Source organism: Lissotriton vulgaris, chromosome 7 (assembly GCF_964263255.1).
Source record: "Lissotriton vulgaris chromosome 7, aLisVul1.2, whole genome shotgun sequence".
NCBI lineage: Eukaryota > Metazoa > Chordata > Amphibia > Caudata > Salamandridae > Lissotriton > Lissotriton vulgaris.
The window spans coordinates 4,185,297-5,338,729 of NC_141695.1; the positions used below are offsets into that span (position 1 = coordinate 4,185,297).

Here is a 1,153,433-nt window from a genome sequence, read left to right on the forward strand (position 1 = left end):
GTATGTCCTGACATGCACCTGTGGATTGAACTACATTGGGAGTACCAAGCTGCTGGTGCATGTCAGGATTTTGCAACATCTTCGAGCCATTTTGCATACTGACCCAGCCTACCCAGTGGCACGTCACTTTAAGAGAAGTCATAGCAACGATGTGGCCTGCCTAAAGTATTTTGTGGTAGGGGCTATCCCCAAACCACGTAGTGGTAGGAATTGCGAGCGCCAGTTGCGTCAACTCGAAACCAAGATGATATTGGAGTTTGATAGCAAATGTCCCAATGGGTTAAATAACACTGAGGAATTGCATAACTTCTTGTAGATTTTAAGGCTCCCTTGGGTCCATATGATGATAGACATGCTACTGATTTTAGTCCCTAATAGTATGAGCATGAACAAAGTTAAATGAAGTGTTGGGACTTTGAGGTTTTCTGGATTCTCTGCTTGATAAATAGGTTCCCTCATATCAAAGCATCGAATAAAATGAGAGGTATAGCTTTGTCCAGACACTAGGGAGCACCCAGTATAAGTAAAAAAAATACCCTCTCAGGCATAGAGTGACGCATAAATTATGCAAAAAAACAAGCATAGACAATGATGATTCTTAGATAATGATAGTTTATAGACAATGATGGTCCATATATAATGATGATCCATGGTTAATGATGATCCATGGTTAATGATGATTCATAGATAAAGATGATCCGTAGAATATGATGATTCATAGACAATGATGATCCAAAGACAATGATGGTCCATGGTTAATGATGATCCATGAACAATGATGATCCATGGTTAATGATGATCCATAGACAATGATGATCCGTAGACAATGATGATCCGTAGACAATGATGATCCTTGGACAATGATGATCCATGGACAATAATGATCCATGGTTAATGATCCATGGTTAATGATGATCAATGGTTAATGATGATCCATGATTAATGATGATGCATGGACAATGATGATCCATGGTTAATGATGATGCATGGACAATGATGATCCAAAGACAATGATGATCCATGGTTAATGATGATTCATGGACAATGATGATCCATGGACAATGATGATGGTTGAGGGTCATGGGACTTGTCTAACCATCTATGTCCGACTCGGGGTTAATGGGGAGGTCACCTTGGGTGAATCCGACAGGAATGATATGAGTTCATTAGAACTCCTGAAAATAATATGGCAGTCACTGGTATCATTTTTATCGACATCCTTAACATTGTGCATATGGTTGTCATTGCATACATTGACATTGTTTTTACTGGTATTGACACGTTTATGTTTGCATAACATACATTGAAATTGTTCTTAATAATATTGCCATTTGTGCATGGATTATGACATACAATGATTTTGTCATTGCCGGTGTCAGTGCTGCTGTGTGAGTGCGGGTTATGACATACAATGATTTTGTCATTGCCGGTGTCAGTGCTGCTGTGTGAGTTCAGGTTATGACATACATTAATTGGCATTGCATTGACGGGTATTGGCAAGGTCATGCGGGCACAGGTTATGGCATATGTTGATATTGCCTGTATTGGTATTGCCGTTGTCGAGCCTGCACACATCACGGTAATCACTGACAACGTATTGACCCATTTCACAAATTATACTAATTCAATTGATGTTAGCGGAACCTACCTGCCTAAAGGTAAAGCTGCATTGATTTGGGCAAAATTTCGCCAGTCAAGATTTTATTCAGCGGATGAGAAATGTATTTTAATGAAGACAAGTTGCAGGGTGACAGAACCGTAATTTTTTGATTGTTGAATCATATCTACTTTCTTTAAAGGAGCAGACAAAGGGCATAATTTATCAAAAGTGACGCATCGTTGCGTGAAAACAGCGATGCGTCACTATTCATTGCGCCTTCCTTGTCGCAAGGAGTTACAGATACGTCAGTATTTCTGACGTATCTGGTGGCGCTAAAATTACGCATTGCTGGAGTGTGTCACTAACGTGACGCAACGTCTTCAATGGGCCATTTAACATGGGCAAGTCTCATTTCAAATGTGCCTGCGTCAGTCTTACGCCTACTGTGAGGCAGGCGTAAGATAATGACGCATTTGCATTCTAGAAGTGACGCAGTGAAATCTCATAGATTTCACAGCGTCATTTCTACGAGGCTTACTTGCGTCAGAACGCCCACCCTGCATGCATTATACCTGGTGCTGGTATAATGTGGCACAGGGGTTTACAAAGTGACGCATCTACCTAGATGCGTCACTTTGTAAATATGATGCAACACGGCACATTTTTTACCCTGCTGATGCTTCATAAAAAGTGATGCACCAGCGGGGAAAAAGTGACTCAAGGCCTCATAAATAAGCCCCAAAGTGTTTAGCTAAATGTATTTGTTGCATTTGTGAAGTAATTCATGTATGAGAGAAATCGTAAGGGGGCACTGCTGCAGGTCGGTTGCTGTGCTGCCGCGCTGTTATTGGTTGATGACGAAATAGGGTGTTGGTCGGTTGAGCTTTGTTAGCTTCTTTGTAGTTGGTGAAAAGGTTTTTATTTTGAAAGCTTTACTAAGATTAGAGGAAGGAAAACTGACAATTGCAGGAAATTATCAAAACACATGGGGACTCTAACATTTATTAATATCCATTGCAGATGTATAAATTGAAACCATGAAATGTTTAAAGAGCATTATGAATTTAGTAAAGAGTGTGGAGTATGGTAGGACAAGGAGTTGCAATTTGCGACCCATTGTGAATGGCTACAATCATAGGCATGGTGGCATGCTGGGGTCAGCAGACTTCCATGTCTGTGATTGCTTTTTAAATAATTCATTTTGTTTTGTAATGCGGCCTGGTGTCCTTGAAGGAAAATGGGATGCATTTCAAAAATAAAAATGACAAGCTACCTTTTCATTTTGTAAGAGTAGGCAGTGGTCGGGTGGACCACTGGCTGCTCTTAAAAAATGTTTGCGCCCACATTCACAAAGTGGGAGGGGTCCCTTGGGGACCCCTTTCCGTTTGGAAATGGGTTACCAGAAACTTGAAGTTGGTGGTAACTGTGAATGTTTTCCAACCACATTCCCGGTCGCAAAACATTCCTACATACCAGTGTGACTCGCTATTAGGAAGGGACACCCTTAACACACCCCTTCCTAATAAAGACTCACAAACCCTATTTTGAGAGTTTGTACTAGGTTACCGACTCACAAAATAGGGTTGGTGCATGCCAAAGAGCATTTTATTGGTAACAAATGGCCCGATGGGCCATTTGCAAGCGGTAAAATTAATCTTACATCTGTCACCAGATTATATTCTATCCTTACTACTGACAAGTCTAAGAAAACTAAGAACACTAAATTAATTAAATGCCTTCTAAGCATGGGTGAATTTTGCGAATTCGAGATCCGCGAATTTGCGGATTTGCGAATTTGCGATCTGCAAAATTTGCGAATTTGTGCGAATTTGCGGATTTTTGTTTTTTTGCGTGTTCGCTGGGTTTTTTGCGGGTTCGCGGGGATTTTTGCGTCTTCGCGAGCCGCTTGCATAGCGAAGTTACCCATGCAGTCGTTTATGGGAGAGGGAGAGAGAGATAGATAAATAGAGAGAGAAAGAGAGGGAAAGAGAGAGGGAGAGAGAGAACGAGAGAAAGAAAGAGAGGCCGAATCTCTGAAGGGCCAGATTCCTGAGTTGCCCCTACAGAACATACAGCTTTTTATTTTTAGCAAAATGCATATGAAAATTGTGCTGTAAGGGTCTCTTTTAGTTTAACCCCTCCTGACAACTCAAAATGGGTGTATTTGCCATCCTCTCCCTTTTTCCTGTTTTTTATATCTGTAAGTGCTTCCTGATGAGGTTTAATTCCTTGGACAGGTGCCTCGTTGCCTACTTGTAACTATTCTCTGACCCTGATTCAAGGGTCAGAGCAGGGTCAGAGAATAGTTGCAAGTAGGCAACGAGGCGCCAGGAAGCAATTAGCAGCAGGTGTCCAAGTTGAAATTAATTTGTTTGTAACCCTTTTGTAAAAGGTTACAAAGAAATTAGGTTCAACTTTTGCACCTGCTGCTGTAACCCTTGCTTGGCTGAAAATTCGCCCCCGCTGATTCGCGGATTCTAACGCGATTTCGCGAGATTCGCGGATCGCGAAATCGCGGAAAATCCGCAAATTCGCCCGCGAAACGTATTTTACGCCCACCCTTAATGCCTTCACGGATGGAGTGATTTTGAGAAATGTTAAAACAAATATTCGAAGAAAACGAAAAGGAAAGCCAAAACAGACAGAGAAAAAGCAACAAGCAGGGATTTGTACTGAAGGAGAAGTGTCAAACTTTCTATTGACAGAAGTAGAGGGAGTGGTAGAGGTCCATAGGGTTTGGATGGGAGGAGAGCTTGCTGTACTTACTAAAAATGTCCCTAAATTAAGAGATAAATCTGTGGAGTGGTACACTCAAGTTGATAAATTTGTAAAACTGTCAGAGGTGTTCTGGATTTGTTTTCAATGCCTTTTTTGATATTGAGGTGCAGAACGATTTGTGGGCAGAATGTAAGGTTGCAGTGCAATGGCCAGCTCACGATCACCGACTAGACACCCTCTCACTAATGCAACATCTCCTGCAGTCATGCAAACTGGGTAAAAATTAAGAGAACTTCTAAAAAAACTAAATAACAAGTGCAAGATTATCATGAGCGTTTGCTCTCAGTGTTTCAGAAGCACAGTGGCAGAGAGTATCCAGACCTAACGATATGGGATTTTTCATATCTCAGTTTATCATTTTGCTTGAGACCAGAAATTAGTTCACATATACAGCTGAGTGTGATTTGTTGGCAGAATAATCATTGGACGAGAATCTGAGATATGTGCAATACTGCTGTGGTGAACAGGAAATGAAGCAGCAGAAAATAAATGAGAAATTCATGATGGCTCAGACAAAGTTTGCCCAGAAGTGTTTCTAAAATCAGAATCTGTCTTTTGCAGGAAATGGTGGTGGTTTTCAAGGTGTTGGTCCGCCGGGTGGTTTACCAGCTATGCAGGGAGGTTTTGTAGAGGGAGAGGTGTTTCGGTTGACACGAAAACAGGCATTGATATTGCAACATGGAAGAAAATGACCCCTTGCCAATATTGTAATCAAATCGGGCATTGGAAACGGGACTGCAGGCTCAATCCTCATGGAATAAATGGAAACGTTCTAATGCAGGGAGGTAATCAAATGCAAATGCAAAATGGACCAGCTCAGCAAATGAAAAAGCCAGTACCCAGACAAATTCCAATTTTACATGTCCCACACGCCCAGATGATACCAAAAAATATGGAGAACCCGAAGTTTAATCAGAATCAGTTGCCTAAAATGAATACAAATCCATTCTAGAATCAAAATACATTTCAGTAATTCCAGTTGTTAGATATTGACAGCATAGGTTCTAAAAATTCCCAATGACGGTGCCTGAGGGCGCAGGAAGATAACGTACTTGGAGCAGTCTTAGAGGTGGACCAAGGAGGATCATTTCTTAAAGGAGAGGTTAATGGCCGTCAAGTGTCCTTTTTTATTGACACTGGTGTTACCCAATCTACTGTAAGAACAGCATAAATCCCAGACCTACCCCTCTCGGGAAAGAAAATAAAAGAATTGAACACAAATCCTTTTTCAGAAAAGGTCCCCGTAAAAATGTGTTCATTTGAAGAAGTTTATCAGTTTTTCGTTTGTGCCACTAGTGCTGTAAAACTATTAAGGAGAGACGATCCGTGTCAGAAGGCCTCCGACCCTATGTCAGAGACCTTCAAGCATGGATCGTCGGTTTCAATTCCGACTGCCTGATATCGTTTCAGGCGGTCGGAATTGAATCCGGTTGGACATTCCAGCTGGCTTCCGAAGGGTTGTAGGAGCCTGTTCGCCAGTCGGAAGTCAGCTGATAATCTCCAAGGGCGGCCTTGCTACCCTTGGGATTACAATGTCAGACTCCGACATCCTTTCCGCTATGGCCTTTCTGACACAGAAAGGCTGTTTGAAGTTGACTTTGGGGGCCCCTAAAAGGTCTCCCTTTCCCTAAAGGCCTCCGGTTGGGAACCAAGATAGGTGCCCCCTTTTAATCTCTGCAACCAGTGGCAGGCACCATGAGTGCAGGGATTGCTGCTACCTCCTATTTCCCTATGAGAGCATGTACTATGGCCAATTTACGTCCGTATTACATGTTTCCAAGGAGAAATGTAGGAATGTGCCAAACAGTGTTCGGTCGCATCCTAATGAGGCAGACGGGACCGCCGGCTGGATGTCTGTCGGTCCCAGGACGGAGACGGTGTTGGGCGGACTAAAGTCTGTCTTCTAATCAAAAAGAGGGGAGGTGGAAAATAGATCCATTCATTTTCCAAGTTCAAAAGTCTGCCCGACTTCGTAAAAGGCCCTTAATGTGCTAGTTAAACTGTACTATCTATTGTACACAAAATAGTGTTGAATTCCAGATGCATGACGAGGATGTGGAGTTCAAAAAGGCCCGACATGAGACAGCTGTAAGGTTACATCAAGTTTTAAATTTTGAAGAACTTCCTTTTTATCTGAGAGAGACAGTGAACCCAGAAGTATGGGATTTCACTGAAAAGGATAATGGACTAATAAAAGGTGTAGAACCAGTATGAATAACTGTCAGACCAAATGCAGTGTTTCCCAGAACGCCCCTTTATCTCATGACTCAAGAAACTATTGCAGGAATAACTCCCATTATTTAGGAAATGGTACACAGAGGAATTTTAAACTCTCTCGTCGGAGCAGCAGCAACCCCATTGACACACTGCCACTGCTTGCATCTCCTATTGCGTCTTATGGCCTGAGATTCCCTTTAGAACCATATCCAGCAAACTCCATCACTGTTTAGAAAGGAGGCAGGAGCATCCTTTCCAAGCACCACTTTATCCATGTACAACCATCTGATTCTGAACACCATATGGTGATCTTTTTGTTGTGTCTCCATCCTGTTCACCCCCACATACGTAGCTCTACTCTCATTTACACCACTTAATCATGTGGCCCTGTGATGTACCTTCCTTTTACACATTATCTGCAGTGCCTTGGTTGGGAAACACTGAGCAGGTCGGCAGGTACATTTGGAGCCAAGATCTTAATATGTTCGTTCTACAAAACGTCCTTTTTTGACATCTGAGTAATGACCAATGTTGGGCATAATTCTCACTGTGTGTCTATAGCAGGTACCACAAAACCACAGCCGACCCTACTTGTACACAACCCTGACTTTGTTTCCTGACAATGTCTGGAGATGGGCCTGTAAGCTCAGAATGACTAGAACCACCCCCTAAGTGGCCCACATTCTACCCCAGTAACCAGGCACTGACCAGCAGGCTGTGATCTGTTTTGGAGCATTGAATTTTACAAGATTTATTGAGTAATTTCTGAGTATGTGGATTCAGGAGGTCGGGATGCGACTCTAAAATCACAAGGTTACGGCAATGAATAATCCAATTGTTAATCATTCAAAAATACATAGTGCTGGCTAAAAGACCAGGGAGTCCCTTTTTGGATTCCATCCAGCTAGGAGTTGAGTTGTATGTTTGTCTGCACATGCACATTTTGTCAAATGCTGGCTGGGTTGTGATAGATGTCTATTTCAACTTCTAGCTCTGTAACAGCTGAGTCAGGATAGATGGTTTGGTTTATCGGTGGCCACTGTGGAGCCCTTTCCAGTAGTCGCTGCAGCTTCTGGTACTGACGTTTGGATTTGTAGTTAACCTTCTTCTTTATCCAGACCCAGAGCGCTCGGTTTCCAATAATTCCTTCCTGCAAAAATAAAGAAAATTAAATTCTCATAAAAATAAAGTTGATTTCCCTTCACATTGACTTCAGGGCACAATTGATGAATAGGTGTCATGATTATTTCATTTTTGTAGCAAAGAATGCAAAGAATATCAAGTCTAAAATTATAAAAATGAAAGAAAAGTGGGGAAAAAGTGGGTTGGCATATAGATGTACAGGTTTGCTTATCTATCAGTTTCTGCAAACACAAGTTTAGAAACACTCCTGTGTATCCAGTACATGATTCTGGGGGTAAAAATATTAGAAAACAGTAATAAAAGAACATATATATTTTGTCACAGACCGCAATATTTGTTAAGTGCATTCAAAGTTGGGAGTCAAAGCAAAGTAGTCAGCATTTTTCATAGGGTGGTCATTTTATTTAGAGTTGACCTTCTGGGCTGTTTATTCGAACTCTAGACGTAATTACTAAACATTCTTTCTTTTACCACAAAACTTTGACAGTCGATTCACAGAGTAAGGTAAAAGTCAGTGACTAGGCACATTGGTCAGAAACTGTACAAGTACTCACCTCAACCCCGTAACATACAAAGAAGAGGATGACCAGAGAGATGAACAAGTAAACCCTCCAAAGAGTGGGAACACAGGCGAGCTGCAAACAAGAACAATGACACCTTTATAATACCTTTGAATCTTGTCTGATGAACACCATATTTACCTAATCAGTATCTAATAGCCATGGTACCATCTGTGGAAAGCGGTCCCTTCTAAATGTAATCAGTACCTTGTGTCATGCAAAACCAGAGCATCCTCCTTCAAGTTCAATGTTAGAATGCACCTCAGTCAATTCTCTGATGGTTTTTTCTGATTATTAGTTTAATCTTATTCACTCAGTTTCAGGTGCCATGACAGTCCATCAAATGTTCTCTTTTGATTCCCCTCCAAAGTTCTTGATCCCCTTCATAGAGGAACAGATGTGGGACAACCTCCAATTCAATGATCAATTCACTGTTTAGTCCGGTGAAACGGATCACTCACAAATCCAAGTCAAGGCACAAAGTAGCAAAACAAACTTTAATTATGATAGTTGGCACCTTAAATGGGGCCTTGAAAAAATCCAGACTTTCACTGTCTTTCATGCCCTGCAGCCCAGGGGCCCACACCAACCTTGAAGGAGCTGGAACTGAATCCAATCTAATGGTGAAATATCAAGCCAAAAGGGCAGGAGCTGGGCAGGTGCAGGAGCAGGGCTGGGGTCAGATGGGGAGGGAGCAGGAGCTGGGCAGGAGCAGGACTGGGGTCAGATGGGGAGGGAGCAGGAGCTGGGCAGGAGCAGGACTGGGGTCAGATGGGGAGGGAGCAGGAGCTGGGCAGGAGCAGGACTGGGGTCAGATGGGGAGGGAGCAGGAGCTGGGCAGGAGCAGGACTGGGGTCAGATGGGGAGGGAGCAGGAGCTGGGCAGGAGCAGGACTGGGGTCAGATGGGGAGGGAGCAGGAGCAGGGCTGGGGTCAGATGGGGAGGGAGCAGGAGCTGGGCAGGTGCAGGAGCAGGACTGGGGTCAGATGGAGAGGGAGCAGGAGCTGGGCAGGAGCAGGACTGGGGTCAGATGGGGAGGGAGCAGGAGCTGGGCAGGAGCAGGACTGGGGTCAGATGGGGAGGGAGCAGGAGCTGGGCAGGAGCAGGACTGGGGTCAGATGGGGAGGGAGCAGGACTGGGGTCAGATGGGGAGGGAGCAGGAGCTGGGCAGGTGCAGGAGCAGGACGTGGGTCAGATGGGGAGGGAGCAGGAGCTGGGCAGGTGCAGGAGCAGGACTGGGGTCAGATGAGGAAGGAGCAGGAGCTGGGCAGGTGCAGGAGCAGGACTGGGGTCAGATGGGGAGGGAGCAGGAGCTGGGCAGGTGCAGGAGCAGGACTGGGGTCAGATGGGGAGGGAGCAGGAGCTGAGCAGGTGCAGGAGCAGGACTGGGGTCAGATGGAGAGGGAGCAGGAGCTGGGCAGGTGCAGGAGCAGGGCTGGGTCAGATGGGGAGGGAGCAAGAGCTGGGCAGGTGCAGGAGCAGGGCTGGGTCAGATGGGGAGGGAGCATGAGCTGGGCAGGTGCAGGAGCAGGGTTGGGTCAGATGGGGAGGGTGCAGGAGCTGGGCAGGTGCAAGAGCAGGACTGGGTCAGATGGGGAGGGAGCAGGAGCTGGGCAGGTGCAGGAGCAGGACGTGGGTCAGATGGGGAGGGAGCAGGAGCTGGGCAGGTGCAGGAGCAGGACTGGGGTCAGATGGAGAGGGAGCAGGAGCTGGGCAGGAGCAGGACTGGGGTCAGATGGGGAGGGAGCAGGAGCTGGGCAGGTGCAGGAGCAGGACTGGGGTCAGATGGGGAGGGAGCAGGAGCAGGGCTGGGGTCAGATGGGGAGGGAGCAGGAGCTGGGCAGGTGCAGGAGCAGGACTGGGGTCAGATGGAGAGGGAGCAGGAGCTGGGCAGGAGCAGGACTGGGGTCAGATGGGGAGGGAGCAGGAGCTGGGCAGGAGCAGGACTGGGGTCAGATGGGGAGGGAGCAGGAGCTGGGCAGGAGCAGGACTGGGGTCAGATGGGGAGGGAGCAGGAGCTGGGCAGGTGCAGGAGCAGGACTGGGGTCAGATGGGGAGGGAGCAGGAGCTGGGCAGGTGCAGGAGCAGGACGTGGGTCAGATGGGGAGGGAGCAGGACCTGGGCAGGTGCAGGAGCAGGACTGGGGTCAGATGAGGAAGGAGCAGGAGCTGGGCAGGTGCAGGAGCAGGACTGGGGTCAGATGGGGAGGGAGCAGGAGCTGGGCAGGTGCAGGAGCAGGACTGGGGTCAGATGGAGAGGGAGCAGGAGCTGGGCAGGAGCAGGACTGGGGTCAGATGGGGAGGGAGCAGGAGCTAGGCAGGAGCAGGACTGGGGTCAGATGGGGAGGGAGCAGGAGCTGGGCAGGAGCAGGACTGGGGTCAAATGGGGAGGGAGCAGGAGCTGGGCAGGTGCAGGAGCAGGACTGGGGTCAGATGGGGAGGGAGCAGGAGCTGGGCAGGTGCAGGAGCAGGACTGGGGTCAGATGGAGAGGGAGCAGGAGCTGGGCAGGTGCAGGAGCAGGGCTGGGTCAGATGGGGAGGGAGCAGGAGCTGGGCAGGTGCAGGAGCAGGGCTGGGTCAGATGGGGAGGGAGCATGAGCTGGGCAGGTGCAGGAGCAGGGTTGGGTCAGATGGGGAGGGTGCAGGAGCTGGGCAGGTGCAAGAGCAGGACTGGGTCAGATGGGGAGGGAGCAGGAGCTGGGCAGGTGCAGGAGCAGGACGTGGGTCAGATGGGGAGGGAGCAGGAGCTGGGCAGGTGCAGGAGCAGGACTGGGGTCAGATGGAGAGGGAGCAGGAGCTGGGCAGGAGCAGGACTGGGGTCAGATGGGGAGGGAGCAGGAGCTGGGCAGGAGCAGGACTGGGGTCAGATGGGGAGGGCGCAGGAGCTGGGCAGGAGCAGGACTGGGGTCAGATGGGGAGGGAGCAGGAGCTGGGCAGGTGCAGGAGCAGGACTGGGGTCAGATGGGGAGGGAGCAGGAGCTGGGCAGGTGCAGGAGCAGGACGTGGGTCAGATGGGGAGGGAGCAGGAGCTGGGCAGGTGCAGGAGCAGGACTGGGGTCAGATGAGGAAGGAGCAGGAGCTGGGCAGGTGCAGGAGCAGGACTGGGGTCAGATGGGGAGGGAGCAGGAGCTGGGCAGGTGCAGGAGCAGGACTGGGGTCAGATGGAGAGGGAGCAGGAGCTGGGCAGGAGCAGGACTGGGGTCAGATGGGGAGGGAGCAGGAGCTGGGCAGGAGCAGGACTGGGGTCAGATGGGGAGGGAGCAGGAGCTGGGCAGGAGCAGGACTGGGGTCAGATGGGGAGGGAGCAGGAGCTGGGCAGGAGCAGGACTGGGGTCAGATGGGGAGGGAGCAGGAGCTGGGCAGGTGCAGGAGCAGGACTGGGGTCAGATGGAGAGGGAGCAGGAGCTGGGCAGGTGCAGGAGCAGGGCTGGGTCAGATGGGGAGGGAGCAGGAGCTGGGCAGGTGCAGGAGCAGGACGTGGGTCAGATGGGGAGGGAGCAGGAGCTGGGCAGGTGCAGGAGCAGGGCTGGGTCAAATGGGGAGGGAGCATGAGCTGGGCAGGTGCAGGAGCAGGACGTGGGTCAGATGGGGAGGGAGCAGGAGCAGGACTGGGGTCAGATGGGGAGGGAGCAGCAGCTGGGCAGGTGCAGGAGCAGGGCTGGGTCAAATGGGGAGGGAGCATGAGCTGGGCAGGTGCAGGAGCAGGACGTGGGTCAGATGGGGAGGGAGCAGGAGCAGGACTGGGGTCAGATGAAGAGGGAGCAGGAGCTGGGCAGGAGCAGGAGCAGGGCTGGGGTCAGATGGGGAGGGAGCAGGAGCTGGGCAGGTGCAGGAGCAGGACTGGGGTCAGATGGGGAGGGAGCTGGGCAGGTGCAGGAGCAGGACTGGGGTCAGATGGAGAGGGAGCAGGAGCTGGGCAGGTGAAGGAAGACGACGTGGGTCAGATGGGGAGGGAGCAGGAGCTGGGCAGGTGCAGGAGCAGGACTGGGGTCAGATGGGGAGGGAGCAGGAGCTGGGCAGGAGCAGGGCTGGGGTCAGATGGGGAGGGAGCAGGAGAAGGGCAGGTGCAGGAGCAGGTCTGGGGTCAGATGGGGAGGGAGCAGGAGCTGGGCAGGTGCAGGAGCAGGGCTGGGTCAGATGGGGAGGGAGCAGGAGCTGTGCAGGTGCAGGAGCAGGGCTGGGTCAGATGGGGAGGGAGCAGGAGCTGGGCAGGTGCAGGGCTGGGTCAGATGGGGAGGGTGCAGGAGCAGGACTGGGGTCAGATGGGGAGGGAGCAGGAGCTGGGCAGGAGCAGGGCTGGGTCAGATGGGGAGGGAGCATGAGCTGGGCAGGAGCAGGAGCAGGACGTGGGTCTGATGGGGAGGGAGCAGGAGCTGGGCAGGTGCAGGAGCAGGACTGGGGTCAGATGGGGAGGGAGCAGGAGCTGGGCAGGAGCAGGGCTGGGTCAGATGGGGAGGGAGCAGGAGCTGGGCAGGAACAGGACGTGGGTCAGATGGGGAGGGAGCAGGAGCTGGGCAGGAACAGGACGTGGGTCAGATGGGGAGGGAGCAGGAGCAGGACGTGGGTCAGATGGGGAGGGAGCATGAGCTGGGCAGGAGCAGGACGTGGGTCTGATGGGGAGGGAGCAGGAGCTGGGCAGGTGCAGGAGCAGGGCTGGGTCAGATGGGGAGGGAGCAGGAGCAGGACTGGGGTCAGATGGGGAGGGAGCAGGAGCTGGGCAGGAGCAGGGCTGGCTCAGATGGGGAGGGAGCAGGAGCTGGGCAGGAGCAGGGCTGGGTCTGATGGGGAGGGAGCAGGAGCTGGGCAGGAGCAGGGCTGGGTCAGATGGGGAGGGAGCAGGAGCTGGGCAGGTGCAGGGTTGGGTCAGATGGGGAGGGTGCAGGAGCAGGACTGGGGTCAGATGGGGAGGGAGCAGGAGCTGGGCAGGTGCAGGAGCAGGACTGGGGTCAGATGGGGAGGGAGCAGGAGCTGGGCAGGTGCAGGGCTGGGTCAGATGGGGAGGGTGCAGGAGCAGGACTGGGGTCAGATGGGGAGGGAGCAGGAGCAGGACTGGGGTCAGATGGGGAGGGAGCAGGAGCTGGGCAGGAGCAGGGCTGGGGTCGGATGGGGAGGGAGCAGGAGAAGGGCAGGTGCAGGAGCAGGGCTGGGGTCAGATGGGGAGGGAGCAGGAGCTGGGCAGGTGCAGGAGCAGGGCTGGGTCAGATGGGGAGGGAGCAGGAGCTGGGCAGGTGCAGGAGCAGGGCTGGGTCAGATGGGGAGGGAGCAGGAGCTGGGCAGGTGCAGGGCTGGGTCAGATGGGGAGGGTGCAGGAGCAGGACTGGGGTCAGATGGGGAGGGAGCAGGAGCTGGGCAGGAGCAGGGCTGGGTCAGATGGGGAGGGAGCATGAGCTGGGCAGGAGCAGGAGCAGGACGTGGGTCTGATGGGGAGGGAGCAGGAGCTGGGCAGGTGCAGGAGCAGGACTGGGGTCAGATGGGGAGGGAGCAGGAGCTGGGCAGGAGCAGGGCTGGGTCAGATGGGGAGGGAGCAGGAGCTGGGCAGGAACAGGACGTGGGTCAGATGGGGAGGGAGCATGAGCTGGGCAGGAGCAGGACGTGGGTCTGATGGGGAGGGAGCAGGAGCTGGGCAGGTGCAGGAGCAGGGCTGGGTCAGATGGGGAGGGAGCAGGAGCAGGACTGGGGTCAGATGGGGAGGGAGCAGGAGCTGGGCAGGAGCAGGGCTGGCTCAGATGGGGAGGGAGCAGGAGCTGGGCAGGAGCGGGGCTGGGTCAGATGGGGAGGGAGCAGGAGCTGGGTAGGAGCAGGGCTGGGTCTGATGGGGAGGGAGCAGGAGCTGGGCAGGAGCAGGGCTGGGTCTGATGGGGAGGGAGCAGGAGCTGGGCAGGTGCAGGAGCAGGACTGGGGTCAGATGGGGAGGGAGCAGGAGCTGGGCAGGTGCAGGAGCAGGACTGGGGTCAGATGGGGAGGGAGCAGGAGCTGGGCAGGTGCAGGAGCAGGGTTGGGTCAGATGGGGAGGGAGCATGAGCTGGGCAGGAACAGGGCTGGGTCAGATGGGGAGGGAGCAGGAGCTGGGCAGGTGCAGGGTTGGGTCAGATGGGGAGGGTGCAGGAGCAGGACTGGGGTCAGATGGGGAGGGAGCAGGAGCTGGGCAGGTGCAGGAGCAGGACTGGGGTCAGATGGGGAGGGAGCAGGAGCTGGGCAGGTGCAGGGCTGGGTCAGATGGGGAGGGTGCAGGAGCAGGACTGGGGTCAGATGGGGAGGGAGCAGGAGCAGGACTGGGGTCAGATGGGGAGGGAGCAGGAGCTGGGCAGGAGCAGGGCTGGGGTCAGATGGGGAGGGAGCAGGAGAAGGGCAGGTGCAGGAGCAGGGCTGGGGTCAGATGGGGAGGGAGCAGGAGCTGGGCAGGTGCAGGAGCAGGGCTGGGTCAGATGGGGATGGAGCAGGAGCTGGGCAGGTGCAGGAGCAGGGCTGGGTCAGATGGGGAGGGAGCAGGAGCTGGGCAGGTGCAGGGCTGGGTCAGATGGGGAGGGTGCAGGAGCAGGACTGGGGTCAGATGGGGAGGGAGCAGGAGCTGGGCAGGAGCAGGGCTGGGTCAGATGGGGAGGGAGCATGAGCTGGGCAGGAGCAGGAGCAGGACGTGGGTCTGATGGGGAGGGAGCAGGAGCTGGGCAGGTGCAGGAGCAGGACTGGGGTCAGATGGGGAGTGTTGGAAACGGGACCCTGGCTGGCCAAGACTCGCGTCGAGGTCAGTCAGGGATCACCATTACCAAAGTCAGGGCAAGGGAGTTACACGCCAAGATAACCCCTACTCGCCCTCTAGGTAACGTGGCGCGAGCAGTCAAGGCTAAACTTGGAGGCGATGTAAGTTAAGTATTTGCGCACGCACCCCAGCAACAACAACCAAAGGCCCACCACAAAGGAAAACTCCACACAAGGTTATATAAAAATAGCCTTTGTATTACACCAAAACACATTAGATAAAACACACACTTTACAATGTGCCAGAGGCACGGGCAGAATTTACAGGGGATATTTACAAGACAGGGCCACCTGGACCACTGTCAGGAATCAGCACTTTTAGAAGTCAGAAATAGCACTTAGAATGTAAAATTACTTTAGCACATAATAGCACACAACCAGTAATCACTGGTAACAGGACCTCACTAGCATCACCTGCACTAGGGAGAAAACAACCACCTAAGTATCACAATACCTGTAGGGGTGTAAGCACATAACACATGATGCAATGTATAACATTCATTCAGAGGTGTAAGGAGGAAAACACATGATGCATCACAATACATTCAGAGGTGTAAGGCACATGACGCATAAAAACACATTCAGAGGTGCAGAAAGTACAATTGCGCAAACTCACGTAAGTCACCCTCTGTGACTGTCCATAGGCCAACTGGCCTCTCTGGGGCTAGGACGCCCTGTGTCCAGTGTCCAGGGTCCTAAACGTAGCAGTTGCCCACAAAGTGCTGGGCAACTGGCGCAACAATGTTTGAGCCTTCCAGGACTCAAAAACAACAGTGGGGCCAACGTTGGAGCCTCACTGGGCTCTCAAAGAACAATGGTGGGGCGAACACGATGTGGGAGCCTCACAGGCTATGCAGCAACAAAAATGTCCCCCTGAGCCTCTCTGGGCTCTTCAACACAACTTTGGCACCTGGAGCCTCTCTCTGGGCCCTAAGAAATGACTGTGGCCCTCCAGAGCCTCACTGGGCTCTAGAATTAAGATTTGCCCCCCTGAGCCTCTCGGGCTCAACACAAAAATGCCACCTGGACGCTTCGTAGCGCTTCTGTGCGCTTCAGCAGGGAGAAATCGACCACCCCTACCAAATCTCACGCATTTCGCGTGAGTCGCGTACCCCCGATGCACACTCACCGGTCTCGAGGCGGCGGTCTTCTTCACGAGAGCTCCCGCTCCTCGGGGCTCTCTGCAGACTTCTCCCCTGGGCTCTCCCTCGCTTTGGGAGCCTGGGGGGGACAAGGGAAGACGCCGGCTTCTCCCCTTACCGGAGCACGGGGTGGCCTCCCGTCTGCTTCCGGTTGCTTCTCTGTCCTGCCCCTTTCCTGCCTGACTTCCGGGTCGCGGCTGCGGGGGCGGGACTTCCGTCGGGCCGCTCACTGATTGGCCGGCCGGCAAACCACATCCGGGTCGCACTTGGCAGCGGCCCGGCAACGTTTTAAAAACACTCCGGGCTGCGGCGGTGACTCCACAGGCAAATGCGGCGTGGGCAGCCGCTCAACGGGGAAAATAAACAATAACTCGAGGTGGGCACTCGAGGGGCTCAGCACTCCTGAGCAAATGCCGGGTGGGCACCGGCTGGGCAATTACGCGCTCCCAATCGCTCCAGCCAGAATAAAGCGCTGTTAGGCGCTAGAAGGAAAACGAAGCGCTCCCAGGCGCTAGGAACCTCAGAAAGCGCTCACCAGCGCTAGCAATAGATAAAGGTCCACAAAAAGTCCTTCAGCAAGGCAGGGGGGGGCAAGGCTGGGCCCAGAGCCAGCACACTGGGTCTCCAGGCAGGGAGACACCCCAAGTGGCAGTCCTCTGGCCCAGCAGCAGCTGCAGCCCCCCTCAGGCAGGATCCTAGGAGAGAACATTTTCTAAGGGGACACAGCCCCTTCTTATACTAACAAATCCTTTGTTTCAGGGTGCAGGGTGGGGGAGAAACCAGTCGCAGCTGGTTCTGGAGCACTCTTGATGGCCCAACCACCCATTTCATTCACTGGGGAGGCTAGGGTCGTTAGACACACCACAGGGGGGCGGAGCCAGCATTGTGTGGGGAAAACCCAGCCCATCCAGGACCCAGGTGCACTCCTCCCACACATCACTCATGCTAATCTCCCACTCACCACCGGGCAGACCCATCCAGACTTCCTGGAGCCTGGCATGCCAGCCAGCTCCAGCCAATCACGCTCCAGCACCCTCACTGCACACATATCTCAATGTCCAGAAGTAGCACTTCCCAACTAGACACATCCATGCCGCAGACACCATCTTGCAGCATTCACTCTCACGAGTTCAGGCATACCAAACTCGAGCCTGCACTCCCCACGCATCAGGAACTACTAGGGATACACACATTCCCCATGCATTCCTATGGGAGGGCAGGCCAGCCATACTTCACGCACGCACTTTCACTCTGGGACTCAGGGGAAAGTGCGCAGAGACCCAAAAATCACTAGCACAGGGTCACAAATAAGGCAAAAAGTCTAGGGGTGAACCTGCCCTGCGGGCCAAGTCCAACACAACCCCCTTCCAGCCAAAACGCAGGGGAGAACAATCACCACCGTGATGGACTTCCCTGCTTGGGGCGATAGAACACGGACGCAGGCCCGCCACTGCCGGGACACTCTCCTGTTCTATGCCACGGTGAACCCCTAGGGTTCCTTCTAAAGCTCCTGTAAGGATCAACTGGGCTACCCCACTGGTACTCCTCAGCTGTCCGCGGCTCGGACCAGGCCCTGGGCCACCCAGGTGCCACCGGCCCTTGCCAACTCGCAGAGTGGGGGGTAGTAACCCCTGGCACATAGTGTCCATTCTCCACTCTCCCTGTCTGCAAGACAGGACTAGACTGCCACTGGTTCTCCAGCCTTTGGTCTACAACCTCAGGCGGACCAGGAGTCTCAGGGAAGGCTCTCCTCCCCTTACCTCGTCTTCCGGGGTTCCTCCTCCTCCTGCGACGGGGACACCCAGAACGCCATTCCAACCTAGGGTCTAACCCCTCAGGTTGTGCCGGGGTCAGAGGTGGGCTTTCCCACCCTCTGCACCCCCTTCCAGAGGTCTGCCCTCTCCCAACTGGAGAAGTTCCCCTGGAAGAACCGGTCAGGACACTGCTTACAGTCGTCCTACCCTTCAGGTCAGGCCGAACCTGCACCTGGCCTCCCAACCTCCGGTCTAAAACCTTTGGTGGAATAATTGCCTGGCACTCCAGGACTTCTGGGGATTCACACGCAATCCCCCTGAGGCTGACACATGACCCATGTGTCGTGTGACGGTCTGTCTGGCGCAGATCTCCCGCCTCCTGTCCACCTGACAGGGCGCAAAGATCCCCCAGACCAGAAGTGGCGCCACCCGGGTCCACCCAAGACCTAGCCCCACTGGCTAGTCTCTGGTCCACTGGTGCATCCACTGGGAAACTCGTCCCCCAATCACTCCTCGCTTCGGACTTCTGTGCCCTCCCAACTGGAGCGACACTGCCGGACACTGGAACCCCTGGAGTTCTGGTTACAGACACTCCAGGTTCCCTAGACACTAGGAGATCCTCCTCAAGTGTACTCACAGGACAGCCTAGGTCCCTAACCTGGTGTTCCCTCAAGAAACCACCCAAGTTCTGAGACAGGGCTTCGGGCCTCGGGGTGCTCTCAGCCACCCCCTGACTCCTGCTCCACTGAGCCAGGCAGTCAGCCCCTTCACCCTTCCCACTATACTGGGACCTAGCTGGGCTACACTGAGCCTCTTCCACCACGCTGGGCTGGAAGCTCCCTGTACCACTGCTGTTGGACTCACTCTCCAATGACTGTACAGCACCTCTGGCCCTCTCCCAGCGGTCTGCTTCCAGTGCAAGCTCCCATGGTTCCGACAATCCACACCCCATCAGGTGTTGCCGCAACCCTGGGGAACAACAACTGAGCATCTGCTCTCTGAGAAACACATCGAACAATATGTCCCAATCACATTTCGTGGGCTCCTGTACCCAATCGCACAGGGCTTCACAACAGTCCTCCTCAAATTCCTCCCACGACTGGTGAGGCAGCTTCCTACTGCCCCTGAATTTCAACCTTTTCTCCTCCTCTGGAGAACCAGGAACCATACTCTGGGAACTGGGAGTGGGACTGTCAACATCAACACTCAAAAAGCTGCCACCACTGGACTCCACCCTCCCTGGGGGATCCAGAAAATTCGGACTGCGGGCAGGGGATAACCTACTCTCTAGGGCTATCTTCTCCCTGGCCCAGGCCCTCTCAGCCTCTGCAATCCGCTCATTCACACCCAGCTGCGCCATCTTCCAGGCATACTCTAACCGGAGCTTCTCCATGGCCAGCTGGTGCTCCCTCTCTTCTCTCCTATCCACCCACTCTTCTGGGGACAGGGAAAGGGATGGGGGGCTACATCTGACACGGGACCCAGCAAGGGACTCCCTATCTAGGGGGTACTCACTCTCTGCTGGCGCCCATCCACTGTCAAACTCACTCTCCACATCAGACTCTACAGGGTTCCCCTCAGACCCACCACCCTCATGGTGTGCGGTCCGGGCCCTCTCCCTCTCACTGTGCTCACGCTCCCAGTCACTCTTCTGCCACAGGATCATGTTATCCCTAAGCTTGGACTGGGTGTCTGACTCACTCACTGGGATGTCTCTCTCCTTACATAACCGTACCAACTCATGCACACTGTACTTAGACAGGCCACACAGGTTAAAAGGAGATTCCATCTTGACAGGATGCTCAGACATGTGCAACACAAGGGAACTAGCAATCTGAAGTAGAAGTACACAATTCCAAAACTTCCACTCTCCTTAAAAAAAGAACTCACTCATGCGTCCAGGAAAACACACCATTCATCCACACACACCCTCCCCTCGGATCGGTAAGGCAGTTTCTACCACCCCTGACTTCTCAACCTGACCACATGTGACACAGGTACCAAACTCTGGAAGCAGGGCGGGGGACAAATGTACTGAACACAATTATCAAGTTACACTCTTCAGGAGAAGCAATAATGGAACTTTACCAAAACACAATAATCCCCAAAAATGTGGTCATCTAAAATGCAGAGCTTTGTAGTGGCCAGTTGCTACTGTGGTACAACGCAAACACAAATTCTTATCCTCACCGCTTGCCGCCAATGTTGGAAACGGGACCCTGGCTGGCCAAGACTCGCGTCGAGGTCAGTCAGGGATCACCATTACCAAAGTCAGGGCAAGGGAGTTACACGCCAAGATAACCCCTACTCGCCCTCTAGGTAACGTGGCGCGAGCAGTCAAGGCTAAACTTGGAGGCGATGTAAGTTAAGTATTTGCGCACGCACCCCAGCAACAACAACCAAAGGCCCACCACAAAGGAAAACTCCACACAAGGTTATATAAAAATAGCCTTTGTATTACACCAAAACACATTAGATAAAACACACACTTTACAATGTGCCAGAGGCACGGGCAGAATTTACAGGGGATATTTACAAGACAGGGCCACCTGGACCACTGTCAGGAATCAGCACTTTTAGAAGTCAGAAATAGCACTTAGAATGTAAAATTACTTTAGCACATAATAGCACACAACCAGTAATCACTGGTAACAGGACCTCACTAGCATCACCTGCACTAGGGAGAAAACAACCACCTAAGTATCACAATACCTGTAGGGGTGTAAGCACATAACACATGATGCAATGTATAACATTCATTCAGAGGTGTAAGGAGGAAAACACATGATGCATCACAATACATTCAGAGGTGTAAGGCACATGACGCATAAAAACACATTCAGAGGTGCAGAAAGTACAATTGCGCAAACTCACGTAAGTCACCCTCTGTGACTGTCCATAGGCCAACTGGCCTCTCTGGGGCTAGGACGCCCTGTGTCCAGTGTCCAGGGTCCTAAACGTAGCAGTTGCCCACAAAGTGCTGGGCAACTGGCGCAACAATGTTTGAGCCTTCCAGGACTCAAAAACAACAGTGGGGCCAACGTTGGAGCCTCACTGGGCTCTCAAAGAACAATGGTGGGGCGAACACGATGTGGGAGCCTCACAGGCTATGCAGCAACAAAAATGTCCCCCTGAGCCTCTCTGGGCTCTTCAACACAACTTTGGCACCTGGAGCCTCTCTCTGGGCCCTAAGAAATGACTGTGGCCCTCCAGAGCCTCACTGGGCTCTAGAATTAAGATTTGCCCCCCTGAGCCTCTCGGGCTCAACACAAAAATGCCACCTGGACGCTTCGTAGCGCTTCTGTGCGCTTCAGCAGGGAGAAATCGACCACCCCTACCAAATCTCACGCATTTCGCGTGAGTCGCGTACCCCCGATGCACACTCACCGGTCTCGAGGCGGCGGTCTTCTTCACGAGAGCTCCCGCTCCTCGGGGCTCTCTGCAGACTTCTCCCCTGGGCTCTCCCTCGCTTTGGGAGCCTGGGGGGGACAAGGGAAGACGCCGGCTTCTCCCCTTACCGGAGCACGGGGTGGCCTCCCGTCTGCTTCCGGTTGCTTCTCTGTCCTGCCCCTTTCCTGCCTGACTTCCGGGTCGCGGCTGCGGGGGCGGGACTTCCGTCGGGCCGCTCACTGATTGGCCGGCCGGCAAACCACATCCGGGTCGCACTTGGCAGCGGCCCGGCAACGTTTTAAAAACACTCCGGGCTGCGGCGGTGACTCCACAGGCAAATGCGGCGTGGGCAGCCGCTCAACGGGGAAAATAAACAATAACTCGAGGTGGGCACTCGAGGGGCTCAGCACTCCTGAGCAAATGCCGGGTGGGCACCGGCTGGGCAATTACGCGCTCCCAATCGCTCCAGCCAGAATAAAGCGCTGTTAGGCGCTAGAAGGAAAACGAAGCGCTCCCAGGCGCTAGGAACCTCAGAAAGCGCTCACCAGCGCTAGCAATAGATAAAGGTCCACAAAAAGTCCTTCAGCAAGGCAGGGGGGGGCAAGGCTGGGCCCAGAGCCAGCACACTGGGTCTCCAGGCAGGGAGACACCCCAAGTGGCAGTCCTCTGGCCCAGCAGCAGCTGCAGCCCCCCTCAGGCAGGATCCTAGGAGAGAACATTTTCTAAGGGGACACAGCCCCTTCTTATACTAACAAATCCTTTGTTTCAGGGTGCAGGGTGGGGGAGAAACCAGTCGCAGCTGGTTCTGGAGCACTCTTGATGGCCCAACCACCCATTTCATTCACTGGGGAGGCTAGGGTCGTTAGACACACCACAGGGGGGCGGAGCCAGCATTGTGTGGGGAAAACCCAGCCCATCCAGGACCCAGGTGCACTCCTCCCACACATCACTCATGCTAATCTCCCACTCACCACCGGGCAGACCCATCCAGACTTCCTGGAGCCTGGCATGCCAGCCAGCTCCAGCCAATCACGCTCCAGCACCCTCACTGCACACATATCTCAATGTCCAGAAGTAGCACTTCCCAACTAGACACATCCATGCCGCAGACACCATCTTGCAGCATTCACTCTCACGAGTTCAGGCATACCAAACTCGAGCCTGCACTCCCCACGCATCAGGAACTACTAGGGATACACACATTCCCCATGCATTCCTATGGGAGGGCAGGCCAGCCATACTTCACGCACGCACTTTCACTCTGGGACTCAGGGGAAAGTGCGCAGAGACCCAAAAATCACTAGCACAGGGTCACAAATAAGGCAAAAAGTCTAGGGGTGAACCTGCCCTGCGGGCCAAGTCCAACAGGGAGGGAGCAGGAGCTGGGCAGGAGCAGGGCTGGGTCAGATGCGGAGGGAGCAGGAGCTGGGCAGGAACAGGACGTGGGTCAGATGGGGAGGGAGCAGGAGCTGGGCAGGAACAGGACGTGGGTCAGATGGGGAGGGAGCAGGAGCAGGACGTGGGTCAGATGGGGAGGGAGCATGAGCTGGGCAGGAGCAGGACGTGGGTCTGATGGGGAGGGAGCAGGAGCTGGGCATGTGCAGGAGCAGGGCTGGGTCAGATGGGGAGGGAGCAGGAGCAGGACTTGGGTCAGATGGGGAGGGAGCAGGAGCTGGGCAGGAGCAGGGCTGGCTCAGATGGGGAGGGAGCAGGAGCTGGGCAGGAGCAGGGCTGGGTCAGATGGGGAGGGAGCAGGAGCTGGGCAGGAGCAGGGCTGGGTCTGATGGGGAGGGAGCAGGAGCTGGGCAGGAGCAGGGCTGGGTCTGATGGGGAGGGAGCAGGAGCTGGGCAGGTGCAGGAGCAGGACTGGGGTCAGATGGGGAGGGAGCAGGAGCTGGGCAGGTGCAGGAGCAGGGCTGGGTCAGATGGGGAGGGAGCAGGAGCTGGGCAGGAACAGGACGTGGGTCAGATGGGGAGGGAGCAGGAGCAGGACGTGGGTCAGATGGGGAGGGAGCATGAGCTGGGCAGGAGCAGGACGTGGGTCTGATGGGGAGGGAGCAGGAGCTGGGCAGGTGCAGGAGCAGGGCTGGGTCAGATGGGGAGGGAGCAGGAGCAGGACTGGGGTCAGATGGGGAGGGAGCAGGAGCTGGGCAGGAGCAGGGCTGGCTCAGATGGGGAGGGAGCAGGAGCTGGGCAGGAGCAGGGCTGGGTCAGATGGGGAGGGAGCAGGAGCTGGGCAGGAGCAGGGCTGGGTCTGATGGGGAGGGAGCAGGAGCTGGGCAGGTGCAGGAGCAGGACTGGGGTCAGATGGGGAGGGAGCAGGAGCTGGGCAGGTGCAGGAGCAGGACTGGGGTCAGATGGGGAGGGAGCAGGAGCTGGGCAGGTGCAGGAGCAGGGTTGGGTCAGATGGGGAGGGAGCAGGAGCTGGGCAGGTGCAGGAGCAGGACTGGGGTCAGATGGGGAGGGAGCATAAGCTGTCCCCTTAGCCTCACTCAAACATTAGCTGTGTTATGAACAGTGCGTGTCCCATTTGCTTCACGCCTAGAATTCACAAAGAGTGTATCACACGAGTGGAGCAAACGGTGTGAAGATAAGCCATGGTAGAAAACTATGGGCGGGCAGGAACTCCACTCCGCTGGCGAGTTCACGGAGTTTAGGCACTCAGCATCCCAAGCGAAGTTATGCAAAAAGAACACGCCAGCCTCAGGCGGAGCGGAGTACACCAGTGTGCCTCCATTGCCACTTGTACTGTGAGCTCTACTCCCCCAAATCACCTTCAAAAGCGAAAACTCCCCAGTGCAGCAAACCTTACTAGGCTGTATTCTATTTCCAAAAGTTGCGGCCATCGCAATAATATTACGTCAGCGAAGAAGTTTAAACCAAACATGACGTAAGAGACACCGCAGTTCTAAAGCTTCAAGGATGCAGCGTTCTGGGGGAGGAAATCGAGGCATCCGAGAGAAGGAAGAGGCCCGAAGACTGGGGGAAGAGAGGGGAAACCATGAGAGACAGATATTGTCTATAATTAAATGTTTTCTGAAGGGGGCGCCACGTCTATTGTTTGATCGAGGGTCTTCGTGACTTTGGCAGTTTCTCCGACTGCTCCAGTCATAGCTTGAGGAGATGGCGGCTCTTTTCACATCTGCCTCACTTCCTGCACTGTTACCTGCTGCCTGCTATCTTATTATCAAACGCTGACTTTGAACCATGTACAGCCAAAGCTGAACACACGAGTTCTATAAAGCTTCTCTGCTCCTCAACTAACATCCCACAACCTTTAGCCCAGCCGGGCGTTAGCGTGGTCTTGCCTCCTTAGTGCGGCGGTGCTCCCGACTGTGCTGTAGGCCTAGGGGCCGGTGCGCCACATGTTGTAGAGTGAGTGGTTGTGTTTAGTAAACTTACTGGGCGGCATTGCGCCGCACGCGGAACTCCGCGGTATTTCACAGATTCTTTTTATATCTCTGCGGAAATACTCATTGTAGGACTCTGTGAGCTCCGCCCACCCCTATAGAAAACAAGAAAGGGCAACAAAGTGCAGATGAACAGAGACTACATGTCACATGGCAATGTGGCATGTCAATGACATGTCAATTAACAGGGAACATGACAATCGGCTTCTGATTTCCTCTGGAATCCTGATCACCTCTTCTGTCGGCAGAAACCAATGGAAAATAGAAGATAGTTCTTTTGCTTTGATCTTTTATAAGGTTTTCTGAACTTTCCTGATGTTCCTTGATTTATGTCTGAAAACCTGAGCAGGTTTCTGGTTCTTCAATGACTTATGGCTTACCGACTCCTGATCTCCCCCAGAGAGTTTATTCCTAGTTAATGAGTATTGGCAACAGTGAAGCTTTCTGGAACATATCCAGCTACCATCCCCTCAAATGCACCTCTTTTTGACGCTATAACACCAGTCACAGACATGGAGAAGATTTAGGGCCGTCTGAAGCAATATCTGATAGATATTTGGCTTGAGGCTCCATGACTCCCAGCAACTGGGAAACATCCTCTCCCTTCGGCAAAGCTAAAGAAAGGGACTGCAAGTATTTCACAAACAAGTGTGATGCGTTTACTGAATAAATTCCAGTCCTTATTAATCAGAATGCAGATCCAAGCAATGGCAGAAATGTAACTTGACACAATCCATTACTTACAAGGAAAAATATATAGAAAAAATAGGCAAAATGTTACCTTAGCTCAAGATACAGAAGGATGAAACCAGATGGGCACAAAGAAATATAGAAAGGAGGTGGGTTTACTCTTCTTTCATAGTAGAGGCAGTGGACCTTGATGAAGGAAAGAACTCTTGCTGGGGAAGGGTGAACTATGTAGGGTCGGGCATTGAACTTGCAAAGGATAGTTACAGGGAAAAGCAGGCAGATGAGAAGGTAATGTTAGCTCTCCCCCTCATGAAAGAAGCTTTTCCCCATCACTCTCTCATGGAGACCCAATGACCGTGGCACAGCCCCTGCTGACTGAGGGTCTTCCTAAGGGAGTGCATTAGCCCCTCCCCCTTATTTAACATGTCTGTGGTCATCATTACATTCAGTGTGATGCAAACAATTTTCATGCAAGTTTCTAGAGATTAAACCGTACTGGATTCAAGGCGACCTGTACCTCTGATATAATGTACAGTTCTTCGAAGTCCCCAAAAATCAGGAAAATACACACTGCAGTCAGTCCAATCAGCAGCAGTGAGAATAGATCTGAAACAACAAAAAACAGGCATCTTAGAATCATTCAGAATGAAGCTTTAAAAACACAAGACTTATGCAGTGCAGGGTCCGTGAAAAGTGGCATTGCCACCTTCAGGGGACTTCAGTGCAACTCTCTAACTGAGAGGTCCAAGAAATAATTATTTAGGGGCAGATTTATGAGGCCGTTGCGCCTCTTTGCGCCGCAATTGCATCACTTTATTTGACGCAACTACAGCGCAAACAATGCACCCTATTTACAACGTGACGCATCTAGGAGATGCGTCACGTTGTAAAAGCCCTGCGCCATAAGGAGGCGTTCCTGCGCAGGAACGCCTCCTGAAAGTGGCTGAGTGAAATCTATGAGATTTCACTCAGTCACTTTCAGGGCAATGCTGCGTCAAAACCCTGCGCCTGCTTGAAGCAGGCGTAGGTCTTGACGCAGCATTGTGCACATGGTGTACCTCCGAGCCTTGCTGGAGCTGCATCGCGCTTGCGACGCAACTCCAGCAATGCGCCACCTTTCCGGCACAGATGCGTCACGCATCTGTGCCGTTTTTGCACCATGGTGCGCCGCATTATAAATGCGGCGCACCATGGCTGGCGGAGCTGTGGCGCACTGTGGCGCATCCCTGGGGATGCGCCAGTTCACATCTGCCCCTAAGTCTTTTCTTGTCTAGAACCAGTTTTCCTCTTTACCAGAAAGTGAACCCTGGCTGTGCTGGCTCGGTGGGTTATGTGCCTGCAGTCTCTAAAGTCAATTCAATTAACCTGGTATTAAACTTTCAGGCATTGCAGCTCAAAAACAGCAGGCAAGGTTGTCCTTCTTCTGTTTCTGAGCTGTGCTGTCTAAAATAATACTCTGACTCCGGAACATATTGAGTGAAATGAATGCACTTTGCATGCTGCACCCACATAAAAGCAGGAGCGGGCTCTGCATTGAGCAGCAGAGCCGGTCATGATGCGACTGTGATGGTGCCTTTAGGGTAGAATACACCACGAGGCAGCTGGTCGCTTGCTTGGGTGCACCCAGGTCATTCTAACTATACCCGGTCATACTCCTACCTTTATCCTCTGTGTCCCGCGTGACTGTGAGATTCTCCCTTATGCCTGCATGGGCGGGTGACAAAGTCAGCTTCCCCTCCTTCTGTCCTGATATACAAAGCAGGGATAGAACAACAATGTGACGATCACTTGCTATAGATGTCATCACTTTAATGTTCTATACTTGTATAGTGCAGGGGCATTGTTGTTCTATTGTTACTTGTGTGGATCTTCTGGGTCCAACTTTGAGCGGTTGTGTGAGATTACCGCTCGCCCTTTTGCCTGTACCAACCACTTCACCGTGCTCTCTACCTAGCGGACATACAGGTGTGCGCCCAATTTCCCTGGTAAATGATAAAAATCTCCTTGTCGTATAACTTATACAAAGCAGGGATGCATCTCAGGCACGCTCCTACCTGAAGGCAGCATTGGGGGCTGTCAAAGCATCCGCGATCTGGGACATGCAACTCGGGCATAACCCGTACAAAAAACGAGTCTGGAAAAGCGTAAAACATCTTTCCTTATTAGAGGACAAGGCGGGCTTTGCATAAAGAAACAATGCTTGGATGACATTAAACACGTACAAAACACTGACACCACAAGCATACTTCAGCCAGGGCTACTCAAAAACCCTCAAACTGAAGTTCTTGAAACACAGACTAGGGGTGCTGCCCAGCAGAGAGCACATTTCACCATGGCTCAGAAGCAACAGCCACGAAGCCTGTCCACTTTGCAACCTAGAAAATAGAGACATACTCCATATGACCTGTCTTTGCGAAGAGCTTCGACAAGCCCGCCAACAGCTCTTAAAGGATCAGCTCAAGCAGATAGGGACTAGCACACGAAGGCAAGCGGTGCTCGCCTGCTTGAATCCTGCAAATACCAAACTAACTGAACTGCAGATACGTTAAGTTCCTGGCAATAATAGAGCAAAAACTGCCAAAAACTGCAAAAATCGACGACCATTAACACAACCAACAAGCAAACAGCTACCAGGTTGCAAAGGGTGCATGCTGCCCTGGCCCCTGGAAAAGACTGCTAGATATTCACTTTGGGTCTTCCACTGCATGTTTTTAAAAACATGCTGACTTTAAATGATCAAACTTTTCTATTACATATAAAACATTTTAATGCAAAATGTTTGTACTGGTTTTAATTAACTATGCATAATAAACTTACCCTACCTCGCCTCCTTCTGTCCTTTGGTGTTTACCAGTTACTTCATTGGCAAACACTGCAATCTTCCCTAACCGTAAAAGAAAAGACAACAACAAAAAAAGACAGTCCCAAAACAAAACCAGAAAGCGGAATGGACAATGAATGGAACACCAACAGACATCCTTCTTTAGGTGAATGCCCCAGGTAAATAGAACGTTCATATATTAAAGGATACCGGACAGTCTCAATATGAGGTGCCACAGGTATGCTGTCACACCACACGGTCTCTCAGTCTTGTTGACGGTGCTGTAATTTGCTGGAGGTGATACCTGGTCCAGCCTTCTCGACCACTCGAGCCATCAGTGGTGAGTGATCCAGTAACCTCGGGTTAGTCTCAACTGTGGCAGCTCTCTGGATTGGACTGGACTGGCACCAGCATCTCAGGAGCTGGTAATGTCTCTCTGTGACTTCCCGGTGCTCAAGCGCTCCGTCCATCATCCCCTTTGGTATCGTTTTGTTTGCCCTAAGTTGGCAGGTTATGTCCAGACGTGGGTCCCTTGCTCACTTTGCCACTGGATTCAAGCTAGCCTGGCTGATTACGGCTGATTAGCCGGAAGCCGGTCCCAGGATGCTTGTTCCCGGTCCAGGGAAGACATGGCTTGGCAGTTCAGGCTGGACTGTTCCCATGAGGCACAGGGTCAAACTGATTTGCATATGGCCATGTCTGAACTGAAGTGGTAGAGTGAGCTAAAGAACGGTGATGGATTAAACCCAGATCAGTTGACTGGGTGTGAGTATTTGAATTGCTCAAGCGCTCCGTCCATCATCCCCTTTGGTATCACTATGTTTGCCCTAAGTTGGCAGGGTATGCTCAGACGTGAGTCTCTTGCTCACTTTGCCACTGGAGTCAAGCTATCCTGGCTGATGATGGCTGATTAGCCAGAGACTGGTCCCAGGATGCTTGTTTCCTGTCCAGGGAAGACATGGCTTGGCAGTTTGGGCTGGACTGTTCCCATGAGGCACAGGGTCAGACTGATTTGCATATGGCCATGTCTGAACTGGGGTGGCAGAGTGAGCTAACGAATGATGATGGATTAAACCCAGATCAGTTGACTGGGGGTGAGTGTTTGAATTACTCAAGCGTTCCGTCCATCATCCTCTTGGTATCGCTCTCTGTGACTTCCCCTCAGATCGGAGTCTATCAACTCCTCCTCTTGTCCCTCCGGCTTTTCAACACCCTGCTCTTCACCTCCCTCCTCTGGAATTGGCATTTTATGAAATGTATTGAAATGCAATATACTATGGGTAGCCTCTTCATCGCTCCACCTGGCAGTGCTCTTGGCCACGTGCCTCTGAGTGACCACCCATGAGTATTGCTCAAAGGAGAGCCTGAGCTTGTGTTTCAGAAATCTATCTTTGATTAGCACATAGTAACCTGCTATATGTTGGATGCTTTGTCATGCCTTAGGTGCCGGCTTTATCATTAGTTGCCTTCCGCTGCTGTGGAGTTTGCTGGTCATCCATCTGTGCGGGGTTTCCACTGAGAGAGGTGTAGGGTAGGGTCACTGACTACCCGCCCCATACTAAGGTGACCCAAAGCTCCCCCGTTGTTGTGTAGGTTGGTCTACTGGTACTCCCTTAGGAAAGAGGAGATTGCCCATTCCAGAGGCTGTTGGTTGGCACAGGTCATTCGGATTTCTTTATTCAGTGTCCTCATGAATCTCTCAATCTCCCCATTAGCTTGGGGCCATCTGGGGGGACCTTCTTGTGCTTGATGTTCAGTGACGGAAGGTTAGTGGCCACTTCCTCACCATTTTTTGTCCAGAATTCTTGGAGTAGCCCGTGGGTTGACACAATTTTCTTCAATTTGGGAAGTACCTCACTTGCTCCTTGGGTATTGACAGTTTTGACTTCTGGGTACTTTGAATGGCCATCAATGAGGACAAGGGTGTATCAGCCACCTGGAAGACGTCAAAAACCCAGACTCGCCCAGACCGATGGGTGCTGGGCTCCACGCTCTGTGATGACGGGTGCTGGGGGTTCAGGCTCCAAGCTCTGTGATGACGGGTGCTGGGGGTTCAGGGTCTGCGCTCTGTGATGAATGGTGCTGAGGGTTCAGGGTCCACGCTCAGTGATGACGGGTGCTGGGGGTTCAGGGTCCACGCTATCTGATGACGGGTGCTGGGGGTTCAGGCTCCACGCTCTGTGATGACGGGTGCTGGGGGTTCAGGGTCTGCGCTCTGTGATGACTGGTGCTCAGGGTTCAGGGTCCACGCTCTGTGATGACGGGTGCTGGGGGTTCAGGGTCCACGCTCTGTGATGACGGGTGCTGGGGGTTCAGGGTCTGCGCTCTGTGATGACGGGTGCTGGGGGTTCAGGGTCCACGCTCTGTGATGACGGGTGCTGGGGTTCAGGGTCCATGCTCTGTGATGACGGGTGCTGGGGGTTCAGGGTCTGCGCTCTGTGATGACGGGTGCTGGGGGTTCAGGGTCCACGCTCTGTGATGACTGGTGCTGAGGGTTCAGGGTCCACGCTCTGTGATGCCGGGTGCTGGGGGTTCAGGGCCCACGCTCTGTGATGACGGGTGCTGGGGGTTCAGGGTCCACGCTCAGTGATGACGGGTGCTGGGGGTTCAGGGTCCACACTCTGTGATGACGGGTGCTGGGGGTTCAGGGTCTGCGCTCTGTGATGACGGGTGCTGGGGGTTCAGGGTCCACGCTCTGTGATGACGGGTGCTGGGGGTTCAGGGTCCACGCTCTGTGATGACAGGTGCTGGGGTTCAGGGTCCATGCTCTGTGATGACAGGTGCTGGAGGTTCAGGGTCCATGCTCTGTGATGACAGATGCTGAGGGTTCAGGGCCCACGCTCAGTGATGACGGGTGCTGGGGGTTCAGGGCCCACGCTCTGTGATGACGGGTGCTGGGGGTTCAGGGTCCACGCTCTGTGATGACGGGTGCTGGGGGTTCAGGGCCCACGCTCTGTGATGACAGGTGCTGGGGGTTCAGGGTCCACGCTCAGTGATGACGGGTGCTGGCGGTTCAGGGCCCACGCTCTGTGATGACGGGTGCTGGGGGTTCAGGGTCTGCGCTCTGTGATGACTGGTGCTGAGGGTTCAGGGTCCACGCTCAGTGATGACGGGTGCTGGGGGTTCAGGGTCCACGCTCTGTGATGACGGGTGCTGGGGGTTCAGGGTCTGCGCTCTGTGATGAATGGTGCTGAGGGTTCAGGGTCCACGCTCAGTGATGACGGGTGCTGGGGGTTCAGGGTCCACGCTTTCTGATGACGGGTGCTGGGGGTTCAGGCTCCACGCTCTGTGATGATGGGAGCTGGGGGTTCAGGGTCTGCGCTCTGTGATGACTGGTGCTGAGGGTTCAGGGTCCACGCTCTGTGATGACGGGTGCTGGGGGTTCAGGGTCCACGCTCTGTGATGACTGGTGCTGGGGGTTCAGGGTCTGCGCTCTGTGATGACGGGTGCTGGGGGTTCAGGGTCCACGCTCTGTGATGACGGGTGCTGGGGTTCAGGGTCCATGCTCTGTGATGACGGGTGCTGGGGGTTCAGGGTCTGCGCTCTGTGATGACGGGTGCTGGGGGTTCAGGGTCCACGCTCTGTGATGACTGGTGCTGAGGGTTCAGGGTCCATGCTCTGTGATGCCGGGTGCTGGGGGTTCAGGGCCCACGCTCTGTGATGACGGGTGCTGGGGGTTCAGGGTCCACGCTCAGTGATGACGGGTGCTGGGGGTTCAGGGTCCACACTCTGTGATGACGGGTGCTGGGGGTTCAGGGTCTGCGCTCTGTGATGACGGGTGCTGGGGGTTCAGGGTCCACGCTCTGTGATGACGGGTGCTGGGGGTTCAGGGTCCACGCTCTGAGATGACAGGTGCTGGGGTTCAGGGTCCATGCTCTGTGATGACAGGTGCTGGAGGTTCAGGGTCCATGCTCTGTGATGACAGATGCTGAGGGTTCAGGGCCCACGCTCAGTGATGACGGGTGCTGGGGGTTCAGGGCCCACGCTCTGTGATGACGGGTGCTGGGGGTTCAGGGTCCACGCTCTGTGATGACGGGTGCTGGGGGTTCAGGGTCCACGCTCTGTGATGACGGGTGCTGGGGGTTCAGGGTCCACGCTCAGTGATGACGGGTGCTGGGGGTTCAGGTCCCACGCTCTGTGATGACGGGTGCTGGGGGTTCAGGGTCCACGCTCCGTGATGACGGGTGCTGGAGGTTCAGGGTCCACGCTCTCTGATGACGGGTGCCTGGGGTTCAGAGTCCACACTCTGCGATGACAGGTGCTGGGTGTTCAGGGCCCACGCTCTGTGATGACGGGTGCTGGGGGTTCAGGGCCCATGCTCTGTGATGACGGGTGCTGGGGTTCAGGGTCCACTCTCTGTGATGACGGGTGCTGGGGGTTCAGGGTTCACGCTCTGTGATGACGGGTACTGGGGGTTCAGGGTTCATGCTCTGTGATGACGGGTGCTGGGGGTTCAGGGTTCACGCTCTGTGATGACGGGTGCTGTGGGTTCAGGGTCTACGCTCTGTGATGACGGGTGATGGGGGTTCAGGGTCCATGCTCTGTAATGACGGGTGCTAGGGATTCAGGGCCCACACTCTGTGATGACGGGTGCTGGAGGTTCAGGGCCCACGCTCTGTGATGACGAGTGCTGGGGTTCAGGGCCCACGTGTTTTTTTTTCTTGATTAAATTGTATTGTATATATATATATGGACTGTATTTTATGAATTTGGACTAATTTGAAACAATAAATGAATACGTTTTTCTAATACGTTGCAGTGTGGGACAATGATGGTATGTTAAAAGTAATGGATATACTACCTATAGGCATTTAAGGTTCTAGGAGAGGTTCTTGTTGTTTCTTTGCCCATTTTACCTGCCTCCTCCTCCTAGTATTAATAAATTCAGGGACCCTCTTCTGTTATTGTCAAGAATTTCTCATGCATGCCATTGGCTCACTTGACCAGGCTGTTGGATTCTGGACTGAAAGTTTGCAAGTGCAGCAATCATACCCTCAGAGCAAACACAGAATCTAAATATACCTTAGCGGCAAATGCAGGACCACTGTCTAAAAGAAATGTATGAACTGCTCCCATTGCTACTAAGCATGCAAGTCTTTTACTCGTTGTTGCGCTGAGTCAATCTTTTGTGGTCAAACCCAAAGGAATCTACATCAGAATGAGACCACAATCAATGTGTTACCTACACAACTTCAAACGATTTTGTTGGATACTGTGAGGGAATAGCTGCTGGGTTTACTGTAGGTGAATGCATTATTTGTTGATAAATAGTACACTGCTGTACATATTTCTTTGTGTTCTTAGCTGGATACGGCAACCACTAATATTGCTTTTGCATTGATACAATAGCACTAATGCCAGCATGAGCCAAAGTTATCCGTTCATATATTTCCAGAATTAAAACCTATCTACCTCACTCATTAAGTATCCCCATGATCCCATGTTAGAAATGGGCCTTCTGTTTGGCTAGACATGTAACTAAGCTAGGCATAATCCACCACTCTAGTCAGGATAAGGGGATTACACATCTAAAATAACCCCTCCTCACCCCTTGGTAGCTTGGCACAAGCAGTCAGGCTTATCCTAGAGCACTGTGTAAAGCATTTGTACATAACCAGCAGTAATACAGTGAAAGAACTACAAAAGGACACCATACCAGTTTTAGAAAAATATCCAATATTTATCTGTGTAAAACAAGATCAAAATGAAAAAAATCCAACCTACAGTAATCCACAATACCAATAAAGCAAAAATAGACTTTATATACAGTTCCCTTTTTTTTTAAAGTTTTATATAGAATGCTAACTAGACCTGAGAGATCGGTTATCAGAGCGCTTTACATGAGCACCTGTTTCGTTACATGGGGACACATTCATTTTTGTTAGGTATGGGGAGATTAAGTGGTTTGCCCAGAATCACAGGATGTTGAGCGTCGTTGCCGAGACTTAAACCAGGTTCCCCAGCTTCGAGGTCGACCACTCTAGCTGCAAGGCTACATCCTCTCCTTGAAGTCAATAACTGCGCATGGGGCTATCATGGTGTCGTGAGCAGGTGAATCCAACAGTTCTGGCCGCCCGTGGTTTCGAGGTCAAGCTATGGTGTCAAGGAGACCCTTAAAACAGTACCTTTGGAGATGCAGGGTGTCAGACATTGCGTTGAGCTCCAGAGGAGCGGCATCGGCAGGCCTCGGTTTCAGGAGTCAGTGCAGAAGTTGTTGGGCCATGAAGTCACAGGGGTGCAGGTTGAACTACATGAATTTGAAGTCAGGAGCACTGGCCTCAGAAAGTGCCGGAGCTACGGCGTGAAGAGGAGTGGTGTGACGTGCGGTGCCCTCACATTGCTGTTCAGGCAAAGGCTCAGTGATGGCCATCCAGCGGCGTCGGTGAGACCATTGCTGGGGTGCGAAGCAGGATGGTGCTCGTTGTGGTGCTGACAGGTCACGGTGCAAGCAGCGGTATTGTCGTTACTAAAGCAATGTCGTTGGTAGACCCAAGGCTGCAGTGCGAGATGGGGCAATGCAGGGTACAGGGCCCACAGGTCTCGTGCAGGCAGAGGCGTTGGTTGATGATCTGGAGTCAATGGTGCTGGCTTCGGTGGGCCAAGGCCGTAGTGTGTGACGGGGCAGTGTGTCGAGTAACCCACGAGTGGTGCCCCCAATCCATGGTGCAGGCAGCGGTATCCATGGCAGCTTGGAATGGCGGCGTCAATGAGACCAGGGCAGTGGTGCAAAGTGGGACGGTGCTTCATGTTCTCCACGACGGTTGCCCACATGTCACAGTGCAGGCTGCGGCATTGGTGATGGTATCCGGTCATCATTGGGGTTATCAGGGCAGCGGTGTGAAGAGAGACAGTGCATAGTGCGGTGCCCACAGGTCACAGTGCAAGCAGCGGCTGGGTAGCGGCATTGTCGGTGCGACCAGGGTTGCGGTGCAAAGTGCAGGGTGCCCTCTGCAGTACCTTCAGGTCACGGAGCCAGCAGCAGCATCGCTGACAGAGTCATGCTACCTTTTCTCCTCTGTGGCAGATGAAACATCCAGTTCCAGAAGCCGGTACCCAGAAGTTGAAGTCTTTCATTTCCCTGCGACTTCCAACAGGAGGTAAGCTCTACATCAAACCCTTGAAAATACTTGGGATGCCGAAACACATTCCAATCCTTTCCCTGCCCAAGACAGAAGCAGACACTGCAGGCCAATTCAGCAAAGCACACAGCAAAGTGGTAGTCTCTCCTCACGGCTCTTCCAGCTCTTCTTTCTGGCAGGTTCCTTAGTCCACCAGTAGTCTAAAGTTCTGAGGTCAGGGCCCGAATATTTATACCACAATTTCCTTTGAAGTTGGTACAAAGCTCCATTGGCACACATAAACCAGTTCAGCCTGGCTCAGGCCAGCTTCACCACAGGAGGTGGAGACAGCTTTGTGAGAGGCAGCCACAGTCCACACAGTTGCAAGCGGCAACTCTTCCCACTGCTCTAAATGCAGCCAGGTCTATTCAGCCTGGCTATGAGGCACGCAGGAAAGACAGGACACACCCTCAACCCCTTGTGTCTGTCTAGTGTGAATACACAGTCCCAGCTCCTGTCACCCTAAGCCCAGATGGGGAATGCACAAATGGCAGAGGCACACAGGATGGTTAATGCTCTAAAAGTGGCATTTTCAAACAAACAATGAAAAAATCATCTTTACTAAAAGATGTATTTTTAAATTCTGAGTCTAGGCAGCCTAAGCTCAATTTCTCCATCTTGTCCCAATGGAACGTTATGCTTGTAAGATGTTACAAAGCAAAACCCATGTTAGCCTATGTGACAGATGGCCTTGAAATAGTGAAAAACTAAAATACACAGTCTTTCACTATCAGGACATGTAAAGCATGTCCTACCTTTCACATACAGTGCACCCTGCCCATGGGGGTACCTTGGGCCTACCTGAGGGGTGCCTTGCTTGTAAGAAAAGGGAAGGTCTGGGCCTGGCAAGTGGATGCACTTTTCAGGTCGACATGGCAGTAAAAACTGCGCGCAGACACTGCAGTGGCCGGTCTGAGACACCTTTGAAAGGCTACTTGTATGGATGGCACAGCCAGTGCTGCAGGCCCACTAGTAGCACTGTACGAGTGACTTAGTATAATTCAAATATCTTAGTCATGGAAAACCAATCATACAGAATGTATATGGAGAGCATATGCACTTTAGCACTGATTAGCAGTGGTAAGGTGCCCAGAGTCCTAAAACCAACAAAAACAAGGTATAAAACAGGAGGCCAGAAAGCAAAAAGTCAAAGGGTAAACCCGCTGAAAAAGCCAAGTCTAAGATCTTAGGGATAAAAATCCAAGAAACATTAACCTTGTTGATGTTATGAGACTATTTGGAAGGAAACCATTTGGAGGCCTTTCACTTTTTAATGTTGCTTGTATTGCCGCCATAATGTCTGCATTGTTTTGGATCAAGTTACAGCAGCGACCCTTAAAAGCTACCCTAAAGGTTTACACTCCTGTCTTGATAGATAAGTCAGCTACACAATTCTCCTTAATGTGAATTACTTCCCTTTCATGGGCCATGGTGTGTTGTACATGGAACAAAGGAAGCCTGCCCTGTAGAATAGTTATCTTTCTGAGAGTTGCTCCTCTTTTATCAATGTGCCTTTTGAATCTCTGAATTTGTTAAGATGACAATGCGGCAAGTCCACTTTCCACCCAGAGTGCAGAGTCTGACACAGTAAGGGGCAGAATTACAATAACTGGCGCATCCCCAAGGATGCGCCAGGTATTGTGCGCCGCAGCTCCGCCTCCCATGGTGCGCCGCATTTACAATGGGGCGCACCATGGGGCAAAAACGTCACAGATGCATGACGCATCTGTGCCGTAAAGGTGGCGCATTGCTGGAGTTGCGTTGCAAGCGCGACGCAGCTCCAGCAAGGCTCAGGGGTGCCCTATCTGTCCAATGCTGCATCAATCCTTACACCTGCTTCAAGCAGGCGCAGGGTTTTGACGCAGCATTGGCCTAAAAGTGACTGAGTGAAATCTTGTAGATTTCACTCATCCACTTTTACGAGGCGTACCTGCCCCGGAACGCCCACATGTGGCGCAGGGGTTTACAACGTGATGCATCTGCCTAGATGAGTCACGTTGTAAATGGGTCGTAGGGATGCGCCATTTTACGCCGCCGTTGCTTGACGCAACGGCGGCGCAAGTCCGGCATAAATCTGCCCCTAAGTGCGTAATCGGACAGATCGACTTTATAAAGAGCCAAAATTAAGGCATGCATTTCTTCTATTTGTACACAGGAATCACCTAAAACATTTGTGTGTGTCCATAGCACCATGAATTTGCAGTCATTGTAAATATCAACTTGACACTGAAATTGCTCTATGAAGGCTCTTTTACTGAGCAGTCCCCTGCATTTCCACTGGGTGGTAGCTCCCACCAAGCAGTCCCCTGCATTTCCACTGGGTGGTAGCTCCAACCCAGCAGACCCCTGGATTTCCACTGGGTGGGAACTCCCTCTACCAGACCCCTGGATTTCCACTGGGTGGTAGCTCCAACCTAGCAGTCCCCTGGATTTCCACTGGGTGGTAGCTCCCACCTAGCAGTCCCTGGATATCCACTTGGTGGTAGCTCCCACCCAGCAGCCCCTGGATTTCCACTGGGTGGTAGCTCCCACCTCGCAGTCCCTTGGATATCCACTTGGTGGTAGCTCCCACCCAGCAGCCCCTGGATTTCCACTGGGTGGTAGCTCCCACCTCGCAGTCCCTTGGATATCCACTTGGTGGTAGCTCCCACCCAGCAGCCCCTGGATTTCCACTGGGTGGTAGCTCCCACCTCGCAGTCCCTTGGATATCCACTGGGTGGTAGCTCCCACCTCGCAGTCCCTTGGATATCCACTGGGTGGTAGCTCCCACCTCGCAGTCCCTTGGATATCCACTGGCTGGTAGCTCCCACCTCGCAGTCCCTTGGATATCCACTGGGTGGTAGCTCCCACCTCGCAGTCCCTTGGATATCCACTGGGTGGTAGCTCCCACCTCGCAGTCCCTTGGATATCCACTGGGTGGTAGCTCCCACCTCGCAGTCCCTTGGATATCCACTGGGTTGTAGCTCCCACCTCGCAGTCCCTTGGATATCCACTGGGTGGTAGCTCCCACCTCGCAGTCCCTTGGATATCCACTGGGTGGTAGCTCCCACCTCGCAGTCCCTTGGATATCCACTGGGTGGTAGCTCCCACCTCGCAGTCCCTTGGATATCCACTGGGTGGTAGCTCCCACCTCGCAGTCCATTGGATATCCACTGGGTGGTAGCTCCCACCTCGCAGTCCCTTGGATATCCACTAGGTGGTAGCTCCCACCTCGCAGTCCCTTGGATATCCACTGGGTGGTAGCTCCCACCTCGCAGTCCCTTGGATATCCACTGGGTGGTATGCCCTGCATCTCAGGAGTCAGCAGAGAAGCATACATAGGTCACAGCCCATCCAAAAGCACAGAGACCGGTCATGCTTGTTTGCAATTGACGATGTAATCAGGAAGCAATCAGGAGAAGCAGACATTGTAAACAATGAGACTCCTTCAGTGCCCTCACCCCTCAAAGAGCTGTCGGCAATCACTGTCATGGAGCCCTTGCACATGCATTTGAAAACTCCTCATACAATACTGAAAATGTGCACTCACAGTTTGTGTACAGAGGCTTTCTGAAGGGCTTCCCTTTGGCGAACACAAACGCTGCAATGATCAGGGTTCCCTCGTACAGTGGAAATAAGGTGGTGCCTTCATAGTTCGTAAACTGTGACCTCGTCGCGTCCAGGTTTCCAGTTAGACAAGCGCTGCACAGAAATAAAAATAAATATATATTATTCAATTTCTGATCAGATGTATGAAGCTAAGTTTGTACCTGGGAAACAAGAAGAGGCTAGAAAAAATACTCACTGTGCTATTGTTTTGGAAATATAAAATACATATATATTACAAGGAGGTGATTCACTTAAAAGCAGTTAAGAGCATTTAAAGTCAAGTACTTATGGCGAAAAGGACATATATCGGTAGGAGCCTGTACCTAATGAAGCATTCTCTGAAAAGGGTATATATACGAAAGAGGCAAAAAATAATAGGACCGTATACTGATAGGTATATATACTGAAAGAGGCATATACCTAAAGCAGCATATACTGATAGAAGAATATACCGAAAGGGGCATATTGGTAAAGTGACAAATACTGATAGGAGCATATATACAAAGAGGCATATAGCAAAAAGGAAATATACTGATATGAGCATATACCCAAAGTGGCTTATGGACAAAGTGGCATATCTGAGCATATCTAAAAGAGGCATATACCTAAAGGAGCATATACCAAAAGAGCCATATTGCAGAAAGGGAATATACCGATAGGAACAAACACTGAAAGAGGCATATAGCAAAAGGGGCATATACCGATAGGAGCACATTTGAAATGGACATAGTAAGATGGGCATATACCGATAATAACGCCGCCTTGTAAATAAGGCCCTTTTCACGCTTCAATTAGCAGGAAAAGGGCGTGCAGTTGTTGTTGCAGTGGGCGTTCCGCTGCAACACCCATTGCTTTTAGGGCTGCCCCATATTTACAAGGATGGGGCAGCGCCATAAACTAAGACCAGGTAAAATTTGGTCTTAGGGTGGCGATACGAGGAGAAATCAATAATATCTCATCATATTTTGCTCTTTCTGCAACACATAGAAACACAGAATCTCCTTTCAAGATCTGTATGTGCAGGAAGGGATACATTCCTGCACATTAACAATCACCCCTGCAACGCAGGCACCCTTGCAACGGGGTGCAAGGACGCCTGTTCTAGAGCTAGGCAACTTTCATAGCGCCAGTGCAAAGGGGAAACACAGGGGTGCGCCGTATTTAAAAAATGTCAGAGCGTGGCGCTACCAATGTTTGCGTAACACTGTGCTCTGACATTTTATTGTAAATATCCCCTCAGATTGTTATTGCCGCGGCTCTATAGAAACATTATGAATCCTCACGACAGAAACCTTGTCTCACAGCAGTAGCACGGTGGACGGCTGCATGCTGGTGAACACTTCATGGAGAAACGACGGGTGTCGTGCGGGATGGCAAGGACTTGATTCGCTGGATGCCGGATTGTTGGCCATATTCTCTCGTCTCCATCCCCGCTTGAATCTGCTGTAATATATCTAGTAATGTGGCCGGACAATACGTTCATATTTGAGAGGCCGGTAAAGGAGCCTGCAGCTGCTGCTCTGGTATATTTAGATCACATGAAAAAGAACAGGGTATGAAGATCCCTCAAGGAATCATTAGTCAGAGTGACGCATCTTCTTGATCAATAAATCACGATGTCATCGACAAATATAGGTGAAATATTCTGTTTTGCTTGAAAATAATAAGGACATGGACAGCCCATGCCTGAGGGCGTCATTCAAGTCGGGTAAACCTGGCTTCCATGTCTGGCTCTTGGCGCTCTCTGAAGGTGCCGCCAGGTTCACCGCCCCTGGAGCTCTCATCACTTTGAACTTGATCCTCGGTGAGGCAGCTGCTCACAGCATGAGCGCATACTTCCAACAAGAACCCAATGGGCAACGGTACACAGTCAAAATATCGAGTCCTAATTGTCAACCTACACAAATATCGTGTTGCAAATATCGAAGGTACAGAATTTTGATGTCAAGAATATCGTTGGACAGAATATCGACCCTAAGGTAAGTAATATCAAATTTATTTATATCCATGTAAGTAATATCGAAGTTAGTAATATCGATAGCCTATATATCATTGTTACTAATTTCGATGTTACTAATATCAATATTTGTATTATTTTTATGTTTGTAATTATGTATGTGTAATATGTTTTTAACTATTTTAATTTTTTTAAATTATATGTGTATTATTTTTATATATTAATAATGTTATTTTTAAGTAAATTTTATGTTTTAGTACCGGAGCGGGTTGTGGGTTTATAGGGGAATAGGGTGGGAATTAATTTAAATATACTAAATTAATTATTAATTTTTAGGAATTATAAATTCATTTTAATTAATGTATGTTTTTATTTCTGTAGCGGGTTGTGGGTTTATAGGGGAATTGGGTGGGAAGTAATTTAATTGTAATGAATTAATTATTTTTTTATTTTTATGGATAAGTATTTTTTATTAATGATTGGCAAGTATTTATTTTAATTGATTAATTATTATTAATTGGCAATTCATTATATTAATTGATAAATTAATTATTATTTGGCAATTTGTTTTTTTAATTGATAAATTAATTTTTTAATTGGTATTTAATGTTATTTTTAAGGAAATTTTATGTTTCAGTACCGGAGTGGGTTGTGTGTTTATAGGGGAATAGGGTGGAAAGTAATTTAAATATACTAAATTAATTATTAATTTATAGGAATTCTAAATTATGCTTTATTAATTTTATTTCTATTTCTGTAGTCGGTTGTGGGTTTATAGGGTAATTGGGTGGAAAGTAATTTAATTGTAATTAATTATTGATTTATAATTTGTTTGTTATGGATAAAAAATGTATTTTAAATTAATTATGAATTGACAATTAATTATATTAATTGATACAATTTTTTTATTGGTAATTAATGATTTTAATTGTTAACGAATTTTTTTAATTCGTAATTCATGTTTGTAATTGGGAAATAATTTTTTACATTGGTAATTCATTTTTTAATAGGTAAATAATTGTGTTAATTGGAATTATTATTTTTAATTGGTAATTATTTCTGAATAATTGGCAAATATTTGTAATTAATTGGTAATTAATATTGTATAAAAAACGTATTATTTGGTATATTGTTTAATAATTATTAATTGTGAATTAATTTTAAATCATATTTATGTTTAATGAAATATATTTAAGTCTTTAATATTTATTATTTGGTGAGTAATATTTAATAATTAATATTAATTAGTATTTGTTGATAATGTATTGTTAATTAAGTATTCAAATGTAATTGCTTTTATTAATTAATAATTGTTTGTAAATGATGTCGATTTATTTAAAAATGTAATTATACATTATTTTAAATATAAAAATTATTTATAAGTATGTTAAATTTAAATTCTACGCTATCAAATGCTTTCCCTACTGTTGCACCCTTTGGAGTTGGAATAGTAATTTTTTCCCCTATGCTATCCAACGCTTTCCCTACTGTTGCACCCTCTGGAGTTGGAATAGTAATTTTTACCCCTACGCTATCCAACGTTTTCTGTACTGTTACATCCTCTGGAGTTGGAATAGTAACTTTTATCCCTACGCTATCCAATGCTTTCCCTACTGTTGCACCCTCTGGAGTTGGAATAGTAATTTTTACCCACCTGATATCCAACGCTTTCCCTACTGTTGCACTCACTGGAGTGGGAATAGTAATTTTTACCTCTACGCTATCCAACGCTTTCCCTACTGTTGCACTCTCTGTAGTGGGAATAGTAATGTTTCTCCCTATGCTATCCAATGCTTTCCCTACTGTTGCACCCTCTGGAGTTGGAATAGTAATTTTTACCCTTATGCTATCCAACGCTTTCCCTACTGTTGCACCCTCTGGAGTTGGAATAGTAATTTTTACCCCTACGCTATCCAATGTTTTCCCTACTGTTACACCCTCTGGAGTTGGAATAGTAATTTTTATCCCTATGCTATCCAACGCTTTCCCTACTGTTGCACCCTCTGGAGTGGGAATACAAATTTTTACCCACCCGCTATCCAACGCTTTCCCTACTGTTGCACCCTCTGGAGTTGGAATAGTAATTTTTACCCTTACGCTATCCAACACTTTCCCTACTGTTGCACCCTCTGGAGTGGGAATACTAATTTTTACCCACCCGCTATCCAACGCTTTCCCTACTGTTGCACCCTCTGGAGTTGGAATAGTAATTTTTACCCACCCGCTATTCAACACTTTCCCTAATGTTGCACTCTCTGGAGTGGGAATAGTAATTTTTACCTCTATGTTATCCAACGCTTTCCCTACTTTTGCACTCTCTGGAGTGGGAATAGTAATTTTTACCCCTACGCTATTTAATGCTTTCCCTACTGTTTAATTTTCCGGAGTGGGAACAGTAATTTTACATTCTACGCTATCCAATATTTTCATTAATGTAGTTTGTTTGGGACTTTAAATAGTATTTTTATTTATTTATGTATTTAATATTTTTTGTATTATTTTAGATAATGTTGTATTTAATTAACTTTTAATATATTGAAAGTATATTTCATTTATTTATTTATTAAATATAATTAATTATTGTATTTATGTTATTATTTTATGTGTGTAGAAGTATTTGTAATTTATGGTGTTTGTTATTAATTTATAACTAATTAAAATAATTAATAAATATTGTTATTAAGTAAGTATATATTATATATTGTATGTTTATTTTTAATTAACGTTTTATTAATCAATATGTATTATGTATTAATTTTAAACATTATTAAATATGTTTAAATATGTTTAATTTATTTATACGTATTATTTACTTTATTTAACTTTTTTTACAGAAAAAAACGATATTTTTAATTACGATATTTTTAACATTGATATTTTAGTTTCGATATTTTTGTACTTACCATGTTGTAGATAGGGTGTCGATATACTTGCCGTCGATATTCCAGTGTCGATGTTGCTGGAGGTCGATATTCTGTCCTTCGATATTCTGTCAGAGATTCCATCACTCTCACCTGGTCAGACAGGTGAGCTAAGTGTCTTCTCGCAAGATCTGCATTCAACCAGAGGTGTCCACCCTCCTCCTGGTCAGGACTGACCATTGTGTGAAAGTCCAAGGCTTCATGCAGAGTTGGTTGATGGTGTGACCTGGAGCATGGAATGGGTGAGTAGAGCCCGGGATGGAATGCCCAGCACTGGACCGAGAGCTGCAGTGTGTGCAGCTGGATTTGCTGAGGACATCTGTTCACAATAAACCCACTTGAAGAAGACATTGGCTGGTGTTATTCCTACACTTTCTGGGCCTTGCAGACTTGTTTTGCTTCAACTGACAATTAGACCCGCGTCCATGAAGCAATGATTTGTGGAACAATTGAGGAATGGAGACAGTGTCTAGAATTATTTGGAGTGAGATGGCTTCCCTAGTGTATGGTAATGGTAAAAGTACTTATAAAGCGCTGACATTCATCCTGAAAGGATATCATGGCGCTAAAATTAACAGTGTACGTGTAACTGGTGGTTGTTGTCAGTGATATGGTAGTTTATTGGGTCTTAGGGAACAGTGTTGTTTTGAGTTTTTTCCTAAAGGCAAGATGGTCGTCTGTGAGTCTCAAATCTGTCGGTAAGTTATTCCATAGATTAGCTGCCAAGTGTGAAAAGGTGCGGCCTCCCATCCTAGCCTTCCTTATTCTAGTGGTTGTTGCTCTTGCTGTGTATTGGGAGCGAAGATTTCTAGGTGGAACATAGAAGTTGATTCTGTTTTTTAGGATCACTCTGCTCACACCACAAACAAGCATTGCCACTATTTCATCTTTAGGATATTGACACATTGAATACCAATCAGTTCTACAGTCTTCATTTACAGCGCCATGAAATGCAGAAACTGCAGCAGAAAACAATTTATAATAAAAGCGATTGCATTAAAAACGCAACAGAGCCCTGTAATTCCTAAAATGAAATGCAACAAGGTGTTTACCTATGGATATTTGTTGCATTATACCACGGTTGCTCTAGAACGGACGCATAGCCAATGACCTGTATGATGAAGGTAATGAGCGTGTGCAGACATATCGACAGGATAAAAGGGGGTGACATCAGTCGGTTTGTAGGTCTGTATGGAGATATCTTTGAATAGGCACCATTCAAACTGACTGAAAGAAAAGAAACATGTATGAATACATTGCACTTTGATCCAAACAAATCCACTGTCACAAATAAATGCTTCTTAATATTGTCTCCATTTAAACAAGCTTTGGCATGGAAAAGATGGCTGCCTCTGACTTTCTGACTAGGTGTGAGAAAATAGTATTTTTATGAAAAAAGAAGAAAATTGCATATTGAAGTGTTAGCGTAACGATACCGCACACTTGTCGAGATGTGGCACTGCACACTTACAAAAAACACTGTCGTTATTTACATGCGACCCACAGTGATACACCCAACATTCAAACAATTTGGTAAACACATAACACAGTCAAAAATTGGCTATCCCCAAGTGACATATGTAAATTTTGAGAAAGACCCCAATAAATACTATGCAGAAATGCACCCATGATATAAGGGGGTGAATATCACATGTGGGCAGCAGTGTAGATGGACACCGTCCGCACGTGTGATTTTAAAATCATTACACAAGGCCGTCACTGCAGCCCTGAGCTGCTGTGAACTAAGTTGCAGCAGCCATGCATCAAAGGAAGCTCATTGCAAACATGATTAGAGGCCTGCACATAACATTAGCTAAGTCATCTATACAAAGTCCACTACATCTGGGTGAAGAGTCTGCAGTGTAGCTCACGTCAAATATTTAGATTGACAAGTACCTACAGTAATAGGATACATACTTCTCTTTATTAAGCGGAGGTAGTTATTTTGCATAATAAAAGCCCACTTGTCAATACAAGTCATAATTTGCTTAAATGGGGTTAGGAAATAGTTACAGTAATAATCAGCAGACCGTTGCAATATTTATAAAAAATTCATTCAGTGTATTGTAATTCAAAATCTAATCCTGTGGTAACCATAGATGTTTTAATTTGGTTCTGGTCAAGCTCTTCCTTCCCTAGAAGCAGTAATTAGCTCTTTAAAAAACTGTGAAACACCTATCCTGTGAGAACACAAAATGCTTCTCTTACTGGCAAGAAGGCGATGATTTAAGTACAGGACTCCCACTGCTAATTACCCGAGAATATGGGAGAGTAACTTAAAATGTTATCAAAATGACCAGAAATTGACCTGAATATTGGCATGCATATAGTAAAATGGATCCCGCTCAAAGTCCTTACAGGTAGTCGGTCAGTTGCCGGTCAGATTGCCTCCGTCCGCAATAAGCGGGGGCCTGGATGAAGAGACAGCCAGGACTGGTTTTTAAAGAGAGCTCACTCATTTGAATAACACAGAAAGGCCTCCAGGCAAGGCTCCCCCAACAAAAGCAGGTACAGCAAATCGACACATCATAATGTTGTTAGAATTAGGTTAAGAGTTATCACCAATCACTGGCTAATGCCCCCTTCATATTGACTAGAGAAGACGGGGACCATCAGCACCTCAAACCACACTTGACATTGGAGGGAGAATATAGGAGTATAAACTAGTTGGTGTGCATGCTCTGGGAAGGACCAGGTAATTCTCAGGTACATAAGCTTTAGAGATGTTGCTAATGGTCAAACCGCTTATCATTGAAAAAGGGAGGGCATCTGTGCGGAAGAACTAGCAAACCCACTGGCAATAGGAACTGTCCTGCACGTCCTTGCAGGAGAATGTGTTTGAGCCTCCTGCCCACTGATGAACGTGGACTCTTACGCTAGATGGTTTTCCCACCTGTCAGTAAATCTTAGGAATGAGCCGAAGGAAATATCCAGCATCTGAAGAAATTGGGACTTCTGACTGGAGCCGAAAGCAGGTTCAAAGTTCTCTAATTTCACTTTGTATTTGTTCTAGAGTCCCCTCAGAAGAGTGCAGGGAACACTGGAAGTATTTCAGACTGCCAGCCTTAGAGTTGATTGCCCCTGCCACTGTGGTATACTATATAACCAGGGCTGATAAATCAAATGCTGCTGGTGGGCCTGCAGCACTTACTATGCAATCCACTTAAGGAGTCCCTTAAAACATATCCCAGGCCTTCCACTGAAGCTTGTATGCAGAGTTACACTACTAATTCTACTTGGCAAAATAAACACCTTACCAGGCCTAAACATCCTTTTTATTACATATGACTCCCCCTAAGGTAGGCCTGAATCAGTCTATAGGGAAGGATGCATTGTATTTAAAATGTTGGATGTGCACTTTTAAGTTTTACATGTCCTGGTATGGAAAGCTCTCAGATTTATTTTTCACTAATTTAAGGCTTACCTCTCCCGTATGATAACATAGGTAGCCCTTATTTTATTTAATAAGACGTAACTTATGTTTGGGAGCAAGTAGAAATATCGCGTTGGTCTCTTAGGAATTGTAATTTAAAATCCTCTTTACTGGTAAAGTCAGATTTTAAGTCATAATTCCGAAAATGATACTTGTAGATAATGTTCTTGTTCTTGTCCTAACCATCTGGTGCATTCGGTCTGTTTCCTGGGTCATATGACTAGGTGTAATTGGAAGTTGGCCTTTGTGTATTCCTGCCAGACAGTGACAGAATTAAGGGACTGGGGGTTGGCAGGATAGGGGGTGGGGGAAACTGTGCACAATCCTACTTACGCTTCAAAAACTCTGCCTAAGCTCACACTCATAGAACTTTACACTAGCTTATGGTTCCCCAGCCAGCCTGGGAACAGGACAGGGCATTCCAGACACTTCAGTGAGAAGAAAACTCTAGAAATTTCTTCCCACTTAATGTTGGCGCCAGGTAAAAAAATAAGTTCATTAGAGCTCAGACCCACTCTTTGGTTCACTTCTGGACCGGCGTAAGGGCTCGCAGAAAACTGGCTTGCTATCTGTGGCCTGCTATGTACTTCATGTGTCTACCCTGCTACACCACAATGACTACCCTGTGGATGGCAGCCTGTCCATGCCCTGAGAGGACTGCCCTGCCACCTGAGACCTTATGCTTATCTGTTTGTATACAAGACTTCCAGGTTGATTCCAATAGCTAGTTGGCTGGCTTCCTAATCAGAGCTCAGGGACAGGAATGGCTCCAACCATCTTGAACCCGCAACTAGAACCAGCCTGAGTGAATCCTGATCCTTCAAGTGGTTCCTCTCCAGCTTTGGACCAAAGACGTGCTGCTAAAGGAGCCCAAATAGCCCAAATCTTGGGAGTTTTCTGCAAAGAAGAGCCGTGAGAACCAAGATGAGACCAGCATCTACGTGCTTGCTGATCCACCCAAGGAGCATTGTTGGTCGGTCTGATTTTGCGGCTGCTCCCACTACATTCTTTTCTGCAGCACTTAAACCAATCTTTGCAGAAAGGGTATCCGGCCTAGCAGAGCCTTTTTTGGATACAGACTGCAGCTTCGTCCTCTGGAGACTTTCGAATCCCGTAAAAGAGACTAAGCCCGAACGTATTAAACTTCACTGTGACTTCGTCCAGAGGCTCCCTGATGATAATGTCTCCTCCTCGGATGCCACCAGCTACCTTGCCCCGCTGAAATTTACCTTCTCAGTCATTTTTCTTTAAAAATTCTTTGAAGCCCAAAGGTAAGCAGAGACTGGGCCCAATCCACTTTGTGTATCTGAACCGCGCCCAATCGCAGTCGGCCATGAATTTCAACTTTGCCCCAGCCTAAAGCAACTAGATGTTTGCGTTTGGTGTTTTCATCTTTTAGATATAATTTCTTATTTTAAAACTTACAAATTCATAATGCTTGTTCTACTGGTTTGATTTTTGTCATTTTGGTGTCAAATAAACTATTAAAATTGAATCTATTTTTCTAAATTTCTAAGTGGTTTCCCTAGTGTTGTGCTTTCAGTTTATTACTGTTTAAGTGTTGCATAAACACTTTACACCATGGGGGATATTAGCAAGAGAAGGCGATAATTATCGCTAACCGCAGTTAGCGCGCCTTTTCGCTGTGTTAGCGGTGTACTACCAACAAGCCGCAAACAGGCGATATGAAATCCTGCGATAGACTGCCATAATAAACATTAGAGCGCGAAATCCTGCGATGATTTCACAGCCCTAATGTCAGGCTTAGAAATAGGGGAGTGTGGACTGAACCCCCCAAAGGCATTAATGGTAAGTCAGGTTTCAATCATGCAATAGAATATTGCGATGATGGGGGCCTAGCGCAACTTTTTTCTTCAAGGGACAGCTTTGCTAATAGAGCGTAGTTGTTTTAGCGACCTTTTCCTTGTGCTTTTTGTAAGGAACGCCTACCTTGCATGTCATTAGCGATAATTATCGTTGGCATGCAAGGCGATATGAAAACCGGCAGTTAACACCAGAAAGCTGGCGGTAACGCATGTTAGCGTTGGCTTGCTAATAGGGCGATAAAAATATTGCCACTTTATCGGCGATAAGGCCCTTGCTAATTTGCCCCCAGGTCTCTAAATTACGCCTGTTTTTGTGCCGAGCTGCCAGAGGGTAAAGCATAGGTTAATTCAGTGACTTTTGTAGTTCATCCTTTGGCTGTTGCTTAAGTACGGTTTCACCCCCCACAACCAACAACCCAATTTCTCTCTGTGAGCTTCTGTGGCTGCTTTTTTTTAATACAGCTAGCCTATGTTGACTTTTTCCCTGTTCTCTTTCCCAGCAGGTTTGCCCTGGCCCTGGATGCCAAATGGCATCATTGTTGACCTGTGTAAGCACATTCAATAAATAAATACATTAATATCTTCGGAGGGGCATATTAACAAGGAACAGGGAGAATTAACGCTAAGGGCGCTTAGCGTACATTTTTTTAACGCCCGCTATCGCTAGATAATATCACCTGGTTATCGCGTTATTAACAACGCTAACCGCCAAGGTGATAAAAATTCCAGCGATAGTGGCATTTTGGGAGGTTATCATTGGTAATGCAGCGATAAAACTACAAGGATGGGGATATCCTTGTTGATAGCACATGGTGGACTCAGCCATGTATTCCACCTCCCATTGGATTACATGGCTAAGTCTGAAAATTAGCAGACGTAAAAAAGCATCTCTAACCGTGGTTAGCGCTGCTTTGTTGTCTCCAACAGGGTAAGCATGAAGCTTGATAGTAGGAGAAATGACGCTTAGCGACATTTCTCTTATTATTTTGCTCTGGAACGCCCACTTTGCATCTCATTAGAGATGCAAAGGGAAGTGTAGTAAAAAAGGGGTGCTAACATGTGATTTTGCATGTTAGCACCCTGTTGCTGATAGGGCGATATTTTTATCTCCACTTCTTTGGCTTTTAAAGCCAAAAAAGCGGAGATAAAGCCCTTGTTAATATGCCCGTTTGTTCCTAAGAGATTTTTTGCCATTTTCATCAGAAATGAATGTCTCATGATCCCTTTAACCATTTTTTGGAATATTGGTGTTGTTTTGATCTTATATATTTCCTCTTTTTTAAAAAATTGGTTTAGGATCATTAATTTTTTATTTTCTTCAAAGTTCTTTTGGTGCTGAATAAAACACTTTACACATTTCTCTGTCAGTGTACCAGCTAATTTATGGCATTGCTGAATGAATATTTTCACCACAAAGCCCATTTTACGAACTTTGTGGCAGTGAGTCCATGCATTTTTCTCACCTCAGTTAATGATCCAGAATCTCACAATGGGTTTAACATCACTTTGGTGATTGGTGACCGCACTTTGTGAGCAATTCGGATCGAGGCTTTTGTTCTTAGTTCTCACCTTTTTAAGATAAACTTGAGTGGATTTTATTATCAAAGGCAATCAGGGTGTCTTTGTTCTGTTATATGGATTGCTGTTGATACCCACGTGTGTGTGTGTGTGTGTGTGTGTGGTGTGTGTGTGTGTGTGGGTGTGTGTGTCTGTGTGTGTGTGTGTGTGTGGTGTGCGTGTTTGTGTGTGTGTGTGTGTGTATGTGGTGTGCGTGTTTGTGTGTGTGTGTGTGTGTGGTGTGCGTGTGTGTGTGTGTGTGTGTGGTGTGCGTGTTGGGGTGTGGGTGTGTGTGTGTGTGTGTGGTGTGCGTGTTTGTGTGTGTAGGTGTGTGTGGTGTGCGTGTTTGTGTGTGTGTGTGTGTGTGTGTGGTGTGCGTGTTGGGGTGTGGGTGTGTGTGTGTGTGTGTGGTGTGTGTTTGTGTGTGTGTGTGTGTGGTGTGCGTGTTTGTGTGTGTGTGTTTGTGCTTTGGGTGGTTGTAGGAATGTAGGGGTGTGAGTGTGCTTGTGTGGCTGGATACCAAATATACTACCCATCATAGACACCGCCAATGACATGACCTTTGTATTTGGCCTGTGGTGTCTCAGTCATGGCCTGTAGCCTGGTTCTTTGTGTTGGCACTGAGCTGATCACTGAGTGATTAATCTTTAAATAGGGTAACTAACTTGTGTATTTTCAAATGTATATGCTCATGTGTACTACAAAGGTTTGCGAAATCTCATACACACACAAGTGGAATGGGGCAGCCACAAACTGCATTTCTGAATTTCAGGCAATAAGAATACATTTGAATTCATGTTGGAGAGAGTGTAGACTCGTACTTGTTAAGCACACCCCTGTTGTGATTGCCAGATCAGTAATGAGGTACAGGTATCTTCCAAAGAGTCCGAAGTGCTGTAAAAGTGGAAGAAAAAAAGAACAAAAAATCAAAGGTCTAATATTGTGAGTATCAATGCACACAGGGTTAGTTCATTGTGTATCGAGAGAAGCTTTCTTGTACAATTCAAGTCATCAATTCATATTTTCTTGTTCAATAAGTTATCTGAGATGCCCCCCAAAATGACATCAGTGTAAGGATTCATTCTAGAGAGTAAACATTGCAGTCATGCACTTGGAGGCTAAATTAAAAAATATTATTTTGTGAGCATGTGTGCAGAGCTGTGTAGAAGGAGACACCAGTGGAGGTAAAGAGAAGCATCAGCTGCAGCCCCAGATTGAAAGCTGCCCAGTGACTGATGGGGACTGCTGATTGCACACACTATTGATCGATTTTAACACATGCACATGATGGATGAGCAAAATAATACTAGCAAATGGATTGATAGGAGGGCCCAGTCATGCAACAAACATGGAAGTAACTCTCTACAGATGGGCTCTCAGACTGTCTCAAATGTCAACCTTCAAATCCCCGGCTTGGGAATTTCATCATTTGCTCCTACAGGAAACAGCACTCTCTTTGCTGTGGAATTTGTGGGGCTGGGGGTTGTTCTTGTTTACATCATGTTTATATATTTCTATAAAAACATCTTTACTAAGTGAGAACACCAAATCTGACTGAGACCCAGTGTTTCTTGACTTCTTCCAGTGCACCCTCTGTGAGCTGCAGAAGAGCTGCTAGAGCAGGGACTCCAGATGTGCAGCACAGCCGCAGACCCAGGGTGAGACCAACAAGAAGCTAGTCCTGATCTCAAACAGCTGTGCTTCTCTTCCACTAAACTCTAGTGCTTAGGGGGAACCTGGGGACCCAGGGATCCTCTGATCTCAGTTGGGGGCCAGTCCAGGATGCAACATTTAAAAAGGATGAAAAGTGCTTAGAGAGGGAGAAAAAAGCAAAGCAGGCCACACTCGGACCACTCGCTCGACAAATTGGAGCAGGTATGGAGTGAGTGGAAGGAGTTTGGTTTCTGGGGTATGGCCAGGTGCACTCGTGGTCTCATAGCATTCTTATGCTTTCATCGAATCTCAATGGGGATATCTAAAAAATCTGGCATGGATCCGGCCCTCCAGGACCGGTTTGGAGACCCCTGCTCTACATTGAGCTGCCTCCCTTCTCTCATTGTGAAGCATCCCTTTGGGTGACTCCATGTTACACCTTTCTGAAAAAAACGTTCTTTCTTGTTTTGCTTTTTGTGTTCTCTACGTTATATGTTGTCCACTCCTCTGTTTTCAACCTGCAGGTCCAGTGCATCTTAAAGGTGGAATGGGGTCCCTGTGCCCTGATACATTGGCAATGAAGTGAAGTGGCAATGGAACATGTCAGCCGTTCAGCTTAAAATGGTCTTAACGTGGGGTGTTTTCTAACTCCGAGTGCAGGCACTACAAACTAAAGACAAATCCAGCCTGCTCTTCCGTAACTAATTTTTAAGTTTTGAAGTGCTTGTGAGAAAGAATGGTCTCCTCTCTAAACGGGATCGATAGGGAACACATATGTTTAGATGTGCACTGTATACTGTTAGTAGTTTTTGGGTCACACACATAAAATCCTTTCTCACTCATGTTTTGGGTGATGGTTTTCGTTCCTTTCTAGGAAAGTGCTGATGATGAGAGAGTAAACAATTTGGTGAGAAACCGCCAATCGCTCCTTGGTGGTTGCTTACGTGAGGCACTTCCTAAACACACATTTTTACTTGTCTTAACATTTGTAAGAATCACTTTTTAGCACAGGAGCTGCGTTTCTCTTCATATATAAACATGGGATGGTTCAAAAGTAGGTACTAGACCGATTCCCACCAAAACAGAAGAAGTGGGGTGTAGGAGAGTAGGATCTGATTACTATGGTTACCCCCACTTTTTCTGGTGTTTCACTGTTTTTCGGCTTTAGTCCGGCTGGGACCCTGCTAACCAGGACCCTACCTTAGCTGCTCCTTCTCTAAATTGATTGCATCTACTTTAGGTACCCTCCAGATTTGTTACTGGGTTACCCTTGTGAGTCCCTAGTATATGGTACGTTAGGTACCAAAGGCATAGGTACCCCAGAGGCCTATCAGGGGCTGGAGCACTTTGGAATCCTACCCCCCCCGCCCCGCCATTCCTGGCGGCGGGGGTAGAATTCCACCCTTCTAGAGGGAGAAGACATTTACCTGACTGGTAATAGTTTAAAAGAGCCCAGCATCACAAAATGGATGCTGCAGCCACAGACATGAGTCTGACCTCCTGCTGCTGGACAAAACTCCGGCAGGGGAGACCTGGACAATAGGTTTCCTGTTCACAGGGAGGTGTAACCACCTCCCCAGACAGACTTTAGTGCATTGGGGCTGGGCGGGTGCATTCAGTGAATGCTTTTCAGACAGTGCTGGGGGCACACTTGGTGTCCCTGTGCATACCCCAGTTCAAACTGGTTGCAGGGGGCACTCAGCTCCTGCTCTGGCGAAAAACTGGACAAAGGGGAAGGGGTGTTACCACCCCCTCCCCAGGTCCTCCCATAGGTGGGACCTTAGAGTAAGTCCAACCCCTAAACTTAGTATAAGTATAGGAACCCAGTCCTTAGGACTTTAGATTATACCTGGACGAAACTCTGCAACATATATCCTGGAACTTCGACATTCTATTTCGACTAGAAGATGGAAGAATCTCACTTGGGGTCAAGGAGTGACTCCCCTGTTCAAACAGGCACCGAAGAAGCATCTTGCCGGTCAGCATTTCCAAGGCTCCTGCTCCAGACATCTCCGAGGCCAACACGAGATCACCCTTAGCCATCACAAGAGATGTGGGACGGGAACTCCTGGACACCGTGCATGTTTGCTAGTGCATCTACTTTCCGAGCTTTCCCGAAGTTGTGCATTGGGCTACTCATAGTCCAAGCGCTGAGCACCATCTGCACCGAAGATTGTGGGCCTACACTCCATGAGTGTTCCGTGGCCCGCTTCTAGCATTTCTGCTCGAGGCCCCTTTGCAATCCCTGGTCCGTCGACTGGTGGGTCCCCACAAAGGTAACTATTTTGTTCCTTGGGCTTCCCTGGTCACTCCAGATGTGCCCTGACTCCCCTCCAAAGGGTGAGTCCCTCAGACCTTGCTGGTCTGCTCCGAAGCCAATCTTTGCTTTCTGCGTGGGTTGCTGTTGCCAAGGATTGCTCGGGCCAACCCGGATACTGACACCGTGACACTCAACATCTGACGTGGGACAGCTCGAATACAGCACCTGGTTGTCGTCGACACCTCCTGGTACTCATGGCTGAAGAGTCAAGCTTCACCTTCAGCTCCTAAAATCACCTAATATCGGTGGGCATCTGATCATCGCTGTCCTAGTCACTGGCCAATCAATCAATCAATCAAACATTTGTAGAGCGCGTTACATACCCGTGAGGGTCTCAAGGCACTGGGAAGGGGGTAGAGGGGGGGTTTGCTGGTACTCGAAGAGCCAGGTCTTGAGAAGTCATCTGAAGGCCAGCAGGTCCTGGGTCTGACGTAGGCCGGTAGGGAGAGTGTTCCAGGTCTTGGCGGAGAGGTAGGAGAAGGATCTGCCGCCGGCGATGGTTTTCCAGATGCGTTGAACTGTGGCCAGGGCGAGTTTGGCTTAGCGACCGTTAAGGTAAGCTGGTGTAGCATTGTGTAGGGCTTTGTGTGCGTGGATGAGGAGTTTGAAGGTGATCCTTTTGTTGACGGGGAGCCAATGCAGGTCTCTCAGGTGGGGTATGATGTGGTTGCGTCTGGGGAGGTCGAGGACCAGTCGTGCCGAGGCGTTCTGAATGCGTTGGAGCCGTCTCAGGAGCTTGGTTGTTGTTCCTGCATAGAGGGCATTCCCGTAGTCCAGTCTGCTAGTGACGAGGGCCTGGGTGACGGCATTTGGAGGGTGTTGAAGCAGGAAGCGGAGACAGCGTTGACCTGCGTGGTCATGGAGAGTGCAGAGTGGAGGATGACCCCCAGATTGCGTGCGTGGTCGGTGGGTTCTGGGGATGTTCCTAGCGATGTTGGCCACCAGGAGTCATCCCAGACTGAGGGGGTGGAGCTGAGGATGAGGACCTCCGTCTTGTCTGAATTCAGCTTCAGTCTGCTCTCCTTCATCCATTCAGCAACAGCCTTCATTCCTCTGTGGAGGTTGGTCTTGGCACGATGCTGAAGAGCTCTTTGCTGTTGTGTTATTTGCTGTCTAGGCGGTCTTTGAAGGCAGTCCTCTTGGCGGTCCTGATGAGTTGGTGGTGTCTGCGGGTGGCGCTCTTGTTGGCTGTGTAGCTGTCTGGTGCTCTTCTCCAGCTTCCGGCAGGCGCGCTTGAAGGTCCGGATGTCTTCGGTGAACCATGTGGCTTTCTTGTTGGTGTGGTTGGCGGCGGGTTTCCTGAGTGGGGCGAGGGTGTCTGCGCAATTGTTGATCTACTGTTTGAGGTTGATGGCAGCGGTGTTGGCGTCGGCGGGTGGTCCCAAGGCGAGGGTAGTGGTCAGTTGGTCCTTGGTGACCTTGCCCCAGTGGCGGTGTGGCATCTGTTGGGTGCGGTGGTGTGTGGTGAGTTTCCTGAAGGTGAAGTGGACTCATCTGTGATCGGTCCAGTGGGGTTCGGTGGTGTGGATAATTGAGACGTGGGGGCTTGAAGAGAAGATGGGGTCCAGTGTGTGTCCAGCGGCATGGGTGGGAGTCGTCACGATCTGTGTGAGTCCGAGGTTGGTGAGGTTGTCGATCAGGGTGGTGGAATTGCCGTTGTTGTTGTTCTCGAGGTGGAAATTCAGGTCTCCCAAGAGGAGGCGAGGGTGTGGGTGCTGACGAGGTCGGTGATGGTGTCGCTGAACTGTGGTCAGAGTCCGGGTGGTCTCTAGACGAGTTTTCTTCTGAGGGTAGTGTTGGGGTCGGTGTGGATCTTGAAGTGCATGTGCTCGGCGGTGCCGAGGTGGTATTCAGCAAGGTCTCCGTCAGGAAGGCGACGTCGGGGATGGTTGAGTCGAGGAGGTCCCAGAGTTCAATGGCGTGATTGTGGGCGGAGCGGGTGTTGAGGAGGATGCATCTGAGGTGATTGGGTACTCTGGATGGTGGTTTAGCGGGCCGGATGCTGGTGAAGCTGCAGTTCTGACAGGAGAAGGGTCCTTGGGGGCGCTTCGGGGTGGCCCGGTAGCAGGAATGATTACGTCCTGGGTTGAGTGCGTGGAGGGTGCTGGCATCGTAGTGTAGACTGGTGTTTTGGCGGCTCTGGGGTCCAGGGATTCTGGTGCTGGGCGCGGTCCAGGCGCAGACAGATGCAGACGGGCTTGCCTTTGGCGCGCAATCGGTATGCCCGCTGCTCGTGTCCGCTGCGCGTCTGGGTGGTGGTCGCCATAAGAGGCGAGGAGGGAAGGAGGAGCAGCTGGGAGACGGGAGCGGGACGGCAAGGAGACGTGGCCGTATGGGAACGGCGGGAACAGCTGGGCACAGAAGGCAAAAGTAGGGGTTTGGAGGGGGCCGAGGGGTGCAGCTGAGGACCGGAGTGATGGAAAGAAAAACAACAGAAATGCAGCAGTCAGAAAACAACAGAATATGCAAACGAGAGGCAGACCACGGCTGATCTAGGCACAGGCTCGAACCCCAGTCAGGACGGCAGCAGTGGGGGAGAGCGCTCACAGGTGGTGCTGAGGTGGCAGGGAAGCGACCCGGCTCTGGAGCAGGGTCGAGGGTAAGCATGGGCGAATTTTGCGAATCTGGCATTCACGAATTTTGCGAATTTGCGAACTCGCAATCCGCAAAATCCGCGAATTCTTGCGAATTTGCGGAATTACATTTCGGCTCGCAATGGTCGCGATGTTGTTGTTTCTACGTCTGGTTCATCATCACAGGTTCCCTGCACCCTCTGTTTCACCCCTGCCACCCTCTGTTTCACCCATGCCACCCTCTGGTACATCAATGCCACCCTCTGGTTCATCATCACTGTAGATTATGGGGGGAAAAAGCAAGCACACCTGCCCTGCTTCAACTGACATGAATTAATTTGGGGTTGATTTATTAATGTGTCACTGTTTTAAAATTCCAGTCTGGCACCTACTTCCTTATCTGTAATTTGCTTTCTGTTGCAGTGCAATTTTTTTTTCCAGGACCATTGTGGCCTACTTGTAGCTATTCTATGAGCCTGCTGTGAGGGTCAGAGCAGGGTCATACAATTGTTGCAACTAGCAACTGAACTCTGGAGGGGCCCCAGTCAGGAAGCACTACAGGGAATGATTACTAATGATGAGTTTGAACTTTTGCTCCTGCTGAATGCTTTCACTTTTGCAAAACTCGTTTTTCTGCAGAACAGCATTACAGCAACTGTAATGCCGCAAACAAGCTTACTTGTGAAGTTGATTTCTAATCCAAAAGTGATCCAAAGAAAGTCAAAAGGCCTCAAATCCAAAAAAGTGCAGGCAAATGTCAACCTGAGGAGTTATTCTGATAAAAATCATCATTTTCAGAAGGTCTATGCTGCTTGCTAGTGGATTTCTTGTGAAGAATTGCAATTTTTGTAATTTCGCGAGTGCAAGATTGTTGCTGCCCGCCGCACCTACATGTTCGCAATTGCGAATTTACACCGCACGCCGCAAAATTGTATCACCAAGAAAAAAAATCCGCTACGTGCGAATTTGCGGATTTTCGGTAAATTTGCGAGCGTTCGCGGATTGCAAATTTACCGAAAATCCGCAAAATCCGCGAGCGTAACGGATTTTCCGCCCATGCTTAGTCGAGGGCCAGTGACCTACACTCTATCCCCTCTGCTTTCAGGTTCTTCGATCTACGATACACCCTTGCATCCATCCGGACACTTTCCACTTAGACGCTTGCAGCACTTTTCGCAGATCGCAATAGAAAACGACAACGAAACCCGACACGAAAAGACACCTATGCACCCAGCTTCCCTTGGTGAGGTAACTCGAGTACTCCGGTGCTCCCATGGGTGTTGACTCTCGAACTGTCTAGTTCTCAAGGGCTTTGCTCCAAGTCCACTCCTAAGTGTCCCTATTCTTTAAAATTCTAATTGCATCTTTCTCCATAGAAGTTAATGGTGATTCGGGGCTGTCTTTAGGAACTGCACGTGCCCCCGTGGGTCTCCTGCGTCCCTACCTTGGGTGGTTCCTTGTTGCACCAGCGGTTCTACAGGCCCTAGGCCTTGTCTCTGTCTGTTGTGGTTCTTATACCACTTACTTAGTATATGATTTGTGAGACCCCTAGGGCTACACGTATACTGTTCTAATTTGCTGTGTGCTAAATAAGTTTACTGTATCTACTTTTGCCTCTAGCCTCATAAAGAGACTAGAGGGATGTGTTTAGAATAAATACATATATTTTATATATATACCTGGTGTGGTTCTCCTTTCATTTGGTCAATCACAAGGTTATAGACTGGTAAAACAAGCTGCTTTACATTCCTTCAAGACTTAGTCTGAAGGCTGCTCTCCACAGCTACCACTAGGATCGCTTTCTATATAGGCTGTCTTTGAACCTACCATCAATAAGGGTAATTTGGACTGGTGCAAAGTGCCCACTAGAATAGTGGACAGTATATGCCAGGCCAACTTCTCACATGGGATACCCCTAAAAATTCCAGTGTGATGTGTAACGTGCAACAAGGGCTTTTTTCGATCTGGTATAGTTGAGTGGATGGCGCCCTCGATGCATATATTCGAACTCCAAAGGTCCTCTTAGATGAATAATGAATATTACAGATCTTGTTTGCTGGAGAATAGTGACAGCTGATGTAAATCTGAATGGCTATGTATCAAGCATGCTGAGGTCATGTATGTCCTCCCTCATCACATGCATGTTGAAGCAATGAATCTGTTTAATTATATTTTTCTGACTTCACACTTTTTCAAATCATTGTTTTCTATGTGACAAATAGGGCGTCAGTAGTGTCATAATTTTAGATGGTGAATGTTCATTAGCTTTTCGGCAAATATGCTTTACACACTGCCTCTAAGATAAGCCTGACTGTTCGTGCCTGCTACCAAGGGGGTGAGCAAGGGTAATTTTAGGAGTGTAAATCCCTTATCCTGACTAGGAATAAACATAAGCAATAAACATAGAACTAATGTCGTTCCTGGAGTTAAACAATTTGCTAGACACCACACAACATGGTTTCCATTCTAAACATTCAACGGAGACTGCTCTAATCCTGGCAACAGAAGAAATACGTAAGGTAACAGATGAAGAGGGAAGGGCTGTACTGGTCCTGCTTGATTTAACAGCAGCCTTTGATACGGTGAACCACACAGTGCTTAATCAAAGGCTGCAAGATGCTGGTGTCAATGGTGCAGCACTTTATCTCCTATCATCCTTTCTGTCAGACAGGAAACAAATGATCTTCTGGAAAGGCCTCAGATCAGAGGAATTCACCCTTCCGGGTGGAGTCCCGCAGGGATCGGCCCTATCATCAACATTATTTAATATCTATGTAGCCCCCCCTGGCCAGGCTGGTATAAAGAGCCATGGCTTTAAGTTGGTATCTTACGCTGACGATACCCACCTTATATTACCTGTAGCTGAGTCTGCAGATGCTCGGGCCACTGATTTCTGTAATTGCATTTCATCCTTGATGAGTTGGATGAATGTGAATTTTCTAAAGCTAAATGCTGCAAAAACAGAAGTCCTAGAATTTGGCTCAAAAGACCAAATCTGGAACCAGCTATGGTGGCCTAGTACTGCTGGACCACCCCCGGTACCAGTCTCAAAAGCCAGGAATCTGGGAGTAATGGTTGAAAAAAACCTGACTTGGGCTCCGCAGATTAATCAGTCACGTCTGCATGTTTTTTTTTACCTTAAGAGGATTGAGAATGATTCTCCCCTATATTCCCTTTGCCCTGAGGAAAACGGTGGTTGTCTCTACCATCCTGTCTAGAATTGACTATTGCAACGCCCTTTACCTGGGAATGGGATAGCTTCATGCTATTCAAAATGCAGTAGCCAGAGTACTACTTAGGCTGCCCAAACACCACCCAACATCAAAATCTATAAGAAACCTTCAATGGCTCCCGGTACAAAGACGCATAGAATTCAAATCACTCGGTCTAGTGCATAAAGATTTGTTCGGAGAGGGTGCTGAAGATGTGCAAGCTCTCTTTTCACATTATGTCCCTACCCGCACTCTAAGATCTTCTTTCCTTGGTCTTGTACAAATTCCAAAGATAAAAAGAGTACACTGTGGAGGAAAGTGTTTCTCATTCCTAGCGTCCAAACTCTTGAGCACACTTCCATTACATCTTAGAAGCTTAACCAACAGATTCGCATTTAGGAAAGAAATCAAGACCTGGCTCTTTCCCCAACACTAGTCGGATGCGTCCATGTCCGAGTTTATCACTCTAACACAGCATCAAGACGACTCGGCAGTAGTGTGCTTTATAAATACAGTCAGTCAGTAGAAGAAGGGTCCTTACTTGGACAAAGGTTTTTACCTCTGTCAACTAGAGAACCCATTTCTAACAGTGTTCCTTGAGGGTGAGGTTGGTGTTAAGTGTGAATTCAATTCCCTCAGCATTGAGTAAAAGTTGGGGTTTGAAGCTGTCAAGGTTCATATCACAGAGCCAGGTTTGTACTGTTGCTTATTTGTTGTTCTTTGCAATTACCAGGAAATCTGTCTTGTTATAGTTGAGCTTCAGGTGGATGCTGGACAGCCAGGTCTGGAAGTTGAGCAGGTAGTGTTTGAGGCATTGGACGTGTTTGCCTCCTCTGTTTACAATGTTTTTGCTGGTATATGCTTTGGGCACTGTGCCACTGCTGATCAGTGCCACAATGCAAGTGCTCCCTATGTTAAATTGATATTGATTGGATTCCATGTTTGGCTTATTTGGTTTACTGTCAGTCCCTAGTATAGTGCACCGGGAGTGCCAGGGCTTGTAAATATAAATGCTGCTGGTGGGCCTGCAGCGCTGGTTGCGCCACCCACAAGAGCAGCCTGGTAAAATGTGTCTAAGGTCTGCCATTGCTAGACCTGCGTGCAGTCTGGTACTGTCACGCGGGCTGCGCAAGTACACCTACTTGCCAGTCCCCAAACCTTCCCTTAACTTCATGTTAATCACCCCTATGGTAGGCCCAAGGGCAGGGTGCATTGTAAGCATAAGGTAGGACAGGCCCTGATGTGTGTGGCATGTCCTAATAGTGAATTACAGCCATATTCGTTTTTCACTATTGTAAGGCTACCTGCTCTCCATAAGTTAGAATGGGCTGCCAGGGTTATAGAGAGCTATTATCCTAGCGGGCTTGGGGAGCATGGTACAATGTCGAGTTTGGTCTCCCTGAACTCAGAGTTTAATAACACATCCATTTGGGTGGTTGGTTTTTGGACTCTGGGTTTGAAAATTGCACTTTTAGAAAGTGACTATTTTCTTGTCTGACCATTTACCGTTCTCTGCTGGTTGGGTGTGTGTGTGACAGGAGCTGGGTGGCTCCAGAGGTCTGAATGAGTCAGTGTGGGGTGAGTGAGGCATTTGCATTGAGAGTAGGGGAAGAGTAGCTCCTGATAGCCTGCCCTGCCTGACACAATGCTGGCTCCACCTCCTGCCGGGCGACTGATGGGTCTGCTCCTGCCAGTGACAATACTGGCTCCACCTCCTGCTGGGCGTCTGAGGACTCAGCCCTGCTCAGTGAATAGGCCAGGTGCTTCTGCCTGGCTCCACCCACAACAGACCCAGGATGAGGGGAATTCCCCTGCATGGACAAAGGGCTCAAAGCCAAAAAGGGGTATAAGAGAAGGACCCCTGAACCAAGAATTTAGATCACTTCTGACAAGGAAACCTGAACCAAGGACAAGAAGCCTGCTTATCCAAGGACTTGCCTACCCCTTCTGCCAGAGTGCTGTTTGCTGGGGGGAATCCTGCAGTCACTTCTTTATTTTTGCCAAGGAACCAGGAGAGAGGAACTGAGTGCGTACTCTCAAGCTTTGCTAAAGAAAATCTCCAAGGGCTGGAAGAGCGCCAGCCTCCTGTTGAAGTCACAGGGCTAAAGGACTTCATCATTTGCTGAAAGTGCTTGTTGCTGGAACCTGAAAGTCCAGTATCTCTGAACAAATCCAGCAATCCCAACGCCAACGGACGCCGCCGAATCCAGCTCGACATCGTGAGTGCAGCTCCTGTGTCCCACATCTTCTCCGCCGGCTGCCGGGCCCGATCGACGCTAGTAGCGAAGCCGCTACCGATGCCTCGACACCGAGCCCTCTCGACACCGTGAGCGCTGCTCACTCTTGCAACATCGACGATGCCGTATCCTGCTTTGCCTCGTGAGCGCTGCTCCTGCCTGACATCTGTCAACGCCGCTGCAGATCGCCCCGACTCCGAGGCCTGATCGATGCCGAAGACTCGACGCCGGGACACCTCGACACCATAGATCATCTTTTCTTCGTTTTCCAAGGTACTGTGTTGTGGGGGTCTGTTTCTAGTCCAGGCTTGACGTAGCGCTCCTCGCAGTCGACGCTGAACCTTTGGATTAACTTTGCTTCGACATCGTGTGACTCCTGTGGGGGTTACCTTGTTGCCAAGAACTGTGATTTAAAGAAGAAGAGTTGCTTTTGTTATTAAAGACTTTGTGCTAAGAGGAAAATACACTTGAACTATTATTTTTTCCTTCCAAGAGTATTTATTAAGATTGTGGTCACTGTTCCCACTAACGTGCGCGCACGGGCACGCGCGCAGGGTGGTCACCACGAGCCCGCAGTGTCCTGGATATAGCGCGCACACTGTAAGACATCCCTTCAAGACCCTTCGCGCCGCCGCTTTTTAAACGCGAGCAGCGCAAAATCTAGGTGTGAGGCAGAGACACAGTACTTAAAGGTGCGCAAAGCCCATTGTGCTGAATGGGCTTCTGCTTCAGCTTCCCCCCCTCCCCAGGTCGTGTGCGGACTCCAGGGCTGCCACGGCTTCCTGGGAACACAACAGACGCACAGAGTACTTCACGGGTCTTTAAAGGACAATTTGCATGTAAATGAACTTTGCCGTTTTTTCGCACCCGCATCTCCACACCTCCTATTGCCTTCTGGGATTAAGAGGACTTCCTGGGCAGGAGCCGACTACCTTGGCATTTACGCTTCGGCTCTGGAGCATCAGGAGTCCCTACAGGGGGGCTACAACAAAGAGAGGTGGAGGTGGGGGGAGATTGGAAACAGGAGGCGTCAAAACATTCAAAAGGGCAGCTATTAGTCCCACAGTTATCAAAACCTCGCCAGCAAGCTGTTGAGATTTTAACTATACGAAGACTAGAAATACCTTTCGCTAAAGGAATATGGTGCAAATATTTCATCACTGCTTGCAACTTTAATAGGATGTTTCCTGCAATCCGATTCCTAAACAGACACACTGCGTGGCCATCGAGAGCTATTGGCGGGGGCTTTTCACAGCTGCCAAGATCCAAGTGCTGGTAAGTATCAACGGGCTAGAGGAGATCTATGCTAAAGCCAGCCCGAGATGTCGTGTGGCTGCACCATCAAGGCACAGGGACAGGGACAGGCCACTTTGCTCAGATGGAATACGAGGATCCTGATTTAGATTTCGGCAGACTGCCACTTAGAATAACTACAAAGATATTGACTGAGCCAATAATATAATTGCACAACAATCATAAACTAACTAATTGCCCAATGTAGTTTTCTGTTCGGAGGACAGTAATGACCAATCCTCATATGGCCTTCGTGTGACCTTATCTATTAGTTGATTTTATATTACTGCACCTCAACTCTTTCCTTTCTAACCCCCTCAACTACATGCACATTTTACAGACTAACAATTAGCCAACAAGAGGAGTGACAGCGGTCAATGATTTCTTGCTTGTCGTAATTTATATGTACCGGTGTTAATACATTTACTAACGTAAGTGGCTCTCTGGTATCCTGGTGTTGACTTGGTGATATGGATTGGTGCATTTTGTGCTCGACGTTCTGCTCTTGCTATAGTCATACATAGTAATCATAGGCGGTTTCCATAGTTTTCTGCATTTTGCCAGTTTTCTTCTGACAAGTTCTAACAAGTAAAAGAGATGTGTAAAGTGCATCTTGAAACTCACTACCTTGTGCAGACCCTGAAATGCACTACATAATTAATACTTAGACCGCGATGCAGTAGGTATTTACAGCATTTTCTTTAACTAGCTGTAGCAAATAAAGTTCTTGAATCCAGTAAGTATAAATAGGTTTGATTTATTGTAGATTAATCCAAGTTGAGTTAACAATAAAATGATCTTTAGATGTAATAATTAAAAACCCCACCAGGAGCAGTTCTTCTCTCGCTCATCAACTGCCATCAACTGCCTCTACTCAGAGCAGTCAGGTACCAACATTCTACGGTGTCATCAACATTCTACAAGATGCAGTGGCTAAGCAAAGGGGAAATCTATGCAAGGGAAATGCAAGGAATAGGCAAGATGTAACATTAGCTCATCATTTATATCCCTTCGAATTCGAAGACATTGACTGCGATCAATGTTAGTGAAGTAGCAAGAGAGTGAAAAACACACAAGGAGGAAAAGAAGGAGGAAGAGCAAGACCAAAATACGTGACAAAGGAGAAAGCGGGACCCTGGTAAATAAAGGGGCTGGTGGTGGATTGAAGGCATATGGTGAAATCAGAACTACACAGTCTGGGTATTCGGTTCCCCGACTTTCAACTTGGGGCCCTGGCAATTCGTTTTCATTTACATTATTCGCTGATGGTAGTTAAAATCATATTTTACACATACTGCTCGGAATGTGTTCATTTTTTGTTCAAGTTATTCTTAACAAATCTATGTTTTATGAAAATACCTAAAGGTGTCCTGATATTGTCTTTTTTCTATAATTATGTGGTATGCACATCTCAAGCGTATTTCTGTTGCGCACATTGCTAGACTAGTGGCTGCTGTGAAAGCTTTGGGGATCTAGCCAAACCAGGGCGACTGGCTTCTATTTAAGGTAGAGGCGGCGAATAGGTTTGGCTTACGAATTGGGTGAAGTCACAGAGGGGCATGGCAGACTATGCACGCACAAACACAGATCCCCAAGCACAAAGAGATAAAGATGCAAGCAGACAAATGGACATCTAGGCATACCAAGACATATGTGCATCGGAGCAAACAGGCAACACATATGCACCCACAGACAACAGTACAAAGGCACACATACAGTCTCAGACATACAGGAAGAGGAATGCACGACTGTGTGAGTAGATGGATACGTGTGCAACTGTGAATGCACACATGGTTTAATGTATACACATGGGTGCATGAATGGATTAACAAATATACATATGTTGTTATGACTTGTTTTTTGGCTTACAACTGATTGGATTGGTTTTACCATGATGCGATTTTGAAATTGTTTGTATTGTAAGAGCCTACGATATATGCTTAAGAAGCAGGTACTAAACTTCAGTCTCCTTTAAGAGCATTCAGCAGTGATAATATCAAACAAAACATTTGAATAGGACAAGAGAATACATAAGTATTCACTACATGCTTTTACAGAAAGCAAGTCTGAAACACATTCAGGCAATTACAAAATGTGCGCCTCATCCTGGTATCTGTGAAGAAACAACCTCTTTTTCAATCCTTGATCAATGGCATCTAGAGTATGAACATAATGCCTTATTAGCCGAGCACCGACCACAAAATGTATAATAATTATATAGAACAACCCTCAGACACTTATAGTATAGTAGGACGTTATCCAGAGAGTGAAGCAAATGCAGCGGAAAACAATACTCTAAATGCTGAGCTCCACCTCAAACAGCACTCACTATAGCTTATGATGGGCTACAATAGAGGAGTGCAAAACAAATAATTAGAAGGAATAGTCAATAATAAAAATAACAAGCATTCTACTTGAATAAACAGTATAAATAGTTACTCAGGTGTTTTGTTTTAATGGAAAATAACGAAGTTCAATGTGTGGTTATCATAAGATTTTTTTGTCAACATATCTGAAAAAGAAAGTGCAAAGAGAATGTTTTACAGCAATTTAAATCCAATTTAAAAAAACTTGTCAAAAGACCTCTTGTGGGTAATACTGAACAGTGGGCTTTGGGTTAGGAAATGGTTTTATTTGGTTGGCTCTAAAGTGAATCTAGTTAGCTAGTTTCTTATTGGATGGCTTTTGTCGCTCTTCTTGTGTTTTTTCTTCTTCTGGACCATAGTTTCTCTACCACCCTTTTGATTGGATGACTTGTATCCTTCCACTGCTCACATTTAGATAACAAAATTATTATTATTTTTAGCATTACACATGTGTTTTCTTGAGTTCTCTACCTTGCCCTGTGTGTTGACTCTCTGTTCACCCTTCCGCCCCCTTTTTTCTGGTCAAATAATAACTTTGGTGATAAACGTAGCCTTTCATAAAAGCACACACAGTACATCAACAGCACACTAACAGCACACTAAATATTATATAGTCTCTTAAAATCTACAAACTAGTGTTGTCCTGGGCGCTGTCCCAGAGCCCCTTTCCCATCGAACAGGGCTGGTTATTCCCCATTTGACAATTAAGGTGACTTTCAGACATGGTCCATACTAGTCACCATGCAACAAAGTTTAATTCCGGCCTTAAGAATCAATATGAGCAGGCCTGACTGACTAAAGAAATCTTCTCAGATAGGGGCAGCCAGGAAGTTCAGAGAATACAGAGGCATGTCTTCTCAGGCTCCGGTCACACAATGCGGGAGGGTTGTGGCATTCAGCAGACCTCTCTGGATTATGCACCTGGACAAATGATCTCTGACGGGATATCCAGACATTACTCCGTAGCTTGCACGTCTAATTGTAAATATGGTATGTAATTGTGTATAGATGTGAACTTGTATAGGCTCACAACATTCCCCACCCTATGACCAGTCCTTGAGCTGAGGATCTTCAGTAAAATCTTATTTTGATACCACCATTGGAGTCCTGTGCTTTTCTAAACCCAAAGTGTACTTGTCTGTGTAACCAATTCATGTCATTGTGTGTATATCTAAATTTAAAACCTGCCTCAAGACACTTCATGTGGCGCTACATGTGTAGAAATGCACTCTCTTTTCACTTTTTTAAGCAAAGGTTTGGCATGGAATTTGGCGCTGCACCACATACACTGTCTGGTTCCCGGCGCACATAGCCTTAGTTGCAGTGCACAGGGATCTTGTACTGCCGCACACAGAGGAAAAAAATTGGAGGGAACATTGATTGTGGTATATTTTTGTCGTTATTTGGTCTTGTGCTAAGCCTTATATAAACATCCTTATTTTTATAATACTACTGTTTCGTGTCCATTTGTAGTGTATTCACTTTATTACTGTATGTGGTCATAAATGCTTAATGCACTGCCTCTAAGATAAGCCTGTCTGCTTTGCCAAGGTACCAAGGGGGTGAGCAGGGGTTATCTAAGTGTGTGATCCCCTTGCCCTGACTAGAGGAGGTGAGTCCCTATTTGTCAGAAGTGTATACCTCTGCCAACTAGAGACAGCCAATTCTAACATTGGTGGGTCAGCGGTGAGGATTGGAACTTTGCATTTATGACCCATGTGCAGTGATTAGTGTGCGCTACATAGTGAAAGCAGACCATAGCGCAGCCACAATGTATATTTGGTAGGATATTCTATTTTTGTTCTCCGCTTTCCTGAAGCTTGTTTTTGAACACTGCCAGTTTTGACCATGAGTGATGCCGGAGTCACTCCCCTTGTTGTTGTGGAGGGATTTGATAGAGCGAAGATAAAGGACTACAAGTCAAGTGAGCTGAAATCCTGTTGCAAGCAGTTTAAAGTTCCTATCACAGGCCTCTCAAGGAAGGAGGACTTTTGCAAAGCATTGAAGGCCTGGTTAGAGGCCAGAGATCCCTCTGATCCGGTGGTGGTACCGCCAGGGGAAGGGGATGAGGAGGTGCCAGTGAATGGGCCCGAGTCCTCTCCCGATAGCAGTGTTTCCTCTAAAGGTCTTTCTCCTGAAGATAGAGAAGAAAGGGCAAAGGAACGAGCATACAACCTAGAAATGGCAAAACCTAAGATAGAAGGGCAGTTGGAGTTAGAAAATGCAAGAAGCAGGAGAGATGCTGATATGGAGATAAAAAGGTTGGAGTTTGAAAGAGAAAAGTTAGCTTTTGAACGTGAGAAAATGGTGAGGGAGATGGAGCTTAAAACGAAGAGTTTAGAGTTGAATCCCTCTGGTGGCAGCGTCCCATCTATGCCTGCAGAAAGTAGGTTTTATTTTCCCAAAGATGTTATCAAAGATTTTCATAAGAATGAAGATATTGGCCAATGGTTTAAAGCGTATGAGTTAACATTGTTGGCCCACCGGGTCCCTGAGAAGGATTGGGGAGCGGGGTTGTGGGGTCGCTTTGTGAATGAGGGGAGAGATGCCCTGTTGGACATGCCTGTTGAGGGTAGGATGTCTTATACTCATATGAAAGATGCTTTAATGTTAAGGTATGGCCTAACCCCAGAAAAGTACAGACAAGCCTTTAGAGAATGTAAGAAATTTCCTGGTACTATGTGGGTTGAATATGTGTCATTTTTTTGCAGAGCCATGGATGGTTGGGTAAAGGGCAGCAAAGTGGAAAGTTATGAAGCTCTTTATGATTTGTTTCTTTGGGAGCATTTGTCTAATAACTGTTTTCCAGAGCTGCACCAGCACCTTATTGATAGCAAGATATCTAACCCTAGAAAACTTGCTGAGGAGGCGGACCGCTGGGTCAGTAAACGGGGTCCACAAAGGTCCAGTGGTAGACTCAGCCAAAGGCGGGCAGTGTCCCCAGCAGAAGAGTGGGGGGGACAAGGGTAAACAGAGGGAGTTTCAGAAAGGGCCCCAAAGTAATCCCCAAGGGAACCAAGGGAAGGGTTCCCAGCCTCCCCCAGTGAAGAAGCCAGAGGCCCCGACAGGTAAACCTGTTCATAGGGGCCCAATGACCTGCTATGTTTGTAAGCAGGTGGGATATTGTTTTTATGATCCCCAGTGTCCCATGAGGGACTCTAATGCACCACCACGTGCACCCCCCGTCAGTTGGCGAGTGTAGCCCTGGGAGGGGAGGAGATGGTTGCCCCTGGTGGGAGGGGTCCCGCAGAGATGTCCCTGGTCTCTTTAGGAGACATGGAAATGGTCCCTCCACCCCCTCTGCCTAATAACACTAAGAAATATAGGCAGTGGGTGACCATTGATGGCCATAGGGTGGAAGCTCTCAGAGACACCGGAGCAAGTGTGATAGCTGTCAAGTGTCACTTGGTGTCCAGAGAGCAGATGGTCCCTCATGCATTCTACCCTGTTATAGCTGCTGACAACTCCCAGAGAGAGTGTGAAGTAGCTCAAGTTTCCTTTGAATGGGGGGAGTTTCGGGTTCTCTTCAAGTTGATGTACGGCCCGCAATGCCTGTTGATTGTCTGCGTGGCAATGATCTGGAGGACTCCCCTTGGGCTCAGGTGGAGCGAGAGGCGCATTTGAAAATGTTGGGTGTGCCAAAGTGGTTGTGTGCAACCACTCGATCAATGACAGCAAGTAAGGGTGTTGATGGGGTCCCGGAGCCTGAAGGTATGGCCCAGGACCCAGCCGTAAAGAGAAGAGGCAGGGGGTGCGGGAAACGGTCCCTCATAGTTCCCACGGTCCAGGAGGAGGCAGACCTTGAGGGGGATGCCCTGGAACCTACAGTGGAGTTCTGGACTTAATTAAGGTCCAGAGGTGTCAGGGACAACACCCGAAGACCCCTGAGTTCTACCTGTCTCGGTACACAAATAAACAGAAACACGGGCTTCTCGATGGTGGCGTCAAAGACCAAAGGTTTATTACTGCAGGGATACAGAAGTCACAGAAACTACACACGGGCAGATTCTAGGAGCCTGTTTGATTTGCACTAAGTGAGTTGCTCCTTAAATACAAGTTTTTTAGCTGTATGCGACATTCTTCACATGCTAGTACATTTCTTAAACTTTGTATCCTAAACAATAAATATTTGGCGTCAAACAGGAATCGTCAACAAATTTCTGATGTTAAACTTTACGAATGAGGGGTTCCCACTGTTCGATCATAATCCCATGTCATCTTCTCATTCAGGAGCCGGACCGCCTCATCGTAAATTTCGTTACCTCCCCCTAATAAAGGCCATGAAGGAAAGGAGCAGAGCCAGGTGTAGAAGATAGAAAAACAGGATAAGAGATGTTTGTGGGTCGTAAATGGGCAAGGCTACCGACTTCGGCCGCCTAATCATGATCAGGCCAACGAACACAAGAACCAGTATAGCAGGACTGGCCTCAGGCAGCGGAGGCAGCTTCTGCCGAGTCATGCGGCCACAGCGTTGTGACTTAAGGTGTACGTGTCATCAACAAGGTGAATCGCCGGCTAAAGCCTACGTGTCCTTTGAGTTAAATGAATTGATCAGAGGTCACTGTTTGTTCATTGACTATGTGAGGGCAAGAAAACAAGATGGATGCCATAATCTAAAATGGATGCCATTGGTGTACCGGAAATGTGCTCATAACAGGAGTGCTCTTGCTCGTAGCATAGCGAAAACACTAGGATATACTATATGGATCATTTACGGTTCACTGGTACCGAAATTATAGGTTTACGACGATGTCGAAAACACGGGTTCGAATCGTCACGGAACCTCAGACCCTCCTTTTGCCCTAACATAGGCAATTACTCACTCTATGTCAGAGTCTATCTCGATGTTCATCAGGTCAGTGATATGTTGTTGTGGCATTATTCTTTCTCGCACCTTGTCTCCCAACACAGGCGGTTTCCGTAAACAAGTTGCAGCACAGAGGCTACACAAGGCAGGGCCACACTGGATAACAAGACAGCACGAGAATAGGAACACTAAGACAATACCAACGACCATCAGAACCTTCCATCCCCACGCTGATAATAGAGTCCCGAGCCATTCCATTAACGACCAATTTCCCTTGTCTACATGGATAGAGTCGGAAATCTTGTGTAGCTTAGAGATCGCTTCGTATACTGTCGGAGCATTATTGGGGATATAAACACAGCAACTCGGTTGGATCATTCTGCATACCCCACCTCGATCTGCAAGTATTACATCAAGAACCATACGGTTCTGTAATGTCATGAGACGATTCGCCTGGAGCTCAGCTGTTAAGTTACTAAGGGCACCAGCAGTTTCTGTAATAGTAGATTCAACTACCCGTGTTAGCTGACGTAGATTTCTACTATTGGCCATAGGCCCCCAGAACGGAAGGAAACCTTTGAAGAAGTCTCCGGCTTCTTCACCAGCAGTGTCTTCCTTGCTGAAAACACCTCTTACTACTCTGGTTTTGTGATAATTTGAGGCAGCTGTGTATGTCGGAGGCAACAGTCGAGCAATATACCATGAACCTGAAAAGTCAGCAGGCAACCATGTATATGCCCTGTCTCGACAGATGAAGTAGGTACCCTTAGCAGTTAGGAAGGCAGGAGAAGAGTTCGATGGATACACGTAAGTTTCAACACAGTCACTCTTCCCTAGCCGAGCTCTTGGATTTCTCCCATTACCTTGCAAGCAGAATTGACCTCGTTGAGGTACGACCCAAACTGGAGTGGAGCTTTTACGCTTGTTTTCACCCAAACTAATGCTATACTCCATTGCATTCCAACTCAAATAAACTCGTAGCTCATCTTTAGGGATAAATGGGGTGTTATTGACGTCTTTAATCATGTCAGTTCTCCCCTTTAGCAAGGCTTTGTTAGCGGAGTTATACTTGGTGGAACGTGGAGGACGCGGGGGATAGGTCTCGAGGGCATAGACAAATACAGTCTGGAAGGCCCGACATGATCCATTATAGCTAAAAGGAAAGACCAGGTAGGGAATGCCTTTATCCATAGTGTGTGGTATCAAACCGCACACCCAGCAGTCCGTAGTGTTAACTACCAGTTGATGTTGGTGCAATATCTGTACAAAAGTGTTATTTATGAATTCTGAGCGTCGAGCTTGCTCATGTTCAGGAAACGGATGAAAGGAATGAAAAGAAGCAACAGTAGGAGAAACAAGAACATGTGGAGGTACTGTAGTCATGATCGGTGCAAAGATTAAATGAATAGCAAAGGCAATTCCACCCACCAACGATATTAAAATATTCAAAAACGTAATTGCACATTGCATCAGAAAACATTTGTTATGTAGGATTTTGTATAATCTATTTCTGCGAACATAAATTACATTCTCTCGATGCAGCCCAGGAAGTTCCATCTTCTACAACCGCTCGCGACCACTGATGATATGTACGTAGTTGAAAATGCCTCTATCAGCCCTGGGAGTTCCCAGAACTAACAGAAAGACCGACCTTGTGTCTGGCCCCCGCAGATTCAACTAGGCACAAAGCCACGACCCTACGGCGACCCAGACGGCAAGGTAATAGAAATAACAGAAATACACAGGGAAATACAAAATAATCAGCAAACTTCCTGGCTGGAGGCAATGTAATGTATCAAATATGAAAAATATGCAGTCTCCTGCTTTATTTGTCCTTAGAATGAGAACGCAGGTTGTATCTCAGTTTTCCTGGCGTTGTTTGATCCGAGAATAGTCTGTTTCCAGCAGGGGCAACAATGTTCGAATTCGCAGATGACAAATGTTCATTCGATGCAGTGTTCTGGTCAGTGAACAAAGAAGCAGCTTCAGAGGGGGAACCAGAGTTCGGTGAATCAGTAGTCAGTTCTGCATCACTGAAAGGAACATATCTAGGAACAGGTTCTGTATCAGAGGCACCAATTCCTTGTCTAACCAGTTGTCATAAGGGAGTGGAAGGGGTACCCGCTTAGTATGAGTAGCGTGAACCAATTTTTCCGGCCAGCCACACGTACAGCAGTCCTCGTCGCCAGGAGCACTTGGAAGGGGCCCACAAACTTCGGTTGGAGATTCCTGGTCCGTCTGAAGTTTCTGATGACGATGTAGCCGCGTTTCAGCTGGTGACCTGGACTTTCCGGAGGCTTTGGCAATGCATCCAAAACCTGTTGGTGAATGAGACTCAATTTAGCAGTCAAGTCAAAAAGGTAATCAATTAACATTGGGTACTCTAGCTACTTAAATTCTCGAGGTCTCGGTACCCCCAGACATTTGCAGGGCGACCGAACACAATCTCATATGGGCTAAGCCCTACTCGAGAGTGCACAGTCGCTCTAGTAGATAACAAGGCCAGCGGTAGTGCATCTGGCCAGGACAAACCCGTGGAGGCTTGGATCTTAGCGAGTTTCAGTTTAAGGGTACCATTGTATCCTTCAACTAAACCTGCTGACTGAGGGTGGTTCGCACTGTGAAATTTTTGCTTGATCCCCAAGCCTGCACACACACTCTGCATAACTTTCCCTACGAACTCACTTCTGTTATCTGACCATACAATCCGAGGCATACCATATCTGGGAAAGTATTCCTTTAGGAGGATTTTAGCAGTGGACAAGGCAGTGTTATCTTTTAGCGGATATGCTTCAATCCATCTCGAAAAAGCACAGACTACCACTAGGACATATTTAAGGTTATTACATCAGTCCATGTGGATGAAATCCAACTGAATCACTTCAAAGGGTCAAGAAGGAGGAGCGAAGTGTCCAGCGGGTGTGGGGGTTCCCTTACCAGGATTATACATCAGGCATATCATACAGTTTCTCACCACTCTTTCTGCACACTTACTGATTCCATCATTCTTCCAGACTGGGGCCAACATCTTACAAATCCCTTTAGAACTGATGTGTGCTGCTCAGTGCGCCATCGTTACCACCGCAAGCACATACGCATCAGGCAACATCCAACGCTGATGCTCCGACAAGTCAATCCAACATCCACTCGAGTCCAATTTACCCGTCTTCTCTTTCCATGCAATCTTTTCATCTTCAGCCGCTTCTTCCTGAATTGCTTTCACACTTTCCACTGTGTCCTCACACATTCCCGATTCAGCAACCCATCTCGCAGACGTTGCAACATACATCCCACTCATCATATTCCTAGCTGTCTGTTTAGCTATCTCATCAGCAAAAGCATTTCCACGACCAACATCATCCGTAACCGCTCGATGAGCACTGCACTTCACAATCGCAACTTCAGTCGGTAAGGTTAGAGATTCCAACAAGTCATTGACTAGCTGACCATGCTGGATCTTAGTCCCATGGGACGTAATAAAACCTCTTTCCTTCCACAGTCGACCAAAACTATGCGCTACACCGAACGCATACTGACTATCTGTGAACACATTCACTCTCTTTCCCTTTGCTAAGACACACGCTCTAGTCAATGCAATTAATTCTGCAGCTTGGGCAGAATTCTGACTCACTCTTGCAGTCTCCACAATCGTACTCAAAGTTGTTACTGCGTAGGCAGCTGTCACATCACCATTCTCCAATTTAAAACAAGACCCGTCAACATATAACGTGCCATCTGGATCTGGTAAAGGAGTGTCCTTAAGATCAATCCGTCCTTTTGTCTCCTCCTCGGTTCTAAAACAACAGTCATGAGGTTCAGAATCACTCGACTCCTGGCTAGTCGGCAACAGTGTTGCTGGATTCAATACATTGCACCTTTTAATCTGAATATGACTCGCTAGCAGTGTCAGCTCATAGCCTGATAATCTAGCACTGGTGAGGTGGTGAGTTTTCATTCGGTTCATGAGTGTATCCACAGCATGTGGAACCATGACCACCAGCATGTTGTTCATGACCAAACCAGCAGATTGTCGAATGGACACTGCAGCTGCTGCTGTAGCTCTTAAGCAACTTGGCAACGCTCTGGCTACCGGGTCTAATGTTGATGAAAAATACGCACAAGGACGTTGTTTATCACCAAATCGTTGCGTCAAGACACTCAATGCACAACCTTCTCTCTCGTGAACATAGAGTGTAAATGGCTTACTGTAGTCAGGTGTACCCAACACCGGAGCTGAACACAGAGCATTTCGTAATTCAGAGAAACTCTGCTGACATTCGGCAGACCATGGCACCGGACTCGGAACACCTTTTCCAGTCAGGGCCACCAATGGTTTTGCTAAGAGAGAAAAATTTGGGATCCATTGCCTGCAGTATGAAGTAATTCCTAAAAACGCGCGCACTTCTCTCTGTGTGCTAGGAACATTCATCTGCGTAATTGCTTTTATTCTCTCCGGGGTCAACCTTCTTCCCTCCTTTGACAAGAGATGACCTAAGTAGGTCACTTCTTGGCAACAATATTGCAGTTTGGAAGGTGACACCATGTGATGTAAATCAGACAAATGATGCAGTAGGGAAATTGTAGCTGTTTTGCAATTTTCCTTGTCATCAGCAGCCACTAGAAGGTCATCCACATATTGCACCAAAGCAGAACCAGGAGGAAGTACAAAAGAATCTAACTGACTTTTTAATGTCTGACTGTAAATGGATGGGCTTTCACAATAGCCTTGTGGAGCACGTTTAAACCTGAAACTTCGACCTCCTAGAGAGAAGCCGAAAATATCTCTGCTTTCCTCGGCTATCGGAATGCTGAAAAAGGCATTTTTCAAGTCGATCACTGAAAACCATGTGGCTGTAGCAGGAATCAGCGTCAACAATGCAGTAATGTCTGGAACCACAGGAAACTGCGGAATCACAATTTTGTTAACCTCTCTAAGGTCTATTACAAATCTGTAGACTGGAGGTTTTGAAGGATCAGTGCTTTTTAGAATCGGCAAGACAGGACTGTTACAGACATTTCCTCTAGTTTCTTCTATTACGTCTTTCTGGATCAAATCTTGCACTATCAATAAAAGTGCACGTTCGCCTTCACTAGAGATCCTATATTGTGGGAATCGTGGGAATTTGACATTTGATTTCAAACTTACTACATAAGGAGGAATTTCCAAAAGACCTACATCGTTAGGACCAGTCGCCCAAAGAGTATCAGGGAGAGAACGCAGCTCCAGTGGGAGCGCATCCATTGACAAGTACATCGGGGAGATGACTCTCCTACCCAACGTAAGCTGTACTCCTGACGGAGAACAGTACAGTGTCGCATACAGGCGTTTTAACAGGTCTAAACCAAGCAGATTTTCATTGCAACCGGTCGTCAAAATAAGGGGTGCTTTTAATTGATGAGGCCCAACAGAAATAGACAAAGGACCAGAAACAGGGTTGTGAACAGCGACGCCTGAAAAACCTACTGAAACGTTTGTTAAGCCGGACAAAGGTGCGCCAGGGAGTTTCGCATGCATGATAGAACTTTTTGCTGCACCAGTATCCAACAGAAACGGTTCGACCACACCTGATGCAGCTACTGCGACATAGGGCCCACTCTGATCTACTGGAACTGATACTACTCCCTCTTTTTGTCCATGGCTGTCCTAGTATTCATTTTGTTGAATTTCCTCGCTAACCTCACAGTAGTCTTCAACATAGTACTGTTGAGATCTACCAGGCTGTACAGATTGTCCGTTTTGCTGATCGAAGTAATTAGAAGGACGATCATTAGTCTGTGGAGGCATAGTACCTCGTCCTCGGCCTCTAGAAGTTTGCGTAAAACCACCATGACCTCTCTGAGCTGGAACACCATTATTTTGTGCATTTTGTGCTAGGACTGGACACTCATTCTTATAATGACCTTCCTTTTTGCAGTAAGCACACTGATTCCATTGGTACTGCGGTCTTTGGGAACCGTAATCGGCCCTCTGATATGGCCCTTGCTGTGAGTTTGTCTGATTCGTGCGAGGTGGATATGCTTGTTGCAAAAGGACTTTAGTTTTTAAATCTTTAGTTTTCTTTTCTGATTTTTCTTTCTCTTCTTTATCCCTATTTTCATAGTACTGAGCAGTTGCAAGTATTTGCGCAGTCGTAGAGACAGCCCACGCACTTTCAGAATCTTTTAATTTATTACTAAGCTCTGGTAATAAATTGTGCACAAATTTATCAACAAATAATCTCTGGCCTCCCTCTGTGCTCATATCCTGACCACTATGATCTACAAAAGTTTCTTCAAATCTAGTGAAGAAGTCGGATACGCTTTCGTCTTTCTTCTGCTTGCATGCGGACAATTTGTCCCAATTTACGCGCAAAGCTGGCATCAAAGTTTTCATTAAATCAATTATCCTACCAGGTAAATTAGCAATTAGAGGTTCGGGTTTAGAACCACCAATCTGTTGGCCATCTGCCGCTATGATAGCTGGCCAATCACCACCAAGGGCAACTGGATGATTTTCATTACGAATTTTAGCCCAAATAGGTTGCGGCACTACATTGTCAAATAGCATGTCGATGTCTGCTAAATTCATTACGCAAGCTTAAACCGTCTGAGTCAGCTCTTTATAATACCCGGCTGGATTCTTACGCGGGTCTGGCAAAGCTTGTTTTACTGCTAGCACTTCAGCTCGTTTCCACGAAATGTGTATCCACACTCTCTGGAACTGTGCTGGAGCGGCTGCAATACCCCTGGCCACATCAGCTTGAATGGCTTTGCGCCATATTGGCGGAACCTCCCTCATCGGATATTGACGACCTTGTTTTGCGCTACGTTTCTCTAGGTCCCTTGGTGAGCGGAGAGAAGGATCAAACCTATAGCTTAAGATCAGTTCCATCGCTTCTTTTACATCCTGACCTACTATCATACCTGCAGCAAATTTTTGTTGAACATGAATTAATTCATCCGGAACTGATTCAGAGTCGTCCCCCTCCCAATCCTCACGCAAAGGGGGAACACATTACATCGAACACATAGCGCTGTGTTGGTTCATTCCATTGCATAAATGTTTCCAATACATCTCATTCAGTATACCTTCCAACTTTCGAAATCCATCTAAGGGCTGTGGAATCAAATATTCCTCGTTCTTCAGTACTAGGAAGCTGACTACGTCTCTAAGTAGATTCAGAGGCAGGAGTATTAATTAGAGTTTTGTAAAAAGGAGATAGAATATTAGTGACAGATTCAGTGATTCTCCGACGAACAGAAAGCGGAGTCATATAGCTTGCAGAAGTTTTGAGTAGAGTAGTAGTTGGAAAAGATGAAACAGCAAGAGTAGGGGTAGCAGGCAAAGTGACTTGCGAAACAACAGGTATAAGCGGAGCAGGCATAGGCAGAGGAGCGGGCAACCCTGAAAGAGGGGGTGCCGGAGGAATATTGTTAACCACAGGGAGTGCAGGAGCTAGATTCAAGGGAACAGGAGCAGGTATCCCAGGCTGGACAGCAGCCGGCAACAAAACATTTGGCAAAGGTGGAGCCGTAGCACCCTGTGCATACGGTGGAGGTGACCTCAACAAGTAAGACAACAGGGGATCCTTTTCAGGGTCCTCTACTGGCTTAACAGTACTCGATGGCAAGGCAGGGTAGCACTTGTCAATCGCCAAATTATGTTCTCTATCAGCTATCTCTATCGCTTTCTCAGTTTCATTGAGTTGCAGCTGCTTAGCAGACTGTATTAAGGTCAACTCTCGCTCTTTTTGCTCTTTCTTCAATTTTTTAATCTCTCTTTGTTTAGATTCTTTTCGCCAAAAACGGAAAGAATCAAACATTGCCGGCCGGACTTTCTTCTTAAACAGTTTTATTTCTAAATTATCAAGGATTTCGGGTTCAAAACTACCATGTAGTGGCCAACTAAGGACACCATCCTTTTTCGTGTAACGAACCCACACCTCATTATAAGATATAGGACCCACACCATGCTTGCAGTATAGTTCATAAATAGGAGTTCCAATCGGAGGAACCGGACATGAGTCCTCCAACCGGGAATCCCTGTTGCAACCAAAACATGAAAACATACAGTTTTTCCGGCTTACCATTTTACAAACCGGAACACAGAACAAACACAAACAAAGATGCGCAATCGAACTTAGAACTTAGGCCTACCAAATGAACAAATGTATCGATACCCAAACCAAACCAAAGATTATCGTAACGAGAACAACCAGTGATAATCTACAAAACCAAATCAAATCAGAGAACTGAAAGGATTATCCGAACAGGAGCAACCAATTGATAAATCCTTATGAAATAACCAAAAACAACTAGCAACAACTTAATACTTAACTGAGGCACTGAAGACGTCACCAAGGAGAAACCCGTCAACGTCTCGCCGTACTAAGGTCTGCACCTCGGGTCCAAGACAGGGCGACAGTCAAGGCAGCGGACCTCTGCAGCCGTCTGAACGGGAACCCTCGTGGAAGAGAAAGTCGGGCCACTTTTGCGATATACCGGGATCGATCAAGTGGGGCGCCTCCTTCTGGAATCTTCACACGAAGCTTCTCGAAATCTTCAGGCTTTTGGACCGGTACCGAATGACGTCGCCCCACGTTGGGCGCCAATTGGAGTTCTGGACTTAATTAAGGTCCAGAGGTGTCAGGGACAACACCCGAAGACCCCTGAGTTCTACCTGTCTCGGTGCACAAATAAACAGAAACACGGGCTTCTCGATGGTGGCGTCAAAGACCAAAGGTTTATTACTGTAGGGATACAGAAGTCACAGAAACTACACACGGGCAGATTCTAGGAGCCTGTTCGATTTGCACTAAGTGAGTTGCTCCTTAAATACAAGTTTTTTAGCTGTAGGCGACATTCTTCACATGCTAGTACATTTCTTAAACTTTGTATCCTAAACAATAAATATTTGGCGTCAAACAGGAATCGTCAACAAATTTCTGATGTTAAACATTACGAATGAGGGGTTCCCACTATTCGATCATAATCCCATGTCATCTTCTCATTCAGGAGCCGGACCGCCTCATCGTAAATTTCGTTACCTCCCCCTAATAAAGGCCCAGAAGGAAAGGAGCAGAGCCAGGTGTAGAAGATAAAAAAACAGGATAAGAAATGTTTGTGGGTCGTAAATGGGCAAGGCTACCGACTTCGGCCGCCTAATCATGATCAGGCCAACGAACACAAGAACCAGTATAGCAGGACTGGCCTCAGGCAGAGGAGGCAGCTTCTGCCGAGTCATGCGGCCACAGCGTTCTGACTTAAGGTGTACGTGTCATCAACAAGGTGAATCGCCGGCTAAAGCTTACGTGTCCTTTGAGTGAAATGAATTGATCAGAGGTCACTGTTTGTTCATTGACTATGTGAGGGCAAGAAAACAAGATGGATGCCATAATCTAAAATGGATGCCATCGGTGTACCGGAAATGTGCTCATAACAGGAGTGCTCTTGCTCGTAGCATAGCAAAAACACTAGGATATACTATATGGATCATTTACGGTTCACTGGTACCGAAATTATAGGTTTACGACGATGTCGAAAACACGGGTTCGAAACGTCACGGAACCTCAACAGGGGAACAAGTTGCTGAACTGGGAGACCTGCCCGAGCTGCCCCACTGGCAGCAGGATGGTGGTCCCTCCAGGGAAGAATTTTGTGCAGAACAGAAAGTGTTCCCTTCTCTTGTGGGTATGAGGCAGCTGGCCTCTTCCCAAACAACAGGTGATCAGTCAGGATCACATTTGGTCTACTGGGAGAACGACCTCCTGTATAGCGAGCCTAAGGCTGCTGAACCTGGGTCAGCCCGTGTGCTGGTGGTACCCCAGCGCTTCAGAGCCTTCCTACTGGGTTTGGCTCATGACGTTCCGTTAGCTGGACATCTGGGGCAAAACAAGACCTATGACAGGCTTGTCACCCATTTTTATTGGCCTCAGATGAGAAGGGATACAGATATCCATTGCAAAACCTGTCAAACTTGCCAGGCAAGTGGGAAAAGTGGGAGGAAGCAGAAGGCTTCCCTCCAACCTTTTGCCGTCGTCAGTACCCCCTTTGACCGGGTGGGGATTGACATTGTTGGGCCCCTGGACCTCAAGACAGCCCTGGGCAACAGGTTCATCCTGGGCTTGGTGGAGCATGCCACAGGGTACCCGGAAGCCATCCCTCTCAGAACAGTGACGGCCCCCGTGGTGAGACGGGCACTGATGGGTGTTTTTTCCCACATGGGGTTCCCCAGAGAGGTGGTGTCAGACCGGGGCACCAACTTCATTTTCAATTATGTGAAGTCTCTGTGGAAGGAGTGTGGGCTAATCTACAATTTCACCACGCCTTACCACCCTCAAGGTAATGGGCTGGTTGAAAGATTCAACCGGACCCTCAAAGGCATGATCATGGGTCTTGAAGAACCAATGATGCGTAAATGGGACGTCCTCTTGCCATGCCTGCTGTTTCCTTACCGTGAGGTGACACAGAAGTCTCTAGGGTTCAGCCCCTTTGAGCTTTTGTATGAACACCCGGTAAGAGGACCTTTGAGTCTGGTCAAAGAAGGCTGGGAGCAATCTCCCAGGAAACCTCCACAGGATGTATACAGTTACATGCTGGCCTTTAGGAACCAGATTAGGCACTTCAGAGATCTTGCTTAGGCACATCTGGAGGCCAGCCAGGAAGAAATGAAGCGGTGGTACGACCGGAATGCCACTCTGGTTGAGCTTCAAACTGGTCAGAAAGTTTGGGTCATGTCCCCTGTGGAACCTTGTGCGCTCAAGGACCGGTGGTCTGGACCATTTGAGGTTGTGGAGAAAAAGAGCGATGTCACCTACATGGTGGACTTGAAGTCTCTCAGGAACCCCTTGCGGGTCCTGCATGTCAACCGTTTAAAGCCCCACTTAGAAATGTCCGAAGTGGGCATGCTCCTAGCTACAGATGCTGGACTGGAGGAGGAGAGTGAGCCTCTTCCTGACCTCCTGTATGCAAAAGAGCAAGATGGGTCAGTGGATGGTGTTGTCCTCTCTGACACACTGACCCTTGAGCAGCAGCAAGATTGTTGCCAACTGTAGGGACAATTCCCTGATCTGTTCTCCTTGATTTCTGGTGTCACTCAGTGGTGTGTCCATGATGTAGACACCGGGGACAGCACTCCTGTGAAGCACAAGGCCTACAGAGTGACTGACAAGGTCAGAGCATACATCAAGGAGGAGGTCTCCAAAATGTTTGCCTTAGGGGTGGTTGAGTCCTCAAGCAGTCCTTGGGCCAGCCCAGTGGTCTTGGTCCCGAAGGCTGAGGCGCCTGGTGCTTCAACAGAACTTCGGTTCTGTGTGGATTACCGAGGACTCAATTCAGTCACCAAGACTGAGGCGCACCCCATCCCCAGAGCTGATGAGCTCATAGATCAGTTGGGGGCTGCCCGGTACCTTAGTACGTTTGATCTAACGTCTGGGTAGTGGCAGATCGCCTTTACTGATGGGGCAAAAGAGAGGTCAGCATTCTCCACACCGGATGGGCACTACCAGTTCCGGGTTATGCCCTTTGGGATGATGAATGCCCCTGCCACCTTCCAGAGGTTGGTCAACCAGGTATTGGCTGGACTGGAGGATTTCAGCGCCGCCTACCTGGACGACATCGCAGTGTTCAGCGCCAGCTGGGAGGAACACTTGCGCCACCTCCAGGAAGTGTTGTTGGCCCTGCGCAGAGCAGGCCTCACAATCAAAGCCAGTAAGTGCCAGATTGGGCAGGGTTCAGTGGTGTACTTGGGGCACCAAGTAGGGAGTGGCAAGGTGGCCCCCCTGCAACCCAAGATCGATACTATCCTGGCTTGGGCTACGCCCAAAACCCAAACTCAGGTGAGAGCCTTCTTAGGACTCACGGGTTATTACAGGAGGTTTGTCAAGGATTATGGCAACACTGTGCACCCATTGACTTCGCTGACTTCCAGGAAGCAGCCTCGACTTGTGATCTGGACTGACGCCTGTCAGACGGCCCTTGACACCCTGAAAACTGCAATGTGCACAGAACCCATACTCCAGGCACCCGACTTTTCTAAAGAATTTGTTGTCCAGATGGACGCTTCAGAGCATGGCGTGGGAGCTGTTCTAGCTCACGTGATTGAAGAGGGTTGAGACTTACCTGTAGCCTTCATCAGTAGGAGGTTACTTCCCAGGGAACAGAGGTGGAGTGCGATAGAGCGAGAAGCGTTTGCTGTGGTCTGGGCGCTGAAGAAGCTAAGACCCTACCTGTTTGGGACTCACTTCCGGGTTCAGACAGACCACAGGCCCCTCAGATGGTTGATGCAGATGAGGGGTGAGAATCCAAAGCTGTTGAGGTGGTCCATTTCCCTACAGGGGATGGACTTCACGGTGGAACACCGCCCTGGTACAGATCATGCCAATGCTGATGGTCTGTCCAGATTTTTCCGCCTTAGTGATGAGGACTCCCTAGGTCAAGGGTAGTTCTCCCCACATTTCAGCTGGAGGGGACACGTGTTAGACCTGACATCATTGACCTGAGTCTCTCCTCCATTTTTTCTGTTTGCCTCCTCTGTTTATGATGTTTTTGTGGAATAATGCTTTGGGCACTGTGCCACTGCTGATCAGTGCCACAATGCAAGTGCTCCCTATGTTAAATTGATATTGATTGGATTCCATGTTTGGCTTATTTGGTTTACTGCCAGTCCCTAGTATAGTGCACCAGGAGTGCCAGGGCTTGTAAATGCCAATGCTGCTAGTGGGCTTGCAGCACGTATTGTGCCACCCACAAGAGCGGCCTGGTAAAATGTGTCTAAGGTCTGCCATTGCTAGACCTATGTGCAGTCTGGTACTGTCACATGGGCTGCGCAAGTACCCCTACTTGCCAGTCCCCAAACCTTCCCTTAACTTCATGTTAGTCACCCCTATGGTAGGCCCAAGGGCAGGGTGCATTGTAAGCATAAGGTAGGACATGCCCTGATGTGTGTGGCATGTCCTAATAGTGAATTACAGCCATATTCGTTTTTCACTTTTGTAAGGCTACCTGCTCTCCATAAGTTAGCATGGGCTGCCAGGGTTATTAAGAGCTATAATCCTAGCGGGCTCGGGGAGCATGGTACAATGTCGAATTTGGTATCCCTGAACTCAGAGTTTAATAACGCATCAGTTTGGTTGGATGGTTTTTGGACTCTGGGTTTGAAAATAGCTCTTTTAGAAAGTGACTATTTTCTTGTCTGACCATTTACCAGTCTCTGATGGTTTGGTGTGTGTGTGACAGGAGCTGGGTGGCTCCAGAGGTCTGAATGAGTCAGTGTGGGGTGAGTGAGGCATTTGCATTGAGAGTAGGGGAAGAGTAGCTCCTGATAGCCTTCCCTGCCTGACACAATTCTGGCTCCACCTCCTGCCGGGTGACTGATGGCTCTGCTCCTGCCAGTGACAATACTGGCTCCACCTCCTGCTGGGCGTCTGAGGACCCTGCCCTGCACAGTGAATAGGCCAGGTGCCTCTGTCTGGCTACACCCACAACAAACCCAGGATGAGGGGAATTCCCCTGCATCGACAAAGGGATCAAAGCAGAAAAGGGGTATAAGAGAAGGACCCCTGAACCAAAGAATTGAGATCAATTCTGACAAGGAAACCTGAACCAAGGACAAGAAGCCTGCTGATCCAAGGACTTGCCTACCCCTTCTGCCAGAGTGCTGTTTGCTGGGAGGAATCCTGCAGTCACTTCTTTATTTTTGCCAAGGAACCAGGAGAGAGGAACTGAGTGTGTACTCTCAAGCTTTGCCAAGGAAATATCCAAGGGCTGGAAAAGTGCCAGCCTCCTGTTGAAGTCACAGGGCTAAAGAACGTCATCATTTGCTGAAAGTGCTTGTTGCTGGAACCTGAAAGTCCAGTACCTCTGAACAAATCCAGCAATCCTGACGCCGACGGATGCCGCTGAATCCAGCTCGACATCGTGAGTGCAGCTCCTGTGTCCCACATCTTCTCCACCGGCTGCCGGGCCTGAACGACGCTAGTAGCGAAGCCGCTACCGACGCCTCGACACCGAGCCCTCTTGACGCCGTGAGCGCTGCTCACTCTTGCAACATCGACGACAACGTATCCTGCTTTGCCTCGTGAGCGCTGCTCCTGCCTGACATCTGTCAACGCCGCTGCAGATCGCCCCGACTCCGAGGCCCGATCGACGCCGAAGACTCAACGCCGGGACACCTCGACGCCGTAGATCATGTTTTCTTCGTTTTCCAAGGTACTGTGTTGTGGGGGTCTGTTTCGACTCCGGGCTCGACATAGTGCTCCTCGCGGTTGACGCTGAACCTTTGGATTAACTTTGCTTCGACATCGTGTGACTCCTGTGGGGGTTACCTTGTTGCCAAGAACTGTGATTTAAATAAGAGTTGCTTTTGTTACTAAAGACTTTGTGCTAAGAAGAAACTACACTTGAACTATTATTTTTTCCTTCCAATAGTATTTATTAAGATTGTGGTATATTTTTGTCGTTATTTGGTCTTGTGCTAAGCCTTATATAAACATCCTTATTTTTATAATACTACTGTTTCGTGTCCATTTGTAGTGTATTCACTTTATTACTGTATGTGGTCATAAATGCTTAATGCACTGCCTCTAAGATAAGCCTGTCTGCTTTGTCAAGCTACCAAGGGGGTGAGCAGGGGTTATCTAAGTGTGTCATCCCCTTGCCCTGACTAGAGGAGGTGAGTCCCTATTTGTCAGAAGTGTATACCTCTGCCAACTAGAGACAGCCAAGTCTAACAGGATGTCTGATGCAGAGACGACTTTCAAGTACAAGTAGGTCGAGTACAATCTGCAGTGAGTGTAAACCTCCATCTGAGTGTGTTTCTCAGGCTCCAACCATTATAGTCCATCAATCTGTCTTCAAGTGACCCCCACCCATCTTCAAACATTCTCATTTACCAACTTGGAGCAAAGCACATGACGTCCATAAGAATAAAGTAAAATATGAAATACAAATAAAGAGCATCCTTTTGTATCACAGTAAGGGAAGCGCCATAGTTCCAGTAATCTGAACTGTTCCGAGTATGTGCACTGGCGACCCTCTCTATCCGGTAATAACAAACGATGAGGTAATACCAGGGGGACACAACAGGAGTTTAAGGAGACTGACAGATTCTGTTTCTTCACAGATTCCTATCTGATGATATTTCATATATTCCACAAACACAAGGATTTAAGGAAATTAACAATCAAACTTCTCATTCCATTTCCCTGGGTTATTCCTCCCCCAATAATGATTGGTCTCATGTGGAACATATAAGAAGCCACTGTGAGTTCAAAACATACCCAGCTGAGTAGAACCTGCGTCATCAGGGTTGCAGTGGCGTACATGGATATAAACTTAACCACCGCAAAGGAGGTCACAAGAGCACAGCGCCCCTCCCTGGTGAGAAAACACAAAAAACACTTGTTAATTAGGCAATCAAACAGTACTTCAAAGCGTCTGTCCTCACAACCAGTTGCAAAAGCAACAACAACATATGAACAGCAAGCACAGTCCACAGCTTATTCATTTTGTGGCTATAAGTGACACCTACAGGACCTAAGGGTGTGAATGCTCTATAAATGTGGAAAAACCACTACTAACCACTCATGATCTGTTGTCTGCATGAATGAAAACTTCCATAAATGATCTGTCTTTGCCCAGCACATCTGCTACCATAGATTTAGGACAAAGCACCACAGTGTAGTTACACTACTCAGCTGTGAGATTAACTGAGAATTGTAAGGGCTTTGTTTACCAGTTCACAATTGTTTGTTATAGACACTGGGCAACTTCTTCTTACCTCTACACTGCAATATCCCTTGTCCACATAATACATCTGGTGTCACCTCATTCAGGTTTAAAGGAGTTTAAAGTAGTAAAGACTTTTAGGCCAGGTGTATCATTCAAATCAGGGATAACAATACATAGGCCGAGCACACACTAAGTCCAATAAAACAAATCAATTGTTAGGACACATTTCTTGGTCTTTAATTGTCTTTCTCTTTTGTCCAACAAGCTAACACGTGTTTCGTTGTTGAGGGTGTTCCCCACAATTTCCTCAGGGTGGAATATAACACAAATGTACATGTAGTGTAGTGTAGGAACACCACACATTATATACATGTGTTCATCTTTGTGGAAACCCAAACCTTCCTTTCAAGTAGATGGTAAATATGAAATTCAAATCAATTGTTTTTTCTTTTTTCACAACCATTGAACATATCACCCCACATTTAAAAGTTGTTTATACCCGGGCATGATCCATGCAACATTAAAACTGCACTCCAGGGTTTCAGATGGGGTGCAGTGGGACGTCGGGCAGTGACTTCATTCCTCTCAATAAGTGACTTTTTACACCTCCTTGGCAGGGACATGCAATCTCCCGTAAGGTGCGGATCTGTGATCTACAATGGAGCAGTTTAATAATAGGAATATCGCGTATTTATACCTAGATGGTGATATGAGCACCTTTCAGTCCGTGCATCAATTATAAACGCGCCCAAAGTTTGACCCAGAGGAATATGCTGAAGTCTCACATCCTACCCGACCTCCACGCCGGCTCCACGTCTGTCCGGCAACGACTACAAGGACATCACCCTTGATCCGCATTATGTGGAGCAATATTATCAAACATAAACCTACTTTTAGAAAATTGGTGTACATTTATACAGTATGAGTCTGATGAGTATGCAAGGTTTATCGATCTCTATATTGCTCTTATATGTAGCCTCCGTAGTCGAGTGTCCTAAATATATATTTTCATGCAATGTATATATCCATATCCGATAGCGTGAGTACCCGTCATCCACAATGACAACAAGTAAATATCCCACTGTAATTAGGGCAAAGGTCAAGTGGAAGTATGACTGCCGACCGTCCAGGTCTTCTAACACCACTGCAAACCAGGCTGGTGAATCCTTTCTTCATGCCAATATGTAGAGTTTCTAGCTGAGAGCGACGTCCACACCTTATAGAAGGACCAAAGTGATCCTGACAGTCCAGAGAGGTCTTTCCTTCCAATATGCCCCACAGAGGATCGGATGCCTACTAGACACAAGATGTTTTTAATCAGTAAACCGGGTGTGGGTGGCCCGCTCAGACATGGTTCTGAGCTCTCAACCCAAATTAACCCCAACAGTCTGGGTGGAAGATAGGAGGTCTTTACTTCCAATACGCCCCCTCGGAAAGAGGACAATGTCCCCATAGACGCCAATTTTCTGTACCTCGGAAAAAAGAGGCTGGAGGGCTGTTTACCCATAATTTTTCCAAATGTTCAGAAAACCTGTTGTGACGATTCCGGACTACGGGCAAGGCCCAATGCATGGGCGAGCTGCCCCCCCTTTCTAATTTTCAAGACTTTGGCCCCTCCTCCCTCTCCCCCCGAGAATCTAATGGCCTTTTTGTCCCCTGCGGGAAGATTTAGAGTCAGTGCCCTCAATCAACCCCCAGCGATCAGAAAGACTGATAACGCTGAGTGACACCAGTGTCCCTTTCTGTTCCCGGGACAGACTTTGGGTAATCGCCCTCAATCCAACTCCCATAGGTACCAAAATACATATGCCCGTATTCTTGGATGAGAGCCTGGCATGATGCCAGGGCGAGCCCCACCACACACCTCTTTTGGGGCAGGAAAAGGGTTTGGGGCAGCACTCAGCATCATGCGGGGCTCCCACCCCGGAATAGGTGCATAAATTATTCTGCTCCAGAGTGTAGATTGAAGGTGTCAACCCAAAATCTGCCCCGGGAGACAGAGAGGCCCCTAGGACGCAGGGGAAAAGTTGTCCCAAAATAGGCTTTAACGTTTGTAAGGCTGTCATTTGCCAATCACATACTGACTTGTCATTCTATGTAACACAGTACTTTAATGAAATCATGCAATATACTATGACATTTTGAAAAAAGTACAGCAACTACAGATATCACTAAGATAAAATGCCTAATAACTTACAGTATGCTTGCTCTAACTACCTCTAAAACACAAAAGGTTCATCTGCACACCATGTAGTGTAATCCTGCCAAACTTGAATGGAATCCGTCCAGCCGTTTTCATGCTACTCATAAGTACAAAGTCTATAGGAAATGCATTGGTGCTGAAACACGGTAGGTATGGGACCCCCTTTTTTCTTTGGACCCCCTTGAGTATTTCTGTGAAAAATGCATTCTTCGCTAATGTAGAAAGAGGAATTGGTCTGCAAAGTCTAGCGGAGATTAGTCAACAGGCGCAAAGTTATTAGAAACCAAAATTCAGAGGTATCCTAAGTCTGGGAATCCTAACTGTGACTACAGAGTGGCTCTCCAGTGGCAGTCACCACTGGGCAGCTATAGTTAGGATCATGTCTCCATATGTTGCTAATAACTTTGGCACTAAGCATGGGCGGAAAATCCGTTCCGCTCGCAGATTTTACAGATTTTCGGTAAATTCCCAATCTGCGAACGCTAGCAAATTTACCGAAAATCCGTAAATTTGCACGCAGCAGATTTTTTTTTTCTTGGTGATACAATTTTGCGGCGTGCGGCGTTCACTTACCGTCATTCAGCGTTTGCCGAGTTGTTTTTCTCTATATTTTGCGATTGCTGCGCCATTTTGGATCTTGCTGCAGGATCCCGCGGGAGTTTGGCGACGCATCGCAAGAGTTCGCAATTGCGAACCTGTAGGTGCGGCGGGCAGCAACAATCTAGCACTCGCGAAATTACAAAATTTGTAATTCTGCACAAGAAATCCACTAGAAAGCAGCATAGACCTTCTGAAAATGATGATTTTTATCAGAATAACTCCTCAGGTTGACATTTGCCTGCACTTTTTTGGATTTGAGGCCTTTTGACTCTCTTTGGATCACTTTTGGATTAGAAATCACCTTTCATAAGTAAGTTTGTTTGGGGCATTACAGTTGCTGTTCTGCAGAAAAACGAATTTTGCAAAACTGAAAGCACTCAGCAGGTGCAAAAGTTCAAACTCATCATTAGTAATAGTAACCATTCCCTGTAGTGCTTCCTGACTGGGGCCCCACCAGAGTTCAGTTGCTAGTTGCAACAATTGTATGACCCTGCTCTGACCCTCACAGCAGGCTCATAGAATAGCTACAAGTAGGCCACAAAGGTCCTGAAAAAAAAATTGCACTGCAACAGAAAGCAAAGTACAGATAAGAAAGCAGGTGCCAGACTGGAATTTTAAAACAGTGACACATTAATAAATCAACCCCAAATTAATTCATGTCAGTTGAAGCAGGGCAGGTGTGCTTGCTTTCCCCCCCATAATCTACAGTGATGATGAACCAGAGGGTGGCATTGATGTACCAGAGGGTGGCATGGGTGAAACAGAGGGTGGCAGTGGTGAAACAGAGGGTTCTGGGAACCTGTGATGATGAACCAGACGTAGAAACAACATAGTCGCGACCGTTGCAAACTGACAAGTAAGTTCGCAATTGCGAACTGGTACAAAACCCTCGCGAACTGGCAGAAACCCTTGCGAACACAAAAAAAAATCTGCAAATTCGCGAGAATTCATGGATTTTGCGGATTGCGAGTTCGCAAATACGCAAATTCGCGAATGCCCGAATCGCAAAATTCGCCCATGCTTATTTGGCACCTTTTTACGAATTTCCATGAAACTGTCCAAAAAAGTGCTACATGGAAAGTTTTGTGGTGATCCATTAAGCAGGGGCTGTGCAACTCCTCACCCTAAAACATACCCAGACGGATCCCCCCTTTTTCTAATAGAAAACGGTGGTAGCCGCAATTTTTTCATGACAATTTATTTTAATTGTCCCTATGGGATCTTACCACCAGGACTCGAGTACCCATCCCCCAGGGCTGATAATTTCATTAAGAAGGGGTGTCACACAGGCCCCTCTCCAAGCATCCAAGAGGCCCTGGGGACAACATCCCCCAGGGCTGATAATTTTGTTAAGAAGGGGGGTCAAGGTGCCCCTCCCTAAGCCTCCAAGAGACCTTGGGGACACATCCTCTGGGGCTGATAACTTAAATAATGGGGAGGGGGCTGTGCAGTCCCCTCCCTGAGCCATACAATGGCCCCGGGGCCAGCTCAGGGACAGTGTCTTGGGGTCCCCAACACTCAGGACACCATCTGTTTACCTGCCATCAGCGCAGGCAGGGAAATCACTACTGTTCTCCTACCAGGCAAGGGCACATGACTGCTCCTTCCCGGTGGGAGAACAAAGCATCTCCTTGACCGGGCTCTCGGGGAGGGAAACGCTTTGATTGCTCCCACCACACGGGATCAAAAGAAAACTGCTCCCATGGGGTGTGAGCGATGCTGGCAATCCCCCTGCACCCGTGGGAGCAGGTGGAACTATGGGTGCTCTCGGCCTCCCCCCAGAGATTGTTAGGAGCGGAGGGGGAGGGAGAGGGAGAGGGTTTGGCTGTCTGTGCCAGCAGTGCACAGCCGCAGGCCATGCAAAGAGTGGGACTGGCTGCAATGGGTTGGCTGCAGGGCCTGGCGGTGCACAAAGGGTGAATGGCTTTACTTATGGTAATAACATATTACTTTATGTTTAAAAAAAGCATAGATATTCACTGAAAAAATAAAGATTAGAGTAAAGTTATTGTTAAATGAAATGTTCAGTAACAATTTAGGGCCAGATGTAGGTAATCCCAATTTACCTATTCTTAAATACCAAATTTTACCGATTTGGTATTTAAGAATAGGTAAATGGGATGTAGATACATTTTTGGTAAAATGACCGAAACGGTATGATTCGGTATTTACCAAATCGGTATTTACAGATTCGGTAATTGCCATTCATCCCTATGGGCCTGGAGGCCCTTAGGAATGAATGACAATTACCGAATCGGTAAATACCAATTCAGTAAAATGGGGGAAACACTCAAGGGTGCCAGGGGGTCACTTTGACACCCTGTTGCACACCTGAATCGTGCTTTTGTGCCCTAAGGGCATGTATGTCTGCCACATGGCTCAGTTGAAAATGCACAGATTTGCATTTTCAAAGGTAATCCTTATTAACCACAAACTTAGAGTTGGTGGTAAATAACGAATGCTAAAATGGGAAAAGCACTCATTTGAGTGCTCCCTACATTGAAAATTCGGTAATTTACTGATTCGGTATTTTAAGGAATCAGTAATTTACTGATTCCTTAAAATACCAAATCGGTAAATTACCGAATTTGCAATTTAGGCCACCTACATCCCAAATGCCTAATACTGGTCGGTAACAGCCGAAATTCGGTAATTTCGTCCGTTACCGACCGGGGACATGCAATCTCCCGTAAGGTGCGGATCTGTGATCTACAATGGAGCAGTTTAATAATAGGAATATCGCGTATTTATACCTAGATGGTGATATGAGCACCTTTCAGTCCGTGCATCAATTATAAACGCGCCCAAAGTTTGACCCAGAGGAATATGCTGAAGTCTCACATCCTACCCGACCTCCACGCCGGCTCCACGTCTGTCCGGCAACGACTACAAGGACATCACCCTTGATCCGCATTATGTGGAGCAATATTATCAAACATAAACCTACTTTTAGAAAATTGGTGTACATTTATACAGTATGAGTCTGATGAGTATGCAAGGTTTATCGATCTCTATATTGCTCTTATATGTAGCCTCCGTAGTCGAGTGTCCTCAATATATATTTTCATGCAATGTATATATCCATATCCGATAGCGTGAGTACCCGTCATCCACAATGACAACAAGTAAATATCCCACTGTAATTAGGGCAAAGGTCAAGTGGAAGTATGACTGCCGACCGTCCAGGTCTTCTAACACCACTGCAAACCAGGCTGGTGAATCCTTTCTTCATGCCAATATGTAGAGTTTCTAGCTGAGAGCGACGTCCACACCTTATAGAAGGACCAAAGTGATCCTGACAGTCCAGAGAGGTCTTTCCTTCCAATATGCCCCACAGAGGATCGGATGCCTACTAGACACAAGATGTTTTTAATCAGTAAACCGGGTGTGGGTGGCCCGCTCAGACATCGTTCTGAGCTCTCAACCCAAATTAACCCCAACAGTCTGGGTGGAAGATAGGAGGTCTTTACTTCCAATACGCCCCCTCGGAAAGAGGACAATGTCCCCATAGACGCCAATTTTCTGTACCTCAGAAAAAAGAGGCTGGAGGGCTGTTTACCCGTAATTTTTCCAAATGTTCAGAAAACCTGTTGTGACGATTCCGGACTACGGGCAAGGCCCAATGCATGGGCGAGCTGCCCCCCCTTTCTAATTTTCAAGACTTTGGCCCCTCCCCCCTCTCCCCCCGAGAATCTAATGGCCTTTTTGTCCCCTGCGGGAAGATTTAGAGTCAGTGCCCTCAATAAACCCCCAGCGAGCAGAAAGACTGATAACGCTGAGTGACACCAGTGTCCCTTTCTGTTCCCGGGACAGACTTTGGGTAATCGCCCTCAATCCAACTCCCATAGGTACCAAAATACATATGCCCGTATTCTTGGATGAGAGCCTGGCATGATGCCTGGGCGAGCCCCACCACACACCTCTTTTGGGGCAGGAAAAGGGTTTGGGGCAGCACTCAGCATCATGCGGGGCTCCCACCCCGGAATAGGTGCATAAATTATTCTGCTCCAGAGTGTAGATTGAAGGTGTCAACCCAAAATCTGCCCCGGGAGACAGAGAGGCCCCTAGGACGCAGGGGAAAAGTTGTCCCAAAATAGACTTTAACGTTTGTAAGGCTGTCATTTGCCAATCACATACTGACTTGTCATTCTATGTAACACAGTACTTTAATGAAATCATGCAATATACTATGACATTTTGAAAAAAGTACAGCAACTACAGATATCACTAAGATAAAATGCCTAATAACTTACAGTATGCTTGCTCTAACTACCTCTAAAACACAAAAGGTTCATCTGCACACCATGTAGTGTAATCCTGCCAAACTTGAATGGAATCCGTCCAGCCGTTTTCATGCTACTCATAAGTACAAAGTCTATAGGAAATGCATTGGTGCTGAAAGACGGTAGGTATGGGACCCCCTTTTTTCTTTGGACCCCCTTGAGTATTTATTATTATTATTATTATTTCGCGATTTCTAAAGCGCCTGGTGACCCGTAGGCATCCCCGCGCTATTAATCCTGTCGAAATCCAGAGGGGGGAGGAGGGGGTGTTTAATTAGGAAACAGGAATGTTTTAAGTTTCCTGCGGAACACTGTGTGGGAGGGTTCCAGACGAAAGCTGAGGGGGAGTAGGTTCCAGGCTGTGGAGGCTTTGACCGAGAAGCGGCTTCCACCGGAACGGGCCTTCCTGTATTTGGGCACCGTGGCAAGATGTTCGGCGTCGGAGCGGAGGGATCTTGAGGCTTTATATGGGGTGACCATATGTTTAAGCGCGTCAGGGCCAACTCCATTCATGAGCTTGTGGGTGGTACATAGGGCCTTGAACTCTACTCTCTGGCGCACAGGGAGCCAGTGTAGGGCTTTGAGGGCGGGCTTAGCCGACACTCTGGGGGAAAGGTTCATGATGAGCCTGGCCGCCGCATTCTGGGTGCGTTGGAGTATGGCCAAGGTGTTCTCAGGGGCCCCCAGATAGATGGCATTGCTATAATCGAGCCGTGCCAGGACAAGGCCCTGAACAAGCAGTTTCCTGGATTGGGGGGGGAGAAGAGGCAGGATCTTGCGAACGGACCGCAGTAGGCCGAAACAGGTGCCTGCTGTCTTGGTTGCCTGCGTTTTCAAGGTGAGGTCCGGTTCTAACCAAACTCCTAAGGTTTTGATTTCGTTTTTAGGAGAGGGGATTTCACCGAAGGTGTCGGGCCAGGACGTATTTCTGTGAAAAATGCATTCTTCGCTAATGTAGAAAGAGGAATTGGTCTGCATAGTCTAGTGGAGATTAGTCAACAGGCGCAAAGTTATTAGAAACCAAAATTCAGAGGTATCCTAAGTCTGGGAATCCTAACTGTGACTACAGAGTGGCTCTCCAGTGGCAGTCACCACTGGGCAGCTATAGTTAGGATAATGTCTCCATATGTTGCTAATAACTTTGGCACTAAGCATGGGCGGAAAATCCGTTCCGCTCGCAGATTTTACAGATTTTCGGTAAATTCCCAATCTGCGAACGCTAGCGAATTTACCGAAAATCCGTAAATTTGCACGCAGCAGATTTTTTTTTTCTTGGTGATACAATTTTGCGGCGTGCGGCGTTCACTTACCGTCATTCAGCGTTTGCCGAGTTGTTTTACTCTATATTTTGCGATTGCTGCGTCATTTTGGATCTTGCTGCAGGATCCCGCGGGAGTTTGGCGACGCATCGCAAGAGTTCGCAATTGCGAACCTGTAGGTGCGGCGGGCAGCAACAATCTAGCACTCGCGAAATTACAAAATTTGTAATTCTGCACAAGAAATCCACTAGCAAGCAGCATAGACCTTCTGAAAATGATGATTTTTATCAGAATAACTCCTCAGGTTGACATTTGCCTGCACTTTTTTGGATTTGAGGTCTTTTGACTCTCTTTGGATCACTTTTGGATTAGAAATCACCTTTCATAAGTAAGTTTGTTTGGGGCATTACAGTTGCTGTTCTGCAGAAAGCACTCAGCAGGTGCAAAAGTTCACTCATCATTAATAACCATTACCTGTAGTACTTCCTGAGGGCCCCCTCCAGAGTTCAGTTGCCTATGTTTGTTTGGGGCATTACAGTTGCTGTTCTGCAGAAAAACGAATTTTGCAAAACTGAAAGCACTCAGCAGGTGCAAAAGTTCAAACTCATCATTAGTAATAGTAACCATTCCCTGTAGTGCTTCCTGACTGGGGCCCCTCCAGAGTTCAGTTGCTAGTTGCAACAATTGTATGACCCTGCTCTGACCCTCACAGCAGGCTCATAGAATAGCTACAAGTAGGCCACAAAGGTCCTGGAAAAAAAATTGCACTGCAACAGAAAGCAAAGTACAGATAAGAAAGCAGGTGCCAGACTGGAATTTTAAAACAGTGACACATTAATAAATCAACCCCAAATTAATTCATGTCAGTTGAAGCAGGGCAGGTGTGCTTGCTTTCCCCCCCATAATCTACAGTGATGATGAACCAGAGGGTGGCATTGATGTACCAGAGGGTGGCATGGGTGAAACAGAGGGTGGCAGTGGTGAAACAGAGGGTTCTGGGAACCTGTGATGATGAACCAGACGTAGAAACAACATAGTCGTGACCGTTGCAAACCGACAAATAAGTTCGCAATTGCGAACTGGTACAAAACCCTCGTGAACTGGCAGAAACCCTTGCGAACACAAAAAAAAATCTGCAAATTCGCGAGAATTCATGGATTTTGCGGATTGCGAGTTCGCAAATACGCAAATTCGCAAATGCCCGATTCGCAAAATTCGCCCATGCTTATTTGGCACCTTTTGACGAATTTCCATGAAACTGTCCAAAAAAGTGCTACATGGAACGTTTTGTGGTGATCCATTAAGCAGGGGCCGTGCAACTCCTCACCCTAAAACATACCCAGACGGATCCCCCCCTTTTTCTAATAGAAAACGGTGGTAGCCGCAATTTTTTCATGACAATTTATTTTAATTGTCCCTATGGGATCTTACCACCAGGACTCGAGTACCCATCCCCCAGGGCTGATAATTTCATTAAGAAGGGGGGTCACACAGGCCCCTCTCCAAGCGTCCAAGAGGCCCTGGGGACAACATCCCCCAGGGCTGATAATTTTGTTAAGAAGGGGGGTCAAGGTGCCCCTCCCTAAGCCTCCAAGAGACCTTGGGGACACATCCTTTGGGGCTGATAACTTAAATAATGGGGAGGGGGCTGTGCAGTCCCCTCCCTGAGCCATACAATGGCCCCGGGGCCAGCTCAGGGACAGTGTCTTGGGGTCCCCAACACTTAGGACACCATCTGTTTACCTGCCATCAGCGCAGGCAGGGAAATCACTACTGTTCTCCTACCAGGCAAGGGCACATGACTTCTCCTTCCCGGTGGGAGAACAAAGCATCTCCTTGGCCGGGCTCTCGGGGAGGGAAACGCTTTGATTGCTCCCACCACACGGGATCAAAAGAACACTGCTCCCATGGGGTGTGAGCGATGCTGGCAATCCCCCTGCACCCGTGGGAGCAGGTGGAACTATGGGTGCTCTCGGCCTCCCCCCAGAGATTGTTAGGAGCGGCGGGGGAGGGAGAGGGAGAGGGTTTGGCTGTCTGTGCCAGCAGTGCACAGCCGCAGGCCATGCAAAGAGTGGGACTGACTGCAATGGGTTGGCTGCAGGGCCTGGCGGTGCACAAAGGGTGAATGGCTTTACTTATGGTAATAACATATTACTTTATGTTTAAAAAAAGCATAGATATTCACTGAAAAAATAAAGATTAGAGTAAAGTTATTGTTAAATGAAATGTTCAGTAACAATTTAGGGCCAGATGTAGGTAATCCCAATTTACCTATTCTTAAATACCAAATTTTACCGATTTGGTATTTAAGAATAGGTAAATGGGATGTAGATACATTTTTGGTAAAATGACCGAAACGGTATGATTCGGTATTTACCAAATCGGTATTTACAGATTCGGTAATTGCCATTCATCCCTATGGGCCTGGAGGCCCTTAGGAATGAATGACAATTACCGAATCGGTAAATACCAATTCAGTAAAATGGGGGAAACACTCAAGGGTGCCAGGGGGTCACTTTGACACCCTGTTGCACACCTGAATCGTGCTTTTGTGCCCTAAGGGCATGTATGTCTGCCACATGGCTCAGTTGAAAATGCACAGATTTGCATTTTCAAAGGTATTCCTTATTAACCACAAACTTAGAGTTGGTGGTAAATAACGAATGCTAAAATGGGAAAAGCACTCATTTGAGTGCTCCCTACATTGAAAATTCGGTAATTTACTGATTCGGTATTTTAAGGAATCAGTAATTTACTGATTCCTTAAAATACCAAATCGGTAAATTACCGAATTTGCAATTTAGGCCACCTACATCCCAAATGCCTAATACTGGTCGGTAACAGCCGAAATTCGGTAATTTCGTCCGTTACCGACCGGTATTGGGCCACCCACATCTGGCCCCATATGTTTTAAACTCTAAAAAACACAAAATTTCACCAGTTACTAGTTATAGTTATCTCAAGTAAATATAACATGTGCCCTAAGGTAACTAAAACTCGCCATTCACTGCTAATTACCCCACATATTACATTATTCATGACATCTTCCTTGACATCATTAGTAATCTCACTGCAACATTTGCAGTGAAATTATTGATGAGAAAATTGTGTATGGCGGGAGTGATTTGCGCTACCTTGTTTTACTCTGGAGTCATCAAGCCACTCAGGGCTGTGCATGGCGGGGGTGATTTGCGCTGCCTTGTTTTACTCTGGAGTCATCAAGCCACTCAGGGCTGTGCATGGCGGGGGTGATCCGCGCTGCCTTGTTTTACTCTGGAGTTATCAAGCCTTCCAGGGCTGTGCATGGCGGGAGTGAGTTGCGCCACCTTGTTTTACTCTAGAGTCATCAAGCCACTCAGGACTGTGAAGGGCGGGAGTGATTTGCGCTGCCTTGTTTTACTCTGGAGTCATCAAGCCACTCAGGGCTGTGCATGGTGGGGGTGATTTGCACTGCCTTGTTTTACTCTGGAGTTATCAAGCCACTCAGGGCTGTGCATGGCGGGGGTGATTTGCGCTGCCTTGTTTTACTCTGGAGTCATCAAGCCACTCAGGGCTGTGCATGGCGGGGGTGATTTGCGCTGCCTTGTTTTCCTCTGGAGTTATCAATCCACTCCGGGCTGTGCATGGCGGGGGTGATTTGCGCTGCCTTGTTTTACTCTGGAGTTATCAAGCCACTCAGGGCTGTGCATGGCGGGGGTGATTTGCACTGCCTTGTTTTACACTGGAGTTATCCAGCCACTCAGGGCTGTGCATGGCGGGGGTGATTTGTGCTGCCTTGTTTTACTCTGGAGTCATCAAGCCACTCAGGGCTGTGCATGGCGGGGGTGATTTGTGCTGCCTTGTTTTACTCTGGAGTTATCAAGCCACTCAGGGCTGTGCATGGCGGGGGTGATTTGTGCTGCCTTGTTTTACTCTGGAGTCATCAAGCCACTCAGGGCTGTGCATGGCGGGGGTGATTTGGGCAGCCTTGTTTTACTCTGGAGTCATCAAGCCACTCAGGGCTGTGCAGGGCGGGGGTGATTTGTGCTGCCTTGTTTTACTCTGGAGTTATCAAGCCACTCAGGGCTGTGCATGGCGGGGGTGATTTGCGCTACCTTGTTTTACTCTGGAGTCATCAAGCCACTCAGGGCTGTGCCTGGCGGGGGTGATTTGCGCTGCCTTGTTTTACTCTAGAGTTATCAAGTCACTCAGGGCTGTGCATGGCGGGGGTGATTTGGGCTGCCTTGCTTTATTGTGTAGTCATCAAGTCACTCAGGGCTGTGCATGGTGGGGGTGATTTGCGCTTCCTTGTTTTACTCTGGAGTCATCAAGCCACTCAGGGCTGTGCATGGCGGGGGTGATTTGCGCTGCCTTGTTTTACTCTGGATTTGTCATATAGTTACTGCTTTTCTATTTATTGTGTTAAGTTAGCATGAGTTTATTAAATGTTTAAACGACATATTTTCCTACGGCTTCAGTTTGCACACGGCACATAATTGTTATTATAGCTTTCAACCTAGACGAAAGATGTGATTTATTTGAGAATAATATGTTATTGCTCTGATATCAGTTGTGCTTGGCACACTTGGTATACTGTCTGCACACTGAGAACTGCACCCTCTAAGAATTACCTAACACAAGGTTGCTGGGAGGCCTGATCCTCGCACCACATTAGACATAACACAAATAATGTTTCTGCCAACATTGGGCTCTAAGCGGGTTTAAGATAGAGTTACTGAGAATGCAAAAACACACTTGATGGTGCTTCGCATGCAGAGAGTTGGTAGCTGATGATGTGATCTTCTTCTGCTGAAATTTAGAGGTATGGGCCCGCCCTGCTAAAACCCAAATGAGACCTTCTTAGATATAACATAGTATGCTAAATAGGGTGCGCGAAATATAGGTGATACAAATTTCTATAGATTGTTGCATTATAATATGCTATCACCGTTCGCTTACTATGGACTAGTGACTATGCTGATAACTCTGATTTTTATAATATGTATGTTAGTATTATATAAGATACTGCGTTTGAGAACCTTGCATTGAAAAATAAATATTTCAAACTTGCACGTGTCTTCTTTTACTCCCCATTGTGGTTTGAAATGATTATAGAGCGAAAGAGTGTTCATGTGTTCCACGATACCTGAGGTACTCAAAGTTCATGTTCTGGTTTGTCTAAGGCATTGGGAGTTCGTTATGACCAATGAGACACTGTAGCTAGCTCGGTAAGGGGATTTCTGATACTAAGGTGAGTTTTGGGTTATCCTAATTCACTAAGGGTCTAGATCTCTATGCACAGTTCTGTGGGAGAACGGAAACCCTGCTACATGGCGCCCAACGGTTGTTGGCCGTATATCATGACACTCGAGTAGTATATCATTCAAACCTTAACCCCTTCTTTCCCGTTTCCGGAAAACGGCGGTGTCGGAAAAACCTACCTATTTTCGAAATAGGTCTTTTCAAGCTTGAATCTATCTAAAACGGTTTCTTTGAATTACTACCCAGTTGTGCTAAAAAGTAATCTTTGTTTTTTCACGTTCCTGTGCAGTCATGGTACAAGCCGTGGACATCCCGCTGCATAGTCGCATTGCGGTGCGTGATCATTTGCGGACTTATGATGTTCCTTTGGAAGGCTTAGCTGTGGTTCTGGTGGTGAGTGCGGAACATGCTTATCCGTACGAACTGTTTTATTCGTGGGTGACATTTCCGCCAGTGGACGCGAATTCTGGTGTGTTCCACTCGTACACTCCGTCACCTGTACCTGCTGTATATGCTCCGTACAGAGCACAGGAAGTACCTATTGATGTTTGGCAGCATGGATTTTGGTTTGGTGGCGCCCTACCACATGCTTTAACCGCTCGAGGTTAGGTCCTTTGTCCATTCCGGGCACAAATTGGCCCGCTTTGGCTGGATTTACTCCTCACCCTAATCGCGCCACTTGTAACGTAGGTGACCTGCGACGTCTTCACGAGGTCGCGGTTGAAGTGATTAGGACACTTGTTCATTACACTAGTCGTAATGTTCAAGGCGTGGCCCCTAGGGGTGCGCAGCTTCAAGCATGTCAGGCTGGTTTGAAAATCAGTCCTGTCATGGTGAATTCCATAATGGGCAAGAAGCCCCAGGATAAGGATGACTTTCCTTTCTGGCTTGCCGAGAAATTCTACCAGCTAGAGGCTGTGTTTCCTAATACGAATCCTGGTGAAAAACACCGGATTCTTACGCTTAGTTTGCCAAAGGATTTGGCCCCTGAGCTTGTTGACTGTGAGACATGGGGTAAGACTTTTGCAGCGGTCTATTCGAGGTGCTTTGGCTCCCCGTCTATGTCCAACCTGTCTACGGTCCTTAAACGTGTTCAAGATGATCACGGACCAGAGGCAGCGGTTGAGTTGGGTATGTGCCTGTTTGGCTCCTTTGATGTGGTTTGCGATCTGATCCTTGCGAATGTCAAGGGGGATGCAGTGAACTTCCAGGTGGCTAACGCATTAGCGGTGATTCCCGACGCGGACAAACCCAGTCAGTTAGCAAAGATAATTGTGGCGGCTTATAAAATGGTTGGCCGCAATGCCAAGGGGCTTAAGGCTTTTTCTGATAAAGAGAAAAAGCAGCCCCAGGGACAATCTTCGGAGGCGAACACTCAGCCCAAGTCCAAGAAACAAAATTGGCCTAGAAAACAGAATTAGGGTAAGCAACAGCAACAACAAACCCAGGTTTCGTGTCCTGCGTCTCCGTTGCCTGCGCAGTAGGAACGTGTTTATGATTTGCGCGACCGCGCGATGATTAAATCACCTGAACGTTTTCAGGCTTCTGACCAGTGCTCTCCTCGTTCCTTTCAGAACTCATCGGCTCCGTCAACCGGTGGTGGAGGGGGCGGCAGGGGCCGGGGTGGCCAGCAAGGACGTGGTCAGCCCCGCCCGCGCTATGGTGCAGACAAGCAGGAGGGCTCTACGCCTCAGAGACCGCAGTTTGCCAAGAAGAAAGTCGCAGCCTTAACAGCGCATCGATATGCCCCAGATTGTAAGAACGAGACTTCGGAATCTGACTTGGGCTCTGACCTTGCTGGACAGCGTGGCGGAGATTACAATAGTGAGAGAGGCCCTCCGTCCACTACTGAAGGTGACAGCAACTGACACTTATGTTGTGATTGAAACAGCAGATACAAGAGTTGCTCCCCCTGATAGACTTTTTGAAATTGTCCTGGTAATTGAAGGTGACATACAGCGTACCGTTAGAGGGGTATTTTGGGAAAATCTTTCGTCTACATATGACATTTTGCTTTCGGAGGCTGACTGGCCCCCACCTTTTGTGCTCGCAACTCCACGAGGGGAGGAAGTGATCCTCCCCAGTTTTGCGAACACAGTTTCGAGAGTGGAAGCGCTGCACTTTGCAGAAGACTGGGCTCTGGCGCTTGCACCGGCTGTGTACCGTAATCAGTGTGGCTGGGATAAATTGTCCCCAAACCACGAGATTCCTTTACGGTCTCAGCCGCAGCCTCAACCTCAATATCCCATACGACGTGAAGCCAAAGCTTCAGTCGCAGCGTTCCTTGAACAATTGGAATATCAGGGTGTAATTGAAACGTGTGTGTCACCGATGAATAACCCCCTTTTTACTGTAAACAAACCGGACGGCTCTTACCGTTTGTTTTGGATTACCGGCATTTAAACTCGCATTGCCGTAACTGTGCAGTACAGAATACTCACGGCTCTGCCCTTGTAAATAGTCTTGTGCGTAAGCGGTTCAAAACCACGCTTGACATTTCCAATGGTTTTTATGCCCATTCATTGGACAGTATAAGTTCCCAATGTACTTCTTTCACATGCGGCGGGGTCCAAAAAATGTTTGGGCGTCTCCCAATGGGCTATAAGAACAGTCCTGGAGTATTTTCTGCCCGCATTGTCTCTCTGTTGGAGAGAGTCGACCCAGATGCTTGGTCCTATGTGGATGATATCTATCTCACAGACGACAAACTTTGGGAGCATCTGTGTCGAGTGAACAGTATTATTTGTAACTTCGCAGACATGGGTTACAAGTTTAATTTTGCAAAGTCGCACATTGCAGAGTACACAGTGTTGTTTCTAGGCTATGAACTAACTAATGAAGGAAAAGGCTTGGCTTCTCACTTCCTGGAGAAGTGCGCTCAGTTGCGCAATCTGACAACACAGAAAAAATTACAGTCTTTACTGGGCGTTTTGAATTTCGGAAGGACTTACATTCCGGAATATGCCCAGCGTATCAAGCCTTTGTATGCTTTGATACAACCATCTTTTTCCAAATCATGCTGGCTGCCTGAGCATTCAGCTATTCTGCAGTCATTGCAAGCTGATTTGCTCGCTTCTGAATACTTACAGACTCGTGATAACCAGACCAACCTGGTGATAAGAATTGTCCCGGGGACGGTAGGTTTCACGTACCTAACTTTTAATGAAGGATACAGTACCTATGGCTTACAAGTCACACTTGTACACTTCGGCTAAATTGCGCTTTTCCACTGTGGAGAAAGTTTTGACGGCTGTGCAGATGGCGATTCTCAAGGAATCAACATGCGTCACATGGAAAATGCATGTTGGTTGTTACCCCGTGTCCTGCCTTGGAGGCAGTTACGAAAGGCAGTGTACCCAATTCTAAAGCTTTGCACCCTTGGTGGATTCAATGGGCTGCATCCTTGTCATCCCAGGATGTCACGTTTATTTTTGACGCCACTTTACGGTCGCAGGAGTTCTTACAGTATGAATTTGTTCATCCTGCTCCTTTAGCAATGCGGCCGTTGGAGGATTTCCATTGCATCATTTACACTGATGGTTCGGCGCAGGTTGCGCATGGCTCTAAACATGCCTACGTTTCCGCTTACACCATTGTGGTCGGTGCCATGGTGAACAATGAGTTCAAGTCCAGTGTCGTGCACACGCAGAGGCTTGGAGACTGCACCGCACAATTGGCTGAGCTTCGTGCTCTGATGCTTGCATTGGAGTACGCAGATCCGAGTGTGACGACTTTAATCGTAAGTGACTCTTACTACTGTGTCCAGTCTTACAATGAGAACTTGTTCTTTTGGATTCAGAATGAATTTCGTGATTCCAAAGGTAGCAATATAAAACATAAAATGATCTGGGTCCGAGTGGCGGAACTCAAAGAGAAGTTGCCACTCGTGTTTGTAATTCATACTCTTGGCCATCAGCGCGTGGGGGTCCACGCTGTCGGAAATTCGCTTGCTGATGAAGCAGCGAAGTAAGCAGTATCAAAATACTTAGTTGCAGCAGTCACGAGGTCCAAACGTAAGATAGATGATGACATCTTGGGGGCTGTTGCTGCCACTGAGAAGGGAGGTAAATATCCTGCGGTGTTCCCTTCGAAGTACACATACCACTTAAGTCCCGATAAGGTTCCTTATGTGAAAATTCCTGAAGTTGGTGAACGTTTAATTCCCAACTCGAATCGCAGGGCTTCTTTGATTACAGCGGCTCATGAAGGTGTGGCGTCTGCGCATGCGGGCATCTCAGCCACTGTAACTCAGCTACAACAGAGATTCTGGTGGCGGGGACTGTACAAACAGACGCGCGATTATGTCCTTCAATGTGACATTTGCCAGCAGATTAAACCTTCAACTACTGCGCGTCCGCCTCTGACACAGTTGTACATTTCTAATAAACCACTGGGGTGCGTTTATTTAGATCACTGCGGTCCTTTTTCTTCTGATACTGCGTATAAGTACATCTTAGTAGCAGTTGATTCATGCACACGCTTTGTGTGGGTCTGGCCTCATCGGAGCGCTGATTCACGGACTGTCATTAAAGATTTGCGAGTCTTTGTAGGGATTTTTGCCTGTGGTACCTTCCATTCGGACCAGGGTCCGGCTTTCGCCTCTAAGGCGTATAAGGATACTATGGTTTCGTTGTGGGTCCAAGTCAAGTTTTCGTCTCCATACAGACCCGAGGGAAACAGTGTAGTTGAACGAATGAACCGTGACTTAAAGCAATCTTTGACAGCTCGAGTTATAGGCACTGGCAGAAACCGGTAGTTGGCTGGCTACCCCAAGTTGGAGAACTGGTTCGAGAGAAGATCGATAACAAGAAAGAGTTTGGTCCCTCATATCGTGCACCAGTTCGAGTTCTTGGAGTGAAGGGCGCGAGAACAGTCATATTACCACCACTTCCAGGTCATAAGGAAAACAGATTTATCTCTATTGACAATGTCAAGACACACAGGGTGGCCGATTCTTCATAGCATGACACCGGCTGTATCCTGTCCTTCCATGGTGAGGCATTCTGTGCTGGCTATTACTTCTGGTGCAGAACCGGAGGTGTCCCTCGAGATGCCTGCTATATCCAGTCCTTTATTAAATACTATTCCTGTTACTAACATTGATGAACTGAACTACAACTATCCTGCGGATTTATCTATGCCAGATTTAAAGACTCGTTTGACCGACCAGTCCAGATTCTCTTTTGACTCTGTTTCGGAACTTTCAAAGAAACCCTCAACTATTGCAAAATATGCCACCTTATTTAAAAAACATTTTTTAATTCCCCCTTGGACATACATTTGGTTGATTCTATTTTCATTTTACCTTTTTATGTCAATTGGTTTTGTGTTTTATTTTTTCCGCCTGATCGATGGCCACTATGTTACAGAAAGAACAGGAATTTGGTACCTTAATGGAACATTGGCCCCTCTTTCCTCTTCACATTCAGCACACAGACTGAAACGAGACTTGAATACAGTCAACATTACTGCTTGGCCTGTCCTTGATGGAATTGTGTGGGATGCGGTTAGATTTCAAATACATGGGCCAACTGAAGTGATTAATGTTCCGAATGTGCTTAGAGTAAACATGTGGGATGTGATTAAACAAAATATACGTGCTGATGATTGGGATATTCAGGCCGTAGAAGCATTATTCTCTGATTTGAAATACTATGCTGCCTTTGATGCTGAGGATTTATATTTAGATTCTATTAATTATGGTGATTTGTTTTGTTTTCAACATTATGGTAATCATTTTTTACATAAGACAAATTCCAGGAGGGTTGCTGTAAATTACACACAGTGGGAACATTGCCCTGCTCCATTGGGAGGCAGCTCCAATACTTTTCTGAAAAAATACACTTATTTCACAGATTTTAATCAATCAAATCCTGAGTCATTTTATTTCAAAATGACACAAAAGTCCATGTCCAAAGTTAGACTTACAAAAATGCTGTATTCGAAGTCCTTTCTAGACAGATTAGCTGTAGATGGCTACGAGTTTTGGAAAGGAACAATTGACCTTAAATCGGTTTGGGGTACCAAAGATTGGCAGGTACAAGGCACTGAGGCTTTGCACCGTGCATGTCTCATCCCGAATCACATGTTGTTTCTAAATTCATCCATTTCCCAAACAACATGCTTTGGATTGGCTACTTCTAAAAAATTCAATACACCAATTATCCCCGAATTGGAAGAATATTCAGGATTGGGTAATTATACTGAATTGTCCATTTGTGAGTTACAAGCTCTATTGCACAATTCGTCCTTTAATATATCCAGTTTGGATCCAAAGGGTTGGCTGATGTGGCAGAGAAGTGCTGATTCTTGCCAACATCATTTTTTGGGTTTGGCTGAAGGGTTCACGCAAGTCAGACCCGATCCACGTTTTGAAACTGATTATACTGTCACTACTTACTCTGTGGGGAAACTGTGTCAGAATTGGTTACAACATTCCACATTAGCTGCAGTTAAACTACATCTGTCTCAGTTGAATGATAATGTGGATTTAAATGATTTTATAAAAGGCCCGGCTAATGGTAGGTCTAAACGGTGGATTTATGCGGTTTACAATGAAATTTGGAAATATTCACAAATTGAGGCTGCTAAACGCCTAAGGGCAATTGACCAAGCAAATTTGGAAAAAGTGCTTGCAGTTGTCGATAACAGTATTAACATGCTTTCTTCCCGAATTTACACGCTGAACAATATTGTCTCTTCTGTAGTTGACATTGTGAATGATGAAGTGTCTGTATTGTACCATGGACAAAATCAATTGTGTTCTGTGATGCAGTTTGCATGGACACTACAGACTTTGAAAGCTGGTCGCGTACCTTGGAGTTACATGAACGTGTCATCACTATTTGCCCCATTCAATTTGACTGACAAGCAGCGGATGCTTTCCATGCGGGATGCATCATTTTCTATGTTGCACATTGAAAAGTTAGAATCTTTGCCTTTTTCTGTAGCTGAGGCAGCTGCTGCTATATGGCTTATCCATGGTGTTATTACTTTACCATTTGCTTTGTATAAATTTACTAATTGTATGCGATATATTGCAGTAGGGCGATATGAACCACTAGGCAGTGCTTTCCTACATGAGGCATGGTCTTTACCATACACGTACAGATGCCTGAAGGATGGAAAGGAAGTGAATCTGAATGGTGAAGAATGCACACAGTCGCCTGACCGTTCACTGATATGCAGACACATCCAGTTGCATGGTTCTTGTAATCAGGACCGGCCGAATTTAGCGTGTGTTTTAACAGGCACACCAGTTCCTGCAATAGTTCCCGCATTTACTTTATTGACAAACGGTAGTTATTTACTTTTGAATAACGAGGAGTGTTGTGGGTTAATGGTCGGTATCGCCTATGTGGTTACTGTATCAGAACGTGTGGTGTGTTGCAAGAATGTGTTATATCCACCCACGCATGGGAATTCAGATGTTTCCATCTGGCCGCGCATCCCAACCTTGAAAGCGGAGTTCAATGGTATGAGCCGAATAAGGGCTCTTTTGTCTCAAAAAGAAGTGGCCCTGAGCTCGGCCCGTGAAACGTATGTCCTTCACATAGCTAACACACGCACAGAGGTGCAGGCACTTTTAAATACTGACTTGCCGTTTCATTTCTGCGAATTAGTTCATCAAATCTTTAATGCCTCCTCCACGTCTGGCTTGGCTCATTTTTTTAAATTGGTTAGCAGTGGTCTCGTGACTACTTTTGAAAAGATTTTTGGTGTTATCCCTGCTTTCTTCCATTCAATATTTTCGAGCTTCTTTGGCGGATTCCCTGTTTTGCTGGCGTTAGCTGCAGGTATTTTGATATTATTCTGCTTCCTAAAACATGGATGCCCATCCTGCACAAGAAGTCGCTCAGCCCCTTCTGACACTGTTTCGCAACCGGATGCTTGATTACTATGGCACCCTGCCGCTTGCGACTTTAAGCACGGCATTTGGATTATCGTTTCGATTTTCCTATTTCACATATGTCCAGCCTGTGTTTCATTGCCTGAGCTGCGATTTTGACTGGGCCATTGATTTGTGTCTCTGCTTGCCGTTATCTCCTGAAGTCGTTTTTAATCACCTGATGGGCCCCGTAGTTGCTCACGAGTTGGTTTGTTCTGGCGAAAGGATTATGGCCTTGGCAGCGATGCATGGACAAATGGGTCAGTGGGACATACCTGCAGCGGTGCATAAGTTTCTGGCACATAGCGTTCTTGAGAACCCAGCGAGTGTTCCTCTGATGTTGCTAGAGGGTCCGGTGCTGGAGGAGCACGTATGTTCTTTCCCATTGCTTAATTAGATGGCTGAACTGTTTTCGGATGATGACAGTGATTTCATGTTGGAAGCTGTGGCTACCTATTTTGCGTATTCTATCCACCCATGAGTGGCTTTGGAGACTTTCACTATACTGGCACGTGACTTTTTAGTAATTCTGAATGGTGCCTTTTCCCTTACGGACATTGGACTTTTATATGTTCTAGGCCTATGCTTTTATATTTGGCCTCAAGTTCGAGACTTTTATTACATTTTTTGTTTGGCCACTATAGGCATTCATACATATTTTGTATTGTTAATTTTTATATACATCCACATACATTTAGCTTGGCTCAATATTGTTGAACTCTGCTTTCATGTTATGCCTTTATTATGATATTGGCTTGTTCTTTTTGACCGTCCTCGGATCATTGGGGGGGGTGTCATATAGTTACTGATTTTCTATATATTGTGTTAAGTTAGCATGAGCTTATTAAATGTTTAAACGACATATTTTCCTTCGGCTTCAGTTTGCACACGGCACATAATTGTTATTATAGCTTTCAACCTAGACAAAAGATGTTATTTATTTGAGAATAATATGTTATTGCTCTGATATCAGTTGTGCTTGGTACACTTGGTACACTGTCTGCACACTGAGAACTGCACCTTCTGAGAATTACCTAACACAAGGTTGCTGGGAGGCCTGATCCTCGCACCACATTAGACATAACACAAATAATGTTGCTGCCAACATTGGGCTCTAAGTGTCAGGATTTTCAACCTACTTGCGCCTACCTAGCCTAAGACTACAACTCCCAGAAATCCTGGCTGGCTGGGGGAGCATAAATGAGGGGGCGTGGCCTAGGGACATCGTGTGTAATTTGTATTCTGGATTGTTTCACGGAGGAGATCGGGTCGCTGGTTCCAGCGCAACCGTCATTCTTAGTATAAGAAACCGGGTTGGAGTATTTTCAGGAAGCGTTGAGCTGCCGTGTGAGTCATTCATCACGGGCGGAATCCTGAAAGTAACAAGGCGTGCCAAGCCGAAGGTCGGCGTTTTGATATTCAGCGCGGTAGGAAATAAAAGCTACAGCGGGCTCGTTGTGGTGCATCTGTTCTTTCCTGCACGCGCTGTTGTTACCTGGCAAGTGAGATATAGCGCGAGGGGTGTTGGTGCGGTCTGGAGGTGGAACCCATATTGCATCAATCGAATCCTGCGGAGCCTAACCCTGACACTAAGCGGGATTAAGATAGAGTTACCGAGAATGCAAAAACACAATTGATGGTGCTTCGCATGCAGAGAGTTGGTAGCTGATGATGTGATCTTCTTCTGCTGACATTTAGAGGTATGTGCCCGCCCTGCTAAAACCCAAATGAGACCTTCTTAGATATAATATAGTGTGCTAAATAGGGTGCGCGAAATATAGGTGATACAGATTGCTATAGATTTTTGCATTATAATATGCTATCACCGTTCGCTTTCTATGGATTAGTGTCTATGCTGATAACTCTGATTTTTATAATATGTATGTTGGTATTATATAAGATAATGCGTTTGAGAACCTTGCATTGAAAAATAAATATTTCAAACTTGCACGTGTGTTCTTTTACTCCCCGTTGTGGTTTGAAATGATTATAGAGCGAAAGAGTGTTCATGTATTCCACGATACCTGAGGTACTCAAAGTTCATGTTCTGGTTTGTCTAAGTCATTGGGAGTTCGTTATGACCAATGAGACACTGTAGCTAGCTCGGTAAGGGGATTTCTGATACTAAGGTGAGTTTTGGGTCACCCTAATTCACTAAGGGTCTAGATCTCTATGCACAGTTCTGTGGGGGAACGGAAACACTGCTACAGAGTTATCAAGCCACTCAGGGCTGTGCACGGCGGGGGTGATTTGCGCTGCCTTGTTTTACTGTGGAGTCATCAAGCCACTCAGGGCTGTGAATGGCGGGAGTGATTTGCGCCACCTTATTTTACTCTAAGAGTTATCAAGCCACTCAGGGCTGTGCATGGCGGGGGTGATTTGCGCTGCCTTGTTTTACTCTGGAGTCATCAAGCCACTCAGGGCTGTGCATGGCGGGGGAGATTTGCGCTGCCTTGTTTTACTCTGGAGTTATCAAGCCACTCAGGGCTGTGCATGGCGGGGGTGATTTGCGCTGCCTTGTTTTACTCTGGAGTTATCAAGCCTCTCAGGGCTGTCCATGGCGGGAGTGATTTGCGCCACCTTGTTTTACTCTAGAGTTATCAATCCACTCAGGGCTGTGCATGGCGGGAGTGATTTGCGCTACCTTGTTTTACTCTGGAGTTATCAAGCCACTCAGGGCTGTGCATGGCGGGGGTGATTTCCGCCACCTTGTTTTACTCTGCAGTTATCCAGCTACTTAGGGCTGTGCATGGCGGGGGTGATTTGCGCTGCCTTGTTTTACTGTGGAGTCATCAAGCCACTCAGGGCTGTGAATGGCGGGAGTGATTTGCGCCACCTTATTTTACTCTAAAGTTATCAAGCCACTCAGGGCTGTGCATGGCGGGGGTGATTTGCGCTGCCTTGTTTTACTCTGGAGTCATCAAGCCACTCAGGGCTGTGCATGGCGGGGGTGATTTGCGCTGCCTTGTTTTACTCTGGAGTTATCAAGCCACTCAGGGCTGTGCATGGCGGGGGTGATTTGCGCTGCCTTGTTTTACTCTGGAGTTATCAAGCCTCTCAGGGCTGTCCATGGTGGGAGTGATTTGCGCCACTTTGTTTTACTCTAGAGTTATCAATCCACTCAGGGCTGTGCATGGCGGGAGTGATTTGCGCTACCTTGTTTTACTCTGGAGTTATCAAGCCACTAAGGGCTGTGCATGGCGGGGGTGATTTCCGCCACCTTGTTTTACTCTGGAGTTATCCAGCTACTTAGGGCTGTGCATGGCGGGGGTGATTTGCGCTGCCTTGTTTTACTCTGGAGTCATCAAGCAACTCAGGGCTGTGCATGGCGGGGGTAATTTGCGCTGCCTTGTTTTACTCTGGAGTTATCAAGCCACTCAGGGCTGTGCATGGCGGGGGTGATTTGTGGATGCCTTGTTTTACTCTGGAGTCATCAAGCCACTCAGGGCTGTGCATGGCGGGGGTGATTTGCGCTGCCTTGTTTTACTCTGGAGTCGTTAAGCCACTCAGGGCTGTGCATGGCGGGGGTGATTTGCGCTGCCTTGTTTTACTCTGGAGTCATCAAGCCACTCAGGGCTGTGCATGGCGGGAAGTGATTTGCGCTGCCTTGTTTTACTCTGGAGTTATCCAGCTACTCAGGGCTGTGCATGGCGGGGAGTGATTTGCGCTACCTTGTTTTACTCTGGAGTTATCAAGAAACTCAGGGCTGTGCAGGGCGGGCTTGATTGGTGCTGCCTTGTTTTACTCTGGAGTTATCAAGCCACTCAGGGCTCTGCAGGGCGGGGTTGATTTGTGCTGCCTTGTTTTACTCTGGAGTTATCCAACCACTCAGGGCTGTGCATGGCTGGGGTGATTTGCGCTGCCTTGTTTTACTTTGGAGTCAACAAGCCACTCAGGGCTGTGTATGGCTGGGGTGATTTGCACTGCCTTGTTTTACTCTTGAGTTATCCAGCCACTCAGGGCTGTGTATGGCTGGGGTGATTTGCGCTGCCTTGTTTTACTCTGGAGTTATCAACCCACTCAGTGCTGTGCATGGCGGGGGTGATTTGCGCTGCCTTGTTTTACTCTGGAGTTATCTAGCCACACATGGCTATGCATGGCGGGGGTGATTTGCGCTGCCTTGTTTTACTCTAGAATTATCATGCCACTCAGGGCTGGGCATGGGAGGGGTGATTTACACTACCTTGTTTTACTCTGGAGTCATCCAGCCACTCAGGGCTGTGCCTGGCGGGGGTGATTTGTGCTGCCTTGTTTTACTCTGGAGTTATCAAGTCACTCAGGGCTGTGCATGGCGGGGGTGATTTGCACTGCCTTGTTTTACTCTGGAGTCATCAAGCCACTCAGGGCTGTGCATGGCGGGGGTGATTTGTGCTGCCTTGTTTTACTCTGGAGTTATCAAACCACTCAGGGCTGTGCATGGCGGGGTGATTTGCGCTGCCTTGTTTTACTGTGGAGTCATCAAGCCACTCAGGGCTGTGCATGGCGGGGTGATTTGCGCTGCCTTGTTTTACTCTGGAGTCATCAAGCCACTCAGGGCTGTGCCTGGCGGGGGTTATTTGCGCTGCCTTGTTTTACTGTGGAGTCATCAAGCCACTCAGGGCTGTGCATGGCGGGGTGATTTGCGCTGCCTTGTTTTACACTGGAGTCATCAAGCCACTCAGGGCTGTGCAGGGCGGGGGCGATTTCCGCCAACTTGTTTTACTCTGGAGTTTTCAAGCCACTCAGGGCTGTGCATAGCGGGGTGATTTGCGCTGCCTTGTTTTACACTGGAGTTATCAAACCACCCAGGGCTGTGCATGGCGGGGGTGATTTCCGCCAACTTGTTTTACTCTGGAGTTATCAAGCCACTCAGGGCTGTGCATGGCGGGAGTGATTTGCGTGACCTTGTTTTACTCTGGAGTTATCAAGCCACTCAGGGCTGTGCAGAGTGGGGGTGATTTTTGCTGCCTTCTTTTACTCTGGAGTTATCCAGTCACTCATGGCGGGGGTGATTTGTGCTGCCTTGTTTGATTCTGGAGTCATCAACCACTCAGGGCTGTGCATGGCGGGGGTGATTTGCGTGGCCTTGTTTTACTCTGGAGTCATCAAGCCACTCAGGGCTGTGCCTGGCTGGGGTGATTTGCGCTGCCTTGCTTTACTCTGGAGTCATCAAGCCACTCAGGGCTGTGCCTGGCGGGGGTGATTTGCGCTGCCTTGTTTTACTCCGCAGTTATCAAGCCACTCAATGCTGTGCATGGCGGGAAGTGATTTGCGCTACCTTGTTTTACTCTGGAGTCATCAAGCCACTCAGGGCTGTGCCTGGCTGGGATGATTTGCGCTGCCTTGTTTTACTCTGGAGTCATCAAGCCACTCAGGGCTGAGCCTGGCGGGGGTGATTTGCGCTGCCTTGTTTTACTCTGGAGTCATCAAGCAACTCAGGGCTGTGCATGGCGGGATTGATTTGCGCTGCCTTGTTTTACTCTGGAGTCATCAAGCCAGTCAGAGCTGTGCATGGCGGGGGTGATTTGTGCTGCATTGTTTTACTCTGGAGTTATCAAGCCACTCAGGGCTGTGCATGGCGGGGAGTGATTTGCACTGCCTTGTTTTACTCTGGAGTTATCCAGCCACTCAGGGCTGTGCATGGCGAGGAGTGATTTGCCCTGCCTTGTTTTACTCTGGAGTTATCAAGCCACTCAGGGTGTGCATGGCAGGGGTGATTTGCGCTGCCTTGTTTTACTGTGGAGTCATCAAGCCACTCAGGGCTGTGCATGGCGGGGGTGATTTGCGCTGCCTTGTTTTACTCTGGAGTCATCAAGCCACTCAGGGCTGTGAATCGCGGGAGTGATTTGCGCCACCTATTTTACTCTAGAGTTATCAAGCCTCTCAGGGCTGTGCATGGCGGGAGTGATTTGCGCCACCTTGTTTTACTCAAGAGTTATCAAGCCACTCAGGGCTGTGCATGGCGGGAGTGATTTGCGCTGCCTTGTTTTACTCTGGAGTTATCAAGCCACTCAGGGCTGTGCATGGCGGGGGTAATTTGCGCTGCCTTGTTTTACTCTGGAGTCATCAAGCCACTCAGGACTGTGCATGGCGGGAGTGATTTGCGCTACCTTCTTTTACTCTGGAGTTATCAAGCCACTCAGGGCTGTGCATGGCGGGGGTGATTTCCGCCAACTTGTTTTACTCTGGAGTTATCAAGCCACTCAGGGCTGTGCATGGCGGGAGTGATTTGCGCGACCTTGTTTTACGATGGAGTTGTCAAGCCACTCAGGGCTGTGCGGAGCGGGGGTGATTTTTGCTGCCTTCTTTTACTCTGGAGTTATCCATCCACTCAGGGCTGTGCATGGCGGGGGTGATTTGTGCTGCCTTGTTTTATTCTGGAGTCATCAAGCCACTCAGGGCTGTGCATGGCGGGGGTGATTTGCGCTGCCTTGTTTTACTCTGGAGTCATCAAGCCACTCAGGGCTGTGCCTGGCTGGGGTGATTTGCGCTGCCTTGCTTTACTCTGGAGTCATCAAGCCACTCAGGGCTGTGCCTGGCGGGGGTGATTTGCGCTGCCTTGTTTTACTCTGCAGTTATCAAGCCACTCAATGCTGTGCATGGCGGGAAGTGATTTGCGCTACCTTATTTTGCTCTGGAGTCATCAAGCCACTCAGGGCTGTGCCTGGCTGGGATGATTTGCGCTGCCTTGTTTTACTCTGGAGTCATCAAGCCACTCAGGGCTGAGCCTGGCGGGGGTGATTTGCGCTGCCTTGTTTTACTCTGGAGTCATCAAGCCACTCAGGACTGTGCATGGCGGGAGTGATTTGCGCTACCTTGTTTTACTCTGGAGTTATCAAGCCACTCAGGGCTGTGCATGGCGGGGGTGATTTGCGCTGCCTTGTTTTACTCTGCAGTTATCAAGCCACTCAATGCTGTGCATGGCGGGAAGTGATTTGCGCTACCTTATTTTGCTCTGGAGTCATCAAGCCACTCAGGGCTGTGCCTGGCTGGGATGATTTGCGCTGCCTTGTTTTACTCTGGAGTCATCAAGCCACTCAGGGCTGAGCCTGGCGGGGGTGATTTGCGCTGCCTTGTTTTACTCTGGAGTCATCAAGCCACTCAGGGCTGTGCATGGCGGGATTGATTTGCGCTGCCTTGTTTTACTCTGGAGTCATCAAGCCAGTCAGAGCTGTGCATGGCGGGGGTGATTTGCGCTGCCTTGTTTTACTTTGGAGTTATCCAGCCAGTCAGGGCTGTGCATGGCTGGGGTGATTTGTGCTGCCTTGTTTTACTCTGGAGTTATCAAGCCACTCAGGGCTGTGCATGGCGGGAAGTGATTTGCGCTACCTTGTTTTACTCTGGAGTTATCCAGCCACTCAGGGCTGTGCATGGCAGGGGTGATTTGCGAGACCTTGTTTTACTCTGGAGTTATCCAGCCACTCAGGGCAGTGCATGGCGGGGAGTGATTTGAGCTACCTTGTTTTACTCCGGAGTTATGAAGCCACTCAGGGATGTGCATGGCGGGAGTGATTTGCGCAACCTTGTTTTACTCTGGAGTCATCAAGCCACTCAGGGCTGTGCATGGTGGGGGTCATTTGCGCTACCTTGTTTTACTCTGGAGTTATCAAGCCACTCAGTGCTGTGAATAGCGGGAAGTGATTTGCGCTACCTTGTTTTACTCTGGAGTTATCCAGCCACTCAGGGTGTGCATGGCGGGAGTGATTTGCGTGACCTTGTTTTACTCTGGAGTTATCCAGCCACTCAGGGCTGTGCAAGGCGGGGGTGATTTGCGCGACCTTGTTTTACTCTGGAGTTATCCAGCCACTCAGGGCTGTGCATGGCGGGGGTGATTTGCGCGACCTTTTTTTACTCTGGAGTTATCAAGCCACTCAGGGCTGTGCATGGTGGGGGTGATTTGCGCTACCTTGTTTTACTCTGGAGTTATCAAGCCACTCAGGGCTGTGTATGGCGGGGAGTGGTTTGCGCTGCCTTGTTTTACTCTGGAGTTATCAAGCAACTCAGGGCTCTGCATGGCGGGGGTGATTTGCGCTACCTTGTTTTACTCTGGAGTTATCCAGCCACTCAGGGCTGTTCATGGCGGGAAGTGATTTGCGCTACCTTGTTTTACTCTGGAGTTATCAAGCCACTCAGGGCTGTGCATGGCGGGGGAGATTTTCACTGCCTTGGTTTACTCTGGAGTTATCAAGCCACTCAGGGCTGTGCATGGCGGGGAGTGGTTTGCGCTGCCTTGTTTTACTCTGGAGTTATCCAGCCACTCAGGGCTGTGCATGGCTGGGGTGATTTGCGCCACCTTCTTTTACTCTGGAGTTATCCAGCCACTCAGGGCTGTGCATGGCGGGGGTGATTTGCACTACCTTGTTTTACTCTGGAGTCATCAAGCCACTCAGGGCTGTGCATGGCGGGAAATGGTTTGCGCTGCCTTGTTTTACTCTAGAGTTATCAAGCCACTCAGGGCTGTGCATGGCGGGGAGTGGTTTGCACTGCCTTGTTTTACTCTGGAGTCATCAAGCCACTCAGGGCTGTGCATGGCGGGGGTGATTTGCGCTGCCTTGTTTTACTCTGGAGTCATCAAGCCACTCGGGGCTGTGCCTAGCGGGGGTGATTTGCGGTGCCTTGTTTTACTCTGGAGTCATCCAGCCACTCAGGGCTGTGCATGGCAGGAGTGATTTGCGCTGGCTTGTTTTACTCTGGAGTCATCAAGGCACTCAGGGCTGTGCATGGCGGGGGTGATTTGCGCTGCCTTGTTTTACTTTGGAGTTATCCAGCCACTCAGGGCTGTGCATGGCTGGGTTGATTTGCGCTGCCTTGTTTTACTCTGGAGTTATCAATCCACTCAGGGCTGTGCATGGCGGGGGTGATTTGCGCTACTTTGTTTTACTCTGGAGTCATCAAGCCACTCAGGGCTGTGCATGGCGGGGAGTGGTTTGCGCTGCCTTGTTTTACTCTGGAGTCATCAAGCCACTCAGGGCTGTGCCTAGCGGGGGTGATTTGCTCTGCCTTGTTTTACTCTGGAGTTATCAAGCCACTCAGGGCTGTGCAAGGCGGCCTTGTGTGGCTTGAGAAATTGCATCTCAAGTGTTGCATTGCTTCTGGACCCCATTGCATGCCGTTAAAGCAGCGCAACCCTTTGTTAAATATGGCTATCTCTTCTTACTCCTGACGCACCACACAATTTCGATATAGACATGAGGTTTATAGTTTACATTGTTTGAGTTTGGGGTGATGAGGTAGTTATCCTAACCGCAGCCAAAAGGGTGGTTCCTATATGCATTGGGGCCGTGTTCTGCTGAGGTGAACTTTGATAGGTACCTGTGAGGCATACCAGAGGTTTGGGATTGCAGGGCCAAGCACTGCAACATTCATACCTGAATGTGGCCCTGCATCTACTTGTGTAGGGAAGTCCCAGAGGGGGGGTCTTCCAGAGCAACAAACGTAGCCGGATGTATGACGTTACAACGCATACTTTTACCACGCATACCATTACAACGCGGTATTTACAACGCATACCGTTACAACGCATAGCGCTTAGAGGTGCTGGATAGTGGTAAGTATAATTTTATATTCCAACTCCAGTCCCCGTGGACACTAGGGAAGGTGTTGGATATAAAATTATACTTATTTCCTATCCTAGAGCGCCCCCAGCGCAATGCGTTGTAATGGTATGCGTGGTAATGCCTGCGTTGTAATGGTAGTGCGTGGTAAAAACTTTGTTGTAACAGTTGTATACCAACGTAGCCATGTGCACACAACATGCACTGGTAATATAACTTCCCAACCTGGAATGTTCAGGGGCTGGGGACCACCACCAAACATCTTGGAATGGTATCCTACTTGAGGTCAGAGTGATACATTTCGCATGCTTTCAAGAGACCCATCTCATCACTGTAGAGCTTCCAAAGTTATGTAAGAAGTTGTGCTGTCAAATAATAGGCTCAGCACATCCACCTATTCACCAGGGGTTGGGGTCTGGATTGCACCAGGTGTGTCCAACGAATAGCTCAGACTGTCATAGATGAGGAATAAGGCTGGGCAGTAAGCTCCGCTCCGCCAGTGGAGCTTGAGGAGTTTTTGCTACTCCGCACTCTGCTGGGAGTGTGAAGTTTGGCAAAAACAGCTCTTCCAACCACAGGAGAAGTGAAGTTTACCAGTGAACACTGCTGTAGTGCTCACCCGATTATCATCACAGCACGCTCCAACACAGTAGAGTGCAAATCTGGCCGCAATGACTCAATAACAAGCTTTCGCTGTCCTGAGGATGCCAAAGGGTTTCTTCTTTGTCAGGAACCAAACACTATTCACAGTCCTTTTGCATAGACTGCTGGGAAGTGTAGTCCCCAGGCAATGTCACATGAACGCCAAGGATTACAGAGTCACTTCCTCCTCCGGTGAGCAGCACAGTAAGGACTGCGCGTCCCCTTCAAGGGCTGCTGCTTCAGCTGCCGCTCTCCAGGCACCCAGGTAGGGACAACCTTCATATTTTCGCAGCACTAATTTGAACCTAGCAGTTCTTCCTTATGCTGGACAGGGTACAGAGGACTTTCTCACACTAGGCAGTGGCCTCCTAGAAAGCCTTCCATACGCTGGGATTGCAATTTATATTTGCAGAGTTTAAAAAACTAGGGTTGTTACCAAATGTCCTTAAATGGATCTAACTACTGTATGTTATTACAATGGAATGTGTGCCGACTGAGCAGGTCTTCCCTCAGCCATGGAGGATTCCATGAGGCATGGTGAGGGGTGCCGCTTTTGATACTCTTCTTCGCTCTCGCAATGGATCCCCTTGCCTGCGTTCTCCATCACTTCTCTGCCAACTGGGGCACTAGATTATTGACAAACCTACGTGCGGCCTCTGTGTACGTGAATGATGCCCTCTTATATCTAAGGGGACCCAGTCACACTCTGCCGGGTATTATGATGATCCTAGAGGCGTCTGGATCACACTCAGGTTTAAAGGTAAATTGGGGGAAATTCTGCTTATTTCCATTTTTTCCAATGACTGACAGGTCAAATCCAGAATACGCCCACTCAGGCTTAAATGGGCACCTGATGCCTTCAGATACCTGGTGTGCAGGTGTACCACACTAATGAAAACTTAGTATTGGGATAGTGGGATATGGTGGCATGTCAATCAATGGAATTAAGGCTGATCTCTCTTTGTATTCAAGGCTTGCCTCTTTCTTCACTTTGTGGTCATCCTAATGATGTTGATTAAATCATTCTTCACAGAATTAAACTCTGTTCGCACAAATCCTTTATGAGCATCCCTGAGGACATGGCTGGAGCTAGCAAAGCTGATGAGGCTCTAAGTGTAGGGGGTGTGAGAATGTTGCTGGAAACCAAGTAGGGACTTTTGAGGTTCACAAGTGTGGTCTGGGTTGCATAGTATTGCTGGCATAAATATGTAAGTAGAGTCGGCAGAAAAACATTGTATGCACCTGAGATACCACTATGGAGCTAGCAGAGTTTTGAAGAACTCACATACACTTGTGTTCTGGTTCATGGAGGACCTGGTGGATTGTTCTTATTGGAGCAGGGTTATGACGTATTTGCACTGTGGCAGCATCCAAACTGATGTGGCATGGTGTGCAAACAAATGATGAACTAGGACTGTACCAGAGTAATTACTAGTGGCTGAGATTATTTCAAGCATTCCATCCATCACTTTTTCTATACTTCCGGAGGACTCAGAGCCCGCTTGCTCCGAAGACTCAAATAGAACACTTACTGGTGGGGTCTTTAGGCATGTGGTGACTATTTTCTATGCATCCCTGTCTCCTGCGTCCTACACTGACCTGACTGCATTGAAGCAGCAATGGAAGTTGTGCCTGGGAATGTAAATCAGAGCCGTAGAGGGGCCCAAGGGTTTGAGATACTCTAAGATTGTAACATGGAACCCTAGCTTCATGTGTATATACAAATAAATTACCTACATCAAACACATTCACACCCTAAGAGAGTGGCCAGAATGTCCCTGGGCTCACCAGATCTGTCTCTGCCCGAGGGGTCAATTGATACACGTTGACTATCACACGGTGTAGGATTCCCCTCAAATACAACCCTGCTGGGCTTCTGTCACAAAAATAACAGCGGAAATATCGGGGAAGGTGGTACCCAGGGACCCCTTGGTTTGTCTGTAGGACTGAGGCAAAGAGCCAAAAAACAGTAAACACATGTGTCCATTCATAGGTTTGCCCTTGGCCTCGTCCAAGAGGTATATAGAGATGGGGTGGAAGGCAGGAGTAGCTCTTGAATGTGCTTCCTGGCTACTCAAGGAGAAGAAATGGCTGATGGTGGAGTTGGGTGTGGTGCGAGGGGCTGTGAGGCGAGGAGGTAGGGGTGATTTGGTGATCACCTCCATCCGTGGGGGTATGAACTGCATTGATGATGCCCTTATTGATTAGATGCTGTACGGCTGGTTGAAAGGTGTTCTAAATGATACATTGGATGCACTTTGTCAACCAAATATGTGTACACAGGTCCCCAATGAAAGACTCTTCTATGTACGTGTTGGTGGGCGCCATTACATGGACCGTTTGAGGCTGAAGTGGGAGTGAACTCCCTTTCAGTAATAAATCTTAATAGAATCCATTTTTTGTTTGTCATTCACTTTGTATTTCAAGGCGGGTAATTCCATATTCCGAAGGTAAGGTCACCACTGGATATACCATTTCTCAATAGCCAACACGTTTCACCTCCTCAGACTGACATGCCTGGGGCTTTCTCATGGCTTCTAGGAAACCATAGCAAATCCCTTCACATTTTCATTTAAAGAATACTTTCAATAGTGTATATATCTCCTCAGCCCAGCAGCTCTGTGCTCCCTCTGGTTACTTTCTTCCACTTTCTGATATTTTTGTTGCAATTTAAGCCACAAGAAAAGCCCAGATTGTGCAGTAAAAACAGAAAACAAAAACAAAATATCACTGGGTGCCCTTGAGTTCCTGTCACAGTAAAAAACAAAAACAAAAAAAACAACCCAGAATGGTTAAGCCAAGAAGCAGCCCTGGCAGCTCCCTGCTTCCAAGGCAGAACAGAATGGGGAGTGCCTCCAACAGTGAGGGGTTCCAGGAGAGGGTGAGCTGTCTGGGCAGGGGTCTGGGGAGGAGGCACTCCTTGGACCCCCCGGAGAGTGGTGAGGGGTGCAGCGCCTCTCCTTTGGGCTCTGACACCTAAAACGGAAGTTTACCCTTGAGAATATGACACTTGTGTTGACTGTGTGTCTTTTACTATGACCCGTGCATGCATTGTTTTTCACTTAATACTAACAATATGCAGTATTTGGCTTACTTGATGACTTCAGAAACACATTCAATATTTGGGGTTCGCGACGTGAAGGGCGAAGCCATTGACGCTTCTTGCTCTGAAAGTGCGATACCAACGTGAGCCGTTCTAAGGGCCTGTTGAACAAAAATGTGTGTACAGGTTATTAGTCCTTGAGGAAGCGTGTGAATATTATATATTTACATGTGAATAGCTTTTGCACTGCAATGTAATACAGTTCTGACTGACATCCCCAAAGAACAACTGGCAAAAAAGAATGACGCTACTACACTGCTGAAAAAGAACCTTCTTCCTTTCTGAAGGCATGAAGAGACTCTTACATACAGGACGGCTGCCTGTTCCATGTGATAAATAAATGTACTGATGTTGTTTGACACATGCTTTTAACAAATGACGGAAGGCCCACTCAATAGAATATCTCAGAGAGGGTGCTTTGAGTCCAAATAGTTATCTTCTTTATTATGGTAATTATACCAGATAAAACAAGCAGCTTGTTTTATCTGGTATAATTACCATAATAAAGAAGATAACTGTTGGACCTGGCCCTTTTTGGCAGGTTCACCCCGAAACTTTTAGCTTTTTCCTAGCCTGTTTCTGTGACCTGGTGTTGGTGATTTTAGGCCTCTGCACACTTTTTCACTGTGGTACAGTGTAAAGTGCGTGAGCTTTCTGTGTATGTGTGGTGAGTGACCTACCCTCCCATAGGAATGATTGGGGAATATGTATTCCCACGGTAGTTCCTGATGTGTGGGGAGTGCAGGGTCGAGTTTGGTATGTGCGAACTCGTGAGATTGAATGCTGCGCGATGATATATGCGGCATGATTGTGTCTAGTGTAGAAGTGCCACTTTTAGAAGTTGGCATATTTGTGTAATGTGTGCCTGGCGTGTGATTGGCTGAGGCTGGCTGGTGAGCCTGGCTCCAAGAGTCTGGGAGGGTCTGCCCCGGTGGTGAATGGAGTGTTTAGCATGCTGATGTGAGGGGAGGAGTGAGCCTGGGTCTGCTTGTGGATTGACTGTCTGGTTTGAGGGTCCAGAGTGAGGCTGGGTTTTCCCCACACAATGCTGGCTCAACCCCCTGGGGTGCGTCTGATGTCCCTAGCCTAGCCATTGAAAGGAATTCCCTATAACCAGTTCTAGCTGGTTCTTACACTGCCTGCACCCTGCTAGACAAAGGATTTCTCTGTATAAAAAGGGGCTGTGTCCCCTTCCAATATGTTCTTGTTTCTGACTCGAATCCTGCCAGGGGCATGCTGCTGCTTGGGCTCAGGGGAAGGCTTGCCTCCCTGGGCCCTGCCCAGCCCCTGGATACCTGATGGACTGCTGGAGGACATCTTCCTGGGGGCCCTTTCTGCCTGGCCTGAGGATGGCTGGGAGACTTTACTTGCCCTAGAAGTCTTGTCCTGTAATGCCCTGCAGCTGCTGGGACCCTCCTTACTGTGGGGGTCCTTTCTAGGGCATTTTTTGTGATTTCTGGGTTCCCCAGCACCGCGTGGGCGCTTTATCCTGATTTCGGGCAGAGCGCTGTGGTTCTCCCGTGTGGGAAGCGCTCCTGCCCTTTGTGTGCCGAGTGGACGGGTGCCACCCCGTTTATTGAATTACTTAGTGAGTGCCTACCTTGCTTTGTTATTTTTAAAACCAGGAAGCCTACCCCGTGTTTGCCTCTGGAAATTTACCGCCATCTGCCCCCGGGGTCCGAAGGCAAGACCGAAGGGGCCGCGCTGCAATTGGGCCACTACGGGAGGCTCATCTGCAGGGGCTGCGTTGCGATTGGCCCGCCGCAAGAGGCTCGCCCAGTGAGCCGCGCTAGGATTGGCCTAGCGCAGAGAAGAAGTGCGGCGTCATGAGGGGCTTGTTTTTTGAGCCGCGCTCGGATTGGCCCAAGAGCTGCCGGGTGAGGAGGAGGCTGGGGGTGAAGAGAAGATGGCGGCTGAGGCCGCCAACAGCAGTGTGGGGCTCCCAGGAGTCCCGGGAAGCCCCGCAGGAGAAGAGATGCCACATCCTGAGAGAAGCTCCCACCGAGAGAGCCGGTGAGTACAGCTGGCCGGGAGAGCGAAGTGGAGGCACCACGCTGGTGCAACCTTCAGAGCAGCCCTGCTTGATAGAGGGCTGCTTCAACGGCATGGGGGCATTGCTGTTTTCGCTCCATGAGGGAGCAGATGATTTGTGAAGTGCCAGTCGAGGGCACCGAGACAGAGCGGCCCCGTGCGCTCAGTTGACCGCTCCCACGTGTTGGGGCATTGAGTCGTTCAGAGCCTAAGTGGCTCCAGCGAGGGGCCACAGTTGTTTGGTTTTGAGAGCCCAGAGAGGCTCAGAAGCGCCACATGTACATTGAGAGTCCAGGAGAGGCTCAAGGCACCCCAAGTGTTCCCGGGTCCCCCGTGAGGGACCCCACCGCCTAGTGAGGCTGTATCTTTGTCTTGAGAGCCCAGAGAGGCTCTAGGGGGAATCTCTTTTGGCCAGAGCCTGCGAGGCTCCACCGTGTGGCCACAACTCTTTACAGCTGCCCAGCACTTCGTGGGCAGTTGCCATGTTTAGGCTTGAGTTCTTGGCTGCCTGCGCAGCCTGCCTGACATTTGGACTAAGGGCATTGAGCCTATGCGAGGCCAGTTGGCCTAGGTGGCTTCTGTGAGTTTTGCGCAATGTGATGTGGTGCTAGGAAATGTAATGCATTTAATATGATTACGCACCTTGATCTTACACCTCTGAATGTTTTTGGGCATCATGTGTTTTTGCTTTATTGAGTTATGTTCTGGCACCTCTGAATGTTTTTATGCATCATGTGTCTTCCTTGATTTTACACCTCTGAATGTGTTGCTTTATGCATCATGTATTTTTCCTTCCCTGCACCTCTGAATGTGTTTTTGATGCATCATGTGCCTTGTTATTACACCGCTGAATGTATGTTTTATGCATCATGTGTTTTCCTTCCCTACACCTCTGAATGTTGTGATGCATCATGTGTAATGTGTTCTTGCTTATACCCCTAATTGTATTGTGATACTTAGGTGGTTGTTCTTTCTAGTACAGGTGGTCCTAGTGAGGTCCTGGTTCCCTGCGTGACATTCTCCTAAGGCGGTTAGGGTTGCGTAGGTGGTACTTACCTTTTACCAGTAGTTACTGGTTGTGTGCTATATTTGCTAATTTGTACTACAGTGATTTTATATCCTATATTCTATGTTCTATTAAGTGCTGATTCTGACAATGGCCCATGTGGCCCTGTCCTGGTGTAAATAATCCCTTGTGAATATTGCCCGTGCCAGTTGGCACCATGTATATTGTGTGATACTATCTGATGTGTTTTGACAATACAAAAGTTATTTTATATAACCTTGTATGGAGTTCCTTTTGTGGTGTGCCTAGGATGTTGTTGCTGTTGTGTGCGTGCACAAATGCTTTACACATTGCCTCCGGGATAAGCCTGTCTGCTCGTGCCAAGCTACCAAGGGGTTGAGCAGGGGTTATCTTGGCGTGTGACTTCCTTGCCCTGACTTAGAATGGTGGTTTCTGCCTGGTTTTGGCGTCAGCCTTAGCCTACCAGAAATAGCCAGTTCTAACAATAACTATTTGGACTCAAAGCACCTTCTCTGAGATATTCTATTGAGTGCCCCATCCGTCATTTGTTAAAAGTTTGTTTGATCGGGAATTGTGCCTTGGGACGACAGGCACTGGAAGTGTGCAGCACCGCAATAATATTTGTTAAACTACTGTCTTGGTTGTGCTAAACCTTGGTCAGGTTGTCCTGTTCGTTTTTTCACACATGCTGGTTGTACTTCCCGTGACACCATTTGTAGCCACGCTCGGGGGCAGATTTACTCCAACTCCAGCAACGCGTCACGCGTCTGTGCCGTTTTTGCCCCACTGTGTGCCGCATTGTAAATGCGGCGCATCATTGGTGGCGGAGCTGCGGAGCACAATTACTGGTGCATCTTTGCCGATATGCAGGGATGCGCCAGTTATTGTAAAACTGCCCCTCGGACTTTATAGAGCAGTGATTCCAACCAATCAAGTTCTAGGAGGAGTTAGAGGAATCAATAATGTGATCCTTGATAATAGTGAAGGTCTATCCTAATGACTCAGATGCTTCTCCCATTAATGCATCCAGGACGTCCAGCAGTCTGTGCACGGCAAGGTGCCGGGCTTCTTATACTCACCCCACAGTCGTTGGCACCATCTCCACACATTCCCACATAGTAACTAGAAAACAAAAGATAGAGACAGTGAGTTCTGAAGCTGAAGTCTTGATATTTTCACCAAAATCCTCCTAGTGAACAACAAATCATTGTACTTCATTCTGCTGCTGTAATGCTGCTCAGTGATAGGCTGGGACAGGCAACCATGATCTCTGTAACTCTACTTTATCAAAAGGATAATATAAGGTGAAGGAGGCCTCACAAGTATCCTTGTCGCCCATAGCAAACCTGCCCTTCGATAAATAATCCTGCTTTAACACCTGCGATGGGGCATCTGCATATCCATCTAAAAGTGGTTCAGCTTCTTTGAAGAGTACACATCCAGGCCTTCCTCCTTTAGCCTCAAAGACCTCATTGGCGAGGCTCTAACATACGTCGCCTATGAAGTTCAATCTTTTCCTGAGCTTGTAAAATGCTCCTAAACTGCAAATGAAATACGTTGGGCTGATAATAATCCTCATAATGGAATCTGAGAGGACTTTCTTTCCTGTATGAGGCTGAAAGGGATAAGTCATGTGGTGTAAGAAAACTTGAGGGGACACCGCTGCCAAGTGCATGGAGGGCCCCATCACCTAAAGCCAGTCAGGAGCTCTCAGGCCAGGGGGCCGCTGCCCAAGCAGAGTGCCGGAGGGGACCCCCTGCAGTTAGGGGGCTAATGTCACGCCACTCAAGAAAGTTGTCATCAAAATCTAACCTTCTTCTATCCTCACTGGAACTGCCTTGCTCAATGCAGGGCCAGTTTGATGTAGGAGTTAAAGTGGAATAACATGTTTTTGGATGCTAAATTATTCCGTGCAGATCTGTATTTGCATATCAATTTGTTTGTTACAGAAAGTACATTCATGTGATCATTCCGGCAATGCTGCGTGAAAGGGGCATTATCTACAAGGCAGCATTGCCTTGTTTTTAACACAGGCTTAACGCCGCCTTGTAAATAAGGCAAATTACCTCCTCGTCCCTCCCTCGCTTCCATTCCTTACGCTTTGAGGCATCCTTCCCTCACCAGACACCCATACCATGTGATTTATCACGCGGGGACTATAAGTAGCTCCCACCCCCCTCAAACCTCCAGTTTTTTCTTGTCTCACCTGCTGAGATGTGCGTACCACACGCTGGCCGTTTGCGGTTCTGCGGTCTTCTTCTGAAGTTTTTCGTTTGGATTCTTCGTGGGAGATCCTCTCCCTTGTTGTTCTTTGCCTGCAGGGCCTGGCAGTGCTGGCCTGGGTAGCGCGATGCCTTCCCTGGCCGTGTCTGGAGTAGCGGTGCACTCTTGGCGGCGGAGCGGGCGGGGTTCGGCTGACGGAGTCACCGGTCCTGTGTCGCTGGGGCTGTCTTTCCAGGTTGGAGGCCGGAAAGGAGAAGCCGGGAAGGAGAAGCGGCAGCGGTGGGGACGGCGGGGTTCCTCTGCTGACTGTTTCTGTCCCTGATTACAGTAAGGGCCGTTTTTTATCCTTTATTATGGGTTTGCTGCTTGGGTTGTGTTTTTTAAACCATTTTGCCTCATTTCTGTACCTCACGGTTGTTCGGCTCCTTGTTTGTTGGGGACTCAATCTACGTTAGCTCAGCACCTGGGATTGGCAACTGGTATCTGCTCAGTCTGTCCACACATTCGCCTTTGGGTTTGACCCCCCCACGCCTCCAACTCATGGACTCAGCAAGCGGGGCACCTTCTGAAGTGACATCACCCGGTGCCTGCTCGCATTTCCATCATGTGGTCGGGATGTACGGCCGCTGCCGGCCAGCTGTATTGCTGAGGTTCTCTCTGCTGTGCTTCTAGTGTTTGGTTCGTTCTGGCAATGCGTCCTGCTGAACGCAGTCTTCTGGGGTGCTGTGGCTCGTGCTCTGGTAGCCAGGGTCCCTGCTGTGCGCGGGGCTTCTCATTTTGCGATGGGTCCGGTGGACCCGCCCTCTGAGTGCTCTTCTTCTTCGGGATCTGTCAGGCCTTCAACCTCTTCCGGGTAGTTTGTTTTTCGGATTTATGTCTTTCTCTGCTCCGGAGGGGTAGATGACGAATTTCCGCTGTGTGTTAGGCCCCGCGTGCTCGCTGTGCCCTTTCATGGACGCATGCTCAGGGGGGTTCCGGCAGTGATTGTGATCCCTAGTGGAGGGGGGTCTCTCTTCCACACTCTGTTGTCATGGTTGGCTTTATTTGCCTTCTGCGGCGCAGTCATTGGTGTCTGTCTTTGGGTTTCTCGCCATGGCTATTCATGGGGTAACAGACTGCTCAGGCTTGCTTGTCCACATGGTGCAGCAGGCCATTCTCCTGGCTGCCGTCTCTTCGGTTGTGCCTCGTTCCCTGTGAATGCATGTCTGGAGGGCGGATTCTTCGGAGGAGTCTTCTCTCCTTGTTTTCCCCTTTGTTGGCTTGATGCTTTTTGATGTGCATTTCTGGATTCTGTCTCTTTTCTCAACTTCTTCTTCCGGTCTTCCCGGTGGTCCTCTGATCCTTTTCTGGTCCGTTGGTGTACCTTCATGACCATAACAGTGTCAGCCGTGGCGGGTGCCAGGGTATGTCGGTTGCCTTCAGGCAGATGTTCTGGCTGCTGCGGTGAGGCGGCCTCTTGGCCTGTGGGCGTGAGGCTGTTGTCTTTCCTAGATGCTTGGTGGCTGGATGTGTGGGTTTGCTGAGCATTGGTCGGGAGTGGTTGTCCTTTCGGCTTTGTTGATGTTCCATCCGGTTGGGTCTCCATCTGTGCATCTGTCCCTTGGTCCCAGGCGCCGTGTTCGGCTCTTCTGGAGGGGGTTCAGGTTCTTCTGGTGCAGGAGGCATTTGCACAGGTCCCCCTGGCTCAACGGGGTCAGGGTTGTTATTCCATTTTGTTTCTGGTCCAGGAGGTGTCTCGGGGGTTCCGGCCGGTTCTGGACCTCAAGAGGGTGAATGGTTGGGTTCGGACCATTCACTTCAAGATGGTGACCTTGCAATCCATCATTCCTTTGGTGGGGGTCCGGGACTTCATGTCTTCTCTCGATCTGAATGATCAGCGACTCTCACTTCCATTTTGCGGTTTTTCAGTTTGGGCTGAAGTACGCTCCGTGGGTCTTCCTCAAGCTTCTGGCTCCTTTGGTCACTTTGGTCCACGGCCTAGAAATATTTCTGCTTCCTTACCTGGACGATTGGTTGGTCCATGCTCCCTCCTTCCGGTTGGCCCTCGGTCACACAGAGGTGGTCCTGGCCGTTTTGAGGGGGCACGGCTTTCTTATCAATGTCGGGAAATCCTTCCTTGTTCCGTCCCAGGATCATCTCTTCATTTGGGCTTGGTTTTGGTTGGATTTGGGGGTGGTCTCTCCACCTGAGGCTGGGGTGGACAAGATTCATTCTTCCATCCTGTCTTTTCTGTCCAGTACGGTTCAGGTGGCGGGTCGTTGGCTCCAGGTGCAGGGGGACATGGCGGCCATGGTCTTTCTGGTTCCATGGGCCCGGTTTCATTTGCGCCCTCTGATGGCTCATGGTCTGGCGCATTGGTCTCCCAATTGCCGTGCCCTCTCTTCTCCGATTCCGATGTCCCCTCAGGTCAGCTCTGGGTTTGGTGGTTGATTTGGGATCATCTGCTGAGGGGAGTCTCTCTCTCTCTCCCCGGCTCCCGTAGTGGTCACCACAGATGCTGGCCTCTCTGGGTGGGGGGGCCTGGCTGAAGGTTCATCGGACCAGGGGCTTCTGGTCCCCCTCTCAGGGCAGGGGGTCTTCAAATTGGAGGGGACTGGAGGCAGTCCGTCTGGCTCTGTTGGCCTTCTCTCGGTATCTGCAGGTTTCAGTTGTTCTAGTTCGGACGGATAACGTCACTGCCATGGCTTACGTGAACAGACTGGGGGGGGACCAGGTCCTCGTCTCTGGCTCTGATGGCATCGCAGTTGTTTGGTTGGGCGGAGTCTCATCTTGTGGCTCTCTCGGCTATTCTCATTCGGGAGGTGTCCAATTCCCTGGTTGTTGCTCTCAGCGTAGCCATCCCAACTTCTGTGGATTTCTGCCTCCGTCAGGAGTTGTTTGTGGTTCTGACGGTGCGTTGGGGTGTTCCAGTGGTGGACCTCTTTGCTTGTCTGGGCAATGCTGAGATGGCCCGGTTTGCATCCCGCCATCGGAGGAGTTCGGACTGGGCGGTGGATGCTCACTCTTGCCCCTGGCCTTGTGGGCTTCTGTATGCCTTTCCTCCCTTCCCTCTTCTTCTCTGCTTCCTTATTCGGGTCCCTTCCTTGGGGGCTCCGGTGATTCTGGTGGCTCAGGCTTGGCCTCGTGCCTCCTGGTTTCCTCTTCTGGTGGAGATGAGGTCGGGGTGGAATGGTTGCTGCCTCTGGCTCCATCCCCTTTGGTGTTCCCGGTGTTGCGGCGGGAGGTTCTGATCAGGATGCGCTTGGCAGCCTGGAGGTTGAACGCTTAGGTCTGCTGCGTAATGGTGTTTCGGTTGGCTTGACCTCTACTCTGCAGGCAGCTAGGCGCCCGTCGTCCAACTGGTATTACCTGAGACGCTGGCGTTCTTTCAGTCGGTAGTGTCATAGCAGGGGTTTGGTCCCTGCTTCCTCTTCTTTGTTTGAGGTGATGCTGTTTCTCCAGGAAAGTGCTGCTTTGGGCTTGGAGATTTCTTCCCTTCGTTTACAGTGGGCTACTATTAAGGCATTTCGGAGCTCTTGGGTCAATCTCTCCGATCCTGATGGGTTGGTTGGTTGCCTGATAGGAGTTTGGGTAATGTTCTTCTTACCCCTCTGCTGCATTTTCCCACCTGGGATCTGTCTCTGGTCTTGGACGCTTTGATGTCCTCTCCCTTTTAGCCCTTGCTTTCTGTGGTTCTCTGCCATTTGTCCTTCATGACCTTCTTTTTGGTGGCCATTTCCTCTGCTCGCCACCTTGGTGAGCTGGGTGCTCTCTCTTCCAAACATCCTTTTTGTCAGATTTTGAGGACTGGATTGTTTTGAGACCTATCCTTTCCTTTCGTCCTAAGTCGGATTCTAAATTCCACCAAGTTCAGGAGTTGGTTCTTTCTTCCTTTTTTTTGATTCTCAGGTGTCGGAGTCTGAGGTGCGGCTGCATTCTTTGGATGTTCGGCAGGCTCTCCTGGTCTATTTGGAACGGGTCGCTCCTTTCCGTTTGTCTGGTTCGCTTTTTGTTTACTTTGGGCCTGTGAATCGGGGTTTGCGTACTTCTACTCCTTCCTTTTGTCGTACATGGCGGCGGGGCACCTTTCTCCTTTGGGCGTTCAGGGTTGTTCCACTCGGTCCATGGCAGCCTCCTGTACAGGAAGTCCATGGGGCTTCCATTTCGAAGATTTGTCGGGCTGCCACCTGAGCTTCGCCGTTGTCCTTTGCCTCTCGTTCCTTGGCCGGGTGCTTGTCCATGCTGAGGGTTTTGGGTACACGGGGCTATATTATCGAGAAAGGGCGATACATTATCACCGATTTTATTGGCAGAAAACTGCTGCTAGAGTGGCGATAATGGGCTTGATAATATGCCCTTGTGAATTCCCATAGAAGCCCAGGTTAACACCAGAACCTGGGCTTTTATGGGAATTCACAAGGCACATTATCAAGCCCATTATCGCTGCTTTAGCGGCAGTTTCCTGCCGATAAAAGCGGCGATAATGTATCACCCTTTATTGATAATATGGCCTAAGTTTCTTTCCGCTATGGTTCCTGTGTTGTGGTATTCCTTGTTATCTGTGTTTTTTGATTAGCCTGTTTTTGCATACCTTCTTTGGTTGTCCTGTTGGGCTTTGTACGTCTCAATACGTAAGGAATGGAAGCGAGGGAGGGACAAGGAGGTAATGTCTCAATTGCTTACCGGTAATTGCATTACCCTGAGTCCTACTCCCTCGCTTCCCTTACTTACATCCCTCCCTCCCTGGTAGTCCAGGCTAACCGTTTGGTATAATTTCGGTCTCTGTGGTATTACAGGAGGTTAGAGGGGGGTGGGGGCTTGTTAGACCCGGGACCCCGGGCTGGCCAAGGCTCACGCCAAAGTCAGTCAGAGACCACCATGTCTATGGTCAGGGCAAGGGAGTTACAGACCAAGATCACCCCTGCTCACCCTCTAGGTAACGTGACGCGAGCAGCAAGGATAATCTCTGAGGCGATGTGTAAAGCGTTTGCGCGCGCATCCAGCAACAACACCCAAGGCCCACCACAAAGGAAACTCCACACAAGGTTATATAAAAAATAGCCTTTGTATTATAGCAAAAACACATTAGATAACACAAATACTTTACAATGTGCCAACAGGCATGGGCAGAGTTTACAAGGGATTATGTACAGGACAGGGCCAAATGGACCACTGTCAGGGGTAGGCACTTTTTAGAAATAATACTTGTAGGTATAACACTTAGCACATAAACATATAATGACTGTAGCACTAAAATAGTAAATGCAGCACACAACCAGTAATCACTGGTAAAGGGAAAATACCTCCTACGCACCCTAAACACTGTAGGGAAATCACGCAGGGAACTAGGACCTTATCATCAGGACCTAAAGAAGGAAAACCATGACCTAAGCAGGTCACTTTTAGCAAAGGGAAGGAAACCTAAACAATCACCTAAGCAGGTCACATTTAGCAAAGGGGATAAAACATAAACAATCACCTAAGCAGGTCACTTTTAGCAAAGGTAATAACATAAACAATCCTCTAAGCAGGTCCCTTTTAGCAAAGGTAATAACATAAACAATCCTCTAAGCAGGTCACTCTTAGCTAAGGGGATAAAACATAAACAATCACCTAAGTAGGTCACTTTTAGCAAAGGTAATAACATAAACAATCCTCTGAGCAGGTCCCTTTTAGCAAAGGTAATAACATAAACAATCCTCTAAGCAGGTCACTCTTAGCTAAGGGGATAAAACATAAACAATCACCTAAGTAGGTCACTTTTAGCAAAGGTAATAACATAAACAATCCTCTAAGCAGGTAGAACATTTGCGCAGGAATCACATAAGCAAGTAAATTACAAAGCCTAAACTAAGTGCTGGACAGTTGTAAATACAGCTGGGCAACGTTGGAGCCTCTTGGGCTCAAGAACAAGGGTGAGGGCAACACAGCTTGGGAGCCACGGGGCTCTAACCAACTGCCTGTGTCTCAAGAGCCTCTCTGGGCTCTACATAAACTAAATGACGATTAAGAGCTTCTATGCTCTAAAACAATTAAATGCCCCCAGAGCCTCTCTCAGGGCTCTAATTCAATATGGCCGGGAGCCTCGTGGGCTCGTAAAACAATTGGGGCCCAAGAGCCTTTCAGGGCTCGAAGAACAATGGGGCCGGTTCTGAGCCTCGCAGGCTCCTGAATAAATCTAGGGCGGGAGCCTCTCAGGCTCGAAATACACAAATTGCCCCCAGGAGCCTTGGGGCTCCAATCACGAAGATGCGGAACGTTGGAGTCCCTCAAGGGGGACTCAGCAGCAAAGACTAATGCCCCACGAGCCTCTCTGGGCCCGAACACAACGGGGGCCTCGCTCGGTCAGGCCCGCACACGGAAGGGGAGGGGCGGGCACCAGCAATGTGCCCCGACGCCCTCCTCCCTTCCCTCCACTCATCGGCTGTCTCGCTGGGGCTGCGGGTGGGGCGCTTTCCCCGGGGCTCTCCCTTCGCTCGGGAGCTTCGGGTCGGCCAATGCAGGCTGCTTCCTGCTTCCTCCTCCGATGATGCGGCGGGAGGCTCGGCCGGCTGGGCCAATCCCAGCGCGGCTCTCCCGGTAACTTCTCTTGGCGGTTCTTTGTCCTGGGCTGCAGCGGTGAACACACGGGTCAATGCCGGGTGGGCACCGGGTTCTAATTAAAATATAAAGCGAGGTAGGCACTTGCTATGCGCCGCAATTTCGGACAAATGCCTGGTGGCACCGGCTTGGCACCCAAAGCACTTTCCAGCGCTAGATAAAAATGAAAAGCGCTCCCAGCGCTTAGCAGGGACAATAAGGCGCTCTTAGAGCTAAAGGGAACAAATAAAGCGCTCACAGCGCTATGGGCCAGAAGTAAAGCGCTCCTAGCGCTAAGGGCATCCAGAAAGTCCAGCTAAGTCCTTAGGCAGGCAGGGGGGCAAGGATGGGCCCAGAGCCAGCTCACTGGGTCTCCAGGCAGGGAGACAATCCAAGTGGCGGTCCTCCTGGCCCCAGCAACAGCAGTAGCCCCCTCTGGCAGGATCCAAAAGCAGAAACAAATGTATGGGGACACGGCCCCTTCTTATACTGTAAAACCCTTTGTCTATAGGAGCAGGGCGGGGGAGAAACCAGTGGCAGCTGGTTTTGAAGTACCCTTGATAGCTCAACCACTCATTTCATTCACTGGCAGTGCTAGGGTCATCAGTCACACCCCAGGGGGTGGAGCCAGCATTGTGTGGGGAAAGTCCAGCCCCATCATGGACCAGGTGCACTCCTCCCCTGCCATCATGCTAATGTTAATGTTAATGTTAAGGGGAATTTATTGAGCGCACTGCCACCATGAGTTTCCTGGCGCTGATTGCACACTGAGGCTGTGCAAGAGGGATTTAGCAGGGGTGTGAGAAGAGCAAAGTTTTCAAAGATTTCCTAAATGATAGGAGAGAACACGAGGTCTTGAGTGAAAGTGGAAGAGAATTCCACAGCTTGGGAGCCAGGTGAGTGAAGCTGCAGCCACCTAGTTTAGAGAGTTTAAAACGGGGGATGACCAGAAGCTGAAGGTGGGTGGACCTCAAGGTGCGGGGGGACAGTAGGGGGTGATCAGGGACTTCAGGAAAGCGGCTGAGGGGCCAGTCAAGGCTTTGAAATGAATGAAATGAAATGAAATGAAAATAAATTTATTAAGCGCGATTGCTGCCCAGGGGCGTCCAAGCGCTGAGTTGTGCTGAGGCGGAGAAACCAGGAACAGGAGAGTTAAGACACGAAGGATTCAGCAAACAGTAGCGTCTTCAAGTTTTTCCGGAATGAAAGCAGATTAGAGTTCGATCGGAGTGAGAGGGGAAGGGCGTTCCAGCGTTTTGCCGCGTTTAGAGAGAACAGCCTGCCACCCGACCTTGCTCTCTTCACTCTGGGTACAACGGCAAGGAAGGCTTCCGTCGACCTAAGATTCCTGTTTGGGTGATAGGGGGTTACGAGGTCGTTGTTGATGGATGGGCCTGTTTTCCAGAAGGCATTATGTGCCAAGCATAACGCCTTGAATGCTACTCTCTGCCTCAGTGGCAGCCAGTGGAGACTCTTCAGAGCAGGTCTGGCTGACTGGGAGCGAGGAATCTGTAGCAGGGTACGGGCTGCGCAGTTTTGCACGATCTGTAGTTTCCGAAAGGTCATTTCGGGAGCCCCAACATACAGGGCATTATTTGAGTCTAGGCGAGACTGAATGAGGCCCTGTACCGCCACCTTTCTAGCTTCTAGCGGTAGAAGTGGAAGGATCTTTCTAAGAATTCTTAGTAGGCCGAAACATGTGGCGGACAACTTCGTGGCTTGGGTGGTAAACGAGAGTTTGTTATCCAGCCACACTCCTAGGCTCTTAACACTTTCCTTGGGGGTGGGGGGGGGGACCCAGAGTGCAGGGCCATAGAGAGGTGAAGGGTACTGGGGGGGTTGGGCCTAGGAGCATTAGCTCCGTCTTATCCCCATTTAGTTTTAGGGAGGAGGAGGTCATCCAACCCTTGACATCCTCTAAGCATTTTAACAGATCTGCCGGGCATTGCCTGTTGTTGCTAGCGGCCAATGAGACCACTAGTTGAGTGTCGTCGGCGTATGACACAATTTTGATGCCATACGGTTCGACGACATCCGCCAGCGGCCTCATGTAAACGTTGAACAGCACAGGGCTCAGGGAAGAGCCCTGTGGTACTCCACAGCTGAGGGTTTTCCTGGGGGACCTTGTCTCGCCATCAAAGATCCGAAAGGATCTGTCAGACAGGAAGGACTCAAACCATCTTAGTGCGTCGCCAGATACTCCGATGTCATGGAGACGGTTCAGCAAGATGTTGTGGCTGACCGTATCGAATGCGGCACTTAGATCAAGGAGGATCACCGCCACTGATCCCCCCTGATCCAGTACCCTTCGCGATTCTTCCGTGACTGCTAACAAGGCGGTTTCCGTCCCGTGCTTCGGTCTGAAACCTGTCTGCGATGTGTGTAGCAGAGAGTGGTTTTCCAGGAACTGAACGAGTTGGGTGTTTATAAACTTCTCCAAAACCTTGCTGACCCAGGGGAGAAGTGAGATGGGGCGGTAGCTAGCGTTATCGTCGGGATCTAGGCTAGGTTTCTTCAGCAGCGCCCGCACCATGGCTTGCTTCCATGTCGTGGGGACAGTGCATGCAGAGATGGACGAGTTGAGAAGTTCCAGTATTATTGGCAGGGTGGTTTTAGAGGCCTGCAGCAAGACATCTGGGGGGGCAGGGTCACATGGGGAGCCTGATTTAACTTGGCGTGCCACCTTATCTAAGGTGTCGAGATCCAAAAGAGGGAAGTGCTCAAGGGAGGGCTGCTCGGGAGGAAGGTGCGATCTCGGAAGGGGTGAGGCAGTCGCATCCCGGTTTGTGGCTACTGAAGGAAATGTTGAATAGATTTTTACAACTTTGTCATGAAAAAAGTTTGCCAGCTCGTTACATTGGTCCTGGGTTTTATTAGGCGGGGTTGCCGTATTGGGGCTGGTGCATCGCTTTATTATACTGAAGATTTCCTTCGGCTTAGATTTAGCTTCAAGTATTTTATCTGAGTAGAAGGTGGCTTGGGCGAGCCTGATTCCAGTTTTATAAGCTTTAATCGCCTCTTTGTAGGCGGCCTTTTTATCCGGAAGGAAATCTAGTCGCCAGGCTCTCTCTTGTTGCCTGCAACGGCGTTTTAGTTCCCTCAGGGAGTCGGAGAACCAGGGCGCAGATTTATGTATTTTCTTTGAGGAAGATCTGCGAAGAGGGAGGATCGGGTCCAGTGATTTTGTAATCCAGTCTACGAAGTTACCATTTGCCACATTAGGGTCTGGGCAGGGTAGTGGACGAGTAGCGTCCAGATTGTGTACCCAGGCATCCAGAGGGAGCTTTTTCCAATTTCTTCTAGTCGTGGCTTGGGATGGTAGCTGGGGAACTTTTTGTGTGGTCCAAGTAAACGGGACCAGAAAGTGGTCTGACCATGGGATGGGAATAGGTAAGTCGGCCTTCAGATCCGGGCAGTTGCTGAATATGGGGTCCAGCAGATTGCCCTTTTCGTGAGTTGGAGCTAACACCAGTTGGGACATTTGAAGAGCTCCCAGGTCCTCAGTTAATTCTTTAGCGAATTGGTCTGTGGGAGAGTTAAAATGGAAATTCAGGTCCCCTAGGACCGTGTGGTTGGCCGAGGCTATAATTCTTTCTGCTATAATCTCTGGGAGAGATCTGTGGAACATTTTAGGTTGTTCTGGGGGGCGATAAATCAGGGTGCCGGAGAAAGAGCTATTGGCATTCATCTCAATACAGAATGCCATGCTCTCACACTCAGGAATGGTTTCTATTGAGGTGCGGCATTGGTACTGAGTCTTCAATACGATCGCCAGACCTCCCCCTCTCCCTTCCAGCCTATCTAGCCGGACAATATGATACCCTGTGGGTAGAGCTAACACTACATCTGGCTCAGAGTGTGCCGTGAACCACGTCTCCGTCAGGAACAGTACGTCTGGTTTTTGTTCCTCTAGCAACATAGCAATCTGCGTGCTATGTTTGGGTAGGGAGCGGCAATTTAGGGCAAACATGCGATATGTTTGTGCTAAAAAAGACGGATAGGGGTGGTGGAAGGAGTGTTTACAGAATCGGCATTGTGTAGGAAGCTCTGTAGGGGCGTAGATATGAGTACAGGGGGCACCGGCTCCACTGCCCATGCTACGAAGGGCCGCCGAGGAGTAGGTCCTGACCAGCGATGTATGGGGAGCAGGGTTTGTGGCCCCTGGTCCCGTCTGGTCGCGGACGGGCGCAGACGGGCTTGCCTTAGGCGCGCCTTCGGCGCGCAAACGTCGCGCCCGCTGCGCTCGTCCGCTGCGCGTCCGACCAATACACATGCTTTATGCCGCTGATCGGGAGGTTGGGGGGGGCGTGGCCAGCCGAGGGGGCGTGTCTCGCCTCGCCCTCGAGAATGGCGTCGGAATGAGGGGGTCGGTTGCAGCGAGGAGCGCTGTTTGTGAAGGCCCAGGTACAGGTTTTAAAATCAAAGTATCACACAGAAAGTTAAAATCTATTTGTCCCCTGCTCCCGGCTTTCCGCCTCAGGAGCCAATCATACGTGTGGCGCTCGGCGCTCGGCGTTTGGCGCGCTCTATTTGTCTGTTTCCTGGCGGGGGGGCGTGGCCAGCCGAGGGGGCGTGTCTCGCCTCGCCCTCGAGAATGGCGTCGGAATGAGGGGGTCGGTTGCAGCGAGGAGCGCTGTTTGTGAAGGCCCAGGTACAGGTTTTAAAATCAAAGTATCACACAGAAAGTTAAAATCTATTTGTCCCCTGCTCCCGGCTTTCCGCCTCAGGAGCCAATCATACGTGTGGCGCTCGGCGTTTGGCGCGCTCTATTTGTCTGTTTCCTGGCGGGGGGGCGTGGCCAGCCGAGGGGGCGTGTCTCGCCTCGCCCTCGAGAATGGCGTCGGAATGAGGGGGTCGGTTGCAGCGAGGAGCGCTGTTTGTGAAGGCCCAGGTACAGGTTTTAAAATCAAAGTATCACACAGAAAGTTAAAATCTATTTGTCCCCTGCTCCCGGCTTTCCGCCTCAGGAGCCAATCATACGTGTGGCGCTCGGCGTTTGGCGCGCTCTATTTGTCTGTTTCCTGGCGGGGGGGCGTGGCCAGCCGAGGGGGCGTGTCTCGCCTCGCCCTCGAGAATGGCGTCGGAATGAGGGGGTCGGTTGCAGCGAGGAGCGCTGTTTGTGAAGGCCCAGGTATAGGTTTTAAAATCAAAGTATCACACAGAAAGTTAAAATCTATTTGTCCCCTGCTCCCGGCTTTCCGCCTCAGGAGCCAATCATACGTGTGGCGCTCGGCGTTTGGCGCGCTCTATTTGTCTGTTTCCTGGCGGGGGGGCGTGGCCAGCCGAGGGGGCGTGTCTCGCCTCGCCCTCGAGAATGGCGTCGGAATGAGGGGGTCGGTTGCAGCGAGGAGCGCTGTTTGTGAAGGCCCAGGTACAGGTTTTAAAATCAAAGTATCACACAGAAAGTTAAAATCTATTTGTCCCCTGCTCCCGGCTTTCCGCCTCAGGAGCCAATCATACGTTTGAAGCTTTGAAGACCAGGCAGCAAACCTTGAAGGCTATTCTTTCACTGACCGGTAGCCAATGTAATTGATGTAATAAAGGTTTGGCCGACTGCCATCTTGGAATTTTGAATGCCAGTCTGGCGGCCTGGTTCTGGATGATCTGTAGCCTAGACAGCTGGGATTTAGGAAGACCATGGTATAGGGAATTAGAAAAGTCCAAACGGTACATCACCAATGCTATTAGGACTTGTAACAAGGCTTCAGGAGTCAAGAGGTGGGCGACTTTCCATATCCTGTGTAGCTGGAACATGCAGGAAGATGTTACGGCGCTCACCTGGGCCTTGAGAGTGAGCTCAGAGTCAATAATGACCCCGAGGCTCTTTACACAGCCAGCAGGAGGAGGTGGTGGACCAAGCTCAGTTGGCTAATACTGGGGGCCCCAATGGGAGGCACTCCTCCCAGGAAGGAGGAGCTCAGTTTTCCCAGGGTTGAGCTTTAATTGATTTTGATTCATCCAGTGCTGGATGTGTATCATGACCGCCTGAAAGTTGGTGACGGCGTCAGGGGAAGTGAGGGGGAAAATAATTTGTAAGTCGTCAGCGTAGTTGAACACGGTAACGTCCCACCTACCCAGGGAGTGAATAAGAGGTTGAAGATACAAATTAAAAAGAAGGGGGGACAAAGAAGATCCCTGGGGGACACCACAGAGCGAAGGAGCGCTGGTGGCGCTGAAAGGACCCAAGCTAACTGCTTGAGATCTTCCCTCTAGGAAAGAATTAACCCAGGACAAGGCAGGCCCACGAACTCCGGCTGACTCGACACGGTGCAGTAGGATGTTGTGATCCACCGTGTCGAATGCCGCCGACAGATCCAGTAGGACCAGTGCCTGGGGAAGTCCTCTGTCGGCGTTGCCTCTGAGGTTGTCCAACACGGCAAGAATCACAGCCTCGGTAGAATGTGCTGGTCTAAAGCCGGCCTGGTTTATTTCCAGGAAGTTAGGGCCAGATGTAGGTGGCCCTTTACCGATCGGAATCGGCCGAAAATACCGATTTTCGGCCGTTTCCGACCGGTAAAGGGCTATGGAGATGTAGGGGCACATTTTCGGTAATTTTACCGAATCGGTATCATTACCGAATCGGTAAATTTACCGATTCGGTAATATGTACCGAATCGGTAAAATAATTACCGATTCGGTAATTACCGATTCGGAAAAAATTACCGAAAATGCAATGTAGGTAGGCAATGTACCTTGTGCACATGGCTTACAGAATCGGTATTTTACCATGGAATACAAATCCATGGTAAAATACCGATTCCGGTGTGCATGCACATGTGTGCATGCACACCTATGTCATGTGACAGGCAGACCTGCCCTTAGGGCAGGTATGCCTGCCACATGGCACCTGTGCCTGTTTAGGGGGTGCCAGGGGGTGTCAAAGTGACACCCCCTGCACCCTTGTGAAATTCGGTATTTACAGATTCGGTAAATACCGAATCGGTAAAGCCTATTGATTTCTATGGGCTTTGAAGCCCATAGGAATCAATAGGCTTTACCGATTCGGTATTTACCGAATCGGTAAATACCGAATTTTACCGATTCGGTAAAAGGGAACATCTGGATTCCCTACATACCAACCCCTCACATTTACCGAATTTTAATTACCGAATCGGTAAAATTCGGTAATTTTCGGTAATTAAGATTCGGTAAATGTTACTTACCTACATCTGGCCCTTGGACTCCTCGATGAATTGCGAGAGGCAAGTAGTAACGTGTGCCACCAAGATTTTAGAGAGGTAAGGCAAGAGGGAGATGGGCCGGTAATTGGCAAGGACCGCTGGGTCCGTGCCAGGTTTTTTTAACAAAGGCACCAGTACGGCCTCCTTAAACGACCTGGGGACTGTGCCAGAGCTGAGGGAGGTGTTGAGTAAGGGTAAAATGCAGTGCGGTAAAGTGTGACAGATGTCGCGAAGCACTAAAGGAGGGCAGCAATCCTTGGGGGAGCTGGATTTCATTCGTGTAGCCAGCTTGGCTAGGGAGTCGGAGTCAAGTATAGAGAAACAAGTCAGGATGGAGGTGTTAATAGGAGGGGTGCAACTATAGATGAGAGAGGGGAATGGGGGATGGAGTTTTTGATTGCCAAGATCTTATCAATAAAGAAGGTGTTTAAGGCATTACATGACTTTACGAGGGGGTCAGATTCGGGAGTGTCCTGGCGTCCGATGTTAATTCGCCGAGGACCTTAAATATCTCTTTGGATTTATTAGGAGCTGTTAGTATTCTCTCGGAGACAAAAGCAGACTTAGTTGTAGTGATAGCTTTTTTATATTCTTTACGTGCGAGCACGTACGCCTCCCTGTCAGTACTGAGATAATTACGCCTCCACCTACGCTCCAATTGGCGCAGCTCGAGGTGTTGTAATTTCAAAGCTGAGTTGAACCATTTGTGGGATTTACTATGACGTGAGCAAGGGAAACGGGACAGGGGGGCGAATTGGTCGCTAACCGTCGTGAGCCAGTGAGCGATATTGGCGATATTGGCGTCCAATGCGTTGACGCCTGGAGTGTTGCTAATCTCACACTCACCACCGGGCAGACCCATCCAGCCTACCTGGAGCCAGGCTCACCAGCCAGCTCCAGCCAATCACACGGCAGGCATATTTTACATTAATATGCCAAGTCCTAGAAGTGGCATTTCTACACAAGACACACTCATGCCACATAATCCTTGCGAAGCATTCATTCTCACGAGCTCGCACATACCAAATTCGAGTCTGCACTCCCCACGCATCAGGATCTACTAGGGACACAGACATTCCCCATGTATCCCTATGGGAGAGCAGGCCAGCCTAACTACATGCACGCACTTTACTCTGGGACACAGGGAAAAAGTGCGCAGAGACCAGAAAATCATTAACACAGATCACAGATTAAAAGCAAAAAGATTAGGGGTGAACCTGCCAGAAGGGCCAAGTCCAACACAACCCCCTTCCAGCCAAAACGCAGGGCAGACCAATCACCACCGTGATGGGCTTCCCTGCTTGGGGCGATAAAACACGGACGCGGGCCCGCAACTGCAGGGACACCCTCCTGTTTTACGCCACGGTGAACCCCTGGGGTTCTTTCTAAAACTATGGTAGGGACTAACTGGGCTACCCCACTGGTAATCTCCAGCTGCCCTCGGCCAGGACCAGGCCCTAGGCCACCCAGGGGCCACTTGTTCCTGCCTACTCACAAAGTGGGGGGGTAGTAACCCCTGGCACATAATAGCCATTCTCCACTCTTCCTGTCTGCAAGACAGGGCTAGACTACCACTGGTTCCCCGTCTACAACCTCAGGCAGACCAGGAGTCTCAGGGAAGGCTCTCCTCCCCCTACCTCTTCTCCTAGGGTTCCTTCGAGCGGTACCCTCTAAACACCATTCTCCCAACCTAGGGTTTAACCCCTCAGGTGGTACCGGGGTCAGAAGTGGGCTCTCCCACCCTCTACACCCCCTTCCAGGTTCCTGCTCCCTCCCAACCAGGGCGGTACCTCTGGAGAAAGAACTGGTCAGGACACTGATTACAGTATTCTCACCCTTCAGGTCAGGCAAACCCTGAACCTTGACCTCCAACCTACGGTCTAGAACCTTTGGTGGAATCACTGCCTGGCACTCTAGGACTTCTGGGGACTCACATACTATCCCCCAATCACTCTTTTCACTGGACTTCTGTACCCTCCCTGCTGGAGCAGTACTGCCAGACTCTACAACCATAGAAGCTCCGCTTACAGATGCTCCAGGTCCTCTACACACTAGGAGATCTCCCTCAAGTGAACTAACAGGTAAGCTTAGGTCCCCACCCTGGTGTTCCCTAAAGAAACCATCCAGGCTCTGAGGCAAGGCTTCGGGCATCTGGGGACCCTCGGTCTGACACTCACTCCCGCTCCACTGAGACAGGAAGTAAGTCGCTACACCATCCTCACTATACTGGGACCTAGCTGGGCTACTCTCACCCTCCTCCACCACGCTGGGCTGGAGGACACCTGACCCACTATTGTTGGAATCACTCACTAGTGACTTTAAAGAACCTCTCGCACTGTCCCAGCGCTCTGCTTCTCTTGCAAGCTCACAAGGCTCAGTCAATCCACACCCTAACAGGTGTTGGCGCAACTCTGGCGCAAAACAATTGAGTAGCTTCTCCCTGACAACTAGGTTGAACAGCCTATAATACTCAGGTTCCCCGTGAACCCTTAACCGATCAATCAGTGCATCCTCACACTCATCGGAATAATCCTCCCAATTCTGGTGAGGCTGTTTCCTAAGGTTCCTGAACTTCAATCAGCACTCCTCTTCTCGGGAAACAGGTACCATACTCGGGGAACTGGGAGTGGGACTGTCTACACTGACACTTAAATCTCTGCCACCACTGGACTCACCCCTCCCTGGGGAATCCAGACAATTACAACTGCACTCAGGGGATAACCTACTCTCTAGGGCTACCTTCTCCCTGAACAAGGCCCTTTCAGCCTCTAGCTTGGCATGCTCCAACCTGAGCTGTTCCATCGCTAGCTGGTGCTCCCTCTCTTCCTTCCTATCCAACCACTCTTCTGGGGACAGGGAAAAGGATGGGGCGCTGGTACTGACACTGGACCCAGCAAGGGACTCCCTATCTATGGGGTCCTCACTATCTGCTGGTGCCCATCCACTGTCATCATCATCAAACTCACATTCTTCAGGGCTCCCCACAGACTCACCACCCTCATGGCGTGCGGCCCGGGCCCCATCTCTCTCACTGTGCTCACGATCCCACTGATCCTTTTGCCACAGGATCAGGCTGTCCCTAAGCTGGGACTGAGTATCCGACTCACTCACCTCTATGCCTCCCTTTTTACAGAATCTGACCAACTCTAACCTACTGTATCTAAAAAGACCACAGAGATCAAAAGCAGGCTCCATTTTGGCGGACGTTCTCAAGAAAAGTTTGACACAGGGGACCTGGGGGTCTGAGCTTAACAGGAGTATACAAGTAACAAAATTCAGCAAGATTCCTATCTCAGAGTACTTGCACTCCTCTGTCCAGTGTAACACACCATTCATTCACACACACACCCCCTCGGTAAGGCAGTTTCTACCACCCCTGATTTCTCAACCTGACCATAAGCGACACAGGTACCAATCTGGGAGCAGGGCGGGGAACAAGGTACTGGACAAAATCACAAAATGACACCTTTCAAGAGAAGCTATACTGAACTTCACCTAAAAAACAATAATCCCCAAAATGTGGGTATCTAAAAATGTAGAGTTTTGTAGTGCGGCCTGTCGCCACTGTGGTACAGCGCAAACGCAAGTCCAATCCTCACCGCTTGCCACCAATGTTAGACCCAGGACCCCGGGCTGGCCAAGGCTCACGCCAAAGTCAATCAGAGACTGTAGGAGAGTAGGGTCTGCAATCCTATGATCACCCAGATTTTTTTGCTTTTGTTTCACTGGTTTACGACTTTCTCTGGCTGTGGGCCTGCCAATCAGACCCACAGCCTAGCTGTTCTCTCTCTAAATTACTCATGTACCCTAGGTGCATTTACCAATTGGTACTGGGCCACCTTATCAGACCCTGTAACTCAGGGCATAGGTGTACCCAGGGCCTACCAGGGGCTGAAGCATGTATTATGCCACCCCTGGCTGGCCTCCTAAATTTGACACAACTGGCTGCATGGCAGCTGGGGCAAAGTCGTGTAATCACCCTTTGCTGTAGATATAGTATACCTATATCTAACCCTAAAATGGACACACAGACTCCTATCAGTCACTCCTATGGCAGGCCTTAACAATCCTGAAGGCAGAGAGCTTGGAATCGTGTGAGATGGTGCTCTGGCATGAGCTGAGCCTGTCTGCAGCTTGCGGAACCAAGTCCTAATAGCTGTTCCCTGATATCGCATACCATATACTCTTAAGTGCATTATAATCCTCGTGGTTAAATGCTATCTTTGGTATTGCTTTATCAAAACATGTCGAGTAAGGTGTCATACGAATTGGAATACTAACCCCTCGCCAATTCTGGCGACGGGGTTAGCATTCCACCCTTCTAGAGGGACACGACATGTATGTAACTGTGAACCCCGGTTAAAGTTAACTAAAGCCTCAGCTCCACAAAATGGATGCTGTCACCACAGACACGAGTCTGACCCCCTGCAGCTGGGAGTCCTTCCAGCGAGGGGAGCCTGGACAAAGGGTTTCCTGTCAGGGGCGGTGCTAGCACCGTCCCAGACATGGTTTTGTGTATCCTGGGTAGGCAGGGCTTTACAGGAAGGTGACTGCTGAGTGGCACCCCGGTGCTCACTACGCATAGGCCAGTCTGAACCAGTTCCAGGGGCACACCAGCCCCTGGCCTGGGGAAGTCCGGCATGAGAGAGGGGTGTAACCACCCCCCTCCTAGTCCCACCCATAGGCAGGACCTAGTCACCGGGTCAGCCCCCTTTTTTAGTATAAAGATGGGAGCGGGCCCCCTGTTCAAATTAGATCATCTTTGGAATCAAGACACGACTTTCTGCGAAAGGACATCAAGATTTCTTCTTCAAGATTCTCCCTTGTGGCTAAGGAGTAGTCACCCTGCATCCGCAGGCACCATCCTAAGAATACTGCGGTCTGCTGCAAGTCCTTCTTCACGAATCCGACGACCCAGCTCGACGAGACCCGGCTTCCCTGGCACCTCTGACCTCTACTCACCTCTACAGCAAAGCTGAGAACTGTGAGTGCGACGAGACCTCGAGGGACCGACGATCGTCAAGACTGCACGACTTCTTTGTAACAAGCCCACCGAGTCCTCCACTGGTGAGTGCTTTGGGGTCCGAGAAGCCCCAACCCTGAGCAGCTCCAGTACCGAAGATCAGCCCTCCAGCATCTCCGCGATCTGCATGGGGCCCTTCTGCTTTTGCGTGCTCACCGCGCTGTGTGGCTACTAGCGGGCTGGCTTGTGGCCTTCTTCACGACGCCCGATGACATCACTGCTGCTGGTCTGGTTGCCCCAGACTGGCCCTTGCTTCCTTCTTCAAGAGAGGCACCCCGGACCCTCCTGGTCCACTCCAGACGCCATTTTGAGTCCACCGCGTGGGCTTGAATTTGCCAAGGCTTTGTTGCCCAATCCTGGGTCCAGCGACGCCGACAGCTTCAATCTTCGTGGGACAGCTCGCTCCTCCATCCTGGTCGCCGACAACGCCTCCTGGTCCGTGAGATCTGCGAGCCCAGCGTCACCCACTCACCTAGTCGAGGTGACTACCATCCGGTGCCCTCCTGGTGCCACCTGACTACTGGCTAGTAGTCACGAACTTGGTCCCCTCTGCTTTCAGGTGTCATCTTTCTTCGATCCAGGCTTGGATCCATCGAACTTTCTTCACTGGTCGCCTGCCAGCAACTTCTTTCTTCCAGGCTCCTGGTCCGTCTACGAGGATTCCCGACGTCTTTTCAGACCTATGCAGCTGCAGCCCCTGGGCTAGGTAACTTCGGCATTTCGGTGCCCCAGCATAGCCTCACTATCCAAGGGTCCGAATTCACTTTCGTTTTCCTCCTACCAGGTCGGGTTCGCCCGAGAACACTAACTTTGTCTTTACTAGCTACCATTGACTTTGTCCTGCATCACGCGTGAGAGTGCACACTCTGCACCCGAGTCCCCTGGGTCTCATAGAAGTAATCTGAAGATTCTATAGTCAAGATCTAGCGATTCCAAAGCCTATTAGTACTGTACTTACCTGCTAGTAATTTGGCATTCCACTTTCAGAGTATATGGTTTTCCGTGCCCCTCGGGCATTTGTTTATACTGTGCTAACTTAAGTATTTTCGTAAGAGTTTTGTTTTGTGCTTAGTACCCTGTCCTCATAAAGAGTACAGGGCTGTTGTGATTCTTAATAAATATCTTGTTTATTTTCATAACACTTGTGTGGTGTCCTTTCACTTGGTATTCAAGGGGTACATGTGTGGTATAACAGATGGCTTAACACGCACTCTCGAGTCTTTAGCCTTAGACTGCTCGTATCCACGCTACTAGGATAGCTGGTCTATAAGGTTGACTTACAACCAATCATCAATAAGGGTTGCTGGACTGATACATAGTGTTCACTAGAATAGTGAGCACTGCATATCAGGCCACCTTCTCACATTGGTGAGCAGCGGTTGGGATTTGAGCTTGCTGTTGTTTTACCACACGTATCCTAAGAATATCTTGTTGAAAGATCACATAAGTACTTCAGGTACATATAACTTAGCTTAGAATACTCTGAGTTCTACTGAAGCAGCTGTTGTAGCTCCTCAAGGCTTAGCACACCTTGGCTGCAACTCTTAGCAAGGGATCAGTAGGCAAACACATAGTGTAGGTAGGTGCATCACTTACACCACACTAGAAACAGTATGTCAGACAAAGGAGGAAACACTGAGTCTCCCTTTGTGTCAGTGGACCCTCCACAGGTCCTCCCTTCCAGATATACTGTGCTTAGCTTCCATGAGTTACGACAGGTGTGTACCTCTAGGAAGATTAAGCAGGGGTCTAACCCCACAACTTCCTTTCTGATTGGTCTCTTAGAGACTTATGATGCCAGAAAAGCTGAGAAACTTCTTAGCTCTTCTAATCCAGATGGAGGTATGCCTCCCCTTGAGGGAACCAGAGGAGACCCTGACCTAATCCACCTCTCAGCTGAGACTGAAGAGGGGGAGGAGGATGAGGAGCCCTCTGGGGATGAGGCAGATAAGGGACAGGTAGAAGTCAGCAGACTAACCAGGTCCAACTTAAGCAGACATGAGCTTGGTACTGGGGGATCCCTGGGCCCACTCTCAGGTCAGCTTAACATTGGGAATGGACGAGCCAGATCTCTATCCAGAGGCTCTGGCAAATCTATTCAAACCAATGGCTCTCAAAGCTCTTCTCACAGAGGGATGACTTCCCCTCAGAGGAGAGTGTATGAAGCTAAGGAAAGGGCAGTCAATCTGAGGATTGAAAGGGAAGAACTTGCCCTGGCCAAAGAGAGGCTTGCCTTTGCTAGAGAGCAACAGTTAAGTGGGGTAGTCCCCACTGGTGGCAGCATTGTACCTAGCAATAGGGAAAGGAGTTTTGATACAAAACACCTGGGTAAGATAGTGCCCCCCTTTAAACAAGGGGACGACATCCACAAATGGATTACTGCTCTGGAGAGGGCCTGCACTGTGCAGGGTGTTCCCCAGAGTCAGTGGGCAGCTATCTTGTGGCTCTCCTTTGAAGGAAAAGGTAGAGACAAGCTCCTCACTACAAGAGTGGAGGATGCTAACAATTACCAAGTCTTGAAAAATACACTGGCTGATGGGTTTGGCCTAACCACTGAGCAGTACAGGGTGCTGTTCAGGGACACCCAGAAAACTCAGTCTCAAGATTGGTCTGACTTTGTAGATTGTGCCACTAAGGCTTTTGAGGGCTGGTTGCTGGGCAGTAAGGTTACTGATTATAAAGGATTGTACAATTTGATGATGAGAGAACAAATTTTAAACAATTGTCAGAACCAGTTGTTGCATCAGCATCTTGTTGACTCAGATCTGACCTCTCCCCAAGAATTGGGAAAGAAGGCAGACAGATGGGTTAGAACAAGAGTTAAGCAGAACCAGGGCCAGAATCAAGGTGGTCAGAAGAAAGCAGACCAGAAGGGTAAAGATTCTAAGGGGGAACAAAATGACCAGAAGTCTTCGACAGGTCCCCAACAACCCAAAGAGGGTGGGGGTCAGGCTCCCCAGAAAAAGAAGAATCAAGAAGGCCAATCTAAAAGGTGGTGCCAATACTGCAAAAGTAAAACTCACTGGTTTAGTGAGTGCACCAAGAAAGGAGGAGGGCAGACTCCTGCCACTGCAGCCCCTAAGGCACCTGTGCCCCCTAGTACAGTCAGCAGTGGTAGTGCACCTCCCAAGGGTTTAGTTGGGTTAACCTTGGGTTCTGAGGGGAGTGACAACTTAGTTGGCACACTCACTCAGGCTGTCCTTGTTTGTACAGGGGATGTGGATATGTCCCCTGATATAAGTCCCAATACTTTGGGCAAATACAGACAGACACCTTTCATTAATGGAAAAATGGCTCAGGCCTATAGGGACACTTGTGCCAGTGTCACAATGGTGACACCTAACTTTGTGGACCCTGGACAGATCATGCCAGGTACAGATTTCCTGGTGACCAATGCAAGCAATGTCACTACCAATCACAGTATGGCAATTGTAGCTTTCTCCTGGGGAGGGGTAACTGGCCAAAAGAAGGTTGTAGTTAGTTCAGACCTCCCAGTGGATTGTTTGTTGGGCAATGATTTGGAGTCATCACAATGGTCAGAAGTGGAGCAGAGGACTCACATGGAAATGTTAGGCTTGCCAGCACATGTGTTTGCTGTGACCAGGTCACAGGTCAGGAAATGCCCCACTGAACAGGTGCTGGATCCTGGAACAATAGACCAGACACCTTCCAAGAAAAAGAGCAGTAGGGTTAAGGCTGTGCCTTCCCCCTTGCCCCAGGTTGTGGATCAAGTCTCAGAGGAAGCTGACCTACAGGAATTGAGGGAAACTGAGCCTAGAGAGTTTGAACTTGATCAAGTTGAATTCTTGGGTTCAGGGGGACCCTCAAGGGAAGACCTGGGGAAGGACCAGTTAGACTGCCCTTCTCTTGAACCCCTCAGACAGCAGGCTGCTGCTGAGGCTGCTGGGAACGCCACAGGTACCCACAAGGTATACTGGGAAGATGGACTCCTGTACACTGAGTCAAGAGACCCCAAGCCTGGCATGACCAGGAGGCGGGTTGTACCCTTGTCTCAGAGAGGTTTCCTCCTTACCTTGGCCCATGAGATTCCCTTAGCAGGTCACTTAGGCCAGACAAAGACTTGGGACAGGCTTGTCTCACACTTTCACTGGCCTCACATGAATGAGGATACCAAGGAGTTTTGTCGCTCCTGTGTCACTTGCCAAGCCAGTGGTAAGTCAGGTGGCACAACAAAGGCCCCCCTTATACCAATGCCTGTGGTGGGGGTGCCCTTTGAAAGAGTGGGGATTGACATTGTTGGTCCAATGGAACCCCAGACAGCATCAGGGCACAAGTTTATACTGGTGGTAGTGGATCATGCCACCAGGTATCCTGAAGCTATTCCACTTAGGACCACCACAGCACCTGTGGTGGCAAGGGCCCTAGTTGGAGTGTTCTCAGAGTGGGCTTCCCTAAGGAGGTTGTCTCTGACAGAGGTGCAAACTTCATGTCAAGCTACTTAACTGCTATGTGGAAGGAATGTGGTGTCAACTACAAGTTCACCACACCCTATCATCCACAATGCAATGGGCTTGTTGAAAGGTTCAACAGGACCCTAAAAGGGATGATTCATGGACTACCTGAAAAGCTCAGGCGTAGATGGGATGTCCTGATTCCCTGCCTTCTGTTTGCTTACAGAGAGGTCCCACAAAAGGGGGTTGGCTACAGCCCTTTTGAACTTTTGTATGGGCATCCTGTGAGAGGCCCCCTGTGTTTGGTGAAGGAAGGATGGGAGAGACCTCTCAAAAAGCCTGCAACCAACATAGTGGACTAGGTACTTGGTCTCCGCTCCAGGATGGCTGAGTATATGGAGAAGGCATCTGAAAACCTTAAGGCCAGTCAAGAACTTCAAAAAGCTTGGCATGACCAAAAGGCTGTCCTGACTGTTTACCAGCCTGGACAGAAGGTGTGGGTGTTGGAGCCAGTGGCCCCAGCAGCACTCAAAGACAAATGGTCTGGGCCCCACACAATTCTTGAGCAGAAGGGAGAGGTCACCTACCTGGTGGACCTTGGAACTCCCAGGAGCCCCCACAGGGTACTCCATGTCAACAGGCTCAAAGCATATGTCGACAGGAAGGACATGAGCTTGCTCATGGCCATTGATGAGGGACAGGAGGAAGAGAGTGACCCTCTCCCAGACCTGCTCACTCAGAATCCTGATGATGGGTCAGTAGATGGTGTTGTCTTTTGTGGCAGCCTCTCTGAACATCAACAGAAAGACTGTAAACAGGTTCTTCAGTCTTTCAGACATATGTTCTCTCTGACACCCAGTCAGAACAATTGGTGCACCCATGAGGTTGACACTGGTGACAGCCTGCCAGTAAAGAGTAAAATCTACAGGCAGCCTGATCATGTTAGAGACTGCATAAAAACTGAAGTGCAGAAAATGTTGGAGTTGGGAGTCATTGAACCCTCAGATAGCCCTTGGGCTAGTCCAGTAGTTCTAGTGCCAAAACCTCACACCCAGGATGGTTAGAGAGAGATGAGGTTCTGCGTAGACTACAGGGGTCTCAATGCATTCACTAAGACTGATGCCCACCCAATACCAAGGGCAGATGAGCTTATAGATAGATTGGCTTCTGCCAACTACTTAAGCACATTTGACCTGACAGCTGGGTATTGGCAAATCAGGTTAGCTGAGGATGCCAAGCCCAAGACAGCATTTTCAACCCCTGGTGGGCATTATCAATTTGTGGTGATGCCCTTTGGTCTGAAAAATGCACCTGCCACCTTCCAAAGGTTGGTGAATCATGTTCTCACTGGGCTGGATGACTTCTGTGCAGCATATCTAGATGATATTGCTGTCTTTAGCTCCACCTGGGAGGATCACCTGGTCCACCTGAGGAAAGTGTTAGAGGCTCTGCAAGCAGCAGGCCTCACTATCAAGGCCACCAAGTGCCAGATAGGGCAGACACAGGTTGTATACCTGGGCCACCTTGTAGGTGGAGGCCAGGTTCAGCCACTGGAGAGCAAAATACAGTCAATCAGGGACTGGGCTCCTCCAACCACCCAGACTCAGGTTCGAGCTTTCTTGGGCCTGACTGGTTACTACAGAAAGTTTGTCAGGAACTTGGAGTTCTGGACTTTTTGGTTCCGTCCAGAGGTGTCAGGGTACAACACCCAAAGACCCCGGAGTTCCACCTGCCTTGGTGCACAAATGAACAGAAACACGGGCTTCTCGATGGTGGCGTCAAAGACCAAAGGTTTATTACTGCAGGGACACAGAAGTCACAGAATCTACACACGGGCAGAATCTAGGAGCCTGTTCGATTTGTACAAAGTGGGTTGCTCCTTATATACTAAAAATTGTGCTCTAGGCAAATATTTCACATGTCGGTACATTCCCAAACCTTTGTGTCTCTAAACAATAAATATTTGGCGTTACACAGGAACCGTTGATAAAATCTGATACCAAACATCTACGAAGAGGGGTTCTCACTAGTTCATCACAATCCCCTGTCAATATTGCTTTCAGGACCCGGACCGCCTCATCGTAAAGTTCGTTACCTCCCCCTAATAAAGATTCAGAAAGAAAGAAACAGAGCCAGGTGTGGAAGATAGAAGAATGGGATAAGGGATGTTTGTGGGTTGTAAATGGGCAAGGCTACCGGCTTCGGCCGCCTAATCATGATCAGGTACAATGGACACGAAGACCAGTTTGGCAGGGCTGGCCTCGGGCAGAGGAGGCAGCCTTTGTCGAGTCATGCAGCTACAGCGTGATCTGGTTTAAGGTGCACGTGTCATGTAAGAGGTGAATCTCCGGCTAAGGCTACGTGTCCTTAATCAAAGTGGAGTGAATGAAATGATCCGAGGCTATTGCATATGTGAGGGCAAGGAAACACAAAATGGCGGCCATGATCTAAGATGGATGCCGTGGGTATATCAGAAATATGTCAATGGAAGGAGTGCTCTTGCTCGTAGCGTAGCGAAAACACTAGGATATGCTAAATGGATCATTTGCGGTTCACTGATACCAATATTATGAATTTCCGACAAACTTGAAAACACGGGTTCAAGTCGTCACGGAACCGTCACGGAACCTCACGGAACCTCAGACCCTCCTTTTGCCCTTACATAGGCAATTACTCAGTCTATGTCAGAATCTAGTTCTATGCTCATCAGATCAGTGACATGTTGTTGTATCATCATCCTTTCTCGTGTCTTTTCTCCAAACGCAGGTGGTTTTCTGAGACAAGTCGCAGCACAAAGACTACACAGAGCAGGACCACACTGGATAATCAGACAACATGAGAATAGGAATACTAGGATGACACCAATGACCATTAGAACTTTCCATCCCCACGCTGAGATCAGAGTCCAAAACCACTCCATGAAGGACCAGTTTCCCTTGTCTACATGTATGGAGTCTGAAATCTTGTGCAACTTAGAGATCGCCTCGTAGACTGTTGGAGCATTATTAGGAATAAAGACACAGCAGCTCGATTGGATCATTCTGCATACCCTACCTCGATCTGCAAGTATAACGTCTAGAACCATACGGTTCTGCAACGTCATGAGCCTATCCGCCTGAAGCTCAGCTGTCAGATTGCTAAGGGCACCAGCAGTTTCAGTAATAGTAGATTCAACTACCCGTGTTAGCTGACGTATGTTTCTACTATTGGCCATAGGTCCCCAAAACGGAAGGAAGCCTTTGAAGAAGTCTCCGGCTTCCTGACCAGCGGTATCTTCCTTGCTAAAGACACCTCTCGCTACTCTTGTTCTGTGGTAATCCGGTGAAGCAGTGTATGTCGGAGGCAATAATCGAGCAATATAACATGATCCTGAGAAGTCGGCAGGCAACCATGTATAAGCTCTGTCTCGACAAATGAAATAGGTACCCCTAGCAGTAAGAAAGGCAGGGGAAGAGTTAGCCGGAAACACATAAGTCTCTACGCACTCACTCCTCCCTAGCTGAGCTCTCGGATTTCTCCCATTACCTTGCAAACAGACCTGACCTCGGTGAGGTACGACCCATATTGGAGTTGAGCTTTTACGCTTGCTTTCTCCTAAACTAAGGCGATACTCTGAAGTATTCCAACTTAAATATACTCGCAATTCGTCTCTAGGGTATGATGGAGTATTATTGACGTCCTTGACCATGTCAATAATTCCCTGGACTAAAGCTTTGTTAGCAGAGTTATATTTAGTGGAACGTGGGGGACGTGGAGGATAGGTTTCAAGGGCATAAGCAAAGATGGTTTGGAAGGCCTGAAATGATCCATTATAGCTGTAAGGCAAAACCAGATATGGAATACCTTTATCCATAGTGTGGGGTATCAAGCCACATACCCAGCAGTCTGTAGTGTTAACTACCAGTTGGTGTTGGTGCAAGAGCTGTACAAAAGTGTTGTTGGTGAATTCTGAGCGTCTGGCTTGCTCACGTTCCGGAAACGGGTGAAAAGAGTGTATAGAAGAAACAGTAGAAATAGCAGGGTCAAGGGGAGGTACTGTAGAAACTGGAACAAAAATCAAATTTATGCTAAAGACGATTCCACCCACCAATGTTGCTAAAACAATCAAAAATGTAACAGCACATTGCATCAAGAAACATTTGCTGTGAAGAATTCTATTAAGTCTGTTTCTGCGAACGTAAATCACATTTTCTCGTTGCAGCGCAGGAAGCTCCATCTTCTACAATCCGCTCGCGACCACTGATGATGTGTACGTAGATGAAAATGCCTCTATCAGCCCTGGGAGTTCCCAGAACTAACAGAAAGATCGACCTTGTGTCAGACCCCTGCAAATTCAAACTAGGCACACAGCCACGACCCTACGGCTACCCAGACGGCAAGGCAATTTTAAAAAAACAATAAACAATAGCAAACTTCCTGGCTGAAGGCAAAAGTTCAATATATATATATAAATATATCAAAATCACAATATGCAGTTGCCTGCTTTATTAGTCCTTTTTATGGCTTCTAAGGTTGTATCTCTTCTTCGCTGGTACTGTCTGATCGGAAAATAGTGTATTACTAGCAGCTGTTGCAGAGTTTAAGTTCGCAGATGGCAAAGTTTCTTCTGATGCTGGAGACAAATGTTCAGTGTTAAAAGGAGTCTTTTCAGGAGGAGAGTCAGGTTTCACAGTGTCAGTAATCAAATCGGCATCGCTGAAAGGGACAAATTTCGGAGTTGTTTCAGCTTCGGAGGCACCAATTCCCTTCTTCACCCAGTCGTCGTAGGGCAGCGGCAAAGGAACACGCTTTACATGAGAAGCGTGGATCCAGTGCTTGCGACCAGCAACACGTACAGCTGTCCTCGTCGCCAGCAGGACCTGGAAGGGGCCGATGTAGCGAGGTTGAAGATTCTTTGTCCTCGCAAAATTTCTGACCACCACGTGGTCGCCGGGTTTCAGCTGATGCCCTGGACTCTCCGGAGGTTTTGGCAAAGCATCGAAGACCTGTTGATGAATAAGACTCAATTTAGCAGTCAAGTCGTAAAGGTAGTCTATCAACATAGGATATTCAATGGAGCACAATTGTTTAGGCCTTGGCACACCCCAGATATTTGCCTGGCGGCCAAACACAATCTCATATGGAGAAAGCCCTATTCTAGAATGCACTGTTGCTCTCGTTGATAACAAGGCCAAAGGAAGTGCGTCTGGCCATGCCAAACCTGTGGATGCTTGTATTTTGGCTATCTTAAGCTTCAGAGTGCCATTATAACCCTCGACTAAACCAGCAGACTGGGGATGGTTTGCACTGTGGAATTTTTGTTTCACTCCTAGACCAGCACACACACTCTGCATAACTTTCCCTATAAACTCACTTCCGTTATCTTACCATACAATCCGTGGCATTCCAAACCTAGGGAAAAATTCCTTGAGAAGAATTTTGGCAGTTGATAGGGCAGTGTTGTCTTTTAGTGGGTATGCTTCTATCCACCTGGAAAAAGCACAAACTACCACCAGGACGTACTTTAAATTGTTGCAGCGTTCCATGTGAATGAAGTCTAACTGAATCACTTCGAAGGGGCAGGAAGGAGGAGCGAAATGACCAGCTGGAGTTGGAGTTCCCTTGCCAGGATTATGCATCAAGCACACCATGCAGTTTTTCACCACTCTCTCTGCACACTTACTGATTCCCTCATTCTTCCAGACCGGAGCTAACATCTTACATATCCCTTTAGAACTTATATGCGCAACTCCATGTGCCATCGTCACTACTGCAAGCTCATATGCATCAGGCAACATCCAACGCTGCTGTTCTGTCAAATCAATCCAACATCCATTCGAGTCCAATTTGCCCGTACTTTCTCTCCATACACGTTTCTCTTCCTCAGTCGCTTCTTTCTGAATCTCTTTCACACTTTCCATAGTGTCCTCACACATTCCAGACTCAGCAATCCATCTTGCAGACGTAGCAACATACATTCTACTCATCGTGTCTCTAGCTGTCTGCTTAGCAGTTTCATCAGCAAAGGCATTCCCACGACCAACATCATCCGTGATTGCTTTATGAGCACTGCACTTCACAATCGCAACTTCAGTCGGCAAGGTTAGAGATTCCAACAAGTCGTTAACTAGCTGACCATGTTGGATCTTAGTCCCATGGGACGTAATGAAACCTCTTTCTCTCCACAACCGGCCAAAACTATGGGCCACGCCAAATGCGTACTGACTATCTGTAAACACATTCACTCTCTTTCCCTCAGCTAAAACACATGCTCTCGTTAGAGCTATTAATTCTGCAGCTTGGGCAGAATTCTGACTCACTCTCGCAGTCTCCACAATCGTCTTCAAAGTCGTTACCGCATAAGCAGCAGTCACATCACCATTCTCCAATTTAAAACATGACCCGTCCACATACAGCGTACCATCTGGGTTGGATAGAGGAGTATCTTTTAAATCGATACGTCCTTCTGTCTCTTCCTCCGTTTTGAAATAACAGTCATGTGGCTCAGAATCACTCGACTCTTGATCAGTCGGCAACAATGTTGCTGGATTCAATACATTGCATCTTTTGATCTGAATATGACTCGCTAGTAATGTCAGCTCGTAACCAGATAATCTCGCACTAGTAAGGTGTTGTGTCTTCGTTCGGTTCATGAGTGTATCCACTGCATGAGGAACCATGACCACTAACATATTGTTCATCACCAAACCAGCAGATTGTCGAATGGAAGCTGCAGCTGCCGCTGTAGCCCTCAAACAACTAGGTAACGCTCTGGCTACCGGATCTAATGTTGATGAAAAATACGCACAAGGGCGTTGTTTATCACCAAATTTCTGTGTCAGAACACTCAACGCGCAACCTTCTCTTTCGTGAACGTAGAGCATGAATGGCTTGCTGTAATCAGGTGTACCCAATACAGGAGCTGAACACAATGCTTTTCGCAATTCAGTAAAACTCTCTTGACATTCATCAGACCATGGCACCGGACTCGGAACATTTTTCCCAGTCAAAGCTACCAACGGTTTTGCTAAAAGAGAAAAATTTGGGATCCACTGCCTACAGTAAGAGGTAATACCTAGGAAGGCACGTACTTCTCTCTGTGTGCGTGGAACACTCATCTGCGTAATTGCTTTTATTCTTTCTGGGGTCAACTTCCTTCCCTCCTTTGATAAGAGGTGACCTAGGTAGGTTACTTCTTGGCAGCAGTATTGCATTTTGGAAGGTGACACCTTATGATTCAAATTAGACAAATGATGCAATAGGGAAATTGTAGCTGCTTTGCAAGTTTCCTTGTCATCTGCAGCCACTAAAAGATCGTCTACATACTGCACTAGAGCCGAACCTGGAGGAAGGACAAAAGAATCTAACTGACTTTTTAAAGCTTGACTGTAAATGGATGGACTTTCACAATAGCCTTGTGGAGCGCGTTTAAATCTGAAACTGCGACCTCCTAGACAGAAGCCGAAAATATCCCTACTTTCTTCGGCTATCGGAATGCTAAAGAAAGCATTCTTTAGGTCTATAACTGAGAACCATGTAGCTGTAGCAGGAATCAATGTTAACAAGGCAGTAATGTCTGGCACTACAGGAAACTGCGGAATTACAATCTTATTAACTTCTCTAAGGTCTATGACAAATCTATAAACTGGAGGTTTTGTAGGGTCAGTTCGCTTCAGAATCGGTAATACAGGACTGTTACAGACATTTCCTCTAGTTTCCTCAACCACACCCTTCTTGATCAAATCTTGCACAATCAATAAAAGTGCACGCTCACCTTCACTCGATATTTTATACTGGGGAATTCTTGGAAATTTCACATTTGCTTTCAGAGTCACTACATACGGTGGAATTTCTAGGAGACCTACATCATTAGGACCAGTCGCCCAAAGAGAATCAGGGAGTGAACGTAGCTCCGGCGGGAGTGCGTCCATTGACAAGTACATCGGAGAGGTGATATTTTTACCCAGTGTAAGCTGTACCCTTTCCGGAGAACAGTACAATGTCGCATATAGTCGTTTTAACAAATCTAAACCAAGCAGATTTTCATTACAACCTGTCGTCAAAATCAGGGGTGCTTTCAATTGACACGGTCCAACAGAAATAGACAAAGGACCAGATATCGGGTTGTACACAGGGGCGCCTGAAAAACCTACGGAAACATTTGTTGAGCCAGACAAAGGTGCGCCAGGGAGTTTCGCATGCATGATAGAACTTTTTGCGGCACCAGTATCCAACAGAAACGGTTCGACCACACCTGATGTTGCTACTGCGACATAAGGCCCACTCTGATCCACTGGAACTGATACTACTCCCTCTCTCTGTCCATGGCTGTCCTAGTACCCATTTTGTTGAAAACTCTCTTCTACTTCACAATAATCTTCAACAAGATATTGCTGAGATCTATTTTGCTGAACAGATTGTCCATTTCGTTGATCAAAGTGATTGGAGGGACGATCATTCGTTTGTGGAGGCATAGCACCTCGTCCTCGTCCTCTAGAATTCTGCACAAAACCACCACGACCTCTTTGAGCTGCTGCTGCATTATTCTGTGCTAAGATCGGACATTCATTTTTATAGTGACCCTCTTTCTTGCAGTACGCGCATTGATTCCACTGATATTGAGGCCTTGATGTACTATAATCTGTCCTTTGGTATGAGTTCTGCTGCGTATTAGTCTGATTCGCGCGAGGCGGATACGCCTGCTGTAAAAGAACTTTAGTTTTTAAATCTTTCGTTTTCTTTTCTGATTTTTCCTTTTCCTCTTTATCTCTATTTTCGTAGTATTGCGCAGTCGCAAGTATTTGCGCTGTCGTAGATACAGCCCACGCACTTTCTGAGTCTTTTAATTTATTGCATAATTCAGGTAACAAATTATGCACAAATTTATCGACAAACAATCTTTGTCCTCCTTCTGTACTCATGTCCTGACCACTATGATCCACAAAAGTTTCTTCGAACCTCGTGAAGAAGTCCGAGACACTTTCGTCTTTCTTTTGCTTACATGCTGACAACTTGTCCCAATTAACACGCAATGCTGGCATCAGAGTCTTCATTAGATCAATTATTCTACCTGGCAGATTAGCGATCAAAGGTTCAGGTTTCGCACCACCTATTTGTTGACCATCTGCTGCAGTGATAGCTGCCCAATCACCACCTAAAGCAGCCTGATGATCTTCTCTACGAATTTTAGCCCACACTGGTTGCGGAACTACGTTACCAAACAACATATCAATGTCGGCTAAGTTCATTACACAAGCCTCAACTGTCTGTGTTAATTCTTTGTAATATCCGGCTGGATTCTTACGCGGATCTGGTAAGGCCTGTTTCACTGCTAATACTTCTGCTCGCTTCCATGGAATGTGTATCCACACTCGTTGGAACTGCGCTGGAGCACCTGCAATACCAGCATTATCATCACGTGGCACTGCTTCGCGCCAGATTGGAGGAACTTCCCTCATAGGATATTGGCGACTTAGCTTCATTTTACTTTTCTCTAAATCTCTTGGTGAACGAAGAGATGGTTCATTCCTAAAACTTAAAATGAGTTCCATTGCTTGCTTTATTTTCTCACCCACTATCATTCCAGCAGCAAACTCCTTTTGAACCCTAATTAAATCTTCCAAATCTGATTCGACATCGTCTTCTTCTATCTCTTCACGTAACAACGAGCACATCTCATCAAAGACGTATCGCTGCGTTGGTTCCCCCCACTGCATAAATGTGTCTAGCACATCTCTCGTACTATATCTTCTACCCTTCGAAATCCATCTGAGAGCCGTGGAATCTAAAACTCCCCGTTCTTCAGTACTCGGAAGCTGACTCCGTCTCTGTACAGAGTCAGGAGTAGGAGTCTTAATCAAAGTTTTATATATAGGAGACAGCATATTAGTAACCGAATCAGTGATTCTTCGACGAACAGAAAGTGGAGTTAGTACACTCGCGGACATAGAGAATGCAGTAGAGGTAGGAATAGATGACGAAGCAGTAGGAGAATCGAGGAAAATAATTTCTGGAGCAGTAGGTACAGAGGTAGGTATAGTGGCTGGCAGTGTAGGAAGAGGAGGAGCTGTAGGAACATTTACATTCATCACAGGAAGTACAGGAACTTGATTCTGAGGGATAGGAGCAGGAACACCAGGTTGTCCAGCAACCGGCAATTGAACATTCGGAACTAGTGGAGTCGTAGCACCTTGTGCATACGGTGGAGGTGACCGTAACAGATAAGATAGCAGAGGATCGTTTTCGGAGTCCTCCAGTATCTTAGCCATTTTCGATGGCAAGGCAGGATAGCACTTGTCAATCGCTAAGTTATGTTCTCTAATGGCTACATCTATGACCTTCTCACACTCGTTAGCTTGCAACTGTTTAGTCGCTTGCTCTAGAGTTAACTCTTCTTGTTCTTTCTGCTCTTTCTTCAACCTTTTCATTTCTCTCTGTTTGGATTCTTTCCGCCAATAACGGAAGGAATCAAACATTGCCGGCCGGGCTTTCTTCTTGAACAATTTCGCTTCTAAATTGTCGAGAATCTCTTGTTCAAAACTACCATGCAGTGGCCAACTAAGGACACCATCCTTCTTACAATAACGAACCCATATCTCATTATAAGTTATAGGACCCACGCCATACTTACAATATAAATCATATAGGGGAGTCCCAATCGGAGGAACCAGACAAGAGTCCTCCAATCGTGAGTCACTGTTGCAACTAAAACAAGACAACATTTTCCGACTTACCATTTTCAGTCCGGAACACAAAACAAACAAAACACGGAACAAATATGTGCACTCGAACCAAGAACTTAGGCCTACCAAAACGAACTGATGTATCGATACCCAAAACTAAACCAAATAGATTATCGTTACTAGAACAACCAGTGATAATCTAACAAAACCAAACCAAACCAAGAACCGATCAAGGATTTTTAACAATCCTCACAAAGTAACCAGCTAGCTATCACTAAATACTTAACTGAGTCACTGAAGACGTCACCAAGGAGAAACCCGTCACGTTTCGCCGTACTAAGGACTGCACCACTTCGGGTCCAAGACAGGGCGACGGTCAAGGCAACGGCCCACTGCAGCCGTCCTGAACGGGAAACCCTCGTGGAAGAGAACTTCGGGCCACTTTTGCGATATGCCGGGATCGATGAAGTGGGGCGCCTCCCTCAGGAATCTTCACACGAAGCTTCTCGAACTCTTCAGGCTTTTGGACCGGTACCGAATGACGTCGCCCCACGTTGGGCGCCAATTGGAGTTCTGGACTTTTTGGTTCCGTCCAGAGGTGTCAGGGTACAACACCCAAAGACCCCGGAGTTCCACCTGCCTTGGTGCACAAATGAACAGAAACACGGGCTTCTCGATGGTGGCGTCAAAGACCAAAGGTTTATTACTGCAGGGACACAGAAGTCACAGAATCTACACACGGGCAGAATCTAGGAGCCTGTTCGATTTGTACAAAGTGGGTTGCTCCTTATATACTAAAAATTGTGCTCTAGGCAAATATTTCACATGTCGGTACATTCCCAAACCTTTGTGTCTCTAAACAATAAATATTTGGCGTTACACAGGAACCGTTGATAAAATCTGATACCAAACATCTACGAAGAGGGGTTCTCACTAGTTCATCACAATCCCCTGTCAATATTGCTTTCAGGACCCGGACCGCCTCATCGTAAAGTTCGTTACCTCCCCCTAATAAAGATTCAGAAAGAAAGAAACAGAGCCAGGTGTGGAAGATAGAAGAATGGGATAAGGGATGTTTGTGGGTTGTAAATGGGCAAGGCTACCGGCTTCGGCCGCCTAATCATGATCAGGTACAATGGACACGAAGACCAGTTTGGCAGGGCTGGCCTCGGGCAGAGGAGGCAGCCTTTGTCGAGTCATGCAGCTACAGCGTGATCTGGTTTAAGGTGCACGTGTCATGTAAGAGGTGAATCTCCGGCTAAGGCTACGTGTCCTTAATCAAAGTGGAGTGAATGAAATGATCCGAGGCTATTGCATATGTGAGGGCAAGGAAACACAAAATGGCGGCCATGATCTAAGATGGATGCCGTGGGTATATCAGAAATATGTCAATGGAAGGAGTGCTCTTGCTCGTAGCGTAGCGAAAACACTAGGATATGCTAAATGGATCATTTGCGGTTCACTGATACCAATATTATGAATTTCCGACAAACTTGAAAACACGGGTTCAAGTCGTCACGGAACCGTCACGGAACCTCACGGAACCTCAAACTATGGATCAATTGTGACTCCATTAAATGAACTGACAAGTAAGAAAATGCCAAAAAAGGTTCAGTGGACAGCAGGCTGTCAAAAAGCATTCGATGACCTAAAGCAGGCCATGTGCACAGCACCTATCCTTAAGAGTCCAGACTACTCCAAACCATTCATTGTACAAACAGATGCTTCTGAGTTGGGTGTGGGAGCTGTTCTATCTCAACTGAATTTTGATGGTCAAGACCAGCCCATTGCTTTTATAAGCAGAAGGCTGACCCCCAGAGAGAAGAATTGGTCAGCTATTGAGAGGGAGGCCTTTGCTGTGGTTTGGGCCCTGAAGAAGCTGAGGCCATACTTGTTTGGCACTCACTTCAAGATTCAGACCGACCATAAGCCCCTCTTGTGGCTAAATCAGATGAAGGGTGAAAACCCCAAACTGCTTAGGTGGTCCATTTCCCTACAGGGGATGGACTTTACAGTGGAACATAGACCTGGTACTGATCATGGCAATGCCGATGGGCTCTCCAGATATTTCCACTTAGAACAAGAAGACTCACCTGGTCAAGGTTAGCTTATTGTCCCAAAGTTTGGGGGGGGGGTCATGTAGGAGAGTAGGGTCTGCAATCCTATGATCACCCAGATTTTTTTGCTTTTGTTTCACTGGTTTACGACTTTCTCTGGCTGTGGGCCTGCCAATCAGACCCACAGCCTGGCTGTTCTCTCTCTAAATTACTCATGTACCCTAGGTGCATTTACCAATTGGTACTGGGCCACCTTATCAGACCCTGTAACTCAGGGCATAGGTGTACCCAGGGCCTACCAGGGGCTGAAGCATGTATTATGCCACCCCTGGCTGGCCTCCTAAATTTGACACAACTGGCTGCATGACAGCTGGGGCATAGTTGTGTAATCACCCTTTGCTGTAGATATAGTATACCTATATCTAACCCTAAAATGGACACACAGATTCCTATCAGTTACTCCTATGGCAGGCCTTAACAATCCTGAAGGCAGAGTGCTTGGAATCGTGTGAGATGGTGCTCTGGCATGAGCTGAGCCTGTCTGCAGCTTGCGGAACCAAGTCCTAATAGCTGTTTCCTGATATCGCATACCATATACTCTTAAGTGCATTATAATCCTCGCGGTTAAATACTATCTTTGGTATTGCTTTATCAAAACATGTCGAGTAAGGTGTCATACGAATTGGAATACTAACCCCTCGCCAATTCTGGCGACGGGGTTAGCATTCCACCCTTCTAGAGGGACACGACATGTATGTAACTGTGAACCCCGGTTAAAGTTAACTAAAGCCTCAGCTCCACAAAATGGATGCTGTCACCACAGACACGAGTCTGACCCCCTGCAGCTGGGAGTCCTTCCAGCGAGGGGAGCCTGGACAAAGGGTTTCCTGTCAGGGGCGGTGCTAGCACCGTCCCAGACATGGTTTTGTGTATCCTGGGTAGGCAGGGCTTTACAGGAAGGTGACTGCTGAGTGGCACCCCGGTGCTCACTACGCATAGGCCAGTCTGAATCAGTTCCAGGGGCACACCAGCCCCTGGCCTGGGGAAGTCCAGCATGGGAGAGGGGTGTAACCACCCCCCTCCTAGTCCCACCCATAGGCAGGACCTAGTCACCGGGTCAGCCCCCTTTTATAGTATAAAGATGGGAGCGGGCCCCCTGTTCAAATTATATCATCTTTGGAATCAAGACACGACTTTCTGCGAAAGGACATCAAGATTTCTTCTTCAAGATTCTCCCTTGTGGCTAAGGAGTAGTCACCCTGCATCCGCAGGCACTATCCTAAGAACACTGCGGTCTGCTGCAAGTCCTTCTTCACGAATCCGACGACCCAGCTCGACAAGACCCGGCTTCCCTGGCACCTCTGACCTCTACTCACCTCTACAGCAAAGCTGAGAACTGTGAGTGCAACGAGACCTCGAGGGACCGATGATCGCCAAGACTGCACGACTTCTTTGTAACAAGCCCACCGAGTCCTCCACTGGTGAGTGCTTTGGGGTCCGAAAAGCCCCAACCCTGAGCAGCTCCAGCACCGAAGATCAGCCCTCCAGCATCTCCACGATCTGCCTGGGGCCCTTCTGCTTTTGCGTGCTCACCGCGCTGTGTGGCTACTAGCCGGCTGGCTTGTGGCCTTCTTCACGACGCCCAACGACATCACTGCTGCTGGTCTGGTTGCCCCAGACTGGCCCTTGCTTCCTTCTTCAAGAGAGGCACCCCGGACCCTCCTGGTCCACTCCAGACGCCATTTTGAGTCCACCGCGTGGGCTTGAATTTGCCAAGGCTTTGTTGCCCAATCCTGGGTCCAGCGACGCCGACAGCTTCAATCTTCGTGGGACAGCTCGCTCCTCCATCCTGGTCGCCGACAACGCCTCCTGGTCCATGAGATCTGCGAGCCCAGCGTCACCCACTCACCTAGTCGAGGTGACTACCATCCGGTGCCCTCCTGGTGCCACCTGACTACTGGCTAGTAGTCACGAACTTGGTCCCCTCTGCTTTCAGGTGTCATCTTTCTTCGATCCAGGCTTGGATCCATCGAACTTTCTTCACTGGTCGCCTGCCAGCAACTTCTTTCTTCCAGGCTCCTGGTCCGTCTACGAGGATTCCCGACGTCTTTTCAGACCTATGCAGCTGCAGCCCCTGGGCTAGGTAACTTCGGCATTTCGGTGCCCCAGCATAGCCTCACTATCCAAGGGTCCGAATCCACTTTCGTTTTCCTCCTACCAGGTCGGGTTCGCCCGAGAACACTAACTTTGTCTTTACTAGCTACCATAGACTTTGTCCCGCATCACGCGTGAGAGTGCACACTCTGCACCCGAGTCCCCTGGGTCTCATAGAAGTAATCTGAAGATTCTATAGTCAAGATCTAGCCATTCCAAAGCCTATTAGTACTGTACTTACCTGCTAGTAATTTCGCATTCCACTTTCAGAGTATATGGTTTTCCGTGCCCCTCGGGAATTTGTATATACTGTGCTAACTTAAGTATTTTCGTAAGAGTTTTGTTTTGTGCTTAGTATCCTGTCCTCATAAAGAGTACAGGGCTGTTGTGATTCTTAATAAATATCTTGTTTATTTTCATAACACTTGTGTGGTGTCCTTTCACTTGGTATTCAAGGGGTACATGTGTGGTATAACAGCTGGCTTAACACGCCCTCTCGAGTCTTTAGCCTTAGACTGCTCGTATCCACGCTACTAGGATAGCTGGTCTCTAAGGTTGACTTACAACCAATCATCAATAAGGGTTGCTGGACTGATACATAGTGTTCACTAGAATAGTGAGCACTGCATATCAGGCCACCTTCTCACAGAGACCACCATGTCTAAGGTCAGGGTAAGGGAGTTAAACACCAAGATAACCCCTGCAAACCCTCTAGGTAACGTGACGCGAGCAGCAAGGCTAATCTCGGAGGCGATGTGTAATGCGTTTGCGCGTGCACCCAGCAACAACACCCAAGGCCCACCACAAAGGAAACTCAACACAAGGTTATATAAAAAATAGCCTTTGTAGAATAGCAAAAACACATTAGATAACATACATACTTTAAAATGTGCCGACAGGCATGGGCAAAATTTACAAGGGATTATGTACAGGACAGGGCCACGTAGACCACTGTCAGGGGTAGGCACTTTTAGAAATAATACTTGGAGGTATAACACTTAGCACATACACATATAATGACTGTAGCACTAAAATAGTAAATGCAGCACACAACCAGTAATCACTGGTAAGGGTAAATACCTCCTACGCAACCCTAAACACTGTAGGAAAATCACGCATGGAACTAGGACCTTATCATCAGGACCTAAAGAAGGAAAACCATCACCTAAGCAGGTCACTTTTAGCAAAGGGAACGAAACCTAAACAATCACCTAAGCAGGTCACATTTAGCAAAGGGGATAAAACATAAACAATCACCTAAGCAGGTCACTTTTAGCAAAGGGGATAAAACATAAACAATCACCTAAGCAGGTCACTTTTAACAAAGGTAATAACATAAACAATCCTCTAAGCAGGTAGAACATTTGCGCAGGAATCACATAAGCAAGTAAATTACAATGCGCAGGGTGCATGTAGCCCAACACTAGAATTGTCCCTCAGGCTGAAACGCCCTGAGTCCAAATTGTCAGGGAAGGCTGCGCAGGCAGCCAATAACACAAAGCCTAAACGTAGCAACTGTCCACTAAGTGCTGGACAGTTGTAAATACAGCTGGGCAACGTTGGAGCCTCGTGGGCTCAAGAACAAGGGTGAGGGCAACACAGCTTGGGAGCCACGGGGCTCTAACCAACTGCCTGTGTCCCAAGAGCCTCTCTGGGCTCTACATAAACTAAATGGCGTGTTAGACGGACCGGGAGGGTCGGCCGAGACTACGGGGAGAGGTCTCCGGGGAGAGCCGTCTCCAACGACTGTACAGACAAGTAACTTCCCCCCCACAGACGGACACCACACAAGGTTGAAGTTTAACGAAACTTTATATGCAATTCTTAGGTTACGATGATATGATACAAGGAGGTCTGGACTCAGGGGTCCCCTCGGTTCTAGTCTCTGGCTTAGGAAAGGGGCAGCGGGACAGTCTTGTTACCAATGAGTGGAAAATAGCTCTCAATCCTCGAGCTCGGCGTTCTAGATGATCGGGCCGCGGCGGAGCCAGCAGGTCCCGAGATGGACGAAGGAAAAACGACGGTCCGCGGCGGAGCCTGCAGGTCCCGGTGAAGATGACGGTTACAACGGTCCGCGGCCACGCCAGCAGGTCCCGACGACGATGAAGGATATGAAGGTTGCGAAGGCTGTGGCAGCGCCAAAAGGCAGGACGATGGTGCACAAGACAGAGCTACGGCAGCGCCAGTAGTCCGTCAAGGATGAGTTCCTCTTTACGTCTCTCGACTCCAAGATACAACTGCCTTCCTGCTCTGGAGCTGCCCCAGTTATAGGGCTGGTGTGCTTTGATGTCCGGACCCTTGCACTTGGAGGTCGGGAGGTCCGGGATGAGGGAGTCCAGACACCCAGCAGGGGGGTGGAGCCGGCGCCCGGGGAGGCGATGGGCGAGCGGCACTTGGCGGGGGAGAGCCATCGACACCTCTTTCTCCCATTGACTTGCCAAGTAGCCCGCTCACCTCCTGGGTGGATGGTGGTGCCGGGATGTCTGAGGCCTGGCCAGGCCCAGGGTTGAGGTCGATCGGGGGCCAGGCGGCCTCGTGGTGGAGTGTCCAAGATGGCGCCCCAGGATGGGCGCGAGGGCCGGCAGTGGATCGGACCCACGAGGTTGACATGCTCGAGGGCAGGGGTCCCTGAGGGGACAGAGGACGTGCAATGGTGGTGTGTGGTACTTGTGGGCCCGGACTCGGGCCTGGTTGGGCCGGGGGAGAGCGGCCCTTCATGTGGCCTGTCCAACATGCGTCCCCCCCAGCTGAAGGCGGGGAGAGTTACCCATCCTCTTGGGGACTCTCCTCGTCGAGGCGGAAGAATCGGGACAGGCCATCCGCGTTGGCGTGATCTGGCCCAGGCCGGTGTTCAACTGTGAAGTCCATACCCTGCAGGGAGATGGACCAGCGTAGTAACTTCGGGTTTTCCCCCCGCATCTGCATCAGCCACTGCAGGGGTCGGTGGTCAGTCTGCACCCGAAAGTGGGTGCCAAAAAGGTAGGGCCGGAGTTTCTTGAGGGCCCATACCACAGCGAAGGCCTCCCTCTCTATGGTGCTCCAGCGTTGTTCCCGTGGTAGGAGTCGCCGGCTGATAAAGGCCACCGGTTGATCAAGGCCTTCGGTGTTTACTTGGGACAGGACTGCCCCAATGCCATGGTCGGAGGCATCCGTCTGGACAACGAACTCCCGGCTGTAGTCGGGGGCCTGGAGCACAGGGGCAGAACACATGGCGGCTTTTAATTGTTCAAATGCAGCTTGGCACTCTGGGGTCCAGTTGACGTTCTTGGGCTGGTTTTTTGACGTGAGTTCTGTGAGGGGCCCCACTATGGTACCGTAGTCCTTCACGAACCTTCGGTAATATCCTGTGAGGCCCAGGAAGGCTCGTACCTCGGTCTGAGTGGTGGGGGGCTGCCAAGACTGGATGGCGGCAATTTTTAGCTGCAGAGGGGCCACCAGGCCGCTTCCCACCTGGTGCCCGAGGTAGGTTACAGACCCTTGCCCAATTTGACACTTGCTGGCCTTGATCGTGAGGCCAGCTCGCTGAAGGGCTTGCAGCACTGCTCGGAGGTGGTGGAGGTGCTCGGACCAATGGTGGCTGTATACAGCGATGTCGTCTAGGTAGGCGGCGCTGAATCCTTCGAGCCCCGCCAGGACCTGATTGACGAGCCGTTGGAATGTTGCCGGGGCATTCTTCATGCCGAAGGGCATGACGGTGAAATGGTAATGGCCATCGGGGGTGGAAAAGGCAGAACGTTCCTGCGCCCGGGGTGTGAGGCCGATTTGCCAGTAGCCCGCCGTCAGGTCGAAGATACTGAGGTAGCGGGCAGCTCCCATGCGGTCGATTAGTTCATCTGCCCGGAGTATGGGATGCGCGTCTGTTCTGGTGACCGCATTCAAGCCCCGGTAGTCGACGCAGAACCGGAGTTCTGGTGTGGTGCCGGGTGCAGCTGCTTTGGGGACCAGTACTACAGGGCTGGCCCAGGGACTGTCTGAGGGCTCGATGACCCCGAGTGTGAGCATCTTGGCCACCTCTTCCTGGATGCAGGCCCGTACCCGATCTGGCACGCGGTAGGCCCGGTGGCGGATAGGGGGGCTGTCCCCCGTGTCCACATCGTGCACACACCAGGGAGTGACACCGGGGGAGAGGGAGAACAGGCTGGCGAACTGTGATAGGAGGGCTTGACACTCTTGGCGTTGTTCTCTGGTGAGGGCCTCCGAGAGTCGGACCCCATCCACGGAGCCGTCTTGCTCCTGAGTCCTTAGGAGGTCAGGGAGAGGCTCGGAGTCTTCTTCAACCCCATTGTCTGTGGCCATCAGGAGGCTGAGCTCTGTTCGCACAAAGTGGGGCTTTAGTCTGTTAGCGTGGAGGACCCAGAGAGGGTTCCGGGAGGATTCCATGTCGATGAGATAGGTGGCAGGGCCCTTGCGCTCGACTACTTTGAAGGGCCCCGTCCATTTGTCTTGTAGGGCGCATGGCTCAGTGGGGGACATCACCCATACCTGTTGGCCAGGTTCGAATTCAATGGATGAGGCATTCTGGTCATACCATTTTTTCATGTCCTCTTGACTGGCCTCTAGGTTGGCTTTTGCCAGTTCCCTGAACCGCCGGGTCTGGTTGCGGAGGGTTAGGAGGTACCGGAAGACATCTGGAGGGTTCTTTAACGGAGGCATCTCCCAGCCTTCTTTGACTAGGCTGAGCGGCCCCCGCACTGGGTGTCCATATAGCAGTTCAAATGGGCTGAAGCCCAGGGATTTCTGAGGGACCTCTCGGTAGGCGAAGAGGAGGCACGGCAGCAGCACATCCCACTGGCGACGGAGGGGCTCTTCCAACCCCCCGATCATCCCCTTTAGCGTGCGGTTGAACCGCTCAACAAGTCCGTTCCCTTGAGGGTGATAGGGGGTCGTGAATCGGTAGGTGACCCCGCACTGTTGCCAGAGGGATTTCATGTATTTAGAAATAAAGTTCGTGCCTCTGTCGCTGACGACTTCTCGGGGGAAGCCCACACGGGAGAAGATCCCCATCAGAGCCCGGCCGACTACCGGGGCTGTCACAGTCCGTAGAGGAACAGCCTCAGGGTAGCGGGTGGCGTGGTCCACTAGCACCAAGATGAATCGATGGCCTTGTTTTGTGCGCGGGTCCAGGGGCCCCACAATGTCTATTCCGACCCTCTCAAATGGGGTAGTGACCACAGGAAAAGGTTGCAGGGGGGCCTTTAGTTTGCGGCCGCTCTTTCCACTGGCTTGGCACGTGGGGCAAGATCGGCAATGCTGGTGCACATCGTTCCTCATTTTGGGCCAGAAGAAGTGGGTCACTAGGCGACTGTAGGTTTTATCTTGTCCTAGGTGTCCTGCCAGGGGGACATCGTGGGCCAGGTTTAGCAGAAAGTCTCTAAAACGGAGGGGCACCACTAATACTCTGTTGGCCCCCAGCTCGGCGATTCTTTGCTCGCTGTACAGCAGATCATTGTCCCAGTAGACCCAATGAGTTCCGGAGGTATCCCCTGCGCTTTGGGCGAGCGCTTGCTGGCGGAGTCCCTCGAGGGAGGGACAGGTCTTCTGTTCTTGGCGAAATTGTTCTTGCGTGGGCCCCCCCTCTTGAGGCCACTGGTCGAGGTTAGCGAGGTCGGAAGGTTGAGCTGGTTCGGGGGGGATGTCATGGTCGGTGGTTTCGGCTGGGGCGACCGGAGGCGGTGGCGCCGGCCATTCGGGTTCTTCTGGGCGGTGGTTGGCACGGGCGGCCATGGACCGGGTGGTGACGCACGCCCAGTCCGGGACGCCTAACATCCCCAGGTGTTCTCTTCGCTCCACGGCTGCCCACGGAGAGCTTTCAAGGTCATTTCCAAGGAGGCAGTCTACGGGGGCATCGTCTCGGACCGTTACTTTCAACATGCCGGAGACCCCTCCCCATTCGAAAGGGACGCAGGCCATCCGACACAGACTTTCCGAGTTATCGGCTGATCGTACAGGGCAGAGAATGTTCGGTAGATACTGTTCTGGGGTCACCAGGTGACAGCGGACGGCTGTTACACTGGCCCCGGTGTCACGAAGGGCTTCGGCCCGGCGTCCATTGATGCTCACCCATTGGCTGTACTTCTGGGTGTTAGCGGGTAGGGGGACCCGCGGGACCATGTCTTTCCCCCCTAAGCATGCTAGAGCCATGGCGGCTGGCTCCCACTCTTGATGCTCTTGTTCGTATTCTTCCTGCTCCTCGGAGATCTGTTCTTCCCCTAGGGCCGCAGCGGCCACTTGGCGGGGTCTTGGGCTCTGGTACTGCGGGCAGTTTGGGTCGTTTGCATAGTGGCCGACTCGTTGGCATCGGTGACACGTGACATTGGCTCTGTACCCCGGTCGCGCCGGGGTGCTGCCCCGGTTGGCCGGGGGGTGGTGCTGGTAGCGGGGGCGACCGGAGCGTTGTCTCTTCCTCGTCCTTGGCCCCCTCCTCCTCCTCTGGGTCGGTGCTGACCATTGTTGTTCCGGTTCTGTTCGTAGGACCCATTCCGGCCCACTCTGGTGATCTCCCACCGGTCAGCTTCGGCTGCGAGCTGCCGGGGATCCGTTAACTTGCTGTCGAGGAGGTGCTGGCGGAGTTCAATGAAGCAATTGTTCGACAGATGCTCCCATACCATCAGATTGAACAGTTGTTCGTAGGTCGTGACGTTGCTTCCTCTGATCCAGCCCTCGAAGGCTCGGCTAAAGTAGGTTACATAGTCCACCCAAGTTGTACCCGGGATGCGGGTGCAGTCTCGGAACCTCTGACGGTACATCTCGGGTGTGAGGCCATAGCGGGTGAGGAGTGCCGCTTTCATATGGTCATAGGAGGTCATCTGGTGGTCCGGGAGCTGTAGCAGGGTATCGCGGCCCTCATTGAGGAATCTCCCCCATAGACCGGCTCCCCAATCGCTTCTATCGATCCGGTGTGCAGTCATAGCGATTTCATAGGCCTTAAACCATTGCTGGATGTCGTCCTCTCGGAAATATTCTCGGACAACATCCTTGGGGATGTGTACCTTTTTCTCTGTGGCCCCTGAGGTGTGGGGTCGCTCGGGCACCCCTACTTCTTTATTCTGCTTGCGCAGGTTGATCTCGGCTAGGTTCCGTTCGTGTTCGTACGCCAGTTTCTTTTCCTCGAGCTCCCTTTGTCTCTGTTTCTCCTCTCTTTCTTCTCGGAGACGCAGGTGCTCTAAGTTGATTTTTTGTTCGGCCAACTTAAGTTCAACGTCCATCTTGAGTCGGGCCATTTCCAGCTCGTGTAGTCGGGTTCTTTCTCTTTCCTGGATCTCGTCTTGCGAGAGACCCGTTCTTTGCCCTTCAGGGGCCGTGGTGGTTTTTTCTGCGGTGCTTTGATCGGGGGTTCCGGCAGCCCCGGTCTCTGCCCAAGATTCTAGGGCATGCTTAAAATCGTCTTTGGTGCTTAGTCCGGTGGTAGCGATACCCAGTTCGATGCAGAATTGTTTTAGTTCATGATGGCTGTACTCCTCCAGTTTCTCCATTTGGAACTTCTCGGTTGATCCGCTTTCTTTAGTTGTCATTGTGATTTCGTCGTGGGGTGAGCTACTCTCTGTACGTTATGCGGTGATTCGGATCGCGCCGCTGGCCACCAATGTTAGACGGACCGGGAGGGTCGGCCGAGACTACGGGGAGAGGTCTCCGGGGAGAGCCGTCTCCAACGACTGTACAGACAAGTAACTTCCCCCCCACAGACGGACACCACACAAGGTTGAAGTTTAACGAGACTTTATATGCAATTCTTAGGTTACGATGATATGATACAAGGAGGTCTGGACTCAGGGGTCCCCTCGGTTCTAGTCTCTGGCTTAGGAAAGGGGCAGCGGGACAGTCTTGTTACCAATGAGTGGAAAATAGCTCTCAATCCTCGAGCTCGGCGTTCTAGATGATCGGGCCGCGGCGGAGCCAGCAGGTCCCGAGATGGACGAAGGAAAAACGACGGTCCGCGGCGGAGCCTGCAGGTCCCGGTGAAGATGACGGTTACAACGGTCCGCGGCCACGCCAGCAGGTCCCGACGACGATGAAGGATATGAAGGTTGCGAAGGCTGTGGCAGCGCCAACAGGCAGGACGATGGTGCACAAGACAGAGCTACGGCAGCGCCAGTAGTCCGTCAAGGATGAGTTCCTCTTTACGTCTCTCGACTCCAAGATACAACTGCCTTCCTGCTCTGGAGCTGCCCCAGTTATAGGGCTGGTGTGCTTTGATGTCCGGACCCTCGCACTTGGAGGTCGGGAGGTCCGGGATGAGGGAGTCCAGACACCCAGCAGGGGGGTGGAGCCGGCGCCCGGGGAGGCGATGGGCGAGCGGCACTTGGCGGGGGAGAGCCATCGACACCTCTTTCTCCCATTGACTTGCCAAGTAGCCCGCTCACCTCCTGGGTGGATGGTGGTGCCGGGATGTCTGAGGCCTGGCCAGGCCCAGGGTTGAGGTCGATCGGGGGCCAGGCGGCCTCGTGGTGGAGTGTCCAAGATGGCGCCCCAGGATGGGCGCGAGGGCCGGCAGTGGATCGGACCCACGAGGTTGACATGCTCGAGGGCAGGGGTCCCTGAGGGGACAGAGGACGTGCAATGGTGGTGTGTGGTACTTGTGGGCCCGGACTCGGGCCTGGTTGGGCCGGGGGAGAGCGGCCCTTCATGTGGCCTGTCCAACATGGCGATTAAGAGCTTCTACGCTCTAAAACAATTAAATGCCCCCAGAGCCTCTCTCAGGGTGGCCGGGAGCCTCGTTGGCTCGTAAAACAATTGGGGCCCAAGAGCATTTCAGGGCTCGAAGAACAAGGGGGCCAGTTCTGAGCTTTGCAGGCTCGTGAATAAATCTAGGGCGGGAGCCTCTCGGGCTCGAAATACACAAATTGCCCCCAGCAGCCTCGGGGCTCCAATGACGAAGATGCGGAACGTTGGAGTCCCTCATGGGGGACTCAGCAGCAAAGACAAATGCCCCACGAGCCTCTCTTGACCCGAACATAACGGGGGCCTCGCTCGGCCAGGCCCGCACACGGAAGGGGAGGGGCGGGCACCGGCAATGTGCCCCGACGCCCTCCTCCCTTCCCTCCACTCACCGGCTGTCTCGCTGGGGCTGCGGGCAGGGCGCTTTCCCCGGGGCTCTCCCTTCGCTCGGGAGCCTCGGGACGGCCAATGCAGGCTGCTTCCTGCTTCCTCCTCTGTTGACACTGCGGGAGGCTCGGCCGGCTGGGCCAATCCCAGCGCGGCTCTCCCGGCAGCTTCTCTCTGCGGTTCTTTGTCCTGGGCTGCAGCGGTGAACACACGGGGCAATGCCGGGTGGGCACAGGCTTCTAATTAAAATATAAAGCGAGGTAGGCACTCGCTATGTGCCGCAATTTCGGGCAAATGCCGGGTGGCACCAGCTTGGCACCCAAAGCGCTTCCCAGCGCTAGATAAAAATGAAAAGCGCTCCCAGCGCTTAGCAGGGACAATAAAGCGCTCTTAGCGCTAAAGGGTTCAAATAAAGCGCTCACAGCGCTATGGGCCAGAAGTAAAGCTCTCCTAGCGCTAAGGGCATCCAGAAAGTCCAGCTAAGTCCATAGGCAGGCAGGGGGGCAAGGCTGGGCCCAGAGCCAGCTCACTGGGGCTCCAGGCAGGGAGACAATCCAAGTGGCGGTCCTCCTGGCCCCAGCAACAGCAGCAGCCCCCTCTAGCAGGATCCAAAAGCAGAAACAAATGTATGGGGACACGGCCCCTTCTTATACTGTAAAACCCTTTGTCTGTAGGTGCAGGGTGGGGGAGAAACCAGTGGCAGCTGGTTTTGAAGTACCCCTGATAGCTCAACCACCCATTTCATTTACTGGCAGGGCTAGGGTCATCAGTCGCACTACAGGGGGTGGAGCCAGCATTGTGTGGGGAAAACCCAGGCACATCAGGGACCAGGTGCACTCCTCCCAAGCCATCAACATGCTAATCTCACACTCACCACCGGGCAGACCCATCCAGCCTTCCTGGAGCCAGGCTCAACAGCCAGCTCCAGCCAATCACACGGCAGGCATATTTTACATTAATATGCCAAGTCCTAGAAGTGGCATTTGTACACAAGACACACTCATGCCACATACATCATTGCAAAGCATTCACTCTCACAAGCTCGCACATACCAAATTCGAGTCTGCACTCCTCACGCATCAGGATCTACTAGGGACACATACATTCCCCATGTATGCCTGTGGGAGAGCAGGCCGGCCATACTACATGCACGCACTTTACTCTGGGACACAGGGAAAAAGTGCGCAGAGACCAGAAAATCATTAACACAGATCACAGATTAAAAGCAAAAAGATTAGGGGTGAACCTGCCAGAAGGGCCAAGTCCAACAGGGCTACTTATAGTCCCCGCGTGATAAATCACGTGGTACGGGTGTCTGGTGAGGCAGGGATGCCTCAATGCGTAAGTAAGGGAAGCGGCGAAGGAGGACTTAGAGTAATGCAATTACCGGTAAGTAAATAAGACCGGACTTAACGCCACCTGAACGTCGGAAAAAGTGATGTTCTAGTGGCATTAACTCCTTGTAAATATGCCCCAAAATGTGAAGAAATCTAAATGAATAAAATAGCAAACACTTTATATACCTGTGCCCAGAAGGGCCTCACGGACGCAAGAATATACCACCATTGTAAGTCGGCCATCGGGGCAAAAAGTTACAGACCATCCTGACTCGCTCAGAGGAGGTCGCTCCCCACGCTACCTGGCCTTTGGGTATTGTAGCGCTGTACTGCTCTTTCGGCCGTTTGCTTATGTATTGCTCGCATAGACTGGAAGTCATCTGTGCCTCGTAGCGCTGTACTGCTCTTTCGGCCGTTTGCTTATGTATTGCTCGCATTGACTGGAAGTCATCTGTGCCTCGTAGGGCTGCACTGCTCTGTTTGCTGTTTGTTTGTGCACTGCTCGCATTAACTGGAAGTCATCTGTGCCTCGTAGGGCTGCACTGCTCTGTTTGCTGTTTGTTTGTGCACTGCTTGCTTTAACTGGAAGTCATCTGTGCCTCGTAGCGCTGTACTGCTCTGTCTGCTGTTTGCTTATGTATTGCTCGCATTGACTGGAAGTCATCTGTGCCTCTTTAGCTTCGCAGCGCTCCTCTGCTCTGTTTACAGTTTGTACACTTATTCAAAGTGATCTGTGCCTCTCGAGCTTCGCAGCGCTCCACTGCTCTGTATACTGTATATGCATTGCTCGCATTGTCCCGCTTATCTTTTGTGATATTTTGATCGCACGGCCTGATAGATATACATAGCGCCGGACTGTGGCTCCAATCTTGTCCTGTTTTCGCTTTCCTATTTGCAGCCATTTGGTTGTTGTGCCTCGTAGCCCATCCCTCCCCCATGCTCCTGCCTCCCAGCTGCTCCTCCCTTGCCCCCGCGCCCACACTATCCACGTATGACAAATGCCTTTACGCGCAGCGGTTGCGCCCCATGCGCGCTGAAGGTGTGCCAAAGGTAAGCCTGTCTACGCCCGTCCGCGCCTGGACCGCGCCCAGCGCCAGACCCCCTGGCCCTCGCAAAACCCACTCCACCCGCTTTTCATACGACTCCAGAACCCTCTCTGCCCTCAACCCCGGCCGCACACCAAACTGCTACCAAGCCGCCTCAGGACATACCCATGGACCCTTCACCTGCCACTCCTGCAAGTTCAACTGCATCAGGACCCACACCAAATCCACAAACTTCAAACAGAGCTCCGACACTAACCACCTAAAGTGCATCCTACTCAATACCCGCTCGATCCACATACACTCCATTGAACTCTGGAACCTACTCGACACTACATCGCCGGACGTCGCCTTCCTCACAGAAACATGGATGAACGCCTCATCAGCGCCCGACATCGCCATAGCCATCCCGGATGCCTACAAGATCATCCGAAAAGATCGCACCAACCAAACAGGAGGAGGCATCGCCATCGTCCATAAGAACACCATCCGCATCACGACCAGTTCCGACGATAACCTCGCTACCGCCGAACACCTTCACTTCCAGATCCACACCGACCCCAAAACCACACTCAGGGGCACCATCATCTACAGACCTCCAGGACCCCGGACACAATTCAGCGAAGACATCACTGACTTCATCAGCCCACATGCCCACCCCTCCGAGAACTATATCCTTCTGGGAGACCTCAACTTCCACCTGGAAAAGAAAAACCACAGCAACACCACCTCCCTTCTGGACAACCTGGCCAATCTCGGACTCAAACAACTTGTTGACACCCCCACCCATTTAGCCGGACACACACTCGACCCTATCTTCACCTCCAGCAAGCACGTCTCCTTCGATCACACCACAGCTCTCCATTGGACGGACCACAGCTGCGTTCACTTCAACTACAAAAAGACCATGACCCACAACCCCCCACAACCTATTCCTCGAAGAAATTGGAACAAAATCACCACCGACCAGCTCTTCACTTCGCTTCACCAAAACCCCCCTGCCAAATCATCGAACCCAAACCAAGCAGCCACCAACCTCACACAATGGATCACCCACTGCGCCGACGAATTAGCTCCCTTGAAAAACTATCTAATCAAGCAAGGTAGCAAAAAAGCCCCCTGGTTCAACGATGACCTTAAGAAATCCAAGAGGTTCTGTCGTACTCTCGAGAAAGCATAGAGAAAAAACCCAACCACTGACAACCGGACCACCCTCAAGAACGCCACCCGCAAACACCACCAACTGATCCGATCCACCAAGAAATCAGCATTCAAGGATCGACTTGACAACAACGCCCATAACAGCAAGGAACTATTCAACATCGTCAAAGAATTTACCAACCCCACCGCCGGCACCAACGATATCACTCCCTCCCAATACCTCTGCGACTCTCTATCCTCATTCTTCCACAACAAAATCGCCGAAATACATAACAGCTTTGATAACCAGTCCGAAGACCAATCCACTCCACCCACCTCCGAACCAAAACCGCACTCTAACAATCTTTGCGCCTAGAACCCAATCACCACCGAAGACACCATCCGCGTGATGAACTCCAACCACTCAGGATCGCCAACCGACCCATGTCCCCACCACATTTTCAACAAAGCAGACTCCATCATCACGCCCCATCTCCGCGATGTCATCAACTGTTCCTTCAACTCCGCTACCTTCCCAGAAAGCTGGAAACACGCCGAACTCAGCGCCCTCCTGAAGAAACCCACAGCAGACCCCACTGAACTCAAAAACTACCGCCCCATCTCGCTCCTCCCTTTCCCTGCTAAAGTCACTGAGAAAGCCGTCAATAGTCAGCTCGCTGCCTTCCTTGAATCCAACAAGTCCCTCGAGCCAAACACAGCACCGAAACCACCCTCATCGCAGCAACAGACGACATTCGTACCCTACTGGACAACGGAGAAACAGCTGCCCTCAACCTACTTGACCTCTCCGCAGCCTTCGACACAGTCTGTCATAGCACCCTCATATAACGTCTCAGCAACGTCGGAATACAAGGAAAAGCAATGGACTGGATCATCGCCGGAAGAACCCATAGAGTCCGCCTCCCCCCTTTTAGATCAGAGGCCACCGAAGTCATCTGCGGCGTACCACAAGGATCATCACTTAGCCCCACCCTCTTCAACGTATACATGAGTCCCCTCGCATCCATCGCACGCCAACACAACCTCAACATCATCTCCTACGCAGACGACACCCAGCAGATCTTCTCCCTCACCAAAGACCCAAACACCGCCAAAACCAACTTACACGAAGGAATGAAAGAAGTAGCCGAGTGGATGAAGAACAGCCGTTTAAAACTAAACTCGGACAAAACGGAAGTCCTCATCTTAGGGTCATCCCCCTCTGCCTGGAACGACTCATGGTGGCCACCAGCCCTGGGAACCGCACCTATACCTACGGATCACACACGTAACCTGGGCTTCATCCTGGACTCCTCTCTCTCGATGACCAGACAAGCCAACGCCGTCTCATCATCTTGCTTCAACATCCTACGCATCATCAAAAAAATCTTCCGTTGGATCCCCACCGAAACAAGAAAGACGGTCACTCACGCACTTGTCACCAGCCGACTGGATTTACGGAAACACTCTTTACGCCGGAACCACAGCCAAACTACAGAAAAAACTCCAACGCATCCAAAACGCCTCAGCCGAACTCATACTGGACAACCCTCGGCAAGCTCACATTTCCGGCCACCTAAAAGACCTCCATTGGCTCCCCGTCAACAAGAGAATAACGTTCGGTCTCCTCACCCACGCACACAAAGCCCTCTACGACCTAGGACCAGAATGCCTCAACACACGAATGTCCTTCTACACCCCCTCCCGCCAACTACGATCGTCCAATCAAGCCCTCGCCGCAATTCTGCGCATACATAGATCCACCATAGATCTACTTAGCGGCCAAAACCTGGAATTCTCTCCCCACCTACCTCCGCCTTACACAGAACCACCTATCCTTCAGAAAGCAACTAAAAACCTGGATATTCGCTAAGTAAAGCACCTCCCCTCCCTCAAGCGCCTTGAGACCCTCTTGGTGAGTAGTGCGCTATACAAATTCTGAACTTGAACTTGAACTTGAAAACGTTTTTACCTGTTCCTATTTTATACATTATTTTTTATTTCAATGATTCGCTTCTTTGGGAAAATCATGAGCGATTTGCATGAGTTACCTGCTTGCTGAATTTGAAATTTTAACTGCAGATGAGACCAAAAAAGGACAGCCACGTCAGCAGTTAAACTTGAGGCTGCCTGTCCTGATGGAGAAGGGACGGAATTTTCTTGCCTGTCCTTACCTTTGTGTGTGACCTTTTTTCCGATTTTTAGTTAGTCCACTTTCACTAATGTACAATGTAAATGTTTTTTTTTAACACAGACTCGTTGCATTTATTAATGTCATAACATTGTCACGTCTCTTACAGTGGAGAAGTGGTCATTGTGTTCTGGTGAATCATATCGCAGGTATTACAGAACATTATCAAGAATCCAGAGTCTGTTCATAGATAGACTTTGCCATAGAGTTGTGCAATTCCAACATTACCCCCCTACCCCCCCTCCCCCAAACAGCTAGACAATGTCACCTATCATTCGTGGCATTGCGTGGGGCGGCGGAGTGTGAATCTGCAGTGTCGTGAAGGCGTAGCGGACACCTCATATTGAGATCTAAACTTTTGCTTTCTGGTTTTATCTTTGTGTTTTATGCCTGTTTCCACAACACACTGATTAAAGAGGAACCAAAAAAAGGAAAAATTGACTACCAATTAGAAAAAGCATTAGCAAAACCAATAGGCCTGGTCTTGGCAAGCTGGTGCAATGTTTTCTTTTATTATTTCAAGCATATGAAACAAAAATAAAAAGGGAAAATTTGTTTATGCTGCATTTTTATTACTTAACAAACATTCACCGATGCAGATGTTTTACAGCTACAGTGTCTCATAAACTCTTTCTAACACAAACATTAAACAGGAGGGCAAGAAAGAAAAAACAGTGATCTAAAAAATACTTTAAATAAAAAGCACACTTAGAACCAACTTTGCTACTAAGGAAAGAGGTCAACAATTTGAATAAATACAGAGAATACAATGTGAAGGTCGGAGGGCTTTTAGCACAGAATATTTCCAGGAGTGGATACAACTTTCTTTTATCAGAGAAAGAATAAAAACTATTTAATGCACTTACATGTGCTGTAGCCTTAAATTCCAAGGAGTAGATTTACAAGCCTCTTGCGCCACATTTACGCCGCCGTTGCATCACTTCTGTGACAGCCAACAAGAACGCCACCCGCAGACACCATCACCTCATCAGATCCACCAAAAGGGCCTCATTCAAAGACAACAATGCACACAACAGCAAAGAGCTATTCAACACAGTGAAGGAACTCTCCAACCCCAGCTCCAACACCAACCACATCCCACCTTCGCAAGACCTGTGCGACTCGCTGGCCACCTTCTTCCATCGCAAGATCACAAAGATCCACAACAGCTTCAACAACACAACCACCATGACAACCACTGAAACCCCCACTCCCACGACCACCAGCCACACCAACCGCGTACTCTCCTGTACCCATATCAACAACGACGGCACCATCAAGATCATAAACACCATCCACTCCGGATCTCCATCAGACCCTTGCCCACACCACATCTTCAACAAAGCCAGCACCACCATTGCATCCCATCTCCAGAAAGCCATCAACATCGCCTTCGAGACAGGGACCTTCCCAGAGAGGTGGAAGCACACCGAGATTAACGCCTTACTCAAGAAACCAAAGACGGATCTGTTAAAGATTAGACTGCAAACGTCAACATTATCGGCGCCATCTTGCCCCTTTCAAGCTCATTCGTGCGCGTAAGCGGCAGCCATTTCGAGCACCATGGCCCCTCTGCCCCTCGCTGATAGCCAGCGCGTCTCTCACTCTCTTTCTTAGCCTCGCAGGCATCCCCCGCACGCTGACAGCCCCCTCGCCCTCCTTGGGTCATAAACCCCTCTTCAGCGCAGATCTGCCTCAGAATCCCATCCTGTTCCCAGCGCGACACCTCCCTTCATTCCTTTCATAGTCTCAGGCCCTTTGATGCAAACCTCCCTTTTTCCTGTGTGCCCGTCTGTCTTCCTTGTTCCCAAGCCACCACCTGGCCCTGCGGATACTGTTTATTACCCCGTACAGTAGGAAGCCTCCCCTCCCCATCAAAAGACCCTCGAGCCGATCAAAGCCCCCACCCTACGAGATCCGATCAAACTCCACACATTCCGTGAATTGGCGGAATGTCCTGCTGCGCGATAATCATCACCTGTTGTGACCGGGGTGGGGAATTCAACTGTAAATGTATGTGGGAACGGGCCTGAAGGGGAGATTCCGAGGATGTCCTTTCACATATCAAAGTGCTGCAAGAATGTGTTACGTGCAATAAAGATCATAAACCTGAGTATAAGAGGCCAGGCCTCAGAGATGCGGCTAGAGCACCTCGTGACGATACTTGCTGTCTGAATTGATGTGTTCTCCTCCGGAGAGAATAAACCTTCGTTTCCTGCCTTTCAGTCTCCAGCGCCTGCTTCTTCATTGAGTAGATATTGGTGGGTCATAGAGGCGATACCGCCAGGCAACACAGAAAGGGTCTTTGGTCACTGGTTGTCTTTGCACCCTTTTACAATTGGCGTCCCAAGCGTGGGGCCCATCAGCGACTCGTGGATCCAGTGGGAGAGGTCCTGACGACAGAGTGAACGACTGCAACGATCGGAAGGTACCCTGTCCGATAGACCCTCGTCTGACAGCCGATCATCCGAACTTCACTGGTTCCGAACAGACCTCTCTTGAGTGATCTACGGTCCTGACTGGGAACCATCAGGAGTGCCACGAGGAGTACGAAGAGAAGAGGACGATCGGGCGCTGGATTCGGGAGACAAGAAACTGTCCATGCGGTCCGGGTAAGGTCGTGTAAACACGACAAATTGCGAAATAATTGATAATTGATGGAAAATACTAGTATTACTTTTTGTTAATTTATTTGGAGATTCGCTGTCTGCAAACGGAGAAACAACAGGCTCTCCCTTTACAAACAGTGAAGGGTAGGTACGCGTCCGTTGGACCTATCTTTCTCCCCCACTGATCAATTGCCCTTCCCCATTGATTAACTGTTACGGATTGTTTTCTGGAGATTCTCTGTCTGCAAACAGGAAAAGAATAGGTCCCCCTCTTTGCAGATAGTGAAAGGGTAGGTGACGCAGACCTTTGCGGGCCTACTTATTCTCCCCATTGACCATTTTTTATTTTATTTATTGACCAAACATTGATTGCCCGATATTGGTTCTTGAGGTATTCACTGCCTGCAAACAACGTAGAATAGAAATATTCTGTCTAGTCTTTGCACGCAGTGATAAGATAGGTAGTGCTGACTATTATCCCCATTGCGATCCGTCATGCCTGTCTTCTCCCCACTGGTTAGTAGCCTGTTTAGCCCGGACCGCTTATTAGAGATGAACCATCCGGCTCCGCTGGAGGGCACCCCTAATAAGGACATGTTCATGAAGCATGGATTGATCGCTATAGCCTATAGCAAGCTGTGGCATAAATATACGAAAAAGGATCGAGAAAGTCAGTGGCCACTGATAGGATCCTTCGATGATGATAAATTAAACGCACTAGAAACAGCCCTTGGTAAAAACAAGACGACGCCCACTATGCTTGATAGTTTCGGCATGTGGCGCAAAGAAACTGAACAACGTAAAAAGAGAACTGAGAGTAGGTTGGGAAAGGAGCTGCGGAAAGCAGCCCACCTAGCGGCTCAGAAATTAGAAGAAGAGATAAAAGAAAGAGAGGAAGCCAAACTGAAACTAGAAATAGAAACGTCAAGCCAGTGTCTGGTTAGAACATCCTCCACGCTCTACCCTGAATTACCCTCGAAACAACGAGCCAACGATGATCTGCTGTTAGGTCCTCCGATCATCTACATGCCCCCACCATATGCCCCTTCCCAACCCTTAGCTCAGCACCCACCACCCCTAGGTACAAACGAGAGTAGCGCCACAGATTCGGCCCCCAGGGCCTCTGTGCCGGCCGGACCCCTTGCATTGGATACTACGCAAACAACAACGTTAGGCGACCCCGAGGCCCGAAGGGTTGGTTCTGCAAGAACAAACAGACTAAGCAAAGATGAGCGAGCAGGGGTTGATAAGATAGCAAGGACACTGGTAGAAAGGAGGGAAGATGAAGAATACATCACGGATGTGTTTAACTCGTATACAGGGAGTCACAGACGACACTTTACTGTACAACTGTGTTACCATGTCTTGAACGCATACGAGGACCGATATCGAGACAAAGGTCCCCAGAGCCTAACGACTCTGTACCGGAAGGTCGATATCGGAGAAGAGGGTGAGTGTGATGTGACGGACCTCCTTACGCGTACGCTTGAGGTTTTCCGCCACCTCACTGAACGAAAACCGACGACTGAACCTACGGCGTCTGTAGTAACCGAACCTCAGACTGAACAATCTAACGCCATGATGCCGATACGAGAGGCTGCCCCTTACTGGGTCCCTCCACGAGGTGAAGGGACCCACGATGATGCAAACAACAAAGATGCGAAAGGGAGGGTAGTGTACAACTGGGTCTATCAGCCATGGGACCGGCAGGAGATTCTGACATTCCGGAAATCTCTGCCTGACCTACGTAAAAACCCCACTGCCTTCTATACTGAGTTGGGTACAGCCCTAGGATCAACGATTATGACCCTGGCTGACATCGACTTGTTTTTCGGGTTATGCCTACCAGCTGATGTGTGGAAGCAAATCCGGAAAGTCGAACACGTTGAGCTGTTCGGACACAACTGGTCACAACTTGATGGCATAGATAAACAACGAGAACCCGGACAAAAGCCTTTGAAAGCCATTCTAGACCTCCCGGATAAAATCGTACAGAAATTAAAAACCCTGATCCCCGAAAAGAAAGTGGACTGGTCGATAGTAACGGCTTGTCGCCAGAAACCTCAGGAGGATGTATCGGAATACTTCTCCCGGTTTGAAACGGTGTTCTCTGATTACAGCGGCCAGGACTTGACCACTGCAACCGGACACCATCTGTTTGTCCAGAATTACGTTAAGGGTCTATCACCAGAGGTCTCACAGAAACTGCAGGCCAGCGAGAGTAGCTGGGCAGCCTCCAAACCTACGGCTATCCTCCAGATGGCCCAATATTATGAACATCAGAAAAACGAAAACGATAGAGAAACAGAGAGAAAGAAGAAAGACTTAAAAGAGAGGGTGATGATTGCTCAACTGCAAGGGATGACTATAGGACGAGACCAATACCGGGGAAACCATCAGATGAACTTCCCTAAAACTGCACCTCCCAGGGACCGCACTTCGACTCCCCACCTTGGACGTACAGACATTAGAGAGGACCAGTGCGCTTTCTGTAAAGGAACGGGCCATTGGAAATCTCAGTGCCCAGTTCTTTTGGAAATCATCAGAAATAGAGATCCTAGGGACATAGCAAGTGGACCGAGAAATAGGGGACCGCAGCGAGGGCCCCCAAATGACGCAACTAACGATAGATCAGGCAGGCCAAACACATTTGACCGACCCAGACAGAACCAATGCCAGCAATCTGACTACGATGACGTTCATGACTTTGCATAGGACTGCCTAGGGCAAGGGAGGGATCCAGTCGAGCTCCATGTTGACCAGCAAGGCCCTTACGTCACTGCTAAGGTCTTGGGTACAAAGTCACCATTCCTGGTAGACACTGGCGCAACACGTAGTGCGTTATCTAAACGACTGATTCCAAGGGCACCCTTGTCTGGCTCACTAATAACATCGACAGGTTTTGATGGAACGCCCTCCACTAACCCTTTGTCCGCCCCGATCCTCTTCGACTTATAAAACAACACCCCTGACACCACGTTTTTGCTTTCCTCCAATAGCCCTGACGCAATTATGGGACTCGACTTATTGAAACACTTCCGAGCCACAATTAGATGTTCTCAAGACGGAGTTCGAGTTTTCCTTTACGACAACCCCGTTCTGCTTAGACATTGCCCTCCCAGACGCATGTTTTCCATCACCGATGCTGACACATCCCTGCTTGACACTCTGCCTCCGCATCTGTGGGCCAAAACGGATTCGGATGTAGGGCGCATGACGATTGACCCAGTGCACATTACTGTCAGGCCAGATGCAACACTCCCAAGACTTCCACAATATCGGATATCGCCCGAGGGCGAGAAGGAATTGGTAAAGATCATTCAGTCACTGATAGACGCAGGAGTGGTAGAGGAAGTGGTTAGCAACGTTTGCAACAGCCCAATCTTGCCCATCATCAAAAAGCAAGGAGAGGGAGATGAGAAAGCGTACCGCTTTATCATTGACCTTCGAGAGATCAACAAGGTGGTGGTACCCCAGTACCCCGTGGTCTCAGACATCACTACCATCCTGACTTTGATTCCCTCTACTGCCACCACCTTCCCTGTCATTGACCTTAAAAACGCATTCTTTTCCATCCCCATCCACCCAGACAGCCGATATCTCTTCGGCTTCACCCTCAAAGCCCGCTCATATAGGTTCTGCCGAGCGCCCCAGGGCTACACAGAAAGCCCCAGCATCTACAGCCAAGCCCTCAAGAGACAGCTGGATCAAGTCCAGTTACCCGATGGAGTGGTGTTAGTACAATATGTCGATGACATCCTTTTGGCAGCCAATACCACCCCATTAGCTGTCACAGCCACCATTCAACTCCTACACTTCCTTGCCGAAAATGGCCACAAGGTCTCCAAGAAGAAGTTGCAATTCTGCCAACCCCAGGTCACCTACTTAGGCCACCTTTTGTCCAAAGACGGAAGGAAACTCACTCCCGACCGGATCCAAACCATTCTTGAAACTCCTATCCCTAAGACCCAAAAACAGGTTTGCTCCCTACTTGGCCTCACCTCCTTCTGCCGACAGTGGTTACCCAACTTTAGCCTCACAGTAAAACCACTGCTTGCACTGTTAGCTAAAGACGTCCCTTTCCCACTCCCTTGGACCTTTGAGTGTCAGACCTCCTTCACGCAACTACGAGATGCCCTTTGTTCGGCCCCTGAGTTAGGTACTCCCGATTACACGAAGCCCTTCTCCCTTTACACTCACGAAAGGGAAGGGTGCGCTTTATCTGTCCTGACCCAATCCATTGGCCCAAAGCAACGACCGTGCGCTTACTTCTCTGCCACTCTTGACCCTGTAGCCAGAGCCTTGCCTGCCTGCCTTCGAGATGTAGCTGCTGCTGCGATCTCTATCCGACAGAGTGAGGGGATCGTGCTCTCGAATTCCCTCACGGTATTAGTACCCCATGCAGTTGACACCCTCCTAAACCAAACTAAGACGCAACACCTGACGAGTGCCCGACTGACTGGATACGAACTGACTCTGCTCGCACCCCACATCACTCTGAAGAGATGCACCACACTGAACCCGGCAACTTTGTTACCCCTACCGGAGAACGATCCCAATGTGCCCCCTGTACACGACTGTGTGACCCTCACGGATGAACAAACTAGGAGTAGGGTTGACCTCAGAGACACGGCTTTTCCTGACCCTGACGGAGAGCTGTGGGTGGACGGTTCCTGCATCAAACTCCCCGATGGCACCACTTCAGCTTCCTATGCAGTCACCACGGCTCGAACTGTAGTCGAGACAGCCCGCATAACGCAACGATCTGCCCAGGCAGCGGAACTGATTGCCCTAACACGAGCCTGCATTCTAGCAGCAGGAACCACAACAAACATTTACACCGACAGCCAGTATGCCTTCGGGGTGGTTCACCATTTTGGGCTCCACTGGAGGGAGAGGGGATTCCTGACCTCACACGGCACCCCCATTCTGCACGGGGACCTAGTCTCCGCCTTGATCGAAGCCGTCCTTCTCCCCAAAAGGCTTGCAGTCATCAAATGCCAGGCACACAAGAAGGTGACGGACATTATAGGACAAGGAAATGCACTAGCTGACATCACTGCCCGAACGACAGCCGAAAGTAGGACGACAACACATATGTACGTGACCAGGTCACAAGCAGAAAAATGGACTGATGCTAGGGACACTATTAGGGACATTCAAATGGCTAGCACAGAACACGAACTCACAGAATGGACACGGGTGGGATTAAAAGATGACGAAGGCTGCTGGCGGACAAAAGACACAGACAAATGGTTGCTACCTGACTCGTACCTGATTCCCATACTGACTATGGCACACTCCCCTGCCCACATAGGATCAGCCCCCATGATTGAACTTGTCTCCAGGGTTTGGCACAACGATAAAATCACGGACTCCGCCAAACGTCTGGTTCAGCAATGCTTGATATGCCTGCAACACAACCCCGGGAAAGGAACTGTAGTACCCCGGGGAGGGTTTGGGGTCCCAAATCACCCGTTTGAAGTCCTGCAGATGGACTACATCCAACTAGACAGATGTCAAGGCCTGAAATATGTACTTGTTGTGGTATGCGCATTTAGCAAATGGGTGGAGGCATACCCAACCCGTGACAACACTGCTATGGCCACAGCAAAGGTTCTGTTGAAGGAGTTTTTTCCCCGTTACGGCCTTTGTCGAATTTTGTGGAGCGACAATGGCCCCCACTTCGTAGCCGAAGTTATCCAACTTATCTTGAAGGGGTTGGGTGTAAAACAAAAGTTCCACGCAGTCTTCCACCCCCAATCTGCTGGTCTAGTTGAACGACATAATGCCACCCTGAAACTAAAATTGGCCAAAATAGTGGCTACCACAGGACTGAAATGGCCGGACGCACTCCCACTGGCATTACTCTCAATGCGTTCCACCCCTACCAAACACCACTTGACACCATACGAAGTTGTATTCGGCCGACCTATGAACGTCTGGTCTGCACCGAAACCAACTTCCATTCATGACGTCCCGGACGTCCTAATGTCTGATTACCTATGCCAGCTGACTAAAACACTGTCTGTTATCCATCAACAGGTGCTGCATGCCATCCCTGACACTTCCAGGGGTCCCGGACACACCATCCAACCTGGGGAGTTCGTCCTGATCCGGAATTTCCAGCGTGCCAAGAGTCTGGAACCCAGGTGGACGGGCCCCTGGCAAGTCCTCATCACCACCCGAACAGCACTTCGAGTGGAGGGAAAACGCAACTGGGTGCATGCGCACCACTGTAAGAAGGTCTCCTCGACCCTGGCCACGACAGAAAACATCGACATCCAAGAAGAGCTCCTGAACAAGGACCGACCGTCACTGACCTGATACCGAAGCACTTGAACTCTCAAAATTCTCTGATCCTACTGTACCATCCAGAGAAGGGTATTTCCTGCGCCGAAGGGAGGGAGCTCCGGTTAAGCAGACCACGGACTAAGTTGAATCTCAGAACGGCGACCTAAACACAACCAAGGGTTACCGGGAGAGAAGCTAAACGAAGTCTGAGGTCCTGCCCACCACCGAGCACCTTGAAGATGATGGAAGCGCCAGATAAGAAGATGAAGGAAGCGCCAAATAGGAAGATGATGGAAGCAACAGGAAATACCCACTACAGAAACCCAAGAGCAGACAGACTCCTCAGCTCAAAGACAATTGCACTCTTCATCACAATCCTTTTCTGCTTTCTCCTCATGACCACACTCTAGATGGTGGAAGAAAATACACCTGCTCACGAAACATTCCTGACTACTGCTCAGCCTACCACCATGAAGGAGCATTATTTGATTTCGCTCTCTCCCCAACTCAGAGAGAGGCGAAAGGAATTTTGGAATAACTCTTTTGTACAACTACTTCACCAGCACAACCTTGCCACCAATGCCACCAACTGTTGGATCTGTGGGTTGCTACCCCACGCCACTGGACACTCGATGCCATTCGTCCCTTCACCTTTCTCAGTTCACGGCTCTTGTCTTGCTTGGCTGATCCTTCTGCAAGAAAGCTATAAGGACAATGCAACCTCCAGCAAAACCGTAACGCATTTCTACCACGGAACCTGGCGAAACAGAACAAAGACACATTTCTGCCCGCAGACCACCAACAACACAATCCACTTGGACATTCCTGCTAAAGAGCAAATTGAAATGCAGGTGTTCAATAATCCAACTAGATCCACCTTCTCCTACCTGCGAAAACGAACGGCTGCCACTCTGACTGTGGCCCTGTCAGTCATCAACGTCACCGGCCACATGTGCATAGAAGGGCTTGGGACTCAGCTGGTAGGCCACAGTGCTTGCCGGTTTTCCAGAACTCTGGACTCCACCGACCCACCTTCCTTTGTGGCATCCCCAAACATGTATTTCGTCTGCGGCACGAAGGCTTACACCTGGCTCCCCAAAGGCTGGAGGGGCACTTGTTTTATTTCCTTCATCCTTCCTCCGACATATGTGGCACCAGCAAATCATCACAGACAAAAACGAGCCAAGGACATTGAACAAGCCGACTCAACAGGAGCACAGTTCCTCGATGCTATGAAGGGACTTGTCCCCCTCTGGGGCCCGATGGCAAACAGCCGCGCCATCCGACATCTGACCCAAGCAGTCGAGACAACAATGAACATCACAGCTGGGATCCTTGCTAATAACACCGCCGAGCTTCAAGCGGTCCGCTTGGTGGCCCTCCAGAACCGCCTTGTCCTAGACGTGGTTCTTGCGGACCGTGGTGGAGCATGCCGCATTATCGGGTCCAGCTGCTGTACGTACATACCGGACAACTCACCTTCAGTGTACAAAGCCATCGAACATCTTCATAGACTCTCTTCAGAAGTCCACCAAGAACAAGAAGAATGGTCGCTTGGTGGTTGGCTCTGGAACACCGTTAAGAACTGGGGCTGGAGACTATTCACCATTATCCTGATTCCTGTAGTTGTGATATGCGGTTTATGCTTAGGAATTCAATGTCTGCCACCTCTGTGTACATTATGCGTAAATTGTATTTGCCCTAAGACTGTGGACTCTGGAAACGAACGTATGAGAGCACTATATGATATCGAGGTTAGGAATTTGATGAAGATTGACATTGAGTAAGCAAGATTGGCTAAGATATGTTGAAAAGGGAGGACTGTTAAAGATTAGACTGCAAACGTCAACATTATCGGCGCCATCTTGCCCCTTTCAAGCTCATTCGTGCGCGTAAGCGGCAGCCATTTCGAGCACCATGGCCCCTCTGCCCCTCGCTGATAGCCAGCGCGTCTCTCACTCTCTTTCTTAGCCTCGCAGGCATCCCCCGCACGCTGACAGCCCCCTCGCCCTCCTTGGGTCATAAACCCCTCTTCAGCGCAGATCTGCCTCAGAATCCCATCCTGTTCCCAGCGCGACACCTCCCTTCATTCCTTTCATAGTCTCAGGCCCTTTGATGCAAACCTCCCTTTTTCCTGTGTGCCCGTCTGTCTTCCTTGTTCCCAAGCCACCACCTGGCCCTGCGGATACTGTTTATTACCCCGTACAGTAGGAAGCCTCCCCTCCCCATCAAATGACCCTCGAGCCGATCAAAGCCCCCACCCTACGAGATCCGATCAAACTCCACACATTCCGTGAATCGGCGGAATGTCCTGCTGCGCGATAATCATCACCTGTTGTGACCGGGGTGGGGAATTCAACTGTAAATGTATGTGGGAACGGGCCTGAAGGGGAGATTCCGAGGATGTTCTTTCACATATCAAAGTGTTGCAAGAATGTGTTACGTGCAATAAAGATCATAAACCTGAGTATAAGAGGCCAGGCCTCAGAGATGCGGCTAGAGCACCTCGTGACGATACTTGCTGTCTGAATTGATGTGTTCTCGTCCGGAGAGAATAAACCTTCATTTCCTGCCTTTCAGTCTCCAGCGCCTGCTTCTTCATTGAGTAGATATTGGTGGGTCATAGAGGCGATACCGCCGGGCAACACAGAAAGGGTCTTTGGTCACTGGTTGTCTTTGCACCCTTTTACAGATCCCAACCTCAAGAACTTCCGGCCCATCTCCCTGCTCCCATTCCCGGCGAAGGTCATCGAGAAGACCGTCAACAAACAACTGACCCACTACCTCGAGGAGAACAGAATCCTGGACCCATCACAGTCCGGGTTCCGCAGCAACCACAGCACCGAAATGGACCTTATCGCCACCACCGATGACATCAGGACCCTGCTGGACAATAGAGAAACCACAGCCCTCATCGGCCTGGACCTGTCAGCTGCCTTCGACGCGGTCTGCCACCACACACTAAAAACAAGCCTCCACCACGCCGGGATCCAAGAGAAGACCCTGGACTGGACCACCTCCTTTCTCTCCGGCAGAGCACAGAGAGGCCCATTAGGATGACATATTTACAAAAAGGGGTGGTGAGGGACAGAGTCTCTGAATTAAGCAGAAAGCTCTCACCCAGTCAAAAGATCAGGGCTAGATCCAACACCGTTTTTTAGCTCACTGCACCATCCCAGTTTCAGAACCTGGCTGTATGCAAATTAGTCTGTTCCCGTCCCAGTGCATGATGGGAACAGGACAAACCAAACTACAGAAGCCAATTCTTACACTGGGAAGGAAACAAGCTCCCGGGGACCGGTTTCTGGCATTACAGCCGTCTTCGGCCCGGTTTGCTTGAATCCTGATGGTGCAATGAGCAAGGGTCTCACATCTGAGAATACCCTTCCACGCTTAGGGTGGACAAAAATATTTTCAAAAAGGGGTGGTGAGGGACAGAGTCTCTGAATTAAGCAGAAAGCTCTCACCCAGTCAAAAGATCAGGGCTAGATCCAACACCGTTTTTTAGCTCACTGCACCATCCCAGTTTCAGAACCTGGCTGTATGCAAATTAGTCTGTTCCTGTCCCAGTGCATGATGGGAACAGGACAAACCAAACTACAGAAGCCAATTCTTACACTGGGAAGGAAACAAGCTCCCGGGGACCGGTTTCTGGCATTACAGCCGTCTTCGGCCCGGTTTGCTTGAATCCTGATGGTGCAATGAGCAAGGGTCTCACATCTGAGAATACCCTTCCACGCTTAGGGTGGACAAAAATATTTACAAAAAGGGGTGGTGAGGGACAGAGTCTCTGAATTAAGCAGAAAGCTCTCACCCAGTCAAAAGATCAGGGCTAGATCCAACACCGTTTTTTAGCTCACTGCACCATCCCAGTTTCAGAACCTGGCTGTATGCAAATTAGTCTGTTCCTGTCCCAGTGCATGATGGGAACAGGACAAACCAAACTACAGAAGCCAATTCTTACACTGGGAAGGAAACAAGCTCCCGGGGACCGGTTTCTGGCATTACAGCCGTCTTCGGCCCGGTTTGCTTGAATCCTGATGGTGCAATGAGCAAGGGTCTCACATCTGAGAATACCCTTCCACGCTTAGGGTGGACAAAAATATTTACAAAAAGGGGTGGTGAGGGACAGAGTCTCTGAATTAAGCAGAAAGCTCTCACCCAGTCAAAAGATCAGGGCTAGATCCAACACCGTTTTTTAGCTCACTGCACCATCCCAGTTTCAGAACCTGGCTGTATGCAAATTAGTCTGTTCCTGTCCCAGTGCATGATGGGAACAGGACAAACCAAACTACAGAAGCCAATTCTTACACTGGGAAGGAAACAAGCTCCCGGGGACCGGTTTCTGGCATTACAGCCGTCTTCGGCCCGGTTTGCTTGAATCCTGATGGTGCAATGAGCAAGGGTCTCACATCTGAGAATACCCTTCCACGCTTAGGGTGGACAAAAATATTTACAAAAAGGGGTGGTGAGGGACAGAGTCTCTGAATTAAGCAGAAAGCTCTCACCCAGTCAAAAGATCAGGGCTAGATCCAACACCGTTTTTTAGCTCACTGCACCATCCCAGTTTCAGAACCTGGCTGTATGCAAATTAGTCTGTTCCTGTCCCAGTGCATGATGGGAACAGGACAAACCAAACTACAGAAGCCAATTCTTACACTGGGAAGGAAACAAGCTCCCGGGGACCGGTTTCTGGCATTACAGCCGTCTTCGGCCCGGTTTGCTTGAATCCTGATGGTGCAATGAGCAAGGGTCTCACATCTGAGAATACCCTTCCACGCTTAGGGTGGACAAAAATATTTACAAAAAGGGGTGGTGAGGGACAGAGTCTCTGAATTAAGCAGAAAGCTCTCACCCAGTCAAAAGATCAGGGCTAGATCCAACACCGTTTTTTAGCTCACTGCACCATCCCAGTTTCAGAACCTGGCTGTATGCAAATTAGTCTGTTCCTGTCCCAGTGCATGATGGGAACAGGACAAACCAAACTACAGAGGCCAATTCTTACACTGGGAAGGAAACAAGCTCCCGGGGACCGGTTTCTGGCATTACAGCCGTCTTCGGCCCGGTTTGCTTGAATCCTGATGGTGCAATGAGCAAGGGTCTCACATCTGAGAATACCCTTCCACGCTTAGGGTGGACAAAAATATTTACAAAAAGGGGTGGTGAGGGACAGAGTCTCTGAATTAAGCAGAAAGCTCTCACCCAGTCAAAAGATCAGGGCTAGATCCAACACCGTTTTTTAGCTCACTGCACCATCCCAGTTTCAGAACCTGGCTGTATGCAAATTAGTCTGTTCCTGTCCCAGTGCATGATGGGAACAGGACAAACCAAACTACAGAAGCCAATTCTTACACTGGGAAGGAAACAAGCTCCCGGGGACCGGTTTCTGGCATTACAGCCGTCTTCGGCCCGGTTTGCTTGAATCCTGATGGTGCAATGAGCAAGGGTCTCACATCTGAGAATACCCTTCCACGCTTAGGGTGGACAAAAATATTTACAAAAAGGGGTGGTGAGGGACAGAGTCTCTGAATTAAGCAGAAAGCTCTCACCCAGTCAAAAGATCAGGGCTAGATCCAACACCGTTTTTTAGCTCACTGCACCATCCCAGTTTCAGAACCTGGCTGTATGCAAATTAGTCTGTTCCTGTCCCAGTGCATGATGGGAACAGGACAAACCAAACTACAGAAGCCAATTCTTACACTGGGAAGGAAACAAGCTCCCGGGGACCGGTTTCTGGCATTACAGCCGTCTTCGGCCCGGTTTGCTTGAATCCTGATGGTGCAATGAGCAAGGGTCTCGCATCTGAGAATACCCTTCCACGCTTAGGGTGGACAAAAATATTTACAAAAAGGGGTGGTGAGGGACAGAGTCTCTGAATTAAGCAGAAAGCTCTCACCCAGTCAAAAGATCAGGGCTAGATCCAACACCGTTTTTTAGCTCACTGCACCATCCCAGTTTCAGAACCTGGCTGTATGCAAATTAGTCTGTTCCTGTCCCAGTGCATGATGGGAACAGGACAAACCAAACTACAGAAGCCAATTCTTACACTGGGAAGGAAACAAGCTCCCGGGGACCGGTTTCTGGCATTACAGCCGTCTTCGGCCCGGTTTGCTTGAATCCTGATGGTGCAATGAGCAAGGGTCTCACATCTGAGAATACCCTTCCACGCTTAGGGTGGACAAAAATATTTACAAAAAGGGGTGGTGAGGGACAGAGTCTCTGAATTAAGCAGAAAGCTCTCACCCAGTCAAAAGATCAGGGCTAGATCCAACACCGTTTTTTAGCTCACTGCACCATCCCCGTTTCAGAACCTGGCTGTATGCAAATTAGTCTGTTCCTGTCCCAGTGCATGATGGGAACAGGACAAACCAAACTACAGAAGCCAATTCTTACACTGGGAAGGAAACAAGCTCCCGGGGACCGGTTTCTGGCATTACAGCCGTCTTCGGCCCGGTTTGCTTGAATCCTGATGGTGCAATGAGCAAGGGTCTCACATCTGAGAATACCCTTCCACGCTTAGGGTGGACAAAAATATTTACAAAAAGGGGTGGTGAGGGACAGAGTCTCTGAATTAAGCAGAAAGCTCTCACCCAGTCAAAAGATCAGGGCTAGATCCAACACCGTTTTTTAGCTCACTGCACCATCCCAGTTTTAGAACCTGGCTGTATGCAAATTAGTCTGTTCCTGTCCCAGTGCATGATGGGAACAGGACAAACCAAACTACAGAAGCCAATTCTTACACTGGGAAGGAAACAAGCTCCCGGGGACCGGTTTCTGGCATTACAGCCGTCTTCGGCCCGGTTTGCTTGAATCCTGATGGTGCAATGAGCAAGGGTCTCACATCTGAGAATACCCTTCCACGCTTAGGGTGGACAAAAATATTTACAAAAAGGGGTGGTGAGGGACAGAGTCTCTGAATTAAGCAGAAAGCTCTCACCCAGTCAAAAGATCAGGGCTAGATCCAACACCGTTTTTTAGCTCACTGCACCATCCCAGTTTCAGAACCTGGCTGTATGCAAATTAGTCTGTTTCTGTCCCAGTGCATGATGGGAACAGGACAAACCAAACTACAAAAGCCAATTCTTACACTGGGAAGGAAACAAGCTCCCGGGGACCGGTTTCTGGCATTACAGCCGTCTTCGGCCCGGTTTGCTTGAATCCTGATGGTGCAATGAGCAAGGGTCTCACATCTGAGAATACCCTTCCACGCTTAGGGTGGACAAAAATATTTACAAAAAGGGGTGGTGAGGGACAGAGTCTCTGAATTAAGCAGAAAGCTCTCACCCAGTCAAAAGATCAGGGCTAGATCCAACACCGTTTTTTAGCTCACTGCACCATCCCAGTTTCAGAACCTGGCTGTATGCAAATTAGTCTGTTCCTGTCCCAGTGCATGATGGGAACAGGACAAACCAAACTACAGAAGCCAATTCTTACACTGGGAAGGAAACAAGCTCCCGGGGACCGGTTTCTGGCATTACAGCCGTCTTCGGCCCGGTTTGCTTGAATCCTGATGGTGCAATGAGCAAGGGTCTCACATCTGAGAATACCCTTCCACGCTTAGGGTGGACAAAAATATTTACAAAAAGGGGTGGTGAGGGACAGAGTCTCTGAATTAAGCAGAAAGCTCTCACCCAGTCAAAAGATCAGGGCTAGATCCAACACCGTTTTTTAGCTCACTGCACCATCCCAGTTTCAGAACCTGGCTGTATGCAAATTAGTCTGTTCCTGTCCCAGTGCATGATGGGAACAGGACAAACCAAACTACAGAAGCCAATTCTTACACTGGGAAGGAAACAAGCTCCCGGGGACCGGTTTCTGGCATTACAGCCGTCTTCGGCCCGGTTTGCTTGAATCCTGATGGTGCAATGAGCAAGGGTCTCGCATCTGAGAATACCCTTCCACGCTTAGGGTGGACAAAAATATTTACAAAAAGGGATGGTGAGGGACAGAGTCTCTGAATTAAGCAGAAAGCTCTCACCCAGTCAAAAGATCAGGGCTAGATCCAACACCGTTTTTTAGCTCACTGCACCATCCCAGTTTCAGAACCTGGCTGTATGCAAATTAGTCTGTTCCTGTCCCAGTGCATGATGGGAACAGGACAAACCAAACTACAGAAGCCAATTCTTACACTGGGAAGGAAACAAGCTCCCGGGGACCGGTTTCTGGCATTACAGCCGTCTTCGGCCCGGTTTGCTTGAATCCTGATGGTGCAATGAGCAAGGGTCTCGCATCTGAGAATACCCTTCCACGCTTAGGGTGGACAAAAATATTTACAAAAAGGGGTGGTGAGGGACAGAGTCTCTGAATTAAGCAGAAAGCTCTCACCCAGTCAAAAGATCAGGGCTAGATCCAACACCGTTTTTTAGCTCACTGCACCATCCCAGTTTCAGAACCTGGCTGTATGCAAATTAGTCTGTTCCTGTCCCAGTGCATGATGGGAACAGGACAAACCAAACTACAGAAGCCAATTCTTACACTGGGAAGGAAACAAGCTCCCGGGGACCGGTTTCTGGCATTACAGCCGTCTTCGGCCCGGTTTGCTTGAATCCTGATGGTGCAATGAGCAAGGGTCTCACATCTGAGAATACCCTTCCACGCTTAGGGTGGACAAAAATATTTACAAAAAGGGGTGGTGAGGGACAGAGTCTCTGAATTAAGCAGAAAGCTCTCACCCAGTCAAAAGATCAGGGCTAGATCCAACACCGTTTTTTAGCTCACTGCACCATCCCAGTTTCAGAACCTGGCTGTATGCAAATTAGTCTGTTCCTGTCCCAGTGCATGATGGGAACAGGACAAACCAAACTACAGAAGCCAATTCTTACACTGGGAAGGAAACAAGCTCCCGGGGACCGGTTTCTGGCATTACAGCCGTCTTCGGCCCGGTTTGCTTGAATCCTGATGGTGCAATGAGCAAGGGTCTCACATCTGAGAATACCCTTCCACGCTTAGGGTGGACAAAAATATTTACAAAAAGGGGTGGTGAGGGACAGAGTCTCTGAATTAAGCAGAAAGCTCTCACCCAGTCAAAAGATCAGGGCTAGATCCAACACCGTTTTTTAGCTCACTGCACCATCCCAGTTTCAGAACCTGGCTGTATGCAAATTAGTCTGTTCCTGTCCCAGTGCATGATGGGAACAGGACAAACCAAACTACAGAAGCCAATTCTTACACTGGGAAGGAAACAAGCTCCCGGGGACCGGTTTCTGGCATTACAGCCGTCTTCGGCCCGGTTTGCTTGAATCCTGATGGTGCAATGAGCAAGGGTCTCACATCTGAGAATACCCTTCCACGCTTAGGGTGGACAAAAATATTTACAAAAAGGGGTGGTGAGGGACAGAGTCTCTGAATTAAGCAGAAAGCTCTCACCCAGTCAAAAGATCAGGGCTAGATCCAACACCGTTTTTTAGCTCACTGCACCATCCCAGTTTCAGAACCTGGCTGTATGCAAATTAGTCTGTTCCTGTCCCAGTGCATGATGGGAACAGGACAAACCAAACTACAGATGCCAATTCTTACACTGGGAAGGAAACAAGCTCCCGGGGACCGGTTTCTGGCATTACAGCCGTCTTCGGCCCGGTTTGCTTGAATCCTGATGGTGCAATGAGCAAGGGTCTCACATCTGAGAATACCCTTCCACGCTTAGGGTGGACAAAAATATTTACAAAAAGGGGTGGTGAGGGACAGAGTCTCTGAATTAAGCAGAAAGCTCTCACCCAGTCAAAAGATCATGATGCACTGGGCCAGGGACAGACTGATTTGCATATAGCCAGGTTCTGAGCTGGGATGGGGCAGTGAGATAAATAACGGTGATGGATCAAGCCCTGATCTTTGGACTGGGTAAGAGTGGTCTGCTCAATTCAGACACTCTGTTCATCACCACCCCCTTTTGTAAATCGATTTTGGCCACTATAAGTGTGGCAGGGTATACTCAGACATGAGTCCCATTCTCACTGCTCCATCAGGATTCAAGCAAGCCGGGCCGAAGACGGCTGAAATGCCAGAAACCGGTCCCCGGTAGCTTGTCTCCTTTCTGGTAAAGAATTGGCTTGGTAGTTTAGTCTGCCCTGTTCCCATGATGCACTGGGCCAGGGACAGACTGATTTGCATATAGCCAGGTTCTGAGCTGGGATGGGGCAGTGAGATAAATAACGGTGATGGATCAAGCCCTGATCTTTGGACTGGGTAAGAGTGGTCTGCTCAATTCAGACACTCTGTTCATCACCACCCCCTTTTGTAAATCGATTTTGGCCACTATAGGTGTGGCAGGGTATACTCAGACATGAGTCCCATTCTCACTGCTCCATCAGGATTCAAGCAAGCCGGGCCGAAGACGGCTGAAATGCCAGAAACCGGTCCCCGGTAGCTTGTCTCCTTTCTGGTAAAGAATTGGCTTGGTAGTTTAGTCTGCCCTGTTCCCATGATGCACTGGGCCAGGGACAGACTGATTTGCATATAGCCAGGTTCTGAGCTGGGATGGGGCAGTGAGATAAATAACGGTGATGGATCAAGCCCTGATCTTTGGACTGGGTAAGAGTGGTCTGCTCAATTCAGACACTCTGTTCATCACCACCCCCTTTTGTAAATCGATTTTGGCCACTATAGGTGTGGCAGGGTATACTCAGACATGAGGCCCATTCTCACTGCTCCATCAGGATTCAAGCAAGCCGGGCCGAAGACGGCTGAAATGCCAGAAACCGGTCCCCGGTAGCTTGTCTCCTTTCTGGTAAAGAATTGGCTTGGTAGTTTAGTCTGCCCTGTTCCCATGATGCACTGGGCCAGGGACAGACTGATTTGCATATAGCCAGGTTCTGAGCTGGGATGGGGCAGTGAGATAAATAACGGTGATGGATCAAGCCCTGATCTTTTGACTTGGTAAGAGTGGTCTGCTCAATTCAGACACTCTGTTCATCACCACCCCCTTTTGTAAATCGATTTTGGCCACTATAGGTGTGGCAGGGTATACTCAGACATGAGTCCCATTCTCACTGCTCCATCAGGATTCAAGCAAGCCGGGCCGAAGACGGCTGAAATGCCAGAAACCGGTCCCCGGTAGCTTGTCTCCTTTCTGGTAAAGAATTGGCTTGGTAGTTTAGTCTGCCCTGTTCCCATGATGCACTGGGCCAGGGACAGACTGATTTACATATAGCCAGGTTCTGAGCTGGGATGGGGCAGTGAGATAAATAACGGTGATGGATCAAGCCCTGATCTTTGGACTGGGTAAGAGTGGTCTGCTCAATTCAGACACTCTGTTCATCACCACCCCCTTTTGTAAATCCATTAGGATGACGGCCTGACTTTGTCCGCCCGTCATTCTGTCGTGTGGAGGGACCGCCCACCATAAGGGCGGGGGTCCCGTGGGGGGTATTAGGATGCGCCTGCCACTGTGGTGGTTGCATCCTGCATTTTAAAATTGTGGCGGGTTGTGCACTCAGCACCGCCCGCCACAATGCAAAAAATTCTTGTATGCATTTGCATACACAAAGCGGCAGGCACTGCGCGGTGCCTGCCGGTTTGTTTATGCAAATGCGCTCTACTAACAAAAGCGTAGAGAAAGTATACGCTGTGTTTAGAAACTGTCTCTACGCTTTTGTTATTAAAGTGCGGGGCAGACTGTGGCGGGGCTCTGATTAACAGCAATACTTAAACAAAATGCAACAGTCTGCCCCACTCTTTAATAACAAAAGCCCTGCCTCGCTCTCCCACATAGCCCAAGCGCCACAAGCCCCACCAGCCCTCCCTGCCTCCTTACCTACATTCCTCACGCCCGCTCCGCCACCACCGCCACGAAAAGTGCCTCATGTTCGCGCCGCTCGCCTCTTTAAAGTGGCCGGTGGCGCGACTCTCTCAAGCGACGTCCTGTGTGCGCGATCCACGCGAGGTGGTGCATGCTGACGTCAGGGGAGGTGCGCGCGCACCCTAGAGGGAACAGTGGTCATCACCCATACCCCCACCCACCAGCTCCGCTCCACCGACCTCGCCCTGGTCACAGTCCCCCGCATCCAAAGAGCGACCTCCGGCGACAGATCATTCTCCCACCTCGCCGCCAGGACCTGGAACATCCTCCCCATCCACCTACGGCAGACACAAGACCTGCTGACCTTCAGAGGACTCCTCAAGACCTGGCTCTTTGAGCAGTAGCAGCACCCCCTCCCCCCACCGCCTTGAGATCCTGACGGGTAATTGGGCGCTTTCCAAATGCCATGATTGATTGATTGATTGATTGCATGCAACTTGCAGCACCACACTTATTCCACATAACTATTTTGCGGCTACAAAAGCGTCCTTTATTTTACTTGACTTGAAAAGGGCGTCTGATCGATGGTCCCAAAACGACAGACCTCCCTTGCATGACTTCAAGACGCCGGGGGGGCGGGGGGTGTCCCTCAGGTGAATAGATTTTAGGTGATTGATTTACGTGGCAATTTTGTCATCTAAAAGCGCTCCCAAAGATGTCAGTGAGTGAGGGGGTGTGGTCAAAGGTCTGGCTAAAAAACAAAATATTCTGTACTTTTTTGGGTCTTTCACCTTCAGGTAGCTACATATAAAATAATGCGTAGCTTAAGTGAAAAATAATTAAAAAGAGTTAAATTAATCGGTGGGAATGGCACCATTGTAACCTATGAACCCTCTTTTAGTGAACGCACTGCAGAGGGCTGTGAGTATCACAGAGCCACAGAATCTTGATTGGTGCAGCGGAGAATAGTGGCCAGTGTATGTTTGTGCTGGGCGGTCCCCAGCCTGTGACAGAAAGCACTGTGGATATGTAGGTTATTTTAAATTTGCAAACACACAGTCTGAGATAGACTGCTACAAAGTGTGTAAAAATGTTTAAAATAAATGATGTTTTTAGTATTACCCAGACTGTGTGTAATGCAATCTTATTATATATCTGTCCCTTAAAAGCACACACTTCACAGCTGTGCTGGTAACCCCCTTGCAATACCACCTAAAAGCTTCAAGTGATTCCATCAACTAAAGCCAATACCACTCCTTGCCGATTAACCGGTCGCGCACCTTTGCATTTCGTCCAGGCAGCAGCTCCCTGGCAGGAAGGCTGGTTTATTGCTTAGCTGTCTGCCCCCCTGCCTGATACTTCAGCTGAAGTAGTAAAGCTTTTCGAAATTAACCATCCTTGGACCTTTTTTTTAACAAAATGTAGGAGAATGTTTTTTTTATAAATTAAAATATGTAAGGCACGTCGTGCCCCTCCGAGCCCGTCTACTCCGACCACTAGTTACACGGTTGATTTTCCTGATAGTAAAACAAAGATTGCCTGCAGCAGGACCAAATCCATGCAGAAACGCTTACCTTGGAAAATACGTATACATGGCGCCTTTACAAGGTTAAACCATCAGCGACTGCAAAACATGGGCCACTTTTTATATCTAAGTCAATAATTGGGTCAGGTATTTTGATTCCCGGCATATTTTCTGTCCTAGTCTCACCCAGATACCAGGAGGAAAGAGGCCTTTTTTGCGCTCAGCTCTAATAATCTGTCCAGAACTCATCTTTTTTAGTTTTTTTTGCCAATCCACTCTTACTACTCACATGTTCAGACTGCTAAAGACGCAGCAGGGTTCTTCGAAAACATGATATGTACTTTAAGAAATTCGAATGTAAGGAATACATGTTTAAAATGTATATTATTTCTAATAAATAGTTATGAGTATATCAAAGATGAACATTTGCGTCTTGGACATTCGGGAAGTGTTTACTCAAAACCTACTGAAGATGGAGCCTTTTCAATACAGGTCTGGAAAGGGTAGATGCTGGCGCCGCAAGGACTCACGGCTGTTTTCCTGGGTCCTTTACACTTTGTTTCCACCCGGACTCCCCGCAGCTCCAGGAATGCATCGTATTTAACATTATATGGCGCATTCCTGTCCTCTCCCTGCGCTTTTGTGCAATGTGCTGCCTACGCAGGGGCCCTTGCACACGCACTGCAGGTAGGATTGTTTATGTGCAGGAAGGGGCACCGTAGAGGCTTTACCCTCTTTCCGTGTTTGCTGCAGAATGCACGTCTGTGTGTCGAGGATCATTCGCAGAGCCAGGTCTGGAGGTCCTTCTTGAATTGCGCCAGCGATGCGGATTGCTGGTGGTGCATGGGCAGGGCGTTCCAGGTCTTGGCAGCGAAGTAGGAGTAGGAGCTTCCTCCGGTTCTGGTATTGTGGATCCTTGGGACTGAGTCTAGGGTGCAAGGGCGGAGCAGAGTTGTCAGACGAGAACGTTGAATGTGAGGGGCCGGTTCCGGTATGCTGGCCCCATGTGCGTGCTGCGTGGTTGCGTGCGGTGGTGGCAGGGTCTAGGGTGGTGCGGAGACAGAATACCCAGTCAGAAATATTGAGCTGCAAGAATTTCGAGCCAGAAATATCATGGGTCAGAAATATCGACAGCAAGACGATAGTGGTCAAGAATATCGATTTAAGGTAAGTAATATTGACTTAGAAAATATTGTGTTGAAATTCGTTTGCAAATTTGTTAAAATTAACTTTTTCATTAATGTTATGTATTTTAGTATATATTTTATATGTATGTGATGTATTTTTTGTATAACAATTGTTTGTATTTTTATTATATGTTTCACATTTTTATTAGTTATTTTTTTGGGGGATTTTGCACTTTTAGTTCCTTAGCGGGTTGTGGGTTTATAGGGGAATTGGGTGGGAATTAATTTAATTATATTACATTAATTGATTATTTTTATTTGACATTTAAATTTTTAGTTCCTTAGTGGTTGTGGGTTTATAGGGGAATAGGGTGGGAAGTAATGTAATTAGATTAAATTGAATAAATAAAGAAATTAGGGAATTTTGCGTTTTTAGTTTCATAGCGAGTTGTGGGTTTATAGGGGAATAGGGTGGGAAGTAATTTAATTAGATCAAATGTATTGATTAATATTTATTTATTAATATTTGTTTAATTGAGATGTTATAGTGTTCAATGTTTAAATTATATTACTAACTATTTAATAATTGTTAATTAATTAGTAATTCATTATCGTTATTGTGTACTTAATTTTAGGTGTGTGTTGTGGTGTTTATTGGTCTATTAGGTGGGAAAAAGCGTATTTTTAATTAATAAATTATTAATTGTTTGTTAATTAAATTTAATTAATTGATAATTCATTTTGGTAATTGTGTAATTCATTTTAGGTGTGTGCTGGGGTTTTTATAGGTGTAAAGGGTGGGAAGGGAGGGAAGTAATTTATTTGTTATTGATGAAGTAATAATTGGTTGTTAATTTATGGTGATTAATTGGTCATTAATTATGGTAATTGTGTAATTATTTTAGGTGTGTGTTGTGGTTTTTATAGGTGTAAAGGGTGGGAAGCAATTTATTTTAAATTGATGAATTATTAATTGGTTGTTAATTAATTATAATTAATGAATTGGTAATTAATTGTTGCAATTGTGTAATTAATTGTTGGTGTGTGTTGTGGTTTGTATAGGTGTTAAGGAGGAAGTAATGTATTTTTAATTGATGATTTAACAATTGATTGTTAAATAATTTTAATTAATTGATTGATAATTAATTATGGTAATTGTTTTTAGCTGTGTGTTGTGGATATCATAGTGTTAAAGTTTGAGTAGTTAATTATTGTTAGTTGTATTTATTACTAATAATTTGTTTAATTGATTATTAATTATGTTAAATATGTTAAGATATTTTATTTAAAATGTTGACGTATTTTCCTATTGGTGTGCAGTTATAGGGTAGGAAATACAATAAATACATTTATGTTTTCATTAATTTTTTAGTTTGTAAACATTTTTTAGTTTAAAAGAATTATTTATTTGTAAATATATTTATTAATTTATTTGATATAATGTTTCTAGGGTTTTGTTATATGTAAATAATATTTAATATGTGTTCTTTTTATATGTTTAATATTTTTACATTTTAATTCTTAAAAGTGTATTTTTTTTATTTACCTTAATTACATTACATTACATTACATTACATTACATTAATTTTTAATAAAAGGAATTGTGTTTGAGTGTGAACAGTAATTGTTTTTTACATTGCTATCTAACACTTTCTCTACTGTTGCAGTCACTGGAGTGGGAATAGTAATTTTCCCCCTCTGCTATTCAACACTCGCCCTACTGTTGCACTCACTAGAGTGGGAATAGTAATGTTTACCCCTCTGCTCTCCAGCAATTTCCCTATTGTTTCGGTCAGTGGAGTGGGAATATTAATTTTTATCTTTCGGCTACCCTGCACTTTCTCTCCTGTTGCACTCACTGGAGTTGGAACAGTGATTTTTACCCCTCCGCTATCCAACACTTATCCTACTGTTGCATTCAGTGGGAGTAGGAATACAATTTTTTTACCCCTTTGCTATTCAACTTTTTCCCTACTTTTGAACTCTTTGGAGTGGGAACAGTAATTTTTGCCGCTCCGCTATCCTTCACTTTTCATACTGTTGCACTCTCTGGAGTAGGAATAGTAATGGTTACTCCTCCGCTATCCAACACTTTCCCTACTGTTGCACTCCCTGGAGTGGGAATAGTAAATTTTAACTCTCCGCTATCGAATACTTTTCCTGCTGTTGCATTCACTGGAGTGGGAATAGCAATTGTTACCCCTCTGCTACCCAGCAATTTCCCTCCTGTTGCACTCACTGGAGTTGGAATAGTAATTTTTACCCATCTGCTACCCAGCAATTTCCCTCCTGTTGCACTCAATGAAGTTGGAATAGTAATTTTTACCTCTCTGCTATCCAACACTTTTCCTACTGTTGTACTCATTGGAGTGGGAATACATTTTTCTACCCCTCAGCCATCCAACAAGTATCCTTCTGTTGCATTCAGCCTCCCATCTGCACCTCCCTCCAACTTCGCTATTTATGGAGGACGCTGCGCGTAAGCGCAGCGGACGCGCGCAGCTGAACCACGCCCAGCGCCAGAACCCCTGGCCCCCGCTGGAACCAAGACACCCGACTGAGATACGATGCCGCCGCACTCATCACACTCAACACTGGACGACCACCCGCCTGCTACCAAGCCACCCCTAAGCACACCCACGGACCCTTCACCTGTCAAGCCTGCAAATTCACCTGCCCCCAACCCCGCACACCGCCCCCCAAACCAAACAGCAAAAACAACCACCTCAAGTGCATCCTCCTCAACACCCGCTCCCTTCACAAGCACACCATCAAACTCTGAGACCTCCTCGACACATCGGCACCAGACGTCGCCTTCCCTACGGAAACCTGGATGAACCCCTCCTCAGCCCCCGACATTGCCATAACCATCCCAGACGGCTACAAAATCACCCAGAAGGACCTCATCAACAAAACGGGAAGAGGAGTCGCCATCATCTACAGGAACACCATCAGCGTCACGATCAACGCCGAAGACATCATCTCCACTGCCGAACACCTACACTTCCAGATCCACACCGACCCCCAGACCACCCTCAGAGGGACGCTCATCTACAGAGCCCCGGGCCCGCGCACACAATTCAGCGAAAACATCGCAGACTTCATCAGCCAGCACGCCCTAGCCTCACCAGATTACATCCTCCTAGGAGACCTGAACTTCCACATGGAGAAAAACAACGACAATGCCACCACCACCCTGCTCGACAATCTCGCCAACCTTGGACTCAAGCAACTGGTGGACACCCCTTCCCCCACACGCTCGACGCCATCTTCTCCGCCAGTACCCATGTCTGCTTCAACCACTCCACCGGACTACACTGGACCGACCACAGCTGCATACACTACACCTTCAAGAAGACTACATCTCACCACCTCACGCATCCTATCCCCGCAGATGCTGGAGCAAAATCACCACAGACCAGCTAACAACATCGCTGAGCCAGAACCCACCAGCCGACACCAATCTACCTGACACCAACAACGCAGCCCACAACCTCGCACAGTGGATCACCAACTGCGCCAACGACTTCTCTCCTCTAAAGAACCCCCAAGGCAAGACCGGCAACAGAAAACCCTCAAGATTCACAAACGCCCTCAAAGCCGCAAAGAAATCCTGCTCAACACTCGAAAAAACCTGGCGCCACGAACGGACAACAGAAAACATGACATCCCTCAAAAACGCCACCCGCGAATACCACCAGCTGATCTGGGCCACCAAGAGGACATTGTTCAAAGAGCGACTGGACAACAACACCCACAACAGCAAGGAACTCTTCAGCACCGTCAAAGAACTCTCCAACCCCAACGCCAGCAACAACGACATCTCTCCTTCACAAGACCTATGCAACTCCCTCGCCACGTTCTTCCACCGCAAGATCGCAGATATACACGACAGCTTCGGACCCCAAACACCACCTCCGGCCACCAAACCAGCGACCCCCACCACCACCCTCAGCGCATGGACCCCCATCAGCAGTGAAGACACCATCCACATCATGAACACCATCCACTCCGGCTCTCCCTCCGACCCATGCCCCTATCACATCTTCAACAAAGCCGACACAATCATCGCACCCCACCTTCGGAACGTCATTAACAGCTCCTTCACGTCAGCCACCTTCCCTGAGAGCTGGAAACACGCCAAAATCAACGCCCTTTTGAAGAAACCCACAGCGGACCCCAAAGACCTCAAAAACGTCCGCCCCATCTCTCTTCTCCCCTTCCTGGTGAAAGTCATTGAAAAGACCGTCAACAAACAGCTGACCGCATTCCTCGAGGCAACCAACTCGCTCGACCCTTCCCAGTCCGGATTTTGAGCCAACCACAGCACCGAGACCGCCCTCATCGCTGCCACAGACGACATCAGAACCCTGATGGACAACGGAGAAACAGCCGCTCTCATCCTCCTAGACCTTTCAGCAGCCTTTGATACTGTCTGCCACCGCACCCTAATAAACCACCTCGACAATACAGGAATCCAAAGAAAGGCCCTGGAATGGATCACCTCGTTCCTCTCTGGCAGAACCCAGAGAGTCCGCCTCCCCCCCTTCCGCTCCGTGGCCACCAAGATCATCTGCGGCGTACCCCAAGGATCCTCACTCAGCCCAACTCTCTTCAATGTCTACATGAGCCCCCTCCCCACCATCGCACGCAAACACAACATCAACATCATCTCCTACGCCAACGACACACAACTGATACTCTCCCTCACCAAAGACCCAGCCTTCGCCAAAACCAACCTTCAGGAAGGCATGAAAGATGTAGCGCAATGGATGAAGCACAGCCGTCTGAAGCTCAACTCGGACAAGACGGAGGTCCTCATCCTCGGACAATCCCCCTCAGCATGGGACGACTCCTGGTGGCCCACAGCTCTGGGCACCGCACCGACCCCCACGGACCACGCACGCAACCTGGGAATCATACTGGACTCCTCCCTCATGATGACCAAGCAAGTCAACGCCGTCTCATCCTCATGCTTCAACACCCTGTGCATGCTCTGGAAGATCTTCCAATGGATCCCCACCGAAACCAGAAGAACAGTCACCCAGGCCCTCGTCACCAGCCGATTGGCCTACGGGAACGCCCTTTACGCAGGAACTACTGCCAAACTTCAGAATCGCCTCCAGCGCATACAGAATGCCTCCGCACGCCTCGTCCTCAACATCCCTCGCCACAACCACACATCTGCTCACCTGATAAACCTCCACTGGCTCCCTGTCAATAAAAGAATCGCGCTCAGGCTACTCACCCACGCACACAAGGGGCTCCACAACATGGGCCCCTAATACCTCAACAGTCGACTCTCGTTCTACACCCCCACCCACCAGCTCCGCTCCACCAGCCTCGCCCTCGCCACCATCCCACGAATTCACAGAACCACCACAGGAGTAAGATCGTTCTCCTACCTGGCAGCGAAGACTTGGAACTCCCTCCCCAAACACCTACGACTGACCCAGAACCACCTCACCTTCAGGAAACACCTCAAGACCTGGCTCTTCGAGCAGTGGCAGCAAACCCCTCCCCCCCCCCCCCCCCCCCAGCGCCTTGAGACCCTCACGGGTGAGTAGCACGCTCTATAAATGTCTTGATTGAATGATTCAGTGGAGTGGGAATACAATTTTTTACCCCTTTGCTATTCAACTTTTTCACTACTGTTGTACTCTTTGGAGTAGGAACAGTAAGTTTTGCCCATCTGCTATCCAACACTTTCCGGACTGTTGCACTCACTGGAGTGGAAATGGTACTTTTTACCCCTACGCTATCCAGCACTTTCCCTCTTGTTGCATTCGCTGGAGTGGGAATGGTACATTTTAACTCTCCGCTATCCAATACTTATCCTGCTGTTGCACTCCATGGAGTGGGAATAGTCATTTTTACTCCTCTGCTATCCAACACTTTCCCTATTGTTGCACTTATAGTATTGGGCTATTTAAATGCAATGTTTTAATTTATTCTAGAATTTTTTTTATGTTAAAATAATTTGTTTCTATGTATTATTTTTATATAATTGTAATTTTTTAAATAAATAAATGATAATAGTTCATGAATTATTTTAAAGTAAATATATATGTATAAATTATGATGTTGGTGTGTTTATTTTTTAAATTAAGTTTATTTCTTATATTTTGTAAACATGTATATTAAATGTAATTTATTTTGTTAACATTAATATTAATATTTAATATATGGTATTTTATTTTATATATATATTTAAATCGATATTATTTACATCTATATTTTTATGATTCTATATTGTTGTACTTACCTGTTTTAGGTAAAGGAGTCGATATTTTTGTAGTCTACATTTTTTATTGATATTTTGAACATCAATATTTTTGTAATCGATATTCTATCAGTGAACCATCTAGGGCATCGAAGTTGTCATAGATCTGCCTTATCTTGTGGTGAAACAATGTGCTGAGTTTGGTGCAGAGGTCTTGGGAGGCTGGGACATCTGTGGTCTCGCAGTTGGGCCTGACAAACTCCTTGACGATGGTGAAAAGTTTTTTGCTGTTGTGTGCGTTGATGTTGATTCTGTTTTGGAAGGCCATTTCTTTTTGGTTTTTGAGGAGGTGGTGTGTGTTGCCGGCTGATTTGAAGGTTGCGTAGGTTTCCAGGGTTTTGTTGTTCATCCATCTCTTCGAGGCGTCGGCAGGTATGTGTAGGTGCAGGAGTGAACCAGCTGGCTTTCTTGGTGTGTTGCTTGCCGGGTCTCTTCTTGAGGGATGCTAGCGTGTCGGCGCAGTCGGAGATCCATCGATGGAGGTGGCGTATTGTGATGTTGGAGTCAGTTGGCATTGGCGCAGTGATTGTGCTGAGTGAGACTGTTGTCGAAGACTTCTAGCGGACAATGCAAATACTTACAGGGGCCTTTAGACCAGCCCAATGATAACCATGGTTTAGCTTATTTGTCACCCATGTTCTGGCTTCTTATTCAGTGTTTTTCCTTCCACTTCTCCGTGTGTCCCTCTCGTACAACATAGCTGATTACCGACCTTCCACTTGCATACTTCCACTGCCCACTTTCATGCAACTATGTGTTTTGCCTTTAGCACTCCATGGCTGTGCATGTGTTTTCTTAATATCTCCCATGTATGCTGCTTCCCCCCTCACTTCCATGCCCCTGGTCGCCATGTTGTCCTGCCCACCTCGTCCGTTGTTTTCCTCCTTTTTTTCTTTTAAATGTAACTTTGCCGCACCTCTTTAGTTGCTCCCCCATCTTGTTCCCCTTTACCATGGCTTCTTAGTGGCATTTACTTTCATCACTCCCCCTCCCACCCCACCATCATTCCTCAGCCTCTCTCTCATTGAGGTTCTCTTTCTTTTTTCCTTTTTTCCTTCTGTAACTTGCTGCTGGGCTACTTCTATTTGAAAAATGCGCCTTTGCACACATCTCATTCTTTTCCATGTATTGTGCCCGGATCGATGCCTGGCGCCTTATATAGATGTATGGACACTGTGCCAATAGGTCTCTATTGCCCGGAAAGACAATGACTTTCTCAAGGTTTGTTTCATTGTTTCTGGCCATATTTATTGACAGATCACCTTCATAGGGGTGGTATTTGTTTTTATTTACCACCCTTTACATGGAGTGTTAAAGCTTGAGGTGTCTATTCAAGCTTATGCTGAGCTCCTTCGAGCCGCAGCCAATCAATGGAGCAGGAACATTACCCCGAAGAATGCCCAGGCCCGGCTGATCCTCCATGCACCGGGAGACAGAAATGTAACGGGCAACGATGAACACACTTAATAAAAAAGACTCAAACTTACAACAGATTTATGAATAACAAATCTTCCATTTTCATATTTCATTCTACAAGGTACAACTTACAAACAAAACCAGATGCTGGTCCACAATGGAATCCATAGGAACAGGGGAAGGAGACTGAGCCCCATTGGCACCCCAAGACCACACTCAGGGCAAAATATGCCCCATGTAAATACATATTAACTAGATCAATGCTGTTCAATCTAATCAGATTTGTGAAGTTTCCAATGATTTTTGCTCAAGCACTTGTAAACACCAGCAGAACAGGGACTCCTCACAGAGGACGCCAACAGAGCCTTTAAAATGAGCCTCTGATATCACTGCACCCCCCATGTGAAAAGTATCAGATGAAAATAGGAATCCATAATCACTAATACAACCTGACTACCAACATTGGCGCCCTGTCTGGATACAAACCTGGCACTGCACAAGAGAGGCCTGATTTCACCTGCACTTCTACCAAATGACCACTGGGTGTCAGTAGAGCTCCTTTGAATGATGCTGACATTGTAAACCCTTACACACTCAAGCAGTTACTCTGCTTGTTATATACAATATGCAGTGGTGTAGCAAGGGGTGGAGGGCCGGTCAGCCCCAGGTGGCACCAGTTTTAGGGACGGCAGCTTAGTCCCACTCTTCCCTGCCGTTTCGGGGCAGCAATCTATAGTAGTGCCCCCCACCCCTGCTCTCCAATCAGCAGCCGAGGGGCAGCATATGAGAAAAATGGTGCAAGCACCCCCCCGGCACTTTGATGCCGCCGCAGCGGGGCGGCAAAGACGGGGACCGCCATGGGCGGCCAAAGTGCTAGCTATGCCACTGACAATGTGGATAAATATAATGTACTGATCTGGGGTCAATCGAGCCACACCTCTCACCCTTCGGAAGAGGTGGAATTTTAGGTTTGGTTAGACACAGTATTATCTGCCTTGCAGAGTTTGTATGATCCATACAGAGAGTGAGAGAGGGCCGAGTGCCACCCACCTCTGTTTTTGCATTTTTGTATCATTGACACACATAAATCAGAGTAACGGGGTGGACGAACGGGGACATAAGGGATTCCATCCCCTAGAATGGTGGGTTGTTGACTCTGACATTCCCCCCTCTCTCCCACCTAACCAGAACGAGTAGAGCGCTGACAAGCACCCTCTATGGCCCACGCAGGAGGAGGAATTAGGGCTCGGTTCCTTTAATTGGGCGTACGTTGAGGAAGAGGAAGGCCCGCCCCCGGATGAAGAGGAAGGCCCGCCCCCGGATGATGTTCTCCTGATCGGATAGGCCAAAAAGGAGGAAGACGAGGAATCGGCGTGTGGCATCACCCCGGAGGAGTTTGGCATGGCGAGCGGAGTCGGAGCAGAGTCGGGACAAGGTTACCGGAGCTGGGAGGCGAGCGGAATTCAGGCAGTGCCAGGAGAAGCGTTTCAGAGCAGGGAGACGAGCAACCTGGGCAAGAGTGTTGGAGCGCCAGGAGGCCAACGTCGCATGAGTCGCCGGGCCACACTCCTGGAGGAGTGTGGCTTCAGCAGGTACGTCAGGGGGTTACGAGTTGGGTGGGGAGGCGGGAAAACTCGTCTCGCTAGTAACTACCCGACTTTTCAAATACCCACTGGCTGCTTTGTAAACATCCTTTCCTGACCTCCCCCAAAACACGCTCTCCTCACTACTGCTCCTCGCACTTCCCCTGTATATAGACGTTGTGTACAAACACTTATTCAGCGGCGCTCCTCTCATCTCCTGGTAACCCCCATGGGCAATAAAACGAAGAGGACAGTGTCCTGACCCGTTGCATTATTTTGTTTTTGCATGCTCTAGCGGGACGAAGTTGAGGAGAAGCTTAACCGAGAAGAGAGCAAGACAGAAGAAGACTCCCAGAAGAAGAAACAGTTACCACGGATCCCGCAGCCTTTTCCCGGGAGAGACTCACATCAAGGAGTAAAAGGACGTTTACTGAAATAAAACCATACTTAGCAAGAACAAGTCTCCGAGCTGTAGGAGAGTAGGGTCTGCAATCCTATGATCACCCCAGATTTTTGCTTTTTGCTTCACTGGTTTACGACTTCTCTGGCTGTGGGCCTGCTAATCAGACCCACAGCCTAGCTGTTCTCTCTCTAAATTGACAACCATGTACCTTAGGTGCATTTACCAATTGGTACTGGGCCACCTTATCAGACCCTGTAACTCAGGGCATAGGTGTACCCAGGGCCTACCAGGGGCTGCAGCATGTATTATGCCACCCCTGGCTGGCCATCTAAATCTGACACAACTGGCTCTCCCGGGAGAGACTCACATCAAGGAGTAAAAGGACGTTTACTAAAATAAAACCATACTTAGCAAGAACAAGTCTCCGAGCCCTTTCTACAACCCCGCCACAATCAGCCATTGTTTCCCGTTCCATTTCTTACACATGAGCAGCTCACCTGCTCCACAGAACCTTTTACCCAGCTGAGGTCAAAATGCCTCCCCCAACATGGTCCCGACTAACCAGCATGCATAAAGGGAGACTGCCAAAGAAACTTATAAGAAAGAGAACAGTCACCAAAAACAGCATCCTGTGAGGGAGCGACGGGCTCAGGAATGGAACGGGAAGACCTGGTCTCGGAGTAATGAAGATTACTGGTAAATACCTGAGCATTTCCTCCTTTTCTGTCTTCTCATCCCATTCCTAAAACATGAGCCCACACAGATGCTTATGGTGATTGGTCCAAACATAAACCAATGTTGATGCAACACACTTTAATGCAAAAACAACAGCTTAAATTACAGATTATGTAAAATTTATATAACATGAGCAGCACAGCTGGAGAGGTTTCCTCTGCTACTGATCTGTCACAGGATGGACTCAGGTGAAGAGGCTGCCTGTGCTACAGATCTCTCACAGGAGACACAGGTGAAGAGGCTGCCTGTGCTACTGATCTGTCTCAGGATAGACACAGGTGAAGAGGCTGCCTGTACTACAGATCTGTTTTAGGACATACACAGGTGGAGAGGGTGTCTGTGCTACAGATCAGTCACTGGGCAGACACAGGTGGAGAGGCTGCCTGTGCTATAGATCATTCACTGGGCAGATACAGGTGGAGAAGCTGCCTGTGCTACAGGCCAGACACAGGGCAGACACAGGTGAAGAGGCTGCCTGTGCTACAGATCTGTCTCAGGGTAGACACAGGTGAAGATGCTGCCTGTACTAGATATCAGTCACAGGTTAAACACATGTGGAGTGGCTGCTTGTGCTACAGATCTGTCACAGGGCAGGCACTGGTGAAGAGGCTGCCTGTGCTACTATTCTATCACAGGAGGGACACAGGTGAAGACACTTTCTCTGCTACAGATCTGTCTCAGGGTAGACACAAATAGAGAGGCTGCCTGTGCTACAGGGCTGTCTAAGGAAAGACACAGTTGGAGAGGCTGCTTCTGTTACAGGTCTGTCTAAGGACAGGCACAGATAGAGAGGCTGCCTGTCATCGGGCAGATTGCGGCGGAGTGGTTGCCTCTGCTACAGATATGTCACAGGACATACACAGGTGGAGAGGCTGCCTGTGCCACAGATTGGTCTCAGGGCAGACACATGTGAAGATGCTGCCTGTGCCACAGATCTGTCTCAGGGTAGACACAGGTGAAGATGCTGCCTGTGTTACAGATCAGTCACAGGGTAGACACAGGTGAAGATGCTACCTGCACTATGGAGAGGCTACTTGTGCTATAGATTTGTAATAGGATGGACACAGGTAAAGAGTCTGCCTGTGCTACAGATCATTGTAGATAAACAATGGTTCTGTTGGGAGATTAGTCAATTTCTTAGTGATACTCCTTTGTGCGTGGTAGTATCAATGTATTGCACAGTATTATTTTAGAGATACTTCTTAAAACAAAAACAAATTAATATGGGGGGAGAAAAAGGAAAGAAAGGAAACAAACACACCAATATTTTTGATTTTGCAATTTTTTTTTCTTTTTTTTGAAAAACAGACATTGATTTGTCATTGTTAAAAACGGGTTGTCCAGAACATAATTGCTGTAAGTATATCAATAACAGATACCTGCCCAGGTGAATAATAATGACAGGTGATGATTTGACTATGTGGTGACACAATAATACATAAAAACAATGGATCAGTCCAAAATTCAAAGACAGTTGTTCCAACAAAAATACTGTTTTTCCCCTTTTTTTATTGAAACTTGGTGTCAGGATCGTGGGTTCTGTGACCAGCAAGGTGCCTGAAAAGTCTCACAAAGTTCGATATGCAAGGAAGTATTTGCGTTGGAGAAATAATCATATTGTCTCCAGCCTCATGTTTAGACAGTGTATGCACTGGTTATTTGACTCTGCTCAACTTGGATGCCAAGGGGTCAGTGATCGGTGTTCAGCGGCTGCAGTCTAGTGGTTGAAGTTGCGCGACTTCAGAACCGATAAACACCGCCGATTAATTCTAACCTGCGCACTTCAACTGACTTCACCCCATGAAGGATGCGCATAATTTGAAGACCGCATTCTGAGGTATTTTGAAGCTTAATTTAGAAAATAACGAGGATATTTTCTTGAATTCCACAAGAACCTACAAGCAGCTGTATCGCATGCGCATCGAGGGATCACCTATAATTTCAGCGACTCAGCGGCGCAGTGAAGATAGCGAGCCGACTGAGTTGCTGGGTTGGCGAGCGTATTTCAGGTATTTCTTGGACATAGTTTAATGGACTGCAGATACAGACTTTCAGCCACAAGCAAAGACTTTACAAAATCATATTCGAATTCTATATGAATTTAGTTTAAGAATTATTCACAATCTTTTTGGAACTTGTCAATGTCAGTTGAAAAATCAAGTTGACCTAAGGAAGCTCAGGGTCAACAGTCAGCGACATCTATAAATAACATAGGGGTGAGTTTCCATACATAAAAAATACTTAAGTGAGTATAGAGCTTCCGTTTGGGAATAGGAATAACGATATTGTGTATTTACAGATACTGCGACAGGCTAAATACAAGCTCAACATTTATATGCAGCATTCCTGAGAGGGAGGATTAAGCCCGGGTAAAAAAGGTACTTTTGGTGGAAATAAGTAAAGGTTAGAGTATTTAAAACTGTAAGAGTGTGTTCTAAGGTTTGTTGTTTATACAGGTGCAGAGCGTCCAAGCCAAGTAGCTGACACCAAAGAAAAGCGAACGGAGGCTATCTGACCGGGCAGTCTCTCTCTCTCTCTCTCTATCCACTTCCCCTTTCCCTCACACTTCAGAGGCCGCCACAAGGTATTCGGTTGGCACCTGAGGTGGGGGGGCATTGGGAGCATCGTCGGCTTCGATGGACCAGGTGTGAGCCTTCTGACACTTGGTATGGACTGATTAGTAATACAACGTAGACGTTTCGACCCTTTTGGATGGTGCTTGCTTTATCACAACCGTATCGGGTCTTCATCAGGACTAACAAGGGGAGGTGGATAACCTGATGGTTTGACGGTATCCTGCATCCATCACTGTATGGGCAGGGGGGTGTGGGGGTTTATTTGGTGTCAGCCGACACCATCAACGGCCCAAGCTTGATCGTGGTATCTTCTGCAATCAATGCTGGATATTTCTCCACCGGCCGGTGGAGAAATATGGGAGTGGGGGGTTAAGTGCCGCAGAAGCGATCACTTAAGAGTGAAGCTGCGAACGTCTGTCTCCTTCAAGATCCGGCAGTTGATCAGTCCACGAATCAACTGCCAAATCAAAGATATTGGTGTGTTTGTCCCCTTTCTTTCCTTTTTCTCCCCCATATTAATTTGTTTTCGTTTGAAGGAGTATCTCTAAAATAATACTGTGCAATACATTGATAGTACCACGCACAAGGGAGTTTCACTAAGAAATTGACTAATCTCCCGACAGAACCATTGTTTATGTACAATACTTGGAACCCAGGTTCCGAGGGTCACTGGGCCACCCCATTATATTTAATGTGCTCCAGATCAGTCACAGGGAAGACACAGGTGGAGAGGCTGCCTGTGATACACAAATTTCACAGGAGACACAGGTGGAAAGGCTGCCTGTGCTACAGGTCTATCACAAGAGAGACACAGGTGGAGAGGCTACCTGTGCTACAGATCTGCCTAAGGACAGACACATGTGAAGAGGCTGCTTCTGTTACAGGTCTGTCTAAGGTCAGAAACAGATGGAGAGGCGGCTGCTGCTACAGGTCTGCCTCAGAGCAGGCACAGATATGGATTCATTCTCCCTGGGCATATTTAAATAAACAGTTAGAATCCACTCCTTGAGATTAATGGTGTCTCCTCCACAGTGGGGAACACCTTTATGTTTTTAGGTCCCCTCACACACCAACAGGCCCCTTTGTGTCATGCTTCATCATCGGGGTCATCGTACCCCTCTGATCCTGACGTTTTGGCTCATGAGGTTTATCTACAACTCCAAAACAGTATGTTGTAAATATGAAATGGCATGAAATTGACATTTTCCCTCCTCACTTTACAGGGATATAACACAAACGTTGTCCTTTCCCTCTTTACCAACATTAGTGTTACGACCAGGAAATTATTTAAAAACATCTGATCAAAAATTTCCTCATTAAGTGTGTGTGCTCTATGTTGTGTGTCAGTGAGTCTAGTGTGTTTTTTGTAAAATAATTTTATCCCACTATAAGCACTGGAATACAGCTATAGTATGTCACCTGTAACCACTGGACATTTCACCTATGGATATGGAGAGAGAGACCACCAGAATTTTTTTTTTTTGTCTTCTTTCCTTTAGAGGTTGATCAATAGACGACGTCTTTCTTTGCTAGGTACATTACTTTTACCTGCACTGTAATTTTTCCTCACTTTTATTAGAAAATTCTGGTATTAGTTAGAGAAACGTGAGTAAGGTGGGGATTTGTGCACCCCGTCCTGAAGAAGGTGCTTCTGGCACCGAAACATGTCAACGCACACAAAAAGGAGGTAACGCACATTGTCAGCGTAGTGACCTCCCACCCTCATTTTTAACAGCACCAGCCTGCGGGCTTATTAAATAATTTTTAGTCACCCCACGAGCCAGGTTCTTTTTAACTATCACTATTTCCTAAACCCCACAATACACTCACATTTATTCAAAATACCCCCTCACCAACACCACACATAGTCTAACAAGTGCTCCCACGTCTCCGTAGGTCGCAGCACGCCGTACCCCGTAGAGGGGTACGATGACCCCGATGATGAAGCATGACACAAAGGGGCCTGTTGGTGTGTGAGGGGACCTAAAAACATAAAGGTGTTCCCCACTGTGGAGGAGACACCCTTAATCTCAAGGAGTGAATTCTAACTGTTTATTTAAATATGCCCAGGGAGAATGAATCCATTCTGATTTCTCTCTCTCCCCCTCCGATTGTTAATTACAGATAGGCTGCATGTGCTACAGATCTGTCAGAGGGCAGATTGAGGCGAAGAGGCTGCCTGTGCTACAGATCAGTCACAGGGCAGACACAGGTGAAGAGACTTCCTGTGCTACAGATCTGCCACAGGACAGACACAAGTGAAGAGGCTGCCTCTGCTACAGGTCTGCCTCAGAGCAGGCACAGATAGAGAGGCTGCCTGTGCTACAGATCTATCAGAGGGCAGATTGAGGATAAGATGCTGCCTGGGCTACAGATCAGTCACATGGAAGACACAGGTGAAGTTGCTGCCTGCATACAGATCAGTCACGGGTTAGACACATGTGAAGTGGTTGCCTGTGCTACAGATCTGTCACAGGATAGACACAGGTAAAGAATCTGCTTGTGCTACATATCTGTCACAGGGCAGACGCAGGTGAAGAGGCTGCCTGTGCTACAGATCTGTGTCAGGGTAGACACAGGTGAAGAGGCTACCTGCACTACAGATTAGTCACGGGTTAGACACATGTGGAGTGGCTGCCTGTGCTACAGATCTGTCACAGGAAGGACACAGGTAAAGAATCTGCTTGTGCTACATATCTTTCACAGGACAGACACAGGTAAAGAGGCTGCCTGTGCTACAATTCTATCACAAGAAGGACACAGATGAGGAGGCTTCCTCTGCTACAGATCTGTCTCAAGGTAGACACAAGTAGAGAGACTGCCTGTGCTACAGATCTGTCACAGTAGACACAGGTGGAGAGGCGGCCTGTGCTACAGATCTATCACAGGAGAGACACAGGGGGACAGACTACAGGTCTGCCTTAGAGCAGGCACAGACAGAGAGGCTGCCTGTGCTACAGATCTGTTACAGGACAGACACAGGTGGAGAGGCTGCCTGCGCTACAGATCTGTCTCAGGATAGACACAGGTGCGTGTATTCTCTGGGCAGACACGGGCGAGAGGCCTTTAGTGCCGTCCTGTCAAGTGGCAGCCTACAGAGAGCTATTGGTACACTTAGAAAGAACACAGGATCTCTGGGAGCTGCACAGGTGAATGATCACAGGCCGGCCCGCTCAGTCTGCTAAAGAATCTTCAGCTAATTAGAGAGAGTCTGACTTGGGGTGATGTCCTTAGATAGAACCACCAAAAAAGGTTCACTCTGTGGAATAGGCACTACTGCTGCTCCCTAGAACAGTGATTAAACTGGTCACAGCGGACCTGTGTGGCAAGCAAGTGTATGCTTCATTCTCTAAATTACAGTTTCTGACAGGGTTTGGGAGTAACTATGTGCCTGCTACGCACATTCATGTTCCCACTGCCCCTCCTGCCATTAAAAATATAAGTAGAGGTGTGACACTCCTATGCACTTCTAGGTAAAACTGAACTCTTTGTAACTCACAGCAATCATTGTACGGTGTCCATCTGTCTGTCCTATCAGTTTGTATCCCCGGTCAAGAGGTACTACGCAGCCACATGCTTCATGCATTTTTACATAGTTTACTTACTCTAATTTCATCAGTTCCTCAGTCAAGCTTGCTCTCTGTCTAGGGGACATCCTGGCAAAGATGACTCCATTCAGCAGAAACTGGAAGAAAGAGCAAAAGGAGAACAGGTTACTCTTTGCAATACAACAGGATCCCAGTGTGTCGATTTATAATAATAAGTACAACAGATAATGGATCATCCTTAGGTGATCATAACACCTTTAGTTCCACAATTATACTTATTCTATCAAACTCAGAAAGGTGAAAAGCTGAATAGATGTGACAGGATTCAAACATGTAACCTTCAGCTTGCACACAGGCATCACCTGTGAATGGCGTTTGAAACTCACAGACTGTGTCCAGCACTGGGATTAGCGGAGGAGACGCTTGGCTTGTAACACACGAGATTGTACCAAGCACTGGGATTCGATGATGTGACTCTGCCTTGTGGTTTCTGCATACAAGATTGTGTTCTGCACTGGGGTTTCGCTGCAGACACAGTTACTCACTCACACAGAGAGACAGTCATACAACCATTCAGACACTTACACAGGTACTCATTCACCGTACAACCACTTCACACAACCAGTCACTCATCCATAAAGCTAATCACAGATCCTCTCAGTCTGCTGTACGGCCACTCACACAGCCACTCACTTAACCAGACAGGCACTCACACAGGCATTAACTCATCCATACGTATTCTCACACAAGTACTCAGTCACCCATGCAGCCAATAACAAACTCAGTCACACACTTATGCAATTACTCATTTTTATATACACACACAGCCAAACAGTTTATCTTTTTTTAACCATGGAAGGCAGTTCTGAGAAGAACCTTTTTTTCTTCTTTTTTTTCTGGAACTGTGTTTTTTTCCCTAATACTTTGCCCTTTTTTTGTATTTCTTCTTAAATAAAATGGCAACAAGGGGAAACAAACCTAACCACTAAAACAGTGGAGGAAACTGGGGTAAATTGAAAAATAGATTAACAGGAATGTTGCCTTGCTGTTCCCAAAATCACATCAGCAAATTGCTCACCGGCTGTCAGGGTGGTGTTGTACGGAAGGCATAAGAACCTTAACTCAGGAGATATTTGTGGGCGTCTCCTCTCCATTTCCACTGGAACTATCTCTCCAGGAGCAGATGATGCAGCCCTGGAGGTTGGTGGCTCCCTCTCCTGCACTCTCCTTCCGTCACTTAAGTTGGTTTTATGGTACTTTTTCAAGTGGGGCAACATGCTTGTTGTAGCACATGAATATTGTTCTGCTGTCTCACTTCATAGGGTGTTATTGCACAAGGTGCACATGACATTTTGTGCCACTGTTTTTGATTCACCAAATGGAATGAGGAAAATATCCTGCGCTATGCTCTGCTTCTTAGCTAGTGGTTCCTCATCAGGATAGTCTTCCGGTGCTGCTGGTAACGCCTGCTCCTCAGCATCTTGATAAGCTTCCTCCTCACCTTTTCCTGACACCATTTTATGTTAGCAAAAATGCCCAAAAAATACTGGCACCAGAGTTCTGCACTCAAAGTACAGTTGACTTCCAAGAATGAACCAAGTAGCAATTGGAACCTTGAAGAAGGCAGGAATGGATGGGAACTTCACATAGACACAAGATCTTCGTGAATACCAAAGTCATCGCAATTACGGCATCATCATGAAAACAGGGGATACATTTTTTTGAAAACCGGAACATACTTATCACAATAATCTGATACAAATTTGTGATGATTAATTTAAAAAATTGAGTTATTAATCCTCTGAAACAAATTAGAAGGACAGCCACAGAGAAATACAATAATGGGTGATCTATCGTGCCGGGGAGGTATATAATATGTAGTAGACATTTGCACAATGACAAAATAGCAAAACATTTCCCGGCACAAAATAACGCAAATGAGTACACATTTTCCAAAAAACTGGAGCCTCGTCTTAAAAAATTAGTTTTCATTCTGGTCCTCATGTTCATTTTACAAAAATTCAACCTCAATGTGAAATATTTACAAATATAAACATAGCATGTGCCCCAGGTAATGCTCCACTTGAGAAACATGGGAACAAAACTGTCTTCTTAGGTTGGGAGAATAGAAATCAAAAATATTCCCTATAAAAATCTTTATTGAAAAAAGATCGGAAATGATTAACAAAAGTGAATGTGTCAAAAGTATACTGGACACAAATCTGAACTTCAGTGAGTATGACGAACGAGTTCTTTAATGACATCTCCTTCTATGAGCAGAGAGCAGGGTTCTGTCCTTTAAATACAATTAGGGCATAAGTATGAGTTTGGCGGTCCACTGGACTGCCGAATCCGTGGTGGCGGTCCATGAACCAATAGACTGGGGGTCCGCCCGTCGTATTCCAGTTTGGCGGTTGGACTGCCACTGGACCTCTGTGTCTGCTGGGGATCCTGGATCCTGTCAGGCTGAGTAATACGCTGACCGTGCCGCTGCAGAACTGCTAGGCATATTACGAGTTGCCTCACCGCCAGCCTTTCCATGGTGGTGAGGCCACAAAAGGGCCCCAAGCAGAGCCCCCTGCCACTACAGGGACTGGGGTTTGATGCAGGGGTGCACATGGTGTGCCCCCATGCAAATGTGCACCCCAGTTCCTGCATGGTGCAGCATGTACCACATGGTGCACGCCACACCATGCAGGAATGTGCTGAGAGGGTGTCACAGCCGTGCCTTTCTGAGCGCATAATTACGATCCGACCGCACATGGTGTGGTTGCATACTCTAATTTCCCTATGGAACCTTGTGCTGTGACCATAAACCGGCCGTAGCACAAGCTCCCATAGAGAAATGGGACTTTGAGCGAAACCTTGCACAGTGTGGCAGGCACTCTGTGCAGGGATTCACAGTTGGACACCAAAGGTGCCCCAGCAGCCCACAAACAGAGGTGGCAGGGTGGGAGGGCAATACTAGGTGTCCCCAATGTCACTTTCTGACAGGCTTACCATGTCGGACAACCCAACATGTAAAGCCTATCGGAAACTGACATCAAAATCCCTATGGCACAATCGAGTTAACTGTACTTTTACGCATCCAAAGTCTCGATAAATTCAATGCCCCATTCACAAGTTGGTACTAACAGCCCACATCACCACTTTTCCAGCTATAGCATTGTCAAAAAATATTGCCACGGATGACCCCGGCAACTATCACTAATGAGATGTAGAGTAGGTGTTCCCGAGCACAAAGCAGTGACAACACCACTCCACAGCATTCTCAATGACCAGACAGATCAGCGATAAGAAGACAAAACAGGCGATAAGGCATGTTAGCTGTAGAAAACTAACACCTGCTCTGACCTGGTGTAAAGTCGGATGACAACGAACAGCAGCCAAGAGAGCACAGCCCATAGATACACCTGAAGACTAACAGATGCCATGAAGCCACTGATCATGCAGCACAGAGCCCCAAAAGGGCCACAACACCCGCCACCACCACCCCAACCCCAACCCCCAGGACCTCTAACCTCCTGGACACCCCTGCACCCCACCCGGACCACCACAGAGGCAGGGCAGACCAAGACAGCGGACCTTCAGAAAACGCAGCAACCTCATAGACCCAACACCAGAGAATGCCATTGCCCACCACAGGCTCAAAAAGACAACCATCCTACGCATCCTGACAACGGTTACCCACAGGCTGATGGTACCAACACAGCAGACAACCAACATCCCTCCGCTGATAAAGCTGCTGGCTGTGCTGCACCTGCTGGCCTCTGGGACCTACCAACCAACAACCGCCAGAGTCAGAGGAGTCAGCCCTATCACAGTACCTCACAACTGTCTTGGATGCCATCATCAGCTTGGTACCCCAGTACCCATACTCCCCCCACACTGCGCATGAACAGCTGGAGACCAAGCAAGGCGTTTAAGTCATAGCAGGCTTCCTGCACGAGTCAGGGGCATTTGACTGCACACATGTCCTACTCGTGCCCCCAATTAACTCAACAGAAAGCACACGCATTCCATCAATGTGCAGGCAACAGTGGACCACCTGGGAATCACCACCAATGTCGCTGCCAACTACCCAGGCAGGGTGCATGATTCCTACTTCTTTCGACAGTCCATCATCAACCAGCTCTAACAGGATGGCACCCAGGGAAATACACTGCTTGTTCGCAAGTACCAAATAAACACACCACACCCCCCAACTCCACAATCATGCAAATCACAAGTATGGGAATGCACACGTAACATTCTCACATTCAACATGCCACACAACATGCCCACCCACAGACACAACAGCATAACATACTGCGGCAACCTGGACTAGCCATGTACATGAGCCATCAACTGAGGTTCCGTGATTCTGAACCCGTTCAATAAAGGTTGTCGTATCTAGACGATTTTGGTATCAGCGGACCGCAAATGACGAGTGCGGTATGTACGAGTGTTTTCGTCATAATCGATCAATGAGAACACTGCGTATTCATGGATTTCGTTTAGACCTTCAGGTTCCATTTTGTGTATGGCAGCCATTTTGTGTGATTGCCCTCACATAGGCCGATGACTATGGCCAAACGAGTCCTTGGGACACGTACACCGTTAGCTGACTTTTGTGTGACCTGGACGAGCTGACCTCGTTGAGCCACTTCCTTGTTAGGCAGCTGGTCAGATAGAGATCAAAGAGCAGGACATTGCTGAGTTTATGGTACATGCACACACCCTTCTATCTTGCTTCTCATCTGCTTCTGTTCCTTCCTTTATGGCTTAATTACTGATTTGGGTTGAGGTCTTTATGATGGGTCCGTCCGGCCTGTTCGAGCAGGAATGTTAGATTTTGCTTGGTCATTTCTGGTGGGCTGGACAACAGAAAGTGGGTTTGTCGTTATGCGATATGTTTGAAATGTCACAGTTCGATTGGTCAGTTTGTATGTAATCGATGCTAGCCAGGAATGTGAATTTTAGCATAAAAGACGATGCTTCGCTCTATGAATTTGTGCAGTCTCTAGCGAACCACCCGTGTTGTGCTTCGTAGACCTCTGTTCCTGGTTGCAGGCAATAAATTTGTTCTTTGACGTCACCGAGAAGTGTCCTGTGTCTCTGTTTGCCAAGGCAGGGGAATCTGAAGACATTGGGCATTTTCCCTGGCGCCGCTGGGTTCTAAAACCCGGTTCTTCAGTTGGCGCCCAACTTGGGGCGATTTCAGCGGTACCAGTCCAAGCCTGAAGATCGTGAGGAGCATTGTGTGAAAATTCTGGAGGAAGGCCTGCCACTTCATCGACCCCTGTATGTCGTTGTGGTCCGAAAGTCTTTGCTGCGAGGTTCCCCGCTTTCCGACGGCTACGAAGGACTGCTGCCCTGACTGTCGCCCTGTCTTGGAGCCATTAGACGATTTGTAGAGCGAGACAATAGACGGGTCTTCTGGCGATGCCATCGACATTTCAGTTAAGTATGAGTGGAGCGTCTCCCAGTCCTTAGTTTGTTTGGTATCCAATCGGGATTCTTTGATTTGGTACCTGCAGGCCCCAAAGCCAAGGGACTCGTGAATTCGCGAGACTATCGTTTTTGATATTCCCTTGAAGTTTGAAGCTAGACTAGAGAGCGAAGATGCCTGGTCTTAGCAGACTTGGAAAGATAATTTGTTGTGGTTGTAAAAGGGATTCCCGATTGGAGGACTCGTGTCCGGTTCCTCCGATTGGAACTCCGACCTATGAGCTCTACGTAAAACATGGAGTGAGCCTCATCACGTATAATGAAGCATGGATCAAATATACCCGAAAAGACGGTGTCCTACAGTGGCCCCGTTATGGTAGCTTTGAAACCGAGATTTTAGACAATCTCGAAGTTAAAACTGTTCAAGAAGAAAGTCCGGCCAGCGATGTTTGACTCTTTCCGCATATGGCGAAAGGAAGCCAAACAGAAAGAAATTAAGTTAGCGAATCGAAATAAACGAGAACGAGGTATGTCAATGGTGTAAGCTGCTATACAGTTTAGGGATAATGAAGAAGAACAAGAAAGCGAACAGATGCCTAGGCAGCGTAAATTGGCGGAAGACAAGTGCTATCCAGCTTTGCCGCTTCAACAGCCGCAAGATAAGAAAGATCTTGTGAAAGATCCTTTACTGTCGCACCTATTGAGTTCACCACCTCCTTATGTGCAAAGTGCTACAGCACCTCCACAACCTATAGTTGCGCAACCTCCGGTTGCTTTGCCTCCTGTGGTTCCTCAGCAGCCTGCTCCTCTTCCGTTGGCTCCTGTTCCTTTGGCGCAGCCTTCTCAAGGGCCGCCGCCTTTGCTACCTCCTTGTTCTGCTACTCCTACACCTGTATTGTCTACTTCTTCTGTTACTGCTCCTATGTATGCTTCTGCTCACCCTGTGTTTCCTTCTGTTCTTTTGAACACTTCTCCTTCTGTTCGACAGAGAGTGACTGACACTGTTGCTGGTTTCTTTTCTCCTCTGCTTGGTTCATTGGGTATGTCTCCTGTTGCAGAGCGTAAGCAATTGCGTAGTCAATTGCCTGGTGCTCATGAGCGGACAGTGTTGGATCACTTAGCGCGTAAATGGGTTACGTATCCTTCGCACTATAGTCTCGAGTGTGTTATGGATGTTTCAGTCAATAGGGAGCACCGACACAGCAATATGTTTTTGATATGATGTGTTCCTTCCTTCGTGAACAATGGGAAGATGGTGAGTTAAGACAAGCTCCGTCTGAGTTGTTCCGTATACGATCTGAGTTTGCAAAGGGAACTCTAGTGGGTCTCGATGTTGAGAAAGCAGTTGTGACGTTGTTGTCGTTTAGGAATGAATCTCCTTCTCAGCGATTGTTTGAACCTGATTCTTCAGTTAGGAGAAAGGCGTGACAATATCCGATGAGAGAGGTTCCCCCAGTTTGGAGACCTGGTGATGCAAATGCTAATCCAGATATTCCGCCACACTTTCAGCGTGTTTGGGTACATGTTCCATGGAAACGTGCTGAAGTTTTAGCCCTTAAGCAGACTTTGCCTGATCCACGTAAAAATCCTGCAGGGTATTATAAGGAATTATCACAGACTGCGGATTCATGCATTATGAATTTGGCTGGTATAGACATGTTGTTTGGGAATGTTGTTCCACAGCCTTTATAGGGATTGATTCGTCACACGGATCATGCACAGGAATTAGGTGATACATGGAATAATCTTAGAGCCGCAGATGCTAGACAAGTAGGTGGTGCTAAACCAGAGAATGTGATTGCTGACCTTCCTGGTAAGATTATTAATTATATGATGACTATGATGCCTGCTATGCGTGTTAATTGGGACAAGTTGTCTGTATGCAAGCAGAAGAAAGACGAAAGCGTGTGAGACTTTTTCACTAGATTCGAAGAGACGTTTATCGATCACAGTGGTCAGGATGAGTACAGAAGGTGGTCAACGGTTGTTCGTTGACAAGTTTGTGCATAATTTGCTTCCAGAATTGTGCAATAAGTTGAAGGATTTCGAGAGTGCTTGGGCTGTTTCTACGTCAGCGCAGATTTTGGCTACTGCCCAGTACTACAAAAATAGAGATAAGGATGAGAAAGAGAAAGCGGATAGGAAGACTAAGGAATTGAAGACTAAAGTTCATCTACAGCAAGCTAAACCGCCTCGTAATATTCAGTGCAATTATCAGCAACCTCAGCAATATCAGAGAAACTCACGAAGGTTGAGTCTTCTGAACCGCGTTTTCCTGTAGGCCCTAATCAGTGTGCGTATTGCAAAGAAGAGGGTCATTTCAAGAGTAGTTGTCCGGTTCTGTTACAGCGCACGAATGGTGCTTCGGGTGTCAGAGGTCGAGGTGTTCAACAAGCTCCTAGAGGTAGAGGTCGTGGTCAAAATGCGCGTCCTTTGCCTCCACAGAATTCTATGAATAGCTTTGATCAGCAGAATGGTGCGTCTGGTAGGACGGCTCAGTACTATGCGGATGATTACTATGTCGAAGGTGAGAATGTGGATGGTAATGATTGCTAGGACAGCCATGGACAAAGAGAGGGAGTTGTTTCAGTTCCAGTAGATCAGAGTGGACCCTATGTTGAAGTAGTTGCATCAGGTGTGTCAGAGCCTTTTCTGTTGGATACTGGTGCTGCAAAGAGTTCTATTATGCACTCTAAACTCCCTGGCGCACCTTTGTCTGGCTTAATGAATGTTTCAGTAGGTTTTTCTGGCGCCTCGGTTACGAATCCGATTTCTGGTCCATTGTCTATTTCTGTTGGACCTTGTGAATTCGAAGCACCCCTTATTCTGATGACAGGTTATGGTGAGAACTTGTTGGGATTGGATTTGTTGAAGAGATTGTATGCAACACTATATTGTTCTCCTTCAGGAGTATACCTTGTGTTGGGTAAGAGAGTGATCTCTCCGATGTATTTATCTAAAGATCGACTTCCACCTGAATTGTCTTCTCTCCCTGATACTCTTTGGGCTACTGGTCCGAATGATGTGGGTCTCTTGGAGATTCCGTCATATGTTGTGACGTTGAAAGCAAATGCTAGATTGCCACGTTTTCCGCAATATCGAATTTTCAGTGATGGTGAAAGAGCACTTCTGGCGATCATCTATGATCTGATTGAGAAAGGTGTGATTGAGGAAACGAGATGTAATGTGTGCAATAGTCCAGTTTTGCCTGTTCTGAAAAGAACTGATTCTTCACAGCCTCCTGTATATAGGTTTGTGATTGATCTTTGCGAGGTGAATAAGATTGTAGTTCCGCAATTTCCTGTTGAGCCTGATATCACCGCTTTACTGACTTTGATCCCGGCTACAGCCACGTGGTTTTTGGTGATTGACTTGAAGAATGCTTTCTTTAGTATCCCGATTGCCGTGGAGAGTAGAGATATTTTTGGCTTCTCTTTAGGAGGACGTAGTTTCCGGTTTAAGCGCGCTCCTCAAGGCTATTGTGAGAGTCCATCTATCTATAGTCAGGCTTTGAAAACACAACTTGATTTGCTTGTTTTACCTGATGGTGCTGCTCTTATCCAGTACGTCGATGATCTGTTAGTTGCGGCTGACAATGAAGAGATCTGTAGGGAGGCTACTTTGTTGTTGTTACGTCATTTGTCTGATTTCCATCATAAGGTTTCTCTTTCGAAGTTGCAATATTGTCGACAAGAAGTTACCTACTTAGGTCACCTCTTATCTAAGGAGGGAAGGAAACTGACCCCAGAAAGAATTCAAGCTATTGCGAAAATGAGTGTGCCTACGACACAGAGAGAAGTACGTGCTTTCCTGGGTATTACATCGTACTGTAGACAGTGGATCCCTAATTTTCCATTGCTTGCAAAACCTTTGATAGCTCTTACTGTTAAGGATACTCCAAATCCTATTCCTTGGACTGAAGAGTGTCAGAAGAGCTTTTCAGAATTACGCAATGCGTTGTGTTCGGCTCCTGTGTTGGGTACTCCCGACTACAGTAAGCCGTTTACATTGTATGTCCACGAGAGAGAGGGATGTGCATTGTCAGTTTTGACTCAACAGTTTGGCGATAAGCAGCGTCCATGTGCTTATTTTTTGTCGACCTTGGATCCGGTAGCTAGAGCTTTGCCGAGTTGTTTGAGAGCTACAGCAGCAGCGGCTGTTTCAATTCGACAGTCTGCTGGTTTGGTTATGGACAATACACTGATTGTGATGGTTCCACATGCAGTGGATACCTTGTTGAATCGTACCAAGACACAGCACTTAACTAGTGCTCGGTTGTCAGGTTACGAATTGACCTTGTTAGCGAGTCATGACAGAGGAAGAAAAGAAAGGGAGGATAGACCTTAGGGATACTCCTCTTCCAGAGTGTGATGGTACCTTATGGGCTGATGGTTCGTGCTTCAAGCTTCCGAATGGTAATACGACTGTGGCATATGCTGTTACGACTTTGCATACGATTGTTGAAGCTGCACGTATCCCACATAATTCAGCGCAAGTAGCAGAGTTGATTGCATTGACAAGAGCGTGTGTGTTGTCGAAAGGAAAACGAGTGACTGTGTATACCGATAGCCAGTACGCGTTCGGTGTGGCTCATAGTTTTGGGCGTTTGTGGAAAGAACGTCGGTTCCTGACTTCGCATGGAAGCAAGATTCAGCATGGTCAGTTAGTGAATGAACTTCTTGAATCTCTTACTTTGCCGTTGCAAGTTGCGATTGTGAAATGCAGTGCGCATAAGAAAGTTACTGATGATGTTGGCCGTGGTAATGCGTTTGCAGATGAAGTTGCGAAAGAAAGTGCGAGAGATGTGATGAGTCGAATGTATGTTGCGGGTACGGCGATATGGGTTCCGGATAGAAGTATGTGTGAAGACACGATTGAGAGTGTGAAATCCATCCAAGCTGAAGCTACAGAGAAAGAGTTGAATGAATGGAGAGAAAGTAAGGGTAAATTGGATTCAAATGGTTGTTGAATTGAGTTGTCAGAGCATCAGAGATGGTTGTTACCCGATGCGTATGTAATTCCAGTGGTTACGATGGCCCATGGATTAGCTCATATCAGCGTGAAAGGGATTTGCAAGTTGTTAGCTCCAGTATGGCAGAATGCTGGCATTCCTAAGTGTGCAGAGAATCTGGTTAAGAACTGCATGGTGTGTTTGATGTACAATCCTGGTAAGGGAACTCCAACTCCACCTGGGCATTTTGCTTCTCCAACGTATCCGTTTGAGGCTTTGCAGCTAGATTTCATCCATATGGAGAGGTGCAACAACCTGAAGTACGTTTGTTTGCTCTTTTTCGATATGGGTGGAAGCCTACCCTTTGAAAGATAACACTGCCTTGTCCACAGCGAAAGCCCTTATTAAGGAGTTTTTCCCTGGGTATGGTTTGCCGAGAATGATCTGAAGTGACAATGGGAGAATTTGTGGGTCAAGTGATGAAGAGAGTGTATGATGGATTAGGAATCCGGCAGAAGTTCCACACTGCCAATCACCCCCAATCAGCTGGTTCGGTTGAGTGCTATAATGGCACTCTTAAATTGAAATTGGCCAAGATTCAGGCGAGTTCTGGTTTACAATGGCCAGATGCCTTGCCATTAGCCCTTCTGTCCACTAGAATGACTGTGCATTCACGAATGGGTCTGAGCCGTATGAGGTAGTGTTTGGTCGCCCGGCAAATTTTTGGGGAGTGCCAAGGCCGACAAAGTTTAGTGAAATAGAGCATCCTGTATTGCTTGACTACCTGTACGAATTGACGGCTAAATTGCGTGTTTTGCATCAACAGGTTCATGATTCACTGCCACAAGCTTCTGAAGATCCAGGACATGCTATCGAACCTGGTACATGGGTCCTGGTGAAGAATTTCCAGCGGACCAAGAACGAGCAGCCCTACTGGAACGGTCCCTATTTAGTCCTTTTGGCCACCCGTTCTGCAGTACGAGTGCACGGTAAAAAGATCTGGATCCACGGCGTACATTGTAAGAGGGCCCCTTTGCCTCTGCCATACGACCGGTGGGTACAGAAAGGACTTCCTGATTCTGAGACTGAGACCGTGCCTCGTTTTCTGCCTTTCAGCGATGCCCGTTTGATTGGAACAAACACTGAGCAAGAAAGTGACAATCTTTTGCAAGAAGCTGTGCCTCCGTCAAATCGTTTGAACACTTCTGAACCTGAGCTCCTATTCCGTGAACAGACATTGCCCGGTAAAGAGCGTTATAATTTGCGACCGAGAGTCGCTGGACTAATAAGGCATTGAAGTTTTTTTTTTATTGATTTTGAAGGTTTAGCTCTCCTCCGAGTAACTATTTTGATTTTTGTTTTTCGAACCACCATCCGGGTTCAGCTGTAGGGTCGCGGTATCAAGTCTTTGGATTGCAAGCCGAAGACGTTAGGTCGACGGTTCTGGTTGGTCTAAGGGAGTTGCCCTGGACTGACAGAAGCATTCCTTAGCACAGAACACCCTACCGCCGCGAGCAGCAGATAGAGAGGATGGAGTTTTTTGAGATGGAGAGACCTGTTGAAAGAATAAGCTTTAAGAGCAAAATTTGTAAATTAATGAGCAGAAAACGTTTTTAATATTGTGTTTGTTTATGCTGTTTAGCCTAATGATGTTTTTAATCGAATATGTGACATTCTCTTTTCAAGTGATGTTCATGCCCACTATGCAACCTATGCCTTCTCCTACTGTTTCTTCACATTCTTTTCACCCTCTGCCCGAACATGAAACTGTTAGAAGATTGGAATTTGCTAACAATTCCTTTGTTCAGCTTCTGCACCAACACCAGCTAGTAATGAACACGACAAATTGTTGGTGTTGTGGCCTCATGCCCCATACTACTGATAAAGGTATTCCTTACCTGGTTTTGCCTTTTAGCTAAAATGGTTCTATTTGGGCATACAGAACGATGTTCATTTATGCTCATGGAGTCTATCCTCAACGTTCAGTTAAAGATAGTCCGAAGACTAGTGCTCTGGTCAAGGGTATAGTTGACATGATTAGGGGAATTAGTTCCTATGAGACTATCCGGAGAGATGAGACACGAGCATACATTGGATGGAACGTTACTGGATACGGAGTTAGTCTGAGTGTTAACCAGCGAGCGAAGAAATCCCCTCCGATTTGGATAGTGCCGCATCAGGGTCATTATTGTCTGCAAGGTAATGGCAATAATCCGAGAGCTCAGTTAGGGAAGAGCGTCTGTACTGAGTCGTATGTTTTTGCGTCCCAGACTTCCCCAGCGTTTCTAGCAGCTAAGGGTACCTATTTCATCTGTTACGATAAAGCGTACACATGGTTGCACCTTGAAATTCTCAGGCACATGTTTTGTTTCATTCCTGTTGCCTCCCACATTTACAGCTGCGGCAGATTACCATAAAACGAGAGTTGCTAGAGGTGTCTTCAGTAAGGAAGATACCACAGGACAAGAATTGGGAGATTCCTTTAAGGGTTTTCTGCCGTTCTGGGGACCTATGGCTAATAGCAGGAACATTCGACAGTTGACGAGAGTGGTTGAGTCCACCATAGTCGAAACTGACGGTGCCCTTAGTAACTTGACTGCTGAGCTCCAGTCGGATCGCCTTATGACTCTTCAGAACAGAGTTGCGCTAGATGTCATACTTGCAGATAGAGGTGGGGTGTGTAAATTGATTCAATCAAGCTGCTGCGTTTTCATTCCAGACAACGCTCCGACAGTCTTCCAAACCATTTCCAGGCTACATAAGATCTCCGAGTCTGTACATATAGACGAAGGAGATTGTTCGTTGATGGGATGGTTTTGGGGATTGTTATCCACGTGGGGATGGAAGATTCTGATGGTCATTGGGATGATCTTAGCTATCCTTTTCCTGTTTTGTCTTTGCGTACAGTGTGCTCCTGCTATTTGTGGCCTTTGTGCTACTTCGTGTGCAAGGAGACCTGTCCAGAGAGATATGCTAAGTACTAGGATGATGCTACAGCAACATCTTGATGATCTGATGAATATAGACCTAGATTCGGACTGACATGGGTTTGGGTTTGTTGCCTATGTAAGGGCAAAAGGAGGGTCTGATGTTGCGTGATTCTGAACCCGTTCAATAAAGGTCGTCGTATCTAGACGATTTTGGTATCAGCGGACCGCAAATGACGAGTGCGGTATGTATGAGTGTTTTCGTCATAATCGATCAATGAGAACACTACGTATTCACGGATTTCGTTTGAACCTTCGGGTTCCATTTTGTGTACGGCAGCCATTTTGTGTGGTTGCCCTCACATAGGCCGATGATTACGACCGAACGAGTCCTTGGGACACGTACTCCTTTAGCTGACTTATGTGTGACCTGAACGAGCTGACCTCGTTGAGCCAGTTCCTTGTTAGGCAGCTGGTTAGATAGAGATCAAAGAGCAGGACATTGCTGAGTTTATGGTACATGCACACACCCTTCTATCTTCCTTCTCATCTGCTTCTGTTCCTTACTTTATGGCTTAATTACTGATTTGGGTTGAGGTCTTTATGATGGGTCCATCCGGCCTGTTCGAGCAGGAATGTTAGATTTTGCTTGGTCATTTCTGGTAGGCTGGACAACAGAAAGTAGGTTTGTCGTTATGCGATATGTTTGAAATGTCACCGTTCGATTGGTCAGTTGGTATGTAATCGATGCTAGCCAGGAATGTGAATTTTAGCATAAAATACGATACTCCGCTCTATGAATTTGTGCAGTCTCTAGCGAACCACCCTTGTTGTGCTTCGTAGACCTCTGTTCCTGGTTGCAGCCAATAAATTTGGTCTTTGACGTCACCGAGAAGTGTCCCGTGTCTCTGTTTGCCAAGGCAGGGGAATCCGAAGACATCTGGCGTTTTCCCTGCCGCCGCTGGGTTATAAAACCCGGTTCTTCACAACGGCATGGCACCTCAGCCACACAATGACGGAAAGTGGGGAGAGGTGGGAACTAGGCCTGGGTGGTAAATTCTGTTCCGCTCACGGAATTTGGGTAATTTTGCGTTCCGTGGAGAACGCAAAATTGCCCAAAATTCTGCATTCTGCAACTTCGCGAAATTTTTTGCTTGTTCGTGTTCTCAAATGCGTGTTCGCAAGATATTTCCCCCAGAGCACGCAAACAGTGATTGCGAACAGTAAAAAAGCATCTCAAACAAGAAATTCTGCATGTTCACAGAGATTTTTTACCGTTTCGCTGAGATTTGCGTAACGCGTATACGCAAATTCTGCCCACCACTAATGTGAACCATGCATGTGTGACGGAGGCAAGTGACCCATGAATGAGAATGTACACAATGCTAAGTGTGGCAGAGATGTGCTGGACTGACTGCAGTATGCATACCACAGACATATCCATATCCACGTTCACTACTGGTGTATGGAGTCTAGTGGACAGTGGACTCAACCATGTTACGCCAGCCAGTGGGGAAGATCCCGGAAATGTAGCTTTTGACGTCCCCCCAGAAGCATGTGCGGAGTGGGTTGGCCCGGCGTACGCCAGGCCAGCATAGGGGTGTGAATGAAAAGCACGTAGCTCTGGGAGTAGTACTCTTCCGGATTGCCCAATTTGTCTTCCAGCGTGGTGCCTCCTTCCCCACCATGAGGCCGTTGCCGTTGCCATGAGTAGTGTTGCCTGTGAACCTGTGTGCCTCCTGCACCCCAGGCCGCTGGTCCTGGACCCGTCATGCACGCCCCTGCACAGCCAGGTCCCACTGCCCACCTGCCAACACCGGTGTGTGTCAAGGAGGGCCCACCACATGCCAGCGCAAGCCCCAAGCCTGAGGCCCGTGAGCTTAGCAGCCTCCTCAGACCATCAAGGCCTCAGCGACACAGGCTCACAGTACTCCTTTATCGTTAACATACTCCACCGGCCTACACAGCTGCCAGGTGGGTCACACATTTGGAACTGAGTCCTGATTACACAATGGCAGAGTACACACTTTAAAATATATTATATGTCACTGTGCTACCTTCGATGTGGTGCCAGTAACTCTGTGCATATCATCCGCACGACACCTGTCTGTGGTCCCTTTCTGACTACTGCCTTCGGCCTGCACTGCGGTAGAGTAGGACACACATTGGACACACATTGGGAACTGAGCCTTGAATTATTTATGGTAGCCTTTATATCATTGCACTTTCCTCATCGCAGACTGCATACCCCTTCAGCTCCGGTGCCACTAATTCTGTTCCAGCCATGGACACTTTCCGGTTGAACTTTGGTGTCGAGTGAGTCTATGGCCTGGGGGTTGTCGTCATCATCATGTTGGTGATACTGATTCATTGGCGAAAATGAGGCTGTAGCTTTCCACTCCTCAATTTTCCGCTTCCAGATGGCTTCTACCCTCTGCATCATGCCCTGGAGGACATTTTCCACAGTCACACGCAACCCTCCGCCACATTCACCTCGGACATCGATGAGGACATGCTCAGCTCGCGTGGCCCATCTCACAGCACCATAAGTCATCGCGCTGTGGCGGTGTGCCTGTGCCGGCCGCAGTGCATCCCAGGCCATTAACTCCGTAGAGCTCAAGTCAGACACCCTGAGACGATGGCCTTGCGGTCCTCAACGCCATGTGGCTGTGGCCCTGTGCTGTCCGCTGCCTCCGGACTCAACTGTGGTCAACCAGGGGTCACACATCAAATTGAGTTCTGACCGGCCTTGACATCAAATCACTGCAGGAGGAACACGCCACCACTGCCAGAATGCCAACTGCCAGAGTCAAAACAGCCGTACTAGCAGACTAACAGAGTTTCTCACACCTGTTGTTGATGCCATCAACTGCCTGGTACCCTGCTCAGCACTCCAGGTGCCACTAACTCAGTGCACAACGACTCACGGACCATTTCTGAATGAGTTCTGTGCTGTGGAGACTTCACGCAGCAATGTCACCTGAGGCAGTGTGGGAGACCTGAGACAGTGAGGAGGAAGATGATGCAGGTGTGACATCCCCCCACTGCAGCTGCATCAGGAATTAACCAAAGGGACACATTCCTAGACTTTTCACATTAGAACACTCATCTCCAGTGCCCCAACCTCTGTGCACTGCAACTCATGGACACTTCTGTTTGCAGGTTGCGTACCTCTGTACTTGCTCCGGATACCACCATGATGCTCTGCAGTTGTCTCTGTGATGCTGGTGTTTTCTTTTTCTATTTTGATGGTGTTCACTGTTCAAGTTGTTGCCAATCAATCAATCAATCAATCATGACATTTGTATAGCGCACTACTCACCCGGAAGGGTCTCAAAGCGCTTGGGGGAAGGGGTTCGCTACTGCTCGAACAGCCAGGTCTTGATTTGCCTCCTGAAGGCGAGGTGGTCCTGGGTCAGCCGAAGGTGGATGGGGAGGGAGTTCCATGTCTTGGCCACCAGGTAGGAGAAGGATCTGCCTCCGGCAGTGGCTCTTCGGATTCGTGGTACGGCGGCGAGGGCGAGGCTAGTAGACCGTAGCTGGCGGGTGGGCGTGTAGAAGGTCAGGCGGTCATTGAGGTACTTGGGGCCCAGGTCGTGGAGAGACTTGTGTGCGTGGGTGAGGATCCTGAAAGTGATCCTCTTGTTGACGGGGAGCCAGTGCAGGTCCCTCAGGTGGCCGGAGATGTGGCTGCGTCGGGGGATGTCCGGATGAGTCGGGCGGAGGCGTTCTGGATGCGTTAGAGTCTTTTCTGTAGTTTGGCTGTGGTTCCGGCGTAGAGGGTGTTTCCGTAGTCCAGTCGGCTGGTGACGAGGGCCTGGGTGACTGTCTTCCTGGTTTCGGTTGGGATCCATCGGAAGATCTTGCGGAGCATGCGAAGGGTGTGAAAGCATGATGAGGAGACGGCGTTGACTTGTCTGGTCATCGAGAGGGAGGAGTCCAGGATGAAGCCCAGGTTGCGTGCGTGGTCTGTTGGCTTGGGAGCGGTGCCCACAGCTGGGGGCCACCAGGAGTCGTCCCAGGCGGAAGGCGTTGGTCCCAGGATGAGGACTTCCGTCTTGTCCGAGTTCAGTTTCAGGCGGCTATTCTTCATCCACTCGGCGACGTCTTTCATCCCTTCTTGTAGGCTGGTTCTGGTGGTGTCGGGGTCTCTGGTGAGGGAGAGGATCAGCTGGGTGTTGTCGGCGTAGGAGATGATGTTGAGGTAATGTTGGCGTGCGATGGCAGCAAGAGGTCTCATGTAGACGTTGAAGAGGGTGGGGCTGAGTGATGATCCTTGCGGGACGCTGCAGATGACTTCGGTGGCCTCGGATCGAAACGGGGGGAGGCGGACTCTCTGTGTTCTTCCGGCGAGGAACGAGATGATCCACTCCAGTGCCTCCTCTTGGATGCCGATGTTGCTGAGGCGTTGGACTAGTGTGCGGTGGCAGACAGTGTTGAACGCTGCAGAGAGGTCCAGGAGGATGAGTGCCGCTGTTTCCCCGTTGTCGAGCAGGGCTCGGATGTCGTCGGTGGCTGCGATGAGAGCGGTCTCGGTGCTGTGGTTGGCTCTGAAACCGGACTGCGAGGGGTCGAGGGATCCGTTCGTCTCGAGGAAGGTGGCAAGCTGTATGTTGACGATCTTCTCAATGACTTTGGCAGGAAAAGGGAGGAGCGACATGGGGCGGAAGTTTTTGAGGTCGGTGGGGTCCGCTGTTGGTTTCTTCAGTAGGGCGCTGAGCTTGGCATGCTTCCAGCTCTCCGGGAAGGTGGCGGTGTTGAGGGAGGTGTTGATGACGTCCCGGAGTTGGGGTGCGATGGTGGAGTCGGCCTTGTTGAAGACGTGGTGGGGGCAGGAGTCGGTTGGAGATCCGGAGTGGATGGTGTTCATCGTGCGGGCTGTGTCGTCGGTGGTCACCGTGGTCCAGGTGCGGAGAGTGGTGGTGGGGTGCGTTGGTTCGACGGTTGGGTGCGAGGATGGTGTGCCGAAGCTGTTGTGGATATCGGCAATCTTGCGGTGAAAGAACGAGGCGAGAGAGTCGCAGATATCTTGTGAAGGAGTGATGTCGTTGTTGCCGGTGCTGGGGTTGGAGAACTCCTTGCCAACACCAACCACTCCATGTGGGCTGGCTTATACTCACCCCACACCCATCCAGCACAGGAGTCACTGTACAAGTGACCCTGCCAATAAAGGGGCCGGGCGCACGTGCCCATAGCCAGTTCCACGAACTATCTGTCTGTGTCCGTGTATTCACGATGTATGCATGAGGGCCCCGGGGCCTACAACATTACATTGTGCTGTGTACAGCGGACGCAACCATGTCACTTCTGACAGCGGGTAAGACCTTCGGCATGTAGTTTTGCCATCACCCACTCTATACGTCGTACGAAGGTCCAGCTTGGGGGTTTGTATGATGATTCTGCTGCTCTGGCATGGTTCATTGCAGGATGTGTGCAGTGTCTCATTTGTAGGGTGTAGGTGGTCCTTTATGGGACTTGAACACCCACATATGTGAACTACTTCAGCTTCCATGAGCTCTGACCCCACCCGCAGATGTTCAGCTACCTTCATTTGGCATTATGACACCTGGCATTGGAATGCGATGTGTGCATAGGTGAAGCGTTAGGAGCCAGCCGTGGTGGAGGGTGCTTCCTGCTGTGTGGTCTGTGCAGGGGCTAGGGCCCTACTCCTGGGGATGGGATGCCTAAGATGTCCATGGGCTATTGTAGGGCATTTTTTATCAAAGGTATGGTGGTCCTCTCCAGCATCACTGATGAGTAGTCTAACTGCTCTGCTGAAGGTGTTGTTTGTCCATCTGCAATGTGAATGGGAGAAGCATGTTGACATTGTGTTGAAATGTATGTTGGCGCATTGTTCTGGTTTGCAGACTGTATGACTGTGTACATTGTGGCTGTTTGGGAGGTGCTGTATATTTGATGCGGGCTGGACTGTTCTCATGAGGCACAGGGTCAAGTCTGGTTTGCTGATGGCAAGGTCTAAACTGGGGTGGCATAGTGAGCAAAAGAATGATGGATTTAACCCGGATCTCTTGACTGGGGGGAATGTTGTGATTTTTTCTGAATTCCATCCATCAATTGTGTGTCTTTTGCATATTTGATGCGGGACAGTGGACATTTGGGCAACATGACGGATGTGTGGTTGTACACGTGTATTTCCATCTCACAGTTTCCTGATAAGTTGGATGTGATTTGCCTGTTTCTACACATGAGCAGACCCAGTTGTGTCCTCTGTTCTGCAGTGTCAGTGTTGCAGTTTGTGCCACATTGTCATCAAATGTGCTTTTATTGCTATGTGTGTGTGCTGTAGTGTGCCACGGGGATCAGGGACGTGATCCAGGGTCATTGTGGGTGTGCAGTGTGCTACTCATCCTTTTGCATGTGTGACATTGTGCCCACCTCTCCCCGTCCCCCCGGGCCCTGGTCGTTACGCCCACTGTTGATGTTGTGTTGGGTCCTATCGAGCTGTGTCTGTACTCCCGACTCCTTGCGAAGTCTCCAACCTGATGACTGTGGCCTCCATTTTCTCCAAGCTCTTCCTGTGGTGCAGGACTCCCACCTCCTGTTGCCGTTGCTGCCTTGCTGTTGGCAGCGGGTTTGTGCTTGCTTTGGCTTTTCACATCATGCCAGTGCCTCTTGTCCTCCTCCATAGACCTCCCCGACACTCCGACTGCATTCACGTTTGTCATTTTGATGTTTAGTGGATCGTAGTGTTCTGTCACCTTCGTGACACTGATCTGGTTTTCCTGTGGACTGCACCCTGTCTACCTCTTCCTCTTCTCCTTGCCCTTCCCTGACCCCAAGGTTCCTTGCTGGTGGTCTGTTGAGCTTGTGGGGTTCGCGTTGGCCTCTGCACTGGATCTGGGTGCATCCATGTTGCTACGTAGTTTCTTTTATTTTTGGTGTGTTTTTCTTGTTCTACTTTTATAGTGCGTTTTCCCGCATGACACATGGGAATTGCAGGCCTTTCCCTGGTTTTCACTGATTTTTGTTATCGCGCTTGGCCTCATCGCTGCTTTTTTTGCATTTCGATGCATGGTTTTAACGCGGTCATTTAACAATTTATAGTGAGCCTATCGCACGATGCCGCTGGGTTGAGAATGCCACGTTAACACGGTGTTGTTTTCCCGTGATAGACTGCGATGAGCAAAGTTGCATTAAGCTAATTTTGCGTTGAATATCACACATTCTTGAGAATATCCTCCTAAATTTTTGTGATTGATGTTTTTGATACAATATTTGGTATAATGATATTTATGATTTCGATATTGTGTCACCGTTTTTTCACATTTCGCATGTACATAGGCGAAAAATTAAAAAAACATCCTTAGTTGAGGATAACATGTCAAACAGTAAACTGTAGTATGAGCATTGTGTTTTGTACCTCCTGTGTGTGTGGATAAGTTCTACACAGCAATTACTGAATCAGAGTACTTGACACAAAATGAGGAAAAATTGGATAAATTACTTTGATGACTCATCTAAACAGGCCATCTATGCAGGTCGGGTACAGAAGGAAGCCGAGGTGTCCCATTGATTGGTGGAACTGTTATTCAACCTGCTTAGAGGAAGGTGTAAAGTAAGGGTGGGTGGCAAACTCTGCTCTGTCGGGGGAGCTCGGAGAGTTTTGCCACTCCATGCTCCATTTGGAGCAAGGAGTTCGGCAAAAACTCTGCCAAACACCAGAAGAGCTGAGTTTCCCGGTGCGCTCTTGCATCTAGTCTTGGACTGCGTACCATTAACAGCTTCAATGATGCCAGCTGCTGCCAAAAGCCACCCGGGTTGTCACTTCGTACAGTTGCATAACCTCTTGCGGCCCACGTCTTCTTCTCACTCCTAACTACTGCAGTTCCCCATCCACCCCCTCCATGTGCTGCTGTGGTGGCGAAAACCACATGCGCTGTGCGCACTGGTCTCAGACCAATCTTCTGTAGCTCCCTCCCTTGGGAGCTCCTTCTTCTCAAGCTTTATTTGTCCGCACTGCTGCTAGGAGCCGATACGAGTTTGCTGAGGTTGACGTGCAGCTGTCACCTTCAAGGGTGCTAACCACTCAAACATGGGGCAGTACAGGGGTGCAACTATGCAATAGCTGTGTGTTGGCCACATAAGGTGACTGTTTGAATGGTTTGCATTTTAGAATGCATCTACAAGTTCCAGCAAGCCATATTTTAGGCAGTTGAATAGGATTGATTTAGAATATTTCACTTTTATTTATGGTGGAACAGGTAACTGGACTTTTATTTGGAAAAAATAAACCTTGTCAACCATTGCTTGCTGGTGGTTTTGAAAATGTCTTTAATGTTTTTGTCAGAGAAAATAATAATGGTGATTTTGACATTTTGCTGTTATATCTCACATCGTTAGCACTATCGCAGCATTACAGTAAAGTTTTATTACTGACGTAGTCATTTCTAAATTGTCGCTTTATGGAGTTTTAGTTCTTTATACATTCATTTGATAACTTTATTTCGGTCAATGACCATAAAAGTGCAATAATGTATGCACTACTATAGAGCGGGTTTTTACTTGCGAGGGTTTTTGACGTTGAAAGGCATATAAGAAAATAGTTAGACGCTTTTTTTACGTCAAGGTGGTGATCCACCTCAATTGGGATGGCAGAAAAGGACACTCTTTCCTTCTCAGAAGAACATATACAAAATTTGTGTGCAGCACCATCACCTTTCTCAGCAATTTCGCTAAGTACTGAAGCCAAGCAACAGAACGAAGTTGAGAGCATAGTACGACTAAGTAAAAAACATATAAGAACAGAACTGCATGGACATTTCCTGCTGCAACATCTAAGAGCAGGCACAATTCCCTGGGGGCTACAGGTTAAAAAAAACCCGGTGATATCTGTGGATGACCCTGACTATAAAAAAGGATTTAGTGGGATTAGTACAAAATGTAGCAGGGACTTAATGGTCCATACCATTAAAACTGCCACCAGATTATGCAAAAAAGAACTTGATGAATTGGATGGATTGACTGAAGAACTTAGAAAGAACCACTCGGACGTTGAAGCTAAGGCTCTGTTAGATAAAACCAAGAAGGAAGTTATTACCTTCAAGGATAATACGATTAGCCACAAAACATTTAAGTTTGAGAAATACAGTAAGGCATTCAGCCTAGAACAGGCTTATCCTTACTTGAAAGAGGATTATTATACATCTGGAGAATCCCGAAGAGCATTGGTAAATTACCAAGGCCGCTCAAGGAATAGGTTTAAAACCTTTTCTGAAACTACTTCGTCTGATTCTTCAACAGACTCAGATTCTAGGGCTGGACAACAGTTCCAAAAGAAATAAGGTGGAGCGCCTTTTTTAGAAAAGGGCCAACAAAAAAACAAAGTGAGGTTCAAGCAAATCCTGTGGGAGATGCGAACAAGAAGACAGTTTTACAAGTCCTAGAAAATAGTGCAATTGTAAATCTTTCAACAAAAGTATTGATACAAAGTGAGCATTCAGTATTGGAGTTAGGTCTAAAATTTGTCCCCAACCGAACAATGGATTTTACAAAATTGAAATTGGAAACGTTGGAGTTTTGCCTCAAAATTCGCCTAAAGGTTTTTTTGCAGACAAAGAATATAAACAAAATCTAGAAACATCAGGACTAGCGAATAAATCTAAGTTTATTCCACCTCCCTCGAGTGTTCCAAAGGCGGTCGGGGCTTTTGAACAAGCAGTAATGTCATCACTGACACAACTAGAGAAACGATCCAAATATTTGAAGCCCAATATAACAGCGGGGCAACGGAAAGCACTTGTGGATCTGAAGAACAATAGGTCTGTCGTGATAAAACAGGCAGATAAAGGGGGAGCCCTTGTTCTTTGGCCAAAAGACATGTACATCAAGGAGGGGATGTCCCATGTCAATAACTCAGAATGCTATAGACAAATAGCGAATGACCCTACCCGAGAGTTACAAGAGCAGATCTCTGAGATTGTTAAATATGGTCTGGAAGAAAACTGGTTGGGCCCGAAAGAGTTTGACTATTTGCTTAAAAAGGTCCCTAGGATACCAGTGTTATACTTCCTCCTGAAGTTACATAAGAGGCTTTAAGATCCACCTGGACGACCGATCGTCTCAGGGTGTGATTCGGCTTTGGAACCACTTGCAAAATACGTGGATGTCTTCTTGAAACCCTTTCTCACAGGGGTACGCTCATATCTAGGAGATACCACTGATTTTATACAGAAAATTGAAAATGTAGAATTTAATGATCAGGAACAATGGATGGTGACTTTTGATGTCACCTCATTGTACACTCAAATACCTCAAGATGAGGCCCTTGAGGTTATTGAACTATACTTGGATAAAAGAGAAAGGCCGCACCGGGTACCAACAGAGTTCATTCTTAAGCTGGCAACTATTGCCCTTAGGAAGAATTATTTCAAGTTCAACAATGTTTTTTATTTACAGACTAAAGGGACCGCCATGGGCTGTCCTTTTGCCCCAGAAATGACGGTTCTCTACATGGCAGAATTTGAGGAGAAATTCATCTTTGATAATGATCCTTTTACACATAACATCGTACAATGGCTACGCTATATTGACGATGTCTGGTGTTTATGGAGTGGCACAAGTGACGAATTGGACCCATTTTTTGGCCGGCTAAACTGCAGACATGTGGACATTAAGTGAAGTTGCTCCAAAAATCGAGCTAAATTGACATTCTTAGATGTGGATGTGGTCCCGAGTGATGGGCACCTCACAGTGTCCTTACATCGGAAGCCAACTGATAAAAATACTATTCTGCACTTTGGAAGTTCACATCCAAAGAGCCTAAAGGGAAACCTCCCCTATGGCCAGCTACTACACATCCGTAGAAATTGCTCCTCTAGAAAAGACTTTGACTATCACGCAGAGGTGTTTTGTGAGCAGATGTGCAGGAGAGGGTATCCCAAGAAACTACTCAAACATGCAAAAAAACGTGCATGGAATACTCCCAGAGAGACCTTGCTTGAAAAGAAGGAAAACCAGCATTGGACAAGCTGGTGTGTGTAACCACATTTGGGCCGCAGACTAACAAGTTCAAGCAAATTAAACAGCACCATTGGCACTTGCTAGAAAGCATGGAGACCAAATTAACGCGTCCCCTGTTTGCCATGCACAAGAGCAAAAGCATTGGACAGGAACTAGTAAGGGCAGACATTGGTACACAAGAAGTTAAAATAGATCTACTAGTGCAATGGGGCCTCAAACCGGTGGAGGGACACCATAAATGTGGCACCTGTGTAGCATGTGCAAGCACAGTTGAGGGAACAGAATTCAATCATGGGAATGTGAAATGGAAACATTCCACATTCTCAAATTGCAAGACAAAGAATGTCATCTATGCAGTAATTTGTCCATGCCAAAAAAATTATATTGGCAAAACCAACCAGCAAATCAACCATAGAATCACACAACATTGTTCAAGGATTAAAAAGAAGGTGCTCACAGCACCAATGGTTGACCATTTCGTGACAGAAAACCATTCGGAACATGACTTCAAATGGACAGTGCTCAGTGCAGTAAACACATCCAGAATCACTTCAAACATCGATTCTATATTACTGACGAAGGAAGCATATCTAATTATGAAGTTTAATAGTATTCTGACGGGCCTTAATGAAATGTCCGAGTTGTCTAGACTGATTTAAATCTGGCTATCGGGTTCTATTTTGCAATTAATCCGAAGGCTGGCATAAATTAGCAGAAAGGTACTTATGTACTCGAGAGAACATCTGGTGACAGATAGGCCGAAATGTCCCCAAAAAACGCAAAGTGTGGTAACAACAGCAGTGGTACTCACTCATGGGTGATTACGCATCTGATGCGTAAAAAGTAAAACCGCTCTAAAACATAATGAAAACAAGACACTTTTAGCTTAAGAGGCGGCAACCGATATGCAGGGAGCCGTGTTGGAACCACAATTCCAAGCATCCCAGGCGCGGACTCTGAAACAGATACAAACCTCTGTTTCCGGGTCAACAACCTAGACGCTGCGGGTGGAGGAGACACCAAAAGGCTCGGGCAGCATGAACTGCTTGAGGTAAGAAAAGACGCCAACAGAAGCGTGCGGTATCAGAATAGTAGGAGCGAAACAGCTTATAACTCGGTGTTTCGTTGATTCACAGCGACTAATCCGCTTGAGAAGGAAAATGATTAAGACATTGAATACATCTGAGATACTAAACATGGAGACCGGCTCCTGCAGTTGCCCTTTAAAGAGTGAGGTGAGGAGGCGGGCAGGGAGTCACAGGGAAGTAATGCGTCCGAGGGATAAGTATGCACACTAATGTGTGGTCTGAAATTCATTGTAACAGGATCGGCTAGAAAAGCAAGAAAAGAGCTGAGTTCAGGCTATCTACTGACTTTTGGACAGGTATGAAAAGTTATTGCGAACTTTGAGAAATGCACCCATTTTAGTAAACAAAAAGGAGACATACCAAATGGCCATATTTTCTTCCCACTAGAACCTGATCCGGCCCATGATCCCCAGTTCTTGATCCCAGCGCCCCCTTCCTGGATTAATATGTGGATGGGTGTTCATGAACTAGGATTGAGATAAAGGTAGGCAATGTGATGGTGTTCCTAATCATATGCATGAAATAGAGTAGAGACCACAACTAGAATGAACAAGAACTTTGTTTCTTGCAGAATGATGACCACTGACTGTTAACCACACTTTGGAAAGCTATTAACATCCTCCACTTAGGAATCTCCAAGAAGGTATGACAATTGACCTCCTGGGGTTGACAAAAAGTGAGTGAAAGATTTGATACATTGGTGCTGATTAGTCTTTTATTATTTTTTTGCTCCATAGATCATTCAACTTTTGCCTATAATAAGAAAGCCCTGATGAAAGCCCGTGAAGAATATATGCGCGGCTGGAAACGCGTCGGCATTTATCTATGACTGTGCCATTTAGTAAATTATTGGTTTCACGATTTGAAGGATTTAAACTAGAACTTTTTTCATAAATTGATTTAGATATCCTCCTAGCTCACAAGAATTAATTTGATTGTGTTATGGTTTTTTGAGAAATTGGCAAACATATGTGTTATACGTTGCTGGAAGTGATAAATTATTCTTAGCAGCGAGTTCTATTTGAAATTGACAAATGGAGCTATTGGTGTTTATAGTTATGTGATTGTTGACAAATCAATTTTGGCAAAAAATAATTGTATATATGTATAGTAATGTTTCGTATTGTATGAATTGTATGTGGTTCTGAGAATGGAAGAAAGTCCATTTAAAAAAAAAGTAAATTTAATAAAATAAATGGTTGAACAAAAAACCTAACCACCAAAGGAATATAGTGTGGTGTCTGAAAATCAAGAAGTGGGAATCCAGGTCTTCTCTTGGTGTAACTTATAAAATATGTACAGGCACAGAAATAAAACCATAAGTACAGAGAATTTTAAAAAGTTATTAAACGTTGGTTATCAAAGATGAGATACAATGAAAAGCAATGGGCCATTATTTCTTGTTAATAAAAACAGTTCTTCTCCTCCACATGCCATGTAAAAATCGGGAGACAGCAAAAACAATGGGAGGGGTGGTATCGTAGGTTAAAACTCTGCAAGCTTGTGCACAATGTCTGAAACCCAGGTTTTTACACAATGGAATAATCCAGCATTTCCGAATTTCACTATATGCCGGGTAGAAAAAGAAGATGTGTACAATGTCTTCCCTACAGTAGTTACAAGCAGGGCAGTTGGCCTCCATCGATTTTGCCCATCTGGATGTCAATGCCCCAATCGGTATAGAGCCGTGCCTCAGTTGGATGTATAGTTTTCTTGCAAGTGGAGGCTGCACTAAGTCCAGGAACACCTCCATCCTGGATTCAGCTTTCATCAGTAGGAACTCAGTAGACAGCCTGCCCAGGGAAGTCGAGCAATATAGTATTTTGAGGTTATATGACCTTACAGCCGCCACTAGTACAGACCTTTGCTTCCTCGTGCAGCTGTCCTCTGGTGTGTCCCATAGTTGAGGTAGGCCAATTTTGTAGAGGTGAGCCTTTGTATGTTCCAACCAGGGTATGTTCTTATTCTTTAGCTGCCCCCAAATTGTATTGAACTCTGCTCTAAAGGATGCGAGCTCCGGCACAGGCCAGAGCCTTCTCCAGTAGAGCAGAGGTCGTGCAGCTGCCAATTCGTTAATGGGTTCCAAGCCCAGGTCCAAGCGTAGTGGTATGAGGGGCGTGCTTTGGGGAAGAGCAACCAGATGTCGCATGAAGGCCTGCTCAACCTTCAGTAAGTTGTATACGTACGTGTGTCCCCAAAGTTCTGCAGCGTACAAAGCTGCAGACCTGACCTGTGTATTATATATCTCAAGGGCAGGGGTAACTGGTTTAAAAGTCGAGGCTTTGTGAAATCTGCCTATACCTCCCATATTCTGCGCCAGTCTCAGGGAAGATTTAGAAACTTGGTGGTCCCATGCAAAGTGCTCAGTCAACGTGACCCCCAGGTATATAAAAGTCTTAACTCGCTCTAGTGGAGTTCCATTCAGTGCGGGATTTGGGCGGGTGTGCCTCGGGGGATTGAAAATCATAAACTTGTTTTTCTCCAAGTTGACCACCAATCCCTGTGAGGCACAAAAGGAGAAAAACCCGTCCAGGACCCGCTGGATGCCTGATGATGTCTGCGACAACAACAAAGTGTTGTCCGCGAACATCAGAGCGGGCACCCTACAAATGGCCAGGAGCGGAGCACCGTTATCCCTGACACCATTAAGTTCATCTATCAGCCCATTGACATACAGGCTGAAAAGAGTGGGGGCCAGTACGCAGCCCTTTCGTACGCCCCGGGTGACACGGAAGCGAGCTGATAATTCCTCGTTCCTCCCACACCTCACCTGTGCATAATTCCCAGTGTGAAGTCTGATTAGGGCATCTAATAAGTCGGGAGGGAGACCAAGTTCCTCCAACACTGTCCAGAGCCTCTCCCTGGGAACCAGATCGAATGCGGCCCGCAGGTCCACAAAGACAAGGTAGAGGCTGCCACCCTCTACTCTTTCAGTTTTCCAATATAGGACCTGGAGCCGGAAGATACGGTCCATGGTCGAGACCCCTGATCTAAATCCGGCTTGGAGGGTGGTCAAAGTTTTATTCTCCTCCATCCAGCCCAATAATCTATCGAGTAGGATTCAGCCCATCAGCTTCTGGGTGGTGTCAAGTAAGCTAATTGGTCTGTAGTTGGATGGGACGAGCGGGCAGCCCTTTTTAAAAATCGGAACAATCTCGGCTCCCAGCCAGGTCTGAGGTAATGCGGAACCCTGTAAGACCGCATTAAACAAGACCACCAGGTATGGAGCCCAGATTTTTGGTTGGGAATGAAAAAGGTCTCCCGGGAGCTTGTCTTTATTCAGAAGCAGTCTCTCAATTGCCGATTCAACTTCCTTGAGGGAGATGGAGTCTAAATTATTAGTGGCGGTCCTCTCGTAGGCATCCAGTTGCTCTATCTGGTATCCAGGGCCCAAGGCCTCCGGCAGTCTATACTTCTGCGGGGGGTCTGGGGCCGTGGAAATCCTGGGAACTGGCATGGTGTCCTGATTTTGACAGGAGGAAGCCCCGGGCCCCGGGACCCCCGGCAGTCGATGCTCGTGCGGGAGGTCCTGGGCCATACAGGTCCGGGGGACCAAAACCCCTGGCCCCAGGACCCCCGGCAGTCGATGCTCGTGCCGGAGATCCTGGGCCATACAGGTCCGAGGGACCAAAGCCACTTTGGACAACTTGTACCGACCTTGGCACACTGGTCCCCCCAACTCAGGACTTGTGTAAAGTGACTTAAAATGCGTCTCCCACACTATGGGAGCGATATTCGAGACCCTAGCGTCTCTCTCACCTCCCACCGAGGAGGTAGCAATGGCCCAGAAGGTCTTAGAATCTTTTAAGAGGAGTGCCTGTCTCAGCTCGTCCCATCTGGATTCCTCCCACTCACTCTTGCCCCTGATGAGTTCCTTCTTATACAGCAGTCTTGATGCTCGAATTTTTAGGGGGTCCTTAGATTTAATTGCTGTAAGAAGATTTTTCTTTGGTCCTAAGCTCCCAGCCCCTTCTCCCCAGTCCCCCCCTGAGTTCCCCCCACCCTCCCCTTCCCTTACCATCTCATGAGGCATCCTAGGTCCCGGGTCCTAGGTGTGGGCGCCCGTATGGTCAGATCGCCAGAGCGCACACCGTTGCCCAGACAGATTTATTCAAAAAAGAAAATATAATTAACCACAACCTCTATACCAGTGCAGTTTTTCATTCACCATATTCATTTAAACTTAAACTCCCAGTATGGACCGTCCTGTTTATCCATTCTAGTACTCCCCCATGCATTCCCAGAGTGTTCATTTTTCATGTGCTGCTTCTTTACATGTTATTATTTCCCCACATTTCGGGACACCATCTCTGAAATTTCCCTTAAGTATTCTTCGGCTTGTATTTCACTCGTAAAGCTTCTGGCTGAACCTTTAAATATGATTTTTAACCGTGCCGGATTCTGTAAGAAAACCTTAGCACCAATTTTTTCAAATGGTGCAAATAATTTATGGATTTTCCACCTGCGCTCTACGGTAGCATGCGCAAAATCAGGCCTAGCAAAGAATTTGAACCCTTTATATTCCCTTTGGCTTGTTGGTCTTGCAAGATCGTAGATTGCTTCTCTGAGAAGAAAGTTTCCAAAGTAGATCAGCATAGCCCTGGGATATTGGCGCGTTTTGTGAGAATGTTTCGGTTGAATCAAAGGGAAGCGGTGAACACGCTGAACCTCTCTATCCAAGTCCCAGGCCTCCAATTTCGGGAATGCGGATTTAATTAGTGTAATCATAGACCCTCTGGCATCATTTCCTTCAAAATTTTCTGGGATACCAAGGAATCTTAGATTGTTCCGTCTGGATCTATTCTCGTGGTCCTCGACTTTTGCCATAAGATCTTTAATTATTCCCTCATGTTCTTTTTCTGTCTTTTGCAGTTTGATGACATCTGTTTCCAGGTTTTCGGTTCGAGTTTCTACTGTGGCCATTCTCTCCGAGATCTCCGTGCAAATATTTTCGACTTTTTTTACTGTACATTGCAGGTTGTCAATGGCTACCTGATTCCTTTGGCTATCTTTTTTGACGTCCTTATGAAAGCTCTTTATTGAGCTCAGAACATCGCTTAGTGAAGGTTCACTCATCAATCCAGACCCGCAGCCGTTTACTATAGTTTTTTGACCTCCTTCTTCTATCTCGACCGGGCTACAATTCTGACGAGATGCTTCTCCCAATGATTTTATGATTGGGCTTTTTCGAGGAAGATTTGTTCTGGTTCTGCCATGATCAGTGTTAGTGCCTGGGTCTGTAGTCTCTTCATTAATGATGTTGCATTCTTGTTTGCTTCTTATCCTCCTGTTTTTCCCTAGTTTTTTCCTTGGATTTGTTTCACATATTTTTCTCGAGTCATGGGATCCAGAAATCTCCGAAGATAAAGTCTCCGCTTGTGGTCCTATACTGGCTTTGCTTGAGTCACTTTGTTCACTTGATTCGCTAGAAATAGACATCCCTGTTTGATACGTATCTGAATATGAATCTGAATCTGCATCAGAGTATGTTTTATTTTCTAGATGTATACCATACCCTTGTAGAAGCATCTTGCTTAGATCAGATTGCTCCCTTTGATTAGTCATTATTGTTTTTATTTTAATGGGTGCCCTAGGTCCTTCAATGGTCCCGCTTGGAGCTGCGAGCTGATTGCAATATTCGCAACTTGGATGACGTTTTCCACTCTTTCGATGTTCTCTAGTGATATACCAGGGGTAGCTACACTGGCTCCACCTGTATTGCACGGATGTTTGATCTGTGATTTTTCGCTCTTTAGTGCATTAGTCGCAGCATCCTTATGAAGAGGACTGAAAATATTAGAGATTCTAGGCTGAGACGTTGTCGGAGAGCCTGGATTATTAGCCTTTAAGTTTTTTATTGTTTGTAGTCTCTGAGCTTTCTTGGCCATTAGCTCCATTTTGGCATCTTCCTCGGTATCTCTCCCCCTCTCTCTCTCTTTCTCTTTCTCCATTATTTTTCGCCTGGTTTTCTCTTTCTCTTTCTCCTTCTCCAATTTTTTTCCAATTTTTTGCTTTTAGTTTTCCCACTATCATGAGGTTCATTTTTTTCCAAGTCCTTTTCCCTTGCTCTGGACCCTCTGGTTTCAGGGCCTCTCTGTCTCTCGTTAGTTACTTGTAGCACATGAGCCGTTTCCTTTGTATTTTCCACATTGTGTGGATGTGGGTCATCTGCCGACTTCTCAATGTGTTCTATATTTTCTGTATTTTCCGATGTTTCTTGGGGTACTTCTTGAGGTTGTCCCATTGCCTCATAAGTTTCTTGCTGGGCAATGCCTCCTCCTTCCCCTTCCATCTTTCCTCTGTCGGGTTCCAAGTTGGTTGGCACGGATGTTCGCCTTCCTGCTCCTGCTCCGATATCACCAGGGTCCTCGGCAGCGACAGCATCCCTTTTATCTCCTCTCTCCATGTCCTGTGTTAGGGCAGGAGATCCGATTTCCTCCTTTATTAAGTTTTTGGGGATCTGTCTCTGCACCTGTGTCTCTACATGTAGTTGCCACCAGAATTGCCACCAGAATTGAAACTGAGATTGCTTTTTTTTGTTTTCCTTTTCGGTTCGCCGGTTGATATGCCTCCCTGGTGTTATCTGAGATGCTTTAATTGTCCTATTGGTGAACCAAGCACCTCTCTGGTTGATAATCCCAGCACCTCTCTTGCACGCTCTGTGTTGCTGATCTATTTTGGAGGCATATATTATCCAGATATCGATATCAAGCGCAGCTATAGCTATAGAAAGCGTCAGTTCAGTTTCACAGTCTCCTCTTCTGGCCTCTCTAATTTCCCTGTGGCCCTCCTTATGATCTGAACGGCCCCAGCGCCGTGAACACAGTGAGTTGATAGATCTCAGCGGCATTCGCAATTGCGCTCTTTCTTTCTTCCTCCTTCACCTTTTTATAGACTTTTCTAGGCTTGTACTGCCCCCTTCTGGCTTCTGTCCATGCAAAGACCTAAGCAGTGCTCGCAGTGTTCGATCCTACACTCTCCTTGTCACCACGGCAGTGAGGGATGCAAGCTACGCCCTTTTCTGCACCCGCTCTGTCTGTCTGCAGATGACGCTCAACGCAGCCGGTGCCGGGCCTCGGGCAAAGCGCGCCTGACAACCGCGCCGAAAATCACGCTGATGAGTGAGATATTGACACAAGCGGCAGCGCACAGTCATCCCCAATGCGTAATGAAGCCAGTAAAAGCCAGGCCCAGTGCAAGCGATAGATGCGGTGTGGCGGTGAAGCGGTGGGGCAGGAAAGTCAGGCAAGGAATTTCGAATATCTGAAATGTCTGAGAAGCAGGAATGATCGTGATGTAGCGTTTTGTAGCGTTTTGTAGCGTTGTATAGCTTTGTCTCCGTCTCCCGCCTTCTTGGTTTACCTATACCCTTCCTGGGCTCTAATCTTACTTGAATCGCATCTTGAAGGCTCGTGTGCACAAGAGGTTTGAGGGATCGAGAGTCTTTCGAGAGTCTTTTCGATACTTTACTTTGATTAAAAAAAAAGCAGATCACATTTCACCCCTGAAACTTTTCCAGAATATATCAACCCCGTTCGGCTTCAATCAGATCAACTCACGGTTTCTTGAAGCCTTAGTCTTAGCTTTTCTCTGCTCACAGCCTCTGCATACAGCGGCATACAGCGACGGATGTGCTGTGATTTTCTTAGGCCGGACTGCAGTCCATGAGCACACGACAGGGCATCCCCCCTTTCAGAAGTAATCCTGTAATGATGTAATCACTCAAAGATCCTATGAGATATGAGATATGATGGGGGTCATGACTATTTCTTGCAGGTTAACCCGGTTAGCCATATTAGTTTTCCTTTGCTGAAAGGTTGCTGAAAGGTTGGAAAAAACCTGTCCGGGGTCACAGAGCGCTGCTGATGCGACCTCTCACTCAGCCGCCATCTTGCCTCTGTTCCCCATGTCAATCACATGAAGGGTAAAAAATACTGCATTATTGTAGTCACAGACAATCGCCTAATAATTAGGAAACAGAGACTTGGATACGATATGAGAATGATGGCAATAATTCTAATTTTAGTATGGCTAAGATAAAAATTGTTTCTTTAAATATCTGCGGACTCAACAATATTACAAAAAGACAGAAGGTGACAATAGGATTACAACTAATGGAGGCTAATATCGCCTGCATCCAAGAAACTCATATCGAAGGCTCTCAGCACTACTTACTAAAGTCATTAGGATATAACCTCATTACTGCTACTACACAGGGAGTCCGTTCAAAGGGGGTGGCAATCCTAGCAAAAGGGGGGGGCTCCAATTTGATAGAGTACTTTCCGATAAACTTGGGAGATGGGCAATCGCCAAATGCAAGTATAATAAGGGTCAAAATAAAAAAACAATCTGCACTATATATGGGAGTGTCTTTGATGAACCAGAGATACTAACAAAGGTCTCCAACGAGCTTGCTCATTGGCCGCTACCCCTTATAGTATGTGGGGATCTTAACCTACATCTCCCCGGGGACTGGACCACCAGACCGGATTTTAAATGCAATGGTAGAAAACCAAGAGTTTTTCGGGCACTAAAAGACTTATGTGTGGTACATAGCTTAATAGATGCGTGGCAACATAATCACTGGGGAGATCCTGGTTTCACATTCTATTCATATCCACATTCGAGACATGCAAGACTCGACTACATGCTTATATCAAATTCATTAAAAAGTGTATGTATGATAGATAAATTACCACGCCTATTATCAGACCATAACCCCCTAATCTTAAAGCTATCATGCACTCCGAATAACTATTCAATTAAGAGCTGGACGTTTGAAAGGGCTCTGTTAATGAATGAAAAGTATTGTGAACATATGAAGGCGTGGATCCCTGGCTTCATTGTAGATAATCTCGAAAGCACATCTATAGAAATAGTATGGGACGCACTTAAAGCGGGTATAAGAGAGACATTACAATTCTCTCTGCGAGTTAACAAGGAAGGGAAATCCCATCTGGCTGCATTACATTATAACCTAGGTAAAGCCGAAGAAAATCTGATCGCTGCTGCTCAACAAGGTCAGGGGCTAGAAAGTGCATTAGCACAGGTAGCCATTGCAAAAAATGTTATTACAGAAATAATAGTTGAAAAAGCTATCATTAAGGCAGCAGTAAACAAGGAAAAGATACATGAGTTGAGTGAACTGGTGGGCAACAGTTAGCGTTACGTATTAGAGAAGAGACATCAGCAAGCACCATCAGAGAAATTCATGACCCAAGACTAGGTTTAAAATCAGAACCAGATGAGGTAAGGGCTGAATTTCAGAGATTTTATCAAGAGCTATATACCGAACCTATAAATGGATTGGGGGATCCAGATCAGTATTTAGATGGAAATCGAGGACCTAGATTTGAGAAGAATGACCAGGAAATGTTGGATGATTTACCGAATTGGGATGAGATCCTGCTATCTTTAAAAGCATTAAAAAGCGGAAAAGCAGCAGGACTGGATGGGATACAATCTGAGTTCTATCTGAAATTTGCTGATCAATTGCAAATAATAATGATGACTTTGTTTGCACACATATTTCTGGGAGTTACTCCTCCTCCCTCTTGGTCAGAGGCCAAAATTGTGGTCTTCTTGAAAAAAAAAAAAAATCCACTCGATTTAGGCTCATATCGTCCAATCACTCTAATTAATGGGGACTCAAAAATCTACTCGAAACTCTTGGCGGTCAGATTGGCACCGATAATAAATAAAATAGTATCTAAACACCAACATGGATTCATACCAGGAAGGTCAACAACTGACCATGTTCAAAGGGTGATCTCGTTGTTCGACTATGCGGAATCTTCAGGAGACCCTATGGCGCTAATACTTCTTGACGCAGAGAGAGCCTTCGATAGGGTCTCCTGGAGATTTTTATGGACGGCAATGTCCTATAGTGGAGTCAACGACAAATTTATTAAGGCTGCTCGAGGACTTTATAATAAACCGAGTGCTAGAGTATTAGTCAATGGGCTCCTATCTGAAAACTTTGCAATCACAAGAGGAACCAGGCAGGGATGACCCTGCTCACCGCTCTTATTTGCAATATTAATCGATCCATTTATTCAATGGTTGGATAACTGTGTATGTATATCACCTATCACAATACGTAGGCATAATACTAAAACCTTGGCATATGCCGATGATATCGCGCTTGTCACCAGAGACCCCAGTATAGCTATGCCGGTGATAGAAGAGGAGGCATACCTATTTGGATTGGTGTCTGGATATAAACTGAATTCTAATAAAACTCAGATTGTGTTAAACAGCAAGATTGTGATGGGGGATCCAAGAGTGACTGAGGAGGCCGTATACCTAATGGTAACAATAAGTGCAAAAATTCAAAACATTGTCGATATTAACTTAAAACCTTTGATTTCTCGAACCAAGAAGGAAATGGTCCGATTGGATAATTTACATCTAACTATAGGGGGCCGTTGTAATTTGATTAAGATGCTTTTTTTGCCTCGATTTTTATATTTCTTTAGGACCATCTGCCTCGAATTCCCCCCCAAAATCTTTAGGACTATCGACTCCATGCTTTCAAGCTTTATTTGGGGATATAAGAAACCCCGTCGAGCTCTTAAAAGATTGGTACTACCGAAGGAAAAGGGAGGTCTATCCCTACCGAACTTCAAATTGTATTACTGGGCCACTGTTTTAAAATACTGTGCCTACTTGATTTCGAATGGTAGTAATAGTCAAGAGATCCCGTCTCCTCAAGAACTTCTATTAGGAGAAGATTGTGCCGGTTGCTTTTGGCGACATACAAATGATAATTATTTTAAGAAAGTCAAATTTAAGACTATTAGAGGGGTGTATAAAGCATGGAGTAGCATTCGCAAGATGTTGGGGCTTGGGCGATTTTCATTTTACACACCAATGAATAGTAATAATGATCTACCACTAATATTTCATGATACCTGTATAAACAGATGGGTATCGGCGGGGATGGTGCAACTGGGCTGCTTTTATAAACAAGGCTGCCTCAAGATGTTTGAGGATCTGCATGAGGAATATAATATTAGCCATAGGGATTTTTTTAAGTACTTGCAAGTTAGAGACTTTCTAACAAAGAAAACTGGTGGGCGGGAGAAATTCTTGAATAATCAATTGATTGATAATTTATGTAGAAAAAAAGAAACTCCCAGGATCGGGGAAATCTATGAATTTTTTAATGTAATGGCCCTAGATGATATGGAGAAACAATGCGCAATTTGGCAGGAACAACTGGAAGTACAGTCAAATATCCCCGGCATAGCATATGACTTAGCTCTGAATTCATTGATGTCAATAAAGCTACAGGCCCAATTTTATAAAACCTTCTTCTGCCTATATTACACCCCTAAGAAAATTGCTAAATGGGGAACAGGGAAGGGAACAACATGTCCTCGTTGTGCATTATATGGGGCCGATATTATCCATATATTTGCTACATGTAACACTCTTACTAAGCTGATTAATGATATCTCGGAATTCCTATCAGAGGTCTGTCAAACAAGAATAGAAATCTCAACGGAGGAAATAATGCTTGGGGTTGCAAATCAGGAAGTGCAGACAAACACTCAGGGGCTAATATTTGTGGCCATGCTTCGACTTACTATTGCATCAGCTTGGTTAGATCCAGAGCCACCTGCATTTCAACAATGGAGGGCTGGTTATTAGCCACCTGTAGTCTGGAGGTTGCAATTTATAAAAACAAAGGCGCTAAAAAAAGATTAACGGGCATGCGGATTCGGTCACCAATGCTATTGTGGATCCAGAGACAAACATGATTGCATTTAGTGTATATAGTATTATTTACATGTATATTTCTTTGTACCCCTATAGCACAGTGAAAATTAAATGATGTTGTAGGTATATAATAAGCATATAGTATTATATACACGTGTACTTCTTTTTATATCTATAGCACATCTTGGATTATAGTATTATTTACATGTATATTACGTTGTACCCCTATAACGTAGCTAAGATTAACTGTTGGTGTATGTATATAATAAGTATTTGGTATTAAGTACATGTAAACTTCTTTGGATCCCTATAGCACATTTTGGATTAATTTCTATTGTATGTTTATAACTAGTGGCTTACTTATTTATTTATTTATCTATATTTTTCTTTTTGACATGCTCTTGGTCAGGGAAGGGGGGGCGGGGAGGGGGGGAATGCATTTATTATGTAAAAATTGTCAATAAAAAGAATTTAAAAAAAAGAAGATTTTTCTTAGATTTTTTACAGGCGTGGTCATGCAAGGGGTGTGTTTCGGTCCTGCGCAACTTAGTCCCACTAACTGGATAGAATACATCCCCTAGACTCACAACTAACTTTCTGTGGATCTCTATAATCTGCCCATGAGAGGTAGAACTCCCCATGTCACTTATTAGTGGGGTAGCAATCAGGTAAATTTCTGCAAGACGGGTGGGAGAGTCCAGACAGGAAGGCCATTTAACCCTTCTCCTGTTATTGGATGTAATATAGGGTGGCACTACCAAGTTAGGGCTGGAGTCAGGGTTAGTTAGTCCAAATGCACCAGGCTTAAGCATCAGGACCAACGCGTTGTGGTCGCTGTCGTGCCTTGGAACAACCCTAAAGTCTTTGAACCTGTCCCAATGTTTGGCTTCCAACATGAGGTAGTCAATGGTGGAAGTACGATTAGTCCTATTATATGTGGGGAGGCTGGAACTGTCATTATTGGCCATTCCGTTGCATGCCCGCAGAGACATTGCAAGGGTCAAGGATTTAATTTGTAGTACTAACGAGGTCCAGGCCCTTACCGGGGCAATCCTTGGGGTAGGGATATGCCAAAGCGAGTCAAACTCATCCTCGTCGCAGAACTCGGATCCACCCAGGGGCTCGAACTGGCAATTAAAATCGCCGCCAAGAATTATCGAAGTTGTGGGGTCAAGTGTCTGAAAAAAAAGTTTGAGTGCTTTAATAGTGCTCGATTCCTTTCCATTTGCGGTGGGCCTAGACTAGATATATATAATAGCCACTCTCGAATCGCTGCTAAAGCCAAGCGCACTGTAGGATTGCGCTTACCTGCACAAGCACTTTAAGGCTCGCCGCACCCGCTCCGCGGGTGCCGCTTCGTCGTGGGACCTGTGCTGTCTCTGCCTGTTTCCTGTGGGGGCTCGACTGGAGGGACCAAGGGAAACAGCAACGCTACAGGGCTGCGAGCGTGCAGAGACTAGCTGACCCAGGTGTCCCTGCGAGACCGAGACCACCTTCCGGTCCGCTCTCCCTGTAGCTCCGCCCCCCGCCCATGGGAACGCTGTAAAATCCGCTGGTCAAGGCTTGGACCCTTGGGACACTCTCGAATCGCTGCCAAAGCCAAGCGCACTGTAGGATTGCGCTTACCTGCACAAGCACTTTAAGGCTCGCCGCACCCGCTCCGCGGGTGCCGCTTCGTCATGGGACCTGTGCTGTCTCTGCCTGTTTCCTGTGGGGGCTCGACTGGAGGGACCAAGGGAAACAGCAACGCTACAGGGCTGCGAGCGTGCAAGGACTACCTGACCCAGGTGTCCCTGCGAGACCGAGCCCACCTTCCGGTCCGCTCTCCCTGTAGCTCCGCCCCCCGCCCTTTCCAACTACTATATACAGTGTTCAGTCTCCCGAAGCGCGGGATGCAGCCCGGGGCAAAGACCGGGCTAAGAGCGGGCCGTTTGAGGCCGTTCGAGGACTGAGCGGACTGGACTGGCCCACCCTCTTTCGCCAATTTTCTCGATTACCCTCTACTGAGCCTAAATAGGTAAACTCATCTTATTATCCCATTTTCACTGCTAGATTGGCAATTGCCCTCTTGTTCTAAAAGTTATGTGTACCAGGTTAACTCGGAGTAAGGCTGCCAAGGGTGGCCCACCAATCAGTGGCCCCATGGATGACTTCATTACCCGTACCAATCTAGCTATAGACCAAGAAATTTCTAAACTCCAAACTCGGGTCTCCCTAGAATTGGTAGCTGCTAGAAGATTGTCCCAGGTCATTGCAGTTTCTAAAAAATCCTCCCTAGGCCACATAGCCACTGCGGTTACCCCGGAGCGTCCTGCCATTCCCCATTGTGTAGTCACGCAGGTTGATGTTCACCAGACCCCGATTCCCTCCCTCCTTTCCCCGCCCTTAGAGCAACTATCCAAAACAGACGAAGCGAACCTACCAGCTGTTTCTCGCAATCAGGATGCTAGTTTTAACCCCCCCACCCCGGCATTTTCTAACGCGACTAGTGGCAAACAACCTAAAAGAAAACGCCATTCCCGCTCTGCCTACTCTCGCAAGAAGGCAAAAATTGCTGTCGCACAACATCTGGCATTGACTAGTGTCCCGATATCTAACGCAAAAGTAGAGCGTACTCCTAGGAAACAGCCACTAAGGGAGGGAGGGGGAGAGGGGACAGCCACTTCTTCATCCACCACCACTCTAGAGGATGAGGGCTTACAGGTAGAGGGGTTGGGAAAGAATGAAGGGGAATTTATAGGTTTAGTTTGGGAAACTCTTAAAAAACTTCTTTCCCCCCTCGACCTCAGACTCTCACGGATTGAAAACAACTTGCTCGAGATGGAAAAGAGCATTATTGCTCTGGCCACTCTCGGCCTGAGAAGTCTTGAAAATCAGGGTCTCCCTGTAGCTGATCCAACACCATTAGTTCCTACATCTCAAGCTCAGCAACCTCCCCCCCCAGTACCAGCCTCTGTACGGCCGGTTCCCAAACCGAGGACCGTGGCTCTGGATCAAACTTCCGCTGTCACTAAACCTAGGGCTCCTAAGCGTGCTTTCCCGCACCAATCAGTAAACCCTAATCCTGGAGTCCCTTCTAGACCCCCTCCTAGTGAAGTGGCTCAGCAGCCTATTCAGGGCCCTCCTGTTAAGAACAACTTTAGAGGAGGCTATATTGATCTTCCTCCAGAGGCCAATGATTATGTGGTTGTGTTGACGGGCGTCCCCCAGATTGGTAATGGTCAACACGAGAACCACTGGTCCCTGAAGAACAAGATAATGCATTGGCTTAATGTGAATAGACCAATCCCCAATGGTCGGGGAAGCAGAGTCCTGATGGTTCGTAGAACTCCCTGGGTGGGCCTCACAAAGAAAACCAGTCCCGGGGACTGTATAGTGGTGACTTTTGAGGACCCACACACGGCACAGCACATCTGTTCTTGGCCCAACAGTGAAGGGTCTTTTGTCATACCTAGGCCACTGTCCTTTTTTTATCCACCACGCCCCAGACATATCCAGGTGGATGACTGGTCATTGGTGCATCACCATCCATGGACGAGTCATCCTAACAACCAAAAGGATTTCGTCTCACAATGGAATGGCCTTCCAACCTCAAATAGGTTTGGTGGCCTGGAGGAGGTAGATTGACTCCCTAGGCAACTTGCTCATCAATTAATGGGAAAAGCACCTCCACCACAGGTCCTAGGGCTCGTAGAATCTCCCCGTTTGTTAATTGAACCTTTAGTTCCTGACCCCCCAGTAGGTCCAGTAGGAACACCACATAGTTTGGTTATTGATGGGGGGCTGATTGCTTCAAGCATTTTAGATCTTCCAGTCGAGGAAGAACGGCTGGATTCACCCTGCATGATTCCCCTGTCACCCATTCAGACTGTCTTAATAGATAGAAAGCTGTCTGGTGTAGTTATGGCTCCTAATTACCACCAGATTGAGCCACCACCAAGGCTATCTAGAGTGGCTGTGACCAATTCGCCTACACCTATCTATTTTCCAAAGCAGACTACCCCAGGTGAACCCTTGCTAAAGATTCTAAGCTGGAGTGTGGCAGGGCTTGCCCGTAATTTTGAAATCCCTGAATGGAACGCTTTCCTAGAACCGTATAACATCTGCCTTCTACAGGAAACCTGGTGCCAAGAACCCAGGCACAGAGTAGGCTTTACAACCTACTTTGTCCCAGCTTCCCAACAACATGGATGCAAAGGTCGCCCGTCTGGCGGCCTTCTTATATGGGTCAGCATTGCACTAGGTTTAAGTGTAAGTCAAAGGACCACTCAATCTCCTGACCTCCAGAGGATAACTATACACTGCCAAGGGGGAAGGAAGTTAGAAGTCTTTAATCTTTATTTGAGGGGCGCCAGGGGTGGGGCATCATGTCTAACTTCAACAGGACTAAGCAGCGATCTAGCTGCTTGTAATATCGATTCCTATGTTCTTCTTGCAGGCGACTTCAACTGCTGTTTTGAGCCATTGGCCAGGGAGGACATTTTGGACACCTTTGAAGAGGATACAAGGAGAGGTATCCCTATCCTGACCCTAGATCCGATCCCCAAATGGACGCAAAGTGCGATAGACATCAATGCTCTTTGCCTGGAACACAACCTGAGACCAACAAATGGTCGATCCAAATCGGATTCTATGGGTGCGCATACGTATAACAGGACGGGACACACCTCCAGAATTGACTACATTATGCTGAATTATAATCTTTGGTCATTCCATCAAGACATGGAGGTCATAGTATCTTGTGATAGTGACCACAATCCTCTTTCCTTAACCCTTACTCCTCCTTGGCAGGTCGGGAATCAAGACAAGACTGCCCACAAGTGGAAATCATCCCATGAAATTGTTCCCTCAAACTGTGGCAGGGGCCTAAAGTGGGCAAAAGCAGCAGCGGACGAAGGAAGGATGGCGCAAGCAGGGACCATCTTGTCAGTGGTGGAGCCACGGCTTGATGCCTTAAGTCCCACCAGTAAAAAGGTCTTACCAGTATTTACAGAGACTATAGTGGCACTGAGCGAACTGTTTATCATTCCCCAATTCAGTGCGAGGGTTGTACCGAAAGGTGTTTCTAAGGCTAGAGACAAGTGGTATTCCTCCAAATGTCGAGCTGCTAAGGGGGAACTTTATCTCTGCAGTAAAAAACAAGGACCCAGTTAATATTAGAATCGCGAGGAAACTCTACAAAAAAACTGTGGCGGAGGCAAAGGAGGCTCACGAATTCAATTTTTGGTGGAAGCTAGTAGAGGCAAGTACTAGGAAAGATTCCAAGGGGTTTTGGGATCTGCTGAGAGCTAGGGACAAGCCTCTTGATCAACAGATAACTTGTAATATCCCTGGTGACGTCTGGTTTGGCCATTTCTCCAAGCTATATTCTGCTCCACTGGGGGCACCTTATCTAAGTCTGGGTCCTTTGCCCAGTCCCTCAGTTGACTTTCCAATCAAAGACGGCCCCTTCACCAGCCAGGAAGTAGAAAGGGCAATCAGGTGTATTGTATCCAATAAGGCTGCAGGCCCTGATGGGATTCCGGGTGACTTGCTGAAGAACTACCCATCATTGTGGAGCAGATTAATTGCTTCACTCTTAAATGAGGCCTTGCTGGGAGGTTCTCTCCCTGACTCATGGAGGGGCGCTGAAGTCGTCCCTATCTTTAAGAAAGGCTGTAGGAACGGCCCAGCCAACTATCGCCCTATCAGTATGCTGGACTCAACTCAAAAGGTTGCGGGCAAAGTGGTACTGGGTAGGATTTTGCAGTGGGCTGAAGAAAAACAGATCCTGTCAGATTTCCAAGCAGGTTTTAGAACAGGGACAGGCACCATCGAGCAGACATTTCGCCTTCTAATGATATATTGGAAAGTGGTGGTGCTGGGAGGGGGCAGTTTGTATCTAGTCTTTATAGACTTGCGAACAGCCTTCGACCTGGTCCCACGAGCCCTATTGTGGAATGTCCTCGATGGGTTAGGTATACCCCCTTACTTGCTGGCTTTGCTTTTAAAATTCCATGAAAGCAATTTTGCCCAGATTAGATGGGGTGCTCAGGGGAAAAAACATCTCGTATCCCTGTAAATAGGGGCGTCCGCCAGGGGTGTGTGCTTGCCCCCACTCTGTTCTCTCTTTACATTAACGGAGTGGTGGAGCATCTCCTTCAACATCCATCAGATGCACCTTCCCTGGCTGGAAGGAAAGTCCCGACGCTCCTATTTGCGGACGACACCCTTCTAATCTCAAAATCACCAGCAGGCATCCAAAAGTTGCTTTCTAGTATCAAGGCCTTTTGTGACACTAAGGGCCTGTCTATAAATATAGGCAAGACCAAATTCCTTGTCCTTAACCCCCCCAAGAAATCTGTTGCCCCTCCTGCTCTAGACTCTGTTCCACTTGAGAGAGTCAAAGAATTTGATTACCTGGGCATACGTCTCTGCGACACTATAAGTTGGAAGGCACACCACCAAAAGGTGTTTCTGACTCACAAGAGGGTCGCAAGTGCCCTGCTCAAAGAACAACGTGCCTCATCTATAAAACCTATTGGGGGACTATTAGACATTTACAGGGCAAGGGTCGCGAGTGCAGCACTGTACGGCGCAGAACTGTGGGGTATTCAGAGAGTTGACACCTCGGCCCACCTCGAAAATAACTTTCACAAAGACCTTATGAGGCTACCCCACAGTACCCCTACACTCCCCCTCTTGCTAGATGCAGGCACCCGCCCAATATGTGAGCAAGCAAAACTATGTCCCCTTTTATTATGGGCCAGGATATGGAATGTCCCTGAACTGTATAGTTACGCAGATGCCCTAAGTGAACTTTTATCCCTCTCGGGCTGTTATAAGGTAACCTGGCTCAGGGAGGTTAAGCGGCTTCTCTATGAGTTGGGGTTAGGAGACGCTTGGGTCAATAGATCAGCACCGTCAAAACAACTGCTAAAGAAGGCTTATTGGTCATGGGTGGACAACGAGAGAATGTGCAATCCTAAGCATTGTAAATCTGTTGCCCAGTTTCTGTTAGTTAAGGAGCTCCCCTATAGGGAACCCTATCTGGATTTAATCCATAACTCGGGCGACAGATCACTGTACTTCAAATTCAGGGTGGGGGTACTCCCCTTAGGGCTGTTAACTTCCACCTGGAAACCACCATTACAAACTGTACCATATTGTCCCTTCTGTGACTCAAGGGTTGAGTCAGTTGCCCACCTGTTGTTGAGTGCAATGCTTATGCGGTGCCTAGATCGAGATGGCTAAAGCCTTTATGTAGGAGCTTTGGAACGAGATCACATTCGGAAGCCTTACGCATATTGCGTACAGATGCCCGACCCTTTTTTGCCTGCTGTATGGCAAAATTCCTAGGCTGGGCTTGGCGAATAAGAACTGCAAAGAAGTTGTTGATCCAGTAATGTGCTCTCTGTCTGTATTGACTCTTATAATTTGCCCAATAATGTATTCTTTTAAATTTCACTGTTGATCCTGTAGGATATTTTATATTGTGTATTGTTAAATTGTATTTTATTGATGTAATGTATTGCTTTTATGATATGTTTTTATATCGAAATAAAGCTTCAATCAATCAATAATAGCCACTCGACATTTATGAACGGACTTTAATAAGACACATTGTATATCTGGGGATTTTGTATCCACATGGGTAGCCTGTACACCTAAGTGTACGCCTACCCATATGGAAAGACCACCCGAAGGGCGGCCCTTACCCCCAGAGACTGCAGGAATATCGTAGGTCGCAAAACCAGGGCTGGCACTCTCCTCTAGGGACCAAGTTTCTTGCATCAAACAAATATTGTGTGTGGCCATAAAAGAAGACCACTCCAGTACAAGTAGCTTACTCTTTAGCCCGGCTACATTCCATGAAAGGATTTTTATACTTCCTTCCATGACCTTTTCTATACCTTGCACATCCCCTTGTTCTTTAGGGAGTCCCTGGTTCAAACTCTCCTCTGCCCTAGTCCCCACCCTCGTAATTTCATTAGGACAGGAATCCTCACCGATAACCGAGGGTAAAATCTTTTCCTTTGTTGCAAAACCCTCTGCTAGGTTACCGTTGTTAAGTTCTAGTGGAGAGGTACCTATCGGGGTGAGTCAATCAACCTCCTCGAGGACACTAAACCTGTTCCAATGGACTTGCAATGGGTAGGTGGGAGTAGGTGGAAAGAAACCCTCCCCAAATGGCTGCCAGTGGTGAATCCTATTAGGAGGGGTGAAGCGATTTCTAATATGCTGAGGCCTCCTATGGTAGGTAAATTTGTGAATAGGGGTGGGATAGAAATAGGATAAATTCAGAGGAAATATTTGGGACTCTCTATGAGAAGGGGTTCTACAGATGTAGTCAACAGCAGAGGAGTCCCTAAAATTAATTGTAACAACATCCCCTGCCACTGTTTTAGGGCCCCTTCCAATCCAGTCTACTCTTCCCACTGCCAGTATTTGACCCGAGATATTGGGAGGTAAAGGTCTGTTTAGGCTCAGCCACTGGACACACTTATTATGTTGTTTATGCAAATGCGTGACAGGATCATGAAATGTGTCACTGCATTTGCATTGGCTGCTGAAGACATATTTTATTTATCCGATGTGCCTTGTTGCCATTTACCATGCCCCCCACATATTGTAGTTATTGAACTCAGCATCAGCCTGCAGTTGTAGCGGCAAGTGAGGAAAACTATAATTAATAATAATCTATTGAATAATTGCAGTCTGATTGGATTGTGGATTTTGTCAACAGGAAACATGTGACACGTACAACAGAGGAAAGCCAGGTAATGGCAACCATCAGCTATCTATAATGGGAGTCATTGCTTCCTGGGCCAGTCATCTATAAATGAGCCACTAGTGGAAGGAAAAAAGCTCAAAGGTAGGCCCAGACTGGCTATTATAAGAGTTATAAAAGCTGAAGCACATGTTGTTACTATTAACTGCTGCAGTCATGGAGGGCTACGTCTGAGCAGAGAGCAGTCTCAGAGTTTACTGAAGGGGTCAATTTGAAGGGGATCTCTTGGACTACTTGAACAGAGGTCAGAGCAAGGGCCTGACCCAGCCACTCCACTGACTGTAGAAACAGACACATCAAGCCTGAATATAAAATGAAACAAGCATTTGCAATGCAATAGGTCTCGCATTAGGAAAGTTTGAGCTATTGGTATTTTAAATGACACATTTTTAATTTATGTGTTGGTTTTGAAAATAGCAAACTTAATTGCTTTGTCATTTACAATGCCAATAGTTTTAACTGTTACAAATGTGACACCTATAGCATTTGTAATGCAATATGTGTTGTATTTACGTGACTTAGATGTATTGATATTTCAAATAACAATGGCTTTTACAGTTTTTAATAATACTGAAATAAAAGTTATTGTAATTTATAATAGCAGTAGCTTAAACTTTTGTAAAAAAAAATTGTGAAGAATATGTTAATTGTATTTTATTGTGACGAAAATCCAAGAACAGAAGTGAAATATTAACATCTTTTTGTGACATTTGTAATAAAGCTTGAAACATTGAGAGAACATATTTGAACCAGTTGTTGAATGGTTGCACAGATTGATGCTGTGGTGGTGCTGAGTGATGTTGTAGTGGCGGCGACAATTGATGTTGTGGTGGCGACGAGTGATGCTGTGGCGTTCATTGATGCTGTGGTAGCACCTAGTGAGTTGTATTTCCCATGAGTGATGCTGTGGTGGTGCTGAGTGATGCTGTGGCGAAGTAATAGATAGATAGAGTGAGGGCAATAGATAGATAGAGTGATGGCGATAGAGTGAGTGTGATAGATAGAGTGTATTTATGTTGCATTGAGTAGTGTAAGTATGAGGTGTGTAATTATATGGCACTGAGTGGTAATATGTGGAGTGTATTTACGTTGCATTGAGAAGAGTAATTATATGGGGTGTAATTATGTGGCACTGAGTGGTAATATGGGGAGTGTATGTTGTATTCAGTAGAGTAATTATGTGGCACTGAGTGGTATTTGGAGTGTATGTTGCATTGAGTGCAGTGTAATTATGTGGTGTGTAATTATGTGGCACTCAGTAGTATTTGGAGTGTATGTTGCATGGAGTGCAGTGTAAATATGTGGTGTGTAATTATATGGCACTGAGTGGTATTTGGAGTGTTTGTTGCATTGAGTGCAGTGTAATTATGCGGCGTGTAATTATGTGGCACTGAGTGGTATTTGGAGTGTATGTTGCATTGAGTGCAGTGTAATTATGTAGCATGTAATTATGTGGCATTGAGTGGTATTGTGTGGAGTGTATGTTGTATTCAGTAGAGTGTAATTGTGTTGTGTGTAATTTTGTGGCACTGAGTCGTATTGTTTGGAGTGTATGTTCTATTGAGTGCAGTGTAATTATGTGGCATATAATTATGTGGCACTGAGTGGTATTTGGAGTGTATGTTGCATTGAGAACTGTGTAATTATGTGGCAGTTCAGTGTGTGTGAGGCAGGGCAGTGTGTGAGGCAGCGCAGTGTGTGTGTGAGGCAGCACAGTGTGTGTGTGTGTGTGTGTGTGAGAGAGGCAGCACATTGTGTGTGTGTGAGGCAGTGTGTGTGTGTGAGGCAGCGCAGTGTGTGTGTGTGAGGCAGCATGTGTGTGTGTGTGTGAGGCAGCTTGTGTGTGGCAGCGCAGTGTGTGAGTGGCAGCACAGTGTGTGAGGCAGTGCGTGTGTGAGGCAGTGCGTGTGTGAGGCAGTGCGTGTGTGGGGCAGTGTAGTGTGTAGCAGGGCAGTGTAGTAAGTAGCAGGGCAGTGTAGTGTGTAGCAGGGCAGTGTAGTGTGTAGCAGTGTAGTGTGTAGCAGGGCAGTGCAGTGTGTGACTCACAGTGCAGTTTGTGTGTAACAGTGCAGTGTGTGTGATAGGACAGTGTGAGTGACACAGCAGTGTGTGACTACGTAGTGTTTGTGTGTGTGTGTGTGAGGCAGCACAGTGTGTGAGGCAGCACAGTGTGTGTGAGGCAGCGCAGTGTGTGTGAGGCAGCGCAGTGTCTGTGAGGCAGCGCAGTGTCTGTGAGGCAGCGCAGTGTCTGTGAGGCAGCGCAGTGTCTGTGAGGCAGCGCAGTGTCTGTGAGGCAGCGCAATGTCTGTGAGGCAGCGCAGTGTCTGTGAGGCAGCGCAATGTCTGTCAGGCAGCGCAATGTCTGTGAGGCAGCGCAGTGTGTTGAGGCAGTGCAGTGTGTGTGAGGCAGCGCTGTGTGTAGCAGGGCAGTGTGTGTGTAACAGCGCAGTGTGTGTGATAGGACAGTGTGAGTGACACACAGCAGTGTGTGACTACGTACTGTGTTTGTGAGGCAGCGCAGTGTGTGTAGGTGTGTGAGGCAGTGCAGTGTGTGTGCGAGGCAGTGCAGTATGTGTGTGAAGCAGCGCAGTGTGTGTGTGAGGCAACGCAGTGTGTGTGTGTGAGGCAGCGCAGTGTGTGTGTGTGAGGCAGTGCAGTGTGTGAGGGAGGGCCGTGTGTATGTGAGGCAGCGCAGTGAGTGTGAGGCAGCGCAGTGAGTGTGAGGCAGCGCAGTGCGTGTGAGGCAGCACAGTGCGGACACTAGCGCCATGATGCTCCTTCCGGAGCGACCGCTTGCGCTTTATAAATACTACTCCAAATACTCCAAATACTCCAAGTGCGTGTGAGGCAGAGCAGTGCGTGTGAGGCAGCGCAGTGCGTGTGAGGCAGCGCAGTGCGTGTGAGGCAGCGCAGTGCGTGTGAGGCAGGGCAGTGCGTGTGAGGCAGCGCAGTGTGTGTGAGGCAGCGCAGTGTCCAATGTGTGGAAGGCCCTGGTTACTTCAGCATGAATGACGCACCTGCACTTCATAGCAGCTAGATTTAGACTGGCACTGCAGGATTATAAACCCCTTGGAAGCCCTTGAATCGTCTGTACATCCAGTTCTAGGGGCACAAGATGCATTCTGTTGTTTTATCTATTTCCAATACACGTGGCTGTGTTTATATGTGACAGGGTACTGCTTGGCCCAAAACATGGGCTTCAAACGCCTGGTCGCAGAGCGGTGCAGCCGCCTGCAGGCTGGAAGCACACGGCTTGATATGGAATGATTTACATTTAAACAACCAGTCAGTACAAATACTATATAAAAAGTCGGTGTCAACTGAGAGTAAGTTATGCGTTAAGGCACCCAACCTTTTAGGAACAATGGTAGGACTTCAGTGTTCACATTGTTTCATAGCGAATCAATGGTTGTTTAAGCCATATAAACTCCACTCGTTGACTAGTAACATGGACATATAGTGAATATGAATCACACTGCTAATTTGATATTATGCATAACAGTGCGAAACAATACCGCTGGTACTGCACAAGATTTCACAGTTTCAAAGAGCTACTCTGTGTAATAGTGTTTCTTACGACATTGAGCTTAAGAATAAACCGTCAACATTAGTAAGCACAGAGCATGTCAGATACACGGTTATTCTATCAGCAAATCTGAACAGCAGCCCAAATGTAAAACCAAGCTTCTACCGGCAGGCGAGAGTGAAAATAACATGCCGGAACTAGCTAGATTGTTCGGTTTCAGAGAGCAGCTCAGTGTAATAGCGTTGAATAAAAACGCCAGCATTAGTAAGCACAGAGCATGTCAGATGCGTGGTTGCTATATCAGCAAATCTAAGCCGCCGCCCAAATGTAAAGACAGATTTGTGTCGGCAGGCGAGAATGAAGATAACATGCCAGTAATGGCTAGATACAAGTACTTACTAATTAGTCTGTTTGTCAAAATCGAAAAAGGCATGCTTCAGCCGACAAAGTCACGGAGATGCAATCAAATTAACCTACATCGAAGTGCTCTTTTAAACAATGTCACATCTTCGTATTGGTTGGCTACATCATGTGACCTTCCAGTGAATGTGAGTAGCGTCATCTTGGGTGTAACGTCGAAACAAAAGTCGACAAAGATTAAATATTTCTAAGCATATCGGGTTTTTGACAAACAATAGTTATTGTGAAGGCAACCCGTCAAGTGGTCGATATCTATTAAATAACTCAATGATCGTAACAATTATCTTGAGATTATCTTAGTCACGTGGATGCTCCCAGAATTGGATAGGTTAGCTGGGTCATGTGACCTGTAAAAGATATAAACAGCGTTACGATACCAGGAAGCCAGGCAACCTTTGTTGGGACGGGGGCGGGGCCGGACACGCGACCGGAGCTTTCCAGGAAGCAGGCTGCAGTGGCTGGCGCATGGCTCTGGTGCAGAGAGAGGAGAGCCCTGCGTGCAGCCGGCGTCCGCCCGGGAAGCCAAGGAGCGGAGTACCGGTGTCCCTGTGCCCGTTGACGTCGGAGTGAGCAGCCCGGAGTGGGACGATTAGAAGTCCGGGTGAGTGGGGCTCCGTGCTTGCGTGTCTGTGTGTATGCAGGGGGGTGGGGGGCGGGGGGCGGCAGCGTGTGTATGTGTGTGTGTGTGCGCGCGTGCCTGTGTATGCGTGCATGCAGAGGGGTGGGGGCTGGCTGCGCTGTGTTTGAGCAGGGGCTGTGATTTACTCTGCGCCGGCGTGGCTCAGACGCGCGCTTCCGCGGTCAAAACTGAGTCTGCAAAAGTGCGCGTCTGAGTCGTGTCCACTCTCCTAAATACGGGCCACATTAGGTCTGTAGCAGACACTCTCAATGCTCATGCATTGAGAGTACGTCTGCTCGACCTAAAAAGGACAATTTTCCAGCTTGAAGTCAATTGGAAGGTGTGGGAAAATATATTTAAATTTGAGAAAAAAAAACTTATACATTGTTATTAAAAGAGATTATATTTGTATAAATTAAGTTACGTTTTTAAGTGTTTGCTAAAAAAGAATTCCTATTTTTAAACTATAAATAAATATTTTACATTTTAAACAAGGTGTGGTTTATTGTTTCGTTTGTTATAATGATTAAAAAAATGTTTATGTCTTAAAGTTTTAATTAATATTGTACTATATTTTAAAGGTATTTTAGGTATTTCACAGATTAAGTGCAATTTTGATTTTATTTTTCTTTGACCATTTTTAAAATAATTAATTTGTATTTTATAATGAATACTCAAGTATTATAATCAAAGCCTGAGTATTAACACACTTCCCACCCAAAACCCCTATATCCCTTCCATCTCGTCCTTTGGCTTATGTTAGAGCCAAATATTTGGTCATTCAGCAGATGTCAGTGCTCATTAAATCAGGGATGGTTGCTAGGCTGCTCTGATTGGCCCAGAGGTAAGCGGAAAAACAGCAAGTGTGATTACTCTTTACTCTTAATCCTCAGCATGTTTATGCACCCCGTCATATAAAGCAAATGAACCTTCAGCACAGTTTAATGTTCTTCTGTCAGCACAGGGACTCTCACACCATTAATACGATGTGCACAAGCAACCGTCAGCATGAGTACTGTTCACTGTTCACAAGGCAGCACTTTGACGCGCACACCATTACATGAAGGGCAGAAGCAACCGTCAGCATGAGTACTGTTCACTGTTCACAAGGCAGCACTTTGACGCGCACACCATTACATGAAGGGCAGAAGCAACCGTCAGCATGAGTACTGTTCACTGTTCACAAGGCAGCACTTTGACGCGCACACCATTACATGAAGGGCAGAAGCAACCGTCAGCGTGAGTACTGTTTACTGTACACAAGGCATCACAGTGACATGCACACCATTACACGAAGGGCACAAGCTACCGTCAGCATGAGTACTTTTCACTGTTCACAAGGCAGCACAGTGACACGCACACCATCACCAGAAGGGCACAGGCTACCGTCAGCATGAGTACTGTTCACTGTTCACAAGGCAGCACAGAGACCAGAACACCATCACCAGAAGGGCACAGGCTACCATCAGCATGCGTACTGTTCACTGTTCACAAGGCAGCACAGAGACCAGCACACCATCACCAGAAGGGCACAGGCTACCATCAGCATGAGTACTGTTCACTGTTCACAAGGCAGCACAGAGACAAGCACGCCATCACCAGAAGGGCACAGGCTACCGTTAGCATGAGTACTGTTCACCGTTCACAAGGCAGCACAGAGACCAGTACACCATCACCAGAAGGGCACAGGCTACCGTCAGCATGAGTACTGTTCACTGTTCACAAGGCAGCACAGAGACCAGCACATCATCACCAGAAGGGCAAAGGCTACCGTCAGCATGAGTACTGTTTACTGTTCACAAGGCAGCACAGAGACCAGCACGCCATCACCAGAAGGGCACAGGCTACCATCGGCATGAGTACTGTTCACTGTTCACAAGGCAGCACAGTGGCACGCACACCATCACCAGAAGGGCACAGGCTACCGTCAGCATGAGTACTGTTCACTGTTCCCAAAGCAGCACGGAGACCAGCACACCATCACCAGAAGGGCACAGGCTACCGTCAGCATGAGTACTGTTCACTGTTCACAAGGCAGCACAGAGACCAGCACACCATCACCAGAAGGGCACAGGCTACCGTCAGCATGAGTACTGTTCACTGTTCACAAGGCAGCACAGAGACAAGCACGCCATCACCAGAAGGGCACAGGCTACCGTCGGCATGAGTACTGTTCACTGTTCACAAGGCAGCACAGTGACACGCACACCACCACCAGAAGGGCACAGGCTACCGTCAGCATGAGTACTGTTCACTGTTCACAAGGCAGCACAGAGACCAGTACACCATCACCAGAAGGGCACAGGCTACCGTCAGCATGAGTACTGTTCACTGTTCACAAGGCAGCACAGAGACCAGCACAACATCACCAGAAGGGCACAGGCTACCGTCAGCATGAGTACTGTTCACTGTTCACAAGGCAGCACAGAGACCAGCACACCATCACCAGAAGGGCATAGGCTACCGTCAGCATGAGTACTGGTCACTGTTCACAAGGCAGCACAGAGACCCGCACACCGTCACCAGAAGGGCACAGGCTACCATCGGCATGAGGACTGTTCACTGTTCACAAGGCAGCACAGTGACACGCACACCATCACCAGAAGGGCACAGGCTACCGTCAGCATGAGTACTGTTCACTGTTCACAAGGCAGCACAGAGACCAGCACACCATCACCAAAACGGCACAGGCTACCGTCAGCATGAGTACTGTTCACTGTTCACAAGGCAGCACAGAGACCAGCACACCCTCACCAGAAGGGCACAGGCTACCGTCAGCATGAGTACTGTTCACTGTTCACAAGGCAGCACAGAGACCAGCACACCCTCACCAGAAGGGCACAGGCTACCGTCAGCATGAGTACTCTTCACTGTTCACAAGGCAGCACAGAGACCAGCACACCATCACCAGAAGGGCACAGGCTACCGTCGGCATGAGTACTGTTCACTGTTCACAAGGCATTTTGTTCATTTTGATTTCTTCACTTTTTGCAGGACTTCTCTTTAAGCCGTTTAGAGGTATTTTGGGAGTGGTCTTGAAAACTGCTGCATGGTCCTACCCTTTGGCAATGCTTCAAGAAGCTGCTGTTAATTGGGGTTTCGCAATCTTTGGATTTCAAGTCCGGTGCCCTGAATGCATATTTCAATCTCACCTGCCAGAGGTGGAATCTTCTTGCCTTTGTTCTACTCACATACGCAAAGGGGAAATTATGAGCCCATATGTCTACATTTTTATAGGATGATGTAACAGTAAGATGACGCTGAGGATCTGCGGTCCGGTTGTTAGAAGCACGTTGATGCTGGCTTTAAAAAATGAGGTGACGTCATTCTACGTGCGTCCACTTTGGTGCTGGTTTCTCAGCAGTGTCTTTACCTCAGCTCCCTCTGCATTTATCTTCGAAGGTTTGGGGAATGACGTTAAAGCTTCAGGAGCATTTACATATCTGAGTTAACGTTGCCTCTATTCAGTTGTAACCAGGATTATTTTGGTGAGACTTATTTGTTCCAATAAGCTTCTCCGTGCGTATGATATTGTTTGCATATTTCTTTATACAATCCATTGAATTTTACGCACTTTCATTTATGCTGTGAGTGGCGTTTCCTTCAAGAAGATTGGCTTTCTTTAAGAGTTTTTCTTTCCATCATTTTTATCCTCAATTTAATTCTCTAGCAGGTGCAAGGGTGAAGACTGGCCACTGCAATTTGTCACTCAGTGAAGAATTCCCTTGTCAACTTATATTATATGGTCAGAATAACTGTCTGCAGGGTGAAGAGTGGACACTGTTTTTTTATTTATTTTATTCTACTCAGTGAACTAGTCCTTTTTCTATTTTCCATGTATTTTAGGTGTATTTGCAAAACACACCTCAAATGTGTACACAAAGGCATTCTTTTGCTCGGCCTCAATGCTTTTGCTGGCAGTTCAGCTTGCATCAAGTGGCCGGAATGGAAAGCCTATTTTTTAAACTAGATTGAGATGTTAGATGTTCAAGGGACAATTTCAGCTGCACAAAAGACGTTCTATCTGTCCTGAAGGACTTAAAGCTTTCAATCCAATCTCTAAAGAGGGTGAAGATTTCCGATTTTGATCGCTGTTTTTCACCAAAGGTCTGCATTGGAATTTCACTGTACAAATTGTTCCAGAGTAAACAAGACGTTGATGAATCAGTGGATAATTATGTATAGCCACTTAGAACTTTATTCCTAGACAGTTCATTTGGTGGATTACAGGTGGATTGTATCGGGGACCAGGTGGTCATGCATGTGAGGGATCCTGCGATCTACAAATCTTGAAGGCCGTTGAGCAATAGTAAGAAAAGCTGAGATGTCAAGTGGAAGTGCTAAGGAAATGAACGCTGATACTAAAGTGAAAGGTGATATGATTGTTGCAACAGTAGGCAGCAGAAATAATTCAAAGAGTGAGGAGTATAAAAGAAACGTAGGATATGTGAATAGAGATATGTTGAATTCCATAGAGACAATTCAAGGTGTTATAGATGGAACAAAAATTCACATTTTGCAAACAGCAAATCGTGCCCAGTGATGAAGAAAAAGTGTTCTAATTGTGGCGTTTTAGGGCATTTCTCCAACGTGTGAAAACCGGACAAGAATAACAGGATCAAGTGTGTAGAGGATGGTGATCGTAGTGAAGATGAGTACTTGGGGCATGTTGCAAAGGATGTCTGTTTGTTTGTGTACAACATTAAGGACACCGCTCTGGTAATACATAATATCGAACATGTTCTGAATTTAAAAAAAGAGTGTGTGACATGATAATTGGAGGAGTGGAGATTCCGATTTATGCTGACTCTGGATCTTCCTATTCCATCATCAATGAGAGTGTATGGAAGTCCAGAAATTGCGGAAAGATTGAGAACCAACTTAGAGGAGCCGAATATCCACCCTGAAGGGTATTCAGGTGAAAGGATTGGCTTCTGAGCTTTGGCTTTTAGATTTAATAAACGTGAGTGTGTTGCTAAACTTTATGTTTCAAAAAAGGTCCCTCTGTTTTGGGCTGGTTTGAACAAGGGAAACTTGATATTATCCTTAATCCTAATAGTCCTGATCCTGTTATGGTGATTGAGGATCACAATGGTAGGTATCATAGATGCAATGTTAAAAAAATGTCCTAATGTTTTTAAAGAGGAAATTGCTAAATTAATCAAATTCAAACATGAGATCATATTGAAAGAGAATGCATGTCCAAGAATTTATAAAGCTAGGAACATTCCTATGATGCTGCGTGAAGAAGTGGAAAAAGAACTTTAAAAGTTGGTGGAGGGGGATATTAATGAAAAAATTGAATCATCTGAATGGGTTCCCCCCATTGTAGTTGTTAGATAGTCTATTGGCAAAATTAGACATTGCATTGATTTGCGCCTCCTTAATAACAATATTTTAATTGGCCAATTGACGTTACCATGTATCTCAGGAATGTTAGCTACGGTGGGGAAAGCAACTTTTTTTTCGAACATTGAACTGTCTACCACCTACAACCAGATTGTTTTACATGAAAGTTATGTTATGTTATGTTATGTTAATAAGGGTCTTATGAAGTGCTCGGCTACTCGGGCAGAGTGTCCCGGCGCTATACAGATATGTAGAGGTATGGCCAAGAAAAACACAGGCCAACTAGTGTCCAAACAGCTAAGTCTTGAGCCCCTTCCTAAAGGACATCAGGTTGTCTAGTTTCCTGAGGGAAAGGGGCAGTTTGTTCCAAAGTTGTGGAGCCAGCAATCTGTATGAGCGTCCTCCAATGCGCGCTGGTTTGGTTGCAGGAACAATGGCCAGTGCTTGAGAGGTGGATCGTAAAGATCTAGAAGGAAAATAGAACCGCACTCTTCTCCTTAAGTAGACAGCGCCGGTGCCGTGCAGAGATTTAAAGGCCGTGATAAGAGTCTTGAAATAAATGCGTTTACGCACCGGCAGCCAGTGAAGCGAATTCAGAAGAGCCGAGGTGTGAGCCCTACGGCTAAGGCCAAAAATGGCCCTTGCCGCCGAATTCTGTACAGATTGGAGGCGTGTAAGGAGATATTCCGGGAGGCCTAAATAAAGTATGTTGGCGTAGTCCAGCCTAGAGCCGATCAGCGCTTGTACCGTAATCCTCCTGTGAGCATGAGAAGGAAAGGGAAGACATTTCCTGAGAGTTCGTAGAAGGCCAAAACACTGGCCGACTACACTAAGAATCTGGGGTTTAAGGGTTAGACCATTATCAATTTTTACACCCAGGTTTTTCGCCATAGAAGTGGCAGATGATGGAGGGTACATATCGGTAGGCCACCATGATTTCCAGTGGGCATCAGGGGAACAGCCAAAGAAAAGAATCTCTGACTTATCAGAGTTGCATCTTAGCTGGTTCAGTTGGAACCATGAAAAAACAGCCTTGAGGCAGCTCCTGATAGTATCACCGGCTAAGTCTGTGTTCTTATCGCAGGTAAAAAGAAGCTGCATATCGTCGGTGTATGATACAATCCGGGCTCCATGAGACTCCCCCAGATCAGCCAAGGGAGACAAATAAATATTAAAAAGAGTGGGGCTCAACACCGAACCCTGTGGGACTCCCACATCCAGTGGAGGAACTGGAGCAGAGAAAGAGGGGGCCCAAATCGATTGTTGGTGACCAGATAAGAAAGACTTAAACCAGTTAAATACCGTCCCTCTCAGACCAATCTCCTGGAGTCTTGAAAGAAGACGGCTGTGAGGGACGGTATCAAAGGCCACAGAGAGATCAAGTAGAACCAACATCGCCTTCTCTCCACTGTCCAGAACCTCTTTTATTGATTCTGTAACTTCCAATAATGCAGTCTCTGTGCTTAAGTTCGAGCGAAACCCGGATTGAGTATGATGGAGAATATCTCGGGTTTCAAGGAAGTTCGAGAGAGTGGAGTGGACATGATTTTCCACAATTTTTGCAAAGGCAGGGAGTAGCGAAATCGGTCTGTAATTAGAGTGTACAAGGGGGTCCAAATTAGGTCTTTTCAATAACGAAAGGATGTTCGCCATTTTCCATGGACTGGGGACAATGCCGGTTTCAAGAGAGACATTGAGGACCGGATTGATGATGGGATTGATAATATGTGCCATCTTGGCCAATAATTTTGTGGAGCAAGGATCTGACGGGGAACCAGACTTTAATTTAGATAATAGATCCAGTGACATTTGTGGGGATAAAGGGGGAAAAAGTGAGCGCGTATAGCTCTCCGGAAGGGAATGAATGCAAATGTTATACTGCTTTTATCACACCTTTCAGCTGCTATCAATAGAAGAGGATGTGCAGGAACCTGCCATTTGAGCACGTTCCTGCTGCTGCTGTATTCCAGTGCATCATGCATAACCTTTTTGGGCACTGTAAAAATGCTGTCTGTTTCCAGCATGATGTTTTACTCTTCGGGAAAGACAAAAGTGGCCATGATTGTACTTTAGTAAAGGTCCTAAGAATTTTATGTTTTATCCGTTATTTGTTTGTGGCACGTTTTATGTGAGTAGGAGATAAAGCCTAAACCAGATTTGCTTGAGGTCATAAATGATGTAAGATAGTTTTTTGGTCTAACTGAATTTTATTCATATATACAAAACGTTTCTTGCAGGACATACAATATAAAACAGTTACTTAAGAACAAGATCATGTTGATATGGGGTGTCAAATGTGAAAAAGAGTTCAACGACATGATAGTAGCTATTTCTGCAGCCTCTGTGTTGTGCTGATTTGATCGTCAACTAACCTGTATAGTCACTACAGATTCTACCTCTAAAGGTGTAGGTGCTCCCTTGGCACAGAAACTAGAGAAGGGTGGAGAATCTATTGTAGTGTATGCATCTAGCGCACTGTCCCCTACGCAGGAAAAATATTCCACCATCGAAAGGGAGACTTTAGCCTGTGTTTGGGCGTTGGAACATTTTGGGCCTTTTTTATGGGGAAACAGTGCAAAATCAGAAGTGATTGTAAACCTTTGGTACGCCCACTTACCACAGAAGGAATGATTTGCCAGAATGCCAACGAGACTTCAAGATTTTGTATATAAGGTTGTGTATGTATCAGAGAAAGATAATGTCGCAGCTGAATTTTTGTCCGGGATGCCTTTGCCTATCAAAGAGGATATACATGGTGAGTGGTATAGTTTTCAAATTGCTTTGATGAGGGAACCATGCCTATGAAAATAAAGATATGGATCGAGGTGTTTTTGAAAGATAAGGGCCTATTGGAAGTGAAGAATTGTATTACCAAAGGTTGGCCTGCCAAAAGTTTGGTCGGCTCTGATTTACTGTGTTTTTGGGAAGTAAGGAAAGAGCTGTCGTCTGTCAATGATATTATATGGATAGGAGATAGAGCTGTACCTCCTGTTGGACTGAGACGCACTATAGTGATGCATGGGCATGCAGGGCATGGAGGTAATATAAGGACCAAACAATGAGTAAAGAAAAGGTTCCTGGTGGCCAGGACACTTTTATTGAACATACAGTCAGAAATTGTGCCATTTGTGCCAATTCGGACACATCTTTAAAAACATTACGGCCCAACATGGGTGAGCACGTCATTCCGAAAAACCCATGGGACACCTTTGTGATGGATATTATTGGACCCATTGATCCTAACGGCGACCCGTTGTAAAGGTTGTAGAGAGAGTGGACACAGATGTGTTATCCTTTCGTGATGATATGTTCACTGGGAAGGGTTGCCTGTGCGTATCATCACGGATAATGGTGTGCAATCTAACAACGTGAATCAAATGTTATTTCCTGAGGGTGGGCATCACACATTGCACCACTTCTCTTTATATTCCAATTGGAAATGTAGTTATTGAGTGGTTTAACTGAGGGCTCAAAGGAGCGATACAAGTTGCAGGTGTAGCTGGTGATAAATGGAAAACTCAAGCGCTCAAGATGGTTTGGATTGTATAGAAGTATCACCAATAACACAACAGGGTGTTCCCATTTGAAAATGAGGGGTAGATTACCCAGAACAAAAAGCAATCCTGCTTGGTTAGTGGAGTCCACTTCTACAAGCGTGGATTTGGAAATGGTAATAGAAAGAATCAAGAAAACTGATGTAACCAATAAACACAATTTTGATCTGAAAGGGGATCTAAAAGTAATCCTAGGGTCAGTATTGGGATGATGGTAAAAGTTAAAAAACCTTAGAGAGCGAAGGGGGAAAGTCAATACCTGAGTCCCTCTGAGGTAAGGACATGTTGAAAAAAGCAGTGAGAACTACTGACGGCAGAGTGGAATGTTATTCATTCTCAAAGGGGACAGAGGTGTGTATGAAGAGGAGCGTTCCAGATCCAATGGGGGTTTTGGTTGTGGAGAAAGTATCCCCAAAGAAGTGATTCCGCTTGAGCTAGTAGAGAATGTTGTGATGCAATAACCTGGAGGAACCAACAACGAATGCTTTGGGAAACAGACGGGTTCAAAAAGACCTGGGTGGTTGTCTGATTTTGTTGCTCACGTCAGGAGTACATTTTCAATTCCAAATAGAGTACATTGTTTTTAGCGTAGTATGTTGTTAGTCTTTTGTGTTGTTTTTCTTTGTCTTTATTAAAGCATGAAGATGTATTGTGTGTTTACTTTTGTTTCATCCTCGCTCATCTCATGATCCTGGTATTCCATCCTGGAACTGCTAGGTTCGTGCCATGACAGTGTTGTGGCAGTTCACTGGGAACTACCGGAGCAGGAAGACGTCTAACTGGTGGTGCCTCTTTTCTGTGGAGTAAAGTATATGTTAAGTAATACTTGTCGCGTTTTTCTTAACACAACTGTTCTTCTAACTAATTGTTAATTTCACAAAGCGTTTGCTTTGTTTTTGGCTTTGAAGAATGTGCGGTGATGAGAGCAGCAGAGACTGTCATTACTTCAATTCATCTTTGTGAAACTGCGCAGCAACACGCACACCTTTTGAAATTGCTTGAATATATTTATGAGCTGCACGGTGATATGTTAACCTGACAACTTTGGCCATTGATTTAGTCTACCTTCATTAATTCTACTCCCTATAAAAGTGTTTAACATTTTTACAATTATGTGTCGTATAATTCTACGGTTGGTATCGGACCTTGATGTTATGAACACATTTGATATTCTTTATTTGGTGCAGAATTGTTTAAATAGGTAATTTTTCTGCATTCTGTTCAGACACCACAAGGTATATATTGTTTGTCCAACTGAATACCAGGGAACGTCTTCATTCAGTCACCTATTCTTTAAGGGTATCTTTATGTCCCTAGAACTTCTCCAAACCCCCTGATGAGGAAGGAGAAATACATCATCATATCAATTAAACCATCTTTAGCAGTGTGAGGGGTTGTGGGGTACAGAGCACAAGGCCACGGTGTATTGTCTTGTAGGACTATTTTATTTGATACAGACAGAAGTCAAAACAAGGTCTTGTGCCGCAGGGGGTAGCCGTGTCCTGTCTGGTCCACGAATCCAGGATTAATTGGGGCTTCTGTCTCGCCTCTCTTATGGATCCCGGAGTCTCTGAGCCTCAGAAGGGAAGATAATAAGATGGGAACCAGAATTACTATATGGTCCGTTTATATGAGTTGTGCTACCATCACCAATATGTGTGAAAGTGAGGGGGGGGGTTTGTGTGATTTCTTTTATCTCCAGCACCTCCTGACGTGTCCGTCCTCCCGCCTCCCAATACAGCTCTAACTCCCCCCTCCCCACACACCCACCAGAATGCCCCCTATAACGGAACTTGCCTTGGGCTACGGCCCGCCTCTCGGACCGCAGTGTAGGGACCCGTGGCGTATTCTCCCTCCTTCAGCCCACCGGGTATGGAAGCAGTGTATAGAACACTGTCTTGCTCGCCCTCTGCTTTTCCTCCGTCCTTACGCCTTCCCGCTCCTTCTCGTGTCGTCTCTCTGCTCCAACATCTTCGCTCTCCACTCTTCGGACCTCCTCCACTCCGTCCTCGCTCTCCACTCTTCAGACCTCCACCACTCCGTCCTCTCTCTCCACTCTTCGGACCTCCTCCACTCCATCCTCAACTCGCCTTCCCGCTCCGGTCTCATCCAGGTGCTCCGCTTTCTCCTCGCGTTCACTGCACCCTGTCCGTTCTCAACCTACGCATCTTATCTCCGCCTTTGCTCCTTTCTCTTCCGCTTTCTGATGCGACTCCTCCCCTTCCAGCCGCTTGAACGCTAGAGCGCCTCCACTCACTTCCGGAGTCGTTAGTGGTGGCAACCAGGAAGTCCGTGTTTGCTCCATCTCGTATGGGGTTTCCTGCTCCTCCTCCCCACAAGCAGTATTTTCCTCATAATCCTTGGGTTCAGTATTCTGAACATCAATAGAAACAAACTTGGGATCCCCTTCCACAACTTTAGACACATTCCACCAGTTGCTACTATTCAAATGTACTGAACTTCTACAAACCTTATTGATTTTCACAAGTTCAGAATATTTGGATTTTCCTTTCTTTACAAAAGACAACCTATTAATATTGACATCTCCCACATTAAATGGTTTGCAGACACACACTTCTTTTTGTCATAAAAAACATTTTGCTTCACTTGAGCATTTTTAACATTGTTTTTTGCAATTGCATCCAAAACAGCCCATGATGAACTCTGTTTGAGCCATTTAGACATCCAAGCTGGTTTAAACTCAGTTGAGGGCTTCCTACCCCTCAGCAGCTCCAAAGGAGAACTGCTGGTTGTAGAGTGAGGTGTTGTTCTGTAAAACCAAAGCATGGTCCCCAGAGCTACTGGTACTACAATGTTATGCCACAGAACCAAACATCTACACTCCCCTTTCACTCTGTTGAGGTGCATATTCTGACCATTGGTTTGCAGGTGACAGGGTGAACTCTTTAAATGGTTAATGCCTCTTTCCTGAAGAATATTCTCCTCTTCAATTGATACAAATTGGACCCCGTTATCAGAGACTATTTCTTTAGGAAACCACTCCCTCATCTTTATGAAAATCCAAGATTGCTTTGGAATCTGGTTCCCCAACAAACTTTACCTCTGTCCATTTAGGATAGTAGTCCACCAGGACTAAAGCAAACTGAGAATGATATGGCAGGTAATAACATGAATTCATCATCAATTAAGCTTTATTCGACAATTTGTCATAAAAGCATAAACCATTACATCAGCTCCCAATAAAACAGATAAAATCAGATAAAATGAGTAGCATCTTTCAGTTAAAAAACATCTATAAAAAAATAAAATTATAAAACAGTGGAACTAGAGCAATAAACACACTTGGAAACCTTGCTCACAGTAACAATAGAAAAGGAGCAGTACAATGTGACATGGATTCATGAGGTCAATGCTCAGTTTAACCCATGGCCTTGAAGGTGAAGCAATAGGAGTCAACACCTTGTCACTCCTGGAACAAATCTCACATTCATAAACCATATAATCACTGTCCCTGTCCATCTGTGGCCATCGGAAGTCTACACATACTGTGCGTTTGGTAAGAGTAGCCCCAAGATGCCCTTCACGTGCCTTTTTTAACAATATGTTTATCTTTACAGAATGAACTCATTTGTATGACCTCATTATTAAACCATCTTCCAACAATAACTCATCAGATACTTTTACATAAGGTTGAATCGCAATCTCAATTGTTTTTTCCCTCGGCCAACCTTCAATAATGTATTTAGCTTCACGCTTTAAAACAATGCCCTCTTCAGTCGCACTCTTCCACTGCTCTTCTGAAAAAGAACATGCACTTTCCATTTCAATTGCTGCCACGATACAGTAATCCACCTATTCATCCTCAGGAGCGTTCACATCACCACTTTGACTCTCTATCTCCTCTACGTTTATATGAAAACGTGACAGTTAGTTCTTTCCACCAGAAATGTGCTCAATATTAAACTGAAATTGCAGCAATTTGGTGGACAGCCTGGCTGTACGGGGAGTATCATTCCTATTAGACGCGTCTCCTAATATATCAAACAAAGGGGCTTGTGGTCTGTCTGTAGTGTGAATATTCTGCCACACAAATAACACCCTTTTTTTTCAATTGCCCATCAGCATACCAAAAGTGTTTTTTCAGTAACCGAGTAGTGCAACTCACAATTACAAGCACTCTTGATGCAAAACCAATGGTTTATATTTATTGGCAATTCTCTGGGTCATCACTGCACTCAAGCCATGATTGCTTGGTTTCCGCCACCGCTTTCCTCATCTTAGCGGCCGCCGAGCGGAGGACTCGCTATCCCTACACCACCTGCGGCGGCGCACCCTGACGCCGTCCCTAGAGCACTCCGAGGCGCAAGAAAAGTTTTCTCACCCCCGGCGGAAGCGGGCCGTAGTATTCACATTGGCTTCTTTGGGACCAGACTGCTAACCTGCATTGTTGCAATTCAAGGGACTCGTCAGCGCCCTGCACTCAATCCATGATTGCTTGCTTCCCGCCGCCGCTTTCCTCATCTTAGCAGACGCCGAGCGGAGGACTCGCTATCCCTACACCACCTGCGGCGGCGCACCCTAACGCCGTCACTAGAGCGCCCGGAGGCGCAATAAAAGTTCTCACCCCCGCGTTGCGGGAGCACGCGGGAGCCCCCGGAGCTAAGCCCGGGCACAGGGCGGGCCCTCTTAGGCCCTCAGAGGCCCGAGGAGACTGAGCTGGGCCATAGACCTTAGCTGTGAGTATACCTGAGGACCACGAAACTGTAAAGTTCCGTTTAATCTCATATGGTGTATTGTGTATAAGCTCTGATATATACTCTATTTTTAAATACCCCTTGCCTCTAAATATGACACGTGAAACAAGAAGTAAAACCGCGGCAGGAGGAAATAGGTTAACAGGAACATTAGATGACTTCATAGTACGTACAAATACCTTGATAGATCAAGAAATTGTCCTTATGGTGAGAAGGGTATCACAAGACCTGACATTTGCAAAGAGGTCGTCTATGGGGCATATTGCCTCAGCACGAAGGCCTGAAAATACCTCCAATAAATCTACTGCCATCCAGACATGTGTGGAGGTTCATGATGTTGCCTGTACGCAGCCTGCTCTCCAAAACACAATTTCTCAAGACTCTCAGGCCCTGGCACCCTCAGGGAATGTCGTGGTATCAACGTTATTAGACACTCAGGTTGATAGTAGTAATACCCAAATAAGAGGAATAAGGGAGGGGGCAATCCCAAAAAATAAGTATAGTGATAAGAATACTCATACATCCAAGAAGGCAAAAGCACCAAACATAGACAGGACTAGTGAGGCCTGTGGTAAAGAGAAAGCGATGGGAACTATTGGGGAGGGGTCTGGGAAAGAAGAGGCGGGGTCTAAAAGCATGGCCATGACTATTTTTGAGGATACTACCCTAGACGATACACTATCTGATATTCTCCCTAATAACACCACATCTAATAGTGTAGACATAACAGGAGAAAGGGAAGATCCATTAATATCTACCCTTACGGCCCTAATTAAATTCTTACTTACTCCTCTAGAAGAAAGGCTTCATGGGATAGAAACCAAACTAAATGAATTGCAAAAAGATATAAAAGCACAGTATATTGGTCAGGTAAAAAGAGTAACACCAGCAATTTTGCCGGCCAATAAACGGCAAATATCTAAAAAACAGTGCAGAGGGAGGGAAAAAAGTAGCACCTAAAACCCCCTTATTAAAACCAACTTATTCAGAAATAAAGTAAAGCTTGTGCAACACCTACTCCTGCAATCATAGCACACACAGATAAACCGGTCGATCCTATTATACCGGCTCTAAACCCCGATAAACCTCAGCCAGACAGGGCCGAAAACGTAGAAGCACCAATTTACCACCCGAGGCATGCCCCTACGTGGTGGTCCTGACTGGGGTTCCAGAACTGCCTACCCAAATTACAGAATCCTATTGGGCACTGAGAAATAAGGTGTTAGATTGGTTAAATTCTAACCATCCTTTACCACAAGAAATAAGAAGCCACGTCTTAATGGTTCGGAGGGTTCCCTGGGTGGGGTATAAGCTCTGATATATACTCTATTTTTAAATACCCCTTGCCTCTAAATATGACACGTGAAACAAGAAGTAAAACCGCGGCAGGAGGAAATAGGTTAACAGGAACATTAGATGACTTCATAGTACGTACAAATACCTTGATAGATCAAGAAATTGTCCTTATGGTGAGAAGGGTATCACAAGACCTGACATTTGCAAAGAGGTCGTCTATGGGGCATATTGCCTCAGCACGAAGTCCTGAAAATACCTCCAATAAATCTACTGCCATCCAGACATGTGTGGAGGTTCATGATGTTGCCTGTACGCAGCCTGCTCTCCAAAACACAATTTCTCAAGACTCTCAGGCCCTGGCACCCTCAGGGAATGTCGTGGTATCAACGTTATTAGACACTCAGGTTGATAGTAGTAATACCCAAATAAGAGGAATAAGGGAGGGGGCAATCCCAAAAAATAAGTATAGTGATAAGAATACTCATACATCCAAGAAGGCAAAAGCACCAAACATAGACAGGACTAGTGAGGCCTGTAGTAAAGAGAAAGCGATGGGAACTATTGGGGAGGGGTCTGGGAAAGAAGAGGCGGGGTCTAAAAGCATGGCCATGACTATTTTTGAGGATACTACCCTAGACGATACACTATCTGATATTCTCCCTAATAACACCACATCTAATAGTGTAGACATAACAGGAGAAAGGGAAGATCCATTAATATCTACCCTTACGGCCCTAATTAAATTCTTACTTACTCCTCTAGAAGAAAGGCTTCATGGGATAGAAACCAAACTAAATGAATTGCAAAAAGATATAAAAGCACAGTATATTGGTCAGGTAAAAAGAGTAACACCAGCAATTTTGCCGGCCAATAAACGGCAAATATCTAAAAAACAGTGCAGAGGGAGGGAAAAAAGTAGCACCTAAAACCCCCTTATTAAAACCAACTTATTCAGAAATAAAGTAAAGCTTGTGCAACACCTACTCCTGCAATCATAGCACACACAGATAAACCGGTCGATCCTATTATACCGGCTCTAAACCCCGATAAACCTCAGCCAGACAGGGCCGAAAACGTAGAAGCACCAATTTACCACCCGAGGCATGCCCCTACGTGGTGGTCCTGACTGGGGTTCCAGAACTGCCTACCCAAATTACAGAATCCTATTGGGCACTGAGAAATAAGGTGTTAGATTGGTTAAATTCTAACCATCCTTTACCACAAGAAATAAGAAGCCACGTCTTAATGGTTCGGAGGGTTCCCTGGGTGGGGTATAAGCTCTGATATATACTCTATATTTAAATTCCCCTTGCCTCTAAATATGACACGTGAAACAAGAAGTAAAACCGCGGCAGGAGGAAATAGGTTAACAGGAACATTAGATGACTTCATAGTACGTACAAATACCTTGATAGATCAAGAAATTGTCCTTATGGTGAGAAGGGTATCACAAGACCTGACATTTGCAAAGAGGTCGTCTATGGGGCATATTGCCTCAGCACGAAGTCCTGAAAATACCTCCAATAAATCTACTGCCATCCAGACATGTGTGGAGGTTCATGATGTTGCCTGTACGCAGCCTGCTCTCCAAAACACAATTTCTCAAGACTCTCAGGCCCTGGCACCCTCAGGGAATGTCGTGGTATCAACGTTATTAGACACTCAGGTTGATAGTAGTAATACCCAAATAAGAGGAATAAGGGAGGGGGCAATCCCAAAAAATAAGTATAGTGATAAGAATACTCATACATCCAAGAAGGCAAAAGCACCAAACATAGACAGGACTAGTGAGGCCTGTGGTAAAGAGAAAGCGATGGGAACTATTGGGGAGGGGTCTGGAAAAGAAGAGGCGGGGTCTAAAAGCACGGCCATGACTATTTTTGAGGATACTACCCCAGACGATACACTATCTGATATTCTCCCTAATAACACCACATCTAATAGTGTAGACATAACAGGAGAAAGGGAAGATCCATTAATATCTACCCTTACGGCCCTAATTAAATTCTTACTTACTCCTCTAGAAGAAAGGCTTCATGGGATAGAAACCAAACTAAATGAATTGCAAAAAGATATAAAAGCACAGTATATTGGTCAGGTAAAAAGAGTAACACCAGCAATTTTGCCGGCCAATAAACGGCAAATATCTAAAAAACAGTGCAGAGGGAGGGAAAAAAGTAGCACCTAAAACCCCCTTATTAAAACCAACTTATTCAGAAATAAGTAAAGCTTGTGCAACACCTACTCCTGCAATCATAGCACACACAGATAAACCGGTCGATCCTATTATACCGGCTCTAAACCCCGATAAACCTCAGCCAGACAGGGCCGAAAACGTAGAAGCACCAATTTACCACCCGAGGCATGCCCCTACGTGGTGGTCCTGACTGGGGTTCCAGAACTGCCTACCCAAATTACAGAATCCTATTGGGCACTGAGAAATAAGGTGTTAGATTGGTTAAATTCTAACCATCCTTTACCACAAGAAATAAGAAGCCACGTCTTAATGGTTCGGAGGGTTCCCTGGGTGGGGAACAATAGAAAAAGATTTCATGGGGGCTGTGTGATTGTAACCTTTGAAAACCCTGATACAGTAGATTATATTTGTTCCCGGGAATTAAGAAACTATATATCATCAATTGTGGCGAGACCCCTGTCCTATTTCTATATGCCAGTAGAGCAAACAGACAATAGATGGAGCTGGACTAGGGACTCAAATTATTCTAGGGGAGGGAGGGGGCATGAAATGTATAGGCATCCTAACCCAAATAGCTGGGGAGGGGGGGGGGATGGATGGACCCTAGTACAACGAGGGGCTGGGAGAACCCTTCGTTCTCGACAGCAGCACAGTGTAGACTGGATGGGTCCACAGTTTGCTCCATCGTTGATCCCTTGTTACAATCAGTTCAGTTACTTAGAGGCTGTCGATTGACGCACAGAGTGTGAAATGGTCCCCCATTGCATCCCCTCTATATGTACTCCTCAAATCTTATTGACAGTAGTTCCCAACAGGATGTGCCCGATATGGCTGTAAAAGCTTAAACCTGGTGAAGGAGATCAATACATGCAAAAATGGAGCGGGACATAGGAATCAGGGTGGTCATTCCCCCATACCCAAAAAAGCCCATGATAAAAGTTATTTTGAAGAAAATGAGAAGGGAAAGGGATTTGACGTCACTGACTTGGTAGGAGTAAATGAGAATAAAGAAACCTGTAGCTTGATGTTTTGGAACGTCGCAGGCCGAAGACAGAAAATGACCACCCCCTCTTGGGAAGCCGTTATAGATAATCAAGATATTGTGGCCCTTCAGGAAACTTGGACCGTTGATCCTATATATATGAATGGATATAAAACTTATTGTACGCCGGCAGTGGGGGGAGCTTATGGGAGACCTAAGGGTGGTTTAATTACGTTCCTCTCAAATTTTTGTCATATGAGAGGATACGATTTTACTCCAAATGTAGTTTTTATCACAAACTGGTAATTGACACTAAGAGGGGAGCCAGTGTCATTATCATGCATTTTTATAATAATATTCCAAGAAGTGCAATACAGGACTGTAACCAGGTGACTGGTAATCAGGAAAGCAACAAGGAAATGGACTGGTGGTGCAGGCCGGCCCCTTTAACTGGCAGAATGACACGGACGAAGGACCTGGAACTTTTGCATGGGACTCTGAGAAGAGCACCAAGCCGAATGCAACACAAAAAGTAGACAAAAAGAAACCGGAACTACCTCCTCCAGTCAGGCAAAGACTGTTGAGGGTGGATAGCGTGCAGTTTAAGGGACCCGAGTTTTTCGACTGTGGGGATTGGGGACACATTGCACGGATGTGTCCAAAAAGGAAACCCCCAGAAGAACCAATGGAGGTTGGATATATCCCCAGAGCTGTCATGTACACCGCAGAGATGGGACCCTCGTTCTATGTACGTATCCTGATCAATAATAAATACATAAGGGGCTTGTTGGACTTGGGGTGTCGCCAGTCTGTAGTACAGGAGAAGTTAGTTCTGCCTACGCAGATCATTCCCAACGAACAGGTGCACATTAGGTGCGTACATGGTGATGTGAGACCCTATCCTGTGGCCCAGTTGGTCATAGAACCCCAAAATAGAGCCCCTGTGAAAATCAAAGTGGGAGTCATATCAACCTTGCCGGAAGATATCATTCTGGGCGTTGACAATCCCGACTTTATATCCTTGTTCCTAGATAAATTCCCAGCACCTACCAAACCGGAAGCTGCTTACTTAGCTAAGGAACCCTGGGTACTGGATAGGAATTTTAGGTTCACACAGGCTAATGACACGACTCTTTTGAATGCCTGGGAGTCTGCACACGCTGCACAAACCAATACCTCTCAGACTTACCCCAGATTTACGATCCAAAATGATTTACTATACAGGGAAGGTAAGGCAGGAGATGACCCTCAATTGGTAGTACCGTCAGCTTTCACGGAACAGATCCTTTATTATGCCCATTCACATCTCACAGCGGGACATTCAGGGGCAGAGAAAACCACACAGAATATAACCAGACGTTTCTTTTGGCCTGGCATTTGTAAAGAGGCGGAGTTGTACTGTAAGAAATGTGCAGTTTGTCAAAAGAAAAATATGACCCGTCCTCAAGCTGTCCCTCTGCAACCCATGCCACTCATAGAAAACCCTTTGAAAGGGTTGGGATGGACCTTATAGGTCCCTTACCCCGGTCCCCAAGCGGAAATACCTATGCCTTAGTCGTAGTGGACTATCACACTAGATTCCCAGTCAAGTCAAGTCAAGTCAAATAATTTATATAGCGCGCTACATACCCAGAGGGTCTCAAGGCGCTTGAAGAAGGGTGCTCCCACTACTAAAAACATAGCAGATAAAATGGTCGAACTGTTTTCGAGAGTAGGATTCCCAAAAGAGATCCTTACCGATCAAGGTACTCCTTTTGTCTCGAAGTTAATGAGGGAAGTATGCAAGATGTTAGACTTACACCAGATTAAAACTTCGGCATACCATCCCCAGACAGATGGCCTCGTTGAGAGGTATAACCGCTCACTGAAAACAACCCTGAAAAAGATGCTAACAGTAGAAAACAAGGACTGGGATAAGGTTCTACCCCTCACCCTGTACGTTTTGAGGGCTCAAGTACAGAGTAGTTCGGGATGTTCCTCTTTTGAGTTATTGTACGGTAGACAACCTCGGTCTCTACTAGAGATAACCAAAGAAGCCTGGGAACAGGAGGACTTGGAGGAACACAAAGATCTCTATTGGAGTACACCCAACAACTGAGGTCCAAGCTGGGAAAACTCAGAGATCTGGCATATTCTCACGTAGAACAAAGCCAACAAAAACAAAAATACCACTACGACAAAGGGAAAAGGTGGCGAAGTCTAAACAAAGGAGACTGGGTATTGGTACTGCTTCCCTCTTCTACTCAGAAGTTCAAGAGTGAGTGGTTAGGTCCATATCCTGTAGTAGAAACGATAGGTCACACTGCATACCGAATACAACTATCTCCCTACAGATGCCAGACCTTTCATATAAATCTACTAAAAAAATGGATAGGACCTCCTCCTAAAGCAGCCCACTTTGGTCTGCCTGTAACTAGACACCAGAATACCATAGAGCAGATACCTATCAACCCAGAATTAAAAGGTACAGGAGAAAGACGACCGAACAAAAAATTATCAGTCCTTTTTCTCCTATATTCTCAGATACCCCCGGTCTGACTCATCTGACAGAACACCGAATTCAGACGGAGGAAGAGAAAATAGTCAAACAAAGGCCTTATAGGATTCCTGCCGCTAGGCGAGGGGATGTAAAAAGGGAAGTAGAAGACATGCTCAAGCTAGGCGTCATCAGACCATCTCACAGTAACTGGTCATCCCCTATAGTAATGATTCCAAAGCCCGACGGGTCCACTCGTTTTTGTATGGATATTAGGGCCTTGAATGCCATTTCAGCCTTTGATGCCTATCCTATACCAAGGGTAGATGAGCTAGTAGAGAGGATAGGGGAGGCTAAATATATAACAACGCTAGACCTCACTAAAGGATACTGGCAAGTCCCCCTGAGAGAAGAGGATAGAAAAAAACAGCATTTTCTACAGACGAAGGCCTATTTGAGCTCAATGTATTGCCATTTGGATTACATGGGGCGCCAGCCACATTTCAAAGATTAATGAACAAGGTCCTCTCCACACATAACAATTATTGTTCAGTCTATCTAGACGATATTGTTATCTTTAGTAGGACATGGGGGGAACATTTGAACCATGTACAGAATGTCCTACAGGCCCTCGAAATAGCCGGTTTGCATGTCAATGCAAAACAATCAAGAGCTGCATTTCCCGGAGTGAAGTATCTCGGTTTTCTATTGGGGGAGGGAGTCATAGCCCCACAAGAGGAGAAAGTTAAAGCTATTATGCAGACCCCTTTTCCATCCTCCAAAAGAGACCTAAGGGGATTTCTAGGCCTAATAGGGTACTACAGACGCTTTATCGAGAACTTTGCGGCTACGGCCAGTCCCTTGACAGACTTACAAAGTAAGGTATCTAAACCCTCTCAACTGAGTCATCCTTCAAGGGAAGCCAGGGAGGCGTTTGATGCACTAAAACAAGCTATAACAACGAATCCAGTACTTATACCTCCTAACTACGACAAAACATTTTCTTTCGCCACCGATGCCTCTGAGGTGGGAATAGGGGCAGTATTGTCACAGGAGGGGGAGGATGGAAAAGAACACCCTATATTGTTCCTCAGCCTCAAGTTACATCCACGGGAAAGAAAATATCTGACAATTGAACGAGAATGCCTTGCTATTAGGTGGGCCGTGGATAAACTGAGGTATTATCTGGAAGGCCGTCCCTTTGTGCTCTATACTGACCACGCTCCATTACAGTGGATGCAAAAGAACACCTCACAAAATCCGAGAGTCCTCAGGTGGTCCTTATTTCTTCAGCCATTTTCCTTTGTGATAAAACACCGTAAGGGAAGAGACAATGCTAACGCAGACTTTTTATCTAGATCACCTATTCTCCCCGAACGGGAGATACAAGGGGGGAGGAGTGTAACCAGGTGACTGGTAATCAGGAAAGCAACAAGGAAATGGACTGGTGGTCTTTTAATGACGAAGAATTACTTAATCCTTCCTCACAGGACGAGCACTGTTCGTGGCGAATAACTCCCGACGAAATGCAGGCCGGCCCCTTTAACTGGCAGAATGACACGGACGAAGGTACAGCCCACCATGACGTTTCCTTCCTCGCATTGGATAAGAAGCCGGAACATCAGGAGATGGTGTGTGACGTCACCGGACTTGGAGTGCATCGAGGAGAGGAAGACGCAGAGGAAGAACGCCGGATAGGAGGAAAGGAGAACGCCAAGCCAGGATGAGAAGCAGACGAAGTTGGGGAAGGCGACGCGCTGCTTGCCGAAGAAGACGAGCCAGGAGGCCAACGGGACCGCGCTGTGCCGTGCCACACTCCCGAGGGAGGAGTGTGGCTCCGACAGGTACGGGACAGGTTCTCGAGCTGGGTGGGACGGCGGGGATATCTTCCCGCAGTAAAAAGATCCTCTACTTCCTAGATATCCTGCACACACCCTCTACCCTGTAAAATACCTTCCCTCACGTCATTGCACTATAACGCGGTACAGCCTAAACACGAGAAGGTGTCCCTCACTCCCTGGTACCCCTGAGTTATAATTAAAGGACGAGAAAGTAATCGGTCCTTTTCTTTTGTTTTATTTGTCTCCCGGAAACCCTGCGAGAGAGGCCCCTTGGGGAGAAGCGCCATCCAGACCAAGACACTCCTGGGAGATAGCAATCACAACAGTCGGCACCACGGATACTGCAGAGTTTGCTAAAGAGAGACTGACTTTAAGAAAAAAGAAGTTGTATGTAAAAATAAAACCCGCTTTACCCAGACACCGTGTCCAGCCCATTCCTGACCCCCCCTTACAAGGACACATTGAAAATGTTAAGTAATGATTTACAGTGTGAAATAGATAACAAGGGGAAGGAAGCAATGATATTGTGGGGGGGATTTTAATTGTTCACTTTGTAAAAAGGGAAAAAAGGCATCTGTGGTCTAATGTTAGAGCAAGATATTAATCTCACACAATTTGACCATACTCTAACTGGGGATCTGTTAAATGAGATATTGTTTAATTGTGACTTGGGATATGCAAATGAAGTGGCACACCAACCGACACTATTTGCCCTGACCTTTATTGGTAGAGGAGCAGCATCCACCATTGATTTTACTATTTGTTCAAATAGCGATGGCCACAAATTAAGTGGATATAAGATTTAGGATTCTCCTATGAGTGATCATCTCCCACAAGTTCTTGAGATGGATACTCCATTTGTGGTATGGCAAAAAGATCTGCCTCCTACCCATGAAGATCGGAATGTGATGCTTGGTCGGCAAAATGGGTACACACTCAAGTGGAGTAAGGTGGTCCCAGAGGAATTTTTAGCTAAGTTGGTGAATGCATGCACAGATAGTTTTAAAGTCTGTCTGGATGAAGATCCATGAGTGAACATATAATAGAACACTTCTACATTATAGCTTCTTTTATTAAGGAGAGCCTAAGGGTGGAGTTGAAGAGTGGGTGCAAAAATAACAGAAAATGGTTTAATACGGAATGTACCAAGGCCCTGACTGAGCTCAAACACGCGATACATCGGGTGCCCCGGGATCCCTCTTTAATAAGAGATTTAAGAAAAAGGCATTAACCAATAGGAAAAATGCCATACAGAAAATGGCCTGGGAAGAATTATGTGCAGCTTCAGAATCTAATGATATATATGCTTTCTGGAGGGTGGTAAATGCCCCATTCCATTGCGATAACAGTACACCAAAGCCCACATTCAAATTGCGATAAATGAAGATGAGTGGGTTGCTCATTTTTCCACTCTTTATATGTCTTTAGAGAAAATCCTGAAATAGGACTGAACAGAGTGTATGAGATAGGGGATGATGAACAAAATCTGGTGGAAACTCTCCCTGAAGTCCTAAGGAGTATAAAAGGCACAATGGGTGGAAAGGCTGCAGGTCCAGAAGGGATTCCAGCGGACCTGTACTAAGCAAACAGTGACATCTGGGGTCCCATTCTGGTACAGCTTTTTAATGCAGCATTAGCAAGGGGTTTAAGCCCTTCATGGTATACATCGATCATTGTCCCTATTTACAAGAAGGGAGATACGCAAAACTATGTATGTTATAGGCCAATATCCCTACTTTTTTTTTTTTTTAAAACCTTTATTAAACAAATGCACAGTACACAGCGTCTGCCTACAACCCGAACGGGCCGGCCACTATGACACCAAAGTGAATCATGAACCACAATATATTGCGGAAAAGTCAAAAGTCGATGCAATACGGTGCAATGGTATAGACATCATATAAAGGATAAGAAAGGTTCAATTTTGTAATTTTGTTGAAATTCAAACAAACAACAAAGACACTCACATGGTGGCAACAATATCTAGTTCATGGGGGGGGTAGAGACGGGGGAAATCAATATATGAGAATGGAACCAGTTCTGCAGGGGGCAGGGAGACAATGAAAGGAATGTTGAAGAAATGGATGCTAATCAAAGAGAACATTAATTACGGGGATGAGGGAATAGTCTCAGTATAATCAAGAGGTGGGGTACAAATGTCTCCCCGGTATTCATTCCACTGTGCCCAGATTCTACCCCATTTCTTAGGACGACCTCGAGCCTCATAGACTGTCTTTTCCCAAAACATGCACCAGTCCATGTTATCTTTCCAGGCACTTACTCCCGGTGGTCTGTGGGAGCCCCAAAGTTGCGCAATGTCTCTTTTAGCAATCATGTTGCCTAGGGTGACCCAGAAGGTCTGGGCGGTCGTACAATCCGTGGGTTCCCACACATTAAGCAGGCAGCGTCTCGCCTCAGGAAAAAGGGGGACCCCAGTAACTCGCCCCATCACATCATGCACCCTAGACCAAAAGGCGGAAATAACCGGACATTCCCACAAAATATGAAGAAAGGTGCCATTCATTCCACAACCACGCCTACACAGTCCATCAGTTGCGAGCCCCATCCGTACCAGACGCACACCAGTCACATACACTCGGTGGAGGATCTTCAGTTGTACAAATCGCAGCTGAGCTGGAATGGCGACCTCCTTGGGAGAGGAAATCGCCATTTGCCAGTCTTCGTCGTCTAATTCGAGGCCATCCGCCACCCAAGAGGCCCGAAGTTTCACTAGAAGGTTCGCCCTGGTGTTAATGAGCTTTTTGTAGATTAAAGAAATCGTACTTTCCGGGACATGGCCATCCAGAATACGGTCTTCCAGCGGGGACGACAGGGGAATGTCCATCCACGGGGGGAAGGTTGAAAGCAGGGCGTGTCATACCTGGAGGTAGCGAAAATATTCCTTGTCGTCCAGTTGATATTCTAACTTCAGGGCCTCAAAGGACTTGACTGTGCCTTTGGCCCAAAGATCCTCCACCTTGCTAATACCAATCATATCCCATCTATCAAACCATTTCGTACGCCACAGGTTACCCAGCCGTTCAGAATCATACAGCGGGGTCATGCGCGTCAATCTATCACTCCAACCCGTAGCCACAGTCGCGTCCTTCCAGGCACGCGCGACACACATCGTCGGGCCAGTCAGAAGCCGGAATGGTGGCTTTGAATATAAGGCCCTGTTAAAGTTGCCGCCCGGCAGCAGGAATTTATCCATGGCGAAAGCGGGAGTGGGCCCTGGAGAATATGTCACATGGTTGATAGCACTCAATTGCGAGGCCCAATAATAACGCCTGATATCAGGCAAAGCTATACCGCCATCATACCATAGAAGCGTGAGTTTTGATGGGGAGATACGGGCCCGTCCGTCCCAAATTAACTGCCTCTGAAGGCCTTCCACCTCACGGAAATAACGGGAAGGAACAGGATCGAAAAAATTCTGTAAGGCATATAAAAACCTGGAGAGGGACATCATTTTTAAAAGTGCCGCTCGTCCCAGCGGGGATAAAGGCAAATCACGACACCTTCGTACATCCTGCTTGAGGCGACTAAGAGGAGCATAGAGATTACGGTCATAGCGAACGGAGGAGTCCATAGAAATAAAAATCCCCAAATATTTAAAGCCATCCGCAGCCACTTGAATCGGGAATCTACGGGGCAGCGGAGGCAGTACCCCCGCTATAACATAGACACATGATTTGGTCCAGTTAATAACAAGCCCGGAGTTCTTCCCAAAGGAGGTGAGAACATCGAAAAGCACGTTGAGAGACTTCTGAGGTGAAGTGAAATAAAGAAGAATGTCATCTGCGTATAGCGAGACACGATCCTCAAGATCCGGTGTCCACTGGATCCCTTTTATCGAGGGCTCCCAACGGAGCGACGCTGCGAGGGGTTCCAACGCCAATGCGAAAAGAAGTGGAGAGAGCGGGCACCCCTGACGGGTGCCACAGCCCAACGGAAACGATGCAGAAGCTCTGCCGTTCACTACAACCTGGGCTAATGGCTGCTCATACAGGAGCCGCACCCATGCAATGAAACCAGGACCGAAACCAAACTTAGAAAGGGCAGCCCATCAGTACGGCCACTCAATGGTGTCAAAAGCCATTGTGGCGTCCAAGGACGCCACTACTGCGGGTTCAGAGAGTCTCAGCTCTCATGAGGACACTGTGGAGCCTGCGGAGATTGAGAGCCGTATTCCTGTGGGGGATAAAACCGGACTGATCCGGATGGATCAAGTCACAAATCACTGATAATAAACGATTAGCCAGAACTTTGGCCAGGATCTTAGGCTCAGCGTTAAGCGATGAAATGGGGCGATACGAGGCACAGCGGTCAGGAGGTTTGCCGTCCTTGTGAATGACCACTATGGTAGCCAGGCGATGTTCGGGGGGAAGGAGGCCCTCTTCGAACGCATCAAGAAACATAGTACGCAAATGGGTGGCCATTTTGTCCGAACTTTACAAACTGCGATAGGCAGACCGTTGGGCCCCATTGCTTTGCCCGATCGCAAGGACCTAATGGCGATGGCAATCTCATCCACAGTGAACGGCGCCTCTAGGGCCAATCTATCCTCCTCCGACACACAAGGCAGTGCGATGTCGCGCAAAAGCAAGCAGGAATCAGCCTCATCACGATCACTCACAGATCTGTATACTGTTCGGAAATGGTCCACAAAACATTCAACAATCTCACCCAGGTCAGTCACACTTTCACCCGTTTCACGTATTATCTCTGGCACCACACGATTCAGTCTATCAGCTTTGTCCAACCACGCTAGGAGCTTACTAGCCTTATCACCCACATCATATAAACGACCCAACTGTTTCATACGCATCACCTTAGCAGCATCAGTGACCAGGGCTCTATAATCTGCCTGTTTCAGCTCCAGGGAATGTAGGAGCGCAGGTGTATCATCGCTACCCAACTCAGTTTCGAGTTCTGTTATTTTGGCCTCAAGAGCTGACACAGCTTCCCTCCTCGCCTTCCTATCGGCAGCAATAAGGGGCAGCGCGGAGCCCCGTATGACAGTTTTGAAGGCCTCCCATAGAATCGTAGGGGAAGCGACCGATCCCACATTTTCATCAAAGTAACAATCGATCGCCTTAACCAAGTTCGAACGAAGCTGAGGAGTCCTAAAATGCCAGGGAGGAATAGGAGGGACCCTACAGCCAGAAAAGCCGCCCACCGAGACCTCAAGTAACAGAGGGGAATGGTCAGAAATACCCCTAGGGAGATGTCGGATCCCACTAACCAAGGAGGAATTGGCAGTTAACACCAAAAAGTAATCAATTCTCGAGAGGCTACCATGAGCACCGGAGTGAAAAGTGTACTGAGTTTGTGCGGGGTGCAACATCCGCCAAACATCCGCCAGCCCAAAGGTCTCAAGCAAGTCAGTCAGCCACATCTGGGACAATGGGAGAACCCTGGGGGGCAGCCGGTCACACTCGCCAGATACTACAGGATTAAAATCCCCACCCATAATCAGGAGACCATTTGGAAGCGATAGAAGAGTCCTACCAAGGTCAGCATAAGTGGTGGCCTGCAGTCCCGGGGGAATATAAACAGCAACAAGTACAAGCAACCTCCCCTCCCATCTCCCGGAAACAGCAGCATATCGGCCCGATCGTCGAGGGTGACATCATCAATTGCAAGGGCCAAAGAGGATTTCACCATTATGCCAACCCCCCGGGAACCGGATGTAAAGCCAGCGTGAGCCACAAGTCGGTAACCTCGGCGGTCAAGAGCTTTGCAAGCATTCCCTATCAAGTGGGTCTCTTGGAGGAAAACAACATCTGGGGAATGGCATCTAATGAATTGAAGCACAATACCACGTTTAATCCTGTCTCCCAAACCATTAACGTTCCAAGATAGCATTTTCATGTCACCCCCCCCCCATTCCAGTGTGACTCCCATACTACCACCACCCAAAACCTCAGAGCAAGGATACGTGTAAGCGATAAAGTACCATGTGAGAAAGAACATAGAACACAAAAACAACCAAAACTCCTCCCCCCACTTCCCAACCAAAAACCCGTTACAACACCCCCCAACCCGCACCCCTGCTGACTCATAAGCCACCCCAAACTGCAGTGTGCCTGTCGCCCCTTCCAAAAATCTACACAAAGAAAGGAGGAAGGGAGAGACTATCCCAACCCGCCCCACCCTTGGACCTAAAAGTGAAAGCATATAAAAATACTCTGCAGATAATTACGACCCAGAATCGGACCTCAGGACCAAAGTCATTCTTGCGCCGATGCACCTCCGTCCGCGCCTCCGGGGCCTCTAATCTCGGCGTCGTCCTTCGGCAATGAATCCAGCCAGTCACTAACACTGTCCGGTTGATCAAAAAAGAAAGCACGTTCTCTGTACTCAATACGTAGACGAGCGGGGAACAACATCGCATATTTGAGTCCCATGTCTCTCAGGCGGCGTTTCACTCCCAGGAATCCAGATCGTTGCCACTGCACCTGAGGGGTAAAATCAGGGTAGATGGAAATGGAGCTGTTCTCAAATTTCAGCGGGCCGTGTCTACGAGAGGCCTGGAGAATGGCGTCCTTGTCCCGAAAGTGAAATAGCCTAGCAATAATAGGCCTCGGGGGGCCCCCGGTTTGACCTGTCCACTTGGGAAGCGGTACGCACGCTCCACCGCAAAGAATTTACTAAGGCCTGCGGGAGCAAGTTTGCCAACAATCAACTCCTCGACCAGTAAATCGATCGAGGCAGCACCGCTGTCCTCCGGCACAACGACCAGGCGAATGTTGTTCCGTCGGGGCCCGGTTATCGTAGTCCTCCATACGTCTGGTCAAGAGATCATGCGATGACCGGAGATTCCCGATCTCCGATTGTGCTTCCACCATATCGGTAACCAGACTGGTAGCCTTAAGGTCCAATTCCTTGACCCTCTCATTAGTTTTAGCCAGGTCAGCTCAAATGAGAGTGACATCGACCGCCACCGTGTCTATCTTGGACACGCTGGCCTCATATTGTTGGCCCATATCCGCCTTGAGTCCTGAAATGGCGGCCATTAGATCTTGAAGGGACACCTCTGATGCAGCCGGATCACTGAAATAATATCAAGGGACAAAATATCGACTTGCCAAAATATCGTGGACAAAATATCGACAGTCAAAATATCGAGTTTGTATCTACAAACAGGTAAGTACAAAAATATCGAGTACAAAATATCGTTAACAATAATATAGATGTAAAAAATATCGACTTTATTAAAAACAGTGTTAAATTAAATTAATATTAAATTTTAATTACTAAAATATACTTAAAAATACTTAAATTAAATTATAATAATTAAATAATAAATGAAAATAATAAAAATAATTTTTTACAATCTTATTTGTTGACCCTGAACCCTAAAATATACCCCTTTACCCAAAAACCCAAAACTGACCCTGAACCCTAAAAATACCCCTTTACCCAAAAACTAAAAACTGACCCTGAACCCTAAAAATGCCCCTTTACCCAAAAACTGAAAACTGACCCTGAACCCTAAAAATGCCCCTTTACCCAAAAACTGAAAACTGACCTTGAACCCTAAAAATGCCCCTTTACCCAAAAACTGAAAACTGACCTTGAACCCTAAAAATGCCCCTTTACCCAAAAACTGAAAACTGACCCTGAACCCTAAAAATGCCCCTCTACCCAAAAACTGAAAACTGACCCTGAACCCTAAAAATGCCCCTTTACCCAAAAACTAAAAACTGACCCTGAACCCTAAAAATGCCCCTTTACCCAAAAACTGAAAACTGACCCTGAACCCTAAAAATACTCCTTTACCCAAAATGTATCAATATTATTTAATTACCAAATAATTATTAATTAACAATAACAATAAAGTAAATATATTAGCACATTAGCTGTAATTATTTTAATAATTATTATTATTTTTTCGCAATTAATTACTTAACAATAACACAAAATTATATATATTAAAATGTACTCTAATTAATGTAATTAACTAATTACAATTAATTAATTACGAATTAATTACTAATACAAAATATGTACAAAATTACATTAATTAATTAAATAATTATTATTAATTAATTATCAATTAATTATTAATTATAAATATTTACAAACATATATTAATTAATTAATTATTATTCAATTACTTCCCACCCTATTCCCCTATAAACCCACAACCCGCTACAGAATTACATTACGCAATTATTAAAAAAACAAAATTAATTTAATAAAATATTTTATAACATTAATACACACTTTTCACACATATTATTACATAAAAATACACTATAAAATATTATATATTATTAAAAATTCAATATTTTTGCTATCTATATTTTATACAGTCGATATTACTTCACTTACCTGAAAAACGATATTTTTGTAGTCGATATTATGTCCAGTCGATATTTTGTCCAGTCTATATTTAAAACTCGATATTATGTCCAGTCGATATTTTGGAGTCGATATTTTGTTTGTGCACCGATGCAGCCACCGGGTCCATCCTCATGTCCTCAGTACTGCAGCCAGCAGCGCTGGGGGAGCCTCTTGGCTGAGTATAACGGTCTATCACGTTAACCTGGACCGATCCCCCACGGTAGGTGACTTTCCTGTGCTTCTCCAGCTCTGGCTTCGTCGCCATGTTGGAATCGGCACCTCGTTGGGTCTTCCTGGTCGCGATAAGATGGCAGCGACCCTCTGGACTCCAAAGCCACACTTTCGTAGAAAATTCACAGATCACCGGCCCAAGGCTTGGTCAGACGTATAGCTGGTCAGACCACCGGAGTCAGGAATGCAATGTAGAACCGAAAGTGAAAGTGGCGACACCACCGGTAGAGCAAATGCCAGGCGACCGTTGTTGAATTACTGCTTGGCCATTCTAAGCAGCAGAGTCCCCGGTCCCGTCCGGGGCTAGGCTTGAAAACTTAGGACGGCGTAAAATGGGTTCCCGAAGTCCGATCTCGGCCCGGAAAAGTGTAGCAGCACCAGGACGAGTAGTACTTCAAAAGCCCATCGAAGTAACCAGGATATCAGAAAGATAGATCAAGAAGGGCGGCGCGGGTCTCGGGAGCTCTCTGCTCACGCGACCATCTTGGATGCCCGCGTAGCTCCTCCCCAATATCCCTACTTGACTCATTGATAAAGATCCTTGGTAGAGTTATTTTAGAAAAACTTCAATGTTGGGCAGAGGACAACAGGGTAATAAGCGACCTTCAAATTGGATTCCAAAAGGGCATAGGAACCATTGAGCAGGGCTTAAATTTATTTATTGTTCAGCAGAAATACATAACGATAAAAAGGGAGCGTTTATATTTTACGTTTGTCGACCTTACATCGGCTTTTGATTGTTTATCCCACAACAAACTATGGGAATTACTGCAAAGGCTGGGGGTGGAAGAACCGATTATTCGGTTTCTGAGGGAGTTGTATTCAGGGGCAACTGCTACTGTTCGTTACAGAAAAGGGGGGGAATGTAGTAGATTATTTGGAATAGGATGTGGAGTACGACAGGGGTGCGTTCTGGCATTATTTTATTCCTGATCTACATAAATGGTCTAGAGGCTCGTCTCCTGCAAGAGTGCAGGGATATGCCCAAGGTGGGGAGAAGATCTATCCCTGCGCTCTTGTATGCAGATGATGCTGTTTTAATGGCCCGTACCACCATGGCCCTGCAAAAACTGCTAACTTCCTTCAACAACAATGCTCCCTTAGAAAATACGGCCACTTTTCCTTATTTAGGCATCCTGTTTCATGAGAGTGGTTCCTGGGCAAGTGCAATAAAAGCAAGAACTCTTTTGTTCTCAAAGACAATAATGGCCTTAAAGAGTTTTTTTTTAAAAAAACTGGGAAAGAAACCAATAAGAGAGATTTTAACTATTTATAATGCAACGTGTCTATCCGTGGCTCTGTATGGATCAGGATTGTGGGGGTATTCCAACATAAAATCGATTCAGTTAGTGGAAAACAAGTTGATGCGGCACATTTTGTCCATCCCCGAAAGTATTGCAACCATTATTTGCCACATGGAGCTGGGGCAGCCATATATTTCTGATATAATTAGAACACAGCCCATACTCCTGTGGCACAGGGTATGGACTGTAAATGAGTGTGTTGTAAATCGTGCCATACTCCATGGTGTGTTAAAACTTGAACATGTGAGTGATTTTTAAGTGGTTAAACTATGTTAAGACCTTCCTGACAGAAGGTCGAGAAAATCATTGAAAAAAATGTGTATGGAATACCTAAGGGAAAAAAGACTGTCAGAAGAAATAAAAGAAAAAGACTGTCTGCTCACATCAGATGATTTCAACTGGAGGTAAATTACAGCCATACTTAACCCTCCCCATGTCCAACCATGAGAGATTCTTTTTAACATGTTTTAGACTTAATATACTTTTTAGGTTATTGACATTCCCAGAAATGAACTCTTGGTCAAAACAATTGTGTATGTGCCCATGTGATGAATTGTCTCTGCAATCGGATATCCATGTTTTTATTTTTTTGTAAATTGTATACCTTGTCTCGTAGAACATTTTTTGTCCCTGCTCTTAGAGATATGAATTTATTTAGATGCCGCCCAGCGTTTTTAGAATTTCAAAAAATGGACACTGTTTTTATTGTTGCATCATTATCAGAATTTTTTAAACATGTTTTTAAATTGCGAAAATCGATATGCTTGGATGATTCTTAACTGTTTTTAGTAGAAACTGTGATTCCTTCGCCTCAGATCAAAATTGCTGTAACATTCACTGTAAATGAATTATTCTGTCGCTTTTATGGTTATTGTCTCTTTTAACCGAATAAAGTACTTTTTTACTTTGACTTTGACTATAAGAGAATACGGTATTGAAGGATCTGAGGGTTTTAACGCTTTTACCTCGCTCCATCATCTCTTCACCCATTCAAAAGCTGTTTTGCAACTTTCATCCCATACACAGTCTGTGTTCTTCTTTAGCACATTTGATATTGGTCTGACTCCAGTAGCATAATCAGGTATAGACAGCAAATAAAAAGTGCTCAACCAACCGTGACATGGGGAGGAGGTGCTCGTGATATGGCATTCACTAATCCTGGTCCAGGTTGTACACCAGTGCTGGAAATTGCATGACCCAGGTATTCAACAGATTGGTAAATAAACTCACATTTCTCATGTTTCAAAACTGCACCTTGGCTCTGGAATATAGACATAACTTTGTTCATTATGCCATCATCGTGGGTCTGCCTATCATGTGCATGGATCAAAACCTCATCTTGGAGAATGGCAACATTCTTCACGTCGTTTATAAGATTCGCCATGAGAAGTTGAAATACTGACGCAGCCGAAAGACGCAGTTAAACTTAAGATGAAAGTTATCTGTCCTCCAAGAAGTATCTCAAGCATTCCTTTCAAGGGATTCAAGTTGAAGGCATTTTCCCTGTGTGTCTCAAATTCCATATAAATTTACTCAGGATCACATTTTGTGAATAAGGATTGTGATTGACCCAATGTGGAGAATAAGATATCTCAGAGAAAAAACGCTTTCACCTAATTAGTGTCATCTATGCGATTTTAGAGTTATACACATTATTGTCTCTTCTTAGACTGTCTGTTGTTGTCGGAAGTGAGGAAGAAAGTCCCTTGTCCCATTTTGAGGAAATATTAAGCTACAAAATGATCAGAAGCATTAGTCACTTTATTAAAAATGAAATATTTAGATTTGATTGTGTGTAATACGGTAACTCCAAAAGGATCTTTTATTGTTTAATATTTGAGTTTGTATCAATAACATCATTTATCAACAAAATAAATATAAGAGTTTGTAAAAGTGCTTTTTGAATGTAACTTGTATTAGGTGTTTTTATGAAAAAAGTATTCAATCTATTATGTTAAAGTGAACTCGGGTTGCACTCTGCAGCTTATTGTAATGTTTATATCCATGGAGATTTGACATTGAATAAGATGTTTTCATACCTTCTTATAAAAATTTTTGTTTTCTATTTCTAGAGCATTATGTCTTGGAAATAAATACATTTAGATTGTTTGAAAATCTAAAGCATACTTTTGGGAGCAGACTGTAGAAGTGCTGTAGTATAACTTGATATGTTTTTCCGTCCATGGCAAAGTAGTAATTTCGCAACAGCATCACTTGGCTGAATTTGTCTTCAAAGTTAATGAACATCTCCTGTAATCAAAAACATTATTACAAAATTGTCATTATGAATGGGTCACTTGCAGAATTAACATCAAGTTAAACTAATGGCATGAAATAATATCCCTCTTCCCGCAGAACACTGATGACTGATGGCAGGACCAGGTGCTCTTTAACTCTGTCCACTTCCAAAGAAGATTTTGCCTTCAAAACATTGTTCAAAGTTTGCGTGCCTCATGACAGTATCCACTGACCAGGAAGTTTGAATGTGTAAACAAATTGTTACATCACATGACATAAGTGTGCTCTCGGCATAATTCTGTGGAAATGCATATTTTCCACAGGCCCCCCTTATTTTACTCAGGAGAAATGGTGTGTTGACCTCTGCAGTCAGTGGTTGTGAGCCTGCTGCCCAGGCCCAAGCACATTTGCTATTTTTAAAATGTTGGGTATTTTTATTTCCAAATTGCCTTTGGTGTCACTTTAGTATGACACCTTCTTGTTTGCAGGTGCATCTATATCCCTGACCCCTACGCCCCATATCACAGTACAGGTCCTTCAAGGAGGGATGGGGGTGTATCTTCCTCACTGCTTCTAAAATTCAACATGATTTAGCTGCATATTTTCCTTGCAGCCTCAGCTGCAGGGAGTATCCCCTGCTACAGAAATTTTATGTGATATTAAATTTCCAAATTTTATTTGGAATTTATGAACAAAGGTAATTTCTCAGTGTGTAGGTAACCTGGGCTAGAAAGACCAGTACCAATTTTAAAATCGGACTACTACTTTTTTCAAAGAAGCACCCTTTCCCATTGAAAAGGGGACTCAGCAGCCCTAAGGAAGACCTACTAACAGGAGGCCACTAGAGGTGTTGTAGGTAGCAGGAGAAGTCCTTTAAAGCTTAATGGGGCGGAACAGGAAGGGTCAGTGGTAGAGGTGGTTTGCAGTAGAGAGCTTGGAACAAGTATTCTCCATTTTGGATTTCTAGACCATGAAAACGGGATTGTTTTGATACCCAGTGTGCACCTTGAGAAATTTCCGGGGATTCGGCAGGTCTTCACCAGCAATGATTGCATGGTCACCCTTTAAAGTCCCATCCTGCTTCTAGGCCAGAGTGAGGCCTTGCTAGGCTCCGTAGAGGAGGATGGTACATTTATAAGTGGTCGGAGTAGTTGCAACATTCAAATATACATCAAACATGTGAACATAGCATAGGTAGACAGATCAAAAGAAAGTCAAAAAGAAATTCAAAAGGAAATTCAAAAAGAGAAATTTAATTTTCAATCAAGCCGCATTAGATGCAATTGTAAATCAAAGCATTGCAACTACTCCGACCACTTATAAACGTACCATACTACTGACCCAGGCCGGGATAGTTTTTACTTGGGCGTAACCCCGTAAAAACTCAACACCGTAGAGGAGGATGACATCCATTACCGCTGCATTGAACAGTTCATCCTAGGTTCAGCTGAGCTCCTACGCCACTCCTCCTGAAATACACACTCATTTTTGGTGCAGACGAGGGAGGGTGGGTATAGGAAGCCACTCACACACTTTCAATTAGCCATTGAATTGAAATCTTCAATAAAGCAGAACTCTAAACAGTCACAGGGAAATCTTTCTGCTTGTAGTTTTACTCCATGTTAAAACCAATTTATTTGAAGTTCCCAGGTGAAGATATACTACTGACTGGCAAAATCATGACAGTGACCAAGTACCCATCTTAGCAGCGTTCCCGTTAACATCACTGCTTTGCTGTGGGATATTCTCCAGGTCTTTCATTCTTTTCCAAGCCATTCATATTTCCTTTTTCTGCTTTTCTAAGAATTCACATTTTTGTGTTTTTACGATATGAAATATTTCTCTTACAAGCGTTTAGGTAGACAGGTTCTGGTTGATTGACCCACAGAGTGTGGTATGATATTCAGCTCCGTGCCACCCTAATAACACACGTAAGCACATTAATATGTCTGGTGAAGCACTAATAGAGGTAGTACGCAGCGGACAGCGGGTATTGTGAGAGGTGCCAATGGTGAGCGCCCTTTAACGGAAACTGGGGCAAGGTGGAGCCATGGGTGATGCCCCAAGCAATCATGATACAATCATGATACCAATAAGAAGGACTCTTTATATACCACATTAGTGTCTTCAGCTTACAACTTGTTCACAAATCCGTGACTTGAGGAATGGAGGGGGGCTCTGCTGTTCTACATGTCGGCGATGCGCTGATCCAGCTTCAGGTGGGCCATCATCACAGACAGAGTGAAAATCTTCTCAAGAGAGGTTTGGAAATTGAGAAATGAGACATGTCTTAATAACATTGCGTGCCAGGCCCTGTGAGCCAACAATCTTTCCACTGTTCACTTTGCGGCTCACATGCACATGGGTATTCCCTTCCTTCAACACCCAGAAGTAATTTTGTATTATATGTATTAAAATGTAAATGCGAACTATGTATTTTACCCACGATACCCGGCGATAATTATCCTAGCGCTAAGTGCGCTTAGCGATAACTATCGTCGGGGCTTGATAATATGGCCCTGTGTATTTTACCCACCATACTTTGAACATGTCAGGAGAATGCGGGAGATCCATAAGAAAGACTCTGAATGGGTGTTTTTAACCTACACATCTGACAAGCTCTAAAAAATCTGGAGAACAACTCTATCTAAAACGTTTGCTATTCCTCGCTCAAGCTAATGCGATGCATACCCAGAAGGCATTGCTTACGTCTAATCCGTCCATCTTGCTCTTCTGATCGTCCACCACTCGTAGGGTGATGGATGGTGGGCTGGAGCCTTCAGGTCCACAGGCTGTGACCAGGATACCCGTGCTAGACTCTGGGATCATTCCAGAACGTTTTCCAACAGTCAGCGCCGTCTGAAGGTTGTCACCTGAGGAACATACACATCCGTCATCTATTAAAACCCGCATGTTTACACCCAAACATCAACAGAAAACACCAAAATGGCGTTTTTAGGAACGTGGCCTCACAGATTACATCTCAAATTCAACATAGCACGCCCAGTCATGTCTAAACAGGACTAGCGACCATGCACTCTGGAAGTTGAACAAGGACTGTCTAACAAGGGGACAGTTTAATTACGTAGCAGGGATGGTCGAAGGCACATGAAATTACAAAGGGTGAATGCAAATTTAAATCCATCAATAGGACGATGTTTACAGAGCTATGAAATTAAATAGAAGGTGAAAGAAAAAGAGAGCATAGAAATATCAGAACAGTAGTAATATATCACATCAAGACACATCTGGACACCCAAAAGTGTCAATTTGGAGACAAGGTAGGTCTTCAGTCTCACCCACAACTGGGTCCTTAGGATCATCCAATACATTGCAAAGTAGATATGACCAATTGGGTCCCCAAAAATCCCGAGGTTTAGATGTAGGTGGGAAGCAGCAAGATAAACCCCTCCATTTGTAAAAGGACGCGATTTCACACGCTCAGCTTTGTACAGTTGTTACTGTTGATGCTGTATTACTAGTTGTACCAATGCGTCCTTGGGTGCTCGATCCACCATAATACGGGCGCTTGTGATCCTGACTTCCAACATCTACAAGAGCATTTTCAAGACGATCCATGACAGTTTCTTGTTCTCCGCCATTGTTTGATTCATTTTAAAATAATTACTGCACAAATAAGTATCTACTCCTCCGCTAGTGGTTATTTTCGGATCAATTTTACCTCCATGAATTTTGACGAGGTAGAGATTTCGCCTCAACTGATTTCTCTCTCTGGATAGGAGGATTACAGCAATTTGCACTGATTCTCCAGGAAAATAGATCTCACATTAATTGTATTAAAAGTGGTTATGAGCATGCGCCTGAGTCAGCATAGGATTCTTGTGTGCCCGCAACACACGCTAGGTAACACGGATGGAATAAATGATTTCAGATCCTGGCATGTGAATCTTTTTTATCACACCTGATGAACCTAATATTGTGATTACTTCTGTGGAATAAATGAGTTGTCTGAATGAATGGCTCTTTACATCATGTTACATTTTGTTTTCCAGAACAAATCGTTGATAACAGAACCGTGAGTTTCGCGGTTCAGTAAGCGCTATATGGGTGCACCCTAGCGTGTATACTCCTTTCCTTTTCACCGGTTCTGAAGACAGCCTTGCTGCAATACATGAAAAGGGTGAAACATTTAGACCCTGTCACTATTACACCACAATGTCCGTGACCAATAAAGTGCTAGAAGACATCCACCAACTTTGTTTTTAATCTTGTCCTATGACCCCACCAATAAAACATTTTAAGGAATCATAGAGGCAATCTTAAAAATCGCTCGCAGCCTTGAAGTGGAGATACTTTAGCTGGACTTTACTTTTTACCGTGGCTGGACTACAGGATTCATTAGTGAAGGCACAGGAGAACTGGAACCTAGCACTTTAGTTGAAACCAGGGAACTTCCACTCCAGTCTTCTGGACGATCTGGAAGGAGAGAAGTGTCAGTCATCCCTGGGAAAAAATCCTATTTACCCATGGTTGGTATAGTTAACACAGGTTTCATTAGTGAAGGCACAGGAGACCTGGAACCTAGCACTTTTGTTGTAACCAGGGAACCTTCTGCACCCTCAACTTCCATTAACATTTTGTCATGGAACATAGCAGGATTAAAGAAAAATCTTGCCAACCCAGATTGGAATGACTTTATTAATACCTTCCATATATGTATGTTCCTAGAAACCTGGTGTCTCTACCCGCAATATACAAAAATGGTTATTCAACCTTTTCTATTCCTGCAGTTTTGGTGGGGAAAGGTCACCCACCTGGTGGCCTGTTGATATGGGTAAAGGTGTCATTGAATTGTACTGTTACCTCCCACAAAATTGATTCTAATGATATTCTGCACATCACTCTCAAGAATCAGTCTGGGGGTCTTACCTTTGAACTTTTTTGTATTCATGCTAGAGGCCTTCCAGGCGGGCTTTCCTCCTCAATAATAGAGCTGCTAGATGTGAGGTTATCACATCTTCCTCCCAGATCTAAAATACTGGTAGGGGGGATTTTAACTGTACTTATGAACCCCTAGACGATGAAGAGGTTTTGGGTTTCAACTCAGAGGATTGTAGACAGACTATACCTCCACTAGCCCTCACACCCATTAAGAAATGGACAGCCAGAGCAATCCAGCTGAACGCTCTGGTATTAGAACATAACTTACGGGCTCTTAATGGTCGGACTGCGTCGGATCCCGATGGGGCAATGACCTATAATAGGCGAGGTTGCCCATCTCAAATTGACTATATTCTTTTAGATATACAATCATGGGCTGACCTAATTGACATGGAGGTTAGGCAGTCTTCAGATAGTGACCACAATCCATTATGTATGAAAATCCATTGGGTAAAGGGGATTGATACTAGTGGAAAACCAGAGATGATTACTAAAGAAGTTTTCCCTACAAATGATAATCGGAAATTAAAATGGAATGTGGTCAAGTGTGATGAGGAGAAACTCCAAAGCATCAAAGAGTTAGTCTTAGAAGAAACCAGTAGCCTTACTGCTTTGGTCCCAGCAAGATCTAACCATGCTGTATGTAGCCTGCTAGTCTTCTATAAAAACCTTATAACTAAACTAGGAGGTGAAATCAAGGGTCAACCGTGAATCCTCTAAGAGTAACCCTTGGTATATGGCAAATTGTAGGAAAAAAAGGAAAGCAATTACTCTAGCGATAAAAAGCAAGGACCCTGTGGCTGTCCGAGTGGCCAGAAAGGAGTACTCCAATAGCATAACATCAGCAAAGAAAGATTGGGAGGAGGAAAAAACCGGCAGCAGCTTAAGGCCGCAGCCCGTAGGAAAAACTCCATTATCTTCTGGAAATTGATTAATACTTTTGACAGAAGGGGGGCAGCTCCAATTTTAAATCATGTAACCGAACAGCAATGGTATTCCTATTTTTTAAATTTATATTGTGAGGACAGTTTGAAAAGCTCGACAATATCTCCAGCTATTGAACCTCAAAGTAAGTTTTGTGTGAATCTAGGTTCTAAGGTAGATCTATTCTCCCAGCGAGAAGTTCAGGACGCTATACCAGGGAAGGCAGCCGGGCCAGATGGTCTCCCGGGGGGTTTGCACTGCATGATCCCAAACTATGGGCTGAGTTCCTAGCATGTTTGATGAATTTGATCCAGTATGGTCACCCTGTCCCAGAATCCTGGAAGGGCGCAGAGGTTATTACCATACACAAGAAGGGTGAAAGAGACGACCCTGCCAACTACAGACCAATAAGTCTAATAGATACTATTCAAAAGGTAGTTGGCAGGGTCATCATAAATCGTACCAAAGCCTGGCTTGTGGACAAGGACATTTTGTCCCACTTCCAGGCTGGGTTCAGGTGCAATGTTGGTGCAAGGGACCAGGTCTTTCGATTCTGTGCAGTCTGTTGGAGTAGTGTGGCTCACTGGTTAGAGGCGGCAGACCCGGAAGCAGAGAACGGCCCGGGACCAGGGTTCAATTCCCGACGGGGCAGGGTCGTGGACCAGGGTCAGCGGACTTGATAATTCTCGCCTCGGTGCCTACTCTAACCAGGGATCACACTCGGCAACTCTGGGCATTAGCTTGCCTCATCTCTACAACGGCCCCCCACATTCGCCGGGGATGCCTGGTTTCACCTTGGAGATACCCAGTAGGGACCATCTCACAGGGATAGCCAGGATGGGTTCCCCAGCGGTCTACAGCGCCACGACGCCTCAGGGCAGCAGTGCGCTTTACAAGACCACATACATTACATTACATTACTGATTGCCAAGGGTAGTCCATACTTGGTTTTCATAGACTTGAAAACAGCATTCGATGTCATCCCACGCGCCAAACTCTGGTCAGTCCTATTTGATATGGGTTTCCCCAGCTATTTGCTGCAGTTTATTATTAAACTTCACAAGGGGAACTATGCAAGGATTCGCTGGGGAAATCAGGGCCAACTGACAGAGAGGGTACCGGTCAATAGAAGAGTGAGGCAGGGATGCGTGATGGCTCCAACCCTATTCTCCCTCTTTATAAATGGGGTGGTGGACCATTTGAGGGAGGACCCCGCTGATGCCCATGTCCTTGCAGGCGAGAAAACACCTACACTCCTCTTCGCAGACGATACCCTCCTGATGTCCAAATCCCCCGTGGGTTTGCAAAAACTGCTCAATCGTTTTTGTATTTTTTGTAAAGATCGAGGGTTGTCGGTAAATACTACCAAAACAAAGCTGATGGTATTGTCTGCCAATAAAAAACATAGGAAGGTTAACCTCTCGTTGAGTGGCACACCCCTCGAGGTGGTGGACGAATTTGATTATCTCGGCGTGAGACTTAGCAATAATATGAGTTGGAACTCCCATATCTCTAAAATGGTTTTAAACCTTAGAATCAGCGGCTCTCTATTAGCAGACCAATAGCTCCTACCTTGGTAGTTTATGAGGGGAAAGCGTTAGCAGCGGCAGTATATGGCTCCGAACTTTGGGGTGCGGAGCACACCAAAGCATTGGCAGTGGCTGAAAACAAGTTTATAAGAGATATAGTCTCGCTGCCTCTATCGACCCCACTGAAACCATTATGTTTAGATTTGGGCAAAAGAACGATCTCTGACTTAGTCTAAATTCGCCCCTTGTTATATTGGGTACGGCTTAGAAGGTCCCCGAACTTTTTCAATTATGCTTTATTGTTGGATGAGCTAATTAGTTTGAATGTAGCTAATAAAATAAAATGGCTCAACAATTTAAAGAAGTTGGTGGTATGTATAGGTCTAGGAGATTGTTGGACCTCCCAAACCCTCCCCGTCAAAACAAACTGTTAAAAAACTTTATTGGGATTGGGTTGTGGCAAAGGAATTAAAGAACCCAAATTGGGGCCCCTTGACGAATAATTTCCTTGACTACAAGCCCCTCAGGAAGCTAGAGTCATTTTTGGACTTCATTCAGACCCCCCGTGATGGAACTTTGTTTCTGAAATTAAGATATGGTATCCTGCCCCTTAATTCATTTAAGGAAGGGTGGAAGGGATGGAGGGAATCTGACCAAAAATGTCCAGGCTGTTCTTGCCCGAAAGAATCTCTTGGCCATTTTTTGTTTGCATGTGTTGCATATAAACAGACGAGAGCAAAATGGCTGAAACCTGTTTGTAGGGAGCGTGGAGGGACCACAGATCAGCAATGCGTATCATTTGAACCAACGCTTCTTCCATGCATATTGTTTGTGGGGTAGCCAAATATTTGGCGAGTGCTTGGTTCATCAGGTCGAAATTGCTATCCGATGTTTGATTAGTTCCTCTAAGAAAAGCATCTTTTATCATGTCTTTTTTAACGTTTTATGGATCTGTAATACTTGTAACATTGTCTTATGTATTTTGTATGTTTGAATGCTCGTACTTTTATGAAATATTTTTTCGAGTAAAGTATTACAACAACAAAAATCACTTTCACCAGTCACTCATCTTGCACCGTAGAAAACCCCGCTCTGCTGTAATTCATTTATTCCAGTTTTTTACTTTTTCAAAATTTCTGACATATTTAACATTGAATTATGAAAACATAATTAGGTTTATTTACAAGGGGAGCTCCTATTTATATGTGCTACTATATTCAACAAAGTGTAAGAAAAAATAATAATAGTAATATCAAGAAAGGGAAGATTGTCGGTGAGGACTCAAACATTCATTTCACATTCATTCACTCTCAATCTATATCAAATACATACCCAACATTATGGTAAAATGGAATCCATAGGAGGAAAGAAGGAGAAAAAGAAATAGGGAAAAGATGTGTGTGAATGTGACCCTACCCTGTTTATTTTGAATCTTTTGGATCAGGCGGGGGCACCTAGTATATAGTCAATCTAATACAAATATCTTTTAATATATGACTGCCATCACAAATAACTCTTTTACAAAAAAATATCCATAACGGTATGATTGGCCAACAAACAAACACACACATGGTCGACCTTGTCACGTTCACACACATCTTTTTCTTTTTCTTTTTTTTTTCTTATTTCTTTTTCTCCTTCTTTCATCCTTTGGATTCAATTTTACCATAATGTTGGGTATGTTTGACCCATGTGAACAGCATGCACCGAGACCCTGTGCTAATCTTACATACCTGTCACCATTACTGTCCTGATTCTGGCCTCCAAGAGTTCCTCCAGCACCGGCTTCGTCTCCGGCTTGAGCTGGTTTTCCATCACCAGCAGCCCAAGAAATTCCAAGTTGGATTCAACCTCTTCCCTTCAAAGTAAAAGAAAAAGGCAAATGATGCTGTAACGTAAGAATGTCTTTCATGTTTTTCTTCTTTCAGGCCAATTTCAGGATGAATAAATGCGCATCTATTCCCCTATTTGGCATCCCTCTTAAATCTTTCTCTTGCTTTGGTCACACTCTTAAGACTCTCCAAGCATACTCAAAAATGCATTCATCATTACCACTTTTCAAATATTTTCCACTCCTGATACAAGACAAAGTTTTAGTCCAGGGGATGCTAGTAGCCCGTCTGAGAATGCCCTGGGAGAAGCACGCTGCTACATGGGTAGCACTTCTGAGCCTCTGGGCAAAATGTCAATGGGCAGGTGATCCATCAGTCGTTGGAACAATCTCACCTCAGTGTTTACGAGTTTCGTCAGTTGATAGACTTCAGGACATTACAATAGGATTTCGTCTTAGTTAAACTTAAGTTTGTCTTAAGTTTAATTTAAGACCAAAATGTAAGATTGACTGAGACAAAATCCTAACTTTAGTAGTCCTAAATGCCTTCTGTGAATACCGAAAGTAGTAAAGTTGGGATTTTGTCTCCGATTACTTTTGCAAATCGTGCTCACTGTGTTTGCTTGGCCAGTTCCCCTTCCCCAACTACAAATCTTTCCTATTGAATACATTCCGCGGATGCCACTAAAATATTCAATATTACCTGAGACAGTAGTCTAATGCGTTATCCATCTATCTGGCTGTATTCTCTTTTTTTACTTTTAAATATCTTTATTAGAATTGTTCACATTTTCTTCCAGGCGTATCAGCACAGATACATAACAATCAAAAAAGTAAATCAAACAAAGATGCGAGGATTGAGAGGAAGAAATTAGTATACACAAAGAGAAACAAACAAAAAGTTGAAGAGCATACGAAAAACCCATCAGCTCCGACCTAACCAATAACAGAAACCATATTTCATAAAGCACATATAATTTTGATACATACTGACCAATTAATGCCAGCATCAGATTGCATTTCCCCTCTAATTGGCTTTAATCATTCTTTTCCTTCCATTTTGTTAGAGGAGCCCAGATGCTTTGTCCCAGAGGCTTTGATTTCTTACCCTTTTGTTAATAAATTGCTCTTTCCATTGTATATATAGAAAGTAGAAGAGCAAGCCATTGCTGGAAAGTAGGAGGGTGAGGGTCTAACCAAGCAGAGGCAATTGTGATCCTCAGCACAGCCATAGCGACAAAAAGAAATCGATAAGTTATCTCATTTTGAATCCTACTGCTCATTCCTAACAATATTAGTTCAGGGGTTAATTTGATTTTAACCCCAAGTGAGCGATCTAGGTATTCCATAATTGGATTCAGCACCCCTGTAGACGTGGGCATGATGAAAACATATGAACCAAATCTACATCCACTCCCCAATCCTAGGACATACAATCCCTGATAACCCGCCCCACTGTGCTTTTCTGGCCAGAGTGTAGTACAGAGAAAAAACGTTTCTAAAGTGTTGTGCCTGTAGCCCAGCAGAACATAAAACCGACTGACCCAACTCTAGGGATCTCAAAAGTGCACCAGGAGCAGACCCCACAACATCAGCCCATTTAGTCTCATGTTTGGTTAGATCGTCTTGTTTTAGATTTATCAGTTCTACGTATATCAACTTGATAACCCCCTTATTCCTTCCTTGTATGATATCAATGATAACATTGCGATCATACCCACTGTCCCCCCAAATTTTTTTACTAAAGAAACTACGTAGTTGTAGATACTTACAAAAAATGCCTTTCCCAAAACCAAACTCCATCTGTATATCGTTAAATTGACAAAAACCTTCTATCCCAATTAGGTCCCCAGCCTTTCAATCGCCCTTAGCATCCCATCCTGCCATAATCTCAACGGAGAAGATTTCAGGAAATGTGGGGTTCTTACATAGCACCGTATAGTGGTCTTTTTTAGCACCCCAGATCTTAAAAGCAGCCATCAATGTCTTGAATTTTGTTCTTTTGTAGTAACTGGGCTCTGAAAATTTTATAAAACACCTCTCAGCGTTTTTGCCCAATAGCAATTTATAGACATCCAGCAGCTCGTTTCCCCTTTCCGAGTCCACAGGACATCCCCCTACCAATATCCCCATATTTTGTAAGGCAGCGGCCCAATAGTAACTTCCAAAATCCGGAAACGAAAACACCCCCCTTTCCCGTGATAGAGACATAAACCGAAGCGCCCGGCTAGTTTTGCCATGTGCCTAAATAAACCGATTAACTAAACCTTCTAAAATATTAAACCAAGATTTTTGGAATTCCAGTGGGATTGCCTAAATAGATATAAGATTTTTGGTAAGAAGATCATCTTAATGACGTTACAACGTCCCACGAGAGAAAGGTGGAGGTTATTCAATCTGTCCAAGTCCAGCCTCGCCTTCCTAGTTACTGGTCCCATATTTTTAGCCACTAGCGTTGCCAGATCTGAAGTGACCCGATTACCAAGGTATACAGCCGAGACCATAACACGGGGATCTTCAAAGTTGACCAGCCGATTCTTGATTACTTGGGTCTTGGATTTATTGAGTGCATACCCAGTGACTGTGCCAAACTCTAATGCTAGTTTCTCGACTGCTTCCAAAGCCGATTGTAAATCTGTGGTGACTATGGCCACATCATCAGCATAGGCGAGGAATTTAGTTTCAATCCTCAGTATGACAACTGGGGAGATTCCGTTATTAGCCATAAATAATCGTATTAGGTGGGTCCATGTAAATAGCCAATAGCAGAAGGGAAGATGGGCAACCCTGACGGGTCCTTCCCCTATATATTAAAAAGGGAGGTATAGTTACCATTAACCTTTATTCGAGCTGTGGGGGCCTTATATAGCACTTGAACAGATTTATTTAACCCCTCCCCTAACCCAAACCATCTCATCGCCTCCCAGAGAAAGTCCCAGGAGACCCTATTGAATGCCTTTTCAGCATCTAATAGCAAAACGGCCATACGGTCTCCTGAGACTGTATGCGTTGAGTTGTTCCGTGACCCATGATGAACCCGTGCTGACAGGGGTGAATAGTTTTTTTTAAGATGGGATTTAGACACGTGGCCAACACTTTAGAGGACACTTTTACATCGCTATTCATTAAAGTAATTGGCCGATATGAGCCTGGCTCCCTAGCTGGTTTGTCTTTTTTCAGAAAGACAACGATGTCTGCACCTGCCCACGAATCAGGAGCCGTGCCCTCTTTTTGGGCTGATAGCATAACCTCTATTAGATCTGGTCCAATAACATCTTTAAAAATCTTGTAAAACTCCAACGGAATCTGATCAGGGCCAACAGCTTTTCCAGAGGGCAGATCTTGCAGGGCACCCATTATTTCATCTTGAGAGACGACCTCTCCAGTTCCTCCCTGTCTATAGGATCTACCTTCTGGGTCGGCACTTTGTCTAAGTATTCGCGAATACCCTCCAACGGCACGACTAACCCACGGGAGTATAGCTGGTGACAAAAAAGCCTGAATGTCTCCCAAATACCTGCTGCATCAGAAATAACCCTACCGCCAGCATCATGGATTTCAGAGATCTCACTGGCTGATGCATTTTGCCTAGCTCTAACAGCCAGAGTATGTCCCACCCGCTCATTAAATTCATAACAATGCTTTTTTTTAGACATGTATATCTCAGCTGCTTTTTTAGCATAATGATCCCCTGCTTCAGCCTTTTTTATAGCCAGCTGTAATATTATTTCATCTAGCCCTTCTCCCAAATGAATAGCCGTTGCCGCAGCTTCATCGAGCCTACTTAGAACCTGCCTTACTTCAGATTCCTTTCATCGCTCTTTTTTTGTCGACACAAACTGTAGCTTATTTTCTCCCCTGATTAAAATCCCCAAATTCCTTAAACCATCCCTTCATATATATAATATAATCAGGATCATATAATAACCTCCGCTCAAAGGTCCATCCAACAGTCTTTTTTTCCATTGTTGTAAAATTGACAGTCAGCACTAACGGGTTGTGATCTGAGATAATTCGAGGCTGCCTCTCAATCTCAAAATTATTGATACATCGACTAGACACAAAAAAATAATCCAGCCGGGAAACAACCTTGTGTGGGGCAGAAAAAAAAGGTGCTGCCTGCTTCTGAGGGTTTTAAGTAAGTCCATGCATCTACTAAACCATAATTATAAACTAAATTAGATAAGGCAGAACCAACATTCCATTCTTCCCCGAGTACTTACTAGCTGGGTCGCCCCATCGGACCCCAGGCCATTGATGTTGAAATCCCTGCTAATAATTATCGGGGTAGGCCACGTTGCCAGACTAGAGTCTAAATATTCTAATATCTCTGGATCATCACATGTTGAGCCGTATATCGATCAAAGTTTGAATTTAACACCATTTACCAGACATTCAATCTGCACCCATCGACCCGATTGATCGGCTAGCTTTCTAAGTACCCTCACATTATTCCTCCTAGTGAAGATTGCCAGCCCCGGGTTCGCGAGCCCTGTGTCGGGTATACCCATAATTTAAAACCAAGTTGTTCCTGTATACGTGTTCTACAGCCCTCTGCATGTGCCTCTTGAACACACAGAAAGCCCACACCTAATGTTTTCAGCAGATTGCTGCCTTATTCCTTTTGGCCTGGTCATTAAGCCCACAGATATTTACAGTCAAAATCCGTAAACTCATGCGTTAAGGTTTGTCCCACTACAGTTTGTCCCACTTAAATGAAAACTCTTGCATTCCATATTTCCATGAGATTGCATCGAATTGGAAAACAAACTAAAGCCAACTTGGATAAAACTATGCTTTTCCTTCCCAATCATCGGACCTTGATGAACTTCCTCTTGTGCTGATCACTTGCCTAACCATGCCCCAAACACCACCCCCCACCCCTTCCACCTCCGATACAGGCCATTAGGTCGAACATGTACAAGGTATGACCACTGAGACTCCCTCCCGGGCAGCGCCCACCCCTCCTCCCAACAAGACCCCACAAACCATACAGTGCCTAACCCCAAATAAACCGATCCTTAGATCATTCCAAATATAGGCCCAGGCCCATTCCCAATATTCTCCTTTACTAATTTACAATGAGTCTCAGTCCTTCCCTGTAACACCTCTTTCCGTTGCTTTAACCACCGGCTTTCCCCCTCGTGATTCAACTACTTGCGTGAGAAAGTCTTGAGCCTTTATTACTGAAAAAACATCATAACCCGCACTTTATAGATAACCTTGAACTGTGCAGGGAACAGAAAAAAGGCTTCACAGCCCGCAGCCTGGAAAGGGGTGATCATCTGGCAAAGCCTCCATCTCCGCTCGACCGTCGTGTGGCAAAAGTCCGGCCGAGTGAAGAAGGAATGTCCTTCAAAAGTTCTTTTTGAGTCAGGTCTGGCTCGGTCTATAATTGCCTGCCTTAACAAAAAATGGCCAACAAAAATCAAAATAGCCCAAGGTCACTTTCCTTGATTTTTCGACTGCATTCTTTTAAACATTGGAAAGCGATGAGCTCGTTGAACTTCTAACTCCCGATTCCATTGGGCCAAATCTGGAAAAGCTCCCTTCAAGAGCTTCACTGTAAAAGTCATAATGTCTTCCCCCTCCACTTTTTCCTCCAGGCCAAAGATTGTTGCGGCGCTGCCGGTTCTCAAAATCTTCGAGTTTCCAGTCTACATCTCGTGATTGTTTCTCTTGTGCAGCTTTACAAACCAGCAATTTCTCAACCTCCTCCTCAGCTGCAGCCGTTCGATCCTCTACATGGGTTCTTCGATCTGCCATATCAGAGCATAACTTATTTGTTTTTCCTGATTGCTCCCTGAAGCTTCATGGTAGTAAATTGTGACCTCTTACTTTCTTGCCTAGCCTCCCCCTGCATTTGTTTAAGCGTTGAGTAAAGTAACTCCATAGTTGGTGTAGGAGAGGTACTATCAAGATTATCAGCTCCGCCTGTACCTGCTGCTTCAGGGGCATTGCTTGAACCAGGTGTTAATGTAGAGGCAGAATAATCCCTTTCCAAGCGCCTGCTAGCTGCCTCCGAAGATGTACCTTTGGCCCTGGACCGTCATCTAGAGATCACAGAATGATTGCTATGCCGCTCCTGTGTGGCTGGGGACTCTTCTCCTGAGTCACTGTCTTGCGATGTATCCTGCCCACTAATCTGGGATGTGTCTGTATCATCATTCAATGACAAAAATGTATCTCCTCAGGGGAGAGTACAGAAGCACTGGCCCAGGCCCAAATTGTCCCATGATCCCCCCTCCCCCCCCGCTCACAAGAGATACTACTCATGCTGCCAGCATGCCTCTCCACAGCTTCCCTATTTCAGTGAGTCGGAGTCGTTGTTTTCTGGTGGCTGGTGGTAACTGCGGATCCAGTGCGGTTACAACATTCTTTGCATTCCCCACCATTGTTTCTGGGCTGTCAAATAAGTCGCTGTGATCCGCATTTCCTTCCTCACCCTCGCCTGAGCTGCTAATGTGGTTATGCTGAACACATAGCTGCTACCGTCGATTTTTGAGGGAACCATTTGCCCATTAGATTCTTTTTCCTCACATTGCACTTAATCCCCCAAATGCATCCAAGACCAAAGGTTGATGCATTAAGCTTTCCCCCGCAATAGCCATACGCAGTCGCGTCCTGCCAACCACACCGATTTCCAGCATTCTGTTGTCCTCACCTTTCTTTTTCGGATGCTCCTTTTTTTCTCTCCTTTCCTTGGCGGCGTCTTTCATTTTCCCATCTCTGGAATCATTTCCGACATTTTTAGCAGCGTCCTTCACGGTACTGTGGTACGTGGAGAGGTGTGGCTCACTGGTTAGAGGCGGCAGACCCGAGTGCAGAGAACGGCCCGGGACCAGGGTTCGATTCCCGACGCGGCAGGGTCTTGGACCAGGATCAGCGGACTGATAATTCTCGCATCGGTGCCTACTCCGACCAGGGAGCACACTCGGCAACTCTGGGCATTAGCTTGCCTCATCTCCACAACGGCCCCACACAAACGCCGGGGATGCCTGGTTTCACCTTGGAGACCCCCAGGAGGGACTATCTCACAGGGAAAGCCAGGATGGGTTCCCCAGCGGTCTATAGCGCTACGAGGCCTCCGGGTAGCAGTGCGCTTTACAAGACACAACAATTTACAACAATTTACTCTGATCTTTGACCTGCTGATAATCTCCGACGCGGTGGTGGTACCTGTGTAGCCCCCGTCCGCCTGAGGCAATGTCTGTGCACAGGCTGGAAACAGAACCACCCAAAGCTCCCACGGAGCCAGCAGAGTTAGTAGAGTCTGGGCAGGGCTACCATATCCTCGGCCAGGCATTTGGTTTCCATCCTTGCTGGGTCTCAGCGAGGCCTGGGAGATAGGTCGGCGCCGCCGCCCGTGAGCTCAGTCAGCGGCCATCTTGCCCTTCTCAATGTAATCGTAAAGCTAGTCCTGGTTATCCTGAATCTGTCAATTAACTACAATTTATTTCCCCTCAGGAGATCTATAGAGCAGAGTTACTGAATTCATTTTGGCTGCTGAACATTGATACATACTGATTTGGTATTTGGACACCTTCAATACACCCCTATCAGATACTCAATTGGCATCTATTTGGAATCACGATTTAGGAGTTGTAACAACCTAAGACATCAGTGTACATGTTAGGAAAAACTCTAAAAGAAATAACTATTCCAGGCACTCAGAAAGCGCCTTGAGATGTTTTAGTTTAGGGCAGAGGTCTTCAAACTTTTTGATGCCAAGACCCCCTTGTAAAACCTTTTTAGGTGTAAGGACCCCCTTCCGACAAAAGTTTCTAGAAACTGGTACTCCTAATCATCAACTTTTGACAACCATAATTGCGCCTGTTAGACCTCATCACATCCCTCCATCATTCATCCACCCACACTTTCACACATCCATCCATCCACCCTTTCATCCTTCCATCCATACATCCATCCTTCATCCATCCACCCTTTCATCCTTCCATTCATCCTTTACCCTTCCACCCTTCCTTCCATCCACCCATCATTCATCCACCCACCTTTTCACACATCCATCCATCATTCATCCATGCAACCTTTTATCCATTCATACATCCATCCACCCTTTCATCTTACCATCCTTCATCCACCCTTTCATCCTCCCATCCATACATCCATCCTTCACCTATCCACCCTTTCATCCATCCATCCACCATCCACCCACCCTTTCATCCATCCATCGACCCATCATTCATCCCCCCACCTATTCACACATCCATCCATCCATCCATCATTCATCCATCCACCCTTTCACGGAGAAGTGTGGCTCAATGGGTGGAGGAGTGTGGCTCAATGGTTAGAGGAGGCATACCCGGAAGCTGAGGTCAGACCCGGGACCAGGGTTCAATTCCCGACGCGGCAGGGTCTGATCCCAAGTGTCCATGGACTCGATAATTCTCACTTCGGTGCCTACTCGAATCACGGGTTCACACTCTGCAACTCTGGGCAATAGCTTGCTTAATCTCCACTACGGCCCCCCGCGGCGGGATGCCTGGCTTTCACCTTGGGGATGCCCAGTACGGGTTATCTCACAGGGAAAAGCCGGGACGGGTTCCCAATGCAAGCGCCGGGACACCCCGTTGGGGTAGCTGTGCGCTATATAAGATACACTAAAAAAAAAAAAAAAAAAATCCTCCCATCCACACATCCATCCTTCATCCATCCACCCTTTCATCCTCCCATCCATCCATCCTTCATCCATCCACCCTTTCATCCTCCCATCCATACATCCATCCACCCTTTCATCCATACATCCATCCACCCACCCTTTCATCCATCCACCCATCATTCATCCCCCACCTTTTCACACATCCATCCATGCATCATTCATCCATGCAGCCTTTTATCCATCCATACATCCATCCACCCTTTCATCCTCCCATCCATACATATATCCATCCTTCATCCATCCACCCTTTCATCCTCCCATCCATACATACATCCACCCTTTCATCCTCCCATCCATACATCCATCCTTCATCCATCCACCCTTTCATCCTTCCATCCATACATCCATCATTCATCCATCCACCCTTTCATCCATCCATTCACCCATCATTCATCCACCCATCTTTTTACAAATCCATCCATCATTCATCCATCCACCCTTTTATCAATCCATCCTTCATCCATCCACCCTTTCATTCTTCCATCCATACGTCTATCCTTCACCAATCTATCCTTCATCCATCCACCCTTTCATCCTTCCATCCATACATCCATCATTCATCCATCCACCCTTTCATCCATCCATTCACCCTTCATTCATCCACCCATCTTTTTACACATCCATCCATCATTCATCCATCCACCCTTTCATCCATCCATCCATCCATCCATCCTTCCGTCCACCCTTTAATTCTTCCATCCATACATCTATCCTTCACCTATCTATCCTTCATCCACCCTTTCATCCTTCCATCCATACATCCATCATTCATCCACCCACCCTTTCATTCATCCATCCACTCATCATTCATCCACCCACCTTTTCACACATCCATCCATCCTTCATTCAGCCTTTCATCCATCCATCCACCCATCATTCATCCACCCAGCTTTTCTGTGCCTCTCTCATTGGGGGGGGCGGGGGGAACAGTATCTCTCTGCGTCATCTTCCTTCTTCTTTCCCACTCATGGGAGGGCATCTCTGTGCCTCCCTACTGGGGGCGGGGGGCGTGTCACGGGACCCACAGCTCTAGGTGCGCAACATCCATTGAACTCAAAGGGCTACACTACAGCCACTCTCCCAGCCCCCCAGCTCCCCCCAGCTTGTGTAAGTGAGCCCGGCTATAACAGCTTCAGGGACACACACACAGTCACACCCAAGTACTTGACAGGTCTTCAAAAGACCTTCTTACTTGTTAATGAGGCGTTGATGTTTTTCACACCTCGGTGTTAATTATGCCTCCGCCGTGAGCACCCTCAGCCCAATGCCAGGAACTGCACTCTGCAGAATCTGCGACCCCCTTCCCAGGACTCCAAGACCCCCCTGGGGGTCGCGCCCACAGATTGAAGACCGCTGGTTTAGGGTGTTGTTCTAAACATGCCTTCCCATTCAGTCAGGCACTCACAGAGACCTAACATGTTCACACTCTGTAATGTTGCTATGCCACCAATAAAGACAGGACGCTGTATATAGTTGTACGCTGTATTTATTAACTTCTTCTATACAGAGAGCGCCGAGCCCGTGCAACCGTGCTCCCGGGTTCGCGCCGTTTCACTCACTTGCTGCGCGAGCATCCTATAAGATGGCCAACGGCACGTCGCGTCATGACGCGACGTGCAACCACTGTAACACCAACTCTACATATCTCCCTTTTTTCCAAAACAATGAAACGTATAACTCACAGTCCGCCGCTCATATCAAAGTCTCGAAACTTAGCTGGTCTCGTCACTGTTCTTCCCCTTCGGGTCAGTCTCGCCGGGGTAGTCAGGGCTTCTCACTCCAAAGTCTCTGCCCTGCTCCTTTTGTTGTTCATTACAGCTTGATTCTCCATCAACCCGTTTCCGTTCATCTCTCTCTCTGCTTCCGGGCTACCTCCATTGTCTTGTCCCTTACTGACTTCTTCACTTCCTAAGTCCATCTCTCCATCGAACTGTTCATCTCTTGCCTCAGACTCCTCCACACTTTCTAGGTCCTGTCTTCCTTGGTCCCACTGCAGTACCTTGTTGCATCTCGCCATACGGTCCTGGGACCAAATGTTGCCATCACTCAACAGAGCTGCTCTGTCATACACCTTCTTCACTTGCAGGGCTTTGCTGTACTTGCTATCTCCTTTCCTTTGCATCGTCGCCAACTTAACTCGCACCCATTCACCTTCTTCCAATCCGGTATCCTTCACATTCCTCCGTCTATTGTAGTGCTTTGCGTAGACATCTCGTGCCTTCTCCAACTTTGCTTGCACCACTGCAGGAGACCATTTGCTCATTATTGTCTTCTCCTTCCAAACTCTATTGTCCTTCATGAAGAGAACACGTCCTCTCAAGATTTGGAAGGGACTGTATCCAGTTCCTGTGGGGGTAATCCTGTACACCCATATCATTTGCCATATTTCCTTCTCCCAGTCCTTGTTGTTGGATATTGCACGGATCCCATCACAACACTGTAAACCGTTCTACTAGTCCGTTTCCCGCCGGGTGATAGATTGATGTGTGCTTGGAGAGGATACCATTCCTTTCCATGAAGTTGGTCCATTTGTCTGAGGTGAACTGAGGGCCATTGTCGCTCAAGATGGATTTAGGTATGCCCTCCCTCACGAACGTGTCGCTTAAAAACTTTAGTATAGTTTCTGTGTCCATCACCTCTTTCACTTTCATCTCCGGCCATTTCGAGTATCTATCCACAAGGAAACATACGTACTTCTGTACACCTTGTCTGTCCAAGATGGGGCCCAGTATGTCGATGGACAACTCCTCCCATGGGTTCTGTGGAGGATCGAACCTTCCTAGCGCTGGGCGCAATGGTTTGAGTGTCTTATCTGCCCTTTGGCACTGCGGGAAATCTCTGACGTGCATTTCCGCTCTTAGATCCATACTTGGCCACCAATAGCCTTGTTTGGTCCCTAGCTTCATCTTGACTATTCCCAAATGTCCTTCATGGAGTAATGCCAGTAGGTTTGGGACTATGTCAGCTGGGGGAATTACCTTGTCCCCTCTGTAGGTGAACACTCCTTGGTCATCCACCGATAGTTCCTCCCGGATTTCGTAGTACATTTTTAGATTCTCGCTGATGTGTTTTTTCTCTGGCCATCCTTGTACTATGCACCGTTTCACTTCCTGCAGGGTAGGGTCCTGCTCATATGCTTCTTTCCACTCCTGATTGCTGATAACCCTCTCTTGGTCATCTGTAAGTGCCACCATCTCTTCTCCTCCTATCTGGTCTTCTTCTCCGGGTTCCATGGCCGCCGCCCTGCTCAGATAGTCCGCTACCTTGTTCCGGTTTCCAGGGATATATTCCATGACATATCTAAATTCCAGTAGCTTTAATGTCATTTCCGAGATCCTGGGGGTGGCACTCGCATGCCCACTTTATGTTAGGACCTTCATTACGGGCTTGTGATCTGTTTTTAATGTGAAACGTGTGCCCAACAAGAACTGTCTGAATCTTGTCATCACCCACACCACAGCTAACATCTCCTTCTCGATGACGCTATACTTCTTCTTTGTATCGCTTAAGGAGCAGATGCAAAACTCAGGTGTCAATTGTTCCTTGTCCCCGGTCTTGCATCAACACTGCACCCAAGCCTTTTTCACTGGCGTCTGTCGTGAGCGCAGTCTTTCCACGGGGATTGTATCCTTGCAAGGGTATTGCTCCTATCACATCCTTCTTTATGCACTCGAATTCCTTTTGTGCATCCTCCGTCCAGCTGAACACTGAGCTATCCCTTGTTAATTTCCTCATGTTGTGTGTCTTTGTTGCGAAATGCTGCACGAATTTACTATAATATTCGGCCATTCCTAGGAAGGACCGTACTTCTTCTTTGTTGGTCGGTGGTGGTGCTTCACAGATCGCCTTCACGTTGTCCGCCTTGGGAGTAATTCCTTGCACTCCGATCTCGTGCCCCAAGTAGGTCACTGAGTCCATGCCAAGGCAGCATTTCTCCCACTCCTCCGTGAGGCCTTTCTCTTCCAGCACCTTCAACACCTTGGTCAGTTTGGCGTTGTGGTCTAGTTTGTCTCGCCCCATCACCAGGATGTCATCCTGGAAATACTGGATGCCGTCCACCTTCTGAAACAGCTGGTGCATCAATTTCTGGAATACCGCAGCCGCTGATGCTAGTCCAAACGGCATGCGTCGAAATTGGTAGCACCCGAAGGGGGTAATGAATGAAGTTAACCTCCTGCTCTCCGGGTGCAGTGCGATTTGATGATACGCTGAGGTCAGGTCAATGGTGGAGTACCACTTGACCCCTCTCGTCTTGGCCAGCATCTCCTCCATTCTTGGTAAGGGAAACTTCTCTACCATGATATTCTTATTCAGTTCGCGTAGGTCCACGCATAGCCTGACCTTTCCGTTTGGTTTCATGACTACCACTAGTGGCGCCAGCCACTCTGCACACGTGATTGGTTCAATGATTCCTCTTCTTTCTAGTCCTTGCAGTTCTTCCTGTACTGCATCTCTGACTGCTAGAGGCACGTTCCTCACCTTGTGGGAGACTGGTATAGTGCCTTCCTTGAGGATAATTCTGTGTGCAAACTTCTCGAGCTTGCCCACCGTTCCTCCAAACACCTTGGGGTACTCCTCCTTCCACTTACCCAGGTTTGGCCACACCTCCGGCTCGGTGAGGAGGATCTGTTCCTTGCCTCCCGGGTCCAGCTTGATGCCTAGATCGCCCTGGTCTAGCCATCCCAGTACCGATGGGCCCTTTTCAGAAATGTATAGCTTGCAGTTGGCCGATCGTCCTCTGAATTCAAATCTCAACGTCCGGAATCCTAGCATGGGTATGCGGTCTCCGTTGTACGTAACCGGCCGTATGTCCAATCTCTCCAACCCTGGACCTAGCTTTGGCTCAAATGTTTCTATCCATACCATTCTCTGGACTATGGTGTAAGACGAACCAGAGTCGGCCACCATGCTTATCGGCACTCCTCCAATCGGCATGTCCAATACTGGTTCGGTTGACCTTTTTCCGTCTACGCTCAACACTAGGTCATAGATGCAAAGAACGGTGTCTCCTTCCTCCTGGTCATCTTCCTCCTCCATCTCCTGTTCTTGGTTGATGTACTTGACCACGTTTCTGGAGGATTTCCTGCGGCACACCTTCTCATAGTGCCCTACGATTCCGCTGTACATACATTTGGCGCGAAACGCCGGGCACTTCCTGTCGTGGGCTTCAGGCACCCAACTTCTGCATCTGTAGCCAGATTTCCTACTGTTTCCCGCCTGTTTTCCTGGTGGTTCCCTTGCCACCTATTCAGCTCCTTTGCTCCTTCCGTCCTTGCGGGGCTCTTCTTCCCCTATTCTGTTCACCATCGGACTTGTTACTGCCTCTCTTTTCGCTGCTTCTGCGCATCTCCGTGCCAATTCCGCTTTCTTGACAACTACCATTACTTCTTGTAATGTGACGTCCCCACTGGCCCACAGCTTGTCCTGCACCACGGTGCTCGTGGTGTGCATCACGATCTGATCCTTGATAAATTCATCCTGGAACGTGTCATATCTACACGTTGATGCCAACTTTCTTAGTGCCGTCACGTATTCTTCCACTGACTCCCCTTGTTTTTGCTTCCGCTGCTGAAAGTTATACCTGTCTATCGAAAAGCACACCGTTGGTTTATAATGTTCGTTCAATTCCTCAATTGCATGGGCATACACGTCATCATCAGTGGTCGCTAGTTGTTTGGGTGTCAGATTCTTGAAGATCCTGAGTCCCTCCGGGCCTAAATTATGCAACAATATTCGCCTCTTTCTTATGCTTGAGAATTTCTCTTCGTTCTGGTCCTCTAACACCTCTATGAAGTTATCGATATAGTCTCTCCAGTCTTTCCATCGCATGAGTGGTTCCCCTGGCTTGGGTAAGAATTGCACTGAGGCCGTCGCTGCTGACGCTTGCGCACTCATCTTTACGCGCTTTACCGTGGGTGAAGTGTTGCTGGGGCCTCTGGGGCTGCCTGGTGCGCTGTTTTCTTCTGGTTCCTCAGAAGGGCTTGGTCAGCTCTCCTCAGGGCTTGGTCGCTCCACCCTCTGCTGCTGCTCCTGCCTGCCTTGCCTTGCCGCCTCCTGCCTGCAGTTTCCCTTGAGTGTCGCCCGCAGCTCCTGGGATCCCCGCTGCCCGCAGACCCTTGGATTTCCCGCCGCTGCCTCCCTGCGGCCCGCCCCCCTGCGACTCCATTCGCCGCCCTGCTCCCACCACCCAGCTGATCCTCCCTCCCGGCTCCTTACTTTTGACGCCCCCTGAGCGACCGCGCAGCGGACGCGCGCAGCGGGAGCACCGATTGAGCGCCGAAGGTGCGCCAAAGGTAAGCCCGTCTGCACCCGTCCACATCTGGACCGCGCCCAGTGCCAGGACCCCTGGCCCCCGCCAAAGCAAGACGATCTGACGGACCTACGATGCCGCAACACTCAACGCACTCAACACTGGCCAGAACACTGCCTGCTACCGAGCCACCCAGAGACGCACCCACGGACCCTTCGCCTGCCAAGCCTGCCGTTGCTCCTGCTACCGGACCTGCACGGCCCCGCCAAGCCCTGCACCAGCAGCAACCACCTGAAGTGCATCCTGCTCAACCCCGCTCCATCCACAGGCACACCGTGGAACTGTGGGACCTGCTCGACACGACAGCACCGGACGTCGCCTTCCTCACCGAAACCTGGATGAACGCCTCCTCAACGCCCGACATCGCCATAGCCATCCCAGACGGATACAAGATCACCCGGAAGGACCGCGTTAACCAGACGGGAGGAGGCATCGCCATCGTACACAAGAACACCATCCGCATCTCAACTAACTCCGACGAAACCTTCACCGCCGCTGAACACCTGCACTTCCAGATATACACTGACCCCAAGACCACCCTCCGCGGCACCCTCATCTACAGACCACCGGGACCACGCACACAATTCAGCGAAGACATCGCAGACTTCATCAGCCCGCACGCCCTTCCCTCCGCCAACTACATCCTCCTAGGAGACCTCAACTTTTACCTGGAGAACAACAATGACAGAAACACCACCGCCCTGCTGGACAACCTAGGCAACCTCGGACTCAAGCAACCAGTGAACACCCCCACCCACTACGCCGGCCACACGCTCGACCAAGTCTTCACATCCAGCAAGCACATCTCTTTCAGCCACGCCACCGGACTCCACTGGACCGACCACAGCTGCGTCCACTTCAGCTTCAAAAAAAACACGGCCCAACACCACCCGCAACAGGTCCCCCGCCGAGGCTGGAGCAGGATCACCGCTGAGCAGCTCACCGCCTCCCTCAGCCAGAACACTCCCACCAGCACAACGTACCCCAACGAAGCAGCCATCAACCTCACCAAGTGGCTGACCGCCTGCGCCGATGACCTCGCACCGCTAAAGAACCCTCCCAGCAGACACAGCAGCATGAAAACCCCCTGGTTCACCGACGAACTCAAGGAATCCAAGAAGAACTGCCGCACCCTCGAGAAAGCCTGGCAGCTCAACCACACCACAGACAACAGGACCGCCCTCAAGCACGCCATCCGCAAACACCATCAGCTGATCCGCGCCACCAAGAAGACGGCACTCAAAGAACGACTGGACAACAACACCCACGACAGCAAGGAACTCTTCAGCATCGTCAAAGAGTTCTCCAATCCCAGCGCCGGAAACAACGACATCACTACCTCGCAAGACCTCTGCAACTCACTCGCCTCGTTCTTCCACCGCAAGATCGCTGACATACACAACAGCTTCGACGCACAGACCATGCACCCTACCACCGAACCAACACCCCCCACCACCACCCTCTGCAACTGGACCCCGATCAGCACCGAAGACACCACCCGCACGATGAACTCAATCCACGCCGGGTCACCAACCGACTCGTGCACACACCACATCTTCCACAAAGCCGACGCCACCATCGCACCCCATCTCAGAGACACCATCAACTCCTCCTTCCACACAGCCACCTTCCCGGAGTGCTGGAAGCACGCCGAGCTGACCGCCCTCCTGAAGAAACCAACGGCAGACCCCACCGACCTCAAGAACTACCATCCCATCTCGCTCCTTCCTTTTTCGGCCAAAGTCATCGAGAAGACCGTCAACAAACAGCTGGCCGCCTTCCTCGAGACGAACGAATCCCTCGACCACCTCGCAGTCCGGGTTTCGGGCCAACCACAGCACCGAGACTGCCCTGATCGCAGCCACCGACGACATCAGAACCCTGATCGACGACGGGGAAACAGCGGCCCTCATCCTCCTGGATCTCTCTGCGGCATTCGACACTGTCTGCCACCAAACTCTAGTGAAGCGCCTCAGCGACATCGGAATTCGAGAAAAAGCGCTGGAATGGATCATCTCGTTCCTCACCGGAAGAACCCAGAGAGTCCGCCTCCCTCCGTTTAGATCCGAGGCCACCGAAGTCATCTGCGGCGTACCACAAGGATCTTCACTCAGCCCAACCCTCTTCAACGTCTACATGAGCCCCCTCGCAACCATCGCACGCCAGCACAACCTCAACATCATCTCCTACGCCGCCGACACCCAGCTCATCCTCTCCCTCACCAGCAACCCCACCACCGCCAGAGCCAACCTACACGAAGGGATGAAAAACGTCGCCGACTGGATGAGGAACAGCCGCCTTAAACTGAACTCGGACAAGACGGAAGTCCTCATCCTGGAATCATCACACTCTGCCTGGGACGACTCCTGGTGGCCCCCGGCCCCGGGCACCGCTCCCAAAACAACGGACCACGCACGCAACCTGGGCTTCATCCTGGACTCCTCCCTGTCAATGACCAGACAAGTCAACGCCGTCTCATCCTCGTGCTACAACTCCCTGCGCATGCTCCGCAAGATCTTCAAATGGATCCCCACGGAAACCAGGAAGACCGTCACCCAGGCACTCGTCACCAGCCGACGGGACTACGGGAACACCCTCTACGCCGGAACCAAAGCGAAACTTCAAAAAAGACTCCAACGCATCCAGAATGCCCCTGCCCGACTCATCCTCGACATCCCCCGACACAGCCACATCACCGGACACCTGAGAGACCTGCATTGGCTCCGTGTCAGCAAAAGAATCACGTTCAGACTCCTCACCCACGCACACAAGGCTCTCCACGACCTGGGCCCCAAGTACCTCAACGACCGCATGACCTTCTACACACCCACCCGCCAGCTATGATCGACCGGCCACGCACTCGCCACTGTACCATGAATCCGCAGAGCCACCGCCGGAGGAATATCCTTCTCCTACCTGGCAGCCAAGATGTGGAACTCCCTCCCCACCCACCTTCGGCGAACCCAAGACCATCTCGCCTTTAGGAAGCAGCTCAAGACCTGGCTGTTCGAGCAGTAACTTTCCCCTCCCCCAGCGCCTTGAGACCCTTCGGGGTGAGTAGTGCGCTATACAAATGATGTGATTGATTGATTGATTTATTGTCTTGGTTTGGGGGATCTCTATGTCTGCCCCTTCGCTCTTCCCAGGGGTCGCCAGTGCTCCTGCCCTTGGTTGGCTAGCGTAGCTGGTGGTAGGGTGTGCTATTTCCCCAGGTAATCAGACTGATTGCCCTTTTGTGCTTGTGGGCTCTGCCGCACTCTCTGATGTCCACTTGCCTGTTAGCGTAGCGATTACAGGTGGCCCGCTCCTGTGGTGCTTCTGGCTCGTGGATTCTGGCTGAGGCTTGTCTGCTGTGCAGTTCTGCAACTTCCGTTTTTTTTTTCCCAGTGCAGGTCTCATCCCGACCTCGTCGCCATTGTAATGTTGCTATGCCTCCAATAAAGACAGGACGCTGTATATAGTTGTACGCTGTATTTATTAACTTCTTCTATACAGAGAGCGCCGAGCCCATGCAACCGTGCTCCCGGGTTCGTGCCATTTCACTCGCTCGCTGCGCGCGCATCCTATAAGATGGCCGCCGGCACGTCGCGTCATGACGCGACGTGCAACCACTGTAACGCCAACTCTACACACTCGAAGGAGGTCTTGAGGAACAAGATAAAAAATGTTAGTCATATCAAAGGCCACTAAATACTAAACGAGCAATAACCAATTCCTGTAATGTGATCATCCCAGCAGAGCAGCTGCTTTCTCTTGCTGAGGTTTGAGGTTTACATCTGGAAGGAGTGACCTCCTCTTCCTGACAGGGCTTGCGGGATGGCGGCCTCTCTCTCTTACCTTGCTAAACTGCACAGTTCAGATGGCGTCTGTGGTGCCATAGGCTTGTACGCCAATCCAATGACGCGGAATCCTTGCATGGTGTATATCTGGAGTTTGCTTGAAAAATTGGAAGGGACTGCAAAGAAATAAATATCACAGATCAACATTCTGTTACATCACAAGAACTCAAATTTTTACGATTTCATTTAGTCACAAGACAACTAATATTTAGGCTTAGATGGAGGGTGCTTTAGTAAATAATATTATTTAACCACATGAAGCCAATTGTGTTGGTGAAAAACGATGTTTGGTGAAAAAACAGGTAACAGTTTTTCATATGATTTATCAGTTATTTACATCGACTTGGGCTGATGCACCAAGAATCAATTAATATAAAATGGCTGCAAATTAAGTACTGACATTTTGCAAATTGATTCTGATTCTGCGAATAAACCCATGTACTAGTCCTTTGGTTTTGAAAATTCCCTTTGGAGTGGTTCACAATCTGAACTCTCTCATGAACACTAATAACTATCAATTGAGTGGTTGCAGATTGTGACTCTCTTAGATTGGATGGTGGACTGCTGGGGTCAGCAGTTCACCATATCTGTGATTGCCTTTAATCCCTTGCGTGCTCAAAACGGACCCACGCCGTCATGAGCCACGGGCGGCGTGTGCTCATGAGGGCGTGGTTCTGTCAAGCGGCTACCGCTCCTCCCATGCAGCATTAAATCCCCACCTGTGCAGGCAAATTAATTAGCAAGCGGGCCGTGACGGAACCACGCCATCCGTGATTCACGGCGGTATGGTTCCGTCACGAGCACAGCAGCATCACGCCAGCCCCCTAGCTGTGGCGAAATTCACACTGCGGCGAAGGGGTTAAATAAAGTACACTTTTATTTATTTTAAATGCGGTCTGTTTTATATACAAGAAACAGGGCTTGGTTTAAAAAGTAAAATAATTTTCTTTGAAACAGTCTGCCCACATTTTGTTTTAAAAAATTAAAGGGGTCCCCTTTTGTGAATGAGTTACACACATCATTTGAGGTGTCTGTAACTTTTCAATATACAGACACATGCCACTTCAGATGAGATAAAGAAATGGACTGAACAAGGAGGGGTCCAGACTGACCAAGGTTGGATGACTAAGGGCAAAGCAACATGGTTTCTTCCTGATTCAATGGTACAAGTGATCATAAACACAGCACATAGTCCAGCACACTTGGGAGAGAAGGCAATGGTGGACAGCTTACAGGATATCTGGTTTAACAAGCACCTGCCTGCAGCAGCGAAACAAAAAGTAAGAACATGCATGATCTGCTGTCAGTTCAATCCAGGTAAAGGCATCCCGGTGGAACAAGGCAGATTTCATCCTCCTGACCACCCTTTTGAGGTCCTCCAGATGGATTATATCCAAATGGACAGATGTAGAGGTTACAAGTATGTCCTGGTAGTTGTGTGTGCACTAACTAGATGGACAGAAGCGTATCCAGTCCCAGATTATACTGCTGTGACAACCGCCAGGCAATTGGTGCGTGAATTCTTTCCTAGATACGGATTGCCCCGTGTCGTTTACTCAGACAATCGTCAGCCTTTTTCTTCTGAATTAATGAAACAAGTGTCTCTTCTGTTAGGATATAACTGGAAGTTCCATTGTGTGCGACACCCTGAAGCAGCAGGCCTTGTAGAAAGACATAATCAGACAATAAAGACGAAACTAGCAAAGATCTGTGCAGAAAAAGGCGTGGATTGGATGGTAGCCTTGCAGGTTGCCCTCTTTTACATGCGTATGGTAGCCCATTCCAGAACAGGCCTATCACCATATGAAGTGGTTTTCGGTAGACCGCCGAACATGTGGGGTACGCCTATGCCTAAGAAAATAACTGATGTTGACAGTAACATGCTTACAGATTACCTGGCTTCCTTGATGTCTGCACTACTCTCTTGTCGTTCACAGGTTGCCGCTGCCTTCCCTGACAACACCCAGGTCAAGGAGCACGCCATAGTTCCAGGAGACTATGTGCTCGTCCAAAATTTTGATCGATCAAGCCCCCTTGAGCCGCGTTGGAAGGCGCCGAAATTAGTGTTACTAACAACGAGGACAGCCATCAAAGTCAAAGGGAGTAAAGGGTGGCTTCACGCCCATCATTGTAAACGGTACATTGGAGACTCTGGAACTTTGGTAAAGAAAAAAGACATTACAGACTTTGAGCCCCCTTTGCTAGAAAAGACTCCACAGCAAGAGTACAGATCCAAATTACGATCTAGAAAGCCAGACAACGTTTAATTATTTAAGTCCACTAGGTGGTGAATCGGTTGAACAAGATTTCTGACATGCATAAGATCGCGGACAATAATAGTAAAAAGAGCTAAATGAAAGAAAAATACTGCAAGATATTACGTAGTAGATGTATAGTATCTCTGATTTTTCTGTCTCTTTTGTGCATCACTATAATCTGTGTCAGCTTAATACTACATGTTTTCTTTCCTCCTATTGCCTCACATATACACTCTTCCATTAATGACACCGTAGAGCATACATTTAGTGATCTGCCACCCCATGAACTGTCATATCGACTGGCCCTGCGCAACAATACTTTTATTTGGATGTTGCACCGTTCTCATCAGACCAGCAATGCGACAGATTGCTGGGTATGTGGCCGACTCCCACCCTACCAAAGACGAAGGGAGTTCTGCCCCTCTTCCCTTTTCCGTTCTCCCACAATGGTTCGTGCGGAGCATGGTTTGCCTTAATGACATCAATCGACAGAAAGTCCACAGTTTACCAGGGTGACTGGATATGGGGAAACTTGAATAAAGTAATGAATGAGGTATGTTTTCCAGACGAAGAAGGACTCCCCCAAAGGAAGGGGACCGATCTAGAAAATGAAGAGTACGAGCAAGGAAATGCTTCCCATGCTTCCCTCAGCTTTATAATGCTGAATGTCCAGCCCATGCAAAATGTGGGTCCACCGTCTATTTCAGTCCTACCAGTAAAAGGTGATTTGTGCGTTAGAAAGAAAGGATCAGTACATATGGAACACAGCGAGTGTAATGCTGAAGTAGAGTTTAATGATAAAGGAAAGTCTTCTTTCAAAGCATCTTGCCATACCTATTTCATTTGCGGTCAGACAGCCTATGTACATCTGCCCTTAGACTGGGGTGGGACATGCTATATAGTGTTCCTGCTGCCACCTGTCTTTTTGGCCCCATCCCATTATCATCGAGATTCACGACTAGAGCATGTTAGACACAGGAGAGAGACCGATGCCTCAGGGATTGATCAGACTGAGACAGCCTGGGAGCAATATACAGATTTCAACAAAGGATTCTTTTTCTTCATAGGTCCCGTCCAAAACAGTAAACTCATACGCAGGTTAACAAGGACTCTGGAAGCAGTTGTGAATGAGACTGCATCTGCCCTGGGGAACTTAACCCAGGAGCAGTCTGCCATGCGATTAGTTGTTCTTCAGAACCGCCTTGTTCTTGACGTCATCCTGGCAGATAGGGGCGGGACCTGTAGGGTGATCGGCTCCAGTTGCTGCGTTTTCATTCCTAATAACGCGCCATCTGTGTACGCAGCAATAACAAGGCTCCACAAGATTGCTCACGATATACATCAAGACCCAGGCACATGGACTTGGTCCAGTTGGCTCTGGGGTGTAATATCGGCATGGGGATGGAAAGTGTTGTCATTCCTAGGAATGATACTGCTTATGATATTCGGCTGCTGTCTCTGTCTGCAGTGTGGCCCGGCCATTTGCGGCCTGTGTGCGACTGCCTGTGTTCCACATCCACGTATGCAAAGGATCAAAGATGAGCAAATGATGCTGTATGAACAAATATACGGTCTCATGAGAATAGATATGACCTGAAGGGTACAGTAGGGGACAAGGAGGGAATGAGGAAAAAGAAATTTTACATGGCCAATATGTCCCCTGCGTGTACCCAAACGTTTAGTGTACGTGCATGTCACCCATGCATTTTCCCTCTATGGCCTGCAATAATGATGCCTCTGCATTTGTGTCCCACATTAGGATGCCAGTCACCAAGTCTCCCATAAAAGAAACGTTAATTTTGCACCGAGGCCCAGGTGGCCCATGTGTTTGCATTGTGCACTTTTAATGTATCACGAAAAACCCATTTCTCCATTTTGTGGCTCAGCTCAACCAGTCCCCGAATTCAGGGTTTCATGCCTCCAGACACTCTGAGGGCTGCAGCTACGTATCCCTGACCTCGCATACTTTTGGCTAAGCCGAGAGGGGCCCAGCCCGGGGGGCCAAGACAGTATTGTGCATAACAGTTATCTGCTTGCTCTACAGAATCACATTCCTGCCTGGTGAAGAAGGTAAACAGAACCCGTCTGCAGAGATAGGGCCTAGCCTTTCTGTCTCCGTTTAAGTGATTTGCAGAGCTCGCGTCCATAGAAAGCTCAAGGCCCCCACACAATGAACGAAGAAATAGATGCCCACACTGGCTCTTGGTGATGAGCGACCTTTGCTTCAGATAATACATCCCTGGACTTAAGATATCAGATAATACCAGACGTGCTGGTCGCCCTGACACTGAAGGCCTCCCTACCAGACAGAAAGACAGCTCCCCCCAGTTACACGTCAGTTGCACGTTATGATCAAGTTGCGCACACAAGTAGGGCAAAGTTCCAGCTGGCCATGCAACCCCCCTCCATGCATCCACCCACCTATGACTCACCTATGACTCCTCAAGTGAACGCCCACATGTACGCCCACATGCACGCCCACATGCTCTTATCTCTCTTTCTCTTGCTCTGCTTGGAGCGCTCCTCCCTATGTACGAAATTGAATGTATAAATATTGTACTCTGTGAATAAAGTTTAGAAGACCCTTCCTGAACCTTTGTGGTGATGGAACCGATTCTCCCCTAACTCGAGTTATTGAAATAAAACCCTTTTGAATCGGACACCATGGACTCTGCCTCTCATTTTATACAAGACCCTTTGTTTAATTATAGAAATTATGACAGGGTAATACTTTATTTACCACAAGGGGTACAACATTGTCAGGTCCCCCACTAAAAGGTCCAATAATCAGAAAGGCGTCCAGAATGATAAAAGAGGAATGATGGTAGCCGCCTTGTCTAAACCTTGGAAACAGCATTGGGTGCAGGGCAGACTGCAGCATGGCGGCGGTTAGCGCTCTAGTTCAATTTGAAGATTCAGGTGATACCGGTGAGGCGCGCGAAGAACTGCGCACTTCACCTGAACATTCTGAGGAGTAGGAGGTGTATTTGCGCGTCGCGTTTAGTCAGGGAAAAAGAAGAACGTGTCGCGAGAATTCCAGGAAAAAATATATCCAGTTTGTTCAGCAGCATTCAAGTAAGACTGTTCCGATATCATAGTTTATGACAAAGTTCGTATTTTGGTGATAGCGCATGCTTCTTGGAGCTTCTTAGCTCGGAAGTTCGTGCGTATCACTTTTGCACATCCGTTTGAGCTATCAGAGTCTAGCAGAGTCCGTCCGTATCAAGTAGATTACGGCATTATTGTGAAGCTATTCCATTTCATAGAAGTTAACGCCTTATTTACTAATAAGTCTTGCAGACTAAGTGTGAGTAAAACAATAAGTAGTCAATACTAGAGAAAGACTGAAGATTAAGGGCGCGGTCAAGGTCAGACATAAACTAAGTAGTGAAGTAACTACAGAAAATAAGAAGAGATTCTAAAGAAGTGAAGAAGATATAAGGCTGCAGTTCTCAGTTCTGTACGTGAGAATAAAAGGAGATAAAATCAAGATAGAAGAGCTAGAGAGAGAGAGAAAAAATAATAACTCAAGGTTATTTAATTACAGTGAATACAACTCAGAACTGAAGAACCAGTAAATAAGAAGAGAAGCAAAGGCACACAGCTCATTGGGTAGGTCTTAGAGTTAACAGGGAAAAGATAGGTAGAAGAAAGGAAGTGCAGGGAGAGTCATTTGTACTTTATTTTGCAGCACGAACAAGAGCCAGAAGAGCAGACCATAAGGTCAACCAAGAAAACTAAAAGAAGAAAAGAAGACTACACTTGTGTGCATTCTCTTCTCTGTCCAATTCCCCTTTCCCCGATGGGGCTCTTCTGGCTACGCATTTAGAAATTGTGAGTGGCTGGGGAGTTCTAGGGAGGAATTGGGAGCTTACGTCGTTCTGCTCCTGTGTCGCTGGCCAGCAAAAGAGAAGAGCTGGTTCTGACAGAGTGAAGTGCCCACGAGGTAGAGGCACCTGAGCAGAATGGTGGAAGGTCTGGATTTGAAGAAGCTGGCAAACATTTTAGATGAAAGACAAAGGGAATTAATTACAGTCAGAGAGGAAAATAGAGAACTAAAGAAAGACACCACGAAGTTGGCACGTAGAATGAGGAATTTGGTCTCTGGAGATGGGTTTAAGATATCTTCCCCAGTTTTGGGTTCTTTTGGGGAGTCAGCTTCATCTCAATAAAAGGTAAACACACAAGTAATACATTCTTTGTCCCCAGTGATTCCACTAGCACCCCCTGAACGCTTTAGTGGTGACCCTCAAAAGGCACAAGTCTTCTTAACATAATGTTCTCTGCACTTTATGTGTAGACAAGCACTGTTTCCTGATGCGCAGTCTCGCGTTGCATTTATTCTATCCTATTTAAGTGGGGATGCCGCAGCCTGGTCAATACCCTTGGTCACCAGAAACGATCCTGTGCTATTCAATTTAGATGACTTCAAGAAGGAGTTCATGCGAATTTTTGATCGTCGAAAAGTGTCTCAAGCCACAGATAATGAACTTTTAGAGATCTGACAAGGAAATAGAGAGTTAGTAGCATATTTCGCGCAATTCAACAAGTTGATGTTAGAGACTGAGTGGCCAGCGGTATTTTATCGGGGACTAAAGGACAAATTAAAGGATGCTTTAGCACAAGTTCCCAATCGTCCCACTGACATTTCCGCTCTGGTGGACCTAGTGTTAGAAATTTATTTTCGTCAGAGCGAGAGAAGGGGCGAGAAGAAACGGGATTATCGACCTAGCGTACCACGTTTTGATAGAGCCAGATATGAACCTCACAAGGAACATGATTCAAATCGCGGAGTAGAACCAATGCAAATTGGAACAATACGAGGACCTCTTACAAAAGAAGAGAAGGAAAAGAGGCGGAACAATAAGCTGTGTCTCTATTGTGGAGGAAGCGGACATTTTGTTCGAGATTGCCCAAAAAGACCCAAGACATTGTCGGCGGAAAACGCCACACGCCACCAGTAGATGGAGTTGGTCTAGTGGTTGCAGAAACAAATTTGGCTCCAAAGGAGCATGCGTTGGCTAATACCTTTCAGTCTGCCGCTCCTCATTAGGTGATATCCGTAATTCTGAGTTAGCTTGAAAACAGAAAGGAACAGATTGCAGTAATGATAGACTCCGGAGCAACGGGCAATGTTTGCGATCTGCAGTTTGAAAAGAGAATTGGATTTCAGGCTATTCAGAAAGAAAAGAGCGAGTCAGTCAGAGCAGTAGATGGTACCAATCTGAACTCAGGCCCAATTGTGAGCCACACTGAACCCGTGCAATTGAAGACTACTGAGGGACATTGTGAAATTTTATAATTTAATCTAATCGACGCCCCTCAATTCCAATTAATATTGGGTTTACCTTTGGCTCACCGAGAATAATCCAACTATAGATTGGGCAGCAAGAACGATAACATTGAACTAAATTTATTGCAAAGAGAACTGTTTCAAAGACTGCCAAATTAGAAGTGAAAAATCTCCTGCTTATCTTTTAAGTGAAAATAAAAATTCGGCCTGCATGATTGACACTGTAACTCTACCTGAAAAGTATCACGAATTCCAGGATGTCTTTAATGAAGTCGAAGCAAAGAAATTACCTCCTCACAGGGAGTATGATTGTAAAATAGATTTTGAACCCAGAGTGAATTTGCCCTGCAGCAGAATTTATGCTCTAACCGAGCAAGAGGATAAACATTTAAAGAGTTATCTGGCTGAATATCTGGAGAATGGCTTCATTCGAGCTTCACAATCCCCAGTCTTGTCTTCTTTGTTTTTCATTCCAAAGAAGAGTGGAGAGCTACGCATGTGCATTGATTACAGGGCCATAAATCGGATAACCATTAAGAATTGTTACCCATTACCATTGATTTCCACTCTCATGGATCAAGTGAAAGAAGCTAAGATTTGCACAAAACTCGATTTGAGAGGTGCATACCATCTACTCCGAATTAGAGAAGGAGATGAGTAGAAGACAGCGTTTAGGACCAAACAAGGTTTATTTGAATACCAAGTGATGCCATATGGACTATGCAATGCTCCTGCTGCATTTCAACATTTTATAAATAATGTTTTGAAGGATTGCATAGATCAGATTGCTATAGTCTACATCAACGATATATTGATCTATTCAGCCGAAGTAAGGAAACATGAAGGACATGTCAAGAAGGTACTGAAAAGACTCCGAGAGAATGGATTCTTTGTCAAACTGGACAAATGCGCCTTCGATGTGACCTCAGTCGAGTTTCTGGGTTTTGTACTCGCTCCCGGAGGAATCACCATGGATGAAAACAAAATAAAGGCTGTATTTGAGTGGAAATCAATCACCTACATCAGTTAAAGAAATCCAAAGTTTCATCGGGTTTGCCAACTTTTATAGGAGGTTTATTCAGGACTTTTCTAAAAAGTTAATTCCGATCACACGCCTGTTAAAGAAGGGAGTTCCTTTCCAGTGGAGTACAGAAGCAGAAGCAGCATTTGTGCAATTACAAAAAGATTTCACCACTGCGCCAATTTTGTTACAACCCGTTCCAGCAGAACCATTCTTTGTAGAAATAGACTCTTTGAATCTAGCCTTGGGAGGAGTGTTATTGCAGACACACAAAACTACAGGTCAACTCCATCCGGTGGCATTCCGCTCTAGAAAGCTAACACCCCCAGAAATCAATTATACAATCACAGAAAAAGAATTATTGGCCATTAAGGATGCCTTCAAAGAATGGAGGCACTATCTGATGGGAGCTCGACATGTGACTGTGTATACTGATCACCGGAATTTAAAATGTTTAAAATCTGCCAGAACTTTAACTCCTAGGCAGCTCCGCTGGTCCTTGTATTTCTCTGAATATGATTTTGTCATTACATACCGACCTGGAACTCAGAATGGGAAAGCGGATGCCTAATCCAGATTAGAGACAGAAGGAGTTACGGAAAAGATTTTGGATCAGACTATTATTCCAGCAGAAAAAATAATCAACGCAGTACTACAAGAAACTGTAGAGTGTTGTAAGGAATCCGATGTTTTAAGTGGTGAAGCACTGAAAAGTTGGTTAAAAGAAGATCCCAGAAGAGAAACACGAGAAGGATTACCTTATCAACATGGAGCATTATACTTGCCCACTTTGAGATGCAGCTGAAGGCCATAAGTGAATGTCATGACAGTATCTTAGCAGGACACAAAGGCATCGAAAAGACTAAAGCATTGGTGCGCAGACGATTCTGGTGGCCAAACATGATCAAGGATATACATCAGTATGTGGCAACTTGGAGACGTGTGCAAGGGTAAAATCAGAAAGAAAATGTCCACAAGGCCTGTTACAACCCTTACCCACCCCTCCTTTTCCTTGGCACACGGTAACCTTAGATCACATAGTAGATTTACCCTCGAGCTTAGGTTTTGATACCATTTTAGTTTATGTGGACGCATTCACAAAGATGGCCCATTTTGTACCTTTACAAGGAGTGCCATCTGCCAAGGTCTTAGCAAATGCCTTCAGTCAACATGTAGTCCGTGGACACGGTATACCTAAGGTTTTAGTGGCAGATCGGGGCTCACAGTTTTTATCTCATTTCTGGAGAGCTTTCACTAAGCGCTTGAATATTGAAAACAGGTACTCCACTAGTTTCCACCCAGAATCTGATGGACAAACCGAACGCACCAATCAGGAACTGGAACAGTATTTACGAATGTGTTTACTAGAACGGGAGGGTGACTGTCCAGATTATCTATAGGCAGCAGAATTTGCACACAACAACACTATAAATGCATCTACTGGTTACACCCCATTCTTTTTAAATACAGGGAGACAACCACAGCATTTCTTAAACTTCCAAGAAGAAGATGTTCCTGCAGCATCAGATTTAGTAGAACAACTAACACAAGTGCAGAGTAGAGCCATTCAAAACCTAACTGTAGCAAAGGCTAATTACATACATTATGCAGACAGAAAGAGGAGAAAAGAACCTGAGTTAGTTGTGGGAGATAAGGTTTGGTTAAGTACAAAAAATCTCAGACTAAAAGGGGTTAGGAAGTTTCAACCACGATTTATTGGGCCCTATCAAATCGAGAAAAAGTTAAGCACATTAAATTACCAGCTAAAATTGCCAAAGAGTTTACGTATACATCCAGTTTTCCATGTTTCATTACTAAAAAAGGCAGAACCTGAAGTTAGATTATGTAAGACCCCAAAACCTATTCAAACTGAGAAAGGAGAGGAGTTTGAGATTCAACAGATTTTAGACTCTAAACTAAAGAAAAGAAAGCTGTATTACCTACTCGATTGGAAAGGTTACGGTCCTGAGGAGAGGTCCTGGGAGCCAGAGTCTGAAGTTAATGCCCCACGATTAATTGCAGAATTTCACAGAAGATTCCCAGACAAAATCCAGAAGGAAGAGAGATCCTTGAGGGAGGGTACTGTCAGGTCCCCCACTAAAAGGTCCAATAATCAGAAAGGCATCCAGAATGATAAAAGAGGAATGATGGTAGCCGCCTTGTCTAAACTTTGGAAACAGCATTGGGTGCAAGGCAGACTGCAGCATGGCAGCAAGGTGTTCCGTAAAGGAAGACCGGTTAGCGCTCTAGTCCAATTTGAAGATTCAGGTGATACCGGTGAGGCACGCAAAGAACTGCGCACTTCACCTGAACATTCTGAGGAGTAGAAGGTGTATCTGCGTGTTGCGTTTAGTCAGGGAAAAAGAAGAACGCATCGCGAGAATTCCAGAGAAAAATATATCGAGTTTGTTCAGCAGCATTCAAGTAAGACTGTTTTGATATCATAGTTTATGAGAAAGTTTGTATTTTGGTGATAGCGCATGCTTCTTGGAGCTTCTTAGCTCGGAAGTTCGTGCGTATCACTTTTGCATATCCGTTTGAGCTATCAGAGTCTAGCAGAGTCCGTCCGTATCAAGTAGATTTCGGGCATTATTGTGAAGCTATTCCATTTCATAGAAGTTAACGCCTTATTTACTAATAAGTCTTGTAGACTAAGTGTGAGTAAAACAATAAGTAGTCAATACTAGAGAAAGACTGAAGAGTAAATGCGCGGTCAAGGTCAGACATAAACTAAGTAGTGAAGTAACTACAGAAAATAATAAGAGATTCTAAAGAAGTGAAGAAGATATAAGGCTGCAGTTCTCAGTTCTGTAGGTGAGCATAAAAGGAGATAAAATCAAGATAGAAGAGCTAGAGAGAGAGAGAAAAAATAATAACTCAAGTTTATTTAATTACAGTGAATACAACCCAGAACTGACGAACCAGTAAATAAGAAGTGAAGCAAAGGCACACAGCTCATTGGGTAGGTCTTACAGTAAACGGGGAAAAGATAGGTAGAAGAAAGGAAGTGCAGGGAGAGTAATTTGTACTTTATTTTGCAGCACGAACAAGAGCCAGAAGAGCAGACGATAAGGTCAACCAAGAAAACGAAAAGAAGAAAAGAAGACTACACTTGTGTGCATACTCTTCTCTGTCCAATTCCCTTTTCCCCGTTGGGGCTCTTCTGGCTACGCATTTAGAAATTGTACGTGGCTGGGGAGTTCTAGGGAGGAATTGAGAGCTTACGTCGTTCTGCTCCTGTGCCGCTGGCCAGCAAAAGAGAAGAGCTGGTTCTGACAAAAATGAGGCATAAGGGGTGCAGAAAGAAGTCATAGAGGTGCAGAAAGAAGCAAGAGAAGAGCAGAAAAAAGAAGCAGAGCTGTAGAAAGAGGCAAGAGGGGTGCAGAAAGAGGGAACAGTGGTACAGAAAGAAGTCAAAGGGGTGCAGAAAAAGCAAGAGAGGTGCAGAAAGAGGCAAGAGAAGTACAGAAAGAAGCAACAGACCTGCAGAAAGGTGGAAGAGTAGTGGAGACAGAGACAAGAGGGAAGCAGTAAGAAGCAAGAGAATTGTAGAAAGAAATAAAATAAGTGCAGAAGGAAGGAACAGAGGTGCAGAAAGAGACACAAGGGGTGCAAAATGAGGGAAGAGCAGTGCAGATAGAGGCACAAGGGATGCAGAAAGAAGCAAGAGAGGTGCAGATAGAAACAAAAGAAGTACAGAAAGAAGGAACAGAGGTGCAGAAACAGGCAGGGGTACAGAAAGAGTGAAGAGTAATGCGGAAAGAGGCAAGAGAGGTGCACCAATAGGGAAAACAGGTGTAGAAAGAGGCAAGAAGGATGCAGAAAGAAGCAAGAGAGATGCAGAAAGAAGCAAGAGAAGTGCAAAAAGAAGCAACAGAGGTGCAGAAAGAGCCAAGAGGTGAGGTAAAAGAGTGAAAAGACTGCAAAAAAAACTCCACAAGAGTTAAGCAAAATAAAGTATGACTTTATAAAGAAAACCAGACCAAAATGACAAAAATCCAATATGCAGAAGTTGAGACATGATTTTTTAAAGAATAAAATTACTTATAACGCTTAGAAGCAAATAGCACCTTAGGAACTACTTGAGGTCGCGCTGGACTGGGGCAGAGTCAAAAGTTCTGGCCGGCTGAGATGAAGCAGAGGTGGGCTACAGGACCCACTCAGGCACTGGTGAACAAAATACATTATCCTGGTCGCAACAGCAAGTTGTGGGGTGGGCTGCAGTCCATGTGATGCTTCGATGTCGATCCTGCAGTGGTGACGCTGCGTCGGTACTGCAGACAAGATGCAGAGCCACTAGACATTGGTTTCAGGGTGAGATGCACCAGGTTTCTTTGTGCAATTGTGGGGATGTGTCAATCTCTCCAAGCTGCTATGATGGCAATGGGACGTTCTGATGCGTCAGGGCTCTTGAGATGCTGCATTGGTTCTGAGAGTGATGTGCTGATCCTACTCCAGCAACAGGGCTGATGCACTACTTCTGTTATAGGTACACAGGAGATCCATCGATTTCCATGATGCAAGTATCTGATTCCACTTCTAGTGAACCAGGCACAGGAGCTGGGGTAGAGACTTTGATATCCCTGAGTCTCAAGCTACAGGAGGCAGGTCGAAAAGACCTTTCAGCACACTTGGATGTAGAAGCAGAGCCCAACTCTCCTTCAGCAGAGTCATAGAGCAGCAGGTAGCAAGGCAACACAAGAGAAAGGCAGGCCTTCCAGGTAAGCAGTCCAGCAAATAGTTCTTTGAGCAGGGACAGCAGTTTCTCTGACGTGAGTTCAGTTGTAGATCAAGAAGTGTCTGATCTGGTGGGGACAGAGACCCAGTATTTATATCTAAATGTGCCTTTGAAGTGAATGACACTTCAAAGATTAGCTTTGAAGTGCCCAAGTATCCCTTTCAACCCAGTCTTGTCTGCCAGGCTATCTGTGGGGGTAATCAGTCCTTTGTGTGGGATCGGGCCACTACGTATTGAAGTGTAAGTGTTAGCACAGGAAGGGCCATCAAAATGCAGATGTAGGTAGATGGGTTTTCAGCCACACCTACCTCCCTGTGTTTGTAGCTGTCTGGATGTCATCCAGCCCAGACTTGTATTGGAGACAAACTGCAAGGCACACAGTGCAGTAAGAGCAGAGAAATGTCTAATTTATAAAAGTAAACACAAGGAGATGATAGACGGAGCGCTGAAACTTTTCAGACACTAACCCCAGTCACATAGTTGTGTTAAATACATCATCGTTCTTTAGCTCACTTTGACACCCCGGTTCTAACACAGCTATATGCAGATCAGTCTTTTCCATGAGCCTCATGGGAACAGTCCAGCCCAAACTGCAAAGCCATGTGTTCGCTAGACCAGGAACAAGCATCCTGGGAACTGCTCTCTTAGGGCGCAGAGTCAAGACTGATTTGCATATGGCTGGGTCCAAACTGGAATGGCATGGTAAGCAGAAAAACGATGGATTTAAGCCCAGATCTCTGTACTGGGGTGAATGTAAGATATTGTTCTGCATTCTTTCCCTCAAGTGTTCTTTTTGCATTTGCCACCCATACTTGGTCGGTTTTGCCCAGACGTGGGTCCCCTGCTCTCCATAACACTGGAGTCAAGCTATCCTGGCTGATGAGGGCTGAAAGCAGGAAACCGGTCCTAGGATGCTTGTTTCCACTCCAGGGAGGACCTGGCTTGGCAGTTCGGGCTGGACTGTTCCCATTGGGTGCGGGGTCAAGACTGATTTGCATATGGCTGGGTCCAAACTGGAATGGTATGGTGAGCAAACAAACTATGGATTTAGGCCCAGATCTCTGTACTGGGTTGAATGTATGACATTGTTCTGCATTCTGTCCATCAATTGTTCTTTTTTAATTTTTAACAGTGACATTTCTAAAATAGTAATGTTAAATCCAACTTTACCGTAAAGAGGATTTATCGTTACCAGCTCCAAAGAAATTAAACACGATGCATCTACTCTGTTTTAACCATGAATTACAGCTTAAAGGTATTTTAAGGAATTCCCAATGTTAGCCTTGGAGAGGGGTAGGCCTCACAGTAGTGAAAACAAATGTAGGTGCTTGTCACTGCCAGGACATGTAAAACCTAGACGTGCATGTCCTACCTTTTACTTACACAGCACCCTGCCTTATGGGCTACCTCAGGCCTACCTTCGAGGTGACTTATGTGGAACAAAAAGGGAGTTTAAGGCTTGGCAAAGGGTTTCATATGCCAAGACAAAGTAGCACTAAACAGCACACACAGGTCCTGGAGTGGCAGACCTTAGACATATTTAAAAGTCTACCGATAAGGGTGGCAAAATCAGTGCTGCAGGAGTACTGGTAGAATATAATTTACACGCCCGGGCGCGGGTGGTGCACTTTACTGGGTCCTTAAGATTAAATTGAATATGGCGATTGGGGATGAACCAATATTACCATGTTTAGGGGAGAGAGTACAAGCACTTCAGCACTGTTTAGCAGCAGTAAAGTGTGAAGAGTCCTAAAGCCAACACAAAATTGTGCAGAATAATGAAGGGAGTTAGGAAAAAATTTGGGGGAAGACCACCAGAAGACTATCAGATCTAACAGTAGCCATGTGGACATCAGTATCCATGGGTTCATCAGTAGCCATGGGGTCATCAGTATCCATGGGGTCATCAGTAGCCATATGGAGATCATCTAAGACGAGTAGAGCGACATCTCAGCGGCTACAAAAGGGTTGGAAACCCAGCTGAGCATCATGTAAGACTTCAAAGAATTGGGAGAGCGATCTAGCTACATGTGGTTCTATCATATGGCTGATACCAGAAGTAGATAATGGTTGGGATCAGCCTAGTGAATAATGTAAAATGATTGATTACTGAGAAAGTAGAAAGTGCATAAGAAGTGTGGCCAGTGTACTTGGTGCAGTCAATCATGGGTATATAGTTGAGATGTGAATGAAGCAAACAAGTTGTGGCAGTACTACTCCTCGGAATCCAACTCCATTCAACCAGGAACATTTCCTGATCTGCTGGATCAAGAGAACTACATCTATATATTTAGAAACTTACAATTCAAAGGGAATAATGTTCAGAGTGTGGTGAAGCAACATGATTTACCAATTAAGTCAATACCAAAACAGATGGAAAGCTTAGGCTCAAATCAATGTGGAAATGAAAGCAGTGTACTGGCGCAGCCATCAAATGCTGATTTTGAGTCCTGGTCACCATTACTTTATAAGACAATCTTCATTTTTCCACAACGAGTTTCACAGCCACAGAGTTGGTCAGAAATGACCACTGCAGGAAGAGGCAGCAGCTGTGTTTAACCTGCCAATGAGAAACAGGGAACTGTCCTAGATTCACCTCACAGTTGGCTGTGGATGGAAACATGACTGCCTTGCCTTCTGGAACCTTTGCCTTATGTTTAGAACGAGGAGGAGGCCAATGCACGCCCTTTGAATACTGACCGGTGGCTCCATCATTGACAGCACATGTGAAGTCAACAAGACATTAGCACCTCCGATTCTAACATGGTATTAAGAGATTTTCTGTAGAGGTTTCATGGCAGATGGACAGCGAAGACACCCTGAATGCAGATGGAGCTCTGTTTGCTGGAGGGTGTGCCGAATATGTCTGTTTACCTGATACTCACAATTCAAAGGGGATTATGTTCAGAGTGTGGTGAAGCAACATGATTTACCAGTGAAGTGAAAGCCAAAACAGAAGGCAAAGCTTCCACTCAAACCACTGTGGAAAAAAGCAGTGTGTTGCACAGCTATCAAAGGGTGTTGTTGTGTCCTGGTCATCATGACTTTATATAAGTCTTCTTTTAGCCACCACCAGTTCCACTGCCACAGAGGTGGTCAAATGTGACCAGGGGCTTCTGATGACAACAGGGCAGTGCTCAATCTGCCAATGGGAATTAGAGACCACCTTGCAGGCTGGCGGTTAGTTGTGGATGGAAACCTCACTGCCTTGTCTTCTGGCTCCTGCGCCCTCAGGGGGGATGCCACGGCATGCCCTTTTATGCTGACAGATGGCACCGCCATTGACAGCACATGTGGAGTCAAAAGCACATTAGTGTCTCTGATTCCAAATTGGTATTGAGAGATTTTCTACAGCGATTTCAGGGACCATGGACCGCGGAGACACCCTGAATGCAGAGTTTTGTTTGCTCCAGGGTGTGAGGAATATGCTTGGTTCATCCGTTGCTTCCCTTGCTTTGAAGATATCACTCGAATTCTCCACTTTGGCACGTCTAATGTAAGCGCACCCCCATATTGTACTGTAAACTGTCTTTGTCAGTCTGTCCTGTGCCTCCATTGGCTTGCAGCTCTTCCCTGGAGCCCCATGGTGTCACCCCATGGTGTGATACATATCTCCCCCTTCGGTACTCCTTTCTGTGAATCCCCTCCTTTGAGGTAATTCATGATTTCCGGACTCTGTGACGTATTATGGAGACCTGTTTATTTAGAGGGAATTTGAAACCTCTTTGACATTGCAATGGAAAGGATTTGAGTTTTCTGGGAAGGTTTGTGCTCCAGTGTTGACATTATGTGGAGAAGTGTGGCTCAATGGTTAGAGCTGCAGACCCTGATGCAGAGGTCTAGCCTGGGACCAGGGTTCAATTCCCCGCCTCGGCGGGTCTTGGGCTCAATGTCCTCGGACCTGATAATTCTCGCCTCGGTGCCTATTCTAATCATGGGTCCCACTCTGCAACTCTGGGCAATAGCTTGCTTAATCTCCACAACGGCCCCAGCAGCGCTTGGATGCCTGGCTTCACCTTGGGGTTCCCAAGAGTGGACATTTCACAGGGAAAAGCCAGGAAGGGTTCCACAGTGTTATGCGTTACAGCGTCAGGACGCCTGAGTTGGGGCATTAGTGCGCTTTACAAGTACAAATTACATTATCACAGAGGGCTTTCTTTCATCATTACAATATGATCTTCTACTATATATGTAGAGTGTGGTCGGCCAGTGGGCTTTTTCTATTGGCGTTTTAAACTGTCAATCATATTTAGAGCATCGAGCATGGGGTAATGGGTCAACCCACATTACCAACTGGATGCCTCCTCTTTTGGTAACTGCACACTCCCTTTAAAATATCTCCTTTAACTTCAGTGACAAGTTTACCTATCTATTTATCATGCACTTCGGGTTCCCAGTTAGATGTCATTTATTTCCCATCCCCTTTTTAGGGAGATGCATTGAACAGTTGTGAGGTTTGTTATTTAAAACATCACTAGTAAAACAGCTGTATCTGTAAATTGTTTGAAGGTTGAAATTGTAATTGCAATCAAGCAGTATATTTTATTGTTTTCCTTTTCATTTCTGTGGCATACGCTGGCACCGCACCATCAAGCACAGGACAGCACTATTGCCTTTGCCAATGCTCATTCTAAACTGTAAATTAATGGTGTTCTGAGCCCATAAGGCAATATTTTGCCAAGATACTATCTTTCCACAATTCAATTTTTACCTAAAGTTCGTCTTTCGTTTCTTGCTTGTTATAATGCTTTTCACCCGCTGTAAACATGCGGGAGGGCAGATGTAATTTTCAATATCCCCTGCCCCCATGTCTGTGTAGAATTAACATATTGTAAGATGTCGAATATTCCCAAATCTGTATATTGAGAATATTTCAAGACATAATAGAGTTCTGGAACTTTGCAAGCTGCTCACTGGGGGCCTCATGCCTACTTATGGGGAAGGGACCAGGGAACCCTAGAAGATTGACCAATGTTGGAAATTCTCAGTGGTGAGTAGTTTTCACTCCATGTCTGAATACCTGTCTCAGGTCTGCAGAAGCTGATCACCTTCTCTGGTGCTCCTTTCATGAAGGCCAGACACTGGTCACCCCCAACCACCTGTGTGACGACCGACATCCTCTGAAGGCCTGAGGAGAATGGGAACTGGTGCACGATGGCGAGGCCTTCGACAGGAACCTAAGGACGAACCAGAACATTACGTCAGCATGAATTAGAACAGTTAGATTAACTTTTCTTCTATTTCACAATTTCTGAGGGCACTATAAGCTATTCAGGACACATGTAGCATAATGGAGGTGTCATATGTCATAGCACAAATGTCCCAGGTGATGTGGCTGATAGACGACTTGGAGCCACAGCCAATTATGAGTACTAAGGCAGGTTGTAGAGGTGACCCATAATGTCTGCTGGTTGTGGAGGCGACTCAGAATCTCTGCATGTTGTGGAGGGTTCAACGGAGCCACGGGGAGGCTTGACACATGGAGGCAGTGTCCTTGGAGTGAGTGTTAAATATAGGCACCCCTGCCACCCGTTATACGGCTCATGGGCATTATATCCTTAGGGATCAAATCACAAAGTAGTATATCTATTTAGGTATTGTATACTGTGCATGGTTATTTGGCATGCTCATCACGTCGTAAATACTGCACTACTTTATTTAGATATCTTACAGACATCGCTTCTTCTCATATGATGAGTGTAGAAGGCATCCTCTTGGTCCTGAAGAAGAAGCCTGGGCAGGGCTTTGAAACAAGTTGACTGACATAGGAGGAACTGCTCATTAAGGCAATATACCTCAGTTTTTCCCACTTTTAATAATACCAGCTCAAAGGAATATTAAACTTTTTTAGTCCAACAAGCCAGATATTTTTGATTTTTACCCTCGCGTTCACTCCTGACCCTTCCACGCACACTCCTACACAACACGGTCTTTTTTTTTTAAACAGTGCTCCCATGTAGTCGTAATTCGTAGCACTCCCCGTCCCGCAACGGGGCCGGAAGACCTCTATGGTGAAGCATGACACCAAGGGCCCTTTTGGTGTGTGAGGGGTATTTTAACAAAACTATGTGTTTTTTCACCACTGTAGGGAACACGCGTAGTCTGGGAGGACACTGCTTTACATCTGTATGAGGGTGGATCTCTATGTTTTGCATCTGTTGTGGAGGTGACCCAGAGTCTCTGCTGATTGTGGAGGTGACCGAGAAACTTTGCTGGCTCTGGAGGTGACTCAGAGTTTCTGCTGTTTGTGGAGGTGGCATAAAGTCTCTGCCAGTTGTGGATTTGACCTAGATTCTCTGCTGGTTGTGGAGGTGATCCGGAGTCTCAGGTGGTTGTGGAGGTGACTCAGAGTCTCTGCTGGTAGTCAAGATGGCCTAGAGTCTCTGCTGGTTGTGGGAGTGACCCAGATTCTCTGCTGGTTGTGGAGGTGACCAAGAGTCTGTGCTGTTTTGAAGGTGGTCCAAAGTCTCTGCTGGTTGTGGAGGTGGCGCAAAGTCTCTGCTCGTTATGGATGTAACCTAGAATGCTGGTTGTGGTGGTGACTCAGAGTCTCTGCTGGTAGTGAAGGTGGCCAAGAGTCTCTGCCGGTTGTGGCGGTGACCCAGAATTTCTTCTGGTTGCATAAGTGTCCCAGAGTCTCTGCTGGTTGTGGAGGGGACTCAAAGTCTCTGCTGGTTCTGGAGATGACTTAGAGACTCTGCTTGTGGATGCGACCTAGTGTCTGTCCTTGTTGTGGAGTAGGCATAGAGTCTCTGCTGGTTGTGGAGGAGACCAAGAGTCTCTGCTGGTTCTGAAGGTGACTCAGAGTCTCTGCTGGTTCTGGAGGTGACCCAGAATCTCAGCTGATTGTGGTGGTGACTCAGAGTCTCTGCTGGTTGTGGAGTAGACATAGAGTCTCTGCTGGTTGTGGAGGAGACCAAGAGTCTCTGCTGGTTCTGAAGGTGACTCAGAGTCTCTGCTGGTTCTGGAGGTGACTCAGAGTCTCTGCTGGTTCTGAAGGTGACTCAGAGTCTCTGCTGGTTGTGGAGTAGACATAGAGTCTCTGCTGGTTGTGGAGGAGACCAAGAGTCTCTGCTGGTTCTGAAGGTGACTCAGAGTCTCTGCTGGTTCTGAAGGTGACTCAGAGTCTCTGCTGGTTCTGAAGGTGACTCAGAGTCTCTGCTGGTTCTGAAGGTGACTCAGAGTCTCAGCTGATTGTGGTGGTGACTCAGAGACTCTGCTGGTTGTGGAGGTGACCTAGACTTCCTGCACCGGAACGCCCCCCTTGCACCAGAATGCCTACATGTGGCGCAGGGTTTACAACATGATGCATCTCCCAGATGCAATTAAACGAAAAGGGGTGACCCTGTGTCCCTCAGAACCTGGGTAAGTTTATAGTTAAACAAGAATAGTTCTGTCGGGTAGAGCAAACATGAGTAAGAGATGATTTTAATGCTACCTGAAAATTAAGTCCGCTGACACACAGCAATTGCATAAGTTGCTTAATACTTAATGATTAAGGCATAGAGAAACCAAATGCTTTGACAAGGAGATTTATATCTGAATTACTTAATTCAATGATATATACAATACAATAATGTGGACTGTCAAAATCAGTATAAAAAAGGGGGTGACAAGTGTGCATGGTGCTTAGGTGGTGAACATTATATACAGTGTAGTTATTTACATATGTACAGGTGGTAATGCAGGTTGGCAAGATGACTGTTTCAAAACAAGGATTTCTATCTATTCAAGTATAGAATCCTGGTGATGCTGGACCTAAAACAAAGTGTCAACGTTTCGACCCTGTGATGCCCCAATGGGTGGTCACGGCGGGTCTTTCTCAAGACAGGTGGGAGTGGTTGGGGGAGGGGGTGGACAAGTTATTTGGAAGACAGTCCTACTGGAGGCCGGGTTTCTCAGCCTGGACCTAAAACAAAGCATTGACGTTTCGACCCTGTGGTGCTCCAATGGGTGGTAACGGCGGGTCTTTCTCAAGACAGGTCTCTGCTTGTTGTGGAAGCAACCTACAGTCTCTGCTGGTTATGGAGGTGACCTAGAGTCTCTAATTGTTGTGAAGATGACCCAGAGTCTCTGATGGTTGTGGAGGTGACGTAGAATCTCTGCTGGTTGTGGAGGTGTCCCAGAGTCTCTGCTGGTTGTGGAGGTGACCAAGAATGTCTGCTGGTTGTGGATGTGACCTAGTGTCTTTCCTGGCTGTGTGGGTGGCCTAGAGTCTCAGCTGGTTGTGGAAGTGACCCAGAATCTGTGCTGTTTGTGGAGGCAACCTACAGTCTCTACTGGTTGTGAAGGTGACTGTTGGACTTGGCCCTTCTGGCAGGTTCACCCCTAAACTTTTTTTGCTTTTAATGGTGACCTGGTGTTAGTGATTCTTGGCTTCTGCGCACTTTTCCACTGTGTCCCAGGGTAAAGTGCGTGCGTGTAGTGAGGTTGGCCTGCCCTCCCATAGGAATGCATGGGGAAGGTATGCGTCCCTGGTAGTACCTGATGCGTGGGGAGTGCAGGAGCGAGTTTGGTATGTGCGGACTTGTGTGATTAAATGCTGCGCAATGATGTGTGCAGCATAAATGTGTCTAGTGTGGAAGTGTCACTTGTAGAAGTTGGCATGTCTGTGTAATTTATGTGAATTGGCTGTCTAGCCTGTGATTGGCTGGAGCCGGCTGGTGAGCCTTGTAGGAAGGTGGATATCTGACTATGGTTACCCCCAAACTTTTTGCCTGGTGTTTAGCTGGTTTTTGACTTAGTTGGCCTGGGATCCTGCTATTCAGGGCCCCAGGCTGATTGCTCTCTCCTTAAAATGGACTCCATGTACCTTAGGTGCATAACACAATTGGAATTGGTTCACCTTATAGGCCCCTGTAACAGTGTACCATAGGTACCCAGGGCATAGGTGTAGCCAAGGCCTACCAGGGGCTGCAGCATGTATTGTGCCACCCCTGGCCTGGCCTCCATATTTGACACAACTGGCTGATCACTCAGCTGGGGTAAGTTGGTGTAATCACCTCTTACTTAGGTACAGTATGCCTGTGCCTAACCCTAAACTGGACACATATGTTCCTATCAGCCACTCCTATGGAAGGCCTCATCAATCCTGGAGGCAGAGTGCTTGGAAATATGTGAGATGGTGCTCTAGCATGAGCTGAGCCTGTCTGCAGCTGTCGGGAACCACTCCCTAAGCTGTTCCGGGATATTGCCATACCATATACTCTTAAGTGCATTATAATCCTTGCGGTTAAATGCTATCTTTGGTTTGGCTTTATCAAAACATGTCGAGTAAGGTGTCATACGAATTGGAATACTATCCCCTCGCCAGTTCTGGCGACGGGGATAGCATTCCACCCTTCTAGAGGGACACAACATGTGCGTAGCCTTAACCCCGGTTAAAGTTAAACAGAGCCTCAGCATCACAAAATGGATGCTGCCACCACAGACACATGTCTGACCTCCTGCTGCTGGGAGTCCTTCCAGCGAGGAGGGCCTGGACAAAGGGTTTCCTGCCTGGGGAGTTGGGAGCACCACCCCAGACAGGGTTTTGTGTATTGGGTAGGACAGGGCTGAATAGATTGAGAAATGCCTGGGGCACACAAGGTGTCCCTGTGCATAAGCCAGCCCAAACCGGTTCTGGGGCTTTCCAGCCCCAGTCCTGGCGAGGAGCTGGACAAAGGAGAGGGGGTGTAACCACCCCCCTTCCTGGTCCCACCCATAGGGGAGGGACCTAGCAGGAGATCCACCCCTCAGATTGGGAATAAGAGTGGGAGCAGTGCCATTGCACGGCAGATCATCCTGAATCAACTTTACACGAAGAAGAAGACTGGACTTCGACATTCTGCTGCACAGAAGACTGAAGAGAATCTCCCTTGTGGCCTAGGAGTGGCCACCCTGTGAACACAGGTACCAACCAGCAACTCGACGTCTGCTTTGCCGCCGCCTCCCGCCGGAGCCCGAGCCTAGAGCCCGACAAGAACCAGACTTCCAGACCTCTCAGAGCCCGATCCACAGTCCCTGCAAAGAAGGGACCCGGGGAGGCACTGAGTGACGTGGGACCGGACCTCTTGGAAGACACTTGAAAAGCTGACTGCGCAGCTTCTAAGGCATCCTCGACGTTGTGCTTTGGGGACTGAGAACCCCCACCAACGAGCAGCCCTTGCACCGAAGATCAGCCCTCCAGCATCTCCACAATCTGCGTGGGGCCCTTTTGCATTGTGCCACTCGACGCACCATCCCGGCCACTAGCCACGTGGTCAGCGGCCATCTTGGCGACGAAACCGACAATTTACACAGCAGGTCTGGTTGCTCCAGACCTACCCAAGCTCCTGTAAAAGGGAGCACCCGCTCTGACCTTGCTGCTCCGAGTGTTAAGCCTTTTTCAACTTCTGCGTGGCTTGCATTTGCCAAGGCCTGTTTGCTCCGATCAGGTTGCCGGCACCGCCAACAGCGAGAAGCCTACAAGGGACAGCTCTTGACCAACTCCTGGACGTCCTTGACCCCGGGTATCCACGTGGCTGCAGAAAGAAGCTACCCGACAACGCCTGTTTGCACCCGACATCGCCTGGTTCCAATCTGGTTCCACGGTAGTCACTGGCTAGTAGTGACTTTGAACACTGTCCCCTCTGCTTTCAGGTCTTCACACCTTCAGATCCACCCTTGGATCCACCGGAACTCTTCACATCGAGCCGCCTGCAGCATCTTCAGCTCCAAGCACCATCGACCAGCGTGACGAAACCCGACACTACTTCGACCCTGTGCACCCGCTTCCTGTGGGTGAGGTAACTCAGCTCCGCCGGTGCTCCTGCACTGGTACACATCTCAAGGGCCTGTGTCTTAAGTTTTAACCCAGTAGGTCACTCGGAAGGTTCCTAACTTTCTAACTTTGTACTTTTTACGCACCATGGACTTTGCATTGGAAAGTGCGTGCACTTTGAACACTGCACCCGAGTCCCGTGGGCCTCTCCCGACTTAGTCACTGCTAGTCTCGAATAGCTCCAGCGATTCCCGAGGCCCTAGGCCTGTTCACTTTCCTATTGGTATCTCTTATACCACTTTCTTAGTATATGGTTTAGGTGGCCCCTAGGGCTCATCCATATTGTGCAACTTTTGTGTATTTTAAACTGTCTTGTGATTTAACGCTTGTGCTTCTGTGCTCATAAAGAGTCCAGGGGATTTTATAGTTAATAAATCAATATATATTTTCAATATATATCTGTGTGGTGTCCCTTTCATTTGGTATTCAAGGGGGTTGTGTATGGTATAACAGCTGGCTTCACATGCCTTTCAGAGTTTAGCCTAAGACTGCTTTGTCCACGTTACCACTAGGATAACTGGTCTACAAGGTTGAATTACAACCATCATCATAAGGGTTGCTTGGCATGGTACAAAGTGATCACTAAGAATTAGTGAGCAATTAAGACAGCTTTGTGTCTTAAGGGGTCTGAAGACAGGGCCTTCCCCGACTACAGACCACCTAAGAGAGCTCTTAGACCAGTCTGAGACTCTAAAGCCCTCTAAGGCAAACCCCACAGTTAATGCTGAGGGAGGCCATCCTTCAGAGGATGACACTGTAGACACCCCTGCCCCTATCATCCTGGTAGATGAGGAAGCCTCCACCACTGGAGCTCCTCAGGTAGATGAGGAGGAAGAGGAAGAAGAAGAGGAGGAGGTGGAAAGCAGTGAGTCAGATGATGACAGAAATAGTCAGGTGCTGGTCAGTAGACTGAACCAGGCTAACTTAAGCTTACTTGGGAATGAATCAGGTAACAACCCATTCAGACCCCCAGGTGGACTTAACCAGGAGCCTAGGAGGAGAAGGACTCACTCAGGTGACTCTGACAACTCCCATGCTTCTAGAGGTTCTCATGGTCACTCCAGAAGGAGGATGACTAGCCCTCAGAGAAGGGAACATGGGGCCAAATTGAGAGAATCTCAAATTGGAGAGGCTGAATTGAGAGTCCAGAGACAAGAGTTAGAAATTGCCCTGGCCCAAGAGAAACTTGCTAGAGCAAGACAGCCTAGAGAGAGTGGATTAGGATCCACTGGTGGCAGCAATATCCAGAAGGATAAAGACAGGTCCTTTGATACAAGAAACCTGAGTAAGATTGTGCCCCCCTACAAAGTTGGGGATGATATCCACAAATGGATGACTGCACTTGAGAGAGCCTGCATGGTACAGCAGATCCCTCAGGAGCAGTGGGCAGCAATCGTGTGGCTCTCCTTTGAAGGTAGAGGCAGAGACAGACTCCTCACAGTTAGTGATGAGGATTCTAGAAACTACATGGTCCTGAAGAGTGCTCTGATTGATGGGTTAGGCTTAACCACTGAACAGTACAGGTTAATGTTCAGAGATACCCAGAAGACACAGACTCAGGACTGGTCTGAATTTGTTGAGTGTGCCACTAAGGCTCTGGAGGGCTGGTTGCTGGGAAGTAAGGTTACTGACTATACAGGATTGTATAATTTAATTATGAGAGAGCAAATCTTAAGTAATTGTCAAAATCAGCTTCTACATCAGCACCTGGTTGACTCTGATCTGACCTCCCCACAAGAATTGGGTAGGAGGGCAGACAAATGGGTCAGAACCAGGATCAGGCCTAAGAACCAGGGTGGTGACCAAAAGAAAGAGACTACCAAGCCTCAAGAGAAGGGTGGGGATAAAAGTAAGGAAAGTACTTCCCCAGGGCCCTAAAACTCCAAGAATGGGGGTGGGTCCCAAGACACTTCTACAACCCAGAAAAAGCCTTATTGTCATTCCTGTAAACAGGTGGGGCATTACAAAACAGATAGCTATTGTCCCAAGAATGGCAATAAGGAGAATATACCTCCAGGTAAGGCTCCAACACCTCCTGTCACTGTTAGCAGTGGTCCCCCAGGTGGTGGGAGCACCCCCAAGAATTTGGGTGGGTTTAGTTTTGGAGGACAGGTGGACTCTGGCCTATCCAGGTCCCCTAACTCAGATACTCTTGTCTATGAGACTGGCATGGGGTTTGCCAATTTCACTGCTTGCCCAAACACTTTGAGCAAGTATAGACAGGAGCCCCTCATCAATGGCTTGAAAGTTGAGGCCTTCAGAGACACAGGGGCTAGCATCACCATGGTGGCTGAATGTCTAGTCCCCTCAAGGCAACTTTTACCTGATGCCAAATATCAGGTGACAAACATTGATGGCATAGAATCCAATCATCCCATGGCAGTAGTCAATCTTAGCTGGGGAGGTGTCACTGGCCCAAAGAGAGTGGCAGTGTCAGCAAACTTGCCTGTAGATTGCCTACTGGGTAATGATTTGGAAATCTCAGCCTGGGCTGAGGTTGAACAGCAAACCCATTCTAGAATGGTAAATCTCCATGGAAAGGTTAGTGGGGCTGTAATGGCTACAGCCCCAATTCAAGATGTCCTTCCTGAAAAGGTTGGAAGGGCTGAGCAAACCTCAGCCCCATCTTTAGATAACTTCCCTCCTGAAGAGAGTAGCAGGGCTGTACTGATAACAGCCCATACCCAAACTGAGTCTCCTCCTGAAAAGGTTGGTGGGGCTGTGATGGCCACAGCCCAAACTCAAACTGATACATGGGTAGTGAAGCCTGAAATGATGGATCACTCAACCCAAACAGAGAGCATTGAGGAGGAAGAGAAATCTCCCTCCCCCCAGACATTAGGAAAGGATCAGCCTCCTCAGGGAACTGATCTTACCCCTGATGAAGGAACTGCCCCAGAGGTTGTTAGGCCTGGCCTCACAGAGCCTCTGATGGCAGTAGACCCTTCTCAGGTGGGACCCAGTCTGGAGCAGGTAACCTGCCCCTCTCTACCTTGCCTTACTCAGCCCAGGGCTGCAGAGGACAAGAAGGACAGTGAACCCCAAAGGGCCCCCTGTCAAATAAAGCACCCCCATCAACAGATTAGGGGCACCGAAACTAGTAGCCCTAGTGAGGTGAAAACTTTAAAAACTCCTGAGGGATCCCCCTTAAAAGTAGTTAGGGACCTCCCCCAGATGGATATTGTTGGGCACAGCCAAACCTGGGACCCTAAGGGCCCAAACCTGACCTGTCCCTCCAGTAAGCCAAACAGAGGGACTCAGCCTCCAGCTGTAGGCAGCCAGAGGTTGACCCTGAGAGCACAGTGCAACTCAGTCATGGAAAGAAAGGCACACCTGGTGGAGAGTGATTGGAGGAAGATGAGTCCTACAGAGGAAACTCACTTCAGTACTCCATCTCAAAACCAGCCTTTAACTTTGCCAAAACACACCACAGGTAGAGATTCCCTATGGTGGAGACCCTCAGATGCCCTTAGGGTGAGGAATTGCATAGTGGACCATGAGACAGGGGGTTACCAAGCCAGAGCTGGTACTTCCTTATATGGCCACTTAGGCAATATAGGCTTACCTGGTCAAGGATAGCCTTATCTCCTTTCGTTTGGGGGGGTTATGTAGGAAGGTGGATATCTGACTATGGTTACCCCCAAACATTTTGCCTGGTGTTTTGCTGGTTTTTGACTTAGTTGGCCTGGGATCCTGCTATTCAGGGCCCCAGGCTGACTGCTCTCTCCTTAAAATGGACTCCATGTACCTTAGGTGCATAACACAATTGGAATTGGTTCACCTTATAGGCCCCTGTAACAGTGTACCATAGGTACCCAGGGCATAGGTGTAGCCAAGGCCTACCAGGGGCTGCAGCATGTATTGTGCCACCCCTGGCCTGGTCTCCATATTTGACACAACTGCCTGATCACTCAGCTGGGGTAAGTTGGTGTAATCACCTCTTACTTAGGTACAGTATGCCTGTGCCTAACCCTAAACTGGACACATATGTTCCTATCAGCCACTCCTATGGAAGGCCTCATCAATCCTGGAGGCAGAGTGCTTGGAAATATGTGAGATGGTGCTCTAGCATGAGCTGAGCCTGTCTGCAGCTGTCGGGAACCACTCCCTAAGCTGTTCCGGGATATTGCCATACCATATACTCTTAAGTGCATTATAATCCTCGCGGTTAAATGCTATCTTTGGTTTGGCTTTATCAAAATATGTCGAGTAAGGTGTCATACGAATTGGAATACTATCCCCTCGCCAGTTCTGGTGACGGGGATAGCATTCCACCCTTCTAGAGGGACACGACATGTGTGTAGCCTTAACCCCGGTTAAAGTTAAACAGAGCCTCAGCATCACAAAATGGATGCTGCCACCACAGACACATGTCTGACCTCCTGCTGCTGGGAGTCCTTCCAGCGAGGAGGGCCTGGACAAAGGGTTTCCTGCCTGGGGAGGTGCGAGCACCACCCCAGACAGGGTTTTGTGTATTGGGTAGGACAGGGCTGAATAGATTGAGACATGCCTGGGGCACACAAGGTGTCCCTGTGCATAAGCCAGCCCAAACCGGTTCTGGGGCTTTCCAGCCCCAGTCCTGGCGAGGAGCTGGACAAAGGAGAGGGGGTGTAACCACCTACCTTCCTGGTCCCACCCATAGGGGAGGGACCTAGCAGGAGATCCACCCCTCAGATTGGGAATAAGAGTGGGAGCAGTGCCATTGCACGGCAGATCATCCTGAATCAACTTTACACGAAGAAGAAGACTGGACTTCGACATTCTGCTGCACAGAAGACTGAAGAGAATCTCCCTTGTGGCCTAGGAGTGGCCACCCTGTGAACACAGGTACCAACCAGCAACTCGACGTCTGCTTTGCCGCCGCCTCCCGCCGGAGCCCGAGCCCAGAACCCGACAAGAACCAGACTCCCAGACCTCTCAGAGCCCGATCCACAGTCCCTGCAAAGAAGGGATCCGTGGAGGCACCGAGTGACGTGGGACCGGACCTCTTGGAAGACACTCGAAAAGCTGACTGCGCAGCTTCTGAGGCATCCTCGATGTTGTGCTTTGGGGACTGAGAACCCCCACCACCGAGCAGCCCTTGCACCAAAGATCAGCTCTCCAGCATCTCCACGATCTGCGTGGGGCCCTTTTGCATTGTGCCACTCGATGCGCCATCCCGGCCACTAGCCACGTGGTCAGCGGCCATCTTGGAGACGAAACCGACGATTTACACAGCAGGTCTGGTTGCTCCAGACCTACCCAAGCTCCTGTAAAAGGGAGCACCCGCTCTGATCTTGCTGGTCCGAGTGTTAAGCCTTTTTCAACTTCTGCGTGGCTTGCATTTGCCAAGACCTGTTTGCTCCGATAAGGTCGCCGACACCGCCAACAGCGAGAAGCCTACGTGGGACAGCTCGTGACCGACTCCTGGACGTCCTCGACCCCGGGTATCCATGTGGCTGCAGAAAGAAGCTACCCGACAACGCCTGTTTGCACCCGACATCGCCTGGTTCCAATCTGGTTCCACGGTAGTCACTGGCTAGTGACTTTGAACACTGTCCCCTCTGCTTTCAGGTCTTCACATCTTCAGATCCACCCTTGGATCCACCGGAACTCTTCACATCGAGCCGCCTGCAGCATCTTCAGCTCCAAGCACCATCGACCAGCGTGACGAAACCCGACACTACTTCGACCCTGTGCACCCGCTTCCTGTGGGTGAGGTAACTCAGCTCCGCCGGTGCTCCTGCACTGGTACTCATCTCAAGGGCCTGTGTCTTAAGTTTTAACTTAGTAGGTCACTCGGAAGGTTCCTAACTTTCTAACTTTGTACTTTTTACGCACCATAGACTTTGCATTGGAAAGTGCGTGCACTTTGAACACTGCACCCAAGTCCCATGGGCCTCTCCCGACTTAGTCACTGCTAGTTTCGAATAGCTCCAGCGATTCCCGAGGCCCTAGGCCTGTTCACTTTCCTATTGGTATCTCTTATACCACTTTCTTAGTATATGGTTTAGGTGGCCCCTAGGGCTCATCCATATTGTGCAACTTTTGTGTATTTTAAACTGTCTTGTGATTTAACGCTTGTGCTTCTGTGCTCATAAAGAGTCCAGGGGATTTTATAGTTAATAAATCAATATATATTTTCAATATATATCTGTGTGGTGTCCCTTTCATTTGGTATTCAAGGGGGTTGTGTATGGTTTAACAGCTGGCTTCACATGCCTTTCAGAGTTTAGCCTAAGACTGCTTTGTCCACGTTACCACTAGGATAACTGGTCTACAAGGTTGAATTACAACCATCATCATAAGGGTTGCTTGGCATGGTACAAAGTGATCACTAAGAATTAGTGAGCATTATATACCAGGCCAACTTCTCACAAGCCTGGCTCCAGGAGTCAGGATGGGTCTGCCCTGGTGCTGAGTGGAGAGATCTGCATGAGTGGTGTGAGGGAGGAGTGCACCTGGGACCTGAATAGGGCTGGGCTTTCCCCAAATAAGGCTGGCTCCTCCCCCTGTGGTGCGACTGATGACCCTAGCCTGGCCAGTGAATAGTGAGAGGGGCTGAACACATCAGAGTGCTCCAAAACCAGCTGCGACTGGTTTTCCCCCACCCTGCAGATACAGACAAAGGAGTTGTATGTATAAAAAGGGGCTGTGACCCCTTACAAAATGTTCTCTTGCTGATCCTAACTTGGAGGGGGTCTGCTACTGCTGGGCACCAGGAGGACCGCCACTAGGGACTGCCTTCCTGCCTGGAGGGCCCTGTGAGCTGCCCCCTGGGCCCAGCCTTTGCCCCCCCGCCTACCTAGGGACTTGGTGCCTGAACTTTCCCCTAGTGGCTGGGCTTTATTTTGCATCCTGGGGAAGGGTTCTTTTGTGCCTGAAGCTGCGCTTCTCCGTCTCCTAGTAGCACTGGGCTAGGCACCGAGTGCTGCGTGTTCTTTGCTGGTTGTATATTTTAATTATCCCCCGAGCGGGTGCCTACCCTGCTTTATATTTCAATTTAGCGGGTGCCTACCGCGCAATTGTGGGCCTCTTGAGGGAGCTTACCCCTCAATTTCAACCAAGTTTGAGGTCCCCGGCAAAAGCAAGCCGAGAAAGCAGCCGCTGACGTCACCCGGGGAGCCTCGCTGCCATTGGGAAAGGCTGCGGGAGGCTCGCCGGGCGACTCGCGCTGCCATTGGCTACCCCAGCAGGAAGCAGATGGGAGCCTACCCCGTGCTCCTGAAACGAAGAGAGGTAGCGAGCTCCCCCCCCACCCCCCCAGGCTCCCGGTAGTGAGGGAGAGCCCCGGAGTGCCGTGGGGCGCGTGGGAGAGCCCCTGACTGCCGTAGAGCCCTGCATCCCAAAGGAGAGAGAGCCCGAAGCAGAGTGCCGGCGAGAGGAGTACTGGCTGGGAGGGAGCTCGGAAGGGGGCTCTTAGTGCTGAGAGGAGGCACAGTTGTGTTTAAAGCCCACAAGGACTCCAGGGGGCAAATCGGGCATTCTGTTTATTTCGAGCCTGTCGATGCTCCAACGACCCCGGGGCATTATTTTTCTGAGTCCCCCGAAAGGGACGCCAATAAAGCGGGCATTTCTTTAGAACCCACGAGAGGCTCCTGGGGCACAGTATATTCGAGCCCACGAGGCTCTTGAGGCCCCCAGTTGTTCACTCACAGCCCACGAGGCTCCTACATCCCGGGGCATTTTTGGGAAGGTAGAGCGGCCCCGGTTGGCAGAGGGCCAGTCCCCCCAGTGAGGTGGCATTTGTTTCTTGAGCCCACAAGGCTCCCACCTGTTCTTGGGTCCCATTGTTTGGAATCCAGAAGAGAGCCAGTAGGCACGCTGCTGCCAGGCTCCCTGCTACAGCTGCCCAGCACTTAGTGGGCAGCTGCTACGTTTAGGCCCTTGCACCTTCTTCCTTGGCTGCCCGTGCAGCCTGCCCTGACATTGTGGACACAGTGCGTTTCAGTCCCTGAGAGGCCAGTTGGCTTAGGGGACAGTTCCAGGTGTTGTACCCTTGCGTGGGGTACATGTTTATGCCCTATGTGATCCTTTTGCGCAAATGTAATTGCCTGCCTAATGTGATTTCTGCATCATGTATAATGTCTTTGTGCCTATACCTCTGAATGTGTTTTTATTCTTAGGTGGTTGTGTTTCCTAGTATAGTTATACTAGTGAGTTCATGGTTCCCTGCGTGATATTTTCCTAAGGTGGTTAGGGTTGCGTAGGTGGTACTTACATTTTACCAGTGGTTACTGGTTGTGTGCTACATTTTCTATTTGGTGCTACAGTTATGATATGTGCTATGTGCTACGCGTTATTCCTACAAGGTGCTAATTTTACCAAGTGCTAGTTCTAAAAGTGCTTATTCCTGACAGTGGTCCATGTGGCCCTGTCTCATGTATATAATCCCCTGTAAATTCTGCCCGTGCCTCTGGCACATTGTAAAGTGTGTGTTTATTATCTAATGTGTTTAGTATAACACAAAGGCTATTTTTATATGTAACCTTGTGTAGAGTTTCCTTTGTGGTGGGCCTTAGGTGTTGTTGCTGGGTGCGTGCGCAAATACATAACCTACATTGCCTCGGGGATGAGCCTTACTGCTCGTGTCACATTACCAAGGGGGTGAGCAGGGGTTATCTTGGCGTGTAACTCCCTTGCCCTGGCGTAGAGTGGTGGCCTCTGCCTGGTTCTGGCGCAAGCTTTAGCCAACCAGAGATCCCATTTCTAACAGTGACCTAGAGTCTCTGCTTGTTGTGAAGATGATCCAGAGTTTCTGCTGGTTGTGGAGGTGACCCACAACCTCTGCTATTTGTGGAGGAGACCAAGAGTCTCTGCTGGCTGTGGAGGTGACCCAGACTCTCTGCTGGTTGTGGAGGTGTCCCAGAGTTTCTGCTGGTTGTGGAGGTGACTCAGAGTCTCTGCTGGCTGTGGAAGTGATCCAGGATCTCTGCTGGTTGTGGAGGTGACCAAGAGTCTCTGCTTGTTGTGAAGATGACCCAGAGTGCCTGATTGTTGTGGAGGTGACCCAGAATCTCTGCTGGTTCTGGAGGTGTCCCAGAGTCTCTGATGGTTGTGGAGGTGACCGAGAGTCTCTGCTGGTTGTGGATGTGACCTAGTGTCTTTCCTGATTGTGGAGCTGACCTAGAGTCTCAGCTGGTTGTTGAGGTGACCCAGAGCCTCTGCTGGTTGTAGAAGTGACCCAGAATCTCTGCTGTCTGTGGAGGTGGCCCAAAGTCTGTGCTAGTTGTGGATGCAACCTAGAGTCTCTGCTAGATATGGATGCGACCTAGAGTCTCTGCTGTATGTGGAGGTGTACTCGAGTCTCTGGAGGTGGCCTAGAGCCTCTGTGGATTGTGAAGGTGGCCCAGAGTATCAGATGGTGGTGGAGGTGACTGAGAGTCTATGCTGGTAGTGGAGGTGACCCAGAGTCTCTGCTGGTGTTTGGAGGTGACACAGAGTCTCTGCTGGTTGTAGAGATGACCCAGAGTCTCTGCTTGTTATGGAGGTGACCTAGAGTCTCTGCTGGTTTTGAAGGTGACCTAGTGTTCCATGTGGTTGCAGAGGTAATCTAGAGACTTTGCTAGTTGTGGAGGCAACCTACAGTCTCTGCTGGTAGTGGAGGTGACCCAGAATATCTGCTGGATTTGGAGGTGTCCCAAAGTCTCTTCTTGTTTGTGGAGGGGACTCAGAGTCTCTATTGGTTGTAGAGACGACCCAGAGTCTCTGCTGGTTGTGGAGGTGACCTAGAGTCTCTGCCGGTTGTGGAGGTGACCTGGTTTTTCTGCTGATTGTGGGTGTGACCTAGAGCCTCTGCTGGTTGTGTGGGTGACCTAGAGTCCCTACTGGTTGTGGAAGTGACTTTGAGTCTCTTGCTGGTTGTGGCGGTGGCCTGGAGTTTCTGTTGGTTGTGGTGGCGACCTAGAGTCTCTGCTTGTTGTAGAGGTGACATAGAGTTTCTGCTAGTTTTGGAGGTGACATAGAGTTTCTGCTGGTTGTGAAGGGGATCTAGAGTCTCTGCTGGCTGCTGGTTTTGGAGACGACCTAGAGTATCTGCTAGTTTTGGAAGTGACCTAATGTTTTTGCTGGTTGTGGATGTGACCTAGAACCTCTGCTGGTTGTGTGGGTGACCTTGAGTCTCTGCTGGTTGTGGAGGTGACCTAGAGTCCCTGTTGGTTTTGGAGGAGACCTAAAGTTTCTGCTCGTTGTAGAGGTGACATAGAGTTTCTGCTGGTTTTGGAGGTGACATAGAGTCTCTGCTGGTTGTGACGGTGATCTAGAGTCTCTGGTGGCTGCTGGTATGGGAGGCAACCCAGAGTCTCTGGTTGTTGTAGATGTAGGCTAGAGTCTCTGCAGTTTGTGGAGGTGACCATGGGCCCGATTCACAGAACTAACTTAAGACAAAATCCTAAACCTACTACCATTTTGGTATTCACAGAAGGCACTTACTCATTTTGGTATTCATAGAAGGCACTTGCTCATTTCGGTATTCACAGAAGTTAGGAGTCCTAACCTTAGGACTCCTAAATGCCTTCTGTGATACTGAAAGTCTTAAAGTTAGGATTGTTCTCAGTTTAGGAGTCCTAAAGTTAGGCTTATTTTACTACTCCTAAACTGAGTAAAATCCTAACTTTAAGACTTTCTGTATCACAGAAGGCATTTAGGAGTCCTAAAGTAAGGACTCCTAACTTCTGTGAATACCAAAATGAGTAAGTGCCTTCTGTGAATACCAAAATGAGTAAGTGCCTTTTGTGAATACCAAAATGGTAGTACGTTTGGGATTTTGTCTTAAGTTAGTGCTGTGAATCGGGCCCCTAAAGTCTTTGTTGGCTGGGGAGGCGACCTTGAGTCTCTGCTGGTTGTGGAGTAGACCTAGAGTCTTTGCTGTTTGTGTAGGTGGCCTAGAGTCACTGCTGGTTTTAGAAGTGACCTAGAGTCTCTGCTGGTTGTTGAGGAGACCCAGAGTCTCTGCTGGTTGTGAAGGTGACCTAGAGTCTCTGCTGGTTGTGGAGGTGACCCAGAGTCTCTACTGGTTGTGGGGGTGAACCAGAGTTTCTGCAGATTGTGGAGGCGTCCCAGAGTCTCTGCTGGTTGTGAAGGCGACCCAGAGTCTCTGCTGATTGTTGAGGTGCCCTAGAGTCTCTGCTTGTTGTGGAAGAGACCTAAATTCTCTTTTGGTTGTGGAGGTGTCCCAGAGTCTGTGCTGGTTGTGGAGGTGACATAGAGTCTCTGCTGGATGTGGATGTGACCTAGAGCCTATACTGGTTGTGGAGGTGACCAAGAGTCTCTGCTGGTTCTGAAGGTGACCCAGAGTCCCTGTTGGTTGTGGAGGTGACCCAGAATCTCTGCTGGTTGTGGAGGTGACTCAGAGTCCCTGTTGGTTGTGGAGGTGACCCAGATTCTCTTCTGTGTGGCAAGGTGGCCCAAAGTCTCTGCTAGTAATGGATGTGACCTAGAGTCTCTGCTGATTGTGAAGGTGACCTACAGTCTCTGCTGGTTATGGAGGTGACCTAGAGTGTCTGATAGTTGTGGAGGTGAACTGGAGTCTCTGGATGTGATTTAGAGCCTCTGCTGGTTGTGAAGTTGGCCCAGAGTCTCTGAGATTTTCCACGGTAGATTTGGGAAGAAGGCACACCTGCCTCGACGACGCTCATCTATTGTTTTTGGGCTGATGAATGAGTCACAGGAAGGGCATGTTGTAAGTGCTTTATTTTATCTATTAGAGCTTCCTGTTGAAGCTAATTTAGTAAGTAGAGCTCAATGAACATGAGATACTCCCTAAAGGTGACCCAGAAAATTGGCTGGTTGTGGAGGTGTCCTAGAGTCTTTGCTGGTTTTGGAGGTGACAGAGAGTCCCTGCTTGTTTGTGGAGGTGACCCAGAACCTCTGCTGGTTTATGGAGGTGACTCAGAGACTCTGCTGGTTGTGGAGATAACCCAGACCTCAGAGCTTCTGCTGGCTGTGGAGGTGACCTAGTGTTTCTGCTGGTTTTGGATGTGACCTAGAGTCGCTGCTGGTTGTATGGATGACCTTTGAGTCTCTACTGCTTGTTGAGGTGACCTAGGGTCTCTGCTGGTTGTGAAGGTGATGTGAAGGTGATCTAGAGTGTTGGACAGGCCACATGAAGGGCCACTCTCCCCCGGCCCGACCAGGCCCGAGGCCAGTCACACAAGCACCACACACCACCATTGCACGTCCTCCGTCCCCTCAGGGACCCCTGCCCTCGAGCATGTCGACTTCGTGGGCCCGATCCACTGCCGGCCCACGCGCCCAGCCCGGGCCGCCATCTTGGACACTTCACCACGTGGCCGCCTGGCCCCCGATCGACCTCAACCCTGGGCCTGGCCAGGCCTCAGACATCCCGGCACCACCATCCACCCAGGAGGTGAGCGGGCTACTTGGCAAGTCAATGGGAGAAGGAGGTGTCGATGGCTCTCCCCCACCAAGTGCCGCTCGCCCATCGCCTCCCCGGGCGCTGGCTCCACCCCCCTGCTGGGTGTCTGGACTCCCTCATCCCGGACCTCCCGACCTCCAAGTGCGAGGGTCCGGACATCAAAGCACACCAGCCCTATAACTGGGGCAGCTCCAGAGCAGGAAGGCAGTTGTATCTTGGAGTCGAGAGACGCAAAGAGGAACTCATCCTGGACGGACTACTGGCGCTGCCGTAGCTCTGTCCTGTGCACCATCATCCTGCCTGTTGGCGCTGCCACAGCCGTCGTAACCTTCATTCTTCATCGTCGTCCGGATCTGCTGGCGTGACCGCGGACCGTTGTAACCGTCATCTTTCACCGGGACCTGCAGGCTCCGCCGCGGACCGTCATCCTTCCTTCATCCATCTCGGGACCTGCTTGGCTCCTCCACGGCCCGATCATCAAGAACGCCGAGCTCGAGGATTGAGAGCTATTTTGAACTCACTGGTAACTAAGACTGTCCCGCTACCCCTTTCCTCAACCAAAGACTCGAATCGAGGGGACCCCGGAGTCCAGACCTCCTTGTATCATACCAACGTAACCTAAGAATTGCATATAAAGTCTCGTTAACCTTCAGTCTTGTGTGGTGTCTGTCTGTGGGGGGGAAGTTACTTATCTGTACAGTCGTTGGAGACGGCTCTCCCTGGAGACCTCTCCCCGTAATCTCGGCCGACCCTCCCGGTCCATCTAACATTGGTGGCCAGCGGCGCGATCCGAATCACCGCATACGTACAGAGAGTAGCTCACCCCACAACGAACCACAATGACAACTAAAGAGAGCGGATCAACTGAGAAGTTCCAAATGGAAAAACTAGAGGAGTACAGCCATCGTGAACTAAAGCAGTTCTGCATTGAACTAGGTATCGCTACCACCGGACTAAGCACCAAGGACGATTTTAAGCATGCCCTAGAATCTTGGGCAGAGACCGGGGATACCGAAGCCCCTGAGCAAAGCACCGCGAAAGGAAGCAACACGGCCCCTGAAGGGCAAAGAACCGGTCTCTCGCCAGACGAGATCCAAGAAAGAGAAAAAACCCGGCTACACGAGCTAGAAATGGCCCGACTCAAGATGGACGTAGAACTCAAGTTGGCCGAACAAAAAATAAACTTAGAGCACCTACGTATCCGAGAAGAAAGAGAGGAGAAACAAAGGCAAAGGGAGCTTGAGGAAAAGAAACTAGCGTACGAGCACGAACGGAACCTAGCTGAGATCAACCTGCGCAAGCAGAATAAAGAGTTAGGGGTGCCCGAGAGACCACACACCCCAGGGACCACGGAGAAAAAAGTACACATCCCCAAGGATGTTGTCCGAGAATATTTTCGAGAGGACGACATCCAGCAATGGTTTAAGGCCTATGAAATCGCGATGACGGCGCACCGGATCGATAGAAACGATTGGGGAGCCGGCCTATGGGGCAGATTCCTCAATGAGGGCCGCGATACCCTGTTACAGCTCCCAGACCACCAGATGACCTCCTACGACCATATGAAAGCGGCCCTCCTCACCCGCTATGGCCTCACGCCCGAGATGTACCGTCAGAGGTTCCGAGACTGCACACGCATCCCGGGTACAACTTGGGTGGACTATGTAACGTACTTTAGCCGAGCTTTCGAAGGCTGGATCAGAGGGAACAACGTCACGACCTACGAGCAGCTGTTCAATCTGATGGTATGGGAGCATCTGTCCAACAATTGCTTCATTGAACTACGCCAACACCTCCTCGACAGCAAGTTAACCGATCCCCGGCAGCTCGCAGCCGAAGCTGACCGGTGGGAGATCACCAGAGTGGGCCGGAATGGGTCCTACGAGCAAAACAGGAACAACAATGGTCACCACCGACCCAGAGGAGGAGGAGGAGGCCAAGGACGAGGAAGAGACAATACTCCGGCCGCCCCCGTTACCAGCACCACCCCCCCGGCCAACCGGGGCAGCACCCCGGCGCGACCGGGGTACAGAGCAAACGTCACGTGTCACCGATGCCAACGAGTCGGCCACTATGCAAACGACCCAAGCTGCCCGCAGTATCAGAGTCCAAAACCCCGCCATGTGGCCGCCGCAGCACTAGGGGAAGAACAGATCTCCGAGGAGCAAGAAACCGACGAGCAAGAGTATCCAGAGTGGGAGCCAGCCGCCATGACTCTCGCGTGCTTAGGGGGAAGAGACATGGTCCCGCGGGTCCCCCTACCCGCTAACACCCAGAAGTACAGCCAATGGGTGAGCATCAATGGACAACGGGCCGAAGCCCTTCGGGACACCGGGGCCAGTGTGACAGCCGTCCGCTGTCACCTGGTGACCCCAGAACAATATCTACCGAACATTCTCTGCCCTGTACGATCAGCCGACAACTCGGAAAGTCTGTGTCGGATGGCCTGCGTCCCTTTTGAGTGGGGAGGGGTCACCGGCATGTTGAAGGTGACGGTCCGAGACGACGCCCCCGTGGACTGCCTCCTCGGTAATGACCTGGAGAGCTCCCCGTGGGCCGCTGTGGAGCGAAAAGAACACTTGGGGATGTTGGGCGTCCCGGACTGGGCGTGCGTCACCACCCGGTCCATGGCCGCCCGTGCCAACCCTCACCCGGAAGAACCAGAATGGCCGGCGCCACCGCCTCCGGTCGCCCCAGCCGAAACCCCCGACCATGACACCCCCCTCGAACCAACTCAACCTTCCGACCTCGCTAACCTTGACCAGTGGGCCCAAGAGGGGGGACCCACACAAGAACAATTTCGCCAGGAACAGAAGACCTGTCCCTCCCTTGAGGGACTCCGCCAACAAGCGCTCGCCCAAAGCGCAGGGGATACCTCCGGAACTCATTGGGTCTACTGGGACAATGATCTGTTATACAGCGAGCAACGAATCGCCGAGCTGGGGGCCAACCGAGTACTAGTAGTGCCCCTCTGCTTTAGAGACTTCCTGTTAAACCTGGCCCACGATGTCCCCCTGGCAGGGCACCTAGGACAAGATAAAACCTACAGTCGCCTAGTGACCCACTTCTTCTGGCCCAAAATGAGGAACGATGTGCACCAGCATTGCCGATCTTGCCCCACGTGCCAAGCCAGTGGGAAGAGCGGCCGCAAACTAAAGGCCCCCTTGCAACCTTTTCCAGTAGTCACGACCCCCTTTGAGAGGGTCGGAATAGACATTGTGGGACCCCTGGACCCGCGTACGAAACAAGGACATCGCTTCATTCTGGTGCTAGTGGACCACGCCACCCGCTACCCTGAGGCTGTTCCTCTCCGGACCGTGACAGCCCCAGTGGTCGGCCGGGCCCTGATGGGGATCTTCTCCCGGGTGGGGTTCCCCCGAGAAGTCGTCAGCGACAGAGGCACGAACTTTATCTCTAAATACATGAAATCTCTCTGGCAACAGTGTGGGGTCACCTACCGCTTCACGACCCCCTATCACCCCCAAGGGAACGGACTTGTTGAGCGGTTCAACCGCACGCTGAAAGGAATGATCGGGGGATTGGAAGAGCCCCTCCGTCGCCAGTGGGATGTGCTGCTGCCGTGCCTCCTCTTCGCCTACCGAGAGGTCCCCCAGAAATCCCTAGGCTTCAGCCCATTCGAACTGCTCTATGGGCACCCAGTGCGGGGGCCGCTCAGCCTGATCAAAGAAGGCTGGGAGATGCCTCCGGCCAAGAACCCTCCAGATGTCTTCCGGTACCTCCTCACCCTCCGCAACCAGTCCCGGCGGTTCAGAGACCTAGCAAAAGCCAACCTAGAGGCCAGTCAAGAGGACATGAAAAAGTGGTATGACCAGAACGCCTCATCCATTGAATTCGAACCGGGACAACAGGTATGGGTCATGTCCCCCACGGAGCCATGCGCTCTCCAAGACAAATGGACGGGACCCTTCAAGGTGATCGAGCGCAAGGGTCCTGCCACCTATCTGATCGATATGGAGTCCTCCCGGAACCCCCTCCGAGTCCTCCACACCAACAGACTGAAACCCCACTTTGCACGAACAGAACTCAGCCTACTGATGGCCACAGACAATGGGGTTGAAGACGACTCCGAGCCTCTCCCTGACCTCCTGCGGACCCAGGAGCAAGACGGCTCCGTAGAGGGGGTCCGACTCTCGGAGACCCTCACCAGAGAACAACGCCAAGAGTGCCAAGCCCTCCTGTCACGGTTCGCCAGTCTGTTCTCCCTCACCCCAGGTGTCACTTCCTGGTGTGTGCACGATGTGGACACCGGAGACAGCCCTCCTATCCGCCACCGGGCCTACCGCGTACCTGATCGGGTACGGGCCTGCATCCAGGCGGAAGTGGCTAAGATGCTCACGCTCGGGGTCATCGAGCCCTCAGACAGTCCATGGGCCAGCCCGGTCGTACTGGTCCCCAAAGCAGCCGCCCCCGGAACCACCCCAGAACTCCGGTTCTGCGTCGACTACCGGGGCCTGAATGAGGTCACCAGAACGGACGCCCATCCCATCCCCCGGGCAGATGAACTGGTCGACCGAATGGGAGCTGCCCGCTACCTTAGCATCTTCGACCTGACAGCAGGTTATTGGCAGATCGGCCTCACACCCCGAGCGCAAGAACGTTCTGCCTTCTCCACCCCCGATGGCCATTACCATTTTACGGTCATGCCCTTCGGCATGAAGAATGCACCAGCGACTTTCCAACGGCTCGTCAATCAGGTCCTGGCGGGGCTCGAAGGGTTCAGCGCAGCATACCTAGACGACATCGCTGTATACAGCCACCATTGGACCGAGCACCTCCACCACCTCCGAGCAGTGCTGCAAGCCCTTCAGCGAGCTGGCCTCACGATCAAGGCCAGCAAGTGTCAAATTGGACAAGGGTCTGTGACCTACCTCGGACACCAGGTGGGAAGCGGCCTAGTGGCCCCTCTACAGTTGAAAATTGCCGCCATCCAGGACTGGCAGCCCCCTATTACCCAAACCGAGGTACGAGCCTTCCTGGGCCTCACGGGCTATTACCGAAGGTTCGTGAAAGACTATGGTACCATAGTGGGGCCTCTCACCGAACTCACGTCAAAAAATCAGCCCAAGAAGGTGAACTGGACCCCAGAGTGTCAAGCGGCATTCGAACAGTTGAAGGCCGCCATGTGTTCCGCTCCTGTGCTCCAGGCCCCAGACTACAGCCGGGAGTTCGTCGTCCAGACGGACGCCTCCGACCAGGGCATTGGGGCGGTCCTGTCCCAAGTGAACACCGAGGGCCTTGATCAACCGGTGGCCTTCATCAGCCGGAGACTCCTACCACGGGAACAACGCTGGAGCACCATAGAGAGGGAAGCCTTCGCTGTGGTATGGGCCCTCAAGAAGCTCCGGCCCTACCTTTTCGGCACCCACTTTCGGGTGCAGACCGACCACCGACCCCTGCAATGGCTGATGCACATGCGGGGGGAAAACCCCAAGCTGCCACGCTGGTCCATATCCTTGCAGGGTATGGACTTCACAGTCGAACACCGGCCTGGGTCCGACCACGCCAACGCGGATGGCCTGTCCCGATTTTTCCGCCTCGACGAAGAGAGTCCCCAAGAGGATGGGTGACTCTCCCCGCCTTCAGCTGGGGGGGACGCATGTTGGACAGGCCACATGAAGGGCCACTCTCCCCCGGCCCGACCAGGCCCGAGGCCAGTCACACAAGCACCACACACCACCATTGCACGTCCTCCGTCCCCTCAGGGACCCCTGCCCTCGAGCATGTCGACTTCGTGGGCCCGATCCACTGCCGGCCCACGCGCCCAGCCCGGGCCGCCATCTTGGACACTTCACCACGTGGCCGCCTGGCCCCCGATCGACCTCAACCCTGGGCCTGGCCAGGCCTCAGACATCCCGGCACCACCATCCACCCAGGAGGTGAGCGGGCTACTTGGCAAGTCAATGGGAGAAGGAGGTGTCGATGGCTCTCCCCCACCAAGTGCCGCTCGCCCATCGCCTCCCCGGGCGCTGGCTCCACCCCCCTGCTGGGTGTCTGGACTCCCTCATCCCGGACCTCCCGACCTCCAAGTGCGAGGGTCCGGACATCAAAGCACACCAGCCCTATAACTGGGGCAGCTCCAGAGCATGAAGGCAGTTGTATCTTGGAGTCGAGAGACGCAAAGAGGAACTCATCCTGGACGGACTACTGGCGCTGCCGTAGCTCTGTCCTGTGCACCATCATCCTGCCTGTTGGCGCTGCCACAGCCGTCGTAACCTTCATTCTTCATCGTCGTCCGGATCTGCTGGCGTGACCGCGGACCGTTGTAACCGTCATCTTTCACCGGGACCTGCAGGCTCCGCCGCGGACCGTCATCCTTCCTTCATCCATCTCGGGACCTGCTTGGCTCCTCCACGGCCCGATCATCAAGAACGCCGAGCTCGAGGATTGAGAGCTATTTTGAACTCACTGGTAACTAAGACTGTCCCGCTACCCCTTTCCTCAACCAAAGACTCGAATCGAGGGGACCCCGGAGTCCAGACCTCCTTGTATCATACCAACGTAACCTAAGAATTGCATATAAAGTCTCGTTAACCTTCAGTCTTGTGTGGTGTCTGTCTGTGGGGGGGAAGTTACTTATCTGTACAGTCGTTGGAGACGGCTCTCCCTGGAGACCTCTCCCCGTAATCTCGGCCGACCCTCCCGGTCCGTCTAACATAGAGTCTCTGCTGGTTGTAAAGGTGACATAGAGTCTCTTCTGGTTTTGGAGGCGACCTAGAGTCTCTGCTGCTTTTGCAAGCAACCCAGAGTCTCTGCTGGTTGTGGAGGTGGCCTAGAGCCTCTTCTGGTTGTGGAGGTGACCTAAAGTCTTTGCTGTTTGTGGAGGTGACTAAGTATGAGCGGAAAATCCGTTCCGCTCGCGGATTTTGCGAATTTTCGGTAAATTTGCGATCCGCGAACTCGCACGAATGTACCGAGAATTCCCAAATCCGCGAGCGGCGGATTATTCCGGGGGCAAAAGTTGAAGCCTGGCCTGTTGTAACTATTTTACGATGGCGCCGGCAAGCTGCCAGCGCCATCCTAAAATACTTACTAAATTAGCTTCAACAGGAAGCTCTAATAGATAAAATAAAGCACTTACAACATGCCCTTCCTGTGACTCATTCATCAGCCCAAAAACAATAGATGAGCGTCGTCGAGGCAGGTGTGCCTTCTTCCCAAATCTACCGTGGAAAATCTGCTGTGATGCTGGATAGAGGCTTTTGCATCCTTGACTTTCACGAGCACAATACCCGTGCTGTTCCTGTGACCAGGAGCTTCTTTCTCTTCATCTGCTGAACTGATCTTTCTCTGACCTTTTATACACACAAGAGGCATGTGAACTCGCATTGAAGCCCCGCACGTTTGGTCCCGCTCACACACTCGCGGTGTGCACCGTCTTCCCGCCATTTACACACTATGATGGACAGCTCACTCAGGGACCCCTGCGCCCTTCGGGGCGATTGCATAGTAACACACACATGGTTGCTCGAACTAGTTGAAGCTCAAATTCAGTGACTCATTCATTAGCCCAAAAACAATCGTGAGCGTCGTCGAGGCTGGGCAGGTGTGCCTTCATCCCAAATCTACTGTGGAACATCAGCTGTGATGCTGGATACAGGCCTTTGCATCCTTGACTTTCATGAGCACAATACCTGTGCTGTTCTTGTGACCAGGGGCTTCTTTCTCTTCATCTGCGGAACTGATCTTTCTCAGACCTTTTAAACACACAAGAGGCATGTGCACTCGCATGGAAGCCCCGCCCCAAATCCGCGGATCCGCAAATCCGCGGATTTTGCGGATCCACGATCCGCAAATCCGCAAAATCCGCGGATCGTGGATCCGCAAAATCCGCCCATGCTTAGAGGTGACCTAGAGCTTCTGCTGGTTGTAGAAGTGACCTAGAGCCTCTGCTGGTTGTAGAAGTGACCTAGAGTCTCTACTGGTTGTGGGTGTGACACAGAGTCTTTGCTGGTTATGGAATTGACCTAGAGTCTCTGCTGGTTGTGGTGGTGAGACAGAGTCTCTGCTGGTTGTGGATGCGACCCAGAATCTCTGCTGGTTGTGGAGGGGACCTAGAGTCTCTGCTGGTTGTGTAGGCAACCTAGAGTCTCTTCTGGTTGTGGAGGTGACCCAGAGTTACTGCTAGTTGTCAGGGTCTGACAAATGTGCCTGCCCAGTTGATGGACTACACCTACCAGAATGCCTTGCACCTAGGGAGCTGATGACAAAGTGCATAAAGATAGGTGGGACCTTGCAATAGGTGCTCGTGATTTGTCCAATAGTATGCTGTTGTTGGCGGACGCCCTGTCCCCGCGGATCTGCTGGGAAGGTGAGGTTCGTCCTTTTGCTCTGCGGCTGTAGAGCAAGCTGAAGCGAGACGAGAGTTTCCTGTTCTTGCGTGTGTGATACGCAAGGCGCGTGAGACGCCGGATTGCTCCCTCAGCGCACTTGCGGAACTGTTGTTGTTTCCGTGAGGAACCCGGAGACGCAGGATTGCCCCCTCCGGCTCGCTCACGACTATAATCCTGTTTATTGGGTACTTGGCATCGGCTGGTGTCTAGTTTGTTTTTCGCGTGTGAGACGCTGGATTGCCCCCTCCACGCCTTGGGTTCTTGTGTTACTTATCCGGACGTGCATTGTGGAGACGCTAGGATTTCCCCCTCCACTGCACGACTTGCTTGTGAGCTCTTATGTGAAAGAGGTTACCGACTAGGAGACGCCGGATAGCCCCCTCCAAAGTCGATCGTAAAAAACATTGGTTACTTACTCAGAGTAAAAGCCGGGTGGCTGTATTTCAGTTTGGTTATATTTTTGTTTTCATCGGGAACATCAGAGATCCTATCCAAAGAGGAAAAGCCTGTTCCTTCTAATTGATCTCGTTGCTGCTTCCCCTTCTTTGGCGACTGGTGAGTGAATGAGTGTTGGGATATTAAAACACATACACATAAAACATAGGGGGTTATCAGAGAGTTATAACCATTGTTTTGTCGTTCTATCTTCAGCTGGAGAAGGGGTACAAACAGGGGAAGAGCGATATCCTGAGCAATATCAGGTGAGGGTTTGTGATCACCAATAGTGAGTTGAAGAGTAGACTAACGGGGGATTTAGTTAACGCATGCCTCTTGTCGTTTCAGGTCCCTGTCCCGGATGTTCCTGTCCTTCAACATATATTTTCCCTCGCCTGACTACCTAGCACTCTGAGATATATAGCTAGAGTGCGGGGGCGTCTGGAGGTGGACCCATTAGAGCATCATTCCGACCCTGAGGATCAACAGCCGTGACAGAATCACGAGCCCACGTTGTTTATACCTCCTGGTCGGAAGAGGGCTCTAGTTATGGCGACTATGGACGACGTGCTCCAGGCCCTGTTGTTAGTACAGCAGGAACTGGCGTCGTCCAAGTTGGAGGTTGCTGGCTTGAAAGAGAGGTTAGACCGACAACAGGTTAATCCTTTCGATGCAGCACCAGGCGGTCGCACCATTCAAGTAACGGTGCCACCTCCAATTCCCTTAGCCAGTCCTGAGAGGTTCTCTGGGGACCCTCAGAGGATTCAAGCCTTCCTAACCCAGATCACCCTTCATTTTTCATGTAGGCCGGCTTCGTTCCCCAATAATATGTCCCGAGTGGCGTTTGCCATTTCCTACTTGTCTGGGGATGCAGCCAATTGGGCTGTTCCCTTTGTGAAGAACGATGATCCCATCTTAAACGATTGGTCAGCGTTCCGTAGAGAGTTCGAACGGGTGTTTGATCGGAGAGCGACAACACTTAGTGCAGATAAGGAATTGTTGGGGCTCCGACAAGGGAAAAAGGATTTAGTGTCATATATGACTACTTTCAATCGCCTTGTAACGGAGACAGGCTGGCCAGAAGACAAAAGGATGGCATTATACTACCAGGGCTTGTCGGACGAATTGAAAGACATTATAGTACAGATAGATCCCCAACCCACGACATGTACCGATTTAATCAATCTTACCCTGCGCCTGGACCATAGAATAGGGGAGCGGGGAGGTGACCGAAGAAAACATGATAGGCCTTCTGATTCAGTGAGTCACTTGATTCCGCCGGCTTCACGGGTAGGAGACAGCCCAACAGAACCTATGGATGTTGGGGCCATCCGATCCCCTCTTACCAAAGCCGAAAGAGAGAGCCGCCGCTCCCAGGGGCTATGTATGTATTGCGGGAAGAAGGGACACTACGTTAAGGAGTGTCCCTCCAAACCCAAAAGGTCCAAAACCTTTTACTCAGCGAAGAAGGTGGCTCTTACTTCTGTTGATACCGATACCAATGTTGAAAGCCCTTCCGTGAGTGATGGGCTGAAGACAAAAGAATGGAGACTCACATCATTGGCCTCGGTTGATGGCAAGGCCCCTATAACACATATTGCCTTATCCTCCTTATTGTTGAGTCAGGGTAAAGAACATGCCGTGTGGAGCATGATAGACTCAGGGGCTACTGGGAATTTTGTGGACGAAGGCTTGGTGCGCCGTTTGGGGCTGGGTAGAGTGACCACAAAAAATCCAGAAACCGTGTTGGCAGTAGATGGTACCCCCTGGAAGTCAGGTCCTATCGTTGAACGTACTGAAGAGGTGGTATTGGTTCTGGAGAACAGTGTTGTCAAACATACCGAGAGTATAACTTTGAACATCATCGAGGCTCCCCAATACGAGCTAATACTGGGTATCCCATGGTTAGAAAAACACAACCCTTTCATAGACTGGAGAGAAAAAACTGTGAGTTTTCGGTCAGAAGAATGTCAGACCGTTTGTATGAGTACCCCCTCATCACATACTATAGCATTGGCCCAGATAACACACATAGCCACTGCGGCGGAAAAAGTAACCGTACTACCCATGGCATACCACGAGTACAGTGAGGTGTTTAGCGAAGCACAAGCTGAAGTACTTCCTCCCCATAGGGAGTACGATTGCAGAATAGATTTGGTGGAAGGCGCTGTTGTTCCCTCTTGCAGGGTGTACGCCTTATCAGAGCTGGAGTCCAAACATCTGCAAGAATATCTAACCCACTTCAGTTCTATAGGGTTCATTAGACCTTCCCGTTCACCGGCAGCGTCCCCTTTGTTTTTCACGACGAAGGCCAATGGGGAGTTACGTACCCTCATTGACTATCGCCAGTTAAATAAGCAGACCATAAGGAACCGGTACCCTCTTCCACTCATCCCTGTGCTACTGGACCAAGTACGAGAGGCAGTGATCTATACACGGTTGGATCTCCGTGGTGCCTACCACTTGGTCAGGATTCGTAGCGGCGATGAGTGGAAGACGGCCTTCAAGACCAGATATGGTCTCTTCGAGTACCTGGTAATGCCGTTCGGGCTTTGTAATGCCCCTGCGGCATTCCAGTATTTCCTAAACGATGTCTTGAAGGAATACCTGGACCGGTTCGTCATCGTATATATAGATGACATTCTTGTATATTCTGATACACGTAACCAACACACTGGTCATGTCCTCCTGGTGTTACAGAGGCTGTTGGAATACCGGCTCTACTGCAAGCTCAGTAAATGCGAGTTTGATGTAGAGGAAGTGGAGTTTCTGGGGGTTATCCTCACACCTAAGGGGTTTCACATGGCAGAGAGGAAGGTTGATGCGGTGAGTGCATGGCCAGTGCCAAAGAGCGTGAAAGAGGTGCAATGCTTTCTTGGCTTCGCCAATTACTACAGACGCTTTATCTCACAGTTCTCCTTGTTGGCTTCACCCATCACCAAGTTGCTACGTAAAGGAATTCCCTTTCAGTGGAACACTGAAGCCATGAGGGCATTTGAACTGTTAAAGGAAGCGTTTGTTTCTGCCCCTATCCTGAAGCATCCTCAACTGGATTTGCCTTTCATAGTGGAGGCGGACGCCTCTGATGTCGCAGTAGGAGCAGTCCTATCGCAAAGAGATAGGGTCACAGGCCAGTTACACCCAGTCGCCTTCCTGTCCAAGAAACTGAACTCCGCGGAAAGCAACTACTCCATTTCTGAAAAAGAACTGTTGGCGATAAAAAGAGCCTTTCAAGAGTGGAGACATTACCTGTGGGGGTCACAACACACCATAACGGTGTACTCTGACCACAGGAATTTGTTGTTCATGAAAACGGCTCGTCACTTGTCACAACGCCAAATGAGATGGATGCTGTTTTTCGCGGAATATAATTTTATCGTCACATTCCGACCTGGAAGTGAAAACAAGAAAGCAGACTCACTCTCCAGACTAGGGGGTGAACAGACAACTGAAAAAGAACAACCAAAGGCGATTATTGCACCCGAGAAGGTGGTTTGTTCAATAACAGCAGATCGCTTTATTGAACAAGTACGGAAGGAACGAAACCAGGTGCAATGGCAAAAGTGGGTGAGCCAGAACCGCCTTCGAAGTTTACAACACGGGATTCCCTTGCATGGAGGGAAATTGTTTCTTCCTTCCCACGATCTACGGCTTCAGGCATTCAACTGGTGTCATGGGGAAGTGCTGGCCGGCCATCCGGGGGTGACAAAAACCATCCATCTGTTAAAACGACACTTCTGGTGGGAGTCATTGTCTAAAGATGCAGAGAAGTGGATTGGACACTGCGATACTTGTGCAAGGGCAAAAGGAGATCGTTCCATGAGTCGCGGGAAACTCAGACCACTACCCACTCCGTCCCGTCCTTGGCATACCATTAGCATGGACTTCATCGTAGAGTTGCCCATGGACCAAGGGTATAACGCTATCATGGTGGTGGTGGACAGCTTGACCAAAATGGGACACTTTATTCCCTGCAAAAATCTACCCACTGCCAGTCAAACCGCTCAACTGCTATTGACACAGGTGGTCCGGATACATGGAATTCCTCGTGTGATCATCTCGGACAGGGGACCACAGTTTGTGGCTCGATTCTGGCGTATGTGGTGTAAGGCGCTGAGGGTGGAGGACGCTCTATCCACCAGTTTCCACCCTCAGACGGATGGACAGACCGAAAGACTGAACCAGACACTAAAACAGTACTTGAGGTGCTATTCGGAAGAGGCTAGCCGTTCTTGGGTTTCTCTTCTCTGGCTGGCTGAGTTGTCCTACAACAATGCATGGCACAGCTCCACTGGGGAAACTCCGTTCAAGGCCAATACTGGCTTCCATGCTAACACCCTTCCGTTAACCATACCTGAGGAAGTTCAGAACCACCCTACGGTGGCTGCCCATGTAAAGGCCTTGTTGGAGTCACATCAAAGAATACAGAAAACCCTTGTCCGGGCAAAAACCGTATACAAGAAATGGGCGGACAAGCATCGACAGGAGAGTCCGTTGTATGAGGTCGGGGACAGAGTTTGGTTGTCCACAAAGAACATTCGATTCCGTTATCGCAGCATATTTCACCCACGTTTCATTGGTCCGTACGTGGTCATCAAGAGAATCAATCCCGTGGCCTACAAATTGAAGTTGCCCGTGTCCATGAGAATACACCCGGTGTTTCACTGCAGCCTGTTGAAGCCGGCTGGTTCTGCAAGGAGCAAGGCCGCCCCGCCAGTGCTGAGAGATGGCCAGCTGGAGTACGAGGTGCGGCGTATCGTAGATGCGAGACTCCGACAGGGGAAGCTATGGTTCCTTGTCGCCTGGAAGGGATATGGCTCCGAGGATGACTCATGGGAGCCCAGTCATGAGGTGCATGCCCCTCGATTGATCCGTCTGTTCTACGCCCGCAATCTGGGAAAGCCTGGTGCTAGGAGGCACAGGGCGGGGGGGCATACTGTCAGGGTCTGACAAATGTGCCTGCCCAGTTGATGGACTACACCTACCAGAATGCCTTGCACCTAGGGAGCTGATGACAAAGTGCATAAAGATAGGTGGGACCTTGCAATAGGTGCTCGTGATTTGTCCAATAGTATGCTGTTGTTGGCGGACGCCCTGTCCCCGCGGATCTGCTGGGAAGGTGAGGTTCGTCCTTTTGCTCTGCGGCTGTAGAGCAAGCTGAAGCGAGACGAGAGTTTCCTGTTCTTGCGTGTGTGATACGCAAGGCGCGTGAGACGCCGGATTGCTCCCTCAGCGCACTTGCGGAACTGTTGTTGTTTCCGTGAGGAACCCGGAGACGCAGGATTGCCCCCTCCGGCTCGCTCACGACTATAATCCTGTTTATTGGGTACTTGGCATCGGCTGGTGTCTAGTTTGTTTTTCGCGTGTGAGACGCTGGATTGCCCCCTCCACGCCTTGGGTTCTTGTGTTACTTATCCGGACGTGCATTGTGGAGACGCTAGGATTTCCCCCTCCACTGCACGACTTGCTTGTGAGCTCTTATGTGAAAGAGGTTACCGACTAGGAGACGCCGGATTGCCCCCTCCAAAGTCGATCGTAAAAAACATTGGTTACTTACTCAGAGTAAAAGCCGGGTGGCTGTATTTCAGTTTGGTTATATTTTTGTTTTCATCGGGAACATCAGAGATCCTATCCAAAGAGGAAAAGCCTGTTCCTTCTAATTGATCTCGTTGCTGCTTCCCCTTCTTTGGCGACTGGTGAGTGAATGAGTGTTGGGATATTAAAACACATACACATAAAACATAGGGGGTTATCAGAGAGTTATAACCATTGTTTTGTCGTTCTATCTTCAGCTGGAGAAGGGGTACAAACAGGGGAAGAGCGATATCCTGAGCAATATCAGGTGAGGGTTTGTGATCACCAATAGTGAGTTGAAGAGTAGACTAACGGGGGATTTAGTTAACGCATGCCTCTTGTCGTTTCAGGTCCCTGTCCCGGATGTTCCTGTCCTTCAACATATATTTTCCCCCGCCTGACTACCTAGCACTCTGAGATATATAGCTAGAGTGCGGGGGCGTCTGGAGGTGGACCCATTAGAGCATCATTCCGACCCTGAGGATCAACAGCCGTGACACTAGTTGTAGAGGTGACCTAGAGTCTCTTCTGGTTGTGGAAGTTCTCTGCTGGTTGTGGAGTTGTCATAGAGTCTCTTCTGGTTGTTGAGGTGACCTAGAGTGTCTGCTGGTTGGAGAGTAATCTTGTGTCTCTGCTGGTTTTAGAGGTGATCTAGAGCCTCTGCTAGTTGTGGGAGTGACCCAGAGTCTCTGCTGGCTGTTGAGGAGACCCAGAGTCTCTGCTGCCCTAGAGTCTCTATTGGTTGTGCGACGGCACAGCAAACCTTAGGCCACTAACAAACAGAAGTTCATATACAGCTTTGTTTTAAAAAAATCCATTTTGTTCTGTGGTTTCTGTGTGGATTTTAGTTTTCATCAACGGGCCACTGCTTAAAGAAAAACAATTCCTTGTGAACCTTTTAGTGATTTTGTAAATTTCAATGCATTCTTCAATTTATACATGCTTATTTAGTTTTTTTTTTACAGTGCTGTACTAATTTGTTTGCAGTTCAAATGGAGATATGTTTCTGAAATCTTTATATGTTTTACATATTCATGCAAATTAATTTTTTTCTTTCTACAAGTATTAATTTCTTATCATTTCGAATAGTTGTAGAATTGGATATTGAACTTTCATTTGCCCAACTGTATTATTTGTAAAAAATATTTAATGTATACATTTTTTTTCAAACTCATTCCGTATAACGTCCTAAACTTGTTGACCTATCAATAGTTTTAGGCCATCAACAGCTATGTGTCTCTTTCCTTAACTAAAAATTATTTTCTGTTTACTTCCGTACATATTGCTTTGACTTTCTGACTATATACCTGCCTCTGTCCAATGAATCTTGCACTAGTCAATATTTGCTTTCATTATAACACCCAGCATCGAAAAAGTGGTGTGTGTGCTCATGCCATGGCCACCTGTGGATATACTTAGACAAAAGTGTTAAAGTACCTGAATGCCTCCTGCTGTGGTTCTATCCCACAAACATCCATAGTATTTGTTCAGTTCAGCCATTGCCCCTCTCTTTGGTGAATATCCCATCAACCATAACCATTGACCTCTGTAGCACCTCTCTGTATGGAATAAACCCTGTTCATTGAGCTCTACCGCACCGCTCTTTAGGGAGTACCCCATGTTCATTGAGCTCTACCGCACTGCTCTTTAGGGAGTACCCCATGTTCATTGAGCTCTACCGCACCGCTCTTTAGGGAGTACCCCATGTTCATTGAGCTCTACAGCACGGCTCTTTAAGGTGTACCCCATGTTCATTGAGCTCTACAGCACCGCTCTTTAGGGAGTACCCCATGTTTATTGAGCTCTACCTCACCGCTCTTTAGGGAGTACCCCATGTTCATTGAGCTCTACCGCACCTCTCTTTAGGGAGTACCCCATGTTCATTGAGCTCTACCGCACCGCTCTTTAGGGAGTACTCCATGTTCATTGAGCTCTACCGCACCGCTCTTTAGGGAGTACCCCATGTTCATTGACCTCTACCGCACCGCTCTTTAGGGAGTACCCCATGTTCATTGAGCTCTACCGCACCGGTCTTTAGGGAGTACCCCATGTTCATTGAGCTCTACCGCACCGCTCTTTAGGGGGTACCCCATGTTCATTGCGCTCTGAAGCACCTCTCTTTAGGGAGTACCCAATGTTCATTGAGCTCTACCGCACTGCTCTTTAGGGAGTACCCCATGTTCATTGCGCTCTGAAGCACCTCTCTTTAGGGAGTACCCCATGTTCATTGAGCTCTACCGCACCTCTCTTTAGGGAGTACCCCATGTTCATTGAGCTCTACCGCACAGCTCTTTAGGGAGTACCCCATGTTCATTGAGCTCTACCGCACCGCTCTTTAGGGAGTACCCCATGTTCATTGAGCTCTACCGCACCGCTCTTCAGGGAGTACCCCATGTTCATTGAGCTCTACCGCACCTCTCTTTAGGGAGTACCCCATGTTCATTGAGCTCTACCGCACCTCTCTTTAGGGAGTACCCCATGTTCATTGAGCTCTACCGCACCGCTCTTTAGGGAGTACCCCATGTTCATTGAGCTCTACAGCACCGCTCTTTAGGGAGTACCCCATGTTCATTGAGCTCTACCGACCCTCTCTTTAGGGAGTACCCCATGTTCATTGAGCTCTACCGCACCGCTCTTTAGGGAGTACCCCATGTTCATTGAGCTCTACAGCACCGCTCTTTAGGGAGTACCCCATGTTCATTGATCTCTACCGCACCTCTCTTTAGGGAGTACCCCATGTTCATTGAGCTCTACAGCACCGCTCTTTAGGGAGTACCCCATGTTCATTGAGCTCTACCGCACCTCTCTTTAGGGAGTACCCCATGTTCATTGAGCTCTACAGCACCGCTCTTTAGGGAGTACCCCATGTTCATTGAGCTCTTCAGCACCGCTCTTTAGGGAGTACCCCATGTTCATTGAGCTCTACCACACCTCTCTTTAGGGAGTACCCCATGTTCATTGAGCTCTACAGCACCGCTCTTTAGGGAGTACCCCATGTTCTTTGAGCTCTACCGCACCGCTCTTTAGGGAGTACCCCATGTTCATTGAGCTCTACCGCACCGCTCTTTAGGGAGTACCCCATGTTCATTGAGCTCTACCGCACCGCTCTTTAGGGAGTACCCCATGTTCATTGAGCTCTACCGCACCGCTCTTTAGGGAGTACCCCATGTTCATTGAGCTCTACCACACCGCTCTTTAGGGAGTACCCCATGTTCATTGCGCTCTGAAGCACCTCTCTTTAGGGAGTACCCAATGTTCATTGAGCTCTACCGCACTGCTCTTTAGGGAGTACCCCATGTTCATTGCGCTCTGAAGCACCTCTCTTTAGGGAGTACCCCATGTTCATTGAGCTCTACCGCACCGCTCTTTAGGGAGTACCCCATGTTCATTGAGCTCTACCGCACAGCTCTTTAGGGAGTACCCCATGTTCATTTAGCTCTACCGCACCGCTCTTTAGGGAGTACCCCATGTTCATTGAGCTCTACTGCACCGCTCTTTAGGGAGTACCCTATGTTCATTGAGCTCTACCGCACCGCTCTTTAGGGAGTACCCCATGTTCATTGAGCTCTACAGCACCTCTCTTTAGGGAGTACCCTATGTTCATTGAGCTCTACCGCACCGCTCTTTAGGGAGTACCCCATGTTCATTGAGCTCTACAGCACCGCTCTTTAGGGAGTACCCCATGTTCATTGAGCTCTGCTGCACCGCTCTTTAGGGAGTACCCCATGTTCATTGAGCTCTACAGCCCCGCTCTTTAGGGAGTACCCCATGTTCATTGAGCTCTACCGCACCGCTCTTTAGGGAGTACCCCATGTTCATTGAGCTCTACCGCACCGCTCTTTAGGGAGTACCCCATGTTCATTGAGCTCTACCGCACCGCTCTTTAGGGAGTATCCCATGTTCATTGAGCTCTACCGCACCGCTCTTCAGGGAGTACCCCATGTTCATTGAGCTCTACCGCACCTCTCTTTAGGGAGTACCCCATGTTCATTGAGCTCTACCGCACCGCTCTTTAGGGAGTATCTCATGTTCATTGAGCTCTACCGCACCGCTCTTCAGGGAGTACCCCATGTTCATTGAGCTCTACCGCACCTCTCTTTAGGGAGTATTCCATGTTCATTGAGCTCTACCGCACCGCTCTTTAGGGAGTACCCCATGTTCATTGAGCTCTACCGCACCGCTCTTTAGGGAGTACCCCATGTTCATTGAGCTCTACAGCACCGCTCTTTAGGGAGTACCCCATGTTCATTGAGCTCTACCGACCCTCTCTTTAGGGAGTACCCCATGTTCATTGAGCTCTACCGCACCGCTCTTTAGGGAGTACCCCATGTTCATTGAGCTCTACAGCACCGCTCTTTAGGGAGTACCCCATGTTCATTGATCTCTACCGCACCTCTCTTTAGGGAGTACCCCATGTTCATTGAGCTCTACAGCACCGCTCTTTAGGGAGTACCCCATGTTCATTGAGCTCTACCGCACCTCTCTTTAGGGAGTACCCCATGTTCATTGAGCTCTACAGCACCGCTCTTTAGGGAGTACCCCATGTTCATTGAGCTCTTCAGCACCGCTCTTTAGGGAGTACCCCATGTTCATTGAGCTCTACCACACCTCTCTTTAGGGAGTACCCCATGTTCATTGAGCTCTACAGCACCGCTCTTTAGGGAGTACCCCATGTTCTTTGAGCTCTACCGCACCGCTCTTTAGGGAGTACCCCATGTTCATTGAGCTCTACCGCACCGCTCTTTAGGGAGTACCCCATGTTCATTGAGCTCTACCGCACCGCTCTTTAGGGAGTACCCCATGTTCATTGAGCTCTACCGCACCGCTCTTTAGGGAGTACCCCATGTTCATTGAGCTCTACCACACCGCTCTTTAGGGAGTACCCCATGTTCATTGCGCTCTGAAGCACCTCTCTTTAGGGAGTACCCAATGTTCATTGAGCTCTACCGCACTGCTCTTTAGGGAGTACCCCATGTTCATTGCGCTCTGAAGCACCTCTCTTTAGGGAGTACCCCATGTTCATTGAGCTCTACCGCACCGCTCTTTAGGGAGTACCCCATGTTCATTGAGCTCTACCGCACAGCTCTTTAGGGAGTACCCCATGTTCATTGAGCTCTACCGCACCGCTCTTTAGGGAGTACCCCATGTTCATTGAGCTCTACTGCACCGCTCTTTAGGGAGTACCCTATGTTCATTGAGCTCTACCGCACCGCTCTTTAGGGAGTACCCCATGTTCATTGAGCTCTACAGCACCTCTCTTTAGGGAGTACCCTATGTTCATTGAGCTCTACCGCACCGCTCTTTAGGGAGTACCCCATGTTCATTGAGCTCTACAGCACCGCTCTTTAGGGAGTACCCCATGTTCATTGAGCTCTGCTGCACCGCTCTTTAGGGAGTACCCCATGTTCATTGAGCTCTACAGCCCCGCTCTTTAGGGAGTACCCCATGTTCATTGAGCTCTACCGCACCGCTCTTTAGGGAGTACCCCATGTTCATTGAGCTCTACCGCACCGCTCTTTAGGGAGTACCCCATGTTCATTGAGCTCTACCGCACCGCTCTTTAGGGAGTATCCCATGTTCATTGAGCTCTACCGCACCGCTCTTCAGGGAGTACCCCATGTTCATTGAGCTCTACCGCACCTCTCTTTAGGGAGTACCCCATGTTCATTGAGCTCTACCGCACCGCTCTTTAGGGAGTATCTCATGTTCATTGAGCTCTACCGCACCGCTCTTCAGGGAGTACCCCATGTTCATTGAGCTCTACCGCACCTCTCTTTAGGGAGTATTCCATGTTCATTGAGCTCTACCGCACCGCTCTTTAGGGAGTACCCCATGTTCATTGAGCTCTACCGCACCGCTCTTTAGGGAGTACCCCATGTTCATTGAGCTCTACAGCACCGCTCTTTAGGGAGTACCCCATGTTCATTGAGCTCTACCGCACCGCTCTTCAGGGAGTACCCCATGTTCATTGAGCTCTACCGCACCTCTCTTTAGGGAGTATCCCATGTTCATTGAGCTCTACCGCACCGCTCTTTAGGGAGTACCCCATGTTCATTGAGCTCTACCGCACCGCTCTTTAGGGAGTATCCCATGTTCATTGAGCTCTACCGCACCGCTCTTCAGGGAGTACCCCATGTTCATTGAGCTCTACCGCACCTCTCTTTAGGGGGTACCCCATGTTCATTGAGCTCTACCGCACCTCTCTTTAGGGAGTACCCCATGTTCATTGAGCTCTACCGCACCACTCTTTAGGGAGTACCCCATGTTCATTGAGCTCTACCGCACCGCTCTTTAGGGAGTAGCCCCTGTTCATTGAGCTCTACCGCACCTCTCTTTAGGGAGTATCCCATGTTCATTGAGCTCTACCGCACCTCTCTTCAGGGAGTACCCCCTGTTCATTGAGCTCTACCGCACCTCTCTTCAGGGAGTACCCCATGTTCATTGAGCTCTACCGCACCGCTCTTTAGGGAGTACCCCCTGTTCATTGAGCTCTACCGCACCTCTCTTTAGGGAGTACCCCCTGTTCATTGAGCTCTACCGCACCGCTCTTTAGGGAGTACCCCCTGTTCATTGAGCTCTACCGCACCGCTCTTTAGGGAGTACCCCATGTTCATTGAGCTCTACCGCACCGCTCTTTAGGGAGTACCCCCTGTTCATTGAGCTCTACCGCACCGCTCTTTAGGGAGTACCCCATGTTCATTGAGCTCTACCGCACCTCTCTTCAGGGAGTACCCCATGTTCATTGAGCTCTACCGCACCTCTCTTCAGGGAGTATCCCATGTTCATTGAGCTCTACCGCACCGCTCTTTAGGGAGTACCCCATGTTCATTGAGCTCTACCGCACCACTCTTTAGGGAGTACCCCATGTTCATTGAGCTCTACCGCACCGCTCTTTAGGGAGTACCCCATGTTCATTGAGCTCTACCGCACCGCTCTTTAGGGAGTACCCCATGTTCATTGAGCTCTACCGCACCGCTCTTTAGGGAGTATCCCATGTTCATTGAGCTCTACCGCACCGCTCTTCAGGGAGTAGCCCATGTTCATTGAGCTCTACCGCACCTCTCTTTAGGGGGTACCCCATGTTCATTGAGCTCTACCGCACCGCTCTTTAGGGAGTATGAGCCCAAAGAGTGATCACACGTAAACAAAGATAATAACGTGTCTGTATTTTGTCTGGGCCCATACATCACTTCCGCTGTGCGGGTGCTTTAAATGCTTGTAATCTATCATTGGAGTATCGCCATTTATAAATACATGCTGCCATGCCGTATTGAATGCTGCATCAACACTCCAGGTAACACAGGGTACTTTGCCTGAGTCACTCAGTTCTTATTCCTTTGATCAATCACTTTCATTGATGATGCTTTTATTCATTCATATTTTGGCATAAAGCTTTTTCTTTCATTTCAAATGTTCACTTGTCATAACCAGACCTCGGCGGCAGAGAAGCTAGCCACGACCTAACCGCAGTGGCCTGTGCCACAGCCAGGCACATCACGGGAATGTTTGAAAATACCCTGAGGCAACACTTCAAAGTGCTGAAGTTTGAAGGGCCTTCTTTTGCCTTTCTATTTTCAGGACCGTCGGCACGCACAACAGCCTCCACCCTTACTGGTCAGACTGGGGCCCATGTTTTGAGATCTTTGGGGGGGTCATCTAATAATACCTTTGGTTGTGCTCGGCGTCCCAATGGGGTCGAATCTGCCTGTTTGATATTCGATGACAGCCTAACTGCTCCGAGATTTCACCAAGACACATTAATAATAATTTGATACTAACAGTCCCCGTAGTCTCAAGAACATTGTGCTGACTATGCTGAATGCATTGCAAACACACCCAATAAATAACATGATTTAGGACACATGTGACTCCACGCCCCATCATTTGCTCATTCGCGTGCCTGGAATTAGCTTGCACTTACACAAATTATGAATATTTTCACCACGGCACTGGTGGTTCTCCTCAGCTTTTTACCTAAATGTGATCATGATTATACGTTTTTAATGTTTTCTTTGTATCCTCTTGTCTCTCCCCAAACTAGGTCTGTCCCCAGGAGATATACTGAATATCCCTGTGATGTACACAGGGCATGGTTTGCACAGACTTTACCTGTCCATCCCAGTTGGAGTAGAAGAAGGTCTTTTTGGTCCTGATGAAAGCCATGATCCTCCTGGACAGTGACAGCCATGAAACATGTTGACCTTTGACTTAAACTTACTGTAGCTAAACTAGACCTTTACATCTGTAATATGCTTGATCTACGTTTATAACCATGACAAAGGGACCCAACACTTAAATAGCCTTCGGATCCTCTTAGTCGTTTTTAATACACACCTTCTTTCCCACTCTTCTTTCATCTGTTCACTCAACATCACACCCCACATCGGCAAAAAATAAAAGAACTCTGGTAAAGAGCCCCCTCGAGGGGCCCATTAGACATTGCAGAGCCGGCCCGACGAGGAGCTGCCCGATGATGAAGCCGACACCCCACGGGGTGTGTGAGGGCCCGTTGGGCATTGCAAAGCCTGCCCGACGAGGAGCTGCCCGATGATGAAGCACGACACCTCTCGGGTGTGTGAGGGCCCGTTGGGCATTGCAGAGCCGGCCCGACGAGGAGCTGCCCGATGATGAAGCTGACACCCCACTGGGTGTGTGAGGGCTCGTTGGGCATTGCAGAGCCGGCCCGACGAGGAGCTGCCCCATGATGAAGCATGACACCCCTCGGGTGTGTGTGGGCTCGTTGGGCATTGCAGCAGAGCCGGCCCGACGAGGAGCTGCCCGATGATGAAGCATGACACCCCACGGGGTGTGTGAGGGCTCGTTGGGCATTGCTGCAGAGCCGGCCTGACGAGGAGCTGCCCGATGATGAAGCATGACACCCCACGGGGTGTGTGAGGGCTGGTTGGGCATTGCTGCAGAGCCGGCCCAACGAGGAGCTGCCCGATCATGAAGCATGACACCCCTCGGGTGTGTGTGGGCTCGTTGGGCATTGCTGCAGAGCCAGCCCTAGGAGGAGCTGCCTGATGATGAAGCATGACACCCCTCGGGTGTGTGTGGGCTCGTTGGGCATTGCTGCAGAGCCGGCCCGACGAGGAGCTGCCCGATGATGAAGCATGACACCCCTCGGGTGTGTGTGGGCTCGTTGGACATTGCTGCAGAGCCGGCCCGACGAGGAGCTGCACGATGATGAAGCATGACACCCCACGGGGTGTGTGAGGGCCCGTTGGGCGTTGCAAAGCCGGCCCGACGAGCAGCTGCCCGATGATGAAGCATGACACCCCACGGGGAATGTGAGGGCTGTAAAAGATGAAAAATTAGTTGGCCCTCTTCAATGAATACATTTAAATGAACCGTAGTTTATATTAATTTATGCCTGATATCTGTCTGTAAATGATATGAGCCACTCATAATGGAAGGTAGCTCCATGCTGCACAAATGGTTAAAATTAAGTTGTCTGAAATTCAGCTGAAACCAGAAAGAATGGCAAGTGAACGTGTACGTGCCCATTCTGCTGTAACTCCAACTTGTTTAATGATTCACTAGCTTTCACCTGTGTATAGAGCCAGTTCAGCGAGCCAAATCCTAGAAAGGGTTCGCTGACCTAGGACGTGCCAAGTTTGCTCTGCCCTTGCCCGGTTAAGTGAAAGGGTAAAGTGTTTGCTCAGCACAGATAGCAAGTGTGTCATTTGTATGGGGAAAGCAGAAAACACGGGCCTCTGCTGATAAGAGCAAGCAGCGCACATTGACATTTCAAAGATAACCGACCAAAGGCTGTGGGTCAGGAGGTAGTGGTGTAAAGATTAACCAGCATCTGCATGGTCAGATCCGTCAGGAATAATGTAGAGTGTGAACGTAGACATATTTCTGAAATGCACCATGATGTTGTAATGTACACGTGGCTGAGATGGTCACGCCACAAAGTAGTAGTTAATGAATAATGTGTCAGGGGTCTGTGAAAACATATATAAAGACTGATTTCCTCACTGTAAATCCAGATCACTTTGCAGTCCTGCAAATTGTCTCAGCTGCAGCTTATGGGCAATAAAGCCATTTTCTTTTGAAACCTTGTATGTACCCTTCTTATCCCTATTCACAAAATGTTGTGCTTTTACAGATGGAGCCGTGACTCGCTGGGAACTTATGGTCTCTGCAGGGGGTAAAGAACTGCGGTCTCAGGACTCTTCAGGGGCCTTCCAGTCTCGGTGTATGCTGCGCAGCTGCTGATTGGACATAGTTTCGTGCAAGGCCCAGACAAGAAGGCTCCCGTTGATAAGCCATTGACAATAGACACCACCAGCTTCCTTTGAGCCATCATGTGATTTTGCCACAGCAAAGAAGGACGCATACAACGGCATTACTGGTCTGATGATCAGGTAGGCAGTGCTTAACTGCACTGAACTCAATTTTATCAATTGAATGTTGTTTTTCTAAATACATCAGAGGGCACACACTGAGATTCATTAGGGGTCTCTAGGGGAGGTCTGAGGGCGCCTTTAAGATAGGTGCCTGAGGAGGACTGTCCAACCTGTGAAAGATCATAAGGATCCCAAGGACAGGAGAGGGACCGTGGGAGGTTGCCTCAGAGGGACCGTGGGAGGTTGCCTCAAGACAGAGCATCCTTCTGAAAGACGTCTAAAAATATGAATATTGTTGAAGTAAGGTGTACAACAGTATATTTCTAGAAAATAAATAAAAAGTGACAAAGGAAGAAAAATAATTAAATTAGTAACTAAATAAAATTAAAAATGCTTAGCAAATTATTTCTGAGCACAGCTAAAGGCCGCAGGGCAGCCTTAGATGTCACCCAACCGACACCTCCTCGTGGCACACCAGCATGGTACATGTCACAGAAAAAAGGGTACCATGCAGCTGTTCATCTAGATCAATGGACTCATCATACCAGGAAAAATCCTGATTTACAATGGCCAGAATATGGCACGTTTGATAGAGCTAAAATGCTTTATTTAGAAGATTGTTTAAGGGAACAAGAAAAGAAAGGGAAGAAAGTACGTTTATTACAATGGGATGCATTTCATGCATGGTGAACATATGCCGCCAATAGATGGTCAGGGGAACCTACAACAAGGTGGGCAAAGGCCATAGAACATGATAGAGAGAAGGCACAAGAACGACGTGTAACTAATTGTAGGGACAAAGAAATGGAAATAGACAAATGCTTCACAGTTCATAAACCAATACCAGATGTGTACCCCACTCTACCTAATGCTCCCTTAGAACAGGAAGATACAGAGGATCCTGTAATAGAAGCATTATTAACGACTCCTTCTCCATATAGCCCACAAACATCACAAAATGCATCACAGGAACAAAAATACACAACTACTATACAACAGAAAGAAGTATCTAGTACCCCTATAGGAAAAAGGGGTCTGCGATCACAATTAGCTCTTTCACAGAAAGAACAGAGTGAGGTACAGGCATGGGTAGATGAAGTTATGAAGAAAGGGTCCTCATTGTGGTTGAATGAAAGGTGCGCATTCCCAGCGCATTACACACCAGCATTTCAACATTTTGCTTTGATAGATTTGGACACCAAGGCGTTTCACAGATTTAAGAGTTGGGAGAGGTTTTGGCCCTCTTCTGCTGGATACCCAGGTGTTGAAAATTTGCCTAATAAAATATATAACAAATTACTAACTGTACTAGAAGACACAGCAGCAATAGAAAAAGAGAGATTAGAAGCACTCCAGATATTAACTGAATGGGTGGACGCACAGATATTGATAGAAAGAAAATGTGAAGGGTTTAAGAAAAGTAAAAAGGAGGGGGAACTACAACAACCATCTAAGTCTTGTGTTCTTTTACCTGATCACATCATGCCTTTGAGAGAAGTACCAGGAAGTCAGCCAGGACACACTACTATTAAGGTGCACACACCATGGGCTAACGTTGAGTTACATAGATTTGCACTTCAGTTTCCAGATATTAGACAAGACAGAGAAGAATAGTATAGACAGACAGAAATAATACTAAGAGTTGGCACTCTCACACTGGATGACATAGAAAAAATGTTTTCTATAATATTGCCACCAGACATTTGGAGGAAAATAAGGAGAGAGGATGATGAATTTTTAAAAATAAAATGGGAAGATATAACTTCAGAAAAAAGGAAACAAGGAGAGGACATATCGGATGATATTAGAGACTTACCAGCAAAAATAATGGCTAAAGTAAATACACTGGTACCCAGAAAACAAATAGACTGGTCAAAATTAAATGCATGCATTCAGGATACTGAAGAAACAGTATCTGGGTTTTTCGCTAGAATACAGAAAGTCTTCACAGCTTCAAGTGGTTTAGATACTGAAAAAGAAGCAACACAAAGCGCACTTGTCTCCTGTTTTGTAAATAATTTAAAACCTTCAATTAAAAGAGGGATTCTAGAGTACAACCCTACTTGGTCATGCAAACCTCTGACAGAAATTTTACAATCATTACAGTATTACGAAATGCTAGGGAAAAAGGATTTGGAAAGTAAAAATAACAAAATAAAGGAGTTAAAAACAAAGGTTTTGATTCAGCAAGCAAACCAGTATAGCGGCAGAGAACAAAGAAGCAGGGGGAGAGGAAGAGGCCATGGAGGCCCACGAAGGTCATTTTAGGCTGCCCCTACACAGCATACCACCACAAATGAACAAACACACACACAGGGATGCTTTAATTGTGGGGGTCAGGATCACTGGAGAGCTCAATGCCCACACCCTGTCAAACAGTCACAAAGAGGGGGTGGGATGGGGAGATCAAGAGGCCGGGGAAGGAGCATGGGAAGAGCTGGATATCAACAGCAAGGACGTGACTCACAACATGGCCCAGCAGGGTATTCCCCCCACACAAATTTCTTTGATAATGAACAAATACCAAAAATGCAGGTGCAACACCCTTATGATGGAATATATCAGGAAGGGCCCCAAGGGGAATGGGACTATTATGCACCATAGGGGGGCCCGAGAGAGTTAATACAGAGGATGGTAATCCCTGTAGATCCCACTGGACCATATGTGAGGGGTAAGATTGAAGGTACACCTGTGGAATTACTAATAGATACAGGGGCCACCAATTCCTCCTTAACAAAGAAAAAGTTTCCAGATGCTCCTCTCTCGGGAAAAATACATAAGTCAGTGGGATTCACCAACATACTTGTAACAAGCCCAATTTCAGCACCCTTGAAATACAGTATAGGCCCAATTCAGGACACGCATTCATTCCTTATATCAGACAAATGTGCATTTAATTTGTTGGGATTGGACTTGTTAAAAAAGATGAATGCCACAATTAAGTGCACTGCAGACGGAGTTTTCTTGGAAGTAGATGGACCAATGACAGAGGAAATGGGCAACTGTTTCCTATCAATAGGAATACAAAACATTACAGCACAAATAATGGATCAGATAGATTCAAGGATATGGGAAAAACACAAAAATGACACAGGGAAAATGAACATCACACCTGTAACAATTACAGTCAAACAGAATGGGAAAAAACCAAGAATACCACAGTACAAAATAGCTCCAGAGGGTCTAAAGGGATTGCAGGATATAGTAGCTGACTTACTAAAAGAAGGGATTGTTAAAAAAATATCAGGCAGTCCTTGTAACAGCCCTATTCTTCCGGTCTTAAAAAAAAGCGATGGAAATACTAATGAAAAAAGTTACAGATTCATAGTTGATCTCAGAGAATTAATAAAATTGTGGTGCCACAGTTCCCGGTTTTCCCAAATGTAGTATCAATATTGTCAACATTGTCACCAGAAATGGCATATTTTTCTGTAGTGGATTTAAAAAATGCCTTCTTCTCAATTCCAGAAGATGAGGCTAGCATGTACCTCTTTTCATTCTCTGTAAGCGGGAGAACCTTCTGTTTCTGTAGAATCCCTCAAGGGTTCACAGAGAGCCCGAGCATTTACAACCAGGCCTTGAAAAGCGAACTAGACACATTCAATTTATCACCTAATTCTGTGCTAATATGTTAGACGGACCGGGAGGGTCGGCCGAGGATAAGGGGAGAGGTCTCCGGGGAGAGCCGTCTCCAGCGATCGTACAGACAAGTAACTTCCCCCCCCACAGACGGACACCACACAAGGGTAAAGTTCAACGATACTTTATAGGCAATTCTTTAAGTACGATAGAATGGTACAAGGAGGTCTGGACTCAGGGGTCCCCTCGATTCTGGTCTCTGGTTTGGGAGAAGGGTAGCGGGACAGTCTTGTTACCAAAAGATGGAAATAGCTCTCAATCCTCGAGCTCGGCGTTCTAGATGATCGGGCCGCGGCGGAGCCAGCAGGTCCCGAGATGGACGAAGGAAGCGACGGTCCGCGGCGGAGCCAGCAGGTCCCGATGAAGATGGTGGTTACAAACGGTCCGCGGCCACGCCAGCAGGTCCCGACGACGATGAAGGATACGAAGGTTACGAAGGTTGCGGCAGCGCCAGCAGGCAGGACGATGATGCACAAGGCAGAGCTATGGCAGCGCCAGTAGTCCGTCAAGGATGAGTTCTTCTTTACGTCTCTCGACTCCAAGATACAACTGCCTTCCTGCTCTGGAGCTGCCCCAGTTATAGGGCTGGTGCCTTTTGATGTCCGGACCCTCGCACTTGGAGGTCGGGAGGTCCGGGATGAGGGAGTCCAGACACCCAGCAGGGGGGTGGAGCCAGCGCCCGGGGAGGCGATGGGCGAGCGGCACTTGGCGGGGGAGAGCCATCGACACCTCTTTCTCCCATTGACCTGCCAAGTAGCCCGCTCACCTCCTGGGTGGATGGTGGTGCCGGAATGTCTGAGGCCTGGCTAGGCCCAGGGTTGAGGTCGATCGGGGGCCAGGCGGCCTCGTGGTGGAGTGTCCAAGATGGCGCCCAGGCTGGGCGCGCGGGCCAGTAGTGGATCGGGCCCATGAGGTCGATATGTTCGAGGGCAGGGGTCCCGGAGGGGACGGAGGACGTGCAGTGGTGGTGTGTGGCACTTGCGTGACCGGGCTCGGGCCTGGTCGGGCCGGGGGAGAGCGGCCCTTCATGTGGCCTGTCCAACATGCGTCCCCCCCAGCTGAAGACGGGGAGAGTCACCCATCCTCTTGGGGACTCTCCTCGTCGAGGCGGAAAAACCGGGACAGGCCATCCGCGTTGGCGTGATCTGGCCCAGGCCGGTGTTCAACAGTGAAGTCCATCCCTTGTAGGGAGATGGACCAACGTAGTAACTTCGGGTTTTCCCCCCGCATCTGCATCAGCCACTGCAGGGGTCGATGGTCGGTCTGCTCCCGAAAGTGTGTGCCAAAGAGGTAGGGCCGGAGCTTTTTGAGGGCCCATACCACAGCGAAGGCCTCCCTCTCTATGGTGCTCCAGCGTTGTTCTCGGGGTAGGAGTCGTCTGCTGATGAAGGCCACTGGTTGATCAAGGCCTTCGGTGTTCACCTGAGACAGGACTGCCCCAATGCCATGGTCGGAGGCATCCGTCTGGACGACGAACTCCCGGCTGTAGTCGGGGGCCTGGAGCACAGGGGCGGAACACATGGCGGCTTTCAATTGTTCGAATGCTGTTTGACAATCTGGGGTCCAGTTGACTTTCTTGGGTTGATTTTTGGACGTGAGTTCTGTGAGGGGCCCCACTATAGTACCATAGTCTTTCACGAACCTTCGGTAATAGCCCGTGAGGCCCAGGAAGGCTCGTACCTCGGTCTGGGTGATGGGGGGCTGCCAGGACTGGATGGCGGCAATTTTGAGCTGCAGAGGGGCCACCAGGCCGCTTCCCACCTGGTGCCCGAGGTAGGTTACAGACCCTTGACCAATTTGACATTTGCTGGCCTTGATCGTGAGGCCAGCTCGCTGAAGGGCTTGTAGCACTGCTCGGAGGTGGTGGAGGTGCTCGGGCCAATGGTGGCTGTATACAGCGATGTCATCTAGGTAGGCGGCGCTGAACCCTTCGAGCCCCGCCAGGACCTGATTGACGAGCCGCTGAAATGTTGCTGGAGCATTCTTCATGCCGAAGGGCATGACCTTGAAATGGTAATGGCCATCGGGGGTGGAAAAGGCAGAACGTTCTTGGGCCCGGGGTGTGAGGCCGATCTGCCAGTAGCCCGCCGTCAGGTCGAAAATACTGAGGTAGCGGGCAGCTCCCATGCGGTCGATTAGTTCGTCTGCCCGGGGGATGGGATGGGCGTCTGTCTTGGTGACCGCATTCAGGCCCCGGTAGTCGACGCAGAACCGGAGTTCTGGTGTGGCGCCGGGGGCGGCTGCTTTGGGGACCAGCACTACAGGGCTGGCCCAGGGGCTGTCTGAGGGCTCGATGACCCCGAGCGTGAGCATTTTGGCTACTTCTTCCTGGATGCAGGCCCGTACCCGATCTGGCACGCGGTAGGCCCGGTGGCGGATAGGGGGGCTGTCCCCCGTGTCCACATCGTGCACACACCAGGAAGTGACACCTGGGGTGAGGGAGAACAGGTTGGCGAACTGCAACAGAAGGGCTCGACACTCCTGGCGTTGTTCCCGGGTGAGGGCCTCCGAGAGTCGGACCCCATCCACGGAGCCGTCTTTCTCCCGAGTCCGTAGGAGGTCAGGGAGGGGCTCGGAGTCCTCTTCAGCCCCATTGTCTGTGGCCATCAGGAGGCTGAGTTCTGAACGCACAAAGTGGGGTTTCAGTCTGTTAGCGTGGAGGACCCGGAGGGGGTTCCGGGAAGATTCCATGTCGATGAGATAGGTGGCAGGACCCTTGCGCTCGACTACTTTGAAGGGCCCCGTCCACTTGTCTTGCAGGGCGCAGGGTTCGGTGGGGGACATCACCCATACCTGTTGCCCAGGTTCAAATTCGATGGAGGAGGCATTCCGGTCATACCACTTTTTCATGTCCTCTTGACTGGCCTCTAGGTTGGCTTTTGCCAGCTCTCTGAACCGCCGGGTCTGGTTTCGGAGGGTTAGGAGGTACCTGAAGACATCTGGTGGGTTCTTTAGAGGGGGCATCTCCCAGCCTTCCTTGACTAGGCTGAGCGGCCCCCGTACTGGGTGTCCATACAGCAGTTCAAACGGGCTGAAGCCGAGGGACTTCTGGGGGACCTCTCGATATGCGAAGAGGAGGCACGGCAGCAGCACATCCCACTGGCGACGGAGGGGCTCTTCCAACCCCCCGATCATCCCTTTGAGCGTGCGGTTGAACCGCTCAACGAGTCCGTTTCCTTGAGGGTGATAGGGGGTCGTGAATCGGTAGGTGACCCCACACTGTTGCCAGAGGGACTTCATATATTTAGAAATAAAGTTCGTGCCTCTGTCGCTGACGACTTCTCGGGGGAAGCCCACACGGGAGAAGATCCCCATCAGAGCCCGGCCGACTACCGGGGCTGTCACAGTTCGCAGGGGAACAGCCTCGGGGTAGCGGGTGGCGTGGTCCACTAGCACCAGAATGAACCGATGGCCTTGTTTTGTATGCGGGTCCAGGGGCCCCACAATGTCTATCCCGACCCTCTCGAACGGGGTGGTGACCACGGGAAAAGGTTGCAGGGGGGCTTTTAGTTTGCGGCCGCTCTTTCCACTGGCTTGGCACGTGGGGCAGGATCGGCAATGCTGGTGTACATCGTTCCTCATTTTGGGCCAGAAGAAGTGGGTCACCAGACGACTGTAGGTTTTATCTTGACCCAGGTGTCCCGCCAGGGGGACATCGTGGGCCAGGTTTAGCAGAAAGTCTCTAAAACGGAGGGGCACCACTAGCACTCGGCTGGCCCCCAACTCCGCGATTCTTTGCTCACTGTACAGCAGATCATTGTCCCAGTAGATCCAGTGTGTTCCGGAGGTATCCCCTGCGCTTTGGGCGAGCGCTTGCTGGCGGAGTCCCTCGAGGGAGGGACAGGTCTTCTGTTCTTGGCGAAATTGTTCTTGCGTGGGCCCCCCCTCTTGAGGCCACTGGTCGAGGTTAGCGAGGTCTGGAGGTTGAGCTGGTTCTGGGGGGACGTCACGGTCGGTGGTTTCGGCTGGGGCGACCGGAGGCGGCGGCGCCGGCCATTCGGGTTCCTCTGGTCGGGGGTTGGCACGGGCAGCCATGGACCGGGTGGTGACGCACGCCCAGTCCGGGACGCCTAACATCCCCAGGTGTTCTCTTCGTTCTACGGCTGCCCACGGAGAGCCTTCAAGGTCATTCCCCAGGAGGCAGTCTACGGGGGCATCGTCTCGGACCGTTACTTTCAACATGCCGGAGACCCCTCCCCATTCGAAAGGGACGCAGGCCATCCGACACAGACTTTCCGAGTTATCGGCTGAACGTACAGGGCAGAGAATGTTGGGTAGATACTGTTCTGGGGTCACCAGGTGACAGCGGACGGCTGTTACACTGGCCCCGGTGTCACGAAGGGCTTCGGCCCGGCGTCCATTAATGCTCACCCATTGGCTGTACTTCTGGGTGTTAGCGGGTAGGGGGACCCGCGGGACCATGTCTTTCCCCCCTAAGCATGCTAGAGCCATGGCGGCTGGCTCCCATTCTTGATGCTCCTGTTCATATTCTTCTTGTTCCTCTGAGATCTGTTCCTCCCCCAGAGCAGCAGCGGCTACTTGGCGGGGTCTTGGGCTCTGGTACTGGGGGCAGTTTGGGTCGTTTGCATAGTGGCCGACTCGTTGGCATCGATGGCACGTCACATTGGCTCGGTATCCCGGTCGCGCCGGGGTGCTGCCCCGGTTGGCCGGGGGGGTGGTGCTGGTAGCGGGGGCAACCGGAGCGTTGTCTCTTCCGCGTCCTTGGCCTCCTCCTCCTCCTCGGGGACGGTGCTGACCATTGTTGTTCCGGTTCTGTTCGTAGGACCCATTCCGGCCCACTCTGGTGATTTCCCACCGGTCAGCTTCGGCTGCGAGCTGCCGGGGATCAGTTAACTTGCTGTCGAGGAGGTGCTGGCGGAGTTCAATGAAGCAATTGTTCGATAGATGCTCCCATACCATGAGATTGAACAGTTGTTCGTAGGTTGTGACCTTGCTTCCTTTGATCCAGCCCTCGAAGGCTCGGCTAAAGTAGTTTACATAGTCCACCCAAGTTGTACCCGGGATGCGGGTGCAGTCTCGGAACCTCTGACGGTACATCTCGGGTGTGAGGCCATAGCGGGTGAGGAGTGCAGCTTTCATATGGTCATAGGAGGTCATCTGGTGGTCCGGGAGCTGTAGCAGGGCGTCGCGGCCCTTATTGAGGAATCTCTCCCATAGACCGGCTCCCCAGTCGCTTCAATCGATCCGGTGTGCAGTCATAGCGATCTCGTAGGCCTTAAACCATTGCTGGATGTCGTCCTCTCGGAAGTATTCTCGAACGACATCCTTGGGGATGTGTACCTTTTTCTCTGTTGCCCCTGGGGTGTGGGGTTGCTCGGACACCCCTACTTCTTTATTCTGCTTGCATAAGTCGATCTCAGCTAGTTTTCGCTCGTGTTCATATGCCAGTTTCTTTTCCTCGAGCTCCCTTTGTCTCTGTTTCTCCTCTCTTTCTTCTCGGAGACGCAGGTGCTCTAAGTTTATTTTTTGTTCGGCCAACTTAAGTTCAACATCCATTTTGAGCCGGGCCATTTCTAGCTCGTGTAGTCGGGTTTTTTCTCGTTCCTGGATCTCGTCTTGCGAGAGACCCGTTCTTCGCTCTTCAGGGGCCGTGGTGGTTTTTGCTGCGATGCTTTGATCGGGGGTTCCGGCAGCCCCGGTTTCTGCCCAAGATTCTAGGGCATGCTTGAAATCGTCTTTGGTACTTAGTCCGGTGGTAGCGATACCTAGTTCGATGCAGAATTGTTTTAGTTCACGATGGCTGTACTCGTCCAATTTCTCCATCTGGAATTTCTCGGTGGATCCGCTTTCTTTAGTTGTCATCGTGATTTCGTCGTGGGGTGAGCTACTCTCTGTACGATTATGCGGTAATTCGGATCGCGCCGCTGGCCACCAATGTTAGACGGACCGGGAGGGTCGGCCGAGGATAAGGGGAGAGGTCTCCGGGGAGAGCCGTCTCCAGCGATCGTACAGACAAGTAACTTCCCCCCCCACAGACGGACACCACACAAGGGTAAAGTTCAACGATACTTTATAGGCAATTCTTTAAGTACGATAGAATGGTACAAGGAGGTCTGGACTCAGGGGTCCCCTCGATTCTGGTCTCTGGTTTGGGAGAAGGGTAGCGGGACAGTCTTGTTACCAAAAGATGGAAATAGCTCTCAATCCTCAAGCTCGGCGTTCTAGATGATCGGGCCGCGGCGGAGCCAGCAGGTCCCGAGATGGACGAAGGAAGCGACGGTCCGCGGCGGAGCCAGCAGGTCCCGATGAAGATGGTGGTTACAAACGGTCCGCGGCCACGCCAGCAGGTCCCGACGACGATGAAGGATACGAAGGTTACGAAGGTTGCGGCAGCGCCAGCAGGCAGGACGATGATGCACAAGGCAGAGCTACGGCAGCGCCAGTAGTCCGTCAAGGATGAGTTCTTCTTTACGTCTCTCGACTCCAAGATACAACTGCCTTCCTGCTCTGGAGCTGCCCCAGTTATAGGGCTGGTGCCCTTTGATGTCCGGACCCTCGCACTTGGAGGTCGGGAGGTCCGGGATGAGGGAGTCCAGACACCCAGCAGGGGGGTGGAGCCAGCGCCCGGGGAGGCGATGGGCGAGCGGCACTTGGCGGGGGAGAGCCATCGACACCTCTTTCTCCCATTGACCTGCCAAGTAGCCCGCTCACCTCCTGGGTGGATGGTGGTGCCGGAATGTCTGAGGCCTGGCTAGGCCCAGGGTTGAGGTCGATCGGAGGCCAGGCGGCCTCGTGGTGGAGTGTCCAAGATGGCGCCCAGGCTGGGCGCGCGGGCCAGTAGTGGATCGGGCCCACGAGGTCGATATGTTCGAGGGCAGGGGTCCCGGAGGGGACGGAGGACGTGCAGTGGTGGTGTGTGGCACTTGCGTGACCGGGCTCGGGCCTGGTCGGGCCGGGGGAGAGCGGCCCTTCATGTGGCCTGTCCAACATAATACAATATATAGATGACCTGCTGCTTGGTAGCATCTCTGAGACACAATGTACAACTGACACCATTAATTTGTTAAATTTCTTAGCTGAACGTGGTCACAAAGTTTCACCAGAGAAAATACAATTTGTTCAACAGGAAGTATACTACCTAGGACACATCCTGTCGAAAGGGCAGAGAAGTTTAGATGATAAGCGCATTAAATTGATTCTACAGACACCAGTGCCACGCACCCAAAAACAGGTGCGAGCCTTTTTAGGTATGGCCAGTTATTGTCGACATTGGATTGCTAACTTCTCCTTGATTTCAAAACCCTTATTAACCCTGACCCACAAGGACACGCCCGAACCCCTTCAGTGGTTGCCAGAACATGAACAAAGCTTCCTTGCCATTCGGCAAGCTCTCTGCTCTGCTCCTGCTTTAGGCCTACCAGACTGTTCTAAGTCTTTCCAACTCTATGTTCATGAGTCTGACGGGAGTGCTCTTGGGGTTCTATGCCAGCAGTTTGGTGACCACAAAAGACCATGCGCATATTTCTCTGCCACCTTAGATACTGTAGCCAAGGCTTTACCTTCCTGTACACGTTCTGTTGCAGCAACTGCCTTATCACTACAACGTGCAGAAAGCATAATAATGGGACATGAAGTTGATGTCTATGTTCCACATGCCGTAGAGCTGATACTGAATAAGACACATACGCAGCACCTCACAAATGCCAGGCTCACGCAGTATGAGATCTGTTTATTCGCAGCACATGTGACACTTCACAAGTGCAATGTCCTTAACCCTGCCACTCTGTTACCTATTCCCACTGATGATCTAGTGGACTCAGACCATGATTGTATTTTGTTAACTGAGGAGCAAACAAAAGGTAGAATAGATATGACTGATACACCCTATGCAGATGCAGAGGGAGAATTGTGGGTGGAAGGTTCCTGCTTTAGAACAGAGGATGGAAATACATCAGCAGCCTATGCAGTTGTAACAAATAAAACTGTAGTTGAGTCCTGTAAGATACCTGAGTTGTCTGCACAAGCAGCAGAACTTGTGGCACTCACACGAGCTCGTGAATTATCTGAAGGAAGGTGTGTTAACATATATACAGACAGCCAATATGCCTTTAATGTGGCACATTCCTTTGGAAGACTCTGGAAGGAAAGAGGTTTTATTACCTCACAAGGCACAAAGATACAGCATGGAGTGCTTATCACCAAATTACTTAACTCCCTGGCACTTCCAAAGAAATTGGCCATAGTTAAATGCAGTGCTCACAAGAAGGTTACAGACAAGGTAGGCCAGGAAAATGCATTTGCTGACATAACAGCAAAACAGACAGTGAGGTTCCGTGACGGTTCCGTGACGACTTGAACCCGTGTTTTCAAGTTTGTCGGAAATACATAAAAATGGTATCAGTGAACCGCAAATGATCCATTTAGTATATCCTAGTGGTTCCGCTACGCTACGAGCAAGAGCACTCCTTCCACTGACACATTTCTGATATACACACGGCATCCATCTTAGATCGTGGCCGCCATTTTGTGTTTCCTTGCCCTCACATATGCAATAGCCTCTGATCACTTCATTTACTCCACTTTGATTAAGGACACGTAGCTTTAGCCGGAGATTCACCTCGTACATGACACGTGCACCTTAAACCAAATCACGCTGTATCTGCATGACTCGACAAAGACTGCCTCCTCTGCCCGAGGCCAGTCCTGCCAAACTGGTCTTCGTGTCCATTGTACCTGATCATGATTAGGCGGCCGGAGCCGGTAGCCTTGCCCATTTACAACCCACAAACATCTCTTATCCCGCTTTTCTATCTTCTGCACCTGGCTCTGCTCCTTTCCTTCTGGGCCTTTATTAGGGGGAGGTAACGAACTTTACGATGAGGCGGTCCGGCTCTTGAATACAATATTGACAAGGGATTGTGATGGACTGGTGGGAACCCCTCTTCGTGATGTTTGGTATCAGATATTATCGACAGTTCCTGTGTAACGCCAAATATTTATTGTTTAGAGACACAAAAGGTTTGGGAATGTACCGACATGTGAAATATTTGCCTAGAGCACAATTTTTGGTATATAAGGAGCAACCCACTTTGTACAAATCGAACAGGCTCCTGGTTACTGCCCGTGTGTAGTATCTATGACTTCTGTGTCCCTGCAGTAATAAACCTTTGGTCTTTGACGCCACCATCGAGAAGCCCGTGTTTCTGTTCATTTGTGCACCAAGGCAGGTGGGACTCCGGGGTCTTTGGGTGTTGTACCCTGACACCTCTGGACGGAACCAAAAAAGTCCAGAACTCCAATTGGCGCCCAACGTGGGGCGACGTCATTCGGTACCGGTCCAAAAGCCTGAAGAGTTCGAGAAGCTTCGTGTGAAGATTCCTGAGGGAGGCGCCCCACTTCATCGATCCCGGCATATCGCAAAAGTGGCCCTGAAGTTCTCTTCCACGAGGGTTCCCGTTCAGGACGGCTGCAGTGGGCCGTTGCCTTGACCGTCGCCCTGTCTTGGACCCGAAGTGGTGCAGTCCTTAGTACGGCGAAACGTGACGGGTTTCTCCTTGGTGACGTCTTCAGTGACTCAGTTAAGTATTTAGTAATAGCTAGCTGGTTACTTTTGTGAGGATTGTTAAAAATCCTTGATCGGTTCTTGGTTTGGTTTGGTTTTGCCAGATTATCATTGGTTGATCTAATTACGATAATCTATTTGGTTTAGTTTTGGGTATCGATACATCAGTTCGTTTTTGGTAGGCCTAAGTTTTTGGTTCAAGTGCACAATTTGTTTCGTGTTTGTTTGTTTTGTGTTCCGGACTGAAAATGGTAAGTCGGAAAATGTTGTCTTGTTTTAGTTGCAACAGTGACTCACAATTAGAGGACTCTTGTCTGGTTCCTCCGATTGGGACTCCCCTATATGATTTATACTGTAAGTATGGTGTGGGTCCTATAACTTATAATGAGATATGGGTCCGTTATTGTAAGAAGGATGGTGTCCTTAGTTGGCCACTGCATGGTAGTTTTGAACAAGAGATTCTCGACAACTTAGAAGCGAAATTGTTTAGGAAGAAAGCCCGGCCGGCAATGTTTGACTCTTTTCGTTATTGGCGGAAAGAATCCAAACAGAGAGAAATGAAAAGGTTGAAGAAAGAGCAAAAAGAACAAGAAGAGTTAACTCTAGAGCAAGCGACTAAACAGTTGCAGGCTAACGAGTGTGAGAAGGCCATAGATGTAGCCATTAGAGAGCATAACTTAGCGATTGACAAGTGCTATCCTGCCTTGCCATCGAAAATGGCTAAGATACTGGAGGATTCCGAAAACGATCCTCTGCTATCTTATCTGTTACGGTCACCTCCACCGTATGCACAAGGTGCTACGGCTCCACTCATCCCGAATGTTCAATTGCCGGTTGCTGGACAACCTGGTGTTCCTGCTCCTGTTCCTCAGAATCAAGTTCCTATACTTCCTGTGGTGAATGTAAATGTTCCTACAGCTCCTCCTCTTCCCGCACTGCCAGCTCCTATACCTACCACTGTACCTACTGGTCCTCAAACTATTTTCCTCGATACTCCTACTGTTTTGTCATCTATTCCTACCTCTACTGCATTCTCTATGTCTGCGAGTGTACTAACTCCACTTTCTGTTCGTCGAAGAATCACTGATTCCGTTACTAATATGCTGTCTCCTATATATAAAACCTTGATTAAGACTCCTACTCCTGACTCTGTTCAGAGACGGAGTCAGCTTCCAAGCACTGAGGAACGGGGAGTTTTAGACTCCACGGCTCTCAGATGGATTTCGAAGGGTAGAAGATATAGTACGAGAGATGTGTTAGAGACATTTATGCAATGGGGAGAGCCAACGCAACGGTACGTCTTTGATGAGATGTGCTCGTTGTTACGTGAAGAGATAGAAGAAGACGATGTCGAATCAGATTTGGAAGATTTAATTAAAGTTCAAAAGGAGTTTGCTGCTGGAATGATAGTGGGTGAGAATATAAAGCAAGCGATGGAACTCATTTTAAGTTTTAGGAGTGATCCATCTCTTCGTTCACCGAGAGATTTAGAGAAAGGTAAAGTGAAGCCAAGTCGCCAATATCCTATGAGGGAGGTTCCTCCAATTTGGCGCGAAGCAGTACAACGTGATGATAATGCAGGAATTGCAGCTGCTCCAGCACAGTTCCAAAGAGTATGGATACATATTCCATGGAAGCGAGCAGAAGTGTTAGCAGTGAAACAGGCCTTGCCAGATCCACGTAAGAATCCAGCTGGATATTACAAGGAATTGACGCAGACAGTTGAGGCTTGTATAATGAACTTAGCCGACATTGATATGTTGTTTGGTAATGTAGTTCCGCAACCAGTGTGGGCTAAAATTCGTAGAGAGGATCATCAGGCTACTTTAGGTGGTGATTGGGCAGCTATCACTGCAGCAGATGCTCAACAAATAGGTGGTGCGAAACCCGAACCTTTGATTGCTAATCTGCCAGGTAGAATAATTGATTTAATGAAGACTCTGATGCCAGCATTGCGTGTTAATTGGGACAAGTTGTCAGCGTGTAAACAGAAGAAAGACGAAAGCGTCTCGGACTTCTTCACGAGGTTCGAAGAGACTTTTGTAGATCATAGTGGTCAGGATATGAGCACAGAAGGGGGACAAAGACTCTTTGTCGATAAATTTGTGCATAATTTGTTACCTGAATTATGCAATAAATTGAAAGACTCAGAAAGTGCGTGGGCTGTATCTACGACAGCGCAAATACTTGCGACTGCACAGTACTACGAAAATAGGGATAAAGAGGAAAAGGAGAAATCAGAGAAGAAAACGAAAGATTTAAAAACTAAAGTTCTTTTGCAGCAGGCGTATCCGCCTCGTACGAATCAGACTAATACACAGCAAAACTCATATCAAAGGACAGATTATAGTACATCAAGGCCTCAATATCAGTGGAATCAGTGCGCGTACTGTAAGAAAGAGGGTCACTATAAAAATGAATGTCCGATCTTAGCGCAAAATAATGCAGCAGCAGCTCAGAGAGGTCGTGGTGGTTTTGTGCAGAATTCTAGAGGACGAGGACGAGGTGCTATGCCTCCACAAACGAATGATCGTCCCTCCAATCACTTTGATCAACGAAATGGACAATCTGCTCAGCAAAATAGATCTCAACAATATCTTGTTGAAGACTATTGTGAAGTAGATGAGGATTCTCAACAAAATGGGTACTAGGACAGCCATGGACAGAGAAAGGGAGTAGTATCAGTTCCAGTGGATCAGAGTGGGCCTTATGTCGCAGTAGCAACATCAGGTGTAGTCGAACCGTTTCTGTTGGATACTGGTGCCGCGAAAAGTTCTATCATGCATGCGAAACTCCCTGGCGCACCTTTGTCTGGCTCAACAAATGTTTCCGTAGGTTTTTCAGGCGCCCCTGTGTACAACCCGATATCTGGTCCTTTGTCTATTTCTGTTGGACCGTGTCACTTGAAAGCACCCCTGATTTTGACGACAGGTTGTAATGAAAATCTGCTTGGTTTAGATTTGTTAAAACGACTATATGCGACATTGTACTGTTCTCCGGAAGGAGTACAGCTTACTTTGGGTAAAAGACTCACCTCTCCGATGTACTTGTCAATGGATGCACTCCCGCCGGAGCTACGTTCACTCCCTGATTCTCTTTGGGCGACTGGTCCCAACGATGTAGGTCTACTAGAAATTCCACCGTATGTAGTAACTTTGAAAGCGAATGTAAAATTTCCAAGAATTCCTCAATATAAAATCTCAAGTGAAGGAGAACGTGCACTTTTACTAATTGTGCAAGATTTGATTAAGAAAGGTGTGGTTGAAGAAACGCGAGGAAATGTCTGTAACAGTCCTGTATTGCCGATCTTGAAACGAACTGATCCTACAAAGCCTCCAGTTTATAGGTTTGTCATAGACCTTAGAGAAGTTAATAAGATTGTAATTGCGCAGTTTCCTGTAGTGCCAGACATTACTGCCTTGTTAACATTGATTCCTGCCACAGCTACGTGGTTCTCAGTTATAGACCTTAAGAATGCCTTTTTCAGCATTCCGATAGCTGAAGAAAGTAGGGATATTTTCGGCTTCTGTTTAGGAGGTCGCAGTTTCAGATTTAAACGCGCTCCACAAGGCTATTGTGAAAGTCCATCCATTTACAGTCAAGCTTTAAAAAGTCAGCTAGATTCTTTTGTCCTTCCTCCAGGTTCTGCCCTAGTACAGTACGTAGACGATCTTTTAGTGGCTGCCGATGACAAGGAAACTTGCAAAGCAGCTACAATTTCACTATTGCATCATTTGTCTAATTTGAATCACAAGGTGTCACCTTCCAAAATGCAATATTGTTGCCAAGAAGTAACCTACCTAGGTCACCTCTTATCAAAGGAGGGAAGGAAGTTGACCCCAGAGAGAATAAAAGCAATTACGCAGATGAGTGTTCCGCGCACACAGAGAGAAGTACGTGCCTTTCTAGGTATTACCTCTTACTGTAGGCAGTGGATTCCAAATTTTTCACTTTTAGCGAAACCATTGGTAGCTTTGACTGGGAAAAATGTTCCGAGTCCGGTGCCATGGTCTGATGAATGTCAAGAGAGTTTTATTGAGTTACGAAAAGCACTGTGTTCAGCTCCTGTATTGGGTACACCTGATTATAGCAAGCCATTCACGCTCTACGTTCACGAAAGAGAAGGTTGCGCGTTGAGTGTTCTGACACAGAAGTTTGGTGATAAACAACGCCCTTGTGCGTATTTCTCATCAACATTAGATCCGGTAGCTAGAGCATTGCCTAGTTGTTTGAGGGCTACAGCGGCAGCTGCAGCTTCCATTCGACAATCTGCTGGTTTGGTGATGAACAATATGCTAGTGGTCATGGTTCCTCATGCAGTGGATACACTCATGAACCGAACGAAGACACAACACCTTACTAGTGCGAGATTATCTGGTTACGAGCTGACGTTATTAGCGAGTCATATTCAGATCAAAAGATGCAATGTATTGAATCCAGCAACATTGTTGCCGACTGATCAAGAGTCGAGTGATTCTGAGCCACATGACTGCTATTTCAAAATGGAGGAAGAGACAAAAGGTCGCATCGACTTGAGGGATACTCCCCTATCCGACCCGGATGGTACGCTGTATGTGGACGGGTCATGTTTTAAATTGGAGAATGGTGATGTGACTGCTGCCTACGCGGTAACGACTTTGAAGACGATTGTGGAGACTGCAAGAGTGAGTCAGAATTCTGCCCAAGCAGCAGAATTAATAGCTCTTACGAGAGCGTGTGTTTTAGCTGAGGGAAAGAGAGTGAATGTGTTTACAGATAGTCAGTACGCATTTGGCGTGGCCCATAGTTTTGGCCGGTTGTGGAGAGAAAGGGGTTTCATTACGTCCCATGGGACTAAGATTCAACATGGTCAGCTAGTTAACGACTTGTTGGAATCTCTAACCTTACCGACTGAAGTTGCGATTGTGAAGTGCAGTGCTCATAAAGCGATCACGGATGATGTTGGTCGGGGAAATGCCTTTGCTGATGAAACCGCTAAACAAACAGCTAGAGACATGATGAGTAGAATGTATGTTGCTACGTCTGCAAGATGGATTGCTGAGTCTGGAATGTGTGAGGACACTATGGAAAGTGTGAAAGAGATTCAGAAAGAAGCGACTGAGGAAGAGAAACGTGTATGGAGAGAAAGTACGGGCAAATTGGACTCGAATGGATGTTGGATCGATTTGACAGAACAGCAGCGTTGGATGTTGCCTGATGCGTATGTGCTTGCAGTAGTGACGATGACGCATGGAGTGGCGCACATAAGTTCTAAAGGGATATGTAAAATGTTAGCTCCGGTCTGGAAGAATGAGGGAATCAGTAAGTGTGCAGAGAGAGTGGTGAAAAATTGTATGGTGTGCTTGATGCATAATCCTGGCAAGGGAACTCCAACTCCAGCTGGTCATTTTGCTCCTCCTTCCTGTCCCTTTGAAGTGATTCAGTTAGACTTCATTCACATGGAACGCTGCAACAATTTAAAATACGTCCTGGTGGTAGTTTGTGCTTTTTCCAGGTGGATAGAAGCATACCCACTAAAGGACAACACTGCTCTATCTACTGCCAAAATTCTTCTAAAAGAATTTTTCCCTAGGTACGGAATGCCACGGATTGTATGGTCAGATAACGGAAGTGAGTTTATAGGGAAAGTTATGCAGAGTGTGTGTGCTGGTCTAGGATTGAAACAAAAATTCCATAGTGCAAACCATCCCCAGTCTGCTGGTTTAGTCGAGGGTTACAATGGCACCCTCAAGCTTAAAATAGCCAAAATACAAGCATCCACAGGTTTGGCTTGGCCAGACGCACTTCCTTTGGCTTTGTTATCAACGAGAGCAACAGTGCATTCTAGAATAGGGCTTTCTCCATATGAGATTGTGTTTGGCCGCCCAGCAAATATCTGGGGTGTGCCAAGGCCTAAAAGGTTTTGCTCCATTGAATATCCTATGTTGATAGACTACCTTTACGACTTGACTGCTAAATTAAGTCTTATTCATCAACAGGTCTTTGATGCTTTGCCAAAACCTCCGGAGAGTCCAGGGCATCAGCTGAAACCCGGCGACCACGTGGTGGTCAGAAATTTTGCGAGGACAAAGAATCTTCAGCCTCGCTACATCGGCCCCTTCCAGGTCCTGCTGGCGACGAGGACAGCTGTACGTGTTGCTGGTCGCAAGCACTGGATCCACGCTTCTCACGTAAAGCGTGTTCCACTGCCGCTGCCCTACGACGACTGGGTGAAGAAGGGAATTGGTGCCTCCGAATCTGAAATAACTCCGAAATTTGTCCCTTTCAGCGATGCCGGTTTGATTACTGACACTTTGAAACTTGACTCTCCTCCTGAAAAGACTGCTTTGAACATTGAACATTTGTCTCCAGCATCAAAAGAAACTTTGCTATCTGCGAACTTAAACTCTACAACAGCTGCTAGTGATACACTATTTTCCGATCAGACAGTACCAGCGAAGAAGAGATACAACCTTAGAAGCCATAAAACGGACAAATAAAGCAGGCAACTGCATATTGTGATTTTGATATATATATATATTGAACTTTTGCTTTTCAGCCAGGAAGTTTGCTATTGTTTATTGTTTTTTTTAAATTGCCTTGCCGTCTGGGTAGCCGTAGGGTCGTGGCTGTGTGCCTAGTTTGAATTTGCAGGGGTCTGACACAAGGTCGATCTTTCTGTTAGTTCTGGGAACTCCCAGGGCTGACAGAGGCATTTTCATCTACGTACACATCATCAGTGGTCGCGAGCGGATTGTAGAAGATGGAACTTCCTGCGCTGCAACGAGAAAATGTGATCTACGTTCGCAGAAACAGACTTAATAGAATTCTTCACAGCAAATGTTTCTTGATGCAATGTGCCATTACATTTTTGATTGTTTTAGCAACATTGGTGGGTGGAATTGTCTTTAGCATAAATTTGATTTTTGTGCCAGTTTCTACAGTGCCTCCCCTTGATCCAGCTATTTCTACTGTTTCTTCTATACACTCTTTTCACTCATTTCCAGAACATGAGCAAGCTCGACGCTCAGAATTCATTAATAACACTTTTGTGCAGCTCTTGCACCAACACCAACTGGTGGTTAACACTACAGACTGCTGGGTGTGTGGCTTGATACCTCACACTATGGATAAAGGTATTCCCTATTTGGTTTTGCCTTACAGCTATAATGGATCATTTCAGGCCTTCCAAACCATCTTTGCTTATGCCCTTGAAACCTATCCTCCACGTCCACCACGTTCCACTAAATATAACTCTGCCAACAAAGCCTTAGTCCAGGGAATTATTGACATGGTCAAGGACGTCAATAATACTCCATCTTACCCTAGAGACGAATTGCGAGTATATTTAAGTTGGAATACTTCAGAGTATCGCCTTAGTTTAGGAGAAAGCAAGCGTAAAAGCTCAACTCCAATCTGGGTCGTACCTCACCGAGGTCAGGTCTGTTTGCAAGGTAATGGGAGAAATCCGAGAGCTCAGCTAGGGAGGAGTGAGTGCGTAGAGACTTATGTGTTTCCGGCTAACTCTTCCCCTGCCTTCCTCACTGCTAGGGGTACCTACTTCATTTGTCGAGACAGAGCTTATACATGGTTGCCTGCCGACTTCTCAGGATCATGTTATATTGCTCGATTGTTACCTCCGACATACACTGCTTCACCGGATTACCACAGAACAAGAGTAGCTAGAGGTGTTTTCAGCAAGGAAGATACCGCTGGTCAGGAAGCTGGAGACTTCTTCAAAGGCTTCCTTCCGTTCTGGGGGCCTATGGCCAATAGTAGAAACATACGTCAGCTAACACGGGTAGTCGAATCTACTATTACCGAAACTGCTGGTGCCCTTAGCAATCTGACAGCTGAGCTTCAGGCGGATAGACTCATGACATTGCAGAACCGTATGGTTCTAGATGTTATACTTGCAGATCGAGGTGGGGTATGCAGAATGATCCAATCGAGCTGCTGTGTCTTTATTCCTAATAATGCTCCAACAGTTTACGAGGCGATCTCTAAGTTGCACAAGATTTCGGACTCAATACATGTAGACAAGGGAAACTGGTCCTTCATGGAGTGGGTTTGGACTCTGATCTCAGTGTGGGGATGGAAGATTCTAATGGTCATTGGTGTCATCTTAGTATTCCTATTCTCATGTTGTCTGATTATCCAGTGTGGTCCTGCTCTGTGTAGTCTTTGTGCTGCAACTTGTCTCAGAAAACCACCTGCGTTTGGAGAAAAGACACGAGAAAGGATGATGATACAACAGCATGTCACTGACCTGATGAGCATAGAACTAGATTCAGACATAGATTGAGTAATTGCCTATGTAAGGGCAAAAGGAGGGTCTGAGGTTCCGTGACGGTTCCGTGACGACTTGAACCCGTGTTTTCAAGTTTGTCGGAAATACATAAAAATGGTATCAGTGAACCGCAAATGATCCATTTAGTATATCCTAGTGGTTCCGCTACGCTACGAGCAAGAGCACTCCTTCCACTGACACATTTCTGATATACACACGGCATCCATCTTAGATCGTGGCCGCCATTTTGTGTTTCCTTGCCCTCACATATGCAATAGCCTCTGATCACTTCATTTACTCCACTTTGATTAAGGACACGTAGCTTTAGCCGGAGATTCACCTCGTACATGACACGTGCACCTTAAACCAAATCACGCTGTATCTGCATGACTCGACAAAGACTGCCTCCTCTGCCCGAGGCCAGTCCTGCCAAACTGGTCTTCGTGTCCATTGTACCTGATCATGATTAGGCGGCCGGAGCCGGTAGCCTTGCCCATTTACAACCCACAAACATCTCTTATCCCGCTTTTCTATCTTCTGCACCTGGCTCTGCTCCTTTCCTTCTGGGCCTTTATTAGGGGGAGGTAACGAACTTTACGATGAGGCGGTCCGGCTCTTGAATACAATATTGACAAGGGATTGTGATGGACTGGTGGGAACCCCTCTTCGTGATGTTTGGTATCAGATATTATCGACAGTTCCTGTGTAACGCCAAATATTTATTGTTTAGAGACACAAAAGGTTTGGGAATGTACCGACATGTGAAATATTTGCCTAGAGCACAATTTTTGGTATATAAGGAGCAACCCACTTTGTACAAATCGAACAGGCTCCTGGTTACTGCCCGTGTGTAGTATCTATGACTTCTGTGTCCCTGCAGTAATAAACCTTTGGTCTTTGACGCCACCATCGAGAAGCCCGTGTTTCTGTTCATTTGTGCACCAAGGCAGGTGGGACTCCGGGGTCTTTGGGTGTTGTACCCTGACACCTCTGGACGGAACCAAAAAAGTCCAGAACTCCAACAGCAAGAAATAATTCAGCACTAGTACTAAAGGCCCAAGACTTACCTGATGAAGTGAAGTCTCTAGATCTAACAAGTGAAGGTATAAGACTAATGCAACAAGGAGCAACATCAGAGGAACAGATGAGTTGGTCAAAGAATAGGTCATTTGTTCAAGGATGCTGGAGGAATGACACTAAGGAGAAGTACATGTTACCAGACAGGATGGTCTACTCTATGTGTTTGGCCATGCATGGCCCGGCACACATATGCAGGGATGCCATAATGAACTGATTGGACAAATCCTGGGTGAACAAGAACATAAGAAAAATAGCACAGGAGATATGTCAAAGATGTATGGTATGTGCACAGTACAATGTGGGTAAGACTGCTCAAGTACCCAAAGGCCACTTTCAAAAACCAACAATGCCATTTGAAGCCCTGCAAATAGACTATGTGGAGATGCCCCCTACTAATTAGGTATAGGTATATCCTGGTGGTGGTGTGCATGTATTCAAAATGGATAGAGGCATACCCGGTAAAACACAATAATGCCATCTCAACAGCCAAGTGCCTGATAAAGGAGTTGATCCCACGTTTTGGGGTCCCAAAAACAATATTTTCAGACAATGGCAGTCACTTCTGTAATGAAATAATAACATTGACATGCAAAGCCTTGGGAATACAGCAGAAGCTACACTGCGCCTATCATCCAGAGGCCCCTGGTGAAGTAGAAAGAAAAAATGGCGTGCTCAAGAGCAAGATAGCAAAAATATGTGCTGACACAAAATTGACCTGGATGGATGCCTTACCTATTGCCCTAATGAGCATGAGGAGCACACCAGATGACCAAAACTCAGTGCACACGAAATTGTCACTGGGTTGTCAATGGTAGCTTGGGGAGTTCCGGACAAAAATGCTCTGCCTATGATGACGAATGAATTGTTGAATGATTACTGCATGTCACTTACACACACTCTTGCTTCTATCAACAAGCACGTGAAGGGGGCCCTTCCAGAGCCACTGCAGGTCGAGGGGCACAAGTTCAAGCCGGGTGACTGGGTACTCATCTAAGCATTCCAGAGGTCCAACTGTCTCCAAGCTCGCTGAAACCCCAGCCAGGCTGCCGACAACCTCACGAAGTGGGTCAGCAACTGCGCAGACGACCTCGCCCCACTGAGGACCCCGCCTAGCAGACCCGGCAGCAAGAAGACCCCATGGTTCACCGACGAACTCAAGAGCTCCAAGAAGAACTGCCGAGCCCTCGAGAAAGCCTGGAGAAGGGAGCCAACACCGGACAACATGACCACGCTCAAGCTCGCCACCCGGAAGCACCATCAACTAATCCGCGCCACCAAGAAAACAGCATTCAAGGACCGGCTGGACAACAACGCACACAACAGCAAGGAACTCTTCAACATCGTGAAAGAGCTCTCCAACCCCAACGCCGGAAACAACAACATCACCTCGTCGCAAGACCTCTGCTACTCCCTCGCCTCCTACTTCCACAACAAGATCGCTGACATACACAACAGCTTCAGCCCACAAACAACGCTCCCCACGACCGCACCAACGACCCCCACCACCATCCTCAGCGCATGGACCCAGATCAACACAGAAGACACCATCTGCATGATGAACTCTATCCACTCCGGATCTCCGACCGACCCCTGCCCCCACCACGTCTTCAACAAGGCCGACGCTGTCGTCGCACCCCACCTGCGGGACATCATCAACACCTCCTTCGACACCGCCACCTTCCCTGAGAGCTGGAAGCACGCCGAACTCAGCGCTCTACTAAAGAAACCAACAGCGGACCCCACCGAACTCAAGAATTACCGCCCCATCTCGCTCCTCCCGTTCCCAGTCAAAGTCATCGAGAAGACCATCAACAAGCAGCTGGCCACCTTCCTCGAGACAAATGGATCCCTCGACCCCTCACAGTCTGGCTTCCGAGCCAACCACAGCACCGAGACCGCCCTCATCGCTGCCACCGATGACATCCGAGCCCTGCTGGACAACGGTGAAACAGCGGCCCTCATCCTCCTAGACCTCTCCGCGGCGTTCGACACTGTTTGCCACCACACCCTAGTGCAGCGCCTCAGCAACATCGGAATCCAGGAGAAGGCACTGAAGTGGATCATCTCCTTCCTCACTGGAAGGACACAGAGAGTCCGCCTACCACCGTTCAGATCTGCAGCCACGGAAGTCATCTGCGGCGTTCCTCAGGGCTCCTCGCTCAGCCCCAACCTCTTCAACGTCTACATGAGCCCCCTTGCGGCCATCGCACGCCAGCACAACCTGAATATCATCTCCTACGCCGACGACACCCAGCTGATCCTCTCCCTGACCAACGACCCCGCCGCCGCCAGAACCAACCTCCACGAAGGGATGAAAGACGTAGCCAAGTGGAGGACGACCAGCCGCCTGAAACTGAACTCAGACAAGACGGAAGTCCTCATCCTTGGCTCCTCGCCCTCCGCCTGGGAAGACTCCTGGAGGCCCCCCGCCCTGGGCACCACACCCAAACCGACAGACCATGCACGCAACCTGGGCTTCATCCTGGACTCCTCCCTCTCCATGACCAGACAAGTCAACGCCATCTCCGCGTCCTGTTTCAACATCCTGCGCATGCTACGGAAGATCTTCCGGTGGATCCCCACCGAGACCAGGAAGACGGTCACCCAGGCCCTAGTCACCAGCCGACTAGACTACCGCAATGCCCTCTACGCTGGAACCACCGCCAAGCTCCAGAATAGACTCCAGCAGATCCAGAACGCCTCAGCCAGACTCATCCTCGACATCCCCCGACGCAGCCACATCTCCGGACACCTGAGAGACCTACACTGGCTCCCCGTCAACAAGAGAATCACCTTCCGTCTCCTCACCCACGCACACAAAGCCCTACACGACCAAGGCCCGAGCTACCTCAACAACCGCCTCAACCTCTACACTCCCAAACGCCACCTCCGATCGACCAACCACGCCCTCGCCGCCGTCCCCCGCATCCGAAGAGCGACAACAGGAGGAAGGTCCTTCTCCTACCTGGCCGCCAAGACCTGGAACACTCCTCCCTACCGACCTCCGCCTGACCCAAGACCACCTCTCCTTCAGGAAGGAGCTCAAGACCTGGCTGTTCGAGCAGTAGCAGCACCCCACCGCCTCCCCCAAGCGCCTTGAGACCCTCTGGGTAAGTAGCGCGCTCTATAAATGCCTTGATTGATTGATTGATTGATTGAAGGGTTCGCAGCAAGTCCTGCTCGCCACAAAGACAGCAGTGAAGTGCACCAACAACAAATCTTGGATACACGCCAGCCATATAAAGAGGGAACCTCCTGACACTGCATCCAGCCAAGACCCAGGTCAGCAGCACATGCCAACACCAGAACTGATCAAAGAGGAAAAAAGGTACAATTTGAGGTCAGAAAGAAGAAGGAGATGAAATGTCAGTAATTCTGGTAACTGATCTTCTGCAGGAAATAGATGAAGTACTACTATTAGATGTTATCCTAACAGATATTTTGACAACAATTTTTGACTTTGAGAATAGCAGTGAAGAAGACAACGAAGACGCATTCATTTACCTTGAGGAAGTATTTGATCAGCTAGAATACCAACTAATGTGAGATTTAAATAGTATAGCATTACAAGAAGCCTTGAGTAGAGTACTTTCTGACTAAGAAAATTCAACTAGGGTATATTGCACACTACCACCAGGAGTAATAGCTCAGTTGCAAAACAGGAAACGTTTAGCACACTTCATCAGGGAGTTCTTAGTAAAAAGTGGGACAGTACAACGTTGAGTAGATGAACTGATCCAGGAGGTATTTGCGAGTCCTCCTGTAACTGCATAGTGCCCGTGCCACTGCAGCAATTAGTAGATGAACTGATCCAGGAGGTATTTGCGAGTCCTCCTGTAACTGCATAGTGCCCGTGCCACTGCAGCAATTAGTAGATGAACTGATCCGGGAGGTATTTGCGAGTCCTCCTGTCACTGCGAGCACCTGTGCTGCTGCAGCAACCAGCAAATAACTTTTTCACAGGTTGGCAAGACAACCTGCTTCAAAAAGCTCGTTTAGGGGAGGTACAGTGGACAATATTGTAAAATGAAATAATAACATTGACATGCAAAGCCTTGGGAATACAGCAGAAGCTACACTGCGCCTGTCATCCAGAGGCCGCTGGTGCAGTAGAAAGAAAAAATGGCGTGCTCAAGAGCAAGATAGCAAAAATATGTGCTGACACAAAATTGACCTGGATGGATGCCTTACCTATTGCCCTAATGAGCATGAGGAGCACACCAGATGACCAAAACTCAGTGCACACAAAATTGTCACTGGGTTGTCAATGGTAGCTTGGGGAGTTCCGGACAAAAATGCTCTGCCTATGATGACGAATGAATTGTTGAATGATTACTGCATGTCACTTACACGCACTCTTGCTTCTATCAACCAGCACGTGAAGGGGGCCCTTCCAGAGCCACTGCAGGTCGAGGGGCACAAGTTCAAGCCGGGTGACTGGGTACTCATCAAGGCATTCCAGAGGTCCAACTGTTTTCAAGCTCGCTGGAACCCCAGCCAGGCCGCCGACAACCTCACGAAGTGGGTCAGCAACGGCGCAGACGACCTCGCCCCACTGAGGACCCCACCTAGCAGACCCGGCAGCAATAAGGCCCCATGGTTCACCGACGAACTCAAGAGCTCCAAGAAGAACTGCCGAGCCCTCGAGAAAGCCTGGAGAAGGGAGCCAACACCGGACAACATGACCACCCTCAAGCTCGCCACCCGGAAGCACCATCAACTGATCCGCGCCACCAAGAAAACAGCATTCAAGGACCGGCTGGACAACAACGCACACAACAGCAAGGAACTCTTCAACATCGTGAAAGAGCTCTCCAACCCCAACGCCAGAAACAACAACATCACCTCCTCTCAAGACCTCTGCAACTCCCTTGCCTCCTACTTCCACAACAAGATCGCTGACATACACAACAGCTTCAGCCCACAAACAACCCTCCCCACGACCGCACTAACGACCCCCACCACCACCCTCAGCGCCTGGACCCAGGTCAAGACAGAAGACACCATCTGCACGATGAACTCTATCCACTCCGGATCTCTGACCGACCCCTGCCCCACCACGTCTTCAACAAGGCCGACGCTGTCGTCGCACCCCACCTGCGGGACATCATCAACACCTCCTTCGACACCGCCACCTTCCCTGAGAGCTGGAAGCACGCCAAACTCAGCGCTCTACTAAAGAAACCAACAGCGGACCCCACCAAACTCAAGAATTACCGCCCCATCTCGCTCCTACCGTTCCCAGCCAAAGTCATCGAGAAGACCGTCAACAAGCAGCTGGCCGCCTTCCTCTAGACAAATGGATCCCTCGACCCCTCACAGTCTGGCTTCCGAGCCAACCACAGCACCGAGACCGCCCTCATCGCTGCCACCGATGACATCCGAGCCCTGCTGGACAACAGTGAAACAGCGGCCCTCATCCTCCTAGACCTCTCCGCGGCGTTCAACACTGTTTGCCACCGCACCCTAGTGCAGCGCCTCAGCAACATCGGAATCCAGGAGAAGGCACTGAAGTGGATCATCTCCTTCCTCACTGTAAGGACACAGAGAGTCCGCCTACCACCGTTCAGATCTGTAGCCACGGAAGTCATCTGCCGTGTTCCTCAGGGCTCCTCGCTCAGCCCCACCCTCTTCAACGTCTACATGAGCCCCCTTGCGGCCATCGCACGCCAGCACAACCTAAACATCATCTCCTACGCCGACGACACCCAGCTGATCCTCTCCCTGACCAACGACCCCGCCGCCGCCAGAACCAACCTCCACGAAGGGATGAAAGACGTAGCTGAGTGGATGACGACCAGCCGCCTGAAACTGAACTCAGACAAGACGGAAGTCCTCATCCTTGGCTCCTCGCCCTCCGCCTGGGAAGACTCCTGGAGGCCCCCCGCCCTGGGCACCACACCCAAACCGACAGACCACGCACGCAACCTGGGCTTCATCCTGGACTCCTCCCTCTCCATGACCAGACAAGTCAACGCCATCTCCGCGTCCTGTTTCAACATCCTGCGCATGCTACGGAAGATCTTCCGGTGGATCCCCACCGAGACCAGGAAGACGGTCACCCAGGCCCTCGTCACCAGCCGACTAGACTACCGCAACGCCCTCTACGCTGGAACCACCGCCAAGCTCCAGAATAGACTCCAGCAGATCCAGAACGCCTCAGCCAGACTCATCCTCGACATCCCCCGACGCAGCCACATCTCCGGACACCTGAGAGACCTGCACTGGCTCCCCGTCAACAAGAGAATCACCTTCCGTCTCCTCACCCACGCACACAAAGCCCTACACGACCAAGGCCCGAGCTACCTCAACAACCGCTTCAACCTCTACGCTCCCAAACGCCACCTCCGATCGACCAACCACGCCCTCGCCGCCGTCCCCCGCATCCGAAGAGCGACAACAGGAGGAAGGTCCTTCTCCTACCTGGCCGCCAAGACCTGGAACACCCTCCCTACCGACCTCCGCCTGACCCAAGACCACCTCTCCTTCAGGAAGGAGCTCAAGACCTGGCTGTTCGAGCAGTAGCAGCACCCCACCGCCTCCCCCAAGCGCCTTGAGACCCTCTGGGTAAGTAGCGCGCTCTATAAATGCCTTGATTGATTGATTGATTGAAGGGTTCGCAGCAAGTCCTGCTCGCCACAAAGACAGCAGTGAAGTGCACCAACAACAAATCTTGGATACACGCCAGCCATATAAAGAGGGAACCTCCTGACACTGCATCCAGCCTAGACCCAGGTCAGCAGCACATGCCAACACCAGAACTGATCAAAGAGGAAAAGAGGTACAATTTGAGGTCAGAAAGAAGAAGGAGATGAAATGTCAGTAATTCTGGTAACTGATCTTCTGCAGGAAATAGATGAAGTACTACTATTAGATGTTATCCTAACAGATATTTTGACAACAATTTTTGACTTTGAGAATAGCAGTGAAGAAGACAACGAAGACGCACTCATTTACCTTGAGGAAGTATTTGATCAGCTAGAATACCAACTAATGTGAGATTTAAATAGTATAGCATTACAAGAAGCCTTGAGTAGAGTACTTTCTGACTAAGAAAATTCAACTAGGGTATATTGCACACTACCACCAGGAGTAATAGCTCAGTTGCAAAACAGGAAAAGTTTAGCACACTTCATCAGGGAGTTCATAGTAAAAAGTGGGCCAGTACAACGTTGAGTAGATGAACTGATCCAGGAGGTATTTGCGAGTCCTCCTGTAACTGCATAGTGCCCGTGCCACTGCAGCAATTAGTAGATGAACTGATCCAGGAGGTATTTGCGAGTCCTCCTGTAACTGCATAGTGCCCGTGCCACTGCAGCAATTAGTAGATGAACTGAACCGGGAGGTATTTGCGAGTCCTCCTGTCACTGCGAGCACCCGTGCTGCTGCGGCAACCAGCAAATAACTTTTTCACAGGTTGGCAAGACAACCTGCTTCAAAAAGCTCCTTTAGGGGAGGTACAGTGGACAATATTGTAAAAATTAAGTAAGGTTGCACTAAAGGTTGAAATACGTGACCAAAGGGTCGTGCATTACAAGAATTACATGCATATCTTTGGGAGGCGAGAAGTACCAAGAAATTCTCAGAGACCATCTGAAATATTACCGAATAGCTGTTCGCAATATATTCTATACTACAGCCTCACCTTATATGTGTTTATGCTTTTTGTGTGTTTAGGTTATATTATAGTAAAGATTCACAGTGATAATTCACAATATAGTGTCCTCAATAGCACTACATCCAATTAAAGAAAGTATAAGATTAGATAGATAGATATGGATAGGGAAAATACAGCTCTATAAATGAAGAAAAAAATGGTATAAGTCTAAAATGTGCATACCTGGGGTGATATTCTGTCTGTTATTGCTAGCATTAATTACTGTATACCTATTGGATGTGTTCTATCCCATGGAACAGTTGATCCCAACACCAACAACACCTGCTACAATACCTGCATACACTTTGTCACCTGAAGAAATAGCCCACAGAGAAGATATGCACCACAATTCCTTTGTAACTTTGTTGCATCATACAAATAAGATATTACCAAGGGGAAATTACTGGATATGTTTGCAATTCCCAGCTTCGGTGGACCAAAGTTTGCCCCTGGTTCAAGTCCCACTGCCTTTTGCAGCATCCTGTTATGCCATTTACATAACAATAGTAAACATAGAACTAATAGCTGTTTTGCAGAATTTAAAGAAAAGTACTGCTGGTGCAGGGACAACTACGGCCCCACCTGCAGGAACATTATATAACAAATATATGGCAGATATTCTGACGCTGGGGAACTGCACGGAGGTAATAGAACAGAATGTCACATTTCCCCTATCTGACATCTTTACTCCGCTCTTTCCAACTCAGAATACAAGCACTGGGATAGCAGGCCCATCAAAAGAGGCAAATAAGAATATACCATTTTTGAAGTTAAAATTAAGAAAACACAACGCAATAGGGAGTATTTGTATTAAGAGTAATGGGACCTATCAGATGGGCAATAGTACAAATTGTAACATGACATTTGAAATGACGGCCGGAAATATTAGCATTCCACTTTACGTAGGTGACTCAATTTATTTCATTTGTGGAGAGAAGGCTTATACATGGCTTCCAACAAGTTGGAGTGGTTGTTGTCACCTAGGTTTTGTATTACCTGCTATAGCAATAAAAGACACAAAGGAAGTACGAAGGGACATGCAAAGACATGTACCACGGCGAGGCAGGGGAAGTGTGGATCAAAGAGATACAGCATCACAGATAGCGGGTGACATATTTAAAGGAGTGATACCATGGATTGGTCCATCTATCAACTCAGGGGATATACGTAGATTGTCCAGGCTACTAGAAGCAACAATAAATGAAACAACAAGTATACTTGAAAATATTACAGTAGAGCTTCAAGCTGTGAGATTAGTTTCGTTACAAAATAGGATGATTCTTGACATAATGCTAGCAGAAAGGGGAGGAGTCTGTGCAATTATAGGGGAGTTCTGTTGCACCTTTGTCCCTGACTCCTCTGTTAATGTCAGGGAAGCAATAAAAAGATTGCATCATATAGGTGTAGAAGCACATCAGGATTCTGGTACATGGGATATAGGAGGTTCACTTTGGAGTTGGTTGAGCGCATGGGGTTGGAAGATAGGAATGGTGTTCATAACAATTTTCCTACTAATAATAGGCTGTTGTCTAATAATTAATTGCCTGCCAATGTGCTGTCAACTATGGGGACAGCTGACAAAATGCCAAGGGAGGAGATTAAAGGAAAAAGAAAGAATGCTGATGCAAACAGTCACTACTGAGTTGATGAACATAGACATTTCTGACAATGATAAGAATGGACAATATAATTATTAAATTGTGATATGCTTCGTGATGAAATTATTTTAAACTAAGGTTCAAAGGGTCATTTTGTAAAAGATGAAAAATTAGTTGGCCCTCTTCAATGAATACCGTAGTTTATATTAATTTATGCCTGACATCTGCCTGTAAATGATATGAGCCACTCATAATGGAAGGTAGCTCCATGCTGCACAAATGGTTAAAATTAAGTTGTCTGAAATTCGGCTGAAACCAGAAAGAATGGCAAGTGAACGTGTACGTGCCCATTCTGCTGTAACTCCAACTTGTTTAATGATTCACTAGCTTTCACCTGTTTATAGAGCCAGTTCAGCGAGCCAATTCCTAGAAAGGGTTCGCTGACCTAGGACGTGCCAAGTTTGCTCTGCCCTTGCCCGGTTAAGTGAAAGGGTAAAGTGTTTGCTCAGCACAGATAGCAAGTGCGTCATTTGTATGGGGAAAGCAGAAAACACGGGCCTCTGCTGATAAGAGCAAACAGTGCACATTGACATTTCAAAGATAACCGACCAAAGGCTGTGGGTCAGGAGGTAGTGGTGTAAAGATTAACCAGCATCTGCATGGTCAGATCCGTCAGGAATAATGTAAAGTGTGAACGTAGACATATTTCTGAAATGCACCATGATGTTCTAATGTACACGTGGCTGAGATGGTCACGCGACAATGTAGTAGTTAATGAATAATGTGTCAGGGGTCTGTGAAAACATATATAAAGACTGATTTCCTCACTGTAAAACCAGATCACTTTGCAGTCCTGCAAATTGTCTCAGCTGCAGCTTATTGGCAATAAAGCCACTTTCTTTTGAAACCTTGTATGTGCCCTTCTTATCCCTATTCACAAAATGTTGTGCTTTTACAGGGCTCGTTGGGCATTGCAGAGCCGGCCCGACGAGGAGCTGCCCCATGATGAAGCATGACACCCCACAGGGTGTGTGAGGGCTCGTTGGGCATTGCAGAGCCGGCCCGACGAGGACCTGCCCTATGATGAAGCATGACACCCCACAGGGTGTGTGAGGGCCCGTTGGGCATTGCAGAGCCGGCCCGACGAGGAGCTGCCCGATGATGAAGCATGACACCCCATGGGGTGTGTGAGGGTCCTTGCTCCTAAAAGGAGCACTCCCCTTGATTCACCACATCAAGAGGCCTATATCCCCACATAGGAACTGCACACTCCTTGTTCTCATAGCTTTAGGGGTGGATGTGCTAGACCTCATAAAAAGCCTGAGTCCCTCCACCCTTGTATCACTGTCTTGGCACCGCATTTATTTACAGCGCTTTTCGTTTTAGCATAAGTCTGAAAACACTGCCTTCACATTTATAATACTGCCTTTAAACTGTTGGGCAATAAGAGCACAATGCGGACACTTCATTATCTTTTTTCTTTACGTGCGATCACTCTAGACTGAATTCTTCCTTTTTTATATTAAATAAGACTCTTGCAGTACACGATGAGCCAAGGACGGATTCAATTGTAAAATTCACATCTATGTTGTACTATCGGTTAGCATTTTGTCACATGTAAGTCTGTTTTTTGGTAAGTCCAGGGCATGATCCTTTTTAGGTTTCGCCCGCACAGTACTTGCGCTGTGCTTGTGAAATCTATGTTAAAATAAATCCTAAAAGGGGCGTTCGTCCTGCCCCCTTGCTTTTCATTGGTTCCTGTACCAGCCAATTACTTTTCCTCCATGTCTATTTGCTGCAAGCATATATTTCATATTGTTCCTTGTGTTTTTTTCTTATCAGACTCCTGCGGCCCAATTAATGTTTATATGCACTTTGTGTTTTGAGCTTTGGTTGGACAGCTCACTACAGTTTGTCTCTTACCTTATTCTGCTTCTTTTATTTCTATTCCACTGTTTCAAATCAAAGCAAACCAATACCAAACTTTATTCGGTTTTAGCATTTAAAACCATAAAAGTTACCAATACATGAAAGTTTGTAAAAATTAGCACAGTTCATCACGAGATAATTCTATAACAAACAAAGAAGCATATCATCAAGGAGCCGCGATAAAATTATCGCCGCTTTAGCGTCCGTTTTTGGGCGAAAAGCGGCGATAATTATATTGCATTATAAGCAAGGTTACGCTATCGCATGAGACCTTGCCTTAACGTCCTTTCCCTCATCGCCCAGCTTTGCATCCCTAATGAGATGCAAAGTGGGCGTTCTGCACAAAAATAACGTGAGAAATGTCGCTAACCAGCATTTCTCCTATCAACAAACTTCCCGCTAACTTGCATGGCAATAAGATAAGTAGCGCTAACCGTGGTTATCGCTACTTTCCTTACGCCTGCTTTCAGTCTGACTTAGCTATCATATCCAATGGACGGTGGATATCATGGATAAGTCTGCCCTGTGCTATCATCAAGCTATCGCCAAACGTTGTGAGATCATCGCTGGATGTCCAGCGATAATCGCACATTTGGCAGCTTGCGCATGGAATGTTATCGCTATGGAGAAAACCGTTGCTGATAGCACGCTATCTCAGTGATAAAATTCATTGTTAGCCGGCGATAAATTTCCTTGCGCTAAGCGCGCTGAGTGATAATTATCGCCGGCCCTTGCTGATATGCCCCAAAGATCTATGAATACAGAGTTAAATACACAATCCCTTTGACCATTCAGTCGAGGCAAGACTTAGCCTTCATTGCAGATTTCAAAAAGCTGAAAACAAAAGAAGTACAATCTTCCTGAAACATTTGTGAATAAATGAGCGAAGGGCGGACCTGCTTAAAATTCACCCTCTTTAAAATAGGAATGATAAAAGCATTTCGAGACACCTGATACATTTTACAAAACCTCAAAAAAAATTAACAGATCCTTTGGAGACTCATGGTCACAGTCACAGGGTCCTAACAACAGGCCCCTGCAACTCCCCCGAGGCATGGCCAACAATATCAAAGTGGCCTAAACAAAACCTAGTCATTTAAAAGCGTTCTTATATGCTAAAAGGCCCCAGTAAATATGGCCCGGTCAACGGAGTTGTTTTTAACATTATACATTTCCACACACTAGACTTCCTCAGTTCCAACACTTCCCTCTCTAAGGTCCTGAGGCTAATGAAGGCTACTTTTATCCACTCCAAGTCCTCTTCTTTAGTTAATAGTTTGGGTATTATCATGCAGTTCATCTCTATCTAATCGCTCAAGGCTGTTCTTAACAGATCTAAGCCAGGGTATGAAGAGAGCATGATCCAAGGTCATACACTCTTTCAGTAATAAACGATTCAATGATGGATCTTCACTCAAACAGATTTTCGACCAAAGTGTGATAGGACGGAGTGCCAACGTATCGCTCAAATAGGGCACCCCCAATTCCTTGTGTACCGCCAAGTTAGAAGTACCACACGGAACTCCCAATAAGCGCCTCAAAAATACATTGTCTGACACTTGTAAAGTATCTTTTGCGACATGCCCTCATATTTCACTGCAATAGGAGACCGTAGCCCCACAATTAGCCTGATACTTTTTTAAAAGGGCCGCAATCGGTCTCCTACCCAGTTTGGAGGCAAAATTAAAGGTAGTCGCATTCACCTGCACCTGATCTCCCTTCTTTCTTTGTTTAAGGGGGCCCAATTTCAGCTGTTCATCCAATATGACCCCCAAATATGAGAAAGCATTGGTGCGCTGAATCTTGGCGGATCCTACACTAAATTGGAATATCTTTTTTGAGCGTGGGCCCACCTGCATAACATAAGGTCCTGATCCCCCATGAAGGTGGAAAAGGAGTCAAGTAACTTTTGTAGTCCCCTCAAGGTCCTATTCCCCTGTTCACTTAAACAAAATCTCTCCCTGCATGCATTTGAAGGCTGCTTCTTGTCTGTAGCCAATGTTTTTGATATAATATTTTTGTGTTAGCACACATTTCAAGGGTGCTTATAGTGGATATTGAGCCAACGCCAAAACTCAAACCTGGGCTCCCAGCTCTTAGGTCCACAGTTCTGCCCGTTATGACACAGCCCTGACTCCCACCGACCACGCACGCAATCTGGGAATCATCCTCGACTCAACGCTCTCATTGACCAAGGAAGTCAACACCGTTTCCTCCACCTGCTTCAACACCCTCCGCATGCTCCGCAAGATCTACAGATGGATCCTGAAAGATACAAGAAAAACAGTCACCCAGACCCTCGTCAGCAGCAGACTCGCCTACAGAAATGCCCTCTAAGCGGGAGCCCCGACCAAGCTCATCAAACGACTACAACGCATCCAAAACGCCTCGGCACGACTGATTCTCGACAGACCACGCCACATCACCCCCCACCTGAGAAACCTGCATTGGCTCCCCGTCAACAAGAGGATATCCTTTAAGCTCCTCACCCACGCACACAAGGCACTCTACAAGACTGGCCCAGCCTATGTCAACAGACGGCTCTCCTTCTACATCCCCAACCGCCAGCTACGCTATGCCGACCTCTCACTCACCACCGTCCCGCACATCCGAAGAACAACCACCGGTGGGAGATTCTTCTCCCACCTCACCACCAAGACCTGGGGCCTTATTTATGAAGGCCTTGCGCCGCCGGTGCGTCACTTTTAAAATGGGAAAAAGTGACGCACCGGTGGCGCAAGGCCTTCATAAATAAGACCCCTGGATCAGCCTCACACTGAGCCTACGACAGACCCAAGACCTGCTGACCTTCAGGAGGATACTAAAGACCTGGATGTTCGATCAGTAGCACCCCCCCCCCCCCATGCCTTGAGACCCTCATGGGTATGTAGTGCGCTTTACAAATGATTTATTGATTGATCCTGTCCTGCACCTTCACTTGTATTTTTATTCATGTCTTTCCATCTGTGCCCAGGCTCAAAATGGCAATTTCCTTCACAGACTCTGCTTTCCTTGCAGCTGGCCACTGGTGGACACAGGGACCATTACAGGTAATTGAATTACCAGCATTTCTCCTTCACCCCATTGCCATGTTTGTAGGTGTCAAACTCCCGGCCTTCATTCTGACGGGGGTGGTCTATTGAGACCCCTTGCCAGCGTGTCTCCGATGGTGGAGGTTTCATGAGATGCCTGGCTCTTGCCCCCCATGGTAATGGCTATCACCCGCCTTATTCCTCTCACAGGTGAGTTCCCTTATGGTGATTAACACCTTCAATTGCTTTTCATTTGCAGGTATGACAATGATTTGCCTTTAGAGGACCTCATTAGAGGGGCCGGAGGGGATACCTGATCCCAAGGGGATACCAGATATTACACAACACCGGTCAGACGAGATTTGGGTTCGACTTTGCGCTGTGTAAAATAAAAGAGAAAAGCCCCTCCCTGCTGGTTTATAATTGTTTCATGGTGGTTACTGTGAGCAGTGAACACACATCCAGATTTTCCTACATGGAAGAGGGCGAACAAGAAGAAACATTCTTTATGTTCAAACACATGTGTAATGGACAGAGCCCACAGCCATGTAGTAAATGATAAAACATCCAGCTATTTACACTGCTCAATCTGTCCTGGTCACATGATTCTATGATGGGAGTGTGGTTCTGTGCTTTGTGTTGCAAAATTAGAGCCAACGTCTAAGAGTGAGCCAATATCTGTCTGTCAGGAAACTTGATTGACTGCCAAGAAACAAGGCCGGTCATTCAGGGGTGCTGGGAATGAACCATACTGCTTTACAGGCCACCAAAGGTCTCTGTGCACCTGACCGATACTAAAGGAGGAGGAAGAAGACCTTGCTTTTAGGTTTCGGCTGCACAGCGATTGGGCTGTGCTTGTGAAATCTTGGTCTTCTAACCACTAATACACCTGCTCTCTTCTTGCAGTGTAGGCTGCACACTAAAATACATCACAGCTCCTCGTGGTGCATAAAAGAAAACTTCACCTCTAACTGTGAAGAGCATTGCTACAGCTCAAATCATAAATCTATAACAGAGTTTCAGTAACTTATATTGCACAACTTGTCAGAACTGTCCGGGACTATATTTGGTCACAGTCGGGGACTTGGGCATGGACTGCTAGTAGAAAAAGTAAGCAGAAAGAGGAGGTTCACAGTGCCCAGGATCACACAGAGAGTCAGAGGAAAAAAGTGATTCAAAGGGGATGCCGGCCAAGGGAAAAAGATAGTAAAGACTCAGAAAGGTCAGGCACTCATGAGGTGATTTAACATTCAGAATAGCCAACACCCAAGACAGGAGAGCGATATATATATATATATATATATATAACAACATTAACAATAAAGGGGGTGTGGGGTAAAGCCCTCAGAGCTCCATATGGTAAGACTGAAGCTCAGGAAGTTCCTCACCCACAATTGCTGTTCAGATTCTGATTGCAACTACCCACATATAGGATGTACATGTAAAAGCAGGGTCTGTGGAGCTGATACCTATGGTGGTGATATAAATGGAACTCAAAGACAATACTCACAGTGAACAAGAAACACCTCGTAGGTTGTCCGTTGGGCCCGCGGATCTTGGAGATCAAACAGGAACATGCAAGGAGGTAACAGCAAGAGGGTAGAACTAAATACACACACTGGTAGACAAGGAGTTAGCAAGGAGGAGCGCTTAACAGGAAAGGAGTATCCACAAAGGGCACACTTGGCAGAAAGCAAGTAACAAACATACAAGGAAACTAGAAGCAAGACAGCAGGAATAGGAAGAACAGCAAACCAGGAACTGGAACAAAGGTAACAGAAAGACATGCAGGGCTTGGGGAAAGGTGAATACAGAAGGAGAGAGGCTCAAGGGAGCACTAGAGAAGTAATGAATTTGGAATCAAGGAAATAAGGTAGCATTGCAGGCAGTCCAAGTTCAGAAACAAGGAATTAGCTAAGCTCAGGAATTAAAATCGAGCTGAAGGCAGTGCTGGTTCAGCAACAAGGAATAGCAATCGCTCTAGAATCAGGGAATCTAGGAAGCACTGCAAGCAGTGCTGATTCAGGAGAAGGAATAGCAATCGCTCTAGAATCAAGGAATCTAGGAAGCACTGCAATCAGTGCTCATTCAGGACAAGGAATAGCTATAGCTCTAGAATCAGGGAATCTAGGAAGCCCTGCAAGCAGTGCTCATTCAGGACAAGGAATAGCTGTATCTCTGGAATCCAAGCAGCACTGGCCGGCAGTGCTAGTTTTGTAGACAGGAGATGTCTAGAGCTCAGGAAAGGATGAGTCAAGAGAGCACTGCAAGCAGTGCAAATCGAGAACAAGGAAAGCTGCTGCTCAGGAACAGGAACAAGGAATAACTATAGCTCAGGAGCTCAGGAAAGAAGGTAGCACTGCAGGCAGTGTTAATTCGGGCACAAGGAACAGCTATAGCTCAGGAATCAGGCAATATCAAAAGCTCAGGAAACAGGGATAACAAAAGCTCAGGCAACCAGGATCGGTCTCACCAGAACACAGCTACAATGACCAACGCTGGACTGAAATGGGTTTGGGCTTAACAGAGCTCAAAGTAAGCACATGCACCAGGTGCGAGCAGGCTAGCAGCAGTCGGCCACAGGTGTGCTACATTCTTCCACCCATCCTTGGCCTGCAGGGGTGGAGGTTAAGCAGTAGCAAGGAATTCTATGTGATGGAGTTTCAAGCATGAGCAGCTGGCTTCTACAAAACCTTGGCATGGATTTGGACTGGATGGCAATTTCCAAGAAGCATCGAAATCGCTGGAAGTCACTATATATGCATGCAGGGGAGGGTCCGGAAGATTATTAGTACACTGGAATGTCACACAATTTGGCCCCCTGGTGGTGGGCATGAGAGTGCAGGGAGAGAATCATGACACTCAACAAACTATAACTTACAACAAAAAACAGCTTAATAGTAATCACATAGGCAAAACCCAATGCATTTACCAATGCTTGTTGGATTATGGTTTTTGTTTGTGAGGTCACTTTCTAAGCACTTGGGGCCTCATTTTACGAGGCTGTGCATCACTTTTACGCCGCCGGTGTGTCACCCTTTTGTGACGCACCAGTGGCGTAAAAAATGCGCCTTGTTGCGCCATATTTACAAAGTGACGCATCTAGGTAAATGCGTCACTTTCTAAACCCCGTCGCCACATTATACCTGCGCCAGGTATAATGTATGCAAGGGGGGCGTATTGACGCAAGAAAGGGTCGTTGAAGTGACGCAGTGAAATCTATCACATTTCACTGCGTCACTTCTAGGACGCAAATGTGTCAATATCTTACGCCTGCGTCACAGCAGGCGTAAGACTGACGCAGGCTCTTTCACATGAGGATTACCCCATGTGAAAGGACAAATTGCTGGAGTTGCGTCACTTTTGTGACACACTCCAGCAATGTGTCACTTTTGCACCATTCAGAAACGTCAGAAATTCCGACGTATCTGTACCTCCTTGCGACATGATGCGTCATACAGTAAATATGACGCATCAAACATATCGCAAAGAGGGCGCACTGAGAAGTGATGCATCAGTGCTTTCACGCAGTGATGCGTCACTTCTCATAACTGAGGCCCTTGGTTTGTAATGTTTTTTAATCGCATGATGTATCTGCCAAATTTGGTCTTAGATTGCTGGACTTTGGTTTGAATCTTTGACACACAGTTGCCTGTCATACACTTGGTGGGATACGAGGTGACCACACACTCTGGGGGTAATGAGCTAGGGTTCCACTGACTCGTTGATGACATCACTTTTTCAAATTTTATTGCAGTTACCCCTGATGAAGGGTTACATACCCGAAATGCATTGGGTTCTGGTGGAGCAATAGGTCTATCGCCATACATGAATTTGAATTTTCAATGGAATTGATGATGAAGTTTACAAATGATATATACTGAAGATTTATGCACCTAAACAACAAGTAAAGAAGTGAAATTGAAGAACTTCAAAACATCTTTTGTGGATTTATTAGGATTTGGGTAGAGCATCACCGGACTGGTTAGCCTGCCGGCTACCAGCAATTTCAACTAACACGTATGGTGCTCAGGTGTAATTGAGATGCCTTATTCTACATCAATGTTGAATACTGCAACCTTTTCCTAACATTTTAATTTAATTTAATTTAATTTTATAATTAGTTCTATTTTTTTCCATAGTATCGACCAGCAGTTCAAGATGGTTTGATCTATTTAGAGCTTTATGTAAATGTGTGCATTTCTCTGCTCTTAACTCTTTCTGCATGTGCTGCATTCTTCAGCTCACATTTAAAGAGAAAAACGCCTCTGAGCATTGGTTTGTCGCAGAAAGGTGCCCCTTAATGCGCAAAAGCAATCCTGGCTGTAACGTAGGCACCCTTGCAGCATGGTGCGTGGGAGCCTCGGTCGACTCTTGGCAGCCAGCACAGGGGGAGAAGAGGAATGCACCATAACTTAGTCGATATGGCTCATTCCCGCCCTCTCCATTGGAGGCGGCACAGCAAGTGCTGCATTGAGTTGCGTCAAATCTTTGTAAATCTTCCATCCCAAATGTAAGTACCTGAGTGGCCTTCGGTCCGGGCTTGAGAATCATTGATGATGTTCGCTTCCCAACGACGTCTTCACTGATACTCTGATCCTCAACCTCCTGGCAGCAAAAAGAAGAAAATCATATAGGGCAGTGATAATCAATGTAACTAACAACACATATATATATATATTGTTTAATTAAATAAAATCATAAACTCATATATAAGATTAGTAAATTATATGTGGTCCTATAACATAACAATTCTATCTCTAAATGTTTCAAGATACTACAGTTAATTTTTTTTAAATAATCGATAGGATGTTTGCGTCCGACAGAGCTCAGCAGAGCCTCAGTTGTTAAGCAGTGCTTGAAGGCCATCTTGAAACCAAAAGTGCCCTTTTTATACAAATTGCCATTAAAAGTTTAGTCTTTCCTCTTTAGCCAGAGAACAGTACCAAAAACAAGCATTGGCAATGCCAAAATGTTTGGCTTTAAAGGAATGTTTTATGTTAATATGACTTAAAGGAAAGACAAGGGAACACTACTCATGACGGAACCAGGGTGATTAAGTATTTTATGAAAAAACAGTGTCTCCTATGGAGAATATACTTAATAGTGGATTGCAATAAAGAGTGAAAATTCACATATATTTACAGGGATTATGGTGAGATGTCAGATAGAAATGAGGCCATAAACACTGATCACGTTTTTCAATAATTGTATTGAAATCTGGATTCACAGTGAAAGCGATTTAACATGAAATATCAGAAAATATTTACAATTGTGAAATGTGCCCCAAGTGAAATTATGAACCTAAAACTTAGAAATAGCATTTGTGAAACAATATGTGAAGGTTTCAATTAACTGTTGTTGTTTCCAAAAAAGCGACCACTCTTTTTTCTTTTTTTCAATACTTAACATCTAAATGTTGATAGAATGCCAGTTACAGTAGTTCACTTTTCTTAATTGTCGACGGCGTTTCGACCCTAATATGGATGTAGGGTCTCTTCAGGACCTACAATTTTGGGGACATCTACCGAGGTGGAGGGACCGACTGCAGGGGCAGCGGCGATCCCTCCGTAGCAATTAGGATGTGACTGCCACCCTGGTGGTCACATACCGTATATTTTACATTGCGGCGGGTGCTGCTTTGAGCAGCACCCGCCGCAATGTAAAATATGCATGTTTAACTTTGGCATGCACAACTTGGCAGGCACCGTGTGGTGCCTGCCACTGTGTGCTTGCCAAAGCAGGGGGGTACCATAGGTACCCCCCAAGTGCACCCCCCACCCCCCAACACCCTGGGGGCCCGCAACGGGCCCCCAAACACAAAAGACCACATGCATTTCAATGGTAGAGAAGCCGGAGTGGAAAACATGTCTCCACCTGCAACCTAATATGGCTGGCGGCATCTTGCAGACACGCCACCATATTTGCGTGCATACACCGCGGATCAGCAGGCGGACGGACTTGCCATCCGCCGCTGATCCCACCGGCATCCTAATGTCGTGGTGGGTGTTTGCAATGTCCGCGGCCGTGAATCCGCATCCTACGGGCCGGCAGTGGCTTCCACCGGCCTGGAGGATGCGGATTCACCGCCAACATAATCGACCCCTAAGTTAGGGAATGTTCCTCTAATAGTTGGAGATTTCAACATCATTTTTGATTCTTTATTAGATGGATCTTCTCCCACTAAATTTCGACCTCCTAAAGCATTTTCTACTTTTAAATCTTTTTTTAAAACTACAAAATTGGTGGATATCTGGTGATTGCATTTTCCTACGGAATTTTTTTGACCTTTTTCTCTACCCACATAACTCACATTCAAGACTTGATTATTTATTAATTTCCAGACAACTAATTAATTCTGTTGTTACTCCTACTATTGGCAATACTGATATTTTTGATCATGCCTTGATTTCCATTGTTCTACAATTTAATTAAAATTTTAAAGAACAATCCAGATAGGCATGATTACTAGTATTGTTCTCAATGAACAAAATAAACCAAAAATTTTAAATACACTTTAAGAATACTTCCAACTTAAATTGGAAGGCTCTACATCTATGGTGTCTAGATGGGACGCTTTTAAATTTTAAAGCCTATATCATGGGTGCATCCATTTCTCTCATGGCACATGAAAACAAAATGTTCAATGCAAGAATTAAGGAATTGTATAAACTAATTTCTAAATTTGAGACACTTTTTATTACCTCCCATAACCCTCAATATTGATTTTAATTCGATCCTTAGCAAAAGACCTGGTGTTCAACTATCTAACTCTAAAGCCAAATTCTGGTTTAATGCTAACAGAGCTGGGCGGCTTTTTGCCAACTATTCACATATCAAAAAAGATAAAACACAAATAAATTCAATTCATGGCCCCAATGGGAAAATTGCATTATCGCAAAATGATATTGTAAATTAATTTTTAATTATTACGCTACTCTATATAATATACATACATTTGATGATCCTTCTTTAATTGACTCTTTTTTATCTAAATGCAGTTTACCCAAGGTATCTCAAATAACTAAAAAATAATTAGATTTACCCATTACTGAAGATGACATTTTATTAGCCATTAAGTCTCTTAAACAAAATAAATCCCCAGGACCGGATGGCATTCCAGCACAATTTTATAAAGAATTTCAGTTACAGCTTATCCCTCATTTATTTAAACTATTTACCTTTTTTAGTTCTTCAGGGGCTACCACAGGTTCTTTTACTGAGGCTTTGATTAATGTACTATCTAAACCTCACAAAACCCTATACTTGTGTCAAATTACCGTCCTCTTTCTTTATTAAACTAAGATTGTAAACTCTATGCCAAAATACTTGCAACTAGGTTAACCGCTGTTTTAGATTCTCTTATTCATCCAGAACAGTCTGGGTTTATGAGGAATGGATACTCAGTGTAATAACACAACAACGTCATTACATGTTATAGAACAAGGGTCTACTTTATCCTTACCATCATGAGTACTTGCATTGGACGCTGGGAAAGCTTTTGATAAAGTTCATTGGCAATTTTTATTTCACAATTTTATAGCATTTAATTTTGGTGATTTATTTATTGGTATGATATCTGCTCTTTACTCTACTCCTACTGCTTGTTTATTTATTAATGGCCAAATTTCAAACCAATTCCCTCTTTACAGAGGTACCAGACAAGGATGTCCACTCCCCCGCTTTTATTTCTTCTTGTAATTGAACCTTTGCTTGTTTCCATTAAGGAAATCTAATGCTATTGCTGGTATTAATATTAATCAGGTTAATAATAAAACATTAGCATATGCAGATGCTGTACTTTTATTTATTAGCCATCCTGTATCCTCATTCCCTCCTTTATTAGACATTATTTCCTCTTATTCCGAAATTTCTGGTTACACGTTAAATACTAATAAAACTGCATTTTTCCATCAAATATTCATTGTACGCCAGATATGTTACCCATGAAAGAAATATTTTGGCAAAGAGATACATTTGAATACCTTGTCATTTTGTTATCTTCATCTATAAAAACAACTATATCATTAAATTATGAATCAATTTTAAGTTATAATAAGGATAAAATATCTAAATGGTCTTCACTTCATTTTTCATGGTGGGGTAAATGGACTCCATAAAAATGACTAAAGCACAAACATTTTTTTATTCCATAGCCATGATTCCTACTCTATTTCTTTCTTAACAACTACCTGACTTATTGTTTCGTTATTATCTGTTCATGTTTGGTGATCATCGGTTATTTTTACTAGAAGAGGAGCCCAATTATCTTTGAATGGTATTAAGCATAATTCTAATTCCTATCATTTATTTTTTAAACCAATTTATTATTATTTCTCTTCTTAAAATATATAGTTCTCTACTTATTTATTGATATTATAATTGCTTTAGTCTCTTTTTGTTAGTAGCTCTACTTTAATGATTATCAGTAGCATATTTATAACAGTTTTTTCTTCTTTCCTTTTAATTTTTAGTAATTCTAATACTATATTATATTGTACCTGTTTAAATTTAATTGTTCTTTATATCTATGCATTCTTATTGGAAAATTTGTATAGTGCTATTTTTTGTATTGTCAATGTTTATTATAAAATGTAATAAACTATTCTGAATACAAGAACGCCATATTCCTAAATAATTGAATAAAGTAGTGTGAAACAAATTGCTGTTAACCAGAGTCCAGCTCTCTTTTGCCTGATATTTCAATTCCCCAAAGATTATTATTTTTGTTTTAGCTTCACTGGCTCTGCGCTTATTGAGCTGGTTGTAAATGTGAAGCTCATTCAATGTTCGCTGAAGCTCCACCTTTGGATCTGAGATCATGGCTCTCAACAGAGATTTTGGGATAATCCATTTTGCCAATATGAATCCCAATATATTGTGATCCACTCTGTCGACAGACAACAAATAGACTATGAAACAAGTAAAAAAGGGGGAAAAACAGATTTATTGATAGGTATATGTGCTATGTACATTAGCGCCAAGATATTGTTTATTGTGCTACAGTTAAGCCTACAACTGGTCTGAGAAAATAGAATATTGTGCTTGTGACTGGCCCATTGTTCTAACTCCTCCTTACCGTGTAGGATTTGTCTTGTACATCTAGTGGTGCAATAAGGCGATCATTTTTTTATTTTTTCTTCATTTTAGGAGTTTTATATAGTGCTGACACGAACCATGTTTTATCAGAGAGCTTTACAGCAACAAACATGACAGAATCATAGGCAGTCATAGTACACTAATAAACAGAGATCCTAGATAGTTATCAATTTGAAATATTGTCGTAAAAGGTCAGTTCAGACAGAGTGGAGAAGTTCCATTCAGGAGTTGAGGATCGGAATAGCGAGGAGCTTTGTGGCAGTGATAAGTGGGGGATTACGAGATCATTATAGCTGTATTTTGCCTGTAACCTTTCCGAAATATTGGATTCAAAATGTAGCCTTTTCATGAGTCTGGATCTAATCCTAGTACAAATGTTGCAGAAAATAAGAAAAAGTGTATTTTCGTCCATCTCTGGACTTATATAACGTGGCCAGGACCCCAATAGGTCCTGGGCCCCTTTGCATCTGCAGGTTCTGATTGAATGTGTCACTCGGTTGACGGTGATGACATTATCCTTCTATGGATATTTGATCAATTAATATCTGATCTTGCTAATTATAATTTTGACAATGCATGTGATGGTTGTGGGATCCTCATGAGGATCGAAAGGGTTTAGATGTGTTTAGTTCACATGAGTGAAAATACCATCTCCCGTCTAGTCACCCAAGATCCACATATGGAGGCTTCTAAGTCGTTTACCAGCAGCCAGAATCTGGCTTGGTCATTTGGTCTGAAAAGTCTGTAGAGATGGAGCCACTGTGCATCGTTATGGTTTCTCTTTTCCATCTACTACTGTTTATGGAACAAGTACTTTAGTTTAGCAAGACAAATAAAGTTGAGGGATGTAGGGCAGTTCATCTTCTTGTTTCTAGGTAGCGGACAAACCTCTGTCTTATTGCTTTTACCTGGCTGGGAACCAGTAATTAGAGGTTCTCCGCTTAGCAAATGTGTCTGTGGCACTTGCATGCTGCAGAACCTCATGTAGAGATGTGATAACCCTGGGCCAAGTGACTATGGACACAGTATGTGCTGCACAGTAATGCAGTGGCCCCTTGAAGCTGCTTTCTGCTCCTGAGTATTTAGTGCATCAAGGTTCATGGAGATCTATTTCAATCTCTTCTGATGGTGATTTCCACACCTTACTGCATTTTAAATGATCACTTCCTGTCCAATGAATTATATGAAAGGAGCAAGACAAATGTATAATCTATCTTGGTAGCTCTGTTGTAGGTCTCAGGTGTGTTTTGATGATCAGGCAAAAAAATCTAGATTTGGTAAGGACTGTAGACCAAGCAAATTAGGTAAATTGCTGATCTTGCAAGTTTCAGTATTCTTGATATTAAAGAGTTCTTCTTCAGCATGTACAGATTATCTACGCTGGGTTTCATCAACTGGCAGTAGGTTGAAGTCACAAGTAATGGCCATCTCATGCCTTGAGTTCCTAAGTAATATTTCTTTGATTTCTTTGAGAAAGTCGAAGACTACCTTTCTGTGATCATCTAGATTTTAGGTTAAGTAAATGTTTAGACTCATGATGGAAAAAGTTATATTACTAAGGTAACATTGGTCTAGTGTAACAGGTTGAGGTGAGCGGCTAGAGAAATTGCTGGGTGTAATATTAGGGCCCGACTCACAGAACTAACTGAACCCAAAATCCTAAACTTACAACCATTTTGGTATTCACAGAAGGCGCTTACTCATTTTGGTATTCACAGAAGGCACTTACTCATTTTGGTATTCACAGAAGTTAGGAGTCCTAACTTTCTATTTCTATTTCTATTTCTATGCGGAATTTGTTAAGCGCACGGACACCCAGGGGTTTCATGGCGCTGAGGAAACAGAGAAGAGGATTCGGAGGATGTAGAGTTCTAGCAGTACGCTTGTTGAAATAGCCAGGTCTTTAATGCACGTCTGAACTCAATCAGCTTAGAGCTGCTCCTGATGGACAAGGGCAGAGAGTTCCAAGTCTTTGGGGCGAGGTGTGCAAAGCTGGATCCGCCAAGTCTTTTCTTTTTAAAGGTCGGCACCTTGAGAAGGGATAGGTGGGCGGACCGGAGCTCGCGGGTCGGGATATGTTTGATGATAAGTTGGTTGATGAATCTGGGGCTTTTTCCGTGAAGAGCCTTGAAAATTATGCAGCCTGTCTTAAAGATGATCCGATGAGTGATGGGGAGCCAGTGGAGAGAGGCCAGCAGAGGTTTGGCTGACTGCCTGCGGTTGCTCCTGAATATCAATCTGGCCGCCTGATTTTGCACAATCTGCAGGCGTTTAGAGATGGTGAGGGGGAGGCCGAGGTAGGTCGAGTTAGAGAAGTCTAATCGCGAGAGGACTAGCGCGAGTACTGTCTGGATGAGGGCAGAATGAGACAACAGATGAGCGATTTTTTTTATTTTTCTCAATTGAAAGAAACAGGAGGAGATCACTGTTCCGATCTGGGTTTTCAGAGAGAGATCGGCGCTGAGAGTGACCCCAAGGCTTTTCGCTGTCTGGGATGGAGAAGGAGGAGTGCCCATGGAAGGTGGCCAGAAGTGAGGTCCCCAGCTGAGTGCGCTGTCACAGGGGAGTACTAACTCAGTCTTTCCTGGGTTTAGCTTAAGGTGATTCCGATCCATCCAGCTCTGGATGTGCAGCATGGTCTTTTGGAATTCCTCGACGGAATCCGGGGAGTTGAGGGGGAATATCAGCTGTAAATCATCAGCATAGTTAAAAATGATTACTTTTCTGTTTTTCAAGGAGTGCAGGAGGGGTTTAAGATAAAGATTAAAAAGTAAGGGGGACAGTGAGGAACCCTGTGGGACACCGCAAGTGGTTGGTAGAGTGGGGGCTGTGTAGTTCTCCAGCTTTACTGCCTGATATCTGTCCGTCAGAAAGGATTTAACCCAAGAGAGGGCCGTGCCACTGAGGCCGGCTTGTTCGACACGGTGTAACAGAATGGTGTGGTCCACCGTGTCGAACGCGGCCGATAGGTCGAGTAGTACAAGGGCCTGGTGGATTCCGTTATCGGCATTGGTCCTAAGGGTGTTCTGCACGGCGAGGATCACCGCCTCGGTGGAATGTGCCTGGCGGAATCCAGCTTGGTTGGGTTCGAAATAGTCAGATATCTCGATGAAGTTGGATAAATGGCTGGTCACATATGCTTCCAGAAGTTTTGCGCAGTAGGGGAGGAGGGAGATGGGACGATAGTTAGCGAGGTTGGAGGGGTCGGCACCTGGTTTTTTTATGAGAGGGATCAGGGTGGCGTTTTTGAAGGAGTCGGGTACCGTACCCTGTGATAGGGAGGTGTTCAGGATAGGGAGTATACTCTGAGGGAGTTTGGTGTAGACCTCTTTCAGAATGTGCGGAGGGCAAGAATCGTTGGGTGAGCCCGATTTTACTCGGTTCATAAGTTCCACTAGTTTGAGTGGGTCAATGGGGGGGAAGTCTTGTAGGGAGTTGGGATTTCTGCAGATGTCTGACTCGTCTGCAGGGTGGTTGGTTTGGATGCTGTTTTTTATGTTGTCAATCTTCTCCTTGAAGAAGTTGTTGAGTTGGTTACACAGAGTTTGAGATGCGGGTTGGGAGGGAGCTGTTCTGGTGTCATTGCAGAGGTCGTTGACGACTCTGAAGATTTCCCGTGATTTGTTTTTGGCGTTGGAAATTTTTTCTGAAAAGAAGGTAGATTTCGCCACTAAGATTGAGTCCTTGTATTTTTTGCGGGCTGTCTTATACCGTGCTCTGTCAGAGGCTAGGTAGCTGTGTCTCCACTTCCGTTCGAGTTGGCGGAGTTCTAGTTTCTGTTTTTTTAATTCAGCAGAGAACCATTTGTGGGCGTCCATGCGGCGGGCGCGAGAGAACTTGGTCAGGGGGGCATGTTCGTTACATGCGGAGAGGAGCCACTCGGAATGCGTTTTGTCCATCAGATTGATATCTGGTAGCTGGGTGGGAATGGAGTTGGACAGAGAGGAGAGAAAATCTTGGAGGTTTAAAGATCTCCATTTCCTGACTGAGCCTCCAGGGGGTGCGTGGTTTTTTTGATGACCTTGAGTGGTGATAGAGAATTGCAGTAAGTGGTGGTCGGACCATATGCATGGTGAGGCCGTGGGACAGGAGGTGGAGATGTTATGAGACCAAATATGGTCTAAGGTATGTCCCTTTTCGTGGGTGGGGGTCACGACATGTTGGTGAAAGTTTAGGTTGGAGAGGAGTTCAAACAGTTCTGTGGCGTGAGGTCCAGCATCAGCGTTGTTATACCAGTAGTTGAAGTCTCCTAAGGCCATGACTTTGTCGTGGTCGACGACTAGGCCTGCTATTTGTTCAGACAAGGAGGCAGGGAAGGAAGGCATGGATGTGGGAGGACGGTATAGCAGTACTAGCACCATAGTGCCTGTCTCGGTGTCAGATTTTATAACTAGGTTATCCGAGTCTGGTAGGTCTAGATGGGGTAGGGGGGAAAAAGTGTGGTCTTTATGAATGATAGCGGCCACGCCTCCCCCAGTTTTGCCTGGTTTTCTGTTTGTAGACAAGATGTAATAGTCTGATGGCAGGGCCGAGAGTATATCTGGCAGGGAGTCTGTGGTGAGCCATGTCTCAGTGACAAAGAGTATGTCGGGGCTGTCCGTTTTCAAAAGCAGGAATATGTCGAGTTGGTGTTTGACCAGGGATCTGGTGTTGAGGTAAAGGCAGCGAAGAGGAATCCTAAATGTCTTCTGTGAAAACCAAAAGTCTTAAAGTTAGCATTTTTCTCAGTTTAGGAGTCTGAGAAAAATCCTAACTTTAAGACTTTCTGTATTCACAGAAGACATTTAGGAGTCCTAAAGTTAGAACTCCTAACTTCTGTGTATACCGAAATGAGTAAGTGTCTTCTGTGAATACCAAAATGGTAGTAAGTTTAGGATTTTTTCTTAAGTTAGTTATGTGAATCAGGCCCTTAGACTCTAAGATGGTTGTGGCATGGACTTATACATTACAAATTTATTTGATTTTATTGTCAGTTGATGGACCTCCAGAGACCCTTTGATTGGGTGTGGTCCAATGTTCTAAGTTTCTTGGCATATGATATTCCAGTTAGTCAGGAATTCGTATGCCTCACCATTGCCTAACAATATATTGAGGCTACAACATTCCAAGAAAGGAATTTGAGATGGCTGTTGCTTGTTTTGCTCTTTTTCTAGCAATTTTTAGAATGGACACCTACATTTTTGGCAACCCAGATCCAGTTGTTGTCTATGGACGATATTTTGTTTTCTGCATCTAGGTGATTTAAAATTTGGATCCTAGACATTAAATATGGTTCAGAATCACCTTATGCTGTTGTGATTATTGTCTGAAACTACGGAGGGAGGTTTATATGCTTCCTTGGCTCCAGGTAATCGGTCAGGATACTTTATATGTTTCACACATCGCAGCATGATGACCTACTGAGTGAACAAGTCCTAATTTGCAAAATATGATTTCAGATGCTTCTGAAGAGCCCCAACAATCCTGAGACACTTGTTTTTAGGTCTCTCCTACGCAGCGCGCATGCGTTGCATTGGAAAGAGACCTTTAGAAATCGGGCCTGTTTTGCAGGCAAAATCGTGCACGTGTTGCATTGCTTTGAATGGCAACGTGTGCACGTTTGGCAATTCCCTTGCGTGAGCGAGTGGCACCATGTGTTAGCAATTATCGCGCTCGCTCATGCAAGGGATACACTGCATGCTTTCGGGCGCACTCCCTCAGCCCCTACTTGCGAGAGGCGTGCACGCTTGTTATTTTAAGCTCCTTGTTTTATCAGATTGATCATCCGGCTGGAAGCATCTTCAAGGTATGCCTTCTACATTGCTGGTGCATCTGTCTTGTACCAACGACTGTCTATAGTGAATGTATTTTCACACCCTTATTTGAAAGGCTGAGTAGTCGTTGAAGTTATTTAGGAATTATAAATGTTATTTTAATGTTGGACCTTAGGAAGAAATAGGCGTATTTTGAGCTAGCGTACACCTTTTAATTTGCACAGTAGTAAATTTTCTACGTTCTCATTTTGCCAATTTGGGAATTCGTGTATCTATCGACCCTTTCGACGCTGAATACCTGGTAGTGATTGCGTTTTTACAGCAGTCCCTTGGCATCCATCTCTTCACTCCGAAATCACTAATGGCTCCCTATCGACTCAAGAATTACCTGACATACACCCCTCACAAATGGGGTCCTAACAAGCCCCCACCATAATGCAACCGCCATAAAAAGCGCCCAGCCCTCCCAGACCTTTCCATACAAATTCACTTATACCCCCTCCCAACCCCTTCAAGTACTCTGGGTCTCCAAATAATGCTGCAGCTCAAAACAGTTATTTGAATCCAGAGACATAACCGAAAGCAAGACATCATCTAAAAAAATATGCAACTACAATCTGACAGTCATCATTGGTGCCATGTTCTCTTCAGAAAACATAGTCATAGATTCTGAATAGTCATACATTCAGTACATTCAGGTCTTTGTGCTACAGTTTAGCTTTCATAGCTCTACATTCACTCTGTGTTCTGCTGTATCCATTCCAGTATTATGACAAAAAGGGCTAGTTTGTCTGCCAAGGCTCGACTGTCGTCCATCGCGGGTTCTAGCTTGCAAAAAATCCATCTCTTTTCCATGCTTAAAGTAACAGCGTCTTCCATGCCACCATTTCAATCGACCAATCTCAGCAGCTTCACTAGTCAGGTGTACTCAGACCAGTGTGCTCTTGTTCATTACTGAACACATACAATTAATGTAGAGATTATTGCATGTTATTCATTGTTGTCATTGTCTCTTTTGATAGGTCACAATAACTAATATTTTACGTTTTGAAATTACGCCTTGGAGGCTTTTTTGTTTACTAATAATGGACTGCACAAATGAATTATGATAAAATGGAGGTGGTCATCTTTGGAACCCTCTCCCCGATCTGGTCTGCAACCTGGCGGCCACCAGCCTTTGGCACCCTTCCTAGCCCTACCCCTAAGGTCAGGAACCTGGGAGTAACCTTTGACGACCACCTCAACTTCATGGCACATGCGAACAAAGTAGCGGCCACAGCCTACTACAAACTTAGAATGATAAGGAAAATCATCCCTTTTCTGCCGGATGCTGCTGCCAAAACACTGGTTAGTTCCTTGGTTTTATCATCCTTAGATTATTGTAATGCACTTTTTCTTAACGCACAAGCTAGGGTTACAAAAAAGCTGCAGACAATACAGAATGCTTGATTCCGTTCTGGGAAGGACATGGCTTTTGTAGTTCGGACTGGACTGTTCCCATGGGGCACAGGGTCAGAGCTGATTTGCATATCGCCATTGTCTAACCCAGGGTGGTGTGGAGTGCAAAAAAATGATGGATTTGGGCCCAGATCTTTGGACTGGAGTGAATGTGTGACATTGATCCACATTCAGTCCATCACCTGTTTTGTTGACAATACAGAATGCAGCAGCACGTCTGCTGTCTAGAACACCTAAATTCGCTCCCATTTCAGACATCTTAAGGACATACCACTGGTTGACGATCCAAAACAGGATCAAGTTTAAATCCCTCTGCATAGTCTATAAGACACTTCACGATCAAGGACCACACCCCCTCAAGGACCAGCTAACTCCTTATAAACCGGTTAGACAGCTCCGATCCACAACTCTCAACCAATTAGTGGTTTCACGTTCTCGAACAGTCTCCTGGGGCGACCGCCGCTTCTCAGTTGCGGCTCCTAAGATATGGAATACCCTGCCACAACACATCAAAACCAGTCCCTCACTTTTGCAGTTTCGAAAGAGACTAAAAACCTGGCTGTTTAACCAGTGACACGACATAGCGACCTGCCTTCGTTTCTAATCTCTGGGGAAGGACATCTCAGTAGTCTAGCGCCGAGACGCCTACAGGTATTCGTTCGCGCTCAATAAATGTCAGTAAAAAAATGAATTAAATTAATAAATAAATTATCTGCAAGCAGGATGGATTAAAATATGTTTTGGAGCATAGAAATGGGGTATAATATATTTCACAACATATTTGTACATTGTTCCTTTTAAGGCCTATGTTTTGCTACTCTTTTATGCCGTGGGTATGCATTTTATTTCATCCTTGGTGTCTAAAGAGTGCTGTTCCCTGACAAGTGTTCGAGTCCCCCATACTCTGGGTCCCACCACGCAGGCCATGCCCGGGTGGGATCTCCGACTAATTATCAGTTTATGGCCCGTCTGACCGCAGAAAGGCCATGAGGGCGGCACAGCTTGCCTGGCACAAACCAGGCACAATGCAGAATCTTCGTGTCCCGGGCCCTTGATGTAAAACAGTGAACAGAAACGGGCCTCCATTCCCTGCATTCATTGAGGTGTCCGCGCGCTACGAGGCATTGCTGTGGTTTTTCTCTGTGCCTGTGGGGCCCCTGTAGGGTGTAAAAGCATCGCTTCCAGCACCATTGCCGCCGTTGGAGCGGGTTTAAGTGGCACAGCGGGGGGGGTTATATCTCTCCGGTGTGAGGAACGGCAGGCGCCAGAGATATAAAGCAAGTGAGCCAGTCAGACCCAGGCCTAGGTGAGGTTCCGTGACAATTGTAAGTGGTGCATACGACTCGCACGAATATAGTTGAGTCTGGTATCTATGAACCGCAAATGACGAGTTTAGTGGGTGTACGCAGTTTCGCTGTGCTAACCTAAACCGTTCGTCTGTTACGTGGGTATTTCTATCTGTACCCACGGGTTCCATCTTAGATACGGCATCCATTTTGTCTCTTGCCCTCAAGTAGCCAGCGAACGGACGTTGTCCGCTTCGCGACCCTGGGACTCCCAAGATATTTGCGGAAGACACATGTTCTTTGTAAGTGTCTTTATGACGAGGGGGATGTTACTGTAAAGCAGATGGCGCCGCTCGAGGCTCATCTTGCCGCACGGACTTATTGTCTCAGCCGTGCATCTCATTAGGCACGTCCCTTTGATGCCTGTATCTCGTGTTTCTCGATACCTCCCCTTTTACACCCTTTCCGATCTCCCCACTGTTTCCCTCTTCCTCTGCACCTGTCCTTGTTCCTATTTCGATCTGTTTTACTGCTGATTGGAATTCGCTAATGGTGGGAAGATGGGTTTTTACAGTTGGGAACCACCAAATGTTTCCGCACTTATGTTCCGGACCTCATGTGTTTCAAAGTGACCAAAGCGACCCCTCTGGGGGATGATGGTGTGAACTGGGTTGTAAACCTTTGTGTACCATGTTGTCCTATGGGTAAAAACTGTATAAAAGGAGCGATCCACAGAACCAATTTGAAGCAGTCTCCCCGAACTACACTCGATGTACTTCCTGTGATATCTGTGTTCCCTGCAGCAAATAAACCTTGAATCTTTGACGTCGAAGGAAGTGTCCCGTGTCTCTGTCATTCGTACGCCGGAGCAGGTTACCCACGAAGGTTTCAGGTGTTGTGCCCTGGCACCGCTGGGTTCTAAATAACCCAGTCCTTCAGTTGGCGCCCAACGTGGGGCTGCATCAGTGGTACCGGTCCAAGCCCGACGATCGTGAGGAACTTCGTGTGAAATCTCCGAGGGAAGGTGCACTCCGTTTCATCGATCCTGTTGTCGAAATAAGTGGCCCGAAGACTTTTCCCGCGAAGATTCCCGCCTCCTGACGGCTGCGACGGACTGCTGCCCTGACTGTAGACCTGTTTTGGCGCCTGGCGTAGACCTTGGTAGAGCGAGACGACTGACGGGCCTTCCTGGTGACGCCATTGATCTTTGAGTTAAGTATTTGTGGGTCGCTCCCAGAGTTCTTGGTTGTGGTTACTTAGTGGTTGCATGGTTCCATTGCATTTGTAGTTCTTGGTACTTTGTTGTGTTGTTTGACGACTGCAGCCGCCAAAAACCGAGGGTTTTGTTCTTTGCTGGGACTTGGTAAATCCCGTAACCCTTGAAGTTTGTGAAACTCGGCTAGTGTGCGAGATGCCTGGTCGCAGTACTTTGTTTAGTTGTTTCAGACCTTGTGGTACGGATTCCCGACTGGAGGACTCGTGTCCGATACCTCCAGTTGGAACTCCCACTTATGAACTGTACAGTAAACATGGGCTAGGCCCAATTACCTTTAACGATTATTGGATTAAATACACGAAGAAGGACGGTGACCTTCGTTGGCCACCTCATGGTAGCTTCGAGGCCCCGATCTTAGATAATCTAGAGATTAAATTGTTCGAAAGAAAGTCAAGGCCGGCCATGTTTGATGCCTTTCGGTTGTGGCGCAAAGAAGCCCGACAGAAGGAAATCAGACAGAATAAACGTAATCAGCGAGATAATGTTGCTACCATAGTGAAGAAAGCAGAGCAATTTCAGCGTGATAAGGAGGATAAGGATAAGGAAGTGTTTGACAGACTACAGCATATGACCGTAGATAAATGTTATCCCGCTTTGCCTACGGAGTCGGAAAAGAAGGAAGAGTCAGTTGAGGATCCTTTAATGTCTTATCTTATGAAGTCGCCACCTCCGTACGTACAGGGTACCGCAGCTCCTGTGGTTCCTGCCGTACCTATTCTTCCGCCTATTCTTCCTCCGCCTGTTCCTCAACCTGCACCCGCCCTTCCGACTGTTCCTGCTCCTTTGTCTGTTGCTATCCCTACTGCTCCTCCGCTTCCACATACTCCTGCTCCCGCTACTGCTCCTGTTTTGTTAACTCCTGCTGTTGCTACTGTTTCTACTCCTTCTCTTGTTAGTCCTGTGTCCTATACTTCTCCCTCTACTCGTAGTCGTAATTCTCCTCTTGCGGCTAGTTTCTTCCATTCGCTCGGACCTGTTCATGGGTCCGCTAGCTCCGATGGTCCTCAGAGACGTAGTCAGCTTCCTGGAAACAGAGAACGCGTTGCGCTATATAATATGGCGATGGGTTGGATGGTAAATCCTCTTAGAAGTCCACCCCGTGTTGTCCTCGAAACATTTTGTCAATTCAATATACCAACCCAGAGATATGTGTTTAATGAAATGTGTAAGTTCCTTCATGATCAGATAGCGGCCGATGCGCCTGACGAGGTGCTGGCCGCCCTGTCTGATCTTCAGCTTCAGTTCTCGAATGGACTGATAGTGGATACCAACGTTCGACGTGCTGTTGAACGGTTGCTATCTTTTCGTCCCGCTCCGATACCTCATGCATTGTTTGTTGAGGATATTGAAAAACAGCCAGACGAGTCTGGCCAATACCCCATGCGGGAAGTTCCACCAGTGTGGATGCCAGGCGATGCTACTGCTATTCCTATTGTTCCGCCGCATTTCCAGAGAGTATGGATACATCTCCCGTGGAAGCGATCGGAAGTGTTGCAGGTGAAGCAATCTTTGCCTGACCCCCGCAAAAATCCTACAGGTTATTACAAAGAATTATCGCAGCTTGTAGATGCTACAATCATGAATCTTGCCGATATCGATATGTTGTTCGGCAATGTCGTACCGCAACCGGTATGGGCTAAGATTCGGCAGGAAAATCATCCGAATGAATTAGGCGGTGATTGGGCTGCCATTGTAGCGGCAGATGGGTTACAAACTGGTGGGGCTAAACCTGAGCAGCTGATTACTGCTCTTCCTCAACGAATAATAACATTAATGAAAACTCTTATGCCAGCTATGAGGGTAAACTGGGACAAATTGTCAGCTTGTAAGCAAAAGAAGGATGAGAGTGTTTCCGACTTCTTTACGAGGTTCGAGGAAGCATTCATTGACCATAGTGGACAGGATATGGGTACCGAGGGTGGTCAGCGATTGTTTGTGGATAAATTTGTTTCGAACTTACTGCCCGATTTGAGCAATAAATTAAAGAATTCGGAAAGTGCATGGGCCGTTTCTACCTCAGCTCAGATATTGGCTACGGCACAATATTATGAGAATAGAGAGAAAGAGGAGAATGACCGTGCTGATAGAAAGACGAAGGAACTGAAAACTAAAGTGTTGTTGCAACAAGCGTACCCTCCGCGTTCAAATCAGAATGCGTCTCAGCAGAATAGATCGCAGTCGCAATCGAATCGATCACAGCCACGTAATGATTCCTCCTCCCAAAGATCATCGTTAGGGTACAATCAATGTGCTTATTGTAGACAGGAGGGACACATTAAATTCAATTGCCCTGTTTTGAATGAACGTAATAGTGGTGACTCATCTAGAGGAGGTCGTGGTGGTTCGCAGCAGGCATCACGTGGTAGAGGTCGTGGTGCTCAGAACGATCGCTCAGATAACTCATCCAATTCTAATAATTGTTTCGATCAACGTGGATCATCGCAAGGACGATCTGCGCAGTACAATGTAGACGATTATTACGTCGATCAGGGAACTGACAACAGTAATTACTAGGACAGCCAAAGACAAGGAGAGGGAGTGGTATCAGTTCCGGTTGATCAGAGAGGGCCTTACGTCGCAGTTGCTACATCGGGCGTCGTTGAGCCTTTTCTGTTGGACACTGGTGCAGCGAAAAGTTCTATCATGCATTCGAAACTCCCTGGCGCACCTTTGTCTGGCTTAACAAATGTTTCCGTTGGATTCTCTGGCGCCCCCGTTAGCAATCCAGTTTCGCGCCCTTTGCCCCTTACAATAGGGCCACGTGAGCTTCAAGCTCCGTTAATTTTGACTACTGGTTGTGGTGAAAATCTTTTGGGCCTGGATTTGCTTAAACGTTTGTATGCAACTTTGTATTGTTCTCCTGCGGGTGTAAAGCTTACGTTAGGAGAGAGGGTTGTCTCTCCTATGTATTTGTCTCTCGATAAGCTTCCACCGGAATTGAGTTCTCTTCCTGCGTCTTTGTGGGCAACGGGTCCAAATGACGTGGGCCTACTTGATATCTCCCCTTATGTTGTTCAGTTGAAATCTAATGTGCGATTGCCACGTATTCCCCAGTATCGTATCTCTCTTGATGGTGAACGAGCATTGTTAGCGATCATTTATGATCTGATCGAGAAAAATGTTATTGAAGAGACTCGGGGAAACGTGTGCAACAGCCCTGTGCTGCCCATTCTTAAACGTACGGATCCTTCCAAACCGCCTGTTTATTGCTTTGTTATCGATTTACGGGAGGTGAATAAAATTGTGGTTCCTCAATTCCCTGTTGTGCCTGACATCACGGCGCTACTGACTCTGATTCCAGCTTCTGCATCGTGGTTTTCGGTGATTGACTTGAAAAATGCGTTTTTCAGCATCCCGATTGCCGAGGAGAGCAGGGACCTTTTCGGTTTCTCTCTCGGTGGACGTAGCTTCCGGTTCAAACGCGCTCCTCAGGGCTACTGTGAAAGTCCATCGATTTACAGTCAAGCCTTGAAGGGTCAACTGGATGCGTTTAGGTTGCCGGTCGGTGCGGCCTTAATCCAATACGTCGACGACTTATTGGTGGCTGCCGATACTCAGGACATTTGCAAAATTGCTACGGTGTCGTTGCTGCAACATCTCTGTGAGTTGAATCATAAGGTGTCCCCTTCTAAACTCCAATATTGTTGCCAAGAAGTAACCTATTTAGGTCACTTATTGTCAAAGGAGGGAAGGAGGTTGACCCCAGAGAGAATTGCAGCGATTGCGCGAATGGCTGTGCCAAAAACCAAAAGAGATGTGCGTGCCTTTCTAGGTATCACGTCGTACTGCAGGCAATGGATTCCTAATTTTTCGTTGCTAGCGAAACCATTGGTGGCTCTTACGTGCAAGGATGTTTCAACTCCTTTACCATGGACGGAAGAATGTCAGAAAAGTTTTTCTGAATTGCGTGATTCATTGTGTTCGGCTCCTGTGTTGGGTACTCCTGACTACAGTAAGCCGTTTACATTATATGTTCACGAGAGGGAAGGTTGTGCTTTGAGTGTCTTAACGCAACCTTTTGGTGGTAAACAACGTCCATGCGCATATTTTTCCTCGACCTTGGACCCAGTAGCTAGAGCATTGCCGAGTTGTTTGAGAGCAACTGCGGCAGCTGCGGTCTCCATCCGACAATCAGCAGGACTGGTCATGGATAATATGCTTACGGTGATGGTTCCGCATGCAGTCGACACTCTTTTGAATCGTACGAAAACTCAGCACTTGACGAGTGCGAGGTTGTCTGGGTACGAGCTGACGTTGCTGGCAAGTCATATTCAGATAAAACGTTGTAATGTTCTGAACCCGGCAACTTTGTTACCAATTAGCGCAGAGTCAGATGAAGTAGCAGAACATGATTGCTACTTGAGGACAGAGGAAGAAACAAAAGGTCGAGTGGACCTTAAAAACACCCTATTGGAAGAACCAGATGGTACGCTGTATGTGGATGGGTCATGTTTTAAGTTGCCGAATGGCGATGTGACTACTGCTTATGCTGTTGTAACGTTGAATACTGTTGTTGAGACTGCAAGGTTGAATCAGAATTCTGCCCAAGCTGCAGAATTGATTGCTCTCACTAGAGCATGTGTGTTAGCAAAAGGGAAACGTGTGAATGTGTTTACCGACAGCCAATATGCATTTGGCGTCGCACATAGTTTTGGACGATTGTGGAGAGAGAGAGGTTTCTTGACGTCGCACGGTACGAAGATTCAGCATGGCCAGCTTGTGAATGATCTTTTGGATGCACTGACGTTGCCTAAACAAGTAGCGATTGTTAAATGTAGTGCGCATCGTAAGGTGACGGATGATGTTGGTCGTGGTAATGCGTTTGCGGATGAAATTGCTAAGGAGACTGCCCGGAACCTTAGCACTCAAATGTATGTGACGAGTTCGGTTAGGTGGCCTACAGAATCGAGCAAGTGTGAAGACACGATTGAAAGCGTGAAAGAAATTCAGAATGAGGCCACCGAGACTGAAAAGGCGAAGTGGAAAGAAAGCACGGGAAAGTTGGGTGCGAATGGTTGTTGGATTGATTTGTCGGATCAGAAAAGATGGTTGTTGCCCGATGCGTATGTGCTGGCCGTTGTGACAATGGCGCATGGGTTAGCACATATTAGCGTGAAAGGTATTTGTAAGCTGTTGTCTCCTGTGTGGAAGAATGATGGTATCACGAAGTGTGCTGAACGTTTGGTGAAGAATTGTATGGTGTGCATGATGTACAATCCTGGCAAAGGAACCCCAACTCCTCCTGGCAGTTTTGCTCCCCCTTCATGTCCCTTTGAGGTGATCCAATTGGACTTCATCCATATGGAGCGATGCAATAACCTGAAATACGTTTTAGTTGTGGTTTGCGCATTCTCCCGATGGATTGAGGCCTATCCTCTCAAAGACAATACTGCTTTGTCTACCGCGAAAATCCTACTGAAGGAATATTTTCCTCGGTATGGAATGCCTAGAGTCGTGTGGTCAGATAACGGAAGTGAGTTTGTGGGTAGTGTGATGAAGAGTGTGTGTAAGGGCCTTGGAATTAATCAGAAATTCCACAGCGCCAATCATCCCCAGTCAGCTGGATTGGTTGAGGGGTACAACGGCACCCTTAAACTAAAGCTAGCGAAGATTCAGGCTACGACTGGTCTTTCGTGGCCTGACGCTTTACCTTTAGCATTACTGTCAACTAGGGCGACTGTACACTCCCGAGTAGGGCTTAGCCCCTATGAAATAGTGTTCGGCCGTCCTGCGAATGTGTGGGGGGTTCCTAGGCCAGGAATGTTCTCTGATCTTGAGTACCCAATTTTGATCGATTATCTACATGACTTGACTGCTAAACTGAGGTTAATTCACCAACAGGTTTACGACGCATTGCCGACGCAGACGGAGGGTCCAGGCCACCAGCTCCAGCCCGGAGATTGGGTGGTGACGAGAAATTTTTCACGCAAGAATAACCTGGACCCGAGGTTTACCGGACCCTACCAAGTGCTCCTGGCCACGAGGACTGCTGTTCGTCTCGAGGGACGTAAGAATTGGGTGCATGCCACCCATACCAAAAGAGTCCCTATCCCTTTGCCGGCAGACCCGTGGGTAAGGAGAGGCATTGCATCAACTGAAACCGAAGCAGTGCCGGCGTTTGTACCTTTCAGCGACGCACAGCCTGTTGGAGAATCCTCAGCGCAGCAGAAAGACACTGTTGAACAATTATCATCAAAAGACTCAAGACCAGAACACTCGACTGATCAGCAGGACGCTGTCTCTTCAACGGATCCTTTGTTTGACGAGCAGACACGTCCTGGGAAAACCCGATACTTTTTGCGATCTCGCACTAAAGACTAATAAAAGATCCTGCTTTGCTGTATTGACAACTGCATTATCCCGTTTTCCGTGATCAGTTTTGAACACTCATATTACTGTAATTATTCCTGTATATATATATTGAGCTTCCTTCCTTATACTTTTTGCTTCCACAGCTGAGAGACTTTGTTTTTGCATATATACATATTGTGCATTAAAGGCCGTAGGGCCGCGCGCGTACTTCCTTCTGGATAGTAGGTCTTGACGCTAGGTTAAAGGCCGTCGGTTCCTGGGAACTCCTAGGGATTGACTATTGCTACACAGAACGAAGTGCGTCAAGAAACGTTGCGGACGGTCGTAGGGAATGGCATTCTCGAAGCTGAATGATTTGGAGGGAGCTCAGGCTCATAGATTCAAGCTGCAGCAACTCAGTCGTACCAAATGTTTTATATTCCAACTGTTTGTATTGTTTTTGACTGCTTCTGCATTATTGGCGGGTGGGGTGTATTACACGATGTCTTACTTCTTACCTTCTGCTACACCTACTCCTACTCCTGACCCTAAACTTACCTCTACTGTTTCTCCTCATTCCTTTCATATGTTACCCGAACACGAACAGGCTAGACGTGTAGAATTCCGCAACAATTCCTTTATTCAGCTCCTTCATCAGCATCAGTTAGTGGTTAACACTACTAATTGTTGGGTGTGTGGGTTGATGCCACATACTACGGATAAGGGGATTCCATATCTGGTGTTACCGTATAGTTCCCAAGGGTCAGCTCGAGCATTTCAAATAATGTTTCGAAGCGCACTGGGTTTCCACCCCATTCGAGAACCACGTTCCCCCTACTCTGGTCCTACCTCGTATCAAAAACCTTTGTCGATAGCAATAGAGGATTTAGATAGTGATATCTATGATCCCTCGCTTATTCCCGAAGAAGAGGTACAAGCCTATAGGGTCCTAAGTAGAGGTGAATATAGTGCGTTCACCAGCGAAAAGCAGCTTAAAAGCTCGCCTCCAATATGGGTCGTACCCCACACTGGTAATTTTTGTCTCATGGGTCGTGGCCGAAGATCGCAAGCCCGACTTGGAGCAAGTGCTTGCACTGAAAATTACATGCTGCCGATGGTCTCGTCCCCTGTGTTTCTGGCTGCCAAGGGTACATACTTTATCTGTTATGATCGTGCATATGCATGGTTGCCCGCTGACTTCATGGGCTCATGCTTCATCGCAAATCTGTTGCCTCCGACGTTCACTGTAGATGCCGATTATCATAAGACTAGAGTTGTGCGAGGCGTAATTAGCGAAGAGGATACTGCCGGTCAAGAGGCAGGAGACTTTTTCAAGGGTTTCCTCCCGTTTTGGGGACCTATGGTTAATAGTAGGAACCTGAGACAGTTGACTCGAGTGGTAGAATCGACAGCTAATATTACTGCCAGTGCCCTTGGTAATATCACCACAGAACTTCAGGCGGATAGACTTATGACGTTACAAAACCGTATGGTTTTAGATGTCATCTTAGCAGATCGAGGTGGGGTATGTAAGGTGATCCATTCGAGCTGCTGCATTTTTATTCCAGATAACGCTCCGACTGTCTATCAAGCCATCTCGAGGTTGCATAAGATCTCCAAATCCATACACGTGGATGTAGGGGATTGGACGCTACTTGGATGGTTTTGGGGCCTGATGTCGACTTGGGGTTGGAAGATTCTGATGATCGTCGGAGTTGTTGTAGTGTTCCTGTTCACGTGTTGCCTTTGTGTGCAGTGTGGTCCTGCCTTATGTGGCCTCTGTGCTACAACGTGTATGAGACAGCCGCCTGTTACCAATGGGACTCGATTGGACAGAGCTATGCTACAGCAACATCTCGATGGTCTGATGAATATCGAATATGATTCCGACTAGTGCTTGCCTACATGAGGGCAAAAGGAGCGTCTGAGGTTCCGTGACAATTGTAAGTGGTGCATGGATGTATGACGGTAAAACGCATACCGTTTCAACACGTGCCTTTACAACGCGTCTTTAACAACGCAAGTCGTTACAACGACTTGCGTTGTTGGGCGTGGATAGTAAATAGTATAATTTACTATTCTAACACCAGTCCCTGTGAATAGTAGGGAAGGTGTTGGAATAGTAAATATACTATTCTTTATTCTTTAGCGCCCTCCAGTGCAAGTCATGGTTACGACTTGCGTTGTAAAGGACGCGTCGTAAAAGCACTGCGGGGTAACATCCGCGTTGAAAAGGATGTTCCCCGTGGTGCATACGACTCGCACGAATATAGTCGAGTCTGGTATCTATGAACCGCAAATGACGAGTTTAGTGGGTGTACGCAGTTTCGCTGTGCTAACCTAAACCTGTTCGTCTGTTACGTGGGTATTTCTATCTGTACCCACGGGTTCCATCTTAGATACGGCATCCATTTTGTCTCTTGCCCTCAAGTAGCCAGCGAACGGACGTTGTCCGCTTCGCGACCCTGGGACTCCCAAGATATTTGCGGAAGACACATGTTCTTTGTAAGTGTCTTTATGACGAGGGGGATGCTACTGTAAAGCAGATGGCGCCGCTCGAGGCTCATCTTGCCGCACGGACTTATTGTCTCAGCCGTGCATCTCATTAGGCACGTCCCTTTGATGCCTGTATCTCGTGTTTCTCGATACCTCCCCTTTTACACCCTTTCCGATCTCCCCACTGTTTCCCTCTTCCTCTGCACCTGTCCTTGTTCCTATTTCGATCTGTTTTACTGCTGATTGGAATTCGCTAATGGTGGGAAGATGGGTTTTTACAGTTGGGAACCACCAAATGTTTCTGCACTTATGTTCCGGACCTCATGTGTTTCAAAGTGACCAAAGCGACCCCTCTGGGGGATGATGGTGGGAACTGGGTTATAAACCTTTGTGTACCATGTTGTCCTATGGGTAAAAACTGTATAAAAGGAGCGATCCACAGAACCAATTTGAAGCAGTCTCCCCGAACTACACTCGATGTACTTCCTGTGATATCTGTGTTCCCTGCAGCAAATAAACCTTGAATCTTTGACGTCGAAGGAAGTGTCCCGTGTCTCTGTCATTCGTACGCCAGAGCAGGTTACCCACGAAGGTTTCAGGTGTTGTGCCCTGGCACCGCTGGGTTCTAAATAACCCAGTCCTTCATAGGGTCTTTCTACTCTCCTGGGTATCCCGGCCGGATATTATGCCATGGAAGTCTGCAAAATGTGTTCAAGTGCAGCTTCGTCCGCAGGCCTCTTTCGAGCAACGGCGGGGGGTGGGGCTTTATGAGCAGGGTATTCCCGATGCATCAGATGAATTATAGAAGTTTATTTACCCTAGGTGCGCTAAACGGGGAGGGATTCATATTTGGTAGCTTTTGTGGTCATGTACCGTTATTCTACTTGTAGAGTTGGCTAGTGGTAGGGACAACCTATGCCACAGAATGGGGCCTAACTTCACTTGAGCACAATGACGGACACAGACACTAGCTGATGGTTAGGGCCAAAGACCCCGAGGCGGTCTCGCGCCCGTTTATTCATACCTGGGGCATGACCCGCCCTCAGGCTGTGTGCGTGCGTGCGTGTGTGGACGGGCCGGGTGGCTCCGTCAGTACATCCCTCCAAACTCACAGTTCTTTAGTCCCGGTTACTTTACTAACCCATGGACACGGACACAGTGAAGTAGTGTGGCTCACTGGTTAGAGGCGGCAGACCCGAGAGCAGAGGACGGCCCGGGACCAGGGTTCGATTCCCGGCGCGGCAGGTTTCTGGACCAGGGTCAGCGGACTCGATAATTCTCTCGCCTCGGTGCCCACTCTGATCAGCGATCACACTCGGCAACTCTGGGCATTAGCTTGCCTCATCTTCACTAACGGCCCCACCAGACCGCCGGGGATGCCTGGTCTCACCCTGGAGATACCCATTAAGGGACCATCTCTCAGGGAAGCCAGGAAGGGTTTCGCAGCGGTCGAAGCGCCTTGGGACCCTAAGGGTAAGTAGTGCGCTATATAAATGCCTATACATACATACATATACATACATACATACATACGGAGACCCCATGCATAGCCCTTGAGTCTCTGACTGGGGGTTGGATTGGGTCGAAGATTATACCTCCGGCTCCGCGGCTCTGCGACTGACTCTTCGTTTTCCAGTTCCACTGTGCTACTTGCTGAGCTTGCAGGACTGATACTAAGCTCCGAGGCAGGTCTGGGCGCCAGTGCTTCCGAACCGGCTGATCCGCCGGCGTCCCAGGGGGCGTCAGATCTTCATCCCCTCCCTCCATGTCCTCAGACCTTTGTTCGCTCGAGGTTCCTTCTCTGGAGATTAGTTTCAACCACAACACATTCCTCGTCATGGCTCTCATGCCACGTGTGGCCGACACCATGGTGCCGTGGATGTTTACGACCTCCCACACCTCGGGTTCAAATGTCGTCTGATATTTCCAGTTGTGTTGCCGAGTCTTTAACACCACCCGGTCGCCGACCACGAGTGGTCTGACCTGCGCATGTCGCGATCTGCTGGCTCTTTCATTAGTATTTCTCCTGCGGTTCTGAGTTGCCTCGTGGTCTAACTCGGAGGCTCTCCATGCGGGGCTTGTCGGTATGCAGTCTTGCGGCGTTCTCCGAAACATGACATGCGCCGGCGCACACTTGGTGGTACAGTGTGGGGTTTGTCGATATGCGCTTAGGAACTGGGCCAGGCACTCTTCTGGCGCTTCTCCCTGCTCCACACCAATCTTGAGGGCTTGGTTCATGGTTCTCATGAACCTCTCGGCCTCGCCGTTTGCCTGTTGACACTGGGGCGTGATATTTCTGTGGTTGATTCCTCTCCTGCTTAGGTATGTCTTGAAGTCGTTGCCTTGAAAAGGCGGCCCATTGTCCAATTTTATCTCGTCTGGGAAGCCTAGCATGGCAAAAGTACGGTCTAGTGCTGGCTTCACTTGGCTGAATGCAGTGGAGGGTATCACCTCGACTACTGGGAACCTGGAGCATGAGTCGATGAGTACCAGGGCTTGTCGTCCATCAGGGAATGATCCGAAGTCCATACTTATCTTTGACCACGGGGTCTCGCACGGGTCCTCCGTGATGACCGGGTGTGGTGCTGGTTCTTGGCTGGTGATGACACACGAGTGACAGTTCTGGACTTCTGTTTCCACCACACTGTCTAGTCCCGGGAACCATACCCGGCTACGCAGTTGGGCCTTTGTCTTTGCTACTCCTTGATGCCCTTGGTGAGCGAGGTGAACTACTTCTTTCTGCAGGCTGGACGGTATAACAATAGTGGTGCCTCGCAACACCACTCCATGGGGCCCCATACTTAGTTCATTCTGAGCTCGCCACATCTGTTGCCGAAAGGTCTGTTCTTCCTGCGTGAGTGCACTGCAACCATCCAGGAAACGCTTCCAAGAGTGACTTTCAAGTGTGGCTTTAACCCTTCGGAGGCATTCATCTCAGTCCGTGGCAGCACCTATCGCCTCCAGCGTGAGCGCTTTGGGACACGCATCCTGTGACAGTACCCTGACGAACTCCTCCACTTCCTCTCCGTCTTCTAGCTCTGATGCAGGAGAGGGTTGCCCTGGCTGTCTTGACAAGAAATCCGCCGTGTTGTCTGCTCCTGGGTGGAAGATGACTTCGAAGCGGTAGGGTTGAAGCTGGACGGCCCATCTTTCGATCCTGGGTGGCGCCAGCCTGGCGGAGCCTCCGAACAACGGCACAAGCGGCTTGTGGTCCCTGATGACTTTGAACTCGTGGCCAAACAGGTACAAGTGAAAATGCTGACACGCCCACTTGATGGCGAGCGCCTCCCTTTCTATTTGCGTGTACCTTATCTCCGTCTGTGTCAGTGCTCGGCTCGCATACGCGGTGGGAACCCACTCCTGGTTTTTCGTCTTTTGCATCAGGACTGCACCTAGCCCCACCGGGCTGGCATCTACGACAACCTCTGTTTGTCTATGCGGTCTGAAGTATGCCATGACCTTGTCGTCTATGAGGGCGTCCTTAACTGCTTGGAATGCCTCGTCCTCCTTCGCTGACCATGACCACGGATACCCAGACTTGGTGAGTGTGCGTAAGGGTTCCGACAGGGACGCCAAGTTAGGGATGAAGCGACCACAATAAGTGGCCATCCCTAAGAAGCTGCGGACTTCGGTTGCAGATGTCGGCTTCGGTGCTGCCCGGATGGCGTCCGCTTTCCTTGGGTCTACTTTCAGGCCGTCTCGGGAGAATACGTATCCAAAGAACTCCACTGATTCGTTGTAGAAGGAACACTTCTCCCTGTGTAGGGTGAGGCCATGCTTAGCAAGCCTCCGGAGGGTGGCCCGAAGGTGTCCGTGGTGCTCTTCTAGCGTCTTGGAGAAGACAAGACTGTCATCACTCAGGTTGATGACTCCTGGAAGTCCCGATAGTGTCTCCCTGATTGCATTTTGGAATACTTCAGCGGCCTAGGAGACACCGAAGCTCAGACGCTTGTACCTGCGGAGGCCTACGTGGGTCGAGAAGGTTGTGATATTCCGGCTGTCGGGGTGTAGCTCGAGCTAGTGATATCCAGCATTGAGGTCCAACTTAGAATACCAGCGGGCTCCATTTAGATCTGCCACTATATCGTCCATTGTTGGCGTGAGGTGCCTCTCCCTCTTGATAGCTTTGTTAGGGAGGCGCATATCCACACAGAGTCTTATGGCACCTGGTTGCTTTGGCTTGGGGGCCACCACGAGGGGCGATACCCAGGGGGTAGGCCCTGATACTTTCTCTATCTCCCAGAGTTCCTCTAGTTTCTTCAGCTCGGCTTCCACCTGCGGGCGCAGGTGAAAAGGAACCCTTCGGTGCCGCAGTGCCGTTGGTTTCACCGTGTGGTCGATGTGCAACTTGAACATCTTCCCCTTCAGGCGGCCTAACCCTTGGAAGAGCGCTGGGAATTCGTCCAGCATGGCATCCGCGTGTCGTTCGTGTATCTGGTTAGCGAAGAACACCAGTTGCAGGTCTTCCGCTGTGTGGCAGCTGAGGAGCGTGCCCCGCTTGCCACCTGTCACATGGAACTTGGTATTTACTTCTTGGCCGTTAAAAGCAACTGTCACATCAATTACTCCTTGCAGGGGTATCGGATCATCGCTGTCATACGTGTATATTCTCGCTTTTGAGGGTGACAGTGGCGGTCGAGGGGACAATTGTTCATACTGTACGTTGTCCATCACTTCAGCGATGCGCCAGTATCAATTAGTGCTTGCACCGGGGATCCTTAAATCTGAACTTCGCACATGGGCGGGGGCCGTCTTCTCGAACCTTCCCATCCCACGAATGAGACAAAGAACACCTCGTCATTGTCGTCGTCTATTCTGCATGCCGACTGGGCGTCGTCGCCACCGGGGTCGGGGTCTTCAAGCGAGATTTGGCGCACCCCTTGGGCGACGTTTCTCCCACTTTGGCCAGTCCGTCGATTGCCACTGCTGCGGTACACCTTTGCGAAGTGGTTCAGTTTTCCGCAGTTGGAACAGGTCTTCCCTCTCGCGAAGCACCGTCCATTCGATGGGTGGTCCATCCCACAATTCCCACAGGCAGATCGCGATGATGAGATGGGAATGGCCTCCTGCGGAGGACGTCGACGTGTTCCTCTTTCACCAACACGTGTTTGGCTGGCGCGGCAGGCCTGTCGAGCGCAGCTTGCATCGCTTCCGCCCGGGCATAGGAGAGCTCATGCGACCTGGCCAAAACGAGGATTTCATCCAAACTTATCCGGGGCTGTCGCAGGATGAGGCATCTCAGTTGAACCGATCTGCAGCCTTGTATGAGTTGCGCTCTGATTTCCAGCGTCCGGTCCGGCAATTCACAGGAGGTAGCCAGCTTGCGAAGCCTCGCATAGTATATGTCGATCGACTCGCCTTCCGCTTGACGGGCCTGGCGCAGCTTGAACCATTCATAATCAGGGTTAGCGCGTGGGTCGAAATGGCGATTGAGCGTCGCGACCGCAGCTGTGTAGTCATTTTCATCACCTCTGTCCGGCAGGGTCTCGAACAGCTCGTACAGTTCGTCACCTCCGTAGCACATGAGCAGCGAGTGCTTCACTTTTGCGTCCCTTTCACGCACCCCCACGAAGTAATGCTCCAGCCGTCCTAACCATAGGCGCCACCGCGCAGCTGCCGTTGGCGGGTCCGCCAGCTCGCTGAAGGGCGGAAGCGGTGCAGCCATGGCATGTCCGGGCAGGGCAGATGGGGCGTTGGCGACGGGAGCCAGAGCTTGTGCATTTAGTGTTATCGCTGGTTGTTGGGCCGGAGCCTGTGGGGCTGGGGCTGGAGCAGCCGCATTGTCATCCACCTGCACATTCATCTTTGGCACGTGGTAGGGCGCGGGCTACGTGCGGACGCAAACTTTGCATGACGGCGTTCGGCCGTCTGAGGCAGTGGAGGTGTGGGTGGGCTTCCGCAGCCGCCAAGGGGTGTTGGGTGTGCACAAACCACGTATTCGTTGGCCACAGGGGGCTGTAGTGCCTCTGGGATGCGGAGTCCAGGCACAGGAGCAGCACCAATCACTTCCCCCAGCAGGAAACGGACCTCCGCGAGATGCGTGAGGAATGGCAGGGCGGGAAACACACACCCGTGAGATGCGTGAGACAACGCAGTGGCGGGCTGTGCACGTCCGCGAAATGCGAGCGCGGAGGCGGGGCGCGCGTCGGGGGCCGATAACTCCCCCCGGCTGATGCTCTGCAGGCTCCCGCGTGGCTCTACACCCACAGGCCTCGTGCCGCAGTGCGAATCCGATGGGGATGGGGGCGTGCGGCGGGGCCCCTCTCAGCACACGCAGCGGACGGCAGCCGACAAGAAAGGTAATGCCTCGAGGAGGGGGGGGCTCACCTGAGCGCCAAGGCAGGCGCGACGACCTCGTCGATGGTCCGATGGGACCGGACAGGCCCAGGAGGCAGGGCTACCCACGTGGGTGACGAAGTGGGCCACAGCCGCAGGCTCGAGCGCAGGCAGCGCGAGCGCGCGCCCAGGACACCGTGGGACCCGACAGGTCTCGAGCCTGTTTATTTATACCTGGGGCGTGACCCGCCCTCAGGCTGTGTGCGTGCGTGCGTGCGTGTGTGGACGGGCCGGGTGGCTCCGTAAGTACACTACTGAGGACTCAGGGACAGGTTCTTAGTAGCCGGGCGGCTAAACCTGGCGAAAACAAACACGGTGGGGGCTGGGGCTACCAATCCGCCACGGTCCTCTCACCCTGGCAAACCATTGCTGGAGGGAAGGAGAGCAGTTGGTCTTCTGCTTCAGGGCCTGGGTTTCCCTGGGCTGCACGTTTTGAATCGTGCCATCATGCTCCTGAGCTCTGCCTTTGCAGTTTTATCAAAGAATGGACGGCTAATCTCAGTCTCCTGCACATGTACTTGTTTCCCAGGGCATTGCGCAGTGCAGCTCTTTTGGCCAATTGTGGGAGCGGTTTTACAGTTGTGCACCGGTCACCATCTTGGCGTTGTGGGAGTTGTTAGGCCTTTTCCTCTCATACCCAGTTGTGCCACAGAGACTTTCCTTAAATGCAGGGGTCTATACTTTGTGTTCTACTCTGTTACCATAATTGCGTAATGTCTAGGCTATCTCGGATTGGGCATGCCGGGCAAGCTTTGGCCTCTGCATTGTTTTGCCAACACGCAGGCGGCCATCTTCATATTGGCCACTTTTGGTCAGGCTTAATCTGGACAGGGAGACTGTGAGGAGCTCCCTGCCCCCTGCCACCATGGGTGGGACCTGTTTGCGCCATTGTTTTGCATATATATTCACTTGCCGTGAGTGTTGGCACCCCCAGGTCTTGCAACCCCTGGATGTGGCTGTGACCTCATGTTGGAGCTGGTTGCAGGGGTTGTGCTGTTGCGGTACTTAGTGCTGAGAGAAGTGGCTCGCGGGCGGCGGCGGGGGCAGCGATGGACAGAGGAGCGATGTAGAGCGTTGGATTGAACCTCAACGGACCGAGAGTGCAGTGCCTGCTGGCTGCTTGCATTTAGAAACCCATATTAAGCTGCGGACGCCGCATTGTTTTTTGTCACATTCGGAGGACTTTTCGAGTGGGGATCGGCGATCAGGGGGTGTAGCTCATTGGTAGAGCACGGGCTCCGCAGGTGGAAGGCCCTGGGATCAATCCGTGGCCTCTCCAGTCATATTATTTAAATGTGATTTTTTGCTGTTTAAAAATGTTTGCAGGCATTAATTATTTGTATGGCTCCTTAATAACATGTTTTCGTTGACTATCACCCGAAAGGACAGTACGGTAGACACTAATGCGGCCCTTGATACGATAGCATGAGGTCATCCAGCTTGCGAAAGCATGTATGTAAGATGGCGGGAAATAACACCTCGATGGGCTTTCCTTTACAATAGTGCGATGGCTTCAGGAGTCGCATCTGAAACCCAGCACAGGCGGTAGTAATTTACTGAAGGCATACCCTAGCAATCAGTGTCGCAGGTTTTGAAATCCGTTTGGATGCAGAAGACCCGATCCAGCGGCCTGTGCGGCCACTGAGTGGTCATGTCAGAAAAGTCAGAAATATTTAGTAAGTGCAGGCCTTTTCAGATGTAATTGATGCGTTTCTTCTCTGGGGAGACACTGCTTGGAAATAGCCAGCTATTGTTTCAAGCCGATAAAGCACATTGTTAGCCATGTTTGTTTAAGACCCTCTGGAGCTGGAGCTAATTTTAAAATGAGGTTTGGCCAATAACGTCATCTCACGAACAGCATGGGGATAGTAGATATTGCTTCTTTGAGAAACCCTGAAATGCTTCCATTTGGAAATCAAATGAAGGCCCAGTTGATTGTTCTCCATATGAACTCTTTCAGGTCTTGTGGGGGTGCTACCACACTCCCCCCACACCTCTAGCGTCATCACCTCTGGTTCTGTCGCCTAGAAGTGGTTTCATGCGCCTTCATATACCGATTGCATGGTTTTGCTAGTGAGGTGGTGGTGCCCCGTTTTTAAGAGGCCAAACTAGGTTTATCAGTGCAGGCAGGCATTCCATTACTCTGAGTTTGCCACGATTTTGTGCTTCCTTCGCAATTTGAGTCAGGCGGACCACTTGTGACTGACACTGCAAGGAGCCTTTGTTAGGAGACCGGAACCCTGCACTTTGTTTTCCGAAATTCGCCGCACCAGCCATGTTGTTGCTGCACTGTGGTTTACCTGCGGGCAGTGGCGGCTGGTGACATTTGAAAGTGGTGAGGCGGAAACTGCTAATCCTACTGCACCGTAGCGAGCGAGCTTAGCGAGCGAGCCCGAACCCCCTAAGGAGGGTTCGGGGGGATTTCCCCCCGAGAAAATTTTGAAAAAATAGTGGAAAAATGATGCATTTTCAAGCAATTTTGAGAAAGCAGGAAGGTTAATAAAGCAATTGTGAAAGTGCAGGTATTACATTATTAAAGAGCTGTTATATAACATAGGTAGCTGGTTATTCAGTAAAACCACAGACCTATTTACATCAGGTGCATTTTGTGATATGCATCAGGTACATGTTCTTTGCAGCAGGCACAATAACCTTCGGTACTACCTTTCCATGAATCAAAACTTCCATTAGACAAAAAACTCTGATTTCTCTCTAGGAAAAAACATTAACAATATCCTTGGTGCAACAACATCCAGTGTTGCATGGCTAAACATTTATTAGGTCCCAACGGCGAGACCTATTGGCTATGCCAATGCTTGTTCTGTTTACAGTGGCATTCCCGTGCAAAAGGAAGACTTACGACATTGGGACTTATTCCTATAGTAATCTGTTCTCAATCTCACAACGCCAGGTTTACGGCATTAAGGCTGGATAATGTTTAATGGCGGCCTGCCATTTCTGTAATGGGGCTGTGAGCGTGCCACTGGGGTCCCACTGTGTCTGCCTGTGTGTGTTTATTTTGGTGTTTGTGTGAGTGTTGTATGAGTGTGTGTGTACTGTACTTCTTTGCACGCCGTGTGTGTGTATCATTCCACAAAATTATGTCACTGTGTGAGCAACACCTGATATCCCTCTGAATGGCTGAGCAATCTGGCACTGCAATTGAAGGCCGCTGCTCTGCCAGGTGGAGTGCAAGGGGCTGCAGGGCCTGATTGCATAGTGCACGCTTTAGTTTACATGGGTGCAGGCTCTGGTACCAGGCCTGTAAAGGGCTATGGGAGGGCACACTGTGGGTTCTGGTCTACTCTCTGCAGGCCCTACACTCAGCACAGAGGCCACAACTTCCGACTGTAAGGGAGTGCACCACACTCCCAAGCCTAATCACTATCTCACAAATCACGTCCATCTGATTTTAGTGTGCGCTTCAGGCCCGGGGTGCACTCCGTCAATTATTCTGTGCTATTGAAACCAACTGAGCATCACATACTGAGCAGCCAACCAGTCTGATGTTACATTCTGCAAATTCTAAATCAATTAAGAGCTGCTGTGTGGCAAATCATGCCCCCCACCATTTGATGGGTGAAAGCCTAGAAGCCATAACCATAATAAAGAGGGACTTCCTTTAGAAGAAAGGCTAAGAGGGATGGAAAAATAAATGCTTAAGCTACAGAAAGATATAAAAACCTATTACACCAGTCAGGTAAAAAAGGTAACCCATGCACCTGCTCCCAACACCGCACTGCAGATACATAAAACAAATGAAGCAGAAAGCAAAAAGGTAGCACCCAAACCCCCTGTGCCAAGCCTAATCTGCCTTGAAGCAAGCAAAGCCAGCCCAAAGCCTCCCATGGTAACTGAGTCAATTGCAACAAAAACAGCCTGCCTTAATACACCGACTCACAATGCTGACAAAACTCAACCAGATAAGATAGAAAAGCGTAGGAATATTAATTTACCTCCAGAGGCATGTGATTATGTGGTGATTTTGACGGGGATCCAGGAATTGGACCCCTCAATTTCTGAACCACATGTGGCGCTTAAAAACAAGGTGATTTACTGGTTAAATTCTAATCACCTTCTACCACCAACAAGAAGTAGTAACATTCTAATGGTCGAGAGAGCTCCCTGGGTAGGCTACAACAGAAAAAGAGTGCAGGGGGACTGTGTGGTCATAACCTTTGAAGATCGTAGATCTGTGGACCACATTCTCTTGGGAACTTCCAGAAACGATGGATCTACGATTGTGGCAAGACCCTTGGCGTATTTTTACACACCAGCGGAACAGCCTGACAATAGATGGAGCTGGACCAGGGGTGGTAATCATGTTAGGGGCGGGAGGGGGCGTGAGATGTACAGGGACTTGAACTATAACAACTGGGGAGAGGAGAGGGATGATGGCTGGACCCTAATACAATGCAGGGCCAGGAGATTTCTACATGGTGGTCCACAGCACTATGGAGGATGGATGGGTCCACAGTTTGTACCACCCTGCATACCATGTTACAATAGGTTCAGTGAATTAGAGGCAGTCGATTGACTTAGAGTACCCGAGGAGGTTTCCCAACCCACACTCTCCCCTTCTGTTCCATTGGCTCCCCTTGACAGTAGTTCACCTAGGCTGTAAGATCACCACGATAGCCCTGCTGGATGGTCGCTATCGCCCCGTTTACAGAGGGATAATAATTCGATTATCTTAGATTCGGGGCATGTCAAGGGATTGATGGCAAGAGTGGGCCTACCAAATTTAACAGGGAATGGTGTATGTAATCCTAACAATGTAGGAGTAGATAGTACAATATGCAATCTGTCACCACCCGTTGGAGGCAATCTAATCTCCGGTCCCTCTGGGATTAAGCTTGTTTCCTGGAACGTGGCAGGAGTGGGCTCAAAAACAAGCGATCCCGACTGGAATGATTACATAAATACCAGTGACATCTGCGCCCTGCAGGAATCATGGGCGACAAAATCTGCCCACAGGGTAGGATACAAAACCTTCCAGCTGGACGCAGTTCCATCGGTAAGAGGCCGACCCTCTGGAGTGTTGATAATATGGGTTAAGGTGGTCATTAACATAACCATTAGCAAACTAAGTATTGACTCTCTAGACATACTTGGATTGAAAATGGTTACCAACGACAAACGGGTGATATACTTACTTAATGTGTACAATAGGCCTTGTCCATCTTACAAGGAGTCACCCTGCATTGATAAACTAGAATCAATATTAGATGCTCTGGACCCAGGATCAAGCAAGATCATATGCGGGGATATGAACTGTAACTTTGAGCCCATTACAGGGATGAATAAACTGTATGAGGATGAGGACCATGCAAATGGCATACCATGCTTATCTAGTGGTGGGGTAGTTGCTGTTACAACTTTAGCTCTCCAAATTACTAGGGTAATGGTAAACCACGGTATGAGGGCATGCAATGGCCGCCTACCATCTGATAGCCCCAAAGCCCCCACTTTCTACAGACAAAATTGCCAGAGCAAATTTGATTACATTATTGTCTCCTTGGATCTGTGGCCATATGTCATAGACATGATGGTCAAAACAAGATCAGATAGTGACCATCGCCCTCTCGAAGCAAGCTTCTCCAGCACCCTATTACTGGGGTTGGAAATTAAAGATGGTACACATAAAGCAATCCCAGACAACATCGTATGTAGTAATAATAGACGGTCTGTTAAATGAGCTTACATTCTAGAACAAGAGGAGATTGCGGCCAACATCTATAGCTGCCTCTCAAATATATTTGAAGCATACAACCCCTCCCAAAGTGAACCTAGCCTATTTCTTAAACTGCATCAAAATCTTTTTAGTGAATTACTAGAACTCATGACAAAAAGATTAAAATAAGGTGCAGGAACTGTTAAGCTACATTCTGTAGGCAAACCCTGGTTCAACAAAGAATGTCGCAAAGCAAAACTTACCTTGATTGAGACAGTCAAAACTAAAAACGCCGTGGCAGTTAAAGAATCTAGGAAAGCTTTTAAGAAAGTGTTGGCCAATGCCCAATCATCTTGGGATGATAAATTATGGTCATCTATGCTGTCGGCGGCTAAAATGAAGGACCAAAGGGAATTTTGGGAAGTAGTAGCAAAGGGCAACAAAAAGGAGAAGGGGTCACAAGAGGCTTTTCTAGATGAGGCAACCTGGATTGTCCACTTCACAAAACTTTATGCTGCTCCAGAGCTTGAAGGTGTTGTCCACGAAGAGCATGCTCTTCCGCCTACAGATGATGAAGGCATACAATTAGCCTTTGTTCTGCAGGAAACAGAACTAGCTATGAACTTAGTTAAACATGGGAAGGCTCCAGGACTTGACAAAATCCCAGGTGATTTATTTAAACAAGAAGTGGATGTCTGGGTACCGTACCTAAATCACCTATGCAATGTTATCGCGGCTGGGGGGGAAATTCCAGACACATGGAAGGGAGCGGAAATTATCACTATTTTTAAAAAGGGTGATAGAAGCAACCCAGCTAATTATCGCCCTATAAGTCTTATCGACATAACACAAAAAAAATTTGCTAGGCATATACTAAATCGTATTAATACATGGATGGAAGATGAGTCAGTTCTCACTAAATATCAAGCTGGGTTCAGAACAAAAACAGGAACTATTGACCAAGTACGAAGGTTCTGTTGTTTGTATTGGAAATATGTCACTCTTCGCAAAGGCCACTTGTATGTGGCATTTGCCGACCTACGGGCGGCGTTTGATTTAATCCCATGTAAACTTCTGTGGGAATCTCTCAAATGCCAGGGCCTTCAGGTAGACTTACTGAAATTAGTTATAAGATTGCACACGGATACTTATGCAAGGGTCAGATGGGGTCCAACTGGGGAGCTAACAAAACCAATTTCAATACAGAGGGGAGTACGTCAGGGGTGTGTATTGGCCCCGACTCTATTCTCCTAGTTTGAAAACAACATCCCGTCCTACATGGTTGAGTGTGACGATGATTCCCCAAGATTGGGGGGTGAACGGGTTTCGTCCCTTCTTTTTGCGGACGACACTATTCTTATTTCCCAAACACCCCGGGGTCTCCGGAACTTGCTGCATAGGTTCCAGTCCTACTGTAATTCCTAAGGCCTAGAAATTAATGTTAAAAAAAACAAATACATGGCGCTGAACCCGCATAAAAACTTTAGGAAGAATCTAACATTAAATGAACAGAAGCTTGATTACGTGCAGAATTTTACCTACTTAGGCGTATCACTTGATTCTACCTTATCATGGAGATCACAGCTAGAAAAGAGCAAGATAGTTTTTAAACAAAACTGTCTTCCAATCCTTAAAAGACATGCTAAATGCCTGAGCAAAGCAGTAACCCCAGCCCTAGAGATCTTTAAATATAAGGTCCATACAGCATCATTGTATGTGGCAGAATTGTGGGGTCCCTCATGTAGAAGTACATTTGAAACAGCAGAGAACAAGTTCTTCAGGGGGCTGTTAAAACTACCTGAAAATACCCCTCTAACCCGCTCATTCTGGATCTTAATATGAAGCGTATAGATCATTACGCAATACTAAGACCCCTAATGTTGTGGGTTAGACTGTGGACGAGTCCCGAATTATCTAACTACAAGGAAGACTTGCAAGAAGTAATGGCTCTTGATTTTTGCAACAAAGTTTACTGGCTCAAACACATTAGAACCTGGATGGCCAAGATTGGCTTATCCCATTATTGGAAAGACCCAGTGGCCATGAACTCTAGTGCAAAGAAAATTGTTAAACTCTCCTTTTGGACATTTGTGAGCTTTGAGTCTGTGCATGTAAAAGCCCACGGCCCTCTAACAACAAATTTCATAATGTTCAAAGATACCACATTTTTTGAATTGTTCTTAGATGAGATCAACCTGCCATTGGCAAAAACTCTGTATATGAAATTTAGATACGGCACACTTAGGACCAATGTGAACGAAAAGAGCTGGTCAAAATCGAGATGCAATCTTTGCACTGTATGTACTAATCAGGTGAGGGATGATGATCTACATGTATTACTGTTTTGCCCTAGTTATGCGACACCACGGAGAAAGTGGATATTACCACTTTGTCAGTCATAGGATTGGCTCAAGATCCTATAAGGAGGCAGGAAGAATCCTAAAGTATGACACGAGTCAGGTTGTAGTCTTTGGTGTTAGTAGATTTCTCCTTGCTGTTAACTTTATTAGGATCAAATTGGGTCTTCATTTTTAATGAAAAACTATTATATCGAATACGAGGTGGATACGCAAAAATGTAACATGTTAAAACAACTTGTTAGGTACGTATTTATATTGCACGCTAATTCGCCCATCCATGTGAACAAATCAATTGACATAAAATTGATTTGTTTTTAAATTACGAACTAGCGGTTATCTGTTTAATTAAATTTTTATATTCTGTTGTTTTAATCCGTATTATTTATTATTTTAACTTGTACGTATTATCTTCGCTCCTAGAATATTGTTTGACATGAAAGTGTACATAAACAACAGTCTTGAATTTTGAGATAATGAGCCCTGAAATATGTTGTGAAACTTGTCCTTCTGATTTAAAAAAAAAAAAAAAAAATGTATGTGCAGCAGTTGTATTGTTAATGAATTGTTATGTTTCTTTTATGATGCTTAAGCGTCGAAATAAAGATTGAATTGAACAGCACGCTTTAGTTTACAGGCTCTGGTGCCAGGCCTGTCAAGGGCTATGGGAGGGCACACTGTGGGTTCTGGTCTACTCTCTGCAGGCCCTACACTCAGCACAGAGGCCACAACCTCCGACTGTAGGTGAGTGCACTCCGTCAATTATTCTGTGCTATTGAAACCAACTGAGCATCACATACTGAGCAGCCAACCAGTCTGATGTTACATTCTGCTAATTCTAAATCAATTAAGAGCTGCTGTGTGGCAAATCATGCCCCCCACCATTTGATGGGTGAAAGCCTAGAAGCCATAACCATAAAAAAGAGGGATGCCTCGTCAGTGCACGCCGTCTATGAGCCCATTAGATGGGCTGGCTTTCCTCACATGCCGCTCTGATCCCAGCTCACACTGGATTAAAGTGCTGGTGAAAACGAGGTCAGAGAGGGAGTGCAGTCAATTGTGTGATTAGCTTATCAAGAGCGCTTCCATTACAGCGCTACCTACCCTGGCTGCTCAATATTTGCCAGGAAGAGCAAGCAGTTTAGGACTTGCTCCATAATTCTGGAGCATCCCCACAAACATTTAGTGTTATGGGTGAACCATTTTTTCTGCGGGTCTCTGCCTTCCACCCCAGAGCGAAGTGCATTGTAATTCCATTTATATAGCGCTTGTGCAACTTAAATGTGGCATTCATCAGTGGTAAAAGCAAGAGTTTGAGGGCTGCACTGGTTTCTTCTAGGCCTAACACTGAAGGATTGGAGTTCCTAATGTAGTGCAACTGGTGCTATGTAAAGCGCTCCGAAACCCTATATAAGACTCTATAAAAAAGAAAAATACAGACCAAATAAATAAGAGATCCAGAATGGAAGACCCCTCAACAGACTCACACACAGTGTGAACCTAGTCTGCTTCTGGGCACGCAGCACGGTGCCCACAGTAACACCATAAACTGGGGCGTGGCAAGAAGAGCACGATGGGTGCACATGGAGGAGTGGCTCTTGACTGTGGTATATTAATGTAAATTAAGTAAAATTTTACTTGAGAGCAGAAGCCGCAAAGCTGTCAGAAATAAATGGGCACGCGGGCGGGACTGCACATAAACCACAGACCCAAACTGACAGCGTAAATCAAATTTATTTGAACAACAAATCTGCAGCTTTAGTTCAAGAACATACAGTATGGCAGCCAAGCCTCACTATTACAACAACATACCCTAACTAATAACTCCCCCTGCTTTGAGTCACCCCAGAGTGCGAACAATGCCCATAAAATTAAAAACACCCCAAGACATAATTTCTACATCGTCATCTTCCATCTAACAACCATGCTTCACTAACCCACCCCTCACGAGCCACAAACATCTCAAAATCATGTCCCTACCTGCACGTGTTCAAAATTCTCAACCCCTCACCAGTGCCCCCTCTCTGAGCTGTATAGCCTGGCTTGCTTATCACCGTGAGGGTACCAGGCGCTGGGCTGCGGTTTTCAGTCGAGGAACCGCATCAGGCCATCACATCCCTGCTTTTGTGATACTGGGGGCACGGGGCTTTGCTTGAACATGATACACACGGAGGGACTACCAGGAGAGTGGACATTATATGACATGCGGCACCGCTTGTGATTGCTCTTCCAGAGCCATTGACTTGAGCACATTTATGTGCAAAATTGTGATTTAAAACATACTATTTGCCCCATGTTTATTAAAAATATCCTAGATGGGGAAACTTTACCCTCGCCCCAGAACAGAAATCGGGCTCCGCTGGAATTTGAGCCTGTAGGCCGCCTGGCGCTTCACCACTTTCAAAGCCCACCGGCAGCCACCACTGCATTCTGGGCCCTTTCCACTCACTTTCACACTTGCCGAACACCACTGAACATTCGAATGCATTATAAACCATTCTTAAAACACGGGTTTATATATCTATTCAGTACATACTCCACCCTGCTGCTGTCCTCCCACCGTACTCATGACATTTGTTATTCATACTCGACTTCTCATAGTAGCGCTATCATAGCGCTACTATGAGAAGTAGGCCGCTATCCAAACATCCGCTAGCCCCAGCAGGCGTCCCTGCTCATCTCCGATAATTAGCAAATTAAGCACTTCCGAATTGCAGACTGCATAGGCACGCCTCGGTATGGTAACCTTATTTGCACATTTCAAACCTGTTCAGTGTTATTTATTATAGCCCTCATTTCAATAAACCCACTCATTATGTCGTTGATGTTAATGAGTCAGCCTCAGGCCTGCTAAATATAGCCACTTACTTACTGCATTGGTCAAATCAGGCACGGCACCCCAGTATGATGCCACCAGGCCCAGCCACCACCCACACAAGACGCAGAGAATTTATTTTATTTATTATTTAATTTTATTTATGCATTTTTATATAGCGCAGACTTTACCCGAAGGCGTCAGAGCGCTTCACAATAGGAACAGAACTGATATGAGGAGAACATAACGTGAACAACAGATTACAAAAGCAGACTCTGAGTATTTCGTTGATGTTTTGTTAACTCAGGCCTGATAAATATAGCCACTCCTGCATTGCTCAAATCAGGCACGCCGGGCACGGTATGATGCCACCAGGCCCACCACCCACAACACACAGTCACACCGGTCCGTCCGCGAATGGAGACTGAGTGAATGTGTGTCAGTATCCATTTTATTGCTAAGTGAGACCGTGAGTGTCTGACGGTGAACCGCACCCTCCATCAATTCGTAAGTCGGACAGGCCAGCCATTAGAAAAAACTTAACATACCGGTTTCAGACAGTCACAGACTGACTCTCCGTCTCACGTCGTCACTCGTCAGTCGAAGACAAGACAACTGTTGCACTGCACACACAGGCACGAGTCACGAGGTCTGAGTCACTCTCCTCGTGACTCTGGTGACACCACCACCACTGGAGGTGTTGTTGTGCAGTCCTCGCCAGGGCGCAGTGACGTCCCCACAGCGGCGCCAATTACAAGTACATGGATCCAAATGGGCACATGTGATTGGGCATATAGCCCTCAGCACAGCCAGTCAGCCACCCACCCACGCGCGGCAGCACCACCATCCTCGTACATGTGAACTCATCCAATCCTGGCGCAGGCATAACATCACCACTGCGCCAGGATTGGCTAACGAGCAGGGCTAATACTGCCCTTGATGAGACCCGGCTCCCCCGGGTCTCTGCCTGTGTCATGGCTAGGGGAGGAGGAGGAGGGAAGGGGCTATTGTGTGTGTGCGCATGCGAGGGCAAGTCATAAAAATGACTTGTCCTAAATGCGCACACAATGACTGCTGCCTGCCACGATGCTGCCAGCCTGCCACATGCCACTCAGTCCTGCAGGCCCGCCCCCACACTTTCCGCGATCGCACTGGATGACGTCACGATTTGTGACTCCGGTCCGGCCTCAACTGCTGCTTGCCGCAGAAAATTTTACTTTTTTTACTGTGTCAGACAAATGTTGTGATCGCAGTGACGGTCGTCCATGGATAGTGGGGCAACGCCCCAACGCCCCCAATGGACGAACCGCCACTGCCTGCGGGACCTGTATTCTACTCGTCTTTGTGGGGCTTTGGACGCTGTGAGGCACTTCAACATCCTGACTGGTGTGAGAGCGGCGTTTCAGGGACTCAATCACCCAGGAATCCCTGGCGTCCTGACCGAGAACACCTGGTCCACTCTCCTGGTCAGCCCCGCCCACAGGACGTCACAGACCCTTTAAAGCGGATCCGCTTAGCCGCTGCGCGGGAGCAACCTGGGACAAGGGCGGGACCATCTACGGCCATCAGCGGCCAGAGGAGGCTGGGCTGGGCCATTCCCTTTGAGTCTTGCTTGCAAGGTATTTAATGGACATCATACCTGTGTGCAGACACTGTGCGGGACTCGAGGCTCCTGACCGAGGCTTGCCCTTTCCCCTCTCTACGGGGATACCGCTGACAAGCACCACCGCTCGCCACACCTGCGTCGCGGGTGCCGCTTTGCGTGGTCAGCGAGGGGCCGCTGGGGTCTTTTGTCCTCTGAGGAGGTGCTGCCATCCAGAAGCCATACAGAAGCAACGAGGATTCCACGGGAGGCGGAGCAAGCGGAGTAAGCGTCAGTGACTACACTGACCAGGAGGCTCAGCGCATTGCCAGCAACTACTGCCGCGCCCCCTGGACACCACGCCCCCCGCCCGCAACGCCCCCTTATTAAGGACTGGTTGCCGTGTAGCGGGACGCGAGCGGGACGCCGAGCGAAGCCCGGGCAAAGGGCGGGCCCTCTACGGCCCTCAAAGGCCAGATAAGGCTGGACTGGGCCACCCCACTAACATCAGGCCTGTGATCACGTGACTAATAACTTACAAAGGTACTGTCTCCCAACCCTTACATCCGGCTTTCTTCCTGAAAACATACATTGTGACTTTCTCTGCGAGTACTATTGCCTAGGGGGATACTTGCCATGCAACTAGAGAAGTATAGAACGCACAAGTATGAGGAAAGGGGTTAAGACGAGTAGGATGCCAACACTAAGGTCCAACTCGAAACAAAAAACTGATATGTCACAGCCATTACCATCTTTAACTGCAATTGACAAGATGCTGCAGCAAACTAGAGGGGCAGTAGCATCCGCTATTGTTAACACCGAAAAACGACTTTCATCAGTACCTACAATAGAGATCCAGGACTCAGAGGAAGGCCCTGTTGTGGTAGTGCCAGACAAGCTAGAAACCAGCTTTTCCCTAACTTCTTTGTTTGTGGACCTGCCTTGCGCACAGGCAGTTACAGATACACCAGGAGCCCCACAGCTACATCGCTCGGATGTGCCCCCATCCCCTAATCCAGAAAGGTCGCACCCAGGCAGTTCTGCGCCCGGTATACCCTGTTGGATAGATAACATGGTAGCAGATCTTAAGGCTGGTCTGGAAGAGTCCATCATTACCCATATTAAACCTTTGGTATCAAAGATTGATAAACTGACCTCACTAATAAATAGTAGAGGGACTGGATCAGCTAAGCCTGTGACTACCCCAGTCCCACAGGACCAGACAACGGGAAAACCAAATACACTTACTACCACATATGCTGACAAGCTAGGACAAAATACTAATCCAACTAAACAAAAGAAAAGTGTAGCGCCCCAAGTAACTACTACCTCCAAGCCAATAGTCCCCCCACAACCTGGTATCACTGTTAATACCCCTCAAACACAAGCAAGCCAAGGGCAAGGAAAGAACAGTTTGCCCGTGCGCAATGACACTACAGGCATCACCCGGGAGAAGTGTACCAACGCAGCAAAGAATAGCCCCCAAAAAAATCCAGAAGAAACAAAACACCCAATACGCTTCCACACAATTAATCTATCTCCACAAGCATTACCCTATGTGGTAGTCCTAACAGGGGTTCCCCCACTCAAGGAAGGGAAAAAAGAGAACGAGATAGAGCTAAAAAACAAATGCATACAATGGCTAAGAATAAATAGACCATTACCGCCCCACTTCTCTGGGGAAATTCTCTCTGTGAGAAGAGGGGAATGGATAGGGAAGGGAATAAAAATCATAGCTGGAGACATTATAGCTATAAACTTTAGGGACACTTCAGCAGTGAACCATATCTGTAATGCCCCAACGCATGGCTCAACAACCAACATCTACCCATTACACCTATCCTACTTTTATCCATCAGTGCCCCAGATACCAATACGTACAAATAGGGCCCAGATGAGTAGAGCCCCATACTTTGGGCTGCAAAATAGGTGGGATCAATGGCAAGCTCCATGGCAGGCTCTCCCTATACGACCCAGCCATCGCAATGCATGCGCACTGGAACAGGTTCTGTGCACTGGATGAGGTAGACTGACTCAGTCAGGATCAAATGTGTTCACCTCAATCCGTTGGCGGACCACCAGACAAAGGACAACCACATTCAGGGAGTTCCACATCCTCTGTAGCAGCAGAGATTAGTATCAATATGGGCCCCTCGGTAAATTTGGCAGTAACTGAACGGGCAGATATAAAGGGGAAAGAAAATCGGGTTGAGCCAAATCAGAGCAACAATCAACCAATTACTGATGACCAAATAACACCGGGAAAAATAGGGGACCCAGCAGACTAGGGGAGGGCGAGAAAGGGTCTGGCATTAAGGACGGAGTGAAAGCCATATCCTGGAACATAGCCAGGGTGGCGGCTAAATTCAAATGCAAGGAATGGAGAGACTACATAAACAGATTCCACATCATATGTCTTCAAGAGTCCTGGGCAGTCGAGCCTGGCCAATACACATTGGATGGGTTTAAATGCTTTGCGGTCCCAGCTGTAAGGGCGGCATCAGGGAGAGCAATGGGCGGTTTGATTACCTATGTGGATCTCCGCATACAAGGGACATGGTCTGATCTAAAATGGGACTCAGTGAAACGCAGGCGATAGGCTTCCGCAACAAGGGGCTAAACATCACGGTGATTAACTGGTACAATGCCATGGGAATAAATGTCACTGCCTATACCATTAAAGAACTGGATGGTCATCTACAGGCAGAGCTGGCTTCTAACAAGCCTGTCAGGAAGCCATATGTTATCCTTGCAGGAGACTTTAACTGTCACCTGTGCGAGAGATTAAGACCCATCAGCAAAGAATGGTCAAGATGTCCAATAGCAAGTGGGCCTCATTTTGTCCACTCTGTGGAAGGGTTGGAAGTAGATAACCTTATCAATAAGCACAACCTGACAAATGTAATGGACCTAATAAAAGTAGATAGCGCTGAGGAACCTAACCCAACATTTAAAGGCAGAGGGTGTCACTCCTATATAGACTTTATCATGGTCTCCCCTACACTCAGGAAATGGATTGGCCACTTTAATATTGAACTTAGTCCCTTCACTGATCACAACCCTTTGGTTGTGGTCCTAAAATGCCTTAACCTTGAAAAACCAGAGGGTAGACCTGGCACGATAGAAAAGGCCACAGACCAGGAGAGGAGATTAAGGTGGGCCAAGATAAACGGTGACGAATTCTACCACAACCTTGTAATAAAAGGCCAAACACATATAAATGCTTGCCTTGACGAAAATGTGGTAGGAGAAAGTGTAGTCAGGGCATTCGAAGAAATAGCCCGCTTGGTGGACGGTCTATTGAAAACAGTAAAAAGCCCAAAAACAACTCAGAGTCCGCGATGGTTTGACCATTACTGCACTAAGGCACTTAAAGATCTAAAAAAATGCCTTAGCCAGAGACCAAGGGACAATCTTAAAATAGCCTGCTGTAGATCCAAGTATAAAAAAAACCTTGAAATCCCGCAAATTAGCCCTGCAAACTCAGGTATGGGAGGATTTAAGGGAGGCAGCAGAGAAAAGGGACATGGCTGCATTTTGGAAAGTCATCAATGACCCATGTTTTAGTGACCCGAGCAGGCCAGAAGTGGTGAACACAATTCTACCCGAACAATGGCACACTCATTACCAAAGCCTTTACAGCCACAGGGGAGCGCCACAGGGGGTGGAGGGAGCAAGTCCACCAGTATCCACTTGTCTAGATTTCTCCCTGACAGAAGTGAAACTTGCAATTTCAGGGCTATCAAAAAACAAAGCGCCAGGCCCTGATGGGATACCGCCGGACCTTTATTTGAGCAACATCGACTTGTGGGCCCCCACTCTCACGAGGGTCTTGAACGAGGCAGTAGTGGCAGGATTGCCCCGTTCCTGGTCCACGGCTACCATTGTGCCCATTTACAAAAAGGGGAATCGGGATGACCCACAATGTTACCGTCCCATATCGTTAATTAGCGTGACGGCCAAGGTCCTGGACCTTGTCATCCTAAGCCTCCTACAATCTTGGGCAGAGGACAATGACATATTATCGGACACGCAATACGGTTTCAGAGAAGGGAGATCAATAACAGATCAATGTTTAAATCTATACCTCCTGACGGCGAAGTACACCATTGCCTGTAAAGGGGCTATTCACATGGGGTTTATGGACCTCTCGGCGGCCTTTGATCGCGTCAATAGGCAAAAACTATGGGCCTTGATGACAAACCTAGGAGTGGATGAGGTGCTGGTTGACACACTAAAAGCCCTACATTGGGAGACCACAGACACAGTGAGATACACGAAAGAAGGAATGAAGACAGAACCATTCTCTTGCACCAGTGGGTTGCATCAGGGCTGTATATTAACCCCATTCCTATTCTCATTATACATTAACAAACTGGACAAAGAGCTACTGAAGTTGGGTGTGGACTCCCCACAAATAGGTCAGCGCCCGGTGCCAGTCCTCCTATATGCGGACGATGCTGTGTTGTTGGCCCGTACCTCACTGGGACTCCAAAAACTGATAGACGGCTTTGTCAACTTTATGAACTCGCTGGACCTGGCAGCAAATTTGGAAAAATCATATGTAATGTCAACAGGCACAAGCACCAAGAGGGTCTTTTCACACAGGATAGGATCCCACAGGCTGGGCAGGGTGAAGTCCTTTTCCTATTTAGGAGTCTTATTCGATGAGAAATTGGAATTCGAAAGTTTCATTGAAAGACACGCAGCCAAACTGGTGGCATCAACAAGTGCCATAATGACATACGGGAAGAGGCTTGGCAGATGGTCACCCGAGCAGATACTTAACCTGTACAGATCAATTGTTTGTTCCAAAGTTTCATACGGTGCCGAAGTATCGGGTTTCAAGAGTAATCGGGTGTGCCAGATCCAAAAAGAGGAAAACAAGTTCTTCAAAAGGCTTTTAAAGGCTCCCCAGAGCACATCCTCTTATATTACACACAGCGAATTGGGGGAATCATACATTGAAGACAGAATAATGATTAGACCACTCTTGGCCTCAATCAAAATTTGGATCAACCCAGAGGCCAACTTTAGCCGACAAATCATCAAAGACTGTATGAGCCGGGACAGAGGGGCACAGATCCCGTGGCTAAAGTATGTAAAAGTCTCTTTGGAGTCAATTGGCTGCAAGAATTCCTTTTTGGACCCGAGTCCATGACTAATCTGAATAGGACTCAGGTCAAAAAACTCTTTTTTGATTGGACATCCTTGAAAAGGGCCGACAGGGAAAGGGGGAAATCGTCGGTCATGGCGCATTGCCTGCTAAAAAAATCATGTACAATGGAACCTTATTTGGCAGTGATACACAATGCGCAAGAAAGATTTTATATGACCCGTTTCAGACTAAACGTCCTACACCACCTACTTGCCGTCCCCTCTGGTTTTACAAGTACAGTGGAGTTGAAGGGCACCTGCGGCTGCGACGCTAGGTCTCCGCAGGATACCCTTCATCTCGTTCTACTATGCCCTGTTTACTCAGTCCCTAGGCGTAAGTTTTTAGTAAGGATCCTGAAGAAAAAGAAGCTGAAACAGGCGAAAGTAGCCTTACTTTTTTTACAAGAAGCTCCTGATCCCCACACCTTGTTATGTACAATCAACTTCATCAAAATGGCAATGAGACTGAGAAATACAAGAGAGGTGGTGGATTTTAATCTTAATAACCTGTAAATTTCGCCCTATATCAGTAAAATTCCTTAATGACTGTGTCGTCCCATTCTAGGACATTTTATCCCCTTTTTAAAATAAAATTCGTCTTTTAAAAAAAAAAATGTTTTTAGCATCTGTGTTTACTTTGTTTGCTCTTTTATGGTATCTTTTGAAGTGCCGAATAAAGGTATTTGAAGGAGTCAGGCGGAGGACACAGCATAGGCAGACACAAGGCGACATAGAATGCGAAGGGGCCCTGGCATTGCTAAGCTGATAGGAACCTAGCACCCCGTCCTTGCAGCGATAAGATGTGTGGGCTCACGAAGCACAGGACAGGCACGTTTATAATTTGCAGAATGTCCTTGTACATGCTAGATACAAGAATACAAGACTGTGCATAGTCCGCTTGTGTAGGTTGGTGCACCAGGCACATGTTACGCCATATTTTAGAGTCAGGAGGTCTGGGCGAGACCAGGTAATTTGTTGATTATGATCTCCGTAAAGGGATGGAGCGCTGCTCAGTGGTTTTAAGATTTGCTGCGGATGCTGTGCAATGCAGAGCAAGCCATGCCTCAGACTTGTTGATTGTCCTTTTTTTTTGGGGGGGGGGGGGCACGCTGCTTTTCATGCTTTAATTTAAATACGGGGAGTGCTTTACGACAGTGATCACCTTGCACTGCGCCACAGCAGTTTTGTCTTAGATGCTGTGCTAATACTCTGCGAGTAACTTTGTCCAGGTTATTTTGCGGAAGGGATTACACAGGTTAGCAGACTGTTGCCCACGTAGGGTATAGCACCCTTCCTCTCAGCACACGTCGTCTCTGACACATTTGTATGATGTGCACGGGTAGTGTATGGGCCTGGATGCTGGCCGGGCCAGCGCGACTCACTAGGCAACGCCTGATGATCGGTGTCATCCCTTTTGAGTGGCTCTGACTGCTTTGCCCCTAGGAAGCAGCATTTATAATGGGCTGAAGGATACACCACAGTGGCGTATTTATTTCCCTCCACCTCCAGGATATAAAGACCCAACATGAAGGCCTCGGGGAGGCACTAGATGCCACGTGCTACTTGCACTAACGTGCACTTAACACAGGCTAAGGACAGGTGAGTTTGACAGAGTGATGTTTTAGGCACGGGATAACGCACAGTTTGGGTCTGTGTGTGCACAAAGCACCTAAGTGCAAGGGGTAGAGTCGAAAATGTAACATTTATCTTGTAAAAACCGGAAATGCTTAAATTGTGGTTATGGAGGTTTTGTGTGTGTGGACTCAGCACAGGATGGATGGGTCACTCCTTTCCGGAATCATGGGAGGCACGATTGCTCCTCAGCATCTCCGGAAGCATCACCCTGCCTGTTTTGCTGTATTCTAGGTTCAAGCTGCTGGGTTGAACTTGGTGTGCACAGCACTGTCTTGAGAAGACTCACTTCGCCGTTTCTTGACCACCGGAGGACAAAGGAGGCTGAGCGGAGGGGCCGGCGCGGGGACCAGTGTCCCTGATGGAGAAGTGATGAGCTGGGATGTGCTTCCCGAATTGCTCGGCTGTGTTACGATGTAAGTGAACACGCACTGATAGCTGAGGGTGATATAATATGTGGAACTCCTGTTGTGTTCTAATCTAGGACCCCGATCAATACTGTGACCTTATGCCCCTATATGGCTATAATCCATTTATACCCCTATAATGGCATAAACGATCAAGAGCGATATTTCAGAAACCCGTCTCTGGCCTAACACGATCAGAGCCACATTTCAGAATCTCTTCCTGTGCAGCTCATTACAGCAGATGAAACAGCAGAAGCCACTATCTTAGATTCCTAGATTACACTCCGAGTTCTTCAACAAGATAAAACTCAGCAACCTGGGAAAGCCCCGCATGCTATGTTTTGATTAGTAATAGAACTCTAATGAGCACTGCGAGACGATCACTTCCTAGTGACATCTTTATTGACGTCTTATGTCCAAAAACTTACATCAAACAAGGCACCTTTCAGGTATAAATATTACCAGCGTTGCCTTAAGCAAACGCTGCCTCGACGACATCGATGATAGCGATGGTGTGGTGAATACAGGAGCAGAACAGCTGTCCCTTGCAGAGCCCAGCAGATGCAAGCAGCCCACGGACGCTGCCCCTCCTCCTCCTTGACGTGCTGAGAAAGACGCTGTCTTTTCTCTTGCCGAGAAAATCCTGCTCCGGCGTTTCCAGCCTACTCTTGCGAGTGACTGGGATAGCGAGTCCTGGAAGGAGATACAAGACCTCCAACATTCTATTTCAGAGGTATGGTGTTGACTAAACCCTTGGAGAGAATTCTTGAAGCAAACCTTGGCAAAACCAACTTAACTAAAACTGCTACTTACTTACTCCCTCCCAAGTATTAGGCTTAGGTCAGGTACACTGGGGTAGGCGTAGTTAGAAGCACCAGTTGAGTACGTTAGTCAAATGTATATATGAATGTATATATTTTATTAATTTTAACCATTGTATGGCTAAGAAACCATATCAATGCTTTTACAGTATTATTTCGCAATCCTCATTTTACTGTACGCACTTTTTATAATAACTAGTCTTGCAATTGTGGCAATTCATTTCTCTTGCATGAGAAGAAAGACTGTTCAATAAATAATACCTTTTTATTGAAAACGCCCGTCTCTCTATTCTCTGCATCTTGGTGAAAGTAATCTGCACAACTGACTGAGTAAAATAACTGTCTATTGTTTCACACGACTCTAGAGATTGACTCTTATTCTAAGGAGCAAAGTTGTCATGTTTATGCGGTTGTTGGAAAGCTAAATCCCTTCTTGTCTGAGCCAGGGGAGCTGATCACTTCCTATTCAGTCAAGAAAGTTTCCAGTGACCTCTGAGCTAGTTGGTACAAACCCAATTAAGTTTAGCATAGTCAGTGGAGACCTGGAATACCGCACATCTATGTCTATACTACTGTTTATGTTATTCCAATGCGCAGGGCCTATAGGGAAAATAGGAACTACACTACATGGCGCCCTACGTTTTGTAAGGGGATAAAACTTACGCAAGACGTTAGAGTAACTCAGTCGTGCATTTTTCACACAGACCCCTTTCTACCGTAAATAGTCCAATAGACGTCTGGAGTGGGTGAAAGGTTAAAATCCGCCCGAACTTAGTAGGAAGAGATTCCTTTGTAAAGCTCTGGTTTATTCAACGCTGAAGGATACAGTGTTCCAAAATATTGTGCACCTAATCTTTGTCTCCTTGGAGACCTGCTCTGCAAAACCTTTCTGACAACAAAATGTCAGACACTGAAAACGGAACCGTTGATGACGCAGTAAATGCGACTCAGCAGGGTCCCGATGGTACAGGGACTACTGAACCGGGTGCAATAATCATCCCGGTCAACATAAGAAAAACTATAACGTCAAAACTTATAGAAAATTGGCTGACCACACAAGGTGGCACAGTCGTCTTCGTGATAGAGGCATACGAATATCGGCAGACAGAGGTATTCTATTCTTGGATAAAATTTCCAGCGGCAAACGCTGCAACAAATGAGTTCCACTATTACAAAATAGGGGATCCACCGGAAGAGTACGCTCCTTTCAAGGAGATTGAAATCCCATTAAAATACCAAGAGCACCTGCTCTGGTTTAAAGGCGCCCTAAAACATAATGATCATATTACCAGGCTCGGTCCACTAGGTAGACCAGGAGCAACGTGGCCGGTTCTAGCCAGCTACACACCACATCCGGACATTACAAAAATGTCTAGAGAAGAGCCGTTAGCACAGCTAAAAACATTAATCAAAATACATAGGCAATTAGTCCAATATGTAATGCTGCGGACTGCAACAGTCCAAACAGCTGTTAATGTACCACAGCTGACCCCCATCAGGGGAACACAAATAAAATTACACTACAGAACATACAATCATGTCTTGGTAAAACACCCATAAAACGGGAACAAATTCCTTTCTGGTTAGCACAGAAAATTACTCACATAGAGGTAGTATTTCCGAATACTACCCCTATTGAGAAACACAGAATTCTGACCATCTGCCTTCCGATGGGGGTCGCACCACACGTGGAGGACTGTGACACTTGGGGTACAGTCTTTGCTTCCATTTACACAAAAACACATCTTGTTCCGTCCATGGCAGTAATACCAGAAGTGCTAAAACAGATTCAGAATGAATACGGTCCAGAACCTGCTTTAACTCTTGGTATGAAATTACTGAAAGATTTCAAGCAGGTCTCGGCTATATTACTAGCCAATATAAAAGGAGAAGCAGCATCTGTGGCGATCCGCCAGAAATTGAAAGAAACAGATATAACAGATCAACCAATTGAACTTGCCAGAATTATAGAAAAATGTTATGAAGAACTAGGTAGAGACAGCTTGGGTGGAAAACCAGTAAAACCCCAACTGCTCGAAAATCCTGAAAAATTATTTATTAAAAATAATTCAAACACTCCTAAAAAGAGCTGGGATGGAAATAAACAATCCACTCCCAAAGAAAAAGTTTTCCAGTCCAGAAGAAGGTCTCCTCGACTGAGGGAAAGAACTCCGACTCGAGAACACCAGTCTCCCCAGAGGGAGCCCTCTGAGAAAAGATATAATCTTAGAAATAGGGATAATTTGAAGAAACCTGATAGATATCAAAGTATTGATACACGTCCCTCGCGATCTTTTTCGCAGAAATCGGAAAGAAGAGGACGTTCGGACCCAGGAGAGCACACCAAGTCCAAAGACAAGGAACCTGCTCAAAGTAAAAAATCTCAATTTCCAAGAAAGAAGGTAGCCAGTATTAGAGTAATCGAACATGCCGAGAATACTGAGGACACAGTTGAAAAACGGGGAGTGGGCACAGACAATGCTAGACAGTGCAGCAGAAATCACCATAGCTCGCAAGATCCTGATGAGTCATCTGGAGACAGTGGACACGAATGAATACATTCAAGTAGAAACTGCCGACACCAGAGTCAGCGAGTCCCATAAGATATACGAAATAACACTGCGTATAGAGGGTGATAAGACTAGTAAAATAAGGGGTCTATTTTGGGATAAACTCTCAAAAGGCTATGACATTCTGTTATCTGAAAAAGACTGGCCCCCAGAGTTTGTCAGGGAGTGCCCTCGTGGCGAAGAAATGATTATGCCTGCCTTCTCGAGTCACATTCCTATTCACACTAAATATATATATGCAAGGAAATGGGCAGTAGCCCAGGCACCAGCATTATATAAAAACCATGTAGGATGGGATGAGGACTCTCCTCCTCACAAAATCCAGTTAAAAAGTCAACCGACTGCACAAAGGCAGTATCCCATTAAGCAAGAAGCTAAAAAACAAGTCAGGGAGATTTTAGATCAACTTGAATACCAGGGGGTGATTGAAACATGCACCTCTCAAATGAATAATCCTTTGTTTCCTGTCTCCAAACCAGACGATTCATATCGTCTAGTTTTGGATTACAGACACCTTAACTCATGTTGCAAAACATTTGCAGTACAGAATTCGCATAGTGCTGCACTAATGAATAACATAGTTAGGAAAAAATATAAAACGACATTAGACATATCAAATGGTTTCTTTTGTCAAAATATTGCACCAGAAAGCAGATACTTGACCGCTTTCTCAGTAATGGGGTCACAGAAAAATTTCTGTAGGCTCCCACAGGGATTCAAGAACAGCCCAGGGCTATTTTCAACCAGAGTAACAGAGTTACTACAAATATATGATGATGAGGCATTATCTTATGTAGATGATATCTATCTCACAGACGACGACTTGGAGACTCACTTGAAAAGAGTGAACACCATAATACTTGAGTTCGCAGCAGAGGGTTACAAATTCAACTTTAAAAGTCTCGAATTGCCCATCTGACAGTATTATTTTTAGGGTACGAATTATCAAGTGAAGGGAAAAGCCAAGTGGACAACTTCTTACAGAAGTGCGCTGTACCCCAAGCTCCAAAAACGCTGAAGAACTTACAATCGATTCTAGGTTTCCTGAATTTTGGAAGAACTTACATTCTAAATTATGCGGAGAGGGTTAAACCTCTCTACGAACTAATTAAACCTGATTTTAAACCAATCACCTGGACTCAAAAACACACAGAAATTTTGAGATCACTGCAAACAGACATGTTAGCAACAACAAAATTAGAAACACGTGACAATACATGCAATCTTGTAATCAAAGTCTTCCCAGGAAGATGCGGATTCACGTACCTAACCTCTAATGAGGGAGAAACGGTACCAATAGCTTACAAATCACACTTGTACACACAAGCAGAAAAAACATTCAGTCCCACAGAAAATGCTGTGAAAGCAGTAGAAACTGCCTTAGCGATTGAACGAGAACTAGCACATGGCAAAAGGATCAATGTCCTCACAGCGGAATCCGCCTTCGAGGCGCTATTCAGCCCAGTAAACCTGCCTACAGTGTCACTGGATCCAAAATGGATACAGTGTGTAAATTCTCTTGGAGCGGAAGATAAGAAATACTATTTCGCCCCGCAACTGAAAAAACTGAATGATTTGACTTATGAACAAGAATATCCTCTGCCAATCGAAATTCTGCCTCTCCAACAATACTCCTGTATAATCTATACAGATAGATTTGTACAGCATTTCAACGTAGAGAACAAATCCTACGATGCAGCCTGCGCGATTGTTAAAGGTCGCTGGCTGTGCTGTAAATTCAGACCGAAAATAACAAAAACTGAATCAGTGAGAAACTGTTCGGCTCAGCGAGCTGAAATAAGATCTTTAAAGATGGCGCTTGAAAATGCAGAACGTGAATTCCAGACACTAATCGTGTGCGATTCGCATTTTTGCATCAACTCTTACAATAATAAGTTACAGAGCTGGGTTCAAAATTATTACAAAGATGACACAAGTGCCACAATCAAGCATAAAATGCTTTGGAAACAGGTAGTTCTTTTACAAAAAGAACTACAAAAGACTCACGTGATACACACTCTGAGTCATCAACGTGATGGCGTTCACGTTGCAGGGAATTCATTTGCTAATACAGCCATAGCGGAAGCAACTAAACCGGCTTCCGTAGCCACAAAAAAGCGTTCAGAAAAATACATAGACGGGGAAACCATGCTGGCAGTAAAAACGTCCGTAAAAGGCGACTGTGCAGCACTACCCGTGAACTATCCACTCAATTATGCATATGTAATTGATGCAAACTCCGTTCCTTTTGCTCGAATCCCTGGAGTGGGGGATAGGGTAATTTCAAACACGAACCGGAGAAAGTTATTAATAGCAGACGCACACATGGGTGAAGGTCCAAGGCACAAACAGATGAAGGAATCTCTGACTGAATTACAATCAGAGTACTGGTGGCCAGGGATGAGCCTGCACCACTATAAATATGTAAAGAACTGTCCGGACTGGGACAGAGATCGCAGCAGTGAGTCAAGCGCAGTAATGCCATGGCCTGGTATGTAGGAACCGTAATGCTGCCTATATGCAAACCCGCTTCCTATTAATCATTCAAGACTAAAATTCGCTTAAAAAATGTGGCCCCAGCGCTCGGCTGACGCAAAAACTGTTATAAAAGATCTGCGAGTCTTTATCGGCACATGCGCAATTGCCATGTTCCATTCTGACCAGGGTCCTGTTTTCAGCTCTCGAGCTTATAAGGAGGCCATGGCCAGCATGGGCGTTGGCTTGCGATACTCTTGTCCATCACACCCCGAAGGGAACAGTGTAGTGGAAAGAAAAAAACGGGACATAAAGCAATCTATAACAGCGAAGGTATTAGGTTCGGGTGATGGGTGGGTCAAACATTTAATAAGTGTCCAGCTCAGTCTTAACAATTTGCCAAGAAATTCTCTAAAAGGTTTCAGCCCATACAAACTATTGTTCGGAACTAGAATGTACATTCAGGACTTAGATAGTCAGGTATCAGTTGTAGAAGATAAGAATAAAGACTTTGACATCAAAGACCATTTGGCTGTTTTACAGGACTTGAATGAAACAAGAAAATCCTTAAGCAACATAAAGTTAAAGCAACAGCCAGCTACCAATGACGAGGCACCACCAGCCCCAGCAAGGCCTGTCTGGATTCCAAAGATTGGGGATCTAGTCAGAGAAAAAATGGCTGTGAAGAAGGAATTTGGGCCTTCTTTCAGAAAAGCCGTACCTGTCTTGGCAATCAACGGAACAAGATCAGTAGTACTACCGCCCCTTGCTGGTAAAAAGGAGAACAGAGTTGTATCAATCGACCTGGTAAAACCACAATCATGTGGCCTATAATCAACAGTAGGCCCAGTGGACTCCCAAGAAACAACAGAATACCCAAACTTGCAACAATTCAAGAGGTTCAAACTGAAAGACTAATCACATTTGATAAACCTGCAGTGCACAGAGAGGGACTATGCAATAATGCCATGGAACTCGTACCTCTTCAAACACAGATTGAAACAGTTCTTCATGAAAACCAGTCTACAATAATGTGTCATCAGAATTTGCTACCGAAAGACAAATTGAGAGAACAATCCCAACAATTGACAGAACTGCCTCTGGCTACTTCTTCAATTTCGACAACTTTTCCGAAGATCAAAACGACGCCGAAGTGATGCCAGAAACAAAAATCTTTAAAGAAAAAGCAACAGAACTCTTTCATCAACTCAAGGAAATTTACCTGATATCTCCATGGTTAGAGTTCTGGTTTGGTCTAGGTGTATTTTTCCTCCTGCTTTGGCTCATCATGGTACTTTGTTTGGGAAAATTCATTGAGGGAAAATACAGTTCAATGGACACAGCAAGTCAGAACATCAACTTAGTCCTCAAACCACACAGATCATCCCACGTGAAGAAAAGAGAACTGTCAACAGTAAATGTCACAGCCATTCCAATACCCGGCGGGGTAGTATGGGACAAAACTGACTATGAAATATATGGTCCGGTCGAAATCCTGAAGTATCCTCATCAAATCAAGGTTTCCTTAAGTGACTTTGTAAAACCAAGTACATTTTCTGATGATTGGGATTTTGAAAGTATTAATAATATGATGTCTGAGTTAGTGTTGTCAGCAAGATTTACAGAACATGATTATTTACAAGGTTCGTCTAGTTATGAACAGATGTACTGCTTCTCACATTACGGAGATCATTACTTACATAAATCTGCACAACCTAGAAATGTTTTTAAATATAACCAATGGGAACATTGTGCTACTCCACCCAAAAGCAGTTCTAAAACATTCTATGAGAAATTTCAGTACTTCTCAGGGTTTAACACTAGTGATGCAGAAACGTTTTATTACAAACTGTTAGATAAAACAGGGTTGAAAACAATGCTGACTAATACTAAATTGATATATTCAGAAGCATTTTATGAAAAAATTATGACATTTGGTTTTGATTTTTGGAGAAATAACATTGAAACAAAAACCATCTGGGGTACAAAAGATTGGCAGGTACAAGGCATAGAAGCATTATTTCGAGCCTTCATGATCACAGAACAAATAATGTTCTTAAATGACACAATTCACCAAACAACCTGTCTTGGCCTAGCTAAGATTAAAGACATTAACAAACCGTCTATTCCAAAGCCAATACCTGATAATGCAACAACAGATATTGAAATAGACGTGTCTAAAATTTTACATCTAAACAGAACATATCCTGATTGGAAAAAGTGGTTAATCTGGCCTATTGTCAGGATTCAGCGCCTAGCAGCAACGTGTATTCCCCAGCGTAGAGAGAGAACTGGAGTACAGGCGAGGCTTAGACGGGTGAATGTGTGGTTTCCTTGTTAAGGCTATTAGGGAATCCTGTTTGTAAATAGACCTGAAGAGATTACTGTTTCCATATAGCATTTAGTTAGATACAATGTCAATTCCGTATTGGCGCTCCTCCTAAGATGGCCGCCGTGCCGGGGCGCACATGTGCCTTAGTGAAGTCTTGCTCTAGTTTACCTTCGGAATTGCGCGACCTGCGTGTGGCGCACTTCAACGAAGATTCACCTGAAGAAGCATCTGTTCCTTTTGATTCCGCGTCTATATTCACGACGGGAGTTCTGAGGAAATTCCTAGTGTTCCCAGTTTTCCGGATATTTGCGGGAAAGAGTCCCGCTTAGAGAACCTTCGGTCCAAACCGTGGACAAAACAACTTTTGGCAGAATTCGTCGACGTTCTGAGGAATATTGACAGACTTGCAGAGAGTAAAGCAGATAATTCCTCCAACGTCTAGTAAAGACTTTCACAGAGAAAGCAGTAAGCTGACAGCGAGAACGACGAAAGGCGTTCTGGAACTCACTTCAGTAAGACAGTTGCCTTACCGATGCTGCGACAGTTGGCCTATTACCTCCCTTGCGCTTTTCCTCTTCTTTCGTCCCTCCTGTTCCTTCCTTGCTACCTTTTTGCGCGTTGAAGAATTCTCTTGGCCAGCAGCTAAATACTTGCGCCTTTTGGAACTGTATTAACTGCCAAAAACAGAACCCCCATATGCAGCTGGAGTAAGAGAAACTCAGGTACTTAAGTTATCATAGGAGAGATGGAGTAAGAGAGAAGTCAATTATAGTACAGAGAGAGTAATTGAGTTATCCTTGTTTTCCAGCCAGAATTCATTGAGTTTTTCTACAACAAGAAGAGTAGCTATAACCTTGCGCTTCACTGGTAGGATAAGTTTCTTAGTTCCATACAGTGTAAGAATAAGTAGACTGTAGTGGTTGTTTATTTCTGTTCCCCCATTTCTGTGCATTAGGCATTTGAGGAATTCCAGTCAGACGATGCCCGGGGTTAACCAGAGAGTGCCAGTGAAGTCCCAGCGCAAGAAGTCTCTTCTCTTCCACTTCCCCTTTCCCCTTCTTCCCCCTGTTAGTGAGTTCTGCTCTTGTAGCGGGGTCACTGGCGGAGGGGCGATTGGGACTAGTCTTCTATGCTGCTTCTGCGAAGTCCTTCTGGAGCATTCTGACAGTTTGAAGTGCCCACGTATTTTCCTTCGCCCGAGCAGTATGGCTGAAGGGGTGGATATGAAGACCCTGGGTGGCATACTAGAGGGAATTCAAAGAAAGTTAGGTGCAGTTTGTGAGAAGAATAGAGTGTTAGCACAGAAGGTGGATGGTCTGGTTATGGGTAATCCAACTCAGAGTATTCCTTTACCCAGTGTCAGTAACCCCAGCTCTGATCCCAAGACCGTAGCTCAGGTTATTCACTCGGTTTCTCCGATGATACCCTTAGCAGCTCCTGAAAGATTCACAGGGGATCCTCAGAAGGCTCAGCTTTTCCTCACTCAGTGTTCCTTACATTTCATGTGTAGACCTACCCTTTTTCCTAATGTTCAATCCAGGGTAGCGTTTATTCTTTCCTATCTGGGTGGGGATGCAGCAAATTGGGCCATGCCTTTGATTAGTAAGGATGATCCCCTGCTTAGCGATTTTGATCGTTTTAAGAGTGAATTCCTTAGAATCTTTGATAGAAGAAGGATTTCCCAGGCCACCGATTATGAACTGCTGGAACTGCGCCAAGGATCTAAGGATTTGATTTCGTATCTGACACAATTCAATAAATTGCTTTTGGAAACTAATTGGCCAGAAGAAAAGAGAGCGGCGCTATTTTACAGAGGGTTGAGAGACGAAATTAAGGATACTTTAGCTCAGGTTCCAAATCGCCCTAAAGAATTGTCTGCGTTGGTGGATTTGGTTTTAGAGTTGGATTTCCGCCAATCTGAGCGTAAGGGTGAAAGAAGGAAGGATTGGAAGGCTCCGATACCTCGTTTCGATCGAACTCGATTAGAGAAAGGATCAGGAGTATCTTCTGAGGTAGAGCCGATGCAGATTGGTGCAGTCAGAGGACCTTTGAGTCAAGAAGAAAAAGAACAGAGAAGACTAAAGAAATTATGTTTGTACTGTGGTGGCCCAGGTCATTTTGTGAAAGAATACACTAAGCGGCCAAAGACTCCAGTGAAGGGAAACGAGACCAACCATCAGTAGGCGGAGTCACTCTGGTGGTAGAAGAGGATAAGACGACTCCCGTTTCTCATTCCATTTTGAACACTTTGCAAACCTTGACTCCGCATGTTATCTTACAAGTGACCATTCGTTTCTGAGAGACACAAGTGTCTGGAGTGGCTATTATGATTGACTCAGGGGCTACTAGAAATTTTTGCGACATAAAATACGCTCGTAGGATGGGTATTAAAGCCATTCGCAAGGAGAAACAAGAACCAGTGAGAGCAGTGGATGGCTCCAATTTGACCTCAGGACCAATCACCAGTCATACAGAAGAAATTACTTTGATTCAGGCTGATGGTCATTTGGAATCTCTTCAATTCAATTTGATAGACGCACCCCAGTTCCAATTAATTTTGGGTCTACCTTGGTTGACTACACACAATCCCACGATTGATTGGGAGAGGCGTACACTAAGCATGCAATCACCTTTTTGTTCAGAACATTGTTATGGGCCTCATGAACACGTAGAAGAACCCACTAAAGGATCTCTACTATCATTTGGAGGACAATCTATCGGAGTGATCACCTCTGTTGATATTCCTGTAGAATATCGAGATTTGGGAGCAGTGTTTAGTGAGCAAGAAGCAGAAACCTTACCTCCTCATCGCTCATATGACTGTGCCATTGATTTAGAACCAGGAGCCAGCCTCCCTTGTAGTCGTATTTATGCTTTAACCGAAACGGAGAATGCTCACCTCAAAGAATACTTGGATCGATATCTTGCAAATGGATTCATTCGTCCCTCTCAGTCGCCGGTATCTTCCCCTTTGTTTTTCATTCCAAAGAAACAAGAGGGAGGCCTGAGAACTTGCATTGATTACTGAGCACTGAACCAGGTAACCATCAAAAACAGATACCCTTTGCCTTTGATTTCGGTTTTGCTGGATCAAATAAAGGAAGCACAGATTTTCACAAAACTGGATTTACGGGGTGCCTACCACCTTGTCGGAATGAAGGAAGGGCACGAGTGGAAAACTGCCTTTCGTGCTTGTTTTGGTCTATTTGAATATTGTGTAATGCCATTTGGGTTGTGCAATGCACCAGCAGTTTTTCAGCACTTTATAAACGACATTATGAGTGACTTGATCGATAACATCGCTATCATCTATTTAGATGATATTTTGATCTATTCTCAGAATCCACAGGATCATACGAAACATGTACGATTGGTGTTGGTACGACTACTGACCCATCATTTGTATGTGAAATTGGAGAAATGTGTCTTTCATGTCAGTAAGGTGGAATTTCTTGGATTCGTCATCTCTCCTCTTGGAATCATTATGATCCTGGAAAGGTGCAAGCAGTAGAAAAATGGCCAGCTCCAAGTAACATCAAGGAGATTCAGAGATTTTTAGGATTTGCCAATTTCTACCGCCGCGTTATCCAAGGTTTTTCTCAGTTAATCTCCCCACTTACTCGGTTGCTTAAAAAAGGAGTAAAATTCGAGTGGAATTCGGAAACTGAGAAATCCTTCTCGTATCTCAAGCAGAAATTTGTGTCAGCTCCTATTTTGCTTCATGCCGACCCGGCGGAACCATTTTTTGTGGAGGCGGATGCCTCCGATCAAGCATTGGGAGGAGTCCTGTCGCAGCGGCATTCAAGAACTGGACAACTGCACCCAGTGGCATACCGCTCAAGGAAATTAAATTCTGCTGAATTAAATTACACCATCATGGAAAAGGAACTGTTGGCAGTAAAAGATGCCTTTGAAGACTGGAGGCACTATTTGTTGGGGGCCAAACACAAGGTGACGGTATTCTCTGATGACAAAAATCTTCAGTTTTTGAAAACAGCTAAGACCTTGACACCTCGGCAGCTTCGTTGGCCTCTTTACTTTGCAGACTTCGATTTTGTAATCACATATCGTTCAGGTCCCAAAAACGGAAAGGCGGATGCCTTGTCTCGCTTGGATACTGAAGAGTGTGGAAATGCAGTGGAACCTCAACCCATCATTCCGGAAGCTAAGATCATTTGCACTCTTTCCATTCCAGACTTCTAAGAAGAAGTTCATAAAAGCCTGACTCAGGAGGAAATTCAACAATGGAGTTCGCTTGGAAAAGAGAGACACTGTCAACAACAGTTACCCTATTTCAAGGAAGCGCTGTATCTTCCCACGACGGCTCTTCAGCAGAAAGCACTGCAACTTTGTCATGATCACCCTTTAGCTGGACACAAGGGAATTTCCAAGACTCTGGATTTGGTGCAAAGATATTTCTGGTGGCCTGGGTTGTCCTCTCAAGTCAAAGAGTATGTGCAGTCTTGTGGGTTATGTACCCAAAGTAAACCCAGTAGATAGTCTCCTCAGGGGTTTTTGCAGCCACTTCCCTCACCACCTCATCCTTGGCATACTATCTCCATGGATCTATTAGTAGATTTACCTGTTAGCAAGGGGTTTGATACTATTTTAGTGGTGGTAGACACATTTTCCAAGATGAGCCATTTCATTCTTCTGGTGGGGGTCCCAACAGCTCGTGACTTAGCTCGGGTTTTCACTAAGAACATTGTGAGACTCCATGGGGTTCCCAAATTAGTGATCTCAGATCGAGGCCCTCAATTCATCTCTCATTTTTGGCAAGCCTTTCTCAAGGGCCTAGATGTAGAGAGTAGACTGTCCACCAGTTATCACCCAGAGTCTGATGGCCAGATGGAAAGGGTTAATCAAGAGTTAGAGCAATACCTCTGATTGTTTTTGATGGATCAGGGTGGCGAGTGGGCCGAACGGTTGTGGATGGCAGAGTTTGCATGTAATAATGCGAGGAGTGCGTCAACTGGCTACTCCCCGTTTTATTTAAATTCTGGTCGTCATCCTAACCCCTTTGTAACTAGAGAAGAATTGCAAGTACCTGCTGTTAAGAATTTACTTTCTGACATTCATTTATTGCACAAGTCTGCAGAACAGAATTTAGTGAAAGCTAAAACCTCTTATAAAAGGTTCGCTGACAGGTGTAGACGAGCTCCCCCACAATATAAGGTAGGAGAGTTAGTTTGGCTATCTACCAAGAACCTCTGTTTGAAAGGGAATAGGAAATTCCAACCAAGATTTGTGGGCCCCTACTCAATTGAAAAGGTTTTGAGTCCGTTGACTGTGAAATTAAAATTGCCTCCAACAATAAGGATTCATCCTGCATTTCATATGTCCTTATTGAAGAAATCTAAGCCACAAATACGTTTAACTAAACCACCAGAACCTGTACAGATTCAAGGCCATGCGGAATATGTAGTCAAAGACATTCTTGACTCCAAGTTTAGAAGAGGCACTCTTCATTATTTGGTGGACTGAAAAGGCTACGGTCCTGAAGATAGATCTTGGGAACCAGACTCTAACATCCATGCTCCTCACTTAATTAAGAGATTCCATGCCCATTACCCCAACAAACCAAGACCGATAAATCGGTCGTTGAGAGGGGGTACTGTCAGGATTCAGCGCCTAGCAGCAACGTGTATTCCCCAGCGTAGAGAGAGAACTGGAGTACAGGCTAGGCTTAGATGGGTGAATGTGTGGTTTCCTTGTTAAGGCTATTAGGGAATCCTGTTTGTAAATAGACCTGAAGAGATTACTGGTTCCATATAGCATTTAGTTAGATACAATGTCAATTCCGTATTGGCGCTCCTCCTAAGATGGCCGCCGTGCCGGGGCGCACATTTGCCTTAGTGTAGTCTTGCTCTAGTTTACCTTCGGAATTGCGCGACCTGCGTGTGGCGCACTTCAACGAAGATTCACCTGAAGAAGCATCTGTTCCTTTTGACTCCGCGTCTATATTCACGACGGGAGTTCTGAGGAAATTCCTAGTTTTCCCAGTTTTCCGGATATTTGCGGGAAAGAGTCCAACTTAGAGAACCTTCGGTCCAAACCGTGGACAAAACAACTTTTGGCAGAATTCGTCGACGTTCTGAGGAATATTGACAGACTTGCAGAGAGTAAAGCAGATAATTCCTCCAACGTCTAGTAAAGACGTTCACAGAGAAAGCAGTAAGCTGACAGCAAGAACGACGAAAGGTGTTCTGGAACTCACTTCAGTAAGACAGTTGCCTTACCGTTGCTGCAACAGTTGGCCTATTACCTCCCTTGCGCTTTTCCTCTTCTTTCCTCCCTCCTGTTCCTTCCTTGCTACCTTTTTGCGCGTTGAAGAATTCTCTTGGCCAGCAGCTAAATACTTGCGCCTTTTGGAACTGTATTAACTGCCAAAAACAGAACCCCCATATGCAGCTGGAGTAAGAGAAACTCAGGTACTTAAGTTATCATAGGAGAGATGGAGTAAGAGAGAAGTCAAATACAGTACAGAGAGAGTAATTGAGTTATCCTTGTTTTCCAGCCAGAATTCATTGAGTTTTTCTACAACAAGAAGAGTAGCTATAACCTTGCGCTTCACTGGTAGGATAAGTTTCCTATTTACATACAGTGTAAGAATAAGTAGACTGTAGTGGCTGTTTATTTCTGTTTCCCCATTTCTGTGCATTAGGCTTTTGAGGAATTCCAGTCAGACGACGCCCGGGGTTAACCAGAGAGTGCCAGTGAAGTCCCAGCGCAAAAAGTCTCTTCTCTTCCACTTCACCTTTCCCCTTCTTCCCCCTGTTAGTCAGTTCTGCTCTTGTAGCGGGGTCACTGGCGGAGGGGCGATTGGGACTAGTCTTCTATGCTGCTTCTGCGAAGTCCTTCTGAAGCATTCTGACACCTATTGACACAAATAACTGTCAAAATAGATTCCTGAATAAAACACAGAGGTTAACAATGACCAGACCCTAGATACTCCCAGAGACAACATCCAGGGATAGTAACAACATACAGTGTAGGGAAGCTGTGCCTTGAATGGCTAGAATCATCCACACTGGCAGAAATTAAGCAACACTTATCTTTACCTAAAGATGGTGCTGATTTGCGCGATTTCATTCAGGGACCTAGCAAACAGCGTCAAAAGCGTTTCATAGCGACCAGTATATATGCGGCTTGCAACGAGGCTTGGAAAGTCACACAAATTGAAACAGCTGAAAAAATCCGAGAAATTGATCGTATTAATTTGGAAATTTGGAAAAATCACTTTCTGTTGTGGACAATGGGTTAATGACTCTGTCCTCCAGAATATATTCACTGGACAGAATTGTATCATCTGCCATAGATATAATAGACAAAGACGTGTTAATGTTACAGCATGGCCAGTCGCAATTGTGTTCTATTGTACAGTTAGGCTGGACGCTGCAAAATCTTCGTTCAGGCTATGTGCCATGGAGTTTAATCAACACAACGTCATTGTTTTCCATCTTTAACCTTACAGATAAACAAATCAGCTTGGCACAGAAAGGAGCAGACTATACAATCCTGAGCATCGAAAAACTTGAGAGATTAACATTGACAAATGTCAGAAAGTCCTGTCATTGAATGGATAATACACGGGATTATCACAATTCCGATAACAACTTTCCAATTTAAAAATTGCCTTGAATACATACCGACTAGCCAGTATGAACGTTTGGGTAAAGGGTAAAGGGTATATTAAGTCAGCACGGAAATTACCATATACACACACATGCTTTAGTGACAGCAACAAAAATGTATTTCTTAGTGGTGAAAACTAAGCGGTATACTTTTGTGCCAAGGTATTAATTTTCATGGAGCCTGTGAAGGAAATTCAAACAACCTTTCATGTCACCAACATGTCACACCTGCAACGCAGATAGAGCCTTTCTTTAAGCAACTCTCGAACGGAAGTTACATTCTAATAACGGATCACAGCTGTTGTGGCCTTTTGCCAGGGAAAGCATATCTCGTACAAGTAACTTCCATGGTCAAATGCTGTATGCAAGCATTGTTTCCAAACGGCCCTGGAGACTCAAAAACTCCCATATGGCCTCGTTTGAATGTCTCTTCTATACAAATTGATACTTTAAGCAGAAGGAAGTCTGTGCTTTTGCAGACAACAGTGCTCCCCCTCTTGTCATTATACTCTAGGAACCCCATTGACCCGTCTTCCTTTGTGGTAATAGACCGAGTGGAGGAGTCGGCGGAACCCCCTCGAAGAAACGCGTGTCCGTTTCTTGAAAGGTAACTATCTGGAAATGGCCCTGCGACATGTTTTAAAACAGGAACTGTTGAGGTATGGGACTAAAAGGACCCCCCTTCTTTTACTATTTGTCGTTACTAGGAACTTCAATAATCGGTCAATCCAGATAGGTGAATACGCAGTACAGAAGTGCACAACGGTCCTTCTGGTATGTATACCTGGGATCTATTGTTTGCAACTACGTAAAAACTACCGGGAGGTTGTACATCTATGTGCTAATGTTTACTCATCCTCCCCATAGAAACTCTCTCCGGCAAACCGCTTGCCATTACAACTTCATCGAAACTACAAAGCCCGTAGACCGCCACCTAAAGCTACCAGCTTTCTATCAAGTATGCGCTGGATAATGCCCTCTGACTAGCAACATATCCAGGCAAATAAGACTAAACAAAATGCTATTTACCTCCTTGAGGGCTGGATTAGACAGCCAAGTAATCAGCATACGTTATCATCTTTACAGAAAAAACCTGGAAATTATTTATTTCCTATGCCCGTATGTCTAGTCTATTGCAGCTATCTGTTGACTAAAGGCCTCCAAGACTTCTCAGGTACATTGTGTGATATATGATATCTTATCTGTGGCTAACAGAGAAAAAGCTAGTATTATACGGTGGATGAGTCATGTAAATATAATGTCTTGAAAATATAATGTCCTGAAATTATACGAGTAATGACCATCTGTGAATCTTATCCATTAGTGAAGGAACCTGCAAGTAATACAAAGCTTCATCATAGTCGTATTAATATACTAATACGTGGTATAGTCTGAAAATGTCAGATCAGATATTTAACTCTGCCATGGTTATGGTTTATAATGTATACAATGAAGTTCTAATTTACTCCCAATGTAGGAATTATAATTCTGGGCTCCAGTCAATGAAATTTGAAGGTACTAGCCCTCTAGCGCAGCATATTCCATCATATACCTGGGGTCTCTCCTATTTGTGTTAAAAAATTTTTAAAAATAAATAAAAAAAAAAAACATATATATACAGGTAAATATTATTATATGTGTTTAACAAAACAAGCCAAATGATGATTTTCTTCCGTTCCTCTTTATATCTAGCTAGGAACTTAGTTACCAGTCTATAGCTGAGAAATACAACCTACTGTCTTTTAGAGAATTGGGCCTTCCTTTAATAAATTGGTCAATTGTGTGTAAGAGTGAAAATGTATAGATAGCTTAAAAAATATGTATGTATGATCTGTGTTAAGAAAAAAAGCTCTACGGTTCATTCAGTCTAGGCAATCACTATGCCTTTTATAGATTCCACGAAACAGGGAATCTATCCCAGGGAGTGTCTTTGGTCAGTTTGACACTGCACAGTTACAAAAGGTCAACATCATATATATCTCTTCAATTTTTTTAAATGTGTGTCTAAAATGTCAAGATAAATTTTAATTATGAACTATGAAAAGCATTTGTGGGAAATGTATATTTAACTGATTGTTATTATATGTATATAGAACAGAAAATTGAGGACTTTTTTTGCTTTCTATTTTCCAGATTTTATATTTGTGTCCCTCCCAGTGTACTGCCCTTAGCCCTGACGAAGGTGTGGCCTCTTTGGCCCGTCACCGAAACGCGCGTCGACTTGTGTCTCCAGGAGTACGGTTCTTTGTCCAAATTACATCAGGACCCGTAGTATAAGTCATCTGCCTGGATAAACATCCCGATTTATTCAACATAGTTATCATCTTTGTGTTGCGTATGCCAGGATTAAAAGAATGAATGGAAGAATGAAAGTTGAATGATAGAATACAAGATAGAGTGAGAATATATAGAAGTAAGTGTGAGAGTGTGTTTGAAGTATGGCTGGTACTGGGTAGGTTTGATTGTAGCACAATTTCCCCTTTCTATCGTTGTCCCCATATCAGTGTTTGTATTTTTTATACCTCGATTGTATCATGTGAAAAGAAAGTACTGTTCACCTTTTATACTTCTTTGATATCTTTATTCTAAAATGAAAAAAATATACATTCAAAAGAAATAAAAAAATATATACTCTGAATATGCCTTGTTGAGTCCATTTGGTTTGACCTTGTGTTTCGCGTGTGCAGTGTCATCTCCCAGGTTAATCACCCCTTCTTATTCATTTTTGAGACCCTCTAGCTAGGGCCATTATATCCCGAGGCAGGGTGCTTTCTCTTGTTCTATTTACAACAGTGCCCATCACGTCATCAAAAGAGACGTATGATCTCCAAGTTGAAAGGACAACATCAGAGATTCATGACCTTTTATCAACAAATTGCCCCGTGCATTTCTCAGAAATGCTTAGCGAAATTCTAAATATGTCCAGTGCCACAGGCATCCCAGGCGTATTTAAGACCATTTTTACTGGACTGTTAACACCATTCAAAGCAATTCTAGGAATCATTCCTAATTTTGTCCATTCAGTCTTTGGCGGCATACCCCTGATTTTGGGACTTGTAGCAGGCATTTTATTTTTGACCCTCCTGCTCCGATATGGCAAGCCAAAACACAGACATGACTCCAGCAAGGATGGAAGAAACGATCCTAGCTATACGCTACCGGGACCGAATAACTAGAGTCCTTGGATTGGCAAGGCTAAGAGATCTGAACATGACCTGGTTTCTTTCATTCAGACCTATATGGCAGACCTGCATCTTACCTGTGCTTCGATGTATGCTATGTGGAGATGAATGCATGTTGGACATCTGTCTTGCACTCCCATCAGCAGTAACAATGGATATTGATACTTTGCTAAGTCCTATAACGGCTCACGCATTGTGTTGTCCCCAGCGGCTACCAATCCTGATGACGGCATTCGTTGAGACTCCTGTGCTACGACTATGTGGTGACAGTGGAGCGAGAAATAAAAGCAACATCACCCAGGTACGACCTTCTGTGAGCATTGCTGATCCAGACTTTAATGATAGCAATCATTCTCACACCTGCGAAGTTACAGCACTATCGAACTTGGTCAAACTGTCACCTGATTTTGTAGACCAATTCTTTCAGAGCCCGTCTGATATGATGTTCTCCCCTGAACAGAAACAATAATTTTTGAAAAGCATTTCAACACACAGCGTTCCCATGAACTCTGAATTTCGGCCTTCAGTTTTGATCAACAAAAACTACTGAAAAGCGTTGGAACTCTTTTCCCCCGTTCACCAAGAATTTTTTTTTTTTAATTGAACTATTTTCCAAAATATTAACTTTTTTCTGGCACGAAATTCTTTGCTTAAAGTAGACCTATTCATAAAGAACAGAACTTCTAATTTTAGGTACTTCTAGAGACATAATAACTTTACCTCAGCCTCTAGCACATGTTACAGCAAATGCATTCTATGTGATGAAATTATCTCGCCCTTCTTTTCTGTATAAAGAGATATTTCATGTGTAATTCTTTATTTTTTCACAAAATCGTTCACTGATTACATATGCTATAATTTTGAATGATTTCTATGCTTAAAGACGTACAGTATCAATATTTCCATGTATTTCAAATACGCCATTTCAAATGCAGATATGTATTTTGGGGTGGGCAAAATGTTACACATGCATCTTATTGATTTATTTTTAGTAAATTGATGGACATAAATTTGTGGAGTGGGTGTCGTGTTCTAATATAGGACCCCGATCAATACTGTGACCTTATGCCCCTATACGGCTATAATCCATTTATACCCCTATAATGGCATAAACGATCAAGAGCGATATTTCAGAAACCTGTCTCTGGCCTTACACAATCAGAGCCACATTTCAGAATCTCTTCCTGTGCAGCTCATTACAGCAGATGACACAGCAGAAGCCACTATCTTAGATTCCTAGATTACACTCCGAGTTCTTCAACAAGATAAAACTCAGCAACCTGGGAAAGCACCGCTTGCTATGTTTTGATTAGTAATGGAACTCTAATGAGCACTGAGAGACGATCACTTCCTAGTGACATCTTTATTGACGTCTTATGGCCAAAAACTTACGTCAAACAAGGCACCTTTCAGGTATAAATATTACCAACGTTGCCTTAAGCAAACGCTGCCTCGACGACAACGATGATAGCGATGGTGTGGTGAATACAGGAGCAGAACAGCTGTCCCTTGCAGAGCCCAGCAGATGCAAGCAGCCCACGGACGCTGCCCCTCCTCCTCCTTGACGCGCTGAGAAAGACGCTGTCTTTTCTCTTGCCGAGAAAATCCAGCTCCAGCGTTTCCAGCCTACTCTTGCGAGTGACTGGGATATCGAGTCCTGGAAGGAGATACAAGACCTCCAACATTCTATTTCAGAGGTATGGTGTTGACTAAACCCTTGGAGAGAATTCTTGAAGCAAACCTTGGGAAAACCAACTTAACTAAAACTGTTACTTACTTACTCCATCCCAAGTATTAGGCTTAGGTCAGGTACACTGGGGTAGGCGTAGTTAGAAGCACCAGTTGAGTACATTAGTCAAATGTGTATATGAATGTATATATTTTATTCATTTTAACCATTGTATGGCTAAGAAACCATATCAATGCTTTTACAGTATTATTTCGCAATCCTCATTTTACTGTACGCACTTCTTATAATAACTAGTCTTGCAATTGTGGCAATTCATTTCTCTTGCATGAGAAGAAAGACTGTTCAATAAATAATACCTTTTTATTGAAAACGCCCGTCTCTCTATTCTCTGCATCTTGGTGAAAGTAATCTGCACAACTGACTGAGTAAAATAACTGTCTATTGTTTCACACGACTCTAGAGATTGACTCTTATTCTAAGGAGCAAAGTTGTCATGTTTATGCGGTTGTTGGAAAGCTGAATCCCTTCTTGTCTGTGCCAGGGGAGCTGATCACTCCCTATTCAGTCAAGAAAGTTTCCAGTGACCTCTGAGCTAGCTGGTACAAACCCAATTAAGTTTTGCATAGTCAGTAGAGGCCTGGAAGACCGCACTTTTACGTCTATACTACTGTTTATGCTATTCCAATGTGCAGGGCCATAGGGAAAATAGGAACTAGACTACACCCCTATTGGTGATAGTGGGCTAGGTAGGTTGAAGTTCTGCATTAGCAGTCGAAAGGATGATGGAAAACACCACATATTTGTACTTTTAAGACACGTGTTAAACGTCACACCGACCCCGATGAGAGGTAACCATACATCGTCAGCGGTGTCATTCATTACGGATCAAGAGGGGTGAGTAGGGATTGCAACAAGACTCCTGCAACAGGGAGTGGCGCCAGGCGGCAAGGAATTGGTGAAAATTAGGACTGAAAGTTACCAATGGGTGCCTGCCGTCGGGCCACTGCAGGGGTTTATGGTGATCTCAAAGGGCTTAGGAGGGTTCATCGCGCAGTAATCCTGAACTGATTTACATGCGGGGCTTGGAGAGGGGGTCCCTACCTCATTTCACAGGTCACTCCCTGTCGGGTCTTTCTACAATCATCTCAATTGACGTCAAATTTACAGCTACAAACTTAAAAAAAGCGATGCATGGGCCCGCTAATGATATAGTACAGCATCTAGTTTACCGGTTCTGTATGGGACCATCATTAGCAACAGCAGCTGCAAGCATGGGTAGTAGTAAAGCTTCTTTTAGTTCGCCCAGGTTTGGGGCTGGAAAGGTCATCGGCTTGGCGGCCGTAAACGGAATAGGAAAAATCGTATCTGTGAAGGTGCAATGCGCACTCAGCAGTCAAGCAAGCTAAGTTTCAGCAGGTTATGAGCTACACATAAATAGGCCTTTCTGTGAGCAGGGGGCATGAGTGAACCATTCCCAGGAGGGTGCGTTTTGCCTTGAAAGTGCTGAAATGGAGAGGATGGAGCACTAATACGGACAACTCCAGACCACAGTTTGCAGTCATAGTTGAGAGGATCCGGGACGTTACTCATATGTTTACTCCATGTCCCCTGATCGGAAAGGATTGCATGTTGCCAGTCGCCTCAGTTAAGCAAAGTGTCCTTGGGAGATTGACAGCTAACATTAGGATCAGCATTGTGGTTGTCAGCCGGCTGGCAGTCCTTGTATGTGTGGGGTTATAGCTCAGGTATATCCAAGTAACGGTTAGGAGGCCAGAAACCAGACAGGGGATACAGGTTCACAGGCCTGTAGAGCGGCAGAACTGATAGGGGCCTTTGGTTGCTGGTCAGCATAGCTGTCCAGGGTAGGAAAGGACATGTCCTTGCTTGATCTGAGGGAGGCCTTTGAATCAACAAGCTGTAGGTAACAAGGTCTATAGTGGTGGGGGGGCCTGGGGTGACGGTGGCCACACCCAGTTCTGTTGCGGAGTTACAGGGCGATCCAGAGGCTGTAAGGTACAGTAAGGGTACCCTCTGCAGGAGCACAGTAAGGGTGCAAAGCCAAAATCCACAGGGAGGTCTTTACGTTGGACCCTGGGGGAGCGACGGCGCCCCGTTAGTCCTTCAGGCAGTCGTGGACCTGAGCAACCGAGGGTTGCCTGTAACTCTCCGCCCCCCCCCTGAGCTGGGAGGGGCATGAGTAAGGGCTGGACTGGCGGCCGCCAGTAAGAGGGTCTAGACCCTCCCCCAAATCGACAAACACCGGTTGGCGAAGGCCACCGGGTAGATTGGCTCATCAGATGGGCAGGTGGTGAGGGGCTGCCTGCCCTGGCATCGCCCGTAAAATAACCCACCATGTTGGCATATTTGTTATGCAAATAAACCTACAGCAATTTTCTCCACTAAAAATGTGTTGTGTCTAATTATTTCTCTGAAGTATTGCTGTGGGCGGGATGGGGGGTGTTGCCGATATTGGCACTATGCAGGGCTGCACCGGGCCCACCAAGGGGTCCTCCTAAGAGGGCGGCCCCACTTAGTGCCACAGGATGGCACATGACGAGTCAGCCTCCCAGTGTTGGGGATCCTCTGGGTCCCCTAGGCCGACCTCACTTCCGGACAGGAGAGGGCGGGGGAGAGGTACTTATACCTCTCCCGCCCTCTGAGCTCCCTCTTTCTCTGCTGCCCTGACGCTGTTTCCCTCCCCACCGCATACCCGGCGTACAGGCAGGGGGGTGTGTGTTTCTCTAACTTATTATTTTGTGTTGCAGGTGGAGTTACAGGGCGATCCAGAGGCTGTAAGGTACAGTAAGCATACCCTCTGCAGGAGAACAGTAAGGGTGCGAAGCCAAAATCCACAGGGAGGTCTTCACGTTGGACCCTGGAGGAGCGACGGCGCCCCTTTAGTCCTTCAGGGCTGCACCGGGCCCACCAAGGGGTCCTCCTAAGAGGGCGGCTCTCTACCCTCCGCTGGCTTCTCTTTGAGGCTAGAGCTATCTACAAGACTGCTTGTATCACCCACAAAGCCCTGCACTCCTCTTCTCCTCTCTACCTGGCGAATAAACTGAAACTCTCTGGAGGTGCTAGACCTTCACGCAATGCGGAGAATCTACTGCTTGAACCTCCCACTTTCAAGAAGGAAAGAACGATGGCCCAATCCTTTTCAGGCAACGCAGTGAGAATCTGGAACTCATTCCTGCCTCAGCTCCGGACCACCGCCTCCTCCCAGGCCTTTAAAAGGGACCTCAAAGCTCTCCTCCTCCAGAGACACCTCCAAAAGTAACTCTCTTTTATCTGAAGGAAGATCTCCCACTACTGATAATTTCTACTTCTCATGTCCATGGAAGTGCCTTCCCAGTGTGTTCTTGCGGTTAGAGTGTTTGCCTTTTATTGCAGTATTATCCATGTACTTGTGTTTGGTACCCTCTTGCAACTTGCACTCACCACTTTGCCCCTGTAACACACGGTTTGCTTCCTCTCGCATGTTTTTTACCTTTGATACTTGCACAAGTGCCACTTTTGCCTTTGTAATCGTTTGTTCTTGTGCTTGAGTGTCTAACATATATTGCAGTATTATACCGCAAATTATACTCTATTTTCTCCTACGCCGACGACACCCAGCTGATCCTCTCCCTGACCAACGACCCCGCCGCCGCCAGAGCCAACCTGCACGAAGGGATGAAAGAGGTAGCCGAGTGGATGACGACCAGCCGCCTGAAACTGAACTCGGACAAGACGGAGGTCCTCATCCTGGGCTCCTCACCCTCCGCCTGGGACGACTCCTGGTGGCCTCCCGCCCTGGGCACCGCACCCAAACCGACAGACCATGCACGAAACCTGGGCGTCATCCTGGACTCCTCCCTCTCCATGACCAGGCAAGTCAACAATGTCTCCTCGGCGTGCTTCAACATCCTACGCATGCTACGGAAGATCTTCTGGTGGATCCCCACCGAGACCAGAAAGACCGTCACCCAGGCCCTCGTCACCAGCCGGCTGGACTACGGCAACGCCCTCTATGCCGGCACCACCGCCAAGCTCCAGAAGAGACTCCAGCGGATCCAGAACGCCTCAGCCAGACTCATCCTCGACATCCCACGGACCAGCCACATCTCCGGACATCTGAGAGACCTTCACTGGCTCCCCGTCAACAAAAGAATCACCTTCCGCCTCCTCACCCACGCACACAAAGCCCTACACGACCAAGGCCCGAGCTACCTCAACAGCCGAGTCAACTTCTACGCTGCCAAACGCCACCTCAGATCAGCCAACCACGCCCTCGCCGCCGTCCTCCGCATCCGAAGAGCGACTACAGGAGGAAGGTCCTTCTCCTACCTGGCCGCCAAGACCTGGAACTCCCTCCCTCCCGACCTGCGCCTGACCCAAGACCACCTCTCCTTCAGGAAGAAGCTGAAGACCTGGCTGTTCGAGCAGTAGCGGCACACCCCCCCCCCCCCCCACCCCCCCCCCCCAGCGCCTTGAGACCCTACGGGTATGTAGCGCGCTTTATAAGTGTCACTGATTGATTGATTGATTGATTTTCTCTTGTAGCCTGCACACTTGTCACTTTTTCCTCCTGTGCACTTTTTATTACCTCATGTATTTTTGGTTTCTCACAATTTTTACTACCTCATGTATTTTGTTTGCTCACAAGTGTCACTATTACCTTGTCTACCTCATGTATTTTTGGTTTCTCACAATTATCACTTTACCGTATGTAACGTAGCGTATGCCTCTGCAATCTGTTGCTCGTGTAATGTTCTCAGTTTGTATCATTTCTGTTCCTAATGTGAAGCGCTCTGACGCCTTCGGGTAAAGTCCGCGCTATATAAAAATGCATAAATAAATAAATACATAAATAAATAAAGGGGTGTTATTCTTGTAGGCATTCCTGCCCAAAGACTTGTATGTGCTTTCCACCGGTTCATGACTTAGGGACAAGGGAACTGGAATATAAATCCGAAACATGTGTTTTCTCTGTAATGTTTGTTCCAACTGTGCAGCCCCGTTGGCTTGTTATTAGTAGGTGTGATTGTATAGTAATAAAGAGATCTCAGGAATAGTTTATTCTTTAACTTGCTGAAGTAAATTCCAAACGCAATGTAAGAAGGTTATCACGGAGCATGTATAAAAAACAAAATCCTCCAATCAGTGCACAATGTGTGCAAGAGACGCTGTGAAGTAAATAAATGCAGTATTGCGGACTATACAATGCGTATCAGCATGAAACGTGAATAATGAATTGATCGCCATGCATGGGTTAACTAATAAGTATGATCAAAGTTAAGACTTACTAAAATCTCAATAATTGATTGTAATATTTTCTTTCTCACTGAAAACGTCTTGTGCACATAAAAAAAATCAGTAACATGGTTAGAGCAGGTTATGCATTATTATTACATACGAGTTATGAGTTAGAATTAAAATAAGCGTCTCTGAGCGCTTTAAGTGCCCTGCTCCTCCGTTGCCGTTAGGGCTCTGCCGGTGGGGGCATTGGAGGAGGGGTGGGGGAGCCAGGGATGCTGCCTCTCCTTTACTCTGGAGATATCTTGCAGCTGAAAGCAGCATCGTCCTGGGAGTCCTTTCCAGAGGCGCCGGGAGCAGGCCTGCTGGCTGAGACCCTCTTGGTTACTCAGAGAGCCTGGTTCATTTTTGCAACATTCCTTCCTCCAGCCTGTTCATTTGTAAATACATGAAGACAGGGGGAAGATAAGATCCTTCCTGTTTCTCTTGTGAGCCACGGGCCGGACATTGGAGGAGGGGGAGGGGTCGAGCCGGCCCCAGCATTAGAAACAAGAAGAATCTTCCCTTCCCTCTGTCTTCATGCATTTACGAATTAACAGGCTGGAGGAAGAAATGTTGCAAAAATGAAACAGACTCGCTGGGTGACCAAGAGGGTCTCAGGCAGCAGGTCTGCCTACGACGCCTCTGGACACTTTTAAGTTTAAAGTATTTTATTCGGCACAACATGCTGGGACAAACACATATCTTCAACAAGCATTTGCAATGCAATAGGTCTCGCCTTAGGAAAGTTGGAGCTATTGGTATGGTAAATGACACATTTTTAATTTATGTGTTTTTTTTAAATAACATAATTAATAGCTTTGTCATTTACAATGCCAATAGCTATAACTTTCACAAATGTGACACCTATAGTAATGCAACATGTTTTGTATTTACGTGACTTACATGTGTTGATATTACAAAAAAAATGGCTTTTATTTCTTTTGAATAATTAATACTTAAAAGTGATTCTAATTTATAATGGCAATAGCTTAAACCTTTGTAAATAACTTGTGTGAACATTATGTTTAGTGTTCTCACCTTCTAAAGCACTCGCATGCATCGCACCGCCAGAACAGGTGAGTGTGTTGAGGGAGAGGAGGGGTGAGTGGGGGTGGGGTGTGCGCGTGTGTCTGTTGTAGTGTGTCTGTGCGTACGTGTGTCTGTCTGCGCGTGTGTCTGTTTAAGGGGGGGTGTGTGTGTGTGTGTGTGTATGCAGTGTGTGTATGTGCGCATGCAGTATGCTACAGACACCATCTGAATGCTATTACGTCACCTAACATCTTTTGTGCAGTATGAATTTCATGATTGGACACGAGATTCATTTATCCAAAGGATTTAAAGTGTTAGCGTCCTATAAAATATAGATTTGTTGAGTTTAACATCGACTACAACTTCAGGCAGTTTGCCACGATGAACTTTACATAACCTCCCGATACCAACCCAAGGAATTAGCTGTAGAGTTTCCCAATCGGCCGCCTGCTTTCATGTGCGGCCAGTGATAACACTGTCCAAGATGAAGTACTAAAAAATCACTTTTTTCGAAATTAAGCCCTCGGATCAGTTTTAGCCTTCTCGAGGGAATGCGGTAATGATTAATAGAGCCCCTTAAATGACGGAATATGCACCAGGAAGTTTTCACTAAATGAAATATTGTTTCAGCCCTTCATGAGGAGAAACCCAGCTGGAAAAACTACAGCCGAGATCCCAGAGCTCTGATTCCCCTCTTCCAGCATTAATCACATTGAACGCGGCACCCTTTTTATTTATTATTTATCACTCCTCAACACTTGCGCGCGCAATTTTCAACTCCAAAGTCTTGTGTGTCGCGGATATCTTTTTATCAGAACCCCAGACAGCGTTGCTTTTCTTCGGAAGAGCAGGACAAGGGATATTCTCATAGAGAGTGCGCATTTACGATTAGTATTGTTTTAATTTCTGCTCGGGCTGTAATTGAATCAGCCGGAGCACTTGGCCTTCCTCCATTTGTAATTTATTTAATTCGGTTTCCGTCCGTTAGAAACATAAGTTAAAGTATCTGTGTCATTTCTTGTGAAGTGTTTAATGTGATTACCCTGTCATGCTTTATTATTGTTATAGTGCTGCTTTTTTGAGGAAGAGATAGGCCGCTCCATTCAGAAGTGCACGGTCACTGCGAGTTTCTTCAGGTTCCCGCCGGGCCGCCGCGCTGCCTGCGGTGACCTGGAAGCGGTTGGCCAGCCGGCCAATCGCAGCGCGGCCCCAACCGGAAGTCCCGCCCCCATCGCGGCGCGACAGAGAAGAGACTGTCCGAGGAGCCCCGAGGGCTCCTGATCGAGTCCCGGTCCCGAGATGGGGGACCGGGTGAAGAGCGGCCGGGCGCATGAAGAAGGCGGGGCTCTCATGTGGTGAGAGTGCCCCGCAAAGCGCAACCGCCGCCCGAGAGGCACGCCGAGCACCGCCAGAACAGGTGAGTGTGTTGCGGAGGAGGAGGGGTGAGTGGGGGTGGGGTGTGCGCGTGTGTCTGTTGTAGTGTGTCTGTGCGTGCGTGTGTCTGTCTGCGTGTGTGTCTGTTAAAGGGGGGTGCGTGTGTGTGTATGCAGTGTGTGTGTGTGCGCATGCGTGCGGGAGCCTTTGTGTGAATGCGAATATCAGGCAGGGCGACGCGACGTGCGCGCTCACGAGCTGCAATCTCCAGGAGGACAGGCTCGTCACAGTCTGCTGTCCACATTCCCTGGAAAGCGGCGACATTAGTTGTCTCCCTAGACAGCAAAGCTTCGCTTTGCTTACGTCTAGGCGAGACCTAAAAAGCGATATGACAGGGCAAAAAAAATAAAAAATCTCAGGGCGTCATTATGGGCTATGCCCTCACAGTGATACATGGCATGCGTTGTCGCAGCATGAAATGACATTTCCCATGCAACCCTCCCCCCCAAACCCCAACAACTCAACTCCCCTTACACAACCCCCTTCTCCCCCCACCCCCACCCCACGTCCAGTGCACAGTCCCTAACCAAAATATACATCAAAGCCACGTTCCTCCGGGAGAAGAAGTCCAGTAACAGTTCACTGGACAGGCTCTACTGGGCTTGGAAGCCGCAGGAGGCGGAGGTACTTGGGGCAGGTGAGTTCCCTAAATTCCGTGAGTAATAAGGAGTGAAACGGTTGCCAGAGCTCCCTGAACTGCTCCACATCCCCCCCGCCATCGTGAGGGACATTCTCTCCATACCCAACACATGCCACAGCCTATGGAGCCAACCTGTGATGGAAGGTATCGTAGCGGTGTGTCAATGTATTAAAATGTTTTGGACTGCAGAGCCTAGAGCTATGGCTATCTGTCTGCCCCTACGGGATCTGAGGGGGTACATCAGTCCATTCGGAAGCCCCAACAAAATATAGGCAGGAAAGCGTGGCAGTTCAATGCTGAAGTGTGAGTCAATCTCATCCAATACTTCCTTCCAGTAAGGTTCCAGTAACGGGCAATCCCATAGAATATGTGTGAGTGTACCCCGGTGCCCGCACCCCCGCCAGCACGTGTCCTCCTTGCTATGATCAAACTCGTGGACTCGTTCAGGTGTGTAGTACCAATAGGTGGAGACCTTGGTCAGAGTATCAGTGAGCCCCATGTGGTATAATGAGTGCCTCGCCCTATAAGATATGTGCTCCCATTCCTTAGGACTCAGTGTCCTCCCCAACTCCCTTTCCCAGCGCTCCCTCCCGGGATGATAAATGTGTGTCGCAGGTGGTTGCGGCAGCTTGTAAAGATCTGTAATCAATTTGGAGTCCGATGTCCGCGACAGGAGCCACTTTTCGTAAGGAAGAAAAAGCCGGTCGGCTGTCTCCCTCACTTGCGGCTGGAGGGCCCAATGGCGAGCCTGCATATAGCGGTGTCGGTCGTTCTCCGGGAGAGAAAACTCCTGACGGAGTTGTAGGAAGGGGAAAACCCCCTCAGGGCCATATAAGTGACACAGGGCTCGCACCCCGCCTGCCTCCAATGTGTGAACGCTCCTCCCTCCATCCCCGGAGTAAAGTCTGGATAGTCCACCAGTGGTGTGAGCGGTGACGGGAACGTAGTGAGGCCGTATGGGATGTTAGTAGCATCCCACACCCGCAGGGGCACCCTCGTAATAAAGGAGGCGTAGAGGTTTTTGGGCCTATGAGGACGACGCAGGAAAGGGATCTCCTGTAAAGGTCTCCCTGCCACCGCCTGGTCTTGGAAGAGCCAATGTTTATCGGACTCCCAACTACTCCATTCCACAAGATAACGTAACTGCGCCGCCTGGAAGTATTTGCGGAAATCGGGTATTCCTAAACCGCCCGCTTCAGGGCCAGTAGCGAGAGGGCTCTGCGCATTCTAGGTTTCTTACCCTGCCAGTCAAAGGGTGAAACGTCCGCCTGTAGTTGCGTTATCCACCCGACCGGCGGTTGGAGCGGCAGGGCCCGAAAGAGATAAAGTACTTGGGGCAAGACCGTCATTTTGATAGCAGCTATCCTGCCCAGCCAGGAGAGGGTTCCACGGTTCCACCATCCCAGTTCCTCCCTAATCTTTGCACCTAGGGCTTGATAGTTGGCCGACACCATAGCTGACAAAGTGGGAGCAATCTGGATCCCCAGGTAAGGTACTGCACTTGATGACCAAAGCATGGGAAACCTGTGTTGCAAATAGGTCCTAGTAGCCGGCTCGAGGGAGATATCTAAAGCCACTGACTTCCCCATATTCATTTTAAACCTTGCGACCGCGCCGAAGGAGTCCAGCTCCTCTATACACGCCGGGAGAGCAGTCCGGGGCCCGTCAATGGACAGGATGACATCGTCAGCGTAAAGGCTGATAGTGTGCGTAAAACCTCCCATCCGAATTCCGGTCACCGCTGGATTGTCATGCACCCTTTGAGCAAACGGCTCCATATAAAGAGCAAAGAGCAAGGGTGAGAGCGGGCAACCCTGCCTGGTGCCGCGTTCGATGTCAAAGGCGCAGAGGCGAACCCGTTGACATGGACTACTGCTGACGGCTGTTTGTAACAGTTAAGAATCATGGATCGGAACTTGTCCCCTATCCCCGCTTTCACTAGAACCTGCTCCAGATAAGGCCAGTGCACTCGGTCAAATGCCTTCTCTGCATCCACCGCCAGCATCATTCGCTCTCCCGGGATCCGGGAGGCCTTCTCCAAAAGGTGGACACTCCGTTTCATATTGTCCACTGTCTGTCTCCCTGGGACAAAACCCGCTTGGTCAGGATCGACGAGACCGGGCAAGTGAAGAGCTAATCGGGCGGCTAAAATCCCCGTATACAACTTCAAATCAATATTTAAAAGAGAGATCGGCCTATAGGACCCACAGTGCTTCGGATCCTTACCAGGCTTAGGGATAACCGTGATAGAGGCCCGGATAAGATCAGGTGGGATGGCTCCGGGGTCAGCAAAGGAATTGAAGAGGTGCGTAAGCATAGGGGCTAATGTCGTGCAGAATGTTTTATAATAGAGTGCAGTTTTATAATAGAGTGCAGTGAATCCATCCGGGCCAGGCGCCTTTGCATGTTTAAGTCTGGCAATAGCAGAAACCACCTCTTCTATCCGAATGTCTCTATCTAAATATTCCGCCTGCAAAGGATCCAGTGACGGCAGTGTAACCGAATCCAAGTAAGCAGCCATAGCCATAGCCATCTCGTCCGGAGGCTCTCCCGTATAATGGTCCTTGTAAAAGCCGTGAAAGACGGCCGCTATCTGAGCGTCCTCCGTCTCCACCGTCCCCGCCTGGTCGGAAATTTCCTTAACTAGTTGGTTCTGACGTGTCACTCGGAGCCTGTGGGCTAGCAGTTTGCCACAGCGGTCTCCTCCAGTATAAAAAGTGTGACGCAGCCGCAGTGCCGCATACTCTGCCCGGTCGAGATCTAGGGCTGCCAGGAGCTTCCTCGCTTCCTTGAGCTGCCTCCAAATCCTGGGAGCCCCCGTCCTACGATGTATCTGCTCAAGTTCCCTAACCCGATTCGTAAGTTCATCTCTCTTGGCCTGCCACTCCTTATTGTCAGCCGAGGAAATCGCTAAAAATTCCCCTCGAATCACCGCCTTCAGTGCTGCCCAATGCGTGGCCCGGCTAGTGTCAGCGTTATCATTATGGGATTGATATTCCCGAATCGCCTTCTCAATGCGGACCACTACCTCTTTCCTATGTAACAGCGTGTCACGGAGGCGCCAAGTCCTGGGCATACACAACGTGGCCTCAACTGGGGCATGGTCCGAAAGGGAAATCACACCTATCTCCGACCCCGAGGTCAGGGCCCTCACTGGGGAGGTAACTAAAAGGTGGTCCAGCCTCGCATATGTCTTGTGCGCGTGGGAATAGTACTTATTTATTTATTTTATTTATTTATTTTTGACATTTCTAAAGCGCGACAAATACCCGCAGGCGTCTCGGCGCTAAAAATGCACTTACTTGTAAAGAGGAGACCTAAAGAGAGTAATGGGGAGTCATTGGTCAAACAGCCAGGTCTTTAAAAGTTTACGGAAGTGCAGAAGGGAAGGACTCAACCTGATATTTTGGGGGAGGGTATTCCACAATTTCGGAGCTGCTACTAGAAAGCGGCGATCGCCCCAGGACACTGTTTTGGAGCGTGGAATGACTAGCTGGTTGAGGGTGGCAGATCGAAGCGGTCTACTTGGTTTGTAGAATTGGAGTTGCTCTTTCAGAAAATGCGGTCCTTGATTTTTGAGTGCCTTGTTAACTATACATAAGGACTTGAAATGTATTCTGTTCCGGATTGTCAGCCAATGGTATTCCTTTATGATTTTTGATATGGGCTCGTATTTGGTCTTTCCAGGGAGCAGGCGTGCTGCCGCATTCTGTATGGATTGAAGTTTCCTTATGACTCTGGACTGTGCATTGAGGAATAAACCGTTGCAGTAGTCCAGAGTTGACAGAACTAAGGAGCTGACCAATGTTTTGATGGCAGTCTCCGGGAGAAAAGGGCGAATCTTCCTGATCATCTTCAGTTTGTAATAGGCTGTAGATACTGTTTTATTAGCATGGTCCATAAAGTTAAGTCCTTCGTCGAAAGTGACTCCTAGATTCCTGACCTTGGCTGTCGGGCTCGGGGGAGTGCCAAAGGCTTCTGGCCACCAACAGGATGACCAGGCTGGGAGAAGAGGTCCAAAGATGACTACCTCAGTTTTTTCTGAGTTCAATTTTAAACAGTTGGTAGCCATCCATTCTCCTATGTCAAGCATTCCATTTTTAAATTTCTTTGCCACTAGATCTCCATCGCCTTTGATGGCTAATACCATCTACGTGTGGTCAGCATAGGAGTGTAGGCTCATCCCGTGTGCTTTGATGACATTAGCAAGGTCCGACACATAGATGTTGAATAGTGTCGGACTAAGGGATGAGCCTTGGGGAACTCCACATGGTGACGAAAGTTGCACTGATTGGAAAGGTCCTAAAGTGACCGCCTGCGTTCTTCTAGCCAGAAAAGACGCAAGCAGGTCTTTGGCGGAATGACAGATGCCGAGCTTTCTGACACGGTCGACCAGGATGGTGTGGTCGACCGTGTCGAAAGCTGCGGATAGATCCAGCATTACCAGGATCGCTGTCCCACCTTGATCCCTGATTGCCCTGATATCGTCAGCAGCCTTAATCAAGGCTGTTTCGGTCCCGTGGTGCTTCCGAAAGCCGAATTGAGTGTCGTCCAGGAGGTGATGTTTTTCAATATATTCCGATAACTGGGAATTCATAGCCTTTTCAATTACTTTAGCTACGAACGGGAGACTCACAATGGGCCTATAGTTTTTCAGTTCATTTTTGTCAAGGGAAGGTTTTTTTAATAGGGGTTTTAATAAGTTGTTTTTTAGCGGGTCCGGATATGTCCCTGAGAGCAGAATGGAATTGCAGACTTGTGTGATTATTTATTTATTTATTTATTATGACTTATATAGCGCACTGTAACCCAGGGGTCTCTAAGCGCTTTGTTAGGATCAGCTAAACAATAAAAAGATGCATCAGATTACAATTGGCGGCCACCCCACGCTTGCTGGAAAAGCACAGTTTTTAGTTTCTTGCGAAAGGGCGTCAGTTTCTTTTCATTGCGGAGTTCCGGCGGTAGTTTATTCCACATAGCTGGCAAAGTATGTGAGAAAGCACGCCCACCCACAGTGGTCAGTCTACAGCGTGGCTGAACCAGATAGATGGAATCAGCAGATCTAAGCACCCTCCCTGGTTTATAAAGGGACAGGCGAGATTTCAAATAGGTGGGTGCCCTGCCATGAAGCGCTTTGTGTACAATGCAGAGCCCTTTGAACATTAGCCTCTGCCTAACTGGCAACCAGTGGAGTTCCCGCAGGAGGGGGGATGCCTGGGTACTCCTCGGTTTCTTGAAAATGAGCCTAGCAGCATCATTCATGACCGTCTGCATTCTATTTAGAAGGCCCTGTGGAAGTCCTATATACAATGAATTGCCATAGTCCAGCCTGGCTAAAATCATTGCAGAGACCGCACTCCTTAGAGTGGAGAAAGAGAGCAGTGGGGAAACTTTCCTGAGTTGGCGAAGGAGACCGACACAGCAGCCCACCACAGCTGTGACTTGCTTTTTCATGGACAGCTTACTGTCCACCTGGATTACTGATTACTGGGATAATGGACTCCATTACTGGCGGGAGAACTGAAAAAGGGCAGGAGTCCAATGCAGATCATGTTTTGATTGTTGACACAATTGTTCTTATGTGGTCACTTGTGACTGTTTGAAAGCTAGGAAAAATGTTTGCCGGAGGTGGCGTGGGGGAGTTGGCTCTCCTTGAAGGTGATTTGGCAGTGAAGGCTTGATAAATATCATCAACCTTGGTGAAGAAAAAGGTGGCTAGAGAGTCACACAGTGCTTGTGAAGGAGGAGGAGTAAGATCAGGAGTGTTGCCTGACAATGATTTGGTAATTTGGTACAATTGTCTGCTTGAGTTTTTAGCTTTCTGAATTTGGTCTGAATAAAAAGCTTTTTTCGCCTTTATAATCATAACTTTATAAAGCGCCAATGACTCTTTATAGCACATTTTGCTGGCTATGTCGTAAGTTTTCCTCCAAAGCCTTTCCTTGTTCCTGTTAGTTTGTTTTTGTAGCCTTAATTCCTCGGTATACCATGGGGCGGTGGGTTTAGCTCTGTTTCTGGATAATAGTTTGGTAGGAGCTAATTGATTCGTTGCCTGGCCCAACCAGGTCTGAAATTGTTGTAGTGCCGTATTGGGGTCGGTGGACACAATTGGGAGGGTATGATCCAAGTTTGTTCTGAGGTCGTCCTGATTTATGTTTTTCCAGTCTTTAAAAGATTTTTGAGATGTTGGAGCTAGTTTTTTATTAGGAAGGGTATTAATGGTGAGCTTAGCGAGTATGGCATGGTGGTCTGTCCACGGCATGGGCAGGATATCTGTTATTTGTAGACCTTCGACGTTGGAGAATATGGCATCCAAAGTATGGCCCGCCGAGTGGGTGGGAGAGGTGACCAATTGTCTTAACCCCAGTATTTCCATATCGGAAATTAAAGTGGATGTATCAGTTTGATTGCCTTGTTCCAAATGAAAATTCAGGTCGCCTAGGACCGTGAACGAACTTTCGGTGGCAACTGATTCCATTATGGTATTGATATTAGCGAGGAATCCTGTCTTCGTTCCAGGGGGGCGATATATCAGTATTCCTTTAAAATTAAAAAGGGCTGATAACTTGACGCCAAACTGCATGGATTCACAGAAGGTAGATGGAATTGGGTTCGTTCTAACAGAAAACCGTTCTCTGGCTATAATAGCCAGTCCACCTCCTTTTTTCCTGACTCTATCCTGGCGGTAAGCTTTGTATCCATCTGGTAGTGCAATTGCCAGATCTGGCTCGGATGAATCATCCGTCCACGTTTCTGTGACAAAAAGAATGTCCAGTTTAAAATCAATTATTGTTGGACAGGCCACGTGAAGGGCTTGCTCCCTCCCCGCATGACAAGGCCCGAGCCCGGCCCTCCAGGTGTAACCCACAGTAACCACCCGCTCCCCGTCTCATACGGGACCCCTGCCCCCGGACATCCCTGCATCATGGGCCCAAATCACTATCAGCCCCCTCGCCCGGCCTGGGCGCCATCTTGAACATTGCACCACTAGGCCGCATGGCCTCCAATCGACCCTAACCCTGGGCCTGGCCAGGCCCCGACATCCCGGCACCACCCTCCACCCAGGAGGTGAACGGACCACTTGGCAGGTCGATGGGAGAAAGAAGTGTCGATGGCTCTCCCCCGCCAGGTGCCGATCGCCCCAGCTCCCCCAGGCGCTGGCTCCACCCCCCTGCTGGGTGTCTGGACTCCCTCATCCCGGACCTCCCGACCTCCAAGTGCGAGGGTCCGGACATCAAAGGGCGCCAGACCTATAACTGGGGCAGCTCCAGAACAGGAAGGCAGTTGTATCCTGGAGTCGAGAGACGCAGTGAAGAACTCATCCTTGACGGACTACTGGCGCTGCCGTAGCCCTGCCTTGCGAACTACCGTCTTGCCTGCTGGCGCTGCCGCAACCTTTTGAAGCCTTCATCCTCGTCGGGACCTGCTGGCGTGGCCGCGGACCATTTGTAACTACCACCTTCACCGGGACCTGCTGGCTCCGCCGCGGCCCGATCCTCTAGAAACGCCGAGCTCGAGGATTGTGAGCTATCTATCTTATCATCGCATCTACCAGATTGGTACCGAGACTGTCCCGCTACCCCCTCTCCCCAAACCAAGAGACTAGAATCGAGGGGACCCCTGAGTCCAGACCTCCTTGTACCATCCCACCGTACTTAACGAATTGCTTATAAAGAACGATAAACCTTATTTCTGTGTGGTGTACCTCTGTGGGGGGGGAAGTTACTCGTCTGTACGATCCCTGGAGACGGCTCTCCCCGGAGACCTCTCCCCTTGTCCTCGGCCGACCCTCCCAGTCCGTCTAACAATTATCAGATCTGCAATCTCCTGCCTGTGCTTACAGAGTGAACGGGCATTAATCAGGGCAACTATAATAACATCCTCTTTTAAGATCCTTACTTGATTAGTATTGGCAGGAGCCATTTGTATAGGTATTGTGCAGTTACAGTGGGAGCAGTTTGTGGCGAGTTCGGCTGGCCAAAGAGGGGTCTATCCTTGTGCAACATGTGTTAGGTGGTGGCCCGAGTGTCAATAAACAAGTTTGGGTATAGGTCCGGGTGCTATTTGGTGCCGGTCGGGTAGGGGTTGTGGCCCTAGGCCCGGTCCCGGCGCGGACGGGCGCATACGGGCTTGCCTTTGGCGCGCCTTTGGCGCGCCAAAGGCGCGCCCGCTGCGCGGACGGGGTGGTCCTGTGTTTTTATACATGTGAAGGGGGAGGGGAAGGTGGGAGGGGTCTAACCAGTACACCGCAACCCTTACCTCCCTCAAGATGGCGGGTGAGGTGGGTCAGGTGACGTGTGAGCGCCTGGAGACGGCAGCGCTGTAACCAGGAAGAGCCTTGGTTCGAGCCTCAAGCGACGCAATCTCGCACTGAGGTGAGGGGCAGTTAAGAACGCACTAGTTAAAATATCTACAAGTTTTTAAAATTGAGCGATAAGTGGTCAGCAGTTTTACAACAAACAATGCAAAGAATAGAGAGAAGATCCCCCGGCTTCCGCCTCAGGGGAGAGTGTGTAGCAAGTAAGGATTTTGCAAACACCGCGACTCCACCCCCTTAAGTATTCTAAGAGGGCGGGAGGGGTCTAACCACTACACCACAACCCTTACCTCCCTCAAGATGGCGGGTGAGGTGGGTCAAGTGACGTGTGAGCGCCTGGAGACGGCAGCGCTGTAACCAGGAAGAGCCTAGGTTCGAGCCTCAAGCGACGCAATCTCGCACTGAGGTGAGGGGCAGTTAAGAACGCACTAGTTAAAATATCTACAAGTTTTTAAAATTGAGCGATAAGTGATCAGCAGTTTTACAACAAACAATGCAAAGAATAGAGAGAAGATCCCCCGGCTTCCGCCTCAGGGGAGAGTGTGTAGCAAGTAAGGGTACTCCTTGTCTGCGGGGTGCATGTGTCGCCACAGATCAAGGAGGTCTACCTCCTCCAACTGAGCCCTACGGTCAGCGGAGAGTTCCCCGACCTGCGGGGAGCGTTGCGCCGACCTATCCAGTGCGGAATTAAAGACCATGTTGAAGTCACCCCCGAGTATGATGTGCCTGTCCTGGGAAGAAGTAATGTCCTCAATAGTGGCCTGCAGGAAACAATCCTGCCTTTCATTAGGACTATATAGGGACCCGATCGTAAATAGAAGACCTCCTATCTTGAACCAATATGCTAGCAGCCTGCCTTTCTGTTCGGTGAATTTGTGGAGGACTTCTCCCCTTAAGTGTCGGGCCACCAGTATCGCCACCCCACCTGTTTTAGTAGTAAAGGAGGAGAAGAACTGTGACGGAAACTTATGAGAACGGAGTCTATGCGTGTCCTGCGACAGTAAATGCGTCTCCTGGAGAAGACAGATGTCTGCCTGGGTGCTCTCCAGAAGTGAGAGCACAGCCCGTCTCTTGACCGGATTATTTAGACCCCGGACATTCAGGGTCACGACCTTGCAAGTGTCAGGAGGCATGTGAAAGGATGTAGCAGAAAGCAACAGGGCCCCACAACAATAGGGCGAAAAGGGCAGAAATGCTGCAGTATAGTAGAGGAAACAAAGCAATGAACAAAGCGCAATCATGTGTGGGGCAAATATATACGGGCAGATCAAGAGGCCTGCCCAGTGTCCGGACAGCTAGGGACCACAAGGTGTACTGGACAACCCTCCCCCTCCCCACACTCCAGCAAATCAAAGACAAAGTCAAAGCTGTAATTGCAGCAGTCAAGTCCGAGCAAACCAAAAAGCACATACACTGCCTGAATAACTAGGAACCCCATTGTGCACTGGACGACCCTCCCCATTCCCCACCAACTCCCGGATCCCCCCTGCCCATCCCACCCCCTTCCCGGTCTCCCAAAACCTGTCTCCCTCCCCTCCAACTGCCCAAATGACCCCAGTCCCCACCCACAACTGGGACTGGCTCAACAACCCGGACCCCACCCCTCCGGTCCCCCCAAAACCCTCCAGAACCCATTGTCCCAGTCCGGTCCGTAACGGACAAGCCTGTGGAAAGTCAGATAAGTGGACGTCCAGCCACCACGCACTTCCCCGTCCCCCCCCCCCCCCGGACCCTCAAACCTGCATTACAGTTATGGCGATGTCGATCTCCCCCCGGAGTTCATTCAAGCTGTCAGCGCCACTTCACTCGCTGCTGTGACATTGGCCCCATCTTGCGCTGCATCGTCCAAGTCCGCAGTTACAGTAGGCGAATCCGGCCACGTTGAGGAAGTAGAAGACGGCCGGCCAGGGATTGCCTGCCAACCATCTCTAGTGATACGGCGCCGGCGAGGCGTGTGTGTTCCGTCGTCCGTAGCAGTGATCCCCAGCCTCCCGCACGTATCTTGAAGGGAACGCAGCTGATGCAGAGTCCCATTCCACCGGAAAATGAGGCGGAAAGGATGTCCCCAGGAGTATTGAGTGCCATGCTCCCGAAGAAAGTCAGTCGCAATTTTAAAGGCCTTGCCTTTCTGCAGGGTGGATGCTGCGAGATCCTGGTAGAGAGCCACCCGGTGACCCCGAAACTCCAAGGATGACCTCCTCCTTGCCTCGCGAAGTATTCGCTCCTTCAGGGGATAGTCCGGCAAGAAGGCCAGAATGTCGGGAGGAGGCGCCGAGGATCGGCGCTGCAAGGCCACTCTGTGTGCTCTATCGATCCGGATGGGGAATTCGGCAGATTCACCCAGCACCTCTCTGAATAAGTCCCTTAGGTACGCAGCCACGTCTTCCCCCTCTTCTCGGGAAGGAACTCCCCGGACACGGATGTTGTTCCTCCGGGAGCGGTTTTCAAGGTCCTCGGCGTGCGACTGAAGATCAAGATGCTGGTCCCGGAGCCGGATAACCTCCTGCTGCAGTTGCGTGATCTCTTCGTCCCTGGCATGGCCAGCGTCCTCCACCATGGCCACTCTATCTCCCAGGCCGTCAACCTCCCTTCGTATCTCTCAGACCTCACCTGCCACTTCCTGCTTGAGCGTTTGGAAATCGTTCCGCAATGAACTGAAGAGGGATTCAAGGAAGGACCTTGTGACCGGTGGCTCCCCTCCACTCGCTCCCTGGGAGCCACCTGAGGGACTTGGAGATGGCTGTCCCCTATCCTGTCTCGCGTTGCTCCTGCCTAACATGTCTGGCAGTGTGCGCTCCCCTTTCTTGGACCCTCTGCTGTTCGCCATTGTGTCTGCTAGGGTGCCGTCCCGAATGTTCGGTGGGGCTTCGTCCCAGCCACTGGTCTATGCCACAAGCCAAGCCGCCGCTTCCCTGCACCTCACCACCAATAACCCAGTGGGGTAGCCCGTACAACCAGCAGGCCTCCTTCGATGAGCTATGGAGCGGGCTGTGATCTGTTCACTCCGGGGACTGGCGTCCCACCTGGGCCTCCAGGCCCGACCGGCCTAGCCCTGCTCCCTCTTCCACCATGGCCGGCACCACAGGCACGATCTCCAGGTCTCCCACTCCTCAGGGGGGCCCCCCTTGAACCGGCCCGGTATATCCTTCCTGGGTATATCAGCAGGGGGGACCGTGTCTAACGTCCAGCATGCCACCGCACCACCACCAAGTCTGTGTGGGCTGCACCACACCAAGCGCCTCAATCCCGAGCCCCTCCGCAGCCAGCAGCTAGAACACCCCACCACCGCTCCTCTGGAACTCCAGGAGAGGTAGGCCGCAGCCTCGGTTTCACGCGGGGGATCTCCCTGAGCGGCAACACTAAGCTCCTCGACCCCCCGCTCGGCACCCGCAGATCTGGGGGTGCAGCCTCACACCCAGGGGGTCTCGCCGACGGTCGTCGGGTAAGCACCACTCTTTGTGACCTTTAGCGTCTCCGAGGTCCGGGGGCATAGGCCCAAGCCACGGCCTTGGGTAGCGTCCATCCCCGAGGCTCACTCCTCCGATGCCCCGCCTCCGGGGACCAAGCGACACAGGCCTTCGGGACTCGCTGCAAGGTAGGGAGAGGTGAGAATGTCCGGGGTCGGGGGGGAAAAGACAGCAGCCCCTCCGCGGTCACCAAGGCGGACGGCCGCCAGAAACAAGCTCCGGCTCCACCTCCGTCCCGAGCCCCGGGCCTCCTCTGTTCCTGGCAATGGCTCCGGGACCGTTCAGCCTCCGATTCAGACGGTCTCTGCCTCCTTAGCAGCCACACCGGTGTCCAGCTCCGTTATCTCGCCGAGTGCAGCGTCCCGGGGGGGGGAGATCAATGCAATACTGGTAGGTTAAGGGCCCAGGGCCGGTGGAGCTCACAGCGAGTGCGACCACTCAGCCCGCCATCTTGGCCTGGATGGATCGCCTCTGGACACTTTTAAGGCAGCTCTAATCACTGTGCCTCCTGCAGAGCCCGGAACTTGCACAGTCATTACCTGCCGAGTGCAATGGGAAGGGGTGGGGGGGGGGATTGGTTCACGTGGCGTAAAGCTGCCATGAATGCAGTCAGCCGAGGGGACCCCTTGTGTACTTCTGTGAGGTCTGGGAACAGGGGGCCTCATTTATGAGAAATGACGCATCGCTGCGTGAAAGCAGCGATGCGTCACTTCTCACTGGGCACTCCTTGCGACATTCCTGGTGCGTCATATTTAATGTATGATGCATCATGGCGCAAGGAGTTACAGATATGTCAGTATTTCTGACGTATCTGTAAGCGCAAAAGTGACGCATTGCTGGAGTCTTTCACAAAAGTGACGCAACTCCAGCAATGCGTCCTTTCACATGGGGCAAGCCCCAAGTGAAAGGGCTTGCATCAGTCTTACGTCTGCTGTGAGGCAGGCGCAAGATTTTGACACAACGGCGTCTTAAAAGTGGCGCAGCGAAATCTCATGGATTTCACTGCGTCACTTTCATGACACTTCCTTGCGTCAATACACCCCCTTTGCATACATTATACCTGGCGCAGGTATAATGTGGCACAGGGTGTACAAAGGCACGTCTACCTACATGCGTCACTTTGTAAATATGGCACAACAAGGCGCATTTTTTATACCACTGGTGCGTCACAAAAAGTGACGCACCGGCGGCGTAAAAGTGACGCACGGCCTCATAAATGAGGCCCCGGGAGTATATCCTCCGACACTCTTTACATGCTTGTGTCCACAAACATACAAAAGAAAAGCGGACATCTGCTGGCCTTGTGCAACAAGCATTGGCATAGCCAATAGGTCTTGCCTTTGGGACCTTATAAGTGTTTAGCCATGCAACAGTTGATGTTCTTGCACCAAGGATATTGTGCTCCATGACTAAATACATATAAAGTTACAAAAGCGAGAGAGACCTATTAGCAATGCCAATGCTTGCTCTTGTTGATGCCACTGACATAGCATTGATTGTTTCTTCGTTATTTAGATTTTCAAGTTTTTTATTGTGTCCATTGTTTGAGCTGGTGATATATTTTTTAGCAGGTTGTCAAATTTAGTACTGGGTAGTGGTGTAAGGCTTTGAATTAGAAGTTGTAATAAATCAGATTGGGTACATAGTTTATCCAGATTATAAGTGCAGGCACAAGAATGTTGGTCAGTGGAATGAGAGTCTAAAAGTTTGCCTAGCTTGAGTCTATAGATTTATTTTGTTGCCTAGGTTGGTGATGCCTGTGGCACGAGATTGCAACAGGTTTACCAGGAGTCGCTGTGCAACAGAGTGCGGTTTACTGTAGTAAGAATACTGTTGGTTGTGTTAGTCATGAATCCCGGTGATAGAGTAATATTATTTGTGTGTACAGTTGGCCTGGGTGGTGAACTTCACTCAGTTCGCGGAGTTTGCAGAGTTTTCTAAACTCCGCACTCCACGGAGCTCACAGAGTGCAGAAAACTCGGCTTCGCAATGTGAAGTGGAGTTTTTTTCCCTGTTCACGTCGCAATCGCGACCTGCCACTTGAGTAACATTTTTACCTGAGCTGCAGGAATACCAGCACAAACTGCAGTTCACACTGCACTCCGCAACTCGTGGAACTTCGTGTAGTTTTTTGTAACTTTGCGGAGTTCCGCGTAGCAAAACTAACTACGCCCAAGCCTAATGAACAGCCTCTTCACGTTGTTGTACATCTAAGTCATCTAGAGGAAAGCTTTCAATCTCACTTATCTCACTATAGAAACAAATTGGGGTATTAGTTGAGGGGATAGGTACCCTCATCCAATAATAACCACAATACTTGTCAAGGTGAACCACAATATCACTAAATTAAACTGAGCTAAAACCTCCTGGTAGTCATGGCACAAAGCAGACAAGCTTAACTCCGAGGCAAGGTGTACAGTAAAGAAAAATCCCCAAAATCCCAAACCAATATTTATTAACTAGAATGACACCAAAATGACGCACTCTGCGTTACGTTGAGTTCGGGGAGTTCCGAAAAACTCCGCTCCACACAGCGGTGCAGAGTTTTAAGGTCTCACCTATGCAGCACGAGTGTGCTGCTTAGGAGGAGCCCTTAAGCCATCGGTCCCCTTTTTCGCCCACAACCGTGTATGCGTTCCATTGCTTTCAATGGCAGAGCGTGCAGGTGTGGAGATTGACTTGCGGGAGCGAGCACATCATATGGTAGCAATTATCTCTCCCGCAAGTGAATCACGCAGGCCCCCCGCCTCCCCCTGCTGCCGTGAGAGGCGCATGCACGCCTCCCCTGCTGCCACACGAGCTTGTGCTTGTTTTGATTTGCGGCCTTCAGAGCTAAGATGACGGTTGTTCCCTGTGCTTTTCTCTTTCTGCTGCTTTTTCTGTTACACCTAAGTACTCCTGCCTGTCCTTTCCCCTGCTCCTGTGGGCCCCAGCGCATCGACTGCAGGCAGAGCAAACTCTCTCGTGAGCTTGTGCTTGTTTTCCTTTGCGGGGTTCAGAGCTAAGATGGGGTTGTACCCTGTGCTTTTCTTTTTCTGCTGCTTTTTCTGTTACCCCTAAGTACTCCTTTCATTTTCCGGGAGCCATCCCTGTAGTGGTGTGCATGCAATAATGACAGACACTTACTTGAGATTTTATGGAGCTTTATTGGCACACTCCTTACTCGTCCATGTCCCTACTCTAACTGCCCCTTTCCTGTCTCCGCTCCTCCTCTTCCTCTGGCCCCCTAGCTCCGCCACTCCCAACTACTAGAATGCATCACAATATTACATCTCCCCCCTTGTTAACAAAATTAACTTAGCGTCCAACATATTTATAGTTCCTCGATCAGCCACACAGGTCCGCGGACCGTTCGTTTGAGCTATGGAGACGCATCTCAGCTTCCGTTGTGTGGCTTTCTGTTGCCTTGACGAGAGCATCCTTTACTACAAGAGTGCATCTTTGCACTTGCACGACGTCTCGTGTGATGTGTGTATGCTCAGATTCGTGGTGGTTTTCAATCAGCTTCTGGGTGATCCACTCACCTTTAGTGTCTGAGGTGACTGTGAAGGTCTCAGCTTGATATCAACAGTCTGTCTTCCTTTGTGACTCTTGTTCGATTGACGTTCGATCTCCTTTCTGAGGGGATGTTGTTCTGGTTCTCTTCCGAGCACTCGCATGTACTTTTACTTCTTTTTGTCTTGTCCAGTTGAGAGCAACGCTGCCCTCCTGTTCGGAGTCATGTATGCCAGACGGTGAGGTGCTATCTGAAGAGATCATCTTGATTTGGTTTGGAGACTCCTTCGCTGCTTCTGGTTGTCTCATCCACTCCCGCTCGCGCTTGGGACTGGTGAACCCTTGAACCATCTGTGCATATGTATGTTTCTCTCTCATCCGATGATGATCTGTCTCTATGGTTATGTCTGGCTTTCCTTGCAGATTGACTGGCTGGTCCTTTTCCATCCGGTGAGTAATGTCCACTATATCTGTTTTCCTTTTGTAGGCCCTTTGAGTCAGCCTCGCTGACCCCATCAGGGGTGACGGTGTATTATTTATGTCTTGATACACCTGTGCCTGACATGACAGGTTGTCTTGTGGAGTGATTGAGTGTTCAGAGACATTGGTGTGAGACATGTTGCTCTTGACTGGAAGAATGTCCCTTGGTTCTCTGGTGTGTTCGGGTGATTGAAACCATGGCCGTTGTCGGGACCACGACTCGGTCGACTCGAAGGATCGGACCGACATGCTTTCTGAATCAGAGGAGTTCTTTGTCGATTTTCTTTGAGAACGTTCCTTTAAGAATGTCTTAACAGGTGGATTTCTAAAATAGGTAGTCCATGGCGAGCTGCTCTTCCCGTGGGAGTTATCTTTGGGATGTTTCTTCAGGTATCTTTCTCGAAGTGTCTTCGTTGTCAATTCACTAGAGAAGTTGTTCGATAACCACGTACTTGTTTCTTGAGTTTGATCCCAAAGTATTTCATTTCTGCCTCTCTCGCATGATGGTAATGACCTCCTCTCAGTTTCTTCATTATCTCGGATGTCATGAATGCGTTTGTCTTCCCCTTTACGTTGTCTGAGTGCAATAGTCCATCTTATGCAGTTTGCTTCCTCTTCACACTTGTTTGTTGCACTGACATCTGTGCTACCGGTGTGATGTGTTTTCCTCTTTGATGTCTACTCGGACTCGTCTCTAGAATTTGGCAAACATTGAGGTTCTTGTGTGTGGTTGTGTACCGATTTCCAGTATTTTTTTTTTTTTTTTTTTTTTTTAAACCTTTATTTACGAATGCACAATACACAGCGTCTGCCTACAACCCCGAAGGGCCGGCCGCTATGACATAAACAGGCTGAGTGAAAGTAGAATCAGAGACAGCACGTTGTTGAAGCAAACTGTCAAGTCCACATTGTTGGTAAAGCATAGTTTCATACAAAGAGGATAAGAAAGGTTTAATTTTATGTTTTTGTCGAAAGAACACCAACACACAAACACATGGTATCATAGTGGCAAGGGTTGCTGGAGGTGGGGGGGGGAAAGAGATGTGGAAAGGAGGGTACTGGCAAGGGGGGGGCGGCGCGTGCGGGAAAACAGAACGTGTAGTGGGATTAAAGGAGGAACGTAAATCATGGAGATGAGGGGAGAGGGACCTCATAGTCAAGCGGAGGAGAACAGATATCTCCGCGATAAGCATTCCACTGAGCCCAAACTCTGGACCACTTCCCTGGACGCCCACGAGCCTCATACACGGTCTTTTCTCGGAACATGGACCAGTCCATGTTCTCTTTCCAGGCACTTAACAATGGTAGTCAAGGGGAGCCCCAGAGCTGCGCGATATCTCTCTTTGCGACCATGTTCCCCAGGGTAACCCAAAGTGTCTGGGCAGCATTACAATCAGACGGTTCCCACACATTCAACAGACAACGACGTGCTTCGGGAAGTAGTGGGATCCCCGTGACACGACTCATAACATCATGCACCCTGGACCAGTACGCTGCAATCATCGGGCATTCCCACAGAACATGAAGAAAGGTGCCATCCATCCCGCACCCACGCCTACATCGACCATCCGAAACCAGACCCATTCGCACCAGACGCACCCCAGTCAAATACACACGGTGGAGGATCTTCAACTGGACAAAGCGAAGCCGTGCCGGGATAGCCACCTCCTTAGGGGAGGACACAGCTGACTGCCAGTCCTCGTCGTCTAATTCGAGTCCGTCAGCCGTCCAGGCAGCCCGGAGCTTCTCAAGTTGGTCAGTTCTGTTGTTGATAAGCTTTTTGTAGATTAAGGAGATGGTACTATCCGGGACGTGGCCGTCAAGAACTCGATCCTCCAAGGGGGAGGACTGTGGAATAACGGTACCCGGTGGAAAGATGGAAGATAAGGCGTGTCTAACCTGCATGTACCGGAAGTGCTCTCTATCATCGAGCCGGTATTCCAATTTCAAGGACTCAAAAGACTTAACCGCGCCCCGTGCCCACAGGTCCTCCACCGTGCTGATCCCAATCATGTCCCATTTCTCAAACCCTTTTGTCTTCCACAGGTTCCCCAACCGCTCCGAATCATACAGTGGTGTCTTACGTGTCAGCCTACCACCCCAGCCCGTGGCCACGGTAGCGTCCCTCCACGCCCGCACTGCACATTTCGTCGGGCCCGTGAGGAGCCGGTAGGGTGCCTTCGAATACAGAGCCCTATTGAAATTGCCACCAGGCAACAATAATTTATCCAAGGCAAAAGCGGGTGCGGGCTCCGGAGCATAGGTCGCATGGTTTATGGCGCTGAGGTGTGAGGCCCAGTAATACCGTCTAATATCCGGCAATGCGATACCCCCATCATACCAGGAGAGCGTGAGCTTGGATAAAGCAATGCGGGCACGGCCATCCCAAATAAGTTGTCGCTGTAAACTCTCGACCTCACGGAAATAGCGAGCTGGAACAGGGTCAAAGAAATTTTGCAGGGTGTAAAGGAATCGGGGGAGCGACATCATTTTAAAGAGTGCCGCCCGGCCCAATGGAGATAAAGGCAGATCGCGCCAACGTCGAACGTCTTGCTTCAACCTACGAAGCGGAGCATACAAGTTTCGCTCGTAGCGGACCGAGGAGGACATGGATACATAGATCCCCAAATACTTGAAGCCGTCGGCCGCTACCAGAATGGGGAATCTGCGGGGTAGAGGCGGCAGCGAACCAGCTATAACGTAGACACAGGACTTGGTCCAGTTAATGACAAGTCCCGAGTTCTTACCGAAAGACGTGAGAACGTCGAAGAGAACGTTGAGCGACTTCTGAGGGGAAGTGAGATAAAGGAGAATATCGTCCGCATACAAGGAAACACGATCCTCGAGGTCTGGGGACCATCGGATCCCTTTAATAGAGGGTTCCCACCGGAGCCATGCGGCAAGGGGTTCGAGCGCCAATGCGAATAGGAGCGGGGAGAGCGGACAGCCCTGACGTGTGCCACGGCCTAAGGGGAAGGGATCCGAGCATCTACCATTCACCGCGACCTGAGCAAGTGGCCGTTCGTAAAGAAGTTTGACCCATGCGATGAAATTAGGGCCAAAGCCAAATTTAGCGAGGGTCGCCCATAGATAGGGCCATTCGATAGTGTCAAATGCCATTGTGGCATCGAGGGATGCAACCACCGCCGGCTCGGCGAGGATTGGAGCTCTCGCGAGAACGCTGTGGAGCCTACGCAGATTGAGGGCAGTGTTCCTATGGGGGATGAAACCGGATTGACCCGGGTGGACCAGGTCGCAAATCACCTTAAGCAACCGATTGGCCAGTACCTTAGCAAGGATTTTGGGTTCCGCGTTGAGTAGGGAAATGGGGCGGTACGAGGCGCAGCGGTCACGAGGTTTGCCGTCCTTATAAATGACGACTATGGTAGTGAGGCGCTGCTCAAGGGGGAGGCAACCAGCCTCAACCGCCTCGAGAAACATTTGACGCAGGTGGGCGGCCATCTTGTCGGGACAAAGTTTGTAAAGTTCAATGGGGAGTCCATTAGGGCCCATCGCCTTTCCCGAGCGAAGGGATCGGATTGCGAGGGCAATCTCATCGACAGTAAAAGGGGCCTCCAGGGCAAGGCAGTCCTCCTCCGATACAGTGGGCAGGGCGATGTCCCGCAGCAGTAGCCTGGAGTCGGCCTCATCTCGATCGCTGACAGGCGTATAAACAGTTCGGAAGTGGTCAACAAAGCAATCAACGATTTCACTCGGATCAGAGACACTCTCACCAGATTCACGAACAATGGCAGGAACAACACGACTCGCACGTTCAGTCTTATCCAGCCACGCAAGGAGCTTGCTAGCTTTGTCACCCACATCATACAGTCGGCCCAGTTGATTCGCCCGCATCAATTTGGCAGCATCCGTGACACAGGCTCTGTAGTCTGCCTGCTTCAATTCCAAAGCGTGCAGCAGGGCAGGCGTGTCATTCCCACCCAGCTCACTTTCAAGCGCAGTAATTTCGGTTTCAAGAGCCACAACAGCCTCCCTCTTGACCCTACGCTCTGCGGCAATGAATGATAGGGCGGAACCCCTAATAACCGTCTTAAAAGCCTCCCAAAGAACAGTGGGGGAAGTGACCGAGCCCACATTCTCAGAAAAGTAGCAATCTACTGCCTTAACCAACTCTGAGCGGAGCCGGGGGTTACGGAAGTGCCAGGGAGGAATCGGGGGGACCCTGTTACCAAGTAAATCGCCTACAGAAATCGTAATCAGCAAGGGGGAGTGGTCCGAGATACCACGAGGAAGATGTCGTATCTCTCGAACTGTGGACAGAGTGGAGGCCAACATAAGAAAATAATCAATACGGGAGAGGCTACCATGCGCACCAGAGTGAAAAGTGTATTGCTGGAGTGTGGGGTGCAGTGAGCGCCAGACATCTACCAAGCCAAAAGTATCAGCCATCTCGCTGAGCCACATCTGGGACTGCAACAATACCCTAGGGGGAAGTCGATCACATTCACCGGACATTACAGAATTAAAGTCCCCACCCAGGATACACAATCCGTCCGGAAGCCCAAGGAGAGTCCTGCCAAGATCAGCATAAGTGGTAGCCTGCAGTCCCGGGGGGATAAAGACAACAACAAACACGATCTGTTTACCCTCCCACCTCCCAGACACAGCAGCATACCGCCCACGGTCATCAAGGACAACCTCGTCAATAGCAAGAGCAAGGGAAGACTTTACCATGATACCCACCCCCGAGATCCTGAAGTGAAACCAGCATGTGCAACCAGGCGATAACCCCGGCGGTCTAAGGCCTTGCAAGCATTTCCAATCAAATGGGTCTCCTGAAGGAATACAACATCTGGGGTGTGGCGCCTCAAGAATTGCAGTACAATGCCCCGCTTAATCCTATCACCCAAACCGTTTACGTTCCAAGAAAGAACCCGCATTTCACCCCCCCCATTGCGGCAAAGACATTCCACCCCCACCCACCAGCAGAGCCCACAGTTCAAAGTCATTGCAAAATGTGAAATACCATGAAAACCAAGACAGAACAAACGAAACAAAACCCAACCAAGTCCCCAGAAACCAACCCCGAAACCGAAACCCGTCACAACACCCCCCTCCCTGCACCCCTGCTGACTAAAAAGCCACCCCCAACTGCAGTGTGCCTGTCGCCCCATATTATCTACACAAAAAACCCCCCGAGGAGGAAGGGAGAAATCACCCGTTCCCGCACCGTCACGGGCAGTAACATGAAGCACAAAGTTAAGTTACACAGTATATTGCATAGTCTCAATCAGAACCTCAGGGGCCCCAATTACTCCTGGGCCGTTGCACCACCTTCCGCGCCCCCGGGGCCTCCGTTTCCAAAGTCATCTGCCGGCAGCGAGTCCAACCAGTCGGCAGCACGTTCAGGCTGATCAAAAAAGTAGGCACGCTCTCGAAATTCGATCCGTAGCCGGGCCGGAAACAGCATGGCGTATTTCAGTCCCTGATCCCTCAAGCGACGCTTCACTCCAAGGAAACCTGATCTTTGCCGCTGCACTTGGGGAGTGAAATCGGGATATATGGAGACAGAGTTATTGTCATATTTTAAAGGACCGTGCTTACGGGCGGCCTGGAGGATAGCGTCTCTGTCCCGGTAGTGAAAAAGCCTCGCAATAATAGGCCTCGGTGGGTTTCCTGGCTTCACTTGTCCTCCTGGAAAACGATAGGCGCGCTCCACGGCAAAGAACTTACTGAGTCCTGCTGGAGCTAGTTGAGCAACAATAAGTTCCTCGACCAACAGGTCGGTCGATACAGCACCATCACATTCCGGCACTCCGACCAGGCGTATGTTGTTCCGCCTGGCCCTGTTGTCATAGTCCTCCATCCGCTTGACCAGCAGATCGTGCGAGGCACGCAGATTACCAATCTCGGATTGCGCCTCAGCCATGTCCGTCACCAGACTCGACGCTTTAAGATCCAGAGCCTTCACCCGCTCGTTCGTTTTGGCTAAGTCGGCCCGAATAAGAGTTACATCCACCGCCACCGTGTCTATCTTGGACACAACGGCTTCGAATTGCTGACTCATATCGGCCTTAAGTCCAGTGATGGCAGCCAAAAGATCTTGGAGCGATACTTCCGACGAAGATGGCATGTCCGTTTGAAGTCCTTCAGCACCAACGCTTGTGGCCCCGGGGGAGCCTCTCGGCTGGGTGTAGCGTTCGATCATGTTGGACTGGATCGATCCCCCCCGGGTCGCAGCCTTCCGGCGTTTTTCGGCCTCCGCTTTAGTCGCCATCTCACTTTCAGTGTTGGCCGGATAACCAGGAGAAGCGGCGAAAAGGAGGAAAAGTCTCGAAACTCCGACGTGCCAGTGAAATGGGAGTATCGCGACCTCCGTGCCAGTCCTACGGAGGAAAATGTGGGCTGTGAAGGCAACAGGCGCAGGCAGAGTAGGAGGAGACAAGAACAAAGAGATGGAAACCGAAAGTGAAAGCAGTACACCTCCGGTGGGCCAGATGCCAGTCAGCCGTTGTTGTTCAATTACAGGTCGGCCACAGTGGGTAGCCGAGTCCCCGGTCGCGCCCGCGGGCAGGCCAAAAAGTTGCAGAAGTCAGAAAAATGGTCCCCAGGGTCCGATTTCGACCAAAATAGGAACGTTGGCATCAGAGAAGATAGCGCTTCAAAAGCCCGTCAAACTGACCAGGATATGTGAAGGATAAATAAAGAAGGACGGCGCGGGTCTCGGGAGCTCTCTGCTCACGCGACCATCTTGGATGCCCGCGTAGCTCCTCCCCTCCGATTTCCAGTATTAACGTGACTGGTCCAGTCTTCTATAGTTTGCCTTTCTTGCACGTTTGTTGGGCAGACTGTCATCTGGTCCATTGGTGCGATCTGTCCCGCTTGACACTTCATCTGCTCTAGAACCGTTTGCACCATATGTTGAATGACTCCTTGAGGTTGAATAACTCCTTGAGGTGGTATCAGTGCCGCTATCGCAATCCTAACTCATCCTGGTTTTTTGTGTTGTTGACTCAGAGTATTTCATGTCACTTTGTCTCTCCCATTGTTTTGACTCTGGTCTGCCTTCACCCTCCCTCTTTCTGGTTTTGTTTGTTTCTTAGGTTTTGTTCCCAGACATGAGGGATGTCTCTTTCCTGGTATCTTTGTGTCTTGCATTCGAGTGCAATTCTTTTGATATGTCTCTGGCTTTGACCCCCGCTCCAACTTCGGCCTTTCTGATAATTTCCTTTAGCGACCACTGCCCTCGAAGGATCTTGCGCTTAGTGTTAGAATTTGAAAAGCCTTCGATTATCCGGAGCCGAACTGCTTCCTCATTCGTAAAGGTATTGAAATGGCAACATGGTACCAAACTTTGCAACCGGGTGATGAATTTTGGCAATGGTTCTCCTGGTTCCTGCCGTGCTGTGTTGAAGACGATGCAATCATGATCCACGTCTGCCTGTGCGTGGAAGTGGGCACGTAGCTTCTCTTAGAGTCTTTCGTATGTCTCTGTGTTCTTTTCAAGAAATGTTATGATTATGCGTCGGCCCTCATGACCTACCAGCTGGAGGAGTAGTATCAGACATTTCCCATCCCTTCGTTCACTGGTTGCGTCCAGAAAATCGTCCAGTGATTCCAGCCACCGGGTCCATTTAAGACCCACACTCGGACTGTCAGTCTGCGTCACTGGGGGCGGCACTTCAATGCAGGGATTGAACCGTCGTGTTGCTTTTCCCCCCGCCATGAGGGAGGAAGATTCTGATCCACTACACTCGCAGGACTGTTCACTTTAGCTTCCCGTCTTCTTAGCTGACTCTCTTCGGCCGAGATCTTTTGGTCTGGCCATTTCCTTTAAGGTTGGTAAGTTTCGCAACGATATCAGTATGCGCCAGTGAATGAAACGTGGATTTTTTGAGTTCCGAATGGCCACCACTCAGCTACACTATGCGTGACTCGTGGCTTACTTCCTTTAGAGTCACATGCAGGCTGCAGGTGATTTGAGGCTCTTCCGCGAGGATGCAAGCCACATTTGACATCTTGTTCATGTGTTTCTTTTCGACCCAGCGCAGGTCATCTAGCCACTTAAGTGATGGGAGAAGGCTTCCATAATATTAATTTACTCAGGCTTCTGGATCACTTTAATTTATTGGCTTCTCTTACTATTGATCATTTCTCTTTGCGTGATGTTGAAAGACTACTTTGGTTCTTGTCTTTGCTTGTGTTTGTCGCCTTCGAGGTTTGTGCGGGCTGGTGCTTGTTTTCAGTGCATCCCTTGCACTTGCCAGTGTTTGCTGTGTTTATTGGCCCTTTACTCCTTTCACTTCATGTTGCTTGTACTCTTGCTTGTTTACATTCAGTGAAATCTTCGCTTGATTCTCCTGAGTCTTCTGCAATTCAGCCCTCTTTGGGGTCTTCTGCAGGACTGCCCTCTTCGGGGTCTTCTGCAATTCTGCACTCTTCGTTTTGTGCTCACCGTTGTCTTTATTGGTCTTTTGCATTTGCTTGTGCTTGTTACATCACACTTCTTATATTGCTTGTGCTTGTTTACTTGTTTGATTCACTTCTTGCATTTGCTTAGGCATGTTTGCCTGCCTCTTGTTTTGTTTGCAAATGCTTGTTTGGTCTTTGCCAATGCTTGCTTTGCATTTGCCAATGCTTGTTTGCTTGTCTTCGTCAATGCTTGTTTGGTCCTTGCCAATGCTTGTTTGTTTGCTTTTGCCGAGGCTTGTTTTGCATTTACCAACGCTTGTTTGTTTGTTTCTTGTCTTCGCCAAGGCTTGTTTGGTCTTTGCCAATGCTTGTTTGCTTGCTGCTTGCTTGTGTTTCACTCTTGCCTTTGCTTGTGCTTGTTCGTTGCCTTACTCTTGCACTTGCTCGTGCTTGTTTCATATGACACTTTTGCTTTGGCTCCGGCTTGTTTTCTATTTTATTCTTGCCTTGACTCGGGTTTGTTTGACAATTCACACTTGCACTGACTTGTGCTTGTTTGTCCTTGTTCACTCTTGTTTTTACTTGTGCTTGGTGCTTTTCCTTGCACTGCCTGACTTCAAAATGGCCGCTCATGCGTCTCACAGGGGATGTCTCCTGGGTTGCCTGACTCTAAGATGGCCGCCAGTCTCGAAATCTCGTCCTCCACGAGATTTGGTCTCATTCATTCAAACTCTCTGCAGAACTCGCAGAACTCACAGAACTCCACTCGGCACTCACCGATAGCCTATTTTCAAAACGCAAGGCTTCCTCAGCGCCCCACACAATTGTTGACCACCAGGACATCCAGGTAGGATCGGGGTAATCTCCAGACTTTGCTTCTTTTTCCGCGTGGCGACTTGCACGCATCGGGGTGAGCTTTTCACCTTTGGCGCTTACCGGCGCTTTTCTCCAAGTATTTCCACAGTAATTTAGGCGTTCTCGATCACCGTAGTAACGAGACAGGATCGGAGTGGACTTCCGATTGCTTCTTGATAGACGCGTGCCGATTTGTCCGCATCGGGTGAGCATGTCTTTTGGCACGTACCAGCTCTTTTCCTTGGCTCTTCCTCTTCACGGCTCCACGCGACCAGGCAATTGCGGAGCGAGGCAAATGCTGCTGGCCCTGGGCATTCGGCGGCAGCGTCAGCAGGAGGGCACACGTGTCGCGACATTGAATGTTCCTCTCACTCTGCTGGGGACAGGACGCTTCTTAGCCGCGATCCACTCATTTTCACTGGAGTCAGGGTAAGCTCCCGATTCTGTCGCTTCACTCGCGGCAACTTCCGACGCCTTGCCAAGTTGCACGCATCTGGGGTGAGCTCCCGTATTGGCGCGAAGTGACTCTCGGCAGCAAACTTCTTCCAGCACTCACTCGGCAGCGCTCCACACGATTGACGGATCGCGGAGCTGTCACAACTGTCGCTGGCCTGGGTCCTCAGGCGGCGATCTCCTCAGGGGGCACACGTGCCGTCGTGACACGTGTGCCCCCTACTTCACGGTGCTGCCCAGGGACAGGGCACTCTCTCTCTCAGTGTGGGGATGGCAGGTTACCTCATCCCGTCCTCGTCGCCAGCTGTAGTGTCGTGCATGCAATAATGACAGACACTTACTTGAGATTTTATGGAGCTTTATTGGCACACTCCTTACTGGTCCCTGTCCCTACTCTAACTGCCCCTGTCCTGTCTCCGCTCCTCCTCTTCCACTGGCCCCCTAGCTCCGCCCACTCCCAACTACTAGAATGCATCACAATATTACAATCCCTATGGACACTACCATCCTGTAAGTAATTTATAGAAGGGGCACAATTGTTCTGCTTTTAAGTGACATTGATTTGTTGGGGGACAGGAGGGGAGGGATTAATCGTGTTTTATTTCTTTATTTTAGGGTGGGGAGACGTTGTGTGTTTTTGAAATGGAAACGTTCTCCAATGCGGCTCTTTGCTTACTTTGAGAGACGGTCTCTGATTTTTGCAAACCAATAGAGTGATAAAATTCAAGTTGGGCCCACAGTTCAGCATTAGAGAGCTCCCGTGATCAGTTTGAGATCTTTCTATTTGCCAGTCACACCCACCCACCATTTAGGGCAGGCGGGCAGGTGCCACCAACATGTTAATGACTTGGGGGGGGGGGAGTATAAGGAAGGCGTGATTGCCCAATTGATCAAAGTGTTTAAGCGTAGGGTGGAATTAGACTTTGCGGGGTGGGGGGAATTGACTCTTCCTTTGAGTGTTTCTCTCTTGTACTATCATTCTGGGCCGAGCTGCCTTTCTCCACACATCTGTATGTTTCCATGCTCGTCGCTGTATGCAGCACCCTGTGTGCTGTGATGCACGGTGTGGGATTTGCACCTCTGTACCTTAAGGGCACCCTGGCACTCCGGCCCTTTTGTCTTTGCAGTGCTGTGTGCTCCTGATTGGTGATCATTCCCCTCTAACAATGATTCTAGGCGCCACTACACTTGGCGCACACTTCACAGATCAGACATAATTGGTGCTCTAGGGCTTAAAAATTCAGAACGTGAGGGTGAATATACTTAGACTGTCTCTAGGGAATACGTACCACTTCACAAAATACGATGTTTTCATCAGTTAACATGTTGTTTCTTTTCATTCAGTTATCGTTGTGTTGTGCTGCCTTTTAACTACGTTGCAGTTTTGATATTTCTTTCGTATATTCAGAGGTTTGGAGCAGCACAAACCTCTAAATGCTCAATCTGCCCATCCTTAAATTATGGACCCTGGTACCGTGAACCTGGTGCAGTGACCCTGGTACAGTGACCCTGGTACAGTGAACCTGGTACAGTGACCCTGGTACCCTGACCCTGGTACAGTGACCCTGGTACAGTGACCCTGGTACAGTGACCCTGGTACAGTGAACCTGGTACAGTGACCCTGGTACCCTGACCCTGGTACAGTGACCCTGTCCGTGTTCACCGTGGATCGCTGACTGCATCAGGAGACAGGATATCTTTGTTTTGAATTATTTCAGATGTAGTAGTATTAGTGGTCTGAAAGTCAACTCGAACACTATATATATATATATTACCTACTGGCGATAGCCAGTAGGTATATGTAGTTAGGATTATTTGTCTATGGGACTTTTGAAAATTCTATGTCTAATAACTTTGGCGTTTGTGGACGGAATCGGCTGAAATTTTCAGGAAAATGGCACATTTTGTTTCTGAGCAGCCCCTGAAAATTTGGTGGGGTTTCGTCAAGGGGGGGCTGAGAAAAAAGGGGGGTCCCAAAACGCGTTTTTTACATTGAGTTTTCCATAGGGCGGTTGGACTCACTTTTAGCTCGAACGGCTGAATGGATTTGCACGAAACTTGGCAAAATTGTAGGGACTGTTAGCCCGATGTGCCTTTGCTAGGTCTCAATATATGTGCTTCAGTGGATTTTCAGAAATTAACGTTTAAATCAAGATATATATCTGTAACAGCACTCCGGGCAGCGATCCGGTCCGCTTACTTTTCGCGTTTCGGAACTTTGCGCGCAGAAAGCTGATTGGCTCTCTGGTGTCTGTCAACATTCTAAACAGTCCGGAGCGGCCGCCATCTTGTCTCTCGGTAGGATCGAGAGAGAAGAAGAGGTGAAAAACGAAGGGGGAATTTAATGAAAGGGGGCAAGGTATCCCCCTCTTGACCCCCTAGGAATGTTGTTGGGGTTATTAAAGGGTCCCGTGGGGAAAAGAAAAAAAAAATGATTTTTCACGGTAGAAGCGCTTCACGGGCCGCGAACTGGGCCGCAAACTGGTAGCGAAACGGGAATTCGCCATTTTGTGCTTCGTTAATTAAATTACTAGGTATAAGGGGGTGCGGGAGACGTATCCTAATCCCCTATGTTTCCTGAGGGTGGCTGAGGAGGCTGATATATGTTGATACATCTCTTCCAGCGGCTGTGCGTGAGCTTTTTTTTTTTTTGCTGCGTGACAGTCCGGAGCGGCCGCCATCTTGTCTCTCGGTAGGATCGAGAGAGAAGAAGAGGTGAAAAACGAAGGGGGAATTTAATGAAAGGGGGCAAGGTATCCCCCTCTTGACCCCCTAGGAATGTTGTTGGGGTTATTAAAGGGTCCCGTGGGGAAAATAAAAAAAAAAATGATTTTTCACGGTAAAAGCGCTTCACGGGCCGCGAACTGGGCCGCAAACTGGTAGCGAAACGGGAATTCGCCATTTTGTGCTTCGTTAATTAAATTACTAGGTATAAGGGGGTGCGGGAGACGTATCCTAATCCCCTATGTTTCCTGAGGGTGGCTGAGGAGGCTGATATATGTTGATACATCTCTTCCAGCGGCTGCGCCATCTTGCCTTTTTTCCAATGCCACAATTTTGTCGTGCACGGCAGCCATTTTAGATGCCAGGCTGGTCCCAGGCTATCACCTACCCCTGCGGATGTAGTTTATGGCCCCAGCTGTAGAGAATTCAGACATGCCAACCCTCCCGATTCAGGCGTGTGACTACTGATTTCAGTGCTAGTCTCCCGCCTCCCGATTTCTGCAAGCAAAAACCCGGGGGCATATTACGAACAACTAGCGATAATTTTTGTCTCTAACTTGTTTAGAGACAAAAATTATCGCCGCACATCGGCGATTTTTATCGCAGATAAACCTTGCTATTATCGCAGAAAAGTCAGCGATATTCATGTATTATCGAGCAAATGCTCTTAGCCATGTTATCCACCTCCCATTGGATAACATGGCTAAGAACTGCTCAGGGCAGGTGTTAGATTTTGGAGATATTCGCGCTTAGCGCGAATATCTCCAAAAGTTGGTAATAGGAGATAGCGATGTTAGGGACTGTTTCCAGTCGCTAACATCTTGGCACGCCACTTTGCATGTCATTAGTGATAAGTATCACTGACATGCAAAGCGGGGCCCAAGATGGTCGCTATCTCCTTTTAGCTGTCACTAACTGGTGTTAGCGACAGCTTGGTAATAGGGAGATAATTTTATCTCCGCTTTCATGGCTTTTAGAGCCAAAAAAGCGGAGATAAACCCCCTTGATAATATGCCCCACGATTCCTTGGGGGTTTCAGCTGACAGGGCTTGGTATTGTGTTACATGGCAATTTTTCCAGGAAACGTCAGAGGGTCGATGCAGGGGTTCTAGAAGAGGTGATAAACCATTTAAGCCTCATGAACAAGCGCATGGTCTTTTAAAGATTTGTGAAGTACTCGGGGCGGCGGTGTGTGTGTGCCCTCTTTCAGGAGCGGGCGGGGGGGCACTGCCAGCAACTTGCCAGGTCAGGTAGTGTTCAACACGTGCATCACCCTTTCTCTGCCTGCTATTGCGCTCCATGCTTCGGAAAGGTAAGAAAAAGAACGTGCATTTGAGTTTGAAATGTCCGATCCTGCAGCAGCACACTTCCAAGGCCCACACATGACAATAACACGATTCAAGGCCCCATTCACCCGTTTTTAAAAATATATAGCACTCCAACAAAGTAGTAGGATTATAAAACTTTATTAACTTATAAATATATAGAACGCAACATAAACTAAAAAGATTTAAACATTTTTCAACTCAAAAAGCAACAATGGTTAGAAGCTGTCTTTTGTGCGAATAGTCCCAAGGCAGCACAACGTGCAGAGTTCTGGACGGCACCCAGGTGATGTCGCCTGGGTGCCACACTGGTTTTGGGATCCTACAATGCAGCACAGAAAAACAGCGTGGGGCGTCCCGGGTGGTGCGGGGGGAGGCCTCGTCAGTAGCGGTCTGTTGTGCGAATAGCCCCAAGGCAGCAGAACGCGTTGAGATGTTGATGGGACTGTGTCCAGTGTCCCATGGCTGACACAACATGTACGACAGGCACCCAGGTGATGTCCAGTAAACTGCCGCACTGGTTTTGGTATCCTACAATGCTGCTCCGAAAATTGGCGTGGGGCGGCCCGGGGGTGGGGGAGGCGGCGTGAACGGGCCTCCCCAGGTGGCGGCCATCTAGCTGAGTTGCGCCCGCTCTTGCGGCTACAGCGTCTCGCTCACCATGTTGTTGAGTTGCTCCCACTCTTGCAGTGCAGCGATAGGCGGCTGCCACATGGCTCTTAAAATGGCGGACGGCTCCTCGGTTTTGGGCCTGGTCCACTGAAATGGCCCTGGGACACCTTGGAACTCGGACGCTTCCCTGCTAGGGCTTGGGCTCCATTCTCGAAAAGCGTCCCCTCAGCCGTGAAGATTCTACAAAAGTCTTGGGGGCCCCCGACTCCCGCAGGCTTCCGGTGGGGAGCGGCTGCCATGATTGCTCGCGGAATGACCACGACGGAGCCACGAGACGGTGGTGCTCTCATGCTGACGCCAGCTTCAGTCTGAATGATCCAGAAACAAGGTGGGGCTTTCATCGTTTGGGAAAAAAAAATGTTCTAAACCAATGAAAAGTGTTATTTTTAGGTCATATGACCAAGCCTTCCATCTTTAGGAAACCAAAAGTAAAATGAACCAATGAAAAGTTTTATAAACAAGTCACATGACCTGTTATGCGGCATAGGGCTACAAAAAGCGTAGAAAATCCGTTGGCACGTGAGGCGGCGTCAGTAGCGGACCGATGTGCGAATAGGCCGAAGGCAGCACAACGCGCCGAGATCCGGATGGCACCGAGGTGGTGTCCAGCAAATTGCCGCACTGGTGTGGCCATCCTACAATGCTGCGCCGAAAGACGGCGTGTCCAGCTGAGTTGCGGTCACTGTTGCGGTACAGTGACTCGAACGCGCCGAGATCCGGATGGCACCGAGGTGGTGTCCAGCAAATTGCCGCACTGGTGTGGCCATCCTACAATGCTGCGCCGAAAGACGGCGTGTCCAGCTGAGTTGCGGTCACTGTTGCGGTACAGTGACTCGAACGCGCCGAGATCCGGATGGCACCGAGGTGGTGTCCAGCAAATTGCCGCACTGGTGTGGCCATCCTACAATGCTGCGCCGAAAGACGGCGTGTCCAGCTGAGTTGCGGTCACTGTTGCGGTACAGTGACTCGAACGCGCCGAGATCCGGATGGCACCGAGGTGGTGTCCAGCAAATTGCCGCACTGGTGTGGCCATCCTACAATGCTGCGCTGAAAGACGGCGTGTCCAGCTGAGTTGCGGTCATTCTTGCGGTACAGTGAGTCGAACGCGCCGAGATCTGAATGGCCCCGATGTTGTGTCCAGCAAGTTGCTGCACTTGTGTGGCCATCCTACAATGCTGCGCCGAAAGTCGGCGTGGGGTGCCCCGTTGGCTTATGAGGTGATGTCAGTAGTGGACCGATGTGTGAATAGGTCGGAACCAGCACAAGGCGCCAAGATCTGAATGGCAAGTCCTGGATGTTGAGTGCCTCAGTTGAGAGTTCTGAGCAGTGCTTGTAAGACTGTCTGAAGCTTATTTGCACCTGCTGCAGCTTCACTAGGTCCGGCGGAACTTTTTTCCTTTTCCTTTCTGCTTCTTTTCCTACAATGCGTTTCATCTGAAGACACGACCAGGTCCCTGAATGTGTGCAGGGGGACGCTATTGATTGAATGAAAATGGCGGCTTGACACAAAGCTGACTCAAGCGTTACTGTTGATGCTATACAGACAAAAATTGGTTTTCAGTTTGTACATTCTTCAGGTTTTTTTTTTCCATCCAAGTCTGATTGAGAGTTTGTAGAAAAATGGCTTCAGATTTTCCACATACTACTCTTCAACATTCTTCCTAAATGTAACAATGTGAAACTCACTAGGAGAACGGCTGTTTCTGTTTCCTTTCAAAATGCTGCCAACAATATTTTCTGAATGGAAGACACCATCTTGTAGCATAAAGGGCCGAAAGGGGTTCTGGTCTGGCCGATGGTTGGTGGAGACATTTTGACTATATCTTGGACCTGCCCGGCCTCGCCCAAAATGGCGCCGGTATCAATGGGACTCGTAACTCCTTGCCCGCAAATGTATATCTAGAAAATGTTATTGTAAGTGGCCCTGTCGTATTTTAATTACAAAATGTACGTCCACCGATTCCGCAACTGTTAGACACCTTTGTTCTTGCAACCTAATGGCCCGCTCGTTACGTTCTTCTACAGTGTAAATGTCTCCTCATCATATACGATTTCAGTTTGCTCCGTGGCCGGCCCACGTGGTTATAGGCCCGTATTTGTATACTGACATTTTCACAATAAAGGTTTTTAAAACAAAACACGGTAGTAGTATTTACATTGGTAAAGTTTTTACTTCTAGTCACTGTTTTCGAATCAGTAAAAGGCAAGTGAAATAAAGCAGTCCAATTACATGACAGATAAAAGGTATAATATGTAGGAACGCAGTAAAGATAAATGGTCAAGGGCAGTTGTGTTTTTCATATCTGCAATATAAAGTGATCGATAAGAATCTGATAATCAGGCGTATCGGCGACTAAGACAGCAGGCCGAATCTCTTTTACTCAACGGCTCCGTCATGGAAGGAAGAAACGCCCTTTTTCTCGAAAAAGGAATATATTTTACTTACAAGACAGTTGTAAATTTTCCGGGAAAGTACATTAGCCTGGAATATTATAACATATGTTTGAAAAAAAAATATTGTTTGAAAACAATAAAAAGCGTAATTTTTAGGTCATATGACCAAGCTTTTCATCATTAAATTACCAAAAGTAAAATGAACCAATGAAAAGTTTTATTAACAAGTCACATGACCTGTTATGCTTACGTTACGCGCTGCGCGCCGCGCCTCGGATCACTTCCGGGTGCGCTAACGCGGCGTGTCATATAACGCATTACACGAAAACGTAGATCAAGAATATAGTCAAAATGTCTCCACCAACCAGCGTTCGGAACACAACCCCTTTCAGCAGTCCAAAAAGTTCTGTTAAATGACAACAGAGGGGACAGGCAACAAGAACCATCAGTCAAAGAGGGGAGGGCAAGTTCTTCTCTTCCGGGTCATGTTGGGGCGCTACCGGAACTGATCGAATTGGTAGTCTACAGTGTTTCTGGATGTTTCAGACTAAAGCTGGCGTCAGCATGAGACCACTACCATCTCGTAGCTCCGTCGTGGCCATTCCACGAGCAATCATGGCAGCCGCTCCCCACCAGAAGCCTGCGGGAGTCGGAGGCCCCCAAGACTTTTGTAGAATCTTCACGGCTGAGGGGACGCTTTTCGAGAATGGGACCCAAGCCCTATCAGGGAAGCGTCCGAGTTCAAAGGTGTCCCAGGGCCATTATAGTGGACCAGGCCCAAAACCTAAGAGCCGGCCGCCATTTTGAGAGTCCTGTGGCAGCCGCCTATCGCTGCATCGCAAGAGTGGGCGCAATTCAGCTGGATGGTGGGCAAGACGCTGTAGCCGCAAGAGTGGGCGCAACTCAGCTGGATGGGACAAGGTTCAGAATTGAAGAGTCATCAAAAGGCAAAAAGTTCCGCCGGACCCCGGGAGCCGGCCGCCTATGTCGGGGGCGATCTCAGGCTACACCAGTGCTATAAGACTTGGGGAGGGTGTCGGAGCCAAGCGTCTTCTCCGAGTCCATGGCCATCACACCGCCCCTCAGGGGCCTCCGTCAAGCTGTTTAGGAAGGTAACATATCACATTGTTTTCTAATGCAGTCAGGTCCACAAACGACACTCACTTACTTTGAGAATAGTGAAGCTGCAGTAGGTGGAAATAAGCTTCAGACAGTGTTACAAGCGCTGCTCAGAACTCTTAACTATGGCACCCAACATCCAGAACTTATGCCATTTGAGAATGGCAGTGACATCGAAGCAACTCAGGGACCAAAACCATTAACGTACTTTCACGTATGAAAATCTTACTTGGGGAGGGGGCAGGAGCGAAGCGCCCCCTCCCAGTCAGCGCCACCACACCGTATGTTGAAAATTTGAAGCCATCGTTCTACAAAGTCAACCAAACTTGGATTGAAAAATCTAGAAAAATGCACAAACTGAAAACCAGTTTTGGTCTGCATAGCATCAGTAGCAACGCTTGAGTCAGCTTTGTGTCAAGCCGCCATTTTGATTCAACAAAGCACAGGCATTGAAAAAGGCTCAAAGTCAGAACTCTGAACTATGGCACCCAACATCCAGGAGCTTGCCATCCGGATCTTGGAGCCTTGTGCTGCTTTGGACCTATTCACACATCGGTCCACTACTGACATCATCTTATAAACCAACGTTATGTAAATAGTTTTTTAATAAAATGTTTTACCCTGTTTCTTTGCTGGTGTGTTGTCTATATTTTTAATATTTGCATAGGGTTTGTCGTTATTTTGTGCGGGATGGGTGATGGAGCCGAGCTGTCTTGCAGCCCTCATGGTGTGGAGCTCAGTTCATCTCACTATTTTCGTATTTCTCATGAAGGGTTGTTCCTAATATTTCTATTTTAGCGAGGTCAAAAAGAGATCCAATTAGTGGCCTACTGATTTTGCTCGATTACTTTTATTTTTTTACACGATTTTTCACTATCTGCAAAGACTAAACAGAGTATTGCGACTTTGTGCTTGTTTGTAAATAGAGAATGATCCAAAGAGAACCAATTCTAAAACAGTAAATGCTTGGACAACAATCAATCAAATGGAGAGACAAGCAGGCACGACGGATTACAACGGGGGTAAAGACCTGCGTTAACTACCCTTCAGTATCTGCAAAGAGAGAGTACTACTAAGACAAAAGAGGGGAGGGGGGGGGGTGCAGCGTTCAAAGCACATCAGCGTGCATAAATACGAAAATGTTTTTATCTATCACGTACTTGACATTTTAAAGCTTTTCATATTTGCTATTAAAAAACCAATGAAATTCACAGAAAAAACCATTGGTTTTAGGCCATATATAGTTAGGGATTTGCATTTACAAAACCTTATTTTACTCGCATAAAACCATTGAAATTCCATATATAGTTATAAGCGCTAACTATATATCGCGCACCAGCAATCCACTGCTGCTGATGTCACATATTACATCATTCATGACATGGTTAGTGACATCACTGATGACATCACTGATGACATCTCAAATGACATCACTGATGACATCACTGAAAACATCTCATTTGACATGACTGATAACATCACTGATGATATCATTCATGTGATAATACGATGAACCTCTTCAGACTCTAATTTAACCTTAGATACAATCAGTGTAAACAGACACTCACAGACTGTCACTCATACATGGAGTTACTCACACACCTAGTCAGTCATGCAAAGAATCAATCACACCTCCATTTCCTCAAATATACAGTTATACAAACTTTACTCATTCAAACATATACTAACACATATTTACTCTCTTATACAATCCCTGATACAAGTTCACAATGATCCATACAGCCACTCACACATTCACTGGCTCTTATGCACAGTTATTTATATATGTCAACTCTCACATGTACTGTGTTTTACATATGTACTTACTTTGACATGTAGCACTGAGATATCCATTCACTCACCAATACACTCATGCACACAGTCAACCGCCCATACAGCTGTTTCCACATGCACTTTTGAAACCATACATCTAGTGAATCAACTGCTCACACATCTATGCACAGAGTCACACACCTCCCAGCCACCCACACACACACTCAGTATCCCATACAAATACTTGGGCAACCAATCAATAACCCATATAGTTACTCATATAGCTACTTATCAACACATGCAAAAGTTTACAGAACAACAGACATAATGATGCACAAATTAAGACTGTTTAGTCACTAACCCATGCACTCAGTGAGACACATTTAATCACTCACTCATACAGTCAGTCATGCACCTACTAAATCCTTCATCCAGACACTTATATATCCACTCATTCTTCAATATGTAAGAGATATTTTAACTTTACAGAAACATACAGTCACTGGGTGTTGTCATCAGTGATGTCATCAGTGATGTCATTTGAGATGTCATCAGTGATGTCATCAGTGATGTCACTAACCATGTCATGAATGATGTAATATGTGACATCATCAGCAGTGGATTGCGGGTGCGCGATATATAGTTAGCGCTTATAACTATATATGGAATTTCAATGGTTTTATGCGAGTAAAATAAGGTTTTGTAAATGCAAATCCCTAACTATATATGGCCTAAAACCAATGGTTTTTTCATTGAATTTTCAAGGTTTTGTAAATGCAAATTCCTAACTATATATCCACTATAACCTATGTTTTTTTCTGTGAATATATATATATATATATATATATATATATGTTAGCAGCAGTGAAGTGTTAGTCTCACATAACAGGGCATCACTGAAACCCTAAATGAATGAAGATGCCATACCTTCCGACAGCAGAGATGCTCGCATTGACTATAACGCCCCAAGAGCAGTCTGGGATCTGCTGGTTGAACCTGGGACCACGAGCCATGTCTTACGTTTTTCATGCGCTTGAAAACGAGCGCTTTTATGTTTCCTGTGCAGATTATTTCACAAACACCAAAGTGTTAGTTCTTGAATGTAATGGTATCTCTGATGCATCCTTTTCACAGTCCATGCGCTCCCGATCTTTCCGCTTTTATTCCTGCAATCCCAATGGGGCGATTCTTACAGTAAAGTCAGGGGGTGGTTGTTATGTAAGACCTTTTGGGTCTGAATTATCACAGTGCATCTGTCAAACATGCCTGTTTACAATAATAATAGAGTGGGCTTCGTGTTCACCCTATTGAACTCTTTGCTTTCTTCGCCCCCCCCCTCCACACTTTCCTTGAGGTTTTCTTATACATCTTTTTTTAGCCCTGAGTTTGGAGATTCCGCCTAAGGCCGTTGGCTGTTTGTCTGTCCTACCTCCACACGAGGACTTGCATTCAACTGTGTAAGGAACATCTTTATAATGATGGCCCTCTCTGTTCCACCGTGCGGACTCCCTACAGTGCATGTTGCTCTAATGTGCTGCGCTGCTCTTCATGCTTTAGCAGATTGGACCCAGCCCTGCTGACTTTGACAGGGCAGCGGTCCCCTGGCCCTGTTTTCCATCTCAGTCTACATTTGTTGTCTGATGGTTACAGTTGAACCCGATGATGAACGTTGGTTGATGCGCGTACCCTCAGCGCCATGAGTGTAAACTCTGGATGCGCGCGCTGGCACGCGCCATATGCACTCTTTACCTTATTATATTCCTCAATGAATGGGGTGCCATTTCAGAATCGCCCCATAGTTGTATATGGGCCCCCTGATCTCCTGGTCATTTTAATCCTTATTATAATATACATGTATGTCCTGTTCCACTCAGTTCATTGGGCACCCCGAACTCCTGGTCATTTTAATCCTTATCATAATGTACATGTATGTCCTGTTCCAAAGTCTGTCTGTCTGTCGGTTGATTGGGCCCTAGAACGATGCCCAACCAGGTGCCCACCTCAAGGGGTGGATACTGTCTCGTTTTACCTCCACTTTATTTTTAGACGGCTTTCGATGTCTTGCCAGCCTCATGTTATCCAAAATTATCATGCAAAATACATACATACATAGGATTTTCACTCAAGACTCACCATTGGTCTGTTTGAATGTCACTCAAATGATGCTCCCTCCCGCCAAACAGTCCAAAGTGTACTTCAACAGAGCAGCCTTCCTCAGCTGCTGTGTGCTTTCACTTTGAGTGACTGCATTCTGCTCTGGCCCATACCTCATCTATACAAACAGCCAAACACAGTTCTAGAAGAATAGAACATTTTAGACCCTTCCCAGTGACTGCGAGTCCCTAGGGGGAGCCATCAGGTATATTTATAGCACTCCCGCCACTGATTGTAAGTTGCAGCATTGCCTCGTCACTATAAACCCCTTCAGGTACATGTATCTCTCCTACATGAACTGAGCGCAGTTCATTCGAGTAGCCAGAGTGATCTGTGGATCTCTAGATTGAAGCTCCACCCCTCAGGATGGTGATTGACATGTCAGGCACAAATCTGGCATGAAAAGGACCTCTGATCGCGACCTGTGAAGCTGCAGCTGCTTTCGTATCGACTTGAGAGGGACCTCCAGTCTTGCTGCTAACTTTGACAAATCTTTACAAAACTTCCCAAAGTGAAATTCATCCACCTCAGCTCCTTCCTGAAAAGGTTCAGGATGATCTGTCAAGCAGGGGCCAGGAAAGAAGGGGGTGGTCTCCAATACACTTTTTCACCCATGCATTTTTCATAGGAAACATTAGACAGACCCAGCACAAACAACTGGACAGGATCCCACCACAGGTGACGGATATCAACATCTTAATCCAGAAATCAGGCTTTTCAGGTGTTAGCTGCAGCAGTGCATATGAAGCATGCACAAATGATTGTATCCAACAAGTAGCTTGCAGCCTGCCCAATGCTTAGCATTGGTTGGCTTCTTTCTCACTTTTATTTGCTGCGTTCTGATTGGACAGCACATGCTGGCTTCATTTCCTCTTCTTTCGGCTGGAGCATGGGCCAAGCATTGTTTACTTCCGCTTGGTTGCTGTCGCCTGCTCATCGCGCTGTGATTGCGTTACTACTTTTCTTTTTCTTGTTCTACTTGAACCTCTGGCCATTTGTATCTGTATTTTACTAGGCCACATGCACTTCAAGCAGCCCTTTTATCCTTTGAAACTGATGTTTTGGGGCTTTTGTATTGTAAGGACATGTTTAAAAGTCCGACTTTCAAATGCCGCACACCCAGCCTTATGGCACTAAGGCCAGATTAGGATGATGGGTGGTGCTGGCCACTTCTGACATTGAACTTACAGGCCCTAGATACATTGTGGTACCATGTACTAGGGGCGTATAGATAGGTTTAATATGCAGATTAGAGGTATGGCAATTTCCTCATGTTGAAAGGAGAGCACAGGCACCTTATGACTGGTTAGTAGGGGCAAAGAGGTCTACGGCTGTCAAAGCCGCCAGGGCAAAGATCTGAGGGGGGGGGGGGATACCACGCAAGTATGGTTGTTTCCAACGACTCTCTTTTCCGGTGTTAGATTCTTTGTTGCTATGCAGGGTTGAGCCAGTAGGCAGGATCGATGAGGCAGGAGTCTACTAGGCTCCTATCATGATGGTGGACCTCTGCCACAATTTCAACTGTGTTTGTAAGTTAGGGAATGTTTTGCCAGTTTCCTGTGGTTGTGTTCATTAGGACTGGTTGTTCTGATAAAGTTTTGTTCAATGAGACTTTTGAAATGCTTTTTACTCAAGAACTGGGCAAGGAGTTGCTCAGATGATGTAATTGGCTTGTTGCTTTTTAAATGCTTGCTTCATAGGTTCCGTGTGGTCCTGGACATGTGTGGTCTCTATGATGGGCATAATTACTTCTTTAGCCAACATGTGTCTATGTAGTGTAAGGTTGCTGCATGCAGAGGGATACGGGGACTGTTCTGACTGGTGATAGAACTGATAATATCTGCTTTTGGAAGCGAGAATGTTTCAATTCTGTTGCCACTTCTTGATTTTAAACAAAGCAAAGGTAACATGAAGTGGAGGTAAAGGTGAGAGAAAAGAAAATTCTACTCACCTTCCCTCCCCGGATGTTTTAGTAGATTTAGGGTGTGCTGCCTGGTGTGAGTTGGAGACTGCCTTCTCCTGGCTTCCTTCATGATTCCTGTTGAATATTAACGTCTATTATCAGTCTTTATTCCTTGGAGCGCAGGGAAAATGAAGAAAGCGACCACTCAGTTGTTCAGGGGGGTCTTGGTGAAGACTGATGTGTCCTTTACTGTTGCTGAAACTACTGGAGTCCAGGTCCAAAGTTGTTTGTCGAGAGACAGGGCTGCCCCTGCAAAGGTTCCCAGAGAGTGTGGGGGCCACTCCAGCGCATGTTTCCTTTTTTTTCTGACCCAAACCAACCAGACCTGAGGACTGTATGGGAGGACTGCAAGGGAGATGTGGTCACAGTCTACGGCCGCCCGGCCATCCGTCCACCTTCACAGCACAAAAATCCTTGCGTGTGAGAGATTACTAATTCTGATGGGTCAAGTCAAGTCAGATAGAGCAGATGGGTGACATCTGCTAGCTTTGGCACCTTTGAGAATACCTGTCCCATTCCATCCATAAGGATCGAGAGACTCAATGGATTTTTGAAGAAAGACAAGCAGGTGTCTGATGTGTGCTGGAGGCATTAGCCACCCGGCTACGTAAAGAGCGTAATTGGAAATGTGGTGCGAGGGCAGAAGCAGACCACTCGCGGCATCAGCACAGGCAGCGGGCTGCAGAAGCAGAGGTTAGGGTAGGAGAACACACCCCTCAAGATCAAGGTCACCTCATTTCATTAAAATGAAAACCAAATTCTCTGCATTTGTTTCTAAGTTTTCATAAGTTTGAGGGTGATTCAGAAATTGTATTTCTGTGGCTCCTTGACACTTTTTAGCCATTTAATAAAATTCTTGTGCTTACTCTAGTGACATGCTTAGTACACAATGCTGAATTCCCATGAAAAGAGGAAGCCCCGAGCTAATATTTGACAGACCACCAGTCTTCCAGCTATCTTGTCGCAGAGGGAATTCACAAGGTGTCAAACATCATTAAATCTTGATGCTGCCTTTTCTATGTTCTCTTATAGCATCTGTATATTTGGGGTTGACTTAGATGCAGATGGAAACCACACAGATGACAAAATGCCTCATGTCCTCCACCTCACTTGCAGGAAAAGGTGGCTACCTCAACAGCTCAATTCCAGTAGCACTTTTCAAGTCTGGATCTGCCATGGATTAACCCTGGCAATCTTGGATGGGAAATTAAACAATTGTCCTCCATACATTGAAAGAAAACCTTTGGTACAAGTGGAACATTAGTTATTTTTTTCCAAAGATGGACCCGCAGCAACTTTTCCAATTTCCCTAATGCAGCGCCAGTCATACACACAGGAGCCGCTTCAGGGAAGAACATGTCTCTGCCATGGCAGCACGCTCAATCGGGGGGCTCAGAAAGGCACACTGTCTTTATTAAGTGAAGCACTTCAATCGAATTTAAAGAAACAGGTTGAACTCCTTCAATTCTGTGTCTTCTTATAGCAGATAAGTTTGCATAACTCAAACTGTAAGCTGCAGAGGTGGTGTAAGCTGTGTCGGACAATAATGAAAATCTATTCAGCACGCCACAGACTCCAATGGCTCTTATAACATGGGAATTAAACAACACAGATGCCAATACTGTATTTTACTCTCTATAGTCTATTAGAACCCATATGAACAAAACATACTGCTCTGTGTAGTATAAAGTCACTAGTTTATTAATTAATTTCTTCCACTAGTCCAAAGTCATTTTTTTGGTTTTTTCAAAAAAGATTTTTTATGTGCATATACAGAACAGAACAAATAAATGCAATCTATAAAAATAACAGAAAATAACTACATATTTACAACTCATCCGCTCCAACCTTTCTGTCCCAGTCATTCATTCTGCAGTCATACCAGTCATTTCACACACAGAGAATCAAAAAGAAAAAATGTGGCCCTATGTCAAAAAACAAACGTTTTGTTAATACACTTAATGTGCCCTAAAGGCTGTTTCAATGCAACAGTGTTACAAACAGTGTTCAATTTGAACCATAATCCTATATTTTTTTTAAAACAGAATTTCGTCCTTTTAATCCTTTAATAATGACATTAGGCCAACTACTGTTGACGCGTTTCGAACTCCCTCGTTCGTGAGCCGTCCCGTCCATTCTATCACAATCTCAGCTCCGTAACAGTTCCAACACTTGGAACTGTTACGGAGATGAAATTGTGGGAGAATGAACAAGCAATAAAAAAGACGGCTGTCAGCAATGTTTCCGCCCGGACGGGACGGCTCACGAACAATACAGGGCACTCCGGCCCCACCAATTGACTAAAGAATACTGTGAATACTGTGGTCTTTCTACACAACCCCCTCCTTGGGATTCACATCTTGCTAGGCATAAGAACTATTTGGTCCTGACGAGAACTCCATAACCAGGGAGTTCGAAACGCGTCGACAGTAGTTGGCCTAATGTCATTATTGGAACAAATAAATTAATAAACTAGTTACGTTATACTAAACAGACCAGTATGTTTTGTTCATATGGGTTCTAATAGACTATGGAGAGTAAAATACAGTATTGGCATCTGTGTTGTTTAATTCATATATCTGGCTTAGCCTTGCTGTGGTAGGAGGAGCCAAGACCCTGTTACGTTAAACTTATAAAATGGGAGCATTTATTAAGCAACTTCATGTTAATTACTGCATTGATCTTGGAGAGATGACAGGTGAGTGATCAGGGCAGATTTACACATTTTCACGCGGTTGTAGGCACAGACACTGTACTAAACTCTCTGGCGATACAAAGAAAAGGGCTGTTGTAAAAGGGAGTACCGTCTACAGCTGCGGTTTGTATGGTCTGACTCTTAAATATCAATGTGATGGTGAGTATGAACAATGCAAGGAAACATTACCCAAGAGGTGCCTTCAAATATCTTGAGGTCCAGCGGATCCCCTTGAAGTCTCCCATCGATGAGCATCAGAGAGTGGCAGCTCGCGAGGGCTCCCAAGAGCGGCCCCCAGGGTAAGGCTGCGCCAGAGCTGAACCGGTGCACAGCCTGAAAACTGAAACAGAAACAATAGTGAGGACTCATGCTTGCCAGACATCAGTGGTAATGATATTGTTTTAAAAGTATAAGAACTGCAGCATCAACGTGTGTCTGAAGTTGGGCCGTATCCTAGTGACTCAACAAAGGCGCTGCTGCCCTCCAGTATTGAAAGATATCTCCCAGAAGCGACAGGTGTCGGCTCACACTGATAGCCATCACCAGTGAGTCTGACTCTCCACAATTGATGATGGGATGCCCTTCATTTTAGTGGGGACGGCCAGGCTGTGGAACTACCGGCCTTCCCATATGCGCCTGATCAATTCCGAACATGAATTCAGAATGGCCCTGAACACTTGGCTTTTCAACGAATGTCTGACATAATATCGACAGACAGAATATCGAAATACAAAAATATTGGCACAAAAATATCGAAATCAAAAATATCGGAGTCATATCTTCATAAAGGTAAGTACAAAAATATCGAAAATATAATATCCTAGTACAAAAATGTCGAAATTAAAAATATCGTTTTTTTAAATGTATTAATAATAATGTAAAAATAATTTTAAAATACATATAATTTTACAAATATTAAATAAAAATATTAAAACAAAATTAAAACTAATACATATACATTTAAAATAAATAAAACACTTAATAATTTAATGTAATTTTATTTTTTTAAATTTCATTTAATTGATTAAATGTAAATTTATTTTATTTTTACCCTGTACGCCTGTACCCCAAAAACCCAAAACTGACCCTGAACCCTAAAAATATCCCTGTACCCCAAAAACCCAAAACTGACCCTGAACCCTAAAAATACCCCTTTACCCAAGAACTGAAAACTGACCCTGAACCCTAAAAATACCCCTTTACCCAAAAACTGAAAACTGACCCTGAACCCTAAAAATACCCCTTTACCCAAAAACTGAAAACTGACCCTGAACCCTAAAAATACCCCTTTACCCAAGAACTGAAAACTGACCCTGAACCCTAAAAATACCCCTTTACCCAAAAACTGAAAACGGACCCTGAACCCTAAAAATACCCCTTTACCCATGAACTGAAAACTGACCCTGAACCCTACAAATACCCCTTTACCCAAGAACTGAAAACTGACCCTGAACCCTAAAAATACTCCTTTACCCAAAAACTGAAAACTGACCCTGAACCCTACAAATACCCCTTTACCCAAGAACTGAAAACTGACCATGAACCCTAAAAATACCCCTTTACCCAAAAACTGAAAACTGACCCTGAACGCTAAAAATACCCCTTTACCCAAAAACTGAAAACTGACCCTGAACCCTAAAAATACCCCTTTACCCAAGAACTGAAAACTGACCCTGAACCCTACAAATACCCCTTTACCCAAGAACTGAAAACTGACCCTGAACCCTAAAAATACCCCTTTACCCAAAAACTGAAAACTGACCCTGAACCCTACAAATACCCCTTTACCCAAGAACTGAAAACTGACCATGAACCCTAAAAATACCCCTTTACCCAAAAACTGAAAACTGACCCTGAACGCTAAAAATACCCCTTTACCCAAAAACTGAAAACTGACCCTGAACCCTAAAAATACCCCTTTACCCAAGAACTGAAAACTGACCCTGAACCCTAAAAATACTCCTTTACCCAAAAATAATTAATATTATTTAATTACCAATTAATTATTAATTAACAATAACAATAAAGTAAAAATATTAGCACATTAGCTGTAATTAATTTAATTTAATAATTAATATTATTTTTTCCTAATTAATTAATTAAGAATAACAAAAAATTATATATAAAAAAATTACTCTAATTAATGTAATTAACTAATTAATATTAATTAATTACCAACTAATTAATAATTAAAAATATGTACAAAATTATATTAATTAATTAACTAATTAATATAAATGAATTACCAATTAATTATTAATTAAACTATTTACAAGCATATATTAATTAATTAATTATTATTAAATTACTTCCCACCCTATTCCCCTATAAACCCATAACCCGCTACAGAACATATTTATCAATTAATCAATTAATTAAAATTAATTAAAAATTAATTCTCAATTAATTAATTAATAATTCCTACTAATTAATAATTAATTTAACATAATTAAATTACTTCCCACCCTATTCCCCTATAAACCCACAACCCGCTACAGTAGTAAAAGACAATATTTAATTAAATTACATTAAAAATAAATAATAAAACATAATAAATACAATATAATATACACTAAATTCATTTAAAAATTGATATTAGTAACATCGAAATTATTTATTTCGATATTATTGACATCGATATTTAAAACTTCGATATTATTGATATCATACTAATATCGATATTAAGACTGTCGATATTACTTACCTTCTATATTTTGTCCCATCGATATTTAAACTTCGATATAATTGTATATCGAAATTTAAAACTCGATATTTTGTCTGTGTACCCTTTTCAACCAATGCTAACATCTTGGTTGGACCTCCCTCTCCCACAGTGACCGCGTAGCACCGGGCCACCTCTGCTTGAGTAGCCGTTGCGCTCTACAAATGCTCTTATTATTATTTTTTTTTTTTCAAAGCTCAACCCTTGAAAACCACAGTTTCTTCTCATCTCTTCCTCTGGGCATGTCTCTTCTGCTTATCCTCATATTTTTCAGGTGCTACTAGGTATTTCTACATCTCATGTCCTGATCTCTTCAAGGCCAAACGGTGATGTCACTCTTCTTTCTGGCCCATCTCTGTCATTATTTGCTTCCCTAAAAGGCATGATCCACTCTCAGACTGCTCCTCACTTGACCACACCACACCTATTTTCTGTTCATAGCAAGAGCTCCCTTGCACCTTGCGATCGCCTTCCGGCTTTCACGCGTGATGTACAATGCACTTGTCATGGGACAACCACCCAGAGAGCTGCACATAGCAGAGTTTGCAGACTACAAGCTTGGATCTGCTGTGCCTGGATATTCACAACTCCCACCATCTAGATCTCTCTACAGAATCCCTTGCAGTGTGGGGCTTCCTCCCACCATCAGAGTCCATTTCCGGTCCAGTTCTTTAGTTCACGCCTGCTGAGATGCCCTCATTCATGCATAGTTTTCCTTGGTTGACTCAGTGCTGTTTCTACTGAACAGTTGCTGATATCTGAAGTTATTTATCATTCTTGAATCACAATGTGTCTGGATATTTTTCTTTTACATTCAATTAATTCATTAACTTTTTTCTAGACGGTACGCCTCCATGTTGTCTTGGTGCAAGGGATGGTAATTTATGGAGAAGTAAATACATGCGTGTGTACATAATGCTACTTTTACCATTTGTTTTATCGGCCCAAACCCCTCTTTACAAAAACCCCAATGAACTGAAAGTTGGAAGGATAAACAGCAAAAATGGAATACAATTCGAAAGGTGCATTTGTTCCAGATGTCTGTATTTAGGTCACACCTACCTCCCACGGACATGTGTATTCGAGTCTGTGCAGGACCAACCAGATAAGACCTCTGTGGCTCGGTTTGTTTACAATCCATCCTCTGTTCTCGTGTCTCATAAGGAAATTCATAAATCTACTCTTACTCCTAGGGTGTGCGGGCCACGCTTATTAACTCAGACATCCAAAGATGGCTTCAACCTACAAAAGCGAGAGAAATTTACTAAAAGATGTTCTTATGTCATTATTGTTATTGTTAGCTTCGGTTTATATAGCGCCAACTTACCGGCAGGTCTCAAGGCGCTCATGACCGAAGGACAAAACAACTATTTAGCAGATCGTTAAACAGGCTCAGGTCTGTTCTTGATTGTTCGAATGCCTTCAATCACTTTTAAGCTAGAAAATATATCAGCGATTGAAAGAAAGTTTTATCTCTGCTTGAAAGAGACTTGAGTCTATTCATCCTGGCTTAAGACTATCACTTATGATTCAAGGCAGTTTTAAGATTGTCTTAAATAAGGGAAAGGACATCTTTCAGCCCATAAAACAGTACAAAGGCGATAAGCTCTTGAAGAATATTTGTGGATCAGGGCTTAAGTACCTCTTCTTAATTAGTGGTTATTCTTTTGAGTAGGAGTGGATGGAACTCGCGGAGTTTCACTTCCATGACAACTCCATGAGATTCCGTGGAGCTATGCGAATGGGCGGAATTGGCATTCTGTGCTGATTTTTAGCACCAGGGGCTGGATCCATGCTGCAAAATGGCACCATGCGGCGTGCCAGAGGGCGTCCGTCTTCGCTGTCGCATGAGTCGTGCCAGAGGGCGTCCTTCTTCGCTGTCGCATGAGTCGTGCCAGAGGGCGTCCGTCTTCGCTGCCGCATGCGGCGTGCCAGAGGGCGTCAGTCTTTGCTGTCGCATGCGGCGTGCCAGAGGGTGTCCGTCTTTGCTGTCGCATGCGGCGTGCCAGAGGGCATCCGTCTTTGCTGTTGCATGCGGCGTGCCAGAGGGCGTCCGTCTTCGCTGTCGCATGAGTCGTGCCAGAGGGCGTCCGTCTTCGCTGCCGCATGCGGCGTGCCAGAGGGCGTCAGTCTTTGCTGTCGCATGCGGCGTGCCAGAGGGTGTCCGTCTTTGCTGTCGCATGCGGCGTGCCAGAGGGCGTCCGTCTTTGCTGTTGCATGCGGCGTGCCAGAGGGCGTCCGTCTTCGCTGTCACATGAGTCGATTTTTTACTCGAGCAGCAGTTTTCTCAACATGAACAGTGTTGACCACCCGCATTGAGAAATTCTTACTGGGTGCCATACTAGCACCCAAACATTGCACTATGGGATGCCAATTATCGCGCATGCTCATCAACTTACCTATGGCGAGTCACGTTCGAGAAAAAACTCTGCCACACAGTGATTGATGGAGTTTTGCCAGAACTCTGCATTACAAGTGCTACACGGAGTAGACAAAACTCCAGGATCTCTGCCGGCAGAGCAGAATTTATCGCCCACCAAAAATGATGAAGTCTTCGCTGTGCAAATGATAGCTATAGACATTATTTTCACTGCATGATAATATAAAACCTACGGGTGATGTAAAAGATATTTAAATTCAAGAAAATGACATTTTAATCTCTGTTCTTTAAGACACAGACCACAACTTCTCAAAATAATAAAAGAAATGTCATTCAGGTGGCGTCCAACCTCACCTGTCCCCTCCTGAGGGGATGAGTCCCCACAGATCCAGGCCATCTTCTGTTAAGGTTCCTGTCTGTGGAAGAATATGAAATAATATAACTTATCTCACCTCTTCCAGAAAGTGTCACACACGGAAGATTCTAGGCATCCTGGCGTTGCATTATATATTTTTCATCTCCTTCCCAAATATATAATTTGCTCAAAATTACATTTATTTGAATTCACTAGCTTGGACATCCCATAATTTTTTATAAATGCATTTGGATTACTGAACCTTTGTGTTTGCAGCCTTGACTCTTCAACCAAAATCCAAACGCACAATGGCATCGCAGTAGTCAATTCTGGAGAGTATGGTTGACACGACAACAGTTTTCCTTACGGCAAATGGTATATATGGGAGGATCTTTCTCAACCCTTTAAGGGTAAAGAAACAGGCTGATGTTACCTGATTGATCTGTGATGCCCAGGTAAGATTTTTTTCCACCAATACTCCCAGATTCCTTGCCTTTGAAACTGGTGTCGGAGGTGTTCCGGCCGTGCTCCGCCACCATGACTGATTCCAGATCCGATCTTTTGAGCCAAATTCAATGACCTCTGTCTTGGTTGCGTTTAACTTTAAAAAGTTAGCATTCAACCAATTCATCACGGATGACATGCAGCTACAGAAGTCCAAGGCTCTGGAGTCTGCACTCTTGTCTATCGATACTATAAGCTGTGTATCATCAGCATATGATACCAGCTTAAATCCATTGCTCTCTATCAGGCTAGCTAATGGGGCTACATAAATATCAAACAGCGTTGGTGATAAGGCCGATCCCTGGGGAACTCCTCCCGGCAGGATGAATTCTTCCGATCTCAGACCATTCCAATAGACCAGTTGTTTCCTGTCTGCCAGAAAGGATGACAGGAGAGAGAGTGCCGTCCCCTTTACACCTGCCTCTTGCAGCCTTAGTTTCAACACAGTATGATTTACCGTATCGAAAGCTGCTGTTAAGTCGAGTAGGCCCATTACAGCACTCCCACCTTCATCTGTAGCCCTACGGATTTCGTCTATTGCTAAGACTAAGGCAGTTTCCGTGGAATGTTTGGGTCGGAATCCATGTTGAGTGATGTCCAATAAGTTGTTTTTCTCACAAAAGGACATGAGTTCAATGTTTAAAGCCTTTTCCAACACCTTTGCTGTGAAGGGTAGACAGGAGATGGGTCTGTAATTCGACTCAGCCTGTGGGTCCACTTTGGGCTTTTTTAGAAGTGGGCGTATACATGCTTTCTTCCATGTTGCAGGGAACACTCCATCCAACAGAATGTTGTTGATTGGAGGAGATAGCACAGAGCTTATGACTTCTGATGCCAGATGTATTATATGAGGTGGGCATGGGTCTAGTGGGGAGCCCGATTTTATACTTAATTTCAGTTCCTCTACCCTCTTTTCTGTTAGTAATGTGAAGGATGACAGAGCTTCATATTCCGCTCTGGCTTCGGAGTGATCTGCAGTTTTCTCCTCCATATTGTGTATTGCTTTTTCTAAGTTATCATACACTAATTGAACCTTATTCTGAAAGAAGATGGCAATTTTGTCTACAAATGATTGTTCCGGTATGAACATGCTGTCTCGAGGGCATCTCATCAGGGCATTGACTGTCTGGAATAGTTCCATAGAGGAATGTGCAGCATTTTGGATCTTGTTTGTATAATATGCGGCCTTTGCTGATATGATGGCAGCTTTGTATTCCTCCAGGGCTGCACAGTAGTAGGTAGGAAAGCTTTATTCGAGTTGCATACTCATAAAAGCACAACATATATTTTAAAACTTCACAATTAATAACAAAACATTTAGTCAGATACATATTTATAAAACAGTTGTGCAAGTTTGATCAATATAAAAATTTGCACAGATTTAAAACAATAATCAAAACACATTTGAAGAGAGGGCTCTCCGCCTAATGGACCAGGCCCACCCCAAATACTTAACTATCCCCATGACAATAGGCTCCTCCGTGGTGGTACAGATAATTCTCTGAGCCTCAACAGCACTGGATGTCCCAAGGTTCTTACAAACTGGGGCTAACCATACCCTTCTTGGGGTGGCATAGGCGTTACAAACAAATAGGAAGTGACCCACACTTTCATTAATTGCGCCACATGCTGGGCAGCACAAGGTATTCAGACTCTTCCACCTGCCTGTTAAATGTCTCAGGGGGAGGGAGCCAGATCTTAGCTGGAAAAACAACTTCCTGTCCATAGGGACAGTTATGCTGTCCCAATACTGTTCTAATACGGGACACATTTTGCTTTCCAAGAAAGGACCACCCATCGAATCAGATTTTACCCCCCTCCAAAGCCTACCATCTATCCACTCCCGGTATAGAGTTTGAGTGTGTTTTTGCTTGGGAAAACTTCCCCCGCGGGATTATCATAGAGGTTGGAAAAGACCCAGTTCACCTAACATTACCCTTAAGTTTTTCAACCATGGTATTTTATGGAAGGTGTCCATTTTAATTATTGCCAGAAACCCATCTGCATAATGCTTGATCTCGGGAGTGGACCAAAGTCGCCTCCAATATAAAATAGGACGCAATCTAGCTCGATCACTGACAGATCTTCTCCCCAGGTGAAGACTAAGAGGGATTAGTGGGGTGCTCTGGGGGAGTCCCGTAATTCCCCTAAGGAACCTGTTCTCTGCTATCTGTAGGGAAGTAAACTTATCAAAACCCCACAGCTCGGCCCCATATAGGGCCGACCCTATTGCCCTTGCATCATATACAGCAAGGACCGGTTTTATGGGCTTTGTTTTTGATCTTTTGTGCTCCACCCGTAGTGCCCCCGAAATTTGCTGATGTTTCAAATCAGCTTTTTCTATGTGGTGGGACCAGCCGTGGTTATCTGCTATTTGTACCCCCAGGTAGGTAAACTCCCTTACTACCTCAAGCCCGATGTTATTCATGTGTATCCTAGGGCGAGGTTTACATCCTCGGGAGAAAGCCATCAACTTGGTCTTGCCTATGTTTACTTCAAGGCCATGCTCTATACAGAACTCATCAAAAATATTCAAGGCACGCTGTAGCCCAGCCGGGGTCTTGGACATTATTAACGTATCGTCGGCGAACATCAGGATTGGAACCCTGATGCCCGCTAACGAAGGTGCATCCACACTAGCGTCCAGCATCCTGCCAACTATCCCATTAATATATAATGTAAAAAGCAAGGGTGCCATGGGACAGCCTTGACGAACCCCTCTTTCCACTGGAAACTCGATGGAGGTTTGGCCATTCAACCCCACTGGACTTTAGCAAAATTGCTCTCGTGCGCAATTCCGCTGGAATGCCTATCCTATTTAAAACTGTCCAGAGCTTACTTCTTGGAACTAAATCAAAGGCAGCCCGCAAGTCGACAAAAGCGACATACAGGCTGCCCTTGCCAAGAAGTACCGTCCCCCACCGCAGCATAGTAAAACGAAACACCTGGTCAATGGTGCTAGTGGCCCTCCGGAAGCCTGCCTGGAAGGGGGAAAGGGAGTCATTTTCGTCCACCCATTCCATAAGTTTGTTTACCACCATCTTCCCAATTACTTTTTGGATAGTGGCAATCAAACTTATTGGCCTATAATTAGCCGGAAGGGACCGATCTCCTTTTTTATGGATCGGTATAATAATAGCTCCCCTCCATTGGTCTGGGACTAGCGCACCTTTTGCGATGGCATTCCCCAATAAAAACACATACCTAACCCACCTGTTTTTGTCATTTTTAAAAACATCCAAGGGTATCCCATCTAAACCGGGGGCCCTACCCCCTTGTGTGGAACTTATTGCAAGTTCAACTTCTTTGGCGGAAAACAAATTGTCTTTGGGAAATACAGCTAAAATTGCATCCCCTCCCACCGTCTCCTTTGTCTCTGCATATTGGGGCCTGAAATAGTTCACCCAAGCGGACTCTGCAACATTATTATCTGGTTTGTTTGGGGTACCGCCTCTGCCCCACTTCACTATCTTCCAGAAAAGCCTGGAATCCTTGGCTCTGGAGGCCTCTTTTAGTTCATCCCAATACTTCTCATCCCACGTTTTCTTTGCCATGGAAATGCTTGTATTGCTTCCTTGCTGCTATAATTGCTGCCCTATCCCTGCTTCTAATAGCATTTCCCAAGGTTAATCTGGCTGCCCTACTCTCTCGATTGAACCACCTGGCTGGTTTGGTGGGTACTGTACGATTTCCCTTACATGCTCTCACAAAATGGGGTTTTAAAAGGGAGAAGAGATTGTTCTGTATATCAGTAATTGTACTAGATCCTGGGACTGTAGAGCTTGCTAGTTCTATGGAGACAATTGCGTTATCCACCTCGGAAGCGATAGAGTCCATAGATGCTGCATTCGCCAACACACATGGCCATTTAAGTCTGCGCATATCATTTGCCATGTCTGGGAGCAACCCATCACTTGCTTGGAGATTGGGCTGTGGTAACTTCCACCAGTTATGGGTCACACAAAGGGGGTTGTGATCACTTTCTATCCTGCCCTTGATTTCCATGTCACAAACCCCCTGCCAGAGATTAAGACTACATATAACGTAGTCTATCCTACTTCTGTTGTGACCATTATCGTATGTACACACACCCTCCTTGTCTCCCTTTGTTCTTCCATTGAGGGCTCTCATCCCATGTTCCAAGCACATCGTATTTAGGAGAAGTATATCCTTTGTCCAGCGTTTAACAGGAGCTAGATTCAGATAAGGGACTCCCCATAGATTGTCCTCCTCCTGCCCCAATGGATCTTCAATACTATCTAAGGGTTTGAAGGTCCTACTTAGGTCCCCAGCCACTATTATTCGATTTCCATGGGACTTGGTTTGCAGAGAATTAGATAAGGCCTCTAAAGTGGGGGAACTCCCAGTATTGGAGCCTCTGGCATAGACATTATACAGATCTATCACATCCCACTTTGCTGATGTAATTCGCAACGTTAAAATGTCTCTACAACCCAGATCCCACATTTTCAGAGTGGTATCAAAGTTCTGCCTAATCCAGACTGTGAGGCCTCCCATAGGTCTACCCCCGACACCTCTACTTGCTGGAATCGAAAAATGTAAATAACCTGGGAGAAAAATAGGATCACAAGCCCATGTTTCCTGTAGAAGGCATAGTTCAAACCCATCACTAAAATCAATCCATGATTGCGACATCAGCTTACTCCCCAGTCCTGCAATATTCCAAGATATAAAACTCCCTGGAGCAGATCCATCCCTGCATACTGTTCTTGTAATGGGCAATCTAGGGGAGTTCATTGGACTACCACCCTGCTCTCCCCAGTTTTGGTCGTCACCCGTGGTGTTTTGTTCAACTCCTTGAGAAACAGTAGTGCTTAAAACAAATGGTTCCCCACTCCCCGAGTTTTGCATTAACCCCCCGACAGCTTCCTCCTCAAATATGTGTTTCATTTGACACAACATCAGTATTCAATGCAGGGACATCAGGGTTCCAACAAGACTTCCAACAAGATGTACCTCCCCTGTCGTTCCAATAGTCAAACTTTGGTCAACAACCCCAATTCAAACATTTCATGCCTTCCAGATAGTTGTAGTTTAGACCATTACTGTGGGTTTGCCATTGCAATGGGGAAATGGATGGTGGAGCAACCCTTACCATCGGGGGGTTGTTAGAGCTGTTTGGGTTCCTAGGCCCTCCTACTTTGGCACATATTTGCCTTGGGTAAAAAAAGGTGAGGTCCACAATGCCAATTCCACCACTACTTGTACCCCAACCCTGCCTCGTTATCCAACTAGCCACCCTGGGGTCTTGAAAATTAATAACAATACAGTCCCCCCCCAGATTTTTAAGAGTGTAGCCAATCCAGTCAATCCTCCTTACCCCTATTATCAACCCATCCACTTCCCCCGGTAAGGGCCTAGTTACCCTTAACCAAGGCATTACTTTATTTTTGAGCATCTGGAAGGTTTCTCTTTGTCCAGCCAAAAGAGGTGGTACATTGGCGAGGACCGCGACGAAGGGACGGGAGTCCGGGGTAAGATTCGCAGGAGGTATCCTTTGAGGTGGCTTCGCTGGATAAGTTGGTGAATGTCTGGTTGCTGGGACATTGGGGCTGGGTATAGGGATATTTGATGTTCGCTGGGAGTTAGTGGGTACAGCATTGCTTGGCCTGGAACCGTTGATACCCCCGCTCCAGCATTAGGGTGGGGTTTAAGAGTGCTTGGTGGGGGCTGGGGTTTATTTGGAACAGTGGTACTACTTTGCGGGCACTCTTTATTATTGCCCTGTGGCACCGGGTCTGGGACCTTAGTTACTTTTTCTCCTGTACTAGTACCCGTACGGGCTAGCACTACAGGGTTGGGCGATTGGCTTGGTCCCTTTTTCTGAGACACGTTTGTAGTTCTACCTGACGGGGGTTTTGATTCTAGAATAGGCGGGTTTTTTGTCTTTCCCGTTTCCTGAACCATGCTAGTCTCAATTAATCTAGGTTGTGTTTTGATTAATGACTTTATGTGGAAAAAATTGTCTAAGGTGGCCTGCTCAAAATGATCCAAACGGTTGACTAGCTTGTTAACTTGAACCTCTATGGGTGTCAAAGGCGACCTTAATAGCTTTTCTGACTCGGGTATCAGTAGATCTGTCGAAAGGGCATTCACAGCCAACCCCTTTCCCTGGGAATCATTAGAAGAAGGGTTTAAGCTTGCCAAATCCACATTTCCCCCCTCATTTGATAGGTTACCACTTTCGCTAACCCCACTATTCTCCTTTTGGGTAGGTAAGGGTTTTTTTTGCGACTTTCCTAACCTTGTTAGAGGGTTTTGAGGAGTAACATTTCCTCGGAGCAGTACTCCTTTTTCTTTTTGGGCATGGTTTTGAATCAGACACACTAGCTTCAACTATACTAGATGGGGAGTCTATGGGATTTACAGATGGAGTTGTGGACAGGGTGGTAATATCCAATCTCGGTGGCGAACCACCCTCAGGCTCCATGATTGAAGGGGAAACATTGGGTATTTCAAACACAGCAGGCAGGCTAATGGAGGACAAAGGGGTAACCAATGCCTGGAAGGCTTGCGGCAGGCGTTTTTCTGTAGAATTTTTAAGGAGCTCAATAGACAGCCTACGCTCAGCTCGTTTTTCTGCTAAGGAGATCTCCTTATCAATATCTTGGACAACACGATTAAAAAATTTGTCTAAATGGCCAAGGATGGTTGGTCCACCCTCAGCCTGAGAGGGTGCCAAGGTGGTGCTATTTTGCGTAGGAGACATTACTTAAAAGCCCCCCACATAAAACTATAAATATTTGATCACAATAGGGCACAAATTTAAATGAGTCAGTGTAGTCCACCTAAGTAGCAAGAAAAATATTGGTCCTACTCGTCAATGGGGTGGCCCAGCCCGGCCTCCTTCGGCCTCTGACGGCCACAGACGGTCCCAACCTTGTCCCGGGCTTCTCCCGGTCGCTCCCGCGCGCTCCTGCGCAGCGGCAAGGACGTCTCCTTATATGTAGGGGAGGTGCTCAAGGGCGGGGCAAACAGGGAGAGCGACCAGGTGGAGGTGATTACAGCGCAGGGACTCCTGGGCAATGTAGTCCCTGTCCCTCGCCTGGCGCTCGCAGCCCTGTGCTTCCTCCTCCTGCCAACGGTGTCCGATGGTAAAATCCTCAGGGAAGCGCCCTGACACACAAGCGAAGCGGGACCCGCGCAGCGGGTTCCGCGAGGTCTCCCAGCAAAGAAAGGCAGTCCAGCGGGAGAAAAGCAGCACACGAGGGTTCTCCTTCCTCACAAGAACAGAACGCGTCTCAGTAGTCTTTCTTATGAGTAGGACTATATTGGGATCTCCCAATTTTTTCTTTCTGCTTGCACTTAATTTTAATTAGTTTTAATTCAGGTGAATACCACGGTGAGGAGGCTTTTTTAATTGTGGATTTTTTCGACACTTCTGGTGCTACTTTGTCTGCCGCTGTGATTATCCAGCTATGAAAGCTATCTATGGTTTGATTTAACTCGTGAGATATTACCGGCCTATTTGCAAGGGCTGATACAATCTGTGCTTCATTCACTGACTTCCAGATTCTGTACTTATTGTCTGGAGTCTGCGGGATATATCTTCTCTTGGCTGATAGATAAGATACGTCAAAATAGATCGCCGAGTGATCGGTCCAAGGTAGAATGCAGATTTTCCTGATGGATATGCCAGAATTATTAGTGCATATCCCGTTTAACGTATGCCCTGCTATATGTGTGGGCTCGTCAATAATCTGATGGAAATCCAGACTGGCTAGTTTGTCCAGTAGGCAGCGGGTGTCAGGCTTTTTATATCTTCTAAATGGAAGTTTAGATCACCCAATATTGTGAAGTACGGGTATCCAGGCATGATTCCATGCTAACCTAGTGGTAGGAGAAAGGTATATGCAGTCTTTACCCTGCAGGATGTCACCACGCAGGTAAGTACCGCACAGGTAAGTACCACATATATACATACCGCGCACCCCCTCCCATGCATCCTGACCAGATCTACATAAACTATACACCAGCCTACTTTAGGATGGTGTTTGCCTCTTCGAGGCAAATACCCTAATCGTGGTTGAGATTCTGAGTAGCAGATACACGAAGATCATACTTGAAATTAGTGGCAGGCCGTTATGTTCCAGGACTGAATAACTTGCGAAGGACACAAGTCACCCATTTACACAATGAGACCCCATATTCCCTACAGACTTTTGTAAGTGAATTGACCACTCTGATTTTCCTGTGATTAGGTTTGAAATCACCGCCAACTTACTCACTTCTCCATGTGCACAGAGCCCTAATGCTGGAAATCTCAGAATGAAAGAGTTGGGTATTGGTTGCCTCAAGGGATAGCGATGCAGTGAACAGGCACTCCTTGACAGCTAAAAACAGAATAAGCCCTCGGCCAAGTCTCCATCTCTCTCCATTCCCCACACCCGCTACCCTCTCACTTTACAGGTAGAACATTCAGCGGATTTTCTCTGAATTCCTGGCACAGAATATCCCGCTAGGTGGTCCTAACGACCAAGAAGTCCATTGCAAAGATGGGGCAGTTGGCCTATGCTTCAGAGGAACTGGCCACACTCTGGGATCATGGCTTAGAATAATCAATCTGAAGTTCTTGCATGTGCCTGACTGCGTGGGCAAAGGTAAGCATTTGCCAAACTCTGGTGGTAAGTGCTCATTATCCCAGTCCCTCCATACAAATCTGAACCTGTTAGACCCGGCCTCGTGGCGCGGTCCTCCCTGACCTGTAGCAACATCCTTCCGAGCTTACTCCACAACGAACCCCTGAGTTCCCCAGCCTAATCGACCCTTTCCTCTATGTTACCCATGACCATCCCCGGACTTCCCCGTCCAGGCCTCCATCTTCCCGGCCCGTCGGCCCTGTGTGCCCACTTCCTGGCACCTAAGATGGCCGCAGAGCCAGCGCGGCCTAGGCCAAATGGCGCCACCCTGGCTGGAGAAACGAGGACCCCCCTTCAGGGAGAGAGGAAGAAGCAGTATCGTTCACACCTCCGACCTCTCCTCAAGAGTGGGTTTCGATCGCCCCTCCGGCCACCCAGAGGGCTGGCTCCACGCCTGCTGTGTGTCTGGGACTCCTCCCGAACCTGACATGAATGGATCAAAGAGCCGCATGGCAGGAAACCCCAACAAGCGTCTCCCAGGTGCTAAGACCCCTGCAGACCAGAACTCCGGAGATCAAAGGGGAACAGCCCTATAACTGGGGATGCCCCGGGACTATCGACAGATTCGATTCTGGACACAACGAGAGCCCTGCTGACGTGGTCGCGGCTCGATTGGCAGAGAAGGACTTCTGCTGGAAACCACCTGAGCCCTGCTGAGTGACTCGCGGCTCCCCTGCAACCTTGGAACAACTGAGCCCTGCTGAGTGACTCGCGGCTCCCCTGCAACCTTAGAACACCTGAGCCCTGCTGAGTGACTCGCGACTCCCCTGAAGATCGTAAGGCCTCCGACATCGTGCTTGAGCCCTGCTGAGTGACTCGCGGCTCCCCTGCAACCTTGGAACACCTGAGCCCTGCTGAGTGACTCACGGCTCCCCTGCAACTTTGGAACACCTGAGCCTGCTGAGTGACTCGCGGCACCCTGACTCTCCTGGTCCGGCGGGACCTTGACCGATCGCCTGTATCCCCCGGCTCGAGGATTGAGAGCTGTGCGCCAGATAAGCAACAATATTGACACTGAGCCTGTAAGACTGTCCCGCTACCCCTACCCTGACAGAGACTCTTTGAGCCCTTGCTCCGCTTGTATTACCTGCTTCCTCTGATCATAAAGATTCCTTAACTCACGAGATAAAGAAACGTTCTCAAGAAGCTACGGTGTGGTGTCTCTTTGTCGTGTGATGCTTGTGTGGTGTGTACGGTCCTAGATTCAAGACTCTCCCCCTGAGAAGTCTCCTGCCAGCGCTCGTCTTTGTACCTAGGGAGGTGGGTCCCAGGGAGGTCAGGTACACTGCCTGTCCTCCCCGGAGGTCACCTTCTAACAGAACCCCAATCTGATTATTACAGGCTGCAGATCCCCAATGAATTTATACAAAAGCCCCTGTGATTGCAAATAGGTGCATGCAAGGTGGCTTCAAGAATCTGCATTTACCTTATCGAAGCAGACAATGTTGACTTGTCCCCATAGGTTGATCCGCTGAAGGCTGAAGCAGAAGATGCCCTTATTCTTCAGCCGTTTCTGGGCGTACATGACACCCACCGCTAGAGCAGTCAGGAGAGCTGGTGGCACAGCTATGGTTATAAAGATGATCACCATGATTATCGTTTCCGCAGCGGATTTCTAGTGGTAGAAGGACGTCACATTGTAAGCAACTAGAAACGCAGACCTTATAGTTAGAATGTTTGGCATGCTTAACACTGCAAAATAAAAAGGAATATGTTAGGATTTTCCATTGCATCTATCAATAAGTTAAAAGAATGGTATGCTTTTAGAAGACAATGAAGACACAAACTGTATTGGCTCTGTGTGTACTACATCCACAGATGGTAGCTCAGGACTCCCTGCAGACACTGTCACCGACACCAGACACAGTCCACGCAGGCATCTAATATGCCTTCCTTTTCACTCAAGGGACCAGTGATGGCCCTTCCTGTGCGCACTAATTGTGGTGGATTTGGACTGAATTCGAAGAACGCATTCTTCTGATTGGGGGAAAACATATGTCCTCATCCACAGTCACAGTCTTACTCTTAAGGATCAGTTTTGTTGCTTAATTTCACCCAAACCTCCAGTAACCATCCTCCGTGGGCTTCGGGGTGATACCCAGTAGATTTGATTCCCTTGTAGACCACTGGTATGGACCTCTGATGTGGTGTGAGACCCCTTAGTAAGGTATCACTGACCAATGACTTTTTTTAATGGTTTTGAGCTTCAACCTGTAGTGCCCAATTAAATAAAATCAGCTGCTACAGACAGCTAAGGTAAGAGTAGGTGCACACATGTGTGGGCTGAGTCAGGAAGGCGATTGACCATCTGTGCACTGGTAGCTCTGTGGCAGATGGGGCCGAGTCTAACATTAAATATTTCAATTGGGCACTTAAAGAAAATGCAACGGTCCTTTTGGGTAAAGTGTACAATATGTTTTCTATTTTGCACATGTCATGTTTGAACTGCATAACACTGTAACTTTAGTGTGGAACATGAAACTAGATCAGACATGTTAGGGACTTTATGGGTGCAACCACGTATGGCTTGTCTCTCCAGGACCAATGCCACCATACACCTGGACATCCTTTTCTTTAAATAATTTGAAATACTGTACAAGAATGCCAACAAGAATTCAATTTGTGCCATATGAATAAGAGATGTGTTCCATGTGTGATCTAGAACCACAAGGACAGTTTCCTGCAGGAATGTAGAAAGATTCATGACATCTCATGAACCCAAGAAGAAGGAGGTCTATGGTATTCTTTCTGAGTTGAAAGGAGTGCTTACATTTTGCAGGAGGGCTGATGGTCCTGGGCACACTCAGACTAGTTCATTTTAAGTTATCACAGTGGTATAGACAGACAGCCATGCACACTATTTCTGTCATTGAAGATGAGTCCCTGGCCTTCACACTTGTCCAGTGACCATGTGTCCTTCCACTGCTGCTGGTGTTTGCAGCACCACCATGTTGATGTCTGGCACAATCCTGGTTTGTGAGGAAGTCACCAAGAAGTTAAATTCAGCCTACCAGGCAGAAGAAGAACCACAAAGAGCCATAGTCATACCCTAGCCTCTCCCAAGCCTCAATGTTCCTCTGCCTTCCAAGCCCTAAGCCCAACCTCAGGCTGCTCCAGTGCACACCCCTCTGCTTCCCCTAGCCCTAACCCTGTGCCTCCCACACCCCAACACCCATACCCTTTTGAAACTGACTTCACCATATCATTAAAAGTCTCTCAAAACAGTGAATTAATGAAAATGTTACTTACACCTGCCCTGATGTATATCACAATTGAGAAAATCACTGCCACGAGGCCAAACACAGCAAGACACATGAGAAACCGGACTGCGTCCTGGTGCAGTTTGAAGTTGACAGGCCTGGAATATAGGATGGACCTCACCAGATCACCCTTTGCTGTGTTGAACCCTAGTGGAGATACAATAACATGAGATTATGGGAAGTATCTACTTAAGGAAGTGTATATAACAATGCAAAGGTAACCAGCAGGGAACAGTATGTATACAGGATCCATAGAGCTGCGCGCTGTGGCTGACACCAACATTACACCAGAGGAGCTCATTGAGGACGTCTCTTGGATTAGTCAGGCAACTATATATAAACTCTCAAGCAGCTTTAGATACAGTCTGTAGGACTTCAAAATGGTTCCAGTAACGTTTTAAAAGGATGGCACAATACTTTATTAATTATTATTATTATTGAGATTTATAGAGCGCAACTAAACCCGTAGGCGTCAAGGCGCTAAGAGATGGTGAACTAATTGATCAGAAAACGACAAGGGATGAATTACAAGTATGCTTCTTGAAATAACCAGGTCTTAAGTGCTTTGCGAAACAGGGCGTGGGATGGGATCTCCTTGAGGTCATCGGGGAGAGTGTTCCAGAGTCTAGGCGCAAGGAAGCGAAAGGCCCTTCCGCCCCATCTGACCGTAGATATTCGGGGGACTGCCAGCAGACTTTTGATAGAAGAGCGAAGTGCCCTACCGGGGGTATCGTAGGATACAAGAGTACGGATGGCTTCAGGCCCAATCCCATTAAGGGCACGATGCATAAGGCAGAGAGCCTTAAAGTTAATCCTCGCCTGCATAGGAAGCCAATGCAGATTTTTTCTGATAGCCGTGCCCGAGGAGATACTTGATTTACTGTTCAGGTCTTTTTAGCAGTGTTTCTTGAAGGTAATGCGCGTCGCAGAGCTCCTGTGCGCTTCGTTGGCTTTGGGGTGTGTTGCGCTGTCTTAAAGAGAAAGGCCCTGCCGAGTCTCACGCAATGCGCGGCGTAAGGCATGTTCTGTATGAGGCGTACAGTTATGGCAGGTTCGATGCAACGTTGCGCACCGTACTTCCAATGCGGGGCGAGGGGTACGCGACGTACAGTTTACTCCAGTACTAGCGCACAGCTCTCAGCGCACACCTGAGTATAGTTCTCTGTGTATACAAGCGTACTGTTCTCTGGGCAAAAAAAACGGCCGGTTCACCCCACGTTGCGGTGCGTTCTCTGGGTGATGCGAGCTACGGCTCGGGGCTGAGTAGGTACGATCACTTCAGTTTGCGATGCTTTGTGGGTACGGGCCTCTTCCCTGCAGCGTACGCTTTGACCCTGGAGGGGGAGTGGCTGCAGGCGGTGCTGGTGGCAGTACGGTCTACAAGAGGCGACGTACCAGCCGTACTACGCCCGCAGCGATTCACTTCAATAGCTGCGGGGAGCGTTTCCCAGCGCACGTGTCACGGAGGGCACAATCACTAGCAGAGTCCGTCTTTACTGAGCAGCCTATGACACGGAGATCAGTAGGCGGCGGTGTTCGAACCGGACAGGTCCCTCTCAACGATGCAAGCTATGGCTCGGAACGGGTGCAGTCACGGTGCTTGTACCAGCGGGGGGCTGGTCTTTACGTTGCGGCTGGTGACACGATCAGGCCACAGTCACGGTGCTCAGGGGACACAGAGGCGCAGATTTGGAGAGAGTCGGGGAGGGTGCACGACGCTCTCAGCTCTCCTTAACTCAGCTCTGCAGGGATAAGCAGCACATGCCACAGCTTCTTCCTTCAGGGGGGGGGGGTAGCGCCCACTGTTCCTGGGGCGCAGTTCAGGGGCAAGTTCCCCAGCAAGCCCTTGGAGATCTTTGTAGAAGAATGCACTAGTTGAATAAAATAATGTCTTTCTTGTCTTTGTCTTCTCTCCTTCTTGCAGCAAGGCACCCACCACAGGCCAGTCTCTCAGGATTAGAGACAGTAGTCCTCCATGCAGCTTTCGCAGGTCCTTCTCTTCGGGAAGAGTTTCTTCTTAGCGCAACCGGGTTTCTGATTTCTGAGGAGCAAAGCTCCTACTTTTATAAGACATTTCTTTTGTTCTCGCAGGCCAGGGGGGCCTTTGCCTAATCCAGTCAGTCTCTGAGCACTTTGTTTTTCAGGCCCTGGCTTCTCCTTTCAGTGTGCATGGCAGGGACATCAGACGCTCCGCAGGAGGTGGAGCCAGCATTGTGATGACAAGTACAGTAAGGAGCACTCTGTTGACAGTCTTCCCTCTTCCTGGACTAGGTGCAGGGTAGAGTCATCAGTCACTCCCCAGAGGGCGGAGCCAGCATTGTGGTGGCAGAGAACAGCCCTATTCAAAGTCAAGGGGCACTCCCCCCACCCATCCTGGTGTAATCTTTTTATTCACCACTTGTCAGCCCCAGCCTGTCCCCTGGAATTCCCCAGCCCTGTTACACACAGAAACCAGACAGCAGACACACATCAGAGCAGAAGTGGGCTGAAATGGTTAGGCAAGCAAATGCTAACGTTCTAAAAGTAGCATTTGCAAACACAGGATATTAAAATAAAATTTACTAAAAGAAGTATTTTATTATTCTGAGTTCAGGTATACTAAACTTGACTTTATACCATGCTCTCTGAGTCTGTTGGGATTATAGAGTGTAATAATTCCAGCAGCCCATTCTGGCCTATGGAGAGTAGGAAGCCTTACAATAGTGGAAAATGAAAATGGCTATAATTCCATATTAGGACATGCCGCACACATCAGGGCTTGTCCTACCTTATGCTTACAATGCACCCTGCCCTTGGGCCTACCATAGAGGTGACTAATATGAAGTTAAGGGAAGGTTTTAGGGACTGGCAAGTAGGTGTACTTGTGCAGTTAGCATGACCGTACCAGACTGCACACAGGTTCTCCAATGGCAGACCTTAGGCACATTTTACCAGGCCGCTTCTGTGGGTGGCACAACCAGTGCTGCAAGCCCACCAGCAGCATTTGTATTTACAAGCCCATGCACTCTTGGTGGGAGAAGTGTGGCTCACTGGTAAGAAGGGGCAGACCCTGAAGCAGGGTTCAATTCCCGACGCGGCAGGGTCTTGGGTCAATGTTGCGGACTCGATAATTCTCGCCTAGGTGCCTACGCTAACCATGGGTCCCACTCTGCAACTCTGGGCAATAGCTTGCTTAATCTCCACAACGGCCCCAGCAGCGCCGGGAATGCCTGGTTTCACCTTGGGAGTGCCCTCTCACAGGGAAAGGCAGGACGGGTTCCCCAGCGGTATACAGCACCAGGACACCACGTAACGAGGTAACAGTGCGCTTTACAAGTATATATACATTACATTACATTACATTACATTGGTGCACTTTACTGGGGTATGACAGTAAACCAAATAAGCCAATCATGGAATCCAATCACATAGCAATTTACAATAGGGAGAGTGTTAGACGGACCGGGAGGGTCGGCCGAGGACAAGGGGAGAGGTCTCCGGGGAGAGCCGTCTCCAGCGATCGTACAGACAAGTAACTTCCCCCCCACAGACGTACACCACACAAGGATAAGGTTTAACGATACTTTATAGGCAATTCTTCAGGTACGGTAAATGTTACAAGGAGGTCTGGACTCAGGGGTCCCCTCTGATCTGGTCTCTGGATTGGGAAAAGGGTAGCAGGACAGTCTTGTTACCAATTGAATAGGTGAAATAGCTCTCAATCCTCGAGCTCGGCGTTCAGATGATCGGGCCGCGGCGGAGCCAGCAGGTCCCGAGATGGTTGAAGGTAGCGACGGTCCGCGGCGGAGCCAGCAGGTCCCGATGAAGATGGAAGTCACAAACGGTCCACGGCCACGCCAGCAGGTCCCGACGACGATGAAGGTTTCAGAAGGTTGCGGCAGCGCCAGCAGGCAGTACGATAGTTCGCAAGGCAGAGCTACGGCAGCGCCAGTAGTCCGTCAGGGATGAGTTCTTCTCTGCGTCTCTCGACTCCAGGATACAACTGCCTTCCTGCTCTGGAGCTGCCCCAGTTATAGGTCTGGCGCCCTTTGATGTCCGGACCCTCGCACTTGGAGGTCGGGAGGTCCGGGATGAGGGAGTCCAGACACCCAGCAGGGGGGTGGAGCCAGCGCCCGGGGAGGCTGGGGGCGATCGGCACCTGGCGGGGGAGAGCCATCGACGCCTCTTTCTCCCATTGACCTGCCAAGTAGTCCGCTCACCTCCTGGGTGGATGGTGGTGCCGGGATGTCGGGGCCTGGCCAGGCCCAGGGTTAGGGTCGATCGGAGGCCACGCGGCCTCGTGGTGCAGTGTTCAAGATGGCGCCCGGTTGGGCGCGAGGGCTGGTAGAGGATCGGGCCCATGAGGTCGAGAAGTTCGGATGCAGGGGTCCCGGAGGGGACGGAAAACGTGGAGTGGTGGCGTGTAACACTTGGGGAGCCGGGCTCGGGCCGGGTCGTGCAGGGGGGGAGCGGGCCTTCCATGTGGCCTGTCCAACATGCGTCCCCCCAGCTGAAGGCGGGGAGAGTCACCCATCCTCTTGGGGACTCTCCTCGTCGAGGCGGAAAAAGCGTGACAGGCCATCCGCGTTGGCGTGGTCTTGCCCAGGTCGATGTTCCACAGTGAAGTCCATCCCCTGTAGGGAGATGGACCAACGTAGTAGTTTCGGGTTTTCCCCCCGCATCTGCATCAGCCACTGCAGGGGTCGATGATCAGTTTGTACCCGAAAGTGTGTGCCGAAGAGATAGGGCCGGAGCTTTTTGAGGGCCCATACCACGGCGAAGGCCTCCCTCTCGATGGTGCTCCAGCGTTGTTCTCGGGCCAGGAGTCGCCGACTGATGAAAGCCACTGGCTGGTCAAGGCCTTCGGGGTTCAATTGAGACAGGACCGCCCCAATGCCATGGTCAGAGGCATCCGTCTGGACGATGAATTCCCGACTGTAGTCGGGGGCCTGGAGCACAGGGGCGGAGCACATGGTGGCCTTCAGTTGTTCGAAGGCTGCTTGACAATCTGGGGTCCAGTTGACCTTCTTTGGTTGGTTTTTGGATGTGAGTTCCGTGAGGGGCCCCACTATGCTACCATAGTCTTTCACAAACCGTCGGTAATAGCCTGTGAGTCCCAAAAAGGCGCGTACCTCGGTCTGGGTGGTGGGGGGCTGCCAAGACTGGATGGCGGCGATTTTGAGCTGCAGAGGGGCCACCAGACCGCTTCCCACCTGGTGTCCGAGGTAGGTCACGGACCCCTGTCCAATTTGGCATTTGCTGGCCTTGATCGTGAGGCCAGCTCGCTGAAGGGCTTGTAGTACCTCTCGGAGATGCTGGAGGTGGTCGGACCAGTGGTGGCTGTATACAGCGATGTCGTCTAGGTAGGCGGCACTGAATCCCTCAAGTCCTGCCAGGACCTGATTAACTAGCCGCTGAAACGTTGCGGAGCATTCTTCATGCCGAAGGGCATGACCTTGAAATGATAATGGCCATCAGGAGTGGAAAACGCAGATCGTTCTTGGGCCCGGGATGTGAGGCCGATCTGCCAGTAGCCCGCCGTCAGGTCGAAGATGCTGAGGTAGCGGGCGGCTCCCATGCGGTCGATTAGTTCATCTGCCCGGGGGATGGGATGCGCGTCTGTTCTGGTGACCGCATTCAAGCCCCGGTAGTCGACGCAGAACCGGAGTTCTGGTGTGGTGCCGGGGGCAGCCGCTTTGGGGACCAGTACTACCGGGTTGGCCCAGGGGCTGTCTGAGGGCTCAATGACCCAGAGCGTGAGCATTTTGGCTACCTCCTCTTGGATGCAGGCCCGTACCCGATCTGGTACGCGGTAGGCCCGGTGGCGGATAGGGGGACTGTCCCCTGTGTCCACATCGTGTACACACCAGGAGGTGACCCCTGGGGTGAGGGAGAACAGGCTGGAGAACTGCAGCAGAAGGTCTCGACATTCTTGGCGTTGGTCCAGGGTGAGGGCCTCCGAGAGTCGGACCCCGTCCACGGAGCCGTCTTTCTCCCGAGTCCGTAGGAGGTCAGGGAGAGGCTCGGAGTCTTCCTCGGCTCCATTGTCTGTGGCCATCAGGAGGTTGAGTTCTGAGCGCACGAAATGGGGTTTCAGTCTATTAGCGTGGAGAACCCGGAGGGGGTTCCGTGAGGATTCCATATCGATGAGATAGGTGACCGGACCCTTGCGCTCTATTACCTTGAAGGGCCCCGTCCATTTATCTTGTAGGGCGCATGGTTCGGTGGGGGACATTACCCATACTTGTTGGCCGGGCTCAAACTCGATGGAGGAGGCATTTTGGTCGTACCACCTTTTCATGTCCTCTTGACTGGCCTCCAAGTTTGCTTTGGCCATTTCTCTGAATCGACGGGTCTGGTTGCGGAGGGTGAGTAGGTATTTGAAGACATCTGGAGGGTTCTTTAGAGGGGGCAGTTCCCAGCCTTCCTTGACTAGGCTGAGCGGCCCTCGCACCGGGTGTCCATACAAGAGTTCAAACGGGCTGAAGCCGAGGGATTTCTGGGGGACTTCTCGGTAGGCAAAGAGAAGGCACGGTAGTAGCACATCCCACTGGCGACGGAGGGGCTCTTCCAACCCCCCAATCATCCCTTTGAGCGTGCGGTTGAACCGCTCAACGAGTCCGTTTCCTTGAGGGTGATAGGGGGTCGTGAACCGGTAGGTGACCCCACACTGTTGCCAAAGGGACTTCATGTATTTTGAAATAAAGTTCGTGCCCCGGTCACTGACGACTTCCCGGGGGAAGCCCACGCGGGAGAAGATCCCCATCAGGGCCCGGCCGACTACCGGGGCTGTTACAGTTCGCAGGAGAACAGCCTCAGGGTAGCGGGTGGCGTGGTCCACCAGTACCAGGATGAACCGATGTCCTTGTGCGGTACGGGGGTCGAGGGGCCCCACAATGTCTATCCCCACCCTCTCGAACGGGGTGGTGACCACTGGAAATGGTTGCAGGGGGGCTTTCAGTTTGCGGCCGCTCTTCCCACTAGCTTGGCACGTGGGGCAGGATCGGCAGTGCTGGAGTACGTCGTTCCTCATTTTAGGCCAGAAGAAGTGGGTCACCAGGCGGCTGTAGGTTTTATCCTGACCCAGGTGGCCGGCCAGGGGGACATCGTGGGCCAGGTTTAGCAAGAAGTCTCTAAAACGGAGGGGCACTACTAGCACCCGACTGGCCCCCAATTCTGCGATTCTTTGTTCGCTGGATAGCAGGTCATTGTCCCAATAGACCCAATGTGTTCCGGAAGTATCCCCTGCGCTCTGAGCGAGGGCTTGTTGGCGGAGTCCCTCAAGGGAGGGACAAGTCTTCTGTTCCTGGCGAAACTGTTCCTGGGTGGGCCCCCCCTCTTGATGCCACTGATCCAGGCCGGAGAGGTCCGGAGGTTGAGCGAGTCCCTCGGGAGCTTGTTCTGAGGGGTCGGCACGGTCGGTGTCGTCTACTGGAGCGACCGGGGGAGGAGGTGCTGGCCATTCAGGTTCTTCGGGTCGGGGATTGGCACGGGCGGCCATGGACCGGGTGGTGACGCACGCCCAGTCCGGGATGCCTAACATCCCCAGGTGTTCTCTTCATTCTACGGCTGCCCACGGAGAGCTTTCAAGGTCATTCCCCAGGAGGCAGTCTACGGGAGCGTCATCTCGGACCGTCACCTTCAGCATGCCGGAGACTCCTCCCCATTCGAAGGGGACGCAGGCCATCCGACACAGACTCTCCGAATTATCGGCTGAACGGACAGGGCAGAGAATGTTTGGGAGAATCTGTTCTGGGGTCACCAGGTGACAGCGGACGGCTGTTACACTGGCCCCAGTGTCACGTAGGGCTTCGGCTCGGCGTCCATTGATGCTCACCCATTGACTGTACTTCCGGGTGTTAGCGGGTAGGGGGACCCGCGGGACCATGTCTTTCCCCCCTAAGCATGCTAGAGCCATGGCGGCTGGCTCCCATTCTTGGTGTTCCTGCTCATATTCTTCTTGTTCCTCGGAGATCTGTTCTTCCCCCAGGGCAGCAGCAGCCACCTGGCGGGGTCTCGGGCTCTGGTTCTGTGGGCAATTTGGGTCGTTTGCGTAGTGGCCGACATTGGCTCTATATCCCGGTCGTGCCGGGGTGCTGCCCCGGTTGGCCGGGGGGGTGGTGCTGGTAGCGGGGGCGGCCGGAGTGTTGTCTCTTCCTCGTCCTTGGCCCCCTCCACCTCCTCGGGGACGGTGCTGACCGTGGTGGTTCCGGTTCTGTTCATAGGACCCATTTCGGCCCACTCTGGTGATTTCCCACCGGTCAGCCTCGGCTGCGAGCTGCCGTGGATCAGTCAATTTGCTGTCGAGGAGGTGCTGCCGGAGCTCGATGAAGCAATTGTTTGATAGATGCTCCCACACCATGAGATTAAAGAGTTGTTCGTAAGTTGTGACATTGCTTCCTTTGATCCAACCCTCGAAGGCTCTGCTGAAATAGTTCACGTATTCCACCCAAGTTGTACCCGGGATGCGGGTGCAGTCTCTGAACCATTGGCGGTACATCTCGGGTGTGAGCCCATAGCGGGTGAGGAGGGCAGCTTTCATGTGGTCATAGGAGGTCATCTGATGGTCCGGGAGCTGTAGCAGGGCATCGCGGCCCTCATTGAGGAATCTCCCCTATAGACCGGCACCCCAGTCGTTGCGATCGATCCGGTGGGAGGTCATAGCGATTTCGTAGGCCTTGAACCATTGCTGGATGTCGTCCTCTCGGAAGTATTCTCGAACGACATCCTTGGGGATGTGTACCTTCTTATCTGTTGCCCCTGGGGTGCGGGGTTGCTCGGGCACCCCTAGTTCTTTGTTCTGCTTGCGTAAGTCTATTTCAGCCAATTTGCGCTCATGTTCATATGCCAGTCTTTTCTCCTCGAGCTCTCTTTGTCTCTGTTTTTCCTCTCTTTCTTCTCGGATTCGCAGATGTTCTAAGTTCAGTTTCTGTTCGGCCAACTTGAGTTCACCATCCATTTTGAGCCGGGCCATTTCTAGTTCATGTAGTCGTGTTCTTTCTCGTTCCTGGATCTCGACTTGCGAGAGACCCGTTCTTCGCTCCTCGGGAGCCGTGGTGTCTTTTTCTACTGCTGTGATATTTTGGTCCGGGGGTCTGACGGTCCCGGTTTCTGCCCAGGACTCTAGGGCCTGCTTGAAATCGTCTTTGGTACTCAGACCGGTGGTAGCGATACCCAGTTCGATGCAGAATTGTTTTAATTCACGATGGCTGTATTCTTCCAATTTCTCCATCTGAAATTTCTCGGTGGATCCGCTTTCTTTAGTTGTCATCGTGATTTTGTCGTGGGGTGAGCTACTTTCTGTACGATTATGCGGTGATTCGGATCGCGCCGCTGGCCACCAATGTTAGACGGACCGGGAGGGTCGGCCGAGGACAAGGGGAGAGGTCTCCGGGGAGAGCCGTCTCCAGCGATCGTACAGACAAGTAACTTCCCCCCCACAGACGTACACCACACAAGGATAAGGTTTAACGATACTTTATAGGCAATTCTTCAGGTACGGTAAATGTTACAAGGAGGTCTGGACTCAGGGGTCCCCTCTGATCTGGTCTCTGGATTGGGAAAAGGGTAGCGGGACAGTCTTGTTACCAATTGAATAGGTGAAATAGCTCTCAATCCTCGATCTCGGCGTTCAGATGATCGGGCCGCGGCGGAGCCAGCAGGTCCCGAGATGGTTGAAGGTAGCGACGGTCCGCGGCGGAGCCAGCAGGTCCCGATGAAGATGGAAGTCACAAACGGTCCGCGGCCACGCCAGCAGGTCCCGACGACGATGAAGGTTTCAGAAGGTTGCGGCAGCGCCAGCAGGCAGTACGATAGTTCGCAAGGCAGAGCTACGGCAGCGCCAGTAGTCCGTCAGGGATGAGTTCTTCTCTGCGTCTCTCGACTCCAGGATACAACTGCCTTCCTGCTCTGGAGCTGCCCCAGTTATAGGTCTGGCGCCCTTTGATGTCCGGACCCTCGCACTTGGAGGTCGGGAGGTCCGGGATGAGGGAGTCCAGACACCCAGCAGGGGGGTGGAGCCAGTGCCCGGGGAGGCTGGGGGCGATCGGCACCTGGCGGGGGAGAGCCATCGACGCCTCTTTCTCCCATTGACCTGCCAAGTAGTCCGCTCACCTCCTGGGTGGATGGTGGTGCCGGGATGTCGGGGCCTGGCCAGGCCCAGGGTTAGGGTCGATCGGAGGCCACGCGGCCTCGTGGTGCAGTGTTCAAGATGGCGCCCGGTTGGGCGCGAGGGCTGGTAGAGGATCGGGCCCATGAGGTCGAGAAGTTCGGATGCAGGGGTCCCGGAGGGGACGGAAAACGTGGAGTGGTGGCGTGTAACACTTGGGGAGCCGGGCTCGGGCCGGGTCGTGCAGGGGGGGAGCGGGCCTTCCATGTGGCCTGTCCAACAGAGAGCATATGCACTTTAGCACTGGTCAGCAGTGGTAAAGTGCCCAGAGTCAATAAACCAACAGAAACAGGTCAGAGAGAATATTGGTGGAAGGCAAAAAGTTCGGGGATGACCCTGCCGAGAGGGCCAAGTCCAACACTCATTATCCTTAGATGCATGGCAAAGTACTGTATCTTAAATAATACATATTGCAGACGTCACTGGGGCCAGATCGCCCCTGGGAATCGGACCAAGGATCACCGGAACCTCCCAATGGCAGGGTGACCGGAACGACCTGCCCCTCCCAAAAGCCCCAGCTAAAACGCTAAACCGGAGTCTGCACTCACCTGGCCCCGGGGTAGAGAGGAGCAGGCTTGGGAGCAAGTTGAGCTCCAGGAGAGGCACTGGCTGCTTCAGGGGCAGATCCCCCTCGCGGAGACAGACCTGGGATCAATCAGAGCGCTGTAGAAGGGGAGACGACCCCAGATGTGGCTAGTTGTGGCGACGGGACCCAGAAACATCTGATCGAGAAGTCTTCAGAAGCAGAGCCACGTCGCGAACCACTGCACTGGTGTCGCCTGACTCCAAGATGGCCACCCTTATTGGTGTAATTTGGAGAACATGATTCCTTTCGAGATGGAGAAGGACTGGCGATCACCGGTATACTGTTGATAGGGCGATGATCTCAGCTCTGGTCTAGAGGGGCGTTAAGAGCAAGAAACCCTCTATATACTTGAAGCCCTGTCTCTCACAACTGCCACGGAGCCGCCTGACTCCAAAATAGCTGTCCGCAATGGCGCAAGCACCGGAACCCAGTTTGTGCATGAGTCAGGCTTGCATACACTCTGAGTTGGGCATAGAGTTAGTGACCCTAATCTTTAGCAGGATAAATTCAGCCCCTTGGTAGGGCGGTGGCTGCCTGCAATGACGCAAGCACCAAAACCCAGTTTGTGCATGTGTCAGGCTTGCATACACTTTGAGTTGGGCGTAGACTCAGTGACCTCACTCTCTAGCAGGATTAATACTGGTCCCACTCCGCAGTGTAGCCACCTGCACGGCCAATCCCACCCGCCTCACGCCTCTGCGACCCGATCCGCGACCCCCCAACTCTCCAAAGTTTCAGGCACCAGGTACATTTTGAGGACCCCTCTGACGCCTAGCTAACAGCCTTCTCCCCGAGAGAGACCCCCCTAACTCCAACCCTCCACCCTGACACACTAGAGGAATGCACAAGAGGACCCCTTTGATGCCTGGCCTAGCTAACAGCCTCCATTCCCTAGAGAGACTTCTCCCCAAAATCCCTTTCCCTCCACCCCGACAATCAGCTCTCCCCCCGGCACTCTCCCTCCTACACACAAGAGGAACGCCACCTTTTTTAACCTAGCTAAGATACCACCGGCCTCGCGAATTGATCCCTACCCACGAACACCTAACTACCCGACACCCCACGGACCAAACTCATTCGATATAACTTTCCCCCACAGACTCTCTAGTAGAGCGAAAAAGCACTTTAAACACAGCATGATCAGACAACACCCCAAAACGCTAGTCGTAGGCACATACCACTGCTCCGCTGGAGGGCAGCGCAAAATGGACTTCATCTTCCACACTGACAAACCCGACAACTGGGTCAACACCCTCAAATCACACCTCCTCGTCTCCAAAACCACCATCACAGCTCTCCCGAAACATCAGACCCTAACCGGAAAAATCTCCATAACCATTTTCAAGAATGGCTGTCAGGGTTATGGGTTCATTCCGGAATTACCAGCAGCATGGCTGTCAAATTCCTCCCGAACTTCGTTCCGCGGCAGCTAATGATCAAAAGCTGAGGAGAACTGGCTACCTACGCACTTCAACTGACCGCGCACCGGGACGTGTACATTTTCTGTGAAGTCCGTGGTGTTCCTGAAATTGAGTAGCTGAATTTGTCTCGCTTTGGGTTTATTTCACAGCACTTCAGTCATTCCTTTGCAAGCAGCTTCGCATGCGCCACGTGGGAGCTGCAGTGACCCTTGTATTTCGTCATTTTGAAAAAGAAAGAACAAGCAATTTTGAGGTCTGTGCGCCACCCGCAGGTATTCATTGGAACAATTTTTCTCTGGCAGAAGCAGTTCGTTTTCTGACAATGTATATATACCAAGACTTTCACAAGGCACATTTTGTACAGTAGTGTCTTGATGCTAGAACTTCACAGAACTTGTTTGGGTTGTTATTTCCAAGGGTAGTTGAGGACATATTCAACTGGAATATTTTATTTCTTAAGATTATCATTCCTACAATTGCTAAGTCATTATAGGTGAGCCTAAATACTAGGGCAGGGTCTGGGTGAATTTCAACTAATTGAGAGGGTAACTGTTTAAATGCCTTTTCAGGAGCAGTCACCTAAATGACTGAGTTTAGCAGGCGTGTAACTTACTAATTGGAGAGAAGCTTATAGCCAGGTCTCACAGGTAATTACAGTGCCCGAAGTAAATATAAGATTTGTTAATAGAATGTTATAGTGTGGATATTAAGTTTTGTCATTTATGCAGGTGCTGAATAACCACATAACCAGCAGACACCCGGCTGTCTCTCTCTCTTTATCCACTTCCCCTTTCCCCCCCCCGCTTCAGTAGTGGCCTAACTGTACCTTTAGGCGGCTCCTGAGGTGTATGGGCATTGGGAGCATCGTCGGCTTCGATGGACCTGGTGTGAGCTTTTTGACAGATTGAAGTGCCACTTAATTCCATCCGAGCCGCGATGGCGGAGGAATTAGATTTTAAAACTTTGGCAGGAATTTTCGATGGACTGCAAAGTCAGTTAACCCAGTCCGCCGAGGATAATAGGGCACTGAGAGACGAGATAAAAAGGTCCCAACAAGAGAATCACATAATTAGAACTAAAATGGAGGAGCTTTTGGCAGGAGGTTCTTCGGACTCTAGTCGAAACTCCGCTTCAGAGGTAGCAACGCAAGTCATTCATTCAGTTGCTCCTGTAGTTCCATTAGCTAACCCAGAGAGGTTCGGGGGGGATCCTCACAAAGCGCAGATATTCCTCACGCAGTGCTTGTTGCATTTTTTGTGCAGACTTGTGGTATTTAAGGATGATAGGGTGAAGGTTGCGTTCATGCTGTCCTATATGAGTGGGGACGTGGCTGCTTGGTCTATGCCTTTAATTTCTGGTGACGACCCAGCCTTGTACAACTTTGATGTGTTTAAAAAAGAATTCCTACGGATTTTTGATCGGAGAACTGCGGAACAGGTCACCGATAATGAAGTCTTGGATCTGAAACAGGGAAATCGGGATTTAATAGCGTATATTGCTAAGTTCAACAAATTAATTGTCGAAACGGAGTGGCCAGAGAGCAAACGCTCCACTATCTTTTATCGAGGACTGAGAGATGAGCTGAAAGATGCTCTGGCGCAGATACCCAAAAGACCCCGAGAAATATCAGAGTTAATTGATCTGGTGTTACAACTGGAACATAGACTTTCTGAAAGGAAGTCTGAAAAGAAGACAGACTTTCGGACATATTTTCCACGGTTAGATCGGGCGAAAGGTGAATTTTCGAGAATGGACAAAGGTGCAGGCGAGGAGCCCATGCAAATTGGGTCTATCAGAGCGCCACTGTCCAAAGAAGAAAAGGAGAAAAGACGAGCTAATAATTTGTGTCTTTACTGTGGTGTCTCGGGGCATTTTGTAAAAGACTGCTCAAAGAAGCCCAAGATCGGTGCAGGTTTAAAATCCAAATCCCACCAGTAGAGGGAGTTGCTCTGGTGGGAAAAGAAGGAAATTCTAATCTGGTTACGCAGCAGTTAATCAATACCCTTCAATCGGCAGCGCCACGTTTGACGGAAGCCTTTGTGATGAGATTTGGAACTCGGGAGGGTAAAGGAGTATAAGTTATGATTGACTCTGGGGCCACTGGGAACTTTTGTGATCTGACTTACGCGAAGGAAATGGGCATACAAGCAATAAAAAAAAAACATTGCGAAGTCGTTAAAGCTGTCGATGGCACCAATCTTACTTCTGGCCCGATCACAGAAGAAACGGAAACATTGGAACTGATGGGACTCCAGGGGCACGGTGAATTTCTTCGTTTCAACTTAATTGATGCCCCACGGTTTCAATTGAAACTGGTACTGCCATGGTTACTGAGCATAACCCGAAAATTGATTGGGAGAAGAGATCGGTGGAGATAACCTCAGAGCATTGTCGCAGTAATTGTTACTCAACTGTGTAGGAGAGTAGGGTCTGCAATCCCATGATCACCCAGATTTTTTGCTTTTGTTTCACTGGTTTACGACTTTCTCTGGCTGTGGGCCTGCCAATCAGACCCACAGCCTGGCTGTTCTCTTTCTAAATTACGAGATGTACCCTAGGTGCATTTACCAATTGGTACTGGGCCACCTTATCAGACCCCGTAACGCAGGGCATAGGTGTACCCAGGGCCGCCAGGGGCTGCAGCATGTATTATGCCACCCCTGGCTGGCCTCCTAAATTTGACACAACTGGCTGCATGACAGCTGGGGCGAAGTCGTGTAATCACCCTTTGCTTTAGATATAGTAGCCCTATATCTAACCCTCCAATGGACACCCGAGTTCCTATCAGTCACTCCTATGGCAGGCCTTGACAATCCTGAAGGCAGAGTGCATGGGCTCGTGTGAACTAAGCTCTGGCCCGAGCCGAGCCCGGTTGCAGCTTGCGGAATCAAGACCCAATGGCTGTTCCATGATAACGCGTACCATAACGGTAACTTCGGTGTCGCGTTATCAAGACATGTCGAGTAAGGTGTCATACGAATCGGGATGCTGCCCTCTCACCAACCCCGGCGACGAGGTTAGCATTCCGCCCTTCTAGAGGGACACGACATGTACGTAACTGTGAACCCCGGTTAAAGTTAACGAAAGCCTCAGCTCCACAAAATGGATGCTGCCACCACAGACACGAGTCTGACCTCCTGCTGCTGGGAGTCCTTCCAGCGAGGAGCACTTGGACAAAGGGTTTCCTGTCGAGGGCGGTGTTCGCACCGTCCCAGACAGGGTTTGTGTATTCTGGGTAGGTAGGGCTTTTGCGAGAAGGTGACTGCGGAGTGGCACCCCGGTGCTCACTACGCATCTGCCGGTTAGAACCAGTTCCAGGGGCGACAGCCCTGGCCTGGGGAAAGTCCGGCAGGGGAGAGGGGTGTAACTACCCCCCTTCCTGGTCCCACCCTTAGGGCAGGACCTAGTCATGTACCCACCCCTTTCTTTAGGATAAAGGCCGGAGCGGGGACCCTTCCAAATTAGATCATCTTTGAATCAAGAACTACTTTCTACGAAAGGACCTTCAAGACTCTTCTCAAGATTTCTCCCTTGTGGCTAAGGAGTAGTCACCCTGCATCAGCGGGCACCATCTAAGAACTCTGCGGTTTGCTGTAAGTCCTTCCTCAAGGAATCCGACGGCCCAGCTCGACGAGAACCGGCTTCCCTGGCACCTCTGACCTCTACCCACGTCATCAGCTCAGCTGTGATCTGTGGGTGCGACGAGACCTCGAGGGACCGGCCATCATCAGAACCTGCACGCTCTTAAAAACCAGCACGACCATCGAGGTAATTCTCTGGTGAGTGCTCTGGGGTCCGAGAAGCCCCGACCCTGAGCCGCTCCAGCACCGAAGTGCAGTCTCCCAGCATCTCCACGATCTGCGTGGGGCCCTTCTGCTCGCTGCTCAGCACGTTGTCTGGTCACTAGCCGCTGGCTTGTGTCCTTCTGTGACGACACCCGAGAACCAACACTGCCGGTCTGGTTGCTCCAGACTGGCCCTTGCTTCCATCTCTTTGAGAAGCACCCCGGACCCTCCTGGTCCACTCAAGACGCCGACAGCGACATCCGTCGTGGGACAGCTCGCACCTCCACCGTGGTCGCCGATAACGCCTCCTGGTCCGTGAGACTGCAGAGCCTAGCGTCGCCCACTCACCTGGTCGAGGTGACGGCCAACCGGTGCCTTCCTGGTACCCTCTGACTACTGGCTAGTAGTACGAACTTGGTCCCCTCTGCTTTCAGGTTTCATCAATCTCCGATCCAGGCTTGGATCTCTACGAACTATCCATCACTGGTCGCCGGCCAGCAACTCCTTTTCTTCCGGCTCCTGGCTCGTCAGCGAAGACCCCGACGCCTGTAAGACTTGTGCAGCCGCAGCCCTCGTGGCTAGGTAACTCGGCACTTCGGTGTCTGCATAGCCTCCTTACTCTAGGGTCCCGAGTCCCTCGCTTCCGACTTGCCTTAACCTTTCCGTGTCCCCGGACACTTGTTTTAAACTGTGCACTTGAAGTATTTACTAAAGAGATTTGGTTTGTGCTTAGTACCCTGTCCTCATAAAGAGTACAGGGCTGTTGTGATTCTTAATAAATATACTGTTTATTTTCATAACACTTGTGTGGTGTCCTTTCACTGGGTGTTCAAGGGGTACATGTGTGGTAAACAGCTGGCTTAACGCGCCCTCTCGAGTCTTTAGCCTTAGACTGCTCGTATCCACGCTACTAGGATAGCTGGTCTATAGGTTGACTTACAACCAAACACCATAAGGGTCGTTGGAACGATACATAGCGGTCGCTAGAATAGCGAACGTTGCATATCGGGCCAACTTCTCACATTGGTGAGCAGCGGTTGGGATTTGAGCTTGCTGTTGTTTTACCACACGTATCCTAAGAATATCTTGTTGAAAGATCGCACAAGTACTGTTAGTACATATAACTGAAGCTTAGAATACTCTGAGTTCTACTGAACCAGCTGTTGTAGCTCCTCAAGGCTTAGCACACCTTGGCTACAACTCTTAGCAAGGGAAAAGTAGGTAAACACATAGTGTAGGTAGGTGCATCACTTACACCACACTAGAAACAGTATGTCGGACAAAGGAGGAAACTCTGAGTCTCCCCTTGTGTCAGTTGACCCTCCACAGGTCATCCCGTCAAGATATACTGCGCTTAACTTCCATGAGTTACGACAAGTATGTACCTCTAGGAAGATTAAGCAAGGGGCTAACCCCACCACCTCCTTTCTGATTGGTCTCCTAGAGACTTATGATGCCAGAAAGGCTGAGAAGCTTCTTAGCCCTTCTAATCCAGAAGGAGGCATGCCTCCCCTCGAGGGAACCCGGGACGATCCTGACCTCATCCACCTCGCAACCGAGAACGAGGATGTGGAGGAGGATGAGGATGAGGATCTCTCTGGGGACGAGGCAGATAAGGGACAGGTAGAAGTCGTCAGACTGACACGGTCCAACTTAAGCAGACATGATAGTGGTACTGGGGGACCCCCGGCGCTACTGTCAGGTGCGCTTAACATTGGGAATGGACGAGTTAGGTCTCTATCAAGAGGCTCTAACAGATCCCTTCGAACCAATGGCTCTCGCAACTCTTCTCAAAGAGGGATGACGTCCCCTCAGAGGAGAGTGTACGAAGCGAAGGAAAGGGCAGCTAATCTGCGGATCGAAAGGGAAGAACTTGCCCTGGCCAAGGAAAAGCTTGCTTTCGCTAGAGAGCAACAGTTAAGTGGGGCAGTCCCCACTGGTGGCAGCAATGTACCTAGTAATAGGGAAAAGAGTTTCGATACGAAACACCTTGGGAAGATAGTGCCCCCCTTTAAACAAGGGGACGACATCCACAAATGGATTACTGCTTTGGAGAGGGCCTGCACTGTGCAAGGTGTTCCCCAGAGTCAGTGGGCAGCTATCTTGTGGCTCTCCTTTGAAGGTAAAGGAAGAGACAAGCTCCTCACCACAAGGGTAGAGGACGCTAACAATTACCAAGTCTTGAAGAATACACTCGTTGAAGGGTTCGGCCTAACCACTGAGCAGTACAGGGTGCTGTTCAGGGATACCCAGAAAACGCAGGCTCAAGACTGGTCTGATTTTGTCGATTGTGCCACTAAGGCTTTTGAGGGCTGGTTGCTGGGCAGTAAGGTTACTGATAACAAAGGATTGTACAATTTGATGATGAGAGAACAAATTTTAAACAATTGTCAGAACCAGTTGTTGCATCAGCATCTTGTCGACTCGGATCTGACCTCTCCCCAAGAATTGGGACAGAAGGCAGACAAATGGGTTCGTACGAGAGTTAAACAGAACCAGGGCCAGAATCAAGGTGGTCAGAAGAAAGCAGACCAGAAGGGTAAAGATTCTAAGGGGGAACAAAATGACCAGAAGTCTTCGACAGGTCCCCAACAACCCAAAGAGGGTGGGGGTCAGGCTCCCCAAAAGAAGAAAGAAGGCCAATCCAAACGATGGTGCCAGTACTGTAAAAGTAAATCTCACTGGTTTAGTGAGTGCACCAAGAAAGGAGGAGGGCAGACTCCTGCCACTGCAGCCCCTAAGGCACCTGTGCCCCCTAGTACAGTCAGCAGTGGTAGTGCGCCTCCCAAGGGTTTAGTAGGGTTAACCCTGGGTTCTGAGGGGCGTGACAACTTAGTTGGCACGCTCACTCAGGCTGTCCTTGTCAGTACAGGGGACGTGGACGTGTCCCCTGACGTAAGCCCCAATACCTTGGGCAAATACCGACAGACGCCTTTCATAAATGGAAAGATGGCTCAGGCCTATAGGGACACTTGTGCCAGCGTCACCATGGTGACGCCTAACTTTGTGGACCCTGGACAGATCATGCCAGGTACAGAATTCCTGGTGACCAATGCAAGCAATGTCACTACCAATCACAGTATGGCAATTGTAGCTTTCTCCTGGGGAGGGGTAACTGGCCAAAAGAAGGTTGTAGTTAGTCCAGACCTCCCAGTGGATTGTTTGTTGGGCAATGATTTGGAGTCGTCACAATGGTCAGAAGTGGAGCACCGGACTCACATGGAAATGTTAGGTTTGCCAGCACATGTGTTCGCGGTGACTAGGTCACAGGTCAGGAGATGCCCCACTGAACAGGTGCTGGATCCTGGAACAACGGACCAGACACCTCCCAAGAAAAAGAGCAGTAGAGTTAAGGCTGCGCCTTCCCCCTTGCCCCAGGTCGAGGATCAAGTCTCAGAGGAGGCTGACCTACAGGAATTGAGGGAAACTGAGCCGAGAGAGTTCGAACTTGATCAAGTTGAATTCTTGGGCTCAGGGGGACCCTCAAGGGAAGATCTGGGGAAGGACCAGTTGGACTGCCCTTCTCTTGAACCCCTCAGACAGCAGGCTGCTGCTGAGGCTGCTGGGAACGCCACAGGTACCCACAAGGTATACTGGGAAGATGGACTCCTGTACACTGAGTCAAGAGACCCCAAGCCTGGCATGACCAGGAGGCTGGTCGTCCCCTTGTCTCAGCGTGGTTTCCTACTTACCTTGGCCCACGAGATTCCCTTAGCAGGTCACTTAGGCCAGACGAAAACGTGGGACAGGCTTGTCTCGCACTTTCACTGGCCTCACATGAACGAAGATACCAAGGAGTTTTGCCGCTCCTGTGTCACTTGCCAAGCCAGTGGTAAGTCAGGTGGCACGACAAAGGCCCCCCTTATACCAATGCCTGTGGTGGGGGTGCCCTTTGAACGGGTGGGGATCGACATCGTCGGTCCCATGGAACCACCGACAGCATCAGGGCACAAGTTTATACTGGTGGTAGTGGATCATGCCACCAGGTATCCTGAAGCTATTCCCCTTAGGACCACTACAGCACCTGTTGTGGCAAGAGCCCTAGTTGGAGTATTCTCCAGAGTGGGCTTCCCTAAGGAGGTCGTCTCCGACAGAGGTGCAAACTTTATGTCGAGCTACTTAACTGCTATGTGGAAGGAATGTGGTGTCAACTACAAGTTCACTACACCCTATCATCCACAATGCAATGGGCTTGTTGAGAGATTCAACAGGACCCTAAAAGGGATGATTCATGGACTACCGGAAAAGCTTCGGCGTAGATGGGACGTCCTGATCCCCTGCCTCTTGTTCGCCTACAGAGAAGTCCCACAGAAGGGGGTTGGCTACAGCCCTTTTGAACTTTTGTACGGGCATCCTGTAAGAGGACCCCTGTGTTTGGTGAAGGAAGGATGGGAGAGACCTCTCAAAAAGCCTGCAGCCAACATAGTGGACTATGTGCTCGGCCTCCGCTCGCGGATGGCTGAATACATGGAGAAGGCATCCGAAAACCTTAAGGCCAGCCAAGAACTCCAAAAAGCTTGGCATGACCAAAAGGCTGTCTTGACTGTTTACCAGCCCGGACAGAAGGTGTGGGTGTTGGAGCCAGTGGCCCCAGCAGCACTCAAGGACAAATGGTCCGGGCCCCACACCATCCTGGAGAAAAAGGGAGAGGTCACCTACCTGGTCGACCTGGGAACTCCCCGGAGCCCCCACAGGGTGCTTCATGTCAACAGGCTAAAAGCATATGTCGACAGGAAGGACATGAGTTTGCTCATGGCCCTAGATGAGGGACAGGAAGAGGAGAGTGACCCTCTCCCCGACCTGCTCTCTCAGAATCCTGACGATGGCTCGGTAGATGGTGTTGTCTTTTGTGGCAGCCTCTCCGAACATCAACAGAGCGACTGTAAACAGGTTCTTCAGTCGTTCCGACATCTGTTCTCTCTGACACCCAGTCAGACCGATTGGTGCACCCATGAGGTCGACACTGGTGACAGCTTGCCCGTAAAGAGTAAAATCTACAGGCAGCCTGATCACGTTAGAGACTGCATCAAGAGTGAAGTGCAGAAAATGTTGGAGCTGGGAGTCATTGAACCCTCGGATAGCCCTTGGGCTAGTCCCGTAGTTCTAGTGCCGAAACCTCACACCCAGGGTGGTAAGAGAGAGATGAGGTTCTGCGTAGACTACAGGGGTCTCAATGCAGTCACTAAGACTGACGCCCACCCAATACCGAGGGCAGACGAGCTTATTGATAGGCTGGCTTCGGCCAACTACTTAAGTACGTTTGACCTGACAGCTGGGTATTGGCAAATCAGGTTAGCTGAGGACGCCAAGCCTAAAACCGCATTTTCAACCCCTGGTGGGCATTATCAGTTCGTGGTGATGCCCTTTGGTCTGAAAAATGCACCTGCCACCTTCCAACGGTTGGTGAATCACGTCCTTACTGGGCTGGATGACTTCTGTGCGGCGTATCTTGACGATATTGCTGTCTTTAGCTCCACCTGGGAGGATCACCTGGTCCACCTGCGGAAGACATTGGAGGCGCTGCAAGCCGCAGGCCTCACTATCAAGGCCACCAAGTGCCAGATAGGGCAGACACAGGTTGTATACCTGGGCCACCTTGTAGGTGGAGGTCAGGTTCAGCCACTGGAGAGCAAGATACAGTCGATCAGGGACTGGGCTCCTCCAACCACCCAGACTCAGGTTCGAGCTTTCTTGGGCCTGACTGGTTACTATAGGAAGTTTGTCAGGAACTATGGTTCAATTGTGACACCATTAAATGAACTGACAAGTAAGAAAATGCCAAAAAAGGTTCAGTGGACAGCGAGCTGTCAAAAAGCATTCGATGACCTAAAGCAGGCCATGTGCACGGCGCCTATCCTCAAGAGTCCGGACTACTCCAAACCATTCATTGTCCAAACAGATGCTTCTGAGTTGGGTGTGGGAGCTGTTCTTTCTCAACTGAATTTTGATGGTCAAGACCAGCCCATTGCTTTTATAAGCAGGAGGCTGACCCCTAGAGAGAAGAATTGGTCAGCTATTGAGAGGGAGGCCTTTGCTGTGGTTTGGGCCCTGAAGAAGCTGAGGCCATACTTGTTTGGCACTCACTTCAAGATTCAGACCGACCATAAGCCCCTCTTGTGGCTAAATCAGATGAAGGGTGAAAACCCCAAACTGCTAAGGTGGTCCATTTCCCTACAGGGGATGGACTTTACAGTGGAACATAGACCTGGTACTGATCATGGCAATGCCGATGGGCTCTCCAGATACTTCCACTTAGAACAAGAAGACTCACCTGGTCAAGGTTAGCTAGTTGTTCCGACGTTTGGGGGGGGGGTCATGTAGGAGAGTAGGGTCTGCAATCCTATGATCACCCAGATTTTTTGCTTTTGTTTCACTGGTTTACGACTTTCTCTGGCTGTGGGCCTGCCAATCAGACCCACAGCCTGGCTGTTCTCTTTCTAAATTACGAGATGTACCCTAGGTGCATTTACCAATTGGTACTGGGCCACCTTATCAGACCCCGTAACGCAGGGCATAGGTGTACCCAGGGCCGCCAGGGGCTGCAGCATGTATTATGCCACCCCTGGCTGGCCTCCTAAATTTGACACAACTGGCTGCATGACAGCTGGGGCGAAGTCGTGTAATCACCCTTTGCTTTAGATATAGTAGCCCTATATCTAACCCTCCAATGGACACCCGAGTTCCTATCAGTCACTCCTATGGCAGGCCTTGACAATCCTGAAGGCAGAGTGCATGGGCTCGTGTGAACTAAGCTCTGGCCCGAGCCGAGCCCGGTTGCAGCTTGCGGAATCAAGACCCAATGGCTGTTCCATGATAACGCGTACCATAACGGTAACTTCGGTGTCGCGTTATCAAGACATGTCGAGTAAGGTGTCATACGAATCGGGATGCTGCCCTCTCACCAACCCCGGCGACGAGGTTAGCATTCCGCCCTTCTAGAGGGACACGACATGTACGTAACTGTGAACCCCGGTTAAAGTTAACGAAAGCCTCAGCTCCACAAAATGGATGCTGCCACCACAGACACGAGTCTGACCTCCTGCTGCTGGGAGTCCTTCCAGCGAGGAGCACTTGGACAAAGGGTTTCCTGTCGAGGGCGGTGTTCGCACCGTCCCAGACAGGGTTTGTGTATTCTGGGTAGGTAGGGCTTTTGCGAGAAGGTGACTGCGGAGTGGCACCCCGGTGCTCACTACGCATCTGCCGGTTAGAACCAGTTCCAGGGGCGACAGCCCTGGCCTGGGGAAAGTCCGGCAGGGGAGAGGGGTGTAACTACCCCCCTTCCTGGTCCCACCCTTAGGGCAGGACCTAGTCATGTACCCACCCCTGTCTTTAGGATAAAGGCCGGAGCGGGGACCCTTCCAAATTAGATCATCTTTGAATCAAGAACTACTTTCTACGAAAGGACCTTCAAGACTCTTCTCAAGATTTCTCCCTTGTGGCTAAGGAGTAGTCACCCTGCATCAGCGGGCACCATCTAAGAACTCTGCGGTTTGCTGTAAGTCCTTCCTCAAGGAATCCGACGGCCCAGCTCGACGAGAACCGGCTTCCCTGGCACCTCTGACCTCTACCCACGTCATCAGCTCAGCTGTGATCTGTGGGTGCGACGAGACCTCGAGGGACCGGCCATCATCAGAACCTGCACGCTCTTAAAAACCAGCACGACCATCGAGGTAATTCTCTGGTGAGTGCTCTGGGGTCCGAGAAGCCCCGACCCTGAGCCGCTCCAGCACCGAAGTGCAGTCTCCCAGCATCTCCACGATCTGCGTGGGGCCCTTCTGCTCGCTGCTCAGCACGTTGTCTGGTCACTAGCCGCTGGCTTGTGTCCTTCTGTGACGACACCCGAGAACCAACACTGCCGGTCTGGTTGCTCCAGACTGGCCCTTGCTTCCATCTCTTTGAGAAGCACCCCGGACCCTCCTGGTCCACTCAAGACGCCGACAGCGACATCCGTCGTGGGACAGCTCGCACCTCCACCGTGGTCGCCGATAACGCCTCCTGGTCCGTGAGACTGCAGAGCCTAGCGTCGCCCACTCACCTGGTCGAGGTGACGGCCAACCGGTGCCTTCCTGGTACCCTCTGACTACTGGCTAGTAGTACGAACTTGGTCCCCTCTGCTTTCAGGTTTCATCAATCTCCGATCCAGGCTTGGATCTCTACGAACTATTCATCACTGGTCGCCGGCCAGCAACTCCTTTTCTTCCGGCTCCTGGCTCGTCAGCGAAGACCCCGACGCCTGTAAGACTTGTGCAGCCGCAGCCCTCGTGGCTAGGTAACTCGGCACTTCGGTGTCTGCATAGCCTCCTTACTCTAGGGTCCCGAGTCCCTCGCTTCCGACTTGCCTTAACCTTTCCGTGTCCCCGGACACTTGTTTTAAACTGTGCACTTGAAGTATTTACTAAAGAGATTTGGTTTGTGCTTAGTACCCTGTCCTCATAAAGAGTACAGGGCTGTTGTGATTCTTAATAAATATACTGTTTATTTTCATAACACTTGTGTGGTGTCCTTTCACTGGGTGTTCAAGGGGTACATGTGTGGTAAACAGCTGGCTTAACGCGCCCTCTCGAGTCTTTAGCCTTAGACTGCTCGTATCCACGCTACTAGGATAGCTGGTCTATAGGTTGACTTACAACCAAACACCATAAGGGTCGTTGGAACGATACATAGCGGTCGCTAGAATAGCGAACGTTGCATATCGGGCCAACTTCTCACAAACTGGTGGTCAGAAAACCCAGAACTCGCCAGCACAGGAATTGGCTCAACTCACTAACCAAGTGTGTGTATTAGAGTCGAAAGAAATTCCCTCTGAATATCAGGACTTGGCAAGAGTTTTTGACAAGGGCAATGCTAAGAGACTTCCACCTCATCTGGAGTACGATTGCAAGATAAAATTAGAACCCGGCGCTAAGTTGCAGTGCAGTCGAATTTATGCTCTCACAGAAGCAGAAAATCAGTATCGCATCGCTCCTTCTAAACACCCCAGCCCACTCTTCTAACGCAAACGAAGCCGCCGCCAACCTCACCCTATGGTTATCCAACACCGCCGACACCCTAGCACCACTGAAGAAACGTCAAAGCAAACCTGGAAACAAAAAGGCCTCATGGTTCAACGATGATCTCAAGAATTCCAAGAAACTATGCCGCTTCCTTGAAAAGGCCTGGAAAAAAGACCCAACCACTAGCACCAAGGACGCCTTCAAAAACGCCACCCGCACTCACCACCAACTAATCCGAAAGGCCAAGAAAACAGCATTCAAGGATCGACTTGACAACAACGCCCACAACAGCAAGGAACTTTTCAACATCGTCAAGGAATTTTCCAATCCCTCGGCCAACTCCAACGACATCACCCGCTCTCAAGCCCTCTGCGACTCCCTAGCCTCATTCTTCCACAACAAGATTGCAGACATCCACAACAGCTTCGACAACCAACCCGGAAACCAACCCACCCTACCATTTGCTGAACATTCTCCCCCCGTGAACACCCTTAACGACTGGAACCCAATCTCCACTGAGGACACCATCCGCCTGATGAATTCCATCCACTCAGGATCCCCCACAGACCCATGTCCTCACCACAGCTTCAACAAAGCAGACTCCGTCATAGCACCGCACCTCCGAGACGTCATCAACTGCTCCTTCAACTCCGCCACCTTCCCGGAAGACTGGAAACACGCTGAACTCACCGCCCTTCTGAAAAAACCCACAGCGGACCCCACCGAACTCAAAAACTACCGCCCCATCTGTAATGGCAGAGTTTTTGGCTTTATTTAGCAGTGATAGAGATCATTAATCTTGCTCGCATCTAGTATAGGTATTCTTAGCCTGTGTTGGCCCTTTTAAGCCCTTTTTTCCAGATCTAGAAGAGGATAGCTGCTTAATATGCCTTTATTCTTGACTTTAACCTGTCTATTGCCTATTGGCTTTGACATATTAGACATATTGGTATGGTTTATGTAGGTATTCTGACAGAGCTAAGGAGCATTTCACCCCTTTCAGGCCTACAGGCCTAGAGCTAGAGGGACTCCATCTTGATGAAGCTGAGAGCTTTTCAGGGCAAAGGCAAAGTTTATAGTTAAGGCTGTTTTTCACTTGGAGAGAACCGGTCTGGGCCAGCCCTTATCGGTAGGCTGTATTATTCTCTGTGTTGAAGACACCACAAAAGGCTGGCCAGCTGGGTGTGTGTCCTTGATGCGAAGTGGTGCAGAGATCTGGTGGGCGGCAGGCTGATGGCTGGAACTTTCCATGAGGAAACAGCATTCTATATCAGTGAAGTGCAGAGGCGGAGTCAGTCAGTCAAGCAGAGAGGGAGTCAAGCAGAGAGGGAGTCGAGTGAAGGTGGCGAAGCCAGAGAGTCGTGTTAAGGTGGAGGAGTGGAAAGCAGTGGAGTGGAGTTGGCAGAGAGAGAGGGTTCAAGCTGGAGAAGAGCTGAGTTGAATAGTGAGCTGGAACTGAAGGAAGCAGTCAGAAGCAGTTGCTTATCAGGAGGAGGTGTGAATAGCTGGAGTCTGAAGTAATGCCTTTTAGAAGAGACGGAGGAGAGATCGTGGACTAACCTATGGGAGCAGATGGAGTTAATTGGACATTGGCGCAGAGACAGAGTGAATAAGCTAGTGGAATGAACGGTGATCAGAGCGGCAGGAACCATTAAGATTGAAGATGGAAGGTCGAGACAGTTCGTGTGGGGAGAGGAGTCCAGAGACAGAGTGATCAGCGCAGAGGTGTAACCAAGAGTGCAGGAGAGAGAGGGAGTCTGAGATGAGCCAAAGCACAGACGAGAGAGGAACCCAGATGACAGCTAGAACAAGACTTCACACTAATCAGGTGATATTGTTTTCATCACATTAGTTTACTTTACACTTGCATCTTAATCTTGTCCTTATTCCCTAAGCCATTGTATGTTTAAATCCTTTCTCTTTCAGCGGAGTGTTCCTGTTATGTTTAATCTTTTCTCTTTCGACGGTGTGTTCTACCTATAGTCTTTGTCAGTTCTGTGTAAAGGTTTATATTGTACTAATAATAAATGACCCCATTAATTAGTGAATTAGTGTGCATGAGTTCTTTTATGATAAAGTTATCCTGGCTTCAAGCCAGTTGCTGTTGAGCCACTGATGGATCAAAAGGGAGTAGGAGCGCTTAAATCAAGAAATAACTCAATCACATAGTGTGTATATCTTTATCCCCATACAGTGAGGGTAATCTTTCCTGGTAGGTATTACTGTTTGAACAGATGCTACCCCTGATCAGGTAAGTAATAGTGAGGGAGAGAGGAGACTTGCAACCAAGGGACTAAGTTAGTACACCATCCCATAATATTATTGTAGTAGCAGACCCTTAGTGAAGAGACTTCCCAATATATATATATATATATATGTATGTATAGGTGTTCATAGGAATGTGGTCGTCGTTGATATGCGGCGTTAATGAGAGCACTGAGTAGGAGATCAGTGTGGATACCCACTAGATTGTGGCTTGAATAAATGAGAGCGCTAGGAGGTCGAACTAGCGTGTAGTTTTGCAGGATTGCAAACAGTTTGGAAAAGAGAGCATTGGGTTCTGCAGGCCCGTGTGTAGACGCACCGGATTGTGTGTCATATCTGCCCTAGGGTAGAACGGTCTGGGTCAGGGTGGCCGCGAGACCAACTGATGTGAATAAGTGTGGTGTAGGGTATGGATATCCCTAGTAATCAGTGAGTATTCTTAGTATCCCTATAGATTTAGTGGTGTTTTTCAATAATATGAGCTTGTATATTGCGAGTTCCCCATCTTCAGGTAGGTACCAGGTGCCTGGATAGTTGGTCCTGAGGAGGGATGTGATTACGTTCTGGCTGGGTTGGAGGGGCCCCTGGGGGCTGATCCCACCTACTCAGAAAATCCGGCCATTACATTTTGGCGTAGTCGTCATCTTACGAATCCTGTGTGATCTGGCCATTTGCTTAGAGAGTTTCCCATGTGTTCTGAGGGAGTGCCCTGAACGCTGGTTCCATCTGGCGTAATGTTGCAGTTTATGTAGCCTGTTAGACCTATGGGCTTGAACAGTTGCAGCGTGAGGGGATTGCATTACATCATGGCATTTGGCTTATTCAGGGTGGAAGGAATGGTTTTCATCTTGGTGTTTAAACTGTCAGAGTTGAAGGATGGCATTACATGAGGGAGCCAGTTACATCTATGTGATGGTCCAATTGTATAAATGTGTGTAAAAAATGCTTTTAAATTGCCCATTAAATTGCTTGCTGCATCTGCTTATGCTGTGCAATGTGAAATGTGTTCATTGTTCTATGATTTGTGGAGTTCTTTGAATATAGCTCCTTGTAAATATGGCTTGTGAATAGCGCCATATTATTGTGGCTTGTGAGGTGCATGTTCTCATGTTGATCTGCTGTGTTCCTTGTGCATTGCGCCTTGGAAATATTGTTTGTGAAAAGCTTGTCTTGTAAATATGGCTTGTGAATAGCACCATGTGGTCATGGCTTGGACAGGGCATGTTATCATTACGTTAGGCAGGAGAGAGCTGGATCTCTCTCGGGTGCTTGGGAATAACGTTTTTGAAAATATGTGTATGTGTTAGCTGTAAACGTGAAGAAATGTGCTCATGATTTTCCCATGTATCTGCAGACGTTGGGGAATGATTCTGCTTGAGCTGCCAAAGGGTTAATATCTTGACTTGAGATGGCAGTCTTTATTTTTAACATGCTGTCAACATGCATGGTTATCTGACCTGACTATAAAAGTCAGTGGATTATTTGATGGTTTGATTTTGACTTTTTTTTTGGTTCCTTGGTCTGCCTATGTGCTTTGTCAACTTCTTGACGGGAAGGTAACATCTTGTGCTTTGCAAAGGGTTCTGTTCATTTCACATTCTTTTTGAAATGCGTCTACGAATTTTTGTGTGGGTTTGCCTTGGAACTGATGTGGTTATAAATCAACCAGTCGGATTACGGAGAGAGCTGTGTTCTTTTAAAATGAGTGAAATGTTAAAAAGATGGCCCGTTAGAATGCATGCTACGGGCTGTTTTCATTAATTATTTCTTTGAGGGTTTTCCATCTAGATAGGAATGTGCTGGTTGCAATGATCACAGGTTGAGAATAATCAATCTTGCCCGACAGTGCATGGTAACGTGTGCTTTTAATTAGTGGAAGGCAACAGTGTGCCTTTGATAAAATGTTAAATGTAACATTATTATTTTCCCAAATGTAAATTAAAATGTATTCTTTTATAAATGTGTCAGCAAAACCTTTTTTGGTAAGTGACCCAATTCAGTTAGAAAATAATACGCTGTTTATTAGTGTATGAATGTGGCCCTTTTATTAGGTTGGCTGACATGGCTTACATGTTAAATTACATTGTAATGTACAATTATGTTGTTTTAAAATTATTTCTCTTTCAGCAGCTGACAATGGACCATGTTAATTCGTTTTTTTTTCAAATTCAGAATGTATAATTGTTAGACGGACCGGGAGGGTCGGCCGAGATTACGGGGAGAGGTCTCCAGGGAGAGCCGTCTCCAACGACTGTACAGACAAGTAACTTCCCCCCCACAGACGGACACCACACAAGATTGAAGGTTAACGAGACTTTATATGCAATTCTTAGGTTACGATGGTATGATACAAGGAGGTCTGGACTCAGGGGTCCCCTCGGTTCTGATCTCTGGCTGAGGAAAAGGGTAGCGGGACAGTCTTAGTTACCAATGAGTCCAAAAATAGCTCTCAATCCTCGAGCTCGGCGTTCTAGATGATCGGGCCGTGGAGGAGCCAAGCAGGTCCCGAGATGGATGAAGGAAGGGCGACGGTCCGCGGCGGAGCCTGCAGGTCCCGGTGAAAGATGACGGTTACAACGGTCCGCGGCCACGCCAGCAGATCCCGACGGCGATGAAAGATGAAGGTTACGACGGCTGTGGCAGCGCCAACAGGCAGGACGATGGTGCACAGGACAGAGCTACGGCAGCGCCAGTAGTCCGTCCAGGATGAGTTCCTCTTTACGTCTCTCGACTCCAAGATACAACTGCCTTCCTGTTCTGGAGCTGCCCCAGTTATAGGGCTGGTGTGCTTTGATGTCCGGACCCTCGCACTTGGAGGTCGGGAGGTCCGGGATGAGGGAGTCCAGACACCCAGCAGGGGGGTGGAGCCAGCGCCCGGGGAGGCGATGGGCGAGCGGCACTTGGTGGGGGAGAGCCATCGACACCTCCTTCTCCCATTGACTTGCCAAGTAGCCCGCTCACCTCCTGGGTGGATGGTGGTGCCGGGATGTCTGAGGCCTGGCCAGGCCCAGGGTTGAGGTCGGCCGGGGGCCAGGCGGCCACGTGGTGAAGTGTCCAAGATGGCGGCCCGGGCTGGGCGCGTGGGCCGGCAGTGGATCGGGCCCACGAGGTCGACATGCTCGAGGGCAGGGGTCCCTGAGGGGACGGAGGATGTGCAATGGTGGTGTGTGGTGCTTGTGTGACTGGGCTCGGGCCTGGTCGAGCCGGGGGAGAGCGGCCCTTCATGTGGCCTGTCCAACATGCGTCCCCCCCAGCTGAAGGCGGGGAGAGTCACCCATCCTCTTGGGGACTCTCTTCGTCGAGGCGGAAAAACCGGGACAGGCCATCCGCGTTGGCGTGGTCGGACCCAGGCCGGTGTTCGACGGTGAAGTCCATACCCTGCAAGGATATGGACCAGCGTAGCAACTTGGGGTTTTCCCCCCGCATGTGCATCAGCCACTGCAGGGGTCGGTGGTCGGTCTGCACCCGAAAGTGGGTGCCGAAAAGGTAGGGCCGGAGCTTCTTGAGGGCCCATACCACAGCGAAGGCTTCCCTCTCTATGGTGCTCCAGCGTTGCTCCCGTGGTAGGAGTCTCCGGCTGATGAAGGCCACCGGTTGATCAAGGCCCTCGGCGTTCACTTGGGACAGGACCGCCCCAATGCCCTGGTCGGAGGCGTCCGTCTGGACGACGAACTCCCGGCTGTAGTCTGGGGCCTGGAGCACAGGAGCGGAACACATGGCGGCCTTCAACTGTTCGAATGCCGCTTGACACTCGGAGGTCCAGTTCACCTTCTTGGGCTGATTTTTTGACGTGAGTTCGGTGAGAGGCCCCACTATGGTACCATAGTCTTTCACGAACCTTCGGTAATAGCCCGTGAGGCCCAGGAAGGCTCGTACCTCGGTTTGGGTGATAGGGGGCTGCCAGTCCTGGATGGCGGCAATTTTCAGCTGTAGAGGGGCCACTAGGCCGCTTCCCACCTGGTGTCCGAGGTAGGTCACAGACCCTTGTCCAATTTGACACTTGCTGGCCTTGATCGTGAGGCCAGCTCGCTGAAGGGCTTGTAGCACTGCTCGGAGGTGGTGGAGGTGCTCGGTCCAATGGTGGCTGTACACAGCGATGTCGTCTAGGTAGGCGGCGCTGAACCCTTCGAGCCCCGCCAGGACCTGGTTGACGAGCCGTTGGAAAGTCGCTGGGGCATTCTTCATGCCGAAGGGCATGACCGTAAAATGGTAATGGCCATCGGGGGTGGAGAAGGCAGAACGTTCTTGTGCTCGGGGTGTGAGGCCGATCTGCCAATAACCTGCTGTCAGGTCGAAGATGCTAAGGTAGCGGGCAGCTCCCATGCGGTCGACCAGTTCATCTGCCCGGGGGATGGGATGTGCGTCCGTTCTGGTGACTTCATTCAGGCCCCGGTAGTCGACGCAGAACCGGAGTTCTGGTGTGGTTCCGGGGGCGGCTGCTTTGGGGACCAGTACGACCGGGCTGGCCCATGGACTGTCTGAGGGCTCGATGACCCCGAGCGTGAGCATCTTAGCCACTTCCGCCTGGATGCAGGCCCGTACCCGATCAGGTACGCGGTAGGCCCGGTGGCGGATAGGAGGGCTGTCTCCGGTGTCCACATCGTGCACACACCAGGAAGTGACACCTGGGGTGAGGGAGAACAGACTGGCGAACCGTGACAGGAGGGCTTGGCACTCTTGGCGTTGTTCTCTGGTGAGGGTCTCCGAGAGTCGGACCCCATCCACGGAGCCGTCTTGCTCCTGGGTCCGCAGGAGGTCAGGGAGAGGCTCGGAGTCGTCTTCAACCCCATTGTCTGTGGCCATCAGTAGGCTGAGTTCTGTTCGTGCAAAGTGGGGTTTCAGTCTGTTGGTGTGGAGGACTCGGAGGGGGTTCCGGGAGGACTCCATATCGATCAGATAGGTGGCAGGACCCTTGCGCTCGATCACCTTGAAGGGTCCCGTCCATTTGTCTTGGAGAGCGCATGGCTCCGTGGGGGACATGACCCATACCTGTTGTCCCGGCTCGAATTCAATGGATGAGGCGTTCTGGTCATACCATTTTTTCATGTCCTCTTGACTGGCCTCTAGGTTGGCTTTTGCTAGGTCTCTGAACCGCCGGGACTGGTTGCGGAGGGTGAGGAGGTACCGGAAGACATCTGGAGGGTTCTTGGCCGGAGGCATCTCCCAGCCTTCTTTGATCAGGCTGAGCGGCCCCCGCACTGGGTGCCCATAGAGCAGTTCGAATGGGCTGAAGCCTAGGGATTTCTGTGGGACCTCTCGGTAGGCGAAGAGGAGGCACGGCAGCAGCACATCCCACTGGCGACGGAGGGACTCTTCCAATCCCCCGATCATTCCTTTCAGCGTGCGGTTGAACCGCTCAACAAGTCCGTTCCCTTGGGGGTGATAGGGGGTCGTGAAGCGGTAGGTGACCCCACACTGTTGCCAGAGAGATTTCATGTATTTAGAGATAAAGTTCGTGCCTCTGTCGCTGACGACTTCTCGGGGGAACCCCACACGGGAGAAGATCCCCATCAGGGCCCGGCCGACCACTGGGGCTGTCACGGTCCGGAGAGGAACAGCCTCAGGGTAGCGGGTGGCGTGGTCCACTAGCACCAGAATGAAGCGATGGCCTTGTTTCGTACGCGGGTCCAGGGGTCCCACAATGTCTATTCCGACCCTCTCAAATGGAGTCGTGACTACTGGAAAAGGTTGCAAGGGAGCCTTTAGTTTGCGGCCGCTCTTCCCACTGGCTTGGCACGTGGGGCAAGATCGGCAATGCTGGTGCACATCGTTCCTCATTTTGGGCCAGAAGAAGTGGGTCACTAGGCGACTGTAGGTTTTATCTTGTCCGAGGTGCCCTGCCAGGGGGACGTCGTGGGCCAGGTTTAACAGGAAGTCTCTAAAGCAGAGGGGCACTACTAGTACTCGGTTGGCCCCCAGCTCGGCGATTCGTTGCTCGCTGTACAACAGATCATTGTCCCAGTAGACCCAATGAGTTCCGGAGGTATCCCCTGCGCTTTGGGCGAGCGCTTGTTGGCGGAGTCCCTCAAGGGAGGGGCAGGTCTTCTGTTCCTGGCGAAATTGTTCTTGTGTGGGTCCCCCCTCTTGGGCCCACTGGTCAAGGTTAGCGAGGTCGGAAGGTTGAGCTGGTTCGAGGGGGGTGTCATGGTCGGGGGTTTCGGCTGGGGCGACCGGAGGCGGTGGCGCCGGCCATTCTGGTTCTTCCGGGTGATGGTTGGCACGGGCGGCCATGGACCGGGTGGTGACGCACGCCCAGTCCGGGACGCCCAACATCCCCAAGTGTTCTTTTCGCTCCACAGCGGCCCACGGGGAGCTCTCCAGGTCATTCCCGAGGAGGCAGTCCACGGGGGCGTCGTCTCGGACCGTCACCTTCAACATGCCGGAGACCCCTCCCCACTCAAAAGGGACGCAGGCCATCCGACACAGACTTTCCGAGTTATCGGCTGATCGTACAGGGCAGAGAATGTTCGGTAGGTATTGTTCTGGGGTCACTAGGTGACAGCGGACGGCTGTCACACTGGCCCCGGTGTCCCGAAGGGCTTCGGCCCGTTGTCCATTGATGCTCACCCATTGGCTGTACTTCCGGGTGTTAGCGGGTAGGGGGACCCGCGGGACCATGTCTCTTCCCCCTAAGCACGCGAGAGTCATGGCGGCTGGCTCCCACTCTTGATACTCTTGCTCGTCTGTTTCTTGTTCCTCGGAGATCTGTTCTTCCCCTAGTGCTGCGGCGGCTACATGGCGGGGTTTTGGACTCTGATACTGCGGGCAGCTTGGGTCGTTTGCATAGTGGCCGACTCGTTGGCATCGGTGACACGTGACATTTGCTCTGTACCCCGGTCGCGCCGGGGTGCTGCCCCGGTTGGCCGGGGGAGTGGTGCTGGTAACGGGGGCGGCCGGAGTGTTGTCTCTTCCTCGTCCTTGGCCTCCTCCTCCTCCTCTGGATCGGTGGTGACCATTGTGGTTCCTGTTTTGCTCGTAGGACCCATTCCGGCCCACTCTGGTGATCTCCCACCGGTCAGCTTCGGCTGCGAGCTGCCGGGGGTCGGTTAACTTGCTGTCGAGGAGGTGTTGGCGTAGTTCAATGAAGCAATTGTTGGACAGATGCTACCATACCATCAGATTGAACAGCTGCTCGTAGGTCGTGACGTTGTTCCCTTTGATCCAGCCTTCGAAAGCTCGGCTAAAGTACGTTACATAGTCCACCCAAGTTGTACCCGGGATGCGTGTGCAGTCTCGGAACCTCTGACGGTACATCTCGGGCGTGAGGCCATAGCGGGTGAGGAGGGCCGCTTTCATATGGTCGTAGGAGGTCATCTGGTGGTCTGGGAGCTGTAACAGGGTATCGCGGCCCTCATTGAGGAATCTGCCCCATAGGCCGGCTCCCCAATCGTTTCTATCGATCCGGTGCGCAGTCATCGCGATTTCATAGGCCTTAAACCATTGCTGGATGTCGTCCTCTCGAAAATATTCTCGGACAACATCCTTGGGGATGTGTACTTTTTTCTCCGTGGTCCCTGGGGTGTGTGGTCTCTCGGGCACCCCTAACTCTTTATTCTGCTTGCGCAGGTTGATCTCAGCTAGGTTCCGTTCGTGCTCGTACGCTAGTTTCTTTTCCTCAAGCTCCCTTTGTCTCTGTTTCTCCTCTCTTTCTTCTCGGAGACGTAGGTGCTCTAAGTTTATTTTTTGTTCGGCCAACTTGAGTTCTACGTCCATCTTGAGTCGGGCCATTTCTAGCTCGTGTAGTCGGGTTTTTTCTCTTTCTTGGATCTCGTCTGGCGAGAGACCGGTTCTTTGCCCTTCAGGGGCCGTGTTGCTTTTTTTCGCGGTGCTTTGCTCAGGGGCTTCGGTATCCCCGGTCTCTGCCCAAGATTCTAGGGCATGCTTAAAATCGTCCTTGGTGCTTAGTCCGGTGGTAGCGATACCTAGTTCGATGCAGAACTGTTTTAGTTCACGATGGCTGTACTCCTCTAGTTTTTCCATTTGGAACTTCTCAGTTGATCCGCTCTCTTTAGTTGTCATTGTGGTTCGTTGTGGGGTGAGCTACTCTCTGTACGTTATGCGGTGATTCGGATCGCGCCGCTGGCCACCAATGTTAGACGGACCGGGAGGGTCGGCCGAGATTACGGGGAGAGGTCTCCAGGGAGAGCCGTCTCCAACGACTGTACAGACAAGTAACTTCCCCCCCACAGACGGACACCACACAAGATTGAAGGTTAACGAGACTTTATATGCAATTCTTAGGTTACGATGGTATGATACAAGGAGGTCTGGACTCAGGGGTCCCCTCGGTTCTGATCTCTGGCTGAGGAAAAGGGTAGCGGGACAGTCTTAGTTACCAATGAGTCCAAAAATAGCTCTCAATCCTCGAGCTCGGCGTTCTAGATGATCGGGCCGTGGAGGAGCCAAGCAGGTCCCGAGATGGATGAAGGAAGGGCGACGGTCCGCGGCGGAGCCTGCAGGTCCCGGTGAAAGATGACGGTTACAACGGTCCGCGGCCACGCCAGCAGATCCCGACGGCGATGAAAGATGAAGGTTACGACGGCTGTGGCAGCGCCAACAGGCAGGACGATGGTGCACAGGACAGAGCTACGGCAGCGCCAGTAGTCCGTCCAGGATGAGTTCCTCTTTACGTCTCTCGACTCCAAGATACAACTGCCTTCCTGTTCTGGAGCTGCCCCAGTTATAGGGCTGGTGTGCTTTGATGTCCGGACCCTCGCACTTGGAGGTCGGGAGGTCCGGGATGAGGGAGTCCAGACACCCAGCAGGGGGGTGGAGCCAGCGCCCGGGGAGGCGATGGGCGAGCGGCACTTGGTGGGGGAGAGCCATCGACACCTCCTTCTCCCATTGACTTGCCAAGTAGCCCGCTCACCTCCTGGGTGGATGGTGGTGCCGGGATGTCTGAGGCCTGGCCAGGCCCAGGGTTGAGGTCGGCCGGGGGCCAGGCGGCCACGTGGTGAAGTGTCCAAGATGGCGGCCCGGGCTGGGCGCGTGGGCCGGCAGTGGATCGGGCCCACGAGGTCGACATGCTCGAGGGCAGGGGTCCCTGAGGGGACGGAGGACGTGCAATGGTGGTGTGTGGTGCTTGTGTGACCGGGCTCGGGCCTGGTCGAGCCGGGGGAGAGCGGCCCTTCATGTGGCCTGTCCAACAATAATCTTGTGTGCAAAACTTAGTTGCCACTTTCTAAATAAGTGCCCATATTTTAAATGTCTTGCCTTTAGCTGAATTAGTTAGACAAAAGTCTTTTTAGTAACTGGAGCTTTTAATTAGCAGTACACTGTAACAGAATTTTTTTTTTTTTTTTTTTTTAAATGCTAGCTTTCGTTGGTTAGCACAATCAGGCCTGGGAACAGGCAAGGAATTTGTTTGTCGACCTTGGCAGACCAGCTGGTTTGTGCAGACGAGTTTTTTTTTCCTTCCCGCTGCAGGTTCCGATCACGTCCCTGTTCGTTATGATTGGCTACAATCCAATTTTCTTCCGCGGATGGCTTGTTTATTTAAGGGCGGGGGACCTCGCTCTTCCTGGCTGTTGACGCAGGCGGCTTCATTGCCTGCTGAAAAGGGACTCTTGCAGACTCTTGCCCTTGGAGTTAGTTAGTCGCAGTGGGCCTGGGCGGGCTTCTCTGACCAGGGAAATGGGAGGCTTGCAGTGCCCTGCTGATGCTGTGAGCTCATCACTTGGCGGTATTTCAAATTACTTCATACTGTAGCCTGGCTCCTGCTCTGAAGGGAGGGGCTGGCTTAGAGAGGATTAGGGTATGTTAGGCCCTGCTAAATTTCATTAAAAATTAAATTTTGAATGTTTTTAATTAATTAGGATATTTTCTTTTCAATAATGAAAGGCACCCGGGGTGCTTTTTAAATGGAAAATTTTATTTTGCAAGAATAATGATACTTGTTTTCTTGTTCCTAGGATTGCTGGGTTGTGGTTGTGGTTGTGCGTGGGTCGATTCCCCCTCCCACTTCCTTTCTTGTTTTAGTTTTTTACTTTCATGTTTTTATTTTAGTTTATTATTTTTGGATGATGGAACCAGACCAGACCAGACCAGAAGGGTGATGGATGGCCGCATCGGAGGAAGTGTCCGGATACCGAAGATGCAGGGTGGTGGCCTACACTGATCAACAACATTAACTTTGAACTGTTTAAAGAAAACAATTTCTTCCATAATTCCTTGGCCTGCATTTTTTGTTGACATCACTACGAGCAGGCCCCACTTTAAAAAAAAAAAACCACAAACATGTTTTATTTGTGACAGAATTATACATGGATTTCGTTGCATAATCCCTTGGACAAGCAGGCCCCACTTTTAAAGCTAAAAACATGTCACCTATTATAGTTTTTCTGTTTTCTTCAAAACAGTTTTTGCCAATGTTGAATGGTGGTGCACACATGTGTTCCACAGTATGATGTAAAATGGATGTTTTAAGCTTGGTGTTACACCAGCTATCTTGTAGAAATGGGGTTGTTTTTTTACTGTTCTTACATTTTCACCTTGATTGATCAAAGGGTGGTTACCTTAGACTTTGGATTGTTCTGGGTGGTGTGTCTTTTAGTATGATTATGTATTGATGTTTGCCCAAACCTTGAAACAGTTTGTCATGTCTACTTCTCAGATTTCACCAAAAAGTTTCTTTAAATTGACAAATGTCAGTAGGTAGGCCTCATTTAGGCCCATTGTTATTTTCATCCCACAAACAAGCCCCTACACCAATAGTTTCATGAGTCATCATTAGCTTAAGTTGCCTATAGTAGGTAGGGCTCATTTAGGCCCTTTGTTGTTTTCTCATTAGGAGTTGAAACACATTTAGTTCTTAAGTTGACAATAGTAGGTAGGCCTCGTTTAGGCTTAAGTTGTCCGAAGTAGGCCCCATTTAGGCCCCTTGCTGTTTTCATTCAACACATAAGTCCCTACATCACTAGATTTCACCAGTTATCACTAGAAGTTGAGGCACATTTAGTTTGAGGATGCTTTGGTTAGTTTCTGTTGTTATCAGATCCAATCTCAGATATGTTTCAGCATTCAAGTCAAGGGTGCTTTGATTTGTTTTCAGTTGGTTGTTAGGTTTGTATTCCCTACCATTGAGTTTCAGGTGGAATTTCCTTGAGTTGTCATTGTTTTTAGGGAGTTTTTTAGTTTTTGATTTGTTGATAGATTGTGTTGATGTTTGTTTATTTGGATGTTATTGTTTATAAGATGTTCGCAAGATAAGGATCTAAGGGTGGATGGCAGAGTTATTTAGCAGTGATATAGATCTTAATCTTGCTCACATCTAGGATAGGTATTCTTAGCCTATGTTGGATAGATTATGTTGATGTTTGTTTAGATGGTTGTTGTTGTTTACTGATGCTCGCAAGATAAGGATCTAAGGGTGCAGTGTAATGGCAGAGTTTTTGGCTTTATTTAGCAGTGATATAGATCATTAATATTGCTCGCATCTAGTATAGGTATTCTTAGCCTGTGTTGGCCCTTTTAAGCCCTTTTTTCCAGATCTAGAAGAGGATAGCTGCTTAATATGCCTTTATTCTTGACTTTAACCTGTCTATTGCCTATTGGCTTTGACATATTAGACATATTGGTATGGTTTATGTAGGTATTCTGACAGAGCTAAGGAGCATTTCACCCCTTTCAGGCCTACAGGCCTAGAGCTAGAGGGACTCCATCTTGATGAAGCTGAGAGGCTTTTCAGGGCAAAGGCAAAGTTTATAGTTAAGGCTGTTTTTCACTTGGAGAGAACCGGTCTGGGCCAGCCCTTATCGGTAGGCTGTATTATTCTCTGTGTTGAAGACACCACAAAAGGCTGGCCAGCTGGGTGTGTGTCCTTGATGCGAAGTGGTGCAGAGATCTGGTGGGCGGCAGGCTGATGGCTGGAACTTTCCATGAGGAAACAGCATTCTATATCAGTGAAGTGCAGAGGCGGAGTCAGTCAGTCAAGCAGAGAGGGAGTCAAGCAGAGAGGGAGTCGAGTGAAGGTGGCGAAGCCAGAGAGTCGTGTTAAGGTGGAGGAGTGGAAAGCAGTGGAGTGGAGATGGCAGAGAGAGAGGGTTCAAGCTGGAGAAGAGCTGAGTTGAATAGTGAGCTGGAACTGAAGGAAGCAGTCAGAAGCAGTTGCTTATCAGGAGGAGGTGTGAATAGCTGGAGTCTGAAGTAATGCCTTTTAGAAGAGACGGAGGAGAGATCGTGGACTAACCTATGGGAGCAGATGGAGTTAATTGGACATTGGCGCAGAGACAGAGTGAATAAGCTAGTGGAATGAACGGTGATCAGAGCGGCAGGAACCATTAAGATTGAAGATGGAAGGTGGAGACAGTTCGTGTGGGGGAGAGGAGTCCAGAGACAGAGTGATCAGCGCAGAGGTGTAACCAAGAGTGCAGGAGAGAGAGGGAGTCTGAGATGAGCCAAGGCACAGACGAGAGAGGAACCCAGATGACAGCTAGAACAAGACTTCACACTAATCAGGTGATATTGTTTTCATCACATTAGTTTACTTTACACTTGCATCTTAATCTTGTCCTTATTCCCTAAGCCATTGTATGTTTAAATCCTTTCTCTTTCAGCGGAGTGTTCCTGTTATGTTTAATCTTTTCTCTTTCGACGGTGTGTTCTACCTATAGTCTTTGTCAGTTCTGTGTAAAGGTTTATATTGTACTAATAATAAATGACCCCATTAATTAGTGAATTAGTGTGCATGAGTTCTTTTATGATAAAGTTATCCTGGCTTCAAGCCAGTTGCTGTTGAGCCACTGATGGATCAAAAGGGAGTAGGAGCGCTTAAATCAAGAAATAACTCAATCACATAGTGTGTATATCTTTATCCCCATACAGTGAGGGTAATCTTTCCTGGTAGGTATTACTGTTTGAACAGATGCTACCCCTGATCAGGTAAGTAATAGTGAGGGAGAGAGGAGACTTGCAACCAAGTGACTAAGTTAGTACACCATCCCATAATATTATTGTAGTAGCAGACCCTTAGTGAAGAGACTTCCCAATATATATATATATATATATGTATAGGTGTTCATAGGAATGTGGTCGTCGTTGATATGCGGCGTTAATGAGAGCACTGAGTAGGAGATCAGTGTGGATACCCACTAGATTGTGGCTTGAATAAATGAGAGCGCTAGGAGGTCGAACTAGCGTGTAGTTTTGCAGGATTGCAAACAGTTTGGAAAAGAGAGCATTGGGTTCTGCAGGCCCGTGTGTAGACGCACCGGATTGTGTGTCATATCTGCCCTAGGGTAGAACGGTCTGGGTCAGGGTGGCCGCGAGACCAACTGATGTGAATAAGTGTGGTGTAGGGTATGGATATCCCTAGTAATCAGTGAGTATTCTTAGTATCCCTATAGATTTAGTGGTGTTTTTAATAATATGAGCTTGTATATTGCGAGTTCCCCATCTTCAGGTAGGTACCAGGTGCCTGGATAGTTGGTCCTGAGGAGGGATGTGATTACGTTCTGGCTGGGTTGGAGGGGCCCCTGGGGGCTGATCCCACCTACTCAGAAAATCCGGCCATTACACCATCTCGCTCCTTCCATTCCCGGCCAAGGTCATCGAGAAAGCTGTCAACAACCAGCTCGCCGCCTTCCTCGAAGCCAACAAATCCCTCGACTCCTCACAATCTGGCTTCCGAGCAAAACACAGCACTGAGACCGCCCTCATCGCAGCAACAGACGACATTCGAACTCTACTGGACAATGGAGACACAGTCGCCCTCATCCTCCTCGACCTCTCTGCAGCATTCGACACAGTCTGCCACAGCACTCTCTTACAACGCCTCAATAACATCGGAATCCAAGGAAAAGCACTTGAATGGATCACCTTGTTCCTCACCGGAAGAACCCAGAGAGTCCGCCTTCCACCATTCAAATCCGAGGCCACTGAAGTCATCTGTGGCGTACCACAAGGATCCTCACTCAGCCCCACCCTCTTCAACGTATACATGAGCCCCCTCGCGGCCATCGCCCGCCAACAGAACCTCAACATCATCTCTTACGCGGATGACACTCAACTAATCATTTCTCTCACCAATGACCCCAGCACCGCCAAAACTAACCTACACGAAGGAATGAAAGAAGTTGCCGAATGGATGAAACAAAGCCGTCTGAAACTGAACTCAGACAAAACTGAAGTCCTCATCTTAGGTACATCCCCCTCTGCATGGGACGACTCCTGGTGGCCGGAAGCCCTCGGAAAAGCACCCATCCCGACAGACCACGCACGGAACCTAGGCGTCATCCTGGATTCTTCACTCTCAATGAACAGACAAGTCAGCGCCGTATCCTCTTCCTGCTTCAACATTCTTCGCATGCTCAGAAAAACATTTCGCTGGATCCCCACCGAAACAAGGAAAACAGTCACCCATTCTCTGGTCACGAGCCGACTGGACTACGGAAACACCCTCTACGCAGGCACTACCGCTAAACTCCAGAAGAAACTCCAACGAATCCAAAACGCCTCAGCCAGGATCATATTAGACATCCCGCGCAACAAACACATCTCTGGTCACCTTAAAGACCTCCACTGTCTACCCGTCAATAAAAGGATCACTTTCCAACTGCTAACCCACGCACACAAATCACTCTACGACATCGGACCAGAATGTCTCAACTCACGACTGTCCTTCTACACCCCTTCCCGCCAACTACGTTCTTCCAGCCAAGCCCTCGCCACTGTACCTCGCATCAACAAGACCACCATGGGAGGCAGATCCTTCTCACACCTGGCTGCTAAAACATGGAACTCACTCTCCGCTTACCTTCGCCTTACCCAGAACCATCTAGCATTCAGAAAGCAACTTAAAACGTGGATATTTGACAAGTAATCCCCCCCCTTCCTAAGCGCCTTGAGACCCTCTGGGTATGTAGTGCGTTATATAAATTCTCTGACTTGACTTGACTTGTATCTAAAAGAATATCTGGATGAATATTTGAAAATTGGATTCAAACGGCCGTCACAATCACCTGTTTCTTCGCCTCTGTTTTTCCGGCCGAAGAAGGATGGTTCATTACGAACTTGTATTGACTATAGAGCTCTGAACCTTGTGACCATCAAGAATCGATATCCATTACCCCTCATCTCCCAGTTACTGCATCAAGTCAAAGGCGCCAAGGTGTATACTAAACTGGACCTTCGTGGGGCGTATCATCTGGTGAGAGTTGCTGAGGGCGACGAGAGGAAAACTGCCTTTCGCACAAAATATGGTCTCTATGAATATCAGGTGATGCCTTTTGGGTTGAGCAATGCTCCCGCGGCATTTCAGCACTTCGTAAACGACGTGTTAAGAGAATATTTGGACCGAGTGGCAGTCGTCTATATAGACGACTTATTCATTTTTTTAGATTTTATTGAGAATCACATTTCGCATGTGCGAGCCATTTTGCAGAAATTATTGGAGAACCACTTGTACGAAAAACTAGAAAAGTGTTTGTTTCATGTGAAGCAAGTGGAATTTTTGGGATTCATCCTGTCCACTGAAGGAGTGGCTATGGATCCATCAAAGGTGCAAGCTGTTCAGGAATGGTCATCTCCCAGTAACATAAAAGAAATTCAAATATTGGTTTTGCCAATTTTTATTGGAGGTTCATTCCTGATTTTTCAGCTAAGGTTCAGCCGATTACGCAACTCCTAAAGAAAGGGAAAGTTTTTCATTGGTCAACTGAGGCGGAGGAAGCTTTTCAGTTCCTAAAAATGGCTTCTGTCACAGCGCCAATTTTGAAGCACCCGGATCCTGAACAAGAGTTTTTTGTTGAAACAAATGCCTCAGACTTCGCAACCAGAGGAATTTTGTCTCAAAGGGACAGGCAAACTGGGCAGCTTCATCCGGTGGCTTTTCGCTCAAGGAAACTATCTGAGACAGAGTTTAACTACACCATCGCAGATAAGGAACTGTTAGCTGTGAAAGAAGTGTTCCAAGACTGGCGACATTATTTGCTGGGAGAAAAACACAAGGTGACAGTGTACACAGATCACCGGAATTTACAATTTTTGAAGTCCGCCAAAACCCTTACACAATGAAAATTGAGGTGGTCCTTATACTTTTCAGAATGCGACTTCGTCATCACGTACAAACCGGGGATGAAGAATGGAAAGGCGGATGCATTATCCAGAATGAACATTTCTGACGACAAGAGAATTCCCGTGGATGAACCAATTATTCCACTGGAGAGTATTGTAGGAGCTATTCGTCTGGATGATTTCGTTAAGGAATTTCGGAAACAATGCCCTCCTCAGGATCGGAACATTTGGGCCATAGATGATGAAAGGAAATCCATCAGAAACTCTTTACCATACTATGATGATGCCCTTTATTTACCCACAAGCGAGCTTCAAGAGAAGCATTAAAAGGCTGTCACGACGATCACTTGGCGGGTCACAAAGGCACTAAAAAGACCTTGCGGTTGTTACAGAGATATTTCTGGTGGCCAGGCATGGCAGCTCAGGTAGGGCAGTATGTCGCAACCTGTGAATTATGCATCAAGGGTAAACCATCTAGACAGTCCCCACAGGGATTTTTGCAACCACTTCCTAATGCCCCGGGGCCCTGGCATACAGTATCATTAGATTTAATAGTAGATCTGCCACGCAGTCAGGGGTACACCGCCATTCTCGTATCGGTAGATACCTTTTCGAAAATAGGCCATTTTGTTCCATTAGAAAAAATTCCCACCGCAGTTGGTGAAACTGTTTAATCAACATGTGGTTCAGATTCATGGCATCCCACAAATCATTGTCTCAGATAGAGGTGCTCAATTTGTATCCAAGTTCTGGGAAAATTATATGCACAGCTTAGGCATTGACACTCGATTCTCGACCAGTTTCCATCCTGAGACAGATGGGCAGACAGAGCGAGTGAATCAGGAACTGGAGCAATACTTGAGATTGTATTTGCTGTAACAGGAGGGAAACTGGTCAGATTTGTTGTGGTCGGCTGAGTTTGCATACAACAACGCTATACATGCCTCCACTGGGTTTACCCCGTTTTACTTGAATTATGGTCGTCATCCCACTATAATGATAGGTACTGAGGAGAGCCCAACAGTGGTAGAGTGGTTAGCAGATATAAAAAGTTCTTATCAACAAGCACAAACTAACCTAACTAAGGCAAAGATATCCTACAAGCAGCAGACAGATAAAAAGAGAAGAGTGGGAGTCAGTTTTGAGGTGGGTGATCAGGCCTGGTTGTCTACCAAACATCTAAAACTGAAAGGTAACCGGAAGTTTCAGCCTACGTTCATAGGTCTGTTTAAGGTGCAAAAGAAAATAAATCCTGTAGTGGTTAAATTGCAACTTCCCAACAGATTAAAAATTCACCCTGCTTTTCACGTTTCATTATTAAAAAAAAAATCCTCCAAAGGTTCGGCTTAAGGGTAAACCAACCAATATTAGAATTGATTCAGATGAAGAATTTGAGGTCAGTAGAATCTTAGATTCAAAGATTTCTAAAAATAAATTGTACTATCTGATAGAATGGAAGGGGTATGGTCCAGAACAGAGATCTTGGGAGCCCTCCAGTAATGTACATGCACCTAGAATAGTTAAGATCTTCCATAAAACGTATCATACAAAACCAAAATTGGGAGGGCCCCTTTTGGAGGGCGGTACACTGTCAGGATTATGGGTTCAGTTACGGTTCCAATCCCCAGGGCGTCAGAGAGGCGACACAAATGTCCAAGGGTAAAAACCTATTCACGTTGGAAAAAACCCTTCATTGTTTCAAGGCTAATGTTCAGGCAGTGTTTGCGGGCATTCCGGAATTACCAGCAGCATGGCTGTCAAATTCCTCCCGAACTTCGTTCCGCGGCAGCTAATGATCAAAAGCTGAGGAGAACTGGCTACCTACGCACTTCAACTGAGCGCGCACCGGGACGTGTACATTTTCTGTGAAGTCCGTGGTGGTGTTTCACAGCACTTCAGTCATTCCTTTGCAAGCAACTTCGCATGCGCCACGTGGGAGCTGCAGTGATCCTTGTATTTCGTCATTTTGAAAAAGAAAGAACAAACTAATTCATAGTCTGCAATTTTGAGGTCTGTGCGCCACCCGCAGGTATTCATTGGAACAATTTTTCTCTGGCAGAAGCAGTTCGTTTTCTGACAATGTATATATACCAAGACTTTCACAAGGCACATTTTGTACAGTAGTGTCTTGATGCTAGAACTTCACAGAACTTGTTTGGGTTGTTATTTCCAAGGGTAGTTGAGGACATATTCAACTGGAATATTTTATTTCTTAAGATTATCATTCCTACAATTGCTAAGTCATTATAGGTGAGCCTAAATACTAGGGCAGGGTCTGGGTGAATTTCAACTAATTGAGAGGGTAACTGTTTAAATGCCTTTTCAGGAGCAGAGTCACCTAAATGACTGAGTTTAGCAGGCGTGTAACTTACTAATGGGAGAAAAGCTTATAGCCAGGTCTCACAGGTAATTACAGTGCCCGAAGTAAATATAAGATTTGTTAATAGAATGTTATAGTGTGGATATTAAGTTTTGTCATGTATGCAGGTGCTGAATAACCACATAACCAGCAGACACCGAAGACCAGAGACCAGTGTTGTTACCGGCTGTCTCTCTCTCTTTATCCTTCCCCCCCGCTTCAGTACTGGCCTAACTGTACCTTTAGGCGGCTCCTGAGGTGGATGGGCATTGGGAGCATCGTCGGCTTCGATGGACCTCGTGTGAGCCTTTTGACAATGGCACTATCCCGATACAGGCAAAAAACGATAACCTGGAGGTCTTCGACTCCTTCTTCCTCTCGTTAAAGAAGGCAATATTACATAAAACACTTCATGCGCGGACCCCACCCCCTGGGAGCCTCCATCAACCCCCATGGCAATGGTCCCCGCCCGTGCCCTCTCCCCGAACCCCTCCCCTGCCCTCCAATGGCACCTACCACCACTCTTGCCCCCGGACTAAGGTTCCACCCACCGTCCATCCCCACCCCCCCCACCAATCACAGCCTTCCTCCCAGGGAGGAGCCCCACTCCTAAATATAACCTCTTCACAGCCCCTCTCCGCCCCCAGCCCCAATGAAGCTCGACATTCGACCAGAGAAACGACCCCTCTTCCCCTAAGCCCTCTTAGATTCAACAATCCGAGCAGCTCGCCCACCATCATCCAACAAGACTGGACTGCATCCCCATCCCCAGCGCACAGCATCGCCCATATTACACTTCCCACCCCCACAGACAATTTGACGCAACGCCTCAACCTCCTTGAATCTCAGCTCGAAACCTTGGTACAAGGCCTGAACGAAACCCTATCCTCCCTAGCTACAATCTGAAGGCCCACTCAACATTCTGTAGGCCCTCCAATCCCCTCACAACCCAGAAGGAGTAATATCCCTCCCCCAGTGGGAGCCTGGCCCCCCCAGATCCCGTCCTTCATCCATCAAACCAGGGACCGAGCTCCGAGCAGACCGACCAAGAAGATCAAAACCAAATCTTTCCCATCAGCAAGCGTCAACACTCGCCTCACCATCTGACCCCCCCACAAACCCCTCCCCCAAATCCACACATCCCTTTCAGGAAGCGACACCACTTACCTTAGCATATGCCCCCCCATTGAACTCCTCACCCAAATCCACGATTCCAGTAATAACAGGTGTTGGGAGGAACCCCCCCAGAGTCCCTAGACTCCCAGCCCATCTAACCTCCCTTCCTAGAATCCATCCCAGCAAGTCAAGGTCTGAAGAAGAACTCCCCATTAAATGCATGCTCAGCAACAGCAGATCTGCCACAAAACATGCAACTGAAGTAGCAGAAACTATCCTCTACCACGACCTAGATGTAGCTTTCATCACGGAAACCTGGCTAAACACCCTGTCCTACTCCAACATGGACATGCTGATACCACCCGGATTTACATTAATCCACAAAGACAGAATTGAGCAAAGAGGCGGAGGCATAGCAATCATTCACAAAAGTAACCTCTCCATCACGGAGAGCTCATTCTGCCTATATAGCTCCTTAGAATGCCTTTCAGTCAACTTCAAATCATGCACGAACAGACCACTACTTTGCCATTTCCTGTACCACACACCAGGCAACTCCAACGAATTCGGAGTGCACCTCTCTGACCGGATCTCCCAATGCGCACTCAGCAACGCCAGCAGCATAATTCTCGGCATAAAATGGAATGAAACAAAAATCCGCTCATTCAATCTCTTAACAGCCTCCTTCTAGAAAATAATCTGACCCAGCATTGCTCAGAAGAAACACACCACAGAGGAGCAATCCTTGACGCAATCATTTCGGAAAGAAACATAATCACTATTGACTATATCATTTCCGTGGACTGGTCACATCACCACATCATCCTTTTCCATATCAACCACCCGGTCCTAAGCTTACCCCCTAAACAGGCCCCACCCAAATGGGTCAGGAACACTGCCCAAGTCCCTCGGCCAACCTAGAAGAAGGGATAGCTTGACGGAGCATCTCTCAACTACCAAACTCACCAAACTCACCTCTCTCTACCTCCCCAACATGACGATCACCCTGGACCACCTGGCTTCCTTGAAACTAAAAAAAGCCAGAAGCACCCCCTCCAGGTCATAGTTCACCACTGACATCAATGAAGAAAGAAGACATCTAGGAACCGTAGAAAGAATCTGGAGAAACAACTCCTCCACCCTCCACTGTGATCAACTAAATGCAGCTCGCAGAAAATACAATAAGCACATTAAGATCAAAAAGACAACTTTCTTCTGCTCTGCTTTAGACAACACAAAAAACGACCCAAAGTACTCTTTAATATGATTAGAAGCCAAACGTCCAAACCGACGACATCTGATATAGTGGCATCCAAAGAACAATGCAACAACTTCAACATCTTTTTCAACGAAAAGAATCGCCAAGATTGATCTCTCTCTCAGCACAAATCCCTCTCCTCCCACTGAGACCAAGACACCGGCACTTAAGGACAGTGCCCCCTTGAATTATCCTAAACGCCGGTCCTCCTTCACCCCCATCCAGGAAACAGAGATAGTCAATCTAATCGCCAATTCTAAACCCGCATCCCACTCCCTAGATCAGCTTCTCACGAACCTGGTTAAAGACTTGAAACTCATCTTAGCCCCAATTTGGTGCAAGATCATTATTAGCTCACTGAGCTCGGGAATCATACCAGACTGCTTCAAAATAGGCCAAGTTACGGCGCTTCTAAAATAAACAGGGCTAGACACTGAGGATATGAATAACTTTAGACCTCTATCCAACCTTCCTCTTTTATCCAAAATACTGGGAAGATGTGTCCACAACTAACCCAACACCTGGAGAACATCAAACTCCTAGACCCACACCAATCGGGATTCAGAAAGGGTTGCAGCACTGAAACCGCAATCCTAAATGTCATAGACGATCTACATAAGTCACTTGACTCAGACCAATGTTGCCTTTTCATTCTCCTAGACTTATCGTCCGCTTTTGATACAGTTGATCACACCCTGCTCCTCAAAGTCCTCCAAGAAAGAGCAGGCATTGAAATGACAGTCCTCCACTGCTTCTCTTCCTTTCTCCTCAACAGCTCACTAAGAATAAATTAAAAACCTTGAATTCGATCCCATGCCTGTCAACAGAGGTGTTCCACAAAGGGTCAGTACTCTCCCCCCAACTTTTCAACATTTACATGGAACCCCTCACCACACTACTCAGGAACTCTAACATCCCCTTCCACCTCTATGTGGATGATATACAGCTATATTTGGAGACCACCTCCATTGATGACATTCACAGACTAAATGGCACGCTCAAAGAGGTCCAACAATGGATCACAATGAAGCACCTAAAACTTAATCAAGAGACAACAGAAGTACTCCTCATCTCCAACAGAGATGAAAACCCCCAAATCGAAGAATGGCTCAAAGCGATTGACGCCCTCAATGGCACCCTCATGCCAACGGACTCTGTGAAATCTCTAGGTATCCCCCTAGACCCCAAATTGGACATGAAAAAACACATTAAAAGATTCACCGAAAGTGCTTTTCTCTATCTGAAACTTCTATACAAAATAAAACCCTTCCCTCCCCTGAAAGACCTTCAACTGGCCACCAAAGCACTGATTCTTTCCAGAATTGATTATGGAATCGCAGCCCTGACCGGGTCAGCAAAATCTCACCTAGGTCCCCTGAAAACTACCTTCAATGGCGCAGCTAGAATGGTCACAGGAACTAAGAAATTCGAGCACATCTCTCCCGCACTCCAGGAACTCAATTGACTTCCAATGGAATTGCGAGCCAGCTTCAGGACGGCCTGCCTCACGCATAAAGCCCTTCACACAGGCAAACCAGAATACCTGGCCGCCAAAGTCAAAAGGGCCGGTCAGTCCAGGAATCTCAGGAGTTCCAACACGCTACTACTCATTCCACTGAAAACCCAGAAACACAAAACCGCAACTAAATCTTTTGCGGGAAATGCACCTAAGATCTGGAACTCCATCCCCCCCACATCAGAACGACCAACACCTTTCCTGAAATTCAAGATCCTATTCAAACCCTCTTCCTAGAGCGCCTTTGAACAAACTGATAAGAACACACGATACACCTGAAACAGTCACGGTTGACTGAGTGAAATAGCTGCCTATTGTTTTCACACGACTCTAGAGATACACTCTTATTCTGAGGGAGCAAAGTTGTCTTGTTTATCCGGTTGTCAGAAACTGAATCCCTTCTTGTCTGAGTCAGGGAAGTTCATCCCTCCCTATTCATTCAAGAAAGTTTCTAGTGACCTCTGAGGTAGCTGGCGCAAACCTAAATTAAGTTTAACATAGTCAGTAGAGACCTAGATGACCTCAGTCCTACGTCTGCACTGCTGTTTATGTTATTCCAATGCGCAGAGCCTACTGGGAAAATAGGAACTACACTACACTCTGAAAGAGGTAAATGAAAACATTTCTCCTCGTTGCGCTTCGCTACGCCACCTCTAGGGTGGCGTAGCATTTAGACACAGCTACATATTTACGATTTCCCATAAATCTGGAGCTGTGTCTTGTTCTATGGGTGTTGCATGGGAACACCCACAGCAACACACATAGCACGCCCCTTCAATGCAAAGTGCTGTTTGTGAAGGGGCCATATTTACAAGGAGAGGAAAAATCACGCAAGGTGGCTTTTCCTGCCCTTGTAAATATGGAGGAGCCGCCTGTGCCAGCATTATGTAACAAAAAGTGACATACTGGTGGTGTAGGGGGCTTATAAATCTGTCCCTTTAATTTCAACATACACTCAGTCCAGGGTGGCTGTGGCATAGAGCAGTCAGGCTCAACTCAAAGGAAAACAGGTGTAAAGAATTTACCAGTACCTAAAAAGTAAATAGGTAGAAAAACCACAATAAAAATCGCACTTCAATTTCATGAAATAGCAAATATATTTTTATCTCTAAGTAAACAAAATGTGATGAGGTGAGTTAGAGATATGATTTTTAGGTGTTTTAGAGTTTTCTGGCTCCAAAAAGTGCCAAATGACAACCGCGGGTATCAAATGTCAAACGTTAAGGCTAACTACAATGGAGTGCGGGTCAGATTCAGGGACCAGGTTTGTCCAGGACAAAAGTTTACCTTCTGACTAAGGGCCTGATTGAAATCCCGGGGGACAGGTCACTCCGTCAAAAGGGCGATGGATATCCCGTCTGCTAAATTATAAATCCCATGATATCCTTTGGGTTTTATATGTCGTCGGATGGGTTATCCATCGCCGTTGTGATGGAGTAACCTGTCTGCTGAGATCTAAATTGGGCCCTTGGTCTTTCTTTCTGGTGGAATGATCTCAACTGCGAGGAGGGCTGCTGGCTGGATCCCACAGAGGCCTTGTTGGCACTGGGGGGCTGTTCTGCATTGGTCAAAGGACTAAGGGTTCTGTACCTTTTGGGCACCACTGTGTACGGCATAACTCAATCTCCTAGAAGCCACCATCAGGGTCCAGAGCAAATCCAGTTGGAACTGGTCAGCTGAGCTCTTCTTTGCTGCAGGCTTCTTGCATCTTTTTTGTTTCCAGGTGCTTAACAGTTGGCTTTACAACTACCCCTGGAGTCCAGGCTTTTGTCCTGGGTTCAAATGGGAGCAGGCCCCGAACCAGGGGCGACTCTAGGCTCATGGCGGCCCTGGGAAGGGAGCTAGGTGGAGGGCCACGGAAGAGGGGTCTGGGCGGGGTGGAGCGCGAAGACCAGTGAAGAGGGGTGGAGTCAGGGTGTTTGTGAGTGGAACAGACCCAGAGGCCGCCAACTCCCTGCCAGGGGCCGCCATGCAAATATGTATCCATCCTCAGAGGAATATTATATTAAGGATATATATTGGCGTGGCGGCCCCTGGGGTTTGGTGGCCCTATGCAGGTGCACAGCTTGCACATGGCTAATGCCACCCCTGCCAGAACTTAGGGTTTCATAGGTAAACAGCAAACTCTGTCCTTCTTCTGAGTTCCAGTCCTTTGGTTTAGCATGTGAAGTCCTTCTTCTGTTTTCCACAGGTTCAGCAGTGTTCTGAAGAAGCTATCCAATGGTGCCACTTTTATGCTAGTGCTAGCTAGTTTGAGTGGCAGGACTCCCTAACCAACAGGAAAAAAACGTCTGAGGGGCAACTCTGTCATCTTTAACATTATTTCCATTGTGTTGGCCCCAAACAATCCCAGAGTTCCCTTCTCTCCCAAAATCTAACATGGGTTGGCATTCTTCCTCAAGCCAACATTTTGAGCACACACCCGAGGTGTGTCTAGGGAAATGATGAACCGCCCCCTGTAAAACCAGTTCTGGGGCAGCTTCCACCCCTAAATTAGCAGGTATCCTCTGAGCTTTCTTGTTGGCTGGTTTGGCAATAGTGTAGGACTCCATTCCATGTGTGTTCGAGATGGTGCCGGTAGACGCACTTGATGAGGACTGGCGTGGTAGCATTGCCAGCCGTGTGGTGAATCGGGACGACGGCGGGTAACGACTTGTCTTGATGGATGCAGGTGTCGAGTCTGGAGTAGATCACCTGAGACAGGGAGTGGCCAGGTACCTCCATGTTCTCTGGGGATGCACTTGCATTCGTGCCCTGGGACTCCTTGGGCTGGTGACAGATAAGTGATGAGCACGCTGAGAAACGTCCGAGTTGAGACTCATTTCGCGCAGGCTTTGCGGCTTACTCTCGAACTAATTTCAATCCTCGATTCATTGTTCTAGCTACCCCAACATGGCTATTTGGTGTTATAAGACAACCCAGTGCTCTACTATGGGACAGCCAGCCTTGTCACTGAGAAAAAAGATTTTGGAGATTTTTCACTGCCAGGATAAGTAAAACCTGTCCATATTTATCTTATCTTCTCATATAATACATTTGATTCTCTAATCCCTGTATAAACGGCAGTCGCTGATTTCTTTGTAGTCGCTGATTTATAACGCATCATGCTGCCGCTTATGCAGAAAACATGTCAGACCTCCCCGGCTGTAAGGGCATTACCGTGGATTCTGATGTCACAGCGCCTGCTGCCGGAGCCCGGGGGAAGGCGCATCAGGTCACTCAGGTCACAGATCAGCTGTTTAAAGCAACGAAAAATGTAAAGTTGCTTTCCTTTCTTCTGCTCTATTTTAAAAGCTTACAATTTCAAGCAGAGCGAATATATTTATTTGTTGAACTCCTTAAATAGAGAAAAACTAGAACCTTTCGGCATCTTTCTTCACATTCTGAGCTACTGCAGTTTTTTTCTTACAAAAAAAACGGACTCGTATTCAACTGTTTCTAACATAAATTTATAACGAACATCAGAGAAAAAACATAAAGGGGATCCTTTATGAGGCCGCTCTGGCACTTTTGCGTCGCCGGAACGTGCCACTGGCATATTTATAAGGTCACATAAAACCATGTTACGTGGTTTTCATGACCTTATAAATATGTTACAACAAAAAAGGAGGGGGAAAGTGGGGATCGGTTATGATCCAGAGGGCTGAGATTACCACTCAAGGGATGAGTGGAAGGTCCAGCCACAGTCAGAGCCCTAGACAATGAGGCCAACAAAGGAGGACTGGGCTGTTCCTGGGGGGGTGGTTGTTTCAAGAAGGTCACTAGGGTGCAGGGTGCAGTTCTCATTAGAGAACTAACTCAGGGTATCCATTGTGTTGGATATAATGGCCTCACACACCCTTGCGGGTGTCATGCTTCATCATAGGCAATGCTCCTCGATGGGTCGGCGGTGCAATTCCCAACGGGCAACACCTCAAAGAGGGGCTCTTTGACAGAGATCTTTTTATCCAACTGCCTATGGGTGAAGTGCGGTGTGGAGCCAGAACAGAGTAGATGGTGTAAGTGACCTACATAAGTGTCAGTTTACAAAAAGCACACAAATTGTACTACCTGTTTAACACCTGCTCTTGCCTAATAATCAGAGTTAATAGGTGTCAACAGTGCCCAGCGGGTCTGACATCAGGGGAGAAGCCATTGTACCTTAGGTTCATCAGCCTGTGTCAGTTCGGTTAGTGCCTACCCCTCACCACCGGGTCAAGTTTTTGTAGACAGTAGTTCTGCTTTATTGTAGGTCCTGAAGAATCGCATGTCATGAACTTTAAGCGAGAAACATGTTGACCTCACTTCTTACACCTTAGTACTGTCTCGTACATGGAAACTTAAGTTCCAGCGAGTACAGACTAATCTTTATTTTAATTGTGGCAGAGGACAACCAGAATAAATTTGTCTTCCGGTACCTCGTGCCTCATTTTACACTCACTTACACTGTCAACTCTGTTCTGGCCCCACACCCGCACTTCACCCATAGGCAGTTGCAATATTTGTGCTACTTATGAAAAAGAAATTTGAACAGAATATTGCCTCAAACTCTAAACGTATATGTCATATATTGATACTTACAGTATTTTTACACCTAATTGATCAGAAATAGTGCTTGTAATGTTTGCCTTCTGTCCTGCACAGACATTGCTTGCTCTATTTCTTTTTCACACTCGCACCAAAAAGGATGTAGGTATCTATAGCGGCATATTACCAAGGGCCTTATCGCCGCTTTAGCTGGAATTTTTCCCGCTAAAGCGGCAATCATTTTATCGCCCTATCACCTAGCTGTCGCTAACACCAGTTAGCGACAGCTAGTAGGAGATAGTGATCACCTTGGGGCCCACTTTGCATGTCAGTGATATTTATCACTAATGACATGCAAAGTGGGCGTGCCAAGATGTTAGCGACTGTTTCCAGTCGCTAACATCGCTATCTCCTATTACCAACTTTTGGAAATATTCGCGCTAAGCGCGAATATCTCCAAAAGCTAACGTCTGGCCAGAGCAGTTGTTAACCATGTTATCCAATGGTAGGTGGATAACATGGCTAAGAGCATTAGCTCGGTAATGCATGAATATCACTGACTTTTCAGCGATATTCATGCTTTGCGGCGATTTTTATCGCTTAGGAGATAAACCTTGATAATTGCAAGGCTCCTAAGCGATAAAAATAGGCGATGCACAGCGTTAAAATAATTGCTGCTAACCAAGCTTAGCGATAATTATCGCTTATGCTTGGTAATATGCCCCATAAAGTCTACTTGCTTTTACTGCATTTTTTTTGCGTTATTGTGAAAGGAATAAATACCAGCATGTTTGCACATGATAAAAGGACATTGGAATATTCCTTCACTAAATTGCTTTAAACTTCCGACTGCCAAATTTCAAAGGTGGATGGTATATAGTTTTGTTTTCATAGGACAGACATAATAAAGATCTCTGCTGCAGACTCAGAAAGAGATTCATTGTGCATTATAAGGAATAAAGTATCCCCAACCATGTATAAAACTGGATTCACAAGTCAGCTTCAGTTCAATAGCCATGAAGGTATGTTAGCACATAAATACCTATCATGACATAGACATTCCTGCATTCTTGACCTCTGGACCCTATTTGCACAATTTGCACTTTTGTAAAAAGGCTCAGTGGAACTAATATCACAGACAAAGGCAATGCTGATTTAGGAAACTTACCAGTTTGCAGGACCACAGCTCTCGCGGGGCCGGAAGCAGATGCCTTGCTCTGGATGAGGTTGGTGCCACAGAACAGGATGTGCCTCTTATAATCTTCTCCGCTGTACACCTTCCAGGGCATGGAGCTGTCTGCTTCAGGCAATGGCATCTTTGTGACTGGAACACTCTCCCCTTTAAGGAAAAAGTATACTTCTGCATGACTTTGCTTACATACCTCTGGCAGAATTAAAACATTATCAAGAGTGAGTCCATGAAGTGACATTTTAAACACAAAAATGTTTCTCAGTATTCTAAAACGCGTGCCTAATTGCGTTTAGGTGCACTCCGCCACAAAGGCAACACCCTTTCACTTGCTTAAGAAATCACAATTAATATTCCAAGCTATCCAATGATTAAGAAGGGTGAAAAGAGAGAACAGAAATGTTGAGAGAAGAGTTAAAGAGAGAGGGGCACAACTAAAGAAATAGAGAACTAGAGCTAGAGAAAGGAAAAAAGAGGGAAGAAGATAAAGCGCTAGGAGAAATGAAGAGAAAAAAAGTGGAACGGCGAGTGGAAGAAAGTGTAGCGACAACAGACAAAATGTTGAGGAGAAAGTAAGGGAAGCAAATGAAAATAGAATGAGAATGAGAGAGCGAGCACGAGAGAGAAGTATTACATATTGGTGTGCATTTATTACACAGAATGTAGTGATTTGAAAAAGCTATTTTTCACAAAAATGTGAAGTATTTCCTGGGTCTGCAGAGCCTCTCCAGTGTCAGGGCCACAAGGGGTCGGACGTCGGAGGCAGCAGAGGAACAAAGTATGGAGCAGGGGGATCTAAAGTAGGCGGCCGCAGGCCCATGTGTACATTTGCCACCCGCTCACAGCAAGTGGTAAATGCATGCAGTAAAACCCCAATGAATGGTGAGTTCTGTGTGGTTTTACAACTAGACAAAAAATTGCCCATTCTATGGGGTTCTTCACATAATTGCATGGTGCTAGGTGAATTTGACTAGGTGGTAATGGTAAAATGGTCATAGAGATACATTTCTTTCCCATGTTAGTGTTCCTTTATAAGTCAGCATCTTTCCGGGATGGTGATTTGGACATATTTTTCTCTAAATGCCACACCTGCATGTTTTATAGTTAGACATTGCTGTTCTGTAGTCTGCACTGTTAGTTTGAGGGACACATACTAGAATGCTTTATCCTTGCTTTGTTTTGTACTCGTAGGAGACGACTCTTCTACCCAGACTAAATAAATCTGGTTTTCTGCATCCCTTGCAGGGCTGGTTGGGTCAGCATAGCCTCAATGATATGCCTCCCCTGATCCACACGCCTCGGCCTGGTACTGTAAACACAGCACATATAGTTTTGTCTACTAGGAATGGCAAACACAAGCATCACAGGATCATCTGCTCTCTCAGCGTGGTGCAGGGGTTTTCTGCATACATTTTTACTCATCAAGATTTCCTCAGTCACCAGGTGGGTCTCTCCCCCATGCCAACACACATCCCTCACGTGTGCCTGAGCCACTGCTGCCGCTCATACTGGTTTGCGCCTGCTTGTTTTACTTTTTTGTGCTCTCTGTACCTGTGCCCCCTGTGCCTCACTTTGCCTGTGTACCCCCGCTCTGTGCCCCTACCTGCTCAGTTGTTTTGTGTCCCTCTGTGCCCACTTTTGCCTTCTGTATCCCGTTGTGGGCCCACTCGCCCCATCCACGCTCTTTCCCACCACTGCGTACCCTGCGGCCCGCCCCCTCTGCCCCATTTGCCGCCCCGGACCCTTCTCCTGCCAGAGCTGCAGGTTCACCAGCATCCAGCCCGCCAACCCACCCACCGAAGAACCCAACTTTCTCAGATGCATTCTGCTCAACACCCGCTCCGCCCGCAAACATGCTGTCGAACTCTGGAACCTACTTGACACCAACGCCCCAGACGTCACCTTCCCGACGGAGACCTGGCTGACCGCCACCTTGGCGCCCGACATCGCCATAGCCATCCCAGAAGGCTACAAGATCACCCGTAAGGTCCGCACCAACGGAGTAGGTGGAGGAATTACCATCATCCACAGAAACACCCTCAAAATCTCGACATACAGTGACGACACCCTCAGCGCCGCCGAATACCTGCACTTTACGATCCACATCGATCCCAACACCACCCTCAGAGGCATCCTCATCTACAGACCCCCCCGGACCCTGACCTCAGTTCAGCGACTCCATCACCAACTTTAACAGCACACACGCCCTTGCCTCCATGTACTTCCACCTCGAGAACAACAGCAACTTCAACACCTCCACCCTGATCGACAACCTCGGCAACCTCGGACTCAGACAACTCGTTACAACACCCACTCACTCTGCCGGCCAAATACTTGACCCCATTTTCTCAGCAAGCACCCACGTCTCCTTCGACCACACCACAGAACTCCACTGGACCAAACACCACTGCATCCACTACACCTTCCCGAAACCCACCACCGCACCCAGCCGATACATCCCCGCAGCTGGGGCAATATCACCGAGGACCAGCTAACCACCACCCTCACCCAGAGCCCACCTGCAGACCCCACCGACCCCGACACCGATGCCCGCAACCTCATACAGTAGATCGATGACTGCGACAACACCCTCGCCCTGCTCAAGAAACCCCCCAACACCCAAACCAGCAAGAGATCCAGCGGGTTCACCGAAAACCTTCAGGCCTCCAAATGAACCTGCCAAAAACTGGACCCACGAAAGAACACCGGAAAGCTACACAGCCCACAGGAACGCCACCCGCCGACACCACCAACTCATCAGATCCGCCAAAAGGACCACCTTCAGAGACTGCATAGACAACAACGCACACAACAACAAAGAGCTCTTCAGCATCGTGAAGGAACTCTCCAACACCAACGACATCCCACCATCACAAGACCTGTGCGACTCACTGTCCACCTTCTTCTATCACAAGATTGCAGACATCCACGACAGCTTTGACGCCATCATCACCCCAGCAACCACCGGCACCCCCGCCCCCATGGCCACCGCCCGCACCAACCGCCTGCTCGCATGGACCAACATCAAGACAATGACACCATCAAGATCATGAACACCGTTCTACTCCGGATCCCCAGAAGACCCCTGCCCACACCACATCTTCAACAATGCCAGCAGCACCATCACACCCCATCTCCGGAAAACCATCAACATCTCCTTTGAGACAGCGACCTTCCCGGAGAGCTAGAAACACACAGAGATCAAAGCCTTACTCAAGAAACCCAAGACGGATCCCAAGGACCTAAAGAACTTCTGACCCATCTCCTTGCTCCTGTGCCCGGTGAAGGTCATCAAAAAGGCCGTCAACAAACAACTGACCAGCTTCCTCGAAGAGAACATCATCTTGGTCCCGTGCCAATCCGGATTCCGTAGCAACCACAACATCAAAACTGCCCTCATCGCCACCATTGACGACATCAGGATCCTGCTCGACAACGGAGAAACTGCAGCCCTCATCCTCCTAGACCTGCCAGCCGCTTTCGACACAGTCTGCCACCGCATGCTAAAAACACGGTGCACAGACAAAATATCGACTCCAAAATATCGAATGGACAAAATATCGAGTTAAAAATATCGAAAAAAATAAAATATCGATAACAAAAATATCGTTGGTCAAAATATCGAATAAAATAATGATAAAAAAATATCGAGTACAAAAATATCGACTCAAAAAAATTGACAAGAGAAAATATCGATAAATAGTCAAAGTAAAAAATATAAATAATATGTAGAAAAAAGGTTAAAAAAAAATGTATTATTAATAGTAATATAAATTGTAGTTAATGTTTAGGAGCGGGATGTTGAGTTAATAGGGGATAAGGGTGGGGAGTAATTTAATAATAATTAATTAATTAATATATGTTTGTAAATATTTTTAATTAACAATTAATTGGTAATTAATTAATATTAATTAGTTAATTAATTAATATAATTTTGTACATATTTTTAATTAGTAATTAATTGGTAATTAAATAATATTAATTAGTTAATTACATTAATTAGAGTAATTTATTTATATATATAATTTTTAGTTATTAATTAATTAATTGGGGAAAAAAATATTAATTATTAAATTAAATTAATTACAGCTAATGTGCTAATATATTTACTTTATTGTTATTGTTAATGAATAATTAATTGGTAATTAAATAATATTAATTCATTTTGAGTAAAGGAGTATTTTTAGGGTTCAGGGTCAGTTTTGGGTTTTTGGGTAAAGGGGTATTTTTAGGGTTCAGGGTCAGTTTGGGTTTTTTGGGTAAAGCGGTATTTTTAGGGTTCAGTGTCAGTTTTCAGTTTTTGGGTAAAGGGGTATTTTTAGGGTTCAGGGTCAGTTTTCAGTTTTTGGGTATAGGGGTATTTTTAGGGTTCAGGGTCAGTTTTCAGTTTTTGGGTAAAGGGGTATTTTTAGGGTTCAGGGTCAGTTTTCAGTTTTTGGGTAAAGGGGAATTTTTAGGGTTCAGGGTCAGTTTTCAGTTCTTGGGTAAAGGGGTATTTTTAGGGTTCAGGGTCAGTTTTGGGTTTTTGGGTAAAGGGGTATTTTTAGGGTTCAGGGTCAGTTTTCAGTTCTTGGGTAAAGGGGTATTTTTTGGGTTCAGGGTCAGTTTTCCCTACTGTTGCACCCACTGGAGTTGGAATAGTAATTTTAACCCCTACGCTATCCAATGCTTTCCCTACGCTTGCACTCTTTGGAGTGGGAATAGTATTTTTTACACTTCTGGTATCGTACGGTAATATAATAGTATCTTATTTAATTATAGTATGTTACTATATATATATATATGTTTTAACAAATAAGATTGTAAAAAATTATTTTTATTATTTTCATTTATTATTTAATTATTATAAGTTAATTTAAGTATTTCTAAGTATATTTTAGCAATTAACTTTGAATAGTAATTTAATTTAACACTGTTTTTAATAAAGTCGATATTTTTTACAACTATATTATTGTAAACGATATTTTGTACTCGATATTTTTGCACTTACCTGTTTGTAGATACAAACTTGATATTTTGACTGTCGATATTTTGTCCACGATATTTTTGCAAGTCGATAGTTTGTCCTTCGATATTATTTCAGTGATCCTAAAAACATGCCTCCACGACTCCAGAATCCAAGAAAAGGCCCTGGACTGGATCACTTCCTACCTCACCGGGAGAACACAGAGAGCCACCGAGATCATTTGCGGTGTACCCCAAGGATCATCCCTCAGACCAACGTTTACATGGCACCGCTCACCCACGTCACCCAACGGCACGACTTAAACATCATCGCCTACGCTGACGACACCCAGCTGATCCTCTCGCTCACCAAGTACTCCCACACCGCCAAAATCAACCTCCACGAAGAAATGAAGGCCGTCGCCGACTGGATGAGGAACAGCCGTCTGAAGCTGAACTCGGACAAGACAGAGGTCCTCATCCTTGGTTCCACCCCTCAGCCTGGGACGACTCCTGATGGCTGACAGCACTAGGTGAACCACCTACACCCACCGACCCCGCACGAAACCTGGGGGTCATCCTCGACTCCACACTCTCCATGACACAGCAGGTCAATGCCTTCTCCTCCTCCTGCTTCAACACCCTCCCCATGCTTTGCAGGATCTTCAAGTGGATCCGCACCACAACTAGAAGGACGGTCACCTAGGCCCTCATCAGCAGTAGACTGGACTACGGCACTCTACGTAGGAGCCCCGGCCAAACTCCTGAAATGGCTCGACCGCATCCAGAACGCCTCCGTACACCTTATCCTCAACATCCCGTGCCGCAGCCACATCGCACCCCATCTGAGAGACCTGCACTGGCTCCCCATCAACAAGAGGATAACCGTCAAGCTCCTCACCCACACACAAGGCACTCCAAGACACCGGACCAGCGTACCTCAACAGCCGACTCAGCCTCTACACCCCATCCCACCAGCTCCGCTCTGCAGACCGCGCCCTCGCCACTGTCCCCCGCATCCGAAGAGTGACCGCCGGTGGCAGATCATTCTCCCATCTCGTCGCCAAGATGTGGAACACCCTCCCCATCCGCCTATGGCAGACCAAAGACCTCCTAACCTTCAGGAGACTCTTCAGGACCTGGCTCTTTGAGACCCTCACAGATATGTAGTGCGCTTTACAAATGCTATGATTGATTGATTGATTGATTAAGTTTACTCTCTTGCGTAACAATGTCTTCAGCACACTATTCCGTAAATACTGCACAATCAGAGAAATGCTTCAGCTCTCATCGAGGACAACAAGTTACTGCTCTTCTGGCACCTTCGTCCCATTCACAAATGTGGCTTGTTGTTGTAGCATGTGTTTTCTTTTGGAGTAGGAATGGTTTATGTATTCAACCTTTACTTGACTGTTTGTTTGTGCTGCAAGGATGCCAGAGCAAAGAGTTCATTAGTTTCAGATCCCTGTAAAATTAGGATCCGTGCACCATGTTTACACAATAGGCATTGTGGCATGCCTGACCACCTGTGGACACCCTGATAAAATGTGACGTTTTGATTGTTGTCGCCTCCTCCCTAATCCTATATTTTAAATGAAAGACTTTACCTTCAAGAATCACTGCACCAAAATGAAACGCAACCAGGACTCTGGTTAACAATGGCTGGAATTTTAGGGATTTATTTTTGCCTTTTAGAAACCATATCTTTGCCACAAACTTCTCATGATCAATTACAAAAAATTTCTTCTTAACTCATATAATGGTCTGTGGGCTAGTTGAGGATCAGACCACTAACCTCTTATGGAAATATATGTACTTGAAACCAGTCCTTGAAAGCAGTTAATCATGTATATTGCTCTCAATTGGTATTTAGGTCTGGATTTTGACAGCACCACCATCAAACAGGGTTCTTTCTTACAACACACAGAGTGGCCTTGAGTCCACTTCTTTCAACCATGAGGTTCTTTGATCAGCCTCTGTCAGCCATTGACTTGAGTAAATTTCATCTTGACTCAGCCCGGCGGAGAATTCATCTCTCATTTAATGACACTGGTTGTTGGTGTACCCCTCCACCTTAACTCCAATGTGTATTTTTAATCACATGAGGGACTACCTTACAACTGTAGCCTTCTTTGACAATGTCAGCTGGTTCCCTCTCCAATGTCTACTTCTGATGTGCCAATCCTGCGTCCATTAACACAAAAAACCCAGACCTATTAGCTGTTCCAATGCTTGTTTATAAACAGTAGATTTACCTTTCTTTACTGGTCATAAACCCAAAAACATATTGACCAAAGGTGAATCAGTGGAAACCATTTGTAAAGGTTTAATGTGATTTTAGAGCAGAGATTCTACTTGACTAACACATTGTAGAGGCTCCTGGGGACCCCCCCAGACAAGGCAGGACAGCCTAGGTACAGGCCAGTGCACTGCAGGGGGGAGGGGGAGTCTGACCTTGTAACCCCTTTTATTGGGGCAGGAAAGATGGGAAAATGTGACAGCAATAACTAGTGATCAGAAACCTAAAGTAAACTAATGGTACCAGACACCTTTCATCTAGTTTTAGGATTTCTGGAGATGTATGTTGTTCTGAGTGTACGGGCGCATCAGAGGATATTGTGTAAGACTAATTGGTTATTTATTGAATATGGAACTGCGCATTTATTACGGCTGCTATTTTTATGTATTGTATGTATTTATTGCATTTGCATTTTTATGCTCACACGACCAAAATAAAGTACTTTGATGGTGAACTGTGTCACAGAAGATAATCTAACAAGTGTTCATACCTGTGAGCATGCCTTCATTGACAATGCAACTCCCGTTAATGAGCACAGCATCACACGGCAAATAAAGCCTCTTTCCAGTTAATATAACCACATCTCCGGGGACTAAATTGTGTGATTCCACCTCTTTGTACTCTACAAAAAAAAGAAAATATATCGTTTACACATTCCTATTATTATGGATAGTTCATAACTTGGTGTTGTACTTTTGCAGTCTTGTTTTTAAATGTGGACAACCCAGACAAATAATTTGTTATCTTAAAATGTGAAATTCTAATCATTTCAATAACCATTCTGTTAGATCCCTTGTTTGAGCTCCTCCATCATCATAATTCAATGTTCTCAAATATATCAGATCCAAGAAGAGGTGATTTAATGGAGTAAACATGTCAGAAAGCAGAAAAAGAGAAGGGCTTAGGAAGAAAAGAAGCTCACATTTTCTACAACATTTATTAGTGCCCTGCGAATAATACAACTTGTGTTTGGAAATGAAAAACTGAAAATCAATGTCTAAACTCGAAATTTTGCTATTTTACCTGTTAGCAAATTAGCTTTGGGTGTATTTAGAGTCTTGAACAACAACTATTTTTTTTCCTGAAAACTGATTTATTCTGTAGCAAATAGTTTGGTAAGAATAATTTAATGTATTAAAGAATAATAGTGATTGTTTCAATTTGTGAAACGTGTTTCCAGAAAATCTGTATTGCTCTACAGTGGTTAACTATTTTTTAAGACAAGCTTACCTAGACAGTGCATTCAGGCCCAGACTTAAACAATAATATGTATGCAAAATGTATGGTCTTTTCTACTTTTCATACCATAAGATGAAGTTTGAAGGTATTAAGAGAGGATTTGTAGACCTTGTAATTATCAGTTGGAACCAGGACTCAATTTAGGGTTTGGACACTCAAAGTTGAATATGATTTTTAAAATAAACACACAAACCCATTGAAACAAACCAACGGATAAAGTGACGCTATAGTTAGGTATGGTACTAAAAACCCAGACATTCACTGAAAAAAATAAAGGTTAAGGTAGCATAATAGTTATGTTTTGAAATGAGACAAGAACTAACTCCTAAAAACAATAAAAACACTGAAATTCACCAGTTAAAGTTTAGTGAAATAACTGCAGTCTTCTCTCCTGACATGCACTGTTTTTGTCCTCACACATTACAATACTCATAACATGTCAAATGACATGATGAATGGAACTTAAAGTGGGGCTGTAAGCATGGCTCTAAGGTTGTGTGCTTTTGTGGTCATCTTAGGAATGTGTGTGCAGTATATTTTAGCGCTGGTGTATGAGCCCTGGTCAAGCAGAAACAACAATGCTAGTCAGGGTAGGGGCTTGAAAACGTTAAATTGTCCTGTGCTCACCCTTTGGTAGCTTGGCACAGAGCAGCCAAACTTAACTTAGAGGCAGTGTGTAGAGAATCGGTACAACACCTCAAACAGTAAAACAGGGAAAACACCACACAAAATGATTCTACAACAGGTTAGAAAATTAGCTTTGATTTTAATAAATAAAATAAGGCCCAAACGAAAAAAATCCAATTAGATGTTGATTTTTTACGTTTATAGTGAAAAATAGTGCTAAGAAGCACAAAGTGCTATTGGGGATATCTGGTTGTGCCAGACTAGAACAAAGTCTCAAGTTCAGGTCAACCACTATGGAGCACGTGCCAAACGCTGGGACCCAGTTAGGCCCACTGAACAGAGTACCTTACATCCTGGTTGCGGATAGTTGCATAGATCCACGTAGAAGATGTGTTGCATAGCCGAGGCGATGCATCGGTTTTGAGATGCGATGAGGCTGTGATGTGAGGTACTGTTGTGTCAGCGCCAAGTAGCCCATCGATGGGGCTTAAGATGCAGAGTCCGGTGTCGAGGTGGCGAAGCACAGCTGAGGTGATGCATTGGCTTTGATGAGCGGTGAATCTGTGTTTGGAGATTTAGCATCCTTGTCAACACTTCTATGCCGGGGGGGGGAACATCTTGCAGAGTTGGTTCTGAAGGCAATGCGTTAGCCCCAAGATGCAGGGGGAAACAGCGTTTACAACGCTGCCATTACATTGCGTTCCTTTTACAAAGCGGTCATTATAACAACCGCGTTGTTACAACGCAACGCCTTTACAGATAGATAGACTTGCTGTAAGGGGCGCTCTAACCTAAGGAATAGTACACCCTCCCTACTGTTGCGCAGGCTGGAAAAAATTATACTATTCCTAAATCCAGCCCTCCCCTTACAGCAAGTCGATCTAATGACTTGCGATGTAAAGGTATCGCCTTTTAAGTACACAGTCTTTGTAACAGCCTTGTTGTAACAGAATGCGATGTAATAGCATGCAATGTAACATGCTATATTCGATGCAGGAGGTGGTGGTGATGCAAGTCTTTTAGCCACGCCTTTAATACACGCAGCAGCTGCGATGTAGAAGTTCCCCTCTAGGATGCCCTGCTCAGCTGGGTAGATGCGGCAGTTCGGCTTAAGGATGCATCGCTGAGCAGAGAAGATTTATCAGTTTCGCTAGCAAGCACCCTATGCCCACTTCCAAGGGTCCATGAGTGGGGTAGCACCACTTGGCAGGGTAGACTTACAGATGACAGAGTTAAGGTGCAGGTGCCAGCCAACTAGCGTACACTGTACCTCTGAGCTCTGGGGTCAAGAGATGCAGGACGAGTTCTTCTCACCCAGGCAAGCGGGCAGCAGGCACCAGATCAACAGAGCAAGGCTGGAGAGTGGCAGTCCTTTCAGCAGCACAGCAGTCCTTAATCCTGGCATCGCTTTTACAGGTCTAGAAGTGTACTCAAATAGAAGAGCCTGAGGTCCAGTACTTATACTCAGCAGTGCCTTTCAAGTGGGGGAGTCTACAAAGACATGCCTCTCAAGTCACAGAATCCCTGCCCTTCCTGCCATTTCACGAATTATGGCACATTCCAGCCGTAAGGTAAGAGGTATAAAGATTAAGTGGCAGATAGTATGGTAGTTGTTGTTCCCCCTCATAGTGACAGAGATATTCTTTTTTCTTCTCCACAGCTATGAGGTCCTGATGAGAACTCCATACTCAATAGGGGTTCAAAACGCGTAGACCGTTTTGTTACACCATAAGATTCCTCATAGCTATATATGTGACAGAATTTTCAAAATCAAACAAATTACCGCCTATGGTGTTATTCATATGTGCCATTGTATATAAACAATTGTAAATAAAGTATGTTTGATGGGTGTGTGTGAGAGTGTAAGAATGGAATGTGTAATGTTGATCAACGAGGTATGAAAGTAGAGGTTGAAGTGTTTTACTATGAAACTGTTTTTTGTAGTACTTGTTTTATGTTAATTGAGAAATTTGGTGAACTTTAAACAACAAATATCGTAAAAACAGACAAAAATAAAAAGTGATTCATTCAGACTGATTTCCAAGTCTTGTACTGACACTAAGTTATATTCTTTTTGTTGAGAACTCTAGCAGGTTGATTCAGAGATAACAGTATTGGCACTTGTTTAGTTGTTTAGTTATTCAGTGGCTTGGCCTTACTGTGAATACTATGATGATATTGTCTGTTTAGAAGTTCAAATTGTTTCTGAGCGAAAAGACCACTTCATCTTGAATTGCCTTATTGTAATAGACAGCCCCCAATATGAGTGGTGGTTTCAAAGAATCACCAATCTGTCTATGATCAAATCATTGATGCAAAACTGTGTAAAACACACATGATTATGGCTTTACAGGAGTTGTAATCTCCATGCTATGATGTCATGAAATTAGAACGACCGTCATCATCACTGATGACTCGCCTTTAGACAGAATGTGACAATCACCAATTAAAACCAAAGGTAACAAGGAAAAGCCATTGGCATCACAGAAAGCATGACATCTCTTTCTTACCTTGGCTGCCTAGTGCTTAAATACAAAATATTTCATTAGTTGCAGAAATGTGCTGTTGTCTCTAGCTTTTCTATTCTTTTGTCTCCAGATGTTCCCCTGCTTGCAATGCAGGTTGGCAGATGATATGACAAGCCTAACAAAAAAGTGGAGCTATGATGATTTTTTATTTTTGTTTCTTATGTTGTTGTAATGTTCATTTAGCTTTATTTTGATGTATGCATTTATGTTTTGATGTATTATTACTAACAAAAGTCAGGTTAGCTTTGAGCTGGTCATAAACAGGATGATTAACCAGCTGCCACAATGTCAATCAATATTTACGTGCTGTCACAACATATGCAGGCGATGGTGGTGAAATAGGGGCCAGTCCTGCAGATTGATTTTTCCTGGGGCCTGCCCTGTAGATAGATTACCACTGAGACCTATGCTCCTGCAGATAGATTACCACTGAGATCTATGCTCCTGCAGATAGATTACCACTGAGACCTATGCCCCTGCAGATAGATTACCACTGAGACCTATGCCCCTGCAGATAGATTACCACTGAGACCTATGCTCCTGCAGATAGATTACCACTGAGACCTATGCTCCTGCAGAAAGATTACCACTGAGACCTATGCCCCTGCAGATAGATTACCACTGAGACCTATGCTCCTGCAGATAGATTACCACTGAGACCTATGCCCCTGCAGATAGATTACCACTGAGACCTATGCCCCTGCAGATAGATTACCACTGAGACCTATGCTCCTGCAGATAGATTACCACTGAGACCTATGCTCCTGCAGAAAGATTACCACTGAGACCTATGCCCCTGCAGATAGATTACCACTGAGACCTATGCTCCTGCAGATAGATTACCACTGAGACCTATGCCCCTGCAGATAGATTACCACTGAGACCTATGCCCCTGCAGATAGATTACCACTGAGACCTATGCCCCTGCAGATAGATTACCACTGAGACCTATGCTCCTGCAGAAAGATTATCCCAGAGACCTATGCTCCTGCAGATAGATTACCACTGAGACCTATGCTCCTGCAGATAGATTACCACTGAGACCTATGCTCCTGCAGATAGATTACCACTGAGACATATGCTCCTGCAGATAGATTATCCCAGAGACCTATGCTCCTGCAGATAGATTACCACTGAGACCTATGCTCCTGCAGATAGATTACCACTGAGACCTATGCTCCTGCAGAAAGATTATCCCAGAGACCTATGCTCCTGCAGATAGATTACCACTGAGACCTATGCTCCTGCAGATAGATTACCACTGAGACCTATGCTCCTGCAGATAGATTACCACTGAGACCTATGCTCCTGCAGATAGATTACCACTGAGACCTATGCTCCTGCAGAAAGATTATCCCAGAGACCTATGCTCCTGCAGATAGATTACCACTGAGACCTATGCTCCTGCAGATAGATTACCACTGAGACCTATGCTCCTGCAGAAAGATTATCCCAGAGACCTATGCTCCTGCAGATAGATTATCCCTGAGACCTATGCTACTGCAGATAGATTATCCCTGAGACCTATGCTCCTGCAGATAGATTACCACTGAGACACATGCTCCTGCAGATAGATTACCACTGAGACACATGCTCCTGCAGATAGATTACCACTGAGACCTATGCTCCTGCAGATAAATGTTATGTTATGTTATGTTATGTTATTTTATTTTGTAAAGCGCACGGATGCCGCAGCCAAGAGGCGTCCCGGCGCTTGGGAGAAGGTAAAAAACACAACACGGGAGCTAGTGGCTAAAAAAGACTAAGCAGTAGAAAATAAAAAGGTCTTCAAAGCTTTTCTGAACGGGAGCAGATCAGGAATGGAGCGAAGGGAGGCAGGCAGGGAATTCCAGAGAGCTGCTGCCATCACAGCAAAAGAGCGTCCGCCCATCCAATTGTATAACATAAGAAACACAGGGGGTCTATTAGCTTACTATCAAAGCTACACTATCAATCCTGAGTCGACTAGATCTCAACGTGTGTAAATCACGAAGATAGTGAAAGAATGAACAAATGAATCAAGAGAAGTGGACTCAAACTGCAAAGAAGATTGGTACATTATGGAAAATTCGCAAGTGGCTGACCAGTCCAAAACCGATGATATAGGGTTTCCATCAAAAAGACTTAATGATCAGTCATATCATCTGGCAAACCCTGGTGTGTGGAAGGCTAGTCCCCTGATCATAGGGACTGAACCGCACAGTGTCGATATCTTAGGATTTGGTCCACCAACATTACTGAAATATCCGTAATGACTGATCTTTGATGGTTTAGAAAAAAGGTGCAACAAAACAGAAAATGTGACTTAAAATAGGATGGAATGCCCTCCTTTGTACAACTTTATTCTATGGACGTGACATGCCTCCTAATTAAAAACAGAACAGTGCAAAGGGGCAGTAACAAATATCTGCCTGTAAATGGGCCAACATGTTTCTGCCTAATGATTGTCTAATCCCACGGCATTCATCAGGGCCTCTCTTCTTATGCTAGTTGCACTCTTACTAGTGAAAAAAAGGGTTCACCACCTTCACCATAAAGCAAAAGAAAATGTTTTGATAAACTTAAATGGAATGGTTCAATACGGTACAACCTGTAATAACCATGTATTGTCACCCTCCGACTCACTTGTGCTATAGTGAATCCTGCGAAGGAAAGAATGACAAAATTAACCATATATTTAGTTGTATCAATCCTCAATACAAAGAGTCCACTCAAATCCACCAACAATGTGTGTAAGAGTAATAGATTCAATGCTCACCCTGACTGATGGGTGAAGCTACCTCACCTCGCCTGGACTCTGCTCAGGTACAGGAGGCCCCGCACTGGTATAGGGAAGAAAAGAGGAATGTCGCATAGTAAAACTAAGAATTATTAGCTTATCACTATGCATCAAACTCAGTTCTATGTGTATTGCCCTATTTGCCAGGCTCTAATAATGAAATGAGTCAATTTTAGACCCAGTGGACTAAGCTCAATAGTACCCCAAACAATTATGCCTCTAACATAAACTGGTATATATCCCAGAAATATTCATTGTCAAAACCACCCACTGAGACCTATGCTCCTTCATATAGATTATCCCAGAGACCTATGCTCCTGCAGATAGATTATCCCAGATACCTATGCTCCTGCAGATAGATTACCACTGAGACCTATGCTCCTGCAGATAGATTATCCCAGAGACCTATGCTCCTGCAGATAGATTATCCCTGAGACCTATGCTCCTGCAGATAGATTATCCCTGAGACCTATGCTCCTGCAGATAGATTACCACTGTTATGTTATGTTATGTTATTTATACTTTTGTATAGCGCAACGGTTACTCAAAAAGAGTGTCCCGGCGCTTTGGACCACTGAGACCTATGCTCCTGCAGATAGATTATCCCTGCGACCTATGCTCCTGCAGATAGATTACCACTGAGACCTATGCTCCTGCAGATAGATTACCACTGAGACCTATGCCACTGCAGATAGATTACCACTGAGACCTATGCTCCTGCAGATAGATTACCACTGAGACATATGCTCCTGCAGATAGATTATCCCAGAGACCTAAGCTGCAGATAGATTATCCCAGAGACCTAAGCTGCAGATAGATTCTCCCTGGGGCCCGTCCTGCAGATCGATTTCATTACAAGACGGGAGGCTACCACTATGCAATAACTTTTATTGCTGCCCCAAACATGCATCCTTTTAAAGAACATGTATTACATCTTAAGTAAAACATTCCATAGAACTTTAGAAAAACAACATAACATCATTGTAACTGTGCATCATCCTCTTTTATTCGCTGCGTCTCTACAGTTAAGTATTCCCACTAGGTGGCTCTGAGATTGCCTCCTTTTTTTATTGAATAACGTCTAATCTTTACTAAAAATGATTTCCTTAACAGACTACACAAGGTAGGTGAATCTTGCCTTTTTCCTTTAGGCAGTTACCCTTCCAATTTTTGGTTGGGTCCCCATTTGCCTATATATACCCTTCAAGGCGACAATTCCACTTCAGTCAACTTAATTTTATGTTCTTACTCTTAAGACAAATGTTGTGTCTTAAGACTTTAACAATAACTTTCGCCCATTACTTAGGGCTGTCGAGCACTTGCCTGCTTCCACCTGACTCTCGCTCCGATACGAGCGAACGGACTGAGTCTCTGGGTTAGCACTCCCAAGGTATACAACTTTTACAACGCGCGCGTTACAACGAAGTACCATTACCACGCGGTTATAACAATGAAAGCTGTTACAACGAATTGCGCTGGGTGGCGCTCAAGGATAATAAATCATTTAATATACTATCCTAACACTTTCCCTACTATCCACGGGGACTGGTGTTGGAATAGTAAATTATATTTTTTAAATTTGCGCCCCCCACAACGCAAGTCGTTGTAACGACTTACGTTGTTACAACCGCGTTGTAATGGTACGCGTTGTAACAGTGTGCGTGGTAGTGACATACATCCCACTCCCAATGCAGTCTCTCTACACTGACTATCAGCCAGCCGGGTGCTCCTTGTTGCAACTTCCTTGAGGAAATCCCAATGGGCAAACCAGAATCGGACTCCGCTGGACGCCCGAGACCGTACGTACGGGCGGAGACAGAAAATCGAGAATGCGTCACACGGACGTATCTGTCCTAACTTGCCTGCTAAAAAGAAGCATCACACCCCTTTCCCCTCTTGGGAGAGTGACATATGACCAGCATAATTAAATTAGATCAAGGACTTCCAGAGTCCTCCGCTTTAATGGTGTGTTACCATAAGCATAAGGAAAGCTAGCAACCATTCGTACGCAGGTTACCAACTAAAGAAGTTCCTCAATTCTTAAACGCCAGATACAAAAGAAAAAAAGAAAGGAAGAGAAAGGAAGGGAATAACTCCTTTTGATTAATCAATACCCTTATAATTCCCCTACCATTCAGACTAAACAATTTCAGATAATGAGACAGATGTCAGTCCAAGCATACCCCTTTACAAAAGTAAGCTGACTTTCAGAAAGAATTTAAATCCCCATTGAAAGAGGCAGTTGAAGCTGCCCCTAGCAAAAGGAAAACAGATTATTATGAGGAGAATTTACTATCCCTCCTTTGAGGAGGAGACTCCCACTAGGAAAGGAGGTAAGGCCCTGAAAAAACAGCACTTAACCAATGTTATCACTAGTAAGTGCGCTACAAAAATATAGAGAACAACCTCTGGGTAGCCTATGCGTTACGAATGACCTTGATACCCATAGCGGCACAGTGAGCAAAGCAGCTTTATTGGGGGATTTAGGTCAGGTGATCATTGCAACAAGAAAAGATCAAGTGACCTTCATGGTACAAAGGACCGCAGCCTGCAGACTGGAAACGAATCCTATCCCTACGATAGGTACCCTGAGGATGGGGAGAACCAATACATCTTCGACCCTCTAGAGACCCTAGATTATGACCTCCTTGATGAGGACCTTGACCACCTTTCTTGCTCTAAGGCCATTAAAGACCCGGCAGGGGTGGAAATGCTTGATCCAAACCACATCACGCACCAGAGAGTGTCAGATTTTTGGCCCATGGATCACGTACCAAAATTCATAACATTTTCGATTTGCAACTCCCTTGAAAAGGAAGCGAAAACTTAATGAGGGCCAAATACCCTTAAACCTCTTTAGACAACGAATCAGGAAGGACACCAAACTTAGACTCTGAATTAATGACCTTTTTGTTTAAAACTGAAAGGGATCCGAGGAAAGGCCTTGAGCGTTGCCTAAAACCATGAAAGGATAAAGTACTGGGGACCTCATTAATGAGAAATGACACATCGCTGCGTGAAAGCAGCGATGCGTCACTTCTCAGTGCGCACTCCTTGCGACATGATATTCGTTATATATTTATAATATGACACATCATGTCGCAGGGAGTTACAGATACGTCAGTATTTCTGACGTATCTGTAGGCACAAAAGTGACGCATTACTGGCGTGTGTCACAAAAGTGACGCAACTCCAGCAATGTGAACTTTCACATGGGCAAGTCCCATGTCGTTAGTGCCTGCGTCAGTCATGAATCAGGCGTAAGATTTTGACGCATTAGCGGCCAAGAAATGGCGCAGTGAAATCTTATAGATTTCACTGCGTCACTTCCATGACCCTTTCTTGTGTCTAAACGCCCCCCTTGCATACATTATACCTGACGCAGATATAATGTGGTGCAGGGGTTTACAAAGTGACGTATCTACCTTTGTAAATATGACGCAACAAGGTGCATTTTTTACACCACTGGTGCGTCACAATAAGTGACGCACTGGCGGCGTAAAAGTGACGCACAGCCTCATAAATGAGGCCCTAGATATTTTGGGCCCCCTTGAAAGAATTTTAGATCTGGCTGAGGAAGCCTCACTCAAGGGCACGCATGTAGATGTTGAACTACTCCGCGGTTGGATCCAAGTGCACTGTGTCTCCTGGGATTTGCTAACGCTGTCCTGACGGCAGAGCGCAGAAGAGCCATACTAATGAGAATAATCCCTCAGTTTGGAGATTAGGCTAACAAGGATTGTAAAGGTGACTCAAATGGTCTACTCTTCATTAAAATTGTGGGAAAGTATGTGTCAACATTTACAGCCTTTAGCAAGGCTCAGGCAATGCCAGATGCATATTCGACAGCATGGTTTTCGGAAGGGCTGACAGGATGGGACTGGCTGTCAGACGTGGACAACTGAGGTCCCACTACCATCAATATAATCAGCGAAGTTTCAGGAAGCAATTCTGTGGAAATAATACCTTCTTTCGTCAAAGAGGTCGAGGCCCCCACGCTCGAGGTGGCAGAGGCAGATTCCAAGGAGGTGGACATCAAGCTAAGATTCCTAACCCCTACTGGTTCTTTCCTTTGAAAGATAGGGAGAAGACTACGCCTTTTCAGCAAAAATTGATGACTCTTAACAAACGATCCTTGGGTACTCAACACCGTAAGATGGGTCAAGATAGAATTCATCCACATACCCTATCATCAAAAGCACCAACCCAGAGAATTGACCTTAGATCCAGACCAGTCAGCCTTAGTGGAATCTGAGGTGGCTCAAATGTTACACAAAGGGGCCATTCACAGAGTCTTAGGGACAAACAATGGGTTTGTAAGTACAATCTTTTTAGTAAAGAAAAAAAACAAGGGCTGGCTGCCCATAATAAACTTAGCAACTAAATACCTTCCTAGTATACAGACACTTCAAAACGGAATGTATTCATCTTCTGAGGGACATTTTACAAGAAAAGGATTGGCTTGTGAAATTGGATCTCAAAGATGGATATTTCACAATCCCTATGGATTATCACTCCCAAAAGTATTTACGTTTCACGTGGAAGTGAATAATTTTTCAATTTTATTTACGATTCTAATACTTGTAGTAGCTTTCTTAAGAAAAAGGGGTGTTCAATTACTGATCTATCTAGACAATCTGTTAATAATGTCACAGAGTCAAGAGAAATTGCGAATACATATGAAGTGGACAATAGACCTTTCGAAGGGACTAGGAGTTATTGTCAATACAGAGAAATCTGTAACGACCCCTACACACAAAATAGAATTCCTAGCGTTTCAAGTGAATACAAAGACTGCTGAAGAAATTGTCCAAAATAAAGAAGGAAGAAGCTCATGTCTTTGTAGTGTTCTAATGCTAGGGTTTTTCTTGTATGTTATCTCCTATGCTATCCTGCCCCTAGCTGCTCAGCCTGTGTGACTGTTCTGAGAGGATTGTTGGTGTGGGCGCTGTGTGTGGAATGTCTGTGTGACTGGATGAGTGATGACAGTTGGTTGATAGGGCTGAGCAGCTAGCAGGCTGCTCCTGGTGGGGCCTTACTGCAATTATTTGTGCATATTGATATCGTAGCGCTATACTGCTAGACTGCTCATTATTATTATTCAATTGTGCATTGATCGCTTTGCCTGCTTAAAATAATTGTGCCTGATTGTGCTGGTGCCACCGCCCATTTCATAGCGATTATTAAGGTTGTGCCCCAATCTCGTCTTGTTTCGCTTTTGATTTTGCTGCCATTTTGTTTGTTTGTTGTTGTGCCTCCCAGCCCGGCTCTCCACCCCGCTCCCGCCTCCCAGCTGCTCCTCCCTCGCTCCGCCCCCTCCACTATCCTCTTATATCGGAGCAACATACGCGCAGCGTTCACGCGCAGCGGACGCGACCCATGCGCACTGAAGGTGCGCCAAAGGTAAGCCCGTCTACGCCCATCCATGCCTGGACCGCACCCAGCACCAAACCCCTGGCCCCCGCAAAACCCACTCCACCCGCATAACGTACGACGCTGCAACCCTCTTAGCACTCAACTCTGGCCGTCCCCCAGACTGCTACCAAGCAGCCCCAGGACACACCCTGCCACTCCTGCAATTTTGACTGCATCAAGACCCACACCAAATCCACAAACTCCAAACAGAGCTCCGTAACTAACCACCTGAAGTGTATCCTGCTCAATACCCGCTCGATTCACAAACACGCAATTGAACTATGGAACCTACTAGACACCACGTCGCCGGACGTTGCCTTTCTTACAGAAACCTGGATGAACGCCTCATCAGCACCCGACATCGCCACAGCCATCCCGGACGGCGACAAGATCATCCGAAAGGAGCGCATCAACCAAACAGGAGGTAGCATCGCCATCGTCCAAAAGAACACCATCTGCATCACGACCAGTTCAGACGATAGCCTCTCAGCCGATGAACACCTTCACTTCCAGATCCACACCGACCCCAAGACCACACTCAGAGACACCCTCATCTACAGGCCTCCAGGACCCCGCACACAATTCACCTGGAAAAGAACAACAATAGCAACACCACCACCCTTCTGGACAACCTCTCCAATCTCGGACTCAAACAACTTGTAGACACCCTCACCCACTATGCCGGGCACATGCTCGACCCAATCTTCTCCTCCAGCAAGCACATCTCCTTCAACCACGCCACAGAACTCCATTGGACGGACCACAGCTGCGTTCACTTCAACTACAAAAAGACCAAGACCCACAACAACCCACAACCAATTTCCCACAGAAACTGGAACAAAATTACCACTGACCAGCTTTTCACATCGCTTCACCAAAACCCTCCTGCCAAATCATTGGACGCAAACCAAGCAGCCATCAACCTCACACAATGGATCACCCACAGCGCTGACAAATTAGCACCCTTGAAAAACCATCAAATCAAACAAGGTAGCAAAAAAGCCCCCTGGTTCAATGATGACCTTAAGAAATCCAAGAAGACCTAGCGCACCCTCGAGAAAGCCTGGCGAAACAACCCAACCACTGACAACTTGACCACCTTCAAGAACGCCACCCGCAAACACCACCAACTGATCAGATCCACCAAGATATCAGCATTCAAGGATCGACTCGACAACAACGCCCACAACAGCAAGGAACTATTCAAAATCGTCAAAGAATTTACCAACCCCACCGCTGGCACCAACGACATCACCCCCTCTCAAGACCTCTGCGACTCTCTAGCCTCGTTCTTCCACAACAAAATCGCTGACATACATAACAGCTTTGGCGACCAATCCACCCCACCCACCCACGAATCAAAAACCCCCACCAACAACCTTTGCGCCTGGAACCCAATCACCACTGAAGATACCATCCGCTTGATGAACTTCATCCACTCAGGATCGCCAACCGACCCATGTCCCCACCACATTTTCAACAAAGCAGACTCCATCATCGCACCCCATCTCTGAGATGTCATCAACTGCTCCCTCAACTCTGCTACCTTCCCGGAAGGCTGGAAACATGCTGAACTCAGCGACCTCATGAAGAAACCCACAGCAGACCCCACTGAACTTAAGAACTACCGCCCCATTTTGCTCCTCCCATTCCCTGCCAAAGTCATTGAGAAAACCGTCAACAGTCAGCTCACTGCCTTCCTCGAATCCAACGGCTCCCTCGACCCATCACAGTCCGGCTTCCGAGCCAAACACAGCACCGAGACCGCCCTCATCGCAGCAACTGACGACATTCGAACTCTTCTGGACAACTTGACCTCTCCGCAGCCTTCGACACAGTCTGTCATAGCACCCTTATACAACGCCTCAGCAACGTCGGAAAACAAGGAAAAGCATTGAACTGGATCATCTCGTTCCTCGCTGGAAGAACCCTGAGAGTCCGCCTCCCCCCTTTCAAATCAGAAGCCACTGAAGTCATCTGCGGCGTTCCACAAGGATCATCACTCAGTCCCACCCTCTTCAACGTATACATGAGCCCCCTCGCATCCATCGCGCGCCAACACAACCTCAACATCATCTCCTACGCAGACGACACCCAGCTGATCCTCTCCCTCACCAAAGACCAAAGCACCGCCAAAACCAACCTACGCGATGGGATGAAAGAAGTGGCCGAGTGGATGAAGAACAGCCGTTTTAAAACTGAACTCGGACAAAATGGAAGTCCTTATCTTAGGATCATCCCCCTCCGCTTGGGAAGACTCTTGTTGGCCACCGGCCCTGGGAAACGCACCCAAACCAACGGACCACGCACGTAACCTAGGCTTCATCCTGGACTCCTCCCTCTCGATGACCAGACAAGTCAGCGCCGTCTCATCATCATGCTTCAACACCCTACCTATGCTCAAAAAAATCTTCCGTTGGATCCCCACCAAAACAAGAAAGACGGTCACCCATGCACTGGTCACAAGCCGACTGGACTACGGAAATACCCTTTACGCCGGAACCACAGCCAAACTGCAGAAAAAACTCCAACGCATCCAGAACGCCTCAGCCAGACTCATCCTGGACATCACCCGCCAAGCTCACATTTCCGGTCACCTGAAAGACCTCCACTGGCTTCCTGTCAACAAGAGAATAACGTTCCGTCTCCTCACCCACGCACACAAAGCCCTTTACGACCTAGGTCCCGAATACCTCAACACGCGCCTGACCTTTTACACCCCAACCCGCCAACTACGATCGTCCAATCAAGCCCTCGCCGCGATTCCACGCATCCAAAGATCCACCATGGGGGGAAGATCCTTCTCCTACTTAGCAGCCAAGACTTGGAATTCTCTCCCCACCCACCTCCGCCTTACACAGAACTACCTCTCCTTCAGAAAACAACTAAAAACTTGGATATTCGATAAGTAACGTACCCCCCCTCCCTCAAGCGCCTTGAGACCCTCTGGGTGAGTAGTGCGCTATACAAATTTTAACTTGACTTGACTTGACTTGATGAGGACTTATTGATGATTTATACTACCTGTTTATCTACCTGAATGAACCTACTTAGATTACAACTTACCAGCGTGTCATCATTACTACAGTTCTATCAAAAGATGCACTGAGCCTAAGATCCCTAGCAAGTGTGGGTGGCCTACTCTCCTCTTCCATTCAGGCTGTTTCCCCAGGTCCCTTACATTACAGGGCCCTGCAGAGACTAAAATCCTTGGGTTTGAAGGAATGTCTATAGTATTCAGATAAGATTCCCTTGTCTCAGGAGGCCCGAGAGGACCCCCTGTAGTGGTGGAACAACCGGGACAGTTGGAATGGGAAGTCAATCTTTGGGAATGTCCCAGACGCAAGCAACCTGGGATGGCGTGCGAGTCTGGACAAGATAGAGACAAAAGGGAAGTGGTCTCAAGAGGAACGATGACTTCACATAAATTGTCCAGAGATGATGGCAGGCTTGAACTCACTGATGAGCTTCATGTCCTCTATAAGGAACAGTGTAGTACCATTAAGACTGGACAACTTTACAGCTGTGTCCTATATCAATCACTTAGGGGGCGCAGGGTCGAAAGTACTCACAGACATGCCAAGAAAATTTGGTATTTTTGTTGGACCCAAAACATTGTACCTAAACTAGAATTCATTCCTGGTCACCAAAACGTAAAGGCAGATTGGAACTCGGGGTTTCTAAGGGATCAAGCGACTGAAAACTAAACCCAAAAAGCTTCCAAAAAATTCAGAACCTTTGGGGTCCATTTCAGGTGGATCTGTTTCCTAGCAGACTAACTTATCAAGTGAAGCAATATTTCAGCTGGAGACCAGATCCCGAAGCTTTAGGAGTGGATGCCCTGCTTCAATCCTGGGATGAGAAGAATTGCTGTGCCTCTCCCCAATTTGCTCTTATCCAGAGAGTATTACTGAAAGTACGGAGAGAGAAATGCAGCATCATACTAGTAACTCACATTTGGAATACACATGTATGGTTCCTGGGGGGTTTGTAATTAACAGTAGACATCCCACGATTATTTCCAGGGAGTTTAGACCTTCTCTTAGGACAAGAAGGGGAACAACATCCTCTCTTACAAGGAGGAAACATGAACCTTCTTGTTTGCAGGATTTCAGGAGATCATACAGATTGCAGATTGCAGATTTTCAGGAGAGGCTAAAAGCCTATTAGATGAGTCATGGGCACCAGGAACAAGAAAATGATACACAGGTGCATGGAGAAAATGGTCTAGTTGGTGCCTGGAACGGGTTTAGGATCTTGTGGAAGCTCCTATAGTCTTTATAGCCAATTACTTGGCAGGCTTATTTAGATCAGGCCTACGTTATTGAACGGTTAACTGCTAAAGATCAGGCATTTCGGCAGGTCTCTCACTAATAAACGAGTACTCTATTGGTAGCGATCCTCTAATTTGCAGAGTAATGAAAAGGATAAGACTAAGACGCCACCCAGCGCTAAATATGAGACTCTATGGAATGTTAACCTTATCTTTGATTTATTTATTTCTTGGACTGATAACCCTTACCTCTCAAAAAACAGTTGTCTCTCAAACTAGCTACTTTACTCGGCATTATACCTTTCAGAAGAGTATCAGATATTAGAGCATTAGAAATCTGCAATAGATATTACTCTCCAGATGGAGTCCATTTTGAGATTTGGAAGAGAACCAACACAATGTTAGAGAATGTTGTTTACCGTTATCTGAATGATTGTCACATGCTTTGTGTTCTAAGTTGTTAGAAAGCTTACGAAAGCAGCATGTTTGATGTTAGACCAGATGGTGAGAATCAAGTGCAGACGTCCTTTGTGAAACCATATCAAGCAATATCTTCAGCTCCTATTTCTAGATGGGTAAGAGCAATCATGTTAGAAGCAGGAGTGGATTTAACAAAATTTGGAGCACCCTCTTCTCGAGGTGCCATGCCAAGCAAAGTATTTTGGGCTAGAAGTACTCTTTCAGATATACTTAAAGTGGCCAAGTGGTCACCTGCTTCTACCTTTGCAAGTTTGTATCTTAGACTGGTGGAGCGCATGAGCAGTGTGGCATAAAATAGCTTTACACTTGCATAATGGTAGCCTCTGGTATTGTAATGAAATGGCGATTCTCCAAAAACCATACAGAGAGAATCTTGATTTCATTAAAGACAAAGTAGGCTAACATTGTCCCACCCACCACACCCCTGCGGAAGAGAAGATAAGCCTTTTATATAGAGATATAACTACATTTGTTGCATCACAATGTTATCTAACTACTATCCATGTCTTTTCGCATTTGCTGAAGTTTATAGCATTATTTTCTTGTATGACTTTCGTTATAAAACTTTTTCTTATAACTAAATTACATTTCCTTATAAGTTGGTATCACCCATTTTTCTCTATTTTTCCAGATAACTCATCATCGGGATGTTTCTATTCTCATCAAAGGAAATCACCCACATTACAGAATAACACAGATGGGATTAACTTTTTGTTGCAGCTTTAAGGGGTTGATGCATAGTTACCAATATATTATGTTTTTTTATAAGTTCCATGGAATGTTTTACTTATGATGTAACACATGTTCTTTAAAGGGCTGCATGTTTGGGGCAGCAATAAAAGTGATTGCATAATGTTAGACTCTGTTGTCTTTAATGAAATTAAGGATCTCTCTGTATTATAATTGGAGACTCGCCATGCTCCCTGGGTCCTGTCCTGAAGATAGATTCTCTCTGGGACCTGCCGTGCAGATAGAGTCTCCCTGGGGCCAGTCCTGAAGATAGATTCTCCCTGGGACTTGTCCTGTAGATATAGTCTCCCTGGGTCATGCCCTGCTACAGATTCTCCCTGGGTCCTGTCCTGCAGATAGATTCTCCTGGGGGGCTGCCCTGCAGGTAGATTATCCCTAGGGTGTGTCCTGCAGATAAAGTCTCCCTGAGGCCTGCTGTGCAGATAGATTCCCCTTAGGGCCAGTCCTGAAGATAGATTCTCCCTGGGACCTGCCGTGCAGATAGAGTCTCCCTGGGGCCAGTCCTGAAGATAGATTCTCCCTGGGACTTGTCCTGCAGACAGATTCTCCCTAGGGCCAGTCCTGTAGATAGATTCTCCCTGGGACTTGTCTTGCAGATAGATTCTCCCTGGGTCCTGTCCTGCAGATAGATTCTCCTGGGGGGCTGCCCTGCAGGTAGATTATCCCTGGGGTGTGTCCTGCAGATAAATTCTTCCTTGAGTCTTCCGGATGGATAGATTCTCGCTAGCGCCTGCCCTGCAGATAAATTATGCATAGAGTCTACCCCACAGATAGATTCTCCCTGGGGCCTGCGATGCAGATAGATTCTCCCTGGGGCCTGCGATGCAGATAGATTCTCTTTGAGGCCTGTCCTGCAAATAGATTTTCCCTGGGAGTTATCCCGCAGATAGAATCTTCCTAGGGCCTGCCCTGCAGATAGATTGTGCCTGGGGCCTGCCCTGCAGATAGATTCTCCCTGGGGCCTGCCCGGCAGATAGATTGTGCCTGGGGCCTGTACTGCAGATAGATTCTCCCTAGGGGGCCTCTCCTGCAGAAAGATTATTCCAGAGACTTGCCCTGCAAACAGATTCTCCCTGGGGCCTTACCTGCATATAAATTCTCCCTTGGGCCTGCCCTGCAGATAGATTCTCCCTGGGGCCAGTCCTTCAGATAGATTCTCCCTTGGGCCTGCCCTGCAGATAGATTCTGATATTAAAATATGCTTTGGACAAAGTTCTACCTCATCACCGACAGCGCATTACTGCCTCTGTGGTATTTTCAACTGATGAATATGTGTGTTCTTCCAGTGCTTTTTAAACTCTACTTTCCATTGCTACGAGTGGCATTGACACTGTGTGATAGGTATGTACTGCAAGTGTTAATGCATGTTTGTAATATAGCCCAGCAGGTGAGTAGTATATTGATGGTGGTATTCCTAATCATGGACCTTGTATCTTGTACATTGAAGGCGCTCAACGGCAGGAATTGGGGGTTTAAACAGATTTATCGCGATAGCTACAGCAACTGGTAACATTCATAATAAATTGACAAGACATTTCCAAATTCAAGTAACCGATAATTTCCACATTTCACAATTAAGTAATCACCAACAATAATGAGCAATTAATAAAATACGTAAGTCAATGTCCACAATGGTAACCAGCTAGGTTGGGGAAGATGCTACCAGTAAGATTTACAGTAAGGGAAAGAGGGAAAACAAAGGCAACAAAAACTACGCAAACGGATAACTAAATATCCAGTACACCTGTAATGGCTGCCTTTTTGCCGGCTCTTTGGAGAAGGAGAATGATGGAGAGTGACTCCAGCCTATCACCCCCATAGCATAGGGATTAGGACTATAAACAGGGACCCTGTCTTACATATATTAGGGCATTTTCGTGCCATTTTCCTTAAAGTAAGGCTTATGAATTTAAGTTAGGGGATAGATATATAAGTACTAGTTATGATTTGCTCATTTGCTAACATGCTGGGCTCTTTTCTATGGAGCTATGCATATTGTGGGCTCCGTAGGCCTTAAACGAGACAGACTCCATTTTGCTTTCTGCCCGGTAGCCGAGAAGGCTTTTTAGGTCAAATGTAGTGTTTTAGTTTCAAGCTGTTGTTCGCTTGGAAAGAACCGGTTCAGGCTGACCCTTATCGAAGGAATGTATTTTTCTCCACTCCGAAGACACAACTTCAGGCTGGCCGGCTGGGAACGTGTCCTTGGTACGGGGAGGTACAAGAATTTGGTGGGCGGCAGGTTACTGGCCGTGAATTTCCATGAAGGAACGGGCTTTGATATTAGCGAAGGTGTTAGTCAGTTTGTCAGTTAGTCCGTAGGCGGCATCTAGCCGTTAGCATCTCCGCCATTAATTATCTCATGGCGGACAGTCGCCATCTTTGAAGTCCTAGAAAGATTTAAGACCGAAACTCTCTGAGAAAGACTGAAGGAGAATTAGCGCGGAGCGCACTGATACAGAGAGAGAGAGAGAGACGGTAGCTAATAACCAGCAAGGTTCCGGTGCCCTGGAGGGAAGCAGACGAGGTTGAGCCTAGCGGTGCAGACGTGTACTTGTGACGGCTGGGGTGTGACTGCAAGGCGAGCCAGGACACAGAGACGAGAAGGGAACCTAGATGACTGCCGAGTCCAGACTTCATATTAACCAGGTGATGTCCGTCCATTGCTCATAGAACGTGCACTCTAATCTTTACCTTTTCTTTGCAGAATGTATGTTGCATAGTAATGTGATTGGTGTCTATTGTTAATAAATACCCTAATTCTTATAGAATTATTGTGTACCTGGTGTTCGTGTTCAATCTTGGTAAACTTTATTCCTAGTTGAGAATTGTTTATGTGAACGGATGGGAAATCCCGATCAGGTAAATGGTGATCAAATAAAGAGGGAGTGAGTGGACCTTTGATGCCAAGAGCAGGGAGTACACTATACAATCTGGAACTATATTCAAAGTTATTATTGTAGTTTTATCCCGAGTAGACCACTGAGATATTATCCCAATAATGGTTCATAGGAATGTGGTCATCGTTGATATGCGGCGTTAGTGAGAACGTTGGGTGGGAGACCAACGCCTATACCCACAGGATTGTGGCTTGAATAAGTGAGAACGCCAGGAAGGATACTGGCGTGTAGTTTCGCAGGATTGCAAACAGTTTGGAAAAGGGAGCATTGGGTTCTGCAGGCCCATGTGTAGACGCACCGGATTGTGTGTCAGATCTGCCCTAGGGTAGAACGGTCTGGGTCGGGGTGGCCGCGAGACCAACTGATGTGAATAAGATATTGTAGAAAATCCATACATGTATATTGTCATTCCCCATCCTTAGGTGCGACCTATATATATATATATATATATATCTGTATATCTATCCATTGTAAATACGATCTGAGGAGGGAAGGTGAGTACGTTTTGGCTGGGTCATAGGGGCCCCTAGGGGCTGATCCCATCTAAACAGAAAATCCAGCCATTACAACACCATAGTCTAATATTTGACATATAACTTGCACTATGAACAGCCCAACAAAGAAATCTATAACATCAACACTATGTGGCATTACCTGCAATGAAAAGAAAAAAGCTACATATTCATAATGAGCAATATTTTTGGAACCTCTTTATTGGTGATTACATTAATATAATTGATTCAGAATTCCTCGGACTATAATTATAACAAATGTAACTCCACCAAGTAATAAAGCATGTATAGAAAACTAGTCTAATTATTAACACCATCTGTAGGAAGTAAAGCTTGGTGGGAAGGCGTAAAACCCATATTCAGGATTCATAACCAACCACAGCGCCGAGACAGCCCTGATCGCAGCCACTGATGACAATGAAACCCTTCTGGACTGCGGTGAAAGAGCAGCCCTCATCCTCCTGGACCTGTCAGTCACCTTCAAAACCGTCTCCCATCAAACCTTAAACCAACAGACTCTGCCGCATTGGAATCCAGGGACTCACCCTCAAAAGTATCGCATCATACCTCACTAAAAGAACCAAGAGAATCCATCTTCCACCGTTCACCTCTGAACCCCAAAAGATCATCTGCAGCGTCCCCCAAGGATCATCCCTCAGCCCCACTCTCTTCAACACCGCCAGATTGCACAGACTGAACAGCATCTCCTACACCGAAGATACCCATCCCACCACCGGACCCAACTTCCACAGATGCATGATGAACGTCGCCAACTGGATGAAGGACAACTGTCTCAATTCAACACTGACAAAACAGAACTATTCATCTTGGGACAACACCTTGCCATGGAACAATGCAGGGTGGCCTGCTGAACTTGCCCCCCCCCACCCACCTGGACAGGCCACACCAGCAACCTTGGCATGTTCATGGATAGCAAGCTATCCATGAAGAAAAAGGTTAAATCAGTCTGCTTCCATACCCGGCGCATGCTCTGAAAGAACTTCAGGTGGCTCTCAGTCGACACCAGAAGGATCATCATGCAGGGCCTCCTCACCAGCAGGCTGGACTACGGGAACACACTCTACACAGGAATCACCACAAGGCTCCTGAAGAGACTACAAACATTACAAAACTCAGCCGCAAGACTCATCCTCAACCTCCTTAGATGGACCCACATCACACCCCATCTCAAGAAGCTACACTGGCTCTTGATCCTGAAGGGATGCTAGTTCAAGATGTTCACTTACACATGTAATCAACAAATGCATGACATTCCACCAACCAACCAGACACCTACGCTCCACCTCCCTCCACCTATTAGACACTCCCCGAATCGCTGACCCAACTGCGGAGGATCCGCCTTCTCACACCTGGCAGCCGAAGCCTGGACCTCAGATAGCACCCAGGTCTCCTGCAATTCAGAGAAGGACGAATGAACAAGATCACCATGAAGCAGCACCTCAGGACTCTCACGGTGAGTTGCAACGCTCTACAGGCCCTGATAGTGCAGCTGGTGTACACCCTGATGTCAATTCTACCCTTCTGGTAGGATACTGTTACCAAACGCACGGGTAATAGACGTTTCATGGATGGAAACGGTGCCCCCCACTTTCAGCAGCCAGCCTCTCGGCTACCAGCATGTTTTGCTGCTTCCTCGTCTCACTAGGCGATCGGGGTGTCCTTGCAGTAGAGTAGGTCAGTGCACAGCATTGGCTTCTCCACAATGCTCCCGATCCAGCCATGTGCCTCTCCCTCTTGCTTAGTGAGGTTTTTAATGGCTGGTTGATCTCCAGGACCCAGGTGCCCTTGATTCCTCCACAGAGTTTACATGTTGCTGTCAGCACTTTAAATGACAGGTACTGTCAGGTACTGGTTAGCTGAACCTCTGCAATGTTGAAAGGGAGAGTACCGGCATTTAACAGCTAAGGTTCAAAAGAATAGTTTCTAGACTTTTCCTTAGTGAATGGATAATGAGAACCTTCACTTTTATATTTCCATTTCAAGGACTGTCTGCTGGGGTGGCCGTCTCCTTGCTTCCTTTGTCATAGCGCCGCACTGCAATGCACCAAATGATGCAGGGATTTCTGATGATCATGGGTCATACCATAAGTAGAGTGCACTGTCCGTTGGCACTGCAATGCCCCTTCAAATTTGTGAGCGGGCGCAAACAGACCTTGCGCCCAATTACTGGCAATGATTGAACTTACGGCTGCCCTGCCCTGGGAGCTGCACCTTAGTGTGCAGGCGGGCCCGCCTGCACTTCAAAGCACAGGATAGCTATCTCTCCACAGACATGTGCAGTGAGTGACTGCACCAGCTGCAGTGAGTGACTACACCCAGCTGGAGGGGGATGTCTGGAGCAATACATTGGCTGTGCACCACTGTTTCATTCATTTGCATGGAGCCATCCCCCTAACTATTTGGGCCACATTTATGAGGTTTTGCCGTAGAGCAGGGAAAGAGGCCTTCCTTCTGTGCTTCCCTACGGCAAAAGAAAAGGGCAGGAATGTGCCGTATCTATAAGATACGGCGCATTCCTGACCTTTTTCCCTGCGCTGGTGCACAATAGGCTGCCTGTGCCAATGCAGGCACCTTTGCACCACAGTGCAATGGCGCCTGCGTTGCGGGGATAATTATTTTTGTGCGGGAAAGGAAAACTTCCTGTACAAAAATAATCACAAGAGGCTTTTCCTCTTTGTATATGTGCTGCAGAATGCAACACACATAGAAAAGGAAACACTAGGAGAAATAAAGATATTTCTCCCCGTTGCGCCTCCCTTGCGCCTCCCCTGAGGAGGCGTAAGCTTTTGGCACTGCCTCAGATTTATGATTACTCGTAAATCTGGGGCAGTGTCATGGATGTGAACGCCCCCAGCAACACCCATTGCACGCCCCTTTAACGCAGAAGACTACGTTAAAGGGACTGATATTTATCAGGCAGCATTGAGCCAAAAAAAGGGGCTTAGTGCTGCCTGTTAAATATCACGCAGGCTTCGGCGCCACGGACCGTCACAAACAGTGATGTTCCAATGGCGCAAGGGGCCTCTTAATGAGGCTCTATGTATATTGGAAGGGGTCCCACAAGTATCTGTGACCCGTCTATATTACTTCAGTGACCCTTAGGTGAAAAATCAAATGGGCACAAACACCCATTGTGTCCTCATGGCACTGTATGTAATACTAGCAGCCCGTCCCGACGTTGTCCGTGTATGAATTGCTGCCGCCCAGTAGTACATTGTTTTGTAGGATTTCGTTTTGATAGCATTTCTTATCTGTGACAGGCCTGTGAAACACTCCGATTCACAGTGCACAGCTGATGCACTTAAGAGTGCGCGTTCAGTAGTGTGTGACCTCGAGTTTCCCTACTTTATTTTTCCTTGCAATATTAAATAGCGCGAACTCGACAACATGGCATGAGCACAATTTACCATACAGAAGAACACATTGATTTCTGGCAGGCACGGGGAGACAAAGCAATTTGCCTGGAATCCCAGGATGTTGAGCTGATACCGAGATTCGCAAGTAGCTCCCCAGCTCTAAAGTTCGCAATTCTAGAACTTGTGGCGGGAGGTGTGTCTAAAAGTGTATGTCGGTGCTGGCCATCAATGAGAAAGACATGTGCATTTTTCAAATCGGTGGTGGAAAAATATGAGTATGTTGCTGGAGATGTGGGCCGCCGTGCCACCAATGTACTTACCGGGGGAGGGTAAACACCCATTATTTCGCAACTTTCTTTCCGCATACCATCACTCCGCATACTTTCACTAAAAAAGTACCATGACTCCGCAATGCCATTATAACACATGGCATTACATTTTATATGCTTTTACCACGCATACATTTACAACTAAATTCGTTGTAAATGCATTAATGGTAAAAGCATGCTTTTTTTTTTCAATGTTTGGATAAGGTAAGTATGGGTATAGGGGTATATGTTTTGGGGTACTGAGGTATATGTTTTTGGGTGTTTGGGTATTTTAAGGGTTCAGATATAGTTTTGGGTTATGGGGTACAGGGGTAGTTTTAGATTTTAGGGATAGGCATGGGTTTTGGGGTACAGGGGTATTTTTAGGGTTCAGTGGTAGGTTTGCGTTTTGGGGTACAGGGGTATTTTAAGGGTTCAGGGCTAGGTTTGGGTTTTGGGGTACAGGGGTATTTAGGGTTCAGGGGTAGATTTGGGTTTTGGGGTAGAGGGGTATTTTTAGGGTTCAGGGCTAGGTTTGGGTTTTGGAGTACAGAGGTATTTTTAGGGTTCAGGGGTAGGTTTGGGTTTTGAGGTACAGGGGTATTTATACGGTTCAGGGCTAGGTTTGGCTTTTGGGGTACAGGGGTATTTTTAGGGTTTAGGGATAGGTTTGGGTTTTGTGGTACAGGATATATTTTTAGGGTTAAGATGGGTTAGTGTTTAAGGGTGTTGGGGTATTTTAAGGAGTAAGGGTGGGTTATGATTATGGGGTGCAGGGGTATTAAAAGGGAGCAGGGTGGGATTCGTTTTTAGGGTGTAAAGGGTAATAAAATAAAATAATAAATACAAATAATATAAATACTGCAATTTAAAAGAATAAATGTTTTAATTAAATAAAAAAAATTGTACATATATATATATATATATCTATATATACATATAGATATATATATATATATAAATAAAAAAAAAATATATATATATATATATAAATAAAAAAAATTGTACATATATATATATATATATATATATTACCTACTGGCGATAGCCAGTAGGTATATATAGTTAGGATTTTTTTCCTATGGGACTTTTGAAAATTCTATGTCTAATAACTTTGGCGTTTGTGGACGGAATCGGCTGAAATTTTCAGGAAAATGGCACATTTTGTTTCTGAGCAGCTCCTGAAAATTTGGGGGGGGTTCGTCAAGGGGGGGCCGAGAAAAAAGGGGGGTCCCAAAACGCGTTTTTCCCATGTTAATTTCCATAGGGCGGTTGGACTCACTTTTAGCCCGAACGGCTGAATGGATTTCCACGAAACTTGGCAAAATTGTAGGGAATGTTAGCCCGATGTGCCTTTGCTAGGTCTCAATATATGTGCTTCAGTGGATTTTGAGAAATTAACGTTTAAATCAAGATATATATCTGTAACAGCGCTCCGGGCAGCTATCCGGTTAGCGAACCTTTCGCGTATCGGAACTTTGCAAAGCGAAGCTGATTGGCTCTCCGGTGTCTGTCAACATTCTAAACAGTCCGGTGCGGCCGCCATCTTGTCTCTCGGTAGGATCGAGAGACAAGAGGAGGCCAAAACAAAGGGGGAAATGAAGGAAAGGGGGCAAGATAGACCCCTCCTGACCCCCTAGGATTGATGAGGGGGATATTATAGAGCCACGCCGGGCCCAAAAAAAAAAAAAAAAAAATCCGATTTTTTTGCCGTAGAGACGCGTCTTGGTAAGCGAACCGGGCAGCTAACTGGGCAGCTAACCGGGAAGCTAACCGGCAGTGTAACGGGAGTCTGAGGAGTAGCTGATTGGCTGTCAACATTGTAAACAGTCCGGAGCGGCCGCCATCTTGTCTCTCGGTAGGATCAATAGACAAGAGGAGACCAAAACAAAGGGGGAAATGAAGGAAAGAGGGCAAGGTAGACCCCTTCTGACCCCATAGGATTGATGAGGGGGATATTATAAAACCACGCGGGGCCCAAAAAAAAAAAATCCTGAGGAGTAGCTGATTGGCTGTCAACATTGTAAACAGTCCAGAGCGGCCGCCATCTTGTCTCTCGGTAGGATCGAGAGACAAGAGGTGGAAAAAAAAAGGTGTAAATGAATGAAAGGGGTAAGGCAGACCCCTCCTGAACCCCTAGGATTGATGAGGGGGCTATTAAAGTTCCCTGCGGGGCAAAAGAAAAAAAAATTGCGATTTTTCGCGGTAAAGGTGCTTCCTTGTACGTTAACCGGGCAGCTAACCGGCAGCGTAACGGGAGTCCGACATATTGTGTTTTTTGAACGTTTGTGATATGTGCACGTGTGGATTTTGTCTAATTAAGGTTAAAAAAATATATATATATCTTTAAGCGTGTTCTGGCGCGCTTACGTTTTGGGTTTGGTTTGCGCTGCAGAGACGATACGTCACGGTTATGCGATGCATCATGAGGCGTCTCATGGGCTACGTGATACGTCACTTAATAAAGAATATATTTTACAGCTATAGATATTAGCTTTTAAAAAACTAATGAAATTCACAGAAAAAACCATAGGTTATAGACCATATATAGTTAGGAATTTGCATTTACAAAACCTTGAAAATTCACTGAAAAAACCATAGGTTATAGACCATATATAGTTAGGGATTAGCATTTAAAAAACCTTATTTTATTTGCACAAAACCATTGAAATTCCATATATAGTTAGTTGCACTAACTATATATCGCGGACCCGCAATCCACTGCTAATGATGTCACATATTACATCATTCATGACATGGTCAGTGACATCACTGATGACATCACTGATGACATCTCAAATGACATCACTGATGACATCACTGATGACATCTCAAATGACATCACTGATGACATCACTGACATCTCATTTGACATTACTGATTACATCACTGATGATATCATTTATGTGATAATACATCTTCAGACTCTAATATAACCTTAGATACACTCAGTGTAAACAGGCACTCACAGACTGTCACACATCCATGGAGTTACTCACACACCTAGTCAGTCATGCAAAGAATCAATCACATCTCCATTTCCTCAACTATACAGTTATACACACCTTACTTATTCAAACATATAGTAACACATATTTACTCTCTTATACAATCCTTGATACAAGTTCACAATGATTCATACAGCCACTCACACATTCACTGGCTCTTATGTTCAGTTATTTATATATGTCAACTCTCACATGGAGTGTGTTTTACATATGTACTTACTTTGACATGTAGCACTGAGATATCCATTCACTCACCAATATACTCATGCACACAGTCAACTGTCCATACAGCTGTTTCTACATGCACTTTTGAACCCATACACCTAGGGAATCAACTGCTCACACATCTATGCACAGAGTTATACACCTCCCAGCCACCCACACACATACTCAGTCTCCCATACAAATACTTGGGCAACCATTCAATAACCCATATAGTTACTGATATAGCTACTGATTTAAACATGCAGCAGTTTACAGAACAACATAAATAATGATTGCCAAATTAAGACACTTTAATCACTAACCCATACACTCAGTGAGACACATTTAATCATTCTCTCATACAGTCAGTCATGCACCTACTAAATCCTTCATCCAGACACTTATACATCCACTCATTCTTCAATATGTAAGACATATTTTAACTTTACAGAAACATACAGTCACTGGGTGTTGTCATCAGTGATGTCATCAGTGATGTCATCAGTGATGTCATTTGAGATGTCATCAGTGATGTCATCAGTGATGTCACTGACCATGTCATGAATGATGTAATATGTGACATCATTAGCAGTGGATTGCGGGTCCGCGATATATAGTTAGTGCAACTAACTATATATGGAATTTCAATGGTTTTGTGCAAATAAAATAAGGTTTTTTAAATGCTAATCCCTAACTATATATGGTCTATAACCTATGGTTTTTTCAGTGAATATATATATATATATATATATTTATATATATATATATATATATATATATATATATATATATATATATATATATATATATATATATATATATATATATATATATATATATATGTACAATTTTTTTTATTTAATTAAAACATATATATATATTACCTACTGGCGGTCGCCAGTAGGTATATATAGTTAGGATTTTTTCTCTATGGAACTTTTGAAAATTCTATGTCTAATAACTTTGGCGTTTGTGGACGGAATCGGCTGAAATGTTCAGGAAAACGGCACATTTTGTTTCTGGGCAGCCCCTGAAAATTTGGGGGGTTTTCGTCAAGGGGGGGCGAGAAAAAAGGGGGGTCCCAAAACACATTTTTCCCATTCATTTTTCCATAGGGCGTTTGGCCTCACTTTTAGCTCGAACGGCTGAATGGATTTACACATTGAAACTTGGCAAAATTGTAGGGAGTGTTAGCCTGATGTGCCTTTGCTGGGTCTCAATATATGTGCTCCAGTGGATTTTGAGAAATTAACGTTTTAAAAAACAGATATATCTGTGACAGCGTCCCGGATAGCGCTCCAGATCGCGTACTTTTCGTGTGACGGAGCTTTGCGAAGCAAAGCTGATTGGCTCTCCGGTGTCTGTCAACATTCTAAACAGTCCGGTGCGGCCGCCATCTTGTCTCTCGGTAGGATCGAGAGACAAGAGGAGGAGAAAAACGAAGGGGGAATTTAATGAAAGGGGGCAAGGTAGACCCCTTTTGACCCCCTTGGAATGATGTTGGGGTTATTAAAGGGTCCCGTGGGGCAAATAAAAAAAAATAATTTTTCGCGGTAGAAGCGCTTCCCGGTTCGCGAACCGGGTCGCAAACTGGTAGCGAAACGGGAATTCGCCATTTTGTGTTTCGATTAAATTAAATTACAAGACGGAGGAAAAACAATGTGAGAAATGGGTATAGGGGGATACGGGAGACGTATCCTGACCCCCTATGTTTTCTGAGGGTGGTTGAGGAGGCTCATACATGTTGATACTTGTCTTCCACCAGCTGCGCGTGAGCGTTTTTTTTTTTTTTTTTGCTGCGTGACGTCTGTTGACGTTCGATTCGAAGGAAATCAGGAAGTGTCGACCGCCATTTTGACACTGCGAGTAAATATATTGTTAAAAATAATTGTTATAAATTAATCCGTATTGATAATTTAATATGACTTTATAATATGAACTTTGCACCTTGATGGTAAATAACTGGATGTAATGTTATTGTAAACCTCTTTTTTAATGTGTATTGTGCTTAAAGTCATGCTGACTTAGTAATTTAATTGTATTTTATTATGTGTTTGTTTGTCTGCTTTTATGAGTAAATACTCGAATAAAGCACTTTTGAATTGAATTGATAAACATTGTCTGCGCCATCTTGCTTTTTTTCCAATGCCACACTTTTGTCGTGCACGGCAGCCATTTTAGATGCCTTGACCAGACCCACTCTCTGCACGCCGCCGATCCTCAGCATGGCTCCCCACCCTCGCAAGCATCTCCCCCATGCACTGGTCACCCACGCTCTCTCTCTCATGTATGGGCCATAAACCTCCTCCCATATGCGCTGCTCTTCCCTGAGAATCACACCCCGTGCTGAGGAAAATTCAGCCCAGATTACAACCGATGCCCAGGCTGCTGGCACAAGACGCCACTTAGTTCCCATCTTGAACGGTTACCAAATAAAGAGACGGGCGCTGAAAGCAGGAACACAAGAACAGAGTTTTATTTCTCATGAGGAGAGCTTGTCATTTCACTCTACATATCATACAAGTACCACTCAGCCCCCCGGCCCCCTAATCCTGAGGCAGAATTGCCACTGCAACAAAGGACTTAAACTCCTGCAAAGAACACCATGTAACATTTAATATCATTTACCACCAATGTTTTCATATATCAGTGTTGCTGAACTCACTCAGTGAAATGTCGCTCATTTCATTAAATCACTTTTAAAGCATGCCTTATAACAATGCACCCAATCCTATGTGGAAGTGCTTATATTAAACATGACATTGCTTTAACCAGGAGAGACAAAGAAATGACACAGTGATGTAAAAGTTTCTGAAAGAAATGCCAAGAACGTCCCACGTGAAAGTGAATTTTATCTGGCAATTTTTTTCTTTTCCTTCTCATGAAATGAAAGTTAATGCCATGTTCGTTACCTGCCTCATCTGCAAAAAAAAAACTCTTGAGAGGGACCGAAAAAAAATATAGCTATGGTAATCATACCATGCATCGGCACATGGAGAGGTGGCACCCTCTTAATTATTCTAAAGCACAACTTCGAGATTTGGTGGATAACCCCCGACCGGCAAAAACATCCTCCAATGACTTAGCAATAAGTGAGTCAGAGGCAAGGGAAACGGTCCCAAATCTGCAAAAGAACTTTGGACAGATGAGATTGACTTGTGTAACATGTGGAAAATTAATTTCATGCGGAGAGATGAGTATTACTTTAATAAATAGATCATATGAAAATCATCAATGTCCAAAACGTCCTAGAAAGTAATTTTTGTCATTTTTGAGGAAGAGAGATAACCTACAGTGGTACGGGGTCGTTTTCGTTTGTACTAGGGGGGCCAGGTGACATTCCTTCTGCGTGGCTTAGGGGCATTTAAAACAACTTCCCTGATACAGGTAGCATATAAAGTAGAGGCTAAATACCAGGATCTTTATCGATTGCTTTATGCTGTACAAAAATGAAAAACACCTACAACAAACCTGGAGCATTCATATTTTCAATGTTTCTGCGTACTATACTTTTTAACGCTTAACTAATTCAGCTGCTTCATTTCACCTGCTGCTTTTTTTTTTTTAATTTTTTTAAATCGGAAACAGTGGCCATTTATTCGAAACTTACCAATCTACGCGTTACAACTACGTTTGCTTTTTCAAAAACCTTTAATAAAAATGTTGGTGCCCAAATACGGGCCTACAACCCCGTGGGCCGGCCACAGAGCAGGCTGGGACTGTAAATGGGGGGGGGGTATTTATTTGTGGAAAACATAACAGAGTCAGTGGTCGTTGATTTCATAGTAAAAAGTGCGACAAGTGCAACAAAATCATATCGATAATTCATTGTGAGCAAGTACCAAAAGTGTCGACAATTCGAACCTTCAATAATAAATACAGTAATCAATGATGCATTAGAACTTAATATCAATTCATTGTTCGAACGTGTAATCAGTACCCGTCCCATGTCAATTCATTGTTCGAATGTATAATCAATACCCATCCCGGATCAATTCATTGTCCGAACATATAATCAGTCTTATCCCATATCAATTCATGTGCTAAAAACTGCATACATATCTCATGATATCAAGGCTGAGCAATCGGGTCACAACAAGGAGTTGAGAGTTTCATTTGTACCGGCGCCATTTTGGGTGAGGTCAGGAAGGTCCAAGTATAGTCAAAATGTCTCCACCAACTCGTGGTTGGACCGGGACCTCTTTCGGCAGTCCAAAAGTTTTTGTTGAAGGGTAGCAGAGGGGACTGCCGACATGAACCATCAGTCAAAGTGGGGTGGGAGGCAACAATCTCTCCTACCGGGTCATACTGGTGTCCCACCGGAACTGATCAAGTTGGTAGTCTTGCAGGATTTTGGTCATTTCAAGACTGAGGCCGGCGCCGGCATGAGCGCGCCGACGTCCCGCGGCTATGTCGTGGTCGTTCCGTGGGTGATCATGGCAGTCATTCCCCATTGGGGGTGTCTGCGGGGGTCGGGGGCCCCCGTGGCTCTTATAGAATCTTCAAAGTTGAGGAGAACGTTTCTGGACGCATGACTCATTTTCTAGTTGAACTCAGAAGCGCCGTTGCACCGCAACAGTGGACGAAACCCCCGCTGGGTGAGCGGAGCATCATTGCCTCGCAATAGTGGACGAGACCTTTTGTTGGGTGAGTGGAGCGTTGGGGGTCACTGACCATGTCATGAATGATGTAATATGTGACATCATCAGCAGTGGATTGCGGGTGCGCGATATATAGTTATTGCAACTAACTATATATGCAAATTTCTATGGTTTTGTGCGAGTAAATTAAGGTTTTGTAAATGCTAATTCCTAACTATATATGGTCTATAACCAATGGTTTTTTCAGTGAATTTTCAAGGTTTTGTAAATGCTAATTCCTAACTATATATGGTCTATAACCTATGGTTTTTTCAGTGAATATATATATACATATATATATATATACGCATATATACAAACATATATTTGATGTTTTAATATTGTAAATTTACAATGTATATGACTTTACCACACATGCATTTGCATTATAATGGCATACGTGATAAAGTCATATGCGTTGTAAAAGTTTTAGAAATGATGTCTTTGTGGAGTTATAGTCCTGCGTTATAAAAATTGCTGAGTGATGGTATGCGGGATGTTGGTTTGCAGAATATCATCACATATTCCCGGGGGAGGGATAGTCCCTCTCTCGCTATTTCCGTGGAGGCGGGCCTTGTGTCCGGATGTGCATGGTGCGAGGCCTGTGCGCAGCAGAGGTGGAAAATCTCCAGTGTGTGCTTCAGGCGTCACCGGAAGTTAAGGCGAGATTACATTTCCTGCACAATGGCCCCTGTTTGCGCTCCTTCCGGCCCTTGGGAATAGCACCATGCCTGACATACATACAGTAAAGCAGGTGCACGTCATTGGGAGCGCGGGGCAAGCACACCCGGAGCTGGAATGTACAGAACCTGGGAAGAAAAAACAATGAAATATTGGGCACAATGCTAGTTTTTTCTTTCCGTAATCCCGCGCCCCGCACACGCCCACGCCCACAGCACACGATACGAGACATGGCATGAAAGGCGGAACGTACCACACACCCCCAGCGTTTGTCACGCCCCCAGCACACGCCCACAGCACAACGCAGACACGCCCAAAGGGACTACTTTGCTGGCACGGTTCTTTTACCTTTTAAATGTATATGGTGGGCGTCTGCATAGCCTATGTCCTTCTGCTGCAACTGCCCTTTCCAAAGCTGTATTGGGTGTTGTGATTGGTGCTGTGGTTCCTGAGATTACCCGCCTCAAAGGTTTGGGCTCTCTCTTTATTATATTAGTATATAGATGACCCCAGATGATCTCTGGGGTGGAACAGTGTGAAACACTTAGGTCCGGCTCTTGGGGCGCTCCATATGGACAGAGCAGGTCAAGGAGAGATATTTAGCATCCATGATGAAAGGAAGCCAGTGTGCACTGCTTTCTACAACATAATTTATGGGGCTGAGATCAGTCCCATAGACTCAGCAGGCCGGCCTGTGCCCCTAACCAGTGAGCAGTGCAAGAACAGCAAATAGATGTAGGTGATGCGCCCACCTTCCTACTTCAAATATGCTGCTTGACTTTTTTTGGGTTACAACAGCCTGTAAAGATGAAAAAGCATGACACTGGCCAGTTCCGTAGGGGCATTGTCACTGATGGCATGAGGTGACAAGCCACACACAATCAGTTGTATTTGAGGGCAGAATTAAGGCCACGTGAGGGAGGGGTGGGAAATGCCTACTTGAGATGCTTAGCCAAGATCAACCAGAACCAAACTGCCCTCATGTCATTACTGACTCTTGCTAAACTTTGCAAGCTTTGGTGAGACAGGGTCTGCCTGGCTCACAAAACAAAACATAAAGTATTTGGTTAAAAAAACAAAATTGAGGCTACCCAAAGCACACCTTATCAGTCTCTCTTTCAAATTTCAACTAAGTAATGATTCTTACAGGATCAATAAATGGGAGATTTTATACGAATACTTTTTTTCAAGAAAGAACTGATGAAATTACAGGAAGATTGACAGTGAACTTACTTTTGAATCGTCTGGATCTTTGCATCTGAAGATTATGTTTGCTACATTTTGTCCTATTGTCCAGTAGAGGGTTTATTGATCTGAATGAATTATTACTTAGTTGAAATTTGAAAGAGAGACTGATAAGGTGTGCTTTGGGTAGCCTCAATTTTGTTTTTTTGCTATATGGTTTTCACTCGTTGTGGGTTCCAACAGTACTTTAGGGTAGTAGGTGCTTGCGGCAGATCTAGCACCCGAACTTTATATATATGTTGTGCTCTATATGAATTGTGTCATGCTCTACATGATGTACAAAATACAATTGTAGCTGTTGAATTGTGCAGACGTCTCCTTAGGGAACACTACTACCCAATTCTTGCAGTATAAAGTATTTGGTTAACTGTTTTTAAAAACAGTAATTACATTGTGACTATCCAGGTCAATTAATTAAAAAATGAAGGCAAAATAAGAGTCCCTCTATATAGGTATACGGTTCAGATCAGATCAGTTGAAATTTGGGCTGTCATTGACATCTGATGGTGTTGTAGATGATTATAGGACTCTAGTAAATATTCCCGATTTCATGCCCTTATGTGGTTATATCAAATCATACCCTTATATAGGCATAATAATCATACCCATATTAAGACATAGCCAATGCAGTCCAAATACGGCAAGGCTACTCCGATAGACTCCTAGAAAGCACAATGCGTTCTTAAACAAACCAAGCCTCCAGCAGCCCGGGAATTCCCCCTGCTTCTGTATTGATTTGTCCTAGAACTCCTGGAGTCCTGAAAGAACTGCAAGTTCTTAGTGACCTCTTATGTCCAACCTTACGTCAAACTCGGCACCTTCCAGGTATAAATGTACCAGCATCTGACTTAAGCAACACACGCTGGTATGGAGCAGATCGGCTATCTACTTGCCCGACGCCCTGCTGACGCACTGAGAGAGACACTGCATTTCTCCTGCCGAGAAATCCAGCTCCAGTGTTTCCCTGTCACCCTTGCGGGTTGCTGGGAGATCGATTTTTGAGAAAGAGATACAAGACCTCCTTCATTCTATAACCAAGGTACGAAGCTGATTAGACCCATGGAGAATTATTGATTCAGATTCTTAACAAAAACTGTAACTCATCTACTCCTTCCCTGTACTAGGCTTAGGTTAGGTACACTGGGGTAGGCGTATCTTAGAAACACCAGTTGAGTACGTTAACTCATTATTTTATCATTGTATGTATTTTATCCATTTTAAGTATCTTATGGCTTAGAAACCATATAAATCTTTTTACAGTATTATTTCATAATACTCATTTTATGACAAGTATTGCAATTGTGGCAATTCACTTCTCTTGCATGAGAAAGTATACTGCTCAATAAATAACCTTTTATTGAAAATGCCCGTCTCTCTATTTCTCTGCACTCCTGGTGAAACTAAGCATGCACGATTGACTGAGTGAAATAGCTATCTATTGTTTCCGCAACTCTGGAGATATACACCTTATTCTGGGGGAGCAAAGTTGTCATGTTTATGCGGTTGTCAGAAACTAATCCCTTCTTGTCTATTCAGGAAAGTTAACACCTTCTTGTTTACTGGAGAAAGTTTTTAGTAACCTCTGAGCTAGCTGGCATTTCATAATTAAGTCTAACATATTCAATAGAGACCTAGTCGACCTCAGTCCTACGTCTACACTGTCGTTTATGTTATTCCAATGCGCAGAGCCTATTGGGAATACAGGAACTACACTACATGGTGCCCAACATTTGGTAAGGCGATAATTTAACGCTAGATACTACAGTAACTCAGTCGTGCTTTTCACACAGACCCCTTTTTTCCATAAAAACTCCAATAGATGTCTGGAGTGGGTAAAAGGTTAAAATCCGCCAGAATGTAGTAGGAAGAGATTCCTATGTATTAGTTTTTGGTTTAGTCAACGTGAAAGAATACAGTGTTCCAAAATATTGTGCACCTAATCTTTGTTTCCTTAAAACTTGCTCTGAAAACTCTCAGTCAGCAAAATGACGGAGAGTGATGACAAAAGGGAGAGAGCTAGAATAGCAACTGAATTATTAGCAGAGGACACAAGTCTTCAGCATAACAACCCAGATGCAATAATCATCCCGGTAAATGTAAGGAAGAGTGTAACTATAAAACTTATAGAAAATGGTGTATCATCGAGAGGTGGTACAGTCATATTTGTGGTAGAGGCACATGAATGTCGGCAGACAGAGGTATTCTATTCTTGGGTAAATTTTCCAGCTGTAACACACGAGTTCCACTACTAGAAAGCAGGGGAACCTCCAGCGGAATCCGTTCCTTTTGAGGACGTCGAAATTCCACTAACTTACCAGGAGCATCAGCTCTGGTTTAATGGCGCCCTAAAACATCAAAATCACATTACCAGGCTCGGTCCACTAGGTAGACCAGGAGCCACATGGCCGGTTCTAGCCAGCTATACACCATATCCTGACATTGAAGAAATGTCAGACAGAGAACTTTTAGTTCAACTAAAACAATTAATTAAAATACGTAGACAATTAGTACAATATGTCATGCAGACTTTAACAGTCCAACCTGCTGTAAAAATTCCACAGCACACCCCTCACCAGGGGAACACTAATACAATTACACCACAGACTATACAATCAGTCATTGGTAAATTACCCGCAAAACGGGAACAAATTCCGTTCTGGTTAGCTCAAAAAATTACTCAAATAGAGGCAGTATTTCCTGATACTACCCCTCACGAAAAACACAGAATTCTGACAATCTGCCTACCAATGGGGATTGCACCACATGTGGAGGACTGTGACACTTGGGGCACAGTCTTTGCTTCCATCTACACCAAAACACATGGTGTCCCATCTATAGCGGTTATACCAGACGTACTAAGACAGATTCAAAATGAATACGGTCCAGAGCCTGCTTTAAATCTAGGTATGAAATTACTGAAAGACTTTTAGCAAGTCTCGGCTATACTACTAGCCATCATAAAAGGAGAAGCAGCATCCGTGGCGATCCGCCATAAATTAAAAGGAACAGATATAGCAGACCAACCTTTTGAACTTGCCAGAATAATTGAAAAATCCTATGAAGAATTAGGTAGAGACAGTTTGGGTGGGAAACCACTAAAACCACAACTAACAGAAAATCCTGAAAAGACTTTCATTAACCCCTTCCATGCTCATGACGAGCTCAGCTCGTCATGAGGCACAGTGGAGCTGTGCTGATGACGAGCTGAGCTCGTCGTGAACAATGGAGTTCACCATGGATCAGCACAGGAGGGGAAAATGCACAGCAGCGCTGTGGTTAAAAATAACCTAATAACTCCTAAATAGAAATGGGAGGGTAATAAATAAACCACTCCCAGAGAAAAACAGTTTCAGACCAGAGGAAGGTCTCCCCAACGGAGAGATAGATCTCCAGACTGGTGGGGGGGGGGGGGAGGGTGTTTTGGGTAGGTCTCCACAACGGGAGCCCTCTGAGAAAAGATATATCCTTAGAAATAGGGAAAATAAATTTGAGAAAACCTTACAGATATCAAGATATTGATACACGTCCCTCTCGATCTTTTCAGACTTCCTCACAGAAATCGGAAAGAAGAGGACGGTCAGAACATAAAGAAGAGCGCGCCAAGTCCAAAGACAAAGAACCTGCTCATCAAAGTAAAAAATTACATTTCCCCAAAAAGAAGGTAGCCAGTATTAAAGTAAAACATGCTGAGGATTCTGAGGACACAACTCAAGAACGGAGAATGGACCCAGACAATTCTAGACAGCGCAGCAGAAGTGACCATAGCTCGCAAGATCTTGATGATTCTTCTGGAGACAGTGGACACGAATGAATATATTCAAGTGGAAACTTCAGATACCAGAGTTAGTGTGCCCCATAAATTATATGAAATAACATTACGAATAGAGGGGGACAAATCTAGGAAAATAAGAGGTCTTTTCTGGGAGAACCTATCTAAAGTTTATGATATCCTTCAAGCAGAAAAGGACTGGCCGCCAGAGTTTGTCAGGGAGTACCCACATGGCGAAGAAATGATTATGCCTGCCTTCTCAAATCACATTCCAATTCATAAAAAATACACATATGCTAGAAAATGGGCAGTGGCCCAAGCTCCTGCATTATATAAAAATCATGTAGGATGGGATGAGGATTCTCCTCACCATAAAATCCAGTTAAAAAATCAACCTACTGCACAAAGGCAGTATCCTGTTAAGCAAGAAGTTAAAAAACAAGTCAGGGAGATCTTAGATCAACTTGAGTACCAGGGGGTGATTGAAACATGCACCTCACAAATGATTAATCCTTTGTTTCCTGTATACAAACCAGACAATTCATATCGTCTGGTATTGGACTACAGACACTCAAACTCCTGTTGCAAAACATTTGCAGTACAAAATTCACACAGTGCAGCACTGATGAATAACATTGTACGCAAAAAATATAAAACGACATTAGATATTTCAAATGGTTTCTTCTGTCAAAACATTGCACCAGAAAGCAGGTATTTGACCGCTTTCTCTAGTATTGGGGCCAAAAATCAATTTTGTCGTCTCCCACAGGTATTCAAGAATAGCCCAGGATTATTTTCAGCCTGAGTAATAGAGTTACTACAAATGTATGATGACGAGGCATTATCCTATGTCGACGATATCTATCTAATAGACGATGACCTGGAGACACACTTGAAAAGAGTGAACACCATAATACTTGGGTTCGCATCTGAAGGGTACAAATTTAACTTTAGAAAGTCACGAATTGCCCACCTCACTGTCCTATTTTTAGGATATGAGTTATCAAGTGAAGGCAAAAGCCTAGCAGACAACTTCTTAGAGAAGTGTGCAGTACTACAAGCTTCAAAAACGCTGAAAAACTTACAATCAATTCTAGGTTTCCTGAATTTCGGAAGGAATTACGACCCGGATGATAAATCTAAATATCGGGATGTAATTAGGAGCTATCATAAGCATATCTCCGAGGGTAAAAAAGTTTACCTGGAGCGTAGAATTGACGAGGCGGAAAATAGGAGTAAAGAACTATTTAGGATTGTAAATGAGTTAATTTCCCCTCCCTCGAGCTCGTCCTCCCATTCTCACTCCGAGGTCTGGATTAGTCAGCTGGGGGACTTTTTTATAAATAAAATTAAGTCCATTCAGGACACTTTCCCAGGCGCCGGCATCGGTTCATCTGCTAGTCAACGGGCCACCCTCCCCTCATCAACTGATGAGAGGAGTACAGTCCTTTTGAATTTCCCTTCCCTATCCGTAACTTCCTCCCTTGAGCTTCTCTCCTGGCTGCAATCTGGCTCGCCGTTGGATCCTTGCCCAGCGAAATGTGTAGGAAAAATAGCGCCTGCAATTAACAGCTTGCTTAATCCGCTGCTCAATCTCTCCTTGACCACGGGCGAGGTTCCATCGGCCTGGAAACATGCTCTGATCCTGCCACTACTCAAAAAGCCCACTTTGGATCCTCTTGTCCATGCTAACTACAGGCCGATCTCCCTTCATCCTGCTCTGGCAAAGGTGATCGAGAAACATGTACAGCTATCTATTTCCAACTATATTGAGAGCAATAACATCTTACATGATTCCCAACTGGGCTTCCGTGCTAACTATAGCACGGAGACAGCTTTGCTCGAGATCACCGATGCCATCAGAGAGACGCTTGATCTTGAGGGGAAGGCTATTCTGGTTCTGCTGGACTTGTCGGCGGCGTTTGACACCGTCCCCCATGCCGGTCTCCTTTCTAGACTCTGGGAGATCGGTTTTCGTGGGATGGTGTGGAACTGGTTTAAATCCTTTCTGACCGGCCGGCGACAAGTGGTCTGGGCACCTCCGTTCTCCGCAGAAATGCCGCCGCCAGAGGTGGGGGTCCCCCAGGGGTCTATCCTGAGCCCCACCCTTTTTAATATCTATATGGCCCCTCTGGCGGTGGTAGCGGAGTCCTTTGGTGCCCGGATCATATCCTATGCTGATGACACCCTGCTCCTTTTTACATCTAAAAAGGGAGAGGCTTTTGATGGTGGTCTGATCAGGGAATGCCTGGGTGCGGTATTCGACTGGTTTCGGCGGCACAGTCTGAAGTGCAACTCCGATAAGTCGGAGCTGCTTTTTTTTGGTTGTCCGCCGAATCCCAGTTGGAAGACCTGGTGGCCCCAGGACATGTTTCCGCCTGATGTGGCCTCTGTGAAGGCCAAAAACCTTGGTGTGCAATGTGATGACAGCCTCTCTTTCGGACCCCAAATCATCGGTCTGTCTGGGAAATGCTTTGGCATTTTGAAAATGCTTCGGAAGTTTCTTCCTTTGCTGTCTCTGCAGCACAAAAAAACCATAGTGCAGTCTCTACTTGGCTCGCGACTGGATTACGCGAATGCCCTGTCTATAAGGCTGCCTAAATACCTGTTGGCCCGTTTGCAGATTGTGCAGAACTCGGCTGCAAGAGCCATGTTTGGTCTCCCGTGCAGGGCAAAAGCCTCGGAACTACTAAAGAGATTGCATTGGTTGCCTATTGCTAAAAGAATCACCTTTAAGGTGTTGACCTTGGCTGTTAAGGCCCTCCATTCAATTGGCCCAAAGTATATGGAGAAGCGCTTGGCTTTTTATGTCCCGAAGAGGACACTCCAGTCGGCCTTGTTGGCCAAAGCCATCGTTCCCCCGGTTAAACTTGCCCGGATCGGAGGGCGTTCCTTCCGATATTTAGCCCCGCGCTGCTGGAATGAGCTACCTGTCTCCTTAAGAAAGTCAAATAGTCTTCTTGCTTTCAGAAAGGAGCGGAAAACCTGGCTCCATTCAGTATGATCTTCTTGTTGGGCCTCGGTGAGCTGCTGTATTGTGTTCTCCTCTACAGTTCTCTTTGCCAAAGCGCCGGGCACCCCCTGGGGTAGCCGTGCACTATAAAGAGAGCTAAACATAACATAACATAACTTACATTCTAAATTATGCAGAGAGGGTTAAACCGCTCTACGAACTAATAAAACCTGATTTCAAAGGAATTAATTGGACTCAGAAACACACAGAAATCTTACGATCATTACAAACAGACATGTTAACTAAAACAAAACTGCAAACACGTGTAAACGAATGCAACCTTGTTATCCGAGTCATCCCAGGAAGATGCAGATTTACATACCTAACCTCTAATGAGGGAGAAACGGTACCAATAGCTTACAAATCACACTTGTACACACAAGCTGAAATGAAATTCAGTTCCACTGAAAAGATTCTAACTGCGGTACAAACTGCTGTAGCAAAAGAAAGTGCCCTGGCACAAGGTAAACGCATATTAATCGTTACACCGATACCTGTCCTAGAGGCAGTAACAAGAGCAAGCATTCCGCATGCTAAAGCCTTACATCCGAGATGGATACAATGGGTTAGTTCTCTTGCTGCATCAGACGTAGTATACAAATTTGATCCTAACTTAAAAACGCAAGAATTTCTCCAATACGAATACGAATGTCCTCTGCCAACTGAAATTCTACCTCTGGAACAGTACACCTGTGTAATCTACACAGACAGATTTGCACAACACTACGTTGTGGATAAAAAAGTTTAAAATGCTGCGTGCGCGATAGTAAAAGGTCGACTCAGTCCCACCCTCTTCAACGTATACATGAGCCCCCTCGCGGCCATCGCCCGCCAACACAACCTCAACATCATCTCTTACGCGGATGACACTCAACTGATCCTATCTCTCACCAAGGACCCCAGCACCGCCAAAACTAACCTACACGAGGGAATGAAAGAAGTCGCCGAATGGATGAAACAAAGCCGTCTGAAACTGAACTCAGACAAAACAGAAGTCCTCATCCTAGGTAAATCCCCCTCTGCATGGGACGACTCCTGGTGGCCGGAAGCCCTCGGAAATGCACCCACCCCGACAGACCACGCACGGAACCTTGGCGTCATCCTGGATTCTTCACTCTCAATGAACAGACAAGTCAGCGCCGTATCCTCTTCCTGCTTTAACATTCTTCGCATGCTCAGAAAAACATTTCGCTGGATCCCCACCGAAACAAGGAAAACAGTCACCCATGCCCTGGTTACGAGCCGACTGGACTACGGAAACACCCTCTACGCAGGTACCACCGCTAAACTCCAGAAGAAACTACAACGAATCCAAAACGCCTCAGCCAGGCTCATATTAGACATCCCACGCAACGAATACATCTCTGGTCACCTTAAAGACCTCCACTGGCTACCAGTCAATAAGAGGATTACTTTCCGTCTGCTTACCCACGCACACAAATCACTCTACGACATCGGACCAGACTGCCTCAATTCTCGACTGTCCTTCTACACCCCCTCCCGCCAACTTCGCTCTTCCAGCCAAGCCCTCACCACTGTACCTCGCATCAACAAGACCACCATGGGAGGCAGATCCTTTTCATACCTGGCTGCCAAAACATGGAACTCACTCCCCGCTTACCTTCGCCTCACCCAGAATCACCTAGCATTCAGAAAACAGCTTAAAACGTGGATTTTTGACAAATAACCCTCCTCCCCTTCCTAAGCGCCTTGAAACCCTCTGGGTATGTAGTGCGCTATATAAATTTTATGACTTGACTTGACTTGACTAGAACTGAATAGCTCAGAAACTGTACAGCTCAGCGAGCTGAACTACATGCTTTTAAGATGGCGCTTGAAAATGCAGATCGCGAATTCCCCACACTAATAGTGTGCGATTCGCATTACTGTGTCGAATCTTACAATAATTCCATGCAGACCTGGATTGAAAATGGTTACAAAGATGAAAGAGGTGGCACAATAAAACATAAAAAACTATGGGAACAGGTAGTTCTTTAACAAAAAGAACTACGAAAGACTCACGTGATACATACGCAGAGTTTTCAACGTGATGGCGTTCATGTTGCAGGGAATTAATTGGCTAATAAACCCACAGCGGCAGCTGGTCAACCGCCTTCCGTAGCTACAAAAAAAGCGTTCTAAAAAACAAATAGATGGTGAAACGCTACTTGCGCCGGGAAACCCACTATGGGTAGCTGTGCGCGATACAAGCTTAAATAAATAATAATAAAAAAATTAAAAAAAGCCTCTATGGAAGGCAATTATGCGGCGTTACATCTGAATGATCCACTCGGAAATACATACATAATTGATGCGAACTCCGTTCCTTTTGCTCAAATCCCTGGAGTGGGGGACAGAGTAATTCCAAACACGAACCGGAGAGTCTTTTTGATTCAAGAAGCACACATGGGAATGGGTCTGAGGCACCAAGAGATCCTGAAATCTCTAATAGAATTGCAATCAAGATACTGGTGGCCGGGAATGAGCGTGCAAGTTTATAACTTTACAATGGATTGTCAGGATTGCAATAGAGATCGTAGTTATGAACCGGACCAGATATCAGACTCTAGCACAGTAAGACCAGCCCAAACACCTCTATTAGACAGCATTTAGGGGGAGAAAACCTTGCCGCTCACCTGCCACACGGAGCAACTGGGAAAACCTTGCCGCCGGACGCCACTTCGCACCTGGGGCCCTGACGCTGTGGTCTCGCCGCTCCACGCCATCGCAGCGGCTGGATACTACAGCTCCCAGAGGGCAGTGCGACGACTTCCGGCTGGCCACTTCCTGACGCTGCACGCCCGGAGGCGCTACTTAAACAGGGAGTCACCTCCGCGTCGCGGACGCGCGCGGACGGCGCCGGGCGAAGGCCGGGCAAAGGGCGGGCCCTCTGAGGCCCTCAGAGGTCATCAGTGGTCGGGCGGGCCTCCCCCCTAACATTCCCCTCAAAAGGTGAGCACTCTATACGGATAACAAAATGGGCGATTGTACGGCCATCAGCAACAATACTGATGTATTAACCCAGGGTGTTGATACCTCTGTCTCTCTCATTACATCTTTTGAGACATTGATAGAAACTGCATTTAATGAGATCGTTGAGACCGAGAGGAGGTTTTCCATGGGTTCACTTACCACCAACCAATCAAGTGTAACAAGTAGTACAAATGGAAACACGCACATAACCCCTGAAGTCATCGTGGTTAAACCATCACATCCTCCTGTTAATGTGCCCATCGCTCTTGATGACGAAAATACCATCACATATATAGCACCAGACCCTGCCTCTTCAATACCAACTACTGAAGTAATTATTGAGGTCACAGAGAATACAGGAGCTAAACGAAAAAGGGGCCCAGTAAAATTAACTTACAACAAAAGGAGGCAGCCCCTTAGAAGTGCTAACCAACCAACACCACCAAGTATGTGGAGTAGGGGAAAGAAACAGAAACTAACTCAACAGACAGTATCCGTACAGGACCAATCCCATCTTGGTGATGTTGTAGTGATAAATAATGGCGCTCCAATTACAGTGTCTACTTCCACTCAGACTGAGCTCCCCAACGCAAATAGTAACTACTCCAAATCAGAAGGGAATCTCATTGAGACCATTACGGATACAATTTTTAAGCAATTGGAAGGTCAAATGATCAAACAATTTAATAATATTTTTAAAAGACTTGACAGGCTGGAAAATTTAATCAAAAATGACGATGCCAAGAGAAAAGGCACAGCGTGTTTGGATAAATTAAGAGTTGAACGTCTATTAAAAGACTTGGAATCCACCACCCGTGTGCTCACCAGCGGTGATCAAACTACCAACAGGGCTAAGGAATCACAGGCTGCCACTAACATACCATCGACTAAAACATCTGTAGTGACTAAAAGCATAAGAGGAAGTAATTCGACTAACTCTTTGTCCAAATCCTCTCCGCCGTCTAATGCAGTTACCAGTGCCCCTGATTCCTCGGCTAAATCTTCCTCCCCTCCCAATGTTGTTACTAGTGCCCCAATGAAAAATCATCAAAGTAACCCTGTAATAGGCACTATTACACAGAAGGCCTCTACGAATTCCAGCCAGCGTTATAATAAGACTCCACATGAAGACACCAGGCCTATTGAACATCAAGGCCCGCCTTACATCTTCCACCTGAGGCGTGACCTTACGTCTTGGTTCTGGCTGGCATTCCACCCCTCAGGGAAGGGCAAGGAGAATCGTGGGTTCAATTGCATAACAAGTGTATTGACTGGTTAACGAAGCATAAGGGGGTGGGTTATGATATTTCTAAAGAGATCATATCCACACGCCGAGTAACTTGGGTAGGACCTCTTTTTAAAAATGTTAATGGGGACTGTATCGTAATTAACTTCAGGAACCCGGGCACTGCAAAATTTCTGTTGAATAAAAACTTTGTTCAACATGGTCCATCTACTGTGGTGACCCCTTTACCGTTAAATTACTTTTACCGGCCCCCACACAAAATGATGCAGCCCCCACCTGTATTCCCATTGCATAACAGGTTCTCAGTATTCCATGACTTGGGAACACTGGATTGACTGTCTCCCACCATTGAAGAACCTGTTTCTGTGTGCTCTGCTCTTGACCAGACAGTGGAAACATTACCTAAGGTGCCCATACAAATAGCCAAGACTTCTGCACCTAAAACATCATGTGAACAAGAGGGGCATACTACAGTAACATCTTCCCCAGGAATTGACCAGGGCTCCTGCCTGAAGCTAGATAAGAATCTGTCAATCCTTAGCTGGAATATCGCCGGCCTGAAGGCCAAGATGGAAATTAACTCCTGGAAGGACTGGGTCATTTGCCATGATATATTAATGTTTCAAGAAACCTAGTGTATCGATGACTTGCTGTTTGAGGGGTACAGCTGCTATAATAGGATTGTTTCTGCTCCCCCTTTTGGTCGTCCTAGTGGGGGACTATCTATCTGGGTCAAAATATCTGCTGATGTTAAAACTGACATACTCCAAACTGATTGCCCGAGCTTTATGGCACTATCATACACCCAAAGGACAAGGCTATGTTTGATCATTTCTACAACAATGACTTTTTGTCCCAACCAAATCGCAATTTTATTCTTTTATTTGATTTTATTGACGGGATCATGGATGGACAGAAATATGGGAAATTTGACGGTATCTGCCTAGGAAGGGACTTTAATGCCCATATACATCCGAGACATCCCCCTTGTAGAAGGGGCACAGAACTGTCAAATCTCCTTGCAACTAGAGACCTTGTAAACTGCATGGAATATGCTGGTATAGGAACTAGTGCCGCCCCATTACCCACCTTTATTGGCCATGGGAGCGGAACTACAATTGATTACGTTTTTGTTTCACCTCCTGTCGCAAATGCCTTAACAAAGGCCGAAGTTGTATGTAAAGTCTACAGCGACCACTACCCTATTGTTATTCACCTACTGCTCCCGAGGGGTAAGCGCCCAAGAAATGAAATAGGTGCAAGAAACCTTGAAGTTTCAACTGATAAACTGAGGGTAATTTGCAGGGGCGTGGATAACAGGGGAACGCTGGCAAAAATCATTAAAAAACACCCAGTTCTCATTGAACATTGTCTTACTAGTGCTGGCCAAGGGGTTAATATCATTACATCATTTACTGAACTCTGCTCTGTAATAAAAGATGAGATTTCCAGACCTGCTTCGAGTAAAGCTGAGGAAACACCTAGATGGTTTGATGCCTCCTGTTCAAAGGCAAATAGGAAGTTGAGAGCTGCCCTAAAAGCCGAACCCAGGGACATCTCCCAAATAAGGCTACTCAGAGCAGAGTACAAATCTACCCTGTGAACCAGATCATATGAATTGCTTAAGACACACTGGGGTTCCCTGGCACGCTCGGCCGAATTGAAAGACACTACTGGGTTTTGGAGGGAGGTAAAGAAGATAAGATCTATAGGTTCAAATTTAACGGCAATTAATTGTAACTTCACTGGACCTATTTGGGTTGAACATTTTGCTAAAATTTATGCCACACCCAGCAACCCTGCTCTGACCCTCCCCCCTTTAAGCCCTCTTAATATCTCTGTGTCTGAGGTTGAGGATGCCATATCCGAAAGCGCTGGAAACAAGGCGCCCGGCCCTGATGGGCTCTCAATTGATCAACTAAAGTGAGAGCCCGACTTTTGGGCTCCATTATTATGTAATGTTTTTAACAATTTAACAAACGAACACATTGCAGAAACATGGTCTTGTAGCACAATCGTCCCCATTTTTAAAAAGGGTGATAGGCTAGACCCTGGGTGTTACCGCCCCATTTCGTTAATCGATAACACCTTGAAAGTTCTGGGGCGGGTTATCTTTAAAAGAATTAGAACCTGGGCGGAAGAGAGTAAGATCTTACACCCAAGCCAGCTCGGTTTTCGTAGCAATGTCGGTACGGTGGAACAATGTTTGAACCTGAGTCTGATTATGGCAAAATATAATACTGCTAAGAAATCCCCTTTATATTTTGGTTTTATGGACTTAAGTTCTGCATTTGATTTTGTTAACCGTTCCCGCCTATGGTCCATCCTTCTTGATTATGGTTTGGATGATTACTTGGTCCACTTTTTTGCTTTTTTACACAGCGACCTAAGAGCACATGTGCGTATAAACCAGTCTGGCGAAGTTTCTGACGACATTAGGATAGGTCGGGGGGTCAGACAGGGGTGCGTGCTGGCCCCCCTCCTTTTTATTTTATATATCAATAATCTGAGCAGCTCACTGAACACCGTAACAAAAGATGTACCCCATGTAAACGGAGTCCCCATTCCTACCCTTCTTTATGCCGACGATGCGGTCCTGATGGGCCGCACTCCAAAAGCACTTCGCACTTTAATTTCAGGATTTGTTCTCTTTATGGCTGATTTAGGCCTGACCACTAATTTAAAAAAATCCCTAATCATGAGTTGTGGTCCTAAAAATTATAAAATCGCCGAGATTAAATCAGGGTCAAACGTTTTGAAAAGCACTTGCACTTTCCCCTATCTGGGGCTGCTATTTTCAAATACTGGTTCATGGCAACCACATGTATCTTATGCTAGGAACATGTTGGGTAAAGCGATAAACAGTGTTACTTCCCTGAAACAACCCAACTATGCCGATGTAATAACACCACTAGTTAAGATCTACCAAACCCAATGTATTCCAACTGGCACTTATGGTGACGAGTTTTGGGGTTACACAAATTGCATCAGTCTCCAAACAGAAGAAAACAGGTTCTGTCGGAAGGTGCTGGGTGGGGTTATTTGCTCCCCTCACTATGTATGTCATAATGAACTAAACATTTCATATATAGAAGACTTTGTAAGATCTAGACCAGCACTCTTCTGGCTAAAGATATGGATCAATCCGGCTGCCACTCTGACCCGTGATATAATTTTGGACTGTTTAAAATGCGACCGGGCACATTTTATACCATGGGTAAAAGCGGTAAAAGATTGCCTCGATAGTGTAGGACATGGTTTTTTGTTTACTTCCCCCAGTCTAATAAATCGCTCTCATAAGACCATTATTCTTAGGGCATTATATCTTCTGTACAGAGAAGAGCGAGAAAGGAAGAATCTGTCTAAATGCACTGTTATAAAATACATGGGCTATTCTGAACCTCATATTAAACACCCAGGCCCCCCACACAGGTATTTATGCTTGCATCTTGGCAGATGGAATAGGAGCTCATTGTTTCGCTTTCGAGATGGGAGTATAGTAAACTTACTAAACTTCCCCTTGGGTTACAACAGACACCTTGAAACCTTGAACTGCCCATGTAACCGTAACATGAAACAGAGCCTTATGCACTTTTTGTTCTTCTGTGGTTTTTACAAAAAGCTTTCCGCTCATTACTTAATGCCCTACTGTAGAAAACAGAAATTGACTAGTTTTAGAATAGCTTTGAGGTCTTTTTTATTACTGGGAACGGATGAAGTAATATTTAGGGTGAGCTGCTTTCTCAAAGCTGCTGTTAGATCACGAGCCACCTTACATATTGATGTTTAAGATTTGCACATTTGCACTTTTTATGCACTAATTTGCACATTATTGCTGTTTTTGCACATTATGAATGTGGACTCATTAATGATGCTGCACTGTTCATCCATTTTTTCTCTTTTTAACTATGTTTTATAACTCATATTTTTAATTGTATATAATAGCTGTTTTTAACAAGGAGGGACAATCTGTATGTAAATGTGAAAATGAAATTGATATTGATTCATTAGTCTTAAATTTTGCTTTCCAGATGTCATACTATTGTATTGTATTGTTTTTGATTGCTTTAATTGTATTTTGTCTGTACTTTTATGGATGTTTTTAATTCCGAATAAAGATCTTTTGACTTGACTTTGACAGCATTAGACTATCTACACTCAAGCGTCCGACTGGACAAATGCGATCCCATAAATATTAAGACGAGATTCATTTGGATGTGGCCCCAGCGCTCGGCTGACGCCAGAACTGTTATTAAAGATTTGCGAGTCTTTATCGGCACATACGCAATTGGCATGCTACATTCTGACCAGGGTCCTGCGTTTAGCTCTCGAGCTTACAAGGAGGCCATGACCAGCTTGGGCATTGCATTGCGGTACTCTAGTCCATTCCATCCTGAGGGAAATGCGGTAGTGGAGAGAAAAACCTGTGACATAAAGCAAAAACAGCGAGGGTATTAGGTTTGGGTGATGGGTGGGTCAAACATCTAATAAGTGTCCAAGGTAGTCTTAAGAATCTGCCAAAAAATTCTCTGGGTGGAATCACTCCGTATGAACTTTTGTTTGGTACAAGAATATAATCGAAGATCTCGATTGTCAGACTTCAGTGGTGGAACAAAAAGCGTTTGATATCAAAGATCGTTTGGCTGTTTTACAGGACTTGAATGAAACGAGAAGTCTAAGTAACACAAAGCTAAAGCCAACGGCCACTGAAGAGAAACCACCTGTCCCAGCAAAACCTGTCTGGATTCCAAAGATTGGGGATCTGGTCAGAGAAAAAATCGCGGTTAAGAAGGAATTTGGGCCTTCTTATAGAAAAGCAGTACCTGTCTTAGCTATCAGCGGAACAAGATCAGTCGTACTACCGTCCCCTTGCTGGTAAAATGGGAAACAGAGTTGTATCAATCGACCTTGTAAAACCACAGCCATGTGGCCAATAATAAGTAGTAGGCCCAGTGGACTCCCGAGAAGTAGCAGAAGACCAAACCTTGCTACAATTCAAGAGGTTCAAACTGTTGGGATATAAAATGATATGTACACATGATTGGCCTACTATGTACCATATAACCGTACATGCATATGAATAACCATATACTATCATGTAGATATGCGTATGCTTTTCGATTAATTCATGCAGGCCTATGCAGGCCTATTGATGTAACTGCAGCCAGTTTGTTTTGTTTCTCCGTGTTCATGTACCATTTCCCAGAAGTCACGTGAGTTAGCTTTTAGTACGAACCCATGTTGCCAGGCTTTGCTTCCTTCTCTGATCTTTAGTGTGTAGCTCAGGGAAACCCAAGGTCACACCTGCCTTCCTTGTGGGATGCGTGCATTCTAGCAGAGTCTGTTCTTGCACTCCCCGGGCTCTAGATAGACAAGAGGGCACCTCATTGACCTGCCCCCGGAATAGCTCCGGCCTAGCTACTAGCAATCAATTGTGCCTTATATGGGTTTTCCTGCTGGCTCACTGACAACTTGTATTTTTCATTGTAGGGTGTTACCCTGAACGTGTGAAACATATATATGCTTTGTATCATTTGTATGAAGTCAGTCTCCTCTGCGCACATCCATGGGTCGTGTAGACTGAGGCTCCCCTGGAAGAGCTTGTATTTGATTGAATAAACGATTCGACTTTCTCCATTGCCGACTGTTTTATTACTTACTTATGTTATATATGGGCTATTGGTAAGTATTGCCCTGCTTTATGAAATTTCGATTCCTTCAAAACTGAGAGACTAATCACATTCGATAAACCTGCAGTGAATAAAAAAGGACTATGCAACAAAGCCATGGAACTTGTACCTCTTGAAACCCAAATTGCAACAGTTTGTCAAGAAACACCTGTCTACAATGATGTAGCCTCGAACTATACCAATATGAAAAAGGAAGAAGCAACTACAAAGATTAATAACAATCCTGATGTCATTCAAACAATTGACAGAACTGCATCTGGCTACTTTATCAATTTCGATGACTTTTCTGATGATCCAAGTAAACATGAAGACAAGCCAGCAAACAAAAGTTTCAAAGACAAAATTACAGAACTCTTTCATCAACTTGGGGAAACATATCTGATTTCATCATGGATTGAATTGTGGATTGTGTTAGGTGTACTTTTCCTCCTGCTCTGGCTCATTTTAATTCTAAGCTCGGGAAGAATGATTGATGGAAAATACAGTACAATGGACACAGCAAGTCAGAACATCAACTTGGTTCTAAAACCTCACAGATCCTCTCACATTGAAAAAAGAGAACTATCATCAGTGAACATCACAGCCATTTCTATACCTGGTGGTGTAGCATGGGATACTACTGATTACGAAAATCTATGGCCCGGTTGAACTCTTGAAATATCCACATCAGTTCAAGATTTCTTTAAGTGAATTTGTATCACCTAGTAGTTTCTATGATGATTGGGACTTTGAAAATATTAACAATATGATGTCAGATTTAGAAATGTCAGCTAAATATACAGAACATGATTATTTACAAGGTTCATCAAATTATGAAGAAATGTATTGCTATAATCATTTTGGGCATCACTATTTGCATAAATCGGCAAATCCTAGAAATGTTTTTATGTATAATCAATGGGAACATTGTCGAACTCCGCCAAAAAGCAGCTCAAAAACATTTTATGAGAAATTCCCGTACTTTTCAGGGTTTAATATCACTGATCCAGAAACGTTTTATTTTAAAATATGAATAATGCAGGAATGAAAAACATGTTGACAAATACTAAACTGATTTATTCTGAAAAATTTTATGAAAAATTGTCTACGTTTGGTTTTGAATTTTGGAAAAACAACATTGAGACAAAAACTGTCTGGGGTACAAAAGACTGGCAGGTACAAGGTTTAGAATCATCATTCAGAGCCTGCATGATCCCAGAACAAATAATGTTCCTGAATGACACCATTCAACAAACGACCTGTCTTGGCCTAGCCAAGATAAAGGACTTAAACAAACCGTCTATACCAAAACCCATACCTGATAGTAATAGCACTACAGAAGTGGAGATAAACGTATCCCATATTTTAAAACATAACAGAACACTTCCTAATTGGAACAAATGGTTGATCTGGCCCACAAACACTAATAACTGTCAAGATAGATTCCTGAACAAAACACAGGGGTTCAAACAGAATAGGCCAGACCCAAGATATTCCCAGAGACAACATCCAGGGATAATACCAACCTATAGTGTAGGAAAACTATGCCTCGAATGGCTACAGAAATCCACACAACCTGAAATTAGGCAACACTTGACTTTACTTAAAGAAGGTGCTGACTTGCGAGATTTCTTACTGGGACCTCGCAAACAGCGTGAAAAACGTTTCATATACGCAGGTATATACGCAGCTTACAATGAAGCTTGAAAAGTAACGCAAATTGAAACTGCAGAAAAAATACGAGAAATTGATTGTATTCATTTAGAAAAATCACTGTCTGTAGTGGACAATGGGTTAACGACTCTGTCCTCCAGAATTTATTCACTGGGCAGCATTGTATCATCTGCTATTGATATAATAGAACAGGATATGCTAATGTTACAACATGGCCAGTCCCAATTACGTTCTATTGTACAGTTAGGTTGGACGTTTCAAAATCTGCGTTCAGGCTACGTGCCATGGCATCTGATAAACACAACGTCATTATTTTCTATCTTTAACCTTACTGATAAACAAATCTCTTTGGCACAAAGAGGTGCAGGCTGTACGGTGCTGAGCATTGAAAAACTAGAAAGATTACCATTGACAGTCTCCGAAAGACCTCTCATTGAATAGATAATTCATGGCACCATTAAAATTCCGATAATGACTTTTCAGTTTCAATATTGCCAAAAATATATACCAGCAGGCCTGTATGAAAGGTTGGGTAAAGGGTACATCAAGTCAACCTGGAATTTACCTTACACACATAGATGTTGGAGTGGGGGCAAGTAAGAGGTATTCCTTAGTGGTAACAACTGTAAAAATTCACTAAGCTGTACACTTCTGTGTCAAGGAATTAACTTACACGGAGCCTGCGAAGGTTCATCAAATAAACTTACATGCCACCTGCATGGCACCCCTGCTACACAGATAGAGCCTTTTTTCAGACAGCTTTCCAACGGCAGCTACGTTCTAATAAGTGACCACAGCTGTTGTGGCATGGTGCCAGGAACGGCCTATCTCGTGAGCATTACTTCCAGGGTCACTTGTTGTATGCAAGTATTGTATCCAAACAACAAGCTAGACATGGAGGCGGCAATATGGCCTTCTTTGAATATCTCTTCTATTCGAATTGATACTTTCAGCAGAATGAAGTCTATTCTTTTACAAACAACTGTGACTTTAACCTCTTCCAAAGAGACGTATGATCTGCAAGTTGCAAGGACAGCAGCAGAGATACATACATTCTTATCGACAAATTGCCCCGTACATTTCGTAGAAATGTTAAGCCAAATCTTAAACATGTCTGATACCAGTGGCATCGCACATGTATTTAAGACAATTTTTTCGGGACTGTTAGAACCCTTTGAAGCAGTCCTAAGCATCTTCCCGAATTTCGTGCACTCTGTGTTCGGAGGCCTGCCTCTCATCTTGGGACTCGTAACAGGAATCTTATTTTTGTTCCTTCAGCTCCGATATGGCAAGTCAAGTCACAGACAAAACTCATGCTACAATGGAAGACATGATCCTAGCAATGCAATACCGAGAGCGGATTACTAAAGTCCTCGGCTTGGCTCAGCTTGGCTCGGCTAAGAGATCTGAATACTACCTGGTTTCTTTCATTCAGACCAATCTGGCAAGATTGCATCTTACCTGTTCTACGATGCCTGCTATGCGGAGAAGAATGAGTGTTAGAATTCTGTCTCTCACTTCCATCAGCAGTACCTATGGATATCGATACTTAGCTTGGTTCCGTAACGGCTCATGCATCGTATTGTCCCCAGCGGCTACCCATTCTGATGACGGCATTCGTTGAGACCTCACCATTACGATTAGGTGGCTTGAGGTACGAGATGAAAGTGGCACACAGGTACAACCTTCTGTGAACATTGCTGATCCAGAAAACGCTGACGGTAATGCATCTCACATATGCACTATTTCCACTTTTTCGGAAATGGCCCAACTTTCATCTACTGTTGTAGACGAACTTTTTGCCAGCCTATCTGAATTAATGTTCTCTCCTAACAACGAGAATAACTGTTGAAAAAGCAAGCACATGGCGTTTCCTGAAATCTGAATTCGGCCTTCAGTTTTTTTAAACAGAACCTAAAAAACTTTGGAACAATTTTTTTTGCCCAGAGAGATTTTTTCCAGTTCCCAAAATATTTACCTTTTTGGCACATGATACTCTGCTTAAAGTAGAACTATTCTTAGAGAACAAGATTTCTATTTTTAGAAACTCTAGAGACAATATTTACTTAGTCTCTAGCACATGTACAGTCTTGTATAACTATATGATGAAATGGTCTCAACCTTCTCTTCTGTATTAGGAGCCATTTCATAAATGTAAATGTTGTGATTCATTCAGTCAACATTTTAAATGTACTATATATGCATTATCTGAATGACACCACTGCTTACAAAAACGTACAGTATAATACTCATTTTCGTGTATATACCATTTCAAATGCATTTTATGAATTTCGGGGTGGGATGGAAAACACATGCATAGATATGCTTAAACATTGCTTAGTATTTAGTAATGATGGACATTATACGTGGAGTGGGTGTTGTAGATGATTCTAGGACTTTAGTAAATATTCCCGATTTCATGCCCTTATGTGGTCATATCAAATCATACCCTAATATAGGCATAAGAATCGTACCCATATTAAGACATAGCCAATGCAGTCCAAATACGGCAAGGCTACTCCCAATGACTCCTAGAAAGCACAATGCGTTCTTAAACAAACCAAGCCTCCAGCATCCCGGGAATTCCCCCTGCTTCTGTATTGATTTGTCCTAGAACTCCTGGAGTCCTGAAAGAACTGCGAGTTCTTAGTGACGTCTTATGTCCAACCTTACGTCAAACTCGGCACCTTCGGGGTATAAATATACCAGCATCTGCCTTAAGCAACACACGGTGGTTTGACGCACTGAGAGAGACGCTATCTTTTCTCATGCCGAGAAATCCAGCTCCAGTGTCTCCCTGTCACCCTCGCGGGTTACTGGGAGATCGAGTCCTGAGAGAGAGATACAAGACCTCCTTCATTCTATACCTAAGGTACGGAGCTGATTAGACCCATAGAGAATTCTTGATTCAGATTCTTGGCAAAAACTGTAACTCATCTACTCCTTCCCTGTACTAGGCTTAGGTTAGGTACACTGGGTTAGGCGTATCTTAGAAACACCAGCTGAGTACGTTTAGTCATTATTTTATCATTGTATGTATTTTATCAATTTTAAGTATCTTCTAGCTTAGAAACCATATAAATGCTTTTACAGTATTATTTCATAATACTCATTTTACTGTACGCACTTTACTTTGTGCTAAGCATTGCAATTGTGGCAATTCACTTCTCTTGCATGAGAAAGTAGACTGCTCAATAAATAACCTTTTTATTGAAAACGCCCGTCTCTCTATTTCTCTGCACTCCTAGAGAAACTAAGCATGCACGATTGACTGAGTGAAATAGCAATCTATTGTTTCCCCGACTCTGGAGATATACTCCTTATTCTGGGGGAGCAAAGTTGTCATGTTTATGCGGTTATCAGAAACGAATCCCTTCTTGTCTATTCAGGAAAGTTAACACCTTCTTTTTTACTCGAGAACGTTTCTAGTGACCTCTGAGCTAGCTGGCACACACAATTAAGTCTAACATATTCAAAAGAGACCTAGTCGACCTCAGTCCTACCTCTACACTGATGTTTATGTTATTCCAATGCGCAGAGCCTATTGGAAATATAGGAACTATACTACAATGGTATTGTCTGTACTTTTCATGTTATTTATATCTTTTAGCACACAATGACCTGGGGTATCCTATTGGTGCCAGACAAGAAGGCCAAGCCAAACTAAGGTGATACAAAGATTGTAATTGTAAGAGAATAGTCAGGGTTTTAACTGGTTCTGGAAGGTGACCAGATTTGATTGACTTCTAATGTAAAATGACAAAGATTCCATTTAATTCCCAGCTGATGAGCAAAGTATCTCCTGCTTTGGTGTGCTTTCCTAATCTTCGGAACATTGAGAAGGTGGGCTCAGGATGAGCCAGGATCTAGCATGAATGTAAGAGAAGTTGGACCAATGACACGTAAGGCCTTATGCAAAAAACGTTTAAAATGCATGTGTTTATCCAGTCAAAGCCATTTATTTTTGGAAACTGATGAATCATGCCAAATAAATCATTTAGCCCTTAAAGGGCTTCTGATTCTGAACCTCCCAATATTAAGGCATGACGTCTTAGAACAACTGCAAGAAACTCACCTCCAGTTTTCAGACTCACGGTGACCATGACGCTATTATTCGCCGCAACCAAGTTATGCAGGTTAACTGATTGCTGTGAGAGAGGAGCAAAAGATGCACATGTTAATATGAACATAATTATTACACACTTTTTAACATCCTAGACAAATGTATAATATCTTTCTAACACTGAATTTAGAATTGCGTTCTAAGGTGGGGCATCAATGCTCCTCTATCACCCTCAAGAATCCCTGCAGTCCTTGGAAGTGATTTAACACCTCTTCGGTGTATCATGTGCATCACTTTACTAGGAGTCAAAGATCTTGTTAAATAATACAAGAAAAATGGTTAAACCTTAACTCAGCTTCTAAAGGTGCCGGCGTGATGCCACTCAATGATGCTTAAATATCGCCTTATCTGTTGCAGAGACTGAGAGGTTGGATCGGTGACTGAAGAGTATCCAGTAATGTGTTCATACCACAAGAAGACCTCACAGCACCGTGACATTTTAAAATAACCTCTCAGGATGGATACGATGGAAGAGGGACCCCAAGGTTTTGTAAAGATTCCAACTGATTTGGTAAAAGGGATGATTAGTGAATTAGATATGGCCCTGTGTGCATCTACCCATGGTCATCAAGTCACCAAAATACCAGGAGTAGTGGAAATGACATCACCTGCCCTTTCACTGCTGACAACATCACAGGAAGTGACATCACAAGTCTCATTCTCTCTTGTTACCGCAGGAAATGATCTCACATGACCATGCGCTTGCGGACACTCAAGTAAAGTAAATTACAGGTACAAGATCAATAACATTGCTAGTATATTCTGAGAGCTCATGAAAGTGTATTGTAGTTTGCAACCACATGTCAATTAATGAGATGCCAGACTATTCCATGGGTCAGTCATCATAGACACCAGTACAGCAACTGCATGAATAACTACAACTACATATAACCATAGCTTGTAGTGCCTAGGCACAGTCATCATATATTCATGCATTCGTTCAAATGTGCAAACATAGGGCATCATTACGATGGCGGTTGGAACCGGCTTCCACGGCCCTGTCTGAGGTGGGTGGACCGCCGTAATCTCATTGGAAACACCAACTTTGACGGAAGGCCTTTAATAAACTGAAGATCGTGGCTTCGGGGAGAAAGAGTTACAAAGTTTTGGCAAAACAGCAATACAATTAATGATATAAACAAAGCGGCCAGAATAAATAACCGTGAAAGCTCCATGAGCGGGTTCCAGACCACATTTGAAATCATTGTGAACTCCAGCCTGCATTGAGGAAATCGCAATACGAAAAATTACGAACAGAAAGAGCGCGAACTAACATTGATCCCACATCCACATTAGCAATAAAGGTGCTCACCACACTGTGTCAGATTTAGAAGAAAAGCCCTGATGAGAGTTCTGTGAAGAATTTTACAGAACTAGAAACGCGTCAGCATATGGTTTCATTCCATTATAAACCAAAGGATAAATATATTTTATGCCTTTAATATACTGTCCAATGGAGTTGATAAATAAAAAAAAACATTTTTTTATTGGACATTTAAGAATAGGGTAATAGGACCAAAAGTAGTTGTTTTATTGTAATATATTTGTCTTTCATAAACTGTTTCTTATAATAATTGTCTATTTTTGAAATGTTATTTGAGGTTGTTTGTAAAATGTGATGTGTTGTCTCTTTTTTTGATTAGTGTAAATGTTTTCTATTCATGTGTATGTTTTTTATATGTCTTTTTGTAAAACGAAGATTGGAAGACATTGTTTTCATTCTTCTATGTGTTGAAATTGTGAAAACTCAACTAAAGAGATAAAGTGAAGAGGTATAAATAAATGTAACAGGATAAACACAAGTTGCACGTGTCTGTCCCAAAAGCGTAAATCACTTAAGCTTTTCAGCACCCAGAGATATAGGCTTACCCCTAATTGTATATGTAATCTCATCGGAAGCGGTGGGTCCGACCGCCGGATTATGATGCCTGCATCATGTACTACGACTGACTGCTAAAAGACTGCTGACTACTACCGAGTTGGCGGTCGGAGAAAAACAGCAGCCATAGGGCATTACAGGGAACTCTGATCGCCATACGGATTACAATGTGGGTTTCCAATGACCGAACTGTGGCAGTCCGACCGCCTGCTTCAAGTAGTCAGAAACAAACAATTGGGGGGCATACTCAACACCCGCTCGGTCCACAGACACGCCATTGAACTCTGGAACCTACTCGACACCACATCGCCGGACATTGCCTTTCTTACAGAAACCTGGATGAACGCCTCATCAGCGCCCGACATAGCCATAGCCATCCCGGACGGCTACAAGATCATCCAAAAGGACTGCATCAACCAAACAGGAGGAGGCATCGCCATCGTCCATAAGAACACCATCCGCATCACGACCAGTTCCGACGATAACCTTGCATCTGCCGAACACCTTCACTTCCAGGTTCACACCGACCCCAAGACCACACTCAGAGGCACCCTCATCTACAGGCCATCAGGACCCCGAACACAATTCAGCGAAGACATCACTGACTTCATCAGCCCACACGCCCTCCCCTCCGAGGACTACATTCTACTAGGTGACCTCAACTTCCACCTGGAAAAGAACAACAACAGCAACACCACCACCGTTCAGGACAACCTCGCCAATCTCTGACTCAAACAACTCGTTGACACCCCCACCCACTATGCCGGGCACATGCTCGACCCAATCTTCACATCCAGCAAGCACATCTCCTTCAATCACACCACAGCTCTCCACTGGACGGACCACAGCTGCGTTCACTTCAACTACAATAAGACCACGACCCACAACCACCCTCAACCAATTCCCCGCAGAAATTGGAACAAAATTACCACCGACCAGCTCTTCACTGCACTTCACCACAAACCCTCCTGCCAAATCATCGGACCCAAACCAAGCAGCCACCAACCTCACACAATGGATCACCCACAGCGCTAACGAATTAGCACCATTGAAAAACCATCAAATCAAGCAAGGTGGCAAAAAAGCCCCCTGGTTCAATGATGACCTTAAGAAATCCAAGAAGATCTGCTGCACCCTCGAGAAAGCCTGGCGAAAAAACCCAACCACTGACAACCTGACCACCTTTAAGAACGCCACCCGCAAACACCACCAACTGATCCGATCCACCAAGGAATCAGCACTCAAGGATCAACTCGACAACAACGCCCACAACAGCAAGGAACTATTCAACATCGTCAAAGAGTTTTCCAACCCCACCGCCGGCACCAACGACATCACTCCCTCCCAAAACCTCTGCGACTCTCTAGCCTCGTTTTTCCACAACAAAATCGCTGACATACATAACAGCTTTGGAGAGCAGTTCACCCCACCCACCTCCAAACTAAAACCCCCCTTCAACAACCTTTGCACCTGGGACCCAATCACCACTGAAGACACCATCCACCTGATGAACTCCATCCACTCAGGATCGCCAACTGACCCATGTCCCCACCACATTTTCAACAAAGCAGACTCCATTATTGCACCCCATCTCCGAGACGTCATCAACTGCTCCCTCAACACCGCTACCTTCCTAGAAAGCTGGAAACATGCCAAACTCAGCGCCCTCCTGAAGAAACCCACAGCAGACCCCATTGAACTTAAGAACTACCGCCCTATTTCGCTCCTCCCATTTCCTGCCAAAGTCATTGAGAAAGCTGTCAACAGTCAGCTCGCCACCTTCCTCGAATCCAACAAATCCCTCGACCCTTCACAGTCCGGCTTCCGAGCCAAACATAGCACCGAGACCGCCCTCATCGCAGCAACAGACGACATTCGAACTCTACTGGACAATGGAGAAACAGCTGCCCTCATCCTACTTGACCTCTCCACAGCCTTCGACACAGTCTGTCATAGCACCCGTATACAACGCCTCAACAACGTCGGAATACAATGAAAAGCATTGGACTGGATCATCTCGTTCCTCGCCGGAAGAACCCAGAGAGTCCGATTCACCCCTTTTAGATCAGAGGCCACCGAAGTCATCTGCGGCGTACCACAAGGATCATCACTCAGTCCAACCCTCTTCAACGTATACATGAGTCCCCTCGCATCCATAGCACGCCAACACAACCTCAACATCATCTCCTACGCAGACGACACCCAGCTGATCCTCTCCCTCACCAAAGACCCAAACACCGCCAAAACCAACATACATGAAGGGATGAAAGAAGTAGCCGAGTGGATGAAGAACAGCCGTTTAAAACTGAACTCGGGCAAAACGGAAGTCCTCATCTTAGGATCATCCCCCTCCGCCTGTGATGACTCATGGTGGCCACCGGCCCTGGGAAACGCACCCATACCAACAGACCACGCACGTAACCTGGGCTTCATCCTGTACTCCTCCCTCTCGATGACCAGACAAGTCAACGCCGTTTCATCATCATGCTTCAACATTCTACGTATGCTCAAAAAATTCTTCAGTTGGATCCCCACCGAAACAAGAAAGACGATCACCCATGCACTGGTCACAAGCCGACTGGACTACGGAAACACCCTTTACGCCGGAACAACAGCCAAACTACAGAAAAAACTCCAACGCATCCAGAACGCCTCAGCCAGACTCATCCTAGACATCCCCCTCCATGCTCACATCTCCGGTCACCTAAAAGACCTCCACTGGCTCCCCATCAACAAAAGAATAACGTTCCATCTCCTCACCCACGCACACAAAGCCCTGTACAACCTAGGACCCGAATGCCTCAACACGCGCCTGCCCTTTTACACCCCCCCCCACCAACTACGATCGTCCAATCAAGCCCTCGCCGCTATTCCACACATCCAAAGATCCACCATGGGGGGAAGATTCTTCTCCTACTTAGCGGCCAAGACCTGGAATTCTCTCCCCACCGATCTCTGCCTTACACAGAACCACCTCTCCTTCAGAAAACAACTAAAAACTTGGATATTTGATAAGTAAAGTACCCCCCTCCCTCAAGCGCCTTGAGACCCTCTGGGTGAGTAGTGCGCTATACAAATTTCTGAACTTGAATTTGAACCCAAATCTGCTTCTCTCCAGCAGCCTCTTCCATAGATCCCTTCCTCCAGGTCCCCCTACACCAGGGCAGCTGCACCATGAAGGCTACGATCCTGTGGGTGCCGGAATCCAGGTAAATCCTCATGCGGTATCTATCCCCTTTGAGTGGACTGTGCACAATCCGCTACACTCCGGCATGGGGGAACATGTTGCATAAGACATATCCCCAGATGGTCGGTCCGACTACCATCGTCGTTATGAGGTGCATAGTTTCAAATGCTCAGGCCCGGGACTACCCCAAAGTGGTCCAGCAAGCTATCGCTTATGGTACCCAGATCTTGCATACTTTGGACAGCAAATGTATCCATCATGCTAAACAGATTTTGGAGACTTAAGACAACTTTATTCTTTAGGTTAAACATTTACTACAGGCTGAGCTTTGGGCAGCAGACTTGGCCCTCTGGTTGCCAAATTGTTACTATCTTAGAGGTTAAGATTGTAGATATAATCCTAAACTGAAACAGATCTTGGATGCTCAGATCTCAGATTGCAGAGATTTCCACCAGGTACCACAGATTTCAAATGTTGTCAACGGTGGGAGGTTGGGGGTAACTTTGTCAAACAACATCAGTTCTGCTTCCTGAATATTCAGCCTTTCTTAATACAGAAGTTAGTAACCAGTCTTCGAAGGATGAATGTCCTCATAGTAGGAGAATGGAATACATTAATGTTTGCCCAGGTGCCTCGTATTTTAATCTTTAACATATTTGCTTCTTTTGATAAATGTGTGATTTAATCTGAGATCACCTATATCTAATTGATTTACATAAATATAGGACGATGCATGGATTATTCACTTCAGGAGTGAAGAAATAATGTTTTTCTTTTTCAAAAAATAGTGCTTGATAAGCACTATTTTAATGAGTGTTTAAAATGTTATGTACAGTAGCCAAGTGTTTGTGATTCTGCAATTTTGAAAAAAATATCTATTCTGAATTGAAACTGTGAGCTTGTTTTCATTTTAAAATTAGCTCACATTGGTTGTGTGACTGTCCTGACCCACATATCATTTCATGTTGCTTTTGAGTCATAGTTAAATAGAATATTAGAGCTTTCTTTTGTATGCATCACCATGTTATTGTTTGTTTCATAAATGTCTTCGTTGTGTCACAAAGGTGTAATGAATATGTATATAGAGTGTAGATTTGTAACTGTAAATATTTTTATTTCAGATTCCAATCTTTCTATACAGATTCCAATTGACATCAGTCCTAAAGATGGTTTCTGCAATTATTTTTTAGGAAACCGAAACGTCGACCTTTCATCTTATCCCTGTCTTGTTTTATTCAGTTTGCTTTGGGATAGGTGTTCTTAGGTTCTGTTGAGTCACTTATTCATTTATTAGTGTGTGTACCCACAGGCCTAAGTATTTTTGTATGTTTACTCATCTGTATATGAAACGACTCATCCAAATGACTCTTTGATAAAACTATATTTTGCTAATACACCTTGTTTTGTTGTTTATAAGTTGTTTATATGTTTTGACCTAATAGAGGTTTTATATTTAATCAGAATATCACTCTGCTTAACTGATTGCTGATAAGGATTATTAATTTATCCTTTTTAAATTACTTTGAATTACCAAATACTTTCAAAATAAATTCCCTTGAAGGCATCTTTACCTCTCCATTTAATTACCCAAGCCCTCAAGGGTATTTTGGGTCGCTCACTTTTTGTTAATCATGGATGTATAAATGTCTGTGTGTGTGAGTGAGTAGCTATTCGAGTGGGTGTTTGGTGAAGTGAGTTGATGTGTGAGTTGCTTGATTTGAGAATGAGTGTTGGAATGGATGTAAGGTTAAGTGATTGGGTGTGTGAGTGCTTTTATAGGTGAGTGAGTAGCTGTGTTAAGAGGCTATATGAGTTGGTGAGTGGGTGTGTGAGTGGTTGTATAGGTGTATAAGCGATTGTGTAAGTAGCTGTATGGGTGAGTGTGTGGCTATATGAGTAACTGAATGGGTGAGTGAGTGGTTATGTGAGTGGCTGTATGAGTAGGTGATTGGGTATGTGAGTGGCTCTGTGGGTGAGTGGGGGTTGTGTGAGTACTTGTATGGGTCTGTAAATGGGTATGTGAGTGGTTGTGTGGGTGGGAGTATGAAAGGTTATCTAGGGGTGTGAGTCGGTCATGGTTGTGCATGGGTCTGTGGATGATATCATCAGTGATATCATTTGAGATGTCATCAGTGACTGACCATGTCATGAGGGATGTAATATGTGAGGTCTGGATGTATGAAGTCCATGTGGAAGGAGTGTGGGGTAACCTACAAGTTCTCCACACCCTGTCATCCACAAACCAATTGGCTTGTTGAAAGATTCAACAAGACCTTAAAAGGCGTGATTATGGGCCTGCCTTAGCCTGTGAGGCAGAAATGGGACGTCCTTTGCCATGCCTGATGTTGCTTACTGGAGGTGACAAAGAAGGGAGTTTGGTTAATCCCATTTGAACTTCTGTACGGCCACCCTGTTAGGGGATGTCTTGTGAAGGAGGGATGGGAGAAAGCATCCAAGTAACCCCCCCCCATGACGTGTTTAGTTCCATGCTAATCCTGAGCACCCAAAGAGCCATGTTCTAGAAGAAAGCTTCTGAGAACTTGGAGGTGAGTCATGAAGTCATCAAACAGTGATACAACCAGGAGTCCACTCTGTTTGGAGGTTCAACCTGGCCAGAAAGTGAGTGTAATAGAGCCAATGGAGCTCAGGGTCCTCCAAGACTATTGGGGTGGGCCCCATGAGGTGATTTGGAGAAAGGGGAAAACCACTAATCTAGTGGACCTCAAGACCCCCAGAAATACTGTAGCAGGCTTGGGACACATTTTAAGTACTACAATAAGTGCTGCAGGCCCACTAGTTGCATTTAATTTACAGGCCTGGGTATATTGTATACCACTCTTCAAGGGTCTTAGAAGTAAACTAAATATGCCAATCCGCTGTAAGCCAATTTTACCATGTTAATGGAAGAGAGCACAGAACTTTAGCAATGCTTTGCATTGGTAAAATGCACTCTAGAGTCCTAGAGCCAACAAAGATTAATTTCAGCAAAAATTGGAGGGTAAAGGCAAAGCCCACCCTAAGACTGACAAATCAAACAGCTAGCTGATGCGGACCTGACTCCAAGATTAGCACAACGGCGAAAGAATAAGAAAACTCTGGTTGCCATAGGTTCAAAACTTTGGAACTAACTGACAGATGACCTCAGACTGACCAACAAACTCCCCCCATTTAAAGCCTGTATCCATCTGACTAATGTATATTTCACAAACTTTTGCACACTTTAAGATCATCGTGAAATACAAAAGAAATGGTATGGCGTGGTTAATGATATGGTCTATGGAATGGCATGGCAGTGTATGGTACAGCAGTTATCTTGTAAGTGAAATGACCCATACCATAGTCACGTCTTGCCTTGTTCACTATTCCCTCACCCACTGAGGGGAGCAGCACTGAATGCATAATGTAGCCAGGACAGTATATTTAGGTCAGCTTGATGTATGACTGTTGCTCCCCAGCTGTAGCCACACATCCTTCATTTTGTGCCACGCTATTTCCCTTTCGCTAGACTTTCCACTCATTTAGCTGGAGGGCAACCTTTTTATCTTGCTGTCCAGGTGTGAACCCATCAAAGCCCCTACCAAAGAGATGACTTTTCTCAGCGGGTGAAAGCACTCACCTTCCGGAGGTCATAAGTAGTGACTATGATTGAAACTAGAGTCATAAAGATGAGGATACCAGGAGTTTCATAGTTGTCAAAGGTCAACCAAATACCCACAGCAACAGCTTGGAACAAGTAAAAGGGATTTAGAATCTGTGTAGAACAAAGAGAAAACAGATCAAAGTAGCTTTCACAGATGATAGAGATGATTTACATTAATCATTAACAGGTATTTTCAAGGTCAGTATGTTTTGATAGAACTAGTGCAAGCTGCAATAGAGCACTGGGTCTGTGGCGGGAAGACCTCCCTGGGGGTGCTGAACTAGAGACTGGGCATAATACCATAATATCCCTGGATACAATTATAATGAATTTAAATTGGGGAGTACGGTTTTTAGGGATAGTAAATTATTTCCTATATATGTTTGATACATTTCCACCAAAAGGACAATAGAAATGCATAACTGCAGCCAAAAGTTTGGAATTATGCAATGGATTCAGGGTACAGCCATGATTCCGAATATTTGAAACTCTACACAGTAAATTAACCACTCACACCTGAAGGAGCAGTCATTGTAATAACCTGATTAAAAACCGATTAACCTATTAAAAGCCCTTATCAACCAGTTAACTGTGTTATTTATTTGGGTTCTTACTAAAACACAGTAAGAGCCCAGGAACCTTTCTTACCTCTTTGAAGAGCAGTTTCCAGACTGGGACTACCTCTACTTCAATAGCATTGGGTCCCACTATCAATTTCCTACAAAGAACAATTCCTTGGTTAGTGATAAACACAGAAAACACACCACATGTATAAAGCATTGCTTTCTGAGGTTCCAGCACCTTGAGCACATGTGGTTAGACTCTACACGCCTCGGATCCCGTGACCTTCTCAGGTGTGGGAGACATTGACTCCTCCTGGCTGTGAACAGATCTTACACTACTTCAAGCTACTTGGTCATGGATGAAGGGAACATTGACCCTCAAGGATGCAAACTGGGGTTCAACAGAAGTAGCAGCTGATCTCATCTCCCCCACATGCCCCAGTGAATGCTGCATCATGAGAGCTGTGATGTTTCCGAGGTCCATGCATGAGCAGCTTCTCCAGTCCAGGTCTGTTCATTGCTCTCTTGAAGTCCTCAACATTTGAGGCTGTAAACAGGACAAGTGATTAAGTGTAAACAAAAGCCGGACTTGATGAGAACCTCAGTCATGGACAAGGGAATCTTGACAGCCCTGCATCTGTCACCTCTGACCTATGTGTGGAATCAAAGGGTGAAGCAGTGGATCACAGGAGGTGCCTGGGTAGATCTCTGGTGTGTGAGGAGTGTGCACACTCCCTGCCTGCAGCACTGTCGTCACTCCAGAGAATGGATCCATCTGTCCCTTTACACTGATCCTGGCTCATGGAAGGCACAGCAGAAGTCTCTGTAACATCTCACTGATACTTTGCTGCTTGACACAATAACCGCCAAAGCCTAACATGGCGACTTACCATGAAGGTGGTGGCCATCTTTGAACAGCAAGGCTACGTTGTGGAAGCGCAGGATCAACTCGAACGGCGAGAATATGAGCTGCAGCTGTTTGCGGCACTGGTACTTTTAGTGCTACTTTTTGTTTGCATGAAATGCAACATGGACCGGATGATGCAGTTGACACTACAATATTGGCTTTTTGCATAATTTTGTGACAGCAAATAACATACATTTCACGCACCTCTACTTACAGAATGTGCAGTTTGGAAACCAAAAACAAGGGCTTAGGGCAAACAAAGGAAGACACAAGGAGAAGATGGACGGAGCGCTGAAACTTTTCAGACACTCACTGCAGGTCACAGACCTGGGTTGAAGACTGATTTGCATATGGCTGTGTCTGAACTGGGGTGGCGCAGTGAGCTAAAGAACGATGATGGATTCAACCCAGATCTGTGACTGGGGGTGAGTGTCTGAAAAGTTTCAGGGCTCCATCCATCCTCTCCTTGAGTTTGCTTTGTTCACCCTAAGCTGGCAGGGTATGCCCAGACGTGGATCTCTTGCTCACTTTGCCACTGGAGTCAAGCTAGCCTGGCTGATCAGGGCTGTTAGCCCGAAACTGGTCCCAGGATGCTTGTTTCCGGTCCAGGGAAGACATGGCTTGGCAGTTCGGGCTGGACTGTTCCCATGAGGCACAGGATCAAGACTAATTTGCATATGACCATGTCTGAACTGGGGTGGCAGAGTGGGCTAAAGAATGATGATGGATTCAACCCAGATCTGTAACTGGGGGTGAGTGTTAAAGTTTCAGCGCTCCGTCCATCATCTCCTTGTTTTCAGTTTGACAACCATGCATGTTGAAACAATTTGAAACTATTTGAATCCAAAAAAGAATATTTTAAGTGCAGTAGAAGACCTCAGATAATTAGTCCCATAAACTTTCAAAGAGCTCTTGCTTAATCCTAATTTCACAGTGCTAGTGTCTTGTGGTTTGGTTTCACCTTTGCACTGTGTTATGTTGGCATGAGTTTGTTAGAAGTTTAAACGCCATTTTCCTTTTCTGCAGCCTCTGCACACGACGCATTTTGTTATTAAAGCTTTTTGCCTAGTTGGATATTTTGCTTCACACGAGAATAACATGTTTGCTTATAATATCAGCCTTGCTTGGTAAGCTATGACTGTACAGTGGGTGCTGAGGCCTTCAAGGTTATTTCAACACAGGGGTTGTTGTTCGGACTGATCAGCGCACTGAGTAGACATAATATGTATGCAGCTGTGGCCAACTCTGGGTTTAGGCGCGATTAATAATGCTCTGTACAGGGTATGAGACACTCACTTGATGAATATCCGTATGCAGAGAGTTGGTGCAGGAGATGATGTGATCCATTTCTGCAGAACCCATAGGTATGGGCCCGCCCTCTGTACCCAAAGAGACCTTCTGTAGATATAATATAATATACTAGCTAGGGAGTGTAAACCGAGGTTCCATTCGGACCTTTTCCCTTTAGCATTTTAACATGCTTTCGCCTTTTGTATTCTATGGAATAGTAACCATGCTGCTAACCTTGTTCCTTATAATATGTTTGCTTGTATTAGCTAAGATACTGCGTTGGAGAACACTGCATTAGAAATAAACATTTCAAACTTGCACGTGTCCTCATTGACTCCTGGTTCTGGATTGATATGTTAGTATAACGAAAGAGCGTTCATGTGTTCCACGTAACCTGAGGTGTTCTAAGTCCATGTTCTGGGTTGTCTAAATCATTGGGGGTCGGTAAGAACCAATGAGACACTGATTGCTAGTCTGGTAGGGGATTTTGGGTTCTGAGGTGAGTTTTGTCACACCCTAATTCACTGAGGTTCTAAGTCTCTATGCACAGTTCTGTGTAGGAGCAGAATCCCTGCTACACTGGTAAGTGCTACATTTGGTGCATTTAACATCAATAAATTGTAATGTGCTGCTCATTTTGAGTGCTGGGTCAGGGTCTTCCTACCTGATTTCTTGTTCTTCACTTGTGAATCCAGATCCGAGCTTTGTGTGTACGTCGTTGCAGGAGTACTTTTCCTCCAGAGCCCTGAAATGAGAACACAAGAAATTGTTTTGCATATTATGTAATTGACAAATATCTTATAAATGTACATTTATCCAAGAGGCCTTCTTATTCCTTTTCTTCAGATTGATTACTATTCATTGATCTAAGCTGATTAAGAGACCTCATTGTGTTAAGGAGCTTTCTGCACACAAATGTGAGCAACTACAGGAAAAATTCTTCAAACTGACTCAGTCAGTCTTTTGAGAAGGATAAAATGTGGTCTATAGAATCAATAACTAGGAAGGGGTGCGATAGGTTTACAAATGCATGCTTTAATATTGGTAAAGTTTGTAATCTTGGTGAAACAGACTGCCAGGACCCAAGATAGCTGCTTGCTAATACAGCTCCTGCGGCTGGAACCATACATATATCTCCACCCTTGTAACCATCACCATCTGCAAACTTATAGCCCTGACTGAGCAACAGAGAAGGTGAGCTGTCCAAGCAGCCTGCAAGTCCCAGTGCCACAGCTAGAGCTGGAGGAAGATGGACCCCCTTCTACATCGGTGCTATGATGGAGTGTCACAACGTGGAGTGCTGTGGCTCACTGGTTAGAGGCGGCAGACCTGGAAGCAGAGGACGGCCCGGGACCAGGGTTCAATTCCCGATGCGGCAGGGTCTTGGACCAGGGTCAGCGGACTCGATAATTCTCGCCTCGGTGCCTACTCTAACCAGGGATCACACTCGGCAACTCTGGGTATTAGCTTGCCTCATCTCTACAACGGCCCCCCACATACGCCGGGGATACCTGGTTTCACCTTCGAGATACCCAGTAGGGACCATCTCACAGGGATAGCCAGGACGGGTTCCCCAGCGGTCTACAGCGCAGAGATACCCCATGTGGGGTGATTCATGCGCTTTACAAGACATTACATTACATTACAACCTGGGGGGGTCAAAGATGAGAGGTCCAGTGACAGACAGAACAACCCATGATTGCATCAGAACCTATCCCCCAAGTGATATGGCCACAGTGGCACAGGCAGTACAGGCTGGTGTATTCTAGGGCATCCTTAAGAGAGGAGGTGAGGGACAGTCAATGGTGGCGCCCCAGCCGATGGGCTTGGCTGGGATCATTAATTGGATGCATATAAAGGAGACCTTACCAGTGCCCAAGAAAAAACACAAAAGTACCTGAGCACTGCATGGTGAGGCCGCATGGGCTGTAGGTAGCTCAGTGCCCCATTGGTGATGCCTTAGTCAGCTTTGCATGTGGCGTGGCACGAAGAGTCTTGGGTGCTGCACACACATCAGCCACCAGAAACACCAATGCACACTAGGGCCCAGATTGATGCCAATCTTAAGTCAGATTCACCGAGCCGCGCAAAGCCGCCTTGTGTGGCCCTGCACGGCTTGATCAATCTGAAGCAACACAAGGCTGTGAAATTAATTCCCTTGCATTACCCTGCGCTGGTAAAGTGTTACATGGGTGGAGAGTGTGTTCCCATGCATCCATCCATGCTTCTTCGCATATTCCCAAATTTACCAAGGGAGGAAATCCTGTGAATGTGTCATAATGGTACACCTGCTCGATAGAGGAGCAATGCATAAAAGATCTTTATTTCTTCTCATTGTCACCCGCACAATGTATCTTAGCAATTGTAGTTTTGATTTTAACATGCTAAACAGTGTTTTAAGTGGGCACAGTTCTGTCTCTGCTGAGCACTCATTTCTGTCCTTGAGAGTGCTGCCTCAGCAAAAGAAATCTGGAAGCCAAACAATATATAAGTCTGAGTGACCCGGCTGCACCTGACTAAAGACTTTGAAAAGGAGGGCTGGGGAAGAAAGGAGAAGGACCAGAAGGACCAAGATGATGACCAGTAGGAGAATAAGGGCCATGAGGTGGACCACCAGGAGGGCTCGGATGACCAGAGATGCATGGATAGGAGAAGAAGAGACAGGCTCAGGGACCCCTAGACCATGAGGAGGGGCGTTACCATTGCCAGAGGGGACTGGGAACAAATAGGTGTGGGGCAACAGGACAAGGAAACTAGGAGCAGCAGACCCAGGAACACAGATGAAAGAGGACCAGCACCAGGAGACCAATGGATCAGAGAAAGGAGGACCGCAGAGATCAGATAAAGTATAACCAAGAGGGAATAAGTAAATGGAACAGGATCAGGAAGACCACAAACAGAACGGACCAGGTCTAGCAGAAGACCCTAGATCAGAATGACCAGGAGGTATGTAAAGGACAAGGAAGTCCAGGCCAAAGTCCAGGCCGAGTGGGGCGAGTATCAGATGATCCACGAGGACCTGGCTCAGGAGAATCCTAAATTAGAGTGACAGGAGCTACATGAACCAGGGTAATACCCAGCATTGGAACTAGGAGGACGACTACCGCAGGCAAGAGAAACACTGGACCCAGGAGGGGCATTACTAGGAGGACTTTGATAGAGGGCACCACAGTCAGATGGACAAGAACAAGGTCGAACAGGGAGACCAGGAGGACTAGCAGAACTAGGATGACCCGGAGGGTCTGAGAAACCTACGCGAGGAGGACCTGAAGACCTGATGCACGAGGACTAGCCAAAGGACAAACGGTACCAGAACTAAGACCAAGATGACAGGGGACCAGGAGAAGAAGGCAGGCTATAAACAGGGCTTCGATGACAGGGGACCAGGAGAAGAAGGCAGGCTATGAACAGGGCTTCGATGACAGGGGCAAGGAGAAGAAGGCAGGCTATAAACAGGACTTCGATGACAGGGGGCCAGGAGAAGAAGGCGGGCTATGAACAGGGCTTCGATGACAGGGGACCAGGAGTAGAAGGCGGGCTATGAACAGGGCTTCGATGACAGGGGACCAGGAGAAGAAGGCGGGCTATGAACAGGGCTTCGATGACAGAGGGCCAGGACAAGAAGGCGGGCTATGAACAGGGCTTCGATGACAGGGGACCAGGAGAAGAAGGTGGGCTATGAACAGGGCTTCGATGACAGGGGACCAGGAGAAGAAGGCGGGCTATGAACAGGGCTTTGATGACAGGGGGCCAGGAGAAGAAGGCGGGCTATGAACAGGGCTTCGATGACAGGGGACCAGGAGAAGAAGGTGGGCTATGAACAGGGCTTCGATGGCAGGGACCAGGAGAAGAAGGCGTGCTATGAACAGGGCTTCGATGACAGGGGACCAGGAGAAGAAGGCGGGCTAGGAACAGGGCTTCGATGACAGGGGGCCAGGAGAAGAAGGCGGGCTATGAACAGGGCTTCGATGACAGGGAGCCAGGAGAAGAAGGCGGGCTATGAACAGGGCTTCGATGACAGGGGGCCAGGAGAAGAAGGCGGGCTAGGAACAGGGCTTCGATGACAGGGGGCCAGGAGAAGAAGGCGGGCTATGAACAGGGCTTCTCCTTCCCCATTCCAATTTTGAAAGGAATGGATTTATAGTTTACCAGTGCAAACCTTTGATGTGCTAATGACCCCGAGGACCCCTTTCCCTTTCAAAATCATGCTGAGAGCCTGGGGGGCGGGGGGTGGAGTTCCAAAATGGAACCTTTTTTAATTCAGAACTGATTGATCTAAGGAACACAGTCTGCTTTGAAAAAAAAGTTTTTCGTTTTGAAAATCAGTCATAGGAATGGTGGCGTGCTGTCACCTGCAGCCACCATCGCTGAACAGTCAATTACAGAGGCTCTCAAATTGACACCTGCCTATTAAACATTAATAAGGCGGTCATTCTTAAAAGTATGTAAAGAAGATCGACTGCTGAGGTAAGTACATTTTTCTTTGTTATGTTTATTTTTTGTAATATTTCTTTATATTATGTCTTGTCTCTTCGACATACTTTGTCTTGTGCCTAGTATTGGCAAAGCGCTCCAATGCTGTTGGTCGCGCTGTCGCTTAGAAACAGCAAAAAGAACGTTGAGGTAGTCACAGCAAGTACACTATTCCCACCATGTTCAAGAGCCGCCATTGGCCTCCAGACAATATACTAAGGAAGGATGTTCCAGGCCTTCTTAAAGACATGGGGTTCTTGTCATTTTATGCTTTTTGTGTATTTATGTAAACCTTTTTGAAGACAAAGAAAGCACAATTTGTCATTTATGTTACCAGAAACCCCTGTGGAGAACCACTAAATCTTTGTAAAAGTTTCTTTAAATCTTTCAACTATGGAAAAATGACACTGTTGCAATGTGTAAACAGAAGTTGCCCAGCACAGATGGAAGCTGAAGTTATCTCATCTGCTTCCATCCACAACTGAACAGCAAAGTATCTTAGGACACGCCCACTCAGCAGAAATCAAAACAGGAGCTCTGATAGGATGATAGTTAAGATTCGCTGTCAATAGAACGGGCGCTGTGGATGGTCAACAGTCACGGGTCCAAGAAATGTAACTTTTTCTTCTGAGACATTCCCCTATTGGACCGATGTTGCCGGTGTCTCGATAGCAGACCTCCCAGAATCCTTTGCTGATTCATGCGCACTTCGCCTTTGCACATTCATGGCCAGCATAGCCCTCCCAGATCAAGAGGTCTAGAGCTGGACCAGGTGTGATCATACATAACACAGGCACTTCAAGACTTGAAAGGGAAGCCTGAGCTCAGGAGGTGCAGCTTTCCTGGAAATACTCCCTGCGGTCAGCATGAAGACGTCACAACACACTGTGCCAGACCTGATAGATCTGGAACTTATGGCCCCCCCCCCCACCTCCCCCCCCCCCTCGTGGTGCTGTTCGTACAAAAGGAAAGATGGTCCAAAGGAGCTGAGTGGCGTCACTTGCAACAAAGCTTTCATTACATTTACAACAAAACTTTACCCCATGTCTCATGCACACTCTTGGTTTGCCTGCTTCGACCTGCATCTGTGAGCTCCAAAGCTAATTCTGCCAGTGCTGGCAGTCAGCAGTGGACCAGCAAGTATGCCACGGGTCCTGGTGAAAGCATGCCACGGGCCCTGGTGCAAGCATGGCACGGGTCCTGGTGCAAGCATGCCACGGGCCCTGGTGCAAGCCTGCCACGGGCCCTGGTGCAAGCATGCCACGGGCCCTGGTGCAAGCATGCCACGGGCCCTGGTGCAAGCATGCCACGGGCCCTGGTGCAAGCATGCCATGGGCCCCGGTGCAAGCATGCCACGGGCACTGGTGCAAGCATGCCATGGGCCCTGGTGCAAGCATGCCATGGGCCCTGGTGCAAGCATGCCACGGGCCCTGGTGCAAGCATGCCACGGGCCCTGGTGCAAGCATGCCACGGGCCCTGGTGCAAGCATGCCACATGCCATGGGCCCTGGTGCAAGCATGCCACGGGCCCTGGTGCAAGCATGCCACAGGCCCTGGTGCAAGCATGCCATGGGCCCTGGTGCAAGCATGCCAAGGGCCCTGGTGCAAGCATGCCACGGGCCCTGGTGCAAGCATGCCACGGGCCCTGGTGCACACAGGCCCTGGTGCAAGCATGCCACAGGCCCTGGTGCAAGCATGCCATGGGCCCTGGTGCAAGCATGCCACGGGCCCTGGTACAAGCATGCCACGGGCCCTGGTGCAAGCATGCCATGGGCCCTGGGGCCCTGGTGCAAGCATGCCATGGGACCTGGTGCAAGCATGCCACGGGCCCTGGTGCAAGCATGCCACGGGCCCTGGTGCAAGCATGCCATGAGCCCTGGTGCAAGCATGCCAAGGGCCCTGGTGCAAGCATGCCACGGGCCCCGGTGCAAGCATGCCATGGGCCCTGGTGCAAGCATGCCACGGGCCCTGGTGCAAGCATGCCATGGGCCCTGGGGCCCTGGTGCAAGCATGCCATGGGACCTGGTGCAAGCATGCCACGGGCCCTGGTGCAAGCCTGCCACGGGCCCTGGTGCAAGCATGCCATGAGCCCTGGTGCAAGCATGCCATGGGCCCTGGTGCAAGCATGCCACGGGCCCTGGTGCAAGCATGCCAAGGCCCCTGGTGCAAGCATGCCACGGGCCCTGGTGCAAGCATGCCACGGGCCCTGGTGCAAGCATGCCACGGGCACTGGTGCAAGCATGCCACGGGCCCTGGTGCAAGCATACCATGGGCCCTGGTGCAAGCATGCCACGGGCCCTGGGGCAAGCATGCCACAGGCCCTGGTGCAAGCATGACACGGGCCCTGGTGCAAGCATGCCATGGGCCCCGGTGCAAGCATGCCACGGGCACTGGTGCAAGCATGCCACGGGCCCTGGTGCAAGCATGCCATGGGCCCTGGTGCAAGCATGCCACGGGCCCTGGTGCAAGCATGCCACGGGCAATGGTTGAAGCATGCCACGGGCCCCGGTGCAAGCATGCCATGGGCCCTGGTGCAAGCATGCCACGGGCCCTGGTGCAAGCATGCCACGGGCCCTGGTGCAAGCATGCCATGGGCCCTGTGCAAGCATGCCACGGGCCCTGGTGCAAGCATGCCACGGGCCCTGGTGCAAGCATGCCATGGGCCCTGGTGCAAGCATGCCAAGGGCCCTGGTGCAAGCATGCCACGGGCCCTGTTGCAAGCATGCCACGGGCCCTGGTGCACACGGGCCCTGGTGCAAGCATGCCACAGGCCCTGGTGCAAGCATGCCATGGGCCCTGGTGCAAGCATGCCACGGGCCCTGGTACAAGCATGCCACGGGCCCTGGTGCAAGCATGCCATGGGCCCTGGGGCCCTGGTGCAAGCATGCCATGGGACCTGGTGCAAGCATGCCACGGGCCCTGGTGCAAGCATGCCACGGGCCCTGGTGCAAGCATGCCATGGGCCCTGGTGCAAGCATGCCAAGGGCCCTGGTGCAAGCATGCCACGGGCCCCGGTGCAATCATGCCATGGGCCCTGGTGCAAGCATGCCACGGGCCCTGGTGCAAGCATGCCATGGGCCCTGGGGCCCTGGTGCAAGCATGCCATGGGACTTGGTGCAAGCATGCCACGGGCCCTGGTGCAAGCATGCCACGGGCCCTGGTGCAAGCATGCCATGAGCCCTGGTGCAAGCATGCCATGGGCCCTGGTGCAAGCATGCCACGGGCCCTGGTGCAAGCATTCCAAGGCCCCTGGTGCAAGCATGCCATGGGCCCTGGTGCAAGCATGCCACGGGCCCTGGTGCAAGCATGCCATGGCCCCCGGTGCAAGCATGCCACGGGCACTGGTGCAAGCATGCCACGGGCCCTGGTGCTAGCATGCCATGGGCCCTGGTGCAAGCATGCCACGGGCCTTGGTGCAAGCATGCCACAGGCCCTGGTGCAAGCATGACACGGGCCCTGGTGCAAGCATGCCATGGGCCCCGGTGCAAGCATGCCACGGGCACTCACTGGTGCAAGCATGCCACGGGCCCTGGTGCAAGCATGCCATGGGCCCTGGTGCAAGCATGCCACGGGCCCTGGTGCAAGCATGCCACGGGCAATGGTTGAAGCGTGCCACGGGCCCCGGTGCAAGCATGCCATGGGCCCTGGTGCAAGCATGCCATGGGCCCTGTGCAAGCATGCCACGGGCCCTGGTGCAAGCATGCCACGGGCCCTGGTGCAAGCATGCCATGGGTCCTGGTGCAAGCATGCCAAGGGCCCTGGTGCAAGCATGCCACGGGCCCTGGTGCAAGCATGCCACGGGCCCTGGTGCACACGGGCCCTGGTGCAAGCATGCCACAGGCCCTGGTGCAAGCATGCCATGGGCCCTGGTGCAAGCATGCCACGGGCCCTGGTGCAAGCATGCCACGGGCCCTGGTGCAAGCATGCCATGGGCCCTGGTGCAAGCATGCCAAGGGCCCTGGTGCAAGCATGCCACGGGCCCCGGTGCAAGCATGCCATGGACCCTGGTGCAAGCATGCCACGGGCCCTGGTGCAAGCATGCCATGGGCCCTGGGGCCCTGGTGCAAGCATGCCATGGGACCTGGTGCAAGCATGCCATAGGCCCTGGTGCAAGCATGCCACGGGCCCTGGTGCAAGCATGCCATGAGCCCTGGTGCAAGCATGCCATGGGCCCTGGTGCAAGCATGCCACGGGCCCTGGTGCAAGCATGCCACGGGACCTGGTGCAAGCAATGAAAATGGCACTTTTGATTGCTGTTGGGGCTGTAAAATATAGCAATTATCAGTGTTTCATGTGCCGAAACCAAGCTGCACGTTACTGAAGAGCCTTATCCTTGGCAATCCTGGACTTGGGCTACGCGTGGTTTGGTTCTGGGAGGACCTGACCTGGCAGTTCAGGCTTAACTGTTCTTATCGGAGCAGGGTCAAAACTGATTTTCACATGGCTGGGTGTAAACTGAGGTGGCATGAGGTGCAAAACACAGAAGGACTGGGATGCTAGCCAGAGTAACTACCAGTAGCTGAGATTAATTCAAGCATGCCACCCATTACTATACATATTTGTCATTTACTTTGTTACAAATTTGCCACGAAATTGGCAACTCAATAATGTCAATCGATCACGTATTCAATATGTCCTTAAAGAGATTGTGCTACATGCCATGTAGGCAATCTGCACATCCTGCTGTGTAGTGAATATGCAAGTGGCCATGAAAGCATATACCAACTATCTTGCAACATAAGTAACCCTGGGCAAAGCACTACGCTACGCTCTCGTAGTTTGCAAAGTTTGCCCTACTTCGCAGTACATGAATTGCACGTAGCACAGTGCAAACACGCATAGCATAGCGCAGAGGTTATTTTTTGCTTGCTCGCGGTCCTCAACGTCAAGTTGGTGACCACAAGAGTCTTTTTCCTCATTCGCGATCAGCAACATCAAGTTGCCGATTGCGAGCGTGGAAAATAAACCTCCCGACGAGATTCTCAACGCGGCAGGTCAGGTTTCCCATTGCGAGTGGTTGGGTATGCTCGCGACCAGAAACTACCAGTCCTCGTTGAGAAAGCTGCTGCTCGAGTAAAAACCTACTTGAGCAGCAAAAAATGACAGCTCGCACTGTGCAAGATGCCATTATCAATGATTGCACAGTATGGACAAGCATCCGGCACTGTGCAATCATCACGACCAGCGCACTACGCAGTTCACGTAGAGCTACACGTATCTCGCATAGTGCAAAGTACACTTCGCGTAGCTACGCATAGCGCTACTTCGCGAACTACGCCCAGGGTTAAACATAAGTACCAATGTAATGGTATATACAGTCACCCAGAACTAACTGAATCCCATCCCCTGGTAGCAGTGGTGAGCTACCATGATGAACAATAAGGAGTCGATCCAGGAGCAATAGCATCAAAGCCGCTGGTGCAACTCTAGTCACCCAGGAAAAACTACATGAACATAATACAGGTGTGAGAAGTTGGCCTGATATGCAGTGCTCACTATTCTAGTGATCACTATGTATCAGTCCAAGCGACCCTTATTGATGATTGGTTGTAAGTCAACCTTATAGACCAGCTATCCTAGTAGCATGGACAAGAGCAGTCTTTAGGCTAAACTCTAGAGGGCGTGTTAAGCCAGCTGTTATACCATCACATGTACCCCTTGAACACCAAGTGAAAGGACACCACACAAGTGTTATGAAAATAAAAGGATATTTATTTAGAACACAACAACCCTGGACTCTTTATGAGGACAGGGTGCTAAGCACAATACAAAGCTCTTATGAAAATACTCAAATCGCACAATCTACGCAAATGCCCGAGGGGCACGAAAAACGATATACTACAAAAGTGGAATGCGAAATTACTAGCAGGTAAGTACTACTCTAATAGACTTTAGGATCGCTAGGACTGGACTACTGAACCTTCAGATTACTAGCAGGAGGCCTAGGGGGATCGGGTGCAGAGTGTGCACTCTCACGCGGGATGCGGGACAAAGTCTATGGATGCTAGATTTCGTAAAGTTAGTGTTATCGGACTAATCCGACTATGTAGAGCTGAAACGAAAAAGGATCTGGACCCTTGTATAGTGAGGCTATGCTGGAGCACCGAAATGCTGAGGTTACCTAGCCCAGGGGCTTCGGCTGCATACGTCTCAAAAGACGTCGGGAATCCTCGTTGCAGTCTATGGAGCCTGAAAGAAGAAGTTGCTGGCAGGCGACCAGTGAAGAGATTCGGAGAGATCCAAGCCTGGATCGGTGATGGAGGATACCTGTAAGCAGAGGGGAACAAGTTCTGAATCACTAGCCAGTGATTAGATGGGGACCAGGATGGCACCGGGTGGAGTCACCTCGACCAGGTGAGTGGGCGACGCTGGGCTCTGCAGTCTCATGGACCAGGAGGCGTTGTCGGCGACCAGGATGGAGGTGCGAGCTGTCCCACGAAGGTATCTGCTGTTGACGTCGCTGGACCCAGGATTGGGGCAACAAGTCTTGGCAAATGCAAGCCCACGCGGTGGACTTAAAAATGGCGTCTGGAGTGGACCAGGAGGGTCCGGGGTGCTCCTCTGTTTGAGGAGAGCAAGGGCAAGTCTGGAGCAACCAGACCAGCGGTGTTGTCGTCAAGGAGCGTCGTCAAGAGGGCCAGCAGGCAAGTAGCCGGACAACGCGGCAAGCAGCAAAGAGCAGAAGGGCCCCGCACAGATCTGGTGGATGCTGGGGGGCTGGACTTCGGTGCTGGAGCTGCTCAGGGTCAGGGCTTCTCGAACCCCAAAGCACTCACTCGAGGATCCCTCGGCGGTCGTGCTGGATAAGCGTCGTGCAGTTCTGAAGATGGCCGGTCCCTCGAGGTCTCGTCACACCCACGGATCTCAGCTGGGCTGATGATGTAGGTAGAGGTCAGAGGTGCCAGGGACGCCGGACCTCGTCGTGTGGGTCGGTCGGATTCTGGAGGAAGGACGTGCAGCAAACCGCAGTGTTCTTAGATGGTGCCTGCGGGTGCAGGGTGACTACTCCTTAGTCACAAGGGAGAAATCTTAGGAAGAAGTCTTGAGTTCCTTTCGTAGAACGTAGTTTCAGGATTCAAAGATGATCTAATTTGGAAGGGGGCCGCTCCAATCTTTATACTAGGAAAAGGGGCTGGCACGCAACTAGGTCCTGCCCATGGGTGGGACCAGGAAGGGGGGTGGTTACACCCCTCTCCCATGCCGGACTTTCCCCAGCTCAGGGGCTGGTGTGCCCCTGGAACTGGTTCTAGCCGGCAGATGCATAGTGAGCACCACTTGCAGTCACCTTCCTCTAAAGCCCTGCCTACCCAGGATACACAAAACCCTGTCTGGGATGGTGCTAGCACCGCCCCTGACAGGAAACCCTTTGTCCAAGCCTCCCTCGCTGGAAGGACTCCCAGCAGCAGGAGGTCAGACTTGTGTCTGTGGTGGCAGCATCCATTTTGTGATGCTGAGGATTGAGTTAACTTTAACTGGGGTTCACAGTTACACACATGTCGTGTCCCTCTAGAAGGGTGGAATGCTAACCCCGTCGCCAGAATTGGCGAGGGGTTAGTATTCCAATTCGTATGACACCTTACTCGACATGTTTTGATAAAGCGATACCAGAGTTGGCATATAACCGCGAGGATTATAATGCACTTAAGAGTATATGGTATGCGTTATCATGGAACAGCTATTAGGACTTGGTTCCGCAAGCTGCAAATGGGCTCAGCTCATGCCAGAGCACCATCTCACACGATTCCAAGCACTCTGCCTTCAGGATTGTTAAGGCCTGCCATAGGAGTGACTGATAGGAATACGAGTGTCCATTATAGGGTTAGATATAGGTATACTATATCTAAAGCAAAGGGTGATTACACCACCTTGCCCCAGCTGTCGTGCAGCCAGTTGTGTCAGATTTAGATGTGCGCAGCCAGGGGTGGCATAATACATGCTGTAGCCCCTGGTAGGCCCTGGGTACACCTATGCCCTTAGTTACAGGGTCTGATAAGGTGGCCCAGTACCAATTAGGTGTGTACCTAAGGTACATGGAATCCATTTTACAGAGAGAACCGTAGGCCTGGGGTCCTGAATAGCAGGGTCCCAGGTCAACTAAGTCGGAAAACCAGCAAAAATCACCAGGCAAAAAGTTGGGGGCAACCATAGTCAGGTATCCACCCTCCTACACAACCCCCCCCCCCCCAAACGAAAGGAGATAAGGCTATCCTTGACCAGGTAAGCCTATATTGCCTGAGTGGCCATATGAGGTGGTACATGCACTGGCATGGTTACCCCCTATATCATGGTCCACTAAGCAACCCCTCACCCTAAGGGTATCTGAGGGTCTCCACCATAGGGAATCTCTACCTGTGGTGTGCTTTGGCAAAGTAAAAGGCTGGTGTGGGAATGGAGTACTGAAGTGAGACTCCACTACTGTTGGGCTCAACTTCCTCCAATCACTATCCACCATATGTTCCTTTCTTTCCAGTACTGAGTTGCTGTGAGCTCTCAGGGTCAACCTCTGGCTACCTAAAGCTGGAGGCTGAGTCCCTCTGTTTGGCTTACCGGAGGGACAGGTCACATTTGGGGTTTTTCGGCCCCAGGTGTGGCTGTGCCCAACAGTGTCCATCTGCGGGAGGTCCCTAGCTAATTTTAAGGGGGATTCCTCAGGAGTTTGTTTTATTTTCACTGGGCTAGGATTACTAGCTTCAGTGCCCTTAATCTGCTGATTGGGGAGTTCTTTTGGACAGGGGGCCCTTTGGGGTCCACCACTGGCCTCCCTGACCTCTACAGCCCTGGGCTGACTGAGGCAGGGTAGAGAGGGGCAGGTTACCTGCTCCAGACTGGGTCCCACCTTGGAAGGGTCCACTGACAACAAGGGCACTGCCAGGCTAGGCCTGACTACCTCTGGGGCAGTTCCTTCATCAGGGGTCAGAACAGTTTCCTGAGGAGGCTGATCCTTTCCTAAATTCTGGTGGGAGGGAGATTTCTCTTCCTCCTCAATGCTCTCTGTCTGAGTGGAGTGATCCATAGTTTCAGGCTTCACAACACTATTGTCTGTCTGAGTTTGATCTGTGGCCATCACAACTCCACCAACCTTTTCAGGAAGGGACTCAGTTTGGGTATGGGCTGTGACCATCACAGCCTTGCCAACCTGTTCAGGAAAGGCATCTTTCTGGGATAGGGCTGTGACTGGCACAGCCCTCCTGACCTGTTCAGGGAGGACATCTTGGGCTGGGGCTGTGGCTATCACTGCCCCACTAACCTTACCATGGAGGTTTACCATTCTAAAATGGGTTTCTTGCTCTACCTCAGCCCAGGCTGAGATCTCTAAATCATTCCCCAGTAGGCAATCTACAGGCAAGTTTGGTGACACTGCCACTCTCTTGCGGCCAGTGTCACCTCCCCAGCTGAGATTTACCACTGCTATGGGATGATCTCTCTGCACTCCATCAATGTTCATTACCTGGTATGTGGCACCAGGCATAAGTTGCCTTGAGGGGACGAGGCTCTCAGTCACCATGGTGATGCTAGCCCCTGTATCTTTATAGGCCTCAACTTTTGAACCATTGATGCGGGGCTCCTGTCTGTACTTGCCCAAAGTGTTGGGACAAGCTGTGAAGTAGGCAAACCCCATGCCAGTCTCACAGACAAGAGTATCTAAGTCAGGGGACCTGGTTAGGCCAGAGTCCCCAGGAACTCCCAAAGAAAATGCACCCAGATTCTTGGGGGCACTCCCACCACCTGGGGGATTACTACTAGTAGTAACAGGAGGCTGGGAAGTTTTATTTGGGGGTATGTTCTCCTTATTGTTGTTGGCCTTGGGACAACTGTTGTCAGTTTTGCAATGGCCTACCTGTTTGCAGGTATGACAATAAGGTTTCTTTTGGGTAGGGGGAGAAGTCTGGGACCCACCCTTTTCAGAGGATTTTTGGGGCCCTGTGGTTTGATCAAAAGATTTATTCCCACCCTTCTCTTGAGGCTTGGTTGATTCCTTCTTTTGGTCACCACCCTGGTTTTTAGGCCTAATCTTGGTTCTGACCCATTTGTCTGCCCTCTTACCCAATTCTTGTGGAGAGGTCAGATCAGAGTCTACCAGGTGCTGGTGTAATAACTGGTTCTGACAATTACTTAAGATTTGCTCTCTCATAATTAGATTGTACAATCCTTTAAAATCAGTAACCTTACTTCCCAGTAGCCAGCCTTCAAAAGCCTTAGTGGCACAATCAACAAAGTCAGCCCAATCCTGAGACTGAGTTTTCTGGGTGTCTCTGAACATCAACCTGTACTGTTCTGTGGTTAAACCAAACCCATCAATCAGTGTATTTTTCAGGACTTGGTAATTGTTAGCATCCTCAGCTCTAGTAGTGAGGAGCTTATCTCTACCTTTGCCTTCAAAGGAGAGCCACAAGATAGCTGCCCACTGACTCTGGGGGACGCACTGGACAGTGCAGGCCCTCTCCAAAGCAGTCATCCATTTGTGGATGTCATCCCCTTGTTTAAAGGGGGGCACTATCTTACTCAGGTGTCTAGTGTCTAAACTCCTGTCCTTTTCTCTAGGTAAAATGCTGCCACCAGTGAGGTCTGCCCACACAATGTTTGCTCTCTAGCAAAGGCAAGTCTTTCTTTGGCCAGGGCAAGTTCTTCCCTTTCAATCCTCAGATTGACTTCCCTCATCTTAGCTTCATGCTCTCTTCTCTGAGGGGATGTCATCCCTCTGTGAGAAGAGGTCTGAGAGCCATTGGTTCGAATGGATCCGTTAGAGCCTCTGGATAGAGACCTAACTCGTCCACTCCCAATGTTAAGCCTGCCTGAGAGTGGCCCTGGGTGTCCCCCAAATCCATTCTCATGCCTGCTTAAGTTGGTCCTGGTTAGTCTACTGACTTCTACCTGACCTTTGTCTGCCTCATCCCCTGACAACTCCTGATCCTCTTCCTCCCCTTCACTAACTGCTGCATGGCGGTTGAGGTCAGGGTCCCCAAGGGTTCCCTCTAAGGGGGGCATGTTCCCATCTGGATTAGAAGGATCTGTGTTAGCAGTCCTTCTGGCATCATAAGTCTCCAAGAGACCAATCAGAAAGGGAATGGTAGGGTTAGAACCCTGTTTTAGCTTCCTGGAGGTACACACTTGTCTCATCTCCTGGAAGCTAAGAGCTGCATATCGTGAAGTGACCTGTGGAGGGTCCACTGACACAAGGTGGGCTTCTGAGTCCCCTCCTTTGTCCGACATGCTTCTAGTGTGGTGTAAGTGATGCACCTACCTACACTATTTGTTTGCCTACTGATCCCTTGCTAAGAGTTGTAGTCAGGGTGTGCTAAGCCCTGTTGAACTACAACAGCTGGTTCAGTAGAACTCAGAGTATTCTAAGCTAAGTTATATGTACCTTGGTACTTATGTGATCTTTCAAATGATATTCTTAGGATACGTGTGGTAAAACAACAGCAAGCTCAAATCCCAACCGCTGCTCACCAATGTGAGAAGTTGGCCTGATATGCAGTGCTCACTATTCTAGTGATCACTATGTATCAGTCCAAACAACCCTTATTGATGATTGGTTGTAAGTCAACCGTAGACCAGCTATCCTAGTAGCATGGACAAGAGCAGTCTTCAGGCTAAGCTCTAGAGGGCGTGTTAAGCCAGCTGTTATACCATCACATATACCCCTTGAACACCAAGTGAAAGGACACCACACAAGTTGTTATGAAAATAAAAGGATATTTATTTAGAACACAACAACCCTGGACTCTTTATGAGGACAGGGTGCTAAGCACAATACAAAGCTCTTATGAAAATACTCAAATCGCACAATCTACGCAAATGCCCGAGGGGCACGAAAAACCATATACTACAAAAGTGGAATGCGAAATTACTAGCAGGTAAGTACTACTCTAATAGACTTTAGGATCGCTAGGACTGGACTACTGAACCTTCAGATTACTAGCAGGAGGCCTAAGGGGATCGGGTGCAGAGTGTGCACTCTCACGCGGGATGCGGGACAAAGTCTATGGATGCTAGATTTTGTAAAGTTAGTGTTATCGGACTAATCCGACTAGGTAGAGCTGAAACGAAAAAGGATCTGGACCCTTGGATAGTGAGGCTATGCTGGAGGACCGAAATGCTGAGGTTACCTAGCCCAGGGGCTGCGGCTGCATAGGTCTGGAAAGACGTCGGGAATCCTCGTTGCAGTCTATGGAGCCTGAAAGAAGAAGTTGCTGGCAGGCGACCAGTGAAGAGATTCAGAGAGATCCAAGCCTGGATCGGTGATGGAGGATACCTGTAAGCAGAGGGGACCAAGTTCTGAATCACTAGCCAGTGATTAGATGGGGACCAGGATGGCACCGGGTGGAGTCACCTCGACCAGGTGAGTGGGCGACGCTGGGCTCTGCAGTCTCACGGACCAGGAGGCATTGTCAGCGACCAGGATGGAGGTGCGAGCTGTCCCACAAAGGTATCTGCTGTCGACGTCGCTGGACCCAGGATTGGGGCAACAAGTCTTGGCAAATGCAAGCCCACGCGGTGGACTTGAAAATGGCGTCTGGAGTGGACCAGGAGGGTCCGGGGTGCTCCTCTGTTGGAGGGGAGCAAGGGCCAGTCTGGAGCAACCAGACCAGCGGTGTTGTCGTCGTGGAGCATCGTCAAGAGGGCCACCAGCCAGCAGGAAAGTAGCCGGACAACACGGCGAGCAGCAAAGAGCAGAAGGGCCCCACGCAGATCTGGTGGATGCTGGGGGGCTGGACTTCGGTGCTGGAGCTGCTCAGGGTCAGGGCTTCTCGAACCCCATAGCACTCACTCGAGGATCCCTCGGCGGTCATGCTGGATAAGCGTCGTGCAGTTCTGAAGATGGCCGGTCCCTCAAGGTCTCATCACACCCACGGATCTCAGCTGGGCTGATGATGTAGGTAGAGGTCAGCGGTGCCAGGGAAGCCGGGTCTCGTCATGCTGGTCGGTCAGATCCCGGAGGAAGGACGTGCAGCAAACCGCAGTGTTCTTAGATGGTGCCTGCGGGTGCAGGGTGACTACTCCTTAGTCACATGGGAGAAATCTTAGGAAGAAGTCTTGAGTTCCTTTCGTAGAAAGTAGTTTCAGGATTCAAAGATGATCTAATTTGGAAGGGGGCCCGCTCCTATCTTTATACTAGGAAAAGGGGCTGGCACGCGACTAGGTACTGCCCATGGGTGGGACCAGGAAGGGGGGTGGTTACACCCCTCTCCCATGCCGGACTTTCCCCAGCTCAGGGGCTGGTGTGCCCCTGGAACTGGTTCTAGCCGGCAAATGCATAGTGAGCACCGGGGTGCCACTTGCAGTCACCTTCCTCTAAAGCCCTGCCTACCCAGGATACACAAAACCCTGTCTGGGATGATGCTAGCACCGCCCCTGACAGGAAACCCTTTGTCCAAGCCTCCCTCGCTGGAAGGACTCCCAGCAGCAGGAGGTCAGACTTGTGTCTGTGGTGGCAGCATCCATTTTGTGATGTTGAAGCTTGAGTTAACTTTAACCGGGGTTCACAGTTACACACATGTCGTGTCCCTCTAGAAGGGTGGAATGCTAACCCCGTCACCAGAATTGGCGAGGGGTTAGTATTCCAATTCGTATGACACCTTATTCGACATGTTTTGATAAAGCGATACCAGAGTTGGCATATAGCCGCGAGGATTATAATGCACTTAAGAGTATATGGTATGCGTTATCATGGAACAGCTATTAGGACTTGGTTCCGCAAGCTGCAAACGGGCTCAGCTCATGCCAGAGCACCATCTCACACGATTCCAAGCACTCTGCCTTCAGGATATTTAAGGCCTGCCATAGGAGTGACTGATAGGAATACGAGTGTCCATTTTAGGGTTAGATATAGGTATACTATATCTAAAGCAAAGGGTGATTACACCACCTTGCCCCAGCTGTCATGCAGCCAGTTGTGTCAGATTTAGATGGCCAGCCAGGGGTGGCATAATACATGCTGCAGCCCCTGGTAGGCCCTGGGTACACCTATGCCCTGAGTTACAGGTTCTGATAAGGTGGCCCAGTACCAATTAGATATGTACCTAAGGTACATGGAATCCATTTTACAGAGAGAGCCGTAGGCCTGGGGTCCTGAATAGCAGGGTCCCAGGTCAACTAAGTCGGAAAACCAGAAAAACACCAGGCAAAAAGTTGGGGGCAAAAATAGTCAGGTATCCACCCTCCTACAACAGGCACCAGAATCCTGGCCCCTTGGGCAGTGCTGAGTCACTTGTGAGTGCAATACGGAGTATACCTAGCTGTAACAGAATTCATGCCTCAGGGAACAGAGATGTGCCACTAGGAAGTATATTGTGGAGTGAACCCAGGAGTGACAGAATCCTCGCCCTTTAGGCAGTGCCAGACTACCAGGAAACCACACACTCACTTAAAACAGGAGTGCCTGATCCTAGCCACTGGTGGCAGTGCCAAGCTACCAGGAAACCACACACGGAGTCAACACAGGAGTGAATGATCCCAGCCCCTGGTGGCAGTGCCAAGCTACCTGTAAACCACACACGGAGTCAACACAGGAGTGAATGATCCCAGCCCCTGGTGGCAATGCCAAGCTACCTGGAAACCACACACGGAGTCAACACAGGAGTGAATGATCCCAGCCCCTGGTGGCAGTGCCAAGCTACCCGGAAACCACACACGGAGTCAACACAGGAGTGACTCAATCCTATTCCTGAAGACAGTGCAAAGCCACCAGCAGTAACCCGGAGTACTAGTTGAGTGAAACAGAGACATTATGGCAGACGATCTGTCATTTAACCTGAAAAATATTCTGTTATGAGGTAGCTGCAGTACTTGGCTGTGATGAAATTGTGTAGTGTCTATAAGAGGAATGCATTAGTTTAGGTGAAGAGGCAAAGAGGAAATAAGAGGGATAAGAACTGGAGTTGGGGCCAAAGGGCAGTTAAGGTTGTATCCTAACCACAAGCTTCAAATGCCAGTTGTCCCTTTGTCATCAAATCTTGGCAGGGCCAGGCACATTTGAGACTTTGCTTGCCAGCGACCACCGAATAGAAGAGCCTCTTGTGGCATGCACTGATTGAAGACAGCAATGAGAAATGACAAACACAGGGGCATATTATCAAGCCCCATATCGCCGCATCTGCACCACTTTTCTGCCGATAACGTGGCAATATTTTCATCCCTCTATTATTAAGGCAGTGTTAAGTTAATTAATATAGCATAAAGCCACGTTAATTGACTTAATGCTACCATGAAGCAGCACACATGTAAGTTACAAAATGGCATTTAAGCTTTGTTTATGTGCAGGAAGGAACACCTTCCTGTACATGAACCCATCTTCCCTGCCTGTGCTGGCGTTAAGTTGTAAAACTTATCGCCATCACAGGGGCAAACTCTAGGCTACACCATATCCTTAGTAATACGGTGCAGCCTAGCGTGTCCGAAGTGGCGAAGAGAGGCGTTAAGCCAAGGCGGCTAACACCTCTTTTCGCCACTCTGTTGGTAATATGCCCCATTGTCTTCTGAAGTGATGGAGGAGAAACACATGGCCTGCTCTGGTTATGGGCAGCCAGAGAAATATCCAGTGGGTCTACCAAAGAGAAAAAGAGGATCTATTGGTTTATAAACAGATGCAGTACCGGTAGGTTTATCGTTAAAATGGTTTACTTTAGCAGTCTTTATCTGGATGGCACAGATGGATTGTCTTTAACAGGTCTTGAAGATGGTGGGACTTTTGTGTTCTTCCTGGGAGTTATGTGACTTGCCATTGCAGGAGCAGGGACTCTGACTCAACTCAATGCCGGGCTCTAACAGGTCCAAGATGCCCGAGGCGATGGGATGCTTGAACTTCCCCCACTCCTAAAATATCAGCCTTTGGCTGGAGGCAAACAGTTCATCAATTCTTTGTGTAGAGAAAACGAACCATACCCAATTTTCGTGAACCGGTTCTCCGAGCTGTCCCAAACATACCGAATCTTCTGTGCCTGAATGAATCGGACCTGCAGAAACAAACATGACCTTATTAGAAGACCACGTCATCCCACCACAGTGTGATCATATAAGAGAAGGTTACATATGCAAAGTTCAAAATATCATCTTTCTATGAATTGGTCTTAATGAGTTTTGGGTCCAAAAGAAAGAGAACTTTGATAAATGAGTTCCGCCTATTGATCCCCCCGGGATTATTCACTTTTGGACACCCTGGTTTATGAACTTTTGCTGTGAATGAGTCTCTCTACCAAAGGCGCGGTCACTGTAAGCTCTGTACAAATGGAATATGGATTGCTAACTACATGTGTGACTTTTTTATGAAGTGGCCCATTGCCGCTATGGTAATAAGCTCTAGGCTGGTTGTATGTGAACACATGGACACACTTGTGTGCACATGTGTGCAGGCTGTGTTTAAAACTACCTTCAAACTCACCCAAGGACCTGTGCACAAGTAGGCTCTACCAGAAGGAACCCTTCATGGATCGCTGTTGACTTGTGCAGGCTTTATAATAGTATTTATAGTGCTGTATCGTGTTATACACTATCGGTAAAATCTTGAAATCTTCCCCAAACTGCAGTTTCACCATCGTTAGACCGAGGGACTCAGTTGACGCACCAATTTTATGGTAAGTCAGGAGACTGAGTTCAGATCTGAACTTCAAGATTGATTTTTCTCTCAACAGGCTCCTAATGATGTTTGGGCCTTTGACTCACACTACTGGGTCACATTGATGACTCTACTGGGTCACATTGATGACTCTGCTGGGTCACATTGATGACTCTACTGGGTCACATTGATGACTCTACTGGGTCACATTGATGAGTCTACTGGGTCACATTGATGACTCCACTGGGTCACATTGATGACTCTGCTGGTCACATTGATTATTCTGCTGGTCACATTGATGACTCTGCTGGTCACATTGATTATTCTGCTGGTCACATTGATGACTCTGCTGGTCACATTGATTATTCTGCTGGTCACATTGATGACTCTACTGGGTCACATTGATGACTCTGCTGGGTCACATTGATGACTCTACTGGGTCACATTGATGACTCTACTGGGTCACATTGATGACTCTACTGGGTCACATTGATGACTCTGCTGATCACATTGATGACTCTACTGGGTCACATTGATGACTCTACTGGGTCACATTGATTACTCTGCTGGGTCACATTGATGACTCTGCTGGTCACATTGATGACTCTACTGGGTCACATTGATGACTCTACTGGGTCATATTGATGACTCTACTGGGTCACATTGATTACTCTGCTGGTCTGCTGGAGGATCAAAGGCCCTCGCCCCTCTCACACAAAAGGGTAATTAGACAGAAATTAAGCAAGCGTGTGCCTGAAGACTGGAGCACAAGCGGGCACCACCTCCCCTGAGTAAGCCTTGGACTGCTCTGCCTTGCTACCCTGAGGGAGTCGTGCGCCACAACAGATTGCTTGGTTCTCAGAAGACAGAAGATAGCGGACTAGTTTCTTAAGAAGGACCCACATCCTTCACCACTAATGAAATGATCCACTTTCTTTTAGGTGAGTAAATGGCAGTGTGATTAAATGTTTGGGTGCCTGACTCGGTGTGTAAGTAGCTCTGTGGGCGAGTGGCGGTATGTGAGTGTCTGTATGGGTATATGAGTGCATATATCAGTGACTGTATTTATGAGTGACTGTGTGTATGAGTAACTGTTTGGGTGAGTGAGTGGATGTGTGTTTAGACCTATCAATCAGTGAGTGGGTATGTACTAACTGGTATTGGTGTGTGTATGGTTTCAACGTTGGTAGTCTGTATTTTAGAGTGGGTGTATGAAAGGTTATATTAGTGAGTGAGGAGGTGCATCAGATATTAAGTGGATGATGTCATCTGTGATGTCATCAGTGATGTCATCAGTGATGTCACTTACCATGTCACAAGTGATGTAATATGTGTTGTCATCAGCAGTGCATTGTGGGGCGCGAATTATTGTTGGCTCAGCAAACTATAACTGCTGAATTTCTATGGTTTTGTTTGAGTGAAATGTCAGCTTAACTATAACGTCCCTGTAACCTGTGGATTTTCCAGTGAATATCTAAGATTTTTAAATGCTAATTCCTAACTATAACGTTCCTGAAACCTGTGTTTTTTCAGTGAATTTCTAAGATTTGTTAAAGGCTAAAACTAACTATAACCTCTTAACAATCCCACGGTGTGGGACTTACTGGAGGTAACAGGAGGCGTAGTTGGCCCCCAAGGACATCTTTGGGGGCCAACTACCCCTCATATTACCTCCAGTAAGTCCCAGAAAGCCGGATTGCTAAATTCTCATAGCAGGCCACCCCCCCTTTGCCCACCACTCTGTGAATGCACTCCCTGGTGCGCTCCTGAATGGGGATTGAAGACCCCTTCGCTGCTAGGGGTCCTGGGAGCAAACAAGCCTACAGTAGGCACCACACAGTGGGATTGTTGAGGGATGGACACAGGCCCCACCCCTTTCTCTACCACTCTGCAAACACGTCTCCTGGCATGCTCTTGGTTGAGGATGAAGTCCCTATGCCTCCTGAGGGTCCCTGATGGCCACCTAGCCCTTCTGTTACCGCTATAAGCCCCACACAGCTGGATTGCTGAGAGTGGTCAGAGGCCAGACCCCCTTTTTACACCACTCTGCAAACACACCTCCATGCGCACTGCAGCTTCGGGGATGAAGTCCAGTGCAGTCCTTGGGTCCTCAGGACACAAGGGGTCCTCATTGCCCCACCACCAGTGCGCCAAGTGATGCATGTGCAGGGTGTTGTAAAAAGAGGCGTGGTCTTGGACCACCTATCAGCAATCCTACTGTGTGGGGCTTACTGGAGGTACCTGGTGGGCTAGTTGGCCCCTAAGGACCCTCACCAGTGAAGGTAACTTCATACCCAACCCAGAGTGTGCCAAGAGGTGCGTTTGCAGAGTGATGCAGGGAAGGGTCGAGGCCTCCTGCGAGTTGTCGGTTTCTTTTATTTTAGGAAGAGGGGCTGTGTGGCCCCCCTTCCCATGAGCCTTTTGGGCCAGGGGACCCCATCCCCCAGGGCCTGAGCAATTAAAAAAAAGACATTGAAAACTATAGGGGGCACGAGGCCCCTCTCCGGAGGCAGATTACGGCCCCCGGGAGCCCATCCCCTGGGGTGAGGCCTTTATTTATTTTTAAAGGGGAGGGGGGACATGCGAACCCCCTCCCAGGCCGATTTTGGACCTAGGGTCCCCATCCTTTGGGGCATTGCCACTTCTATTTATATAATTTTTTTTTAAGGGTGAAAAAAATAAAAAACTTTATTTTTTCAGCAGAATAAACAATACTTTCCCCCCCCAACATTGGCATCAAGGTATAGAAAAAACATGTGTACGCAGTTCACACCCCCAGCACGGCTTCAACAGTTGCAGATAAAACAGGAGATGCAAGAATCAGATCCATGGGATACAGTGCAAGTACAGAAAAACTGACGTAAGGAACATGTGCGTAGTCATCAGGGTAGTACCCCAGCCCCTACTCACCCTCCCCATCCCCCGCCACCCCTTCCTCAGGTTCCGATTCCTCGGACGAGAACAATGCAGCACTAGTAGCATCAGAGTCGCTGGCAGTCGACCCCCCCGCACACATCATACGCCATGCAAGTAAGTCCTCCTGTAGCCGCTCATCCCTACGCGTATGTTGCATGTGCGTTTCTTCAGCCAATGTCCATTCCCCCACATCCCGAAGCCATAACGTCATATCTGGCGCCCTTTGTCCCATCCAGGTTATAGCCACCCGCCGTCGAGCCAGCACTAAGAGCAGCTGCAGCATTTTATATGATAGGTTCCTCTTCTTAGGTTTGGGGACTAGGGCTAACAAGCAATGGGTCGGGGACAGGTCAAGACGCAATCCCGTGACTCTCCGGATGTAGGCTACCACAACCCTCCAGAAGTCCTCGACTAGTGGGCACTCCCAAGCTAAGTGGAGAAATCCGGCTCCTACTGAACCTTCTATTTATATTTTAAACTGAATTTAAAGGAGGGGGTCTGAGCGTCACCCGTCCTGAGGCCATTTTCAGCCTCGGGGACCGCATCCTACAGGGCTTGGCCATTTATTTATTTATTTATTTTTCTAAATCGTCCCTGCTGGCTCCCCGCCTCCTGCAGGAGCCGGCATTGCTTTTGGACAAAGGGAGCTGCAAACATGTAGTTTTTCTGCTCTCACTTCTATGAAGCGAAGCAGATGTTTGCCTTGGCAGGGCGGGAGCAGTGCACTCAACAGACATGATAAATGCCCTCAAATATACGGTCATTACTCATTACCCAACATATAATTTCTGCTAACTATAACTAAACTCACTCATTTCAATAATTTCTGCAGCTTCTCAATCATTATATTTCTAACACATTATTCAAATCACTCTCTTTTTCTCTTGAATAATTCTAAGGACCTAATTATGATGTCAGTTGAAGTTGCCTCCGACCGACATAGCTGCGGATCGGGAACCGACCGACCTCAAGTCGGCGGTTTCGACCACAATATTTGGATGCGACCACACATGGTGCAGTCATAAACTCCCGTTCCTCAATGGGAGCTTGTGCGGCGGGTGGAAACTTCCTGCAGCACAAGCTCGCATTGAGAAATGGCAGTTTGTGAACATCGCTGTACTGTGCGGTCCCTTCGACTGCTGCCTCTGAACGTCGAACTGCAGCAGTCGATGCGGTCCAGACCGCAACCGACAAGTTATCGATTGCGGTGCAAACCGCATTGTAATGAGGCCCTTAGTCTGGGATGCATTTTAAAATTTCTAAATCTTTCCTCAAATTCTTCTTGCAATCTATCTTGCTTCTGCAGCATTCATACTAAACTTCACTCTCCTTTCATTAAATTCTCTAATAACATTATGTTCTACACCGCTCTGCTTGAAGACACCCCTTTCATTGGTGTTTTTAAAGGGGTATTAAAGGGTTGAGTAAGTAGTGTAATAGGTCTATTTTCTTTATTGATGGGGAGCGCTGGGACGCTCAAGGGCAGCCATGCGCTCTATAAATCCAATTCCATTCCATTCCATTCCATTCCATACTGACTCTTAATTTTAGATAATTAATTGAAAGGGAAATCCTAATCAACATCATATTCCTCTCAAAGATCTTGTCCTTGTAGAATTGATAAAAAGATACCACACAATAAAAAAATAGCTTAGACAAACAGAAGCAGGTATGTAAGTAGATATATAAACACTGCTCATAATCAGAATTTCCCTTTCATTAACAAGCAAATTAATGTGTTTTCCTTAAGATTCACATTTGAATCTTTTCCATGATCTACATGGTAATCATGATGAGTCATGTCAGTAATAAATGTGCTTTTTTCACTTATGAAAACTCCATTGTTACAATATCAGAGAGTCGCAGAACTGAACCCTGGCTGACGCAGGGGCAAATAGCGGCTTGCGTGTTTATAGTTTAAGAGGTTGCAGCCGGAGACAGAAAGCACTGTGGATATAGACGTCATTATTTTAAAATTGTATTGCATATAGTGTAAACGAGGCCACTGGTATTATGTGGCAGTGGCAGACCAAATTATGCGGTAGGGTTGACTATATGATGCAGCAAGAAAGGGGAAATGATGTGGCATAAAGCAGCACGTGAGGTGATAATATTATTCATGTTGTGACATTTCAACACATGGTAACACCATCTGGGAAATGTTACTTAATTTGCACCAGTTAAAAGCCCAAACACAACTATAAGCAATTGAAAGATGACCAGTCAACCTTTGCAAAGTACCTTTCATTGCGCCGGGACACGTGGTGCCACGTTTTGAGCAACTTTTGCTCCATTTGAGCTATTTTTTGATGAAATGTTTAGATCATGCAGCCGATGGGAGATTATGTGGAAAATGCAGAAAAGCATAATGATGCAGACAGAGCCAGGGCTACCGAAACACATACTGCCAGTTTCCCTGAGCATAACACAGGTTCCCACAAAATGATTTAGGGGCAGATTTATGTTAACTGGCGCATCCCCAGGGATGCGGCAGTTAATGTGCGCCACAGTGCGCCACAGCTCCGCCACCCATGGTGCGCCGCATTTACAATGCGGTGCAACATGGGGCAAAAACGGCACAGATGCGTGAGGGCCTCATAAATCTGCCCCTTAGTGTTTAGGGATAAACAAGTGCTTTTAAAGAATACATTTTAAAAATAGGTAATCAGATTGTACCCAGTGCCAACATGTTTATAAATCCAATAAAAGACCCTTTTATTCCGTAAAGCAGGTGCAGTGGCACCGGGGCCCAAAGGTGTTCGGGCCCTCTCCATCTCAGTTATGACTGCCTTACTTTACAGATGAGGCAGGGAGCTCATTTTCGTTGCTGGTTTAGAGCTGGGAGCATCCTTGCTGCAAAGAGACGGGTAATGTGTGTGAGCACCTTCCTTTCAGAAAGGGGCGGAGTCTGATTCAAGATTTGATTGATGGTCAGGCATTGCGTGAAAGGCATGAGAGAGGCAGAGCAGACAGACAGACAGCTGCTCAGGTCACAGCTATTTTTAGCACAGGCGGTTCACTTGCATTGGGCCCAGAAGTGAAAGGGACTCACAGCAGCCCAGTTATGGTGAATGTATTTTTTTGGTCAATTTCGTTTTTTTATGTAGTTGCTCTTTTCTCATATTTTGGGGCTGATTATGACGCGGTCGGAAATGGCGCCGACTGTCAGTCAGAGCTGTTCAGACCTCATCATAAGAAGCGGGTCAGATTCCTTTCCAACCGAACCATTTGGATGTTTTCAGTCGGAAAGGACTCCGACCAGTCATTCCGACTCCGACCGGTCATTCCGACTGCCCTCCGACGGGCTCGGAGAGCCCGTCCGACAGTCGGAAAGACTTCCGTAATCCCAAGGGGGCTCTTTTTGCCCGAAGGATTACAACGTTGGATTCCAACAGCCTTTCTGGGGTGGTCTTTCCGACACAGAACGGCTGTCGGAAGTCGACTTTGGGGGCACAGCCTCCGTGTGGTTGCTGAGGGGGCGCATATGGTGCCCCCTGTTAACCTCTGCACCTTATGGGTGCCTGCCACATGGTGCAGGAATGAACTTCACCTCTGCTCTTCACGATGAAAGCGTGCATTCCGGTCGGAAAGAAAGGGACAGTCGTAATCACTCAGGGGCTAGTCTTGTTAATCAGATTTCAATGTGGCTTTCGTAAGGGTCTGGGCACAGTGGTACAAGGCCTGAACGTAAACACCACGATAGGCAAATACATCAAGGCAAAAAGGGGCGGGCTACTCCTGGCCTTCATGGACTTAACTGCGACATTGGACTGCGCTATCCACAATAAACTGTGGAAGATTTTAGAGAGGATGGGGGTGGACGACTCCTTAATATCCTTCTTGAGGCAGCTTTACCTGGGGTTATATATGGGGTCGGGGGAGTGCACAAAACAATTTAATGTAATGAGAGGAGTGAGACAAGGGTGTGTCCTGGCTCCGTTCCTTTTTACGCTTTACATAAATGACTTAGGAACCGTTTCAGTGCAAGAGGGCCAGGACCGGCCGTTAGTAGGGAAACGTCCAGTACCTGCAGGTATGTACGCGGATGACGCAGTCCTTTTGGCAGGCACTCCGCTAGGCCTTCAGAGGGTAGTTCCTAGTTTTGCAAATGTTATGTCTAATTTGGGTCTTACTGTCAACCCCTCTAAGACATTGATAATGAAGCGCGTGGCAGGTAGTAATAAGAGCAGTGCTTTCTTTTAGACACCAGCGGATTGAATGCACAAAAACGTTGTTTTTAATTTAGGATTTTATTTGACCGGATGGGGACTTGATGTCAGGCAGTCAAGGCCAGGTGGCTGTTACTTTTAAAGGCACTAACTTCCCGTTCAAACTTTAGCAGGAAACTAGGTAGACGGCCGCTGGCAGAACTGTTACAAATGTACAAGGCTAAATGTGTTGCAATCCTATGGCACGGGTATTTGGGGTTATGATGATGTTAACTCCTTACAGATTGCTGAAAACAGGTTTTTTAGGTTCTTGCTGGCCATTCTAGATAGTACTTCTACCTGCATTTGTCACACAGAGTTAGGTATGCCATACCTAGCTGATATTATAAGAATTCAGCCGGTCCTCCTGTGGCATAGGATTTGGACCTCGGACAAGACGACACTTAATCGCCAAATACTGAGTGACAGCTGTGGGTTAGACGGGGCGATGCATATCAGGTGGATGGAGTACGTTAAAGACATTATGTTTCATTTAGGCCACCCAGAATACTATATTGACCCTACCACCCTGTGCACTGTGCCCAGGAAAGGATTGCGCTTTGTGGAAGAAATAAGATGAAGCACTGAAATATCAAAAGTAAAATTAACTATTAAAATACAGCCATACTCCAGGCGACTATGATAGATTTCTGCTACCACGTATCAGACTGGGCACCATTCATAGATCAATTAGTTTCTCAGAACCGAATAATTGGTCGAGACTGCTGAGTAAATGCCCGTGCGACAATATATCTGTACAGTCGACCATGCACGTATTGTTCTTTGCAAATTTTGGGGCATATTATCAAAGCGGGCGAAATCAAATTATCGCCGCTTTAGCGGCCGTTTTCGTCCGCTCAGCGGTGATAATTTCATCGCCCTATTAGCAATCTGTCGCTAACATCAGTTAGCAACAGTTGTTAGGTGAAAGCAAGCGGTTTGGGGCCCGCTTTGCATGTAAGCGATATTTATCGCTAATGGCATGCAAAGTGGGCGTACCCAAACTATTAGCGACTGAAAGCAGTCACTAACATCACTATCGCCTATTAGCAACGCAGGCGTAGCGATGGAAATATTTGCGCTAAGCACGAATATCTCCAAAAGCTAACGCCTTCTCAGACCAGTTCTTAGCCATTATATCCAATGGGAGGTGGATATTATGGCTAAGACCCTATTGGCGTTAATGCGTGAATATCGCGGTATTCTCAGCGATATTCACACATTTCGCCACTACCGCCGGATATTTTATCGCTTTAGAGATAAACGTTGCTAATAGCACGTTATCTCTGCGATAATATCCGGCGATGCTTGGCGATAAAAAAAAACTTGCTAAGCCCATTTAGCGATAAATGTCGCTAGTTGTTGGTAATATGCCCCTATATTCGGTACAGAGGAGGAGGTGGATCCTTCCAGTACCTCGAACGTTCAGTCTGAGACAATTTCGCCCCGTTTTTCTGGTTTTAGAGGGGCAAATTATCAAGCCTGGGCGATAAAATTATCGCTGCTTTATCTGCAGGACACTGCCAATAAAGTGGCGATAATGGGCTTGATAATATGCTCTAGGGAATTCCAATCAAAGCTCATGTTAAATGTGAAGGACATCTAACATGAGCTTCGATTGGAATTCCATTTCCCCCTCCGCTGTGCCCCCTACAGCCCTGCCCCCCTGACTGCCCACTGCCCAATCGCTACTCCCGCCTCCCAGCTGCTCCTCCCTCCCACCTCCCTGCGCGGTGAGGTGAGCGACCCCTGACCCTCCTGATACGTCGCTCCCCCTCCCGCAGCTCCGACTGTGTGCTCCTGCTGCCGCTGCCACTGCCGCTGGTAAGTCTCCTCCGTCTTTTTTGCTTTTGTGCCACTGTCTCCCCCTCTTGTGCCTCGTTTTCTGCTCTGTGCCACTTGTTCCCCCCCTTGTGCCCCACTTTGCCTTCTGTACCACTCTTTTCCCCTCTTTGTGCCTCATTTTCTGCTCTTTGCCACTCGTTTCCCCATCCTTGTGCCCAGTTTTGCCTTCTGTACCACTGTTTCCCCCTCTTCGTGCCTCGTTTTCTGCTCTTGCCACTCGTTTCCCCGCTTGGGCCCCATTTTGTTTTCTGTACCACTGTTTCCCTGCCGCTGTGCCCCCTGCAGCCCCGCCTCCTGCCCACTCGCTGCTCCCGCCTCCCAGCTGCTCCTCCTTCCCACCTCCCCATATATGCTGGTCGCCGCACAGCCGAAGGCGCGCCTAAAGCAAGCCCGTCTGCGCCCGTCCGTGCCTGGACCGCACTCAGCGCCAGAACCCCTGGACCCTGCGAATGCCACAACACCAGACTCCACTACGACGCCAGCACCCTCCACGCACTCAACGAAGGCCGAAACCACACCTGCTTCCAGGCCGCCCCGAAACTGACTCACTGACCCTTCTCCAGTCGCATCTGCAGCCTCACATGCGACAGAGCCACCAAACCTCCAAGGACTGGACCCAACCACCTCCGCTGCATACTCCTCCGCACCCGCTCCGCACGCAAACACACCGTCGAGCTCTGGGATCTGCTCAACACCTCCACCCCAGACGTGGACTTCCTGACTGAGAGCTGGTGGAAAGACTCCTCGGTGCCCGACATCGACATAGCCATCCCGGACAGCTACAAGATCACCCGCAGGGATCTCGCCAACGGAATCGGGGGAGGAATAGCCATCGTCCACAAGTCCACCCTCAAGGTCGCCACCCACGCAGACGACACCCTGAACACCGCCAAACAGCTCCACTTCCGGATCCACACCGACTCCAACACCACCCTCAGAGGAACACTCATCTACAGACCCCACCCCGGACCCCGGGCTCAGTTCAGCAACTCCATCGCCGACCTCGCCAGCACCCATGCACTTGCCTCCACAGACTTCATCCTCCTTGGGGACCTGAACTTCCACCTCGAGAACAACAACAACGTCAACTCCGCCACCCTGATCGACAACCTCGCCAATATTGGCCTCAGACAACTTGTCACCGGCCAAACGCTGGACCATGTCTTCTCCACAGGCACCCACGTCGCTTTCGACCACACCACCGAACTCCACTGGACCGACCACCGCTACATCCATTTCACCTTCAAGAAACTAACCACGCACCACCGCACCCAACAGCTGCCTCGATGCTGCTGGGGCAAAGTCACCTGACCCTGTCCCCAGGGCCGATCGCTCCTCACACCGCACGGCCCCCTCTGAGTGCGCCCGGTCTCCCCTGCTGCCTCTGCGAGTTTTGTGACTGGTTTCTGCATTCTGTTTTCTGCATTTGTGCCCTGTAATCTCTGTTATTTTGTGACTGTGACTGTGACTTGTTGCCACTGTTTCCCCTCTGTCTTCGCAGCCCTTAGGACCGTCTTTCCCACTCGTCTCACCCTCCCGCTCCCCACCCCCTGCCGCTGCTCCCCTGTGGCCCCGTCCCTTTTTCCTCTGTCCCCTTCCCATTCTCCACCCCGCTCCCGTCTCTCAGCTAATCCTCCCTCCTCGCCATTAATGGCGGAGTCCACTCGCACGCGCATCGGTCACGCGCAGCGGTTACGCGCAGCGGGCGTGCCGATTGCGCGCCGAAGGCATGCCAAAGGCAAGCCCGTCTATGCCCGTCCGCGCCTGGACCGCGCTCAGCACCAGACCCCCTGGGCCAGCCCACCCGACGGAGGTACGACACCACCACCCTCCACGCACTCAACACCGGTCAACAGCCAACCTGCTACCAAGCCACCCCGAAATGCACCCACGGAGCCTTCACCTGCCAAGCCTGCAATTTCACCTGCACTAGGTCCTGCTCCACGCCCTCCAGAACAGACGCCAACAACAACCGCCTCAAGTGCATCCTGCTCAACACCCGCTCCGTCCGCAAACACGCCATCGAACTCTGAAACCTCCTCGACACTACAGCACCAGACATCGCCTCCCTCACGGAAACCTGGATGAACGCCTCCTCAGCCGCCGACATCACCATAGCCATCCTGGTCGGCTACAAGATCATCTGGAGGGACCGCGTCAACCAAGCCGGAGGGGGCATCGCCATTGTCCACAGAAACACCATCCGCTTCATGACCAACACCGACGCACCCCTCACCGCCGCCGAGCACCTTCACTTCCAGATACACACCGACCCCAAGACCACACTCAGAGGTACCCTCACCCGGGACCACGCTCTCATTTCAGCTAAGCCATCAGAGACTTCATCAGCCCGCTCGCTCTTGCCTCCTCCAACTACATCCTCCTAGGGGACCTCAACTTCCGCCTGGAGAACAACACGGACAACAACACCACTTCCCTGCTGGACAACCTCGCCAACCTCGGTCTCAAGCAACTGGTCAACACCCCCACCCACTAAGCCGGCCACACGCTCGACCCCGTCTTCTCCTCCAGCAACCACATCTCCTTCAGCCACGCCACCGAACTCCACTGGACCGATCACAGCTGCGTCCATTTCAACTTCAGGAAAGCAACGACCCACCACTGCCCGCAACAAGCCCCCCCGAAGATGCTGGAGCAAGATCACCACTGACCAGCTCACCACCTCATTGAGCCAAAACCCTCCCGCCAACACTACGGACTCCAACGAAGCAGCCCGCAACCTCACTCAGTGGATTACCAACTGCGCCGATGCCCTTGCTCCACTGAAGAACCCTCCAAGCAACCCCGACAGCAAGAAAGTCGCATGGTTCACCAACGACCTCAAAGACTCCAAGAAATCTTGCCGTGCCCTCGAGAAAGCCTGGCGCCATAAACAATCGACAGAAAACATGACAGCCCTCAAGAACGCCATCCGAAAACACCACCAGCTGATCCGCACCACCAAAAGGTCATCTTTCAGAGAACGTCTGGACAACAACACCCACAACAGCAAGGAACTCTTCAACATCGTGAAAGAGCTCTCCAACCCCAACGTCAGCATCAACTACATCACGCCATTGCAAGACCTCTGCAACAATCTCGCCACTTTCTTCCACCGCAAGATCGCCGACATCCACGACAGCTTCGGTGCTCAGAACATATACCTCACCACCGAACCGTCGCCCCCCACCACCACCCTCTGCGCCTGGACCCCCGTCAGCACGGAAGATACCACCCACATGATGAACACGATCCACTCGGGCTCCCCGACCGACCCCTGCCCACACCACATCTTCAACAAAGCCAACTCCATCATCGCACCCCAACTCCGGGACATCATCAACAACTCCTTCGCATCCCCCACCTTCCCGGAGAGCTGGAAGCATGCGGAGATAGCGTCCTCCTGAAGAAACCCACCGCTGACCCCACAGACCTCAAGAACTTCCGCCCCATCTCGCTCCTCCCCTTCTCCACAAAAGTCATTGAGAAAGCCGTCAATAACCAGCTGACCGCCTTTCTCGAGACAAAGGGCGCCCTCGACCCATCGCAGTCCGGATTCCGAGCGAACCACAGCACAGAGACCGCCCTCATCGCAGCCACAGATGACATCAGGACCCTGCTTGACAACGGGGAAACTGCCGCCCTCATCCTCCTCGACCTATCGGCGGCTTTCGACACAGTCTGCCACCACACCCTGACAACCCGCCTCCACCACGCCGGGATCCAAGGAAAGGTCCTAAATTGGATCACCTTCTTCCTCTCCGACAGAACCCAAATGTAGGAAGGTGGATACCTGACTATGGTTGCCCCCAACTTTTTTTGCCTGGTGTTTTGCTGGTTTTCCGACTTAGTTGACCTGGGGCCCCGCCAATCAGGACCCCAGGCCTACTGCTCTCTCTCTAAAATGGACTCCATGTACCTTAGGTACATTTCCAATTGGTATTGGGCCACATTGGGCTGTAACTCAGGGCATAGGTGTACCCAGGGCCTACCAGGGGCTGAAGCATGTATTATGCCACCCCTGGATGGCCATCTAAATCTGACACAACTGGCTGCACGACAGCTGGGGCAAGGTGGTGTAATCACCCTTTGCTTTAGATATAGTATACCTATATCTAACCCTAAAATGGACACACAGATTCCTATCAGTCACTCCTATGGCAGGCCTTGACAATCCTGAAGGCAGAGTGCTTGGAATCGTGTGAGATGGTGCTCTGGCATGAGCTGAGCCCGTTTGCAGCTTGCGGAACCAAGTCCTAATAGCTGTTCCATGATAACGCATACCATATACTCTTAAGTGCATTATAATCCTCGCGGTTAAATGCTATCTTTGGTATCGCTTTATCAAAACATGTCGAGTAAGGTGTCATACGAATTGGAATACTAACCCCTCGCCAATTCTGGCGACGGGGTTAGCATTCCACCCTTTTAGAGGGACACAACATGTATGTAACTGTGAACCCCGGTTAAAGATTAACTCAAGCCTCAGCATCACAAAATGGATGCTGCCACCACAGACACAAGTCTGACCCCCTGCAGATGGGAGTCCTTCCAGCAAGGGGAGCTTGGACAAAGGGTTTCCTGTCGGGGGCGGTGCTAGCACCATCCCAGACTGGGTTTTGTGTATCCTGGGTAGGCAGGGCTTTACAGGAAGGTGACTGCAAGTGGCACCCCGGTGCTCACTACGCATCTGCCGGCTAGAACCAGTTCCAGGGGCACACCAGCCCCTGGCCTGGGGAAAGTCCGGCATGGGAGAGGGGTGTAACCACCCCCCTTCCTGGTCCCACCCCTAGGGCAGGACCTAGTCGCGTACCCACCGCTTTCTTTAGGATAAAGGCAGGAGCGGGGACCCTTCCAAATTAGATCATCTTTGAATCAAGAAACTACTTTCTACGAAAGGAACTCTCGACTTCTTCTCAAGATTTCTCCCATGTGGCTAAGGAGTAGTCACCCTGCACCCGCAGGCACCATCTAAGAACTCTGCGGTTTGCTGCACGTCCTTCCTCCGGAATCCGACTGACCAGCTCGACGAGACCCGGCTTTCCTGGCACCTCTGACCTCGACCTACCTCTACAGCTAAGCTAAGAACCGTAGGTGCGACGAGACCTCGAGGGACCGGCCATCATCAGAACTGCACAACTTCTATCCAGCACGACCGCCGAGGGATCCTCTGGTGAGTGCATTGGGGTCCGAGAAGCCCCGACCCTGAGCAGCTCCTGCACCGCAGTCCAGCCCCCCAGCATCCACAAGATCTGCGTGGGGCCCTTCTGCTTTGTGGCTGCTCACCGCGTTGTCTGGCTACTAGCCCGCTGGCTTGTGGCCTTCCCGACGACGACCGACGACATCACCACTGCTGGTCTGGTTGCTCCAGACTGGCCCTTGCTCCCTTCCAAAAGAGGAGCACCCCGGACCCTCCTGGTCCACTCCAGACGCCATTTTAGGTCCACCGCGTGGGCTTGAATTTGCCAAGACTTGTTGCCCCAATCCTGGGTCCAGCGACGTCGACAGCATCAACCATCGTGGGACAGCTCGCACCTCCATCCTGGTCACCCACAACGCCTCCTGGTCCGTAAGACTGCAGATCCCAGCGTCGCCCACTCACCTGGTCGAGGTGACTTCGCCCGTTGCCATCCTGGTGCCCACACAATCACTGGCTAGTGATTAAGAACTTGGTCCCCTCTGCTTTCAGGTGTCATCCATCTTCGATCCAGGCTTGGATCTATCGAACAATCTTCACTGGTCGCCTGCCAGCAACTTCTTTCTTCAGGCTCCTGGTTCGTCAACGAGGATTCACGACGTCTTTTCAGACCTATGCAGCCGCAGCCCCTGGGCTAGGTAACTTCAGCATTTCGGTGCCCCAGCATAGCCTCACTATCCAAGGGTCCAGATCCACTTTCGTTTTTGACCTACCTAGTCGGGTTCGCCCGAGAACACTAACTTTGCTTTTACTAGCCTCCATAGACTTTGTCCCGCATCCCGCGTGAGAGTGCACACTCTGCACCCGAGTCCCCTAGGCCTCCTACTAGTAATCTGAAGGTTCAGTAACGTAGTCCTAGCGATTCCAAAGCCTATTAGTTCAGTACTTACCTGCTAGTAATTTCGCATTCCACTTTTAGAGTATATGGTTTTTCGTGCCCCTCGGGCATTTATGTAAATTGTGCAACTTAAAGTATTTTCGTGAGAGTTTTGTTGTGTGCTTAGTACCCTGTCCTCATAAAGAGTACAGGGCTGTTGTGATCTAAATAAATACACTGTTTATTTTCATAACACTTGTGTGGTGTCCTTTCACTTGGTGTTCAAGGGGTATATGTGATGGTATAACAGCTGGCTTAACATGCCCTCTAGAGTTTAGCCCCAAGACTGCTCTTGTCCATGCTACTAGGATAGCTGGTCTATCCGTTGACTTACAACCAATCACCATAAGGGTTGTTTGGACTGATACATAGTGATCACTAGAATAGTGAACACTGAATATCAGGCCAACTTCTCACACCAAAGAGTCCGCCTCCCGCGCAGCAGCCACCAAGATCATCTGCGGCATACCCCAAGGCTCGCCGCTGAGTCCCACCCTCTTCAATGTCTACATGAGCCCCCTCGCAGCCATCAAACGCAAGCATAACCTCAACATCATCTCCTACGCCGACGATATCCAACTGATCCTCTCGTTCACCAACGACCCCGCCACCGCCAAAGCCAGCTTCCAGGACGGAATGAAAGATGTTGCGGAATGGATGAAGCTCAGCCGTCTGAAACTGAACTCAGACAAGACGGAAGTCCTCATCCTCGGCCCAGCCATCTCTGCCTGGGACGACTCCTGGTGGCCCCCTGCTCTGGGCACCCCCCCAAGCCGACGGACCACGCACGCAACCTGGGTTTCATCCTCGACTTCTCCCTCACGATGATCAGGCAAGTCAATGCCGTCACATCCTCCTGCTTCAACACCCTCCGCATGCTCCGTAAGATCTTCCGCTGGATCCCTACTGAAACCAGGAAGATGGTCACCCAGGCCCACGTCACGAGCCGTCAGGACTACGGGAACGCCCTCTACGCTGGGACCACTGCCAAGCTACAGAAAAGACTTCAATGCATACAGAACGCAACTGCATGACTCATCCTAGACATCCCTCATCACAGCCACATCTCCGACCACCTGAGGAACCTGCACTGGCTCCCCGTCAACAAGAGCATCACGTTCAGACTCCTCACCCACGCACACAAGGCTCTCCACGACCTTGGCACTGAATACCTCAACAACCGCCTCACGTTCTACATGCCCACCCGACAGCTCCGCTCCGCCAGCCTCGCCCTCGCCACAGTCCCACGAATCCGCGGAACCACCACCGGAGGAAGATCCTTCACCTACCTGGCGGCCAAGACATGGAACACCCTCCCCACCCACCTACGACTAACCCAGGACCATCTCTCCTTCAGGAAGCGCCTCAAGACCTGGCTTTTCGAGCAGTAGCGCCCCCCCTTCCCAGCGCCTTGAGACCCTCGCAGGTGAGTAGCGCGCTCTATAAATATGACTGATTGATTGATTGATTGATTGACCGAAGACCAGCTGATCACCACCCTTGCCCAGAACCCACCTGTCGACCCCACCAAACCAGACGCCACAGCCTGCAACCTCAGGCAGTGGATTGACGACTGCGCCAACACCCATGTCCCGCTCAAGAAACCCTCCAACAGCCACACCAGCAAGAGAGCCACCTGGTTCACCGACGAGCTCCAGACCTCCAAACGTCCATGCCGGAAACTGGAGAAGATATGGCTCCAGGAATGCACACCAGACAACCAAGCAGCCCACAAGGACTTCACCCACAGACATCACCACCTCATCAGATTAGCCAAGAGATCCTCCTTCAAAGACCGCTTAGATTACAACGCACACAACAGCAAGGAGCTCTTCAGCATCGTAAAGGAACTCTCCAACCCCAGCTCCAACGCTAACGACATCCCGCCCTCACAAGAACTGTGCGACTCACTAGCCATCTTCTTCCACCGCAAGATCGCTGACATCCATGACAGCTTCAACACCACGACCGCCCCGACTACGCCAGACTCCACCTCCCCTGGGAACAATACCAGCACCAACCGCCTGATCCCCTGGTCCAACGTCAACAACGATGAGACACCCAAGGTCATGAACTCCATCCACTCAGGATCTCCGTCAGACCCGTGCCCACACCACGTATCCAACAAAGCAAAAGCAGCCATCGCACCCCAACTAAGGAAGGTCATCAACATCTCCTTTGAAACAGCAAAATTCCCGGAAAGCTGGAAGCACGACGAAATCAACGCCCTTCTCAAGGAGCCCAAGGCGGACCCCAAGGACCTTTAGAACTTCCGGTCTATCTCCCTGCTCCCGTTCCCTACAAAGGTCATTGAGAAAATCGTCAACATGCCATTGGCCCACCACCTGGAAGACAACAACATCTTGGACCTCTCCCAGTCCGGATTCAGACAAAACCTCAGCACAGAGACAGCCCTCATTGCCGCCACAGACGACATCAGGCGCCAACTAGACAACGGCGAAACATCAGCCCTCATCCTCCTGGACCTGTCAGCCGCCTTCGACACGGTATGCCATCGCACTCTAAAGACACGCCTCCCAGAAGCCGGAATCCAAGAGAAGGCCCTTGACTGGACCACGTCCTTCCTCTCCGGCAGAACCCAGAGCGTCCGCCTCCCACCCTTCCGATCCGAAGCCACCGACATCATCTGCGGCGTCCCCCAGGGCTCATCTCTCTGCCCGACGCTGTTCAATGTTTACATGGCCCCCCTCACACAAGTGGCCCGCCATCATAACCTCAACATCAACTCCTACGCCGACGACACCTAGCTCATCCTTTCTCTCACCAAGGACCCACACACCGCCAAAACCAACCTCCACGAGAGAATGAAGGCCGTCGCAGACTGGATGAGAAGTAGCCGTCTGAAGCTGAACTCGGACAAGACGGAGGTCCTCATCCTCAGACCCACCCCCTCAGCCTGGGATGACTCCTGGTGGCCAACCACACTAGGAACAGCACCAACACCCACTGACCATGCACGCAACCTAGGATTCATCCTCAACTCCTCCCTCTCCATGTCTAAGCAGGTCAACGCCGCCTCGTCCTCCTGCTACAACACCCTCCGCATGCTCCGCAGGATCTACAAGTGGATCCCAAACAAAACAAGAAGAACTGTGACACAGGCGCTCGTCAGCACAAGACTGGACTACGGCAACGCACTCTACGCAGGAATCCCAGCCAAACACCTACGACGACTACAACGCATCCAAAACGCCTCTGCCCGACTGATCGTCAATGTCCCCCGCTGCAGCCACATCACCCTCCACCTGAGAGACCTACACTGGCTTCCCATTGAAAGGAGGGTCACATTCAAGCTCCTCACCCATGCACACGAAGCCCTCCACAACGCCGGACCAGCCTACCTGAACAGCAGACTCAGCTTCTACACCCCCACCCGCCAGCTCAGCCACGCCAGCCTTGCCCTCACCGCTGTCCCCCGCATCCAACGAACGACGTCCGGCGGCAGATCCTTCTCCTACCTTGCTGCCAAGACCTGGAACACCCTCCCTACCCACATACGACAGACCCAAGACCTACTTGTCTCCAGAAGACTCCTCAAGACCTGGCTGTTCGAGCAGTAGCAGCACCCCCCCCCCTCCTCATAGTGCCTTGAGACCCTCACGGGTAAGTAGCACGCTTTACAAGTACTCTGATTGATTGATTGATTGATTGATTGATTGATCCCTGGAAAAAGAATTTGTTATCGTAACTGTTACTGTGTTTGTAAAGAATGTTTTTAAATGAAGAACATTTATTATGATGTGAGTGTATAATGAGCACACTGCAATGATAGGCTCTACTTTTTAACCGCAGCGCTGCGGCGGCTTTTCCCGCTGTGTGCGGCAAATTTCAAAAAGCCGCTTTACATGACGAGCTCAGCTCGTCATCAACACACGACCACCGTAGCTGATGACGAGCTCAGCTCGTCATCAGCAGCGAAGAGGTTAAGATCATGCTACAATTGTATATTAACTTATTTTTATTGTCTGATAATTCCGTTAAAATTTTAATGTGCTTTTATGATTATCTTTTTCAAGTAATCTAATAAAGCTTGTTTGATTTGATTTTTGATAAAACAATGTGGTAATATCGCATTAGGAATTATTAGTAATACAGCATCAGGTGTTTATTACCGCAACATGACAAGCTCCACCGGTTAGATAATGATGTTAAACCTCCTGGTTCACCTCCATGATCTACAAGACTTATTCACAGTATTGTCCCGGCACAAATGTCCAGAAGATTTACCTGGAGTGATTTGTGCAGAGAGAACGAGAGGAATTTGAATATAAATTGTCATCCAGTATCAAGTGCAAGCTGCAATATGTGCCCAATCTGGGGTCACCGGAGCACTGGGCATGAGCCCTTCAGTATGGACAGCTGTAAATCTAGGACCCCCCTGCCAGAATGCTGCTGCTGTGATGCTGCTGATGGTGAGGATACCGAAGGCTCTACCCTATACTCTGGCTCCGGCTCCATGATACTGCTGATGGTGAGGATACTCAAGGCTCTACCCTGTACTCCGGCTCCGGCTCCATGATACTGCTGATGGTGAGGATACCGAAGGCTCTACCCTGTACTCTGGCTCCGGCTCCATGATACTGCTGATGGTGAGGATACCGAAGGCTCTACCCTGTACTCTGGCTCCGGCTCCATGATACTGCTGATGGTGAGGATACCGAAGGCTCTACCCTGTACTCTGGCTCCGGCTCCATGATACTGCTGATGGTGAGGATACTCAAGGCTCTACCCTGTACTCCGGCTCCATGATACTGCTGATGGAGAAGATACTGAAGGCTCTACCCTGTACTCCGGCTCCATGATACTGCTGATGGTGAGGATACTGAAGGCTCTACCCTGTACTCCGGATCCATGATACTGCTGATGGTGAGGATACTGAAGGCTCTACCCTGTCCTCTGGCTCCATGATACTGCTGATGGTGAGGATACCGAAGGCTCTACCCTGTACTCCGGCTCCATGATGCTGCTGATGGTGAGGATACTGAAGGCTCTACCCTGTACTCCGGCTCCATGACACTGCTGATGGTGAGGATACTGAAGGCTCTACCCTGTACTCCGGCTCCATGATACTGCTGATGGTGAGAATACTCAAGGCTCTACCCTGTACTCTGGCTCCATGATACTGCTGATGGTAAGGATACTGAAGGCTCTACCCTGTACTCCGGCTCCATGATACTGCTGATGGAGAGGATACTGAAGGCTCTACCCTGTACTCCAGCTCCATGATATTGCTGATGGTGGGGATACTGAAGGCTCTACCCTGTACTCCGGCTCCATGATACTGCTGATGGAGAGGATACTGAAGGCTCTACCCTGTACTCTGGCTCCATGATACTGCTGATGGAGAGGATACTGAAGGCTCTACCCTGTACTCCGGCTCCATGATACTGCTGATGGTGAGGATACTGAAGGCTCTAGCCTGTACTCCGGCTCCATGATACTGCTGATGGAGAGGATACTGAAGGCTCTACCCTGTACTCTGGCTCCATGATACTGCTGATGGAGAGGATACTGAAGGCTCTACCCTGTACCATGGCTCCATGATACTGCTGATGGTGAGGATACTGAAGGCTCTACCCTGTACTCCGGCTCCATGATACTGCTGATGGAGAGGATACTGAAGGCTCTACCCTGTACTCTGGCTCCATGATACTGCTGATGGAGAGGATACTGAAGGCTCTACCCTGTACCATGGCTCCATGATACTGCTGATGGTGAGGATACTGAAGGCTCTACCCTGTACTCCGGCTCCATGATACTGCTGATGGAGAGGATACTGAAGGCTCTACCCTGTACTCCGGCTCCATGATATTGCTGATGGTGGGATACTGAAGGCTCTACCCTGTACTCCGGCTCCATGACACTGCTGATGGTGGGAGACTGAAGGCTCTACCCTGTACTCCGGCTCCATGATACTGCTGATGGTGAGGATACTGAAGGCTCTACCCTGTACTCCGGCTCCATGAAACTGCTGATGGTGAGGATACTGAAGGCTCTACCCTGTACTCCGGCTCCATGACACTGCTGATGGTGGGAGACTGAAGGCTCTACCCTGTACTCCGGCTCCATGATACTGCTGATGGTGAGGATACTCAAGGCTCTACCCTGTACTCCGGCTCCATGATACTGCTGATGGTGAGGATACTGAAGGCTCTACCCTGTACTCCGGCTCCATGACACTGCTGATGGTGGGAGACTGAAGGCTCTACCCTGTACTCCGGCTCCATGATAATGCTCATGGTGAGGATACCGAAGGCTCTACCCTGTACTCCGGCTCCATGATACTGCTGATGGTAAGGATACTGAAGGCTCTACCCTGTACTACGGCTCCATGATGCTGCTGATGGTAAGGATACTGAAGGCTCTACCCTGTACTCCGGCTCCATGACACTGCTGATGGTGGGAGACTGAAGGATCTACCCTGTACTCCGGCTCCATGATATTGCTCATGGTGAGGATACTGAAGGCTCAACCCTGTACCCTGGATCCATGATACTGCTGATGGTAAGGATACTGAAGGCTCTACCCTGTACTCCGGCTCCATGATACTGCTCATGGTGAGGATACTGAAGGCTCTACCCTGTACTCCGGCTCCATGATACTACTGATGGTGAGGATACTGAAGGCTCTACCCTGTACTCCGGCTCCATGACACTGCTGATGGTGGGAGACTGAAGGCTCTACCCTGTACTCCGGCTCCATGATACTGCTCATGGTGAGGATACTGAAGGCTCTACCCTGTACTCCGGCTCCATGATACTGCTGATGGTGGGAGACTGAAGGCTCTACTCGGTACTCTGGCTCCATGATACTGCTGATGGTGAGGATACTGACGGTATCCAGGAGTCACAACCATGTTTCGCTCTTAGACTGACCGCCACACAACAAAAATTAAATTGTGAGTTGAACACAGTTGTATAAGAACACCATTTAAACACCCATACATGCAACATGCAATCAGGGTAGGAATTTTTCCCATCAGTTGTCTCTCTGTACCACCACTGTTACATCATTTGGGTTCTCCTTACCCAGGAGTTAGTGTACAGACAGTCACACTAGTTGGAAGGTAGAGACTGTGCGAGTAAGGAGACTGACGTTAGTTTCTAACTGAGTGGTGTCAGTATGGTGTTGGTGTGATATTTACAACTGAAAAAAAGCAGTGCAAGAGAAAGTAAGTGAAGTGAGTAAAATTAGGTGGAACTGAGTAGAATAGGTATTTTTAATGTTTTCTCTCAGACCCCTAAGCTTAAAAACAAGTGAAAAGTGAAAAAAGTAGATTTGACATAATATCTACTCAGCAAGTAGTCGACATGTTTCTGCATATAAATGGAATTGATCCTATGCATTCATCAGGACCTAGTTGTTGCTACTGCTGTACATAAATGTGAGAAAAAGGAAATAAAAGGAATTATATCACCTGTTTGTCAGGTGTTGATTCTCCACCACAATCTAAAATAGTCATGTAGGCAAGGAAAGAAAAAGAGAAAAACAAGCATATTTGTCACAGAATGCACTCTTTAGTAGTGATATTCTTGTAATCATGTTTTCACAATTTAATTGACATGATATCACTCACCCAATTTCTGTGGGGATGTCGCCTCACCTCACCTGGCTGCAGCACAGGTAAATAAGGAGCACCGCTCTGTTTAGCAAAATACAATCGTGAAAGCACTCAACCAACTCATATCAAGGCAAGATAAAGAGCATGTGATGTTCTTAAGTCTCAAAAAAATTAATTTGTGGATTTTTTCCTGAACCCTACAGTCAAAGAGATGCCAACGTATCTTAAAGATACAAAAGATATGCTACGACTACTACCCGATATAGATTTCAATACCTCCACTGATCTACTCGTCTCATTTGATGTAGAATCTTTATATACATCAATTCCCCAGACAGAGACCCTGGAAGTGGTGGGCACTTTATTACAAGAGAGGGATCTCCAATCTATAACTCCAGCCGCCTTCATCATGGACTTAGATGAACTAGCTATGAAAGAAAATTATTTCAAATTCGAAGACACTACCTATCTCCAGATATCTGGGACTAGTATGGGTAGTGTCTTCGCTCCCAGTCTAGCGAACCTATATGTCCATGTTTTAGAACAGACCAAGGTACTCAACCAGGACAACCCCCACTATGTATCGCTTCGAGTTTGGAAGCGATACATAGATGACATCTTTGTTGTGTGGAGAGGCTCTGAGGCCAGTCTGCTGGAATTTCATAACTGGTTAAACTCTTGTAATGAATTTCTAAAGTTTACAGTGGAATTCAGCAAGACTGAGTTACCCTTTTTGGACCTTTTGATATCGGCAACAAATGAAGGGCTTACAACAGAACTTTATAGAAAGCCGATGGCACGGAATGCGCTCCTCAATTTTGAGATTTGTCATCCTAGAGCTCTCAGGGAGAATTTGCCCTTTGGGCAATTTCTCAGGCTCAAGAGAAATTGTTCAACAAAGGAAGCCTTTGAGAAGCATTCGGAGAAACTGTCTGAACATCTACGTGAAAAGAATTACCCCACTAAGATTATCCGTCAATCTAAGAAAAGGGTGTCGAACAACAACAGGGAAGCCCTGTTGGATATCGCTATTCCTAAAGAAAGAACCAAAAGGATGACATTTGTGAATACTTTTCACACAAAATCCAACCAAGTACGCAAAATCATAACAAAGCACTAGTCAATTTTGAATACGAGTGGGGATACTCTACCTGTCCCGCTTTTCGCTTTTAAGAAAGGACCCAATATAAAAGATCAACTGGTCCATACCAGACCAAAAAATAAATTGTCCAGACAAGTTGGAACTTTGTGGGTTCTTCCGCCTGTACAAGGACATCATCCTTGCGGAAATTGCTCCGCATGTCCCCAGACATCGAAGTCAACCATGGTAGACATAGGAACAATGCGCTCATGGCAACAGCGTAAATTCACCAATTGTAATAGTGAAAACACCCTCTATATGATCACCTGTCCATGCCCAAAAAGATATGTGGGCATGACAACCAGGAAGACAAAAATTAGAATTGGTGAACACAAAAGCACTGTTCGCTGCCGCAAACAGGCAACCCGTTTAACAGCTCACTTTTTGGAAAAGGGACATGGCCCCAATGATTTCACATGGACCATACTGGAACAGCCCAATATACCAGACCACTGTCCAGATATAGGCAAATTTCTGTTTAAGATTGAACAGAAGTGGGTCTACAAGTTGAATAGTGACAAGGAGGGTCTCAATGAACCCATACCTTGGATGTCACTATGAGGTCACTATAATAAACACGAGATCTGATTGTGGTCCAAGGGAGCCAATTTTTATATGTGTCAATACAAAACATCTGAATGTATACACCTTTTTACCATCTCCATAGTTTCACTATTTTCACTATGGTACACACATTTTTCATATAATGTATAGGCTTCATTAACATAATCAGCTAAAATATTGGGCTCTAAATGGGTACTATTATTCTGCTCATGACTTTCACCCGTAATTTCGTAACCATCTAGCATTACTGATTGCTTGTGTCACAATATGGATTTTGTAAGCTCTGCTTTATTTATCATTTCAGACTTGTAACAAAAAATGAGTTCCTCTTCTATTATGCGGCATGAACATGTGCAAAACAGTTAAATTATAAATAAGCTTAACAAAAACGAGCTGGTAACATTGGGGTGCTCGACATATACAGTGTCTCCGATAACGCGACTGGAAGAAACTACTTTTCCCAGATACCCCTGCGCGCTCGAGGCCACTTTTGAAATACCCGCCTCCTCTTCCGTTCGGTGCCTCCCCAGTATAGCCCAGAGGGACGTTGGGAGACACAGACGGAGAGGTAAGCGAGTGGAGGGCTCTCGGGTTTCCTTTCCCTTCAGTTGCATTCGCCGGTTACACGAGCGGCGCTTTTGGTGCAACAGTGGGTGGCGAACAGAGGCTAATGGTTTGGGACATCTCGCATTTGTTTTACAAGTGGCAAATTTTGAAAAGGCTCTGTGTAGTCTACGGCTCCCAAAATAAACGCCCGGGCTATTTTCTTAAGAACTGAAACGCCCATATTCAGGTCACTGCACATTTTCGTGTTAATGGCAGCGACGATACATGTTATGATTATGGCTTCCGATCACTCGCAGCGAGTCCTGTGTGAAATACAACCTTGACACAGTGTTTTCCTTTAGTCATTACATCACAAGAGAGGTAGAAGATAACATGAAAGGAAACGGCAAATAACATGTGTTCTATCCACCTTTGGCTTTATAAATTAATAGTGACTCTGGGGTCTATTGATTTGTCATATGTGTATTTTAAACCCAGAGACTAGGACGTTGGTACGTTATTCGAACCTCTGATACACAATGTTACACGCATACACCTGTGGTATTGTAATGAATAATATTGAGGTCATTAATTAATTTTTTTGAGACTTAAGAACATCACATGCTCTTTATCTTGCCTTGATATGAGTTGGTTGAGTGCTATCACGATTGTATTTTGCTAAACAGAGCGGTGCTCCTTATTTACCTGAGCTGCAGCCAGGTGAGGTGAGGCGCCATCCCCACAGAAATTGGGTGAGTGATATCATGTCAATTAAATTGTGAAAACATGATTACAAGAATATCACTACTAAAGAGTGCATTCTGTGACAAATATGCTTGTTTTTCTCTTTTTCTTTCCTTGCCTACATGACTATTTTAGATTGTGGTGGAGAATCAACACCTGACAAACAGGTGATATAATTCCTTTTATTTCCTTTTTATCACATTTATGTACAGCAGTAGCAACAACTAGGTCCTGATGAATGCATAGGATCAATTCCATTTATATGCAGAAACATGTCGACCACTTGCTGAGTACATATTATGTCAAATCTACTTTTTTCCCTTTTCACTTGTTGTTAAGCTTAGGGGTCTGAGAGAAAACATTAAAAATACCTATTCTACTCAGTTCCACCTAATTTTACTCACTTCACTTACTTTCACTTGCACTGCTTTTTTTCAGTTGTAAATATCACACCAACACCATACTGACACCACTCAGTAAGAAACTAACGTCAGTCTCCTTACTCGCACAGTCTCTACCTTCCAACTAGTGTGACTGTCGGTACACTAACTCCTGGGTAAGGAGAACCCAAATGATGTAACAGTGGTGGTACAGAGAGACAACTGATGGGAAAAATTCCTACCCTGATTGCATGTTGCATGTATGGGTGTTTAAATGGTGTTCTTATACAACTGTGTTCAACTCACAATTTAACTTTTGTCGTGTGGCGGTCAGTCTAAGAGCGAAACATGGTTGTGACTCCTGGATACCTTTTGTTGTCATTAATTCTGTATTTAGGGGCATGTATCCAGTACAGAGTCATTAAAGAAGCCCTTAGACCCTCATTTAAATAGTGTGTGTTTGAGGATACTGAAGGCTCTACCCTGTACTCCGGCTCCATGATACTGCTGATGGTGAAGATACTGAAGGCTCTACCCTGTACTCCGGCTCCATGATACTGCTGATGGTGAAGATACTGAAGGCTCTACCCTGTACTCTGGCTCCATGATACTGCTGATGGTGAGGATACTGAAGGCTCTACCCTGTACTCTGGCTCCATGATACTGCTGATGGAGAGGATACTGAAGGCTCTACCCTGTACTCTGGCTCCATGATACTGCTGATGGTGAGGATACTGAAGGCTCTACCCTGTACTCTGGCTCCATGATACTGCTGATGGTGAGGATACTGAAGGCTCTACCCTGTACTCTGGCTCCATGATACTGCTGATGGTGAGGATACTGAAGTCTCTTCCCTGTACTCCGGCTCCATGATACTGCTGATGGTGAGGATACTGAAGGCTCTACCCTGTACTCCGGCTCCATGATACTGCTGATGGTGAGGATACTGAAGGCTCTACCCTGTACTCCGGCTCCATGATCCTGCTGATGGTGAGGATACTGAAGGCTCTACCCTGTACTCCGGCTCCATGATACTGCTGATGGTGAGGATACTGAAGGCTCTACCCTGTACTCTGGCTCCATGATACTGCTCATGGTAAGGATACTGAAGGCTTTACCCTGTACTCCGGCTCCATGATACTGCTGATGGTGAGGATACTGAAGGCTCTACCCTGTACTCCGGCTCCATGATACTGCTGATGGTGGGATACCAAAGGCTCTACCCTGTACTCTGGCTCCATGATACTGCTGATGGTGAGGATACTGAAGTCTCTTCCCTGTACTCCGGCTCCATGATACTGCTGATGGTGAGGATACTGAAGGCTCTACCCTGTACTCCGGCTCCATGATACTGCTGATGGTGAGGATACTGAAGGCTCTACCCTGTACTCCGGCTCCAAGATACTGCTGATGGTGAGGATACTGAAGGCTCTACCCTGTACTCCGGCTCCATGATACTGCTGATGGTGAGGATACTGAAGGCTCTACCCTGTACTCTGGCTCCATGATACTGCTGATGGTGAGGATACTGAAGGCTCTAGCCTGTACTCCGGCTCCATGATACTACTGATGGTGAGGATACTGAAGGCTCAACCCTGTACTCCGGCTCCATGATATTGCTGATGGTGAGGATACTGATGGCTCTACCCTGTACTCCGGCTCCATGATACTGCTGTTGGTGAGGATACTGAAGGCTCTACCCTGTACTCTTGCTCCATGATACTGCTGATGGTGGGATGCTGAAGGCTCTACCCTGTACTCTTGCTCCATGATACTGCTTATGGTGAGGATGCTGAAGGCTCTACCCTGTACTCCGGCTTTATGATACTGCTGATGGTGAGGATACTGAAGGCTCTACCCTGTACTCCGGCTCCATGATACTGCTGATGGAGAGGATACTGAAGGCTCTACCCTGTACTCCGGCTCCATGATACTGCTGATGGAGAGGATACTGAAGGCTCTACCCTGTACTCCGGCTCCATGATACTGCTGATGGAGAGGATACTGAAGGCTCTACCCTGTACTCCGGCTCCATGATAATGCTCATGGTGAGGATACCGAAGGCTCTACCCTGTACTCTGGCTCCATGATACTGCTGATGGTGAGGATACTCAAGGCTCTACCCTGTACTCTGGCTCCATGATACTGCTGATGGTGAGGATACTGAAGGCTCTACCCTGTACTCCGGCTCTATGATACTGCTGATGGTGAGGATACCGAAGGCTCTACCCTGTACTCTGGCTCCATGATACTGCTGATGGTGGGATACTGAAGGCTCTACCCTGTACTCCGGCTCCATGATACTGCTGATGGTGGGATACTGAAGGCTCTACCCTGTACTCTGGCTCCGGCTCGATGATACTGCTGATGGTGAGGATACTCAAGGCTCTACCCTGTACTCCGGCTCCATGATACTGCTGATGGAGAAGATACTGAAGGCTCTACCCTGTACTCTGGCTCCATGATACTGCTGACGGTGGGATACTGAAGGCTCTACCCTGTACTCCGGCTCCATGATACTGCTGATGGTGGGATACTGAAGGCTCTACCCTGTACTCTGGCTCCGGCTCGATGATACTGCTGATGGTGAGGATACTCAAGGCTCTACCCTGTACTCCGGCTCCATGATACTGCTGATGGTGAGGATACTGAAGGCTCTACCCTGTACTCCGGATCCATGATACTGCTGATGGTGAGGATACTGAAGGCTCTACCTTGTACTCCGGCTCCATGATACTGCTGATGGTGAGGATACTGAAGGCTCTACCCTGTACTCTGGCTCCATGATACTGCTGATGGTGAGGATACTGATGGCTCTACCCTGTACTCTGGCTCCGGCTCGATGATACTGCTGATGGTGAGGATACTCAAGGCTCTACCCTGTACTCCGGCTCCATGATACTGCTGATGGAGAAGATACTGAAGGCTCTACCCTGTACTCCGGCTCCATGATACTGCTGATGGTGAGGATACTGAAGGCTCTACCCTGTACTCCGGATCCATGATACTGCTGATGGTGAGGATACTGAAGGCTCTACCTTGTACTCCGGCTCCATGATACTGCTGATGGTGAGGATACTGAAGGCTCTACCCTGTACTCTGGCTCCATGATACTGCTGATGGTGAGGATACTGAAGGCTCTACCCTGTACTCCGGCTCCATGATACTACTGATGGTGAGGATACTGAAGGCTCAACCCTGTACTCCGGCTCCATGATATTATTGATGGTGAGGATACTGATGGCTCTACCCTGTACTCCGGCTCCATGATACTGCTGTTGGTGAGGATACTGAAGGCTCTACCCTGTACTCTTGCTCCATGATACTGCTGATGGTGGGATACTGAAGGCTCTACCCTGTACTCTTGCTCCATGATACTGTTTATGGTGAGGATGCTGAAGGCTCTACCCTGTACTCCGGCTTTATGATACTGCTGATGGTGAGGATACTGAAGGCTCTACCCTGTACTCCGGCTCCATGATACTGCTGATGGAGAGGATACTGAAGGCTCTACCCTGTCCTCTGGCTCCATGATACTGCTGATGGAGAGGATACTGAAGGCTCTACCCTGTACTCCGGCTCCATGATACTGCTGATGAAGAGGATACTGAAGGCTCTACCCTGTACTCCGGCTCCATGATAATGCTCATGGTGAGGATACCGAAGGCTCTACCCTGTACTCTGGCTCCATGATACTGCTGATGGTGAGGATACTCAAGGCTCTACCCTGTACTCTGGGTCCATGATACTGCTGATGTTGAGGATTCTGAAGGCTCTACCCTGTACTCCGGCTCCATGATACTGCTGATGGTGAGGATACCGAAGGCTCTACCCTGTACTCTGGCTCCATGATACTGCTGATGGTGGGATACTGAAGGCTCTACCCTGTACTCTGGCTCCATGATACTGCTGATGGTGGGATACTGAAGGCTCTACCCTGTACTCTGGCTCCGGCTCGATGATACTGCTGATGGTGAGGATACTCAAGGCTCTACCCTGTACTCCGGCTCCATGATACTGCTGATGGAGAAGATACTGAAGGCTCTACCCTGTACTCTGGCTCCATGATACTGCTGATGGAGAGAATACTGAAGGCTCTATCCTGTACTCTGGCTCCATGATACTGCTGATGGTAAGGATACTGAAGGTTCTACCCTGTACTCCGGCACCATGATACTGCTCATGGTGAGGATACCAAAGGCTCTACCCTGTACTCTGGCTCCATGATACTGCTGATGGTGAGGATACTGAAGGCTCTACTCGGTACTCTGGCTCCATGATACTGCTGATGGTAAGGATTCTGAAGGCTCTACCCTGTACTCCGGCTCCATGATACTGCTGATGGTGAGGATACTGAAGGCTCTACCCTGTACTCCAGCTCCTTGATACTGCTGATGGTAAGGATACTGAAGGCTCTACCCTGTACTCCAGCTCCATGATACTGCTGATGGTGAGGATACTGAAGGCTCTACCCTGTACTCCGGCTCCATGATACTGCTGATGGTAAGGATACTGAAGGCTCTACCCTGTACTCCGGCTCCATGATACTGCTGATGGTGAGGATACTGAAGGCTCTACCCTGTCCTCCGGCTCCATGATACTGCTGATGGAGAGGATACTGAAGGCTCTACCCTGTACTCCGGCTCCATGATACTGCTGATGGATAGGATACTGAAGGCTCTACCCTGTACTCCGGCTCCATGATACTGCTGATGGAGAGGATACTGAAGGCTCTACCCTGTACTCCGGCTCTATGATAATGCTCATGGTGACGATACCAAAGGCTCTACCCTGTACACCGGCAAAATGATACTGCTGATGGTGAGGATACCGAAGGCTCTACCCTGTACTCTGGCTCCATGATACTGCTGATGGTGAGGATACTCAAGGCTCTACCCTGTACTCTGGCTCCATGATACTGCTGATGGTGAGGATACTGAAGGCTCTACCCTGTACTCCGGCTCCATGATACTGCTGATGGTGAGGACACCGAAGGCTCTACCCTGTACTCTGGCTCCATGATACTGCTGATGGTGGGATACTGAAGGCTCTACCCTGTACTCCGGCTCCATGATACTGCTGTTGGTGAGGATACTGAAGGCTCTACCCTGTACTCTTGCTCCATGATACTGCTGATGGTGGGATACTGAAGGCTCTACCCTGTACTCTTGCTCCATGATACTGTTTATGGTGAGGATGCTGAAGGCTCTACCCTGTACTCCGGCTTTATGATACTGCTGATGGTGAGGATACTGAAGGCTCTACCCTGTACTCCGGCTCCATGATACTGCTGATGGAGAGGATACTGAAGGCTCTACCCTGTCCTCTGGCTCCATGATACTGCTGATGGAGAGGATACTGAAGGCTCTACCCTGTACTCCGGCTCCATGATACTGCTGATGAAGAGGATACTGAAGGCTCTACCCTGTACTCCGGCTCCATGATAATGCTCATGGTGAGGATACCGAAGGCTCTACCCTGTACTCTGGCTCCATGATACTGCTGATGGTGAGGATACTCAAGGCTCTACCCTGTACTCTGGCTCCATGATACTGCTGATGGTGGGATACTGAAGGCTCTACCCTGTACTCTGGCTCCATGATACTGCTGATGGTGGGATACTGAAGGCTCTACCCTGTACTCTGGCTCCGGCTCGATGATACTGCTGATGGTGAGGATACTCAAGGCTCTACCCTGTACTCCGGCTCCATGATACTGCTGATGGAGAAGATACTGAAGGCTCTACCCTGTACTCTGGCTCCATGATACTGCTGATGGAGAGAATACTGAAGGCTCTATCCTGTACTCTGGCTCCATGATACTGCTGATGGTAAGGATACTGAAGGTTCTACCCTGTACTCCGGCACCATGATACTGCTCATGGTGAGGATACCAAAGGCTCTACCCTGTACTCTGGCTCCATGATACTGCTGATGGTGAGGATACTGAAGGCTCTACTCGGTACTCTGGCTCCATGATACTGCTGATGGTAAGGATTCTGAAGGCTCTACCCTGTACTCCGGCTCCATGATACTGCTGATGGTGAGGATACTGAAGGCTCTACCCTGTACTCCAGCTCCTTGATACTGCTGATGGTAAGGATACTGAAGGCTCTACCCTGTACTCCAGCTCCATGATACTGCTGATGGTGAGGATACTGAAGGCTCTACCCTGTACTCCGGCTCCATGATACTGCTGATGGTAAGGATACTGAAGGCTCTACCCTGTACTCCGGCTCCATGATACTGCTGATGGTGAGGATACTGAAGGCTCTACCCTGTCCTCCGGCTCCATGATACTGCTGATGGAGAGGATACTGAAGGCTCTACCCTGTACTCCGGCTCCATGATACTGCTGATGGATAGGATACTGAAGGCTCTACCCTGTACTCCGGCTCCATGATACTGCTGATGGAGAGGATACTGAAGGCTCTACCCTGTACTCCGGCTCTATGATAATGCTCATGGTGACGATACCAAAGGCTCTACCCTGTACACCGGCAAAATGATACTGCTGATGGTGAGGATACCGAAGGCTCTACCCTGTACTCTGGCTCCATGATACTGCTGATGGTGAGGATACTCAAGGCTCTACCCTGTACTCTGGCTCCATGATACTGCTGATGGTGAGGATACTGAAGGCTCTACCCTGTACTCCGGCTCCATGATACTGCTGATGGTGAGGACACCGAAGGCTCTACCCTGTACTCTGGCTCCATGATACTGCTGATGGTGGGATACTGAAGGCTCTACCCTGTACTCCGGCTCCATGATACTGCTGATGGTGGGATACTGAAGGCTCTACCCTGTACTCCGGGTCCATGAAACTGCTGATGAAGAGGATACTGAAGGCTCTACCCTGTACTCTTGCTCCATGATACTGCTGATGGTGGGATACTGAAGGCTCTACCCTGTACTTTTGCTCCATGATACTGCTTATGGTGAGCATACTGAAGGCTCTACCCTGTACTCCGGCTCCATGATACTGCTGATGGTGAGGATACTGAAGGCTCTACCCTGTACTCCGGCTCCATGATACTGCTGATGGAGAGGATACTGAAGGCTCTACCCTATACTCTGGCTCCATGATACTGCTGATGGTAAGGATACTGAAGGTTCTACCCTGTACTCCGGCTCCATGATACTGCTGATGGTGGGATACTGAAGGCTCTACCCTGTACTCCGGCTCCATGATACTGCTGATGGTGGGATACTGAAGGCTCTACCCTGTACTCTGGCTCCGGCTCGATGATACTGCTGATGGTGAGGATACTCAAGGCTCTACCCTGTACTCTGGCTCCATGATACTGCTGATGGAGAAGATACTGAAGGCTCTACCCGGTACTCTGGCTCCATGATACTGCTGATGGTGGGATACTGAAGGCTCTACCCTGTACTCCGGCTCCATGATACTGCTGATGGTGAGGATACTGAAGGCTCTACCCTGTACTCCGGCTCCATGATCCTGCTGATGGTGAGGATACTGAAGGCTCTACCCTGTACTCCGGCTCCATGATACTGCTGATGGTGAGGATACTGAAGGCTCTACCCTGTACTCCGGCTCCATGATACTGCTCATGGTGAGGATACTGAAGGCTTTACCCTGTACTCCGGCTCCATGATACTGCTGATGGTGAGGATACTGAAGGCTCTACCCTGTACTCCGGCTCCATGATACTGCTGATGGTGAGGATACTGAAGTCTCTTCCCTGTACTCCGGCTCCATGATACTGCTGATGGTGAGGATACTGAAGGCTCTACCCTGTACTCCGGCTCCATGATACTGCTGATGGTGGGATACCAAAGGCTCTACCCTGTACTCTGGCTCCATGATACTGCTGATGGTGAGGATACTGAAGTCTCTTCCCTGTACTCCGGCTCCATGATACTGCTGATGGTGAGGATACTGAAGGCTCTACCCTGTACTCCGGCTCCATGATACTGCTGATGGTGAGGATACTGAAGGCTCTACCCTGTACTCCGGCTCCAAGATACTGCTGATGGTGAGGATACTGAAGGCTCTACCCTGTACTCCGGCTCCATGATTCTGCTGATGGTGAGGATACTGAAAGCTCTACCCTGTACTCTGGCTCCATGATACTGCTGATGGTGAGGATACTGAAGGCTCTACCCTGTACTCCGGCTCCATGATACTACTGATGGTGAGGATACTGAAGGCTCAACCCTGTACTCCGGCTCCATGATATTGCTGATGGTGAGGATACTGATGGCTCTACCCTGTACTCCGCTCCATGATACTGCTGTTGGTGAGGATACTGAAGTCTCTACCCTGTACTCTTGCTCCATGATACTGCTGATGGTGGGATGCTGAAGGCTCTACCCTGTACTCTGGCTTTATGATACTGCTGATGGTGAGGATACTGAAGGCTCTACCCTGTACTCCGGCTCCATGATACTGCTGATGGAGAGGATACTGAAGGCTCTACCCTGTACTCCGGCTCCATGATACTGCTGATGGAGAGGATACTGAAGGCTCTACCCTGTACTCCGGCTCCATGATACTGCTGATGGAGAGGATACTGAAGGCTCTACCCTGTACTCCGGCTCCATGATAATGCTCATGGTGAGGATACCGAAGGCTCTACCCTGTACTCTGGCTCCATGATACTGCTGATGGTGAGGATACTCAAGACTCTACCCTGTACTCTGGCTCCATGATACTGCTGATGATGAGGATACTGAAGGCTCTACCCTGTACTCCGGCTCTATGATACTGCTGATGGTGAAGATACCGAAGGCTCTACCCTGTACTCTGGCTCCATGATACTGCTGATGGTGGGATACTGAAGGCTCTACCCTGTACTCCGGCTCCATGATACTGCTGATGGTGGGATACTGAAGGCTTTACCCTGTACTCTGGCTACGGCTCGATGATACTGCTGATGGTGAGGATACTCAAGGCTCTACCCTGTACTCCGGCTCCATGATACTGCTGATGGAGAAGATACTGAAGGCTCTACCCTGTACTCTGGCTCCATGATACTGCTGACGGTGGGATACTGAAGGCTCTACCCTGTACTCCGGCTCCATGATACTGCTGATGGTGGGATACTGAAGGCTCTACCCTGTACTCTGGCTCCGGCTCAATGATACTGCTGATGGTGAGGATACTAAAGGCTCTACCCTGTACTCCGGCTCCATGATACTGCTGATGGTGAGGATACTGAAGGCTCTACCCTGTACTCCGGATCCATGATACTGCTGATGGTGAGGATACTGAAGGCTCTACCTTGTACTCCGGCTCCATGATACTGCTAATGGTGAGGATACTGAAGGCTCTACCCTGTACTCTGGCTCCATTATACTGCTGATGGTGAGGATACTGATGGCTCTACCCTGTACTCTGGCTCCGGCTCGATGATACTGCTGATGGAGAGGATACTCAAGGCTCTACCCTGTACTCCGGCTCCATGATACTGCTGATGGAGAAGATACTGAAGGCTCTACCCTGTACTCCGGCTCCATGATACTGCTGATGGTGAGGATACTGAAGGCTCTACCCTGTACTCCGGATCCATGATACTGCTGATGGTGAGGATACTGAAGGCTCTATCTTGTACTCCGGCTCCATGATACTGCTGATGGTGAGGATACTGAAGGCTCTACCCTGTACTCTGGCTCCATGATACTGCTGATGGTGAGGATACTGAAGGCTCTACCCTGTACTCCGGCTCCATGATACTACTGATGGTGAGGATACTGAAGGCTCAACCCTGTACTCCGGCTCCATGATATTATTGATGGTGAGGATACTGATGGCTCTACCCTGTACTCCGGCTCCATGATACTGCTGATGGTGGGATACTGAAGGCTCTACCCTGTACTCTTGCTCCATGATACTGTTTATGGTGAGGATGCTGAAGGCTCTACCCTGTACTCCGGCTTTATGATACTGCTGATGGTGAGGATACTGAAGGCTCTACCCTGTACTCCGGCTCCATGATACTGCTGATGGAGAGGATACTGAAGGCTCTACCCTGTCCTCCGGCTCCATGATACTGCTGATGGAGAGGATACTGAAGGCTCTACCCTGTACTCCGGCTCCATGATACTGCTGATGGAGAGGATACTGAAGGCTCTACCCTGTACTCCGGCTCCATGATAATGCTCATGGTGAGGATACCGAAGGCTCTACCCTGTACTCTGGCTCCATGATACTGCTGATGGTGAGGATACTCAAGGCTCTACCCTGTACTCTGGCTCCATGATACTGCTGATGTTGAGGATTCTGAAGGCTCTACCCTGTACTCCGGCTCCATGATACTGCTGATGGTGAGGATACCGAAGGCTCTACCCTGTACTCTGGCTCCATGATACTGCTGATGGTGGGATACTGAAGGCTCTACCCTGTACTCTGGCTCCATGATACTGCTGATGGTGGGATACTGAAGGCTCTACCCTGTACTCTGGCTCCGGCTCGATGATACTGCTGATGGTGAGGATACTCAAGGCTCTACCCTGTACTCCGGCTCCATGATACTGCTGATGGCGAAGATACTGAAGGCTCTACCCTGTACTCTGGCTCCATGATACTGCTAATGGAGAGAATACTGAAGGCTCTATCCTGTACTCTGGCTCCATGATACTGCTGATGGTGAGGATACTGAAGGCTCTACCCTGTACTCCGGCTCCATGATATTGCTGATGGTGAGGATACTGAAGGCTCTACCCTGTACTCCGGCTCCATGATACTGCTGATGGTGAGGATACTGAAGGCTCTACCCTGTACTCCGGCTCCATGATACTACTGATGGTGAGGATACTGAAGGCTCAACCCTGTACTCCGGCTCCATGATATTGCTGATGGTGAGGATACTGATGGCTCTACCCTGTACTCCGCTCCATGATACTGCTGTTGGTGAGGATACTGAAGTCTCTACCCTGTACTCTTGCTCCATGATACTGCTGATGGTGGGATGCTGAAGGCTCTACCCTGTACTCCGGCTTTATGATACTGCTGATGGTGAGGATACTGAAGGCTCTACCCTGTACTCCGGCTCCATGATACTGCTGATGGAGAGGATACTGAAGGCTCTACCCTGTACTCCGGCTCCATGATACTGCTGATGGAGAGGATACTGAAGGCTCTACCCTGTACTCCGGCTCCATGATACTGCTGATGGAGAGGATACTGAAGGCTCTACCCTGTACTCCGGCTCCATGATAATGCTCATGGTGAGGATACCGAAGGCTCTACCCTGTACTCTGGCTCCATGATACTGCTGATGGTGAGGATACTCAAGGCTCTACCCTGTACTCTGGCTCCATGATACTGCTGATGATGAGGATACTGAAGGCTCTACCCTGTACTCCGGCTCTATGATCCTGCTGATGGTGAGGATACCGAAGGCTCTACCCTGTACTCTGGCTCCATGATACTGCTGATGGTGGGATACTGAAGGCTCTACCCTGTACTCCGGCTCCATGATACTGCTGATGGTGGGATACTGAAGGCTCTACCCTGTACTCTGGCTACGGCTCGATGATACTGCTGATGGTGAGGATACTCAAGGCTCTACCCTGTACTCCGGCTCCATGATACTGCTGATGGAGAAGATACTGAAGGCTCTACCCTGTACTCTGGCTCCATGATACTGCTGACGGTGGGATACTGAAGGCTCTACCCTGTACTCCGGCTCCATGATACTGCTGATGGTGGGATACTGAAGGCTCTACCCTGTACTCTGGCTCCGGCTCGATGATACTGCTGATGGTGAGGATACTAAAGGCTCTACCCTGTACTCCGGCTCCATGATACTGCTGATGGTGAGGATACTGAAGGCTCTACCCTGTACTCCGGATCCATGATACTGCTGATGGTGAGGATACTGAAGGCTCTACCTTGTACTCCGGCTCCATGATACTGCTGATGGTGAGGATACTGAAGGCTCTACCCTGTACTCTGGCTCCATTATACTGCTGATGGTGAGGATACTGATGGCTCTACCCTGTACTCTGGCTCCGGCTCGATGATACTGCTGATGGAGAGGATACTCAAGGCTCTACCCTGTACTCCGGCTCCATGATACTGCTGATGGAGAAGATACTGAAGGCTCTACCCTGTACTCCGGCTCCATGATACTGCTGATGGTGAGGATACTGAAGGCTCTACCCTGTACTCCGGATCCATGATACTGCTGATGGTGAGGATACTGAAGGCTCTATCTTGTACTCCGGCTCCATGATACTGCTGATGGTGAGGATACTGAAGGCTCTACCCTGTACTCTGGCTCCATGATACTGCTGATGGTGAGGATACTGAAGGCTCTACCCTGTACTCCGGCTCCATGATACTACTGATGGTGAGGATACTGAAGGCTCAACCCTGTACTCCGGCTCCATGATATTATTGATGGTGAGGATACTGATGGCTCTACCCTGTACTCCGGCTCCATGATACTGCTGATGGTGGGATACTGAAGGCTCTACCCTGTACTCTTGCTCCATGATACTGTTTATGGTGAGGATGCTGAAGGCTCTACCCTGTACTCCGGCTTTATGATACTGCTGATGGTGAGGATACTGAAGGCGCTACCCTGTACTCCGGCTCCATGATACTGCTGATGGAGAGGATACTGAAGGCTCTACCCTGTCCTCTGGCTCCATGATACTGCTGATGGAGAGGATACTGAAGGCTCTACCCTGTACTCCGGCTCCATGATACTGCTGATGGAGAGGATACTGAAGGCTCTACCCTGTACTCCGGCTCCATGATAATGCTCATGGTGAGGATACCGAAGGCTCTACCCTGTACTCTGGCTCCATGATACTGCTGATGGTGAGGATACTCAAGGCTCTACCCTGTACTCTGGCTCCATGATACTGCTGATGTTGAGGATTCTGAAGGCTCTACCCTGTACTCCGGCTCCATGATACTGCTGATGGTGAGGATACCGAAGGCTCTACCCTGTACTCTGGCTCCATGATACTGCTGATGGTGGGATACTGAAGGCTCTACCCTGTACTCTGGCTCCATGATACTGCTGATGGTGGGATACTGAAGGCTCTACCCTGTACTCTGGCTCCGGCTCGATGATACTGCTGATGGTGAGGATACTCAAGGCTCTACCCTGTACTCCGGCTCCATGATACTGCTGATGGCGAAGATACTGAAGGCTCTACCCTGTACTCTGGCTCCATGATACTGCTAATGGAGAGAATACTGAAGGCTCTATCCTGTACTCTGGCTCCATGATACTGCTGATGGTAAGGATACTGAAGGTTCTACCCTGTACTCCGGCTCCATGATACTGCTCATGGTGAGGATACCGAAGGCTCTACCCTGTACTCTGGCTCCATGATACTGCTGATGGTGAGGATACTGAAGGCTCTACTCGGTACTCTGGCTCCATGATACTGCTGATGGTAAGGATTCTGAAGGCTCTACCCTGTACTCCGGCTCCATGATACTGCTGATGTTGAGGATACTGAAGGCTCTACCCTGTACTCCGGCTCCTTGATACTGCTGATGGTAAGGATACTGAAGGCTCTACCCTGTATTCCAGCTCCATGATACTGCTGATGGTGAGGATACTGAAGGCTCTACCCTGTACTCCGGCTCCATGATACTGCTGATGGTAAGGATACTGAAGGCTCTACCCTGTACTCCGGCTCCATGATACTGCTGATGGTGAGGATACTGAAGGCTCTACCCTGTCCTCTGGCTCCATGATACTGCTGATGGAGAGGATACTGAAGGCTCTACTCTGTACTCTGGCTCCATGATACTGCTGATGGATAGGATACTGAAGGCTCTACCCTGTATTCCGGCTCCATGATACTGCTGATGGAGAGGATACTGAAGGCTCTACCCTGTACTCCGGCTCCATGATAATGCTCATGGTGAGGATACCAAAGGCTCTACCCTGTACACCGGCAAAATGATACTGCTGATGGTGAGGATACCGAAGGCTCTACCCTGTACTCTGGCTCCATGATACTGCTGATGGTGAGGATACTCAAGGCTCTACCCTGTACTCTGGCTCCATGATACTGCTGATGGTGAGGATACTGAAGGCTCTACCCTGTACTCCGGCTCCATGATACTGCTGATGGTGAGGATACCGAAGGCTCTACCCTGTACTCTGGCTCCATGATACTGCTGATGGTGGGATACTGAAGACTCTACCCTGTACTCCGGCTCCATGATACTGCTGATGGTGGGATACTGAAGGCTCTACCCTGTACTCTGGCTCCAGCTCGATGATACTGCTGATGGTGAGGATACTCAAGGCTCTACCCTGTACTCCGGCTCCATGATACTGCTGATGGAGAAGATACTGAAGGCTCTACCCTGTACTCTGACTCCATGATACTGCTGATGGTGGGATACTGAAGGCTCTACCCTGTACTCCGGCTCCATGATACTGCTGATGGTGGGATACTGAAGGATCTACCCTGTACTCCGGGTCCATGAAACTGCTGATGAAGAGGATACTGAAGGCTCTACCCTGTACTCTTGCTCCATGATACTGCTGATGGTGGGATACTGAAGGCTCTACCCTGTACTTTTGCTCCATGATACTGCTTATGGTGAGCATACTGAAGGCTCTACCCTGTACTCCGGCTCCATGATACTGCTGATGGTGAGGATACTGAAGGCTCTACCCTGTACTCCGGCTCCATGATACTGCTGATGGTGGGATACTGAAGGCTCTACCCTGTACTCCGGGTTCATGAAACTGCTGATGAAGAGGATACTGAAGGCTCTACCCTGTACTCTTGCTCCATGATACTGCTGATGGTGGGATACTGAAGGCTCTACCCTGTACTTTTGCTCCATGATACTGCTTATGGTGAGGATACTGAAGGCTCTACCCTGTACTCCGGCTCCATGATACTGCTGATGGTGAGAATACTGAAGGCTCTACCCTGTACTCCGGCTCCATGATACTGCTGATGGAGAGGATACTGAAGGCTCTAATCAGTACTCTGGCTCCATGATACTGCTGATGGTAAGGATACTGAAGGCTCTACCCTGTACTCCGGCTCCATGATACTGCTGATGGTGAGGATACTGAAAGCTCTTCCCTGTACTCCGGCTCCATGATACTGCTGATGGTAAGGATACTGAAGGCTCTACCCTGTACTCCAGCTCCATGATACTGCTGATGGTGTGGATACTGAAGGCTCTACCCTGTACTCCGGCTCCATGATATTGCTGATGGTGAGGATACTGAAGGCTCTACCCTGTACTCCGGCTCCATGATACTGCTGATGGTGAGGATACTGAAGGCTCTACCCTGTCCTCCGGCTCCATGATACTGCTGATGGAGAGGATACTGAAGGCTCTACCCTGTCCTCCGGCTCCATGATACTGCTGATGGAGAGGATACTGAAGGCTCTACCCTGTACTCCGGCTCCATGATACTGCTGATGGAGAGGATACTGAAGGCTCTACCCTGTACTCCGGCTCCATGATAATGCTCATGGTGAGGATACCGAAGGCTCTACCCTGTACTCCGGCTCCATGATACTGCTGATGGTGAGGATACCGAAGGCTATACCCTGTACTCTGGCTCCATGATACTGCTGATTGTGGGATACTGAAGGTTCTACCCTGTACTCCGGCTCCATGATACTGCTGATGGTGGGATACTGAAGGCTCTACCCTGTACTCTGGCTCGATGATACTGCTGATGGTGAGGATACTCAAGGCTCTACCCTGTACTCTGGCTCCATGATACTGCTGATGGTGGGATACTGAAGGCTTTACCCTGTACTCCGGCTCCATGATACTGCTGATGGTGAGGATACCGAAGGGTATACCCTGTACTCTGGCACCATGATACTGCTAATGGTGGGATACTGAAGGTTCTACCCAGTACTCCGGCTCCATGATACTGCTGATGGTGGGATACTGAAGGCTCTACCCTGTACTCTGGCTCGATGATACTGCTGATGGTGAGGATACTCAAGGCTCTACCCTGTACTCTGGCTCCATGATACTGCTGATGGTGGGATACTGAAGGCTTTACCCTGTACTCCGGCTCCATGATACTGCTGATGGTGAGGATACCGAAGGCTATACCCTGTACTCTGGCACCATGATACTGCTAATGGTGGGATACTGAAGGTTCTACCCAGTACTCCGGCTCCATGATACTGCTGATGGTGGGATACTCAAGGCTCTACCCTGTACTCTGGCTCCATGATACTGCTGATGGTGGGATACTGAAGGCTTTACCCTGTACTCCGGCTCCATGATACTGCTGATGGTGAGGATACCGAAGGCTATACCCTGTACTCTGGCACCATGATACTGCTAATGGTGGGATACTGAAGGTTCTACCCAGTACTCCGGCTCCATGATACTGCTGATGGTGGGATACCGAAGGCTATACCCTGTACTCTGGCTCCATGATACTGCTGATTGTGGGATACTGAAGGTTCTACCCTGTACTCCGGCTCCATGATACTGCTGATGGTGGGATACTGAAGGCTCTACCCTGTACTCTGGCTCGATGATACTGCTGATGGTGAGGATACTCAAGGCTCTACCCTGTACTCTGGCTCCATGATACTGCTGATGGTGAGGATACTCAAGGCTCTACCCTGTACTCCGGCTCCATGATACTGCTGATGGAGAAGATACTGAAGGCTCTACCCTGTACTCTGGCTCCATGATACTGCTGATGGTGGGATACTGAAGGCTCTACCCTGTACTCCGGCTCCATGATACTGCTGATGGTGGGATACTGAAGGCTCTACCCTGTACTCCTGGTCCATGAAACTGCTGATGAAGAGGATACTGAAGGCTCTACCCTGTACTCTTGCTCCATGATACTGCTGATGGTGGGATACTGAAGGCTCTACCCTGTACTTTTGCTCCATGATACTGCTTATGGTGAGGATACTGAAGGCTCTACCCTGTACTCCGGCTCCATGATACTGCTGATGGTGAGGATACTGAAGGCTCTACCCTGTACTCCGGCTCCATGATACTGCTGATGGAGAGGATACTGAAGGCTCTACCCTGTACTCCGGCTCCATGATACTGCTGATGGTAAGGATACTGAAGGTTCTACCCTGTACTCCGGCTCCATGATACTGCTCATGGTGAGGATACTGAAGGCTCTACCCTGTACTCCGGCTCCATGATACTGCTGATGGTGAGGATACTGAAGGCTCTACTCGGTACTCTGGCTCCATGATACTGCTGATGGTAAGGATACTGAAGGCTCTACCCTGTACTCCGGCTCCATGATACTGCTGATGGTGAGGATACTGAAGGCTCTACCCTGTACTCCGGCTCCATGATACTGCTGATGGTAAGGATACTGAAGGCTCTACCCTGTACTCCGGCTCCATGATACTGCTGATGGTAAGGATACTGAAGGCTCTACCCTGTACTCCGGCTCCATGATACTGCTGATGGTGAGGATACTGAAGGCTCTACCCTGTACTCCGGCTCCATGATATTGCTGATGGTGAGGATACTGAAGGCTCTACCCTGTACTCCGGCTCCATGATATTGCTGATGGTGAGGATACTGAAGGCTCTACCCTGTACTCCGGCTCCATGATACTGCTGATGGTGAGGATACTGAAGGCTCTACCCTGTACTCTTGCTCCATGATATTGCTGATGGTGAGGATACTGAAGGCTCTACCCTGTACTCCGGCTCCATGATACTGCTGATGGTTAGGATACTGAAGGCTCTACCCTGTACTCCGGCTCCATGATATTGCTGATGGTGAGGATACTGAAGGCTCTACCCTGTACTCCGGCTCCATGATACTGCTGATGGTGAGGATACTGAAGGCTCTACCCTGTACTCCGGCTCCATGATACTGCTGATGGTGAGGATACTGAAGGCTCTACCCTGTACTCCGGCTCCATGATACTAATGATGGTGAGGATACTGAAGGCTCTACCCTGTACTCTGGCTCCATGATACTGCTGATGAAGAGGATACTGAAGGCTCTACCCTGTACTCCGGCTCCATGATACTGCTGATGGTAAGGATACTGAAAGCTCTACCCTGTACTCCGGCTCCATCATACTGCTGATGGTGAGGATACTGAAGGCTCTACTCTTTACTCTGGCTCCATGATACTGCTGATGGTAAGGATACTGAAGGCTCTACCCTGTACTACGGGTCCATGATACTGCTGATGAAGAGGATACTGAAGGCTCTACCCTGTACTCTGGCTCCATGATACTGCTGATGGTGAGGATACCGAAGGCTCTACTCTGTACTCTGGCTCCATGATACTGCTGATGGTGAGGATACCGAAGGCTCTACCCTGTACTCTGGATCCATGACTCTGCTGATGGAGAGGATACTGAAGGCTCTACCCTGTACTCTGGCTCCATGATACTGCTCATGGTGAGGGTACTGAAGGCTCTACCCTGTACTCTGGCTCCATGATACTGCTGATGGTAAGGATACTGAAGGCTCTACCCTGTACTCCGGCTCCATGATACTGCTGATGGTGAGGATACTGAAGGCTCTACCCTGTACTCGGGCTCCATGATACTGCTGATGGTGAGGATACTGAAGGCTCTACCCTGTACTCTGGATCCATGATACTGCTGATGGTGAGGATACCGAAGGCTCTACCCTGTACTCTGGATCCATGATACTGCTGATGGTAAGGATACTGAAGGCTCTACTCGGTACTCTGGCTCCATGATACTGCTGATGGTAAGGATACTGAAGGCTCTACCCTGTACTCCGGCTCCATGATACTGCTGATGGTGAGGGTACTGAAGGCTCTACCCTGTACTCTGGCTCCATGATACTGCTGATGGTGAGGATACTGAAGGCTCTACCCTGTACTCTGGATCCATGATACTGCTGATGGTGAGGATACTGAAGGCTCTACCCTGTACTCTGGCTCCATGATACTGCTGATGGTGAGGATACTGAAGGCTCTACCCTGTACTCTGGCTCCATGATACTGCTGATGGAGAGGATACTGAAGGCTCTACCCTGTACTCTGGCTCCATGATACTGCTGATGGAGAGGATACTGAAGGCTCTACCCTGTACTCCGGCTCCATGATACTGCTGATGGTAAGGATACTGAAGGCTCTACCCTGTACTCAGGCTCCATGATACTGCTGATGGTGAGGATACCGAAGGCTCTACCCTGTACTCTGGATCCATGATACTGCTGATGGTGAGGATACTGAAGGCTCTACTCTGTGTTCCGGGTCCATGATACTGCTGATGGTGAGGGTTCTGAAGGCTCTACCCTGTACTCTGGCTCCATGATACTGCTGATGGTAAGGATACTGAAGGCTCTACCCTGTTCTCTGGCTCCATGATACTGCTGATGGTAAGGATACTGAAGGCTCTACCTTGTACTCTGCCTCAATAATACTGCTGATGGTAAGGATACTGAAGGCTCTACCTTGTACTCTGGCTCCATGATACTGCTGATGGTGAGAATACTGAAGGCTCTACCCTGTACTCCGGGTCCATGATACTGGTGATGGTGGGATACTGAAGGCTCTACCCTGTACTCCGGCTCCATGATACTGCTGATGGTGAGGATACTGAAGGCTCTACCCTGTACTCCGGCTCCATGATATTGCTGATGGTGAGGATACTGAAGGCTCTACCCTGTACTCCGGCTCCATGATATTGCTGATGGTTAGGATACTGAAGCCTCTACCCTGTACTCCGGCTCCATGATACTGCTGATGGTGAGGATACTGAAGGTTCTACCCTGTACTCTTGCTCCATGATATTGCTGATGGTGAGGATACTGAAGGCTCTACCCTGTACTCCGGCTCCATGATACTGCTGATGGTTAGGATACTGAAGGCTCTACCCTGTACTCCGGCTCCATGATATTGCTGATGGTGAGGATACTGAAGGCTCTACCCTGTACTCCGGCTCCATGATACTGCTGATGGTGAGGATACTGAAGGCTCTACCCTGTACTCCGGCTCCATGATACTGCTGATGGTGAGGATACTGAAGGCTCTACCCTGTACTCTGGCTCCATGATACTAATGATGGTGAGGATACTGAAGGCTCTACCCTGTACTCTGGCTCCATGATACTGCTGATGGTGAGGATACTGAAGGCTCTACCCTGTACTCCGGGTCCATGATACTGCTGATGGTAAGGATACTGAAAGCTCTACCCTGTACTCCGGCTCCATCATACTGCTGATGGTGAGGATACTGAAGGTTCTACTCTTTACTCTGGCTCCATGATACTGCTGATGGTAAGGATACTGAATGCTCTACCCTGTACTACGGGTCCATGATACTGCTGATGAAGAGGATACTGAAGGCTCTACCCTGTACTCTGGCTCCATGATACTGCTGATGGTGAGGATACCGAAGCCTCTACTCTGTACTGTGGCTCCATGATACTGCTGATGGTGAGGATACCGAAGGCTCTACCCTGTACTCCGGATCCATGACTCTGCTGATGGAGAGGATACTGAAGGCTCTACCCTGTACTCCGGCTCCATGATACTGCTGATGGTGAGGATACTGAAGGCTCTAGCCTGTACTCCGGCTCCATGATACTGCTGATGGTGAGGATACTGAAGGCTCTAACCTGTACCCTGACTCCATGATACTGCTGATGGTGAGGATACTGAAGGCTCTACCCTGTACTCTGGCTCCATGATACTGCTCATGGTGAGGATACTGAAGGCTCTACCCTGTACTCCGGCTCCATGATACTGCTGATGGTAAGGATACTGAAGGCTCTACCCTGTACTCCGGCTCCATGATACTGCTGATGGTGAGGATACTGAAGGCTCTACCCTGTACTCTGGCTCCATGATACTGCTGATGGTAAGGATACTGAAGGCTCTACCCTGTACTCCGGCTCCATGATACTGCTGATGGTGAGGATACTGAAGGCTCTACCCTGTACTCCGGCTCCATGATACTGCTGATGGTAAGGATACTGAAGGCTCTACCCTGTACTCCGGCTCCATGATACTGCTGATGGTGAGGATACTGAAGGCTCAACCCTGTACTCGGGCTCCATGATACTGCTGATGGTGAGGATACCGAAGGCTCTACCCTGTACTCCGGCTCCATGATACTGCTGATGGTGAGGATACCGAAGGCTCTACCCTGTACTCCGGCTCCATGATACTGCTGATGGTGAGGATACTGAAGGCTCTACCCTGTACTCTGGCTCCATGATACTGCTGATGGTAAGGATACTGAAGGTTCTACCCTGTACTCCGGCTCCATGATACTGCTGATGGGGAGGATACTGAAGGCTCTACCCTGTACTCTGGCTCCGGCTCCATGATACTGCTGATGGTGAGGATACCGAAGGCTCTACCCTGTACTCTGGCTCCGGCTCCATGATACTGCTGATGGTGAGGATACTCAAGGCTCTACCCTGTACTCCGGCTCCATGATACTGCTGATGGTGAGGGTACTGAAGGCTCTACCCTGTACTCCGGCTCCATGATACTGCTGATGGTAAGGATACTGAAGGCTCTACCCTGTACTCCGGCTCCATGATACTGCTGATGGTGAGGATACTGAAGGCTCTACCCTGTACTCTGGATCCATGATACTGCTGATGGTGAGGATACCGAAGGCTCTACCCTGTACCCTGGATCCATGATACTGCTGATGGTGAGGATACTGAAGGCTCTACCCTGTACTCGGGCTCCATGATACTGCTGATGGTGAGGATACTGAAGGCTCTACCCTGTACTCGGGCTCCATGATACTGCTGATGGTGAGGATACTGAAGGCTCTACCCTGTACTCTGGATCCATGATACTGCTGATGGTGAGGATACCGAAGGCTCTACCCTCTACTCCGGCTCCATGATACTGCTGATGGTAAGGATACTGAAGGCTCTACCCTGTACTCTGGCTCCATGATACTGCTCATGGTGAGGATACTGAAGGCTCTACTCTGTACTCCGGGTCCATGATACTGCTGATGGTGAGGGTTCTGAAGGCTCTACCCTTTACTCCGGCTCCATAATACTGCTGACGGTAAGGATACTGAAGGCTCTACCCTGTACTCCGGCTCCATGATACTGCTGATGGTGGGATACTGAAGGCTCTAGCCTGTACTCCGGCTCAATAATACTGCTGATGGTAAGGATACTGAAGGCTCTACCTTGTACTCTGGCTCCATGATACTGCTGATGGTGAGGATACTGAAGGCTCTACCCTGTACTCCGGGTCCATGATACTGGTGATGGTGGGATACTGAAGGCTCTACCCTGTACTCCAGCTCTATGATACTGCTGATTCTAAGGATACTGAAGGCTCTACCCTGTACTCCGGCTCCATGATACTGCTGATGGTGAGGATACTCAAGGCTCTACCCTGTACTCTGGCTCCATGATACTGCTGATGGTGAGAATACTCAAGGCTCTACCCTGTACTCCGGCTCCATGATACTGCTGATGGTGAGGATACTCAAGGCTCTACCCTGTACTCCGGCTCCATGATACTGCTGATGGTGAAGATACTCAAGGCTCTACCCTGTACTCCGGCTCCATGATACTGCTGATGGTGAGGATACTGAAGGCTCTACCCAGTACTCTGGCTCCATGATACTGCTGATGGTGAGGATACCGAAGGCTCTACCCTGTACTCTGGCTCCATGATACTGCTGATGGTAAGGATACTGAAGGCTCTACCCTGTACTACGGGTCCATGATACTGCTGATGAAGAGGATACTGAAGGCTCTACCCTGTACTCTGGCTCCATGATACTGCTGATGGTGAGGATACTCAAGGCTCTACCCTGTACTCCGGCTCCATGATACTGCTCATGGTGAGGATACTGAAGGCTCAACCCTGTACTCCGGCTCCATGATACTGCTCATGGTGAGGATACTGAAGGCTCTACCCTGTACTCCGGCTCCATGATACTGCTCATGGTGAGGATACTGAAGGATCTACCCTGTACACCGGCTCCATGATACTGCTGATGGTGAGGATACTGAAGTCTCTTCCCTGTACTCCGGCTCCATGATACTGCTGATGGTGAGGATACTGAAGGCTCTACCCTGTACTCCGGCTCCAAGATACTGCTGATGGTGAGGATACTGAAGGCTTTACCCTGTACTCCGGCTCCATGATACTGCTGATGGTGAGGATACTGAAGGCTCTACCCTGTACTCTGGCTCCATGATACTGCTGATGGTGAGGATACTGAAGGCTCTACCCTGTACTCTGGCTCCATGATACTGCTGATGGTAAGGATACTGAAGGCTCTACCCTGTACTACGGGTCCATGATACTGCTGATGAAGAGGATACCGAAGGCTCTACCCTGTACTCTGGATCCATGACTCTGCTGATGGAGAGGATACTGAAGGCTCTACCCTGTACTCCGGCTCCATGATACTGCTGATGGTGAGGATACTGAAGGCCCTACCCTGTACTCTGGCTCCATGATACTGCTCATGGTGAGGATACTGAAGGCTCTACCCTGTACTCTGGCTCCATGATACTGCTGATGGTGAGGATACTGAAGGCTCTACCCTGTACACTGGCTCCATGATACTGCTGATGGTGGGATACTGAAGGCTCTACCCTGTACTCCGGCTCCATGATACTGCTGATGGTAAGGGTACTGAAGGCTCTACCCTGTACTCTGGCTCCATGATACTGCTGATGGTGAGGATACTGAAGGCTCTACCCTGTACTCTGGCTCCATGATACTGCTGATGGTGAGGATACCGAAGGCTCTACCCTGTTCTCTGGATCCATGACTCTGCTGATGGAGAGGATACTGAAGGCTCTACCCTGTACTCCGGCTCCATGATACTGCTGATGGTGAGGATACCGAAGGCTCTACCCTGTACTCTGGATCCATGACTCTGCTGATGGTGAGGATACTGAAGGCTCTACCCTGTACTCTGGATCCATGATACTGCTGATGGTGAGGATACCGAAGGCTCTACCCTGTACTCTGGATCCATGATACTGCTGATGGTAAGGATACTGAAGGCTCTACCCTCTACTCCGGCTCCATGATACTGCTTATGGTGAGGATACTGAAGGATCTACCCTGTACACCGGCTCCATGATACTGCTGATGGTGAGGATACTGAAGGCTCTACCCTGTACTCTGGCTCCATGATACTGCTGATGGTGAGGATACTGAAGGCTCTACTCTGTACTCCGGGTCCATGATACTGCTGATAGTGAGGGTACTGAAGGCTCTACCCTTTACTCCGGCTCCATAATACTGCTGATGGTAAGGATACTGAAGGCTCTACCTTGTACTCCGGCTCCATGATACTGCTGATGGTGGGATACTGAAGGCTCTACCCTGTACTCTGGCTCCATGATACTGCTGATGGTAACGATACTGAAGGCTCTACCGTGTTCTCTGGCTCCATGATACTGCTGATGGTAAGGATACTGAAGGCTCTACCTTGTACTCCGGCTCAATAATACTGCTGATGGTAAGGATACTGAAGGCTCTACCTTGTACTCTGGCTCCATGATACTGCTGATGGTGAGGATACTGAAGGCTCTACCCTGTACTCCGGCTCCATGATACTGCTGATGGTGAGAATACTCAAGGCTCTACCCTGTACTCTGGCTCCATGATACTGCTGATGGTAAGGATACTGAAGGCTCTACCCTGTACTCCGGCTCCATGATACTGCTGATGGTGAGAATACTCAAGGCTCTACCCTGTACTCTGGCTCAATGATACTGCTGATGGTAAGGATACTGAAGGCTCTACCCTGTACTCAGGCTCCATGATACTGCTGATGGTGAGGATACTCAAGGCTCTACCCTGTACTCTGGCTCCATGATACTGCTGATGGTGAGAATACTCAAGGCTCTACCCTGTACTCTTGCTCCATGATACTGCTGATGGTAAGGATACTGAAGGCTCTACCCTGTACTCCGGCTCCATGTTACTGCTGATGGTGAGAATACTCAAGGCTCTACCCTGTACTCTGGCTCCATGATACTGCTGATGGTAAGGATACTGAAGGCTCTACCCTGTACTCAGGCTCCATGATACTGCTGATGGTGAGAATACTCAAGGCTCTACCCTGTACTCTTGCTCCATGATACTGCTGATGGTAAGGATACTGAAGGCTCTACCCTGTACTCCGGCTCCATGATACTGCTGATGGTGAGAATACTCAAGGCTCTACCCTGTACTCTGGCTCCATGATACTGCTGATGGTAAGGATACTGAAGGCTCTACCCTGTACTCTGGATCCATGATACTGCTGATGGTGAGGATACTGAAGGCTCTACCCTGTACTCCGGCTCCATGATACTGCTGATGGTGAGGATACCGAAGGCTCTACCCTGTACTCTGGATCCATGATACTGCTGATGGTAAGGATACTGAAGGCTCTACCCTCTACTCCGGCTCCATGATACTGCTCATGGTGAGGATACTGAAGGATCTACTCTGTACACCGGCTCCATGATACTGCTGATGGTGAGGATACTGAAGGCTCTACCCTGTACTCTGGCTCCATGATACTGCTGATGGTGAGGATACTGAAGGCTCTACTCTGTACTCCGGGTCCATGATACTGCTGATGGTGAGGGTACTGAAGGCTCTACCCTTTACTCCGGCTCCATAATACTGCTGATGGTAAGGATAATGAAGGCTCTACCCTGTACTCCGGCTCCATGATACTGCTGATGGTGGGATACTGAAGGCTCTACCCCGTACTCTGGCTCCATGATACTGCTGATGGTAAGGATAATGAAGGCTCTACTGTGTTCTCTGGCTCCATGATACTGCTGATGGTAAGGATACTGAAGGCTCTACCTTGTACTCCGGCTCAATAATACTGCTGATGGTAAGGATACTGAAGGCTCTACCTTGTACTCTGGCTCCATGATACTGCTGATGGTGAGGATACTGAAGGCTCTACCCTGTACTCCGGGTCCATGATACTGGTGATGGTGGGATACTGAAGGCTCTACCCTGTACTCCAGCTCCATGATACTGCTGATTCTAAGGATACTGAAGGCTCTACCCTGTACTCTGGCTCCATGATACTGCTGATGGTGAGGATACTCAAGGCTCTACCCTGTACTCTGGCTCCATGATACTGCTGATGGTGAGAATACTCAAGGCTCTACCCTGTACTCTGGCTCCATGATACTGCTGATGGTGAGGATACTCAAGGCTCTACCCTGTACTCCGGCTCCATGATACTGCTGATGGTGAGGATACTCAAGGCTCTACCCTGTACCCCGGCTCCATGATACTGCTGATGGTGAGGATACTGAAGGCTCTACCCAGTACTCTGGCTCCATGATACTGCTGATGGTGAGGATACCGAAGGCTTTACCATGTACTCTGGATCCATGATACTGCTGATGGTGAGGATACTGAAGGCTCTACCCTGTACTCCGGCTACATGATGCTCCTGATGGTGAGGATACTGAAGGCTCTACCCTGTACTCCGGCTCCATGATACTGCTGATGGTGAGGATACTGAAGGCTCTACCCTGTACTCCGGCTCCATGATACTGCTGATGGTGAGGATACTGAAGGTTCTACCCTGTACTCTGGCTCCATGATACTGCTGATGGTGAGGATACTGAAGGCTCTACCCTGTACTCCGGCTCCATGATACTGCTGATGGTGAGGATACTGAAGGTTCTACCCTGTACTCTGGCTCCATGATACTGCTGATGGTGAGGATACTGAAGGCTCTACCCTGTACTCCGGCTCCATGATACTGCTGATGGTGAGGATACTGAAGTCTCTACCCAGCACTCTGGCTCCATGATACTGCTGATGGTGAGGATACTGAAGGCTCTACCCTGTACTCCGGCTCCATGATACTGCTGATGGTGAGGATACTGAAGTCTCTACCCAGCACTCTGGCTCCATGATACTGCTGATGGTGAGGATACCGAAGGCTCTACCCTGTACTCCGGCTCCATGATACTGCTGATGGTGAGGATACTGAAGGAACTACCCTGTACTCTGGCTCCATGATACTGCTGATGGTGAGGATACTGAAGGCTCTACCCTGTACTCTGACTCCATGATACTGCTGATGGTGAGGATACCGAAGGCTCTACCCTGTACTCCGGCTCCATGATACTGCTGATGGTGAGGATACTGAAGGCTCTACCCTGTACTCCGGCTCCATGATACTGCTGATGGTGAGGATACTGAAGGCTCTACCTTGTACTCCAGCTCCATGATACTGCTCATGGTGAGGATACTGAAGGCTCTACCTTGTACTCCGGCTCCATGATACTGCTGATGGTGAGGATACTGAAGGTTCTACCCTGTACTCCGGCTCCATGATACTGCTGATGGTGAGGATACTAAAGGCTCTACCCTGTACTCCGGGTCCATGATGCTGCTGATGGTAAGGATACTGAAGGCTCTACCCTGTACTCTGGCTCCATGATACTGCTGATGGTGAGGATACCGAAGGCTCTACCCTGTACTCTGGCTCTATGATACTGCTGATGGTGGGATACTGAAGGCTCTACCCTGTACTCCGGCTCCATGATACTACTGATGGTGAGGATACTGAAGGCTCAACCCTGTACTCCGGCTCCATGATACTGCTGATGGTGAGGATACAGAAGGCTCTACCCTGTACTCTGGCTCCATGATACTGCTGATGGTGAGGATACCGAAGGCTCTACCCTGTACTCCGGCTCCATGATACTGCTGATGGGGAGGATACTGAAGGCTCTACCCTGTACTCCGGGTCCATGATACTGCTGATGGTGAGGATACCGAAGGCTCTACTCGGTACTCTGGCTCCATGATACGGCTGATGGTGAGGATACTGAAGGCTCTACCCTGTACTCTGGCTCCATGATACTGCTGATGGTGAGGATACTGAAGGCTCTACTCGGTACTCTGGCTCCATGATACTGCTGATGGTGAGGATACCGAAGGCTCTACTCGGTACTCTGGCTCCATGATACTGCTGATGGTAAGGATACTGAAGGCTCTACCCTGTACTCTGGCTCCATGATACTGCTGATGGTGAGGATACTGAAGGCTCTACCCTGTACACTGGCTCCATGATACTGCTGATGGTGGGATACTGAAGGCTCTACCCTGTACTTTGGCTCCATGATACTGCTGATGGTGAGGATACTGAAGGCTCTACCCTGTACTCCGGATCCATGATACTGCTGATGGTGAGGATACTGAAGGCTCTACCCTGTACTCTTGCTCCATGATACTGCTGATGGTGGGGATACTGAAGGCTCTACCCTGTACTCTTGCTCCATGATACTGCTTATGGTGAGGATACTGAAGGCTCTACCCTGTACTCTGACTCCATAATACTGCTGATGGTAAGGATACTGAAGGCTCTACCCTGTACTCCGGCTCCATGATACTGCTGATGGTGAGGATACTGAAGGCTCTACCCTGTACTCCGGATCCATGATACTGCTGATGGTGAGGATACTGAAGGCTCTACCCTGTACTCCGGCTCCATAATACTGCTGATGGTAAGGATACTGAAGGCTCTACCCTGTACTCTGGCTCCAGGATACTGCTGATGGTAAGGATACTGAAGGCTCTACCCTGTACTCCGGCTTCATGATACTGCTGATGGTAAGGATACTGAAGGCTCTACCCTGTACTCTGGCTCCATGATACTGCTGATGGTAAGGATACTGAAGGCTCTACCCTGTACTCCTGGCCCATGATACTGCTGATGGTGAGGATACTGAAGGCTCTACCCTGTACTCTGGCTCCATGATACTGGTGATGGTTAGGATACTGAAGGTTCTACCCTGTACTCCTGGTCCATGATACTGCTGATGGTGGGATACTGAAGGCTCTACTCTGTACTCCGGCTCCATGATACTGTTGATTCTAAGGATACTGAAGGCTCTACCCTGTACTCTGGCTCCATGATACTGCTGATGGTGAGGATACTCAAGGCTCTACCCTGTACTCTGGCTCCATGATACTGCTGATGGTGAGGATACTCAAGGCTCTACCCTGTACTCCGGCTCCATGATACTGCTGATGGTGAGGATACTGAAGGCTCTACCCTGTATTCTGGCTCAATGATACTGCTGATGGTAAGGATACTGAAGGCTCTACCTTGTACTCCGGCTCCATGATGGCGCGGTGGATGATGCTGTTCTCGTCAGCCGCAATGAGATGGTCTTCCTTCCCGCTCGAAGGGCCCAGGAGAGTAGACAGGGAGATCCATCTCACCTTCTTCCTGGAGTAGCTTTTAAAATCATCCTAAAGAGAGATGTCACAGGAGAGTCAGTACAAGATCAATGGACAGCAGAGGAGGAAGTCAACACACAACTGTTGAAGAATACAGGGCTCAATAAAATCCAAAAAATGGTACTTGTCCTGCAGGACTAGTACCTTAAAAAATTTCCTCGACCTAACTGCAACCTACTTGAACTCCGTCTCTGAAAGCGGAGCAAATGTGACAAGATAACAAGATTTAAAGGCATCTTTATTGCTCATTAACTTTGTGAGCAATAAAAATGCTTTTAAATCTTGTTATCTTGTCACATTTGTTCCATTTTCACAGACAGAGGACAAAAGTTGGTTTGTTTTCCTACTCGCCAGAAAGGGCAAGTAGGACCTAAAAACAGCTCGACCTTGTTAAATTTAGCTCGACTATGCAAGCGGTCGGGTGGAATTTTTGAGCCCTGTTTCTGTCTCCAGACCACAAGATGGAAGAGAACCTTATCATAGAAACACATTTCAGATCCCCGGGAACTTGACTAGTTGTAGAGTGTCATGGAAGACTGTTCTTAACTTATAGTTTAATTTTTTTCCCCTGAAAGTCTGTTCACTGGAATAAGGACATTCCCGCTCTCAAGGACAAAAAAACTAAAACTGAAATAGTGATGTGGAACTGCTGTAGAATGTAGTGAACACTGTAAATTGAATCAACATTTCTGGTGCTCAAGGACCAGCCTTATTCTAAGCGTGGCAGTAGCTCTGAATTGGGTACAAATAGTGTTTGCACTGATTTTTCATTCGGAGTCGGGACAAATTTCATTTAACCATGCACTGTCCTCCAAGCGTTGTCTACAGGAATCTGCGAGTTCAACGCACTTTGCAAAGTCAAGCACTACAATGTACTTCTGGTTGCAAAGGCTGTTAGGGCACATTACTCACCATATGAACCAGGGAAACCCTAAATCAGTTGCAAACCCCCTGTAATAACAATGTAATCATCTTTGCAGCTCTCCTGTGCCCTTCCCACCCCGCACGATTGTTTTGGGGGTTTTGATGGGGGGAGGGGTTTTCTTACTGTAAGTATAATAATGGACTTACTCACTTCTGCTTGCTTTTCTTTAGTGCATCTTTTACACTTCATTTGTGATAACCTGCAATATCAGTTCCCTGCGATTGGGTAATGATCACTGTTAATGCCTTGGTTTTGTACTACAATTGGATAATCGTCTGCAGAGGGTAATGCACCTGAACCATTGGACTGTACCGTGATCACTGCACTGATCATAATAAAAACATGTTTGAAGAAACACTGTCATCATGCTATGAAGAGTATTCATCCTTCGCTCTGGGTACCAGAATATCATCTAGAAAAAATGTAGCGTCCTAAATATTATTTACATAATATTCCCACATCGTTCATAACAGAACATCTACATACATTGTAATATTTTGTAATCAATATTTAGGACATAACGGGGGCGTGGCTTGTGCGTTGACGAGATGGCGGCTTGACTCGGGAACTCCGCACTCGACCTCGGCTTCCTTCCTCGTAACAGTGGCCACTCGTGGAGAAAGACTCACCGCCTGACATCGTTCAGACTCCCTTTTCCTGCTGCCGATCCCTGCTACAGGAGTAGCATAGCTGTTTGTCAAAAGCGCCGCTGAGTGACTGTGAGCGCGAGGCCGCAGAGAAGGACGAGGCGCCGGCCCCAGGACTGCGAGGACCAGCATTCACCACCTTCAGCTGGTCCTCTTCCTGTGAGAGCCGCGCCCCCTTCCAGTGCCCCGCCCCCAGCGAAGCGCTACAACTTCTCGCGGCACCCGCTGCGCGGGTGCCACTCGTGGAGAAAGACTCACCGCCTGACATCATTCAGACTCCCTTTTCCTGCTGCCGATCCCTGCTACAGGAGTAGCATAGCTGTTTGTCAAAAGCGCCGCTGAGTGACTGTGAGCGCGAGGCCGCAGAGGAGGACGAGGCGCCGGCCCCAGGACTGCGAGGACCAGCATTCACCACCTTCAGCTGGTCCTCTTCCTGTGAGAGCCGCGCCCCCTTCCAGTGCCCCGCCCCCAGCGAAGCGTTACAACTTCTCGCGGCACCCGCTGCGCGGGTGCCACTCGTGGAGAAAGACTCACCGCCTGACATCGTTCAGACTCCCTTTTCCTGCTGCCGATCCCTGCTACAGGAGTAGCATAGCTGTTTGTCAAAAGCGCCGCTGAGTGACTGTGAGCGCGAGGCCGCAGAGGAGGACGAGGCGCCGGCCCCAGGACTGCGAGGACCAGCATTCACCACCTTCAGCTGGTCCTCTTCCTGTGAGAGCCGCGCCCCCTTCCAGTGCCCCGCCCCCAGCGAAGCGCTACAACTTCTCGCGGCACCCGCTGCGCGGGACGCGCGCGGGACGCAGCCCGGGGCGAAGCCCGGGCCAAGGGCGGGCCCGTTGTTGCCCATTAGTGCCCGATAGAGACCGGACCGGGCCATTCCTCTTTCAACAACGACCCAGCAATAAACAAACATGCCACCCAAAACAAGAAGTGCCTCCAAACCAAAATCCAAACACGCGCAGGAGGTAGCACAAGTAACAGGCCCTATTGACCTATTCATATTGCGGGTCCATGAGTTGATAAACCAAAGCATAGCTTTGATGGAGAAGAGAGTATCATTAGATATCATGAGTGCAAACGCGAAGCGCTCATCACTAGGCGCTATAGCAAATGCCACCTCTCCAATCAACCTCAACACTCAAAACAGCTCTCTTCCTGTGACTCTGTCAGTAACAGACTCAAATACCGTCCCGTCGGTAGTAGACCTGTCAGTCACGCACTCTGAGTCGGATCTTTCTATAACATCGGACGACCTGGAAGCAACTCCCGACCTAGCTGGCTGTCAAACTCAGGGAGACGCCCAACCCACCGAAAACCTGTCCCAGCAAGGCGAGAGAGAAGGAGCAATTCCGAAAACTCGTCTAGCAAACAGTGAAGAAACACCTAGTCTATCGTGCCAGGAACACACAACAATTCATTCAAACTCCTCAACGACCCACAGTATATTACATCTCCCCGAAACCACCCTCCCACACAAGGCAATCTCTAACGACAACATCATAAACCAATGTAAGACCTGCAGAATCACCTCGCAAGTTCTTACTACAGCCAAAGACCTATTATACCAATATCTAAAGCCCATTCAGTTAAGTATTAGAAATCTCGAAGCCCAATTAACTATAATCTCGGCCACCTTCCTAGATTCAAACACCCGTATAGATATAAAGGCAGCGCAACACCTCGCACCCACCCAAAAAACAAAATCAACCACACATGCAGAAAACAGCCAATCATCCAAACCCAACATCTTCAGCACAGAAAAATTTAAAACAAACCACTACAATACCCAAATCCACAGCAACCACGCTTCATCCCCAGAAGGAGAAACCACCTCCCAAAACAATACAGCAAACTGTAACCACAGATAAAGATACGGTAGACACCCCAGGTCCAGCAACAAACATAGATTCCAGCAGAATCTGACCAGAAAATAAGTCTGAACTCCTTTCATCGAAACCTCTGCCCCCCCAAAAAACACCCAAAAACACACCTAAAAAACCTCCTGCAGTTAGACGTCCTGCCCATTTGCCCTCGGAAGCTACTCCCTATACAATAGTCCTTACAGGAGTACCCGAGTTAACAGACAATACACCAGAAACTGCATGGTCACTCAAAAACAAAGCCATGGAGTGGCTAAGCATCAATAGACCCCTTGAATCCCATCTCTCGGGAGGGATCACTACAGCCCGTAGGGTAGCCTGGATAGGCAAAACGAAAAAATCAATACGCGGTGATTGTATCATCGTAACATGTAGAGATCCCTCAACCGTAGACCATATTTGTGCTTGGCCTCAACTCGACAAAAAAGGGGGGATAGACGCCCGACACCTTTCCTTCTTCTACCCCCCAGTGAAACAACATCGCAATCCACCACCCTGGGTATGGCACCATCACCCCAAAGATTCGCGAAACCAGGACCCATGGTACCAAGCGCCATGGAATCAGATGGAATACCCACATGAATACATAGCCAGGGGCGGACCGAGAGAAAGGTACATAGAACGTCAAATACCTTACTGGCAGGACAGACCCTATCAAGCCTATGAAGGATGGCAGGGCTTCCCAACCCAAAATCGTTTCGATTGCCTCGAAATGGTCGACTGACCACTCCTGGATAAATCTAGCTACCACAAAGCTGACACTACACAACACTCTGCTTCCGATAAGCAGCATATAGCATTTCCAGAGTCTCCCCATACACTTGAGATACCATCGACATACCCAAATAATCTCTTGATTAGCACTTCCCCAGCAGAAGCAGATACCAACCTGGGATCAAGCATCCAGCAAGATACAGTCAATGCAGTCAATATTAACAACCTGACAATATCTGCCAACGTGAAAGAAACACAGACCATGAGTATAGGTAATGCTTATTGGAACGTTGCAGGCCTAACTGCAAAAATAACATGCCCTCTATGGCTGAACGCAGCAAGGAGCCAACAAATCCTGTGCCTACAAGAGACCTGGCGTACAACCCCTCTCCATCTAGTGGGTTACAAAACATTCTTCACCAAAGCAACACCTAGCACAATGGGAAGGCCAAAAGGTGGACTCATGATCTATTTTTCTAACACCGTTCCACTCACAGTGAAACTACTAAAGGAAACATGCATCTTCCAAATCATTCAAATTACGCACCTGACGGCATCAAAGAGAAACGTATTCATACTCATAAACTACTACAATAACACTGGCACTCTGGAATGCTGCTCACACTTAGATGAAATGGTGGCATATATATCCTCACTACAAAACACAAACCATAACGCAACACTTAACTATATCTGGGGAGGTGATTTCAATCAAACACTATGTCCAAATCACAAAAATGGGATCTGCGGGCTACAGAATGAACTTGGAAACCCCATCCCTCATTTTGTACATACCCCGGGTGGCAATAAGCTAAACGAAATCCTCTTCACCTTGGACTTAGATTTTGCTAATGAACTAGTTAATCCGGTGCAGGAATTTCTACCCACCTTTCATGGGCGAGGCTGTCTGACAACCATTGACTATATCCTAGCTTCAAACACCTGTAAAGGACTACTAAAAAACTACAAAGTAGGGTCCAGTCCAATTAGCGATCATTACCCCCTCAGTGTGGAACTCCTCATGGAAAAAACAGGTTCATCTCCAATAAAAGCCAGCTCCCTCGACCAACACTCGCTGGCCATAAAGAAGAAGAATGGCTACGCTATTAAATGGTCAAAGATCGACCCTGAAGAGACAACACAAAGGGTACTCGAAAAAACACACCTATGGTTAATGGACTGTCTGTCTGCAGAGGCATCCCCTGAATCAATCATCTTCTCCTTCAATAACATCCAAGGAGCAATTAGGGAAGAGCTATTTAAAAACACAGCAAACAAACCAAAACTTCCTACGACGAGATGGTTCGACACTGATTGTCGAAAGGCCCTTACTTCCCTCAAAGAAGCCCTTCGACAGAAACCTAGAGATGCCCAAACAATTTCACAACAGAGGAAAACATACAATAACGCCCGGAAAAACCGCAAGCAACAGATAAAGCAAGACCTATGGCGTCAATTACATGAGAGCGCACTAAGGAAAGACAGCACTGCATTCTGGCAGACCATAATATCACCCTTTCTGGATAACATCACTGACCCATATCACCTAGATGTGGCAATAACCGAGAATGACTGGGTCCACCACTTTACAAAAATCTTCGGTATACCAACAGACCTTCCCCAAACAAAAAACCAGGAACAAGCAAAGAATAACATTCACCCCATTAACCTACGTTTTACTCTCAACGAGGTCAGAAAGGCTATTAAAGCCTCAAAAACTGGCAAGGCCCCCGGCCCAGATGGGGTACCTATGGACTTGTTTATATGTAATATCGATTATTGGTCACTAATAATCACTCGGGTAATGGCTGCAGTCACTGAAATCGGACTCCTTCCATCATGGTCAACATCTACCCTATTGCCAATATTCAAGAAAGGGGATCGCAACGACCTCGCGTGCTACCGACCGATCTCCCTTCTGGACTCCACGGGCAAGATTGCAGGTCGACTACTCCTGGACCGATTACAATCTTGGGCCCGAGAGAATAACACCATCACAGACCTGCAATATGGTTTCCAGAAGGGGCTTGGAACGGTGGAACAGGCCCTAAACCTGATCCTCCTGGCTGGAAAGTATGCACGCGCGAAAGGAGGCAACATCTATCTGGTCTATGTAGACCTGAGCGCGGCATTCAACTGCGTTCAGCATGCAAAGCTGTGGCAGATTATGACAAACCTTGGAGTGGACCCACCCATACTAGCTTTCCTGAGGGAGCTATATACCAACGCGGAAGGCCGAGTTCGTTACGGCATCGGTGGCGAACTATCACGCCCCTTCAAAATATCACGAGGAGTAAGGCAAGGGTGCGTACTGGCTCCCTTCCTGTTCAACCTATACACCAACGGGCTTGAACAGGCTATGCTGGAAGGGAGCCAGGACCTCCCACAGATAGCACGTCGCCCGATACCCATCCTCCTGTATGCCGACGACTCGGTCATCCTGGCCCGGACACCTAACCAACTCCAGCGGCAGCTGAACAAATATGTGTCATTCATGGACTCCCTGGGTCTAAAAGTAAACATCAAAAAAACTTTCACAATGACTATTGGACCAAAACGGGGAGTTTCAAAGTCCATATTCATTAATAACAGCAGTCTGGAAAAAACATCGGTATACCCATACTTGGGCATACTAGTGGAAGACACAATGACCTGGCACAAGGCAATCGAAGCCAGAAATCTCAACTTTCGCCGAGCAGTATCAGCACTAAGTGCTTTCTCCAGGAAACTAGGTAAACCAGCCCCAGCAGAACTGCTAACGATATACTATGCAAAATGCCACAGTGTGGCCACATATGGAGCAGGCATTTGGGGTCATGGATGCATCGACCAACTCCAGGTTACGGAGAATGCTTTCATCAAATACATCTTAGCTCTTCCTCAAAGCTCCCCGATCTTAGCCTCACATCGGGAGCTGGGCATGGAATATGTGACCGACACTATACGATGCCAGCCTCTCATACTCTGGCACCGTATATGGTGTAACCCCGAAAGTCACATAACACGCTCCCTCATTACCGAATGCCTTGGCCTAGCATACTGGAGGAAAATACCGTGGCTCAACTACGTCCACAAATTCTTCCAAGATCTTGATCGTGAGCAATACTTTTTAGAACCACCTTCAATAGAAGATATCTCAAAGAAACAGCTGAAAGAACTATGCATGGGCCATTTAAGAGAACTCCGCAATCAAGCCGAGATTGTCAAAACACAAAATGAAAAAATCCGCACATTGCAGACAGAGAAACTCATACAGCCCTACCTGACGTTCTTTCTTTCGAATTATGAAAAATTTCTATTGACAAGACTACGGTTTGATCTTTTCTTCCGCATGGTTTCATTTCCTGAAATGAATAACTGGTCTCGAAACCTGATACGTTGCCCCTGTGATGGGGTTTCCAAACAATCAACGATACACGTCATCCTGTTTTGTAAATATTATAGATCAGCAAGGAAAAAATGGATTTTGCCCCTCCTCCGTTCGAGCGGACTCAGACAATCATATCCAGCACTTGCTTACCTCCAAACACCGAAATCCCCGCATGAAGCAAAATTGATAGCGACCTTTTTAAAAACAGTAACATCAACTCGTCGTAAAATCGTCTTTTAACATTACATGTGTTCAAATGTCAAAGACCTCTTTTTGATTTTGTACTATTTTGTGTTCTTTAAAAAACTGTACTTTTTATGATTATACAATTTTATAATCGGATAAAAGTTGATGAAACGATGAAACAGTGGACTCCAGGCTTCTGTGCACATAAGAATGCTTCCCCTGCTTCCCGGAACATGAGGTGAGCCCAGCACCCTCATTGTATTTCAATTACACGCCATTTTTTGGATGTTTGCTACCGCGACTCTGCACTTTCAGCTCCAGCCGCCATTTTGCGCTTACATCGCGCATTTGTTGCCGAGCTTCCTCTCACCAACTACAGTTGTCAGCATCTTCTTCGAACCTATTGGCCTGCATTTTCCTACTGAGGTGAGCCCTGTTCCTGCAATGGGTGACCAGTTTCTCAGTTCTGGAGCAGTTTTTTGTTGCGTTTTCTCAGCATGATGTAACTCTCCTCAGCCCCAGCCGCCATTTTGTATCTGTGCTGTGCTTGTGCCCCCAGACACTCTGTTTCCTCAATATCCACATCATTTTTCAGTATATATGGCACTGGCATACTGTTTGGGCATGGGGTGCTCTCACCACCCCCATTACTTTTCGGTGGCTGCAGTTTTTTCCATGAAGTGCCGCAAGTTTTATTTCTAAGGCTGGCTGCCATCTTGTGTCCTACAAAGGATTCTCCAATAACTTTTGTCACATTGTTCCTTGTTTCTACGACAGCCTTTTGACCTGCACCTGATTCTTCCTTGGCTTCGTTTTTCTTCAGTCTCATCTCTCTCTTCAAGCCTTCTCTATAGGTTTCTTGAGTGGTGTTGGACAGGCCACATGAAGGGCTCGCTCCCCCTCTGCACGACCGGGCCCGAGCCCGGCTCCTCAAGTGTTACACGCCACCACTCCACGTTTTCCGTCCCCTCTGGGACCCCTGCCTCTGGACATCTCGACCTCATGGGCCCGATCCCCTACCGGCCCTCTCGCCCGGCCTGTGAGGTTCCGTGACAATTGTAAGTGGTGTTTTCGACTCGCACGAATATGGTCGAGTCTGGTATCTATGAACCGCAAATGACGAGTTTAGTAAGTGTGCGCAGTTTCGCTGTGCTAACTTAAACCGTTCGTTTGTTATGTGGGTTTTTCATCTGTACCCACGGGTTCCATCTTAGATGCGGCATCCATTTTGTCTCTTGCCCTCAAGTAGCCAGCGAACGGACGCTGTCCGCTTCGCGACCCTGGGACTCCCAAGATATTTGCGGAAGACACATGTTCTTTGTAAGTGTCTTTATGACGAGGGGGTTGCTTCTGTAAGGCAGATGGCGCCGCTCGAGGCTCATCTTGCCGCACGGGCTTATTGTCTCAGCCGTGCATCTCATTAGGCACGTCCCTTTGATGCCTGTATCTCGTGTTTCCCGATACCTCCCCTTTTACACCCTTTCCGATCTCCCCACTGTCTCCGTCTTCCTCTGCACCTGTCTTCGTTCCTATTTTGATCTGTTTACTGCTGATTGGAATTTGCTAATGGTGGGAAGATGGGTTTTTACAGTTGGGAACCGCCAAATGTTTCCGCACTTATGTTCCGGACCTTATGTGTTTCAAAATGACCAAAGCGACCCCTCTGGGGGCTAATTGTGGGAACCGGGTTGTAAACTTTTGTGTATCATGTTATCCTATGGGTAAAAACTGTATAAAAGGAGCGATCTACAGAACCAATTTGAAGCAGTCTCCCCGAACTACACTCGATGTACTTCCTGTGATTTCTGTGTTCCCTGCAGCAAATAAACCTTGAATCTTTGACGTCGAAGGAAGTGTCCCGTGTCTCTGTGACTTGTACGCCGGAGCAGGTTACCCACGAAGGTTTCAGGTGTTGTGCCCTGGCACCGCTGGGTCTTAAAGAACCCAGTCCTTCAGTTGGCGCCCAACGTGGGGCTGCATCAGTGGTACCGGTCCAAGCCCGACGATCGTGAGGAACTTCGTGTGAAATCTCCGAGGGAAGGTGCACTCCGCTTCATCGATCCTGTTGTCGAAATAAGTGGCCCGAAGACTTTTCCCGCGAAGATTCCCGCCTCCTGACGGCTGCGACGGACTGCTGCCCTGACTGTAGACCTGTTTTGGCGCCTGGCGTAGACCTTGGTATAGCGAGACGATTGACGGGCCTTCCTGGCGACGCCATCGATCTTTGAGTTAAGTATTTGTGGGTCGCTCCCAGAGTTCTTGGTTGTGGTTACTTAGTGGTTGCATGGTTCCATTGCATTTGTGGTTCTTGGTACTTTGTTGTATTGTTTGACGACTGCAGCCGCCAAAAACCGAGGGTTTTGTTCTTTGCTGGGACTTGGTAAATCCCGTAACCCTTGAAGTTTGTGAAACTCGGCTAGTGTGCAAGATGCCTGGTCGCAGTACTTTGTTCAGTTGTTTCAGACCTTGTGGTGCGGATTCCCGACTGGAGGACTCGTGTCCGATACCTCCGGTTGGAACTCCTACTTATGACTTATATAGTAAACATGGGCTAGGCCCGATTACCTTTAACGATTATTGGATTAAATATACAAAGAAAGACGGCGACCTTCGTTGGCCACCTCACGGTAGCTTCGAGGCGTCGATCTTAGATAATCTAGAAATGAAGTTGTTCGAACGTAAATCAAGGCCGGCCATGTTTGATGCCTTTCGGTTGTGGCGCAAAGAAGCCCGACAGAAAGAGATCAGACAGAATAAACATAGTCAGCGAGATAATGTTGCTACCATAGTGAAGAAAGCTGAGCAGTTCCAGCGTGATAAGGAGGATAAGGATAAGGAAGTGTTTGAGAGGCTACAGCGTATGACTATAGATAAATGTTATCCTGTTTTGCCTGCGGAGTCGGATAAGAAGGAAGAGTTAGTTGAGGATCCTTTAATGTCCTATCTTATGAAGTCGCCACCTCCGTACGTACAGGGTACCGCAGTTCCTGTGGTCCCTGCCGTACCTGTTCTTCCACCTATTGTTCCTCCGCCTGTTCCTCAACCTGCACCCGCTCTTCCGTCTGTTCCTGCTCCCTTGTCTGTTGCTATCCCTACGGCTCCTCCGCCTCCACATACTCCTGCTCCCGCTACTGCTCCTGTTTTGTTAACCCCTGTTGCTGCTACTGTTTCTACTCCTTCTCTTGTTAGTCCTGTGTCATATCTCTCTCCCTCTACTCGTAGCCGTAATTCTCCTATTGCAGCCAGTTTCTTTCAGTCGCTCGGACCTGTTCATGGGTCTGCTGGTTCCGATGGTCCTCAGAGACGTAGTCAGCTTCCTGGTAACAGGGAACGCGTTGCGCTATACAATATGGCGATGGGTTGGATGGTAAATCCGCAGAGAAATCCACCCCGTGTTGTCCTTGAAACATTTAGTCAATTCAACATACCAACTCAGAGATATGTGTTTGACGAAATGTGTAAGTTCCTACATGATCAGATAGCGGCCGATGCGTCTGACGAGGTGCTGACCGCCCTGTCTGAACTTCGGCTTCAGTTCGCAACTGGACTGATAGTAGATACTAACGTTCGACGTGCTATTGAGAGGTTATTATCTTTTCGTCCCGCTCCAATACCTCATGCATTGTTTGTCGAGGATATTGAACACCAACCAGACGAGTCTGGCCAATATCCTATGCGTGAAGTCCCGCCAGTTTGGATACCAGCTGATACTAATGCTAATCCTCAGGTAGTAGCGCACTTTGAGAGAGTGTGGATACACCTCCCATGGAAACGATCGGAAGTGCTTCAGGTGAAGCAATCTTTGCCTGATCCTCGCAAAAATCCTACTGGGTATTATAAGGAATTATCGCAGCTCATAGATGCTACGGTAATGAATCTTGCCGATATCGACATGTTGTTTGGCAACGTCGTACCGCAACCGGTATGGGCTAAGATTCGTCACCAAGATCACGCAAATGAATTAGGCGGTGATTGGGCTGCCATTACAGCGGCAGATGCTGGACAAGTGGCTGCTGCTAAACCCGACCAATTGATTACTGCTCTTCCTCAGCGAATAATAACGTTAATGAAGACTCTTATGCCATCTATGAGGGTAAATTGGGATAAACTGTCAGCTTGCAAACAAAAGAAAGATGAGAGTGTTTCGGATTTCTTTACGAGGTTTGAAGAAGCATTCATTGACCACAGTGGACAGGACATGGGTACTGAGGGTGGACAGAGGTTGTTTGTGGATAAATTTGTGTCGAACTTGTTGCCCGATTTGAGCAATAAATTAAAGAATTCAGAGAGTGCATGGGCCGTTTCTACCTCAGCTCAGATATTGGCTACTGCACAATATTATGAGAATAGGGAGAAAGAGGAGAATGACTGTGCTGATAAAAAGACGAAAGAACTAAAAACTAAAGTGTTGTTGCAACAAGCGTATCCGCCGCGTTCTCATCAGAATGCGCCCCAACAGAATAGATCGCAGTCGCAATCGAATAGATCGCAGCCGCGTAATGATTCCTCCTTTCAAAGATCCTCGTTAGGGTACAATCAATGTGCTTATTGTAGACAAGAGGGACACATTAAATTCAATTGTCCTGCTTTAAATGAACGAAATAGCGGTAATTCGTCTAAAGGAGGCCGTGGTGGTTCACAGCAGGCATCACGTGGGAGAGGTCGTGGTGCTCAGAACGATCGCTTTGACAACTCGACAAATTCTAATAACTGTTTCGATCAACGTGGATCATCGCAAGGACGATCTGCGCAGTACAATGTAGACGATTATTACGTCGATCAGGGAACTGACGACAGTAATTACTAGGACAGCCAAAGACAAGGAGAGGGAGTGGTATCAGTTCCGGTTGATCAGAGAGGGCCTTACGTCGCAGTTGCTACATCGGGCGTCGTTGAGCCTTTTCTGTTGGACACTGGTGCAGCGAAAAGTTCTATCATGCATTCGAAACTCCCTGGCGCACCTTTGTCTGGCTTAACAAATGTTTCCGTTGGATTCTCTGGCGCCCCCGTTAGCAATCCTGTTTCACGCCCTTTGCCCCTTCAAATTGGGCCACGTGAGCTAGAAGCTCCATTGATTTTAACCACGGGTTGTGGCGAAAATCTTTTGGGCCTGGATTTGCTTAAACGTTTGTATGCAACTTTGTACTGTTCTCCTGCGGGTGTAAAGCTTACGTTAGGAGAGAGGGTAGTCTCTCCCATGTATTTGTCCCTCGATAAGCTTCCACCGGAATTGAGTTCTCTTCCTGCGTCTTTGTGGGCGACGGGTCCAAATGATGTGGGCCTACTTGATATCTCCCCCTATGTTGTTCAGTTGAAGTCGAATGTGCGATTGCCACGTATTCCCCAGTATCGTATCTCCCTTGATGGTGAACGAGCTTTGTTAGCGATCATTTACGATCTGATCAAGAAAGATGTTATCGAAGAGACTCGGGGAAACGTGTGCAATAGCCCTGTACTGCCCATTCTTAAACGTACAGATCCTACAAAACCGCCTGTTTATCGCTTTGTTATCGATTTACGGGAGGTAAATAAAATTGTGGTTCCTCAATTCCCTGTTGTGCCTGACATCACGGCGCTACTGACTCTGATTCCAGCTTCTGCATCATGGTTTTCGGTGATTGACTTGAAAAATGCGTTTTTCAGCATCCCGATTGCCGAAGAGAGTAGGGACCTTTTCGGTTTCTCTCTCGGTGGACGTAGCTTCCGGTTCAAACGCGCTCCTCAGGGCTACTGTGAAAGTCCATCGATTTACAGTCAAGCCTTGAAGGGTCAACTGGATGCGTTTCGGTTGCCGGTTGGTGCGGCTTTAATCCAATATGTCGACGACTTACTGGTGGCTGCTGATACTCAGGACATTTGCAAAATTGCTACAGTGTCGTTGCTGCAACATCTCTGTGAGTTAAATCACAAGGTGTCACCTTCTAAACTCCAATATTGTTGTCAAGAAGTAACCTATCTAGGTCACTTATTGTCAAAGGAGGGAAGGAGATTGACCCCAGAGAGAATTGCAGCGATTGCGCGAATGGCTGTGCCGAAAACCCAAAGAGATGTGCGTGCCTTTCTAGGTATCACGTCGTACTGCAGGCAATGGATTCCAAATTTTTCATTGCTAGCGAAACCATTGGTGGCTCTTACGTGCAAGGATGTTTCAACTCCTTTACCATGGACGGAAGAATGTCAGAAAAGTTTTTCTGAACTACGTGATTCATTGTGTTCGGCTCCTGTGTTAGGTACCCCTGACTACGGCAAGCCGTTCACGTTATATGTTCACGAGAAGGAAGGTTGTGCTTTGAGTGTTTTAACGCAACCTTTTGGTGGTAAGCAACGTCCATGTGCATATTTTTCCTCGACCTTGGACCCAGTAGCTAGAGCATTGCCGAGTTGTTTGAGAGCAACTGCGGCAGCTGCGGTCTCCATCCGACAATCAGCAGGATTGGTCATGGATAATATGCTTACGGTGATGGTTCCGCATGCAGTCGATACTCTTTTGAATCGAACGAAAACTCAGCACCTGACGAGTGCGAGGCTGTCTGGGTACGAATTGACGCTCTTGGCAAGCCATATCCAGATAAAACGTTGTAATGTCCTAAATCCGGCAACTTTGTTACCGATTAGTACAGAGTCAGATGAAGTAGCAGAACATGACTGCTACTTGAGGACTGAAGAGGAAACGAAAGGTCGAGTGGACCTTAAAAACACCCCATTGGAAGATCCGGATGGCACTCTGTATGTGGATGGGTCATGTTTCAAGTTGCCGAATGGTGATGTGACTACCGCTTATTCTGTTGTAACGTTGAATACTGTTGTTGAAACTGCAAGATTGAATCAGAATTCTGCCCAAGCTGCAGAGCTGATCGCTCTCACTAGAGCATGTGTGTTAGCAAAAGGGAAACGTGTGAATGTGTACACCGACAGTCAATACGCGTTTGGTGTAGCGCATAGTTTTGGACGATTGTGGCGAGAGCGTGGTTTCTTGACGTCGCACGGTACGAAGATACAGCATGGCCAGCTTGTGAACGATCTTTTGGATGCACTGACTTTGCCTAAGCAAGTTGCAATTGTTAAGTGTAGTGCGCATCGTAAAGTGACGGATGATGTTGGTCGTGGTAATGCGTTTGCAGATGAGACTGCTAAGGAGACTGCCCGGAACCTTAGCACTCGAATGTATGTGACGAGTTCGGTTAGGTGGCCTACAGAATCAAGTATGTGTGAAGATACTGTTAAGAGCGTGAAAGCAATTCAGAATGAGGCCACCGACGCTGAAAAGATGAAGTGGAAAGAAAGTACGGGAAAGTTGGATGCGAGTGGTTGTTGGATTGATTTGTCGGATCAGAAAAGATGGATGCTGCCTGATGCGTATGTGCTGGCTGTTGTGACAATGGCACATGGGTTAGCACATATTAGCGCGAAAGGTATTTGTAAGTTGTTGTCGCCTGTGTGGAAGAATGATGGAATTACAAGATGTGCTGAACGTCTGGTGAAGAATTGTATGGTGTGTATAATGTACAATCCTGGCAAAGGAACCCCAACTCCCCCTGGCAGTTTTGCTCCTCCTTCGTATCCCTTTGAGGTGATTCAATTGGACTTCATCCATATGGAGCGATGCAATAACCTGAAATACGTTTTAGTCGTGGTTTGCGCATTCTCTCGATGGATCGAGGCCTATCCCCTCAAAGACAATACTGCTTTGTCTACTGCGAAAATCCTACTGAAGGAATATTTTCCTCGGTATGGAATGCCTAGAGTCGTGTGGTCAGATAACGGAAGTGAGTTTGTTGGAAGTGTGATGAAGAGTGTGTGTAAGGGCCTTGGAATAAACCAAAAATTCCACAGCGCCAATCATCCCCAGTCAGCTGGATTAGTTGAGGGGTACAATGGTACCCTTAAACTAAAGTTAGCAAAGATTCAGGCTACGACTGGTCTTTCGTGGCCTGACGCTTTACCCTTAGCATTACTGTCAACAAGGGCGACTGTACACTCCCGAGTAGGGCTTAGTCCCTATGAGATAGTGTTCGGCCGTCCTGCGAATGTGTGGGGGGTTCCTAGGCCAGGAATATTCTCTGATCTTGAGTATCCAATGTTGATTGACTATTTACATGACTTGACTGCTAAACTGAGGTTAATTCACCAACAGGTTTACGACGCGTTGCCGACGCAGACGGAGGGTCCAGGCCACCAGCTCCAGCCCGGAGACTGGGTGGTAACACGCAACTTTTCACGCAAGAATAATCTGGACCCAAGGTTTACCGGACCTTACCAGGTGCTCCTGGCCACGAGGACTGCCGTTCGTCTTGAGGGGCGCAAGAATTGGGTGCACGCTACGCACACCAAGCGAGTCCCTATCCCTTTGCCGGCAGACCCGTGGGTAAGGAAAGGCATTGCATCAACAGAAACAGAAACATTGCCGGCGTTTGTGCCTTTCAGCGACGCACAGCCTGTTGGAGAATCCTCAGCGCAGCAGAAAGCCACTGTTGAAACATTGTCAGCAAAAGACTCAAGACCAGAACAATCAACTGATCAGCAGGACGCTGTCTCTTCAACGGATCCTTTGTTCGACGAGCAGACACGTCCCGGGAAACACAGATATTCTCTGCGATCTCGCACTAAGGACAAATAAAATTTTCTTGCTTTGCTGAAATTGACAACTGCAATATCCTCGTTTCCCGTGATCAGTTTTGAACATTCGTATCACTGTGATTTGTGTATATACATATATATATATTGAGCTTCCTTCCTTGTATCTTTTTACTTCCACAGCTTGAGAGACATTGTGCTTGTACATACATATTGTGTATTGAAGGCCGTAGGGCCGCGCGCGTACTTCCTTCTGGATAGTAGGTCTTGACGCTAGGTTAAAGGCCGTCGGTTCCTAGGAACTCCTGGGGATTGACTATTGCTGCACAGAACGAAGTGCGTCAAGAAACGTTGCGGACGGTCATAGGGAATGGCATTCTCGAAGCTGAATGATTTGGAAGGGGCTCAAGTCTATAGATTCAAGCTGCAGCAACTCAGTCGTACCAAATGTTTCATATTCCAACTGTTTGTACTGTTTTTGACTGCTTCTGCATTATTGGCGGGTGGGGTGTATTACACGATGTCTTACTTCTTACCTGCTACACCTACTCCTACTTCTTACCCTAATCTTACCTCTACTGCTTCTCCCCATTCCTTTCACATGTTACCGGAACACGAGCAGGCTAGACGTGTAGAATTCCGCAACAATTCCTTTATTCAGCTCCTTCATCAGCATCAGTTAGTGGTTAACACTACTAATTGTTGGGTGTGTGGGTTGATGCCACATACTACAGATAAGGGAATTCCATATCTGGTGTTACCGTATAGTTCCCAAGGGTCAGCTCGAGCATTTCAAACAATGTTTCGAAGCGCACTGGGTTTCCACCCCATTCGAGAACCACGTTCCCCCTACTCTGGCCCTACCTCGTATCAGAAGCCTTTATCGATAGCCATAGAGGACTTAGATAGTGAGATCTATGATCCTTCGCTTATCCCTGAAGAAGAGGTACAAGCCTATAAGGTCCTAAGTAGAGGTGAATATAGTGTGTTCACTAGTGAAAAGCAGCTTAAAAGCTCGCCTCCAATATGGGTCGTACCCCACACTGGTAATTTTTGTCTCATGGGTCGTGGCCGAAGATCGCAAGCCCGACTTGGAGCAAGTGCTTGCACTGAAAATTACATTCTGCCGATGTTCTCGTCCCCTGTGTTTCTGGCTGCCAAGGGTACATACTTTATCTGTTATGATCGTGCATACACATGGTTGCCCGCTGACTTCATGGGCTCATGTTTTATTGCAAATCTGTTGCCTCCGACGTTCACTGTAGATGCCGATTATCATAAGACTAGAGTTGTGCGAGGCGTAATTAGCGAAGAGGATACTGCCGGTCAAGAGGCAGGAGACTTTTTCAAGGGTTTCCTCCCGTTTTGGGGACCTATGGTTAATAGTAGGAACCTGAGACAGTTGACTCGAGTGGTAGAATCGACAGCTAATATTACTGCCAGTGCCCTTGGTAATATCACCACAGAACTTCAGGCGGAGAGACTTATGACGTTACAAAACCGTATGGTTTTAGATGTCATCTTAGCAGATCGTGGTGGGGTGTGTAAGGTGATCCATTCGAGCTGCTGCATTTTCATTCCAGATAATGCTCCAACCGTCTATCAAGCCATCTCGAGGTTGCATAAGATCTCTGAATCCATACACGTGGATGTAGGGGATTGGACGCTACTTGGATGGTTTTGGGGCCTGATGTCGACCTGGGGTTGGAAAATTCTGATGATCATCGGAGTTGTGGTAGTGTTCCTGTTCACGTGTTGCCTTTGTGTGCAGTGTGGTCCTGCCTTATGTGGCCTCTGTGCTACAACGTGTATGAGACAACCATCTGCTACCAAGGGGACTCGATTGGACAGAGCTATGCTACAGCAACATCTCGATGGTCTGATGAATATCGAATATGATTCCGACTAGTGCTTGCCTACATGAGGGCAAAAGGAGCGTCTGAGGTTCCGTGACAATTGTAAGTGGTGTTTTCGACTCGCACGAATATGGTCGAGTCTGGTATCTATGAACCGCAAATGACGAGTTTAGTAAGTGTGCGCAGTTTCGCTGTGCTAACTTAAACCGTTCGTTTGTTATGTGGGTTTTTCATCTGTACCCACGGGTTCCATCTTAGATGCGGCATCCATTTTGTCTCTTGCCCTCAAGTAGCCAGCGAACGGACGCTGTCCGCTTCGCGACCCTGGGACTCCCAAGATATTTGCGGAAGACACATGTTCTTTGTAAGTGTCTTTATGACGAGGGGGTTGCTTCTGTAAGGCAGATGGCGCCGCTCGAGGCTCATCTTGCCGCACGGGCTTATTGTCTCAGCCGTGCATCTCATTAGGCACGTCCCTTTGATGCCTGTATCTCGTGTTTCCCGATACCTCCCCTTTTACACCCTTTCCGATCTCCCCACTGTCTCCGTCTTCCTCTGCACCTGTCTTCGTTCCTATTTTGATCTGTTTACTGCTGATTGGAATTTGCTAATGGTGGGAAGATGGGTTTTTACAGTTGGGAACCGCCAAATGTTTCCGCACTTATGTTCCGGACCTTATGTGTTTCAAAATGACCAAAGCGACCCCTCTGGGGGCTAATTGTGGGAACCGGGTTGTAAACTTTTGTGTATCATGTTATCCTATGGGTAAAAACTGTATAAAAGGAGCGATCTACAGAACCAATTTGAAGCAGTCTCCCCGAACTACACTCGATGTACTTCCTGTGATTTCTGTGTTCCCTGCAGCAAATAAACCTTGAATCTTTGACGTCGAAGGAAGTGTCCCGTGTCTCTGTGACTTGTACGCCGGAGCAGGTTACCCACGAAGGTTTCAGGTGTTGTGCCCTGGCACTGCTGGGTCTTAAAGAACCCGGTCCTTCACCTGGGCGCCATCTTGGACACTGCACCACGAGGCCGCGTGGCCTCCGATCGACCCTAACCCTGGGCCTGGCCAGGCCTCCGACATCCCGGCACCACCATCCACCCAGGAAGTGAGCGGACTACTTGGCAGGTCAATGGGAGAAAGAGGTGTCGATGGCTCTCCCCCGCCAGGTGCCGATCGCCCCCAGCCTCCCCGGGCGCTGGCTCCACCCCCCTGCTGGGTGTCTGGACTCCCTCATCCCGGACCTCCCGACCTCCAAGTGCGAGGGTCCGGACATCAAAGGGCGCCAGACCTATAACTGGGGCAGCTCCAGAGCAGGAAGGCAGTTGTATCCTGGAGTCGAGAGACGCAGAGAAGAACTCATCCTTGACGGACTACTGGCGCTGCCGTAGCTCTGCCTTGCGAACTATCGTCCTGCCTGCTGGCGCTGCCGCAACCTTCCTAAACCTTCATCGTCGTCGGGACCTGCTGGCGTGGCCGCGGACCGTTTGTAACTACCATCTTCATCGGGACCTGCTGGCTCCGCCGCGGACCGTCGCTACCTTCAACCATCTCGGGACCTGCTGGCTCCGCCGCGGCCCGATCATCTAGAACGCCGAGCTCGAGGATTGAGAGCTATTTCATCTATTCAATTGGTAACAAGACTGTCCCGCTACCCTTTTCCCAATCCAGAGACCAGAACCGAGGGGACCCCTGAGTCCAGACCTCCTTGTATCATTTTACCGTACTTGAAGAATAGCTTATAAAGTATCGTTGAACCTTATCCTTGTGTGGTGTACGTCTGTGGGGGGGAAGTTACTTGTCTGTACGATCGCTGGAGACGGCTCTCCCCGGAGACCTCTCCCCTTATCCTCGGCCGACCCTTCCGGTCCGTCTAACAAGTGGTTTGTGCATTCATTAGTGATAGTAGCTTATCCACAATTTTTTTTTTCACTGCATACTTCATGGGGAGGCTCCGTACCTTAAAACTGTCTGCATCCTCTAAAGTTCCTACGGGTTCGGACTCGGATTCTCCACCTCAGAATATAGAATACAGCGCAATGTCTAAGCCTGATACAGTGCCTGGTGCCATTCCTAAATTACATAATGATGGCAAGTTAGCATCCTCTCTAAACCCCATTAAACGCCTCAAAAAGACTCCCCCCTCTCCAGAGAGTCCTTCATCCTCTTCAAACACAGATCTCATCTTAGAGGAATTACGTGCTCTCAAGCCCTTTATGGAGGCCAATACCAAGACTTTGCAGACCATGCACGATAAATGGATGTCCTTAGACTCACGTGTTCTCATTTTGGAACAATCAACTGACTCTCTTACTTCAACTTGCTCTCAGATCCCTTCCAAGCAGGTTGAAATACTTCTCCTCAAAAAACAGACAGAGGATTTGGAAAATAGGAATCGTAGGAACAACCTTCGCCTATATGGTCTTCCTGAACTTACAGAAGGGTCTAATCCTACTACATTCTTCCAATCTTTCCTCCCGAAGATCCTGGATGCCCCAGCCTTAGCTTCTGTCAATATTCAGAGGGCACATCGTCTTGGTCCTAAAGTTTCTACTAAACCTAGAGGTGTCATTATGCTGTTCCTCCAGTATACGGATCTCCTGCAGGTTCTCTCAGCCGCCAAACTAAAAAAATAAATTACGTGGGAAGGTTATCGACTTTACCTGTCACAAGATGTCTCCAAGGCTACCGCTGATCGTCGAAAACAATTCCTGGACATGCATCCACAGTTGCGATCCGTCAATGCTAGATATGGACTTCTAAGTCTGTGCATATTCAAAGTTACCTAGAAGGACAAAACTATCACTTATGAAGATCCTGCGGCTCTACAAGCGTTCCCGCGTCTTTACAACACAGATGTTATGGACGTTTCTAGTCATGTCTAAATGATCCTGTTAATATCTTGATTATGCTAACCCTGTCCTTTTCTCGTGACCCTAATTATTATGGATGTCTCACCCTTTTATATTTAATAGATTTTATTCGACTTCATGCTTTCTCTATTATCTCAATACCCTTCATTTAATCTCTCCATTTCTTACAGATGCTTCCCCATACCTACTTACCTGTCTTCCTGGTGTCTCATAATGTTTCTGTATGATGCCTTTTGGACTTTTGGTGGCGGAGGTCTGGTGCCCGCTCTTCCTGTTGTTGCTGTCGTCTTTTGATGCCACCACCCTCGTTCTCGTGTTGCGTTTTATTTTTGTAAGTATGTCTCTCAGGCGTCTGTTTCGGACATGTACTGTCTCTTTGTTCTTTCTCTGTTTCTATTTTTATTCTTTCTCTTTCTTCTCGTGTATCCTCCTCTCCTGGTCTCCTTCATCTCTTCTTTCCTCTTTCTATGGTCCTTTCTCTCTTCTCTTTTCATTCCTCTTCATCATTTTTTCTCCTTTCTCTTTCTTTGCATTTAGTAAGAATAATGTTGCTAGTTTTTCTTTCTTTTTATTCCATTCTGTGTTACAACTAGGAATGTTAAAGGATTAAATAATCCAATTAAAAGGCAATAGGTATTATCCCATCTTGCCAGACTCAAAACTGATGTTGCTCTACTTCAGGAGTCTCACCTCTCAGAAGCAGAGGCTTTAAAACTTAAACATTGTTCGGTTGGTCATGTTTTTTGCTCTCCCTCTGTTGAAAAGAAAAATGGGGTTTTGATTTTATTTCACAAAAAATTGAATGTTTCTTCATTATCTCATGAATGTGATGTTAATGGTCATTGGGTTATTGTCCGCTTGCTTATAGATAATATTCCTCTTGTTTTCTTTAATATTTATGCTCCCACCGGAATTGATAAATCCTTCTGGCCCTCCATATCTGACAAGTTAGCTTCCCTTTCTGATGACTACATTGTTTTTGGAGGTGATTGCAATCAAATTGTGGACCCCTTTCTTGACCTTCATTCGAAAGTTAAGTTTGTGCCCTCTAAATTGCACTCCCAGTTTACCAATTCACTTCAAAACAATGCTTTAGTTGACATTTGGAGATTATGTAATTCTGACCTCAGAGAATATAGTTTTTTCTCTCCCTGCCACCATCCCCAATCCCGCATTGACCGCATTTTCTCAGTAAATCTTTGTCCCAACATGCCATCCGTTCTGATGTAGTCTCTATTCTAATTTCTGACCATGCCCCTGTCCTGGTTGACACTGACCTCCTCCCATTTTCCCCTCACTCTGGCAGATGAAGATTTAATAGCACTCTCCTTCTTGACCCCACTTTCTGTTCTGAATTCACTACTTTTGCTAAATAATTTTTCCTACTTAATCAAACTCCTGACTCCCCTTTTGTTATGGTTTGGGGCTCTTTCAAAGCAGCTTCTAGAGGCTTTATCATAAATTTTATAGTGCGGGGGAAGAAACTTGAGGCCAAATCAGCTCAATTACTAGCTGATATTAAGCGCCTGGAACTCGCTTATCATTCATCCAACTCAGAATGCCCCCTTAAACATTTTATTGAGGCCAAAAATGTCTTTTAATAAATTTACAACTGATGCAGCCTCTAACCTCCTTTTAAAATGTAACTCTCGATATTACGGTGGTAGGAATAAAATGGGGAAACTTCTTGCTAATTATTTGAAAATTAGGAAAGAGCGCACTAAGATTGAATCCATTAAGACCGCCTCTAGGGAATCCCGATTTAAAGATAAGGATATACTTAACGAATTTGTCTCTTTTTACAAAAGCTTTACACCCCGGAAAATGTCCCTACTTCAAACAACCTTCTTTCTTATTTTCAATCTCTCCCTTCTCCCCCCTCATCCCATGTTAATTTTACTTCTTTAGACTTAGACATTTCACTCTCTGAAATCTCTCTTGCTGTCTCTAAATTGCGTCGCGGTAAAGCTCCGGGTCCAGATGGATTCACTATTGAATTTTTCAGTCATTTTGCCTCTCTTCTCTTGCCAAAATTCTTACTCTTATTTCAATCTTTTATGGACGTTGGTTCGTCAAGTGGCTCTTTTCAACAGGCGCTAATTTGCTTAATTCCTAAGGAAGATAAGGATCATTCTTTATGTAAGAATTATTGCCCTATCTCTTTGGTTAACACAGATTACAAAATACTGGCCAAGATTTTAGCTTTACGGAAGGACCCCCGTTTACCAGACTTAATTGGCCCTGAACAATCGGGTTTTGTCAAGGGTCGTCTTTCTTCGGATAATTCACAAGTCCTTTTTAATATTCTTAGTAAGGCATCGTCTCTGAACCTCCCTTTTGCTGCTATCTCCCTTGATGTAGAGAAAGCTTTCGATAGGGTTAACTGGGACTTTATGTTACAGGCTCTTCAATGGGCGGGTCTTCCCTCTGAATTCATTTCTATCATTTCATTACTTTATTCGAGCCCCTAAGCATCCATTTTTGTTAACGGTATGACCTCGGATTATTTCACCCTTCAAAGAGGTGTTCGACAAGGATGCCCGCTATCCCCTTTATTGTTTGTTTTAGCTTTGGAACTCTTTCTTACTAAAATCCGTCAAGATGATAGCATATCTGGTTTTCACTTTGGTTCTCGTCAGGTTAAGCTTTCAGTATATGCTGATGACAACCTCTTCTATTGCTCTGACCCTCTATCTTCTCTTCCTTCTTTTCTTCAACAAGTCTCCCCTTTCTCGGCGGTTTCTGGTTACCGTCTCAATGCAGATAAATGTGAAATCCTTCCCTTGAATCCTTTATGCCAAAAACATCTCTTCTTCAAATCTGGCTTTTCTTGGCAACCTACTAAAATTAAATACCTGGGCGTTTGGTTCGCTCCCCTCTTATCCAACACTCTTAAAATTAATTTTGATTATATTACCAAGAAACTGGATGCATCCATCACCCGTTGGACCCGCTCTTTTTGTCCTGGTGGGGCCGTCTGAGCTCTATTAAAATTATGCTTTCTCTTATTCTCCTTTATACTATCTCTATGATTATTTTAAACGAATTGACTCTTTATTATTAAAATGTTTATGGAGTGGTAAACGTTCCCGTATAGCTATTGCCTCCTTATGGAAAGACAAATCTCAGGCTGGCGTCCGTTTTCCTGATTTTCGAGCTTATCACCGTGCTTTTTCTTTGAAACAATCAACCCGCTGGCTATCATCTGATCTTCCTTTACATCCTCCCATCTGGTTGCACATGGAATCTTTTTCATTTGTCCTTTCGATTTCCGTCTGTCTCGTTTTCATAATCCTATTATTTCTCATTCTCATAAACTCCTCTATCCTTTCTTGTCTTCATCTAATCCTTCCCGTCTTTCGACACGTGAACAACCTATCTGGTATAATACGCAGCTTAAAATTCGTAATTGTACCTTTTACTGGAAAACCTGACATTCTCGTGGATTACTTTGGATCTCTCAAATTCTTTCTCATAACAATCTTCTTTCCTTCTCAGATCTTCAATCCCAATTCTATTTACCCTCCAGCGCCCACTCACAATACAATTTATTGTATCCTGTTCTCACTCTTCATCTTCAATCGTTACCTCTTTCCAATGACGTCCCTCCCACCCATAGACCCACTTCCTCAATATTGGAGTCCTCTCCTTCTGCGTCCTCCCTTTATAATTCTTTTCATTTTACTGCTGATAGACCGAAAACTAAACTCAAACTTGCTTGGGAATCCAATCTATCTCAAGTTTGGCCGACTCTTCTCTGGGATAAAATCTGGGCTAAAATTCACAGGGCCTCTAGAGCTGCTCATACCACCCAAACTCTTCATTTTATTTACAACAGAGTTTTATTTACCCCACTTGCTCTATCAAAATTCTCTCCTGATACCTCTCCTACTTGCTGGTCATGTCCCTGCCCTTCTGTAGACCTAAAGCACATGTTGTTTGATTGTCCTCCTGTCTTCCGGTTTTGGAACTTAGTTTGGAATCAAATCCAAAAGATCTTTCACCTTCAGATACCCTTTTCCCCTTCTCACATTTTCCTAGGTTCTCTCTCCCCTGAGCTTCCCCAATCTAATCTTCACTACCTACTCATTGACCTCTTGTTAGCTGTTGCTTTTCACACTATTACCGCTAATTGGAAACTTGTCGCCAATGTTTCATACCGCTCTTGGTGGAATGCAGTCTGTTTTCACCATCGTTTAGACACTATTTATTTTTCTCCCATATCCCTGGCAATCAAACGAGACCTGCTTTGGCTCCCTTTGGTGGATTACCTTTCATCGTCTGCTCCCTCAATCACCTCCCGGGATCCTGACTCAGTTGAGGTATGTAAGCCACCTTGATTTTCCCAATGCCTTTTTCTCCAATCTTTATTCTTTAATGTTATTTTTAATAAGTATTTGCTATTTTAGTTATTATTTAGCTCTGAAATTTATTATGCTTGCTATATCTCAACTTTATGTGATTTTATATGCATTGTTTAATCTTCTTCATTGTATGTTTCATATTTGCAATTGTTTTTCTACTTATGATGTATATTATTGCATACCCATTTTCCTGTTTCTTCTTTTCTTCCTCTCTAAGCTTTTATTTTTTTCAATAAATCAAACTTAAAAAAAAAAATTAGGACATAATATTTATGTTGGAAGATATATTTATATGTGATATTATGATGCATACAATGTTATTTACCTATGTATAGTTACTTTATTGTCCCTCCGTAGCATAGCTTTGGATTTAGTTAGAAGAAGGAAGACGCATTTGTGGCTCACGACAGCTGCATTGCAAGGTCCCTCAAGCTCAGAACAGGCAGACCCCAAGGGGCTCTCCAAGCTACTGTCACTCAGAATCGGTTCATTACAGACAGCAACAGTGCAAGCTTCCCTCCCTCAGAAGAGGCTCACTACAGACAGAAGCAGTGCAAGGGTCCCTCACCCAGAAGAGGCTCACTGCAGACAAAACAGTGCAAGCATCTGTCACCCAAAGAGCCTCACTACAGACAGAAACAGTGCAAGCTTCCCCCGCCCAGAAGAGGCTCACTACAGACAGAAGCAGTGCAAATTTGCCTCACCCAGAAAAGGCTCACTACAGACAGAAACAGTGCAAGCTTCCCTCGCCCAGAAGAGGCTCACTACAGACAGAAGCAGTGTAAGCTTCCCTCACCCAGAAGAGGTTCACTTCAGACAGAAATAGTGCAAGCTTCCCGGGCCCAAAAGAGTTTCACTTCAGACAGAAACAGTGCAAGCTTCCCTCACCCAGAAAAGGCTCACTTCAGACAGAAATAGTGCAAGCTTCCCTCACCCAGAAGATGCTCAAAACAGACAGAAGAAGTGTAAGCTTCCCTCGCCCAGAAGAGGTTCACTTCAGACAGATCTTACAAAAGACAGGGGTGTCCCCACAAAAGGACAGTCTAGGACTGTGTCTCACACCTAGTGAGTGCACTCTAGAGTGTATATTGCATTTCCAAAAAATATAGCATGCCAATAATACGGCGGGAAAGGTAAAGTTACAGGAGTTTAAAGTCTCAATTTCTATCTGCGTGTGCAAGCTTCCCTCACCCAAAAAACATATAGTACAGACAGTAGCAGTGCGAGCTTCCGCCACCCAGAACAGGTGCACTGCAGACAGAAGCAGAACATGCATTCCTCTTCTGTAAGAGGTTCAATACAGACAGTAGGAGCAGTGCAAGCTACCATAAAATACCCAGAAGAGGCTCACTACAGACAGAAGCAGTGCAAGCTTCCCTCACCCAGAAGAGGCTCACTTCAGACAGAAACAGTTCAAGCTTCCCTCGCCCAGAAGAGGCTCACTGCAGGCAGACAGGTGTAGTAAAACCGACAGTGCAAGTTTCCATCACCCGGAACAGGTAGACAACAGAGATTTAGGTGCAGTAAAGTCAACAATGCAAAATTTAATTGCTCGGAACAGGTACAATGCAGACAGACAGGTGCAGTTAGGCCAGGAGCGAAAGCTTCCATCACCCCGGATAGGTGGAATACAGACATGCGCAGTAAAGTCAGCAGCGCAACCTTTCAACACAAGAACAGGAAGACTGCGGACAAAAAGTTGCACTAAACCTAACAGTGCCAGCTTCCATCACCTGGAACAGGTAGGCTGCAACCAGATAGGCGCATTAAAGCCAGCAGCGAAAGTTTCCATCACCCAGAACAGGTAGAATACAGACAGGTGCAGTAAAGTCAGCAGTGATTGCTTCCAATACCAGAACAGGTACAATGCAGACAGATAGGTGCAGTTGGCCAACAGTGCAAGCTTACATCACCAGGAACAGGTAGACTGCAGACAGACAGGTACAGTAAAGGAAACATTCCAAGTTTTCATTACCCAGAAGGGGTACAATGCAGACAGAGAGGTGTTGTAAAGCCAGCAGCGAAAGCTTCTAAAACCTGGCACAGGTAGACTACGGACAGACACGTGCATCAAGGGGAACAGTGCAAGCTTTCATTACCAGGAACAGGTACAATGCAGACAGACAGGCACAGTAAAGCCAGCAGCGTAAGATTCTATCACCCCGAACAGGTAGAATACAGACAGGTATAGTAAAGCCTGCAGTTCAAGCTTCCAACACCTCGAACAGGTACACTATGGACAGACAGGTGCAGTAAAGGCAACAGTGCAAACTTTTATTATCAGGAACAGGTGCAGTCCAGACAGACAGGTGCAGTAAAGCCAACAGCAAAAGCTTCAATCACCTGGAACGGGTAGAACACAGAAAGGTGCAGTAAAGACTGCAGTGCAAGCTTCCAAAACCTGTCACAGGTAGACAACGGACAGACACGTGCAGTAAAGCCAACACTGCAAGCTACCATAACCCGGAACTTGTACACTACAGACAGATAGGTGCAGTAAAGCCACCAGTGCAAACATCCATCAAACGAACAGGTACACTACAGACAGACAGGTGCAGTAAAGCCACCAGTGCAAACGTCCATCACATGAAGAGGTAGACTACAGACAGACAGGTACAGTAAAGGCAACAGTGCAAGCTTTCATTACCAGGAACAGGCACAATGCAGACAGACAGGTGCAGTAAAGCCAGCAGCGAAAGCTTCCATTACCTGGTACAGGTAGAATACAGATATCTGCAGTAAAGCATGCAGTGCAAGCTTCCAACACCTGCAACAGGTAGACTAAGGACAGACAGGTGCAGTAAATGCAACAGTGCACGCTTTCACTATCAAGAACTGATACAATGCAGACAGACAGGTACAGAAAAGCCCAAAGTGCAAGCTTCCATCACCTGGAACAGGTGGACAATAGAGAGACAGATGCAGTAAAGAAAATAGAGCTAGCTTTCATTACCCGTGACAGGCACAATGCAGACAGACAGGTGCAGTAAAGCCAGCAGCGAAATCTTCCATCACCCCGACAGGTAGAATACAGACAGGTGCAGTTAAGACAAGAGTGCAAGATTCCCTCACTTGGATCAGGTGATTGCAGATAGGCAGGTGCAAGCTTCTATCATGCAGAACATGTACACTACAGACAGATAGGTGCAGTAAAGCCACCAGTGCAAGCGTCTATCACCCACCACAGATAAACTACAGACAGAAAGTTGCAGTAAATCCAACAGTACCAGCTTTTTTCACCTGAAACAGATACAATACAGTTAGACCGGTGCCTTACAGTTAGACCGGTGCAGTAAAATCAACAGTGCAAGTTCCCTCACCAAGGAGCAGATGCAGTACAGACAGTGGCAAAGCAAGGCTCCCTCACCCAGAGCAGTTATAGTACAGACAGCAGCAGCAGTGCAAGCTTCCCTCAACTAGAACAGGCACAGCACAGACAGACAGATGCAGTAAATCCAGCAGTGCAAGCTCCCCTCACCCAGAATGGGTGCACTACAGATGGACACGGGCAGTAAACCCAACAGTGCAATCTTCCCTCACCCGAATCAGGTACAGTACTGATAAATACCCAGAAGAGGTTCACTACAGAGATACAGGTGCAGTGAAACCGACAGTGCAAGCTTCCATCACCCGGAACAGTTACACAACAGAGAGACAGGTGCAGTAAAGTCAACAATGCAAACTTTAATTGCGCGGAACAGGTACAATGCAGACAGACAGGTGCAGTAAAGCCAGCAGCGAAAGCTTCCATCACCCGCAACAGGTAGAATACAGAGGTGCAGTAAAGCCTGCAGTGCAAGCTTCCAATACCCGGAACAGGCAGACTAGGAACAGACAGGTGGAGTAAAGCCAACAGTGTAAGCTTTCATCACCCACTACAGCTACACTACAGACAGACATTTGTAGTAAAGCCAACAGTACAGGTTTCCATCACGTGGAACAGGAACAGTACGGATGGACAGGTTCCTTACAGATGGGTGGGTGCAGTAAAAAAAACTGTGCAAGTTCCCATAACCCAGAACAAATGCAGTACAGACTGCGGCAAATCAAGGCTCCCTCACCAGTTGCAGTGCAGACAGGAGTGCAAGCTTCCCTCACCAAGAAAAGGTGCAGTACTGTGAGCAATGCAAGCTTTCCTCACCCAGAAGAGATGCAGTGATAGCTTTGCTCACCCAGAAGAGATAAAGTGATGGCTTCCATCACCCAGAAGAGATGCAGTGTTAGCTTCATTCACCCAGATAAGGTGCAGTGATAGCTTCCCTCATCAAGAAGAGATATAGTGATAGCTTCCCTTACCACGAACAGATGCAGTGATTGCTACCCCACCCAGAAGAGATGCAGTGATAGCTTCCCTCACCCAGAAGGGATGGATGCAGTGATTGCTACCCCACCCAGAAGAGATGCTGTGATAGCTTTCCTCACCCATAAGAGATGCAGTGTTAGCTTCATTCACCCAGATGAAATGCAGTGATAGCTTCCCTCACCCAGAACAGATGCAGTCATAGCTTCCCTCACCCAGAACAGATGCAGTGATGGCTTCCCTCACCCATAAGAGATGCAGTGATGGCTTCCCTCACCCATAAGAGATGCAGTGATGGCTTCCCTCGCCCATAAGAGATGCAGTGATAGCTTCCCTCACCCAGAACAGATGCAGTGATAGCTTCCCTCACCCATAAGAGATGCAGTGATAGCTTCCTTCGCCCAGAACAGAAGCAGTGATGGCTTCCCTCACCCAGAAGAGACACACTGATGGCTTCCCTTACCCAGAAGAGATGCAGTGATAGCTTCACTCACCCAGAAGAGATGCAGTGATAGCTTCCCTCACCCAGAACAGATGTAGTGATGGCTTCCCTCACCCAGAACAGATGTAGTGATGGCTTCCCTCACCCAGAACAGATGCAGTGATGGCTTCCCTCACCCATAAGAGATGCAGTGATGGCTTCCCTCACCCATAAGAGATGCAGTGATGGCTTCCCTCACCCATAAGAGATGCAGTGATAGCTTCCCTCACCCAGAACAGATGCAGTGATAGCTTCCCTCACCCATAAGAGATGCAGTGATAGCTTCCTTCGCCCAGAACAGAAGCAGTGATGGCTTCCCTCACCCAGAAGAGACACACTGATGGCTTCCCTTACCCAGAAGAGATGCAGTGATAGCTTCACTCACCCAGAAGAGATGCAGTGATAGCTTCCCTCACCCAGAACAGATGTAGTGATGGCTTCCCTCACCCAGAAGAGATGCAGTGATATCTTCCCTCACCCAGAAGGGATGCATTGATGGCTTCACTCACCCAGAAGAGATGCAGTGATAGCTTCACTCACCCAGAAGAGATGCAGTGATGGCTTCCTTCATCCAGAAGAGATGCACTGATGGCTTCACTCACCCAGAAGAGATATAGTGATAGCTTCACTCACCCAGAAGAGATACAGTGATGGCTTCCCTCACCCAGAAGAGATGCAGTGATATCTTCCCTCACCCAGAAGGGATGCATTGATGGCTTCACTCACCCATAAGAGATGCAGTGATAGCTTCCCTCACCCAGAACAGATGTAGTGATGGCTTCCCTCACCCAGAAGAGATGCAGTGATATCTTCCCTCACCCAGAAGGGATGCATTGATGGCTTCACTCACCCAGAAGAGATGCAGTGATGGCTTCCTTCATCCAGAAGAGATGCACTGATGGCTTCACTCACCCAGAAGAGATGCAGTGATGGCTTCCTTCATCCAGAAGAGATGCACTGATGGCTTCACTCACCCAGAAGAGATATAGTGATAGCTTCACTCACCCAGAAGAGATACAGTGATGGCTTCACTCACCCAGAACAGATGTAGTGATGGCTTCCCTCACCCAGAAGAGATGCAGTGATAGCTTCCCTCACCCAGAACAGATGTAGTGATGGCTTCCCTCACCCAGAAGAGATGCAGTGATATCTTCCCTCACCCAGAAGGGATGCATTGATGGCTTCACTCACCCAGAAGAGATGCAGTGATAGCTTCACTCACCCAGAAGAGATGCAGTGATGGCTTCCTTCATCCAGAAGAGATGCACTGATGGCTTCACTCACCCAGAAGAGATATAGTGATAGCTTCACTCACCCAGAAGAGATACAGTGATGGCTTCCCTCACCCAGAAGAGATGCAGTGATATCTTCCCTCACCCAGAAGGGATGCATTGATGGCTTCACTCACCCATAAGAGATGCAGTGATAGCTTCCCTCACCCAGAACAGATGTAGTGATGGCTTCCCTCACCCAGAAGAGATGCAGTGATATCTTCCCTCACCCAGAAGGGATGCATTGATGGCTTCACTCACCCAGAAGAGATGCAGTGATGGCTTCCTTCATCCAGAAGAGATGCACTGATGGCTTCACTCACCCAGAAGAGATGCAGTGATGGCTTCCTTCATCCAGAAGAGATGCACTGATGGCTTCACTCACCCAGAAGAGATGCAGTGATAGCTTCCCTCACCCAGAACAGATGCAGTCATTGCTTCCCTCATCCAGAAGAGATGCAGTCATTGCTTCCCTCATCCAGAAGAGATGCAGTGATAGTTTCACTCACCCAGAAGAGATGCAGTGATAGCTTCCCTCACCCAGAACAGATGCAGAGATGGCTTCCCTCACCCAGAAGAGATATAGTGATAGCTTCCCTCGCCTAGAAGAGATGCAGTGATAGCTTCCCTCACCCAGAAGAGATGCAGTGATGGCTTCACTCACCCAGAAGAGATATAGTGATAGCTTCCCTCACCCAGAAGAGATATAGTGATAGCTTCCCTCGCCTAGAAGAGATGCAGTGATAGCTTCCCTCACCCAGAAGAGATGCAGAGATGGCTTCCCTCACCCAGAAGAGATATAGTGATAGCTTCCCTCGCCTAGAAGAGATGCAGTGATAGCTTCCCTCACCCAGAACAGATGCAGTGATGGCTTCACTCACCCAGAAGAGATGCAGTGATGGCTTCACTCACCCAGAAGAGATGCAGTGATAGCTTCCCTCATCGAGAAGACATGTAGTGACAGCTTCCTTCACCCAGAACATATGCAGTGATGGCTTCACTCACCCAGAAGAGATGCAGTGATGGCTTTACTCACCAGGAAGAGATGCAGTGATAGCTTCCCTCATCGAGAAGAGATGCAGTGGGGAAGGCGCAGTGATAGCTTCCCTCACCCAGAAGGGATGGATGCAGTGATTGCTACCCCACCCAGAAGAGATGCTGTGATAGCTTTCCTCACCCATAAGAGATGCAGTGTTAGCTTCATTCACCCAGATGAAATGCAGTGATAGCTTCCCTCGCCCAGAACAGATGCAGTCATAGCTTCCCTACCCAGAACAGATGCAGTGATGGCTTCCCTCACCCATAAGAGATGCAGTGATGGCTTCCCTCACCCATAAGAGATGCAGTGATGGCTTCCCTCACCCATAAGAGATGCAGTGATAGCTTCCCTCACCCAGAACAGATGCAGTGATAGCTTCCCTCACCCATAAGAGATGCAGTGATAGCTTCCTTCGCCCTGGAGAAACAGAACAGAAGCAGTGATGGCTTTCCTCACCCAGAAGAGACACACTGATGGCTTCCCTTACCCAGAAGAGATGCAGTGATAGCTTCCTTCACCCAGAACAGATGCAGTGATGGCTTCACTCACCCAGAAGAGATGCAGTGATGGCTTCACTCACCCAGAAGAGATGCAGTGATAGCTTCCCTCATCGAGAAGAGATGCAGTGACAGCTTCCTTCACCCAGAACATATGCAGTGATGGCTTCCTTCATCCAGAAGAGATGCACTGATGGCTTCACTCACCCAGAAGAGATATAGTGATAGCTCCACTCACCCAGAAGAGATGCAGTGATGGCTTCCTTCACCCAGAAGAGATGTAGTGATAGTTTCACTCACCCAGAAGAGATGCAGTGATAGCTTCCCTCACCCAGAACAGATGCAGTGATAGCTTCCCTCACCCAGAAGAGATGCAGTGATGGGTGCTTCACTCACCCAGAAGAGATGCAGTGATAGCTTCCCTCACCCAGAAGAGATGCAGTGATAGCTTTCCTCACCCATAAGAGATGCAGTGATGGCTTCACTCACCCAGAAGAGATGTAGTGATAGTTTCACTCACCCAGAAGAAATGCAGTGATAGCTTCCCTCACCTAGAAGAGATGCAGTGATGGTTTCCTTCACCCAGAAGAGATGCAGTGATAGCTCCCCTCACTGAGAAGAGATGCAGTGATAGCTTCCCTCACCCAGAAGAGATGCAGTGATGGTTTCCTTCACCCAGAAGAGATGCAGTGATGGCTTCACTCACCCAGAAGAGATGCAGTGATAGCTTCCTTCACCCATAAGAGATGCAGTGATAGCTTCCCTCACCCAGAAGAGATTCAGTGATAGCTTCCCTCACCCAGAAGAGATATAGTGATAGCTTCCTTCACCCAGAACAGATGCAGTGATGGCTTCACTCACCCAGAAGAGATGCAGTGATGGCTTCACTCACCCAGAAGAGATGCAGTGATAGCTTCCCTCATCGAGAAGACATGTAGTGATAGCTTCCTTCACCCAGAACAGATGCAGTGATGGCTTCCCTCACCCATAAGAGATGCAGTGATGGCTTTACTCACCCAGAAGAGATGCAGTGATAGCTTCCCTCATCGAGAAGAGATGCAGTGATAGCTTCCTTCACCCAGAACAGATGCAGTGATGGCTTCCCTCACCCAGAAGATATTCAATGTGTGGGAAACTGGGTTCTCTTCTAGTGCCCTTCCACTTTTTGCCTGTTGTTCTATCCATTTTAACTGCGGTGTACTGGGTCACTGTTAACTAGGATCTCAGTACCAGTCTCCTCTCCCTAACACTGTACCACTATTGGCACATCTTCAGCACTTCTGTAAGTCCCTTTTCCCCCATCCAACGTAACCTCAAGTAACGCCTATGTGCTATTTGCTTCTAAGCACTATATTGCAGTTTGACTCAAGAGATCCTCTGCACAGTCTGATCCCTAGTAGAACAAAGTGTATATTCAATGAGGGTAATATTTAAGCAATGTAATTACTGAGACTATCTAGGGACAGATTTAATTGATGCACTTTATTATTGTCCTTGAACTGTGGAATTACTAACTATGGCACGCCGGCACTTTAACTCGCAATATGTTCAATATCTTTCTATAGAAATTATTGACTTTTTAATAGAGAGTTTTATGTTTTAGATATTATGCAATTGTGAAGATGTTTTGATTATAATTATTTTTATTTATCACGCAATAAAGAATTTATTATTATGATTATATTGCTGTTTAATCTTTCAAAATTCATATCTCAAGTTCTGCATGTTGGATTTCTGTTTTTTTAGTCTTTTTTTTTACTCATAAAAATACTCGATATTATTCTACACAAGTGGGGTCAACCTGCACCAAAGCATGTTTCCTTGCAGTTGGTCCTTAGTTGTTAACTCTCCCTCTGGGGCCAATGGTGTTAGTGAAGCCTTGAAGCTTCCCTGGGTGTGAGGGGTGTTATTCTCCATCACACCGCTAAGGGGGGTGGGGGGGACTTCAATATGAAGATCTGCACACATGATGCAGCTACTCTCATGACCCACGCTCATTCTCAGGGGGATGAATACAAATGCAAAGCTGGCTTACGGTAAGGAATAAATACTGTGATTTACAATAAACTCTTGAGAGTTATGAGAATAGTTGGTGCAGCCCAGCAATACCTCAGTGGTTGGGAAGATCAAGTATATAACAATTTCTATTTTTAGTGGAGTTTTTTTTAGGTGTATCTTTACATGTGAAAATAAATACTTCAGTTACTCAAACTGAAATTGTCCAATGTCGAGGGTGGGCTGGTCTTGCTGGGGTGAGGGGGAGTATAATTTGAATGACATCTCAACTGATCACTGGTGAAAGAATGTTGCTTGGGAGACCCTAAATATGTTTGTATTTTCTGTATGATATTTGTTTGGAAAACAAAAGGCTGGGAATACAAATAGAGCTGTTAAAGGCCAAACTTGATAAAATGGAAAACTGAAAAAAATAGAAAACAAAGGTCATGCCGTCTCCATCTACTTCCCAAGATCTGGAGCTCTGTTGTGTAACCATCAGAACTGCCTTCATTCTCTTGCAGTTCAGGAAGGAGCAGGTAATTCACCTCTTGAAAGCAAATGACATCTGGTAGCATAAGAACTCCCCCCCCCCCCTGCACATGCTGCCTTTGTGTTTCCTACCATGCCCCAGTTTAAGGCTCCGTTGCAGTCTGCGGACTCCCATGCATCTCTAACATACATGCTAATGCCAGGAATGCCCTCCTCCACCCGACCCATCTCAAGAAGCCACGCCCCTCACCGTGGTCCTCAGTAGCAGGACATCCGCGTCCTCCAGGGCGGACGGCGCGCAGGTGGCCCACACCTCCCACTCCGGCTTCCAGTAGAACAGAAAGAGGAGGAGGCTGAGGGACAGGACGTGAGCGGTGAGGACCAACGCCCTTCGGCATGGGTGCGTCTTGTATCCAAACATGTCCTGCGAAGTAAAAGAACAAACGCGGAGCGTTAAAGAAACTGACTCTAATGAGGCGCCTCATCCACTTCAGAGACATTGAATATAGTGAACATTTCCGATCTCTGTAGTTGCACAGTTTCTGGCCTGGCCAAGCCTCGCAGCAGTGACCTTTCACCTTCAGTGATTGGACTGAGCCACATCTGCAGGGGTGACTTGACAGCTGCAGACTTTGATCGACACATACAGGACACGAGCGGCTTCTTTAGCGGAAGAACAACCTTCACATTAACAAATGATGGATTTAACAAATGTGTCGCTGCGTAGGCTGAAATAGGACAAATTAACGCCCTGGAATGGAGTGTGTTCCATCAGACTCTGCTGAATGCACTGGAATGTGAAAGACAGAACTGTGTTTTAGAGAAATCTCCAAAGAAACTTCAGAAGGAACCCACGTAACTATTGTCAACTGGTGGGGTGAGCAGGAGAAGGAAGGGATCAACATGGTTGAAACATGTCAGACAGTGACAGCCAGATCATATCTGCTTCGTTCTTATCCAATCACTGGTTGGGAGGGCGGAGAGAGGATCAGGAGTATCTGCAATCAACAATGTGGAGAAACTTCTGTCTGCGCAGTGGGGATTGAAGCTGCAGCAGCGGTTACACAACTAGTTTTTTACTTATTCCTTTAACCGCTTATATTTGCCGCTAAAGTAGACCGGGGCTCTTCACCTCCCGGCCAGCGAGGATGCCCCGCTAATGTGGCCTGCTTCCCTCTCACCGTGCAAGCAAAGCCCAGAGTTTCAAACCCCTGCGTTCCTCATTGCTCGGATCCCCGGAGTTTCAAGACCCTGTGTTCCTCATTGCTCGGGTCCTTGAGCCGGGATGGAGCTCAAGTCGGATACACCAACCAGATTCACCATCTTCAGAGAGTTTACATTTTGAATGTGTCCTTTAAGTCACAATCCACCACAGGAGTACAGTTCTGAAGCCCACCGGACCTCAAGGAAGGTACTTATAGTCTCACCAGTGTGAGACAGAGACCAGCAGCAAGGCCCAGTCTAGGGCCACTTGCTACTGGTCAGCTGGGCAGTTGCAGGAAAGGCCTTTGGCAGCTTGTTGTGTTCCTGTAGCTTGAACAGGAGGACAGCCTTATGACTCCACTACTTTGTAAAGAGCGAGTAGGTCCAGAAGGTTTTTGTTCTCCTTCATGTCCAGGAAGTGTTCTGAAGTGGGTGCCTGGAGATGCCATGTTTATTCCTGACACAAGCTATCGGGTGAGAATGACTCCTGGCCCAACCAATGGAGTAAACGTTCCCAAGGTCAACAGTACCCTCTTGGGGCATTTTTACAAGAAAGTGACAGTCTTCGGCCACTCTAAACTTGGGCTCTGAGGCCTGGGGATGTGTATAGGGAGTATACTTCGGTACTCCTAGAGTCTTTCTACATCCAATACTAAAATACAAATTGAAGCAGCCACTGTACCCACAATATACCGTGTGGCAGACGTCTGATAGGATAAAAGCAGAGTTCACCAGCAATCAGGCAGTGGATACAAAAGAATTGTCTTGGTATCCTGTTCTCTACCTTTTCTTTGCACCCTAAGTGTTATGTGTAAAACCGGTAAACCAGTAGAGCAGGATTTAACACTCCAGCAGAATTTGACAAAATGTCAAAATGGATGCCCACAGCCTCACCCTGCATATTCTGTGAGGTTCAGATGAGTCATCTCTTTCCAATTAGGTCAGCCTATTGTCTGCTCCTGGAAAGAATTACAAACCCTTTTCACACCTATTCAAATGCTTGTCACTGACTGGGAGAAGCTGAAGAGAAAATACAAGTTAGCCTTAAGGAATTTAAGGCAGGGAAAAGTTAACGTTCTAAAAGTTACTTTTTCTTAATATTTATTAAAAATCTGACTTCACCATTGAATTATACTTTTAATATCTATTAAACACTATTGTTTCATTATTTTTCTAGCTAGTCCCATTCCTGAGCTACAGTATTAGAATTGTAATTTGCACTCTGGTTCTCTTCATAGGACACCTAGGCCTGCCACAGTGAAAAATAACTTCTAGGTGCTACTCACTTTAAGGACATGGTAAAATTACAATTCCATGGGGCATATGTAGGTAATTTCCATTTTGCGATTCCCAAATAGCAATTTTTAAGGAATCACTATTTGAGAATAGCAAAATGGAATGTAGGTAAAAATTAGCAAATTGTTTGTGAATCTCTAACATTCCTTAATTGCGATTAGCAAATTACGAATCGCAATTAAGGAATGAGTGTCCCATTCATTCCTATGGGCTAAGAGGCCCATAGGAATGAATGGGGATACATTCTCAAATTGCGATTTTCTATGAGAAAATCGCAATTTGAGAATCTCAATTCCAAGGGGGCCATGGTGTCCAAAGGAAACCTGTTGCACCCCTTGAATATGCCTCTAAGTCCATGATGCGCACATACATGCCATAAGGGCATGTCTGTTAGCGACAGGGCACTTTGAATTTTTTCAAAAAATGCATTTTGAAAGGAAATCGCAAAATACCATCTACTTGGAGTAGGTGGTATTTTGCAATGCATTAAGCCAAAATCGCATTTTAAGATTCACTCCAACATTGCATTTAAGGAATCGCAAAATTGCGATTTCTTTAATGCTTGAGCAAAATAAGGAATCGCAATTTTTGCGATTCATTATTTTGCTAATGTGCACCTATTTATTTATTTATTTATTTATTTATTTATTTATAGTGTTTTGTATAGCGCGAACAAGACCCGTGGGTATCAGAGCGCTTAACAAGGAAAGAATTGCATATAGGCATTATAAAAGCAGTACTGACAGCAATAGAATAATAAGGTAGAAAGCGATATACTGTATGGATGAGACTAAATAAATATATTCAAAATAACTGTACAATTAGCATTAGGTGGCGAGCAAGGTTTGGCTTGTGTCATAGAAACAAACCCTGCTCGTTGAGGTAGGGTTATGAGGCGTCCCAGTGCATATCAAGGATAATAAGTATAAATAAATCGGTGTGCTAGAAGATATATAGTATGATTGTGACATATAGTTAACGGTTCCACATAAATGGCTAAATAAATCAAGTGAGAAAGAAGTTCTATAGTGTGACTGTGAGATATAGTTAAAGTTCACACATATATGAGGTAGCAGCAAAGTGTCAAGTCTCGGCTTGCGCACGGCATCATTTCCTTATCCGCTGATGATCTTCCAATTATCCAAGAAGAGGGCGGCCCTTAGTTAGCTGAGTTGCACATCCCAGTGATCGGTATGTTTCTCTAAGTAGGGTATTTACTCATCAAGTGGCTCTTCAGTTCTCGTTTGAATGTTGCCGTCTTTTGAATCTTCCTGATGTTTGGAGGGAGTGAATTCCAGATTCTGGGGGCAGCTCCGGAGAATGCTCGGTTGTAGGTCTTTTTCTTGTGGAAAAAGGCTGGTCGTAATAGCAAATCTTTTGCGCTTCTAGTTGATCTGTTACCTCCTGAGAGCTTAAGTTTCTTGGCTAGGTATCTAGGCGTGTTGTAATGTACAGCTTTATGCGTGATACAGGCCATCTTCATTTGAATTCTAGCCTCGTAAGGTAGCCAGTTTAGTGCTTTCAGGCGAGGGGATATGTGATCGAATTTATTCGTTCCCGTAATGAGTCTCACCGCTGCGTTGAGGCAGGCTTTTAGTGGTGCTGTGGATGATTTTGGCAAGCCCGCTAATGTGGTGCAGCCGTATTCGATCCTCGAGATGACTAGTGATTGGATAGCCAGTTTTAGATCTGTCTCCGAGATAAAGGGTTTCAGCTTTCTTAAGTAAGACAGGTGGAAGCGGGCGCTCTTGGCCAACGAGTTAATATGGTTTTTCATGTCGAGGTTCTTATCTAGTGTAATTCCTAGTGATTTGGCTGAATTAACTAGGGTCGGGGTGCAGTTTAGCGCTGTCACCAATTTAGTCCACTCTTCAACTTCAGATTGGCTCCTTGTTGGTGAGATTAGTAGGAATTCTGTTTTCTGGGCGTTTAGTTTCAGATGGTTCATTGTTAACCATCGCAAAGCACTCTTTAGTGTCTTGTTCATTAAGTCAATGTCCTCAAGGGAGGCGATCTTCAAGTATAATTGCGTGTCATCCGCATACATGTGATAGGATACCTGAGATTTTTGGAGGATCTCCGTGAGAGGTTCTACATATAAGTTAAATAGATCTGGTGATAGCGTTGAGCCTTGTGGGACCCCGACTGCGTTGGGGCTCGGGGATGAGATTGCTTGGTTAACCAGGAATCGCTGAGACCTGTTCTGTAGGAAAGAGTTGAACCATTTCAGCACGTTTCCCGACAGACCCATCCTGTCATGAAGTCTGGTCATTAGCACTTTGTGCTTTACCGTATCAAATGCTGATGATAGGTCTAGGAGGATCAGTAGGCAAGATTGATTACTGTCTAGGGCTTGTAGGGCGTCATCAACAATGTGCAGGATCGCAGTTTCAGTACTGTGCCCTGTTCTGAAGCCTGATTGGCAATCATCTAGAAGCGAGAATTTAGCGATGTGTTGACTTAGTTGGCCCTGTACACATTTCTCAATGAGTTTAGCCAGTAGAGGGATGTTGGTCACTGGCCGATAGTTGTTCGGGTCTGTAGCATCAGCTGTCGGTTTTTTGAGGATGGGCATCACCTGCCCTGTTTTTAGACAGTCTGGGAGGGTTCCTTGTGCCAGTGAGGTGTTTATTATCTCGGTCCATATTGGAACTAGAGTGTGGCTGATTTCTCTTACACACTTTCCTGGTAAAGGGTCTTGAAAGTGGTTATTCGGTTTGAGTTCCGCCAGCGTTCTGGCGATCTTTTCCTGGTCGAATAGCTCAAATGTGTCCCATTTTGCCTTATTTTTAGTTTGGAGACTCTCCGGGGAGATGTTGGTCTCATTACTAGGTGGAGGCAATGACTTGAGGTTAGTTGCTGCAGTAGTAAGATCTTCTTCAAGCAATTTAGATTTTTCCGTGAAAAATGCGGAGAATTCCTCGCAGCTTATGGGAGTCTTTGTATTCTCTAAAACCGTTTTGGCTAGTTTATTTGATTGTTGTTTTAGAATCTCGAAGAGTTTTCTTGGTCTGTTTCTGGCACTGTCCAATTCAGCTCTGATAAATTCTTTTTTGGAGTTGATTATTTTTTTGTTGTATTCTTTCCTTGTTTTTCTGAGTGCTTTCAGCTCGGGGGAGGAGGGATGTTGTCTCCACCTCCTTTCGGCCATTCTCAGTTTGCGCCTGTCCTCATTCAATGATTCGTTAAACCAAGGATTTTTTGGTTTCTCTGATACCTGTCTCAGTTTTTGGGGCATGGTGTCATTGACGATATTACCGATCGAGGTTATGTAGTGATCCGTCAACTCATTGACATTCTGCTTATTGTTGGGTGGCTTCAGGTCTTTCTCACACCTTTTCACCAGTCGATCATTGTTAGCCTCTTTTGTGTCTCGGGTCAGTTTCTTGAGCTTGCGTGGTTGCACGGTCCTGCCCTTTGTCATTGTAGGTATCGCAAATGTTATGATGTGATGGTCAGACCAGTCACATGGGTCTATAGCAAGGATAGAAGTCTCATCCTTTCTTGAGATAATCCAGTCTAAGGTCGCTCCTCGTGAATGAGTGGGTTGGTTGCAAGCTTGTACAAGATTTAGCTCATTGAGGAAGTCTTTAAGCGAGTTGACCAGTTTGTCACCGCCGTCATTCCAATGGAGGTTAAAGTCACCTAGGAATATGTTATTGGCGTCCGAGTTAGAGTTGGTCGTTATGATCTCCATCAGTTGTTCTGTGAACCTAGCGTTCTCTCCTGGTGGGTGGTAGAATGCATGCAGTTTGCAGCTTTGATTCTTTGGTGTTCTCACATTAATACCAAGGTATTCACAGGATTCTAAGGGTTCAGAATGGAAATGGCCGATCTCGATCTCCGACCGGTGAATGCAAGCTATGCCTCCTCCTACATTCTCTGGTCTGTCTAGTCTGACGATGTTATATTGTGGCGGTATTAAGAGATCCATGGTAGGAGAAGATGATTCATTGAGCCATGTTTCCGTGAGGATGGCCAGATCAATTTCCTTATTGATGATGAGGGCGGCTATGTCTGCTGCATGTTTAGTTGCCGAACGACAATTAAGTAGAAGGCAGTTCAGGGGTTTCTGTGCTTTAACTAGTTTTCCATTATCCGATTCAGATGCAGTAAGCTGAATATGTTGTAGATTTTGGTGAATTGCTTTCCTGTCATTCTTTCTGGCCCTTCTACTAGAGTCGATAGGTACTGTTTTGATATTCTCCTCCTTATTACGGGCAGGTTGTTCATACGACCTAAGTAAGGCCCTAGTTTCTTCATTCGACAAAGGCTTGGTCCTGTTAGGTCTATTGTTCCTAAGTACCAGATTCTGGATGTGTGAAACCTTGGTGTGGGTGCTTATCATCGTCTCCCAGATTTTTCCAATTGTCTGTGAGACTTTCAACGAGTTTTGTGCCAGGTTACCAACAAGTTTCTGGAGCTCCTTGATTTCAATCCGTGTTCGGGATGAGTTCTTGTGTGAGGTAGACCTGGTCGGATGAGCATTGCCGTTTGCTCTTCTCTGCAACTGATCTGCTCTCATTCCCACAAATCTTTCCTTGGTAAGGGATATTTTTGTGTGTCGGGATCTGCGGGATTCCGGTCTCGCATTCGAGGAAGGATAGGGAAGGTCGATATCATCTACCTTGCTCATATCATTGGCTTCCTGGAGAGATTCGCTTGGAGCTGGGGTACACTCTTCCAGCACGGTGGAGTTGTGCGTTAGCGGCAACTGTTCTTTCCTTGGGATATGGTTGTTCTGGTCATCTGATTGATTGGTGTCTCTAGTATTGGGGTCGATGTTTTCAAGTGTGATATCTGGTAGTGTCAGGTTTTGTTGCCGATTTGGTCCTTCTGAGTATTCGTTTAAGTTTAGGATAGTTAGCTCACCGTTTACAAGTTCTCTGCTGGTAACTTGAATCAGCTCTTCCTTGTGGGTCAGGCTCTGCTCTTCATTAGCCAGATTGGAAGACCTCCCTGTTCTTTCCGTCTTATTCTCTAAGGATACCATCTCAGTTTCCGTTATATCTCCAAAGCTGGGAGTTTGAGAGTTATGGCCTCCTGGTTGGATGATGTCTCTAGTTGTATTGGCACTGTTGTCCCGCGTGGCTTCATGCTGGGTCATGGGTAGTTGGTATCCTGGTCTCTCCAGGGTTTCTTTTACTAATAGAAAAGTCTTCTCAAATTCCTCAAGGTCCCTATTGGCTGCTTGTATCAACACTATTCCCGTTTTATATAAAGTGATGCATAGATCAGCATTGCAACTTCTTGATGGGGAAGTCATTATTTTTGTGCCATGAGGGATCTTTTTCATTTCTGTTATGACCAGCGTTTCTATGAGGGCATTGCGCCATTTTGCTGTTTTATTAGTGTGGAAAATCAAGTCATTCATTATGATGCCTTTAACCATATCGAAGTATGGGTCGGCGAACAATATGTCCGGGTTTTTTCTCAATGTGTTATGTTTGAACTTTTTGGCAGCATTTTTGGATAGATTAGAGGGATATTTTATATTCTGTGTTTTAGGGCCTGTCGTCGCTCGGCCTCTTTCATCCATTTTCACTTTCCTGTTGCCAAAAATAAGTTGATTAGATCTGAGTTGATCCCTTGTCAGTGAAACGTGGTAATCACCTTATTATTCCCAGTATTGGCAGATAGATCACGTATCAGAATTTCCAAATTTCGACATTTCCCTTTCAGTGTTTATTGCAGTTCTGTGGGGGAGGGCATCATCTAAGTTTCCATTTCTGTAGTAAGTCCACTTTCATTTATAATATATCCTGCCCCCTATCAGTGATGGATTGGATTATCATAAGTTCTATTATATGAGATCTATCACAAGTAGCACCTGTTGATGCTTTGCTGGCGATGGGTACACGGACCACTTTCTGTTTCTATGCTCCTGTGTTAATGTTATGGTGGCGATGGGTACATAGTCCCTTTTCAGTGTCTATGCCCTGTGTTGTTGATCATAGCTGGCGACGTGTTGATAGCGTTGGGCCATTTCCTTCTTCAAATTTATCTGAGTTCTATGTTTGCTTCTTGCAAATGTCCTATTGTCAGACCTCCTCCGCTATATCATATGGGCTGAGTTTCTTGTCATTACTAATGGGCGGTGACGAGAAGATTGGGTGAGAATGTCTTAAGCGGCCGCCATTTTAGAGTCAGGCGCGCCGCTTTCTCATTCTTCTCTTCGTTCCCCCGGGTTATTTTCCTCGTCTGTCTTAAGGGGTGGGGGGGCGCGCGATCGGGCGGGGCTGTTCATACCTCGACTCTGCCGTTTGCCGAGTGTTGCTCCGCTCCTTCTCCGTGCCGAGATCGGATTGTGCTCGCAATCGTCAGAGGTGCCGTCTCGAATACCCCTATTGTCCAGCGTCGGGGGTATGGTCACAGCAGCCTCTTCAATACCGGCACCGGGCAGCTCAGGTTGACGCCGGATGGCTCCCAGTACCAGCCGCTCCCCTTCCGACTGTCCACTCTGTAGGGCTTGTCCTCCGAGGTCCGTCATCCGTGATGTCCGGTAAGTGGGGTCAGCCTTGTTGTTTGATGGCCGAGTCTGTTGTCTCCCGCGGTTTTACTTTTCGAGCCTTCTATTTACAATCACTGCCCACTGCTCTGTTCCTGCAGTGTCCGCTTTGATGATTCTGTGTCGCACTCGGGGTATTTCAGGGATTTATTCCGTTTTAGGAGATCCCTAACCCCGTTTGCGATTCGCAAACGCCTAAATTCGCAGAATTTCGGCGTTTGCGAATCGGAAACGCCTACCTACATATGCCCCCATATGTCCTATTTTTAATTACCATGCACACTGCATTGTGGGCTACAAGAAATACATAGGGGTGATTTATTTATCTATATAAATAAAAATGTAAATGTTCCTTTGTTCAAATTCGTAAATCTCTGAAAGTTCTTCACTGATTGCTTTGAAATTTTGACACAACATTGGATTAGAATATACGCGTGTTTTTATAAACACAACATTGGATTTGAATAGGCGCGTGTCGAATACGGGGGTGTTTTTAATCGAAAGCCCGAACAGACACATAAAAATGTCAATGTTCGTTTGTTCAAAATCCAAAATCTCCGAAAGTTCTTCACCGATTGCTTTGAAACTTTGACACAACCTTGGATTTGATTAAGCGCATGTTTATATATACACAACGTTGGATTCGAATACGCGCATGTCCAATGCATGCGTGTTTTTAATCGAAACGCCGAACAGACCCTATCGATTTGGTTACTGCGCAACAACTACAAGGGACGCATAGAGACAATAGTCTACATATATTAGGAAGGACAGTTGGTGTCAGGATGGCAGACCAGGAAGTGGGTGGAGGGAGGGGGGAGGAGTTGGTTCACTTTGCAACATTAAGAAGGGACGCATAGAGACAATAGTCTACATATATTAGGATGGACAGTTGGTGTCAGGATGGCAGACCGGGAAGTGGATGGAGGGAGGGGGGAGGAGTTGGTTCACGTTGCAACATTAAGAAGGGGCGCATAGAGACAATAGTCTCCATATATTAGGATGGACAGTTGGTGTCAGGATGGCAGACCGGGAAGTGAGTGGAGGGAGGGGGGAGGAGTTGGTTCACTTTGCAACATTAGCACATGTTTGTATATACAGTTTATATGTACACAATGTTGGATTTGAATACGGGCGTGTCCAATACCGGGTGGAGAAGTGTGGCTCACTGGTTAGAGCAGGCAGACCCTGAAGCAGATGTCAGACCCGGGACCAGGGTTCAATTCCCGACGCGGCAGGGTCTTGAGCTCAAATGTCCATGGACTTGATAATTCTCACTTCGGTGCCTGACCTAATCATGGGTTCACACTCTGCAACTCTGGGCATTAAGCTTGCTTAATCTCCACAATGGCCCCCTGCGGCGGGATGCCTGGCTTTCAACTTGGGGATGCCCTGTAGGGGCTATGTCACAGGGAAAAGCCAGGACGGGTTCCCAAGGCAAGCGCGGAGATACCTCCTCGGGGGTCAATTCTGGCGCTATATAAGAAACATAATAATAATAATACACGCATGTTTTTCATCGAAAGGCCGAACAGACCCTATCGATTTGCTTGCTGCCCATATACGCATAGAGACAAAAGTCACTAAAACATACTGTATACCCACAAGCATTGTGAAATTAAACATATTATAAACGTGCGCTTACTCTTTTCTTTCTCTTCCATTTTACCAGTCTGAGCCACAGTGTTAGAAATGGGATCCCTGGCTGGCCAGGGCTTGCGCCAAAGTCAGTCAGAGACCACCACTCCTAAGTCAGGGCAAGGGAGTTACACGCCAAGATAACCCCTGCTCACCCTCTAGGTAACGTGGCGCGAGCAGTCAAGGCTAAACTTGGAGGCGATGTGAGTTAAGCATTTGCACACGCACCCCAGCAACAACAGCCAAGGCCCACCACAAAGGAAACTCCACACAAGGTTATATATAAAAATAGTCTTTGTATTAAACCAAAACACATTAGATAAAACACACACTTTACAATGTGCCAACAGTCACGGGCAGAATTGACAGGGGATATGTGTGAGAAGTTGGCCTGGTATATAATGCTCACTAATTCTTAGTGATCACTTTGTACCATGCCAAGCAACCCTTATGATGATGGTTGTAATTCAACCTTGTAGACCAGTTATCCTAGTGGTAACGTGGACAAAGCAGTCTTAGGCTAAACTCTGAAAGGCATGTGAAGCCAGCTGTTATACCATACACAACCCCCTTGAATACCAAATGAAAGGGACACCACACAGATATATATTGAAAATATATATTGATTTATTAACTATAAAATCCCCTGGACTCTTTATGAGCACAGAAGCACAAGCGTTAAATCACAAGACAGTTTAAAATACACAAAAGTTGCACAATATGGATGAGCCCTAGGGGCCACCTAAACCATATACTAAGAAAGTGGTATAAGAGATACCAATAGGAAAGGGAACAGGCCTAGGGCCTTGGGAATCGCTGGAGCTATTCGAGACTAGCAGTGACTAAGTCGGGAAAGGCCCGCGGGACTCGGGTACAGTGTTCAAAGTGCACGCACTTTCCAATGCAAAGTCTATGGTGCGTAAAAAGTGCAAAGTTAGAAAGTTAGGAACCTTCCGAGTGACCTACGGGGCTGAAACTTAAGACACAGGCCCTTGAGATGTGTACAAGTGCAGGAGCACCGGCGGAGCTGAGTTACCTCACCCACAGGAAGCGGGTGCACAGGGTCGAAGTAGTGTCGGGTTTCGTCACGCTGGTCGATGGTGCTTGGAGCTGAAGATGCTGCAGGCGGCTCGATGTGAAGAGTTCCGGTGGATCCAAGGGTGGATCTGAAGATGTGAAGACCTGAAAGCAGAGGGGACAATGTTCAAAGTCACTAGCCAGTGACTACCGTGGAACCAGATTGGAACCAGGCGATGTCGGGTGCAAACAGGCGTTGTCGTGTAGCTTCTCTCTGCAGCCACGTGGACACCGGGGGTCGAGGACGTCCAGGAGTCGGTTACGAGCTGTCCCACTTAGGCTTCTCGCTGTTGGCGGTGTCAGCAACTTGATCGGAGCAAATGCAAGCCACGCAGAAGTTGAAAGATGCTTAACACTCGGACCAGCAAGGTCAGAGCGAGTGCTCCTTTTTACAGGAGCTTGGGTAGGTCTGGAGCAACGAGACCTGCTGTGTAAATCGTCGGTTTCGTCGCCAAGATGGCCGCTGACCACGTGGCTAGTGGCCGGGATGGCGCGTCAAGTGGCACAATGCAAAAGGTCCCCACGCAGATCGTGGAGATGCTGGAGGGCTGATCTTCGGTGCAAGGGCTGCTCGGTGGTGGGGGTTCTCAGTCCCCAAAGCACAACGTCGAGGATGCCTCAGAAGCTGCGCAGTCAGCTTTTCGAGTGTCTTCCAAGAGGTCCGGTCCCACGTCACTCGGTGCATCCACGGGTCCCTTCTTTGCAGGGACTGTGGATCGTGCTCTGAGAGGTCTGGGAGTCTGGTTCTTGTTGGGCTCTGGGCTCGGGCTCCGGCGGGAGGCGGCGGCAAAGCAGACGTCGAGTTGCTGGTTGGTACCTGTGTTCACAGGGTGGCCACTCCTAGGCCACAAGGGAGATTCTCTTCAGTCTTCTGAGCAGCAGAATGTCGAAGTCCAGTCGTCTTCTTAGTTTCAAGTTGATTCAGGATGATCTGCTGTGCAATGGCACTGCTCCCACTCTTATTCCCAATCTGAGGGGTGGATCACCTACTAGGTCCCTCCTCTGGGAGGAACCAGGAAGGGGGTCGGTTACACCCCCTTTCCTTTGTCCAGTTCCGCGCCAAGCCTGGGTCTGGAAAGTCCCAGGACTGGTTTGGACTGGCCTATGCACGGGGACACCTTGTGTGCCCCGGGCATGTCTGATTCTATTCAGCCCTGTCCTACCCAATACACAAAACCCTGTCTGGGGTGGTGCTCGCACCTCCGAAGGCAGGAAACCCTTTGTCCAGGCCACCATCTGCCGAGTTTCGGTCAGCAGCAGGAGGCCAGACTCTTGTCTGTGGTGGCAGCATCCATTTTGTGATGCTGAGGCTCTGTTTAACTTTAACCGGGGTTAAGGCTACACACATGTCGTGTCCCTCTATAAGGGTGGAATGCTATCCCCGTCGACAGAACTGTCGAGGGGATAGTATTCCAATTCGTATGACACCTTACTCGACATGTTTTGATAAAGCCAAACCAAAGATAGCAAATAACCGCGAGGATTATAATGCACTTAAGAGTATATTGTATGGCAATATCCCGGAACAGCTTAGGGAGTGGTTCCCGACAGCTGCAGACAGGCTCAGCTCATGCTAGAGCACCATCTCACATATTTTCAAGCACTCTGCCTCCAGGATTGATGAGGCCTTCCATAGGAGTGGCTGATAGGAACATATGTGTCCAGTTTAGGGTTAGGCACAGGCATACTGTACCTAAGTAAGAGGTGATTACACCAACTTACCCCAGCTGAGTGATCAGCCAGTTGTGTCAAATATGGAGGCCAGGCCAGGGGTGGCACAATACATGCTGTAGCCCCTGGTATATATTAAATGGAGGGGTTCAACCCATGTAGTCAGTGGGACCTGGGTAATACGTTTAGGATATATAAAGGGGTCCCTGACTAAACACACAGCACTTACAAAACATTGCTTAGTTAATTGAATAAGACACAAATGATGGTAACCAGTGTTTTTATTATCACTGTACCAGTAGAGAACAAGTATTAATATCACGATTGTTAGTGCAATATACAAAATTCAAAAAAGCACCCACCAGGGAGGGGGGGGGGGGGGAGAGTGCAAGGGAAGGGGTTATTTTATACAGAAAATTAGTTAACTTCACTAATCAAAAGGTTCATTAGGCACCAATACACAGCTGGAAAACATTATTGTTGATCCATACTTTTGAGATCAAGGGAAACACACATGTTAAACAACAGAACATATCATATGCAACAGAAACTCCCGTGATGATTATCATTATCAGTTTTGGGTTGAGGAGTTCTTGGAGGTAGATGGTAGTCTACGTTTCGACCCAAAGGTGTAGGATACTTGATCCTTACTCGCGGGTCTTCATCAGGACGTGGGGGGAAGTGGAGGAAAAAGGAGTGGGGCTGTGTCCTAGGTAAGAAAAGGAAAAAACGCTAAATTACTACCAACGGTCTCGAAAGAGTCCCGGCATAGTTTAATTACAGGCCAAAGGGCCTGTGAATAAAGGCATTAAAAAACATGCTTCAAAGGAACTTAGAGGGACTTAGGGAGGAGGTCACTGAGGACAAAGTACAGCATACTCGGATGACCCGGCACACTGAGGGTCTGAAAATGCGTGTTAATAGACAAAGGGTCTCATTAAAAACGGCCACCGCACTGACAGTAACAAGGCCTAGTCTGGAATTAGCATAAGACAAAATGATTGAAAAAATGGGGCATTATTCACCTGGTTATAGACGCCAGGGCAGAATATATAGATTATACGATTATGGCCGCTTTACTGGGGACGCGGGCGTCCGTCTGTAGAAACATCAAATGAAAAGCAGGACATCAGAAAAATGCGGGTTGAGTTTAGGCAAAGAAAGAGATGTCACATACATTAATTTAGTGCAAAGCACTCACCCAGGGAGATAAAAAACATCAAACTCTCACGAAGGCGCAGTCACGGCACGTCGCCTCGGTAATTGAAGTATGATTTTTTTGAACGCGTCCACGGCGTGGATCGCGCAGAGAGGACCGCCTTCTGAAAAAACGAGTTACCGCTCATTATAGGTGCCCAGTGCGATTTGGTCTGAAAAGCTTAAGCGCCGATCCAAGCCAGCGGACTTACCCGTGGTCGGTCCGCGAGAAAGTCAACGCGTGTCTGACGGGAAACCAGGAAGTGTTACCTTGGTAACCGAGTCCGTTGTTTTTTATAACCTCCTAGAAGAAAGACTGGAGGCCGTTGCTGGGTTACCAGAAAAAACAAATCTCGGGGAGTGAATGCAGACCCACGAGGTTAATTGCAAAAAAGGTTAAGGGGGCAATATTAATGATTACCAATGGGATTAAGCCTGTTACGACCCGAGGGGTTACTGGAACATTTGTCTCCACAGAAACAATGCGCGATTTTAAAGCTTATATACATGCAATAAATGGTCGTATTTACAAAAAAGGCCAAACCATGAAATTGCGGTGAGGGCATTTTGAGATCCATTGGGCTGTACAACATTATACACGCATAGATTACCAATTTCTGAGCATCTACTAAATAGGAACTTAAAATGAAGGCGTGGACCTGCCACACAAGGCGGTCAAACGCACCTCAATTACAATTGGAAGTACAAAAAAACAAAAAAACATCGGGTCTTTTCAAAAGTGTATCATAGGTCAGCATTGTTCTCCAAAAGACAGACACAGTATAGTACCCCATTAGACGCACTCAAGACGTTCAGGCATCTTATTGTGGCGTGGACCAACCACACATGGTAGTCAAAAACGCCTAACGGTCAACATTAGAATGCGTATCCTTAACATATACATGGTTAGATTCTCTGCAACCTCTGTAGTGTAAAAGGATAAAGGGTGGACTTACCAAACATGGTAGTCAGACGCCTTTAGATCAGAAAGAGAACCTCTAGAAAAGATAGAATAGGTTTTGAGCAAGCTAGTTTGGTGTAGTGTAGACAGATCAGAGTGTGACCATAAGGAAAAAATCACAACGTGGCCATTTGCGCAAAACTGCTCTCAGATTCATTCAAACCCCTGGTCACGGAGTCAAAGAAACGGATCCATTTGATCTCCCTCACATTGAGGATGGGTGCGATGTTGCCACCCCTGGGGCCCAATCGGACCTGTTCCAGGATTATCCACTTTAGGCTTTCCGGAAGATGATTGTGAGTGTTACAGTGTTCAACCAAAGGGGCTCCTGTAGTCTTGCATCTCACCCGACTGCAATGTTGTAGAAAACGTACTTTCGCACGCTGCTGGGTTTGCCCCACATATATCTGGTCGCAGGGGCATATTATACAATACACCACATTTGTGGAGTTACAGTTGGTATGTGACTTGAGTAGTACTTGTTGTTGCTTATGGGTGAATATCTTAGTCTGAATTGTCAACGGGCAGGCTTTGCAAGACCCACACCGGAAATGTCCCACAATCGGCGGCAAGTTCCACAGGGTTGTGATTGTTGATGTTGCTGGATTAGGGAGAAAAGAGCGTACCACATGGTCACGGATATTCCTAGCCTTTTTAAAGGCATGCAGGGGGGGGAGCTGATGTTGAGATCCTCCGAAATCAGATTCCAATATTTATTGACAGTTTTTTTTATCCTGTTGCTCTTTGTGGAAAAAGTTGTTACACAGATCATGCGATCATCATTAACATTTTGTCTCTCTCCTGGTTCCAGAAGAGTCTCTCTGGGGTTGAACCATGCTCTCTTCATGGCTTTCTTAACCAAGCGTCTGGGGTATCCACGGTCAAGTAATCTGCCCATCAGTATTGAGGATTGATCCATATAGTCCTCCTTTCTGCTACAGTTGCGGCGAATCCGCAAAAACTGGCCAAAAGGGAGGTTATCCCGGAGGCCCCTGGGGTGATGACTTGAATACAGCAGGAGGGAATTTCTCTCCGTAGGTTTCCTAAAGAGATTCGTTTTTAAGGTTTCATTCTCCACAAAAATTGTTAGATCCAAGAAATCAATGGATTTCTTATCAAATTTCATTGTGAACTTAATGTCAGGGGATCTATCATTGAGCCAGATGAAAAAATTGTTGATATCTTCCTCAGATCCCGACCAGATACAGACCACGTCGTCTATGTATCTCATCCATAGGTTTATTCGGGATCTGAAAGGATTGGCGTTGGTGAGTATAAAAGTGTCTTCGTACATTGCCATGAAGATTATGGCCAAATCCGGAGCAAAGGCCGCCCCCATCGCCACACCCTTAGTCTGGAGATAAAAGCAGTTCCGAAAGATAAAGAAATTTCTCATCATTGCAATTTTAAGCAATAGGATAATAAATGATGTTGGTACTTGAACTGGTGCCTCACGTTTGTCAAGCGCAATCGACATTGCGGCCAGGGCCTCCTCCTGGGGTATACTTGTGTACAATGACACAATGTCACATGTTACCAGGAGGTCTTGTGTGGAATCAAAACATTGTCCATCGATCAAATTGATCGTTTGAGTAGTATCTCTGAGGTATGTAGTTGTAGCCTCAGCCAATGGTTTCAGAAAAAAGTCTATGTACCTAGAAAGGGGTTCCAAAAGGGAGCCGCATCCCGATACGATAGGGCGTCCCGGGGGCTTTTGGAGATCCTTATGGACTTTAGGTAATGTGTAGATGGTGGGAAGGCGTGGATGTTTTTGATTCAGGTACTGAAATTCGTGTTCCGAAAGGAACCCTTGTTGAAGGCCATCTTGGGTAACCCTCAGGATTTCAGACATTATGCTTTGTGATGGATCACCGCCCAATTGTCTATAGCTGATCCCATCATTTAGCTGTCGTAAAATTTCATTGGTGTAGTTGTCCTGGTCCTGTAGCTTTTCAGACCAAATCGCACTGGGCACCTCTAATGAGCGGTAACTCGTTTTTTCAGACGGCGGTCCTCTCTGCGCGATCCACGCCGTGGACGCGTTCAAAAAAATCATACTTCAATTACCGAGGCGACGTGCCGTGACTGCGCCTTCGTGAGAGTTTGATGTTTTTTATCTCCCTGGGTGAGTGCTTTGCACTAAATTAATGTATGTGACATCTCTTTCTTTGCCCAAACTCAACCCGCATTTTTCTGATGTCCTGCTTTTCATTTGATGTTTCTACAGACGGACGCCCGCGTCCCCAGTAAAGCGGCCATAATCGTATAATCTATATATTCTGCCCTGGCGTCTATAACCAGGTGAATAATGCCCCATTTTTTCAATCATTTTGTCTTATGCTAATTCCAGACTAGGCCTTGTTACTGTCAGTGCGGTGGCCGTTTTTAATGAGACCCTTTGTCTATTAACACGCATTTTCAGACCCTCAGTGTGCCGGGTCATCCGAGTATGCTGTACTTTGTCCTCAGTGACCTCCTCCCTAAGTCCCTCTAAGTTCCTTTGAAGCATGTTTTTTAATGCCTTTATTCACAGGCCCTTTGGCCTGTAATTAAACTATGCCGGGACTCTTTCGAGACCGTTGGTAGTAATTTAGCGTTTTTTCCTTTTCTTACCTAGGACACAGCCCCACTCCTTTTTCCTCCACTTCCCCCCACGTCCTGATGAAGACCCGCGAGTAAGGATCAAGTATCCTACACCTTTGGGTCGAAACGTAGACTACCATCTACCTCCAAGAACTCCTCAACCCAAAACTGATAATGATAATCATCACGGGAGTTTCTGTTGCATATGATATGTTCTGTTGTTTAACATGTGTGTTTCCCTTGATCTCAAAAGTATGGATCAACAATAATGTTTTCCAGCTGTGTATTGGTGCCTAATGAACCTTTTGATTAGTGAAGTTAACTAATTTTCTGTATAAAATAACCCCTTCCCTAGCACTCTCCCCCCCCCCCCTCCCTGGTGGGTGCTTTTTTGAATTTTGTATATTGCACTAACAATCGTGATATTAATACTTGTTCTCTACTGGTACAGTGATAATAAAAACACTGGTTACCTTCATTTGTGTCTTATTCAATTAACTAAGCAATGTTTTGTAAGTGCTGTGTGTTTAGTCAGGGACCCCTTTATATATCCTAAACGCAGCCCCTGGTAGGCCTTGGATACACCTATGCCCTGGGTACCTATGGTACACTACTACAGGGGCTAATAAGGTGAACCAGTTCCAATTCGTAATGCACCTAAAGTGCATTGGCAGTAATTTAGAGAGAGAACAGCAGGCTGTGGGTCTGATTAGCAGGCCCACAGCCACATTAAGTCAGAAACCAGTGAAGCAAAAAGCAAAAATTTGGGGTGACCATAGGATAGCAGACCCTACTCTCCTACATAACCCCCCCCCCCCCAAACACAGGGACATTAGACTAACCTTGACCAGTTGTGTCTTCATGTTCTAAGTGGAAGTACCTGGAGAGACCATCTGCGTTGCCATGGTCAGTCCCTGGGCGGTGCTCCACTGTAAAGTCCATCCCCTGTAGGGAAATGGACCACCTGAGTAGTTTGGGGTTTTCACCCTTCATCTGATTAAGCCATAGGAGGGGCTTATGGTCGGTCTGAATCTTGAAGTGAGTGCCACACAAGTATGGTCTCAACTTCTTCAGGGCCCACACCACAGCAAAGGCCTCCCTCTCTATAGCTGACCAACATTTCTCTCTGGGGGTCAGCCTTCTGCTAATGAAAGCAATGGGCTGGTCCTGGCCATATACATTAAGCTGTGAGAGCACTGCTCCCACTCCCAACTCAGAAGCATCTGTTTGGACAATGAACTCTCTTGAGTAGTCAGGACTCTTCAGGATAGGTGCAGAGCACATGGCCTTCTTCAGGTCATCAAATGCCTTTTGACAGATTTCTGTCCACTGAACCTTTTTGGGCATCTTCTTGGATGTCAGATCATTAAGAGGAGTCACAATGGACCCATAGTTCTTAACAAACTTCCTGTAGTACCCAGTCAGGCCCAAGAAAGCTCTGACCTGAGTCTGGGTGGTTGGAGGGGACCAGTCCTTGATGGTCTGGATCTTACTCTCCAGTGGTTGAACTTGGCCTCCACCTACAAGGTGGCCCAGGTATACAACCTTACTCTGCCCTATCTGGCACTTTGTTGCCTTGATAGTGAGCCCTGCTTTCTGCAGAGCCTCAAGCACTTCCTTCAGGTGGACCAGGTGATCCTTCAGGTGGACCAGGTGATCCTCCCAGGTGGAGCTAAAGACAGCAATATCGTCCAGATAAGCTGCGCAAAAGTCATCCAACCCAGTGAGGACTTGATTCACCAACCTTTGGAAGGTGGCAGGTGCATTTTTCAAACCAAAGGGCATCACCACAAACTGATAATGCCCACTAGGGGTAGAAAATGCTGTCTTGGCTTTAGACTCCTCAGATAACCTGATTTTCCAGTAGCCAGCTGTCAAGTCAAATGTGCTCAAATATTTGGCAGAAGCCAACTTGTCAATGAGCTCATCTGCCCTTGGAATAGGGTGTGCATCTGTCCTGGTGACAGCATTGAGTCCTCTGTAATCCACACAAAACCTCATCTCTCTCTTGCCATCTTTGGTGTGAGGTTTGGGGACCAGAACCACTGGGCTAGCCCAGGGGCTCTCTGAAGGCTCAATGACACCTAATTCCAGCATCTTTTGCACCTCAGTCTTTATACAGTCCCTGACGTGGTCAGGTTGCCTGTAAATCTTGCTCTTTACAGGAAGACTGTCACCAGTGTCCACCACATGGGTACACCAGTTAGTCTGACTGGGTGTCAAGGAGAACATATGTCTGTATGCCTGTAGAACTTGTCTGCAGTCATGTTGCTGATGCTCAGTGAGGCTGCCACCTAAGGCCACACCATCAACTGAACCATCCTCAGGGTTCTGAGTGAGCAGGTCTGGGAGAGGGTCACTCTCTTCCTCCTGTCCCTCATATGTAGCCATGAGCCACCCCATGTCTTCCCTGCTGACATATGCCTTCAATCTGTTTACATGGAGCACCCTGTGGGGGCTCCTGGGAGTTCCTAGGTCCACCAAGTAGGTAACCTCTCCCTTCTTCTCCAGAATTGTATGGGGTCCAGACCATTTGTCTTGGAGTGCTGCTGGGGCCACTGGCTCCAACACCCATACCTTCTGTCCAGGCTGAAATTCAACAAGGACAGCCTTTTGGTCATGCCAAGCTTTCTGTAACTCTTGGCTAGCCTCAAGGTTTTTGGATGCCTTTTCCATGTACTCTGCCATCCTGGAGCGGAGACCAAGTACATAGTCCACTATGTCTTGCTTAGGCTTTTTGAGAGGTAACTCCCATCCTTCCTTCACTAGACACAGGGGTCCTCTTACAGGGTGCCCAAACAACAATTCAAAGGGGCTGAAGCCAACCCCCTTTTGAGGGACCTCTCTGTAAGCAAACAAAAGGCAGGGCAGTAGGATGTCCCATCTTCGCCTGAGCTTTTCAGGTAATCCTTTAATCATGCCCTTTAGGGTCTTGTTAAATCTCTCAACAAGCCCATTGCATTGTGGGTGATAAGGAGTGGTGAACTTGTAGTTGACACCACATTCCTTCCACATAGCTGTCAAATATCCTGACATGAAGTTGGCACCTCTATCAGATATTACCTCCTTAGGAAACCCCACTCTGGAGAAAACTCCAAGTAAGGCCCTGGCCACAACAGGAGCTGTTGTGGTCCTAAGTGGAATTGCCTCTGGGTACCTGGTGGCATGATCCACTACCACCAGTATGAATCTGTGCCCAGATGCTATAGGGGGATCCATTGGACCAACAATATCAATCCCCACTCTTTCAAAGGGAACCCCCACCACAGGTAGTGGTATCAGGGGGGCCTTTGTTGTTCCACCTGCTTTACCACTGGCTTGGCAGGTTTCACAGGAGCGACAAAACTCCTTGGTGTCTTCAGACATGTGAGGCCAGTGAAAGTGAGGGACAAGGCTGTCCCAGGTCTTGTTCTGGCCTAAGTGTCCTGCTAAAGGAATATCATGGGCCAAGGTGAGAAGGAAACCCCTGAATGGCAGAGGTATAGCCAACCTCCTGGTTGCACCAGGCTTGGGGTCTCTACCCTCTGTGTAAAGGAGTCCTTCATCCCAATAAACTTCATGGGCACCTTGAGCATTCCCAGCAGCCTCAGCAGCAGCCTGCTGTCTGAGGGGTTCAAGAGAAGGACAGGTTAACTGAGCCTGCCCCAAGTCTGCCCTAGAAGGTCCCCCTGTCCCCAGAAACTCAACCTGATCAGGTTCAAGTTCTTCAGAGACAGTTCCTTCAGGGGTCTCAAGATCAGTTTCCTGTGAAGCCTGATCCTCACTTGTAGGCAGTTGGGAAGGCACAGCCTTTACCCTCCTGTTCTTCTTCTTGGAAGGTGCTGGGTCCATTGTTCCAGGATCCAAGACCTGAGGTTCAGAGAGGCACTTTTTGGCCTGTGACCTGGTCACAGCAAGGACATGTGATGATATCCCTAACATCTCTGCATGAGTCCTGTACTCAACTTCTGACCATAGAGAGTTCTCCAGGTCATTGCCCAACAAACATTCTACTGGGAGATCAGCACTAACCACAACTCTTTTTAGGCCAGTTACCCCTCCCCAGGAAAAGTTAAAAGTGCCACACTATGTGTAGTAGTGACATTGCTGGCATTGGTCACCAGGTAATTATCACCTGGCATGTATTGTCCAGGGTCCACAAAGTTAGGTGTCACCATAGTGACACTGGCACATGTGTCCCTGTGAGCTTGAGCCACTTTATTGTTGATCAAAGGTGTCTGTCTGTATTTGCCCAGATTACTGGGACTTATGTCAGGGGTCAAATCTATGTCCCCTTCACAAATCAGAACAGCCTGTGTAAGGGTTCTGACTAGGTCAGAATCTCCTTCAGTTCCCAAAGTGATACCCACTACCCCCTTGGTTTGAGGACCAGCACTGCTAGCTGTACTAGTGGGTGCAGTTGCCTTAGGGGCTGCAGTGCTGGGGGCTCCACCCTTTTTACACTCACTTGTCCAGTGAGAGGCGTTCTTACAAGTTTTACACCAGGGTTTCTTCTGACCTTCTTTCTTCTTCTTCTTGGAAGTTTGGGACCCACCCTCTGTCTCAGTTTGGGGCCCTGTTGAAGACTTCTGGTCTTTAGATTTCTGCTCCCCACCCTTCTGGTCTGTTTTCTTCTGGTCACCACCCTGGTTCTGGTTCTTTTGCTTAACTCTGGTTCTTACCCATTTATCTGCCCTCTTTCCCAATTCTTGGGGAGAGGTCAAATCTGAGTCAATCAAATGTTGATGCAACTGCTGGTTCTGACAATTATTTAAAATGTGTTCTCTCATCAGCAAATTATAAAATCCTTCATAGTCTGTAACCTTGCTTCCCAGCAACCATCCCTCCAGAGCCTTAGTGGCACACTCAACAAATTCAGACCAGTCCTGAGTCTGTGTCTTCTGGGTATCTCTGAACATTAACCTGTACTGTTCAGTGTTTAAGCCTAACCCATCAATCAGAGCACTCTTCAGGACCAGGTAGTTTCTAGAATCCCCATCACTAACTGTGAGGAGTCTGTCTCGGCCTCTACCTTCAAAGGAGAGCCACAAGATTGCTGCCCACTGCTCCTGAGGGATCTGCTGTACTCTGCAGGCTCTCTCCATTGCAGTAATCCATTTATGGATATCATCCCCAGCTTTGTAGGGGGGCACAATCTTACTCAGGTTTCTGTTATCAAAAGACCTGTCTTTATCCTTGTGGATATTGCTGCCACCAGTGGGTTCTATTACCCCACTCTCTCTAGGCTGTCTTGCTCTAGCAAGTTTCTCTTGGGCCAGGGCAACCTCTAATTATTGCCTCTGAATCATAAGCTCAGCCTCTCTCATTTTGGCCTCATGTTCCCTTCTCTGAGGGCTAGTCATCTCCTTTCTGGAGTGACCATGAGAGCCTCTAAAAGCATGGGAGTTGTTAGAGTCACCTGAGTGATTCCTTGTCCTCCTAGGCTTCTGGTTAAGTCCACCTGGGGGTCTGAATGGGTTGTTACCTGATTCAGTCCCAAATAGGCTTAAGTTAGCCTGGTTTGGTCTACTGACCAGCACCTGACTATTTCTGTCATCATCTGACTCACTGCTTTCCACCTCCTCCTCTTCTTCCTCTTCCTCCTCATCTACCTGTGGAGCTCCAGTGGTGGAGGCTTCCTCATCTACCAGGATGATAGGGGCAGGGGTGTCTACAGTGTCATCCTCTGAAGGATGGCCTCCTTCAGCATTCCCTGTGGGGTTTGCCTTAGAGGGCTTTAGAGTCTCAGACTGGTCTAAGAGCTCTCTTAGGTGGTCTGTAGTAGGGGATGGCCCTGTCTTCAGACCCCTTAAGACACAAAGCTGTCTTAATTCCTTAAAGGAAAAAATAGCAAATTTGGATGGTGCCCTTGGAGGGTCACTCTCAACAGGGGTGTTCCCAGTGGAACCCTCTGCTCCAGACATTGCTCTAGTGTGGGTGGATGTGTTGCAATCTACCTACACTGGTGTTTACCTACTAAACCTATCTAGTAGTTGTAGATAGGGTGTGCTACTCCCTTTGCTCTACAACAACTAAGTTCAGTAGAACTTAAGTATACTAGTCTTGTTTTATATGTACCTAGCAGGTACCTGTATGATCTTTCAAATGATAATCTCAAAGATCGTAATGGTAAAACAACAGCAAGCTCAGATCCCAATCGCTGCTCACCAGTGTGAGAAGTTGGCCTGGTATATAATGCTCACTAATTCTTAGTGATCACTTTGTACCATGCCAAGCAACCCTTATGATGATGGTTGTAATTCAACCTTGTAGACCAGTTATCCTAGTGGTAACGTGGACAAAGCAGTCTTAGGCTAAACTCTGAAAGGCATGTGAAGCCAGCTGTTATACCATACACAACCCCCTTGAATACCAAATGAAAGGGACACCACACAGATATATATTGAAAATATATATTGATTTATTAACTATAAAATCCCCTGGACTCTTTATGAGCACAGAAGCACAAGCGTTAAATCACAAGACAGTTTAAAATACACAAAAGTTGCACAATATGGATGAGCCCTAGGGGCCACCTAAACCATATACTAAGAAAGTGGTATAAGAGATACCAATAGGAAAGGGAACAGGCCTAGGGCCTTGGGAATCGCTGGAGCTATTCGAGACTAGCAGTGACTAAGTCGGGAAAGGCCCGCGGGACTCGGTGCAGTGTTCAAAGTGCACGCACTTTCCAATGCAAAGTCTATGGTGCGTAAAAAGTACAAAGTTAGAAAGTTAGGAACCTTCCGAGTGACCTACGGGGATGAAACTTAAGACACAGGCCCTTGAGATGTGTACCAGTGCAGGAGCACCGGCGGAGCTGAGTTACCTCACCCACAGGAAGCGTGTGCACAGGGTCGAAGTAGTGTCGGGTTTCGTCACGCTGGTCGATGGTTCTTGGAGCTGAAGATGCTGCAGGCGGCTCGATGTGAAGAGTTCCGGTGGATCCAAGGGTGGATCTGAAGATGTGAAGATCTGAAAGCAGAGGGGACAATGTTCAAAGTCACTAGCCAGTGACTACCGTGGAACCAGATTGGAACCAGGCGATGTCGGGTGCAAACAGGCGTTGTCGTGTAGCTTCTCTCTGCAGCCACATGGACACCGGGGGCCGAAGACATCCAGGAGTCGGTCACGAGCTGTCCCACGTAGGCTTCTCACTGTTGGCGGTGTCGGCAACTTGATCGGAGCAAACAGGCCTTGGCTAATGCAAGCCACGCAGAAGTTGAAAGATGCTTAACACTCGGACCAGCAAGGTCAGAGCGAGTGCTCCTTTTTACAGGAGCTTGGGTAGGTCTGGAGCAACCAGACCTGCTGTGTAAATCGCCGGTTTCGTCGCCAAGATGGCCGCTGACCACGTGGCTAGTGGCTGGGATGGCGCGTCGAGTGGCACAATGCAAAAGGGGCCCACGCAGATCGTGGAGATGCTGGAGGGCTGATCTTCGGTGCAAGGGCTGCTCGGTGGTGGGGGTTCTCAGTCCCTAAAGCACAACGTCAAGGATGCCTCAGAAGCTGCGCAGTCAGCTTTTCGAGTGTCTTCCAAGAGGTCCAGTCCCACGTCACTCGGTGCCTCCACGGGTCCCTTCTTTGCAGGGACTGTGGATCAGGCTCTGAGAGGTCTGGAAGTCTGGTTCTTGTCGGGCTCTGGGCTCGGGCTCAGGCAGGAGGCGGCAGCAAAGCAGACGTCGAGTTGCTGGTTGGTACCAGTGTTCACAGGGTGGCCACTCCTAGGCCACAAGGGAGATTCTCTTCAGTCTTCTGAGCAGCAGAATGTCGAAGTCCAGTCGTCTTCTTAGTTTCAAGTTGATTCAGGATGATCTGCTGTGCAATGGCACTGCTCCCACTCTTATTCCCAATCTGAGGGGTGGATCACCTACTAGGTCCCTCCTCTGGGAGGAACCAGGAAGGGGGGCGGTTACACCCCCTTTCCTTTGTCCAGTTCCGCGCCAAGCCTGGGTCTGGAAAGTCCCAGGACCGGTTTGGACTGGCCTATGCACGGGGACACCTTGTGTGCCCCGGGCATGTCTGATTCTATTCAGCCCTGTCCTACCCAATACACAAAACCCTGTCTGGGGTGGTGCTCGCACCTCCCAAGGCAGGAAACCCTTTGTCCAGGCCACCATCTGCCGAGTTTCGGTCAGCAGCAGGAGGCTAGACTCGAGTCTGTGGTGGCAGCATCCATTTTGTGATGCTGAGGCTCTGTTTAACTTTAACCGGGGTTAAGGCTACACACATGTCGTGTCCCTCTAGAAGGGTGGAATGCTATCCCCGTTGACAGAACTGTTGAGGGGATAGTATTCCAATTCGTATGACACCTTACTCGACATGTTTTGATAAAGCCAAACCAAAGATAGCAAATAACCGCGAGGATTATAATGCACTTAAGAGTATATGGTATGGCAATATCCCGGAACAGCTTAGGGAGTGGTTCCCGACAGCTGCAGACAGGCTCAGCTCATGCTAGAGCACCATCTCACATATTTCCAAGCACTCTGCCTCCAGGATTGATGAGGCCTTCCATAGGAGTGGCTGATAGGAACATATGTGTCCAGTTTAGGGTTAGGCACAGGCATACTGTACCTAAGTAAGAGGTGATTACACCAACTTACCCCAGCTGAGTGATCAGCCAGTTGTGTCAAATATGGAGGCCAGGCCAGGGGTGGCACAATACATGCTGCAGCCCCTGGTAGGCCTTGGATACACCTATGCCCTGGGTACCTATGGTACACTACTACAGGGGCTAATAAGGTGAACCAGTTTCAATTCGTAATGCACCTAAAGTGCATTGGCAGTAATTTAGAGAGAGAACAGCAGGCTGTGGGTCTGATTAGCAGGCCCACAGCCACATTAAGTCAGAAACCAGTGAAGCAAAAAGCAAAAATTTGGGGTGACCATAGGATAGCAGACCCTACTCTCCTACAATATGGACAGGGCCACATGGACCACTGTCAGGATTCAGCACTTTTAGAACTTAGCACTAGGTAAAATTAGCACATGCACATAGAATGATATTCACTTTAGCATCAAAATAGAACATAAAGCACACAACCAGTAATCACTGGTAAAGGTTAAGTAGCACCTACGCAATCCTAACCACCTTAGGAACAGGTCACGCAGGGAACTAGGACCTCACTAGCACCACCTGTACTAGCAAGAACAACCACCTAAGTATCACAATACCTGTAGGGGTATAAGCACATAACACATGCAGCCTTATTCATGAAGGGGCCGTTTTGCGAGCCCCTAATAGCGAATCATAGCGATTCGCTATTAAGGACTCGCAAAACGGTAATCATGTAGGAATCGCATAATAAAATGCGATTCCTACTGATTCCTTATTTGCGATTAGCAAATTGCTAATCGCAAATAAGATTGCGATTTGAAGGGTGCCAGGGGTGTCCACAGGACACCCTGTAGCACCCCTCAAATGAAATTTCACACAGGTGTTGCACACACACATGTCCAAAGGACATGTGTGTGTGTAACATGCAACTCAGAAAAATGCATTTAAATGCATTTTTCTGAGTTATCGCAATTTACCGCGAGGTCTGACCTCGCGGTAAATTGCGGGAAGAAATTGCGAATTCGCAAATTTAAATTGGATGTTGAATTGCATTTAAGGAATCTCTAATAGAGATTCCTTAAATGTAATTCCTCGCACATTTGCGACATCGCAATTAGCGATTTTTGCATTTGGGATGCTGAATCCCAAATGCAAAAATCGCACTCGCAAAGGGCCGGATTCTCAGAATCCGGCCCTTTGTGAGCCGATTTAGCCTTCATGAATAAGGCTGATGATGCCTACAAACATTCAGAGGTGTATCAAAGATGGAAAACACATGATGCATTAAACAACACATTCAGCGGTGTATTAAAGAACAATTGTGCCAACTCACGTAAGTCACAACCTGTGACTGTCCCTAGGCCCTCTGGCCTTGTTGGGGCTAGGACTCCCTGTGTTCAAAGTCAGGGGGCCTAAACGTGGCAGCTGCCCACGAAGTGCTGGGCAGCTGAAAGAACAATGATGGATCCAACACGATGGGGGAGCGTCACAGGCTCTGCAGAAATGACTGTCCCCTTTTTGGAGCCTCGCTGGGCTCTGAATAAACAAATGGCACCCGAGCCTCTCTGGGCTCTCAAAGATACTGGTGGCGCCTGAGCCCCTTGTGGGCTCTCAGTAATCAAAGTGCCCCCTTGAGCCTCTCGGGCTCTCAAGGCACTGCAGCCAACGTTGGAGCCCCTCAGGGCTCGGAAGCAATGTTGGGCCCAGGGGAGCCTCTCGGGACTCGTGGTAGGGGTAGGCGGAGTCCCTCTCGGGGGACTCGGTATCACTTGAGGCCTCACGGGCCTCTCAGCACCACAAGACTTCCTCTGGAGGGGAGGGGCTGGCACCGGCAATGTGCCCCGACTGCCCCCTCCCCTTTGCAGGCACTCCCCGGTCTCGCGCAGTCTCCTCTGCCCGGCGGCTCTTCACAGGAGCTCCCGCTCCTCGGGGGCTCCCTTCCCACACTTCTCCCTCTCTCTCCAGGGCTCTCCCTTGCTCTTGGGAGCCCCGGGGGGGAAGACCAGGCGCCGGCTCTCTCTCTCTGCATCTGCAGGGCGGGACTTCCGGTTCGTGGGTCGTCGCGGGCAGCGCGGCAGCCCATTTCAGGCACTTGCAGGCGGGGGGTGAATTAACCGAGAGGTGGGCTCCCTCGAGTTAAAATATAGATGCAAATCTGTGAGGTGGCACTCGCTTGGGGCGGACAATGCCTGGTGGGCACCGGCCTCAGGAGATAAAGCGCCCCCAGGCGCTAACAGCAAATAAAGCGCCCACAAGCGCTCGGGGGCATAATTACAGCGCTCCCAGCGCTAAGAGGACATGGAAGCGCTCCCAGGTGCTTAGAAGGAAAGTACAGCGGTCCCAGGGGCTGGGAGCACAAGCACAGCGCTCCCAGGTGCCTTCAGCAGGGCAGAGTTCCAGCAAAGTCCTTAGGTATGCAGGGGGGCAAAGCTGGGCCCAGAGCCAGCTCGCTGGGTCTCCAGGCAGGGAGACAATCCAAGTGCCGTTCATCTGGCTCAGCAACAGCAGCAACCCCCTCAGGCAGGATCCTGGAAGAGAACAACATCTGTGGGGACACAGCCCCATTTTTATACACTACATTCCTTTGTCTAAGGGTGCAGGGTGGGGGAGAAACCAGTCGCAGCTGGTTTTGAAGCACTCTTGATGGCTCAACCACCCATTTCATTCACTGGCAGGGCTAGGGTCATCATTCGCACCACAGGGGGCGGAGCCAGCATTGTCTGGGGAAAACCCAGCCTCATTCAGGACACAGGTACACTTCTCCCCAGCCATCAGCATGCTAATCTCCCACTCACCACCGGGCAGACCCATCCAGCCTTCCTGGAGCCAGGCTCACCAGCCAGCTCCAGCCAATCACACGCCAGGCATAATTTACACTAATATGCCAACACCTAGAAGTGGCATTTGTACACAAGACACACTCATGCCACATTCATCATTGCGAAGCATTCACTCTCACGAGTTCGCACATATCAAATTCGAACCTGTACACCCCACGCATCAGGAACTACCAGGGACACATACATTCCCCATGCATTCCTATGGGAGGGCAGGCCTATCTCATCACATGCACTCAGAGTGCGCACGCACTTTCCACTGGGATACAGTGAAAGTGCGCAGAACCCAAAAATCACCATCACCAGGTCACCATTACAAGCAAAAAGTCTAGGGGTGAACCTGCCAGAAGGGCCAAGTCCAACACAACCCCCTTCCAGCCATAACGCAGGGTAGAACAATCACCACCATGATGGACTTCCCTGCTTGGGGCGATAGAACATGGACGCGGGCCCGCAACTGCAGGGACACCCTCCTGTTCTACGCCAAGGTGAACCCATGGGATTCCTTCTAAAACCACTGTCCAGACCAACTGGGCTACCCCACTGGTACTCCCGAGCTGTCCGCGGCCAGGACCAGTCCCTGGGCCACCCAGATGCCACCGGTCCTTGCCTATTCACAGAGTGGGGGTTAGTAACCCCTGGCACATAGTAGCCATTCTCCACTCCTCCTGTCTGCAAGACAGGACTAGACTGCCACTGGTTCTCCAGCCTAGGGTCTACACCCTCAGGCGGACCAGGAGTCTCAGGGAAGGCTCTCCTCCCCCTACCTCTTCTTCTAGGGTACCTCCTCCTCCTGCGAGGGGTACCCTTACAATGCCACTCCAACCCAGGGTTTAACCCCTCAGGATTCACCGGGGTCAGAGGTGGGCTCTCCCACCCTCTGCACCCCCTTCCAGAGGTCTGCCCTCTCCCAACTGGAGAGGTTCCTCTGGAAGAAGAACCGGTCAGGACACTAGTTGCAGTCGTCCTACCCTTCAGGTCAGGCTGATCCTGAACCTGGCCTCCCAACCTCCGGTCTAAAACCTTTGGTGGAACAATTGCCTGGCACTTCAGGACTTCTGGGGATTCACACACCATCCCCCTGAGGCTAACAAATGACACATATGTTGTGTGACTGTCTGCCTGGCACAGATCTCCCGCCTCCTGTCCACCTGACAGTGCGCAAAGATCCCCCAGCACAGAAGTGGTGTCATCATGGTCACTACACGGGATCCTAGCCCAACTGGGTAGTCCCTGACCCACTGGTTCTTCCACTGGGGAACTCCCCCAATCACTCCTCACTTCGGACTTCTGTGCACTCCCTCCTGGAGTAGCACTGCCGGACACTGGAACCCCTGGAGCTCTAGTTACAGATGCTCCAGGTTCCCTAGACACTAGGAGATCTTCCTCAAATGGACTAACAGGACAGCCTAGGTCTCCAACCTGGTGTTCCCTCACGAAACCAGCCAAGTCCTGAGGCAGGGCTTCGGGCGTCTGGGGACCCTTGGTCTCCCTCTCACTCCTGCTCCACTGAGCCAGGCAGTGAGCCCCTACACCCTCCTCGCTTTCCTGGGACCTAGCTGGGCTACACTGAGCCTCCTCCACCACGCAGGGCTGGAAGATACCTGAACCACTACTTTTGGAGTCACTCCCTAATGACTCTAGAGAACCTCTGGCACTCTCCCAGTGGTCTGCTTCACTTGCAAGCTCCCAAGGATCCATGCTTTCACACCTCAACAAGTGTTGCCGTAACTCCGGCCAACAACGACTGAGCACCTGTTCCTTGAGAATAAGATCAAACAGTTTGTCAAAATCAGGTCCTATGGGAACCTCTAACCACTCAATCAGTGCACACTGACAGTCCCCTCCAAAGTCCTCCCAAGACTGGTGAGACAGCTTCCTACTGCCCCTGAATTTCAACCTATACTCCTTTTCTGGGGAAACAGGTACCATACTCTGGGAGCTGGGACTTTATGCACTGAAATCTATATAGCTGCCACCACTGGACTCAACCCGCCCTGGGGAGTCCAGAAAATCAACACTGCGCGCAGGGGATAGTCTACCCTCCAGAGCTACTTTGCCTCTGGTGGAGGCCCTCTCAGCCTCCTCTATCCTTTCCTGCACTAAGACCCTCTCAGTCTCTAGCTGTTGCTTCTTAAGCTCCAGCTGCGCCATAGCCTGGGCATGCTCTAACCTGAGCTTTTCTAAAGCCAGCTGGTGCTCCCTTTCTCTCCTCCTATCTTCCAGCTCCTCTGGGGTCAGGTAAAGGGATGAGGCGCTGCCTCCTACACTGGACCCAGCAAGGGACTCCCTATCTATGGGGTATTCACTCTCTACTGGCATCCAGATACTGACATCTTCTCCCTCCTCTTCTGAATCTTCAGGGCTCCCCACAGACCCACCACCCTCATGGTGTGAGACCCAGGCCCTCTCCTCACTGTGCTCACGCTACCAGTCATCCTTCCGCCATTGAATTAGGTTACCCCTAAGTTGGGACTGGGTGTCTGACTCATTCACTGCAATGTCTCTCTCTTCGCAAAAGTCTCTCAGCTCATGCATAAACAGACCCCAGACATTAAAAGCAGACTCCATCTTGGTAGGATGCTCACAGACACGTGCACACAGGGGACTTAACTGTCAGAGCTGAAGCAAGAGTACCAAATTTACAAAGATTCAGTGAGCTCCCTAGAGAACTCACCCTTCACTTGTCTAGTGCCACACACCATTCATTCACACACAACCCCCCCTCGGACTGGTAAGGCAGTTTCTACCACCCCTGACTTCTCAACCTGACCACATGTGACAAAGGTACCAAACTCTGGGCGCGGGGCAGGGGAACAAATGTACTGGACACAATTAAACAATGATACTCTTTTGGAGAAGAAAATAATGGAACTTCAAAAACAATAATCCCCTAAAATGTGGTCATCTAAAATGCAGAGTTTTGTAGTGCGGCCAGTTGCCACTGTGGTACAACGCAAACACAAATCCTTATCCTCACCGCTGCGTCCAATGTTAGAAATGGGATCCCTGGCTGGCCAGGGCTTGCGCCAAAGTCAGTCAGAGACCACCACTCCTAAGTCAGGGCAAGGGAGTTACACGCCAAGATAACCCCTGCTCACCCTCTAGGTAACGTGGCGCGAGCAGTCAAGGCTAAACTTGGAGGCGATGTGAGTTAAGTATTTGCTCACGCACCCCAGCAACAACACCGAAGGCCCACCAAGAAGGAAACTCCACACAAGGTTATATATATAAATAGCCTTTGTATAAAACCAAAACACATTAGATAAAACACACACTTTACAATGTGCCAACAGGCACGGGCAGAATTTACAGGGGATATGTACAAGACAGGGCCACATGGACCACTGTCAGGAATCAGCACTTTTAGAACTTAGCACTAGGTAGAATTAGCACTTGCACATAGAATGATATTCACTTTAGCATCAAAATAGAACATAAAGCACACAACCAGTAATCACTGATAAAGGTTAAGTAGTACCTACGCAATCCTAACCACCTTAGGAACAGGTCACGCAGGGAACTAGGACCTCACTAGCACCACCTGTACTAGCAAGAACAACCACCTAAGTATCACAATACCTGTAGGGGTATAAGCACATAACACATGATGCCTACAAACATTCAGAGGTGTATCAAAGAAGGAAAACACATGATGCATTAAACAACACATTCAGCGGTGTATTAAAGAACAATTGCGCCAACTCACGTAAGTCACCACCTGTGACTGTCCCTAGGCCCTCTGGCCTTGTTGGGGCTAGGACGCCCTGTGTCTATAGTCAGGGTCCTAAACGTGGCAGCTGCCCACGAAGTGCTGGGCAGCTGAAAGATCAATGATGGGGCCAACACGATGGAGGAGCGTCACAGGCTCTGCAGAAATGACTGTCCCCTTTTTGGAGCCTCGCTGGGCTCTGAATAAACAAATGGCACCCGAACCTCTCTGGGCTCTCAAAGATACTGGTGGCGCCTGAGCCCCTCGTGGGCTCTCAGTAATCAAAGTGCCCCCTTGAGCCTCTCGGGCTCTCAAGGCACTGCAGCCAACGTTGGAGCCTCTCAGGGCTCGGAAGCAATGTGGGGCCCAGGGGAGCCTCTCGGGACACGTGGTAGGGGTAGGCGGAGTCCCACTCGGGGGACTCGTATCACTTGAGGCCTCACGGGCCTCTTAGCACCACAAGACTCGCTCTGGAGGGGAGGGGAGGGGCGGGCACCGGCAATGTGCCCCGACTGCCCCCTCCCCTTTGCAGGCACTCCCCGGTCTCGCGCAGTCTCCTCTGCCCGGCGGCTCTTCACGGGAGCTCCCGCTCCTCGGGGGCTCCCTTCCCACACTTCTCCCTCTCTCTCCAGGGCTCTCCCTTGCTCTTGGGAGCCCCGGGGGGGGGAAGACCAGGCGCCGGCTCCCTCTCTCTGCATCTGCAGGGCGGGACTTCCGGTTCGTGGGTCGGGCCGCACTGTGATTGGCCGACGGGCCCTAGCACTTCCAGGTCGTCGCAGGCAGCGCGGCGGCCCGTTTCAGGCACTTGCAGGCGGGGGTGAATTAACCGAGGGGTGGGCTCCCTCGAGTTAAAATATAGACGCAAATCTGCGAGGTGGCACTCGCTTGGGGCGGACAATGCCGGGTGGGCATCGGCCTCAGGAGATAAAGCGCCCCCAGGCGCTAACAGCAAATAAAGCGCCCACAAGCGCTCGGGTGCATAATTACAGCGCTCCCAGTGCTAAGAGGACATGGAAGCACTCCCAGGCGCTTCGAAGGAAAGTACAGCGCTCCCAGGGGCTGGGAGCACAAGCACAGCGCTCCCAGGTGCCCTCAGCAGGGCAGAGTTCCAGCAAAGTCCTTAGGTAGGCAGGGGGGCAAAGCTGGGCCCAGAGCCAGCTCACTGGGTCTCCAGGCAGGGAGACAGTCCAAGTGGCGGTCCTCCGCCCAGCAACAGCAGCAGCCCCCTTAGGCAGGATCCTGGAAGAGAACAACATCTGCGGGGACACAGCCCCATTTTTATACACCACATTTCTTTGTCTAAGGGTGCAGGGTGGGGGAGAAACCAGTCGCAGCTGGTTTTGAAGCACTCTTGATGGCTCAACCACCCATTTAATTCACTGGCAGGGCTAGGGTCATCAGTCGCACCACAGGGGGCGGAGCAAGCATTGTCTGGGGAAAATCCAGCCTCATTCAGGACACAGGTACACTCCTCCCCAGCCATCAGCAGGCTAATCTCCCACTCACCACCGGGCAGACCCATCCAGCCTTCCTGGAGCCAGGCTCACCAGCCAGCTCCAGCCTATCACACGCCAGGCATATTTTACACTAATATGCCAACTCCTAGAAGTAGCATTTGTACACAAGACACACTCATGCCACATACATCATTGCGAAGCATTCACTCTCAAGAGTTCGCACATATCAAATTCGAACCTGTACACCCCACGCATCAGGAACTACCAGGGACACATACATTCCCCATGCATTCCTATGGGAGGGCAGGCCTATCTCATCACATGCACTCAGAGTGCGCACGCACTTTCTACTGGGACACAGTGAAAGTGCGCAGAACCCAAAATTCACCATCACCAGGTCACCATTACAAGCAAAAAGTCTAGGGGTGAACCTGCCAGAAGGGCCAAGTCTAACACACAGCAACACGTGGCCGGGTACAGCTAGTTAATAATGAAAACAGCATTTTTTACCTGTCAAAAGAGTTTATTTTGACTGGTCAAATTGCATTTTTTAAACAGTGACAGTCAGGCTATACAAGCTAGGGCTGAAGCCATGCCAGCAGTACTACTTTAGTGAACTGCACAATAGGTGCTTGTGAGAAATTGTTGGTTTAGAAAGATGTGAGCAACAATCACAATTCCTGTCAGGGTGAACAACTAAAGTTACTAACTTAACTTGTGCTCAACCTTCTGGTAGCGTGACATAAAAGCAGCCAGGCTTAACTTAGAGGCAATGTGCAAAGTATTTATGTAGCACCCAAACTGCAATAACATGAAAACACAGCACAAGAAAAACCCCACACCAATTTAGAACAATAGAGTAAATTTTAATAAGTTATTTGGGAAGAAGAGAAAAATCCAGTTGATAGAACTGGAGATATGCAATTTTAAAAATTAAGTTAAAAATAGTGCTATGGAGCACAAAGTGCTAACTGTGGTAATCAGGTCACGCCGGACTGTGATACAAGTATAGGTCGACCACGATGGAACACGGGCCAGATAGAGGGACCAAGTAAGTCCCATGGAAAAATGTACCTTCAACCCTAGTTCCAGAGCGTTGCAGTTGTGCCAGGCCAGCGTTGGCGGTGCGTCAGGCTGTAGTATTTCCAAGATGACAGAGCTGCAATGCAAGGTCCTACAACAGAGATGGGCCACGCAGTGGTGGGTTCAATGAGCTGTGGGTCTGGGATGCGAGGTCCTGCATAGGAAATGTGTTACATAAAGGTGGTTCCAATGATGTGAGGGTCTGCGATGCAGGGTCCTGCATTGTAGATGTGTCAAACAGCAGTGGTTCAGATGAGCTGCGGTGCTGCAATGCGAGGTCCTGCGTTGGAGATGTGTCATACAGCAGCGGTTCCGGTGCAGGGCTAAGAGGAGATACGTTGCGCTGCATTTGTTCTGCTGGAGATCACAGCTGGGCTGGAAGAGCACCTTTAGACCCACTTATAAGGGGTCAAGGACTTCAGAGGCAACCACTTGCAGGATTAGGACTGAAAGCTGGTAGAGCCCAGGTGCTGGGTTAAGGATGGTTGGAGGCTTTTCTGTTCCTCAGGCTGTGATCAGGAGTCCAGACAACTGGCCCTCGGAGTCACTCTGGTGATCCTGAGTTCAAGATGCAGGTCCAGTCCTTCTCACTCAGGCAACAGGGCAGCAGAGCAGCAGGGCAGGAGGGCAGTCCTCCTTGCAGAAGGGCAGCACAGGTGTCCTTCTTCTGACTCTTCAACAGGTCTAGACGTGCACTGAAGAGTTCGGTCTGAGGGCCCAATATTTATACATGGTACCAACTTTGAAGTGGTTTAGAACTTCAGAGTTCTCCCCTACAAAGGTCCATGGAACTTCCTTTGTTCCAGCCCTGCCCCCAGCGTGTCTGGGGGCACAACAACCTAGTGTTTGAGCCTTTGTGATGTGCAAGTGCGAAACTGACAGCTCTGTTTCCCATCCTGTCAACGCCCTTTACCCTCTTTTCTCACTGTCTGGGAGTAATACACAAAACCCAAATACCAGCTACACCTAGTCATGTGACCTAGAAACAGTCTGAAGGCACCAAATCGGACAGGAAAATGCCACATTTCAAAAAGTGGAATTTTCAAATTTGTGAACTAAAATTCAACTTTACCATTAAAAACAATATTAAATTACAATTCCTCAGATACCAAAATCAAGCCCTTCTGCACCCGTCCTCGTCTGGACCACGCCAGTACAATGGAACATGGTCCTTGGACCTTCCACCATTACAACATCAGCATCCTCCTCGGCCTCCACACCGGACACCACTCGACACAGAAGAACACCCAAGGACCTTTCTCCTGCCGAAACTGCAGCTGCACTCTCTCCCACCTCCGCTCTCCAGCTCCTTTCACCATCCAGCCAACCAACAGCGCACCTGATTGGCTCAAATGCATCATCCTCAACATGTGCTCCCTCGACATACACACCACGGAAATCTGGGACCTCATCAACTCTGTGTCTACCAACATCGCCTTCCTCATGGAAACCTGGACAAACTGTAACTTCACCCACACATCACCTCCGCCATCCCCGACTGCTACAAGATCCCCCACAAGGACAGCACGATCCGACCAGGAGAAGGCACCATCATCATCCACAAAAAAAACTCCGCCTGACCACCCACTCGGACGACCCAACAACAACGATGGAAAACCTCCACTCTCAGATATAGGCCAACACCACCCTCTGCAGCACTCTTTTCTACAGACCTCCTGGCCCCCACCCACCCTTCACCAATGCCATTCTCAATTTCAATGGACCCCAGGTTCTCGCATCCACTCATTACATCCTTCTCGGCGACCTCAACTTTCACCTGGACAAATCTAATGACAAGAACTACGCATATCTTCTGGAAAACCTCGCCAATGTAGGACTCAAACAGCTAGTCACCACTCCAACCCACACAGCATGACACATGCTCGACCTTGTCTTCTCTGCCAGCGAAAACATCACCTAAAGCCACACCCCTGAACTCTTTTGGACCAACCAACACTGCATGCATTTCGCCTTCACCAAACTCACTGTACACCACCGCAATCACAGCCCACGTGCAGTAGCTGGAACAAGGTCACTGAAGAACATCTCACACCCTCCCTCAGCACTACCACACCGCCGACATCTGCCGCGCTAACACCGCAGCACACAACCTCCACCAATGGATATCCAACTGCTCCGACACTCTGGCATCCCTCCAGAGGGCACCCGGCAAGCAACACTTGAAGAAAGCCAGCTGATTCACTCCCACCCTCCACGACTCCAGACACACCTGCAGACGACTTGAGAAGAGCCAAAAGAACAATAAAAACCTGGAAACCCACATAACCTTCCAAGCCGAAGTCACCGCACACCACCTCCTCCTCAAAACCACGAAGAAAATGGCCCTCCAAGACAGTTTCAACACCAATGCACACAACAGCAAATAACTCTTAGCCATCGTCAAGGGGTTTACCAAGCCCAACAGCGAGACCACAAATGTCCCATCCTCCTGCTCAACTGGACCCACTTCACCACAGACGACACACTCAAGACCATGAAGCAAGCCCACTCCAGAGCCACCTTGGACCCATGCCCGTACCACATCTTCCATAAAGTAGCCAGCTCCATTGCCCCGAGCTTGGCAGCATGATCAACTGCTCCATTGAGACCACCATCTTCCCTGATGACTGGAAACACACAGAGATGAACCCGTGCTTAAAAAACCATCCGTTGACCCAACAGACCTCATGAACTTCAGACCCACCTACCTGCTTCCCTTCCCAGCCAAGGTCATCTGCGTTCATCAAAGCGAACCATGTCCTGGACATCTCCCAATCCAGCTTCCGAAGCAACCACTGCACTGAGATGCCACTGACGACATCCGTTCCCTCCTCAACAGGGGTAAAACCACAGCCCTCATCCTAATGGCTCTCTCTGCTGCCTTCAACACCATCGCCCACCGCACCCTAATCATTAGACTCTAGAATGCCAGCATTTGCGACAAGGCCTTGGGCTGGATCTACTCCTTCCTCGCTGGTTGAACACAGTGAATCAGACTTCCTCCATTCCTCTCAGAACCTCCAGAATTCAGCTGTGGAGTGCCCCAGGGCTGCTCCCGGAGCCCCACCATCTTCAATGTCTATATGGCACCACTTACAGCCACTGTCAGGTACCACTAACTCAACATTGTCTCCTTTGCCGACGACACCCCGCTGATCCACTCCCTTACCAATGAACCCACAAAGCCAGAAACAACTTCCACAGGGGGATGAAGGCCGCTGCCACCTGGACGAAAGACAGTTGCCTCAAGCTTGGGATGCCTCCAGGTGGCCTGCTTCACTGGGAGCCCCACCTTCTCCCACACGGACCACGTATGAAACCTCTGCATCGTAGTGGTCTCCTCACTCACAATGAACCACCAGATGAATGCTGTATCACCATTTTGCTTCCGCACATTTCGCCTGCATCATAAGACATCAGATGGATCCCCACTGAAACCAGGAAGACGGCCACCCATGTGCTCATCAGCAGCAGACTTGACTACGGCAACGCACTCCACGCCGGTGTCATCTAGAAACTCCTCAGAAAAATACAGAACATTCAAAATGTCACAGCCAGTCTGGTCCTCAACCTCCCCCGCTGTAGCGGCATCACCAAACACCTTTGAGAAATACACTGGCTCCTAGTCGACAAAAAATAACTTTCAAGCCCCTCACACATGCCTACAAAGCCCTCCATGATGCAGGCCCAGCATATCTGAACCGCCGCCTCTCATTCCAAGTACCCAGCAGACACCTCATCTCCATCCAACTGGACCTGGCTTTCGTCCCATGGATCCACAAGACTAGAACAGGAGGAAGATCCTTGTCCTATCTCTTGGCAAAACCTGGAACACCCAACCTCTCCACCTCAGGCAAACCCCGTTGCTGACCCAATTCAGGAAGGATCTCAAGACCTGGAACACCCTGCCTCTCCACCTCAGGCAAACCCCGTTGCTGACCCAATTCAGGAAGGATCTCAAGACCTGGAACACCCTGCCTCTCCACCTCAGGCAAACCCTGTCGCTGACCCAATTCAGGAAGGATCTCAAGACCTGGAACACCCAATCTCTCCACCTCAGGCAGGCCCCGTCGCTGACCCAATTCAGGAACGATCTCAAGACCTGGAACACCCTGCTTCTCCACCTCAGGCAATCGCCCTCTCTGACCCAATTCAGGAAGGACCTCAAGAGCTGGAGCTCCCTGCCTCTCCACCTCAGGCAATCCCTGTCGCTGACTCAATTCAGAAAGGACCTCAAGACCTGGAACACCCTGCCTCTCCACCTCCGGCAATCCCTGTCGCTGACTCAATTCAGGAAGGATCTCAAGACCTGGAACACCCTACCTCTCCACCTCAGGCAAACCCCGTTGCTGACCCAATTCAGGAAGGATCTCAAGACCTGGCTCTTCGACAGAACCTCGGCTTCCCAGATGGATCAGCAGCCCCCCTCTCCCCTCTCTGTGCCCTGAGACCCTCACAGGTGAGTAGCCGCGCTTTACAATCCTCTGATTGATTACATGACTTTTCTACCTATTCCCAATCAAATGTTAGCATTGTGCTAAGGTAACCCAATGTTATCCTATGGGACAGGTAGGTCTCACAGTAGTGAAAAACGAGTTTAGGAGATTTTCACAACCAGCACATGTAAAACCTAAAAGTATATGTCCAACTTCTTGCCTACAATTCACCCTGCACGTGGGCTGTCAGGGCCTACCTTAATGGTGACTTATATGTTATTAGGTCGAGGTACTATCCGGTTCGTGAGAACCGGAAGTAACGAGATTTTATGTTTCTTAGACTCTTAGGCTCTTAGGCTCTTATTCCCGCCTCTAATTTTGGCTCTCTCCCATTGGCTGGCTTCCTAAATTGGAGAAGAGAGCCGTCCCTCCGAATAGGCTCCGTCTTTTTCGGGTTTGGGGGCGTCATTTTTGCTGTTCTTTAGCTCGTGACGTAGTCCGTCACTCAGGATAGCAAAACCACGCCCCCAAATCCGAAACAAATTGGAAGCTCGAGTCCGCCATTTTTCCCGCCGTCTAGCCTGCACCAACCCGTTCCCTGTGAGGTCGTCTCTTCAGTCACCTGACAGCCTCCCTCTCAGCCCCTGCAGACTCCCAGCGCCCTACTCCCTTTCGCTCTCACCCGTCCTCCCAGTCCGTAGCTCCCTGCTCCGGCAGGCTCCCTCTCGGCGCTTCTCGTCCTGCGCGCTCCTCTGCCCTGTAACCTCCCACCTCCCTGCATTCCCAGCTCGCCTCCATCCAGTCTCCCTCCTCCCTCTACCCTCCCGTACCCATTGACCCTAGAAGACCTCGGATACCGTATGAGCCCTGGATCCCACCGATCCGCGAACACCCCCCCCACCCATCCCCCCACCCGTCTTGCCGGCGAGTTCTAGCATAAGGAAATCCTCAGGAGCGCAGGCCGCATTAATTACTGGCAGCGCGAGCCACGTCAGGCTCATAACTCATTGCAATCATTGAATTAGCATCAGGGGGCCTTATTTATGAAGGCCTTGCGCCGCCGGTGCGTCAGTTTTAACATGGGAAAAAGTGACGCACCGGTGGCGCAAGGCCTTCATAAATAAGGCCCAGGGTGTCTAGTGAGGGGACAGGCGAGAGGCTGAAGGTACGGGGGCTCACAGGGGGGAAAGCACTTTGAAGCAACCGTAAAGTGGCAGATTAGAGCTAAAGAAACCAGTGTAAATTGAAGCGGAGGTGGGTGTTGGGCATTTTTGCTTCTGTAGCAAGTTACGAACCATTGTATGCGCAGATGACTTTTTGTGTACCTTCCAGGCGTGTGCAGGTGGTTACTGTGTGCCCCCTAATTGTGTGCGGATGCCTCATACTGTTCGTTCCAAAGTGAGTGTGCGGGTGCCTGGGACTGTGCATCTCTGGTGTGTGCTTTGCAGAAGGCCTGTGTGTTGTGTATGTTGTTGTTCAAGTTAAACGAGCGTTTGAGCGCGCATGGAACTTTAACAACAATGAGAGCGTGTGTGTTTAGGCGCGTGAGTGAGCGGATGAATGTGTGTTTGTGTTTAAATGGTTGCGCGTGTGTGTGGATGCATGTTGTGAAGGCGTGTATATGTTTGAATGTGTCACGAGTGTGTATACTGATTGGTTGGAGGTCGCGTGTGATTGTATGGGTTTGAAGGGACCGTGTTGGATACTTAAGAGGGAGATTTACGGTTATGGGTATTCATGGGAATGTATCTGAATCTCGAAGGAACAAAATAAAGTATGCTTTCAACTACCTGTTGTTTCCTGGATTCCTTGGCATAATCTTGCACTTTACAATACTGTGCATCTGTTCCTCCCACTCCCCGGTATATGTGGTGCATTGTATTGCCGATATCGCTTTAGGCAATGCCTGCATTTCCGAGGTTTGGACGCGTGACATCATGTACTTGGCTCTTTCAGTTGTGAGGATTCTGCCTCCATCCTAGATTGCAAGATATGGGCTTGTGTTTAGTATTGTCTTTACTACCTGTAGAAACCTTACCTCCAGGTGCCTGCTGAAAGCAGGTACTGTCTGTAGCACTCCGATGTGCAGGCGGCTGACTCTGCTTTTTCCACCCATTTGTTTGCATGTGTTTGGTTTAGTACAGTTTGTCTCACAAGTCAGAGACAGATGGCATGTCCCTTTAGGTTCATGGAGGCCAGCAGCACATGTGTGTATCCGTGAGGTACTTGTGGTTAATGTTCCTGCACCTCACAAGTATAGGCAGGCTGCTAGTAATATCTGTGTAAGAGACTGGAGTCGCTACCTCCAGGTGTGTGCAGCAAACTCCAGGCACCTGTTGATGCCTAGCACTCACTCTACCACCCAGGTATGTCATAGCAGATGCTGTGTGAACCTGCCAGGTGTACGCATGTGGCTAGCACTTAGTGTGCCTCGTGCTGGTTTCCAAACCACGTACAGCGCGTGTATCTCCTAGCTGGCTGGTAATGCCTGTAAATCGCTAATGTGCCGAGCAAGTTGCTATTTCTGTTCTGTACTTTATAGACATTTTATCTTCCCTTTTTCAGAATGTGCTGTCTTTGTGACATCACAGCTCTGTGACATCACAACCTGCTGTGTCATCAGCCCATCCACATTAGCAGGTTTGAAGTGCTGACATATGGTTCAGTGCAAATCATCTGGATTAAAATTAGTTTTCATTGAGAAATTTAGATGCGGGTTAACTGAGCGGCTCCTGCTTGATAATTTACAAAACTTGTACTGTGTAATCCACTCTCTAGCCTTTGTCCTAATGGGACGATGCCAGAGTGGCCGGCGCCCGGGCCAGAGTAAAGGAAGCTTTTGCACCCACAGTATGTGTCCTTCTTTGCAGATAGGTGACATGCTAGAGATGGGGGTGGGGGGAGAGAGATGGGCGGATTTTGTGTGTGTGTGTGTGTATATTATGTATTCTGTATGCATCCTTGACTAGATCATGACTTGTTTTAAGACCCTGCATGGTGTCCTTGCAGACAGAAACTCGGCTTCTCTTTCCCCACTGGGATCACGGATTTGGAGGCCCGAGTCAGTAAGGTAAAATGAATGAGCAAACACGCAGTGAGGCTTTTAGAGAGAGGAGAGGGGGGGCGAGGATGTGGATTTCGAGCATTTGACATATGTGATTATCTATCCCAATTGCGGAATGAATTGCAGCATTTCATAGACTTTGAAACAACTGAGTAGTAATAACAGTAAAATAGCTCCCGCCTTGAACCGCTCCAAGGGACACTGCCCATACTCCCTAGAACAGTTTCCTATACCCTTTCGTCGTCCTTCCTTTCACTTATCCATCCACACATCGGTTCTCGCTTTCACCCTTTATTCATCCGCATTTGCATGCTTCCTTCATTGTCCATCCACTCGTCGGTATATGCATGCATCCATTTATCTTTTTAGCCATTGATCCAGTCACTAGCCCGTCACCTATCCTTCCACCAATCCTCAATTCACTCTGCTGCTCATTGCTCCATCCATTACTCCAATTGGTTCATTCTAAAGTCCATCCATCCTTCCACCCTTCACCATTTCTTCCTTCTTTGCTTCGAAGTTTCCTTCCTTCTTTCCCTCTTCCTTTCCCTTTCTATTCTTGTCTTTCTTTCTGCCCATCTCACTTTTTCCTCCTGTGTAGATAGCTTTTTGTGTGGGTGGCTCTGTGTGTATAAATGCAATAGGTCATGCATATGCGAGCGATTAAGCTATTGGCATTGTAAATGACAATGCTATTTATTTATGATAAAAAAAGTCATAAGCAATGACAATAGCTCTACATTTAATAATGCCGAGACCATTGCATTGTAAATGCTTGTATAAAGGACGTTTTCGGCTTGGCAAAGTTTTTATTTTTTTTGCTAGGCTGAATTGGCAGTTGGCTGCAAGGGCAGGCCTGAGACATGTTTTAAGGGACTTCTTAAAGGGTGGCACAATAGGTTCTGCATTCCCACTGGTAGTTTTTAATTTACCAGCCCTAGTTATATCAAAGACCACTTTACGTGGGATTTATAAGTAAATTAAATAAGCCCATCAGGTGCAAACCATGTTTTAAGGAGAGGGCACACGTCCTTAGCACTGTTTAGCAGTAATAAAGTGCACAGAGTCCTAAAGCCAACAGAAACAAATTCATTAACGTAGGAGTGAAGGCAAATGTATGGGAAAGACCATCCTCAGGGTGACAGGTCCAATGGTGCGCAGTGCACCCGTGGCATGAAACTTCCAGGCCCTCGCTACGCCTTCTACCCTGTACCATTCACTAGATATGTTAAGTATATCAATTGGGATTATGTCAGTTTCACAATGGATAAAAGGGGAGCACAGGAATATTACTGCTGTGTGGCAGGGATAATGGGCACAGAGTTCTAAAGCCAGGAAAAACAAAGGGTCCAGCAAGAGGTGACAAATCTAAGGTGACAACGCACTGCGGAGAGATTTTAAACACGATTATTTAGGAACAACCAAATGGAACCAAAGAAGGCTTGTCTTCCATCGCTACGAAGAAAATATGTCCTATATTTAGGCATAAAAAGGAGCATATTAGGCCTGAATTCCCGATTAACACTGAAGGATGATCAACAGACTGCGAAGAAGAGGCAGAGAAGGGTGAGATTTGAAGAGGAGCTTGCGATGGAAGGCATTGGTGTAGGTTCAAGAGTGGGTTTAAAGGACCCTTTTCATTCTGCCATTGAGGAATGCAGCAGCCCCCCTCCCTCGTTCCGCAAACTCCCCAATGGGCCTTGCCCTGAACGTCTCATTCATTAGCACATTCATTCAGAATGACGACTAACGCCGCCCTGGAGCTCCGCGGAGGGAACTCTGCCTTGCTTCAGTCGCCCCTGTAAGGAAAGAGCTCTGATAGGGAGAGCTTATATTGTAGTTTGCATATACATAGCGGCAGCCACGCACCGTACAGGGAACAGCGGGGGTGCGGTGGGGCCGCGTAAGGGGAGATTTCGAGGGACGATGCCAAGGGAAAATGTGTTATTCATTTAATTTCCCTCTGCATAGTCCCTCGAAATCCCCCCGACCGCCCCACCGCTGTTACCTGCTCGGTCCGCAGCTGCATAGCACTTACCACCCCCGATGAGGCATTGAAGCACTTTGCCGCGAGTAGCAAGCTACCCTGAATGCCGACGTTAGAGTTAAATAGGTAGTAGATTAGTGATGTGTGCTTTCTTTCTCCTCGTGGATTAGTTGTGGTGAGTTTGTGCTCCTGAGATGTGATTCATCTACTGTAGTGTTGGGAAAGGGATGGACTACTTTGTGTTGATTGGCGCAGGGAACATGTGAGATGCTGTTGGGTGCCCAGGTGCTTGTTTCCGGTCCAGGGAAGACATGGCTTGGCAGTTCCGGCTGGACTGTTCCCATGAGGCACAGGGTCAGACTGATTTGAATATGGCCTTGCTTGAACTGGGGTGGCAGAGTGGGCTAAAGAACGGTGATGGATTAAACCCAGATTTTTTGACTGGGTGTGAGTGTTTGATTGGTTCAGATGCTCCGTCCATCACCACCCCCTTTTGTACCGCTTTTGGCCACCATAAGTGTGGCAGGGTATGCTCAGACGCGAGTCCCTTGCTCACTTTGCCACTGGATTCAAGCAAGCCGGGCGGAAGACGGCTGGAATGCCAGAAACCGGTCCTCGGAAGCTTGTTTCGGGTCCAGGGAAGGCATGGCTTGACAGTTCGGGCTGGACTGTTCCCATGAGGCACAGGGTCAGACTGATTTGCATATGGCCATGCTTGAACTGGGGTGGCAGAGTGGGCTAAAGAACGGTGATGGATTAAACCCAGATCTTTTGACTGGGTGTGAGTGTTTGAATGGTTCAGATGCTCCATCCATCACCACCCCCTTTTGTACCGTCCCCGGCCACCATAAATGTGGCAGGGTATGCTCAGACGTGAGTCCCTTGCTCACTTTGCCACTGGATTCAAGCAAGCCGGGCTGAAGACGGCTGGAATGCCAGAAACCGGTCCTCGGAAGCTTGTTTCCGGTCCAGGGAAGACATGGTTCGGGCTGGACTGTTCCCATGAGGCACAGGGTCAGACTGATTTGCATATAGCCATGTCTGAACTGGGGTGGCAGAGTGGGCTAAAGGATCTGTGACTGGGGGTGAATGCTCGCAATGTTCAACACTCCACCCATCACCCCCTTTGGTTTTGCTGGGGGGGAGGGCAGGTGTGCCTGTTAGTTGGGTGAATTGGATAAAGGAGGGAAGAGTTTAGAAAGGATGCTTCGGGGTCCATGGTAGGCAGAAAGCTCTAGTAAAATGTATACATACACTTTATGTACCTTCCTCGGCGGCTCTCTGCCTGCATTTCTGCCCTTTCTCCTGGCTTCATTTGCTGTTTGCCGAATGCTCTGGGGTGGGGCTTTGTCCCCCAGAGTGCACTGGGGCTGGGAGGAGCCTCGGGACGCTAAACCCCGCCCCAGGCTTCCCGCAGTGAGGGAAGGGGCCCGTCCTCGCCCCTCATGGCTCCAAAGAGGCCAGGCCGGGGCCATCCACCTTCATGAAGTCCTGGGGTTGAGTCCAATGTTGGAGCGAGTCACTTCAACTCTCTCATCACCCATATTACGCCTCGCAGTGTTCTCCTCCTATTGGCTGTTACAGCTAGAACGGGCAAGCAAAAAGCACCTCAAACCCCTTCACTAGCACAAAACAAGCATTTGCAATGCAATCGGTTTCGCCTTTTGGACCTTATGTTTAGCCATTCAAAACATATATGACATCTTACAAGCAACTTATTTTTAAAATATGCCTTGGACTGCCGCTGCATTGGGTGGCCCCAAGTGAGGTGAAGAGGTATAAGTGCTTCTCACGTCATAAGGCGGCATGTCCTGAGAGCTGGACTCAGCCAAGCAATGAACCCCCTGGTACCACCATGCCCACGGTCACCCAGAGGAGTCTCCCAAGCTTCCTGGATGAAGGGTGTGAGTGGCGTCTGGATTGTGAAAGGCAACCCTGGTCGAATATGTCCATCTTGAGCGGGCTCCATGGAAGCTCCAGGGGCCTAGACGTCCTCTCCATGATGGGGTCTGCCCAGTGGACATTAGCCGAGGTCACCAATCCAAGCAAATGCGGCATCTATTCCAGCCCGGTCCCATCCATCAGTACCACATGGAATGAGGCACTTTAGCAATCAAGGGTGGACACAGCACATCTGTTCGCTTGTCTTGTGTCACGCGCATCACCCCTTCAATACCTGTTCCTTCTCTGAATGTTGCTCCTTGAAGTTAGAACGCTCCACAAAATGCCTCTTCTCATTGCAAGAAAAGTGACAGGGGAGCCCAAGGGGGGGCCGGGGGCTGTCCTTGCTCCGGGGCTGACCGGAACGCGACTGCAAGCCCTGAAAGTGCGCTGGTTAAAGTGCTGGAATTCAATGGATATACGGCTCGCTGGGCGGAGCGCCATTCAGTTCATTGTTACTTGTGGATTCTGTGAGGAGTTTTTGTTGCCACCTGGAGCTTTTAATGTGATGAAGAAGACGGGCCAGAAATACAGCCTATGAATGAGAGAGTGACTGAAGGACATGAGAGGCTCGCGCTGGAGCCCGAGCTGACCTCATCCTGCTGGGAGGGGCCCTCTGCCCCCAGGCCTGGCTGCCAACAATAACAGTGATCAGCTGCTGGCACTGACGTGTGAAAGGGACAGGATCTGCACGTGCCACACAGCCACGCTCGTCACAAGCATGTCATTGCAGTGCCTTTCCATGTAAAGTCCACCCTCCAAGGCCCCACAGCCACGCTCGTCACAAGTATGTCACAAGCATGTCACAAGCATGTCATTGCAGTGCCTTTCCATGTAAAGTCCACCCTCCAAGGCTCCACAGCCACGCTCGTCACAAGTATGTCACAAGCATGTCACAAGCATGTCACAAGCATGTCATTGCAGTGCCTTTCCATGTAAAGTCCACCCTCCAAGGCCCCACAGCCACGCTCGTCACAAGTATGTCACAAGCATGTCACAAACATGTCATTGCAGTGCCTTTCCATGTAAAGTCCACCCTCCAAGGCCCCACAGCCACGCTCGTCACAAGTATGTCACAAGCATGTCACAAGCATGTCATTGCAGTGCCTTTCCATGTAAAGTCCACCCTCCAGGGCTCCACAGCCACGCTCGTCACAAGTATGTCACAAGCATGTCACAAGCATGTCATTGCAGTGCCTTTCCATGTAAAGTCCACCCTCCAAGGCCCCACAGCCACGCTCGTCACAAGTATGTCACAAGCATGTCACAAGCATGTCATTGCAGTGCCTTTCCATGTAAAGTCCACCCTCCAAGGCCCCACAGCCACGCTCGTCACAAGTATGTCACAAGCATGTCACAAGCATGTCATTGCAGTGCCTTTCCATGTAAAGTCCACCCTCCAAGGCTCCACAGCCACGCTCGTCACAAGTATGTCACAAGCATGTCACAAGCATGTCATTGCAGTGCCTTTCCATGTAAAGTCTACCCTCCAAGGCCCCACAGCCACGCTCGTCACAAGTATGTCACAAGCATGTCACAAGCATGTCATTGCAGTGCCTTTCCATGTAAAGTCCACCCTCCAAGGCCCCACAGCCACGCTCGTCACAAGTATGTCACAAGCATGTCACAAGCATGTCATTGCAGTGCCTTTCCATGTAAAGTCCACCCTCCAAGGCTCCACAGCCACGCTCGTCACAAGTATGTCACAAGCATGTCACAAGCATGTCATTGCAGTGCCTTTCCATGTAAAGTCCACCCTCCAAGGCTCCACAGCCACGCTCGTCACAAGTATGTCACAAGCATGTCACAAGCATGTCATTGCAGTGCCTTTCCATGTAAAGTCCACCCTCCAAGGCCCCACAGCCACGCTCATCACAAGTATGTCACAAGCATGTCATTGCAGTGCCTTTCCATGTAAAGTCCACCCTCCAAGGCTCCACAGCCATGCTCGTCACAAGTATGTCACAAGCATGTCACAAGCATGTCATTGCAGTGCCTTTCCATGTAAAGTCCACCCTCCAAGGCTCCACAGCCACGCTCGTCACAAGTATGTCACAAGCATGTCACAAGCATGTCATTGCAGTGCCTTTCCATGTAAAGTCCACCCTCCAAGCCCCCACAGCCACGCTCATCACAAGTATGTCACAAGCATGTCATTGCAGTGCCTTTCCATGTAAAGTCCACCCTCCAAGGCTCCACAGCCATGCTCGTCACAAGTATGTCACAAGCATGTCACAAGCATGTCATTGCAGTGCCTTTCCATGTAAAGTCCACCCTCCAAGGCCCCACAGCCACGCTCGTCACAAGTATGTCACAAGCATGTCACAAACATGTCATTGCAGTGCCTTTCCATGTAAAGTCCACCCTCCAAGGCTCCACAGCCACGCTCGTTACAAGTATGTCACAAGCATGTCACAAGCATGTCATTGCAGTGCCTTTCCATGTAAAGTCTACCCTCCAAGGCCCACAGCCACGCTCGTCACAAGTATGTCACAAGCATGTCACAAGCATGTCATTGCAGTGCCTTTCCATGTAAAGTCCACCCTCTAAGGCTCCACAGCCACGCTCGTCACAAGTATGTCACAAGCATGTCACAAGCATGTCATTGCAGTGCCTTTCCATGTAAAGTCCACCCTCCAAGGCCCCACAGCCACGCTCATCACAAGTATGTCACAAGCATGTCACAAGCATGTCATTGCAGTGCCTTTCCATGTAAAGTCCACCCTCCAAGGCTCCACAGCCACGCTCGTCACAAGTATGTCACAAGCATGTCACAAGCATGTCATTGCAGTGCCCTTCTATGTAAAGTCCACCCTCCAAGGCCCCACAGCCAGGCTCGTCACAAGTATGTCACAAGCATGTCACAAGCATGTCATTGCAGTGCCCTTCTATGTAAAGTCCACCCTCCAAGGCCCCACAGCCACGCTCGTCACAAGTATGTCACAAGCATGTCACAAGCATGTCATTGCAGTGCCTTTCCATGTAAAGTCCACCCTCCAAGGCCCCACAGCCACGCTCGTCACAAGTATGTCACAAGCATGTCACAAACATGTCATTGCAGTGCCTTTCCATGTAAAGTCCACCCTCCAAGGCTCCACAGCCACGCTCGTCACAAGTATGTCACAAGCATGTCACAAGCATGTCATTGCAGTGCCTTTCCATGTAAAGTCTACCCTCCAAGGCCCCACAGCCACGCTCGTCACAAGTATGTCACAAGCATGTCACAAGCATGTCATTGCAGTGCCTTTCCATGTAAAGTCCACCCTCCAAGGCTCCACAGCCACGCTCGTCACAAGTATGTCACAAGCATGTCACAAGCATGTCATTGCAGTGCCTTTCCATGTAAAGTCCACCCTCCAAGGCCCCACAGCCACGCTCATCACAAGTATGTCACAAGCATGTCACAAGCATGTCATTGCAGTGCCTTTCCATGTAAAGTCCACCCTCCAAGGCTCCACAGCCACGCTCGTCACAAGTATGTCACAAGCATGTCACAAGCATGTCATTGCAGTGCCCTTCTATGTAAAGTCCACCCTCCAAGGCCCCACAGCCAGGCTCGTCACAAGTATGTCACAAGCATGTCACAAGCATGTCATTGCAGTGCCCTTCTATGTAAAGTCCACCCTCCAAGGCCCCACAGCCACGCTTGTCACAAGTATGTCACAAGCATGTCACAAGCATGTCATTGCAGTGCCTTTCCATGTAAAGTCCACCCTCCAAGGCCCCACAGCCACGCTCGTCACAAGTATGTCACAAGCATGTCACAAGCATGTCATTGCAGTGCCCTTCTATGTAAAGTCCACCCTCCAAGGCCCCACAGCCACGCTCGTCACAAGTATGTCACAAGCATGTCACAAGCATGTCATTGCACCGCCCTTCCGTGTAAAGTCCACCCTCCAAGGCTCCACAGCCACGGTCATCACAAGCATGTCACAAGCATGTCACAAGCATGTCATTGCAGTGCCTTTCCATGTAAAGTCCACCTTCCAAGGCCCCACAGCCACGGTCATCACAAGCATGTCACAAGCATGTCATTGCAGCGCCCTTCCGTGTAAGGTCTGCCCTCCGAGGCCAGGTTTGTTATCGTGTATTTCAAAATATAGATTTCAAAGAGGGTTTTGCTTTTTTAAGGAAACACAAACACTTTCTCCACAAGGTAGCCCATCACTCTAAGGCCGGATGATTAGAATACCAGAAACTCATGTGGAACTTACTTTCCCGTCTCAGCTACATTCCTGCCCCTGGATTGGGTGCCGCGTTTTACAGGCTGTGTGAGGAGCTATGTGAGGGACTGTGTGAGGGGCTGTTTGATGAGATGTGTGAGGGGCTGTGTGAGGAGCTGTGTGAGGAGCTGTGTGAGGAGCTATGTGAGGGGCTGTGTGAGGGGCTGTGTGAGGAGCTGTGAGGAGCTGTGTGAGGAGCTGTGTGAGGAGCTGTGTGAGGGGCTGTGTGAGGAGCTGTGAGGAGCTGTGTGAGGAGCTGTGTGAGGAGCTGTGAGGAGCTGTGTGCGGGCCTGTATGAGGAGCTGTGAGGAGCTGTGTGAGGAGCTGAGTGAGGGGAGGTGTGAGGAGCTCTGTGAGGAGCTGTGTGTGGAGCTCTGTGAGGGGCTGTGCGAGGTGCTGTGCAAGGAGGTGTGCGAGGAGCTGTGTGAGGAGCTGTGTGAGCAGCTGTGTGAGGAGCTGTGTGAGGGGCTGTCTGAAGAGCTGTGCGAGGAGTTGTGTGAGGAGCTGTGTGAGGGGCCATGTGAGGTGTTGTGTGAGGAGCTGTGTGAAGGGCGGTGTGAGGTGCTGTGAGGGGCTGTGTGAGGAGTTGTGTGAGGGGCTGTGAGAGGGTGTGTGAGGAGCTGTGTGAAGGGCTGTGAGGGGCTGTGTGAGAAGCTGTGTGAAGAGCTGTGTGAGGGGCTGTGTGAGGAGCTGTGAGGAGCTGTGTGAGGAGCTGTGTAAGGGGCGGTGTGAGGGGCTGTGTGAGGAGCTGTGTGAGGGGCTGTGTGAGGAGCTGTGTGAGGAGCTGTGTGAGGAGCTGTGTAAGGGGCTGTGTGAGGGGTTTTGTGAGGAGCAATGTGAGGAGCTGTGTGAGAAGATGTGTGAGGGGGTGTGTGAGGGGCTGTGTGGGGCTGTGAGGGGCTGAATGAGGGGCTGTGAGGAGCTGTGTGAGGGTCTGAGTGAGGGGCTCTGAGGAACTATGTGAGGACTTGTGTGATGGGCTGTGAGAGGCTGTGTGAGGAGCTGTGTATTGAGCTGCGTGAGGGGCTGTGTGAGGAGCTGTGAGGAGCTGTGTGAGGATCTGTGTGAGGAGCTGTGTATTGAGCTGCGTGAGGGGCTGTGTGAGGAGCTCTGAGGAGCTGTGTGAGGAGCTGTGTGAGGAGCTGTGTGAGGGGCTGTGTGAGGAGCTGTGTGAGGGGCTGTGTGAGGAGCTGTGATGGGTGGTGTGAGGAGCTGTGAGAGGCTGTGTGAGGAGCTCTGTGAGGAGCTGTGTGAGGAGCAGTGTGACGGGCTGTGTGTGGAGCTGTGTGAGGAGCTGTTTGAGGGGCTGTGAGGGGCTGTGCGAGGGCCTGTGTGAGGAGCAGTGTGAGGGGCAGTGTGAGGGGTTGTGTGAGGGGCAGTGTGAGGGGCAGTGTGAGGGGCTGTGGGAGGGGCTGTGAGGGGCTGTGTGAGGGGCTGTGAGGAGCTGTGTGAGGGGCTGTGTGAGGGGTTGTGAGGGGCAGTGAGGAGCTGTGTGAGGATCTGTGTGAGGAGATGTGTAAGGGGCTGTGTGAGGAGCTGTGAGGAGCAGTGAGGAGCTGTGTGAGGATCTGTGTGAGGAGATGTGTAAGGGGCTGTGTGAGGAGCTGTGTGAGGAGCTATGTGAGGAGCTGTGTGAGGGGCTGTATGAAGAGCTGTGAGGAGCTGTGTGAGGAGATGTGTGAGGTTGGTGTGAGGAGCAGTGTGAGGAACTGTGTGAGGAGCTGTGTGAGGGGCTGTGTGAGGGGCTGTGAGGGGCTTTGCGATACACTGTGTGAGGAGCAGTATGAGGGGCAGTATGAGGGGCAGTGTGAGGAGCTGTGTGAGGAGCTGTGTGATGGGCTGTGTGAGGAGCTGTGTGAGGAGCTGTGTGAGGGGCTGTGAGGGGCTTTGAGGGGCTGTGCAAGGAGCTGTGGGAGGAGCAGTGTGAGGGGCAGTGTGAGGGGCAGTGTGAGGAGCTGTGTGAGGAGCAGTGTGAGGAGCAGTGTGAGGAACTGTGTGAGGAGCTCTGTGAGGAGCTGTGTGAGAAGCTGTGTGAGGGGCTGAGTGAGGGGCTGTGATGGGCTTTGCGATACACTGTGTGAGGAGCAGTATGAGGGGCAGTATGAGGGGCAGTGTGAGGAGCTGGTTGAGGAGCTGTGTGATGGGCTGTGTGAGGAGCTGTGTGAGGAGCTGTGTGAGGGGCTGTGAGGGGCTTTGAGGGGCTGTGTGAGGAGCTGTGTGAGGAGCTGTGTGAGGAGCTGTGTGAGGAGCAGTTTGAGAGGCTGTTGGAGGGGCAGTGTGAGGGACAGTGTGAGAGGCTGTGTGAGGGGCTGTGTGAGGGGTTGTGAGGGGCTGTGTGCGGAGTTGTGTGAGGGGCTGTGAGAGGCTGTGTGAAGAGCTGTGTATGGAGCTGTGTGAGGCACTGTGAGGAGCTGTTTGAGGAGCTGTGTGAGGGTCGGTGTGAGGGGTTGTGTGAGGGGATGTGAGGAGCTGTGTGAGGGGCTGTGTGAGGGGCTGTGAGGGGCTGTGAGGGGCTGTGTGAGGAGTTGTGTGAGGGGCTGTGTGAGGCTGTTTGAGGAACTTTGTGAGGATCTGTGTGAGGGGCTGTGTGAGGAGATGTGTGAGGGGCTGTGTGAGGAGCTGTGAGGAGCTGTGTGAGGAGCAGTGTGAGGAACTGTGTGAGGGGCTATGTGAGGAGCTGTGAGGAGCTCTGTGAGGAGCTGTGTGAGGAGATGTGTGAGGGGCGATGTGAGGAGCTGTGAGGAGCGGTGTGAGGAGCTGTGTGAGGGGCGGGGTGAGGAGGTGTGTGAGGGGCCTGTGATGAGCTCTGAGGAGCTGTGTGAGAAGCTGTGTGAGGAGCTGTGTGAGGGGCTGTGTGAGGGACTGTGTGAGGAGCTGTCTGAGGGGCTGTGTGAGGGGCTGTGAGGAGCTGTGAGGAGCTGTGTGAGGGGCTGTGAGGGGCTGGGAGGGGCTGTGTGAGGGGCTGTGAGGAGCTGTGTGAGGGGCTGTGTGAGGAGCTGTGTGAGGAGCAGTGTGAGGGGCTGTGTGAGGGGCTGTGCGAGGAGCTGTGTGACGAGCAGTGTGAGTGGCAGTGTGAGGGGCCATGAGGGGCTGTGAGGGGCTGTGTGAGGGGCTGTGAGGAGCTGTGTGAGGAGTTTTGTGAGGGGGTGTGAGAGGCTGTGTGAGGAGCTGTGTGAGGAGCTATGTGAGGGGCTGTGTGAGGAGCTGTGAGGAGCTGTGTGAGGAGCTGTGTGAGGAGATGTGTGAGGGGCTGTATGAAGAGCTGTGAGGGGCTGTGTGAGGAGCTCTGTGAGGAGCTGTGTGAGGAGCTGTGTGAGGGGCTGAGTGAGAGGTTGTGAGGGGCTTTGCGATACACTGTGTGAGGAGCAGTATGAGGGGAAGTATGAGGGGCAGTGTGAGGAGCTGTGTGAGGAGCTGTGTGACGGGCTGTGTGAGGAGCTGTGTGAGGAGCTGTGTGAGGGGCTGTGAGGGGCTTTGAGGGACTGTGAAAGGGGTGTGGGAGGAGCAGTGTGAGGGGCAGTATGAGGAGCTGTGTGTGGAGCTGTGTGAGGAGCAGTTTGAGGGCTGTTGGAGGGGCAGTGTGAGGGACAGTGTGAGAGGCTGTGTGAGGGGCTGTGTGAGGGGTTGTGAGGGGCTGTGTGTGGAGTTCTGTGAGGGGCTGTGAGAGGCTGTGTGAAGAGCTGTGTATGGAGCTGTGTGAGGCACTGTGAGGAGCTGTTTGAGGAGTTGTGTGAGGGTCGGTTGAGGGGCTGTGTGAGGGGCTGTGAGGAGCTGTGTGAGGGGCTGTGTGAGGGGCTGTGAAGGGCTGTGTAAAGAGTTGTGTGAGGGGCTGTGTGAGGCTGTTTGAGGAACTTTGTGAGGAGCTGTGTGAGGGGCTGTGTGAGGAGATGTGTGAGGGGCTGTGTGAGGAGCTGTGAGGAGCTGTGTGAGGAGCAGTGTGGGGAACTGTGTGAGGGGCTATGTGAGGAGCTGTGAGGAGCTCTGTGAGGAGCTGTGTGAGGAGATGTGTGAGGGGTGATGTGAGGAGCTGTGAGGAGCGGTGTGAGGAGCTGTGTGAGGGGCGGTGTGAGGGGCTGTGTGAGGGGCGGTGTGAGGGGCTGTGTGAGAAGCTGTGTGATGAGCTGTGTGGGGCTGTGTGAGAGGAGGGGCTGTGAGGAGCTGTGTGACTGGCTGTGAGGGGCTGTGTGAAGGGGTGGGTGAGGGGCGGTATGACGGGCTGTTTGAGGGACTGTGTGAGGAGCTGTGTGAGGGGCTGTGTGAGGGGCTGTGAGGAGCTGTGAGGAGCTGTGTGAGGGGCTGTGTGAGGGGCAGTGTGAGGGGCTGTGAGGGGCTGGGAGGGGCAGTGTGAGGGGCTGTGAGGAGCTGTGTGAGGGGCTGTGTGAGGATCTGTGTGAGGAGCAGTGTGAGGGGCTGTGTGAGGGGCTGTGTGAGGAGCTGTGTGAGGATCAGTGTGAGTGGCAGTGTGAGGGGCTGTGAGGGGCTGTGTGAGGGGCTGTGAGGAGCTGTGTGAGGAGTTTTGTGAGGGGGTGTGAGAGGCTGTGTGAGGAGCTGTGTGAGGAGCTAAGTGAGGGGCTGTGTGAGGAGCTGTGAGGAGCTGTGTGAGGAGCTGCGTGAGGAGATGTGTGAGGGGCTGTGTGAGGAGCTATGAAGGGCTTTGTGAGGAGCTGTGTGAAGAGCTGTGTGAGGGGCTGTGTGAGGGGCTGTGTGAGGAGCTGTGAGGAGCTGTGTGAGGGGCTGTGAGGGGCTGTGTGAGGGGCTGTGTGAGGAGCTGTGTGCGGGCCTGTATGAGGAGCTGTGAGGAGCTGTGTGAGGAGCTGAGTGAGGGGAGGTGTGAGGAGCCCTGTGAGGAGCTGTGTGTGGAGCTCTGTGAGGGGCTGTGCGAGGTGCTGTGCAAGGAGGTGTGCGAGGAGCTGTGTGAGGAGCTGTGTGAGCAGCTGTGTGAGGAGCTGTGTCAGGGGCTGTCTGAAGAGCTGTGCGAGGAGTTGTGTGAGGAGCTGTGTGAGGGGCCATGTGAGGTGTTGTGTGAGGAGCTGTGTGAAGGGCGGTGTGAGGTGCTGTGAGGGGCTGTGTGAGGAGATGTGTGAGGGGCTGTGAGAGGGTGTGTGAGGAGCTGTGTGAAGGGCTGTGAGGGGCTGTGTGAGAAGCTGTGTGAGGAGCTGTGTGAGGGGCTGTGTGAGGAGCTGTGAGGAGCTGTGTGAGGAGCTGTGTAAGGGGCGGTGTGAGGAGCTGTGTGAGGGGCTGTGTGAGGAGCTGTGTGAGGAGCTGTGTGAGGAGCTGTGTAAGGGGCTGTGTGAGGGGTTTTGTGAGGAGCAATGTGAGGAGCTGTGTGAGGAGATGTGTGAGGGGGTGTGTGAGGGGCTGTGTGGGCCTGTGAGGGGCTGAATGAGGGGCTGTGAGGAGCTGTGTGAGGGTCTGAGTGAGGGGCTCTGAGGGGCTATGTGAGGACTTGTGTGAGGGGCTGTGAGAGGCTGTGTGAGGAGCTGTGTATTGAGCTGCGTGAGGGGCTGTGTGAGGAGCTGTGAGGAGCTGTGTGAGGATCTGTGTGAGGAGATGTGTTAGGGGCTGTGTGAGGAGCTCTGAGGAGCTGTGTGAGGAGCTGTGTGATGAGCTGTGGGAGGGGCTGTGTGAGGAGCTGTGAGGAGCTGTGTGAGGAGATGTGTGAGGGGTGGTGTGAGGAGCTGTGAGAGGCTGTGTGAGGAGCTCTGTGAGGAGCTGTGTGAGGAGCTCTGTGACGGGCTGTGTGTGGAGCTGTGTGAGGAGCTGTTTGAGGGGCTGTGAGGGGCTGTGCGAGGGGCTGTGCGAGGGGCCATGTGAGGAGCAGTGTGAGGGGCAGTGTGAGGGGCAGTGTGAGGAGCTGTGTGTGGAGCTGTGTGAGGAGCAGTGTGAGGGGTTGTGTGAGGGGCAGTGTGAGGGGCAGTGTGAGGGGCTGTGGGAGGGGCTGTGAGGGGCTGTGTGAGGGGCTGTGAGGAGCTGTGTGAGGGGCTGTGTGAGGGGTTTTGAGGGGCTGTGTGCGGAGTTGTGTGAGGGGCTGTGAGAGGCTGTGTGAAGAGCTGTGTATGGAGCTGTGTGAGGCGCTGTGAGGAGCTGTGTGAGGAGCTGTGTGAGGAGCTGTGTGAGGAGATGTGTGAGGGGCTGTGTGAGGGGCTGTGTGAGGGGCGTGTGAAGAGCTGCGTGAGGGGCTGTAAGGAGCTGTGTGAGGAGCTGTGTGAGGAGCTGTGTGGGGCTGTGTGAGAGGAGGGGCTGTGATGAGCTTTGTGAGGGGCTGTGTGAGGGGCGGTGTGAGGAGCTGTGTGAGGGGCTGTGTGAGGGGCTGTGTGAGGGGCTGTGTGAAGGGCTGTGTGAGGAGCTGTGTGAGGAGCTGTAAGGGGCCGTGTGAGAGGCTTTGTGAGGGGCTGTGTGAGGAGCTGTGTGAGGAGCTGTGTGAGGGGCTGTGTGAGGGGCGGTGTGAGGGGCTGTGTGAGGGGCTGTGTGAGGAGCTGTGTGAGGGGCTGTGTGAGGGGCTGTGTGAGGGGCTGTGTGAGGAGCTGTGTGAGGAGCTGTGAGGGGCAGTGTGAGAGGCTTTGTGAGGGGCTGTGTGAGGAGCTGTGTGAGGAGCTGTGTGAGGGGCGGTGTGAGGGGCGGTGTGAGGGGCTGTGTGAGGGGTGGTGTGAGGAGGTGTTTGAGGGGCTGTGTGAGGGGCTGTGTGAGGGGCTGTGTGAAGAGCTATGTGAGGGGCTGTAAGAGGCTGTGTGAGGAGCTGTGTGAGGCTCTGTGTGAGGAGCTGTGTGAGGGGGTGTAAGGGGCTGTGAGAATCTGTGTGATGGGCTGTGTGAGGAGCTAGGTGAGGAGCTGTGTGAGGATCTGTGTGAGGAGCTGTGTGAGGGGGTGTAAGGGGCTGTGAGAATCTGTGTGAGGAGCTGTGTGAGGGGCTGTGTGAAGAGCTGTGTGAAGAGCTGTGTGTGGGGCTGTGAGGGGCTGTGAAGGGCTGTGTGAGGAGTTGTGCGAGGGACTGTGAGAGGCTGTGTGAGGAGCTGTGTGAGGGTCTGTGAGGGGCTGTGTGAGGGGTTGTTAGGAGCTGTGAGGAGCAGTGTGAGGAGCTGAGTGAGGGGAGGTGTTAGGAGCTGTGTGAGGAGCTGTGTGAGGAGCTGTGTGAGGGGCTGTGTGAGGAGCTGTGCGAGGAGCTGTGTGAGGGGCAGTGAGGGGCTGTGTGAGGGGCAGTGTGAGGAGCTGTGTGAGGAGCTGTGTGAGGAGCTGTGTGAGGGGCTGTGTGAGGAGCTGTGCGAGGAGTTGTGTGAGGAGCTGCATGAGGAGCTGTGTGAGAAGCTGTGTGAGGGTGGTGTGAGGGGCTGTGTGAGGGGGGTGTAAAGGGCTGTGAGGGGCTGTGTGAGGAGTTTTGTGAGGGGCTGTGAGAGGCTTAATGAGGAGCTATGTTTAGGGCTGTGAGGGGCAGTGTGAGGAGCTGTGTGAGGGGCTGTGTGAGGAGCTGTGAGGAGCCATGTGAGGAGCTGTGTGGGGGGCGGTTTGAGGGGCTGTGAGGGGCTGTGTGAGGAGTTATGTGAGGGGCTGTGAGAGGCTTTGTGAGGAGCTGTGTGAATAGCAGTGTGAGGAGCTGTGTGAGGAGCTGTGTGATGAGCTGTGTGAGGAGCTGTGTGAGGAGCTGTGTGAGGGGCTGTTGAAGGGTCTGTGTGAGGAGCTGTGTGAGGGGCTGTGTGAGGAGCTGTATGAGGAGCTGTGTGAGGGGGCTGTGTGTGAGGGGCTGTGTGAGGGGCTGTGTGAGGGGCTGTAAGGAGCTGTGTGATGAGCTGTGTGAGGAGTTGTGTGAGGAGCAGTGTGAGGGGGCTGTGTGTGAGGGGGCTGTGTGAGGAGATGTGTGAGGGGCTGTGTGAGGGGCAGTGAGGGGCTGTGTGAGGGGTAGTGTGAGGGTCTGTGTGAGGGGAAGTGAGGGGCTGTGTGAGGAGCAGTGTGAGGGGCAGTGTGAGGGGCAGTGTGACTGGCTGTGAGGGGCTGTGAGGGGCTGTGTGAGGGGCTGTCAGGGGCTGGGTGAGGAGCAGTGTGAGGGGCAGTGTGAGGAGCAGTGTGAGGGGCAGTGTGAGGAGCAGTGAGGGGCTGTGTGAGGAGCAGTGTGAGGGGCAGTGTGAGGGGCAGTGGGATTGGCTGTGTGAGGGGTAGTGAGGGGCAGTTTGAGGGGCAGAGTGAGGAGCTGTGTGAGGAGCTGTGTGAGGAGCTGTGTGAGGAGCTGTGTGAGGAGCTGTGTGAAGGGCTGTGAGGGGCTGTGGGGGCAGTGTGAGGGGCAGTGTGAGGGGCTGTGTAAGGGGCAGTGAGGGGCTGTGTGAGGAGCTGTGAGGGGCCGTGTGAGAGGCTTTGTGAGGGGCTGTGTGAGGGGCTGTGTGAGGAGCTGTGTGAGGAGCTGTGTGAGGAGCTGTGTGAGGGGCTGTGTGAGGGGCGGTGTGAAGAGCTGTGTGAGGGGCTGTAAGGATCTGTGTGAGGAGCTGTGTGAGGATCTGCGTGGGGCTGTGTGAGAGGAGGGGCTGTGAGGAGCTGTGTGAGGGGCAGTGTGAGGGGCAGTGTGAGGAGCTGTGTGAGGGGCTGTGTGAGGGGCTGTGTGAGGGGCTGTGTGAGGGGCTGTGTGAAGAGCTGTGTGAGGGGCTGTAAGGAGCTGTGTGAGGAGCTGTGTGAGGGTCTGTGTGAGGGGGTGTAAGGGGCTGTGAGAATCTGTATGATGGGCTGTGTGAGGAGCTGTGTGAGGAGCTGTGTGAGGATCTGTGTGAGAGGCTGTGTGAGGAGCTGTGTGAGAGGCTGTGTGAAGAGCTGTGTGAGGAGCTGTGTGTGGGGCTGTGAGGGGCTGTGAAGGGCTGTGTGAGGAGTTGTCTGAGGGACTATGAGAGGCTGTGTGAGGAGCTGTGTGAGGGTCTGTGAGGGTCTGTGTGAGGGGCTGTGTGAGGAGCTGTGTGAGGGGCTGTGTGAGGGGTTGTTAGGAGCTGTGAGGAGCAGTGTGAGGAGCTGACTGAGTGCAGGTGTTAGGAGCTGTGTGAGGAGCTGTGTGAGGGGCTGTGTGGGGAGCTGTGCGAGGAGCTGTGTGAGGGGCGGTGAGGGGCTGTGTGAGGGGTAGTGTGAGGAGCTGTGTGAGGAGCTGTGTGAGGAGCTGTGCGAGGAGTTGTGTGAGGAGCTGCATGAGGGGCTGTGGGAGGAGCTGTGTGAGGTGGGTGTGAGGAGTTGTGTGAGGGGCTGTGAGAGGCTTAGTGAGGAGCTATGTATAGGGCTGTGAGGGGCAGTGTGAGGAGCTGTGTCAGGGGCTGTGTGAGGAGCTGTGAGGAGCCGTGTGAGGAGCTGTGTGAGGGTCGGTTTGAGGGGCTGTGAGGGGCTGTTTGAGGAGTTATGTGAAGGGCTGTGAGAGGCTTTGTGAGGAGCTGTGTGAAGAGCAGTGTGAGGAGCTGTGTGAGGAGCTGTGTGATGAGCTGTGTGAGGGGCTTTGTGAGGAGCTGTGTGAGGGGCTGTTGAAGGGTCTGTGTGAGGAGCTGTGTGAGGGGCTGTAAGGAGCAGTGTGGGGAGCTGTGTGAGGGGCTCTGTGAGGAGCTGTGTGAGGGGCTGTGTGAGGAGCTGTATGAGGAGCTGTGCGAGGGGGCTGTGTGTGAGGGGCTGTGTGAGGGGCTGTGTGAGGGGCTGTAAGGAGCTGTGTGATGAGCTGTGTGAGGAGCTGTGTGAGGAGCAGTGTGAGGGGGCTGTGTGTGAGGGGCTGTGTGAGGGGCTGTGTGAGGAGATGTGTGAGGGGCTGTGTAAGGGGCAGTGAGGGGCTGTGTGAGGGGTAGTGTGACGGTCTGTGTGAGGGGAAGTGAGGGGCTGTGTGAGGAGCAGTGTGAGGGGCAGTGTGAGGGGCTATGTGAGGGGCAGTGTGAGGGGCTGTGTGGGGGGCAGTGTGAGGGGCTGTGTGGGGGGCTGTCAGGTTCTGGGTGAGGAGCAGTGTGAGGGGCAGTGTGAGGAGCAGTGTTAGGGGCAGTGTGAGGAGCAGTGAGGGGCTGTCTGAGGGGCTGTGTGACTGGCTGTGAGGGGCTGTGTGAAGGGGTGGGTGAGGGGCGGTATGAGGGGCTGTGTGAGGGACTGTGTGAGGAGCTGTGTGAGGGGCTGTGTGATGAGCTGTGTGAGGGGCTCTGTGAGGAGCTGTGTGAGGGGCTGTTGAAGGGTCTGTGTGAGGAGCTGTGTGAGGGGCTGTAAGGAGCAGTGTGGGGAGCTGTGTGAGGGGCTCTGTGAGGAGCTGTGTGAGGGGCTGTGTGAGGAGCTGTATGAGGAGCTGTGCGAGGGGGCTGTGTGTGAGGGGCTGTGTGAGGGGCTGTGTGAGGGGCTGTAAGGAGCTGTGTGATGAGCTGTGTGAGGAGCTGTGTGAGGAGCAGTGTGAGGGGGCTGTGTGTGAGGGGCTGTGTGAGGGGCTGTGTGAGGAGATGTGTGAGGGGCTGTGTAAGGGGCAGTGAGGGGCTGTGTGAGGGGTAGTGTGACGGTCTGTGTGAGGGGAAGTGAGGGGCTGTGTGAGGAGCAGTGTGAGGGGCAGTGTGAGGGGCTATGTGAGGGGCAGTGTGAGGGGCTGTGTGGGGGGCAGTGTGAGGGGCTGTGTGGGGGGCTGTCAGGTTCTGGTTGAGGAGCAGTGTGAGGGGCAGTGTGAGGAGCAGTGTTAGGGGCAGTGTGAGGAGCAGTGAGGGGCTTTCTGAGGGGCTGTGTGACTGGCTGTGAGGGGCTGTGTGAAGGGGTGGGTGAGGGGCGGTATGAGGGGCTGTGTGAGGGACTGTGTGAGGAGCTGTGTGAGGGGCTGTGTGAGGGGCAGTGTGAGGGGCTGTGTGAGAAGCAGTGTGAGGGGCTGTGTGACGGGCAGTGTGAGGGGCAGTGTGATTGGCTGTGTGAGGGGTAGTGAGGCGCTGTGTGAGGGGCTGTGAGGGGCTGTGCGACGCGCTGTGTGAGGAGCAGTATGAGGGGCAGTGTGAGGGGCAGTGTGAGGAGCTGTGTGAGGAGCTGTGTGAGGAGCTGTGTGAGGAGATGTGTGAGGGGCTGTATGAGGGGCTGTGTGAGGAGCTGTGTAAGGGGCAGTGAGGGGCTGTGTGAGGGGCTGTGAGGGGCTGTGTGAGGGGCTGTGAGGAGCTGTGTGAGGGGATGTGTGTGGGGTATTGAGGGGCTGTGTGCAGAGTTGTGTGAGGGGCTGTGAGAGGCTGCGTGAAGAGCTGTGTATGGAGCTGTGTGAGGCGCTGTGAGGAGCTGTGTGAGGAGATGTGTGAGGGGCTGTGTGAGGGGCTGTGTGAGGAGCTGGTAGGAGCTGTGTGAGGAGCTGTGTGAGGAGATATGTGAGGGGTGGTGTGAGGAGCTGTGAGGGGCCGTGTGTGGGCTTTGTGAGGGGCTGTGTTAGGGGCTGTGTGAGGAGCTGTGTGAAGAGCTGTGTGAGGAGCTGTGTGAGGGGCTGCGTGAGGAACTGTGTGAAGAGCTGTGTAAGGGGCTGTAAGGAGCTGTGTGAGGCGCTGTGAGGAGCTGTGTGAGGAGATGTGTGAGGGGCTGTGTGAGGCGCTGTGTGAGGAGCTGTGTGAGGGGCTGTGTGAGGAGCTTGTAGAAGCTGTGTGAGGAGCTGTGTGAGGAGCTGTGTGAGGAGCTGTGTGAGGAGCTGTGTGAGGGGCTGTTTGAGGAACTGTGTGAAGAGCTGTGTGAGGGGCTGTAAGGAGCTGTGTGAGGAGCTGTGTGAGGAGCTGTGTGGGGCTGTGTGAGAGGAGGGGCTGTGAAGAGCTGTGTGAGGGGCTGTGTGAGGAGCTGGTAGGATCTGTGTGAGGAGCTGTGTGAGGAGATGTGTGAGGGGTGGTGTGAGGAGCTGTGAGGGGCTGTGTGAGGGGCTTTGTGAGGGGCTGTGTGAGGAGCTGTGGGAGGAGCTGTGTGAGGAGCTGTGTGAGGGCTGTGTTAGGAGCTGTGTTAAAGAGCTGTGTGAGGGGCTGTAAGGAGCTGTGTGAGGAGCTGTGTGGGCTGTGTGAGAGGAGGGGTTTTGAGGAGCTGTGTGAGGGCCTGTGTGAGGGTCGGTGCGAGGAGCTGTATGAGGGGCTGTGTGAGGGGCTGTGTGAGGGGCTGTGTGAGGGGCTGTGTGTGGGGCAGTGTGAAGAGCTGTGTGAGGGGCTGTAAGGAACTGTGTGAGGAGCTGTGTGAGGGGCTGTGTGAGGGGGTGTAAGGGGCTGTGAGGATCTGTGTGAGGGGCTGTGTGAGGGGCTGTGTGAGGGGCTGTGTGAGGAGCTGTGTGTTGGGCTGTGAGGGGCTATGAAGGGCTGTGTGAGGAGTTGTGTGAGGGACTGTGAGAGGCTGTGTGAGGAGCTGTGTGAGGGTCTGTGTGAGGAGCTGTGTGAGGGGCTGTGTGAGGGGTTGTGAAGAGCTGTGAGGAGCAGTGTGAGGAGCTGAGTGAGGGGAGGTGTTAGGAGCTGCGTGAGGAGCTGTGTGAGGAGCTGTGCGAGGGGCTGTGTGAGGAGCAGTGCGAGGAGCTGTGTGAAGGGCAGTGAGGGGCTGTGTGAGGGGCAGTGAGGGGCTGTGTGAGGAGCTGTGTGAGGAGCTGTGTGAGGGGCTTTGTGAGGAGCTGTGCGAGGAGTTGTGTGAGGAGCTGCATGAGGGGCTGTGTGAGTAGCTGTGTGAGGAGCTGTGTGAGGGGGTGTGAGGGGCTGTGAGGGGCTGTGTGAGGAGTTGTGTGAAGGGCTGTGAGAGGCTCTGTGAGGAGCTGTGTGAGGAGCTGTGTGAGGGGCTGTGTGAGGAGCTGTGTGAGGGGCTGTGCAAGAGTCTGTGTGAGGAGCTGTGTGAGGGGCTGTAAGGAGCAGTGTGAGGAGCTGTGTGAGGGGCTCTGTGAGGAGCTGTGCGAGGGGCTGTGTGAGGAACTGTATGAGGAGCTGTGCGAGGGTTTGTGTGAGGAGCTGTGTGCGGGCCTGTAAGGAGCTGTGTGAGGAGCCGTGTGAGGAGCTGTGTGAGGAGCAGTGTGAGGAGTGCCTTGTGTGAGGGGCTGTGTGAGGGGTAGTGAGGGGCTGTGTGAGGGGCAGTGTGAAGGTCTGTGTGAAAGGCTGTCAGGTGCTGTGTGGGGAGCAGTGTGAGGGGCAGTGTGACTGGCTGTGAGGGGCTGTGTGAGGAGCAGTGTGAGGGGCTCTGTGAGGGGCTGTCAGGGGCTGTGTGAGGGGCAGTGTGAAGGGCAGTGAGGGGTTGTGTGAGGAGCAGTGTGAGGGGCAGTGTGAGTGTCTGTGTGAGGCGCTGTCTGAGGGGCTGTGTGACTGGCTGTGAGGGGCTGTGTGAGAAGCTGTGTGAGGGGCTGTGTGAGGAGCTGTGTGAGGAGCTGTATGATGAACTGTGTGAGGAGCTGTGTGAGGGGCTCTGTGAGGGGCTGTGTGAGGGGCTGTTTGAGGGGTTGTGTGAGGGGCTGTGCGAGGGTTTGTGTGATGAGCTGTGAGGTGCTTCGGGAGGCTGTGTGAGGAGCTGTGTGAGGGGCTGTGTGAGGAGCTGTGTGAGGAGCTGTGTGAGGGGCAGCGTGAGGGGCTGTGTGAGGAGCTGTGTGAGGGGGCTGTGTGTGAGAGGCTGTGTGAGGAGCTGTGTGAGGGGCTGTGTGAGGAGCTGTGTGAGGAGCTGTGTGAGGGGCTGTGAGGGGCTGTGAAGAGCTATGATGGGCTGTGTGAGGAGCTGTGTGAGGAGCTGGGTGAGGGGCTGTGTGAGGGGCTCTGTGTGAGGAGCTGTGTGAGGGGCTGTGTGAGGAGCTGTGTGAGGAGCTGTGTGAGGAGCTGTAAGAGGGGCTTGAGGAGCTGTGAGGAGCTGTGCGAGGAGGAGCTGTGTGTGGGGCTATGTGAGGGGCTGTGTGAGGGGCTGTGAGGAGCTGTGTGTGGGGCTGTGCGAGGCGCTGTGAGGAGCCGTGTGAGGGGCTGTGTGAGGAGCTGTGTGAGGGGCTGTGTGAGGGGCTGTGTGAGGGGCTGTGTGAGGGGCTGTGCGAGGAGGAGCTGTGAGAGGAGCTGTGTGAGGGTCTGTCTGAGGAGCTGTGTGAGGGGCTGTGTGAGGGGCTGTGAGGAGCTGTGCGAGGAGGAGCTGTGTGTGGGGCTGTGTGAGGGGCTGTGAGGAGCTGTGTGAGGGGCTGTGCGAGGGGCTGTGTGAGGGGCTGTGTGAGGGGCTGTGTGAGGGGCTGTGTGAGGGGCTGTGAGGAGCTGTGTGAGGGCCCGGTGCTGGCCGAAGGGTGGCTGCTCTGGCCTCAAGCGGCCTTTTGTGAATACAATAAACACAGCGTGATCGCAGCCGCGGGGCCTGTTCGACCCTTTGCTGCAATGGAAATGTGACCACGAGACAGAGGAAGAGGGGCGGGGGGTGGGGGGCAGAGCCGCGGGCGAGGGAAAGAATCAAGGGAGGGAAGGGAGCAAAAAGAGAGAAGGACAAGGAGAGACACGTGTCAGAGAAGAAGAGACACAGATGTGAGGGAAGAAGAGAGGAGAAAACGAGTGGAAGAAAGGGGCAGGGAGGAGAAGGGGGAAGAATGGAGACCCTCAGCAGACAGAGAACAGGCGAACCCGAGAAGACACAATGAGAGATGAAAGAGGGGGCGACACAAAAGAAAAGAAAGGGTGGCGGCTTGACAGACCGGAAGAGAGGAGAAAAGGAGTGGAAGACTGGGGCAGGTTGAAGAAGGGCGAAGAATGCAGGCCGACTGACACGTCCCCGCAGGGGACACTAGTAAGAGGGCGGCCACCGTAGTGCCACAAGTTGGCACACGGGGCAGCCCAGCTCTTTAGCTCTTTGGGACCCTGGAGGGTCCTCCCGCGCGTCACTCCTTCTGGGGGTGGGCGGAGAGAGTATATATTCCTCCCCCGCCCACCGAGCGGCCTCTTTGTCCGCTGTCCCCTTACCCTGACGCCGTTTGGGGTGCACTCCGTGCTTCGGCCTGAGGCCTTGTCTGGCGACGGTGGGCTTTGTCTGGCGACGGTTTTTCGGACTTGTGGTGAGTCATCCCCCTCGGGATGGTTGTGTGTTTTTATTTGTTGGGTGAGGGGACTAAGGAAGTGATTTGGTGGCAGCAGCGTGGGCCCTGGGGTCGATGGAGTGGTTCTATGACACACCACAAACATTCGTCATGCAGTGTGTCGAATTGGCACTTACAAGGAACTTTTTCGAATACCGGGGACAATTATACCTACAGACCTCCGGTACTTCGATGGGGGCCACATTTGCTCCCAGCCTGGCCTGCATTTATGTGGGCCAGGTCAAGAAGAATGTGGTCCTCCATGGGTCCAATCCATATAGAGAGAATATCTCTCTGTGGAGACGTTATATTGACGACGTCCTCTGTATCTGCACAGGTACAGAGGACCGGCTCAATATATTCTTACAATGGCTGAACCAGGTCGATGAGAGTCTCCGTTTCACTTGGACCATCAGTTACAGCTCAGTGGTGTACCTCGATGTTGACATCACAGTATCCGACTGCCAGTTGGTAACGAGTGTGCACCACAAAACTACGGATAGGAATTCCCTCCTCCACTACCACTCGTTCCATCCCAGATCCCTCCGGGACAACCTCCCGGTGGGTCAGTTTCTAAGGTATAGGCGGAATTGTTCGTCCACAGATACCTTTGTGGAACAATCCTCTGAGTTAGTCACCAAATTGAAACAACGGGAATATCCAACCAGAGTGATCAAACATGCACAGAAGAGGGCTTTCAACACCCCACGGGATGTTTTGTTGGAGCGCCACATCAAAGAGAAGCAACCATGCCTCCCAGTTGTCACCACCTTCGACCCCCTCTCAACCAAAATAAGGCAGATAATAAGGAAACACTGGTCGATTCTCGACACAAGGGACCACAAAATGCCGACTCCACGCTTTGCATTCAAAAGAGCCTCCAACTTGCGAGATAAATTGGTACACACCCGTAACCCCAATACGGCTAAGACAAGCACCATTCCTCCTGGACACTATCCATGCGGAAGTTGCTCAGTTTGTGGCCTTACAACAGACACAAAAAGTGTAACTCTGCGGGGGGCAAAACCTGGTTCCTTAACAGGTTTAGCAACTGCAACACGACACATGTCATTTACAGACTTATGTGCAGCTGTGGCCTTTATTATATCGGCCTTACCACTCGCAAGGTCAAGATAAGAGTACAGGAGCATCTTAGTCAAGTCAAGTCAAGTCAGAGAATTTGTATAGCGCACTACATACCCGGAGGGTCTCAAGGCGCTTAGACAGGGGAGGAGGATTACTTGTCAAATATCCACGTTTTAAGTTGCTTTCTGAATGCTAGGTGGTTCTGGGTAAGGCGAAGGTAAGCGGGGAGTGAGTTTCATGTTTTAGCAGCCAGGTTTGAGAAGGATCTGCCTCCCATGGTGGTCTTGTTGATGCGAGGTACAGTGGCGAGGGCTTGGCTGGAAGAACGTAGTTGGCGGGAGGGGGTGTAGAAGGACAGTCGTGAGTTGAGGCATTCTGGTCCGATGTCGTAGAGTGATTTGTGTGCGTGGGTTAGTAGTCGGAAAGTGATCCTTCTATTGACGGGTAGCCAGTGGAGGTCTTTAAGGTGACCAGAGATGTGTTTGTTGCGTGGGATGTCTAATATGATCCTGGCTGAGGCGTTTTGGATTCGTTGGAGTTTCTTCTGGAGTTTAGCGGTAGTGCCTGCGTAGAGGGTGTTTCCGTAGTCCAGTCGGCTCGTGACCAGAGCATGGGTGACTGTTTTCCTTGTTTCGGTGGGGATCCAGCGAAATGTTTTTCTGAGCATGCGAAGAATGTTGAAACAGGAAGAGGATACAGCGCTGACTTGTCTGTTCATTGAGAGTGAAGAATCCAGGATGACGCCTAGGTTCCGTGCGTGGTCTGTCGGGATGGGTGCTTTTCCGAGGGCTTCCGGCCACCAGGAGTCGTCCCATGCAGAGGGGGATGTCCCTAAGATGAGGACTTCTGTTTTGTCTGAGTTCAGTTTCAGACGGCTTTGTTTCATCCATTCGGCAACTTCTTTCATTCCTTCGTGTAGGTTAGTTTTGGCAGTGCTGGGGTCATTGGTGAGAGAAAGGATTAGTTGAGTGTCATCCGCGTAAGAGATGATGTTGAGGTTGTGTTGGCGGGCGATGGCCGCGAGGGGGCTCATGTATACGTTGAAGAGGGTGGGGCTGAGTGAGGATCCTTGTGGTACGCCACAGATGACTTCAGTGGCCTCGGACTTGAATGGTGGGAGGCGGACTCGCTGGGTTCTTCCGGTGAGGAACGAGGTGATCCATTCAAGTGCTTTTCCTTGGATTCCGATGTTATTGAGGCGTTGTAAAAGGGTGCTGTGGCAGACTGTGTCGAATGCTGCAGAGAGGTCGAGGAGGATGAGGGCGACTGTGTCTCCATTGTCCAGTAGAGTTCGAATGTCGTCTGTTGCTGCGATGAGGGCGGTCTCAGTGCTGTGGTTTGCTCGGAAGCCAGATTGTGAGGAGTCGAGGGATTTGTTGGCTTCGAGGAAGGCAGCGAGCTGGTTGTTGACAGCTTTCTCAATGACTTTGGCCGGGAATGGAAGGAGCGAGATGGGGTGGTAATTTTTGAGTTTGGTGGGGTCCGCTGTGGGTTTTTTCAGAAGGGCGGTGAGTTCAGCGTGTTTCCAGTCTTCCGGGAAGGTGGCGGAGTTGAAGGAGCAGTTGATGACGTCTCGGAGGTGCGGTGCTATGATGGAGTCTGCTTTGTTGAAGATGTGGTGAGGACATGGGTCTGTGGGGGATCCTGAGTGGATGGAATTCATCAGGCGGATTGTGTCCTCAGTGGAGATTGGGTTCCAGTTGTTATGGGTGTTCACGGGGGGAGAATTTTCAGCAAATGGTCGGGTGGGTTGGTCTCCGGGTTGGTTGTCGAAGCTGTTGTGGATGTCTGCAATCTTGTTGTGGAAGAATGAGGCTAGGGAGTCGCAGAGGGCTTGAGAGGGGGTGATGTCGTTGGAGTTGGCTGAGGGATTGGTAAATTCCTTGACGATGTTGAAAAGTTCCTTGCTGTTCTGGGCGTTGTTGTGAAGTCGATCCTTGAATGCTGTTTTCTTGGCCTTTCGGATTAGTTGGTGGTGAGTGCGGGTGGCGTTTTTGAAGGCGTCCTTGGTGCTAGTGGTTGGGTCTTTTTTCCAGGCTTTTTCAAGGGAGCGGCAGAGTTTCTTGGACTTCTTAAGATCATCGTTGAACCATGAGGCCTTTTTGCTGCCAGGTTTGCTTTGACGTTTTTTCAGTTGTGCTAAGGTGTCGGCGGTGTTGAATAGCCATAGGGTGAGGTTGGCGGCGGCTTCGTTTGCGTTAGCAGAGTGGGCTGGGGTGTTTAGAAGGAGCGATGCGGAGATCTGGTCCGTGGTGATTTTGTTCCAGTTTCTTTGCAGAGTTGGTTGGAGGTGGTTGATGGGTTTCGGCTTGTTGTAGGTGAAGTGAACGCAGCTGTGGTCAGTCCAGAGGAGATCCGTAGTGTGGCGGAAGGAGACATGATTGCTGGAGGTGAAGATGGGGTCGAGTGTGTGACCTGCGATGTGGGTGGGGGAAGTGACTAGTTGTTTAACTCCGAGGTTGGCGAGGTTGTCTAAGAGGGTGGCGGTGTTGCGGTCGTTGATCTTTTCAAGGTGAAAGTTGAGGTCTCCCAGAAGGATGTAATCTTTGGAGGGGAGCGCGTGTGGGGTGATGAAGTCCGTGATGTCTTCACTGAATTTTGCGCGGGGTCCTGGTGGTCTGTAGAGGAGGGTGCCTCTGAGAGTGGTCTTGGGGTCGATGTGGATCTGGAAGTGAAGGTGTTCGGAGTTAGCGAGGTTGGCGTCAGAGCTGGTTGAGATGCGGATGGATTTCTTATGGACGATAGCGATTCCTCCTCCTGTGTGGTCGGTGCGGTCCTTGCGTGTGATCTATAAGAGCAAAGAAACTGACAACTCGCTTGGTACAACATTTTAACATCCCGAGACATGACCCCAAAAACTTGAAGTGGACTGTATTGGAGAAGGTGGTGGGTGAAACTCACAACCTGGAGAACATCCTAGCAAGAAAAGAAGCGAAATGGATTTTTCTGGAGAAAGCTGACCAGGAGGGACTCAACGAAAATATCGAATGGAACAGGATTAGTAGGCGATAACAGGGCTCTGTTGTTGCCCACTTTCCATTGCCCCCCATGGCTACAACCACCACAACGGTATAAGATGCAGTGCCTCAGTGTAATTGCCCCTGTCTTTGCCCATTCACATATGCATAACGATTAGGCACAACCATTGAAATATTAGGAACTGTGCGCTTGAACACACACTTGCCGGCCCTCTGATGGTTTATCAATTAACTAAACATCACCTGGGGTGACTTAGTGTATATACTGGGCACTGAGACAGTATCTGGCAATCATATAACCTAGCAGCCCTGCATATAACTAATTCGGAATATTCCAGCACTTCCATTAGGCCTGCGGTCCGTGTTGATATCACTTAAAGAGGGGCCTTATTTATCCAATAGCTGTACTTTATAAGGGTCCCATCCTTGCTTTATACTTCCGAGGTAGTCAGGGATCACCAACATCGCCTTAAACTACGATACCAGTAGTAATATGGGACTGTTACGAACCCATTCTAAGATGGCCGCGCCTCACGTCTACGTGGTGGGCGGAGTCGCGTCTCCCCCTCCGGCTACTTCCGCATCCCGGGAGTGAGTGAATGCGTGGATCGTCGGAAGCGCCGGAGGGACTCGGCGACAGTAAGGAGGCTGGGTGGTTGATTGCGGGTGTGAATGTGAATGGGGACTTATTGCACCTGTAGGAAGGGTGAGTCTCTAGTTGGCGCAGTGCAACACTAGCAACAAGCAGGGACTCTCTCTTCCTCGTCAGGGCTGAGGGTTACCTTCAAGACAACCTCTGCTTACCCTCTAGGTAGTGTGGCTTAAGCAGTCTTAGGCTAATCTCTGGGGCACATAGGGTTAAACATTTGCAACATTACACCTCCACAACCAACCCACCACACAAGGACACCAAACTGTATTTGTAAAAATATATATATCTTTATATAAATTTCAAGCAGGCTTGTAAATACAGTCTTGGTTCAATGTAAAACGGTTCCAGTATCTTTCAAGTAGGTTGCCACAGTTCTTATTTTAGCAATAATCAGTCTTCGGTGTTAGCGTTTCACCAACAGTTCTCATTCAGCTTGTTTCTCCAGCATGGGGATTCTGGGCTCCTCACGGTACTTTTCTCGGCCCTGGTGATCTACCAGGATTCCTCCAGCGGTCCGCTGGTCTCTCTGCGCGGCGGGGCGCGGTTGATGATGGGAGAGAGCGGGGACCCTGGGAGCGCTCCGCACGCAGCTCCGAGGGCTGGGCGAGGCAGCGGGAAGGAAACAGTACCTTGCGGGAGAGTTGGTGGGGCGCAGGTCAATGCGGCGGTCCGCGTCGCGTTGTCTTCCGTCCGGTGCTTGGAGCGAGCGGCGGCTCGGCTCTGGCTCGTGGGTTGACGTTGCTGTGCGGGCCGGGTTGCACGGGGCCAGCGCCTCGGGGTTTCCTGATCAGGAGGGCACACTTAGGGGACAGCGCTCCTCGGTGCAGGCCTCTATTACTCCAGACGACGTTCAGGCACCCCACGCAACAGCTGTTTCTCGGACAGCGGCGGCGCGTTCAGGGGCACAAGACACGAAGGGGGCAAGCAGGCACCGGGCGCCACCTCTCTTCACGTTGCGAGCTGCGGCTCGGGGTCAGTCACTGTGCTCGGATCAGGTGGGCCAATCTTTACGATGCTTCTGGGCCAGGCAGGCGGCAGTCACTTTGTTTAGAGGGAGGGCAGCTCCCAGAGCGTTGCTGAAGAGCGCGATGGTCACAGCGCGCTCCGCTTTTCCTGGAGAGGCTTGCAGAGGGGAGACAGCGTCTCGCAGTGGTTCCTCTGTCAGGGGGTAGCGCCCACTGTTCCTGGGGCGCTGGTCAGGGGGCAAGTTCACAGGCAAGCCCTTGGAGATCTCTCAGCAAAGTTTGGCACAAAGTTTTACAAAGCAAAAGTCTTCTTGTAGTCTTTTCTTTCCCTCTCCTTCTGCAGCAAGGCACCAGACACAGGCCAGAGACAGCACTCCTCCTTGTCCTTCCAGGTCCTTCTCTTCGGGCAGAGTTTCTTCTGTAGCACAAACAGGATCTAATTTACAAGGAGCAGGGCTCCTACTTTTATACCCAGTTTCTTTTGTTCTTACAGGCCAGTGGGGCCTTTGCATAGCCACTTTCAGTCTCTGAGTACTTTGTTGGGTGCAATCCGGCTTCTGCTTTCAGTGTGAGGGGCAGGCACATCAGACGCTCCACAGGGGGTGGAGCCAGCATTGTGTGGACAGGGGCAGCCAGAAGTACCTTGTTGATGGGGCATCGCCCTTCCTGGGCCAGGTGCCGGCTGAGTCTTCAGTCGCTCCCCAGGAGGGTGGAGCCAACATTGTGGTGGCAGAGCACAGCTAGATTCAGAGTCAAGAGCCACTCCTACCTCCCACTAAGGTGTAATCTTCGCATTCACCACCTGTCATCCCCCAGCCCTGTCACTCACACATCCCAGACAGTCAGATACACATACCAGCAGAGGCAGGCTGAAATGGTTAGGCAAGCAAATGCTAACTTTCTAAAAGTAGCATTTGCAAACACAGGATATTAAAATAAACTTTACTAGAAGAAATATTTTATTATTCTGAGTTCAGGCATACTAAACATGACTCTCTACCATGCTCCCTGGGCCTGCTGGGATTATAGAGTGTAATAATTCCAGCAGCCCATTCTGGCCTAAGGGAAGCAGGTAGCCTTACAATAGTGAAATACGAATTTAGTTGTAATTCACTACTAGGACATGCCACACACATCAGGGCTTGTCCTACCTTACACTTACAACGCACCCTGCCCTCAGGCCTACCATAGGGGTGACTAATATGAAGTCAAGGGAAGGTTCAGGGGCTGGCAAGTGGGTGCACTTGCCCAGCCAGCATGACAGTACGAGACTGCACGCAGGTTCTGCAATGGCAGATCCTAGACACATCTTAAGGCTGCTTCTGTGGATGGCGCAACCAGCGCTGCAGGCCCACTAGCAGTATTGGCATTCACAAGCCCTGGAACTCCTAGTGCACTTTACTAGGGACTAACAGTAAATCCAATGCGCCAATCATGGACATCAATCACATGTACACTTTACAGTAGGGAGCACTTGCACTGCGGCACGGGTTGGCCGTGGCGCAGTGCCCTGAGTAGCGGAAAACCAGCAAAACATCGGAGGCACACCAGCAAAAAGTGGAAGGGAAACTCACGCCAAGGTGCCAGGTCTAACACGTGTCCCCTCCAGCTGAAATGTGGGGGGAACTACCCTTCCCCAGGGAGTTCCACATCACTAAGGCGGAAAAATCTGGACAGACCATCAGCGTTGGCGTGATCTGTGCCAGGGCGGTGTTCCACCGTAAAGTCCATACTCTGTAGAGAAATGGACCACCTCAACAGTTTCGGGTTCTCACCCCTCATCTGCATCAACCATCTGAGGGGACTGTGGTCCGTCTGAACTCGGAAGTGAGACCCAAACAAGTAGGGTCTTAGCTTTTTCAGCACCCAGACCACAGCAAATGCTTCTCGCTCTATTGCACTCCACCTACTTTCCCGTGGAAGTAACCTCCGACTGATGAAGGCTACGGGTTGGTCAAAGCCCTCCTCAGTCATCTGTGAGAGAACAGCCCCTACACCATGCTCTGAAGCGTCTGTTTGCACTATGAATTCCTTGGAGAAATCAGGAGCCAGGAGCACGGGTGCCGTGCACATGGCAGTCTTCAGGGTGTCAAAAGCCTTCTGACAGGTGTCAGTCCAAATCACATTCCTGGGCTGCTTCTTCGAAGTCAGCTCTGTCAAGGGGGTCACAATCGTGCCATAGCCCTTGACAAACCTCCTGTAATACCCAGTGAGCCCCAGGAAGGCTCTCACTGCAGTCTGGGTTTTGGGGGGTTCCCAAGCCAGGATGGTCTCAATTTTGGGTTGCAAGGGTGCCACCTTGCCACTCCCGACTTGGTGTCCCAAGTACACCACTGAACCCTGCCCAATCTGGCACTTGCTTGCCTTGATTGTGAGGCCTGCTCTGCGCAGGGCCATCAACACTTCCCAGAGGTGTCGCAGCTGGCCAGGTGCCACTGAACACCGCAATGTCATCCAGGTAGGCGGCACTGAACTCATCCAGCCCAGCCAACACCTGGTTGACCAATCTCTGAAAGGTGGCAGGGGCATTCTTCATCCCAAATGGCATAACCCGGAACTGGAAATGCCCATCTGGTGTAGAGAATGCTGACCTCTCCTTTGCCCCATCGGTCAAGGCGATCTGCCAGTACCCAGACGTTAAATCAAACGTGCTGAGGAACCGGGCAGCCCCTAGCCGATCAATGAGCTCATCAGCTCTGGGGATGGGGTGCGCGTCAGTCTTGGTGACTGAATTGAGTCCTCTGTAGTCCACACAGAACCGGAGTTCAGGTGTGGCTCCCGGCGCAGCAGCCTTTGGGACCAAGACCACGGGGCTGGACCAAGGACTGCTGGAAGACTCAACCACCCCAAGGGCAAGCATCTTGGAGACCTCCTCTTTGATGCAGGCCCTGACCCTGTCAGTCACTCTGTAAGCCTTATGCTTCACAGGTAAGCTGTCTCCTGTGTCCACATCATGGACGCACCAATCTTTGACACTAGGAACCAGGGAGAACAGATCTGGAAACTGCCCCAGCAACTGGCGGCAGTCTTCCTGTTGTTCAGGGGTCAGGGTGGGTGAGAGGTTAACTCCATCCACTGACCCGTCTTTCTCACAGGCCACTAAGAGGTCAGGAAGAGGCTCCGACTCCTCCTCCATTCCATCATCAGTCGCCAACAACATGCCCACTTCGGACCTTCTTAAGTGGGGCTTGAGGCGGTTGACATGTAGGACCCTCAAAGGGTTCCTGGGCGTCTTCATGTCCACCAAGTATGTCACTGGGCTCTTGTGCTCCACAACCTCAAATGGACCTGTCCACTTATCCTGAAGGGCACAGGGTTCCACAGGGGCCAGGACATACACCTCTTGTCCAGGCTGAAGCTCGACCAGAGTGGCATTCTGGTCGTACCACCGCTTCATCTCCTCCTGGCTGGCTTCCAGATTTGCCTCGGCAAGTTGTCTGAAGCGCCTGGTTTGGTTTCTGAAGGCCAGCATGTAGCTATATACATTCTGGGGAGGTTTCCTGGGAGATTGCTCCCAGCCTTCCTTTACCAAACTCAGTGGTCCTCTCACGGGGTGACCGTACAGCAGTTCAAAGGGGCTGAACCCTAGGGACTTCTGTGGTACCTCGCGATATGCAAAGAGCAGGCATGGTAAGAGGACGTCCCACTTACGCCTCATTGGACCTTCCAGACCCATGATCATGCCCTTCAGGGTTCGGTTGAACCTCTCAACCAACCTGTTTCCTTGGGGATGGTAAGGCGTGGTGAACTTGTAGGTTACACCACACTCCTGCCAAAGGGACTTCATATACTTGGATATGAAGTTGGTCCCCCTGTCGCTCACCACCTCTAGAGGGAATCCTACTCGTGAGAAAATTCCCATCAGTGCACGCCCTACCACGGGGGCCGTCACTGTCCTCAGAGGGATGGCTTTAGGGTACCGGGTGGCATGATCCACCAAGACCAGGATGAACCTGTTGCCCATGGCTGTCTTGGGGTCCAGAGGCCCAACAATGTCAATACCCACTCGCTGGAATGGCGTACCGACCACATGGAAGGGTTGGAGGGGAGCCTTGTTCTTCCCTCCGCTCTTCCCACTTGCCTGGCCTGCCAGGTCCTACAATGAGAATCTGAGCTCTTGTGCATTTGGGGCAAGTAAAAGTGGGTGACAAGCCTGTCATAGGTCTTGTCCATCCCCAAATGTCCGGCTAAAGGCACATCGTGAGCCAGCCCCAGTAGGAAGGCTCTGAACTTCTGGGGTACCACCAGCACACGGGCTGACCCAGGTTCAGCAGCCTTAGGCTCTGAATACAGGAGGTCGTTCTCCCAGTACACATAATGTGTTTTGGCCTGAACACCATTGGCCTGGTCTGCAGCCTGTTGCCGCATACCCACGAGAGAAGGGCATTCTTTCTGCTCCCTGCAGAATTCCTCCCTGGAGGGTCCTCCTTCTTGCTGCCAATGGGTCAGCTCAGGCAGGTCCCCCAGTTCAGCAATCTGTTCCCCAGTAGGCTCCAGGGCATCCCCATCAAGGTCTGCTCCCTTCCTGGACCGTGGGAACTTCAGGGGCCGGTTTCCCGCGCCCCCTGCGCCTTCTCCCTAAGGCCGGTTCCTGGGCCTCTCCTTCATGCCCCAGGACCTCTTGATCACCCCTACTGGCTGCCATCGACCGGGTGGTCACGCACGCCCAGTCAGGTAGACCCACCATCTTCAGGTGAGTCGTCTTCTCCACCTTTTCCCAAGGGCAGTGCTCCAAGTCATTCCCTAGCAAACAGTCAACAGGCATGGTTTTCCTCACACAGACCTGCAGAGTACCAGAGACCCCCCCACTCGAAGGGAACTTGAGCCATCGGACACTGACTCTCTGAATTATCAGCATTGATAACCCTACAGTAGGCATGGGGTACAACCTGCTCTTGAGACACCAGGTGCTGCCTCACTGCAGTCACACTGGCTCCTGTATCTCTAAGAGCCTCAGCTTCCTTACCATTGATGATCACCACCTGCCCATATTTCTTAGTGTTAGAGGGCAGGTAGTTTGTAGGGACTATCTCACTGTCTCCTAGTGAGACTAGGGTCATCTGAACGGGATCTCCACCCCCCGGGACCATCACTTCTTCTCCTAAGTGAACACTAGTCACTTGACGGGGCGGAGCACCAGTGGGTGCGGGTTTTCCAAACAGGCGACACTTGGGGTCACTGGATATGTGCCCCGGCTCACCACATTTGAAACAATTGAATGGCCCCTTTGGAACAGGTCTAACTGTCGGGGCCCCATTCTGCTTTGGGGGTGGGGGAGGCTGAGAACCTTTCTGCTGGTCCCCTTGGGGATTACTTTGGGGGCCTTTTTGGAACCCTTTCTGTTTTCCCTTGTCCCCCCCACTCTTCTGCTGGGGACCCTGCCCACCCTTGGCGGAGTCTCCCACTGGACCCTTGTGGACCCCGGTGCTGAGCCAGCGGTCCGCCTCCTCAGCAAGCTTCCTCGGGTTGGACAGCTTGCTATCTATCAGGTGTTGGCGTAACTCAGGAAAACAGTGATCAGACAAGTGCTCCCATGCAATTAAATCAAAGAGACCTTGAAAATCATTCACTTTGCTACCCTTCACCCAACCATCCAGAGCTCTGCAAAAAAAAGTCACATACTCCACATACGTATTCCCAGGCCGCTTAGTACACCCCCTAAACTTCTGTCTATACATTTCAGGGGTAAGCCCATACCTGTTCATTAAAGCTTCTTTCATGTGGGAATAGGATCTCTGGTTTTCAATGGGCAAATCTAGCAGGGTGTCTCGCCCTTCGCTGAGGAACCTTCCCCACAACCCCGCTCCCCAATCCTTGTCAGGGACCCGGTGGGAGGACATGGCTACCTCATATGCCCTAAACCACTGTCCTATGTCATCCCCCTTAAAGAACTCTTTTACCACATCTTTGGGGATGTGCACTCTTGACTCTACCTGCACCGGCGTTGTGCTGCCACCAGAGGGAGGATTATCCAAGCTTCTCTCTTTTAGATTCATCTCCCTCATTTTCAATTCATAATCCATTTGGTGCTTTCGCTCTTCCAGAGCCATTCTTTTGGTCTCCAGTTCCAGTTGGATTTTTAATTCTGCCAGCTTCCTTTCATGATCCCTGGTTTCCTTCCGGTCTGCCAGCTCCTCTGGCGACAGGCCTCTACCAAAGTTGTGCACGCTGTCTGGATTTTCAAGATCCACCAGATCTACAGGTGCATTCTGATCCTCAGGTGCATTCTGATCCTCAGGTGCATTCTGATCCTCAGGGGCCTTTCTGGACTCTATCCAGGCTTTCAGGGCTTTGTAGAGTTCTGGTTTGTTTCTACACCCTGCGTGTGGAACCTTGAGCTTTTTGCAAAAAAACTTCAGTTCATTTCTTGTGTAATTATCCAGCTTTGCTGCATCCCATTCCACCTCCAACATCTCAGAGGTCGTGGATTCCGCTCCATCAAGGCTCTTTGTGCCCGGTATGGTTTCTGCACTAGGGATCTTCTCTTGGCAAAATTAAAAACAAAACCTGTGGCCAAGTAACTGGACTGCAATCACTGTGTAATGGTCAGAAGTTAAGGTATAAACACTGCAAATGTAAATTCGAAATCCTCACCGCTGCCACCAATGTAGGAAGGGGGAGTCTCTAGTTGGCGCAGTGCAACACTAGCGACAAGCAGAGACTCTCTCTTCCTCGTCAGGGCTGAGGGTTACCTTCAAGACAACCTCTGCTTACCCTCTAGGTAGTGTGGCTTAAGCAGTCTTAGGCTAATCTCTGGGGCACATAGGGTTAAACATTTGCAACATTACACCTCCACAACCAACCCACCACACAAGGACACCAAACTGTATTTGTAAAAATATATATATCTTTATATAAATTTCAAGCAGGCTTGTAAATACAGTCTTGGTTCAATGTAAAACGGTTCCAGTTTACTTTCAAGTAGGTTGCCACAGTTCTTATTTTAGCAATAATCAGTCTTCGGTGTTAGCGTTTCACCAACAGTTCTCATTCAGCTTGTTTCTCCAGCATGGGGATTCTGGGCTCCTCACTGTACTTTTCTCGGCCCTGGTGATCTACCAGGATTCCTCCAGCGGTCCGCTGGTCTCTCTGCGCGGGGGGGCGCGGTTGATGATGGGAGAGAGAGCGGGGACCCTGGGAGCGCTCCGCACGCAGCTCCGAGGGCTGGGCGAGGCAGCGGGAAGGAAACAGTACCTTGCGGGAGAGTTGGTGGGGCGCAGGTCAATGCGGCGGTCCGCGTCGCGTTGTCTTCCGTCCGGTGCTTGGAGCGAGCGGCGGCTCAGCTCTGGCTCGTGGGTTGACGTTGCTGTGCGGGCCGGGTTGCACGGGGCCAGCGCCTCGGGGTTTCCTGATCAGGAGGGCACACTTAGGGGACAGCGCTCCTCGGTGCAGGCCTCTATTACTCCAGACGACGTTCAGGCACCCCACGCAACAGCTGTTTCTCGGACAGCGGCGGCGCGTTCAGGGGCACAAGACACGAAGGGGGCAAGCAGGCACCGGGCGCCACCTCTCTTCACGTTGCGAGCTGCGGCTCGGGGTCAGTCACTGTGCTCGGATCAGCTGGGCTGATCTTTACGATGCTTCTGGGCCAGGCAGGCAGCAGTCACTTTGTTTAGAGGGAGGGCAGCTCCCAGAGCGTTGCTGAAGAGCGCGATGGTCACAGCGGGCTCCGCTTTTCCTGGAGAGGCTTGCAGAGGGGAGACAGCGTCTTGCAGTGGTTCCTCTGTCAGGGGGTAGCGCCCAATGTTCCTGGGGCGCTGGTCAGGGGGCAAGTTCACAGGCAAGCCCTTGGAGATCTCTCAGCAAAATTTTGGCACAAAGTTTTACAAAGCAAAAGTCTTCTTGTAGTCTTTTCTTTCCCTCTCCTTCTGCAGCAAGGCACCAGACACAGGCCAGAGACAGCACTCCTCCTTGTCCTTCCAGGTCCTTCTCTTTGGGCAGAGTTTCTTCTGTAGCACAAACAGGATCTAATTTACAAGGAGCAGGGCTCCTACTTTTATACCCAGTTTCTTTTGTTCTTACAGGCCAGGGGTCCTTTGCATAGCCACTTTCAGTCTCTGAGTACTTTGTTGGGTGCAATCCGGCTTCTGCTTTCAGTGTGAGGGGCAGGCACATCAGACGCTCCACAGGGGGTGGAGCCAGCATTGTGTGGACAGGGGCAGCCAGAAGTACCTTGTTGATGGGGCATCGCCCTTCCTGGGCCAGGTGCCGGCTGAGTCATCAGTCGCTCCCCAGGAGGGTGGAGCCAGCATTGTGGTGGCAGAGCACAGCTAGATTCAGAGTCAAGAGCCACTCTTACCTCCCACTAAGGTGTAATTTTCGCATTCACCACCTGTCATCCCCCAGCCCTGTCACTCACACATCCCAGACAGTCAGATACACATACCAGCAGAGGCGGGCTGAAATGGTTAGGCAAGCAAATGCTAACTTTCTAAAAGTAGCATTTGCAAACACAGGATATTAAAATAAACTTTACTAGAAGAAATATTTTATTATTCTGAGTTCAGGCATACTAAACATGACTCTCCACCATGCTCCCTGGGCCTGCTGGGATTATAGAGTGTAATAATTCCTCAGCCCATTCTGGCCTAAGGGAAGCAGGTAGCCTTACAATAGTGAAATACGAATTTAGTTGTAATTCACTACTAGGACATGCCACACACATCAGGGCTTGTCCTACCTTACACTTACAACGCACCCTGCCCTCAGGCCTACCATAGGAGTGACTAATATGAAGTCAAGGGAAGGTTCAGGGGCTGGCAAGTGGGTGCACTTGCCCAGCCAGCATGACAGTACGAGACTGCACGCAGGTTCTGCAATGGCAGATCCTAGACACATCTTAAGGCTGCTTCTGTGGGTGGCGCAACCAGCGCTGCAGGACCACTAGCAGTATTGGCATCTACAAGCCCTGGCACTCCTAGTGCACTTTACTAGGGACTAATTGTAAATCCAATGAACCAATCATGGACATCAATCACATGTACAATTTACAGTAGGGAGCACTTGCACTGCGGCACGGGTTGGCCGTGGCGCAGTGCCCTGAGTAGCGGAAAACCAGCAAAACATCGGAGGCACACCAGCAAGAAGTGGAAGGGAAACTCACGCCAAGGTGCCAGGTCTAACAGCACCAATGAAATTACACTCGCTATCTGCAATAGAGGTGGCGGCTCTGGACGCACTATCGAATGTTTGATTTTGAACTTTTAATTATGAGCAGAATATGTGTAACATTATGGTGCAGAGTGGGTTATGCGGGGGGGACCTTGAAGCATTACTTCCCTTCTCTCCCCGGCTCACTTGCATATGTATGTATCGCCCCGAAAATCGGACAATGGGTAGCGTATCAAGGGGGCAGGTTGATCGAGAATTCACTGGACAAGATTATCCTGGTGATATCGCAATAGCTACCTGTATCTATGGGGATACTAACTTGCATTTATATGATCTCTGTCTCCGTATACGCATAGGTTGCTGTGATTATTGTTGGTCACATGCTGGGACACGTGGACGCTTGACACGGTGCCCCCATGAGTGGTGCTGGTATGCGCTAACGTAGCACCCTCAAGGTAAAATAACCTTAAATTGTGTGTCAATTCTAAGCTGCTTCGGTGATGCCCCAACTGTAGGGGTCTGAACGGCGCTTTCAGCGTCTTCCTTTTATATCTTTCACACAGGTCCATAAATTGCATGAAAAGACTGAGAATTTCTTACCCCTCATTGCCCTGATGAAATCGCTAAAAGAACAGCGATGAAACATGTCGGCTTGAGAACAGAAAGTGTTATGGTACAGGTTTACCATTTTTAAGAAGTGGGGTTCTGCTGCATCAGAATAAAACGGTAAAGCAAGCATAACCCTACCACACATTTATATATTGTTTGTGTGTTTGGTTAGGGGTCTTTATATCTTTTCTCTGTACACTGCAAAGTGTGTGTTAGTGGTGAGATTTTTGTCACTATTTGTGTTTTTCACATCACTATTTCTCACGTCTGCACTATTATCTCTTCTTAGTGCACTTTTGTCTTTTCACATAGAGAGAGTGGCCAATGATGAGAAGTGGGTATACCGGTAAATACTAACCGGGAACCCCCTCGGGTGGTGCTACCGTGAGGTACTCTCGCTATCTCTCACACTTTTTTTTGTGGATGAAGTAATTGTGGTCCTGTGTGATTCTTAGTACTTATACACATCCTGACCAAAGGACTTATGTTATTTACAAATCCCTGGGGACACTAACAAGAAGAGGTCCCTTTTCGTGTTGGTCTCTTATGTTGATGTGCATACATATAGGTGAGGCTCCATTTGTTTAAATACTGTGTGAGTGGGGGGCCGCCTTACCTATTCCTTCCCCCTACACCCCCAAGTGATTGTTCCGGGATTTCACTCTTGCCTGCCTGGTAATTGTGTCATGCTACCGGACATACATTGATGACTGAGCAGCGCATTGGAAGTGTAGGGCGAGGTTGGATTCCTATTTCAGGGATTGTTTCTGGTGCGCCAAGGCTTCATTGGAGTGGGAGTGCAGACTTTGAGGCTTCGGCCACAGTACCAGGCGGCCCTTTGGGTGGCCAAATGTTTCACTGCTTGTTCGTGCATGTACAATCTCCGGGTGCGGTAAGGCGTTTTCAACACGGGGTAGCGCTGGCGGCCTGGCGTTAGGAGTGCGGGGGTTTCAGGGTCCTCCTCAGGTGCGTGTGTTTTCTTGGGAAACCTCCCGCTTTACTTCACCCTGTGCAGCTCCTGCCCCCTTTCCTACCCGGGGGAGCTAGGGTTCCTTTTTCCTGAGCACCCCCCCCCCGCCAACTGGAGGAGCGGAGGCGGGGAGAGTTCCTTTACTTCGTTGTGACTTCTAGCGCTGATCTCCTTCTCCTGCGAGTAGGCTATTGGCATGGTTAGCGGCAACATCCGATTTTACATGCAGTCGGGCTGTGTCGGGTTGGCAGGCACAGTTTGTTCATTTGTTTATGCGTGTTTTCATAGCGTGGACATGACCCGATGGGGTCAGAGCGTTTCACAATAGGAACTAAACTGTTAATGTGAACATTACAGGTGAGCAAGTTCTAAGCATACGTCACATTGTGAGGCATCATTGACTTTCGTGAGCTACATTTTCTGAGGTAACTAACGGTGCATTACTTAAGGGGACATCCGTGAGCCAACAGTCGCCCAGTGTTCTATGGGTGTGCTGGACAGGAGTTAGTGGGGGCAAATTTATTGGTACACTCAAGGGGTACGATAGGTTAGTCCAGCGAGGTACCGAATTATGGGAGATGTAGAAGTTTTCTGGGATTGACAAAGGGCGCCTCGAACCTTGCTTTCGGTGCTATGCGCTAGGCTCTGGATTTTGCTTTGGGGTTTTTGTTGGCTGCGTTTACACATTTGCCTATGCTCGGCGCAAGTGGGTAATAGCGTACGTGTGCGGCCATGTTTAGGGGCTGTAGCGGCGTGATGTCCGGCGCAGGGGGGTAATGGCGCCCAGGGCGGCCATTTTCTAGGGCAGCTTCTTTCCCTATGTCCGACACACGTGGTCAATGGCGCTGGTAGTCGGCCGTTTTAGGGGCACTACTTAGTGATGTCCTGCGCATGCGGGTAAGGGTGCACGGGGCGGCCAATTTTATGGGCAGTTGCCCGCGAGATGTCCGGCGCATGTGGGATATGGGGCCCGTGACACGGCCTGTTTTGATTTGCTTCATTTGGCGGGACCATGCGTGTTGAAATTCGGGCGCAATTGTTGCTGGCGGCCGAATTGTGGAGTTGCCTCTTTAGTCTCCTACTGAGTGGTTAGGTGTGTCTGTTACCTTTGTCTACATGCAGGGGCATGGTACGGTCATCTTGGTATGCGCGGTCTACAGCAGGAGCGGAGAGAGCTGCGTTTGCTCTCGCGATTAGTGCCGGCCTTTTATCACTAGGACTGCTGTTTCAGTGCCGCTTGCTGCTTATGGGCGTCACTAGTATATATTCCCTTCGGAATCACTCTAGGTTCTGGTAGCGAAGCCAAGCCCTCGCACTCCAGGGTTCGCCCCCCTCTGGCCTTCTCGTGGGGCGCGGGGGTCGTACGGTTTGCCTTTTGACCAGGGCAGGCTCACCTTTGGTCAGCGGCAGATTCCCTGCCTGACCGCTTTCTCAGGGACTCGTCTTTCCTCTGCGTTTATGGTCCGACTTGATTCAGGGTGGGGGAACTAGTCGGATGCAGGAGGTGGGGCGCACTGGCTTAGCTGTAAGAGCCCGTTTGCTCTTACAGCTGTAGTCCCCCCTGGATCTCAGAGCTCCTAGCGTCTCAGGCCCATTGGTGTCCGGTATTGGGGCCTTTGATTGTGTGCAGTGGGGCTCGGTTAGTCGGGCATGGGGGGCACTGCAGGCACATGCGGCTTCAAAGGTTGGCGTTCTCTAGTGCTGTAGGCACTGCTGTTGCTGGACAGCCAGGTTGTCTTTCCCCTCGTAGGTTTGGGGGCTACATTTACTTCACTTCGTGGTGCGTGCTTTAGTGTGCCGCGGTTGCTAGTCCAGGTTGACAGTAATCCTGCCCGATCATGAAGTTTGCAGCTCCCTACCTTCCATGCAAAGTTTTTTCTCAGGAGCTAGGGGGGACCCAGGGAGAGCCTGGCGCGAGCTGGTCTTTCCCTGGGTGCATTTGCGCGAGGGATCTGGGAGCAGGTGGGGGTGATTAGGGGAGGGCATAAAGGGAAGGCAGGCTGCGGATTGGGAAGTGCGTAGTGAGGCAGGGGAAGGGAGGTTTCCTTTTTGCTGGCGTCGCGTTGTACCTTAAGTGGGGACATGGAGGAGGCGGCGGTGGTCCGACGGGCTGTCCAGACCCTGTGTGCGGCAGGACGCGAAGACCTGCTGCGGCCTGGAGTGCCGGCGGAGGCGTGGGTAGGGTTGGCCCGCCCCCCACCTCGCAAGGCTTCTATGGGCGTGTCGCGGGTGGTGACTGCTTGTCAGTCATCCGGCCCGGAGGAGGACGAAGACAGAGACGCTGCCATGCCGGCGGCGCAGCCTATGCCGGCCCTGGCCCCCGCAGTGTTGGAGCCCCCGCCGGCTGACCACCAGCAGGTATGTCTTGTACCGTTACAGTGTGCTGGCTTGCGTGGGGCGCCCGGGGGGAGGCGGGGGCGCTCCGTGGGCCGGCAAACACAACGCTTGGGCGGGGCCCCCCCGGGGAAAGCTAAGAAGCCTCCAGTGGGGCCTGGTACTCGACGGGGGAGGAGTCTCGAACCTAGGAGCCTCCCTCGGGTCAATGCTCATGCCAAGGTGTCCGGGGGCCCCCCCATCCCGGGTTCTGGGTTGCTTGATGGGGCCTCACCCTGCTTATGGGTAAATGGGCAATGTTATTTGCTGTCCCCTGCGCCTGCTGGGCTGGGGCTGGCTCAACCCCCTTTGTCCCCTGGGTCCACGACTCCCGGTCTTGCTGGCCCCCGCCCTGCCCCGCAGCAGTCTCAGGTGTCTGGTGGGATGGATTCGGACCTTTGGGGGGCATCCACTGCCCCCAGCCAGGTTTTGTACCCGGCTTCTCGCGAGATGCCCGGTGTTCCACAAGGTAGTTTGGCCTCCGGGTTAGGTGGTGCCCCTGGGTTTGCGTCGGTGGCTGGTTCATTGGGGACTGTTTCCCTTGGCTCCCTGGGGGGCAGCATTCTTGCAGGTTCTTCACAATCTGGCTTGAGCGGCGGCAGTTTTCAGGTTGCGTCTCCAGCTGGGCGGCTGTTGGCTGGTTCTGCGGGCTTGGGAACTGTCCCTACGGCTGTTTCCAGTAGTGGGATCACGGGAGAGTCATCTGGAGCGGATCTCTCTTCTGCAGCGTTGCGCGCGCGGAGCTTTCATGACATTGACTGGCAGTTTTATGATGGGGGAATTGGTGATGGGGTGCTGCCAAGTGGCATTGCAGAAGTTTCATTTTCTGGGGATGTTTTACATATGAATGTACAAGATGATGATTTGGAAGAAGAGGAATTACGTGACAAGGAGGTTGGGCTTTTGGCAGCACGGGCCCAGAGGGGTGGGACGGGGCAACTCCCTGTTTCTCGTATTTTGCAGGAGTCATGTGCGGGCCACGCAGCGGTACGTGAGACAGCAAGGAGTAGACCTTCTCCAGGGGCTCATGTTGATTTTCAGCAGAATTCAGCACACTTGCCAAGAGGTAAGGATGGTTGGTGGGCTGTGTGGCAACCAGGGGAGAGTCTCCCGGCTAAGCGTACCAGATTAATCAGTACGGGTGATAGGGTTGTTAATGAGCGAGTCGCTCTGGCACCGCGGCTTGAGCGGCCTGTGAGTCTGAATGTTTCTGATGTGCAAATTACAGGGGAAGTTTCTAAGGTTGGGGATGGGGTGGCTGTTCCCAAGCCAGTTACGGAGGATAGTATCCTGCCGAAGAAGTTGCCTTATTCTGGAGTGGGGATGCCTTTGGGGTCTCACTTGTCTGAAAAAACCAAAACTCGCATCTGGAGTGGTGAATTTGTGGATGTTTTTCGGCTTCTCCATAGAGATGTACAAGCTAAGGAGGGGTCGAAAGAGGAGGAGTTGGAGTTGGCTCGGAGGCCTCGAGTTCCGAGGTCTATTGAGAACTGGACATCGGCCTTTTTAATTTATGCCAGCGTGTATAGCCAGCGTCATCCGAGTAAGGCAGTGGACATGTTCAAATATGCTGACGTCATCCGTAAGGCACATAGTTATTTTGGGGGCTTTGCATGGTTGTCGTACGACGAGGAGTTCCGGGCTCGTATGAGTGTTTTCCCAGAGCGTTCCTGGGGTGAGGTCGATGCGGAGTTGTGGCTGCAGTGGATGGCGTCTGCTCAACCGCCTGCTACGACCCACACGGCTAGCGGGCAGCCGGTGCATTATCGGCCCTTTCAGTTTTGCCCCGCTCTCCCTGGGGCGGGGGGTTGGGGCAGAGGGCAGTCCTCCTCCTCTGGAGCGTGCTGGCATTTTAACAGGGGTTCGTGTAACCGGCCAGCATGCAGATATAAACATGAGTGTGCACAGTGCGGGGGGCGGCATGCTCTCACGCAGTGTTTTCCCGGACAGCGTTTTGGAGACCAGGGGAGGGGTTCAGGGGGCAGGGGACAACCTCCGCAATTTGTACATAAGGGCTCCTACTCCTATTAAGCAGGACGTTTTGGATTTGTGGTTGGAGGACTACCCTGATGTTGAGGCTGCTAAGCCTTTGTCCTGGGGCTTCAGAGTTGGGTTCCGGATTGGGTACCAGGGTCCCCGGGTGGGCCGGTGGTCTGACAATCTGAAGTCTGCGAAGGAGTGCCCTCAGGTTGTGCAGAAGAAGCTGGATGCTGAGCTTGCAGCGGGTCGGATTGCTGGTCCTTTTCTGAGTTGTCCCCTCCCTGATTGGATCGTCTCTCCGCTGGGTGTGGTACCAAAAAAGGCAGTTGGGGAATTTCGCCTTATACATCATCTGTCTTGGCCTGAGGGTGCATCCATCAACGATTTCATTGACCCAGCTGACTCAACCATGACATATGCTTCCGTGGATGACGCCTTGCGGCTCGTTCGCACGGCAGGCGTTGGGGCTTTGCTGGCAAAGAGTGACATTCAGTCGGCTTTCCGGCTCCTGCCCATTCATCCTTGGGATTTTGGTCTCTTGGGCATGCATTTTGGTGGCTGTTTTTATGTCGATAAAGTGTTACCCATGGGCTGCTCGGTGTCATGTTCCCTCTTTGAGACCTTCAGTACATTTCTGCAGTGGCGCTTCACTTTTGTCAGCGGCCACGTTCTGGTCTGCCATTACCTTGATGACTTTCTTTTCATTGGTGAGGGTCAGTCTGGGCAGTGTCAGTCGGCTTTGGCAATTTTTCAGGCTATGACTACGGATTTGGGCGTCCCTTTGGCGCCGGATAAAACCGAAGGTCCTTGTACATCCCTGACTTTCCTAGGGATTGAAATTGATACTACGACTATGATGGCGCGCTTGCCTGCTGCTAAAGTGTGGGAGATGTCTGATTTCCTCAGATGGGTGTTGGGTGAACGCAAATTAGAACTGCGTAAAGTCCAGAAGCTTTTGGGGTACCTCAATTTTGCTTGTCAGGTTGTACGGGCGGGTAGGACGTTTTGTCGACGTCTGGGCCTCTCGATGTCCGGCGCCAGCCTTCCTCATCATCGGGTGCGCATTACAACTGCTGTCCGTGCTGATTTGACTATCTGGTTGCGTTTCCTGCAAGATTTCAATGGCGTGTCCTTGTTTTTTGCGGATGAGGACATTGTGTGGCAGGTGCAGCTTTTCACGGATGCATCGGGAGCTCACGGCTTCGGCATTTTTTGGGAAGGTCGTTAGTGCGTGGCCGGCTGGCCAAAGCATTGGAAGGAACAGGGTCGCAGCATTGCGTTTTTGGAACTCTTCCCGTTGTTGGTTGCTCTGTTTATCTGGGGAAAGGAATTTCAGAATTGCTCCGTATTGTTCCATGTGGACAATATGGCAGTAGTGGACTTGGTTAATAGACAGAGGGCCCGCGATTTGCGTGTCTTGAGGCTCCTGCGCACCTTCATGTTGCGGTGTCTACAACTGAATATTGTCTTTAAGGCTAGGCATGTTCCTGGAGCCACTAATTGCATCGCTGATTCTTTATCTCGCTTTCAGTGGTCCGAATTCCGCAAATTGGCTCCTGGGGCGGACCTGGAACCGACGGCGATCCCACAGTACGTATGGGACTTGGGGGATTGAGGGTACACCAGTTGGTTGAACATTCAGTGGCTGTCTTTACACGGCGGAGTTATTTGAAGGCCTGGCATGAGTTTTTGCAGTTTGGTGAGGAGATGGGGGGTACGGTCCGGGCTGGGTTATCTGATGAACAATTCTTATTGCAGTTTGTTTTGCATTTAGCGGACAGAGGCCTCTCTCACATGACCATTTCGGGCAAGTTAGCCGGGGTGTCTTTTTATGGTCAGCTTTGGTGGGGGAGGGATCCTGTTGGGGGGGTGTTGGTTCGTAAAGTTCTAAAAGGGTTGGGTAGGCTCCAAGCCGGTGGTCAGAAGCTACGGCAGCCGGTGACCTTTGATTTGCTTCAGTTGCTTTTATCGCAGTTGGAGGTGTGCTGCTATGATGCTTTTGAGTGCCACAAATTTCGTTTGTGTTTTGTGTGGTTATTCTTTGGTGCATTCCGGGCCTCTGAACTGCTGGGTTTGAGGGGTAGAGTGGGTATGACCAGCAGCGAGGTGGTGGTGGAGCATGACAGGGTGCGTTTGTGGCTGAGGATGTCCAAAACTGATCAGATGGGGAGGGGTAAGTGGGTGTTTCTGGGTAGGAGTGGTGTGTCTGCTTGCTGCCCTGTGGGGGAATGGGAGGTTTTTGTGTCTTCTCCTCATTTTGCTCCGGGGGCAATTTTTTGTCATGCTGATGGCAGCCCCATCCTTGTTTCTCAGTTGTTAGCTGTCCTCCGCAAGGTTTTGTTGGGCCTGGGGAGGGATCCTTCTCAGTACGGCACTCATTCATTCAGGATTGGGGCGGCGACAGAGGCCGCCAGGTTGGGGTGGGATTGGTCCCAGATTCGTTGCATTGGGCGCTGGCGCTCAAGATGTTGTGAGAAGTATGTGAGAGAGTAGTCCTCCTTTGCTTTGCCTAACATTTCTTTTTCTCCTAGGTCCTTGGCCCTCAGTCGCCGGATGCAAACGGAGGTTGTGGGTCCTGGGGCACTCTTTTGTTAAACGGGCCGCTGTGGCCGCTGCACGTCAGCTTTGTGGGAGATCTCTTGGTTTAAGCAGTCTGACGCACGAAGTCTCCTGGCATGGCACAGGGGGCATGCGCTGGGGCGGTCTCTTTCCCGCCTTGGCTTCTCTGGTTTCAAAGGGTTGGGGGGGCCCTCCGGATTTACTGGTGCTGCATCTTGGGGAAAACGACTTAGTTTCTCTCTTAGTTTCTCTCTCAGGTTTGACTCTGTTAAAGTTAATGAAACAAGATCTCGAAGTCATCAAGACCACATGGGTGAGCACCATGGTGATATGGACTGAGTTCGTTCCTCGATTACAATGGAATGGGGCGAGGAGCTATTCCGCCGTGGAGAAGGCAAGACGCAAAGTGAATAGAACAATGCGACTCTTTTGTAACCATTTATGTATATACAGTTTGGCTCATCATCATTTGAAAGTTTCAGAGACTCATTTATTCTGTGAGGACGGGGTCCATCTGTCTACTTTAGGCATTTCTTTTTACCTTCTGGAGCTCAGAGATTTGATTGCTAAAGTTCTTTAGGTGCAGTTATGGTGTGCTCCTTCCCTTCCTCCTTTGGGTGGGGCAGGAAAACGCTAAAGGTTTTCCTGGGTGGCGGTTTTTGCTAGTGGGGTGGGCAGCCTGGAGCGGGTTGGCCATCCTGAAGGGTAACTCGTTGGGTAATCCTGGGGGTATTAGGCAAGAGTTAGTTTCGGGTTCTGTTAGGTAGGGAGTTTAGGCATACTGTGTATATTGAAATGTCATGAAATAAATAAATAATGAATGTGTTCAAGAAATGTATTATGCACCTGTCTTAAATTAAAGTGGCCTTTCTTGCTCCTTGAAGAAGTGTGGACAGTGATTTCTTGCGCGAGGGGGGACCCAGGGAGAGCCAGGCGCGAGCTGGTCTTTCCCTGGGTGCGTTCGCGCGAGGGATCTGGGAGCAGGTGGGGGTGATTAGGGGAGGGCATAAAGGGAAGGCAGGCTGCGGATTGGGAAGTGTGTAGTGAGGCAGGGGAAGGGAGGTTTCCTTTTTGCCCCACCCACCCTCCCTGTATTCCTTTAGTTAGGCTTTACTTGCGGTGCTCTAGGCGCTGCTCTGGTCTTCTGGCTTTGCCACTGTTAAGACAGGTGTCTCTGTTCTTGTAGGAGGCGGTTTTTGCTAGTGGGGTGGGCAGCCTGGAGCGGGTTGGCCATCCTGAAGGGTAGCTCGTTGGGTAATCCTGGGGGTATTAGGCAAGAGTTAGTTTCGGGTTCTGTTAGGTAGGGAGTTTAGGCATACTGTGTAGATTGAAATGTCATGAAATAAATAAATAATGAATGTGTTCAAGAAATGTATTATGCACCTGTCTTAAATTAAAGTGGCCTTTCTTGCTCCTTGAAGAAGTGTGGACAGTGATTTCTTGCGCGAACAGGTGCCTGTTAGGGATATATGCTGTCTCCCAACAGTCCCCGTGTCCTTAGGATGTTGGTCTTTGTTTCAATGGGGATCCCATCTAGCATGCTGCTCGGGTTGTTGGGGGTGCGTCTGTGCACTCAGAGCTGCTAGCTATGCAGCAGTGGCTTCGGGTCCCAGGGAAATCGTGGCACTTTTATGCGCTAGGCATATTGCGGGGTGGCTCAACCAGCACCGGTCATTCCGCTGCCATAATACAAGGGCCCCGGCCCCACGCTACTTGTTTTGTTTTATTTGCCGGAGGTGATGCGGGAGACCGGGGTTCGAGCCTCGGGAGCGCGCCCAGGCAAATCCCTTTGTCTCCCAGTGCCTCATTGTGTTATTTAAATACGGTGCTCGGTAAAGCGCTACAATTCTTTTGGTCGAGTACAAAAGGCTCTACATATGCTTTGGCCGTAAGGTGTGAGGTCTAGCTCGTACTGGCTTAATTTTCATTTTGCTTTTATTGCAGATATTCACCGCCTTCACATTGCTTTTAAGATGTTTCGATTAACTTCCCCTATTAGAGCGGGTGCACAAAAAATGAAAGGTCTTACATGTCCTTAATTACTCCACCGATTGTGTGCTTCCTGCTGGCAAGACAGCTCGGAGGGTGCATCTACTTCAGGGTATTGTCCTGCGTCACTTGGTGGTCCAATCCCAGCACGGTCGAGCGGGTATTTAAGTAAGACTTGTGTTCCTGTGAGTATTGCTTGTTAAGGGCAGTGCATGCCAATACAGCGCTTACGGACTTCAGGTGCTTAGACCTTCTAAGTACAAGACATTAGTAATGTGATCCAACTCATGACCAAGTTGATCTTTCTCTTCAGTGAGCAGACATTTATAGTCTTTCACTAATACACCTGCATAACAGTTCCCACATGTTCTCGGTGTTCCGGGACAAATCCTTATCTCCCATGGTTTTAAGGGCGATGCAAGCTGCCGCACCATTACTGTCCTGTGCTCGTGACGTCGAGGACAGTGCTGGGGGACGCTTTAGGGGAGCAGCTCATATGGAGAATGCAACTTTACAATTACACATATCACATCATTTAAACTGTTCTTGGTTCACACGTAGCGCGCTAACCGCGACCGCGGTTAAAGTAGAAGTAACGTACTGCAATCCAAGGCAGACTCTCAAACTCAAGAACATACGTTATGTAGGCAATGCTGGAGCTTGTGCAAGTAATGAAAGGAAAAACCATGTAAGAGATAGAAAACTGTTACAAGAAAAAGGTGACGTGTGCATGTGACAGTGCCAAGCACAGAGAAAGGGGTTATACTGCACCATAGAGGGTTCGCGCAGACAGCCGGGCTCTTCTACCTGTAACTTGGGGAGGCCAGCAGGGAGCCAGTCACTAGGGCAGATGAACTCCAGGCCTTATATGTACGTCTGGTTCATACCTCTAGGCGGTTAAGTTACCCAGGATAATGAATATAGGGCTTTATGTCCCACTACTGCTTTCCAGCAGACACTTTGGCTCAGTGGGCTGGTTGGTGTTCTGGTGCACCGCTAGGAACAGCATAACCAGCCGGTGTACTTCTTCAGGCGGTCCCGATATACCCCCCCAGCTTGGTTAGCTCATGGTGTGGCCTTCTTTAGGTATTCGTGAATTTTTACAAATAGGCCAAAGGGTGACGTGTCGATGGCCAACCAATCAGGGTCTTTCAAATTGCTGAGATTCTTTTCAGCTGTTGTCCGTGCTAAACTTAGGTAGTGAAGTAACGAGGATTTATTTACAGTATATTATGAGCTGCTGCTGTGCTACAAAGTGGAAACACAAGTCTCTATCCTTGCATCCTGTTACTTTAATAAGACTTTTTAGTTACAGCCACCGGATAGCACACATTTTAGGCCAAGGGCACCAGGGAGCTGCACAACGTGGGTGGTATAGTACCTTTTGACGGGTACTAAGGGTTAATTACATGTATACTAGTGGCAGTTTATCTCAAGAAGGTTGCTGGCAGGCGGTGTGTTTGTATCCATGTATCCTCATCCATTGGTCATTTGGGACTTTCGTTGAGTAACTGCCTCCCGAATATCATTATACAGCGGATTATGCGTATGCACCTTTTAAGGAACAAGCGACAGCTCTCCTTACCACTTGTACTTGTACTTGTGTCCGGGTGCCTGCCAGAACAGTGATGCACGTTTTACCTGATCTGCAGTCTCTGCAAGGCTGATGGAAATGCTAACTGCTGTGTCTGGCAGGCAAGGGCATCTAGGGGCTGCATTCATCAGGGTCAGGCAGGGTGAACAGCATCTTTACCCACATCGCATAGGGTGCGGTGGCGCCTCAGTGGACGCATTTCTTTTATTTCCCGATCCAGGTCAGGAGTGCAAACGCTACACAACACACACGCGGTTGTATGATCGGTGTCCTGGGGAGAATACAAGTTGGGGGCCCCTGTTTGGTTAAGCTTTGTATTTGATACAGTCCAGCGCTTGAACGCCCTCTATGGGAAGAGTTACTGACAGTGCTCGGGCTTACTCATTCTTCTCAGAATGTGTTTCCGTACATTATCCGGGGATGGCTGCATGTTTGCTACACATTTCGCAGCAACTCTCTATAGAGTCATGGATATTTTCGGTGACTCTTCCAAACTCTTCCAAGAGACTTAGGCTTGGTCGGCGTCTTTCTGATATTAGACTGGGTTGGCGTGCGCAAGTTGAGGCGTCTCTCTTCATACCTATACCTGATTTGGGGCTTACTCAGCTCCATTGCTCGATTGCTGGCACGAAAGTGTTATTCTGGTCCCTTTTTTTTGTCTCTCATAGTGCGCTGGATTGATGGTAATGTCACACTTAGCAGTTGACACCTTGGTAGATATGGATGGGGCTATGCAAGATGGCTATTACTGTGGCTGAGTTTTCTCATGCACTTTGAAGCATAGACTATACACTGAATTGGACTTGTGGTTTTGTTAGCGCTCCTCTTCTAAGTAAGAATAGGGAGGCTTGGTCTTAGTGGCCTATCACCAAGCACTTCTCAGCACCTTTGCACGTGCAAGCTGGGTAGCCCAAGTAGGCGATCGCTTTAGCTGTCTTTTGGTGTAGGGTCCGCAAGGGACAGGAATTTCCTCAGTATACGTCCCTCATCGGGGGTTGACTCACAGTGGAGGGCCCTTGGCTAGGTGCTTGGGTAAGATTTTCACCCAGACAGTATCTATTTAGTTGTTTCAGGGAAGAAAGTCTGGTTTCCTTTGGCAGTGTTCACTTACCAGGTAGTAAGATGAGGATGTTTTAGTTCCATAGGGCCACAGTATGCACAGACAGTAGTATAGGCTGCTTGTTTAAGCTTCCTAGGGTACAACGCAGGCCAGGCACAGGCGGGCGACTTGCACAAGTGTCTAACACGAGGAGATCCCTACATCGTGTTATAAGGGAGGTTGCCTGTGCGAATCTCTCACTGGCCGCATACGCTTGATGGAGAAGATTGCAACCAGCGGTGGGCTGCCCAACTAATGTATTATGTGATGGGGGCAGGCATGGACAAGGAGTTGATCCTCGAGATCTGCCAAGTCAGTTAGTTTGACTCGTTGGCGTTCCCACTGCCGAAGATGGGTCAAGTTGCATTCTGGTAGTTCACCCTCCTACCGGGCCGGTACTCTGGGACACCCGTGCTCATGTCTCTCTTCCCAAGGCACGTCAGTCACTACTAGGTGGGAACGGCCAGTTACAAGCCTCAACAGGACAGGACCAGCCACTCACATTTTCTGGTCACTTTCTAGTAATGCAGGTCAAACACACTGACTGGGGGTGTGGGGCCCTAGGTCATTAATGTAATGTAATGTAAGCCGAACTTTTTGAGCGCACGGCTACCCCAAAGGGTGTCCCGGCGCTTTAGCAAAGAGGCCCCTAGAAACAAGAAAAAACCAAAGGCAAGCACACTCCAGATATCGCGGGTTACTTAGTGAAGAGCAGAGTCTTCAACTCCTTCCTGAAAGCCAGGAGGTTGGTCGCTTTCCGAAGGGAAAGTGGGAGCTCATTCCACAGGCAGGCTGTGACGTGTTGGAAGGAGCGACCTCCCATCCGGACCCGTTTGACCACGGGCGCCTCCATTTTGGCCAGTTCCGCCGATCGTAAAGACCTCCGTGGCACATAGAAAGCAGTGCGCTTCCTCAGATAGCAGGGACCGATCGCATGGAGAGCCTTAAACGCCAAAGTGAGGAGTTTAAATTTAATTCTCCCAGCGATTGGCAGCCAGTGCAGCCTAGCCAGGAGCACTGAGGCGCTGGCTCTCCTGGGCAGGCCATAGATGGCTCTGGCCGCCGAGTTCTGTACAATCTGCAGCCTAGATAGCAGATACTTAGGTAGGCCCGCAAAGAGCGCATTTGCATAGTCCAGGCGTGATCCCACTAACGCCTGAACTACATTCCTCCTATACTGCAGTGACAGCAGAGGTAGAAATTTCCTCAGCATCTTGAGGATGCTGAAACATTTCCCTGCTAGTCCCCGGATGTGTGGACGAAAAGAAAGATCATCGTCGAACACCACTCCGAGATTTTTTACCTGAGCAGAAGGTGCCTCTGGGGGGAACATATCCTGGGGCCACCACGACTTCCAGCCCGGGTCTGGGGCACAGCCGAAAAAGAGCAGCTCAGACTTGTCTGAGTTGCATTTCAGGCTGTGCCGCTGAAACCACGCAAAGACTGCACTCAGACAGTCCTTGATTCTGTCGCCGTTGAACACCTCTCCCTTCCTGCAGGTGAACAAGAGCTGGGTGTCATCAGCGTATGAGATGACCCGGGCCCCAAACGCCTCCGCTACCTCCGCTAGAGGGGCCATATAAATGTTGAAAATGGTGGGGCTCAGGATAGATCCTTGAGGCACCCCCACCTCCAGCGAAGGCATTTCGTCCGAGAACGGCGGAGCCCAGATCACCTGTCGGCGGTCGGCAAGAAAAGATTGAAACCAGTCCAGCACCGTCCCCCGCAGACCAATCTCCTTGAGTCTTGAGAGAAGGCCTGCGTGTGGGACGGTGTCGAACGCCGCCGATAGGTCCAACAAGACTAACATCGCCTTTCCCCCGTGATCGAGTGTCTCCCTGATGGCGTCGGTAACCTCTACCAGCGCGGTCTCCGTGCTATAATTTGCACGAAAGCCAGACTGGGAGTCATGCAGCAGTTTGTTATTCTCAATGAAGGTGGTCAGAGTATGCTGAACATGTTTCTCCAACACCTTCGCCAGAGCAGGGAGGAGGGAGATCGGTCTGTAGTTAGCCCATTGCAGGGGGTCAAGCAGAGGCTTCTTAATCAACGGCAGAATGAGTGCGTGTTTCCACTGTCGTGGGACCACCCCCGAGCTCAGCGATAGATTAAGCAGGGGGTTCAGCAAGCTGTTCAACGCTGAGGCCACCCTGGCCAGGCATTTCGCCGGACAGGCATCCAGTGGCGAGCCAGATTTCAGCCTAGATAACAGCTCCAGCGAAGTTTCACAAGACAGCTGGGGGAAGACAGATAGTGTGTCCCTGAAACAGCCAGAGAGGGATCTGAAAAGGTCGGCTTACCCCCTAAAACGGCGTCGGCCATACCGGAGTCCACAGATAGAAAGGTGTCCTGAATCTTTACAATTTTGGCCACAAAAAAGTCGGCCAGCTGTTTGATCCATTCCTCCGTATGTGAATGGACGGGGGTACTTACAACAGGATTGACAAACTCCTTCACAATTCTGAAGAGTTCCCGGCTGGTGTTATCGGCTTTGTCAATTCTCTGTTCGAGATAACTCTTTTTGGCTGCGGCAATCTGTTTGTAATATGCCTTTATCGCGTCGCGGTATTTCGTTTTCTCCACAAGATCATACTTGCGCCGCCAGCGCCTTTCCAACTTCTTGCAGTCTTGTCGCATTATGCGTAGAGTGGAGGAGAACCAAGGAGCAGAGTTAAGGTTAGGGGCTGTTCTAGCAGCCCTCGAAGGGGCCAGCTCCTCGAATCTTGCCTGCATCCAGTTTTGGACCAGGATTAAATCGGCTTCCAAGACCCCGGTCAATTGACACGGGTATTGGCCAAGAGCGTCGGAGAGCATATCTGCTGTCACAAGATGGAAAGCTCTAGACTGCCGGGACCCTACTTTCGGAGCCCTTTGGATAGGTTTAGAATCAAACATTAAGGCAAAGTTTACCAGATAGTGATCTGACCAAAGGACCGGGAGTGGAGGAGACACCTCAATAGGCATAGAGGAAAAGATTACATCTAACGTGTGACCTTTCACGTGAGTGGGACTGTGAATACCAGGGGCTAACCCTAACATCGCCGTGATATCGCGGAGTTTGTCAGCTTCCGTATCTGTAAGGCAGTCCATATGCAGGTTTAAGTCGCCCAATAACATGCAATGCGCAGAACGCATGCATGGTACTGATAGGGCCGACTGCAGATCCTCAAAAAAGGACCCAAAGGGACCGGGGGGTCTGTAAAGGAGTATGCCTGTACAGGTCTGGGACGCCGATAAGTGGAGCGTAAAGCCTAAGGCTTCACAGCCGGCAATGTTGTCCACCGCAAAGGAGGAGCAATCAAAAGCCTTGTCCACTATCAGAGCCACCCCACCGCCTCTTCCCTCAGTTCTATCCCTCCTTAAGATGGAATAGTTCGGCGGAACAGCACAGGCAATGTCAGGTTCTGAACCCACTCCCAACCAAGTCTCCGTTAAAAATAAACAGGAGATCTTGGACTGCGTAAGAAGGTCCCAGATGTCCGAGGTGTGACGGGGGAGGGACCTGGTGTTAAGCAACGCGCAATGACAATACTTGGGAGGGGTAGATGGAGCACAGGTGGGTGGTATAATGGGATGCCAATTACACACGGGGCAGCCCTTGCCTAGCCGGCGACCACCGGGGAAAAGAAACGTACAGTCAGAGCGAGGGGGGCGCAAGGAATACAAGGTGGCAGCGCTATACACAATCATCCTAGAGCTGTAAGGAGTCAGCCTCTAGGCAAGCAAACAGCAAGCGCCGAAAGCCAGAGTCCAGCCTCGTCCGCCTCCGAGACGCGGACGAGCGCAGACGGGCAGGACTCTGGCACGACTCAGGCGCAGGGAAGGCGCTCCGCTGCGCGTTACCGCTGCGCGCTCCAGCGAGCATTAAATAGCGTCCTCTCGGCGTCCCAGGTGACCTGGACGCTCAAAGATGGCGCTCGCGCTTCCTCCCAACGCAAGATGGCGCTCAAACCCACCGCCTCCCGGAAACCCGGACCCGCTAAACAGCGGTGGTGATTCCTGAATTAAGGTGCAAGGTAGGGGCCAGAAAAGCGCTTTAAAAACAGGGGAGAAGGCACTGAAAATCACAAAAATGTAAAAAACGGGAGTATTTAAAATTAGGCAAGCAGAATAAGGCGCGCGACCAGCGCGACCAGCGCTAACAACAGCGTGGCACCAGAAGTAAATTCACGCCCTCAGGGGCACTAAGCAGGCTCACCTTCCGGTCAGCTCGCCCTAAATAGCGTCGTCTCGGCGTCCCAGGTGACCTGGACGCTCAAAGATGGCGCTCGCGCTTCCTCCCAACGCAAGATGGCGCTCAAACCCACCGCCTCCCGGAAACCCGGACCCGCCAAACAGCGGTGGTGATTCCTGAATTAAGGTGCAAGGTAGGGGCCAGAAAAGCGCTTTAAAAACAGGGGAGAAGGCACTGAAAATCACAAAAATGTAAAAAACGGGAGTATTTAAAATTAGGCAAGCAGAATAAGGCGCGCGACCAGCGCGACCAGCGCTAACAACAGCGTGGCACCAGAAGTAAATTCACGCCCTCAGGGGCACTAAGCAGGCTCACCTTCCGGTCAGCTCGCCCTAAATAGCGTCGTCTCGGCGTCCCAGGTGACCTGGACGCTCAAAGATGGCGCTCGCGCTTCCTCCCAACGCAAGATGGCGCTCAAACCCACCGCCTCCCGGAAACCCGGACCCGCCAAACAGCGGTGGTGATTCCTGAATTAAGGTGCAAGGTAGGGGCCAGAAAAGCGCTTTAAAAACAGGGGAGAAGGCACTGAAAATCACAAAAATGTAAAAAACGGGAGTATTTAAAATTAGGCAAGCAGAATAAGGCGCGCGACCAGCGCTAACAACAGCGTGGCACCAGAAGTAAATTCACGCCCTCAGGGGCACTAAGCAGGCTCACCTTCCGGTCAGCTCGCCCTAAATAGCGTCGTCTCGGCGTCCCAGGTGACCTGGACGCTCAAAGATGGCGCTCGCGCTTCCTCCCAACGCAAGATGGCGCTCAAACCCACCGCCTCCCGGAAACCCGGACCCGCCAAACAGCGGTGGTGATTCCTGAATTAAGGTGCAAGGTAGGGGCAGAAAAGCGCTTTAAAAACAGGGGAGAAGGCACTGAAAATCACAAAAATGTAAAAAAACGGGAGTATTTCAAATTAGGCAAGCAGAATAAGGCGCGCGACCAGCGCGACCAGCGCTAACAACAGCGTGGCACCAGAAGTAAATTCACGCCCTCAGGGGCACTAAGCCTAAGATGCGAAGGGGCATCAGGCTCTCAGATGTCCTTGTGGGACGGACATGGGCATTAGAGGCCTAGTGCATGACGCAGTACTTGCAGGGACACATATGGGTCCAAGCGGATCCTCCAAAGGGATCTCCGCGAAGGAGGTGTCACAAAACCTGATAGCCCGACACCGGCCTGGTGGAAGTATCAAGGCTCACACGGGTGGTTAGCAGGAACCGGGTTTCGGTGTCAGGTCACTGGGTCAGCAAGCAGGGCAGACTGCACCAGTCGGCCCTTCATGGTGGTTTTCAGTACCTATCCACAGGCAACACACTCTCTTTCACTCCACCTTGCTGTGACACCATGCTGTGTCACCGGGGCGCTATGGAGAAGTATTGTCAATTTGTCTGGGCTCTAGGGCTAGCATGCACCCTAGAGGTAGAACACAAGGGGAATTGGCCACACGTTGGTAACAGGTGAGCTCTGTGGTCCGATTTCTTATCCCAAGCTCCCGTGGCATGATGCCCTGTCTGGGACAGTGCAGCAGCGGGCTTGCATGCGGTGTGCTGCGCCATGCGTAAATATTTGGAGCAGAGTTTTGGCCTTTTTACATGTGTGCTACAAGCCAAACTCCCTTGGTGTTGATGGACTCTTGGGTCAGCGGTCCACGTTGTTATGGACCTGTTTTTTCCGAATAAGGAAGAGACCCTAGTTATAGCAAGTAAGGAACAGCTAGGAGGAATGCCGGCCTTGGTGGGGGGCCCCGGCTGCGACGGTCGCCACACCCAGGGCTGTGGCGGAGTTACATGGCGATCCAGAGGCGGAAAGGTACCCGGGAGTACCCTCTTCAGGAGCACAAAGGATGCTGAGGCCTATTATCCCCAGGAAGTCTGTGCGGTGGACCCTGGGTGTACGACGGCGCCCCGCTATCCTACGGGCAGTTGGAAACCTGTACAACCGGGGGTTGCTTGAACGCTCCGCCCCTCGTAGGGGGGGGGCGTGAGCAAGAGGGTGGACCAATGGTTCACCGGAATTGGGAGGGGCTATCTCCTCCCATTACCGCTAAGCAACGATTGGCTAAGGCCATGTTGCAAATTGGCCCATCAGGTGGTAGGTCGCGAGGGGCGTCTTGCCTTTTGGATCGCCTGCAAGATAACCCACCATGTTGGCATGTGTATATGCTAATAAACCTGCAGCTACTCTTCTCCCAACAAAAAAGTTGTCTTGTCTGGTTATTTCTGCGACATGCATGTTTCGGGGAGCGGGCTGGTGAGTGGGCCGATATTGGCACTATGCAGGCCGACCGACACGTCCCCGCAGGGGACACTAGTAAGAGGGCGGCCACCGTAGTGCCACAAGATGGCACACAGGGCAGCCCAGCTCTTTAGCTCTTTGGGACCCTGGAGGGTCCTCCCGCGCGTCACTCCTTCTGAGGGTGGGCGGGGAGAGTATATATTCCTCCCCCGCCCACCGAGCGGCCTCTTTGTCCGCTGTCCCTTCACCCTGACGCCGTTTCCCTCCCTTCCGCATACCCAGCGTTTTCAGGGTGGTGGGGGGGAAATGTTTCTAATCTTTTCTTATTTGTGTTGCAGGCGGAGTTACAGGGCGATCCAGAGGCGGAAAGGTACCCGGGAGTACCCTCTTCAGGAGCACAAAGGATGCTGAGGCCTATTATCCCCAGGAAGTCTGTGCGGTGGACCCTGGGGGTACGACGGTGCCCCGCTATCCTACGGACGGTTGGAAACCTGTACAACCGGGGGTTGCTTGAACGCTCCGCCCCTCGTAGGGGGGGGCGTGAGCAAGAGGGTGGACCAATGGTTCACCGGAATTAGGAGGGGCTATCTCCTCCCATTACCGCTAAGCAACGATTGGCTAAGACCATGTTGCAAATTGGCCCATCAGGTGGTAGGTCGCGAGGGGCGGCTTGCCTTTTGGATCGCCTGTAAGATAACCCACCATGTTGGCATGTGTATATGCTAATAAACCTGCAGCTACTCTTCTCCCAACAAAAAAGTTGTCTTGTCTGGTTATTTCTGCGACATGCATGTTACGGGGAGCGGGCTGGTGAGTGGGCCGATATTGGCACTATGGAGACCCTCGGCAGACAGAGTTAAAGTGTTTCCAGAACAGGCGAACCCGAGAAGACACAATGAGAGATGAAAGAGGGGGCGACACAAAAGAAAAGAGGCTTGACAGACCGGAAGAAAGGTACGGGAGTATCAGAGGAGTGGAAACGCATGCGTAAAAGTGTGTGAGACATGTATGCTATGAGTGCATTGTGGGGCAGATTTACAAGCCCCTGCGCCCCAGTACGTCACTTTTCGTGACGTCCTGGTGGCACAGGCGGCTCCTCCATATTTACCAGTAGAGGAAAAACCACCCTGTGTGACTTTTCCTCTCCTTATAAATATGGCTCCTTCACACGCAGCACTGGCGTTGAAGGGGCGTTCCATGGGTGTTGCTGTTGGCGTTCCATGGGTGTTGCTGCGGGTGTTCCCACACAACACCCATGGATCCAGACACAGCTCCAGATTCATGAGAAATCGTCAATCTGGAACTGCCTAATAATGCTATGCCACCCTAGAGGTAGCGTAGCGAGGCGCAACAAGGAGAAATATTTTCATTTCTCCTCGTTTTTTCCTCTTTGAATGCGCGCTGCATTCTACAGCACACATTGGAAGAGGAAAATGTCTGTAGTGATTGCTTTTGTGCAAGAAGAGCCCCTTCCTGCACAGAAACAATCTCCCCATGACGCAGGCGTCCTTGCAGCATGGTGCGCCAGCGCATGGCAGCTGTTTCTGCGCCAGCGCTGGGGAGGGCGCAGGAAAGCTACATATTCTTGTACATATGTTGCGTGTATTAATAGACTCTGGTTTGTTTTGCGGACACACCCACTGCATCTCTTGGCACCAAGACCAAAGGTTGTGAAATCATTTACAGGATGTAATTACATCCTGTGTATATGTAGACACAAATGAGATGTCGCGTGCCAACACACCCGTGTTTGCAATAGATAACAGAAGGTTCTGCAGGTGGCAGCCCACCAGCGGCCCTGGCAGTGCCACCCCCACACCCATCTCCAGCAGACAGACAGCTCCTCATCTCACATACATCAGCGCCTGACGGACCCCACACCTGCAGCATCCCTTGCACAGTCTTTATGGTGCACACATGCAGTAAACCGCGTTACCGGGGATTACGCCGCGGCTGCCACGCGCGGGCCTTGGGGCATTGAGGCATCACAGACTGAGGTGCAGAGAGATGGGGGCCGCACCTGTCACCTGACCTCTTCACAGCCGAGCAAAACGAAACTTCAAGGAATGAAAACCAAAATCAAGGTGGAGGGTCACTCACAGCTGTCCAGTGTGCTGTGTAGGAAAGTGGGGTTCTGTTGCAGTAACCCCCCCACTTTTTGCCACATGACTGATGCCCTTTTACTTGGCGTGCCCTGGGTCCCTGCCAATCAGGCTCCCAGGGCCTGTGTTCTTCCCCATAACTAACCCTATTGGCATCTCTGGCCACGGGTCAGTCCCTGGAAATTGGTACCCTAGGTACCCAGGGCACTGTGACCAGAGAAGACCCCTAGAGGTCCTGTACCCTGACACACACACACTGCCTTTGCAGGCTGCGTGTCTTGGTGCAGAACAAAGTGAAGAGTCGTCATGGCACACATCCCTGTCTACACAACAGAGCTGAAGCAACGTTTTACTCCAAGACCGGACGCACAGCATACTCCATATTTCCTTACAAAAATGCCACCAATCCATCCATGTTTAATTCATTTTAATTCCAGATAGTCCAAAGTTTATTTTCTTTATGTTGTTATATATGAGGCACTTATGTATAAACCAAATCCAAATCCAAAAGACTTTGGGCCCAATTCACAGAACTAACTTTAAACAAAATCCTAAACTTACTACTTTTGGTATTCACAGAAGTTAGGATTATGTCTTAAAACAAACTTAAGACAGACTTAAGGCAAACTTAAGACAAAATCCTAACTTCTGTGAATACCAAAAGTAGTACGTTTAGTATTTTGTCTTAAGTTAGTTCTGTGAATCGGGCCCTTTATTCAGATAACAAAGTTTCCATAAAAGTAGTGTGAGAAGTTAGCCTGGCATATGCTGTCCAGTATTCTAGTGGGCACCTTGCACCAGTCCAAACGACCCCTTATTGATGGTAGGTTAAAGACAACCTATATAGAAAGCTATCCTAGTGGTAGCTGTGAAGAGCAGCCTTCAGGCTAAGTCTTGAAGGAATGTAAAGCAGCTTGGTTTACCATTCTATAATTGCATGAATTATCAAATGAAGGATAACCACACCAGGTATATATAGAAAATATATGTATTTATTCTAAACACAACCCTCTAGTCTCTTTGTGAGGCTGGAGTCAAAGTACATACAGTAAACTTATTTAGCACACAGTAAATTAACACAATGTACGTTGAGCCCTAGGGCTGTACCAAACGATATATTAAGTGAGTGGTATAAGAACCACGACTGACATAGATGCAAGGCCTAGAGCCTTTAGAACCACTGGGGCCACCAGGAACCACCCAAGGTAGTGATACAGGGGACTCACAGGGGACGCGTGCAGTGTGAGAACACAGCCGCGAATCACCATTAACTTCTATGGGGAGCGTCGAGGTTGAAAATTTAAAGATTAAGGACACTTAGAAGAGGACTTAGAGCAAACCCCTTTAGAACTAGGCAGTTCTAGAGTCAACACCCACGGGAGCACCAGAGTACTCGAGTTACCTCACCCAGGAAAGCCGGTGTATAGGTGTCTTTTTTTGTCAGGATTCGTCGCCGATTTCAACGGTGAGCAGCTGCAAAGTGCTGCTGGCGACCAAGTGGACAGTGTCCGGGGTGATCCAAGCCTGAATCAAAGATGAGAAGAACCTGAAAGCAGCGGGGACAGAGTCTGGGCCACTTGTCAGTGACCAAGAGGGCGATAAGAAGATGCCTACCTATATCGGGTGATTTCAGGTGAAGAGGGTGAAGCTTGAATCTTCAGCCACGAGGACCAGGAGGCGACGACGATGACCAGGAGCTGGATTCAAGCTGTCCCATAAAGGATGTCGAGTGCTGCAGTGTCGGATTCAGGATGGGACCCAACAAGCCTTGGCAAGAGCAACCCACGCAGAAAGCAACGACTAGCTTTGGTGCAGACCAGCAAGGTCTGAGTGATTCACCTCTTGGTAGGGTGTCAGGGCACTTCTGGAGAAACCAGGTTGTTAGACGGGACCCGGAGGGTCGGCCGAGTACAGGGGGAGAGGCCTCCGGTGAGGGCCCTCTCCGGTAATCGAACAGACAAGTAACTTCCCCCCCACAGATAGACACCACACAGAGATGAGTTCTGCACACTTTTATATATATCTTTAGGCAAGGTGACTGGCAATACAGCAGGACCAGGATACGGGGATCCCGTCAATTCTAGTCTCTTTGGGGAAAAGGGTAGCGGGACAGTCTGAGTACCGGTCCGGTACAGAAGTAGCAGAGGTGAAGCTCACAATCCTCGAGCTGTAGTGTTCGCAAGGAGGGGCCGCGGCAGCGCCAGCAGGCCTGGTAGAGGGTTCACGATGAGGAGGGCCGCGGCAGTGCCAGCAGGCCTTGAAGATGGTTCCACGACAAGGAGGGCCGCGGCAGCGCCAGCAGGCCTTGAAGATGGTTCACGACGAGGAGGGCCACGGCAGCGCCAGCAGGCCTTGAAGATGGTTTGCACGACAAGGTGGGCCGCGGCAGCGCCAGCAGGCCTTAAGGATGTTTCAACGACGAGGATGAGCCGCGGCAGCGCCAGCAGGCCTTCAAAGGTGGTTCACGAAGAGGAGCAGCGGCAGCGCCAGCAGGCCTCCAAGGATGAGTTTGTCTCGGTGTCTCTCGACTCCAGGATACAACTGCCTTCCTGCTCTGGAGCTGCCCCAGTTATAGGTCTGGCGCCCTTTGATGTCCAGACCCTCACACTTGGAGGTCGGGAGGTCCGGGATGAGGGAGTCCAGACACCCAGCAGGGGGGTGGAGCCAGCGCCCAGGGAGGCTGGGGGCGATCGGCACCTGGCGGAGGGGAGCCATCGACACTCCTTCTCCCATTGACCTGCCAAGTGGTCTCTTCACCCCCTGGGCGGATGGTGGTGCCTCGATGTCGGGGCCTGGCTGGGCCAGAGGCTGAGGTCGACCTGAGGCCACGAGGCCTGGTCGTGTAGTGTCCAAAATGGCGGCTGGGCCGGAGACAGGGGTTCTGGAAGGTACCCGGGCCAGCCGATACGGTGGTGTTCAGGGGCCAGGGTTTCGTCGGGGAAGGGCCGGGGGTTGCCCCGGCGGGTTGCAGGGGTGGTTCTTGTCCGGGGAACAGGAGGAGCAGGGGTCCGTGACCCGCCATGCGGGGAGGGGACGGTCCGACCACGAGGCCTGTCCAACACAGGTAAATTTAAAGGAAAGAAGAGTTACCTTCGTGGGGACCCACCAGTCGATGGGTCAGGGATCACGAAGAGGCCTCAAGCAGAAATGCTAGAAGCGGGCTCACGGAACACTCTTGGAGTGTAGGCCCACAATCTTCGGTGCAGATGGTGCTCGGGCTTGGACTATAAGTTTCCCAATGCACACCTTCGGGAAAGCTCGGGAAGTTAATGCGCTTGCAAATACGCAAGGTGTTCAAGAGTTCCGGTTCCTTGTCACTCTGGAGGGCTGCGGGTCTCAGCTTTGCTGGGATCTTGTGTCAGCCTCTGAGAAGTCTGGAAGTTTATGTCCTGAGTCGCAAATACTGTGGGGTCTGGCGGGAGCCTTGGAAATGCATACCAGTAAGATGCTTCTTGGTGCTTGTTTAAACAGGGGAGTCACTCCTTGACCCCAAGGGAGATTCTTCCATCTTCTAGTTGAAATAGAATGTCGAACTTCCAGGATATATGTTGCAGAGTTTCGTTCAGGTGTAATCTGAAGTCCTAAGGACTGGGGTCCCATATTTATACTAAGTTAGGGGGTTGGACATACTCTGGGGACCCACCTACGGGAGGGTCTGGGGAGAGGGATAGTAACACCTCTTTCCCTTTGTCCAGTCTGACGCCACAACAGGGATTGAGTGCCCCTGCAACTGGTTTGAACTGGGATATGCACTGTGACACCAAGTGTGCCCCCAGCACTGTCTGAAAAGCATTCTCTGTATGCACCCACCCAGCCCCAGTACAATAAAGCCTGTCTGGGAGGTGGTTACACCTCCCTGTGACAGGAAACCTATTTTCCAGGCCTCCCCTACTGGAGTTTCGTCCAGCAGCAGGAGGCCAGACTCGTGTCTGTGGCTGCAGCATCCATTTTGTGATGCTAGAGCTCTTTTAAACTATTACTGGTTAGGTCAGTGTGTACATGTCTCTCCCTCTAGAAGGGTGGACTTATACCCCCGCCGCCAGGACTGCCAGGGGGGGTAGGATTCCAAGGTGTTTGACACCAAACACAAAACGTTGCCTAGCAGCCATTCCAAAGTTAGCATTTACCGCGAGTTATAATGCACTTAAGAGTATATGGTCTGACTGCATCACAGAACAGTCTCAGAGAATAGATTCCGAAACCTGCAGCGGGGTCCTGCTCATGCATAGGCATCCTCTCACACAAAACCAAGCACTCTGCCTTCTGGTTTGATAAGGCCTCCCATAGGAGTGACTGATAGTTTTATATATGTCAGTGATATAAGTTAGGTATAGGTAACCTATATCTTAGTAAGGGGTGGATGTACTACCTAAAACAGGCTGCAGTAGCAGACCTGTGGTGCCATTTTGGAAGGCTTCCCGGGAGCGGCATAATACATGCTTCAGTTCCTGGTAGGCCTCTGGGGTACATATGCCCTTATTACCTAAGGTACCATGTACTAGGGACTCACAAGGGTAACCCAGTAACCAATCTGGAGTGTACCTAAAGTACATGCAATCCTTTTAGAGAGGAAGCAGCTAGGCTGGGGTCCTGGTTAACCGGGCCCCAGCCGGACTAAAGTCGGAAAACAGTGAAACACCAGCAAAAAGTGGGGTAACCAGAGTAAGCAGATCCTACTCCCCTACAAATAGTACAAGAATAAAAACAATGGTTATATCAGAAACCACAAATAGAAAATAAAAATACATAATATTAGGACAAAGTGCAGATGTGCTTCATGGGTTACACATTGATTTATGGGCCCTTATGGCCTTCGCAGAAAAGTTCCAACGCGCAAAAAAAAATTGTCTGAGGGTGGTGATAGATCCGTGGCACCACATTCTGTATTGATGGTGGGGACGGGAGACATTCTTAGTATTGTTTGCATTGGTTTATGGTCCTCAAAAGTTGTGGCCATGGTTTCTGCTTTCAATAGAATGGCCTCTAAAACAGGGGGAATGAAAACATAGTCAATTGCAGATGAACAGCCCCTCCCTCGAAAGGTCGGCTCAGAAGGAGCGTTATCCTTTGTAGTGGGTGCGATTTCCATGACATTTGTTAGGTTATGATTATTCAACTGCTCCAATAATTCAGTGCCCCCATTGCATTTTTGCCCACTGTTGTGGAATTGATTACTTAGACCTGGTTGGCATAGTTTAGCATTAAAGCCACCACCCAGGCAGATTCCGATTTATAACAGTCCTTGGATTTTTGAAGAGTCCCAATGAAATTGAATACATTTATAAAACTACCATTTGGTATAGAATGAAAATCATTATTGTAGAAGTTAATTATGAATAGGGAAACCCCCCTAGTGTACAATATCACTTGAAGGTTGCTATTATTAGTACATATAGACTTGATAATGCCATCAGCAGCGATGTTAACCCAAATCGATAATCCCCAAAAGGCCTACCATGCTTAGGGAGTGTTGCTAGAGTATTATGACATTCAAACCCGTCAATAGACAGCTCTCAAGTAGCCCAGGTCTCTTGGAACAGGAGAATATCCTGTTCTTTTATACATTTTAGCCAATCCGGTTCTTGAAGTGTTGAATACAGCCCTGCAACATTCCAAGTTAGGATAGGAAGATCTTGGCTGGCTGGCACATTAGTTGGTGTATGTGTACTGATAAACTCAATTGCTGTTGGGGATTGTGGTAATTCATTGGCAGGGTCAAGGGGTGTTGAAGGTGGCAGTAGTCAGTCTTGTGTGTCCAATCCAGACAATGACAGGAACCTATTCCAGGTAGAAAGTTGGTGTGTCTCATTGAAATATGACCCGTGGTTAGGTTTACAGAAGTAAACTAAGGGTAGTGTACGGATGTTAGTGTTTCTAAGTGTTGTTATCTCACTCACTTTTAATAAATGTCTTACCAATAATAGTCTGCGAAAGTTGATAACTATGCAGTCTCCCGCGATAGTCTTGGTAGAGACACCAACCCACTCAACTCTGCGTGCCATAATATTATCATTTGTATCTGATGGTTGGAACCTCCGATACCTTGTTAACCTATGCACGCATTTGTTGCGTAGTTGATCCCATGACTCGTGCTGGTCCCTCTTTAAAGTTGGTACGCCTGCCAACACCAGCACATAAGGGCAAGCGGCAGGTGGCAGGCTCAAAACGTATTGATTTGCTCTACCGGGGCTACACCCGGTGGGGGCTAATATGTGACTATTGCTGTTCAATCTACCGGGCAATGAGATCTGATATACTCTGTTGGGTCCATCAGCACTGACCCGATTCGGGTTAAAACGTGAATTAGCAGGTAAATCAACGTGGGGTGTGTTACTATGCCTATTGGGGGACAAATGAGGGCGGCCCCTAATTTGGCCCTGTGTACGGTGCAGATTGCTTACGGGGTATTGACTCTAACTGTTAGAGGGTGCATTTTGTTAACTGCAGCTCTTGTGTGTGCTGCCCTCCCCCACACATTGCCTCTCATGCCTAAGCTACTATTGTTTGTTCGGGATCCACTAATTCACCAATCCCCCCTCTTAATGAGGACAATTTATCAAGGCGATCCTTTAATAGAACAAATTTAGGGGCATATTACCTACAACTAGCGATAATTATCGCTATGTTGGTTTAGCTGCCATATTTTTATCACCGAGCTGCAGCGATTTTTATCGCTTAGGAGCCTTGCTATTATCAAGGTTTATCTCCTAAGCGATAAAAATCGTCCAAAATGCATGAATATCGCTGTAAAGTCAGCGATATTCATGCTTTATCGAGCTAATGCTCCTAGCCATGTTATCCACCTTCCATTGGATAACATGGCTAAGAACTGCTCAGGGCAGGTGTTAACTTTTGGAGATATTCGCGCTTAGCGCGAATATCTCCAAAAGATGGTAATAGGAGATAGCGATGTTAGCGACTGTTTCCAGTCGCTAACATCTTGGCACGCCCACTTTGCATGTCATTAGTGATAAATATCACTGACATGCAAAGCGGGGCCCAAGATGGTCGCTATCTCCTACTAGCTGTCGCTAACTGGTGTTAGCGACAGCTAGGTAATAGGGAGATAATTTTATCTCCGCTTTCTTGGCTTTTAAAGCCAAAAAAGTGGAGATAAACCCCCTTGATAATATGCCCCTTAATGTCTATAAACTCATGAAGTTGTTTAGCCACCAGTGCAGCGGCAATATAAGCAATAACATCCCCCAGGTTCTCAATGTCCCGCATCGCATCAGTCTGTGTCCCGATTGAACAAATTGATTTTGTAGTGAGAATTGTCACAAGGCAATCCAAGGTTTCAGAGATGCCAATACTGGTGCTTTGGGGTGGGTGTATCCATGCAGAAAGGCATGTTTGAGGGGGGCAGGTACGTGTGGGCTGTTTTCTTTTAGTGCACATTGGTTTTACGCACTTCTTCCGTTTTGCAGTTGGATGATCGGCAAGTTTAACAATGTCCATTTTGGGCTGTGACTGTATCTCAAATATCTTCTAGCTGCACACTTATTACCTCATAAGTGTATCACCCTAGGCACCAGTATTTGTTTGCTGGTATCTCCAGCGAAGTTTTACTTCAACAGTTCAATCAGTGCGTTTTTTTTAAAAAGATTACTCCATGTACTTCTTAAGTTCAAATCCAAAGGTTGCTTTATTCACTTTGTATTCATTTCAAAATTCAAGACAATCCGTGTTCCAATGCATTTCGGTGTTTGACCACACCTTCATCAGGGAACGTCTACAATTTAAATAAACAAAATACTTTCTCAGTGCATGTATCAAAACAAACAACATTTCTACGCGCAGTACTGTCAAGTTTTATCTATAGATTAAGTGAACTTCATTCTGTCAAATTTAACCATTATCCGTAAGTGTATCGAATACTTTCTAAGTTTAATAACACTCGGGGTTTGCTACTAAGTTACGCGCTTGTTGCATGTTACTGTGGGCGCTACCCCTACAACTCCGTGAATAACGGTTAACTCTATGGAGATAATCCCCGCCAATTCTCACCTCGTTCGAAAAGTGAAATCAGCTCATTCTGCTCCCGCGGAGTCTTCCTGCTCCGTTCGAAGTTCGAGTAATCTACTCTCACTACGCGCTGGTACGCGCATGCGCTGTATGTAGGTAAAAAAAAATTCTGTGTTCTAACTTTATTGTTCACTACACTGCTAGATCAATTACCGGCTCATGCGGGCCCATCAATATAGCTTTATGCAGTTGTGCTGTGCCTGTAACGCAACATTAGGTTCAGATAATGCGATATAACTTAAATGGTACTAGAATTTGTCACAAATAACAAGTAAATTCAGTCCTGTCATTCATTCCATTGGGCTTCAGACTGCTGAGGTAATAAATCCAATAGTTTTCTCTTTTTAAGAGGTTTTTCTTGTTCATTGTCCCTTCTTTTTTAGGGACTTTTTCCAATACACATGCCCTTAGTTGGTTGATGTTGTAATGTTTTTCAACAAAGTGCGTGGCCACTGTTGATTTCGATGATTGTGTCCTTATGTTACTCTTGTGCTCGTTGAGCCGAACTTTAAGCTTTCTTTCCGTGTGGCCTACGTACACGCTGCCACATGGACATTTTAGTAAATACACTATCTTGGTTGTATCACAAGTAGCGTTCACTTCATTGAATTTTGAAATGAATACAAAGTGAATAAAGCAACCTTTGGATTTGAACTTAAGAAGTACATGGAGTAATCTTTTTTAAAAAAACGTACTGATTGAACTGTTGAAGTAAAACTTCGCTGGAGATTCCAGCAAATAAATACTGGTGCCTAGGGTGATACACTTATGAGGTAATAAGTGTGCAGCTAGAAGTTATTTGACATACACTCCAGGAGGGGAGTGATACCCTAGAGCACAGTGGAAATTGGAGTTAATATCCAGGCGGTGCACAACCCGATACACGAAGCTAATTGCATATTCCCCCCACTGGGAAGTAGCACGCCAACGAACAAAATGCAATACGAAGATATAACTAAATCAACGGACAAAAGGGCTGATACTTTCGCATTCACGGCAGAGGCCAGTGAAAGAATCTATTCACTAATTCAAACTGAAACAACGGAACATACATTCACAAGAAACAAAGAACAACAAATAAAACATCTCATGTATCTCACAAGAAAAGAGATCAATCAACGTCTCAACACGAGCACCATGGTTCAATATCACAAAGCGCAACGAATACCTAGAGGCTTTCGAATAGCCCTGAAGCCATCATTATGTAAAAACTCTAAACCTTTCACAGAACGTTGGTTTGCAATACTCAATAAGTGCAGCTTAGATTTGATACTATTGATCATAGAGGAACTGGCAAAAATATTGGAGGAACTTAAAACAGAAATAGAAACAACAACCGAAGAATTAAAGAAAGGAGTCACGGAAGAAGAACTTAAGAAAATCTTAGAGGACATAAATACTCAATTAGCCCATCATACTCAAGAAGTTAACAAACGTAAACTCAGGAAGTATAAAAGGGATACCCTTGATTATAAGCTTCAAGAGGTATACACGTGGGCTGAAGTGTATGCGAAAAGGCGCCAAAAGAAGCAATACACATCACAGACCGACACTTCATCTTCGGATAGCGACAGATCAACTTCAAGAACGCAGAAACCACCAAGCCAACAAAAAACCACACCACCAGAGAAAACAACGCCAACAGAGGGAACTTCAACAGGGGATCCTTTTTTAGTCTCAGGCCCCGAAGAAGTAGAAGACCCAGGAGGGGACGCAACAAAAACAAAAGAAAAAGCCCCACCACAAACGAGGACAGTGACCTCAAAAAAGGACAAAAAGAAAAACCATTGAAGGACACCGACAATTTAGTAATAAACATCTCGGATCAACACCTGAGTGAACACCAAATAAACACCTTACAACGTGGTTTATCATTTGTACCCAGCGCACGTACCAACCAGTTGGAACTTGAAGTTAGCCTTTTTAAACTAACACGGAAAATGAGACTCCGACATTTCTTTGAAAATATCGTAACTGACAAACCCCCAAATAAAGACGATGAACTAAAAGGATTAAAAACTACCAGTTCATATATGCCACCAGTTTCACACAAAACTATCGATCTATTCGAAAACCTATGCAAGCAAGAAATCAGTAAAATCAACACCAACAAAAGAAGCAAATATCAAAACATGACTAAGAAAGAGTTTGGAGCCATTGAGAGTATGGCTAGAAACGAAAAAATAGTCTGTCAAAAAGCAGACAAGGGAGGTGCTATGGTGATACTCAACACAAATTTCTACGAAAGAGCTGTCATGACACATTTGAGTGATATAAACACATACATGGAAATAGAAAGAGACCCCACAGAAGAAATAAGAAGAACTCTTCAAATAATTTTGAAAAAAGCTGCGGAAAGAGGAACTATCAGTGAAAAAACCAAGAACTATCTGACTCAAGAAAATCCAAAAAGCCCGTCTATGTACATGGTACCGAAGGTACATAAAGATCAGCACAACCCGCCATGTAGGCCTATAGTATCGACAAAGATGAGTATTCATGAACCAGTTGGAAAATTCATTGATAAACATTTACAACCGTTGGTCAATAAAAACTTATCTCACATCAAGGATACCACCGATTTTCTGTTAAGACTACAACAGGTGAAATTGGAAGACAACACTATCATGGCAACTGTAAATGTAAAAATCCTGTATACTGCTATCCCACACAAAGAAGGCCTGGAGGCTATCGAGAAAGCCCTATTGAATAGCTCTTACCCAGAAGACCTACAAATCTTTTTGATGGAACTAATGCAGTTTACCTTGTTGAACAGTTATTTCACCTACAATAACTGTTGGTTTATCCAACTGAATGGAACTTCGATGGGTAATTGCGCCGCGCCGGCGTATGCCAATTTGTTCATGGGATCTTTTGAAGAAGAACACATCTACAACAACCAGGAATGGGCCACTCATCTTCTCACCTACGTGAGATTCATAGACAATATCTTCCTAGTGTGGAAGGGGACGCAAGCATCTCTAGAACAACAACTAGGAATTTTGGACAACAGGAATGACAGAATAAAATTCACTTGGAACATCAACGAAACCACAATACAATTTCTGGACGTAGAAATCACCAAAAAGGGCAACACTTTCACAACAAATCTCTATCGGAAACCAACAGATAGAAACAATTTGTTACAATATAAGAGTCATCACCCACAGTCACTCAAAACTCACCTTCCCTACTCGCAATTCCTCAGGGTTATGAGATTGGTCTCGGAAGATGATGACCGTCAAGAGCAACTGAACATAAGGGGCAACAGATTCCTATCACGGGGATACCCGGAGGATATTATCAAAAAATCCAAAGAGAGAGCTCTTAAAAAAACCAGAACTGAATTACTAACGTACAAACAAACAGAGAAAAAACCACGAATAACCTGCGTCAGCAAATTTTCTAACGTGAGTGCTCAGTTCAAAAGAATAATACACAAAAACTGGCAGATTGTCAAACTAGAAACAGACTTCAAAGGTATATTCGATGAGGAACTACTCTTTGCTCATACCAGGGGTAAAAACATTGGAGAACTGTTAACAACACCAACACAAAAATCTAGTCAACGGACCTTTAAAGGAACAGAACCATGTTTAAATTGTGGAAACTGCCACAACATTATGAAGGGTGCAAGCATTAATCACCCGATGAAAGGACATAAAATACCCTTAAGAGTGAATGCCACTTGTGATACAACCAACATAGTGTATTTACTAAAATGTCCATGTGGCAGCGTGTACGTAGGCCACACGGAAAGAAAGCTTAAAGTTCGGCTCAACGAGCACAAGAGTAACATAAGGACACAATCATCGAAATCAACAGTGGCCACGCACTTTGTTGAAAAACATTACAACATCAACCAACTAAGGGCATGTGTATTGGAAAAAGTCCCTAAAAAAGAAGGGACAATGAACAAGAAAAACCTCTTAAAAAGAGAAAACTATTGGATTTATTACCTCAGCAGTCTGAAGCCCAATGGAATGAATGACAGGACTGAATTTACTTGTTATTTGTGACAAATTCTAGTACCATTTAAGTTATATCGCATTATCTGAACCTAATGTTGCGTTACAGGCACAGCACAACTGCATAAAGCTATATTGATGGGCCCGCATGAGCCGGTAATTGATCTAGCAGTGTAGTGAACAATAAAGTTAGAACACAGAATTTTTTTTTTACCTACATACAGCGCATGCGCGTACCAGCGCGTAGTGAGAGTAGATTACTCGAACTTCGAACGGAGCAGGAAGACTCCGCGGGAGCAGAATGAGCTGATTTCACTTTTCGAACGAGGTGAGAATTGGCGGGGATTATCTCCATAGAGTTAACCGTTATTCACGGAGTTGTAGGGGTAGCGCCCACAGTAACATGCAACAAGCGCGTAACTTAGTAGCAAACCCCGAGTGTTATATCGCATTATCTGAACCTAATGTTGCGTTACAGGCACAGCACAACTGCATAAAGTTATATTGATGGGCCCGCACGAGCCGGTAATTGATCTAGCAGTGTAGTGAACAATAAAGTTAGAACACAGAAAAAAAGTTTTACCTACATACAGCGCATGCGCGTACCAGCGCGTAGTGAGAGTAGATTACTCGAACTTCAAACGGAGCAGGACGACTCCGCGGGAGCAGAATGAGCTGATTTCACTTTTCGAACGAGGTGAGAATTGGCGGGGATTATATCCATAGAGTTAACCGTTATTCACGGAGTTGTAGGGGTAGCGCCTACAGTAACATGCAACAAGCGCGTAACTTAGTAGCAAACCCCGAGTGTTATTAAACTTAGAAAGTATTCGATACACTTACGGATAATGGTTACATTTGACAGAATGAAGTTCACTTAATCTATAGATAAAACTTGACAGTACTGCGCGTAGAAATGTTGTTTGTTTTGATACAAGCACTGAGAAAGTATTTTGTTTATTTAAATTGTAGACGTTCCCTGATGAAGGTGTGGTCAAACACCGAAATGCATTGGAACACGGATTGTCTTGAATTTTGAAATGAATACAAAGTGAATAAAGCAACCTTTGGATTTGAACTTAAGAAGTACATGGAGTAATCTTTTTTAAAAAAACGCACTGATTGAACTGTTGAAGTAAAACTTCGCTGGAGATTCCAGCAAACAAATACTGGTGCCTAGGGTGATACACTTATGAGGTAATAAGTGTGCAGCTAGAAGTTATTTGACATACACTCCAGGAGGGGAGTGATACCCTAGTGCACAGTGGAAATTGGAGTTAATATCCAGGCGGTGCACAACCCGATACACGAAGCTAATTGTATCTCAAATATCTCAACTGTCTCAGTTGACTCAATTGTCTCTGGTACACTTGTACTCCCACTTGCAGTTTGTGGCTCAATACATCCAATGCTCTGGCCTTGAGATTGGAGTGAGCCTTGTGTGTGATCAGTCAATGTGTTTATAAAGTTAACAATGTCCTCCCAACTGTAAATATCCAAAGACATGCGCCGTTCCGTCAATTCAATATCCCCTGAGACGATATTGACCAGCCTCTCGAGCATGCTGTTAATGCTTGTAGTTAGTGGACGCACAGGAGGTAAAGTGGTGCGTTTCCCCATTGTAATTACCCAGACGTTAAGTTAGGGGGTGTATGTCATGACAACGCGTGGTATTACCGCACGTGCCATTACAGCGAAGGGATTAGAACGAAAGTCGTTACAACGACTTTCGCTGGAGGGCGCTGGATAGTGGAATAGTTTAAATTTCTATTCCCACTCCAGTAGGGAAGGTGTTGGATATAAAATTAAGCTATTCCCTATCCAACAGCGCCCTCCAGCGAAAGTCGTTGTAACGACTTTCGTTGTAATCCCTGCGTTGTAAGGGCAATGCGGGGTAATCCCCGCGTTGTCATGGCTGTTCCCCTAAGTTAGGTAGTTTTGACTACTGAACTTACTTATTCGTCCTTGTTAGTATTTATAGGGGAGGTAGAGAGCTTACCCGTGTTGTTGCTATATTCACAAGATGGGTCAGGGACATCAGACACATCACAGGGGGTGGAGCCAGCAGTGTGAGGGGAAAGCTCAGCCCTATTCACGTCCCAGGTGCTCCCCCTCTCTCCCCTCTCTCACATCAGCCTGTTAATCTCAACACTCACCACGGGGCGGACCCATCATGACTCATGGAGCCAGGCTCACCAGCCAGCTCCAGCCAATCACACGCCAGACACAAATTACACAAACACACCAATTTCTAGAAGTGGCACTTCCACACTAGACACAATCATGCCGCATACATCATTGCACAGCATTTAATCACACGAGTCCGCACATACCAAACTCGCACCTGCACCCCCCACGCATACATTCCCCATGGATTCCTATGGGAGGGCAGGCCAATTTCACACACGCACTCAGAGAGCGCTCGCACTTTACACTGCGCCACAGTGCAAAAGTGCACCAAGACCAGAAATCAATATAATTATTTCAGAGTTCAAATGCAAAAAGTTCAGGGGTGACCCTGCCAGAAGGCCCAAGTACAACACTGAGTTACACTCAGAACCCAGGCGTGGACTAGACTGATGCCTGAGTTACACCCAGAACCCAGGCTAGGATTAGGCTGATGCCTGAGTTACACTCAGAACCCAGGCGTGGACTACACTGACACCTGCTGCACGCCGCTTGATACTAAGACTGCAGTTTTCACTCTTCACTGTGTGGAGGACAGAAGTGAATTCTCTATTTTCATTAAAGTGACCCGGACACGGCTTGCTTTTCAAATCATATTTACCGACACTAATGACTGGGCTTATGGAATTAGTGTATTAGTAACCCTGGAGAATACTTGGAATCGATATAAGAGTTGATGCTGGTTATGGACTAAGGCATTCCTCTCAATATTTCAACATAATCCCTCCTTTTAATTTACATGCCATGACGAAGTCTTTTGGTCATCACGACCTAGACGAAACACGTGTTGGCAGCTGTTATTAAAATCTTTATTGAAGATTGGATTCAATTGAAAATGAAAATAAATGAAGATCAATGAAGATACTTTGAAGCCTTGGACTCGATATTTGTCTCTTGTTATTGAAGAACTCTTAGCTCAGGATATATTGTTTGTTTTATAACTTTACACTTGTGGCCTGTTCACATGTCACATTGTTCGACTCTGGCTGGGTGACCAGAATCTTATCCTTTAAGCTAATTGGATATTGCATTAGATTACTAGAATTTCTTCCCAGCGCAATTTACCCTCACTCACCTGCCCTTTTTGTTGTATAGACTGACACCTGAGTTACACTCAGAACCCAGGCGAGCACTAGGCTGACGCCTGAGTTACACTCGGAGCCCAGGCTTGGACTAGACTGACGCCTGAGTTACACTAGGAACCCAGGCGAGGACTAGGCTAACGCCTGAGTTACACTCGGAGCCCAGGCTTGGACTAGATTGACGCCTGAGTTACACTTGGAGTGCAGGCTTGGACTAGACTGATGCCTGAGTTACACTCGGAGCCCAGGCGTGGACTAGACTGATGACTGAGCTACACTCGGAGCCCAGGCGTGGACTAGACTGACGCCTGAGTTACACTCAGAACCCAGGCAGGGACTAGACTGACGCCCGAGTTACACTCAGAACCCAGGCGAGGACTAGGCTGACGCCTGAGTTACACTCGGAGCCCAGGCTTGGACTAGACCATGGGTACTCACAAACATTCTCTCGGGGGCCAAATTTACAGTGTGGTTTGTGGCCGAGCGCCGCACCGGTGGGGGCGGGTCAGTGGGGAGGGGGCAGGGCTCAAACTGGTACCATGAGGTTGATCACTGGTCCCTCCAGCGGACGTCTTCGTCCACTGAGCCACCAGACCCGACATACACACATCTCTCTCTCTCGTTCTCTCTCAGTCTCTCTCTCTCTCTCTCTCTCTCTCTCTCTCTGTCTCTCTCTCGCTCTGTCTCCCTCCCTCTCTCTTTCCCTTTTCCTCCCTCTCTCTACCTCTCTCTCCCTCTGTCTCTCTGTCTCCGTCTGTCTCACTCACTCTGACTGTCTCACTCCCTCTCACTCCCGTTCTTCCTCTGTCTCACTCACTCTGACTGTCTCACTCCCTCTGTCTCACTCACTCTGACTGTCTCACTCTCTCTCTGTCTCTCTGTTTCCCTCTCCCTGTTACCCTCTCCCTCTCTCTGTTACCCTCTCCCTCCCTGTTTCCCTCTCCTCACTCTATTTCTCTCTCCCTCTCTCTCCCTCTCTCTCCTTCCCTCTCCCTCCTTCCCTCTGTCTCCCTCTGTCTCCTTCCCTCTCCCTCCTTCCCTCTGTCTCCCTCTGTCTCCTTCCCTCTCCCTCCTTCCCTCTGTCTCCCTCTCTCTCCTTCCCCCTCCCTCACTCTGAGTTCTCCCTCCCTCGCTCTGTCTCCCTCCCTCGCTCTGTCTCCCTCCCTCGCTCTGCCTCCCTCCCACGCTCTCCCTCTGTCTGCCACTGCCTCCCTCCCTCGCTCTCCCTCTGTCTGCCTCTCTCTCCCTCCCTTACTCTCCCTTCCTCTCCCTCTGTCTCCCTCCCTCGCTCTCTCTTTGTCTGCCTCTGTCTCCCTCCCTCGGCCTATGTCTCCCTCCCTCGCTCTCCCTCTGTCTGCCTCTCCCTCGCTCTCCCTTGCTCTCCTTCACTCTCCCTCTGTCTGGCTCTCCCTCGCTCTCCCTTTGTCTCCCTCCCTCGCTCTCCCTCTGTCTGCCTCTGTCTCCCTCCCCCTTTCTCCATCACTCTCCCTTGCTCTCCCTCTGTCTGCCTCTCCCTCGCTCTCCCTCTGTCTGCCTCTCCCTCGCTCTAACTCTGTCTGCCTCTGTCTCCCTCACTGGGCCTCTGTCTCCCTCCCTCGCTCTCCCTTGCTCTCCCTCTGTCTGCTTCTCCCTCGCTCTCCCTCACTCTGGCTCTCCCTTGCTCTCCCTCAGGGAGGGAGATGTGTGTCTGTCCTAAGCCCCAGCCCAATGGTTTGGTGCCCAACCCGTCAAACCTTAACTGAGACCCTTAATTAAAACTCATTAGCCCCATCTAGACTAAGGATCAAACTCAAATTCCTCTCCATATATAGACATTTTTGTTAGACGGAGACTCGGAGGGTCGGCCGAGCAAGGGGGAGAGGCCTCCTGGCGAGGGCCCTCTCCTTAGAGCGTACGGACAAGCAACTACCCCCCCCCCCCACAGATGGACGCCACACCAAGATAGGTTCTGTACGCTTTTATAGGTATTCTAAGGCAGGGTAAACTTGACGATACAGCAAGACAAGGATACGATGATCTCGTCAACTCTAGTCTCTGTGAGAAAGGGGGTAGCGGGACAGTCTCAGTACCGGTCCGGTACAGGGGGTAGCTGGTGTATGGCTCTCAATCCTCGAGCTGGAGTGTTCGCAAGTAGGGGCCGCGGCAGCGCCAGCAGGCTTTCGAAGATGGTTCACGCAGAGGAGCCGCGGCAGCGCCAGCAGGCTTTCGAAGATGGTTCACAAGGATGGGTCGCGGCAGCGCCAGCAGGCCTACGAAGATGGTTCACGAGGATGAGCCGCGGCAGCGCCAGCAGGCCTTCGAAGATGGTTCACAAGGATGGGCCGCGGCAGCGCCAGCAGGCCTACGAAGATGGTTCACGAGGATGAGCCGCGGCAGCGCCAGCAGGCTTTCGAAGATGGTTCACGCAGAGGATGAGCCGCGGCAGCGCCAGCAGGCCTTCAAGGACAGTTCACAAAGAGGGGCCGCGGCAGCGCCAGCAGGCCTCCCAGGATGAGTTTGTCTCGGTGTCTCTCGACTCCAGGATACAACTGCCTTCCTGCTCTGGAGCTACCCCAGTTATAGGTCTGGCGCCCTTTTATGTCCGGACCCTCGCACTTGGAGGTCGGGGGGTCCGGGATGAGGGAGTCCAGACACCCAGCAGGTGGGTGGAGCCAGTGCCCAGGAAGGCTGGGGGGTGATCGAAACCTGGCGGAGGGGAGCCATCGACACTCCTTCATCCATTGACTCGCCAAGTGGTCTCTTTACCCCCTGGGGGGACGGTGGTGCCTCGATGTCGGGGCTTGGCTGGGCCTGAGGTTGAGGTCGACCCGTGGACACGAGGCCTGGTCGTGGCGGGTCCAAGATGGCGGCTGGGCCGGGGACGGTGGTTCGGGAAGGAACCCGGGCCAGCCGAGAATGTTGTTGTTATGGGCCGGGGCCCCGTCGGGGAAGAGCTGGGGGTTGACCCGGCGGCTGCAGGGGTGGTTCTTGTCCAGGGAACAGGGGTAGCAGTGATCCATGACTCGCCATGCGGGGAGGGGTCGGGCCTACCACGAGGCCTGTCCAACAATTTTAATATAACATATATTTGCTTTTGTCTTCCCTTAAAAATGTGTGCCGTTTCTTGGAACACTTTTTCCCTTTTTAAATAGTGTTTCATTTTCCATTTTCTTCCAGATACAAACAGAATGAAAAACCCTTCTATGCCAACCTAATAACATGACGTGCTGACTCCACCCAGCCTCATTTGATTTCCAGATAGGACCTAAACTGAGAAAATAGTCCGTGCATGTCTATAACAAAAACAGTGCGGCTGAGTTGTCATTTATCAGTAAAAACCGAGAAGGTGTTAAAGGTGAGACTATAGATATAATGTTGCTGCAGACATCTGCCTTTCTGCACTTTTAAAATGCAGTGACCAGCCTAGTAGTCTTTCTTCATCGTTTAGCTGCACAAGTGTGGCTGACGCTGGCCCAGCCCCGTCGGCCTTACAGCGTCTTACTCGTCCAAAGCCCTCATTCCCTTAAAGATGCAAGGCTGACCTGTGACTGGTTCTACCCCAGCTCCCCCTGACTTTCAAATGGCGCCATTTGGTAGGTTGGCAGACGGGGGTGAATTGTACCTCTTTAAGGCCAGGAGGCCATCCATCCTCCCCCTGGTGCCGGTTTGCTCAAAAATACCAAAAATAGATGTTTTTAGATTCAGAAGCCAAACTATAGTTGGTGCAGCTAGCATCAATCTCAACTAGAGTTCCCTTGTTTAAAGCACAAAGCCTACCAGATTTATACACACCTTTGTCTTCAAATCCTGCCTGTGTGTGCCTGGGCTGAGACAGCTTCCGGGCACACACACACACAGCCGCACCAGAGCAATTAACTGGTCTTTAAAAGACCATTCCCATGTTAATGAGGCTTTGTTCACCTCATGGGCCCCTGCAGCTCCCCAGCCCCCACAGAGCAGCAGTCTCTTGACTCGCGCTGCCGCAGGGGTGTTTGCTGACACTATTAAAAAAATATATATATATATATTAAAACACGGATACAATGTTTGGACAGTCCACGGGCCGCCAGGGAAGGTTTGCCGGGCCGCCACCGGCCCGCGGGCCGTACTATGAGTACCCCTGGACTACACTGACTCCTGAGTTACACTTGGAGGTCAGGCGTGGACTAGACTGACGCCTGAGTTACACTCAGAACCCAGGCGAGGACTAGACTGACGCCTGAGTTACACTCAGAGCCCAGGCGAGGACTAGACTGACGCCTGAGTTACACTCAGAACCCAGGCGAGGACTAGACTGATGCCTGAGTTACACTCAGAACCCAGGCGAGGACTAGGCTGATGCCTGAGTTACACTCGGAGCCCAGGCGTGGACTAGACTGACGCCTGAGTTACACTCGGAACCCAGGAGAGGACTAGACTGACGCCTGAGTTACACTTGGAGGTCAGGCGTGGACTAGACTGACGCCTGAGTTACACTCGGAACCCAGGCGTGGACTAGACTGAGTTACACTTGGAGCCCAGGCTTGGACTAGACTGACGCCTGAGTTACACTCAGAACCCAGGCGAGGACTAGACTGAGTTACACTCGGAGCCCAGGCTTGGACTAGGCTGACGCCTGAGTTACACTCAGAACCCAGGCGAGGACAAGACTGAGTTACACTCGGAGCCCAGGCTTGGACTAGACTGACGCCTGAGTTACACTCAGAACCCAGGCAAGGACTAGGCTGACGCCTGAGTTACACTCAGAACCCAGGCGAGGACTAGACTGATGCCTGAGTTACACTCGGAGCCCAGGCGTGGACTAGCCTTATGCCTGAGTTACACTCAGAACCCAGGCGTGGACTAGACTGATGCCTGAGTTACACTCGGAGCCCAGGCTTGGACTCGACCATGGATAATCACAAACTTTCTCTCGGGGGCCAAATTTACAGTGTGGTTTGTGGCCGAGGGCCTCACCGGTGAGGGCGGGGTCAGTGGGGAGGGGGCGGGGCTCAAACTGGTACCATGAGGTTGATCACTGGTCCCTGCAGCGGACGTCTTCGTCCACTGAGCCACCAGTCCCGACATACACACATCTCTCTCTCTCGTTCTTTCTCAGTCTCTCTCTCTCTCTCTCTCTCTCTGTCTCTCTCTCTCTCTCGCTCTGTCTACCTCCCTCTCTCTTTCCCTTTTCCTCCCTCTCTCTACCTCTCTCTCCCTCTGTGTCTCTGTCTCCGTCTGTCTCACTCACTCTGACTGTCTCACTCCCTCTCACTCCCGCTCTTCCTCTGTCTCACTCACTCTGACTGTCTCATTCCCTCTGTCTCACTCACTCTGACTGTCTCACTCTCTCTCTGTCTCCGTCTCTCTGTTTCCCTCTCCCTGTTACCCTCTCCCTCTCTCTGTTACCCTCTCCCTCTTTGTTTCCCTCTCCTCACTCTATTTCCCTCTCCCTCTCTCTCCTTCCCTCTCCCTCCTTCCCTCTGTCTCCTTCCCTCTCCCTCCTTCCCTCTGTCTCCCTCTCTCTCCTTCCCCCTCCCTCACTCTGAGGTCTCCCTCGCTCTGTCTCCCTCCCTCGTTCTGCCTCCCTCCCTCGCTCTCCCTCTGTCTGCCTCTGCCTCCCTCCCCCGCTCTCCCTCTGTCTGCCTCTCTCTCCCTCCCTTACTCTCCCTTGCTCTCCCTCGCTCTCCCTATGTCTCCCTCCCTCGCTCTCCCTCTGTCTGTCTCTGTCTCCCTCCCTTGGCCTATGTCTCCCTCCCTGGCTCTCCCTCTGTCTGCCTCTCCCTTGCTCTCCCTCGCTGTCCCTTTGTCTCCCTCCCTCGCTCTCCCCCTGTCTGCCTCTGTCTCCCTTCCTCGCTCTCCATCACTCTCCTTCGCTCTCCCTCTGTCTGCCTCTCCCGCGCTCTCCCTCTGTCTGCCTCTCCCTCGCTCTCTCTCTGTCTGCCTCTCCCTCGCTCTAACTCTGTCTGCCTCTGTCTCCCTCCCTTGGCCACTGTCTCCCTCCCTCGCTCTCCCTTGCTCTCCCTCTGTCTGCTTCTCCCTCGCTCTCCCTCTGTCTGTCTCTCCCTCTGTCTCCCTCCCTCTCTCTCCCTCTGTCTGTCTCTCTCTCCCTCCCTCGCTCTCCATCACTCTCCCTTGCTCTCCCTCTGTCTGCCTCTCCCTCGCTCTCTCTCTGTCTGCCTCTCCCTCGCTCTAACTCTGTCTGCCTCTGTCTCCCTCCCTCAGCCTCTGTCTCCCTCCCTCGCTCTCCCTTGCTCTCCCTCTGTCTATTTCTCCCTCGCTCTCCCTCTCTCTGGCTCTCCCTTGCTCTCCCTCAGGGAGGGAGATGTGTGTCTGTCCGAAGCCCCAGCCCAATGGTTTGGTGCCCAACCCGTCAAACCTTAACTGAGACCCTTAATTAAAACTCATTATCCCCATCCAGACTAATGATCAAAATCAAATTCCTCTCCATATATAGACATTTTAATATAACATATATTTGCTTTTGTCTTCCCTTAAAAACGTGTGCCATTTCTTGGAACACTTTTTCCCTTTTTAAATAGTGTTTCATTTTCCATTTTCTTCCAGATACAAACAGAATGACAAACCCTTCTATGCCAACCTAATAACATGACGTGCTGACTCCACCCAGCCTCATTTGATTTCCAGATAGGACCTAAACTGAGAAAATAGTCCGTGCATGTCTATAACAAAACAGTGCGGCTGAGCTGTCATTCATCAGTAAAAACTGAGAAGGTGTTGAAGGTGAGACTATAGATATAATGTTGCTGCAGACATCTGCCTTTCTGCAGTTTTAAAATGCAGTGACCAGCCTAGTAGTCTTTCTTCATCGTTTAGCTGCACAAGTGTGGCTGACTCTGGCCCAGCCCCGTCGGCCTCACAGGGTCTCACTCGTCCAAAGGCCTCATTCCCTTAAAGATGCAAGGCTGACCTGTGACTGGTTCTACCCCAGCTCCCCCTGACTTTCAAATGGCGCCATTTGGTAGGTTGGCAGACGGGGATGAATTGTACCTCTTTAAGACCAGGAGGCCATCCATCCTCCCCCTGGTGCCGGTTTGCTCAAAAATACCAAAAATAGATGTTTTTAGATTCAGAAGCCAAACTATAGTTGGTACAGCTAGCATCAATCTCAACTAGAGTTCCCTTGTTTAAAGCACAAAGCCTACCAGATTTATACACACCTTTGTCTTCAAATCCTGCCTGGGCCTGGGCTGAGACAGCTTCCGGGCACACACACACACAGCCGCACCAGAGCAATTCACAGGTCTTTAAAAGACCATTCCCATGTTAATGAGGCTTTGTTCACCTCATGGGCCCCTGCAGCTCCCCAGCCCCCACAGAGCACCAGTCTCTTGACTCGCGCTGCCGCAGGGGTGTTTGCTGACACTATTAAAAAAATATATATATATTAAAACACGGATACAATGTTTGGACAGTCCAGTACCCCTGGACTAGACTGACGCCTGAGTTACACTCAGAACCCAGCCGAGGACTAGACTGACGCCAGAGTTACACTCAGAGCCCAGGCGAGGACTAGACTGACGCCTGAGTTACACTCAGAACCCAGGCGAGGACTAGACTGACGCCTGAGTTACACTCAGAACCCAGGCTTGGACTAGACTGATGCCTGAGTTACACTCAGAACCCAGGCTTGGACTAGACTGATGCCTGAGTTACACTCAGAACCTAGGCGAGGACTAGGCTGATGCCTGAGTTATACTCGAAGCCCAGGCGTGGACTAGACTGACGCATGTGTTACACTCGGAACCCAGGCGAGGACTAGACTGACGCCTGAGTTACACTCAGAACCCAGGCGAGGACTAGACTGACGCGTGAGTTAAACTCAGAACCCAGGCGTGGACTAGACTGACGCCTGAGCTACACTCGGAGCCCAGGCGAGGACTAGGCTGACGCCTGAGTTACACTCAGAACCCAGGCGAGGACTAGACTGATGCCTGAGTTACACTCAGAACCCAGGCTTGGACTAGACTGACGCCTGAGTTACACTCAGAACCCAGGCGAGGACTAGACTGACGCCTGAGTTACACTCAGAACCCAGGCGAGGACTAGGCTGATGCCTGAGTTACACTCGGAGCCCAGGCGTGGACTAGACTGACGCCTGAGTTACACTCGGAACCCAGGAGAGGACTAGACTGATGCCTGAGTTACACTCAGAACCCAGGCGAGGACTAGACTGACGCCTGAGTTACACTCAGAACCCAGGCGAGGACTAGACTGACGCCTGAGTTACACTCAGAACCCAGGCTTGGACTAGACTGACGCCTGAGTTACACTCGGAGCCCAGGCGTGGACTAGACTGATGCCTGAGTTACACTCAGAACCCAGTCGAGGACTAGACTGAGTTACACTCTGAGCCCAGGCTTCGACTAGACTGACGCCTGAGTTACACTCAGAACCCAGACGAGGACTAGACTGAGTTACGCTCGGAGCCCAGGCTTGGACTAGACTGACGCCTGAGTTACACTCAGAACCCAGGCGAGGATTAGGCTGACGCCTGAGTTACACTCAGAAACCAGGCGAGGACTAGACTGATGCCTGAGTTACACTCGGAGCCCAGGCGTGGACTAGACTGAGTTACACTCAGAACCCAGGCTAGGACTAGGCTGACGCCCGAGTTACACTTGGAGCCCAGGCTTAGATTAGACTGACCCCTGAGTTAAACTTGGAGCGCAGGCTAGGACTAGACTGACGCCTGAGTTAAATTTGGAACCCAGGCGTGGACTAGGCTGACGCCTGAGTTAAACTCGGAGCTCAGGCAGTGAGTAGACTGACGCCTGAGTTACACTCAGAACCCAGACGAGGACTAGACTGATGCCTGAGTTACACTCAGAACCCAGACGAGGACTAGACTGATGCCTGAGTTACACTCAGAACTGAGTTACACTCAAAACCCAGGCGAGGACTAGACTGATGCCTGAGTTACACTCGGAGCCCTGGCTTAGACTAGACTGACGCATGTGTTACACTCGGAACCCAGGCGAGGACTAGACTGACGCCTGAGTTACACTCAGAACCCAGGCGAGGACTAGACTGACGCGTGAGTTAAACTCAGAACCCAGGCGTGGACTAGACTGACGCCTGAGCTACACTCGGAGCCCAGGCGAGGACTAGGCTGACGCCTGAGTTACACTCAGAACCCAGGCGAGGACTAGACTGATGCCTGAGTTACACTCAGAACCCAGGCTTCGACTAGACTGACGCCTGAGTTACACTCAGAACCCAGGCGAGGACTAGACTGATGCCTGAGTTACACTCAGAACCCAGACGAGGACTAGACTGACGCCTGAGTTAAACTTGGAGCCCAGGCGTGGACTAAACTGACGCCTGAGTTACACTCAGAACCCAGGCGAGGACTAGACTGAGTTACACTCGGAGCCCAGGCTTGGACTAGACTGACGCCTGAGTTACACTCAGAACCCAGGCGAGGATTAGGCTGACGCCTGAGTTGCACTCAGAACCCAGGCGAGGACTAGGCTGATGCCTAAGTTACACTCAGAACCCAGGCGAGGACTAGACTGATGCCTGAGTTACACTCAGAACCCAGGCTTGGACTAGACTGATGCCTGAGTTACACTCAGAACCTAGGCGAGGACTAGGCTGATGCCTGAGTTACACTCGGAGCCCAGGCGTGGACTAGACTGACGCATGCGTTACACTCGGAACCCAGGCGAGGACTAGACTGACGCCTGAGTTACACTCAGAACCCAGGCGAGGACTAGACTGACGTGTGAGTTACACTCAGAACCCAGGCGTGGACTAGACTGACGCCTGAGCTACACTCGGAGCCCAGGCGAGGACTAGGCTGACGCCTGAGTTACACTCAGAACCCAGGCGAGGACTAGACTGATGCCTGAGTTACACTCAGAACCCAGGCGAGGACTAGACTGACGCCTGAGTTACACTCAGAACCCAGGCGAGGACTAGGCTGATGCCTGAGTTACACTCGGAGCCCAGGCGTGGACTAGACTGACGCCTGAGTTACACTCGGAACCCAGGCGAGGACTAGACTGACGCCTGAGTTACACTCAGAACCCAGGCGAGGACTAGACTGACGCCTGAGTTACACTCAGAACCCAGGCTTGGACTAGACTGACGCCTGAGTTACACTCAGAACCCAGGCGAGGACTAGACTGACGCCTGAGTTACACTCGGAGCCCAGGCGTGGACTAGACTGATGCCTGAGTTACACTCAGAACCCAGGCGAGGACTAGACTGAGTTACACTCTGAGCCCAGGCTTGGACTAGACTGACGCCTGAGTTACACTCAGAACCCAGGTGAGGACTAGACTGAGTTACGCTCGGAGCCCAGGCTTGGACTAGACTGACGCCTGAGTTACACTCAGAACCCAGGCGAGGATTAGGCTGACGCCTGAATTACACTCAGAAACCAGGCGAGGACTAGACTGATGCCTGAGTTACACTCGGACCCCAGGCATGGACTAGACTGAGTTACACTCAGAACCCAGGCTAGGACTAGGCTGACGCCCGAGTTACACTTGGAGCCCAGGCTTAGATTAGACTGACCCCCTAAGTTAAACTTGGAGCGCAGGCTAGGACTAGACTGACGCCTGAGTTAAATTTGGAACCCAGGCGTGGACTAGGCTGACGCCTGAGTTAAACTCGGAGCTCAGGCAGGGAGTAGACTGACGCCTGAGTTACACTAAGAACCCAGACGAGGACTAGACTGATGCCTGAGTTACACTCAGAACCCAGACGAGGACTAGACTGATGCCTGAGTTACACTCAGAACCCAGACGAGGACTAGACTGATGCCTGAGTTACACTCGGAGCCCTGGCTTAGACTAGACTGACGCCTGAGTTACACTCAGAACCCAGGCGAGGACTAGGCTGACGCCTGAGTTACACTCAGAACCCAGGCGAGGACTAGGCCTACGCCTGAGTTACACTTGGAGCCCAGGCGAGGACTAGGCTGACGCCTGAGTTACACTCAGAACCCAGGCGAGGACTAGACTGATGCCTGAGTTACACTCAGAACCCAGGCGAGGACTAGTCTGACGCCTGAGTTACACTCAGAACCCAGGCGAGGACTAGACTGATGCCTGAGTTAAACTCGGAGCTCAGGCAGGGACTAGACTGATGCCTGAGTTACACTCGGAGCCCAGGCGAGGACTAGACTGACGCCTGAGTTACACTCAGAACCCAGGCGAGGACTAGACTGATGCCTGAGTTACACTCGGAGCCCAGGCGAGGACTAGACTGACGCCTGAGTTACACTCAGAACCCAGGCGAGGACTAGACTGAGTTACACTCGGAGCCCAGGCTTGGATTAGACTGACGCCTGAGTTACACTCAGAACCCAGGCGAGGATTAGGCTGACGCCTGAGTTACACTCAGAACCCAGGCGAGGACTAGACTGATGCCTGAGTTACACTCGGAGCCCAGGCGTGGACAAGGCTGACGCCCGAGTTACACTTGGAACCCAGGCTTAGATTAGACTGACCCCTGAGTTAAACTTGGAGCGCAGGCTAGGACTAGACTGACACCTGAGTTAAATTTGGAACCCAGGCGTGGACTAGGCTGACGCCTGAGTTAAACTCGGAGCTCAGGCAGGGAGTAGACTGACGCCTGAGTTACACTCAGAACCCAGACGAGGACTAGACTGATGCCTGAGTTACACTCAGAACCCAGACGAGGACTAGACTGATGCCTGAGTTACACTCAGAACCCAGGCGAGGACTAGACTGACGCCTGAGTTACACTCAGAACCCAGACGAGGACTAGACTGATGCCTGAGTTACACTCCGAGCCCTGGCTTAGACTAGACTGACGCCTGAGTTACACTCAGAGCCCTGGCTTAGACTAGAATGACGCCTGAGTTACACTCAGAACCCAGGCGAGGACTAGGTTGACGCCTGAGTTACACTCAGAACCCAGGCGAGGACTAGACTGATGCCTGAGTTACACTCAGAGCCCAGGCGAGGACTAGGCTGACGCCTGAGTTACACTCAGAACCCAGGCCAGGACTAGACTGATGCCTGAGTTAAACTCGGAGCCCAGGCGAGGACTAGACTGACGCGTGAGTTACACTCAGAACCCAGGCGTGGACTAGACTGACGCCTGAGTTACACTCAGAACCCAGGCGAGGACTAGACTGATGCCTGAGTTAAACTCGGAGCCCAGGCGAGGACTAGACTGACGCCTGAGTTACACTCAGAACCCAGACGAGGACTAGACTGATGCCTGAGTTACACTCCGAGCCCTGGCTTAGACTAGACTGACGCCTGAGTTACACTCGGAGCCCTGGCTTAGACTAGACTGACGCCTTAGTTACACTCGGAGCCCTGGCTTAGACTAGACTGACGCCTGAGTTACACTCAGAACCCAGGCGAGGACTAGGCTGACGCCTGAGTTACACTCAGAACCCAGGCATGGACTAGACTGACGCCTGAGTTACACTCAGAACCCAGGCGAGGACTAGACTGATGCCTGAGTTAAACTCAGAGCCCAGGCGTGGACTAGACTGAGTTACACTCAGAACCCAGGCGAGGACTAGGCTGACGCCTGAGTTACACTCAGAGCCCAGTCGAGGACTAGACTGATGCCTGAGTTACACTCAGAACCCAGGCGAGGACTAGGCTGACGCCTGAGTTACACTCAGAGCCCAGGCGAGGACTAGACTGATGCCTGAGTTACACTCAGAACCCAGGCGAGGACTAGACTGACGCCTGAGTTACACTCAGAGCCCAGGCGAGGACTAGACTGATGCCTGAGTTACACTCAGAACCCAGACGAGGACTAGACTGACGCCTGAGTTAAACTTGGAGCCCAGGCGTGGACTAAACTGACGCCTGAGTTACACTCAGAACCCAGGCGAGGACTAGACTGAGTTACACTCGGAGCCCAGGCGAGGACTAGACGGACGCCTGAGTTACACTCAGAACCCAGGCGAGCACTAGGCTGACGCCTGAGTTACACTCAGAACCCAGGCGAGGACTAGACTGACGCCTGAGTTACCCTCGGAGCCCAGGCGAGGACTAGACTGACACTTGAGTTACACTCGGAACCCAGGCGTGGACTAGGCTGAGTTAAACTTAGAGCCCAGGCGAGGACTAGGCTGAGTTAAACTTGGAGCCGGACCTTTTAAAACTTCATGGGCTCTGAAAAAACATGTATTTTCACTGGCTCCACTTTGAACAATTGAGTGCACGAGTTGGTGTTCTGAGTGTATTAGTTCGTTAGCGCAAGGACACCCTAGGTTAATCACATACTTAAACAAAACTAGTAGTTAATAAATAAACAAAATGTGTGAAGCAGTGACCTATCCACATAACACGCGGTTCAGTGATCTGCTCGGTGCGCGCTCTTTGCAGCAGGCGCTTTAACCCTCCGCACCACTTTGCCATAAGACAAAACCCCGATCTCTCCCCAGCAGGAGCATTGATCAGCCGAGTTATCTTGACATTTTAATTGTTGCCTGAAAACCGCTGGACACACAAGGAACTCGGCAGCAGGTGTTTTTAAACCGGGAAGTTATTTCTAAACACAGCGCCCCCGGAGCTCAGCACTGGGTGCGGCTGCACCGGTCGCACGGCCCTGAAGGCGCCACCGACTAGAAATAGATTCTCAGACCTCCGAGTAAAGAATTCTTCAGCCCACGGTAATTTCAATAAATTGCTCAAAAGGTTCATCTTGTTTTTCGGGAAGGTCACCCCAAAACAACTTTGTTAAGGTTACCAACTGACTCGCATTTTTCAGTGCTGGGTTTTCAATAACAATCTGGAGCATTCTGGGAGCTGTAGTCATGTTCATTTCAACTGAAACAGCAGCGGTTTCAAATAGAAAGCCCGGACTGGAGTAGGGGGATCCTGCTGACATGGAATTATTTGGTACCCTTATAACTCATCGATAGTCGTAAAATGATTGGTGGAGGGGGGTGTTATCATTTCTGCTCCTAGATGACGTCATTGGAAACGTTGTCCAAATGCTGACTCACTTCTTTGAACCCATTTCAGAATTAAAGTAATATTTAGAGAGTGCGTTTTGCAGTTTAAGATATTCAACACTTGCCTAACACTGTGTGATCTCGGGCATTTCGTTATTTGTCCCTGTGTCTCTTTCCGTGCCATCTATGGCAGCGCTTAGATATAGGCTAAATTCAAACTTTAAGCGCTACATGAAAATAACTTTAGTATTTCGCTGACCTTGGAAGTGCCTGAGACTCAGCTCGTGATAGGGGGGCACAGACCCCCCGCCCCCAATGAAAGTGACCTGTGACAATGTGAGCTTCCCCCTGGCAGGGCCGCCCCAGGGCGTCGGGGGGACGGGTGCAGCGTTCTAGCGCCAAGAGAGGCAGAGAGGGTGACACAGCGCCTAGACTCCGGCAGAGAGGGTGACACGGCGCCCAGACTCCGGAGCCAAGAGAGGCAGAGAGGGTGCCACAGCGCCTAGACTCCGGCAGAGAGGGTGGCACAGCGCCTAGACTCCGCTCTTACCATCTCGTTCTCCTCCCCTCGGTTGAGCAAGGCATGGCGGTGCTTCTCGGGGTCCCTCTCCATCCCGGGGGTGCAGCTGCCCTCTCCCCGCTGCCTGGGAGAAGTGCGCTCAGTATCCGCGTCTCTTCGTCCCTCCGCCGGGGTTAATGATTGTCGATCCGCAATCCCGGCTCATTTTTATTCGGCAGCACACACCTTCATAATTACAGGCAACCCCTGGCGCTTCCAACTCCTCCCCAGACACAGGCGCCCCCTCTCCCTGAGTGTGCCTCTGGCAGGAGCCTTGTGCCTGTGGAGGGAGCCTGTGTGTACCTGAGCCCAGTGTGCCTGTGGAGGGAGCCTGTGTGTTCCTGAGCCCAGTGTGCCTGTGGAGGGAGCCTGTGTGTACCTGAGCCCAGTGTGCCTGTGTGTACCTGAGCCCAGTGTGCCTGTGGAGGGAGCCTGTGTGTACCTGAGCCCTGTGTGCCTGTGGAGGGAGCCTGTGTGTTCCTGAGCCCAGTGTGCCTGTGGAGGGAGCCTGTGTGTACCTGAGCCCAGTGTGCCTGTGTGTAGCTGAGCCCAGTGTGCCTGTGGAGGGAGCCTGTGTGTTCCTGAGCCCAGTGTGCCTGTGCCTGTGGAGGGAGCCTGTGTGTACCTGAGCCCTGGGTGCCTGTGGAGGTAGCCTGTGTGTGCCTGAGCCCAGTGTGCCTGTGGAGGGAGCCTGTGTGTTCCTGAGCCCAGTGTGCCTGTGGAGGGAGCCTGTGTGTACCTGAGCCCAGTGTGCCTGTGTGTACCTGAGCCCAGTGTGCCTGTGGAGGGAGCCTGTGTGTACCTGAGCCCTGTGTGCCTGTGGAGGGAGCCTATGTGTTCCTGAGCCCAGTGTGCCTGTGGAGGCAGCCCCGTGTGTACCTGAGCCCTGTGTGCCTGTGGAGGGAGCCTGTGTGTACCTGAGCCCAGTGTGCCTGTGGAGGGAGCCTGTGTGTACCTGAGCCCTGGGTGCCTGTGGAGGGAGCTGTGTGTGCCTGAACCCTGGGTGCCTGTGGAGGTGGCTTGTGAGTACCTGAGCCCTGTATGCCTGTAGAGGGAGCCTGTGTGTACCTGAGCCCAGTGTGCCTGTGGAGGGAGCCTGTGTGTACCTGAGCCCAGTGTGCCTGTGGAGGGAGCCTGTGTGTTTCTGAGCCCAGTGTGCCTGTGGAGGGAGCTGTGTGTGCCTGAACCCTGGGTGCCTGTGGAGGTGGCCTGTGAGTACCTGAGCCCTGTATGCCTGTAGAGGGAGCCTGTGTGTACCTGAGCCCAGTGTGCCTGTGGAGGGAGCCTGTGTGTACCTGAGCCCTGGGTGCCTGTGGAGGGAGCCTGTGTGTGCCTGAGCCCTGGGTGCCTGTGGAGGTAGCCCTGTGTGTACCTGAGCCCAGTGTGCCTGTGGAGGGAGCCTGTGTGTTCCTGAGTCCTGGGTGCCTGTGGAGGTAGCCCTGTGTGTACCTGAGCCCTGTGTGCTTGTGGAGGGAGCCTGTGTGTGCCTGAACATTGGGTGCCTGTGGAGGGAGCCTGTGTGTACCTCAGCCCAGTGTGCCTGTGGAGGGAGCCTGTGTGTGCCTGAACCCTGGGTGCCTGTGGAGGTAGCCCTGTGTGTACCTGAGCACAGTGTGCCTGTGGAGGGAGCCTGTGTGTGCCTGAGCCCTGGGTGCCTTTGGAGGTGGCCTGTGAGTACCTGAGCCCAGTGTGCCTGTGGAGGGAGCCTGTGTGTGCCTGAACCCTGGGTGCCTGTGGAGGTAGCCCTGTGTGTACCTGAGCCCAGTGTGCCTGTGGAGGGAGCCTGTGTGTGCCTGAGCCCTGGGTGCCTTTGGAGGTGGCCTGTGAGTACCTCAGCCCAGTGTGCCTGTGGAGGGAGCCTGTGTGTGCCTGAACCCTGGGTGCCTGTGGAGGTAGCCCTGTGTGTACCTGAGCCCAGTGTGCCTGTGGAGGGAGCCTGTGTGTTCCTGAGTCCTGGGTCCCTGTGGAGGTGGCCTGTGAGTACCTAAGCCCTGTATGCCTGTAGAGGGAGCCCGTGTGTTTCTGAGCCCTAGGTGCCTGTAGTGGGAGCCTGGGTGTACCTGAGCCCTGGGTGCCTCTGGCAGAAGCCCTGTGTGTACCTGAGCCCTGTGTGCCTTTGGCAGAAGCCCTGTGTGTACCTGAGCCCTGTGTGCCTGTAGAGGTAGCCCTGGGTGCCCTGTGCGTGCCTGTGGAGGAAGCTCTGGGCGCCCTGTGTGTGCCTGTTGCTAGAGCCCTGGGCGTGCCTGTGGATGGAGCTCTGGGTGCCCCGAGTGCCCCGAGTGTGCCTGTTGCAGGAGCCCTGGGTGTGCCTGTGGAGGGAGCTCTGGGTGCCCTGTGTGTTCCTGTTGCAGGAGCTCTGGGCGTGCCTGTGGAGGGAGCCCTGGCTGGGTGCCCAGTGTGTGCCTGTTGCAGGAGCCCTGGGCATGCCTGTGGAGGGAGCTCTGCGTGCCCTGAGTGTGCTTGTTGCAGGAGCCTTGGATGTGCCTGTGGAGGGAGCCCGGGCACCCTGTGTGTGCCTTTTGCAGGAGCCCTGGGTGTGCCTGTTGCAGGAGCCCTGAGCATAGAGTTAACACAAGACCATAAACGACAAAAATACACACTATGATTACTTTAAGATGGTACGTTGCGTTTCGCTTCCAAGACAAGCAATGTCGCAGCGATGGGAAATGTGGCAAAGTTCAGATGCAAAGAAATAAAGACGTGAAGATTTTCCAGATGCGGCACGCTTCTCTGGGATGCGAGAAGCTCTCGGTTCGATGCGTGGACTGCAGCGGTGACATCCTTACGATGCGACAGCAACAGCTCCAGTGGCAACGCTCTTCTCCACGATGCGTGAAGCTTCCGCTCAATCCAACAACTACAGCGGGGACATCCAAGATGCGACGGCAGCAGCTCCAACGGCGGCGCGCTTCTTGGGGATGCGAGGTGCTCTTGGCCGATGCGGTGCAATGCGACAGTTCCAGCGGCGATACCCTCCTTCTCCGGAGTTGCGACAGCAGGCACAGCGACGGTGACATGCTCCGACCTCGTTGTGAGATTCTTATCCTGATGCCGTGCAGTGCGACAAACAGAGCGGCGACACCCTCCTTCTTCGGAGTTGTGACGGCAGGCACAGCGATGACGACAAGCTTCTTCTCGTTGAGTCGCGCTCCTAGCTCCTTGCGACACGAAGTTTTCAGAAGGCCCAAAAACAGCATCAGGCACTTCCAAAAGAACTCTGGGGAGCTGGGGGGTGAAGTCTTTTGTCCCTGAGACTTCAGGAGGAGGCAAGCTCTTTACGAAGCCCTTGGAGATCCATCACAAGTTGAAAGCAAAGTACACAAAGTTCCTTTCTCCTTCCTTTGGCAGTAAGGCAACCACTGCAGGCCAATCCCCCAAGTAGCACTTCAGCTTGGGAATAGTCTCTCCTCAGTCTCTTCAGGTCCATCTCCTAAGTAAAGGTTTCTTCTTGTAGTCCAAAGTGATCTAATTTCATGGGAGCAGGGTCCCAATATTTATACCCAGAAATCCTTTGTTCTCTGAGGGGAGAGGGGCCTTTGCCCAGTCCAAACCAGTTCTGAAGCACTCTGTTTACCAGACTTCTCCTTTCCTTTCACAGTGCAGGTCATAACCATCAGACACCCCACAGGAGGCGGAGCCAGCATTGTGGAAGGCAAGTACAGTCCTGGAGCACTTTGTTGACAGGACTCCTTCTCTTCTTTCAGTGTGCAGGGCAGAGACATCAGCCGCTCCCCAGGGGGTGGAGCCAGCACTGTGGAAGGCAGGCACAGCCCTATTCAGAGTTCAGGTGCACTCCTCCCTCCCATCAAGATGCAGATCTCTCTATTCACCACTTGGTGACTCAGCCTGTCTCCTGGAATTCCCCAGCCCTGTCACTCACAGAAACCAGACATAGGAATTCACAAACTAGCAGAGGCAGGTTTGAATGGTTAGACAAAGTGGTATTTGCAAACACAGAATATTAAAATAAACTTTACTAAAAGAAGTATTTTATTATTCAGAGTTCAGGCATACTAAACTCGAATTTCTACCATGTTCTCTGAGCCTGTTAGGATTATAAAATTTAGCAATTCTAACAGCCCGTTCTGGCCTATGGAGAAGAGGTAGCCTTGCAATAGTGAAAAACGAAAATGGCTGTAATTCACTATTAGGACATGCCACACACATCAGGGCTTGTCCTACTTTATACTTACAATGCATCATGCCCTTGGGCCTACCATAGGGGTGACTAATATGAAGTTAAGGGAAGGTTTAGGGACTGGCAAGTGAGTGCATTTGCCCAGTCAGCATGACAGTACCAGACTGCTCTCATGCTCTGCAATGGCAGACTTTAGACATATTTTACACGGCTGCTTCTGTGGGTGGCACAACCAGTGCTGCAGGCCTACCAGCAGCATTTGGATTATACGCCCTGGGCACTCTCAGTGCAATAGACTAGGGTCTGACAAGTAAACCAAAAGTAGCCAAACATGGAATCACTAATCCATACATCAATTTACAATGGTGAGCACTTGCACTGTGGCACTGGATAGCAGTGGCACAGTGCCCAAAGCATATAACACCAGCAAAAACACATGAGGCAACAGCAAAAATGGAAGGGAGACCCACACCAATGGTGCCAAGTCTAACAGGAAGTCATGGGTGCCCTGTGTGTGCCTGTTGCGGTACACAGACAAAATATCGATTTTTAAATATCGATATGCAAAAATATCGAAGTTGAAATATCGATATACAAAAATATCGAAGGTAAGTAATATCGACAGTCTAAACATCGATATTGATATGATATCAGTAATATCGAAGTTGTAAATATCGATGTTAATAATATCGAAATTAATAACTTTGATGTTACTAATATCAATTTTTAAATACATTTAGTGTATATTATATTGTATTTATTATGTTTTATTATTTATTTTTAATGTTATTTTATTAAATATTGTCTTTTACTACTGTAGCGGGTTGTGGGTTTATAGGGGAATAGGGTGGGAAGTAATTTAATTATGTTAAATTAATTATTAATTAGTAGGAATTATTAATTAATTAATTGAGAATTAATTTTAAATAATTTTTAATTAATTTATTAATTGATAAATATGTTCTGTAGCGGGTTATGGGTTTATAGGGGAATAGGGTGGGAAGTAATTTAATAATAATTAATTAATTGATATATGTTTGTACATATTTTAAATAATTAATTGGTAATTAATTTCTATTAATTAGTTAATTAATTATTATAATTTTTTTCATATTTATATTTATTAATTAGTCGGTAATTAATTATTATTAATTATTTAATTAAATTAATTAAAGTAATTTTTATATATATAATTTATTGTTATTCTTAATTAATTAATTGTGCAAAATAATATTAATTATTAAATTAAATTAATTACAGCAAATGTGCTAATATATTTACTTTATTGTTATTGTTAATTAATAATTAATTGGTAATTAAATAATATTAATTAATTTTGGGTACAGGGGTATTTTTAGTGTTCAGGGTCAGTTTTCAGTTCATGGGTACAGGGGTATTTTTAGGGTTCAGGGTCAGTTTTCAGTTCATGGGTAAAGGGGTATTTTTAGGGTTCAGGGTCAGTTTTCAGTTCATGGGTAAAGGGGTATTTTTAGGGTTCAGGGTCAGTTTTCAGTTTTTGGGTAAAGGGGTATTTTTAGGGTTCAGGGTCAGTTTTCAGTTCATGGGTAAAGGGGTATTTTTAGGGTTCAGGGTCAGTTTTCAGTTCATGGGTAAAGGGGTATTTTTAGGGTTCAGGGTCAGTTTTCAGTTTGTGGGTAAAGGGGTATTTTTAGGGTTCAGGGTCAGTTTTCAGTTCATGGGTAAAGGGGTATTTTTAGGGTTCTGGGTCAGTTTTCAGTTCATGGGTAAAGGGGTATTTTTAGGGTTCAGTGTCAGTTTTCAGTATTTGGGTAAAGGGGTATTTTTAGGGTTCTGGGTCAGTTTTGGGTTTTTGGGGTACAGTCGTACAGGGTAAAAATTAAATAAATTTAAATTAAATCAATTAAATGAAATTACAAAATATAAAATTACATTAAATTATTACGTTTTTAATTTATTTTAAATGTATATGTATTAGTTTTAATTTTTTAATTATGTTTTAATATTTTTATTTAATATTTGTAACATTATATGTATTTTATAATTATTTTAACATTATTATTAATACATTTAAAAAAACGATATTTTTAATTTCGATATTTTTGTACTACGATATTATTTTTTCGATATTTTTGTACTTACCTTGTTAGGGATAGGATTCCGATATTTTTGACTTCGATATTTTTGTCCCGATATTTTTGTATGTCGATATTTTTGATTTCGATATTTAGTCAGACATTCGCCTGTTGCAGGAGCCCTGTGGATGGCTGTGAAGGGAGCCCTGGGTACCCTGTGTGTGCCTGTTGCAGGAGCTCTGGGCATGCCTGTGGAGGGAGCCCTGGGCGCCCTGTGTGTGCCTGTTGCAGGAGCCCTGGGCGTGCCTGTGGAGGGAGCCCTGGGCGCCCTGTGTGTGCCTGTTGCAGGAACCCTGGGTGCATCTGGCAGGAACCCTTTAGACAGGAGCAGAACTTATATCTATAAATAAGCACAGGCAGCACAAGCCTAAAATCCCCAGAGTATAATCCCAGGCCCAGATTGATCAAACCTTCACGCAACGCGGCAAGACACCGAGCTGCGCTGTGAAAGGAGAGGGCGGGACTGCGCCATATTTAACATTCTATGGGGCAGATTTACAAGTCCCTTGCGACACTTTTGCACTGTTGTTGCGTCACTTTTGTGATGCTGTAAATGTAAATGTAAATGTAGGTATACTTATATAGCGCAACCTGTCACCACAAAGGGCATCCTGGCGCTTGCCTAGGGAACCCGTCCTGGTATTCCCCTGTGAGATAACCCCAGCAGGGTATCCACAGGGTGAAAGTCAGGCATCCCGCCGCGAGGGGCCGTTGTGGAGATTAAGCAAGCTATTGCCCAGAGTCGCAGAGTGTGAACCCGTGAGTCGAGGAGGCACCGGGACGAGAATTATCGAGTCCGTGGAATTTTTAGCCCAAGACCCGCCAGGGCGGGGAATTGAACCCTGGTCCAGGACCGATCTCAGATTCCGGGTCTGCCGCCTCTAACCCCTGAGCCACACTTCTCCACCATGCTGTGGTGGTGTAAAAATATTCGGCAAATGTACAACGTGACGCATCTAGGGAGATGCGTCACGATGTAAAGCCCTGCGTCACATTATGCCCGTGACGGGTGAAAAGTATGCACGGTGGGCGTTCCCATGCAGGAAAGCCTCATAAAAGTGATGCAGTGAAATCTACACAATTTCATTGCGTCATTTCTATGGCGCCACTGCGTCAAAACCTTACGCCTGCTTAAAGCAGGCGTAAGAAGTGACGCAGTACAATAAGTATAGGCCTCAACACGCATTACTGGAGTTACGACTCCAGCAATGCGTGACTTTTGGCCCACCAGATGCATCAGAATTACTGACTAATCTATCAACGCTTGCACCACAGTGCGCCGTATTTCGGAGCATTTACAGTGGCACAAGGGTATCGAGGCTGGAGCAGGGAATCTCACGCATCTATAGAGATTCGTCAGCTCCTTGTAAATCTGCCCCATACGGTGCATTCTTGTCCTTTCCATGAGCTGGTGCACAATGTGCTGCCTCGCTCCAGTGCAGGCCCCTTGCACCGTGGTGCATTCCTGTCCTTTCCATGAGCCGGTGCACAGTGTGCTGCCTCGCTCCAGCGCAGGCCCCTTGCACCGTGGTGCATTCCTGTCCTTTCCATGAGCCGGTGCACAGTGTGCTGCCTCGCTCCAGTGCAGGCCCCTTGCACCGTGGTGCATTCCTGTCCTTTCCATGAGCCGGTGCACAGTGTGCTGCCTCGCTCCAATGCAGGCCCCTTGCACCGTGGTGCATTCCTGTCCTTTCCATGAGCCAATGCACAGTGTGCTGCCTCACTCCAATGCATGCCCCTTGCACCGTAGTGCATTCCTGTCCTTTCCATGAGCCGGTGCACAGTGTGCTGCCTCGCTCCAATACAGGCCCCTTGCACCGTGGTGCATTCCTGTCCTTTCCATGAGCCGGTACACAGTGTGCTGCCTCGCTCCAATGCAGGCCCCTTGCACTGTGGTGCATTCCTGTCCTTTCCATGAGCCGGTGCACAGTGTGCTGCCTCGCTCCAATGCAGGCCCATTGCACCGTGGTGCATTCCTGTCCTTTCCATGAGCCGGTGCACAGTGTGCTGCCTCGCTCCAATGCAGGCCCCTTGCACCGTGGTGCATTCCTGCCCTTTCCATGAGCTGGTGCACAATGTGCTGCCTCGCTCCAATGCAGGCCCCTTGCACCGTGGTGCATTCCTGTCCTTTCCATGAGCTGGTGAATGTGCGGCCTCGCTCCAATGCAGGCCCCTTGCACAGTGGTGCATTCCTGTCCTTTCCATGAGCCGGTGCACACTGTGCTGCCTCGCTCCAATGCAGGCCCGTGGCACCGTGGTGCATTCCTGTCCTTTCCATGAGCCGGTGCACACTGTCCTGCCTCGCTCCAATGCAGGTCCCTTGCACCGTGGTGCATTCCTGTCCTTTCCATGAGCCGGTGCACAGTGTGCTGCCTCGCTCCAATGCAGGCTCTTTGCACTGTGGTGCATTCCTGTCCTTTCCATGAGCCGGTGCCCAATGTGCTGCCTCGCTCCAATGCAGGTCCCTTGCACCGTGGTGCATTCCTGTCCTTTCCATGAGCCGGTGCACAGTGTGCTGCCTCGCTCCAGTGCAGGCCCCTTGCACCGTGGTGCATTCCTGTCCTTTCCATGAGCTGGTGAATGTGCGGCCTCGCTCCAATGCAGGCCCCTTGCACAGTGGTGCATTCCTGTCCTTTCCATGAGCCGGTGCACACTGTGCTGCCTCGCTCCAATGCAGGCCCCTTGCACTGTGGTGCATTCCTGTCCTTTCCATGAGCCGGTGCACACTGTGCTGCCTCGCTCCAATGCAGGTCCCTTGCACCGTGGTGCATTCCTGTCCTTTCCATGAGCCGGTGCACACTGTGCTGCCTCGCTCCAATGCAGGTCCCTTGCACCGTGGTGCATTCCTGTCCTTTCCATGAGCCGGTGCACAATGTGCTGCTCGCTCCAATGCAGGCCCCTTGCACAGTGGTGCAATCTTGTCCATTCCATGAGCCGGTGCACAGTGTGCTGCCTCGCTACAATGCAGGCCCCTTGCACCCTGGTGCATTCCTGTCCTTTCCATGAGCCGGTGCACAATGTGCTGCCTAGCACCAGTGCAGGACCCTTGCACTGTGGTGCATTCCTGTCCTTTCCATGAGCCGGTGCACACTGTGCTGCCTCGCTCCAATGCAGGTCCCTTGCACCGTGGTGCATTCCTGTCCTTTCCATGAGCCGGTGCACAATGTGCTGCTCGCTCCAATGCAGGCCCCTTGCACAGTGGTGCAATCTTGTCCATTCCATGAGCCGGTGCACAGTGTGCTGCCTCGCTACAATGCAGGCCCCTTGCACCGTGGTGCATTCCTGTCCTTTCCATGAGCCGGTGCACAGTGTGCTGCCTCACTCCAGTGCAGGCCCCTTGTAATATGGTGCAAGGGTGTTGGCGCATTGCAGGCAGGATTGTTTTTTAGCAGAAAGGGGGCACCTTCCTGCACAAAAACAATCCTCTGAGGCACGTTCCTCTTTCTAAAGGCCTCTTTTATGCGGAATTGGTGTAGGGCAGCGCAGGCAAGTCTTCTTGCTGAGCTGCCCTACTCCAATGTGAATGGGCAGGAAATAGGGATTTTAATACGGCACCGGAAGGTACATTAGATTGTGCAGGTGCGCGTTTTCAGCACCCCCAGGCCACCGCGACATTGCGCACACTTATACAAGATAACACATTAATTGATGCTTGGCGACATGTTCACCCTAGCGGATGCAAAGGCACCTGCGTCTCCATCACTCATGGCTCCTGGACCTGTATTGACTTGTATCTGGTCGCTTCCGATGTCGCATGATGGGCCACTTCTGTGCGCACCCTATCCAATCACTCCCGGCGTGCCTGGCCATGCGAATCCTGTCTACTTCCCAGCGTACGATTTCATGGCGCCTTCCCCCGCCGGACTTCGGTACGCCACATTTAAAGAGGTTCTGAGCGGTGCCATTGTTGACTTTTATTAACTGAACACTGGTTTGGTGGAATCTACCTCTACCCTCTGGGAGACCCTTAAGATGGTCATCCGGGGGGTTTGCATCGCCAAACAATCCGGAGTGCTTAGATCCATTTGAGGCGCACTAGAGCGGCTACAGGAAGAAATTAAGTCACTCGAAAAAGATATATAACTGACCCATCCCCACTGCATTGGCAGACATAGGGGTTAAGCTGGTGGAATACCGCACTGAAGCCGAGCGCGAGGTGGCATATCATGTCCGAGAGGCGCATGGCCGCTGGTATGGAAAGGGTAATCGCTCTGGCAAAACTCTGGCGAACCTACTGAGGAAGCCTCATGCCTCGTCATATATAACAGAATTTCTGGATGACACTGCGGGAAGAATCTTGTCATTCTCCTCCCAACTTTATACCCCCGGGGATGTGACACCCCATGATTTCATAGAGTAAAATTTCTACTCGATTGAGCTGCTGTGGCTCAGCGCGGAACACCGGGAATACCTAGATGAACTATTCACCATCGAGCAGATCGCAAAGGTTATCACTGGGCTGCTGGGCAACAAAGCACCAGGATTGGATGGGCTTCCGCCCGAGTCCTATAAAGAATCCGCGCCGATTCTTAGTCCCCGCCTTGCCGAAATGTATCTTGAATCAGTCACGCTTGGCCAGTTTCCCTCCACTCTGCATGAGGCACCGATCACACTTATTCTTAAACGAGACAAAGCACCAGAGAGCTGTGATTCTTATCGCCCCCTATCGTTAATAAACACTGACAATAAGATATACGCAAAACTGTTGGTAAACCGGCTCCTCCCACTCATGCCCCTAATAGCCCGCCCAGACCAATCTGGCTTCATACTGGGCAGCGAAGTAAACCAGAAGGTTTGCAGTTCCTTTGAAGGGTGTCTGGGAGGTCAAAGGGTATCGGGATTCCAGATGAGAGAAGAAAGGTAGGGAGTGGAGAGCTCTAATAAGGAGCAAGGGCCCTCACACACCCGAGAGGTGTCATGCTTCATCAGAGGGCAGCTCCTCGATGGGCCGGCGCTGCAACGCCCAACGGGCTCTCACACACCTGAGAGGTGTCATGCTTCATCATGGGGCAGCTCCTCGATGGGCCGGCGCTGCAACGCTCAACGGGCTCTCACACACCCGAGAGGTGTCATGCTTCAACATAGGGCAGCTCCTCCCTCGTTGGGCAGGTGCTGCAATGCCCAACGGGCCCTCACACTCCTGAGAGGTGTCATGCTTCATCAGAGGGCAGCTCCTCGATGGGCCAGCGCTGCAACGCCCAACGGGCCCTCACACACACGAGAGGTGTCATGCTTCAACATAGGGCAGCTCCTCGTTGGGCAGGTGCTGCAATGCCCAACGGGCCCTCACACACCCGAGAGGTGTCATGCTTCATCAGAGGGCAGCTCCTCGATGTGCCGGCGCTGCAACGCCCAACGGGCCCTCACACACCCGAGAGGTGACATGCTTCATCAGAGGGCAGCTCCTCGATGGGCCAGCGCTGCAACGCCCAACGGGCCCTCACACACCTGAGAGGTGTCATGCTTCAACATAGGGCAGCTCCTCGTTGGGCAGGTGCTGCAATGCCCAACGGGCCCTCACACACCCGAGAGGTGTCATGCTTCATCAGAGGGCAGCTCCTCGATGGGCCGGCGCTGCAACGCCCAACGGGCCCTCACACACCCGAGAGGTGTCATGCTTCATCAGAGGGCAGCTCCTCGATGGGACGGCGCTGGAACGCCCAACGGGCCCACAGGGGGGCTCTTTAGCGGAAGTCTCTATATTGTTTGCTTGTTTGCCCACAGGTGCTAGAGGATGGGGTGTTGGGGTGAATATGTAGTGAGTAGAGTGGAGTGAAGGTGAATCTAATAATAGCTATGAGTGTCGGAAGATACTTTATTTGCTAGATACTTATGCTATTGTTAAAAACTGACTAGGAGAGTCCTGGCTAGTGAGGGAAATGAAACCTGCTGCAGCTCAATGTCTGAGGTGAAAGTGGTCAATAGGTCGACATGTTTCGTGCCTTCATTCTCCTAACGGATGAGGGCATTTCATCAGGACTGGGGGGAAAAGAATCCTCATCTACTCTAAAGTAAGGGGACTGTCCCCCCTTACTTTAGAGTCGATGAGGATTCTTGTCCCCCCAGTCCTGATGAATTGCTGTCATTCTTCACCAGGGCTGCATGCAGCAGTCTGTGCTGGCTGCCAGCTGTTCTTCTACCCACATGCCCCCCCCCCGGGCCTCCAAGGTGTAAAAGTGGAACGTTAGTCTGCTCACGGTAAGTGACAGAGGGTAAGGGCCCCAACGAAGGGGCCGTGGGTGTCTCTCTTTTAACAATATTTAAACTAATACTCTTGGAAAGGACAATAAACGATTCCCATGTGCTTGCTCTGATGGTCCCCAGCACTGGGACAGTGCGTAACGCAAACACTGACAAGCAAAGACACACAAGTGAGTACCGGGCCCTGGACTATAAAGAGTTCCCTTGACGGCTTCTTCCCAGTCTATTGTGCCCACGAGTGCTTTTAAAAAGTGAAACGGATGGAGCAGGTGTACTGTCCAAAGAGCTTGTATGGTCCGGTAGAGTACGAAGGGGCATATTACCAAGGGCCTTATCGCCGCTTTAGCGGGAATTTTTTCCGCTAAAGGGGCGATAATTTTATCGCCCTATTACCTAGCTGTCGCTAACACCAGTTAGTGCCAGCTAGTAGGAGATAGCGACCATCTTGGGCCCCGCTTTGCATGTCAGTGATATTTATCACTAATGACATGCAAAGTGGGCGTGTCAAGATGTTAGCGACTGGAAACAGTCGCTAACATCACTATCTCCTATTACCAACTTTTGGAGATATTCGCGCTAAGCTATTTTGCACACTTATTCGGAGATCTACATACCAGCTGTGTGGAGTCAATATTATTTTTATTGAATTCTTATTTTCCTACGCTCTTCGTGCACCATGGCTACTAATCAGGGTCTCATTCAACCACCTCCTTTTCTACAAAAAGCTGGTAAACCTGACATTAAATGGCTAGAATGGCTTTGCCACAATTGATGTTGAAAGTTACACACCTTCAAGGAAATTTGCTATTCTTTTCAACCATCTAGGAATTGCTGGTCAAAGTATTTTTCCATAATCTTCCTCGTCAACCAGCTCCAGTTGCTGAAGACTCTCCGTGAAATGTGTATCTGGAAGCAAAACAATGGATGAGAAAGCAATATCCTGATGTTTAGAATGTTTTATTAGAAAGATTCAATTTTGCTATGGCCAAGCAATCCTCTGATGAATCTGTAGAAAACTTTGTTTCCTCTCTTAGAGCTTTAGCTGAAATATGTGAATTTGGTATTAACATTGACACCCATATTAGAGATCAATTTGTTTATTTCTCATCTTCTAAAAATATTCAAGAGCGTTTACTTGCCTGTCGTAATCCCACTCTTCCTGACATTTTGGTTATTGCTATGAGCATAGAAAGGTCCATTGTCTCCTGCAAAGTCTTGTCCAATGATTCTTCATCCTCTTCCTCTTCTGTCAATGTTTTGTCTGATGAAGATGTTGTTTGTGCTGTTAGCAACAGACAGGTCATTGACAGAACTAATCGTAAGGGCCAATCTTCTCGCAAACAGCTTATCTGTTTTCGCTGTGGTTCTATGAATCACATTGAAAACAACACTACATGTCCTGCTATAGGTAAGAAGTGCACTCGTTGCAACAAATTTGGCCACTTTTAAAGTGTATGCAGAGGTGGTTCCAACTCTTCTTTAACTACAGTTAAAGTTTCAAATGTTGCTGTAGAAGACACTGAGTTTGAATTGAAACAATGTGAATAAAGAATTGGTAATGTATTTCTTACTGTTGATGCCAATGATCATTTCAATGTCTCTTCTATTAAGGGACCCATTGTTGCTGCTCTTATTGATGGAAAATCTATCTCTGTCATGGCTGATTCTGGTGCCCCAATTACCATTCTTGCTGACTGCACATTTCATGAATTATGGTCACCTGGTCACTGGTCACCAGGTCACTGTTGTCCCCAGACATCAATCCTAAAGCTTTTGGTGAGCAAGATAATATTCTCTTAGGTGTCTTTTAGGGTGCAGTATAATGTTTAGGCAGATCCATCAAAACCAAGATTTATGTAGCAGTCAAGGGCAGAGATATTGTGGGGTGGAAAGATCTTGCTCGTCTTGGTATTATTTTATGTCCTGGCCAAGATCCTGCAATTTCTTTAGGTCATCTCCCTAAGGAAGGCTTACTCCTTGATTCAGAAGATGATCTTGTTTCAAACCTTGTTGAATCTTTCCCTGGTGTTTTTAAAGATGCAGTGGGTTCTGTTAAGGGCTTTGAGCACTGCATCAAATTGAAAAGTGGTGCTGTCCCGGTTAGCCACAAAGTGAGACCTGTTCCCCTTAGTATTAGGGATGATCTCAAAATTGGATGGAATAAAAACAAATCGGAGGATATCATTGCTCCCATTGATGCTCTAGAATGGGGTTCTCTGGTTGTTTTAGCCAAGAAAAAGATTGGGGATCCTAGACTGTGTGTTGACTTAAGATCTCTCAATCGCAATATTCTTGTGGATTGCAATCTTTATCTCTGCAGAAGGGATCAAACCTAAATTTTGCAATATTGAGGCCATTAGGAATGGTCCTGCACCTGTTTATAATAGTCACTTCTTTCCTCTGCCTTTGTGAATACTACACCAGATTTGTTCCTGGTTACTCCCTTGCTGTTCAAACTATGAGAGACCTTCTTAAGAAAGGTGTGACATTTGTCTAGAGTGACTCCTTGTCCACAGTTTTTGAAAGTCTCAAATCCTTTGTGATCAATGCTCCTGCATTACATTCTTTTGATCCCTCTGGTGATTCTTTTATCACTGGTGATGCTAGTCTGAAAAGGCTTAGGTGCTGCTTTTGGACAGTGGGTAGATGGACATGAGAATACCATAGCTTTTGCTTCAAGATCTCTCTCTGAAGGCGAGTGTCACCATAGCTCTATTGAAAGGGAGGCCCTGGGTATTGTTTGGGCGGCCAAAAAGTTCAAAACTTATATTTGGGGAAAAAAATGTGATATGTTCACGTATCATAAAGCTCTAGGTTTTCTATTGGCTGGTAATGGTCTGGACAAAGCTTCTGCTCCCCTTGTCAGACTTCTATCCATGTTACAAGAATATGATCTAGACATCAAATATATTCAAGGTGGCCGGAATGTTCGTGCTGACGGTTTATCTCACATTCCTTTACCATGTAATTCTGCCACTTTATACAATTTTGATGATGACTGTGTTGTTGGTGTTATTGACATTGTCTCGGCTAGCGGTGGTAAATTCTCACATGAGGATTGGATTCTAGCTATGGAAAAAGATGAAAATTTAAAGAAAGTCGAGTTCTTTGTCAGAAGTAAATGGCCTGCTAGTAAGGCTTTATCAAGTGAGTTAAGATTATTTGCTCAAGTTTGCGAGGAACTATCTTCTGAAAACGGTGTTTGTATTCACAATGGTTTGTTTGTTCCTCCTCAATTACTTTTTTTTTTACCTCTTACCGCCTCAATTACTTAGGGATAAAGATTGTTGCCATTGCTCATGAGGGGCATATGGGCATCTCAGCCACTGACAAAAGAATTAAACAGATTTACTGGTGGCCAGGTGTGGACTGTATGGTGGCTAATTCTGTTTCTAAATGTCCCTAATGTGCTGTCTCAGATAAACACTGGAAACTCAACAAATAACCTTTGTTTCCTGTTCCTTTTCCTGAGGTGCCGTGGGAGAAAATTGCCTGTGATTTTGCTGGACTTTTTAACATTCTTCCTTCTCAGATGAGGTATTTGCTTGTCTCTATTGACTACTTTTTCAAGTGGTTGTATTACACTTTTGTTGAGGTGGCTAGCTCTATGTCTGTTATTTCTTTTTTGGAGAACATCTTCAAGATTGAAGGTGCACCTAGCTCCTTGGTTATGGGCAATGGCGTGTCTTTTGTTTCTAAGCAAATTACTGATTTTTGGGGGAAATTTGACATTAAGCACTTCCAAGTTGCTTTATACAGTCCATCTGAAAACGGTTTAGTTGACAAAGCTAATCATATCCTCAAAGAAGGCATTCAAACTGCCGTGGGTGCTAATGTTGATGTTGCTGGCTTCTTGCAAGAAAAGGTTTGGGCATATCTTACCTCACCTCATTCCACTACTGGAGTCACTCCTTTTAAAGCTCTCTGAGGTAGGGAGGCCAGACCAAAATTGATTCCTGAATGGTTTTCGCCTCTGAGTGCTGGTTCCTCTTTGATTAATAATCGATTTTTGGGTGATGATCTTAATGTTGTTAAGTCTAGAGTTTTGCTTGAACAAATCCAACAAAAAGAGTTATACATGGAGTCACATCAGATCACTTTTCGGTGAAAGATTGGGTTCTCATAAAGAAACCTTTCACAGTGTCCAAAGGTCAATCTACTTTTTCTCTTCCTGTACAGGTATTGAGGGATAGTCAACCTTCTTTTCTGTTGGATGGGAGGGGATGGTGGAATAAGGATAGAGTTATTAAACTCACTAATGAGCAAGCAGAACATTTAAAAAAAATGTATAATGATAGAGATGAGCGTGGTGAATTTTCTTCGACTTTTGATACTCAGGCCAGCGTTTCATGTACACCCCTTGCTTCTGGAGATGTTTCTATTGTTCCCCCAGTTTCTGATTCTGTTTATACTTCCACTGCATTTGTTCCTGGAAGGTCTTCCTCCATACCTTTTCAAACTGTTGGGGCTGAAGGACAGATGTCCGGCCGTCAACGTGCTGTCAAGCTGCCATCCAAATTGATGGATTATGTATTGGACTAATAGGTTTTAATTTTTTGTTTTCATTATGGCGAAAGGGGGTGTTGTGGTAAGTATTAGTATTACAATGGTCTCTGTATCCCGAATGTTCTGTCGGATCCTTTATTCCTTTAGGTTCTTCCTATTGGAGTTTGGAGCTCTGGCTGATGAGCTGAGAGTCAGTCTGTCTGCCTGAGGGGCTGCTGTGGGTTCTTCTCTTTAAGCTTTTCTTTTACCAATAAAAGCTTACAACTACTGGAAACGGTCTTTGAACATTATTTACAGCTTAACCCCGCACCATACAAGGGCATCTGCAAACGTATGTCCGTGAAGGGTGCGTTGTTGTGAACCATGCACACGCAGTGGCGGTTCTTCCATGGGGGCGTTTGGGCGCCGCCCCCTTGCTTTCTCGCCGTGCAAGAAGAAGGCAGAAACAAATGGTAGTTATTTATTTATAACTGCCATTTGTTTCTGCCTGCCCTTCTCGCACGGCGCGAAAGCAGTCAGCAGAACTTCCTGGTTACTCGAGCCTCAGGGGAGGGGGGAGTGGCTTGGGGGAGTGGCTTGCCCACTGTTGTTAATACTGACTGTTTGGACAGCCTGAGAGGCTGTCCAAACAGACAGTATTAGCAACAGTGGGCAAGCCGCTCCCCCAAGCCACCTCCCACTCTCCGTTCTGCAGGATGCAGACTAGGAGAAATGACGCGGTTAGGGCAGCCGGCCGAACCAATCAGCGCCGGCTCCCATGGAGGGGAGGCAGGCTGCTTGCAGCCTTCAGTGACGAGAGCCCACACCACGTCAGACGCAGCGGCGGCATTCAAAATCCAGGACGGCGGGAGTCTGCAGTCTCGGAACTCGAGTCGGGAGTCAGCGCGGGAAGCCAAGGTAAGTTTTTTATATTTATTTTATTATTCTCTTGGGACCTCTGTGCTTAGCGATGTGTATCATATGGCTGAGGGGCGTTTCAGCTGCAGTCTTTATGCTGAGTCTGTTAAGCTTGTACCCCTGCTAATAACGAGTATTGTTCAAATGTAATCTGATAGTTTATAGGACTCAGAGTAAATTAAAGTGCTTCTTTCGGTGTGTAGAGCGGTCACACAGCGGCGTGAAGACGGCTGACCTCGCCGGGATGTTGTACCCCGCTGACAGACTCATACACAGAACGCGGGCGATTTATAATCTGCTGTTGCAGTGTTTAAAGAAACGCATGATCTTATAAACTGACTTTAGTGGTATTTAAAAATAACCCAGCCAAGTGTGTGCTGGAAACATAACATTTATGGACCGTCGATGACGTGCTTCCTGAGGTACACACACGGGTCAGGCTAAGCTGCACCAGACCCGCACAGTGTGCACGGGTAGACAGTGGGACTGTACAGGCGTCTAACGCTCACACGACAGGCGTTCAAGTGCACTCAGAGACAGATACACTCGAAGGTGTACCGAACCATTAGGTTACTGTGTAAGTTATAAAAACAACTACAAAGATATGAAGGCACCAAGAGGCACACAACATGCTCGCACTCCTCGTATGCCTACAGATAGACACTCAAACACACAAAGGATCACAGGTCTTGTGTAACTTTAATAGAGATGTACACAACGCACAGACTTATGCACACATTCACAGAATGACACCTAGACTCAAACAGGCACACTAAAAAACACACATTCAGCCATAAGCACGCATACAAGCTGAGACAAATGCATGAAAGCACACACGCACAGATGCAGACAAACATACTAAAATGCACACAAACACTTTCAGACAGACTAAGGTATAATAAATGTACTCTGGAGTAGAAAGGCATACGGACATTCGCAGACGTACACAGCCATAAATACATGCAAACACGCCAACTCATGGACAAAGATTTACACACATACATAAGTGCACATATCCATGAACAGGCGCTCATATAATCATACATATTCATTATGTGCTGTCTTTTCCATGTGTGAGTGTGTGGGAAGTCTGCAGGACTGTTATCTCGTGTGGCGCATATTATGAAATCACCGTCCAACTTTTCTCTAACATTCTAATAGCCTCTGGTGTTTGTTCCTGTATGGACTTTTCTCTACCGCCAATTTTACGCCACACCAATTTCAAATGTCACCAGCCGCCACTGCGCACACGTCACATATCACTTAGAGGCCGGTTGCAGCCGCAGCTTTTAAAATGCAAGAGACTACACAAAGGTCACTTAAATGTTGACAAGCAGAGGGAGCAGCAGGGGTGGATTCTCAGAATAATCAGAGCACACTGACTGGGGCTGCAGAGGGTCAGAGGTGTGTCTGACCAGCGGCCTGTGACCTGGTGATATTGTAATCATAAAATTTGTGGTCTATGCAGAGGCAGCAACTTCTCCTCCAGGGAGGGCTTCGCCTCTTCTTGTCCCATCCATTCCACTCCTGGGAGTGAAAGTAAAAAAGAATAAACATCAGGGGCCTCATTTATGAGGCTGTGCGTCACTTTTACGCTGCCGGTGCGTCACCAGTGGCGTAAAAAATGCGCCTTGTTGCGCCATATTTACAAAGTGACGCATCTAGGTAGATGCGTCACTTTGTAAACCCTTGCGCCACATTATACCTGCGCCAGGTATAATGCATGCAAGGGGGGCGTATTGACGCAAGAAAGGGTCGTAGAAGTGATGCAGTGAAATATATGAGATTTCACTGCGCCACTTCTAGAACACAAATGCGTCAATTTCTTATGCCTGCCTCACAGCAGGCGTAAGACTGACGCAGGCCCTTTCACATGGGGCTTACCCGATGTGAAAGGACACATTGCTGGAGTTGCGTCCCTTTTGTGACACACTCCAGCAATGCATCACTTTTGCGCTTACAGGTACGTCAGAAACACTGACGTATCTGTAACTCCTTGCGACATGATGCGTCATATTATAAATATGACGCATCCAACATGTCGCAAGGAGGGCGCAGTGAAAAGTGACTCATCGCTGTTTTCACGCAGCGATGCGTCACTTTTCATAAATGAGGACCAGGTTGTTATTTCTCTCCCTGTACAAGCTGTGAAAGCGCCGAAAAGTTTGCCATGTGAATCATGCAACACACCATGTAAAATACGATAACATCCACTCGAATTAAAAAAAGCACACGTCAAAGCTTTGAGGTTCATACGTCACATGATATCACTGCACTGAGAGGCGCTTATTAAAAGTGAGACTTTCAAAACATGAACTTAGAACCATTTCTGCACCGAGCCCTGGCGACAATGCCCTTTGGGAACTAAGAGGAAAGTAAGGTGTTCTGTGTACCCTGTAGGTGGCCCACATTCCTATAGATAAAGCAACATTATAGTCTAATAAATGAAACACAAGACGTGTGTACGCCTGGCAACTGAACTCTTGTATTTCAAGCCACCTTCATATGCGATAATGAAGAAAATGGAGGATTGCTGGAATAAAATATTTGACTAAGATCACACAATTTAGTAACATAGGGGAGCCAGGATTAATACTATGTTTCTGGTTCTGCTTTGTACAAGGAGGAACTAAATGGGTATCTTTTTGTCTCTCCTGTTTTACTTCAAACATTTGTTTTGTTTTTAACTCTGTGCGTCATTTCCACGGTGCCTTCCAAGCCCTGGAGAGACAGGGTGCCATGCCAGGCGTGCCATGCCAGGCGTGCCATGCCAGGCGTGCCATGCCAGGCGTGCCATGCCAGGTGTGCCATGCCAGGTGTGCCATGCCAGGTGTGCCATGCCAGGCGTGCCATGCCAGGCGTGCCATGCCAGGTGTGCCATGCCAGGTGTGCCATGCCAGGCGTGCCATGCCAGGTGTGCCATGCCAGGTGTGCCATGCCAGGCGTGCCATGCCAGGCGTGCCATGCCAGGCGTGCCATGCCAGGCGTGCCATGCCAAGTGTGCCATGCCAGGTGTGCCATGCCAGGTGTGCCATGACAACTCGTGTGCCATGCCAGGTGTGCCATGACAACTCGTGTGTGCATTGAAAGAAAACAGTTACCCATGTCACATTTTCTGCATTAATGTTCTTTTTGCCACCACCATTATCTAAGAATTCCTGAGGAAGTTAAGTTGATGCTGAACACCAGTGGAGTGGCAGGTGTGGCATGGGCCCCAGTGCAAGGAAGGAACTGGACGGCTCGGCCGCTGTTGGCATGGTAAAATACAGCAATGCTCAGCTTTCAGCAGGCCCCTTAGGCCTCTAGGCCTTGGTGTCACTGCACCTGCTGCACCAATCTGCATAGCGCTAAATGTAGCATGTTCCTTTGGCGGCGCTAGCTCGCGGTTTTCATATATGGTGCAAGGGTCTCGCTCCCATTCGTGCACCAGAGTCCATTGAACCGCATAATTGCATCAAAATTATACAGAATTATGCAAGAAGCATAGCCAGGCATTTAGCGCTATTTTCATAGCACAAAAATGCACCTTGCATCCAAAATGGACCTAAAGATGTATTTTGTGCTAAGAAATAGTGCTAACGGCTATACTGCCTGAATAGCAGCGGGAGCACCCACTCGTGCTCGCTGAATGTGTTGAGCTTGGATTTTCCTCCCAATTTAGGGGCATATTTGCAATAAAGTGGCGAAGCGTGTCGTTAAGCCAAGTAGGCTAATGACACGCTTCATCACTTTAGAAACACATGGCTGCACCATACTTACTAGAATATTGTGCAGCCCTGCATTTCCCCTGCTCTGGTGCTAACTTTAGTCTGCCATAGTGCAAGGGTGCCTGTGTCGAGGGGAACATTGTTTATGTACAGGAGGTCCCCCTTCCTGTACATAAACTACCTTTAAATGGTGTTGTCAATGTGATGTCACAGGTTTAAGGGATATGACCGTCTTCCGCCCATATCTTATGGTGTCAAGATCTGTCGTCCTCACTTTTCAGGGCTAACATTTATTCTGCTACAAGTCAAATAAGATGCAAGTGTTTGAGAAATCGCCTATTTTTAATTCGAAAGATTCTTTATCCTATTTTTGCAGCCACTTGCTGTATATGTTCATGCGGGATCTTCTAAAGGATGTATCTGCCTCATTCTCCGTATTCATCACAGAAAGTGTAATACAGAACTGGTTCATAAACCCATAAGGCAGAAAGAATGCTACAACATAAACACATGAGCACATTCCAGTTAGGACTAAACTGGAACCCCCGGTAACTATTGCATATATGGTCAGTTTCTAGGTGCACACGGCCATGGCTGCAGTGCACAGAGACCTTCATCCTCTGCACATAGAGAAAAGCAATCGAGGGAAAATGCAGCAAACAATGATCTGTCAGGAGAAGCCCAGGACTGAAGCATTGCATCTGTTCTGACAGGAAGGGCACGTGTTCAAAGGTCGCTAATGTAACTTATAACAAGCACAAATATGTGCACGCTTGTGAATTTAATCCATGCCCTCCTATGCACCACCCTTCACAAGCTCATTTGCAAACAGCTGTTTATGCCACACCAAGGCAGCTTCGAATCCACTGTGGCCAATTCACAGAACTAAGTTAAGACAAAATCCTAAACTTGCTACTTTTGGTTTTCACAGAAGTTAGGATTTTGTTTTAGACAAACTTAAGAAAGACTTAAGACAAACTTAAGACAGACTTAAAACAGTCTTGACACAAACTTAAGACAAAGTCCTAACTTCAGTGAATACCAAAAGTAGTAAGTTTAGGATTTTGTCTTAAGTTAGTTCTGTGAATTGGGCCCACTGACCCTATCTAGAGCCCGTTGCAGTGTTTGCAGGTATTATTCTTCAGTCGAGGCTAGTTCATCTCATTCTTTTCTTTGTCTGCACCCTGGTACTTACAGTTTATTTCATTACAAATGCAGAAATACAAGTATAAAATTGACACGAAAGAAGATCAAGTAGAAAAAACAGCATCACAGCTGTTAGTTTAGTGTTTGTGGCACAACTTTGTAACATTAACCCTTTCCCTGCTAGGCCTTTTCACACTAGAATGCCAAGACCTCTTTTGACTATTTGGGGTAGTTGGTGCTTAGACCTCCTTAACTCTTTTCCACACAAAGGGCCCGATTTACAGAACTAACTTACAACAAAATCCTAAACTTACTACTCATGGTATTCACAGAGGCACTTACAACTCTCCTAAGTTTACGTCTGCACTCGTGCCGGAATTTCCGCACACGGAGTGTAAGCTCCGCACCCGCAGTGTAAGCTCCACACCAGGAGCGGAATTTCCACCATCGGGCCAGAATTTCCGCTTCCAGACCGGAATACCCACAATGCATCAGATATAGTCAATTACCACCAGATTGTGGGTATTCCAGCCCGGAAGCAAAGATTGCGGTCCGATGGAGCTAAAATTCCGGCCCGAGTGCGGACCTAAACTTAGGACAGTCGTAAGTGCATTCTCTGAATACCATGAGTAGTAAGTTTAGGATTTTGTCGTAAGTTAGTTCTGTGAATCGGGCCCACTATGTGCATCTTTTTCCAACATCCTGGGAATTTTAACGTACCAAGGGTTTGTGGATTCCCCTGGAGAGGACTGAGAAAGTAACCGTAATATAACTTCATTTTGGGTTTTTTTGAGAAAAAAATAGGAAACAAGTGCTCCACAAAAAAAGTGTCTGTAGTTTTTCCTAAAAATGGCATCAACAAAGGTTTGCTGTGATAGTCACCATCTTGCCAGCGTTCAGGTACATGCAGAGCTCAATCAAAATACATTTTTGGGACATTTTTCAAAGAGGTTGGCAATTTTTCCAAAAGTTCCTGCTTTCAAACTACTTCCAGTTTGTGGTGGAAATAGGGATGAAACCCATAGTTGATCCAGGAAAGCTTTAGATATCTGAAAAGTAGGCAGAATTCTAAGTTTAACAAGGGGTAATTTGTTTAGATTCCCCAAAGTTTTCCTAAGGAAACTAACTGTGAAATAAGAAAATCTTGAAAATGAGTTGGAAAGAAACATCCATTTGTGACATCGTTTTCATTATTAACTTCTTGTCACATTGGTCAGTTTACAAAAGCAATATACCACTATCTCCAGTTAACCCTTTTGATTGCAGGAATATATAAGGTTTGTAGGTTTTTAAAGAACCTGAGGAAGTCAGTGTCAGTACCCGAGTTGCACCAAACAATGTTTTTTCGTTGTGTTCTGGGTATAGAGCAATTCATATGGCAAAATATAAAGAGTAAAAATGGATATCAAGGAAACCTATGTATTTCTGAAATAGACACCAAATATGGAGTTTAGAAGAAGTAGTTATTTGTACATATCTGAATTAGTGGGTACCCATACTAGCATGTGATTCAGAAGGCCTTTATCAAAATGTCTTCTTTCTTCCACACTTGCTTAAATTTGAAAAGCACAAATGTAGAGAAATAAAATTAGTTACAACAAATATTCTCCTAGGCTGTGTTTCCCCAAGGTTGTCGATAGAAATTGTACCTCATTTGCGTGGGGAGGTCTTTTGCCCACGGCAAGTAATGAGGTTCCGTGAATTCTGAACCCATTTCATAAAGGTCAATGGTTTCGTTACGAATTTGATCTTAGCGAACCGTAACTAATAAGTACGGCAAGTGCGACTTTTGGCGGGCGGTACACGACACACTGTCGGAACTCACAGGTCTCACTACACTGGCCACCTGGGAGTCCAGCGCACTGGGCATCTTCCATGTCTCTAAGCAAGAACCGGTGCATAGACGTTTCGTGTCCTTAGCGCTCCTGTTGGCGAACAGATGCATAACCATGCGCTGGCGATCCCCGGAGGGCCCCCCTATAGCACAATGGAAGGGGGCGGTTGGTAAGTGGGCGGCGGCGGAGGAGGATGCTCTTAGAGAAGAAGAAGCCAGAGGCGCGCGTAAAATTCCCATATCCATGGAATGGGCCATGCTCCTCCACAGCTTCCGGCAGTTCGCGCATGCAGGAGACCCACCTACTCCTCCCCCCCCCCCGCCCGAGAGGGCCAGTAGCCTCTACCTGGAGTAAGCCATCCCAGGATCGATTCCCGGTACCCCCTGCATCCTGATCAAATTCTCATATGTCATATCGCCCATCTCGTTACTCGCCTGCGCGGGGTGTATATACCCCCTGCCAATCCTCTCTTTCCCCCCCCATTTTGGAGCACAGACTGTATGGCTCCGTGGCCCTCCCTGACACTCGTCACCAGTATCCCCCTGCTTAGACCCTGCTAGCGCCCACATGCTTCCTTCCCACAGTTTTGTCCCCCCCTGTTCACTGGTAGCACCGTCATATGGACAGTACAGACCCCGATCCTACGCTATTGTGGCGGGAACTTGCATGCCTGTCATTATTCATCGTCCTCTTGGCGACGCAGGTCCACTGTCTCCCAGCCTGCAGACATATTTGCACGATCTGTACTGATTAACTGAGGAAATGTATATTTGTACCAGTTATATAAAACAAGAAAACGTTGCACGCCTAGCTGTTCGTGGCTGAATGTTGAGGTCACGTCCGCGGATTATTTACACTGTACTGATATACTTTGATGCAACAATAAAATAAAATTTAAACAAAAAAAAAAAAAGTACGGCAAGTGCGAGTGTTTTCGTCATGTTAGACCTATGGATTCACTACGTATTTAGGGATTTCGGTCTGAACCCTTGGGTTCCATTTTATGTACGGCAGCCATTTTATGGTTGCCCTCACATAGGCCGATGACTACGGCCGAACGAATCTTTAGTACACATTGGTTAACTTCTGAATGACCTGAGTGAACTGACCCCGTTGCCTGAAGCTGACTTTGTTAAGCCAGTTCCTTGCCAGGTAGCTGATCGAGATTAAGGATCAGAGCACAGCAGATTGTAAAGTTTGGTATGCACATACACACCCCTTATCCTACTTCTCGTCTATTTCTGTTACTTCCTTTTATGGCCTATTTATGGTATGGGTTGTGGTCTTTTATTATGGGTTTGTCCGGCCTGTTCGAGAAAGAATGTTGGGCTTTCCCTTGTAATTGATGGTGGGCTGGACAACCAAAAAGTGGGTTTGTCGTTATGCGATACTTTTTGCAATAATACCTGTGATTGGAAAAATTGTAAATAGTGGGTGTTTGTCCGGAATGTGATTTATGGCATAATAGACGATGTCTCGCAATACGAAAATTGAGCAGTCTCTGACGAACCTACTTGTGTCGTACTTCGTAGACTTCTGTTCCTGGTTGCAGCCAATAAATTTGATCTTTGACGTCACCAAGAAGTATCCTGTGTCTCTGTAATCTAAGACAGGTGAACTTGAAGACTTTGGGCGTGCCCCTGGCGCTGCTGGGTTCTAAAACCCGGCTCTTCAGTTGGCGCCCAACATAGGGCAACTTCAGCGGTACCGGTCCAAGCCTGAAGATCGCGAGGAGCTTCGTGATAAAATTCTGGAGGAAGGCCGCCACTTCATCGACCCCTGTATGTCGACGTGGACCGAAAGTTTTTACTGCAAGGCTTCCCACTTTCCGGCAGCTACGAAGGACTGCTGCCCTGACTGTTGCCCTGTCTTGGACCTTTCGTGACGATTTGTAGAGCGAGATGATAGACTGGTCTTCTGGTGACGTGATTGATACTTCAGTTAAGTATAAGTGGGTCGCTCCCAGTCTCTAGTTTTGGGTTTCCTTCGAGATCTTTTGATTTGGAGCTTGCAAGTGCCAAAGCCGAGGGACTCATATATTTGCGAGACTATCGTTTTTGGTAATCCCTTGAAGTTTGAAGCTAGATTAGTGAGCGAAGATGCCTGGTCTTAGCAAACTTGGAAAGATATTTTGTTGTATTTGTAACAGGGATTCCCGATTGAAGGATTTGTGTCCGATACCTCCGGTTGGAACTCCGACTTATGAGCTCTATTCTAAACATGGTGTTGGCCCTATTATGTTTAATAAAGTATGGGTCCGATACACTAGGAAAGATGGTGTTTTGAAATGGCCACAACATGGTAGCTATGACACAGAGATTCTACATAATTTGGAAGTTAAACTATTCAAGAAGAAAGCCCGGCTGGCGATGTTTGACTCTTTCCACCTTTGGCGAAAGGAAGCCAAACAGCGAGAAATTAAACAAGCTAAAAGAGATAAAAGAGAGAAGGGTATATCAATAATGCAAGCTGCTAGGCATTTTAAGGAAGATGAAGAAGATCGTGTGATTGAGGTGTCAGATAGGCAGCGTTGCATGGCCATTGACAAATGTTATCCGGCCTTGCCGCTTTCCCTTTCCAAAGTGAATGAAGACCCTGAAAAAGATTCTTTGATGTCGCAATTGTTGAGATTGCCACCTCCTTACGTAGAGAGTGCTACGGCACCTCCGCAACCCCCAGTTGTTCAACCCCCTGTTGTTGCTCAGCCGCCAGCTGTTATTCCACAGTTGGTTCTTTCTCCATTGGCGCAGCCTTCTCTAGGGCCGCCAACTTTGATACCAGCTTTGCCTCAAACTCTTTTGCCCTCTTCTCCTGTGCCTTTGACTTCCTTTTCTACTGATCCTATGTCTTTGTCTCCTCAAAATAGTTTGTCTCCTATTCTTATGTCGGATGCTTGATTCCGTCTGGGAAGGACATGGCTTTTGTAGTTCGGACTGGACTGTTCCCATTGGGCACAGGGTCAGAGTTGATTTGAATATCGCCATTGTCTAACCCAGGGTGGTGTGGAGTGCAAAAAAACGATGGATTTGGGCCCAGATCTTTGGACTGGGGTGAATGTGTGACATTGATCCACATTCTGTCCATCACCTGTTTTGTTTGCAATTACCGCCATAAGTGCGCTGGGATGCTCAGACGTGGGTCCCAGGCACTCCACACCACTGGAGTCAAGCTAGCCGGGCTGATGAGAGGTGTTACCTCGAAACCGGTCCGGTCCTCGGATGCTTGATTCCGTTCTGGGAAGGACATGGCTTTTGTAGTTCGGACTGGACTGTTCCCATGGGGCACAGGGTCAGAGCTGATTTGCATATCGCCATTGTCTAACCCAGGGTGGTGTGGAGTGCAAAAAAACGATGGATTTGGGCCCAGATCTTTGGACTGGGGTGAATGTGTGACATTGATCCACATTCTGTCCATCACCTGTTTTGTTTCCTATTCTTATGTCAACATCTTCTCCTTCTGCTCGGAAACAGATGTTTGAGACTGTTGTTAGTCTTTTGTCTCCATTTTTTGGGTCATTGAATATGACCCCTGTGTCGAACCGTAAGCAGAGTCGTAGTCAGCTTCCTGGTCCCGAAGAGCAGATAGTGTTGGATCTTTTGGCTCGTAGATGGATTTTGAATGCTTCTAGGTATGATTTACAAGCAGTTATGGATGTTTTCTTGCAGTGGGATCCGCCGAAGCAGAGGTATGTCTTTGATGTGATGTGTACTTTCTTGCGTGAAGAATGGGCAAATAACAAGTTGGGTTTGATTCCACAGGAAGTGCTCGATGGTCAGTCTAAATTTGCTAAAGGGACGATAGTGCATACCGATGTTGAGGAAGCTGTGGAGACGCTTCTTGCGTTTAGGAGTAAACTTCCTTCTCAGTCGTTGTTTGAACCTGATCCCTCTGTTAGGAGGAAAGTGAAGCAGTGTCCAATGAGAGAGGTTCCCCCAGTTTGGAGAGAAGGGGACGCAAACGCTGTTCCACCCTTTCCAGGTCATTTTCAGCGTGTAAGGGTACATATCCATTGGAAAAGAGCAGAGGTCTTGGCTCCTAAGCAGACCTTGCCTGACCCCCGTAAAAATCCTGCTGGTTATTACAAGGAGTTGTCTCAGACAGTTGAATCGGTTATTATGAATCTAGCTGATATAGATATGCTGATGGGTAATGTAGTTCCTCAACCTTTGTGGGCGAAGATTCGCCATGAGAATCATGCGCAAAAGTTACGAGATACATGGGCTAATATTGCTGCTGCAGATGGTCGACTGGTAGGTGGTGCTAAACCTGAGCCTTAAGTTGCGGAACTTCCCGGTAGGATTATTAATTATATGAAGACTCTGATGCCTGCTATGCGAGTGAATTTGGATAAGTTGTCTGCATGTAAGCAGAAGAAAGATGAAAGTGTGTCTGATTTCTTCACTAGGTTTGAAGAAACGTTTATCGATCACAGTGGTCAAGATATGAGTACGGAAGGTGGCCAGAGGTTGTTCGTGGATAAGTTTGTTCATAATTTACTGCCTGAGTTATGTACTAAGTTGAAGGATTCAGAGAGTTCTTGGGCTGTTTCCGCGTCAGCCCAGATTTTGGCGACTGCACAGTACTACGAGAGTAGGGATAAGGACGAGAAAGAGAAAGTAGAGAAAAAGACTAAAGATTTAAAGACGAAGGTTCTTTTGCAACAGGCGTGAATTTCAGCAACCTCAGCAGTTCCAGAGGGGATCGCAAAGTCCCGAGTCTTTTCAGCAACATGTTCCTGTAGGCCATAATCAGTGTGCGTACTGTAAAGAAGAAGGTCACTACAAGAATAGTTGTCCGGTTCTATAGCAGCGTACGAATGGTGTGTCTAGTGTGAGAGGTCAAGGTGTTCAGCAGGCTCCTAGAGGTAGAGGACGTGGTGTGTTCCTCCAGAATGCACGTTCCTTTCCTCCAGAGAATTCTATGAATTGTTTTGATCAACAGAATGTTGCGCCTGGTCAGTCGACTCAGTACTATGTTGACGATTATTACGTTGAGAGTGAGAATGCTAGTAGTAATGATTGCTAGGACAGCCATAGACAAAGAGAGGGAGTAGTGTCAGTTCCAGTAGATTGAGTGGACCTTATGTTGAAGTGATTACATCAGGTGTATCAGAGCCTTTTCTGTTGGATACTGGTGCGGCGAAGAGTTCTATCATGCACTCCAAACTCCCTGGCGCGCCTTTGTCTGGCTTGACGAATGTTTTGAGGAAATATAAATTTTATGGTCAAGAAATGTTCCCTAACGTGTACCCCACCGTCTCCATGTACAAGCTTAAAGTGCATGTAACTTCCCTCCTGTGCCAGCTATGAAGACGCAAATACATTTGCGTCCAACGTTAACATGTCCTCTTTCAGATCCACCCTGAATGGGTTGGATATTCCGTTCCTAAGTATGCCATGCCAACGTCTTTTTGTGGTGTACTTTACACGTTTTTCAGCTCTGGCGAAGTAGGCCTCTGAATTCTGCCATCGAGCCTTTTCCTGCCTTCTGACTCTGAACGCCCCAGCCTGGGCTGCCTCTGTACCCGTGACCTCTGCCTTACTCCCTGCGCGGCTAACAGCGCTTAGCTCAGTCTGCTGCCTTCCAAGACTGTATCCAACCTTCGAAATTATCTGCTCCGCTCCTCAAAACATACATTCCTGCCTACTAGCTTAAGTGAATATCCTTCCAGCTGCAGAGCAAAGGGCCCGGCCTCACTGTCTCCGTGCAAGTAATTCATAGCTTCTGTTACCATGGTAGGCCCATGCCCCCTCGCATCTCATGCAGACACGTAGACGCTTATACACGCACTCACAGTCAGTATAGAATAGCTTCTGCCCAAGAGACCTTTCCCTCTAGATAATATGGTTCCCAAACATCAGATATCAGATATGATATAGGTACGAGTTGATCTGACATGCCAGACTTCTGTCTCTTTCCGCTAGTGTAAATGTCAAGTCCCCTGCACCCTCCAGCTCCACGTCAATCCCACGTCATGCAGCTGCGTGCGCATCCAGGCCTCAGATTTCTGCTGACATTGCAAAATTCTGCTTTGTACCCACCTACTTGTGACACTTACATGTGACGTTTTCTAGCACACACCTCTATGTTCACGCCTAGTTCACGCCTCCTGCTTACGTATTGCTAACACGTGTATGCTTTTATCTTGTTTCTCTCAGCTGTTACGCCTACTGTATTGGTATTCATTGTATGGTTTAAGTATAAAAGTTATGTCTTGTCAATAAAGTATGCTCTATCCCTTCCTGCACCCCAGTGGTGTCAGGAACCCGATATCCGGTACCAGAACCATTCCTTTTTAAGGAATAAAACCCCTAAGAACTCTAACACCACGGACTCTGAGTCTTTCTTTCCGATTGAGTTATTTTTGTTTAAGTACTTACCTGCATAGAAATTAGGACGGTAAATCAAATATTTACCACAGTTTCGGTAGGTTTTTCTGGCGCCCCAGTTCGTAATCCAGTTTGTAGTCCTTTGTCTCTTTCTGTTGGACCTTGTGAACTGGAAGCACCCCTCATTCTGACGACAGGTTGTGGTGAAAATTTGTTGGGATTGGATTTGATGAAGAGATTGTATGCGACATTGCATTGTTCTCCTTCAGGAGTACAGCTTACATTGGGTAAGAGAGTGATCTCTCCGATGTACTTGTCTAAGGATCGGCTTCCATTGGAATTGCGTTATCTCCCTATTACTCTTTGGGCTACTGGTCCTAATGATGTAGGTCTTTTGGAGATTCCACCTTATGTTGTGACGCTGAAAGCACATGCTAGATTGCCACGTATTCCACAATACAGGATTTCTAGTGATGGCGAAAGAGCGCTTTTGGCATTCATCTATGATTTGATTGAGAAAGATGTGATCGAAGAGACGAGAGGTAATGTGTGCAACAGTCCAGTTTTACCTGTCCCGAAACTTACTGATTCTTCTCAGCCGCCTGTGTATAGGTTTGTGATCGATCTTCGCGAGGTGAACAAGTTTGTCGTGCCACAGTCTCCTGTTGTTCCAGATATTACTGCTTTGCTGACTATGATTCCTGCTTCAGCTGCTGGGTATCGGTGATTGATCTGAAGAATGCTTTCTTCAGCATCCCAATTGCAGAGGAGAGTAGAGATATTTTCGGCTTCTCTTTAGGAGGTCGAAGTTTCCGGTTTAAGCGCGCTCCTCAAGGCTATTGTGACAGTCCATCCATCTATAGTCAGGCTTTGAAAACGCAGCTTGATACGATTGTCTTGCCTGATGGTGCTGCTCTTATTCAGTATGTAGATGATTTGTTAGTTGCTGCTGATGATGAGGAGATTTGTAAAGCAATTAGTCAAAAATTGGGGAGTAGGGTAGACGGTCCATTCATCACCCCAGTAGCAGTAGATTTGTAATCAGAAGAAGAATGGACACTTGATACTACTTAACCATTGGTTAAGATGGGACACTCTCATAAACGCGGTGTTAATAGTGCGGTGTATGTCTTTCTTCCGCCCCTCACACGCGTTATGGCATTTATCATCGAGTGTTCCAACAACGTGCTATATGCCAAGCCTCAACCCGAGGCAACCTCTGGCGCTAGTAGCAGTGTCCAGAGATAAGGGAAGGGGAAGGTAGGGCACCCAGAGAAAAGGATAAGAAGTATATACTACACCAATGGAGATTTTAATAAAGAGGTGAAGTATTGCTATTAAAAATGGTTGCGGTATAATTGGAGGTCGGGTTAATGGATCTCTTTATACCTTTTTAACTATAGCGTCAACATGTTTCTGCTCCATGTCGCCCAGCCGGGTCTACGGAGCATTCGTCAGGACAAATACGTAACACAAAAACAGATAATGAAAAATTACTTGCACCATTTGTGTAGTAATGGTATATGATGAATTTTCGCCTTTTCGGAAATTGTCTGAAAAAAGGAAATAATTCTATATTAGGAATTAAGTCTTATGGGTGCATCTATAGCATTCATGTGATCTCTCAACGTTTGTGGAGGATTGCTCTATATAAGTAAAAGTAAAAAAGAAAAAGTAAAAAAGAAGAACTGGTATAGTGCTCTGAGGAAAAACGTGGTACTTATGGCTTCTTTGGAGGGTTTGTAGTTAGTTGCTGCGAGTGGTCTGACGTTTACTAAAGGACTGACAAGGATGTTAAGCTCAATGTGGAGTTTGAGACTTAGTCAGTCAATACGTGCAGGACAGCGTGGCTAGTGCAGCGTTTAATTTTAAAGTGACACGAGAAGGGTGATAATCTTAAAAAGTGAAGTACACACACAATCATATAGCGGTAATCTTACCTATTATACTAGCTGAATTCAGCTTCAGTCAGGCGGCAACGGGACTCTCTGGTCCCAGACTGAAACGAGAAAGTAGTAAAGGGAGGCCTTCAGGCAGAGTTCTTACCCCGTAAAGTTGAGCGCTTACCCGAAGCCGGCCGTCATTCTTACCAGCGCATGGGGAGTTCCCAGGACTTGTGCTGTCTCTGCCCCCGGATGCTAGGTGCCGGTTTCCTGTTACTATTGTAGTTTGGAGAAGCTATGGAGCTAGAGAACAGACTATACTTCTACTGGCGCTATCGGCAGGTTCAGGTTTAAAATAACATAAGGTCGAGTATTTAACCACCGGTCATAATGGTGTAGCACAATTAGGATTTTTAGAAATGTAATGAATTTTTAGAATTTAGTGGAAGTTACAATTTTTTTGTTGCTTGATACAAATAATCTCCTACCAGAAAATAGAAAAGATAGACTTATCATTTGTCATGGGGTACTTCTGTATGAGGGGAATCCTATTAAAAGCATCACAGATCAATGGATCATAAGGCATTGGTATTCCTTATTTTATGAGAACTGGCACCAGGGGATATTATCATTGAGCCCAAATAGATGGGTTTTCAAACGGTCCACCCACCGTTGCTCTTTTTCGAATAAAATTTGTGTGGCATTCCAGGGTCTGTCTGTTAGTTTCTCAAGGACTGTCCATCTCATTTCTTCACAATCATGTTTTAGATCAACAAAGTGGGAACAGAGCTTTGTGTTGTTCTTTTTTAGTCGGATGTTGCTTTTATGTTCCCCTATACGGGTCTTGACTTTTCTACAAGTCATTCCGATATATTTCTTCTCACATGGGCACTTGATCATATAGATCACATGGGTCGAATTACAATTCGTGTGTTGTTTTTGTGTCCAGATGAGGGAGTCTGTAAGTTGTAGTGATTGTGTGATGGTTGTTAATTTGCAAACTTGACAAGAGCCACAGGGATAGTGACCTGTGACAGGTGACATTTCCAGACTTCTCAAATCAGTGGGTTTGATCCTAGGTACAGTGGGGCGGGTATGGACAAGTAGGTCTTTTAAATTCTTTGTCCGCTTGTTGGCAAAGCGAGGCTTTGGCCAGGTATGTTTTCCAGTACTTAGAATGGGCCAGTTCTTATTGATGAGTTTTTGTACATCATATGTCGCGGGACAAAAGGTTGTCACGCACGTAACAAGATCCTGGTTGGGTTCTTTATTATTGATTTGTAAAAGGCAATCCCTTGGTTGATTTTTAGCTCTTTTACAGCATTTTGTGATAGTTGCAGGAGTGTAGTCTCTTGATTTCAATTTTTTGCACAGTTCCTTTGATTGTATTTCATAGTCAGTTTTTTTGCTACAATTTCTTTTGAGTCTTAAAAACTGGCTATATGGTAAGTTGTCCCTGAGGGCTTTTGGGTGATAGCTTTTATAAGATAGAAGACTGTTCTTTGCTGTGGGTTTTGTGTATGTTTTTGTTTCCAGCTTTCCGTTTTCTACAAAGATAGTAAGGTCTAGGAAGTCCAACTGAGTTTTGCTCACGGTGTAGGTGAAATTTAACCACTTGTCTCTCTCGTTTAGCCAATTCATGAAAAGTTTTAGGTCTTGGTTAGTGCGCCAAATCAATAGAATGTCATCTATATAACGTTTCCAGTATAAAATACTGGAAATGTACGGGTTCGTCTCATTAAGGACAAAGTTGTTCTCAAATTGGCTCACATAAAGACCCGCCACCGACGGGGCAAAGGAACTGCCCATAGATGTTCCATGGGATTGGAGGTATAGGTCGCCATAATTTTCAAAAAAAATTTCGGTAAGTGCTAAGCGACAGCACTCCAAGACAAAGTGTCTGGGTGTTCTATAGGTCCACTCTTCCATGAATAGTTGGTCTTCTAACATTTGGAGAGTTTCTTTCTGTGGGAGGCTGGTGTACAGTTGTTCTACATCCAGTCCTACCAGTACCATAGTGTCAGGGTCGAATGTTTTATCAGATAGTTGGATGAGTAGATCCCGGGTGTCTTTGAGGTAGGTGGGTGTATTTTGCACCATTGGTTTCAGGTACTCATCAGCGAATTTGGATAACGGTTCTAACAGAGAGCCAATCCCCGAAACTATGGGGTGTCCAGGAGGGGGGACTCTGTTTTTATGAGTCTTGGGAAGAGAGTAGAAGAACGGTATTTTTGGTTCTTTGGTTATTAAGTATTCGGCTTCTTTTTTGGAGATCCAAGAGTTGGTTTCAGCCTCATAAACCATTATTGCAATGGTATTTTGGAGTCTGGGGGTGGGGTCCGTTAATATCCTTTTGTAGAATTTCGTATCTGCCAAAAGTTTGAGACATTGTTCGTCATATCCTTGTTTGCTTAGGATAACGATTCCTCCCCCTTTGTCCGCGGGTTTTATGATAATTTCTTCATTTTTCTGCAGTTCTTCTAAGGCTAGACGTTCCTTTTTGGACAGATTTTGGAAGGTGTGTTTTTTGGTTTTGTCCAAATTGTCTATTCCTTTCAACAATGCTTGTTCAAAGGTCTGTATTTCTACAGGAATGGCACTGTTTGGTGGATTAAATTTGGATTTGTTACGTAAGGACGTGTCTCCCTCATTACGATAGTCTGTGCCCACAAAGAACGATTTCAGTTTTAAGGTTCTGCAAAACTCAGAAAGTTCGCACTTAAGTTTAAAAGTGTCTAGTGGGGGGTAGGGACAAATCCCAGGCCTTTGTTCAAGACTTTTGTTTGGTCATCTGTTAGGACTACATTGGTCAAGTTAACGATCAGTTGTTCTTGCTCGTGCTCGGTTTGGCCGTTGCCATGCTCCTCGTTTGTATGTTGCGTTGCTGGTCTTGCCAGTTGATGTTCTTTTTTCTTCTGCGGGATTGATTCTGGCCTCTCCCTAAAAAAGGCTGTTGAGGGTGAATATTCTCATTACCGGCAGTATGTTGATTTCCCATTTGTGGAGGCAGTGGTTGCATGCTGTGGTTATAGGGGTTCATCCAGCCTGCATATGGGGGAATGAAGGGTTGAAAGTATGGCATTTGGTTCCCCTGGAAATATGGTCTCTGCCATCTATTACTTCTCCTGGGTCGTTGATTCCGGTAGTTGTAGCGGCCTCTTCTGGGTATAGAATCTTCGGACCCTGATTCTGAACCTTCTGAGGTATTTCTGTCTGAAGATTCGTTATCTGATCCTGCATTTGGGCCTGTATATCCTTCTTTTGTATACGGGTGCATGCGTTCCTGGCTAAACTTCTTTTCAGTCTTTTTACTGAGATTTGTAAAGCAGCTACTCTTTCTTTGTTGCGACATTTGTCTGACCTTCATCATAAAGTGTCACCTTCGAAGTTGCAGTATTGTCAACAAGAAGTGACCTATTTATGTCATCTCTTATCGAAGGAGGGAAGAAGGTTGACCCCAGAACGAATTCAAGCAATTGCGAAAATGACTGTGCCAACCACTCAGAGAGAAGTGCGTGCTTTCTTGGGTATTACTTCATACTGTAGACAGTGGATTCCAAATTTTTCGCTACTTGCAAAACCTTTGTTAGCACTTACTCTTAAGGATACTCCAAATCCTCTTCCTTGGTCTGACGTATGTCAGAAGAGTTTTTCTGAATTACGTGATGCATTGTGTTTGGCTCCTGTGTTGGGTACTCCCGACTACAGTAAGCCTTTTACACTTTATGTCCACGAGAGAGAGGGTTGTACATTGTCAGTTTTGACTCAACATTTTGGCGATAAACAGCGTCCATGTGCGTATTTCTCGTCGACTTTAGATCCGGTAGCTAGAGCGTTGCCGAGTTGTTTGAGAGCTACAGCGGCAGCGGCTGTTTCTATTCGACAGTCTGCAGGTTTGGTGATGGATAATACATTGGTTGTGATGGTTCCACATGCAGTGGATACTTTATTAAATAGAACCAAGACCCAGCACCTCACTAGTGTGAGGTTGTCGGGTTATGGGCTGACGCTTCTGGCTAGTCACATGCATATAAAGCGATGCAACACGTTGAATCCAGCTACGTTGTTGCTGATTTCTGTAGAGACGGATGTTCAGGAACACCATGATTGCTTCCTTAGGACAGAGGAAGAAACAAAGGGTAGAACCGACCTAAAAGACACTCCTCTTGTGGAGTGTGATGGTACTTTATGGGTAGATGGTTCATGCTTTAGGCTTCCGAATGGTGATACGACTGTAGCATATGCGGTTACGACTTTGCATACGATTGTTAAAGTTGCACGTGTCCCACAAAATTCAGCTCAAGCAGCAGAATTGATTGCACTGGCGAGAGCATGTGTGTTGTCGAAAGGAAAGAGAGTGACTGTGTATACCGATAGCCAGTATGCGTTTGGTGTTGCTCATAGTTTCGGGCGTCTGTGGAAGGAACGTGGATTCCTTACTTCGCATGCTACGAAGATTCAGCATGGTCAGTTGGTGAATGAGCTTCTTGAGTCACTAACGTTGCCGATGCAAGTTGTGATCGTGAAATGCAGTGCACATAAGAAGGTTACTGATGACGTTGGTCGTGGTAATGCATTTGCGGATGAAGTTGCGAAAGAAGCGGCGAAAGATGTGACGAGTCGAATGTATGTTGCGGGTCCAGCAAGATGAGTTCTGGATAGAGGAATGTGTGAGGATACAATAGAGAGTGTGAATTCAATTCAGGCTGAAGCTACGGAGAAAGAATTGAGTGTTTGGAGAGAGAGTACGGGAAAATTGGATTCGACTGGTTGTTGGATTGAGTTGTCAGAACATCAACAATGGTTGTTACCTGATGCGTATGTGCTTGCAGTGGTTACAATGGCGCATGGAATGGCTCACATTAGTGTGAAAGGGATTTGTAATTTGTTGGCTCCAGTATGGCAGAATGCTGGAATTCCCAAGTGTGCGGAGAATCTGGTCAAGAATTGCATGGTTTGTCTGATGTATAATCCTGGCAAGGGAACTCCAACTACAGCTGGTCATTTTACACCTCCGACGTATCCGTTCCAGGTTCTGCAATTGGATTTCATACACATGGAAAGGTGCAATAATTTGAAATACGTCCTTGTAGTTGTTTGTGCATTTTCGAGATGGGTAGAGGCATACCCCCTGAAAGATAATACCGCCTTGTCCACAGCCAAAGCCCTACTCAAGGAATTTTTTCCCTAGATTCGGATTGCCAAGAATGGTGTGGAGTGACAATGGGAGTGAATTTGTGGGTCAAGTCATGAAGAAAGTGTATGAAGGTTTGGGCATTAGGCAGAAATTTCATGCTGCAAATCACCCCCAATCAGCTGGCCTAGTTGAGTGCTATAATGGCACTCTTAAGCTGAAATTATCCAAGATTCAGGCGAGCTCTGGTCATCAATGGCCCGATGCTTTGCCGTTGGCATTTCTGTCAACAAGGACTACAGTGTATTCCCGAATCGGTCTCAGTCCCTACGAGATCGTGTTTGGCCGCCCGGCAAATGTATGGGGAGTGCCGAGGCCAACAGGGTTTAGCGAGATTGAACATCCTGTGCTGATTGATTATTTGTATGATTTGACAGCTAAATTGCGTGTCTTACACCAACAGGTTTACGATACACTCCCTCAGGCATCTGATGATACAGGACATGCCATTGACCCTGGTTCCTGGGTGTTGGTGCGAAACTTCCAGCGGACGAAGAATGATCAGCCCCGCTGGATTGGACCCTTTCAGGTCTTGTTATCGACACGTACCACAGTGAGAGTTCAGGGCAAGAAGAACTGGATCCATGGAGTACATTGTAAGAGGGTATCTTTGCCTCTGCCATATGACCAGTGGGTCCAGGAGGGTGTTGGTGATTCAGTGACTGATACAGTGCCACGCTACGTTCCATTCAGTGACGCACGTTTGGTTGGGACAAGCTCTGAGCGTGAGGACATGTCAGGATCCCTAACGACCCAGAACAACAATTAAGGCCAGTTTGCTGCGTAACAAAGATGCACAGAACCAATTTGGAAGGAGGACTGTATAGAAACCTTCCTTGGTCAGTCCTGTGGCATTTGCGCACTCTTAAGATGGCCGCCAGGGAGCTGGGGTCAGCATTCTAGTGATCTTCGGTCTTCAGCAGAGAGCTTAGGTGACGCTCACGCACCCGGGAAAGTGCGCACTTCACTGAAGCGTTTCCCGTGGAAGCCCGACGTTTACTGAGCGCTCGTAGTTTCTAGTAAAAGATTTAGGTTTATAGGGGCATATTATCAAGCCTGTGCGCTAAAATTATCGCCGCTTTATCGGCCGAAAACGGCCGATAAAGCGGCGATAATGGGCTTGATAATATGCTCTGTGGAATTCCAATCGAAGCCCATGTTAGATGTGAAGACATCTAACATGGGCTTCGATTGGAATTCCACAGAGCATATTATCAAGCCCATTATCGCCGCTTTATCGGCCATTTTCGGCCGATAAAGCGGCGATAATTTTAGCGCACAGGCTTGATAATATGCCCCGACGTGTCTAGAAGTCGGAATTCTTGTGTAGCATTATCCCAGTATTTCCTCGAAGCCTTGCTGCACGGAGAGAGACCAGAGAAAGGAATTAGAGAGGATTCAGTCACAGTACGGAGCTCAGGTGGAAGACGTATTCCAGTGAGCTGACAGAAGAAAAGACGAGATAAACGGAGCTAAGTGTTAAGAGACTTTTCACGTATACTGAATGGAAAAATATTGCACAACTATTGTTTAATGGTGATTTAAAAGTACTTACCAAAGGCAGTTTATCAGCACCTAGTAATGAAAAGAAGGAGTTATGTTTAGTGAGAAATTAATAAGAGATTTGACAAGTTAAATAGAAGAGGACGACTTACCATTACTTCACCCAGCAACCAGTGAAAACCAAAATAGAAGGAAGCTTAGAAGAATTCACCTCATGAAAACAGCAGATTATAAAAAGAATCCAATTTAAAACATCACACAGAAAAGAGTTTGGTAGGTTATTATTATAATAATAAGATACATAAATTAGAGTAGAAAAGAAGGTCAGGAAATAATCTTGTAAACTGTAATTTACAGATGTGGTAGTTCACCTAACTAGCAAGAAAGGAAAAGACACACATCAATCCTCCTAGAAGAGAAGCGGGTCACTATAGAACCAAGGGTAGGTAATATTTCACAGAGAGAGAGAGAGAGAGAGAGAGAGAGAGAGAGTAGTTAGATAGGACAAGACACATAATTGTTGTGTATGCTTAGTTTCCTCAGGTATCTTCGGCGGGCTGATCCAAGCTGACGAAGACCAGACAGGAAACCGAAGGTTCAGGACCAGTCTCTTCTCTTGTTGTTTATTATTTTATCCAATTTCCCCCTTCCCCCTTTCAAATGGATTAGCGTCATGAATTATTCTGGCCCTGATTGATTGGAAGCGGGAGTCGGGAAGCAAGCATCTTCTGTTCCCGTGCAGGAGTTAAAGAGCCGAGATTGGTAAGCAGTGGTGCTCTGACAGGACAACGATATCTTGCAAGAAGCTGTGTCTCCATCTGCACGATTGGACACTACTGAGCCTGAGTTGTTGTTTCGAGATCAGACATTGCCTGGTAAAGGCCGCTATAATCTATGACCGCAAGCCGATGGACAAATAAAAAATTATTTCCTTTTTGCTTTTGAAAAACTACGCTCTCTCATCCGAAAAACTGTTTTGACTTATTTTTCTTTTTCGAATCGCCATCCGGGTTCAGCTGTAGGGTTGCGGTATAAAGCCTTGGAGTGTACAACCGTGTAGACACAAGGTCGATGGTTCTGGTTTGTTCTAGGGCGTTCCCTGGACTTACAGACGTACATCTGAGCCGAAGAAAACCACCTGCCGCGAACAGCACGGTTAGGGGAGTTTTTTGAGATTGAGAGAGCTGTTGTAGAAACAAACTTTAAGACGAGACTTTGTAGATTAATGAGTAGCAAATGTTTTTTGATAACGTGTCTTTTAATGTTACTTAGCATAACAATATTTTTAGTGGGATATCTTGTCTTTTCTTTCCAAGTGACTTTTGCACCCACCACACAACCTATGTCTTTTCCAACTACTACTTCTTCGCATTCTTTTCATCCTTTGCCTGAACATGAATTCATCAGAAGATTGGAATTCGTTAATAATTCCTTTGTACAACTTCTGCATCAACATCAGTTAGTAGTGAACACCACTAATTGCTGGGTGTGTGGTCTTATGCCTCATACTACGGATAAGGGTATTCCTTATCTGGTTCTGCCATTCAGCTATAAAGGATCTGTATGGGCGTATAGGACGATGTTTATTTATGTCCACGAAGTTTACCCTCTGCGTACTATGAAAGATAATCCAAGTAATAGTGCTCTAGTGAAGGGAATAGTCGATATGATTAGAGGAATCAATTCCTATGAGACTATTCCTAAAGATTAGACACTAGCTTACATTGGTTGGAACATGACTGGATATGGTGTAAGTCTGAGTGAAAAGCAGCGAGGGAAAAGGTCATCCCCGATTTGGATTGTGCCCCATCATGGTCATTTTTGTCTGCAAGGCAATGGCAAGAATCAGAGAGCCCAGTTAGGGAAGAGTGTTTGTACTGAGACGTATGTTTTTGTGTCCCAGACTTCCCCACCGTTTTTAGCAGCTAAGGCTACATATTTTGTGTGCTATGATAACTCATATACATGGTTGCCCTGTAATTTTTCGGGAACATGTTATGTTTCGTTTCTGTTTCCCCCTATGTATACTGCAGCGACAGATTACCACAGAACTAGAGTTGTTAGAGGTGTCTTCAGTAAGGAAGATAGTTCAGGAAAAGAATTGGGAGATTTTCTTAAGGGTTTCCAGCCATTTTGGGGACCTATGGTTAATAGTAGAAACATACGGCAATTGACGAGAGTGGTTGAGTCTACAATAGTTGAGACTGCCGGTGCCCTTAGTAATTTGACTGCTGAGCTCCAATCGGATCGTCTTATGACATTGCAGAATGGAGTTGCGTTAGTCGTCATACTTGCAGATAGAGGAGGGGTATGTAAATTGATTCAATCGAGCTGCTGCATTTTCATTCCAGACAATGCTCCTACAGTGTACCAGGCCATTTCCAAGCTACATAAGATCTCGAGTCTGTACATGTGGACGAAGGAGATTGGTCATTGATGGGATGGTTTTGGGGATTGTTATCCACCTGGGGATGGAAGATTCTGATGATCATTGAGATGGCTTTAGAAATTCTTTTCCTGTTCTGTCTCTGTGTACAGTGTGCTCCTGCTATATGTGGTCTTTGTGCTACTGCGTGTGCGAGGAGACCTGTCTCGAGAGAGGAACTAAGTACTAGGATTATGCTCCAGCAACATCTTGATGATCTGATGAATATAGACCTGGATTCAGATTGACGTGAGTTTAGGTTATTGCCTATGTAAGGGCAAAAGGAGGGGCTGAGGTTCCGTGAATTCTGAACCCGTTTCATAAAGGTCATGGTTTCGTTACGAATTTGATCTTAGCGAACCGTAACTAGTAAGTACGGCAAGTACGAGTGTTTTCGTCATGTTAGACCGATGGATTCACTACGTATTTAGGGATTTCGTTCTGAACCCTTGGGTTCCATTTTGTGTACGGTAGCCATTTTATGGTTGCCCTCACATAGGCCGATGACTACGGCCGAACGAGTCTTTAGTACACGTTGGTTCACTTCTGAATGACCTGAGTGAACTGACCCCGTTGCCTGCAGCTGACTTTGTTAAGCCAGTTCTTTGCCCGGTAGCTGATCGAGATTAAGGATCAGAGCACAGGAGATTGTAAAGTTTGGTATGCACATACACACCCCTTATCCTACGTCTCATCTGTTTCTGTTACTTCCTTTTATGGCCTATTTATGGTATGGGTTGTGGTCTTTTATTATGGGTTTGTCCGGCCTGTTCGAGAAAGAATGTTGGGCTTTCCCTTGTATTTGATGGTGGGCTGGACAACCGAAAAGTGGGTTTGTCGTTATGCGATACCTTTTGCAATATTACCTGTGATTGGACAAATAGTGGGTGTTTGCCCGGTTTGTGATTTTTGGCATAAAAGACGATGTCTCGCAATACGAAAATTGAGCAGTCTCTAACGAACCTACTTGTGTCGTACTTAGTAGACTTCTGCTCCTGGTTGCAGCCAGTATTTTGATCTTTGACGTCACCAAGAAGTATCCCGTGTCTCTGTAATCTAAGACAGGTGAACTCGAAGACTTTGGGTGTGCCCCTGGCGCCGCTGGGTTCTAAAACCCGGTTCTTCAGTAAGACCCCAAAATGCAACATGGACACATCACATCTTTCCACTGAAAAATTACCCTTTTTTCCAATGTGGAGAGCTGTGAATTTGGGGCCCTAGCTCAGCCTGCACTTAGGGAACCCTAGCAAATATGTGCATTTTTGAAAAATAGATACCTGGGGGAATCCAGGGTCGGTAACATGCATGGATCTCACCAGGTTTCCCTGCCCAGAAGCCACTGCAAACCACAAACTTTTCTTACCACAAAGTATTTCCCCACGTGTCCCAAAAATAATACCTGACTTGTGGGGGTAGGCCTCGTGCATGCATCAGGAAAGATCCCAAAAGAAACATAGACAAATGACATTTTATATTTGAAAACTGCCCCTTTTTTTGCAGCATGGGTACTTGTGGATTTTGGGCCATAGTTCAGCTAGCATTTAGTGACAAATTGCAAACCTGCACATGTTTTACAAATAGAAACCAGGTTTTCTTACCCAAAAACATTTGCAAACCTAAAACTTTGACACTAAAATATTTTCTCATATTTCTGTGATGGAAAGTTATGGAATCTGTGAAGAGCCCCAAATGTCCTACTATTCCCCACAAGTCTTCTCATACAAATGCCGCCTCGCTTGTATGGGTAGGCCCAGTGCCTGCGACAGGAAAGGGCCCAAAACCCAATGTGGAGACATCTACTTTTCCTGTCCCAAAAATTACCTTATTCGGCAAAGGTGATAACAGCAGTTTTTGGGGCTGAGCTCAGCGGTCACCCAGGGAAACCAAACAAAACCAGACATTTCTTCAATGTAGACAACAAGAGGAGTCGAGAGTGGTGTGCCTTTCATAGACCCCACAATGTTTTCTCATCCACAATGCCCTGCAAACTTCAAATTTGACCAACATTATGAATTTTAATTACATTTCTGTGACATAATCTTCTGGAATCACCAGGAATCCACACAATTCTCACCACACAGTGTCCCCCCACTTGTTCTAATAAAAATATTACCACACTTGAAAGGCTGTGCTTAGTGCTCGTGAAGGGAGAAAATTACAAAAAACAATTTGATGGACAGAATGTAGATCAATGTCTTACATTCACCCCAGTACAAGGATCTGGGCCTAAATCCATCATTTTCTGCACTCCACACCACCCTGGGTCAGATATTGGCTTTATGCAAATCAGCTCTGACCCTGTGCCCCATGGGATTTAGGCCCAGATCCTTGTACTGGGGTGAATGTAAGACATTGATCTACATTCTGTCCATCAAATTGTTTTTTGTAATTTTCTCCCTGAGTTTACTGGGGTAGCTCAGACGTGGGTCCCAGAGCCTCCACACCACTGGAGTCAAGCTAGCCGGGCTGATGAGAGGTGTTACCTCGAAACCGGTCCGGTCCTCGGATGCTTGATTCCGGTCTGGGAAAGATATGGCTGTTGTAGTTCGGACTGGACTGTTCCCATGGGGCACAGGGTCAGAGCTGATTTGCATAAAGCCATTATCTGACCCAGGGTGGTGTGGAGTGCAAAAAACGATGGATTTAGGCCCAGATCCTTGTACTGGGGTGAATGTAAGACATTGATCTACATTCTGTCCATCAAATTGTTTTTTGTAATTTTCTCCCTGAGTTTACTGGGGTAGCTCAGACGTGGGTCCCAGAGCCTCCACACCACTGGAGTCAAGCTAGCCGGGCTGATGAGAGGTGTTACCTCGAAACCGGTCCGGTCCTCGGATGCTTGATTCCGGTCTGGGAAAGATATGGCTGTTGTTGTTCGGACTGGACTGTTCCCATGGGGCACAGGGTCAGAGCTGATTTGCATAAAGCCATTATCTGACCCAGGGTGGTGTGGAGTGCAAAAAACGATGGATTTAGGCCCAGATCCTTGTACTGGGGTGAATGTAAGACATTGATCTACATTCTGTCCATCAAATTGTTTTTTGCAATTTTCTCCCTGAGTTTACTGGGGTAGCTCAGACGTGGGTCCCAGAGCCTCCACACCACTGGAGTCAAGCTAGCCGGGCTGATGAGAGGTGTTACCTCGAAACCGGTCCAGTCCTCGGATGCTTGATTCCGGTCTGGGAAAGATATGGCTGTTGTAGTTCGGACTGGACTGTTCCCATGGGGCACAGGGTCAGAGCTGATTTGCATAAAGCCATTATCTGACCCAGGGTAGTGTGGAGTGCAAAAAACGATGGATTTAGGCCCAGATCCTTGTACTGGGGTGAATGTAAGACATTGATCTACATTCTGTCCATCAAATTGTTTTTTGTAATTTTCTCCCTGAGTTTACTGGGGTAGCTCAGACGTGGGTCCCAGAGCCTCCACACCACTGGAGTCAAGCTAGCCGGGCTGATGAGAGGTGTTACCTCGAAACCGGTCCGGTCCTCGGATGCTTGATTCCGGTCTGGGAAAGATATGGCTGTTGTAGTTCGGACTGGACTGTTCCCATGGGGCACAGGGTCAGAGCTGATTTGCATAAAGCCATTATCTGACCCAGGGTGGTGTGGAGTGCAAAAAACGATGGATTTAGGCCCAGATCCTTGTACTGGGGTGAATGTAAGACATTGATCTACATTCTGTCCATCAAATTGTTTTTTGTAATTTTCTCCCTGAGTTTACTGGGGTAGCTCAGACGTGGGTCCCAGAGCCTCCACACCACTGGAGTCAAGCTAGCCGGGCTGATGAGAGGTGTAACCTCGAAACCGGTCCGGTCCTCGGATGCTTGATTCCGGTCTGGGAAAGATATGGCTGTTGTAGTTCGGACTGGACTGTTCCCATGGGGCACAGGGTCAGAGCTGATTTGCATAAAGCCATTATCTGACCCAGGGTGGTGTGGAGTCCAAAAAACGATGGATTTAGGCCCAGATCCTTGTACTGGGGTGAATGTAAGACATTGATCTACATTCTGTCCATCAAATTGTTTTTTGTAATAGTGCTCGTGAAGGGCACGCATAAAACCAAGGTTAATGAGAGTCCCGTGGAGCAACTCTCACCGACCCCGCACATCAACAACACCTGCAGCTCACACTGCAGAAGAGCCTCCTACAACCCCACAAAACATTTACCACTCACAAACCACAGAATCATCTGAGAGCCTTGCTCAAGAGTTCAGGACACATAGCTGGTGGAAGGCAACCCAGATTTTCAGAAAAATGAGTATACTGTTATGGTGGGTGAGATAATTAGGCTTGAGCCCCTGTTGTTAGAGCACAGATCCAGATACCCACCATGATTCGGAGAAGGGAAATGTGGGCCACAATCATGGATAAGGTGAATGCTGAATCCAATACCAGACACTTACAGAAGGCTGCCACCAAGCAGAGGACCAACCTGGAGTGGAGACTCCATTCCCTCACTTCCAGGACACGCTGTGTGTCCTGACAAGTGGTATTGTATCTCCCAGGCCCCTCAACCTCATTCTGTGGGGTTTAAGGTGTTATCCATTCTCCAAGCAGAAGGAATTATGGTAATTCCGGACAGAGTGGACACTCGAAAGCACAAAACCAATCTCACCCTCCCTAACAATTTCACCCTCCCATCACTTTGATACACATACTTACTAACACAAGTCTCTGCACTAATTCTATTGCAACCTGAGATCTGTCACTATTCATGACACTCGTGATAGTAGAACCTTTACTTTCTCTGTGGCTCGATTCTGCTTAACACTATTCACATTAGTAATCCAGCATTGTCAAAGTCAAAGTTTGGGCCGACCATGATTGAGCGCTGCCCAGGAACAGGACCCATCAAGTACCTTTCCAGGTCTCAAGCATCAAGATGAGTCAATCTTCTCCATGCAGTGAGGGTCATGCATCAGTTCCAAAGACGAGTGCCAGATTTGAGAGGCTTCGAGTGATGCGCTGGTTTCTGCAATGCAGTCGAGGGGATGCATCCATCTCACCAAGCTGCCGCCATGGTGATACACTGTCCGATGCATCGAACTCTGGAGGCAATTCTCTGGTTCTGAAGTAATGTGCCGATTTTACTCCTGCCACCGGGTCGATATGCCAGTTCTGTGTTGTACGTATCTGGGCCACTTCCAGTGAGCTTGACACAGGAGCAGGGGTAGAGACTTTGATATCCCTGAGTCTCAAGCACCAGGAGGCAGGCCAAAAAGCCCTTGGAGATCACTTGGAAGAAGGTAAAGTCCAGCTCTCCTTCAGCAGTCAGAGAGCAGCAGGCAGCAGGGCCACAAAAAGGCAGGCCTCCCATATCAGCAGTCCAGTTGAGTCCTTTCAGCAGCACAGCACATCTCATAACAGAGGCTCAGATGTAGGTTTAGAAGTGTCTGATTTGCTGTGGTCAGAGACCCAGTACTTATACCCAAATATGCCTTTGAAGTGGGGAAGACATTAATGGCTTTGAAGTGCACCAGTATCCCCTTGTACCCACTCCTGACTGCCAGGCCGCCTGCAGGAGGTAATCAGTATTTTATGTGGTGCCAGATCACTATCCTTTGAAGTGTAAATGTGAGCCCCTTCCTCCATTTCTGCTTAGGAAAGGCCATCAAAATGCAGATGTATGTAGAAGGGTGCTCAGCACAAATAGCCTTTCTGTATTAGTGGCTGTCTGGAAAGAATGCATAAAGTGTAACTGTCACCCAGTCCAGACATGCATGGGAGACAGGCTTCAAGGCACATAGAGCAGTAAAAGCAGAGAAATGCCTGCTTTCTAAAAGTGCCTTTTCTAAAATAGTAATGTTTAATCTGCTTTTACCAGTAAAGAGGATTTATCATTACCATTCCAAATATATGAACTATGATGCAGCTACTGCTTTCTAATCAGGAATTACATCTTAAAGGTATTTTAAGGAATTCCCATTGTTAGCCTATGAGAGGATTAGGCCTCGCAGTAGGGAAAAACAAAGTTAGCTGTTTGTCACTACCAGGACATGTAAAACATAAATACACATGTCCTACCTTTTAATTACACAGTACCCTGCCCTCAGGGCTTCCTATAGTGTACCTTTGGGGTGATGTGTAATAAAATGGGAGTTTTACGGGTTGGGAATAGACTTTAAGGGGCCTATTAGGATGACGGGCGGACTTTGTCTGCCCGTCATCCTAGCGGGGAATGGGACCGCCCGCCATAAGGGCGGGGATCCCGGGGGTGGCATTAGGATGTGCCCAGGGGTTGAGTGCGCTACTGGGGTGTAGGCGCATCCCTGTGGTGGGCACACTTGTGTGGTACTGTGTGCTGCGACACAACACAGTAAATTCCCAAGAATTTCAAATAAAGTTCCAATGTTTGAAAGTTTCAAAATTTAATCAACGTTTTCCATGGGTATATTTCATATTTTCATCATATGAATGGATTGACAATCATTTTAATCATCATCAGAGACTGAAAGTGGCTCCAATGCATTTCAGACTAGGCGTCCTTTCTCAAGGAGCACTGCAACAAAGGATATACAAAGGCCAAATCAATGCAAAAGTTTAAACCATCGGTATAACAACATGATAACAAGGGTTACATGCGTGTATCCATGAAACAACCTCATGCGTCCTTTAAGGGAAATAAATAAAGATTTACCCAAAAGTAAAGTTGAGGATAATCGGATGAGTGTGATAACGGTGCGCCATTCTGATGGAATCGTGTGACCGGGCAGTGAGAGCTTTACACAAAGGTGCCTGACAGTGAAGTTAGCGGCTCATAGAAGCATGCAGGGCTAACGTGAACGACTTTAACAAATCGTGGCGCGAGTCTGATAGAATCGTGTGACCGGGCCGTGAGGGCTTTACACAAAGATCCCTGACAATGAAGATAGCGGCACATAGAAGCATGCGGGGCTAACGTGAACGGCTTAAACAATTTGTGGCGATCCTGAGGACCGGAGTATAAACAAACGGTAAAATGAGTGCTATGCGAGCGAATGAAATTCATGCAGGACTTACTCAATTAGGCGGTTACGCGTAGACATTAAGCTCCCGTTCGTGTCATGTCAAACTCCGCGGAGTGAAAGCGGAGTTTTGAAAAAGGGTGAAGGAGTGATGAAAATAGAAAAGGGGTTAAGAGGAGGAGTGTGAATGGAGAGGCCATCTTAAAGGGGAGCGTGTGATCAAAGTGGGTGAAAGGAGGAGGGAAAGTAAAAGCGCAGCGGCTGTGTGCAAGCAGCAAAACAGAGTTATAATGCATCAAAATGTGCCCAATGGCATTATAAATAGCAACTTAGTTCAGTTCGGTCATTGAGACCAAAAGGTTTCTGGGATTGTAATCTATACATCCATGCCGTTTCTCTTTGTAAAAGAGTTTTGTTATTGTCTCTCCCTTCAATCTTGGGAACAATCTCCAAAACCAAATGTTTGAGCTGGGCCACGTTGTGGTTGGCCTCATTGAAGTGGATGGCTATATTGGATTTGGTGTTTTTGGTCCTTATGTTCGACTTAAGTTCATTAAGTCTTGTCTTGATTTTCCGGCTGGTTTTGCCCACGTAGGTTTTACCACATGGGCACTTCAGGAGGTAGATCAAATTGGAGGAATCGCATGTTGCGTCGACGTTGAGCTTGATGTTGAATCCTCTCATGGGATGGCTAACAGTATTTCCTTTGATTACATTGTTGCAATTACTGCAATGGTGGCACGGACGTGTGCCAGTGTGGTGAGTTGAGGTGAGTTCAGCTGTGCTCCTGGAGAGGATCTCCTTAAAGTTCATAGGTCTGGTGTAAGCAAAGATGGGGGGATCCTTGAAGAGCTCCCCGAAGTCTGGTTCAGATGAGAGGATGCGCCAGTGTTTCAGAATAATCCTCTTAGAGTTGTTGCTTGAGGTGGAGTACCTCGAGACCAATACCATTATCTCATTGGCAATTTTTGGTTTGCTCCGTAGAGCTTCAATTCGAGGAGTTGCTGAGGTTCGATCAATGGCTTCCTTAAGGATTGTCTCTGGGTAACCTCTATCGCGGAATCTAGAGGCCATGGATACAATTTGGTTGGTCCTTGTGTCTGGATCAGAGACGATGCGGGTAACTCTTAACATCTGGCTGTAAGGCAGATGTCTTTTTAAGGAGTTTTGATGAAAGCTACTGAAGAGTAAAGCATTGTTGCGGTCAGTGGTCTTCCGGAAAAGGTCTGTCTGTATTCCCTGAGGAGTTATTTTAATGAGAACGTCCAGAAAAGCTATTTCCTCCTGGTTGATATTCCAGGTAAAATCAATTCGATCATCTTTAGTATTGAGGTCTGTTAGAGCCAGTTCCAAGCTCTCTTGAGAGTCCTTCCAAATAAAGAACAAGTCGTCGATGTAACGTACATACAATTTAAGACTGTCCATCCAGGTTTTGTTCTTGTAAATATGGTTGAGTTCGAAATTGCCCATGTATAGATTAGCGTAGGTCGGCGCCGCACAATTGCCCATGGCCATTCCGGACTTCTGCAGATACCACTTTTCCTCATATTTGAAATAACTGTGATATAGAGTGTATATCATCAGTTCAAGAATAAACGGTTTCAGGGAATCCCTAATTTCCGATAAGAGCAAAGCTTGTTCCACGGCATTAATCCCTCCTTCATGGGGGATGGAAGTGTATAAGCTTCTCACGTTGGCTGTACATAGAATTAATTTCTCGTTTTCAAGGAATTGTAGGGTAGATAGTTTATTCAGCAGTTCTGTGGTGTCTTTAATGTGACTGGGTAGGCTAGAAACCATAGGTTGCAGGTAGCGATCAATGAATTTACCAGTCTGTTCATGTATCGAACCTCTAGTCGAGACGATGGGACGAAACGGAGGATCCATCAGGTTTTTATGGATTTTAGGCAGCATGGTGATAGATGGGCTGCGGGGATGCTCTGTGATTAGGAATCTCTTTGTTCTGTCATCAATGATGCCGTCTGTAGCGGCTTTCTCAACAATGGAAAGGAGTTCCGTTTTATACTCACTGGTGGGATTACCATCAAGAGGTAGATAAACATTAGGGTCCATGACATGCTTCGTGGTGCGTTGGTTATATAGTTCCGTGTTCAGGATGACGAGAGCACCTCCCTTGTCTGCTTTTAGGCATTTGATTGTTGGATTCCTTGCGATGTTTTTAAGAGTGTCCATATCTTTGTTGGTGATATTTTTACGAGTTCTTTTACGAAAATTGAGTTTGGAGATATCCTGTTTCACCAGGGTCTCGAACGTGTCTATGCTTTTGTGGCTGACGGGTGGTACAAAGGTACTAGAGGGTCGTAAACCCATAAGTTGGTCAGGTTTAGGATCAGTTGTAGGGTCTAGGATGTTCTCAAAGAAATGTTTCAGTCTTAACTTCCTTGTGAGTTTGAACGTACTCACGTCTAGTTCAAGTAGGTTAGTGTCGCTGGTAGGGACGAATGACATCCCTTTTTGAAGGATTCTTGTTTCATGGTCAGTAAGGTGGACGTTCGAAATGTTAATAACTAACGATGTTTCCTGGTTTTCTTGTTGATCTTCGGAGGTTGCTGGGTATCTACATTGTTTTGTGCCGGCTCTTTTGCCCCGTCTGGGTCTGCGGTTTTGTCTGGACCTTCCTCTAAAAAAGACTCCGAAGTAGTCAAATCAACGTTGCTTGTTGAGGGAGTTTCACTGGATGGAGGTGCAGAAGTTGATGCCCCTGTGGAGGTTCTCTTAGGAGGGCGGTTGGTGCTGTCACTCTCTGAAGAGGAGGTATCTGTATTAGGATTGTAAGGTTTATTTCTGCGACGTTGGGCGTAAACATCCGCCCACGTGTACACCTCTCCAAGTTTGTAGTCCAGGGTGTCCCGGCAAAATTTGCGTATCTTACGCTCATTTATCTCTTTTGTGTGTTTGTCTAATTGGGCCTGAATTTCTTCAAGTGTCGCGGTCAATTCTTCAGGGGTACTTAAATCCTTTAACTCATTTTCGATAGTGGTGATTTCATGAGTGAGCTCAGTTAAGATACCAGACAGTTCCTCCACTATTAGTAAAATTAGCAACAACTATAAGAGGATTATTCTGAAACACTGGCGCATTCTCTCATCTGAACCAGACTTCGGGGAGCTCTTCAAGGATCCCCCCATCTTTGCTTACACCAGACCTATGAACTTTAAGGAGATCCTCTCCAGGAGCACAGCTGAACTCACCTCAACTCACCACACTGGCACACGTCCGTGCCACCATTGCAGTAATTGCAACAATGTAATCAAAGGAAATACTGTTAGCCATCCCATGAGAGGATTCAAAATCAAGCTCAACGTCGACGCAACATGCGATTCCTCCAATTTGATCTACCTCCTGAAGTGCCCATGTGGTAAAACCTACGTGGGCGAAACCAGCCGGAAAATCAAGACAAGACTTAATGAACATAAGTCGAACATAAGGACCAAAAACACCAAATCCAATATAGCCATCCACTTCAATGAGGCCAACCACAACGTGGCCCAGCTCAAATATTTGGTTTTGGAGATTGTTCCCAAGATGGAAGGGAGAGACAATAACAAAACTCTTTTACAAAGAGAAACGGCATGGATGTATAGATTACAATCCCAGAAACCTTTTGGTCTCAATGACCGAACTGAACTAAGTTGCTATTTATAATGCCATTGGGCACATTTTGATGCATTATAACTCTGTTTTGCTGCTTGCACACAGCCGCTGCGCTTTTACTTTCCCTCCTCCTTTCACCCACTTTGATCACACGCTCCCCTTTAAGATGGCCTCTCCATTCACACTCCTCCTCTTAACCCCTTTTCTATTTTCATCACTCCTTCACCCTTTTTCAAAACTCCGCTTTCACTCCGCGGAGTTTGACATGACACGAACGGGAGCTTAATGTCTACGCGTAACCGCCTAATTGAGTAAGTCCTGCATGAATTTCATTCGCTCGCATAGCACTCATTTTACCGTTTGTTTATACTCCGGTCCTCAGGATCGCCACAAATTGTTTAAGCCGTTCACGTTAGCCCCGCATGCTTCTATGTGCCGCTATCTTCATTGTCAGGCACCTTTGTGTAAAGCCCTCACGGCCCGGTCACACGATTCTATCAGACTCGCGCCACGATTTGTTAAAGTCGTTCACGTTAGCCCTGCATGCTTCTATGAGCCGCTAACTTCACTGTCAGGCACCTTTGTGTAAAGCTCTCACTGCCCGGTCACACGATTCCATCAGAATGGCGCACCGTTATCACACTCATCCGATTATCCTCAACTTTACTTTTGGGTAAATCTTTATTTATTTCCCTTAAAGGACGCATGAGGTTGTTTCACGGATACACGCACGTAACCCTTGTTATCATGTTGTTATACCGATGGTTTAAACTTTTGCATTGATTTGGCCTTTGTATATCCTTTGTTGCAGTGCTCCTTGAGAAAGTACGCCTAGTCCGAAATGCATTGGAGCCACTTTCAGTCTCTGATGATGATTAAAATGATTGTCAATCCATTCATATGATGAAAATATGAAATATACCCATGGAAAACGTTGATTAAATTTTGAAACTTTCAAACATTGGAACTTTATTTGAACTTCTTTGGAATTTACTGTGTTGTGTCGCAGCACACAGTACCATACAAGTGTGCCCACCACAGGGATGCGCCTACACCCCAGTAGCGCACTCAACCCCTCAATCCTTTAGGACGTACTTGAACAGTTGCGTCACCTGTAGGAGCACCTTAAATTGATTACCTTATCTACCTTCTCAGCGAACTGTCCTAACTCTGACGCTGTGCGCCACGCCTAATCACTTCAGTCTATTAGGATGTGCCCGCCACTGTGGCGGGCACATCCTGCATTTCTAGCATTGGGGCGGGCGGAGCGCTCAGCACCGCCCGCCACAATGCTAGAAATGCTTGTCAGCATTTGCATATACAAAGCGGCAGGCACCGCGCGGTGCCTGCCGCTTTGTATATGCAAATGAAGGGGGGTACCATAGGTACCCCCCCATGTGCACCCCCCACCTGTACTTCACTCTGGGGGCCCACAGGGGGCCCCCAGAGTGAACACCGCATGCCTTTCCGTGGCGGCATTGCCGCCACGGAAAGGCATTCAGACCAGACCATTGTAATATGGCGGGTGGTGTCTAACAGACACCACCACCATGTTACTGGTTTTCCGCCCCGGCCGCAAGGCGACCGGGGCGGAAAACATGCGGGTGGTGTTTGTCACCGCTGCGGTCCCCTCCGCCATCGTAATATGGCGGGGGGAATGCAGGGAAGGATGGCGGGCGGATTGCCTCCGCCAGGGTGGCGGTGGCCACCGCTACCCTGGCGGAGGCAAGCCGCCCGCCATCCTAATGGGCCCCTATATGTCAAGTTGCAGTGGCAGTGTATTGCAAACACATGTCCTGCAGCGGCAGGCCTGACTCTTGGTTAGAAGTCTACTTAGGTGTTTGCCACATGCAGTGCTGCAGGCCCACTAGTAGCACTTAATTTACAGGTTACGGCACATGTAGTGTACTCTACTAGGGACGTATAAGTAAATTAAATATGATATTCGGGTATGAGCCAATGTTTAAGTGAGAGAGCACATGCACTTTCGCACTTGTTAGCAGTGATAAAGTACCCAGAGTCCCTAAGCTAACAAACACAAACTCAGAAAAAAGGAGGAGGAAAGCAAAAAGTTTGGGGTGACCCTTCAGAGAGAAACCTTTCCAACAAGCCATACATAGGGCAAGTCCAATGCATGCGATCATCAGCCATACATAGGACAAGTTTGACACAGGGCTTATCCTGTGTTTAGGGTCTGCACTCACCCCTCCAGGAGCAGCCAAACCCGCTAAGTACAGACTTTGGTCAAATACAATGGAGGTTGTCTGCATGCCTGGTGGTACACCAGACCCTGCATTCAACACATATTAGGGTTTGAGTGGTGGGCTTGCCGTATGGCCAGATCCTGTGCATAGTCCTCTGCATGTGGCCAGACCCTTTCGGTGCATTGCCTTCGGCCATCTGAAGTGCGATGATGACTGTGAAGGCCTCACCTGTGACATGGCTCTGCACGCACAGCTCCATGACCGCCTTGCACCCTACTTGCTCAGCCGTCACCCCTTCACAGCAAATGTTGTCAAATGGATTTATTGCTCCATGATATTCAGCAGCCAGCTCTCCGCAAAGGACCTACAGCTATTGCGCCCATCCTTTGCATGAATAAAAGTAAAAAGACAATGGTGATATGCATCAAAAGTGCTTCGTGCCTGAAACACCCAAGAGACGACCACATATCGGGCAGAAATCTCACTATGGAATAGTACGGACAACAGTATAAAAAAGTTATTACATTTGCAAAAAGTACTTTATGTTAAATATTATTGTAAATTAATGTTATATAGTTTTTTTAATGTAGAAACAAATGCTACAGCAGCATTAACTTAGTTTCGCAATAAATCTTTCATTCATGTAAATATATATGAAATTAAGTTAATACAGTTATTTTTCTCTATTAAAAAAAAAATGCCCATCTAAATTAACATAATATTTGATTATGCATTCATAATTGCTAAACGTTATTTATAGAATATATTAAAAGTAATTCAACTATATTTTATTAAAATGTAGAATTACACAGTCTTTAAATTATAATATATGTTTAACTATTTTAAATAATGTAATTAAATTTAGCATTATTGCCTAAGGGGTTGTATTATAAGTCCCTTCTGTTTTATTATGTGTTCCATTACCAATGATTGGCCATGAGAACATTTACTATTGTTTTTGGCTCTATTAGTTTTATAAATGTCTACTATTTTGAAGGTTGGTACAGCTCCCTCCCTACTTTGTCCCTAGTCCTCCATTAACCAGTCCGTAATCCTCCCTATTCAACTCCCATTTAGTAGTGAGTTTTACCCATGTTCCAGCCATGGCCGAGATCTCCATAAACAAAATGTAGGAGAGCTGGAGGCAGAAACCTCTGGACATAGGTTTTTGAATAGCTTTGTGTAGTGTGAGCAGTACTATTGCAGTGCTGCTAAACATACTACAAAACGCAATTTCTGAACAGGCCCCTGGTTTTTTGTTCTGTGCTGGTGGCAATAAACTCTGTTTGGGTCACTTGAATCCTTCCTCTGGGTGGGGTTCGACAGACGTGCGCTTGTGTAGCATGCAGCATTGTGTATGTCTTTGCCAAACCCTATTTGCCTGATTAAATTGTAACAGGAAACTAGATAACAAAGCATGAAAAAAGGTAATAAAAAGGATCATTGAGATTTCATCCTGACTGCAGGCATTTGCCATGGCATCAAAACTTATAAAACTCACACAACCTTTGATAGGAGTTCAACAATCCATTCCTATTTGATTTGCAGTGCCAAGTAGAATTACTTGTCCAGAGATGGGCAGCACCAATCTGCACCCACCTGGTGAAACACTCAAGAGACTTTCCAAGTGTACTCGCTTGGCGAACGGAACTGCATCTACCATGATGCCTAGGGGCGACTCGGCTGGGAGGGGAAGCAGTGTGCTCCCACACCAGTTTCTAGAATTACATCTATTTGCACCTTCCAGTCTTGCCGAATCCAGGATGGTAATGAAATTATTAATGAAGCACAAGTCAATCCCATGCTTGCTTCTCCACCCAAAATAGAATCCAAGCCCACAACATATCCTAAATAAGTTAGATCTGCTTTCTGAATGACACACAATAATGGCTTGCAAAGATTCTTTTGATACACTCCCACCCATAATACACAAGCTTCACCAGGATTATTTCATCAGACCTTCGTACAAAGGATGTTCATGGTGAAGCTCTGCCTTACTCTCTGATCCTAGCTGCAGTGGGTCTAGTAGGAAGACTTTGAAATGGATCCTGTTGGAGTCACAAAGAACTGTGATTCAAGGAATGATTCTCTCCCACCTTCACTATGGCAACTCACTGTACCTCGGCAGCCCAACTTTGGTCATAAAAAAACTTACATTGTTTCAGTATGCAGCTGCTCACATACTTTTAGGTATCCCGAAAACTCAGTCAGCACATGCAGTTCTTAAAACTCTTCACTGGCTGCCTATAAGCTGTAGAACACAATTCAAGGCACTATGTATGAGACATCAGGCAAAATATAAAGAGGGCTCACATGTCTACCATCAGCTGATCACCTCTCATTAGACCATTAGAGCCCTCAGGTCCAACAGTTTTGATCTCTTTGTTGTTCCCAGAGTTAAGAGGCTTGAAGTGGTGGTCGGTCCTTAACATATCTTATAACTAAACTCTAGAACTCCTTTCCCATCAGCCTGAGAATTGATGACAATTAATGAGTTTCAGAAAGAAACTAAAAACTAATCTTTTCCCCTAACCTTCATTTATCAACCTCACTTCATCTAGAACCAACATCGCTGCGAAAACCAGGTGTTGGGTAGCCATGCGTTTTACAAATTGAACAGAGTAGAATAGAATAGAAAATATTTGAAAAGAACAGAATAGAATAGAACAAATTAGAATAGAATAGAGTAGAATAGAACAGAATAGAGTAGAGTGAAATAGAATAGAATAGAATAGAATAGAATAGAATAGAATAGAATAGAATAGAGTAGAGTGAAATAGAATAGAATAGAAAAGAGTGGAGTGAAATAGAATAGAATAGAATAGAATAGAACAGAATAGAATAGAATAGAGTAGAGTGAAATAGAATGGAATAAAATAGAATATAATGGAATAGAATAGAATAGAATAGAATGGGATTGAATAAACTAGAATAGAATAGAATAGAGTAGAGTGAAATATAATAGAATAGAATAGACTAAAACAGAGTAGAATAGAATAGAATAGAATAGAGTAGAGTGAAATAGAATAGAATAGAAAAGAGTGGAGTGAAATAGAATGGAATAAAATAGAATATAATGGAATAGAATAGAATAGAATAGAATGGGATTGAATAAACTAGAATAGAATAGAATAGAGTAGAGTGAAATATAATAGAATAGAATAGACTAAAACAGAGTAGAATAGAATAGAATAGAATAGAGTAGAGTGAAATAGAATAGAATAGAATAGAATAGAATAGAATAGAACAGAATAGAACAGAATAGAATAGAGTAGAGTGAAATGGAATAGAATAGAATAGAATAGAATAGAATAGAAAAGAGTGGAGTGAAATAGAATAGAATAGAACAGAATAGAATAGAATAGAACAGAATAGAACAGAATAGAATAGAGTAGAGTGAAATGGAATATAATAGAATAGAATAGAAAAGAGTGGAGTGAAATAGAATAGAATAGAACAGAATAGAATAGAATAGAATAGAATAGAATAGAATAGAATAGAATAGAATAGAATAGAGTAGAGTGAAATAGAATAGAATAAAATAGAATAGCATGGAATAGAATAGAATAGAATGGGATTGAATAAACTAGAATAGAATAGAGTAGAGTGAAATAGAATATAATAGAATAGAATAGAACAGAATAGAATAGAGTAGATTGAAATAGAATAGAATAGAATGGAATAGAATAGAACAGAATGGGATTGAATAGAGTAGAATAGAATAGAATAGAATGGAATAGAGTAGAGTGAAATAGAATATAATAGAATAGAATAGAATAGAGTAGAGTGAAATAGAATAGAATAGAATAGAATAGAATAGAATAGAATGGGATTGAATAAACTAGAATAGAATAGAGTAGAGTGAAATAGAATAGAATAGAATAGAATAGAACAGAATAGAATAGAGTAGATTGAAATAGAATAGAATAGAATGGAATAGAATAGAATAGAGTAGAGTGAAATAGAATATAATAGAATAGAATAGAACAGAATAGAATAGAGTAGATTGAAATAGAATAGAATAGAATGGAATAGAATAGAATAGAGTAGAGTGAAATAGAATATAATAGAATAGAATAGAATAGAGTAGAGTGAAATAGAATAGAATAGAATAGAATAGAATAGAATAGAATGGGATTGAATAAACTAGAATAGAATAGAGTAGAGTGAAATAGAATAGAATAGAATAGAATAGAACAGAATAGAATAGAGTAGATTGAAATAGAATAGAATAGAATGGAATAGAATAGAATAGAGTAGAGTGAAATAGAATATAATAGAATAGAATAGAACAGAATAGAATAGAGTAGATTGAAATAGAATAGAATAGAATGGAATAGAATAGAATAGAGTAGAGTGAAATAGAATATAATAGAATAGAATGGAATAGAGTAGAGTGAAATAGAATATAATAGAATAGAATAGAATAGAGTAGAGTGAAATAGAATAGAATAGAATAGAATAGAATAGAATAGAATAGAATAGAATAGAGTAAAATAGAATAGAATAGAATGGAATGGAATAGAATAGAACAGAAAAGAATAGTTTCAAGTGTAAATTTTCAAGTTTATTTATTTATGCATGATTCATTAAAACCGTTGCATACTTTTGGACTTGGCCCTTCTGGCAGGTTCACCCCTGAACTTTTTGCATTGAACTCTGAGATAAGTATAGTGATTTCTGGTCTTTGCGCACTTTAGCAATGTGGCGCAGTGTAAAGTGTGTGCGCTCTCTGAGTGCCTGTGTGAGATTGGCCTGCCCTCCCATAGGAATGCATGGGGGATATGTGTGTTCATGATAGTGCCTGATGTGTGGGGAGTGCAGGGTTGAGTTTGGTATATGCGGACACGTGTGATTAAATGCTGCGCGATGATGTGCGCGGATTTATTGTGTCTAGTGTGGAAGTGCCACTTCTAGAAGCTCCCATGTCTGTGTAGTAAAGATGAAATGACTGTCTGGCTTGTGATTGGCTGGAGCTGGCTGGTGTGCTTGGCTCCAGAAGTCAGGATGGTCTGCCCCAGTGGTGAATAGAGAGATTGACAGCCAGATGGGTGGGAGGAGTGCACCTGGGACCTGAATAGGGCTGGGCTTTTCCTCCACAATGGTGGCTCCACCCCTGTGGTGAGACTCATGTCCCTAGCCTGGCCAGTGAATGGGGAGAGGGGCTGAGCACAACAGAGTGCTCCAGAACCAGGTGCGTCTGGTTTTTCCCCCACACTGCACCCTAGAGACAAAGGGATTTGGTGTATAAAAAGAGGCTGTGACCTCATGTTAAATGTTCTTGTGTCCTGATACTAAAATCTACCAGGGGCGTGCTGCTGCTGGGGCCCAGGGGAAGGCTTGCCTCCCTGGGCCCTGCCCAGCCCCAGGATTGCAGTTGGACTTCGTTGCAGGGGGCCCTTTTTCTTTCTTTAGGGGTCATCCCTTGGGGGCTTGATGGTCTCTGTGCCCCCTAGCACCTGGGACGCATTTTTATTTCAAATTGCCTTTTATTGGGGGCACCTAGCTCCTCACTGCTGCATCTACCAGTGCAGCACGGGTGCCCACCCCGCTTATGGTGAGGTGTTTATGGGTGCCCACCCCGTTGTTGTGCCCAATTAATATTACAGGTGCCACCCCGTTTCTGCGAGCCTTAGCGGGTGCCCACCCCATTTCTACTTTCAGTTTTTGCACAGAGGGAGCCTACCCTCATTATTGCCCCCGACAAGACGATGCCGCTGCCGCGGCAAAACTGGAAGCCAGGCCGGTGCCCTCCTGACTGTGGGCGGGGCCTGGAGTGCATCCCTTCCGCTTTCCCTATGAGCTGAGGGAGCCCTGTGCTGTGCAGAGGAGCCCCGGGTCCCAGGAGGGGGCCCAGGTGAAGCACTGATGCCACCTCCTGAGATCGAGCGAATGGAGAGCCACCAGAAGCCGCACGTGAAAGCGTGGCGCGAGGTGTCCTGCCCCTCGAGCAGGTGAGTGGGGCTCCCTGTGGTAATGTCCTTCAAGGCACACGGCCTCCCTGCATTTCTTGAGCAGCGCCGTCTTCCAGGGGTCAGCTCCTACGATGAGGCCACATTACTTAGAGGGCCCGGAGGGGCCCGCGCCCCCTCCCTTGATGGTACAGGTACGATGGTAGTGCCAGTTTTCAGAGCGGCCCGATGGCAGCGGGCCGCTCGAACCTTGGGGGCATATGATTATTTTTAGAGCCCGGTGGCACTTTGTGGGACATCTTTATTCAGAGCCCCGGATGGCTCCAGCCTGCACATATTTGTTTTAGAGCCAGATGGCTCCACCGCCCCTAAGCCGATCCTAGAGCCTAGATGGCTCCACCGCATTCCTAATGATGTTCAGAGCCTAGAGAGCTCCAGGGTAACATTATTTGCTCTAGAGCCTAGAGGGCTCCAACCCATGTCGCAGTTTGATTTGACTGCCCAGCAAGTAGTGTTCAGCTGCACCGTTTAGGTTTTCTTCCTGGGGACATGTACTTTGAATCTAGGAGTGAGATGCACTCCTTTACCCCCCTGCCCTACCTTGGTCTTCCACAGCTGCGCAGCACTTAGTGCCAGCTGCAGCGTTTAGGCCCTGCTCTTGTCCTAAGCTGCCCAGCAAGTAGTGAGCAGCTGCTACGTTTAGGTTTTGGCACAGTGGCGCAACCTGGACCTTGATGTTATCTATGTGCTAAATGTGATTCATGTGCTAATGCTTTGGGTGTTAGGAAATGTACTGTGTATAGTATGTTTTGTGCACCCTGTGTTTGATGCCTCTAGATAGGATTTATGCATAGGAGGTTGTTTTACCTGCTTAGGATTATGTTATGGAGACTGTACTTCCCTGTGCGATTTATGCCCCTAGTGTACGGGTTTACTTAGGTGGTGAGGGTCTAATGTCGTTAGACGGGTGGGATACTGTGTATGATGGATTTCATGGCGCAGACTCATGCAAGTGCAGTGATTATCAGGGTTTACTGACTGTACGTTCTATGACCTAATGTTACTTGTATGTTTTAGTTCACCTTTACCAAGTTCACTTTGTGATGATCCTGACAGTGGTCCATGTGGCCCTGTCAGGTGTACAGAATACCTTGTAAATATTGCGCGTGCCAGTTGGCACAATGTACATCCTGTGATTCTGATTCTGATGTGTTGTGATAATACAAAGGCTATTTTTGATATAACCTTGTGTGGAGTTCCTTTTGTGGGGGGCCTTGGATGTTGTTGCTGGTGGGTGCGTGCGCAAATGCTTTACACACTGCCTTCGGGATAAGCCTGGCTGCTCGTGCCAAGCTACCAAGGGGGTGAGCAGGTGTTATCTTGGCAGGTGACTTCCTTGCCCTGACTAGAGTGGTGGCTTTTGCCTGGCTTTGGCGCAAACCTCAGCCAACCAGAAATCCCATTTCTAACACATACCATAGCAGTAACAGTTCCATACACATGGCTCAGCAAGGTAAACAACTTTAAAACCCATCTTATGCATTTATGTTAAAGTTCTCATCTTGGGGCTAATGCAGTTCATCAGATCTAAAGTGTCTGAGCTTCAATAGTAGGTGAGCTATCAAAAGCTTTGCCAAGTTAAACAACAGTAAAAGCCATCATTATTCATCAAGTTAAAACATTATTGTGCAACATGTTAAAGTTACTTTTTGAGGCTTGTGCAATTCATCAGGTCTAAATGCCTGTGCGTCAAGTCGGTAAACTAGTTAAAACGTTGCCAAAATAAACAGCAGTAAAAAAACATCTTTGCACTTCATGTTAAACCATCAATACACATTGTGTTAAAATTCACATTTAGGGACTTGTGCAATTCATCAGATCTAAGGTGTCTGGGCGACAGTATTGGTGTTTTGCCAAGTTAAGCTAGGATTTAAAAAAACAGGCACGGTTATTTATTTAATGTCTACTTGCAATATGTGGTTAAATCTCCCTGTCACTATGTCAAAATATTTTGTAAGCGGGCAGTTTAGTTGTGTTTCACCTGGATTAAAGCACAGTTGTACAGCCTGCCTGCAGGTCCTGATGCGCTCTGCTTGAATATTGGTCGAAGTAAGGTGCCTCATATGTCCTTCAGGTTGGGGCAGATGCAGATAACGTGCCCACGGTCCTCATTTACTCTTTGCATAGATGTCAGGACTGCACTCCCGTGACTTCTTTTCCATGGCGGGAGGTCTGGGGGTGATTGGTAAGATGTCAAAGCGGAGCTTTAGTATTTTTCTTTCTTTCATTCTCAGATTTACTCCTGTTTTCAGATAAGGTTGCGGTTTGAGAACTTTACAATCACTGAGTACTGTCCAGCCATGAGCCCTGTTAGCCAGTGTTTCCTCGTCTTCTGAGATACCACTTTTGTTTCCTTTGTTACAATCTTTTGAAAACTCTGGTGCTCTGTGGAGGTTGCCTAAAGGTCGGACAGTCCCAGTATCTTTGGAGAGTCAAACAAGTGCTCCCTGGCGGGTGATTTTTCATGGCGTATCAACTCGTTCCAATGGTGCGAGTTTAAAGATCCTGCCTCTACTCTTGTGCCAACTTTTAATATATGCGCCCCTTCTTTCCAACGTTTGTTTTTGTTGCCCAAATTCTAAACATATTTGGGCAGGTGACACGTAGTTTAGTAGGTGGAAAATTGCTCTATAGGTAGTGGGAAATACTTTATCCAAGGTTGTTGCCTCTCTCCCTTTCCGTGCTTCGCTCCCATAAGTTAGCGCTGGTTGTAATTTTGCGTGGATCACAGGTAATAAGGGATCAAGGGTTAGTTCAGGTAGCACTTTTTTCAGGGTATTCACTGCTTTATTGCTCATTGTGCCCTTCCTGCTTAGGGCCTCCAGGTGGGGTCTGAATGAATCTGTGCAGTCCAGCAGAGCACCAAGGAATTTGTAGTTAGTAACCTTGTCCAAACATTGCCCATCTAGGTACCATTTGATTTTTTTCTTTTTGTGGTAATTTACAGTCATCGCTTTTGTTTTCTTAAGACTTCTATTTAAGGCGTTGCATTGTGGAAAACTTTTAGTAGTGTTCAAAAGGTGTTGCAGGGCAATAGGTGCTCGACTTATCAGCACCAAGTCATCAGCATATAACAGGTTGGACAGCAACGTTTTTCCCAGTTTCTGGGCATGTGATGCGCTCTTGTCCAGTACCCCGGGGAGGTCGGACAAAAAGAGGTTAAAAAGTAAGGGTGCTAGGATGCACCCTTGTTTTAGCCCTTTGACAGTGGTAATTCACCTTGAAAGATGTGTCCCGGCTCCTAATTTGATCTTAACCCAGATGTTGATGTGTAGCAGTATCAGCTGATATAAAAAGGGTTTTGGTAACCCCCAGCTATCCAATTTTATCCATAGTTGGCGCGGTTTACGTGATCAAAGGCCGCGCTATAATCTATGAAGCATAAAAATAGGGGATACTTTGCCCCTTTAGCCGGTTCTATCAACAGAGCTAGTGCCATGATGTTAGTGATGGTTCCTTGTCCACGGCCGAACCCGGTTTGGTTTATTGGGATGATTGAATTTGCTGATGCCCAAGATGTTAGTTCTTCCAAGATTGTTTCCTTCATAGTACTTTGCTTCTACGTCGATTAAGGGGACTAGTCGATAACCGTTTGGATCATTCCTGTCGTCCTGTTTGAAAATGAATAGAATAGAGTAGAATAGAACAGAATAGAGGAGGGTAGAGTAGAATAGAATAGAATAGAGCAGAATAGAATAGAGTAGAATAGAAAAGGAAAGAACAGAATAGATTAGAATAGAATAGAATATAGTAGAGTAGAATAGAATAGAATAGAATAGAATAGAATAGAATAGAATAGAATAGAGTAGAACAGAATAGAGTAGAATATAACAGAATAGAATAGAATAGAGTAGAGTAGAATAGAATAGAACAGAACAGAATAGAATAGAGTAGAACAGAACAGAATAGAATAGAATAGAACTGAACAGAATAGAATGGAATAGAATAGAATAGAGTAGAATAGAATAGAGTAGAATAGAACAGAATAGAATAGAATAGAATAGAATAGAATAGAGTAGAATAGAATAGAATAGAGTAGAATAGAACTGAACAGAATAGAATGGAATAGAATAGAATAGAGTAGAATAGAATAGAGTAGAATAGAACAGAATAGAAGAGAATAGAATAGAGTAGAATAGAATAGAATAGAGTAGAATAGAACAGAACAGAATAGAATAGAATAGAGTAGAATAGAATATAGTAGAATAGAATAGAGTAGAATAGAACAGAATAGAATAGAATAGAACAGAACAGAATAGAATGGAATAGAATAGAATAGAGTAGAATAGAACAGAATAGAATAGAATAGAACTGAACAGAATAGAATGGAATAGAATAGAATAGAGTAGAATAGAATAGAGTAGAATAGAACAGAATAGAATAGAAAAGAATAGAGTAGAATAGAATAGAATAGAATAGAATAGAATAGAATAGAGTAGAATAGAATAGAATAGAATAGAGTAGAATAGAACAGAACAGAATAGGATAGAATAGAATAGAGTAGAATATAATAGAATAGAATAGAGTAGAATAGAACAGAACAGAATAGGATAGAATAGAATAGAGTAGAATAGAATAGAATAGAGTAGAATAGAACAGAACAGAATAGAATAGAATAGAATAGAGTAGAATAGAATATAGTAGAATAGAATAGAGTAGAATAGAACAGAATAGAATAGAATAGAATAGAACAGAACAGAATAAAATAGAGTAGAACAGAACAGAACAGAATAGAATAGAATAGAACTGAACAGAATAGAATGGAATAGAATAGAATAGAGTAGAATAGAATAGAGTAGAATAGAACAGAATAGAATAGAATAGAATAGAGTAGAATAGAACAGAACAGAATAGAATAGAATAGAGTAGAATAGAATATTGTAGAATAGAATAGAGTAGAATAGAACAGAATAGAATGTAGTAAAATAGAATAGAACAGAATAGAACAGAATAGAATAGAATAGAGTAGAATAGAACAGAAAAGAACAGCATAGAATAGAATAGAATAGAATAGAGTAGAATAGAATAGAATAGAATAGAATAGAATAGAATAGAATAGAGTAGAGTAGAGTAGAACAGAACAGAATAGAATAGACTAGAATAGAATATAGTAGAGTAGAATAGAATAGAATATAATAGAATAGAATGGAATAGAATAGAATAGAGTAGAATAGAACAGAATACAATAGAATAGAACTGAACAGAATAGAATGGAATAGAATAGAATAGAGTAGAATAGAATAGAGTAGAATAGAACAGAATAGAATAGAATAGAATAGAGTAGAATAGAATAGAATAGAATAGAATAGAATAGAATAGAATAGAGTAGAATAGAATAGAATAGAATAGAGTAGAATAGAACAGAACAGAATAGGATAGAATAGAATAGAGTAGAATATAATAGAATAGAATAGAGTAGAATAGAACAGAACAGAATAGGATAGAATAGAATAGAGTAGAATAGAATAGAATAGAGTAGAATAGAACAGAACAGAATAGAATAGAATAGAATAGAGTAGAATAGAATATAGTAGAATAGAATAGAGTAAAATAGAACAGAATAGAATAGAATAGAATAGAACAGAACAGAATAAAATAGAGTAGAACAGAACAGAACAGAATTGAATAGAATAGAACTGAACAGAATAGAATGGAATAGAATAGAATAGAGTAGAATAGAATAGAGTAGAATAGAACAGAATAGAATAGAATAGAATAGAGTAGAATAGAGTAGAATAGAACAGAACAGAATAGAATAGAATAGAGTAGAATAGAATATTGTAGAATAGAATAGAGTAGAATAGAACAGAATAGAATGTAGTAAAATAGAATAGAACAGAATAGAACAGAATAGAATAGAATAGAGTAGAATAGAACAGAAAAGAACAGCATAGAATAGAATAGAATAGAATAGAGTAGAATAGAATAGAATAGAATAGAATAGAATAGAATAGAGTAGAGTAGAACAGAACAGAATAGAATAGACTAGAATAGAATATAGTAGAGTAGAATAGAATAGAATATAATAGAATAGAATAGAATAGAATAGAATAGAATAGAATAGAACAGTACATAGGCACTGGAGGAAGGGGCACAATGAGTGGTGCAACACCCCAAAACAAAGATGCTGGAGTTCCAAAGGTGAATGAGCAATAAAAAATACTTGAAATTCTGTTTTTATCTTGTCACATTGGCTGCGCATTCATAGACAGAGGTCAAGGGTCAGGCTATGTCTGCTGACAAACTGCTGCTTATTCTTTTAACATGGATACTGGTGATTACTTTTCTTTATCTGTAAAGTAAGAGGGTTTTGTAAAGTGAACTATGCGACAATCTTTCTAGTACGAAATGAAAGGCTGCAGCCTGTCATTTTTCGAAAACAACACAACATAAATGCCTATAAATTAATTTGACATATATTTGAAAATATATCAACAGTTAAGAAAACAGAAATGAAAAACTTTTTGTAATTGAAAATTATGATTAAAAAAATTATAAAATTAATAAGATCAAAACAAATCAAGACACTTTACTTGGTGATTGTCAATTCACAACTATTTGAAGAACACTTCCACAATTATCATTTGTGTGCTATATAATTTTATCAGTAAAACCTCATGTTTGTGCAAATTCAGTGCACATTTCCATGGAAAATGTGCTGCCCCTAAATGACAGTACATTACAAGACAATGCTTTAGTATTCTATTTGTAACAGTGTGCTCCAAAATGCACCACTGGGTACATACCAAGCTCTTACCACTCTTTTCTTGAATGGGTGTCGTTCATTTGCAACACTTGTTCTTTGCTTGATGCTTGATTTTTCATAATCCCCATAAGTTCCATGAGTGTGTTTCACGCCGGGTCGCCTCTTTGCTGAGGCAGCTGTCGCGCTATACAAATCAGACTAACATAGCATAACATAACTGGACTTGAAGCCCATTAGCGGGGTCTTTACATCTCATTAGGGATAGATGAAAATAATTGACCACCAGAAACAACTACTACCCATTAAATCAAAGTCAAGCAAAGGAACAAAGGACAGAGGCCAATAGAGCCCGCACTTCCTTTAACTTTGGAAGAAGTGTCTGTCTCATGAACAATAAAGAGAAAAAATCTTGGAACAAGAAAATACTCGACTCATTTTGGATTTCTTCCGACCTTATGTGCTTATTGTCAATAGTTAAAAAACTTTGAATGCAATACTGGAATGATATTTGTCTTACTGTTCCTAGAGTGCTGAAACCATCTTTTGTTGTTCCATGAAAACAAAGTGTCAATTACAGAAAAGTAAACAACAGCCATTCCTCTAACAAGAGACAGGGTCAGCTGGATCTGGATAGGAACTTCAATACTTATTACAATGTATTTGATGATATTCCTACCAAGACTAGTAGTAGCAGCAATAGTAATTTTTATAATTAAATCATTCAAAAATGTACATGTCCCCAAACTGTTCAAGACCCTCTTACCTGGGAGCTTCCATGAGTATTTTGTCAGATGAAATATCCAGACTAGATAAGCATAAATTACTTTAGAAGTTAGGAAAGTTTAACAAAATTCTACTACAAGAAACAAGATATTCGCAAAAGCCACATTTTTCGCGAATGAAACAGATTTACAACAAAATGTGAGGGGTTTAGAGAAATGTAAAGAGGGGTTTAGGAAGGAACAACAAACATCCAGCCACATACAAGTAAGGCCATTGCTATTCACAAAGTACAGTTATAAAGTCACTACATCCCTAAAGCTGGCACAAGAGTAGTAAATGTGCTCCAAACAAGCCTTGGGTTAAGTCACACCAATCAAGGCTAACAACATGCACTACAACATACTCCCATGGAAAATATTAGAAGCAGAGACTTATAAAAACATACTTATATAACGTGTCTGTTTATCTTCATATCTGTACCTAATTCTATCTATCTATCTATCTATCTATCTATCTATCTATCTATCTATCTATCTATCTATCTATCCATCTTTGTCTGTATCTATGGATCTATGTTTAGTTAATTGTAAAAGTGATATAGCATTACATTTATTATTTTAAAATGAATAATGAACTCCATGTAAAAATAAAATTAAATGAAACATTTGTTAAAAAATATTTAACATGCATTTTACTCATGTCTCTTATCTAGGGGCGGGCAATAAATTTGGCTCCTCAATCAGAGTGGCAGACTTTTGCCCCCTCGGCATTAAGCATGTAACGTTGAGTTCCGGCATGATTCCACCAACCACCGCGTGGTGGAGATTTTTCACATGCATGGCTTGTAAATGGCAGGTTGGCGACTGTTCGTAGTGAGAAAGCTGCAGCTCATGTAGAGAATCTACCTGAGCAACAGCAAAATAAACTCAAGAAGCAGCGTCCTCTGGTGTGCTGCATGATGCTGTTCTCTCGGATTTTTCCAGTGCATAATGAGCTTACGGCACTAGAAATCTGTGCAAGCAGCGCGATGGGCCTAATTCCGCCCGTTCTCAGAAAGCTATGGAATCTCATGGAGTTTTCATGTAACCGCGAGTTCCACCCCTCTCTTAACAAACATGAACTCATTGTATTCTTTAGGAAATATTATTTATAAATGAATTAACTGAGTGTTATACATTCAATTGTAATGTGCATTTAATTTATTGAGTTAGTGTGTTGTCACATTTTGTTTTAATAATTCTAGCTATATCCTAGAAAGTTTTGATGCTTTTATATGTGTATTTTAAAATACAATGGTTTTAATATATCTATAGGATATAATGGGATTTATATTGTGTTGGACGGGATATCGGTCACTGTTGTGATGGAGTAACCCGGCCACCAAGATCTAAATAAGGCCAAAAGGCTGGTCTCGTGTTGGGGTTTTATCTGGAGAGCATATTCCATCGTGACACAGATGTGATGAGTGGGTGAGAATAATGAAACAGCACTCACAGCATCCTGGAGGCGGGTGGGTCACTGAAACTTGAGCCAGATGCCTGGCTTTGGTGCAGCTCAATGTCCTTTTGCAACTTCAAGCCCAAAATGAACCAAGTGTTTCCTGGAGGAGAGGTGGTCCAGGGGTTACAGCTACTGATTCAGCCATGTTGGAAACCAGGTTCAAACCCAGCCTTGCTCAACTCGAATCCTGGGAATCCAAGGATAGTGCGTTAATCATCTCTTGCTGAAATTGGATTAAGTAAGCTGGGTCATTTGTGAATAATCTTATGTCCATGTGACATAAATGTGGCATCTGTCTGCCATGTATGCTATAAATCACATGTCAAGAATTAAAGAAAAAGCATTACCCTTTGATATAAGAAAGAGATACTCACCTAGTGCCTGGAATTGCAGTGTGAAACCTGAAAACCTGTGGTCAATTCTGGCTACCCCGCTAGTCCAAACTGTGTAATCCTAAGCAAATACTTTATTACACAGAACCTCATTTTTCTTCATTATCACATATGCAAACAACTTATATTATGTGATTGCAGGGTTGCTCTGCATAAAAACCTGCCTTCTGCTTGATTTAATAGCTTGGAATGTTTCTCCATCTGCTTCTTAGCTCACTAATGGCATTGGCGGGGAGGCCACAACATGTCTGAGTTCATGTTTAAAAACTATTACTTTTAATACATTCTTGTCAAAATAATTTTATGCCTGAAGATGAAATTATTCAGCATGTTAAAGTTAAAGGGGCAGATTTATGTTAACTGGCGCATCCCCAGGGATGCACCAGTTAACGTGCGCCACAGCGCGCCACAGCTCCGCCACCCATGGTGCGCCGCATTTATAATGTGGCGCACCATGGTGCAAAAACGGCACAGATGCGTGACGCATCTGTGTCAAAAAGGTGGCGCATTGCTGGAGTTGCGTCGCAAGCGCGACGCAGCTCCAGCAAGGCTCGGGGTGCCGCATCTACACAATGCTGCATCAAGACCTACGCCTGCTTCAAGCAGGCGCAGGGTTTTGCCGCAGCATTGGCCTGAAAGTGACTGAGTGCAATCTCATAGATTTCACTCAGCCACTTTCAGGAGGCGTTCCTGCGCAGGAAGGCCCCCCCCGTGCAGGAACGCCTCCTTATAGTGCAGTGCTTTACAACGTGACGCATCTCCTAGATGCGTCACGTTGTAAATAGGGCCCATTGTTTGCGCCGCAGTTACATCAAATAAAGTGACGCAATTGCGGCGCAAAGAGGCGCTATGGCCTCATAAATCTGCCCCAAAGTTTTTTGAATCTTGAACAGACATTAGTGTATGTTTTTTACATGATGTGTGCTGCGGGATTCAAATTTCAAATGTTTTTACTTCTCTGGTACAGCCAAGCCAGGTCATCATCTCGGCTCACCCACCTGTGTGGCGTCCTAAAATTTCCCTAGATTTCTGGTTCATTTCCAACAGCACAGTTGTGGTGGTGGAAAAGCAGGGCGCGTCCTTCCAGCCGGGATCAACCTTGGTAATGGATGTGATGCAGGCGCGCAACACCCATTGGCCTCAAAGGGCTTCAGCCCCCCTCCCCCCTTGTGTGTGGCAGCCCGGGATGAGACCCTTCCCGGGCCTGCTCACATCCGTACCCAAGCACTTCACGGGTCTTTAAAAGACCTTGGTCATGTTAATGGGGCTTTGATGTTGTTTCACCCCTTCTAAGAGCCCCTGCAGCTCCACTATGCCGATTGCCTAAAGATTCAGCCCCACCCCCCGAAATAATGTCTTGCCCGTACCCGGCGGAAGGACTTACCTCGGTTACTCCATGCTTGGCAGCATGGGCGGGGCCTTTCTTTCTTTCTTTCTTTGCTTTCCGAGAGCGGGATGCGGTGGTAGCTCACCACACATTACCGTTACGAAAAACCAAGGGGGTTTCGCAGTCTTCAGGATTTGATTTGCACCATATCGGATTGCAAGTACCAAGGCGGGAAGCAGTGGTTAAACGCTGCTTAGCCGTGTTTGGGGGGAGGGGGGTTCGTTTCTTTCACTGATATCACAGGACAGTTGCTAAGGAGAGCGGAAGACAGTGGTGAGTTAACCACGTCTTACTGTGTCCCAAATATATTGGATTCGTGACCTGAAGAAGGGCCCGCCATTATTTTATTCTTGGTTGCTAGGAGCAGCCTATTTTGTATAAACTTGAGGGGAAGAATCCCAGTACATTTTTTTGTTTTTGAATAAACCTTGGCAGGGTTGTATTGGGATTGAAAATCGGCCCGGGCACGCATAAAATAAAATCGGCCCACATTTGCATATTCACTCCTCAGTCAAATCACTGCTTTGGCGTAATCTTATATTAAAAACTTAGGGAGGGGGGTTAAAAAATGCTCGCGTTAGTTTACAATGGCGAAACAAGTGAGGGCCCCCAGCACCCCCTCAGTATGTGCACACAGTAATGGGCCGGCCCACGAGACAAAGGGAGTGATACCTCTGCAAAACGGATGCAATTAGCGCCCATCTGCCTCTAGAAAGGCCTCTCAGACACCCACTGGGCCGCTGGCTGTTCGAACAATAGAGACAGCGCCCAAATGGCCCCTCAGACTGCTCAAAAAGCAGCCCACAGCAGAACCCAGACACCGGCCCCTCGGGCATTGCCCGAATGCCCGCGTTACCAATCCGACGCTGAACCTTGGGTATGTTGGCATTTATTCGCAGGATATAATGTGATGTGGTCTCTTTGTGGTTTACCTGCTCTAACAAGGTATGCTCTGTCTTCTAGAGATTGTGCACGACCAGACAAAACAACCCGTTGTGCTTCAGATGTCAGAAGATTCATGGTAGTTACCAAGGTACATACATGACGTTAGTGAGAATGTATAAGAGTAGTCTGTATATCAGACTTTAAGTATAACCTATATGTTTATTGTTGTTTCAGGTTCCTTTTCCCCGCTGTTCCCTTCCCTATTCTTCCCTCGCCTGATCACTCGGATACGCCTCATATATATAATGGGGTGTTGGGGAGGTCATGAGGTGAACCCTTCTTGCTACAACTGGATTCCGCGGAATGCACCCTGACATAATCACGCACCCACGTATTTCTCTCCGCCCGATCCAGGGGTAGCAAGATCTGGCATCCATGGGGGATGTGCTTCAGGCATTAGTTCTAGTCCAACAACTGGATTCCGCGGGGACAATGTCGACCGGTGAAACACACACATGCTGGATGCAGTTGTAGATTCACAAAACAAAACAGGACATGTCATTGGTGCCCCTGCCTAATAGGTGGAAGAAAGTAGATGGATAAATGAAAATGTGAGAGGGAGTCGTAGCCCGGCGGATAGAACTGCCGACTTTGAAACTTGGGGAGCCAGGCTGTGGTGATTCTGGGAAGGGGATTTAGGGGACAATTTACTGGCTGGTGCGCTGCCGGCGCATCACTTTTCATGATGTGCCGGCAGCGCAGAGCGCAGACCCCTATCTACGAGACCAAGCCTCTTTGCATGGAACTTTATGGCCTCGTTGATATGGTGTGAGGCAACGCAGTGCAAGTCATTGCGTTGCCTTACACTGCGTGAGGGTGGAGCTCCGAAACGTTGTGGTGGGTGTTCCCAGGCAACACTCATGGGTTTGACACATTCCCAGATCACAAAGATCTTTAAACCTGGAAATGCGTCAAAACTGTTCGCCTCCCCAGGGACGGGATAACGTGAAGAAATAGCTTTATTTCTCCTAGTTTTTTTGGTTTCACCTGCGCAGTGCTTGTGAGATCTATTGTTTTTAATATAAATCTTGAAAGGGGCTTACATCCCACCACCTCGCTTTCCTGGCTCTTCATTGGTTCCTGTGCTTGCCACTTTTTTCACCATATCTATTGCCTGTAGCATATTTTCCTGCATTCCTCAATGCTTGTTCCTCTTTGCTTCTCTTATCAATTTCCCGTAGCTAAAATTCTGTTAACATCCGCTTTGGTGGAACAATTTCTTATTTTAAATAAAGTTTTGCCTCCTTCTTCTTTTTCGTTTTGCAGCAGATGTATTTAGGGTAACCGGGGAGATTAAGGCCCTTGTTACGATGTCGGTCGGAGTTGCCTCTGACCAACACCGTTTCGTGGAAGGAACCATAGGACAGCGGTTCCAATCGCGCAATCAGGATGCGGCATGGTGTGCTCCCAAACTTCCGTTTTTCAGCTTGTGCTTGTGCTAAAACCTCCCGCAGCACAAGCTCCTATTGAAGAATGGAAGTTTTTAAACATCTCTGCACCTGTGCCTGCCACAAATGTGCAGGGAATATAAGGGGTGCAAAAAGGGGGGCACCATAGGTGTCTCATGGCCAAACGTGGAGGGCCAGTGGGGAAGGGGGCCCTGCTAGGGGCCCCTATAGTCAGTTTCCAACAGCCAATCCATGCCAGAGAGACCGACATGGATTCAATCAATCAATCAAAGACATTTATAGAGCGCACTACTTACCCGGAGGGTCTCAAGGCGCTTGGGGGTGGGGGGGGGTGCTGCTACTGCTCGAACAGCCAGGTCTTGAGCTTCTTCCTGAAGGAGAGGTGGTCTTGGGTCAGGCTGTTGGAAACCGACATCATAATCCCGATGGTGGAAAGGCCGTCCTTAAGAGACTATGAGGGATTTCTGACTGGCCAACGGGCTCCTTGAGCCCATCAGACCCGGCCCGATTAAACTCCATCATGATAAGTCAGTCGGACTTTAAACCTACCATGTGGGTCGTAATCAGGTTCTAGGTGATTAGCCCAGAATCACAGGATATTGAGTGGCAGATACTCGAAACAGGTTCCTTAGCTGTCTAGTCAGCAGCTCTCGCCGCTCTGCCACATCCTCTTCACTCCTGTGGCACTTGTCAGGGTGATGTTTCCTTCGTCCTGGACGGTGATTGATCAAAAAAGATCATTATTCATCACTGGTGAAACTGATGCATTACTAAAGCGTGTTCCTCTTTCTGTGTCCAGCAACGCATCCCGCCCTCGCATCTTGGTGCACCAGGCACTGACTAAAGGAATGCACCGTGTCTTGTTAATACGGTACATTCTTGCTCGTTTGAATTGGCGTAGGGCAGCGCTGCAAGAAGCCTCGCAGCGCTGCTCGATGCCAATTCATTGTAAATGGGGCCCTGAATCTCCGCCCCTTCCTGTGGCATGGTCGGGGTCTGTTGTTGGGTACTTTAACGCGGAGGACCAGGTTTGTGCTGAAGAAAGGGAGGGAAGAGAAGCAAAACCTCCAGCAATAAATAACTAAATCAATAAATAAATAAATAAATAAGTCCATGGAGTCGGGAGTATCCAGGGAGTCCACTGATGCTGTTGCTGAGCACCAAGCTGCCTGCTCTTGATTCCAAAGTGTCTGTGCTGTTCTTTCACCACCCTCGTTTCCTGTTTCTCACTTGTGCAGGTTGGCAGAGTCCTTCAAGCCTCTCCGACACCTGTGCCAGTCCGCGGATGGCGAGCAGCTGGGATGGCACCTAGCCCACCTGTCTGAGGTGCCCCTTTCTTTCACTGTGCCAGGCTTGCACACCCCGCCCCTGCTCTGGGACATACCTAAGGATGAACACCAGAAGACATCCACTCCAGTTTTATAAAGTGCCTATTCACCCCCAGCGCAGTAGAGCGCTTGACATGAGCACAAGATTACATTACACAAGGTCAGATTTCTCTTTTTTAGGCACAGGGAGATTAAGGGCCAGATGTAGGACACCAAATACCGGTCGGTATCGGCCGATTTCGGCCGTTACCGACCGGTATTAGGTTTTTGACATGTAGGGGGCCTAAAATTTACAGAATCTGTAAATTTACCGATTCAGTAAATTTACCGATTCTGTAAAATACCGAATCGGTAAAGTTACTGAACCGGTAAATCTAGATGTAGGTGGCACTGAAAACAGTGCTACAGGCCCTTAAGAATTCGTTATTTACCACAAAATAATATTTGGTGGTAAATAACGAATTCCTGTGTACATGCACATCTGTGCATGTACACCTGTACCATGTCCCTGAGGGCATGTATGTGTGTCACATGGCACACAAGCCAGAATCAGGGGTGCAACAGGGTGTCAAAAAACACCCAGTCCCCCTTGACAATTCGGTGATTTTACCGATTCGGTAATTGACATTGATTCCTATGGGCCCCAAGGCCAATAGGAATCAATGTCAATTACCGAATTGGTAAATACCCATTCGGTAATTATCGAATCATACCGATTCGGTAAAAATTACAGAATTATTTCCTACATCACATTTACCGAATCTAGAATACCGAATCGGTAAAATTCAGTATTCTAGAGTCGGTAAATGAGATTTACCTACATCGGGCCCTAAATGATTTTGCCAAAATGGCAACATAATGAGCTGAAGCTGGGGCTCAAACCTTGTTACCCAGTTCAAAGGTCAGGCCACATCGCCTCGCTTCACACAGCAACAAACAACTGACGGTAGTTCGGGTTCTACGTGTGCATTTTAACGAGCGCAGTCAAGAAATGTACTACAAGATTGAATAAAAAGACAAGCCTCGAGTGCTCCACCTTTCATCATTTTACAATGTGAAGAGGCAGAGCCAGCTGTGGGCAAGGAGAATAATAAGAGGGCATTTCTGGTCATGCCACCCCTGCCACCCTGTGACAACACCTGCTGTGCTCACCAGTGCCAGACAGGATGTCCCGGGTAGGTGGGAGGCTGACTGGAAGGGAGGAGCACGGAGATAATGCTCCAGGCTGATAAACAGAGGAGTCAGCCTCCCTCTGGCCTTTATTTACTGTTCTCGCTCTCTTGCCTGCCTGGGCGGCGTGTTTATGATCCAAGGATTTCAGAAAAATGAATAAATACCACACAGGAGACTTTTTATTCAGTTTTGCGACAGGCATCCCTCGAGTTATTGCCTTTTTATATTATGTGGGTGTGATGCAAAGTGCTCTGACACCCTGTACTGCGCTATCAAACAATGAACTTAAAAAACACGAATTAATAAGTGCTATTGACCTTGTTATTCGGGTAACTACTCACACATCTGACATTCTTACAGTGCCGCAACAAATAAGAGGGGGACTGCGAGCTGGCTGTGGTCCTGATATTAATCCCGCTCCCAAATAAAGGGTAGCTGTTCCAATGGTAGGGGTGCTAAGAGTCACCCACTCACCGGAAGTAGAGGAAATAAAGTGGTGAAGGGAAAGTCCCAGGTCTAGAACCCTCTCGTCAGAGGCAAGCACATGTCTTGTCTCTTGTTGCCCTCACACACCCGAAGGACGTCATGCTTTATCATCGGGCGATTGCTCCTCGTCGGACCAGCGCTGCAATGCCCTACAGGTCCCCCGAAGGGTCACTTTGGCGGAGATCTTTGGTTAGAACAGCCGTCAGATGAGTGCAGGTGTGTTTGGGGGGAGTCCTAAGTGGAGGGTGAGAGGGTGCGTGACAAGTTAAAACTGGCTAAGGGATACCAGGAGTCGATTGATTTATTGTGAAGGTACCCTTGTCAGAATAAAAGACCCTGAAGGTCGTGAGATACTCCAACAGGCATAATGTGCCCCAGTAACTAAAATGTCAACATGTTTCGTGCCTCACTAGTCATTAAGATCCGTGGAGCTTCATTAGGACAAAAAAAGCTGCGGTGTGACAGTAAAAGTGAGTGAATTGGTCTAGAAACCCTACTAAATCAGGGCGGGTCACATCTGTGAATAACTACAGTCAGACTAAAACTAAATAGTTAAACCGCTCCTGAAGGAAAAAGAGGGAGACGAAAAACAAAAGACAAACATGAAACACATAGGAGGAGTCATTGTGAGGCTCCACAAAGCGCATCAGTCAGCCCACATTGTATATGGAAACAACATCAAGAACGACTACACACCAAACCATAAGGCTTACACCAAAAGCGGTGGCTATCGTGGTGGGCAAGCAAGGCCGGCTGTAGGTCATGCCAGGCAGCTGCCAATTGCACATGCGGCGTATGCCTTCCCCCCAACAATATTGCACCCCAGCTGTGTGAAGACGTAAAGCATAATGGTGCCCATATTGTGGGACAAGGAAATGCACTGGTTACACTGACAGCGTGATGCTATGCAAAAGATTGAACTTGGTTCACATAGTGCCGCGTGGCAACTAGTAGGAGCGTAAGAAGGGAGCCCTTTTCTAAAGGTATGAAAAGGGTTGCTCCATAGGCTAGCGCGTGAGGCCGCCTGCACCTTTACGGGCTGTGAAAAATTAATGAAATGCAAAAACAAAATACGAGTGAGACAGAATCATACACGCCACATAGCAGCGACTTACTGTGTTTAGCCTGTCGGCATGGCCGGAGCCCTGGCCACATAGTAGTGCCAATATCGGCCCACTCACCAGCCCGCTCGCAGTAACATGCAATTCGCAGAAATAAGCAGACAAGACAACTTTTTTGTTGGAGAAAAGTAGCTGCAGGTTTATTAGCATATACACATGCCAACATGGTGGGTTATCTTACAGGCGATCCAAAAGGCAAGCCGCCCCTCGCGACCTACCACCTGATGGGCCAATTTGCAACGTGGCCTTAGCCAATCGTTGCTTAGCGGTTATGGGAGGAGATAGCCCCTCCCAATGCCGGTGAACCAATTGTCCACCCTCTTGCTCACGCCCCCCCCCTACGAGGGGCGGAGCGTTCAAGCGACCCCCGGTTGTACAGGTTTGCAACCGCCCTTCGGATAGCGGGGCGCCGTCGTACCCCCAGGGTCCACCGCACAGACTTCCTGGGGATAATAGGCCTCAGCATCCTTTGTGCTCCTGAAGAGGGTACTCCCGGGTACCTTTCCGCCTCTGGATCGCCCTCTAACTCCGCCACAGCCCTGGGTGTGGCGACCGTCGCAGCCAGGGCCCCCCCACCAAGGCCAGCATTCCTCCTAGCTGTTCCTTACTTGTTATTACTAGGGTCTCTTCCGTATTCAGAAAAAACAGGTCCATGCCAACGTGGACCGCTGACCCAAAAGTCCAGCAATACCAAGGGAGTTTGGCTTGTAGCACACATGTAAAAGGCCAAATCTCTGCTCAAAATATTCACGCATGGCGCAGCACACCGCATGCGAGCCAGCTGCCTCACTGTCCCAGACAGGGCATCATGCCACGGGAGCTTGGGATAATAAATCCGACCACAGAGCTCACCTGTCACCAACGTGTGGCCAATTCCCCTTGTGTTCTACCTCTAGGGTGCATGCTAGCCCCAGAGCCCAGACAAATAAACAATACTTCTCCATAGCTCCCTGGCAACACAGCATGGTGTCACAGCAAGGTGGAGTGAAAGAGAGTGTGTTGCCTGTGTATAGGTACTGAAAACCTCCATGAAGGGCCAACTGGTGTGGCCTACCCTGCTTGCTGACCCTAAGACCGGACACAGAATCCCGGTCCCTGCTAACCACCTGTGTGAGCCTTGATACTTCCACTGGAACGGTGTCGGGCTACCAAGTTTTGTGTCTCTGCCCCTTTAAATATACACGATTCAGAAAAGGGGGTGGTGATGAACAGAGTGTCTGAATTGAGCAGACCACTCTTACCCAGTCCAAAGATCAGGGCCTGATCCATCACCTAAGCGTGGAAGGGTATTCTCAGATGTGAGACCCTTGCTCATTGCACCATCAGGATTCAAGCAAACCGGGCCGAAGACGGCTGTAATGCCAGAAACCGGTCCCCGGGAGCTTGTTTCCTTCCCAGTGTAAGAATTGGCTTTTGTAGTTTGGTTTGCCCTGTTCCCATCATGCACTGGGACAGGAACATACTAATTTGCATACAGCCAGGTTCTGAAACTGGGATGGTGCAGTGAGCTAAAAAACGGTGTTGGATCTAGCCCTGATCTCTTGACTGGGTGAGAGCTTTCTGCTTAATTCAGAGACTCTGTCCCTCACCACCCCTTGTTGTAAATACCTTTAAATATACACAGCACAGGACCTCCTGCGTGTTGGCTCCAGCGCCTCCCCTGACTAGCGCCTTGCCTATAGAGAGGAGACCTGTCTGCCCACTGAAAATTATCTGTCCCCCACTGGTGTTGAGACCCACCTTAAGTTCGTTGTGGTCGTTCTATCAGGTGCCATAGAACGGTACACAGACAAAATATCGAGATTTAAATTTCGAAATACAATTATATCGAAGTTTAAATATCGATGGGACATAATATAGAAGGTAAGTAATATCGACAGTCTTAATATCGATATTAGTATGATATCAGTAATTTCGAAGTTTGAAATATCGATGTCAATAATATCGAAATCAATAATTTCGATGTTACTAATATCGATTTTTAAATACATTTTGTGTATATTATAATGTATTTATTATGTTTTATTATGTAATTTTTAATGTAATTTAATTAAATATTGTCTTTTAGTACTGTAGCGGGTTGTGGGTTTATAGGGGAATAGGGTGGGAAATAATTTAATAATAATCAATTAATTAATATATGTTTGTAAATATTTTTAATTAATATTTAATTGGTAAATAATTAATATTAATTAGTTAATTCATTAATATAATTTTGTACATATTTTTAATTAATAATTAATTGGTAATTAATTATTATTAATTAGTTAATTACATTAATTAAATTATTTTTTTATATATATAATTTTTTGTTATTGTTAATTAATTAATTGGGAAAAATAATATTAATTATTAAATTGAATTAATTACAGCTAATGTGCTATTATATTTACTTTATTGTTATTGTTAATTAATAATTAATTGGTAATTAAATAATATTAATTAATTTTGGGTAAAGGAGTATTTTTAGGGTTCAGGATCAGTTTTGGGTTTTTGGGTAAAGGGGTATTTTTAGGGTTCAGGGTCAGTTTTCAGTTCTTGGGTAAAGGGGTATTTTTAGGGTTCAGGGTCAGTTTTCAGTTTTTGGGTAAAGGGGTATTTTTAGGGTTCAGGGTCAGTTTTCAGTTTTTGGGTAAAGGGGTATTTTTAGGGTTCAGGGTCAGTTTTCAGTGCTTGGGTAAAGGGGTATTTTTAGGGTTCAGGGTCAGTTTTCAGTTTTTGGGTAAAGGGGTATTTTTAGGGTTCAGGGTCAGTTTTCAGTTTTTGGGTAAAGGGGTATTTTTAGGGTTCAGGGTCAGTTTTGGGTTTTTGGGTAAAGGGGTATTTTTAGGGTTCAGGGTCAGTTTTGGGTTTTTGGGGTACAGTCGTACAGGGTAAAAATAAAATAAAATTTAAATTAAATCAATTAAATGACATTAAAAAATATAAAATTACATTAAATTATTAAGTTTTTAATTTATTTTAAATGTATATGTATTAGTTTGATAGAATTCACTTTTCGATGCCCTAATTACCCTATGATGACGTGTGAGTTAGCATCATATGACTAACTAATGCATTTACGTAAACGCACTTATGCTGAATTCTGAATTCATATTCTTACATATTCCTTATATATGTGTGACCATATTAGTTTCTTAGCTTAGCTTGTGTGCCACCATTTTGTGTAACTCTCTGTGCCTGCGGCCTCTGCTCGCTCATGCCCCTCCCGCAGGAATACAGAAATATACCGAGACAGCATTTTTCGTTTCTCGGCTCACTGTGACCGAAACTAACAACTTATGTTATCTGAAATGTTCTCATGCCCAGAGACGCCGAAGCCTAGCTCCCTGGCCTTGAGCAGAGATAATAATGTATCCCTCGCAGGTGCAGATGCCTGCTGTATGAGAGCATTGTTCACTGGTCTGGGACTCGGTAGTTTTCCACAAGGGGCGTACCCCATCTACTGTATTGCATTATAATGTATTGCCGTGATGCAGAGAGTCAGTCCTCTCGTTCGCACTCCTAGGAGTGAGGTCGGACAGGGCCCTCTCATATGAGTGTTGTTTGGCCTAATAAAGACTTTTGTTTATACTTCTCCACTGTCCGGCTGACTTCCTATAAGGTAATTATAGGTGAGTGCTGTAAGTCACTCCAGTGGATTTGAGCCACGCTTATCAGATGGCGCCTGAATAGGGACCCCGCGATAAGGATCTTTCTCACCCGTAAGTGGGTAGCAGAAGACCGGGGACCCGCTGGTCGGCACGGTGGGCCCGGGATCCCATTTGATGCCGAGCTTGGTTCTCGCAGCGCTGCCCCACCCTGCTGATCGGGAGAGGTCCCGGTTCGGATCTTACGCCGGGGTCCAGAAGGCGGAACTTGAAGCTGACCGTGTTGGCCCTGGCAGCCGGAGGTGGAGAACGGTAGAGGTCGGTGCCGCATACGGAAGGTGAGTGGTCCACCTGTGATTGTTGCAGGAACGGGAGTGTTCCGGGAGACTAGAGTGTCTCCGATGGTTTGAGGAGCCGGTGTGCTCCTGGGGCTAGTGTGCTCCGGGGAACTCAGAGTACGAGTCGGTGCTCTGACAGACCTGACGGGGTTGGGGACGTATTTCGAGGTAATTGTTTGTGGCGATCCGACCGAATGGTACTGTGGTGAAGGCGTGGCTCATTGTGGGTAGACTCTGGTGCGCTTACCCTGAACTCCTAGTGTGGTGATTCAGTGGAGGTGTGATCCGGGTTTCCCGCGGTAAAGTGCGCAGCGATCCATAGTGCCGCACGGGTGGCGGATCCGTTCCCCGTCCTCAGAACAGTTAGCGTACTGTTCGGTCTGCGGTAGAGTCCAGGTTCCCCAGGACTTGGTCGACGGGCCTTGTCCCATTTGGTAACACGTGTTCTGGAGATATTGTATATGTGTACGTGGTTCATCTATATGTTTGTGTGTGAATGAACTTGAGTTGTGATTCAAGATAAAGTAAAGATGCCGTGTTTTAGCAAGTTGCGATGTTTTGGATGCTGTTGTCGACCCTCAGATACTAGACTGGCCGAGAGCCAACCCGCACCCCCTGAAGGGACACCGAGTTTTGATATGTATGTTAAACATGGACTGGTCCCGATTTTGTTTGGTACTTTGTGGCATCGATACACTGCTGATAATGTGGATTTACAATGGCCTTTGACGGGTTCTTTTGATGAAGCTAAATTGGATTATTTGCAAGATAAACTGTTTGCTAGGCGTAGCCGCCAGAGTATGTTCGACTCTTTGCGAGTATGGCAGAAAGAGGCCAGGAAGCGTAAGATGCGAGAGGAGAAAGAGGAGTATAAAAAATCCACGCAGACTATGGCGCAAAAAGCGAGGGAACAGGTGGGGAATGAGAATGCACTACGCATGGAGCGCGCAGATAGACTCTGTAGGTTGAAAGAAAATAAAAGTTACGTAGTACGAGAGGACGACCCAGATGAGATGGAGGACATTTTGAATGCCCGACCCCCCCCCTTATGCCCCGCAGCCATTGTACCCCTCTTTGCCACTTTCGGCCCCTAGTAGCGCCATTCCAGGTTCTTCAGCGAGTGCCCCCCAACAATCCCTGCCCTCGACACCCCTCGTTTCTCTACTCCAGCCCACTTCACCCGCCCCCTCGCCATTTTCTTTAGCACTCCCTACTGTTTCAGCTAGCACCACCCCCAGTCAGGAGATGCTAACACCGAGTCGCGGCGCAGGTAGCGGATTGTTCTCACAGGTACGGAAACTGCTTACACGTTCTACAGTTGGTTTGGATGAAAAAAGTTTGGTGGCTAACCAGGCATGTCAATGGGCCAGGAATAATATTTATTTGTTCGAAGATATCTGGTCCACCATGAAAGATTTTGAGCCATTAATGCAGCAGCACGCTTTGTGGTACATGGCTAGTGTATTGATACCGCTATGGGAGCAGGGATATGGAGGTGTGGCTCCGGCGGTTTTGCGGGATATACAGGCTGGAGCGTACAGAACGAACACGGGGGTGAAGGAAGTGATGAGTAGTCTGCGCGCGCTATTGCAATACAGGAATGAATTGCCCTCTGCCGGTACACCCCATTTCCCAGGTCTCCACCCAATGCGAGAGGTGCACCCTATTTTTCATCCTGAGGTCCCCGAGTTGTTAGACCCAGTCACGAGGGCTGTTACAAGGAACAGAATTGATGCACATTTTCAGGAGCAATGGGTGTATACGCCATGGAAGAGAAGTGAGGTGTTGTCATTGAAGGCTCAGCTGCCGGATTCTAGAAAGAATCCGACAGCCTATTACAAAGAGCTTACGGAAGCGGCGTCTTCTACTGTGATGACGTTGGCTGATGTTGAATTGTTTTTCGGGCTTTTGGTCCCGGTTGATGTGTGGCGACAAGTGAAAGGTACGGATCATACGGAGGAGCTGGGTGGTACATGGCAGGAGTTGCAGGATTGGGACAAGGAGCGTAAGCCAGGAGAGAAGCCGAAGGCTGAGATATTGGCTTTGCCAGGGCGTATTATAAAATATATGCATTCTCTCATTCCCCCGAAGAAGGTGGATTGGGACAAACTAACGGCTTGTAAGCAGAAAAAGGATGAGGCGGTCTCTGATTTCTTTACGAGGTTTGAGGAAACGTTTATGGATTTTAGTGGGCAGGATGTGTCACAGGATGGGGGGTTACGGCTCTTCGTCAACAGGTTTGTCACAAACTTATTGCCTGAAATATCAGCCAGGCTGCAAGCGCCGGAGAGCACGTGGACGACGTCCTCCCCTTCGGGAATATTAAGTATGGCGCAATATTACGAGCACAGGGAAAATGAGAACAAGGATAAGCAGGAGAAGAAGGCTAAAGATTTGAAGACGAGGGTTTTGTTGCAGCAGGTGGCAAGAGGCAGAGGGAGAGGTACGGGGCTGAGCTGCGGAGGTGGATTTGGAAGAGGTGAGAGCAGGGACAGGCTGGGACCGAATCAGTGCGCCAAGTGCAAGCAGGAGGGGCACTGGTGGAGGGATTGCCCGCTGCTTCAGGCGAACGCTGGTGTAGGGCGCGGACGAGGAAGAGGTGGTGGTGATACCGGAAGACAGGTGGTACGATCGGATGGAGGCAGGAGGCCGGGGGGCAACTATTTTGACAATAATACAAATAGGCAACAGTTGCAGAGTGATGGTGCCCAGTACTATAACGATGATTACTCAGTTGATGATTTGACAGGGTTCTCCCACAACTAGGACAGCGTAGGACAGAGCATGGGACCAGTACTTATGGAAGTTGATCAGAGGGGACCTTATGTCGAAGCCGACTTACTAGGGTCTCAGCAGAAATTTCTAGTGGATACGGGTGCAATGAAAAGTTCAGTGGCTCGTTCTCGGGTCCCAGGGGCGGCTCTGTCTGGCAAGAATAACATATCTGTGGGTTTCGCAGGAACTCCGGTGATTAGCCCCATTTCTAAACCTCTCACGTTAACGATTGGTCCTTTTACTGTTGATTCACCGTTTTTATTGACATCAAATTGTGGTGAAAATTTGTTGGGTTTAGACTTATTGAAGAGATTGCATGCCACCATCTATTGTTCCCCGGATGGCGTGTACCTTACTCTAGGCCCCAATGTTGCCCGCCCACTACAGTGCTTTTCAAAAGACGACCCGCTGCCACCTGAGTTTCGAGGCATACCCGACAGCTTGTGGGCTGTCAGTGATAATGATGTGGGGAGAATGGACATTGCCCCGGTGTCAATAAGAGTGAAGGTGGGAGCCAAATTGCCCAGAATACCGCAATACAAAATACCTAGAGAGGGTGAGAAGGCCTTGTTACAAATAATTCAAGATTTAATACAGTCTGGAGTAGTGGAAGAGACTGATTCGAATATATGTAACAGTCCTATTTTGCCTGTACTTAAAAGACGGTCACCTGATGCAACTGATAATACCCCTGATGTCTATAGATTTGTGATTGATTTGCGCAAGGTAAATAGAGTAGTGGAGCCACAGTATCCGGTGGTCTCGGACATCACTACGATATTGACAATGATTCCACCTTCGGCCAAGTATTTCTCTGTCCTGGATTTGAAGAACGCTTTCTTCAGTATTCCAGTACATGAAGATAGCAGGTACCTTTTCGGATTCTCATTGGCTGGCCGTAGCTTCCGCTTCAAGAGAATTCCTCAGGGGTACACTGAGAGTCCTAGTATATACAGTCAAGCTCTGAAGGCACAATTGGATGGTCTGGAACTTCCACCGGGCAATGTAATGTTGCAGTACGTGGATGATATCCTAATAGCATCGGATGAAGAGAAGGGTTGTCGGGATGCTACTGTAAAATTGTTACACCATTTGGCTAAAAGGGGGCATAAAGTGTCCCTTCCGAAATTCCAATACTGTCGAACGGAGGTCACCTACCTCGGTCACCTCCTTTCGAAAGTGGGGAGGAGATTGACGCCGGAGCGCATAAAAGCGATCACTAACATGCAGGTACCTAACACGCAGCGAGAGGTGCGCGCGTTCCTAGGCATAACATCGTATTGTCGTCAGTGGATACCTAACTATGCATTACTAACAAAACCCCTATTGTATCTGACTACCAAAGAAGTGCGCGAACCCCTACCCTGGACCCCCGCATGTCAGGAAGCGTTTGAGTCACTAAAAACGTCTTTGTGTTCTGCGCCAGTTCTTGGAACACCTGATTACCAGAAGCCTTTTGTTCTCTACGTGCACGAGGCGGAAGGTTGCGCGTTGTCTGTCCTAACTCAGTGTTTTGGGGGGAAGCAGAGACCGTGTGCGTACTTCTCTGCAATGCTCGATAATGTGGCAAGAGCGCTGCCGAGCTGTCTGAGAGCCACGGCGGCTGCTGCGGTCTCTATAAGACAATTGGCAGGGCTCGTGCTGGGAACAGATCTTACAGTAATGGTACCGCATGCTGTGGATATTTTACTGAACAGGACACAGACGCAGCATTTAACAAGCGCTCGTCTGACGGGTTACGAGATGACTCTTTTTGCACCCCATGTGACAATTAAAAGGTGTGCCACATTGAACCCCGCCACCTTGTTACCTATCCCCACAGATAGTGACACAAATGATGATGACATACATGACTGCTTGTATAGGACTGAGGAGGAGACAAAGGGGAGGGTGGATCTGACAGACAGGCCCATGGAAGAACCAGATGGGGAACTGTATGTTGATGGATCCTGTTTTAAATTACCAGACGGGACATCGACAGCAGCATATGCAATAACGACATTACAGACGGTGGTAGAGACTTCTAGAATACCTTACAATTCTGCTCAGGCTGCAGAGATTATCGCCTTACTGAGAGCATGTGAGTTGAGTGAGGGGTTGGATGTCAACATTTACACTGATAGCCAATACGCCTTTGGCGTGGTTCATAATTATGGGCGACTTTGGGCAGAACGGGGATTCTTGACCTCCCATGGACAACGCATCCAACATGGCCCACTGATATTACGACTGCTAACGGCACTGACTTTACCCAAAAGATTGGCTGTGATAAAATGTAGCGCACACAAGATGATAGTGGACGATGTCGGGCGAGGCAACGCTTTTGCCGACGAGACAGCAAAAGAGACTGCTAGAGAAAAATTACCACGAATGTTTGTGGCAGGGCCAGCACGATGGGTCCCAGATATTCATATGTTCGCAGACACGGTACAGAGTGTCAAGAACATACAGGGCAAGGCGACGGATGAGGAATTGAGAGCATGGAAGGATGGGCAGGGACGACAGGATGCGGATGAATGCTGGACAGATGTGACAGATAAGAGACGATGGATGTTACCGAATGCGTATGTCCTTCCGGTAGTGACAATCGCACACGGTCCTGCCCATGTGAGCGCGAAGGGCATTTGCAAATTGTTAGACCCGGTATGGAGCAATAAGAATATCTCTAAGATGGCCACCAATTTGGTTCGTCAGTGTATGGTGTGTTTGAGACACAATCCTGGAAAGGGTACCCCTGTCCCAACTGGAAACTTTGCACCCCCCTCTTTCCCTTTTGAAGTGATTCAGATGGATTACATCGAAATGGAAAGAGTCAACAACTTGAAGTACGTCCTTGTAGTCGTATGCGCCTTTAGTAGGTGGGTGGAGGCGTTCCCAACAAAAGACTGCACGGCTATGTCTACTGCAAAAATGTTGATAAAGGAGTATTTCTCCCGCTTCGGATTACCTAGGGTGATCTGGAGTGATAATGGCACGTCCTTTAATGCTGAATTAGTGAAGAATATATGCAAAGGTCTACACATCACCCAGAAGTTCCACTCAGCCTTGCATCCTCAGGCAGCAGGACTGGTGGAACGGTTTAACGGCACACTCAAGTTAAAAATGGCCAAGATATGTGAGAGTACAGGTCTCCGTTGGCCAGATGCACTTCCCTTAGCTTTGCTTTCCACAAGAGTCACTGTAAATGCAAAAATGGGCGTCTCCCCGCACGAGGTGGTATTTGGCCGCCCGGCCAATATCTGGGGAGTGCCCCGACCTAAATGTTTTTCAGAAGTTCCTTACCCTCTGTTGACAGATTATCTGTATGCTTTGACTAAAGATCTTCGTTCTATTCATCAGCAGGTAGCAGACACTCTGAAGCCGTTGCCGGAGGGGCCTGGACACACCATCCACCCAGGGGATTGGGTCGTGGTGCGACGATACCAGCGGAAGTCCTGTTTGGAGCCGAGGTGGTCAGAGCCTCGTCAGGTGCTCCTCACCACGCGCACAGCACTGCGGATTGACGGCAGAAAGGCGTGGACCCATGCCTCTCATGTGAAGAGGGTCCCGCTCCCGTTACCCTATGATCAATGGGTACAAGACGGCATCGCTGACCAGGAGTTCGAACATATCCCGAGGTATGTTCCTTTCTCGGATGCTTCACTGATTGGAGAAGAGCAAAGCGGAATTGAAGATACTGTGAGCTCTACCACTCCTTTTGTTGCTAGCAAAGGGATATCGGAAAGTTCAGCATCTGCCACTGATACACCTGCTTTGTTTTCTGACCCCGAAGTGCCAGGGAGCACTCGTTACAATTTCCGGCCCCGAAGAAAATAAGTACAGTGCTGGAATATGATGGACTAAATACTGGAAGAAGGGCTTAGTGGACATTCTGAAAAAGAAGATTTAGTGATAGGGATGGACTTGTAAGAGCCCTGGTGTTTAGCCGAAGATTGTGTTCTTTGAGACTAAAGCGTGGTGCGGGGCCCGAATTAAGTGCTTCCCTTATTTCAAAGTGTTGACCAACGACGTGGGAATAGGTATGAACGGTAAAAGCCTGCCTGTGAGGCTTTGAAGGACACAGGGAAGAAGATCCCTTTTTTAAGGGTTGAAGAACCCCTCTGGCCGGTTGAGGATTGTCTGGGACTATTTTTTTAGTAGTAGTGTGATTTTTATTTTTTGATTTTTGGTGTTGAAAAGAATACAGAATGTATCCGTTTGGGTGGCCAATTCCTGATGAGGAGCAGCCTTTTGCAGCTCCCCCGAGACGTGAGCCTGATTCCCCTTGGTTGGCCCTTTCCCGAAATGGAAAAATTGTAGTGGTCGTAATATTTTTAATTGCCTTTCTGGTGACTCTTGGAATATTGTTCTTTCTAGATAAACATTATCCCGTTCATACATTTGCACCCACACCTACTGCTGTTCCGGAACACAAAATGTTAACTGTTGAATATGGTGAGAGAATGATACGTGCAAACTATAAAGATAATGTTTTTATTAAGACTTTGCATCATGCACATGCCACTACCAACATGACAGATTGCTGGGTTTGTGGGCTTTTGCCTTCTGCTGCTTATAAGAAAGATAGATTCCTTGCTCTTCCTTTGACTCCGGTAAATAGTTGTGTGGGATGGTACACCCTTATAGGTCTAGTTAAATATTTCCAACAGCCAGATTCCCTAACACCCCGACTACAGAATAGGGGGTGGACAATGACAATGCGAGTACGCCCTTTGCCTTCAGCTTCCCTTGGACGAATATACACCGACGGACGTTTTGACCAGACTTTTATAGAGACATGTGAGAAAAGGTTGGGTCGATTCTTGACACCTAATGATACTGATAGGCTTAGGGATAGTTTCATGAAATTGAATGCCACTTTGTCTTATAGGCACCCCCCTAAGAGTAACGATAGCTCCAAGTCTTTGATACCTCTGGCTGTGGTGGGTCCTCCTCCGTTTTTCTGTATAGAGGGAAGGGGTCCCATAAAGGTTGGAAATAGCTCTTGTAATGTGACTGCTTCAATACGCCTGCCCGTTAGCCCCTCATTGATTGCCCCACCCAGTGTCTATTTTGTATGCGGTGAAAATGGATACTTATGGTTGCCCGAGAGTTGGGGTGGGGTGTGTTACCTGGCTTATCTGATTCCTCCTGTGTATGTGGCCCCCTCTGATTACCACAGAACTCATCGACGATTCCCCAGTCCTCAAGAGCAGCCGCGAGAGCAGCGTAAAAGGAGGGAACTTCAGGTAGAGGACGTTGATCAGACAGATACCTCGTATCAGCAATGGACGGATTTTTCTAAGGGTCTGCTTCCTTTCTGGGGTCCTATATTCAACAGTAGAGCTATTAGACGACTTTCTAGGGTAATGGAAAAGGTGGTTCTGGTTGAGGCTGACATTACGACTAACATCTCTGTTGAGGTTCAGGCTATGAGATTATTTACGATCCAGAATAGGATGGTCCTTGACGTCATACTGGCTGATAGGGGCGGGGCCTGTCGCGTCATCGGGACCTCTTGTTGTGTCTATATCCCTGACTCCGCCCCGACTGTTAACTTGGCAGTGCAAAAATTGCATAGATTAGCGACTGAACTGCACCAAGATAATGGAACATGGTCCCTCCAAGGGTGGCTCTGGGGCGCCTTTTCTTCCTGGGGCTGGAAAATACTGATGGGTTTGGTTGGAGTGGTGAGTGTAATTTTGTCATGCTGCCTTTGCATATATTGCCTCCCTCCATGTTGTTCAATGTGTGCTGCAAATATACGTCCGAAAAAGAAGTTACATGGTCAATATACCACTTCTATGATTACTGAAATTCCTGCTGATGCAAGTTGGTTAATGTTTATTGCAGAAGATGTTCTCGACTGAAGTAATATAGGCCTGCCCCTAGAATGTATGTCGACACTACCTTTTGGCAAATAAATGAGGCTATAGTTAGCCAATGATGCTAAAAGGAGGGTCTGATAGAATTCACTTTTCGATGCCCTAATTACCCTATGATGACGTGTGAGTTAGCATCATATGACTAACTAATGCATTTACGTAAACGCACTTATGCTGAATTCTGAATTCATATTCTTACATATTCCTTATATATGTGTGACCATATTAGTTTCTTAGCTTAGCTTGTGTGCCACCATTTTGTGTAACTCTCTGTGCCTGCGGCCTCTGCTCGCTCATGCCCCTCCCGCAGGAATACAGAAATATACCGAGACAGCATTTTTCGTTTCTCGGCTCACTGTGACCGAAACTAACAACTTATGTTATCTGAAATGTTCTCATGCCCAGAGACGCCGAAGCCTTGCTCCCTGGCCTTGAGCAGAGATAATAATGTATCCCTCGCAGGTGCAGATGCCTGCTGTATGAGAGCATTGTTCACTGGTCTGGGACTCGGTAGTTTTCCACAAGGGGCGTACCCCATCTACTGTATTGCATTATAATGTATTGCCGTGATGCAGAGAGTCAGTCCTCTCGTTCGCACTCCTAGGAGTGAGGTCGGACAGGGCCCTCTCATATGAGTGTTGTTTGGCCTAATAAAGACTTTTGTTTATACTTCTCCACTGTCCGGCTGACTTCCTATAAGGTAATTATAGGTGAGTGCTGTAAGTCACTCCAGTGGATTTGAGCCACGCTTATCAAGTTTTAATTTTTTAATTATGTTTTAATATTTTTATTTAATATTTGTAACATTATATGTATTTTATAATTATTTTTACATTATTATTAATACATTTAAAAAAACGCTATTTTTAATTTCGATATTTTTGTACTACGATATTAATTTTTCGATATTTTTGTACTTACCTTGTTAGGGATAGGATTCCTATATTTTTGACTTCGATATTTTTGTTCCGATATTTTTGTATTTCGATATTTTTGATTTCGATATTTTGTCAGACATTCCCATAGAACACTGCAGTGCCCAGCGCAATCCCTAGTAAGGACCTAGGTGCACACACAAGGTGTCACGGCCAGCATAAGGGGGATTGAGCGCGTAGAGTCCTGGTCATGATACACTGCAAGGTTTTGCAACGGGTCAACCTATGCTGCTTGCTGAACAAGCGCCTGGTCACCGGAACCTGGACTCTGCTAACCACTTGAGACCCTTTTATATACACCGGGGTGGAGTCGAATAAAGATAGAGTGTCACAAGGTTCCCAATTTGTGGGTAGGAGTATCCGCTGGAACCCGTCTGAGAAAATGTAAATATAGTTACACGCACCTCAGTCAAAAACGCCTTTGCCTGATCTTCAGAGGCACCTAGAGCCCGCTGCCCCCGCACCGCATGGCGAGGGAAAACTGGCCCAAACCCCCCAGACTGGGAATCGAACACTATCACCCCCACAGGCTCTAGCTAAAGATGGCTACCCATGCCCTGGCAATGTTTGACATTTGCGCAAGTCGTACCCCTGTGCTTGGCCTTAGATGGCCCCTATGATGCGCTTAACAGGCAGCCTATACAACTGATGACATGCTGTGCAACTAGGAGAACAAATACTTCCTCCTCGTACTCTCTGGTAAGTGAACGCTGCACGAGGAATCCCAACTTTCGTACCTGAAAACAACTAAATAAATACGGTCTGGGTAGAACGCTTACCCAGCACTTAGCCAAGGGCCCTCCACTGCCAGACAACCCCTGTCCTGTTGTGAAACTTTAGACTGTGGAAATTGCCTGCCCCTTGCGGACACGTAAAACAGCTAAAGCAATCGCTTACCTGGCCGCATGTGGACCACCAAGTGTCCCACGAAAAGAACAAGTGGAGGCTAAAAAGTATCAGCTTGAACCACAGTGGAGTCAGAGCTGATAGGTCTTGGTGGGATCAGACTGGGGGAGGTAGTGTAATGCAGGCCTAACAATCTAAGCAAATAGACAATGCATCAACAAAGTGCCAATTAGCCGGAGAATCGCAAACTGGCAATGCTGTGGTACAACTAAGTGAGTGTCTCGGCGTGGGCCAGGAAGTATGGGTTATCTGTGTGGCTCATGCAGGCCCCTCTAAAATGTAGGGCTACCCATCCATTCAGGTGATGTGCTGAACATTGCCTGGTGAAGGCTGCTACGCCATAGCCTCCCTAAATTTCTTACAAAAGGAGCACTACGCTTCCAACAGCCCATCTGTTGCCATGTTAATGCTGCTTAGTTGAACAAGCTTAAGAGCCACAATAAAGCTTTCTCGCATAGTCCATCATGAACTGGCCACCATTTTTCAGAGCTACACGGGTTCAACCTGAACAACCATATAGATACTGTCTCTGATCGAACGCTCACCAGTGTACCTAACCGAGGGCCCTCAACCACGTGTAAACCCTTGCCGTTCGATAGACTATTGTTGCTACTTGCCCACCTCTGGGCCCTACCAGCAACTCCTGCCAAGAGAAATGCAGGTCCTCCTGCCGAGACATAACCCTATCTGGCCAGAAATGTGCCAGCAAGAGTCGGATTACACGCTATCTCCAACGGCAAAGGTTACCCATGGTCTTGACTTACTTCGTGCCTGTTGTAGTGGACATATCCGACAGCCAAGCAGTGCTACTTAGCGACCATTAAGGGATGGTGCAGTGTACCAGCAACCCCCACCCTGGCTCAAAAGCCCTGTCATCTTGTTGTAGAAAGTAGCATCGGCGGGCCGTCTCCACCATGAAGAAGTCCAGCCTAAACTTTCTCACCTAGTTGGGTTAGACATTTACCAGTATGACCAGTGAGTACCCCGTGACCAAGTGGCAAGGAAATTAGTAAGGTCACCCCCCCCTTTTGACGGAGGTGACTTGCTATGACAGGAAGCATAACATAGTTATACTTTAGTGAGTACCGGTGTATTATTGTACATCAAGTGAACAGGGTTCCACAATGGTTGCTCAAAACCCAGCATAGCTTCATAGACAATTCCACCAGATACACTAATAAAATGATGCCCCCCTGCGAGCCCTGTCAGTGGATACATAAACATAGCCTGCCCGTCCTTGTGCATGAGATCACAAGCCAATGTATCTCTGAGTTTAACCTTAAGTACATGACCGAGGCACTAAACCCCAATACTTAAGTGCAACAAGCACACCCTTTTATTCCCAAACTTTAAGGCCCTAACTGTATACTACGGGTGGAGCCTGTGTACTTGTTCCCATTGTCTTGCAATTGGAAAGCAGTTACACTAAATCATGGACGTGCTGACCCAGAAACCCAATCACTGGACCCCAGTGTATTCTTCCCTAGATCGTGCTCCGCGCCCAGCAGGCCATCCAGCCAGGCGAGGGATTGACCATCAAGACGAAGACTGTGCGTTTCTGGAAGAGAGAGAAGATCCATGAAAACAGCCCGTAACCAGCATATACAAGAAAGCGACATGCTAACTCGCTCGCAGATCTGGGTCCCTTACTTGCGCACCAGGTCCTGTACAAAGAACATATACTGTCCCAGCACAGGAGATGCCTGAAATAGCCCCGACTCCCCAAATGCTAACGGAAAGCACATTACACTAATGGTTACAGGGGTTACATGAAATTGTTTCAACAAGAGCACACCAGATATTGTCCGGGGAATAATCAAATGTACATGCTCAGACAATTATAAGGGAAAACACCCAGTTATTCCACAGTGGACTTGTAATTTGAGCGTCTGCGAATTGATCGTATGGTCCTTTTACCCGTGTCTGGAACTCTATAGAACATGCCCACTAACTTCTCTAAGTATCACCCTGATTGTTACCACTTACATAGGGATATGTTCTGGCCCTTGCGCAAGTGCCACCAAAGTCTACGCAACCTAAGTTCCCTCGAATGAGTGATCTAATTATTTCAGCACAAACCTCGACTTGTAATTATATGATTAGAACTTTGCACCCATGACACTTACTTCCTGTAATGAACCGTTTGCTACCCCTTGTATATATTGCTCAAGGCTGACACTTATTTCTTGACTAATCACTTGAGAAGTGTTCACAAACTGTGCTCACAAGTAATGGTTCCGTTCCAATTGTGAAGCGCCCTAAAGGTACCGTTAGTTACCTCTTGAATAGTTTGTTCACAATCGACCTACCTCATGTCTGTTCCTAAAGTGAAGCGCCTGACACCTAAGTAATGTCTGCGCTCTAGGGGGGGAAAGTGTGTGCATGACTGTCGACTGCAGCGGGAACCCGCTACCCCCTGCAACCTAGTCGACCACTTTCCCGAAAGGCCCCAACCTCTCCGAAAATTAAAGTGGGCCTAACACGCTGCCATGCCTGTCCGGGTGATCTCCACACTGCCTACTGCCTGGGAATGCCTTCCTGCCGCAAAATGCAAAATTGAGGCTCCGAGACTGCATAACCCCGACATGGCAGCAAACACGTGGACCGCCCCACCAGCGTGCGTAGCCCCTCCGATCCCAACTTACCATGCCCCGATTGGTAGCAGCTAATAAAACTATTAATGATATCATAGGCCCGAGCCGGGTAGTGAAACCGAGTCCAACAGCATGGCGCCAGAAGAACGTGGGACCCAAACATCTGAGGCATGGGGCAATGAAGTTTTTTGCCGAGAATCACATGACGATTGGCGTTGTGACCGATAATGGAACCCAGCTCCCCAGGTTGAGGCGCCATAGCCGTAAGCCAACTGGCACATCCGTTTGAGTGCTGTTGATTATCAGGCCACGGTCAGTCATATGTCTTACAAGCTACCCGCTTCGGGAGCCTCATAACAAGGAGAGGACATAACGTTGCGACCCAAAAACAACTAAACGGAAGGCTGCAACTGCTTGAAATAGCCTCCCCACTTGGGAATGCGGTAACTACCAGGCCTGCGCAGCAATCCCTGGTCTGAGCGAAGACCACAGTATCCAGTGCGAGACCTATTGCATTGAAATGCTTGTAACTATTGCTGCTGACATTTCCAGGTGTGGCAGCTTCCTGCACTTACCCCTGCTATTTACGTAATAATCGTACATAATGAAGTCAAACTAAAGTGATACCGCCGCGGCTGAGGCTCGAACCTTGTTCTCCTGCTTCAGAGTCAGCAGCATTATATGTAGAGCCGTCTCCACTCACCAAGTAGAAATCACTTCCAGCCCGAGAAGAGGAGTCTGTAGCAATGTTCTAAAATATATTGTGAGAAACACGGTGTGCGCACCGCTACGCCACAAGTAATGCAAAATTGCGCATAATGGGACCGGGGAATCTAATAGAAAAGCATTGCGCTTCTCCCTGGAGACGACCGGCAACGCGGCCCGCAGGCCGAGTGGTACATCCGAGGAGATGGAAAATAATTCCAGAGGGTGTCGAAAGGTTGCACAAATCCCTTAGACCAAAATCGTAGCCGACCTACTTAAGTGCCCATGTCAGCCAGCAGCCTACCTGCGCGTAGTGTCGTAATAGCGTGTCCTGCCAGTGATTGAACACTAACGTCAAGAGACAACGAGACGGCGGAAAACACCGTCGCCGTACCCCATTCACTTCCTACAAACTGAAGGGGCTGCATCGCCTGAAATCGCCCCGGACCATCTACACGCACGTGCCTATCGCAATAATTAGCGCTTAAAAATGGCCGTCCACAACCGCAAACTCCGAGGTCGGACCATGATGCCACGCTGCCCCACAAAGTGGCCGCACCTGGCTTCAGAGTAGCTGCTGGCACCGGCGCGAAATACAGGAACTACCCACCACATACGGGCACACCTGGGAAACACAGACACAAAAACGGCCATGCGAGTCACCGGGCACCCTGATAACACTAGGCCCTTCCCCTGAAAACTGGCTGCAACCTTCTCTAAACCAAGTAGGAACGCTTAAAAAAAAAGCCGTCCTACCCGTGCAGAAAGCGGACCGAGTCGTGCCTAGCCATCCGACAAAAACAATTGAGATACGAAGGTTGAATGCTCGGAGAAAGGAGCTTCCAACCCGCCCCGGTGGGCACGAGGGCCCCTAGCGATGTACAACATCCACTATGCATGCCGCAGGACCGCTATCCGGCCGGACCCCCGAAACGTGGACCCGGGAACAGGCACACCACCCCCGTCGAACAATGCACGAGAGGCGATCGCATAACTTGGCAGGTTGCTTCTAGGGAATCCAAAGAGATGAAAAGTCAGCTAACAAACAGCAAGCTAGAAAATTATCATTACAGAGTGCCCGCCCGGCCACGGCCAACTTGCACAAGATGGCCACCGGGAGGGGGGTGGGGGAAACCATGGCGATGGCCGCACTGCGGGGTTGACATGGCCCCTCCTACCAGGCCCCACCCCCTCCTAAGCCACCCGGCCCGACAAATTCAGCCCCCCAACGCACAGCCACCGTGCGCGTGGTACATGGCAAGACTGTACAAAATGAACATTAGCTTAGAGGGAGGTACCTGGCCTAGAACAAGGACCCAAGCCAAGCCCCCACGGGGACAGTCGAAGCGAACACAGTATGCCCCCAGTAGGATATCCGGCCATGTGTGCACGCCATCAAGGGGGTCATGGCAGGGAGCAGGAGGTAACGACCAGTGACCCCTCCCCCCCCCCCACGGGAAACACCTAAACAAAACGCGGGCCGAGGGAAGGCACAAGCTGGCCAGTGCCGTCAGTGACACCAACACGAGAAAAGAGAGAAGAGCGCCGCACCATGAATCTGGCCTCCCCTCCCCCCCCCGAAACATACACGCATGGGGGAGGAGCCCCCTCTACCCCGTTAATGAAACGTACCCCATGATGAGCCACAAGGGTAGATCCTGCACCCCGACCACCAGACGCTGGTGTGCTCTCACTACAACGGCCCTCAGTTGAGGCCGCCCGGCCTACTATAGCCCCCCCGACGGGGGGCGCGGGCACGAGAGGGGGTAAACTACCCCGATCCCCGGGCACCAGGATTTGAGCCGTCCGTAAAGCATCGCCTCAACGGGGGACACACCGCGACCCCCAAATAACAAATTGAACATGGAGCGAACAGGGAGGCAGCTACTACACGGATGCTGGACAAGAAATAGAACATGAGACTTTCGGTTTCCAGACCGAGATAAAGCGAAAAAACCCGCTGCGTTATACACATAAATGCCTAGAAAAGCAGATAAGGTTCGGGGAAAGTCAAACTCTGGCGTATCCCCCTCGAAGTGTGGACCCTCCCGAAACAAACTACGGCCCAGACACATGAAATTATTGTTGCCCCTTGCCAGCAAAACTAGCGTGAGACAAGGCTCTCCCAAATGGTCGGAAAGACTCCCCCCCGCCGTAACTGGCCACACCGAGCAACAGGCTCGGGACCAAAGCGCAGGTCTATAGTTAGCATTCCAAATTCAATCACTGCGAACTCAACCCACAGAACTAGAAGCGCTTTACATAGCGCAACATAAAAAAGGAAAGAACACATCACTCGCTCCAGCGTAGCTGAAAGCTGCTTCACGCCATCCAAAGCCTCTCCGTGGGATCCCGGACTCGCTCCCACGCACAAACGCGGGCCCACACACGCGAGCCCAGCACACATGCCCCCGAATACTCGCGACCGGGCACTGGAGCACGGCATAGGCCTCTGAACCCCCGCTGTCCCCTCACCCGAAACGGCAAAATTAACAAACAAAAAACCTTCAGCAAACCAACTCACCACAATCGAAGCCAAGCCTTGGCCCGGCCGAAACAACGGCACTCCGACGCCAGACCAGGCCTCTGGCCCGCCAAGATGCCTGCGTGACCAGAGGGCAACAAAATGGCGTTAGGGTGAGGGGACAGCGGACAAAGAGGCCGCTCGGTGGGCGGGGGAGGAATATATACTCTCCCCCGCCCACCTCAGGAAGGAAGTGACGCGCGGGACCCACCAGGGTCTCAAAGAGCTGGGCTGCCCCCCGTGTGCCATCTTGTGGCACTATAGTGGCCGCCCCCTTATTTGTGTCCCCTGCGGGGACGTGTCGGCCGGCCTGCAGAATACTCACAGTTTCCGTCAGTGTACGGGCTCTCAGCACCTACCTGTCATCACGCCTGCCTGCATATTGCATGGCCACGGTCTGCATGCCTAAGATATAGTATCAGGGCTGGGGGTGAAGGGAGGTACCTACTTCCGGGTTGCCTTGTCATTTCTGGTTTAGCTACGCATATGCAAAGATGCAATGGCCAGGTCGCCGTGTAATGCGCACGTGCGGGGATATATTGCCTTGTATGGCTGGTCTGCCCTTGTGAGTGCGCTAAGAATCTTGAAATGTGCCCGGTGGCTGCCATAGAAAGGAGAAAATGTCAACAGTCATTCGAAGGCAGGTTGTACGGGTACCTGATCTGGGAGGCAGACGGGAGGTGAGAGCCCAAAGGTGCTCGTCTGCTGATGCACCGGTTATTATGTCAGGGTAACACTAATCTCTGTAGAATGTACACGACCGGGCTCAGGAAGCGCCAATAGTTAAAATTAAAAAAGAGAGTCCGTGTGGCCTCTAGGGGCCACTAAGTGTGGGAATGACTAGTTCCAGATGCATGAAATGATACGGGCTGAATAGACCCAAAAGGGGTATGATTTGCACGTGTATCAGTGTAATGAGATGAGGTTGAGTCATGGTATGCGATGGCAGGACCCAACCCCAGGGTGTAAGTGACCCTCATGAGTATACAGTGGTGAAACCAGAGGTCTCTCAATGCACAGTGCCCCGACAGGAGAATGGGGTACCAGCCCGCCCTACAAAATACTGTGGGGTGTAACTAGAGTTCCGTCCAGGGTATGTTATCATTGAGGCCCCGTATGTTTGTACGGAGGCGATTAACCCATTGCTGTTCCCATCTGAGGAGTGAGGCACTGCTCCATGCCTGATTCGCCTCAAGAATAGTCCACTGTATCTCCTCACAGGAGTGTCCTTTATCAATAAAGTGTTTGCACATCCTAGTCGCAGTTCAGCCACGGCGGATCGTGCTCTTATGCTCGATGATCCTGGTTTTTATGGGTCGATGGGTCATCCCCACGTACCTGAGCTTGCAGGGACATGTGATCATGTACACACAATTCTTGGTGTTGCAATTCATGTGGGTATGTTGTTCCCAGGAAAAGTCCTCCATCTGTAGGGTCTTTGCATGTTTTGTGGAGGCACAGACGTTGCAAGAGCCACATGGGTAATGTCCTGCAACCAGTGGCAGATTCCACTAGGTGGTCTCCGGTTGCTTCTTCATGGGGCGTGGTCGTGTGTTGACCAATTGATCATTTAGATTGGTTGTCCGATTAAAAGCAAGTCTGGGCTGTTCTATTTTCAGAGAGCCGGTGTTGAGGATCTTCCAATTTCGTCTGATGATATTCTTAACTTGGTTTGACAGTGGGGTGAAGGTGGTGACGCTGGTCATGACGTCAGTGGTCTGTCGCTCCCTGGTTTCCATTAAGCCCTGGCGGTTGTTGTTTCTTGCTCGTTTCCTAGCCTTATGCACAATGTCTCCTGGCTAGTTCCTCTCCCTCAGGTTCCTGGGGAGCATTTTAGCTTGTTGGTCAAACTCTAGGATGGTGCCACAGTTGCACCGGATCCTGAGAAATTAGCCGTAGGGTACGTTTTCTCTTAGTGCCCTCTGATGGTAGCTCTTGAAGCTGAGGAGGCTGTTGCGGTTTGTTTCCTTCCTGAATGTCCTTGTGTGCAGGTGTCCATTCTCCAGTGAAATCAGAAGATCCAAGAAGGGGATTTCCTTGTTGGATGACATTCTGGTAAAACGCAGGTAGAGGTTGAAGCTGTTGAACTATTCATGGAACTTGGTGTAGGTCTCGTCTGTGCCCTTCCAAAGGATGGGGACATCGTTGATGTATCTCTTCCACGTCAGTAGGTTCTCCTGGAATGGGTTGATGTCTGTGAAGATATGGGTTGCCTTGAAATGCGCAATGTACTGCCCCGCCAGACTCGGTGCAAATGTACTACCCATGGACGTAACTTGTACTTGGCGGTAGATAGTGGTCCTGTACATGAAAAAGTTGTTTCAAATGTGATGGTGATGCCGTCCAGAATGAAGTCTGCCGGTGTATTGGTGTGGAGGTCTGCCTCCCATAGGAGATTCTCCACTACTTCGAAGGAGGCATCTTGGGAAATGTCCATATACAATGCCTCTACATCGAGTGTGATGAGTAGATTGATTTCCTCAATATTGTTTTCATTGATCTCTTGAATATGATTGAGGACGTTCCACGTGTCCTTGAGGTATGCAGGTTTAGCGTGCACCAGAGGTCGTAGGAAAAAGTCACTGAACTGGCTCAGGGGCTCCAGTAGGGAGCCAACACCTGAAACGATAGGGCATCCAGGAGGAGGGACAGTGCCCTTATTGATCTTTGGAAGGAGGTAGCAATCTGGCACCTTGGGATTAGTGTTGACCAGAAATGCTGCTTCCTGGGGGGAGATCCAACCCTCAGTGGCCGCCTCATTCACTATGATCCTAATGTGGTTGAGAAGTTGTTCTGTGGGGTCAGTATACAACTCCTCATAGTGTTGGGTGTTACAGAATTGCAGCCTACTACGCTCTAGAGTTCAAAACTTGCTCCAATCACTCGAAGCTGATTTTTAAAGTTCTTAAAGATCTGACTGCCAAGAGAGCCCCAGCAGCTGAAATCTGCTCGGTGGCTCATTGTGAAGACTTAGCGGCCTTCTTTCTTGAAAAAATACAGACCATTTACCTCTCCTTCCCTAGCTCCACCTCACTGAGTGAGGCCTTGAGGCCTAGCTGAACCACCGATGTGGTCCTTTCGATCCTTCCTGACATGTAGTGGGAAGTATTGGACAGCTTGGCAACTAACGTAAAATCTGGGTCCCCTGCTGACCCACTTAGACCGGCACAGTTGAGAGAATCCTCTACCCGATGTCTGCCACATGTGCGCCATCTTATAAACCTATCTTTTTCATCAGGCATAGTCCCATCTAAATGGAAACAGGCCTTTGTTACTCCAATCTTGAAGAAATCCACATTGGATCCCCTCAAATTAGAGAATTATAGACCCATTTCTCTTCTTCCATGGGCCGTGAAGGCCGCTGAGGCCCATGTAAACAACATCTTATCTGAACATCTGCAGAGGGTCAATATTTTGGATTCTTCCCAGAATGGCTTTCGTGCTGGCCACAGCACCGAGACGGCTCTACTCTCGATGACGGAATATCTGCGGACTGTGGTGGATTCTGGTCAAACTGCGGCACTGGTGTTACTTGACCTCAGTGCCGCGTTTGACACAGTCTCCCACACGATACTGTTGCAACGGTTGGGAGACGCAGGTGTCTCTGGCATAGCACTCGATTGGTTCCGGTCTTTTCTGGCAGATCTTTCATTCAGGGTTGCCACTTTGCCTTTTGAGTCTTGGAATTAGGAGTGCCTCAGGGATCTGCTTTGAGTCCCACATTATTTAATCTTTATGTGCAGCCGCTGGCTGTGGTCGCCAAGCTTTGGGGTATGACTGTTGTCTCCTACGCTGACGACACGCAGCTGGCGGTTGCTCTTAGTGGGAACTCCGACCTCGATGCCCTGAGGTTTCGAAATGGTCTCCTGGCAGTGGCTGGCTGGATGACAGCTAACTGTCTTCAGCTCAATGCCAAGAAGACGGAGGTCCTGATCGTGGGCAAGCAGTGCAACCTCTGGGGCGATAATTGGTGGCCCCCAGAGTTAGGCATCACTCCTACCCCGGTCTTGGAGGTTAAAAACCTAGGTGTCTGGCTGGACCCGGCCCTTACTTTCTGTGGCCATACAAAAAAAGTAGCAGCAACCTGCTTTGGGATTTTACGTGGTTTAAGGCCCGTATTAACATTTGTTGATGCCCCTACTAGGCAGTTGATTATTCAGGCAAGCATCTTATCCCGACTTGACTATGCCAGCTCACTCCTGTTAGGGGCTAATCAAGCGGAAATTGCCCGGTTACAGCGTGCACAGAATGCTGCGGCTAGGGCCCTGGTAGATCTACCGAGGTTCTGCTCTGTAAAAGGAACTATTCGTGCACTCCACTGGCTACCGATGGTGCAAAGGATTGACTTTAAGACCTTATGTCTCTCCTTTAAGATTCTCAAATTGTCCTCCCCTCGGATTCTTGAGAATCTTCTTACCCCCTACGTCCCTTCTCCATCTCTGAGGTCTTTTGGCCAAAATCTGGTTGTTGTCCCACTGTTCAAGCTCTGCAGAGTAGGTGGACGATCCTTCCGTGTTTTAGCTGCTAAACTCTGGAATTCACTTCCATGTCATATTCGTGCTCTCGATGACTTTCTTGAGTTCAGGAGGGCTATTAAAACTCTTTTGTTCCCTCCCGCACCTTAGTATTTTTTTCCTCTGGTTTTTCTGTTGTTCTCTGTAGTGTTGTGTTTCTTCTGCCTGTCCTAAGCGCCGGGACGCCCCTTTGCTGGGGCAGCTGTGCGCTATGGAAGTTTTTTTAACATAACATAACATAACATAACATATGCATTCCTCTTCATAATCAGTAATGTTGAGGATCACGGTGGCTCCCCCTTTGTCCGCGGGCTTGATGATGATGCTGTCCTCTTCTTTGAGAGGGAAGATGGCCTTATGGAGGCTGTTCGGCAGGCTATTGAATGTGTGTTTCCTCTTAAGTTGGTTGGCTTCCTTCAGGACCGCTTTCTCGAAAGTTAGAACCTCGCTGGGTACCATTCCTGTTGTTGGGGTGAATTCAGAAGGTGGTCTGAGACCAGTATCCCCTCTTTCAGGGGCAGGATTCTCATTGAAGGAAGACTTGAGTCTGATCTTCCAAGATAGATGGTGTAGTTCTTCGTTGAGTCGGAAATAATCTTCTCTGTGGGTAGGTACGAAGCCCAGACCTTTCTCCTGCACTGTGACTTCATCAGGGTTGAGTGTCCTCTTGGAGAGGTTTACAATCAGGTTCTTGGGTTTGTCATACTCCTCGTTGTTCTCTGATACTCCGTGTCTTGCCACTGGACATGCTAGTTTCCTTTTCTTCTTCCTTTGCCTCTGCCCCTGCCTCTGTTCCAAAACGGAGGAGGAGGATGTTAGAAGATCGGTGGTTGGAAGCCATGTTGTGGTCCTGGGTAGGCTGGGTACCACATAGGTCCCTGTGGGGGATATGGTTGGTTGGGGTACCCGTACATGGCTGGTAGTGGAGGTTGTGGGAGGAGTCCCTTTGTGTTGGTGTTTCTGCCCCAGCTGTTATTGCTCGAGTTACTGTTGGTTGAGCGGTTTGAATTTGTAGAGGTTGTTGAGCCATCATCTGAGAGTGCATCGTTCTCAGAAGGTTGACAATCCTCTTTGGTATAGGGGTATATATTTTCCCTGTCAAATCTGTTGATATCCTTTTGCAACTTCTGGATTTTCTGTTGCAAAAGGTAGTCGTGGTGGTCTGACATCTCGGCATTGATCTCAGCCAGGGGGGATTTGAAGGCAGAGATGCTAATGCCTGTTTTGAGGCCATTTTCTGCTATGTTGATTTTAATAATTAGGGCTTCTGAGAGACGCTTTGCTGTGCCGATGATCAATAAGAGCCAGTCGCGGGTACATTTCCACACGATCTGGCTCCATTCGCGTCTGAAGATGAGATCATCGAGGAAGATCCGTGGTGCAGTCCTCACTAACAATCCATTGGGTGCCTATTGGCTCTCAGATATTCAGTCATTACGGACCCATGGACTGCAGTTTTAACTTGCTGCTTTTTAAGTGATGCTAGGGAATTCCAGTCTCCCTGTAGATTGGCAGCTGCAATGTGTCCGTCACTATCGAGTAGTCATGGTGTTTGAAGGATTTCTGCTACGATGTCCTCACCAAAGCTCAATCCCAAATTGTCATTCATGGTGGAGGTAGTCATGTCTCGGGGAGGGGGGAGAGAGAGTCAAGGAGAGAGCGGAAAGAAAGAGAATAGGGGAGTCCCTTGGCTGAACCGCCGCGCTTGATATGTCTCAACAAATAAGAGGGGGACTAGGGGCTGGTTGTGGTCCAGTACCCGTGCTCCTGATACCATACAAAGGGTAGCTGTTCCGATGGTAGGGGTGCTTCACTGCTTTATTTCCTCTACTTCCGGTGAGTGGGAGACTTTTAGATTTCACGGCGTTACTCTACACCTTCACTGCGTTAAAATAACTACGCCTGCTCAGACCAGGGGTAAGGAATGACGCAGGGCTTTTTGAATGGGACTCACCCATCCGTCCAACTCCAGCAATGCGTCACTTTTGTGCCAACAGATGCGTCAGAATTTCAGACTCATCTGTTAATCCTTGTGCCATAGAGCACTGTATTGTAAATACAATGTATACTTAGTGGCGCAAGGACATTGGGCACTGGCACAAGGAAACTGACGCATCAATGCAGATGTGTCAGCTCCTTGTAAATGAGGCTCTCTATTTTGAGGCCCTGTTCTAGTGGGTGGGTCAGGTACGCCAGGCCCTCCCAAGGAAATTCTCCGGCCCACCCAATGCTGATCCAGAAGTAGAAGAGCTTTATCGTTATAATACTTCACTTCTGCCTGCGGCTCGTGCTTTTGTCGATCCCGCTAGCAGGAGAGCTGAGGCAAAGGACTTTTCTGCTGTAAAGAATTCCATGCTTTCTTAATTTGCTCATGAGGATGGGGTACCCCAAACCTTATTGGGTGACATGGTTGTCCGTTTCCAGAGTTTTCTCTGTGCACTACTGGGTTGTGACATTTTTCTGAGAAAAATATTGGCCATTTCTGCACTTTATGTGACTCTGGAGGGCCTCATGCTGATGGCTGCTTATTTATTTATTTATTTATTTATTTATTTATTTATTTTTTATTTAGAAGTTTTCTATTGCGCTAACAAGACCCGAAGGTAGCAGAGCGCTTTACAGTAAAGGGAATGAAAAGGTGAACAACAAGACATGTAACAAGTAAAGGCGATCAACGAAAGACAATTTGGAAGGAGGAAAAGTTCGGACAGCAGGACTTCTTGGTAATAGGATACAGAGATACCACATAGTTCTGGGGATGCTTGCTTATCCTAGTTACCCACGACCTAGGGAACGGATAAGGAACAAGGATTTGAGTTGGCTCTTGAATTCCGCATAGGACGGTATAGTTCTGATGTGCGGGGGATGGAGTTCCATATTTTGGGGGCATTTCCTGTGAACGAGCAGTCCGCAGTTCTCTTCTTTCTGGTTTTTGGTAGGATGAGCAGCAGAGAGTTAGAGCTTCTCAAATTTTAACTTGGCCTGCTTTTTTGAGCTTGCTTGCCAAGTATTCTGGTTTTCCGGTATGGAGGGCCTTGTGGGTTAGGCAGGCCGTTCTGAAGGTGCTCCGCATTTCCACAGGGAGCCATTTGAGTTCTTTGAGTGCTGGGGAGATGTGGTCAGATTTCTTGCAGCCTGTGATCATTCTCGCTGCCGCATGAAGTGTTGTTTTTAGTGGGGCCAGGTGTGATTTGGGGATGCCTGTTAGGATTGAGTTCCCATAGTCCAGCCTTGATAGAACATGAGATTGCGTGGCTAGTTTGAGGTCCTTGTTGGGAATGAAAGGTTTGATTTTGTTCAGAAGTCTGAGGTTAAAGAATGCACTTTTTGCCGAGTTCTTAATGTGGTTTGTCATGGTTAGTTTGGGGTCTAGAGTGAAACCCAGAGATTTTACGGAGTCAGCTAGCGTGAGATTACCTTTAAGAGCATCGATCGACTTCAGCCACTCGGTGATTTGAGGGTTGTCTTCTTTGTTTGAGATGAGAAGTGTTTCGGTCTTGTCGGGATTGAGTTTCAGGTGATTCTTTGTCAGCCAATCTTGAACATCATTTAGGACATCATTTAGTCTGTGGATGTCATTAAGAGAAGAGGTTTCCAGGTAGATCTGCGTGTAATCCGCGTAGAGGTGGAAGTGGATGTTGGCATTCCTGAGTAGTTTGGTGAGCCGTTCCATATAGATGTTAAAGAGCTGAGGAGAAAGTACTGATCCTTGGGGGACACCCTTGTTGACTTGCTGGGTTTAGGAGGTAAAGTTCTTCATTTTTATTATTTGCGAGCGGTTATGTAGAAAGGAGGAAAACCACTTGAGAACTACCTTGCCGAGGCCAGCTCTTACTTGCAGAGTCTTGATGAGGAGCTTATGGTCCACCGTGTCGAAAGCTGCGGGGAGATCAAGGAGTATGAGGAGGCAGCACTTGCCTGCGTCAAGAGAACCATGAATGTCGTCTATGATGTTCAGCATTGCGGTTTCTGTGCTGCGGCCTTGTCTGAAGCCGGATTGGAGGGGGTCCAGGAGATTGATGTTTTCCAGATGATGCGTCAATTGCAGGAGTATGCAGCGTTCCAGTGTTTAAGCGAGCAGGGGGAGGTTAGATATCGGTCTGAAATTGTTCAAGTCAGTTGAGTCAAGACCTGGTTTTTTCAGAAGAGGGGTGACTTGCCCCATTTTTAGACAATCGGGGACCACTCCGCTTTGTAAGGAGCTGTTTATGATTTTGCCCCAGATAGGTGCTAAGGTGAGCTTCATTTTTTTGATTAGTGAGGGAGGAATGGGGTCTGAGATGTGTGCTGATGGTTTGGAGGTCGAGATCAACGAGATTATCTCTGTTGCCTGGACGGGGTGAAAGCTTAGCCAAAGGAGGGGAGAGGAGCCGGATGGGAGGGCCTGTGGGATAGCCAAGTTGCTCTTCTGGAGGTGTAAGTTGTTGATGTCTAGAGATAATTCGATTTTTAAGACCTTATCGTTGAAGAAGTTGGCGACGTTATCGCATAGTTCTTTGGATGCCTGCAGGGGTGGGTGCAGAGGTTTGGATGTTTGATGTCTGATTATATTGTAGAGCTCCTTCGGTCTGTTTTTGGATTTGACTAAAGCCTCTCGGAAGAAGCTGGATTTCTTGTTTTTGATATGGTGGTTATACTTCCTACGGGCTGTTTTTAGTTGTAGGCGAAGGATGGCGATTGGGTTGTTTCTCCACTTTCTTTCTTTGGCTCGCAGGATTCTTCTTTCTGCGTTGAGGTCCGTGTTGAACCAGGTTCTGGATGGGGTGGCACGGCTTCTTTTGAGCTTTAGAGGAGCTAGATTGTCGAGAATGGAGACTAGCTCGGAGTTATAGTGGTCGATGAGATCATTGGTTGAGAGGTGCAGAGAGTTGACTGGAAGAAGTGAACTTAACTGACCTTCTAGGATATCTTGGGGTACTTGGGAGAGGTTTCTCGACCATTTAGGGGGGTCTTGAGGAGGTTTAAGCGGGATGGTGGGGTGATTGATGTGAAATAAGATCATATGATGATCTGACCAGTCAACGGGGAGTATGTGGTTGACCGTGATTGAATTCTTTTGTGCAATGATGGCATCTAGTGTGGCTTCTTTTTAATGTGTCTCCTGTACAGTGTTGAGTAAGGTTGTTATCAGCGAGGAGGCTGGATAGCGATCTGATTAGAGGGTTATGAGTTTCGTTCCATCGGAGATTCAAGTCACCAAGAATTACGTTTTTGGAATCGCCGAGTGCGTCTTGTGCAATAATGTTGGATAGTTGTTCTCCAAACTCATTGTTTCTACCCGGGGGGTGATAGAGTAGGTGACACAGTAGAGAGTCGTTGTCTTTTGTCTTGATGACAGCGGATAGACATTCAAATGAGTCGTACTCGAAGGAGGAGGTTTCTGTGATGCTCCAGCTGTCCTTGTGGATGATAGCGACCCCACTTCCTCGTTGTTCTATCCTGTCTTTGGAGATGAGGGAGAAACCAGGTGGAACCAGCATGTCTAGGCAGGGAGGAGATGTCTTATTTAGCCAGGTCTCAGTGAGGAACGCAACGTCAATGTCATGAGTGAGGATAGCTTCGGCTAGTGAGGCCGATCTGCAATTGATTAGGAGGCAGTTGGTGATTTTCTCTTGATTGCTGGTGGTTTTATCTTTAGCCTCTCTAGGTATAGCGGTGAGGACTGGTAATCTCTGTCGTTTGAAAATGGGTAGATCTTTCCGGTGACCCATGATTACTTGGATTTTGGATTTAGGTGAATCTGTAATGGGAGAGTCGTAGGTAGCGGCTAGTAAGGCTGCTTCCATGTCTAACATAGGAGCTTCTGATCTAAGCGGCCTGGAGGTCAGGTGTTTTGAGCCGGCTAGGGTGGAAGATGAGATTGAGGTCAAGGGCCTGGTGCATGGGGCTCCGGTTGATTCGGATTTTTTAGGACCGGAACCTAGGACCTTGGGATGGGGATCGATAGGCTGGGCACTGAGGGCTTCTGAGGGCCCCTGGGTGATGTTGGCGTTGGCGAGGAGGGGGGTTTGGGGAGGGGGTTTGTGGGGATTACAGGCTATACCGAGGTTAAAGAGGATTTCTATTAAGCCTTCGGTGATAGTGCCGACCTGGTTTTCAAGGGCTGCGAGCCGCTTTGTAATGGAATCAAGGGAGGGGTTGTGGGCATCAGGAGTGGGGCTGAGCGTGTTATGGTTCGAGAGGATGGGTTGGGAGATAGGGATCGGGGTAGAGGGTGGGGGAGGGGTGGGGAGAGGGCTAGGAGGAGGTTTCGACATGGGAGAGATAGGGAGAGGGACAGGAGGAGGATAGGCAGTGGAAGATTGAGAGTTGGGGGGTAGACTCGAGGGGAGGCTTGTGGGCTGGGGGCTGCCTGTTGGCATGGAGGGGATTGTCGTAAGAGGCGGTCGGTGGCTGTGGCTGGGGGAGGTGAGGTGGTTGGAGGGAGGGGTAGGGGGTGAGAATTGAGTTTCCTGTTGGTGGTGGATGGCTGTGCTTGGGGGATGAGACATGGCGGGGGGAGGGGGAGCCTGTCAGGCTGTGTATGGATCGAGAAGGGGCGTATCGAGGTCTTCTCTATTAGCTATGGGAGTGGTCGGTGAGGGCGGAGGGGCGAGGTGAGGGGGGGTAGGGAGGGCTGACCTAAGTGCGGGAAATAGGAAGTCAAAAGATTCCAGGTTCTCATTGTTGGCTTGGATGAGGACTGTGCCGTTGGGGAAGATAGTCACGGTTGTATAGCCTCTACCAACTGATCTGAATGGGAGAATCGCGGTTAATTTGCAGCTATGGGGAGTGGAGGTAGTTTTGGCGATGAACATCCGCTTTCTGCTCGAGGAGACCCAGTATTCAGGTGTTTCAGTGTGGAATATTAGATCCATCTTCATCGGTCCATTGGAGGCCGAGTGGTAGATGTCAATGATTAGGGTTTCTTTATGTTTGCGGATGAGTTTTTGCTTGAAAGTGCGTCGCAGCTTTGTAGAGAGGAGGGGGGGGTGATGGTGAAGGAGTTCCGACTGTGAGGTTTGAGGTGGGCAAGTGGGACTGGTGGAGGCTGGTCCCGGGCCATCGTGAGGGTAGAGATGGGGGGAGCCTGATTAAGTTGCGGTGTGGAGCTTGGAGCTTGGGTGGCCTGGAGGGCAGGCGACAGGCCGAATTAGGGTTTTGCTTATAACTTTGTGTAAAATGTTTGGCATTCGTTCTAAGCCTGGCACTGCCCCATATAACAACTCTAAAAAACCTTTGAAATGAAATCATCATGGAGACGTTATAACTTTATATCCCAAAGTTGAAAGAAATTTTGTTTTTTTTTCTATTTACCCAAAGGTTTTTCTGGCCTTGAAATAAAAATGCAGCCGTTGGGGTAAATCCTCACAAACCTTGTGATTGGTGTTTAATGATGAGACCGGTGGTGTCTCTGAAAGGCTGACAGGGATGGGTAAGAATCAAATCATACGTCAGAGAATACTTAATTATATTGTTGCCTGGCTTGTGACTGAATCCGTCCCAGCCCGGCCCCTTTTCATAGTCACCTGGAGCCTCATTTACAAGCTTTTGGCGTAGTGCCGCAACGCAAGCCTTCTTGCTGCGCTGCCCTATGTCAAAAGATAAGAGCAGGAATGCGCTGTATCTATGAAATACAGCGCATTCCTGTCCTCTTCCCCAGCACTGGGGCATAATTGGATGCCATGCGCCAACGCAGGCACCCTTGCACCATGCGCCAACGCAGGCACCCTTGCACCATGCACCAACGCAGGCACCCTTGCACCATGCGCCAACGCAGGCACCCTTGCACCGCGCGCCAACGCAGGCACCCTTGCACCATGCGCCATCGTAGGCACCCTTGCACCATGCACCAACGCAGGCACCCTTGCACCATGCGCCAACGCAGGCACCCTTGCACCATGCGCCAACACAGGAACCCTTGCACCATGCGCCAACACAGGCACCCTTGCACCATGCGCCAACGCAGGCACCCTTGCACCATGGTGACTTATGCAGTACTGCACAATCCGTTCAAAATGGAAGACGGACAACCGGGGCTCTTTGTTCCACAACCAGCAGCTTAGGCACCAGGCCAGGCTACCCCTTCTCCGTAAAAGCATTCCAGTAAACAACGGCGCCAAAATGATATGTGATCTTCGTAAAAGTATCTGCCTTTCTGTCCAGCACTCTGCACTTCATCCAACTCCTCGGTACAGCCAATGTGTGATGTTCGTGCTCTCGAAATGCAGGCGTTTACCTAAAAAATATAGGCACATGAACAGGTCTCGCATTTATGAGAGTTTTAGCTCAAACTCTTGTAAATGCGAGACCAATTGAACCTCAAAGAAGTGGCTGCCAGTTGGGGCTGGGGCTGCTTGAAAGAGTAAGCGCGCATGGCGAGCTGAATGTAAGAAAAGCACGTGGTGACTGCAGTAGGAGAAACGTATTACGCAAAATAGTGCTTATAGGTTAAATAAGACATACTATGTTGCAACAGAAGTAAAAGGGCCAGTCACCAAGGGAAGATACAAATGAAGACAAGGCTGTACCAAGCAGGGACTAACAAGCCTATTAACCAATCAGAAGCCAGCACTGACAAAGGACTATGACACACGCAAATGAAACATATGGGCGGAGAGTGAGCGGGGCTTCCAGTGCACACTCCAATACTGCACACCTCACAGAGCGAGCAGCGCATGCGCGCTGCGGCTCTGCTCGACCTAGCAAGGAGATAGAAAGTTATTTCTCCTTGCTGTCCCACCCCTGGGGAGGAGGAGGCTTTTGATGAATTCCCAAATTAACGGAACGTTGTAAATCTGGGAATGTGTCAAAGGCCGCGGGTGTTACGTGAAAACACCCACAGTAGCGCCCCTGGCACGTGTCCCTGTTGCGGTGTGAGGCAACACAGCGACTTGCCTCACACCATATCTGCAAGACCATGAGCGTGGCCTTGTACATATGACACTGCACTGTGCGCCGCTGGAATGTCAATAATGTGACGTCTGGCAGTGCACAGGAGCTTGTAAATGAGGCCCCTGGTTTTTATGTACTACTCCCTGTTATTTTTTTATTTTTTTTATTTTTTTACTTTTAAATTTGTTTTATTGATTTCAAGAACCTACTCCCTGTTTTTGTGCACTTTTGAACAGTTCTCTTTTGGGCTTTTTTTCCAGCAAACACCTACGTGTTCTAAGTGCCCCATGCCTCTTTTGTAAGTAATCACCGGAAAGAAACTAGAAGTCCCATGCAAAATGTAGGGTAAGCCCATCCTCGATTTTTGATCCATTTTGCTGACCCAGAAAGCATTAAAATGCACTATTCATCATTTCACCATAAACTTTCTTAGGGAAACCTGTCTCCATCCTAACTTTAGATCATCTTTTGTTTTTATCAATGTTACTTGCCCACATAGTGTTAAAAAGATACATTTTAGGCTTCCTTGCTTCTGCACTAGGTGAGAAATTGGTCAGTGTGATCCATGGCTTTCCAACCTCTGAGAGCATGACTGAGGAATACACGATTATAGAGATGGTGTGAACGGTGATTCGGCTCCCCGCACATGTTATGGCTACAACAATTGTGGAAACTGGCTCTATCAATGTTTTGTCTCCACATTTTTCTTTATTGGCTGAGGCAGAGAGACACAGGCAAATAGACTGAAGCTACAAGGTCTAAGGAAGGAATTTGTTCAACTGGGTGCAGGAGTGGTACTGCTGCTACAACAGGACTGAAAGCCAACTCTGCCCTGGCCTTTCTGGGGACTACAACACATGGTATGCTCAAGTAGTGTGGGAGGCATGTCCGGGTGCCCTGGGGGGAAAACAATTCCTCAAGGGCATCAGTCCCGATCATTTACTTTGTGAAATTAAGTGTAGCTATTCAATTATATATATCTATGTTTCTATAGGGCATTCCTGCCCTTTCACTTTGGCGTAGGGCAGAGCTGCCCTCAATGAGGCCCCATTTTTAACATTGGTGATTAGCGGTGTGGATAGGACTTCTGTTTTTTCTTTCAGTAATTTGGTGTCCACTACTGTCCACATCTAAGACCAATTTGAATCAATTGTCTCTGATCCCCAGTCTGGATTTTCGTTCCTGATATCATTAAATTGGCATTTTTAATTTCTCCATTCCTCATGATTGGCATTTTTACTTTTTCCTAAAATCATTGGAGGTACCATAACTGGACCTGCACAGGCAATCATGGAGTTTGAGTTGGAGAACTACACAGCGCAGCAAATGAAGGATTTTTGCAAAGGGTTTAAGGTTTATACCAAGGACTTCACCAAAAAGGTTGAGCTGGAAATGGTACTGGATGCCTGATTGGAATTCAGGGATGCAGCACAGGAAACCCCAGAGGATGAGGATAATGATGAGGAAATAGTGAAGGATGAGGAGCTGGACCAGGATTCAGTGGAGAACCTGGGAATGCCTGTAGGATAGGGGGTTATTAACATCACTGATGGGATATTAACTAATCTCACAGTGGCTTGTCTCGCTCCAGAACTGTATGGTTCTAGACGTTATCTTGGCAGATCGAGGTGGAGCATGCCGCGTGATCGGCAGCTCCTGTTGAGTATATATTCCAGACTCCGCCCCTTCTGTTCCTTTGGCCATTCAGAAGCTGCATCGTTTGGCTTCCGAGATACATGCGGACACTGGTACCTGGTCCCTCTCTGGTTGGTTTTGGGGAAGTTATCCACTATGGGAAAATTCTGGTGGTGCTGGCAGGAATAGCCGGTATCATATTCATGTGCTGCCTTTGCATACAATGCGGGCCTGCATGTTGCTCCTATTGTGCCACCAAACTCACCTCCTCTGTGTCCGGTTAAGGCTCAGTTAGTTCAGCAAGAAATAAAGGATTTGATGCAGATTAATGAAGGGATCTTTGAGGACTGAGCTGTTTTAGTTAGCTAGGGCCGTTCTGAAGGATGAAAGTCAGATTTTCCCTACATGAGCAGTAACAGGTATACCTATAGCATGATGTAACTATATATCTTCTTTGCTAAAATATGTACACCGCATGCTTCTCATATGCTTAGCCAGTAGGGAAAGGTTTATTCTCTCCGTTTTGCTCATACTAATGGAGCAGGCCGAGAACCATATAGACGCCATCTTTGGTCTGTCTGTGTTAGGCCTGAGCTGTGATCACATGCTAGTAGTTGTCAAGTCCCAGTCAATTTGAGTTACTGAGAGCAGCTGAAAGTAAACTGTTCTCCCTCTCTCCTGGGACTCAAGGTCGCATCTGGCTTTGGGTGCGATAAGCGCCTGGAGGCGCCGTTTCTACACTCCCGGGCACCAGGACGAAGGGGAGTCAGCCTTTCTGACCTGCCCAGTAATAACTTCTGAAAAGCTTTGAGACAATCTTGTGAGCCATATATGATCCTTCCTTGGGGCCCCAGAGCCAAGTGGTGTTTTTCCATCTATGGTGACTTCATGTGTTGAACTGAAAGTCTATATGTTTGGTTTTGACTGTAAGCCAGCAGCCTTCTCTCCGCACCTGATGGGTGAGGGTGGGAGAGGATCCTCTATAGAGTATTTAGCTTAATAAACGTTTGAACTTTCTTCACTGTCAACTGACTGATTATTTAGTAAACGGGATTTGGGCTTTTGGTAGGTATAGCGCTTTATGATATGTTTTTGTAATACATCAAGGCCATGGATGTGGAAAGGCTAGTTTCCCCAGGGCAGTACAATGGCCAGGTGTGCAGGGTACCTGCAGCCCATGGGCAGTACTTCTTCTGCCCTAAGGCGCTGGTATCCCTAGAGTGGGGTGTGGTAGTGACCCAGAATAGGGTCATAGTTAGTCCCCAGATGCTATAGACTGCATTCTGGGGAATGAGTTGCCCCCGGTGTAAGGGGAACTGGGAGGGGTGGCTGCCACAGGTGCTCTAACAATTCAGTTTTCTGGGGGTACCATTCCCAAACAGAGGGTACAGGTTCCCAGACAAAGGAATAGGGTAAGGGCGAGCCCATTCCTTTCTCCTGTTCAGCCTCAGAGAGCAGACCCTGGGCAGTCTCATGATGCCATTCCTAAACTGGTGAGAGGGTCGGCACCTGAGGCTACCACCCCCCACTTTGATAATCTACAGTGGTTAGAAACCCCTGGATGGCCTGAGGCCTGGTGGTGGACCCCGACAGCTGTCAGTGGCCTCTGTTGGTTGTTGCCCTTGGTAACAGAGTTTTCTCGGGGTTGGGGACCGACGTCAGACCAAAGGGTGGAACGGGTCGCATTGCACTGTTGGCCATGGTGGTTCTGCCTACCTCCTGGGATGCATCTGTGAGCGAAGTAAGGTTAGGTTCTGTGACGATGGGGTCCAGAAGTAAGGAGAAGGGCTCCCCAGGGGTCAGTCCAGTGGGCCCAGAGAGTAAAGACAGAAGGATCCAACTGGGTTCATAGAGGCGTAGAACCGGCACTTGCTGCTGATGCCATAGTGGCCACTTTCCATGTTCTATCGCCCTAAGCACGGAAGTCCATCAAGGGATTGATTGTACTACCCTGTCTGTAGCCTGGAGGGGACCCTGTCTGTAGCCTGGAGGGGGCCCTGTCTGTAGCCTGGAGGGGGCCCTGTCTGTAGCCTGGAGGGGACCCTGTCTGTAGCCTGGAGGGGGCCCTGTCTGTAGCCTGGAGGGGGCCCTGTCTGTAGCCTGGAGGGGGCCCTGTCTGTAGCCTGGAGGGGGCCCTGTCTGTAGCCTGGAGGGGGCTCTGTTTGTAGCCTGGAGGGGGCCCTGTCTGTAGCCTGGAGGGGGCTCTGTTGGAAATTGTCCTTTCTATAGGGTCACCTCAAACACTTGGCTTTGAATTCGTTTTACTGGCTTTAGGACTCTGGACACTTTACCACTGCTAACCAGTGCTACAATGCATGTGCTCTGTAATCTAAACATGGCCGCATTGGCTTATTCACAATTGGCATATTTAATTTACTAATATGTTCCTAGTAAAATGCACAGCATGTCTCAGGGCCTACGACTAAATACCACTCGGGGGCCTGAGCCCTGCCTTTGGCACCCACCGCAGTGTCCCTTCAAACATGTCTCGAGCCTGCCTTTGCAGAGTCTGTGGGTGCAGTTTTAACCCTTTTAATCATGAAGCAAACAGGTTAAATACACTCTACATATAACCTAAATGTTAATGAATGCTCCCAGGCAAGGTTTCAGGGTGCTACCCTGGTGCGTGCTCCGTCCCAGGCACGCAATTATGATCATAGATCAGCTGATGCACTGTGCGCAACGGTCCCAAGGTGCACTCCGTCAGAAATATATGTATAAATATAAACCATTTAAATACAGTTATTTTCATTTATTCTTCTTGGTCCTCTTTATATATCAATCTTCTTCACCGTTTACTTCAAACATTGTGATTTCAATGTTCGTATGTTTGTGAATTTGCAATCCAGCAGCACGTTGAAATTCACGCAAACATTGAGTAGTTACAATGTTGTTAACCCCCTGCATTTCGGGATCGTACCCTTCCTCAGGGGTCACTGCAGTATAAAAAGAGCGTTTCAGAGTTTTGATTAGTTCATTTAAACGTCTGTAATTTTCTAAAAACATTTTGTTAAATAAAATGGAAAGGAATAAACCACACAATATAACTCTGTTTGAAAAACTCTTCACGCACAAATCGTGCCACAAAAATACCAGGATGCATGTGACCACCATGTGAAAAACCATAAGCCAAGATGCAAAAAACATATGTACGTGTGTTGTACGCTCACGTATATTGGTTGCCTGAACAGGTGGCATTCTATTTACCCAGCGTGACAGATAACGAGTCTCATTTCGCATTGCGATTCTTTTTCAAGGCACTCGGTTAGACCGAGCACTAAAAGGTCCCATTCGCCCTATATAAAGATTCCCCCCCCCCCAACCGGCACATAAAGACAAAAACCGGTGAGCACTTCCAGGTGTGGTGACGCGTATACAATCCAGATTGACTTTTAAAAACCCGTGTCTGGCGGCTCCCTCTTTTCCTCTCTTATGAGCCTCCGGGAGACAACCTTGACAACAAAGAAGAGGCCCGGGAACATCGACCTCTGAATCCCCATCAAGCTCAACCAAGATCACATCGGAAGAGGAAGAAGAAGAAACACATCCTGAACAACATACCACTTCTACTAATGACAATAAAAATTGTCCTTTTGAAAAATACATACAGCCTCCTCGCCTGTTTATCAAACCTGCCCTCCCACACACACACACACCTTACTCGATGGGATGTAATGCTGTAGTTCAACTCCCACCTCAAGACATCCGCCTCTCTCCTCCCATCTCTCTCTAGGCAGATCTTTCTTCAGTTCTTCATTCTCGAAAACTGCCAAATAACTTTACCACAAAAACGTGTTTTGTTGTGAGTGTTTAGTTTAGACTTGTCTGTATGTTCCTTTACAAATGTAGTGCACGACGGGGGCTGAAAACTGGGTCTGCTTTCATGTATAGCTAACAATGGACAGATACTTGTGTGGGATTTTGTGTATTTTAATTTACGAGTACTGAAAGCTACTACTATGCTTATAAACTAACCAATAAAAAATAATCAAACGCACAACTCAATGCAACTACAATTTTGATTCACAGGAGCGTTGCTACCTTGGTGAATACCGAGTTAATACACTAGCATGAGAGATTTACTATGTGTGGAATTTAAAATGTTTGTGTTTACCAGTAGCCAATCCCGTAGCACTTTATGAATATAAATGTATACTTTAGAACAAGGCATTTGTCTGCAGGAGATGAATTCTTCTCACTTGGATAGTCAAGCATACTAGTTCCATTAAATCTCCAAACCTCGAATACCCACCCTAAAAAGATCGCCCATCTACAGCACAGGCGTGGGCGTTTTCAGATCGGTTATTACCATCGTATTAAATGTAGCAGACTTGAAAACTTACGTTAACCAAAAAAAAACAAATGTTTGCAATGCAATAGGTCTCCAATTTATGCGAACGGTTGGCAACTTGGCATCACAGTCAACGGGAGGGGTAGGAGAGGAGAAGGCACAGACAATGGGAGGGAGGGGGAAGAAGGCACAGATAACGGGAGGGAGGGTGAGGGGGTAGAAGGCACCAAAACATGTTAAGCTGCTTGATTCTAGACCCCACATCCCACCATATTGTTTGAAAAGCTGTGTGATGCTACATGTGCCCCTCTACACACTCCACATTTACCTGGTCCGTCTCCAGCGGCAGGCTCGGCTCCAAAAGGAAATAGTACGCACACATGTAACAACCAAGTAAAAGGGCCAGTCGCCATGGGAGGATACAAATGACACAGCCCTAATAAGGAGGGACCAACAAGCCTCATAATCAATCAGAAGACAGCATTTACAAAGGACAAACACACAAGCCAATGAAAAATGAGTGCGGGGGAGTCGGCGGGGCTTCTCTCCCGTACTGAAATACCAAAGATCATCCGTAGAGCAGCACTTGTACGCTGACTCAGGCGCGACCTAAAACTGACTAGGAGGCCTCATTAACAAGAAATCACACTGGCCACGAGGCCTCTCTCTAAGCAGCAAATAACACTCTGAGCATCTGTATTGCTTCTAGGCTGCAGGGTGTACACCAGTGCTAGGACAGAGCAGAAATTCGAATTATCAAAGTAGATCTGGGCTATCGTTCTGTAAACTCGCTTTCAAGCGATGCAGCACAGTAACTTTGCCTGCTGCCTGCTTTGTGTCACATGTAAGTAAATCTGCCCCATAGTATGGTCTGGTAGAGTGGCTTGGTAACATAGGCATATGGTCGGTACCTATGATACAATGTCAGGCCTGGTAGAGAGCGATCATTAGCTATTGCAAGTTTGAAGGGTATGTACCGTATGTGTAGCAGGTTAGGTAATGTAAGATAAGCGAGTGACAAACCTTGAGTGACTGAAAAAACAAGCATTTGCAATGCAATAGGTCTCGCATTAGGAACGTTTGAGCTATTGGTCTTGTAAATGACAATTTTTTTATTATGTGTTGGTTTTGAAACTAGCTAAATGAATAGTTTTGTCATTTACAATGCCAATAGTTATAACTTTCGCAAATGTGACACCTATAGCATTTGTAATGCATCATGTTTTGTATTTACGTGACTTACATGTATTGATATTACAAATAACAATGGCTTTTAATTTTTTTTAATTAATTAATACTTAAATAAAAGTGATTGTAATTTATAATAGCAATAGCTTAAACTTTTGTAAATAACTTTTGTGAAGATTATGTTCAGTGTATTTGTGACGAAAATCCAAGAACAGAAGTGAAATATTAACATCTTTTTGTGACATTTGTAATAAAGCTTGAAACATTGAGAGAACATATTTGAACCAGGTGTTGTTGAATGGTTGCACAGATTAATGCTGTGATGGCGCGGACTGATGTTGTGGTGGTGACGAGTGATGCTGTGGCGTTCAGTGATGCTGTGGTAGCGCATAGTGATGTTGTGGTGCCCCTGAGTGATGCTGTGGTGGCCCTGAGTGATGCTGTGGAGGCCGTGAGTGATGCTGTGGAGGCCCTGAGTGATGCTGTGGAGGCCCTGAGTGATGCTGTGGAGGCCCTGAGTGATGCTGTGGAGGCCCTGAGTGATGCTGTGGAGGCCCTGAATGTTGCTGTGGTGGCGCATAATGATGCTGTAGTAGCTCATAGTGATGCTGTGGAGTTCCAGACTGATGCTGTAGTGTTCCAGATTGATGCTGTGGTGGTGCTGAGTGATGCTGTGGTGGTGCTGAGTGATGTTGTGGTGGCGACGAGTGATGCTGTGGCGTTCAGTGATGCTGTGGTAGCGCATAGTGATGTTGTGGTGCCCCTGAGTGATGTTGTGGTGCCCCTGAGTGATGTTGTGGTGCCCCTGAGTGATGCTGTGGTGGCCCTGAGTGAAGATGTGGAGGCCCTGAGTGATGCTGTGGAGACCCTGAGTGATGCTGTGGAGCCCTGAGTGGTGCTGATGAGGCCCTGAGTGATGCTGTGAAGGCCTTGAGTGTTGCTGTGAAGGCCTTGAGTGTTGCTGTGGAGGCCCTGAGTGATGCTGTAGTGGCGCATAATGATGCTGTGGTAGCGCATAGTGATGCTGTGGTGTTCCAGAGTGATGCTGTAGTGTTCCTGAGTGATGCTGTGGTGGTGCTGAGTGATGCAGTGGTGGTGCTGAGTGATGCTGTGGTGGCGCTGATCGGTGCTGTGGTGGTGCTGAGTGGTGCTGAGTGATGCTGTGGTGGTGCTGAGAGGTGCTGTGGTGGTGCTAAGTGGTGCTGTGGTGGTGCTGAGTGGTGCTGTGGTGGTGCTGAGTGATGCTGTGGTAGTGCTGAGTGATGCTGTGGTGGCGCTGAGTGGAGCTGTGGTGGTGCTGAGTGATAATGTGGTGGTGCTGAGTGATAATGTGGTGGTGCTGAGTGGTGCTGTGGTGGTGCTGAATGATGCTGTGGTGGTGCTGTGGTGGTGCTGAGTGATGCTGTGGTGGTGCTGAGTGATGCTGTGGTGGTGCTGAGTGATGCTGTGGTGGTGCTGAGTGATGCTGTGGTGGTGCTGCTGAGTGATAATGTGGTAGTGCCAAGTGGTGCTGTGGTGGTGCTGAGTGGTGCTGTGGTGGTGCTGAGTGATGCTGTGGTGGTGCTGAGTGATGCTGTGGTGGTGCTGAGTGATAATGTGGTGGTGCTGAGTGATGCTGTGGTGGCGCCGAGTGATGCTGGGGTGGTGCTGAGTGATGCTGGGGTGGCGCTGAGTGATGCTGTGGTGGTGCTGAGTGGTGCTGTGGTGGCGCTGAGTGGTGATGTGGTGGTGCTGAGTAATTACATAGAATGTATTTAACACCAATAAAACGGAACATAATATAACCACAGAAGTGTTTCCGCTTGGCCTAGATGCGGCTCCCCAGGGGGGCGCATTAGTTCATGTACCTGGTCGTGCGTGGACTAAGCACATACTGGGATGAGATAATCACCAGGCTAAACAGGGTTACTTGTGTAGGGTTAGATGGATCAGTAAAACTGTGCATCCTAGGGGTTATTCCTAACCCCCAAAACACGGAGAGAGAACATAAATTTGTTCTGCTGTGACTGGTGTTGGTGACGAGATGGATAGCCATTAGATGGTGACACAGGAGGGCTGTGAGTTGTAAATGTAAATGTAAATTGATACTTGTATAGCGCACTACTCACCCGCAAGGGTCTCAAGGCGCTTGTACGAATACAGCTGTGGAACCCGTCCTGGCTTTCCCTGTGAGGCGTCCACTCCTGGGCACCCCCAGGGTGGAGGTCAGGCATCCTTAGCATTGTGGGGGCCATTGTGGAGATTAAGCAAGCTATTGCCCAGACGTGCAGAGTGGGACTCCATGATTGGAATAGGCACCGAGGCGAGAATTATCAGGTCCGTGGAATTTTGAGCCCAAGACCCGCCGAGGCGGGGAATTGAACTCTGGTCCTGGGCTAGACAAACTTAAAAAAGATATTCGCTATTTCTCTGAAGAGAAGGTGTACCCTTATTTACATGCTCAATATTACTCGTCAAGAGAAATGCAACAGTGAGACCAACAATACTGGTCGAATAAACATCTTAGGAATTTCTCCGAGACATCGGAATCCGACAATGAGGGTGCGTCTAACTCTAATGAGAATTTCTCACATAGAGGTACACGATTTAATGGACCCCAGAGATCTAATCGTTTTTTGGGGAACCGCCGAGGCACCTCTCGAGTAAGATTCAGACCCCAAGAGAACACGCGATACCAACAGAGCGGATACCAATCAGGAGAGAATCCCCCTCGTTTTCTGGAAACGAGGCAGAACCAATATTGGAGGGAATAGTGGATAATTCGGATTCCTCTCCTATTTCCACTATCCCTATTTTCAATCTGTCTAAGAAACCCATGGAAAATACCACAGTAGATCTTCTATCTCGACGATTATCCTTTGTACCCACGGCTTCATTTAATTTGTTCGAACTTCATAGAGATCTTCAATCTTTCTATCAAAAGATTAGACTTAAGAAGTTCTTTATGAATAAAGAGATTGGACCATCTAATAACATCTCAGGGTTCCGACCACCTTCAATTTTCACACCATCCCTGGACCAGGTTGGCCCAGAGGTGGGTGTGTTTGAAAAAGCAGTGAGTATTAAAATTCAGAGTCTCGCTAAAAATGTTCCCAAACCATCTTACAATCTTGGCTATGACGAATACCAGGCACTTAAGAAGTTATCGGCTGATAACTCCCTTATTGTGAAACCCTGTGATAAGGGAGGAGGTATAGCTCTGCTAGACAACACCACTTATAAGGAACGCATATTGTCTATGCTGAACTGCCCGGAAAATTTTACTAAGGTGAATACCTATCCAGCAAGAAGAATTATGACGAGGATATTTGACATCACCAATGATGCTCTATCTAGGGGGTCCATCTGCAGTCAGGAATTCGATTTTTTCAACAAAAACTTTTACAAAATACCGGTTATGTACGGACTCCCTAAACTGCATAAAAACCTGACGGATCCCCCTTTTAGACCCATTGTGTCGACCATTGGGTCTTTGACAGAACCTCTGTCGAAATTTGTTGATGCATGTCTAGCACCTATCATTTGCCAGCTTCCGGCCTATGTCCGAGATACTGGACATCTGATTTCAAAGATTGAAGGCCTTAGTTTTAATCCTCAGACAGACTTTCTTGTCTCTATGGACATCAAGGCGCTCTATTCTAATATTCCACAAGAAGGCGCACTCATAGCAGTCAAAAAAATGCTTGACGGGACTAACTGTAGGTTTGAAACACTTTTCGTACTGGAGTGTCTTGCCGTAGTACTTAAAGAGAACTTTTTTGAATTTGATAAGAGCATCTACAAGCAAATATTGGGAATCAGCATGGGAGCTGCATGTGCCCCCAATGTAGCTAATGCCTACATGGGAATGTCCGAAGAGAAACATATTTACAACGAAGTTGCACCCTTCTTCGAAAATGTCACCCAGTATAACAGGTATATAGATGATATCTTTTTTATTTGGCATGGCTCCCTAGAACAGCTGAATGAATTCTCTCTGTGGATTCATCTTTGTGAACCCCATTTGAAATTTAGCACTAACATCAGTGGTAAGAAAATCGAATTCCTTGATGTATGGATTTTTGAGAATAACAACTCTTTAGAAGTATATCTTTATACGAACCCATCTGCACGCAACACTTTGCTTATGTATGATAGTTTTCATCCCCGCAGCCAAAGAAACAATATCCCTTTTAGCCAATTCCTTCGGCTCCGTCGAAATTGTTCTGACTTAACCAACTTTGAACACCATGCAGAAATAATGAAAAAGAATTTCACGGACAGAGGCGACCCTAAGCGACTCATTAGGGATTCCTATAAGAGGGCCAAATATTACAACAGGGAAAACCTCTTGATGCCCAAAGACAGAAAGGATGAGGACAAGCTTGTCATGATTTCTACTTATTCAAACTTTAATGACAGACTAAGGTTTGTGATTAATTCGCACTGGCACCTCTTAAACCTAGATAAAACATCTGACAAACTTGATAAACCCATTTTTGCGTTTCGACGCAACAAGAATCTGAGAAACTTCTTAGTTAGGGCTTCTACAACTGACTCTACTGGGCTGTTGCAAAAAAGCATCACAGGAGCCAACCCCATTCTGGGTAGTCACAGATGTGGCGCCTGCCACGCATGCGACCAAGTGATCTGTACCCCTGAGCTTAAATGGGGTAAAAAAAAGTATCAAGTTTAAGGAGATGTTTAACTGTAAGTCCAGCAATTTGATATACCTACTTACCTGCCCTTGCTCGAAAGGGTATGTCGGAGAAACTAGTAGGGAATTTCGCCTACGGTACTCCGAACATAAATCATGCATCAGAAACTCTCGGGTGGGAGCTCCATTGGTGGCCCATTGGATTGAAATGGGCCACAAAATTGAAGACCTCAGGTGGGTGATCCTTGAACGGATACTCTGCCCCAAAGATGGCAATATCGATACCCTTAGAGGAAAAAGGGAAGTTTTCTGGATCTTTACTATGGAGACGGCTGTCTCTGGATTAAATGAATCCATCCCCTGGGAAAACGCCATATTATAGTCCTCTTAGAATTGTGCTGCTCATTTTTCCAATAATTTCCGCTTTATTAATTTTCTTTTTTTCTTTTTGTGACAATTCCCTTTATTATTCCTTCCTCGGCTTCTGTTCCTTTGGGTGTATCTATTTTATATTTTTATTTTTATTTTTGCTACGTCTCCTATATTGGGCTTTTGCTATCCATATACTTTTTATTTTTATTCCCTTCTCTCTAACGTTCAGTCATGAGAAAAAACATTCTTTGATGTTTAGGAATATAGTCCGAGCGTCGTCAGTCCACTCTCATGTGAGTTCCCTTCAGTCCGCCCTTGCCTCTCCGTCCATTTCTTGGAGACGCCTACGACTGCAGTAGCGGGGCTTACCAGGTGTAGAAGGTGAACTTATAATGAATGGGCTTTAAATACCAGGCGTTGCCTCCGGCCATTTCGCGCTCCCGGACGAAGAAGGCAGCTATTCATTTGGATATCCCGGCTGACAGCTCGGAAGGAAGTTGCTGTCTGGAAGGAGCTGCGGCTCTCTGTTCATCGAGCGCCGATGGAGTCCGTTGAGCAGTCCTCTCTCCTGCTACTTCTTTCCCCGCTCTGTTTTTTTACAGATCGCAGAGAGCAGGAGTTTGTCCCGTTTTCTATATATCGTCCCCTCTGTCTTAGCCTGGATATTCCACCTGACTGTTCGCAAGTAAGTTGCTGAGCTTGAATTGAATGCTGCCTTTTATACAGAGCGCTGACATTATCTCTCCAGCTGACCCCTCTCCTGTTTATTTTCCGTCTTGTGGGTTACAGAGAGCGTGTCAGAACAGAAGACTGTTTGCTCTACTAAATCGGCCCGTCTGTAGCTGTAACTCATGTTTATGCATCCCATGGGAATGATTTCAACGTGTTCGAGTAAGTCTCCTGTGCAGCGCGCCTATTTCGAGTAATGGTTTGTTCTCTCTGTGTGCAGCTTCCCCTCTTTTTAACTGCGAGGAACAAATACTGTTTTAGAAATTCTGCAAGCACGGAGGGTATCAGCCCGTGTGATCCTTTTCTGGGGGCCTTTTACTACCGACGGATTGTACCTGGATTTATACTTGCTCCATCTGATATCTCGGAGGTATATCTTTCTTTTTGAACGTATTTCTATGTGTATTTCCTTCTTTCATGTATTCGGCCTAGTTTGATTTCCGATTGCACAGGTCGTGGTCTTTATTAGGTATGAGTTTCTGTTTATAGCAATTTCTATATTCGCTGCAGAACATGCATATATTTTGGTTCAGAAGGGTCTAAAGCCGACCGTTTTTTCCCCCTATTTTCAGCATCCCGCTTTCTGGTATATCTACACGCACCTAGAGACTTTCTATTTCAGCGCGCCCATTGAATCTGTACGTGGGGTTTCCTAAAAGGTGAGCAATTTAGCTCTATATGGGGGCATGTGTTCTATGCTTCATATGTGGGAAAGTATTCCAAGGCATCGCCCTGGTTGGCTCCAAAATTATATAAAATATTTTTTCTCCCATGTATTGGTACAACCCCAGCTACAGAATCATTTCTATCTAGGCCAGCAGTATTGTATTACTAGTTCAGAGATTATGTTTTTTTCTTTGAGTACCACACTACATGCCACTATGAATGCTCTGTGTTCCTATTACTGACCAAACAGTGTTGTATGAATGTATATAAATAAGATTTTAACATATTTATAGCTATAAGGATGTGTTATGTGATATTGTTGACCAGTTTCCCTCCCCCTAATTACTACTTAAACTATATTTTTTGCCCACAGAAACGCCACGCTTTGCAGTCTCCTGCCCAGCAAAATTGAAATGAAAATGTAACATACCTCCACCTGCGCCCTGATGAAGGAATATTGAATACTGGCACTTTTTCCGAAACGCGCGTCGGCGCTTTCCCTCTGTTTTTCGGTCTTAAATGTGTTCACAGTTTTTTGTTTTGATATATATGATGATGGTTGTATGTGTGTGTGCCTGAAAGTATGAGTGGTCTTTGTATATAATGTTTTATTGCTTTTGGTGCTGGGCTAATGTTGTTATGTATCCTATTGACTTTGGAAATAATTCTATTTGAAGAAAATGAAATGAAAAAAATTATTTTTATGAATGCTTTTTTAGCAAGAAATATATGAAAATAAAATGATTTGATACTCTATAACGTTTCTGTGGGAAATTGTCAAAATGTCTTTGAACGCTTTAGTCCTTTGAGTTATGGGAACTTCCCTCTCATGTGTTTGCTGTACCTGGGCTAGACCTCTGCATCAGGGTCTGCCGCTGTAACCATTGAGCCACGCTTCTCCGCTGCACTGCTGGGAGAGAGATGTGGTTGAATGGGCTCTGGCAGAAGAAATAAGAATGGGGAGGCCCGAAAAGATGAGAAAACTCTGCTGCTGACATGATACGAGCAGACATGGGAAGGAAGGGAACAAAACCACACAAGATACAGCAGAGGAGACTAGTGTACTTGGATATGGCTGGTGAACGTGATAAATGCAAGAAGGGAACAAAAGCTGTGGTAGGGAGGGATGCACACTGTGCTCACCACTGTCCGCAATGACCCTATAATGTGAAGTCTAAAAAAAGATTTTTTTTTTAAATGGCTGTGGTGTTATGATCAATTGTTTCTTAAAAACTTGTGGGATGGTCAGAGTGCTAGGTATCAAATATGTTGCTGATAATTGCATCACGCACACGATGCTTCTCAGATCCTAAGTAAACTCTGCCCTCGAACTGCAGTGGGGCAGGGGTTCTCCGCCTCCTTGAAAGCGAGCATGTTACAGGGCGTTTCTCTAACCCTAGCTCGAGTCACAAAATTGAGGCGCGAGCTGCCAGCTGGCACAGAGCGCATTTACGGTAAGCTGTTTACTTGCTCTCCACCAATGCCATCCACAGAGAAGGAATGTGCGAGCTCCACACAGCTGCAAGGCTTCAGCAGCAAGAAAATGAAGGCCACGGGCAAGCCATCGTGAGAGGATACTGAGGCAAAAATGGTAAAACTCGGCCTCAGGAGAGATAGGGCGGCATTTCTATAATAAAGTCGACATAGAGAGCTCTTTCAGGGTATATTCAGAAATATATGGAGCAAAAGAGGAACCGGAAAATAAAATAAAGTTATCAGGCAAAGGAATGAAGAAAAACACAGGGGAATGTAAGGAAGAACAAATCTAATGTACAAATGAGAAGGGCACAAAAGGACAGAAGAAGTGGAGAAAAAGAGAAGGAAAAGGAATGGGGGTAAGAGAGAAGATAAGGGGGAGATGGAGAAAGGAAGTAGGATGGAAAGGAAATGAGAGCAAAGAAGAATGCAGAGAAACAGAAAAGTAAACGAAAGCAAGAAGAAAGAAAAAGACAAAAAATGCGATACACGGCCTGGCGGCCGTGAAAAGTGTGAAGCAGTGGAGAGGGGGAGGAGAAATGCGATACACGGCCTGGCGGCCGTGAAAAGTGTGAAGCAGGGGGTGGGGGAGCGGATCCCTTTGAAGTGAAGCTCTCGGAGGCAGGCGGGAGCAAATGGCAAGCGCGTGCATGAGCACATGCACTCGACAAAATCTGCGCTGGTTTAGCCCTTGGTTTGCCCCCAATACTCTTGTCTATTTATTCCTTGCGGAATATAATAGACGAGACCTAAAAAGTACCCCCGAGCTCCCAATATCCAGCCCGGCATGGACCAGGAACACATTGAGCCTACATACACTAATCCAAGTCTAAACCCTCTTCTATTGGGCACACTGTACCTACATACATTAACCTGAGTCGAAACCCTCATGGAGGGGGCACACTGTACCTGCATACACTAGCCTGAGCCTAAAATGCCAGGCAGGGAGCACTGTACCTACATACACTAACCTGAATCTAATACCTCAGGTAGGAGGAAACACATTGAGCCTACGTACACTAATCCGAGTCTAAACCCTCTTCTATGGGGCACACTGTACCTACATACATTAACCTGAGTCTAAACCCTCGTGGAGGGGGCACACTGTACCTACATACACTATTCCGGGTGTTAGAAATGGGATTTCCCGTTGGCTATGGCTCGCGCCAAAGCCGGGCAGAAACCACCACTCTAGTCAGGGCAAGGGAGTTACACGCCAAAGATAACCCCTGCTCACCCTCTAGGCAATGTGACACGATCAGTAAGGCTAATCCCATAGGCAATGTAGGTTAAGTATTTGCACACGCACCCAGCACAGACACCCAAGGCCCACCACAAAGGAAACTCCACACAAGGTTATATATAAAAATAGCCTTTGTATTCTACCAAAACACATTAGATAATAAACACACACATTACAATGTACCAACAGGCACGGGCAGAATTTTCAGGGGATTATGTACATGGGACAGGGCCACATGGACCACTGTCAGGAATAAGCACTTTTAGAACTAGCACTTGGTAGAATTAGCACTTTGTAGGAATAATGCTTAGCACATATAAAAACTGTAGCACCAATAACAAATGTAGCACACAACCAATAACCACTGGTAAAAGGTAAGTACCACCTACGCAACCCTAACCACCTTAGGAAAATATCGCACAGGGAACCATGAACTCACTAGTATAACTATACTAGGAAAAACAACCACCTAAGCATAAAAATACATTTAGTGGTATAGGCCAGAAACTTCACACATGATGCATAAAAACACATTCAGAGGTTTCAGAACACAGGGTGAGCAAAACATACTACACACAGTACATTTCCTAACAACCAAAGCATTAGCGCATAAATCACATTTAGTACAAAATATCACATAGGGCAAGAACACGTACCCCACGCAAGGGCACAACAACAGAACTGTCCCCAGGCCAACTGGCCTCTCAGGGGCTGAAACGCCCTGTGTCCAAAATGTCAGGGCAGGCTGCACGGGCAGCCAAGGAAGAAGGTGCAAGGGCCTAAACGAAGCAGCTGCCCACTAAGTGCTGGGCAGCTGTAGGTCTCCTCTGCACTGGGGGAGCGGCCCGGTGTCAACCGGGGCCGCTCTACCCTTAGAAATGTCCCAATGTGCATGGAGCCTCGAGGCCTTTAAAACAAATATGCCCCTGTGACTGTGGAGACTTTCAGGCTCAAGACAAATGCCCCCTTGGAGCCTCTCAGGCTCAAGCAGGAATGCCCCATGCGTTGTTGGAGTCCCTCTCTGGGGGACTCGAAATCACAAATGCCCCCGGAGCCTCTCGTGGGCTCTTAACAATAATGTCCCCCAGGAACTGGGTTTAAAGGGGGAGCAGCCCGCTGCCTTCCAGGGCCACTCGCAGAATATGCCTGGGCCCCCACGGGGCCTTTTAAGAACAAGGGTGCCCCCGGAGCCGTTGGAGTCCCGCTTGGGGGACTCACAAAGCAAAGGTGCCTCCTGTTGGGAGCGGCCCACTATCAAGTGGGGCTGCTTCAGGGACAAACAAGAGCAACCCCGGGACCCCTCCTTACCGGCCTACTCTCTGCGGGACTCCGACGCCTCCTTCTCCCGCGCCGGTCACCGGTTTCGGGCGTCCTGGGCTGCTGTTCCGGTCCTCTGCTCGGGAGGTCGGTGAGGCTCTGCTTGGCTTCCCCAGACCGGGGGAAGCGGAAGGAAGAATCGGCCGGTCCCGCCTACGTCCAGGCGTCTTGTTCCTGGCTTCCTGTTTCCTGCTACGGAGGGCCGCCAATGGCAGCGCGGCCCTTGGTAGGGAGGCGGGCACTGAGCTTCCTAGACGATCTCCGGGCCGGCGATGGTGATTTTAACACGGCAAAAGATGAGGGGTGGGCTCCCTCGAAATAAATACATAAAAAACGGGGCTTAGAACAAATTAAAAGAAAGCGCACCCAAACGCTAGGGGGACAAAAATGGCAGATGACCGGGGTGGGCACCCGCGCCGTCAATCAGCACAAGAGGGTGAATACCCCCACACGCTGGGGGATCCCTTAGTGTAGGGATCACCACCCTAGCGGCGCAAATGCGCTAATTTCAGCAGAGGGAGGCCAGCGCTTCACAGGGGCTGGCAGGCAGGAATCCAAAAGTCCAGAAAAGTTCTTGTAGGAGGTTGGGGCAAAGGCTGGGCCCAGGGGCCAGCTCACAGGGTCCCCCCAGGCAGGGAGGCAGTCCCCAGTGGTGGTCCTCCTGTCGCCTAGCAGCAGCAGGCCCCCTCAAATTAGGATCAGGAAGGAGAACATTTTCATGGGGTCACAGCCCTTTTATACATTTTTTCCCTTTGTCTGTGTCTGTAGAGTGGGGCAAACCAGTCGCAGCTGGTTTTGGAGCACTCTGGGGTGCTCAGCCCCTCTTCTCATTCACTAGCCAGGCTAGGGTCATCAGTCGCACCACAGGGGGCGGAGCCAGCATTGTGTGGGGAAAGCCCAGCCCTATTCAGGTCCCAGGTGCACTCCTCCCTGGCCATCAACATGCAGATCTCCCATTCACCACCGGGGCAGATCTATCCTGACTCCTGGAGCCTGGCACACCAGCCAGCTCCAGCCAATCACAAGCCAGCCAGTCATTTCACCTTTATTACACAGACATGCCAACTTCTAGAACTGGCACTTCCACACTAGTCACATTCACGCCGCACACATCATCGCGCAGCATTTAATCACACGTGTCGGCACATACCAAACTCTAGCCTGCACGCCCCACGCATCAGGAACTAACATTGACACGTACATTCCCCATGCATTCCTATGGGAGGGCAGGCCAATCTCACCACACGCACTCAGAGTGCGCACGCACTTTCCACTGGTACACAGTGAAAGTGTGCAGAAGCCAAAAAAATAACTAGCACCATGTCACAATTAAAAGCGAAAAGTTTAGGAGTAAACCTGCCAGAAGGGCCAAGTCCAACACCGGGTCTAAACCCTCAGATAGGGGTCACACTTTATCCACATACACTATTCAGAGTCTAAACCCTCAGGTAGGGGGCACACTGAGCCTCTATTCAAGAGTCTAAACCCTCTTCTATGGGGCACACTGTACCTACATATATTAACCGGAGTCTGAACCCTCAGGTAGGGGGCACACTGAGCCTATATTCACTAATATGAGTCTAAACCCCAAGGTAGGGGGCACACTGAGCCTACATATAATAATTAATCTGAGTCTATACCCTAAAGTTAGGGAGCACACTGTAACTAAATACAGTAATCCAAGTCTAATCCCTCTTTTATGGGGTGCACTGTACCTACATACATTAATCTGAGTCCAAACCCTCAGGTAGGGGGCACACTGTAACTACATACACTATTCCGAGTCTAAACCCTCATGCAGGTGGCACACTGTATGTACTTACAATATTCCAAGTCTGACCTCTTAGGCAGTGGGCACACTATACCTACATACACTAATGTGAGTATAAACATTCATGCAGGTGGCATACTGTATGTACTTACACTAAACCAAGTCTAAACCCTTTGTTAGGTGGTACACTAATCTCAGTGTAAACCCTATGTGCTATTTGTTTTTTCAAATGGCCACTACTATCTAGAAAGTCCAGCACGCAGGTGTGAGGCGGCACTTCTGCTGTTGGATCAATCCTCACAGTGGAGTGTCACTGACAGTAAGTGCTTCCAGCACACACTCAAAGCCTGTGCACCTGCTATAAACTCACAGCCTGTGCTTTCAGCACACACTCTCAGACAATGTTCCCAGCACACACTCACAGCCCGTGTATCATGCACACACACAGACCATGCTTCCCTCACAAACTCACAGCCTGTGCATCCAGCAGTCACTCACAGACTGTGCTCCCTGCAAACAATCACAGCCCATGCGTTCAACAGTGACTCACAGCCACACTCCTGACCAATACTCTGAGGGCTTGAGGTCCTGGCAGGCCAGAATGAGTATGTGGGAGTAGGGGACATGAATCCTCTCTGCAGATCACCCTCCAATGAGGAAATGCGTGCCAGGTGTGTGGGCCAAGTTAACCTATATGTGCATTTAGGATGGGGGATTATGCTTCACACCACCTCCCCCCTTCCATTCTTGAGGTCCCGGTAGGCCATTATATGCATTAATGGATGCACAATTATGCGTTTTGTCTTTTTGTCTGACCATATCAATTGGGGCATTGCCTCTTACGCTTGATGTTCCACAAAACAAAAGCTCTAAAAGGGATTAAGATATTATGCCTTCCTGCTCCTCACACCATTAGTGAAACACCTGCAGATATTGGATGCTCAGGGCCATGGCCAAAATTTGCATCTGTGTGTGACAGCATGATGCTTCATGGCTCCTTAAACCCATGGGGCCTCATTTATGAGAAATGACGCATCGCTGCGTCACTTCTCAGTGCGCACTCCTTGCGGCATTCCTGATGCGTCATATTTAATGCATGACGCATCATGTCGCAAGGAGTTACAGATACGTCAGTATTTCTGACGTATCTGTAAGCCCAAAGGTGACGCATTGCTGGAGTGTGTCACAAAAGTGACACAACTCCAGCAATGCGTCCTTTCACATGGGGCAAGCCCCATGTGAAAGGGCCTGCGACAGTCTTTTGCCTGCTGTGAGGCAGGCGCAAGATTTTGACGCAACAGCGTCCTAAAAGTGACGCAGTGAAATCTCATAGATTTCCCTGCGTCACTTCTACGACCCTTCCTTGCGTCAATACGCCCCCCTTGCATACATTATACCTGGCGCCGGTATAATGTGGCAAAGGGGTTTACAAAGTGACGCATCTACCTAGATGTGTCACTTTGTAAATATGACGCAACAAGGTGCATTTTTTACGCCACTGGTGCGCCACAAAAAGTGACGCACCGGCGGCGTAAAAGTGACGCACAGCCTCATAAATGAGGCCCATGGGGTGCTCCTAGTCCTTGGAAGACTGTCCTGGTGACTCTTAGTTCTCCATCCACATGCTTACTTGGCATGGGGTCGACGCTGGCGGGCTTTAAGTATAGTTGGGAGCCGCTATGTTCCTTTCTTGTGGCGGTGAAGAGCCGCTATGTTCCTTTCTTGTAGCGGTGAGAAACTGCTATGTTCCTTTCTTGTGGCGGTGAGGAGCCACTATGTTCCTTTCTTGTGGCGGTGAAGAGCCGCTATGTTCCTTTCATGTGGAGGTGAGGAGCCGCTATGTTCCTTTCTTGTGGTGGTGAGGAGCCGCTATGTTCCTTTCTTGTGGCGGTGAAGAGCCGCTATGTTCCTTTCTTGTAGCGGTGAGAAACTGCTATGTTCCTTTCTTGTGGCGGTGAGGAGCCACTATGTTCCTTTCATGTGACAATACAGGGCTGCTATGTTCCTTTCATGTGACAATAAGGAGCTGCTATGCTTCTTTCTTGTGGTGGTGAGGAGCAACTATCTTCCTTTCTTGTGGTGGTGAGGAGCCGCTATGTTCCTTTCTTGTGGCGCTGAGGAGCCGCTATGTTCCTTTCTTGTGGCGCTGTAGAGCTGCTATATTCCTTTCTTGTGGAGGTGAAGAGCCGCTATTTTCTTTTGTTGTGGCGGTGAAGAAGCACTATGTTCCTTTCTTGTAGCTGTGAGGAGCCGCTATGTTCCTTTCTTGTGGCGGTGAAGAGCTACTATGTTCCTTTCTTGTGGCGGTGAATAGAATATATGTTCCTTTCTTGTAGCGGTGAGGAGCGGCTATGTTCCTTTCTTTTGGTGGAGAGGAGCTGCTATGTTCCTTCTTTGTGGCGATGAAGAGCCGCTATGTTCCTTTTTTGTGGCGGTGAAGAGCCACTATGTTCCTTTCTTGAAGCGGTGAGGAGGCGGTATATTACTTTCTTCTAGTGGTGAGGCGCTGCTATGTTCCTTTCTTGTGGAGGTGAGGAGCCGCTATGTTCCTTTCTTGTGGCGGTGAAGAGCCGCTATGTTCCTTTCTTGTGGCGGTAAAGAGCTGCTATGTTCCTTTCTTGTGGAGGTGAGGAGCCGCTATGTTCCTTTCTTGTGGCGGTGAAGAGCCGCTATGTTCCTTTCTTGTGGCGGTAAAGAGCTGCTATGTTCCTTTCTTGTGGAGGTGAGGAGCCGCTATGTTCCTTTTTTGTGGCGGTGAAGAGCCGCTATGTTCCTTTCTTGTAGTGGTGAGGAGCCGCTGTGTTCCTTTCTTGTTGAGGTGAGGAGCCGCTATGTTCCTTTCTTGTGGTGGTGAAGAGCTGCTATGTTCCTTTCTTGTGGCGGTGAGGAGCTACTATGTTCCTTTTTTGTGTCGGTGAGGAGCCTCTAAGTTCCTTTCTTGTGGCTGTGAGGAGCCGCTATGTTCCTTTCTTGTGGCGCTGTAGAGCCGCTATGTTCCTTTCTTGTGGAGGTGAAGAGCCGCTATTTTCCTTTGTTGTGGCAGTGAAGAACCGCTATGTTCCTTTCTTGTAGCGGTGAGGAGCCGCTATGTTCCTTTCTTGTGGTGGTGAAGAGCCGCTATGTTCCTTTCTTGTGGCAGTGAGGAGCCTCTATGTTCCTTTCTTCTGGCGGTGAAGAGCCAATATGTTCCTTTCTTGTAGCGGTGAGGAGCGGCTATGTTCCTTTCTTTTGGTGGAGAGGAGCTGCTATGTTCCTTCTTTGTGGCGATTAAGAGCCAATATGTTCCTTTCTTGAAGCGGTGAGGAGGCGCTATGTTCCTTTCTTGTAGTGGTGAGGAGCCGCTGTGTTCCTTTCTTGTGATGGTGAGGAGCCGCTATGTTCCTTTCTTGTGGTGGTGAAGAGCTGCTATGTTCCTTTCTTGAAGCGGTGAGGAGGCGCTATGTTCCTTTCTTGTAGTGGTGAGGAGCCGCTGTGTTCCTTTCTTGTGATGGTGAGGAGCCGCTATGTTCCTTTCTTGTGGTGGTGAAGAGCTGCTATGTTCCTTTCTTGTGGCGGTGAGGAGCTACTATGTTCCTTTCTTGTGTCGGTGAGGAGCCTCTAAGTTCCTTTCTTGTGGCTGTGAGGAGCCGCTATGTTCCTTTCTTGTGGCGCTGTAGAGCCGCTATGTTCCTTTCTTGTGGAGGTGAAGAGCCGCTATTTTCCTTTGTTGTGGCAGTGAAGAACCGCTATGTTCCTTTCTTGTAGCGGTGAGGAGCCGCTATGTTCCTTTCTTGTGGTGGTGAAGAGCCGCTATGTTCCTTTCTTGTGGCAGTGAGAAGCCTCTATGTTCCTTTCTTCTGGCGGTGAAGAGCCAATATGTTCCTTTCTTGTAGCGGTGAGGAGCGGCTATGTTCCTTTCTTTTGGTGGAGAGGAGCTGCTATGTTCCTTCTTTGTGGCGATTAAGAGCCGCTCTGTTCCTTTTTTGTGGCGGTGAAGAGCCACTATGTTCCTTTCTTGTAGTGGTGAGGAGCCGCTGTGTTCCTTTCTTGTTGAGGTGAGGAGCCGCTATGTTCCTTTCTTGTGGCGGTGAGGAGCTGCTATGTTCCTCTCATGTGACAATACGGAGCTGCTATGTTCCTTTCTTGTGGCGGTGAGGAGCCACTATGTTCCTTTCTTGTGGTGGTGAGGAGCTGCTATGTTCCTTTCTTGTGGCGGTGAGGAGCCGCTATGTTCCTTTCATGTGGTGGTGAGGAGCCGCTATGTTCCTCTCATGTGGTGGTGAGGAGCCGCTATGTTTCTTTCTTGTGGCGGTGAAGAGCCGCTATGTTCCTTTCTTGTGGCGGTGAAGAGCCGCTATGTTCCTTTCATGTGGTGGTGAGGAGCCGCTATGTTTCTTTCTTGTGGCGGTGAAGAGCCGCTATGCTCCTTTCATGTGGTGGTGAGGAGCCGCTATGTTCCTTTCTTGTGGAGGTGAGCAGCCGCTATGTTCCTTTCTTGTGGCGGTGAAGAGCCACTATGTTCCTTTCATGTGGAGGTGAGGAGCCGCTATGTTCCTTTCTTGTGGAGGTGAGGAGCCGCTATGTTCCTTTCTTGTGGAGGTGAGGAGCCGCTATGTTCCTTTCTTGTGGAGGTGAGGAGCCGCTATGTTCCTTTCTTGTGGAGGTGAGGAACTGCTATGTTCCTTTCATGTGACAATAAGGAGCTGCTATGTTCCTTTCATGTGGAGGTTAGGAGCTGCTTTGTTCCTTTTATGTGGTGGTGAGGAGCCGCTATGTTCCTTTCTTGTGGTGGTGAGGTGCCGCTATGTTTCTTTCTTGTAGTTTTGAGGAACCGCTATGTTCCTTTCTTGTGGCGGTGAAGAGCCGCTATGTTCCTTTCATGTGACAATAAGGAGCTGCTATTTTCCTTTCCTGTGGAGGTGAAGAGTCGCTATGTTCCTTTGTTGTGGCGGTGAGGAGCCGCTATGTTCCTTTCTTGTGGCGGTGAGGAGGCGCTATGTTCCTTTCTTGTAGTGGTGAGGAGCCCCTATGTTCCTTTCTTGTGGCGGTGAAGAGCCGCTCTGTTCCTTTCTTTTGGCGGTGAAGAGCCACTCTGTTCCTTTCTTGTGGCGGTGAAGAGCCGCTATGTTCCTTCTTTGTGGCGATTAAGAGCCGCTATGTTCTTGTGGCGGTGAAGAGCCAATATTTTCCTTTCTTGTGGTGGTGAGGAGGCGCTATGTTCCTTTCTTGTAGTGGTGAGGAGCCGATATGTTCCTTTCATGTGGTGGTGAAGAGCCGCTATGTTCCTTTCCTGTGGCGGTGAAGAGCCGCTATGTTCCTTTCTTGTGGTGGAGAGGAGCTGCTATGTTCCTTTCTTGTGGCGGTGAGGAGCCCCTATGTTCCTTTCTTGTGGCGGTGAAGAGCCGCTCTGTTCCTTTCTTGTGGCGGTGAAGAGCCGCTATGTTCCTTTCTTGTGGCGGTGAAGAGCCGCTATGTTCCTTTCTTGTGGCGGTGAAGAGCCGCTATGTTCCTTTCTTGTGGCGGTGAAGAGCCAATATGTTCCTTTCTTGTAGCGGTGAGGAACTGCTATGTTCCTTTCTTGTGGCGGTGAGGGGCTGCTTTGTTCCTTTTTTGTAGTGGTGAGGAACTGCTATGTTCCTTTCTTGTGGCGGTGAAGAGCCGCTATGTTCCTTTCTTGTAGTGGTGAGGAGCCGCTATGTTCCTTTCTTGTAGTAGTGAGGAGCCGCTATGTTCCTTTCTTGTAGCGGTGAGGAGCTGCTATGTTCCTTTCTTGTGGTGGTGAGGAGCCCCTATGTTCCTTTCTTGTGGCGGTAAAGAGCCGCTCTGTTCCTTTCTTGTGGCGGTGAAGAGCCGCTATGTTCCTTTCTTGTGGCGGTGAAGAGCCAATATGTTCCTTTCTTGTAGCGGTGAGGAACTGCTATGTTCCTTTCTTGTGGCGGTGAGGGGCTGCTTTGTTCCTTTTTTGTAATGGTGAAGAGCCGCTATGTTCCTTTCTTGTGGCGGTGAAGAGCCAATATGTTCCTTTCTTTTTGTGGTGAGGAGACGCTTACTGTCGCCTCCTGCTTAGGATGCACAGGAGTGCAGGAGTTCTGGGGAATCAGTGCGCAAACAGACTCGTGCTCAAGTAGATATAACTCCCGTTACTGGGACCCCCGGGTGGTTGTGGTTCCGGGAGTGCAGGTGACTCGCCCCCCTAATGCTTGTTGCGCCCTGTATAGCACCTCCGCCCTCCGCCCTCCCCCCCCCTCCACCCCCTCCCCCCCACCCCGCCAAGCCCAGAGTTAGGCAAGCGTGAGCCGGCGATGAAGCAAGCGCAAGGTAAGTGGTTTTCTTTTTTTAAATGTAATTTTCCTCATTGTCGTCTGTCATCTCCCTCCTCAACGCTCTCACCTTCACGAGCCGCTCCTGGATAAAATCGTTCTATTAGAAAGAGTGTTGTTGACTATCAAATCCAAGGAAGGCACTCAGTGCTGTGAAGGAATCTAGTGTGTTTAAATTGAACAATTCAAAAAACACATTTTTGTTTCAAAATGTTGTGCCTGCATTATAAAGAAAGTGACAGCCAGCATCACTGAGAGGCCGGGAGGGAGTTGGGAGGACGAGGGGCAGATGAGCTGTTCTCCTCCCCGACGCTGCTCTGCCATGGAGGTTCATGGGGCCAGTCAGGCCTGCCACCCCTCCCTGCCGGCACTGCTGGGAGTGAGGAGAGAGACCCTTGGATGTTGGGTGGAAAGCTGAGGCCTCACACATTTTCATAAGATGATGTCTCTGTTGCCGTAGTTAACAGCAATTCTAGGTGTGAGGGGACCTCCGGGGGGAAATGGTGACACCAGGACCCTATGTGTCCGTTCAACTCAGGACTTGGTAGGACTGTTGAAACTAAATGTACCTCCTTTAAAACATTATAAGTGGGCTGATGAACCGTGGAAAAAGATGGCTTTTGACATTTCTAGTCCCTTCCTGTGTTGACCACATGAGTCACAATATGCATTGGTGCTTGTGAATTACCATTCCATGTGGCCAGAAGTGAAATTTGTGTCACATTCTTCTACCTTCATTGTTATGGAATTTTTTTAAGAAGTTAAGAGGTTGCACAGGGTAAGACCAAGGATGGAACGCTGGGAGACTCCTGATCGACTTCGGTGAAAAGAGACGATTATCAGTAGTGATCCTCTGTGTCCTATCCATGAGGAAGGTGCACATCAATTTAGGGCACACCCCGTCAATGCCCATCCAATTCTTTTCATAGTATATCAAGAAGTATGTGGGGATTTGCGGTATCAAATGCTGCCGACAGATCGATACGTATCAGGAGCTGGCAGAATCTAGGACTCGAAGAGAATCAACCTCTCGAGCGGTTCCAGTGTCTCACCCTTGATTGAAGCCCGAGTGGAATCCCTCCAGAAGGTGGTTGTATTGATGTGTTGGGCAAGTTCCTCTTTTGATGATTTTTGCAAGAAAAGGCAGGCTGGAGATAGAGTGAAAGTTGAAGTCATCCACAAAAGCTTCTTGAGAAGTGGGGAACTGGGTCGTTTCGTGGGAGTCGGGGAATGATCCTTGACTGAGCGAAGATGATCCATCAGTTTTGGCCAGTAAGGGTGCATAAGCATGTAAAGATCTTTGGTAATGTTACGCGGAATGGAATCCGCAAACTATTTTGAGGGTTTGCTTTTAGTGATGTTTTCAAGTAAGACTTCCTCCCCGATTATGTAAGAGGTTCGTCATTCGTTCTTGGCTTTGCAAACCACGGTGGGGGTAGGACATTCATCTTGGCAAAGAAGGGATTGAACTTTGGAGCCAAAAAATGGTGGAAACTCTTCTGCTTTCTTGGAGAGGCAATCACATTTGATGGAAGTGGGCAAAGTGAACAGTGCAGCTGGTGCAGTGGCACCGGGCCGACTGAATCCACGTATACTTTTTTTCCTATGAAACAAGGGAATTAGGGGTATTTTCCGTGCTTACTTACATCAGGGGCCTGGCTCCCTTGCTACAACGTTGCCGCTAATGCAGGTATTTGGCGCCCCCTCCTGTTCCACGGTTGTCAGTGCAGAACTCACAATAACACAATACAAGATGGTATCTAATAAACAAGACATGTCAAAATCAAAAGGTGGCATACACACCATGAAGCGGTCATTTAATTTTCCATCTGAGGTCTAACCTATGTTATATGCTCGTGATTGCTACTTGTCAGCCCAGGGAGAGTTTGAGTTCCGGTCCTGACAGGATTTTGCTCCGCCCTCTTCCATCCTGACAATTTTGTTTCCATGCGGAGAAAGCTGCATCGAAACTGTCCCCTTGAAGAAGGTCCTGTAAAGCAGGGAATACATGTTATGTTATGTTATACAACAGCGCCACCCGGTGGTTTCATCTTTCCACTAGATGTCATTTTGCAGAAGGTTTTGTCAAGCAGTAAATACGTTTTACAACAGTGACACCCGGTGGTTTAATCTTTCCACTACATGTCATCTTGATATACAACAGCGCCACCTAGTGGTTTCATCTTTCCACTATGTCATGTTGGAGAAGGTTTGGTCAAGCAGTAAATACTTGTTATGCAACAGAGCCACCTGGTGGTTTCATCTTTCCACTAAATGTCACCTTGATATACAACAGCGCCACCTGGTGGTTTCATCTTTCCACTATATGTCATCTTGTAGAAGGTGCTGTCAAGCAGTAAATACATGTTATACAACAGCGTCACCCGGTGGTTTCATCTTTCCACTATATGTCATCTTGTAGAAGGTGCTGTCAAGCAGTAAATACAGGTTATACAACAGCGCCACCCGGTGGTTTCATCTTTCCACTATATGTCATCTTGTAGAAGGTGCTGTCAAGCAGTAAATACATTTTATACAACAGCTCCACCCGGTGGTTTCATCTTTCCACTACATGTCATCTTGATATACAACAGCGCCACCCAGTGGTTTCATCTTTCCACTACGTCATGTTGGAGAAGGTTTGGTCAAGCAGTAAATACATGTTATGCAACAGAGCCACCTGGTGGTTTCATCTTTCCACTAAATGTCACCTTGATATACAACAGCGCCATCCTGTGGTTTCATCTTTCCACTACATGTCATCTTGAAGATGCCCCTTGGTTCGGGATGTGGCTGGACCGGGAGCCTTAGTGGGGGCCACCGCCCCCCACCCCACAACCCCCCTTCGCCCCGAGCAGAACCCGGGTTAGAAAAGGCGGGGTTAAGGGGAGCGTAGGCAGGGAACGGGCTGGGCAGCAGATTAGGACACTGGGTTCAGCCCATCCATAAATTTAGGCAAGGAATTTTGCTGGTGGGGTATTTAAGCACAAGCCGGGTCACAACACCCTCTTTCTCCTGGGAATGTTATGGAGAAGAGGTGCAGCAGCTACAGAGGGTGAGGTGAGGTGGGGTGGGCTGAAGTGTGGTGGATAGAGGAGTGAGAAGGTTGGGGAGATGCGGGGCAGCCAGCAAGGGGGGGGTTATTTTGCGTGGGGGCAGCACATGTCCTTTCTCTGTGGCTGTTCAAAGGAACAATCAGAACAATCAGAGGAACGCGACGCGTGCAGTGTGTGCAATCTAAGTACATGGACACAGAACATGGTACAGGAGTGGGTGGGGGCATACACCACGGGCGTATCGAGGTATACCAAGGCAGGGCTACTGTGGAGAACATCATCTCCTACGCTGATGACACTCAACTGATCCTCTCACTCACCAAAGACCCTAACACCGCCAAAACCAACTTACACGAAGGAATGAAAGAAGTAGCCGAATGGATGAAGCACAGCCGTCTGAAACTGAACTCAGACAAAACAGAAGTCCTCATCTTAGGCACCTCCCCCTCTGCCTGGGATGACTCTTGGTGGCCAGAGGCCCTTGGAAAAGCACCCATCCCGACGGACCACGCACGGAACCTGGGCGTCATCCTGGACTCCTCACTCTCGATGACCAGACAAGTCAACGCCGTTCCATCTTCTTGCTTCAACATTCTTCGCATGCTCAAAAAAACATTTCGCTGGATCCCCACCAAAACTAGAAAAACGGTCACCCACGCACTGGTCACGAGCCGCCTGGACTACGGAAACACCCTATACGCCGGTACCACCGCAAAACTCCAGAAAAAACTCCAACGCATCCAGAATGCTTCAGCCAGGCTCATACTAGACATCCCGCGTAAAGAACACATCTCCGGTCACCTGAAAAACCTCCACTGGCTCCCCGTAAATAAGAGGATTACTTTCCACCTCCTAACCCACGCACACAAAGCACTTTACGAACTTTGACCCGAATGCCTCAACACACGACTGTCCTTCTACACCCCCTCCCGCCAGCTACGATCCTCCAACCAAGCCCTTGCCACTGTACCTCGCATCAACAAAACCACCATGGGAGGTAGATCCTTCTCCTACCTGGCAGCTAAAACCTGGAACTCACTTCCCACTCACCTTCGCCTTACACAGAACCACCTAGCATTCAGAAAGCAACTTAAAACTTGGATATTCGACAAGTAATTCCCCACCCTTGTTCAAGCGCCTTGAGACCCTATGGGTATGTAGCGCGCTATATAAATCTTTTGACTTGACTTGACTTGACTTCTTCTGAAGAAGGCTGACCTCCTCCCTGCTACCATGTGTCTCTGGGTTTGATGCTTTTCTAAGTCATCTGCGACTAAAACATTTACTAGGTGCTGGGTGGTTGGACTCTGTCCTTGTCTTAATTTTCTAACAACACACAAACTTCTCAAATCTTGGAAACTAAAGGTGTCATACTTAGTTGTCTGCACATGGCTGACATCTGGCAGGGAGGTCCTACCTCCTGTCCTCAAAGACATGACTAGTGTGGAGTGATGTGTGCACCTACGTGCACTATTTGTTTTCCTACTAAAACCTCTCTAGGAGTTGCAGTCAGGGTGTGCTAAGCCCTTACCACCTACAACTGCTAAGTTCAGTAGAACGTATGTATTAGAAGACTTGATTCACATGTACCTACAGGTACCTTGATGTGGATGTGATTTTTTAAATAATATCTCAAGATTATTTGGTAAAACAATGCAAGCTCTAATCCCATCCGCTGCACACCAAGGTGAGAAGTTAGCCTGGCATATGATGTCCACTAGTTCTAGTGGGCACCTTGCACCAGTCTAATCTACCCTTATTGATGGTGGTTGTAAAGCCAACCTTATAGGAAGCTATCCTAGTGTAGCATGGACCAGCAATCATCAGGCTAAGACTTCAGAGAGCGTATTAAGCAAGTTGTTTTACCAATCATAATCCCTTGAATACCAAATGAAAGGACACCACACAAGATATATATCAAATATGTATATTCTAAACACAACCCCTCTGCACTCTTTATGCGGTCAGGGGTAAAAGTGCAATACAAGAATCTTAATTGGCATACGATAAATTGCACAGTATACGTTTTGCCCTAGGGGCCTCACAAACTATATACTAAAATAGTGGTACGAGAACAACGTCTGAGATAGAAAGTAGGCCTAGGGCCTAGGGAATCGCTGGGGCTTTTAAGAACAACCAAGGGTTAGGAAGTAGGAGGCCCATGGGAGACGCGTGCAGTGTCTAAACACAGCCGCGAGTTACCATTGACTTTCTATGGGAAACGAACAAGTTACAAAGTTACAATTTAAGGACACTTCTAATAGTACTACAAAGGAACCCTTTTAGACTTAGACACTAGGAGGGCAAATACCCTCGAGAGTATCAGAGTTCTCGTGTTACCTTACACACGGAAGCTGGGTGCATAGGTGTCTTTTCGTGTCTGGTTTCGTCGTCGATTTCAATGGAGATCTGCAAGGAAGTGCTGCAGGCGACCAGAGGAAATGTGTCCGGGTGGATCCAAGGCTGGATCGAAGATCTGAAGAACCTGAAAGCAGAAGGGACAGAGTCTGGGTCACTTGCCAGTGACCAATAAAGAACCAGGAAGGAACCAGGCGATGTCGGATGATTTCAGGTGAAAAGGTGAAGCTTGTCTCTTCAGCCACAAGGTCCAGGAGGCGTCGATGACAACCAGGAGCTGGATTCAAGCTGACCCACGAAGGATCTAGTTGACTGCGATGTCAGTATCCGGATTGGACCCAACATGCCTTGGCAAACGCAATCCACGCATAATGTCGAGATTGCCTTCGGTGCAGACCAGCAAGGTCTGTGGTGCTTCTCCTTTGTAGGGAAGCTGGAGCAAGCCTTGAGCAACCAGGAAAGCAAGTTAGATTTCAAAATAAGTCTTTAGGGGGCTCACTAGCCAACGGACTAGGAACCGGGAAGACGTGTCGAGCTGAAATGCAAGAGCGGGCCCCACGGGGAGGCCTGAGCTTTGGTGCAAATGATGCTCGGGACTGGGGCTTCTCGTACCCCAATGCACAGCTGCGAATTACCTCGGTAGTCGATGCAGTTAGCAAAATGCAGGATGTCCAGGAGTTCCGGTCACCAGTGTTCCCTCTAATTATTTTCCTCTGTGTGCGGCAGAGTAAGGTCTGTGTGCGCTGCAGCTAAGGATATGTGCACCAAGAACCTGACCGCTTGTGTAGACCAGGGCTTTGAATGGGATGAAAATACTTGGTGATCTTTCAAAGGGGTGTAACCGATGCAATTAAAGGTGTCGCTTAAAAGCAATTACGCAAAAAATATGTGCATCGCATAGTGTGCCACCTTATTGATATTTTGCTGCTTCTGTCATTGCATCCAGATATATAATAGAAGTAACATTACACCTACAAGATGCCAAGACTATTGGCTTTGTCAATGGTTGTTAAGAAATAAAAAGCATTTTGGAACCATAGTTAGACCTATACAGTGTCATCATATATTGGAGTCCCAATGTATATACTATCAACTCACGTCTTTCTGAACAATACCCTTGGACCTGTCAGATTGATGGGCCAAAACACTCCAATTATGTGGTGCTCTGGAATCATTTCAGGGTTAGAAGGGTGAACTGGATTGGACCCTCCCATAAAATAGGAAATGGAGACTGTATTATTGCCATTTTTCAGCATCCAAATATGGTAAAGGCCCGCCTTTTTACCATTCAGCCCAGCCATCAACACCTTCATGATTTTGAGAAGATTACAGCTGCCCCCTAGGCTTCCCTTATAAACCTCCAGTACCAATCCTTTTATGGAAACAGGGCACCAACAATTCTTCCAACAAGAAATCAAAGAGAGCTTATCTATACCCTCTTCAAAACGATTTGCTCTTCTCTGAAGCCTCGGTAAACAAGACGGACAGCAGGTGGACGCCGGGATCCAAGAGACATCAAGTTGGATGAGGGATAAAGATACAAGGGTAGCAGCAGTGTCAGAAACCAAGTGAAAGATGTCTTGATAAGATTATAAACATGAGATCTTGGAATGTAGCAGCTGCTGCTTCTACAAGAAATGTGGCACGCACAGAATTTTAATATTGATTGATGTGTCACAATATATTCCCCTGCAAAACCCTCACTCCACGGGAGGGCAAAAGACAGCTTGGCAAAATTGATATCCATTACTGTCCCAGTGACTGTAAAGAACATCTATACAAAATCCCCATTCTTTCAACCGGCTCTTTTGCAGATGGATATGAAGCAGACATTTGTATTGATAAACTTTTATGATAATGTTTTTAATAGTACAAGGTACAGAGACATGGAAGACTTTGTTGCTGTGCTTGAGAATTCTGTAAAGGATATGAGCCAAATTGTATTTTTGTTTGGATGGGTGTTGGACCTGACCCTCTTGGCAGGGTCATCCCTAAACTTTTTGCCTTCCTCCAATATTCTCTCTGACCTGTTTTTCTTGGTTTAATGACTCTGGGCACTTTACCACTGCTGACCAGTGCTAAAGTGCATATGTGATTGATTTCCATGATTGGTTCATTGGATTTACTGTCAGTCCCCAGTAAAGTGCACCAGGAGTGCCAGGGTTTGTAAATGCCAATACTGCTAGTGGGCCTGCAGCGCTAGTTGCACCACCCACAGAAGCAGCCTTGTAAAATGTGTCTGGGGTCTGCCATTGCAGAACCTGCGAGTAGTCTGGTACTGTCATGCTGGCTGGGCAATTGCACACACTTGCCAGCCCCTAAACCTTCCCTTAACTTCATATCAGTCACCCCTATGGTAGGCCTGAGGGCAGGGTGCATTGTAAGTGTAAGGTAGGACATGCCCTGATGTGTGTGGCATGTCCTAATAGTGAATTACAGCCAAATTCGTTTTCACTATTGTAAGGCTACCTGCTCCCTTTTAGGCCAGATGGGCTGCTGGAATTATTACACTCTATAATCCCAGCAGGCTCAGGGAACATGGTAGAAAATAATGTTTAGTATGCCTGAACTCAGAATAATAAAATACTTCTTTTAGTAAAGTTTATTTTAATATCCTGTGTTTGCAAATGCTACTTTTAGAAAGTTAGCATTTGCTTGCCTAACCATTTCAGCCCGCCTCTGCTAGTATGTGTATCTGACTGTCTGGGTTGTGTGAGTGACAGGGCTGGGGGATGACAGGTGGTGAATGCAAGGATTACACCTTAGTGGGAGGTAGAATTGGCCCTGGGCTCTTAATCAGGCTGTGCTCTACCACCACAATGCTGGCTCCGCCCCCCTGGGGAGCGACTGATGACTCAGCCTGCACCTGGCCCAGGAAGGGCGAAGCCCCATCATCAAGGTACTCCTGGCTGCCCCTGTGCACACAATGCTAGCTCCACCTCCTGTGGAGCGTCTGATGTGCCTGCCCTCACACTGAATATGAGTATAAAAGGGGTAGGCCCTTAGAACTCAGGACCTGGGTCCATGGGTCAGTACAAAAAAGGGGTCGGTCTGAGTTTCAAAGATATCATACAATTCAAAATGGACACACGATCACCATTAAATTTGAAACAGGTCAGAAAAATAGATCAACTTATTCATTTAATTCATTTTGGCATTTTATTCATGCAAGGTCAGAGTACGATCCAATTGCAGCCAAACTTATGAATTAGCGAATTGAAGTATATACATGTAATTGTAACGTCATTACATTCGATATTCGGAATAGGTGCTCTCGGTGAAAGGGGGAGGGTAAGTGAATAAGTGAAGGGGACAGGGTAAAGGTGTTGTGACATAATTATTACATCCAGATTAAAAATTGAAAAACCTCTACAATCAAGTTAATGGGCAAAGGTTCCCAAAAGTCACATCACACATAGATAACGAGAGTGCATCTCTTATTTAGCTCCTATGGTGTGTAAAATGGAGGCGTAGTTCTACGTTTCGACCCCGGATACGCTAAAGGGCGATTCGCGGCCTCATGTTGGGGTCTTCATCAGGAAGAAATGGAGAGCATCATCAGACGGTCATCATATGTTCCGTCTGTAAAAAGGGCTCCCTCAAGCTCCAATGAATATTTGCGTGCTGATAGTCACACAGCCGTTGGGCACAGGTAGTTCGATCCTCGAAGGGTTTATTTTACTTTCAAACGGGAGCGCAAAGCCGCGCTGCTTCTCCGTCGGTGTCCTGCATCCGAGTGTGCTCACACTGAAAGCAGAAGCCAGAAGTACACCCAACAAGTGCTCAGAGACTGAAAGCAGTTATGCAAAGGCCCCCCTGGCCTGAGAAGACAAAAGAATTGGTGTATAAAAGTAGGAGCCCTGCTCCTTGTAAATTAGAATCCTGTTTTACCACGAAGGACCTCTACCCGACTAGAAGGAGAAGAGACGCTGGAAGGACTGGCCTGCTGCTTGCCTTGCTGAGAAAGGAGAGGAGAAGACTTGAGGAGAAAAGACTTTGCTTCTTTGTGCTTTAAACATTCTCCAAGGGCTTGATTGAGCTTGCCCCCTGACCTGGACCCCAGGACTAGTGGGTCCTTGGTGCTTTCACTCGTCTTGATTTTCGAGCCGTGTGTGCATCCTGCTGGAGCCAGACTGCGCCCCTCATCGCCCCTCCTAGGGCTGTGGCACTCGGGAGCTTGCCTGCCTTTGTCCTGTGAGAGCCTTGCTCCGACCGGAGTCGCTCTCTGCCCCCGGGCTTGGCTTCCTGCTCCTCTGCCCCTTGCCTGCTACTGGAGTGCCTTGAAGCGCCCTCACCCCTCTCGCCGGAATTTCCTTTGTGGATTGTGATCCACGCCGGGTCGACAGCTGCACAGTCCATGCCCTGTGACCCCGCTTCGCAATCCCCGAGGTTTTGTCAGGCCGCGCCGCCGCCGATGAGGAGACCCCCGCACCGTCGTGCCAAGGGTCGCGGGCCGCGCCTGCCTGTCTGCATACGCCCGCTGGCGTCAAGATCCGAGAGTGCCCCCATCGTTGGAGTCGCACAAGCCCGTGCAGACTCTCGCCAAGAAGAAGAAGAAGTGCGCATTAAATCACCACCGGGCCCGGGGCCTGCAACTCCTTCTTTCCCCGTCCTCGCTCCCTGCCTGGGAGCTGCGCAGGGAAGCCTCCGTGTGCCCGGAGCCCCCACGGGTGAGTAGAGCTGTGTGCTCCGTCAGTACTCCCCGTCAGGGCCCCCGAGCTTGCTCTTACCTGCTGCACTGTCTCCCGAGTCCCCACCGCACCGCTGGGCCGGCCCGCAGCTGACTCTGTCCTCGAGCCGAGAGGAAGAGCCGGGCCGGCACAGGCGTGCTCACGGCCGATGCGTGAGAGTTGGTAGGGGCCGAGTCAGTTTCACCCTTGAAGGCAGGAGAGGCTCTGCAAGGCACGCCGAAGGCCCGGGGAGAGTCCCAAAGCCCCAGAACAGAGAGAGGCTTTCTTTTGCAATGCAAGAACACGGAGAGAATTGTGGAATTTAAGACATCAAGGGAGATAAAACGTAACAGAGCTAATGTTGGAACATTGAAGTTTAGAAATCCGCAGTAGAAGCAAATTACCAAAGAACTTCCCCTTTTTGAACTGAAACTAAGAACCTTTGCCTATTTACAACCTGTGGTGCACCAGAAACGTTATTTGGTCTTGTGATAAGTCTGACCTAAGAGATATATATATTTTACATAAAGAAGCGTATTTTTATATACTCACAGCCTCGTGTCCATTTGTGGGGGGATTGGTGTATTTTACTGTGTGTGTGATTACAAATGCTTAACTAACTAACGCCTGAAGAATAGCCTTGGCTGCTCACGCCACGCACCGAGAGGGTGAGCAAGGGTAATTCTAAGGGGTCATCCTTCGCCCTGACTTAGAGGAGAGGGTCCCTGCTTGTCACAAGTGCATACTTGCGCCAACCAGAGACCCCCAATTCTAACATGGGGTATTTTAATATTAATAAATGTCGATTTTCAGGTTTCGACATTTGTGGTTATGCTGATAATTTCTGAACCAATCAGGGGTCCCCGCCAGCCTTACCCGAAGAATGCTTGCCTTTAGAATACCAGGCGGCGGGGAGTCATCTCAGAGGCACTTTAGAATACCAGACAGCGCCTAAGAATCACAGGCAGCGCTGTCTCACCTCCGAGGCGCTTTAGAATTCAAGATAGCACTGTGCCATCTTCGAGGCGCTTTACAATGCCAGGTGGAGCTATGCCATTTCAGAGGCGTCTCAAAATACTAGGCGGCGTTGTGCCATGTCGAAGCATGTAGCACGCGCCACGGAGGGCCAATCCCGAGAAGGGCAGGAAGATTTAAGAAACCAGTCAAGAGCTGGGTTCAAAGGGAGGGTTTGGTGGCTGTTGCTAGCGCGAGACCTCTTGGAAGTTCAAGAGGTGAACGCGCCTGCTGAAGAGATTGGGCCCCTCTTGCTGGTTGGGTCCGGGCCGGGCTAAATCTACCTTTCATCCTCCCCAAGTCGAAAAAAATTCACATTTTTGATTTGAATGTATTTTTAGTCATGTTTGCGTAATAAAGATTAGACCTGCCTGATGTGGGCATTATAGTTTTGTACAACAGATAACTTGAAAAGAGGTGGTATTACTGTTCTAAAACCAACGCATCGTTTATTAAGTAAGTTTGATACTGGCGCATGTAAACTCTGGAAGATAGCCAGTGAGGTTACTGTAGCGCATTGAGGCACACCATACTGTAGTTCTGTAGTGCTTTACACCCCTGTCGAGGTGCTAGAGTGCACTGGTGACCTGACTGCACGCTCCTCCATGGGGGTGGGGCTGTGGATGGAATGACCGGTGACGGAAGTGGGTAGTGCTTGCTGCTGTCTTTTCACTGTGCACTGTCGTGAGTGAGGTTAGACGGAGGGAAGGCAGGACACTTCGGCATTAGTATGCTAGTGCCTAGATGGAGAAGTGTGATTATAGTGTGGCCTTTGTGGGAGGGACGCAGGAGTGTGTGTTCTTGGCAGAGACGGCTCAAACCACATCACACCAAGCGTGCAACAGCCCCTACTCCTGGGTGTAGGAGACCGTTGTGATAAAGATGTGTTGTGAAGGCGGGCACCTACTGTGTCCAAAGAGGTCTGCACAGAGCGTGCTTACATTGTCACCCTTCACGTCACTTCCTCTCTCTTTCGATGTCTCTCTCACGTCTCTCGTGTGCACAGAACCCTTCCCCGGGTGCGGCCTGGAGTAAACAGAGCATTTTCTGTCCAGACAGTAACCATTATAGGTGCACAAGGGACAGGGAGAGAAAGTGAGTGAAACGAGAACGAGAAGGGAGAAAGAGAGAGACAAGTATGGTGGGAGGGCAGTGATAACAAAGAATAGAGGAGGAGAGAATTGAAGAAAGTAGGGGTGGGAACCAAACAGCTAAAGGGGCCCATGTCATCTGCCTTCAGCCACTGTCGAGATGCGTTCCCGCAGGTGTAGTTTCACTTTTGAATTTGTTGGTTAGGTTTGATATTTGATATTTGATATTTGATTTTTGTGGGTATTTGTAAAGCGCAAACTTCGCTCCGGAAGGAGCATCTTGGCGCTGAGCATGCGTGCGGGAGATAGGTGGTGAAAGATCTAAATAGCTGCCAATACATAGGTATCTGATTGCTGATATACCCATGTCTTCAGTTGTTTCCTGACGAGACTCTCAGTCTCGATCAGTCTGAGATCTACGGGCAAGTTGTTCCAAGCCCTTGCTGCCAGGACTGTGAAGGTTTTTCCACCCCTGGTTTTGTACTTGAACCTCGGGATCTTCGTGAGGTTGGCCCCTGAAGATCTCATATAAATGTGGATGGGTGTCGCACACTTTCAACACATTACTCTAATTTTAACGATATGTGTGCTGCTCTGTATTAATGCCTGCCAAGCATTTAAGAATAAACTTTGAATTGAGGCCTAACCCCACGTGGGCTGCTAGGACTACAGTGCGCACTACTTATGTAAAGTTTATACTAGACATAAGTAGTGCGCACTGTAGTCCTAGCAGCCCACGTGGGGTTAGGCCTCAACCCTGAGGATCTCAGACATCGTACGGGGTTGTAATGAATGAAGCGATTGACGAGGTAATGAGGACCTGTATTTTTCAGGGATTTGAACACTGTAAGTAAAAGTTTTAAAAGAATTCTCTTATGAAGTGGCAACCAGTGGAGGGAGTTCAATGCTGCTGAGGCCGAAGATTTTCTTGGGAGTTTCAACACTAATCTTGCAGCCGCGTGCTGTATACTTTGCAACTTCTTAAGGGTGGACTTTTTCACTCCTGCCATTAATCCATTGCCGTAATCGAGTCGGGAGAGTATTAGTGCTACCACGACCGATTTCCTAGCGGTGATGGGGAGGAAGTCAAAGAATTTCTTTAGAGATTTAATTAGTCCAAAGCAGCAACCAGCCGTAATCCTGACGTGATCGTCAAAGGAAAGGGATGCATCAAATTGCACGCCCAGGTTGCGCGCAGAAGACACCGCACTAGGCAGAAGGATACATTTTTACCCAATGGTATGATTTTGGTTTTCCCACTGTTGCATCACAAGTGGTTTTTATTCAGCCACTGGAATACCTCAGTGAGACAATTCCGAAATCGCAGCTCTGTATCCATGCAGTTTTTGTCAATTGAGACGACAAGTTGGGTGTCGTCAGCATATGACGTGACAAGGATCCCATGGGACTCTATCACAGCGAGGAGGGGTGCCATATAGATGTTAAAAAGAAGTGGGCTTAATATGGACCCCTGCGGTACACCCGATGTAATGGGTTTTTCGCTGGATAGGTAGGGACCCAAGGACACAGATTGGGACCTATTGGACAAGAAAGATTTTACCCATGACAAAGCTGTGTCTGTCACGCCAATCTCTCGCATTCTATCAATCAAGATGACATGAGAGAGGTTTGTCTCTCCTGCCTCGATAATTCTCGTGCATGCTGTCTTTCCCTGTCACTGTCTGCCTCAAGTTCTCTGTATCGCAGGCTCGCTCTCTCCCACTGCACCCTCGTACTTTCCCTCCCACCTCAGGCTCCTGTCTACACACCTGTCCCTATGAGCTGCAAACGTTTATTGAAGGACTAGTCTTTCAGGGATCATTTCTACAGTGCTTCACAGAGGAAATGCATTACAAAAGTGTCTTGTTTTCGAGCGAGTGGACAGTGTCGCATTCATGCAACCGCGGATTTCTATGGGTGACCGTCCATCTCTCCTTTACATGACAGCTGGAGGAAGGGTCACAAGCAGCCCCGCAACTGAGCGCAATTAAGAAAAGAAAAGCAAAGTCAAACATGACGTGTGCTTTATCACACGTCGTGTTTCACACACTGTATTCCTTTTCTTACAGTGCACAGCTGCGGGGTTGATTGTGACCCTCTGAGTTAGTATTCACGTTAATTGCACGAATACTAATTCAAAGGACCACAATCAGCCCTGCAGCTGTGCCCTGCAAGAATCGTCGTCTCCTGCAACGAGGAAATGGCAGTGTTTCACGCCGCTCGCATTGTATAAGAGACGGCGCGAACGGTGTTGCAGGAGTCTGCGCTAAATACAGCACTCTGCGCGCTTAGAGTGACTTCTGTGCGCGTGCGCTCACCCGCGCAGCTTGTTTGGAACAGTGCCGGTCCCACGTCTCTTGTGTCTGCCTCGGGTCTCAGCTTTGCTGGGAGCGAAGGTCGGGGTCAGAGATGTCTGGAAGTCCATGTCCTGCGTCACAGATTCTTCAGGGTCTGGCGGGAGCCTCGAAAATGCAGACCAGCAAAGTTGCTGTTGGTGCTTGTTTGAACAGGGTGGTCACTCCTTGACCACAAGGGAGATGTCTTCCGTCTTCCAGTCGAAATGAAATGTCGAAGGTCCAGGATATAGGTTTCAAAGTTTCGTCCAGGGTAATCTAAAGTCCTAGGGACTAGGATCCTATACTTATACTAAGTTTAGGGGTTGGACTAACTTTAAGGTCCCTCCTATGGGTGGACCTGGGGATGGGGTGGTTACACCGCTTCCCCTTTGTCCAGTTTCACGCCACAGCTGGGGCAGCGCGCCCCAGCTACCGGTTTGAACTGGGAAATGCATGGAGCACCTTGTGTGCCCCAGGCAGTGTCTGGAAAGCATTCACTGAATGCAGCCCTCCCTGCCCCAATACACGAATGTCCTGTCTGGGGAGGTGATAGCACCTCCCTGGGCAGGCGACCTATTGTCCAGGCCTCCTATGCCGGAGTTTCATCCAGCAGCAGGAGGGCAGACTTATGTCTGTGGCAACAGCATCCATTTTGTGATGCTGAGGCTCTGTTCAACTTTAATCGGGTATACCAGCAACTACATGTCTTCTCCCTCTAGAAGGGTGGAATGCTACCCCCGCCGCCAGGACTGGCGGGGGTGGGGAGGTGGTATTCCAAAGTGTTCGACACCTTACAAGACATGTTTTGATAAAGCCAAACGAAAGTTAGCATTAACCGCGAGGATTATAATGCACTTAAGAGTATATGGTATGGCTATATCATAGAACAGCTATAAGGAGATGGTTCTGAAAGCTGCAGAGAGGCTCAGCTCATGCTCGGGCACCTTTTCACATAAAACCAAGCACTCTGCCTCTAGGATTGTGAAGGTCTGCCATAGGAGTGACTTATAGGTTACTATGTGTCAATATGTTTATTTTCCTTATAAAGTTTTATATAGCGCAAACTTGTAGATATAGATATACTATATCTAAGTAAGGGGTGATTACACCACCTTACCCAGGCTGTGTGATCAGACCTGTGGTGTCGGTTTGGGGTGGCATAATACATGCTGCGGCCCCTGGTAGGCCTAGGCTGCACCTATGACCTGGGTACCTAGAGTACACTATACAGGGACTCACAAGGGTGACCCATTCCGGTGCGAACTCCAAATGGAGTTTGCAGGGTACAGTACTTTGACTTGGACGTTGTAGATGCGGCGCTCAGGTCCGCACGGCGTACCTGGTGATGACGAGTCGTACTCTTCTAGTACGCGCCGGCGGGTGAGGCGTACCTTGGGGTCTTTGGGGGCTTGATGCTTCCGGACAGGCAGGCGCGGCACGGGGCCCTCAGTACGGACCGTACTGGGGGCTCGGCAGGGTGCGGCGTGGCCTGTGTAGATGTGGCAGGGCAAAAGCGGGGCGGCCGGGTACGTTTCAGGCGTATGGGCCGTCCAAGGCAAGGGATCGGGCTCCGATTTGATTTCCGGCGGGTGGGGCACACCACGCGCTCCAGTTGCACGCGAGGTGACAGGGGAGCAGGCGTCCCATCACAAGTGCGGAGAGAGCGGCTCGAACTCAAGCTGCTCTCAGCGGGCAAAGGCGGCCAGGCTCCCGAGTGTCACGGCCTTAGGAGGGGGCGAGGGCACCAGAGGTCACAGCTCCGGTGGTAAGGAAGCACACAGCTTAGCAGAAGACGGGCGAGGGCACAATGAGCCCAATGGTCCTGGGGCTCAGGTCAGGTGGCTAGCTCAAGATCAAGGCCTTGGAGATCGTTTCAGGCACAAATATAACCAAGTCCTTTCCTCTCCTTCCTCAGCAAGGCACCACTGCAGGCCAGTCCTTCAGGTCAGGGACAGTCTTTACTCCTTCAGCTTCTTCTTGGTACTTCTAGTCGGGCAGAGGTTCTTCGTGGTCAAAACAGGATCTGATTTGTTAGGAGCAGGGCTCCTCTTTTTATACACAGTTTCTTTTGTTCTTTCAGGCCAGGGCGGCCTTTCCATAGTCCAGTTCAGCTCTGGAGCACTTTGTTTTGCAGACTCTGGCTTCTTCTTTCAGTGTGCAGGGCAGAGACATCAGACGCTCTCCAGGAGGTGGAGCCAGCATTGTGGTGACAAGTACAGTCAGGGGCACTCTGTAGACAGTCTTCCCTCTTCCTGGACCAGGTGCAGGGCAGAGTCATCAGTCGCTCCCCAGGGGGCGGAGCCAGCATTGTGGTGGCAGAGCACAGCCCTATTCAGAGTCAAGGGGCACCCACCCCCCCCACCCCCACCCATCCTGGTGTAATCTCTCTATTCACCACCTGTGTAATCTCTCTATTCACCACCTGACAACCCCAGCCTGTCCCCTGGAATTCCCCAGCCCTATCACACACAGAAGCAGACAGCAGATACACATCAGAGCAGAGGCGGGCTGAAATGGTTAGGCAAGCAAATACTAACTTTCTAAAAGTAGTATTTGCAAACACAGGATATTAAAATAAACTTTACTAAGAGAAGTATTTATTATTCTGAGTTCAGGCATACTAAACTTGACTTTCTACCATGCTCTCTGAGTCTGTTGTGATTATAGAGTGTAATAATTCCATCAGCCCATTCTGGCCCAGGCCTAGGCCTAGGTAGCCTTACAATAGTGAAAAACGAAAATGGCTGTAATTCACTATAAGGATATGCCACACACATCAGGGATTGTCCTATCTTATGCTTACAATGCACCCTGCCCTTGGGCCTACCATAGGGGTGACTAATATGAAGTTAAGGGAAGGTTTAAGGACTGGCAAGTAGGTGTACTGGCGCAGTCAGCATGACAGTACCAGACTACATGCAGGTTCTGCAATGAAAGACCTTAGGCACATTTTACCAGGCCGCTTCTGTGGGTGGCACAACCAGTGCTGCAAGCCCACCAGCAGCATTTGTATTTACAAGCCCTGGCACTCCTGGTGCACTTAACGGGGGACTGACAGTAAACCAAATGAGCCATTCATGGAAATCAATTACATATACACTTTTCATAGGGAGCAATTGCACTGTGGCACTGATTGGCAGTGGCACAGTGCCCTGAGCAGCTAACACCAACAAAACACATGAGGCACATCAGCAAAAAGTGGAAGGGAGACTCACGCCAAGGTTCCAGGTCTAACAAAGGGGTTTTGGTTTGCTAGCTGTGACAGGTTCAGTGGGGGTTGAGTGAGGTTTTGGCTGCCGTGAGTGCCGCTGTCCGGCAGGCAGGGGGTCAGGCAATGAGGAGAGGGAATGCATAGGTTTCGGAGATTGCACCCATTTGGGTGGCGGGGGCTCTGAGGGAGTCAGGGAGCTGCTGCAGGTTGCTGGAGATGGAGGGTTGCTCGCCTGGTGGATTGTGGACAGTTTGTGGTTTTGGAAGTGTGTGGGGCATCATTGGACAGTTGTGTGCTTTCAACAGAAGGATTGCCCCCCCCAGCCCTCCCGCTGAAGGATTGCTGGGGAAGCGGGGATTTGTTTGCGCCGTGGGTCCGGCGAGGTCGCAGCGCGAGTTGCGTGGGAGTGAGAAGGGGCATGCAAGCGGGAGCGGTAGGGGGGCGCTGGCTTGGGCACCATGGGAAGAGGAGGGAGGGGGCCGTCCGAGGAAGGAAATTTCTCAGATGGGGAGAGCAGGGAGGGCCGGCTATGGCCTATGGGGCGGTCGGGCGAGTTGGGTCGGTGTGGGGTGGGTGGAGGATACAAATATTTCCAATGCAGTTCTGTAGTTGCGAAGTGGAATTGCAGAATAGTTGTTTGCCAACTTATGTCTTTCGACTGTGTTGACGATCCCGTTCCTTACATCAGCTGCAGGAGCCTCAAGAGAGGACAGAGTCACAAGGGAGTTAAGAGTTGACCGTCTACTGCATCGTGACGAGATAGGCCATTTTATTATACCACATCTGCTGACGATATCGGGGGTATTCTGGACTTTGTGCCCTCTCAAATAACCTTTAGTCGTTTGGACACCTCTGGCATGGTCGGTGGTGGAGGGCAAGTCTTGCGGTGCTTGCCACAAGTGGGTGTGGCACCATACGTGAAGGGTTGTGTCCTTGCCGCGCAGAACTTCAGTGGGCACCGGGTGATCGGAGGAGGCACAGTAATCATGGTTAGGTGGGGGTGAGCACGATCGTGTTGCTTTAACATTTGGTAGGATTGACATTATCAATCCAATGCAGGTGCCTACAAATACCGGAGATAACAGCGGGGACTCAAGTGCCCTTCAGAGGCATTGGGAGGTTGCAGGATTCAGGCCACACACAGGCCACGACCCGCGAGCTTCAGGCGGCATTGTCGATGCCGTCGGATATGCGCAGATGCGGGGAGGCAGCGTGGCGGCGATTTGGACGCCATTCGGGGAGGTTGGTTGTTTTCAGGGCTCAGCACACTGTTGTGTGGCTATCTGTGAAGAGTGGTGGTGCTACAAACGTGCCCTCCCCCCCGGCATAGCGATTGCCTGAGATATATAGCGCTGCGAGGAAAAAGGGGCAGGTTGAGCAGTAGCCCCCTTCCCTCACCCTTATTCCTGTCTCTCCCTCCTTAGAGCCGGCTCACTCTGCCTCAATAGGAGGGTTGGAGGGTTTTAGGTGGGGCTGGTCCTGCCAGGTCTCAGACCCAGCAGTCAATAAGCACGGCCTCTGGACGGCTCTCAGTGGACGGGCAGATTGATCTGGGAAAATGGGGTGAGGCTTACATCACCTAGTTAGGCAGGATTAATGCCATTAAGATTAATCTACTGCCCTGCTTACTTTATCTGTTTCAAGGGTTGCCTATCCGAGAGGAGGGTGGTCTATTTAGGGAACTGCGGCATATGCTGACCAAATTCATCTGGCAGGGGAAAAGGGCTTGTCTTCCTTATAAGTTGCTTATCAGACTGCGCAAAGCGGGTGGTCAAGCACTACCGGACTTTCAGTCCTATTATCGAGCAGCGCAAATGCGAGTGATTACGGAATGGTCACTGCGGGCTTCAGAGAAGCATTGGCTTCACATAGACTGACAGATAACTGGGCGTACTATATGGGATCTCCTCTGGAAACCTAAAGAAGACAGACCACTCAATACCTACATCAGCACGCCTACCACACTGGCGGTCTGGGATTTCCTCACCACCAGGTTGCACCTTACAACCTTTCCCTCCCCCACACGCCTATACATTTCAACGCTGCCTTCCCCCGCTCTACAAGAAGGTCCCTTCGAAGCTTGGAGGGAGGGCGGTTGTCTCATGATCTCTCACTTATTTGATAGAGGAGAACCCACTTTTCAGGATTGCAAGAAATAATTTGCATTAACTAACAAAGAAGAATACCACGACTTGCAGCTGAAACATGGGTGCAGCAACCCTTGGTGCGACAGGCCGTCACCAGGGAACTGTTCCCTATCGAGAAATTCGCTCAGTCTGGGGCCTCCTCCAAGGGCTGTATCTCATATCTGTATGCTCTCATCCAGTCGATGAGTCCCAGGGTGACGCTGCCTTTCAAACGTTTTTGGAACACACTAGTAGAAGCACTGGGAGCATTTAGGTAGGGACAGTGAAATTCAACTGCTCCACTTATCTAAGGGAGGCACACTACTAAATCATGTACGATTGGTACTTGTACCCTCAGAAACTACAAAATATTTTTCCGGGTTCATCAGATAGGTGCTGGAGGGGATGCGGGTTGTTAGGCTTTTTCAGACATATTTGGTAGGACTGCCCAGTCATTAAACCTTTTTGGATGGAGATTCTAACCCAAATAAATCAAACTTATCTTAGGCTATGCTATCTCTGGCTCCATGGAATAGGTTCTGCTGGGGGCCCGCGATTTAAATTTGAGAAGACAGACACAGGGCGACAAGTCAGTGACGTGACTCTGCTTGCGGACCGCTAAAATGGCAGTTGCCGCGGCTTGGAAGAGGCCCCATCCCTTACCCAATGGCATGCAAGCTTGTGGAGGGCTTTGACTTTGGAGTGCATGACTGATATCATAGAAGACACAGAAAAGGTTTTGATTACATTTGGTCCCCATTGGAGGTTACTTATCAGAGGGGCATCCTTTGACTGCTTGCAATCCATGACTCAGGGCCCTCAATCTGTTCCTTATCTAATCACTTCACATCAAGGGGGGCGCGCTGTGCACCGGGGCTGAGGCTTCCCAATCCTCGCGCTCACGTCTTTTCTATTTTAATTTGCACCATGACATCTCAGTTCTGTTTATTTTCCTTATTTTATCATAGGTAAAATTAAGTTTCCTTTATCTGTTACTCTCTTGGGTGGGTAGATAGTTAAATGAAAATATTGAAGGGAATGCAACAGGTTGTGCCGAAACGGTGTTGTATATTAAAGTTCATTCGCCTCGAACCTGGGAAGAAATCTGTAACTTTCATGAGCAAACTGTATATCTGGGCGGATTATATTTTTGATTAATGTTGCGAATGTAATGCTTTTGTTGAACTCTTTGAGAAAATTTCAATAAAACACATTTTAAAATAAAAGTAAGAGAAAACTCTCAACCTGTGTCGATGCATGAGGCAGTTAGAGAAGAGTTGGAAAGACTAAGTGGTCTAAAAGTAATAGAACCCGTTGAAGCCACAGTGTGGTTGGCCCCAATTGTAGTGGCAAAGGAAAGTGATAGGACTGTTTGTCTGTGCATTGATTTAAGAGCTCTCAACAAAGAGGTGGCAGTGGACAAATACCCACTACCCAACATCTCTGAGATGATGGCCAAGGTAGCACAGGGCAAGTTTTTTTCGATCCTGGAACTCTTATCGGCATACTATCAAGTAAAGTTACACCCGTATTCCCTAGAACTAACAACATTCATTAGTCCCTTGGGGGCATACAAGTTCAACGCATGCCATTTGGACTTGTGACATTGACTGCCGTCTTTCAAAGGGCAATGAGGAGCATGCTCCAAGGATTCTGCTACCTTGACGACATATTAATCTTTGGGGACAACAGGGAACAACATGAGGGGGCGTGGCTTGGATGCCGAGGAGGTAGGCAGCGTGAGCCCGGAGCTCCGTGCCCGATCCCAGATATCATCCTGATAATCCACGCGAATTCCAACGAAAATTGGAAAATTCATTGGCTGAAGGTGCCACGGAGGCAACGGCACTCTGGGTTTGAGGACTACAGTTGTTTATCGTCCAGAAAATCGAACTTCAGCAAGTTCCGCAGGAATGATCAACTTTGATCTAAGATGGCGCCCTGAGGCCTGAGCTGGTGACGCAGAGGGCGGAGGTGATTCGTGGCCCTACACTTCTGGAATTCCAGTGCCAGTGGTGATCGCTAGACCCGAGGGTTTCTCTCAACTTTGTGAAGCGGCACGGGTGCCCTCCTTCTTGCCTTGGGGAAGGTACGACGGCGGAACGGGAGAGCAGGAGAGGTCGTCGAGGAAGACCCAAAATGGAGGTAGCTTTGTGAGGCGACTACTCCACTTTCCACATACAGACCGGGGCTCCGGGACCCCATCACCGGCGTTTGAATCCGAGAACTGGATCGGCCAGTGGGAGGGGCCTGTTCAGTGTCCTACGTGTGTCCCGGACCTCTGGCCCTATTGTTTTAGGAACTTTCCGGAGGCGAGGTCCTGAACTGCTAAAGGGCTGCACGCTGATTGAGCGGTGGTCGAACATAGCGGCAGATTGGGCTTCCGGGGCCAACGATTACTATCGCCGGGATGGGGAAACTAAAAGGAAAGGGAGATGGAGTGGCTGACCCAGAAGCACTGGACGGTGCGGCCCATGATCACCCTGCTCTCCAGCGCATGCAAGACCACATACTGGAGGCTATCACAACCACAAAAGATACTCTACAGCAGGACATTGCCCAGGTGGCGACAGGCCTGGGTCTCCTGAAAGCGGAACACGATAAACTTAAAGACAGAGTCAAGAGCGTGGAGATTTCCCTGCAAGAATTGACCCCGGATCATAAAACGCTAAGGGGCCAGATGGCAGATGCTCTGGACAGACTGAAAGTATTGGAGAGGAGAGCGGAGGACGCTGAAAACAGAAGCAGGCGTAATAACGTTCGTCTGGTAGGTCTTCCGGAAAAAATCGAGGGAGACGACATGGTGGGCTACCTCGACCATTGGTTACGCACTGAAGTGGCGCCAGAGGGACTCTCTACCTTCTTCTCACTAGAACGAGCCCACAGAGTCCCGACCCGACCGCCGGCTCCTGGCCTGCCCCCTCGCCTGGTAGTGATTAAGCTGCTTCATTACAAGGACCGGGACTGGTTACTGCAGAGAGCCAGGGAAGCAGGGCCCTTCCAGGTTGACAATAACAGGGTCACCCTGTTTCCAGATTACACTTTTGAAACTCAGAGGCTCAGGCCAGTTTCCTGTCGCTCAAGCGCGAACTCCGTGGTGAGGGCATCAAATATTCCCTTCTCTTCCCAGCGAAGCTGAGGGTGGTTGTGGACGATAAATCGCTTTTCTTTACCACCTCAGCAGACGCTTGGGCATGGTGGAACACATATAAGGCCGGGACAGATGGAGCCAGAATCAGGGAAGAAGAGGCACGAACGAAACAGCCGATCAGGAAATCGCAACGAATTCGGAAGAATCGGCGTAGAACTGGGAAACCATCAGTGTCGCAGACCGAGGAGGAGCGGAAGGCGGCTTTGCAGGCAGCGGTGGACCTCTCAGGAACGACGCGGAGCCAGTCCAGGAAGGGCACAGACTCAGAGGAACAGGATACGGGGTCGGAAACGGAACTTTCAGAATTTGGTGGTGCCAAGGGCCCCATTGTAACGCCTCAAACATCAGGAGAGATTGTCGAGGCCTGAGGAACCTGCTTTGGAGACTGAACTGATGGTCTGACACTGGGGTGCCGTGCCCGTGGGTGCAGCTTCGATTTACAAAAGGGGGTGGTGATGAACAGAGTGTCTGAATTGAGCAGACCACTCTTACCCAGTCCAAAGATCAGGGCTTGATCCATCACCGTTATTTATCTCACTGCCCCATCCCAGCTCAGAACCTGGCTATATGCAAATCAGTCTGTCCCTGGCCCAGTGCATCATGGGAACAGGGCAGACTAAACTACCAAGCCAATTCTTTACCAGAAAGGAGACAAGCTACCGGGGACCGGTTTCTGGCATTTCAGCCTCTTCGGCCCGGCTTGCTTGAATCCTGATGGAGCAGTGAGAAAGGGACTCATGTCTGAGTATACCCTGCCACACCTATAGTGGCCAAAATCGATTTACAAAAGGGGGTGGTGATCAACAGAGTGTCTGAATTGAGCAGACCACTCTTACCCAGTCCAAAGATCAGGGCTTGATCCATCACCGTTATTTATCTCACTGCCCCATCCCAGCTCAGAACCTGGCTATATGCAAATCAGTCTGTCCCTGGCCCAGTGCATCATGGGAACAGGGCAGACTAAACTACCAAGCCAATTCTTTACCAGAAAGGAGACAAGCTACCGGGGACCGGTTTCTGGCATTTCAGCCTCTTCGGCCCGGCTTGCTTGAATCCTGATGGAGCAGTGAGAAAGGGACTCATGTCTGAGTATACCCTGCCACACCTATAGTGGCCAAAATCGATTTACAAAAGGGGGTGGTGATCAACAGAGTGTCTGAATTGAGCAGACCACTCTTACCCAGTCCAAAGATCAGGGCTTGATCCATCACCGTTATTTATCTCACTGCCCCATCCCAGCTCAGAACCTGGCTATATGCAAATCAGTCTGTCCCTGGCCCAGTGCATCATGGGAACAGGGCAGACTAAACTACCAAGCCAATTCTTTACCAGAAAGGAGACAAGCTACCGGGGACCGGTTTCTGGCATTTCAGCCTCTTCGGCCCGGCTTGCTTGAATCCTGATGGAGCAGTGAGAAAGGGACTCATGTCTGAGTATACCCTGCCACACCTATAGTGGCCAAAATCGATTTACAAAAGGGGGTGGTGATGAACAGAGTGTCTGAATTGAGCAGACCACTCTTACCCAGTCCAAAGATCAGGGCTTGATCCATCACCGTTATTTATCTCACTGCCCCATCCCAGCTCAGAACCTGGCTATATGCAAATCAGTCTGTCCCTGGCCCAGTGCATCATGGGAACAGGGCAGACTAAACTACCAAGCCAATTCTTTACCAGAAAGGAGACAAGCTACCGGGGACCGGTTTCTGGCATTTCAGCCTCTTCGGCCCGGCTTGCTTGAATCCTGATGGAGCAGTGAGAAAGGGACTCATGTCTGAGTATACCCTGCCACACCTATAGTGGCCAAAATCGATTTACAAAAGGGGGTGGTGATGAACAGAGTGTCTGAATTGAGCAGACCACTCTTACCCAGTCCAAAGATCAGGGCTTGATCCATCACCGTTATTTATCTCACTGCCCCATCCCAGCTCAGAACCTGGCTATATGCAAATCAGTCTGTCCCTGGCCCAGTGCATCATGGGAACAGGGCAGACTAAACTACCAAGCCAATTCTTTACCAGAAAGGAGACAAGCTACCGGGGACCGGTTTCTGGCATTTCAGCCTCTTCGGCCCGGCTTGCTTGAATCCTGATGGAGCAGTGAGAAAGGGACTCATGTCTGAGTATACCCTGCCACACCTATAGTGGCCAAAATCGATTTACAAAAGGGGGTGGTGATGAACAGAGTGTCTGAATTGAGCAGACCACTCTTACCCAGTCCAAAGATCAGGGCTTGATCCATCACCGTTATTTATCTCACTGCCCCATCCCAGCTCAGAACCTGGCTATATTCAAATCAGTCTGTCCCTGGCCCAGTGCATCATGGGAACAGGGCAGACTAAACTACCAAGCCAATTCTTTACCAGAAAGGAGACAAGCTACCGGGGACCGGTTTCTGGCATTTCAGCCTCTTCGGCCCGGCTTGCTTGAATCCTGATGGAGCAGTGAGAAAGGGACTCATGTCTGAGTATACCCTGCCACACCTATAGTGGCCAAAATCGATATACAAAAGGGGGTGGTGATGAACAGAGTGTCTGAATTGAGCAGACCACTCTTACCCAGTCCAAAGATCAGGGCTTGATCCATCACCGTTATTTATCTCACTGCCCCATCCCAGCTCAGAACCTGGCTATATGCAAATCAGTCTGTCCCTGGCCCAGTGCATCATGGGAACAGGGCAGACTAAACTACCAAGCCAATTCTTTACCAGAAAGGAGACAAGCTACCGGGGACCGGTTTCTGGCATTTCAGCCTCTTCGGCCCGGCTTGCTTGAATCCTGATGGAGCAGTGAGAAAGGGACTCATGTCTGAGTATACCCTGCCACACCTATAGTGGCCAAAATCGATTTACAAAAGGGGGTGGTGATGAACAGAGTGTCTGAATTGAGCAGACCACTCTTACCCAGTCCAAAGATCAGGGCTTGATCCATCACCGTTATTTATCTCACTGCCCCATCCCAGCTCAGAACCTGGCTATATGCAAATCAGTCTGTCCCTGGCCCAGTGCATCATGGGAACAGGGCAGACTAAACTACCAAGCCAATTCTTTACCAGAAAGGAGACAAGCTACCGGGGACCGGTTTCTGGCATTTCAGCCTCTTCGGCCCGGCTTGCTTGAATCCTGATGGAGCAGTGAGAAAGGGACTCATGTCTGAGTATACCCTGCCACACCTATAGTGGCCAAAATCGATTTACAAAAGGGGGTGGTGATGAACAGAGTGTCTGAATTGAGCAGACCACTCTTACCCAGTCCAAAGATCAGGGCTTGATCCATCACCGTTATTTATCTCACTGCCCCATCCCAGCTCAGAACCTGGCTATATGCAAATCAGTCTGTCCCTGGCCCAGTGCATCATGGGAACAGGGCAGACTAAACTACCAAGCCAATTCTTTACCAGAAAGGAGACAAGCTACCGGGGACCGGTTTCTGGCATTTCAGCCTCTTCGGCCCGGCTTGCTTGAATCCTGATGGAGCAGTGAGAAAGGGACTCATGTCTGAGTATACCCTGCCACACCTATAGTGGCCAAAATCGATTTACAAAAGGGGGTGGTGATGAACAGAGTGTCTGAATTGAGCAGACCACTCTTACCCAGTCCAAAGATCAGGGCTTGATCCATCACCGTTATTTATCTCACTGCCCCATCCCAGCTCAGAACCTGGCTATATGCAAATCAGTCTGTCCCTGGCCCAGTGCATCATGGGAACAGGGCAGACTAAACTACCAAGCCAATTCTTTACCAGAAAGGAGACAAGCTACCGGGGACCGGTTTCTGGCATTTCAGCCTCTTCGGCCCGGCTTGCTTGAATCCTGATGGAGCAGTGAGAAAGGGACTCATGTCTGAGTATACCCTGCCACACCTATAGTGGCCAAAATCGATTTACAAAAGGGGGTGGTGATGAACAGAGTGTCTGAATTGAGCAGACCACTCTTACCCAGTCCAAAGATCAGGGCTTGATCCATCACCGTTATTTATCTCACTGCCCCATCCCAGCTCAGAACCTGGCTATATGCAAATCAGTCTGTCCCTGGCCCAGTGCATCATGGGAACAGGGCAGACTAAACTACCAAGCCAATTCTTTACCAGAAAGGAGACAAGCTACCGGGGACCGGTTTCTGGCATTTCAGCCTCTTCGGCCCGGCTTGCTTGAATCCTGATGGAGCAGTGAGAAAGGGACTCATGTCTGAGTATACCCTGCCACACCTATAGTGGCCAAAATCGATTTACAAAAGGGGGTGGTGATGAACAGAGTGTCTGAATTGAGCAGACCACTCTTACCCAGTCCAAAGATCAGGGCTTGATCCATCACCGTTATTTATCTCACTGCCCCATCCCAGCTCAGAACCTGGCTATATGCAAATCAGTCTGTCCCTGGCCCAGTGCATCATGGGAACAGGGCAGACTAAACTACCAAGCCAATTCTTTACCAGAAAGGAGACAAGCTACCGGGGACCGGTTTCTGGCATTTCAGCCTCTTCGGCCCGGCTTGCTTGAATCCTGATGGAGCAGTGAGAAAGGGACTCATGTCTGAGTATACCCTGCCACACCTATAGTGGCCAAAATCGATTTACAAAAGGGGGTGGTGATGAACAGAGTGTCTGAATTGAGCAGACCACTCTTACCCAGTCCAAAGATCAGGGCTTGATCCATCACCGTTATTTATCTCACTGCCCCATCCCAGCTCAGAACCTGGCTATATGCAAATCAGTCTGTCCCTGGCCCAGTGCATCATGGGAACAGGGCAGACTAAACTACCAAGCCAATTCTTTACCAGAAAGGAGACAAGCTACCGGGGACCGGTTTCTGGCATTTCAGCCTCTTCGGCCCGGCTTGCTTGAATCCTGATGGAGCAGTGAGAAAGGGACTCATGTCTGAGTATACCCTGCCACACCTATAGTGGCCAAAATCGATTTACAAAAGGGGGTGGTGATGAACAGAGTGTCTGAATTGAGCAGACCACTCTTACCCAGTCCAAAGATCAGGGCTTGATCCATCACCGTTATTTATCTCACTGCCCCATCCCAGCTCAGAACCTGGCTATATGCAAATCAGTCTGTCCCTGGCCCAGTGCATCATGGGAACAGGGCAGACTAAACTACCAAGCCAATTCTTTACCAGAAAGGAGACAAGCTACCGGGGACCGGTTTCTGGCATTTCAGCCTCTTCGGCCCGGCTTGCTTGAATCCTGATGGAGCAGTGAGAAAGGGACTCATGTCTGAGTATACCCTGCCACACCTATAGTGGCCAAAATCGATTTACAAAAGGGGGTGGTGATGAACAGAGTGTCTGAATTGAGCAGACCACTCTTACCCAGTCCAAAGATCAGGGCTTGATCCATCACCGTTATTTATCTCACTGCCCCATCCCAGCTCAGAACCTGGCTATATGCAAATCAGTCTGTCCCTGGCCCAGTGCATCATGGGAACAGGGCAGACTAAACTACCAAGCCAATTCTTTACCAGAAAGGAGACAAGCTACCGGGGACCGGTTTCTGGCATTTCAGCCTCTTCGGCCCGGCTTGCTTGAATCCTGATGGAGCAGTGAGAAAGGGACTCATGTCTGAGTATACCCTGCCACACCTATAGTGGCCAAAATCGATTTACAAAAGGGGGTGGTGATGAACAGAGTGTCTGAATTGAGCAGACCACTCTTACCCAGTCCAAAGATCAGGGCTTGATCCATCACCGTTATTTATCTCACTGCCCCATCCCAGCTCAGAACCTGGCTATATGCAAATCAGTCTGTCCCTGGCCCAGTGCATCATGGGAACAGGGCAGACTAAACTACCAAGCCAATTCTTTACCAGAAAGGAGACAAGCTACCGGGGACCGGTTTCTGGCATTTCAGCCTCTTCGGCCCGGCTTGCTTGAATCCTGATGGAGCAGTGAGAAAGGGACTCATGTCTGAGTATACCCTGCCACACCTATAGTGGCCAAAATCGATTTACAAAAGGGGGTGGTGATGAACAGAGTGTATGAATTGAGCAGACCACTCTTACCCAGTCCAAAGATCAGGGCTTGATCCATCACCGTTATTTATCTCACTGCCCCATCCCAGCTCAGAACCTGGCTATATGCAAATCAGTCTGTCCCTGGCCCAGTGCATCATGGGAACAGGGCAGACTAAACTACCAAGCCAATTCTTTACCAGAAAGGAGACAAGCTACCGGGGACCGGTTTCTGGCATTTCAGCCTCTTCGGCCCGGCTTGCTTGAATCCTGATGGAGCAGTGAGAAAGGGACTCATGTCTGAGTATACCCTGCCACACCTATAGTGGCCAAAATCGATTTACAAAAGGGGGTGGTGATGAACAGAGTGTCTGAATTGAGCAGACCACTCTTACCCAGTCCAAAGATCAGGGCTTGATCCATCACCGTTATTTATCTCACTGCCCCATCCCAGCTCAGAACCTGGCTATATGCAAATCAGTCTGTCCCTGGCCCAGTGCATCATGGGAACAGGGCAGACTAAACTACCAAGCCAATTCTTTACCAGAAAGGAGACAAGCTACCGGGGACCGGTTTCTGGCATTTCAGCCTCTTCGGCCCGGCTTGCTTGAATCCTGATGGAGCAGTGAGAAAGGGACTCATGTCTGAGTATACCCTGCCACACCTATAGTGGCCAAAATCGATTTACAAAAGGGGGTGGTGATGAACAGAGTGTCTGAATTGAGCAGACCACTCTTACCCAGTCCAAAGATCAGGGCTTGATCCATCACCGTTATTTATCTCACTGCCCCATCCCAGCTCAGAACCTGGCTATATGCAAATCAGTCTGTCCCTGGCCCAGTGCATCATGGGAACAGGGCAGACTAAACTACCAAGCCAATTCTTTACCAGAAAGGAGACAAGCTACCGGGGACCGGTTTCTGGCATTTCAGCCTCTTCGGCCCGGCTTGCTTGAATCCTGATGGAGCAGTGAGAAAGGGACTCATGTCTGAGTATACCCTGCCACACCTATAGTGGCCAAAATCGATTTACAAAAGGGGGTGGTGATGAACAGAGTGTCTGAATTGAGCAGACCACTCTTACCCAGTCCAAAGATCAGGGCTTGATCCATCACCGTTATTTATCTCACTGCCCCATCCCAGCTCAGAACCTGGCTATATGCAAATCAGTCTGTCCCTGGCCCAGTGCATCATGGGAACAGGGCAGACTAAACTACCAAGCCAATTCTTTACCAGAAAGGAGACAAGCTACCGGGGACCGGTTTCTGGCATTTCAGCCTCTTCGGCCCGGCTTGCTTGAATCCTGATGGAGCAGTGAGAAAGGGACTCATGTCTGAGTATACCCTGCCACACCTATAGTGGCCAAAATCGATTTACAAAAGGGGGTGGTGATGAACAGAGTGTCTGAATTGAGCAGACCACTCTTACCCAGTCCAAAGATCAGGGCTTGATCCATCACCGTTATTTATCTCACTGCCCCATCCCAGCTCAGAACCTGGCTATATGCAAATCAGTCTGTCCCTGGCCCAGTGCATCATGGGAACAGGGCAGACTAAACTACCAAGCCAATTCTTTACCAGAAAGGAGACAAGCTACCGGGGACCGGTTTCTGGCATTTCAGCCTCTTCGGCCCGGCTTGCTTGAATCCTGATGGAGCAGTGAGAAAGGGACTCATGTCTGAGTATACCCTGCCACACCTATAGTGGCCAAAATCGATTTACAAAAGGGGGTGGTGATGAACAGAGTGTCTGAATTGAGCAGACCACTCTTACCCAGTCCAAAGATCAGGGCTTGATCCATCACCGTTATTTATCTCACTGCCCCATCCCAGCTCAGAACCTGGCTATATGCAAATCAGTCTGTCCCTGGCCCAGTGCATCATGGGAACAGGGCAGACTAAACTACCAAGCCAATTCTTTACCAGAAAGGATGCAGCTTAACATTATTGTGGAGCTTCGTGAGTGATCATGAGGGGATCGTGGGGCGGGATATGCGGGGCTAATCTGGATTGACGGACTCCTTCGGTATCGGACCGCGCCCTACTGGCCCTTAAGGTCATCGCAGTGGAGACTGCGAGCTGTAGCGTGTTTCTTTGAGGGAAATCTTACCTAGTTGTAAAAGTTTGGATGGGTTCTCTTCTGATTAAGAGGGGTCCTGTCCTGGGGGGGTGGGAACCGAGAGTAGTTGGGGAAGCTCAGGTTGGGGTTGGAAGGGTGCGGGGTTTCTTCGTTTGGAGAGGGTGGGGGGATCAGTATTGTGTTGGCATGAGCGCATGGTCGGAAATTGTTATTGTTATGTCTGGAGATGCAGGAGGGGATGGCTAACTCGGGGGCTTTAAAATGTGTGACCTGGAATGTGCGGGGTCTACATACTATGGTGCGCAGACAAAAGGTCCATGCTTATCTGACACGTAGGGGAGTGCATATAGCTTTTCTTCAGGAGACGCACCTCACGAAACAGGAAGGAGTGGCGCTGCAGAGACGGTGGAGGGGGCAGCTATTTAATACAACATATTCGGCCTTTGCAAGGGGCACCATGATTTGGATACGTGCTGGGGTTCCCTTTCAGGTCACCAAACAAATAATAGATCTAGAAGGCAGGTTTGTGGCTGTGGAAGGGAGACTTAGGGGACGAATGGTGTCATTGTGCAGTGTGTATGCTCCGAATGTGGATTTGCCCACCTACCTGACAACGCTTTCGGGCAAATTGGCGAGTTACTTGGCGGGTCCAATGATCATGGGAGGGGATTTTAACTCGGTAGTGGACACTACATTGGATAGGTCTCACCCCCCATTACACTCATCACCAGTACATAGGTTAGCGAAACGGAGATTAGATTGGCAGGATAGTTGGGACCTGGGTGATGCTTGGAGGACGCTGCATCCGATAGCGAGGGATTATTCCTTTCATTCTAGTATACACGACCTACATGTCAGGCTGGATGTGTATCTGTGCTCTTCACCCGTGCTTGCAGCGGTGGGCAGCGCGGAATACTTGGCCCGCACATTGTCTGACCATAATCCCTTGTTGTTATCCCTGAATTGGATGGTAGATGTTTCTTGTGTCCCAACTTGGCGACTACAACCTGATACTTTGGATGACTTGTTGTTTAGGGAGGCCTTGGGGGAGCGAGTATCTCGTTACTTCGAGGAGAACAGTGGCACCACGTCCACCAGGGCTGTGGAGTGGGATGCGTTTAAGGTGGTGATTCGGGGACACTGTATTGGGGCTGCTGTGGGTGCCCGCAAGACATTGTTGGATGACCTCGAGCGTGCGGAGCGAGGGTTGAGGAAGCTGGAACGGGAGCGCCTGAATCATCCCGAGCTTCAGGAGGGGGTTAGTAAAGCCAGAGAAGAGATGGCGGCGGAGTTGGAGCGATTACGTAGTTTCGATCACAAGGTCTATCTCACTAGGGCACATGAGGAGGGCGATAAGGCGGGGACAATGTTGGCCTGGCTTGCCAATCCGCTTCGGAGGGGTACCCCCATTGTGTCCATTTAGGAGGAAGGAGGCAGGCTTTGCCACACCCAGGCCGGGATCCTGGATAGGTTCAGGACATATTATGAGGGCCTCTATGAGAGCGGGCCGGTAGGCGGGGTAGAGGACCTAGACACCTTTCTTGGAGGGCTGCAGTTGCCGCAACTAGAACAAACAGAGGCGGAGGAGCTGGGCCGCGCTATAACGATTGGGGAAATAGGATGCGCAGTGAAACAGATGGCCAGAAATAAAACCCCGGGGCTCGACGGCCTGCTGATTGAGTTCTACGGTAAATATATGGAGTACTTAGCCCCGCAACTGCAATCGGTTTACAATGAGGCGCAGTCGAGAGGGAGACTACCGCACTCCATGTGTGAGGCTCTTATAGTTCCCCTGTTGAAGCCTGGTAGAGCGAGTAGTGACCTCTCCTCCTATCGCCCACTATCCATGCTCACGATGAACTATAAGATTCTGAGCAAAATCTTGGCTAATAGATTGTTGACCCACATGGCAGGTCTGATTCATAATGATCAGTCCAGCTTCATTCCTAAGCGGAACACTACCCATAACATCCGCAGGCTGGCTCGGCTACTGGGAGCTCGGTTGTTGGAAGGGTCTACTCCCCTAGTGTTCTCCATAGATATCGAGAAAGCTTTCGATAATCTAGAGTGGGATTATCTGTATGGAGTGATGATGCGCTTCGGTCTAGGGGAGGGCTACATCGGCTGGACCAAAGTATTATATACGAACGCCACGGCGAGGGTTCGAGTGGGTTCGCTGATCTCGAGTCCATATCCGGTGCGACGCGGCACTAGGCAGGGATGCTCGCTTTCCCCTAAGCATGGGCGAATTTAGCGAATCTGGTGTTCGCGAATTTAGCGAATTTGCGAACTCGCAATCCGCAAAATCCGCAAATTCCCGCGAATTTGTGGATTTTTTTTGTGTTCGGTAGTGTTTCTGCCAGTTCGCGAGGATTTGGTAGTAGTTCGCAATTGCGAACTTACTTATCGGCTCGCAACGGTCGCGACTATGTTGTTTCTACGTCTGGTTCATCATCACAGCCTCCCAGCACCCTCTGTTTCACCACTGCCACCCTCTCTTTGACCCATGCCACCCTCTGTTACATCAATGCCACCCTCTGGTTCATCATCACTGTAGAAGATGGGGGGAAAAGCAAGCACACCTGCCCTGCTTCAACTGACATGAATTAATTTGGGGTTAGTTTATTAACAACACCTGCCCTGCCCTAACTGACAATAATGAATTAGGGTCTAATTAATATGTCACTGAATTTGAAGTTCCAGCCTGGCACCTGCTTGTCTGCTCCCTTAGCTGTAAATCAGGACCTTTGTGGCATACAGTTAAGGTCATAGCAGGGTCACACAATTGTTGCAAGCAGGCAACCGAATTCTGGAGGGCCCCCTCAGGAAGCACAACAGGGAATCGTTACAAATCATGAGATTGACCTTTTGCACCTGCTCATTTGTTTTTTGGTTTTGCAAAAATCGTTTTTCGGTAATTTCGCGCTATTTGCGATGCTCGGCGTCGTGCAAAACCGACCGCGGAATTCGTGCGAATGAGCTTTATATTTTTTTGCAGCGTGTTATTTCACGAGTTTTTTTGCAGTATTCGCGAGCCGCTTGCAGCGCAACACGCGAATTTACCCCAAGGTCGAGTACGGGCGCGGCCATTTTGTTTGCGTGACGTATTTCCGTTTCCGCCCGCTATGTATAATCTCGCGAGGTAAGCGCATTGCGAGTACAAGTTCGCACGAGATCGCGAGGAAAATTGCGTGCGAACTTACTTTCGCGCTCGTGAACGGGCGGCCATCTTGTTTTTCATTCATTTCCTGTGTCTGGGCATGGTGTTTATCCTCTTGCTATCTTTGCCATCCTTTGCTTGTTTTCAGTTTTTTTCGAACAATTTTGCTTCTAATCTATCCCTCTCTTTTCCTAGCTGTATATTTTTGTCTTTTCTGCTATTTTTGTTTACTTTTAAACTACTTTTTAAACTCTTTTCTTTTCTTCTTCCCTATCCTATTCCTTCTTAATTTTCTACTTCCTACCTTACCTGCCCAGACCATGGTGAAGCCAGGCGCCGTGAAGCTGCCCAGGCACTTGAGGGACGCAGCGGCGGCAGGGAGGAGGAGTCCTGGACCCCGTGCCAGGACAGCATGCGGGCGATTGAGGGGGGAGCAGGTGGCACAACGGGAGTTCTTCAGCCCGGAGGAAGTGGGCGCGCTGGTCTACTTCGTCCAACGCCGTTTGCCCAGGACCATCGCGAGAGGCGGCAGGATCGCGGCCGGCTACAACATCCGGGAGCGCCGGAAGCGGTGGCAGAAGGTGTGCTGGGCCATGTCCCAACTCTCCGGGGTCCAGCGCACCTACAGCCAGGTCACCCACCGCTGGACGGACGTCCTGGACAGGGAGCGCGACCTGATGGACCAGCTCGGCTTGGAGATCCCCGGGCTTGGTGAGTAGTAGTAGCAATTTCATCACTCACTACTATGTTTTCTCCTGCTCTGTGTTGTTGTGTTGCAAATATTTGTTTTTTACATGGAGCAAGCCAATAATGCTGCTGACAATTACATTGTAGTTAAATTATATTTCAAAATCTTCTGTGCATTTCAGGTGCACTGCTCTCCTTCTCAGTGGCGTTGATACTATGCTTATTTGTTTTCTATTTTGTGGTCTCATTGGCCTGAGTAACAATTATGTATGAGTGTACTTTACAGAACTGCGTAATGCTAGACACTAGGGGGCAGATTACATTTACAAGCCCCTTGCGCCACGTTTATGTTGCCTTGCGTGACGCAACAGCGGCGTAAACGTGGCGCATCCCTGCGAGTCATTTACAGCGTGACGCATCTAGAGAGATGCGTCACGTTATAAAGCCATGGGCCTGCGCCACAATGGGTGCGTTCCTAGTATGCAGGGTTGGCGGTCCTGCGGCTGTGCGCCTTGCAAAAGTGCCTGCGTGAAATCTACAAGATTTAACGCAGGCACTTCTGCGACGCTGGTACGTCAATTCAATTCCTTATGCCTGCTTGAAGCAGGCGTAAGGACTGACACAGCATGTTAAGTATTGGGTGGCCCTGAGCATTACTGGAGTTGCATTGCGTTGGCGACATGACTCCAGCGATGCGCCGCTCTTACGTGACGAGATGCGTCACGCAAGTGCCTACCCTTGCGCCAGGGCGCGCCGCATTGTAAATGAGGCGCATCTGCCGTGTCGCAAGGGTAGTTTTGCGTGACGCATTTGATCTGGCGCATCTCTGGAGATGCGCCAGAACGCGTAAGTAAGTATGCCCCTAAGGGGCAGAATTACCGTCGCATCCCAGCAAAGTAGCAGGGATGCACCAGTAATTGTGCGGCCCGCTACCACCACCAAACATGGTGCGCCGTATTTGCAATGCGGCGCACCATGGACCCAAAACGTCACCGAAGCTTTACTGCTGGAGTTGCGTCGCAATGATGGCGCAGCTCCAGCAATGCTCTGGGGTACCCTATCTCCCCAATGCTGGGTCAAGCCGTACGTCTGCTTCAAGCAGGTGCAGGGTTTGTGTGACGTATCATTGTCCTAAAGGTGACTGATTGAAATTTTGTAGATTTCCCTCAGCCACTTTTAGGATGTGTTCCAGCGCAGGAATGCCCTCCCTTGCGCCCGAACGCCCCCTGATGGCGCAGGGCTTTATAACCGGATGCATCTCCCAAATGCGTCACTTTGTTATAATATTATACGCCGCACCATGGCGCCTCTTTTGTTTAGCTGCTGCGTCACAAAAGTCACGCAAGAAAGGAGCAAAAGAGCCTCAAGTGGCTTAAATCTGCCCCTTCCTTTGTACCCCTGACAATAAGAAAAATAGTGGCGGTGGATTGATAGTTTGACTATTTAAATGACTGGTTATGTAGTAGGCAACTGTTAGTGTTGTCACTGATCTGACTGAAATCACAATGGAGTTTGTCTGTCACTTTGCTTCTTGCCTGCGGACTGCTGCCTGCCAGTCCTAGGTGAACCTTTCAGTACTTTGTTTAGTGAGTTACGTGACTTTCGAAGTCGCAGGTCCGCAAATTAATGAAAACTAACCCTAATCAATATAATTTTGCGGAAATATTTTGTTATTGTTGTTTTGAAATGTTTGATTTGGTTGACATTGACAAGCAACAATCATCCATGTTTTCTGTTCTTTCTTTCATGTTGTACGTCAGCTCCCCCCAGGGGCGAGGGGACAGAGGAGCAGCAGGCGGCGGATGCTGTTGAACAGGGCCAGGATCGGGCAGGCGAGGGCTCCTTTGCTGGCCCCAGTAAGTTTTCATTTTAGACTAGTACCTATTTTTCCAAGCGTTCCTCATTTGATTTTTTCAAAATCGTCTTTGATCTTCTTGTAGACTGTATCTAAATTCTTATCCTGCCTCTACTATGACTCCCTGTGGTATTACTAGATTATTCTTATTAGTCTGTCTGTGTAGCTAACTAAGATTGCACGGTTGGCGAAACTCCCATTCTAGTCAGCAATAGGTCTATCAACTTAGTGCAGTGCAGTCCTCTGGGATTGTCCATAATGTCTTTTGAAGTGTTCTATCTGCTTTGAAAATTCCCAACTATAAAATGTGAATGACCACCAAGAAAGAATAAGATACTACCTTTTGGTTTGGATAGGAGGACAATCCATACCACTACTGTTGAGGGGACAATTCTTCTGCAGAAACAACTATGGACAATAAATAGTGCATTGCTTATCAATTATAATAGGCGCTGTTAGAGTTTCCACATACCTCTGTGATAACAGACTTTGAACCCCCAATGTCCTTACTTACTGACTACATAGTGTGGCACAGTCATTTACCTCCCGAATTCATCGATGATTGATCCCCATGATGATTATCCAACGTAGCTCAAGAGTACGGAGTCAGAGTCAAGAAGTGTCAGAGGCAAGGACTCATGCTTGCAAAAATTGCAAAACCTTTCGCTCAGTCACTCTAGTCTGGACCAAAAAACAGAGAGTCTATTTAAGTTTAAAAGCTTTATTAAAAGTAAACACATTTATTAAAATGAAGTCATAATAAAAAAACTAAACGTTTAACTGAGAATGGAAAAGTGGTTAGTGCTGACGATTAATTGAAGACATTTCTTGTGGTCGAGCCGAGCTCTCACCTTGTTTCAACTTGATGTTGTTGTTAGAAGTCCATCTTCTGTCTATGTGGAGAAAAATGGTGCGTGTTAAAAAGTCAGCCTTCATCAGTTGTGCCAAAAAGTGCAGCAAGACAACACCCTTCCCTGGAAAAAGGGACATTTTTTTTTACTTTAGAGTACACAGTCACAAATTACATTGTTTTCACATGTCTTCATTCCTAGACCAAATACTAGTGAGTGGTTTATTCTAACATTCTTAAATGTACTTTGTAGGTGGAACATCTGGTGGCGGGGCCAACGCGGAGGTGGTGGTGCTCGACACGGAGGTGGAGGGCAATTCCTCAGGGGAGGATGCGGCGGTTCCAGTGCCGGCTGTGAGAGTTCAGACGGTGGTGGTGGCGGGAAGAGGTAAGCTCTTATATATTCCTTACTTATTGAGATTGAAGACGTGGCAGGGAAGGAAAGGTTGGTCTGGGTGAATGATGATGAAGCAATGATTGGTGGAAGGACAACAGCCTGGGTGGGTGACACAGAAACTGTATGTGTCCATAATATACCTGGATCATGCTACTATCTGACTTTTAGATAGCATATGTGTATCTAGAGCAGGGGTACTCATAGTACGGCCCGCGGGCCGGTGGCGGCCCGGCAAGCCTTCCTTGGTGGTGCGCAGACCTTGCAGACAATCACTGCTCCCCCGGCCCCCACAGAGCAGAGGCTTTGTTGTATTTCACCTGTTAGCGCCCCTGCATCTCCACTCTGACAATCACTGCTCCCCCGGCCCCCACAGAGCAGAGTTGAGATGCAGGGCCACAAAGAGGTGAAATAGAACAAAGCCTCTGCTCTGTGGGGCCGGGCAATCAGTGATTGTCAGGGTGGAGATGCAGGGGCGCTACAACAAACAAAGCCTCAATAATATGTTAATGGTCTTTTAAAGACCTGTTAAGTACTTTGGTGTGGCTGTCTGTGTGTGCGCATTGAGGAAGCTGTCTCAGCCCGGGCTGAAGGCTGACACAGACAGACACACACACAGTGAGATGACAGAGGGGGAGGGAGAGGGAGGGCAGGAGGGAGAGAGAGATGGAGAGGGAGGGCAGGAGGGAGAGCAGGAGGGAGAGCAGGAGGGAGAGAGATGTATGTAAATGCTGGGTCTGGTGGCTCAGTGGATGAAGGCATCTGCTGCAGGGACCTGTGTGCAACCTCTAGGTCACAAGTTTTTGTTTTGCTTTAGCCCCGCCCCCTCTGACTCCGCCCCCACCAGTGCGGCCCTCGGCCACAAACTACACTGTAAATTTAGCCCCTGAGAGAAAGTTTGTGAGTACCCATGATCTAGAGAGAGTAGACGGTCAGTGGATGAACTAAGTGTAACTTTGAAGAGCATGTAACACAGCACCCGCACGTCCGTTCCAGTGTAGGAAAGGCAAGGAAAAGAAGTTGTAATTTTGTCCAAATACTACCATCAATAGTAGCAGTAGTTTGTATTGCAAGCACAGCATAGATCCGGTTATTACGGTGGCCACTCCCTACCTCTCTTAATAAGTTTAGTAGTACTCAGTCATTCATGTGTGGATGTATCACTGGTCACTCAATAAAAAGCAAAGCACCTAAAGTCATCCCATATGTAAGCAAAAACATCCCATGTGAAGTGATAGATAATCAGATTATTTATCTTCTTCATTTTTCCATTTCTAGTACTCATTTGCACTGTAGGGTGAAAGTTAAATTAATTAAGCAGTAGCCCTTGTAACAGAGAATTCTCAGTGCCACCCGTAATAGAAAAGTAAGAGCTTCACCACCTGCATGTACTGGACCGGTACAGTAACGCAAGTCTAGGTCACTCTTCATGGCGTGCGTCTCTTTTTCTCGGGTGCAAGTTCACTGCGCTGGCATTATGCCGGCTTGCAGAAGATAACGTACCAATTTTCCTAAACAAGAGACAAGAAGAAGAATAAGACTGGTGTACTTTCATAGTCAACTCCAATGGAAGTCCATAGTGCTCGTAGAATTTGTTCCTTAAACTCCCACTAATGTTAGAACAAGGATGAAGAAGTGGGAGGTTAGATAGATACTGGCCTCAATAGTTATGTAATGCGCTTGCAAGTTGCTAGTTGTACTGCAACACAAATTTCTGCTGAATGATTGAGTTAATCTTAAAGAGCATTGGTTACAGACTATGTCTTTCATTCTTCATATAGATGCTCCTTCCAAACAAACAAGGAGGAAGGAGCTGGCTAGAGCGGCCCGGCAATGGAGGATCGCTGCCACTGTTGCAGAATATCGGCAGCTGGTGGCCCTGGAGGATGACGAAAGTGTGCAGTCGACCACAACAACAACGTCGTCTGCATCGGCCTCCGTGCCCCCACGGGCTGCCACCCAGCACAGTGCTCCAGCCAGACTGAGCCGGGCTGCCAAAGCCAAACGCCACCGCCGAGCAGCAAGGACAACAGCTGCCTCTCACAGCCATTGTAACTGCAAGGCACGCCTGCGCCGCAGTACCCTGAGGGTGTCCCGCCTTCAGCAGGAGCTCCACCACTTTACAAACGTGTTGGAGGGGCTCCGCGTAGAGCGCGCCTTGCTCCGCCAGGAGTATGATGCCCTGGCCCAAAAAGTAAACAGCATCCACCCATAGTGTCCCTTGCCCCTTTTTTAGAGACTTTTGAGGGGTGGGAATCGGGAGTTGGGTTTGGGACTTTTAAAGGACAACCGTTGGGGTTAGGGAGGGTCTTGCGGGAGATTATTTTGTTAGGGATATAAATATACTTTTTCAAACTTTATCTGAGCATACCTGTTTTTTACTGCTTGCCTGCTGGGTGGGGGTTTAACAGTAACTTTGTTTTCCTGAAAGTTTAGTTCCATTTTCTTCCTTTAAGTGTAAATGCCCAAATGTTTTCAACACTAAGTGCCTCTCACAGAGTAAGTGAAGTGAATTCAAGAGTCCTAGGACTTTAGTAGTACTACCGTCAATCTCTCGTCTCTCCTAATACTCCATTATACTCCCTCCCACCAAACGCTTATCTTACCTGTAATTTGTGTTTGAAAGTAGGGCTAGACCCAGGGCTGGCTCCACGGGAAACAGCGAATAAGGTTGGCAATCCTGGGCGGATAAAATTTCCTCATAGCGGTGGTACTAAATCTCTGACCCAGTCCTGAGGCGGAAGCCGGGAGCTGGAGGTACTTTACAGCCACTGCTAAAAAAACTTGTTTTAAATCTTGTATACATTGTGTCGTGTCACTTTATTACCTGCACTGTGTTTTTAAACTCAGCTGGCAAGACAGCAAAACCCTCGTGTAGCACACAGCTGAGCAAACGCTGTCGCGCTATTCCCCAGACTCGAGCGGCCGCCATTAGATCAGGCGTGCTCGCCGACAACGCCCACTTGAGGCCACGCCCCCCGGCCCGCCTACTTAAACGCTGACCAACAGCGCAACGAAGAAATCTCTGACCCAGTCCTGAGGCGGAAGCCGGGAGCTGGATGTACTTTACAGCCACTGCTAAAAAAACTTGTTTTAAATCTTGTATACATTGTGTGGTGTCACTTTATTACCTGCACTGTGTTTTTAAACTCAGCTGGCAAGACAGCAAAACCCTCGTGTAGCACACAGCTGAGCAAACGCTGTCGCGCTATTCCCCAGACTCGAGCGGCCGCCATTAGATCAGGCGTGCTCGCCGACAACGCCCACTTGAGGCCACGCCCCCCGGCCCGCCTACTTAAACGCTGACCAACAGCGCAACGAAGAAATCTCTGACCCAGTCCTGAGGCGGAAGCCGGGAGCTGGAGGTACTTTACAGCCACTGCTAAAAAAACTTGTTTTAAATCTTGTATACATTGTGTGGTGTCACTTTATTACCTGCACTGTGTTTTTTAACTCAGCTGGCAAGACAGCAAAACCCTCGTGTAGCACACAGCTGAGCAAACGCTGTCGCGCTATTCCCCAGACTCGAGCGGCCGCCATTAGATCAGGCGTGCTCGCCGACAACGCCCACTTGAGGCCACGCCCCCCGGCCCGCCTACTTAAACGCTGACCAACAGCGCAACGAAGAAATCTCTGACCCAGTCCTGAGGCGGAAGCCGGGAGCTGGAGGTACTTTACAGCCACTGCTAAAAAAACTTGTTTTAAATCTTGTATACATTGTGTGGTGTCACTTTATTACCTGCACTGTGTTTTTAAACTCAGCTGGCAAGACAGCAAAACCCTCGTGTAGCACACAGCTGAGCAAACACTGTCGCGCTATTCCCCAGACTCGAGCGGCCGCCATTAGATCAGGCGTGCTCGCCGACAACGCCCACTTGAGGCCACGCCCCCCGGCCCGCCTACTTAAACGCTGACCAACAGCGCAACGAAGAAATCTCTGACCCAGTCCTGAGGCGGAAGCCGGGAGCTGGAGGTACTTTACAGCCACTGCTAAAAAAACTTGTTTTAAATCTTGTATACATTGTGTGGTGTCACTTTATTACCTGCACTGTGTTTTTTAACTCAGCTGGCAAGACAGCAAAACCCTCGTGTAGCACACAGCTGAGCAAACGCTGTTGCGCTATTCCCCAGACTCGAGCGGCCGCCATTAGATCAGGCGTGCTCGGCGACAACGCCCACTTGAGGCCACACCCCCCTTGCCCTAGAAATGTGCATACACAGGACGCGCAGCGGACGAGCGCAGCGGGAGCGCCGGATGCGCGCCGAAGGCGCGCCAAAGGCAAGCCCGTCTGTGCCCGGTCGGGCCCGGACGGACCCAGGCCCAGGGACTCTGCCAGATATACCCTTCAGTCGCCTGATGTATACAGCAGACACGCTCCTGAATCTTCGACCCGAAAAAAACCCAGGCTGTCGTTACACTCACGACACGGATAAACCCTTCACAAGCTGTACGCACTGTTATCCAACCTTCCAGACCACAGCCAATCCTAGATTACAACTGGGTCTTCTCAACTGTCGTTCCCTCCCCAAGCATGCTCTCGAAGTTAACGAGTTGATCCAAGATCAAGGCTTGGATGCACTGTTTCTTACAGAAACCTGGCTTTCTGACAGCACCGATGCGGACGCCGTATCCGCCCTTCCCCAGGCTACCTCATCCAAACCCTCAATAGGCCTAGAGGTAGAGGAGGCAGGCTGGCCATAATCTACCGGGAACATCTTACCTGCAGAACGAGTGACGCCCAAATTGATGATTCCGAAAGCTGCCACTTTTCCCTTCAATCCTCCCCGACGCACTCCCTCTCGGGACTTCTGATCTATCGGCCTCCAGGTACTCCTGGGAAATTTCTCAATACAGTCACCGAAACGGCCTCTCAACTAGCCACCTCCGTTTCAAACTTCCTCATTGTAGGCGACCTGAACCTTCACTTCACAGACCCCACCGACCGGTCTGCTTCAGACCTACTAGCGGACCTTCTGTCACTTAATATCAGGCTAGTCAACAAGGAGCCCACCCACGATAAGGGACACCTGCTGGATCCCGTCCTTACCAACGCCAATATCACCACCAGTCCACCTTTGCCACTCCCTTGGACCGATCATCTCTTAGTCCCCATTTCTTGGGAGGCCCCTACTGTGACCACCCAACCGGGGAAAATCAAAACTACTGACAGACGATGGCATAAACTCATTCCTTCAGAATGGTCGGACATCCTCTCTAATACCACGCCAGCGCTTTCCTCCGACGCCACAACGGCCGATGAACAGTTTCGCTCCTGGATCACCTCCTCCCTCGACACCCGTATCCCTAAAACTTCCATCCTCAGACACAACAAACGCATACCCTCAGCCCCATGGTATACCCCAGAGCTCAAGTTGCTGCGGCAGGAATGCAAGAAAGCAGAAAGGTCATGGAGGAAGGAGAAATCCAACGCTAATAAGGATACCTACTCCACCTCCTTATCAGCTTATAAATCTATGATCGACAAAACTAAAAGTCGATTCTTTCAGGAACGAATCGAAAAAGCGGCCTGTTCAAGTAAAGAAACATATTCCATCCTTAAAGAACTTCTTAAATTGCCCGACCCCGCCCCTAGAAACCCCCCAGATCCAAAGGCAGATCAGGAAAAATGTAATCAGCTAGCCAGCTTTTTCCAAGGAAAAATCCAAAAAATTCTGGACTCCATCCCTCCGAATAATTCGAGCGAGACCAACGATCCCTCTGACACTTCGGCCACCCCTCGTCTATCTTCCTGGGGACTAATAACCAACGAAGAAGTAGAGAACACGCTCACATCCATCAAAAGTGGATCTCCTAGGGACCCTGCCCCGCTACGAGTCCTTAAAGAAGTCGCCCCCATTATCATCCCCCCCCTCACCCAGCTGATCAATGCCTCTTTTCAACAGGGAGTCGTCCCCCCTAGTTGGAAAGCGGCAGTCGTTAAGGCACTGCTAAAAAAACCTTCCTTGGACGCAGCAGAATTGGCCAACTACAGACCAATATCCCTCCTCCCCGGGACCAGCAAGATTGCAGAGAAACTGGTGAATAAGAAACTCTCCCAGTTTCTCGAATCGAATAATCTGCTAAAAAGCTCGCAGACAGGTTTTCGCCCAGGACAGGGCACTGACATCGCCCTCCTGGCCGCAGTGGAGGAGGCCAGAGCGCTCTTAGACGAGGGAGGATCAGTGGCAGTGATCCTCCTCGACCTAAGCGCGGCCTTCGACACCGTCAACCATCAACTCCTGGTCAAACGGCTCAAGAAGGTAGGAGTAGAAGGCACTGCTCTATCCTGGCTTTCCTCCTTTCTGGCCCAACGCTCCTTCCAGATCTGGGAAAATAACAACCGCTCCTCCGACACACCCCTCCAATGTGGGGTGCCTCAGGGCTCCTCCCTGAGCCCCACATTGTTTAACATCTATATGTCCCCACTGGAGGAGGTCGTCATCCCGTTCGGAGTGAGCATGGTCAGCTAAGCGGATGACACACAGCTAGTTGTCTCCCTTTCCCACCCTAATCAGCAGCCAGCGGACCTATTCAACTGCTTGACGCAGATTCAAGGTTGGATGAATAACTCAGCCTTAAAGCTGAATGGTTCTAAAACGGACATTCTCCTTCTGGGTCAGAAAGGATGCACCTTCCCTTTGAACATCTGGCCACCCTGTCTGGGCCCCCCCTCCTGCTCCCAAACAGGAAGTAAAAAGCCTGGGAGTATGGATTGAAACAGATCTGTCCTTTACCACGCAGGCCAAGAAAGTAACGGGCACCTGCTTCGGCCTACTCAAATCGATGAGAAAGATCCTGCCCCTCCTTCCACCCATATCGCAAAGACTTCTCGTCCAAGGCCTCATTCTGTCCAGGTTGGATTATAGCAATGCTATATACCTGGGCGCACCTGAAGCAACCCTAAATAAACTGCAGAAAATTCAAAATGCTGCCGCCCGTATCCTCACGCATACTCCTGCCAGAGCCTCAGCCAAACCTGCTCTGAAGCTCCTTCACTGGCTCCCAGTGAGGGAACGTATAACATTCAAAGCCTTAAGCCTGGCTCATAAGCTAGTGCAGAATCAGGGCCCCCCCATTCTGAGGAAATACATACAACCCTATAAAGCCCCTAGAGCTCTCCGATCGGACAAGGAGTCCCTCATCACCGTGCCCAGATTCAAAAAAGCCCGCACTGGTGGAAGACGTTTCTCGATCCACACAGCGCGCCTATGGAACGCCCTTCCCCGAGATTTGAGGAAAGAATCAAACTACCTACGTTTCAGGAAACGACTCAAAACTCACTTGTTCCCATAAAGCACCTTTTAACCACTTTCTTTTCTGCTTCTGTCTAACAGTGCTTCTGTCCTAAATTGCTGTTTCTCTCTTTTTACCCCGCCCCCACTGGTGTAGGGATTTTTTTTAGCGCTGGGATACCTCAGGGTGACTACGCGCTCTATAAATTTTTTTAATAATAATAATAATAATAATAACTAGTGGTGTGACACAGTGGCAGTTGCATGCCTATGAAAAAAAAGAAAATGAAATCTGGTTTGTCCTCCTGAGCAATACAACGGTACAATAGAGAATATAGCAGGTTACAGTACACTAGAACAGTGCCACATTGTAGCCTAACAAATGGTAAAGTATAAGTACTAATTTGGTTGAAGTTCTTTGACATTAGCCATGGGTCTTTGTCAAGCAGAGTAAGAATATATCCTCGGATTTCTTCACCAGCCTGTTGCTATCACCTTATCCTCCCCAGCAAGTGTGTGGATTTATTGCTGTAATTTAGTCACACATCAATCAAAATCACACAGCCCGGGGGAAGAGGTTTAGGGTTTGAAAAATGGATGGGTACGGGGGTTTTGGGAAAGGTTTTGGGAGACAAGAAAAAATAGCACAGCATGGACAAACAATTGTGAACATAAACAAATCTTTGGGTACAAACCTATCCATCAATCTTTGAAAGTGCATGCACTACTGCATGCATGTCAGTGAAAAGTAAGTAGTACTTTCGACAACTGTGGAAGAAAGAATGCGACAGTACAGGGTGTGTGTGGAAATATTGATAACTATATTCAACATAAGGTCTCTGTTGCCAGATACCTGAGAGCCTTGCTGGTCACTATAAATCCATTCACAACACTCAATGGGGTTGGTCTGGAAGGTATAGTAGATAGAAAAGGAGAAATTGCTCTTTTTCTAGGTGTCCCCTCACTCACTAGGGTTGCCCCTTGGTGACATGCTTCATCATTGGGGCCATCCCAGTCCTCTACAGGCTGGGGCGTGCTGCGACTTGCGAATTACGTAGGAGCACTTACAAATGACTATGTGTGGTGCAGATGTGATAGTGGAGTGGACTAAGTGATGTGTTAAGGGATCAATTTAGAAGCAGAGAGAGATCCAAGAAATGCAGTCACAGTCATAGAAAGAAACAATGGATACTGTATCTGTATGTTGTTGTAGTTGTCCTGTTGAAATTGGTAAGTAAGTTGCATGCAGAAAAAAATTCCTGTTATTAGCGGCACTCCTCCATTCCATCTGACGCTTCGTCCATCAATGTTGGTCACCAGAAGACAGCCTATAAAAAAAACACAGCATGGACAAACAATTGTGAACATAAACAAATCTTTGGGTACAAACCTATCCATCAATCTTTGAAAGTGCATGCACTACTGCATGCATGTCAGTGAAAAGTAAGTAGTACTTTCGACAACTGTGGAAGAAAGAATGCGACAGTACACGGCGTGTGTGGAAATATTGATAACTATATTCAACATAAGGTCTCTGTTGCCAGATACCTGAGAGCCTTGCTGGTCACTATAAATCCATTCACAACACTCAATGGGGTTGGTCTGGAAGGTATAGTAGATAGAAAAGGAGAAATTGCTCTTTTTCTAGGTGTCCCCTCACTCACCAGGGTTGCCCCTTGGTGACATGCTTCATCATTTGGGCCATCCCAGTCCTCTACGGGCTGGGGCGTGCTGCGACTTGCGAATTACGTAGGAGTACTTACAAATGACTATGTGTGGTGCAGATGTGATAGTGGAGTGGACTAAGTGATGTGTTAAGGGATCAATTTAGAAGCAGAGAGAGATCCTTGAAATGCAGTCACAGTCATAGAAAGAAACAATGGATACTGTATCTGTTTGTTGTTGTAGTTGTCCTGTTGAAATTGGTAAGTAAGTTGCATGCAGAAAAAAATTCCTCTTATTAGCGGCACTCCTCCATTCCATCTGACGCTTCGTCCTTCAATGTTGGTCACCAGAAGACACCCTGTCCACTGCCTGCCTGGCGGATGCTGAATTGCGGCTCGCTAAGGTGAAGCCTGACTCCATCCTTTTTTCCCCATTGCACAGACTGAAACCCGGCCTGTAATTATTCAACGAAAAACAGGAAGTGATATAATATTACAACACCACTGATAAAAAAATATAAGGTATGTAGGCTGTGGAGTGCAAAAAGTCACACTTTGATTTTCCTAGTAGACAGTACAATATTTTTGAAAGTGCGTACTCTGTCTGAGTCACCTTTTGAAGGATAACTAAGTATGGGCAAATTAATGTAGCAGATCTTTCCCCTCAAGCTAGGTGTACTGTAAACTGTGTTTTAGAACAAAATTAGATGTTCCCAGCAGTGCTACCACCCAGACCCTTACTAAAGCCAGTCGCAAAAATGTAGAAGACCCCCAATCAAATCTCAAAAAACGAGGCCTAGCAGAAAAGTGGTGACAAAACGTACTTTGAAAGTAAAGGTAGGCCCAAATAACCCCTTATCCACCGTGGATTGTATTCAAACCACTTGCAAGCAACCAAGCAAAAGTATCCATAGCCAGCATTGCTCCAAGACTCGAAAACCCCCCCACCCAAACACATGCAATAGAAATACTGCTAACCCTAACAAACCCTAAGTTAAGAATAGTGGCAAAGGCTTTCTTTAACTATGCCAAATCCCCCCTTTCCCACCATGGATTTTCTTCAAATGACTTGCAACCAAAATTACACATTCTCACGAGTGCTCTAAGACCCCAGAACTCAGTTGCAAAAATCTAGAACACCCCGAAACACATGCAATCCTGCTGCTAGGGCTAACCCTAACGAACCCTAAGTTACAAAAAGTGCCAAAAGGCTTTTCCGCGTGGATTTTGTCCCAACCACTTCTATCCGGTATTAGACCTTCCCAGGAATGCCCCAAGACCCGCCAACCCACCCGCCAAAAAGCATAACACCCCCAAACAGGCCAAAAGCAAAATCTCATACTTACAATATTTCTCGGCCTTCGGTCCAAACGCGCTGTGTAGCTAGGCCTTAAGTCCGGTTTACCACCACGGATTTCCTGAAAAGCAAATGCAATCAAGATTAGAGTGTCCCAGCAGTGCTCACAGACCCCGAAACTCACCCACAAACAGCCGGATCCACCTCAAAGAGCACCTCAAAGGCAAGCAAGTCAGCAAAAACACCAAAAAATTTCCGCCTCGGATTTGGTCCAAACAACTTTTATCCGGTATTAGAGCTTCCCAGCAATGGTCCCAGAGCCGTCAACCCAGGAGAAAACGAGTAGAAGACCCCCAAACAGCCAAAGAGCAAAAGTACAAAAATGGGGACTTAGTCATTTTTTGGCGAATTTCCCAAATCACTCCGCGCGCGCTCTGCAGCTAGGCCCTAACTCCCCTCTGCCACCATGGATTTGCTTCAAACCTCTTGTAAAGTAAAGTATCCATAGCCAGCAGTTTTCCCAGACCCCGAAACCCACCCACAAACACAAGGAAGGCCCCCAAACAGGCCCCCGAAAACGCTACATTGAGCAAAATGTCAAAAATAGCACCAAAAAAATCGGCGTGGATTTTGTCCCAACCACTTCTATCCGGTATTAGACCTTCCCAGGAATGCCCCAAGACCCGCCTACCCACCCGCCAAAAAGCATAACACCCCCAAACAGGCCAAAGGCAAAATCTCATACTTACAATATTTCTCGGCCTTTGGTCCAAACGCGCTGTGTAGCTAGGCCATAAGTCCGACTTACCACCACGGATTTCCTGAAAAGCAAATGCAATCAAGATTAGAGTGTCCCAGCAGTGCTCACAGACCCCGAAACTCACCCACAAACACCAGGAAGCCCCCCAAACAGGTCCCCGAAAACGCTACATTGAGCAAAATGTCAGAAATAGCAAAAAAAAATCGGCGTGGATTTTGTCCCAACCACTTCTATACGGTATTAGACCTTCCGAGGAATGCCCCAAGACCCGCCAACCCACCCGCCAAAAAGCATAACACCCCCAAACAGGCAAAAAGCAAAATCTCATACTTACAATATTTCTCGGCCTTCGGTCCAAACGCGCTGTGTAGCTAGGCCATAAGTCCGGTTTACCACCACGGATTTCCTGAACAGCAAATGCAATCAAGATTAGAGTGTCCCAGCAGTGCTCACAGACCCCGAAACTCACCCACAAACAGCCGGAACCCCCCCAAAGAGCACCTCAAAGGCAAGCAAGTCAGCAAAAACACCAAAAAATTTCCGCCTCGGATTTGGGCCAAACCACTTTTATCCGGTATTAGAGCTTCCCAGCAATGGCCCCAGAGCCGTCAACTCACCTGCAAAGAGGTAGAACAACACCCCCACAAGTGCTGAGTCTTTCTTCATTGGGCGTAAACCAGCCCTCTGCTTTGATGGAAATAGGAGTCTGGAGGAGGAGGATAGAGGAGCATGTTCTTCTGAATTTGTGAACCTGAGGAATGCAGACTGCGGCACCTTCAAATCAATTAGCAAACAAGTGAAGACAGTTCTGCTGATGGGCCTGTTTTTGTGATTATGTGATTAAAGTTTGAATTATATTAACTGTGCACAACAAAGAAAGACAGACACACAGGAATAAAAGTGAATAAGGACGAAAAAGAAAGTTATTGATTCGTTGTCTCATTTTCAGGGCTCGGTATCACGGTCCATGAATAAGAATAAGGCTTCGTCATCATACTATGCGAATTCAGGCAGGGTAAGCTCAGTGTCACCTGACAGAGAAGAAATTCCCACATCTATGTTGCTGTCCACCTCGTCTTCATCCAGCGCACTTTCTCGTACTCTGAAATCTGGTGGTATGAGGTGCTGATTCATCTTGATCATTGTTAACCTCTCCACATTTTTGGGCGAGAGGCGGCTCTGTTTGGAAGTTACAATGCCACCAGCAGCACTGAAAACACGTTCAGAAGACACGCTTGCGAGTGGGCAAGACAAGTAGTTTAAAGCCAGGTTGGAGAGCTGTGGCCACAATTCTTTTTTCCCATGCCAATACGCCAATGGGTCAGCATTAACATAGACCTCTGTTGAGTCATTCAGATAGTCCTTCACCATCAACTCAAGGTTCTCCTCCAAGGTTCCTCCACTTTGCTTAGCTGTTGCTGTGACCTTTTGAGAACCAAACCCAAGCCGAGCTAGCCAATCCACTTCAGCCTCCAATGTTACTGTTGTGTCCGGTGGTGCAGATGATCCGGTTGCCGGTCTCTTTAACGGCTGAGAGGTCACTTGTGCTGCAGCCACAGGTGCAGAAGTGGATTGTTGGGACTGGGGATGGCCTGCTGATGCTGATGTACTGCCTTTTCCTTCAATTTGCTGCCGTTTTCTTTCAAACCTCTTGGCTGAGGAGGCTAGCCACTGTTTGTACTTTGTAACACCTTCATCAGCAAAAGGATAGAACGCTTGGCCTGCCAGCGCCTTTTTGTAGCGTGGATCCAGAATAGTAGCACAAATGTAATGCTGGTTTGAGTGGATCATTTTAAGACGTTCATCACCTTGTAGGTGCTCTAATAATTTCTCAGCCAGAACAAAAAGCTCTTGGTTTTCTTCATCTTTTTCAAACACAGAACACACCTCCTTCAGTTGGTGCTCCAGCATGTACAACAATGGGATAGCTTTTCCCAAATTACAGTCCTCCTTGCTGACTGCACGCGTGAAGAACTCAAACGGACGAAGCATGCGTGTCAGGCTTTTAACTATGTTCCAATGCGCCGCACCCATCCTCAGGTCCTCCTTCTGAGCTGTACCCTGTGTTAAGAAATAGTGATTGAGTACCGTATACTGCTCATACAGACGCTCAAGCATGTAGAAGGTTGAGTTCCAACGTGTTACCACCTCCTGGATGAGTGCTTTCACTGGCATTTGACGTTCATATAGCAGGCTCCTCAGATGCTTCCGTTCCTTAAAAGAATGGCTGAAATGGTTGCACATTTTTCGGCAGGTGTCCACTACTCTGTACGCTGTACTGTCTTTATCACTCAAGAATTTTGTAGTGAAGGAGGTCCACTCAGAAAGGTAGTAATTCAGGATGCTTTATTCATAAAGACAACAGGTCGTAAGGAACAGGACATCATGTTGATAAGTGGTAGATCAGAGCATTTTTTGACAACCAGGTTTATACAGTGCGCCAAACACGGCACTCTGAAATAGTCACCCAGCTGCATGGCCTTAACTATATTGGCGCCATTTTCCGTGGAAACAAAACCAACCTGGCGTTTTTTTGGGGACAGCCAGTCAAGGACTTTTGTGTTAAACACATCCAAAATGTTTTGTGCTGTGTGACGTTTCTCCAAACCAAACATGGCTAGTGTTGCATGTTTCCGAGCAGCTTTAAAAACAATGTCCGGGGCAACACCTGCATTTAGCTTTGCTTTAACCCCTGAAAAAGAGACCCAGTGTGCAGTGATGCACATGTAATCAGCGCCTGCGCCACTGGTCCACATGTCTGTTGTCAGATGTATAGTGTGAACAGCACTCTTCTGCAAAGCTGCCCCAATCACCTCCAGAACATCTTCATGTAGTGCTGGAACCGCAACTCGGGCAAAATAGAACCGGCTAGAAACCTTCCATTTAGGGCAGAGCGCTGCCACTAATTCTAGAAAACCAACCCCTTCTACAAAAGAAAAAGGGAGAAGGTCCAGAGCTAGCATTTTAGCCAGCTTAGTGTTATACAGACGCGTCAGTGGGTGGTTGCGTTCATATTGCGCTTCTGTAAACATCATCTTTTTAATGTTGCCCTGGACCAAGGATTTACGGGATGATGATGATGATTTCTTCGACCCAGTTACGCTCGCTGATGAACTTTTTCGCATTGGTGTCTCACTCTCTCCCACACTCTTAGTGTGGCCCACATGGGGTGTGCTGCTGACAGGGGTACTGGGTGTAAGTGAAGTGTTTGAATCGTCTTCTTCCTCCTCGTCATCATCAGATGAAAAATCAACATTTTCATTACGTGCAATTCGGGCTTCCTTGATCGCCTCTAGGTGCGCAAACCATTGGACAGTGTGCGTTCTCCTAAGATGACCTCTCTGGCCTCCGGTACCATAGTTGGTACCAAACTTACCACGACTAACTCGAAGCTTACAAATGCTACAAATGGCTAAGTTTTCCTTTTTTGGGCAAACACTAAAGAAGTCCCAAACTGGAGACTTGAAATGCCAGATGAAGTGGAGGATGTGGATTGCCGAACTTCAGTACGTTTTGCACTTTCACCACCACTAATTGAGGTCGAGGTGGATGGAGGTCCCTTCTTGCGAGGAAGAAATATGGAAGCGGTAGGTGTTGGTGTACTAGTTAACTCCAAATCCAATGATTGTTGTGTTTCCATTGCCTCCTCGTCGACATCATCATCACGCTCAGCAGCTTCTCGGGATAGGGTCAAAATGTCTCTTTGCTGCATGCCCGCTGGGGCTGCAGTGACCTTTATGATGACTGGCTGGTCGTCATCGTGAGAGGCTTCATCAGAAGCAGTATCCGTCACTTCTTGTTGAGCCTCATCACACTCCATAGCTATGAGTTTTTCGACGACCTTCCTTTTACGCTTAGGTATCTTTGTCAGATCATGGTGTGCCTCACTCTCAGACTGCCGTGATGATGGTTCCCAATCTTCATCCAGATTAAGATCATCAGAAGGAGGTGGGCTTGAAGAGGATGTAGACACCCCCCTTGATCTTTTCCTTGCTAGGGATGTGGAAGACAATGAATGATCATCAGGAGGAGTGGCTTCCTCAGATGATACCTCGGTTTGATTGTCAATTTCCTGATGTGCCCCTACTTCGGGAGGAACAACTATTGTGGGCACTTGTGACCCTCCATGCACCTCTGCTTGCGCATCTCCTTGCGCTGCCTCTCCTTCCACATGTACTTGGGCTTGTACTTGCACATGGTGTTGTTTTTGCGGCTGTGGTTGTTCAACACTTGTCAGATGAGTTACAACAACCTGTGTTGATTCAGGGACATTGCTGCTACTTTCTTGCGATGAGCCAACATCACTGGTCGATGGTGATTGAAGAAGTACACTGACTGCCTCTGAAGCACTCAAGGGCTTTGACTTAAGTTGGCGTGGTGGTGGAGGCACTGAACCCAATGGAGCGGGGGTGCTGCTCCCAGCTTGGTCCCCAGCAGATCCTGCTGCTGCTGCAGGCATACTTTTTTTTTTGCTCCCAAAAAACGCAGCGGCCGGCACACCAGCCTCCTTGGTAACTTGCTTCTTCTGCTTCTTACTAGCAACTTTCTTGCTAGAGGAGCTACGGAGACCGTTTTTTGGGGCCATCTTCTTCAGAGCAGGTCAGACAGCAGGCCGCAGTTGCACGAATTGTAGAGTTGTCTGAGGCCAGACGTGACGTCGCGTGACATTATGCTGCACACACACACCGCTGCAGGACTTCTTCCTGGCACTGGTGGTTCTCTTGAGTCTTGTGCACCTAAAAGCAATGGAAGACAGAGGAACATCAGTTCAGTTATACACCCCAAAAAAAACAGAAAAATCAGCACAATCCCATGCCCTCCATGATGCTTAAATTCAAGACACCCCAGAGAAAGACTAGGCTCATGCAAAACTCACTAGTCACTACCCCTGGTGAAAAGGCAACAACAACAGGCCAAAAAAACGAAAATCACAGAAAAATCAGCACAATCCCAAGCCATCCAGCCCCTCCATGATGTTTAAATTCAAGATAACCCACAGAAAGACTAGGCACATGCACCACTCACTACCCCTGGGCATAATGGATGAAAGCTAGGCAAAATGGGTGCAGGCCTGAGAACACTGCCTACATTAAAAATGGCCCCCTCCATCACAGCACATGGCCAGGGCCTGTAGCAGCACTCAAAATGGCCCCCAACCACATGGCCTGTCCACAACAGGCCAAAAAAACGAAAATCACAGAAAAATCAGCACAATCCCATGCCATCCAGTCCCTCCATGATGTTTAAATTCAAGACAACCCACAGAAAGACTAGGCACATGCACCACTCACTAACCCTGGGCATAAAGGATGAAAGCTAGGCAAAATGGGTGCAGGCCTGAGAACACTGCCTGCATTCAAAATGGCCCCCTCCATCACAGCACATGGCCAGGGCCTGTAGCAGCACTCAAAATGGCCCCCAACCACATGGCCTGTCCACAACAGTCCAAAAAAACGAAAATCACAGAAAATCAGCACAATCCCATGCCATCCAGCCCCTCCATGATGTTTAAATTCAAGACAGCCCACAGAAAGACTAGGCCCATGCACCACTCACTACCCCGGGTGAAAAGGCCACAACAGGCCAAAAAAACGAAAATCACAGAAAAATCAGCACAATCCCAAGCCATCCAGCCCCTCCATGATGTTTAAATTCAAAACACCCCACAGAAAGACTCAGTGCACCCACCACTGAGTACCCCTGGGCAAAAGGCCCCAAAACCGCCCAAAAATCGAAAATTCCAAAATTGTAGTTGCAGCAACTGTAATGCCCCAAACACACTTACTTGTGAAATTTCTAATCCAAAAGTGATCCAAAGAAAGTCAAAAAGGCCTCAAATCCAAATATCCAGCAGCATCCACAAAAAGTAATCCTTCCAGCTCCAGATCCAAATGAAAAGTGACCAGGAGATGGACAAAGCACTGGGAGGAGCCTGCTGGACAGCAACAGGAAGTTGAAGACTGTGGGGCACTTCCTTTCTCCCACCCCCCCCTCCCCAAAATGGACTCCTCGCAAAAAAAGTGCAGGCAAATGTCAACCTAAGGAGTTATTCAGATAAAAATCATCATTTCCAGAAGGTTTATGCTGCTTGCTGGTGGATTTCTTGTGCAGAATTGCAAATTTTATATTTTCGCGAGTGCGAGATTGTTGCTGCTCGCCGCATCTCAAAGCTCGCAATTGCGAAGTACCGCGATTCGTGATCACGGCGTACTCGCGTTGACAAACTCTCGCTGTAAAAGTTGGCAAGCCGCGATTACGTAATCGCGCTTGCCAAATTCCCGCGGGATCCCGCAGCAAGATCCAAAATGGCGCAGCACTCGCAAAATATCAAGAAAAATAACTCGGCAAACGATGAATGACGGGAAGTAAACGCCGCGCGCCGCAAAATTGTATCACCAAGAAAAAAAAAATCCGCTGCGTGCGAATTTGCGGATTTTGCGGGAAATCCGCAAATCTCGCGGATTGCGAATTTACCGAAAATCCGCAAAATCCGCGAGCGTAACAGATTTTCCGCCCATACTTACTTTCCCCCCTTTTGTTCGCGTTGGCGATGGAACCTTTTGCAGGGGAAGCCAGATCTGGACGCTACTATAAGGGGCTGGTCTTCAGGGCCAGGCCGCATGCTATCTCGCTGTACGCGGACGACCTACTGATGTTTTTGGCTAATGCCGATGAGGAACTGGTGGGAGCGAGGCGTTTACTAGAATTGTTTGGGAGATTATCGGGCCTGAAGGTCAATTGGACCAAATCTTGCCTGTTTCCGTTGAGACGGTGAGAGCCGTACCCCCTCACCGCACAGGAACTTAGATGGGAGCCTCATTGCCTGCACTATTTGGAGGTATATGTATATCATACACCTGCAGATATGCTGGATGGTAACATCACCCGTTGCATTAACGCCTTGAAAGGGAATATGGACTTCTGGGCCACCCTACCACTCTCAATGACGGGTCGGGTATCCTTGCTGAAGATGGTGGCGCTCCCTAGGCTACTATATTACTTTCGAACCTTGCCGATATGGATACCCAGCTCTGTCTTCCGCCGTCTGAGGTCACTGATTATAGCATTTCTATGGGGTACGGGTCGACGACGGATAGCGCTGAACACCCTCTTACGGCCCAAGGACGAGGGAGGTATGGCAGTTCCTGATTTTGAGTGCTATTATCTGGCTGCACAGCTGCAAACCTTTACCCAGGAGGTCGCGAGGGTGTACCGAGGCCCAGAACAGGGCAGGGATGAGGGCACCCCGGGTCACGTGCTTGCGTATATTACCCTTCATCAGAAACTGCTGGTTGGGGACCTGGCTGTGGAGGAACAGACATTTCGGCTTTGCTGGAACCGGGCGCGCAAACGGGCTGGAATCCGTCGAATGTATGCTCCGGAGATTCCGCTGGGCATGATCACCGCCCTACCTCATGGTGGGGATTGGTCGAGGCTACTGGGTTGGGAGGAAGCTGGGGTCCAGGTGCTGGGCGACCTCTATGAGGATGGAACCTTGCTTCCGTTCCAGGAGCTGCAGGAGCAATTTGACTTACCAAGAGGAGACTACCTTCTGCACGCGGCTGTGACTGGCGCCATGCAGGAGCACTGGGGCGAAGGACTGCAGGAACCCGCTACCTCTATGGCATGTCAATACACGATGATGGCGGCGAGAACCTTCAAGGCAGTGACCTGTCTGTATTCTCGAATGTTGCGAGAAACCCTGCAGCCGCTCACTGCCCTGAAGGCTAAATGGGAACTAGACCTCCAAATGGAGATTCCCGATGCCACTTGGGGCCAACTCCTGCGGAGGGCGCGGAGGAACACGAGAAACGCCAGATTCCAGCTTATACATTTCTATATTCTTCATAGGGCATATCTTACCCCAGGGAAACTGAAGCAGTACTTTGGAGTGGAACAAGCGGCCTGCCCTAGGTGCGGCACACTGGAAGCGGACTTGGGGCATATGCTCTGAGACTGCCCCCAGTTGAGGGAGTATTGGCAGGAGATTGGGAAAGCACTGAACAGCGCCACGGATAGAGAGATACAATACACCAAAGCAGTGGGAGTACTACACTGGTTTCCCCACACGCCTAAAAATAAGACGACCAGCAGGTTTATAGATATGGGATTGATACTGGCGAAGAGGGAAATCACCAGGAATAGGAAATCAAGGGTGGGGCCCACGTACAAGCGTTGGTATAATGAATGTTTGAAGTGGGCGGCATGCAAAAGTACTTTGCGATATCAGCTGGCTAGAAGGGCTGCAGATGAGAAAGCTTTGGAGAGGGCATCAGCGTGGGAGATTATAGTGCAGGCACTCCGGGATGGTACTGGGGAGGAGGAGGGAGAGGACACGGACTCTGACATAGTTGACCCCACTAACGCACCAGAAGCGCACCATTAGCGAAAGTTGCATTCCTTCTTGCACATACCAGACCTTACGTTTTCTAGGATTCCACTACAGCGCTGCCACGGGGGGGGGTGTTGGGGAGTTCGGGGGGGTGGTTGATAGGGGGAGGGGCGAAAATTTAAAAGCGGTCCACGTCCTCCTATACTTTCAAGAAATGGACATCGGGGGAAGATGCAGGAGATTGATATATTATTGCCGCAGCTCGGCTTCCTGGTTGGGGGCACGAGTAGATTAATAATGGTTGCCGAAATGTGTACCATCACGCTGCATTGATTTAATACCCATACTTGTAATGTATATGAAAAATGTTGGTACTGCAATAAAAATGATGTTACAAAAAATAAACAGGGAACAACATGACCTCAGAATCGCACAAGTTTAAAGGAGGTTCAGTGAGCATGGACTAACAGTAAAAAGGGAAAAGTGCAAAATTGGCTGCCAGGAAATAGATTACTTTGGACACAAAATTTCAGCGGAAGGCATTCTACCTAAGGAAGAACTAAAATATTCCATAATGAGTCTATCTACTCCAAATAATCAAGAGGCGGTTATGTCCTTTTTAGAAATGCTAGAATTTTACGGCAAATTTGTGCAAAATTTTGTAGAATGCACCTATCACATTTGAGGTTTACTAAAGAATGGAGTGCAATTTGTTTGGAGTGAGAGTTGTCAAGCTGAATTTGCGGACATCAAGACTGCGTTTGCTACTGCCCCACGTTTGAAAGCGTTCGTACCTGGCAACAGTGGCGTAATGAAACTAGAGTGGGCCCCTCTGCAAAGCACATGGAAATCCTCCTCCTCCTCCAGCGGCCCGGCCCACAACCTCCCACTTTGCCACACCACCCAAAAATCTGGCATACCTTGATTTGAAACCTCCAACATTTAAATGAAACGGCTCTCTATTATCTTTCTCAAAGTTCTAATGAGAAAGAGGGAAACCCTCTTAACATATAAGCTACGCCATTTGTACAATGTCAAAATCAGATTATTTAACTGAGGCAGCAATCAGAACAATGCCAAGGAATGATCCATTGTTTCAAGGACTGCCTATGGCTGAAGAACAACTATGAAGGGTCTGAACTAGAAACAACATTAATGGGCAATAACTTGAAACTTTGAAAGACAAACCCGAACCTGCAATTCCATAAATACTTGACTGACAATATACATGAGAAGTACACAAAATATGACTCAGAATGATGCGAAAGGCAAGAGAAATAGACTGCTGATTTATCTGTATGCAACACACTAGCGACTGTCAAGGGTTGTGCATGATAATAACATGAACTGGGGACGCAATTTCCATTTCTACCATCATGTCTTTATTAATAAGCATTACAAAACAGGCAGGCAAACGAGGCTGAGGATTAAAACAATTTGGATTCTTCAGAACATTGATGCAGATGTCTGTTTTAATTGATCATTTCTGTAGTGTAAACAATGCTGAATACAAGATTTAAGGCACACATATTACAGACAAGTGCAAGCAACACCATAAATAACACCGCATGTAGAATAAAAACAAACCATATCAGCAAGTACCTAATGACCATCTATACAAACTGTATATTCATGGCTGACCTCCCAAAGGCACTCGATGCCTGCAATTCCCACTCACCCAAGGTAGGTGGCAAACATTGACCAATCTTATGTATGCAGACGACGTAGTTCTGCTTAGTCATACCTCTGTTGGTCTTCAACATCTATTAACGGAAATGCAGAATTACGCCATAGAAAACAACTTAAAAATAAATCAGAGTAAGACTCAGTCAATGACAATAAACAAAAAAAAAACCTGCAGAGGGACTGGTTTTTGGGCGGCACTCAACTTGAACCAGCTCACGAGTACAAGTACCTTGGAGTTATAATCGACAAGGAAGGGTCATTTATGCACCAGAAAGAGGAAATAAGGAAAGGGATGTTAATATATCTATCGATGAAAAACCTTGCAAATAAATTGATGGGGTAGACGCTGAGCCGACTTCTGAAGGTAGTCCAGGCTAAACGACTCCCCTCGATTACCTCTGGCAATGCGGGGGAGACAAGCCAAGGTTCTGGACAGCACACTGGTCAAAGCATATAGGACCATGTTCTGCCTCCCGCATTATACTTCACATGCTCAAATACGGCTGGAGTTCGGTCTTTTACAACAAGTCTTGGCCCGGCATGGATCTTACATCATCTGCTGGCATAAGACCAGAATCGCCACTACACACCTGTTAAATCATCTGCTGTGGCACGACATCCAGCATAGGGAATCCTCCCAAGAGAAGCTACCTTCAGCTAGCCCTGGAAACCACCAGGCTCAAAGAACTCTGGGACACACAACTCAGCCATCTAACCTTTAAGAAACTGGTCTTGAAATGCATACAACAAAAGTCCCCGGTGGATGACAAGGCAAGCTTCTGAAATAGATCATATGCCTGGATGCCCTTGAACTCTTACAAATCACTTGCCCCACAAGTATTCTTTAATCAGGGATATCCCAAAGCCATAAAAATGAATTTTCTAAGGAATAGACTGGGGATCTTTCCATCTGCCCACCATGTGAAGGAACCAAAATATTACACTAATGGACTATACTCACCAATAGCCCATATGACCAGGTAATGTGCACTACGAATTTGCGGAGCATAGATAGCTCGCGTTCCTGCTAGTAACTTTGGGTGACAGTCTCTTCCCTTTTTAAATACTCTGTGTTTTGTATTTTATTTTATTTAATTTGGTTTTCCCTGTTTTTAAATTAGATATCCTCATGCTTGCACAATAATTGTTCGCTCACCGCTTTTGGCGGGTCCTTTTCCCTTATGTCTTCGATACCTGCGGCCATCTTGGGGGTAACACGGGACACTCGGTGGCACCATTTTTGTTTGCGGGCTAGTGCTCCCGGGACACGCTGGACATCTACTTAAGGCGGCCACTCATACGCGCAGCGGGAGCCCGGTTGCACGCCGAAGTCGCGCCAGAGTCCAGCCCGTCTGCGTCTGTCCGCGCACAGGACGGGCTCATGGACGGGATACACGGTGAGGTACTGGGGTGTGATAAGTCTGCCCTGGCGACTTATAAATATTCTCTCCAGGAAATACGTGCCTATAAACACTCACGGTTATTGTGCCATTATTCTTGTTCTCTGGAGACTCTACGATACTCCCCATGCTGCGGCTGCTTTGCCATTCAGCGTATGCCGCCGGTAGGCGATCTCCCTATGCCTCCCGTCTCGATATCCATGCCCCGCATTTCTAGGCCCACAAATGAAAGTGGCTTTCTCATTAACGCTAGATCCTTGGTGAAAAATAATATCGCCTTTAGTGATTTTGTGCTGGTAAGAAGGCCCACTTGGGTGTTCATTACTGAAACCTGGGCATCTGACTCATCCGGTCCTGATTTGGTGGCCGCAATTCCGGAAGGTTATGGGCTTGCCAGACTGGATAGAGTTGGGCGCAGAGGAGGGGCTTTGGGGATTCTCTATAAGACCTCCCATACCTGTCGTACCTTAGAATTGTCGGGGCCTTCGGACCCCTTTCAAGCTCTGCATTTTATAATTAATGCCCCCTGTGCTGCCCCTTTTATGGGCATATTGATTTACAGACCCCCAGGTCCTAGAATTGATTTTAGTCAGTCTCTGCTTCACATTCTGGAACCTTATTTTGGCTGCGCACATTTGACTATTCTGGGTGACCTAAACTTCCATCTAGACAATTCTACTTCCAGAGACTCTCTTACTCTTTCGGACTCTCTGTCCTCCTACGGCCTTCAGCAGTTGGTTAAATCCTTTACCCATCAGGCGGGTCACACTCTGGATGGGGTGTTTACAAATGATCCGCAGCTAAAAACGGACCTACCTATTCCATGGTCCGATCATTTGGCAGTTCCATTGGAACTTAAGACTCTTTCTATGAACCCTAAGTCGACCGGTCCTAGTAAAATGGAACCTAGAAGAAATTTTAGGAAGGTTACTAATTCTGCTCTTGCCCCGCTAATTCAAAAATCTGGTATTGATTCAGCTAAGGATGTCAATATAGCTGTTACAGAGCTCACAAATGCAATCACAACAGCAGTAAATGTGCTAGCCCCGGTGCCCCTGTACTATTCTGCCCGAAAAAGACCTTCAGCCCCATGGTTTTCCGAGCCACTAAGAGTCCTAAGGCAGGGCTGTAGGAGGCAGGAAAGGCTATGGCAGGCTAGTTGGAACCTTTTTGAGAGGGAGAAGCATAAATCTCTCCTTAAAGAGTACAAGCTGGAGGTTATTAAGGTGAAACAGGAATACTTTGCCCATTTAACGACCACCCTTACCTCTCCGAGAGAGCTTTTTAAGATAGTGGACTCTCTTTGTACTTTACAGACGCCTGACCCCATAGTGTGTTCACAAGCTCTCTGTGACAAAATCGCAGGAGACTTTCACACAAAAGTAGTGGACATGTATTTGACCCTTGATTTACAAAAGGCCTTAATGCCCCGACCACCACAATGAGCCTGTCCACATTTCCACCACTCTCTATGCAGGAAACTGATCTGCTTTTAAGCAAGTTGAGATCAGGGTCTCCTTTAGATCCCTGTCCCCTCAAAGTTCTTAAGGACTGCAGAGAGACCTTGCTGCTGCCACTTCTGGTCATCATGAACAGAGCAATGAAGGATGGCATCTTCCCTTCCCAATGGAAGAGTGCTGTAGTCAAGCCCCTCTTGAAGAAGGCCACACTAGACCCTGAGGTACTTAAAAACTTCCACCCTATTTCCTTGCTCCCGGCACCTGCAAAGATGCTGGAGACCCATCTTAACCAGCATCTGGCGGCGTTTCTGGACTCCTCGGGTCTCCTGGATCAGTCACAACATGGTTTCAGGAGAGGACATAGCACGGAGTCGGCCCTCACGATAGTGCTTGATAACATCCGCACTGAGGTCGATCTGGGTCATACCTCCCTGCTAATCCTTTTAGATCTGACAGCCGCCCTGTCTCCCTCGGTTCTTACATCTCGGCTGAGGGAGATAGGGATAGAGGGTGCAGCCCTGAGCTTATTGGCGTCCTTCTTGTATCAGAGGGAGCAGAGGGTTAAGTTGGGTGAATATCATTCTCCTCCCACTCCTGTGCAATGTGGGGTTCCACAAGGGTCGGCATTAGGTCCGACCCTGTTTAACATCTATGTGGCCCCACTTGCCAGGCTGGTAAGATCGTTTGGGATGGAGGTAGTTTCCTATGCCGATGAAACCCAGATTCTGGTGTTCCCCTCTCGTTCGGTGAATAATCCCATTCAGAATTTTAGAAACTGTATGGATGCTGTGTCGAAGTGGATGATCTACAATTCACTTAAACTGAATGGGGAGAAGACCGAGGTTTTGGTTTTCGGCGGAAACGTTAACATCTGGACGGCAGAATGGTGGCCTCCCTCATTGGGAATGTGCCCTACACCCACTGACTCTGCGAGAAATCTGGGAGTGATGATAGAGCCGGCTCTCTCTATGGTACAGCAGGTAAACAGAACAATTGCTACCTGCTGGGGCATCATGAAAATTCTGCGGAAAATTAAATATTATCTGTCCTCTCAGGCTCGTAAGCAGGTCGTTGTTGCACTTGTTGCTTCGCGACTTGATTACTGTAATGCCTTATATGCCGGTGCTAATAAAGGTCTGGTGCAGCGTCTCCAGTCTGTTCAGAATGCGGCGGCTAAATTTGTACTGGATGCCCCTAGACATTCCTCCGCTACGGCCACCAGGAAAAGCCTCCATTGGCTTCCTATTGAGTCCAGGATTGTTTTTAAGACTCTCTGTCTGACCTATGGTGCGCTTACTGGCAAAGGGGCTGATGGTGTGAGGAAATTGCTACGCTCTTATGTCCCGGATAGAGCCCTTCGCTCTTCCACAAAGAGCTTGTTGGTGGTGCCCCGTGTCCGAAGAAGTAAATGGGGCGGGAGGGCATTTTCAACAGTAGCCCCCAAGCTGTGGAACAGCCTCCCTATAGAAAATAAATCTCAATCGTCGGTCCTTAATTTCCAGAAAGCTTTGAAAACATGGCTATTCTCAATGGCGTATCCGTAGTGCCGGTTATATGGTTATTTTGATTTCTTTTTGTTAGGCGCCTTGATGCCCTCGGGCTTAGTAGCGCATTATAAGATTTATTCCATTTCCATGTCCATTCCATTTCCATTCCATTCCCATATACCTTATTAATGAATAGTAAGTCAGTCGGCAATGGAGAAGGTTCAATCGTTTATTCTGCAAATACAAGCCCTGACAGGGGAGCCTCAGTCTACACGACCCTCGGAGGTGCGCATAGGAGACTGACTAGATGCAAGTGGTACAAAGCATATATACGTTTCACACATAGCACGATGACACCTTACTAGGAAAGATACAACTTGTCAGTGAGCCAGTAGGAAGACCCATATAAGGCACAATTGATTGCTAGTAGCTAGGCCTAAGCTATTCCGGGGGCAGGTCAGTAAGGTGCCTCCCTTTCTATCTGTGGCTCGGGGAGTGCAAGAACGGGATCTGCTAAAATGTGCGCATCCCACAAGAAGGGCAGGTGTGACCTTGGGTTTCCCTGAGCTACAGACTAGCGAGTGGAGCAGACAGCTAAGTCGTCCATTGTGATTTCGTGCAGAAAGCCTAATCACATGATTTCAAGGAAACAGTACTTGACACAGAGAAACAAAACAAGATGGCTCCAGTCACGCCAATAGGTTTAAACAGCAAGAAAGTGAATTGTTCCCAACTACAATAATCCAATAAGAATAATGCAATGCTAGCGTGCGGTTATAAGGTTATATTGTATATATTAGGCCAATAACATATATTTATCGAATTTATATCCCATCACATGGATGAGGGCAACAGTCAAGACACGTATAGGCTGTGTAACACCAAGCAAAGAGATTTTATAATTTGTTTATGCAAGGAACTGCATCAAGAACAGCTGCAGTTCCTAAAAGCACCCCTTAAGCAGAAAGGCACCCGCACCAGGAGGGAAGCAGTGCTGGCCTGCCAAAACCTGGAGCACACACAAGTGAACTGTAGACTGGTAAAATACCTTATGCTGGGCGAACAGAAAATGCCCAAAATACCGAAAATGATATATATTTAACATAAGGATGAAGCTCTGGTGTTGCATGACAGCCTACAGATGAGAAGGTTTATTTAAACCACACCAAGGACGGACCACTAGCACTTTAGGGAATAAGCTCGTAACAAGGACAAACAATTGAACAACATGCCCATACGACACTGGTCTATGGGCACGTCCGGCTCGAGCTAAAAATCAGTGACAGCACTGCACTTTACCCTGCGAACTAATGACATACATCAATGGCATTACTGTTAAAACTCTGATTTTAAACTGTACAGTATTTTTCTATCCTGGGTTTCAACTGATTTTACTCGAATATATTTTTCTATAACAGAGCTCAAAATGCTGGTAATGGTTGATGAAATTATATTGAATATTTGTTTTTACTTTTTTAAAGCTTGTATTGCAATGGTTTTCGGTAACTATGCAAAAGTAAACTTTTGGTAGACAAGATGGCAACAGGAGAGGAGCTCAAGAACCAATCTCTGTAGGCTGGGGATCAAAATTGCCAAAAATATCCCTGTTTTGCCCTCCCCACAACCTTGCTGCCTAATGGCATCGGAACATAGGAACTAAAACTCTATTGATACGTGGCTTCAAACCTTACGCGAGTCGATCGGAAGGAATCCTACACTTCACGATCAAGACTTCGCTGGTGAAGACCCACCACTCGACCAAACTCGCCCACATCACCGTTGCCTGATAGATGCCCCCCAAGATAACGCCGTGACAGGAAGCGGTCCCACAAGAAAAACATCAGGACATCGGCTCCTAGTTCACACGAGGATACCCCAAGGCAAGTAGAGTAGAAGCAGCACTGCACTATCCAAGATTACAGAGGTAACGACCCATCCGCGCAAAGGAGCTGCCACAACGATGAAGGAAAACGGGTGTCCCGGTGTAAGAACACGTATCAGAATGAGCGCTCAGTGCAGGACCAGGCACCCAGACTCTCCTCCCACTCAGAGTCTCTCATTGCAGCAGTTTTTCAGGACCACAAAAGGTGACGACCCGACTGGAGGTCATCCTCCACCTCAGCGCCGGATAGGAGCGAATATTATAGCAGCTTTTTGACCCCCTGATGATCTCTGTGGCAGGGTCGCAGCTAACGAACTGCAGGTACTTTTCCCTCCCTCCCTCATTCCCTCGGCCGCAATCATCACACTAGTCTAGCTGAATCAGTACCAAGCGCTTGCAGCGTTCTTTGTTAATTCGAACAAGTGGCAGCAATCAGCATATTGTGACACATCAAGCTTGCTTAATTAACAGGTCGCAGAGAACTAGACCGCACACCGTTCAACGAATTTAATGTTATCGTGATTCAAGTAGCAGGCCCTATGGCTTCATTATGGTTTTAATCATTAATCTAGACGTTCCCCCTATTTTGCTTCTTTTTTTGAGTTTTTTTCCCTGCTCATTCCAGCACCGGGTTATTTAACTGCATTGATGGCCCATTAAACATGGCAAAGCCTCCATTTTGCTCACATGTTGCAAATAGCAGCAATTTCTCCCCTCAAAATGGCAGGCTTAACTAACTAAATAGAGATTGCTCTTCCTTCTCCACATCAAGCCATGAATAAGACAAGACTACCGCGCTCTACACAATCCTAAAAAGAAACAAAGGATCAACAACTGCAACCTATGGAAAGAGACAGAGGACTTTACCCAGAGAGGCAATCTCATGGAAAGAGCGATAGGACACACACTTGAGCCAAACCATCACTGGTCAAACAAGCAGCCATCTTGGAACAGCTTTTCTATTAAGCCCGACCTGTGATGACTACGTCAGCACGGGAGCACCCCACACCAATCAGGATTCCTGGATACAGTTTTTTTCCAACTCTGGGCTGCTCTGCCGCACCTCCACAATAGTCTCGGCTACTTACAGGCAACACCTGCTACCAACCGCCTCTACATAATCCTACATGGAGTGACCTTTTCATCTCACTCCATGGAAATTGAGAAAGGGGACAAACTTTGTTCAAACAAGATAGCAACCATCTTGAAGTGATCTATCATTTGGCACTTCCGTCATTATTCAGCCCAACCACACACCACTACAGGACGCCAAGGCGCAACTAACCTCTCCTCCCATCGATCCATATAGAACCCGAACTCAGGGGTCCATTAGGATGTCGGGCGGATTGCCTCCGCCAGGGTAGCGGTGGCCACCGCCACCCTGGCGGAGGCAATCCGCCCGAAATCCTTCCCTGCATTCCCCCCCGCCATATTACGATGGCGGAGGGGACCGCAGCGGTGGGAAACACCGCCCGCCTGTTTTCCGCCCCGGTCGCCTTGCGGCCGGGGCGGAAAAGGGATAACATGGTGGCGGTGTCTATCAGACACCGCTAGCCATATTAGCATAGGCATTTTACAATGCCTTTCCGTGGCGGCAATGCCGCCACGGAAAGGCATGCGGTCTTCACTCTGGGGGCCCCCTGCGGGCCCCCAGAGTGAAGTACAGTTGGGGGGTGCACATGGGGGGTACCTGTGGTACCCCCCCTTCACTGTCATTTGCAAAGCGGCAGGCACCACGCGGTGCCTACCGCTTTGCAAATGAAAATGTAAAAGTGCATTTTCTGCATTGTGGCGGGCGGTGCAGAGAGCTCCGCCCGCCACAATGCTCAATATACAGGATGTGCCCGCCACTGTGGCGGGCACATCCTAATGGTGCGTGCGGGACCCCCGCCCTTAGGGCGGGCGGTCCCGATTTCCGATAGGATGGCGGGCGGGCAAAGCCCGCCCGCCATCCTAATGGGGCCCTCAGTCTTTAACTATGCACCCGCCAAACCCTCCCAGAACTCTAAACTCGTACGCTTCAGACCCAACTCCTCGCAAGATCGCAGACATCCATAACAGCTTCAACAACCTGACCACCCGACAGCCACCGAGACCTCTGGATCCATGGCCTCCACCCACATCGATCCCCTGCTCACCTGGACCAACATAAACAACGACACCATCCAAATCATGAACACCATCTACTCCGGCTCTCCGTCAGACCAATGCCCACACCACATTTTCAACAAAGCCAGCGGCACCATCGCACCCCATCTCCCTAAGGCCATCAACATCTCCTTTGAGACCTTGACCTTCCCAGAGAGCTGGAAGCACGCCGAGATCAACGCCTTACACAAAAAACCCAAGGCTGACCTGAAGGACCTCAAGAACTTCCGTCCCATCTCCCTGCTGAGGTATTCGAGAAGACTGTCAACAGACAACTGACCCGCTACCTCCAGGAGAAC

General features: G+C 48.1%; 1 protein-coding gene and 1 pseudogene across 1 annotated transcript; one reads left to right on the plus strand and one right to left on the minus strand.

Annotated features, from left to right (window-relative positions):
* Window positions 1-7,318: 7,318 nt before the first annotated feature.
* On the minus strand, window positions 7,319-948,980 carry LOC147700479 (putative cation-transporting ATPase 13A4). The gene is made up of 30 exons (XM_086929645.1): window positions 948,769-948,980; window positions 816,429-816,602; window positions 780,579-780,725; window positions 724,882-724,952; window positions 705,189-705,269; window positions 702,413-702,482; window positions 701,741-701,875; window positions 693,011-693,083; window positions 636,119-636,250; window positions 628,365-628,535; window positions 573,223-573,380; window positions 571,400-571,588; window positions 560,809-560,870; window positions 555,542-555,692; window positions 434,912-434,998; window positions 350,813-350,969; window positions 332,481-332,598; window positions 313,556-313,680; window positions 307,177-307,340; window positions 304,357-304,479; window positions 219,552-219,631; window positions 125,719-125,761; window positions 121,573-121,682; window positions 86,379-86,475; window positions 51,482-51,554; window positions 44,897-45,071; window positions 38,908-39,059; window positions 25,957-26,045; window positions 8,293-8,373; window positions 7,319-7,745 (listed from the first exon to the last, which is right to left on the minus strand). The coding sequence occupies exons 1-30, from the start codon at window positions 948,829-948,831 to the stop codon at window positions 7,542-7,544; spliced, it is 3,555 nt and encodes a 1,184-aa protein (XP_086785771.1). The 5' UTR covers window positions 948,832-948,980; the 3' UTR covers window positions 7,319-7,541.
* Window positions 948,981-1,099,792: 150,812 nt separating this feature from the next.
* On the plus strand, window positions 1,099,793-1,099,963 carry LOC147700480 (small nucleolar RNA U3; annotated as a pseudogene).
* Window positions 1,099,964-1,153,433: the final 53,470 nt, after the last annotated feature.

Excerpts from the sequence above, each read along its gene's own strand:
- LOC147700479 (XM_086929645.1), bottom strand. The coding sequence starts at position 948,831 with ATGGAGAGGGACCCCGAGAAGCACCGCCATGCCTTGCTCAACCGAGGG. Across the intron at positions 628,536-636,118 it reads CAATGAAGGCATGCTCACAG|GGGAGAGTGTTCCAGTCACA; the intron begins GTATGAACACTT and ends TTTTCCTTAAAG. Across the intron at positions 219,632-304,356 it reads TCTACAGTCTGCTCCCAAAA|TTTCTGCTGAATGGAGTCAT; the intron begins GTATGCTTTAGA and ends TCTTTCTTCCAG.